This window comes from Triturus cristatus, chromosome 2_1 (genome assembly GCF_964204655.1).
Source record: "Triturus cristatus chromosome 2_1, aTriCri1.1, whole genome shotgun sequence".
Classification (NCBI taxonomy): domain Eukaryota; kingdom Metazoa; phylum Chordata; class Amphibia; order Caudata; family Salamandridae; genus Triturus; species Triturus cristatus.
Window position 1 is genome coordinate 224,428,479 of NC_140581.1, and position 1,153,433 is coordinate 225,581,911.

General features: G+C 45.6%; 2 protein-coding genes across 3 annotated transcripts; one reads left to right on the plus strand and one right to left on the minus strand.

Moving 5' to 3' along the window:
• Nucleotides 1–380,349: 380,349 nt before the first annotated feature.
• Nucleotides 380,350–927,293, minus strand: ATP8B1 (ATPase phospholipid transporting 8B1). 2 transcript variants are annotated; one of them, XM_085630200.1, is made up of 28 exons: nt 926,900–927,293; nt 793,892–794,148; nt 742,516–742,613; nt 724,281–724,394; nt 715,884–715,982; nt 715,697–715,758; nt 711,041–711,113; nt 710,868–710,938; nt 706,785–706,897; nt 700,595–700,753; nt 697,967–698,055; nt 692,226–692,425; nt 670,280–670,488; nt 664,435–664,478; nt 628,243–628,399; nt 627,924–628,112; nt 614,720–614,832; nt 571,626–571,790; nt 565,408–565,519; nt 532,543–532,618; nt 500,685–500,781; nt 482,590–482,878; nt 448,772–448,995; nt 425,251–425,334; nt 419,037–419,282; nt 415,097–415,235; nt 388,562–388,692; nt 380,350–383,444 (listed from the first exon to the last, which is right to left on the minus strand). In XM_085630200.1, the coding sequence occupies exons 2-28, from the start codon at nt 794,118–794,120 to the stop codon at nt 383,211–383,213; spliced, it is 3,816 nt and encodes a 1,271-aa protein (XP_085486326.1). In that variant the 5' UTR covers nt 794,121–794,148; nt 926,900–927,293; the 3' UTR covers nt 380,350–383,210. The 2 variants fall into 2 exon arrangements, with proteins under 2 accessions (XP_085486326.1, XP_085486327.1); XM_085630201.1 differs by having other exon boundaries at nt 927,036–927,172.
• LOC146864002 (uncharacterized) lies at nt 638,305–642,662 on the plus strand. Its single transcript, XM_085640871.1, has 2 exons — nt 638,305–638,422; nt 642,046–642,662. Exons 1-2 carry the CDS (start codon nt 638,305–638,307, stop codon nt 642,660–642,662), a joined length of 735 nt encoding a protein of 244 aa, XP_085496997.1.
• Nucleotides 927,294–1,153,433: the final 226,140 nt, after the last annotated feature.

The window sequence follows — 1,153,433 nt, forward strand, 5'->3', positions numbered from 1 at the left end:
TACAGCAAAAGCATTTTCAGCATCAACATTTTCACAACATTTGAGCACTCTGGCATACAACACTCTTGCCACACCATCGCTCTCCAACACCTGTGCATTCTCACAATCAATATGCTCACAACTGCAATATCTGATGCCTAATACTTTCACAATGCCATTGCTCTTGTACCGACCACTCTCACAACACCTGAACTCTCCTGCACCCACCCTCTCTCTCTCTTGGAAAGAAAGAACTTATTAAGTCTGCCAACTCTGATAGAAAGTACACCTTCAGAAAGAAAAATTAAAACGAGTAGGGTTACAGCCTATAAAATCTAAGTCTGCGCTCAGCAACAGAGCGATGCTTCTGCTATTATCATTCACGGTATGGAGGTAGAATTGTGACAAGTGTACCTGATGTCAGCTGTCAAATTTTGTTTGCAGTGTATATGTTTGCTAATCTTTTCATCTTTAAATTAGTCCAGCTATATGTGAATATTTGCTCAATATACCTATGTTTTATACAAGCCAAAGACTTACAAGCCAATTTTGACTTGTACTTCTCTCTGCTGTTTATTTTAGGATTGGGCCACCTCCTCAAGTGTGGCTATAAAAATTACCTTTTGTCCTGAATTGTGACCTTTTGTCCAGAAATGTTACAGTCACTGTCCAGAATTTGCCTACTTGACAGGTGGTCACCCTAAGCATAAGTAAAATGTGAGCACCACCGCAGCAGACCAATAGATGAATAGGACTGACTAAATAAAATAGTATTTCCAGTATAGTTTTATTGAAAACAAAAAGTGACACTAGGTATGGACTTTCTTTGAATGTAAGCTATTCTTCATCAATTGTGATTTTGTAAGTATGGTTGTGCAGGTTAGTGGGGTGGTGAATGTGTCAATGAGTGGATGGATGAGCAAGTGGATGCATAGATGAGTCAATGGGTAACAAGTATATGGATGGATGAATAATCGTCGGGTGATTTGGTGTCTTGTAAATAAAAGAGCTCTGGAATTCTTTTGGCTCCAAATGTCCACTGTAGGTCTCTGACGTAAGTGTTGGAGACAGGAGTTGAAAGCAAGCTTAGAATGTTGAGTTCTGACTTATATGCAGCAGGATAAAAACGTATAAAATTACTCTCAGTGTGGGGCGTGGTTATTGGCGAGTACCTGGGCTGACAAGATGCTACAACTGGCAACGAGCTAGGGTTTACGAAGCCCATATACTGAACACGCTCTTTCAGAGTTTGCCGTCATCCAGCAAACTGCTCGTGCATGTCACGTGTGCCGCATTGGAAGTACAGAATAGACACTGGCACCAGTGGAGTCTCAGCACACTGATTATAAATTTTAGAAACCCACAGATAGCAAGAGCCATTTTAAATAGAAACAACTGGAGACAGGAGGGGCCTATAGTGGCCTTACCGCTGGGCTACTTCAATCCTATAGGGGGACCGTGCTAAACAAGAAGGTCAAATGGATGGGAGGAGGATAAACTACATCAGCCCAACCAGCCAATTAACCCGGTTCATGACTGGGCTAGGAACCAACATTACAACATACACACAACCAATAGGTTTAGCGTGTTAGATGGTGTAGATTGACTTGAATCTGCAAGTCATAGGCTGGAGGAATTTCCCCACATGGGCAAGTCACTGGTGGAAAATAGTCAGACAAGGGAGGTACAAAATCGGAGTGTGTGCCGAGGAGGGGATAAGACAAGTATCCGAAAGAATGCGGTAAGGACGGGAACAATTGATAGGGAAACTAGGGACCCAATCACTAGCCATGTAGGTGATACAATAAAATAAATCCCACAGTTTCTCGATAAGGTCACTAGTGTGACTAAGTATTTGTCCTCACCCTTACCGGTAGAACCAGCTAACAAGCAAGATTCAGCTAGGTTAAGAATTTTATCATGGAACCTAGCCGGAATAGCCTCCAAGTTAGGGAACCCTGAATGGAGCACTTTTATTGAACAGCATGAGATCTGTATGCTACAAGAAACGTGGGCAAGGGAGCACACATTTAAATCTGGAAATGCATCGTACAGTTTAGATGCAACTTTGGGGGGTAAGGGTAGACCCTCAGGGGGGCTCTGTATTTGGGTGGGCACCCACTTGGGATGCACCGTAAAACAACTGGATACATTATCAAAAGACATCCAAGGTATTCTTCTTAAATTCACCACAAAGCTTACAATTGCCCTAATTAACCCCTTGCGTGCGCATGACGGAACCACGCCGTCATGAGCCACGGGCGGCGTGTGCTCATGACGGCGTGGTTCCGTCATGCTGTGGCCGCTCCGCCCACGCGTCACTGATTCCCCGCCTGTGCGGGCGAAATAACTAGTGGGCGGAGTCGTGACGGAACCACGTCGTCATGAGCACAGCTCGCCCGTGACTCATGACGGCGTGGTTCCGTCACGAGCATGGCGGAGCCGCGCTCACCCCGCACCCCCCCCAGCACCGCGGCAGAATTTGCGCCGCGGCGAAGGGGTTAATGTATACTCGCGGCCTGTAAGTCGCAGCCAAGAGTCTAAAACCCCGGATGAGCTCACGACATTTTTAGCTACCATTCCTGACCACTGCACTGTGATCCTTGGAGGGGACTTCAATTGTCAATACAAGCCTTTAGTTGGCATGAATGAAGATAACCCGTGAAGAGGATCAACACTGGGCCATCCCCGAGACGTCATATGCACAAGTAGGAGTCTGGACTCCGCTGGTCCTACAAATGAACTCTCTCACGCTCAGACACTCAATGAGGGCATGCAATGGAAGATCACAGTCGGATACACCTGGTGGACACACTTATAATCGAATCGGGCACTCCTCTATATATGACTATAACTTGATAGCTACTAAATCCTGGTACAGGGTAGTGGATTTTAAGATTGAACCACACTTTGACAATAATCACAACGCACTAATTTTAGAACTATTAGTGCCATGCTCGGGGAGTACACCCGGTCTGGAAGTACCAACTGATGACAGACTAACACTCACTAGCTGTAGGAGGCGAGTTAGATGGACAGACTTAAGTCAATCACAAGAAAAACTAGCACTCCTATACCAGACTGCTATTCCTATCCTCGAAAACATAATGCAGTCTGTGCAAGAGGATGGCTTAATAATTGATCTCGAGAGGGTTTCCACTACCCACTCTAGTCTGAAATACACTATGGAAGAATTTGCTTTCCCAAACAAAAAATCTAGGGCTAAAAGTAACCCCAAACATCCCTGGTACAGCGGGGAATGTCAAAAATCTAAATCTGCCCTGATTGATGCTATTAAGGCCAAGGATAGGTCCTTGATTAAAACTAGTAGAGCACCCTACCGTAAAACCACAGACGAGGCCAGAAAAGGGTGGGAGAGTGCAAAGTGGGACACCCTGAGAAGTGCTTTAGGTGATCATGACATGAGGACCTTTTGGCTTACAGTTAATACTGGTAGTGCCAATGGGAATTCAGCGGTAGCTCCAAACTTAGGGGCGGATGTGTGGATGGACCACTTTGAGTCCCTCTACTCGAGTGCAGAAACAGAGGTTGGTAGTCGAGATAATGACCACTCCCCCTTACAGGGCAGCACTGCTGTTGGTAATATAATACCTCCTAGGGATAACCAAGACAGTCCAACGATTACCCTTAAAGAGGTAATTGGTGCTTTGAGTAAAATAGCCACAGCTAAAGCCCCTGGGTTAGACAAAATACCTGGGGATCTTTAACGCAGCGAACCTACAATTTGGGCCCCATTCTTTTGGATTCGTTTTAACGCAATATTACAAGGCATGGATATCCCCACAACCTGGGCTGGAGCAGAAATTATCCCTGTCTTAAAAAAAGGCTCTCCACTGCTCCCTTCAAATTATAGGCCAATCAGCCTTATCGATATCAGCTCAAAAAATGTGCGCGAGTGCTGCTTGGTCGCTTACATAGATGGATGGAGGAGCATAATGTCTTGAGCCCGCTACAAGAAGGGTTTAGGGAAAAAATGTCTACTCTGGATCAGATCTTCAGGCTACACTTATTACACTGGAAGAGCATGTGTATCGAGGGTGGCAGCCTCTTTTTAATATTTGTAGACCTGAGATCTGCATTCGACTTGGTTCCAAGAGATAAATTGTGGGGTATTCTTCATAAGCTAGGTGTTCCGATCTACTTGTGCCAAATGTTGAAGCGGTTACATAAGGGAAACTTTGCCTGAATACGGTTCGGTAAATATGGGGAACTCACTACTCCTCTCCCAGTAGCAAAGGGAGTTTGACAGGGATGCGTCCTAGCTCCAACACTTTTCTGTCTTTTTATAAATAGGTTAATTGAATTTTTACACTTAGAGTAAGATTTAGATGCACCCAAACTGGCGACTCGTAAAATTCCGGAAATGACGTTTGCCGATGCCACCTTGCTAATCTCTAAATCCCCCATGGGCATACAGAGGATTTGGACCACCCCAGAACTGGCTAGCTTTAGAGAAGAACTAAAGGAGGTGATCAGTCTACCCGGTTCAGGAAAAATACCATGGTTATCTTACATACGAAACATGCTTGTATCCATGGGAGTGGGTCATATGTGGTCTAGTCGAGAAACAAGTTGCCCTACTCTGTCAAAGAAGATGTTAAAGGATCTCTACTGGGAGCATACATTGAACATGATACAGGGGAGTTGCACAACTGGCAGACTCACTATAGCGTTCCTAGAAATTAAAGACCAGTATAGATTAGAGCCAGCTCTGGATGACATTAAACCGGCAGCGGTTAGGAAGCTATACCTACAATTCAGGCATGGGGTACTCCCCTTGCGTGCCTTAACGTCAAAATGGGCTGGTTCAGAATGCTCGGTCTGCCCAGCATGTAATATTGGAGTTGAAGCCGAACAACACGTATTATTCTCTTGCCCTGGGTACAAGAAAGCTAGAAAACAATGGCTTACACAGATCTGCAGAAATCTGGGAACCAGGCATTGTGTAGAGGCTTACAGGATTTTGAAATACAATGCCAGCCTACATGTAGTTTATTCAGTCGCAGGTTTCTTGTTTTCCATGTGGTGCACACTAAGAGTTTTACTTAAGATGTCCCCCACAACATTATGATCATTAACGGTCTAATTTTAGAGTGCAATAGTTTGCACAACATAAGGATGTGCAGGTTAGCCACACGTTGTTTCTTTGTTGCCCCGCACATGTTAACTCGGCTAGCATGGGTGTAGGCCAATGTTCATAGTTAATGATATATTTTTGCACTTTTGTATTAAATATCCTGATGGTTGCTATTTATTAAATATTATGGCCCTGCCTCAACTCTAGCTGCACATGCACATAGCACTTTAATACAAGTTAAGAGTCTTATGCACTGTATTCATTTTACTTGCGGATAGATCTATAATGAACGTGGTTGACAAAAATTTGTTTTTATCTGTAAATGAATTTACAAAATAGACTGTGATATATGCCAACATTATCGTTTCAAACAGTCTAGCTGCCCCAGGAGATTGATGGACTTTTTTACTAAAGGTAAAGATAAAGAAAGCGACATTGAAAGTCTACGTGTCAGTGGCCAGGAACTGACTGAAGCGGGCGCAAGTTAAAGGTACTGAGCCATTACACAAATTTAAGCCATATGGAGTAAGAACGTTTAAGGTGAATACAACCAGGTTATGAAAGCAGCACATAGTAATATTTCAGCTCAATTCAAATTGAAATTCATGTGGTGCGAAGCAGAGATTAACCAGGTGTTTATGATGAAACATTTAAGCACAAAGCCGACTTGTAGTGTACAAAGATTTATCTACTTACCAAAACCATCAACACATCATCCTGCTACAACCTGCTGCAGTGCAGCCCCAAGATGAGGACTGGGGGTTGTGTCTGACAGCTGCGTGACAACCACCAAAGTTGCCGCATAGAGGCACAGAACAGCTTCTTGGATCACCATCAGGTAAGGAGCATCGATGGAGAGCCAGGGCGAGATCCAAGCTTCAAAAGTTATAAAGGCTGACCACAAAGACAGCAAGTCACAAGTTACTAAAGAAGGACCTACTGTCCATCAATGTATATACAGCTGCTGCATCTTAAAAACATCATCTGCATTTGAAACTGCCAAACAATACAATATTGCCAATAGATGGACTGCATGGATAGAGACTATTGAAGATTTCATAGATGCAATAGATGAAAAATATCATAAAGTATCGGGGAAACATGACTGGTGAAGGAATGAAAGAAGCTATGAAAAAGATACAACAAAAAAGTGAAGTGACATACGATCAAATCAAAGCAGCCTTGAATGTCAAATTTAATTGAGCGCCAAATGTGGATTATGAAAGATACATATTTAGTCAAGAACACCAGAGACCAGGTGCAACTAACAATGAGTTAGTTGAGAGACTGGATGTTCTGGTGAAACACTGTAAATTCAATTAATTTAATGATGAGGAAGCTACTCGCCTCAGATTAATCAATGGATGTCTGCCAGACTCCTTTTGATGAAGAATGCTGAAAGAAACTCAGCTTACAACAAGTCCTCAAGGTTGCCCGCACTGAGGAGCATGCTGATTGTCAATTGACTGGCATGGAGGCCAGAGGCACCCAAGGTGCTTTACTCATGAGCATGAAAAGTAAGCCAAGATACAAGGCTGAGGGACACAATGCAATGTCTCCACAAAAAAAAGAAAACATGTTACCGATGTGGACTGTCATTTCCACACGAGCGTAAATGTCCCACCATTGGACAGATACACATCAGCTGTGGTAAAGCTAACTATTAAGCAATGACTTTCAAGGCGAAGGGAAAAGTGCATGCGCCACAGCGTGAAGACAAAATGGCCGACCAAACGCAACCTCAGCGACGTTTGACGTGCTCCCACAAGGCCAAGCAGGCACACCAGCTGAGGCACATCGACACCAAACGAAGCCGATCGTCATCTAAATCATCGACAAAAAGTTCCTGAGTATCAGTTTCCAGTGAAATTAACAATGACAATTGTGCATTTGTTTATATGTACTTCAAAAAGGCATTCACGTGTGGAAATGGCCGAATGTGAGGAGAATTCCAAAGTGAAGAAATCGACATAAAAAAGCATCACAAACATTCTCCGAAGATTACTCTAAAGATAAACGGGTGTTCGACACCATTCATAATTGATAGTGGTGCGTCGATAAATATCAGGCCTGAGGAGAAGTATCAAGAATTATCTCCGTTACCACAACTTGCAAAGTCAAGGACTAAAGTATTCACATGGGCTGCCTCAACGTTCCTAAAGAATCAAGGTTCCTTTATAGCAACGATTGAACATAAGAAAAATGTGGTACAAGTGCCAATTTATGTACTTCAAGGATCAGCTTCCAGTGCCTGTTTGCGGAGTTTCAACACTGCTGCTGATATGGGACTGATATCAGTGAACTACGATATGAATGCTCATCATGAAATTGTAAGTCAATTTCCTTCATTATTTCATGGTTTGGAAAACGTAAAACAATGAAAGAAAATAAGTTACTTAACTGTAACTTTGGTTCTCCGGTATTGTAAACTTTCATAGGTTCCCATGCTTGTATCATTCCCCGTCGTCGGAATGGGAGTCCCCGGTATACATAAAAATGCAATAGTAAACCATCACTAAAACAGAACTCAGGCCTAGGCCCATTCTTGTTTTGCATCCTATCTACCTCTTTTTGTAAAAGGGACCCAAAATAAAATGAACAACCAATCAGATTGGCCTCACCCCTTGGAACCCTCCTGAGAGAAGCTCAGAACCTCAGATTTTTCGTAGCTGTTGTGTAACCAAACCACTAAATATGTAAGAGGCTGAGCTTTCCCAGGGGAGGTGGGTGGGTCGCATGGGAATCTATGAAAGTTTCCAATACTGGAGAACCAAAGTTACAGGTAAGTAACTTGTTTTCTTACTCCAGTATTGGAACTTTCATAGATTCCCATGCTTGTATCAGAGTAGCTAGCAGTTATCAGCACATTTTTGGAACCATGATCATTAGAAAATGCAGAATAAATCAATATCATCTTCACCATAAAGACATTATCAATAGTCAATAATATATTAAGAACTTTTAATAAAACACCACACATGAGGTTCAAAATGTGCAAGAGCTAATAAACCAGTAACATGGAAGGAGGGATGAAAGGGAGAGCTCACCACTACTGAAATAGGTTCCTCAGGACTGCTTGGCCGACCGCTGCATCCCCCTGCGTCGCCGCATCCAGGCAGTAATGTCTTGTAAATGTATGTGTACTGCTCCAGGTCGCTGCCCGGCAGATCTCTTGGAGAGGAACACCAGCAAAGAGGGCTGTAGAAGAGGAAATCGACCTCGTGGAATGAGCAAGGACTCGACGTTCCAGGGGCTTGCTCGCTGCCTTGTGACAATATTGGATAGTATTAATAATCCATCGTGCGATCCCCTGCATGGATAGCGGATAACCCTTACGAGGGTCACTGAAAGATACAAATAGTTGAGAAGACTTTCTGAAGTCTCTAGTCCTTTGAAGATAGAATTTTAAGCACCTTTGTACATCCAGAGAATGGAGTGCTTTCTCTGCCGGAGTAGCCGGTTGAGGGAAAAAAGTCTTGAGAATTACCGGCTCATTCAAATGAAAGTCTGAAGGAACTTTAGGTATGAATTAAGGGTTAGTCCTTAAAATTAATGTTCCCTTCCCGGATATCCGTAAGTACTATTGGGCCGCTCACCTCTCGGCAATAAATCAGGGGACGTATTGCGACGGGAATGACCCGGGGTACGGGATGGATAGATGGTTGCTCCCGGGGGGAAACTATGAGGTTGCGCTGTACTCCAGGCCGGGCAGACTCCAACTCACGGGGCCGACGAAGCATTCGGTGCAATTATGGCACGCCGCGCACCGGGCGCTGGGCTGGTCTAACACGCTGACCCTGGCCACACCCCTGTGGGCATCGAAGAGATTAGGTAGCCTGCGACACACGAAGGGGTTCCGTAGCTGGGATCTTATTGGGATCTCCCGGGTGGGGGACCTGTGGGGGCCAGAGGGGGTCAGATCCTTTGCCTATCTCCAGGACACCTATGACATGGTGCATACAGAATATTTTAGATACTTACAGGTCCGTCATTCTCTCCAAGCTAATATCCCCCCGGGGACTCGACCCCCGCAGGCCTCCCCGCTTGAGGACAGGTTGCTGGATGGGCACATGCCGGAGCATGCCATATCGCTCACATATAAAAAATTGATCAACAACCCCCTTGATCCTCTCGACTCCCTGAAAGAGAAGTGGGTGGCAGATGGACTTGAGATTGACGACGAGGAGTGGATCACCGCTCTGGCGTCTCCTAGGGAAGTAGCGATATCGGCTAGGCTCCGACTGGTGCAGCTTAAAATATTGCACAGAGTATATGTCTCTTGCACCAGGCTACAGGCGATGGGGAGGGGGGGGGGAGGGATTGTCCCGGCGGGGATGTGGAGAGAGTGGCTCCTTTTTCCATATTTTGTGGGAATGCCCAGGGGTGCAGCGGTACTGGAGGCGAGTGATGTCTTGCATGGGTGAGGTGTGGGAGACTGATCTTCGCACAGAGGCCAAGAGATGTTTGCTTAACATTTGGGAACCCACGGACTTGTCCCGACGGGGGAGACTCTGGGTCACACTTGGGCAAATGGTCGCAAAAAGAAACATAGCCCGTCTGTGGGGGGTATCGACCCTACCGAAACTGGTGGCCTGGCAAAACGATATGGACTGGTGTATGCTGCAGGAGAAGGCGGTATATACGGCGCGAGGGTGCCCCAGAAAGTGGGGGGAGGTGTGGTCGCTCTGGAACGCCTACCGAGGGGACATAGTTGAGCCTCCGCAGGCCCGTCTGTCTGGCCTGGAGACTGCGGACATAACCTAGGCTGCTGTCCGACCTCAAGTATACTAGTCTAGTCTTGCTGCTGTATCTGTAAGTTGCCGGTGCTGTGACACCCAAGATGCTTAGAATGAAAAGACCTGTCTTGTGTGACCTGGTTATGTTATGTTTTTAAAAAAACAAAAGATTCAAAAAAAAAAATAATGTTCCTTTTTTGAACTGGAGAAAAGGTTCCTAAATGGTGAGAGCCTGCAACTCCCCCACACATCTAGCTGAAGTCAAAGCTAGAAGAAGTGCTACCTTCCAGGAGAGGAATTGCAGGTCTGCCTAGTGAATAGGTTCAAAAGGAGGTTTCATAAGCTGGGCGAGAACTAAGTTCAGAAGCCACAGGGGAGGAGGAGGCTTGAGCGGAGGGAAGACTCTGAAAAGTCCTTTAAGAAACTGTTTAATGATCCTTGCTGACCAGAGTGAAGGGCCTGCGGACGTGTGTCTGAAGCAAGAAATCGCTGCCAGGTGAACCTTGATAGAAGAGTGAGCCAGTCCCGCTTTTGCTAATGATAGAATGTATGGAAGAATTTCATGCGGCTCCGAATTAAAGGGATGAAGACCATTGAGCTGGCACCAAATACAGAACTGTTTCCATTTCAATTTGTTAGTCTTATTTGTACTTGGGGCTCTTGCTTGAGATAGTACCTCTCTACATTCCGCTGAGAGATTCAGCCCTCGAAATTCTCCCTGTCAGGAGCCATGCCAAGAGCTGAAGAGACTGAGGATCCGGATGTAAGACTTGGCTCTGGGACATCGTCAGCAGCGAAGGAATCGGCTGCAAAGGAAGAGGAAGTTCCAGTGAGAGAAGGTGAAGCTCTGTGAACCAAAACTGTCTGGGCCACGCTGGAGCTATCAGAATCATCCTGCACGGTTCTGCCTTGAGCTTTCTGAGAATCCTGGGGATTAGAGGAATGGGGGGAAAAGCGTAAACAAATGCGCCTGACCAGGCCATCAAAAGCGCATTTCCCAACGATCCCGGATGGTGAACTCTGCCTGCATAGAACCGGCATTTCTTGTTCTGTGGAGTGGCAAAGAGATCTATTGTCGGCGTGCCCCACCTGTGAAACACTTCCTGTAGAGTAAAGTTGTCCAGTTCCCACTCGTGACTGACAGATTTTAGTCTGCTGAGTTTGTCCGCTGCTTTGTTGAGGACACCTGGAAGATGTTCCGCTCGGAGTGATACCTCCTGTTGAATTGCCCATTCCCAGATTGTTTGGGCTTCTTGCGACAACAGACGAGCTCTGGTGCCTCCCTCCTTGTTTATATAATGCATGGCTGTCGTGTTCTGCGTACGTATAAGCAGATTTATGTGCAGCAGTTGATGCTGAGGCCTCCATCAGCCACTCACGTGAAGGTCTTGTAACACTGCTCCCCAGCCTTTGAGAGAGGCGTCTGTAGTTATAATGAGAGGAGCCGGGGATAGTTTGAAAGAAAGCCCTTGAGAAATGTTTTCCTTGGTCATCCACCAAGATGCGGCGTCTCTCATGGTCTCGGTAACTGAGATCTTGTCGTCGAAGGATCCGTCTACTTGGCGCCACTGCAAATCCAACTCCTCCTGAAGTGGACGCATTCTTAGTCTGCAATGCGGAATCAGGGGTATGCATGAGGAGATGAAGCTCAGCAGGGACTTGTAGAGGCGAACTGAAAGTGACCTTCTTTTTAACAATAGGGAAGCCATTGACATCAGCTTCTGTTGTCTCTCTACAGACGGGAAAGCTTTGTTTACTGAAGTGTCCAGAATGGCCCCTAGAAACCTGGCTGTCCTTGATGGAAGAAGAGAAGACTTCTGCTTGTTAAGCATTAGTCCGAGATTGGCAGACAGACGTAAACACGTTCCGACTGAGTCTTCTGCTGCCTTCTGGGTAGGAGCTTTTATCAACCAGTCGTCCAGGTAAGGGAAGACCTGCAGCTTTTGTCTTCGTAGAAAAGCTGCTACCGGAGCTAACACCTTCGTGAAGATCCGTGGAGCAGAACGCAGACCAAAGGGAAGAACCTTGAATTGAAAATGGCTCTTGGCTACTGTAAAGTGAAGATACTTCCTGTGAGCTGGGTGGATGGGTACATGAAAATAAGCGTCCTCCAAATCCAGAGTGGCCATGAAATCCCCTGGGTTGAGAAGATGAAGGATGTCCTGCAGAGAAACCATCCAAAAAGATTGTTTGATGAGATAGGTGTTGAGCTCCCTCAGATCTAGTATAGGGCGCCACTTTTCTAACGTCTTCCGGATTAGGAAGAACCGGGAGTAAAAACCCCGTCCCCTTTGAGAGATAGGGACCGGTTCTATGGCTCCTTTGACGAGCATTTGAGGAACCTCTAATCGCAACAGACGGAGATGTTTCGATACCACGGCGCGAGGGGCTTTGGATGGTGGTGGATGGACGAACTCCAGGGTATGGAGGCTATTTCCATGCGCGCTTTTCGGGGCTGGGAGTCAAAGGGGTAGGAGTGTCCTGTCACACACGCTCGCTATTGCCGCATGGTTGTATCTTTTTAACCTGTTACGCTGCTCATTTTGCTTTTAATATTCAGCTCCCTTGTGTTTTTAATATTCTGTTCGCATACCCGCACTACAAAATTGGTGACTCACTTGCTGTTTGCACAGTGAATAAACTTCCCGGGGATCTTCCTGGTTCCTCTTTGGTGCCGAGAGGTACCGCCATCTTGGTCAGTCAGCGGTCTGGTTGTCTCGCACCAGAGGCTTTTTTCATGCGAGCTTCTCGGGAGCGCGCCTAAGGCAAGCCCGTCTGCGCCCGTCAGCGCCCCAGAAGCGACCAGGGCCAGATATGCTGCTCGCGAGCCTGCCGGATTGGGTAGGAGGTACTCGGCTGCCTCTCAGTGGGCTCTTGCCCCCACTCATAGTTGTCAGGTGGAACGCTGGGATGTGAGTAAGATCGATAAGCATATCTGCTATGCATGTGGGTTTGTATTGAAGCCAGGTCAGGTCGACATAGATGAGACTGGTATTTCTCGGGAACAACAGTCTTCGGCGGGCCTGATTAGGGCAGCTTCCATTAATGCTCGGTCCCTCAGAAAACACTGTGCAGAAGTGTTTGATCTTCTGGAGGAACGATCTCTTGATTTACTATTCTTAACAGAAACTTGGCTTGACTCCTTTTCCAATCCGATAGTTACTCTAGCCATACCCTCTGGATATAAAATCTCTCGAGAGGACCGGATGGCCGGGCGAGGGGGGGGAGTGGCGGTCATATGTAAAGACAAATGGAAGCTGCACAGGATAGAGGTCTCCCCTTGGAGTAGTTGTGAAGCACTAGATTTTAGTATTCAGATGTCTTCGCACTTCACTCTTGGAGGGTCATTGATTTATAGACCCCCAGGACTGTTTCTCCAAGATTGAGGCGACGCCATTGCCTCCAGGGCGATCAGATTTTCCAACTTTCAGATCCTTGGGGATTTTTTTTTTGTAACATTTTTTTTATTTTTTTTAACTCTTTTTATTGATATTTCCAGAATATACATAACAATCTTTGGCATTGCTTATAGTGAGGATCATTCCATAAATGCATGCAGATTCATTCAACATCTGACACAACATTACATTAATATAAACATTTCCTAGTCCATTCCTCCAAGTCAGTGCCCTATCAAGGACATCGATATTGCCCACCCCTTCCCCAGCCATTCCCTCAATTTCTTTAGTCACTAAGTTCTGAATCTGAGTTTTCCTTAGGGGGTTCGCATATATCCCCTCGGTAACTGTTCCATCTCCCCCATATCTGAGTCCATTTTTTGGGGCATCCTCTATGTACATACACTGCCCTTTCAGCAATCATTGTGGTGTCCATGTCTCTACACCACTGGGGGAGGGTAGGGGCCTGCCGGGATCCCCATCTCTGTGCTATATTTCGCTTTGCCATCATCATGCCTAATGTTACCCATGTTTGCATTGTATGGTTAAGATCTGTGGGTTCCCATATGTTAAGGAGGCATCTCCTTGGCTCTGGGAGAATCGTGATTGTTGTAACCTGAGAGAGTGTACGCATTACCGCCCTCCAGTATTGGACAACTATGGGACACATCCACAGGGTGTGAAAGAGAGTCCCTTCTTCTCCGCACTGTCGAAGACAAAGTGGCGAGTCTGTTCGCTTGAGTTTATATAGGAGAGTTCGGGTATAGTAAGTGCGATGCAGTATTTTCAGTTGTATCAGTTTGAGTTTTGATGGTATCGCTACCTCCCTGGGGGACGAAAGGGCTTCTTGCCATTCTGCTTCGTCGAGGTCTCCTATTTCTGTTTCCCATTTAGATTTAAGGACTGTTAGAGGGTCTGGCTGATTATTTATGATTTTGCGATATGTTTGAGATATGGCTTTTTTGTTGAGGTGGTCTGTGAGAAGTCTATCCTCCAGTGGTGAGGATTCTGCCAGCTGCGTGCCCGGTGCGATCTCTGCCATAAGCGCGTGCCTGATTTGTGTGTAGTGGAATTGTTCGGTATGCGCCAGGTCATAAGCAGTCTGCAACTGGGCAAATGTAAGTACCTCCCCCTTCGGCCAGAGGTCTCCGACTCGCGAGATCCCTATCAGATCCCACTGTCCAAATCCTTAAGTATTACGCAACATACCCAGTCTTTCCCTCCCATCCAAACGTCTGCTGCGCCTCAAATCATATTTGGATAGTGTGTGCCGTCGGGACCGTGAGGTTGTGTCTCTCACTCTTGTTATATGATCCTTGGGGATTTGAATATACATCTGGATTGTATAGATAACAAGGACACACAGGATTTGCTGGATGGGTTGGTGTTTGCAATATCTCAGCCTCCCTACACACCAGGCAGGACATGTTCTTGATCCCATCTGTACTAATTTCCCGATTTTAGAGGTGGAGACCAGTCCGGTGACTTGGTCAGATCACTACATAACATATTTCTCTTGGGAAGTAGCTAGGACTGAGCCTCTGATACCTTCAAGTTATAACTCATCTTTTGGGAAAATTGACCCGGGTGTACTTAGCACAGTGCTCGGAGCCTCTAAGCCAAAATTGGTCGGAGACCTCAATGCTCAGGTGGCAGAGCTCTCTAGCTGGGTCTCGGCGGCAGTGGCAACGGTGGCTCCTCCCCGCTCGAATAGGCTGACTAGAGAATCACCGTCTAAACCTTGGTTTAACGCCTCACTAAAGGGACTAAAACATGATTGTAAGGCCCTGGAACGGGTATGGAGGAGGGGTGGATATTGTTTGGCGGACAAGAGGAAGCTTAGATATAAGCAGAAGGTTTATTATGCTTCGATTAAGCAGGCTAAAGGGCAATTCTACTCAACCCGTATTGAAGCTGCTAACAACAACGATAGGGAAATATATGCGATTGTTCAGAGTTTTATGTCACCCGTGGCCCAAGCCAGTGTAATGCCCTCTTCTCCTTCTTGGTGTGACACTCTGTCTCGAGCCTTTAGGGACAAGATCCTAGGAATCCAAGCAACCTTTATTCCCCGGATTGCCCATGTAGAGGAAGTCATGGTAGGCCCGTCAGAAGGCACTGGACACTTACTGTCTGAATTTAGCCCAGTGGCCCCTCATGAATGTCTTTAAAATCAGGCTCCCCCTCTGATCCATGTCCGGCCAGGACGTTGGCAGCAGTCTCTGAGACTGTTTATAGAGAGGTGACTACTATTATTAATCTTTCCCTGCAGGTAGCGGCTGTTCCTTCGTCTTGGAAGGAAGCTATGATTCGGCCTCTCCTTAAAAAGCAATCGCTAGACCCCCTTTGTCCTGGGAACTATCGGCCTATTTCTCTACTCCCTGCTCTAGCAAAAGTATGTGAAAAGGTTGTAAATAAACAGCTGACCGACTTTGTGGAGAGGGAGTCCATTTTACATCCAGTTCAGTCTGGCTTCTGACTGGACATAGCACTGAAACAGTGCTGGTCGAGGTGGCAAAGGCCATACGGGACTGTTTGGATGCAGGCGGGAGGGCGGCACTTATTTTGCTTGACCTCTGGGCCGCATTTGATACGGTTCCCCTTCCATTGCTTCTGTCTCGTCTGGCCAGGATTGGGATGTCAGGAGCAGTGTGGGAATGGTTTAGTTCCTTTTTGGAAGTTCGGACTGAGCAGATCTGGATGCCACCCTTTTCTTCTTCCCCTCAGGGGGTCTCAACGGGTGTCCCGCAGGGGTCCGCCCTTAGCCCCCTTCTATTTAACATCTATATGACTCCGCTGATTTATTTAGCGGAGGAATTAGGGGCTAGGGTGATGGCGTACGCGGATGACACTCAGTTGCTCTTCACCAGGAAGAAAGGGGGGGGGGCTCTGTATCTCAGGCCCGACATTGCCTGGCTTCAGTCTTTAACTGGATGGCGGATGCACAGCTCAAGTGCAACGAAGGGAAATCAGAGATTCTGCTATTTGGCATGTTTCCTCCGAAATTCCGAGAACAGCTCTGGCCACCTGATTACCCATGTCCGACTTCTTCCGGGAAACCGGCAAAAAACCTTGGGGTCTCGTCTTTCTTTTGAGGTACACATTAAGAAGTTGGTTGGTGGTTGCTTTGGCCAGCTCAAATCTTTTAGAAGCTTCTTTCCTCTTCTGCCAACAGCAGCGAGACAAACAATCACATGTGCATTGATTATGTCCCGGCTGGATTATGCTAATGCCCTCTTTTCTGGCATTCCGGGCTATCTATTGAAGAAATTACAGGTGGTCCAGAATACTGCTGCCAGACTGTTGTCAGGGCTGTCATCCAGGGACAGTGTACAGAACCAGCTTCGTCCATACCACTGGTTGCCAGTAGCCGCCAGAGTGAGATTTAAGTTATTGACTCTGGCCCATCGGGCTCTCCATGGAAGCGGGCCCCTCCTTCTATGCCCCTGGGCGGGCACTGCATTCCGCATCTCTGTATCTTGCTCAAGTTCCACGCTTTAAGCGGCAGAGGATTGGGGGTGGCTCTTTCACAGTGAAGGCAACCACTGCTTGGAACTCTCTTCCGTTGACCATGCGCACCATCCAGGACCCAGTGATTTTTGGAAAAAAACTGAAAACTTATCTTTTTATCTGAAGTCAAATATAGCACCCCATTAGACTCGCGCCGGGATACTCTTGAGTAACTGTGCGCGTAATAAATGTATTTAACTTAACATAACATAACATAACATATGGCCATAAAGAATGATGTTTAATACCCACCAGTCCGATGTTATTTGTTGCCAGTTCTGGAGGAAATGTGAAACTCTGCCTCCCACTGATGACACAGGAGGAGAGGGGGCAGAAGCCAGAGCCAGCAAGCCGCTATTGGCGCTTGGTGTTGTCTCTGCCCTGGTGACCTTGTCGTCCTCTGTTGTTCGACCGAGAGAAAGACGAAGACGATTGGTTCTGCCACTGACTGTAGTTAGGCCTGTAAGACTGCGATTGGGAACCATATGAGGAGTAACGCTGTTGTTGATAACCTCCTCTATATGTTGAGTTACCTCTTCCTCTCTCTCCTCGGAAAGGAAACTTGCGGTACTGCAGAGTCCCCAAGGATTTTGCTGTTTCCATATATTTTTTGATATCTTGAAGCGCATCATCAATATGTTTCCAAACAACGCTTCCCCATCAAAAGCCATATCTAAGATTTTGCTCTGGACTTCTGGGCGGAACCAAGTAGCCCGTAACCAGCCTTGTCGCCGCAGAACTGCTGCCCCAGCTAAGGATCGAAAAGCCGTTGTTGCAATGTCCATAGCACAATCAATGATTTCTGCAGATGTTAATTCTCCCTCCTGAAGAATCCTTTTAGTCTCTTTCTTTGCCTCTTCTGGCAGCTGCTCTAGATAGGGGTAAAGGTCGCACCACATCTGGCGATCATATCGTCCAAGAATAGCCAAAGAATTAGCTGCTCTGACTAGCAGACTGGACATGGACAAAAATCTGTTGCCTACATTATCCAGCCACCTGCCCTCCTTATCTGGAGGAGTGGTAAGAGGAGCCGAAGGATTCCTAGATTTCCTCTGTGCGGCTTGTGAGATTACAGAGTCTGGCTTAGGTTGGCCTGGTCAAACAGGCCGGGCTTCCCTCCGGAGCCTTATATTTTTTCTCCAGACGAGGTAGAACTGGAATCAGTGTGGCTGGATTTTGCATAACTTTTAAGCCTTCCTCCCAAACATGGTCCACAATCGGAATTGACCTGATCGATTTCTTATAAGGTTCTTTAAAGTCATAAAGGAAACAGTCCGATTCTACCTTAACCATGGGTAGTGCACACCTCTTGGTGGCTCTCTCCATTAAATTATGGAAACCCCCTATATCTACAGGGGGGGGAATCAGCAGGTGTCAGAGCAGGGGAAGCTGGATCTGGAATGATATAGTCATCCCACTCTACATCTGGATCCGGAATTGTAACATTCCCTTGGTCGTCGTCAGAGGTGTCATCTTGGGCAGCAGGCACAACCAGTGGCACATCTTGCACCTTCACCAATGGTTGAGGCTGTGGTACTTGCGTGGTCACAGGACGAGCTGGAGGAATAATATTACTCGGACGTCCTACTGATATAGGAGGCTGTGTCGCAAATCTCCTCCTGTAATCCACTAGCATTGCTTGTAAATCCGATAATAAGGAAGAGGGCATTCGAACCATCTCCTGATGATATTCTGGTTGAAATTGAGAAGGAGTACCATACCGCTCATAATTCTCATACTCCCCTTCAGAATCAGTGTCCTGGCATTTAACGTGAAGCTGAGAAGGGCTATTTGCATAGCCAAAGGGTCCTTCCTCCTCGTCCGATTCCACTTCTTCTAGGAGAAGAGCAGGTGGTAACCTCCTTGGTGAGGTCATCTTGAAATTTTTTCCGAAGAAATCTCCGTCGTCGTCGACGTTGTTGGTGTCGCCGCACTCGTCGTTGATATCGTCGTCGACATCCTCGTCGATGTCGTCATCGTCAAAACCATCGTCGACGATACAGATCCCGTCGACACAGAGCCCTGTGCCAGAACAGGCGACGAGGAAACCACCGTCGACGAGCCCGTCGACGGGGTGAGAACGGAAGAAAACCTTTGAGGTTTTTGTCGACGGAATCGTAGACGGCGTCGTTGACGGGAGAGACTTTTTTGAAGACTTCAACTCAGAAGTCAATGAAGATGGCTTTCTGAAGGTTTTTGTAGATGAAGGGGGTGACTTTGGAGGAACAGAACTGGATTTCTTCTGAAGACTCGTTTCTTTTGATAGTCCTTCCCTCTCCTTTACACCTCGGTGAGGAGATTCGACAGGACTAAGCCCCTTAGATCTATCAAAGGTCTTTTTCAGGGATTTACCAGGGCGATTTTCAGAAGGAGAAGGAGAAGTCCTTCCCCTTTTCACAGACCTTCTAGATGAAGTCGCAGAAGATGAATCCTTACTGTCACTGGACACTGTCTCCTTTCTTGATTTCAGTTTCTTCAGCCAGGTCAAAAGACGCCCTTCACGATCACGTAAAGTCTTGGTCGAAAAAGTGCGGAAAATTTTACAGTCTGCAGCCTTGTGGTCCGGGTACAGACAGTAAATACAGTCCTTGTGTTTGTCTTCAATATACAACCTCTTTTTTGCACAGGTAGCACAAGCTCTAAAGAGGGCCTTCTTCTCTTTATCTGACATCCTGAAGAATTTGAAGGAAAAGCTGTTGAAAAAGCTGTAGAACCAAGTTCTAAGAACAAAACTGAGCAGAGCTCACTGGAGACTCCCTAGCACAACGTGCGGTAGAAAAACCTGAGGTTCTGAGCTTCTCTCAGGAGGGTTCCAAGGGGTGAGGCCAATCTGATTGGTTGTTCATTTTTTTTTTGGTCTCTTTTACAAAAAGAGGTAGATAGGATGCAAAACAAGAAAGCGCCTAGGCCTGAATTCTGTTCTAGTGATGGTTTCTATTGCTTTTTAGGTCTTGCCTATGCTGCATAGGAAAAAGACCTTTTTTTGTAATCGGCACAGCTTTGCGGGCAAAAACATGCACGCGTTACATTGCTTTCAATGGCAACGCGTGCACGTTTGGCGATTCCCTTGCGGGAGCGAGCTTTGGCGCCATGTGTTAGCAATTATCGCTCCTGGTGCTGCTCGCTCCCGCAAGGGAAACGCTTTCACTTTTGCCGGCACTTTTTTTTTTTACTTTTAGCGCGAGGCGCGCGCGGTTTCCTTTCATTGTGCATTTGCTTGTTCTGCAAAAATTCACAAGCAGATTTCAGAGTCATATGTGGGAAATGTCTACAATCTCTGTGTTTTTGTGATGATGTAAAATGAATGTAATTAATGTTCTGATCACTAGGCTGGTTTAATCTAGCTATGAAATGCCCCTCTAGACACAAGAGTATCGAGAGTGCAGGTTCTACAGCACTAGTGCAGCCGCCCTTGAATCATCACGGAAATCAGCGGTTCTTAATAACTACACAAAACATTGGTTGAATTGGTGTGTACATCAGGACGTTATGTGAAATCTTGGGCCCTTGTGCTCCTCGAAAGGGATGCACGGTGGGCGTTAGTGCACTCCTGCAGTGGCTGATCCGGTTTTACTCCCTTGCCCCTCCCCCTCCCCTCTGGCTGCAGACGGTCACACCTCACACATTCCACGCAGCAGGGTTTCGGTGATACGAGCTCACTCTGCTCTTTGCTAAACACGATCTCCTCAGGCACTTAGCGAACTATACTGCAGTTCAAATTGAGTAACATTTATTTACATTCCTAGCATAGATTGTCATTTAAGAGGTGCCAACACCGGTTTACACGTTCTCATTAATAACTTACAAATAATTAACGATTAAGTTTTGATTCTCGAGCTCCATCTTAAACAACTTTTATTGTTTGCGTATCCCTTTGCACGTAGAAACAACACTGCACCCTGTAAACTTTCAGTGCCATAAGAGATGCTCCTTAAAGCCTTGATGAATTTCTGTTGAAGTTTGATTAGCTGCAGTGGCACTCAAATTAAACAAGCCTTTTCATTAAAGTGAAAGCGAAGCATCCTGCTGAGGTGCCGTCTCGCGCATGCCACCGTGCCCCCCTAGTGGCGATCCATAATGTTGCCGACTCTCACGATTACAGCTCGCACGCGCTGCTGCACTGAACATGCTGCTGGAAGGATGCCTGGCAACCCGTCATTCACCCACTCTTTCACGGGGAACATTCGCATACGTAAACAAACACATGCCTTCCTTCGCTAGCCACAGTGGGTGTAATTTTATTTTAATTGATGGTATTGACGTACGTTGTACAGGACCCCGGGTTTTCGGTCCCACTATGTGGTAAGCTGCCCCAAGTACCTCTCGCTGCTTTCTATGTTAACCACATTTGATACAACTCAAAACAAATTAGCCCCGTAGGGCTATCTCTACGTGTCTACAGTCGACTTGTGTCACAGAACTGCCAAGTGTAACCGACCTGCTGCTTCGAGTACACCAGCCAGAATTATCTTGGTAAAGGTTAAAATGAAACTGGGAACAATACCTGAAATTAAAGATGGCCTGTCCGAGTAGGGCAGTGGAGGAAAGGTGGGTGAAAAGCTCAAGTGACATAATTGAGCAGTGCCCTCTGACACAAGTTGGCATTGTCCTCTTTAGTGGCACTCATCGACAATGTGCATCGTTCATCCCCCTCCTGCCCCTCGCAACAGAAACCAGAAGTGCGGGCTCTGAAACTGAGCGCAGCGTGCGAGAGCAGCCCTCCTCCAGGCAGGTCAGTCCTTTTCTGCAGACATCCATGCAGTCTCTAGGCATGTGCCCTCTGCTCCCACTCTGCCGCCTTTGCCTGGCAGCCTGGGGGTTCTTTGCGCTCACTGGCTATTGTCTGCAATCCCGGCGCTGCCTTGTGATTTTTCTTGGTTCCTCTGAGATCCGATATCTGTTTACTGCCAAGGCGTGGTTCAGACAGCACCCTCCAGACACACTCGGTGCACACCAGGGGAAATGTCACTGACGTTAAGTATGCGAAAGGATGCGACTTGAGCTTTTACACAGATATATCTCATAGTGTGCCAGCAAGGCAGTGTAATGATGGTGTGTAATGGGCACATTGCCCCTTCCTCACAAAAGTACTGACTGCTTTCCTGCAACATTCAGCGCGCCATGCGCGCTTTCACTTTCCAAGCAGCCCGGTATAATGGCTGTTGTTTCTTTGAAATTAAATAGGTCTGGCATGTACAAGAGTTTGAGCTATTGACATTGTAAATGACAATGCCTTTTATTTATGTGTTAATTATCGAAACAGATAAATAAAAGGCAGTGTAATTTACAATGCCAATAGCTTAAACTCTCGCAAATGCGAGATCTATTACAATGCAAATGCTTGTTTATGTATACCGGGGACTCCCATTCCGACGACGGGGAATGATACAAGCATGGGAATCTATGAAAGTTCCAATACTGGAGTAAGTAAAGCTAAACATATATGAGGATGTTCGTCCTGTTGCTCAAAGACACAGACGAGTTGTGTTTCACCTGCAAGAAGCTATTGAAAAGGAACTTAATTTGTTGCTTAGATATGACATCATAGAACGTTCCACTGGTCTGACACCAAGGGTTTTTCCCATTGTAATAGTGCCTAAAAGAGACAGTGAAGGAGATCTACGCATATGCGTTGACATGCGTCAGGCCAACAAGGAATTGAGCAAGCGAGACGTTCCAGTCCGCACATTGTTGATATGAAAACTCAACTGAATGGTGCGAAGTTCTTCTCTTGACTTAACCTAAATGAAGGATATCACCAATTGGAACTTGAAGAAACATCCAGGCACATTACAACCGTTTCTACGCATATTGGTTTGTTTCGCTATAAGCGACTAAGTTTTGGTATATCCCCTGATGCATTTGACACATCATACAGCCTATAGTAAATGTATTTAACTATAGTGATGAAATATTGGTTTTTGGAGCTACACAGAAAGAGCATGACAAAGCTCTCATGCAAGTATGTTGTCTGCTGAATGAAGCAGGCTGAACTGTAAATGCTGACGAATGTAAATTCCACAAGAAAAGCTTGAAATTCTTTGGCCATGTCTTGTCAGATGGGGGCATGAAACCTGATCCAGCTAAAGTACAAGCATTGTCTGCTGCAAATCCCCCATAAAACGTTTCTAGGTTACGATCATTTTTTGGGAATTACCAGTTACTGTTCTAGATACATAAGAGACTTTGCTACGGTTAGTACACCATTACGAGAACTAACAAAAAAGAATGTCTTCTTGTCATTGGTCACAAGAGTGTGAGAAGTATTGTTGTGGTGTGGCATACCGTGATTTACCCTTGTGGTACTGTTATGGATTTTACTTTTGTGGTGCTAGCGCTGTAAAGAGCGTATATTTTGTTGCGTTTCTTATACCGTTCATGTGAAGCGAGTTATCATATTGACTGTACTGTGCATATACGATGGCATATTATACGCTGCTACTCCTTCATACTGGTGGACCTGAATTTCATCCAGATCATATCAATGAATTTCTAATCCACAACTAACCTTCACAACACCTCATCAAAAGATCATCTCACCTTGTCCAAAGCCTGTGTGGGTTCCAAGAAAACAAGGACTGCCAGCATTTTCTTCTTGTTGGCATTGTCGCCAAGTTTGGCCACCTGCCCTAAATTAAATAAGGGTAGTCTATCCCTCAGGCGCCTAACTATTTCCCATTTAGCTATTCTGGTATAAGATTATCAAGGCAAAATGACACATATTTTGTTAGATTTTTGCATCAATGTTCAGTGATACAATTCACCTGTAAAATAGATATAATTGCCTGTGTTTCTCAGATTGCGGGAACTTATCTACAAAGCAAAGGAGTGCTCAATAAAGGTAAATGCAGCTAGGACAAAGGGGGATTACCAGAAATTGCACATTGATGATCTGTTGCTTGAAAAGTGGGATCTGTAGCTCTTTCCTGACGTACATAAGCAAGGTAGTTCAGGTAGTTTCCCAAACACGGTTTAGATTTCAGATCCTTAACGCATAGCAAGAGAAGACCTGTCTTCTTCCTGTATCATTTTGCACTCAAGCATAAAGAGGTTGCTACTGCAAATGCTACATAACTCGCTAGAGCTCTTGAGCCTGTTTGCCAGTCATAGCGAAAAATGTAACTTTATCTGTTTGATAGGTTATGGGTTAATGATTGTGGTTAAAGGAGCAGTTTCCTTTTTTGGCATGTTTTCCGTGTATTATAACAGTGGAGTTTTGAATCTTGCATTAGTGCAGCGATAAACGACCTTTTATGAGTACCAGAGAGAATTCCATGTATTAGAATTTTAGCCCCCAAAGGTATTCTGTAATCTTGTTTCGGTCTTGTGGACACAGACATGAAGAATGCCAATGCCCTGCCCCTGGTGGGTTCAGCAACCTTAACCACAACAAGTCAGAGAACCCTCCCCCACATAAAACAAGAAAACCCATTGGCATCAGTATGACCACGGAAGCCTTTGCATCTCTCAGCAGCAATCCCAGTTTGGGATCTGCTGGAACAATATAGAGAGGACATGTGGTTCAGTAGAAGTCTTGGGCAGAACTCTCAGGGTGTAACCACGCTGCAGTGGGAATTGCAACCCTTCTTGGAGTACTCCAAGCCCTCAAAATCGGCAGTCATCTTGGGCATGGCATTGCATAAATGCCCCAACTATGGTTGTTGCCTCTGGGCGCATTAAAAATATAAGCCCCTCCAATTTGATTGAAACTTGGACCTTTATTTCAGCTTGGACTTGAAGTCACAAGCAACGATTGTTCCATCATCTGCGGCTCCGAGGCTGGATGTCTACCAGCTCACAGCCTTCACTGCAGCCTATGGGACGAAAACCACAGTAGTTATCACTTGTGATGTGTCTTGCGATTACAGTTTGTATACTTTCACTAATGATACGTTGCTCATCAGTCAACAGATCAGCGATGCAAAACCTACGTATTTCTTGTGCTCTATAACAATGAAAACAGACTAAAATAGAAATGGATAAAAAAAAAAAAAATGCCATCTAGAAAAAGTTGGTCTGATATTTTAATCCTTTTATAATATCACTTACAATATCCCACACTGGGAGATGAAGAATGCCATACAAAGCAGCTAGGCCGTAAAGTCCTGCAGCTAGGGCTATGGTAGTTCTCAAGGTTTCTTTGTCCTCAGCATCCAATTGTGTGACAGCACCTCTAACGTCAATCTGAAAAATTTAAGTATACTTCAATGTTAGAAACATTTCTACCGATTCATCTGCTTTAGTGTTTTTACACAAATTTAGAATCTTTTTTTCAGTTACAAAAAATACATAGAATATCTATGAGACAGTTAATTGTGTGCATTTCTGGGCTCTTAAACTAAAGACTAAAAAATAACTTTTAAAAAAAGGGTTGGTTCATGGTACTTCATATGCTCTTATTCATATAGCTGTACTTTTATCAAAATTCCTTTTAGTAACACTGCTCTTGAATAGATGTTGCAACATTACATTTGAAAAAGCCCCGTGTGCGTGCATGCCCTTTTAAATGCAATTCCAGGCCTTCTATCATGCATCAGTACTGGGTAGTTTCCAATTCCCAGAGTTGGTTGTAGAGTTTTTGAGACCATAGGAAAGAAAAGCCTTTGAACCGCACACACTGTGACATAGCCGGTAGTGGCACCGCAGTAAGTGATACCACAACCATAAGTGCTCTACGACATTGTGGAAAGTTCAATTATATAAGTGATATTTAATGAAGTGTAATTATGTGATTTTTATGGGTGAGACACACACAAGGGCCACAATTGAAACTAATGAGGCCATCTACAACTGGCGGAAGACTGAGTGTGCCCACGTGTATGATATTATCATTGGCAAACATTTAACACATTTAATGATTCCTGGTTTTTGTTTCCACCGCAGCAACTGCGGAACAGAGCAGAGGACGGGAGGACGCTGAGAGGACGCTGTGAACCGGTTACGGCCCTGTTCTCTGCTAACATACCGCCGGTTCTAAGTGTCTCTGCGTTTGTTCGGCGGTGGGGGCTCCCGCAGTATCACAGTGGTGTTGCAGTGATATTACCGGCAACCGGCAGTAGATCCCGGTCAAGTTGGGAGCTGAAACTCGTGGAGCTCGTGGAGCCTTTGCCGCAGTTGCCGACTACCACTGTTCGCCCGCTTGCAGTCTCAAGCCTCAAGTAACCTGGAGAAAGCAGTAAGTGGGCCGCGACAAGCTATTTCTTGCTGACTCCTAGCTAACTCTTAGACCCTGAGGAGTAGCGAGACAACGATTATTTTTGCGGTGGAAGGGGTGTACCCTGTGAGTTACTGCCTCCGCTGCCTCTGTAACTATCCCACGGCTGATGCTACTGTCTTGCCACTCTGTCTTGCCACACTGACTTACACTGCCACCCTGACTCACAGAGCTAACGGCAGAGGAAGGGCACGAGTCAAGAGTGGGCCCGGCATCTTAGGTGGGGCAGGCAGTGAGGCCTTTTGCTGCTTAATTCCTGGGTTCTTCCTGTTGGTTACCTTCTTGCTCGGGTCTGCTGCTGGTTTGCTACGGGACTGCTGACACCAGAATCCTTCGCTCCTTTGCTTCTTGCTCCTTTAGCGCACAGCAACCCATGCAACCACAAGAGCTATAAGTAGGACCAAGGGGGCCAGGCTATTGAAATATTGGGGACACACTTACTCACCTACCGCTGTGAGGAGAACAGCCACCGCTAGTTTGCTCGGCCTTGCCCAGCACCTAGCCACAGGGGGACCACAACTACAACTCCCCAACTCTGCCTCGGATGATACGGCTCGCAACACTCGAACGAGTTGTGTGGCTGGCAGAAACTCCGGACTCCGTCAAGGCAAAAGAGAGGGCTCAATGTGCCGCTGCGTCCTGTGGTGTGCTGAGCTTATGCTTGTTACGTTTGTGAGGAGGCTAGCGGGGGGCTCGAGGTGAGGTGATTGCTGACACGGAGGCTGAGTGGAGAACACTGGGGGCCCGCTGCACGAAAGACAAAAGAGGCGCATTATTTAATTAAGGACTCGAAGTCCCAGGAATTCTTTTTGTTGTACATACTTTCCCCCGGGATAGAGCAACGCCTCCCCTATTGACGCTACTTATTCCACCACTATGCGCGCGGGGGAAGGGCGGGGCCGTCTGTGGTCATCCAAGGCCGGAGAGGCTGGGCTGGGCTATCCTCTTTCGCCTGTGGCTCCAGAACTGTACTACATCTGCCATAGTAAGTACTGTGGGGGATATCACTAATATGTCTGCTCAGGGAACAAGGAGCAATACAATGGCCAGTAGAGGGTTGGTTACTGGCACTTTAGACAATTGTATCATTAGAGCAAACTCAGTGATTGACCAGGGTATTATCCTTATGTCTCAGGACCTAGCAATGGCTAAACGATCTTCCTTGGGCCACCTTGCCAATGCTCGGACGCCTGTGCATGACAATCATACCAATACCACCTGCGTCCCAGCCCTGGTACATGCTCCTCAGGACGATGGCCGCATCTCTCCAACTATAGGCTCCCCAATTCCAGAGGCAACTGTGGCAATTGTGGTACCAGAGGTTTCATCTTTGCATACCTCGCACGTGAATTCACCGGCAAATCCAACGAGGGGGAATCAAAGAGCGGCAAAATGCAAAAGGAAGCAGGTTGCCTCCAAAATGATTTGTCACAGGAAGACCAGAACAGCGAAGGGCCGGCTTGGCAGTGTTACATCCTTAAAACCCAAGGGAGGTCCTACCTTGAACGTCTCGATTGGCTCGGTCACTGACTTATCCCTGTCACCTCCAGCTTCAAAAGGACCCATGACTACGGATCATGTTCAGTGCATGGGGGAGGCTAAGGGGGAGGACGATATCCTCATAGAGAGACTGGGGACTTACTAAATATAGTGCTTGATCCGTTAGTCCAGAGACTAGCTCGCATGGAATCTCAGCGCTCCCAGCTACAACAGGCTATGGCTGGGAATGGGGTAAAAAGAAAGGAAAAAATGCAGTCGGCGGATACAGCTCAAACCAGTTCTGTGTCCATTGGGGTCGCGAGTCTTGCTCATTTTCCTACCGCCGGGCCTCCTATAACAGCTGCAAACATGACAGCTGCGGTTGCAGGAGTTGGTGCTGGAGCAGTGCCGGCAGTCAATTTGAGTACATCCACCTCAGATGCGATAGCACCAGAGGAGGGAGAGTCTCTACCTAATTTTACATCGCAGGTTGCGAAAAGAATTGATTTACCGCCTGAAACCAGTCCGTATGTGGTGGTATTGACAGGTATTCCTGAAATTAGCAACTCAGGTCAGAAATCATTTATGTCCTTAAAAAATAAAGTGACCCAGTGGCTCAATCATAATAGGCCCCTACCGTACAATGTTAAAAGTGAAGTACTGATGATACGTAGGATAGCTTGGGTGGGACGCAGTAGAAAAACTATCCCAGGCGATTGTGTTCTGGTTAATTTTAGGGACCTCTGCACAGTAGAACACATTTGCAATTGGATTGACGACAGTGTAGGCTCAAAGATCAAACCCTATCCCTTGTCCTTCTTTTACCCTTGACCTGTAACGCCAGTTTGCGCATCGGATTGGTCACTGGTGATGCAAAGGCGGGGTCAAAGGGTGAACAGGGGCGGTCACAGAGACCTAATCACCCAAAACTACCCTGTGACCCACAATAGGTTTAGTTCTCTTGAAATGGTGGACTGACTTCATGCAGATAGGGAACTGAGGGTGGGCAATTCCTGGACTATGGACCCTAAAAAGACCACTGAAAGTGTAGAGGAATTTGAGGGTGGTCCACAAAGTGCGTTTCCAATTATCCAGACCTGGGTACCTAAAACAGCAGAGGGGCCTGTGACTCAAGAAAGTGTGGTGCTACAGCACCAAACTCAACCTGATTGTGGGGCACAAAGCGTAGGTGAGACACTAGGAAGTGCTGCAGTAACCAAAGCAGCCACGGCATTGACATCAATTAAAATACTGTCCTGGAACGTGGCGGGTATAACAAACAAGCTACATTGCACAGAGTGGGGTGCCCTGGTAGACCAGATGGATTTATGCTTGTTCCAGGAGACATGGGCCAGGGAGGAACACTCAAGAGTGGGATTCGCCACTTATCATGTACCTGCAAGGTGGGGAGGGAAAGGAAGACCTTCTGGGGGACTGGCCATATGGGTTGCTCTTCACTTGGGTTGCGTGGTGGAAAATATGCCCACTCATTCAGAGGATGTGCAGTGTTTAGTGCTAAAGTGGCCCAATGGGTATGGACTGGCGGTTGTGAATGTTTACTCGCGGCCAGTTCGGTTTGGGCTTGAGTCATCCACAATTGATGATTTATCCCAATTCTTGAGTACATTGCCAGGGGATTCTAGGTTTTTGGTGGCAGGGGATGTGAATTGCCAATATGAGCCTTTATTTGGAAGTAGCGAAGGTGCGTTTATGGGAGAGGACGACTACTGGGCGATCCCCCAATGCCAGTCCCCACGCCCTAAGGTGTGGTCCCCATTGGCTACTCAGATTACCGCCCTTGCACTAAATAATTCCCTTAGGGCTTGTAATGGTCGTTCAGCGTCAGATAGCCCGTCAGTATGCACCTATAACAAGAAGGGGCAAGAGTCCCAAATCGATTACATCATGGTGGAAACCCGGATGTGGTCGATGCTCATTGATTTTAGGGTAGTTGAGAGGGTTGATAGCGACCACAATGCGTTACACCTGGAGTTGGTGAATCCAGGGCAACAAGAAACAGACTCACTTAATGTAGGAGGAGATGGTGAGGGTACTGCTCTGATCTTATCAAGCAACAGGCGTAGGGTAAAGTGGGGGAGAATAGTAGGTTCGGAAGAGAACTTAGCTAAAATCTACAACATAGTTCTATCACGACTCCTGGAGGTCGAAACTCTAATCTCCCAAGATGCTTCCAGCGACTTCAATGGAGAACTTAGTGTAATCCATTCAGAACTGGCCGATAATCTGGCTGAAGTCTTCTACCCTCAGGCACCCATGAGAAGGCCCAGACAACGTGCCTCATCCTGGTATAACTCAGCATGCAGGAGAGCAAAGAGCAATCTTGTTATAACAATCAAGGCAGGGAACAGCAAAATGGCGATTCGAGATCGCAGATTGCAGTACAAGGAGGTTATGGGGCATGCAAGAAAAGAATGGGACATGGAAAGGTGGATGAACCCAAAGTTAGCCCTGGACACAAAAGATGCGCGCAGATTTTGGTCACTTGTTAACCATGGTTCGGGTGACCCAAAATCTGCCATAGAACCGAATATTGCGGCATCAGCATGGGAGGCCCATTTTAAAAGTTTATATGGGGGGAAGCCGCGTTGTGTAGTTTGTTCGACTCACAAGTCCCAGAAGATCAGCAGGAGCCCCTGGAGTTTAACTTGGGGGAGGTGATAAACGCAATAGGCAAACTCTCAGTGGGAAAGGCCCCGGGACTTGATAAATTACCGGGGGATCTTTTTAGACATCAACCTGAAATCTGGGGCCTCTATCTCCTTGTTGTATTTAACGCTATCTCGAGAGGCATGGAAATTCCCAGTACTTGGCTGGGGGCAGAGATAGTCCCGATATTTAAGAAGGGGTCACCTCTGCTCCCAGTCAACTACAGGCCAATCAGCTTAATTGATGCTCAACAAAAAATATTTGCAAGATTGGTCCTGGACCATTTGTTGACGTGGATGGAGGATCACGACGTACTGAGCCCCTTCCAGGCAGGATTCAGAAGGAATACGTCCACTATGGACCAAATTTTCCGACTGATCCTATTGTACTGGAAGACGGTAAAGGTAGAGGGTGGCAGCCTCTACATGGTCTTCGTGGACCTCCGGTCCGCGTTTGACCTAGTTCCTAGGGGGAAACTGTGGGCTGTCCTTCAGAATCTGGGCCTCCTGCATCAGATTTTAGTGCTACTCATGAGATTGCATGAGGGGAACTTCGCCCAGGTTCGTTGTGGCAAGAATGGGACGCTGTCACCAAGGTTCCCCGTTGGCAGGGGGGTGAGGCAGGGTTGTGTCTTAGCACCGACCCTGTTCTGCCTTTATGTCAATAGGGTCATCTCACATCTGGACAGTGTCCCCAATAATGATGCACCAAGGCTGGCTGGTAGGAGGGTGCCGGCGATCATGTTCGCGGACGACACCCTCCTACTCTCCAAATCTCCCATGGGGATCGAGAGGATATTGAATGGCTTTGGGGACTTCTGTCGGAGCAGAGGCCTTGAGATCAACACTGACAAGACAAAATTCATGATCTTTAACCCGCCAGTGTATACCCGCACAAATCCATCACTGGGCAATGTATGTCTGGAAAGGGTTACGACCTTCCAGTACCTGGGTGTTACTATTCATGAAAATTTGTCATTGGGTCCGCAAAAGGCCAAATCCCACATGAGACTATCACAGCTGTCGGGTGCTATCTCAAAGGTTTCCAACTCATCAAGCTTTAGACCAGTGAGTCCTGCCCTGGAGGTCTATAAGACGCAAGCAAGGGCAGCTGCTCTCTATGGGGGTGAGCTTTGGGGTCACTGTGCTGCCCCTGAAATCACTAAAGTTGAGTCTAAATTTGCATGGCGATTACTGTCGCTTCCTCAGAGTACTCCATCAACACCACTGAGGTTAGACCTGGGACTGACGCCTATTGCAAACGAGCTGGCAGTAAAGGCCCTAAGGTTCTGGCACAGACTATGGACCACTCCAGATCTTCTAAACTATAGGGACAAACTTAAACAGATCCTTAGTTTTAATTGTGTAAGCAAAATCCCCTGGCTTGCATTCATTAAGCGTGAACTTCTAAATCTAGGACTACAATCCATGTGGGAAGATCCAGAGAGGGCATGTGGCCGGATATCACAAAAGATGTTTACCAAAATTTTCAAAGGGCATAAGCTGGAATTTTTAATCACGGCCCCTAATGCAGGTTCCCTCACTAACTCTTTTTTAGAATTCAAAAATTCTTATCATTTCGAGGACTTCATGGATGTTGTCTTCCCGATTTTAGCGCGCAAACTTTTTATCCAATGGCGACATGGCACTTTACCCCTCAAGGCCGTCACAAGCAAGTGGACGGCCTCCTCTAATAAGTCTTGCCCGGGCTGCAGCTGTGACTTAGAGGATGAGCTTCATGTTCTCTTCTTTTGCACAGCATATACCAAATCAAGAAAATATTGGTTGTTACCATTGTGCAGAAATCTGGGTTTTAAACATTGTCTGAATGCTTTTAGAATTTTTAAAACCAGTACATCGAGCCCTATTTTTTTTGCACTTTCTTTAAATTTTTGCTAGCTATGTGGTGCAAGCGGCGTAAATTAATTGATATCGATTGCTAGCTTTAATGTTAATGAAATGAGTGTTTGTAACTTAACGTATTTTTAAATATTGTATAGATGAGAGGGTATTCTTGCCTGTACGAAAATATTGCCATGTGTATATAAATGAATTTTAAATGTTACTTACCTTCCCTTTCCCCCTTCTTCCCTTTTGTGTTTTATTCTGTACTCTTTTATGGCCAAATTGGCCAAAATAAAGAATTTTTGATTTGATTTGATTTAATGATTGTGTTCCAAGAATTAACATAAACGAAGCCCTCAAATTTCCCTTACAATACCTAGATAGAAGGGATGTCATGGTCGCAATCTAAAACATAAAAACCACTTAAAGTCCCTAGAAATTTGTTGTTAGGAAAGCACAGCTCTCTCTAATGCAGTACTCGCAGTAGGCAAGAGGTGTTCTTCGATAAAGAGTTGCACACAGTCCTCCTGAACCCTATCATTATTTAATTTTCTTCCCTTATTTCAGGAAATCCATACCGGAATGTAGCACAATGAGAGCCTGATACAGAGTTTGGCGGACATGGTACTCTGCCACAGACATGGCAGAGTATCCTGTCAGCCAAACTGACTTATTTTGAGTTCTCTCTACTGTGATAGGCGGACTCTCATGATTCCATCGACGGTGCCCTCAATGGTTCCTTGGATAAATTCCGTTTCCATCACAAAAAATTATTTTGACACCTATCAACAGATTAAACTATTAGATTTTATTTACACAACAAAATCAGCCTATTCAAACCATGAATGTTACTAGAAATTAAAACATTTACTAGAAGCACCTTTCACAAACCTTGTTAAATGAAAAAATAAGCAAATAAGGGGATAATGCAAGTAGGTAGAATGCAGTTTCCTTAAACTGAAAACTGATCTTGCGCCTTTGAGGAAGCACACACCATCATTATCCTATCATGCCTGTAAACTGCACTTCAGGAGCTCGTTATTAGCTTGTGAAATCTATTGTTTTTAAAATAAAATTAAAAGGGGCCTCCTCTCTTTCCTGGCCTTTCATTGGTTCCTGTACTTGACACTTACTTTTCCTTCATTTCTATTGGATGTAGCATATTTTCCTTCATTCCCTGCTTGTTCCTCATCTGCTTCTCTTATAAGTTTCCCGTAACCGAAATACTGTTAACATCCGCCTTGGTGGAACAATTTTTTCATAAAGTTTTGCCTCTTTCTGCTTTTTCATCTTGAGGCAGATTTATATAGTGCAACTTATCACCCGGAGAGATTAAGTGATTTGCCCAGAATCACAGGATGTTGTGCAGCCAAGACTCAAACTGGCATTCCCAGCTCTCGAGTCAGCAGCTCTGGCCACTGAGCCAATCCTCTCCGCTCCCATGATGCATGTCCTGCAATGTCGTGTTTCTTTTGAAGCAAATTCCTCCAACCCGAGCAGACCCTGGATAACGGCGTGTTTGACAAGACCTCCGACGACGAGGTAGCAGCTCACTTTAACTGCATAGCTCTTAAGCTAGAGGCGCCTGGGGCGCGGTAGGGAGCGGCTTGTGCATTAGCTTGCACAGAGTGACCAGACGTCCTGGACACTTCCTGCGTTTCAGTTTCTGATCCGGCATACCAGAACTTTTTTTTTTCCAATGCTTGGAAGCAGATTCTTTTTCATTTCTCCATGCCCTATATTTTTGATATTTCACAAGAATGGTGCTTGCTTCTATCTATTAAATGGCGAATCTAATAAGCCAAAAGTGAGAACCAAGAGGAAAGTTAAGTTTCAGTCAGGGCTTTAAGTGGGATAAAGAAACTGGGGAGGGTTTCTCAAAGGGGCATGGCCAATGTAATTAAGGGCGTGGCTTAACAACATCCAGTCTAAAAAGCAATGCTTAGCATAAGGTGCCGCCCGACTGATATTTTGCTGTTTCTGCCATTGCATTCAGATATATGATACAACAAGTAACATTACACCTACAACAAGCCAGGACTATGAAAGAACTATAACAAGTCTTTTTGAAGTTACATCAAAGGCAGTGAAGGGGGTGCTGCTGCAGAGTTAAGATTTTTTTTTTTTACCATCCTGAGGGTGAGGGAAAAAATGGAGATCCCGATAGGGACCCGCCTCAGCACCTGCTTTTTAGAACTGCTGGTGCCAGTAACAATAGCGAGTATTTCCCTTCAAAATACTAGTCACGGTCGGTAGGTGTTCCCTGCAGGGGCAGACGACAGACTTCTTTCTGTTTTGTTTCAAAGCTGACTCCAGACATTTATAGACATTTCGCAAAGTTAACATGACATTTCACACAGGCTGAGAAATTAGTTGAAAGGAACAAACACGCTTTCCTTATAAAAATACAGCGCGCTGGTGTTCTTTCACATATCCATTGTGTTTCCTCCGAAGCCGGTGGCTCCTCCATGTGGGCAGAGGAGTGTCACCCCACTGCTCTCACAGTGTGAGAAGCAGAAACATAAAATGGTATTATAAATACCATTTTATGTTTCTGCTTCTCGCACTGCAAAAAAGCAGAAGGGTTTGGTTGGGCATGCAAACTACATGGAGAAAATGGCCTCCCCATAGACGCCTGTGCAATGGGCATCACAGCGCTACCATTGCAGTGTTCTGATTGGCTATGGGGAGGGGAGGGAGGCCGCCTCTTCCTGTGGAGGCGAGGATGCGTGACGACGCGGGACCGGACCGGCCAGCGAAGGTAAGTTACATTTTAAAATGTATTTAAAATTGAACCCCCCTCCCTTCGCGACCCCCTCCCCCCCGCTTCTCCCCCGCGAGTCATGCCGGCCACAACTGTGAAAATGACTTTAATGAAATCTTTATGATTCGCTTTTGAATCTTCCTCAGTGTGTTCGTCTTTGTTTAGGTATGTCAAGCACAGGTCACAGGTCTGAGTCAGTGACATGCAGAAAACATTTGTAATTTTCTGTGCAGCGCCACTGAACAGTTAACATTGGTCAGTGTTAAGTACACAAAGGTGTGATCCCCCAGGCTGAACCAGTTTGCCACAAAATGGGTGCCTGATGTTCTTCTGTTGCTTTTCTCCCTCTTTGTACCGCCCAATTTGCTGTTGAGGCTATTCTCTTCGTGTATCATGGAGTACGAGAGCATAGGCGAAACCTAATGCTTTTTGAATGCTCAAAGTGTAGATGGTGCCAGAATTGGCCTAGGCTCAGGGCCTGAGCAAACGTCATGCCAGTACGCACTGCAGCTAGTTAAGGCAGAAGGTCTTTCCCAAGAAGTGCTGACTTAAGAGGTGCTGAACATGGGGTTTATCCATAGTCCATATCCTTAGCTCCGAGCCTACTTAGCATGGCTCTTCAGGCTGGGGTACTGCATACAGAGTTTGCTTGCCCAAATGCCAACCGAAATACCCAAGGGCCATGCTCTGGACCCAGTGCCCACTGGCACAGCCAGAGCCTAGAGTAAAAAGCAAGCCATGCCTTATTCAAATGTAAACAGATTTAAAGACAGTATTAGGCCACTCAAAACACAGGACAGGGTAATAGACGCAAAGTCCAATATACCATTGATATTGAATCTGAAACTGAAAAACAGAAGAAAATACTCCCTCCTCTGCTGAACTGATCAGAAAATAGCATGGAGACAAACTTGGAAAAGGAACCATAGCCAAACAATTCATCTTCAGACACGTGTCCTTAGAAGAGAAGATGGAATAGAACATCAATGGACAACTCTACACAAAGTAAGCTGGGTGAAATTATAAACATGATTACGGACTTTCTAGCATTCCAGAAAGGTGGCAACAGTCCTACTTTTACTTCTGATGGTAGAAGACGATCATGAACTTCAACCAGACAGGGAAAACCCTAAAGAATAACCTAAACAGGCAAGAGCAAAATAGAGCGAAAGAATTTGTCTTTCTGTGATAACTGCAGTAATAAAGCACATATGGCATGATGCTGCAATAAAGCTGCTAACTGTAACAAGGTTGGTGAGCCTTATTTAAGAATATGCAAATTAGTTCGAAGCTATGGTAAAACAGTACAGAGGTTCAGGCCAAAAGCACCCTGTATCTCATAGTAGTGTGAGATCTATGCATGTATGTTTATGGAATTTCTGTAGCATGAACCTAGCCAAAAGGCTACAGAGCATTGTACATGTTCAAAATCAAACTTAAATTTGGAGAGGTCTGAAAACTGCCCAGAGGAAGTTAGACCCTTAAAACAGCAGCAATCTAGTTAGAATGGCTGAAAGAACTTGGATGTGCCGGTATAGATTGAGGCAGGAGAGAAAACTAGTCTCTTGGATGGCCAAATTCCCCTTAGGATTGACCCATATTGCAGGTAATACTTGAAACATTTACTCTTGCACTTATTGGAACTTATCTCCACTTTATGCTAGAGACTCTCTTTGTGAATATATATTACATTAAGGTGATGATATGCATCGCACAGGAAGTTCCTGGATTGCAGAAAAACCTGTACACCTTAGCACAAATTTGCAGTAATGAAGGAAAGCAACCTCAAAATATTACGTTTTCAAAATTACAGTATCTTTTGAAGACGGAGAAGGAATCTTGTGAATTCTCGGAAGGAATTGTGGGAAGGATTATTTTACAAAGACCACAACTATTGACAATATCACTGAAAATCAAGAAGGAAGAGTTTGTTCCTATACCACAAGAAATGTGGCTTACATTTATTCTCCATTTTAGCTTTTCGTTTTAACTTAGCATCATTTCATAATAGTCAATCAATCAGGGATTTGTAGAGGTGGGCGTGGTCTGACCGCGCGGCACGATGGCCACTTGTTAAGCGTGCTCTGCCGGCCGAGACACAATCCGTTCATAATCCAACCATATGGAGGGTCATTGCTGCTAGGAACGTGCCCCAGTGGCTTGCTTGCGGCGACGCGACCTGAAAAAACCTGCCAGCTCGACCGAGAGTCACCTCAACAACGCTTTGTCGACTGTGCCCATATGCGGCCTGCCTGAGACTGCCGGAGCACTCAGCCAGCGAAGCGGTGGTTGGGAGGTGCAGTAGCCAGCGTGAGCCTTGATGCCTGATGCCCAGTGAACTACCCGGGTGGGGCGCGGACGGCGAAGGCTTCCCCGGTGAGGTGGCGCTGGGCTGCGGGGGTTGCATAATTGAAGGGCCGTTGCAGCTGTACCGAGTGCTCCCTGAGTGTAGGGTGACCAGACGTCCCCGTTTTCCCAGGACGGTCCCCGTTTTTGGGGAAGTGTCCCCGTGTCCCGACACTTTTCTCCAAGTGACTCAAATGTCCCTGTTTTCAAACAGTGTCCCCGTTAAACACAGAAATGTCCCTGTTTTTCATTGTTCCGGTTGAGCATGCGCGCGCATGCTCTCTTTGCACTGTTTACGGCATGTGTCGTCACTGAGGTGAGCGCTGTAGCAAGAAGGGAAATCCTTTGAAGAGATACATTTTACACGCAGCGCCACCTACGTCATCGTGCCAGCCAAAGTTTCTTCTTTGGATAAAACAATATTTCTTCGTCCTGTAGCTTGCATTAATAGCCATACAAACTTTTCAGTAGCCCTTATGCATACCGTGCAAGGATTAATGCATTGCTCATTGCATGTTTTATTCATAACCAATTGATGCATGCTTTGAGTCCTCCATATCAAAGCTATGACTTGACCTTTTGACTGACCTTTCAGATCACAGCAAACTGTTTAGCTGGAAAGGACTTAAAGGAGCAGCGCTGTTAACGAGTTAACGCCTGTGGGAGAGGCGAGCAGCGCTGCTCGAGCTTTTTGCTCAGGTCTTCACACTATTGCACTATGAGATGATACCAATGGCTAGAGTGCACTATACATACCCCAGTAAGGTAACATGACATCTCAGCAGTAACTACGCAAATGTGGGAGGACAGTGTGGTCGACCAACCGTTGCCACCCTTAAGACCCTAAGGCAGTAATACCTGGAGAGAAGTTTGTTTTTGTACATTGGTCCATGGCTGCCATTTGGCAATTTAGCATTCCGCAGTTTACCTCCCATGCTTTTCTGTTATGAGCAACTAAGCAACATTGGTGAGTTGTACTTACCGCGGATTTGTTGTCTGTAATGCTTCACCTCGGTCTGTGGAGGGGGCTGTAATTGTAGTCCTTTTTCTATGTCTATGACAGCTGTCAAACAGTCCTACTTTTATGTCGATGGTTACTGTAAACCATAGTCCTACTTCTATGTCTATGACCTGTCCCCGTTTTTTGTTTTGAGAATCTGGTCACCCTACCTGAGTGTGAGCTAAGGGTCCCTACCGGAGCACCTGCGGCCCAGAGAGGCTGCATCCATGCGGCTGAGGGGGTGCACGCCTCTCCTCTGACACTGCTGGGAGAGGTTGAACTCCAGAGAAGCGGACTGCGATCCTGCAGCGGGTCCGTCCGGCCACCATCTTGAGGTCAGGCGGACCAGGCCTGTGAGCTGAAATGGTACCTTGGCAAGCCAGAGAGACGACAAGCAGCTCCTGAGCGGGGGAGAGAGTGTGGGCCGACATATCTGCAGGTGCCTTGCTGGATCCTGCTAGTAAACAGACGCGGCACCCCAGCTGAGCGCTACAAAGGGAGAGGCCTGCCCAGGCCACCATGGGGTCCCGTGCTGTCCCCCCGGTGGTGCGAAAAATTGCGCTCTTCAAGCGAAGACGCGGTCAGGACTGGGCAACAAAGCTTGGGGACAGGAGCTGTGTGGAATACAAGCCTAGTACACAGAGAAAACTGCTGGGCTGGTGATTTCTCTGAGTGGTACCGGCCCCACCCGCGGCCCTGGGATCCTGTCATTGCCACACACTGGAGTTGATGAAGAGGTTTTCAGGTTTTCGGTGGGGTCGTAAGAGTGTTTGCGAGAGGTGCGTGATATAAGGGAGCTCTCATTGCACCCGCACCACAACCAGTGGCGGCTCTTCGAGGGAGTGCTGCGGGGCAGAGGGCGGGGTGGTCGAGGAGGAGGGGCAGGGGCAGAGTGGGGGGTAGTAAACTCTGGCATACGGCCGAAAGGAGTTAAATAAATAAATAAATAAAACAAATTACATTGCACATGCTGCAACGCCAAATGCGATGCAGCTTGCACAATATAATTTGTTTTATTTCTTTATTTCTTTACTTAACTCCCTTCGGCCGTATGCTGGAGTTTACTACCACCCACACTGCCCCTCCTCCCGCCCCGCAGTAGTCCCCCGAGGAGCCGCCACAGACCGCAACAAGTGCGTCATACCGCCCGCCCACCATGGGGAAACAAGATGCGAAACAACCAAAATTAACGTTCGGAAACAGAAGAGCCACCAGAACGACAGAGCAGGATCCAGAGGGGAGCTCGGAACGTTTGCCCGAATAAAAGTTTGAGAATCGAGGGGAGGACCTACGCACGCTCATGTTGGTGATGCGCTCCAGCCTCCGTACCTTAGACACTAAGCTGGATGTGCTCACGACCCAGTTGGACGCTATTAAAATGCAGGTGGGAGCGCACGAAACGCAGTTAGATGTGCTAGAATATCGCAATTCAGATTTCCATGAGTTTCAGGTTGAAAATAAAGAACAACTCCTACATATGGATAAAGTATTGGGCCTGATCCGAGCCAAGAACGTGAACTTGGAGGCCAGGTCTCGCCAAAACAACCTGAGGATCACGGGCATCCCGGAGACGACGTCGATCTCTAAAATGGAGGTCTACACCTCCAACTTGCTTCATGAACTATTTGATCCACACCTGTCTGCGGTGTTTGCGGTCAAGCGAGCGCACCGCACCTTGGGCTCCAGACCACCAGTGGGTGCCACACCAAGGCCAATCCTGGCCCAGATTTTAAACTATCAAGACCGTGACCTTATCCTGAGACTAGCCAGGGAACATGGGACCATTGTACATCAGGGAAATACCATCTCCTTTTACCCGGATTTTACACCGGCGGTCCAGGCGGCACGCCGGGAGTTCCTGCCTGCAAAACGAATGCTGCTACAAGTCAAGATCCGCTACTCGTTGTTATATCCAGCAAAACTCAAGATGTCTTATGAGGGCACGGCTCAGTTCTTTACGTACGCAAAATCAGCACTAAAATTTGCTAAGCATGTTGGTGGTAAGAAAAAAGCAGCAGCACAGCCCTCGAGCTGAGGAAGCATCCAGTGACAGGCTGAGTGACAATAAGTAGCTTGGGCAGGGTTTATCTAAGTCTACAAATGTGATTATTTCTGTCTAAATTCAGCCAGGAACAGCACTGTCCTTACTGCTGAGGTCAGACATTTAGTGTGTGCAATGGCTGCTGCGAACTGCTGGGGAAATTGTGCACTATGTTATTTCACATGGATTTGACCCTCTGCCTTACTCTTGGCCACCCTGCTATTGGTGGGGGTATATGCCGGTGACACCGCGCCCCCAGGGAGACTTCCCGAATGTTGGTTTGCCCTTATTGGGGTATAACTCATATTTGTAAATGTTGGTGGGGTTTACACAACCTGTTTGGGGGTGGTGGGTGGATGTTAATGTTTTGTTGTTAACCAGCACTATGCTTCACAGACTATATTCCTTCAGTACCCAATACATACAGAGGGTTGGCACTCAGTCACACGCAACATATCTTTGCATTGTATAACCACTGGGGGGGATGGCGCTTATGGGGCACGTGTCATGAAACTTCAGTGGACCAAAAGGACTCTGACATGACGAATTTAAATTTCTAAACTTGGATAATTTGTGGTCTAAATGATTACAGAAAGACACATCTGGTCCACTCCTACCTAGAAAGGCATCACATTGATGTGTGCTTGCTACAAAAGACACACCTGAACACCACACCATCCACTAGGTTGCAGCACAGACGATGCTGACATGTCTACTCATCCACATACTCTAATTACTCCAGCGGGGTGGCGGTGTTGGTGAGGTGGGGATTGGACTGGAAGGAGAGCGAATCACACGTTGACCCAGAGGGCAGGTACATCATATTACTGGAAGCTTAAGGCGGGATCCGGGTGGCTATAGTGGCAGTATACAGGCCAAACGTAGATACCCCAGCTTTCTTCCAGGGTATATGGGCCAGAGAGCGGGCATCAGAGTGCGACACCATCATCTGGGGGGGATTTTAATGTGATACTAGATGATGCATTGGACAGGAAAGGGCGGTCCCAGTCCCTACATCCCTACATAGTGTGAGTGCTGCAGTAAATGCTATAATATCTGATGACAATCTAGGAGGCATATGGCGCCACAATCACCACCTAGTCAGGGAAGGTACATGCATAACAGAATTCCACAAGGCCTGGTCTAGGCTGAATTATTGGTTGGTGTTGAGGATTGTGGCGACATGGAAATGCGCAGTATCTCACCTCCCAAGATACTAAGCCTTAGGCTGCCAGATACCCCCACAATAATGTTCACATGGCAGCATCCCCCTAATGCACTGCTGGATGCGGCTTTTAAGGAGGAGATAAGAGGGGACATAGTTGACTGCTTCTCTCTGAATGCAGGTTCGTTATCAACCCAGGCCTCTCTATGGGAGGCATTTAAGGTGGTAATTAGGAATCAATGAATAGCTCGACAGGCGGGGGTGCTGAAGGCCATAAGGGGCACTCTGGCTTCTCTTGAGAAACAGATTAAGGAGCTCGAAACGCAATTCTCTACCACTGAAGATCACACTCTTGTTGCGCAACTGAAGGAGAATTGTTAGAGTTTGAGGAGGAGGCCCAGCGCGAAGTAAAGTTTCTAGGCAAATACACACAATCCAGGAGGTACGGGGAGGGCGACAGGCCTGGGAGAACCCTAGCAGCAATGCTTCGCACCCCCGCTCCACTGCTTACATTACAGAGGTCAGGGGTGATCATCCACGAGTAATAAGACGCCTGCAAGAAATATTGAACAAGTTTACACAGTTTTATGCCATACTATACAAAACAACCCATGGTTCCAGGCAGGAAAATCTTAAGCAGTTCCTGGACTCTCTGGAGCGGCTTTTGCTGGGACGGGGGCATAAGGAGTACTTGGACGTTCCCTTTGCAGTGGAAGATGTGATCCAGGTGATTAGGAGCCTTCCATCGGACAAGGCTCTGGGGTCCGACGGGTTGACCACGGCTTCCTAAAAAGCATATGCAGAGGTACTGGCCCCACATATCATATCGCTTTACAAGGAGGCCCAGACCACAGGTGTTTTACCACCCTCAAGGCGAGAGGCCATTATAATCACCCCGCTTAAACCAGGGAAACCTGAGGACGAACTTGACTCCTACCGACCATTATCGTTGATAAATGTGGATATTAAAATCCTGGCAAAACTGGTCACCAATCGACTGCAGCCTCTTCTCCCGCTGATTGCTCGCCCAGATCAATCAGGTTTTATCCCCGGGCGTTCTACATCTCACAACCATAGGACCTTTTTTTCTGGTGTACATTATCTTCATCCGGACTCAAAGGCCATTGCGGTGTTCCTGGATGCTACAAAAGCATTTGACACGCTTGAGTGGTCATATCTCTTTGTGGTCCTGGAGAGGATGGGGTTCAGTCCCCTGTTTCTCAGTCTTGTGCGACTGCTCCATACGAGGCCATCTGCAAGGATCAGAGTGAACGGAATGCTGTCGGACCCGTTCACTATTTCACGAGGAACGAGACAGGGATGTCTGTTGTCTCCCTTGCTCTTCGCAGTCGCAATGGAGCCATTGGCGGCTCGAATTAGGAAACACCACACCGCTAGGGGCTAGTGATTTAGCTCGAGGGGCCTTTTAATTTAATTATACGCCGATGATGTCACCTTATATATTTGCGACCCAGAGATGAATATGGCTCCTATCCTTCGTAAACTGATCAAACTTGGTGGTCTATCCGGATTCTCTATAAACTGGATGAAATCCACCATATTCCCCCTGACTGGTGCTACTAGGCCCTTTCCTCTCGACTACCCATTAAAATGGGCCGATGGCCCGGTAAAATATCTTGGGGTTTGGCTCAGCAGAAACTAGCAAGAAATTTGGGACATGAATTACGGGCGTACAGTGTCGTGGTTGGAGGATGAGGTCACAGCATGGGTTGGTCTCCCCCTGTCCCTGGCGGGGAGAATCGCCAGTGCTAAAATGGTGGTACTGTCGAAATTGTTGTATTTATTTGTCAATATCCCGATTCCTCTCACGCAAACCTTTTTAAATTCCATTCAATCCTTATTAATCTCCATGGTCTGGGCGGGTCGACAGGCACAGATATCGTGGGAACTCTTGACCTTACCTTTGTCCCAGGGTGGTATGGGTGCCCCAGACATCCAATTGTACGCTTTCAGTGCACAAGCACACTTCTTACATTTTTGGGCACACACAACCCCTTTTCAGCCGCACACGGCTGCTGAGATGGATGTCGCGGCTCCTGTTCCTCTTCAGATGGCCCAATATCAGACCAGCAAACGTCCCCGTGGAGACATCGATACGGTTGAAACCTTGAGGTGGGCATGGGATAAACTACGTGAAAGGGCGCATCTCAAAATTCTATATGCCCCGTCCATCCCCCTGGCACACATTCCTATGCTACCCACCATGGGGGAGGGCACAAGCAGAGCACTGGAACAGAAGATGTGATTACAAACCTTTGCGGACCTGTACCCAAACCTGTGAAAGAGCGCGCAATATCCTTCTCCGAATTATTTTTCTACCACAAAATTAGGGCCACATGTAGAGCACTATATGACACATTCCCCAACCCTCCTCCCACATTGCTCACCCTCAAGAACGTGCTTTAGACTGACTCACCTCGTAGACTCATCACGAGAATTTATAATCACATGCAAAATTCCGCCCCCTTGTTGACGCCTAGGGCTTTCCAAGGGTGGAATGCTGAACTGCAAACTCCGCTAATGCAGGAACAGTGGGCATTTTGCTGCAATCAACTCACAGCCCTGTACCCCAATTACAAATTACGCTTGATTCATTTTAAATATCTCCACAGATTCTATAGGACCCCTCCACAGCTACACCGTATGGGGATCAAGGCAGACGATAGCTGTTGGAGATGTGGCTTTGTCCAGCTACATTCAATGGGGAGCCAGTGGAGGTCTTAGGTGCTGGGTCATGTGCTTGTGCCGTGGAGTTCCAAGGATGAGTCTGGCTGCGATCTTCTGTATGGTTTGGAGCTTGTGTAGCAGGGTTTTGTTGATTCGGGCGTAGAGGGTGTTGCCGTAGTCCAATCTGCTGTTTATGAGTGCGTGGGTGATGGTCTTTCTGCATTCGGGGGGGATCCACTTGAAAGTCTTCTGGAGGATGCGAAGGGAGTTGAAACAGGTAGAGGCGACGGAGTTGATCTGGCAGGTCAAGGTGAGGGAAGAGTCTAAGATGATGCCAAGGTTCCAGGCGTGGTCCGTCATGGTGGGTTGGTGTCCGAGGGCAGGGGGCCACCAGGTGCTGTCCCACGCAGTGGGGGAAGGTCCGAGGATGAGGAACTCTGTCTTCTCAGAGTTCAGTATTAGGCAGCTGTTGCTCATCCAGGCTGCAACATCTTTCATACCTTCTTGGAAGCTGAGTCTGGTGTCTTCGGGGTTCTTCGTGAGAGAGAGGATGAGCTGGGTGTCGTCAGCGTAGGATACTATGCTGAGCGCATGCTGTCTGACGATGGCGGAGAGGAGGGCCATGTAGATGTTGAAGAGAGTGGGGCTGAGCGAGGATCCTTGGGGTACTCCACACTTGATCTCAGTAGGTTCGAAGAGGAAGGGAGGCAGTCTGAGCCTTTGGGTTCTGCCGGAGAGAAAGGAGCGGATCCAGTTGAAGGCGATTCCCAGTATACCGGCGTTGTGGAGTCTGGCTGCAAGGGTCCGGTGGGAGACGGTGTCGAAGGCTGCGGAGAGGTCTAGTAGGATGAGGGCAGCAGTGTGGCCCTGGTCGAGTAGCATGCGGATGTCATCGGTGGCGGCAAGGTGAGTGATCTCAGTGCTGTGTTTGCTGCGAAATACGGACTGGGAGGGGTCGAGAATGACGTTCTCTTTGATGAAGGTGGACAGTTGGGAGTTGATGAATCTCTCACTGTCTTTGGCGGCGAAAGGAAGGAGAAAGATGGGCCGGTAGTTTTTCAGGTCTGCGGAGGGTTTCATGAGGAGGGGCTTGACCTCTGCCCGCTTCCAGTCGTCAGGGAAGATGCCGGAGTTGAGAGAAGCACTGATGGTCCGGCCTAGTTCGGGGGCTATGGCGGCGGCGGCTCTGTGGTAGATGTGCGGTGGGCAGGGGTCCGTGGGGGCCCCTAAGTGGGTGTTCTTCATGGTCATGGTGGTGTCCTCAGTGGTGGCAGGTTTCCAGTTGGTGATGGTCAGCAGGTTGCCAGTGGTGGGGAGGGGCGCGATGTCCGTAGTCTGTTGGCTGAAGTTGTCGTAGAGGGCCTTGATTTTCCGTTGGAAGTAGGAACTGAGCCTGTTGCAGAGATCCTGAGAAGATGTGATGTCCGTGGCTTTGCTTGGGGGTTTGGTGAACTGCTGAATGAAGTTGAAGGGTTCTTTTGCGTTGTTGTGGATTTTGTTCTTGATAAAGGTCCACTTGGTGGTTCTTATGCGCTGGTGGTAATCGTTATAGTGGTTTGCACATGTTTTCACTAATACAAGAATGTGCCATGCACGCATCTATTCCTGATAGCCATAGTTGGCCGGTAGTTTGCACATTCAGTTCCAGGGTCGCACAATTCAGAACACAATGCATCATTTTATTAGCTGTGCTAGTAGGAGACTACTCCTCTGCTTCAGACACATTACAACTTAGGGGCATATGTATGAAACTCCCGTTTTGCGAATCCCAATTTGCGATATTTAGCGATTAGCAAATTGAGATTCGCAAATCGGGATGTAAAAAATAAATCGCAAATGTTTTGCGATTTCTTAATAATTGCAAAATATTCTCAGAAACCGCATTTGCGATTCCTTAATTGCGAAATTCGCAAATTAAGAAATCGCAAAAACGGGAATCTGCAATACAGGTGCAGTCTGATGACATCACAAACAGGAAGTTGGAGTGATTTCCTGCACCTGCTCACCTGAGCCACACCCAGAGGCTGCTTGGAGAGTGTGAGGAGGCATCCCAGGAGAGAGCAAACAGCAATGGAGTCCAACAAACAACAGGAGGGCAAGGATGCAGAGAAGAGGAAGAGGAAACACAAGTTTTCAGAAAAGGAGCAGGAGGTCCTCATTGAGGAGATGGTGTGCAGCCATGAGCTCCTTTTTAGTAAGAAGGCACTGCGTGTCCCAGAGGCAAAGAAACGCAAAATCTGGCTGGACATCCAAAATAAGGTTAATGCAGTGGGAGTGACCAATCGCACCATCGAAGTATTGCGCAAGCGATGGTATGATATGCGCCAGAGGTCGAAGGAGAGGGTGGCAGCCAGACTAAAGGACGCAAACCAGACTTGGGGAGGACCATCCACAGCAGCACAGCCAACATCCCACGAGGAGCTTGTGGAGTCCACTCTCCTGCCTGAGAGCGTCGGTGGTGTGGCTGACATTGACAGCTCCGACCCTGCATCCAGCAGCCAAGGTAAGATGCATGCAAAATGGCACTGGGGCTTCTGTGTTCTGTGTGGTACACGCCAGCGCTAGCAGCAAACCTCCCACTTCCGATCATCAAACGCCGCAGCAAACCTCCCACTTCCGAGCGTCAACGCCGCAGCACTTCCGGGGATCGCTGAGTACGCCGCACAGACGCCGCTCTCGGTAGAGGCATAGGCAGCCGAGTATCGAGCCACGAAAGGGCAAGCAAACCATCGGAACGACCAACGGACGTACCGAGGACCGCGAGCTATAAACCCGTCAACCAGGAGACGCGAGCCAAGTAACTTTGTTAACTTCGATTGCAATGTGAACAAGCAAAAAAACTTGGCCAGTTAAGGGAGAACAGCGAGCTGCAACTTGAGAAACTTGGGAGTCTTGAGAGGCTCGGAGGAACAAAGGATAAATGCTGCGGTCTATGGAATTTTAATCAGCAGTATAAGGCATTGAGAAGCGGTGGAAGTGGTGGAAGTGGTGGAGGTAGAGCGCGTGCCCACAGACCAGAGGTAAGTGGAAAAGTTAGTACATACCCATATCTTTTAAATAATCTTCAAAAAAATAAAAAAAAATAAAAAAAAAAAGGGAAAAATAAGTTGTGTATATCCAGGAGGAAAGTGCGTAGAAGAAATGGCTCCAGGGAGAGCAAAAACGAGGAGAATCCCAAAAACCCTTAAGAATATAGGAGATAAAAGCCAGGGGAGGGATGATAAATCCGCGTCGCCAAAAGATTTGAACGATACTAATGGTGATATGGTTACACCTTCTGGGAGTAAAAAACCGGCAAAGGAGCTTATTCCCCCCCTAGGCGCAAGTACACAGAAAACATCGTCGACTTTGAAATTGGCAGGTGCAAAAAGTGGGTCGGCAGTATCAAAATCTATTAAGGACTTTATCGGCAAGCACTTTTCGAAGGAGAGATCAGATAAAGATGTGAGCGCGATAGAGACACTATTAACCATGGAGGACGACGCTGTACCAAGCGTGGAGAACCTGAACCAGACTAATTTTAGCATCGCGGAGATCCAGACGGAACCACGTTTGTCTTCCTCACCACAGTTATTCCAGTCGCTACCTACTCGGAACAGAGACTTAGAGGTGGAGGAGGAAGAAAGAACAAAACAGAGTAAATCCTCATGTGATGAAGACCCTGCCCAGAGGATATCAAGTATGATGGGGAGAGTAAGACTGGAATTCTCCAACGATTCCCATGTTGACTTATCAAGTCTCCCCCCCCCCCATAGCCTGGAGGTGACAGGCTCATCCAGTTTATCCATGCTTGAGGTTATGCTGACACTGCAGAAAACCTTACAGGGAATTCTTGAAGTATCAGCTGTAAACAATGAAATTTTAAAAACACAAAGCAACCAGTTTAGGGTCATAATTGGGGAGCTGACACAGATTAAAAACTTAATGCCCTCGCTAGTAAGAGCTGTAGAAACAAAGGAGGAAATAATTGTGGATAAGGGGATGGATGTGGTAGAAGCGAGTGGTCCTAAGGAGACTGAACCATCGGTATATATATCTTGTTGCCCCATGATTATAAAGAGACTTGGGGAAAGGTGGGGTAGAAAACAAAATACCTGGGGGCGAAGAAGGGGAAAAAAGGCCCCACGCAGAAACCCACCTCCAAAGCATCAGGAGAAAGTTAAGGGGGTAAGTTTAGAGCAAAGGCCAAGGAAAAAGGATAAGGTAGTAAGGCAAGGAATAAAAAAGCTAACTTGTGAAGAAACAGGAGCGAGCACCGGTAGACCTGGGGGAAAACTAGGAAAAAGTATGGCAATGAGCCTTAGAGGGCCCTGGCGGAAACACCAAGGTGAGAAGGAGGTCGTAGCTCAAGAAAGGGAGATGGAGTTGCCAGCAGTTGCAGGGCCCAGTAATCCAGCCCCAGTGGTGAGGTGCAGGATTAGAGGTAAAGAAGAAGTAATCTATCAAAGAAGGGAAAAAATATTAGAAGAAAGATCATTAGATTTGCAACGAGTTAGGCCCATAGATACATGGCTATATTTAGAACCAATAGGTTATAGAAAGGGGGGGAAAAGAGCTAAGAAATTAAACCCCCTAAATCGTGCCCAGCTCCTCTCCTCATTTGCAAAATGCCCCAGTTTAAGATACGTAAGCACAGAAGACCTAAAAGAAGTGGGGTTCCTGATGAATACCAAAGGACAAGAAATAACAAAGGTTTTACTCCACTCAGCACTGATAAAAGTAGCGCTGGAAAAGGCAGAAGCCGAGATGAAAAGGGAAGGAATAAGGATTGTAAAAAGAGAGGATGTGCTGAGCGACAAAAAAGAGAAACCTTTCCTTAGGAATCATGCAGGGTTGTGGGAAAGGCAAATAAAAATGATTAGTTCAAGTCGGGACACGAAAGAAGCCCTCGAAATCACTATAACCCCTAAACATTTAGGGTGGGATGAGGTAGACGCCTGGGTAGGAAATGGACTTGGAGAGATTATTTATACGGATGATGAAGAAGAAGTTGGGGATTTGAGCGAAGTTGATTAGGAACGGGGGTCGTTGCACAGCCTAGCCATAATGTCTTGGAATGTTAATGGATATAAAAGAATATGTGAACATGAAAACTTTGAAGATATTCTAAGGAAGACCGATATTGCCTGTTTAAAGGAGACTTGGCTGTGCGACGAAACCCTTGTTATGGAAGGCTTCACATACCATGTAAAGCTGGGAAAAAAGAATAGATTTGGGAGACCATCAGGAGGTCAGATAACATTAGTCTCAACAAGGATAGCGAAAAGTATAGAACCACTTGAACTCAAGTGTAACTGGGCTTTAGGTAGCAGAGTGTTGTTATTGAATAATAATGCAGAGGGGGAAGGTTTATGCATGGTAAATGTGTATATATGTAAAGGCAAAATAAAAGAGTATAAAGCAGACCTGGAAAGATTGAAAAAGGACCTGGAGGTTTTACAAGATACATACCCAAGAGATGTGTTATTGTTATTGGGTGACTTTAACCACAGACTAGACCCCCAAAAAACCGACTCTTGGCAGAGGGAGCTGCTAAGAGTATATAACATAGAGTTTGCTAAGTTCCCTAGGTGTGGTAGCTCAAACCAAGATATGGAGCTCGGTAAATTGCTGGGGGGTATGGGTTTGTTTTGTGTAAATGGAAGAAAGGATCCAGATCGGCCTGCAAAGCGTACTTTTAAAATGGGGCAGCAAAAGTGCCCCATAGATTACGCATTTATTCCGGCATGGAGCTTTCATTTAATTAAACACTTTGAAGTAGGGGGGGCAGATGGTAGTGACCATTACCCACTGATGATAAAACTACAAGTAAACAAGGGCCCGCAGAGGCAAAAAGTGTTACAAGTAGACGTGGAATACCCGAAGCGGCTGACAACTAGGATTAGTGATGACCACATAAGGAAATTGAGTGCACTCCAATTACTAGTGGAAATAGAAAATCAACTAGCAGGAGTGGATTTAACCTGGTATGAGGATATGATAAGGCAACTAGTAGATTGCCTTAGGATTAATATTAAACCGGATAACAATGGGTCTCAAAATAGACCAAAAGCACCCTCAAATAGTAAACCATGGTTTGATGATGACTGCAGAAAAGTAAAAGCCGCTATTAGGCAGAAAGAAAGACGCCTAAGAAAGATTTATAATGATGCTCTATTGCATGAACTAAAGGAATTAAGGACGAAATATAAGGCAACCATTAGAGCAAAAAAAAGATCCTATAAAGATAGATGCTGGATGAATTTATTGGAGGCAATCGAAGATAAAAATATCAAAGGCTTCTGGAAAATGATACAAGAATGTATGGGAAAAGTTGTAGGGACCCTACAGTGTTCGGTTGTGGAAGAGAAGTGGGAAAGTCACCTTGAAGAAATCTATGGTAAATGGCCAAGGAAAGAGGAAATATTATCAAATAATTGGCCAGGGGTCAGGGAAAATGTGAAAGAGAACTTCTCCACCGATCATATGAAGAGTATCATATCAAATTTAAAATTAACACGAGCAGCAGGTCCGGACAATTTACCAGCAGTTGTTATAAAAACGAACTCTGAGTGGTGGGCCGAGTTCTTTTCAAAGATGTTTCTGAAGATATTGATTACAGGAATTTTCCCAGATAGCTGGAAAGGGGCGATAATTAGGCCAATACATAAAAAAGGTGATGTAAAAGATCCCAAAAATTATCGCTTGATAAACCTCCTGGATATAGGCGAAAAAGTATTCTCCAAAGTAATCCTAGGTATGCTAAAGGATTGGGCATATGATAATCAGATAGTACCCCCATAACAGGGAGGATTTAGAGAAGGACATTCGACGGTGGATCACTGTTTTGCTCTCTGGGCCATAGCGCGGAAGTCGATAGAACAGAGGGGTAATTTATTCTGCTGCTTTGTGGACTTCCGCGCGGCTTTTGACCTTGTGGACAGAGAGCAGTTATGGACAACCCTGATAGGATATAAAATAAAGGATGATCTTTTAGCACTGATCCAAGCCCTACACATTGAAAACTGGGCACAGATAATTTTGGATAAGGATGGAGGTCTGTCAGGGAGGATACAAATTGGAAATGGATTGAGGCAGGGGTGTGTACTTGCCCCCCTACTTTTTTCCCTGTTCATAGCAGATCTACCTCAAAAATTAAGAGAGGTTAGAGGGGCTAGCCCGAAACTGGGAGGGAATCATGTACCCTGTTTACTATATGCAGACGACCTGGTGATTATGGACCAGACGGAGATAGGTCTCCAGAGAAAATTAAATAGGTTTAAAGACTACTGTGTGAATAAAAAACTAGTAGTGAATATGGAGAAGACAAAAATGTTATGCTTCGGAAAGAATAAAACAAAGTTTCAATGGAATCTTGGTATAGAACGCCTCGAGAGAGTTACGGAGTATAGATATCTAGGTATATGGTTTACGAGTAATCTAAAATGGAATACTCCTCTGGAAGCGCTAAAAATACGGGCAGCGGCGTCTGTGAAGGGCCTAAAAAGATTTAATAGCGTATATGGGGAGATGTCGGATAGGCCGGTTATAAAGGCCTATATAGCAATGGTTCCGCCACAATTCCTGTACGGGATAGAAGTACTATATTTAAGCGGAAAATCCAGCTGGGATAAAGAAGAGGGAAATATCTTAAAAAGTTTGTTCTCGCTGCCAAAATCATCAATGGTACAAGCAGCAAGGCTTGAGTTGGGAATCACCTCATGGGCCATAACAGCCTGTATGGCACTAATACGCTTCTGGCAGCGCTTAGGGGCAGAGGAGTCTCATAAAGTGTCCCAGTGGTGTAAAGCAGAAATTGCCACGAGTGAGCTGTCCTGGGCAAAAGAGGCAAAATCTGTAATAAAGGAAGCGTATGGAATATTAGGTTTATTGCTGGATCCGCAGTTAGGTCACCCTCGAATAGATAAGAAAGAACTCAGGTCATTGGGTTTTGATACGTCATGTATACATGACCGGGAGTATCTCTCACAAAAAATTTCAGTATCACATATGATTTCGGCTTGGGAAAAGGATAAACATTACCCTTATATAGATAGGTTACCAAGTCACTATTTACGACGAGAGGTGCTAAGAGTGCGAATGGGGATAAACCCCTGTTATATGAATAATAGGGTGAAAAATCTCATGATAGATCTTAGGGGGAAATGCACTTGCACTTTGGGGACCCCCTGTGATATTCTACACATTTTACTGGATTGTATGAAATTTTTAGATTTACGAAAGGAGATTCTACGCACAATATTCATAAAATACAGAATAATGAGTAGGACGCAAGCTGTTGAACTTTTAATGGAAATGAGGAATTTAGACATAGCTTGCGCCATGGGGAAATTTTTGTGTAAGGTCAAAACGATTCTTAAGGGCTTAGAGTAACCTTTGTATGGATACTTAAACGTTGTTATGAGATGGCACAACGAAAAGACATCAGTCCTGCAATTGATCTATCGGAAATACTGGATGTAAAGGTACAAACGCAGGAATCACCTGGTTTTATTAATTTTAGAATATTTTATAGGATATGGATTATTTTAGCTATGATGAATATGTGATATATTTTATATATGTATTTTAATAGATGAAACAGATGTAATGTACACTTTTATGGTTGTAACAAACTAAATAAAGTGAAATTGACTGACTGGCATGCAAAATCAATCTGTACTGATCCCCATCCCATGCACACTTCCCCAAATGCGCTAAATATCCTCACGAAATATCATTCCAGTCCAAGTCTTACAGCACACCCAGCAATGCATCATGGGACTTGTAGTACTATGTCTGACAGTGTGTCCATGAGACAAAGGAAATCTAATGCAACATGTGGGTTGGGGATAAGTGAATGATACAGTGTCAGAGGTTAGCCGATACAAACTGTAGGAACTTTATTGATTGCTAATTGCAGACAAAGACACAAACTCATGTAGTCCCCTTTACATCCACAGCACAATCCAGGGCACGTGAAGACAGTGCAGAGGGAGAGGAGCCTGCACATCCTGAGGACTCCAGTGACGAGACAGAGCTCATACCAATCCAGCGAAGGAAGCGCACACATGTGCCCCCACTGCCTCTATTTGAGGATGAAATGCCGGCCACAGGGGAGGACAGTGACAGGAGAGAGGGGAGTCAGGGTGTGTCACACATGCCCATTCAGGACACACCAAGGCCAAGGATTCCACCACAGGACACACGCAGGTCAAGGCCCAGGAGCAGCACTGCCACTGAAGCGGAAGAAACCGTTTTTTCTGGGCTGGAACACAGGATGCTGCAGGAACAGCGCCTGCAAAGCAAATCACTCAGGTCAATAAATAGGCAGCTATGCTGTATCCACAAAGATCAGAAAAACATGGGGGAGGGCATCATGGCCATGGCAGGTGCCATCCGTGACCTTTGTGACACTCTGAGGCACAACCAAGCCGCCAGTGAGAGGGCTGGCCGACGTGCCAATGCATGCCTTCACACATATACCAAGGCCGTGAACCGCCTCTGCACCACCACCAGCACTCTGACACGTCGAAGCGTCACAATGCAGGAGGAAATGGCGCACTGCTACCAGGACATAGCCAGAGGACTAACACAGGTCACCAGTGCTGTGGAGCTGCTGTAGACGGCCAACGCAGGTGGCAGCGCTCTCATGGCCTCTGGCGAGAGTAAAGAAACCTCCAGTAGGAGCAGCATCACTCCTACATTGCCTGGAGAAAGACGGTGCAGCACCAGACAGGGAGCAGGACCCCGGAACACCATGGAGGGCACTCATCCAAGATGCAAAACACCACCAATGCGTCACCAAAGGAGGTGAACTGTCTGGTGACTATTAATCCTAAAAGGGTGAAGTAAGCCAACTATGCAGATTGCACAGTTACTTGTGCCTTACCTGCACTGTGTGCATAACATGTGCTGGGTACAGATACACGCTTAATGATTGTGAAGTGTGAATAAACACTCCACACATTATCAAGCTTTTTTGTCTCATGTCATCATTGCTCACCTAGAAGTAGTTTTGTGTGATCTCTGTCTGTCTCTGGTGTCCAGCAGCTGCCCCGACTCCTGACGCAGGTCTGGCAGGGGGAGCAGGGCGATCGTCATCTGATGTGTCTGTATCGGTCACATCAATTGTGGTGCCTTTTCCTCATTGCCATGTTATGTAGCATTGCACAGCTTGCTACGATTTTACAGCAGGTCTCAGGGCTGTATTGCAGTGCGCCTCCACTTTTATGCAGGCACCGGAAGCGGCTCTTCAGGATTCCAAATGTACGCTCAATTACGCAGCGTGTAGATCTGTGTGCACTGCATAGGCACTGTCACCTGCAGGGATAGACACAATCGGTAAGTCAATGTCCCCACCCTCCAGTGATGTAGTGGATGTATGGATGTGTGCCATGTATTTACCTAGCAGGTATCCCTCCCCAAACTCTGCAGCACTCAGACATCTGTGTATTCCACTGTCTAAAGATGAAAGAGTCATGTGTACTGCCGGGGTATTTGGGTACAATGTCAGTGATGATATACTTTGCATTGCACACAATCTGTATATTGAGGGAATGGTAGCATTTACGGTTTCTGTAGACATATTCAGTTGCTGATGGGGGTGTGATGGCCACATGGGTCCCATCGATGCAGCCAATGATGTGTGGGAAACGTGCAATTTGGTAGAAGTCCAGTTTTGTTTGCTGTAATGCCTGTTGGGTGTTTGGGAAGTATATGTGATGTGGGAGCCTCTGTAACATTGCATCTAGAAAAGCATGTAAGAAGCGCGAAAGTGCACTCTGTGACACCCCACCAACCTCCGCTATTACCCGTTGAAAACTCCCTGACGCCAGGAGGTGCAGGGAGCAAAGGACCTGCACATGTGTGGGAATTGTTTGTGTCCTGTGTGTAGGGTGTTCCAAGTAGGGTTTCAGCTCCTCAATCAGGTCCATTATGGTCTGTGGGTGCAGCCTGTACTTGTCATAGATGTCCTCTTCAGTGTGCTGGAACAGGGTGATGCGCAGCCTGAATATACGTTCCTGTCTCATTCTCCTCTGTGCAAGAGCCCGAATACGCAGCCTCCTGGCTATCACAAACAGTGCTGCCATTGTGGTTGGTTCTGTTGCATTTTGGGGTGGTTTAAGTACCTAGCAGCAGTTTACCACCTGCATGCAATTGGTGTTAATTGCGATTTCTTAGTTAGCGAATTTTGTACATTCGCAATTAGCGAGGTTTTCATACATTTGTTAGCGATTTCTTAATTTGCGATATCCTTATTGCGAATTTTGCAAATTAAGAATATCGCAATTTAAGTAATCGCTAATTTATTCGCTATTTTTGTGTTTCGCAGCATTAGAAATCGCTAATTTAGCGATTTCTTAATTTTCACTAGGAATGTGTGTCATATGATTCGCAGCCTTTGCGACTAAATTTTGCTTTCATACATATGCCCCTTAGTTCTTCTGCAACTCTGGCACAATGTGAAAGGCTTATCATTTTATTATTTAAACAGCATGCTCAAGCCGGTGAGTTCACTTCCCGCCGGAGTCATCATAAAATACTGATGTGAGCTGTGACTGATATGCAGTTCCACTATCCCCCAACTTTCAATCCGTGAAGTAAGATAGCTGTGCAAGAAGAGTGTACGGGCTTGCACACTCAGGTGGGAGTGCATTTGTTAATGCACTAAGGCCGGCTTCCTGACATACAATATCAAGGTTTGGGGTTTGATCATTCCAATAAGCCTGGCAGAAAGGCACTCTCAACATGCTCTCTTTAGCATAGAAGAACTAGTAATAGAAAGGAGTAAACTTAGTAATATTATGAACAATTAACATGATTGAATTGTTTGTGTATTTAACCATTCTAATACTGCTTATAACAATATGTCTCATAGTTCTATAGTGCCAACTCCGCGCTCCGCTGAGAATGCGACCTGGTCCCTGCTTCTGATCCCAGCCAGGTCGGGTGAGCCTGCCCTGGCCCCGATGGACCCCCTGTCCCCAGCGCCCAGAACCTCGGCTGGCTTGCAGGACGGGGGGCAACCGCACCCCAGGGCCACCCGGACGGAGCTCAAGCCCCGGGCCCGGTCCCAGTCCCAGTCCCAGTTTCCGAGCCCTAGGTCAGGCTGAGGAGAGCCTCCCGGGCCCTGATGGACCCCCGTCCCCAGCGCCCGGACCCTCGGCTGGCTTGTAGGACAGGGGGCTCCAGCACCCAAGGGTCCGCCAGATGGAGCTCAAGCCCAGGACCCGGTCCCAACTTCCGAACCCTAGCCAGGCCGTGGAGAGCCTCCTCGGGCCCCGATGGGACTCCCGGCCCAAGCGCCCTGACCTTCGGCTGGCTTGCAGGACAGGAATTCCCACACCCCGGGGCCCGCCGGACAGAGTTCAAGCCCCAGACCCGGTCCCAGCTTCCGAACCCTAGCCAGACCGGGGTGAGCCTCCCAGGACCCCGATGGGACTCCCGTCCCAAACGCCCTGACCTTCGGCTGGCTTGCAGGACGGGGGCTCCTGCACCCCGGGGCCCGCCGGACAGAGGTCAAACCCTGGGCACAGTTCTAGCATCTGAACTCTAGCCAGGCCAGGGAGAGCGTCCCCGGGCCCCAAAGGACCCCCGGCTCCAGCGCCCGGACCCTCAGCTGGCTTGCAGGATGGGGAGGCTCCCGCACCCGGGAGCCCGCCGACGGAGCTCAAGCCCAGGGCCTGGTCCCAGCTTCCGAACCCTAGCCAGGCCGTGGAGAGCCTCCCCAGGCCCCGAGGAAACCCCCGTCCCAAGCGCCTGGACCCTCGGCTGGCTTGCAGAACGGGGGGCTCCTGAACCCCGGAGCCCGCCAGATGGAGCTCAAGACCCGGGCCCGGTCTCAGCTTCCTAACCTTAGCCAGGCCGGGGAGAGCCTCCTCGGGCCCCGATGGACCCCCGTCCCCAGCGCTCGGACCCTCGGTTGGCTTGCAGGATGGGGGCTTCCACAACCCGGGCCCGCCGGACAGAGCTCAAGCCCCGGGCCTGGTCCCAGCTTCCAAACCCTAGCCAGGCCGGGGAGAGCCTCCCCATGCCCCGATGGGACCCTCCATCCCCAGGGTCCAGACCCTCGGCTGGCCTGCAGGACAGGGGCTCCCGCACCCCTGGACCCGCTGGACGGAGCTCAAGCCCCGGGTCCAGCTTCCGAACACTAGCCAGGCCGGGGATAGGCTCCGCGGTCCCCCCCATCCCCAGCGCCCAGACCCTCGGCTGGCTTGCAGGACGGGGGGCTGCCGCACCTCAGGGCCTGCCGGACGGAGTTTAAGGCCTGGTCCCAGTCCCAGTTTCCAAACCCTAGCCGGGCCAGAGAGAGCGTCCCCGGGCCCCGATGGACCTCCCGTCCCCAGCGCCTGGACCCTCGGCTGGCTTGCAGGATGGGGAGGCTTCCTTACCCAGTACCCCGCTGACAGAGCTCAAGCCCCGGGCCTGGTCCCAGCTTCCGAAGCCTAGCCCGGCCGGGGAGAGTCTCCCCAGGCCCCAAGGAACCCAACCCCCGTCCCCAGCGCCTGGACCCTCAGCTGGCTTGCAGAACGAGGGCTCCTGCACCCCGGAGCCCACCAGATGGAGCTCAAGCCCCGGGCCCGGTCCCAGCTTCCGAACCTTAGCCAGGCCGGGGAGAGCCTCCCCGGCCCCAGAGGAAACCCCCATCCACGGCACCCAGTCCCTCAGCTTGCTTGCAGGACCGGAGGGGGGGGGCTTCCGCACCCCAGGGCCCGCTGGACGGAGCTGAAGCCCTGGGCCTGGTGCCTGCTACCGAACCCAGCCATGCCGGAGAGCGCCTCCCCGGGCCCCGGTGGACCCCCTGGGCAGCACGGGAAGTCCACAAGTCGCTGCCATCCCAGACCGGGCCCAGGCGTTCCCTACTCAGGGCTTCTCCAAGCTCTCCAGGGGCTCCAGCTCTGGGTCAGCCCACCTTTCACGCAGGGCTGGCCGCCTGCTGCTCCTTGCCTCAGAGACATCGGGGAGCTAGGCATTCCTCCCCGCTCTGCAGCCGCCCTGCCCTGGCTACTGACTGTCACCCCCCACACCCAGACCCTTGGGCGGGTGTGCCTTCCACCTTCCTTGAGCCAGAGGGGAAGGAACCAAGGAGGGTTAATCCTAGGCCACGTCCTCTCCCTGCCGGCCTGCCCGAGGACCCATTTTCCTCAACTATTAAGCCCCCACATAGTAGGGGCTTACAGCATTCTAGGGAAGGACAAAAGTTGGGAGTCAGCCCAGGCCGGCCATCTGGTCGCCCAGCTCGCAGGGCCATCTGGTCGCCCGGCCTGCAGGGCCATCTGGTCGCCCGGCCCGCAGGGCCAACTGGTCGCGCAGCCAGGTGACCTGATGGCCCGGGATGACCCAGCGCCCAGACAGCCGGACCCAGTCGCCCTTGCAGTCTGATAACGGCGAGAATGGTCAGGCGCTCCGAGGCCGCTGCTCGGGAGGCTTCTTCCCCAGGGCTGCTCGCCTCCCTGCTCGACTTGTGTGGGGGCAGTGGGAAGGGGGGCAAGGGGGGCCTGGCTGGCCCTGGCCATCTGGTCACCCAGCTGACCCACAAGGGATGGTGGCCCCCTTTCCCTGCACCCCGGTGGGGCAGGGATGGGAGGGGGAGCCCCCGTGCCGGAGGGCATGAGGTGGAGGCAGCCTCCTGCTGGCCTGCACCACACCCTCCTTGTCCCTCCCGCCGTCCCGGCGGCAGAGGGACCCAACCCTGGGTGTGGTGGAGGACAAAAGCTTGGCTCAGTAGATGACTTTCAATAGATCGCAGCGAGGTAGCTGCTCTGCTACTTACGAAACCCTGATCCAGAATCAGGTCGTCTACGAGTGATTTAGCACCGGGTGCCCCACGAACATGCGGTGCGCAAAGGGCGATGGAGATGGCCCCCTTCCGTGCGCGCGGGCAGCCGGTGCGACACCACAGACAGCTACGCGCGGCACGCAAACAGTTTCCCAGGCAGCAGCGTCCAGGACCTGGAGCCACCCGACCCCTTCCACTCAGGTCGGACCACTGAAGGAGTGCGAACTGCCGGGCCGCTCAGCCTTCGCTCTGCTGGGTTTGGGGAAGGGCCTCCGCTAAGCGGCAGGGCCCTCGAGTCGGACGGTCCATGCGGAGTGGAAGCTCTTTGCTTGAAACAACAGCTGAGGCTGGCCAAGCAGTCCATCCCTAAATGGACGGAGCGTGTCCAATCGATCGGATTGCGCGGCACCGGCCGGGGCCTCCTCCAGCAGGCCGCCCTGCGCAGGGAATACCAGATTTGCGTCCCTGCCTGCTCCCGGGGTGAGCAGGCTTGGAAGAAAGGCCCTTCGGGAAGGGCTGGGAGGCAGGCGCAGAACCGGCCCTCTGGGGGCCCCGGCTGGCGGGCACGGGTCCTGCCTTCCTCTGTCTCGGAATCGCCAGACCTCACGGAGGCCTCTCCCTGGCTGGGATCGGGGAGGCAAACAAGCCCTCATCAGGACTTCCAGGGAAGCCCGGCTATCTGTTCGCCCCATTGGAAAACATTGCGCACGACCAGATGGCCGTGGGATAGGTGCGACCAATGGCCGAGGGGAAAGGCGCGACCAGATGGCCAGGCTCAAAGGGCGCCCATCTGGTCGCTCTGTACTGTAACGAAAGGGCGAGCGGGCGCCGGGGTATGGGGGTACAAAGGCCTGGGGCCCCAGCTGGGCCTCAGCCATGGGGCTTCGAGGGGGAGCCGACGGGCCCTCCGAACCAGGGCCCGCGGACACCTTGACAAGCAGGCAAAGTGGGGGAAGTCTGCACGGGACCGCCGGACCCCCGTCCCGGGCCCTTGGCAGAGCGGCAGGCCAGAGGACGGGGCCCTGTGTGGGAGCGCCCGACCCGGGGCCCGGTGGGCCCCTGGACTCCATCGGGGCTCTCGGGCCCAGAGGCGCAGGGGGAGCCTCCCTGGGCCCGCGGGCCTGCAGGACCTCGTCCCGGGCACCCTGTCACACGGCAGGCCCGAGGACGGAGGTCCGGGGTGGGGAGGCGGCCCCATCCAATCAAGGGGAGGCTCCCCAGGCACGACGGAACCCCGTCTCGGACCACGGACAGAGCGGCAGGCCGGGGACGGGCTGGGGGGGCCTCCGGGCTGCCAGCCAAGAGGGGTTCCGGAGTACTCTGTCCCTAGTAATCCAGAGGAAGGGTACCCTCCTTTCTGGTAACCCGTGCGCACCACGAGACTGAGTGGACCCAAGGTGCGGACGCACCCGACCTCCTGGAGCCCTGGCTGGGATCAGGGAGGCAAACAAGCCCACATCGGGACTTCCAGTGCAGCCTGGCCATCTGATCGCCGCATTGGAAAGCATTGCGCGCGATCAGATGGCCGAGGGGAAAGGCGCGGCCAGATGGCCGGGCTCGAAGGACGCTAATCTGCCCGCCCGAGCCTTCGTGGGAGGGCTCCCGCCTGCCCTTTGGAGGGCTTGAGGACTCTGCATCTCGGTGGCTCGGAGACCCCGGCTGGGCCTCAAGCCTGGGGCTGCGGACGGGGGTCCCCGACGGACCTCTGACCCGGGGTGCCCCAGGCACCTTGACAGGCAGGCGAAGCAGGAGGGAGGCTTGCCTGGGCCTGACGGACTCCCGTCCTGGGACCATGGCGGAGTAGGGGGACGGTGCCCGGTCCCCTGGGCCCGGCCAGAGGTCCTGGGCCAGCACACGCAGGGGATGCATCCCCAAGGCCCACGTCCCGGGCGCCCAGACACGCAGCGGGTCTGAGGGCAGAGCCCAGGGTGGGGAGGGCTCCATCCCAGGGCCACCAAGGACCCCTGAAGGAGCTCCTGAACCCAAGCTGAGCAGGGGAACGCCCGACGGGCCCTGGGCCCATGGCAGAGCAGAGGACGGAGCCCAGTGTAGGGAGCGCCCAGCCAGAGCTCTTGGGTCCGAATACTCAAGGGGGACTGCCTGGTCCCGATGGAGCCCGTCCCAGGCACTATTCCACGTGGCGGGTCGAAGGACAGAGCCCCGGATGGCGGGAGGTTTTTGCAAGGCCCTAGCCCTTCTGGTCGCCAGCTGAAAGCCGCCAGTCCGTGAGGGGTTCCGGCGTACCCTGTCCCTAGTAATCCTGAGGAAGCGTACCCCCTTTTCTGGTAACCTGTGCGTACCGAGTGACGGAGGGGACCCAAGGCACGGACACGTCCAACCTCCCGGAGCCCTGGCTGGGATCGGGGAGGCAAACGAACCCTCATCAGGACTTCCGGGGCAGCCCGGCCATCTGGTTGCCTCATTGGAAAGCATTGCGCGCAACCAGATGGCCGAGGGGGAAAAGGCACGACCGATGGCCGGACCCAAAGGACGCTCATTAGCCCTCCCTGCGCCTTAAAGGAAGGGCTCCTTGGAGGGCTCGTAGGCTCTGCTTCCCAGGGGCTCATCAGAGCCATTAGCTGTGTCTCGGGCATGGGGCTGCGATGGGGGCCCCACCGACGGAACTCTGACCTGGGGCCCCTCAGGCACCTTGACACGCAGGCGAAGCCTGCCCTGGCCCGATGGATCCCCGTGGCGGGCACACGGACCCTCGGCCGGCCGCAGGACATGGGCTTCCGCACCCCAGGGCCCGCCGGAGTCCAGGCCCCGGAACCGGTCCCTGCTTCTGTACACAGGCAGGCCGGAGAGGGGGGAGCCTCCTCAGGCACTAGGGACCCCCAGCCTGGGCAGACGGACCCTCGGCAGGCCGCAGGACGGGGGCTCTGGCACCCTAGGCCCTGCCTGAAGCCCAGGCCCCGGTCCCTGCTTCTCAACCAAGCCAGGCCGGAGGGATTTGGGAGCCTCCCTGGGCACGAGGGACCCCCATCCCAGGCAAACGGACCCTCGGCTGGCCGCAGGACGTGGGCTCCTGCACCTTGGGGCCTGCTGGAGCCCTGCTTCTGTGGAGGCGGGTGGCGGAGCAGTGTTCCATAGAGTTTTTTCATAACTTCATGGAACTCCGTGTAGTGGCACTATGCCAGCTCCGCCCAGGGTTAGTTTTGTTTGGGATTAGAGCTTTTCAATAAACATTTGACAATGCCATATTGTTTCTTTTCTTTGTGAATCACCATGGGCATGCAAAAGTAACAAACAAAAGGGTTAGATCTGGTTCCACGAATTCCATGGGAATTTTAGAGTCATGTTTGAGGTTACTAAAAAAACGTATAACAATGTAAGGTTAAGGGTTTAGATGTGGTATTGTGAGCTAGCCAACAAAACCAACATTTACTGATTATATAAGAAGATGTAGTCTCTGTATAATGACATTTTCTTGGTCCAGATGCACAGCCCTACTAGGTTCGTAGGAACCGTACTGTTATATACCATAGAGGTACCCCAATATACGCTCAGGTAATATCCTAACCCTTCACCTATATTCTTCCCTACAACACATCCGTAACGTTTCTTAGTGACTGACCTTTTACCTAGATACGACACTGCACACAGAACGCGGGATTTTCCCTGGTAAAGGCCTCTTACATTATGCATGAGGATTCTTTGAAACTCAATAGGACAACCATCTCCTGTATAATATTTATGTATAAAGTTAATTCCCGACATCATCCTTAGTCCAACAAGTGGCACAGCAAGTTAGAACCCCCGGGGAGACCTTTGGATATATAAACATCACATCTTGCTGAGACAGAGGAGATCAGGATTCCCTTGCCGACACACACTGACGCGAGACACTGAGATTCCTGCATGCAGATACTCCAGCTCGCAGTGGTCTAACATCCCTTGAGGGGTGTCCAACTCGAGACCAAGACAGGGTCCCACAGTCTCTCATTTCAGGTAATGGGGTTGTCTTTATCCTAGAGGGATTCTTGGCTTAACACCTACATACAAGCTAGGTACATCTAGTTAGGGTAGCATCGTAGGAGTACGCATTTTATTGTCATGTATTTTAAATACTTGCCTGTATTCATGGTTATAGCAAAATGGTAGAAATCTACCATCCTTTTACTTTCCTAGTGCTTCTAATCATTTATATCTGTTACTGTCTAATGGTTGTTTCAGCACACCTATTTTATACCAGAATAACGACTGTTCAATAAATGCTTATTGAAAAACCTCCATACCGTTTATTCTGTGTATCACTCTGAGACTAAGTGAGCACGAGTGACTGAGCGAAAAGTAGTACACTGTTTCCACGGTCCTAAGGGATAAGTATTCTCTCCCTGATGAGAGGAGTTTCTAGTGGCACTGTGAGCTAGCTAGTACACTGGCCAACATACCCGGTGGGGGCGTTTAGAATCAGTCTGACACCAGTCCTACAGATTATGTTGTATAAACGCGCAGATCCCATATAGGTTTTATAGGAACTACACAACATGGCGCCCACGTTAGTTGGGTACATATTTAACAGTCAAATCTGAGTAGTTTAGTTGTGCTAATCTCGGAGACCCCTACTCACATTTCCCAGAGACGTCTGGAGTGGAAGGGTACAAAAATCCACCGCAGCTGAGTAGGCAAAATCCTATGTATTGGCTGTGGTTAATCAAGCTTGAAGGACACATTGTTCCTATTTTGTGCATAACACCTTATCTTGGTTCCCTTGGAAAACTCTTCTTACTTAAACAATGACTGAGCAAGCGGATAACGCTGTACATGAGCTAAATCTCTCAGCTGAAGAAGAAGATGCGGATGCAATACAAATGATAGAAAATGTTAGAAATGCCATTACCCTAAAACTAGCTTCATACGGTTTAACAGCTAGGGGTGGGCCAGTAACATTTGTGATTGAGGCACACAAATCATTTAGAACAGAGGTATTCTATTCACGGGTTACATTCCCACAGGCAAATGCACGAACAAAGACATTTCATTACTACACAGAAGATGAAATACCGAACGAATATTGTCCGTAAGCGGACATTGAAGTTCCGCTCACTTACCAGAAGCATTTATACTGGTTTAAAGGTGCCCTACCCCATACAAGAAATAAAGTAAGACTAGGTCCGCTCCGAAGAGACGGAGAAACATGGCCAGTACTAGCGGCCTATACACCACATCCTGACATTGAAACAATGCCAGCAGGAGACTTACTTACACTTCATAAAGAAATAATAAAACTTTACAGAAACATGACACCGTTCATGATGAGGACACTCACAGTTCAGCCAGCAACAGCTACACTAACAGGTCCAACTCAAACATCAACAACTAAAATTACACCACAAACATTCCACGCGGTAATGGGTAAAATGCCCACTAAACGTGAAAAAATTGCATTTTGGGTGGCTCAAAAAATAACACAGCTAGAGGCGGTATTTCCAAACACCAGCCCACATGAAAAACACAGAATGCTAACAATTTGCTTACCCATGGGGATAACACCCCAGATAGAGGATTGTACCTCTTGAGGTACAGTTTTCGCTGCCATATATACCAGGACTCATGGTATCCTGTCATTAGCAGTAATACCAGATGTATTAAGACAAATACATAACGAGTATGGAGCAGAACCTGCTCTGAACTTGGGGATGAAGTTACTAGGTAATTTTGCCCAGGTATCAGCTATAATATTAGCAAATATTAAAGGGGAAGCAGCATCGGTGGCAATATGCCAACGCCTGAGGGAATTCACTCCTCTAAAACAGGAACATGAATTACCTAAAATAACTGAAACTGCTTATGCAGAATTGGGCAGACAGTTTGGGGGCTAGAGCAATAAAACCTCAACTGATGGGTAGTCCCGAAAATGATACCTTTAAGCAAACACCTGCTTCTTGCAAAGAAGAAAAGGGATAATAACAAACAACAAAAGAATAAAGAGAATAGATCTTAATCCAGAAAAAGGTCTCCTCAACAGGAGCCCTCCGAAAGGAGGTATAACCTTAGGAATAGGGACAACATTAGAAAACCTGACAGGTATCAGGACACTGATACACGTTCCTCTTGTTCCTTTCAGGCTTCATCGAAAAACTCGGAGAGGGAAGGACGGTCAGAGCACAGACAAGACAGCGTACAAAGTCCAGAGACACACTTCAGACGACGCTTCCAAAAAAGAAGAAAAGCCTAAAGCTAAACCTCGATTCAAAAAGAAGAAAGTAGCAGGTCTCAAAGTTAGACATGCCCAGAATTCTGAAGACTCAACTACTGAACGGGGAATGGGATCCGACGATGCTATACAGCGCAGCAGTAGTAACAATAGCTCACCAGAACCTGATGGAATTTCTGGTGACAGCGGAGTTGAGTGAACATATCGTGGTGGAAATGCCTGATACTAGGGTAAGTGTCCCACATAGGTTACATGAAATAACACTCCAAATGGAGGGGGACAAGCCCAGAAAAAAAAAGTCTCTTTTAGGAGAACCTGACTTTTGGCTATGACATTCTTTTAGCTGAAAGAGATTGGCCGCCTACTATTGTTATGGATTGCCCAAAGGGAGAAATGGTAATTATGCTGGCTTTTTCTGACATCGTTCCCCAATACTTAAAATACAGATACACGCGGGAGTGGGCGGTGGCCCTTGCTCCTGCACTATATCGCCCACCATGTGATACCATTAAAATCTACTCCAACTCCACAGAGACAGTATCCAATAAAACAGGAAGCGAAAAAACAGGTCAGGGAGACGTTAGATCAACTTGAATACCAGTGTGTGATTGAAACTTGCACCTCTTCAATGAATAATGCTTTGTTTCCCATAATGAAACCTGACACCTCATATCATCTAGTTTTACACTAAAGAAATCTAAACTCATGCACAAAAACTTTTGCAGTACAAAACGCACACAGTTGATGAATAACATTTTGTGGGAAAAATATAAAACAACACTAGATATCTCAAATTGATTCTTCTGCCAAAATATAGCGCCTGAGAGCAGATATTTAACAGCATTCTCAGTGCTGGGGTCCCAGACACAATTTTGTCAACTCCCCCTGGTGTAAAAGAACAGCCCGGGGTTGTTCAGAAACTGGATGAGGAGGCATTGTCCAATGTAGATGATATTTATTTAACGGATGATGACCTAGAGGAACACTTGACCAGGCAGAGCACCATCATTTTGGGATTCGCCTCTGAGGGCTACAAATTCAACTTCAAAAAAATCAAAAATAACCCACCTCAATGTTCTATTTTTGGGAAGTGAGCTTTTCAAGTGAAGAAAAAAGCTTGGCAGCCAACTTTTTAGAAAAATGTACAATCTATATTGGGATTCCTGAATTTTGGTAGAACATACGTTTTGGATTACACAGAAAAGAGTAAAACCTTTCTATGACTAATAAGCCCTGATTTCTCAGTTAGGCATTGTACACAGGAACACACAGATTTCCTTCATTCCCTACAAGCTGACATGATTGCTTCAAAACACTTGCAGATACGAGTAAACGTACACAATCTGGTGATCCGCGTGGTAGAGGGTCAATCAGGGTATACTTGCCTAACCTTCAATGAAGGCGAAACAGTACTCCTACCTTACAAATCACATTTATATACGAACGCTGAGATGCGTTTTGCATCTACAGAAAACAATTCTGACAGCAGTACAAACTGCTGTAGTGAGAGAAAGAGCAGTGGCTCAGGGAAAACGAATAATTGTCATGACTCCAGTACCAGCCTTAGAGGCTGCTACAAAGGCAAGCGTTCCAAATGCTAAAGCCTTACATCCGAGATGGATACAATGGGCTAATTCTCTCACTGCATCAGACGTACAATACAGATACGACCCAAATCTAAACACACAAGTATTTCTGCAATATGAACAAGAATATCCTCTCCCGAAGGAAAAAATGCCACTAGGTCAGTATGAATACATAATTTACACTGATGGATCTGCTCAGCTGGCCAATAGAAGTAAACAACAATACAGCACCGCATGTGTGATTGTAAAAGGTCGTATCCAGGATGGAAAGTTCCATCCAAGCTGTACAAAAACACAGTCTCTGGGAGACTGCACGGCTCAGCTGGCAGAATTAAAAGCTCTATTACTGGCGCTGATAAATACGGATCGAGAATTCCCCACACTAATCATGTGCAATTCTTTTTACTGTGTACAGTCATACAATGAATATCTTCACTACTGGGGTCAGAATGATTTTAAGGACTCAAAAGGTGGCACAATTAAGAACAAAATGCTATGGGAACAGGTAGCTGAGTTGAAAAATGAACTACCAAGAGCTCACGTGATACACATGCTGAGTCATCAATGTGATGGCGTTCTCGTTGAAGGGAATTCATTGGCTGATGAAGCTGCAAAGGGGGCAGTACAAACTGCGTCCGTAGCTGCAATCACTCGTTCAAAATACGAGAATAGACGGACAGGTAATGGTAGCTGTCATTGCTTCCCGCAAAGACAATAAGGCATCGCTGAAAGGTTTTCCACTCAAGTACTCCTACAAGTTAGATGCAAATAACGTTCCATTTGCTCTGATTCCCGGAGTGGGGGATATAGTAATATAATTTTTTGATCGCAGATTAGTCTTAATATTAGCTGCACACGAGGGTTTGGGATCTGCACACGCAGGAGTTAGGGCTACAGTTACTTTACTGAAACAAAGCTATTGGTGGCCAAGGTTAACAAGCAGACCAAAGATTATGTCTTAAAGTGCGACATCTGTCAACAGATAAAAGGCTCCACCAAAACACGTCTAGCGCAGACACCATTGTTAATATCAGACAGACCACTCGCATGTGTATACTTGGACCACTGCGGCCCCTTACAATCTGATGGGGCTTACAAGTACATCATGGTTACAGTGGATTCATGCTCGAGATTCCTATGGGTATGGCCTCAGCGCTCAGCTGACGCTCGAACTGTTATCAAAGATTTGCGAGTCTTTACAGGGACATACGCAGTTGGCATATTACATTCTGACCGTGGCCTCGCGTTTAACTCCAGGGCTTACAAGAAAGCCATGGGAAGTTTGGGTGTTGCACTGTGGTACTCCTCTCCGTACCATCCAGAGGGAAATTCGGTTGTGGAGAGGAAAAAACGGAACTTAAAGCAATCATTAACAGCTAGAGTATTAGGAGAGGGTGGCAGTTGGGTCAATCATTTACATGGGGTACGGCGGGCCTTGTATAACATGCCAAGAAGTTCTCTAGGGAGTGTCACGCCTTATGAGGTCCTATTTGGGACGAAAATGTGGGTATCTGGTCTCGATTGTGAAGGCACAGTGGCGGATGAAAAACCTTTTGACATCAATAAACGTTTGGCTGTTTTACAGGATCTGAATGAATCCACGGCACTACAGAGCAATGTGCAAGTAAAGCGGACCGCCACTGGGGAAGTCAAGTCAGTCACGGCAAGACCTGTCTGGATTCCTAAAGTCGGGGATCTGGTCAGAGAAAAAATAGGGGACAAAAAAGAATTTGGGCCATCGTAGAGAAAGCCTGTACCTGTCCTGGCCGTCGAAGGAACAGGAACTGTACTTCTGCCACCTCTTGCCAGAAAAAAAGAGAAGAGATTCGTCTACATTGATCTGATCAAACCACACTATGTGGCCGATACGGAATAGTAGGCCTAGTTGGCTCCTGAGTAGCCGACGCCCTTCTCACGCTACTATACAGGAAGTTCAGATGGAAAGGCTCATCCCGTTTGAGGAGTCTCCTATATAGAATGATGGACTATGGAACAATGCCATGGAACTTGTTCTTCTTGAAACAGAAATTCAAAATCAAAATGAAAGACAAATTTCAATTCGACCTAACAATGATGTCTACATAAATAAGCGTCAACAAGAGACATCTACAAGTTCAACAAAACCTGCTGAGCAACCTAAATAGATCGAACTGCATCTGGCTATTTCATCGACTTCGATGCCTTTTCCTTGGATCCGAGTGAACCTGAAACAACGGCAGCCCCGATATCTTGTCAACAACAAATCAAAGACTTCTTCATTTTTCTTAAAAAGACTGACCTGGTGTCACCTTGGCTAGAAATTTGGATAAGTACCAGTATGCTTTGCTTTCTTTTCTGCATAGACTTAGTAACTGTTTTCTGCTTGCTTATTAATGTACCTTATCTGCGCCAAAGCTCTGCAGCATCAAAAGTGAACTTGATCCTGAAGCCTCAAGTTTCATCACATCGTGAATAAAGAGACTTGTCATCAGTGAACATTACAGCAGTTCCTATACCTGATGGTACAGTATGGGACAAGGTGGACTATGATATATTTGGTCCGACCAAACTTTTAAAAATACCTCATTAATTTAAAATTTCCTTTAATCATAACATTACCTCCAGTACATTTTCCGATGATTGGGATTTTTGAAACTGAACAATATGTTGTCTGATTTGGAACCATCTGCCGAATTTTCTAGCAATGAAATTTTAGACGACACATCCGATTTTAACACAATGTATTGTTTTCAACATTATGGTCATCATTTTTTATGCAAATCCAGTAAACCTAGGAATATTTTCACTTATCACCAATGGGAACATTGCCCTACACCACCGAAAAATAGTTTGAAAACGTTTGCACAAAGATTTTCATATTTTTCAGGATTTAAAGTTTCAGACCCAACCTCATATTACTATAGGGTTGCACCGACATCCGCACAGAAAAATATGCTGACTAACACCAAACAGATTTACTCTGCTTCCTTCATTACCCAAATGTCTGAACAGGGTTTTGACTTATGGAAAGACACTATGGACTTAAAATCCGTCTGGAGTTTTAAAGACTGGCAAGTCCAGGGAACAGAAGCGCTATTTAGAGCATGCCTCATTCCTCAGCAGATGATATTTCTAAACGATACTGTGCAACAGACTTCCTGTCTTGGAATAGCCAAGAATAAGGATTTGAACACACCTTGGATTCCAATACCATCTCATACCGAGGGTAATTTAACATCACTGATGGTGGTTACATTAGATGACATTTTACAATACAATAGATCAGACCCCAATTGGAAGGGATGGTTGGTTTGGCCCACAGACACAAACAGATGTCAGGAAATATTCAGGGGAGGGGTTTAGTATCCATAGGCCAGACCCACGCTATGTACAAAGAGAACATCCAGGGGTGGTGACATCATACAGTGTTGGGAAGTTGTGCCTCAATTGGCTGAAAACCTCAATGCTACCTCAGGTGAAACAACACTTATCCTTACTTACAGTGTATGTGGACCTACAGGATTTTTTTATTAGGTCCCAGAAAGCCACGTCAAAAATGCTTCTAGTTTGCTCTCTATAATGAAATTTGGAAAATCTACCAACAAGAAGCAGCGGCGAGACTACGAGAAATAGATAGGATAAATTAAGAAAAGGCGTTAGCTGTAGTTGACAATGGCAAGACTACATTAACTTCCAGAATTTATTCACTGGGCAACATTGTATCTTCTGTAATTGATGTACTAGAACAAGATTTGTTCATTCTATAGCACGGGCAGTCACAATTATGTTCTGTTATGTTATTGAGCTGGATGCTGCAATCATTGCATGCAGGTTATGTGCCATGGCGTTTTATCAACAGTACGTCACTGTTTTCTGCATACAATCTAACAGAAAAACAGATTAAAATGGCACAGAGGAGAGCAAAATATACAATGCTGCGTATTGAAAAACTGGACAGATTACCTTTTACTGTGGCAGAATCATCATCCACAGAATGGTTGATCCATGACCATATAACATTACCTGTCACAACTTTCCAGTTTCAGTACTGCCTAGAACAACAACAGGCAGGCAGAAATGAAGAAATGGGTAGGGAATTCATCAAAGAATCTTGGGAATTAGCATACAGATTTCAATGCAGGAGTGGGGATCTGGAAGTGTTTCTTAGCGGTACAAACTGCGAGAACGCTTTAAGTGGATCTCTCATATGCCAAGATATTATGCTGCACGGGGCCTGCAATGGTTCAGTAGCGAACCTATCCTGTCACTTGAGGGGTACCCCAGCAGCCGTGATTACCCTGTTATTCAAGCTACTTTCAAATGGGAGTTACTTGATGCTGAACAATCAAGGTTGCTGCGGGATGCTTCCAGGCATCGCATATCTAGTCACCGTTAGCTCCAGGGTTACTTGCTTTATGCAAATATTGTTTCCACTGACACACACAGTCAGGGAGGCGCCGATATGGCCTTCGTTGAATGTTTCATTTATACGGTTTGATACTCTGAGCAGAATGAAAGCCTTGCTTCTACAGAAAACTGTGCCCTTAACCTCCGCCCGGGACACTTTTGATCTCCAGATCGCAAGGTCCTCGACTGAGATACAGGCACTCATACGTACGAACTGCCCTTTCCATTTCACAGAAATAATAAATCGTATCCTTAACATGTCTGATACAATGGGTATAGTCCACCTATTTAAGAGAATATGTTTGGGGTTGTTAAGCAACTTTCAGACGGTCGTCGGAGTTATACCAAACTTATACACTCCGTATTCGGAACCATTTTTGGAGGACTTCCGCTGATCCTGTTTCTAATAGGTTTCCTGATTGTAATTTTTCTGCTACGCAATGGACGTCCCAGTCACCAAGGAGATGGAAAACGCGCTCCTGGAGCGTAAATACCGTGATCGCATGGTACAACATCTGGGCACACCTCGCCTACGGGAACTAATCACCTCTTGGTTCCTGTCATTTAGACCAGTCTGGATGGACTGCATCCTACCTGTTTTCTGATGCCTGCTCTGCGGAAAACAGTGTGTGTTGGATCTCTGTCTGACAAGTCCATCAGTTGTGCAACCAGACATTGATGTGTTACTGGACCTGAAAACGGCCCATGTTCTGCAGTGTTCCCAGTGTATTCCTATGTTAATGGGGGCATTCTTATAGCCTCCATAGGAAGTATCTGCTCTTGTTGGAATGGATACCGGCTCCTCCACTGACACCCAGGCCTTGGATGGCGCACAGGCTGCCCCAGCATCGGCTGCAGGCAGTACGGAAGATCATCTGTGCTCAATTGATATGATCTGCAAGGTGTTTCAAGGGTCGTCGTCTGCGATGGCAGGCAACAGCGATGTTGCATCTACCAGCCAGGACACATAAACATTTGACTCATCGTGTGCTGGGAAATTATTTTTTTTTTTAAACAAAACTCAAAATTGGAACTCCAAAACAATTGACACTTTTTTATGACCTGTATGGCTTTCCGATGCTTGTAGTTGTTTGAACTATATATACAGACACATTAGAGCTATTGCTTGAGTGACTTTTTTTTTTCTTTTTTATACATTTTAGGAAAAAAAATTGGGAAATTGTTTTTATTAACTTTACTCATAATCTCATGCATTGCATGACAGTATCCATATGGCATGTAATAGAACAACATTTCATCAAACAGTAGCCGGCTATAATAGGCATATGTTGAACTGGTTGTACTTTTACACCCTGCCCAGGTCCACCCCCCCGAAGGCTTGGTATTTCCACCAAGGCCCCCATACCCTCTTCCATTTTTTAGTACAGCCCCTGGACTTGTATATGGTTACCTCCGCTCTCTGACACCAATCTGGGTCGCGCTGCCATTGGTCCCACTGAGGAGGCGCCTGCGCCCCCCAGCTACTGGCTATGTTGCGTTTCGCCACTCCGGCTGCCATTGCTAACCAGATTTTGTTATGTCTAGATCAGTCCGTGGCTCCTTTGATCATAAGCAAGCGCCACTCGGGCTCCACCGGGACCGGTGAACCCACTACTGCTGCCATTGTGTGTGCTACTTTGGTCCAGGCGGGCACTATCTCTGGGCATTCCCAGAGGGTATGGTAGTGTAGTGAAGATCATTATCTACCTATGTACAACGCTAAGTTAGCATAACCGCGTTAAATGTTAGAAAGCCATCTTGCCGCTTTTGCTGCTTTGCACACGACACTGTAGTCACATGTTATTAAATTGAGAAATGCTTACTCGACTTTGCTTCACATGAGAACTGTCTGTTGTTAACATCCTAAACAGTGAGCAGCGACCTTGGTCTATACACAGTGTAACAGAAACAGTCTGGGTCGCTAGACGGTGCATGTTGTTGAGTTCAGGTTGATCGGCCCACTAGTTTAGCCATAACACGCACGCAGCTGCAAATACCTGAAAGTCGAATGCTTTTAATATTGCAGTGTTACATGTTTTCATTACATTCGGAAGAAGAGCGTTCCTAGGAGCAGAGCATAGCTGATCCTGTGATGTGAACTCTCTGAGCTGATCTATACGGTATGGGGTTCCCCATTCAAGCCTAGAGACCTTTTATTAGTCTAATAATACTATTAGTGTGTTAGAGAAAGGAAGGTGGCCTAGAGCCACTGTCATTTTAGTATGATTACTCCTTTCATTTTCTATGGTATTGTAACTATGCTGATGGTTTTGATTTTAATCGTTTGTCTGCTAATGTTAGCCAAACTGCTGCATATTAGGACACAAGGTTTATAAAATAAACTCTTTAAACTTTTCCCGTGTCTCTGTTTATTCTGTTGTGGACTGGTACGAGAATAATTACGAAAAGGTGTTTCTGATTCCCACCATTCCTGAGAAATATACTAAGTCGCTTGTTCTGGGTTGTCTATACATTGGGACCGCCGAGCTAAACCTCCGACAACGAATGGGACACTGATGCTGGCCGGATAGGGGGTTCTGGGTTCTGAGGTGAGTTTTTGGTACACCGCAATTCACTGAGGGCCTGGGTTCCTGCGCATGGTTCTGCGCATAAGCAGAATCCCTGCAACATGGCGCCCAACGTTTGGTCTTTTGATTTGAGACACCTTAATAGTGCTTGTATTAGTCCACAACACCCTCACTCTGGTTTCCGGATAACGGGAGTGACGGTGACCTACCTGTGTTTCGACTAAATAGGTTCTTTCAAGCTTGATCATTAAAAAGGTTATTTAATCTGAACCCTAGTGCTACTGATTTATTGTAGATTTACTGTTAGTGTCCTAATGGCGGTCGATATTCCGGCTCATAGCCGGGCACCCCTGAAACGTCATCTGGCGCAGTATGGGGTGCCAGACGATGGTATGGCTGTGATTTTTGTAGTAAGTGCCGATGCGTTGTTTCTGTTTGAGTTGTTCTACTCTTGGGTTACTTTGCCGGCGGTGAGTGATGACGATGATACGTTCCACACCTATACTGCCACGGCGCTACCAGCCAACTATACGCCATAGAGGACTCAAGAAATTCCTATTTCTGCCTGGCAGCATAACATTTGGTTTAATGGCGCCCTTCCCCGTGCGGTTATACCAGCGAGAATGGGTCCTTTGTTGATTGCAGGGGCCACATGGCCGGTATTAGCCGGATATACGCCTCATCCCCGCTACCTACAGCTGACGGTGGCTGAGTTGCGTGTTCTGCACACTGCCCTTATTACAGTACATAGGGCTTTAGTGCAGTACGTGTCACGCAACGAGCAGGTGGTCGCTACTGCTGTTGCGGGACAACCGACGGACCACCACGCGGTGGTTATTAGTCCTGTTATGGTCAATTCGGTAGTGGGCAAGCGACCCCAAAATAGGGATGATTTCCCTTATTGGCTTGCTGAGAAATTTGATCAAATAGAAGCGGTTTATCCGCGTACATCTCCTGTGGAGAAACACAGGATCCTTACCATCGCTTTGCCTAAAGACTTAGTCCCAGATATGGCAGATTGCGAAAACTGGGGTAAGGTCTTTGCAGCGACATACTCGAAGTGCTTTGGCACTCCGTCTCTGTCGGTACTGCCCTCCGTGATTAAACGTGTTCAAGAGAATCATGGTGCGGAGGCTGCTATTGAATTGGGAATGCGGCTTGTCGGTGTGTTCGATGTGGTTGCTACCATGATCATGAGCAACCTCAAAGGAGATGCTATGCAATTCCAAGTGCTTAATAAATTAGAGACAGAGAACGAAGACGACAAGCCGAGGGAATTCGCGAAAATTATCGCGAACGCCTATAGACAAGTTGGTCGTAGCGCCTTAGGTGTTAAACCAACTGTGAAGAATCCTGATTTGATACAGCAGACGAAGGCAAACTCGTCTGGTAAGGAAGAACGCCCTAATTTTCCAAAACAAAGTTGGAGGGCGAAAAAACAGGAGAAGCAGCAACAGAAACAGTCATGCCTCTCCAGTTCAGTCAAGTAGTGAGCGCACTTATGATCTGCGTGATCGTGCTACTATTAAGTCACCTGATCGGTTTCAGGTTTCTGACCAACGCTCTCCTCGTTCTTCACAGGAAACATCGGCTTCACGGTCCGGTGGCGGAGGCGGTGGCAAAAGTCGGGGTGCACCACAACCACGTGAGCAATCCCGACAGACTGACGGCAAAGGCAAGCAAGAAGACTCTGCACGTCAACGACCCCCGTTTCAGAAGAAGAAAGTTGCTGCACTGACAGCGAGGTATGCCTCAGATGGTACGGACGCAGCTTCAGAACCTGACATGGGCGCTAACGCTGCTAGACAGCGCGGCGGAAGTTACAGCAGTGCGACAAGCACTGCGTCCATATCTGGTGGCGACAGCAACTGATATATTTGTGAATATTGAAACTGCTGACACTCGGGTGTCTCCCCCTGATAGACTGTATAATATAGTCATTCAAATTGAAGGTGACATACAACGTACAATTCAAGGGGTTTTCTGGGATTATCTGACCACTACCTATGATATTCTGTTGGCGGAGGCAGATTGGCCCCGGCTTTCGTTTTAGATGCTCCTAGAGGGGAGGAGGTAATCCTCCCGTCCTTTGCGCACACAGTGCCTAAGGTCCTAGCTAATAAGTATGCCGGGGAATGGGCTCAGGTGCAAGCGCCTGCGTTATATGGAAATCAAGTTGGCTGGGATGAATTGTCCCCCGGCCATGAGATTACGTTGCGGACTACGCCCCAACCTCAACCCCAATACCCCATGCGTCGTGAAGCTAGACCTCACGTCGCGTCGATCCTTGAACAATTGGAATATCAGGGAGTAATCGTAATACCTTGTTTACTGTGACGAAGCCTGATGGGTCGTACCGCCTAGTTTTGGATTACCGGCACCTTAACTCTCATTGCCGGACCTGTGCAGTACAGAACACCCACAGCTCGGCTCTCGTCGATAGTCTCGTGAGAAAAAGGTTTAAAACCACACTTGACATTTCCAATGGCTTTTACAGCCATAACCTGTCCTCTCTTAGTAGTGAGTGGACGGCGTTCACCTCTGGTGGCAAACAAAAACAATTCAAAAGATTACCAATGGGCTATAAGAACAGCCCGGGAGTCTTTGCCGCTCGCGTGGTCTCCCTCTTAGAGGGTATAGACCCAGATGCGTACTCGTACGTAGATGACATTTATCTCACGGATGACGAGTTAGACCCGCATCTTCGACGCGTTGATCGCATTATTGTTTTGTTTGCTGACTTTGGTTACAAATTCAATTTTGCGAAGTTGCACATAGCAGAATTTACAGTGTTGTTCTTGGGGTACGAACTCAACAATGAAGGTCGAGGTTTGGCTCCGCACTTTCTAGAGAAGTGCGCATGCCTCCGTGCTCCTACTTCACTGAAGAAATTTCAATCCCTGCTGGGTTTTCTGAATTTCGGTCGGATTTACATCCCGGATTATGCCCAGCGTATCAAGCCGCTTTACGCCTTGGTACAACCTACTTTTTCCAAATCTTGTTGGCTGCCTGAGCATTCAGCTATATTGCAGTTATTGCAAGCTGATCTTCTTGCTTCTAAGTACTTACTGACACGTGATAACCACACTAACCTGGTCATAAGAATAGTGTCCGGCGCAGTTGGTTTCACATACTTAACGTTCAATGAGGGCGACACCGTCCCCATTGCTTACAAATCTCACTCGTACACTTCAGCTGAACTGCGTTTTTCCGCTGTCGAGAAGGTTCTGACAGCAGTGCAGATGGCGATTCTGAAAGAACGAGCGCTGTCGCAAGGGAAACGCATGTTGCTGGTAACACCCTATCCTGCCCTAGAGGCAGTGACAAAAGCGAGTGTACCAAATTCTAAATCTTTGCATCCAAGGTGGATACAATGGGCCACTTCCTTGACCTCGCCGGACGTCACTTTTATCTTTGACGCGGCACTTCAGACTCAGGAGTTTTTGCAATATGAATTTGTTCATCCGGCTCCTCTGTCCTTGCGCCCGCTCGAAGATTACCATTGTGTCATATACACTGACGGGTCTGCGCAACCCGCAACTGGATCTAAGCATGCCTATTCAGCGGCTTGCGCAATTGTAGTTGGTACTTTCGTAAATGGTGAATTCCAGTCCGATGTCGTGCATACTGTTGATAGTCGTGCTCGAGCGCGCTCGCCAAACCAAATCAGCACCTTCCCTCAAAACTACGTTACCCAGACGCCCCGGGGCGTCATCACGCAAGCCAAGAGATTGTCATCACGCACGCTGCGTCGTCTACAAAGACGCCGTCGCAGCAACATCGCGCGTCGGAAATTCCTTCCCGCCGCGGTGTTCTGGTGTTGCGGTTGCTGAGGAGCCAGTGCAGCAGTCCTTGGTCGTGTTGTCAGAGCGGAGAAAACCTTCGCGCTTCGTCTGGTAGAAGGTCCGGTAAGGGTGCAGTGCACCGAGCCCTACGCAGACCCTCCTGTTCCCTCCAGCCCCTCCCTGTTGGAGAGCCTAGTTACGGCTCATGCGGAGAGAGGGGAAGCGGTCATTTCATTCTGTCCCACGACATCAGTGGTAACTTAGTCACAGACTCCTTGAATATTGAGTGATAATTAGCTCCGGAGGCTTCCGGCACTTCTTAGTTTCACGGAACGATTCCAGAGGCTAACTCCTTATGTTTGACATTGGCTTGTAAGGCAGTATCCTCTTTGGCATCATATCTTGACACAGTATTATTTCTTGAACTATACGTCATAACGTATTGAAAGGCATTATGTTGGTATTCTGATTTATAGCGGATGCTAAGAAACCCCATCGCAAAATACTCTCTGTGGCTACTCATTAATGTTCGTTGTGTTGTGTGTGTGTGCTCTTTGACTCCATCTTTAACAGGGATCCATCATAAGATAGCGGACAACGCGCTCTCCCTGTGAAGCACGGTGGAGCATTGCTTGGGGTAGGTGCGGGGAAAACCTCGAGACTGTGGTGTGACATGTATTGGGGGAGAACCTGTGCCCAATGGTGAAGCTGTGTTATTGTCCTATGATTTCCTTGTTGCTGTGTATCCTCTAATGTAGCCAACCACAGAGAACAGCGGGTATGGTCACCCTGGCAGAATTAAAAGCTCTATTACTCGCGCTGATAAATACGGATCGAGAATTCCCCACACTAATCATGTGCAATTCTTTTTACTGTGTACAGTCATACAATGAATATCTTCACTACTGGGGTCAGAATGGGTTTAAGGACTCAAAAGGTGGCACAATTAAGAACAAAATGCTATGGGAACAGGTAGCTGAGTTGAAAAATGAACTACCAAGAGCTCACGTGATACACATGCTGAGTCATCAATGTGATGGCGTTCTCGTTCCAAGTTTAAATGGCCGCACACTGCTCGTCACACCAGCAAGTTGCCCCAAGGAACTGTGGACGATGTAGTAGCGACGGCGAGTACGCCTATGCTACGAAGTGTATGAATAAGTATGTGTCGCATTAGCCATCCCTGGACACGTGTTTCGAGGTAGTTGCCTCTCGTCAGCAGGGAGCAGGTAAGTGTAGAGGGGTGCCGCGTGGACTGCCAATAATTAAAAACAGGTAAAGTACCTTTCACGGCGCGCAGGTGCTGGTCAAAGACTCGTCAGTCCGCTGGCTCAGGAGAGCCGTAATGTATCAAGTTTAAATGGCCGCACACTGCTCGTCACACCAGCAAGTTGCCCCAAGGAACTGTGGACGATGTAGTAGCGACGGCGAGTACGCCTATGCTACGAAGTGTATGAATAAGTATGTGTCGCATTAGCCACAATTAAGAACAAAATGCTATGCAAACAGGTAGCTGAGTTGAAAAATGAACTACCAAGAGCTCACGTGATACACATGCTGAGTCATCAATGTGATGGCGTTCTCGTTGAAGGGAATTCATTGGCTGATGAAGCTGCAAAGGGGGCAGTACAAACTGCGTCCGTAGCTGCAATCACTCGTTCAAAATACGAGAATAGACGGACAGGTAATGGTAGCTGTCATTGCTTCCCGCAAAGACAATAAGGCATCGCCGAAAGGTTTTCCACTCAAGTACTCCTACAAGTTAGATGCAAATAACGTTCCATTTGCTCTGATTCCCGGAGTGGGGGATATAGTAATATAATATTTTTATCGCAGATTAGTCTTAATATTAGCTGCACACAAGGGTTTGGGATCTGCACACGCAGGAGTTAGGGCTACAGTTTCTTTACTGAAACAAAGCTATTGGTGGCCAGGGTTAACAAGCAGACCAAAGATTATGTCTTAAAGTGCGACATCTGTCAACAGATAAAAGGCTCCACCAAAACACGTCTAGCGCAGACACCATTGTTAATATCAGACAGACCACTCGCATGTGTATACTTGGACCACTGCGGCCCCTTACAATCTGATGGGGCTTACAAGTACATCATGGTTACAGTGGATTCATGCTCGAGATTCCTATGGGTATGGCCTCAGCGCTCAGCTGACGCTCGAACTGTTATCAAAGATTTGCGAGTCTTTACAGGGACATACGCAGTTGGCACATTACATTCTGACCGTGGCCTCGCGTTTAACTCCAGGGCTTACAAGAAAGCCATGGGAAGTTTGGGTGTTACACTGTGGTACTCCTCTCCGTACCATCCCGAGGGAAATTCGGTTGTGGAGAGGAAAAAACGGAACTTAAAGCAATCATTAACAGCTAGAGTATTAGGAGCGGGTGGCAGTTGGGTCAATCATTTACATGGGGTACGGCGGGCCTTGTATCACATGCCAAGAAGTTCTCTAGGGAGTGTCACGCCTTATGAGGTCCTATTTGGGACGAAAATGTGGGTATCTGGCCTCGATTGTGAAGGCACAGTGGCGGATGAAAAACCTTTTGACATCAATAAACTTTTGGCTGTTTTACAGGATCTGAATGAATCCACGGCACTACAGAGCAATGTGCAAGTAAAGCGGACCGCCACTGGGGAAGTCAAGTCAGTTACGGCAAGACCTGTCTGGATTCCTAAAGTCGGGGATCTGGTCAGAGAAAAAATAGGGGACAAAAAATAATTTGGGCCATCGTATAGAAAGTCTGTACCTGTCCTGGCCGTCGAAGGAACAGGAACTGTACTTCTGCCACCTCTTGCCAGACAAAAAGAGAAGAGATTCGTCTACATTGATCTGATCAAACCACACTACGTGGCCGATACGGAATAGTAGGCCTAGTTGGCTCCTGAGTAGCCGACGTCCTTCTCACGCTACTATACAGGAAGTTCAGATGGAAAGGCTCATCCCGTTTGAAGAGTCTACTATATAGAATGATGGACTATGCAACAATGCCATGGAACTTGTTCTTCTTGAAACAGAAATTCAAAATCAAAATGAAAGACAAATTTCAATTCGACCTAACAATGATGTCTACATAAATATGCGTCAACAAGAGACATCTACAAGTTCAACAAAACCTGCTGAGCAACCTAAATAGATCGAACTGCATCTGGCTATTTCATCGACTTCGATGCCTTTTCCTTGGATCCGAGTGAACCTGAAACAACGGCAGCCCCGATATCTTGTCAACAACAAATCAAAGACTTCATCATTTTTCTTAAAAAGACTGACCTGGTGTCACCTTGGCTAGAAATTTGGATAAGTACCAGTATGCTTTGCTTTCTTTTCTGCATAGACTTAGTAACTGTTTTCTGCTTGCTTATTAATGTACCTTATCTGCGCCAAAGCTCTGCAGCATCAAAAGTGAACTTGATCCTGAAGCCTCAAGTTTCATCACATCGTGAATAAAGAGACTTGTCATCAGTGAACATTACAGCAGTTCCTATACTGATGGTACAGTATGGGACAAGGTGGACTATGATATATTTGGTCCGACCAAACTTTTAAAAATACCTCATTAATTTAAAATTTCCTTTAATGATAACATTACCTCCAGTACATTTTCCGATGATTGGGATTTTTGAAACTGAACAATATGTTGTCTGATTTGGAACCATCTGCCGAATTTTCTCGCAATGAAATTTTAGACGACACATCCGATTTTAACACAATGTATTGTATTCAACATTATGGTCATCATTTTTTATGCAAATCCAGTAAACCTAGGAATATTTTCACTTATCACCAATGGGAACATTGCCCTACACCACCGAAAAATAGTTTGAAAACGTTTGCACAAAGATTTTCATATTTTTCAGGATTTAAAGTTTCAGACCCAACCTCATATTACTATAGGGTTGCACCGACATCCGCACAGAAAAATATGCTGACTAACACCAAACAGATTTACTCTGCTTCCTTCATTACCCAACTGTCTGAACAGGGTTTTGACTTATGGAAAGACACTATGGACTTAAAATCCGTCTGGAGTTTTAAAGACTGGCAAGTCCAGGGAACAGAAGCGCTATTTAGAGCATGCCTCATTCCTCAGCAGATGATATTTCTAAACGATACTGTGCAACAGACTTCCTGTCTTGGAATAGCCAAGAATAAGGATTTGAACACACCTTGGATTCCAATACCATCTCATACCGAGGGTAATTTAACATCACTGATGGTGGTTACATTAGATGACATTTTACAATACAATAGATCAGACCCCAATTGGTTTGGCCCACAGACACAAACAGATGTCAGGAAATATTCAGGGGAGGGGTTTAGTATCCATAGGCCAGACCCACGCTATGTACAAAGAGAACATCCAGGGGTGGTGACATCATACAGTGTTGGGACGTTGTGCCTCGATTGGCTAAAAACCTCAATGCTACCACAGGTGAAACAACACTTATCCTTACTTACAGTGTATGTGGACCTACAGGATTTTTTTATTAGGTCCCAGAAAGCCACGTCAAAAATGCTTCTAGTTTGCTCTCTATAATGAAATTTGGAAAATCTACCAACAAGAAGCAGCGGCGAGACTACGAGAAATAGATAGGATAAATTAAGAAAAGGCGTTAGCTGTAGTTGACAATGGCATGACTACATTAACTTCCAGAATTTATTCACTGGGCAACATTGTATCTTCTGCTATTGATGTACTAGAACAAGATTTGTTCATTCTATAGCACGGGCAGTCACAATTATGTTCTGTTATGTTATTGAGCTGGACGCTGCAATCATTGCATGCAGGTTATGTGCCATGGCGTTTTATCAACAGTACGTCACTGTTTTCTGCATACAATCTAACAGAAAAACAGATTAAAATGGCACAGCGGAGAGCAAAATATACAATGCTGCGTATTGAAAAACTGGACAGATTACCTTTTACTGTGGCAGAATCATCATCCACAGAATGGTTGATCCATGACCATATAACAGTACCTGTCACAACTTTCCAGTTTCAGTACTGCCTAGAACAACAACAGGCAGGCAGAAATGAAGAAATGGGTAGGGAATTCATCAAAGAATCTTGGGAGTTAGCATACAGATTTCAATGCAGGAGTGGGGATCTGGAAGTGTTTCTTAGCGGTACAAACTGCGAGAACGCTTTAAGTGGATCTCTCATATGCCAGGATATTATGCTGCACGGGGCCTGCAATGGTTCAGTAGCGAACCTATCCTGTCACTTGAGGGGTACCCCAGCAGCCGTGATTACCCTGTTATTCAAGCTACTTTTAAATGGGAGTTACTTGATGCTGAACAATCAAGGTTGCTGTGGGATGCTTCCAGGCATCGCATATCTAGTCACCGTTAGCTCCAGGGTTACTTGCTTTATGCAAGTATTGTTTCCACTGACACACACAGTCAGGGAGGCGCCGATATGGCCTTCGTTGAATGTTTCATTTATACGGTTTGATACTCTGAGCAGAATGAAAGCCTTGCTTCTACAGAAAACTGTGCCCTTAACCTCCGCCCGGGACACTTTTGATCTCCAGATCGCAAGGTCCTCGACTGAGATACAGGCACTCATACGTACGAACTGCCCTTTCCATTTCACAGAAATAATAAATCGTATCCTTAACATGTCTGATACAACGGGTATAGTCCACCTATTTAAGAGAATATGTTTGGAGTTGTTAAGCAACTTTCAGACGGTCGTCGGAGTTATACCAAACTTTATACACTCCGTATTCTGAACCATTTTTGGAGGACTTCCGCTGATCCTGTTTCTAATAGGTTTCCTGATTGTAATTTTTCTGCTACGCAATGGACGTCCCAGTCACCAAGGAGATGGAAAACGCGCTCCTGGAGCGTAAATACCGTGATCGCATGGTACAACATCTGGGCACACCTCGCCTACGGGAACTAATCACCTCTTGGTTCCTGTCATTTAGACCAGTCTGGATGGACTGCATCCTACCTGTTTTCTGATGCCTGCTCTGCGGAAAACAGTGTGTGTTGGATCTCTGTCTGACAAGTCCATCAGTTGTGCAACCAGACATTGATGTGTTACTGGACCTGAAAACGGCCCATGTTCTGCAGTGTTCCCAGTGTATTCCTATGTTAATGGGGGCATTCTTATAGCCTCCATAGGAAGTATCTGCTCCTGTTGGAATGGATACCGGCTCCTCCACTGACACCCAGGCCTTGGATGGCGCACAGGCTGCCCCAGCATCGGCTGCAGGCAGTACGGAAGATCATCTGTGCTCAATTGATATGATCTGCAAGGTGTTTCAAGGGTCGTCGTCTGCGATGGCAGGCAACAGCGATGTTGCATCTACCAGCCAGGACACATAAACATTTGACTCATCGTGTGCTGGGAAAAATTAGTTTTTTTTAAACAAAACTCAAAATTGGAACTCCAAAACAATTGACACTTTTTTATGACCTGTATGGCTTTCCGATGCTTGTAGTTGTTTGAACTATATATACATATATATACAGACACATTAGAGCTATTGCTTGAGTGACTTTTTTTTTTCCTTTTTATACATTTTAGAAAAAAAAAAATGGGAAATTGTTTTTATTAACTTTGCTCATAATCTCATGCATTGCATGACAGTATCCATATGGCATGTAATAGAACAACAATTCATCAAACAGTAGCCGGCTATAATAGGCATATGTTGAACTGGTTGTACTTATACACCCTGCCCAGGTCCACCCCCCCGAAGGCTTGGTATTTCCACCAAGGCCCCCATACCCTCTTCCATTTTTTAGTACAGCCCCTGGACTTGTATATGGTTTCCTCCGCTCTCTGACACCAATCTAGGTCGCGCTGCCATTGGTCCCACTGAGGGGGCGCCTGCGCCCCCCAGCTACTGGCTATGTTGCGTTTCGCCACTCCGGCTGCCATTGCTAACCAGATTTTGTTATGTCTAGATCAGTCCGTGGCTCCTTTGATCATAAGCAAGCGCCACTCGGGCTCCACCGGGACCGGTGAACCCACTACTGCTGCTATTGTGTGTGCTACTTTGGTCCAGGCGGGCACTATCTCTGGGCATTCCCAGAGGGTATGGTAGTGTAGTGAAGATCGTTATCTACCTATGTACAACGCTAAGTTAGCATAACTGCGTTAAATGTTAGAAAGCCATCTTGCCGCTTTTGCTGCTTTGCACACGACACTGTAGTCACATGTTATTAAATTGAGAAATGCTTACTCGACTTTGCTTCACATGAGAACTGTCTGTTGTTAACATCCTAAACAGTGAGCAGCGACCTTGGTCTATACACAGTGTAACAGAAACAGTCTGGGTCGCTGCATGTTGTTGAGTTCAGGTTGATCGGCCCACTAGTTTAGCCATAACACGCACGCAGCTGCAAATACCTGAAAGTCGAATGCTTTTAATATTGCAGTGTTACATGTTTTCATTACATTCGGAAGAAGAGCGTTCCTAGGAGCAGAGCATAGCTGATCCTGTGATGTGAACTCTCTGAGCTGATCTATACGGTATGGGGTTCCCCATTCAAGCCTAGAGACCTTTTATTAGTCTAATAATACTATTAGTGTGTTAGAGAAAGGAAGGTAGCCTAGAGCCACTGTCATTTTAGTATGATTACTCCTTTCATTTTCTATGGTATTGTAACTATGCTGATAGTTTTGATTTTAATCGTTTGTCTGCTAATGTTAGCCAAACTGCTGCATATTAGGACACAAGGTTTATAAAATAAACTCTTTAAACTTTTCCCGTGTCTCTGTTTATTCTGTTGTGGACTGGTACGAGAATAATTACGAAAAGGTGTTTCTGATTCCCACAATTCCTGAGAAATATACTAAGTCGCTTGTTCTGGGTTGTCTATACATTGGGACCGCCGAGCTATACCTCCGATAACGAATGGGACACTGATGCTGGCCGGATAGGGGGTTCTGGGTTCTGAGGTGAGTTTTTGGTACACCGCAATTCACTGAGGGCCTGGGTTCCTGCGCATGGTTCTGCGCATAAGCAGAATCCCTGCAACATGGCGCCCAACGTTTGATCTTTTGATTTGAGACGCCTTAGTAGTGCTTGTATTAGTCCACAACACCCTCACTCTGGTTTCCGGATAACGGGAGTGACGGTGACCTACCTGTGTTTCGACTAAATAGGTTCTTTCAAGCTTGATCATTAAAAAGGTTATTTAATCTGAACCCTAGTGCTACTGATTTATTGTAGATTTACTGTTAGTGTCCTAATGGCGGTCGATATTCCGGCTCATAGCCGGGCACCCCTGAAACGTCATCTGGCGCAGTATGGGGTGCCAGACGATGGTATGGCTGTGATTTTTGTAGTAAGTGCCGATGCGTTGTTTCCGTTTGAGTTGTTCTACTCTTGGGTTACTTTGCCGGCGGTGAGTGATGACGATGATACGTTCCACACCTATACTGCCACGGCGCTACCAGCCAACTATACGCCATAGAGGACTCAAGAAATTCCTATTTCTGCCTGGCAGCATAACATTTGGTTTAATAGCGCCCTTCCCCGTGCGGTTATACCAGCGAGAATGGGTCCTTTGTCGATTGCAGGGGCCACATGGCCGGTATTAGCCGGATATACGCCTCATCCCCGCTACCTACAGGTGACGGTGGCTGAGTTGCGTGTTCTGCACACTGCCCTTATTACAGTACATAGGGCTTTAGTGCAGTACGTGTCACGCAACGTGCAGGTGGTCGCTACTGCTGTTGCGGGACAACCGACGGACCACCACGCGGTGGTTATTAGTCCTGTTATGGTCAATTCGGTAGTGGGCAAGCGACCCCAAAATAGGGATGATTTCCCTTATTGGCTTGCTGAGAAATTTGATCAAATAGAAGCGGTTTATCCGCGTACATCTCCGGTGGAGAAACACAGGATCCTTACCATCGCTTTGCCTAAAGACTTAGTCCCAGATATGGCAGATTGCGAAAACTGGGGTAAGGTCTTTGCAGCGACATACTCGAAGTGCTTTGGCACTCCGTCTCTGTCGGTACTGCCCTCCGTGATTAAACGTGTTCAAGAGAATCATGGTGCGGAGGCTGCTATTGAATTGGGAATGCGGCTTGTCGGTGTGTTCGATGTGGTTGCTACCATGATCATGAGCAACCTCAAAGGAGATGCTATGCAATTCCAAGTGCTCAATAAATTAGAGACAGAGAACGAAGACGACAAGCCGAGGGAATTCGCGAAAATTATCGCGAACGCCTATAGACAAGTTGGTCGTAGCGCCTTAGGTGTTAAACCAACTGTGAAGAATCCTGATTTGATACAGCAGACGAAGGCAAACTCGTCTGGTAAGGAAGAACGCCCTAATTTTCCAAAACAAAGTTGGAGGGCGAAAAAACAGGAGAAGCAGCAACAGAAACAGTCCTGCCTCTCCAGTTCAGTCAAGTAGTGAGCGCACTTATGATCTGCGTGATCGTGCTACTATTAAGTCACCTGATCGGTTTCAGGTTTCTGACCAACGCTCTCCTTGTTCTTCACAGGAAACATCGGCTTCACGGTCTGGTGGCGGAGGCGGTGTCAAAAGTCGGGGTGCACCACAACCACGTGAGCTATCCCGACATAATGACGGCAAAGGCAAGCAAGAAGACTCTGCACGTCAACGACCCCCGTTTCAGAAGAAGAAAGTTGCTGCACTGACAGCGAGGTATGCCTCAGATGGTACGGACGCAGCTTCAGAACCTGACATGGGCGCTAACGCTGCTAGACAGCGCGGCGGAAGTTACAGCAGTGCGACAAGCACTGCGTCCATATCTGGTGGCGACAGCAACTGATATATTTGTGAATATTGAAACTGCTGACACTCGGGTGTCTCCCCCTGATAGACTGTATAATATAGTCATTCAAATTGAAGGTGACATACAACGTACAATTCAAGGGGTTTTCTGGGATTATCTGACCACTACCAATGATATTCTGTTGGCGGAGGCAGATTGGCCCCGGCTTTCGTTTTAGATGCTCCTAGAGGGGAGGAGGTAATCCTCCCGTCCTTTGCGCACACAGTGCCTAAGGTCCTAGCTAATAAGTATGCCGGGGAATGGGCTCAGGTGCAAGCGCCTGCGTTATATCGAAATCAAGTTGGCTGGGATAAATTGTCCCCCGGCCATGAGATTACGTTGCGGACTACGCCCCAACCTCAACCCCAATACCCCATGCGTCGTGAAGCTAGACCTCACGTCGCGTCGATCCTTGAACAATTGGAATATCAGGGAGTAATCGTAATACCTTGTTTACTGTGACAAAGCCTGACGGGTCGTACCGCCTAGTTTTGGATTACCGGCACCTTAACTCTCATTGCCGGACCTGTGCAGTACAGAACACCCACAGCTCGGCTCTCGTCGATAGTCTCGTGAGAAAAAGGTTTAAAACCACACTTGACATTTCCAATGGCTTTTACAGCCATAACCTGTCCTCTCTTAGTAGTGAGTGGACGGCGTTCACCTCTGGTGGCAAACAAAAACAATTCAAAAGATTACCAATGGGCTATAAGAACAGCCCGGGAGTCTTTGCCGCTCGCGTGGTCTCCCTCTTAGAGGGTATAGACCCAGATTCGTAGTCGTACGTAGATGACATTTATCTCACGGATGACGAGTTAGACCGGCATCTTCGACGCGTTGATCGCATTATTGTTTTGTTTGCTGACTTTGGTTACAAATTCAATTTTGCGAAGTTGCACATAGCAGAATTTACAGTGTTGTTCTTGGGGTACGAACTCAACAATGAAGGTCGAGGTTTGGCTCCGCACTTTCTAGAGAAGTGCGCATGCCTCCGTGCTCCTACTTCACTGAAGAAATTACAATCCCTGCTGGGTTTTCTGAATTTCGGTCGGATTTACATCCCGGATTATGCCCAGCGTATCAAGCCGCTTTACACCTTGGTACAACCTACTTTTTCCAAATCTTGTTGGCTGCCTGAGCATTCAGCTATATTGCAGTTATTGCAAGCTGCTCTTCTTGCTTCTAAGTACTTACTGACACGTGATAACCACACTAACCTGGTCATAAGAATAGTGCCCGGCGCAGTTGGTTTCACATACTTAACGTTCAATGAGGGCGACACCGTCCCCATTGCTTACAAATCTCACTTGTACACTTCAGCTGAACTGCGTTTTTCCGCTGTCGAGAAGGTTCTGACAGCAGTGCAGATGGCGATTCTGAAAGAACGAGCGCTGTCGCAAGGGAAACGCATGTTGGTGGTAACACCCGATCCTGCCCTAGAGGCAGTGACAAAAGCGAGTGTACCGAATTCTAAAGCTTTGCATCCAAGGTGGATACAATGGGCCACTTCCTTGACCTCGCCGGACGTCACTTTTATCTTTGACGCGGCACTTCAGACTCAGGAGTTTTTGCAATATGAATTTGTTCATCCGGCTCCTCTGTCCTTGCGCCCGCTCGAAGATTACCATTGTGTCATATACACTGACGGGTCTGCGCAACCCGCAACTGGATCTAAGCATGCCTATTCAGCGGCTTGCGCAATTGTAGTTGGTACTTTCGTAAATGGTGAATTCCAGTCCGATGTCGTGCATACTGTTGATAGTCGTGCTCGAGCGCGCTCGCCAAACCAAATCAGCACCTTCCCTCAAAACTACGTTACCCAGACGCCCCGGGGCGTCATCACGCAAGCCAAGAGATTGTCATCACGCACGCTGCGTCATCTACAAAGACGCCGTCGCAGCAACATCGCGCGTCGGAAATTCCTTCCCGCCGCGGTGTTCTGGTGTTGCGGTTGCTGAGGAGCTAGTGCAGCTCCGGTGCAGAAGTCCTTGGTCGTGTTGTCAGAGCGGAGAAAACCTTCGCGCTTCGTCTGGTAGAAGGTCCGGTAAGGGTGCAGTGCACCGAGCCCTACGCAGACCCTCCTGTTCCCTCCAGCCCCTCCCTGTTGGAGAGCCTAGTTACGGCTCATGCGGAGAGAGGGGAAGCGGTCATTTCATTCTGTCCCACGACATCAGTGGTAACTTAGTCACAGACTCCTTGAATATTGAGTGATAATTAGCTCCGGAGGCTTCCGGCACTTCTTAGTTTCACGGAACGATTCCAGAGGCTAACTCCTTATGTTTGACATTGGCTTGTAAGGCAGTATCCTCTTTGGCATCATATCTTGACACAGTATTATTTCTTGAACTATACGTCATAACGTATTGAAAGGCATTATGTTGGTATTCTGATTTATAGCGGATGCTAAGAAACCCCATCGCAAAATACTCTCTGTGGCTACTCATTAATGTTCGTTGTGTTGTGTGTGTGTGCTCTTTGACTCCATCTTTAACAGGGATCCATCATAAGATAGCGGACAACGCGCTCTCCCTGTGAAGCACGGTGGAGCATTGCTTGGGGTAGGTGCGGGGAAAACCTCGAGACTGTGGTGTGACATGTATTGGGGGAGAACCTGTGCCCAATGGTGAAGCTGTGTTATTGTCCTATGATTTCCTTGTTGCTGTGTATCCTCTAATGTAGCCAACCACAGAGAACAGCGGGTATGGTCACCCTGGCAGAATTAAAAGCTCTATTACTCGCGCTGATAAATACGGATCGAGAATTCCCCACACTAATCATGTGCAATTCTTTTTACTGTGTACAGTCATACAATGAATATCTTCACTACTGGGGTCAGAATGGGTTTAAGGACTCAAAAGGTTGCACAATTAAGAACAAAATGCTATGGGAACAGGTAGCTGAGTTGAAAAATGAACTACCAAGAGCTCACGTGATACACATGCTGAGTCATCAATGTGATGGCGTTCTCGTTCCAAGTTTAAATGGCCGCACACTGCTCGTCACACCAGCAAGTTGCCCCAAGGAACTGTGGACGATGTAGTAGCGACGGCGAGTACGCCTATGCTACGAAGTGTATGAATAAGTATGTGTCGCATTAGCCATCCCTGGACACGTGTTTCGAGGTAGTTGCCTCTCGTCAGCAGGGAGCAGGTAAGTGTAGAGGGGTGCCGCGTGGACTGCCAATAATTAAAAACAGGTAAAGTACCTTTCACGGCGCGCAGGTGCTGGTCAAAGACTCGTCAGTCCGCTGGCTCAGGAGAGCCGTAATGTATCAAGTTTAAATGGCCGCACACTGCTCGTCACACCAGCAAGTTGCCCCAAGGAACTGTGGACGATGTAGTAGCGACGGCGAGTACACCTATGCTACGAAGTGTATGAATAAGTATGTGTCGCATTAGCCACAATTAAGAACAAAATGCTATGCAAACAGGTAGCTGAGTTGAAAAATGAACTACCAAGAGCTCACGTGATACACATGCTGAGTCATCAATGTGATGGCGTTCTCGTTGAAGGGAATTCATTGGCTGATGAAGCTGCAAAGGGGGCAGTACAAACTGCGTCCGTAGCTGCAATCACTCGTTCAAAATACGAGAATAGACGGACAGGTAATGGTAGCTGTCATTGCTTCCCGCAAAGACAATAAGGCATCGCCGAAAGGTTTTCCACTCAAGTACTCCTACAAGTTAGATGCAAATAACGTTCCATTTGCTCTGATTCCCGGAGTGGGGGATATAGTAATATAATATTTTTATCGCAGATTAGTCTTAATATTAGCTGCACACAAGGGTTTGGGATCTGCACACGCAGGAGTTAGGGCTACAATTTCTTTACTGAAACAAAGCTATTGGTGGCCAGGGTTAACAAGCAGACCAAAGATTATGTCTTAAAGTGCGACATCTGTCAACAGATAAAAGGCTCCACCAAAACACGTCTAGCGCAGACACCATTGTTAATATCAGACAGACCACTCGCATGTGTATACTTGGACCACTGCGGCCCCTTACAATCTGATGGGGCTTACAAGTACATCATGGTTACAGTGGATTCATGCTCGAGATTCCTATGGGTATGGCCTCAGCGCTCAGCTGACGCTCGAACTGTTATCAAAGATTTGCGAGTCTTTACAGGGACATACGCAGTTGGCACATTACATTCTGACCGTGGCCTCGCGTTTAACTCCAGGGCTTACAAGAAAGCCATGGGAAGTTTGGGTGTTACACTGTGGTACTCCTCTCCGTACCATCCCGAGGGAAATTCGGTTGTGGAGAGGAAAAAACGGAACTTAAAGCAATCATTAACAGCTAGAGTATTAGGAGCGGGTGGCAGTTGGGTCAATCATTTACATGGGGTACGGCGGGCCTTGTATCACATGCCAAGAAGTTCTCTAGGGAGTGTCACGCCTTATGAGGTCCTATTTGGGACGAAAATGTGGGTATCTGGCCTCGATTGTGAAGGCACAGTGGCGGATGAAAAACCTTTTGACATCAATAAACTTTTGGCTGTTTTACAGGATCTGAATGAATCCACGGCACTACAGAGCAATGTGCAAGTAAAGCGGACCGCCACTGGGGAAGTCAAGTCAGTTACGGCAAGACCTGTCTGGATTCCTAAAGTCGGGGATCTGGTCAGAGAAAAAATAGGGGACAAAAAATAATTTGGGCCATCGTATAGAAAGTCTGTACCTGTCCTGGCCGTCGAAGGAACAGGAACTGTACTTCTGCCACCTCTTGCCAGACAAAAAGAGAAGAGATTCGTCTACATTGATCTGATCAAACCACACTACGTGGCCGATACGGAATAGTAGGCCTAGTTGGCTCCTGAGTAGCCGACGCCCTTCTCACGCTACTATACAGGAAGTTCAGATGGAAAGGCTCATCCCGTTTGAAGAGTCTCCTATATAGAATGATGGACTATGCAACAATGCCATGGAACTTGTTCTTCTTGAAACAGAAATTCAAAATCAAAATGAAAGACAAATTTCAATTCGACCTAACAATGATGTCTACATAAATATGCGTCAACAAGAGACATCTACAAGTTCAACAAAACCTGCTGAGCAACCTAAATAGATCGAACTGCATCTGGCTATTTCATCGACTTCGATGCCTTTTCCTTGGATCCGAGTGAACCTGAAACAACGGCAGCCCCGATATCTTGTCAACAACAAATCAAAGACTTCATCATTTTTCTTAAAAAGACTGACCTGGTGTCACCTTGGCTAGAAATTTGGATAAGTACCAGTATGCTTTGCTTTCTTTTCTGCATAGACTTAGTAACTGTTTTCTGCTTGCTTATTAATGTACCTTATCTGCGCCAAAGCTCTGCAGCATCAAAAGTGAACTTGATCCTGAATCCTCAAGTTTCATCACATCGTGAATAAAGAGACTTGTCATCAGTGAACATTACAGCAGTTCCTATACTGATGGTACAGTATGGGACAAGGTGGACTATGATATATTTGGTCCGACCAAACTTTTAAAAATACCTCATTAATTTAAAATTTCCTTTAATGATAACATTACCTCCAGTACATTTTCCGATGATTGGGATTTTTGAAACTGAACAATATGTTGTCTGATTTGGAACCATCTGCCGAATTTTCTCGCAATGAAATTTTAGACGACACATCCGATTTTAACACAATGTATTGTATTCAACATTATGGTCATCATTTTTTATGCAAATCCAGTAAACCTAGGAATATTTTCACTTATCACCAATGGGAACATTGCCCTACACCACCGAAAAATAGTTTGAAAACGTTTGCAAAAAGATTTTCATATTTTTCAGGATTTAAAGTTTCAGACCCAACCTCATATTACTATAGGGTTGCACCGACATCCGCACAGAAAAATATGCTGACTAACACCAAACAGATTTACTCTGCTTCCTTCATTACCCAACTGTCTGAACAGGGTTTTGACTTATGGAAAGACACTATGGACTTAAAATCCGTCTGGAGTTTTAAAGACTGGCAAGTCCAGGGAACAGAAGCGCTATTTAGAGCATGCCTCATTCCTCAGCAGATGATATTTCTAAACGATACTGTGCAACAGACTTCCTGTCTTGGAATAGCCAAGAATAAGGATTTGAACACACCTTGGATTCCAATACCATCTCATACCGAGGGTAATTTAACATCACTGATGGTGGTTACATTAGATGACATTTTACAATACAATAGATCAGACCCCAATTGGTTTGGCCCACAGACACAAACAGATGTCAGGAAATATTCAGGGGAGGGGTTTAGTATCCATAGGCCAGACCCACGCTATGTACAAAGAGAACATCCAGGGGTGGTGACATCATACAGTGTTGGGACGTTGTGCCTCGATTGGCTAAAAACCTCAATGCTACCACAGGTGAAACAACACTTATCCTTACTTACAGTGTATGTAGACCTACAGGATTTTTTTATTAGGTCCCAGAAAGCCACGTCAAAAATGCTTCTAGTTTGCTCTCTATAATGAAATTTGGAAAATCTACCAACAAGAAGCAGCGGCGAGACTACGAGAAATAGATAGGATAAATTAAGAAAAGGCGTTAGCTGTAGTTGACAATGGCATGACTACATTAACTTCCAGAATTTATTCACTGGGCAACATTGTATCTTCTGCTATTGATGTACTAGAACAAGATTTGTTCATTCTATAGCACGGGCAGTCACAATTATGTTCTGTTATGTTATTGAGCTGGACGCTGCAATCATTGCATGCAGGTTATGTGCCATGGCGTTTTATCAACAGTACGTCACTGTTTTCTGCATACAATCTAACAGAAAAACAGATTAAAATGGCACAGCGGAGAGCAAAATATACAATGCTGCGTATTGAAAAACTGGACAGATTACCTTTTACTGTGGCAGAATCATCATCCACAGAATGGTTGATCCATGACCATATAACATTACCTGTCACAACTTTCCAGTTTCAGTACTGCCTAGAACAACAACAGGCAGGCAGAAATGAAGAAATGGGTAGGGAATTCATCAAAGAATCTTGGGAGTTAGCATACAGATTTCAATGCAGGAGTGGGGATCTGGAAGTGTTTCTTAGCGGTACAAACTGCGAGAACGCTTTAAGTGGATCTCTCATATGCCAGGATATTATGCTGCACGGGGCCTGCAATGGTTCAGTAGCGAACCTATCCTGTCACTTGAGGGGTACCCCAGCAGCCGTGATTACCCTGTTATTCAAGCTACTTTCAAATGGGAGTTACTTGATGCTGAACAATCAAGGTTGCTGTGGGATGCTTCCAGGCATCGCATATCTAGTCACCGTTAGCTCCAGGGTTACTTGCTTTATGCAAGTATTGTTTCCACTGACACACACAGTCAGGGAGGCGCCGATATGGCCTTCGTTGAATGTTTCATTTATACGGTTTGATACTCTGAGCAGAATGAAAGCCTTGCTTCTACAGAAAACTGTGCCCTTAACCTCCGCCCGGGACACTTTTGATCTCCAGATCGCAAGGTCCTCGACTGAGATACAGGCACTCATACGTACGAACTGCCCTTTCCATTTCACAGAAATAATAAATCGTATCCTTAACATGTCTGATACAACGGGTATAGTCCACCTATTTAAGAGAATATGTTTGGAGTTGTTAAGCAACTTTCAGACGGTCGTCGGAGTTATACCAAACTTTATACACTCCGTATTCTGAACCATTTTTGGAGGACTTCCGCTGATCCTGTTTCTAATAGGTTTCCTGATTGTAATTTTTCTGCTACGCAATGGACGTCCCAGTCACCAAGGAGATGGAAAACGCGCTCCTGGAGCGTAAATACCGTGATCGCATGGTACAACATCTGGGCACACCTCGCCTACGGGAACTAATCACCTCTTGGTTCCTGTCATTTAGACCAGTCTGGATGGACTGCATCCTACCTGTTTTCTGATGCCTGCTCTGCGGAAAACAGTGTGTGTTGGATCTCTGTCTGACAAGTCCATCAGTTGTGCAACCAGACATTGATGTGTTACTGGACCTGAAAACGGCCCATGTTCTGCAGTGTTCCCAGTGTATTCCTATGTTAATGGGGGCATTCTTATAGCCTCCATAGGAAGTATCTGCTCCTGTTGGAATGGATACCGGCTCCTCCACTGACACCCAGGCCTTGGATGGCGCACAGGCTGCCCCAGCATCGGCTGCAGGCAGTACGGAAGATCATCTGTGCTCAATTGATATGATCTGCAAGGTGTTTCAAGGGTCGTCGTCTGCGATGGCAGGCAACAGCGATGTTGCATCTACCAGCCAGGACACATAAACATTTGACTCATCGTGTGCTGGGAAAAATTAGTTTTTTTTAAACAAAACTCAAAATTGGAACTCCAAAACAATTGACACTTTTTTATGACCTGTATGGCTTTCCGATGCTTGTAGTTGTTTGAACTATATATACATATATATACAGACACATTAGAGCTATTGCTTGAGTGACTTTTTTTTTTCCTTTTTATACATTTTAGAAAAAAAAAATTGGGAAATTGTTTTTATTAACTTTGCTCATAATCTCATGCATTGCATGACAGTATCCATATGGCATGTAATAGAACAACAATTCATCAAACAGTAGCCGGCTATAATAGGCATATGTTGAACTGGTTGTACTTATACACCCTGCCCAGGTCCACCCCCCCGAAGGCTTGGTATTTCCACCAAGGCCCCCATACCCTCTTCCATTTTTTAGTACAGCCCCTGGACTTGTATATGGTTTCCTCCGCTCTCTGACACCAATCTAGGTCGCGCTGCCATTGGTCCCACTGAGGGGGCGCCTGCGCCCCCCAGCTACTGGCTATGTTGCGTTTCGCCACTCCGGCTGCCATTGCTAACCAGATTTTGTTATGTCTAGATCAGTCCGTGGCTCCTTTGATCATAAGCAAGCGCCACTCGGGCTCCACCGGGACCGGTGAACCCACTACTGCTGCTATTGTGTGTGCTACTTTGGTCCAGGCGGGCACTATCTCTGGGCATTCCCAGAGGGTATGGTAGTGTAGTGAAGATCGTTATCTACCTATCTACAACGCTAAGTTAGCATAACTGCGTTAAATGTTAGAAAGCCATCTTGCCGCTTTTGCTGCTTTGCACACGACACTGTAGTCACATGTTATTAAATTGAGAAATGCTTACTCGACTTTGCTTCACATGAGAACTGTCTGTTGTTAACATCCTAAACAGTGAGCAGCGACCTTGGTCTATACACAGTGTAACAGAAACAGTCTGGGTCGCTGCATGTTGTTGAGTTCAGGTTGATCGGCCCACTAGTTTAGCCATAACACGCACGCAGCTGCAAATACCTGAAAGTCGAATGCTTTTAATATTGCAGTGTTACATGTTTTCATTACATTCGGAAGAAGAGCGTTCCTAGGAGCAGAGCATAGCTGATCCTGTGATGTGAACTCTCTGAGCTGATCTATACGGTATGGGGTTCCCCATTCAAGCCTAGAGACCTTTTATTAGTCTAATAATACTATTAGTGTGTTAGAGAAAGGAAGGTAGCCTAGAGCCACTGTCATTTTAGTATGATTACTCCTTTCATTTTCTATGGTATTGTAACTATGCTGATAGTTTTGATTTTAATCGTTTGTCTGCTAATGTTAGCCAAACTGCTGCATATTAGGACACAAGGTTTATAAAATAAACTCTTTAAACTTTTCCCGTGTCTCTGTTTATTCTGTTGTGGACTGGTACGAGAATAATTACGAAAAGGTGTTTCTGATTCCCACAATTCCTGAGAAATATACTAAGTCGCTTGTTCTGGGTTGTCTATACATTGGGACCGCCGAGCTATACCTCCGATAACGAATGGGACACTGATGCTGGCCGGATAGGGGGTTCTGGGTTCTGAGGTGAGTTTTTGGTACACCGCAATTCACTGAGGGCCTGGGTTCCTGCGCATGGTTCTGCGCATAAGCAGAATCCCTGCAACATGGCGCCCAACGTTTGATCTTTTGATTTGAGACGCCTTAGTAGTGCTTGTATTAGTCCACAACACCCTCACTCTGGTTTCCGGATAACGGGAGTGACGGTGACCTACCTGTGTTTCGACTAAATAGGTTCTTTCAAGCTTGATCATTAAAAAGGTTATTTAATCTGAACCCTAGTGCTACTGATTTATTGTAGATTTACTGTTAGTGTCCTAATGGCGGTCGATATTCCGGCTCATAGCCGGGCACCCCTGAAACGTCATCTGGCGCAGTATGGGGTGCCAGACGATGGTATGGCTGTGATTTTTGTAGTAAGTGCCGATGCGTTGTTTCCGTTTGAGTTGTTCTACTCTTGGGTTACTTTGCCGGCGGTGAGTGATGACGATGATACGTTCCACACCTATACTGCCACGGCGCTACCAGCCAACTATACGCCATAGAGGACTCAAGAAATTCCTATTTCTGCCTGGCAGCATAACATTTGGTTTAATGGCGCCCTTCCCCGTGCGGTTATACCAGCGAGAATGGGTCCTTTGTCGATTGCAGGGGCCACATGGCCGGTATTAGCCGGATATACGCCTCATCCCCGCTACCTACAGGTGACGGTGGCTGAGTTGCGTGTTCTGCACACTGCCCTTATTACAGTACATAGGGCTTTAGTGCAGTACGTGTCACGCAACGTGCAGGTGGTCGCTACTGCTGTTGCGGGACAACCGACGGACCACCACGCAGTGGTTATTAGTCCTGTTATGGTCAATTCGGTAGTGGGCAAGCGACCCCAAAATAGGGATGATTTCCCTTATTGGCTTGCTGAGAAATTTGATCAAATAGAAGCGGTTTATCCGCGTACATCTCCGGTGGAGAAACACAGGATCCTTACCATCGCTTTGCCTAAAGACTTAGTCCCAGATATGGCAGATTGCGAAAACTGGGGTAAGGTCTTTGCAGCGACATACTCGAAGTGCTTTGGCACTCCGTCTCTGTCGGTACTGCCCTCCGTGATTAAACGTGTTCAAGAGAATCATGGTGCGGAGGCTGCTATTGAATTGGGAATGCGGCTTGTCGGTGTGTTCGATGTGGTTGCTACCATGATCATGAGCAACCTCAAAGGAGATGCTATGCAATTCCAAGTGCTCAATAAATTAGAGACAGAGAACGAAGACGACAAGCCGAGGGAATTCGCGAAAATTATCGCGAACGCCTATAGACAAGTTGGTCGTAGCGCCTTAGGTGTTAAACCAACTGTGAAGAATCCTGATTTGATACAGCAGACGAAGGCAAACTCGTCTGGTAAGGAAGAACGCCCTAATTTTCCAAAACAAAGTTGGAGGGCGAAAAAACAGGAGAAGCAGCAACAGAAACAGTCCTGCCTCTCCAGTTCAGTCAAGTAGTGAGCGCACTTATGATCTGCGTGATCGTGCTACTATTAAGTCACCTGATCGGTTTCAGGTTTCTGACCAACGCTCTCCTTGTTCTTCACAGGAAACATCGGCTTCACGGTCTGGTGGCGGAGGCGGTGTCAAAAGTCGGGGTGCACCACAACCACGTGAGCTATCCCGACATAATGACGGCAAAGGCAAGCAAGAAGACTCTGCACGTCAACGACCCCCGTTTCAGAAGAAGAAAGTTGCTGCACTGACAGCGAGGTATGCCTCAGATGGTACGGACGCAGCTTCAGAACCTGACATGGGCGCTAACGCTGCTAGACAGCGCGGCGGAAGTTACAGCAGTGCGACAAGCACTGCGTCCATATCTGGTGGCGACAGCAACTGATATATTTGTGAATATTGAAACTGCTGACACTCGGGTGTCTCCCCCTGATAGACTGTATAATATAGTCATTCAAATTGAAGGTGACATACAACGTACAATTCAAGGGGTTTTCTGGGATTATCTGACCACTACCAATGATATTCTGTTGGCGGAGGCAGATTGGCCCCGGCTTTCGTTTTAGATGCTCCTAGAGGGGAGGAGGTAATCCTCCCGTCCTTTGCGCACACAGTGCCTAAGGTCCTAGCTAATAAGTATGCCGGGGAATGGGCTCAGGTGCAAGCGCCTGCGTTATATCGAAATCAAGTTGGCTGGGATAAATTGTCCCCCGGCCATGAGATTACGTTGCGGACTACGCCCCAACCTCAACCCCAATACCCCATGCGTCGTGAAGCTAGACCTCACGTTGCGTCGATCCTTGAACAATTGGAATATCAGGGAGTAATCGTAATACCTTGTTTACTGTGACAAAGCCTGACGGGTCGTACCGCCTAGTTTTGGATTACCGGCACCTTAACTCTCATTGCCGGACCTGTGCAGTACAGAACACCCACAGCTCGGCTCTCGTCGATAGTCTCGTGAGAAAAAGGTTTAAAACCACACTTGACATTTCCAATGGCTTTTACAGCCATAACCTGTCCTCTCTTAGTAGTGAGTGGACGGCGTTCACCTCTGGTGGCAAACAAAAACAATTCAAAAGATTACCAATGGGCTATAAGAACAGCCCGGGAGTCTTTGCCGCTCGCGTGGTCTCCCTCTTAGAGGGTATAGACCCAGATTCGTACTCGTACGTAGATGACATTTATCTCACGGATGACGAGTTAGACCCGCATCTTCGACGCGTTGATCGCATTATTGTTTTGTTTGCTGACTTTGGTTACAAATTCAATTTTGCGAAGTTGCACATAGCAGAATTTACAGTGTTGTTCTTGGGGTACGAACTCAACAATGAAGGTCGAGGTTTGGCTCCGCACTTTCTAGAGAAGTGCGCATGCCTTCGTGCTCCTACTTCACTGAAGAAATTACAATCCCTGCTGGGTTTTCTGAATTTCGGTCGGATTTACATCCCGGATTATGCCCAGCGTATCAAGCCGCTTTACACCTTGGTACAACCTACTTTTTCCAAATCTTGTTGGCTGCCTGAGCATTCAGCTATATTGCAGTTATTGCAAGCTGCTCTTCTTGCTTCTAAGTACTTACTGACACGTGATAACCACACTAACCTGGTCATAAGAATAGTGCCCGGCGCAGTTGGTTTCACATACTTAACGTTCAATGAGGGCGACACCGTCCCCATTGCTTACAAATCTCACTTGTACACTTCAGCTGAACTGCGTTTTTCCGCTGTCGAGAAGGTTCTGACAGCAGTGCAGATGGCGATTCTGAAAGAACGAGCGCTGTCGCAAGGGAAACGCATGTTGGTGGTAACACCCGATCCTGCCCTAGAGGCAGTGACAAAAGCGAGTGTACCGAATTCTAAAGCTTTGCATCCAAGGTGGATACAATGGGCCACTTCCTTGACCTCGCCGGACGTCACTTTTATCTTTGACGCGGCACTTCAGACTCAGGAGTTTTTGCAATATGAATTTGTTCATCCGGCTCCTCTGTCCTTGCGCCCGCTCGAAGATTACCATTGTGTCATATACACTGACGGGTCTGCGCAACCCGCAACTGGATCTAAGCATGCCTATTCAGCGGCTTGCGCAATTGTAGTTGGTACTTTCGCAAATGGTGAATTCCAGTCCGATGTCGTGCATACTGTTGATAGTCGTGCTCGAGCGCGCTCGCCAAACCAAATCAGCACCTTCCCTCAAAACTACGTTACCCAGATGCCCCGGGGCGTCATCACGCAAGCCAAGAGATTGTCATCACGCACGCTGCGTCATCTACAAAGACGCCGTCGCAGCAACATCGCGCGTCGGAAATTCCTTCCCGCCGCGGTGTTCTGGTGTTGCGGTTGCTGAGGAGCTAGTGCAGCTCCAGTGCAGAAGTCCTTGGTCGTGTTGTCAGAGCGGAGAAAACCTTCGCGCTTCGTCTGGTAGAAGGTCCGGTAAGGGTGCAGTGCACCGAGCCCTACGCAGACCCTCCTGTTCCCTCCAGCCCCTCCCTGTTGGAGAGCCTAGTTACGGCTCATGCGGAGAGAGGGGAAGCGGTCATTTCATTCTGTCCCACGACATCAGTGGTAACTTAGTCACAGACTCCTTGAATATTGAGTGATAATTAGCTCCGGAGGCTTCCGGCACTTCTTAGTTTCACGGAACGATTCCAGAGGCTAACTCCTTATGTTTGACATTGGCTTGTAAGGCAGTATCCTCTTTGGCATCATATCTTGACACAGTATTATTTCTTGAACTATACGTCATAACGTATTGAAAGGCATTATGTTGGTATTCTGATTTATAGCGGATGCTAAGAAACCCCATCGCAAAATACTCTCTGTGGCTACTCATTAATGTTCGTTGTGTTGTGTGTGTGTGCTCTTTGACTCCATCTTTAACAGGGATCCATCATAAGATAGCGGACAACGCGCTCTCCCTGTGAAGCACGGTGGAGCATTGCTTGGGGTAGGTGCGGGGAAAACCTCGAGACTGTGGTGTGACATGTATTGGGGGAGAACCTGTGCCCAATGGTGAAGCTGTGTTATTGTCCTATGATTTCCTTGTTGCTGTGTATCCTCTAATGTAGCCAACCACAGAGAACAGCGGGTATGGTCACCCTGGCAGAATTAAAAGCTCTATTACTCGCGCTGATAAATACGGATCGAGAATTCCCCACACTAATCATGTGCAATTCTTTTTACTGTGTACAGTCATACAATGAATATCTTCACTACTGGGGTCAGAATGGGTTTAAGGACTCAAAAGGTGGCACAATTAAGAACAAAATGCTATGGGAACAGGTAGCTGAGTTGAAAAATGAACTACCAAGAGCTCACGTGATACACATGCTGAGTCATCAATGTGATGGCGTTCTCGTTCCAAGTTTAAATGGCCGCACACTGCTCGTCACACCAGCAAGTTGCCCCAAGGAACTGTGGACGATGTAGTAGCGACGGCGAGTACGGCTATGCTACAAAGTGTATGAATAAGTATGTGTCGCATTAGCCATCCCTGGACACGTGTTTCGAGGTAGTTGCCTCTCGTCAGCAGGGAGCAGGTAAGTGTAGAGGGGTGCCGCGTGGACTGCCAATAATTAAAAACAGGTAAAGTACCTTTCACGGCGCGCAGGTGCTGGTCAAAGACTCGTCAGTCCGCTGGCTCAGGAGAGCCGTAATGTATCAAGTTTAAATGGCCGCACACTGCTCGTCACACCAGCAAGTTGCCCCAAGGAACTGTGGACGATGTAGTAGCGACGGCGAGTACGCCTATGCTACGAAGTGTATGAATAAGTATGTGTCGCATTAGCCACAATTAAGAACAAAATGCTATGCAAACAGGTAGCTGAGTTGAAAAATGAACTACCAAGAGCTCACGTGATACACATGCTGAGTCATCAATGTGATGGCGTTCTCGTTGAAGGGAATTCATTGGCTGATGAAGCTGCAAAGGGGGCAGTACAAACTGCGTCCGTAGCTGCAATCACTCGTTCAAAATACGAGAATAGACGGACAGGTAATGGTAGCTGTCATTGCTTCCCGCAAAGACAATAAGGCATCGCCGAAAGGTTTTCCACTCAAGTACTCCTACAAGTTAGATGCAAATAACGTTCCATTTGCTCTGATTCCCGGAGTGGGGGATATAGTAATATAATATTTTTATCGCAGATTAGTCTTAATATTAGCTGCACACAAGGGTTTGGGGTCTGCACACGCAGGAGTTAGGGCTACAGTTTCTTTACTGAAACAAAGCTATTGGTGGCCAGGGTTAACAAGCAGACCAAAGATTATGTCTTAAAGTGCGACATCTGTCAACAGATAAAAGGCTCCACCAAAACACGTCTAGCGCAGACACCATTGTTAATATCAGACAGACCACTCGCATGTGTATACTTGGACCACTGCGGCCCCTTACAATCTGATGGGGCTTACAAGTACATCATGGTTACAGTGGATTCATGCTCGAGATTCCTATGGGTATGGCCTCAGCGCTCAGCTGACGCTCGAACTGTTATCAAAGATTTGCGAGTCTTTACAGGGACATACGCAGTTGGCACATTACATTCTGACCGTGGCCTCGCGTTTAACTCCAGGGCTTACAAGAAAGCCATGGGAAGTTTGGGTGTTACACTGTGGTACTCCTCTCCGTACCATCCCGAGGAAAATTCGGTTGTGGAGAGGAAAAAACGGAACTTAAAGCAATCATTAACAGCTAGAGTATTAGGAGCGGGTGGCAGTTGGGTCAATCATTTACATGGGGTACGGCGGGCCTTGTATCACATGCCAAGAAGTTCTCTAGGGAGTGTCACGCCTTATGAGGTCCTATTTGGGACGAAAATGTGGGTATCTGGCCTCGATTGTGAAGGCACAGTGGCGGATGAAAAACCTTTTGACATCAATAAACTTTTGGCTGTTTTACAGGATCTGAATGAATCCACGGCACTACAGAGCAATGTGCAAGTAAAGCGGACCGCCACTGGGGAAGTCAAGTCAGTTACGGCAAGACCTGTCTGGATTCCTAAAGTCGGGGATCTGGTCAGAGAAAAAATAGGGGACAAAAAATAATTTGGGCCATCGTATAGAAAGTCTGTACCTGTCCTGGCCATCGAAGGAACAGGAACTGTACTTCTGCCACCTCTTGCCAGACAAAAAGAGAAGAGATTCGTCTACATTGATCTGATCAAACCACACTACGTGGCCGATACGGAATAGTAGGCCTAGTTGGCTCCTGAGTAGCCGACGCCCTTCTCACGCTACTATACAGGAAGTTCAGATGGAAAGGCTCATCCCGTTTGAAGAGTCTCCTATATAGAATGATGGACTATGCAACAATGCCATGGAACTTGTTCTTCTTGAAACAGAAATTCAAAATCAAAATGAAAGACAAATTTCAATTCGACCTAACAATGATGTCTACATAAATATGCGTCAACAAGAGACATCTACAAGTTCAACAAAACCTGCTGAGCAACCTAAATAGATCGAACTGCATCTGGCTATTTCATCGACTTCGATGCCTTTTCCTTGGATCCGAGTGAACCTGAAACAACGGCAGCCCCGATATCTTGTCAACAACAAATCAAAGACTTCTTCATTTTTCTTAAAAAGACTGACCTGGTGTCACCTTGGCTAGAAATTTGGATAAGTACCAGTATGCTTTGCTTTCTTTTCTGCATAGACTTAGTAACTGTTTTCTGCTTGCTTATTAATGTACCTTATCTGCGCCAAAGCTCTGCAGCATCAAAAGTGAACTTGATCCTGAAGCCTCAAGTTTCATCACATCGTGAATAAAGAGACTTGTCATCAGTGAACATTACAGCAGTTCCTATACTGATGGTACAGTATGGGACAAGGTGGACTATGATATATTTGGTCCGACCAAACTTTTAAAAATACCTCATTAATTTAAAATTTCCTTTAATGATAACATTACCTCCAGTACATTTTCCGATGATTGGGATTTTTGAAACTGAACAATATGTTGTCTGATTTGGAACCATCTGCCGAATTTTCTCGCAATGAAATTTTAGACGACACATCCGATTTTAACACAATGTATTGTATTCAACATTATGGTCATCATTTTTTATGCAAATCCAGTAAACCTAGGAATATTTTCACTTATCACCAATGGGAACATTGCCCTACACCACCGAAAAATAGTTTGAAAACGTTTGCACAAAGATTTTCATATTTTTCAGGATTTAAAGTTTCAGACCCAACCTCATATTACTATAGGGTTGCACCGACATCCGCACAGAAAAATATGCTGACTAACACCAAACAGATTTACTCTGCTTCCTTCATTACCCAACTGTCTGAACAGGGTTTTGACTTATGGAAAGACACTATGGACTTAAAATCCGTCTGGAGTTTTAAAGACTGGCAAGTCCAGGGAACAGAAGCGCTATTTAGAGCATGCCTCATTCCTCAGCAGATGATATTTCTAAACAATACTGTGCAACAGACTTCCTGTCTTGGAATAGCCAAGAATAAGGATTTGAACACACCTTGGATTCCAATACCATCTCATACCGAGGGTAATTTAACATCACTGATGGTGGTTACATTAGATGACATTTTACAATACAATAGATCAGATCCCAATTGGTTTGGCCCACAGACACAAACAGATGTCAGGAAATATTCAGGGGAGGGGTTTAGTATCCATAGGCCAGACCCACGCTATGTACAAAGAGAACATCCAGGGGTGGTGACATCATACAGTGTTGGGACGTTGTGCCTCGATTGGCTAAAAACCTCAATGCTACCACAGGTGAAACAACACTTATCCTTACTTACAGTGTATGTGGACCTACAGGATTTTTTTATTAGGTCCCAGAAAGCCACGTCAAAAATGCTTCTAGTTTGCTCTCTATAATGAAATTTGGAAAATCTACCAACAAGAAGCAGCGGCGAGACTACGAGAAATAGATAGGATAAATTAAGAAAAGGCGTTAGCTGTAGTTGACAATGGCATGACTACATTAACTTCCAGAATTTATTCACTGGGCAACATTGTATCTTCTGCTATTGATGTACTAGAACAAGATTTGTTCATTCTATAGCACGGGCAGTCACAATTATGTTCTGTTATGTTATTGAGCTGGACGCTGCAATCATTGCATGCAGGTTATGTGCCATGGCGTTTTATCAACAGTACGTCACTGTTTTCTGCATACAATCTAACAGAAAAACAGATTAAAATGGCACAGCGGAGAGCAAAATATACAATGCTGCGTATTGAAAAACTGGACAGATTACCTTTTACTGTGGCAGAATCATCATCCACAGAATGGTTGATCCATGACCATATAACATTACCTGTCACAACTTTCCAGTTTCAGTACTGCCTAGAACAACAACAGGCAGGCAGAAATGAAGAAATGGGTAGGGAATTCATCAAAGAATCTTGGGAGTTAGCATACAGATTTCAATGCAGGAGTGGGGATCTGGAAGTGTTTCTTAGCGGTACAAACTGCGAGAACGCTTTAAGTGGATCTCTCATATGCCAGGATATTATGCTGCACGGGGCCTGCAATGGTTCAGTAGCGAACCTATCCTGTCACTTGAGGGGTACCCCAGCAGCCGTGATTACCCTGTTATTCAAGCTACTTTCAAATGGGAGTTACTTGATGCTGAACAATCAAGGTTGCTGTGGGATGCTTCCAGGCATCGCATATCTAGTCACCGTTAGCTCCAGGGTTACTTGCTTTATGCAAGTATTGTTTCCACTGACACACACAGTCAGGGAGGCGCCGATATGGCCTTCGTTGAATGTTTCATTTATACGGTTTGATACTCTGAGCAGAATGAAAGCCTTGCTTCTACAGAAAACTGTGCCCTTAACCTCCGCCCGGGACACTTTTGATCTCCAGATCGCAAGGTCCTCGACTGAGATACAGGCACTCATACGTACGAACTGCCCTTTCCATTTCACAGAAATAATAAATCGTATCCTTAACATGTCTGATACAACGGGTATAGTCCACCTATTTAAGAGAATATGTTTGGAGTTGTTAAGCAACTTTCAGACGGTCGTCGGAGTTATACCAAACTTTATACACTCCGTATTCTGAACCATTTTTGGAGGACTTCCGCTGATCCTGTTTCTAATAGGTTTCCTGATTGTAATTTTTCTGCTACGCAATGGACGTCCCAGTCACCAAGGAGATGGAAAACGCGCTCCTGGAGCGTAAATACCGTGATCGCATGGTACAACATCTGGGCACACCTCGCCTACGGGAACTAATCACCTCTTGGTTCCTGTCATTTAGACCAGTCTGGATGGACTGCATCCTACCTGTTTTCTGATGCCTGCTCTGCGGAAAACAGTGTGTGTTGGATCTCTGTCTGACAAGTCCATCAGTTGTGCAACCAGACATTGATGTGTTACTGGACCTGAAAACGGCCCATGTTCTGCAGTGTTCCCAGTGTATTCCTATGTTAATGGGGGCATTCTTATAGCCTCCATAGGAAGTATCTGCTCCTGTTGGAATGGATACCGGCTCCTCCACTGACACCCAGGCCTTGGATGGCGCACAGGCTGCCCCAGCATCGGCTGCAGGCAGTACGGAAGATCATCTGTGCTCAATTGATATGATCTGCAAGGTGTTTCAAGGGTCGTCGTCTGCGATGGCAGGCAACAGCGATGTTGCATCTACCAGCCAGGACACATAAACATTTGACTCATCGTGTGCTGGGAAAAATTAGTTTTTTTTAAACAAAACTCAAAATTGGAACTCCAAAACAATTGACACTTTTTTATGACCTGTATGGCTTTCCGATGCTTGTAGTTGTTTGAACTATATATACATATATATACAGACACATTAGAGCTATTGCTTGAGTGACTTTTTTTTTTCCTTTTTATACATTTTAGAAAAAAAAAAATGGGAAATTGTTTTTATTAACTTTGCTCATAATCTCATGCATTGCATGACAGTATCCATATGGCATGTAATAGAACAACAATTCATCAAACAGTAGCCGGCTATAATAGGCATATGTTGAACTGGTTGTACTTATACACCCTGCCCAGGTCCACCCCCCCGAAGGCTTGGTATTTCCACCAAGGCCCCCATACCCTCTTCCATTTTTTAGTACAGCCCCTGGACTTGTATATGGTTTCCTCCGCTCTCTGACACCAATCTAGGTCGCGCTGCCATTGGTCCCACTGAGGGGGCGCCTGCGCCCCCCAGCTACTGGCTATGTTGCGTTTCGCCACTCCGGCTGCCATTGCTAACCAGATTTTGTTATGTCTAGATCAGTCCGTGGCTCCTTTAATCATAAGCAAGCGCCACTCGGGCTCCACCGGGACCGGTGAACCCACTACTGCTGCTATTGTGTGTGCTACTTTGGTCCAGGCGGGCACTATCTCTGGGCATTCCCAGAGGGTATGGTAGTGTAGTGAAGATCGTTATCTACCTATGTACAACGCTAAGTTAGCATAACTGCGTTAAATGTTAGAAAGCCATCTTGCCGCTTTTGCTGCTTTGCACACGACACTGTAGTCACATGTTATTAAATTGAGAAATGCTTACTCGACTTTGCTTCACATGAGAACTGTCTGTTGTTAACATCCTAAACAGTGAGCAGCGACCTTGGTCTATACACAGTGTAACAGAAACAGTCTGGGTCGCTGCATGTTGTTGAGTTCAGGTTGATCGGCCCACTAGTTTAGCCATAACACGCACGCAGCTGCAAATACCTGAAAGTCGAATGCTTTTAATATTGCAGTGTTACATGTTTTCATTACATTCGGAAGAAGAGCGTTCCTAGGAGCAGAGCATAGCTGATCCTGTGATGTGAACTCTCTGAGCTGATCTATACGGTATGGGGTTCCCCATTCAAGCCTAGAGACCTTTTATTAGTCTAATAATACTATTAGTGTGTTAGAGAAAGGAAGGTAGCCTAGAGCCACTGTCATTTTAGTATGATTACTCCTTTCATTTTCTATGGTATTGTAACTATGCTGATAGTTTTGATTTTAATCGTTTGTCTGCTAATGTTAGCCAAACTGCTGCATATTAGGACACAAGGTTTATAAAATAAACTCTTTAAACTTTTCCCGTGTCTCTGTTTATTCTGTTGTGGACTGGTACGAGAATAATTACGAAAAGGTGTTTCTGATTCCCACAATTCCTGAGAAATATACTAAGTCGCTTGTTCTGGGTTGTCTATACATTGGGACCGCCGAGCTATACCTCCGATAACGAATGGGACACTGATGCTGGCCGGATAGGGGGTTCTGGGTTCTGAGGTGAGTTTTTGGTACACCGCAATTCACTGAGGGCCTGGGTTCCTGCGCATGGTTCTGCGCATAAGCAGAATCCCTGCAACATGGCGCCCAACGTTTGATCTTTTGATTTGAGACGCCTTAGTAGTGCTTGTATTAGTCCACAACACCCTCACTCTGGTTTCCGGATAACGGGAGTGACGGTGACCTACCTGTGTTTCGACTAAATAGGTTCTTTCAAGCTTGATCATTAAAAAGGTTATTTAATCTGAACCCTAGTGCTACTGATTTATTGTAGATTTACTGTTAGTGTCCTAATGGCGGTCGATATTCCGGCTCATAGCCGGGCACCCCTGAAACGTCATCTGGCGCAGTATGGGGTGCCAGACGATGGTATGGCTGTGATTTTTGTAGTAAGTGCCGATGCGTTGTTTCCGTTTGAGTTGTTCTACTCTTGGGTTACTTTGCCGGCGGTGAGTGATGACGATGATACGTTCCACACCTATACTGCCACGGCGCTACCAGCCAACTATACGCCATAGAGGACTCAAGAAATTCCTATTTCTGCCTGGCAGCATAACATTTGGTTTAATAGCGCCCTTCCCCGTGCGGTTATACCAGCGAGAATGGGTCCTTTGTCGATTGCAGGGGCCACATGGCCGGTATTAGCCGGATATACGCCTCATCCCCGCTACCTACAGGTGACGGTGGCTGAGTTGCGTGTTCTGCACACTGCCCTTATTACAGTACATAGGGCTTTAGTGCAGTACGTGTCACGCAACGTGCAGGTGGTCGCTACTGCTGTTGCGGGACAACCGACGGACCACCACGCGGTGGTTATTAGTCCTGTTATGGTCAATTCGGTAGTGGGCAAGCGACCCCAAAATAGGGATGATTTCCCTTATTGGCTTGCTGAGAAATTTGATCAAATAGAAGCGGTTTATCCGCGTACATCTCCGGTGGAGAAACACAGGATCCTTACCATCGCTTTGCCTAAAGACTTAGTCCCAGATATGGCAGATTGCGAAAACTGGGGTAAGGTCTTTGCAGCGACATACTCGAAGTGCTTTGGCACTCCGTCTCTGTCGGTACTGCCCTCCGTGATTAAACGTGTTCAAGAGAATCATGGTGCGGAGGCTGCTATTGAATTGGGAATGCGGCTTGTCGGTGTGTTCGATGTGGTTGCTACCATGATCATGAGCAACCTCAAAGGAGATGCTATGCAATTCCAAGTGCTCAATAAATTAGAGACAGAGAACGAAGACGACAAGCCGAGGGAATTCGCGAAAATTATCGCGAACGCCTATAGACAAGTTGGTCGTAGCGCCTTAGGTGTTAAACCAACTGTGAAGAATCCTGATTTGATACAGCAGACGAAGGCAAACTCGTCTGGTAAGGAAGAACGCCCTAATTTTCCAAAACAAAGTTGGAGGGCAAAAAAACAGGAGAAGCAGCAACAGAAACAGTCCTGCCTCTCCAGTTCAGTCAAGTAGTGAGCGCACTTATGATCTGCGTGATCGTGCTACTATTAAGTCACCTGATCGGTTTCAGGTTTCTGACCAACGCTCTCCTTGTTCTTCACAGGAAACATCGGCTTCACGGTCTGGTGGCGGAGGCGGTGTCAAAAGTCGGGGTGCACCACAACCACGTGAGCTATCCCGACATAATGACGGCAAAGGCAAGCAAGAAGACTCTGCACGTCAACGACCCCCGTTTCAGAAGAAGAAAGTTGCTGCACTGACAGCGAGGTATGCCTCAGATGGTACGGACGCAGCTTCAGAACCTGACATGGGCGCTAACGCTGCTAGACAGCGCGGCGGAAGTTACAGCAGTGCGACAAGCACTGCGTCCATATCTGGTGGCGACAGCAACTGATATATTTGTGAATATTGAAACTGCTGACACTCGGGTGTCTCCCCCTGATAGACTGTATAATATAGTCATTCAAATTGAAGGTGACATACAACGTACAATTCAAGGGGTTTTCTGGGATTATCTGACCACTACCAATTATATTCTGTTGGCGGAGGCAGATTGGCCCCGGCTTTCGTTTTAGATGCTCCTAGAGGGGAGGAGGTAATCCTCCCGTCCTTTGCGCACACAGTGCCTAAGGTCCTAGCTAATAAGTATGCCGGGGAATGGGCTCAGGTGCAAGCGCCTGCGTTATATCGAAATCAAGTTGGCTGGGATAAATTGTCCCCCGGCCATGAGATTACGTTGCGGACTACGCCCCAACCTCAACCCCAATACCCCATGCGTCGTGAAGCTAGACCTCACGTCGCGTCGATCCTTGAACAATTGGAATATCAGGGAGTAATCGTAATACCTTGTTTACTGTGACAAAGCCTGACGGGTCGTACCGCCTAGTTTTGGATTACCGGCACCTTAACTCTCATTGCCGGACCTGTGCAGTACAGAACACCCACAGCTCGGCTCTCGTCGATAGTCTCGTGAGAAAAAGGTTTAAAACCACACTTGACATTTCCAATGGCTTTTACAGCCATAACCTGTCCTCTCTTAGTAGTGAGTGGACGGCGTTCACCTCTGGTGGCAAACAAAAACAATTCAAAAGATTACCAATGGGCTATAAGAACAGCCCGGGAGTCTTTGCCGCTCGCGTGGTCTCCCTCTTAGAGGGTATAGACCCAGATTCGTAGTCGTACGTAGATGACATTTATCTCACGGATGACGAGTTAGACCGGCATCTTCGACGCGTTGATCGCATTATTGTTTTGTTTGCTGACTTTGGTTACAAATTCAATTTTGCGAAGTTGCACATAGCAGAATTTACAGTGTTGTTCTTGGGGTACGAACTCAACAATGAAGGTCGAGGTTTGGCTCCGCACTTTCTAGAGAAGTGCGCATGCCTCCGTGCTCCTACTTCACTGAAGAAATTACAATCCCTGCTGGGTTTTCTGAATTTCGGTCGGATTTACATCCCGGATTATGCCCAGCGTATCAAGCCGCTTTACACCTTGGTACAACCTACTTTTTCCAAATCTTGTTGGCTGCCTGAGCATTCAGCTATATTGCAGTTATTGCAAGCTGCTCTTCTTGCTTCTAAGTACTTACTGACACGTGATAACCACACTAACCTGGTCATAAGAATAGTGCCCGGCGCAGTTGGTTTCACATACTTAACGTTCAATGAGGGCGACACCGTCCCCATTGCTTACAAATCTCACTTGTACACTTCAGCTGAACTGCGTTTTTCCGCTGTCGAGAAGGTTCTGACAGCAGTGCAGATGGCGATTCTGAAAGAACGAGCGCTGTCGCAAGGGAAACGCATGTTGGTGGTAACACCCGATCCTGCCCTAGAGGCAGTGACAAAAGCGAGTGTACCGAATTCTAAAGCTTTGCATCCAAGGTGGATACAATGGGCCACTTCCTTGACCTCGCCGGACGTCACTTTTATCTTTGACGCGGCACTTCAGACTCAGGAGTTTTTGCAATATGAATTTGTTCATCCGGCTCCTCTGTCCTTGCGCCCGCTCGAAGATTACCATTGTGTCATATACACTGACGGGTCTGCGCAACCCGCAACTGGATCTAAGCATGCCTATTCAGCGGCTTGCGCAATTGTAGTTGGTACTTTCGTAAATGGTGAATTCCAGTCCGATGTCGTGCATACTGTTGATAGTCGTGCTCGAGCGCGCTCGCCAAACCAAATCAGCACCTTCCCTCAAAACTACGTTACCCAGACGCCCCGGGGCGTCATCACGCAAGCCAAGAGATTGTCATCACGCACGCTGCGTCATCTACAAAGACGCCGTCGCAGCAACATCGCGCGTCGGAAATTCCTTCCCGCCGCGGTGTTCTGGTGTTGCGGTTGCTGAGGAGCTAGTGCAGCTCCGGTGCAGAAGTCCTTGGTCGTGTTGTCAGAGCGGAGAAAACCTTCGCGCTTCGTCTGGTAGAAGGTCCGGTAAGGGTGCAGTGCACCGAGCCCTACGCAGACCCTCCTGTTCCCTCCAGCCCCTCCCTGTTGGAGAGCCTAGTTACGGCTCATGCGGAGAGAGGGGAAGCGGTCATTTCATTCTGTCCCACGACATCAGTGGTAACTTAGTCACAGACTCCTTGAATATTGAGTGATAATTAGCTCCGGAGGCTTCCGGCACTTCTTAGTTTCACGGAACGATTCCAGAGGCTAACTCCTTATGTTTGACATTGGCTTGTAAGGCAGTATCCTCTTTGGCATCATATCTTGACACAGTATTATTTCTTGAACTATACGTCATAACGTATTGAAAGGCATTATGTTGGTATTCTGATTTATAGCGGATGCTAAGAAACCCCATCGCAAAATACTCTCTGTGGCTACTCATTAATGTTCGTTGTGTTGTGTGTGTGTGTGCTCTTTGACTCCATCTTTAACAGGGATCCATCATAAGATAGCGGACAACGCGCTCTCCCTGTGAAGCACGGTGGAGCATTGCTTGGGGTAGGTGCGGGGAAAACCTCGAGACTGTGGTGTGACATGTATTGGGGGAGAACCTGTGCCCAATGGTGAAGCTGTGTTATTGTCCTATGATTTCCTTGTTGCTGTGTATCCTCTAATGTAGCCAACCACAGAGAACAGCGGGTATGGTCACCCTGGCAGAATTAAAAGCTCTATTACTCGCGCTGATAAATACGGATCGAGAATTCCCCACACTAATCATGTGCAATTCTTTTTACTGTGTACAGTCATACAATGAATATCTTCACTACTGGGGTCAGAATGGGTTTAAGGACTCAAAAGGTTGCACAATTAAGAACAAAATGCTATGGGAACAGGTAGCTGAGTTGAAAAATGAACTACCAAGAGCTCACGTGATACACATGCTGAGTCATCAATGTGATGGCGTTCTCGTTCCAAGTTTAAATGGCCGCACACTGCTCGTCACACCAGCAAGTTGCCCCAAGGAACTGTGGACGATGTAGTAGCGACGGCGAGTACGCCTATGCTACGAAGTGTATGAATAAGTATGTGTCGCATTAGCCATCCCTGGACACGTGTTTCGAGGTAGTTGCCTCTCGTCAGCAGGGAGCAGGTAAGTGTAGAGGGGTGCCGCGTGGACTGCCAATAATTAAAAACAGGTAAAGTACCTTTCACGGCGCGCAGGTGCTGGTCAAAGACTCGTCAGTCCGCTGGCTCAGGAGAGCCGTAATGTATCAAGTTTAAATGGCCGCACACTGCTCGTCACACCAGCAAGTTGCCCCAAGGAACTGTGGACGATGTAGTAGCGACGGCGAGTACACCTATGCTACGAAGTGTATGAATAAGTATGTGTCGCATTAGCCACAATTAAGAACAAAATGCTATGCAAACAGGTAGCTGAGTTGAAAAATGAACTACCAAGAGCTCACGTGATACACATGCTGAGTCATCAATGTGATGGCGTTCTCGTTGAAGGGAATTCATTGGCTGATGAAGCTGCAAAGGGGGCAGTACAAACTGCGTCCGTAGCTGCAATCACTCGTTCAAAATACGAGAATAGACGGACAGGTAATGGTAGCTGTCATTGCTTCCCGCAAAGACAATAAGGCATCGCCGAAAGGTTTTCCACTCAAGTACTCCTACAAGTTAGATGCAAATAACGTTCCATTTGCTCTGATTCCCGGAGTGGGGGATATAGTAATATAATATTTTTATCGCAGATTAGTCTTAATATTAGCTGCACACAAGGGTTTGGGATCTGCACACGCAGGAGTTAGGGCTACAATTTCTTTACTGAAACAAAGCTATTGGTGGCCAGGGTTAACAAGCAGACCAAAGATTATGTCTTAAAGTGCGACATCTGTCAACAGATAAAAGGCTCCACCAAAACACGTCTAGCGCAGACACCATTGTTAATATCAGACAGACCACTCGCATGTGTATACTTGGACCACTGCGGCCCCTTACAATCTGATATGGCTTACAAGTACATCATGGTTACAGTGGATTCATGCTCGAGATTCCTATGGGTATGGCCTCAGCGCTCAGCTGACGCTCGAACTGTTATCAAAGATTTGCGAGTCTTTACAGGGACATACGCAGTTGGCACATTACATTCTGACCGTGGCCTCGCGTTTAACTCCAGGGCTTACAAGAAAGCCATGGGAAGTTTGGGTGTTACACTGTGGTACTCCTCTCCGTACCATCCCGAGGGAAATTCGGTTGTGGAGAGGAAAAAACGGAACTTAAAGCAATCATTAACAGCTAGAGTATTAGGAGCGGGTGGCAGTTGGGTCAATCATTTACATGGGGTACGGCGGGCCTTGTATCACATGCCAAGAAGTTCTCTAGGGAGTGTCACGCCTTATGAGGTCCTATTTGGGACGAAAATGTGGGTATCTGGCCTCGATTGTGAAGGCACAGTGGCGGATGAAAAACCTTTTGACATCAATAAACTTTTGGCTGTTTTACAGGATCTGAATGAATCCACGGCACTACAGAGCAATGTGCAAGTAAAGCGGACCGCCACTGGGGAAGTCAAGTCAGTTACGGCAAGACCTGTCTGGATTCCTAAAGTCGGGGATCTGGTCAGAGAAAAAATAGGGGACAAAAAATAATTTGGGCCATCGTATAGAAAGTCTGTACCTGTCCTGGCCGTCGAAGGAACAGGAACTGTACTTCTGCCACCTCTTGCCAGACAAAAAGAGAAGAGATTCGTCTACATTGATCTGATCAAACCACACTACGTGGCCGATACGGAATAGTAGGCCTAGTTGGCTCCTGAGTAGCCGACGCCCTTCTCACGCTACTATACAGGAAGTTCAGATGGAAAGGCTCATCCCGTTTGAAGAGTCTCCTATATAGAATGATGGACTATGCAACAATGCCATGGAACTTGTTCTTCTTGAAACAGAAATTCAAAATCAAAATGAAAGACAAATTTCAATTCGACCTAACAATGATGTCTACATAAATATGCGTCAACAAGAGACATCTACAAGTTCAACAAAACCTGCTGAGCAACCTAAATAGATCGAACTGCATCTGGCTATTTCATCGACTTCGATGCCTTTTCCTTGGATCCGAGTGAACCTGAAACAACGGCAGCCCCGATATCTTGTCAACAACAAATCAAAGACTTCATCATTTTTCTTAAAAAGACTGACCTGGTGTCACCTTGGCTAGAAATTTGGATAAGTACCAGTATGCTTTGCTTTCTTTTCTGCATAGACTTAGTAACTGTTTTCTGCTTGCTTATTAATGTACCTTATCTGCGCCAAAGCTCTGCAGCATCAAAAGTGAACTTGATCCTGAAGCCTCAAGTTTCATCACATCGTGAATAAAGAGACTTGTCATCAGTGAACATTACAGCAGTTCCTATACTGATGGTACAGTATGGGACAAGGTGGACTATGATATATTTGGTCCGACCAAACTTTTAAAAATACCTCATTAATTTAAAATTTCCTTTAATGATAACATTACCTCCAGTACATTTTCCGATGATTGGGATTTTTGAAACTGAACAATATGTTGTCTGATTTGGAACCATCTGCCGAATTTTCTCGCAATGAAATTTTAGACGACACATCCGATTTTAACACAATGTATTGTATTCAACATTATGGTCATCATTTTTTATGCAAATCCAGTAAACCTAGGAATATTTTCACTTATCACCAATGGGAACATTGCCCTACACCACCGAAAAATAGTTTGAAAACGTTTGCACAAAGATTTTCATATTTTTCAGGATTTAAAGTTTCAGACCCAACCTCATATTACTATAGGGTTGCACCGACATCCGCACAGAAAAATATGCTGACTAACACCAAACAGATTTACTCTGCTTCCTTCATTACCCAACTGTCTGAACAGGGTTTTGACTTATGGAAAGACACTATGGACTTAAAATCCGTCTGGAGTTTTAAAGACTGGCAAGTCCAGGGAACAGAAGCGCTATTTAGAGCATGCCTCATTCGTCAGCAGATGATATTTCTAAACGATACTGTGCAACAGACTTCCTGTCTTGGAATAGCCAAGAATAAGGATTTGAACACACCTTGGATTCCAATACCATCTCATACCGAGGGTAATTTAACATCACTGATGGTGGTTACATTAGATGACATTTTACAATACAATAGATCAGACCCCAATTGGTTTGGCCCACAGACACAAACAGATGTCAGGAAATATTCAGGGGAGGGGTTTAGTATCCATAGGCCAGACCCACGCTATGTACAAAGAGAACATCCAGGGGTGGTGACATCATACAGTGTTGGGACGTTGTGCCTCGATTGGCTAAAAACCTCAATGCTACCACAGGTGAAACAACACTTATCCTTACTTACAGTGTATGTGGACCTACAGGATTTTTTTATTAGGTCCCAGAAAGCCACGTCAAAAATGCTTCTAGTTTGCTCTCTATAATGAAATTTGGAAAATCTACCAACAAGAAGCAGCGGCGAGACTACGAGAAATAGATAGGATAAATTAAGAAAAGGCGTTAGCTGTAGTTGACAATGGCATGACTACATTAACTTCCAGAATTTATTCACTGGGCAACATTGTATCTTCTGCTATTGATGTACTAGAACAAGATTTGTTCATTCTATAGCACGGGCAGTCACAATTATGTTCTGTTATGTTATTGAGCTGGACGCTGCAATCATTGCATGCAGGTTATGTGCCATGGCGTTTTATCAACAGTACGTCACTGTTTTCTGCATACAATCTAACAGAAAAACAGATTAAAATGGCACAGCGGAGAGCAAAATATACAATGCTGCGTATTGAAAAACTGGACAGATTACCTTTTACTGTGGCAGAATCATCATCCACAGAATGGTTGATCCATGACCATATAACATTACCTGTCACAACTTTCCAGTTTCAGTACTGCCTAGAACAACAACAGGCAGGCAGAAATGAAGAAATGGGTAGGGAATTCATCAAAGAATCTTGGGAGTTAGCATACAGATTTCAATGCAGGAGTGGGGATCTGGAAGTGTTTCTTAGCGGTACAAACTGCGAGAACGCTTTAAGTGGATCTCTCATATGCCAGGATATTATGCTGCACGGGGCCTGCAATGGTTCAGTAGCGAACCTATCCTGTCACTTGAGGGGTACCCCAGCAGCCGTGATTACCCTGTTATTCAAGCTACTTTCAAATGGGAGTTACTTGATGCTGAACAATCAAGGTTGCTGTGGGATGCTTCCAGGCATCGCATATCTAGTCACCGTTAGCTCCAGGGTTACTTGCTTTATGCAAGTATTGTTTCCACTGACACACACAGTCAGGGAGGCGCCGATATGGCCTTCGTTGAATGTTTCATTTATACGGTTTGATACTCTGAGCAGAATGAAAGCCTTGCTTCTACAGAAAACTGTGCCCTTAACCTCCGCCCGGGACACTTTTGATCTCCAGATCGCAAGGTCCTCGACTGAGATACAGGCACTCATACGTACGAACTGCCCTTTCCATTTCACAGAAATAATAAATCGTATCCTTAACATGTCTGATACAACGGGTATAGTCCACCTATTTAAGAGAATATGTTTGGAGTTGTTAAGCAACTTTCAGACGGTCGTCGGAGTTATACCAAACTTTATACACTCCGTATTCTGAACCATTTTTGGAGGACTTCCGCTGATCCTGTTTCTAATAGGTTTCCTGATTGTAATTTTTCTGCTACGCAATGGACGTCCCAGTCACCAAGGAGATGGAAAACGCGCTCCTGGAGCGTAAATACCGTGATCGCATGGTACAACATCTGGGCACACCTCGCCTACGGGAACTAATCACCTCTTGGTTCCTGTCATTTAGACCAGTCTGGATGGACTGCATCCTACCTGTTTTCTGATGCCTGCTCTGCGGAAAACAGTGTGTGTTGGATCTCTGTCTGACAAGTCCATCAGTTGTGCAACCAGACATTGATGTGTTACTGGACCTGAAAACGGCCCATGTTCTGCAGTGTTCCCAGTGTATTCCTATGTTAATGGGGGCATTCTTATAGCCTCCATAGGAAGTATCTGCTCCTGTTGGAATGGATACCGGCTCCTCCACTGACACCCAGGCCTTGGATGGCGCACAGGCTGCCCCAGCATCGGCTGCAGGCAGTACGGAAGATCATCTGTGCTCAATTGATATGATCTGCAAGGTGTTTCAAGGGTCGTCGTCTGCGATGGCAGGCAACAGCGATGTTGCATCTACCAGCCAGGACACATAAACATTTGACTCATCGTGTGCTGGGAAAAATTAGTTTTTTTTAAACAAAACTCAAAATTGGAACTCCAAAACAATTGACACTTTTTTATGACCTGTATGGCTTTCCGATGCTTGTAGTTGTTTGAACTATATATACATATATATACAGACACATTAGAGCTATTGCTTGAGTGACTTTTTTTTTTCCTTTTTATACATTTTAGAAAAAAAAAATGGGAAATTGTTTTTATTAACTTTGCTCATAATCTCATGCATTGCATGACAGTATCCATATGGCATGTAATAGAACAACAATTCATCAAACAGTAGCCGGCTATAATAGGCATATGTTGAACTGGTTGTACTTATACACCCTGCCCAGGTCCACCCCCCCGAAGGCTTGGTATTTCCACCAAGGCCCCCATACCCTCTTCCATTTTTTAGTACAGCCCCTGGACTTGTATATGGTTTCCTTCGCTCTCTGACACCAATCTAGGTCGCGCTGCCATTGGTCCCACTGAGGGGGCGCCTGCGCCCCCCAGCTACTGGCTATGTTGCGTTTCGCCACTCCGGCTGCCATTGCTAACCAGATTTTGTTATGTCTAGATCAGTCCGTGGCTCCTTTGATCATAAGCAAGCGCCACTCGGGCTCCACCGGGACCGGTGAACCCACTACTGCTGCTATTGTGTGTGCTACTTTGGTCCAGGCGGGCACTATCTCTGGGCATTCCCAGAGGGTATGGTAGTGTAGTGAAGATCGTTATCTACCTATGTACAACGCTAAGTTAGCATAACTGCGTTAAATGTTAGAAAGCCATCTTGCCGCTTTTGCTGCTTTGCACACGACACTGTAGTCACATGTTATTAAATTGAGAAATGCTTACTCGACTTTGCTTCACATGAGAACTGTCTGTTGTTAACATCCTAAACAGTGAGCAGCGACCTTGGTCTATACACAGTGTAACAGAAACAGTCTGGGTCGCTGCATGTTGTTGAGTTCAGGTTGATCGGCCCACTAGTTTAGCCATAACACGCACGCAGCTGCAAATACCTGAAAGTCGAATGCTTTTAATATTGCAGTGTTACATGTTTTCATTACATTCGGAAGAAGAGCGTTCCTAGGAGCAGAGCATAGCTGATCCTGTGATGTGAACTCTCTGAGCTGATCTATACGGTATGGGGTTCCCCATTCAAGCCTAGAGACCTTTTATTAGTCTAATAATACTATTAGTGTGTTAGAGAAAGGAAGGTAGCCTAGAGCCACTGTCATTTTAGTATGATTACTCCTTTCATTTTCTATGGTATTGTAACTATGCTGATAGTTTTGATTTTAATCGTTTGTCTGCTAATGTTAGCCAAACTGCTGCATATTAGGACACAAGGTTTATAAAATAAACTCTTTAAACTTTTCCCGTGTCTCTGTTTATTCTGTTGTGGACTGGTACGAGAATAATTACGAAAAGGTGTTTCTGATTCCCACAATTCCTGAGAAATATACTAAGTCGCTTGTTCTGGGTTGTCTATACATTGGGACCGCCGAGCTATACCTCCGATAACGAATGGGACACTGATGCTGGCCGGATAGGGGGTTCTGGGTTCTGAGGTGAGTTTTTGGTACACCGCAATTCACTGAGGGCCTGGGTTCCTGCGCATGGTTCTGCGCATAAGCAGAATCCCTGCAACATGGCGCCCAACGTTTGATCTTTTGATTTGAGACGCCTTAGTAGTGCTTGTATTAGTCCACAACACCCTCACTCTGGTTTCCGGATAACGGGAGTGACGGTGACCTACCTGTGTTTCGACTAAATAGGTTCTTTCAAGCTTGATCATTAAAAAGGTTATTTAATCTGAACCCTAGTGCTACTGATTTATTGTAGATTTACTGTTAGTGTCCTAATGGCGGTCGATATTCCGGCTCATAGCCGGGCACCCCTGAAACGTCATCTGGCGCAGTATGGGGTGCCAGACAATGGTATGGCTGTGATTTTTGTAGTAAGTGCCGATGCGTTGTTTCCGTTTGAGTTGTTCTACTCTTGGGTTACTTTGCCGGCGGTGAGTGATGACGATGATACGTTCCACACCTATACTGCCACGGCGCTACCAGCCAACTATACGCCATAGAGGACTCAAGAAATTCCTATTTCTGCCTGGCAGCATAACATTTGGTTTAATGGCGCCCTTCCCCGTGCGGTTATACCAGCGAGAATGGGTCCTTTGTCGATTGCAGGGGCCACATGGCCGGTATTAGCCGGATATACGCCTCATCCCCGCTACCTACAGGTGACGGTGGCTGAGTTGCGTGTTCTGCACACTGCCCTTATTACAGTACATAGGGCTTTAGTGCAGTACGTGTCACGCAACGTGCAGGTGGTCGCTACTGCTGTTGCGGGACAACCGACGGACCACCACGCGGTGGTTATTAGTCCTGTTATGGTCAATTCGGTAGTGGGCAAGCGACCCCAAAATAGGGATGATTTCCCTTATTGGCTTGCTGAGAAATTTGATCAAATAGAAGCGGTTTATCCGCGTACATCTCCGGTGGAGAAACACAGGATCCTTACCATCGCTTTGCCTAAAGACTTAGTCCCAGATATGGCAGATTGCGAAAACTGGGGTAAGGTCTTTGCAGCGACATACTCGAAGTGCTTTGGCACTCCGTCTCTGTCGGTACTGCCCTCCGTGATTAAACGTGTTCAAGAGAATCATGGTGCGGAGGCTGCTATTGAATTGGGAATGCGGCTTGTCGGTGTGTTCGATGTGGTTGCTACCATGATCATGAGCAACCTCAAAGGAGATGCTATGCAATTCCAAGTGCTCAATAAATTAGAGACAGAGAACGAAGACGACAAGCCGAGGGAATTCGCGAAAATTATCGCGAACGCCTATAGACAAGTTGGTCGTAGCGCCTTAGGTGTTAAACCAACTGTGAAGAATCCTGATTTGATACAGCAGACGAAGGCAAACTCGTCTGGTAAGGAAGAACGCCCTAATTTTCCAAAACAAAGTTGGAGGGCGAAAAAACAGGAGAAGCAGCAACAGAAACAGTCCTGCCTCTCCAGTTCAGTCAAGTAGTGAGCGCACTTATGATCTGCGTGATCGTGCTACTATTAAGTCACCTGATCGGTTTCAGGTTTCTGACCAACGCTCTCCTTATTCTTCACAGGAAACATCGGCTTCACGGTCTGGTGGCGGAGGCGGTGTCAAAAGTCGGGGTGCACCACAACCACGTGAGCTATCCCGACATAATGACGGCAAAGGCAAGCAAGAAGACTCTGCACGTCAACGACCCCCGTTTCAGAAGAAGAAAGTTGCTGCACTGACAGCGAGGTATGCCTCAGATGGTACGGACGCAGCTTCAGAACCTGACATGGGCGCTAACGCTGCTAGACAGCGCGGCGGAAGTTACAGCAGTGCGACAAGCACTGCGTCCATATCTGGTGGCGACAGCAACTGATATATTTGTGAATATTGAAACTGCTGACACTCGGGTGTCTCCCCCTGATAGACTGTATAATATAGTCATTCAAATTGAAGGTGACATACAACGTACAATTCAAGGGGTTTTCTGGGATTATCTGACCACTACCAATGATATTCTGTTGGCGGAGGCAGATTGGCCCCGGCTTTCGTTTTAGATGCTCCTAGAGGGGAGGAGGTAATCCTCCCGTCCTTTGCGCACACAGTGCCTAAGGTCCTAGCTAATAAGTATGCCGGGGAATGGGCTCAGGTGCAAGCGCCTGCGTTATATGGAAATCAAGTTGGCTGGGATAAATTGTCCCCCGGCCATGAGATTACGTTGCGGACAACGCCCCAACCTCAACCCCAATACCCCATGCGTCGTGAAGCTAGACCTCACGTCGCGTCGATCCTTGAACAATTGGAATATCAGGGAGTAATCGTAATACCTTGTTTACTGTGACAAAGCCTGACGGGTCGTACCGCCTAGTTATGGATTACCGGCACCTTAACTCTCATTGCCGGACCTGTGCAGTACAGAACACCCACAGCTCGGCTCTCGTCGATAGTCTCGTGAGAAAAAGGTTTAAAACCACACTTGACATTTCCAATGGCTTTTACAGCCATAACCTGTCCTCTCTTAGTAGTGAGTGGACGGCGTTCACCTCTGGTGGCAAACAAAAACAATTCAAAAGATTACCAATGGGCTATAAGAACAGCCCGGGAGTCTTTGCCGCTCGCGTGGTCTCCCTCTTAGAGGGTATAGACCCAGATTCGTACTCGTACGTAGATGACATTTATCTCACGGATGACGAGTTAGACCGGCATCTTCGACGCGTTGATCGCATTATTGTTTTGTTTGCTGACTTTGGTTACAAATTCAATTTTGCGAAGTTGCACATAGCAGAATTTACAGTGTTGTTCTTGGGGTACGAACTCAACAATGAAGGTCGAGGTTTGGCTCCGCACTTTCTAGAGAAGTGCGCATGCCTCCGTGCTCCTACTTCACTGAAGAAATTACAATCCCTGCTGGGTTTTCTGAATTTCGGTCGGATTTACATCCCGGATTATGCCCAGCGTATCAAGCCGCTTTACACCTTGGTACAACCTACTTTTTCCAAATCTTGTTGGCTGCCTGAGCATTCAGCTATATTGCAGTTATTGCAAGCTGCTCTTCTTGCTTCTAAGTACTTACTGACACGTGATAACCACACTAACCTGGTCATAAGAATAGTGCCCGGCGCAGTTGGTTTCACATACTTAACGTTCAATGAGGGCGACACCGTCCCCATTGCTTACAAATCTCACTTGTACACTTCAGCTGAACTGCGTTTTTCCGCTGTCGAGAAGGTTCTGACAGCAGTGCAGATGGCGATTCTGAAAGAACGAGCGCTGTCGCAAGGGAAACGCATGTTGGTGGTAACACCCGATCCTGCCCTAGAGGCAGTGACAAAAGCGAGTGTACCGAATTCTAAAGCTTTGCATCCAAGGTGGATACAATGGGCCACTTCCTTGACCTCGCCGGACGTCACTTTTATCTTTGACGCGGCACTTCAGACTCAGGAGTTTTTGCAATATGAATTTGTTCATCCGGCTCCTCTGTCCTTGCGCCCGCTCGAAGATTACCATTGTGTCATATACACTGACGGGTCTGCGCAACCCGCAACTGGATCTAAGCATGCCTATTCAGCGGCTTGCGCAATTGTAGTTGGTACTTTCGTAAATGGTAAATTCCAGTCCGATGTCGTGCATACTGTTGATAGTCGTGCTCGAGCGCGCTCGCCAAACCAAATCAGCACCTTCCCTCAAAACTACGTTACCCAGACGCCCCGGGGCGTCATCACGCAAGCCAAGAGATTGTCATCACGCACGCTGCGTCATCTACAAAGACGCCGTCGCAGCAACATCGCGCGTCGGAAATTCCTTCCCGCCGCGGTGTTCTGGTGTTGCGGTTGCTGAGGAGCTAGTGCAGCTCCGGTGCAGAAGTCCTTGGTCGTGTTGTCAGAGCGGAGAAAACCTTCGCGCTTCGTCTGGTAGAAGGTCCGGTAAGGGTGCAGTGCACCGAGCCCTACGCAGACCCTCCTGTTCCCTCCAGCCCCTCCCTGTTGGAGAGCCTAGTTACGGCTCATGCGGAGAGAGGGGAAGCGGTCATTTCATTCTGTCCCACGACATCAGTGGTAACTTAGTCACAGACTCCTTGAATATTGAGTGATAATTAGCTCCGGAGGCTTCCGGCACTTCTTAGTTTCACGGAACGATTCCAGAGGCTAACTCCTTATGTTTGACATTGGCTTGTAAGGCAGTATCCTCTTTGGCATCATATCTTGACACAGTATTATTTCTTGAACTATACGTCATAACGTATTGAAAGGCATTATGTTGGTATTCTGATTTATAGCGGATGCTAAGAAACCCCATCGCAAAATACTCTCTGTGGCTACTCATTAATGTTCGTTGTGTTGTGTGTGTGTGCTCTTTGACTCCATCTTTAACAGGGATCCATCATAAGATAGCGGACAACGCGCTCTCCCTGTGAAGCACGGTGGAGCATTGCTTGGGGTAGGTGCGGGGAAAACCTCGAGACTGTGGTGTGACATGTATTGGGGGAGAACCTGTGCCCAATGGTGAAGCTGTGTTATTGTCCTATGATTTCCTTGTTGCTGTGTATCCTCTAATGTAGCCAACCACAGAGAACAGCGGGTATGGTCACCCTGGCAGAATTAAAAGCTCTATTACTCGCGCTGATAAATACGGATCGAGAATTCCCCACACTAATCATGTGCAATTCTTTTTACTGTGTACAGTCATACAATGAATATCTTCACTACTGGGGTCAGAATGGGTTTAAGGACTCAAAAGGTGGCACAATTAAGAACAAAATGCTATGGGAACAGGTAGCTGAGTTGAAAAATGAACTACCAAGAGCTCACGTGATACACATGCTGAGTCATCAATGTGATGGCGTTCTCGTTCCAAGTTTAAATGGCCGCACACTGCTCGTCACACCAGCAAGTTGCCCCAAGGAACTGTGGACGATGTAGTAGCGACGGCGAGTACGCCTATGCTACGAAGTGTATGAATAAGTATGTGTCGCATTAGCCATCCCTGGACACGTGTTTCGAGGTAGTTGCCTCTCGTCAGCAGGGAGCAGGTAAGTGTAGAGGGGTGCCGCGTGGACTGCCAATAATTAAAAACAGGTAAAGTACCTTTCACGGCGCGCAGGTGCTGGTCAAAGACTCGTCAGTCCGCTGGCTCAGGAGAGCCGTAATGTATCAAGTTTAAATGGCCGCACACTGCTCGTCACACCAGCAAGTTGCCCCAAGGAACTGTGGACGATGTAGTAGCGACGGCGAGTACGCCTATGCTACGAAGTGTATGAATAAGTATGTGTCGCATTAGCCACAATTAAGAACAAAATGCTATGCAAACAGGTAGCTGAGTTGAAAAATGAACTACCAAGAGCTCACGTGATACACATGCTGAGTCATCAATGTGATGGCGTTCTCGTTGAAGGGAATTCATTGGCTGATGAAGCTGCAAAGGGGGCAGTACAAACTGCGTCCGTAGCTGCAATCACTCGTTCAAAATACGAGAATAGACGGACAGGTAATGGTAGCTGTCATTGCTTCCCGCAAAGACAATAAGGCATCGCCGAAAGGTTTTCCACTCAAGTACTCCTACAAGTTAGATGCAAATAACGTTCCATTTGCTCTGATTCCCGGAGTGGGGGATATAGTAATATAATATTTTTATCGCAGATTAGTCTTAATATTAGCTGCACACAAGGGTTTGGGATCTGCACACGCAGGAGTTAGGGCTACAGTTTCTTTACTGAAACAAAGCTATTGGTGGCCAGGGTTAACAAGCAGACCAAAGATTATGTCTTAAAGTGCGACATCTGTCAACAGATAAAAGGCTCCACCAAAACACGTCTAGCGCAGACACCATTGTTAATATCAGACAGACCACTCGCATGTGTATACTTGGACCACTGCGGCCCCTTACAATCTGATGGGGCTTACAAGTACATCATGGTTACAGTGGATTCATGCTCGAGATTCCTATGGGTATGGCCTCAGCGCTCAGCTGACGCTCGAACTGTTATCAAAGATTTGCGAGTCTTTACAGGGACATACGCAGTTGGCACATTACATTCTGACCGTGGCCTCGCGTTTAACTCCAGGGCTTACAAGAAAGCCATGGGAAGTTTGGGTGTTACACTGTGGTACTCCTCTCCGTACCATCCCGAGGGAAATTCGGTTGTGGAGAGGAAAAAACGGAACTTAAAGCAATCATTAACAGCTAGAGTATTAGGAGCGGGTGGCAGTTGGGTCAATCATTTACATGGGGTACGGCGGGCCTTGTATCACATGCCAAGAAGTTCTCTAGGGAGTGTCACGCCTTATGAGGTCCTATTTGGGACGAAAATGTGGGTATCTGGCCTCGATTGTGAAGGCACAGTGGCGGATGAAAAACCTTTTGACATCAATAAACTTTTGGCTGTTTTACAGGATCTGAATGAATCCACGGCACTACAGAGCAATGTGCAAGTAAAGCGGACCGCCACTGGGGAAGTCAAGTCAGTTACGGCAAGACCTGTCTGGATTCCTAAAGTCGGGGATCTGGTCAGAGAAAAAATAGGGGACAAAAAATAATTTGGGCCATCGTATAGAAAGTCTGTACCTGTCCTGGCCGTCGAAGAACCAGGAACTGTACTTCTGCCACCTCTTGCCAGACAAAAAGAGAAGAGATTCGTCTACATTGATCTGATCAAACCACACTACGTGGCCGATACGGAATAGTAGGCCTAGTTGGCTCCTGAGTAGCCGACGCCCTTCTCACGCTACTATACAGGAAGTTCAGATGGAAAGGCTCATCCCGTTTGAAGAGTCTCCTATATAGAATGATGGACTATGCAACAATGCCATGGAACTTGTTCTTCTTGAAACAGAAATTCAAAATCAAAATGAAAGACAAATTTCAATTCGACCTAACAATGATGTCTACATAAATATGCGTCAACAAGAGACATCTACAAGTTCAACAAAACCTGCTGAGCAACCTAAATAGATCGAACTGCATCTGGCTATTTCATCGACTTCGATGCCTTTTCCTTGGATCCGAGTGAACCTGAAACAACGGCAGCCCCGATATCTTGTCAACAACAAATCAAAGACTTCATCATTTTTCTTAAAAAGACTGACCTGGTGTCACCTTGGCTAGAAATTTGGATAAGTACCAGTATGCTTTGCTTTCTTTTCTGCATAGACTTAGTAACTGTTTTCTGCTTGCTTATTAATGTACCTTATCTGCGCCAAAGCTCTGCAGCATCAAAAGTGAACTTGATCCTGAATCCTCAAGTTTCATCACATCGTGAATAAAGAGACTTGTCATCAGTGAACATTACAGCAGTTCCTATACTGATGGTACAGTATGGGACAAGGTGGACTATGATATATTTGGTCCGACCAAACTTTTAAAAATACCTCATTAATTTAAAATTTCCTTTAATGATAACATTACCTCCAGTACATTTTCCGATGATTGGGATTTTTGAAACTGAACAATATGTTGTCTGATTTGGAACCATCTGCCGAATTTTCTCGCAATGAAATTTTAGACGACACATCCGATTTTAACACAATGTATTGTATTCAACATTATGGTCATCATTTTTTATGCAAATCCAGTAAACCTAGGAATATTTTCACTTATCACCAATGGGAACATTGCCCTACACCACCGAAAAATAGTTTGAAAACGTTTGCAAAAAGATTTTCATATTTTTCAGGATTTAAAGTTTCAGACCCAACCTCATATTACTATAGGGTTGCACCGACATCCGCACAGAAAAATATGCTGACTAACACCAAACAGATTTACTCTGCTTCCTTCATTACCCAACTGTCTGAACAGGGTTTTGACTTATGGAAAGACACTATGGACTTAAAATCCGTCTGGAGTTTTAAAGACTGGCAAGTCCAGGGAACAGAAGCGCTATTTAGAGCATGCCTCATTCCTCAGCAGATGATATTTCTAAACGATACTGTGCAACAGACTTCCTGTCTTGGAATAGCCAAGAATAAGGATTTGAACACACCTTGGATTCCAATACCATCTCATACCGAGGGTAATTTAACATCACTGATGGTGGTTACATTAGATGACATTTTACAATACAATAGATCAGACCCCAATTGGTTTGGCCCACAGACACAAACAGATGTCAGGAAATATTCAGGGGAGGGGTTTAGTATCCATAGGCCAGACCCACGCTATGTACAAAGAGAACATCCAGGGGTGGTGACATCATACAGTGTTGGGACGTTGTGCCTCGATTGGCTAAAAACCTCAATGCTACCACAGGTGAAACAACACTTATCCTTACTTACAGTGTATGTAGACCTACAGGATTTTTTTATTAGGTCCCAGAAAGCCACGTCAAAAATGCTTCTAGTTTGCTCTCTATAATGAAATTTGGAAAATCTACCAACAAGAAGCAGCGGCGAGACTACGAGAAATAGATAGGATAAATTAAGAAAAGGCGTTAGCTGTAGTTGACAATGGCATGACTACATTAACTTCCAGAATTTATTCACTGGGCAACATTGTATCTTCTGCTATTGATGTACTAGAACAAGATTTGTTCATTCTATAGCACGGGCAGTCACAATTATGTTCTGTTATGTTATTGAGCTGGACGCTGCAATCATTGCATGCAGGTTATGTGCCATGGCGTTTTATCAACAGTACGTCACTGTTTTCTGCATACAATCTAACAGAAAAACAGATTAAAATGGCACAGCGGAGAGCAAAATATACAATGCTGCGTATTGAAAAACTGGACAGATTACCTTTTACTGTGGTAGAATCATCATCCACAGAATGGTTGATCCATGACCATATAACATTACCTGTCACAACTTTCCAGTTTCAGTACTGCCTAGAACAACAACAGGCAGGCAGAAATGAAGAAATGGGTAGGGAATTCATCAAAGAATCTTGGGAGTTAGCATACAGATTTCAATGCAGGAGTGGGGATCTGGAAGTGTTTCTTAGCGGTACAAACTGCGAGAACGCTTTAAGTGGATCTCTCATATGCCAGGATATTATGCTGCACGGGGCCTGCAATGGTTCAGTAGCGAACCTATCCTGTCACTTGAGGGGTACCCCAGCAGCCGTGATTACCCTGTTATTCAAGCTACTTTCAAATGGGAGTTACTTGATGCTGAACAATCAAGGTTGCTGTGGGATGCTTCCAGGCATCGCATATCTAGTCACCGTTAGCTCCAGGGTTACTTGCTTTATGCAAGTATTGTTTCCACTGACACACACAGTCAGGGAGGCGCCGATATGGCCTTCGTTGAATGTTTCATTTATACGGTTTGATACTCTGAGCAGAATGAAAGCCTTGCTTCTACAGAAAACTGTGCCCTTAACCTCCGCCCGGGACACTTTTGATCTCCAGATCGCAAGGTCCTCGACTGAGATACAGGCACTCATACGTACGAACTGCCCTTTCCATTTCACAGAAATAATAAATCGTATCCTTAACATGTCTGATACAACGGGTATAGTCCACCTATTTAAGAGAATATGTTTGGAGTTGTTAAGCAACTTTCAGACGGTCGTCGGAGTTATACCAAACTTTATACACTCCGTATTCTGAACCATTTTTGGAGGACTTCCGCTGATCCTGTTTCTAATAGGTTTCCTGATTGTAATTTTTCTGCTACGCAATGGACGTCCCAGTCACCAAGGAGATGGAAAACGCGCTCCTGGAGCGTAAATACCGTGATCGCATGGTACAACATCTGGGCACACCTCGCCTACGGGAACTAATCACCTCTTGGTTCCTGTCATTTAGACCAGTCTGGATGGACTGCATCCTACCTGTTTTCTGATGCCTGCTCTGCGGAAAACAGTGTGTGTTGGATCTCTGTCTGACAAGTCCATCAGTTGTGCAACCAGACATTGATGTGTTACTGGACCTGAAAACGGCCCATGTTCTGCAGTGTTCCCAGTGTATTCCTATGTTAATGGGGGCATTCTTATAGCCTCCATAGGAAGTATCTGCTCCTGTTGGAATGGATACCGGCTCCTCCACTGACACCCAGGCCTTGGATGGCGCACAGGCTGCCCCAGCATCGGCTGCAGGCAGTACGGAAGATCATCTGTGCTCAATTGATATGATCTGCAAGGTGTTTCAAGGGTCGTCGTCTGCGATGGCAGGCAACAGCGATGTTGCATCTACCAGCCAGGACACATAAACATTTGACTCATCGTGTGCTGGGAAAAATTAGTTTTTTTTAAACAAAACTCAAAATTGGAACTCCAAAACAATTGACACTTTTTTATGACCTGTATGGCTTTCCGATGCTTGTAGTTGTTTGAACTATATATACATATATATACAGACACATTAGAGCTATTGCTTGAGTGACTTTTTTTTTTCCTTTTTATACATTTTAGAAAAAAAAAATTGGGAAATTGTTTTTATTAACTTTGCTCATAATCTCATGCATTGCATGACAGTATCCATATGGCATGTAATAGAACAACAATTCATCAAACAGTAGCCGGCTATAATAGGCATATGTTGAACTGGTTGTACTTATACACCCTGCCCAGGTCCACCCCCCCGAAGGCTTGGTATTTCCACCAAGGCCCCCATACCCTCTTCCATTTTTTAGTACAGCCCCTGGACTTGTATATGGTTTCCTCCGCTCTCTGACACCAATCTAGGTCGCGCTGCCATTGGTCCCACTGAGGGGGCGCCTGCGCCCCCCAGCTACTGGCTATGTTGCGTTTCGCCACTCCGGCTGCCATTGCTAACCAGATTTTGTTATGTCTAGATCAGTCCGTGGCTCCTTTGATCATAAGCAAGCGCCACTCGGGCTCCACCGGGACCGGTGAACCCACTACTGCTGCTATTGTGTGTGCTACTTTGGTCCAGGCGGGCACTATCTCTGGGCATTCCCAGAGGGTATGGTAGTGTAGTGAAGATCGTTATCTACCTATCTACAACGCTAAGTTAGCATAACTGCGTTAAATGTTAGAAAGCCATCTTGCCGCTTTTGCTGCTTTGCACACGACACTGTAGTCACATGTTATTAAATTGAGAAATGCTTACTCGACTTTGCTTCACATGAGAACTGTCTGTTGTTAACATCCTAAACAGTGAGCAGCGACCTTGGTCTATACACAGTGTAACAGAAACAGTCTGGGTCGCTGCATGTTGTTGAGTTCAGGTTGATCGGCCCACTAGTTTAGCCATAACACGCACGCAGCTGCAAATACCTGAAAGTCGAATGCTTTTAATATTGCAGTGTTACATGTTTTCATTACATTCGGAAGAAGAGCGTTCCTAGGAGCAGAGCATAGCTTATCCTGTGATGTGAACTCTCTGAGCTGATCTATACGGTATGGGGTTCCCCATTCAAGCCTAGAGACCTTTTATTAGTCTAATAATACTATTAGTGTGTTAGAGAAAGGAAGGTAGCCTAGAGCCACTGTCATTTTAGTATGATTACTCCTTTCATTTTCTATGGTATTGTAACTATGCTGATAGTTTTGATTTTAATCGTTTGTCTGCTAATGTTAGCCAAACTGCTGCATATTAGGACACAAGGTTTATAAAATAAACTCTTTAAACTTTTCCCGTGTCTCTGTTTATTCTGTTGTGGACTGGTACGAGAATAATTACGAAAAGGTGTTTCTGATTCCCACAATTCCTGAGAAATATACTAAGTCGCTTGTTCTGGGTTGTCTATACATTGGGACCGCCGAGCTATACCTCCGATAACGAATGGGACACTGATGCTGGCCGGATAGGGGGTTCTGGGTTCTGAGGTGAGTTTTTGGTACACCGCAATTCACTGAGGGCCTGGGTTCCTGCGCATGGTTCTGCGCATAAGCAGAATCCCTGCAACATGGCGCCCAACGTTTGATCTTTTGATTTGAGACGCCTTAGTAGTGCTTGTATTAGTCCACAACACCCTCACTCTGGTTTCCGGATAACGGGAGTGACGGTGACCTACCTGTGTTTCGACTAAATAGGTTCTTTCAAGCTTGATCATTAAAAAGGTTATTTAATCTGAACCCTAGTGCTACTGATTTATTGTAGATTTACTGTTAGTGTCCTAATGGCGGTCGATATTCCGGCTCATAGCCGGGCACCCCTGAAACGTCATCTGGCGCAGTATGGGGTGCCAGACGATGGTATGGCTGTGATTTTTGTAGTAAGTGCCGATGCGTTGTTTCCGTTTGAGTTGTTCTACTCTTGGGTTACTTTGCCGGCGGTGAGTGATGACGATGATACGTTCCACACCTATACTGCCACGGCGCTACCAGCCAACTATACGCCATAGAGGACTCAAGAAATTCCTATTTCTGCCTGGCAGCATAACATTTGGTTTAATGGCGCCCTTCCCCGTGCGGTTATACCAGCGAGAATGGGTCCTTTGTCGATTGCAGGGGCCACATGGCCGGTATTAGCCGGATATACGCCTCATCCCCGCTACCTACAGGTGACGGTGGCTGAGTTGCGTGTTCTGCACACTGCCCTTATTACAGTACATAGGGCTTTAGTGCAGTACGTGTCACGCAACGTGCAGGTGGTCGCTACTGCTGTTGCGGGACAACCGACGGACCACCACGCGGTGGTTATTAGTCCTGTTATGGTCAATTCGGTAGTGGGCAAGCGACCCCAAAATAGGGATGATTTCCCTTATTGGCTTGCTGAGAAATTAGATCAAATAGAAGCGGTTTATCCGCGTACATCTCCGGTGGAGAAACACAGGATCCTTACCATCGCTTTGCCTAAAGACTTAGTCCCAGATATGGCAGATTGCGAAAACTGGGGTAAGGTCTTTGCAGCGACATACTCGAAGTGCTTTGGCACTCCGTCTCTGTCGGTACTGCCCTCCGTGATTAAACGTGTTCAAGAGAATCATGGTGCGGAGGCTGCTATTGAATTGGGAATGCGGCTTGTCGGTGTGTTCGATGTGGTTGCTACCATGATCATGAGCAACCTCAAAGGAGATGCTATGCAATTCCAAGTGCTCAATAAATTAGAGACAGAGAACGAAGACGACAAGCCGAGGGAATTCGCGAAAATTATCGCGAACGCCTATAGACAAGTTGGTCGTAGCGCCTTAGGTGTTAAACCAACTGTGAAGAATCCTGATTTGATACAGCAGACGAAGGCAAACTCGTCTGGTAAGGAAGAACGCCCTAATTTTCCAAAACAAAGTTGGAGGGCGAAAAAACAGGAGAAGCAGCAACAGAAACAGTCCTGCCTCTCCAGTTCAGTCAAGTAGTGAGCGCACTTATGATCTGCGTGATCGTGCTACTATTAAGTCACCTGATCGGTTTCAGGTTTCTGACCAACGCTCTCCTTGTTCTTCACAGGAAACATCGGCTTCACGGTCTGGTGGCGGAGGCGGTGTCAAAAGTCGGGGTGCACCACAACCACGTGAGCTATCCCGACATAATGACGGCAAAGGCAAGCAAGAAGACTCTGCACGTCAACGACCCCCGTTTCAGAAGAAGAAAGTTGCTGCACTGACAGCGAGCTATGCCTCAGATGGTACGGACGCAGCTTCAGAACCTGACATGGGCGCTAACGCTGCTAGACAGCGCGGCGGAAGTTACAGCAGTGCGACAAGCACTGCGTCCATATCTGGTGGCGACAGCAACTGATATATTTGTGAATATTGAAACTGCTGACACTCGGGTGTCTCCCCCTGATAGACTGTATAATATAGTCATTCAAATTGAAGGTGACATACAACGTACAATTCAAGGGGTTTTCTGGGATTATCTGACCACTACCAATGATATTCTGTTGGCGGAGGCAGATTGGCCCCGGCTTTCGTTTTAGATGCTCCTAGAGGGGAGGAGGTAATCCTCCCGTCCTTTGCGCACACAGTGCCTAAGGTCCTAGCTAATAAGTATGCCGGGGAATGGGCTCAGGTGCAAGCGCCTGCGTTATATCGAAATCAAGTTGGCTGGGATAAATTGTCCCCCGGCCATGAGATTACGTTGCGGACTACGCCCCAACCTCAACCCCAATACCCCATGCGTCGTGAAGCTAGACCTCACGTTGCGTCGATCCTTGAACAATTGGAATATCAGGGAGTAATCGTAATACCTTGTTTACTGTGACAAAGCCTGACGGGTCGTACCGCCTAGTTTTGGATTACCGGCACCTTAACTCTCATTGCCGGACCTGTGCAGTACAGAACACCCACAGCTCGGCTCTCGTCGATAGTCTCGTGAGAAAAAGGTTTAAAACCACACTTGACATTTCCAATGGCTTTTACAGCCATAACCTGTCCTCTCTTAGTAGTGAGTGGACGGCGTTCACCTCTGGTGGCAAACAAAAACAATTCAAAAGATTACCAATGGGCTATAAGAACAGCCCGGGAGTCTTTGCCGCTCGCGTGGTCTCCCTCTTAGAGGGTATAGACCCAGATTCGTACTCGTACGTAGATGACATTTATCTCACGGATGACGAGTTAGACCCGCATCTTCGACGCGTTGATCGCATTATTGTTTTGTTTGCTGACTTTGGTTACAAATTCAATTTTGCGAAGTTGCACATAGCAGAATTTACAGTGTTGTTCTTGGGGTACGAACTCAACAATGAAGGTCGAGGTTTGGCTCCGCACTTTCTAGAGAAGTGCGCATGCCTCCGTGCTCCTACTTCACTGAAGAAATTACAATCCCTGCTGGGTTTTCTGAATTTCGGTCGGATTTACATCCCGGATTATGCCCAGCGTATCAAGCCGCTTTACACCTTGGTACAACCTACTTTTTCCAAATCTTGTTGGCTGCCTGAGCATTCAGCTATATTGCAGTTATTGCAAGCTGCTCTTCTTGCTTCTAAGTACTTACTGACACGTGATAACCACACTAACCTGGTCATAAGAATAGTGCCCGGCGCAGTTGGTTTCACATACTTAACGTTCAATGAGGGCGACACCGTCCCCATTGCTTACAAATCTCACTTGTACACTTCAGCTGAACTGCGTTTTTCCGCTGTCGAGAAGGTTCTGACAGCAGTGCAGATGGCGATTCTGAAAGAACGAGCGCTGTCGCAAGGGAAACGCATGTTGGTGGTAACACCCGATCCTGCCCTAGAGGCAGTGACAAAAGCGAGTGTACCGAATTCTAAAGCTTTGCATCCAAGGTGGATACAATGGGCCACTTCCTTGACCTCGCCGGACGTCACTTTTATCTTTGACGCGGCACTTCAGACTCAGGAGTTTTTGCAATATGAATTTGTTCATCCGGCTCCTCTGTCCTTGCGCCCGCTCGAAGATTACCATTGTGTCATATACACTGACGGGTCTGCGCAACCCGCAACTGGATCTAAGCATGCCTATTCAGCGGCTTGCGCAATTGTAGTTGGTACTTTCGCAAATGGTGAATTCCAGTCCGATGTCGTGCATACTGTTGATAGTCGTGCTCGAGCGCGCTCGCCAAACCAAATCAGCACCTTCCCTCAAAACTACGTTACCCAGATGCCCCGGGGCGTCATCACGCAAGCCAAGAGATTGTCATCACGCACGCTGCGTCATCTACAAAGACGCCGTCGCAGCAACATCGCGCGTCGGAAATTCCTTCCCGCCGCGGTGTTCTGGTGTTGCGGTTGCTGAGGAGCTAGTGCAGCTCCGGTGCAGAAGTCCTTGGTCGTGTTGTCAGAGCGGAGAAAACCTTCGCGCTTCGTCTGGTAGAAGGTCCGGTAAGGGTGCAGTGCACCGAGCCCTACGCAGACCCTCCTGTTCCCTCCAGCCCCTCCCTGTTGGAGAGCCTAGTTACGGCTCATGCGGAGAGAGGGGAAGCGGTCATTTCATTCTGTCCCACGACATCAGTGGTAACTTAGTCACAGACTCCTTGAATATTGAGTGATAATTAGCTCCGGAGGCTTCCGGCACTTCTTAGTTTCACGGAACGATTCCAGAGGCTAACTCCTTATGTTTGACATTGGCTTGTAAGGCAGTATCCTCTTTGGCATCATATCTTGACACAGTATTATTTCTTGAACTATACGTCATAACGTATTGAAAGGCATTATGTTGGTATTCTGATTTATAGCGGATGCTAAGAAACCCCATCGCAAAATACTCTCTGTGGCTACTCATTAATGTTCGTTGTGTTGTGTGTGTGTGCTCTTTGACTCCATCTTTAACAGGGATCCATCATAAGATAGCGGACAACGCGCTCTCCCTGTGAAGCACGGTGGAGCATTGCTTGGGGTAGGTGCGGGGAAAACCTCGAGACTGTGGTGTGACATGTATTGGGGGAGAACCTGTGCCCAATGGTGAAGCTGTGTTATTGTCCTATGATTTCCTTGTTGCTGTGTATCCTCTAATGTAGCCAACCACAGAGAACAGCGGATATGGTCACCCTGGCAGAATTAAAAGCTCTATTACTCGCGCTGATAAATACGGATCGAGAATTCCCCACACTAATCATGTGCAATTCTTTTTACTGTGTACAGTCATACAATGAATATCTTCACTACTGGGGTCAGAATGGGTTTAAGGACTCAAAAGGTGGCACAATTAAGAACAAAATGCTATGGGAACAGGTAGCTGAGTTGAAAAATGAACTACCAAGAGCTCACGTGATACACATGCTGAGTCATCAATGTGATGGCGTTCTCGTTCCAAGTTTAAATGGCCGCACACTGCTCGTCACACCAGCAAGTTGCCCCAAGGAACTGTGGACGATGTAGTAGCGACGGCGAGTACGGCTATGCTACAAAGTGTATGAATAAGTATGTGTCGCATTAGCCATCCCTGGACACGTGTTTCGAGGTAGTTGCCTCTCGTCAGCAGGGAGCAGGTAAGTGTAGAGGGGTGCCGCGTGGACTGCCAATAATTAAAAACAGGTAAAGTACCTTTCACGGCGCGCAGGTGCTGGTCAAAGACTCGTCAGTCCGCTGGCTCAGGAGAGCCGTAATGTATCAAGTTTAAATGGCCGCACACTGCTCGTCACACCAGCAAGTTGCCCCAAGGAACTGTGGACGATGTAGTAGCGACGGCGAGTACGCCTATGCTACGAAGTGTATGAATAAGTATGTGTCGCATTAGCCACAATTAAGAACAAAATGCTATGCAAACAGGTAGCTGAGTTGAAAAATGAACTACCAAGAGCTCACGTGATACACATGCTGAGTCATCAATGTGATGGCGTTCTCGTTGAAGGGAATTCATTGGCTGATGAAGCTGCAAAGGGGGCAGTACAAACTGCGTCCGTAGCTGCAATCACTCGTTCAAAATACGAGAATAGACGGACAGGTAATGGTAGCTGTCATTGCTTCCCGCAAAGACAATAAGGCATCGCCGAAAGGTTTTCCACTCAAGTACTCCTACAAGTTAGATGCAAATAACGTTCCATTTGCTCTGATTCCCGGAGTGGGGGATATAGTAATATAATATTTTTATCGCAGATTAGTCTTAATATTAGCTGCACACAAGGGTTTGGGATCTGCACACGCAGGAGTTAGGGCTACAGTTTCTTTACTGAAACAAAGCTATTGGTGGCCAGGGTTAACAAGCAGACCAAAGATTATGTCTTAAAGTGCGACATCTGTCAACAGATAAAAGGCTCCACCAAAACACGTCTAGCGCAGACACCATTGTTAATATCAGACAGACCACTCGCATGTGTATACTTGGACCACTGCGGCCCCTTACAATCTGATGGGGCTTACAAGTACATCATGGTTACAGTGGATTCATGCTCGAGATTCCTATGGGTATGGCCTCAGCGCTCAGCTGACGCTCGAACTGTTATCAAAGATTTGCGAGTCTTTACAGGGACATACGCAGTTGGCACATTACATTCTGACCGTGGCCTCGCGTTTAACTCCAGGGCTTACAAGAAAGCCATGGGAAGTTTGGGTGTTACACTGTGGTACTCCTCTCCGTACCATCCCGAGGAAAATTCGGTTGTGGAGAGGAAAAAACGGAACTTAAAGCAATCATTAACAGCTAGAGTATTAGGAGCGGGTGGCAGTTGGGTCAATCATTTACATGGGGTACGGCGGGCCTTGTATCACATGCCAAGAAGTTCTCTAGGGAGTGTCACGCCTTATGAGGTCCTATTTGGGACGAAAATGTGGGTATCTGGCCTCGATTGTGAAGGCACAGTGGCGGATGAAAAACCTTTTGACATCAATAAACTTTTGGCTGTTTTACAGGATCTGAATGAATCCACGGCACTACAGAGCAATGTGCAAGTAAAGCGGACCGCCACTGGGGAAGTCAAGTCAGTTACGGCAAGACCTGTCTGGATTCCTAAAGTCGGGGATCTGGTCAGAGAAAAAATAGGGGACAAAAAATAATTTGGGCCATCGTATAGAAAGTCTGTACCTGTCCTGGCCATCGAAGGAACAGGAACTGTACTTCTGCCACCTCTTGCCAGACAAAAAGAGAAGAGATTCGTCTACATTGATCTGATCAAACCACACTACGTGGCCGATACGGAATAGTAGGCCTAGTTGGCTCCTGAGTAGCCGACGCCCTTCTCACGCTACTATACAGGAAGTTCAGATGGAAAGGCTCATCCCGTTTGAAGAGTCTCCTATATAGAATGATGGACTATGCAACAATGCCATGGAACTTGTTCTTCTTGAAACAGAAATTCAAAATCAAAATGAAAGACAAATTTCAATTCGACCTAACAATGATGTCTACATAAATATGCGTCAACAAGAGACATCTACAAGTTCAACAAAACCTGCTGAGCAACCTAAATAGATCGAACTGCATCTGGCTATTTCATCGACTTCGATGCCTTTTCCTTGGATCCGAGTGAACCTGAAACAACGGCAGCCCCGATATCTTGTCAACAACAAATCAAAGACTTCTTCATTTTTCTTAAAAAGACTGACCTGGTGTCACCTTGGCTAGAAATTTGGATAAGTACCAGTATGCTTTGCTTTCTTTTCTGCATAGACTTAGTAACTGTTTTCTGCTTGCTTATTAATGTACCTTATCTGCGCCAAAGCTCTGCAGCATCAAAAGTGAACTTGATCCTGAAGCCTCAAGTTTCATCACATCGTGAATAAAGAGACTTGTCATCAGTGAACATTACAGCAGTTCCTATACTGATGGTACAGTATGGGACAAGGTGGACTATGATATATTTGGTCCGACCAAACTTTTAAAAATACCTCATTAATTTAAAATTTCCTTTAATGATAACATTACCTCCAGTACATTTTCCGATGATTGGGATTTTTGAAACTGAACAATATGTTGTCTGATTTGGAACCATCTGCCGAATTTTCTCGCAATGAAATTTTAGACGACACATCCGATTTTAACACAATGTATTGTATTCAACATTATGGTCATCATTTTTTATGCAAATCCAGTAAACCTAGGAATATTTTCACTTATCACCAATGGGAACATTGCCCTACACCACCGAAAAATAGTTTGAAAACGTTTGCACAAAGATTTTCATATTTTTCAGGATTTAAAGTTTCAGACCCAACCTCATATTACTATAGGGTTGCACCGACATCCGCACAGAAAAATATGCTGACTAACACCAAACAGATTTACTCTGCTTCCTTCATTACCCAACTGTCTGAACAGGGTTTTGACTTATGGAAAGACACTATGGACTTAAAATCCGTCTGGAGTTTTAAAGACTGGCAAGTCCAGGGAACAGAAGCGCTATTTAGAGCATGCCTCATTCCTCAGCAGATGATATTTCTAAACAATACTGTGCAACAGACTTCCTGTCTTGGAATAGCCAAGAATAAGGATTTGAACACACCTTGGATTCCAATACCATCTCATACCGAGGGTAATTTAACATCACTGATGGTGGTTACATTAGATGACATTTTACAATACAATAGATCAGACCCCAATTGGTTTGGCCCACAGACACAAACAGATGTCAGGAAATATTCAGGGGAGGGGTTTAGTATCCATAGGCCAGACCCACGCTATGTACAAAGAGAACATCCAGGGGTGGTGACATCATACAGTGTTGGGACGTTGTGCCTCGATTGGCTAAAAACCTCAATGCTACCACAGGTGAAACAACACTTATCCTTACTTACAGTGTATGTTGACCTACAGGATTTTTTTATTAGGTCCCAGAAAGCCACGTCAAAAATGCTTCTAGTTTGCTCTCTATAATGAAATTTGGAAAATCTACCAACAAGAAGCAGCGGCGAGACTACGAGAAATAGATAGGATAAATTAAGAAAAGGCGTTAGCTGTAGTTGACAATGGCATGACTACATTAACTTCCAGAATTTATTCACTGGGCAACATTGTATCTTCTGCTATTGATGTACTAGAACAAGATTTGTTCATTCTATAGCACGGGCAGTCACAATTATGTTCTGTTATGTTATTGAGCTGGACGCTGCAATCATTGCATGCAGGTTATGTGCCATGGCGTTTTATCAACAGTACGTCACTGTTTTCTGCATACAATCTAACAGAAAAACAGATTAAAATGGCACAGCGGAGAGCAAAATATACAATGCTGCGTATTGAAAAACTGGACAGATTACCTTTTACTGTGGCAGAATCATCATCCACAGAATGGTTGATCCATGACCATATAACATTACCTGTCACAACTTTCCAGTTTCAGTACTGCCTAGAACAACAACAGGCAGGCAGAAATGAAGAAATGGGTAGGGAATTCATCAAAGAATCTTGGGAGTTAGCATACAGATTTCAATGCAGGAGTGGGGATCTGGAAGTGTTTCTTAGCGGTACAAACTGCGAGAACGCTTTAAGTGGATCTCTCATATGCCAGGATATTATGCTGCACGGGGCCTGCAATGGTTCAGTAGCGAACCTATCCTGTCACTTGAGGGGTACCCCAGCAGCCGTGATTACCCTGTTATTCAAGCTACTTTCAAATGGGAGTTACTTGATGCTGAACAATCAAGGTTGCTGTGGGATGCTTCCAGGCATCGCATATCTAGTCACCGTTAGCTCCAGGGTTACTTGCTTTATGCAAGTATTGTTTCCACTGACACACACAGTCAGGGAGGCGCCGATATGGCCTTCGTTGAATGTTTCATTTATACGGTTTGATACTCTGAGCAGAATGAAAGCCTTGCTTCTACAGAAAACTGTGCCCTTAACCTCCGCCCGGGACACTTTTGATCTCCAGATCGCAAGGTCCTCGACTGAGATACAGGCACTCATACGTACGAACTGCCCTTTCCATTTCACAGAAATAATAAATCGTATCCTTAACATGTCTGATACAACGGGTATAGTCCACCTATTTAAGAGAATATGTTTGGAGTTGTTAAGCAACTTTCAGACGGTCGTCGGAGTTATACCAAACTTTATACACTCCGTATTCTGAACCATTTTTGGAGGACTTCCGCTGATCCTGTTTCTAATAGGTTTCCTGATTGTAATTTTTCTGCTACGCAATGGACGTCCCAGTCACCAAGGAGATGGAAAACGCGCTCCTGGAGCGTAAATACCGTGATCGCATGGTACAACATCTGGGCACACCTCGCCTACGGGAACTAATCACCTCTTGGTTCCTGTCATTTAGACCAGTCTGGATGGACTGCATCCTACCTGTTTTCTGATGCCTGCTCTGCGGAAAACAGTGTGTGTTGGATCTCTGTCTGACAAGTCCATCAGTTGTGCAACCAGACATTGATGTGTTACTGGACCTGAAAACGGCCCATGTTCTGCAGTGTTCCCAGTGTATTCCTATGTTAATGGGGGCATTCTTATAGCCTCCATAGGAAGTATCTGCTCCTGTTGGAATGGATACCGGCTCCTCCACTGACACCCAGGCCTTGGATGGCGCACAGGCTGCCCCAGCATCGGCTGCAGGCAGTACGGAAGATCATCTGTGCTCAATTGATATGATCTGCAAGGTGTTTCAAGGGTCGTCGTCTGCGATGGCAGGCAACAGCGATGTTGCATCTACCAGCCAGGACACATAAACATTTGACTCATCGTGTGCTGGGAAAAATTAGTTTTTTTTAAACAAAACTCAAAATTGGAACTCCAAAACAATTGACACTTTTTTATGACCTGTATGGCTTTCCGATGCTTGTAGTTGTTTGAACTATATATACATATATATACAGACACATTAGAGCTATTGGTTGAGTGACTTTTTTTTTTCCTTTTTATACATTTTAGAAAAAAAAAATTGGGAAATTGTTTTTATTAACTTTGCTCATAATCTCATGCATTGCATGACAGTATCCATATGGCATGTAATAGAACAACAATTCATCAAACAGTAGCCGGCTATAATAGGCATATGTTGAACTGGCTGTACTTATACACCCTGCCCAGGTCCACCCCCCCGAAGGCTTGGTATTTCCACCAAGGCCCCCATACCCTCTTCCATTTTTTAGTACAGCCCCTGGACTTGTATATGGTTTCCTCCGCTCTCTGACACCAATCTAGGTCGCGCTGCCATTGGTCCCACTGAGGGGGCGCCTGCGCCCCCCAGCTACTGGCTATGTTGCGTTTCGCCACTCCGGCTGCCATTGCTAACCAGATTTTGTTATGTCTAGATCAGTCCGTGGCTCCTTTGATCATAAGCAAGCGCCACTCGGGCTCCACCGGGACCGGTGAACCCACTACTGCTGCTATTGTGTGTGCTACTTTGGTCCAGGCGGGCACTATCTCTGGGCATTCCCAGAGGGTATGGTAGTGTAGTGAAGATCGTTATCTACCTATGTACAACGCTAAGTTAGCATAACTGCGTTAAATGTTAGAAAGCCATCTTGCCGCTTTTGCTGCTTTGCACACGACACTGTAGTCACATGTTATTAAATTGAGAAATGCTTACTCGACTTTGCTTCACATGAGAACTGTCTGTTGTTAACATCCTAAACAGTGAGCAGCGACCTTGGTCTATACACAGTGTAACAGAAACAGTCTGGGTCGCTGCATGTTGTTGAGTTCAGGTTGATCGGCCCACTAGTTTAGCCATAACACGCACGCAGCTGCAAATACCTGAAAGTCGAATGCTTTTAATATTGCAGTGTTACATGTTTTCATTACATTCGGAAGAAGAGCGTTCCTAGGAGCAGAGCATAGCTTATCCTGTGATGTGAACTCTCTGAGCTGATCTATACGGTATGGGGTTCCCCATTCAAGCCTAGAGACCTTTTATTAGTCTAATAATACTATTAGTGTGTTAGAGAAAGGAAGGTAGCCTAGAGCCACTGTCATTTTAGTATGATTACTCCTTTCATTTTCTATGGTATTGTAACTATGCTGATAGTTTTGATTTTAATCGTTTGTCTGCTAATGTTAGCCAAACTGCTGCATATTAGGACACAAGGTTTATAAAATAAACTCTTTAAACTTTTCCCGTGTCTCTGTTTATTCTGTTGTGGACTGGTACGAGAATAATTACGAAAAGGTGTTTCTGATTCCCACAATTCCTGAGAAATATACTAAGTCGCTTGTTCTGGGTTGTCTATACATTGGGACCGCCGAGCTATACCTCCGATAACGAATGGGACACTGATGCTGGCCGGATAGGGGGTTCTGGGTTCTGAGGTGAGTTTTTGGTACACCGCAATTCACTGAGGGCCTGGGTTCCTGCGCATGGTTCTGCGCATAAGCAGAATCCCTGCAACATGGCGCCCAACGTTTGATCTTTTGATTTGAGACGCCTTAGTAGTGCTTGTATTAGTCCACAACACCCTCACTCTGGTTTCCGGATAACGGGAGTGACGGTGACCTACCTGTGTTTCGACTAAATAGGTTCTTTCAAGCTTGATCATTAAAAAGGTTATTTAATCTGAACCCTAGTGCTACTGATTTATTGTAGATTTACTGTTAGTGTCCTAATGGCGGTCGATATTCCGGCTCATAGCCGGGCACCCCTGAAACGTCATCTGGCGCAGTATGGGGTGCCAGACGATGGTATGGCTGTGATTTTTGTAGTAAGTGCCGATGCGTTGTTTCCGTTTGAGTTGTTCTACTCTTGGGTTACTTTGCCGGCGGTGAGTGATGACGATGATACGTTCCACACCTATACTGCCACGGCGCTACCAGCCAACTATACGCCATAGAGGACTCAAGAAATTCCTATTTCTGCCTGGCAGCATAACATTTGGTTTAATGGCGCCCTTCCCCGTGCGGTTATACCAGCGAGAATGGGTCCTTTGTCGATTGCAGGGGCCACATGGCCGGTATTAGCCGGATATACGCCTCATCCCCGCTACCTACAGGTGACGGTGGCTGAGTTGCGTGTTCTGCACACTGCCCTTATTACAGTACATAGGGCTTTAGTGCAGTACGTGTCACGCAACGTGCAGGTGGTCGCTACTGCTGTTGCGGGACAACCGACGGACCACCACGCGGTGGTTATTAGTCCTGTTATGGTCAATTCGGTAGTGGGCAAGCGACCCCAAAATAGGGATGATTTCCCTTATTGGCTTGCTGAGAAATTAGATCAAATAGAAGCGGTTTATCCGCGTACATCTCCGGTGGAGAAACACAGGATCCTTACCATCGCTTTGCCTAAAGACTTAGTCCCAGATATGGCAGATTGCGAAAACTGGGGTAAGGTCTTTGCAGCGACATACTCGAAGTGCTTTGGCACTCCGTCTCTGTCGGTACTGCCCTCCGTGATTAAACGTGTTCAAGAGAATCATGGTGCGGAGGCTGCTATTGAATTGGGAATGCGGCTTGTCGGTGTGTTCGATGTGGTTGCTACCATGATCATGAGCAACCTCAAAGGAGATGCTATGCAATTCCAAGTGCTCAATAAATTAGAGACAGAGAACGAAGACGACAAGCCGAGGGAATTCGCGAAAATTATCGCGAACGCCTATAGACAAGTTGGTCGTAGCGCCTTAGGTGTTAAACCAACTGTGAAGAATCCTGATTTGATACAGCAGACGAAGGCAAACTCGTCTGGTAAGGAAGAACGCCCTAATTTTCCAAAACAAAGTTGGAGGGCGAAAAAACAGGAGAAGCAGCAACAGAAACAGTCCTGCCTCTCCAGTTCAGTCAAGTAGTGAGCGCACTTATGATCTGCGTGATCGTGCTACTATTAAGTCACCTGATCGGTTTCAGGTTTCTGACCAACGCTCTCCTTGTTCTTCACAGGAAACATCGGCTTCACGGTCTGGTGGCGGAGGCGGTGTCAAAAGTCGGGGTGCACCACAACCACGTGAGCTATCCCGACATAATGACGGCAAAGGCAAGCAAGAAGACTCTGCACGTCAACGACCCCCGTTTCAGAAGAAGAAAGTTGCTGCACTGACAGCGAGGTATGCCTCAGATGGTACGGACGCAGCTTCAGAACCTGACATGGGCGCTAACGCTGCTAGACAGCGCGGCGGAAGTTACAGCAGTGCGACAAGCACTGCGTCCATATCTGGTGGCGACAGCAACTGATATATTTGTGAATATTGAAACTGCTGACACTCGGGTGTCTCCCCCTGATAGACTGTATAATATAGTCATTCAAATTGAAGGTGACATACAACGTACAATTCAAGGGGTTTTCTGGGATTATCTGACCACTACCAATGATATTCTGTTGGCGGAGGCAGATTGGCCCCGGCTTTCGTTTTAGATGCTCCTAGAGGGGAGGAGGTAATCCTCCCGTCCTTTGCGCACACAGTGCCTAAGGTCCTAGCTAATAAGTATGCCGGGGAATGGGCTCAGGTGCAAGCGCCTGCGTTATATCGAAATCAAGTTGGCTGGGATAAATTGTCCCCCGGCCATGAGATTACGTTGCGGACTACGCCCCAACCTCAACCCCAATACCCCATGCGTCGTGAAGCTAGACCTCACGTTGCGTCGATCCTTGAACAATTGGAATATCAGGGAGTAATCGTAATACCTTGTTTACTGTGACAAAGCCTGACGGGTCGTACCGCCTAGTTTTGGATTACCGGCACCTTAACTCTCATTGCCGGACCTGTGCAGTACAGAACACCCACAGCTCGGCTCTCGTCGATAGTCTCGTGAGAAAAAGGTTTAAAACCACACTTGACATTTCCAATGGCTTTTACAGCCATAACCTGTCCTCTCTTAGTAGTGAGTGGACGGCGTTCACCTCTGGTGGCAAACAAAAACAATTCAAAAGATTACCAATGGGCTATAAGAACAGCCCGGGAGTCTTTGCCGCTCGCGTGGTCTCCCTCTTAGAGGGTATAGACCCAGATTCGTACTCGTACGTAGATGACATTTATCTCACGGATGACGAGTTAGACCCGCATCTTCGACGCGTTGATCGCATTATTGTTTTGTTTGCTGACTTTGGTTACAAATTCAATTTTGCGAAGTTGCACATAGCAGAATTTACAGTGTTGTTCTTGGGGTACGAACTCAACAATGAAGGTCGAGGTTTGGCTCCGCACTTTCTAGAGAAGTGCGCATGCCTCCGTGCTCCTACTTCACTGAAGAAATTACAATCCCTGCTGGGTTTTCTGAATTTCGGTCGGATTTACATCCCGGATTATGCCCAGCGTATCAAGCCGCTTTACACCTTGGTACAACCTACTTTTTCCAAATCTTGTTGGCTGCCTGAGCATTCAGCTATATTGCAGTTATTGCAAGCTGCTCTTCTTGCTTCTAAGTACTTACTGACACGTGATAACCACACTAACCTGGTCATAAGAATAGTGCCCGGCGCAGTTGGTTTCACATACTTAACGTTCAATGAGGGCGACACCGTCCCCATTGCTTACAAATCTCACTTGTACACTTCAGCTGAACTGCGTTTTTCCGCTGTCGAGAAGGTTCTGACAGCAGTGCAGATGGCGATTCTGAAAGAACGAGCGCTGTCGCAAGGGAAACGCATGTTGGTGGTAACACCCGATCCTGCCCTAGAGGCAGTGACAAAAGCGAGTGTACCGAATTCTAAAGCTTTGCATCCAAGGTGGATACAATGGGCCACTTCCTTGACCTCGCCGGACGTCACTTTTATCTTTGACGCGGCACTTCAGACTCAGGAGTTTTTGCAATATGAATTTGTTCATCCGGCTCCTCTGTCCTTGCGCCCGCTCGAAGATTACCATTGTGTCATATACACTGACGGGTCTGCGCAACCCGCAACTGGATCTAAGCATGCCTATTCAGCGGCTTGCGCAATTGTAGTTGGTACTTTCGCAAATGGTGAATTCCAGTCCGATGTCGTGCATACTGTTGATAGTCGTGCTCGAGCGCGCTCGCCAAACCAAATCAGCACCTTCCCTCAAAACTACGTTACCCAGATGCCCCGGGGCGTCATCACGCAAGCCAAGAGATTGTCATCACGCACGCTGCGTCATCTACAAAGACGCCGTCGCAGCAACATCGCGCGTCGGAAATTCCTTCCCGCCGCGGTGTTCTGGTGTTGCGGTTGCTGAGGAGCTAGTGCAGCTCCGGTGCAGAAGTCCTTGGTCGTGTTGTCAGAGCGGAGAAAACCTTCGCGCTTCGTCTGGTAGAAGGTCCGGTAAGGGTGCAGTGCACCGAGCCCTACGCAGACCCTCCTGTTCCCTCCAGCCCCTCCCTGTTGGAGAGCCTAGTTACGGCTCATGCGGAGAGAGGGGAAGCGGTCATTTCATTCTGTCCCACGACATCAGTGGTAACTTAGTCACAGACTCCTTGAATATTGAGTGATAATTAGCTCCGGAGGCTTCCGGCACTTCTTAGTTTCACGGAACGATTCCAGAGGCTAACTCCTTATGTTTGACATTGGCTTGTAAGGCAGTATCCTCTTTGGCATCATATCTTGACACAGTATTATTTCTTGAACTATACGTCATAACGTATTGAAAGGCATTATGTTGGTATTCTGATTTATAGCGGATGCTAAGAAACCCCATCGCAAAATACTCTCTGTGGCTACTCATTAATGTTCGTTGTGTTGTGTGTGTGTGCTCTTTGACTCCATCTTTAACAGGGATCCATCATAAGATAGCGGACAACGCGCTCTCCCTGTGAAGCACGGTGGAGCATTGCTTGGGGTAGGTGCGGGGAAAACCTCGAGACTGTGGTGTGACATGTATTGGGGGAGAACCTGTGCCCAATGGTGAAGCTGTGTTATTGTCCTATGATTTCCTTGTTGCTGTGTATCCTCTAATGTAGCCAACCACAGAGAACAGCGGATATGGTCACCCTGGCAGAATTAAAAGCTCTATTACTCGCGCTGATAAATACGGATCGAGAATTCCCCACACTAATCATGTGCAATTCTTTTTACTGTGTACAGTCATACAATGAATATCTTCACTACTGGGGTCAGAATGGGTTTAAGGACTCAAAAGGTGGCACAATTAAGAACAAAATGCTATGGGAACAGGTAGCTGAGTTGAAAAATGAACTACCAAGAGCTCACGTGATACACATGCTGAGTCATCAATGTGATGGCGTTCTCGTTCCAAGTTTAAATGGCCGCACACTGCTCGTCACACCAGCAAGTTGCCCCAAGGAACTGTGGACGATGTAGTAGCGACGGCGAGTACGGCTATGCTACAAAGTGTATGAATAAGTATGTGTCGCATTAGCCATCCCTGGACACGTGTTTCGAGGTAGTTGCCTCTCGTCAGCAGGGAGCAGGTAAGTGTAGAGGGGTGCCGCGTGGACTGCCAATAATTAAAAACAGGTAAAGTACCTTTCACGGCGCGCAGGTGCTGGTCAAAGACTCGTCAGTCCGCTGGCTCAGGAGAGCCGTAATGTATCAAGTTTAAATGGCCGCACACTGCTCGTCACACCAGCAAGTTGCCCCAAGGAACTGTGGACGATGTAGTAGCGACGGCGAGTACGCCTATGCTACGAAGTGTATGAATAAGTATGTGTCGCATTAGCCACAATTAAGAACAAAATGCTATGCAAACAGGTAGCTGAGTTGAAAAATGAACTACCAAGAGCTCACGTGATACACATGCTGAGTCATCAATGTGATGGCGTTCTCGTTGAAGGGAATTCATTGGCTGATGAAGCTGCAAAGGGGGCAGTACAAACTGCGTCCGTAGCTGCAATCACTCGTTCAAAATACGAGAATAGACGGACAGGTAATGGTAGCTGTCATTGCTTCCCGCAAAGACAATAAGGCATCGCCGAAAGGTTTTCCACTCAAGTACTCCTACAAGTTAGATGCAAATAACGTTCCATTTGCTCTGATTCCCGGAGTGGGGGATATAGTAATATAATATTTTTATCGCAGATTAGTCTTAATATTAGCTGCACACAAGGGTTTGGGATCTGCACACGCAGGAGTTAGGGCTACAGTTTCTTTACTGAAACAAAGCTATTGGTGGCCAGGGTTAACAAGCAGACCAAAGATTATGTCTTAAAGTGCGACATCTGTCAACAGATAAAAGGCTCCACCAAAACACGTCTAGCGCAGACACCATTGTTAATATCAGACAGACCACTCGCATGTGTATACTTGGACCACTGCGGCCCCTTACAATCTGATGGGGCTTACAAGTACATCATGGTTACAGTGGATTCATGCTCGAGATTCCTATGGGTATGGCCTCAGCGCTCAGCTGACGCTCGAACTGTTATCAAAGATTTGCGAGTCTTTACAGGGACATACGCAGTTGGCACATTACATTCTGACCGTGGCCTCGCGTTTAACTCCAGGGCTTACAAGAAAGCCATGGGAAGTTTGGGTGTTACACTGTGGTACTCCTCTCCGTACCATCCCGAGGAAAATTCGGTTGTGGAGAGGAAAAAACGGAACTTAAAGCAATCATTAACAGCTAGAGTATTAGGAGCGGGTGGCAGTTGGGTCAATCATTTACATGGGGTACGGCGGGCCTTGTATCACATGCCAAGAAGTTCTCTAGGGAGTGTCACGCCTTATGAGGTCCTATTTGGGACGAAAATGTGGGTATCTGGCCTCGATTGTGAAGGCACAGTGGCGGATGAAAAACCTTTTGACATCAATAAACTTTTGGCTGTTTTACAGGATCTGAATGAATCCACGGCACTACAGAGCAATGTGCAAGTAAAGCGGACCGCCACTGGGGAAGTCAAGTCAGTTACGGCAAGACCTGTCTGGATTCCTAAAGTCGGGGATCTGGTCAGAGAAAAAATAGGGGACAAAAAATAATTTGGGCCATCGTATAGAAAGTCTGTACCTGTCCTGGCCATCGAAGGAACAGGAACTGTACTTCTGCCACCTCTTGCCAGACAAAAAGAGAAGAGATTCGTCTACATTGATCTGATCAAACCACACTACGTGGCCGATACGGAATAGTAGGCCTAGTTGGCTCCTGAGTAGCCGACGCCCTTCTCACGCTACTATACAGGAAGTTCAGATGGAAAGGCTCATCCCGTTTGAAGAGTCTCCTATATAGAATGATGGACTATGCAACAATGCCATGGAACTTGTTCTTCTTGAAACAGAAATTCAAAATCAAAATGAAAGACAAATTTCAATTCGACCTAACAATGATGTCTACATAAATATGCGTCAACAAGAGACATCTACAAGTTCAACAAAACCTGCTGAGCAACCTAAATAGATCGAACTGCATCTGGCTATTTCATCGACTTCGATGCCTTTTCCTTGGATCCGAGTGAACCTGAAACAACGGCAGCCCCGATATCTTGTCAACAACAAATCAAAGACTTCTTCATTTTTCTTAAAAAGACTGACCTGGTGTCACCTTGGCTAGAAATTTGGATAAGTACCAGTATGCTTTGCTTTCTTTTCTGCATAGACTTAGTAACTGTTTTCTGCTTGCTTATTAATGTACCTTATCTGCGCCAAAGCTCTGCAGCATCAAAAGTGAACTTGATCCTGAAGCCTCAAGTTTCATCACATCGTGAATAAAGAGACTTGTCATCAGTGAACATTACAGCAGTTCCTATACTGATGGTACAGTATGGGACAAGGTGGACTATGATATATTTGGTCCGACCAAACTTTTAAAAATACCTCATTAATTTAAAATTTCCTTTAATGATAACATTACCTCCAGTACATTTTCCGATGATTGGGATTTTTGAAACTGAACAATATGTTGTCTGATTTGGAACCATCTGCCGAATTTTCTCGCAATGAAATTTTAGACGACACATCCGATTTTAACACAATGTATTGTATTCAACATTATGGTCATCATTTTTTATGCAAATCCAGTAAACCTAGGAATATTTTCACTTATCACCAATGGGAACATTGCCCTACACCACCGAAAAATAGTTTGAAAACGTTTGCACAAAGATTTTCATATTTTTCAGGATTTAAAGTTTCAGACCCAACCTCATATTACTATAGGGTTGCACCGACATCCGCACAGAAAAATATGCTGACTAACACCAAACAGATTTACTCTGCTTCCTTCATTACCCAACTGTCTGAACAGGGTTTTGACTTATGGAAAGACACTATGGACTTAAAATCCGTCTGGAGTTTTAAAGACTGGCAAGTCCAGGGAACAGAAGCGCTATTTAGAGCATGCCTCATTCCTCAGCAGATGATATTTCTAAACAATACTGTGCAACAGACTTCCTGTCTTGGAATAGCCAAGAATAAGGATTTGAACACACCTTGGATTCCAATACCATCTCATACCGAGGGTAATTTAACATCACTGATGGTGGTTACATTAGATGACATTTTACAATACAATAGATCAGACCCCAATTGGTTTGGCCCACAGACACAAACAGATGTCAGGAAATATTCAGGGGAGGGGTTTAGTATCCATAGGCCAGACCCACGCTATGTACAAAGAGAACATCCAGGGGTGGTGACATCATACAGTGTTGGGACGTTGTGCCTCGATTGGCTAAAAACCTCAATGCTACCACAGGTGAAACAACACTTATCCTTACTTACAGTGTATGTTGACCTACAGGATTTTTTTATTAGGTCCCAGAAAGCCACGTCAAAAATGCTTCTAGTTTGCTCTCTATAATGAAATTTGGAAAATCTACCAACAAGAAGCAGCGGCGAGACTACGAGAAATAGATAGGATAAATTAAGAAAAGGCGTTAGCTGTAGTTGACAATGGCATGACTACATTAACTTCCAGAATTTATTCACTGGGCAACATTGTATCTTCTGCTATTGATGTACTAGAACAAGATTTGTTCATTCTATAGCACGGGCAGTCACAATTATGTTCTGTTATGTTATTGAGCTGGACGCTGCAATCATTGCATGCAGGTTATGTGCCATGGCGTTTTATCAACAGTACGTCACTGTTTTCTGCATACAATCTAACAGAAAAACAGATTAAAATGGCACAGCGGAGAGCAAAATATACAATGCTGCGTATTGAAAAACTGGACAGATTACCTTTTACTGTGGCAGAATCATCATCCACAGAATGGTTGATCCATGACCATATAACATTACCTGTCACAACTTTCCAGTTTCAGTACTGCCTAGAACAACAACAGGCAGGCAGAAATGAAGAAATGGGTAGGGAATTCATCAAAGAATCTTGGGAGTTAGCATACAGATTTCAATGCAGGAGTGGGGATCTGGAAGTGTTTCTTAGCGGTACAAACTGCGAGAACGCTTTAAGTGGATCTCTCATATGCCAGGATATTATGCTGCACGGGGCCTGCAATGGTTCAGTAGCGAACCTATCCTGTCACTTGAGGGGTACCCCAGCAGCCGTGATTACCCTGTTATTCAAGCTACTTTCAAATGGGAGTTACTTGATGCTGAACAATCAAGGTTGCTGTGGGATGCTTCCAGGCATCGCATATCTAGTCACCGTTAGCTCCAGGGTTACTTGCTTTATGCAAGTATTGTTTCCACTGACACACACAGTCAGGGAGGCGCCGATATGGCCTTCGTTGAATGTTTCATTTATACGGTTTGATACTCTGAGCAGAATGAAAGCCTTGCTTCTACAGAAAACTGTGCCCTTAACCTCCGCCCGGGACACTTTTGATCTCCAGATCGCAAGGTCCTCGACTGAGATACAGGCACTCATACGTACGAACTGCCCTTTCCATTTCACAGAAATAATAAATCGTATCCTTAACATGTCTGATACAACGGGTATAGTCCACCTATTTAAGAGAATATGTTTGGAGTTGTTAAGCAACTTTCAGACGGTCGTCGGAGTTATACCAAACTTTATACACTCCGTATTCTGAACCATTTTTGGAGGACTTCCGCTGATCCTGTTTCTAATAGGTTTCCTGATTGTAATTTTTCTGCTACGCAATGGACGTCCCAGTCACCAAGGAGATGGAAAACGCGCTCCTGGAGCGTAAATACCGTGATCGCATGGTACAACATCTGGGCACACCTCGCCTACGGGAACTAATCACCTCTTGGTTCCTGTCATTTAGACCAGTCTGGATGGACTGCATCCTACCTGTTTTCTGATGCCTGCTCTGCGGAAAACAGTGTGTGTTGGATCTCTGTCTGACAAGTCCATCAGTTGTGCAACCAGACATTGATGTGTTACTGGACCTAAAAACGGCCCATGTTCTGCAGTGTTCCCAGTGTATTCCTATGTTAATGGGGGCATTCTTATAGCCTCCATAGGAAGTATCTGCTCCTGTTGGAATGGATACCGGCTCCTCCACTGACACCCAGGCCTTGGATGGCGCACAGGCTGCCCCAGCATCGGCTGCAGGCAGTACGGAAGATCATCTGTGCTCAATTGATATGATCTGCAAGGTGTTTCAAGGGTCGTCGTCTGCGATGGCAGGCAACAGCGATGTTGCATCTACCAGCCAGGACACATAAACATTTGACTCATCGTGTGCTGGGAAAAATTAGTTTTTTTTAAACAAAACTCAAAATTGGAACTCCAAAACAATTGACACTTTTTTATGACCTGTATGGCTTTCCGATGCTTGTAGTTGTTTGAACTATATATACATATATATACAGACACATTAGAGCTATTGGTTGAGTGACTTTTTTTTTTCCTTTTTATACATTTTAGAAAAAAAAAATTGGGAAATTGTTTTTATTAACTTTGCTCATAATCTCATGCATTGCATGACAGTATCCATATGGCATGTAATAGAACAACAATTCATCAAACAGTAGCCGGCTATAATAGGCATATGTTGAACTGGCTGTACTTATACACCCTGCCCAGGTCCACCCCCCCGAAGGCTTGGTATTTCCACCAAGGCCCCCATACCCTCTTCCATTTTTTAGTACAGCCCCTGGACTTGTATATGGTTTCCTCCGCTCTCTGACACCAATCTAGGTCGCGCTGCCATTGGTCCCACTGAGGGGGCGCCTGCGCCCCCCAGCTACTGGCTATGTTGCGTTTCGCCACTCCGGCTGCCATTGCTAACCAGATTTTGTTATGTCTAGATCAGTCCGTGGCTCCTTTGATCATAAGCAAGCGCCACTCGGGCTCCACCGGGACCGGTGAACCCACTACTGCTGCTATTGTGTGTGCTACTTTGGTCCAGGCGGGCACTATCTCTGGGCATTCCCAGAGGGTATGGTAGTGTAGTGAAGATCGTTATCTACCTATGTACAACGCTAAGTTAGCATAACTGCGTTAAATGTTAGAAAGCCATCTTGCCGCTTTTGCTGCTTTGCACACGACACTGTAGTCACATGTTATTAAATTGAGAAATGCTTACTCGACTTTGCTTCACATGAGAACTGTCTGTTGTTAACATCCTAAACAGTGAGCAGCGACCTTGGTCTATACACAGTGTAACAGAAACAGTCTGGGTCGCTGCATGTTGTTGAGTTCAGGTTGATCGGCCCACTAGTTTAGCCATAACACGCACGCAGCTGCAAATACCTGAAAGTCGAATGCTTTTAATATTGCAGTGTTACATGTTTTCATTACATTCGGAAGAAGAGCGTTCCTAGGAGCAGAGCATAGCTGATCCTGTGATGTGAACTCTCTGAGCTGATCTATACGGTATGGGGTTCCCCATTCAAGCCTAGAGACCTTTTATTAGTCTAATAATACTATTAGTGTGTTAGAGAAAGGAAGGTAGCCTAGAGCCACTGTCATTTTAGTATGATTACTCCTTTCATTTTCTATGGTATTGTAACTATGCTGATAGTTTTGATTTTAATCGTTTGTCTGCTAATGTTAGCCAAACTGCTGCATATTAGGACACAAGGTTTATAAAATAAACTCTTTAAACTTTTCCCGTGTCTCTGTTTATTCTGTTGTGGACTGGTACGAGAATAATTACGAAAAGGTGTTTCTGATTCCCACAATTCCTGAGAAATATACTAAGTCGCTTGTTCTGGGTTGTCTATACATTGGGACCGCCGAGCTATACCTCCGATAACGAATGGGACACTGATGCTGGCCGGATAGGGGGTTCTGGGTTCTGAGGTGAGTTTTTGGTACACCGCAATTCACTGAGGGCCTGGGTTCCTGCGCATGGTTCTGCGCATAAGCAGAATCCCTGCAACATGGCGCCCAACGTTTGATCTTTTGATTTGAGACGCCTTAGTAGTGCTTGTATTAGTCCACAACACCCTCACTCTGGTTTCCGGATAACGGGAGTGACGGTGACCTACCTGTGTTTCGACTAAATAGGTTCTTTCAAGCTTGATCATTAAAAAGGTTATTTAATCTGAACCCTAGTGCTACTGATTTATTGTAGATTTACTGTTAGTGTCCTAATGGCGGTCGATATTCCGGCTCATAGCCGGGCACCCCTGAAACGTCATCTGGCGCAGTATGGGGTGCCAGACGATGGTATGGCTGTGATTTTTGTAGTAAGTGCCGATGCGTTGTTTCCGTTTGAGTTGTTCTACTCTTGGGTTACTTTGCCGGCGGTGAGTGATGACGATGATACGTTCCACAACTATACTGCCACGGCGCTACCAGCCAACTATACGCCATAGAGGACTCAAGAAATTCCTATTTCTGCCTGGCAGCATAACATTTGGTTTAATGGCGCCCTTCCCCGTGCGGTTATACCAGCGAGAATGGGTCCTTTGTCGATTGCAGGGGCCACATGGCCGGTATTAGCCGGATATACGCCTCATCCCCGCTACCTACAGGTGACGGTGGCTGAGTTGCGTGTTCTGCACACTGCCCTTATTACAGTACATAGGGCTTTAGTGCAGTACGTGTCACGCAACGTGCAGGTGGTCGCTACTGCTGTTGCGGGACAACCGACGGACCACCACGCGGTGGTTATTAGTCCTGTTATGGTCAATTCGGTAGTGGGCAAGCGACCCCAAAATAGGGATGATTTCCCTTATTGGCTTGCTGAGAAATTTGATCAAATAGAAGCGGTTTATCCGCGTACATCTCCGGTGGAGAAACACAGGATCCTTACCATCGCTTTGCCTAAAGACTTAGTCCCAGATATGGCAGATTGCGAAAACTGGGGTAAGGTCTTTGCAGCGACATACTCGAAGTGCTTTGGCACTCCGTCTCTGTCGGTACTGCCCTCCGTGATTAAACGTGTTCAAGAGAATCATGGTGCGGAGGCTGCTATTGAATTGGGAATGCGGCTTGTCGGTGTGTTCGATGTGGTTGCTACCATGATCATGAGCAACCTCAAAGGAGATGCTATGCAATTCCAAGTGCTCAATAAATTAGAGACAGAGAACGAAGACGACAAGCCGAGGGAATTCGCGAAAATTATCGCGAACGCCTATAGACAAGTTGGTCGTAGCGCCTTAGGTGTTAAACCAACTGTGAAGAATCCTGATTTGATACAGCAGACGAAGGCAAACTCGTCTGGTAAGGAAGAACGCCCTAATTTTCCAAAACAAAGTTGGAGGGCGAAAAAACAGGAGAAGCAGCAACAGAAACAGTCCTGCCTCTCCAGTTCAGTCAAGTAGTGAGCGCACTTATGATCTGCGTGATCGTGCTACTATTAAGTCACCTGATCGGTTTCAGGTTTCTGACCAACGCTCTCCTTGTTCTTCACAGGAAACATCGGCTTCACGGTCTGGTGGCGGAGGCGGTGTCAAAAGTCGGGGTGCACCACAACCACGTGAGCTATCCCGACATAATGACGGCAAAGGCAAGCAAGAAGACTCTGCACGTCAACGACCCCCGTTTCAGAAGAAGAAAGTTGCTGCACTGACAGCGAGGTATGCCTCAGATGGTACGGACGCAGCTTCAGAACCTGACATGGGCGCTAACGCTGCTAGACAGCGCGGCGGAAGTTACAGCAGTGCGACAAGCACTGCGTCCATATCTGGTGGCGACAGCAACTGATATATTTGTGAATATTGAAACTGCTGACACTCGGGTGTCTCCCCCTGATAGACTGTATAATATAGTCATTCAAATTGAAGGTGACATACAACGTACAATTCAAGGGGTTTTCTGGGATTATCTGACCACTACCAATGATATTCTGTTGGCGGAGGCAGATTGGCCCCGGCTTTCGTTTTAGATGCTCCTAGAGGGGAGGAGGTAATCCTCCCGTCCTTTGCGCACACAGTGCCTAAGGTCCTAGCTAATAAGTATGCCGGGGAATGGGCTCAGGTGCAAGCGCCTGCGTTATATCGAAATCAAGTTGGCTGGGATAAATTGTCCCCCGGCCATGAGATTACGTTGCGGACTACGCCCCAACCTCAACCCCAATACCCCATGCGTCGTGAAGCTAGACCTCACGTTGCGTCGATCCTTGAACAATTGGAATATCAGGGAGTAATCGTAATACCTTGTTTACTGTGACAAAGCCTGACGGGTCGTACCGCCTAGTTTTGGATTACCGGCACCTTAACTCTCATTGCCGGACCTGTGCAGTACAGAACACCCACAGCTCGGCTCTCGTCGATAGTCTCGTGAGAAAAAGGTTTAAAACCACACTTGACATTTCCAATGGCTTTTACAGCCATAACCTGTCCTCTCTTAGTAGTGAGTGGACGGCGTTCACCTCTGGTGGCAAACAAAAACAATTCAAAAGATTACCAATGGGCTATAAGAACAGCCCGGGAGTCTTTGCCGCTCGCGTGGTCTCCCTCTTAGAGGGTATAGACCCAGATTCGTACTCGTACGTAGATGACATTTATCTCACGGATGACGAGTTAGACCCGCATCTTCGACGCGTTGATCGCATTATTGTTTTGTTTGCTGACTTTGGTTACAAATTCAATTTTGCGAAGTTGCACATAGCAGAATTTACAGTGTTGTTCTTGGGGTACGAACTCAACAATGAAGGTCGAGGTTTGGCTCCGCACTTTCTAGAGAAGTGCGCATGCCTCCGTGCTCCTACTTCACTGAAGAAATTACAATCCCTGCTGGGTTTTCTGAATTTCGGTCGGATTTACATCCCGGATTATGCCCAGCGTATCAAGCCGCTTTACACCTTGGTACAACCTACTTTTTCCAAATCTTGTTGGCTGCCTGAGCATTCAGCTATATTGCAGTTATTGCAAGCTGCTCTTCTTGCTTCTAAGTACTTACTGACACGTGATAACCACACTAACCTGGTCATAAGAATAGTGCCCGGCGCAGTTGGTTTCACATACTTAACGTTCAATGAGGGCGACACCGTCCCCATTGCTTACAAATCTCACTTGTACACTTCAGCTGAACTGCGTTTTTCCGCTGTCGAGAAGGTTCTGACAGCAGTGCAGATGGCGATTCTGAAAGAACGAGCGCTGTCGCAAGGGAAACGCATGTTGGTGGTAACACCCGATCCTGCCCTAGAGGCAGTGACAAAAGCGAGTGTACCGAATTCTAAAGCTTTGCATCCAAGGTGGATACAATGGGCCACTTCCTTGACCTCGCCGGACGTCACTTTTATCTTTGACGCGGCACTTCAGACTCAGGAGTTTTTGCAATATGAATTTGTTCATCCGGCTCCTCTGTCCTTGCGCCCGCTCGAAGATTACCATTGTGTCATATACACTGACGGGTCTGCGCAACCCGCAACTGGATCTAAGCATGCCTATTCAGCGGCTTGCGCAATTGTAGTTGGTACTTTCGCAAATGGTGAATTCCAGTCCGATGTCGTGCATACTGTTGATAGTCGTGCTCGAGCGCGCTCGCCAAACCAAATCAGCACCTTCCCTCAAAACTACGTTACCCAGATGCCCCGGGGCGTCATCACGCAAGCCAAGAGATTGTCATCACGCACGCTGCGTCATCTACAAAGACGCCGTCGCAGCAACATCGCGCGTCGGAAATTCCTTCCCGCCGCGGTGTTCTGGTGTTGCGGTTGCTGAGGAGCTAGTGCAGCTCCGGTGCAGAAGTCCTTGGTCGTGTTGTCAGAGCGGAGAAAACCTTCGCGCTTCGTCTGGTAGAAGGTCCGGTAAGGGTGCAGTGCACCGAGCCCTACGCAGACCCTCCTGTTCCCTCCAGCCCCTCCCTGTTGGAGAGCCTAGTTACGGCTCATGCGGAGAGAGGGGAAGCGGTCATTTCATTCTGTCCCACGACATCAGTGGTAACTTAGTCACAGACTCCTTGAATATTGAGTGATAATTAGCTCCGGAGGCTTCCGGCACTTCTTAGTTTCACGGAACGATTCCAGAGGCTAACTCCTTATGTTTGACATTGGCTTGTAAGGCAGTATCCTCTTTGGCATCATATCTTGACACAGTATTATTTCTTGAACTATACGTCATAACGTATTGAAAGGCATTATGTTGGTATTCTGATTTATAGCGGATGCTAAGAAACCCCATCGCAAAATACTCTCTGTGGCTACTCATTAATGTTCGTTGTGTTGTGTGTGTGTGCTCTTTGACTCCATCTTTAACAGGGATCCATCATAAGATAGCGGACAACGCGCTCTCCCTGTGAAGCACGGTGGAGCATTGCTTGGGGTAGGTGCGGGGAAAACCTCGAGACTGTGGTGTGACATGTATTGGGGGAGAACCTGTGCCCAATGGTGAAGCTGTGTTATTGTCCTATGATTTCCTTGTTGCTGTGTATCCTCTAATGTAGCCAACCACAGAGAACAGCGGGTATGGTCACCCTGGCAGAATTAAAAGCTCTATTACTCGCGCTGATAAATACGGATCGAGAATTCCCCACACTAATCATGTGCAATTCTTTTTACTGTGTACAGTCATACAATGAATATCTTCACTACTGGGGTCAGAATGGGTTTAAGGACTCAAAAGGTGGCACAATTAAGAACAAAATGCTATGGGAACAGGTAGCTGAGTTGAAAAATGAACTACCAAGAGCTCACGTGATACACATGCTGAGTCATCAATGTGATGGCGTTCTCGTTCCAAGTTTAAATGGCCGCACACTGCTCGTCACACCAGCAAGTTGCCCCAAGGAACTGTGGACGATGTAGTAGCGACGGCGAGTACGGCTATGCTACAAAGTGTATGAATAAGTATGTGTCGCATTAGCCATCCCTGGACACGTGTTTCGAGGTAGTTGCCTCTCGTCAGCAGGGAGCAGGTAAGTGTAGAGGGGTGCCGCGTGGACTGCCAATAATTAAAAACAGGTAAAGTACCTTTCACGGCGCGCAGGTGCTGGTCAAAGACTCGTCAGTCCGCTGGCTCAGGAGAGCCGTAATGTATCAAGTTTAAATGGCTGCACACTGCTCGTCACACCAGCAAGTTGCCCCAAGGAACTGTGGACGATGTAGTAGCGACGGCGAGTACGCCTATGCTACGAAGTGTATGAATAAGTATGTGTCGCATTAGCCACAATTAAGAACAAAATGCTATGCAAACAGGTAGCTGAGTTGAAAAATGAACTACCAAGAGCTCACGTGATACACATGCTGAGTCATCAATGTGATGGCGTTCTCGTTGAAGGGAATTCATTGGCTGATGAAGCTGCAAAGGGGGCAGTACAAACTGCGTCCGTAGCTGCAATCACTCGTTCAAAATACGAGAATAGACGGACAGGTAATGGTAGCTGTCATTGCTTCCCGCAAAGACAATAAGGCATCGCCGAAAGGTTTTCCACTCAAGTACTCCTACAAGTTAGATGCAAATAACGTTCCATTTGCTCTGATTCCCGGAGTGGGGGATATAGTAATATAATATTTTTATCGCAGATTAGTCTTAATATTAGCTGCACACAAGGGTTTGGGATCTGCACACGCAGGAGTTAGGGCTACAGTTTCTTTACTGAAACAAAGCTATTGGTGGCCAGGGTTAACAAGCAGACCAAAGATTATGTCTTAAAGTGCGACATCTGTCAACAGATAAAAGGCTCCACCAAAACACGTCTAGCGCAGACACCATTGTTAATATCAGACAGACCACTCGCATGTGTATACTTGGACCACTGCGGCCCCTTACAATCTGATGGGGCTTACAAGTACATCATGGTTACAGTGGATTCATGCTCGAGATTCCTATGGGTATGGCCTCAGCGCTCAGCTGACGCTCGAACTGTTATCAAAGATTTGCGAGTCTTTACAGGGACATACGCAGTTGGCACATTACATTCTGACCGTGGCCTCGCGTTTAACTCCAGGGCTTACAAGAAAGCCATGGGAAGTTTGGGTGTTACACTGTGGTACTCCTCTCCGTACCATCCCGAGGAAAATTCGGTTGTGGAGAGGAAAACACGGAACTTAAAGCAATCATTAACAGCTAGAGTATTAGGAGCGGGTGGCAGTTGGGTCAATCATTTACATGGGGTACGGCGGGCCTTGTATCACATGCCAAGAAGTTCTCTAGGGAGTGTCACGCCTTATGAGGTCCTATTTGGGACGAAAATGTGGGTATCTGGCCTCGATTGTGAAGGCACAGTGGCGGATGAAAAACCTTTTGACATCAATAAACTTTTGGCTGTTTTACAGGATCTGAATGAATCCACGGCACTACAGAGCAATGTGCAAGTAAAGCGGACCGCCACTGGGGAAGTCAAGTCAGTTACGGCAAGACCTGTCTGGATTCCTAAAGTCGGGGATCTGGTCAGAGAAAAAATAGGGGACAAAAAATAATTTGGGCCATCGTATAGAAAGTCTGTACCTGTCCTGGCCATCGAAGGAACAGGAACTGTACTTCTGCCACCTCTTGCCAGACAAAAAGAGAAGAGATTCGTCTACATTGATCTGATCAAACCACACTACGTGGCCGATACGGAATAGTAGGCCTAGTTGGCTCCTGAGTAGCCGACGCCCTTCTCACGCTACTATACAGGAAGTTCAGATGGAAAGGCTCATCCCGTTTGAAGAGTCTCCTATATAGAATGATGGACTATGCAACAATGCCATGGAACTTGTTCTTCTTGAAACAGAAATTCAAAATCAAAATGAAAGACAAATTTCAATTCGACCTAACAATGATGTCTACATAAATATGCGTCAACAAGAGACATCTACAAGTTCAACAAAACCTGCTGAGCAACCTAAATAGATCGAACTGCATCTGGCTATTTCATCGACTTCGATGCCTTTTCCTTGGATCCGAGTGAACCTGAAACAACGGCAGCCCCGATATCTTGTCAACAACAAATCAAAGACTTCTTCATTTTTCTTAAAAAGACTGACCTGGTGTCACCTTGGCTAGAAATTTGGATAAGTACCAGTATGCTTTGCTTTCTTTTCTGCATAGACTTAGTAACTGTTTTCTGCTTGCTTATTAATGTACCTTATCTGCGCCAAAGCTCTGCAGCATCAAAAGTGAACTTGATCCTGAAGCCTCAAGTTTCATCACATCGTGAATAAAGAGACTTGTCATCAGTGAACATTACAGCAGTTCCTATACTGATGGTACAGTATGGGACAAGGTGGACTATGATATATTTGGTCCGACCAAACTTTTAAAAATACCTCATTAATTTAAAATTTCCTTTAATGATAACATTACCTCCAGTACATTTTCCGATGATTGGGATTTTTGAAACTGAACAATATGTTGTCTGATTTGGAACCATCTGCCGAATTTTCTCGCAATGAAATTTTAGACGACACATCCGATTTTAACACAATGTATTGTATTCAACATTATGGTCATCATTTTTTATGCAAATCCAGTAAACCTAGGAATATTTTCACTTATCACCAATGGGAACATTGCCCTACACCACCGAAAAATAGTTTGAAAACGTTTGCACAAAGATTTTCATATTTTTCAGGATTTAAAGTTTCAGACCCAACCTCATATTACTATAGGGTTGCACCGACATCCGCACAGAAAAATATGCTGACTAACACCAAACAGATTTACTCTGCTTCCTTCATTACCCAACTGTCTGAACAGGGTTTTGACTTATGGAAAGACACTATGGACTTAAAATCCGTCTGGAGTTTTAAAGACTGGCAAGTCCAGGGAACAGAAGCGCTATTTAGAGCATGCCTCATTCCTCAGCAGATGATATTTCTAAACAATACTGTGCAACAGACTTCCTGTCTTGGAATAGCCAAGAATAAGGATTTGAACACACCTTGGATTCCAATACCATCTCATACCGAGGGTAATTTAACATCACTGATGGTGGTTACATTAGATGACATTTTACAATACAATAGATCAGACCCCAATTGGTTTGGCCCACAGACACAAACAGATGTCAGGAAATATTCAGGGGAGGGGTTTAGTATCCATAGGCCAGACCCACGCTATGTACAAAGAGAACATCCAGGGGTGGTGACATCATACAGTGTTGGGACGTTGTGCCTCGATTGGCTAAAAACCTCAATGCTACCACAGGTGAAACAACACTTATCCTTACTTACAGTGTATGTGGACCTACAGGATTTTTTTATTAGGTCCCAGAAAGCCACGTCAAAAATGCTTCTAGTTTGCTCTCTATAATGAAATTTGGAAAATCTACCAACAAGAAGCAGCGGCGAGACTACGAGAAATAGATAGGATAAATTAAGAAAAGGCGTTAGCTGTAGTTGACAATGGCATGACTACATTAACTTCCAGAATTTATTCACTGGGCAACATTGTATCTTCTGCTATTGATGTACTAGAACAAGATTTGTTCATTCTATAGCACGGGCAGTCACAATTATGTTCTGTTATGTTATTGAGCTGGACGCTGCAATCATTGCATGCAGGTTATGTGCCATGGCGTTTTATCAACAGTACGTCACTGTTTTCTGCATACAATCTAACAGAAAAACAGATTAAAATGGCACAGCGGAGAGCAAAATATACAATGCTCCGTATTGAAAAACTGGACAGATTACCTTTTACTGTGGCAGAATCATCATCCACAGAATGGTTGATCCATGACCATATAACATTACCTGTCACAACTTTCCAGTTTCAGTACTGCCTAGAACAACAACAGGCAGGCAGAAATGAAGAAATGGGTAGGGAATTCATCAAAGAATCTTGGGAGTTAGCATACAGATTTCAATGCAGGAGTGGGGATCTGGAAGTGTTTCTTAGCGGTACAAACTGCGAGAACGCTTTAAGTGGATCTCTCATATGCCAGGATATTATGCTGCACGGGGCCTGCAATGGTTCAGTAGCGAACCTATCCTGTCACTTGAGGGGTACCCCAGCAGCCGTGATTACCCTGTTATTCAAGCTACTTTCAAATGGGAGTTACTTGATGCTGAACAATCAAGGTTGCTGTGGGATGCTTCCAGGCATCGCATATCTAGTCACCGTTAGCTCCAGGGTTACTTGCTTTATGCAAGTATTGTTTCCACTGACACACACAGTCAGGGAGGCGCCGATATGGCCTTCGTTGAATGTTTCATTTATACGGTTTGATACTCTGAGCAGAATGAAAGCCTTGCTTCTACAGAAAACTGTGCCCTTAACCTCCGCCCGGGACACTTTTGATCTCCAGATCGCAAGGTCCTCGACTGAGATACAGGCACTCATACGTACGAACTGCCCTTTCCATTTCACAGAAATAATAAATCGTATCCTTAACATGTCTGATACAACGGGTATAGTCCACCTATTTAAGAGAATATGTTTGGAGTTGTTAAGCAACTTTCAGACGGTCGTCGGAGTTATACCAAACTTTATACACTCCGTATTCTGAACCATTTTTGGAGGACTTCCGCTGATCCTGTTTCTAATAGGTTTCCTGATTGTAATTTTTCTGCTACGCAATGGACGTCCCAGTCACCAAGGAGATGGAAAACGCGCTCCTGGAGCGTAAATACCGTGATCGCATGGTACAACATCTGGGCACACCTCGCCTACGGGAACTAATCACCTCTTGGTTCCTGTCATTTAGACCAGTCTGGATGGACTGCATCCTACCTGTTTTCTGATGCCTGCTCTGCGGAAAACAGTGTGTGTTGGATCTCTGTCTGACAAGTCCATCAGTTGTGCAACCAGACATTGATGTGTTACTGGACCTGAAAACGGCCCATGTTCTGCAGTGTTCCCAGTGTATTCCTATGTTAATGGGGGCATTCTTATAGCCTCCATAGGAAGTATCTGCTCCTGTTGGAATGGATACCGGCTCCTCCACTGACACCCAGGCCTTGGATGGCGCACAGGCTGCCCCAGCATCGGCTGCAGGCAGTACGGAAGATCATCTGTGCTCAATTGATATGATCTGCAAGGTGTTTCAAGGGTCGTCGTCTGCGATGGCAGGCAACAGCGATGTTGCATCTACCAGCCAGGACACATAAACATTTGACTCATCGTGTGCTGGGAAAAATTAGTTTTTTTTAAACAAAACTCAAAATTGGAACTCCAAAACAATTGACACTTTTTTATGACCTGTATGGCTTTCCGATGCTTGTAGTTGTTTGAACTATATATACATATATATACAGACACATTAGAGCTATTGGTTGAGTGACTTTTTTTTTTCCTTTTTATACATTTTAGAAAAAAAAAATTGGGAAATTGTTTTTATTAACTTTGCTCATAATCTCATGCATTGCATGACAGTATCCATATGGCATGTAATAGAACAACAATTCATCAAACAGTAGCCGGCTATAATAGGCATATGTTGAACTGGCTGTACTTATACACCCTGCCCAGGTCCACCCCCCCGAAGGCTTGGTATTTCCACCAAGGCCCCCATACCCTCTTCCATTTTTTAGTACAGCCCCTGGACTTGTATATGGTTTCCTCCGCTCTCTGACACCAATCTAGGTCGCGCTGCCATTGGTCCCACTGAGGGAGCTACTGGCTATGTTGCGTTTCGCCACTCCGGCTGCCATTGCTAACCAGATTTTGTTATGTCTAGATCAGTCCGTGGCTCCTTTGATCATAAGCAAGCGCCACTCGGGCTCCACCGGGACCGGTGAACCCACTACTGCTGCTATTGTGTGTGCTACTTTGGTCCAGGCGGGCACTATCTCTGGGCATTCCCAGAGGGTATGGTAGTGTAGTGAAGATCGTTATCTACCTATGTACAACGCTAAGTTAGCATAACTGCGTTAAATGTTAGAAAGCCATCTTGCCGCTTTTGCTGCTTTGCACACGACACTGTAGTCACATGTTATTAAATTGAGAAATGCTTACTCGACTTTGCTTCACATGAGAACTGTCTGTTGTTAACATCCTAAACAGTGAGCAGCGACCTTGGTCTATACACAGTGTAACAGAAACAGTCTGGGTCGCTGCATGTTGTTGAGTTCAGGTTGATCGGCCCACTAGTTTAGCCATAACACGCACGCAGCTGCAAATACCTGAAAGTCGAATGCTTTTAATATTGCAGTGTTACATGTTTTCATTACATTCGGAAGAAGAGCGTTCCTAGGAGCAGAGCATAGCTGATCCTGTGATGTGAACTCTCTGAGCTGATCTATACGGTATGGGGTTCCCCATTCAAGCCTAGAGACCTTTTATTAGTCTAATAATACTATTAGTGTGTTAGAGAAAGGAAGGTAGCCTAGAGCCACTGTCATTTTAGTATGATTACTCCTTTCATTTTCTATGGTATTGTAACTATGCTGATAGTTTTGATTTTAATCGTTTGTCTGCTAATGTTAGCCAAACTGCTGCATATTAGGACACAAGGTTTATAAAATAAACTCTTTAAACTTTTCCCGTGTCTCTGTTTATTCTGTTGTGGACTGGTACGAGAATAATTACGAAAAGGTGTTTCTGATTCCCACAATTCCTGAGAAATATACTAAGTCGCTTGTTCTGGGTTGTCTATACATTGGGACCGCCGAGCTATACCTCCGATAACGAATGGGACACTGATGCTGGCCGGATAGGGGGTTCTGGGTTCTGAGGTGAGTTTTTGGTACACCGCAATTCACTGAGGGCCTGGGTTCCTGCGCATGGTTCTGCGCATAAGCAGAATCCCTGCAACATGGCGCCCAACGTTTGATCTTTTGATTTGAGACGCCTTAGTAGTGCTTGTATTAGTCCACAACACCCTCACTCTGGTTTCCGGATAACGGGAGTGACGGTGACCTACCTGTGTTTCGACTAAATAGGTTCTTTCAAGCTTGATCATTAAAAAGGTTATTTAATCTGAACCCTAGTGCTACTGATTTATTGTAGATTTACTGTTAGTGTCCTAATGGCGGTCGATATTCCGGCTCATAGCCGGGCACCCCTGAAACGTCATCTGGCGCAGTATGGGGTGCCAGACGATGGTATGGCTGTGATTTTTGTAGTAAGTGCCGATGCGTTGTTTCCGTTTGAGTTGTTCTACTCTTGGGTTACTTTGCGGGCGGTGAGTGATGACGATGATACGTTCCACACCTATACTGCCACGGCGCTACCAGCCAACTATACGCCATAGAGGACTCAAGAAATTCCTATTTCTGCCTGGCAGCATAACATTTGGTTTAATGGCGCCCTTCCCCGTGCGGTTATACCAGCGAGAATGGGTCCTTTGTCGATTGCAGGGGCCACATGGCCGGTATTAGCCGGATATACGCCTCATCCCCGCTACCTACAGGTGACGGTGGCTGAGTTGCGTGTTCTGCACACTGCCCTTATTACAGTACATAGGGCTTTAGTGCAGTACGTGTCACGCAACGTGCAGGTGGTCGCTACTGCTGTTGCGGGACAACCGACGGACCACCACGCGGTGGTTATTAGTCCTGTTATGGTCAATTCGGTAGTGGGCAAGCGACCCCAAAATAGGGATGATTTCCCTTATTGGCTTGCTGAGAAATTTGATCAAATAGAAGCGGTTTATCCGCGTACATCTCCGGTGGAGAAACACAGGATCCTTACCATCGCTTTGCCTAAAGACTTAGTCCCAGATATGGCAGATTGCGAAAACTGGGGTAAGGTCTTTGCAGCGACATACTCGAAGTGCTTTGGCACTCCGTCTCTGTCGGTACTGCCCTCCGTGATTAAACGTGTTCAAGAGAATCATGGTGCGGAGGCTGCTATTGAATTGGGAATGCGGCTTGTCGGTGTGTTCGATGTGGTTGCTACCATGATCATGAGCAACCTCAAAGGAGATGCTATGCAATTCCAAGTGCTCAATAAATTAGAGACAGAGAACGAAGACGACAAGCCGAGGGAATTCGCGAAAATTATCGCGAACGCCTATAGACAAGTTGGTCGTAGCGCCTTAGGTGTTAAACCAACTGTGAAGAATCCTGATTTGATACAGCAGACGAAGGCAAACTCGTCTGGTAAGGAAGAACGCCCTAATTTTCCAAAACAAAGTTGGAGGGCGAAAAAACAGGAGAAGCAGCAACAGAAACAGTCCTGCCTCTCCAGTTCAGTCAAGTAGTGAGCGCACTTATGATCTGCGTGATCGTGCTACTATTAAGTCACCTGATCGGTTTCAGGTTTCTGACCAACGCTCTCCTTGTTCTTCACAGGAAACATCGGCTTCACGGTCTGGTGGCGGAGGCGGTGTCAAAAGTCGGGGTGCACCACAACCACGTGAGCTATCCCGACATAATGACGGCAAAGGCAAGCAAGAAGACTCTGCACGTCAACGACCCCCGTTTCAGAAGAAGAAAGTTGCTGCACTGACAGCGAGGTATGCCTCAGATGGTACGGACGCAGCTTCAGAACCTGACATGGGCGCTAACGCTGCTAGACAGCGCGGCGGAAGTTACAGCAGTGCGACAAGCACTGCGTCCATATCTGGTGGCGACAGCAACTGATATATTTGTGAATATTGAAACTGCTGACACTCGGGTGTCTCCCCCTGATAGACTGTATAATATAGTCATTCAAATTGAAGGTGACATACAACGTACAATTCAAGGGGTTTTCTGAGATTATCTGACCACTACCAATGATATTCTGTTGGCGGAGGCAGATTGGCCCCGGCTTTCGTTTTAGATGCTCCTAGAGGGGAGGAGGTAATCCTCCCGTCCTTTGCGCACACAGTGCCTAAGGTCCTAGCTAATAAGTATGCCGGGGAATGGGCTCAGGTGCAAGCGCCTGCGTTATATCGAAATCAAGTTGGCTGGGATAAATTGTCCCCCGGCCATGAGATTACGTTGCGGACTACGCCCCAACCTCAACCCCAATACCCCATGCGTCGTGAAGCTAGACCTCACGTCGCGTCGATCCTTGAACAATTGGAATATCAGGGAGTAATCGTAATACCTTGTTTACTGTGACGAAGCCTGACGGGTCGTACCGCCTAGTTTTGGATTACCGGCACCTTAACTCTCATTGCCGGACCTGTGCAGTACAGAACACCCACAGCTCGGCTCTCGTCGATAGTCTCGTGAGAAAAAGGTTTAAAACCACACTTGACATTTCCAATGGCTTTTACAGCCATAACCTGTCCTCTCTTAGTAGTGAGTGGACGGCGTTCACCTCTGGTGGCAAACAAAAACAATTCAAAAGATTACCAATGGGCTATAAGAACAGCCCGGGAGTCTTTGCCGCTCGCGTGGTCTCCCTCTTAGAGGGTATAGACCCAGATTCGTACTCGTACGTAGATGACATTTATCTCACGGATGACGAGTTAGACCCGCATCTTCGACGCGTTGATCGCATTATTGTTTTGTTTGCTGACTTTGGTTACAAATTCAATTTTGCGAAGTTGCACATAGCAGAATTTACAGTGTTGTTCTTGGGGTACGAACTCAACAACGAAGGTCGAGGTTTGGCTCCGCACTTTCTAGAGAAGTGCGCATGCCTCCGTGCTCCTACTTCACTGAAGAAATTACAATCCCTGCTGGGTTTTCTGAATTTCGGTCGGATTTACATCCCGGATTATGCCCAGCGTATCAAGCCGCTTTACACCTTGGTACAACCTACTTTTTCCAAATCTTGTTGGCTGCCTGAGCATTCAGCTATATTGCAGTTATTGCAAGCTGCTCTTCTTGCTTCTAAGTACTTACTGACACGTGATAACCACACTAACCTGGTCATAAGAATAGTGCCCGGCGCAGTTGGTTTCACATACTTAACGTTCAATGAGGGCGACACCGTCCCCATTGCTTACAAATCTCACTTGTACACTTCAGCTGAACTGCGTTTTTCCGCTGTCGAGAAGGTTCTGACAGCAGTGCAGATGGCGATTCTGAAAGAACGAGCGCTGTCGCAAGGGAAACGCATGTTGGTGGTAACACCCGATCCTACCCTAGAGGCAGTGACAAAAGCGAGTGTACCGAATTCTAAAGCTTTGCATCCAAGGTGGATACAATGGGCCACTTCCTTGACCTCGCCGGACGTCACTTTTATCTTTGACGCGGCACTTCAGACTCAGGAGTTTTTGCAATATGAATTCGTTCATCCGGCTCCTCTGTCCTTGCACCCGCTCTAAGATTACCATTGTGTCATATACACTGACGGGTCTGCGCAACCCGCAACTGGATCTAAGCATGCCTATTCAGCGGCTTGCCCAATTGTAGTCGGTACTTTCGTAAATGGTGAATTCCAGTCCGATGTCGTGCATATTGTTGATAGTCGTGCTCGAGCGTGCTCGCCAAACCAAATCAGCACCTTCCCTCAAAACTACGTTACCCAGACGCCCCGGGGCGTCATCACGCAAGCCAAGAGATTGTCATCACGCACGCTGCGTCATCTACAAAGACGCCGTCGCAGCAACATCGCACGTCGGAAATTCCTTCCCGCCGCGGTGTTCTGGTGTTGCGGTTGCTGAGGAGCCAGTGCAGCTCCGGTGCAGAAGTCCTTGGTCGTGTTGTCAGAGCGGAGAAAACCTTCGCGCTTCGTCTTGTAGAAGGTCCGGTAAGAGTGCAGTGCACCGAGCCCTACGCAGACCCTCCTGTTCCCTCCAGCCCCTCCCTGTTGGAGAGCCTAGTTACGGCTCATGCGGAGAAAGGGGAAGCGGTCATTTCATACTGTCCCACGACATCAGTGGTAACTTAGTCACAGACTCCTTGAATATTGAGTGATAATTAGCTCCGGAGGCTTCCGGCACTTCTTAGTTTCACGGAACGATTCCAGAGGCTAACTCCTTATGTTTGACATTGGCTTGTAAGGCAGTATCCTCTTTGGCATCATATCTTGACACAGTATTATTTCTTGAACTATACGTCATAACGTATTGAAAGGCATTATGTTGGGATTCTGATTTATAGCGGATGCTAAGAAACCCCATGGCAAAATACTCTCTGTGGCTACTCATTAATGTTCGTTGTGTTGTGTGTGTGTGCTCTTTGACTCCATCTTTAACAGGGATCCATCATAGGATAGCGGACAACGCGCTCTCCCTGTGAAGCACGGTGGAGCATTGCTTGGGGTAGGTGCGGGGAAAACCTCGAGACTGTGGTGTGACATGTATTGGGGGAGAACCTGTGCACAATGGTGAAGCTGTGTTATTGTCCTATGATTTCCTTGTTGCTGTGTATCCTCTAATGTAGCCAACCACAGAGAACAGCGGGTATGGTCACCCTGGCAGAATTAAAAGCTCTATTACTGGCGCTGATAAATACGGATCGAGAATTCCCCACACTAATCATGTGCAATTCTTTTTACTGTGTACAGTCATACAATGAATATCTTCACTACTGGGGTCAGAATGGGTTTAAGGACTCAAAAGGTGGCACAATTAAGAACATAATGCTATGGGAACAGGTAGCTGAGTTGAAAAATGAACTACCAAGAGCTCACGTGATACACATGCTGAGTCATCAATGTGATGGCGTTCTCGTTGAAGGGAATTCATTGGCTGATGAAGCTGCAAAGGGGGCAGTACAAACTGCGTCCGTAGCTGCAATCACTCGTTCAAAATACGAGAATAGACGGACAGGTAATGGTAGCTGTCATTGCTTCCCGCAAAGACAATAAGGCATCGCCGAAAGGTTTTCCACTCAAGTACTCCTACAAGTTAGATGCAAATAACGTTCCATTTGCTCTGATTCCTGGAGTGGGGGATATAGTAATATAATTTTTTTATCGCAGATTAGTCTTAATATTAGCTGCACACGAGGGTTTGGGATCTACACACGCAGGAGTTAGGGCTACAGTTTCTTTACTGAAACAAAGCTATTGGTGGCCAGGGTTAACAAGCAGACCAAAGATTATGTCTTAAAGTGCGACATCTGTCAACAGATAAAAGGCTCCACCAAAACACGTCTAGCGCAGACACCATTGTTAATATCAGACAGACCACTCGCATGTGTATACTTGGACCACTGCGGCCCCTTACAATCTGATGGGGCTTACAAGTACATCATGGTTACAGTGGATTCATGCTCGAGATTCCTATGGGTATGGCCTCAGCGCTCAGCTGACGCTCGTACTGTTATCAAGGATTTGCGAGTCTTTACAGGGACATACGCAGTTGGCACATTACATTCTGACCGTGGCCTCGCGTTTAACTCCAGGGCTTACAAGAAAGCCATGGGAAGTTTGGGTGTTGCACTGTGGTACTCCTCTCCGTACCATCCCGAGGGAAATTCGGTTGTGGAGAGGAAAAAACGGAACTTAAAGCAATTATTAACAGCTAGAGTATTAGGAGCGGGTGGCAGTTGGGTCAATCATTTACATGGGGTACGGCGGGCCTTGTATAACATGCCAAGAAGTTCTCTAGGGAGTGTCACGCCTTATGAGGTCCTATTTGGGACGAAAATGTGGGTATCTGGTCTCGATTGTGAAGGCACAGTGGCGGATGAAAAACCTTTTGACATCAATAAACGTTTGGCTGTTTTACAGGATCTGAATGAATCCACGGCACTACAGAGCAATGTGCAAGTAAAGCGGACCACCACTGGTGAAGTCAAGTCAGTCACGGCAAGACCTGTCTGGATTCCTAAAGTCGGGGATCTGGTCAGAGAAAAAATAGGGGACAAAAAAGAATTTGGGCCATCGTATAGAAAGCCTGTACCTGTCCTGGCCGTCGAAGGAACAGGAACTGTACTTCTGCCACCTCTTGCCAGAAAAAAAGAGAAGAGATTCGTCTACATTGATCTGATCAAACCACACTATGTGGCCGATACGGAATAGTAGGCCTAGTTGGCTCCTGAGTAGCCGACGCCCTTCTCACGCTACTATACAGGAAGTTCAGATGGAAAGGCTCATCCCGTTTGAAGAGTCTCCTATATAGAATGATGGACTATGCAACAATGCCATGGAACTTGTTCTTCTTGAAACAGAAATTCAAAATCAAAATGAAAGACAGATTTCAATTCGACCTAACAATGATTTCTACATAAATATGCGTCAACAAGAGACATCTACAAGTTCAACAAAACCTGCTGAGCAACCTAAATAGATCGAACTGCATCTGGCTATTTCATCGACTTCGATGCCTTTTCCTTGGATCCGAGTGAACCTGAAACAACGGCAGCCCCGATATCTTGTCAACAACAAATCAAAGACTTCTTCATTTTTCTTAAAAAGACTGACCTGGTGTCACCTTGGCTAGAAATTTGGATAAGTACCAGTATGCTTTGCTTTCTTTTCTGCATAGACTTAGTAACTGTTTTCTGCTTGCTTATTAATGTACCTTATCTGCGCCAAAGCTCTGCAGCATCAAAAGTGAACTTGATCCTGAAGCCTCAAGTTTCATCACATCGTGAATAAAGAGACTTGTCATCAGTGAACATTACAGCAGTTCCTATACCTGATGGTACAGTATGGGACAAGGTGGACTATGATATATTTGGTCCGACCAAACTTTTAAAAATACCTCATTAATTTAAAATTTCCTTTAATCATAACATTACCTCCAGTACATTTTCCGATGATTGGGATTTTTGAAACTGAACAATATGTTGTCTGATTTGGAACCATCTGCCGAATTTTCTAGCAATGAAATTTTAGACGACACATCCGATTTTAACACAATGTATTGTTTTCAACATTATGGTCATCATTTTTTATGCAAATCCAGTAAACCTAGGAATATTTTCACTTATCACCAATGGGAACATTGCCCTACACCACCGAAAAATAGTTTGAAAACGTTTGCACAAAGATTTTCATATTTTTCAGGATTTAAAGTTTCAGACCCAACCTCATATTACTATAGGGTTGCACCGACATCCGCACAGAAAAATATGCTGACTAACACCAAACAGATTTACTCTGCTTCCTTCATTACCCAACTGTCTGAACAGGGTTTTGACTTATGGAAAGACACTATGGACTTAAAATCCGTCTGGAGTTTTAAAGACTGGCAAGTCCAGGGAACAGAAGCGCTATTTAGAGCATGCCTCATTCCTCAGCAGATGATATTTCTAAACGATACTGTGCAACAGACTTCCTGTCTTGGAATAGCCAAGAATAAGGATTTGAACACACCTTGGATTCCAATACCATCTCATACCGAGGGTAATTTAACATCACTGATGGTGGTTACATTAGATGACATTTTACAATACAATAGATCAGACCCCAATTGGAAGGGATGGTTGGTTTGGCCCACAGACACAAACAGATGTCAGGAAATATTCAGGGGAGGGGTTTAGTATCCATAGGCCAGACCCACGCTATGTACAAAGAGAACATCCAGGGGTGGTGACATCATACAGTGTTTGGAAGTTGTGCCTCGATTGGCTAAAAACCTCAATGCTACCACAGGTGAAACAACACTTATCCTTACTTACAGTGTATGTGGACCTACAGGATTTTTTATTAGGTCCCAGAAAGCCACGTCAAAAATGCTTCTAGTTTGCTCTCTATAATGAAATTTGGAAAATCTACCAACAAGAAGCAGCGGCGAGACTACGAGAAATAGACAGGATAAATTAAGAAAAGGCGTTAGCTGTAGTTGACAATGGCATGACTACATTAACTTCCAGAATTTATTCACTGGGCAACATTGTATCTTCTGCTATTGATGTACTAGAACAAGATTTGTTCATTCTATAGCAGTCACAATTATGTTCTGTTATGTTATTGAGCTGGACGCTGCAATCATTGCATGCAGGTTATGTGCCATGGCGTTTTATCAACAGTACGTCACTGTTTTCTGCATACAATCTAACAGAAAAACAGATTAAAATGGCACAGAGGAGAGCAAAATATACAATGCTGCGTATTGAAAAACTGGACAGATTACATTTTACTGTGGCAGAATCATCATCCACAGAATGGTTGATCCATGACCATATAACATTACCTGTCACAACTTTCCAGTTTCAGTACTGCCTAGAACAACAACAGGCAGGCAGAAATGAAGAAATGGGTAGGGAATTCATCAAAGAATCTTGGGAATTAGCATACAGATTTCAATGCAGGAGTGGGGATCTGGAAGTGTTTCTTAGCGGTACAAACTGCGAGAACGCTTTAAGTGGATCTCTCATATGCCAGGATATTATGCTGCACGGGGCCTGCAATGGTTCAGTAGCGAACCTATCCTGTCACTTGAGGGGTACCCCAGCAGCCGTGATTACCCTGTTATTCAAGCTACTTTCAAATGGGAGTTACTTGATGCTAAACAATCAAGGTTGCTGTGGGATGCTTCCAGGCATCGCATATCTAGTCACCGTTAGCTCCAGGGTTACTTGCTTTATGCAAGTATTGTTTCCACTGACACATACAGTCAGGGAGGCGCCGATATGGCCTTCGTTGAATGTTTCATTTATACGGTTTGATTCTCTGAGCAGAATGAAAGCCTTGCTTCTACAGAAAACTGTGCCCTTAACCTCCGCCCGGGACACTTTTGATCTCCAGATCGCAAGGTCCTCGACTGAGATACAGGCACTCATACGTACGAACTGCCCTTTCCATTTCACAGAAATAATAAATCGTATCCTTAACATGTCTGATACAACGGGTATAGTCCACCTATTTAAGAGAATATGTTTGGGGTTGTTAAGCAACTTTCAGACGGTCGTCGGAGTTATACCAAACTTTATACACTCCGTATTCGGAACCATTTTTGGAGGACTTCCGCTGATCCTGTTTCTAATAGGTTTCCTGATTGTAATTTTTCTGCTACGCAATGGACGTCCCAGTCACCAAGGAGATGGAAAACGCGCTCCTGGAGCGTAAATACCGTGATCGCATGGCACAACATCTGGGCACACCTCGCCTACGGGAACTAATCACCTCTTGGTTCCTGTCATTTAGACGAGTCTGGATGGACTGCATCCTACCTGTTTTCTGATGCCTGCTCTGCGGAAAACAGTGTGTGTTGGATCTCTGTCTGACAAGTCCATCTCCTGTCGCCAGATCTCCCGAGGCTTCTCCGGGAGCAACGTTATTTTTACTAAGAACTCTTGACTTTTAACTTGCCGCCTACCTGCACTGCCTCAAAGCGCCTCGGATCCGGCGCCCTGATCCTTCCTGGCTGCCCTCTCTCCTGCATGCGACCAGACCGCCTCCGCTGATCGCCCCCTCCTCGCCTGACTCTCGGAGGGGGACGGGCGGCTCCTCCATCTTGGGCGGGTCTGGCCTCGGCGCTGCAGCTCTTTGGCTCCTCCCCCCCTGGCTGACACTTAAGGCGCACACCTGCCCACACTTCTTGACCTGTCGCCAGATCTCCCGAGGCTTCTCCGGGAGCAACGTTATTTTTACTAAGAACTCTTGACTTTTAACTTGCCGCCTACCTGCACTGCCTCAAAGCGCCTCGGATCCGGCGCCCTGATCCTCCCTGGCTGCCCTCTCTCCTGCACGCGACCAGACCGCCTCCGCTGATCGCCCCTCCTCGCCTGACTCTCAGAGGGGGACGGGCGGCTCCTCCATCTTGGGCGGGTCTGGCCTTGGCGCTGCAGCTCTTTGGCTCCTCCCCCCTGCCACGCCCCTTTGACCCTCCTTCCTCATGTGTCGTCCCCATATAACGGCTCCTGTCTTCTGGCGGCGCAGCGGACGGGCGCAGCGGGCGCGACGGAGGTGCGCCGAAGTTGCGCCTAAGTTAAGCCCGTCTGCGCCCGTCCGCGACGGGCCGGGACCAGGGGCCACACACCCTGCTCCTCACTTGGTCTATTCCTCCGCTCAACTTATAGCACTATCTCCCCCCCTTTTTACCTTACATCATCTACATGATACCAACCTCTTTCAATTCTTCCTTTTGTCCCACTACATTATCTCCGGTTTCTCGTCCCCCCCCTGTTCCCACTGTGGCTTCTGCCTACTTACTTAATACCCGGTCTGCAGTCAAACATCAGACAGCACTCTTTAATCTTTTGACCACTGACTCTCCTGACTTTTTATTTCTGACTGAAACCTGGTACTCTGCCGACTCTCTCCCTGATCTTTTAGCCATCCTCCCCGACACCTACTATGCCCTCCGAGCTGATCGCTCGGATAGTAGGGCCGGTGGAGGGGTAGCGATGATCGTCCGGTCGGCACTTAAATTTCAACTCCTCCCTCACTCCCTCATATCCAACGTGGACTACCTTGTGGCCCGTTCCCTTAATCTCCCCTCTCCTCTTACTGTTGTTCTTGTTTACCGTCCCCCCCAATCGATGCCTTCTTTCGTAGCCTCTATTCAGGATCTTCTAGCCACCTTGGTGGTTAACAACTCCTCCGTTCTATTTCTCGGAGATTTCAACTTCTGGCCAGGAGATCCAAAGGAAGATCTCCCTTCCAAAGACTTTTCTGCCACTCTCCACTGCTTGAATCTCACTTCCTATGTCACAGCCTCTACCCACGTTCAAGGTCATATCCTTGACCAAATCTGGTCTTCTCGCCCCCTTGCCTCACCTCCCTCTATCTCCCCTTGTGTTTGGTCGGATCACCATATTATTTCCTTTTCTATTCACTTGGGTGTGGTTGACAAGTCCTCTCTTCCCAAAAATCTCCTCGCCCGTAACTGGAATCAGACCGACCTTGATTCTCTTTCACTTTCTTTGGTTTCCTCCGCTCCTGATCTTACCAACCTCCCCCTTGAGTCCCAGGCCAACGCCATCAGTACATGGCTTTCCTCTTCGTGCGATCGAGTGGCCCCGCTAAAAAAGATCAAGGCGGTTCGCCCTTACGATGCGCATAAATGGTTTTCTCCAGAGCTTAAAGCTTTAAAACTCGACCTCAGGCGGTCGGAACGTCTCTGGAGACGGCAGTACTCTCCCTCTTTGCGCGCTAAATATAAATCACTCCTCACTGATTACAAACAAGCTATCCTTGTGGCCAAAACCTCCTATTTCACTGAGAGAGTAGCTCTCTCTGCAAACAAATCCCGTGAAATCTTTTCCCTGGTTCACAATCTTGCCACCTCTGATCGTTCTTCCCGCGATTTGGTCCCCTCTCAGTCCCTCCGTTTGTCACTCAATGACTTTTTTATAGACAAGATCGTGAAGATTAAAGCTAACATTCCGACTGTGCCCCAACCTACCCCTATGTGCTTTGTTACTTCCCCGCTTTCTTCCCTCGCCACTTTCCCCCCTATTTCTCTTGATCTATTCTACAACTACCTGCTCAAGGTTAAATCTGGTTCCCCTGCAGACTGTGCCCCGGCGCGCATCCTAAAAACTCTTTTCACTGACTCTCCTGTCCCCCCGCTCACTCTACTTAATTCTTCTTTGGCCTCTGGTTCTGTTCCTTTATCATTTAAATCCGCTGTCGTTCTCCCCATTCTAAAAAAACCCGGTCTGGATCCCTCCCTCCCTGCTCATTTCCGACCCATCTCCCTACTCCCCTATTTAGCTAAGATCCTCGAGACCCATGTCACCTCTTGCCTCTCCTCGTATATCGAGGATAATGGCCTTCTCGCTTCCCATCAGGCGGGCTTTCGCTCAGGTCACTCAACGGAGGCAGTGGTTCTCGCGGTTCTGGATGAACTCAAGGGGAAGGCCGATTCCAACCTCCCCCAAGCCCTGGTCCTTCTCGATCTGTCCGCTGCGTTTGACACGGTTGACCATTCCATTCTTCTCGCCCGTGTCAGCGCAGCGGGCATTCGGGGCGCGGCCTTCTCCTGGCTAGCATCCTTCCTTCGGGATAGGTACCAGGCGGTTCATCTCTCCGGTTTCTCTGCCCCCCCCCCCTGTCCGGTCACCTGTGGTGTTCCCCAGGGTTCTTCTCTTTCCCCCCTTCTCTTTAATCTTTACATCTGTCCCCTTGTCACCTCTCTTCTTGAGCTGGGGGTCTCTGTGTATAACTACGCAGATGACCTCCAGCTCATCTTTGATCTTTCCTCCTCTCCTGACTCTCTTCCTAAGTTCAGTTCCACCTTAATCTTCATTTCCGAGTGGATGAGCGCTAACCATCTTAAGCTCAACCCCGATAAGACGGAACTTGTCCTCACGGGTGGTTCATCTAACCCCTGGTCCCCAGCACACTGGCCCCTTTCTTTTGGTCCCCCTCCTACGCCTTCTTCCTCTGTTCGCACCCTCGGCATCAAAGTTAGTTCTGACTTAACAATGCATAGTCAGATTAGCTCTGTTGTGTCTTCCTGCTTTCTTTCCCTCCGTCTCATCCGGAAAATCTCACGCTTTTTCACCACTGATGCACTCAAAACCATAGTCCTGGCTTTAGTCATCTCTCGCCTCGACTATGGGAATGGCCTGTACGTGGGCATTCCTGCCTACGAGTCCCGACGTCTACAGGCCATTCAAAATCAAGCTGCCCGCCTCATTTTCTCCCTTCCCAAATTCTCTCACATTACTCCTGTTCTTAAATCTCTTCACTGGCTCCCTATCCGTTTCAGATCTCTTTTCAAACTAGCCTGCTTCGCTTTTCGAGCTTACTCCCGCTCTGCCCCTTCCTACATCACCTCCCTTATTTCATCCCACGCCACTAGTCAAACCCTCCGTTCTTCTTCTCTCTCTCTTCTGCACATCCCCCGTTTCTGCAAACACAGAACTGGTGGCACTCGCCTCTCCGTTTTGGCCCCCCAGTTCTGGAACAGCCTTCCACTTCATATTCGCTCCATCCCCATTTACACCCACTTTCGAAAAGCCCTCAAAACTTTTCTTTTCATTCAGGCTTTTTCTTCATAGGTCCCTCGGATCCCTTCTGTGAGCTCTGACCAGGTCCCCAGCGCCAGGAAGCCGCTTGGCCGCAGTGCGCTTTATTAAATATTTTTTCATTCATTTTTCATTCATTCATCAGTTGTGCAACCAGACATTGATGTGTTACTGGACCTGAAAACGGCCCATGTTCTGCAGTGTTCCCATTGTATTCCTATGTTAATGGGGGCATTCGTATAGCCTCCATAGGAAGTATCTGCTCCTGTTGGAATGGATACCGGCTCCTCCACTGACACCCAGGCCTTGGATGGCGCACAGGCTGCCCCAGCATCGGCTGCAGGCAGTACGGAAGATCATCTGTGCTCAATTGATATGATCTGCAAGGTGTTTCAAGGGTCGTCGTCTGCGATGGCAGGCAACAGCGATGTTGCATCTACCAGCCAGGACACATAAACATTTGACTCATCGTGTGCTGGGAAAAATTAGTTTTTTTTAAACAAACCTCAAAATTGGAACTCCAAAACAATTGACACTTTTTTATGACCTGTATGGCTTTCCGATGCTTGTAGTTGTTTGAACTATATATACAGACACATTAGAGCTATTGCTTGAGTGACTTTTTTTTTCCCTTTTTATACATTTTAGAAAAAAAAAATTGGGAAATTGTTTTTATTAACTTTGCTCATAATCTCATGCATTGCATGACAGTATCCATATGGCATGTAATAGAACAACATTTCATCAAACAGTAGCCGGCTATAATAGGCATATGTTGAACTGGTTGTACTTATACACCCTGCCCAGGTCCACCCCCCCGAAGGCTTGGTATTTCCACCAAGGCCCCCATACCCTCTTCCATTTTTTAGTACAGCCCCTGGACTTGTATATGGTTTCCTCCGCTCTCTGACACCAATCTAGGTCGCGCTGCCATTGGTCCCACTGAGGGGGCGCCTGCGCCCCCCAGCTACTGGCTATGTTGCGTTTCGCCACTCCGGCTGCCATTGCTAACCAGATTTTGTTATGTCTAGATCAGTCCGTGGCTCCTTTGATCATAAGCAAGCGCCACTCGGGCTCCACCGGGACCGGTGAACCCACTACTGCTGCCATTGTGTGTGCTACTTTGGTCCAGGCGGGCACTATCTCTGGGCATTCCCAGAGGGTATGGTAGTGTAGTGAAGATCGTTATCTACCTATGTACAACGCTAAGTTAGCATAACCGCGTTAAATGTTAGAAAGCCATCTTGCCGCTTTTGCTGCTTTGCACACGACACTGTAGTCACATGTTATTAAATTGAGAAATGCTTACTCGACTTTGCTTCACATGAGAACTGTCTGTTGTTAACATCCTAAACAGTGAGCAGCGACCTTGGTCTATACACAGTGTAACAGAAACAGTCTGGGTCGCTAGACGGTGCATGTTGTTGAGTTCAGGTTGATCGGCCCACTAGATTAGCCATAACACGCACGCAGCTGCAAATACCTGAAAGTCGAATGCTTTTAATATTGCAGTGTTACATGTTTTCATTACATTCGGAAGAAGAGCGTTCCTAGGAGCAGAGCATAGCTGATCCTGTGATGTGAACTCTCTGAGCTGATCTATACGGTATGGGGTTCCCCATTCAAGCCTAGAGACCTTTTATTAGTCTTATAATACTATTAGTGTGTTAGAAAAAGGAAGGTGGCCTAGAGCCACTGTCATTTTAGTATGATTACTCCTTTCATTTTCTATGGTATTGTAACTATGCTGATGGTTTTGATTTTAATCGTTTGTCTGCTAATGTTAGCCAAACTGCTGCATATTAGGACACGAGGTTTATAAAATAAACTCTTTAAACTTTTCCCGTGTCTCTGTTTATTCTGTTGTGGACTGGTACGAGAATAATTACGAAAAGGTGTTTCTGATTCCCACCATTCCTGAGAAATATACTAAGTCGCTTGTTCTGGGTTGTCTATACATTGGGACCGCCGAGCTAAACCTCCGATAACGAATGGGACACTGATGCTGGCCGGATAGGGGGTTCTGGGTTCTGAGGTGAGTTTTTGGTACACCGCAATTCACTGAGGGCCTGGGTTCCTGCGCATGGTTCTACGCATAAGCAGAATCCCTGCAACATGGCGCCCAACGTTTGGTCTTTTGATTTGAGACGCCTTAGTAGTGCTTGTATTAGTCCACAACACCCTCACTCTGGTTTCCGGATAACGGGAGTGACGGTGACCTACCTGTGTTTCGACTAAATAGGTTCTTTCAAGCTTGATCATTAAAAAGGTTATTTAATCTGAACCCTAGTGCTACTGATTTATTGTAGATTTACTGTTAGTGTCCTAATGGCGGTCGATATTCCGGCTCATAGCCGGGAACCCCTGAAACGTCATCTGGCGCAGTATGGGGTGCCAGACGATGGTATGGCTGTGATTTTTGTAGTAAGTGCCGATGCGTTGTTTCCGTTTGAGTTGTTCTACTCTTGGGTTACTTTGCCGGCGGTGAGTGATGACGATGATACGTTCCACACCTATACTGCCACGGCGCTACCAGCCAACTATACGCCATAGAGGACTCAAGAAATTCCTATTTCTGCCTGGCAGCATAACATTTGGTTTAATGGCGCCCTTCCCCGTGCGGTTATACCAGCGAGAATGGGTCCTTTGTCGATTGCAGGGGCCACATGGCCGGTATTAGCCGGATATACGCCTCATCCCCGCTACCTACAGGTGACGGTGGCTGAGTTGCGTGTTCTGCACACTGCCCTTATTACAGTACATAGGGCTTTAGTGCAGTACGTGTCACGCAACGTGCAGGTGGTCGCTACTGCTGTTGCGGGACAACCGACGGACCACCACGCGGTGGTTATTAGTCCTGTTATGGTCAATTCGGTAGTGGGCAAGCGACCCCAAAATAGGGATGATTTCCCTTATTGGCTTGCTGAGAAATTTGATCAAATCGAAGCGGTTTATCCGCGTACATCTCCTGTGGAGAAACACAGGATCCTTACCATCGCTTTGCCTAAAGACTTAGTCCCAGATATGGCAGATTGCGAAAACTGGGGTAAGGTCTTTGCAGCGACATACTCGAAGTGCTTTGGCACTCCGTCTCTGTCGGTACTGCCCTCCGTGATTAAACGTGTTCAAGAGAATCATGGTGCGGAGGCTGCTATTGAATTGGGAATGCGGCTTGTCGGTGTGTTCGATGTGGTTGCTACCATGATCATGAGCAACCTCAAAGGAGTTGCTATGCAATTCCAAGTGCTTAATAAATTAGAGACAGAGAACGAAGACGACAAGCCGAGGGAATTCGCGAAAATTATCGCGAACGCATATAGACAAGTTGGTCGTAGCGCCTTAGGTGTTAAACCAACTGTGAAGAATCCTGATTTGATACAGCAGACGAAGGCAAACTCGTCTGGTAAGGAAGATCGCCCTAATTTTCCAAAACAAAGTTGGAGGGCGAAAAAACAGGAGAAGCAGCAACAGAAACAGTCCTGCCTCTCCAGTTCAGTCAAGTAGTGAGCGCACTTATGATCTGCGTGATCGTGCTACTATTAAGTCACCTGATCGGTTTCAGGTTTCTGACCAACGCTCTCCTCGTTCTTCACAGGAAACATCGGCTTCACGGTCCGGTGGCGGAGGCGGTGGCAAAAGTCGGGGTGCACCACAACCACGTGAGCAATCCCGACAGACTGACGGCAAAGGCAAGCAAGAAGACTCTGCACGTCAACGACCCCCGTTTCAGAAGAAGAAAGTTGCTGCACTGACAGCAAGGTATGCCTCAGATGGTACGGACGCAGCTTCAGAACCTGACATGGGCGCTAACGCTGCTAGACAGCGCGGCGGAAGTTACAGCAGTGCGACAAGCACTGCGTCCATATCTGGTGGCGACAGCAACTGATATATTTGTGAATATTGAAACTGCTGACACTCGGGTGTCTCCTCCTGATAGACTGTATAATATAGTCATTCAAATTGAAGGTGACATACAACGTACAATTCAAGGGGTTTTCTGGGATTATCTGACCACTACCTATGATATTCTGTTGGCGGAGGCAGATTGGCCCCGGCTTTCGTTTTAGATGCTCCTACAGGGGAGGAGGTAATCCTCCCGTCCTTTGCGCACACAGTGCCTAAGGTCCTAGCTAATAAGTATGCCGGGGAATGGGCTCAGGTGCAAGCACCTGCGTTATATCGAAATCAAGTTGGCTGGGATAAATTGTCCCCCGGCCATGAGATTACGTTGCGGACTACGCCCCAACCTCAACCCCAATACCTCATGCGTCGTGAAGCTAGACCTCACGTCGCGTCGATCCTTGAACAATTGGAATATCAGGGAGTAATCGTAATACCTTGTTTACTGTGACGAAGCCTGACGGGTCGTACCGCCTAGTTTTGGATTACCGGCACCTTAACTCTCATTGCCGGACCTGTGCAGTACAGAACACCCACAGCTCGGCTCTCGTCGATAGTCTCGTGAGAAAAAGGTTTAAAACCACACTTGACATGTCCAATGGCTTTTACAGCCATAACCTGTCCTCTCTTAGTAGTGAGTGGACGGCGTTCACCTCTGGTGGCAAACAAAAACAATTCAAAAGATTATCAATGGGCTATAAGAACAGCCCGGGAGTCTTTGCCGCTCGCGTGGTCTCCCTCTTAGAGGGTATAGACCCAGATGCGTACTCGTACGTAGATGACATTTATCTCACGGATGACGAGTTAGACCCGCATCTTCGACGCGTTGATCGCATTATTGTTTTGTTTGCTGACTTTGGTTACAAATTCAATTTTGCGAAGTTGCACATAGCAGAATTTACAGCGTTGTTCTTGGGGTACGAACTCAACAATGAAGGTCGAGGTTTGGCTCCGCACTTTCTAGAGAAGTGCGCATGCCTCCGTGCTCCTACTTCACTGAAGAAATTACAATCCCTGCTGGGTTTTCTGAATTTCGGTCGGATTTACATCCCGGATTATGCCCAGCGTATCAAGCCGCTTTACGCCTTGGTACAACCTACTTTTTCCAAATCTTGTTGGCTGCCTGAGCATTCAGCTATATTGCAGTTATTGCAAGCTGATCTTCTTGCTTCTAAGTACTTACTGACACGTGATAACCACACTAACCTGGTCATAAGAATAGTGTCCGGCGCAGTTGGTTTCACATACTTAACGTTCAATGAGGGCGACACCGTCCCCATTGCTTACAAATCTCACTTGTACACTTCAGCTGAACTGCGTTTTTCCGCTGTTGAGAAGGTTCTGACAGCAGTGCAGATGGCGATTCTGAAAGAACGAGCGCTGTCGCAAGGGAAACGCATGTTGGTGGTAACACCCTATCCTGCCCTAGAGGCAGTGACAAAAGCGAGTGTACCAAATTCTAAAGCTTTGCATCCAAGGTGGATACAATGGGCCACTTCCTTGACCTCGCCGGACATCACTTTTATCTTTGACGCGGCACTTCAGACTCAGGAGTTTTTGCAATATGAATTCGTTCATCCGGCTCCTCTGTCCTTGCGCCCGCTCGAAGATTACCATTGTGTCATATACACTGACGGGTCTGCGCAACCCGCAACTGGATCTAAGCATGCCTATTCAGCGGCTTGCGCAATTGTAGTTGGTACTTTCGTAAATGGTGAATTCCAGTCCGATGTCGTGCATACTGTTGATAGTCGTGCTCGAGCGCGCTCGCCAAACCAAATCAGCACCTTCCCTCAAAACTACGTTACCCAGACGCCCCGGGGCGTCATCACGCAAGCCAAGAGATTGTCATCACGCACGCTGCGTCATCTACAAAGACGCCGTCGCAGCAACATCACGCGTCGGAAATTCCTTCCCGCCGCGGTGTTCTGGTGTTGCGGTTGCTGAGGAGCCAGTGCAGCTCCGGTGCAGAAGTCCTTGGTCGTGTTGTCAGAGCGGAGAAAACCTTCGCGCTTCGTCTGGTAGAAGGTCCGGTAAGGGTGCAGTGCACCGAGCCCTACGCAGACCCTCCTGTTCCCTCCAGCCCCTCCCTGTTGGAGAGCCTAGTTACGGCTCATGCGGAGAAAGGGGAAGCGGTCATTTCATACTGTCCCACGACATCAGTGGTAACTTAGTCACAGACTCCTTGAATATTGAGTGATAATTAGCTCCGGAGGCTTCCGGCACTTCTTAGTTTCACGGAACGATTCCAGAGGCTAACTCCTTATGTTTGACATTGGCTTGTAAGGCAGTATCCTCTTTGGCATCATATCTTGACACAGTATTATTTCTTGAACTATACGTCATAACGTATTGAAAGGCATTATGTTGGGATTCTGATTTATAGCGGATGCTAAGAAACCCCATGGCAAAATACTCTCTGTGGCTACTCATTAATGTTCGTTGTGTTGTGTGTGTGTGCTCTTTGACTCCATCTTTAACAGGGATCCATCATAAGATAGCGGACAACGCGCTCTCCCTGTGAAGCACGGTGGAGCATTGCTTGGGGTAGGTGCGGGGAAAACCTCGAGACTGTGGTGTGACATGTATTGGGGGAGAACCTGTGCCCAATGGTGAAGCTGTGTTATTGTCCTATGATTTCCTTGTTGCTGTGTATCCTCTAATGTAGCCAACCACAGAGAATAGCGGGTATGGTCACCCTTCGAAGAGTAACGCCATAAAGCTGCATGTTCTTTTATTTTTACAGGCACATAGATATTGTGGTATGGTTATGAAGCATATATCTAGGGAGGTATTACCAAGAAGTTAGGGAAGATAGGTAGGGTATTAATTTGTGTTCTTTGTGTTTTGCAGATCTCCCTCCCTGCTGTCCCCTTCCTTTCCTTCCCTCACTTGATCCTCCTAATGACCTATGCCATTACGGCTATCTAGGCTTGGGTAGATCAAGAGGTGGACCATATAAGCAACAATCCGATCCCGAGGGCTGAACCAACGTGACAGAATTTCCGACCCACGAATTGAGTCCTCCTGGTCGGATTGTGAGGATGGCCATGCTTGATGATGTATTGACAGCTCTTGCTAGTGTTCAGGTAGAACTAACCGCGTCCCGTCAAGAAACCGCAGATCTTAGAGCTAGGGTAGAAAGCATGCAACGTAACCCTTCTAATGTAGGGGGAGCGTCGGCAACGGCAGTTCCCACCAGCGCAGTATTGGTGGAATTGCCTGTATCTGTACCACTAGCCTCACCAGAGAGGTTTCACGGGGAATCCAGCAAGGTCCAGGTGTTTTTAACCCAGGTCCTGCTTCATTTCTCGTGCAAACAAAAGTCCTTTCCTACTAACCAAGCGAGAGTCGCCTTTCTCATTTCATACTTAGCGGGCGATGCCGCGCAGTGGGCGGTACCGTTGGTATCCCGAGACGATCCCCTCTTGTATGATTGGGACGAATTCAAGGCTGAGTTCCTAAAAGTATTCGATAGGAGAACCGAGTCATATGTAGCTGATAAGGAATTATTAGAACTGAGGCAAGGTAATAAGGATTTAATCACATACCTAAATGCCTTTAGGAGGTTAGTAACGGAAACCAAGTGGCCAGAATCTAAACAAGCAGCCCTCTTTCATCAAGGGCTAAGAGAAGACCTTAAGGATATTATAGCACAGATCGACCCACAGCCCGCTACTTGTGAAGATCTGATAAATCTGGTCTTAAGACAAGACCACCGGTTAAGTGAACGCCAAGGCGACCACAGGAGGAAAGAAAGAAGGGTGCCTCAATGGGATTGCCCAAAAACGACGGAAGCTCGAGTGGCGCAAGCCGGAGAACCGATGGACATAGGCTCAATACGAGCAGCTCTCACTCCAGAGGAAAAAGAAGCCAGACGCAAACAAGGGTTGTGCCTTTATTGTGGCAAAAAAGGACATTTTGTAAAAGAATGTCCGGTAAAACCAAAGACCAATCGCTTCAGAAGCAAATCAGCCTTGGCAGTGGGGGATATTGCCCCGGAAAACTAAGGAAACCAAGAATGGAAGAAGGGGCTTCTTGGGGGAATAGTTATATCCCTTCTTTATGCAGTCCTACGACTGTGGAACAAGGACATTTGTTCATTCCTTTGCTATTGTTCATAAAGACAGACTGGGTTAAGGTGACAGCCATGATTGATTCTGGGGCTACGGGGGTCTTTATGGATATCGGAGAAGCCAAGCGCAGAGATATGCCCCTAGTACAAAAAGACAGTCCTGAACATATCTATGCCGTTGATGGGAGGGAACTAATCACAGGACCTGTTGGATACCATACCGAAGACATCCAGGTGCAATATGGTACCTCTCATCGGGAACAATTATCGTTCAACTTGATTCATGCCCCGCAGTATGGCATCATTTTGGGTCTGCCCTGGCTAAGACGCCATAACCCTGCTATCGATTGGGAAGCCCGGACGGTGCTCATGAATTCACCGTATTGCCAAGCATTCTGCCAAAAGAATCTTGAAGGACCCGCTACAGCCTTAGCTTCAGGACTGGCGATTGCCACTGCGGCAGAGAAAAACGTCCAGTTACCCACAGTATATCAAGACTATTGTGAAGTGTTCAATGAGGGTCAGGCGGAAGAACTACCACCACACAGACAATACGACTGTCAAATCGATCTGATTCCAGGAGCGGTAGTGCCCAGCGGGCGTATTTACGCCTTAACCGAGCCAGAGAACAGGCACCTCAGACAATATCTGAACAAATATTTGAACTTAGGCTTCATTCGTCCCTCCAAGTCCCCAGCAGCCTCGCCGCTTTTTTTCATACCCAAGGCCAATGGCGAGCTACGCGCCTGTATAGATTTCAGGGCGCTGAACGCTATCACTGTAAAGAATCGTTACCCCTTGCCTCTCATCCCGGTCTTACTCGAGCAGGTAAAAAAGGCAAGGATATATACCAAGCTCGACCTCAAGGGGGCCTATCATCTCGTAAGGATGAGGGAGGGGGACGAATGGAAAACGGCATTCAAGACACGCTATGGCCTATACGAATACCTGGTCATGACGTTTGGGCTATGCAACGCCCCTGCCGCTTTTCAGTATTTCCTGAACGACGTGTTAAGCGAAATCCTAGACCACTATGTGGTCGTCTATATAGACGACATCCTCATATATTCCGAAAACCCAGAGATTCACATTGAGCACGTAAAAAAGGTACTCCAAATTCTTCGTAACCATCACTTGTACTGTAAATTGACAAAATGCGAATTCCACGAAACCACGGTGGAATTCTTAGGGGTCATGCTCACCCCTCATGGACAAGAGATGGCTGAACGAAAGATTGTAGCGAATAAAGAGTGGCCGACACCATTGAATGTGCGGGATGTACAATGTTTTATAGGATTCGCCAATTTCTACAGGCGCTTCATCCATCAGTTTTCAAACCTCGTGGCACCCATAACCCGATTGTTGAGGAAATCCCAGAAATTTCAGTGGTCGAAGGAAGCGCAAGAAGTCTTTGAAGCCTTGAAAACCGCCTTCAGTACGGCTCCTGTTCTTTCACATCCCGATCCCGAGAAACCCTACATCGTCGAGGCAGACGCATCTGATGTGGCTTTAGGAGCGGTGTTATCACAAAGACATCCCACTACTGGACAACTGCATCCTATAGCTTTTATGTCTAAGAAATTGAATGAGGCAGAGCGGAATTATAACATCTCGGAAAAGGAACTATTGGCCATTAAAGTGGCATTTGTGGAATGGAGACATTTCCTAATGGGGCCAGACATGTGGTGACCGTGTACACAGACCACAGAAATCTACAGTTTATGGCAGCGGCACGTCACCTTACACCGAGACAACTGCGGTGGATGTTGTTCTTTTCAGAATATAACTTTATAATCACTTATAGACCCGGAGTAGAGAATCGCAAAGCCGATGCACTGACTAGACAGTCTTCCTCCTTGGAAGAGAACACACAGGAACAGTCCATCATTCACCCCACGAAAGTTACCCATCCTGGATTCCCCTGGGTGACTAGTTTTCAAAAATGTATAGGTTTGCAAGGTTTCCCTAGGTGCCAGCAGAGCTAGGGTTCAAAATCTACAGCTACGCACTTTGCAAAAAAGGGTCAGTTTTCACTGTGAAAATGTGATGTGTCCACGTTGCATTTTGGGCCGTTTCCGGTCGCGGCCACTAGGCATACCCACAGAAGTGAGATATAATTTTTCGCTGAAGACTTTCGGGAATGCGGGTGGGTGGAATTTTGTGGATCCACACAGATTCCAGAACTTTCCACAACAGAAATGTGAGGAAAATGTGTTTTTTTGGACAAAGTTTGAGGTTTGCAAGGTATTCCGGGTAACAGAACCAGATGAGAGCCAGACAAGTCAAACATCCTAGATTCCCCTGGGTATCTACTTTTCAAAAATGTATAGGTTTGCTAGGTTTCCCTAGGTGCCGGCAGAGCTAGGGTTCAAAATCTACAGCTAGGCACTTTGTAAAAAAAGGGTCAGTTTTCACTGTGAAAATGTGGTATGTCCACGTTGCATTTTGGGCCGTTTACTGACACAGGCACTAGGCCTACCGACATAAGTGAGGTACCATTATCTGGAAGAAAGCTGAAAGCATAAAAAATAGCACAAATAGGCTATCCCAGTAAAATGCCAACACTGTAAAAAGTGTTGGTTTTCTGACAAAGGTCTGTCAGCCCCTGAAAAATGGGAAAATGGTGATTTCAGCCGTACAAACCCTTTGTTGATACCATTTGCAGGGGAAACAAGCATTTGGCATAGCCAATAGGTCTCGCCTTTGGGACCTTATAAGTGTTTAGCCATGCAACAGTTGATGTTGTTGCACCAAGGATATTGTGCTGCATAACTAAATACTTATAAGGTCCCAAAGGCGAGACCTATTGGCTATGCCAATTCTTGTTTCTCATGCACTGTAAATGGGTGGGTTACGATCCCTTTGTGGTTCAAATGGATGGGTCTGGTCCCCCCGTGAGATGGATGATTGGTAGAACCCACCAGTGAACTGAATGAAGAGACTGGTTCTATTCAGGGGTGACACCTCATGTGGTGAAAAGAAGTGTGCTTGCTGCCCCAATGAAAAGTAAAGTGGATAGATTTGAACGTCTTGTGAGGGGAATGTCTCAATATAAGCCAGCTAGGTTTACAACGTATGAGTATTTCCTGACTTGCGATAATGCCCCCTTCTGGGGCAAATGCTTGGCACTGCTCATTTATAAATCTGTGAAGGGAGTTTGTGCCACAGAGATGTGCCCTGCAGGGCCTGAGGCCCCAAGACAGGTTAGGAAAATGGTCAGGTGTCCCGGCCCCTCAGTAAGACATCACTCACACACCTCAACCGACCGTACAGAATTCCAATTATAACGCGCCATCAGTGACACACTGGGGCAGCGGATAGAGTTCTCCCTGCCTTGGCTGCAGCGACTCACCTGCATGGGCTTGTTCTGATGCTGATGGTGAGAATTCGGGTCAATGATGACTTCAATGCCCACACAAGCTTCCTGCAGTGTATTCTCACTTGCTCCTCCATTGTAGTTACAGGGGACGACATCTTGCTAGCGGGTCATGGAGGCGCCAGCAGTCCAGGAGGAAAATACAGGAACAGTTTACAGGCCCATAAGGGAGCCATGGACGAAGGTGAGTCGTGGAGCGCAGACAGGGGCGGGCAAGAAAAAAGCTTGTGTCGCCGCTCAGTGCAGTTGTCTGCGAAGGAGACACCTTTCTGCGCAAGTGCTGTGCAAGGTGTGAACGTTTGTCAAAGAAGCTTTTAGTGAATGGCTACCATCCCGTATATTAATTTGCTGATCCCATCGCGATCTGTTACACGCATCTGGGTGATTTGCCTCATTGTGCACGTGGTTACTGTTTACATCCCGTGAGCGTCCTATGTCCCGCGAGTGGTGTGCGATGTGCGCGCCCTGTAAGGGTGCCCGCGAGTGGTGCACGATCGCTGGAAGGAATGTGTCCATCTGCAAGCCCTAAAGATTAAAAAAACGCCAGGGCTGCGGTGCACAAGGTTAAATAAACAAACTGCTCAATAGGAGTAGTGGGGGAGACAAGGAGGCACTGCAGCTGCCCCCCTGTGCGTGCCGCGGTTTGCTCCCGCAAGCAAAACGCTATGGGAGTGAACATTTGCAAAAAAGGTGGGACCTGCGCCCGCTTTTAGCCATTTGTAGCCTCCAATTTCAAATTGACACAGACAACAACCAACCAAATGCGTGGGAGGAGTCAGACCCACACAGAAAAGTTTCGAGTGAATACAAGAAGCCTCGCAGAGCAGCACGTGTGCGCTGGCTCATGCTCGACCTAAAAACCTACTTGCTCTGATGGGTTTAGGGACTGTAATTGCTCTCCTTTTCACACCGAAGTCTTGTATACCCCGCTTCTTCTTTTCTGTCATTAATAAAACCACAAAGGATACAATATCCTTGCACGAGCGGGTTGCTAACACAGAATTATTTTATATAAATAACACGTTTTTTAATATGAAAACAAACTAGAAAATGCACCTTTAATCAACAGTTTCTGATTCTTTTTTATCCAGTTAGCCAAATGAAATCTATTCTAAAGTACATTTGACTGAAAACACTGCTGCCTTCAACCTCGAACAACTGGAGAACAAAGCAGTGGCTAAACACTGTATACCAGTGAAAAGTTCCCTTGCCCCTTTAAGAATCACTGCACCAGCACACCGTGCCCAGCAGACAGTCTGCCAGCTATCTGTTTTTACAAAGGCCAAGTAGGCACGTCTAACCTTGTCTGGGTAAACGTTCTGTAGATTCAAGGGTTACGTTCACAAGACTGTGCATTGCACGCAACGTCTACTGGGATAAAAACCACGGGGGCTTCTAAAAGCTGGCACCCCACTACATAACTGCCAAGGTTGGCCCCTTCAGTCAGGGTCCGGAAGCCATCCTTTAATTGGTTAATACAATGAGGATGCAGTGGTGTAAACAAAAATAATGCCTCTCCCCCCTTCTTGTGTTGAGGAGCCTGAGTTACAACCCCCTCGGTGCATGTTGACTGGGAGACTGAGCACTATTACATTCACCCATCACCTGAAGGTGTTTCAAAACACCCCTCAAAACAGACTTCTGCTTTTGGCTGGAGACCTACACAGGGAAGCGACCGAAGAGTGGGAGGTCCTACTTGCATCTTAGCAGACTTGCACTACTGTGGGAGGCGGCTCCATATGCTCTTTTGTGTAACTACGCGCTTTGGAGTAGTTGTAAAGCAAGCAACCAACATCACTTTATAAAACTCCTGAATAAATAACCAAATGTGTAGCAGTAGGACAGGCCCACAGTTGCACGGGGTAAGAGGCTCTTTAAGTGAAAGGAGCAGGGAAGATTAATTGACTAATGTCACAAGTCTATTTTTAGTTTCTCTTCCTCTCCCCTTCCAGCCATGTCCAGGCACACTCAAACATGGCAGCCTCGCGCTTTGGAACGATCGTTTTTGGAAGCTAAGATTTTGTTTGCTCATCTCCATGGCAAAGCCTACATTCTCGTCGAAGTCACCTGTGAGGTGCTCGAATGGGCTCGGGCACTTTGCTTCCTAAATGGTTAATCTATATAATCTGTAATTAGAGAAATACACACCTGGCGCAATTGTATAATTTGACACAGAATCTTCTGATTTAGCCTAAATTAATTTAAATCGCAAGTGAGTCAAATGTCAAAGGGTTCCGTGAAGAATAGCGTTCTCTAATAACAAGGTAGCACCTTGATGGTTCTGCCTCAGGCTTGCACATTTTATTCCCATACAACAATGTTATTTAACACTCCCATCATTGTCAAGCTTGCCGCGGGAAAAGCAAATTAACACCCACTGCCTGGCAACATTCATAGAGTAGGCACAGATTGTTTACAGAAAACCAGGCTGCTGGAAACAAATTTTGTAATAGTAGTTTAGGTATTCTCCACCCGTATCAGAACCAGCTTTAAAAGGAACCGGTTGACAAGGAAGGGCGAGGGTGAGGCAGGCAGTGGAAGGGAAATTAAAGAAATATAAACAAGCGCGCGCGGCCACGTTAATTACAAACTGATGGCCCCTGCGCGCCGCTGCTCGCTCCCGCAAGGTGGATGCTGCCACAAGCAGAAGTGCTTGAAAAGTGCAGACCTATTTCTAAAGGTCAACTCCTAGAACAGCGCAAGCACGCTGCGCTAGGCTCGACCTAAAAACAGACGCTTTCATTTTCAGCACTTTTTCCCCATTTTTCCCCAAACAAAATTGCTGTTTTTTTGGCTAATTTCTGGGTCCCCTCCAGAAGAATCCACAAACCCTGGGTTCCTTTAGAATCCCCATGAAGTTAGAAGAAATGGAAGCAAATTTGGTGTGTATACCTTATGTGGTCAAAAAGTTACAGGTCCAAAAGGTGTGGGGTCCATGGAAGAGGTTTCGGGGTGCTTGGGGGGGTGGACGGGGGTACGTGATGTGTAAGTCCTTGGTTTATCATGGGGATTGGGATGGATATCATGCACAGGTATTAGTCACTATGCATTGTAATGATGGCTATATTATATTGATGATTGTGAGCAAAGTTAATAAAAAGATTTATAAAAAAAAAAAAAAAAAGGTACAGGTCAAAAAGTTACAGGGGCCTAAGCGCAAACTACCCCAAAAAAGCTAAAAAAAAAAGGCTTAGCATGGGGGAGGGGGGAGGCCTAGCAGCGAAGGGGTTAGAGCTTTGAAAGAGTACAAAGTCAGACAGCGGATACAGAAACAAAACAAAAACAATTTTAAAAAAATGTGATTTGTCAGTAAAAGCCCTTCAATATGCTCTGCAAAAAACAAGAACAGAGATGGTTGGTGACACCATTGGAGCAGGATCAATGCTGAGTTGCGTATAGTCACTGTAGGAAAGTATGATCTGCTTTCATGGTTACTCCCACTTTTTGCCTGGTGTCAGTGTGTTTTAACTGTAGTCTGCTGGGATCCTGCTGATCAGGACCCCAACAACTGTGCTCTCTCCCCTTAACTTGGCTCTGGTAAGTACTTAATTAAATTCACAATTGGCTACTGGTATATCAGGGGTCTCTCATGGGCTGCAGCAGGTTTTGTACCCCCCCATGGGAGTCCACTTAAACTCTGACTGCAGGCCTGCCATTACAGCCTGTGTGAGATGGTGCTTGCACCCCTCACAACAGATACAAACTTCCTTATATCCGAGGTCACTGCATTAAAACCTAAAAGTCACCCCTATGGTAGGTCCTACAGTCCTGAGGGCAGGGGGCTTGGATTTAAGTGTAAGGGTGTGCTGCATGAGCAGGACACCACAACAAACCCCAGTCTATTCTCCAGACTTTGTAAGTGCGGTCAGCCATTTTAAGGTATATAGTGGACATCAGTCATTACGAGATGTCTAACTATATAATGGCTGCACCGAACCTGGTTAATGTTTGGTCCCAAACATGTTGGAATCATACCCCAATACTGGTTCGGGTGCAGTAAGCATGCATTTATATACTGGGGTACTCTCAGTAACAGCCATTCAGGGTCTGCCAGCAAGCTAGTGCTGCTGCCGACCAAAGACATGGTTCTGTAGTAAGGACTCCCTTAATACGTACATACATTGTTAAGTTAGCATAACCACGTCAGATGTTAGAAAGCCATCTTGCTGTTTTTGCGCACGACACTGCGTTTACATGTTATTGCTTAAACAAACTGCTGACTCGAGCTTTGCCTCACACGAGAGCAATCTGTTGTTACCATCCAGAGCTCTGCGCAGCGACCTTGGTCTGTACATGATGTGACAAACAGTCTGGGTTGTTAGACAATGCATGTTTTCCACTCTAGGTTGATCGACTCACTATTTAGCCATAACACGCAGGCAGCTGCAAAATACCTGAAAGTTGGTGCTTTTAATATTGCAGCCCTTATGTTTAATATTCAGACCGAAGACGAGCCTTCCTGCGAGAAGACTCCTGATGCTCCTGTGATGTGATTTCACTAAGCTGATCTTTGAGGTATGGGGTCCCCTATTCAAGCCTAAGAGACCTTCTATTAGCATAATAATAATATTAGCTTCTTAGTAAAGGGAAGGTGGTAGTATCCACTGTCATTATAACATGATCACCCCTTTTATATTCTATGGTATTGTAACGATGCTGATGGTTTTGATTTTAATCATTTGTCTGCTTGTATTAGCCAAAGTACTGCATCTTAGGACACGTGGTCTATAAAAATAAACTCTTTTTATTTTCACCGTGTCTCTGTTGATTCTTGTTGTGGACTGATGTGAGAATAATATACGAACAGGTATTTCCGAGTAGCTTGTTCTGGGTTGTCTTTTCATTGGGATCGCCGAGCCAAATCTCGGATAACGAATGGGACACTTATGCTAGCCGGATACTGGGTTCTGGGTTCTGAGGTGAGTTTCTGGTACACCACAATTCACTGAGGTCCTGGGGTTCTACGCATAGTTCTGTGTATAAGCAGAATCCCTGCAACATGGCGCACCTAACGTTTGGTCTATGAGTTGAAACGCCTTAGTAGTGCTTATATTAGTCCACAACACCCTCATTCTTGTTTCCGGATAACAAGTCTGACGGATTAAAACCTACCTATTTCTGTTGATATAGGTTTCTTCAAGCTTGATCATTAAAAAGGTTATTGAACCCTTGTGCTACTGAATACTTCAAGTGTAGCTTGTCCTTATGGCGGTAGATATTGCGGCGCATAGCCGTGCAGCTCTGAAACTTCATTTGATGCAGTATGGGGTGCCGGACACTGGTATGACCGTCATCTTTGTGGTAGGAGCCGATGCGGCTCATCCCTATGAGTTGTTCTACTCTTGGGTGACGATTCCGGCGGTGAGTTAGGATGATAATACCTTTCATTCTTACACTGCCGTGCCAGCGAACTATACACCGTATAGGACACAGGAAATACCAATATCTGCTTGGCAGCATCATATTTGGTTTAATGGCGCCCTTCCCCATGTGGTTATACCGCCGAGAATGGGCCCTTTATCAATTGCAGGGGCCACTTGGCCGGTACTAGCCGGATTTACGCCTCATCCCAGTTACCTCACGGTGACGGTGGCTGAGTTGCATGTACTACACACTGCCCTTATTACGGTATATAGGGCGTTAGTGAAGTACGTGTCGCACAATATGCAGGCGGGGGCACCTGCTGTTGCGGGGCAGCCTACTGACCACCACGCGGTGGTCATTAGTCCTGTTATGGTTAATTCTGTTATGGGCAAACGCCCCCAAACTAGGGATGATTTCCCCTTTTGGCTTGCTGAAAAATTTGACCAAATAGAAGCGGTATACCCGAACACATCTCCTGTGGAGAAACACAGGATCCTTACCATTAGTTTGCCTAAAGACTTGGTCCCCAACGTAGATGATTGTGTTAACTGGGGTAAGGTCTTTGCAGCGACGTATGCGCAGTGCTTTGGCACTCCGTCTATGTTGATGCTGCCCTCCGTTATTAAGCGTGTTCAAGAGAACCACGGTGCGGAGTCTGCGATAGAATTGGGGATGCGGCTCCTCGGACAGTTTGACCTGGTGGCTACCATGATAATGGGTAACCTTAAGGGTGATGCTTTGCAGTTCCAGGTTCGTAATGAACTAAAGAAAGTTGCTGATGAGGATAAGCCGCAGGAATTTGCGAAGATAATCTCGTGTGCATACAGAGATTTGGGTCGTAGCTCTTTAGGAGTTAAGCCTGTGATCAAAACTCCCGATATTAAGCAGCAGGGTAAGGCGGAAGCCTCTGGTAAGGATGACCGGCCAAGCTTTCCAAAACAAAATTGGCGGTCTAAACAACAGGGAAAGCAGCAGCAGAAACAGGGCTCTCGGCCTGCCTCTCCAGTTCAGTCAAGTAGTGAACGCACTTATGATCTGCGAGATCGTGCTACTATTAAGTCTCCTGATAGATTTCAGGTTTCTGAACAACGTTCTCCTCGTTCTTCACAGGAAACATCGGCTTCACAGTCCGGTGGCGGAGGCGGTGGCAAAGGTCGGGGTGCTCCACAAACACGTGACCAGCCCCGACAGACTGAGGGTAAAGGCAAGCAGGACGAATTTGCACGACAAAGACCCCAGTTTCAGAAGAAGAAAGTGGCTGCTCTGACGGCGAGGTATGCCTCAGATAGTGCGGACACAGCTTCGGAACCGGACATGGGCGCTGACGCTACTGGAAATTACCATAGTCCGTCAAGCTCTGCGTCCATTTCTGGCGGCGACAGCAACTGATATAATGGTTACTGTTGAAACAGCTGACACCAGAGTGGCTCCCCCTGACAGACTTTATGAAATAGTCTTATTAATTGAGGGTGACATACAACGTACAATAAAAGGGATTTTTTGGGATAATCTGACTACCACCTATGATATCCTCCTAGCGGAGGCAGATTGGCCCCCAGCTTTCATTTTAGAAGCTCCTAAAGGGGAGGAGGTCATCCTCCCGTCCTTTGCGCACACGGTGCCTAAGGACCAGGCTGAAGTGTACGCTGAGGAGTGGGCGCTGGCGCTTGCGCCGGCGGTATATCGTACTCAGGTGGGATGGGACCGGTTGTCCCCCTGCCATGAGATTCCATTGCGGTCTATGCCCCAGCCTCAACCCCAATATCCCATGCGTCGTGAAGCAAGGCCACACGTCGCGGCGATCCTTGAACAATTGGAATATCAGGGTGTTATTGAAACTTGTGTGTCCCCTATGAATAACCCTTTATTCACTGTAACGAAGCCTGACGGCTCGTACCGTTTAATTTTGGATTACCGGCACCTAAATTCCCATTGCCGGACCTGCGCGGTACAAAATACACACAGCTCGGCTCTTGTCGACAGTCTCGTGCGTAAAAGATTTAAGACGACACTTGACATTTCCAATGGCTTTTTTAGCCACAACCTGTCCACACTGAGTAGCCAGTGGACGGCGTTTACTTCGGGCGGCAAACAAAAACAGTTTACGAGATTGGCCATGGGCTACAAAAATAGCCCTGGCGTCTTCTCCGCTCGCGTGGTTTCTCTCTTAGAAAGAATAGACCCCGACGCATACTCCTATGTTGACGATATCTACCTCACGGATGATGAGCTGATGCCACATCTGTCTCGAGTCGACAATATTATAGTGAGTTTTGCTGACTATGGCTACAAATTCAATTTTGCGAAGTCTCACATCGCGGAATATACAGTGTTGTTTTTGGGCTACGAGCTCAACAATTAAGGTAAGGGACTGGCTCCCCACTTTCTGGAGAAGTGCGCATGCTTGCGCGCTCCTACAACGCTGAAAAAATTACAATCTCTCCTGGGCTTTCTGAATTTCGGACGTACGTATATTCCTGATTATGCCCAGCGTATCAAGCCGCTTTATGCCTTGGTACAACCTTCCTTTTCGAAGTCTAGCTGGCAGCTAGAACACTCTGCTATTCTACAGTCTTTACAGGCTGATTTTCTTGCTTCACAATACTTGCTGACGCGTGATAACCGCACTAACCTGGTAATAAGAATAGTACCAGGCGCCGTGGGTTTCACGTATTTAACGTTTAATGAGGGCGATACAGTCCCCATTGCGTATAAATCACACTTGTACACCTCTGCTGAATTACGTTTTTCCACGGTCGAGAAAGTTCTGACTGCTGTTCAGATGGCGATCCTTAAGGAACGCGCACTGTCGCATGGGAAACAGATCCTGGTTGTAACACCGTATCCTGCCCTAGAGGCAGTGACTAAAGCAAGTGTACCAAATTCTAAAGCTTTGCATCCACGGTGGATACAATGGGCCACAACTCTGACGTCGCCAGATGTCACTTATATCTTTGACGCCTCATTACAGACTCAAGAGTACTTGCAGTATGAATTCGTTCATCCGGCTCCACTGTCTTTGCGCCCGCTCGAAGAATACCATTGTGTCATATACACTGACGGCTCGGCGCAGCCCGCGATTGGATCAAAGCACGCTTATTCTGCGGCTTGCGCAATTGTCGTAGGTACATTCGTAAATGGTGAATTCCAATCTGATGCAGTGCATACGCAGTCATTGGGTGATTGTACCGCGCAATTGGCGGAGCTTCGGGCTCTGGTGCTTGCACTGGAGTTTGCTGATCCCCGGGTCACGACTTTAATAGTTAGTGACTCTTTTTATTGTGTCCAGTCCTACAATGACAACTTACACTTCTGGTCTCAGAATGATTATCGAGACACCAAAGGTAGCACAATTAAGCATAAACTGCTTTGGGTTCGAGTGGCAGACTTTAAAGACCGTCTCCCTCTCGTGAATGTTATTCACACTCTTGGTCACCAACGACTTGGTGTCCATGCTGTCGGTAACAGCTTGGCTGACGAGGCAGCAAAAACCGCAGTGGCTACATACTTAGTGGCAGCAGTTACAAGATCCAAAAGTAAGATTGATGATGACATCTTGGCAGCTATTGCTGCTACAGAGAAGGGAAGTGATTACCCGAAGGGTTTTACTTCTCGTTATTTTTATCATTTAAGTCCTGATAACGTCCCGTTAGTGAGGATTAACGACGTTGGTGACAGAATTATTCCCAACGCGGACTGCAGACCAGCACTGATACTAGCAGCACACGAGGGGTTGGCGTCAGCCCACGCCGGCGTGTCCGCTACTATATCTCTGTTACAACAACGTTACTGGTGGTTTGGTTTATATAAACAAGCGCGCGCTTATGTTCTTGATTGTGACATTTGCCAACAGATTAAACCTTCTACTGTTGCGCGCCCGCCACAAACACAGTTGTATATATCTAATAAGCCATTTGGTTGTGTTTATTTAGATCACTGCGGTCCTTTTTCTTCTGATACTGCGTACAAGTATATCTTGGTTGCAGTGGATTCGTGCACACGTTTTCTATGGGTATGGCCACAAAGGAGTGCTGACTCACGGACTGTCATCAGGGATTTGCGTGTCTTTGTGGGAACTTTTGCGTGTGGTACCTTCCATTCTGATCAGGGCCCTGCGTTCGCCTCTAAGGCTTACAAGGAGGCTATGAGAAATTTGGGGGTCCTAGTCAAATTTTCTTCCCCCTACCGACCTGAGGGTAATAGTGTGGTGGAGCGAATGAACCGTGACTTAAAGCAATCATTGACAGCACGTGTTATAGGCACAGGCCGGAACTGGCTAGCCCATTTGTATAACGTCCAACGTGCACTTAATAATCTCCCTAGAAGGTCTCTGGGTGGGCGGACCCATACATGATGCTCTTCGGAATCAGAATGTTTGTTCCAGACCTTGATGGTCTAGACATGGCGGCGTCGACCGCACCCTTTGACGTAGATGATCACTGTGCTGTTTTGCAGACTCTACAAGAGGCCAGAGACACTCTTTCGAAGGAACACTTGCCCTCCACGTCTGAAGCTGAGGTTCAGATTCCGGTAGTCGGCTGGCTACCCCGAGTTGGAGACCTGGTCCGTGAGAAGGTGGAGAACAAGAAGGAGTTCGGCCCCTCTTACCGTGCACCGGTTCCAGTGCTTGGAGTGCAGGGTACAAGGAACAGTCATTTTACCTCCACTTCCTGGTCGAAAAGAAAACAGGTACATCTCTATTGACAATGTCAAACTTCAGCGAGTGGCCGATACTTCTTAGTCTGACTCCAGCAGTTTCATGCCAGACGATTCAAAGAAATTCGATGTTGGTTCCTGCTTCTACCACCTTGTCTGATGTTGCCATCGAGATGCAGTCAGTTACTGATCCCCTGTTAATACCACCGGCTGGTGGTCTGCCCGACGAGACTGAGTATGCTTATCCTACAAATGGTCACTCGCCTGTTTTACAATCTACGGCGCTTGACCAGTCCCGTTTCTCCTTTGACACTAACTCATTGCCCTCCACTCCCCCTTCGAACATTGCTGTTTTTGCTAGTTGGTTTAAAAGACATTTTTTGGTTACCCCTTGGACATACATCTGGCTATTGCTTTTCAGTATTTTTTTGTTTATGTCCATTGGATTTGTAATAGTGTTTTTCCGTCTGGTGGATGGTCACTATCTCAAAGAGAGATCAACGATTAGACTTATCAATGGAACTTTGGCCCCTCACTCCTCGTCCCACATCATGAAAAGGGACCAGACTTTTGTGAATATTACTGCCTGGCCCGTCTTGGATGGAATCGCTTGGGATGCTGTTAAATTCCAAATTCATGGGCCTACAGAGGTCATCAATGTACCTAATGTATTTCGTGTTTCTATGGGTGATGTGGTTAAGCAGAACATACGTTCTGATGATTGGGATGTTCACGCCATTGAAGCACTGTTTTCAGATTTGAAATATTATGCGGCTTTTGATGCTGAAGATTTATATGAAAATGCGGCTAACTATGCGGAACAGTATTGTTTTCAGCATTATGGCAATCACTTCCTGCATAAAGCGAATACGTTTAGAAATTTTGTAAATTTTACCCAATGGGAACACTGTCCCTCCCCCTCTTTTGGCAGTTCACCTACATTAGTTGATAAGTATACTTATTTTACAGATTTTAGTGTTTCCAAACCGGCATCCTTTTATTTTAAAGTTATGCCTGAGTCTGCATCAAAGGTTAGACTGACACACACTAAATTACTTTATTCTAAGTCCTTTATGGATGAGTTGTCAATCAAAGGTTATGATCTATGGAAGGCTACTATTGATCTTAAGTCGGTTTGGGGTTCCAAACCGTGGCAGGTTCAGGGTACTGAAGCTTTACACCGTGCCTGTCTCGTACCAAATCATATGTTGTTTTTAAATTCAACCATCTTCCAAACCACCTGTTTCGGATTGGCTACTTCTAAAAAACTAAATTCACCTTCTGTGCCGGATCTGGGCGCTTACCCCAATTGGGATAACCACACAGATCTGTCCCTTTCTGCTTTGCAGTCATTGGTTTCTAATACATCTTTCAATATTTCGAAATTTAGCAGTGAGGGATGGTTGATTTGGCAAAGCAGTTCTGATACCTGTCAACGTCGTTTTCTAGGGCTGAAACCAGGGTATACTCGGGAACGCGTAGACCCTCAGTTTGAGTCGTCACATACAGTAACTACATACTCTGTAGGGAAATTATGTCAGTCTTGGCTGCGACATTCCACCTTGGCATCTGTCAAAGTTCATTTATCAAAATTACATGACAAAATAGATTTGAATGATTTTGTTAAAGGTCCTGTGGGTGGCAGATCCAAAAGGTGGGCGTATGCTATTTACAACGAAGTATGGAAATTGTCGCACATTGAGGCAGCTTCACGATTGAGAGCTATTGATCAGGCTAATATGGAAAAGGTATTAGCAGTTATTGATAACAGCATTAGCACTCTATCTTCTCGAATTTATACATTAGATAATATTGTTTCTTCAATTGTTGATATTGTACATGATGATGTGTCGGTATTGTATCATGGTCAAAACCAGTTGCGTTCTGTTATGCAGTTTGCATGGACATTACAAACGTTAAAGGCAGGGAAGGTCCCCTGGGACTATCTGAATACAACATCATTATTTCTTCCCTTTAACCTTACTGACAAACAACAGTTCATGTCCATGAAAGATGCTTCATATTCCTTGTTACATATTGAAAAGTTGGAGCCGTTACCTTTCTCTGTGGCGGAATTGGATTCAGCAGTATGGTTATTACATGGGTTGATAACTCTCCCGTTCGCGCTTTTTAAGTTTACATCTTGTATGAAACACTATGCTCTGGGTAGATATGAACAGCTGGGTACCGCTTTCATACATGAGGTTTGGTCCCTCCCTTTTACGTATAGATGTACAAGAGACGGTACTGAGGTTTATCTGAAAGGTGAGGAATGTACGACGACACCTGATCATTCTGTAGTATGTAGGCACATTCAGTTACACGGTGCATGTAATATACACACCCGAATTTGGCCTGCGTCCTCAAAGGTATCCCAGTGCCAGTGATTACACCATCTTTCACGCTGCTTGCAAACGGTAGTTATTTAATTTTAAATAATGAAGCTTGCTGCGGGATGTTAGTGGGAATACCATATATAGTAACTGTATCGCAGAGAGTTGTCTGCTGCAATAATGTTCTGTTTCCTCCCCCGCATGGGCGGCTGGATGTTTCCATCTGGCCTTCGATTCCAACCTTGAAAGCAGAGTTCAACAAGATGAGCAGAATAAGAGCTCTATTGTCCCAAAAGGAGGTGCCATTGACTTCCTCCCGAGAAACATTTGTCCTTCACGTAGCAAATACGCGCACTGAGGTACAGGTGCTTTTAAATACTGACCTCCCCCTGCATTTTGGAGCTTTGATCCAAACAATTTTCAATGCCTCGTCCACAACCGGCCTGGCTCATTTTTTTAAACTTGTGGGCTCAGGCCTCGTGACCTCTTTCCAAACTATTTTTGGTGTGATTCTGGCATTTTTTCATTCTATTTTCTCGAGCGTCTTTGGAGGTGTCCCGTTGATTCTGGCGCTAGTGGCAGGTGTGCTACTTTTACTTTTCATACTACGGAATGGCTGCTCTTTCTGTGCCACACGACAGCCTGTTCCGTCTGCAGCTTCTTCGTGACAGGATGCTTGAATACTATGGCGTCCTGCCATTGGCGACTTTGAGCCTGGCATATGGATTATCCTTCCGGTATTCCTACTTCACCTGCGTGCAACCTGTCTTTCACTGCCTAGATTGTCCCTTTGAATGGCCTCTGGATTTGTGCTTAACCAACACGGTGTCTCCGGACCCGGATTATGATCGACTGATGAGGCCCTTAGTGTCTCACGAGTTCGCCTGTTCTGGTGTTCGGATTATGGCCTGTGGTGCGGCGCATGGAATCCTGGGTAATTGGGACATCGCAAGGGCGGCATATGACTTCTTGGATATGAGTTATTTGGAAGTACACGCTGGTTGCCCTCTGATGGTGCTAGAGGCTCCGCTAATGGAAGAACATGTATGTTCCTTTTCTTTGATTAACTGGATGGCTGAAACCTTCAGTGGCCGTGCCAACGATTTTCTGCTGGAAGCAGTGGCCACGTATGCTGCATATACGTTCATGGATTGAGTGAACTGTCGTCCGCTGTGCTTTTCCTCACGTGTCTTGAACAGTACCTGTGCCTCTGCACTTCTGCCCGGTGAGGCGTTTTTTCATTTTTTTCACCCCCCACTGCACGTTTGAGGTTTTTTGTTTTTTCTTTCCACTTTTGGTTTTTTCATTCACGGACTTTGCCTGACCTGAAACTTGTTTTTTAAATTGAATACGCCTTCTTCTGCTCTGTCGCACTTGAACTCTGCGTTCTCTCTTTTCTTGCATACTAAGTAGTGCTTCGATCAAGGGGGCATGTAGTAAGGACTCCCTTAATACGTACATACATTGTTAAGTTAGCATAACCACGTTAGATGTTAGAAAGCCATCTTGCTGTTTTTGCGCACGACACTGCGTTTACATGTTATTGCTTAAACAAACTGCTGACTCGAGCTTTGCCTCACACGAGAGCAATCTGTTGTTACCATCCAGAGCTCTGCGCAGCGACCTTGGTCTGTACATGATGTGACAAACAGTCTGGGTTGTTAGACAATGCATGTTTTCCACTCTAGGTTGATCGACTCACTATTTAGCCATAACACGCAGGCAGCTGCAAAATACCTGAAAGTTGGTGCTTTTAATATTGCAGCCCTCATGTTTAATATTCAGACCGAAGACGAGCCTTCCTGCGAGAAGACTCCTGATGCTCCTGTGATGTGATTTCACTAAGCTGATCTTTGAGGTATGGGGTCCCCTATTCAAGCCTAAGAGACCTTCTATTAGCATAATAATAATATTACCTTCTTAGTAAAGGGAAGGTGGTAGTATCCACTGTCATTATAACGTGATCACCCCTTTTATATTCTATGGTATTGTAACGATGCTGATGGTTTTGAGTTTAATCATTTGTCTGCTTCTATTAGCCAAAGTATTGCATCTTAGGACACGTGGTCTATAAAAATAAACTCTTTTTATTTTCACTGTGTCTCTGTTGATACTTGTTGTGGACTGATGTGAGAATAATATACGAACAGGTATTTCCGATTCCCACCATTCCTTAGAGTACACTGAGTAGCTTGTTCTGGGTTGTCTTTTCATTGGGATCGCCGAGCCAAATCTCGGATAACGAATGGGACACTTATGCTAGCCGGATACTGGGTTCTGGGTTCTGAGGTGAGTTTCTGGTACACCACAATTCACTGAGGTCCTGGGGTTCTACGCATAGTTCTGTGTATAAGCAGAATCCCTGCAACAGTTCTGCCCTCCTGCTGCTGAGCTGAGCTCAAACAAAGGAAGATAGAACAATAGGTTTCCTGTCACAGTCCTCATATTCATCGTGGAACAAGACTCACCTCTGAAACCAAGACACTCTTCGACCGTCTGGACACTTGGACTTTGACTGGAACCGAGACTGCATCAAGGAAGACTCCTGCTGCGCCTGGTCTCCCTGTTCTTTAAGTCTTCAGCATTGTCTGTGTCTGTGCTTCACCCAGTTTCTCCAAAAGACATGTGGGCATCAAGGACATCTGAAGTAATCTCCCTTGGAGTGAAGGAGTCACTCCCTTGCATCTGCAGGCACCGCAACAATGCTGACCGGTCTGCTGCTCCTGACATCCTGCGGACTTCCTGAGGTCCAGTAACACAGGTGGTGGTTTTGCAGCTCCCAAGAGGCCTGACCTGTCTTCTCTACAATTTTGAGGACAATATCCCTTGTCGGAGCCACTGTGACTGTTGAAATGCAAAAGTTATGCATTCATTTTGCTAGTGTATTGCTCTATGTATAGTTAGCATTCGCAGCACCATTTTCAGTTGAGCCGCCATTTTGAGCCATGATCGAAACTAATTTCTGTCTCACTTGTATGTCTGCCTCAGCGAAAGCAGCTGCTATATTATTTTCTTTCCTTGTATTTCTCCAAGGTTGAGCTTTGCTGTGCTAATGAATAGACTGTTTTTGTCATCGCATACCTTTCTCACTAGGTAGGCCTGCTCCCTTAGAGCGGCAGGGTGCAGGCAGAGTAACCTTGACGCTGAGATAACATGTACCCGGTCCTGGGATTGCAACTTATCCTTCTGTATCTCCATTGTTCACCAGCTACCAACTGGAAATTTCCAGTCGGGACGTGTCTTTAGTGTTTCTGAAAATGTACATTACATGTTACCCTGTTGGTAGAAGTCAGTCCCTCTGCAGCAATCTAAGGAGGCTGGTCAGACTCCACTTGAGTGTACTTTCAATAAATATCTTTGGTTTGTATTCTCTACTGTCTGACCGACTCTTCATTTGTGAGGAAGGCTGAGAGGTGGTCGCAAATGACCCAGTGGCCCTAATCGGTTCACTTCCTTCATTTGGTGCCCAACAGGGACTCCATCAGGGTGACCCATCCTTGCCTGTGGACGGATGAGGAGGTCAGGGCCACGTCCGTTGGACGGGCGGACCAGGGATCGCTGCACGAGTGAGTCTTGTACTCGCAGTTTCCCCGTCTGTCTGACTGGGTGGTGCCTCGTCTAGCGATCATCCAGACTGGGGTCCTGAACGGCGAAACCCTTGGATCTGACCGTTTGGTCCGAAGAGTCAGCAGTGGAGAATAAACTTGCTTGACATGTGTGCACCAAGTGAGTTTGCATTGGTTCTTTGTGGATATGGCACCATTTTGATTTGTGTTTGACGCGGTCTAAGGACCGTCTTTGGACGAGCGCTTGAATTTGTTTGAATTCTTTATGAACATGGTACCACTTTGATTTGTATTTGATGAGGCCTGATGACCAACTTTGGAAAATATATTTGCAAATATCTGCTAGGCATAGTGAACTTGTTTCTTTTGAAAATGCCTTGCTTTATTAAGGTGTTTTATTTGTGCTGTCGTGGTTGTTCTGCTGAAGTTCGATTGGAAGAAAGTCAGCCAGAACCTCCGGGAGGCACTCCAAATGTTGACATGTATGCAAAACATGGCCTTGGCCCTATTATGTTTAGTACGTTATGGCACAAATATACAAGGGACAATGCTGAGTTGCAGTGGCCGTTGACAGGCATTTTTTATGAACAGAAAATTTAATTTCTACAGGAGAAATTGTTTGCGAGAAGGAGTAGGCAGTCGATGTTTGATTCCCTCAGAACATGGCAAAAAGATGCTAAACAGAGACGAATGAAAGCAGAGAAAGAGGCCCGGAAAGGGGGAATGCAGACATTGACTCAGAAAGCTGTAGCACATTATAGAGAGAAAATAGAAAAAGGAATAGAATGTGCTGGTAGGAAGTTTCGATTACAATGTGAAAAGTCTTATGTTGCTCGAGAAGAAAATGACATATTTGTGGAGGAATTGTTAGATACTCGACCACCACCTCTATACGCCCGCAGAAAATATACCCTGCCATGCCATCGCTTCAGTCATCTGTTCCTCCTGTCCCTGTTGTTTCTGCTTCTTCTGCTATTGATAAAGCTGTTTCGGCCACACCCCTTTCTTTGACTTCGCCTTCTGCAGCTACAATGACTGCCAGTCTCCCTGCTACGCCTGTTGTTTCAGCATCTCTCTCGCCAACCCTCACACCTACGAAGCAGCCGGCAGCGACGTTGGTGCTTGTTACTTCTGTTGCTACTCCTCCCCTGTTCCTCCATCCCCCGACAATACGGAGTATAGGAACGCGTGTATGTGTATGTGGACTAGAGGACGGAGACTGGGCGACTGCTAGGGAGCGACTGGGGCAGATATTGATACGTCTGATGTGGGAGATGAAGAGAAATAGATGGTGGCCAATCAGGCAACTCACTGGGCTCGTAACCTCATTTACAGTGTGGAGGATGTGTGGAATGTGATGAAAGATTATGAGCCGTTTGTGCAGCAGCATGCCCTTAAGCCCCTGTCGGCTACTTTGATTGGACTGTGGGAACAGTTTTTCAATGATGTAGCACACCAAATTATTTATGTTAGGGATCATGTATATGATGCTGGTATGGCACCTGGTCAGGTTTTCAGTAATTTTGCGTCGCTGGTCGCTTATCAGAGTAGGCTGCTTGAAAAGAGCCCGAAGACAGTATCCCAGTTCCCGATGAGGGAAGTTTACCCCATATATCACCCAGAACTACCAGAGCTATGGGATCAGCAGAATACTGTTATTAGACAGAGAGTAGAGGCCCGTTTCTAAGGACAGTGGGTCTACACTTCGTGGAATAGGAGTGAGGTTTTTTCCCTTAAGACTCAGTTACCTGACCCTAGGAAAAATCCTACTGCATATTATAAGGAATTGAATGAGGCTGCTTCATCAACAGTGATGACACTTGCGGACGTTGAGATGTTTTTTGGTCTAGTGGTGCCCGTTGATATTTGGAGGCAGGTGCACACACAGGACCACGCTGTGGAATTGAGAGGTACATGGGATCAGATTAAAGCATGGGACCAGGAGAGGAAGCCTGGGGAGAAGCCTAAGGCCGAGATATTAGCTATGCCTGGTCGAACCATTACGTACATGCACTCTCTTATTTCACCGGGAAGGGTAGATTGGGACTAGTTAACGGTATGTCATCAGAAGAAAGATGAGAGTGTGTCTGATTGCTTCACTCGGTTTGAGGGGGTGTTTTGGGATTTTAGTGGACCTGATTTGTCGGTGGCGGGACGTGTCCAATTGTTCGTTAATAGATTTGGTCCGAACCTGCTTCCTGAGATTGCGACTAGGTTACAGGCCCTCGGAGAGCACTTGGACTACCCTCCTCCCCTTCTGTAATATTGAGTATGGGGCAGTATTATGAGCATAGGAGAATGAGGAGAAGAAGAAGGTGGAGAAAAAGCATAAGGAACTGAAGACAAAGGTTTGTTGCAGCAGACTTCTAGGGGGAATGGTAGAGGCCATGGTGGTTCAGACCAGCAGCTTCCGCGTACCAGACGGAATACTACGCCTGTAGGGCCGAATCAGTGTGCGTATTGTGAAGAGGAGGGACATTGGCACAGTGAGTGTCCGGTGTTGTTGCAGAAAGTCGCGGCCCCTAGAGGACGGGGTTCTCGTGGACGGGGTCGTGGAGCTGGTGGACAGGACAGAGCTCAGCATGGCGCAGCCTCAAAGGACCATCCCGACAGTAACTACTTTCATGACAGTAGAGACTGACAGTATTATATGATTATGACATTGACAAGGTGACAGGGATGTCTCATAGCTAGGAGAGCCAGGGACAGATTGAGGGACCAGTTCAGATACCTGTAGATCAGCGCCGTCCTTATGTTACTGCAAATTTACATGGCTCAGCTAAGGAGTTTTGGGTGGATACAGGTGCAATGAATAGCTCTATTTCTCGTCCACTGGTCCCCAAGGCAGCGCTGTCTGGCCATAATAATGTTTCGGTAGGATTTTGTGGTGTACCGGTTGTAAGCCCCATTTCCAAACCTCTTACACTGACTATAGGTCCTTTTACTGTGGATTCGCCATATTTGTTGACATCTAATTGTGGAGAAAATTTGATGGGCTTAGATTTAGTAAAGAAGTTGGATGCTACCATTTATTGTTCCCTGGAAGGTTTTTCCATGACAATGGGCCCGAATGTGGTCAGCAATAAGCAGTGTCTGCCCAAAGATGCGCCCCTCCCTGCTGAATTTAAAGATGTGCCGACCACGTTGTGGGCACAGGTGACACAGAGGTAGGACTCTTACAGATATCCCCAGTTTCTATCAAACTTGAAGACAATGCCATTTTGCCCCGTATTCCTCAGTACTGTAGTGAGAATGTGGGATTCACTGCATACATTGCTAAGTTAGCATAAGTTAGTATATGCTTGGCAGCCATGTTGCCGCTTTTGCACACGTTTCTCCATGATTTTGTTTTCTGGACTCCTCAGCTTGTGCCCGCTCACATGGGAATTGTCTGCCTTTCACGTTTCTTGCTGAACTCTGTGGTCTTCGTCTGCACAGCGTGTTCAAGGTCAAAAATGAATGTGCTCTGTTAATCTACCCTCCTCAGTGCCACACATGTTAGACATAATACAACTACAGCTGTACTACTGAAAATCGAGTGCTTTTAATATGGTTTGGAAGGCATGTTAGACTCTCAAAGAAAACCTTTCCGAGGAGAAGAGCTGTGTTAGTCCGTAGATGTAAATCTTTGCATCTAAACCTGGAGGTATGGGGAACTCCTGACAAAGCCCAGAGGTCATCTATAATTAGTATAAACTAGTTCCTAGCACGGGGAGGGTGGCAAGGCACATTAGGCCTTTTTTCCACTAGCTTTATAAAATGATCTCCTCGTTCATATTTTATGGAATTGTAACAATGCTCTCTATATTGAGTTTATGCATTTTGCTGCTAGTATTGGCTTGTGTACTGCATCATAGAGCACGCTAGTTAAAAAAAACATTTTAAACTATACTGTGTCTCTGATTACTTATGTTGTGGACAAGTATGAGTGAGTTAGCGAAAGAGTGTTCTTGCTTCCGCGATTACTGAGAGAGTCTGAGTTACATGTTCTATGATTTCTAATCATTGGTAGCTTCGCTGTAGTACGGAGAATGAATGATACTCTATTACTAGTCGGATTGGAGTTCCAACACTAAGGTGGGCGGTTGGTACACCACTGTACATCGAGGTCCTGGTTTCTCGCGCGTAGTTCTGTATATTTGCAGAATCCCTGCAACATGGCGCAACTAACGTCTGGTCTGGCTCTTATCTGCGAGACACTTGAGTAGTACTTGTGCTTCTCCACAATACTCTTGCTTCTGTTTCCGGAAACAGATGTGACGGTGTTACCTCCTATATTGATGTTTTTATAGGTTTTTCAAGCTTGATGTTATTAAAAGGTGTTTTCTTTTCGTTGTTACCCTCTATTGCGCTGCCACGCATTAGGTAGTTATACATTATTTTTCTACATGGCTGAAGTAGATATATCGGCGCATCGTCGCGCAGTCCTCCGACGACATTTTACAGCATATGGAGTGCCTGACGCGAGTGTCAATCTTATCTTTGTGGTGGAAGCTGGTCTAATACAACACTATGAAGTGTGTTATTCGTGGGTCACTTTTCTGGCGGTGGATGGAGACGATGATTTCTTCCATACTTACACTCCTCCGGATCTTCCTCTCAATTACTGGCCCTATACAAATTTTGAAGTTCTGCTCACGGCATGGCAACACCATATTTGGTTTAATGGCGCCCTCCCACACCCAGTGACTCCGATCCGTTTAGGCCCTTTATATATCGATAGGGCCACTTGGCAGGTTTTGGCTGGGTACACCTCACACTCACGTTATCTAACAGTTCGAGTGGATGAGCTCCGCGTGATGCACACCTCTTTAGTACAGGTGCATAGAGCTGTTGTTCGTTACGTTATGCGCAATGTCCAGGTGGGACCACCTGGGGTTGCTGCACAACCAGCTGGACCTGGTGGAGTGACGATTAGTCCCGTTATGGTTAATTCGGTAATGGGCAAGCGTCCTCAAAATAAGGATGATTTACCTTATTGGCTTGCTGAAAAATTTGACCAGCTGGAGGCTGTATTTCCTACCACCTCTCCTGTGGAAAAACACAGGATATTGACACTTAGTTTGCAGAAAGACTTAATTTCCGAGTAAACCGATTGTAACAATTGGGGAAAGGTGTTCGTGGCAGTATATGCAAAATGTTTTGGCACTCCCTCAACGACCGTACTCCCCTCCGTGATTAAGCGTCTTCAAGATGAGTACAGCCCAGAAGAGGCTGTGGAATTGGGGATGAGATTGGTTGGGGTGTTCGACGTAGTTGCTGATCTGATCCTTGCTAATGTTAAGGGAAATGCAGTGAACTTTCAAGTAGCTAATGCTTTGGCGCTAGTCCCAGAACCGGACAGGCCGCGCAAACTACCTAAAATTATTGCCCAGGCTTATAAGACCATTGGACGCAATAGTTTGGGTGTTAAGCCTTTTGCTAAAACACCAGCTCAACTGCAAACACAACAAAAGTCTCAGTCTGAGAAAGACGAGCGTCCAACCTTTAATAAAAAGAATTGGAGAGCTAAGGAGCAGGGAAGGCAACAACAGAAACAAGGGTCACGTGCCGCGTCACCGACACCCGACTTTACTGAGCACACTTATGATTTGCGCAACCGCGCAAGAAATAGGTCCCCTGACAGATTTCAGATTCCTGATCAGCGTTCTCCTCGTTCTTCACAGGAAACATTAGGCTCGCAAGCTGGTGGAGGGGAACGCCAGGAGCGCGGCAGAGGTCGAGGTGCCCCACAAGGACGTGAGCAACAGCGTCAGACTGACGGAAAAGGGAAACAAGACGATCTTCCTCATCAGCGCCCACTGTTTCAGAAGAAGAAAGTTACAGCATTAACAGCTAGATATGCCACAGACGGTGAGGACCCGTCTCCAGAATTTCACTTGGGCTGTAACGCTGCTCGACAGCGCAACGGAAGTTACCATAGTGCGGCAGGCACTGCGTCCATTTCTGGAGGCGACAGCAACTGACACTTTCATTACAGTTGAAACAGCTGACACTCGAGTGGCTCCCCCTGATAGACTATATGATATTGTTCTTCTAATTGAGGGTGACATACAGTGTGGGCCCGATTCACAGGTCAAACTTAAGACAAAATCCTAAACTTAGTACCATTTTGGTATTCACAGAATGCATTTACTACTTCTGGTATTCACAGAATAAACTTACTACTTTTGCGATTCACAGAATAAACTTACTACTTTTGCTATTCACAGAATGGATTTACGACTACTAACTTTACGTCCGCACTCGGGCCGGAAATTCCGGCCCGGAGGCGGAGCTTCCGGCCCAGAGGCGGGGCTTCCGGCCCGGAGGCGGGGCTTCCGTCCAGGAGGCGGGGCTTCCGGCCAGTGGCGGAGATTTAGCCATGGGCAAAATCTTCACCTCTGGGCCAGAAGCCCCGCCTCCGGCCCGGAAGCCCCGCCTCTGGGCCGGAAGCTCCGCCTCCGGGCCGGAAGCTCCGCCTCCAGGCCGGAATTTCCGGCCCGAGTGCGGACGTAAAGTTAGTAGTCGTAAATCCATTCTGTGAATAGCAAAAGTAGTAAGTTTATTCTGTGAATCGCAAAAGTAGTAAGTTCATTCTGTGAATACCAGAAGTAGTAAGTGCATTCTGTGAATACCAAAATGGTACTAAGTTTAGGATTTTGTCTTAAGTTTGTTCTGTGAATCGGGCCCTGAGTTATTAAAGGGATTTTTGGGTAAAATCTGACATTTTCCTACAACCAATTGTTGGCAGAGGCAGACTGGCCCCCACCATTTGTTCTTGCTGCTCCTAAAGGGGAGGAAGTGATACTTTCAAGTTTTTCACGTAATATCTCCAAGGCGCATGCAAAGTCTTTTGCAGAAGAGCGGGCTCTGGTGCTTGCACCGGCTCCGCATGGCTAGGTACCGTACGCATGTGGGCTGGGATAAAGACTCACCGCCCCATGAGATACCATTGCGGTCCATGCCTCAGCCACAACTCCAATATCCTCTCCGGTGGGAAGCGAAAGGTCCCATTTCTGAGATTCTGACACAGTTAGAGTAACAAGGAGTGATTGAGACATGTGTGTCACCGATGAAAAACCCTCTTTTTACCGTTACCAAACCCGATGGGTCGTACCGCATAGTTTTGGATTACCGGCATTTGAACTCTCGCTGTCGCACTTTTGCAGTACAGAATACCCATAGTTCTGCTCTTGTAGACAGTCTTGTTCGTAAAAAATATAAAACTACACTTGACATTTCCAATGCCTTTTTTAGTCACAATCTGTCCCCGGCATGCAGTCCAATGGACCGCATTTACTGTCGGTGGTAAACAAAAACAATTTAGGCGTTTAGCTATGGGCTACAAAAACAGCCCTGGCGTTTTCGCCACCCGTGTTGTCTCTTTGCTGGACAGCATAGACCCGGATGCATACTCGTACGTTGATATTTATCTCACTGACAATGAATTATGGTCGCATCTTTGACGAGTCGACCGCATCATTGTTTTGTTTGCGGACTACGGCTACAAATTTAACTTTGCAAAATCACACATTGCGGAGTACACCATGTTGTTTTTGGGCTATGAGCTCAATAATGAAGGTAGAGGATTGGCGCCTCACTTCTTGAAGAAATGCGCACGTTTGCGACCTCCAACGACCCTGAAAAAACTTCAATCATTGCTGGGATTTTTGAACTTCGGAAGTACTTGCATTCCCAAATGTGCCCAGCGTATCAAGCCTCTTTATGCGTTGATACAACCAACTTTTTCAAAAGCCTGCTGACTTCCGGAACATTCAGCTATCCTGCAATCTTTGCAGTCTGATCTTCTTGAATCTAAATAGCCACACAAACCTGGTGATAAGAATTGTCGCAGGCGCAGTGGGTTTCACTTACTTGACGTTTAATGAAGGTGACACAGTACCTATTGCTTACAAATCACATTTATACACTTCTGCCGAGAAGCGATTTTCCAGTGTTGAAAAATTCTTGACAGCTGTGCAGATGGCGATCTTGAAAGAACGCGCACTGGCACAGGGAAACGCATTTTGGTGGTGACATATTACCATGCCCTTCAAGCAGTGACAAAGGCAAGTGTACCAAACTCAAATGCCTTGCATCCACGTTGGATACAGTGGGCTACTTCTTTGACATCTTCAGATGTCACCTTTATCTTTGACTCCTCGCTACAGACACAGGAGTTTTTGCAGTATGAATTTGTTCATCCTCCTCCTCTGTCTATGCATCCACTTGAGGAGTACGATTGTATCATTTACACCGATGGTTCAGCACAACCGGCTACAGTGTCTAAGCATGCGTATTCGGCGGCCTGTGCAATTGTGGCAGGAACCATGGTAAACGGTGAGTTCAAATCCAGTGTTGTGCATACACAGGCATTGGGAGACTGTACCGCCCAATTGGCCGAGTTGCGCGCATTGGTGCTTGCATTAGAGTTTGCGGGTCCTAAAGTGACTACTCTAATTGTAAGTGATTCTTTTTACTGTGTTCAAGCCTTCAATGACAACTTATTCTTTTGGTCTCAGAATGACTATTGTGATTCCAAAGGCAGCACAATTAAGCATAAGATGCTTTGGGTTCGAGTGGCAGATCTTAAACAACGTCTGCCACATGTTATACATACTCTTGGCCATCAACGTGTTGGCGTGCACGCTGTCGGCAATATCTTGGTTGATGAAGCACCCAAGTCTGCAGTAGCCACGTGTTCCGTTGCAGCCGTTACAAGATCCATGACTCAGATTGATAACCACATCTTGGCAGCTATTAATGCTACAGAGAAGGGTGGAAATTACCCTCAAAGGTTCCCACCAAAGTACTCTTATCCTTTAAGTCCTGACGAGTTCCTTATGTGAGAATAAATAACGCTGGTGACAGGTTGATTCCCAACGCGGACCGCAGACTTTCTTTGATAACAGCCACACACGAAGACATGGCTTCGGCACACGATGGGGTGTCTGCGACAGTTTCTATTTTGCAGCAGCGTTTCTGGTGGCGTGGTTTATATAAACAGACCCATAATTATGTGCTTTCTTGAGACATTTGTCAACAGAGTAAACCTTCTACAGTCACATGTCCGCCACTGACACAACTCTGCATTTCCAATAGGCCTTTTGGCTGTGTATATCTTGATCACTGTGGTCCATTTTCTTCAGATACTGCTTATAAGTACATCTTAGTTGCAGTTGATTCGTGCACACGTTTTGTGTGGGTTTGGCCACAACGCAGTGCTGACGCTCGAAATGTCATCCAGGATTTGCGTGTCTTTCTGGGAATTTTTGCATGCGGCACCTTCCATTCTGACTTAGGTCCAGCGTTCGCCTCTAAGGCGTACAAGGATGCAATGAAGTCTTTAGGGTTGCAGGTGAAATGTTTGTCTCCATACAGGCCTGAGGGCAATTCAGTTGTGGAGTGAATGAACCGTGACTTAAAGCAATCCTTGACAGCCCGAGTCTTAGGTACTGGCATAAACTGGCTAGCCCACTTGTATGGCATACAACATGCACTTAATAATCTCCCTAGAAGATCTCTGGGTGGGGGGACCCCATACGAAATGCACTGGCATAAAAATGTTTGTTCCGGACCTTGATGGTATAGACATGGCGGCGGCAGCTGCAACCCCTGACGTAGATAATGTTATGTTACATGAGTTTCTAACGCGCCCAGCTACTCATGAGTATCCCGGCGCGGTGCCTAGCGGGGTAAGGACGGAGAGCTTCAGGAAAATAGGTGTGTTTTCAGTTTCCTCTTGGGTCCTGGATGGTACGCAGGGCAAGAGGAAGGGCATTCCAGGCAACCGCCGCTTTCACTGTAAATGAGCTGCCCCCTATTCTCTGAAACTTGAAACGCCGGACCTGAGCGTAATAAAGGGACGAGGAACACAGAGGGCACGCGGGAACGTAAAACGAGAGACGCGCCTGCATTCTACTGTGTTAAAGGACTTACAAAGGGACCCATGAAAGTCTTGCAAAAGAACATTTACCGTCTGCCACTGATGCTGCACTACATATTCCGGTAGTTGGCTGGCTACCTAAAGTTCTGGTCCGAGAGAAGACGGAGAACAAGAAGGAATTTGGCCCCTCTTATCGTGCACCGGTGCCAGTGCTTGGCGTGAAGGGTACTCGTACAATCATAAACCGCTTCCTGGTTGCAAAGACAACAGATACATCTCCGTGGACAATGTCAAGCTACAACATCTGGCCGATTCTGAATAGTATTACACCTGCTGCATCGCATCAAGCACTTTCAAGGAATCCTGTGATTGGCGCGTCTGGCCGCGCACAACATGACAAAGCCATCGAGATGGACACTTTTACTCAATCCTTGCAAATACCACCTACTTCACCGGGTACAGAGAAAACTGAATATGCTTATCCCACAAGCGAGTCGTTGCCTGGTGTGCAACCAACTACACTTAATCAGTCACGTTTTTCCTTTGACTCGACTTCCATTTCGACATTTGGCCCTACTAAATTCAGTATTTTTTTTTGTCTCCTGGGTTAAACAGACTTATTTGGTCCCTCCTTGGACATATATCTGGTTGGTGCTGATCCTAATTTTTTTTGTTTATGTCCATTGGTTTCATGACAGTACTTTTCTTACTTATTCATGGTCATTACTTGCCAGAACGCTCTGCTGTTCAGTTGGTGACTTGAACTTTGGCTCCGCATTCGTCTTCTCACATCATGAAACAAGACCAGACTTTTGTTAACATCTCTGCCTTTCCAGTGGCTGACCGCATCATCTGGGATGCTGTGGATTACCAGATTCATGGTCCAACAGAGATTATTAATGTTCCAAATGTACTTCGTGTTTCAATGGGTGATGTAGTGAAATAGAACATTCATTCAGATGATTGGGATGTGCAAACTGTGCAATCTTTATTTTCAGATCTGAAGTTTTATGCTGTCTTTGATGCTGAAGATTTGTATTTATATACTGCAAATTATGCCGATTTATATTGTTACGAGCATTTAACACCACCACTTGCATAAAGCTAATACATTTAGAAATGTTTTTAATTGGACACAATGGGACCATTGCCCAACTCCAAAACCCTGTTAAAGAAATTTACATATTTTATGGATTTTGACAGGTCCAACCCGGAGTCCTTTTATTTTAAGTTGAACATTTCATCTACTACAAATGTAATGTCAACCCACACGAAATTATTATATTCCAATGCGTTTATTGATAAATTGTCAGTTGGCGGCTATGAACATTGGAAGGCCACTATTGGTTTAAAATCAGTTTGGGGTTCTAGTTCCTGGCAGGTTCGTGGCACTGACGCTTTACATCGCGCATGCCTCGTCTCAACACAAATTTTATTTTTAAATGATTCTATTTATCAAACTACCTGTTTTGGTTTTTCCACTACAAAACAGATGAATGTCCCTACCGTTCCCAAACTGCCTCTGTATCAGAACTGGAGCATGTATACTAATTATTCCATTGAAGTACTGCAAGCAGTATTTCAGAATATAACGTTTAATGTCATTTGTCGTTGTTATCCAATACCATTGATTTGGCCGACTTTATCAAGGGCCCTGCTGGTCCAAGAACAAAAAGGTTTATTTACCCGACCTATAATGAAATATGGAAACTTTCTCAAATTGAAGCTGCATCATGCTTAAGGGAGATAGATCAGGCGAATCTAGAAAAGGTACTGGCGGTTGTTGACAACAGTATTAACACACTGTCTTCCTGCATTTACACATTAGATAATATTGTTTCAACTGTTGTCGATATTGTACAAGATGATGTATTTGTGTTGTATCATGGTCAGAATCAATTACGTTCAGTAATGCAATTTGCATGGACTTTACAAATAATGAAAATGGGAAAAGTTGCATGGGATTTTTTGAACGCAGCTGCTTTGTTTTTTCCATTTAATTTAACTGACAAACAACAGTTTATGTCCATGAAGGATGCAACCTACACACTTTTATATATCGAAAAGATTGACCCCTTGCCCTTCTCCGTGGCTGAAACTGACTGCTGTCTGGCTAGTCTACGGGGTTATCTCTTTACCGTTTTCTCTATTTAAGTTTAGCTTCTGCATGAAGCATTACCCGATAGGTCGCCATGAACCCCTGGGCAACGCTTTCCTCCATGAAGTGTGGTCCTTGCCTTTTACATTCAGAGGTTTGCGAGATAACAAGGAAGTATACCTTACAGGGGAATCTTGTGACTCTACATTAGGTCGATCCCTTGTTTGCAAAAACATTCAGTTACACGGAGCTTGTAGTGTTACTGCCCCAAATCTTGCATGCGTTTTAAAGAGTATTCCAGTACCGGCTATAACGCCCACTTTCACCCTGCTTTCTAATGGTAGCTATCTTCTTTTGAATTATTAAGAATGTTGCAGTTCGCTTGCTGGCATACCGTACATTGTAACAATTTCACGGCGCGTAGTTTGCTGTAAAAATGTGTTCTTCCCACCCCGGCATGGGAAGTTCGATACCTCAATTTGGCCTTGCATCCCAACTTTGAAAACAGACTTCAATAAGTTGAGCAGAATAAAAGCGCTATTATTCTAGCTGGAGGTCCCGCTCACTTCAGCACGCAAGACATTCGTCCTGCAGATAGCAAGTAAACATTCTGAAATTCAAGCCTTTTTAAATACAAACCTCCCACCACATTTCGGTGAACTAATTCATTGTATCTTCAATGCGTCTGATACACATGGCCTGGTACATTTTTTTAAGGTTGTGGGCTCTGGCCTTGTGACTTCTTTTCAGACTATATTTGGTGTAATACCAGCCTTTATTCATTCTATATTTTCCAGTGTCTTTGGGGGATTACCTCTACTGGTTACCATAGCCGCTGGTGTCCTCCTGTTAATTTGCCTGCCACGCAATGGCTGTGTCGCGATTACACGCTGTGGGAAGGCAGGTCAGGCACACACGCACCATAAATGACTCCCTTGTGTGTATGGCCATCGGTGTGAATGGAACAGGAGCCCACTGCACTACAATTCCCAGAAGGCAGTGGGGTGTAGCAGAGAAAAACGGAACCGCCTCCATATATAAGCACCTCCTCTACAGGAAGAAGGTGCTTGACAATTTGGCCGGTAGTTCTCTGTGAAAGTGGAAGGTGTTCCCCGCTGGAAGATTGTTGAGTATCAGCGTCTTTGAGCCGTTGCGAGTTTCCCGAGGATTTCTGGAACACCGTGAAGCACTCGTGTGCTAATTACAGACTGCCTATTCAGAGCCCGTCTCCTGGCTCGGGAGCTAGCAGGTATCGTGCCTGTGTGCGAGAAGCGCTGGAGCGCTCCCCTCGCTAAAAGTTACTTGTACTATTCTAGTTTTTGTTTTCTTTTGTTTTTTGAACCTTTGATCAGCGTGTCATCCAGGCATTTCCCTGCGGCTTAAGGAACCGCGTTAGGTGCCGGAATTGACTTTGCCGCTGTGACCTAACAGCGACCTTGGCATTTTGGGTTCTGTGTTACACACGCTGTGTGATACGAACAGCGGTGGGGTATTCTCGAAGTCCTGGAATATAAACATTTGCTGTTGATGGGATACCATGAATAACTGGAGTGCGAAGGATCCTGGCTTTTCTGAGTTGGGTCCAAAGAGGTCGAGGTGCATTGAGGATTGTCATGCCCCGATTATTTTAAAGGGAATAGCTGTTGGGCTCCTTGTGAGTGTAAAAACGTATGACATTTTCCTGTTGAATGTGCTCGTGTGTTTAGCTGTGTGGCATTTCTTGCTTCATTCTCTCCTTTTTTTCTCCATGCAGTGCTATGACATAGAAAGAGGTTCTTCTGAAACCTAGACCAGACTTAGGAGGCAAGAATACCCAGCAGTACTCTTTGTTATTTTGTCCCCTTCCCTTTTTCCCGGGGCGCTATTTCCCATAGTTGTGTTTTCTACACTGTGGGGGATTGCGCTCAGGAGAGTAGGGAGGCTCCTCTACACGCCATCGTTCCTGCTGGCTGCTACGAAGAGGTTAGTGGCGTATTTTACCTTCCTTGTGCTACTGACAGCCTTACAGATTGTCAAACCCAAGTTAGACGCCCAGCCCGGACGATGGACCTTAATACGGTGTTGACCTCACTGTTGGACAGCCAATCAGCCCTGCAGCAGGAGGTACAAACCTCTTTTTTGGAGAACCAAACTCTTCGAACAGAGATGGGCGTATTACATAGGGAGGTAGCCGGCCTATCTCGAAAGGGCCAAGGGGCCGGTTCATACATCAGAGACACAATTCCCCCCTCCAGTACGTGCAGTGCACCCTCCCGCCTCAGTCATCACACAGGGGGGTGGGTTGTTTTCAGCCACGTGATTCATAACACCGGAATTCCCTTGGCACCTCCAGAACGTTTCTACGGTGTACTGAAGAAATTTGAAACCTTCCTAAATCAGTGTCGGCTGCACTTGTTATGTAAACCTGCTGTCTTTCAGGACGAAGCGGCTATAACAGCCTTCCTGATGTTATACATGGGAGGAAACGCAGCTAGCTGGACCATACTGCTGATGGAAAGAAACAACCCCGTTTTGCATAGATTACCGGACTTTTGTTTAGAAATGAGGAAATTGTTTGATCGAAAATCGCATATTATACCCCTGGATCGTGAACTACTCACCCTTCGACAAGGGTCTCAGGATTTACTGACTTACATCACCTCATTTAATCATCTTGTTGTAGAAACCGACTGGCCCCAGGAAAAGCGAACAACTCTGTTTTACCAGGGGTTACGAGGTGAACTAAAGGATGTCCTTTCACAGGTGGTGCAGTTACCCCAGACCTGTGAAGAGATGATCGATCTGACAGTACAACTGGACCACCGTCTACAGGAAAGGAGAGGGGACAGAAACAGAGGGGAAACACGTTTTCCATTCTCCAGACCGAAACCCCCTGCAGAAGATCACCCTAAACCCTCAGAAGGGCCCGAACCTATGCAGATAGGGGGTATCCGAGGTCCCCTCACTACAGAAGAGAGAGAAAAGAGACAGAAGATGAAGCTATGCCTGTACTGCGGAAAAGGAGGACACTTCATTCGAGAGTGTCGCGCCCAGGCACAGCTCCCAGAACGAACCACCGTTCCGCGGGTGCAGGCAGCAATGGGGCCTAGAGAAACGCCAGAAAACTGAAGAGCCCGAGTCAGAAGGAGATCTCTGGTTCGGGCGAACGACGTACATCGATCTCGTCTGTAATCACCAATACCCTACAACCAGCCGTGGCACATCTAAATGTTGGTATCTCTCTTTGGGTCACAGGGGATAAGGTCTGGCTAGCTACAAAGAACTTACATCTTAAGGGAGTAGCCAAGCTAAAACCCAAATATGTAGGTCCCTACAGCATTGAGGAAATCATCAACCCTGTAGCCATTAGGTGGTCTTAACCCCGTACATGGCACATCCACCCAGTTTTTCACGTATCCTTACTCCAACCATGTCCGGTTAGCATGAGATTACCTGAACGGCCTCTCCCTGTGGAGGTCGATGGTCAGGACGAGTTCGAAGTACACAAACTCCTGGATTCCCGGCTGGTGAGGGGGCGAGTGCAGTATATGGTGGATTGGAAGGGTTTTAGGATTGAGGATAGAACCTGGGAGCCAGTACAGAATTTCCACTGCCCTAAACTAGTGGAACGCTTCCATGCAGCTAATCCAGGAAAGCCTGGACGACCGCCGAGTCGGCGATCCTTGAGAGGGGGTTCTGTCGCGATTACACGCTGTGGGAAGGCAGGTCAGGCACACACACACCACTTGTGTGTATGGCCATCGGTGTGAATGGAACAGGAGCCCGCTGTACTACAATTCTCAGAAGGCAGTGGGGCGTAGCAGAGAAAAACGGAACCGCCTCCATATATAAGCACCTCCTCTACAGGAAGAAGGTGCTTGACAATTTGGCCGGTAGTTCTCTGTGAAAGCGGAAGGTGTTCCCCGCTGGAAGATTGTTGAGTATCGGCGTCTTTGAGCCGTTGCGGGTTTCCCGAGGATTTCTGGAACACCGTGAAGCACTTGTGTGCTAATTACAGACTGCCTATTCAGAGCCCATCTCCTGGCTCGGGAGCTAGCAGGTATCGTGCCTTTGTGCGAGAAGCGCTGGAGCACTCCCCTCGCTAAACGCTACTTGTACTATTCCAGTTTTTGTTTTCTTTCGTTTTTTGAACCTTTGATCAACGTGTCTTCCAGGCGTTTCCCCGCGGCTTAAGGAACCGCGTTAGGTGCCGGAATTGACTTTGCCGCTGTGACCTAACAGCGACCTTGGCACTTTGGGTTCTGTCTTACATACGCTGTGATAATTCGAACAGCGGTGGGGTATTCTCTAGGTCCTGGAATATACACATTTGCTGTTGATGGGATACCAGGAATAACTGGAGCGTGAAGGAACCTGGCTTTCCTGTGTTGGGTCCAAAGAGGTTGAGGTGCACTGAGGATTGTCATGCCCCGATTATTTTAAAAGGAATAGCTGCTAGGCTCCTTGTGAGTGTAAAAACGCATGACATTATCCTGTTGAATGTGCTTGTGTGTGTTTAGCTGTGGAGCATTTCTCGCTTGATTCTCTCCTTTTTTTCTCCATGCAGTGCTATGACATAGAAGGAGGTTCTTCTGAAACCTAGACCAGACCTAGGAGGCAAGAATACCCAGCAGTACTCTTTGTTATTTTGTCCCCTTCCCTTTTCTCTGGGGCGCTATTTCCCATAGTTGTGTTTTCTATACTGTGGGGAATTGCGCGCAGGAGAGTAGGGAGGCTCCTCTACACGGCATCGTTCCCGCTCGCTGCTACGAAGAGGTTAGTGGCGTATTTTACCTTCCTTGTGCTACTGACAGCCTTACAGGCTGCACCTCTTGTGGTCCTACGCAGCCCAGACCGGTTACAACTGCTCCGTGACCGTATGCTTGAGTGCTATGGCATGTTGCCACTGGCGACACTCAGCGTGGCATATAGACTGTCTTTCCGCTTTGCGTACTACACTTGTGTGCAACCCGTCTTTTCATGCTTGGAATGCTCCTTTGAATGGGCATTGGATCGCTGCCTCTCCAATAGGTCATCTCCCAACCCGGATTACGACCTGCTGATGAGTCCCTTAGTGGCCCATGAGCAAGAATGCACCGGGGTTGGTTTTATGGCATGCGCCGCTGCACTTGGAATGTTAGCACAATGGGATATCTGTGCGGCGCCGCAGGATTTCCTACAACGTAGCTAAATTGAGTATCACGCAAGTTGTCCAACGATGGTGCTAGAGGCACCCACCTATGAAGATCATGAATGCTCGTTCTGCTTGCTAAATTGGATGGTATCTCTTTTTTCTGACAATGATTTCCTATTGGAAGTTGTTGCGGTTTACTGCTCATACACTCTGATGGATTAAAAGGCAGGCTTGACCGATTTTTTTTTAATGATATTTTTTTTTTATGGCGCCTACTTTAATGCCTGACTTTTTTTTCTCCTATGACGCAAAAACTATGGGCCATCGGTGTAAATGATACAATCGTACTCCTCAAGTGGACGCATAGACAGAGGAGGAGGATGAACAAATTCATACTGCAAAAACTCCTGTGTCTGTAGCGAGGAGTCAAAGATAAAGGTGACATCGTGAAATGTCAAAGAAGTAGCCCACTGTATCCAACATGGATGCAAGGCCTTTGAGTTTGGTGCACTTGTCTTTGTCCCTGCTTCAAGGGCAGGGTAAGGTGTCACCACCAAAATGCGATTCCCCTATGCCAGTGTGCGTTCTTTCAAGATCGCCATCTGCAAAACTGTCAAGACTTTTACAACACTGGAAAATCGCCTTCTCTGCAGAAGTGTATAAATGTGATTTGTAAGCAATAGGTACTGTGTCACCTTCATTAAATATCAAGTAAGTGAACCCCACTGCACCTGGGACTATTCTTATCACCAGGTTTGTGTGGTTATCACCTGTTAACAAGCATTTAGATTCAAGAAGATCAAGACTGCAAAGATTGCAGGATAGCTGAATGTTCCAGAAGCCAGCAGGCTTTTGAAAAAGTTGGTTGTATCAATGCATAAAGAGGCTTGATACGCTGGGCACACTTGGGAATGAAAGTACTTCCGAAGTTCAAAAACCCCAGCAATGATTGAAGTTTTTTCAGGGTCGTTGGAGGTCGCAAACGTGCGCATTTCTTCAAGAAGTGAGGCGCCAAGCCTCTACCTTCATTATTGAGCTCATAGCCCAAAAACAACACGGTGTACTCCGCAATGTGTGATTTTGCAAAGGTATATTTGTACCCGGGAGGAAACAATAACACTCAGAGAAGAAATTCAGGTAGTCAATCTCTCCTCCAAACCACTCTCTGAAGATATGATTTCCCTATTGACAAAGGTCTTAATTTCAATCCCCATGAATCAGGGGGCCTTTGCAGATCAAAAATAGATCTATCCAAATTCATTAGGGGACTGAAATTTAAAAAACACTTTTCAGGGATTCCCATTGTAGACAACAGTACTAAGAGTATTTGCAATACCAATCCCTTGAACCTCCAAAGCATCAACGACATCAAGGCCACACACTTACTACTATCGCGTACGGACATGGAGGATCCTCGCCTCAGTTTAGAACATCTTATGCAGGACCTAGACATAGACACTGACTCCACCATCTCTAGTGGCCTAAAAACTAAGTCTAAATGGACACCGACATTACCAGGGGGGAACTTCATAGATATCTTCTACAACTTGGTTTTAGAAGACTTAGACAAATACGAAAACAAAACTCTCACTAACAAACGTAGGTCGAAAGACAACTTGACTAGAAGTGAACGTCTAGCCCTTAAGACACTGAGCACAGATTCATTAGAGAGGCGGATAAAGGGGGAAACGTGATAGTCATGAACAGTACTGACTATCACAACGAGATAATGACGCAACTACAAGACAACACTTGTTACGAACTCCTCAACAATAATCCCACAGGCCCGCCGACTCTTATGATCAATAAAAACCTTTCAGATTGGCACATTCAAGGTCTCATTGATGAAGATGAGGCAATTTACATGAAGGTAGTGAGGCCTACTTTCCCTTGGCTATACACCCTCCCAAAGGTACACAAACAAGCTACTTTTCCACTGGGAAGACCCATTGTGTCTGGCATAGGGGGGCCCACAGAGAGATTAGCACAGTAGGTGGATTTATTTCTTAGCCCAATGGTCAAAAACTTACCTTCCTATATTCAGGACACTAAATACATCTTGATATGATCATGGCCACACTAGATGTGGTATCACTATATACCTCCATTAAACCCAATTTAGGTCTTAAGGCGGTAACACATTTTCTACATAACAGACCATCAACACTCTGGCAGCATACAAGTATGCTCACAGTTATGATGGAAATCATACTCAACAATAACTACTTCATGTACGACAGACAATGGTACAAACAGATCAAGGGCGTAGCCATTGGCTCGTGATTTTCGCCCTCCTTAGCCAACCTTTACATGGGCTCACTTGAATCAGAATGGATATGGGGTAAGAAAGGGGCCCCATGGACAGGCAGTATCATTTACTGGGGACGTTACATTGACGACTGCCTTCTTCTTTGGTCTGGTACGCAAGAAAAACTAGTGGCTTTCTGTGACCATCTTAATTCGAACGACATGGACATGCGTTTGACATGCACCTCCAGTGCATCAAAAGTTACCTTCCTGGACATAGAACTGTATGTAAAAGAAAACACACTACACAGTCGACTCTACCGCAAGGAAACCTCCTGTAACGCCATCCTGCATGCGGAGAGTTCCCATCCCATACATCAAATACAGGCCATTCCCTATGGGGAGTTCACAAGAGAGAGGAGAAACTGCAGTGAAGATACTGAATTTGAGAACTGTCTAACTGACATGAAAAACAGATTTACCAGAAGGGGTTACAAACCACACACCATACAAAAAGCCGCTCTGAGAATTGGGAAAACAAAAAGAGACAAAACCCTTCGTAAGAAAGAAACATCCAAATCACAGACCCAACCAGTCAGGCTCATCACAGACTATAACGAGATAAGCGTGGTGATAAGGAATAGCTTCAACACTGGGACACCTTACGAGCAGACAAAACATTAAGAGAGTTCATTACAACAAGACCTCAGATCACCTTCAGACGTGGTAGAACTCTGAGAAACAGACTCAGTCCCACAGTCCCCCGCACCACCGCAACCTCTTCCTGGCTTACTCCACACATGAAAGGTTTTTTCAAATGTGGCTGCTGTGGAGTCTGCAAATGGGCTCAGAATTGTATAAAAACAAGGGAGGAGCCAAGATGGCGACCGGAGCAGACGCTTGAGCGCCCGGCTCCGCCGGCCCTTGGCCTCGGACTATCATCCTGATTCCTATCCTCGCCGATTTTCGAGGTGCAACGTGCGCGACGACGCGCTGACCGCGCCGCCGCTTTCCCGGAGTCTGAGCCCGCCCGGATGCCGGAGTTCTTGGTGCCTTTGTTCTCCGCGCTGGACCCCTGCTCTAATGTGGCCTTGGCCGGCCCCCTGGAAGCTCCGCAGTCACTGGACCCCCGGCGCAAATCTGAGCCCCGCGGCCCCGATCCCGCCTCACACCACGGATTGTCGCTAGATGAGCCGGGGGAGAGACGCCCGGACACCTCCTTCACCTTTCACCTGACGGGCTGGAGTTATAGGGTAAGCCCCGGTGTGGCGGGTCGCCTGCTTCGCTCTGTGGCCCGCGCTGTGGAAGGCTGCGGACCCCCTTCTTCTATTGCCTAGTCGGCTGCAAAGAGAGTCCGAGGGAGGGGAAGCGACTGTTGGCTTTCACCTGTTGCGGCGCAGACCTGCGTGGAATTGCCTCCTTGTTACGACCCCCCCCCTGGCCACTGTACCGTTCAGCGGTAAAACATGGCGTTGATTGCCTGCTCGCTGCTGGGGGGCGATGCTCCGGTCTCGCCCGCTGCCCGCTTCGCCCTCCCTCTATCAGACTCCAGCTCCACAGTGCCGTCCCGGATTGCTGCCGATGTGGGGGCGCAGCTTCCGCTGACATGCGGCTCCGTTCTGGCTGCCCTGCGGGACCTTCGTCTGCAATTGTGTGTTGGCTTGCAAACGCTGAGTGAGCGGTTCGACTCCATACTGTCGGCTGCGGGTCGTGAGCGCCCCGTTTGTTCTCAACAAGACGTGGGTCTGCCAGTGCTTCTGTCCTCTTGCGGGGACGCAACGACTGTGTATAACCGTGCTACACTGGTGTCTGCATCTGGCTTTCCCGGCACCCAGGATCAATCGATCTCCTGCTCAATTGTGGACACTTTGTTTCCCCGTTCATTGCTGCCTGCTTTGTTGTTGCCTGCCTCACCGCGTCCGCAAGAGTATCCAGCTGAGCGACACCTGATGTCCTCGAGGAACCGTTCACGGTGGCCTACGGCTTCTTTTATGTGGAACTCCTGTACTTTACAGGCCAGGTCTGGATTTTATATGGTGCACAAGGGGACCTCAATAGATGATCGGCGGCCATTTTGTGACTCTACTTCTCCATCTTCTCCCAAGCGGCCATATTGTCTTTGTCTGCACGGGCTGCGGGGCCTTCATGTGGGGGCTAGTCTAATATTACGCCCGCGATCGGGCCAGGGCTAGATTGATTTCTATCACCATGGTGTCACGGATGGGCTGGACTGGGACTGGAACTGTCTACATATGTTGTGCGCACTCGTCGCGATTTGTCTGCCTTCATTTATATGGTTGTCACACGTTATCTTCACACGACCGCCTTCGGGTGTAGTGGGTTCTTAGTGTGTGGAGACGTAGTTGGCCGGTGGTTTCGGGCGCTCCGAGGTTACGTGGGCCCCTCCCCGCTTTCTTCTTTGTTTTCTTATTTTCTTTACTCTATTCCTACTTTCTCTCTTGTCTATATTTCGGGTTCATTGGGCGACAGGCACTATGCCGGGGGGGGGGGCAGGCCGTAGCCTCCGCATTGGTGTAGGGTGGGGGGGTAAATTACCTTTTCTTTTTAGTTCTATGGGCCTCTTTCTTCTATGTCTCTGCGCTATACTTGTTTCCGATTCGGGGTCCGGGTGTGGGGTGGATTGAGTGAGGGCGGCTTTGGAGGGGTGCGTATTTACTCATGTGACTATCCTGTTCTATAACTGCATCGCCTCACTGTCTGAGATTTTCTATGGCCGTTTTAATGATGCTGCTGCTCTCCCGTGTGATGAAGCCATCTTGCGGACTCGAATCTCCTTGGTTCTATCCTCTACTGACTTTTTCCTCGATAAAATTATTTTGAAAACCTTAAAATTAACCTTTACTTCTCCTTCCCCTGGTGTCCAGGATCTCTCCAGTGTATAACTCCTGAATCGTTGCTAATCTTGACCATTGACGCACAGGGGTTGTAATGTGTGTCTCAGTGCTTAACCGTTTTGTGGCCGGCCTGATGGTTGTAGGCCCGTATTTGTCCTTTTCATATGCACAAATAAAGGTTTTTAAAAAAAAAAAATAAAAAAAAAAAAGAATTGTATAAAAACTTTCTCAGGTGCGACGAAACGTAAGTATGACATTAATTGCAATATCAACTGCAACACGAAATATGTAATCTACATTCTTGAATGCACATGCAAGAGACAGTATGTTGGTAGCACCATCACATCCTTGAAGGAACGAATCATGGAACATGTCAGGGCAATGCAACACAGAGATGCTAGATACCCCATGGCCCTGCACTTAGCATCATGCCCGAATCAAGGGACACACAAGAGACTTACATTTTTTGGTATGGATGTCACCCAACCAAGTGTCAGAGGTGGAAATCGCGAACTCAGATTGAGACGTCTGGAGGCAACTTGGATAATGCGTCTGCATACCGTGAGACACGGCCTAAACATTGACCACGAACCACAATACTTCCTAGGAACCTAATACCCTGTCTTTTGAACAGGGTCACTGCCCTCCTGTTTCTTTGCATTCTGACTCCGATCTCTGTCGATTTTTCATGTGATACCTACACACCTTTGACATAGCGCGATCTACAGTGAGATTCTGTACTTAGAACATTTTATCTTTTTGTTTCACATTATTTTATGTATGGTTTCTCTTGATTTAGACTTAGTACGTCGCACCCTAACTGCACTACATGTATTATTTTATGCCCCTGCAAACCAACCGTACATGCTAACCCTTCACATATGGTTTTGACTTCGCTTGGGTTTCTTGCCAACCTCATACCTGTGAAAATGTACCTTTCCACGTCGAAAACATTATACGTGTTTCTGTACATTGTGCAACCTCCTTATACTATTATTATTCTTTACTTCATTCCATCTCCTATCGTCTGCCCCTTTTTCTTTTTCTTTTTCCTTTTGTAGAGCACAATTTCTCTTTTAAACATGATGCCTAATAGAAATGCATCTTTTACATTTCCGGTCACAATGCCTTCTTACTTTCACCCTCACTTCCGTTTAGCCACTTAAATTGTCGAGTTCAGCGTTCTAGTCCTTTTTCCTTGCTTACTATTTAAAACACTTCCTACCATGCCGTCTCCTTCCACTAACCAGAAGACGAGACGGAGCAGTCTCCCATCAGACCGAGAACCACGGTAAGCATTCCTCCCGCACCCTGCGCTCTCAACCCTTTGTTTTTAAACCCTTAGGCAACGGTACTTACTATTGGCTCTTCCAATTTCAGGTCCACCCGTAGGACAGACGTATACATCCTCCTACATTTCACGGAAAACTGAACTTTTGGGGTTAGTGACTGACCTGTCCTCCCCTTATACCTCTCTTGGCATTTCCACGCACCTTTCAGTAATATTGGCCCGTCTCACCGACCGGGTTGGAATTATCACCGGTCCAGCGGTGAGTGTCTCATTCCGTTCTAAATATTAGTACCATAACTTTAACCGGACTTGCCCTTTTCTTTTCGCCGACCCTTTCTCTACAGCAATTACCTTTTCTCCCCAGATTTCACGCACAGCCGTGTTCTCATCCCCAACAGGTAGATTGTTGACTTTACCGCACTCCCCTTTAACTTATAGCGCGCTCCACCGCATGACATTTAGACGATTCTTTAGCATTTTGTCTTTCTTCAGTTACCCTTGTGCGCCTGTACTTACTCTCCTTTTCTTCTAACCTTCATCCTACCGGATCTTTGCTAAAATTCTAATTGTGAATTAAATTTTGCTACCGTTTGTTTTAGATAATCACTTATGCTGCACCCACCAACACAACACTTTCACCACCATCGCCTTGTTATGGTATACAATTTTGATTACGTATTTTTTCGCTTAGATATATAATTATTGCCAATGCATGTATCCTATTTACAGTGACTGGTTTTTTTGACTAAACAATGGTGTTGTTGCGAATTACTTGAACATCTTTATATCCTCTTGTACTAATGCTATTGGATTTAAGAATCCATTGCCAGATCTACTGTTGACAATCATTTAGGCATTCGTGCTGCACCAACCCAGACACCGTTTTCTCAACTGTTGGCAGCCTGCTATATTTGAAATGATTTTGAACACGTTTATGATCGCCTAGATATTTTCACCTTGAAACACGCTCTTGATATTTCTTGTGTGACTGGATTTTGGCGAATAATTATGACTTGTCCTTCTTTAATAATTATGTTAGTCCAAATCACTTGTCACGAGATGCTACTCTAGTGCTTTTTGCAGTTAGTCACTGTGAATACTTTCTGCACTACTCTCTTAAGGTCTCCATTTTAACTGGGTGCTCTTTTCGTCGTCATCACCTTCACTTTCACATTTGTTTTACATTCTGTGTATTATACCCTTTTTCCTTGTGTCCTTCCCAGCCCTGAAGTGTCACGGGATGATTCCCGTATGACGAAACACGTGTCGGCTGTATCTATTAGAGGGAACGTGATATAAACTTCAAATTGAAAGACATTCCTGATGTTGACCATCATATTTTGCACAAACAATAATTCCAAATTATGGTTTTTACACTGAAACTCACACCCTGAAAAAACGTGTGCGCAGGACTTGGTTACAATATTTGTAACCGTAGTCCGCAAACAAAACAATGATGCGGTCGACTCGGCAAAGATGCGACCATAATTTGTCGTCCGTGAGATAAATATCATCAACGTACGAGTATGCATCCGGGTCTATGTTGTCCAGCAAAGAGACAACACGGGTGGCGAACACTCCAGGGCTGTTTTTGTAGCCTATAGCTAGACGCCTAAATTGTTTTTGTTTACCACCGCTGGTAAATGCGGTCCAATGACTGCATGCCAGGAACAGATGTTGACTAAAAAAGCCATTCGAAATGTCAAGTGTAGTTTTATATTTTTTACTAACAAGGCTGTCTACAAGAGCAGAACTATGGGTATTCTGTACCGCAAAAGTGCGACAATGAGAGTTCAAATGCCAGTAATCCAAAACTATGCGGTACGACCCATTGGGTTTGGTAACGGTAAAAAGAGGGTTGTTCATCGGTGACACACGTCTCAATCACTCCTTGATACTGTAACTGTGTCAGAATCTCAGAAACGGGAACTTTCGCTTCCCGCCGGGGGGATATTGAGGTTGTGGCTGAGGCGTAGACCGCAATCGTATCTCATGGGGCAATGAGTCTTTATCCCAGACCACATGCGTATGGTATAGAGCCGGTGCAAGTACCATAGCCCACTCTTCTGCAAAAGACTTTGCATGCTCCTTGGAGACACTGTGAAAAACTTGAAAGTGTCACTTCCTCCCCTTTAGGAGCAGCAAGAACAAATGGTGGGGCCAAGTCTGCCTCTGCCAACAATATGTCGTAGGAAGATGTCAGATTTTCCCCAAAAACCCCTTTTAATAACACGCTGTATGTCACCCTCAATTAGAAGAACAATATCATATAGTCTATCATGGGGAGCCACTCGAGTGTCAGCTGTTTCAACTGTAATGAAAGTGTCAGTTGCTGTCGCCTCCATAAATGGACACAGTGCCTGCCGCACTATGGGAACTTCCGCTGCGCTGTTGAGCAGCATTACTGCCCAAGTTAAATTCTGGAGACGGGTCCTCACCGTCTGTGGCATATCTAGCTGTTAATGTTGCAACTTTCTTCTTCTGAAACTGTGAGTGCGGACGAGGAAAATCGTCTTGTTTCCCTTTTCCGTCAGTCTGATGCTGTTGCTCACGTCCTTGTGGGGCACCTCGACCTCTGCCGCGCTCCTGGCGTTCACCTCTACCGGCTTACGAACCTGATGTTTCCTGTAAAGAACGAGGAGAACGCTGATAAGGAATCTGAAACCTGTCTGGGGACCTAATTCCCGCGCGGTCGCGCAAATCATAAGTGCGCTCAGTAGAGTCGGGTGTCGGTGACGCGGCACGTGACCCCTGTTTCTGTTGTTGCCTTCCCTGCTTCTTAGCTCTCCAATTCTTTTTATTAAAGGTTGGACGCTCGTCTCTCTCAGACTGAGACTTTTGTTGTGTTTGCGGTTGAGACAGTGTTTTAGCAAAAGGCTTAACACCCAAACTATTGTGTCCAATGGTCTTATAAGCCTGGGCAATCATTTTTGGTAATTCGCGCGGTCTGCCCAGTTCTGGGACTAGCACAAAAGCATTAGCTACTTGAAAATTCACTGCATCTCCCTTAACATTAGCAAGGATCAGATCAGCAACTACGTCGAACACCCCGACCAATGTCATCCCCAATTCTGGGCCGTGCTCATCTTGAACGCGCTTAATCACAGAGGGGAGTATGGTTATTGAGGGAGTGCTGAAACATATTGCATATACTGCCGCGAACACCTTTCCACAATTGTTACAATTGGTTAACTCGGGAATTTAGTCTTTCTGCAAACTAATTGTCAATATCCTGTGTTTTTCCTCAGGAGAGGTGTTAGGAAGTACAGCCTCCAGCTGGTCAAATTTTTCAGCAAGCCAATAAGGTAAATCATCCTTATTTTCAGGACGCTTACGCATTACCGAATTAACCATAACGGGACAAATAGTCACTCCGCCAGGTCCAGCTGGTTGTGCAGCAACCCCAGGTGTTCCCACCTGAACGTTGCGCATAACGTAACGGACAACAGCTCTATGCACCCGTACTAAAGAGGCGTGCATCACGCAGAGCTCATCCACTCAAACTGTTGTATAACGTGGGTGTGGGCTGTACCCAGCCAAAACCGTCCCAAGTGGCCCTATCGATAGATAAAGGGCCTAAACGGATTGGAGTCACTGGGTGTGGGAGGGCGCCATTAAACCAAATATGGTGTTGCCATGCCGTGAGCGGAACTTCAAGATTTGTATAGGGCGGATAATTGTGAGGAAAATCTGAAGTAGTGTAAATGTGGAACAAATCATCGTTTCCATCCACCGCCACAAAAGTGACCCACAAATAAAACACTTCATAGTGTTGTGTTGAATCAGCTTCCACCACAAGGATAAGATCAACACTCGCGTCAGGCACTCCATATGCTGTCAAATGTCGTCGGAGTGCTGCGCGACTATGCACCGGTATATCTACTTCAGCCATGTAGAAAAAGAACGTATAACAACCTAATGCGTGGCAGCGCAATAGAGAGTAACTGCGAAAAGAAAACACCTTTTAATAACATCAAGCTTGAAAAACCTATAAAAACATCAATATAGGAGGTAGCGCCATTATATCTGCTTCAGGAAACAGAAGTGAGGGTATTGTGGAGAAGCACAAGTACTACTCAAGCGTCTCGCAGATAAGAGCCAGACCAGACGTTGGTAACCAGGACCTCGATGTACAGTGGTGTACCAACCGCCCACCTTAGTGTCGGAACTCCAATCCGACTAGCAAGAGTGTCTCATTCGTTCTCCGTACTACAGCGAAGCTACCAATGATTAGAAATCCTAGAACATGTAACTCAGACTCTCTCAGTAATCGCGGAAGCAAGAACACTCTTTCGCTAACTCACTCATACTTGTCCACAACATAAGTAATCAGAGACACAGTATAGTTTAAAATTTTTATTTTAACGAACGTGCTCTATAATGCAGTACACAAGCCAAATCTAGCAGCAAAATACATAAACTCAATATAGTGAGCATTGTTACAATTCCCTAAAATATGAACGGGGAGATAATTTTATAAAGCTAGAGGAAAAAAGGCCTAATGTGCCTTGCCACCCTCCCCGTGTTAGGAACTAGTTTATACTAATTATAGATGACCTCTGGGCTTTGTCAGGGGGACCCCATACCTCCAGGTTTAGATGCAAAGATTTACATCTCCGGACTAACACAGCTCTTCTCCTCGGAAAGGTTTTCTTTGAGTGTTTAACATGCCTTCCAAGCCATATTAAAAGCACTAGATTTTCAGTAGTACAGCTGTGGTTGTATTATGTCTAACATGCGTGGTACTGAGCAAGGCAGATTAACAGAGCACATTGTTTTTTTACCTTGAACACGCTGTGCAGACAAAGACCACAGAGTTCAGCAAGAAACGTGAAAGGCAGACAGTTCCCATGTGAGCGGGCACAAGCAGAGGATTCGAGAAAACAAAATCATGTAGAAACATGTGCAAAAGCGGCAACATGGCTGCCAAGCATATACTAATTTATGCTAACTTAGCAATGTATGCAGTGAATCACACATCCTCACTACAGTACAAAATACCACAAGCAGGGGAGCGAGCCTTGTTGCAAATTATACAGGACTTGATTAAGTCAGGGGTTGTAGAGGAGACGACTGCAAATGTGTGTAATAGCCCTATTCTTCCCATTATTAAGAGGGCACCTTATGGCTCCTCTGATAATCATCCTGATGTTTATCATTTTGTGATTGAGTTGCGCGAAATTAATAAAATAGTGGTTCCTCAGTTCCCGGTGGTCCCCAACATTACTGCTCTTCTAACGATGATTCCTTCCTCTGCTAAATACTTTTCTGTCATTGATTTGAAAAATGCATTTTTCAGTATTCCGATCCATCTAGACAGCAGGTACTTGTTCGGTTTTAGACTAGCTCAGGGCTATACTGGGAGCCCTAGTATATACAGTCAAGCCTTAAAAGCCCAATTGGACTCCCTCACGCTTCCCTCAGGTAATGTATTGCTCCAATATGTAGATGACCTTCTCATTGCTCCTGACACTGAAAAGGGTTGCAAAGACAGTAGGGTTAAATTGTTGCTGCATTTGGCACACCACGGACATACAGGGTCCCTTTCCAAATTTCAATATTGTCGACAGGAGGTCACCTGCTTAGGTCACGTACTGTCGAGGGAGGGTAAGAGAATGGCTCCTGAGCGCACCAGTACAATTGTTAAAATGCCTATCCCTTAAACTCAAAAGGATGTGCACGCTTTTATTGGCATTACTTCCTATTGCTGCCACTGGATCCCTAACTATTTGTTACTAACAAAGCCTTTGCTAGCATTAACAACTAAAGATGTGCATGAACCCTTGCCTTGGACGCCTGAATGCCAGCAGTATTTTGAGCAGTTAAAGGTTGTGCTTTGCTCTGCGCCTGTGCTTGGTACGCCAGATTATCCAAAGCCGTTTGTGCTGTACGTACACGAAACAGCTGGTTGTGCGCTCTCTGTTTTAACACAGGCCTTTGGAGGTAAGCAACAGCTGTGTGCTTATTTTTCTGCGCTTCTTGACCCTGTCGCAAGAGCCCTCCAGAGTTGTCTTAAGAGCGGTTGCGGCTCTGGCTGTCTCAATAAGACAATCGGCGGGGCTCGTACTTGATACTGACCTCACAGTCATGGTGCCCCATGCTATGGATTCCCTTTTGAATAAGACCAAGACGCAACACCTTACCAGTGCACGTCTGACCGGTTATGAGCTAACTCTCTTTGCACAGCATGTCACGATCAAAAGATGTGACATGTAAAAAGGACATTTCATGTCCTCCTGAGTTCTGTTTGCTGGTACCTTTATATATTGATTGAACAATCTAAATACAGTCCCGCTTGATTTTATTAGATAATAGTATTGCTTTAGTACACTTGAACACGTATACATGGCCGCCATCGTATATAAATAGTCCATCATCTATGCCTAGTAGGTCAGGACATTACACACTAGAGTAGTCCGTTTTCAATAGTAATTACACATTGCATGAACTCATTGAACCGCGAGCAGCGAGTAGAAATTAGAACAGTCCGTTTTTTACATTTACCAAGCTTCACTGAAACCTTGGCAACCGCGAATAACGTGCAGACATCTGATTCGGTATAAGAACCAATCAGAAGTATGGGTTCTCCAAACACGGAAATGCGGAGGTCTAATAATACGCCCGAACGCTACGAAGGAGACGCCGGTATATGACAGCCTACAGAAAAACTAGTAAGCTGATTTTTCGGCGATTATACGAGCTTGGTATAACATGTTTAGATTACTCCCAGAATTCTAATCGCTGTCACTTCCATTTTAGGACAGCGCAATATGTTGAACGCTTAGTATCGTGAGTAAACCATTTAAGCTCATGGGATTTGGACACAAGTGAACACGCGGATACTCTTGACAAATCCACATATCACCACAATAACGTAACACGCACCATATTACACTATACGTCGACAGAAGCAATATTCACAGGTATACCACAGGGTGATTAACTGTGAAATAGATTGTTTATGAATTTAGATTAAATTTAACAGTGTATATAAATATAATGTGACTATATCATGGCTGCTGATTGATGTATATATAACTGGAATAACAGAATGCATAATATCTCACGAAAAGTATGTGTGCTATGATTTTTTGTAGTGATGCTCCCTGAAGAAGGGCGAATAGCCCGAAATGTATAGGAGCTACAAAGATGTAATGATAAAAATTCAGGAAGCTTCATAAATTAATTGAAATGAAGAGAATTTCAATGAAGTGAGAACGGAAGTAGAAATAAAGAAATACGTGAAAAATCAATTTTCTGTTGTGAAACTTTCTTAAGTCCTGATATCAGGAATACCGGAGTGCCCATGGGGATGCAACCAACTTTGGAAGCACAATTAAGCACGATCAAAAGATGTGCCACTCTGAACCCAGCCACGTTGCTACCTCTCCCTTCTGAAAGTGAGGAAATTGACATACATGATTGTATCTTTCGGACAGAGGAAGAGACGAAAGTACGGGTAGAACTGACTGATGTTCCCTTTTCCGACCCTCAAGGGGAACTATATGTCGATGGCTCTTGTTTTAAGTTACCAGATGGCACTACATCAGCTGCATAAGCAATCACAACACTGTACATGGTAGTTGAGATGTCATGAGTTCCCTATCAGTCGGCTCAAGCTGCAGAGCTTGTTGCCCTTATTCGAGTCTGTGAGTTGAGTGAGGGACTGGTTGTTAATATCTATAATGACAGTCAGTATGCCTTCGGACTCGCTCATAATTTTGGACGGCTCTGAGAGAGCGTTTCTCACTTTCCATGGGATGAAGATCCAGCACGGCCCCCTTATACATAGGCTTTTGTCGGCTTTGAGACTCCCCAAGAGATTAGCAATAGTGAAGTGTAGCGCACACAAGAAAATCACTGATAATGTAGGTAAGGGTGACGCCTTTGCAGACCAGACAGCTAAGGAGACAGCCCGAACAAAGATGAAAAGGATGTTTGTAGCAGGTCCCACTAGGTGGGTGCCCGAGGTCACCATGTTTGAGGATACGCTGGAAAATGTCAAGGAGATTCAAAGTGAGGCAACTATTAAGGAATTAGTGATATGGTAGGAAAGCACAGCACGTTTGGATGAGGATGGGTGTTGGACTGATAAGTCAGGGAAACAGAGATGGATGCTGCCAGATGCATATGTTATTCCTGTAGTCACCACGGCGCACGGACAAGCTCATATTAGTGCTACAGGTATTTGTAAGTTGCTAGACCCTGTGTGGCAAAATTATAACATCCCGAAGACTGCCGCTCATTTGGTTAAATATTGTATGGTGTGTATGATGCACAATCATGGAAAGGGTGCCCCTACGCCACTTGCTAAACTTGTGGACAGCACAAGTCAGGGTGTACCTTACCTATGGTACCAACAGTAGATTAGGGAGAGGCAAAATTGGTGCATTATTTGGACATTGGACAGGATAGATTGAACGTGCTTTCCTGGAGGGGGTACAGTATCCTGGACGACGTGGGATTTCTTCAAGAGCTAGGATCGAACAGCTCCACTGCCGGTGCTCAAAAGCGCCAATGTTGATGAACAATAGGAGTCTGGCAGTGAGGCTCTAACAAACACTGCGAACTCTTGTTTTAGTTCTTGTTTTTTGCTATTAGTCTTATTGCATCCCTTTTTATCTGGTTACACAATGTATCCGTTTGGTCGGCCCATTACTGAGGAAGAACAGCCATTTGCACCTCTGCACCCAGAGCGGGGTTGGTCCCCAAAAATTTAAATTGTTTTTGCATCCATAGTTGCAATTGCATTGATATCCAGCACGCTCTTTGATTGGGACAACACCCGTCCCTCCTGAACACGTTTGTTACTTTGGCCCCTCACAAAGGAGAACATCGAAAAACTCACGCAATGTAGCTTTAAAAATGTTGCATCAGGCCCATGATACTTTCAATGCTATTAATTGCTGGATCTGTGGATTGCTCCTCTCAGTTACACATAAGAGTGATATTTTATTATTGATGCCATTATCCTCTCTTGGAAGTTGCGATGGGTGGTTTGAACTGTTTACTATAGTGCATTATCACTTTTGATTTTCTGCTATAAATATGACATCTGCTGACTCTTGCACTGTGATAGAATATATACGTTTCCATCAAGGGTTTACTCCCATGGGAGTAGGAGAACAAGAGACTCCTGGGGCATCCACAGGTGGGGTGGCTCTCCAACCTTGCGTCTTCCGAAGGATTTCTTCCGGGTACTCTGGGAAGGGTCTTTCTTCTTTAAAACTGCAATTGCGACTTCTCTATTGACTTCTATTGGGCCTGCTGCTGTGTATCCCCTCTGTTTACAGCCTCCATGGGGTTCCACTGTACTTACCTTGGATGGTTCCTTGTTTCCCCAGCTCCTCAGAGTCTTCTGGTCCAAGTCCCGTTCTCTTTTGTAGTTCGCATTCCACTTTCTTAGTATATAGTTTGGTCTCCACATGGAGACAAGAGTATATTTGTGTTTCTTACCTGATTATTGCGAAGTATTCTTGTGTGTATTGTTGATATCTCCAGGTAGGAGGTATACCTATGTGTTAGTATTTGTGTTGCATAATAAATAGACTTATTTTTTATAAAACACTGTGTGGTTCTTTCTCATCTAATCTACACTGTCGATTAAATGTGGTAAAACAAGCGTCTTTACACTCCTTTAAGATAAGCCTGAAGGCTGCTCTCCACAGCTACCACTTTGAGAACTTTCTATGGTTATCAAAGAGGACTAAAATTACCATAAGGGTTGCCTGGATTAGTGCAGGGTGAATCACTCCTTAGATTGTGCACCATGTACTAAGCCAGCCTACTACAGTTTCTCTACTGTGGTGGGACAGATAGGCTAAAAACAACTATATTGTATGCCCACAATAATTACCAGTTATTCGGATTAATTACATCTTTTACACCCACTGCTTTTTTGCTCCACATTTGTTTCGAATAAGCAGTACAGTTTTCTATCCCTTACTATTGGCCAAGCTTTGCGAATGTCTTAACGTCAGGGTTCAAACTTATCAGACATTTCACATTTTTCCATACACTGCTATGTCCAGAGTAATATTTGTCTACCATGGGCCTCAATAGTGAAACTGGAAACCTTTACAGATATCAACTGAAACAGGGCAATAAAGCTCAAATTGCAAAGTAACTTTATACAAACCATTCCAGTGGTATTAGGTTTTCTTAAAACTAGGCTCAATCTACGTTGAGGGTCTTCTAAGAAACGGAACGGCTTTCTGTGTTTGTCTCTATTGGCTGCAAAAAACAAAAAGTAAATAGGGTAATTTTAGTACATAGTACACCCCAAATTTTAAATAGAAACACTAGCTAGTGAGGACCAAAAACATCCAGATGGCTTTTTTAATTTTACCAAGTATGGCTTGTGATTGCTTATTCTGTTAATGCCTGTGATCCTGTCCACCATCTACAATGGTTTATGCCATACATGTAAGACAATTAGTAAACCTATAGCCCATTTGAGCCAAGAATGGGTTCAGAGCTTGAAACAGAAAATAGCCCTCTTGATTATGAAACATAAGGTTATATATGCACATAACATTTCAATATCCCGAAAGATTTTAATTTCACATAAACAGGTTGTACAGAAAAGTTTCACCAATCTAAACATTCAACAAACAACTGGCATCAAGACCAATGCTTACTGAATGCATGTTGCGTCCTGCACTTCTACATAATAGGTGCAATTTGTTTACTTAATAGACCGAGTTCAGATAACCCTATTAGCATGAGTCACTTCAACATTATCGACATTAGGTCTGATAAATGTTATACCCAATTCTATGTCAGGACCGTAGGCGAGGATTATGCCCAAAACGTTCTTCCTTTATTACTTCAGCAGAGTTCGACTAAAAACTATCTTTCCCATAAAAACACAGGGACACAACTACAAGACAAAGGTCAGTCAATCACAACAAAGGTCAGGGACATAAGTTCGGCTACATCTTGATTATCCTCCTTTTTCTTTCCTGCCTCAGTGGAGATAAGTTTATTTCATTTTCGCTCTCATGTGCTGTCATGCTGTAATGTATACGATAACACTTTTATTGTTGCAGATCCCCGCCACGGGAGTGCGTGTCAGCACTCCATTCACGGCTTGTAATTACTTTCTTTTACAGATCCACACGAGTGCGGTGCATAGAGGAGCCCGTCAGAGGGCGTGTGTACTTTAGGAGCGACGCACCTAGGGCCTCAAGTAGGTAAATAAATTTTACCGATTCTTAAATACCGAGCCGTACCGAATCGGTAAATTAGAATCGGCAAGTTATATGTAGGTAAAAATTCGGTAACAGTTACCGATTCGGTAACATTCGGTAATCACGAATCGGAATTCACCGAATCGGTAAATACCGAGGTGGTATTTACCGAATCGGAAAATACCGAGGTGGTATTTACCGAATCGGAAAATACCGAGGATACTACCACCTTCCCTTCACTAAAGCTAAAATTAGTACCATGCCAATAGAAGGTCTCTCAGGCTTGAATAGGGGACCCCATACCTCAAAGATCAGCTTAGTGAAATCACATCACAGGAGCATCAGGAGTCTTCTCGCAGGAAGGCTCGTCTTCGGTCTGAATAATAAACATGATGTCTGTGACATTAAAAGCACCAACTTTCAGGTGTTTGCAGCTGCGCGTGTGTCATGGCTAAATAGTGGGTCGATCAACCTAGAGTGGAAAACATGCATTGCGTAATATTCCAGACTGTTTGTCACACCATGTACAGACCAAGGTCGCTGCGCAGAGCTTGGGATGGGAACAACAGATTGCTCTCGTGTGAAGCAAGTCTCGAGTCAGCAGTTTATTTAAGAAATAACATGTAAACGTAGTGTCGTGTGCAAAGACAAAAAGATGGCTTGCAAACATTTAACGTGGTCATGCTAACTGAACAATGTATGTACGTATTCAGGGAGAACTCACTACACGGCCCCTTGATCGAAGCACCATTTAATAGGCAAGAAAAGAGAGAACGCAGAGTTCAGTTTAGTCAGCGCAGAACAAGGCGTAACCAATGCTGTGCCAAAGTCCGAAACTACATAAAATAGCATCATAGAATTCTATCAAAAAAAGCAAGTATATAAAAAAACTCAAAACGACCATCAGGAAGAGAAAAATATAAATAAAAGAAATAAATGTTGCGCCAGGGTGCTGTCCAGTAGCACAGGCGCAATGGACGACAGTCCAGTTAATCCATGAATGTATAGGCAGCATATGTGGCCACTGCTTCCAACAAAAAATCGTTTGCAGGGCCACTAAAAGTCTCAGCCATCCAATTAAGTAAAGAAAAGGAACATACGTGTTCTCCAACCATCGGAGCCTCTAGCACAATCAGAGGGCAACCGGAATGTTCCTCCAAATAGCTCATAGCCAAGAAGTCGTAGGCAGCAGTTGATATGTCCCAATTACCCAGGATACCATGCGCCGCACCACAGGCCATAATCCGGACACCAGAACAGGCCAACTCGTGAGACACTAAGGGCCTCATCAGTCGATCGAAATCCGGCACCGGAGACACCGTGTTGGTCAGGCACAAATCCAGAGGCCATTCAAAGGGACAATCCAGGCAGTGAAATACAGGTTGCACGCAGGTGAAGTAGGAATACCTGAAGGATAATCCATAAGCCAGGCTCAAAGTCGCCAATGGCAAAGTACCATAAAAGTCAAGCATCCTATCACGAAGAAGATGCAGACGGGACAGGTGCTCGTGTGGCACAGAAGGACCAGCCATTCCGGAGTAGAAAAAGGAAATGCAGCACACCTGCCACTAGCGCCAGAAGCAGCGGGACACCTCCAAAGATGCTCGAGAAAAGTGAATGAAAAAATGCCGGAATCACACCAAAAATAGTTTGGAAAGAGGTCACGAGACCCGAGCCCACAAGTTAAAAAAATGAGCCAGGCCGGTCGTGGCCGAGGCATTGGAAATAGTTTGGATCAAAGAGCCGAAATGTAGGGGGAGGTCAGTATTCAGAAGCGCCTGTACCTCAGTGCGCGTATTAGCAACGTGAAGGACAAATGTTTCACGAGAGGAAGTCAAAGGCACCTCTTTGTGGGACAATAGCGCTCTTCTTCTGCTCAACTTGTTGAACTCTGCTTTCAAGGTTGGAATCGAAGGCCAGATGGAAACATCCAGCCGCCCATGCGGGGGTGGAAAAGAACATTAATGCAGCAGACAACTTTCTGCGAGACAGTTAGGTTTCCCACTAACATCCCGCAGCAAGCTTCATTATTCAAAATTGAATAACTACCGTTTGCAAGCAGCGTGAAAGGAGGTGTAATCACAGGCACTGGGATACCTCGTAGGACGCACGCCAAATTCGGGGCTTGTACATTGCATGCGCCGTGTAATTGAATGTGCCTACATACCAAGGAATGGTCTGGTGTTGTGGTACATTCCTCGCCTGTCAAATAAATAGCATACGCCCACCTTTTGGTTCTGCCACCCACAGGACCCTTAACAAAATCATTCAAATCGGTATGCACATTGATGGAGTGGGTGCACTTCCTGTTCCTGTAGATGTGCTCTGTGTCAGCTGGTGGACAGATTGGGATGTGTGTACCATCAATACAGCCGATGACATGGGGGAACTGTGCCATGTGTTGAAAGTCTGTTTTTGTTTTCTGCAGTGCAGCCTGTGTGTTGGGGAAGCTGATGTAGTGGTGCATTCTCTGCATCATGGCATCCAGGAACTTCCTGAAGACACGTGACAGGCAACTCTGGGATACACCACCCACCGCAGCTATCACCACCTGCTACCTGCCGGATGCCAGCAGATGTAGGCTGCAGAGCACCTGCACATGTGGGGGTATGGCGTGCGCCCTTCTTATTGGCTGGTCCAGGAGTGGGTGCAGGTCCCTGAATTAGTCCATGATGGTTTCGGGGTGTAGCCTGTACCTCTCATGTATCTCTGCATCAGTCAGCTGGAATAGTGTGATGCGCTGTCTGTAGATGCGTTCCTCCCGTCGCCAAACCCTCAGTCCTGCTGGCTGGAGACGTAGGCGCCTTGCAATGACATACATAGCGGCCATGTTGTCCACGCTGTTGCATTTTGGGATTGCTAATATGCACTGTTGATGGTTACCACCTGCTTTCAATCCGTGTTAATTACCAACTCTTATTTACCGATTTTCTTGGATTTCTTAATTACCGAGTGCTCCTACATGTCATTTTGATTTTTACCACTTCATATTTACCACTTCATATTTACCGATTCGTTAAGTATGTATTCGGTAAATCTGATTCGGTATTTTAGAATTCGGTAAATATGATTCAGTATTTACCGCCTCATATTTACCGAAAGGTGGTTTTTGGACTCCTACATCTCACTTGTCTGAATACCGGTCGGTAACGGCATATTTACAGAAAATCGGCCGTTACCGACCGGTATTTGGCTACCTACATGAGGCCCCTAGTCTTGTTGCTTCGCAGGGGTCACGCGCTCTCAGAAGTGAGTGACACTGATGAGTGACCACCCGCGGACCCCTTTGCCAGCTTGGCTGTAACCAGGCTGGAAGCCGTGACACCCCTGCAGGGGTCTGTAATAGGCTTGTGTGAGCCCATTTTTATGAGCGGTGGACGCCGCATTGATCCGGGTCTGTAATTGACAAGGCAAGTGCCTTCTAGCGCATTAGCATGTATTACCGCTTGCGGGGGCTTGGCCCAGCCGGTAGTTCATTATTCTTAGTTTGATATATAAGGAAGTTTCAGCCCCAGGGCGTAGACCCTCCACACAGTGTGCTTGCACATGCGAAAGCTCCTACTAGTGTATCCAGTGCCTTACCTGTAAGCCCCTGAGGCTACCAAAGAGGTCCTGCTCTTTGCACTATCTAGTTTCGCAATACCTCAATACTTGCCCTTGCTGTGCTCCATGCAGGAGTATCAAGAGGAAGAGACTGTCAGTCCTTCCCTTGGAAGATGAATTTTGTGATGCGGTAGATACCTCTATACACCACGAAGTGGCGGCAGACATGGGGCCCTTTCAGAGGCGCTTGATGCAATTGGCACATTACTACGCCAGTCCTTTAGACCGATCCAGGGCACAGTCTAAGTCCTCAGGCATCCTTACTGAACAATCGACTGGGTTACAACCCCGCAAGTGTAAGGGGGACCCTTCTGTGGCTCTCAGCACATTTGACAGACTTAAAAAGGCTTTCCTAGTATGCACTGGACCCCTGACGAGGATGCTGAGGAGACCCTGGAGGCCCCTTTAGAACTGCCTTTCTCCCAGCAGTGCCATTAGCTGAGGATGATGATTCCCACGAGGATTCAAATGATGAGGCCGGTCCTTCTAGACCCTGGTGCCCCTCTCCTGATCCCTCACTAGGGGCCGCCACTCTCACAGAGGACATGTCTGATATGCTTGCCCCCGATGATCTCATTCACCCTCGCTGAGCGGAGTGGTCCCCTTCGTCTAAGGTTGGCACTTACGTAGCAGGGCGCCTCAGGAAGCCCTCAGAGAAGTAAGCACGTGCACAGCTTAAAGCAGAATGTCCGTGCCCCTATCTCGCCAACAAGGTCGCCCTAACACCTGAGGTTGACAGCAAGATGGTCACCTTCCTCCAGAAATATGCTCGGGATCCCAAGAAAAGGATTGATATATCTTGAAAGTCCTATCAGGACAAACTACTGGATATCGCTGGACCCTTAACGAAAATCTTGGAGTTGGTGGAAGAGGCCAAAGCCTCCAGCTTGGCCATCTCTTCAGAATTCCTGTCTGGCTGGGCGCAGTGTGCATCATTATCCTTGGGAATGCTGATTGCTCCTTGTTAATAAAGGTGGACCCTAAGTTGAGTGATTTGGCCACATCGGAGGCAGGAGCAGTGGCGCAGGGCGGACTCTTCGGTGAGCCGTTCATAAAAGAACTAGGCAAATTCGTCACTACGTTTACCTCTCTTGACAAGGTGCAAGCCTTCATTAAAAATATTTGCCACCCTCTAATTTTTGTAAAAATATTTGCCACCCTCTAATTTTTGTGGGGACTGGCCGTGGCAGAGGGGGTTCGGCTGGGCGCTTCACACATAAGGCCCTCCCCGGACGCAAGGCTTCCCGTAAAGAGCAAGACCAGACTCGCTCAGGAAAATTCTTTCCCACCAGAAGGAGTTGCATGGCCCCAACCACAGGGGAGCCTCCAGGGGGCAGTTCCAGTCGCCCCAGTGAGGGAAGTGTTCTTCATTCTCGTAGAATAAGGGTTGGGGTCATTTGGCTCTTTTCTTGCACAACTGGGTGGCCGAACCTCTGATGCCTGGTCCAACCAACCATTCAGGGCTTTCATATAGAGTTTTACTGTTCCCCATGCAGGCATCCTAACCCGTTTTCACAGTCCCAAGCAGACTTGATAGATAAGGAAGTGGCAGACCGACTCCGCAAAGGGGCGGTTTCCCCGACTTTGCTTCACCAGCGGGTCTTCCTTAGCACCCTCTTTCTGGTGGAGGAACGAGATGGGGCCAGAGGCCAGTGATCAACTTCAGAGAATCCAATGGATGGCTGGTGTATCGCCACTGCAAGATTGAGGACATACATCTTTTGCTCGATCTCCTGAGGCCAGACGACTGGATGGTGAGTCTAGACCTGAAGGACGCTTATCTAATGAGCCCAAATTTGTCCCCACACCGCAGATTCCTCTAGTTCAGATGGAAGGAGCAAATTTACAAGTTCAACACTCTTCCGTTCTGTCTCTTCTCGCCCCTTGGTGTTTTACCAAGGTTCTAAAACCGGTTGTAGAGAATCTCAGGGCTCAAGGTTATCGTCTGATTATCTATCTCGACGATCTTCTTCTGATGGACCAGTGTCCGACCACATTTTTGGGCTTTGTGGTTAGTTCAGAAGACAGGGCCCAAAGTCTCCCTTCTCGAAAACTTTCCAAGATTCGACGAGAACTGCGGAAGAATCTGTCCAGGCCGGTAACGTCCTTGCAACAGATTGCAAGGGTGGTAGGCCTCCTATCGTCCTCAATTGATGCAAATTTTCCGGGCCTGTTACAATACAGGGCCCTACAGTGTCTCAAGGCTTTACACCTAAGCAGGGGTCTCCAGTATTCGGAGCAAGTCCCATTGACAGAGGAGGTCATGGACGAAATGAGGTGGTGGCTGGCGCACATGGAGGCATGAAATGGGCGAGCCATTTTCAGTTCGGCCTTAGTCCTGGTCATAGAGTCCGACGCCAGCAAGTCCGGAAGGGGCGCTCGTTGTAGAGACTCGTATGCAGGCGGAAAATGGTCTACTGAGGAGTGCTTGTTACACATAAACTGTCTTAAGCTCATGGCAGGCTCTTTCACAGTCCAGTGTTGGACTAAGGACATAACTTCATGTTGGTTTCTACTCAAGATGGCCAATTTGTCAGCAGTCAGGTGCATCAACCACCTGGGGGGCTCTGAATTGAAACCCCTAGCAGACTTAGCTAAGGAGTTCTGGGCCTTGGGGGTGTGGCCATGCAGGCGTCTAAGATGGCCGCTTGTGCTTGAAGCTCCGTCGGCAGGGTACATCAAAAGCGTTTTTTCACTATGTGGAGCCCCATTTAGTGACACAGAAAACTCACTGATGAACCCGTGAGGGGATGAGGAATCCAGCGACATTTCCCAGGAGCCGCGGCGAAGTGTGATTCCGGAGCTGTCCAGGAGCTGCGTGGGAGGGCGCTGTGACCAGGTGCCTCGGCCTGCAGCCTTGCTGATACTGCCGTAGGGAGCTGCTGAGACCGGGATGTGAGGTGAGCGGGGGGCGACCGGCCGGATCCATGTGTCGGTATCGCTCCCTTTGTAGCTGCCCTCCTGTGCCCCCCCTTGAGGTTTGCCGCATTACGGATTTCGGGTGCTGCGTGTGCAGAGCGCGGCCCGTCCCGGCGTTCACGGCTTTGCTGAGGGGACCGCGTTGGGGACAGGGCCTTCCGGTCCCCGAGCTGCCTGGGGGGTGTGGCGGGCGCGTGGAGCGGCCTGCTTGGTTCCACGCTCGGAGCTGAAGCAGCTGATGGGCCGGCTGAGCGGCGCTTGCTCCCTCCTCCCTCTTCAGGTCCGACAGGCCTGGCATGGCCAGCACACTGATGGAGACGGTATACGAGGCCCCTGGAACACACACAATATTGATGCTGCATTGATGTCTGCATAAACGTGGCTCCACCTTCTGACCAGCTTCCTATGGGCCTGCACGAAGCTCAGAGACTGCACCTCTCATTATCTGCCGGCAGTTCACGCTCCTAGATCTCTCTGCGCTACCAGCTCATCAGGGGCGGTTCATTTTAACATTGTGGCATATCTCCCTCCAGTGTAGCCATATACGTCTGACACTTCCTCACCCCAGAGAGCTCGTGGGGACCGCGGCATCAGTGCAGCTGCTCTGGAGACTACGGGTGGCCCCACGAATCTAATGACCACTGACAGGCCTATTTAAGACTAGCTGGGCGATGGGTTGCTGACTCCACATGTGTCATTATCTGCCTTGCCTAGCACGTGGCCCTGTCTGATTTGTAAGACATACACGTTTCGACAAGAGGGGCCTGACTACTGGCTGATCATGCATTGCTGGCCCAAATTGCCCCCTGCCTGGTGCGGAGCCCACACCATCACTGCTTCTGGGTTGGGCTTGGCGGGCTGATCACAGGGACAGCTGCCTACACGGCCATACACGACTGTCCAGCTTGGGCGAAGCCTTGGGACCACTCCGGGTCCCAGTCCATAAGCTTGCCACGCCGGGCATCGCCTTGGTGGTGCCCCTTCACCACCCGGAGGCATGGGCCGCAAAGATCCTAAGCAGAGGACCTTGGCCTTCGAGAAAATCTCTGACAACGCGACCGACGAACCCGCCGACATGGCGGACGGAGCCCAGGGAACCGCGGGACTTAGAAGACCCTCCGTCTCTAACAGCTGCGATGCTTCAGGAAAGGAGAGCAGGATTCAGGGGCCTAGATGGCAGGTTTGACGCACTGGACAAATGCCTGACAGAAATGGGCTCTAAGGTTCAGGCGCACGACCGTCGGTTAGATGTGGCGCAGGCTTGGATATCAGATGTGGAAGATGGTGCTGCGCAGTCACAGAAAAGACTGGACAGATAAGAACGAATCTTGAAGGAGGTCGCAATCAAGAATGAGGATTTGGAAGCCCGCAGTCGGCGCAACAACGTGCGTATCCTAGGTGTACCAGAAACGGCCACTACTGGGCGTATGGACGTCTTCGTTGAACAATTGCTATCTGATTTGTTCGGCAAAGAGACCTTTACTCAGGGGTTTGTAGTAGAACGTGCCCACAGATCGTTAGGCCCCCGCCCCAACCCGGGAGTTCAACCAAGACCCATCATTGCAAGAATTATGAACTTCAGGGATAGGGACTCTGTCTTGCGTGCCGCCCGTGAGCGTGGCGAAGTACAGTGGTAGGGGTCTAAACTATCTTTCTTTCTGGACTTCACGGTTATGGTCCAGGACGCTCGCCGTAAGTTTCATGGGGTGAAGGCTACTCTAAGGAATCTGGGGCTACGGTACGGAATGCTGTATCCAGCCAGGCTTAAGGTGGACGTGGGAGGCAGATTGCGCATATTTGACACCCCAACTGAAGCGCAGGGGTTCTGCCACAACTATAAGAAAGACAACAATGGGGCAGTGCCGACAGAGCGGGTTACGTCTCCTCCTCGAAGCGGCTCTGAAGCCAGCATGGAGCTCTTCTCTAACACTGGGACTGGATAATCCGACATTGACATATGGGTTTTCTGAGACTGATGCTTTAATTAAGTGGTTTCATATTATTTACTGAGGTTACAATTTGATGGTCCGGCCGACGTGGCGTTGCCACACCTCGTGGTGTATATCTTGTTTTGGATGCTGTCTTTGCAAAAATTACAGTGTTTCTGTGCTGTTTTCACATTTAAATGTTCATTCCACTGGCACCGTCAGATGTTCCAAGGGGCATGGTTTTGCCTCGCTAGGGATAGGGTGAGGCTGGGTGGTGGGTGGGGGGGGGAACTTTTGCAGTATGTTCAATGTTTTCTGGGGATTAGTACACAGGTCTTTGTCACAAGGCTTTTGCTTAGCTTCTTTACACACATGTTTAATATCTTAATCCTATTATGGCACAGTTAGGTAACTGGTCTGGGCCTTCCGGGCTGTCCCTTATGTCATGGAACGTTAGAGGCTTAAACAACACCCGTAAGAGACGCCAGGTGCTCAACTACCTATTGCGACATAACATTGATATAGCCTGCTTACAGGATACACACTTGTCCAAATCAGACGTTTCACCAAGGGCTGCAAGTTGGGGGGCACACAGATATTTTTCTAATTACAGCAGATATGCGAGGGGGGTAGCCATACTTATCCACAAAAGGGTCCCCTTCTCCCCGAGTAGAGTGATAGAAGACAATGAGGGCCGTTTCTTGATTGTTACAGGTACTTTAATGGGTCACTTTGTTGCAGTTGTAGGCATCTATGGTCCTAACGTTGATTCCCCGGAGTTCTTTTACTCATTACAAGTACACTTATTGGCATTAAACCCCTGTCTGATTATTATGGGAGGCGACTTCAATTTGTTATTAGATCTTACAAGGGACAGCACTTCTACCTCGCTGGACACTAAACCCCGCTCTCGCCTTGCATGACAAGGTATCTGTCGGCAATTCTCTTTGGTAGACATAGAGCGTACACACAATTTGGCTTCTACTTCGTATACTCCCTATTCCGGGTATCACAACACCTGGACCGGAATTGATTACTGAATGGTTTCGCCGGGAATCGCTGGCTGGTTCCGGGCACTAGATACACTGCCAGGGACCTTCTCAGATCATTTCCCCATGGTGCTGAGGCTTGCTATCCCTCGCCCTGGGGGATTCGAAAGACATTGGCGATTTCCGAGTAGGGCACTTCAGGACCAGGTGTTTCTTGAGGAGGTGAGGGCAGCCATAGAAGACTATTTTGACATCAACACGGGATCGGTGGATACATGGGCGGTCCTATGGGAGGGTTTTAAAGCATATATTCGGGGGGTTTGTATTGCCAAAAATGCAGGAGTCCTAAAAGACCTGCACAATACCCTAGCCCGCATTGAGAAGACATATCAGCATTAGACGCAGAGATGCTTGAGAACGCCTCCGCGGAAGTGGAAACTCGGCGTTTGGCTCTGTTGGTGGATTTCCGGGATGCTGCGGACAGGGAACTATTATACCTGAGTAAATATCACATGGCTAGGAGGTACGGAGAGGGCGAGCGCCCTGGCAGAATACTGGCACACATACTCCGCCCCCCCTACTGTAGAGCATACATAACTGAAATTAGAAACTCATATGACCAGTCTGTGTATTCTACTCCAGAGATAAGTGACACATTTCTGACCCACTTTAAAACCCTATACACTTCCAGAATAGACGGCGATCTCAGCGCCCGGGAAGATTACTTATCCGAAATTGCGCTAGTTAATCTTGAGAAATATATGCAGGAATTCCTGGCTATACCCATATCCCAAGAAAATGTGGTGGAGGCCATAGATGCGCTCCGAGGTTCCTCTGCTCCGGGCCTCGATGGGTTCACCGCAGATTTTTATAAGGCGCACAAAGACATTCTGGTCCCACGATTGATAGAGGTATATGCAGAAGCGTTGGACAAACACATTTTCTCTCCCACCTTTAGAGAGGCCGTCATTATTCTTCTTCCTAAACCTGGCAAGGACCCTTCTCTGTGCGGCTTGTATAGGCCCCTTTCTTTATTAAACCTGGATTAAAAAATATTAGCTAAGGTGATTGAAATCAGGCTTTCTTTGTTAATGGAGTATATTATTTCCCCTGCGCAGTCCGGGTTCGTTCCCCAGCGATCCACTTCGCTTAATCTGCGGACCCTTTTTGCAGTTATTCATAGGATAGATCCCATGATCCCAGCAGCGGCGGTGTTATTAGATGCCGAAAAGGCCTTTGATTCCCTAGAATGGCCCTTTTTATTTCTGTGATGCGTCACATGGGGATGCCTGTGAGTTTGGTTTCCACTACAGCTCTCTTATACACTAGCCCCACTGCCAGACTGCTCGTTAACGGCACGCTATCCCAACCTTTTCGTTTGACTCGCGGAACAAGGCAGGGATGCCCTTTGTCCCCATTATTGTTTATTCTAGCGATGGACCCCCTAATAAGACATTTCCAGGAACGCCACTTACACCGTGGTCTGCAGTTTAAAACTGGTCCATTGCTGGTATCCCTTTATGCAGACGATACTATTCTATATGTGAGACATCCACAGCTCAATCTTGAGCCAATTATTAGGGAAATCTTGTGGTTTGGTCGGTTTTCGGGACTTGGCATTAATTGGCACAAGTCCATACTCTTCCCGTTGACGAGCAGCACTGTTCCTTGGGACTGTGGGTATCCACTCGAGTGGTGCCATCAAACGGTCAAATATTAAGGCGTCCATATACACATGGACTCATCTACTATAATTAGATTAAATTATGGACGGGCCATTAGCTCCTTGGAGTCACAAGTAGAGAGGTGGCTTCGTCTCCCACTGTCAATGGCGGGTAGGGTCGCAAATATTAAAATGATAGTACTACCAACATTTTTATATCTCTTTAAAAATATTCCCATTCCCCTCACTCAGTTCTTTTTTCTGCAGCTTCGGCAACTCCTTCTTAGATTGGTTTGGGAGGGTAGGCGACCGCGGGTTAACTGGCAGATTTTGACTCTACCGTATGAAAGGGGGGGTTTCGGCGTCCCAGACATGTATTTATATTATTTACCTGCGCAGTGCAGTTATGCTTCCGCTTGGTATCACCCGGATCCCTTTCTTGAGACCGGAGGCAGATTTGGTGCTCCCACAGAGGTTGTCCACAGTACTTCCCAAGGGGTTCCCTAGGGTCCCACTGGATATCCAGACAGTGTCCACCACTAGCTGGGCGTGGGAGAAGCTACAGAGACTGTTAGGGCTGCCTCTAATGTACTCACCGGCGTTACCGCTTCCAAACCCCTCATGGCTACCCATCATGGGAGAAACACTAGTCCAACGCACACTGGCTAGGTTCGATGTCCAAAAGATAGGCAATCTATTTCCGAAAGATCATGTCTTCTCAGTGTCGGAGGATATTCGGTTTCAGAACTGCTCATTCATGGATGCCTTTATACTGAGACATATGCATTCCATACTGCGAGACGCTCTTCCTACATATCCAGTGGCACCAGAACCTGCTGCCCCATTAACGCTGATAATTGAGAGTGAAAAGGGCACTCATTAAATTTTTAAAATGTACAGAGAATGCCTCAGAATTCGTCCAATCGCTGACGTTAAAATTTGCACGGCATGGGAACGTGATCTAGGCCGGCCCATATCGGATGACCAATGGAAACAGTGTTGCATGGTCACAAAGGAAATATCTCTCAACAGCAGACACAAACTCATTCACTTTAAATTCCTTCGTAGAATGTACCACACTCCTGCTTGGTCGCATAAGATAGACCCATCTAGACCACACCATTGTTTGAAATGTTCTGCCCCTCAAGCGGACTTCACCCACTTGACTTGGACTTGTCTAAAACTACACCCGTATTGGGATCAGGTGCATGCCACATTAGGTGACATGATCTCCATGTCGCTGACCCCCACTCCGGAAATCGCATTTTTGGTATATACGACCAAGTTCCCCAAGAAAACTAGGAGGTTTGTGGCACTTGGGTTTCTGCTGGCTAAGCGGGAGATAGCGCTAGTGTGGGGCAAGAAAACAGCACCCACACTGCAGGCCTGGCTACGTAGCCTAGCTTATTGTAATGTAAATTGTGAAGTCTACGCATCACTAATGCCAAGCTCCTCACGCCCCAAAGACATATGGGGCCCTTACAGGCCGTACATCGCTGAGAGAAGCAGGGACACCGATACACGAGCCGAATGCGGCATTGTGCCAGAAGGGGTGGGTTGAGAGGGCATCCTATAGGCACGAAACTCCTGTTATTTAATGTACTCTATACTCACATTTCTACACTACGCTTATCTCATTGGATGCATCTGCCTACGGATTGGGTGACTGCTACTATACACAGAGTTGCTATAGATCACAACATCGCTGACCATACGTAATAGGGACTGGCAGTTTACTAACTTCATCTGCCCTATAGACAGGATTTCCTCTACTGTTGCTAAATATTATGTTATGTATGTCATAGTATATCATTGTTCTGTGATGAAGCGCCTGACAATGTACCGCTCCAATATTGATTCCTTGCTTATTATTTGTTCAAACTGAAAAACTAAAGATTTTTTTTTTTAAAAGGAGTTCTGGGCCTCCTGCCTAGCCAACAACATGTCCGTCACAGTAGAGTATCTTCCAACAAAATAGAGGACTGGTGCTCGAGAGAAAGGTCAGACTCGAGCCTGTGTCAGATGGATCCGAGGGTCTTCCAGGATTTGGAGGAACGTTGGGGTCCGTTCTCTGTGGACCTGTTTGCCTCCAGGTTAAATCACCAGGTGACCAGATATTTCAGTTGGAAGCCGTTAGCAGCAGCAACAGATGCCTTCCTTCAGGACCGGTCAGCGAACATGCGTATGTATTCCCCTCATTTGCGATGATAATGCGCCTCTCGACGCAACTTCGCTGCCAACGGGCATTCATGGTTCCGATCATGCCTTATTGGAGATCTCAAATGTGGTTTCCAGTTCTTCTGGAATTTTTGGGGATTCTTCAATCCTTCTACCCCGTGCTACAGATCTCCTTCGCGATCCTTTGGGCAACTGTCACCCGCTCATTTTGCAACAGAGAATGCCTCTCATGGTGTGGCGGATTACAGAGCATGTTGGTGAGTCCCAGGCCTTTCTTGAGGCTGAAGATCTGTTGGCCACAGCCTGGGCAGGCGGCGCCACGAAGTGATATGAGTCAGCATGTTCCGAATGGGTTTGTTGGTGTCTTCAACGCAGTGAGGATCCCTTGGGGTGTGGCGCTGTCCGGTGATAACATTTCTTGGCCTCTTTGGGATCTCTGGCCTGGCATACCACACAATTAATTTGTACCGCTCAGCTGTCTCAGCGAGACATATTCAAATCCAAAGTGTAAAGTAGGAGAACACCCTTTGGTGGGCAAGCTGATGAGGGGGATCTATCTGGCTCTTCCCCTGGAACCACGCTATTCCAAGTTGTGGGATGTCAATAGAGTAGTCCACCTCTTTAAGTCCTGGCAACGCAAAGAATTCTTATTGCGGAAAGAACTGTCGGCAAAATTGGGTCATGCTGCTCTGTATAATATCTTGTTGCAAGGTCTCTGATGAGAGAGCGCTTGATATTACTGGATGGGTTTACACTCCTGAGGGAGTTACCTTCAACATTTTGTGTCGTACAAAAGCCAACTCAAGAGTGGTATCATACCTGGCTTTTGACAAATCCCCAATTGTACGTGGTTAGATGCTTAAAGGCTTCTGAGAGTATGACGGAGGAGCTCCACCCTCCAGGGGAATGGCAACTGTTAATAGCACTGAAGAAACCTTTCAAAGCAGCCTCTTCTCCCACCATTGCACGATGGATACGTTGGGTCAAGCAGGAAGCAGGCATTGAGGTGTCGCATTTAGGTGCTCACTCCATAAGAGGAGCAATGGCCTCAAAAGCCTTTACTCTAGGGGCACATCTAGAGGATATTCTCAATGCGGCTAATTGGTCTTCAGACTCTATGTTCAAACGGTTTTATTTTAAACTGGTGATGGATATGGCATCTCTGGTGGTTGACAAGCTTTGAACGAGCACAATCCTAGCCTCCGGTCCCGACATAGAATTAAACATTTCCCAGCAATCATAAAGGGAAGTTTCAATTCTATTAAGGACACGGAGGCAAGGATTATTCCCGCACAGATTTCTATAAACTTCCCACCCGTTGGAGTATCTGGTCTTAACTCAGGATATATGGTGTGAGTGGTCATAAGGTCTATGTATGATATGTTAATTGGGAGCATATTTTGATATCTTGATTATATATATATGAACTATTCATATGAACTATACAAATGTAATGGACAACAGGGAGGTGGGGAAGTTTATCATGTTCCAGGTCAGACTATCTTAATACAGACTCATCAAGAAGGTGTAAAAACACAGAATTGTTAAGAATGGTCAGAATGTAATATATATAAACTGTTTGGTCTATAGCAAGCATAATGGAAATATTATATGTCACTGAACATATTATTGAGGGACTAATTGTGTATTATGAAGATGACTCCTGCAATCTACAACAATACCATGCGTGATTATAATGATTTGATTGCATGAATAAAACCAATAAAACTAAGCTTAAAAAGAAACAAATATCCAAATGTAATGTGGAGAATTTATAAGAGGTGCTTTCTCCCCTTTCATACTTAATATACATCAATGACAATTGTTGTTTGTTTCTCCCAGTTCCGAGCTATCAAAAGGAGAGTAAAATTCAATATGGGAGCATCGCTGGTCGCACTCAAGCAAGAGGAGGATAATCAACACACAGTCGATGTTATGTCCATGACCTTTGTTGTGATTGGCTGAACTTTGTCTTTTAGTTCTTTCCCGGTGTTTTATGGGAAAGATAGTTTTAAGTTAAACTCTGCTGAAGTAATAAAGAAAGAAACTTTCGAGCATAATCCTCACCTCTGTGTCCTTAATAGAAATTAAACTTTCCTTTACGATTGCTAGGAAACTTTTCATTACTGTGACCAGGGTGCTGTACATGTGGGAGTGTGATGGAAGTTTGCAAGTCACTGTGCTGGAGTAGCAGCTTCTTGGTAGATATTTTTCAATGTTCACCATGAAACATGACAATATAAACATTGCTGTTGTGAGGGTAGCATGCAGAAATGCTGGATTTTTATCAAGAGTATAGGGTGGGAGTCATGCAGTACAAAAGCATTTGGGGTTGGGGAACAGATAGGTCTTTGAAGAGTTTCTGAAGGTTACCAGATGTAGGGTGGTTCGGTTGTAGGAAAGGAGGAGGAAGGACACGGTAGCAGAGGGGTGAGAGCCAGTATCCCTGAGCAGGACAGTTTTCCTTATGGACTGCCACAACTCTAATGATTGTGTTCCATCTTGGCGGATGGGACATGCTCATAAGATCGCTTTTTGACTAAATAGGCATATTCTTATAGGAGTGTTTTATGTGTAATGCAACGGTATCAGTAATATGATAGGTGTTCTGCATAAAGCCATGTACGATTTAGATGGTGGGTAAGATGTGATTCAAATACCTGCTTTGGGAAAGTCTGCACATTTCCTTTGCTTAGGTTGAATGAGCATCCTTCTTTGTGAGGAAAGGGATCTTGAATTTCATGAAGAAGAGAAAGCTCCATTGAGGGAGAAGCCAGAGTCTCATAAGTTATGTTCATAAAATAAAAGTTTGGCTTTCACATCAAGTATCAAATAATAGGAAAACCTAAGGCCCTGCTTAAAGTTTGGTGGGGAGGGTACTCCGTTCAACAGGTGGCAGATATCAAATCTTGTATATTAAGAGTACCAATGTCTATAACGAACTGGTAATTTGGCAGAAGGGACATCTGCCATGTTTTTGATGGAGTGCAGTGTCCGCCAAACTCTATATATGGCCGAGAGTTACAAAACTGGCCTAGTAATTGCAGAAAAATGAAACCAGGGTCCACAATGATTATACCTTCTTTTTACAAAGAACAGGAAGTAAGCATATAAATTAGCTGTCTTTGAGTATTTCAGTAGGTTACAATGACCAAATATTTCAGGTATCAATCGGAAAGCCTACTCTTGTGTAAATAGGGGTATTAACCTTGTCTGTCTTCCTGCTATGGCACCGGGATAAAATCTAACTTGTTGCTCTTGTAATAAGTTACACAAAAAAGGGGGTGTGCAAGTGCACACCAGTCTTCAAGTTTTCTTTTTCAGCAAAAGTTTTATCCATTTTCATCTTTATGCGTGCAGCCCGGAATCGTGGTCTGCCCTATTACCACATGATTATGAAACATGATCAGAGACTGGGATAGACTCCAGTGCCGGACGCACAGCTCAGCACAAAAATCATGCAGGATTTTTAACACATTTGTCTTCTTTCCAAAATTTTTAGTGTGGAACACTATGAATAACATTTTTTGAAAGAAGACAAATGTGTTAAAAATCCTGCATGATTTTTGCGCTGAGCTGTGTGTCCGGCACTGGAGTCTGTCCCAGTCTCTGCTCTTGTAATAAGGTCTAACTAAAAGATTCTTGGTTTATTTAGCTGCCTGTGATGGAAATACCTCAAGGTTGGTAAACAAAGTCATCAATGTAATTTATTTCTCAAGCCTAGATAATCATTTAATGGTTCACGGTACAGACTGAACGCTCCCTACACTCCACCTTTAAGAAGTGAGCAAGAGAGGCACGCTTCCTGCACTCTGAAGTACCAGAGTAAGCCAATATTTCTCTCACTGAAGCTCCTTAAGTTCACTGAACTGAAAATATTTTAAAGGTGTAAATCCTTTACAAATACACGCGAGGGCATCGTGTGCTACGAATTCCTGGTCACAGCTGGTAGATGTCTCTTGGCCCCTGACCATGAAGGTATACACGATGGGCACATGCAGCAGTGAAAACTGCATTTCCCTCTTACATTATATGTTATGTTAATAACATTTGTAGAGCGCAACGGTTACCCTGGGGTGTCCTGGCGCTATATACTGCCTAGCCGGAAGAGGGAGGAGGTCATTGGTAAATAGCGAGGTCTTCAGACCCTTCCTGAAAAGAAGAAGACTAGAGGCATTTCTCAAGTGGAAAGGCAGATCATTCCAGGCCTTAGATGCACATGCAATAAAGCTCCTGCCACCCCAGCTGGCCTTTTTAACAAAGAGCGTCAGGACCTTTTTCGCTCCAGAGGACCGAAGGGTCCTACTGGGGACGTACCACTTGAGCTTGTCCTTCAAGTGTTGTGGACCTATCCCATTGAGGGCCTTAAAAACTGTGCATAGGGCCTTAAAACATACCCTGCGCTTCACAGGAAGCCAATGTAACCTAGTTAATTCTTTTTTCACCGAGACAAATTTAGGGATGCCAGACAACAACCTAGCAGCCGCGTTTTGAGCCATCTGCAGCCTGTTGACCAGATGTTTACGGGCATTCAAAAGAATGCCATTACAGTAATCCAATCTTGACATGACAAGCACCGTGACCACCGTCCTGAAATTTCCTTCTGAAAGGTAAGGTTTCATTTTCCATAAAATTTGTAACCACAGGAAACAGGCGGATACCACGGTGCTTATATGATCACAGAATGTCAATCTGCAGTCAACAGTTACTCCCAAGTTCTTAGCTTTCGGCAAAGGGGAGGGGCAGTTGCCCAAGTCTGCTGGCCAACAGTCAGGGGTCCAGACATGGGGATTATTTCCAAAGACAATAATCTCGGTTTTGGAGGAATTTAATTTTAAGCAATTTGAGGCCATCCATCCAGCTATCTCTTTCATGCAGTTATGAAAGCGCACTTCCATTTCTTTTTCCTTACCGTCCTTAAATGATAACACTATTTGAGTGTCATTCGCATATGAGGTTAGCTTATAAGGCCTGCCAGCGATATCATATAAATATTGAAAAGGGTGGGGCTCAGTGAGGACCCCTGAGGGACCCCACAAGGAAGGCAGAAGGAGTTAGATTTATGGTTGTCCAGATCGACGGTCTGGAATCTATCGGAGAGAAAGGAATGAAGCAATTTCCAAGCCACACCTTGTACTCCCACCTCCGACAAACGGTCCATCAAAACCATATGGTGGACTGTGTCGAAGGCTGCCGACAGATCCAACAGGATCAATACAGCCTTCCCACCACCGTCCAATGCCTCCCTAACTTCATCTAAGGACTTAATTAGAGCCAATTCAGTGTTATGTTCAGCTCTAAAACCGTATTGTGTTGGATCAAGTATTTGATTAGTTAGAAGATAGGAGCTAAGCTGGATGTTCATAGCCTTATCAATGATTTTCGCGGGCATTGGAAGCCGCGAGATAGGCCTATAACTACTAGGGTCTGTGGGGTCCATAGTGGGCTTTTTCAGTAAGGGAAGAATAGAAGCTATTTTCCATTCCTTAGGAAAATACCCCGAGATGTTATTGCTCAAAGGGTGTAAAGCAGATACTATAACCTCAGGGGCGGTTTTCGCAATCGAGACCGGGCAAGGGTCTGGAGGAGAACCTGGGCTGATGGGAGTTCAAAAGCTTCAGAATTTCTGCGCTTTCTAAGGGGAGAAACTGATCGAAGATAGGCCCAGTATTGAGTCCTAACTGACTCTTACTGTGAAAAGGGGTCCCCATTCCATTCCGACCTGAGGAAAAAGTGGAATAGATGCCCTTCACCTTCTGTTGGAAACAAGTTGCCAGTTTGTTGCACAATTCTGGGCTACTTATAATCTTAGGAGTGTTTGGTACCGCCATATAGATGGAAGGACCCATTTTGGGTTATACAGTCAGTCCTAATAGAAACCCAACCCCCTTTACTTGCCATACAACATGAAACTTAGACATTGGATGCTATGTGTCTAAACTATTAAATAATTCAGCAATGAACAAAAAGCCAAATGTCACGATTATATTGCCAATATAGAAAATGACCAACAAGTACTGAACCCAAGCATAATACACATATATTCAAGAACTTTATTACTTAATTGTTAGCTAATTTCTGCAATAAAGAGACGTATGATAGCAACTTTAATATCTGTCCCACGCTGAGTACAAGCTTTGGTCTGCACATCACAAGAATAAATCACCTACCTACATGCTTTCAGTCCTTGCTATCCCAGAACATACCAAGAATGGTATTTTTTGTATCACTTCTCATGATGAGAGAGATGTCCTTCATTGTAGTGAAATGTGATTGGAACAGTAACATAGGAATTGGCAGCAAGAGTGTGCCCACGTGAAAGGTTTGGTAGTCTAATATACTTATGGTATTTATCTTGAAGGGGTACAGACAGAACTGTATCACTAATAATTAAAACAGCGTCATACATGAATAATGTATTTATGAAATATAGGCACGCTATCATGCATAATAATATGCATCAATAAGTAATGACACAATAAGTAATGACACTGAAGAACATGTTACTTACCTTTGGTAACGCATTATCTGGTAGAGAGTCTATCTAGCTGCAGATTCCTTACTTTTGAATTTCCCAGGCATCAGACTGGATCCGGAAACTTTTGCTGAGCAATACCCTTGCGAGCGACGTCGGGTGGCTCTATTCGGCTCCATGTGACGTCGTCAGCATCGGTAGCATTGGTTATGACATCGCGGTGCCTATGTAGTAGATAGATGTAAGTACTTTTTATTTTTTCCATGCCAGAAGCGCAGAGCCACGAGGTAACTGACATGATCATGTGCAAAACTAGGGCCTTAAAAAGGGGAACAACCTTAGCCCTACAATATCAGTCCGCAAAGTGGGGAAGCATGGGTGGGGCTGTAAGGAATCTGCAGCTAGATAGAGTCTCTACCAGATAATGCGTTACCAAAGGTAAGTAACTTGTTCATCTGATAAAGACTTCGGCAGATTCCTTACCTTTGAATCGGATACCTGAGCCATACCACCCCGGCGGTGGGTTGCGGACTTGCATCCTAGATTAAAAAGCCTTTCAGGACTGAAGGCAGTAATGTTTAGCGAATGTGTGCAAAGATGCCCACGTCGCTGTCTGACAGATGTCATGGATTGGGACACCCCAAGCCAAGGCCATAGTCGCAGCCTTTCCCCTGGTAGAGTGCCCTCCTAATCCCTGAGGGGGCTGCTTCTTTGCCAAGGCATAACAAATCTTGATGCAGAGAACGACCCTGAGAGAGATGGTCCTTTTCTGCACTGCCCTTCCCTTCTTTGCTCCCACGCATCCCACAAAGAGTTGGTCATCCACCCGGAACCCTTCTGTGCGGTCAAGGTAGAACGACAACGCTCGGTGGAGATGCTCCTCTTCCTTAGAGGGATGCGGAGGAGCAAAGAAGGTGGGCAAAGTGATTGACTGATGGGGTCACAACCTTTGGAAAAAAGGATGCCCTGGTGCTAAGCACCACCTTGTCCGGAAAGGACATAAGATAAGGAGTTGAGCTGGATAACGCCTGCAACTCAGTCACCCTTCGTGCAGATGTAATCGCGGCATGACAAAGGGCGTGGGTGGAAACAAATGAGCCAGCTGTTTTAGAAATCTATTTACAATAGGAGACTTGAAGAGAGAAGGCTGGTCGGGCAGCCGCAAAAAAGCAAACAAAGCAGAAAGGTAATCCTTGAGAGTTCCCAAGACAGAGCCCTGATGGGCAAGTGTTAGAATGAATGAAAGGACAGTAGAAAGAGAAGCAGAAAAAGGGTCAATGGACCATTCTGAACAGTATAATACAAATTTCTGACAACGGCAGGCGTATATCGTCTTAGTCGAGGGCCGCCTGAATAATGTTACAGACTTCGGAAGGAAGGTCAAAGGCTATCAACTATCGCCGTTTAACCTCCAGGCATGGGGGCGTAGAGTTGACAGGTTTGGGTAGAGAACCCTCCTCTACTGCTCCGACAGAAGCTGAAGGGGCAGCCTGATTGGAGGATCGACACTCATTCTCAGAAGCTCTGGATACCAGACTCTCCTTGCCAAGTCTGGAGCACTTGAGCCCGGTCGCTCCTTATCTTCTTCAGAACCCTGGGGAGTGGTATGGGCAGAAAGGCATACAACAGGCCCGAGCTCCACTCGCGATGAAAGTCATCGCCGAGCAATAGCTGCCTCGGAAACTCCAGCGCACAGTACCACTGACACTGCGCGTTCTCTTCAGAGGCGAACAAATCTAACCAAGGTTCTCCCCACTGCTGAAAGAGACCTTGTGCCACCTCCGGCTGGAGACGCCACTCGTGAACCGCTAGGCATCGACGGCTGAGTTCGTCCGCCCTGGCGTTCAGAGAACCTGCCAGGAATTGAACCATCAGGGTTATGCCCTGCTGTTCCAGTCATGTCCAGAGACGCAGGGCCCTTCAACAAAGGGTCCAGGACCCCACCCCGCCCTGCTTCTTGCAGTACCACATGGAGGTGGTGTTGCCCGTGAACACCTGCACTAGCTTCCCCTTGACATAGGAAAGAAATGCTTTCAATGCCTACCGAATCGCTCGGAGCTCCAACAAGTTTATGTAGAGCTCCAACTCCGCCACAGACCAGTGTATCCTGATCTCCACCGCTCCCAGGTGGCTGCCCCATACCAGAAGTGACGCATCTGTCACGACTGTGTGAGATCTGGTTGGGGAAGGGAGAGGGGTCTGCCGCTTACCCAATCGCGGTTCGTCAACCATCACTGCATATCTTACCAGTTTCTTCCGAGATCTGAACCATGTTGGTGAGATTTTCCCGATGCCTTGCCCATTGGAACTTCAAGTCCCACAGCAGAGCCCACATACGCCATCTTGCGTGTCTTACCAACAGGATGCAAGAGGCCATGAGGCCAAACAACCTCAAGAGTTAGTCTCACCGAAATCCAGGATAGAGGCTGAAATATCGGAATTATAGCCCAAAAATCCTGGACTCGCGGCTCGGGAGGATAAGCCCGAAACTGCACTGTGTCCAGAACAGCTCCGATGAAAGGGAGCATCTGAGAAGGAGTCAGGTGTGACTTCGGCACGTTTATACAGAACCCCAGCAAATGCAGGAGGTTCGCCATAGTCTGAAGATTGGGAGACGACTGCCTGGGACGAAGTCACCTTCAACAGTAAGTCGTCGAGGTAGGGGAAGACCGACACCCCTAACCTGCACAGATGAGCTGCGACTACTGCCATCACCTTGGTGAACACCAGAGGGGCACTGGTAAGGCCGAAGAGGAGCACGGTAAACTAGTGCTTGCAGCCTACCTTGAACCGCAGGTAACGACTTTGGCCCGGCAGGATGGGCTAACATCCAGTCTTCCTGGTCTAGGGCAGACAAGACCTGAACCAGGGTTAGCATTTAGAATTTCTCCTTTTTGAGAAAGAGATTGATGGTCCGAAGATCTAAAATGGGCCGTAGCCCCCTGTTGTTCTTTGGAATCAGAAAGCAGTGGGAATAACAGCCACTGCCTACTTCTGAAACTGGGACACTTTCTATAGCTTCTTTGGCCTAAAGAGCTGTAGCTTCCTTTTGGAGCAACTTTACATGATCCTCCGTCAGCAGTTCCTGACTTAGCAGAATAGTAGGAAGTAAAGAAAGGAAAGGTAGAGAATAGCCCTCCTGGAACATCTGCGAGACGCACTTGTCCGATGTTATGGATCTCCAGTGGGGAGATGATGACGAATTCTTCCACCAACTGGAGTAGTGTGGTCCCACAGAATCAGCCTATGAGTGCTTGGAGGCTGCAGCTGCTGGGGGGAGTGTGGTAGATGACTTCTGGCCTCCATTCCGAGTTCGGAATGCACTGCGTCCTCGTCCACGCATGGCTTGGACAGTCTGTGCGGGACGGTGGCTGGGGTAGGGCTGATGCGGCTGGAAACCCCTTCAGTTGCCACGAAAGGGGCGAAAGGGAAGACTTGCCACAAGGAGTGGAGGAAAGGCCCAAGGATCTGGCTGTAGCACGAGAGTCCTTGAACCTGACCAGGGCCGAGCCTGCCTTCTCCCCAAAAACGCGGGTTCCATCGAAGGGCATGTCCATCAAATTAGCTTGGTCATCGCCCGAGAAGCTAGTGGTACGAAGTGAGGCGTGGCCTCTCAGGGCCACCGTCGTTGAAATCGATCTGCCCATCGAATCAGTTGTATCTAACCCACACTGTATGGTGAATTTTGCTGCATCCCTCCAGTCTTTAACAGCTTGGGAGAGGACTTGTGGCAGCACTTGCGCAACCATCTCCCAAAGGGAATCGGAGAAAAGGCCCAATAAGCATGTGGAATTCGATGACAACAATGCAAGGCTAGAGGAAGAAAAAATCTTCTTTCTAAATGAAACCAACCTCTTGTATTCCCTGTCCGGAGGGGAATGCACCTTGGGACGTAGAGGCCTGCACCACCAAACTCTCTGGGGTGAGGTGTTGGCTGAGGAACTTTGGGTCACCCGGCGCTAGGTGATGGCGGCGTGCAATTGTCCTATTCACAGGAGCCGCTGTGCTAGGTTTGGACCACGTTCCTAGAAGAACGTCCATAAATGCTTCATTAAAGGGCAAGAGGGGTTCAGAAGTGGAAGCCCCAGGTTGAAGCACCTCAGTCAGGAGATTAGTTCTGACTTGCACTGAGGGCAGAGGACCTCAGCTGCCCTCTTTACCACCATGGCATAGGACGCTCCCTCCTCCGTAGCCACCGTTGGAGGTGAAAGCATGCCAGTATCTGGGGAAGTATCCAGACCACTGGCATCCCAAAGTTCCCCTTACCAGTCCAAATTCTCCTCAGAGACTTCCTGGGTCTCAAGAGGGTCCCCCTCCCCCTCCCATTCCTCTCCTGAGCCTACCACGTCGTAAAAGTGTTCAGGCGACAACATAGAACCTATGAGTTCTGTCGATGACAGAATCAGCGTCGACTGACGCCATTCCGGCTCCATGTCGTCGGGGATGAGGATGCAACTTGCGTCACCGATGGGCATCGGCGACATCGCAGGCACCGACTCCACGTTTGACACCGGAGAAGGCCGCGTTGGCTCGACCGGAGTCAAACCGGATCCGGGATTGGATCCCTATGGCCCCACCGGAGCCGACGGCGTCGAACCCAATGGGGCCCCCACCGACCCCGAAGGCTCTCCAGCAGGTTCATTCCGCTCCGCTCAAATACGCAGCGCATGGCCTCGTAAAATTCTTTTATTTGAGTGGGAGTCGCTCTGGCTCCAGGAAAGGGGGTAGGCGCGAAGTCGACTCTGGCTCTACAGAATCGTGCCTAGAGCGTCGGTGCTCCTTACCTCTCCCGACGACGGACGTCAGTTGAGATGAAGATGAAGTCCACTTGAACATCATCTTTTTCTTATGCCTCTTCCCAGAGTGTCCCGAGGACCTCGAATGGGAGGAAAAGGACTTAGGGCTCCAGGAGCGGTCCGGTGACCTCCTCTTCATCGAACGGGACAGTGACCTCAGAGGAATCTCGCTTGACATTGCTGACTGCTGGGCTGCGGGTAACTTCATCGCTCGCTCAAGGTCTTCGGAGCCATAGCCCGACAGCCCGAACACGACTTCGTATTGCGGTCGCGCTCGAGACACCAAAGACAAACGGAGTGGGGATCGGTAACTGACGTCATGCTGGAACAAGTCCTGCATGGTTTGAAACCTGCCTTCCTCAAACACATCCCTCGCACACAAAGTCAATTTCCAAAACATTGACAAAACTCAAGAAAAACCCTGCCAAAAAGCAGCAGAGGGGTAGCTCTTCCCGGATCAGCGCTCAACTGGCGTGGAAAGAAAAGAACTGACGCCACGCACCTGGGTGGTGCCTATATAGGTTCTGCGATGTCATAACCGACACTACCGATGCCGACGACGTCATGTGAAGCAGAAAGGAGCCAACAGACGTCACACGCAAGGGGTATTGCTCAGCAAAAGTTTCCGGATCCAGCCTGACACCAGGGAAATTCAAAGGTTAGGAGTATGCAGCTAGAAGTCTCTATCAGATCATAATCACGGCAATGCAGCATCTTACAGGACACTGCATGGTTTTACACAGTTCACATGTTAGAAGAAAAGTTATATGTAACAGTTCTGAGGTCATTTAGGCCTCACACATTAAAAATAATGGTGCACATGCAACACAAGTGGAATAATTTACGGCAATATATTGATAAGTAGCAAACACAAAAAATTCAAATAATTACAAGACAATTACAGAGCTCAGGAACAAGTAGAACAAGCATTGGTAATGCAATAGGTCTCTGCTTTTTTTTTTTAAGTTAGAGCTATTGGCATTGTAAATGGCAATGTCTTTTATCTACCAAGGGAGGAGTGAGAGAGCAGCAGGAGCAGACTGCCGAAATGTTCGGTTAGAGGGTGATTGGCCAAAAGTAAATCAAAGAAGCAGAGACTATTTGTAAAATAAATATATCAGTATTAGTTGGGGGTGTATCTATTAATTGTAAAGTGAACTCGAGAGGGCATATTGATAGGATCATGCATGTGCTATTCATAGGCACTATTGCATTGTGTTACACACAGGACCATGTATGCAGGATGAAGGGACTGGTGGAGGTGCCGCCCTAATAAAGGAGGGTATGACACCACTGGCTCTGCAGCACTGTGGCCTGCACTGCCAGGAAGTCCTAGACTACAGTACCCCAGCCCAAAACCACCAACTCCATATGCAGCACCTTCACAGTGATGCTTGTATCCATAAACGTAGGGCAGAGTAGCAGATTGTCTTATTTATGGCTTTTGACAACAAGGCAAACAGACATTCAGGCAAACAGACATTCAGGTAAACACACACAGACATGTGAACAGAAAGAGACAAGCATGTAGATGCATATAAAGACATACACACAAGCCTATAGATACAGACAAAATGCTAAAATAAAACACGACTGGTTCGTGCTGATCACCAGTTAGTCAGATGAGACATCATGCAAACCTTCTTTAAACAGTAATCCCACACCAACATTAAATAACAGCACAACTAGTATTATGGGTGAAAAGGGCAAACAAGCTAAATTACATTTTAATACAGCAGAATACTGCAAACATTTTTATATTAAATTAATCAGTGGTGGGGATTAATAAAACTGCCTGGGTTATATTTTCCTGGAGGTTAGAGCAGCTATGTGGCATTTAATTAAGAAGGATGGTTACACATGACAACCCTGCGTCTGTGCTGGAGGTGTTAATTGGCCCAGGAGAGGCCAATCCTTAATCCGCTGCAGGGCAACGTTCTCCAGAAAACAGGTCTCTCAAAAATATGCCAATTATAGATGCGCACAACTCTTTAATTACAGTGTGTTTGCCCTTTTAAGCTATTGCAAGATACTTTTTGGTAGTGCAAAATACTTTTTTGGTATTGCAAGGTACATTTTGGTGTCGCCTAGTTTAGGGAAAGTCTGGGTCTAGGCTTTGGGACTTGTTTTTTTGTCCTAAACAGCTAACTTTAACCTTGTGGGGTGGAGGATGCAGGAGGTCTCTAACTGATTCCCTCCTCGGAGATACGGACCCCATCTACATGGTCTCCAGCTTGTCACCTATTCTGTGGGGCAAGGACGCCACGATTTATTCCCTCTTTATCTCATGCGCCCTCCTCCGTTTGCCTGTGGTAAATAGTTTTCTACAGAACATGAGCATTTTTTTCTCTTTAGGGTATCATTGAGACAGGGGTGCAAGTGAGAAGAGAAACATTTGTCTAAGGATATTACTACACTCCTTCTGCCAGGCCTCTACACTGACTCGGTTTAAGAGATCACATTGGAATAATCCAGAAGCCCTCTCTCTGCACTCATGTGCCATCAATCCTTCCTATCTTATGCCCATCACACTTCCATCAAAGGGAGCTCCTAAGAGCCATAGCGCATAGAAGGGATGGGGCACTTCTCTCATAAAATAGTGCTTCTGGGATCCATCTCTCATCAGCAGGGATTTATGACGCTGAAGGGGTGCCTCATTCTGGTGAACAAGACTGTACAAAAGCCAGTGACCCCAGCCAGTGCTTTGAACAGGTCCTATCAGGGATGTGGGGTTCCTATAGCCCGACGCCCAGGACATATTGTTTGGGGTCAAGGGCACACGTTTTCATGTGTATTTTGTCCTTGGGACAAGTACGCCCAACCACCTGCAGTACAAACTCTTAGGCTGCCAGTTTGCAGTACCACATTATGGATCAGGGAAGGGCACTGTCTGCAGTTAAGGTAATATTTTTGTCTATATGTTAATGCTGTTCAAACTTGTATGTATGGTTCATTAATTGAAAGACTATTTTAAGGGTTGAAAACCCTTAAAACATGCAAGTTTGTAGGTTTACACAGACTCAAAAGGGCATTCTAACCCTGGAACTATTGCTTACCTCTAACTTAACTAAGCCCCAGTATGTAGATCTGCAGAAACGTGGCAACATAAGGGGATTGCAAGTATTCAAACACTACTATGGTATGAGCCCTGGCATAATCACAGAGGCTATATCAGAGCTCTTATATAATGAGATTGCTGCCATAATTTGTCGCCGGACTGCATGGCACCAAAGCGACAAGTGGATTTTGTTACAGGACAAGTAGATTTATGAAGCAACCTGCCCCATGGACAAGTAGATATTTTATTAAATTCCACACCCCTGACTATCCTGGGCAGTTCCCTTGACAAAAGGGTCCCCATACAGGCTCCTGACAGGACCCTTGTTCATAGCATCCTCCTGGAGCCAGCTGCAAACTGTCGTGGCATTCCTGTCCAAGAACTAGTCTCCCATGGACATTCTGTTCTGATGTCAGAGCCTCATCAAGCCTGTCAGGCTGGTCACGTGGCACAACAACACTGCACTGCTAACTACTCATACACATCCTCACATACTGGGAGAGCTGACCTAAAGTAAACAAACCGGCTGCTGCCAAAATGAAACCTGCTGTACTAACCGACGACAGACTTGCATGTTATGCCACTGGTTTGGACTCTGTCCGCCTACCTTGTCGTTTGACACCCAGTCATGTCATTGCCTTGCCTCCCACAATATCCCCCACTCTGGTCACTGACAGGGCCTTTTGTCCGCGGGATGTTCTGGTTATTGTCAAATCGACGGCGTTCATCAAAGCACAATGGCCACAGCGTTGAGCCTATTAAAACTCAATCTTCAACCCCTTTCGGTCAGACAAAGCGCTAGATGATGCCCCGGGCGTGCGGCCTTTTGAGAGGCCAGACCTTATCTGAAGTATTATTGGAAAATTCCAATCCTGCCCCGCTCATTGGGATAATTACCTGAGGTTCTCGCCAAGAAGATATGGGGGATGGGGCAAGAGATACGCATGCAAGAGAGGGAAACGCAGGCAGCAGAGGGCAGCTATGGGCAAGAATATGGAGATGCGGCTAAGAGAGAGAATGAGTGAAGGAGAAATGAAGAAAGCTGGGAAAGTTGAGTGGGTGAGGGAAAACAGACTTAGGTGAGTGAAGAGACATGGGATAGTAAATCAAAACGTGCCGTGGGATAGTAAATCAAACAAGAGGCACGTGCACGAGCAGCGGGAGGATGCGGCGCTATAGCTGGACCTGAAGAATGTTATGATGGTCAACCAAAAGCATAATTAGGCCAATACCAAAAGCCTCATTAGGCCAATACTCCAGGGGAGGAGGAAGACCACGAGAAGGTGGGACATAGTAGCCAATAACCCACTGAAAAGCAAGCTTTTCTGAGTGACGCTGTCCTTAACCAATCAGCAGTGATGAAAGGAGTCAACCCCACAAAGTACACAAACAGATCATCCTGCAGCGCTGTAGGCGCAACCTAAAAAACAGTGAACCATGACCCTACCTGAACAAGCAAAAACAAAAATTGTATATAAATAAACTGTACCACAACAGAAGGAAAAAAAGGTTGTTTCATTTGCCAGTCAATATAGATAAAAACAAGGAGGCAAGAAAGAATCAACATTGTCATCTACCATAAAATTGTAAATATAGAGGAATATATTCTAAAAAGAGGGAAGAAGAAGAGAAGAAGACTGTAAATCGTGAAGATAAGGACAAAGATGAGAAAGAAATAGGATAGAAAGAGAATAGCAAGAGGATGGTCAGGATGGTATAATGCCACTCTAGACCAGTGGAATAAGAGTAGTGAGACAAATCCACCTTGAAAATGTCAACCAAAAAAAAGTTGATTGTTTGAGATCTTGTTTTTTTTTTTTAAGTCAAATGAGAAGTAGTAGGGGAGAGGCAACTAAAAATTTTAGAAGAGCAACCAGGGTATCACTGAGCCATAATACACATTTCTTTAAACAACAGAGGTTCCAGAAGAAGCGATTCAGCACTTCGGAGAGGTCATTGACATCATGAGCTTTTCAGCTTTTAGTCAGATATTGAGGATTGCTTGTGTGTATAACTTTATGTATGATATAGGCAGCTTTGTAAATACACCACTTTGTAAATAGGAAGTCATCACAGAGTCTGCTAAATGGAAGTAATTTGATTTTGTACACTCACTGAGAGAGAGTCAACACATCAAGAGTTACCTTCAGTGTTGTAAAGTGTGCTTTAAGTACAGTTTAAGAATGAGTTGCCATAGTCACGGCATGAGAACACTCTTCCCAGTAGGTTAACCCAACTACGCATCTTTTGACTATGGATTGGAGGGGTCTGCGGATGCACGGATTCTAAAACAGCAGTATCAATTAATGATTATGTGAATGTATGTGTCCTTGTGGGCATGATCCCCACCCCACATGATAAATTCAGAAAGGGTTTACTGGTTTATGGCGATTGTTACTTTTTCAAGGCAGAAAAGAACAAGTTACTTAACTTCGGTAACGCTTTATCTGGTGGATACAGTATCTGCCTGTGGATTCCTCACCTTGTGAATATCCCCTGCGCCAGCATTCCACGGAACTTTTATTCCCCAGCACTCCACGTCGACGTGGGCGACGTCATAATGCATCGGCTCCGCTCGCGACTCCGTTCGACGTCACCGGAGCCATAAGAGGCCCACGTCGGCGTGATGACGTCAGTTCCACCCATTTTTTCCCCGTGCCTTCGAGGCGAACAGGTGGACTAACGACAGACTCAAGGTATACACAGTATACAATAAACCATAACATACATATATAATATGCAAAGCAAAGGAATGCAAAGAAAAACAAGCATCTCCTACAACTGTACCATACAGCAAAAACACATAACTACAAGACCTTTTTCATGGTACATGAAGGTGGACAACGGGGAGGCGGGTGGGCCAGTGAGGAATCCACAGGCAGATACTGTATCCACCAGAAAAAGCGTTACCGAAGGTAAGTAACTTGTTCTTCTGATGGATACATCTGCCAGTGGATTCCTCACCTTGTGAATAGATTCCCACAGCAGTCCCCACTCCCGGAGGAGGGTGTCCACCTTCCTATACCAGAAAGTCTTGCAAGACAGAGCGCGCGAAGAGGCCCTCCCTCCTCATCTCTGAGTCCAAGCAATAATGCTTTGCGAAGGTATGGAGGGAGGCCCAAGTCGCGGCTTTACAAATATCTGCAACAGGAACACCCCGGGCCAAAGCAGATGTAGATGACTTAGCTCTAGTTGAATGAGCTCTAATGCCCTCAGGAGGGGTCTTACCAGCCAGGGCGTAGCAGATCTTGATAGCCAGTATTATCTATCTCGACAGCGTGTGCTTGTGCACCGCTTTACCCTTCGAACGACCAACGTATCCAATAAAGAGCTGGTCATCAAGGCGAAAATCCTTGGTTCTGTCCAAATAAAAACTCACAGCCCTCTTTGGATCCAGGCGATGGAGTCTTTCCTCCTCTTTGGAAGGATGGGGAGGTGGGTAAAAAACAGGGAGAGTAATGGACTGCCCCAAATGAAACGGAGTGACAACTTTAGGCAGGAAAGCAGCCCTGGTCCTGAGAACCATCCTCAGGACCGTCACTGGTCACGCTTCATAGACGATATTTTCTTCGTCTGGAGCGGTGACCAAGAATCTCTCAATGAGTTCATATCCTGGATCAATCTAGCCGATTCCAACCTTAACTTTACAGCACAAAGCAGCGTTGAAAAACTGGAATTTTTGGATGTCTATGTCAAACATGAGAACAACCAACTTCAAGTATCACTCTTCACCGAACCCACCTCTAGGAATACCCTGCTTCACTTTGAAAGCTTCCATCCCAACAGCCAAAAATCAAGCATACCATTCAGTCAGTTCTTACGATTGCGCAGGAACTGTTCTTCAGTTAGAGATTATCTACTGCACGCAGAGACAATGAAACAAAAATTCCTCTTAAGAGGATACCCTAACAGGCTTGTTAGGGATGCCCTCAAGAGAGCTAGATTTTTCAATCGGGATACTCTGTTTACACCCAAGGAGAAAGAAAACAAGACGGAAAAAATGGTCTGTGTTATTAAACACTCATCCATAAATCATAAAATACGTCAAATCGTCAATTCACAGTGGCACCTTCTAAATCTGGACAATGAGGCAGACAGGATACCCAAACCCGTATTTGCATTCCGAAGGAATAAAAACTTGAAAAATCTATTGATCAGGGCCAAATTTCAAGAACGAAACCCATTGACCCAGAGATCAATTGTTGGCAATATCCCAATTCAGGGACATCATCAATGTGGAGGCTGTCAGGCATGCCCCAATACAATTGTCAATGACACCATTGTAATCAATAATAAAACCATCAATCTTAAAGAAATGACCAACTGCAAAACATCAAACTGTATCTATGTCATCCTATGCCCATGTAATATCCCCTATGTAGGAGAGACTGGCAGAGAATGCAAAATACGCATAGGGGAACACAAATCTAACATCAGGCGGAATAACCTTACAGCGCCATTGGTCAGACATTGGATGGAGTCCAACCACACTGAAAAGGACCTACGTTGGACCATCTTAGAAAAGGTCCGCACCCAAAAGGGCACTGACAGTACCCGGATCCGTAAAAAGCGAGAAGTTTTTTGGATCTACTTCTTGGACTCCAAGACGAGGGGGCTCAATGAGGAATTACCCTGGGAGAATGCTATTATGTAAGCATCAGAATAGAGCAATGCATCCCTCTGAAGAATCGATTTGGATTTTCACCAGGCACTGCTGTGAATCGCTATAATAGCTCCTCCATTGGTCCTATTTTCTGAAGAAACGATTTGGATTTTTACTAGGCACTACTGTGAATCACTATAATAGCTCCTCCATTGGTCCTATTTTCCTTGCCCACTGCCTAGCGTTCTCTGGGCCTCTACGTAACTCCATTAGGGGGCTTTTCACTCTCACTCCGCCATTTGAGCCAACCCCACGGATCCTCCGTTAACGACCGCACCATAGACTATCAGAGATCACTATATCTGACCTGTTTGTCTCACTATCTCAAACAACCATAGCAGCGACTTCAAAACACTCCGCTCCGACAATATTTTTGTGATCCGCAACCACTTTTTAGACATTACCCCATGACGTGACCTTTTGCACAGCCTCGGTCGGTATTTAACCAGCTGCATACAATCAGACCGTTCGTTGCTCGCTTCTCAGAAAGCGGCGGACCAGCGGCGGAGAAGCTTCCACATTTTCCTGCATTCTTGGAGTGAGACGAAGGACTGAAAGAAATAGAAAACTTCTCTCCGGTAAGCGTCTAGAAAATAGGAGGCAAGGCTGAAACCACAGTCTCCTCAATCCCTTAATTAGTTCTGGAGCGTTAACTCAAATTATCTTGTTTCGCTCTTCAGACGCTGTGGCCAGAATCCGTTCCTTTTTCCGCGTCTACCCTGGAGTATTGAGGACACTTGCACGCGAAACCGGAACAGCGAGAAGCCTTTTTCAAACTGAAGTAGGCGATCAATTACATCATTTAGTTTCTAACATATCGTTCGGGGTCATGATTAGAACAGACCTTTTACCAGCCTGTTTGTTTTCTGTTGGTCTTCCAGATTAATTGACCTTTATTCAACGACTCTGAAGCGCGAACAGAGAACACCTACGAACCGCTAATCTCAGGTAGTTTAAGTCATACGGACGTGGCCGTTGTCACATTTAATGAGCAGAATGAACCTAAGAAACTATGTTCTATAACGGTAATGCTAATTTTTCCCGATCTACACTTTTCCTTAGATCCCGCATTCTCTTAAGTGGACTAGTTCCGCTGATTCGCTTTATTTTTGTCCCCTGCTTGAAATGCTGATGTTGTGGCATTAAACTCGAGGAGAGATATATACCTTCATCTTCTCGATTGATCCCTTGGTGAGCATGTTCCTCTATCCTTTCTTTTGCTGTAACCATTAGTACCATGCAGAATGAGTATCCTTATCTTTTGTTATCTTTTGTTACCCTTATGTTTTGTAACCGTCCTCGAAACTCCACAATCTTTGATTATATCTATCTCCCAAACTGGTTCTTGAGATTCACCATTATGGTGAATATTCGTAGGCTATCATTTATTTATTGTTTTTTACCTTAATGCTCTATACTAGATTTTGTGCAACGGTATTTAGTTAAAGTGATACATTTAGAAATCTCTTTTTGGGTGTCAATGTGATAAAACTATCCGGTGGTATGACCCTTTTTTCTTTCTTACTCGTATTTTGTCAATTTTGTTATATATTTTTCCCATCATGTGTGCAACGTCCAGAATTAAATTAAATTAAATCAATGTATCCAATGTTCTACCACTCATGCGTCTAGACCAGTGTACAGTTTAGATGAATTCTGCTATGTGTAACTTTGTGAGAAATCGGTATCATCAAATGTATATATGTAGAATAAGCATTGCTTATGCACTAATTTTTGTTTATCACTTGATAGGTCCCATGGAACTTATATTTGAATAATCTCTCGCCCTGAAGAAGGTGTTTGCCCCGGGGAAAGGGGGTGTTACACCGAAACGCGCGTCGGCGTATTAAACTGGATTGTTCATCACACGGATTTATTAAGACCTTACAATACCACAAGAATACACTTTCTTGTTATTCCATTCTGTTGACCATATCTGGTCATTTTCTATTGTATTTATCTGTGTATGTCTTACACTTCAGAAGACTCGCCTACCACTTTTGGGCTTGTATTTTGTTCATCTTTTAGCTTTTAAGGTTTATGTGTCAACTGTCACTATTGTATGTATGGTTCTTAGTATGAATGAGTATGTGTGAATAATTTTATATCGTAGATTGTCCATGGGTACCAATATATTGTAGGACTAATAGGTCCTTGGTTTTGTTGAAGTGTTGTTGTAAAGTTTAAATTTTGCGTATTCATCAAGTGAGCCTTTTCCAATTAAGTTCAAAATTAAAATATGGATTAATACCCTATTTCAATGTGTTATGTAGTCTCTACACGGTCTAGACAGAGTGGTTTTTTCTGCCTTAAGAAATGACTTAGATGCTTCTACAAAATAACTATAGGTACAGCAGATATTTTTGTACTTACCTGAGAACCATCCTTTCAGCATGTAAGGAAAGAAAAGAAGGTTTGGAACTAAGAGCTTGAAGCTCACTTACCCTCCTTGCCGAGGTTATGGCCACAAGAAAAACCACCTTAAAAGACAACAGCCTCAAAGGACAACTATGTAGAGGCTCAAATGGGGACCCCATTAGTAAGGTTAAAACAAGATTAAGGTCTCACTGAGGCATTACAAAAGGAGTGGGAGGAAACATGTTTGTAAGGCCCTTGATCAACCTCAGAACAACCAGAGATTTAAATAGTGAAGGTTGATCTGGGAGGCACAGAAATGCCGATAAGGCCGAAAGGTAGCCCTTGACCGTGGCCACAGCAAAGCCCTGCTGAGCCAAGGAAAGAGCAAACTGGAGCACATTGGAAAGATGAGCCTTTAAAGGGTCAATGGATCTCTCTCCACACCATTTTACAAATTTTGACCACCTGTAGGAGTAAATGGACTTGGTGGAGTGTCGCCTGGCCGATAAAATAACGTCCACCACATCTGGTGGGAGAGGGAAAGAATTCAGGTTGCCCCGTTCAATCTCCAGGCATGAAGGTGTAAGCTCTGGAGGTGGGGGTGTAGAACCTGCCCCTCCGACTGCGAGAGGAGGTCTGCCCTCAGAGGGAGACGGAGCGGAGGGCACGAGGAGAGGTGGAGAAGATCTGTGTACCACACCCTTCTTGGCCAATCCGGGGCGACCAATATGACTTGGGCCCGGTCTTGGCGAATCTTCCTTAGAACCAGAGGAATCAAGGGTATGGGAGGAAACGCGTAAAGGAGTTGTGAGCCCCAACTCAACTGAAACGCGTCCCCCAACGCCCCCTGCATCGGATACTGGAGACTGCAGAATGACGGGCAGTGCGCGTTCTTGAAAGTGGCAAACAGATCCACCCGAGGAGTTCCCCACGTCCGAAAGACGTGACGAACTACTTCCGGATGGAGCCTCCACTCGTGGTCGGCGGAGAACTGCCGACTGAGACTGTCCGAACGCACGTTCAGCACCCCGGCCAGATAATTCGCCATCAGACAAATCTGATGGTCCTGAGCCCAGGACCATAGACGTAAAGCCTCTCTGCAAAGACAAAGAGACCCCACTCCTCCCTGCTTGTTGACATACCACATCGCGGTCGTGTCGTCTGTCAGGACTTGAATCGACTGACCGCGAAGGGAAGGGAGGAAGGCCTTGAGCGCCAAACGAATCGCCCGCAATTCCAGAAGGTTGATGTGAAGCAACCTTTCCTCTGGAGACGAAAGACCTTTGATCTCCAGGTCCCCCAGATGCGCACCCCACCTTAAAGTGGATGCATCCGTTATCACTGTGGCCACCGATGGAGGTAGATGGAAGGGCTTTCCTTGGGACAGATTGCCCTCCACGCTCCACCAAGACAGATCCGCTGCAGCTTCTCTGGAGATCCTGATCGACTCCCCGAGATCCCCGTTGTGCTGATACCACTGCTTGCGGAGGCACCACTGGAGCTCCTCATGTGCCAGCGTGCGTGGTTGACCAACAGAATGCAGGAAGCGAACAGACCGAGCAGGCGAAGGACCTTCAGAACTGGAACAACCGCTCCATTGTGGAATAAAGGGACCATCTCCTGAATGTCGAGAATCCTTTGAGGTGGAGGGAATGCTCGACACACAGTAGTGTCCAGTACCGCCCCTATGAACAGGTTGCGTTGAGAGGGCACCAGGTGAGATTTGGGCACATTGATCGAAAAACCCAAGTCGAATAACAGCTGAGATGTTACCTGCAGATGACGCTGCACCATCTCTGGGGACTCTGCCTTCAGAAGGCAGTCGTCCAGGTAGGGGAAAACTGGAATCCCCGACCTCCTGAGATGAGCAGCCACCACTGCCATCACCTTCGTGAAGACCCGAGGTGCGGAAGTAAGACCAAACGGGAGGACCACAAACTGGTAGTGTTGCGACCCAACCGTAAAACGGAGATACTTCCTGTGCGACTTCAGGATTGGGACATGAAAGTACGCGTCCTGCAAGTGGAGCGACACCATCCAGTCTCCTTGCTGCAACGCTTGAAGAACCTGTGCAAGGGTCAGCATCTTGAATTTCTCCTGCTTCAGGTAAAAATTCAAGATTCTGAGGTCCAGGATTGGACGCAATCTGCCGTCCTTTTTGGGAATCAGGAAATACCGGGAGTAGCATCCCTGACCCCTTTCCTGCTCTGGAACCACCTCTATTGCACCCTTCTGAAGCAAGGCTAGAACTTCTTTCTGCAGGAGAAGTAGATGGTCTTCCGAGCAATAACCTTGGCAAGGAGGTTAAGGGGGAGGAAACTCCCGAAAGGGAAGGGCGTACCCAGTCTCTACGAGGTTCAAAACCCAAAGGTCTGTTGTAACAGATTTCCAACCCCGTAGAAAGTAGGACACCCGACCCCCCCACAGGTCTTACATGATCCGGGATGGGGGATCTAGGGCTGCTTCCCTGAAGCTTCATTGGGAGCAGAAGAGGAGGAGGAAGAAGAGGGGTTGCACCCAGAACCTCTCCGACCCTTTTGTCTCCCTCTATAGGACTTATAGAGGGGATTCTGCTGCTGTTGTTGCTGCTGCTGTTGGGTCTGCCGGTAAGAGCAAAAAGACGATCTTCCAAAACCCCTAAACTTTCGAAAAGACGAACCCCTAGTTGGGGCTTGCAGTCCCAAGGATTTCGCAGTCAACCTGCTGTCCTTAAATCGCTGCAGGGCAGAGTCTGCCTTTTCCCCAAACAGCTTCTGTCCGTCGAATGGCAGATCAACCAGCGTAGCTTGCACATCAGCTGAGAACCCAGAGGTACGGAGCCAAGCCTGCCTCCTTGCGGCAACAGACGACCCCATGATCCTTGCCACAGAGTTCGCAGTATCCAACCCTGATTGGATAACTTGTCTGGCAGCCGCCTGAGTGTCTGCCACAACCTCCAAAAAGGACGACTTATCCCCCTCAGGCAACTTAGGGGCCAAAGACTTAATGGAGTCCATTAGCGCATGCACATAACGCCCCAACAGGCATGTAGCATTAGTTGATTTTAACGCCATACTTCCAGTGGAAAAGGTCTTCTTGGCTGCCTGATCAACCTTTTTAGATTCCCTGTCAGCCGGAGACTGAGGGAAGGCACCCAAAGCATGCTTGGAACATGAAGCCTGCATAACCAAGCTGTCCGGAGATGGATGAGTTGACAAGAAGTCAGGATCCCCTGGTGCAACCTTGTACCTTCTTGCCACCTGCCTACACACCGCCGGAGATGAAAGGGGTTTCTTCCACACCTCCAAGACCGGCTCCAAGATGGCCTCATTGAAAGGCAACAAAGGCTCTGATGTTGATGATGGAGAATGCAACACTTCTGTAAGCAAGTTGGATTTGTACTCCACAGAAGGCAGCTGCAAATCCAAAAGTTCTGCCGCCTTTTTGATCACTACATGATAGGGAGCCAATTCCTGAGGTGGAGAAGACCTGGCAGATGCATGCTCCCACTCTGGGGTTGTATCCAAACCACTAGCTTCATCAATGCCTTCAAATTCATCTGAGGAAGAGTCAACCTCACCTTCTGATATCTCCTTTCCTCCAAAACCCTCTGGGCCTCCCTCCTCGACCGGATCCGTGGAGCCGGCGTCGACAACGTCGTACGCGGCGTCGGAGGCGCCAAAGGTACCGGAGTCGGCGGCGCCATAGGTGGAGTCGGCGGCGCCGGACGCGGCGCCGATGGAGTCGGCCTCGGCGTCGAGGAAGGCTCCGAAGTCCGCTGGTCCTTCCGAGGTCGAATCGGATCCTCAGATGGCGCCGGAAACTGCCAAGATGGCGCCATCGGCATAAAGGGCATAAAGGGGGCCTGAGCATACTGCTGCGGCACCCCTAGTGTAAATGCCATCGGACCCACGGGACCAGTTGGTGCTCCGGATGGGTAGGCCGCCCTATTAAAAATGCCATACATAGCATTTAAGAAATTGGTAGAATCTGTACCTGGAGCCGGGAACTGAGGAAAAGGAACAGACCCTGTATCCCCTTGTGGAGTCACCGGCGTCGGCTCCGCAGTATCTTCAACCGGAGCCTCAGACTCTTCAGGCACCGGAACAGACTCTTCCTGTTCCTGTTCATGCATGGAAGCATCCGACTCCACTCGAACCGGAGTCGATTCCTTAGACGGATCCGATGACCGCGTCAGGGACTGAGCCGGAGTCTGCTTCTTCGATGTAGAACACCTCGGTGACTTCAAAGGTGAAGGAGAAGGAGACAAGCATTTACTCCGGCGTCGAAGGGGCGAAGCCGACCTCGACCTCGACTTCCTGGACCTCGAGGACCGACGTCGAGAAGAATATTTCCTCTTCTTATGGTGCTTCTTCGACCTCGAAGACTTCGAAGTCGATGACCCCCTCTTCGACTTCTCCTTTTTCCTACCTCTCTTCTCCTCACCGATCCTCTTCATGAAGAGCTTAGTCTTCCTCTCCTTGAGTGCTTTCGGGTTCATGCTTCTACAGCATCCGCACTCCTCCATATCATGTTCCGAAGAGAGGCACCATAAACAGTTCTGGTGTGGATCCGTCATCGACATTAGACCTCCACATTTCCTACAGGGCTTAAATCTCGACTTTCTAGTCGAAGACATACTCGAAATAACAGATTAACACGGCTAAACTACAAAGTTGCCAACGAGCACTGGAAAAAAACCGTTGCGCGTCTAAGGCGCGGAAAAAAGGGAACTGACGTCATCACGCCGACGTGGGCCTCTTATGGCTCTGGTGACGTCGAACGGAGTCGCGAGCGGAGTCGATGCATTATGACGTCGCCCACGTCGACGTGGAGTGCTGGGGAAGAAAAGTTCCGTGGAATGCTGGCGCAGGGGATATTCACAAGGTGAGGAATCCACTGGCAGATGTATCCATCAGAAATGTCAGTAATACATATCTAAGTACCACATAGAAATCGAAATCACATAGAGAACTGCTGATGCATGCTGTAAGGGTGTCTTAAGCATCTTGTTAGGACAGCCGTGTACACTGCAAACTGTGATCCACAGCACACATGGGAACGGTAGCAGTAGTTTACCACACAGGTTTACACTCAGTGTAGGTGGGAGGTTATGTAAAGTAAGACAAAGTGAAGCAAAAACAGAATCTTGCGGACAATTTATCAAGTTGTGGTGAAAAATGATCCTGAGTAGAGGGTTAACCCTTAATATGTAAATACACACTGCAAGGTCTGTCAAACCATGAAGGATAGCCTATGCTATGTTGGAGCCTAGGTAACAAAGAACAAACAAATGTGAAAAAGTTAGATCAACCAGGAGGTGTTGAAAGCCAGAATGGCTCCAAGGACAGTTAAGGGTAATACCATGTACTTTTGTCACGTGTTTTGGTTAAGTCTGTAAAGTCGGTGGTATCTGTAATAAAATTGTATGAGAGAAAGAAAGGTAAACAGAGTCCTGAGTCATTAACAGATAAAAAAAAAACAGTTATGCCATCATATTAAATTATGTATCATGCTTCGTTCAGAAAAACATTGAAGACTCATCTGTTTTGCTAACCGGTTCATGGACACACCGTTTATATGACACAGGGGATTTAGGGTGACATTTATTTTTTATTGGGTGCCCCCCTCCCCCAGCCAACCAGGTTGATGAGTGCCCTGGCCTTCCCCTCCTTGTGGTGTACTGCCCACAGTTTAAATAGAACTCCACATACCTGGAAGGGATCTCATTGCCTAAAGTGCATCCGCCAGTACAGCAGATACACTGAAGCAAGGCTTAATTTAAAAAAAAAAAAATCTGGGGCCCAAAATGCTGCTCAGAAGCCCACATCTGGCGCTACTTTATGTTGGTTTGCCGAATACCAAGGCTGCGTAGTGTTTGTCCACCTTGTGCCTCTTCAACCCACTACCAGACACCACACCCAGCCCCTTTATCTCACTCTTGCAGGTTCCTTCTTTCTCCCTTTGTCAAGTTTTTCTGTCTTTCTCTTTGTTCTTCATTTCGCCAAATGTTTTTTTTTCCATTCTCTTGCTCTGGGTCATGGTCTAATGAAAAAAATAAGAACCATTCCCCATAAATGAGCACCAGTGGGCCCAACCTGCAAACACCGGCTCAAATTAAGCACTGCACTTCAGCCATCCATCGCTACACCACTTCCGAGCTCCTTGCCTTATCAACCTAAAACCGCAACAACAACCGCTGCCTCCCCTCTCTGAGATCCAAAGAAGGACCCTTCTCTGCCACCACTGCCGGTTCACCTGCAACACCGAAGCCCTCACCACATCTACACAGCTGTTCTCCAACCCTCCAGAACAACACCACTACATGCTGCTCAATGCCCGATCCCTCTGCAAGCACACCACGGAAATCTAGGACACCATCATCACCTCCACCCCTGACGTGATGTTCCATCACCGAGACCTGACTCGCACCATCCTCATCCCTCGACATAGTAACTGCAACACTAGGGGCCCGATTCACAGAACAAACTTAAGACAAAATCCTAAACTTAGTACCATTTTGGTATTCACAGAATGCACTTACTACTTCTGGTATTCACAGAATGAACTTACTACTTTTGCGATTCACAGAATAAACGTACTACTTTTGGTATTCACAGAATGGATTTATGACTACTAACTTTACGTCCGCACTCGGGCCGGAAATTCCGGCCCGGAGGCGGGGCTTCCGGGCCGGAGGCGGAGCTTCCGGCCCAGAGGTGGAGATTTTGGCCATGGCTAAATCTCCGCCACTGGCCGGAATCCCCACCTCCGGGCCGGAAGCTCCGCCTCCGGGCCGGAATTTCCGGCCCGAGTGCGGACGTAAAGTTAGTAGTCGTAAATCCATTCTGTGAATACCAAAAGTAGTAAGTTTATTCTGTGAATCGCAAAAGTAGTAAGTTCATTCTGTGAATCGCAAAAGTAGTAAGTTCATTCTGTGAATACCAGAATTAGTAAGTGCATTCTGTGAATACCAAAATGGTACTAAGTTTAGGATTTTGTCTTAAGTTAATTCTGTGAATCGGGCCCCAGGGCCCTAAAAATCATAAAAATTTTACTAGACCTGAAGGTCTAGTAAGTTTAATAATCTACTCGGCCTAGCTGTAATGTACTTGACCTTTGAATTGGTATCAAATTGTGTGATCCTAGGCAAATATTTTGTCTTATGGAGCCGCCTTTTTCGTTATCACATAAGCCAGCACCTTCAATTATGCAAGTTCACTATTTCTGCTGTACAAAAAAACTCTTTTTGTTTACTAGACTTAGGTGTCGATTCTAATGTTGTTCAGAAAGCATTTCTACCAAATCAGTTCCAGAATGCTTCCCGGACGACTCGGATCAGGGGAGTCCAACCGAGCGATTTGGATGTATTTGGATGCTTCCGGAAACGATTTGGCCGGACTCCCATTGACTTCAATGGGAGCCTGTGTTCCGAACAAGAACAAAGGCTCCCACTGAAGAAAGGGGTGGCTGGGGAAATCCTTGCACCCTGTGGCGGGCACCCCATTGTGCCTGCTACACTGTGCATCTTTGGGAAGAGGGGTCCTTGGGGTACCCCAATGGGCCCCATTCGGAAGGCCCCAGGTGAAGGGGAGCCTGCTATGGGCCCCCAAAGACAGATTCCGGCAGCCGATTAGTTCTGGAGAAACCGAATTGGAAAGGCTGTCCGAATCGGTCATTGTACTCGCTCGCTCAGAAACCGAGTCAAGGAGACGTACGAATCTGCTCTGAAAGACACAACTTGTCTGAATGCCTTTCGGAACCGATTCAGAGAGCCCTAACGGTTTTCAGGAATCGGAATCAGTTGTTGGGAAGTGTGTACGATTCGGTCGGAAACAAGGGTTCCAGATCGGATCCGGCAAACCCGAATCTGATTCGGAGCCCTTCCGAACGACATCGGAATCGATCCCTAAATGTTTTTTCCATGTATAACAAGAATCTAGCCCATATATGTGGTACACATGATTCCTGGCTTGATTCTTTGTTCACCAATACAGGACTTGAAAAATACAAAACATTGTACTAGACCTGCAGGTCTAGTGACTTAAATAATCTACTCAACCTAATTATAATGCCATTTTCTTCTTTATCACATATGAGAGCACCTTCAAATACGCAAGTTCAGCGCATTTGCTGTACAGAAAACGCTTTGGTTTGATTTAATAGACTAAACATTAGCTCCATATAGGATGTAAATCTAGCCACATACAAGATACACTTGACTGCAGACTTTCCTCTTAGTTCATTAAATGCATTCTCATCAGGGCTTGGCCAGGAATGTCTCTCACATCATGTTTAATAAATACATAACTAAAGAAAAATAAATGAAGGAAGACAGACTGACTTTTGACAAGATAAAAAGATTTTATGGCATTTTTATTGCTCTTTCACTGAGTAAGCAATGAAGATGCCTTTAAATCTTGTTATCTTGTCACATTTGCTCACATTTGCTCTGCTTTCAGAGACAGAGGTCAAAAGTTAGTTTGTCTTCCCTTAAGTTAGAGGATTTTCAACTTGCCAGAAAGGGCGAGTAGTCCCTAAAAATAGTTTGTCCTGAATAAATCTTACTCGACAATGCGAGTGGATTTTTCGAGCCCTGAACACCCTACGGATACAAGATGATATACAGAGACCGCACTAACACACATGGAGGAGGCATCGCCATCACCCACAAAGAGACCATGCAATGCACCCCAACTGATGACATCTCATCAATCATGGAACATCTCAGCTTCCTCATCCGACTCGATGCAAACACATCCGTCAGAGGAACCCTTGCCTACCAGCCCCTCGACCCCGCCCCGGCTTCTGCAATGTCATCTCCAAGCTAATCCTTCCCCTGGCAATCAACTCCAACCACTACATCTTCCTCGGCGACCTAAACTTCCACCTTGACACCCCAACTCCATCAACCTACTGGAAAGCATAAGCAACATCAGACTCACGCAACTAGTCACCAGCCCCACATACTGCACAGGACACATCCTCAACCCAATCTTCAAAGCCAGCAACACAATCAAATTCACCCACATGACCGAACTCACCTGGACAGACCACAGTATCATCCACTTCACCATCGCAGGCTCACCACGACCCACCCCACCCTTCCACCCCTGCCTGCCGCAGTTGGAACAAAATTAGAGACAATGGATGACCGCCCTTCAACACCCCCAGACCCAACGACACCAGCAACATTGAGCTTGCTGTCAAAAACATCTCCGACTAGATCTCCAACAGCGCTGACACCATCGCCACACATAAAAACAGCCAGCACCAGCAGAACCAGCAAACACGCAAGTTGGTACACCCCCAAACTTCCAAAAGCGAGTGTAAGCAACTGAATCAACACTGGCTATCTAGCAGGAACCCCTCAGACCTTCAAATCTGCCCTCAGAAAATATCACCACAGCCTCAAAGAAGCTAAGAAGGTCGCCCTAACCATCCGCATCGAAGCAAGCGCTAATCACACAAAAGAACTCTTCAGCATCGTCAGAGAATTCTCTTGCCTGTCTGCCACTGAGACCACGATCCTCCCACCCCAAGCCCTCTGCGACTCCCTGGCAGAACACATCCACTACAAGATAGCAGACATGTACCACAACTTCGACCCACCACCAGCCGACCTCGGCCTCCCCCTAACACACCGACAACTCGCACATCCACCTCTCCGGCTGAACACCACTCACCACGCTAATCACCACAGCGATCATGACCTCCATTCACTCTGGAGCACCAACAGCCCCTTGTCGCCATCAAGCCTTCAACCTGGGACTGGAGGAAATCAGCAGCGCACTCACCAACATCCTCAACACATCCATCACCGCTGCCACTTTTCCTTAGGACTGGAAATTTGCAGAGGTTAAATCCCTAAAGAAGAAACACCCCTACCACCCCCCGTAGTCTAGTAGTCAAAATCTTGCATAATATTTTAAGATCTATATTGAGCCTAGTGAGGGGCCTGTAGGCCAAAGGGTCCGCTGGGTCTCCCCCGGGCTTCAACATCAGACACAATATACCCTCACACATAGTCAGTAGGAGAATCCATTTTTCCCTCGCCTCCAGTCATTTCTCAGTCTCCTGGTGCATAACTGCGTGTTCCATATATTCAAGATAGGGGTTCTCTGTTTCACACTTGAGGACCAATATCAAGAGCTTACCTGATTTATCTCCCTCTCTATGCAACACCTGACAGTAGGATTTGTGGCCTGTTTTGTCCAGTGTGTCCCAGAGTGAATGCTGTTCTCTTGCACCGCTAAAGCTATCTCACACACATCTCCTGAGTGCACCTTCTACTTCTGGAGGTCTGCTAACCGGCCTCCTGTGTTTTTAGGTATGTATGAGTCACCTAAGAACCCCACAGACTGTTCCAATGCATTCTCCTCTAACCGCTTCCTTCAGTGCCTCCCATTCTATCGCCCTAGTATTCATAGTTCTCCAGTTCGTAGTTAGGTCATTATCCAGAGCAGTCTGCAAGTCTGTCCTGCAGGTCACATCAGTGAGATCAGAAGGCATAAGCCATGTCCTGAACCCACTCGGCCGCTAACCCGAGACATAGTCAACAATGTCAGGCATGATCTGAGAGGAATCTGACTAAATGTTTCATTGCGGCCAGCGGGAATAATCCAGACCCCCCACCAAGAAACGGTCCAAGCAACTGTATGTGTTGGGGCTGGGAGGTCTCAGCGAGCCACGAGGACCAGTCGGGCCTCGCCAAACATGGGGCCACCTGTTGGACCTGGCCCTTTTGGCAGGTTCACCCCTAAACTTTTTGCATTTATCCTGGCCTTTTTCCCTATGTAGTGTTAGTAGTTTTAGCCCTATAGGCACTTTAGCACTGTGTCCCAGTGTAAAGTGTGTGCGCTGATATAAATAGAGGGGCTGTGACCCCGTGAAGATGCTCTTGTTCTGGACTTGAATCTACCAGGGGCGTGCTGTTGCTGGGGCTCAGGGGAAGGCTTGCCTCCCTGGGCCCTGCCCTGCCCCGCCCCTGGATGCCTGGAGGACTTCTTGGGACCCCCTGCTTTGCTTGAGCCTCTCCAGGACCCTGAAAAGACTTTGGCTGAGTGCTTTGCTGTGTTCCTGCGAGCACCTGGAACTTTCTGCGCACTGGGAGCGCCCTACTTGGATTCCCTTGGGGCGCTGGAGCTTCGCTGCCCCGGGGCCGCACATCGCTGCTGGGGGGAATCCACAGCGTAGGGATTCCACCATTGTGCCTTTAATAGTGGGTGCCCACCCCACATGGCTGCCTATTTTTGTGTTTTCCTAGCGGGAGCCCACCCCACTTTATCTTTATTTTAATTGGCGGGTGTCCACCCCGCAGTGTTGCGCTTTCGCGGGTGCCCACCCCGCTTCCGAGAGAAATCACTGCCGCGGCCCGAGCCGCACATCGAATCACTTCCGGGCCGCTGCCCAGCGTGACCCAGAAGTTATGCAAGGCTGCGACGTCGTGGGCGAGTCTTCCGGGTCGGAAGGGAAGCCCCGCGAGAGAAGAGTCCAGCGCCGGGAGAGAGAGCCCTGCGGTGGTGGTTGCCGGGAAAGAGAAGTCCCGGGTCCCAGGAGGGGGCCTGGGTGAAGTGCGGAGGAGGGCCCTGTTAGCCCCCGGTAAGTGAGGGCTGGGCGGGATCCAGTGCCGGCATCTTCTTCTTGAGCGGCCCCGCCTACCAGAGGGCCTCTCCAACGCTGGGTGCCAGTTCCTCTTGTGGGGCATATTCATTTTGAGCGCCAGGGCGCTCCAACAATGTGCAAAGCTTCTTTAGAAATCCCGTGTGATGCCAGTGAGGGGCTTGGGGCATAGTCATTTCCAGGGCCCAGATGGCCCCAACGCTTGTGGGCATGTTTATTTTTCGAGCCTAGGTGGCTCGGCATCTCAGAGCCAGATGGCTCCACCGAGGGGGCAAGTTCTTTCCCTTTATTGTGGCAGGATTATTTCAGGTGCCAGCGCGCTCCACGAGGGCAGGTTTATTTTCAGAGCCAGATGGCTCCAACGCTCCACAGTATTTGTTTTAGAGCCAGATGGCTCCCCCCCACAAAGCAGATTTGTTTTAGAGCCCAGATGACTCCAACTTGGGGCACAGTTAGTTCCAGGGCCAGTGAGTGCCCCTAACTCATTTGATTATTTACAGCTGCGCAGCAATTAGTGCCAGCTGCAACGTTTAGGCCATTTGTTTCTTTGGGGGCCATGCCTGAGTTAGGAGTGAGATGCACTCCTTTACCCCCGACACTCCCAGCTGCGCAGCACATAGTGCCAGCTGCTACATTTAGGCCTGCGCAAGGTGCACACCCTTGACTTTCGCTGCATTGGCAGCGCGCCCTGACTTTCGGGACACAGGGCATTTGAGCCCCTTCTTTGCGATGGCCAGTTGGCCAGGGGGGCTGTTGGGATTGTTAGATTTATAGGGCGCCAGGCCCTACTGTGATTTTGGGTGCTAGGAAATGTGATTTCTGTAGAATGATTTACGCACCTGTGTTGATGCCTCTAAATGTGTTTTAGGATTATGAGGTTGGTTCGCATATTATGGTTTATGCTAGTGAGAGTTATTCCCTAATGTAGTTATACTTAGGAGGTTAGGGTCCAATGCGTTTAGACTGGTGAGATGATTGCCTCATGTGTTTATGAAGGTGAGGTTGGCGCAGAATGTAATGTGCACCTGGTGTGATGCTGTGCATAATGTAGTTTATGTTACAGGCCGATGCTAAGTACAGTGATTACCAGTAGTCACTGGGGGTGTTCTATGTTTATGATAAATTCTACATTTACTAAGTTCACTTTGTGATGGTACTGATAGTGGTCCAGTGGGCCCTGTCAGGTGTAAATAATCCCTTGTAAATATGACCTAGTGCCAGGTGGCACCATGTATAATATGTGCTTACTATTCTAATGTGTTATGATAATACAAAGGCTAATTTTTTATATATAACCTTGTGTGGAGTTTCTTTTGTGGTGGGCCTGGGATGTTGTTGCTGTGTGTGTGCGCAAATGCTTTACACATTGCCTCCGGGATAAGCCTGACTGCTCGTGCCAAGCTACCAAGGGGGTGAGCAGGGGTTATCTTTGGCGTGTAACTTCCTTGCCCTGACTAGAGTGGTGGTTTCTGCCTGGCTTTGGCGCACGCCTTAGCCAGCCAGAAATCCCATTTCTAACACCACCCAAATGAGGAAGCGCATGCTAGGCACAGGCTCTGGCCCGCTGCCCGCGCGGTCAAACACTCCCCTGCAGCCCACCTCCTCTATCATTGGATGAGTCCCGCTACCACGCAGGAAAGGTGCCTCCATCTCAGCAGTGCCGTATCACAGGGAGAGGGGGGTCCTCCCCGCCCTGCTTGCTACAGCGCTGTCCTAGCTGCGGCTGCCAGAGGCCTCCAGGCCTGCCAAACAGGTTCCCGGGCAAAGTTGCCCAAAGTGCAACTACTGGCACACCAGAACCAGTATCAGGATGCCGAGACCCACCAGGTGTGCTCCCCACAGTGCAATGAGTAAAAGGCTCACCATAAAAGTCAGGTTTCCGCAAGATAATCTGGGGCAGGTCAGGAGCCTCCTAGGAGTTCGTCCTGTCAGCCATCTTGCATGACCATGCCCTGACTGGGGGGACAATTGATATTTTCTATAATGCATTCATCTTCCAGCTTCTGTAGCTCATTCTCCACTTCTATTTTTGAAAAATATTTTTATTAACAGTTTCAATGAATAGCAATGCTGTCATACCATACATGTTCATTGCGGCATATATCACAGTAACAAACCACGACAAAATCATGAAATACAAAAATTGGACCAGCTCCATTTCAGGGTTTTTCTTTTGCACCCTCGTTCCTGTCCACAGTTACATATAGTGTACAAACATCTTCTGTTGACATCTTATCTAGTCAGTGTCATCTGATAAAGAGTCTTTCTGTGGGGGATCGCAAATGTTTCCCCAGTATGAATTCCACTTTCCCCATATGTGTGTCCATTTTTTTGGGCATCTCCTATGCATGAATACTGATTTTTCTGTCACCATTAAGTCGTCCATGTCTCGACACCATCTACCCACCGTGGGAGTCTGTCTGGCACCCCATAATTGTGCTATGTTCCTTTCAGCCAATGTCATACCTAATGCCACCCAAGTTTGAGCTGTGTGATTGAGATCAGAAAGCTCCCAGATGTTGAGTAAACATCTTTTCGGTTCCGGGTCAATCGTTATCCCGTCACCTGAGAAATTGTGTGCATTATTGCCTTCCAGTACATGGTGATCTCTACGCATTGCCAGATTGTATGCCAAAATGTGCCGTGTTCTCCACACTGTCGGAGACAAAGTGGTGTGTCTGTCTTGTGTAATTTGTAAAGTAGTGTTCTAGTATAATACGTGTTGTGTAGAACCTTGAGTTGTATTAGCTTGAATCTGGAGGAGATCGCTACCTCTTTAGGGGATGCCAGTGCTTCCTGCCATTCCGCCTCATCTAGTTCACCTAGTTCTATCTCCCATCTGGTTTTCAGGATTACTGTCAGGTCAGGTTGGTTATTGATTATTTTTTTATAAGTCAATGAGATAGCTCTTTTCGTCATATGATCCGTGAGGAGTCTATCTTCTAAGGGTGACGACTCAGATAGTTGCGTGACATCTGGGATCAGTGTCGTCAGTGCGTGTCTAATCTGCACGTATCTATAGGCCTCCGAGTGTGCCAGGCCATAGGAATGTTGTAGTTGTGGAAATGAGATGACCTCATCTTTTTTCCATAGGTCTCCAATCTTTGAGATGCCTATTAGGTCCCATTGCCTAGAGCCCTTGGTGTTGCGCAGCCTGCCTAATTTTCTCGTGTCCCACAATGGCGTCGCCTGCGTCAGGACTCCCTCCCATCCCAACTCTCTCTGCGTCTTATGCAATATCCTGATTGTGTGCGCCGTCGGTCCCGTTATATTCTTTGCCCTGTTTGTATTGTATAGTTCCTCCATCATACCATCTACACCCAGGAGATGTCTGTCCATTCGGTAAGCCGGTTCCTCCGGCGCGGCATGTAGCCATTGATTCACTACCGCCAATTGGGATGCCCAGTAGTACGTTTTGATAAGGGGGAGCGCTATGCCTCCATCGTACCAGCATCTGACCAGCTTATGCATAGCAAAACGGGTTGCCTTACCATCCCACAATAGTTTATTCACTTCATTGTTTAATGCTATGAAGTATGTCGGTGGGACCGGGAACAGCGTATTTTGTAGGACATAGAGAAATCTAGGGAGCGCCATCATTTTAAAGAGGGCTGCCCTACCTAATAATGTGAGTGGGATGGATCGCCAGTGTAGTACGTCCCGGCGAAAACGCGCCAGAGGTTTCATTAGATTTTCTGCAACAAAGTTTCTTTGTCTTGATACATGATATAAATACCGAGGTATTTAAACCCGTCCTGAGCTATTTATATGTTTCAATTGCGCGGGAGTCGTGGGGTACCCCCTGAGAGTATGATAATATTTGATTTCGTCCAGTTAATAGTGTATCCTGACACTCCCCCAAAGGACACACATATGTCCAGGAGACAGTTAAGGGAGCGAGGCCAGATATAGGAGCACATCATCTGCATAGAGCGAGATGCGGTCCTCCCAGTCTAGTGTCCACTTTAGCCCACAGATCACCGGGTCTTGCCGAATCCATGCCGCCAGTGGTTCCAATACAATTGCAAATAATATCGGCGATAAGGGACATCCTGCCTTGTCCCCTTCCCCAACGGGAAGGTTTCCGAGATGCGCCCATTTGCCACCACCTGTGCCATTGGTTTCGTGTATAATAATTTCACCCAACGTATGAATTTGGGTCCGAAGCCCAGATGATGGAGGACTGCGAACAGAAAGGGCCATTCGACCATGTCCTCTTCGATAGTGGATCTGCGTGCCAGAACGCTGTGGAGCCTCCGCAGATTCAATGCCGTATTGCGGTGTGGCATAAATCCTGACTGGTCCAGGTGGATCACCGTTTCTAAATATGGTTGTAGTCGTGTCGCCAGTGCTTTTGCCAATATGTTAGCTTCCGCATTGATAAGGGAGATAGGCCTGTATGACATGCAGTCGTGTGGAGGTTTACCAGGCTTATGTATAGCCACTATCGTTGCCAGGCATTGATCTCTAGGACGTTCGCCTCTTTCTAAACTGTCTGTGTAGATATTAAGCAGATAGGGTGCAATAATAGTAGTTGTCTGTTTATAAAATTCAACCGGAATTCCGTTGGGTCCCAGGGCTTTACCTGTATGTAGGGCTAGTATTGCCCATGTTAGTTCATCTTGCGTGAGATCCATCTCCAGTGATTGTGCTGCCTCTTGGGTTAGCCGTGGCATTTTAATGTCTTTAAGAAAGGCTACGTTCTCCTCCTCTGTGGTAGTGGTTGTAGGTGTATATATGTGCTCATAATGGGTCGCTAATTTGTCAACTATGGCCTGCGGATCTGATAACATCACCCCTTGTTGTATTTCTAGCTGCCCTGTCCATCTGCTGGCTTTTTCCTTTTTATCCAGCCAGGCTAGTAGCTTTCCTGCCTTATCGCCTTGTTCGTAAATGGTGTGCTGTGTGGCCGTGAGTCTGGACTTTGTCTCCTCCCATACATAAGTTTTATATTCCTGTTGCGCTAACTGAAGCCCGTGGGTGGTATTTTCGTTAATAGTTGAGGTGTGAGCCTCTTCTGCCCTCTCTAACTGGTGTTCTAACGCTTGGATTTGTCGCTGTCGTTGCGCCTTATGATGTGTCACCAGTGAGATAGCTTGGCCGCGTAGGACTGTTTTGTAAGCTTCCCAGAGCATCCTTAATGCCTTCACCGAGTGAGCATTTTCTTCAAAGTACCGCTTCGTAGTTATGATTAATTTTTTCTTACTTTCTTTATTCTTTAAATAGTGTGGGTATATGGGGAAAAGTCTGCATCTACCCGGGACGAAGGAGGCGTATGTAAGCCATACTGGTGAGTGATCTGATATACCTCTAGGAAGGTGTGCTATAAATAATCAATTCTTGACAAACTGTTGTGTGCCCCTGAGGGAAAGGTATATTGGTGCTCTGGGGGTGCCGGAGTCTCAGGGGGTCGGCTATCCATGGGTGCATCGATGACTGCGTTGAAGTCTCCCCCTATAATAAGTTCCCCCTGCGGAAGTGTGAGCAGGAATTTGCCTAGGTCTGGGAGGGTGGAGCGGTGCAAACCAGGTGGGATGTAGACCGATACCAGATTATAGGGTTTCCCCTCCCATTGGCATGCGACTGCAGCAAATCTACCCTGTTCATCTTTCCAAGACCTCATTACCATTAAGGGGCAACGCTTCTGTATTAGGACACCTACTCCTCTAGACCCTGAAGTGAATTTGGAATGCACTGCCATTTTGTATCCCCATCTGTCTAGGGCCTCACAGGTGGAGCCCGTCAGGTGCGATTCTTGTATTAAGGCCACCGCCGGTTCCTTTCTTTTGATACATCATTCTCCACTTCTTTGCAGACGTACTGGGATTCTTTCTTTTATAATAGTGATATAGATAGGGTCAACATGTAGTTTTGTCATTGCCAAAACTGCCCCTTGAATAGTTCTGCATATTCCTCCAAAATGTGATTTACTTTTCATCGGTTCAGGGAAAGTATGAAATTATCAGCCAACTTTTGCCCACTTTACAACAGCTCAGCAGGGTACTTGATTTGATCTCAGGAATGAACATGCAGCCTTTCAGTGGTGCTCAACAAAGACTCCCAAAGACATGTATCTTGTTCAAATGTTCATAAACAATGGCTTGGGCACACAATATGGCTACCCTTGCATCAAATATGGATGGCAATGCTGTCCGGACCCAGTATTGACACTGTGCACTTGGGGTGTGCTTTTCATGATTTTTGCATGTCAGTGGTGTGCACTTTCTTTTCATACGATTCAGGGCTCTGGTTTCTTTTGTTGCTACTTGACTCAGAGCTAACAGGGGAGCATCTATTTTTTGTTGGTTGAGGGACCCGCTGATCTGCTGACACAGGAAACACATATTCCGCTTAGCCTTCTTAAACCGTTTTATCACTTAAGCAGTGTGCCATTGCCCACCAGTACTTACCTTCACCACTAGCCTGTATGTTTCGAGAGGTGCATTAGAAGTAGGGAGGGGAACACAGAACTGTAGCTGCACAACATAGCATAACAAAAAGCGTTAAGAGATCGGCTCTGGTTTTGAAATTTAGCATGGCGACATTCCTTTCATATTATCCCATGTGCCACCAGGAATATTGTGATCAAGCATCCCAAATTTGCCAGGACTGTAGTGATTTTTCACCATCTGTCCTGGCAAATTACACTTAATTTAGCATGTGTTCTTGTTTCCAAAAGGGTGAATGGTACAAAACAGACCAATGGATGAGGAGAGATAGCTGAAACCCTCATATAATGAGTATTTATAAATTCAAAAGTTCTTGGGTAGTGCCAGACCTAAAAATCTGCAGTACTAATTAGTGCCAGATCCTTCAGACATTACTGAGCTAGAACCAGGGTCTGGGACTGCACTAGTGAAATATGCTCCCCAGTGCAGTTGGCTGACAATCAATGTCGTCCACACTTTGTGTGCTTTGCACTGAGCAACCTACAGGCAGAACCGGAGGTCTCTTAGTTTAAGTTCCAGCAGTGCCTAACACACATACCTCATTAAAAGGACCATCAACACTGCTTTTGCTCGACTCTCGTCCTAGCTTTGAGTTAGCTGGAGCATTGCACCTTGATGCCAATGGCATCAGAAAAGAAAGACCCTAAGCTAGCCGCTTCACAGGTGCTTGGGAATTAAATCAGAATGTTGAGGCAGATTTTTGGTTTTCCAAGTGCTCGACGTAAGAGATATACTGTGCTGTAAAAATGCCCGATATATCTGTCTACATGAGTAATTAAACTAATCACTATTTATATAGCACCTACTAATAAGTGTTTATTGCTATCCAAAGAAGCCCTGTTAAGTAATCTTACATAACTAGCAATCGCGTTTTCGCATCTACGACTGCATGAAATCTATTTATGGTTGGATGCACAACCACAGTCTTAAGCTCAATGCTGGAAAAACTGAGGTGATTTTATTTGCCAATAATACCCTCCTCTGGACTGCTCCTTGCTGGCCAGCTGAGATGGGCCCCATTCCTGTTTCCAACAGGAAAGCCAAGAGTTTAGGTATTATGATTGACGATCGCATACTCCTAGGCAATCAAGTGAATGCAATGATCTACTCGTACAATACCCTGAGAATACTTAAAAAAATATTAATCTTCCTTCCCATATCAGTCAAGAAATCAGTCATTTCCAACTTGGTATTGTCAAAGATCGCCTACTGCAATGGCCTCTACATTTGCCTACAAGCTCAACACCTGAACAAATTGCAAGTTCTTCAAAACTCTGCACCCAGACTCCTACTGGATCTGCCTAGGTACCATTCTGTTTCTTCCGCTCTTAATGATCTTTATTGGTTGAGAGTTAAAAACAGAATTAAGTTTAAGGCCCTCTGTCTTACTTATAAAGCCCTCCACGATTCAGGACCTTCTTTTCTGAAGAAGGCCCTATCCTGGTATATTCCAACAAGAAACCTAAGATCTGCAGGCTCCTTCAGAGTAAATCCCATTAGATTTAGAAATTCTAAATGGGGTGGTAGCAGCTTTACGGTTTGAGCAGCCACATCCTGGAATCTCCTTCCACTGAATTTTAGGTCAGATCCTTCCCTGTCCCAGTTTAGAAAACTTTTGAAGACCTGGCTCTTCAATCAGTAGGTCCTTCTTCCGCCCACAGTTGCTTACAGGATCAGCGCCAAGACACCTCCGGGTATACGTTGCGCTTTACAAACAAGCTTAACATAACATAACTAAAGATTGAGAAAAATCAATAGAGGTCCAAAACGTGATACTTGCAGTTTGCATTTAGCTCCTTGACGGTGCGGTAGTGTCATGAGACTATGTGCACTAGGACCCCTGTGGTTCTGGGCAGACTTGATAGAGGAATTACATAACCTGCTGGGGGTGTTAAGGTGTCGTTATTAATGGTTAGGATGCCAATGAGAGTGCAGTGTGTGTTTGTATGCAGTGTTGCCAGATTAGGCTGCTCCTGAACAAATGGGCGATATTTTTCCTATTTGTGCGGGGAAAAAACACCACTGGCGGGTTGTGTAAATTTGGGCAACATTTGCCCTTGTGTGCTCAATAGTTGTAGTATCAGTGGTGCCCGAATATGCTCTGCAATTTCATACGGACTCCTTAGGCTCTGCGCAGACCACGATTTCAAAACGGGACCGTCAATCATTCATATCGCGAACACACTACTTATGACGGCCCTGCTTCATGTTGCTGGCCCGCCCCTAGAGAGAACGGACCAATGATGTTACAAGGGGCAGGCCTGTCATCATAATTACTTTTTTGTTTTGAATCATTGCCTTTTGCTGTGCAGACGTGGAGTGCTGTGGAGCTTGAGAAAGGAGGAGTCAGGAGTGTCAAGGCAGGGGCTGGTCGGCCTACCCTGTAGCCTGCTTCTGTTGCGCGTGAGAATCCCGGGGTGCCCAGCAGATTTATTAAGGTATGATAATATTAGTTATCTTGCCGGAAAGATCTTTTTTTCTTTAGTCAAAAAACATTAAATGTAGTCTGTGGCTATTGTGAAGTGCTTGATCTCATGTCCTGGAAACAGCTTCACACTATGTAAAACTGCCAAGGTAAAATATGGACCACTGACAATATTAGATTAAGATTCTACTGGTTATCTACGCACTAATCTTATCCTCCTAGAGTTACACCAAATTGTAATGGTTTCATGGTGAAAATAGATACCCATCTGGTGGTCCTATTCCTGCTTGATCAAATTGGAGGATCGTGGACACATACTGTATTTCACTGAGCCTGCTGTTTTTTGGTTCATTGTCATATACACAAGTGCAGGATGTAACCTGTACAAAGACCTACTGTTCAATGTAATTGCCTATTATGTTGCACTATCTATAGTAAGGATTTACGCTACATATTAGTTCATTAACAGCATTTTTCATCAGGGCAGGGGCAGGAATGTTTCCTAGTTCATGTCTAAAACGTTCACATTTAATAAACACATCTTGATGCAGTGGTATAAGTTGATGTGCTAAAATAAAATACTTCCACGTGTTAAAAAGACACTTTGTTTTTAATTGTCAAGACACCTTATCTTATTCTAATATGATTTTTGTTTCATGATGTACATTGCAAATATTTTCATGGCTTAGTTCAGGCTAGGCTTGCCCACCTCTATTGTATTGTATGTATATCACTCAATAAGTAACTACTTTTAACTAGCAGAGGCCCGTACGCTCCAGCGGAGGGGCCCCACCCCCCACCAGTGCCGGATTAAACCCTGTGGAGGCCCATAGGTCGTCGAAATTTCAGGACCCTCCTCGCAAATTATCTCCTAATACCCAATGCACAGGATTTGTTTACAAACTGCCAGAAGATGATCTTTTAAGAGACAAACTGGCATGGGAATCTAATGTCTCTGGTCCGGATCTGACCCTCAACTTTTACCAGGAAATAAGAGTGTCTGTCAGGCTGAACAAAAGTCAGCCTGACAGACACTCTTCTTGTTTAGTAGGTCAGGCAGGAGGTGGAAATGCGCTAAATGGGCAGACTACCAGATACCTGAGCTGTGACCTTCTCAGTCTGCTAAAAGTGCGTTGATGCCCCCCCCCCCTCTTGATGAGGGGGAGTATCACCAATTGCCTCAGACCTAGGTGCTTCAGTTTTAAGCCCTGAAGTGCCCAGGGCCCAGTGTCAATCAGTGGCAACTAGTCATAGAGTGGGGTGGAGTCAGCAGTCTCACTGTGACGAGGTTGGGACTGCTGCCTTCCCTCAATGGCTGACCTTGGTAGGTAGCTGTCCCAACCCTCCTGGGACCGCCGAGGCTTGGTACTAATGCCTTCCCTCATTTGCTGACCTAAGGTCGCTAAGTCCCCTAAGGTCAGCCAATGAGGGATGGAAGAAGTCCGAACCATACTGGGACCTCTGAGGCTTCCCTCTCGGGGAGCTGCAGCTAAGGAAAGTTTTATGCGTTTTGTGTGTTTGGCGCATGCATGCATGTATGTGTATTTGTTAGTGTTGTAAATGGCTGTTTGAGCTTGTGTGAATGCATGGGTGTAAGTTAGGTGTATGTGTGCCCCCTACCCTCCTCGCTGGTAAAATTACCGGCCACCACTGTTTTTTTTACACAGATCTTTTTGTTATTTTCAGCTAATATGTCACAATCCTTCTAATATAGCACAGTGAGGTATGACCCGGCATCAAGTAAACTGCATACAAACTGAAAGGCATTACTTTAGAACCTTTTGTTTATCCTCAATCTTTAGTTATTCCAAGGTTGTGTTAAAAAGGGTTATTTTGGATAATAAAGACTTATTAGCACACTCAACAACTGCATAGCTTTTTAATCTTAACTTCGTGTTTCTACACACCAAGGTCTCTTAATATAAAATGCCTACCAGTGTGCATGATATATGACTCAACTACATGTTGTAGCCCTCATTGTGCACATGCAGAGTAGTACTTTAATTTACAATAAGAATTTATATAACCATCGCTCTATGCGCTCTCCTGAGAGGTCAAGGATTGGATGTGCATATAGTCTGAATACATTAATGACCCAGTGGCAGGCACTGTGAGAAAGCTGTACTGTCTTCAGCCTCTGGACTCTCAGCCGAGCCCATGAAAAATGTCTACTCGCAGTCTGAACTCACCCAGACCTGAAGGCGAATCATTTCACAATTTGCAAGTATGTTTTGTGAAAATAAAACTAGAAAAACACATCTGGAAAAATTAAATACTCTTAGGGAACACTGCATGAAGTATAACACGTGAAATGTAAGCATGGACTACTTTGCTGACAAAGATTACCAAAGGGTGTTTACAGTCATTGTTGAAAATGTATAGTTAAGAGCAAGAATAATTAAAGCTTTGGCTGGGTGATAGGTGTAAAGGAGCCTCATGAGATGGCCCAGGCCAATGGTGATATGGGAGTAGGGCAGCGCTAATGATGAAAGGGAATGGAGTGGGATGGAACACAAAGTGATGACAGTATCAGTAGAGTTGAGGGAGTGTGAGTGTTGAGGGTGTCGCCAAAAGTTCTGGGAAAATGGGTCATTTTCCTTTCTGCTCCAACAGCCTTGCGTTCATCTGTACCCCAAACAAACCCATCTGCTGCTTTCCAAGACCAGGAGCTTTCGTCTAGTGGTTGCTGCAACACAATGGAAACAACATTGTCCTCTATACTTTTTAGTACCAGAATAAATGGTCACGGTGAAGAACTTTGGAATGAAGGGCAGGGAATCAGTCATAGTAGGTGACTGTCTCTTTTCTGGCCGCTCACATTTTAACTGGAAAGGTGTGGAACGCTCGCCTCACTGCAGCAACCCTCAGTTTTCACACTGCTGCTTCACATTTACGTACACCTGTTTTGCACGAAAACTGCATTTCAGATTTGTCTGCTGCGATGTTTATTTGTGCTGTTTTCCCATTCTGTCAATGCAAAGGAGTTTTTTGGTTGAATATCTTAAGACAAGTACATTGAATGTAAACTGTGCCTAACAAGTTGTGCTGTAATTACCTTAATACAAAGGGATGTTTCTTAATATGTGGATGATTGTGTGGTGTTAATTCTGCAAAACGTTTTCCTTTTTGGAGCCACATTGCTGAAATAGCATTGATGTTCCTATTCAAAGGAATAAAGTGGTTATAATCTGGTCTTATAGAATTAATTCATGAATGCCAGGTACAGGTTTGGATCTGTGGTGCCAGACTTCAAGACGAAAAGTCAAAGGAAGGACTGGTCTTGAACATCAGTAGTGATTAACACATGTGCCCAGTTAACTCCCTCCCATTGTCTATCCATTGTCTGTATATTGAATAGAATTTAGATTAATCCTTAAAATGCTTTATGAAGACTACTTTTGCAAAGTTTTAGAGTTTCGACTTTGAGCTGACACTGGTCTGCATTGGGCTAAATTTGGGCTTATAGTTGGGTGTCTTTGGGATTGGGACAGGTCTCAAAATATGGCAACACTGATCTTAAGCTGAGGAATAAAGACATCTGTTATAGAGCTCCTCAGCCATCAACAGTCAATCTACAACTGGCAAACTTGGAATACAGTAAATCAGAGATTCTACATAGAATGTACAGTGAGGTTCTACAAAGAACCTGATATGATGTCACACATCTTCCTTCATTACAACAAAATAATTATAATGAAACAGAAGAAAAATAAAAAGAATGTAGTAGAAGTATCAAGGGAAAGAAAAAGAAAACTAAAAGAACAAAAGAGAAAAGAGATGAAATTAAGCTTGTCAGACATAATCTTTCATATACACAGGAAGTCTGGGCACCCTCTGCCTTCTCTCTCTAACGTTGCAAGGCAAACCAGAAGATCTTGTGAGAGAGGGAATAACACCTGTCGATGAGGGATAAGAACCAGTACCACCTCCGAGACTCTCAGCTAAAGAGAAATTTGGATTAACCAATACCACACAGCTCTTATTCCAAATCCTTCCATCTTCAGTCTTAACCGCATTTTTAAAGATTTTCACCACACTCCTAATTTTAGAATACTCGGACCAGGGTTGTCGCCCAACAGGAGTTTTGATCTTCACACGGTCACCCACCCTCCCCGATTGGTTTGAGCACATTTCTTTTCATCAAAATACACTTTTCTATTAAAACTGCTTATCGAGCTCTCTGTCTCTCCAATCACCTGATTATCAACCAAACCTTTGTTTAACCTCATCCACCCTGGACACAGTTTCAAGTTAGATGCCCTACCCTTGAATAACTCAAAAGGGGATCTTCCCATGGTCAAGTGTGGAGACATGCGATAAGCAGTAATCCTGTCTTGAAGAACATCTTTCCAGTTCAAGCCATTGACCCTGGTTAATTGTATGCTCTCTTTGAGAGTCGTATTCACTCTTTCCACAGCTCCGTTGGTTTCTAGGTGGTACACCGCACTTCTCTTATGAATAATGCCACAGACTTTTAAAAAAACACTGAAACTCATTAGAACAAAACTGTGGACCAGTGTCAGAGAGAATACTATTAGCAAAACTTTCTCTCTTAAAAATTTCTTCTAAAAACTTAATGACACATCTCGTTGAAATGTATCTAACAGCACTCACTTCAATTCATCTGGAGTACAGATCCAAAACAACAATCAAATAAGGGTATCACTCACACCATGCAACAGACCAACAATGTCAATAGCAATTTCATCCCAGGGATGTACAGGCAATTTTCTACAGACCATAGGCATTTGCTTGGTTTTCAATACTTTATCACTGGCACAACACTCCACACAATCAGGGACCATCCTCTCGATATCCAAATCCATGCCGGGCCACCAAAATTGCAATCTCAGATACTCCTTAGTCTTCACTATCCCAAGATGACCAGTGTGAGCAAGACTCAAAAGTTTGTTCCGTATACCCAACGGAGGAACAAGTTTAGTGCCCCGAACAAGCACACCATCGACAACAGACAACTCCTCACAAATCAGAGACCACGGCTTATCAAGACGCTTGTTATTCAAAATCATGTCCATAACTTTCTTAATTTCTTGATCATTCTCAATTTCATCTTTCCACTCAGACTCACTAACTGCACCGGAAGTGATTTCACAAACATTAACCACATCATCATCTAAAATCTCTTCATCTGTGCCAAGTTCCTTAACATTAACCAGCCGAGAAAGACAATCAGCAGATTTATTGACAGCACCAGGAATGTAATCAACCTCAAAATCAAATTCCTGAAGAAAAATGACCCACTTCTTAATTCTTGAAGAAATGGAATCAAGACCTTTTTTTTAGAAAACACCTCCCTGAGAGATTAATGATCAGACAACACCTTCACCTTGGTACCCCATATCAAGTTTCTGAACTTTCCTTAATTCCTCCTTAATGGAAACAAACTCTTTCGCACACTCACCACACCATTCAAACACAACACTTTTACCGGTGAGTCTCCTAAGATTTTGAGTCTTGTCAGCATACCCTGGAATGAATTTACTATAAAATTCAACCATACGTAAAAAAGACAACAACTCCTCTTTATTGACTGTCTCACTGATTTTCACAATGGAATCAACTAGTTCCTTCTTAGGAAAGACACCTTGTCCAGAGATACAATGTCCAAGATAGTTCACTTGTTCAACAGCAAACTTACATTTCTCTTTTTTAGAGTCAAACCAGCCTTCCTAAGACGTTCCAAAACCGCACACACTCTAGAGTAATGTGCAGCCTTAGTGCTGCCATAGATCAATAAATCGTCTTGGTACCACCTCACACCTGTAACCCCTTTAAGAATTTTTGACATTTTATGTTGAAAAACCGACGCAGCAGAGACAAGCCCAAATGGCATACTACGAAACTTAGAAGTTCCCATAGGTGTCACAAACGCTGTCAAATCCTGTGAAGGTTCATCCAGCTCCACCTGATGATAAGCTGACACCAGATCAAGGGGAGTGAAATACTTAACGCCTACCAAAGTGCTAACCATCTTGTCAATATTGGGCAAGGGAAATCGGTCCACTATCACCTCCTTGTTAAGCGAGCGTAAATCAATACAGAGGCGTAATTCACCACTAGCCTTCTTGGCCACGACTATGGGAGCCAACCATTCTGTCGCTTCAACAGATTCAATGACTCCCATTTCGACTAACCACTCAATCTCTTTCTGAACACCTGTCTGTTCCTTCAATGGAATTCTTCTTACTTTTGCAACTACCGGGACAACACCTTCTCTCAAAGCACAATGTCGATCCAGCTGTAGTATACAGATTTCCTATTCATTCAGATTTCTCTGGTCAGCAGCACTGAGTTCAGGTAAATGCTCCAGTACTTCCTGTCCTTCTCCCCCAAGGCAATGTAAGAGTAAAGAATGTTTCCGTTCTGCACTTATATTTGTCCCACAGACACTTGCATAATTCACAAATATCTTTTTCCACTTTTGCCATTTTACATTTGGTTCACCTGGACTGGTTAGGAAGAAAGGTGGTTGACTTACATTCTGCATGGTATTACAATATCCCCTTCAGACAAATAAGAGTCTATTTTACCAATAAATATGACTAATAACAACAACCAGTGGCAAATTATAATATGATATCCTGCAGCATAAATAATCAAAAAAGGAGATCAGTTATGTATTTTTCCTTTGAGCAATGACGTGCTATGACCTACTGAGGCAAAGCAAGACTCGTCGAGGCACACAGCGAAGAAAAAAACTTACTATGCATGCGATGTCATTAAGGTGTGCCAATCACGATGAACTAATGCTGACATTCTGTCGCTTCAACAGATTCAATGACTCCCATTTCGACTAACCGCTCAATCTTTTTCTGAACACCTGCCTGTTCATTCAATGGAATTCTTCTTACTTTTGCAACTACCGGGACAGCACCTTCTCTCAATCTAATGTGATGTTTGTACCCCTTGAGATATCCAAGTTTGTCCCCAAACACATCAGCAAATTGTTCGCTAAAGCAGAGAACGACTCATCCACCTCTTGAACCTGGACTAATGGAACTGCATTTGGATTGAGACAAACACCAAGCAAACGTTGATGGGGCCACCCTAAAAGGGCATCCCCACGCTTGGCCACATAAACTTTGCCAGCAGTCATACGTCCACACAATTCAATGGTAGCCAAAAAATATCCTAACATTCTAATGGGAATCCCGCCATAACACAGAGGAGAAACATCGTTTTTAATCAGCTTAACTTTACCACTAAAATACTGTCGAAAAATAACTTCGCTAATCATGGTGAGATGTGAACATGAATCAAACTTTAACTCCAGTTGGACACCCTCAATAGCGACCACATGAGAAGGATGAACAGCTTTCTGTTCATCAACCTGAAAGATAATTTCCTTAACTAGTGGTTGATCTTTGGCTAAAGATTGGTCTCCCTTTCTTACTTTGCTTTTGCAACATCTAGCAAAATGACCCCTCCTATCACAGGTACTGCAAATAACACGTAAAGCTGGGCACAAAGAAGCATTTGCCAGATGTCCTATCCTTCCACATCTAAAACAGGTAGGTTTGTTGTCAAAAGCAGGAACACCACCAGTAGCAGACGAAGATTTGTCTCTATCCTTGGCCACAGGAGTTTTGTTTTGAACCTGATATATCACCTCTTCAACACTCATGCTTGTTGCATTAGATTTACTTTTATCAGAACTCAACTCATCAACACATTTCATCATATGTTCAACCTGTTTGGCAATCGTTAAAACCTCATCTAAAAGAGGCTCATCTTTTAACCACAGTTCTTTTCTAATTTTGTCATGAGCACATTTCAAAACAAATTGATCCCTAATTCTTTCCTCCACAGCACCGCCAAACTTGCAAGAAGAGGAAGGCAAAGACAAACTACTCAACAGATTCATCCTTTTTTTGTTCACGAAGCCCAAAATTATATCTCTCCATTATCGTGCTCAAATGAGGAAGATGATGTCAATCCAGCTGTAGTATACAGATTTCGTATTCATTCAGATTTCTCTGGTCAGCAGCACTGAGCTCAGGTAAATGCTCCAGTACTTCCTGTCCTTCTCCCCCAAGACAATGTAAGAGTAAAGAATGTTTCCATTCTGCACTTAGATTTGTCCCACAGACTCTTGCATTATTCACAAATATCTTTTTCCACTTTTGCCATTTTACATTTGGTTCACCTGGAATGGTCAGGAAGAAAGGTGGTTGACTTACATTCTGCATGGTATTACAATATACCCTTCAGACAAATAAGAGTCTATTTTACCAATAAAAATGATTAATAACAACAACCAGTGGCAAATTATAATATGATATCCTGCAGCATAAATAATTAAAAAAGGAGATCAGTTATGTATTTTTCCTTTGAGCAATGACGTACTGAGGAAAAGCAAGACTCATTGAGGCACACAGCGAAGAATAAAACTTACTATGCAAGCAATGTCATTAAGGTGTGCCAATCACCAATGAACTAATGCTGACACAAAATTTTCCAGTGGGCCAATCACCTTCTTAACACCGAGTTTCCAATAAAGCAAAAATTCACTGATGTGCCAGTTACCGAAAATACTGGCTTGAGGAAATACCTTGCTTAATGTTACTGGTGTGCCAGTCACCAAAGATGCCGGCTTGAAGATACCTTGCCGAGAATACTTCAGCTTGAAGATACTTTGCCGATAATGAAACGGGCAGACCAGGAGAATGCCGCAAGAACCACAGTAGGCAATTAAATGCTTCCCAAAGGCACAAAATGGCCCCGGTGCGTGACGACGCACGTCAAGACACAGTCAAACAGCTCCCCAAAGTCACAAGATGGTGCCTGTACGTAACGACACAGGCGAGTACGTCAAGTTCTCCTCTTCTAGAACGCAGATGCACTCCAGGCCTCAACCAGGCCTTAGGTTTTCAATGCCGGTGGAACGCAAGTGCGTTCCACCACTTGCCCCTCCCTTTAACCTCCTCACCAGAAATTTCGGAGCGAAATCACCAGACCACTGGAGCCGGAATCACGCAACAGCCGCTGGAGAAGTGTCAACACCTTCTCGTCTCAAAAATATTCAGCCGCTGGAGAATGACAAGCACAATGTTTTTCTTGGGGGGGATATGGCATCTACCACTAGATGTTGAGGTGAGACAAGGACCTCCCTCGTCGCCAAATAAATGTGGTGTCTTCGGTAAGAATGAATGATACAGGAACAACGAGGTAGGAGGCAAGTAGGGTTTATTCACCTCAGCCATCAACAGTCAATCTACAACTGGCAAACTTGGAATACAGTAAATCAGAGATTCTACATAGAATGTACAGTGAGGTTCTACAAAGAACCTGATATGATGTCACAGATGCTACAGGAGGTATCAAGCTATATAGATTGAACCTTGTGACCTGAAGGCAAAACAATTATTCCTGCAACAAAAGCAGTAAACCAGTCAGTCATGTGCATAAAATACAAGTCTGTGATCAGCATATTGTTGCTTGTTGTGGTTTGCAGCAAGAAGATTATCCCCCTTATGAGTCCGACCTGTGACTAAATAGCACACAGATCAAGTGCATTAATTATTAGTTATCGTACCGGTTACCCATATTATAACATAAAACTTGCTGGGTACGCAAATATAAATGCATCAGGTGCTTTGACCGCGTAAGATCAGTTTTTTTAATGTAGCGTTCTTATGACCCTGTAAGTAAATGAAAACTATCACGTTTATCCTTGCTAATAATGTCTTAGTGGCAGACTTTAAAAAAAGAATATATATATATATATATATATACACACACACACATACATATATATATTCACTGAAAAAACCATAGGTTTCACACACGTTATAGTTAGGAATTAGCATTTAAAAAACCTTGCAAATTCACTGAAAAAACCATAGGTTTCACACATGTTATAGTTAGCTGGACATTTTACTGATAAAAAACCAATGAAATTCCCCCGTTATAGTTACTGTAGGCAACTATAACTCACGCGACCGCAATCCTCTGCTGATGCTAATACTGTATTTAGACACTTATTTGCCCATGTCTTCTTCCATTAAATTTTAGCTATACATATATTACAAATATTTTTTTTTCATAAAGACACATATGTCATCAGCAGAGGATTACGGTCGCGTGAGTTATAGTTGCCTACAGTAACTATAACGGGGGAATTTCATTGGTTTTTTATCAGTAAAATGTCCAGCTAACTATAACATGTGTGAAACCTATGGTTTTTTCAGTGAATTTGCAAGGTTTTTTAAATGCTAATTCCTAACTATAACGTGTGTGAAACCTATGGTTTTTTCAGTGAATTTGTACGGTTTTTTAAATGCTAAGTTACTTTACGCCATTTGTGGCGTGCGCGCCCACTTAACGCAGTTCGTTCCGTGCGCGCACGGTGCGCTTCGCGCACCGCGTGCCCACGTTACGCTAGATGGGCCATGAACGCACGATGCGCTTCGCGCACCGTGCGCACATGGAGGACATATGATGAGCATCGTTGTGACAGGTAAAATATATGTTTGGTTTAGCTCAAATAAGCCATGCACAAAAGGTACCGTTCGGGCACCTTTTGCACACGGGGTGGGGAGAATGTGGATATTGTTTTTTTTTTTTATTATTTATTACCGTACGCGTACGGTAAGCGTAATCGGCGAAATTTTCGAAAAAATTAAAATTGCCTTTTTTCACTTGGGGGATCGTTGGGGACTCCCTCGACATGGCTAGGTGCTTGGGAGCTGTGTAAACAGCCCCTTTACATGTTTTTGCCCTTTGTTTTTCAACCCCCTGTCAGAGTGCGAGAGAGAAAATGGCGGCCGCCGCTTCCTGGTTTCGACCGATTCGAATGTTTACTAAGATCTAAGGGACAATCAGAATCGCGCTCGCGCACGTCACCGTACGCGTACGGTAAGCGCACCGTAAGCGCACCGTAAGCTGCCACAGATATATATATTGATTTAAAGGCTATTTTCTCAGAATCTACTGAACAGATTTACACCAAACCTACAAAAGGCACTTCCTTGACCTGAGGACTACCTCTCTGCCAAATTTCAAGTAATTCTGTTCAGCCGTTCGGGCTGTAGCTGTGTCTAAAGGTCCTATGGAAAAATGCATGGGAAAAACGCGTTTTGGGACCCCCCTTTTATCTCAGCCCCCGCTTGACGAATCCCCCCGGGACTTTCAGAGTAGGAGCGGAGCGTAGGGCCCCACCTATTTTGAAAAATTCGCGAGGATTCGTCGACCGGCGCCAAAGTTATTCAAAATAGAATGTTGCGGATTTCCTATGGAAACGTGGTCCTAACTATAACTACCTACTGGCGACCGCCAGTAGGTAATATATACACACATATATATATATATACACACACTGTTAAAGTCCACTTCTGAAGACCCAACCTCTCAGCTTCCCCTACCCCCCACAAGCGGTTTCTGCTGCCATGCTTTAACCACCCCCAATGTATAGGATTCAAGAGTGACTTTTTCCAATTTCCAGCACAGGTACTATCAAGGCTTTAACTTGGCCGGCTGCTACTGGTGCTCAGCACCAGCAGTCCTAAATAACAGGTCTTGAGACCGGTCCCTATCGGGCTTTCCATTTTTGCCCTCACACTCAGGGTGAAAAAAAACATATTAACTCTGCAGCTGTACCACCCTTCCTTGCATTGATGTACCTTTAAAGAGACTCATTATAGTTCTTTTACAATCTCATCATTTCAGAACTGAAGCATTTTCAATATTACATACAACAAAGCCATAATTGTTGCTTATTTATCTTATGCAACTAACAACCACTGGCAAAGCCAACAGTCCTGGCTTGTTGCAGTTGTAATGCTACTTGTTGCATTGTTAATCTGGATGCAATGAAAAAAGCAGCAAAATACCAGTAGGGCGGCACATTATGCTGGGCACAGATGTTTAGCTTACCTGTTCTTAAGCCACGCCCTTAATCACATCCACCACGCCCCTCTGAGAGGCCCCCATTCCCCCAGTTTTTTCATCCCACTTAAAGCCCTGGGTACTGTACTACCACGTCCCCTACACAATGCCACAAGCGACCGTCACCACACCACTACGTATATGGAGGTTAGGTAAACGACGTCATCCTGGAAGACGAGGACACGTGGACAAGGGTTTCACTCACAAAGTTCGGTCGTCGGTATGGGCCCGGTGTCTGATGCGCAGCTGATTAAAAGCGTCAGAAACAGAAAGAAGGCACAGGGGCCGGCCTTCGGCTGCCATCCACTGAGCGACATTGTCGTCCTCTTGTCCTCAGCGGTGGTCGTTTCGGGTTGTAGACCTCGGGGGTCACCTACTCCACGCGCACTCGTTTCGGGTTGTAGACCTCGGGGGTCACCTACTCCACGCGCACGCGCCCGTACAGTCGTTGGACGTACGATTAACGGCACAGCGTCCCTCAGCCAAAAGTACGCACCTTGCCGCTCGGCTGAGAGCGTTTAAACTTCAATAATTGTTTGAATTTACATTCGTACCTGTTGGCGCGCGAAACCGAGTGAAGGCTGAGCGGGTTATCGCCGGGGACACTGCAAATCTTGCCAACACCTCTCACCGCCTGCCGTTTCATCTCACTCTGTGGATCAGAAGAAGCGAGCAATGAATCCAGTTTTGATGATCGAGGCGCTGCACACTAGAATTAGTATTTCCATGTAATGATACCTACACAGAAAGAAAGGGTGGGGTGTATTGAAGAGCTGCTGACGCGTCTGACCCAGCCTAGCAGAATCTACCACCCTAGAACCCTCATACAAAGCAGTGTTGGATTGGGATCAAAAACTCTCCCGGGCACTCTAAAAAACAGGCATTGGCATAGCCAATAGGTCTCGCCTTTGGGACCTTATAAGTGTTTAGCCATGCAACAGTTGATGTTGTTGCACAAAGGATATTGTGCTGGATAACTAAACACTTAAAAGGTCACAAAGGCGAGACCTATTGGGTATGACAGTGCTTGTTTATATTTGCGCATTTCCCTATCTATCCATATTCAGTTCAGTTCTAACAATTTATTGTCAGAAGCAAGTCGCTGTTGCAACATGCTTTGGTCTCCGAGTTTTCTTGTAAATCCATATTGCTTCTATTCCTTATGCAATGTGGTGGTTCAGTATATGTGCATACATATTGTGTTAGTGGCATTTGCACAGACGCACACTTTGGCATGAGCCCATTGCACTGGGGGCACTCTGGGCCATTTTTGGCATGCTTCAAATCTTTTGCAGCATGAGGAGACATTTTGAGCGAGAGCTATTTGCTTATTTATATTGATCTCAGCAAGATTATTATTGCCATTTGCTCTTGATTTTGGCATAGTATTCCCGGATGCTTCTCTATCCATACTGGTAATGTCTATGCATTCTCTTGTGTTAAGAGTACTCTAATCCATAGATCGCAAACCCTTACTCTGTGGCAAGGGCGTAAGTGTGCACCTCTGTTTCTTATGTATTTTGGAAGAGCATCTTCTGTTTGAGATTTGTGCACTCCAGAACATACAAATTATATATGAAGAGGTGTCCTCAGTGTCTGCCTAAATCTTGCCAGTGGAGTTCTTCTCTTTGTTGCTTATGATATCTATGTTAATAAGGGACTCTGAACCCCGAGGCCACTTACCTCAGATGCCTGCCAATTAAACCCACATTTAACGAACAAGATCCTTACAATTATTTATATTATGTGTTCTCATACACTGCATATAAAAGCGATACACATTGTCAAAATATTTTCTTAATTTTCTTTGATTGGAAAATTGGAACAGAATTCAATGTAAAAAGTGAATGCAGAACCCACAACTGCATCAAAAAGTTGCCACAGTTATCGTGTATCCATCTAACATGACATTTGGGGTGGACCGGCTCCTTGAGGCCATTGTTCTTCCCATGTCACAGACTATGGTAATTTATGAGTGGTCAAGATAAAAAAGTTTCGCCATGTAACTGGTGCTCATGTAAAGCGCTCCAATACCTTTGGGTCGAGTTCGCACTATATAAATTTGCATACAAAAAAATGGAGTTCGCACTGTTGTTTACTCATGTACAAAATCGCACATGTGCAGTTTTAGTGGCTTATTTAGTGACTCACCCAATTGTGGTAATTGATTCAGCCAGGCCTTGATTGACAGGAAAGAGGTGCTATGTGGAAGAGGCAGAACAGAGGCGCGTGGCTCTCCCCTCAAAGCACCGAAGAGCCTCTGACAACCTATTTGTCTAATACTCCATTTCGGAAAGCCTGGTCTTCCGGGCTGAGAGGGAGGAGGGAGCGGGCAGAAAGGGACGGGGCGGATAATCAAGATCTCTCCGGCGTACTATGAATGTCTATAGAAATGGCATGGAAGTAATTGCTTCTGAAAAGAGCATCAGGAATAGGGCCTGAGTGTTGTTTACTTGTGTACAAAATCGCACATGTGCAGTTTTAGTGGCTTATTTAGTGACTCAGCCAATTGTGGTAATTGGTTCAGCCAGGCCTTGATTGACAGGAAAGAGGCGCTATGTGGAAGAGGCACAACAAAGGCGCGTGGCGTCGAGCTTTGCATGACACTGGCGGCGTAGGTCTCCCCTCAAAGCACCGAAGCGCCTCTGACAACCTATTTGTTTAATACTCCATTTCGGAAAGCCTGGTCTTCCGGGCGGAGAGGGAGGAGGGAGCGGGCCGCAGGGAACGGGGGTGGATAATCAAGATCTCTCCGGCGCACTATGAATGTCTATAGAAATGGCATGGAAGTAATTGCTTCTGAAAAGAGCTTCAGGAATATGGCCCGAGTGATTCCACTTAAACGAATGCTGAGTGGTTACGAAGGTTGCTCTAAAGACACCACATCCTTGTCACTTAAAACAAGCGCGGCCACGCTAATTACAAAGAGATGGCCCCAGCACCGCTGCTCGCTCCCGCAAGGTGGATGCCGCCTCATGCACACGTGTGTGGAAAAGAGCAGACCATTTTCTAAAGGTCATGCCCTAGTGCAGCGCATGCGCGCTGCTCAGGCTCGACCTAAAAAGTGGCTCACATTTGCGGATTACGTCTTTTTTCAAAATGCTGCTTCAGTGTTTTAAGTGTTATAAAAAGAAAGAGTGGGGTTTCTATAAAAGAGGTACGTTTTCTTAACTTCACTAAGATATAAAATGCAAACGCTGCCAGGATTTTGTGCACAGATAACTTCACAATGGTGAAGCACACATGAATATAAGTGAAGCAGCTTCTGCTCAGGCTTCCTGCCCCTGCTCAATATGCATACATTAACGGGCCGGCCCAGCGAGAGACCAGGAATGACCCCTTTGCCCCACTGTTAAAAGGGAGGTAAAAGAGGATCATCTGCCTCAAGTAAGGCAGTTCAGGCTCCGACTGCGCCGGTGATGGCACCTGAACTGCACAGATACCGCCCAAAATGGCCACCAGGCTGCCAAGAAAGCAGCCCACAGCTTCAAGTGTGATACCAGCCCATTGCCCGAACAGAACCCCATTAAATCACAGAATAAGTTTACAGCTATGCAAAGACAATACACTCCATACAGTTAATGTATTTCCCACTCTCCTCTTATTCCTTTTGAAAAAAAAAATATTTTTTATTGTCATCAAAAGAGAAAGCAACGGCGTACATAAATCAATATAAATAACATATACCAACTTAAAATTTAAATTAATCAAAAGAGGGGGAAAAACAAATAAGACAGCCCTTCCATCCAGAAAAGGAAAAGAAAAGCAAGAGCATTTACAAAAAGCAGTCACATACGACCCATACGTATCGAAATATTAATGTTGCATACAGAAATGCACCTCCTTAAATCATTAGTATAATGCCTTCAGAGCCATGGGTTCCCATATTGCCTCTAACTTAACCAAGGAACGGACACACCTAGCTTTAGCCAGAGCAGTTTCCAAACAAAACGTTTCCCTAATGATGGTCCACCACTCGCCAATAGATGGCGGTGTCGGAGAGACCCATACACGAGCAATAGCTAGTCGAGCGGCGACCATCAAAATTGAGAAAAGTCATGCAAATGCTGGTTAATCTCCCTTATAGCCCAACATAATTTTCAGAACTGTTAATGAGGGATCCAATCCTAATTTAAAATGAAGCACCTGGCCTATCTTCTGCCAATAGGCCTTCAATTCTAGGCACTCTATAAACGTGTATTAGGTTAGCAGCATGCATCTCACATTTAGGGCATTTTGTCTTGTCCCCGAAATTATTCCCTTGGGCCCATTCAGCTATCTTTTCAGGCGTATAATACAACATGCAAATCGTGCGAAATTGTTGTAATTGTAAACTAACAGAATAGACTGAATCACCTACGTTTCCTAAGGTCCGTTTAATCACGGCAGGTGTTACACCTGCCCCCAATACTTGGCTTCAACCCGTCGCTAATTTTTCACTTCCGTCCTGCCGAAGATTATACAAATGTTTATACATATCGCCAATTAGAGATTTAGTTTTTTTCCCATACAGGCAGTCCCAGATGTTTGAGTGAGTTATCGCATTCAAAGCCAAGTTTTTTCCCAGGTAATTCCTGATCTGTAAATACTTAAAAAGAAAATGGGCGGGTACTTTATGATAAAGTCGTAGACTTTCAAATGACTTAAGTCCACTCCCATCATACAAATCGTCTAAGCATGTAATTCCATACTTGGATCAGGATTTGCCAGCATGGTCATGGAACACTTCAGGAAACATAGGATTCCCCCATAATGGGAGCTTATCATGAAGTAACGACCCAAATTACTTCAAGCGAGTTAGGTTCAAGACGGTAAGGGACAGTATCTATGTATAGCTGGCCATGTATGCTAGAGGTAAACTATTTTTACTTCACTCTACTCTTATTCCAAGACCAACGATTCTCAACTGGCCTTTCTTTTCAGTTTTTTGGGGCTGAAAATCTACTAATCAATGGGGTTTCGCTGTGGAGGAAATTCACAAGGTGACCCTCCGCGTGCTCATTACCACCATTCCCTATATAGAAGTCGAGTATTAACATTATTTTATTTAATCCTTTTATATTTTATTTAATCCTTTTATTCCGACACAGTCTCAGGTCACACAGATTTTGTTTCGAGTAAGTTTCCTGCCAACCTGGGGTTGTAGTATGGGTTTATTACTTTACATTTAATAAAAAAGACTTGATCTATGAAACTTATAGCATCCCATTGACTTTGGGTTTTCTTTCAGAGCATTTTCAGATCGCCATGACCACACCTCAAGATGCTGCAGTCTCTTTTTAACCCCATTCATGGATGATCACTTTCCTGGTGAATTTAAGATCATGCACCCACACATAACTATGGCCTACTCAATCCTTGAGACCTGACAATTTTTTGTTCACTAAGACATTCCTTGATTCTCTTTTGTGGTTTTGGGGATGTTGAAAATTACAAGGTACTTCTTAAACAGCAGAGTAGAGTGCTTTGTTTTTTTGTCTACTTGAGAAGCACATTCCGAAATGCTCCCAGGGCAGGCTTTGTACATGAGTGCATTCTTATTGGGTGCAATGCTAGTGTTGAGACCTTGTCACTATTTTTCAGTTTTTCCTAACAAACATACTAATGCACATTATGTAAGTCTGATTTCCATGTTATGTCTGACTATGGTTAGTGATTCTCACGTTATAGTTGACCATAGTTAAGGTGTGTTCATGTTAAGTAACACATAATCTATGTGGACCTCAATTAAATAATTAATGTTAACATTGAAACTGTGCTTTTGGCTACTGTGTATCATCTCACCCTTTTCTCTTGTTTCGGGAACCGAGCTTTAAACCGCTGTAGTTTGAATAATGAATGGTTTCAGTTTTAATCTGTATGAGAACTGCTTTTATTGTTAGATTCTCTGTAACTGAATACTTGGTTTCTTCCCTGTGCCTGGGAAGGCCTGACTGCGATGTACCATCCTGTATGAGATATCTTTTGATTGCCATGCAGCTGTAAGACTCCTTTGTGCGATACTTGGGAAAGAGGGAGACAGCACCTTATCAGGAAAATATTGGACCTTGATTGGTCCCTACTTCTTGGGAACTGAAGGATGTGTAACTGTTTGTTGAATCTTATGTTTTAATTATAAATTGCTGGGCTAGGTAGTTGCAGATGCTATTATCCACTCTTTCGAGAGCCAGGTGACCCATTTCTCTCCCTATGCTTACTTTGTCCCGCTCATAGAGGTAAACTCTTGAGCGAATCTATTTCTTCTATGTCTGATAGACCCCATTTGGTTCTGCCTTTTAGACCCATTACTTGCTGACACCTGTTGCTTAACTTCCCCTACTTCATTTTAATCTTTAGCTTAGCATTAGGGAATTTCCCTCCAGGGAAACTGAGTTTTATTTGATATGCATATGACAATCCTATAATAATTTGCCTTTGTATTTGGTATTTTGATTCATGCCTTGGATTATACTGAAAGAATGCCTTTATAAAATGATTACTGATTTATGACTAATTTGATTGAATTAAGCTTGTAAGATTGATAATCTGGTAATAAACCTTCATGGTTTGAAATTCTAGTACTCTACTCGCCGAAAAAGCGCTTCAACACCCCATTAGGGGTAACAAGCACATTATATATATATATGAAAACCTTTGTCCCTCTTCTATCCCTCCACTATCCTTCTCAATCCAAATAACTGATTAATATCCACCACTGAAATTACTTTCATATTTCACTATACTAATTCTCCACTCGCCAAGAAACTGCTTCAACACCCCATTAGGAGAAACAAGCGCTCTATAAATGCAAACCTTTTTTTCCCTCTTCTATCCCTCCGCTATCCTTCTCAATCCAAATTACTGACTAAGATCCACCACTCAAATTACTTTCATATTTCACTATTCTAATTTACCTCTAATCCTTTATGGGTTCCGAGGTAGCGTGCTACTCGCCGAAAAAACGCTTTAACGCTTTAACACCCCATCAGGGGTAACAAGCGCTATATAAATGCAAACCTTTTTCCCTCTTCTATCCCTCCACTATCCTTCTGAATCCAAATAACAGACTAACCTATCTACCACTCAAATTACTTTCATATTTCACTATTCCAACTCAACACTAATCCTTTATGGGTTGCGGAGTAGCGTGCTACTCGCCGAAAAAGCGCTTTGACATGGGTAGTAAGCGCTATATAAATGCAATTACAATACAATACTCTCCGTCATCCTTGTGAGGCAAAATATGCTTCACTGTCATTGATATATTGTTGAACTATTGATGTTAAGCCTCAATTCGAGACAAATGTCCATCCCTTCGATTGCAACTTGTACTTCAATTATCGCTGAAGAATTGCATGGGGCAAACTCCATCCTGCGCTGCTTCAGTAGTAAACTGTTTCTGTATTAGTTTAGTTTCCAGTCTTGCTTGTGTGAAAAATGTAAAAACTGCACTAGTCAACCTTGTGCTGAGCTTCTCATTTACTTCATCAAGAATTCTCATAATTTCTGCCTTTCGTTCGGAAAACTCCCTTTCTGATAACTTTGACTATCACTAACAACTCTGACACTGATGTGTTGTCTGTCAGCAGGCTGTTAAGTTTCTCCAGATATCCACTCCCATTCTACTTGTAAATTTCATCAGGTACCGTGGTGTAGGGTCTCGAGAAGTGAGTACGTCTCTCCTTGTCACCATGAAGACCTAGAGCGTAGCTTTGGCTTGGGAGAGTCAAATCAAAACTGCTTCTACCGACTGACTACTCATTGCATGCACAAGATTAGTTTTCGCATTCAGAGCTAAATTCTTTGCTGTAGCTAAATTCTGTGCAGACCTTGTGTTGTGCTCCAGCACCTTTGGGTGCTTTCTAAGTGTATTTCTGGAGTTCATGGTAGCTGTTCTGCTACAGACTGGAAACACATTTAGCGCTGCTAACCACTTAAGCTCCAATCTCCTCCTAATGTGCGTGTTGTTTTCCACAAATAATTGTAAAGGGGCAGTTAGTACAATGGTGGTTTGTGATGCGGAGGCCCTTTCTCCACTACTATTAGAATTATCTCGGTCTTTCTGGCTCTTAATTTGGATTTTGGCTGAGGGATTGTGCATTAAAAATTGCAGTTACATGATTTAAAACCTTGTGATGCATTGGGATTATGTCAAAAGTATGAGTGCTGTATCGTCTCTTGCTGGTACAAGTACATACCAGCATGTTAAAAGTTTGTTGGCCTGTAGGGAAGGGATTAAATGCCTAAACACTCCTTTGCTTGCCCTGATCCCCTTAGAAGAACAGCTCTCTGGTCTTTTTCTGGTTCTGGCCACACGTAATTGGACCTTGAAAATGAATCAGCTATGATGATTAAAACGTGCGCACCCCGCCCCTATTATCTAGTGAGTTATATTTATATGGACAGTCTGCAAATTGAACAAGTTACTTACCTTTGGTAATGCTCTTTCTGGTGGATACTCTATATAACTGCAGATTCCTCTTGATTCAGCCCGCACCCTTGTATGATAAGCCCCCAAAAAATCAGAGGCCGTAGTGTGCAGATGCCTAAGTTGGTAAGATTTTAGATGGATAAAAGAATATTTTACAGAAAGTGTAACAGTGAGGGTGGTGAGGAATCTAGTGTTAGAGTATCCACCAGAAAGAACATTACTGAAGGTAAGTAACATGTTCTTCTGACATATACTTCTAACCGCAGATTCACCACTTTTAAAATAGATATCAAAAAGGTCTCTGGAAAGGCTTATTCCTGCAGGACTGAATGGGCAAGATGCAGTTCCCGTTGAACCTGGCTGCCAAGGCAGTAGTGCTTAATGAACATGTGAACTGATGCCCACACCGCGGCCAGGACTGGCACTACACATTTCAGCACAGTGGAAGCAGTATTGGACCTGGTGAACCGTGCCCTCAGTCCTTCTGGTCATACAAGTGTACTCCTGTATCACTACTTTATGTACTAAAATGGCTTTGTAAACATGTTTAGTCATAGTGTGTGGCTATAGTCACTCATGTTGAGGACTCGGGGGAGTCTTGCTAAGGCTTTGTGGATGATGATTTGAATGGTTCGGTTCCAGGAATAATTTGAAGATGACGCAGTGAGCACAAGCCCATATATGAGGAAAAGGGTATTATGTTGTAGAAGTTTGAGCAATTGTAGCCAATAATTCAGCCAATGGCTTAGCCAAGGGCTTCCCACGTTGTTGAAGTTTGACTTGGAACTATTGAGCCCCATTAAGGACTGTCAAGACCTTTTTCATTGGGGACGTATATGCTTTTTCTTCTCAGTGGCTTAGTTGGGAAATGACATGTCCCACACATCCTTACTTGGTTGTGTTTTATTTCCATTTGTGAGTTACAATAATGGATGTAACACACACTCATTTTTCATATTTAGTCACTCACATTTTTTCCGTTTGTCACGCTGCTGTTTCACTTGCTGACAAATGTGGAGTGTTATATGCTTGTGATGGGGCACTACTGGCATCAGTAGGTTCATTCGAACATTTATTTGCCTATTTTTAAACGTCCTTGTTCTTGAAGCAGGTCTTCATATTCCTTCTCGAGGTCTTTTAATTCACCCTGGCTTATGCTCCGAGAAAATTAGATGAGCTGGTGTGCTTCAATTCTGTTGTCGCCTAGCAGTGTTCCATCCCTGGCTACTGACTAAACTCTTTCAATGCTTGACCTACCACTCCGAACATTTTTAGATGGGCATGGGTCAATGGTTAATCCATAGGCACATATACATGCATGCGCTTTGGAGAGCACTGGTCAGGTCCCAGTAAGTTTATTCTTGCTCGTGTCTATCTGAACGATCCTGTTTAGACCTTCCATTGACATTGCCCTTGGGGTGGGGACCATTATGACTTTCCTCCATATCGTACCTGGGAGATGATGCAAATAGATTCCACAGTGCTTGCTTCTGAGCTCCTTGAGCACACAGTCTTAAGACTTGAACCTCTCAATGTTTTCTCTTCTCTTTTTTCTTTCACCACACTGGCCTTCACAGATCGATTAGCATGTGCAAAGTAATAACATTCTTTACTACATTTGTATCACTGCTTCCCTATTGTGGGGCACTCAACCATGTGAGATAGGGGCTGCCTCAGTTTCTCCATGGTTTTCACCTTCCATTGGCCTGGGGACTTGGGTCTAAATAAGCCAGTAACTAACTCCATGCACCTCATAAGTGGGGATTCTTCTGTCACTATTATGAATATAGAGTCACACAAATGTTAGACAATGGACTTGGAAAAGTTCTGAGGCCCTACCCAACGCCAGCATGTCCTGTAGCTTTAACTTAGCGTCTCTCAGGAATTGTCTTAAGTGACTGACGTCCGAGTCAGCCGCAGTAAAGTCAGTCAGAGCACAGAGAGTTATGCATGGAAGGCTTCCAGTGATTCCCTTGCCCCCTGACATGATCTCCAGCAAAAACTTTTCAAGTTGTAGTTGTATTGGGGTAGGAATTTATAGTCTACTGTTCTCAAGTCATCATCTCTGATCCCAATGTAGGGAAGATCAGAAATATATTCAATACATCCTCTCACACAAAGAGTGACAGCAGTGATCACTTTGGTTGCCTCACTTCTCAGAGAACTGGCCACTGGCACTCATCTATTCATTTACCAATTACCCATTCTGTAAACTGGCCTTAAAAACACTCATCTATTCTTTAACTGGACCGGACTGTGCATTCTTTCCTGGCCCCTTGAACAGCCTAAAACTGCTACAAAAGCATTTATAATATCTCAGCTTGATGAGGTATTGCCATTCTGTCCAGTGTCCCACACGCCTCACTCATCCGAATGAAGACCATTCTGTAGCCCACCTCATCTCAGACAGAAGAAAAGTTTACCTCATCGCGACAAAAAAAATTACACAGCCTTGTAAATGAGGCCAGAAATAAACTAAACGTTGGCTGCCTCACTTGCTTAGTCCTTCATCTAGTAAATCCAATTACCAATACACATTTTTCTTTCTACGGGAGTGCGAGGCCTTAGGAACAAAAGGTTTTTGCTGCTTGGAAGCCCAAAATATAAAATGCCTCCTGCCTTGTACCTCTACTTCGCCAATGCAGCAACTGTTTTAGCAGTTCATGCCTACTTAATTAGTAACTCAACCGAGACTCATGTCCTTCACCAAAAAGTTACAAAAGTAGTATTTTTCACATCCATCTGAAGTAGTCACTGATAGCATACTCTTATCATATGTCTTCTCCAGTTTTTCTACATTTTCTCTTAGCAATGTTAATTTTTAGATCGAAGACTGCCAGACAGCACAACTGTCTGGTTGCGAAAGACTTGTTGGGGATATGACAATAGCTGACCTGGAAAGCACCTCTGCCTATTTCTTTCTATTGGCTTTTTGTCACACTTATTTTCTTATTTTCTTGCTTTCTATTTGATGGTATTATTTGTTTTAGCCCATCCATCTAGCCTTTTTCCCTCCTGTGGAGCGTAGCCTGTTTACCATCTCTCTCTGACTGGCTACTTCTATCAGTCAACAAGTGTCTGTTTTCTTGGATTTGTTTTTCTTTTTCTAAAAGCACTCCATGACAGTGCACGTTTCCCCCACTCTTAGCGTTTTTGCTCTTTTCCTAGCTCATTTTTATACATTCATTTATTAAGTTCTCAACACATAGAGAACAAACAGTACAAAACCCACAAATAGGTTACATGTAGAACTCGCGAGATCTTGTTACAGAAGCTTAATAAAATCCGGACAATCAAACGTGACCACTGCAGCAGCAGCAAATAACAGTACAACATGTAGACTGCACATACTCTTAGCATTTGCCCACCATACGACCCACCTGCACCCATGTTGGGATATCATACCACATTAGCGTGACGATGCATTAGGGGTCTCGCAAGCAGTGGTGTATCATTTAGGAAACTATGTAATAGAGACCAAATATCTTTATGCCAGTTGCCCATAGCCAACGTTGAGCAATAGCAGTTCAGTTGTTCACTACAATAAATCATGCCCAGTAACTTATTCTTGACCATCAGTGAATGATTCCTGTACCACACAGGCCACCCTTCTCTTGGCGAACAGGAGTGTCACAGATGCGAGGCAATGAATACCCTTGGGGAGGGTGAGCATGTAGCCCAGTAGCGTCAGCAACATAGGCTGTTTTATGGATGCTTTTGAGTTAGTGTATGAAGAATTATTTTAAAGAAAACAGGATGGTGTAGAGGAATTTAATTATATAAACTGAGAGGACATTTACCTAGACATTACTTTGCAAACTTTTTTTTTTTTTTCAAAGCTTTATTCGATTATTAAAAAACAATCATAAAAGCATACATTGTTAAAATACAGAATAAAATACAGAACATGCATCAGATATTACAGTAAACTAAGCAACTTAAATGGCATCAAGTATGTCGGCCAGACAATCTAATGTTTATAGAAAAACTACGGTTAGAACACCAGGCTTTTCCTATGGGAGACAGCTTTTAATATAAAGGTAGCGGTAAAAAAGCAAATGTCCAACATATCAAGACCAAATAACAGTTTCATCGCTTGGGCAGTAGTGAACACAAAGTATTTCTTAAAAACAGGTTTGAGATAGTAAAGACGAAGATGCAGATAAAAAGGGCAAATAAGCATAAAGTGCAATGTGCTTTGCTTGGTTGAGCCGTCACAAGGGCAAGGTGTTGGGCTATAAATTTTCATCTGTGGAAAGGCCACCAGGTTATGGGCAATGCCTAATCTCAACCTAGTGAGAACAAACTGGTGAGATTGTTTGGTAATGGCTTTTAAATACATAGGCAAGCCCGAGACAACCGACATGTTAGAGTGGTAAAAAACATGGGTTGACGAGAGGCTACATTGAACACTACGCAGGTTAGATTTGGTCCCTAGAAAAACGTTTTTAAGCTCCTTTTTAGGTATAGTGATAGCGCTCAGGGGCTCATCAAAAATGTCAAGATTAAAAATTTCACTGTAGGAAGATGAAACATAATTTAACCAGGGGATCTTACGGACATTATCCAACCGAAGACAGTCTAAAATGATTTGCCTGGTAAATCCTGTCTCATCCTTAGCCCAAATTGACCTCCAAGCCATAAGAGGCCTCAATCCCGTTAGATCTGTAAGATAATCAAGGCCCACCTCTCTATGACTTAGTTCAGTAGATGCCGAGGAGGGAAGGCAAAGGAGTCTTTTAAGGAACTGGTTCTCTGTAACTTGTAGGTCCCTGTGTTTACAGTAGCCCCATATACCTGAACCGTATAAGGCAATAGATACACATCTATGCCTATAGATGTTTAACATGTCAGGGATGCGACGACTGCCTAATTTGAATGCAAAGCGGAATACTCTAGAGGAGTTTTTGCCCATCTTGGCATTCACGTTTAAAATCTCAGGTGCCCAAGTTCCTCTATTATTAAAAGTTATGCCAAGATAACAAAATTTGTCCACAACCTCAATTCTATGATTATTAAAATGAAATGGTTTAGAACGTTTCATCCGTTTCCCGCAGGCCATAATGAAGGTCTTAGAGTTATTTATTTTTAGTTTTCTCCCCTTGATAAAATCGTAAAAATAATTCATAAGGTTTTGGAGTCCATTCGGAGTACACGAGAGTAGAACCGTGTCATCTGCATATAGCAGGACCGGGACAGGGTGACCACCAACCTGTGGGGAATCTGCATGTACCCTCTTCAATTCGGACTCCATGGAGTTTATAAAAAGGGAGAAAAGCAACGGGGCCAGCACACAGCCTTGCCTTATGCCTGATTTGACCCTGATTTTCCTGGTACATTCCCCAGCCTGGCCAAAGCGGATCTGGGCTGATAGCTTATTATAAAGTCTGGCCAGGAAATATATTATTGCTGGGGGGGCTCCCATTTCCAATATAGTGGACCATAACAAAGTATGATCCACTAGGTCAAAGGCACTTAAGAGGTCAGCGAAACAGAGAAATAAAGAGCCCTGTTTCGCTTTAGTGTATTTCCCGATGATAAGATCGAGATTAATACACTGCTCTGTTGTCCCAAGACCCTTACGGAAGCCATATTGAGATTCAGCTAGAATTTTATTTTCCTCCGCCCATTCCTCCAGTCGCACCAGTAGGACCCTGCTCATAATCTTGAGTGAGGAATCCAGAAGGGAGATAGGGCGGTAGTTCTTAGCCTCTCCTCTATCTCCCTTATTATAGATCGGTAAAATTATGGATTCACTCCAGGTGGATGGTGTACTATCCCTAACTGATGCGTTGAACACCTGGGTCAGGAGCGGGCTCCAAAGTGCCGGGTTAGATTTATACAGGTCAACCGGGACCCCATCAGGTCCCGGTGCCTTCCCCCCTTTGCTCTGGCTGATGGCCATTTCCACCTCTTGAAGGGTAATACCCAGGGATAGCTTAGGTTCATACAGGGCGGTAGAAAGGCTAGCACAGTCCTCCTTAGCCGAGTCAAAGATTTCTGTAAAATATAATACCCAATTATCTTCGCTAACCTGTGCTGATAATATAGGGAAATCTTCCTTTACAAGAAAAGGGCTATTGACCGTATTCCAAAAGAGCTTACTGTCACGCAATACTGCTGCTTTAGTCAAATCGTCCCAGGCAAGCTCTCTTAGCTCTTGTTTTCTACGTATTAGGTGCTTTTTGTATAACAGCCTGAGGTATATAATGGCCTCCCTGTCTCTAGGTTGTTTAGAGAGTGTCCGCTTAAGTTCTTGAAGGGATTTGGTACACGCATTATCAAACCAACCGGTAGCTGCCTTCTTCGTTAAGCCTTTGGTGATGGTGAGGGATCTTTTTATGATGGTACCCAATTCCACAAAATCAGCTATAATGCACTGGGGGGAAGCCTCTGAGTCCAAACATTTGAGTATCGCTACAGACCCCATTTCTACAATTTTATGTTGCAGCTTCTCGGAATTATCCACACGCCATTTGATACGTATACCATTCTGCCTACAGGGGGTTAAGTCTTCTACTATCATACGCTGGATGTTAGCCGGAAACCCCCAAATAGAAATCAGCATGGTGATGGCATTATGGTCGCTACTTCCAAAATCTACAACAATAGGAGCCATACAAAATGGAACAATATGAACAGAAACTAATAAATGGTCAATAACAGAAGCCAAGTTCCTTCCTACAAAAGTCGGTACAGGGTTACCCTCATGGTCTGCAGCCGGGGAATGCATCAATAGATCCAGTTTAAGCATAAAGGAGTTGAGGGAGTCGCCATATGGTGAGTGTATAAAATGTGCCCGGTTTTCCCCATTATCCCCGTCGTACCCGCAAACTTTGGTGAAAGAGTGGGGGCAAGTACGAATATTAAAATCCCCTCCCCAGATGATATCAAGAGGTTTATGGATGCCTTTGCAGATGTTTCTCACTGCTACATCCAACTCATCCAAAACTGTGGTATTTGTAGCATCAAACAAATTGTTATAGTGGTTAATAAGCAGGGATACATGGCCCCTTTTGTGTTCCATGCTTAAAATTTGCGAGTGAAAACCCACAGTCTGGTGCGATTTCCCCCCTTTAGCCCTGCCCATATTGGACCTTTGTGCCGGGTTGTTAAATGACACAAATCCATCAAGGGTGATATCAGTTGTTACCCAGGTCTCTTGTAAGCATAAGACATCAAACTGGGAAAGAATTTCGCTCCAGCCCAAGGACGACTTTTGCCGGCTCCAGCCAGCAATATTCCAGCTAGCAAATTTGAAGCCGGGGGTACATGGAGCTAGTTCAATAACCTCCGGTACACTAGTAAGTCCCAGTGATGGCCTGATAACAACAGGGGAGACCGTAGATACAAGAAGGTGGGGTGGGGCAAAGGGGTCAACTCCCTGGGATGGTAAATGTGCAGGGGTAGGGGTGAGGGGCATTACGGGGGCTGGATCGATAGATATACTTTTACCCATAACTGCTATTAAACTATTACCAGTAGCAGGGGGGATGCAAAATGGGAAATATAATGTGGATAGTCAGTCTACTCCATCTAAACCATTAAGACAATTAAATCGGTTAAAATCACAGAAGGGAGTCTCCGGAGACAACAGGGCCGGTCTTGCTTTATACCCACGGAATCTACCCCTCCGCTCAACCCTCGTCCAATTATCTCGGCCTTGATCATGGTGCAAGTGGATAGCGGTAAAGAAAAAAGACACTGGCAGCGTTTGGATGGTGGAATCAAAGGATCTATTAAACCCGGCACATATGTGCGAGACTGTTCTGGGGTCTGTAAAGCTCACCATGATACAGTCCCCGATTATAGTCTTTCTAGTTTTACCCAGCCAAGGTACCCTTCTAACCAAGATGATTTCATTATGAAGGTGGGCCGGGAGGGGTCTATTCCAGTTCAGCCATTTAATGACTTTATTTTTGAGAGATTGAAAATTCTCGGCTTCTCCAACTTCTAAGGGAGGAACACCGGCCAGGACTACCATGAAGCGGTTAGCTTCAGGGGGCAGGTCAGGCCTACATGGTCTAGGGACAATCTTATCAGGGGGTGGGGAAGCTATATGGCCATTAATTGTGGCCCCGTTAGTAGTGGTCATAGATTGAACTGGACCTGCAGGTAGCAAAGGGGGAATGTTAGAGTTGCTATTTTGAATCGGGGCTAGATTGCCCGTTGGGGGACGCAAAGGGGGAGCGGCATCATTCACTAAGGAGGGGCCTAGATTACCTAGGTTAGTAAGGGTGATTTGGGGATTGGAAGAGGTATTGGACTTGGGGGATCTAGTAGCTAATATAGCAGCAGAGGTTTTCTCAATGTTGGTAAGACGGAGTTCTATGCGTTCCAATTTAGACTCTAGGGGGAATAAAAGGGATTTGAAGAGGGCTCCCAAAGTTTCTAAAGAGAAGTCCAAACTAGGTATGTGTTGGGAAAGACCTGATGTGGGGTTGGTGGTATCATGTTTGTGTTTGGCTGTTTTAGATTTACCACCAGGTTTCGAGTTATACGGCCTCTTACTTTTAGTTGCGACCCCTTCAATAACTCCATTTAGTATAGTATCACAAGTGACAACGGAGTCTGAGGGAGTGGGCACATTAGTATCAAGGACCATATCAATTTCTGGGAGAATTTCGTTAACCAAAATGTCCAGATCAAGAGACGCCAAGTTGGTCACAGTAGATGTTGAAAAAGGGCCCATCGCAGCATTGTTAGTAGATTCTGTAGGTCGTTCGGGGGTTTTAGCATTAGCCAAAGTACCAAGGGAAGATCTTTTGAAGGCCGATAATTCCTTTGATAAACGCTTCTCAAGAACGTTTATTTCAGTGACAATGAGTGTATTAGCTCTAATCAGAAATTTCTCCATACCTCCAGAAATGGCCGCTCCAGCTAGGGATGACTTGCTCCTGGTTTCACGACAAGACATCTCCCCACGCTAGAGATAGCAAAATGTAGCAGCAGAAGCAAGAGGGGGGGCCCGGACCGGACAAGATCGGTCACGAACGGGCACAATCGGGCCCGCCCTTGGCCCGGGCTTCGCCCGGCGACGCTCCCGCGCAGCGGGATGCTATATCCAATAAGTAGGGAGGATTACGGGCTGTGGGCAGAGCAACAGGGAGAGTGGACCAGGTGATGTCTCTAGGTCAGGCAGGGGCTCCTGGGAGATGGAGTCCCTGCAACGCTCGCAGCCCTGATGCAAGCTTCCTGTGGGAGCCCACGAAACTCGGCTCCTTCTAGCCGTCCAAAGTGCCTCTGCCCCAGATCACGAAGCAGCACCCGCAGAGCGGGTGCTGCGAGGTCGGCAGGAAAGATGCAGAGAAATACAGCCACAGCCTCACAGGACCAAGTCTTCAAGGAAACACCCACGCAGGGAGTGCAGGCAGGCGGTAGAAAACCCCTCAGGTGGGCTGTGGGCGGAGCAACAGGGAGAGCGGACCAGGTGATGTCTCTAGGTCAGGCAGGGGCTCCTGGGAGATGGAGTCCCTGCAACGCTCGCAGCCCTGATGCAAGCTTCCTGTGGGAGCCCACGAAACTCGGCTCCTTCTAGCCGTCCAAAGTGCCTCTGCCCCAGATCACGAAGCAGCACCCGCGGAGCGGGTGCTGCGAGGTCGGCAGGAAAGATGCAGAGAAATACAGCCACAGCCTCACAGGACCAAGTCTTCAAGGAAACACCCACCAACTGGAAACTCATTTTGGTGTATTACCATGTTTGGGTGATGCTCCAGAACAACAGAAAGTGCCTTTCTCTTTCGTCATATAGTGATTTATTAGTGGATCGTTGTGACGGTTGGCCTAGGAAGGTGGGCTCCAGGAGCACATATTAATTTGGTACACTTAATAATACGGTACAATAGCCACAACTGCCATTCCTAAATTAGTTAGTAAAAAACAGTTCTGTCATTTTGTAGGCATGTGCATTCTTCGTGCTCGCGACTACAAAATGATGTAGCCAGCCGGGGAGGCTTTTTTCCCTGTTTATTGGCCATTCTGCACAGCCAATAAGTCCCAAAGAAGAGACCTATTCGTATTGCTAATGCTTGATAATTATCCATACTGTCCAACTCCTTATAGTTTATAACTTAGAGCCTGATTTATATGTTTTTTATGTTGATTTATATGTCAATGGAAAGGGTACTGCGTTGTGGCAGTGGCGGACTTCCCTCCCTCCCGGGTCCACCCGATTTATATGTGGGCAGACCTTAATTTGGCATGCCGGAGACTACTGGATCTCCGCTATGGCCACACTTCTCCAAAGACCTGGAGGAGTAAGGGCCATCGGAGAAATGGCTACATGTCTGTCTGCCTAAATTAGATGTGAGGACATGTAGCCAGGCAGAAAGGGACAGTAAAATGCGCATATGCTCCACCCCCCAACCTTGAAGGTGTCCCCCACAGCGGAAGGAGCATTATTTTGTTTATTTTTTAAAAGAAAATCCTGTTTCAGGGTTTTCTTTTTTAAAATAAAAAAATAAACCTGCTTGGCGTAGGGTTGCTTCATGCTTACCCAACTTCGCACCAAACAGTGATATACGTTGACAGGAACCGCTGTGATGGCAGTTCCTCCCAGTGCTTTTACAAATGACCGCCAGCGAGGCGGTCATTTATAAATCAGGCGGGCAGTCCCTCCGCCTAATTTAGTTTCCCACGGTGAAACGGCGGGCCGTCTGCCTAACTATAAATCAGGCCCTTTTTAATTTTGAATGTTTCTTGTAGTGCAAACGTATTCCTATTGTGTTGTAAGGTACATCAGGGCCCACCCTGAGTCTCCATTTCAGTTTCACATTTTAGCTTGACATATTTTTCTAATGGTGACTTTTTACATGTTTTACACTGACACGATAATGTACTGAGAAGCTATTCTGTATGCAGTTAATTTCTTAATGAGTATTATTATCATGTTGTTCGTGCCCTTTGTACAAGGCTAGGCACATAGAACGCAACGCCCTTGCATTTACGTTGCCCTGTTGGAGACAGTTCTAAGGCTCCAGACAAACCACCACATCAGCTCTGCACCTTTGACACAGTGCAATTGGAACAGTGCTTTTATTATATAAACAGCCTTGCTCACTTTGCCACTGGATTCAAGCAAGCCTGGCTGAAGACGGCTGAAATGCCAGAAACCGGTCCTAGGAAGCTTGTTTCCGGTCCAGGGAAGGCATGGCTTGGCAGTTCGGGCTGGACTGTTCCCATGAGGCACAGGGTCAGACTGATTTGCATATGGCCATGTCTGAACTGGGGTGGCAGAGTGGGCTAAAGAACGGTGATGGATCAAACCCAGATCTGTTGACTGGGTGTGAGTGTTTGATTGGTTCTGATACTCCGTCCATCACCACCCCCTTTTGTACCGCTTTGTTCGCCATAAGTTGGCAGGGTATGCTCAGACGTGAGTCCCTTGCTCACTTTGCCACTGGATTCAAGCAAGCCTGGCTGAAGACGGCTGAAATGCCAGAAACCGGTCCTAGGAAGCTTGTTACCGGTCCAGGGAAGGCATGGCTTGGCAGTTCGGGCTGGACTGTTCCCATGAGGCACAGGGTCAGACTGATTTGCATATGGCCATGTCTGAACTGGGGTGGCAGAGTGGGCTAAAGAACGGTGATGGATCAAACCCAGATCTGTTGACTGGGTGTGAGTGTTTGATTGGTTCTGATACTCCGTCCATCACCACCCCCTTTTGTACCGCTTTGTTCGCCATAAGTTGCCAGGGTATGCTCAGACGTGAGTCCCTTGCTCACTTTGCCACTGGATTCAAGCAAGCCTGGCTGAAGACGGCTGAAATGCCAGAAACCGGTCCTAGGAAGCTTGTTTCCGGTCCAGGGAAGGCATGGCTTGGCAGTTCGGGCTGGACTGTTCCCATGAGGCACAGGGTCAGACTGATTTGCATATGGCCATGTCTGAACTGGGGTGGCAGAGTGGGCTAAAGAACGGTGATGGATCAAACCCAGATCTGTTGACTGGGTGTGAGTGTTTGATTGGTTCTGATACTCCGTCCATCACCACCCCCTTTTGTACCGCTATGTGTTACATTTGGCAGAAGAGCTCTTCTGCTGGGATTCTCCTGGAACACGGGCACTGTGGCTGAGATGCAGCCGTGCTGACTCTAACCCTTATCCTGAAAAGGACGATAGCCTGCTCTACATCAGATCAGCTGCCTGGCACATCATGCCTGGTATGGGGAGTTAGGCTATCCCAATGGATCTGGCAGAGGGTACTCTCACTATGCTCTCAATAGTATAGGTAGTGTTAGGTAGGAGTATAATCACATAGTAATATTATCATGGTTGAACTGTTTATCTTTTTCACCTTCTTGTAATGCTGGTTACAATGCTTTGTTTTATCTGCCTAATAACTGCAGCGTACACTTTCTATACAAGAATACAATTGTTTCAATAAATGTTTGAAAAACCAGATGCGTATCTTTCGTGTGTTTACCTTGGGCATGCAAAAGTAACCACGAAATTGTAAATCTGTTTCCACGATTTCCTTAGGGAATAAAGAGTGGTCGTGTTAGAGATTGCTAATACCGTCTGTTACCTCGGTAAGGTTCGGGGTTCAGATGGGGCACTGAGAGCTAGCTAGGATTTAGACCAACATTTTCTGATATGTTTGAAATGAGTTCCCATATTCTGAAGTTTATGTTGTCCAAATACACAGTCCTATTTAATTTGTAGGAACCGGATAACATGGCACCCAATGTGGTAGCGCCACTGTACAAAAATGTGAAATTAAAATAAATAAATAATTCCATCTCTCATTTTAGCATTGAGCTGCATAGCATCTTATCTTTTCACTTGACTATTTCCAGTTTTTTTCAGCTGCACAAGTTGTAATATATTCATTGACATAGTCATACCTGGGGACCTTTACTGAGCTTCAACCATTCATTCATCTATCCATTCTGTCTTTGAGTTGCAAGGAGCCTAATCCTTCCATGTCACATTTCTTATTCTGCAAGCATGTTTCACATCCATTATACACCACTTTTTCAGGCTTGCATGGGTTCTCATCTGGTAAATTGCCCATTCCTCATATTGCCTTTGTGATGCATGGACCCTCGTCTTTTCATTCATTTCAAATTATCTCATTGAATGGCAAGAACCCTCTGCTCATTCATAAACTTTTAATTCGGTCACTGAGCTGCAGTCATGTATGATTTTATTCCCCTATAAATCCACCCATCCATTAAGTGTTTTCACTAAACTTAGGAAGCACTTGTACAGGTATCCATTATTTTCATTTTCAGTCAGAGCTGCACAAGTCCTGTTGTATTAATTCACCCAGGCTCATTGTTTCACCGGGTGGTACTATTTGTGTAACCATCCCTCAGTTCCTACCTGTGATACAGAGCCACTCAGCTGTCAACTATAATTTTCTCTCCTTGCAAAAGTTCCTTATTCAGATGCAGGTCTACACTTGCAGTCATGCCGCACTGGCATAAGACTGCATAAAGCCTTATCTAATTTGCATTTCTCTTCGTACCATCACGGCTGGATGAGTGATGCAGTGGTTGTATGTGCTCTCCATGCAGATCATCTGACTGCCCAGCAATTCTATTGGCGAATTTGCCAAATTACTGCAAAAGGCTCACAAATGTCATTTTAAGTCAGTAAAAGGCATCTCCAGACATACTGTTTTCAATGAATCCGGAGTAGGCTTCGGGCCTGCCTTCTTCAAACCCCTGACTTGCAATCTTCAGCCATTATCTTGAGCTATTGTCAAGTATATCTTGGCTCAGCCCAGGAGAATATTTTAATCTCACTGTCATATTAGCTATCTGGATCCATTGTTGAGCGTCTACTGGAATGCACGAGGGACTATGTTACATTAGAACATTTAATCACACATCTGTCACATAAAATTCTGAGCTCATCAGGCCGAGCTTGCCTGGCTCAAAGATGGCCGCAAGTTAGACTCTCTGCGATCCGGCCCTATATCCTCCACAATCCTACTCATTACAGTGTAATTCTTACCCCAATGCTTAGGGAGCTGAAGATTAAATAACGTGGAGTCCCCAGTCCCAGCCATGAGCTGCTATAGTTCCTCAGAGCGCTGAAAAAGCAGGAAGACCAGAGCAGGGCCTTCAGGTATCGCGCCTGGCGACATCGCGCAATGACTACACTCCACGCTGTTTCTTGAAGCGTAAAAGGCCATTTTATTAGGACAAGGTTGCAATCATCTAAATTTTATTAACAGTACATCAATGCAAGAAATATACGTTCCCATCCCATACCCACGCATTCTCCATTCTGCCTTCTCAAAACCATCTCACCTGTTTGACTCTTCCCCATTCACTCGATAACCTCCTTCCTTTCCCCATTCTCACCTTCACTTGCCCTCCAAGAATCCTCTGTTGACTTTGCCTTCATTGCTCATTGCCTCCCGCGCCCCGCTATCAGTCACCGTTCTCCCACCCCCTGGGGGGTGGATCCGCCGATATGTGACTCCCCACCCCTCCAAAGTACCGTTAACACCTCTGCTCCGCAACCTGCCCTAAACTGCCACTCTCAGACCCAAAAAACCACCCTTAGCCCGTCGTTGAAAACCTGTAGGGTGGGCGGGTGGTCAAACTTCCTAAACTTCCCGGTGGTGCTCAGGTGTCAGGAAGAGGCCGAAACTTCCTCTCCTGACACCTTATATGCCCTCCCAAACCCACCCCTTCATTTAACTCCTTTAATCCCACCCCCACCTTGTCCTTCCGCTATTGCGCGAATACCCCGGGGGAAGACTGGTCTGCGACCTTCACTTCCCCTGGGGGCCGCATAATGCACAAGGCAGCGGAGCGTGGTCTGCCGGTGCATGGGAGCTAACCGATGGCTGAGAGGAGTCCTGCTGTCTTGTGGGAATCTCCTGCTGCTGGTTGTGAGTATAGTCCCTCGCAACTGGGTCCGGACGGATCGGCGATCTCCGGCCTCCTTGTGGTGCGTCATCACCCAGTCTGGGCCGGCGCGGATGCCCATAAAAAGATTGCTGGCCGAGACTCTGTGTTCCGAGGGCACTGCGGGGAGCTGTTTTTCCGCAGAGCTGCGGCGACTATCCAGGTGAGAGCGGCAGGCATAGTGACGACCCTGGCTGCTGCCCCATCTCTTATCGACATGACCGGGGTTCTAGAGCACACTTCTCCCTCCTGTGGACAGCTGCTTGTGTCTGGTTGTGACTGCTTAAGGGGCAGTTGCGATCCGGGCCCTACTGGTGTGTTTGGGGCATAATTGCGGCCCCGGGTCGCTGAAGGGCCCCCATGCTGTATCCGGTACCCCCTGCAAAGTGAGGGCCTATGGCACTCGCTTTCCCAGCCACAAGGGGAGACGCCTGTAGTTGAATCTGCTGGCTGTGCCTCGTTTCCCCGCACCACCACTGGTGTTATTCCTGGAGCGAGAGGGGACCATTCATAAAGTTTCCACCTCTCTCACCAGAGTAGGATGTCAGATTGTGTCTGATCATAGCAAGGCAAACAGAGGTGGGAGTAGTCCTCTGCTACGGCTGCGCCTGCAAAGTATACAGTATATAAGAAGGCTATAACATGGGGAAAACCGAAAAATCACAATCACGGCTACAGTTAGAACCAAGAAAATCACAAATGCAGAAAGAACAGAAAAGGAAAAAAGACGCCTCAGAATCGGGCTCGGAGGCTAGTGATTCTCCCCTGACTCAGACTTAAAATAAATCTTTGCAGCTATGCAGCACAGTCTGAACAAGATTGATGGGAAAATTGATGCGTTAACTTTCCGGATGGACAGGATGTCTGAAAGGCGAGACAAACATACAGAACGCCTAGATGCTGTAGAAAAAGGTTTTCTGACGGAGAGGGCACCTTAAACGCCACGTACTGTTTGCACTCCGCCATTGACAAACAACTTCGGCTTGTTCAGGCCAGGGCGGAGGACTTGGAGGCCTGCTCGCGACGCAATAATCTTCGCGTGGTGGGTATTGCGAAGTCCATGGACATCCCTAACATGGAGCGTTTTGTGGAACCACTACTCACCACAATGCTGGGAAGAGACTGCTTTTCTGCTATATTCGTGGTGGTGAGGGCACAACGTCTGCTTGCCCCCGGACCAGTACCAGGGGCTTTGCCAAGCCCAATCACAGCAGGGCTTCTTAACTAAAGGGACCTAGACAGTGCTCTCCTCAGAGCAAGAGAATTGCAAGAACTTCTTTATGAGGATATGTCAGTTTCTCTTTTTCTGGACTTTACGCAACAAGTGCAAGACGACTTTTTGCACCAGTCAAGAGGAAGCTCCACAAGCTGCAACTGAACTACAACATGATGTATACTACCAAGTTGCGAGTTAAAGCTAATTGAAAGACGCATATCTTCACGGATCCATCAAAAGTTGTGCTAATTCTTAAACAGAGAGATGCCAGTCGCTCCTGGAGGGGCCCTCAGGCGAACATCGGGGATGAGATTTCACATGGAGAAGAATAAGAGCTCATTGCTTCCTACGTACTACTGGGAACTCTAAGTTACAGAGCTTAATTGAAATGAAGTGGGCTCACTTCCTGGTTTGTAGAATACCACATGAGGTGTGAGAGTAAGCCACTATGCAGTGACTGGGATATCATTTGGTACAATGCCACCTGATTGTTTGTTTTGGCGGGCTAACCCTATGCAGAATGCTATATCGTGAACTGTAAGATTTTGGGTGCTTTACACAAAGCTTCTCTCTTTACATGTCCTTTCCCTCCAACATTATAGGTACCTCACTGTGAATGATATAAGGAAGGTGTTACTCCAAGAGGTATTGTGGGTGAAGACATTTACCAGTCATTTTACAATTCTTATGGCACGAGTGTGCAGAGAATTGAGTTGGGCAACATCTGCCCAGAGTGTGAACCACAACGGAAGTGCCTCATTTGATTTTGTTTTTATTTAGAATATATTTCTCTAAACATGCTGGGGTGTTTCGGACATTGAGGGACCGATCATCCAAGGTAAAGAGGGAAATTTCAGCCCTAGGACAGACCTACCTAAGGACAGGCGATGCAAATATTCTGGGTGATATAAAAGTATCACTTGAAGAATTTCATGACACTGCAGACCGAGAATTGAAACACCTTGGTAAATATGGTACGGCAAGGGTCTACGGTGAGGGGGAACGACCAGGGGCCACGTTAGCTGCATTATGTCCCAAGCGGGAAGTAGACACAATAACGGAAATACATTAAGATGGGCTCCCCTCGCATGTTCACCAAGCTATTGCAGATCGATTCCACAGATATTATTCCCACTTATACACTGCACAATCTCTCCCAAATGGCACCGCTATCCAAGACTACTTGGAACATATCCAAATGATATGGTTGACCAACAGTCACAGAGAATATCTTATGGCCCCACTCACCCCAGGTGAAATCAAAGCAGCACTCAAGGCCATGCGCACTGGAGGGGCCCTGGGAATGGATGGCTGCACAGTCTCTTTCTACAGGGCCTACCAAGACCAACTGGTTCCTCACTGGATGTCACTTTACGAGGACATGGTTCAAACCGGAGAAATTCCCCCCTCCATGAGAGAGGCTTTGATAATTATGCTTCTGAAGCCAGGGAAACCACCCAAGGCCAGCTCCTCTTAACGATTTCTTTCGTTATTGAATGTTGATACCAAGATATTCGCTAAAAGTTTGGTTAATCGTTTAGCCCCATTGGTACCACTTGAGGATTTCCCTGAACAAGCAGGGTTTGTTGCAGGTTGAAATTTGACCTTAAAAATAAGAACTATCTTTGGCACAATTTTAAGACTTGATCCAGAAGTCAGGGTGGCAGCTGAAAAGGCGTTCGACTCCGTGGAGTGTGCATTCATGAGGGGGATGTTGTGCAAAGTTGGAGAGGTATTCCTAACACTAGGTATGACACTGTACACAATACCTACTGCTAGGATACGCCTGGGTAGAACAGTCACAGCTCCTATAGCCTTTTCAAGAGGAACTGGTCAAGGCTGCCCTTTGTCCCCCCCCCCCGCCTATATGCACTGGTAGCCGAGCCCTTGGCCTGCGCCCTCATGGATACAGAGGTTTACGGTTCTCAGGATACCAATTAATAATTCCGATTTACGTTGACGGCACCCTACTATATGTCTGTGATCCAGCGATACACCTTAATCCCATATTATCCGAAGTAGTTTGGGGGACTATCAGATCTTGGAATCAATTGGACTAAATGGTTAGTCTTCCCTCTAACGCACATGATGACCCCAGTTAGAATAGATTATCCTATGCAGTGGACTGCAGAACCTGTTTGCTACCTTGGAATACGAATTCACACCGATCCTACTGTAGTACTTGCAGAGAACTATGGGACAGCCATTTCGAGATTAAAAGGAAGATATTAACAGGTGGATAAGACTACCTCTCTCCTTGATAGGACGTATCTAATTGATGAAGATGGTGGTTCTTCCCAGATTCCTATTCCTATTCCTATTTTTAAATATTCCCATGATACTATCGCAAACTGTGAACACTTTTGACTAAGTTAGCTTGGGCCGCGAAGCCGTATTCACCGGGGGACCTGGGGGATGCCTGATCTTGAGTTGTATGGGTGTCACAGGCCGCACATGTGTATAGCTGGATACATGGACCGCATGACTCGCCGCATATATACATAGAGAGGGACGCAGCAGATCCTTTCACGCTTCCACAGATCCTGCTTATGCCACTGCACTGGTGCACTTGGTTCCCTACGGGCAGGGAGAGGGATGTGCTTTGCACAATGACACTGTTAGGCATACTCAAGTTGGGAGATTTCTTTCAAGATGAGGTAGTACACAAGTGGTAGGATTTAACTAAAGATAACCTGGGGCTCTCACCATTGGACCAGTTCCAGTTTCTTGGGGTTCGGCATGCATGGCATGAATTACTCGGCGATGATGTGCAGGAGCCTGCCGCAATGCCCGTGCTTACACATATTATGCAGATTCCCCAGCGAAGTTAATAACTATACTATATTCCATGGCACAGGAACCTAGGAAAACACAATTTAGTAAAGCCCGGCAGGAATGGCAGAGAAACCTAGACTTGCTTATAGAGGATAAGTGCTTGTCATATTGCTGCAAGCTCACGAAACATATTACTCAACGGCAGACACCACTAAATCCATTTTAAGTTTATCAGCAAGGTTTACTACACTCCCAACAGGCTGTTTCGCTATGGGCTACAAGACACTGCCCGATGCGACCTCTGCACCGAGCAGAATGCTGGGTTCCCTTATGTGGCATGGCAGAGCCCTGACAGTTTGTCGTTCTGGGATAAGATCTTCTCTGTGCTGGGCAAAGTTCTGTGACAGCGCTTGAAGCCGAGTCCACTAGTCGTGCATTTGGGTTATGATAGACTGATGCCAGCTGGAGGAGATTAGTGGCGATGGGCTTGTTGCTCGCTAAGCGCAGGATGGCTGTGCAGTGGGCCTAGGGTCCAATTCCTCTCATCACAGACTGGAATGCGGACATGCTTTATTGTAACACCCAGTCAGATACATACAATGAGCTGCTCCCAACACCAGTGTCATCCCAAAGGCTTTTGGGGTTTATACCAGCAATATCTGATTGGGAAAGTGACAGGAGAACCCTGGCACTTGAATTGGACATTTAATGGTAGACTTTGGCCCTCTAAGCAACCTGCATTCTGCATGACAAGGTCTTCTATCAGTGCCTAATGTAGCGGCCCCTAATGTTACGGCTTGTTTACCTATAATGTGTTTGCCATTAGATTAATACAGACTGCACTGTGTCCAATTCGCATACCATAATTAATATGCAATTAGAAGATGTTGTAACATGTCCAGCCAAGGATGTTGGGATTGCCTCGCCTTGTTTTTGAATGTTTTTGGTATTCATTTATATTTGAACACCCATTGTGGCATTGCATAATATGCCTTGTAAAATGCAATAAACAAATAATAAAAAAATAAAAAAAATATTCTGAGCTCATCTGTGGTAGCTATTAGGGCTAGTTCAGTCACTGCAGGGACATAAGCCTGCATGTGCATCAAAGAGGGCGTTTTGTTTTTAAAACCAATTTTAGCATCTGAGTAACCTGCCCTTCATTTTGGCCATGAAGCCTCTCTTTACTACTAGTATGTAACTGGAGGGTTTGAGTGCATCACCCTTGGCTTCTTTAAAAATGTATTTTATGAGAAAATACGTTTGTTTGGTTGAAGGCCTGTGGTAAATGAGGCATTGGTTACTGTTCATGCTTCTTTTGCATTGTATTCAACTGGTATGATTTTCAAGGACATTATCGGGTGACCCAGTGCCAGCGTGGAATGCAGATTTGTGCTGTTTGATATTAGTTTGTTAAAGGATTGGCCCCATATGTGTAAGAAAGCTTGGTCAGTTTGCAGGTTTTGTTTAGGGTATACATTGGTTTATGGTATCTTAGAGTGTGCAATTGTTCAGTTTTTTCTTGGGAAGTCAGTGGCCAAGACCTCACAGAGTATTTGTAAGAGGCCCACTTCCTCTGAGGAGGTTGGGTTCTTGTATTCTGAAAATCTCCGTTCTAGGGTATGATGCAAAAGAGGGGGGAGGAATGTTTGTTATTTTCTATCATGGTGGCTGGTCTATAGACTTGTAGTTAGTGGTGTTTTGTGTTCAGCTATCTATGTCTAATGTTTTCCTCCTGTGCACACAAGTCTGTTGTTGGATTTGAGGGATGAGAGCTATTTGGTAAACCATTTAACTAACCTGGTATGGAGTGAATGTTGATTTTTTTTCTATGAATAATCGTGTTGAACATTATTGATACCCATTGTTAAAAATGACCATCCTATGTGTGGTATTCCACCAGATGTTCGACCCTAGCACTCTGTACACTTTACACCTGCTAGCCAGTGATAAAGTGTTTGTGCTCCCATGTTACCTCACCTACAAGTCCCTAATATGTTGTACAAAGTGTAGTCAGGGCTTATAAGCTAAATGTCATCAGTGAGCTGCAGCACCCATTGTGCCACCCACCGCAGTGACATAGCAATGCGGACCCCAGTCCTCCCATTGTAGCCTAGCGTGCAGCTTAGAACTGCCAATGGGACCCTTTTGACAGTCCTAAACCTTCCTTTTAAATATTAATAAGCCACCCCTAAGGTAGGACTTAGTGCCCATACGGCAGGGTGCATGGTATTTAAACATAGGACATATAAAAGTTTAATGTTATACATATCTTCACAGTGAAAAAGCCTGAAACCTATTTTCACTGTAGTAAGGCTAGTTGCATCCAAAGGAAAACCCTGGATTACATTATCCACCATATAGTGCTAATTGTGGCTTGGTAACAGCTATGGAAATAAAACAGGGATTCTTTTTCATAGTTAGACAAAATGCAATTTAATTTCAAAGTCAGATTTAATTAAACTACAAGGGAAAGGGTTCTTTAGAAAAAATACCTTTTCCTTGGTTAAAGCCTCTGAGGCCTTTCCTGTAAGTATTCCAGATGTCACCCGACAGCTGATGGCTTCCCAGTAGGGAGATGTGAATTGCTTCAGCGACAGGGTCTTGGTTGTGGGGAGGTGCTGGCTCTCACTTGACAGGATGGCCTGGGGGTTGTACCCAGCACCTAGATTAAGCTTCAAAAGATGCATACCATGACAGGCAGATGTAGTTAACACCTGGGCCTACCCCCTCTATTGTCCTAATCAGGCTGGCTGCTTTCCCATTGGGAGGGGAGAACCAGTCTCTGTACTCAACCCACATTCCATCGCGGTCAGCCTTAACTTTCACCTTAGTACTGGTGAAGTGCAACCAGATGACCATGGTTGGTGCTTAATGCTTTTTGGCACTATTTTTGACTTTAAAATGTAAATAATAATAACTGTTTCTACTGATTGGATTTTTGTAAGTTTGGTGTTGTTCTATTCTTCAGGTTTCTAAATTAGTTTGTGTTTTTTCCTCTGTTGAGTTTTTATTGTAATACTGTTCAGTTGCCATCCAGACTCCAAGTCCTGGAATTACTCCGCTTGTTGATGATGGATTTGCTGTTTCGAGCCATATTATCTGATAACAATGCCTTAGAGTCTGGGTGCCAGCAGAATTGCAAAAAGTTGTTCAAAAAGAGGTGATCTGGGGAAGGGCAGAAAATATAGTAGGAGTCGTCAACTGTATTGGCCCGAGGGGTGCCGACCCTTGACATCTTCCAGGCTGCAATGTAGGCTTCAGTACATACGTTCACAAACTAATACTGCTTTGACAGCAAGGTGCAATGGAAAGGACCTTTTGCCTGCTCCGTTCTGCTCGACTTTTTGGTCTGAGAAGGTATTCTATGTTCAGGCTAGAGCTATCCATTAAAAGAACAATATACTTACCCCAGGTATTGCTCTTCCTTGTGGACAGCCTATTTAACAGCAGATTCCTCACTGCCCTCACACCTATCCATTTTGATTCTGTGAAGTGGGCTATTTTTAACATCTTAAAAGCTTCTCAATTTTGTACTGAGCACACTGTTTCCAACAATTGTTCACTCTTCGCGCCCGAGGGGACAAAGAGGGAAAATACCATAAACTGACATCTATGCAGCTCTGCTGCATCACCTCTAGGGGGTTTAGATCCAACGCAGAGCCGCATTACAACATCTGGTGGTGTGCAGAAGCACTGCAATGAAAAAAATCTCCGGATCCAGTATTGCACCTCAGGAATAGTTTAAGGTGAGGAATCTGTGATTAAAGTGTCCAACAGAAAAGAGTGTTACCAAAGGTAAGTATATTGTTCTTTTGGCCTTTTCTTTCTATGGGAGGTTTGATAAGGTTGGGACAAGACGTGATTCCTTGGCAGGTAGGTTTGCTGGTGTGACTTCATTTGTCATTGTCCTGATGCTTGCCAATGCCTTAACAAGTTTACAAGAAATTGGATTATCGTTTGCGGTGGTGACTACCAACCTCAAGAAATAATCACAACCCTAGTCAGGGTGAACCTCAAAGTCACTAAATAAACCTGAGCTCAACTCCCTCGTAGCTAAGGTACAGAGCAGACATGTTTAACTTAGGGCAATGTGTGAAGTATTTATGCAGTAGCAAAACAATAATTAAGTCAAAGTGCAAAACAATAATTAAGTCAAAGTGCAAAACCATAAAGATCCCAAACTGAATTATAACAAAATGACACTAAAATGACAAAAACCTAATAAGAGGAACCAGAGATATTTATTTGATAGTTAAAAAGAACTAGCATAAAACAAAGCATAAAGCTCTAATGATAGTCAGTGGTTGCAGTAGACCGCTAGTCGGAGGCACCAACCAGGCTCATTCTGGTCAAAGATTTTACCTTTGGACTTAGTCTTTTAAGTTTGAACCAACCACAGGAGTACTCTTCTAAGACTCCCAAGATTTCAGGGGAGACACAAACTCTCAGTGTATCAGGCAACAGCAGGGTCCAGTCCAGGTACAGTTGCCACTGGTCAGCTGGGTACTTCCAGGAAAAGGCCTCTTGCACCTTGCTGTCTCTCTGTAGCTGCACAGGTCAGCCAACGACCCTTGAAGTCCACCACATACTGGGTACAAGAGGGAGCAAGTCCAGTACATCAGGGCTCTTCTCAGGTCACAGACAGCAGGTCCAGTCCTCATCTGATTTTTAGTAGGTCCAGAAATTTTCTGAAGTGTGTGTCTGGAGTTGCCACATTTATGCCTAGCATTAGCTAGTGGGTGGAAATGTTTAATGGGCAGGCCCTAAACTGTAGGGCAAAAGTTCCCGGGGAAACTCTACCTACTTTGGGCACGTTCGAACTGGCAAAACTCTTCAGCAGCACTAAATGTGAGCTATGAGGGCTGGGTGTTTATGGGGGTGGGGGAGTGTACTACGGTAATCTTAGTGTACTCCTACAGCCAAGACTAAATTCCAATTTGAGGCTGGTTCTGTACCCACAATAAACCCAGAGACAGAAGTCTGGTATGACAGAAGCAGTGTGGTTCATCAATCACATAGGGGATCCACAAGAATTGTGTTCTAAATGTTGCATGTGGCTCAGCAGACCTGTCATGAAGGATGTGACACTGAGCGCAAGCAATGCTCACAGCCCCCACCCTATATATTCTGTGGAATTCAGAAGAGAGGAGTCATCTCTGCGAACTCAGGTTTGCTCCTAGGAGGCATTTCACTAATGTTTTCACAGGTATTTAAGGTTGAGCATAGGCTGAGAGCTGGCAAAGGTTTATGCTAATTAGCCTTCTGATAGTTCAGGCAGGGAAAAAGTATCTTTCTAAACGTTATTTTCCCTTTATTTATTTTTTAAAATGACTTCCCCCATTTAATTGGTTTTTAATCATTAATAAAAATATTGTTTTAATTATTTTTATATCTGGTCCCATTCCTGAGAGATGTTATTAGTATTTAATATTGCTTCCCAGTGTTTTTTGTTACCTGCCAGCCTTCCTATAGTGAAAATAGCTTTTGTATGCTAGACAGGGTAAGGAAATGTCCACCTTCAATTTCTGCATGTCCTGCTTTTAAATGCCATGCACCCAGCCTAGGGGCTGATTCCGATCCTGGATAAACCGGGTACGAACCGTCGGACGGAGCGTTTTCTCCATCCGACTCATACCCGGTAGAAATACCATACAAACATGCAAGTACGATTCGTACACAAACATATTTGCGTACGAATCGTAAGAAACACCGACCGAACAAAAAATACCCACAATTCTGATCCGTGACACCACGGACGTGACGTCCGGACGGAGTCAGGCTGTGTTTCACGAACCAGCAAGTACGATTCGTACCGACGTCACTCCACACGGACAATATTTTACGGGAGCCAAAAACTGCCGGGAAATCAGGACGATGCGCACAAGGAGCACCTGTACGCGACGGTCAGCCATGGACCCCAACCTACGTGTCATCCCGGCCCTCATTGCAGTCCACCTGGTGTACAGGAACCGACGCAGACGCCGCAGAAGGTCAGAACAACACCCAGGATCAAAGGGGGGGGGGCAGGAAACATAACCCCCACCCAAGTCCAAAATCAAACATGCCCTGTACATACCTGACCCCCAGGGCCTGGTCACTTCGGGGGTGGGGGTGTCTCCACCAAGGCCTGCGTCCGCCACAACGGAAATCAACACAACAATTGTGGTACGCACTGTACCCACGCTTTAAGGGTATGGGTCGTACCACGCCCACCCCTACGTCACCCCAACAATGGCGGTACAGCCCGTACCCACATCCCAAAGGCATGGGTACGGGCCGTACCGCCATTCTTGGGGTGACGTAGGGGTGGGCGTGGTACGACCCGTACCCACGTCCTAAAGGCATGGGTACGGTGCGTACCCCTACGGCACCCCAACAATGGTGGTACGGCCAGTACCCATGCCCCCAGAGCGTGGGTACGGCCCGACCATGCATACCCCTACATCACCGCCACAATGGTGGTACGGCCCGTACCCACGCCCCCAGAGCCTGGGTACGGCCCCTACCACGCATACCCCTACGTTACCGCCACAATGGTGGTATGGCCGTACCCACGTCTCACAGGCATGGGTACGGCCCATACCACCATTGCAGTGGTGATGTAGGGGTACGCCTGGTACGGGCCGTACCCACGTCCCAAAGGCATGGGTACGGTGCGTACCCCTATGTCACCGCCACAATGGTGGTACGGCCCGTACCCACGCCCCCTGAGCGTGGGTACGGCCAGTACCACGCGTACCCCTACGTCACCCCAACAATGGGGGTACGACCCGTACCCATGCCTCAAGGACGTGGGTACGGCACGTACCAAGCGTACCCCTACATCACCACTGCAATGGTGGTACGGGCCGTACCCAGGCCGTAGCACGTGGGTACGGGTCGTACCACGCCAGTGGACAGACACATAGGGGTGTGTGGGCATCAGCCCCAGCAGTGCCCAGACATATGAGGGGTGGGTGCAGAGTCCTCCCAGCAGTGCCCAGACATAGGAGGGGTGGGTGCAGAGTCCTCCCAGCAGTGCCCAGACATAGGAGGGGTAGGTGCCTATCACTCCCAGCAGTGCCCAGAGATAGGAGGGGTGGGTGCAGAGTCCTCCCAGCAGTGCCCAGACATAGGAGGGGTGAGTGCAGAGTCCTCCCAGCAGTGCCCAGACATAGGAGGGGTGGGTGCCTATCACTCCCAGCAGTGCCCAGACATAGGAGGGGTGGGTGCAGAGTCCTCCCAGCAGTGCCCAGACATAGGAGGGGTGGGTGCAGAGTCCTCCCAGCAGTGCCCAGACATATGAGGGGTGGGTGCAGAGTCCCCCCAGCAGTGCCCAGACATAGGAGGGGTGGGTGCCTATCACTCCCAGCAGTGGCCAGACATAGGAGGGGTGGGTGCAGAGTCCCCCCCAGCAGTGCCCAGACATAGGAGGGGTGGGTGCAGAGTCCACCCAGCAGTGCCCAGACATAGGCGGGGTGGGTGCCTATCACTCCCAGCAGTGCCCAGACACATGAGGGGTGGGTGCCTATCACTCCCAGCAGTGCCCAGAGATAGGAGGGGTGGGTGCAGAGTCCTCCCAGCAGTGCCCAGACACATGAGGGGTGGGTGCCTATCACTCCCAGCAGTGCCCAGAGATAGGAGGGGTGGGTGCAGAGTCCCCCCAGCAGTGTCCAGACACATGAGGGGTGGGTGCCTATCACTCCCAGCAGTGCCCAGAGATAGGAGGGGTGGGTGCAGAGTCCCCCCAGCAGTGCCCAGACACATGAGGGGTGGGTGCCTATCACTCCCAGCAGTGCCCAGACATAGGAGGGGTGGGTGCAGTGTCCTCCCAGCAGTGCCCAGACACATGAGGGGTGGGTGCCTATCACTCCCAGCAGTGCCCAGAGATAGGAGGGGTGGGTGCAGAGTCCCCCCAGCAGTGCCCAGATATAGGAGGGGTGGGTGCAGAGTCCTCCCAGCAGTGCCCAGAAACATGAGGGGTGGGTGCCTATCACTCCCAGCAGTGCCCAGAGATAGGAGGGGTGGGTGCAGAGTCCCCCCAGCAGTGCCCAGACACATGAGGGGTGGGTGCCTATCACTCCCAGCAGTGCCCAGAGATAGGAGGGGTGGGTGCAGAGTCCTCCCAGCAGTGCCCAGACATAGGAGGGGTGGGTGCCTATCACTCCCAGCAGTGCCCAGATATAGGAGTCGTGGGTGCAGAGTCCCCCCAGCAGTGCCCAGACATATGACACATGCATACCCACCCCTGGTGCTGGCAGCACAATACACACAATGAGAGCATGCAACAAGACTGTATACTCATGTGCCACCCTACTAAACTAAGAGACGCAAAGGGAACACACACTGTCACGCACATTCCAGGACTGATAGGAATGTACAGGTGCTGGGGCAGCCAACAAGTTGTTGCCTTCTATGAAAGGAAAAGGGTGGAGTACCCACAGATACAATGCCCACAATTGTCAGTCAGGTGACCAAAGACCCTGTAGAACACGCAACACGTGTGCAAGGCTGGGAGTACACACATGCATAGGGCGTAAAAGGGAACATGTCCACATGAAGTCATGTCAATATACTCGATACACTAGTACAGTGACCACCAAGGATGCCACAAATGATGCAGGTGGAGACATTGCTGAGCAGGCATGGCCAAAGTTGAAGGGATCCGTCACACACCCAGGATATGTAGACACAGCTCAGCACAACAATTGGGAAACAGCCTGCAGGGAAGATGCCAGGGTCCACAGAGGAAGGAACACACCTTGGGACAATATCACCATACAGTAAGAGCACACATGACCAAAGATTATTTGCAGAGCCCTTGTGATGGCACACAGATGCCAGGGTCCACCCCATGAGCAGCACACTACAACATTTCCCAGACACCTAACACATTATCACCACCCCAAATCATGGAGCAGCACCACCAACAGCAAGTCCAGGAAAGCATTAGTGTGCAAAAGAAAAACAAAATGCTTTATTCAGCATTCAAAATAAATTGTGTTAAATGTCCACTATTTACAAGGCCCATGGGCCAGGCCATCAGCAAAGTCCTGGGGGGGTACACATCGGGACGTGTGTCCCCTAGCTTGCCTGCACAGTTCACATGTCCATTTCATCCACAGAAGGGGGGGCATCATGTGGGGGGGAAGGACCAGGCACCGCAGGGACAGGAGGAGCAAGGGTAGGTGTTGTGGGTGCAGGGACGGACGACTCCACCACAGGGGGTGGGGCAGCGCCAAAGGTGGATTCCAGCACAGCGCTACACACTACTGCCAGGCCGCCCAGCGTCTCCCCTGCACCCGAATGAACCACAGGCCCCAAGAAGGGGGGGGGGGCGGGCGGAGGGATGGGTTGCAGCGCTGCCGGGGGAGGGTGTGGACAGGGGGGGGGGGGAAACTCTACTCCCGTGGCCGGGCACTGCCTCCACCGCTTGCGGGGTGGTGCCCCACTGGGGCTGAAGGGACACACTGGGCACCAAGGACTCATTCGGTGACAGTTGGCCAGGAGAGCTAAGGGGAGTGGTTTTGGAGGAAGTGGGTCTTGAGGAATGTGGACTCCCACTCTGGCTGCGTGCCTGCCGTTTGCCCCCAGACCCAGTGGGTGTGCCTACTTCCCCCTGTGTGTGCATGACTGGAGGAGTGCGCTTTGCCTTCCCTGGTGGTGTGCTGCCTGTGTCTGGTGGGGTGCGTGCATGGGGACGTCTGGGTGTGCGTGGGACAGGCATGGGAGTAGGAAGTGTGGATGGTGCAGGGGTAGGGGGGGACGGAGCGCTGCTGGAAATCCACTGCTGCAGTCAGTGAGGAGTCTATGGACTTCAGCAACATCCGTTGATCAGACATCGCTGCTGACATGGCCTCCATGTACGACTGCATCTGTGTCAGCAGTGTAGTGTGGCCATGGAGGACAGTAAGCATCGATGCCTGACCAACCTGCAACTGCCGCAGAATGTCCACAGACTCGGCATTGACGGCAGCAGGGGAGACAGGGGCAGGGGGTGCGGTGCCTGGCACGAAGGAGACCTGTTGGCGCATAGCACTGTGGGAAGGGACCCAAGCAGGTGGGAGGCGGGTGATGGGAATTGAGGGGGCGGCGACAGATGGAGTGCTGCTCTCAGCTCTGGGAGCAGCGTCCGCCCTCTCAGGGAGCTCAGCCTCGGACCCGTCAGCGTCATAGTCGGTGGTGGGACTGGACAGGTCCTCCGCCGCACTCCCCTCCGCCTCTGTGCCACTCGCTGAGCCAGACACGCCAGCACTGGTGGCACCGCTGCTGGATCCCTCCTCAATTTCCGTGCCAGTGTCTCCCTCGGTTTCCCCCGACGATGCTGTGGGCAAGGTGAAGAGACAGGAAATAATCAGACACCTGTATACATATGACACATGATTTAAAACTACATAGGTCACAGTGCATAGCATGAAAAGCAACATGAGTAACATCTACAATACTACGCACGTATGTAGGCCCTGCACCACACAGTTGGTTGACCCACCATGCCACTGAGAAACAATGGAGAGCATGACACAACAGCAAAGAACTTGATATCAAATTAGACTGAGGAGCTAGTCTCTGGGGACAGTCGAGTACAGCATCTGGACCACACACCGTAGCCAAAAAAGGGATGAGCAGGAACCATGTCTTGTAACTTTTGGCACATGCTGCTTAGCAAATACATTTCACCCTGCCCAACATGACTGGGTCACTGCACGTTGAGTGTATGTTCAGACAATCATCGCACACAGGCCAGACCTGGCAAGGACACATACGGTTTGGACATGTAGGCCTGTCCCGCACAAACCCCCCCGCCTGAGAAAATGTGAGTGACAAAGAGGAAGTACTTACACCTCTTACTCAGGGATTACTAAAATGCCCTTTAATAAATCCTGAATGTACACGAACTAACCCTCGTGCGCCTGTCCACACATAAAATTGACAAACAACCATCATCAGATAGTTGTACCAAAACACACTGGCACCGGCCACTGAGTATGCACAAGCCAAATTGGGTCACCCTGTACAGTGGACACATGTAGCACACTTTACGTATATACACATTAGGCCAGGGTACAATGCCACAGAGCACAACCTATGCTGAAGACACAGTGAATGTCCACATTGTTGGATGACACACATGATACCTAGGAAAAGGTACCCCAGGGGACTGTAGTGGCCACACTCCTCCATGGTCCGGGATGGATATGACTGCAACAGAAGCAAACGTCCCTGCACTATGCATATCTCCCACTCATGCACATCATGTCTGAGGCAACAACATTGGTCATGCATGCTGTAAGGCAGTACACTTCTCAGACACACTCCTATGTCGGGACTCAGCATCAGTGCCAACTAACATGGACCCCACATTGACTGAACTGGCCAGGGCACAGGCAAGGTCCCAACACATGTTACACACCACCCCCACACAGGATGCTGCAAGCATTGGGCACTTGGATTAACTGGCAGCCCAGATGACCTTGTGCAAGAGTGACTACACACAGACCAGGGAACACGTGTCAAGGAGGGGAAGGGAGGAAGAACAGCACCGGTTTACTTTGGGGAACAGGATATGTACTGCACATATGAACCCTGGCAGTGTATCCATGCAACTGCGCACTTCCAAAAGCTGGTGACACACAACAAACACACATGTACCTACCCCTTTCCTGCTGCTGCTTCTCCGCTAGGCGCCTATCCAAGTCAGGGAAGACCATCGCCAGCACACGCTTCATCTGGTGGGTCAGGCGCCGGCGCCCACGGTTCTTGTGGCTCTCAGGTGAGTCCCCCAGCAGGACCCGGGTGATCCTCCTGGTCCAGCACCGGATATCCTGCCAGTGTTTCCTCACCTGGGGCAGGCGCAGCCTCCGACTCTCCACCGACCTCACGGCACTGACAGCTTCCCTCCAGATCTCCCCCTTGGCATGGACGCCTACCTGTGGGGATGACAAAGTGAGACAACATCAATACACCTGCTACATGTCACAGAGACACACATTTGAACAATTTGGCTGGTTTGAACAGGGCATAGTATGCAGCAAAATCATTGCACCTTCATCATAGGGACATTATTCTCGGGGGAAGGCCAAAGGCACGACGTGGCATTGAAAGTACACAGGTGGAATGAGGGGTGCAACACAATCACTGATCCCGGCTCACACTGTGCATCACAAGCTACACCACGATTATGTACAGCACCTCAAAGCAGTCACATGCCCCAGGCCACTGGCGCAACCTCAGCAGGGTACACTGACACACACAGGCACAGGACAATCACCTGCCATTGGCAACTGCGGGTACAAACATCACTCTGCACATGTGGCACTAGACCGGGGGGTGTCACAGGTGTGGGGCAGGCTCAGCACGTCAGACACACAGCACTGCTCCCTGCTCACATCAGATGGGTAGGGTATATGCATCCCTCATACATCTGGGGTGCAACACTCCACATAGACACTCACCCACATGACAGGGGACTTACACACACACCAATATCCAGGGGACGAACACATCATTTGGACACTCTCACCACAGGTACACTCAACTCACACACATCTGTGGGTACAGTCACCTGTCACACTGGGGGGACCACAGAATCACATCAGGACTGTAGAAACAACATTCCCAAGAGGATTAGCCAGGCTGAATGTGGCATGCACCATGCAGTGATTGTCACAGTAAGCACCATGCAAGTGAGGGGTGCAGACATGCACTACAGCATGCTCTGCATGGGAGACATGAGGCATTCCCCCCCCCCGGGACCCACTCTGAAGAACATTGCATGTCTGTCACACCTGGACACAATGCCAGTAGTGACAGTCACAAAACAGGGGCACAGTCTGAGCTAATGGAGTCAGCACTCACCTGCTCCCCTGGTCTCCCATACAGGCAAGGGTACTGTGGGAGGATCACGTCCAGCAGGGCCTGGTTCTCCTCCTGGGTGAATGGCTGGGCCCTCTCCACAGACCTGGACATGGTGCCAGAGGAATCACGAGCAGCAGCAGTGGTGTGGAATGAAAGGTTGTGCAGGCAAGTGCTCTCTAATGGGGCCTGGCTGCCTTATATTTGCCTTGCTGGCCTGTTTCATTTACAGGAGTACAGAGTGACTGGTCAATCTCATTTGCATCCTACGTTTCCTCCAATCCCTTTAAACCTACCCCAGTGGGTGCCTTTGCATGTTATAAAAAATGAGCATGATGTCAAGTCAACAACCACTTTGCAACTTTGTATATTGTCTCCAACCGACTTCTGCTGGCCACCTGATGAAAAAATTTGAACTTGAAACTGGGTCTCCGTGACAACCAGCATGCATTTAGGCCCTTATAATTGTCCCTCATGTGTCCCCTATGTAATTTCACTATACACACACAGGTACGGAGCGTTCCACACCCCTAGGGCACCACTACTCCAGTGATACGGTCCGTACAGGCGTCTGTAGGGTCCGTACCACTATGGTTGTGTCGCCGTAGGCGTACGCCATGGTGATACGGTCCGTACACTCGTGTGTAGGGTCCGTACCACTATGGTTGTGTCGCCGTAGGCGTACGCTATGGTGATACGGACCCTGGTTTCCAGGACATGGCGCCTGCTGCTGCAGGCCCTGCAGCAAGGGCACACAGAATTTCTAGATTTGCCCTCACACACACGCCTCTAAGACGCACCCCCCTTCCTCCCTCCACCCATTCATTTTGGTGTAATCTGCTTGTGTGTGACACAGTTGCGGTGGCAAAGGCTGGACCGTCTGCAAATGCTACGTGCACATTGCATGTGCCTCATGTCCTTGCATGTGCCACATCACGCTACACCATGATGTTGAGGCCACCCACCAAGCAATGTCCACCCAATACATCTGTTGCATGCACTCAGGCATGCACTCATCGCCCACACAACACCTTTGCATAATGAGTGTGCAACTCCAACTGCCTACACAGCGCTGGCACGCCTTCCAGGCCCTGTCACACCAACCAGGTCATGTCCCTCCTACTCCCCACCGGCTCTGTACCCCAACATGGCCATGTGAGTGGTACTCCAGGCCTCTGCATGTAGTATGGTGTCATTGTGGGACACATGGCACAGGTATCATGTCTCAGCGTGTCAGTCTACAATGTGTCCAGGATACCCCTCTACACCATGACATGTGCACTGCATCTCATCATCATCTGGTGTCCCATTGACAGGCAGGTGCTCCTCACCCTCCCCAAAGACTCAGTCCTTGCCAGTTCCCATATTGAATAATGCATGGTATCCATTGGCAGATGGCTGCACGTTGGCCACCTGATGCTGGACTTGTACACGACTGAGGTGTTCATCTGCGGATTGTCCCCTTCTAGCTGGGTCAACTGCTTGTGTCCCACCCGCAAGGGCCCTGCACAGGCACACAGTGTCCACGCACATGAGCTGGTGTGCATCATGGAAAGCTTGCTCACATGTGCTATGCTGATCACCAGCATCTGTACCTCAGGCCTCAGAACACTCTGCATTATGCACAAGGTCCACTGTTCGATCCACCTCAAGGCAAGACAGACCATCCCCCAGGTCAACTTCGACATCCATGTCCAATCCTACCCTGCACTCTAGGGAGAAGTACCTTACAACTCCCATGACACTTGTCCACATCCAGGGTGCATCTGCACAGCTCTGCTTCAACATCCGGCAACCCAGCCACATCACCGTCCAACAGGGATAGCGGCAATGGATCACTGTCATCTGCAGGATGACCTTCACAATCCACGTCCACACTCAGGATGCAGCCCACGACCACGCCCCCAACACAACCATGTGGCACTGTCATCCAAGACCCCATTGTGCCATCTCCATGCATCCAACCTTGGCCTGGCCACCATTCTCCACATCCACCCGACTCCTGCTTGCAGGACATAGTTCTCCCACCTGGCTACACATACCTGGGACTCCCACCCCAGGACACTCCACATGATCCCTGACCTCTGCGCATGACTGTTGCTCTTCGAAATAGGTCTGTCCGTACAGTTGGCAGGCACCCCCTCAGCTGGTTGGGACCATCACGGGTGAGTATGGTGCTCCATGTCTGTATAGGATGATACATTGTGACCCATGTGTGTCCTGTGCCAGACTCAGACCCCAGGGTATGCATGGTTGGAGTTACTTCAAAACTCAGGCATGGTCTGACTTGCCAACACACACATGTAATGGAATAATGCTAAATGACGGCATCATCTCGTGATTTGTAAAATTCTTATTGGTGGTGGGGTACGTGTTTGGGGGGATGCAATTAGGTGCAGTACCGGGGGTATAGAATCCAAAGTTCACAGGGGGAGATGGTATCCTTGCCATTGGAAGTCATCAGAGTCCATGCCACAGTCTTTGTCAACATTGGTCAGACAGTGACCAGCAAGTCCATGTGGCAGAGAATGTCATTGGATGAGGTGCTGCTGTTGCGCCAGGGGGCCAGGCCAGGTGACCTGGGAGATGGTGATGGTCCGCTGACTCTCACGGTCTTTTGCGTGGACGACCCACCTTCCTCCGGGGACCCTCAGATGCAGGCCTTGACTATGCTGGGGACGCTCCGTCCGATGAATCCTCCTCCTCCTCCCTCCCTGTGTCTGGTGCTGGTCTACGCCTGGTGGCACAGGGAGGGTTTGCCAGGCTTTGGGCGATCTGACGGAGTGATTGGCTCACGTCCCTGTGCACCGCCAGGAGCTCGGCCAGTCTTGCCTCCATCCGTCCTTGGTGTTGTTGATGACTGGCATGATGCTCGACCTGCAGGTTCTTAACCTCATCGAGGGTCCCCTGCATCTCGGAGAGTCTTGACACGACCTGGTCGATGCCTCTGGTGACACGCCGGTATGTGTCCAGGATGTTGTGGACGTGTGACATAACCGGTTCCTCAGCTGCCTGGTCAGGCTCGCGCCTCCGCCGTCCTCCACTCCCACCACCCCTGCCCACTTGAGCCTGGCCTGCCCTTGTGGGCACGACAGGTCTCCGGGACCCCTGAGGGATGGCATTTGCAGGGTCGCCTGCCTCCTCCTGGGTGCCCGGGGTCCCTCGTCCCTCCTGGTCAGACTGGCTGCGTTGTGTGCGAGCAGGGCTCCTGTGTGTATCCTGGGATGTGGCAGGAATGGGAGTGGTGGTTGGCACAGTTGTACCTGACGCAAGTGCTGCAGGTGCTTGGGCACCAGAGGGGCCAGGTTGGTCGGGGTCATCCACAGTGTGGTGAGAGTCGTTGCTGCCGGTGGGATCATCGTAACGCCGAGCCTGGTCCTGTGTGTCTTCCCCCGCAGTGTTGGGGGGAGATCGACGATGTTGCCCTGTGTGTGAGTGAGAGACAATGTTAATGGTGTTACATGCGTCATCCATGTTTCATACATATTCAAGTTGGCACAGTTGCTCTGGGTAGTTGGATATGTCTAGCATTCCTCTCACAGTGCACTTGTGGATGGGTATGTTGCGGGGGTCAGATTGATATGTACTCCTGGTTATTTGGCCTGTCTAATGAGTGTTGGGATGCTTATTTGGCTATGGATTGGTCTTGTTGTGTCACATATCCATTGTGGGAGTGCCAATTTGCATTGGCTGCCCCGGGGGTGTGTGCTTGTGTAAGGGGGGTGGGTGACCGGGCATTCTGTTGGGTGTGGTGTGATTTGTCATTGGGTCTACCAGGTGATGTGTCTATCCCCTCATGGTGCCTGCTGGCATGACAGGGAATGTGAGTTCCTGTGGTAGGTAGGTGGCATGTGGAGTTTGTGTTTGAGTGTACAGTGGTACAGGTTTGCCTTGTGCTGTCTACAGCAGGGCCAAGTGTCATCTACCTTGTCTGTACTTGGCAAGTCCCTGTGCATTGTGCATGGTGCATGGGTATGTGCCTTGGCCACGGCTGTCAACACTTTTCCTATGTGTGACACACTCTTTGTTGTTGCATCAGTTTTGAACGCAGTGAGCAGTGTAGCAAGCGTGCGTAGCGAGCGCTGCTGAACCGACTTACGTGTTGCACTGTACGCGGCCAAATGTTGCTTTGTCATGTCTATTGGAGAATGCAGGTAGGAAACTTATGCATTTGTGACTGGGTTCTAACAAACACAGTGAGTGGGTATACTGGGTGTGAGGTTAGGTTTGTGCCTGCAGCGAGGATCGACTCGTGCACAGTTTGACACATGGCCCAGTGCTTTCCAAACTAATGGAGGGGTGTTTCACGCACTGCCAGACTTTGTCAACATGCACACAGTCCACCTGCTGATGAGCGGACATGCCCACACCACTCAAGGGTGATTTTGTCTCCCTCTGTCTGTCTCTCTCTCCCTCCCTCTGTCACCCTCCTCCCTCCCTCTGTCTGTCGCCCTCTGTCTCCCTCCCTCTCTCTCCGTCTGTCTGTCACCCTCTGTCGCCCTTCCTCTCTCTCCGTCTCCCTCCCTCTCTCTCCCTCTCCTTCCGGCTGTCTGTCACCCTCTGTCGCCCTCTGTCTCCCTCCCTCTCTCTCCCTCTTCCTCCCTCTGTCTGTCACCCTCTGTCACCCTCCCTCACTCTCCCTCTCTCTGTCTCCCTCTGTCTCCCTCCCTCTCTCTCCCTCCGTCTGTCTGTCTGTCAGCCTCTGTCGCCCTCTGTCGCCCTCCCTCTCTCTCCCACTCCCTCCCTCCCTCTGTCTCCCTCTGTCGCCCTCTGTCTCCCTCCCTCTCTCCCTCTCCCTCTCCCTCCCTCTGTCTGTCGCCCTCTGTCTCCCTCTCTCTCTCCCTCCGTCTGTCTGTCTCCCTCTGTCGCCCTCCCTCTCTCTCCCTCTCCCTCCGTCTGTCTGTCACCCTCTGTCGCCCTCTGTCTCCCTCTCTCTCCCTCCGTCTGTCTGTCACCCTCTGTCGCCCTCTGTCTCCCTCCCTCTCCGTCTGTCTGTCTGTCACCCTCTGTCTCCCTCCCTCTGTCTCCCTCCCTCTCTCTCCCTCTCCCTCCCTCTGTCTGTCGCCCTCTGTCTCCCTTCCTCTCCCTCCCTCTGTCTGTCTCCCTCAGTCGCCCTCCCTCTCTCTCCCTCTCCCTCCCTCTCTCTCCCTCTCCCTCCGTCTGTCTGTCTGTCACCCTCTGTCTCCCTCTCTCTCTCCCTCCGTCTGTCTGTCACCCTCTGTCGCCCTCTGTCTCCCTCCCTCTCTCTCCCTCTCCGTCCGTCTGTCTGTCTGTCACCCTCTGTCTCCCTCCCTCTCTCTCCCTCGGTCTGTCGCCCTCTGTCTCCCTCCCTCTCTCTCCCTCTCCGTCTGTGTGTCACCCTCTGTCTCCCTCCCTCTCTCTCCCTCTCCCTCCCTCCCTCGGTCTGTCTCCCTCTGTATCCCGCCCTCTCTCTCCCTCTCCCTCCCTCTGTCTGTCGCCCTCTGTCGCCCTCTGTTTCCCTCCCTCTCTCTCCCTCTCCCTCTGTCTGTCTGTCACCCTCTGTCGCCCTCAGTTGCCCTCTGTCTCCCTCCCTCTCCCTCCCTCTGTCTGTCTCCCTCTGTCGCCCTCTGTCGCCCTCCCTCTCCCTCCGTCTGTCTGTCACCTCAGCCCAGCTTCCTGGGCACACATACTTTGCAGGTATTTCAAAGGCCATTGGCTTGTTCATGTGGCTTTGTATAGAATCTCCCGGACCCCATTGGGCAGAGTGTCTGAGTCTGCGCGGCAGCGGCGGTGTGTGCTGACACTCTTTCACAGTGTTGCCTCTTCATTAGCTGCTGTTATGTGCGAATTGGGCCTTCATACCCATGTCATCCTGCGACGCGGCCGCCATTTGCAGGCGACACAGTACAGTGTCGGGACACACTGTTTGTATAACTCTGCCCTAGGCCATATGGGCTGCGGGCATTGGTGTCTGCTTCTGAGTTGCACAGTGTGATTTTGGAGGCCCCCCCTCCCTGCATCACAGACATCCTGTCTTGTGTTGGTGTTTTGTGTGGCCTGTGACTTGGCATGGCCTTGCTTGGTGCATGGGGCATGGAGCCGATAGTGGCATGTGCGTGTTTTTGGAATGTGGTTGCGTCCGGTGATGGCTTTGGGGTCGTTGCATGCATTATCGGGAGTTGGGTTGTGAATGCGGTTCCCCCCATGTGGGGTGATTTGTTTGTGTACTCACCAGGCTCGGCGAGTCCTTCTAGTCCGTGTACTCCCACCGGCGGCAGCGTGCGCATCACCTTCTCCTCCCAGGGATGGTAGTGTACCGGTCTGCGGTCCGGCCCACCTCCAGTGATGTTCCCCTGGTTGTGTTAGTCGGTCATTTTGCGGCGGACCGTCCTCCGCAGATCGTACCACCTGGCTTGGCATTCATGCCTGGTCCTTCGGATGGGCGCAACAGCATTCACCCTCTCGATGATCCTCTGCCACATGGCTGATTTTTCTGCTACGCTGGTCTGTCTGACCAATGTTCCAAAGAGCTGTGGCTCGACTCTGATGATTTCGTTGACAAGGATCTCCAGCTCCGCTGTTGTGAACTTTGGATTCCTGTCTGTGGGCATGGTGTGGGGTGTGGGTGTAGATAGTTGTGGGTGTGTGTGTTTGGTTGTGAAGGTGTGTGTGTGAATGTGATGAGGGGGTGTTTGTGAAGGTGGTTGTGTGAAGGTGGTTGTGTGAAGGTGTGCAAGTGTAAGGTGTAGTAAAGGTTCAAGTCTGGTGCTGTGGGTTGTCTGTGGGGTCTGGCAGCAGTGGGTCTGTTGCAAAGGCTCATGGTTTGTGTGTGTGGGCCCTTTTTATTGGTCCATTTGTGGGTGTGGCTGTGTTTGAACTTTGGGTGGGTGTGTTATAAGGGGTGGTTGTGTTTTGGGCCTCTGTTTACCTGTTGCAGGTCAGTGTATTGGGTGTCTTTGGGCTTGTTGGACGTGTTTTGTGGTGTTGTGCGATTCAAATTGACTCTACTTGTGGTGTTTTGCAGTGTCCTGGTTCAGTATGTGTGTTTTTCGCGTCTGTGCGGTGCATACATCGGCCATGTTGTTGTACAGTGCTCACATTTGCTATGGCTTGGTACGACTCGTACATGCGCATGGCTGGGTGAGGGTGCTGGTGTAGGGGCCTCGGGTAGGGTGCGTACAGGCACGGGCAGGGTGTGGGGGCCTGGGGGTACACGCCGTACATACGTGAACCAAGGGTACGACGCGTACATGGGGGGGGCTGGGGGTATGGCGCGTACATACGGGGTGCTGGGGGTATGGTGCGTACCCCCACCTCCGTATGGACGGTGCGTACCCCCAGCCCCCGTATGTAAGCACCGTCCCCCAGCACATACCCCCAGCCCCCCGTATGTACATGCAGTACCTTCAGCCCCTGTATGTACGTGCCGTACCCCCAGCCCCCCCTATGGACGGTGCGTACCCCCACCCCGTAGGTACGGAGCGAACCTCCCCCCGTAGGTACGGAGCGTACCACCACCCCCGTAGGTACACTGTGGACCCCCATACATACGGGGGGTATGCTCCGTACCTACGGGGTGGGGGTACGCTCCGTAACTACGGGGGTGGTGATACGCTCCATACCTAGGGGGCGGGGGGTACGCTCCGTACCCACAGGGTGGGGGTACGACACAGACATGGGGGGGTGCTGGGGTACGGCGCGTACGTGGGGGGGTGTGCTGGGGGGGGCGTTCGGCGCGTATGCGGCACATATTTTGACGTCTCCATAGTTGCTATGGGAGTTCGCACCGTACGGTGTTTTTTACATACGGTTGTGCATTCGGACGGATGGGACGGATCGTACTTGCGCGCTCGGACTTCAGTTTCCCGATTCGTAGGTAAAACTGTCCGGGGACGTGTCGTACACTATTTCCTACCCGAGGACGTGTGGGGGAATTTTCCCAATGCGATTCGTATGGATTTTTTCACATATGAATCATACTTGCCAGTTTGTACGGGACTTGTACGATTCGTACGGTAAAAACACCGGATACGATTCGTACGGGGGAAATTTTTGACGGATCGGAATCGGCCCCTTAGTTGGCTACAAGGCTACATAGCAGTGGCATTTTAACATTTAAAAGGAAGATTTTCACTTGTTTGCAGCCATGATTTCACTCACACTACAGTGGATAGCACAATAGGTGCTGCAGTCCATTCATGACATTCTACTTCCAGGCACTTGGTACATTTCATACCATAAACTAGAAAAATATAGGCAAGTTAAATATCCCAAATAGAAGTATGCCAATTCAACCATATTTAAAAGGGGAGCACAAGCACTTTACTTGTGGTTAGAGAGGAAACGTGCATAGAGTTCTAAAACTACCAAAACAGATAGGGAAAAGCTCTTGGGGGACTTCACTCAAAGAATGGTCATTTTCTACACTGTTAAGGACGAAGGATGTTAAGCTTTAATTCATAGATAGCTTGGTGGTTTGCTATGCCTGGGAGCAATGTGAGCCCATATGTTTGAGTTTGTGTCGTAAATAAAGTTAGCCGGTCTGAAGCTTGTCAATGTGGGATCAGATAGTCAGCTGGCATGATATATTCCTTTTAGAGATGGCTTAGTATTATGTTATGCCGGGATGGGATGCCTGTGTGTGTTCTTTATGCACCCGACATCCACTATCAAGCCGATTTTGTGCAATCTCCTCCTGTGGTAAAATGAATCCATTTCAGGCTTGCTCAGATTGCCTCTGTTGGAAACGGCCCTTTTTGCAGGGTTATCCCCAAACTTTTTGCTTCTTCCTCCTTTATTATTTCTGACCTGTGGTTGTTGGCAATAGGACTCTGAGCACTTTACCACTGCTGATCAGTGCTAAAGTGCATATGCTCTCTGTATAAATTGTTATATTGATTGGTTATCCATGATTGGTATATTTGTTTCACCTGTTAGCCCCTAGTAAAGTGCACTGCGTGTGCCAGGGCTGGTGATTCAAATGCTACTAGTGGGCTGCAGCACTGATTGTGCCACCCACAGGAGTAGCGCTAAAATGATGTCTTAGGCCTGCTTGCAGTGCCTATGTGCAGTCCAGGACTGCCATGTCGACCTGGCCAGTGCACCCACTGACCAGGCCTTATCCTTCCCTTTCTGTACATGTAAGGCATCCCTATGGTGGCCCTAGGTACCCCCCTGGGCTGGGTGCAGTGTATCTGAAAGGTAGGGCATGTACTGAGGTGTGTAACATGCCCTGGTAGTGAATTACAGCCATTTTCGTTTTTCACTGCTGAGAGGCTATCTTGCCCATAGGATAGAATGGGGAAGGCTGTTTACATGCCTGTCTTCCCATAAGGGCAAGATAGAAAATCCAAGTTTGGTATCTCTGTGTTCAGAATTTAATTATACATCTTTTTAGCAAGATGGTTTTTAAATTCACGGTGTGAGAATAGCACTTTTTAGAAAGTAGCTATTCTCCTGTTTAACCTTCCTGTGTGCCTGTGTGCTGGTTGGCTGAAGGGTGTCATGTGATGGGCCAGGTGGCTCCAGGAGCCTGGATGAGTCAGCAGCAGGGTGAATAGGGAGATCTGCTTTAGATGGGTGGGAGGAGTAGTCCCTGGGTTTGAATAGGGCTGTCCCTGCCAAACACAAAGCTGGCTCCACCCCCTGCTGGCCAGGCTGAGGACTCTGCCTCTGCTGGCACAAAGAAGGCTCCACCTCCTGCTGAGCGTCTAACGACCCTGCCCCTCACTCTGAAAGGAACCAGGTGCTCCAGAGCAGAGCACACCCAGGAACCGGTTTGAGCAGGGGAATCCCCCCACTGGAACAAAGAGAGACAAAGACTTGGAGGGGTATAAGAAGAGGACCCCAGACACCTAAAACTTTAGATCACTTTGGAACTAAGAAGAAACCTCTGCCAAGGAGAAAGCTCGAAGAAACTGAAGAGGAGAAGACTGCCTGCTTGCTGTTTTGCTTTGCTGCCAAGGAGAGGGGAAGGACTTTGCTGTGTCCCCTTCTTTTGATTCTGATCTCCAAGGGCCTGAGAAGAGCTGGCTCCCTGTTAAGAAGTCCCAGGAACAAAAGGACTTCCCCACCAGCTCCCCTGGAACTCTGCTGAGAGAGTTCTGACCTGCCTTGGAGTGCTTGCCCAGTCTTGGGGCCTCAGGAGGTCGTTTTGCTGTGTTTGGGAGCTGGGAAGCAGAAGCGTGAACAAGAGTGACTGGTACCCAACGCATCATCCGATTGCGTGTCGCAAGACGAGAGTGCGTGGAAAATTTCATCGCGGCACCATCGCAACACGCAGGGTCTCCGCATCGCCGAGTGCGTCGAGCATCGTCCCGAAGCGTGAAGCTTCCTGCCATTGCGAGGGTTGTCGCAGAACCAGTTTGCGGGCCGCACCACTGCCGGTGCGTGAAAAGTCTCCAATCGCTGCTTGCGTCGACGCAGAGTCCCGTTCCATGGCGCATCGAGAGTTGCGGCGCCGGAAGGCAACGCTGCGCCACGCATCGCACCACATCGAAGAGTGTCGCATCGAACCTGTGCGTGAAGCTTCCCCCTAAGAAACCTACGCAACGAAAGCCAAAGGTATCGCATCCTCCCCCTACAGATCGGAGCCGGCGCATCCACCTCTGCTGCGTGAAGCAGGGCTGCTGCAAAGCCTCCCCAGGATCTCAGGAGCATCGCATCGCCTTTGCCATCTTCCTTGTTATAGCTTTTGGGAACCTTATCGCAACTACAGGTACTGTTGGGCACGAGAGTGTCGCATTTTGTGCATTGAGAGTCGCACTGTGCAGGACACTGATTTTGACATCCTGGAGTACTTTCTGCAAACTCTTGAACTATCTTTAAAGTAACCTTTTGAAGTATATGTTGGTTTGTCTGTAGTATTTGGTCTTGTGAAGTTTTTAGTAAAGATACATTATTTTTCTAAAACTGGTGTGGAGTAAATCTGTGGTGTTTTCACTGTGTTACTGTGAGTGTTGGTACAAATACTTTACACATTGCCTTTGATAGCCTAGACTGCTCAGGCCAAGCTACCTAGAGGGTGAGCAGGGGTTATCTTAACAGTGTATCCCCCTTTCCCTGACTAGAAGCAAGGGTTCCTACTTGGACAGTGGTACCTACCCTGCCAACTAGAGACCCCCAGATCTAACAGCCTCTTTTCCTGGTTACATCAATGCAGCTTCCCAGTCTGTATCCTCAAAATGTTTCTCCCATGAGGACTGGGATGTTGTAAAGTATGCAGGTGTTTTATTGAGTACAGTTTTGTAAATAGCTGAGACTGGCCCTAGTAAGCTAGAAAGAGAAGACTCTATATTCCAGAGTGGTTGCCTCCAGAAGGTTGAGCCAGTTTAACAAGTAGAAAGTCAGTGCATGGCAGACTTACAAGTACCTGAATTCCTCTGAAAAGTCCATGTAATTTACTACTTGGTCTCTCAAATGGAAAATGCCAATGGTGTCCCAGCCTTTCAAGTATTCGAATTTGGTCCACGGAAGAGGTTTCCTTTGTAAATTTTTTGTTCCAGCCTATCAATGTTGTGACCTTTTTCTAGATTTGTATTACCAACCTGATCAGTAGTATAAGATTTAACTCCTTTACCCTATAAATAAATATGGTGTAGGCAAGTGGCGTCTACTCCAACCGTGGCTGCGCCAACTAAGTACACAGAAGGGTCATTTTTCATTTCTTTCTGTTCATTCACGGAGTTTAATATAGCGCGAACTTGATCCGAAGGTATCGGGTATCAGAGCGCTTTACAGGAGCACCAATTGCGTTACATGAGGACACACATTTATTTTTGTTAGGCACAGGCAGATTAAGTGATTTGTCCAGAATCACAGGATGTTCAGCGTCATTGCTGAGACTTAAACCTGGTTCCCCAAATTCGAGGTCCACCGCCCTAGCCGTTAGGCCACCTCCTCTATATATCCAGTCATTCAAGGTCAGAATTTGTTAGGTGTAGTAATACAGCATAACATTTGGGAGTGCAAAGCCTCAGATGTATACTGATCTATAAAGCATGGGCAGAGCTATATTAAGGCACCCACCACGACAGAGCAACATCTTGATTCCTTTTGTTCTCAATAAAAGGCCTCAGGGAGTGCAAAAGGGGCATCTTGTATGGCATATAACAGGTTGGGAAAGGGTATCCTTTTATTAAAAAAAAAAAGCCACTTGGCCCATCAATGGTCTCAGTAGTTTATGTAATTGTTTCATGCCGACTTGGAAATTCACCAACATCAGCTAATGATTATCGTTGGGTTGAAGAATGCTTTGTATTTTCTAAATCTACATACCTTAAGCAGTTTACTGTTGTAGTTAAAAGGCAATCAACTTGCCCCATTAAACCCAGTAACTCAATTTACCCCTAAAACTCTGGCACAAGCTGTCTGAGGGGGGAGGGGCGCAACGGGTATGTAGTCTGCATAGAGTGAGATCCTTCTAGTCCAGGATAAGAACGAGCCCTCTGATTTGGCTTCTGATCTGAGCCAGCAGACCAGGGGCTCTCGGTCTAGTATGAACAGAGTGGAGAAAATGGGTAGCTCTGCCTCAGTGCCACTCCCCAGTAAAACATTTTGGACAATTCCACGTCCACCCCCACTGAAGTGGTAGCCTTGTGTACAGTAGCCCTGTCCAAGCTCATATCTTGCTTGAAATGTAAACCTTTCCAGGACTAGGGTCTGGTATTGTCAGCTATTAGAATCAAATGCCTTTTTTGGCATCAAGAGATAGGATCTCAGTACCTCTAGATTTTTCTTTCCGCTTATATGACTGCTGTAGATTCATTCTGGTAAACCTTTGAAACATAATGTCTGACTGGTTTAGGTGGATCAGTGTTCGCATCATTTTTACCACTCGATTTGCCAGTTGTTTTGCTGGTACTTTTACCTTTAACTTAAAGATTGACTTCCGCTGGTACGAAGAGCAGTCTGTTTTTGATTTCCATTTCTTGTGAATTGCTTCGATTGAATTTGTCAGACGCTCTCCGGGGGGGGGAGAGAGGGTACGAGGACTACTGGGCTCAGCCATAGGGCCTAGGGATGTTTGCCTCTGATGTCTCAGGGTCTATCCTACTATAGTTCTGCGAACGGGGTCAAATACAACCAATTCAGGGGTAGCGATTGTGAGCAGTCACGTCCTCTAGGAGGTGGTGTGGGAGTGTCCAATCTCAGAAATCAAGAATTACACAGCAGCACAATACCAGATTGTCCAGCCCCGTGCTTTACCTTAAAGTACTTTAATGCGCACTCAAAATTTAATACTCCACAAAACAGGGTTCAGGTACATTTACTACACTAATGCTTGGGCTACTGAGCCTTGGCTCAGGATCAAGGCTTCCCACTTCTCGGTTCTCCCCATTACCCCTTTTTAAATTCATAGTCCTCAGTTACTTTAAAGCATCCCCCTTTTTATGTAGATTCACCACATTGTAGTCTGTACAGCTGGTGGGAACCAACAGCATGCCATCGCTCCCTCTTCCAGGAGAAAACATGCAGACTGAAGTACAACGCTCGATCTCAGAGGCAACACCAGACAGCAACAGAGACCACGGTCTGATGCAAGGAGGATCCGGCTGCAGACGCACGCCTCCCACTGGAGATAGACTGGTTTCTAGTTCTTCGGGTGAGAATCAGCAATGGAGGTCCCAGCGACACCAGGACAGCCACAGAGGAGTTGTCAGTCACACAGGACGGCTCCTGATTTAAGTGACAGTCCTCTTGGGGTGCAGTCTTTTGTGATTTGGTTACAGCACAATCCACCTCATGCACAGCTTGTCATTACAGCAGCACGTCTGCCTCAGGCACAGCTCTTAGGTTGTGGCTCCCACCTGGAACCACCAGCTTCTCATGCCATGCAGATCACTCAAACGTCTTCTCTGGCAGACATACACACAACTGTAGGTCACCCTGCTTTGGCAATCTCTGGACAGTCAAAAATCCTGCAAGGGTTAAGGCTCTTTCCCCATCTCAGCAGGCAGGTTAGCTTTTAGGCACCTGGGGTCAGGAGAACTTCTTATTCGAACAAGGCAAGGCTTCAGGTGTCCCTCACCTCTGGGAAGCTGGCTGTCAAGCATACTCCCGATCTGATTGCACAAAAGTCCTCTGAGTACTTCCTTGATCAAAGAACCTGAAACTGGAACAATAGATTGTTCAGTGTGTGTCCCTTTTATACAGTCAAACCAGTCAAGCGATTTACTATTGTACGTTCAGAACCAGTTTATAGGTAGGTTATTCCAGGCACAGCCTTAGTATAGGCTGATGCTGCTCACAGCAAGGTAGTCTCCAGACTGTAGCACACACGGCAGAGGCACAAGGGGGTGTGAGCTTTTGCACCTGGCTATCAACAACCACACTGAGCAGTGATTAGGGAAGAGAAAAGGTTGGCCTCCCTTAATTGGGTCCCTTTAACCTTAACAGTAGACTGGAGTCCAACCCGTTACTAAACGGTGGTACTACAAGAAGACTAATCAGCAGCCCCTCTTAGCAAAAGGCCTAAATGAATTTCTACAGTAACTTGGTCTCCTTTGTCCACATGTGTGTGTGTAGGTCTCCAGACACAAGCTTCAGGAATGTCAGTGATATACTTCCACTGTCTGGGAAAACAACCTCACCTTCATTTTGTGCACAGGAGCATGTCAGGAGCTTCAAAAATGGAACTGACAGGACGCCATCACTCTGGCTCACTTACACACATAATGTATGTGCCAGAGAGGTCACAATCACGCATAACACAGATTTGGGATGTTAGTGCCAGGATCAGGATTGGCACATAGAAGTTGAAATTTACTCAAGTGAGCCAACCAGCCTTCACTCCAGTGACCGATACAAAAGTCTGATCACACTATGGATGCACAAAACAGGGCACAGTTCTACATTCTAAACCCTTAACAAGTACAGCAATCTGCTGTCAGTAAACAAGGGTACACTTAGTGGCCATTTCAGGTCACAGAAGAAGTTTAGGACCTCACTTGCGTGAAGGAACAGGCCTAGGACTCCGCATATACACTAGACGAATTTGAGAGTAGGCCCTAAAATACAATTTAAAAAAAGGATACCAGATACTTGCAGTCAGACACTCCGGACAGGAAACCACAACTGTATTCCATACAGAAAACATTCTCATCCCAACAGCATTTTCTCGCTGCCTCCTGAACATGTCAAGCAGGTAGGAACATATATGAGAAGCCAGGTCTTTAAATAGTTTACATTAAGGTCGTTACAGCCCATGATGGTGTCAATCACTTCTTCTATGGTCATGTCACTATAAAGGACAGCATCTGCAATAACTCTCAGGAGTAAATTAGTCAGGAAGGTACAAGTTTCAGAGCCCGCCACAAGCCTCTCTAGCAAGGCCTCTCCTATTTCTCTGTCCCAACTTTTTTGCCAACCTATCGCTCCAAACCCATTTACTAAGAAAAGCCTGTAGGTGGCCCACTTTACAACCCACTAATTTCATGTGTGCTTATGTACCTGGTCCTTGCTCACCTGTCCGCCTCATTGAGGTATTCTGCACAGAATAATGTCAATTTCCATATCTATGTCACAAGGTGAATTTGTTTATTTACCTTTCCATCTCTAGCACCATCTCCTCGATGGACAGTATCTTCTCAATTCTAGTCTGTTTGTTGTAATGAACCTTGGTCTCAGCCCTTCCTCTAATTACCACTCTATGCTTCCTAAATTGGTAAAGCCAACAGAATCAATGCCAGGCTGTCGATAACGAAAGTAGCGATGTCTTCCATGATAGCAACTACAATTTCACTGTACCAAGTTCTCTTACATCAAGGCGCGAGGTAGCACCACGTTTTTTCTGTTTGCCACTAGTAATCACGAGAAATGAGTAGTTAGATATTCCTCTTTCCATGTACTCGATTTCACTTGCCTGAAGGGGAAAAAAAAACTGTCAATTATTTTGAAAAGACTTGTGTGCTTTCGTAAAATGGGGATATTGGTGATCAGTGTTATTTTTCAGCCTTCAGACCTCTGACAGTCTCAAGGCCGGTCTGTGTAGGGCAAACTGAGGCAGTGAACATGGATCTACCATGCCCACTGCCCTTACGTCATTAAAGTATTCTCCTGTAATGTGTATGGACAGTGGTACCTTTAGTAGTAATGGTCTTACCCGGTCCAGTGTGGCTGTCTGTAGTCATGGTGGCTTGCTCTACACCAGGTCCCGTGAACACCCCCTGACATGCATTTGGGTCTAGGCAGGTATGTTTTACTATAAAGGAAGGAATGTATGATTCTAAAGGTAGGAGACCTTTTGGCTAATATGTGAATCAATAGGGCATCCAAAGTATGCCAGAGAGATGATTTTACGCCTCCAACAAAATATGCATTTAGAATCCAATAAATAACTCGTGTAAGAGAACCAAATCGGGGTTTTGTGGTTTGAGGTCTGGGCACAAGCCTTCTTTTCATCTGGTCTCCAAGACCATTGATATTCCAAATCATTACCCTTAAGTGTCCACCTACATCTAGCACTTCCTCACCCGCAACATTCCGTAGGTTTTATTGTGATCAAATGCCCACCGCCCCTAATGCATCCTGATATCAGTTTGGCCTGGAGTGATTTGCTTTCAGATTATTACCCTTCAGTTTGAAACACCCCTGAAATCCCAGTCAAACTTTTCCGTACTGCAGATTTTCAACCAGCCACCACTAGATGTAAGTCGACAACTTAATGCAACTTTGTAGGGAAGCTGTCACCCACGAAACACAGTAATGTGTGATATAGGCAATGTGTGTCAGTATTACTCATCCCTGTTGGTAATGGCCCTTTCTGCAGGGTCACTCCCAAACATTTTGCCTTCCTCCTCCCCTTTTTTCTGAATTCAGTTTTGTTGGCCTTAGGACTCTGGACAGTTTACCACTGCTGACCAGTGATCGAGTGCATGTGCTCTCTGCTTAAAATATGGTAATATTGGCTTTCCACAATTGGCACGCTTAATCTACTTATTTCTCTAGTAAGGTGCATTACATGCACCCTGGTACTAGTGGGATTTTATTCACGTGTGGCTTAGGAATGTAGTACTAAAAGCAGTATATATTAGTGCGAATAGAAAATGTAACCAAGTCATTTATGAAGTCTAATGAAATGTTTAGTCGAAAATGTATGCTAGATGATGCATAACGAATAACTGCATGTATAATGTGATGTATTAGGATTTAAACGTGCACCATATTAAAGTTTGCACGTGTAGATTTGCTTATTCATGTATGCAATTTAATGAATATCAATGCTTATAGTATAATTCTAGAAATGTGTGTTTAAATTGTGTAACGGCCTGATCGCATACACGTTTAAGAGAAAGGCCTATTTATTTCTTATGTTAGCTGAATATTGTAGGCCGAAAATTGTTTCCCTCGAAAAGGCTCTGAGGGTTTGTGAGACTCAGCAGATCTCAGAGAAGTGGAAAATTTCTCGTTCCCATGTTTCTGTTGCAGGTGCGAGGACACCTAGCTTGTTAGGGAGACTAACCCTTTGTTTTAGGAGTTTGGATGGTAGGAGCGGCCAACATGGCAGTATACTGGAATGCAGGGATGATACTTTCAGCGGAGAAGGTGCCTGGGATCCAAGGTCAAGCTAACTGTCTTTGCATGAAGTACAAGTTTCGGTGGAAAAGAACCGGAGGAAGACCTGGCTGAAGAGGTGTGACGAAGGGCGTGTTCTATGATTTTGGGATTTTGAATTAGGGACCGTGCCCCAGGGGTTGAGCAGTTGAGGATTAGATGGGAAGTTAGAAGGAGCATCTTGGAACGAGCTCTGTACTGAGCAAAGTGAGTGCACCTCTAAGGAGGTCTTCCCTGCTGACACCTTTTTCTACTCTTTTGCCTGAGGAAAATGCTACGTAGGGATGTCACCTTAGAAATAGAGTAGGGATAGACTAATCGATTTTTCTTTTAGGTGTATGACTTATATAGAGATTGGAGCAGTTATTGGTTGCCTAATGCTTCTAGAGTTGACTATTCTGAGTCGGATGAGACTCCTGTGTAGGATAGGTTTTGTACTAGAGCCCCTTTATTTTCTTAACCTCGTGATGAGATGTTTGTATGTGCAATTTTTTTTGGCTTTGTAATAAATCCATAAAATTTGAGTTTCGGAGTCAGTGGTCCTTTAGAGTTCAATTTCGATTCGTTTGGTTATGTGCTAAAGTTGGATTTCCTCCTCTTTACACTATTTAGCAGCTAGAAAGATTCTGGCGACCTGAGAGGATTCTTGGTGATGGTAAGACAGATAAGAATCCGGCTTTATCAGTTGGTAGCAGAGTAGGATGGTTATCTCTGATAGTAAGGGGAAATCTAGATTAAGATAGGAGATTACAGAGGCCCATAGAATTTGAGCGATGGTGACCTATTGGATTGTAAGTGGCAGACGACTGCAGCTGATGGAAACCGACAGAGTAGCGGTGCGGCGAAAGCAGCAGTTCATGGTAGAGAGTATGAACAGGGCGATGTGTTTCGTAGATTGCGGTGTTGATTTGATTATGTGATGTCCTGCGGAGTTGGAATGAGAGTTGAGTGATTGTGAGATCAGGCAGTGAGTGCGTGCAGCCCGGGGATTCTAAGGCTCAACGAGTAGCCTGAGAAGTTGTGGTGTAGAAGACACCCAAGGTAGAATTGTTGACCATTGAGAGGGGAGTCGTGAGATGTCATCGATTGCCCAGACCGAGATAGGGGGAGCGAATGTGTGAGTGCGTGAGGAACCAACGCTGGTCGTGGGTTGCTGTATGTGAAACATCGAGCGTTTGAAACCTATCAGTTGAGGCGATTGTCTGGTCGTTTCGTAGGCAGACAGTTGCCAGATTTGAGGTCAACTATTTCGAGAGTCTGTCAAAGACAGTCAGAGAGGTGATTGTCCGGTCATCTCGTGGACAGATAATTACTTCAGAGTGTGACTGGGACAAATACAAGAGTGAAAAGTGAATTGTGAAGGAGGGGAACTGCTGCGAGCGGAGGAAGTGTGACGTCAGAAGGTGCAGCGCTGCGATAGGTCAGTTGGTGCCAGTCGCGCTGGTATTGGTGGATTGACATCAGGAAGTGAACGAAAATATTGTGCGTGAACAAAAATTAGTTTATCATGCAATGTTTTAAAGTTTTACGAGAATTGTGTAGAGGTCACAGACATGTGGTTACTCAGGGAGGAGATGCCCCTCCCGAGGAAACCCGTGCACATTATATGGCAAAGTATGTGGGATTGCAGACTATAATTTGGCTTGAAAATTGGCATAATATAACTGGAGGAGAGGAAGAGATGACTTTCCCCCGCTATGGTACTTTCAGGTTGGATGTGTTGTATCAGTTGACATCTGTGATGTCCTCTTTACGACCTCTGGCTAGACCGACACAGTTTGAGGCACTACACGTATGGATCAGAGCAGCGTATGACAGGAAAAGAGACAGAAGTTAAGAAAGAGTGAAGAAGTCAATCAGGGCATTCCAAGATGCGAGGTGGTATGCACTAGAGAAAAGGTGGAGAGTGGAAACAATTGAGGGGGATAGATTGTACCCGCAACTAGAAAAAAATGAAGGTCAAAGGCAAAGAGTGTAGAAGAGGATGATAGTGATACGGATGACAGCTTGGTAGAGAGGTTGCTGTCAGAAAGACCGCTTTCGTTTAATCCGGATTCTTACAAAGGAAAGTCGACCCCAGCAGAAGGGACGAGCGGACTGCAAACTCAGTCAAATGTGAAAATAGTAGGGAAAATTTCGACAGGAACCGAGGACATGAAAATCCAGTCTTTAGCAAGTACAGACACAGCAAGAGGTGTGAGGTTACCGGATGCTTTAACAGTACCGGTTATGATCGGACCCATAGTATCGGTCTATGACCCAGATCAAGAGAAAATTGGCAGTCTAGTACTGCAGGAGAAAGAATCACTACCGAAGGAATTGGCACAGTGAGCGAAATGGAACAGGTTCTGAGACCTATAGAATGGAGCACACAATTGCCAGCCACCGCAGACTCCTCTAGAGGACAGGTGGATACGAGACTGGTGAAACCAAAGTCTTTGGCAGAGTCAAGATCAGATCTGAGAATGAGGGTACCACCTACGAGGAGGTAGAATGGTAGAATAACAGGGAATGGTGAACCAGAAGAGTCAGGGAATCGACCTATTTCTAGGACCATGACAGAAGAGAGTAGGTCTAGAGATCAGAGCTGCGAGAGTGATGAACGCAATGGAACAGCTTGTCGGGAGACATTGAGAAGTGCAGTGAGGACAAGAATGTTAGATATAGTAAGACTGAAAGCAGAAGTTGATGAAATAATTAATGGAAATTTGCCTCTGGACAGGATAGAAATTTATGAACAAGATGAGTTGCTTTTTTAGCAAAGGATGTGACCCGTAAGGCAAGGGCTGCACATGAGAAACTGACAAAATTGGCCAAGAAATATGAGGTAGATCTGTCTAAAACGAAGTCTCTGCAAGGGAGCCATAGGTTGCAGTATAGTGATCAAGAACTGGAAGAAAAGAGGGTCATAGGACTGAGGACATACATCAGAGATTTGATTGTAGGGATGCGCGCATGGATCATGCTTGACAAATGGGAGGAAAGGTGGTCTAAGAAGAAGAGTTCTAAAAGGACTGTAGGAGAGACGCCACCTCCAGGTGGAGGGATGCTAGGTGTAGAGAATTACCCTTTATGAGAGGTACACAATGGAGGGTATGTGCCTTGGAGTAGGGGTGATCTGGCTGCATTTATGAATGATTTTCCTCGGCGGAGGGAAAAGCCTGTAGAATGGTACAAGCAGGTTGACCGCTTTGTCAAAATCTCGAAAGTATTGTGGATTGATTTGAACACATTGTTTGACATCGTAGTTCCAGGGAATTTGTGGTCTGCATGCAAGGTTGCTGTTGAATGGCTGACTTCGGAGCCAGAAAGGGATCCTGTCACGAACGGTCCGTCACCCACAGTTATGAAAAAGTTTGAGCAAGTGATGACATGGTTAAAATGAAGATCTCGCCTCAGGATATTGATTGGGTCAAGATAGACTGGACTGTTCAAGAACCAAAAGAGACGGTGCATGAGTATTACGAACGCCTTTTGCAAGCCTTCAAACAATCCAGTGGGTTAGACACCTTAGATTCTAAGGACATAGGACAGTTTGTCTCAAAGTTTGTTTTGGGGGTGAGGCCAGAGGTTAGCCTCATGATACAGCAACATCTGATTTGTTGGCAGAACAAACCGGTGGATGAAATCTTGCGGTATGCCAGATACTGCAGTGATGAGATAGATTAGAAACACAGGAAGTTGAAAGATAAGCTGATGCTTCTCCACATGCAAATGGCTCAAGTTCAGCCTAGTGGAGGGACGTTAGGAAGGAGACAGGGAAATAACCAAGGAGGAAATCAGAACTTGCAAGGTCAGGGAAGGGTAAAGTCTGTTGATCCCAGGACAGGAATGTATGCGGCGACATTGAAGAAGACCACTGTGTGTCATCTTTGTCACCAGATTGGACATTGGAAATGCGAGTGTCCCTTGAACCCAGCTAATCAGGTGCGGCAGGAGGTACAGATAGTTCAGGCACCTTTACCTGAAGCGGTCACTACGTTGCCAAGGTCGATGAAAGGGAGGACGTTCAATACACAGGTACAAGTTCCTCAGCCACCGAGGGTTCAGCAGGGAATTGGGACTTACCAACAGATGCCTCTGTTTGAAGGGTACAATGAGTACAGCCCAGACCCTTTGTCATGACGGTGCCTGAGGAGGGAGGAAGATTGCACACTTGGAGCAGTCTTATAGGTAGACCAGAGGGGACAGTTTGTGGAAGCAGATGTTGATGGTCACCCTACCACCTTTTTGGTTGACACTGGTGCTACCTGTTCTACTGTAAGATCAGCAGTAGTTCCTAACCTACCCCTCTCGGGACAAACTATCCAAGTTGTTGGAGTTGCGAATAGGAAAAAACCTGGCCCTTTGACAGAACCGATTCCTGTGAGAATAGGAACTTTCCGAGACCGACATCAGTTTGTGGTGTGTGACTCGAGTCCAGTTTGCCTGTCAGGAAGAGATCTACTGTGCAAGTTAAATTGCACCATCTATTGAACACCTAAGGGAGTTGAAGTACAGATGAACGATGACGATGCGACCTTTAAGGATGCTAATCAGCATTTATGTATAGAAATGTACCCAGCGCTGACAGAGGAAGAGCTTCCACTTGATCTGAAAGATTCTGTGTCACACAAAGTGTGGGACTTTACCGGAGAGGAGATTGGGTTGATCAAAGGTGTAAAAGCAGTGAAGATCCAGGTCAAACAGAATGTAGAATTCCCTAGGACGCTTCAGTACAATTTGTCACCTGAGACTATTGCAGGGATCAAACCTGTAATCAAGTCTATGGTCAAGCAGGGAATTCTGAAGGAGATCATGGGTAGCCCATGTACTTCACCTACCATGGGACTACAGAAGCCGAGCGTGAAGTTCAGAATCGTTCAAGACCTGCAAAAGGTCAACACGATAGTTGTTCCATGTTGACCAGTGGTACCGAATCCTTCTGTGATTCCGTTTGATTCCATGTGAAGCAGAGTGGTTTACAGTGATTGTTTTATGTCAAGCATTCTTCGATACCGCTCCATGAGGAAAGCCAATTTCTTTTTGCTTTCCGGCTGGAAGATCGTATGTTAACATGGTGTTGTATCCCTCAAGGGTATACAGAGAGTCGAATGATCTTTAATCAGATCTTGAAGAAGAATCTTGAGTCTTGTGTTGCCGCAGAACTCCGTTCTCGTGCAATACATTGACGACTTGCTTATTGCCTCAAATGGAAGACGCTTGCAGGATCGATACCATTGCTCTACTGAATCATTTGGCAGAGAATGGACACAAAGTGTCTCCAAATAAATTGCAGTACTGTTTGAGTGAAGTACAGTATTTGGGTCATAGAATTGAGCAGGGCAAGAGAAATGTGTCACCAGATCGAATTGAGGCAATAATGAACATGCCTGTGCCTACCACTCAGCGGGAGGTCAGAATGTTCTTGGTGATGGTTGGCTAATGTAGTCAATGGATTCCCAACTTCTCTTTCGAGGCGAAGCCTTTACAGCGGCTGACGCACAAGGATGTGAGTGATCCGGTACCATGGGACAACGACTGTTTAATGTCGTTCTTAAAGCCGAGGGAGGCAATGTGTCGTGCCCTGGCTTTGGGAATGCCTGATTACAAGGCTTTCTCGTTGTTCTGTTGAGAGAGAAGGTTGCGCATTGTCAGTTTTGACTCAGAGTCATGGAGGTGTCTGTAGACCATTTGCCTATTTTTCAGCTACTTTAGATCCAGTAGCTTCTGCGTTGCCCGGATGTCTCAAATCCGTTGCTGCAACAGGTGTCAGCATTGAAAGAAGTGAGAGTATTGTGATTGGTTACACATTGACGGTCTATGTACCGCACTCTTGAGCTGTTAATGACGAGGGCCAAAACCCAACACCCAACGAACAACAGATTGACGCGCTATGAGCAAGTCATACTTGCCGCAGAGAATGAGATTCTAAAAAGGTGTTCTGTTTTGAATCCTGCGACATTGATGCCTATCCCAAATGTAGATGATGAAGATTGTGAGGATCATGATTTTCTCAATGTGACTGAACTGTGCACCAAACCGAGACCAGACAGTCTCGATGTACCACTTCCTGACCCGGATAAAATTTTCATTGTGTATGGTTCATGCTTAAGAGACTGTGTTGGTCGACTAAGAGTAGCGTTTGCTGTATGTACCATCACAGGAGTCGTTGAAGCTGCTTGTCTAGAGGGAGTACACTCCACACAGGTAGCTGAAATTATTGCTTTGTCCGTGTAGATTGGTATCCGAATCTGATAAGCAGCCAAACAGGCACGAGTCAATCAGTATGGGTTTGGTGCGTTTCATGACTTCGGACAGTTATGGTCACAGAGGAGATTCATGACATCATCAGGTTCGTCCATCAGGAATGGGGAATATGTGAGATAGTTGTTAGAGGCATTACAGTGTCCCAAGGAAATTGCTGTTGTCAAATGTTCAGCTCATGGGAGGGGGGACTGTTTTTGTCTCTTTGGGTAATAACTATGCGGATGAAGTTGCCCACTTCTGTGCAGAACAAGGATGTATATTTACAGTAGGTTATACTGGAGAGAGCCAAGAAAGAACCGAGCTCAGCATGATGTTTGCCATGGCAAACACTTGGGAAGAACTAAAACGATTGCATGATGGAGTTACGGAGCAGGAACGAGATGGCTGGATAAGGTCAGGATGTGAGAAAGGAGATGTGGATTTTTGGGTTTCAAGTGATGGTCGAGCTGTGTTACCAGAAAACTTATTGAGCACAATGGCAATACTGATACATGGTGCAGTACATCTTGGCAGGGATGCAATGTTGCGAGTGTTTAGACAGACATGGTAAAAGAAGAGGTGTGGCCCGTGAGTCGGAGGCGACTAAACCTGAGATTGGCACCTGAGAGAGACCTTGTCCCAGTTTCTGAAACATCTGAATCACAACGGAGTGACTGAGAACAAGCTCAAGGAGGCCTGAGAAGGTCCAGGAGAGCAAGAGCGCAGTGTCAGAGATACGCCACACCGGAGTGGACGTACGTTGTGACTGATGCCAGGAGTGGTGACTTTGGGGAGGTTGAGGTTCGTGACTGCGGTCAGCAAGATCCCAAATGTGAAAATCGATGTGGGATTGGTGGTCCCAGGACTTGAAATCGAAGGCGAACTGACTAACTGTTCCGAATCCCCCACTTCTGAGTAAAGTCCTTGAACTGATATTGCAAAGATTGACCTTTTCAACGTTTGGGTTTGAGGCACCAACCCATGAAGTGATAATTCTTTGTCTTGAACTTTTGAAACATGTTTTAGAGATTCTGGGAGCTGATCTTATTTTGGACTAAAAGTGAACTTGCTGTAAATAGAAGTCTATAAAGAAGATAACCTAGGCCCGAGTGGAAGAAGAATACATTGTGACTTTCCGCAGAAAAGGCGAAAGAGGGCTCAGGAAGTCTTTTTGTGGACTGTAAATAAGGAACTGAAATTGCAGAGGGGATTTCCAGCTTCTCAGAGTATTTTTCGAACTGGTTAGCAAGCGACGTTTGGAGGAGAAAAGAGACTCTTAAGTGGTTGCTGCTGAAACAAAGAACTTTTATAAGATCATGGATGCTGCAGATACCCATTATAGATCCAAATTAGTAGTAGGTACACTTGTAGGTGGAGTGATAGTTTCTATAATCATAGTAGTTGTGGTTTTGTATATTGTCCCACATGAGCAGGCAGCGGAGGTACAGGGAACACCTACACATACCACTCCTAGGCAAAAGGAGGTCACCATAGGAGCTGAAAGAGCTTTACTAATCTAAGAAAGTCATAGATTTCACATTGATTTGTCTAAAGGTGATTTTTAGCTCAATGCATATGCAAGGCTGCTATATGAGTATGTGGATTCGATGAATGCGAAGGACTGCTGTGTGTGTATGCAGTTACCAGCTTCAGTGGATGAGGGTATTAGATATCACCATCTTCCACTGACGTATGGGATTTCACGTAGTCTGTTGCTTAGTATATTTTATGAAAGAGGTCAGTTTGAGTATTTCTTTTCCAATTACAATGCAGTGCTTCCTGAAGTTCCAGCTTACAAACATTTGAATAAAAATGATTATTATAAGTCAGAAGATAGGCTTAGGAAGTATTTCATACAGTCTTTGGAGCTAGATACAGCATATGCTCACCGACATAACTTGACCTGTTCATTGTCAGATGTAGAGAAGAAGTTCGTAGATCAGGTAGAAGATAGATAGATATAGAAAACTAACACAGACACAGGAGACAGTTCAGTAGATTGGTCCGAAGAGGAAAGATCGCACAGAGCTAGACGGAGTTATAGTCCTATAGCATTGGACAAGGAGCAGAGGGTAAAGCTGTGTATGAGACGTTATCAGACCTATTATGAAAATGTCCCGGTGGGACAGAGTACATGTGATCATATTTTCACGATGCTAAGAACTTTTTGCAAGGCTCTGTACAAGTGATTCCAACTGTTTATTATGTGTGTGGAAATAATGCCTATGTCAGGTTACCTGCAAATTGGTATGGTACGTGCTACTTGGGGATTATTTTCCCGAAGATTTACCATGCCGAAGATTTGGAGCTTTCAGAAGAAGGACAGCATTCGAGAGTGAAAAGCCGAGCTTAGTGCAGGAGGGGTGATTGGAGATGTTTTTGGCACAATAATACCAAGTTTGGGAGTGGTTTTGAACGATGTGAAAAACAGACGATTGGCTACTGTGGTTGATGAGTTGTCGAGGAATACAGCGAAGTCCCTGCTACTTGTGGATGGAGCGATGCCGATAAGGACAATGGTTTTGCAGAACCGCCTTGCTTTAGACGTTTTATTGGCAAAAGAGGGCGGAGTCTGTAAATTACTGAAAGTCCAGGAATGTTGCACGTATATTCTAGTAACCAGCAAGGATCTGGAGAAATATATAAGTAACATTACTACGATCCATCATGAGATAGAGGATTTGACCGAAGAGGGTGTTTGGGAAAAGGTTGGTAAAGGATTTAGCCAGGTGGGAAGTTGTTTTGCCAATCTGGGGAAAGGGTTCCTTGGCTTTGTATTGAGACCTCATCATCGTTGTGGTTTATGTGGTTTGCTTGTGGGGGTTTGTCAGAGCCTATAAGTGGTATAAAGGAAACAGAGTTGCGAGAGCTCTTAGAGCTCTTAGAGCTAATGAAAAGCGAATGGCCAGACTGCAGGACAGTCAATATCAGAATCTTAGGAATATTGAGAGACTCCGACGGGGGAGAATGGCAACAAGTTTCGTTTGGGTCGGTTCTTTCTCCAAGGGAATTGTGAAATGGTGTGATGAAAGTAGTCAAAGGGGGGGGGAACTGATAGAGTGCCATGTTATTCTGAATTTGTAGTGGTGAATTATAGTCACTGGTAGTCCGCACCCATATATTTAGTGGGATTTTATTAACATGGGGCTTAGGAATGTAGTACTAAAAGCAGCATATATTAGTGCACATAGAAAATGTAACCAAGTCATTTATGAAGTCTAGAAATGTTTAGTCGAAAGTGTATGCTAGATGATGCATAACGAATTAGTTCACGTATATTGTGATGTATTAGGATTTAAACATGCACCATATTAAAGTCTGCACGTGTAGATTTGCTTATTCATGTATGCAATTTAATGAATATCAGTGGTTATAGTATGATTCTAGAAATGTGTGTTTAAATTGATGAACGGCCTGATCGCATACACGTTTAAGAGAAAGGTCTATTTATTTCTTATGTTACCTGAATATTGTAGGCCGAAAATTGTTTCCCTTGAAAAAGCTCCAAAGGTTTGTGAGACTCAGCAGATCTCAGAGAAGTGGAAAGTTTCTCGTTCCCATGTTTCTGTTGCAGGTGCAAGGACACCTAGCTTATTAGGAAGACTAACCCTTTGTTTTAGGAGTTAGGATGGTAGGAGAAGCCAACACGGGAGTATACTGGAATGCAGGGATGATACTTTCAGCGGAGAAGGTGCCTGGAACCCAAGGTCAAGCTAACCGTCTTTGGATAAAGTTCAAGTTTCGGTGGAAAAGTACAAGAGGAAGACCAGGCTGGAGAGGTGTGACGAAGGGCGTGTTCTAGGATTTTGGGATTTTGCCCCGGGGGTTGAGCAGTTGAAGATTAGATGGGAAGTTAGAAGGAGCATCTTAGAACAAGCTCTGTACTGAGCAAAGTAAGTGTACCTCTAAGGAGGTCTTCACTCCAGACACCTTTTTCTATTCTCTTGGCTGGGGAAAATTCTAAGTTGGGACGTCACCTTAGAAAGAGTAGGGATAGACTAATCGATTTTTCTTTTAGGTGAATGATCGCTAATATAGAGATTGGAGCAGTTATTGGTTGCCTAATGCTTCTGGAGCAGACTATTCTTATTCTGAGTCGGATGAGACTCCTGCGTAGGATATTCTTTGTACTAGTGCCCATTTATTTTCTTAACCTCGTGATGAGGTGCTTGTATGTGCAATTATTTTTGGCTTTGTAATAAATCCCTTGCATTTTAGTTTGAGTCAGTGGTCCTTTAGAGTTCAATTTCGATTTGTTTGATTATGTGCTAAAGTTGGATTTCCTCCCCTTTACATTATTTAGCAGATAGAAAGATCCTGGCGACCCGAGAGGATTCTTGGTGATGGTAAGACAGATAAGAAACCGGCTTTATCAGTGGTCAGCCTGAACTGTTGGTTTTGACCCAGTCTAGGGCGACCAAACAACCCCTGTGGACCCTTTATACTTTTAAGCACTACATTTCAGTTTCTTCTTTATTAAATCATAACTTCAGTTCTACTTATTGAATTTGCCATTTTGGTCTAACTTTGTTAATTAAATTAAGCTCTATTTGTCTAACCAGGTGTGGTATCTTTTTGTGTGGTATTGTCACTGTTTGAAGTGTTGCACAAATACTTTACACATTGCCTCTTAAGTTCAGCCTGACTGTTCAGTGCCAAGCTACCAGAGGATGAGCATAGGTTAATTTAGGTTGTGTATCTGACTTACCCTTACTAGGATTGCTTGGAAAGGGTGCATACCTCAGCTAACCAGAAACCCAATTTCTAACCATCCCTATGCACTGTGATGTTTTTAGGACTCACCCTGTAATATTTTGGAATGGGGTAATAACAGACAATGCATTACTCTCAATCTCTTTTCAGGAAGTGATAAAACTGTGTGTTGGTCACATCTGAATGAAAACGAGGAACTGATCGCCAACAAGATCAAAGAAGTTTATTTTTCGGCATTGAGCTGTAATTAGATTCACATGGCATTTAAGTCCTGTGTGCTGCTAAATTGTCCTAGTAGGCATTTGCCTTAGTTAGTTGGCTTGCTGGGGAACCTCATTTGTCAGTCTGGATGGATGGATGGATGGATGGATGGATGGATGGATGGATGGATGGATGGATATGCCTCACCTAAGAATACATTAAATCAGATGCTAGTAAAGAGAAGGAAGATTAACACACAAGGCAAATTCTAAGAGCATCTTGAGTTACAATGTTTATTATCAAATGTTAGCAGAACACGCAAGGTTAATGAAAGTAAAAAACATACGTATATTCTTATTGAACTGCCTCTGCAGCTGAGGGTGCTACTTATTTACATCGTTTGTCATATTTATTGTCCTGTAGTGTGTTTTTGAATTTGTTTTATCACCAGAACACCAGCAAACTGTTTTATTCCGATTATGAATCACCTTTACAGAAAGCACCCATCATTACGTCTTCAAACATGTACATATGGATGACTAAACCTATCTCTCGAATCTCAAAAGCATATAGAAAGGTGAGAAAAAGAATACCGGATGAAGTATTTCCAACCTTATTTTCAACCTAACACGACTAACACAAGTGCAAGAAGCTCTCATGGAAAATGTAACCATGCTGGAAGATTTTTATAGATGAACTTAACTAAAGAATAAAGAAGGAGAGGGAAGGTGCAAAAGAAGTGATGAAGTGCAAGTCAGGGAAAGCAAAGGTTGAAAAGGCAGAAATACGTCGAAGGTTAAACTTCGGATTTGGCAAAGAGGAAAAGTGTCATTCGCAAAGAGAAGGGTACAAGAATGCAGAAAGGGTGGGTCGGAGAGATGGTGGCCAGATTTATTTGGTGAGGGATCCAGCACTGATGGGGCAGATAGCTGGTATAAGAGGAACATATTACCTTTGTAGTAAATCTTCATAGTTTCGGTTACCATGTCACTCAGTGCCAAGTGGCCATGTGGCTTCAGCCCTTCCAACAATATACCATGCATACGAGTTGAGTTGAGGGAACGCTACTTATTTAAGATAGCAGGCGTAGCTTTGAACTGGTGCTGGGAGATATATTTGGTGCTTTAATACTTTGTTGGAGTAGCCGTGAACAATGAGAAGATGAGAAAAAAAAATTTGTTGCCTAGGCTTGCTACTAACAGAGTAGGGGCACCAACAGCCATTAACAAAGAATTAGTTGGTGAGAGAGGCATGATCATGCAAAATCACCTTGTATTAGACATGCTACTAACACAAGAAGGCAGAGTTTGTTGCATGCTTCCTTCACCACAATGCTGTGAATGTATACCTAAAGTGAATAACCAGGTGAACAGTTTGTGATTAACATAACTAATATCACTCCTGAAGTCTAAGAGTTAGAGGAGACTACTACATGGGAAGGAATAGCTTTTCTGGCCACTTCAATTGGTAGAGGATTTGTAAAGGTGGATGAGCAGTTTGGAAATGTAGGCGAAGGAGTCCACAAGCCAATCCTAACCCCGGTAATAATATCAATTGGTGTATTGAGTGGTCTTGTCATTAAAGGTTTTGGATATATTTCATCAAGGGGTGGGACAATTTGTGAGAAAAAGAAGCTGTCAGCAAGGAATTGAAGAATAAGAAAAACAGCAACATCAAACTGGAGGAAAGCCAAAGTCAAGTTTATACTGAAATGAGGGAAATAGGAGAATGTAGATGCAAAAATCCAAAGCAGTCTACTTCTGTTTTGTGAAACCGGTTTAAAAGGGCACGGTGTGAGGAGTCTAGTGAATCAGACGGGAGTCCTATAGTTACGCCGCTGTACACTCCTTCAGTTTCACCTCGAATACGGTGTCGGCAGGCAACTCAATAGGTTTGTAGATGCCACCACAGAGCCTCAGCAATTGCAATGTATTTTACCCATGACCAAAGAACTATTGCAGATTTTTAGAGGGCTGCAGGCAGGCACCTTCCTGCGGTACATCCAGCATCTTGCCTTTTCAGGCCATGTTCCTCAGCTAGTTAAGAAGTAGCACGGCTTGGGGACCAATGATGGTGAATACGCAGTAGCCGCGTTGACTCACAGAGCAGGGTTACAGATCATCAGTGCAGGTGAGGAGCAGCCCAATATAAAGATGAGCATTCCTCAGTGGACTCACTTGTTCGTCGAGCCTCTGAAGGAAAAGGCAGGGCTAATTAGACAAAGGTGTGAACAATAGGACAGCATGGGTTTTCAAAGCTGTGCATGGGGTTTTGACCCCAACACAGACAAAGACAAGGGGAGAGAGAGGGGTCTTATGGGAAGTAATAGGGATTGCTGTTATGTACAGCACAACACATTTACACGTATGCACCTTACTAGAAAGAGATCGGTAAATGTAAGATGAAAAACAAAAATTTAGACGAACATATGTAGTGAGGCAAAACAAAAACGGAGATACTTAAATCTGATGATCAAAAAGCCTACATACACGGAAATTAAACAAACACGTGCATACCCAAACACACCAATACGAATTCAGTCAGTATATTGTCACATCACTTAGACGTTGATTCGGTGTCCCTTTCTAAGGCACCCAAGTATTTGGATTCTTTCTGCACAACGGTCTCCTCATTGATGTCACTGCTGATATAGATACCACATTAATTATCCTAAGGGTAATAACATATTAAACAACAAGAGTTTAAATAGAAATGTTTTATTAATTTGTAAAGCTGACTCAAGAGCAGGTTCAGAAAAATACTGAACTCTGGAGGTTGCAGAAATTCAACCATAATATAATAGGGCAGTGCTGCCACCTTGTGTCGGTGTCAGCATATGGCAACGTTAATTTTATTATTACAAAATACATTTTACAATTTTGCATGTTAAGATTAACCAGCAGTTATCAAAAATAGCTCAACAGGTGGATCTTTCTGTGGTTGTGTTTAGCTAAAATCTAATAATATTGCCATGGAGTGGACATCCCTGGTGTAAATTCCAGTTACTGTTACTGCTTGAGCCAACTTCCAAACTTCTTTTTATCGACACTGGATTTATATTTATCCAGGGGAAATAAATAAGGGGAATGTTTCTGGTTTGATATTGACCGAATCATTTGAACACCACTAGACACCTACAAGTAATTACGATATGTAACTGGAATCCATTATAATTGCCTCTATGCAAATTAACCATATGTGCAAACCCGTATGCTAGCAACTGGACCCATTGGGAAGGATTGGTAATTGGTGACCTGGAGTTTCCCTCGGAAGTACTCTAGCATCAGCAGCCGCTGCTTCCGGTAAGGCAGTGGGCCATTATCTCACTATTTTTACTCAAAAACGCCTGCACAGAGCAGAGCAAACAGCTGCGCTTGTTGTAGTTTAAAGCTTTTAAAATCACAGATGGATCTGGTCGATGTACAGATACCACGGTAATCCTAATCACACAGTATCATCTTGTCGGATTATCCACAATTTTAATGTACTCAATAACTATGCAGTTTTCTTCAAAATAGATATTCGAAAAATAAATCATAACTGTGTAGCGTGAATTTAAGGGTAAACATGTTACAGCTCGATAGGTAAGCTAGGTGTCAGTTCGAGAAAATCATACATTTTAAACTATTAAAGAACATCTTTCAGTGATACACAGTGTTTTACCAAAGTATTAATTACATTTAGTAAGTAGTATTAACTATTTTATCCCCAAGGAAAAAATCACTATGAATCTATTCCCAAGTCTGTATGTGCATCCAACCTCTCATGTCTCAGGTCATTAACATTTGGAATACAATCTAGGGATCACTCTGCACTTGTTCCCATTTAATGTTGTAATTGAATTTATCACTTTTAGCAATGGAAAGTGCCCTGCACGGAATGTTGGTTTAAGGGCATCCAGTGCACCCGCTGTAGAGAAACCGCCAGTCCTTGGTTCGATGACAACAACCAAACACAAATGAACATGTTACCAACTCATTCCAATAAGGTGCTTTTGCCGCTTTAAATAAAACTATACCTAGGCACGTGCATTTTAGTAGCCAAGGACAACTAACAATTCCACAGTCAAAATGTGGACTTTTTACCCCCTTAGACAAACCTAGTTTTAAAGCATCCCTGGACTTAGTGGCACGGTGGAAAAGGAAGGAAAGGTGCAGAGATTGCATTGGTAAATGTCCTGATTTCAAGCCATCTGAAGCCCATCTTTCTCTGCAAGCTGAAGAAATTATATCCCCCACATACTGTAGACTAGACATGCTCTAGCTAGCAAAAGAGGTCATTTGTTGGCTGCTAAAAAGATCGATTTTCCGTTGTATTCTGTTTGCATAGGTTTCCATTTTAGCCTGTGAGTAGCTGGAGAAGAGAGCAAACAATCAAAAGAAACGTACCTTAAACTCTGAGTTGTAGGGAACAATTTTGTTCACCAGAGTGTGAAAGGAATTTTGATCCGTTTTCCAGGCCCAACATCAACACATGTTGGCACAATAAAACAATTAAATAAGAATACGCTACTTAAAAAGAAAGGTAAAACGTATTCATTCTGATATACTACATCATTTCACATGTACATATTCACTGGACATTTTCCAGGGTTGCTTTAAAGTGTCACCAAGTAATATGCAATCTCAATTTTACACGAGTACATTTAGTTGTGAGGACTCCTGTAGCGCATGTAAATACTCCATAGTAGACCTACAGTAACACATGGAGACCTATCACCACTAACGATTATTACCCTTGCAATCAGCCCTTCTGTAACATACAACTATCTTGCATGCATGTTTGAAGCTTATAATCAAGCAGAACTGCTTTTACTCTAGAAAATGGTTTGGTGCCCTATGCAATTGGAATTAAATACAGCCTCCGTGCTGACGAAGGGTTTCTTTACAAGACGAGAAAAGGAGAAACTAATAAACTACAATTTAAAAGGAATCTATAGAATTCAAGGTAATACGGAAGTGGTACAAAGCCATTTAGACCATTGTGTTGCCATGGAAGACCCAAAAAGGTACAGAAACATACTTGTATGAAAATATTCATCTGCTATAAATATGTGATCATGAAAAACACCGAAGGTTTTTAAACAAATTTAAATAGAGTGCTGGGGTGCACAAAGGTGGTTGATAAATACAGAAACCAGAATCTCTTCCATTGCAATATTTACTTGGACTGCGTGGTTTAAACGTTATTTGATTATGGTGTCCTAGACTCAAAGATTGGTATTCCCTTTGTCCCCATTATACCACTTAACTTTTTCTTTTAGTTTGATAAAAGTTATTACCACCAAGATTAACTGCCACAAATACCAGAAAACTTCCAGTACAATTAAACTTTACCTCAAACCTATAAACATTAAAACCCCCATTCTTGGCATATTTATTGTTCCATAGTGTCCACCAAGTGATCTTGTTAGAAGAGTTGTGATGCCTTCAAAACTTCATCAACATTATTATTTTTCATTAAAAATCCTGAGAAAAAATCTTCTCCATAAAAAATATTTACATCTTTGCTTGTACAATCCGAACAATAAAAATAACGTGGGATGGAAGCTGTTGAATCAAATCAACTTGTGCTCTTAGAAGACTGCATTATTTCTGCAGCGCTCGGGCCCAAAACTGCATCCAACGTGGCTCGTTTCTTGGGGATGCTGCGTCCTGAAGCAATGAGATCGCCATATCCACGTTGATGCGAAAAAGCGTACGCAGAGCGTCGCGCTGCGTTCCCCCTCCGCAAAACGGTTTCCTTCGGTTTCCACTCAACTTCTTCAGGCTTATATTTCTTACGGGCCCTTTGAATCTAAAAACAATTACATAAGTCAGTAAGCACTAAATACTTTAATACATACCATAAAATCTAAATCTGATACCAAGTATTAATCGGATTTCGTATATCTACACAAAATTCTACTACTGTATTGCCTAATATATTATTGAAATAGCCTAGCTGGACACAGCAGTAAAGGTTTACACCCAAAATACCAAATAACACTTTTCCTCTTCTTTTTTAGCAAGTTTAGAATCCAGCAAGAAAGGTAAATACTACGAGTGCCTCAGAAAATGATCTGTTCCCTGATGGTGGGCCAGTTTTCCAAGGAGTCAGTAACTCAGCGGAAACAGTGTCATGAAATGGCCAGGAAACTGGGATAATGCGCCATTTGTGCAACTCGTCGTAAGGAAAGCAGTCTCCCAAGCGAAGGCAGGGTGCAGTGACCTATGCAGCCTGGGGGGTGGTGATGGCCATTAAGAAACAAAGTGTTAGGAGGCCCTGCAAGTACTTTGGCCATAAAAATAAAGTTATAATTAGGCCCCAAGTGAGGAAAAGCATATTGGGCAACCCACAAAAAAGTAATAACTTGTCTTGAGATCTTCCCCTCATTTTACACACTGTGGAACACACTGGTAGCTGTTCACCCAGGAGAGACTGCAAGAGATTCTGCAACACAATCTTTCATGGAGCAATGCGCCTTGGACCAGGCCGGGTAGCGAGTGATACTCTTCGGTCTTGGGCAGGAACCGTGCAGGTTTGCAAGCAATGGCCCACACCGGGGGACTTATCCGTTTCCTAATGTTTTAGAGCAGATCCCACCTCATAAAGCATTCTACTTCCGTCTCCTAGGGTGCCATCAACAGCAGGCTAAAACAACTGCACCACAGGGTTGACTAACTATTTTAGCACAGCGGCTACTTAGTTTGTGGTTTGTTCTATTTTGCTAAGGATTCTTAGGAAATCAACTTGATGCACTCTTGTAGATCCAAAGTGGCAGCTCCAAACCATGGCCTCTTGTGCCAACTTCATATAGCAGACGGTTTCTAGGGGGCTATAACCCAGAGGCAGCTAGAACTCGCTGCATGCCCAACAACCGGCTGTGGATTTGGTCTGTTTGGGTTTTCCCAGAATCAGTTTGGACAACAGGTCTTGCACTCATCCACAGATAGCCTGTGGTAGACGCGCGGGGTACGCCATGCGCCATTACCATACATCATTACAAAAATAAACATGATTCTTGGTAGACTTTGAAGAAGAAAAGTCACTTATGCAGTCTGAGGGGAGGCGGGTGCTGAGTAACCCTAGTAAGTAAAGGGTTCCTTGATCACAGGAGACTGGAAGGGGCTCACGGCCAGCTGATCTGCTCATCTGTTCCATGTCCTTTGCTTCAGGGACACCGGTGAAAACATTAGCCATGGATGGCCTGGGAGTGCGGCGGGGTTGTGGGGGTAAGACGAGGCAGAAAACAGTATTCTAGAAATTACAGAACATCGCATAAGCAAGAAAAGGGTTATCCTGCTGGACTCGGCATTGCTGGGAAAAATGAAGCCACCTCCAAGTAGATCCGAGAGGGTAACGAATAGGCTGATTTAACTGGACACGGCCAGGCATGAAAGAATCCGAGCCCCAAAAGAGAAAACGCACATAAGGGAAGCATGATGTAGGATGGATACCACTCAGCCGTAGTCTCTGAAAGCGGGAAGGAGGTGGAAAGGACGGCGGAACGGATGCCCATCACACGGCTACACTGACACTGAAATGAACACAATTTAAAATCGCATGCAGTGCATCTCTTCTAATCCTTATGGATTTGTTTAAGGATATATGGCCCCTCTCACTCATAGGTGACAGACGCAGACAAATGTGGGCTCAAATGACATGGCAGACTGGAATAAACGGCTCAGATATAGTAAAGGATAGAGCTCATACCTACTCCACCACGCCGGCTGATCGCGGGAGCAGGACGGATATTAGGATCCATCTCTATCTACAAAATCTATTTTACTCCATTTTCAAAAAAGATACTTAATGTCCTCCACGGCTCAGTTTCTTCTTTGATCTTTATTATTAAACATTTAAAAATTGGAGTCTACTATTCCTGCAGCCCTACATAATCTATGGTACATTATGTTTACATTGTTAACGCTGTGTAGAGATTGCCAAGTAACAACTATTGATCCTCCCTGGCTCTAATCACAGTATTCTTAACACAGACTTGTTTATACTGTTAATTTACTCTAGGTACCCTGACTGCAACTGTATTTTCTTGTAATAAGGTCTTCCTGTTGCTTAGTTTGTGCCGGCAGGTTTTTTGTAGAGTGCTGCGAGGCCATGAAAACCTGTAGTGCACTCTATAAAATGGGAAATAAATACATCAGTTCTACTTATTGCAATCAGAGTGTAGATCGAGTGAGTCTTTCCTTACATTATCTCTGGATGAAAGCAACTCAAGAGAGATGTGCCCAACAATGACTCCACTTACACATTTAGTGTAGTCCAGGCATGCCCTTCCCTCACTGTTAAGTTATTTTGATGCGTTACCATAGGTAGACCATATACTGATCCCTGTGTAGAAACATAAAAATACACCAAGACGCAATAACCAGAATTCCCAGAGGAACATAGACCTATCACACAAACCAAAGCCTGTGGTGTAACGGAAAATGATGACACCCCCCCCCCCCCCCCCGAGTCTCAAAGATGTGCATGGACCATGGACTGAAGAGGGCCACCTTGAAGGGTTGGTGGGCCCCCTTGCCCCACAGGAGCTTCAGAGGCCCGTGTTACACCACTGCAAACAACCTAATGCATCAATCTAGGGAAGCAGAGTTGGCTGCTATTTAGCGCTTAAAGAGCCTATTTAGGTACATAACACAAGACTTCCTTAATATTGTATATTGTGCTATTTCTCTAAGAAATAGAGAATAGGCTGCCTTAGAGAAAGTGGATCATAGTTGATAAGTGACCCTAAGCTCTCGAACGTGCTGGATGAATCCCTGAGCAGCACCGCACCTGCCTGCAGCTGTTCATCATTAGGATTCATGTAGGAATCCAACCTTTTCTGGGTAACCCCATGGATTATTCATCTTTTGTTCAACCATATATGTTTGCTGGCTTTAGTGCATTTTAACCACTACTAACCAGTAGTAAAGTGCCCGTGCCCCCACTTTTAAATATGGTTGAATTGGCATATTTAACTTACCTAGAAGTCCCTAGTATATGGTACAAGGTGTTTCCAGAACCTGTATGTACTCTGAAGGACTGCAGCACCTATTGTGCCATCCACTACAGTGGCAGTGCAAACATAGCCTGAGGTATATCAATGTGGCCTGAATGCAGCAGTGTAAAAACTGCAATTCAGACTGTCAAAAAAAAAAAACTGTAGGTGTGAAAACAACAAAAAAAGTAGGTGTGAAATGCTTCTCAAAAGCAAACAATAAGTGGACCTGTTTAGGCAGAGATTACTTCTCTATACCCCACAGAACATGCCAGGGAAGGAATCTGTAGGTGGTGAAAAATCCTGCTCAACAATTCTGCAGGGTTCACATTCAACTCTAAGGGCACCATTGAAAGAGGAAGAGTACAGGATGTTACAACCATTCTGGTGGATCCAGTGTCTTGTTTCTGAAGGGATCTGCTTTTGCCCTACCAGAGTTCTGTCTCTAGGGTTATAGTGGGTACAGAGGATGCCTAAAACTTTCTTAGATGTAGGAGGACCCTAGGATTTCTATAGCACACTCCCAACACACCGCAGACCTCAGAGCCCATGATTAGTGCGGCTGAAAATTTTCACCACCTTGAAAATGCCCAAAGTGGGTGGGGTTAGCCTGGGAACTTTTACCCGATTGGTTAGGGCATGGCCAGGAATAGTCCCTACCCACTAGCTCCCTCTTCAGAACAGTCTGGGACCGGAGGGGAGCCCTGAAGCACTGGACCTGCTCCATCTTGTACCCATGACAAAGAAGCGATTTCCAATGATCATAAGGCTGACCACCTGTTCCAGCTACAGGGACACAGCATGCAACAAGAGGCCTTTTCCTGGCAGTACCCAGCTGACCAGTGGCAACTGGTCCTGGACTGGACCCTGCTGTTGGCCTCTGCCTGACACCTTGCAAGTCTCTAAGTGCCTCCACACAGGTCCTGTGGGGCTTTAGAAGTATTCTCCTGTGGTGGATTGGGGCTTAAAAGACTAACCCATAAGGTAAAATCTTTGACCAGGACACACAGTGGTCAGCCTCAAATAGCGCCTAGGTCCCAGTCTACAGTAACTACCCTTGGCACTTAGTGTGGCACTTAGTGCTTTTTTGTTGCTAATGTCCCCCACTTTAAACATTCATAACTTCAGTTCCCCTGGTTTGCCAGTTTGCTGCCACTGTGTTTATTAAATATTATCCTATTTTTCGAATTTGTGTTGGGATTTATTTTTGTTGGTTTGTATTTTGACTTTATAACTGTTTTGCCACTGCATAATTCCTTTACACATTGCACTACCTTAAACCTGTCCGCTCTGAGCCATAGTTACAAGGGGGCTGAGCTCAGTTTAATTTAGCGGCTCTAAGGAGTCACCCTGAGAATGGTTGTGATTGTTTCCAGAGGTGGTAGTCACGCAGCCCGAATAATCATCCGATTTCTTAAAGCTAGGTTTCCCGTGTTTTAGAGCATTACAGTGTTAATATCGTTTATGGCTTTATAATTCCCTTTCCTCAAACTCCCTACTCTCTCACGCCCCTGGTCTACTAGCGGTTTGGTTTGCATTTAAGTTGCTTTGCACAGTGTCACTGTATTTTGTATTGCTTTAGTTTTCCCTGCTCCTCTTCCAATCACTCATCTCCCTGCTTGTAATTTACTTTGAATTTTGAGTTCCTATTTATACGCTCTCTGTATCATCTGTCCACAGAGCCTGTCACCTGCTATCATGCTTATCTAAAGGGCTCCCTCCTCAGTTACCTATTCGCCATTAAATTTCTTTGAGACTGTCACAGTTATAACTGATAGAAAACTGTGCTATGCTTAAACCATACTAACCAGATGCTTTTCTCAGTCTAGCAATTAGATGGCAGGATGATGCATAACATGTCATTCAATTGTAGGGTCTTAATGCAAAATGCATATCTTGCGGAAAGCAGAAAGTTTGTGTTTCAACTTACTTTGTCCCCTTCAGAAGGCCAGATTGTCTTTATCAGGAAGCGCCCTGCCACAACTGGAAACAGACAAACTGCTACTGTAATTATAATGGTCAGCCAAAGATATGGCTGCCGTAGCGCATTTGGAGCTGCTCCTGAGGGAATAAATGAAAGAGAAACAGAACATTTAAGGAAAAACTCTGGTTTCGTTTTTCGATGGTAAGGAGAAAAAATACTGCTAAAAACCTCAAGTGGAATTTGATTGCACGTTGCAACTCACCCCTTTTCAGCTTTTAAAATTTTGAATATATTTACAATCAGAAGTACATTGTAATATTTTGACATGCAGAAAAAAGATCTAGCCATTCCACCAGCAACAGCGAAAACTAACAAGCTTGGCAACAGCTTTTAAATATGAAGTGAAATGTATAAAGAAACAGCGATAAACTATTGTAGAATGAAATTAAAAAATATGAATTCAGATTCCTATACTCATACACAATCATATATTTATATTAGAAGGTGCACACCCTCTTTGATGAGGGACCTTTCCCATACTGCTGAGCTTCAAACTATACATTTTTGGTAGAATGCAGGTTCTGACTGCACAGAGATCCAAAATTGGTTATGGACCCTATTTCTATAGAACAAAATTAGCAAGATAAAATATAGTAAGAGCAATATTAACATATCCATAGTGTTAAAAAAGAAAACTAGGTGTGTGTGCACCTCCTAGGTTGTGGACAAGAAGATTTGATGAATTCAGATGATTGCATAGCATCCCCAGGGCCGAAATTGTCCTGAGAGGGGGAGCCCGCGCCCTCCTCTCCTATTAAAACTGGCCCAGGGGATGGGGGCTACACAGCCCTCCTCCCGTAAAAAACTAAAAGCATGCAGGACAGGCAACTCACCAGAGTCCCTGCCCCTTTCGACACTACTCTGCAAACGCGTGATGAAGTCCCTTGGATGCCAGGAAACCCCTTCTGTTACCTCCAGTAAGTCCCAGATAGCGGGATTGCTGAGATGGCTTTGGAAGCCCTGCCCCCTTTCTCTTACACTCTTCAAATGCAGCTCCTGGTGCACTACTGGTTGGGGAATGAATTCCACTTTACTCCTGAGGGTGTCAGGACTAAAGTGGACTTCTTCCTCCAACCAGTAGTGCACAAGGAGATGTGTTTGCAGAGTGGTGGAAAAAGGGTGTGTGACCTCTGACAACCTCTTAGCAATCCAGCTGTGTGGGACTTACTGGAGGTAACATGGAGTCGTTGACCCCCCAAGGACCCTCAGGAGTAAAGTACACTTCATCCCTCAACCAGTAGTGCACGAGTATGTGCATTTTCAGAGTGGTGGAGAAAGGGGGCATGGCCTTTGAAGACCTCTCAGCAATCGGCAGTGTGTGGAATTTACCGAAGGTTAATAGGAGTTGTTGGCCCTGCCTTGGACCAATAACTTTTCTTTAAAAGAAGGGGGGCCTTGTCCCCACTCCAGGCCATATATATGCCCCTGGGGACCGTCACTCCCTAGGGCTGACTAAGTCCTGTGGTGCCCACCCCCAGGAAATAACTGTTTGCTTTGACTACAGCTCCCGCCAAGTCAGAGCAAACACAAACTCTGCTCCCAGCAAGCGTGAGCTGTCAAACTCCTCCTGCTTGCTGGGAGAGGAGTTTTCCACTATTTCCCTGCCCGATGTCTTGCGGGCAAGGAAACAGACGAAAGGATTGCTCCCACACAGAGGGAGCTGCATGTTTAGCTGCTCCCAGTGTGTGGGAGCAGATCCGGCTTCCGCTGGAGAAGGGGAGTCAGCAGGGACGGAGGTCATTCAGACTCTCCCGCAGTCCCAAACGGTGCAGACTTGGTCCACTCTCTGGGCTCCAGGGCACCCAGCATAAAAAGGCCTGGCCGTGGGGGATGGGATTGCCAGGGTCGAAATAGGCTTGGGGGGGGCCGTTTGGCCCCCTCCCGGTATTCCTTAGTACGATAAAAAGTCTTCACGCCTTTTTCCACGTTGTTGGATAGTCTAGCAAAAGGCCCGCGCGAGATACAAAATAGATTTTGGTGACACTTTATTGATGCAGAGTAATACGAGGACATCTTCACCAAACAACAAAGCACTTACTTAATTTAGTCAAGAGGAAGTGCCCCTGTTTGGTGGAGATTGACCTCTTTATATACTAGTCATCTCCTCAGGGCGAGGATTCACGTTATAACAGATTTGTGGAGGAAGACGCGCAAGGAACAATCATATTGTCGAAATAACATGCTGACAAGGTCACTGGAAACATTACTCCATGTGCTCTTAACGCAGCTGTAGTGCAGAATATGCATGAGACATTTATCCAAAAAGGAAGCACTTACTAATTAATCAGATGAAAGTATTCCAGTTAGGTAGATGTTTTCTGCAAAGCTGGAGACTCATGTGGGAAGAAATGAGGTTCCAGTCTGGCCCAGGTGTGCAGGTCACAGAAATTAAACCTCAGCTGGAAGCACTTACAAATATCAGTGATCTAATAGGCGCAACCTGATCTGTAGTGACTGACGAGTGGTTTCTTTCTGGTCTCCTGACTGCTAAGTCCATGGTTCTCCCTTTTAAATACCCTAAGTATGCAAATGCCCAAAATCCATAGCACCACTCACACAATCACTCACAGACACACTGGCACTAACACACCCACCCACAGTCCCATACCACCACTCACAAACCCAGTCACAGACCCACACAGGCACCTACCTGCACACCCACTCAGACTCCAAGAACCACTCACAGACCTACTCAGCCCCACTCAGACCCAGTGCCACTCACAGGCCCAGTGCCAGTCACAGACCCATACCGCCACTCACAGACCCATACCGCCACTCACAGACCCATACCGCCACTCACACACCCATACCGCCACTCACACACCCATACCGCCACTCACACACCCATACCGCCACTCACACACCCATACCGCCACTCACACACCCATACCGCCACTCACACACCCATACCGCCACTCACACACCCATACCGCCACTCACACACCCATACCGCCACTCACACACCCATACCGCCACTCACACACCCATACCGCCACTCACACACCCATACCGCCACTCACACACCCATACCGCCACTCACACACCCATACCGCCACTCACACACCCACTCTCAAAGTTAACAGGTGCAGCTAGGAAAGAAAATGTAAAAAGTTTCAGAAATTCACTAAAAAAAACCAAAAGGTTACAGGGATGTTATAGTTCGGCTGAGATTTCACTTGTACAAAACCATAGAAAGTCAGCAGTTCTATTTACCTGAGCGAACTACAACTTACGCCCCTGCAATGCACTGCTTATGACCTCACATATTACATCACTCATGACATCTCTGAAGACATCTCAAATGATGTCACTCATGACATCCACAGAACCACTCACCCCCATTCACAGCCCCCTAGAAAGTCTCCTACACCCACTCACACAACTCATACGCTTTCACAGACCTAATTAAAGCACTCACAAACCTACTCACTAATCCATAGAGCCACTCACACAACCCTTAACACATGCATGCAGCCATTCAAACACCCCCTCACTTACTCAAATACACTAATACACTTACTTACTCACCCAGTCACTAACACGAGCACACTCACCCATACAGCCACTCACACTTACTCATACACCTAATCACACTCGCTCAGTCACCCATATAACACTTATGCACCCACACACTCGCCAATACAGCCACTTGCACACCCCATCACATACCTTTACAGTCTCTAACATATCTACTCACTCACCCATAACACCACTAACATCCACACACTCACCCATACACCACTGACATCCACTCCCTCACCTACACACACGGTCACTCACTTATCCATACAGCCTCCCACATATCAATACATCCACCCACTCGCCCATATAACCACTCACACCCCCATAGAGCCACTCAGACAGCTGCTCACACATGGATACACCCAGTCACTGACATAATGTGTTACAAACAATATCATTCATTATTAGTACACAAGGTTTACTAAATTAACATTTGTAGTATATTACTATACATGTTTAACACTCAGAAACCTTGAGAAAATACTCACAATCACTGGATGATGTCACTGACCATGTGATGAGCGATTTAATAGGTGCTGTCATAAGCAGTGCAATGCGGGGGAGTAAGTTATAGTTAGCTCAAGTAAATAGAACTGCTACATTTCTATGGTTTTGTACGAGTGAAATTTGAGCATAACTTTACCTATAACCCCCTTTAATTATTTTGTTAAAATATCATAGAAAATGGTCATTTAAAAAAGATATACACTTACCTGCACTTGGTGAAGGATGCGTGGTAAAGGTTAAAACCTATACTATGTACTTACCTGCATGATAAAGGCTGAGTAGTAAATGCTGTTCCAGAAGAGTACAGGTGTAGAGGTGTGATGCTAAAGAGTGATCAGGAGTGTAGGATTGAGTAGTGGTCAGTTGAAGAGACAATATGGTAGTGTATGGCATGAATGGGGGAAGAGGGAATGTCAGTGACAGGGGGCTGATGAGTGATTGCCCCAAAAGGAGGATCAGGTGTGGAAGGTAAGGCATGCCAAGGGTAAGAATGATAATTATTTGTGAGGTAGTTTAACCACACGAGTCCCTCTTTGGGACTACTAGGACATGGTGAGTTCCCTGATTCTTGTTAAACTTTTGTTCGTTTTTCTGTTTTATCCCCACCCTGCATGTGTGGATTGTTCAAATTACATTTAATGATTAAGGAAGAAAATTATTTGTGCTGGGGACTCTCTGCAAGACCTGTAAAAGCATGTGCTTGACTGCTCACTAAACATCTCTTCATGCTTTCAGAGGCTGGTATCTACAAATGAGGAACACAACCAGTGGGAAGTTGAGCACATTTGCACTTACATGGCACAGTTCACAATCCGTCCAAGTCTTGTGGAGTCTTTTCCCTCATGTATCGCCAATGAAAACTGGAACATGCTCCAGCTATGATGTTGAGGCTGTGCTTGTTTCCACTCTTCATGCTGTCCTTAATGGCACAGATCAATAATGCTGTGGGTCACTTGAACTAGAAACATTTAATTCTGAATCCGTAGAGGTGTGCCGCGGCATGGGTACACACCTTTACCCTACTCTATCTTTAGCAGCTGGCCACTGAGGGTTTGTCGTGCATCCTTGGTGCCACAGCGAAAAATAGAAAACCTCTAACAAAGGGCACTACCTCGAATTCTATTCCCCTTTGTGGTTGTTAGATTTGTCCAGCTACTGGTCTCTTTATGGTCACAATGACGTGACATTACAGTAATGAAACAAGACTGTGCATTGCAAACAACCAAGTGCGAAGATTCCCACCTAGCTCAAGTGACTCATATGGAACACTTGAGCAGGATAGACCCAGTTAAAGTGAACATCCTCCAAGTGTCAAAGACTTGAAGCCAGAATAGCACCCCCTTTTAATAATTAATGGACAGGTATAGCTGAGCTGCTGAAAAGTGTGGCCTGTTCCACTAAGGAAACAAGCGGTGATTGCTTTCGCAAGGTTAAAGAAACTATAAATAATTTCATAATGAAGGGATGCAGAGTCGTGCATAAATAGTAATTATATGCTGCATAATGCTAAATCTATTCTAAAGATAAATTATGGACAATGAGTTCCAGTACATTTTAAAAGCTAGGGTTGTGTAGCATTACCTGCCTATCCCTTTTTTAGGTCGAGCCTAAGGGCAGTGCACATGCTCTGCGGGGCATGCTGTATTGGGGTATGCACTGGAAGCCCCTCCCACTCTCCGCCCATATTGGTCATTGGCTTGCATCATTGTCATTCGTAAATGCTGGCTTCGGATTCCTATGTAGGCTTGTTAGTCCCCCTTGGTACCACCTTGTCTGCATTTGTTACCTCCCATAAAAACTGGACCTTTTACTTGGCTTTTTACATGGTCTGCATTATAAGTAGGTGAGCACTATTTTGTTTATTCACTAATGGGGACAATGGTGGCTGCTTTGTTTTGTATCTGCTGTGCGCCCACATAGTACAATGGCAGCCGCTTTTCATATACAGCGCTATGCCGCTCTAACTTTAAAAGTGGCTGACCCATACCACCACAATGGCTACGTTCCTTAACTTTTATATATAAAAAAAAAGTGCATGCTGAGCGCTGCGCCCGCTTTAAGGACAACACACTTTTTAGGTCTCGCCTAGTGTTGCAGCGCGCATGCGTTGCTCGCTCTGCGAGGCTTCTTGTAATCGGGATTTTTTGGAAGTTAAGTTTAAGCCCCGCCCATCATTCTGATTGGGTTGCGTCAGCGTTTATGCTAAACGCTGGCTTCCCATTGAAAAGGAGGCTTTTTGGTTACCGCCCTGTCTCCTTGTCGAACGGCTCATCCGGACTCGATCGTGTACTGGCGGCGTTACACGGTGTCCTTTATAACTCCGTACGCACTATGTTTCTCCGTCCCTCGCTGCTCAATTACTTGCTTCATGGCTGTGGTACTCTGGGGGCTGGGCTGCCGCGCACCCCTTCTCCCCCACCAGGGACCCAGCCGCAGGGGGCTTTTATCTGCAAACCCTCATGCTAGCGGGGAGGTGAGAACGCATGGTGTGTGCTGTCCCCTGAAACGAATTACTCCTTCGGACCACAAACTGAGGTACACTAGAGAAAATCTATATACTGTTTTGCAAACAAAAGCATAAGGGGTATTTAATAGGGCAGGTGACCTTTCCGTGCACCGGAAGTTCCCTGTATAATTGAGTAGGTGAGCTGGAATGATATCGCTTTAACAGATTACATTATTGAATCCAAAACAGAGAGAATCTCCTTCCTGTAAGAAAGTGGCTCTGAATATACGGTTTCCTAAATAGGTACAGTGTGCACAGAGTTCACAGTCGCGAGAGGTTTGGCAGAGGCTAAAGTTAGATATAACCTTACTCTCTAAAGTGGTAGCTTGGTCGAGCAGTAAGGCAGTATCAGAGGACAGTGTAAAGCATTTGCTGTACACACTCAGTCTGCAAATGGTCTCACACACTCAAGAACTGAACTCTAGGCCAATGGTTTGTATATAAAAATATATGGTTGTTTTACTTTAGAACCAACAATAGGTATCAAAATATACTTTCTCAGAATGAGATGCATTAGTTAAATACTTTCAATAGGCAATTGACTTTTGAATGCAATAGATACAGTTGTTGCTCAGGGTTGGATCCTGGATTCAACCCTGGTGCATTTACTGTAAACAGTTGAAAGAAATCGTTTTTGTTACACAGACGATGCTTAAGGAATATTTGTAAGTTTGAAAAATAGACACTTAGAAGAATTTCTGGCAAAAACCAGGCAATGTTATCCTATGGAGGAAAATCAAGTTCTAGGTATGTACGATTAGAATTACTTTTCAGGGTCAGTGCTGGGCACCAAGATCCAGCACTGGGATCTCTCCTGATAGCAGGTGAGTAATTTCGCTTTCATTAATCGGCTAATTTTTAGTGAATATTTTAAAGTTTCAAAACTCGACACTTAGAAGAATTTCCAAGGGAAACCAGTCAATGTTACCCTATGGAAGAAAAGTGAGTTATCGGCTTTTGGGTAAGTACTCGACTGGCAGAGTTAAGGTTCTGGGCACAGACTCCGGGGTCTCCCAGGGTCAGGTAGGTACAGTTGTTACACCCTGAGCGGCACAGGGGCAGCCGGGTGCAGAGAGAGTTAGGCCCAATGTTATCCTATGACGGGCAGGGGAACTTTGATTGGTGGCTGCTGGCAAGCAGGCCACGCGGCTGTGGGAGCTGGGCTCCTGGTCACTTACTCAGGGCAAGTGGGGAAGTAGATTAGGATATATATTGAACTCCCAGGGGCATTCGGCCGGCTGGGTGCAGGGTGCTTTTGAGCCGTCGGGTGCTCAATGGATTTCAATGGAGAAGCTCAGTGACGAACAAAGGCTGCAAGCTCGGGGACGAAGATTCTTCAGGTGTGACAACCACTTCGAGAGGTAAGTTGGGAAGCTGTAGGTTAGGTAGGCACCCAGGAGCTGGGTACAGGGGGCCGCATGGCGCCGGGGTGTCTTTTCGCATCGGGAAATCTTACCCTCAGCTGGTCGCGGTTGGAGGGGTCCCTGGCTCTGAGACTGCAGGCGTAGTCAGGAGCGTCGAGGTGGGTCCTTGGGTGCTGGATTTGGGGTCACAGTCGCCGGGGGGGGGGGGATGTCCTCGTGGTCTTGGTCCACTTCGGCACAGGCCAGGCTTGGCGGGTGCAGAGTGTGCAGGAGTCGCGGTTCCTGGTTGGCACCAGGGGCTTGTTACTTGCTTTGAGCAGAACCACTGCTCGTGGGAGTCCCAGTCTTTAAGAGTCACAAGGCAGTCAGGTCCTCCGGGGTTTTTGAGGTTGCTGACCACTGGAGACGCCTGGATTTAGGAGGAGCAGGTTCGAGGGTCGACAGGCCTGTAGGGATGGGGCCAAATCAGTTGGCGTCTTCCTCTTGTTAGCAGCTGCACGGCAGGTCTTCTGGTTTCTTGATCTTCTTGCTTGTTTCGGAATCGGGATCTGAGGAAGGAAGGTTCAGGGTGCCCCTAAATACTAAATCTAGGGGAGCTACAGGTAGGTAAAGGGCAGGGACCAATGGGTCCCTTCCCTGGGATGGGTACACCCCCTATCCTGCTACTCTCCTGTGGGAGGGGGCAGTAGCCTAGTCCTGATAGGGCAGGGCTCCCCATCTTCAAGATGGCGAGAGCCCGGAGATGTGCTTCACCTCGCCTTCCCCACCTGAGGGCTGGGGTTGGCAGAGGCTGGCACACCCCCTTCCCTCCCTTGGGGTTTCCCACCAGTCATTAGTGGCATCAGCGTGGGTTTAATGTGCTGAGAAGTTTGATACCAAACTTCTCAGTCTTCAGTGTAGCCATCATGGTGCAGTGGAGTTCGTGTTGACGACTTCCCAGCACCATATACTCTTAATGGCAGCACTGCACTTAGTGCCCAGGAATGGACCTCGGTACTGTAGTGGGGAACAGGGCTCATGCGCCTTTACCCACACCCCTGGCATAGTGCACCCAGCTAGAGGGGCGACTGGGGTATGCCAGGGCAGTGTGTGTTGTGGGCATGGCACACATGGATGTGTGCCATGACGACTGTTTTGTTCTGCACCAAGACACTCAGCCTGCAAAGGCAGTGTGTGTGCGCCAGGGTACAGGGCCTCCAAGGGCGGCACAATAAGTGCTGCAGCCCTTAGGGGCCTTCTCTGGTCAGAGTGCCCTGGGTACCTATGGTACCATTTACCAGGGACTGACCTGTGGCCAGAGATGCCAGTTGGGTTTAGGCTGTCATGAAGTTTTAGGGAAGGAACACAGGCCCTGAGCACCTGATTGGCAGGAGCCCAGGGCACACTCAAAGTACATCAGCAATTCAGAAAAAAGTGGGGGCATACCATGCAAGAAAGATGGCACTATCTCACACAACCCCTCCCCCTCCCCCAACAAAAGGTGATGAGACTAACCTTGCCCTATAGAGTCTTCATTTGTCTAAGTGGAAGAACCTTGAATGTCCATCTGCATTGGTATGGGCAGTCCCTGGTCGGTGTTCCAGTTTAAAAAGTGTATTCCCTGTAGGGAGATGGACCACCTTAGTAGTTTTGGATTTTCCCCTTTCATTTGCATTAGCCACCTGAGAAGTCTGTGGTCAGTTTGAACCAGGAAGTGAGTACCAAACAGGTAAGGCCTCAACTTCTTCAGGGACCAAACCACAGCAAAGGCCTCCACCAACAAGAACACCACAGTGCCCTGCCCTATCTGGCATTTGGATGCCTTGATCGTGAGGCCTGCCCTTTGCAGAGCCACTAGAGCCTTCAAGGTGGATCAGGTGATCCTGCCAGGTGGAGCTAAAGACAGCAATATCATCAAGATAAGCTGCACTAAAGAACTCCAACCCAGCCAGGACTTGGTTCACCAACCTCTGGAAGGTGGCAGGGTCATTCTTTAGTCCAAAAGGCATCACAGTGAATTGCTAATGCTCATCGGGTGTGGAGAATGCGGTTTTCTCTTTTGCTCCTGGGGCCATTCCAATCTGCCAGTACCCTACAGTTAAGTCAAAGGTACTGAGAAATTTGGCTGCTCCCAATTTGTCTATCAATTCATCTGCTTTTGGAATAGGGTGCGCATCTGTCTTGGTGACAGTTGAGCCCTCTATAGTCCACACAAAACTTAATTTCTCTCTTTCCACCCTGTGGATGAGGTTTGGGGACCAGAACCACTGGGCTAGCCCAGGGGCTCTCAGAGGGTTCCATAACCCCTAACTCCAGCATCTAGCTGACTTCAGCTTTGATGCTTTCCTTGACTTGGTCTGACTGACGATAGATCTTGTTCTTGACAGGTGCACTGTCACCAGTGTCCACATCATGGGTACACCAGTTTGTCAGACCAGGGGTCAGGGAAAAGAGGCTAGCATACTGCTGCAAGACTTGCTTGCAGTCAGCCTGCTGTTGGGCAGAGAGGGTGTCTGAAAAAACAACTCCATCTACTGACCCATCTTTTGGGCTCTAGGAGAGGAGATCAGGGAGAGGTTCACTCTCTGCTTCCTGTTCCTCATCAGTCACCATCAGCATGGTGATGTCAGCCCTGTCATTGTAGAGCTTAAGGCGGTTCACATGGATAACCCTTTTGGGTGTCCTGCTAGTGCCCAAGTCAACTAAATAAGTGACCTCACTTTTTTTTCTAGGATAGGGTAAGGGTCACTCCGTCTATCTTGGAGTGCCCTTGGAGCCACTGGCTCCAAAACCCACACCTGTTGCCCAGGTTGAATTTCAACCAGTGCAGCTTTTTAGTCCTACCAGTGCTTCTGAAGCTCCTGGCTGGCCTCAAGATTCTTGGATGCCTTTTCCATGTACTCCGCCATTCTGGACCTTAGGTCAAGCACGTAGTCCACTATGTCTTGTTTGGGTTCTTCGAAAGGCCTCTCCCTGCCCTCCTTTACAAGACAAAGTGGTACCCTCACAGGATGACCAAACAGAAGTTCAAAGGGCGAGAAACCTACTCCCTTCTGTGGCACCTCTCTGTAATTGAAAAGCAGGCATGGCAACAGGACATCCCATCTACTCTTGAGTTTTTCAGGGAGTCCCATGATCAGGCCTTTGAATGTCTTGTTAAATCGCTCAACAAGGCCATTGGTTTGTGGATGGTAGGGTGTAGTAAACTCCACACTCCTTCCACATGTTTCAGGTAAGCAGACATGAAGTTGGAACCTCTGTCTGAAACCACCTCCTTAGGAAACCCTACCCTGGTGAAGACATCCAGGAGGGCCTTGGCTACTGCAGGAGCTCTAGTAGTCCTAAGTGGAATTGCTTCAGGGTACCTAGTAGCATGATCCACTGCTACTAGAATGAATTTGTTCCCTGAGGCTGTGGGAGGTTCAAGTGGACCCACAATGTCCACACCTACCCTTTCAAAGAGCACCCCACCTCTGGCAGTGGTATCAGGGGGGCCTTTGGGGGGCCACCTGTCTTGCCACTGGCTTGACAGTTAACACAGGAGCTGACAAACTCCATCACCTTTTGGTGCATCTGGGGCCAGTAAAAGTGACTAACTAGCCTTTCCCAAGCTTTGGTTTGCCGCAGATGTCCAGCTAGGGGGATGTCATGAGCCAAAGTTAGGGGGAACTCCCTGTACTTCTGTGGCACTACCACCCTCCTGGTGGTTCCAGGAGTGGGGTCTCTTGCCTCAGCAGTAATCCCTCTTCCCAAAAAGCTCTGAGGGTACCACTGACATCTCCCTTTGCTTCTGAAACAGCTTGCTGCCTCAGAGTGGGATAGTCTTGCCGACCCTGGCACAGCTCTTCCCTAGTGAGTCCCCCTGGGCCGAAGAGTTCAACCTGGTAAGGGTCAAGCTCCATGGGCTTAGTTCCCTCTGGGGTGTCCAAGTCCTCTCCCTGTGGAGAGGGGTCCCGAGTGGTTTGCTGTACAGAAGCTGGTCCCCCAGTCTTCTTACCTTTTCTCTTGGTTGGTTGGGTCATACTTTCAGGCTCCAAACCTACTTTTTCACCCTTCCTCTTGCTCTGTGCTCTGGTTTGCGCACACACCAATTCAGGGATACCCAGCATGGCTCTTTAGCTCAACCTCAGCCCAGGCTGAGGTTTCCAGGTCATTTCCTAGCAGACATGCAGCTGGTAACTTTTGAGAGACCACTACCTGTTTCAGGCCAGTAACCCCCCCCCCCCACCCCCCCACCCCCAGCCTAATGTCACCATAGCCATTGGATGATTAGTGGCAACACTGTCGGCATTGGTGACTGGGTAGGTTTTCCCAATCAAGTATTGCTCATTGGAAACCAGTGTGTCTCATCATAGTGACACTGGCACCTGTATCCCTCAGAGCTTCTATCCTAGTCCCATTAACCCAGGGGTATTACAAATACTTCTTAAGTTGGGTGGCCACACAGCTACAGTGGCAAACTCAACTTCCCCTTCTGAAACTATAACTGCTTCAGTGTGCATCCTGATTTGCACTGGGCACACTGTTGATCTCATCTGTAGGCTTGCCTCCCCAGGTGTTACTGTACTGGGTGCCTTAGGGGCTTTGTTGTGGGGGCAAGATTTATCTACAGTTAAGTGTCCCAACTTCTTACAGTTGTTACACCAGGCCTTTGAGGGATCATAGTTCTTCCCCCTATAAGGTTGAGGCACATAGGGAGTAGTTTGGGACCCACCCCCCTGAACAGGTTTTTGGAGCCCTTTGGAAGACTCAGACTTTATCTTGGGAATTCTCACCACCTTTCCCCTCGGGAGGTTTTGTAATCACCTTCTTCTGGTCACCCCAGTGGCTGTCCTGGTCACCCTAGTCTTGACCCAGTGGTCTGCCTTCTTTTCCAATTATTGGGGAGAAATTAGACCTAGGTCTACCAAATGCTGATGCAACGTTTCATTTGTGCAATTACTTAGTATATGTTCCTTCATAAACAAATTGTAAAGTCCAGTAAAATCATGCACACTATGTCCAGCTAACCAACCATCCAGTGTCTTTACTGAGTAGTCTACGAAGTCAATCCAGGACTGGGTCTGGGTTTTGTGAGCCCCCCCCCCCCCCAAAATCCCTCAGTCTTCTTCATGAGGTCATGGGACCCTGCATCTGACCCAGAGAGGGTCAGAAGCCTGTCTCTGCAGTTACCAGAGAACAGTTCCCACAGGAGTGCCCCCCAGAGAGGTTTCTTTACTCTTCTCATTTCACAAGCCCTCTCAAAGGCGGTGAACCATTTGGTGATGTCATCACCTTCCTCAAATTTAGGGACAATCCCTTTGGGATTTTAGGATCAGAAGTTTCCTCCCTATCCTTAGTTTTAGTATTTCTGCCACCATTGATGGGTGCTAACCCCATCTCCTTTCTTTATTTCTCTAGAGCCAGGAGTCTGGACTCTAGATCCAAACGTTTGGCCAGCTTTGCTAGAAAGCAGTCCTCTTCACTGGGGGGTGGGGGGGGCTCCCTGGTACCTGGTCCACCTATGTGGTCTCTAGAGGTTGATTCTTGGAGTCAAGGGTATGGTAGCCCTTTCCTCCCTAGGGATTACTGGAGGGGGGTCATTATCCTCCTCATCCTCCTCCCTGTCCTCATCTGACTGGTTGTCACCATGTTCAGATGGGTGGTCCTTGGCAGGCCAGGAGCTCCTGGAGCCCTTGTTTGGTTGGATGCAGGCCCATTGGTAAATTTTTAAGTTTGCATAGGGACCTCAACTCCTTGAAAAACAAGTGTAAGTAAGGTGTGAGGTTGAGCTCCTCCACCAGGTCCTTCATGGTATTATCTTCACTAATAGCTGGGTTTCTTTGAGACATTCTAACCTGACAGTTCTAACCCTCTACCCTTGACTACAGTGACTAATTTCTCTAAAATTCTAAGGGGACTTAAGCAAGGCCCTGACAAGACTTAGTACCAATCATAATTCTAAAGGCAATTTTAAGAGTTCTGTCGTGTGATCAGATGGTAACCAAGTAGTCCAACAAATGCAAGTTTGTATCCCACCACTGATCCACCAATGTAAGAAAGTGGCTCTGTATATACTGTTCCCCAAATAGGTACAGTGTGCACAGAGTCCATAGTCCCCAGAGGATTGGCAGAGGCTAAAGTTAGATATAACCTAACTCTCTAAAGTGGTAGCTTGGTCGAGCAGTAAGGCAGTATCAGAGGACAGTGTAAAGCATTTGTTGTACACACTCAGTCAGTATAGAGGAACGTGGTCCCAGTAAAAATTACATCAATCAAAGCACTGTAATTAGAGAATAACAGATGAATCAAAAAAGAATTTGAAAAATGTTCAAGTGTTGTTTAATCACACTGAACATCTGTTGCATAGGTTTGAAAACACAAATGTACAAAGGACATTAAAAGCAATCATTGGTGTGCCCAATTCGGTGACTAAGGGGAGGGGCAGTGAATTGAGTGAGGTTGTGAGGTAAGTGAAAGATATTAGTAACAATTATCACAATCAAATTGTTGGGCATATTACTCCATGCCACACATTTTAAACATAGTCCACATCACAATGTATTACAATGAAACAAGTAGTAGCCATGTAAAACAGAAGTCATAGTACAGCCTGCGCTGTTGGCGTTACTGGCATCGGTGGTATGTCGATGTTTCGACCCCTGAAATTGCGTAGGTGTTTGTCAGAACCTTTCTGGTGGGGTCTTCCTCAGGACAAAAGTGTGAGTGGGAAGGACGGACACAGTGTCTGAATTTGTATGGAAAGTGTTCAAAGGCGCAAAATGTCGTCTATGACGGTGGGGCAGGAGGCATCCAGGAAGTTGGTAGGAGAGAGTGAAAAGACACTTAGTCAGAGGGATGAAATTCCCATTACTCGTATTGGTCAGCAGTCCAAATCCTGCTAGAGGAAAGTTTCCTTCCTACTTCCTGGATGGGTACTTTATGCTGTATACAGCTCACACCCATCCTCGCGTTTAAAGCACTCGTGGCTGTGACTTTGCTCAAAGTTTACAGAGATCTCTTGGGACAAAGGCCTCTGCAGCGGTGCCGGAGGCAGCTGCCCTTTCACCACATTAAACTCAATTTATGAAGAGGATTTTATTGAATTTGATAATAGTTGTAAATATATACTGGCAATATGAGAAGTGGTTAATTTTCACTACTGATGAGATGGTGAGTTAGTGTGCCAGCTGCAAAGCCACGTGTGACGTGGTTCAAGGGGGTACCATAGCATTTTATTTTGTGGTCGTTGATTAGATATCGTTAAGTTATTGCTGCGCTGGCGTTTAAGCGCTACACAAACATTAACTCCCATTAGCTATGTGCCACTTCTAAATAGGCGCATGTGCCCAGTGGGCCTGGGTAGAGCGAGGCCTTCTCGCTCCTTCTATCACCCCTGGCACACCTCTTTACAGTGCGTGACATCACTAGCAGGCATCTGAGCCTACGTTGGCATCACACCCGACGTGCCGTATGCTTTAGCCTGAATGGGCATCCTAAGTTGTGCTGGTGGTATAAAATCAAAGGACACACACTGTCTGCTTTATATTAAGTAGCTTCTGGCAGCTCTATCAGCAGCTAATCTTTTAAAATGGCAGAGGGGCGTGCCCCTAGAACAAACCGCTTTTGCAATGCAATAGGTCTTGCATTTTCGCGAGTCAACTGCTTGCATGCTCATGACGAGCCCAGCTCATCATGAGGCACAGTGGAGCTGTGCTCATGATGAGCTGGGCTCGTCATACCGGTCGCGCCATTCCCACGTGCAATTGAATCCCCGCCTGTGCAGGAGAATCAATCAGTGGGCGGAGTCGTGACGAGCCCAGCTCATCATGAGCACAGCTCCACTGTGCCTCATAACGAGCTGGGTAAATGACAATGTGTTTAAAACCAAAACATAATTAAAAGGCATTGTCATTTACCATGCCAATAGCTCAAACTACGCAACCTGTTGCATTGCAAATGCTTGTTTTACTTTAGCGGTGGGTGCGGCGCCCGATTCACAGACACTGCGCTCTATAATGCAATAGGTATTATTTTTTCCAAAGTTTTACCTATTGGTATTGTATATTTACAATGCCAATAGCTCAAAATTGCATTGTAAATGCTTGTTCTTGTGTGTGTCTACTGTATTTATACTGCTCAGGAGAAAAATGGCAATATTTGTGTACATTTCTGTGCAATTTATGTTAAGCATATAAAAAGGTACACTTTCCCATATAAAAAAATATATCTAGATCAAGAAGGATAAGTTACTTCCTAGTTCTCTTCCAGGGGTATCCTCACCAAAGTCATAAGCACTGAATATTCCCGCCCATGTACGGGGACCCCGGAAATAATAAAGTTATATATGAAAAACACATATATACAGCTCTGTATATGTATAAACATATATTATTTTTTCCCAAGCCAAGGCAGCCCCCATAATAGGCTAGACAATGTAGATATAAATATCCAATAAAACGACATAGGTATAATAATACACCTAAATTTTTTCTTTTTTTAATGAGGTACAAACTCATGAGAAAGAAAAGGAAAAAACACTGTGTCCCACACAGATCCACAAAACATTGTTAGCCTGCAGGCTGCATTGCAATACAATACCATAGAGACTGAAAAGCCTTGTACAGGTAAAAACTGGCACCGTGCCTTTAAGGTAGCCCTGACTCCAATATCCCATCATGCCTCAGGGGTGACAGTTGGGTCAGTTGTTCTTTGCGGGACCCGTAGTCCTAAACACAAAGATATACTTCTTCCATATTTAATAATACAGTTCTTCTCATTTGCCTGGGGAGGCGGGAGGGTTGCTTATGACTTTGATGAGGATACCCTTGGAAGAGAACTAGGATTACAGGTAAGTAACTTATCCTTCTCTTCCAGGGGATCCTCATCAATAGTCATAAGCACTGAATAGAATAGCAAGCCCACCTTCCACCGCAGGCAAATGAGAACTGCACTATACATTGAAGATAACAACCGAAATAATCAGTTGTTGAACAGATTCCTCAAGGAGGCTTGCCCTACTCGAGTGTCTGCTCTGGTGTCCAAGTCCAGACAATAATGTCTCGTGAATGTATGGACAGATCTCCAAGTAGCTGCTTTACAGATCTCGGAGAGTGGGACATTGAGAAACGCAGCAGTAACCGCTTTCCCTCTTGTGGAATGTGCCTTAGGTAGAGGCCACAACGGTTTCTGAGCTAGTTGGTAAGCCAATTTAATGCTTGACACAATCCATCTGGCAATAGAACGTTTAGATGCTGCAAAACCTGTACGGACAGCACCATAGTTTACAAACAATTGGTCAGACTTTCTGACAGCCTTAGTTCTATCTAGGTAGAATTTGAGAACGCGCTTAATATCCAAAGAATGCAACGCCCTCTCAGCTGGCGTGGAAGGGTTGGGAAAAAGTTGGTAGTGAGATACTTATTTACATGAGTCGGACACCACCTTAGGTAAAAAAGAAGGACGAGTCCTCATCACCACCCTATTAAGGTGAAAAACCGTGTAGGGTTCTTTTGAGCAGAGGGCCTGTATTTCACTCACCCTACGTGCTAAGGTGATAGCTACCAAGAAGGCTGCTTTGCACGCAAGGTGCTGTAAAGTAGCCTTATGTATGGGTTCGAAAGGTGGACTCATAAGCTTTGAAAGAACCAGGTTCAGCTCCCAAGGAGGCGAGGGAGGCCTTGCTGGGGGGTTAACTTTTTTGAGTCCCTGCAAAAAATCTTTTACCACTTGAATTTTAAAGAATGAATGCTGGGATGGAGAGCGCCTATAGGCCGTAATGGCCGCCAGGTGCACTTTGATGGAGGAGAATTTCAATCCCACCCTGGCTAAGTGAAGTAGATACGGTAATATCACTTCCTCATGACATTTTGTAGGGTTATATTGATTTTGAATACACCATACATAAAATCTCTTCCACTTACAGGAATAGGAGTGTCTTGTAGAAGGCCGCCCAGCTTCCTTCAATATGGTCATACATTCCTGGTGAAGGTTTAAATGGCCATACTGGAGGACTTCAGGAGCCATGCTGTTCAGCTCAGTGAGGGAAGGTTGGGATGGTAAATCCTCCCCTGCATCTTGGTTAGCAAGTCCGGCCTGCACGGCAGACGCTTGTGCGGGCGGATCGATAGGTGAAGGAGATCTGGGTACCACCACTGCCTCGGCCAGTCCGGTGCTATTAGGATCATCTTGGTGGCAGAGTGTTGCAGCTTGGTCACCACTTTCGGGATTAGCATAAGAGGAGGAACGGCGTACACAAATGTCATTGACCAGTCGATCAAAAGGGCATTCCCCAGAGACCCTGGTCGATAGTATCTTGAGGCGAAGCCTCTGCATTTTGTGTTGCTTTCCTCCGCGAAGAGGTCTATTTGCGGACGGCCACACTCCTCAAAAATGTCCTCTAGCACCTCGTTGTTGAGGACCCAGTCCTCTGGATCTTGAAAGTGCCGACTGAGTGAGTCCGCTTGAACGTTGAGCTCGCCTGGCAGGTGCACCACCGTTCTGGAAATGTTCCTTGCCAGGATCCAGTGCCACAGGGATTGAGCCTCCAGCAAGAGTGTCCTGGAACGAGTACCTCCTTGCTTGTTCAGGTAGTACATCGTGGTGGTGTCCGTTTGTACTAAAATGGAACTCGTTCTGATTGAGGGCAGGAACGCCTTCAGGGCGAGATGTACTGCCCTGAGCTCTAGCATGTTGATGTGATATAGCTGCTCGCTCCTGGACCAAAACCCCTGAGTTTGTAGAGACCCCAGATGCGCGCCCCAACCTTGTAGTGATGCGTCTGATCAATGTTTGCGATGGAGGTTCCTGATGGAAAGGAATTCCCACCTGTAGATTGATCGGCTTCAACCACCACTTGATTGACTGTCTGGCCGTTGTCGAAAGACACACTTTGTCCTCCCACAGAGAAGTCTTTTGGTCCCATTTGTCCTCTAGATCCTGTTGGAGAGGACGCATCCGCAACCTGGTGTTGGGCACTAGGAATATGCAAGATGCCATGGCCCCTAGCAGGGATGATATCTGTCGCGCTGTAGACAGCCTGTTGGTCATAACATGCCTGCCTTTTTGAGCGAGGGATAAATGTCTCTCCTCCGAAGGAAACACTTTTCCTAGTTCGGAATCTACAATTGCTCCCAGGTAGTGTATCCTTTGCGTTGGTGTGAAGGTGGATTTCTTGTGATTCACCCGGAGCCCCAATCGGTGACACAGATTCAGGCAGCGTGTCAGCTGTGAACTTACAGTCTGAGGCGATGGAACTTTTAGTAACCAGTCGTCTAGATAGGGATAGACGAAGACTCCTGTGCGCCTCAGGGCAGCAGCTACCACCGCCATGCACTTTGTGAACACTCGAGGTGCTGATTTCCGGCCAAATGGTAGAACCTTGAACTGGTAGTGGGAGGTTCCTACCACGAATCTTAGGAAATTTCCGATGACGCTGGCAGATGGGTATATGAAAATACGAGCCTTGCAGGTCCAGCGAGCACATCCAATCGCCTCGACGGAGATGTGGATATATTTGGTGAAGTGCAAGCATGCGAAACTTCTCCCTTTTGATATGTTTGTTGAGTGTTCGTAAATCCAAGATGGGTCTGAACTCTGTTTTCGTACTTCTTTTCTGAATTAGAAAATATCTGGAGTAGACTCCTCTCCCTCTCTGCGCTCTCGGAACCCTTTTTATGGCCGATTTGAGTAGAAGGGTTGCCACCTCTTCTCTTAGCATCTTGAGCTGATGAGACGAATGTACTGGGTGGATAGATGGAGGAGGTCTCCGGAAACGAAGAGAGTATCCATGTCGCAGTATAGTTAGAGCCCACTTGTGTCTGGTGATGTTTTGCCACTCTGGAAGATGTCGCGAAATACTTCCTCCCACCGGAGCGGTGGACGGTATTGGAGGAAGCGAGTGCTCATGGTTTGCCTTGAGCCTGGTTTCCGCTGTTGGACTGGCGGTTGTTTCCTCGTCCTCTAGTTGATCTGCGGGACTGGAATTGCTGATTTTTCTGCCCTTGCTGGTCTTGGTTCTTCTGCCAGTGAGGGGTTTGAACCCTCTGCTGGAAGGTACGTCTGTCAGTTCCCCTACAACGACGGAACTCCTTCCTTTTCTCTAGCCCCACGGCTTTCATGGTCTCGAGTTCTGACTTCATACGAGCCATCTCGTCATCCGTATGTGAACCAAAAAGCGAACTCCCAGAAAAAGGCAGATTGATAATTCTGGCTTCCGCCTCAGGTTTAAGAGACGTTAATCTTAGCCAAAAAGATCTTCTGGCTGAAATACCATGGGCATTGGAGTGAGCTGCCAGCGTTGCTCCATCTGCTGCCGCACTGATTAGAGACCAGACTGCCCTCCTGTAAGATCTCCTCAAAATCCTTCCTATCCTCCTGAGGAAGTTTCTCTATGAAACTTTGAAGAGAATCCCAAAGTGATCTGTCGTAGCGCCCCAAGAGCGCTGAGGCACTGGCAACTTTCAAACTGGAGGCAGCCGATCCGCATACTCTTCTTCCCCAAGAGTCTTGCGTCTTGCTTTCCTTGTCCAGCGGCACTGTGGATGACAAAGCCACTGAGTGGGTTTTCCTGGCGGCCGCATTGATCAGAGTCAGGTGGAGGGTCCGCCTTGAGAAACAGAGGATCCTCCGGAGCGGGACGATATTTCTTAAGTACTCGCGCCGGAGCGGACTTGATGGTAGCCGGCGTGAGGAAGACGTCCATCACTGGTTTAAGCAACCCAGGGACCAGAGGCAACAGTGGACGAGAGGTCGTTCTTTCATGAAGGGTCTCAAAGATGACTGAGGAAGTGGTCTCTTGGACAGGCATTGGAATGTTCAACTTTGCCGCTCCCCTACACAAAAAATCTTGAAAAGTGCTGATGTCATCCACTGGAGAAACTCGAGATGGAGGCGTATCTGAAAGTGTGGGGGAGTAATCTCTCTTGGAAGAACGACTTGAAGAAGAGGATGTAGGAGACCTACGCCGTCTTCTCTCAGATCGCACCGACTCTTCTGCGAGAGGAGGACCTCGATCTTCTCCTGGGCGAACGTGAGCACCGTTCATGCTCTCTTTCCCGAGAGTGGGAACTAGCTGGTCTCCTAGGCTGGGTAAGATTCCTCAATCTGGTTAAGGAAATGCTTACTGCATGCGCCATGGAAGGCATACGTGGTGGTATGGACTGAGGCAGCACTCTGGTGGGGCTTTGTCCCGGAGGATGATCCTCTTCCTGCCTTAGTGGTGTCGGTGACGCTCTCAATTGAGGACTTGTTGGACCAGGATGCTCTACTGGTGAAATAGGAGCTGGAGATGAATTTATCACTTCTGGTGATCTGGATCTTGAAGGAGGAGATCCTGATCCTGCTGAGGCTGATGGTGAAATAGGCGGAGAGCCAGAGGCTGAATCATGCTCAGATGCCACATCCGGTGTATATTTCACTCTATGCGGAGACTTGAGTCTCGACGCTGACCTGGACTTCGATTGAAGTTTCGACTTTTCCCGATACCCCACAGCGGAGGACTGTCTCGACGGTGATAGGCCTATCGCCGGAGATCTGGACTTCGACGCCGAGTGGATAACCGGCGATGAGGCATGCCTCGACGTCGAGAGCCTTGTCGTCGGAGGGCTTATCCTGGACGGAGGCCTAGATCCCGACGGGGAACTTCGCCTAGACGTCTGTATCTTCGCCGACGTCATGGACACCTTTAACGACGGAGGCGCCTGCCTCGACGTCGATCCCGACAGAGGAGTCCGCCTCGACGTCGATTCATGCCCCGACGACTATCTTAGTCTCGACGTCGGCAATGTCTTAGACGACGATCGCCTGTCTCTCGACGGCGATTCAAGTCTCGACGTCGATGATCGCCCGTGTTCTTTTGACGACGATCTTCGCCTCGACGTCGCTGTAGATTTCGACGTCGACCTTCTGCACCTTTCCTTAGACGTCGACTTTCGTCTAGATGTTGACTTGGACGTCGAACGAGGTTTCCCCTACGACGCCGAACGAAGTTTCCTCGACGGCAAAGTTTGACGACGAACGAATGCGCTTCGCCGCCGGATCTTGCATCGACGTTGACTTTCTCTTGGAAGCGTGAGTCTCCCTGGCCTCCTCACCTCTCAACGACGATCCCGCCACTGGAGTCTTTGACGCCGAACCAGACGCCGATGGAGAACACACAGGGATCAACTGCTTCGACTTAGACCGCATTTCAGAAAGGCCATAAAGCCTAATCCTCTCCCTTTCTTTCAAAGTCCTCTTTGAAAGGTCCTTACAATGTCGACAGGAAGCAGGAGAGTGTGTGTCCGGTAGACAGATGATACACACATCATGAGTATCCGAAGAAGCCTTCTTTTTGCCACAGGATGGACAGGGCATGAACAAGGAAGGCATTTTCTGACAGAAAAAAGTTTTGAAATCTGTCAGAAAAATCAGGAAAATGCTTCACAAACAGGAGATAATTAAGCAAAAAATTCACTAGAAAACTAGCAATTCTTGATTAGAAAGTCAAAAATGAAGAGAGCTGAATTCCAGGGTCCTGACAGAAGGAGCCGGAAAGAACAACTGGCCCAACTGTCACCACTGAGGCATGACGGGATATTGTAGTCAGGGCTGCCTTGAAGGCACGGTGCCAGTTTTTACCTGTACAAGGCTTTTCAGTCTCTATGGTATTTTATTGCAATGCAGCCTGCAGGTTAACAATGTTTTGTGGATATGTGTTGGACACAGTGTTTTTCCTTTTCTTTCTCATGAGTTTGTACCTCATTAAAAAAAGATTTAGGTGTATTATTATACGTGTGTCGTTTTATTGGATATTTATATCTACATTGTCTAGCCTATTATGGGGGCTGCATTGGCTTGGGAAAAAATAATATATGATTATACATATACAGAGCTGTATATATATATGTGTTTTTCATATACAATTTTATTATTTCCGGGGTCCCCGCACATGGGCGGGAATATTCAGTGCTTATGACTTTGATGAGGATCCCCTGGAAGAGAACCTATCCACATTTTAAAATGCATTCAGTGAGGCAAGACAGTGATCTGGGAAAACATGCTTTCCAAATGTACGCACTCCCATTACACCACACCTGAAAGAGCTACACTAACTCCAAATTCACAAACTAGCACAATTCAAATTCATCACTCTTACTTCCATGACACAACCTAACACTAGTCTAGCATACCTCAAAATTTGCATCTACTTTCATATACCTATCAGACACCCCCGGTTGTCCAGACTCCTACTTGCACAAATCCCATGCATACGGAAAACCAGGTCTGGTGGTAGAGTCTTCTCCTATATTGCTCCAAAAGCATGAAACGACCTGCCTCAACACATACGAGCTTCCACCTCACTTTTTGAATTCCGCAAGAACCTGAAGACCTGACTTTTCAAGTAGTCACACTAGGCTCTCGGTGTGCCTAGGCTCACCACCTGCTCAGCGCCAGACTGAGAAATTGGGTTGTTAGTTAACTGGGGTGTGAGCTCTGGTCATGCAACAGCCACAATCCCGACAGGGTGAACCATAAAAAGTCACTAAATTAGCCTTTGCTTAACCCTGGATAGCTTGTCACAAAAAGCAGTCAGGCTTAACTTGGAGGCAATGTATAAAGTATTTATGCAGCACTCAAACAGCAATAAAGTAAAAAAACAAGAACAATTTCACACCAATTAAAACAAGCATTGGCATAGCCAATAGGTCTCGCCTTTGGGACCTTATGAGTGGTTAGTCATGCAGTACATTATCCTGGGTGCTGTCCCGCCATGGATTGAAGCATTATCAGGCTTATCTGCACCACTTTTGCATCCTGTGCAATAGCTCATTGGATGCCATGGAAAAGAAAATAGCGACAGATTTTTAGATGGGAGGTCTACCTAAAACAAATAGACTCACTTCTTGTTTCAGCAGAAGGATACATTTGCGTTACACAAGGACAAATTCATTTTTGATAGCCACGGAGAGATTAAGTGCTTTGCCCATAATCATAGGATGTTGAGGCGACACTAACTCGAACCTGGTTCCCCGGCACCAAAGCCGGCAGCTGTCTGTTAGGCCACATTCTCTGCCACAGAGTGTAAAAAGGTTTGAAGGGAAAACTGTACCATACTATTCAGAAGCAAAGTTGGCATTAGATTTGTATGCCGGGCAAGAATCTGTATTTATAAACTAATGCCAAGAAGAGATTGTGAGAGGAGTAGAATGAGCAACAACGTCAGGAGGTCTAACAGTCATTCGAATTCGGGTAAAATATTATTTTAAGTTGTTTTGCTAAGTGCTGCGTCAAACAGACTGGCACGCATAGTTTTGCACCCTTCAATCTGCAGTCATTCTCTCGCTGCGATGGCATCACGGAAAAAACGGCCGGGTCACAGAGCGGCAAGGAGGATATCAAGAAAGAAAGCATTAGCATCACAGGACCACAATTAACAATTAAACTGCTTGGTGTTATAACAGCATGGACCATGGACCATGCAAACAGCTCCCTCCCATACCCTTTAATTTGTATTCTGAACAGGAGGCCAGCTAACTATGCTTAAAGTCACTCTGGTAGTCTGGGGTCTTGGGTTCAGGGGAAGGTTCAGGGCTTGAACAGCAGGTATGACCTCTGAGGGTTCAAGGCATGCTCCAGGCAGAACATCCGTTCTTCCAAGGGCATCAAAGCAGTGATATGGAGTACACAGCAGGCCAACGCAGCAGGCAGTCTCTTCTGAGAGTTCATGCACAGAAAGTGAACTGAAGAGTAGATCTGAGGGCCCTATTTTTTTTATAACTGGTGCATTTTTTATAGTTGGGAGTGCTTGGAATTCTCCGACTCCCCTGCTCTGGCTCCAAGTTGGCTGCAGAGACAGTGTGGAGGTGACAAGCCCATTATGTGAAGGCAGGGCACAGCAAATGCAGCTACAAGTGGGGCTGTGCCCAGCTCTGTGCTCCCCATTCTGCCTGCAGATGGCTCATTCAAGCTCAACTCATAAAAGTGGCATTTTCAAAATTGGAATTTAAATTCAGACTTTATTACAGAGGATTTTTAATTAAAATTTCATCGATACCAAACATGAAATGCTGATTTGTTACCAATCAACAGTCAGCACGGACAGGTAGCCCTCACAGTAGTGAAACCAGGATGTGTAAAAGTTAAAATTATATGTCCAGTCTTTTTAGTACAATGCACCCTGCTCTATGGGCTACCTTAGGTGTGACATACACTCAATAAAAGGGGAGTTTAAGGCTTGGCAAGGGGTTAATATTGCAGAGTCGAATTGGCAGTTTAAAACTGCTTTCAAGCTGCAATGGCAGGCATGAGACAGGTTTTAAGGGGCTACTCAAGTGGGTGACACAATATGTGCTGAAGGCCCACTAGTAGCATTTAATTTGCAGGCCCTGTATATATTGGATACCACTCTACAAGGGACTTGTAAGTAAATTAAACATGCCAATCAAGTGTAAACCAATTTAACCATGTTAAAGGAAGTGATTACAAACACTTTAGCACTGCTTAGCAGTGGTAAAGTGCAAAGTCCTGTCCTAAGGCCAACAAGAAGTAATTTCAGTAGTAAACTGGAGGGAAACTGACAAAAAAAAAAGTTTGCGGGGGTGAGATCTTCCTAGGGCAGACAGGTCTAACAGCCAGGATACCCTCACAAGTGATCGTGCACCCTACAAATTTGCTTTTTTAACAATATTTTTGTTCATTCAAGATTTTAATTTTGAGATTGCAGATACAGTAATTTGTGCATTTTTCTGCATTTTAAAAGGTAATAGAATTACTATCAATTGTTTATTTTCCTATTCCTCGTGTTATTTGCCAGGGTGGGTCCAGTTCTGACAACATATCACACCACATAAGGGGGCAGGGGTAAAATAGGATTTGCATGAAACTGATGTCTTTTTAACACTGTGGGCCTAGTACTGCTAGTAATATTTCCAAGTGTGATTTATGCCCAGAATTACAGGATGTTCATGATGTGTTATTTAATATGTGTGTGTTGAATACAATCTTTATTTACATTCACCTCAGGTGAAGTCTCTTTTGTGACGCTCAGTGTATTTATTGTATGAAAATGCTGTGCCAGTGCTTTATACATTGCCTCTCTGATAATCCTGACAGCTCAGTGCCAAGCTACCTAAGGGTGCGCACAGGTTATACAGTGAGTGTAATCACCTAACCCTGACAGCAGTGGTAGGTTTTGCCTGGCTTTGGCACTGCCACAGCCAAACAGAAGTTGCCAGTTCCAACAGTAGGCCATGAGAAGAGTAAATCCTTTCTCATGAAGACAAGATTGTTTTTGTGACGTACATCAACTAGGATTATTCCTAAAAGTCCTGTGTGATTTCCATATTACTAAAAAATTCTAATTTCTTTTGTCCTTTTTGGTTAACAATTCATCTGATTCTCAACAATTTAGAAGGTACACCAGTTTTTAACCGAAGCATAGAAATCAATATTGACAACCCTGGACTCCAAATGTTCTGATCTCTGAACCAGCAATGGATATCTTTTCCAACAAGATGTCAAGAGATGCACCACAAATTTGGGAGCAACACACAAGGGATTAACTAAATTTCGGAAAGACATTTAAATCTTCTATTTAAGTTTCTAAAGTGTAATCATATAGGTTCTTGCATCACATATACGCACCTGTGAAAATAAACATGGATGGGAAGAGAACATGTATTCCTGCACTGTGAAGGTCAAACATAATGCCAAAGTAAATGGCAATGCTTCCAAACACAGAGAACGCATTTACGAATGTCCAGTATGATGTATCCAAGCCAATCTGTTGATAAAGGAATATGATGGTAAGAAGAAAGTTAGCCATTTAATATCTTTATGAGTATATCTGAATTCAAATCATCTTAAAGTAAAATCAATAAAATCACAAACCTAAAACTCTAGAAATTGAAACGTTTTGGGGTAGTGAATCTTTCAGCTGTGGTTCCCACATTACTGATCCCATTGCACATTCAGTCAGAGGAGCTCACAAACCAGTTACACGATATAGCAGTGGTTCTTGCACCCCCTGGCAATTATTTGTGAGTCTTAAACATAAGAACATTTTCAAAAGTGCAGTGTGTAGCTGACCAAGCATATCAGCAGTAGACTATTCACCCAAATTCATACTGGATGTCAACAGGAAAGGGAATTAAGTGAAGTTTGTCAAATTTCAAAATTTGAGTTGCATCACTTATGTGTTGGAGGTCTAACTTGAACATTAGTTTAACATTTTTGAGTGATATGGTGCACAGTGAATCATGGGCACTCAACATTTGAGATACGGTCTTAACAAAAACCTAAAATACAAAATCTAGAAATATTTAAAAGCCACTAACAATCCTTTGATGGTTGATACCAGACAACAGTCTTCACTGAAAAGGTGTCCCTGTGCATTACACAGTACGGAAAATATCTCTTATTTCATGGATCAGTTTTTAGGCTAGACTACCTGCTGGTGCCCGCGGTAATGACACAGACTATCTGAAGTCCATATATTGCCCAGAGGGCTTTCCGACCATTCCCATTAAGCTCCATGTGGGTTCGGACTGTCTACCTTTTCAATGGCACATCTCGTCCTGGCATCTTCGAAACTCGGCATATAGGGCGCTTCTGTACAGATCATTACAGAATATTTCTCCCTTAATACAGATGTGACATCCCATAAAATGATATTATGGGAGGCCATTCAACCAACACTCCAGGGGGGGAGGGGGGGCAATATCAGATTTTGCGTGGGAGAACGTAGGCGTTGAATCCTCACGTTGACGAACACGAGGCACAAATGCATACATTTGAAGAATGTGGCAGTGAGGGGGGGAGGGTGAGGTAGCACAGTGGCAACTAGGTCTGATCCAAAAGCAATATCACCAACTGCTACTAAACAATGCTAAACAAGCATGGCAGACTTCACAGAGCAACGTATATCAATGGGGGGACAAATTAAGCAAGATGTTGCATCGTCTTTGCAAGGCTGCGTATGTGGCCATCCCCCGGTACCAGTGATACAGAATGTGCGGGGGGTGGGGAGGGTTCGGCTGATGTTGGGCCCCTTACTTCAGGGAGTTGTACGCCCAATGAGATGGGGTAGAAATAGAACATAATCGATTTCATTCAGGCTCTGCCACCCAAATCTCTACCTGATGCTCCCAGTGCACAGCTGGATGAGTTTATCACTGAGGGGGAATTAATCTGTGGCTCTGGTGAAGCCAATGACTTCCCGGGTGACGAGATGAGTCACGGCTAACACCAGATAGGTGACATGATCTTAAGCCAGGCCGCCTGCCAGACGTACACTCAACCTACAGCCAGAATTCTCTTCGGACTATTGAAGTAAAACCTTTAGCTAAGACTTTGGCCATTAGGCTAATAAAACATATGCCTGACCTGGTCCACTCTGATCAGGCCGGTTTTGTGCCCGACTGGGCTACACGTCACAATATCAGATGCATCCACAAAGCTCTGGCCTTGGTGGATGTATTAGGGTGGCCAGTGGCGATACTTCTCGCCAACATAGACAAAGCTTTTGACTCAGTTAGCAGGAGCTACCTCTTTGAGCTACTTTAACGCATCAATTTAGGACAGAGGTTACTGACATATGTCTGGCTATTATATATTGACCTCACCGCTTCAGTCCAGATGGCAGGCGTGGTCACCGCTGACACTGTCCTGGTTAGGTAGACTGGCCATTTTCAAAATCGTATCCTTGCCTCGTATAGTATACGAACTTTAGAACTACCCCTACGCTATCCCGCCATCGTGATTACGACAGGTCAATGCAGTTCCGAGTCAATTCTTTGAGCATCACATGCAGCTCTCCAGACTGGTTTTCAGTCCTCATACTGTGGGGGCATTGCGGCTGCTGATGTTCAATCCGACCATGCGGCTTCTCATCTACAGATTGATTGGTGGTAAGGATCTAGTCTATGCCACAGTGTCATGGTCGATTACTTTGTGCTTGCCTTTATATACTGTGGTAGGTACATGACATCACCCCCCAGTTATGGAGAGATCACCATATGGAGACGATCCCTGCGTAGGATGGAACGGTGGGGGAGACTTATGAAAGAGACACCGTTATGGCAGGGCATTTACCTCCATCAGGTGTCTCAGTTGAGGGGGGGGTTTAAATAAACGGGACACCATCTGCATTTCCATGCTAGGCGATATCATGCAATGCACAGTGTTTAAATCGTTTCAGGAAATGCAAACCGAATACCAGCTGCACCGTATCCAGTTTTATAAATACTTACAGCCGTGGCATGCCATTGCCCCTTACCTGCAAGACCTCCAGGACTTCCCAGGGTTTAGCCAGTTAGAGGGCAATTATTATGGGGGATATCTCGATAACCACAAGATTAGTAAGATTTATCAATCCCTGGTTACAATAGCTTGAATACACTGCCAGCCCTTAGGGCGGCATGGGGAGAGAACATTGAAAATATAGATAAGCCTGACTGGCTCCATCTGTTCCAGTTGAAATACCTACACAGAGTTTATCATACTAGGAGCAGTCTGTGGCATACAGGACTTATTGGTTCCCCCCGTCTGTCTTCGTTGTGAGATAGAGGAGGGTACCTTCCTTCATATGGTTTGGAGCTGTGCGACATTGTAACGCTTCTGGCGAGAGGTGATGTCCTCTCATGGGGAGGTTCTTGCATGGGATATTCCACTTGACCCTAAATTAATTGTACTGCATAGCACAGAAAGTATAGGGGGAAACCGCTACAAAAGACACCGGTTATTTTTACGGACATACACTGGCAAAGAGATCACTAAGCTGTGGAAAGTGATCACACTACCATCAGTGGGGGCATAGAAGAGAGGGATTTACCACTGTATGGGCTGGTAAGTGGAAATGTTCCAGGCTAGGGGTTGCCCACAAAAACCTAGGAAACTATGGCTACGTTGGGTGGATTAGTGGTATAGTATCCACCCCTGTTCACATTATGCACTCTCAACTAGATGCCGAAATAAGATCATTTGGTTATGTATCACATGATGCTGAGATGGGGAATGGCGTTACATCCGCTATGGGGTATTTGATTGGCAGGAGGGTTGGGTAGAAAATGTGCAGGTTCATGTGTTCTAACTGTTCACAGGATTTTCAAAAATGTTTTGTATAAGTGGGCCAAATTTGGCGCGGAATTGAGGCAAAAACCCAATAAAATATGTTATGAAAAAAAACTGCATTTTTAGTTAAGGCACTATGCTAATAGATGCAAACTATTAACAGCGGCTTGATGGAATATAACATAATCAGAGTTTTTGCCCAAGGTACTCAAAGCATTGCCATTTCTATCTCACATGCACATAATCTAGTGGAGAGTGGTTTAACACACCTTTTCTGAGATACACATAAAATTTCATAAACGTGGTCTCAGATCTATATGGTCCTTAGGTTAAGTATGCAAACTTTGGAAGTGCAGGGTGTACTTTGTGCCCTTGCACATGACCTGCAAAAGGTACTGGAGTGAACCCACTAATTGTATAAAAACAAACATATGCATCAACCCTCATTTTATTATTCAATACAGTTGAACACTAGTTTTGCAAATAACAGGTGTTCAATAATACCAATACTTGCCTGTAGATTGACAATGATAATAAGAGCAGTGGCTGTTGTAACGGCAAATGACTGGTAATCGGAGGGTGCCTCGCCATCCTGTCCCATGGTTTGCAGGAATGCCCCGTATGGTATGAAGAAGATTATCAGTGAAGAGACAATCCCATGGAACAGACTTACGAAGAATTTTTTGTAGTTAAACAGCAGATCTTTTTGTCCAGGGATGTAAAGCCGCGGGAAGAGAAGGCTTAGTTTGTCACTCACATCCTTGGAGAAAAATAATAATTTCAATTAAAGGCCTGCATGCAATAGAAGATTTGTACAGCACACAATATAACTAATTTTGGTATCGGGCTCTGGACTAAGATGTCACAATTATTTGTAACATTCTATAATTCCAAGGCATCAATGGATATTTAGGGAACCTTAAGGTATGAGAAGCATTATAAAAAAGATGGACAGAGCAAAATCAAATTATCATTAACTTAATGACAGGATTCAAAATTAAGCTCCAATATGAATACAACAAATATAAAACAATGCAACTGTTGTATTTATAGAATGCATATTCACATCCAAGGAGTTTGTGAAACTTGTGTGTATATGTAGCTCTCTGAATACATTTATCATTCGTAATCTGTGAATCAGACCAACTAAACGTATGTGCTACTGCTTCTGGAGATGTGTGTCTGGTCTCACACTAATTATGTCAGCATTATCTTTGTGTATGTGAGATTAGGTTAATCTGCGCCAGAGTGTTTAAAAAAATAAATCACCTTTGCAAGTGATAGGCCTATCCCTATGATGTTCCTCAAATTCCAAGTTACTTACCTTCAGTAATGTTCGTTCTGGTGGATAATCAATGTGACCACAGACCCCTTAACTTTAAAATATCCCCAGGTGTCAGATTGAATCTGGAAGTTTTTTCAGTATTGCTCCTGTGCACTACTAGGCTGTATCGTGATATTCCTCATCGACTACGCTTCACCCCAGAAGTGACGACTGAAGCCACATTCCCAGCATGCTGAGGTCAGTTATTTTTCTGGACATCTTCCATACCCTTGGACACGGAGCCCAAAACCAATCATTAGTGCCAGTGCGCAGTACTCCATTTTGGTACCTTTTGTGATGGAGGTGTTGTTCCACAGAATAGGAAGGTGGGAGGGTCTTGAGGAATCTGTGGTTCAATAGAGTATCCACCAGAAGGAGTGTTACAGAAGGTAAGTAGCTTGATATGGATACTTCTACCACAGACGCCTCACCTATAAAATAGATACCAAAGCAGTACCTCCCCAAATGGCGTGTCTGTAGAATGAAAGACCAAAAAGTCCTGCAGGACCAAAGGGCTAATATGTCCTTTGTGAATGTGTCTTAGTGCAGAGGACTATTCTTCTGGACAAAGTATTTTTCTTCATTGCCTTGCATTTCTTTGTCCTAGAAAACCCGACAAAGAGCTGATTGGCCACCCAATGGTCTCTGGTACGATCAGTGTGAAAACGGAGTGCTCTTTCGGTGTCCAACAATGGAATCTCTCCTTCTCTTTCAAGGGGTGAAATGGGGCAAAGAAAGTCAGACGAGTGATGGATTGTTCAATCTAAAAGGTAGACACAACAATAAGGAAAAGTGCTACTGTAGTCCTGAACATCAGTTAGTCCAGAAATAAGGTAATGTAGGATGGCCGGACTGATTCAGGGTTTGAATCTCAGATGCAAAGAGCGGAGGTGATTGCGATCTTCAGTGTCAGGAGATGCATGGAACGGCTGTGCTATGGCTAAATAGGAGTACACAAAGATAGTAGGGTTTGAGGGAATTGTGAACTAAAACTAACAGTTGGTCCAGCAAATGTGAAAAGGCAGAAAGGGCTGAAAGGGCTGACAAAAAGCCTCCAACAGTGCCCACTGCAAGTCCTTGCTGCACCAAAGATAGAACAAACAGTAACACTTGACAGTTTAGCTTGTAACAGGTACAAACCACAAACTTGACCAAGTATCCAGTGTAAACCAGTTTTGTAGAATGCGTAGCCACCACAACGACCTCAACTACTGTGGTAAGAAGAGCAAATGCAGTCAATGATCACTGCACAGAGGCAGAGATTGTGAGTCCTCATGATGCACCTTGCCCTGCTGCTGCAATAGATGATCCTCCCAAAGAGAAAGCTTGAGCTAAGGCCAAATGCTCAAACCCACAAGTTCCAAGTACTACACTCTCCTGGCATAGGCCGGAGCCACAAGTATAGCGTGGGCCCAATCATTCTTGATCTTCTTCAGAACTTGAGGTAGCGGTGGGAAGGGATATAGGAGCCCCGTGCTCTACTCTAGGCAGAATGCATCTCTGACTTTTTTTTTTATAACACTCCCAACGTGAGAAAGTGTTTTCCCCAGTGGCGAAGCGATCGACCCAGGGCTCTCCCTACTGTTAGAAGACAGCCTACACCACTTCCAGGTGTCGATACTATTCGTGATCTGCATAGACGTCACCAGCTAAGTTTGTCTGCACTGATTGTAGGAAGCGGACTCTTAATATAATAGACCAAAAAGAGGTACACTGTGCAATGAGTCAAGGCCAACCCCAAAGGAATTAAAGTGGTACAAATGACAATACAAATGCTCTTGTGTGTTAGTGTACGTGAGCAGTTAAGCATATCAGAGGGTGGTGCTAAGCATTTATTGTACACACAAATAACATACTTTTATATTAATTTAGATACCGGGATCATCAGAATCAGGCAAGTACTTTTAGAGTTATGAATTGTAACAGTTTTTAAAAATGGACAGTGCAATTTTTTAAGTGGTAATGTTATCCTATGCAGGAAAGTAATATACACTGCTTGCAGTTTCTTCACAGCGACTTACATGACCAATCTCCTGGTTTTAAGGTAAGTATGGGGCAAAGTCCAAGGAAGCACCAACAGGTCACCTCGGGCGGCACTGGGGCAGCCATGTGCAGAGGTGCTTTTCAGCATCGGGTAACCCAATGTTAGACCGAATCAATAGGTCACCTTGGGAGGCTCTGGGGTGTCCAAATGCAGAGGTGTGTTAAGGTGTTGGGTGTCCCATTCAATTGAATGAGAAACAGTCCTGTTGCAAAGAGGCTACAAGCTAGGACTGGGAGACCAGTCAGTCTGAACCTACAAGGGGGCCCATCTCTTTCACACAATGTGCGCTAGCGAGAACAAATGGAAGCACTGCAAACTACAAATGCTCCACGCTGATCTTGAGTCATTGGTAACATCTCTAGGCCTGCAAGACTGGGATATGGAAATAGGCACACTGCAGGTACAACACCACACTCAAGTCTCCTGGATCCAGGGCAGACATAACTTAGGCCAGCAAGAGCATCTATAATTTGTCCTTCCACAGAATGGAATCGTGGGGTCAAAGATCTAATTTAGTCGAGAAAGGCATCCGCCCTTTTTGGCACTGAAAAGTAGCACTCATTTACGATCTCCAAGGCCAGGACCCTCTCTATGGCTCCTTTATCCAAAAGAGGCTGATCTTCCTGATGCAAAATGGGCAATTGGTCCCCGAAAAGCTGCTGTGATGTAGGTATAATGGGGCGGGCAGAAAAGAATGGAAGGGTGAAGCCCTGTTGGTCTATCTGCAGGACCAACCTGTCCGATATTATGGCTCGTCACTGGTGGAGAAAAGGAGTGATCCTGCCTCTAACATGATGGTCATGTACAGCCAAGGACAAACTAATGTAACTTTGAGGCTGCTGCCAAAAGGACTGGGACCAGGATGTTCATTGCCCATGTAGGTCAGTATGCGGTCTGCCACCCAACTCCGAAAGGACTGGGATGTCTTGTTGTGGTGGTGGTCCCAGATGTTTATTCTAGACAAAACCCCTAGCGATGCCTCAAAAGGAGCTAAATTGCTGAGGATTAGGCCTTGCGGGTGTGGAAGGACTGGGGGAACATGCAGTAGCTTTACTCTCTGTGAGGCACTCCAGGGTGGAATCTGCTTTCTTGCCAAAGAGGCGAGACCTGTCAAAAGACACATCAATGAGTGATGCCTGAACGTCACCCAAGATGCCCACTGATCTCTTCCCTGCATGGCACCAGAGCACCAGGCTATTGCGGACTGCTCTACCCAAGCAGTCTGTCATGTCCAGGGCTGACCAGATGACGAACTTGGCAATACCCTAGCCATTTTAAATGGCCTGTGCCAAATTGGACCTAAAATTACTCCAGAACTGGTGGTAGAATCTTAGCCACTGAATTCCATAATAAATGGGAACACCTCCCCAGCAAACAACTCAAGCTGACTGACCTGAGAACGAGGCTAGCAGATAAAACATACATTTCCCAAATGGTTTACTCCTGCTAGCGGATACCTGTACTATCAGGCTGTCAGAAGTAGTGCACTGCGTTAGAAGGCAAGGTCACACTTTTGTAAGTGTGCTAAAATTTTCACAGATGACCAAGAATAGGAGGAGAGTGTTGGGAGTCTTTCGGTTTCTTGGTCTGTGCGTGTGAGAGTGAGCGTGTGAGAGTGAGCGTGAGCGAGTGAGAGTGAGCGCGTGAGCGTGAGAGAGTGAGCGCGTGAGAGTGAGCGCGTGAGAGTGAGCGCGTGAGAGTGAGCGCGTGAGAGTGAGCGCGTGAGAGTGAGCGCGTGAGAGTGAGCGCGTGAGAGTGAGCGCGTGAGAGTGAGCGCGTGAGAGTGAGCGCGTGAGAGTGAGCGCGTGAGAGTGAGCGCGTGAGAGTGAGCGCGTGAGAGTGAGCGCGTGAGAGTGAGCGCGCGAGTGAGCGAGTGAGCGCGCGAGTGAGCGCGCGAGTGAGCGAGTGAGCGCGCGAGTGAGCGAGTGAGCGAGTGAGCGAGTGAGCGCGTGAGCGAGCGCGTGAGCGAGCGCGTGAGCGAGTGAGCGCGTGAGCGCGTGAGCGCGTGAGCGCGTGAGCGCGTGAGCGCGTGAGCGCGAGCGCGTGAGTATGTAGGAGAGAGCTGATGAGGTCAGATTCCATCAATGAAGTCCTTTCTGGGTCCAGTTAATCTGTAGATCAGGTTAAAGTGGGTGCCTAAGAAGATGAGTGTGAGGACTCTAATAAGTAAAGTGCTGCTAGGTCTCACAGGGTGAAGGGCAGTGAGGCCATGTGGATGATAAGAGTCCTGTTACAGTTTTACCTATGCAATCTTCAAATTGAATATACTACAATGAGGGAATACCAAGGTCTAAAATGTGCAGTAGGAGGGCGACTGTGGGCTGGTTTGAGAGTGGGTGACTAATAAGTGAGGTATGGATTCTGGCCCTACAGGAAATGCACTGTCTATTTCTCCCCTTAGCTCAAGAAGACCAGACAATAGACTGCCCTGACAGCAACCAAGTATCTGTTGAGCAACTTAAACATAGTAAACTAAAGCCTGGGGTACTGTCCATAATCATCCGGAGGAAATATGGCCAATTAACTGTCAGTAATAAAACCAAGCTCTTCACTGATGGCTTAATCATTAGCAGAATACACGACAGAGTAAAATGAGACATTAAGAGAGGAGTACAGATGGGCATGGAAGAGAACCATTGAAGATAACAGCAGTTAAAGAGAAGATAAGTGGCAAACAAGGTCATAATAAGATTCAAAGAAGTAGTCATTCAGCTGAAAAAACTGAGGTGACATAAAATTAGTAAAGAAAAAGAAATGTGGAAATGGAGTCAACTGAAACATTTGAAACTAAGGGAATGACCGCTGAAGTGTAGAACATGACAGCAATACCATTTTAACTTAGGAAGACTAATAACATTTATAATAGTGGAGAGGTAACACCAGATGTAGGTGAGGTATGCCTGAAGGATAGGAGATGTTCAGGAAAGCAATAGGGAAAGAGCGACCGGGTTGTAGATCAGAACACCACACTAAATAGCAGGAAACCACCACAGCAAGCAGAGAAAGATTACTTTAATTTGGGTTGATTAACCCCACCAAACAGAAACGAAAATTATGAGTGAACACAAAGCTGGGAGAATATCTTGCTAAGAACTTGGGAAAATTGACCTCCTGTAGAAACAAAAGATGGAATTAAATCCTTATAGCTTAACTAGATAGTTCTCATATATACAATAATGATTGGGTGGGCTGAAGAGTTTAGTAGTTCCCCAATAAGACTAATGATAAATTTACATCTGCATCTAAGGAAACAAATAATGTATTATATTGAAGCTTAACAGTCATGATGGGGATTTACATTTAAACGTAGTTGCACAGTAGACAGCAGAAAATACAAAAACTCAAATTCATGTCACGTACCTGATCAAGCAAGCCAACAAGAAGAACTGGAAGACTAGAATACAAAACGTTGTATAGTGCGATGAACCAATCCTCATACACGGGCTGGGAAAAACATTTAGATTTGAAGTGAAAAGCTTTTACAAAATACGAATTTTAAAGTATTCATTATCAAATGTGCTTTCAAAACAAGTCCTATTTCTTGACAAGTGTTCACAACACCTATATCCAAAGAAACAGGAGTTACTATAATTCAGCATGCTCTTGCATGAACCTGGTGGCATATTCTGCACGATGACCACCTCCAGACAAAAAGGTAATTCATATCTCTTGGCATTCAAAATAGTCAGTACCTATAGAGGCGAACTTCATGTCTAAATCCAAATCTTTGTCTTAAAAGTACTAACAGCCAAGTTTTAATATATACCACTAATTTGGTTTCTGTCTGACCTCTCTACCTCTCCTCGAATAAAAGCAAAATGTACTGCATACACACTGGAAAGCAATTTGTATTTTTTTTTTTTAAATATATCATAATAGGTTTAATGTAAATTGGATAAAAATTTGTTGCGACTCAGATTGTGTGGAAACGTGCAGAGTGTGTAGTAAAATCATTGAATTAATTGAAAATACAGGCATTTATTGGGTATTTATCTCCTGCCTAGGCTAACCTCTCATGCTTTCCTCACACCCGGTCAGATCTGTTATTGCTGCTCTCTATATTGTGTTAATTAGTTGTGGTAGGAAAGTGGCTCTTTTTGTCATGGTCACCCCCACTTTTTGCCACCAATGTAGGAAGGTGGCTTTCAATATAGTGTACCAAAACGACAACCCTTATTAGTGTACAGAGGCTTCATTTTACAATCCCAAAGTGCTCTGTGTAGTAATGTGGTCAAGCAGCTTTAGGGTTCTCAGAGGAGTGTGTTGAGAACTCAAAGAAGTTGTTCAAGAACAATTTAGAAAAAGAACAGATGTTTTAATTAATTTAGACACCAAGATCTTCGGAATCAGGTAAGTGCTTCGAGTTCGTGACTTTGTGGAAAACAGTAGCATACAGAGCTGTCAGAATTGAGACATGAGCCTCGAACGCGGTAATGTGGTCCTATTGGAGAAACACACTGCAAAGGTATACTTTCAAGCAGCTATTATGGTTGATATCCTGGACTTAGGGTATTTAGGGACCAAGGTCCACAAAACCACCAGCAGTCAGATGGTACCTGCCCTGGTGTTTCCAGGTGCAGAAGTATTGGTCGCGGTGGTAGCCTTGAATGCTACAAGGAAAGTAAATGGAGAAACATGCAACAAGAAAAGATCTGCAAGTGGACACATGGGGACAAACCCGTCTGAACTCAAAGGGGGATCGGCTTTCAAGGGTCACTGGGGTGAGGGGACACCATCACCCGGCTCAGACTCGGGCTATGAAGCAGTTCTGGTGCAGATGTATTTTGTCCAGCGGGTCGGTTGCGTTTGAGACTCTTACATCGAACTGGAAGTAAACTTCTAGGTCGAACAGGGAAACAATTTACGGAGTAAACCCGTTAACCCAGGTGAGACCAGGTAAAGTTTGTACCATACAACAATGTCTCAGCTGAAAATCTACCCAGCATAGAACCATGGCGCTTTTGTGGTCAATTAAATTACTCCGAACTCTACATACCAATATTGTATACACCCATCTTGTATTTTAGACCACATTGTAATTTGTCTTACTTCCTTTGCCGTTCCCGCTGTTATTTTTCACCCCTGTGCCACTGCGCCGCTCACTATCACTAGCACGCCCAGTGCTCACTTGTGTATTATGGTCACTGTATATTCAATTGTACTGTGGTGCTGTTATAACTACTTACAAATAATAACTCCTCCACCTTGTCCTTTCCGGTGTGGTCTCCCTTCCCTTATTTTCCCTGCCCTATGTGATTGATTGCACTAGCCACTGCAGGAGCATCTATGGTTTTAAGAGATATTGCCTCAGGGTACCTAGCGGCATGGTCCACTACCGCCAAGATAAACCTATTCCATGATGCAGTAGATGGGTCCAGGGGACCAACAATGTCCATCCTCACCCTTCCAAATTGAATCCCAACCATGGGGAGTGGTATTTGGGGAGCCTGTGTCTTGCCACTGGCCTGACAGGCGAGACAAGAACTGCAAAGCTCCTTTACCATTTCAGACCTATACCTTTTCAGACATATGGGACCAGTACAATTTGTTCCATGTCTTTGTCTGTCCCAAATGTCCTGTCAAGGGGATACCATGACCCAAGGTCAGGATGAACTCTGTACTTCTGGGGCACCACCAACCTCCTGGTGTCCCCCTCCCTGAGGTCAATGGCCCAAGTATAAAGCATTCCATCTTCCCAGAAGATTCTGTGAAACCCACTTTCATCCCCTCCTCTTGCTTAAAGGCAATCCTCCTCAAGCTCTCAAGGGTGGGACAGTCTCTCTGTCCCTTACTAAACTCCTCTCTGGAGGGGCCACCTGCTCCTGTCAGTGTTGTCAAATCTGACAGCTCTGGTAGGGATGGAGTCCCTCACTCAGAGGCCCGATTCTCCCTATCAGGGTTAGATTCCTCCTGCACCTCTGGAATTCACTGGGCTTGCTCACCAAGCCCCGTACCCTTGTTCTTGGATGCCTTGACCCCTTGTTCCAGGGTCAAAGTGTCCAGCTTTCCCTTCTGGATAGTCTGTGGCCTAGTCACAGCACATCCCCACTCAGGGAGTGCCAATATTTTCATATGGAGACTTCTCTCCACCTCTGACTACTCAGATACTTTGACATTATTGTCCAGTAAGCACTGGATTGGGAGGACAGGTTACACAGCTACCTTCATAAAGCATGTCACACACCTCCGCATTCAAAATCCACCAAAGCCATAGGGCGGAGTTTGATAGTGATGTCTGTATAGGTCACCTGGTGAAACACACCAGGTAGCAACCTCTCTTGAGGCACTAGCTTGTCCAGGACCATAGTTACACTAGTCCCTGTGTTTCTAATAGGTATGGCAGCAGGGGTTGCAATATTCATCCCACCCAGGGACATTAAGGTTGCTTCCACCTCCTGCCTACCCCTCTCTGGGGCACCAGTCTCAACCCCCACACTTACACTCGCAATCCCTGGGGATGGCCCCTTAATGGGGGGCTTCTTGGTGTAGACAGCATCACTTTTTGTGACCGGGCTGGTTACAGTCCACGCATTTACCCACCTTTGAGGGATCAAATAACCTACCATTCTTTGCCTGATACTGGCGCAACTTATCTTCAGCGGAATGAGTCAAAAATGTGTTTTTGAAGAACATATTATAACTCGATGTGCTGAAGAGAAGTTACACAAGTATCTAGTGGACTCAAAGCTGTCTACTCCTAGAGACCTAGTCAAGGCAGCCGATGAGTGGGTGAGAACCCGGGGATCCACCCAGCACCAGCGGGTGACCAGAAGAAAGGAGGACAGGTTCCTCTCCAGGGGAAAGCCCAGAGAAAAGAAGGTCAAAAGCGGTAGGAGTCCTCCAGAGACTCACAAAAACCTGGACATGGGGGGGCAGGGGGAGGAGGAAAGCCATCCCAAATTCAAAGGGTATCAGGCAAAGAATGTGTGTCAACTTTGTTATCAACAATCCCGCCTTCCAGTGTCTTCACTGAGAGGTACACAAAGCCTACCCAAGATTTTGCACTCACTTTCTGGGTGTCTATCTCTTGACCAAGCATGCCGTCATCTGCTGGTATGATTCTGCATACTTTTCTCTCAGGATCAGGAGCCTACTGGAATCAACATCCCACAGGAGTTCACCCCAATACTAAGAGTGGACCCTACTCATCCTTAGGGCCCTCACAAAGGCTACTAGCCATGTCATACCCCTCTGTGCACTTGGGTACTATACCCTTGGGAAGTTTGGGGTCAAATCCACCACCCCTGGACATCTCAAACTTGATCATTTCCACTGCCACCATTTCTTTTTACCGCCTCCTTTTCTCCCACTTCTTCTCAGCTAATTCCAGGTTCCTCCGCCACAAAGCTATCAAATCTAGTTGTGCCTCAAACTGTCTCTCTGCAAGGGACAGTGGTGGACTTTGAACAATTTTGAAAAAAATCAAAACAATGGGTTAAAAACAGTTTCGTCCAATTTCCAAAAATCAAACTCAAAGGTTTTGTTCCAAGATAATTTAGAGGATTTTTTAAATCTCAATTCTTTACTGAAAGGTGTATTTTTTTCCCTTTTTTTTTTTTTACACAAGTCCTCATCCACACCTCGGAACACCAAAATGATGGAAAGTGGATTATTAGTAGTGGTAAATATATATCTACTACTGGTAAAAAGGCCACTCATACAATATAGGGCTCAGAATAGGTCTAACAAAATTATTCCCATGCTGGTAGCTTGGCTGCGTGCAGGAAGGCTTAACTATAGAGACAGGTATGTGTAAAGCATATAAAACACTAATTCTGTAAATAATTAAGACAACACAATAAAATCGAACACCAATTTATAAAAATAGGAAATAGTTTTATCTTTACGATGACACTAAAACAAAATGCATCCAATGTAGGGAGCCGGAGAAATAAATGTTTAAAAAGATTTAGCACTATATAGCTCATAGAAACCAATAGCGCCTACTGGGACATCTGGTTGCGCTACACTGGGTCAAAGTTTCAGGCTGACCCCGAAGCCGAGCCCTGCACAGCTTTCCCTCAGGGCAGGTCGCCATCAAAGTTTTTACCTTCTGACTTAGAAACGTTTCTGGAGCTTTTCTCCCCGGGATCCCTCTAACCTCTAAGCAAGTCCTGATTCGTTGAGGGTTCACCAGCTTGCCTTGCAACGAGCTCCCAGTCAAACATATGGAAGTCAGACATCCGGAGCTTTCCAGTGGGATGAATCAGAGATCCTGGCCGGCTCGTAGTTGAAGGTGGGCAGCTTGACACTCTCAGTTGGTCCCGGCCACCTTTTCTAAGTTTGGACTTAGAAATGTTTATGCAGCTTTCTTCCAGGATCCCTCTATGCTCTTCACCAGGGCGGATTCGGTGAGGGTTCACCAGCCTGTGTTTCGACCAGCTCCCTGTCAGACTCTGGAAGTCAGATCTTCTGAGCTTTTCAGCGGGACGAACCTGGAGGACAGGCCGGCTCGCGGTTGAAGATCGCAGGCTTGGCTGGCCAGGATGATCTGTCTACTTATGGAGCTTTTTTTCAAAGTTGTTCCAAACTTCTGGAACTTATCCTGAAATTCCTTTGAGGGTCCAAAAGTGTTCAAAATGTACTCGGTGGGCCTGGAAGCTCGAAGATGGTCCTTGAAAGTTTGGGACTTCAATTCCCACAATCCACTTGGACAAAACCCTTAAAAATTCACTGGAGTCAGTCCAGGCAAGAGATTCTAGGGGGTGATGGTCCAGATGAGCTCTGTTGACCTGTAGCTTGCAGTGAGTCCATTCTTTAGTCCTTTTGAAGCAGGTTTGATCCACAGGGCTGAAGTTCCAGATTGTAGGGCCTGGTTGGTGCAAATCAAAATTTTAGCACAGACCCTTCTGTGGTTTCAAGCAGAAGATCCAAGAGGCACTGTCCATCTCAGATACTTATTCAGAGTTCTCTGGGATCACACAGGGGTCACATAGGAGGGCACCCTGGTCCAATGAGGTCCGAGACGTTTTAAGGCAGGGGAGGGTATCACAGAGATTACTTGCAGTAATATTAGTGAGCTGCTGCTGTGTTACAATATTGAAAACACACCAACATCCCTGAATATTATATGTAAACATATTTATAAATTGAATGTGTGCCTTTGTGCTCAGTTATCTGACCAAAGAGGGCATGAAAGAGCTGAAATTGGATCATAAATTCAAAATTGTTCCAAACAGGGGCCCCTTAAATAAGTTTAGCCCAGGGCCCCCAAAATCCTTAAGATGTCACTGAGGTGCACGGCAACACCGAGCATGATCATTTCCTCCAAAGTGCGGCACAATGGTCTCCCAGAGAGCACTATTTCTCTAAAATTCAATACGGCTGAAGTCTCAGCAGCGCGGCAAGGCAAGAGCAGGCTAAACCAGCCTCCAGGACAGGATGGCTCAACTCCCCCCTAGCATCTGCACATTCCTCCCTTTAGCCTGCCATCTGCCTGGGTTCAGAGGGTAGGGGACTAAATGAAACTGGGCTCTTCTGCCTATCCCCTCCTTTTGAAGATCATGGTCTACAACCCCTTCCCATTGCTCTGGCATTTTTATGCAGCAGAACCTTCTCCTCCCAGAATGGCTCTTCATCCCAGGACCCACTTACAACTTCAAAGCAGCCTGGCTAATCCACTTAATTGACTGACAAGTCGGAGCAGAGCACTGGAAGGCTGAATTTTGGCTTACAGACAGGAAAGTCTTATAACTTTTTGTATGTACTTTTTGTATGTACATTCTAGGATAAATTCAACAATAGCATATTGTTGGATATTGAAATGCCATTCTACGGAGACCTTGAATGCCATTTGATGCATTTCCTGGCAGGAGTTATTCATTAATAACTTCTTGCCATGTAAACCTAAGAGGCTAGGGATCTGCAATGGGGAAAATGCACTGGGCAATTTTCCCCAACACAAGGGCTCATAAAACATCTTTTGTTAGAACCCTGCCTATTTCTACAGGACTCCCCTCTCCTGGAACACTCGAAGGGTTCTGAATACGTAAAAATATTGCAGATCACTCCACAGTGCTCCTAGAACAAAAGTCAATTTTGGGAAGCACTTTACTACAATGTGGGAAGTAAGGAAAATTCTACTTACCCTGTATGCATTTTGTTTGGCATATAGAGCTTTAGAGTCATATGCTGTGCATAGATCGCCATCTAGTGTTGTGTTTGCACTTGCACTCAAAGAAGTCTTTCCAGTCACGAGGTAGGCGACTCCTTTCGGTGATAAGGCGCATGGGCATCGACTCCATTGTTAGATTGTTTTCCCGCAGAGGGTGATAATGGAGTTAGTAAGAGTAGTAAAAGGAGATGTCCATGAATGCATGTATTTAAGTAAGATGTAAATGCAACAGGTATAGGTATCCCGGGAGGCGGGTGGGCGCATATGACTACACCTCTATATGGCAAGAACAGATGCATACTGGGTAAGTAGCATTTTCCGTTCGAAGCATACGAGCTGTAGATCAAATGCTGTGCAGAGCAGCTATCTCCCAAAGCAGTGGCTAACCTGTAGCTGTTTTTATATAAAGTTGTCCTCTGGGAAGAATTAGATATCCCTACCTCAGTTCACATTTATAATCCACATAACATTCACTCAGGTCCACTCTGATGGGCCACTCACACTCTTGAGTCTGTTGCGTATTGGCACAAAAACCTGTACTACGTGGATTGATGGCTGAAGTTTATTTAAAATATATTTAATCAAAAAACGATTGTATAAAAAACATTTTGATCAAGAAGATCACAAAGCATTTGCATTACATTCAATATTTAAAACCAGTTCATCATAAAAAAACAAACCGGACTAAGGTGGTCTAACTCGGTTTTGGTTGTGGCAACTGATGACAAATGTTATTGTCTGTTTAAAAAAAAAAAAACTTGTGTAATGATTTTGGCATTTTTATGAGGAACTGGTTTTAAATATTGAATGTAATGCAAATGCTTTATTGTGATCTTCTAAGAGTGCCATAAAAGCCCCCAGTTTGCGTGTAGAGTGTGTTCCAGGGGGAACTGAATGTTCGTTTTGCTTTTGCATAGCATATTGAATGCACTAGACTATCCACCTTGCGATACCTCATTTTGATATGGGATTCACTTTATCTGGTGGAGCAAAAGGAACAAAAAGTTGGTTTGTCTTAGGGAAAGGTTTTGTCCTTTCTATGTAATACAGTAATGCTCTCTTCACATCTAAAGTGTGTAGGGCACGTTCTGCCACAGAATCTGGTTGAGGGAAAAAGACCGGTAACTCAACAGATTGATATGAAAGGTAGAAATGACTAAGGAATTTAGGATTGGTCCAAAGAATTACTTTATTTTGGTGCATTTGTAAAAAGGGTTTTTCTATAGTTAGTGCCTGAAGCTCACCGACTCTCCTCAGTGATGTACTAGCTATTAGGAAAGCTACTTTCCACTTGAGAAATTGCAGTTCACATCTGGGCAGTGGTTCAAAGGGTGGCCCCATTAGCCTGGTGAGAACAATGTTGAGATTCCACACTGGAGCAGGTGGATGTCTTGGGGGAATGACTCTTGAGACCCCCATAAAAGCTTTGATGACAGGCTCTCTAAATAGATAGATGTCTATTCTGGAGGTATGCAGCTATCACAGCCATATGTAAGCATATGGATGTGCACGCTAAATTGGAACGCTGTAGATGTAACAAATAATGTTTTGAACAGACGCATCAAGTGGGTTGATGTGGTTGTTAGTACAGTATATTACAAACCGCTTCCACTTTGCTGCATAGCAGACTTTTGAGGTAGGACGTCTAGGCTCTGAGAATATTCATGCAGTCTGGCGGTAGATTAAGGTAGCCAAGCTCTAGGACTTCAGGTGCCAGATTGCCAGGTTGAGTTGACTGGGGTCTGGAAGTCTGATGTCTCCATGGCTCTGTGTGAGGAGATTGGGTGTAAGTCGTAGTTTTTAGTGAGGAACTACTGACAGTTCCAACAAGGTTGTGAACCAGGGTTGACGTGCCCACGTGAGAGCAACTAGGATTAGTGTCAGGGATGCTTGTTTGAGTTTCCGAACCACAAATGGAATGAGTGGGAGAGGCGGAAAAGCATAAGCAAATATCCCTGACCAATTCATCCATGGTGCATTGTCTTTGGACAGTGGGTATGGATACCAGGACGCGAAGTATGGACATTTTGCGTTTAGGTGTGTGGCGAACAGATCTATGTCTGGGAAGCCCCACATTTGAAAGAATGGGAGGAGAACTTGAGGGTGTAGTTCCTATTCGTGGATTTGTTGTATCTGACGACTGAGCAGATCTGCCATCCAATTGTCTACTCCTGGAAGGTGTTCCGCTAGGAGATGCATTTTGTGATGTATGGCCCCTGTTTTGTACGTAATACATCGCTGTCATGTTGTCTGTATGAATCTAGACAGTCTTGCATACTAGATGAACTTGAAACACTTTCATTGTCAGAAAAATTGCTAGCAGCTCTAGATGATTTATATGAAGTGGTTTCTGCTGCAAGCTGCACATGCCCTGAATTGTGTGGGTTTGGAGTTGTGCTCCCCAACCTGTCAGTGATGCGTCTGCTGTTAGTACTATCTGTGGAAACAGGTCGCTGAAGGGCCGTCCTTTTAAAAGGTTTTGTGTGTTCCACCACTGCAGAAAGCGATCGGTGCAGCCGTCTACCAACACTAGATCTGATCACAGACCCTGAGCCTGGTTCCACTGACGTGCAAAGGATTCCTGTAGGGGACGCATTGGAAGTCTTGCGTAAGGGACTATTAGAATGCAAGACGCCATCATTCCAAGTAACTGCATGAACACATGAGCTGGTAAAGAGTGTTGAAGCTGAAACTGGGACAGCAGGACTTTTATATTCTGAACCCTGGCCGGAGTTGGTAATGCTAGAGCTTTTTGTGTGTCTATAGTAGCTCCTAGATCTGTTTGAGTGTTGGACAGTTGGAGAAGGGATTTGGACAGATTTACTGTGAATCCAAGCTTGTGGAGCAATTGCAAAGTTTTGTGTGTGGGGCGTAGACAGCTGTAGTGCGAGCTGGCCTTTATGAGCCAGCAGTCTAAGTATGGGAAGATGTGAACATGTCTTCGTAGATTGGCTGCGACCACTGCTAAGCACCCTGGATGCAGTTCTTACTCCGAATGGGAGAACCTTGAATTGATAATGCAGGCCTGCTACCACGAACCTGAGGTATTTGCAGTGTGCAGAATGTATTGTGATATGAAAGTAAGAGTCCTTTAAATCCAGAATGGAGAGAAAGTTGCCTTGCTGAAGGTGCGGAAGCACTTGTTGGAGTGTTACCCTATGAAAGTGGTCCGACTGAACGTACAGATTGAATTCTCTGAGGTCTAACATAGGCCTGAGAGAGCAGTCCTTTATGGGAATTACAAAGTAGAGGGAGTACACACCTGCACCTTGATATTGTAAAGGGACTGGTTCTCTTGCACCTTTCTGTAACAAGGAGAGAACCTCTTGCTTTAGTAGGGTAAGATGTTCTTGTGACATGAGGTGTGACCTTGGAAGAATGTTTGGTGGAGTGTTTGTAAGCTCCAGGCAGTAACCAGATTGAATAATTTGTAGAACCCATTTGTCTGATGTAAACGTATTCCAAATGGATAGAAACTGGGAAAGACTTCCCCTGACAGGAGTGGAATGATCAGGGATTTGGAAAGTTAGTCACTGTTTGATGTTTGCATGGGAAGTGTGTGTTGAATTACCTCTGCCACTTCCATTTCCATTGTTTCCTCTATATCCACCTCTAAAGTAACCTCTTGAAGAGGGTGACTGATTGTTGCCTTTGTAAGAGGAGGAGGGATTTTCTGTAGCTATATTTTTGGAGCCATCCCTGTAAAATGAGCGACAAAAGGATCCTCTGTTGGAAGGAGATTGTAAGGCCCCCATGGCCTTTGCAACCTCAGTATGCTTTAATTTTTTCCAGAGGTGTATCAACAGCTGGACCAAAGAGGTGTTCTTTGTCAAATGGTTGGTTAAGAATAGAGGCTTGCACCTCGGGCTTAAACCCTGAAATTCTTAAACAAGCATGCCTTTGAAGCAGTACGCTAGTATTTACTGCCCAGGCTGCTGCATCTAGTGCACATCGGATAGAGGTATTAGTTATTAGTTTAGCCTCTTGAATAAGGTCACTAGATCTAGACTTCTGCTCATCAGGAAGAAATTACATGAGCTTCTTGAGCTCATCATAATGAGCTGTGTCATATTTTGCTAATAGTGCTTGAGGATTGGCAATACACCAGTGATTAGCTGCTTGTGACGCTACCCTTTTGCCCGAATATATATATATATATATATATATATATATATATATATATATATATATATATATATATATATATATATGGTCAGTAGGCGCAGATTTGTACTTTTTCTCTACCCTGGGAGTGATGATTCTTGCTCTTACAGGGACTTTAAAGACGTCCTCAGCATGTTTCAGCATACCATATAGCATTGGTAATGTTGGAGTAGCCCTTCGAGATTAACTTATGGTTCCAAACAAAACATCTTCCTCTAAAACCTCTTTATGTAGCTCTACCCATGATACTGTGCAGCTCTGTTAAGGAGCTCAATATATCCAATATTATCATCTGCAGAAGAAGGTCTGGATGGATATAAGTCAGGGTCATTACCTGTTTGAGGGTCAGTGTCTTAATGATCCCATGGGTCAGTATCCTGTGGGGGATCCCCATCCCCTGTATCGTGTGGATCAGGTGATGGTGGGGGTGAATGTGTGGGTGTGCTGAGCAAATTTGGATCAATGGGTGAAGACGGTGGAATATAAGGTGGAGAAGGGTTAGTACCCCCATTTTTCCTTTGAAGAGGAATGTGGTTATGTTCTTGTAAGCCCATTTTCCTTTTCTCAGGAAGTTTGGCAAGAATATGTCCAGTTTGTGGATTAATCACAATTTACTTTTGTTTTGGATCCGAAGGATCTTTTGTTGAACTGCTTTCTTTAAATGCCTGTTTTGGCGTAGAAAGTTTCAGCTCCAAACTTTTCAGCTCGGAAGATTTAACCTTAGTTAACGCTGGCACTAACACCAGAGCGTGTTTCGATTTAGACGTTGAAGGTTTTGGGTCGGCACCGGAGTGGGGACAAGTAGACCCCGAGCCTAAAGACTGTTTGTGTCTCGGTGCAGAGCACGAAGGCGGGGCGCTCGAAACTGTCTCGGTGCCGACCTTGGCCCGAAGGCAGAGGAGGAACCGGAGCCTTTTTATGGAGGAGATGGTAGGGGAAGGAAGTCTCTGCACTCATGATCCGTTGACCAGGTGTGAGGTCTTCGGCATCGAAGTCGGCTTCAGACACTGAGATGTGCCCTCCCTCGCATTCGGCTTCCTGCACGTGGGATTCTTCATGTTCGGAGTCGTCCCCGATGACACCCAGAGCGGAGCCACTTTGTTGGTGCATTTTGTGACGTCCAGCCAGACTGTCACAGAGCGTCTTCTTTGATCGAAACGACCGACACGCATCGCAGTCTTTCTCGTTGTGTTCCGGAGATAGGCAAAAGGTTGCACACTTCGTGCAAGTCGGTGCGCGGAAACTTAGCGCGACACCCAGGACAGAACTTGAATGGATTCCGTTCCATCGACTGCTATCGACACCGGCGCAGGTAGGCGCAATCGATAAATACTGTCGAGGGTAGTGGATTGCACGAAGGGGGTCCGAAGAATGGTGCCGAACCGGAGCTCAACAATTCACACCAGAACCAGATGGCGGAAAAAAAAAGAAAAAAAAATCAATCTAACAATGGAGTCGATGCCCATGCGTACTATCACCGAAAGGAGGAGTCACCTACCTCGTGACTAGAAAGACTTCTTTGAAGAAAAACAAAGTGCAAACACCCGGACCCAACACTAGATGGTGATCTATGCACAGCATATGATCTACAGCTCATATGCCTCTAACAATGTGCAATTTCACCAAATCCAAGGTATAAAATCTATTTGGTTCCTCCTTATAAGTACCTGACATTCCCCTCCCCCCCTCCACCCCCTCCCACCACTGGAGCCTGGGGGTACCTAATATGCCAATATATTGTAGTTTATTGTTATGTTCCCAAAACACCAAAGTCAAGTTTGGGCACAATTTACATGTTAAAAGCGGTCCTGCAACACAGGGCTGCTTTTAAAGTGCCCTCATACCTTAGCAGTGTGCACACATGCAAGTACAGAAAGAGCAGCTGGCCTCTAAACTGCCATGCCCCATTATATACTAGGGAGGTAAAAGTAGTTTTGATCCCCCTGCCCTATTATGTACTAGGGCCTTATAGGGGAGGTCATGCCAATCATGAGTTCCCTAACCTATAGTGTACCCTAGTGTATGCATGCGTTTTCACTGTATTCTAATTCTGTTTTTTTTTTTGATAAACAAGTTTTTATTGTTTTAAACGGTACAACAACAGAAACAGTCTGGTATTCCGAAGCATTACCACACAGCAATACATTAGGAAGCACCCCCCGGTCCCCCCCCGCCCCCAGAAGCCCCCCCCCCCACCCCCCGAACCACCCTACTAAAGTATGTTGCCTAGCCATTTCCCCCAAACTTTCCGGTATTTCTTGGGGCATCCTCGTGCCCGATAGAGAGTCCGCTCCTGCGCCGCGCACCAGTCCACCCCAGCTCCCCACTTAGCCACACTCGGCGGCAACGGCTGCTTCCATGCCGCTGCAATGTCGCGCTTGGCCACCATCAAGGCCGTCATGAGAAACAGCTGTTCTGAACGTGTGCCATCTAAGCCATCTGTGATGCCCAGCAGCGAGTGTCGGGGGTCATGTGGCACCTCCCACCCCAGGACCTCCGTAAGCTCGGTTTCAATGCCTCTCCAGAACCCCTCCAGGGCCGGGCAGGACCACACCATGTGCAGGAAGTCCGCCGGCTCGGAACCACAGCGGGGGCAGGCCGCGTCCCCAGAGAGGCCCGCACGGTGAAGGCGAGCCGGTGTGAGGTATGCCGCATGGAGATAGTAAATTTGGATGAGTCGTAGCTTAGCGGAGGCCGTCACCAAGCGGGGGGCCATAAGGGCGTCCCGCCAGTCGGCCTCATCCAGGGGACCCACCCACCCCTCCCAGCGCTCCTTAAGACCCGCAAGGGATGTAGGGGTGCAATTGACGAGGGAACGGTAAATCCTGGAAATGCCCCCCCTCCCCAGGTTGCCCAGCAGGACCTGAGCCTCCGGGGGGCTGTGGTCTGGCAGCCGGATGTCCAGTGGGGTGTAGGTGCGTATGGCGTGGCGCAGCTGGAGGTATCTATAAAATTGAGAGGAGTGAAGGGAAAAACGCGCCTGCAGCTCTGAAAAGGAACACATCCGCCCTCCCCGCCAGATGTCCCCCAGTTGGGAAATGCCGATGAGGTCCCATGATTTGAAGCCTTCCAGCTTCGTGACCTCCCGCAACCACGCCCCGTGCCACAAGGGGGTGACCCGGGTCAACCGTCCCGTCCATCGGGTGAGGCGGAGCGCTGCGCGCCAGGACAGGAATACAGCCTTGGTGATGTCCGGGCAAGAAGCAGAGATGGGGGCGCCGTACAGGCGATCTTGGATGGCGGCGAAGCCCAAGCCGTTAAGTTCCACCCTGTAGGCCGGGTCGGACCAACCCCCTCCAAACCAGTCGTGAATGACCAGGAGGCGGGTGGCCATGTAGTAGAGGTAAAGATCAGACATGCCCAGGCCCCCGTCAAAGGTGGGTATGCGGCACGTCGACAGAGCCAGCCGCCGCCTCCCCTCGCCCCAGAGAAATCTCGTCGCCATCCCGTCTAATTCGCGGAACCACGGTCGCGGAAAGGAGAGGGGGGCGTTTTGCAATACGTACAGAAACCGGGGAAGGATCATCATTTTGTAGAGGGCGATCCTCCCTAGCAGGTTAAGGGGCAGCTGTTGCCATCGCGCCAGGTCGACCTTGGCTCTCTTGACCAGGGGGGCGACATTGAGCGCCCAGCTCAGCTCCGGGAGGAGGGAGACCCAGATGCCCAGGTACTGAAATGATAGGCGGCGCAGAGGGATGGTCTCCTGCCAGTCAAAGCATTCCCTGGAGGGGTGCAACGGAACCAGGATCGACTTCCGTGGGTTGAGGGAGAGACCCGATGCCCGGCCGAAATGGCTCAGAATGGATAGTGCGCGCGGTCCGGAGCGCGCTGGGTCCCCAAGGTACAGTAGGACATCATCCGCATAGAGGGCAATTTTGTCGGGTTCCAAGCCAGGCCAATCCCACTCCCGAAGGAGGGGGTCAGATCTAATCAGGGCGGCCAAAGGTTCCATCGCCAGAGCGAAGAGAAGGGGCGACAGTGGGCAACCCTGCCTCGTCCCCCGGCCGATCCGAAAAGGCCGTGACAACGCACCATTAACCAATACTCTGGCACGGGGACGGGCATAGAGGACCCGCACCATCCCCACGAACCGAGGGCCAAAGCCCATGCGGGACAGGACGTCGAAGAGGTAGGCCCACCCCACCGAATCGAAAGCCTTTTCGAAGTCGACGAGGAGTAAAGCGAGGTACGGGGTCAGACGATGGCGGTGAGCCAAGGCCACGTGGAGACGGCGCAGACAGTGGCGCATACCCCGAGCGGGCATGAAGCCACATTGGTCTGGGTGGACCAAGGTAGACAACAGGGGCCTAAGCCGCTGGGCCAAGACCGCCGCATAGAGCTTCACATCGGTGTTGATGAGCGAAATTGGGCGGTATGCAGCTCTATCGGTGGATGGCGGCGTGGATTTGGGCAAAACCACAATCGTGGCCAGGTCAGACTCCGGGGGGAAGGAACCCCTCTCCAGCGCCTCCGCATAGTGAGCTCTCAGCCGCGGGACCAGGGTGTCCCTATAGGCCGCAAAGAATTCTTGAGGAAAGCCGTCCGGGCCCGGTGTCTTCCCCGCTGACATACGCCCGATTGCCTCCCCGATTTCTTCGACGGAGATGGGGACCTCCAGGCTCTCCATTTCGTCCGGCCGAAGCCGGGCCAGGCAGGCGGTCCCGGGCGCGAGCAGAGCGTCCAGAGAAAGGTCCGGCGCACGCGCTCGGTAGAGCTGAGAATAGAACTGGGCGAATGCCGTTGCCATCGCCACGGAGGAAGACTGGAGCACCCCCGATGAGTCGGTGATCGCCGGAATGATGCGCGACGCCCTGGGGTAAGTGGCCAGGCGGTGCAACAGTGCGCCGTTCTTGTCCCCCCAGCCATACACCCTCGCTACCGAGGACTGCCAAAGAAGCTTGGCCGCCTCGAGGGACCGCTGACAAATCTCCTGACGAAGGAGCCGCAACTGACGGTCCACTGCCGGGTCGTCGTGCTCGGAGAGCGACTGTTCCAGCCGCAGCGCCCGGGCTTCGCAAGCAGTGAGGTGCCGCAGCTGTGTCTGGCGATGCCGCACCACATGTGCCTTGGCCGCCCCCCTGATGGTTGCCTTGCAAGCCTCCCAGAGGGTGCCCGCCGACGAAACGGAGCCCTCATTGGCACCGTAGTAATGAGTAAGCTCAGTGCCAACCGCCTCGCGCAATGTCTTGTCCTGGAGGAACCAGGCGCTGAACCTCCACACCGGCCGAGCCGCGTGGGGCGGGGGGCCCAGACCCAGGAGGACTGGTGAGTGATCTGAAATGCCCCTGGGGAGGATGCGGGCATCCTGGACGCTTCCGCACTCGGTGGGAGGGACAAAAATCATGTCAATACGGGCGTGAGAGTGGTGAGCGGCTGAAGTGTGGATGTATTGACGATCGTGAGGATGCCAGAGCCTCCAGGCGTCGCAGAGGCCCTGGGCCTCCGCCCATTCCGCCAGTTGTCTCACCCGCGCGGCGCGGGAGTCCGAAATCTGTCCCGACGAATCCAGCTGTGGGGCCAGGACCGCGTTAAAGTCGCCCCCAAGGACGGTAGCGCCCACGGGGAGAGAGTCCAGCAACGAGGCAGCGTGGGATAAGGCCTGCGACAATCCCGAGGAGGGCACATAGAGCGAAAGGAAGCTGACCGGGCGACCCTCCATTGTACCACAAATAGCAATCCCGATTCCCTGGGGCGCACGGGCCACCCTCTGAAGGACGAAGGGGAAGGAACGACGCAGCAGGACCGCCACCCCGCAGGAACCGCGGGAAAACCCCGAGTGCCACACCCGGTCGTACCCGTAACGCGCCAAGAAAGGGCATTTTTCCCCAAGGAGATGGGTCTCCTGAAGGAGGAGGACGTCGGCCCCAACGCGCTGAGCATACTTAAGGACCGCCGTGCGCTTAAGCCTATCCAGCAGGCCGTTCACATTCCAGGACAGGATACGCAGCTGCGCCCTGGGGGCTACGTCAACCATAGATACAACGGGCGCACTGGGACGCCGCAGGGTCGGAGCCACCCCAGGGGAGCCAGGAGGACATCATGCCGCAGCGGCGCGCAGGGGCCAGGACCCATGGGGAAAGCAGGGGACAGGCAATGGGGGGCCAGGGGTGCCAGGCCAGGAGCGGGTGACAGCGGACCGTGTGTGTGAGTCAGCACTGAGCGCAGCAATGACGCCTGCGGGAGGAAGCCAAGGGGCCCCAAGACGGGAGCGGGCAGCAGCTGGCAGTGTGTGTGAGCAAGCGCGGAGCCCTGCAGTAACGTTCGCGGGAAGCAGCAATGTGGCGCACCCAGGAAAAACCAGACACAAACGAAGAGGACCACCCTCCCTAGGAGGAACATCCAACAAAACATCCAACAAAACCCACCCCCCAACCCCCAACCCCCCACCCTACACTTCGAGAACTGAAGCATCTGTCGCCCTAACTCCAACAACTATTACAAAAGCCCCAAGCGAAACGCTCGGGTGTCAAGAGCGTGGTGGACCCCTCCAGAAGTACGGATGCAAGAGTTCCGGCCTAAACTACCACCCATGAGCGGAGATCCGCTGAGTCCAGGACCGTGATGGAGGCCTCAGCCGCGGGGCCAGGCCGCCAGAGCTGCTGCCAAGACAGAAGACCACCCAGAGTCAAATGGTCGGGCTGCGGGAGAGATCAGAAAGGTCCACAGGCGCGATGAGGGGGGTCAGGGACGGGTCCGGCGGGCGCGGTGACCGGCTCCGGAGGCCCCCGGCTGCCCGAGAGGATGTCCCGGATGAGGCCGACGAGTCCCTTGGCCTCCTGCCCGACACGCTCGTGGAGCGAGGTCCAGCTGCCAACCCCCCCCCCGGGGCCGCCGGGACTGTGTGCGTCTCCTGCGGCGCGGGCGAGGAGGTCTGGTTGTGTCCAGGTCCGAAGGCCTCCGAGCCGGGGACGCCCGCCCAGATTGGCGCAGGGGTCGCTCCTCAGTGAGCCAAGTCCAGGCCGCCCGGGGAGTGTCGAAAAACAGGGTCTTATCCTGAAAAACCACGCGGAGGCGGGCCGGGAATTGAAGTTGGTATCGAAGACCCAAGGAGCGCATCTTATGTTTCATCTCCAGGTATGAGCGGCGTTGTTCCTGAACCTCCCGGGTGTAGTCGGGGAAAACCATGATGGTGTGGTTATTGAAGGACAGGGGAGACTGCGCTCGCGCCTCCTTCAGAATAGCGTCTCTGTCTCTGAAGTTGAGGATCCGCAGGATGAAGGGGCGCGGTGGGGCCCCCACCGGGGGTTTGGCAGCCAACGACCGGTGCGCTCTTTCCACCACAAACCAGGTGGACAGGCTGGCCGCCGGCATCCAGGATTTAAACCCCTTCTCTAGAAAGTCGTCGGTGCGGCCAGATTCGACCCCCTCCGGAAAGCCCACCAAGCGGAGGTTGTTGCGGCGGGCCCGGTTTTCGGCATCCTCTGCCCGCCGGTGCAGTTCCTTGGAATGGGTCGTGAGCTCCCGGACCTGATCTTGGAGCTGCCGGATGTCGTCCTCTGCGGTCGAAATGCGGGACTCTGTCTCGGTGATGCGGGCCGTGGCGTTGCGGAGATCTTGTCGAAGGAGCGCCACGTCCACCTTCACCTCCCCGACCATCCCCTCCAAGGACGTGCGGGAGGCGGTGATGGCCTGCAGAATGGCGGCAAGGTCCGTGCTGGGAGTCGGTGCCGCCTCCCCCCCAACACCAGGGGGGTCGGAGGTCGTGAAGCGATCAATCTTGGTCTGGTGGGGCGCAGCCGCCGACTTAGCACCCCTCTCCTTGCCCATGACCGCCCTCGGGGCACGTGCGCCGGTGCCCAGGCGCTGTGTAGCTCGCCGTCCCAGTGTCCCAACAGCCAGCTGGTGCGGATTCGAGGGGCGGGAGCGGTGCCCTCCTCCCGCTGCGACGGGCCAAGAGACCACCGGTGGTGCCGCAGCCCCGCGTAAAGGTGACCCAGCGTGGTTTAGTCCCACCGGTATCTCAGGCACCGGGCCCGTGTCCAATTAAGCCCCCACAGCGGCGCTCCCCGCCGCGGTCTGCAACCGAGCCCCCCCCCCTAGGAGGGGGGAGGAAATATGGATCCCTTCTCTGCCCGGGCGGCGACGGGGAAGGGGAGCACACGGACCCTCGTGTGGTGATGAGCCCCCGCCGCCCACCGCCGCCAGTACCTGTTGTGGGTGCTACACGTTGTCCGCATCAGTTCTCGGCCACCACAGGGAAGGAATCCAAGCCCGGCCCCACGGGGCCGCTCAGTCAGGTGCGTGCCTCCCTCCTCGGATTGGCGTGGTCTCGGGGCCTCAGGAGTCCCGCGGGCACAGCATGCAGCCGCCAAGAGCCGTCCCAAACCTCCGTCAGGGCTCACCCACTCAATAAGCACCGGAGCTGCGGCCCCGGAATCCTCCTCCGTTCTCCCCGCCAAAGTGGGAGTGCGACCTCTCTCTCTCGCGGCCACGCTGTCCGGTATGACAGCCGAGTCCGCCGCAGCGCCGCCGGGAGGGCCTCCGGCCGCGGTTCAGAGCCAGGCCGCCGAGGCTGCACCTTCACAGGGCCAGTCCCACCATCAAGGACCACAGGGCACCAGGCGGCGAGGGAGAAAGCTCGTCGGGCCAGCCGCCACCTCTCCGCCGAATACGCAGTCAGGGCGAGCCCCTCACCGCAGCAGTACGCTCAGGAGCACCCAGCGCCGCAAAGGTCCGCCATTTTGCGAGCGAGCAATCCGCTCTTCAGGCACCGGAACTGCAGCCCCGGAGTCCTTCGCTAATCTCCCTGCCAGAGTCGGAGCGCGGCCTCTTACTCGCCCCCGCGCCGCCCGATATGGCAGCCGATGCCGCCACAGCGCAGCCGGGAGGGCCTCCAGCCGCAAGCCAGAGCCGGGCCGCCGAGGCTCCTCCCCCGCAGGTCCGTCCCCGCCAGCAGCGACCAAGGAACACCAGGCGGCGGTGGAAAGGGTCCGTCGGGCCGGCAGCCGCTGCACCACAGGACACGCGGTCAGGGTGCACCCCCCACCACAGCAGCACTATCGGATCCAGGGAGGGCACCTCAGGGGCATCCAGTGCCACAGTCACCGCAGGGGCGCCGCCATTTTGCGAGCGAGGCGCGATGCCCCGAACGTCGGCAGCGGGACGGCTCAGCAAAGTCTCGGGAGTCCCAGGGATGCAGGCAGGGCTGGTCTGTAGCGTGCACAGCAAACTACACCGCTGGATGGCTCGGTTCAGGTACGGATATCGGGCGGATGGCGGAGGGGTCCCGGAGCACTCTTAAAGTGCGTCCACCATCTTGGCTTAGCAAGCCACGCCCTCCTCTAATTCTGTTTTAATCATAGCACTGGCCCTGGTTAGGCAAAGTCCATGGACAGTCAGTCAATTACCACCAGAAAGCAAAAAATGGGGATGCGCACGGTACAAGGAAGGCTTTGCAACAGCTCCCTACACCTGGAACACTATTCCCTCTGACATTAGATTAGCCAATTAAGAGGGATTTAGAAACCTCTTAAAAACCTGGCTGTTGAGACAAGCTTATGGCTAAGTCGGCTGCTAGTTGCTGCTTGCACTACCTTAGCGCCAAGAGACGTTATGGTGTATGTGCGTTCTATAAGCTTAACATAATGTAAGATAGATACAAACCAGGACAACACAGCCACTCTCGACGATGGGCTCCTTTTAGCAGATGTCCCTAGTCGGTAGGTCAGTCTTGGAAGTGTTGGTGTATGGGCTGGACACGAAGCAAGACTTGGTTGCTGTAAGTTCCCAGTAAATGAATCTGATTTCTGAGTGTCAGGAGGCGACCATCTCCATGTCGACCTAAAAAGTGAAAGCCTCCAATGCAAGTAACCCGCCGGACAAAACATCTCTGCACCAGAGTCCCACAGCCAGAGTCCGACACAACTGACCAAGTGTCCTTTGTTTTCTGCCAGACTTGTCCAAAGTCCCCACTTGCAGCACTTAACTTGTTACAGGTTGTTCCATTGGCTTCGCGGGTAGCGCTCGAGGCTACCACCACAACCAGCACCTCTGCACCTGGACTGACCAGGGCAGGTAAAACCAGACTGCTGGCGGATTGGAGGTCCTTGGTCCCTAAGTACCTTAAGTCCAGGAGACCAACCCTAACAACTGTTTCCAAGTGTACATATGTTTCTCCCATAGGTTAACATTACTGTGTTTAAGGCTCATGCCTCAAACCTGACCGCTCTTTATTTTACTGTTGTCTGCAAAATCACTAACTCTAAAAGTACTTACCTTATCCTGAAGATCTTGGGGTCAAATTTAATATATAAATCTGTATTATTTTTCTGAATTGGTCTCAAATTTCTTCTTTGAGTGTGTCTCATTTTTTGATTCTGTGCGTACAAGTGCTCAACACTCCCCTCTGATAAACAGTTCGACCACACTACTATAAAGAGACCACTTTGGAATTGTTAAACCAAGGCCCTGTAAACAAATAAGGGACTTTCTGCACAGTGTACCTCGTTCTGGTACACTATATAGAAAGCCAGCTTCCTACAGTTGAGTTGCTTTTTCTGTTTTATGCAAGAGGGTTTGAAACAGAGGTTCCACATAGAAATTCATTCATTCCATTTTGTGTGTTTCGGATCATATACTACAGGAATGCATCTATTGGCCCAAGGGTTCCCATTCTTCCTTGCACTACTCTAGACTTTGTGAATTGCCTTCCTTTTCTGAGATTCTTTCATCACTGTTTCTACAAATGTGCCTCCACCGTCAAAGCTGAAATTCTGGTTCCCAAAAACGGATTGTATTATTGTGTACCAGTATATGGTTAAGACTCCATCCTGAAATTTCAGAAAACACCTCTGTCAACCCCATAGTACAAAACAGTTCATCAGACCATTCATATTATTTTCAGATGCTTCCCCACTTAAGGGTTCTTTTTAAGCCTAATGGGTCTGCAAATGTAATGACTATATAGCGAAGGAAAAACAAAGCTAAACAAGGAGTCGAACAAATGCTGCATTACTATAATGTACAAACTACCAGCTTCTTTCCATGAATACAATTACTTTTAAACACTCACCTCACATAAATTTACCGACCACAGACCTACTATCAGAAGTTTACTCTTCCCCTTTTAACTAAAAGTTTGTATATTCAGCCCATATCTTGTTAGGGCAAGAGGTGATTGGCACCTATTCGCAGTGTACTTCTTCCAAGTGTTACAACAAGTAATATCCATATGTTAAGAGGAGGAGCAGTGCAATATTAGTGACTCCATGGGGTTCCACAGAAGCCATATGGGTAAGAACTGCTAATCTACCCATTAAGGTATGAAGGCCGTTATGAATTACTTTGATCATCTGGTGTGCCGGGCTTTAAGAACTAGGCGATCTCCTCTTCCCAGGTGGATGGTGGGAGCAAGCCCTTACTTGCTGTAGTTCTTACATAGTTCCCTTATGTGGTAGGAGTAGAGCAGAAAAAAACTTCGAGCTCTGCCTTTTTCACCGGATAAAGGTTCATTGAAACACTGCCCAAAATCAGTATCAATAAACGCAAGTGAAACACCCTGTCCAGGCATAGTGCAACTCACTAAGCATTGTGCAAGCTGCCAAGAGACAAAACCGCTCTGTTAAAGTTTTATTAGTATCAATATTATAAATGAGCATGCCACCATTTTGTTTCTTCAAATGCCGGGAACAGCATTCATGATTTTTTCTGGAAGACTTCTACTCTACACCATACTGCCTACTGGCAGCCTTACAATTCATTCATTTAATTTCTCGGCTATAAACTATCTAAAGAAAACATCAAGCCTTTTCATGATTTGACCCAGAATATACCTGGTGCCTGAATTTCTATGAATCTCATCTAATTTAGAGGTCTTTTTGACTTTCAACCTAGAAGGTGAGCAATTTAGTGAGGAACATGGAAGCATAAATATGGCAAGCAGTAGTCTTTAATTCAATTTGAAACTGTCGCTTATGATCAGGGTTTCGCAGCTGGGTTGTAGTAATGGCAAGTAGATATTTTTGGAATCTATACACAATTCTATGGATAAAGTATTAAAAACATACAATACGGCTTGCAATTTTTTGGGACTCTTCCTCAGCCACATCATTTTAGCTACATTAATCAAAAATTAATAAATACTAATTAAATATTTGGAACAAAAATTAAAGAGTAAACTTGGAAGGTTGTATTTCAAAAAGGCATTATTTAAAATGCAAGTAGTGCTTATTATTTTCTAATTGTTTACAAATTAATATAGTGTTTAAAGAATGTACACATCTAATTGTCAAAACACATCTGCCCAGTTCCATATTTTAGGATATTCTTTAATGTTGGCCTACAGTATTAAGAGTTTGATAAAATCAAACCTCAGTGATTAAGTGAACTCAATATTTACTTACACATAAAAGCTAGATGGAACAAACAAGTGCATTTCACTGCTAACAATGAGAATGGTGACTGTTGTATCTTACATATAGATCTATTTAAATTGCAGAAGGCACCTGGTTAGTAGAAAGCTACTCAAGGTCTTACTCTAAAAATATCTTTTTTATACAAGTCCCCATTTTGAATTATGTACTCCAATAGATGAATACATGAAAACTTGAAATGCGTGCACTAGTTCAAATGTAATTACACATTGCAAGCTGTAAAAGAGCTTACCTGGGCAGAAAATCCATTGAAGAATGAGTACCAAAAATGAACTAAGGTGAATGCAAAGTTTTTATAGAAGAAATATCGCAAGAACTTGCACATCCTTATGTATGACCACCTTCCATGAACAAGAATCAACCGTTGTAAGAATCGGAACTGTGCAAAGGAGTAGTCACTGGACATCACTGCCTGCATTCCTTCCTGACCACTTATGCCAACTCCAATATGAGCAGCTGAAAAGTAATAATGATGTTCAACATATTTTGGTTAAAGTATTTACTCTACAAAAGCTAAAAATGACAACTTTGTTACATAAAAAAACATAATAAATTACCCAGCGCATGCTTGTCTCGAAGGTATTTCTCCAATATAAACCACACACATTCTAGGTAAGGATCCCTTTTCTTTGTTAGTGACATGTTTTACATCAGGGTTGTATAAAGTAGATATTGATCCATGACAGGCTTTCAGTATAATTTTGAAAATTGTAGACCAGTCAAATTTATATTGAATGTAATTAGATTTATCGTAAGTGGGATTTATGAAAATCTGACCTGGATTTTGCCAATCTTAAACTATGCTGGAAATCAATTTTTGTTTATCTTCAAGAAGAATCGTTTTTCACCCAAATCTACAGGTCTGAAATGGATATGGCAGGCTTGTCACTGCTTCTATCTAACATTTGGTTTCATGACCACATAGTGCTATACATAGTCTTATATTTGCATACATATCTATTAGAGCATTCAGTAAGCTCAGAGATAGTCCAACGTGCCTCGCTGAGTATCACATTTCAGACCATCTTTTTATGCTCCAAATGAAAGGCTGTCTTTTGAATAATGGGATGAATAGATGCTACCTAACTTAATTACAAGGACTGCATAATTGTACATCTTACTACCATGAAATGTCAACATTTTCTATCCACGCTAGGATCACAGATTTGCTAATCAATCAAAAGAGACATTCATGATGGTCAGAAAGGTGTAATTCCTGTCTTTGGCAGTGGATCATCTTGTTATCTGCGGATTTCTGTGTTGTGAATTATCAGATAATGAACAGAAAAAAGCAATAATCTAATATAAGTTCATGTAGGGAACAATTATCAGACATTTTCCACTTCCTGGGCCATGAACCTTGACAAAGTTCCCAACAGTGTTATTAGTAGAACAGAATCAGGGCCACATCCTTTAATGGGCTATCAATCCAAGTAACTTCATGGTTACAACTCTGGACATAGAAATATTGGTCTCTGTTCATCAGAGAGGACAGCAGGCATTACTTCATTATTACAACTGCAGAGGTTGAACTCTGAAATATACAGAATTGTTTGGAAAATAAACCTGCTCCAGTCACTCTCATTCTCTTGATCACCGATGTTCGGTATGCCTTTCTCAAGCGTCAATGACTTTAAGCTTGTCTAGATGCTCTAAGTAAATATGTTATTAAAGGCACAAGACACCAAAGTCCTTAGTGGGAGCGTCTTCTCTGAAATGAATAAAGTGTAGATACAGCACACTGAACAGAACTATCTTAGCGGAGAACCATAAACTACTATTTTCTCTGACATGCATTACAGGAAAGGTGGTCCAGACAAAACAAACTTCTTAAAATTAACAACATTGAGAAAAAAGAGCATGCTATGCCACTACCACAACTCATTTGTTGAGACTATGTACTATGAACCTGAAGTGTATCTAGCAGTCTATGATAACCAACAGTAAGGCACTTTAGAAAACACAGCATAGACCTCATATGCCCAGGAAAATCAAAATGTGCCTGTGGTTTCATCTGCTACATCGCAATACATGTTTCCCCTTACATCCCCAGATAAACTGGTACAGGTATTTGGGATTTCCTGTAAAAAGGTGAAACTCAGAACCACAAGACCGGTTCATACATTAGCATTTTCTGACCTTGCTGATTGTTTTCAGGTGACTCACAATGTTATCCAACATAAAGCACCCGTTGTGAAACAGAAGAGAAGATGGCAACATTTCTGACCCTTAGATCCAACCAATAACACCCCATATTAAGCTGGTTTATTGTTTTGAAATATATTGACAGCACAATCAATCAATCATAGCATTTGTAAAGCACGCTAGATACCCGTGAGGGTCTCAAGGCGCTGGGGGTGGGGGGGGGAGCTGCTACTGTTCGAAGAGCCAGGTCTTGATAAGTCTTCTGAAGGTCAGAAGGTCTTCGGTCTGCCGTAGGCAGATGGGGAGGGTGTTCCATGTCTTGGCGGCGAGGTGGGAGAATGATCTGCTGCCAGCGGTCACTCTTCAGATGCGGGGTCGGTGGCGAGGGTGCGGTCTGTGGAGCGGAGCTGGCGGGTGGGGGTGTAGAGGCTGAGTCGGCTGTTGAGGTACGTTGGTCCAGTGTTGTGGAGTGCCTTGTGTGCGTGGGTGAGGAGTTTGAAGGTTATCCTCTTGTTGACAGGGAGCCAGTGCAGGTCTCTCAGGTGGGGTGTGATGTGGCTGCGGCGAGGGATGTCGAGGATCAGGCGTGCGGAGGCGTTCTGGATGCATTGAAGCCATTTCAGGAGTTTGGCCGGTGCTCCTACGTAGAGTGCGTTTCCGTAGTCCAGTCTACTGCGGACGAGGGCCTGGGTGACTGTCCTTGTTTCAGTGGGGATCCACTTGAAGATCCTGCGAAGCATGCAGAAGGTGTTGAAGCAGGAGGAGACTGTATTGACCCGCTTCGTCATGGAGAGGGTAGAGTCGAGGATGACCCCTAGGTTGCGTGCGTGGTCGGTGGGTGTTCCTAGTGCAGTCAGCCACCAGGAGACATCCCAGGACGAGGGGTGGATCCGAGGATGAGGACCTCAGTCTTGTCAGAGTTCATCTTCAGTCGGCTGTTCCTCATCCAGTCGGCGATGGCCTTCATTCCTTCGTGGAGGTTGGTTTTGGCGGTGTGGGGGTCCTTGGTGAGGGAGAGGATCAGCTAGGTGTCGTCGGCGTAGGAGATGATGTTGAGGTCGTACCGTCGTGCGCGAGCGGTGCCATGTAGACGTTTAACAACGTTGGGCTGAGGGATGAGCCTTGGGCTATGCCGCAGATGATCATGGTGGCTTCGGCGTGGAAGGGGGGGGGGGGGGGAGAAGAGGGGAGGCTGACGCTCTGTTTTCTGCCGGAGAGAAAGGAGGAGGTCCGATCCAAGGCCTTCTCTTGGATTCCGGCGTCAGCGAGGCGTGTTCATAGTGTGTGGTGGCAGACAGTGTCGAAGGCGGCTGACAGGTCCAGGAGGATGAGGGCCGCGGTTTCTCCGTTGTCTAGCAGGGTCCTGATGTCATCAGTGGCAGCGATGAGGGCAGTTTCGGTGCTGTGGTTGCTGCAGAACCCGGACTGGGACGGGTACAGGAAGCTGGTCAGTGGTTTGTTGATGGCCTTTTCGATGATCTTCACTGGGAACGGGAGCAGGGAAGGCGTTGATCTCTGCGTGCTTCCAGCTTTCCGGGAAGGTCGCTGTCTCGAAGGAGATGTTGATGGTTTTCCGGAGATGGGGTGCGATGGTGCTGCTGGCTTTGTTGAAGATGTGGTGTGGGTAGGGGTCTTCCAGGGATCCGGAGTGGACGGTGTTCATGATCTTGCTGGTGTCATCGTGGTTGGTCCAGGTGAGCAGGCGGTTGGTACGGATAGTGGTCGTGGGAGCGGGGGTCTCAGTGGTTGCCGGGGTGGTGACAGCGTTGAAGCTGTTGTGGATGTCTGAGATCTTGCAATGGAAGAAGGTGGCCAGTGAGTCGCACAGGCCTTGTGAAGGTGGGATGTCGTTGGTGTTGGAGCTGGGGTTGGAGAGTTCCTTCACGATGCTGAAGAGCTCTTTGCTGTTGTGTCCGTTGTTGTCTAGGCGGTCTTTGAAGGAGGTCCTTTTGGCGGATCTGATGAGGAGGTGGTGTCTGTGGGTGGCGTTCTTGTGGGCTGTGTAGCTTTCTGGTGTTCGTTCATGGATCCAGTTTTTTTCGAGTTTTCGGCAGGTTCGCACGGAGGCCTTCGGTGAACCAGCTGGCTTTCTTGCTGGTGTGGGTGTTGGAGGGCTTCTTGAGCGGTGCGAGGGTGTTGGCGCAAAGAGCATAAGATTAAAAGAAGTCATCTTATTTATTAGAAACAATAATTCTCCTTGACAATAAGACAAAATATGAAACTAGTGTTTGAGAACAACTGAAACAGTAAGTAATGCCTCCTATAGTGCACAGAGCGTAAAATACAAAATATTTAATCTATTGACCTCAATATTTATCTTTTTTTTTTTTTAAAGGTGCAAGAGGTTGATGATTTGAAACTTATGACTCCAACTTTATTTTTAATAGATAAACCCTACATTTTCCAGATTCCTTCAACACCCTTTACCTAATTTATTGTTAACTAAAAGTGAGTGCTGAAATTCTATTTTCTTACTCTTAGTACGGTCTACATTATATACTTTTAAATGACTCCTGTTGGATCAGAATAAGAAATGCCATTTTGCAATTTATTTTCTGCATTATAGCGGTTTTAGCACTCGCAAGCAAAAAGAAAGCCAAACAACTCCATATTTGTTGTTTTTTAGGTCGAAGCCTATCAAGCAGTGCAGCTGTCCGGTTGCAAAGACATTTTAGTTACATACTACAAGCTATACTAGGAACACATTCCACCCATTGTTCACCATTAGCTTTGTGGTTTGTAACATACATTTGCTGGCTTTATTTGTTTTAGGCTGCCCAGCATGTCTTTGTCCCTTCCGTGGAGATTGGCATGTTTATCACCTCTTTTACTGTCTGCAAACTTTTATTTTTCATGAGGCATTTCATGGAGGAAGTTTCCTGTGTCCTATCTTTCTGCTTGAGTTAATCTACTTGTCTTTGCCACTAATCTTACATGCCTGTGAGGAACAATGTTGTGTTGCACCCAAAAAAGGGGGGGGGGGGAGGTAAGAGGACATACCGGATTCATCCTCCCGAACAAGTATTTCATTTAAAGAAAGAAACTCAGCAATGTCACTAGAAACATCTCTACTGAAGCAAAACAAGTTTTTTTTTATAAAACCCTCACCCACCAGGGTTACCCCTTGGTAGCATGCTACATCATCGGGCTGGGCTGTTCCCATGAGGCACAGGGTCAGACTGATTTGCATATGGCCATGTCTGAACTGGGGTGGCAGAGTGGGCTAAAGAATGGTGATGGATTAAACCCAGATCAGTTGACTGGGGGCGAGTGCTTGCAATGTTCAACACTCCGTCCATCATTTCCTTTGGTTTTTAGTTTGTACAGACTGACATGGGAGAAAATTAAAATGATGAGGTTAATGTAATGCATATAAACAAAGTAAACTTTTCAGTTACATTTTCTCCAATTTCAAAGTGTCATATTTACACATAGCAGGCACGTTGCACTCAGTGGTTATTAGACCCCCCACCATATTTATAACTGAAAAATACAGCCATTCTTTAAATTGGGAATAATTCAAAGTGCAGAAGAATGTTGCATCAAGTGGAGAAATATGTTCCTTATAAGGAACATTTCTGGAGAACATTTTTCTGCGCTTTTCAATTCATCCCATTAAAAAAAAAATATATATATGTGCATGTTTGTGTTGTACATGTAACAGTGCCACATATGGTTAAAGGGTCTCCGGGTTGAAGGGTAGGGATCACCCATACACATATATCCCAACACACCTGTTCTTAGATACCCCCCAGACCATGCACTCACTGCCCCGCATGGCAGCCCCATCATAGGAGTCACAGTATTTTGTTCAAACCACAGTATCAATCTCCATGGACATTAGGTTTAAAGTCATTAAAGCTGGGTGAGGGAATGTCTGCTAACAATGGTTTTCAGTAGCTCATGACAAATTTTAACTGATCAGAAGGAGCTCTCATTACAGAAAAGGTAGGAGACCCCTGCTCTACATGCTCTAAGATTTTCCGCTGGATCCCCATGACCACTGGGAAAACCATCACCCAAGCCCTCGACTCCAGTCAACTTGACTACAGAAACGTACTCTATGCTGGAACCATCAAACAGCTCCTCAAATGTCTCCAGACCATACAGAACACCACAGCCAGACTCATCCTCAACCTCCCCAAATGGACCAGCACAACTCCCCACCTTCAAATCCTCCACTGGCTCCCCGTCCAGAAGAGATGCCATTTCAAGCTGATGACTCATGCCTACAAAGCCCTCCACAACGTCGGATCCACCTACATCAACCACCACCTGGCGCTCCACTTTCCCACCTGGAACCTTCTCTCCGCCTCCCTCGACCTTGCACACATCCCTCCACCGGAGCCACAGTGGAGGTTGTTCCTTCTCCTACCTCGCCACCAAGTCCTGGAACAACCTCCACCTGCGAACCTCCTGGTTGCTCACCACTTCAGGAAGGGGCTCAAGTCCTGGCTCTTTGACCAAGGCCGCAGAGCCTCAGCACTGGGATGCCCCCAGGGGTGATAAGCCACTAAATACAAATACTGTATGATTGATTGAGCTTTTTCATCTCCAGTATGTTGACTGAGACCTTCTTCGGGCCTATGGATCCATAGACTTACACAGCCCCCATCGTAGTCCTAGCCATGATATTTTGACGCAATAAAAGATTGCCAATTTGAAGATAAAATCTTCACTATGAAAAAAGTCCCATCTTGAATCCAGCCAAGAGTGAGTCAAATTTATGGTATTCCCGCGGGGGCGTGGCCAACTGCCGAGAGAAATGGCTGCACAATAGCTTTGCTCCATCGCACCACTCCCTAAATATCCTGAAAATATACATTTGCCCAGAGTCGAAACAATGAAGAGGGGAGCGCCCCTGAGGCGCGCCCTGCCGCTGTACGGATGGCTGCCTCGATCTGCTGCGCTCCGGTGGAGAAAACTGGCTGTACCTGGGCGGCTGCGGCGGAGGACGCGAGGCGTGCGGTCTGGGCCTCCAGCCGCACTCTGAAATCGACACCGCGGCTGCGGTGCATATCCTAGGCCCGCCTCCTGGTCGAGGGAGCCGCGCTGACTTGGCTTCCGGCCGCAATTCCTCCGGTGAGTTTTCTGCCCCTCGCGCCCCCCCCCCCTGGTCTGGATAGAGTCCTGTGGGCTTGCGGCGGCCCGCTTGGGCACCCGTGGCAGCGACTAAGGGCCCAGACTTCCAGGGTCCAGCAAGGAGGGCCACGCATAGCAGCAACTGTCTTCACCCCACCGGCTTGACCCTCTCCCCATTCCCCCCCTTCGCATTCAACATTTAGCAGGCCGCCTGCCCTGAAGGCGCTCAACGGTTAATCAACAGCGATTTAGGGGACTGTCTCTGGGCCACTACGGGGGAAGAGGCATGCAGAGAGGGTTCACTCGCTAACAGTTGCTGAGAGTGCGAGTGCCGGGAGCACTACAACACTTACCTTTACTAAATTGCCCTCGTGAGGGGGGTACACCGGACAGACATTGAACTCCTTGTTTTCCTTGGCAGAGGGAGCGCTGTCTACATGGGCGACAGACATCACTGATTACCTGCTGGAGGGAGGAGCTGAATTCTCCATCCTAGTTGCACTGAGCAGTAACTTCCTACCCTGCAAGGGCCTGCTGGAGGGTGATTATTTGAGTGGCCAGCAAAGGCAGCAGTACTGCATCAGCACCCCCTCATTTTTTCGTTGTGCGCCTCCTCGTGTAGTGTTTAACTCATGGGTCTGGGCCCAACTGGCGAAACCAGACAAGCCGGAGAGGGCCTTGTCCCTCTTGCAGGCGGCAGCGAGTAGCTGAGACTGCCTGGTCCCTTATCCTGCACATCCCACACACAGACTAACATTGCGAGCGGCCGCAGAGGTGGAGGCGCGCTCAAAGCAAAGCTGGAAAAGTAGGCAATGCAGAAAGCCCAGGACGAGATGCAATCTAACTCCAAACCTAGGGGGGAGCCACCAGACCCCCACGCTGCAAGACATAACAGTGGTGCGCACCTCTCTGGAAGGACGCATTGATACGGTCGCTTCAAAGGTCTGTCTGATCAGAGCAGACATGCGGAAAATGGCCAAGCGCATCACCGAGGTTGAAGTCACGACCAAAGACCTAATGACAGATACAGACCTCCTCAAGCACCAAGTAACTGAACTCCGAACCAATCAAGATGTGCTCGAATGACAACACAACAACTCTGAAGGTCGAATGCGACGCAACAACGTTCACATATTAGATGTGCTGGAAAAGGCCGAGGGGCAAGCGGCGGACTGGTTAGTTGAAGACCTGATATTGCAACATCTCCAGTCAAAGTGGCTGTCCAAGCACTTTTCCATTGAAAGGGTGCACCGGGTGCCAGGTGGACGGCCCAAGTCTGGCGCGCCCCCCAGGACTCTCCTGGCAAGGGTGTTCAACTTCCGTGACAGAGCAGGGGCGCCATACTCCAAGCAGCCAGAGCTGCCCTACTGATTGCCATAGACAATAGCAAAATCACTTTCATTCCAGATTTCACGCTACGAGTGCAGAAACAATGTCGTAGTTTCCTGGAAGTGAAGGGAGCACTGCGGGATCAAGAAATTAAATATGCCATGCTTTCTTCTGGCAAAGCTGCGAGTGGAATCTGAGGGGAAAGTGTGTTTTTTTTCTACTAGGCCTGAAGATGCATGGGACTGGTTTGACAGCTGGCGCACGGTCAGCAAATGGAACCTTAAACCACACTGACACAATGGTAATTTGGACAAGTCGAGCCGCCAGCATGGGTCCCCGCCTAGCGGCAAATCCATGATGAAGGGTTCAGGGGACTAGAGACTAGCTGATTGAAAGTCTGCGACAGAGGCTTCCAGACAGCATGGTCTTTGTGTAACTTGGTATTGCTGTTTGCAATTTAATGACCGTGCTCGCTTCCTGCTGAGGGGTATCGTCACTCTCGTACTATCTGTAATCTGTTATGCCTTAATCCAAAGATTGTTGGGCTAACAATGGGGTAAATGTGCCAACATGAATCGATGCCCCAGGGAGTGGGGTTGGATCACGTTACTTATTCTTTAAAGGCTGGGCGATAGGCACGCTGCAAGTTTGGGGTGGCGGGAGGTTCAGTGCTCGTCATGCAGAGAGGCAGGGTGGGGGAGGGTGGAAGGTGTGTTGGGGGATTTGTTCCATACATTTTTGTTGTTTTATTGTGAGGGCAGTGATGCAAGATACATTACGCAATCCGGCACAGTTAGGGCTCACTGATTCGGCATATCGAAATTTGTCACACACACTCAAAGGAGGATGGCGCCCCCATTTATTTCTGTTTACCATGTCAGATCATAGCATGAACAGAACGCTCCGCATCATTACTTGGAACGTTAATGGATTGGGAGAAACTCAAGCGTGGGGTACCTCAAGACAGGCCCGGACATTGCTCTCCTTCAAGAGACACACCTCATTGGTAACACCTGCAAAGCACTAGACCGCTGGGGCCATAGGTTAGTGGCACACGCAGGATTTACAACTGGCTCTATAGGGACCGGTATTCTTATTGGTAAACAATGCCCATTCATAATACAGAATACTTGGATTGATGACCAGGGTAGGTATACAGCAATAGCGGGGACTTGGGAGGGGAAACCCCTTCACATACTCTCCATCTTTATTTCTCCAATTCTGAAGACAAAAATGTTATCTGACCTGGGTAAACTCCTGCTGGATCTTCTGGTTGGTATCCTGGTGATGGGTGGAGACTTTAACCTTGCAGTGGATGGTCAGGTTGACCGACATCCCCCCTGATACGGCCCACCCGACACCTCCCCCTGCTGGACTTCGTCCTGGCATTTGGCCTAGTGGATCTCTGGTGCCACTTTAACACCCTGAAGCAGACTTACTTTTCACTCCGGGGCCCATAGTAGTCAGTCCAGAATTGATCATTTGTTCACACATGCTGATCTCTCCTACTTTACTGCCGCTAAGTCCCTGGCGTGTGGTATTTCATATCACTCCGCTGTTCTTATTCAACTGACTTTACCTCAGGACCACCGTCGCCTCAACCTCTCCATAAACCCCTGGAGCCTGAATATCCCACAGGTCAGATGTGACCTGCTCAAGGGAGTGACTCATTACTTTGCTGAGAATGCACATTAAGTTCAATCTCACTGCATGCTATGGGGGCCTTCGGACGGTAATCAAGGGTCAGGCTCTTTCACTGATGGTGGGACACAAGAAGGAACGGTTGGCTAGATTAGACATCCTGGAGCAGGAGATTAGGGAGTTAGAAGATGAAGTGGCAACCAGTGACGAACTGCTTGGTCACACCTTAAGTGCCAAACGCCGAGACTATTGTCAGTTAGCGATGGAGACTGCCAAGGCGAAGCACAAAGACTTCATGGAATTTATGAGTTGGGTGACGCCACGGGTAAAATGCTTGCCTGGTTGGAGAGGCGGGAGACCGCTCAGAGATGGGTGCCCCTTATTGAGACGGACACAGGTGAACAGGTTACGGATCCACACCACATTGATGAGGCCTTCGCCTCCCACTTTGCCTCCATATATTCCTCCGCCACTCATACCACTTTACAAGACTCCAGAGATCTCTTGGCCACTAGGACAGTGACTCTTTGGAGGGTGACCTTACGGAAGACAAACTAGCGACTGCCATTAGCGGTATTAAGTCGGGCAAAGCCATGGGCCCCAATGGGCTCCCGATAGAATTGTTGAAGCTAGTGGCCTCCAAGATAACGCCTGCTCTCGGGGCTATGTACTTGGAGTGTTACCAGACAGGGTCGCTGCCCCAAGATTTGATGCTGGCCTCAATTGCAGTTATACATAAGCCAGGCAAACCAGTGTCGAGATGTGAAGCTGATCGCCCCATCTCGTTGACCGTTGAAGTTAAAATCCAAGGTATTGGCTAATCGTCTACTTCCAGTTATATGCAAGCTTCTGCAGCCCGTTCAGTCGGGCCTTATACCTGGCCACAACACGGCCTTTAACCTCCAGAGACTCCACGGGATGATGGGGAGAACCCACACCATTCTAGAGGACGCTGCATTGCTGTCACTGGACGCTAAAATGGTGTTTGACACCATTGAGTGGCCCTATGTATTTGCATTTGTCGAGCGTCTGGGGTTCGGCCCTCACTTTATACAATGGGTTAAATTATTATACCCGGTCCCACAGCCCAGGTGGTAGTTAATCAACACTTCCCGATGCTTTCAACTAGAGAGAGGTGGACTAGGCAGGGCTGCCCCCTGTCACCCCTCATATTTGCTCTGCTGCTGGAACCACTGGCGACCTGGATCAGGGGGGACCCTATGATCAGGGGGACAAAAGTGGACAGACCAGCACAAGGACAGAATCTCCCTATATGCGGACGATGTCCTGCTATACGTAGTAGCACCTTCATCCTTGATCCACAGGATCCTGCCCATTTTTGCAATCTTTAGTGCCCATTCGGGATATACTATAAATTGGACGAAGTCGGTTTTATTTATGCTGCAGGGCCCTGTACCACAGATGCCCAAAGACACCACTATAACAGTCGCTGTTACTGAGGGCTTCAGATATCTCTCCATTTACATTCCGCCACAACCCGCACTCTATGATGTCAATCTCAAACTCCCATTGACCAGGCTTCGGAAAGATGTACTTTACTGGCAGACGCTGCCCCTCACTTTACTCGGAAGAGCGGCGTTGTTCAAAATGCTGGCACTTCCTCGGTTTCTATATGTATTACAGAACACCCTGCGAACACCCTGCATAGGGTTCCAGATGCTTATTTTACCAGTGTGGAGAGCTAGGTTTGAACTCTCCTATGGGACGGGAAAAGCTCGCGCATCGCGACACAAACTGACCAGAGGGTGGTACGACGGGATTGCGTTGCCTGACCTGAAACAGTACTACTGGGCTTCCCAGCTCGCAGTGATTAATCAATGGTCCTTCGCTCCACCGTCTGAGCCGGTGTATCACACGGATAGATGGGTAATGGCTATGGGAGGGTACCAGCGCGCATTCTATTCCAGTCCTAAACGACAGCACCTCACCGGCCCCACGGCACACAAGGTGGCGCTTTGGCACTCTGCAACAAAGAAACTAGGGTGGCACAAGAAATTAACATTGCTCACTTCCCTATAGGAACCCGAGCAACTCATTCGCATCTCTCCAAAAAGAATATCAGTTGGCGGAGTCAGAGACATTCCATTACCTCCAAATCTGACATGCACTTACCACTGTCGTTGCCGGCGATGGGGCTTTACCAGAGGCCTCCCCGCTGGAAGATAGACCTCCTAACACGTAAGGCCATTTCACTTACCTTCCATAAATTAATAACCAATAAACCTGACCCATTGATACGTCTCCGACAACTGTGGGAAACAGACCTGGGATATCTAGATGACGACTGGCAGGAAGCCCTCTCCTCCCCAGGGAAGTCTCCATCCCAATGCGACTACGTCTCATTCAACTTAAAATATTACACAGAACTTATCCATCAGCACACATACTGGTTAAGATGGGTTATCAGCCAGATCCTGGGTGCCTTGGAGGGTGTACAGCTGAGGGTACCTTTTTCCACACAGTGTGGGAGTGTCCACTACTCCAGCCTTATTGGGTGATGTAGGACTTGGCCTTTTGGGCTAAAGTTCCCTAAACTTTTTGCTTTTCCCCTAGACTGTTTTCCTGACAGAGTTGCCAATTTAGATGCTTTGGTTACTGTGCCACTGCTGATCAGTGTCAAGGTACACAGGGTTCCCTGTGTAAAGCGCAATGGTAATTGGTTGGCCATGATTAGAATGTTGCCTTACTAGTAAAGTCCCTAGTAATGTGCACTGTGTGTGCCAGGGCTAGTAATGCAAGGGTGCACAGAGAAGGGAACTCAGGCCTGCAGTGTAGGGCCTGTGCACAGTTTGCTAAGTTAGCATGTGTCCTGACAAGTGCAACCACTTGTCAGGCTTTACTTTACCTTTTGCATACACCGAGGGCACCCCTGTGGTAGGTCCTAGGTAACCCCTGGGCAGGGTGCAGCGCAAGTAAAACGCAGGACATATACTGAGGTGTGTGTTATGTCCCGACAGTGAAAAACACTCCATTTTGTTTTTCACTGGTGAAAGGCCATTCTGCGCATAGGACAGAATGGGGGAGGCTGGGTTTTGTGTTTGTTAGCCTAGTTTCCCATCAGATTAAAATGGGGAGGTGAAGCTTGGTATGTATGAACTTGCAGTGCCATAACACATATTTCTATGAAAGTGGTTTTGTCACTGTGTTTAGAAACCACTCTTTTAGAAGTGGCTGAGTTTTGTGCTTTAGGCATTTCTGTGTGTCTCTTCTGTAGGTGGATTGACTTTCTGGATCTAATAGGGGAGGGGTGAGATGGCACCAGGCTGACCTGCATCTGGAGAGGAGGCGTAGGAGAAACCCCGGAAGGTGAAGAGGCCTTGGTTGCAGCTATAAAATTATTGACCCATCTCCAGCTGAGTGATTAAGGATCCAGACCCCCAGTATCAAAGGGAGAAATGTGACACTGTGAGGGAGACACCGAGAGCTGATTTAGGCAGGGGTCAGTGACCCCTGAGCACAACGAACTTTAAAGACATTTAGGGGTATAATTATGAGAGCTGAGGCCCCTGAACGTTGGAATAGAAATATAGAAATGGATTGAGACTGAAAACGCTTGGACCCATTTCGTGGTCAGAACCTCTGCTAAGGAAGGAACTGAAGAGACTGCTGGTAAGGACCAACTCATGCTTCGTGATCAGGGGCTGGTCTGCAGTTTGCTGTTTTAACCAAGGAAGAGGCTGTTGGGACTGTGCTTTGTGCGCCTGGGTTCCCCTGCTTGAAGACTGTGCTTAGTGCTGTGTCTTGTAACCCCAAGGGCCCGAGGTAAGCTGGCTCCGTGTTTGGAAACACAGGAACATAAAAGTTTCCGGAGACTTTTCAACCGACGCGGTGAGCGTGTGTGGTGGCAGCTTGAGACCCTCAGAAGGTGTGCCCTGTGATCTTGGACACACGAAGGAAAAGCGAGACTCGGACGCGCTGGGTGCGTGTCATGGTGCACACGAGACGTTAGTGAAGAGCGCCTGGTCAATGTGTGCATCAAATGTGAAGTGAATCTCGGAAGCGCAGGGTGTGTATCGTGGTGCACCGCAGGAGTTGGTGAAGAGTGCCTGGTCCGCGTGTGCATCGGAGGGTGCGTGTCATGGTGCAACGCAGGTGTTGGTCAAGAGTGCCTGGTTGGCGTGTGCATTCAAAGTGGAGTGAGTGTCGGACACGCAGGGTGCGTGTCGGGGTGCACAGGAGGCGTTGGTGAGGAGCGCCTGGTCATTGAGTGCACCGGAGGAGAAGTGAGGCTCGGACATGGCGAGCGTGTCGAGGTGCTTTATTGTTCTTTGGTGGGAAACACTGCTGATCATAATCTTTAAAGATCAGTTGCAGTGTCACTAACATCATGAGTACTGAGACGAAGAAACTTACTAACTCAGTAAGTGAAGCGCTGTTTGTATACACACATAATGTGCAATTTATCAACCAAGCCAATTAAAAGGAAAGCAAAGTCATATGTTCTGAATATTGGGAACATGTTCAGAATGACAATTAAGTTTGGTTATGTGGAAACTTTATTAAAATTATGGTGACTGGGGGGGGCGTGGTCTCGCCGCGGACGATGTGAGTCGCGCATCGACGAGGCTCCGGGCCGCCGCCGATGAAAACAGCCTTTACAGCGGGACAGCGGCTGTGGGGACGATCTGGCTGGGGGGGACCGGCTGGTCGCTGTGTTCGGGCAGCTACCTGGCGACTTGGGGGTCCCTGGCTCGAGCAGAGGCGAGACGACGCGGCATTTGAGACGAGGCATCGGCGGGAGAGAGCGCGACCGCCAACTTGGGTGCCCTGACTCGCCGCGCTGCGGTGTGCATGCGCCTGGCTGCCCCGGGAAAAGAGACGCCGGAGAGCAACACAGACGGGTGGCGGAGAGGCGACGGCACCGAGGCGGGTCAGCCCCTTAAAACACGCGGGCTCGACAGCGGGAGAGACCGGGCTTGTGGGGGGCAACGGCCGCGGCCGCCATCTTGTGGTCCGCGTCTGGCCCTGGCCCGTGGACCCGGCTGCACGACTGGTGGTGCCGCAGCGGAGGTGGGCCACGCTGAGACATTGGACTTGGGGCGGATCGCTGAGACTGGTCTGGGAGCACCCGGCGATACACACTGCGCCTCGTTGCCCACGTGGAACTGCGGTGGTGTGGCGGCGCTGCTTGCCCTGCTGCCGGTGCCCTGTGTGCCCGGGGACCCTGGTTTGGACCTGTCGGGCCCGGGCCGGTGTACTGTGCCGCTGGCTGGCGAGGAGACTGTGCTTGGGGGCGCCAGCTGATCGCGGAGTGCGGCCGAGGAGAGCCTCCGGGAAGCCACGTGTGATGTAGCGGACGACCACTGCAGCGCCCAGATCTGGTAGGCCGGGACCTCCCGGAAGAGCTGTGAGACTGGTGGGGCCTGAAGGAGACGGCGAACGGCACGACTGACGCGGGGAGTGTGGGACGGCCCGGTGGAGAGGACCGTCCACGGTGGCGCTGGGGGCTACGAGAAGCCGGCTGTCCCCTTGAGAGACAGAGTGGGGGAGGCTTGACCCACGCGGTGGCTGGAAGAGTGAGGCCATTGAGAAAGCGACACACTTGGGGCGCGCCTGGCCCCAGCGAACTGTTGCCTGTGGCCCCCTGCTTGCATCCCCAGACCAGGAGGGGGTGGACTGGTGCTGGGTGGAGTGAGGCCCGCTCCCACGCCTTGACTCAGGAGCTTGCTAGTGGCCCACATTGCGTGACGACCATCCCCCCGGCTGCGGGTCGCCTCTGGAAAGGCTGGCCACCATCTTGAGGGCTGGGAGTACCCTGCGGAGTGGACGGCGCTGTGAGAGACCCCCGGCGAGCGCCGGCGGATGTAGAGAAGGGCCCCCCGAGGCTGGCTGGTGGTGACTCTTGGGGCCTGGATTGGCGTGGGGCCCGGCCCGGAGGATCCCTGTGGGTGCCCATAGCTGCGGAGAGTGGGCCTGCCCCTCCATACCATACTGCGGCCCTCACCTGTAGAGACTGTTGAGGGTTCTGGGCCCCAGGGCGCATTCGCGCGAGCCCTTGGAGAGCCGGGGGAAGCACCGAACGACGACGTTGCCCGCTGCGGAGAGTGTTCTTCGGGGGGTATCTGCGGCCTCCCTGAATCCCGACGGGGCCGGATCTGTCCGGGGGCCGTCTTGAGGTGCGGGGGGCTTCCCAGCTGGGCCTGAGGCCGGTGGTGACTGCGTGGCCCTTGGGGTGCTGAGTGCGACCTATTGTGGCCGCCTAGTGGTGCGCCTGCCCTCCGGGGGGCCAGATTCCACGCGGAGGGAGCGGCCCAGCATTGTCCCTGACATGACCCGCACGAAAGCAGCGAAGGGGCCCCCGGCAGACTCTAAGGACACCTCAGTAATGGACCTGTGGGGCAAGTCTGGCACCATGCCGTCGGGAGCGGGCACGTCCGCTGAGCCAGTCACCCAGTCCTTCATGGCGCTGTTTATGCAGGAGCTCAAGGCGGAGATTGGGTCGCTTCGTACTGAGGTGCAGGCCTGCGTTAAAGACCTTCGGAAGGATGTGGGGGAACTGGGCGACAGAGTGGATGACATGGAGAAGACCCTGGATGCTCGCACAGAGGATCAGGAACGCCTGTGGCAGCGGTTGGCGACCCTAGAGGAACAACACGTCGAGCTCCAGATCAAACAGGAGGACTTGGAAAATAGGGGGCGCCGGAACAACATCCGCATTAGGGGTGTCCCATCTGGGGCGGAGGGCACAGACATCATGACATTTGTGGCGGAGTTGCTCCACGACATCCGCGGAGACGACGATGCCTCGCCGCCGGCGCTGGACCGAGCGCACAGGGTCTCGGGTCCGGCGGGGCAGCCTGGACTTCTGCCGGACATCCTGACGCGGGTCCACTTCTTTGTTGAGAAGGAGGCGATTCTCAAAGCTGCCAGACATAAGCCCACGATTCACTACAAAGGCATGTCCATTCAGCTGTTTCAGGACCTAGCTCCTACGACTCTCAGGCGCCGCAGGGACTTCAGGCCCATCACGGACAAGTTGAGGGAGCTTAATATTCGCTACCAATGGGGACACCCCTTCGCCATCATGTTCCAACGGGACTCCAAGCGCCGGGTGTTGCGCTCCTATCGGGAGGCAGCCCAACTGCTCCAAATTCCGGACTCTCCGCCAGCTAGCCCCATGAGGCGACCGGTTGTCCACAGATCTCCGCTGAAGCCACAGTGGTCCACCGTGCGACGATCTCGACGCCCTTCTTCGCCGGAGGGCAGCAGGGCGTCCCGGGACAAGCAGGATATTATCCAGCACATCAAGTCCCTGGAGGGGGGCCCGTCGCTGTCAAGTTCACAAGCATCTCCCCTCAAGTGAAGCCCCATAGGGAGACCGCCCCAAGTTGGAACCGGTCTCTGGTATTGAGCGGACCTCCTGCCGGTTCAGACTTTAACCCACCAGGACGAACCTGATTGCCTGCACCTGGCGACGTGGCTGGCTGCGAGCTTGTGCCTGTTGCGGGATCTTCCTCTTTCCTGAGGAGGCGGCGGCCCGGAGTGGGCCTAACTGACTTGATTTCCCGATCTGGCGATGACAAACCCCCACACCTATCCATGGGAGAGTGACATCTCCGGGGCAGCTTGTGCCGTAGTGCCTGGCTACCCCCTGGACTGGAATAGGACATGTTGGCCATGTTGGCCGCTTTTGTGTTTTTATGGTTTGTTCTGTTTCCTTTGGCCCTCTCCCTCCCCCTGCCCTCCCTTCCTCTGGGTGCCCCTTAGACGGGGGGGGGCCAGGCTAGCGCCTGGTTGATAGGAGACCGTACTGCTTCCCTTATGGCTTTGGAGCTATAATGTCGGACCCTTGCTGGAAAATTCTCTCCCTTAATGTAAAGGGGCTTAACTCACCCAACAAGCGCCGCCAAATATGGCGGTATCTACTGCTCCAGAAACCTGACATAATTCTTCTCCAGGAGACCCACCTCCTTCGGGCAGATGTCGCCCGCATGGCTCACCCCCGCTTTCCTAGGCAGTACTGGGCCTCGGCCACCACCAAGACGGCGGGGGTGGCTATCCTCTGCAGGGCAGGGATTTCCCCGGGCGCTGCCAAAGTGGTTAGGGATGGCGAAGGCCGTTTCTTGCAGGTTGAGATCAGGAGGGGCCATCGTGCGCTTACCCTATGCAATTTCTATGCTCCTAATCAGGGGCAAGATGCCTTTCTGCGCAGGCTGATTAGGGAACACCTTGAGCCGGTGAACACAGATCTTGTAGTTGGTGGTGATTTCAACCTGGTGTGGGATGCGGAGCTCGATCGCTGTGGAGGGGCCTTTCACGGGGTGGGGGCCATGTCTGCGGCGGTCAAGGACGCCCTTGGGGCCTTAACTCTGGTAGATGTCTGGCGATACCTCTCGCCGGGTCGGCGCGATTACACGTACTATTCGCATGCACATCGCTCCTATTCTCGTATAGACATGTTACTGGTCTCACACGCCCTGTTAGGGGATGTGGCGGCGCATTCTACCATATCCATATCTGATCATGCCCACGTGGAACTGTGTCTACGCGAACACCGCAAGGGTCCTCCACGCTCCTTTAGGTGGCGTTTTCCTGATCACGTCCTCCGGGACCTGGTGGACAAGGGCGCGAGAGGCGCTGCTCTATGAGACCAAGCTTACGCGGGAGGTCCAGACGCTGGAAAAAATGGACCAGGAACGGCCGCTGGCGGCACATAAGACGCCTGGCGATCCTCCGCAGCCAACTCAGGGCGCATCGGACAAACAAGGCGGAGGGGGCCCTGTTGTCGCTTAAGCAGCGATACTATGCCGGGGGAGACAAGGTGGGCAAGGTCTTGGCGCGCCGCTTGCGTACACGAACAGCGAAGGCCCATGTGGCGAAGCTACGGAGGGCGGACGGGTCGTGGGCTGTCACAGAAGTGGACAAGTTGCAGGAGTTTCAGGACTTCTACGCGACCTTGTATACCGCCGACTCACCGGGGGCGGATTTGATCTCGTCTACCATGGGTGCCTGTGTTTGGGATCCATTGAGTGCGAGTCAGTCAGAGCTTCTGGAGGCTCCCATCACCTCGGCGGAAATGGCTGGCGCTTTGGGTGATCTTCCGTTGGGAAAGGCACCGGGCCCGGATGGACTGCCGGTGGCCTTCTATCGCGCCTTTTGGCCGCAGCTACAGCCGTATCTTCTCCGGCTCTTCAACTCATTTGATGAGCGGGAGGGGCCCTCAATGGACATGGCAATGGCCGAAATAGCCCTTATACCAAAACCCGGGAAGGACCACACCCTTTGCTCCTCCTATCGGCCCATTGCCATGCTCAATACGGATCTTAAACTGTATACTAAACTTCTGGCCAAGAGGATTAGCGCTCACATGCCCAACCTCATTGAACCGGACCAGGTGGGGTTTATTCAACACCGGCAAGGGGCTGACAATGTGCGTCGAGTGGCGCACATAGTGGGGAAGGCTAAGCATTGGGGGATACCTGCCTGCTTACTCTCGCTTGACGCCGAAAAAGCGTTCGACCGTGTGGACTGGTCGTTCCTGCGGGCGGTCCTGCAGAAGGTGGGCCGGGGCCCGAGGATGGTGGCGCGCATCATGGCCCCCTATATCTCGCCGGTGGCTCGAGTGCGCGTGAATGGCCAGCTCACGCAGGCCTTCCCAATTTGCAGGGGCACTCGGCAGGGCTGCCCCCCTGTCGCCCCTGCTGTTTGCGCTGACCGTGGAACCTCTTGCAATCATGGTGCGACGGGCCCCCGTCATCCGGGGTATATCGCTATGAGGGGTGGAACATAAGATTGCTCTATTCGCAGATGACCTTCTCCTCACTCTGTCTGACCCGTCGCGTTCACTGCCAGCACTGCATCGGCTACTCCAGGACTTTGAGCGCTCCTCCGGGCTTAAAATCAACCATACGAAATCTTGGGCCCTCAATATCTCGATCCCGGCAGAGGAGCTTCCTTCGCTCCAAGCGACTGTCCCGTATCAATGGGCAGCTGAATCCGTGCGCTATCTGGGCCTCAATTTGACCCCAGATTTGGCCACTTGGACGCAGGCTAATTGGCAGGAATATAAGCTCTCGGTCCTGCAGGACCTGCGCGGGTGGAAGGCCCTACCGCTTTCCTGGCTCGGGCGCCTTAATACGATAAAGATGTCGATTCTGCCAAAGATTCTCTACCTCTTCCAAACGCTGCCAACACCGATTCCGGAACATCAGATACAGGGACTGCAACGCGAGTTGGTGGCCTTTGTCTGGGGCGGGAAGAAGCCGCGCCTCTCCAATAAGCTCTTGATGCTTCCCCGCGATAGGGGTGGCCTTGCCTGCCCGAACCTCCTCGAGTATTACTGGGCGTCACATCTCCGATATGTCCTGGAATGGGGGGCATGGGAGAGCGAAAAGGTGTGGTTCCACATGGACCGGGCCGTCACTTGCCGTCCATTGTGGGATCATGCCTGGCTCCCCCGGGAGGCGCGTCATCGTAGCGCTTATATGGCCGTACCCACTAAGACGGTCCTGGAGATCTGGGATAGGGTGTCGGTTCGCCGGGGGCTTACCACCTTCCCGTCCCCCCACACCCCGATTGCGCGGAACCCGCAGTTCCCCCCGGCGTGTCGTCCGCCCTACTTTGCGAATTGGACGGAAACTGGCTGTCGAACAATTGGGAACCTCTTCGCGGGAGGGGGTCTAAAATCCTTTGCCCAATGCCAGCTGGAATTTGGGCTGCAGGACAGCGACAAGTTCCAGTATATCCAGCTTCGGCACTGGATCCAGGGCTTCTCCTTGACTCAGGCAGCCACGCGACCCTTCACCCCGTTCGAACAGCTCTCTCGTACATTTGGGGCGTATAAGGGACTGATCTCCCGCATCTATGGGGGTGCTACAGCGGTCGCAGCGTTCGGACCCCCACCCCTACCAACTGCATTGGCAGACTGTTCCCGGCTCAAGTGTTACTCCCTCTCAATGGGCCAGGCTCTGGAGAGACATCCCAAAAATTTTACGCAGCATTCCCCAGCAGGAGTCGGCCTACAAGGGGATGACTCAATGGTACTACACCCCTGCCCGGCTTCAGAAAATGTTCCCCACGACATCCCCCTGTGTAGGCGCTGCACGCAGGCACTGGGTGACTTTATCCATATTTGGTGGACATGCCCCCTCCTGGCTATCTTTTGGAAGGAAGTCTTAAGCCATATCAAACGGGTTCTGGGCTACCCCCTACCTGCGGACCCGTTAGTGGTGGTCCTGGGCCTCAGACCAGCGAACACACGAGCCATGACGGGTCGTGATCGGAGCCTGAGCCTTCACATGTTAAGTGCTGCCAAACATACGGTGGCCCTCTATTGGAAGAAGGCAGAGACGCCCTCCATAAACGTATGGTTCACTCGCCTGTGGCATGTGGTGGCGATGGAGCTGCTCACGGCACGTCTTCAGTTCCGCGACACTCACTTCGAGAAACTCTGGAGGCCTTTGGTGGACCACCTGGGGCGCCTGGAGCATGCTAGATTGCAACCACCACGTCTTCGAGCCCTACGGCTCTTCAACGACGCGCTATGTCCTGCGGACCTGGGGGGTTTCTGGGGGTCGCTGCCTGATAGGTGATTTGGGATGACCCCTGCCACCCCCCGAGTGGGGGGGGGAGACCCCTGCCTTTGAACTACTAGGCCCTCCCAGCCTCCATGGGCTGCGGATGGCTGTGATGGCACTCCTGCCCCCCCGTCGACTCCCCTCGCCCTACCCCCGTCCCTCTCTTCCCGTTCCCTTTCCCATCCTCATCCTCCTTTTTCTTTCCCTTTTCTCTTTACGTTCTTTAATCCCCCCTTTTTTTTTCTATATCATTATTGATATTATTTGTTCAATTGGTCTCCATTTTAGGGACTGTTCTGAAGCGTTCACACGCGGCAATATAGAGGTATGGCTGGGGCGCCTGGCTGCGCGTTCTTCCTTTGCCATGCTCGGCCTAGCGAGGATGGAGTCAGCTTTTACTTTAAGATGTCCTTGCTGGGTGATTGGGGAGGCATGAGAGCGGGGTGGGGTATCTCTAGCACGTGGGGCCTGCACGGGGCGCGACTGGAGCCTCCCCATCTGCCATTGCTTCCTGACGCACCGGCAAGTGCTAATGCTTGTCCTTCTGCGGTAACTATAGAAGTAGACATGGAACTCTGCCGGGGAGAGATTGCATGTACCTCTGCACTTGGGATATGGCATGCTCCTCTGATGTCCTGGGCTCTCGCCCTATGGTGTCTATGTTCGATGGCTGCCGGCCTATATGGTTGTAGGCAATACAGCTGTGTACTACGCCAAGTGCGACCCTTCTAAAATTTAATAAAAAGTTGTTTGTAAAAAAAAAAAAGTATGGTGACTGACTATCGGTTAATTAGCAGATTTCAGAAAAATCCATTTCTATGATGGAATTCCTGTTTACACAGTCATGTGTTGGCCCAGAGGCAGTAGACTTTATCAAGTTTATTGTAAAAGAAAACGTCACACATGAAATGCATGAAACCACTGTTCAGAAAGGCAGCTGCTGTTAGTGTTTCATTACTGAGCCCCATGGAATATTATCGTAAAGTCCTGTGTGGTGTGTAGATAAACGATAAATCCTCTGCTGCTCCTTTTCGAAAAGTACATGTTGTGCACTTGGGCTTAACTTTGGTTGCTCAATAATGGTCCAGCTAAGATCGTTTGGGGTATGGCTGGATTGTAAAAAAATGATCAGTAAGTTTAGTGGTATTTTTGCGGCACCTGATGTGACTACGGTGCTCGCATATTCGTTGTTTAATCTTGCGTGATGTCATGCCCACATACCTGAGCCCGCAAGGGCAAGTAATCGGGTATACCAAATTGGTGGAATTGCAGTTAGTGTGGGCTCTTTGTGACCATTGTTTCCCAGGTTCCAGTGTTAGAAATTTTGTGGCGACAGTCAAATGGCATACACTGCAGACAGCACAAGGGAAACGTCCTGTAACTGGGGGGAGGCCCCAGGCATTCAGAACCGTCTGATTCTCATCCCTCTCAGAACTCTTTGGGCGCGTGTGTACTAGGGAATGCTTAATACTCCTGGCGCGTTTATAAGAGAAGAGGTTTCTCCCATGATTGTTACTCTCCAGTATTCTCCAGTTTTTTCTGATCTGTCTACTTACAGCATTGGAAGCTACGTTGTACGTAGTTAGGCATGCGAGTGGTATATTCTCTGTGTTGTTTTGGGGAATATCTTCCAAAAGGACTTCTCTGTGCAGGTTTCTAGCCCTTTTGCAGCTCCTCTTGAGTATTCTATCCGGATAGCCGTGTTTCTGCAGTTTATTAGTCAGGTCCCGTGACTGTGACCTAAAATCAGTCAGTTCACTGCAGTTGCGCCTGAGCCGTAGATCTTGACCGAAGGGGAGATTCTCCCGCATAGGACAAGGATGAAAGGTGGAAAGGTGCAGCAGTTTTTGGCTGTTGGTTTTTTGTCTGCAAATGATTACCAACTTTCTTGATGACAACATCGAGGAAGACCATCTCGTCCTTATTGTAAGAATAGGTAAACCTCAGGTTAGGATCACACGTATTGATTCACGTAAAGAAATCCAAAAGAGTATTCTCGGTGCCTTGCCAGATAATGAGAACGTCATCTATGTACCTTTGCCAAAAGGTGACATAGGACGCATAAGGATTCCGTGCCGAAAGGATGTGCTTGCACTCGAAATCGTACACAAAGTCGGGCAACACTCGGGGCAAAAGTACTGCCCATTGAAGTGCCAATCGACTGCAGGTAGAGTTCTCTCTTGTATTCAAAAAAATTCTTAAGTGCAAGGGTGGCGCAAGCAACCACAAATTCCTTAGGTGTGACCAAGTCCCATGGTGCTGTCTCCAGTGTTTCCTCAATGACCCCGATCGTGTCATCCTGCGGTATACAGGTGTAGAGGCTCTTTGTCCAGTGAGACCAAGAATGAGGATTCATTGGGAATTTCGATTTCCTGTAATAAGGAAAGTAGACTCTTGGTATCCTTGATGCAAGTACTGGTAGCCGGGATCAGGGTTGTAAGAAAGAAAAAAAAATCAGAGTAGCGTCACAGCGGTTCAAGCAAAGGGTGGATGCCCGACCCAATAGGTCAACCTGGAGGAGGCATTCTATGCTTATGCGTCTTCGGCAATGTATAGAAGTAGGGTATAATACCCTTGGTGGTAGTTAGAAAATCAGCCTCATGCTTCATTATATGACCATTTGTTTCGGCATCAGACACTAGTTCCAGTATGTTAGTTTGGAGTTGGGGCAAAGGATCAGTTGTAAGGAGGGTGTAATTGACCTGGTCATTCAGGAGGCGTCTACATTCCATGTCATAAGCCCCTGCATCTTGAATAACAATCCCACCACCCTTGTCAGCGGCTTTTAGAACAAGGATAGTGTTGGACTGCAGGGACTGGAGTGCTTGGAATTCACTCGCCTTCATATTCTTGAAGACTGCTGTCTCCTCGAAGGTCACGACATCATTAAAGACAGCCTGTTCGAAGGCTGTGATCTCCGGTGGCACATTGTGAGGTGGAGGAGTAAAGGTACATATTTTGTTGGAATTGGAGGTGAGGCATAAAGGCGGGGTTCCAACCCATCATTTGCTGGAAATGTGGTGGTTGAAAAGGGTTTTGATAGTTGCCTCCCCTAATCTGTGGGAAGGGTTGCCATGGTTGTTGGTATTGCTGTCTTCTGTTCCTACCTCTCCCTCGCTGTCTCGATTTGTAACTGTCCCCACTAGACCCACTCGTGGTGGAACTATCATCATTAGAACCATCTGTACTGTAATCGTTCACACCCTTGCACAAAAAATTCTGCTCCGCTGTAATTCAGGGGTCGAAGCACACCAGGGTGGCATTCAGTCTCCCTGGTGGGAACCTGATGAAGCATGTCACCAACTAGTTTGGCGAGTGAGGGTTCTTTTAAAAGAAGAGGTTTTTCCTTCTACTGTCTTATTCCAGAGTACCTCTTTTCTCCGGAATTTCTCTGTCACTCTTTTGTTGGTTTTTAGCATTGGGAAAGTTCTACACGGAAGGCCCAGTTTGCGGAGGGGAGTGGGGTCGCACCCCCTGGTAATGTGGAGCATTGCCTGGTCGGGGTAGGGGCTCGGAGGGACACTGTCTCGGCCTCTCAGTCATTCCGACAACGTGAGCCTTTGCTTCGGCTCAGAGTGGGGCCTGTACTGACCAAAGGAGTGGCGATACTGGGGCACGAGTGAGAAGCGGTGCTGTATGTCATCGTTGATCCGTGTGGGGGGGCAACTGTTATCAAAGAGACTGACTTTCGTAATACACATTGCCAAATATTGCTGCTAACGAACTGCCGAACTGTCTTATGACGCCTGACATTATTTCTGCATAACGAAGAACACGATTGTAGCGCTACGCATTGCATTATTGCTTCATTGCAAAGTACGTGATTGGGGTGTGACGCATTGCATTATATCTTCATTGCGCAGTACATGATTGTAGCGGTACGCATTGAATTATTTCTCCCCTTGCCATGTACCGGAGTGTATCGCTACGCATGGTATTATTTCTCCTTTGCCCAGCACAGGAGTGTATTGTTAAGCAGCGCACTATTGTTTGTTTATAGCAACATGTGTGATTCTAGCTTTACGACCAGCATAGCTTTGTGAAAGCGTTGGTTGGGATTTGAACCTACCAACTAGCTGGAATGAATATTACCCTTTATTATATGTTGGCTTTTGTATCGTGTGGTCCGATCGTAAATCTTTTTATATAAAGTGTATACTCGTTTTATCAAACTCGTGTGGAGTCCATTTGTGGTGTCATCAGTGGGTTGCTGTGGGCGTGGTTGCACATACTGTACACTCGTGCCTTGGAGATAGGCCTGGCTGCTCGTGCCAAGCTACTAAGGGGGTGAGCAGGGCTATCTCAAACGGTGTCCTTACGGCCTAACATTTAGTTGGGAGTCCCGGGTCGCGCACTGGGTGACAGTGGGGCGTGACTGGGACTCCGGCTTCCAACAGGTGAAAATGGTCTCTACACTGGCAAGGGTCAGTGGGAAAGCCATCGACCACTTGACTAAAACAGAACACACATGGGCATTCTAGGGTTTGTCCTTGCTAAGAGGAATATAGCTCCGGGGTGGGGAATCGGGGATTTGCCTAGGTTTTAAAAATGGGCTGCCGACATGGATAAATGATTGCAGAAGATGTATTTACACAGAGGTTGTCCTGCGAAGTGGGCCCACAAATGGGTGAAATGGAATACATCACGAGGTGAACTATGTGCATCTCCCTCAGTTGAACGGAGGACATGTGACTTGGACATTGATCTTCCTACTATATAAAGTTGTTTTGAATCACAATTCGAGATGTGTGTATGCTTAGGTGCCTTTGTCATTGTACAATATTGCTATGTGATTTTGTGGCCCGCCACTGTACCATCACTATTGCTTGATAAAGAGAATTCCCCCCAAAATTGTTATGGTATTCCCATTTTCAAGTTTATCTTCATTTTTTCCATTGAATTCTCTGAGGAAGAGGGGGAAGCCAATACATGTAGCGAAGCAATTGTAGAGGAGCAAAGTTTACCCCTTCATTTGTGTTGCGAAACCTGAGAAGGAGAGGGTCTGGATTCCTTATTTAACTATTTAACCCATTAATTACATTATACAACAAAAGAGTTCCTGAATAGAGTTTTCACCTTACCAGCATCATTCGCATTGAAGGGATTCTGATTATATCTTTTTTTAGAAAGGGGAACAAGAAAGATGAAACGCTACTGAATTGGAAAAAGGGCTTAATGACCTTTGCCCTTTTCCTGGGTTTGATAATGGATTGAAACCTGAAGGACTGTCTTTAACAGGACTTCGAATTTCCAGAAAATAAAGGAATTCAGGAGATTGACTACATTCTGCAACATTGATAAAATACCCCTTTAAACGTTTTTAAATAAAATTAATTATTTTTACTAATGATGAAGCACTGAGCCCTTTTGGGGGGTGAAAATAATCTGTAGGGACAGAACATCGTTACCTATATTTTGTTAGACTACCAAGTCAAGTCAAAATTCTTTATTCGACATGCAAAAGCATTATCATAAAAGTACAATAAAAACACATTATCACATCATAAAATGAAATAAAAGTTTAAAAAAGGGATAGTGGACATATCAAGTTCAGTTAATGAGCATAAAAACAATATGTTCTTTTATGGATGCATAGAAGCCCTGGTCATTAAGATCTTTAAGTAAAGTGAAAACACTGCAATAGCTAGAGGGCTGTCTAATGCTTTCATTTTAAGATAGGCTGCCCTGCAGGAACGGAGTCCCCAGGATTTGAGCAGCGGTTTCAGATAAACAACCCTTGACAGTTGGTCAAATTTACAAAAAAGGATGCAGTGGATGTTGGACTGAGATGACAGGCCATCACATGGGCATTTCTCCAAATTTCTCGACCAACAGTTCTGATTAGGGAATGTCAACAGTCTGAAGAAAGTATAAGTGCGGAAACGGGTCACGAGCATACGGGAAAATGGAGAAGGGATTACAGAAAGATAATGTTGCATCCCTTCAATAGTAGTGCAGAATTGATGTTCCTGTACAGTATACTTGGTATTTTCAATGATCCAGCGTCGATTTGCCAGGTGGCTGATGGCCAAGCGTTTTAGGGTCACTCTAGGGATGTTATTTAAGGTGGCTGGATCGGTGAAAAATTCTGGATGTCCCATGTCGTGTAGCATATTTCTGACATAGTTCAGCCATTTGAATCGAGCCGCGTTGCTCAGGCTGAGACAGTCCGTAATAATTTCCCTGTTGAAGTGTGTTTCAGGAGTAGTCCACACTTTATGCCATAATATAACGGGTGCAGATTTTATCATGTCCATAATATATGTAAAACCAAGTTCTTTATGCATAACAAAAACAGAAGTGCCGGGTGGTGTTGCCAAAAGGTATCGTAGGAAACTGTTCTCAGAGCGTTGTATGGGGTCTGCCTGATCTATACCCCAAATCCCAGATCCATATATGCCTGTAGAAACGCACTTGGCACGGTAGATCTGTGATAAGGGGATGATCGGCCGCCCCCCTAGTTTTTTCGAGAAATTAATAAGTGCCCCTATAGCTTTAGAAAAGGCAGCTCCTCTAGCTTGGGCGGCAGCCCGCCAGGAGCCCTTCTTCTCGAAGGTGATACCTAAATAGGGAAACCTATCAACACTTTCGAGCTTGCTTCCATTAATAAAAATGGAGCATTTTCTTTTCCCTATTCCCAAGCCACAAGACATGGTAAAAGTCTTTGATGCATTAATTTTTAAACCTCGGTGTGACATGAATTCTGTAAAATCATTTACTGCACTTTGGAGGCCCATGCGGGTCTGTGACATAATTGCAGCGTCGTCCGCATAAAGTAATATGGGTATGGGTTTCCCATTTATAGTGGGGTAATCGTGGTAGTTTCTATTAAGATACTGGCCTACTGAGTTTATATAGAGAGTGAACAGTAAGGGAGCTAAAATACAGCCCTGCCTTACGCCTCTTGATGTAAAACCTGTCCGAGCACTCTCCTTGTCTGCCATATCTAACACGAGCTGATGCACCCCTATACAGCTCTTTAATAAAGGCGAGAATGGGGAGCTCGATACCAATCTCGACCAGGGATTCCCAAAGCAGCTCATGGTTGACGCAGTCAAATGCGGAACTGAGGTCCACAAAGGTTACGAAAAGGTTCCCCTTTCTTGCCCGAGTATATTTTGCAATAATAAGGGTCAAATTCAGACCTTGCTCAATAGTACCTCGGCCCGGTCTAAAACCATATTGTAAATTTGAAATAATGTCTTGTTCACCCAACCAGTCATGCATCCGGTTTAAAATACGCCCTGCGACTTTCATAAGAGAGTCGAGCAAAGAAATAGGGCGGTAGTTAGAGGGATTGTTCCTATCACCCTTTTTAAAAATCGGGACAACGACCGCTTCGGGCCATGTGTCTATAAAACCTGTTTTATTCAGGGAATTTAGGACGTTTGTTAACAGGGGGGCCCATAAGTCCAGCTGTGCTTTAAAAACATCAATCAGCCTTCCCAGAGGGGCTTTCTGTCAGTGCCATAAGCACCTCAGTACAGTCAAAAGTAAGGTCTAAGGGAAAGAGAGAGGGAGCGTTCAGCTCTTTATCTTGGTTATGATGGAGATCCAGACAGGCTGTAGGGAGTATATGGTCACTTATATCGTATAGTGTGCCAAAATGGTCAACCCAGATATCAGCGGGTATAGCCATCTCAAGTTTAGCATCCCGAATACCCTTCAGAAAAGGTGCATTAACAGCTTTCCAGAAGGCGGTGTTATCCCTATTGTTGGCGGCTTCCTGTAATGCTTGCCATGCCTCTGTTTTTAACTGTTTGGTTCTTGCCGCCCGTGCTGCACGGTATTTTTGTCTGGCATCCCTAATTTCCGGCAGGTTATGGGGTTTATTTTGCAGGCTTATTTTTAGATGTTTCAGGGCCTTGGTACATGATCTGTCAAACCAGCCTATACTGCTCTGTGGAAATTTCTTAGGTACTCTAGAGAGTAAATTCTTAATCTCCGTTGATATAATGGAGAAGGCATTTCTGATTGCCTGTGGGCTTTCTGAGGTGGACAGACATATCTGGATATGCTCATGTGTATTATTAATCAGAGAGTTAAGGAACACTGGGGGGACCACTTTGTCCCATTTAAGGTAAAGTCCCATCGTACAACCCAAAGTGATGGGCGGGGTATAGGACGGGTTTACCCTAAATCATCTTTTGATGTAATAACTGTTCTAATGGATGCCGTTAATGGGTAGTGGTCACTGATGGCACAGTCCAGAGTCTCCCAGTTGGTAATAAGCTCTGAGTACCTTGAGGATATCAAGATATAGTCGATTATGGAGTGGCAACCTCTCCCATTATAAGTTGGTTTAAAGTCTTTCGGAGGGCTACATAATTCATTCGCATATGACACATTAAAATGCGATATTAATCCATTCAGAAGATCGCCTAATGTCGAATGCAAAAAATGAGAAGTGGTGTCGCTTCTGATAGATTCTAGACCACAGGTGCCACCCATACTCAATGGACACAGGGGGCAGTTGAAGTCCCCTGCCCATATAAGCAACATATCTGTTTGAAGATGGGACTCAACTTTAATTAAGTCTGCCTTTAAGCCGTTAAGAACCATGTCGAAACGGAGACTAGGTATGTTATTGTAAAAGTTGACCAAGGTAATGTTATTAAAACGATTACCTTTTAAAGAGATGATCTGGTAATTTTCAGTCCCAAAAAAATTAGTAGAGGATATACCTGATTCTACAGATATGTAAGTCACTAATCCGCCTCGATTCCTACCACACGGGCTCAACAGCGCTGGAGTGTGTAAGGTCTTATATCCTAAAAGATGGAGTTCATCAATGGACCATGTTTCCTGTAAACAAATGATACTAAAAGTGGAGACAGTTTGGATCCATGAAGGGTTCGACAATTTATCGAAAAGACCTGCCACATTCCATGACAAGAGCCTTACGGCCATAGATTTATTGTTAATGTCGGTATTACTACTCGTGGCACCGTTGAAATGCTCGGGAGTGTCATTTAGCTGGCAGGGAGCAGATAGATCTAATGGACATACCGTAGCATCAGACTGAATTTGATTCAGTGATATATTTAAGCCATCACGTGAGGGACTATACTCAGAGTTTAAGATATAGGCATTGGTGGATGTTGCTATATTAGTTTCAAGGTTGCCTGGGCTCATGGTGTTGATCTTGGGGTGGAAACGATCTACCTCTAAAGAGGGTTGAAAAGCACTTTGGATGTCATTTTTACTCGGCTCATTATTCAGCTGAGAAAGTCAATCTAGGTCGTCCACGCTCGAGAGGATGGCAAATCTATTTGAGGTGGGGAGAGATGAGTAAAAAGGTTGGGCGTTGGGTCTGGATAAGATGTGTGAATTTGGGGGATTTAACAGAAGAGAACGTGGGTAGAAATAACTTAGGGCATGTGTCGAAATGCCTGGGCCACTGGTAGCAGTATACCAATCGGCTATGTGGCGCAAAACCCTGCGGTCTCTAAAGTTTATAATAATTACATCTCCCTTGATATCCTTTGGCCTAGAACCAACCCATTCCAACCTTCTTACATGTAATATTTCCTCATTGATGTCATTGGGGAGAGTCCTGTTTTTAGTGAGCCAGTGTACAACCTTATTTTTAAGTTCCTGATAGGTCTCTTGTTTGTCCCTAGCAAGTACCGGAACACCGGCAAGAATCATCACATATGGAGCTGCTTCTGGCGGCAGGTCAATGTGGTCGGTCATTCGCTCCGGGCCTAGCGAAAATGGCTGAATTGGCATAGCCATTATTAAGATCTATCGGGTTATGCTTTAGGATGGCTGTGGGTAACTTGCTAACTAGGGCACTGTTTTCCTGTATAGGCTTTGCTAAAGGTAAAATTGCTGTTCTAGGTGGTGATGTGACCTGGGTTAATTTTTGATCTGAGAAGGTATGGCCAGCGTTTGATGAATCAATGGGATTATTTGGGAGACTATAGTTAGAATCCCTGATGGATGTGGTAAGCAAACTGACAGTTGTTTCCAGGGATGTTAGCTGGACAGTAAGATTTTTCATTCTTTCCACTAAAGGGGAGAGTAAAGATTTCACCAAATGCTCAATATCTAATAACAATTTAGGGGGATAAGGTGGATTTGTCTGAATATCATCCTGCATAGATTCTGCAGGTGTTGTGGTCTGGACAACTGCAAGGGTTGATTTAGGAAGAGGAACATTGATATTTTTCTTACGTTTGGTGATTTTAGTACTCGTGGGTTTGTTCCTAGAGGGATTTTTCTTTACTTTCTTGAGGGTTTTAATGGGAATCAATTCCGATATTGAATTATCAGTGGAATAAGAGATATCAGAAGTATACCCGTTGTTATTGTTTGGCACGGTTGATGGATCCGTGGCGGCAGGGGTCTGGGAGATAAGATTCAGATCAGATACACAGGGCTCGGCAGGGTTAGAGATAGAGGTGGTAGGAGGTGAAAGTACGTCCACAATATGTCCTAACGATGAGCGTTTATGAAACAAAGGCTCTAAGGACAGACGCCGTTCAGCGATAGCTATCTCGTGCTCCAAGACGGTAGCAGCCCTGGTAATGAAGTGGTCTAAGGTCCCCCTGACAGATCCTCCCACCGCGGATTTCCTGCCTTTACTTGCACGGGTAGTCATGATATTTCTGTATATGTACAATGGAAAACAAAGACAGCGTACTGTGGAATAATAAAATTTAGATGGCCTGGAGGCAAGGGCAGTACTCAGCAAACGGGGCCGCAGCCAACCATAGAACGTGATCAAACAGAAGTAGCAAGGAATAAATAAACAGTAATAATTACAATTCCCGTGTGAGCCCGTATAAACGGGGTGAAATAACGATGTCAGTTGCAATATCTCAAATCAGATATCTCACAAGCAAAGTCCTGATGAATAGTAGGATGGAGGCGTGGCTGCTGTCACGCAAACATATGTCAACTACAGTACATATCTGATGACAAGAAACAGTACCTCAAGAACCGGTGGCAGGAGATATAGCCCTGCTCTGCTTCTTCCTGCCTCCGAGGGCCCGCCCTTTGCCCGGTCTTAGCCCGGCGCCCGCCCGCGTCCCGCGACGCGGAGGAAGCACCGGTCTCTTATGCGCCTCCGGGCACGTAGGTGTCGTGGACAGCCGCCAGGGCACCTGGGAGGTGTAGTTTGCACCGCTTCCGGCCGCGGAATGAAATAGCGACAGCGGCGAGCCTGTACCCGGCGTGGAGCACCGACCGAACCCACAGCAAAGGAAAAAGGACAGCGACAGCAGTCCCGTCCTGAAGGCAAGTCGCTCTGGCAGGTTTCACGCTTTCCCCCTGATGCTTCCTTGTTAATGTTAGTTCCCAGCCTTTGGTCTTTATTCGAGCCTGCATATACATTTGACTTTAGATTTCATGATTAACTTGGGGTCAACTAGATTTGTTTCTTCAAAGTCAATGGCATGTTCACACATCAAATAAAAGAGAAAAATATACTCAAGGCCATTGTTTGCAAGACTCTTATTTGGTGAGCATACAGGAGTAGGGGTGCAATAAACGAAATTTCCAAATGCCCCAATGAGGAAAACCTCTCAATTGCCACACAATCTAGAAAAAGAAGGTAGAAAAAGTCTGCAAGACTGAAACAAAGAAAATTTCTCATTTAACAGAATGTTCAAAACATGGACGTCTGACTACAAACCTATAAATCATTTTCTTTTCTCTCTTTTTTTCTTTCACTGATCACCCCAATTTTTTATAACAGATAAGTCATTATTTTCAATTAAATCCGGAAAAGGCAATATTCTTACCCTTGACTGCTTATATTATGTTATTTTTCTCACTGACTTAGCTTCTTAAACAGTTTTAATTAATTTTAGTTTTGCTTTTCTTATGCAGCTTTAATATTTTACATAAATATAGTGCGACTACTGTCACTTTATGTATTATATTGCTGCATCTGTACTGCTCATGTCCTTACACATAGCAATTGCACCGAGGTATGCTTTACTCTCAGGTCTAGCTGCCAACAATAAACAAAGGTTTTTCACGCTGGACTAGATTGGAGAACCACAGTCAGGGCTGCTTTCTCAGGGGGAAAAAACACTTTTACTATTGAGTAGCGGCGAAGTAGTATGTGTTTCAAATAGAACTATGCTGCTTCTCCTGTAAGAATACAGTAAACGTTTTTTCAAATAAAATTTTAAAAAAAATTTGTGCGGTTTCGAAAATAGCATATCAAACCTGTAGAGCATGAACAATGGATCAACAATGTTTAGGTGAATAAATACACGTCATGGTAATTCTACAGCTTTCCTTTGAAACATTCACATATCAGCGATGAATTATATGAAGTTTATCAGAAAAAGATACTTACTTTTTATCATGTTAACATCATTTGCACCATCGCCAATAGCCAGCGTTATTGCCTTCTTGTACTTTTTAACCAACTCAACAACCATTGCCTTCTGCTTTGGAGTTACTCGACAGCAGATAACTGCCTTGCACTCACAAGCCAAATCTACAAAGCTTTTTTGCCGCAGTTCTTTTATTGCATCAGCTCTCATTTTGTCAACTAGTTCTTTTTGCTTTTCTTCTTGAGTTTTTGGAAATTTTAATCTCAATCGTTTCTTTTTTCTCTTTTTCTTTTCCAGAAGAATTTCATTCTGTGACATAAAACGTTGATATATATTTAGTGTGCAATGACATTAACAACTTTACAGGTACATTTAACTATGTACTATGCAACAACATTAAAAAAAAAAAATATATGAACTATAAAAGACTACTAAATGTTCTGTATACTGTGGAGCTTAAAATATGTGTATCACTTATATGTAACCTAAATCATACGTACCACAGGATAACCAGGGCGGTACAATGAGAAGGTATTACACATATACTGCATCCTATACAATTTAGCAAACAGCATCACAACATACTAGCTGGAAATTTGGTGACTGCTTGAGTGGGGGTGAAATCCTACTCAAGCAGTAATTACAATTTCTGTTAGGGTGAAGTCACAAACAAACCCTAAATTTACCTGTGAGTAACCCTCTGGTAGCTTTGCACAAGCAGTCAGGTTTAACTTACAGGCACGTATTTATGCAGCCCTTAACACAGTGATAAAGTGAAAACGAAACAAATAAAATCCCACACCAATTTAGAAAACTAGACTAAAATTAATATTTTGAGAATAAATTGACCAAAATTCAACGATTCGAACCAGAGATATGTAAACTTAAAGATGCAAGTCAAAATAGTACCTAGAAGCACAAAGCGCACCATAAGGGTAAAAAAAATCACAAGTTCAGGCCGACCATAATGGGGCATATGCCAGATACAGGGACCAATCTAGACTCGCTGAATAAAGTACCTTAAATCCTGGTTTGCGGAGCATTGCGTGATCCCATGTTGGGGATGTGTTGTCCAGTGGCAGGTCCAAGGAGCTGTGATGCGTAGTCGAGGATGTCGTCGATAAGGGATTTTCAGTGCCAAGTTCTGCGTCAAACAAATGTTACGCACCAGTGGTTGAAAAGAAGCTGTAGGGCTGCGATGCGTAGTCTTGCGTCATCATTGAGGATGCTGTCGATGAGGGGCCTGCGATGTGAAGGGCTGAGTCCAGGATGCATCATGCAGCACCAGTTCCAAGGAACCATCCTGCTGGGATGCAAGGTCCTGCATTGTGGATGCATTGTGCTGCGGCGGTTCCGAAGCGGCTGCAAAGAGATGCGTCACGCTGCTTCAGTTCTGCTCACAGGACCACAGCTGGGCTGGCAGAGCACCTTCAATCCCATTTCCAAGGGTCCAGGACTGGGGTGGCAAACCCAAGGGGGGCTAGGGGGTAGAACGCACAGCAAGTAGAGGCCAGGCGCTGGGTTTAAGATGGTTAGAGCCTTTTCTATCCCTGATCAGCCAACAATCCCTTGGAGTCACTTTGGTGGTACTTTGATGAAGATGCAGGCCCATTGCTTTCCCTCAGGCAACAGAGTAGCAGTTCTCCTTGCAGAGTAGCACAGCAGTCCTTTCAAGTCTTCCACAGATCCTGAGGCGTACTGAAGAGTTGGGTCTGAGGGTCAGTTATGTATACCTGGAGCCCACTCTAAAGTAGGAGAAGATGCTGGAGATTTTCATCCCCAGAGTGGTTTGGAATTTCCTGCCTTTCTTGTCTGGGGTCACAAAGGAATAGAGTCAAAATTCTTTGCAAGTGTGCTGGGCATAGCCTTTGTAAAGTGCAAGTGTGGTAAGTGACAGCTCCTTCCACTCATCATGTCAGAGGTGGCCCATCCAACCAGCTACTATTCCCTTTGTCTCGCTGTCTGAGAGCAATACACAAATACCAACTGTCAGTTATACCTAATCATATGACCCAGGTTACAGGCCCCGAGTCGTTGGGACAAGAAAATGCCAACTTAATAAAAAGGCTGTAGGAGAGTGGCATCGACTGCAAAGTTGCCCCCAACTTTATGCTGATGTTTTGACTGTTTTCTGACTCTAGCCAGGCTGTGGCCCTGCTATCCAGGACCCCAGCCTATCTGCTTCCTCTCTAAACCGATGCGAGTACCCTAGGTACATACCAATTGGATACTGAGGACACCCTATGAGGCCCTTGTAGATGGTACCCTAGGTACCCAGGGCATGGGTCCCTCAGCGGACTACCAGGGGCTGAAGCACTTATTGTGCCACCTCTGGGACAGCCATACAAACTGACACCACCAGACCACTACTGTAGTCTGGGTAAGGTGGTGCTTGCACCCCTTGCAGGGATATAGGTATCCTGTATCCCACTTAATTACAACACATTTATCCACATAGGTCACCCCTAAGGCAGGCCTTGCTAATCCTACAAGGCCGGGTGCTGAGATATGTGTGAGGAGGAACCCCTACCTGAGTAGGGCCCCTCTGCAACTTTCGTTAAAACTATTGTGAGGTTGTTTGTAGTGCAGCCAAACCATATACTCTTAACCGCATTATAAGTAATTGTGATAGCGTGATAACTTGAGAGTGGCTGCACAGAACCATGTCATGTTTGGTGTCAAAGATCGTGGAATCATACCCCCAATCCAGCCATGGGAGTGAGGGCATGATTCCCCCCTGCTAGAGGGGTGATATGGTAAAAGCGGCAGATTTTAGACACCAATTTAAAAGAGCACATGTAGTACAAAATGGATGCTACCCGCCACCCACACGACTCTGGCTGCCTGTTGCTGGGCAGAACTCCAGCCACGGCAGCTGGACAAGAGGGATCTGGTTGCAGGGAGGTGTCCCCACCTCCCCAGACAGACTATGTGGATTGGAACTGGGTGGGTGCACCATAGGATGTCTTTCAGACATGCACGTAGGCTTCTCCAGTGCCTACTTCTGCATACACCGCCTCGAACCGGTTCAGGGGCATCCTGTCCCCTGCCCAGGCAGGAAAACACACAAAGGGGAGAGGGTGTAGCCACCCTTTCCCGCCGGAACACTCATTGGTGGGCTCTGATTCAGACACTCCCATAATCTCTGGATAAAGGTGGGTGCAGGGTCCCCAGAGCCTCAGATTAATCTTGGACTTCACAGACTTGAAACTTCGACGAGCTGCCGCACATCTGAATGAAGAAATCTACCTTGGGGTAAAGGAGTTACCCCCCTGCTTGGCAGGCACCTGAAACACTGCAAGTGACCGGTTGGAACTCCGCTGCTCCTACGGACATCGAAGACTTCTGCCTACCCTGAGGTGGGTTCCCAAGCATCCCAGAGGCCAGTGAGTGTGCACAGCGAGGCTGAGCACCGTGGACCCCGTGGGTGCCGAGATACTCAATATCCCAGGACACCGGCCACCTCTTGCACAGCACACAAACCCGATGAGTGGGGAAGTTGTGTTTTGGCCCATCATTGAGCCAACCTCTCAGCATCACCTGTGCCAAAGATAGACGCCCTAGCCCGCTCCGGCAACCTGTGGGTGCATCTTTACGCACTCCAAATTGCTGCCTCCCGCGGTCCCTTGTCTCGACTGGTGGGCCATGGCGGAGGTCAATCTTCACTTTAAAGAGTTCCCCTGCTCCAGGCCTGCTCTACAGTCTCCTCACTGGAGACCTCGCTCAGACCTGGTGGGTCTGCACCAGTAGCCGTTTCTTGATTCTTGCGTGGGTTGCGGTTGCCAAGGCTTAGTGGATCCAATCCGGACACTAACACCGCAGCGACCCTCATCCTTTGTGGGACAGTCGCCCTCCAGAAGCTGGCCTTCCTGGACACCTCCTGGACCCCGTGGCTGTTGATCCAAGCTACTCGTCTTCAACCTGGAAGCACCTGACATTGAAGGGCTCTTTCTCCTGAGCTCCCTGAACACTGGCTAGTGACCCAGACTCTGCTTTCAGGTCCTTTCCTTCAAGATCTACATCTTCAATCTGCACGACATCGACAACGCTTCTTGCCAGCAGCAGTTCTTCACGTTTTTCCATTGAAAACGAGATCGCGACCCGACACCGAAAACTACCTATGCACCCGGCTTCCCTGGGGCAGGTAACAGTGGTACCTCGGTACTATCGTGGGTGTGGGCCCTCCAAGAGCTTAATTTTAAACTCCTGAACTTGAACTCCTGCTAGAAGTGTCTAGATTCTTGCACTTTCCAACCGCGACATTTCCCATAGGGTTTAACAGTGATCCCGACTGTAATTTCACCACTGCACACGCCTCCCGTGGGTCCCCTTCCTCACTACCTTGGGTGGTTTCGTAAGGGGCCAGCGACCCTAAGTGCCCTAGGCACTGTCTGCAGAATTGTCTTGGTTCTTTTACCACTTTAATATGGTTTGGTCCCCCCCCCCCGGGGCCCTATGATTCCAGTGCTATTTATTGTAACTATTAATGCTTTATTGAATTGTATCTTTACCTCCAGCCTCATAAAGAGACTAGTGGGATTTGTTCTTAGAATAAATACATATATTTTAATATATACCTGTGTGGACTACTCTCATTTGGTCATTCAAGAGGTTATCCATGGTAAAACAATGAGCTTAACACTCCTTCAAGACTTAGCCTGAAGGCTGCTCTCCACAGCTACCACTAGGATAGCTTTCTTTAAAGGTGGTCTTTTAACCTATCACCTGAAGAGTCGAATTGGACTGGTGCAAGCTGTCCCCTATAACTAGTGGACAGCATATGCCAGGCCAACTTCTCACAAAGGCATTTTTAGAAATGGGATTTAAAATCCAACTTTACCATTAAAGAAGGCTTCAAATTACATGTGTTTAGGGCGTGGCTTGGATAGCATTCAGGGCGGTGGTCTGATGAGCTCTGTCCCATCAAGCCCAAAATCCGCCTTTAACCCCCATCGGGCAGACCACAGACCAGCAGATCCAGCAGACACCCCTGACCCACGAATTGGTGCTAGGGAGGCAGTGCACAGAGCCACAGCACCTCCCGGCCCGAACTCGTGGGCCAGCAGTTTGGACGGCGGGCCTACATTACCTCGCGGCTGCCCAATGGGCGCAAGCCCATCGGGACCTGGCCTGAGCGGAGGCTGAGCACTGGGCTGCACAGCCGGGTCTCCTGTGATGAGGCCGCGAGTGGAGCAGTGGTGCGGAGCATGCACAACCTGGAATGGCGTCGTCCGGGCGCTGCGGGCTGTCATAAATGGAGCTGGGCCAAGCAGCAGCCAACGAAAGCTGCGTGATCGTCGGCAGATCCTGCCTTACCTCACTGGCCCCAGCCCTCCACCCACTGGAGCCCAAGGTGGAGGGCCAATCTCCCCTAATCGGGCATTGGCTTGGCCATGGTGGGGAGGGCTCGCGGTGCCAGGGCCTGCCCCCTCTGTATCTGTAGGGACGCTTGCAGACGGATTTTAGCCTGGGAGTGAAGCGGACACGCCACCCTTAACCTCCCATGGCCCACTTTGCCTACATCTTTGGACCACAGACCCCTACCCTCGAGTCCCCGAGTGGGGCCCATTGCCTCCTTGTTGTGTTGACCCGACTGCAGTGAGGTAGGCCCGCAGTGCGGCGCTAATTTCTACAACTTTTGGGTGCACTGTTGAACCCTGCTCCTCCTGAGGTACGGGAGGAGCCCGGGGGCTGAATCCCGGCCTGGGCTTTGGCGGCAGAGACACTTGGAACCTTGCTGGGCAGGGGGATATCTGAGGACCCTAGGCCCGTCTGTCTCCCGAACGCATAACAGAGCGACTGGCAGCACCGGAGTCTACATTTACAGGAGGGCATGTGGGTGGGCTCTGTGAGCTGGGGATCCAGCAAGTGAGGCCCCAGTAGGAGACCTGCTCTGCGGTCCGTCCCTGGGTTGCAGAGGCGATCGGGCTAGGCCCGGTGCAGCTTGCGGCCTGGGATGGGCTGGTTCCGTGAGGCCCGGCCCGTAGTAGCTTGCCCAGACATACTCCTCACGTTTACCGGAGCGGTGACTGGACCCGTCGGGGGACCTGCTCGTGGTGCGCGCAGGGAATGGCAACACCTAGCCCCCTTCTAATCATCATGATAAATGATAAGCCCCCAGCCCCAAAACAAAGCAGAGCACCTTAGATGAATTTATCACCACCCCTGGCGGTGCAGTCAGTGCTGAGAGCGGGGGCCCCATTCTGGACAATGCAGACCTGCTAGCCGATATCACCCAGGCCCGTGATACACTGGATGCAAAGATCAGTGCGGTGGGCTCAGAAGTATAATTTTTAGGACAAGACCTCAGGAAAGCCGTTGACAGAATAACTGAAGCGGAGACCATGGTATTGGATGTGGAAGATACCGTTGCAACTCTACAACAAAAGGTCAACAAACTTAGTGATGGCGCAAGAACTGGCTTCCGGGACACCATCCTTGAGTTCCCCAGGGGGTCTAAAGAAACTAGTCTATAACTCTCACACCATCACGCTTTTCCCAAACTATACTAGACTGGTCCTGCAGGAACGCCAGTCCTTTATCGCAACCAAGCGCGAGCTCCAAGTGCTTAACATCCAGTAAATGTTACTATACCCGACCCACATGCTAGTCATTTAGAAGTCCTAATCGCTGTTCTTTGATACTCCTGAGGTGATTTTTGCTTGGACAGACAAGGCTGGTCATCTCAAGCAACACGCTCAACCTCCCTGGGAATCCAACTCCTCACAAGGCAACCAACGAACGCGTCCGAAAAAGTTCACCTCCAAGAAATGACAGATCATGATCCAATTGGCCATCTCAGGCACAAGGTGAGGAGTCCTGACCACTGGGAAAACCTGGTTGACACCCCGCTATGTTTTACAGATACTGACATTCACTCGTTCAGAGTATATGGTCCGCCCATGGATCACCACCAGGCTTGGAGACTAGGATTAACACCTCCACCACACCCTTAATCATTGATGAGGACATTGGGAAGTTGGGGAACCATTGACGCAAACTAAACCGGGTCCACGTTTGGGGCCCCGGGAGTCTTACTGCTGCGACAGATACTTCAGGTTTGAGGAAGTATTGGGGTAGGGGGCAAAGATAACAGGTTCTCTTATACAAATGTTTGCACAGTTCAGGCACAGGTATACATATAGTCGTTCCTCCACATTAGCCTCGCTTCTGGCATTCCCCCTGACACAGATGGCTGCGCACGCCACTAACACTCCTATGGTTGGACTTAACATCCTGACTTGGAATGTCCGTGGGGTCCTGGATAAAATCAAAGGGGGTGCTATCTTGAGACTGGCCAAACGTCTTGAAGTAGATGTTCTACTTCTACAGAAAACACATATGAGGAGCAATAAAGATCCATGCCTTGCCAGTTACGGCTACGATCAGGTATATCACTCTGGTTTTGTCCGTGGAACAGCCAATCTTATACACCGTACGGTTCCCTACAGGGTGTCCAAAACATGGTCCGATTCCGGTGGGCGCTACACTATTGTAACTGGTACATTATACGGGAAAACACTGACGCTGGGCAGCTTCTATGACCCACCCCCTCCGGGACAAGCTTTTGTGGACATGGTTACGCGCCTTTATGGGGGGGAACACCCGGGAGGCATATCTGTGATGGGGGGGGGGGGGGCGACTGGGACGATACTATGGTGCCTATTGACTGGTGGCGGGAGACAGGCCCAGGTCCTCAAACTGGAGATTCCAAACTACATCATATGGTCAGACACATGGCGAGTGTATCACCCTACAGACTTAGGCCTCACGATCGCCTTTCCAGATCAGACTACCTGTTTCTCCCTCTGATATATATTCAGAGGGCATCATCCATCTCTAGCCTGCCTCGTGGTCTCTCAGATCATTCCCCTGTCACTTTAAAGCTACGTATAGATCCCCACAAACCCCCCCCCCCCTTCAGATGGCGCATGTCACCCTGGCACATGCGCGACCCAACATATCAAACCACTATCTGGCAGGAAATTACAAAATATTTAGAATCAAATGTCACATCAGCCCCCACACGCACCACTCTGTGGAAAGCCCTCACGCCCACAATTTAAGGGATTGATATTAGTTATGGCACAGGGGAAAAGCATCGCAACCTCACACAGACAGACTGAGAGAATCGCCAGCGTGACCTGGAGACCAAGGTAAGGGAGTGCAGGGACCCCGAAGCCAAACGCTACCTTCTTCTCGCCCAACTGCATCAGTTGCTGACTGATGAAGGCCACAACATCTGGTTGGCGTCCCAATCCAGAATTCATCAATGGGGGACAAATTGAGCAAGATGCTTCACCGCCTCTGTCAGTGGCATGGTCACCTACACCAGTGATTTCAAAAAAAGGGGGAAGAAGAGGTTAAAGGTCAGGTTCACCCTCCACTGGTATATCTCGAAACAAAAAAACTTGAACACGTCAAGTAAAAAGAACCTGACCAGGGTAAAGAAGGTGGTGTCAGAAACCAAACTTGATCCTGAGGAACACCAAATGAAAAGAAAGGAAGAAATTATCTCTTTCTTGAGTCCCCTCACTCACCAGGGTTTCCCCACGGTGACATGCTTCATCATAGGGATCCTCCCAGTCCTCTACGGAATGAGGCGTGCTACAACTTGCGAGATTACGTAGGAGCACTGAAAAAATAGGGTATGTGTAGTGCAAGTGAAGGAAGTGGTGGAGTGGGATGATTTAAAATGATCAGCTAATGGGCCAAAAATAAACTTTGATGCTCTAAGCTGTAAAATTAAAACGGGGTGATATGCTAGAGAACCTCACTATAATTGAAAGGTGTGCCTAGCATATGATCTGGTCAACTAGTTTCGAGCTTCCCCAGCTCTTCATCAGGACTGCACTGGGACCAGCCCAGTGCCGAGAAACAAGTGTGATGCCGCAACTATAAGGCATGCGTTATGGGATACATACGTAATGTACGTCCGCAATTCATCTGTAGGATATAAAACAAAAGTTAACGGGAAAGATATCTCATCGTAAGTACTATTGTCAATATTAATTGTGAGCACTCTACACCCAAGTGTTCGCGCACTCTTTTCTGATGTGCCTCTGTGTGGTTAAAAAATGAAGAGAAATGTAATTATTCACTCCATGCCGGCGTTGTGCTAAAATCAGTGAATAAAAATTATTAACATGTCCAACATAACATATACACAAACATACACTTAACAAAGAAAAAGGACATTACATACTTAGTAAATAGCAACAATGTGCTTCATGGTCAACGGAGGGGGTGCGACGATCTCGTACAACTAGGAAAAGAAACGTAAATGAGATCGTGAGGACAATGGCGTACTCCGTAGTGAAGGTTCGCCCTACGGGGAGGAAGAACGAGAGAAAATGATCTCCTCGTAGTGTGTGGCTATAGGGATCCTATCGTTTAGGAAGCACTTACTTGTACGTCGAAAGCCACACTCGTTACTACCTATTGGGAACCAAACCTCACGGACCGCATTCTGGCGTGTCCACGAAGCGGGGCTGGTTATCAATGTTAGGAATGGGTAGAAAGTGAGAAAGGGCTTCCGGTGCCGGTCCTTGATTCGAGCCGCCATGTTCGATTGGGATAAAAAGATAACCCAAGGTAAAAAAATGAATTAAATTAACCCCTTGAGTGCCCATGACGAGATGGTCTCGTCATGGGCCGCGGTTGCGCTGTGCCCATGACGAGACTATCTCGTCATGAGCCCCGCCCGCTAATGAAACGCCCGGCACAGGGCATGGAAAGGGCGGGGCACTCAAGGGGTTAAATGCAAGGAATACAGGTGCAGACTAGCGCGGTCTGAAAAATATTAAGCGCTACGTAGCCACGAGACTAGCCCAGAAACAAGAGTTATTGTAGGGGCGGGCCTTTTTAACTTTCAGTGAGAAGGAAGTTATATTTACAAAAACTAAACCGACCAGCCATCTTGGATTGGGATAAAAAAATAAAAAGATAACCCAAGTAACCTGAAATTAAATTAAATTGATTATAAGGAAAACAGGGACAGACTAGCGCGGTCTGAAAAATATTATATTAAGCGCTATGTAACCACGAAACTAGCCCAAAAACAGGAATTATTATGGGGGCGGGCATTTTTATTTACTCTCAGAGAGAAGGAAATTGTATTTACAAAAACTTTATTGACCAGACAGACTATTACGCATCGCTGACCTAATGGGGAGATACTCCAGAGGTGGTCTTGGTCGTAAAAGGGATGCAAAGGATGTGGAACGAAAATGGATGTCTATTTCTGCAGAATATCATGTGTACAATGGGTGGCTGCGTGAAGTATATCAGCCAAACTTCAAAGATGGAAATAGAGGGGTGTTCATGAGAAATGGCTCCATGGTATATCATCATTGAGACCTTTATTGTCTGAACGTAGTTTAAAAACCCAACGTTGTTCTTTTTCATGCAGTTGTCTTTCCATGTTTGGGTTGCTGTCCACATGCTCCAAAATGACCCAGTTGAAATCATTTGGTGTATGTAGTTTTTCCAGAAAATGAGTGGTCATTTTGGTGTTGTCGTGTTTACACCTAAAGTTACTACGATGTTCAATCATTCTGGTGTTTACCTTCCTTGTGGTCATCCCCACATAATGAAGGTTACAAATGCAGGTGATCAGGTAAACCACCCCAGTTGTATTGCAGTTCGTGAAGGATCGAAGTTTCCATATCATTCCATTATTGCAGGTAATCGTTTTGGTCACCTTGGTGAGGTGGCATACACTGCAATTACCACATGGGAAATGTCCCTCAGGTAGGGGATGGAGCAACCATTGGGGACTTATGGTTTTTGTCGAGATGGGACGTGTGTGAACCAGATAGTCCCTCAAATTTTTAGCTTTACGATGGCTAAACATGGGTTTCTGTAGGCCCAAGCCTCCACTGTTTAGGATGCGCCAGTGTTTTTTGACTATTTTGCGGACCATGTTAGATGCAATGTTATACGTGGTAATACAGATTTGTCTTTGCGGTTCATTTTGTACTGCCACAGGTTTATCTTCCAGGAGAGCCTCCCTGTTATTGTTTAAAGCTTTTTTACTGGCTCTGGACACAAGTTGCTGTGGGTATTGACGCCGTATCAGTTTCTGTGACAGGTCCTTTGCTTGGATGTTATAGTCTTGTCTTGTGGTACAGTTCCGTCTAAGGCGCAAAAATTGGCCAAACGGAAGGTTGTCTTTCAGGCTGCGGGGATGGAAACTATCATATACCAGTAAGCAATTCCTTGCTGTAGGTTTGAAATGTGTGGTCTTGATGAGATGTCCATGATGTGCTGAAATGTTGAGGTCTAAAAAGACCATACTGGATCTGCTCATCGTGAAAGTGAATTTCAAGAAAGGGTCTTGTTGGTTGAGCCAGACGAGGAAAGTTTCAGCTTCATGTTCATTCCCTTCCCAGATCAACAACACATCGTCTATGTACCGTTTTATATGTCTGATGTGTGGGTTGTGATGGTGGAGAATGTTCTGTTTCTCCAAATGATGTACGTATAACCCTGCTATACTAGGCACAAATGTGCTTCCCATGCTGGTACCGTGGGTTTGTTTGTACAGGGAATCGTTAAACTGAAAAAAGTTTTCAGTCAAAGCTAGACGACAACACTCCAGGACCACATGTCTGGGTGTATGGTAACCCCAATTATTTTGAAAAAGTACCTCCTCCAGGATATCTAAGGTATCTTTGTGTGGGAGACTAGTATAAAGGCTCTCTACATCTAAACTAATCAAAATGCTGGTTTCAGGATTGAATTCAAGGTCCTGGATAAGACAAAGGACGGCTTTAGTGTCTTGTAGGTAGGTTTCGGTAGCCTGGACCAGAGGTCTTAAGAAGGCATCCGCAAATTTGGATAAGGGTTCCAAAATAGAGCCGATTCCCGATACTATGGGTCTCCCAGGGGGTTTATCCATTGATTTATGTATTTTTGGAATCGTATAAAAATAGGGTATTATGGGTCCTTTGTTTTCTAGGAAATCTGCTTCTTTTTTGCTGATCCAGTTATTAGTCAAAGATTCCTCCACTAGGCTCACGATCTCTATTCGTAGGCGTTCAGTAGGATTCAGCTGTATTGCTAGGTAGTTCCGTTCATCACCCAGCAGGCGTAGGCATTCTTGCTGGTAATCAGTTGTATTTTGTAAAACGATAGCTCCACCTTTGTCGGCTGGCTTTATAGTGAGATCCTTGTTGTTTGATAGTTGGTGAATAGCTTCTAATTCGACCTTGCTGGTATTGTGGAAAACTTTAATAGTTCTGGGGTCTATTTCAGTGACCTCTTTCATAACTGCTTTCTCAAAAGCTAGTAGCTCAATCGGGAGGTTATGTGGTGGAGGGGTAAAGTTAGATTTCTTATGCAGACCCGTGTCGGTAGAAATGTTAACGCTGGGCTCTTTGTCTTTGAAGATTTCCAGTTTAATCTTTCGAATAAACTCTTTCAATTCGCAAATTAGCTTGAATTTATCCAATGATGCTGTGGGGACAAAGCCCAATCCCTTTTCCAAAACAATTTTTGTATGGGTGTGATGGTTACTCTAGATAGGTTGACTACTAAGCTTGGTTGTAACTCGTTGAGGGCATGTTCGGTGGTCCCATACTCCATGTATGGCTCCTCGTTGTCTCTAGTGGTTGGGCCCATTGTACTTGTTGGTTTTGTCTGGTTTTTCCTCTTGGTGGAGTCTTTCCTTTTCCTAAAAAAGACTGATTTGGTCCCTGATTCTGTGGGCCATCCCAATAGGGGTATGGTTGAGGTGGGAAAGGTTGGTGAAAAGGGGGTGGTCCATAGAAAAACTGTGGAGGTGGCGCGTATGGTGGCATGTTTTGGTAAGGAGACCAGCCGAATCTTGGGCCGCCTCTACCTCTCTGACGCCCCCCTCTGGATCGTCTATTTCTATTGGTTGAGTTATAATTCCTACCAGAGTCTGAGAAATCAGAACCGGTATCCGAGTCCTCACTGTCCGTATTGTAACCTGGATTACGATTCGTGGGAACGTAGTCATCTCTCGTGTATGGATACACTTTTTCCAGAGAGAAATTTTGCTGGTCTTTGCGTAATTTTACGTATTTCGTGTCTTTTAGACTTATTTCAAACTTGGTCATGGTCTTATTAAGTTCTTCAAGTCTCTTCTTCAATTCAGCGGTACTTTGATATGTTTTAAGGCGTATTTCCAGATCATGAATGTTGATTTTCATTTCTTCAGAGAGGCGTGCTGCAGTTTTTATGATTAACACCAGCCAATCCCTGGTGCAATGCCATGAAATAAGCGACCAATCCTTTTTGAAGAGTTTGTCATTTTGAAAAATGAAGGGTTCATTTTTGACAATGAGGCCACGTGGGGCTATGTTAGCTCTTACGTATTCCGTCATCATGATCCCATGTATCAAGGTTTTTATTTGTTCGCGTTTTAGTTCTGTCAGCTCATCCCAACATTGGCTGGCTTCGTTGGAGTCCCTGGTACTGGTCCCAGCCAGGGGAAGCATGGATGCTATGATCCGGTCTACCTCATCTTGTGAGTAAGGCCTGTTACTTCGGTCATTGTGATGTTTTACAGGGGATGTTGAATGTGTAAAGAAAAAGTCACAGTGGTTTATAAAGGAAGGGACAGGGTTTCCCACAGCTGCACGCTGTAAATTATGATTTCAAAAAAAGGGGGAAGAAGAGGTTAAAGGTCAGGTTCACCCTCCACTGGTATATCTCGAAACAAAAAAACTTGAACACGTCAAGTAAAAAGAACCTGACCAGGGTAAAGAAGGTGGTGTCGGAAACCAAACTTGATCCTGAGGAACACCAAATGAAAAGAAAGGAAGAAATTATCTCTTTCTTGAGTCCCCTCACTCACCAGGGTTTCCCCACGGTGACATGCTTCATCATAGGGGTCCTCCCAGTCCTCTACGGACTGAGGCATGCTACAACTTGCGAGATTACGTAGGAGCACTGAAAAAATAGGGTATGTGTAGTGCAAGTGAAGGAAGTGGTGGAGTGGGTTGATTTAAAATGATCAGCTAATGGGCCAAAAATAAACTTTATTGATGCTCTAAGCTGAAAAATTAAAACGGGGTTATATGCTAGAGAACCTCACTATAATGGAAAGGTGTGCCTAGCATATGATCTGGTCAACTAGTTTCGAGCTTCCCCAGCTCTTCATCAGGACTGCACTGGGACCAGCCCAGTGCCGAGAAACTTGCCACTCCTAGTTAGCCTAAATAAGGTGCAATAAGTGTGATGCCGCAACTATAAGGCATGCGTTATGGGATACATACGTAATGTACGTCCGCAATTCATCTGTAGGATATAAAACAAAAGTTAACGGGAAAGATATCTCATCGTAAGTACTATTGTCAATATTAATTGTGAGCACTCTACACCCAAGTGTTCGCGCACTCTTTTCTGATGTGCCTCTGTGTGGTTAAAAAATGAAGAGAAATGTAATTATTCACTCCATGCCGGCGTTGTGCTAAAATCAGTGAATAAAAATTATTAACATGTCCAACATAACATATACACAAACATACACTTAACAAAGAAAAAGGACATTACATACTTAGTAAATAGCAACAATGTGCTTCATGGTCAACGGAGGGGGTGCGACGATCTCGTACAACTAGGAAAAACACCAGTGCACGTGCTGTAGAACACGGAGGGTAACCTGTGTTCTACCCCCGTCCCTATACGCTAAAAAGGAGTGCATCTCAACAGAACAAATAGGAGAATTATTAAGGGATATTCCACCCAAAGCCCTACCAGACCATATCCGAGACCAGCTAGATGCACCAATTAAATAGAAGAGCTCGGTACAACCCTATCGGGCGGGCGTCCAGGCTGCGCACAGGGTCACAATGGGTTCCATAGTGAATTCCTACGATCTCATATGTCCCTCCTATGCACACATCTCTTAAATGTACTCCATGAAGCCCTGGAACAGAGGATTCTCCCCTGGATTGGAGTCATGCAGAAATTTTGGTGCCATTGCGAAGACCCCAGAGCTTGGACGCCCAGCAGCCCTGTTGGCCAATATCGACAAAGCGTTCGATTCCCAGAGTTGGGACTATCTCTTCCAGCACCTCTGAGCTTAATTTCGGAGAGCGCTTCAACTCATATACACAACTTCCATATACCAATCTCACAACCTCCGTCCAAGTGGCGGGCATACGATTGGGGCACTCAATTCGCCAGGGAACAAGGCAGGACTGTCCACTTTCCCCGCTGTTATTTGCCTCGGCCATAGAACCCCTGGCAACATGGGGAGGCAAGATCCCCCTGGAGCGGTGATTCAACTGGTCAATTGAGGCATCAGACATAATTGCACTCTACGCAGATGATGTGCTGTTTTTCCTTACAGATCCGGGATTCTCAGGCCCAAGAATCCTAAAACTACTCTGCGTGTTCTGGGAAACATCGGGTCTGGGCACGAATCAACCGAAGTCAGTGTTGTTCCCAGTCTGCAGAGACCAGGGGAGTAGAACATGGGCAGCTCAATTATCCCATGACACAGAGGGTTTCCAATAACTTGGCATATTGTTCAACCAAGTCCGCGAATATCCTGGCCTCACAATATCCATCCATTGCTCTCCCATATCCGAGACAAAACAAAGGGCTGGTCTTCCTTACATCTATCCTTGTATGGGTGGTCCACTGGGCGACATAATGCAGGGAACAGTCCTGAAGACCTTCCTATAGCCACAAACGTGGAGAGGTGTGGTTCAGCGGCCAGGGCAGCTGACTTCGGAGCACAGGTGTCACGGTTCGATCCACGGCTCCGGATCAGCTCAGCACCATGTGACTCAGGGTAATAGCTCACCTAATTTCCACGACGGCCCCCAGCGCCTTGAGACCCGTAAGGGTTAGTAGTTTGTGCTTTACAAATACAGGATTTTATTTTACAAACGGAGTATCCCCTCCACCGCAACCAATTCTACAGATATTTACAGCTTAGGCATGCGTTGACCCCAGTGATCCGTCCTCTGGAGGGGTTGCCGGAATTCCACTCATTGGCAGGGTGACTGCTGATGTAGGATCCGGCGGCACACAAAATCCGGCAAGTCTATCAAACCCTAGTCACACACAATCATACAACATTAAACAACGCATATGGTGTGGGAGGCAGATATCCCGGACATCACAGATGACAAATGGACGGAGGCTATAGCAAGTTCCCGGGGTAGAGCTATTGCGACACGATACTGTTTGATTCAACTGAAATATGTGCATAGAACTTATAATACACGATCCTGTCTCTGGTGCATGGGAGTTATACAGTCCCCTATATCTCTGAATCGGCGACGAGGAAGAGACCTTCTTTCACATGGTATAGGGCTGCAGGGCTCTTCGGCCATTTTGGCGAAAGGTTTTCGCTTGCCTAGAGAGGGTCTTATCTTGGCATCTCACCCATGAGCTCAAGTTATTTTTACTACAGAGTACAGAAGGGATCGGTGGGAACCACTACAAGCAGAACAGCTACTAGCGATAGTGCAAGGATATAAGAGTAATTTGATAGAAAGTTAGATACAACTGATCAAGGCAGATGCAAAACTAGAATTACACGGTCCTCATTGAGAAAAAAAAATAGTCTAGTCTCATCAGCATAAACTAAATAAACAAGCCAAAAACAGTCTAGTTTTGTCAGTTTTTTTCTTAGTCACAATTTGTAGCAAAGATGTTTTAAGGAAACTTGGTTACAAATGTGGATTGCATGTGCCTTAATACTGCAATGTGCTACTAGAACACTGTCCAGGACATAATGACTCACTAACAGCCTATAAGCATTTTGGTATTCCACAGCCGTTTAATTGACAATGTTAATGTAATAATTATTTGACAATGCACAGTCCTTTTAGGGAGAAGGCCACTACTGTGTATATATGTTGGGACAAGTGATAGATATATATATATATATATATATATTTTGAGCTGCAACCATATACAGTCTCTAAACTTCAGTAAACATGATCATATTACTGAAGCTCGGTTTAGTGAGGCGCACACCGTTAGTTTTCCAGTTGCTTGATACTTCTGACATTCACGACAAAAGGTGTTCATAGCTGCCCAGAAAGGGTTTCAGCATTATCTTTGTGGAAGAGATGGCTGCGTACCAGTAACAGAACATCTGCCCAAAATGCAGATGTCCCTACATGCACTGATCTTCCCCCACCGCATTAAATGAGGGTGGGCAGTGTTTCCTAAGGTGGAGCCAACGGTTTCACTATTGGGAATACTGTATATGCAGACGAGACATCGATGGAAATGCCAGTCAGGGACATTAAGGCCATTATCCCCGAATTTAAGGAGACCCCCACCAGCACCATTTCCATTCATGTTACTTCAATTTAGGACAGGCGTGGAAACAATGGCTGTCCCAGTCACTCTTCAAATGTTTCATATGCACAGGAACAAAACTCACAGCATTTGATTTCTTTTTAAGGACCCCCACTTTGTAAATTACATGAATGACAACAAGCCTACCATGAAAGCATGACATAGTGGACTTGCTGACAGTCAATTTTACTCCTGAAGCGGGTATGCCTATGAACTGTGATCCGCTCTAGCTGCTGACTGTATGGCAGATGTCCTGCCTCCAACACAATAGGGGTTTGACAGCTGGGCTGTCAAACCTAAAATAAGACCCTATATTTCACAACTTTGTGAATTTGTGGGGTGCGCTACTCATCGTAATTTGTTTATTTCCAAATCGGTCAATGTAGTCTAGCCAATCCCATCCACTCTTCAGCAATGACTATTAGGCAGAAAGATCAAGTATCAATAAGAAATAATTGTGCTTCATAATTTTAACAAATTTACAAATACATTTAATGAAAATCAAATTTACCTTCATAACAATCACAATAGTCCTAAATAAAATTGAAAAGGTTTAGCTATGCACCCTTGCAGATGTTTGGATGAATAATATTTAACACTATAATTTCATATTTGATACAACTAATTTTTTTAAGATTTTGATATAACAATTCGAACAAAAGCTACATAAAGTTCACTGTTTAGCATCAACATTGTTACCCACAAACAGGTATTCATCACAGGAACCTATGACCAAGAACAAATTGCAAAAGGAGATACAGCATTCAATGCGACTGTACTGTAAGGTCTTATCCAGTAAATGCAGAGCTTTACGTACCAACCAAGAACCGGTGATGATAAGAGCACGTTTGTTCTCTGCCTGATCCCCTTCATTTTGATATTGCTGGTTCCCCATTCTTTTCTGAAGCAGAGCACTAAAAACAAAACAGTCCAAAGAGTTATATTAGTCATTGGTGTTAATCGTAAATCTATTAACTTTGCATCACATGCAACTGTGGGAACAGTAACAATGTACCATGGAGCTGTTCAGAAATCCTCTAAACAGTGTCATTCTCTACCAATACCCCTTGGGATTTCATTTTGCAATTCACACTTCAAGATTTACAGACCATTTTGAGGTATTCCTATATATTTTCCATGATTCTGTTCCCAAAGGACAGCTGTCTAAATGAGACCAAAAATGCATACCAAAAAGTGTCTTATCACCAAATACAGTTCAACCTCTAAATTAACATATTAAAACATGCAGTTTATTCATTTTACTAACACATTCCTCGGGTAGCTTTTCTAGAGCGGGAACCTTACATTGAATGTCATTGTTTGTACTAAAAATGGCACTTTATGCTGATCATTTCCACTATGTTCCAAATGCAGGTTGATACCTCTACTCTATCTCAACCATAACTCTCCTGGTTCAGCTTGCTTTCACAACGATGAATGGATGTCGTGCATGTTGTGACATGCATGCAACTGCACTTTACTTAAATATAGGAGGCCACTTGCATTTCTATTGTCTGTTAACCTACAGACATGCCCCTTTGCCATCCAGAACTGAGAGATTGAGGTTTTGGAGACGCTCTGGCATAGATACTCATTAGTAGAGCTTGTCACCTGTTCTTTGAATAACAAAATACAGATTCTTGCTTCAATACTCGCTTACAATATTTACATTTTAGAAATAATACTTTCAGCAGGATGGAAACTAGGTGGGCCATAGCGAACAAAATATCATCTATGCAGAAGGAAACAGACAAGTAATGCTATGGTTTCTACAGATTCTTCTAGACCTACTGAGGCCAAAATGTGACACCATTCACAAGAGGATACAATAAGCCTTAAGGAAAACACCAGTGATAATGTTAAGCAAAAGAGCATAAACCACACATTATAATACAACCTGTGTCACTTGGTGTGAAACAATTATAGAGGCTATTTGTTTCCAGATATTTTTACATGAAAAATGAATTTGCAGACTATCAACTTCTATGCAACTGTCTCACTATATAAACAAGCATTTACAATGCAATAGGTCTCGCAATGACATGGTTTTGAGCTATTGACATTGAAAATGTTATTGCTTTTTTTCCCTTCGTGAAGTAATGGCGTTGTAAATGACAATGACCCCCGCACACAGACATACATAGAAACCGCACTACAAACGGGCACACATGCATGCACACGCTGAGAAACACACCCTGTGAGACAGACACTAATACATAGAGGCACACGGGTGTACCGAAGCACGCGATCACACACGCAGCAACACTGACGCTTAGGGTCTGGCAGACTAGCCTACACACCAGACACTGTCACACTGAGTAGAGGCGCACACAAACGCTGAGAGGGATGTTTTAATTATCAAGCTCAAGGTGCTCACTGTAAAAGTCAAGTGGTGTGGAAGACTGACTTGACATTATAAAGTTGAAACGGAGGAGTTACACACGTCTGCAACATATGCTCAGCCTCCTGAGCTAATTTTGTGTCAAGAACACATACTGGAGACCTTGACCCGATGCACTTCCATTGTGAGCCTGGGGATGCTGATGGTAAGTGCTGCACTTTCCAACATCATCCTCAGGCCCGGGGTGAGTGTTGGTAATGATATATAGACTCACCATCTGGAAAGGCCGTAAGTGCCTGGGGGAGGTCGTGTAAATCTCAGAGTTCTTCCAGTATTTCTCATTTTTCCATTTATTTTTCCTTCCTCTCCTCTATTCCGATTTCTCTCCAGCTCTAGTGCCTTTCTTTTTTGCACTCCCTTTCTTTCTGCTTTTTTACCTTCGTTTTTTTTCCCGTTTTCATTCTTTTTCTAATTGTTTTCAGCCTTATCTTCTTTCCATGTCTTCGTTTCTCCTACGTTATTCTTTCGGTCTTGTTTTCTTGTTGTATTCACTTACCGTACATTCCTCGTTCTTTCTCCACTACTCTCCTTTCCTCAATGTTTCTCCTTCTTTGTTTTTCATATTTTCTTTTTTGTTCTACTCTCTTATCCCATTTCTTGTTTGCCGTTTACTCAATTTTCCTCCTTTTCGCATTTGCTTTTTCTTGCACTAAAACCCTTGAAGCACCTAAATGCAGGTGTACCTTCTATTGCTGAAACAAATTTAGAAATGTACTACTTAAAGCTTCATATTGTTTAGAAAAAGCAAAATAATGGTTTATCACAAATGTAAATGCTTACAAAATAAATAGTAAACCTGGAGTCATATCTGTAATAAATCAGCAAAAGTGACTGCTACGTAACACTCCACTCCCGATATCTCTGCCTGGCAAGGAACTTCTCTAGACACAACAGGGCTGCGGGGCTCGTGAGAGAATTCAGAGTTTCCTCTCTCTCCGTGCAACGAACCCCAGAGCCTCACATTATGCATGGCTGCAGTCCTAAACAATACCAAACATGGCCAGTTCTGCACCCGTTGCCTCCCCTTCACCAACCCACTGGCACCCAATCTCCTTGGCAGCGATAAAGCGGTGGGGCTGCCAGCAGAAATGCCTGCTGTGGAGTAGGTTGTGTGGGGACAGCCTCTCTGCACCTTACCCCACAGCAAACCAGACTTCCTTCGGGCACAAACAAGCACCTGCCAAACGATTCCGTTCTACAGGGAAGCAAAGCAAGGGGTTTAGCGAAGAGGCAGGGGAGGGGGGAATAGAAGGAAATTAGGATTGGGCGGACTGACAAATGGGAGGAGGAAGCGCGCGAGGTAGGGAGAGCTAGGAATGGTAGCTCCGAGAAATGGGGCTGTGGGAGGGGAGGAATAGAGGAAAAGGGGAAGGGGAAGGCGGGACAGGGCGTGGGTGGGATAAAGGCAAGAATGGTGAACGTGAGAGGCAGTGCCTCTCTTCCCATTCCTAACTCCCATTCCTTCGCCACTATTTCTCGGCATGAGTCTTCGTGCCCCTTTATCGCACTTTCCAGCCGTTTCCCACCCCCTTCTGTCTGTTCCCTTCCTCCTCCCACCATCATTCAGCGCCCCTCCCTAGCCCTGATGCGGTTTCCACTTTTGCTTGTGATTCCGTTGTTTACTGAGCATGGCTCGGGTGACTTAGAAGCGCGGCCGAACAGAGAGGCCCCGCAGCCCCACTCACACCCGAGGGCTGCAGTGCATGGGAAATCAATATTTTTGTTTTGCATCTTTTATATGGCGCGAACTCGATCCGAAGGTATTGGAGCGCTGTACATGAGCACCGGATTTACATTACATATTCAGGCAGGGGGAGATTAAGTGATTTGCCCAGAATCACAGGATGTGGACGCGACCCCGAGGCTCGAACCCTGGTTTCCAGCACCAAGTCGGCAGTCTACACATACAGAGCGGGGCTGAGATGTTCATGGATGAAATGCATACGTGGCAACATTTTAGAGCAGGCAAGTGAGGGGGAAATTCTAACAAGCGCTCCCATGACGTTTTCGTTTTGCTTTTTCTGCTGTCCCACTTGGACGGCCTCGCCTGCTAAAAGGTTTCTTATAAGAAACCTTTCATGACAAAAGGAAGGCAGACGAGCCCGTCCAAATGGGACGGCTCAGAAAGCCGAGCAAATACGTCACCAACAGCTCTTTTCCAATGGCTGGCCACCATTTAGCATAAACGGTGACGCCAGCCAATGGAAAAGAGGGGCGGGGCTTAACGCCCTTTACTAAAAAATCCCCATATCATTAAATCTCGCCAGCGAGACTGCGAATGCGCGCAGCCTAAGCTATCGAGACCTAAAAAAATCAATGCAGTATAGGATTCACCATACTGTACACATGGCATGTTCTAATACTGGATCTCATTTTATACTAAAATCACTTATTTGCAACAACAATATGTAGATTATATTATGGATGCTAACAATTTAAATTAGTGACAATTATTAACTACAATATTTATCACAAGCGAATACTGACTGAGAAATAAAGCAAGGTTTTTGTAGTTACAATGTTGCAAACAAGATTGAAGCAAATTGAAAATGTTCAAAAAAGTTTGTACATCAGTACTTTTTCTTAAAACTTGATTTTATTCAGCTATCGCACAGCATAAAATACCACAGTATGGCATGTATAGTAATAGCACAAAAATGAGGACCATTTAACTCAATAAAGCCAACTTTTTGTTAAACATTCTTTTTATTAAAACAACTGCTTAGTACACCATTGCAATAATACAGTGACAGAATGCCATCTGGCAATAGTGAGCAGGTAAGAGTCATACAGAACTTACAGTATCTTATCGCTGCAGCACTGATTTCCTATCCCTTTCTATTCCAGCACCTATCCGGTCCTCCATAATTAATTCCTATATTTCTCCCATGGGTTCCAAATCTTCTTCCATTTTTTGGGGCACCCTCTACTCTGATAAACCACGTTCTCCTACTGCTGGCACCAACCTAGGTCATGCTCCCTAATCTTTGGGGGAGTGGCAATCTCTCACTTCCTCACAATGTTCCCCTTTGCCACCCCTGAGGCCAGCATGAGCCAAGTTGTAATGTGCCTGGGCCAGTTTACTTCCAGTCACTTCCAGTAGGTGCCACCATACTTCCACCAAAACCTGAAGCCCCACTACATTGGCCATGACCGGGTCACCCCAGTCCAGTCAGTAGTGTTGAAATTTGGGGCAGGCCCAGATAGTATGAAAAAAGGAGCCCACGTACCAACAACGCCTAGCGCATTGGTCAGAGTCACATCAACCCAATCTGTGTTGGAGTGTCATGGGGGCATATGACCGGTGTATGATCCAGAGTTGGTTCAACCTAAACCATGCTTGTATAGCAATCTCCCTGGGGCTCTGGCGGCCTCCCTCCAGTCCTCATCCTCCAGAAGCCTCACGTCCGTCTTCCATGCCTCCCTCAAGAGAGACAGCCTTATCCACTATCGGATCGAGTAATAAACTGTCCTGCAGTGGGGAGTATTCGGGTAGCACTTCCCCCCTCCGGTATGTAATATCTCAAGGCATGCCTTATCTGCAGGTAGCGGACTCGCGCCTTATCAGTCAGCTGATATTCTGTTTGTAGATCCTTGAAATTGATAATGGCCCCATTTCGCCAAATATCTCCAAGGTGATCTATTCCAATGAGGCTCCACCTACCAAAGCCCTGGAGGTGTCCCACCTCGCTCAATAGGTCGTATTCCCAGAGCACGGTTTGTTGGTCAATTTGGCCTCCCACCCCAGTAGTTTTGTGGCTGCTTGCCAGGCCTGTACCACCATCTGCATGTGTGTTGGGAGAGATTTCTTGCAGCTCCTGCGATATAGTGCGGCCGGGTAGTCACCATTTCCAATAGCATTGCGGTCTATCAGATATGCTTGTTCAGTGTGTGATGTTAAAACCCAGTCATTTATAGTAATGAGCTGCCATATAGTGACTTCTGATGTCAGGAATCACCAGTCCACCTTCACAGACCTCTCGATGAAATGTATGCAACGCTATGCACGGATTACCTCCCTCCCACAACATGCTGCAAAGCTCTCCCTCAATCGCCCAAAAAACGCATTCAGGACCGGATATGGAGTATTTTGTAGCACATACAACAGGCTAGGGAGAGCCATCATCTTCAATAGGACCGCCCGACCCATTCAAAAGAATGGATGCCATCGCCAATAGGCCACATCCTCCCGCAATCTCACCAGTTGTGGTTGCAGATTCAAGGCCATGAAATCCTCCTCAGACTTGGTGACCCAAATACCCAAATATTTGAATTCCTCTTAGTGTACCAGTGCCGCACAAACAGACTTGAGAGGTGGGATCAAGCCGGCCAAAGGAAACACCAGAGACTTGTCCCAATTTATCTGGTAGCCTGAAAAACTGCCAAAAAGTTAAAATAAATTAATGAGTCTGTGAAACATCTGGTGGGGCTTGTGAGCATAGAGCAGAACATCAGCGTACAGAGAGATACGCTCCTCCCAGCTGCCCCAACATCAATACCATGGACTAGAGAGTCCCTACGCAGAATACAGCTAACATTATGCCATAACATACACAAAAGTGTAACAATACAGTAGGCCTCTGGCAGTCTTGGGGAACTCCAACCACATGCAATACAATTACAGCTGGCAGAGCGAAGGAGCATAATCTTGAGAGAACACGGTGCTGCGACAGGATAAGCAAACAATGTTCAATTTTAATGAATAAACGCTCAAAACAATAATATAACAACTAACAGTAGTGGCAGCAGCGGACCAGTGAGGGTTCGTCCTCCTAGGGCAGTGGTACGGAAAAGGAAGGGAGGGCAGGTTCGGGGTCCAAGGTGGTCTCGACATAAGCAGAAGCATAAGCCTCAAAGGGGGTCCCCTGGGAAAAAGGGAACCAGAGGGTGAAGGAGATTCAGAGCCCAATCCGCCGAAAATAGCTTCACACCACAGAGACACAGCGGCTGCAGCAGTTGCAGAGATAAACCCATTCTCAAACAGACTGCACCTATGGGCATACAATTATACTCACTCACTCCCCCCACCCTCCCTTATCCATGCCCTGAAGACGTCCAAACATGAATCAGTTGATTTATGTTAAATTATCATACAATTGTACTATATAGGACATTTCGTACCAGACATCACAAGAATGATTAAAATTGTTTGCCTTTGAAAAAATACATAATTATTAAAAATATATTGAGGTATGTTATAATAGAGTACAGCCCATGAGTTGAGAAATAGGGATTTGTGACAGAAGGATTTAATGTGGGCTGTCTGATTCAGATCACTGGATTCTTGGGGGGGGGGGGGGGGGAGGGCTCATAACAAATGCTTCTCTATTTGCTCAATCAACTACAATAAAGATTTGACGATTTTAGGCCCTTCTGGATAATTGAGCCAAGATACTCTGCATAACAAAAGAAACACATTCTCCTATTGTAGGTAGCATGATAAAACAGCCTGCAAAATACAGTCATGTAAAAACAGATTCAGAAACAGCCAACATAAATCATGACCTTAGATGAATATCTCCCTACTAAATGTCTGCCCTGCACCTAATCTCACTATCAAGCACTTGCAAAAAAACAAAACCAACCAAGAATGGAGTTAAAATTCTAAACTAACCATGTCCTAACATATGTAAGATTCAGGTTTGTTTAAACTTGGTTAGAAAATTGAGGCGTCACATATTTAGAGAGATATTTATGCAAGGTTAAGTTCAAGCTCTTAGGAGTCTATATTTTTGAAGCCTCAGTGCTGCATAGGATGGCTAGGTTTGATTTCTTAGAATGCTTTTGTTCCTTAAAAGGCATTTATTGATACTGAATGCACATGTGAGAGTTGGACTGCTGATAGGCATTTAACGTTTTTTCTCATCTTATTACTGAATTTAGATTTATCATCATTTGAATTTAGATTATTATAATCTTCAAATATGAATGGTGGAATGACAAATTTAGTTACAGGGAGTCGGAATAAGTAGCCATGTTCTAACCATGTTCAATGGATGAAATCCAGAACCAAAGGGGATGATGGATGGAGTGTTGAACATGGCAAGCACTCACCCCAGTCAACTGATCTGGGTTTAATCCATCATCATTCTTTAGCTCACTCCACCACCCCTGTTCAGACATGGCCATATGCAAATCAGTCTGACCCTGTGCCTCATGGGAACAGTCCAGCCCAAACTGCCAAGCAATGTCTTCCCTGGACCGGAAACAAGCATCCTGAGACCGGTTTCTGGCTAAACAGCCGTCATCAGCCAGGCTAGCTTGAATCCAGTGGCAAAGTGAGCAAGTGTTTTTGCATTTGTCACCCCGAGTGGGACGGGTATGCTCAGACGAGAGTCCCGTGCTCTCCATGCCACTGGAATCAAGGTATCCTGGCTGAAGAGGGGTGAAACCCCTAAACCGGGCCTAGGAGGCTTGTTTACAGTCCAGGGAGGACCTGGCTTGGCAGTTCGGGCTGGACTGTTCCCATGAAACACAGGGTCAAGACTGATTTGCATATGGCTGGGCTCAAACTGGAACGGCATGGTGAGCAAACAAACTATGGATTTAGGCCCAGATCTCTGAACTGGGGTGAATGTATGACATTGTTCTGCATTCTGTCCATCAACTGTTTTTGCAATGTATGCAATCCAGTTCATCCACTAGTGAGAAAGATAAGGTCCCATCCGATGGCAGGGTATGTGAGGAAAAGGAGGACAAATGGGATAGCGGAAAAAAAGCAGCAGCAATTAGTAAATCCGGACTGCTAACAACAGTATTTCTGGCTGCCTTAATTGAAAGACTTGGGATGCTACACCAACCTATAGTTGCTTTGGAGTGTGAAAAAATCCTTTGATCAAGTGGAATGACTGTATTTAGGAGAAGGGACACCAATTCATACAATGGATCCAAGCTCTCTAATCAGTACCCCGGGCTACTATTACAATCAACTAACATTTCTCAGGCCCATTTGAAATCCCTTGGGGCACCCGATAAGGATGCTCTATTTCTACAATATTCTATGCTCAATATAGTGAGGCATTTTTGATGTCACTTCCAAGCTCGCTCTCATCTGCCCTGCTCTCAGAGCAACTTAAAGTTCTTAGCTATGGGGACGGTGTGCTGGTTACAACTACTGATCCTACCCAAGCTAGCTCAGCTACATATGCTAGCTCGTGCATTTGGCTCCCAAGCGGGAAAATAAGCAGATTCTACGGAAATGTTTTCAAAGTTCAAGTCGTATAATAACTCAAATATTTGCAACACTTAAAGAAGCCACATGACTTCTCAAAAAATGGGATCACCTCTTTCCAATGTTGATTGGAAGGATTAATCAAGAGGACCTTCCTACTGTAGATGCTTCATATCTTCCAAGCTCTCCCGATGTATGTTTGCCAGACTTTCTTTAAAAGAGTTGACACGGTCATTACATTTTTTATTTGGTCTCACTAGGCAGCTTGTGGTGCTCTTTGCTTTTTAGGTCTGGCTTGACAGCAAAATTGTTGCCAGTCCTCATGTGAGGAGTAGAAAAAGAGCTTCCAGAAGTACTACTGAAAAAAAGTCTTGGCTCCATCCAGATGTTGATTGTCCTGTGTACATCATTTGATTAGGAAGAACTAGTGTGTCTCTTAAAGAGTGATTGTATTTTGATCCGATTGGCTGGAGAACGGTTCCTCACAACTAATAGGTCTATCGCATTCCAAAGCAATGGTGTGGTGGTGTTCAAGTGGGGAACTCTTCATCATGTTGCAATAGTAGTGGCTGCACTCATGTTTATTTTCCCTAACTGGATGAAGCACTGCAAAGAGTCTGTGCAAGCATTTTAAAGGAGTCACCGGTCAGCTCCTCACATGGACAGTTAGAAAATTCCAGCACTGCTAAACAGCTGACAGCCAATCGCATGGCTGGAAATATTCTGCGAGTCACTAGGTCGAGGGAGACACTTGTGAGTAAAGTGAAACAGGATTGACACATTCACAGAAACACAGCCAATCAGAGTACGAATCACACAAGTGCTGTAGAGCCACATATGCTTCTGGTGGTTCTCGAGGTGTCTGATGCGCTGCAGCACTCATAACAGACTTGACGTCCCACCAGCAATGGCTCTTGCAGGTGTCACCTTCAGACTACTTCTTACTGACTACTGCCTGTGAGTGCTGGGCAAATGGAATGCCAGTGCTGGACAAGGGGTGCACGAGTGATGGACGTAAAGGGATGCGGGTGATGGACGTAAAGGGATGCGGGTGAGGTGTTTGCGGAGTGAAAAGTGTTGGTGCAGGGTGAGGTGTGCAAGTGCTAAATGAGTGCAGGTTGGGAGGTGTGCATGTGGTAGATGTGGGGGATGAGAGATTTGTGAGTCAATGGAGAACAGTAGAGGAAGAGCAGTATTAATGCAGGTAGAGCAGGGAGTACAGAGTGTGCCTGCGCAAGGAGTGCAGAGTGCACAAGAGCAGAGTGTGTGAGTGCGCAAGGACAGCAGTGTGCTCAAACCGGGAGAGCAGATTGTGCTCTGCATAGGCAGAGCAGTAAGTGCACACACAGAGAGATCAGTGTGTGTCCTCGAGCAGTATGTATTTGTGCAGGGAGAACAGTGTGAGACTGCAGATTGAGAAGTGTGCGAGTGGTTGATAAGTGCAGGGTGAGCAGCAGGAGAGCACCACGTGAGAAGTGTGAGTGGCAAGCGCATGGTGAAAAATGCAAACTGTAGGTCAGCAGTAGGTGAGCACAGGGTGCAAAGCGTGAATGTGCAGAATGAAGAGTTTGTGAGCATGAGTGTGTAGTGTGTGTAGTGCCTGAGTGAAGTGCAGGATGAGCAGGTTATGAATGGTGTCGGGGGGTCCAGGGTGGGTAGTGTGAGTGATGTGTGAATGCGGTCTGTTAGATGACAGGTGCCCGAGGATTGGGTGAGCAGTGTAAGTGGAGGGTTAGCAGAAGGAGTGCCAGGAGAGCAGAAGGAGTTCAGGGAAAGTAGTATGTGTGTGCCAGAATGAATGCAGACTGAGCAGTGGGTAAGAGGTAAATCAGTGCAGGGTGAGCAGTGTATGAGTCCAGGGTGAGCAGTGTACGAGTCCATTTCCATTTATTAGTCTTTATTATCGATGTATTACATCATAAAAGACAGTTACAATACATAAAAGAGTACATAGAGAGAAAAAGAAACACAAACAGAATACATAATATTTCAGTAACCTAATACCTCTTATTTCTGATAAACCAAACCCATGCCAAAAATTTAGCAACAGCAATAGCAACATATTCACTAGGCTCAAATCGCAATATTTCAAGTGCTTCTGACCCTTGTCTTGTTCCCAGAGTACGACATAATGGTTTGAGCCATTTAGCTCGAGGTGCAGCATAGGCGGGACATACGAAAAAGATATGACCAACAGAATCTGTGCAGTCAATACACCTTTTACAGGAGTCACAGGAAACACCCTTCCATTTTTTGGTAAAAGAGTTGGTCGAAAGGGTGCCTACCCTAAATTGGTGGTAGAGTTTCCTGTCACAAGGTCTGGTGATGGTATCCCAGTAAGCTTCAAGGAGAGGGATTCTTTTTTGGACTAGGAACCTTCCTGTCAAAGACTCTGCAGAGGCTGAATTTAAATGTTTTTGCTGCACCATTAACCAATAAAGGCCCTTAAAATCTTTCTTGGAGGGAAAAGGGTTATTGGCTGGGTCGGTCCATAGATTACCCAACCCCATAGAATCCAGGAGTTGTTTGGTCTGTCTGAACCAGGGGATGTTACCAGCCCCCAGGATGGATCGCACATCAAGAAAGGCCTTGGCATAGAGGTCCAACTCGGGGACTGTCCATAGTCGCCTCCAAAAAGCCAATGGCTTGAACCTAGCAATGTCATCAAACGAGTGACAGCCAAGGTCCAACAGGAGCGGTTTAACAGGGGTAGAGCAAGGAAGGCCCGTGAGCATTCTGAGAAATTTATATTGTGCCTTAACCAGAGGAGAAAGATCAGCGTAACCCCAAAGTTCAGCGCCATAAAGGATCGCCGAATTGATCCTAACATTAAAAATTTTGATGGGGGGGCCTATCGTTCTCGACTGTGATTGCTTGTGTTCTTTGACTAGGCAACCAGAGAGCTGAGCAAATTTTAGAGATAAAACATCAATTTGCGGCCTCCAATCCAACTTGTTTTCAAAAACTACCCCTAGATAGGTCATGACATTAGTTCGTTCAAGCTGGACTTTGTCCATGGAAACGTGACCCTTCACACCTCTCCCATTGTTAAAAACCATATATTTGGTTTTGGACACATTGACAGACAAGTCAAAATCAGAGCAAAAATTCGTGAAAACATTCAGAGCCACCTGTAGTCCAGACAGGGTCTGGGAAAGGAGTAGGGTGTCATCGGCGAACATAAGGAGTGGAATTTTGGTGCCACCCAGCGTTGGGGCGTCCGTCGAAGTGTTGGAGTAATACTGGACAACTCTGTTAATAAACAGTAAAAACAGAGTGGGAGCAAGGACGCACCCCTGCCTGACACCCCTATTGACCCTAAATCGATCTGTAACCTGGCCCTGTTTCCCCCAGCGAACTTGTGCAAAGTTATTATCATGGAGCCTAATGATGATATTCAAAAGATCGGCTGGGAACCCTAACTCAGCCAATACACTCCAAAGTTTCGTCCTATTGACCAAGTCAAATGCTGACCGAAGGTCTACAAAAGCAGCATATAAGGTACCGCCACACAGATAGACCGTTTTCCAGACAATCAATTGAAATTTGAAAGCCTGGTCGATGGTACTAGTACACGGTCTGAAACCGGCTTGCAGGGGAGAGATGACATCCTCCTGCTCAATCCAGGCCTGGATTCGTGCCAGAATCATTCTAGCGATAATTTTCTGGACAGAGTCAATAAGACTAATTGGGCGGTAGTTCCCCGGGCAAGAGCGGTCACCTTTTTTGAAAATAGGGAGAATCTCGCCCCCCCCCCATGAATCTGGAATGTCGGCCCCTCTGGCTACGGCGTTGGCAAAATGTGCGATGTAAGGCACCCAATTCCCAGGGTCAGATTTAAAGAGATCCGTGGGAACACAGTCCATACCCGGCGCCTTACCACTTGGAACCTTACTTAAAGCCTTTTCAACCTCAACACAGTCAAAAATTAAGGTCGGGGAGAGGGACAGGTCCCTGATTATTGCTGGGGCAGGCCCCTCAACCTGTGAAGAATCCGAAAACTGGGATTCAAAATGTGACACCCAGGCATCCGGGGGAACGTGGTTGGTAGGGACCTGGCTATTCTGCGAATTGCCCCACTTAACAATGTGCCAGAACAGGGTTAGGTTCCGGTGTTTGCTGGCAGCCAGAAGGTCGTTCCAGTGATCGTTGTCCCACTCTTGTTTGGCCTTGGCTTTAGCCTTGTTATAAATTTTTCTAGCCAATCTGATATTGTCTGGATCTTTGTTAGCAATAGCGAGTTTTAAATTACTAAATGATTCTCGGCAAGCTTTATTGTACCAAGTAGATGGTTTTAAAATAACAGATTTCTTAGCCTTACAAGGTTTTGAAAAAAGAGATTTAAGGCCAGAGAAAAGATGGTCATGTACGCGTGTAGCATTGTCAACAACGTCCTCAGTGCTCTGAAGAGACTGTAAATCAACCAGAGCACAGGATACCTTGGAGCTGATCTCGGATAATAATGCAACATCCATTGCAACCTTGTCCCAGCGTACACGCCGTTGGTCATTGGTTAAAACGGCTTCCGCAGTCACTGTTTCAGAGGGTTTGATTCTATGTGCTAGACAGAGTGAGAGACTTAAGACCAGCGGGTTATGGTCACTCGGGGCGGTCGAATACCGCCATATCACATAATGTGGACCAGAACTCCACTTAAACAAGGGCATAATCAATTCTGCTGTTTCAACGTCGGCCATCTGAAAAAGTCATCTTTCCACCCTTATCAGAGGCGGTCCGCCCATTGGCGGCCCTGAAACCCCGCTCCATACATAATCCCATCCACTGAGTGGCAGACTCTGTCCACCTCTTGATAGGAGGGAGATCGAGAGGGGGGATATTTAGGATCGCGTCCACCTCCCAAGTTAGTGAGTCAGAAGTAAAGAGCAGGGGTTCAAAACAGCAATTTAAGTCGCCCACAATGTAAACATTAGTGTGTATATTAATAGTGTCCAGAAACCCATCTAATTGTATAAAGGTATTAGTACCACGTCCACCAGGGAGGCCTCTATTGTAGACATTTATAATTAAGACTTCAGGTTCATTGCGGTGTTGCAAAGAAATAATCAATAGATCTGGGCTATCGATGGCCAATTCCTTGAGGGAATACCCAAGGGATTGCTTAACCCATATACAGAGCCCGCCGGACGGACGGCCCCTGATACCACGGGTAGCCCCCTTGGAAAAATTTACATACCCGGAGAAATAGATCGGGTCCACAGCCCAGGTTTCCTGGAATACCAGGATATCATGGGTGTTTACCCAACCTGACCAATCTTCCGAGGTAACCCTACTGCTGAGGCCCGCAACATTCCACGAGACCAGGGTCAAGGGGAGAGAACTAGAAGGCATGACACACGGTGCAGCAGGGGCGGGGCCCGTAGCAGCTGGATTAGTTGCAATGTTAATGGGGCCCTTAGTCTCGCTTTCGGGTGGGCGAGGATCAATGAGGGTGGGGGGTGGGCTAAATGTTAAAAAAAACAGGGTACTAGTAGACATGGTGTCCAAACCAACTTGTGCCCCCCGTAGACCACCTCTCCCTGTTTGCTCCGTGTTATCTGGACCAAGACAGGCCTCCCGCAAATTACTCGAATTTACCATGTTTGGTGACTGTCAGTCAACCCCATCTAGAGAATTCAAGGGGGCAAAAAAGTTTGACAATGGGAGATAGAAATCCGACCTTGTCTGTCGGTGGGAATTCCTATTAACCCATTCCCAGGCAGTGGGCAAATCACGTGTTGATGCAAGGGGATTGTGAGGATAGAAGTAAGACAAATCCACTGTGGATATGCCAGTCGCTCTCGAGTTATTAGGAAAAGAGCGAATATGCCTCACCACCCTAGGGTCACGAAAATTTATAATCACACAATCACCCTCCACTTGTTTGGCTCTATTGCCCAACCAACGTACCCTACGTACAGTCAATATTTCAGCCCGTAGTCCAGCAGGTAAAGGCCTATTATTATTTAACCAGTGTGTGACTTTGTTCTTCAGCTCACTATGACACTCGGGCTTTGCCTGTGGGAGCCGAGGAACACCGGCCATTATAATTGTATAGGGTTGGGACTCGGGCGGAAGGTTGATACAAGGGAGATTTTGGAGGGAATCAACATCCTCTAGGTTGGGCTTACTGATAGAGATATTGTTTGTAATGGTGGCAGTGTTGATATTACGATCTGATTCTATCGGAACATTGATGTTGACATGAAGGCGGGGTGCTTCCACGGCCTGTTCGGTAGGAGCAGGGATATTGGGTAATGCTCCATCCAAAAGTGCGTTAGCAGTGGAAGCAAGCCTAGTTTTGTCAACTATATCTAAGTTAGAAGAAGTTGTGGGACCAATAGAAGACACTGCAATCTTTTCCATCAGAGACATGTTGGCAAACACCATACCCTCTATCTTCTCAAGCGAAGTGGCGAGTCGAGTGACTCGCTCTAATAGAGGAAGGAGTAGTGATTTAAATAACTTCTCTACTGGCTTCAGAAAATCAGTGGTAGTGGAGTCTGCGTTGGGTTGGAGGGTGGAAGGGTGCGGGGACCTCAAACTACCGGTTACCAAATGGGGGCTATCAAACATAGTAGAATTGGAAGCGTCACAAGTATTTGCAGATTTATGTGAGATGGACACTTTAGAGGTTTTAGCACGTTTCCCCTTGGGAGGGGCTCCCGAGCATTTCCTTTTACTCGGGATACGCCTAGGCTTGAGGGCCTGGGTCGATGCTACAGTAGATAGCTGGTCAAGGGTAGACTGTGGGATGCTGGTGCTAGCAATAGTTGGTTCACCACTGGACTCGGGAGTACTAATTATCTCATGCAGGTCAACCAGCGGGCAATGAACAGATGTGTCCGGCGGTGCATTAGGGGTATTACCTGACATGCTGGGGAGAGGTTGGGGCTGGCGGTTGTCGGGCGAGACAGCTGTCATAATGTTGCCAAGGGATGATCTTTTGGCAGACAGTTCAAGGGACAATCTTTTTTCCGTTAATAAAATCTCATGTTCGAGAACACGAGCAGCTCTAGTAATAACATTATCAAGGGTCCCTGTTACTTGACCCCCTAGGCTACCCCGGGCCACCTTCCTACCGGACCTTAAAGAGGTCATGATTTAGGAAGAGAGCAAACAAACAATGAGGGGGGGTAACCGGGGAGAATAACAGATACACCTCTGAAGATTAAAAATAAAATTGACTAAATATGACCAAATCACACTAAAATATAGGAGGTCTAGATATAGGCAACAAATACTGAATAAGGAAGTTCACCAGTCAGCAGTGACACGTGTACTCACAATAACAGCAAAGTTTGTAACACGTTACGGGCGACCCTTTTTCAGAGAGGTGGCCCGCCCCGACCACAACCGACCACGAACGGCCACAAACGGCCCGCTCTTTGCCCGGTCTTCGCCCCGGTCGTCGGCCCGCGCGCGTCCCGCTGGCGCGTTACAAAGTTGTGATGTTATTGGCGAGGGCCGTTAACCAGGAGGCGGTACCGGGAAGAGCAACCAGGTGAGGCTGATGTGATTGGCGCTGGGCCCCTTGGTCCTCGCAGTCCCAGAGCAGATCAAGGCAGCAGCCTTCCCCCGTAGTTCAGCTTAGCGTCCGTGGAGGTCTGTTAACTCCGAGGCACACAGCAAGAATGGGGGCTCGACCAGGCTTTTATGCTGATAGAACCAGCGAGCGGCTCCCGCGAAGCGGGGGCCGCGAGGCGTTGTTTGGTGCAGGGAGGCGGCTCCGGGAAGAGCAACCAGGTGAGGCTGATGTGATTGGCGCTGGGCCCCTTGGTCCTCGCAGTCCCAGAGCAGATCAAGGCAGCAGCCTTCCCCCGTAGTTCAGCTTAGCGTCCGTGGAGGTCTGTTAACTCCGAGGCACACAGCAAGAATGGGGGCTCGACCAGGCTTTTATGCTGATAGAACCAGCGAGCGGCTCCCGCGAAGCGGGGGCCGCGAGGCGTTGTTTGGTGCAGGGAGGCGGCTCCGGGAAGAGCAACCAGGTGAGGCTGATGTGATTGGCGCTGGGCCCCTTGGTCCTCGCAGTCCCAGAGCAGATCAAGGCAGCAGCCTTCCCCCGTAGTTCAGCTTAGCGTCCGTGGAGGTCTGTTAACTCCGAGGCACACAGCAAGAATGGGGGCTCGACCAGGCTTTTATGCTGATAGAACCAGCGAGCGGCTCCCGCGAAGCGGGGGCCGCGAGGCGTTGTTTGGTGCAGGGAGGCGGCTCCGGGAAGAGCAACCAGGTGAGGCTGATGTGATTGGCGCTGGGCCCCTTGGTCCTCGCAGTCCCAGAGCAGATCAAGGCAGCAGCCTTCCCCCGTAGTTCAGCTTAGCGTCCGTGGAGGTCTGTTAACTCCGAGGCACACAGCAAGAATGGGGGCTCGACCAGGCTTTTATGCTGATAGAACCAGCGAGCGGCTCCCGCGAAGCGGGGGCCGCGAGGCGTTGTTTGGTGCAGGGAGGCGGCTCCGGGAAGAGCAACCAGGTGAGGCTGATGTGATTGGCGCTGGGCCCCTTGGTCCTCGCAGTCCCAGAGCAGATCAAGGCAGCAGCCATCCCCCGTAGTTCAGCTTAGCGTCCGTGGAGGTCTGTTAACTCCGAGGCACACAGCAAGAATGGGGGCTCGACCAGGCTTTTATGCTGATAGAACCAGCGAGCGGCTCCCGCGAAGCGGGGGCCGCGAGGCGTTGTTTGGTGCAGGGAGGCGGCTCCGGGAAGAGCAACCAGGTGAGGCTGATGTGATTGGCGCTGGGCCCCTTGGTCCTCGCAGTCCCAGAGCAGATCAAGGCAGCAGCCTTCCCCCGTAGTTCAGCTTAGCGTCCGTGGAGGTCTGTTAACTCCGAGGCACACAGCAAGAATGGGGGCTCGACCAGGCTTTTATGCTGATAGAACCAGCGAGCGGCTCCCGCGAAGCGGGGGCCGCGAGGCGTTGTTTGGTGCAGGGAGGCGGCTCCGGGAAGAGCAACCAGGTGAGGCTGATGTGATTGGCGCTGGGCCCCTTGGTCCTCGCAGTCCCAGAGCAGATCAAGGCAGCAGCCTTCCCCCGTAGTTCAGCTTAGCGTCCGTGGAGGTCTGTTAACTCCGAGGCACACAGCAAGAATGGGGGCTCGACCAGGCTTTTATGCTGATAGAACCAGCGAGCGGCTCCCGCGAAGCGGGGGCCGCGAGGCGTTGTTTGGTGCAGGGAGGCGGCTCCGGGAAGAGCAACCAGGTGAGGCTGATGTGATTGGCGCTGGGCCCCTTGGTCCTCGCAGTCCCAGAGCAGATCAAGGCAGCAGCCTTCCCCCGTAGTTCAGCTTAGCGTCCGTGGAGGTCTGTTCACTCCGAGGCACACAGCAAGAATGGGGGCTCGACCAGGCTTTTATGCTGATAGAACCAGCGAGCGGCTCCCGCGAAGCGGGGGCCGCGAGGCGTTGTTTGGTGCAGGGAGGCGGCTCCGGGAAGAGCAACCAGGTGAGGCTGATGTGATTGGCGCTGGGCCCCTTGGTCCTCGCAGTCCCAGAGCAGATCAAGGCAGCAGCCTTCCCCCGTAGTTCAGCTTAGCGTCCGTGGAGGTCTGTTAACTCCGAGGCACACAGCAAGAATGGGGGCTCGACCAGGCTTTTATGCTGATAGAACCAGCGAGCGGCTCCCGCGAAGCGGGGGCCGCGAGGCGTTGTTTGGTGCAGGGAGGCGGCTCCGGGAAGAGCAACCAGGTGAGGCTGATGTGATTGGCGCTGGGCCCCTTGGTCCTCGCAGTCCCAGAGCAGATCAAGGCAGCAGCCTTCCCCCGTAGTTCAGCTTAGCGTCCGTGGAGGTCTGTTCACTCCGAGGCACAGGATGGACAGTCTGTGCACAGAGAGAGATGTGTGAGCATTGTGATGGTGCAGGGGAGTACTCTCTGTGCAGGATGAAAGGGGTACAAGTACGGTGGGTGAGCAGGGTGTGAGTGTGCAGGGACAAGCGATATGTGGGAAGAGAATGAGCTGTGCGTGGGTGGACTGAGCAGTGTGTGCTGAGTGAGCGGTGTGTAAGTGGTGTCTGAGACCAGGGGGAGCGATGTTGGTGATGGGCGAGTACACACATTGAGGCATGCATGAGTGTGCAGGGTGAGCGGCGTACGAGTAGAGAGTGGGCTGTGTGTCTGCGTAGAATGAGCATCGCAGGGTGAGCAGTGCCTGAGTGTGCAGGGTAAACAGTGCATTAGAGTGCAGGTTGTAATTGAAGTGCAGAGTGAGCTTTGCCTACAGGGTGAGCGTTGCATCCAGAATAAGCTCTGTGGGTGCAGAAAGAACAGTGTGTGTGCAGGCAGGCATAGTAGTATGAGTGCAGGGAAAGCATTGCGTTTGCAGGGACAGTAGTGTGAGTGCAAGGGAGAACAGGGTGACTACGGGATAGAGAGGAGTACAGGGTAAGCAGTTTGTGAATGGGACAGTGCAAGGGGAGTAGGACGACAGTGCAAGGGGAGCAGTAATAGTATAGTATGAAAGTGGAGGGCGAGTAGTACGAGTGTGTAGGGGGAATTGGTATGTGATCAGTCTGAGTGCCGCCTGAGCAGTGTGTGGGTGCAAGGTGAGTGGTATGTGAGTAGAGGGTGAATGTAATGTGAGAGGCGAGTGGATGTGCAGAGCAAGGATGAGTAGCGTGTGTTAGCAGTATGTGCAGGGTTAGCTTAGTGACACTGCTGTTTTAGTGGCGTATGAGTGCATGGAAAGAGCAGTGTATTATTACAGATTGAGCGGTGGATGAATGCATGGTACAGGGGTGTGTGTGTGTTTGAGACTGACTATGGGTAAAGTGTAGGGTAAACAGTATGAGTGCAGGATGCACAGTTCATAGGTGCTGTTTAAGAGGAGTGTGAGTGCTGAGTTAGAGGGGTGCCTGCATGACTTTAGGATGAAAGATGTGCCCATGTTAATGCAGCATGCTTTTGAGTGCGCAGGGTGCAGCAAATTAAAGCTAGACCAATTGGCTGTACCAATGCATGTTACAAACGCAACAAGTTAACTTCCTGGCACATTAAGGGTCCTCCCTGTTATCACGATTAAATAATTCAATTGAGCCTACAGTCCCACATTTATTGATGCTTATTTCAGTTCTTTTCAGTCTCTTTCTACTTTTCTTAGGAAGCTGGCTGTTTATCTTTATCAATAGTCTGGTATACCTTGTAAAGAGTTCAGGGGATCCCTTATAAGTGGAAGGGGCTTGCTCTAGCAATCCCAAGGTGCTCCGTTAGGGGTAGTGTGATCAAGCAGCCTTAGGCTTAACCAAGAGGAGTGCAAACCATTTGCAAATACACACTATGATCAATAAATGACACGCATGTCTCAAGAAGAAGATACACACCAATTATATAAATAGTAAGTATCTTTATACTTCTGAGCTCTGCTATGTTATCTTATGAAAGGAAAAACAAGTTCAGCAAACAGGTATAGTACAGCAACTTACAAGACCAAGTGGCTGGTAAAGTCCAAGGCAGTACCAGCAGGACACCACAAGCAGCATGAGGGCGGGCGAGTGAGGGTGCAAAACAGCGTTGGGAGCCCACTAGGTGTCCATGGAGATCAGTCACTGATAAAAGAGGCTGCAGGCTCTGGCTGGAAGGCCAGTCGGGGTGAACCAATTGGGGGTGGGGGGGGGGGGGGGGGTTTCAAGACTTGCGGTGCACAGGGACAAAGGGACACCTGTGGTCCTCTTCTCCATGGCCAGGGGCAACGGATGCAGAGGTGTCTTTAACAGTCCGGTTTTCTTACCAGGACTAGTCGAGGGAGCATGTGTGCAAAAGGTGCAGGTGACGTCGGGGAGTCCATGAGGGGTGAAACCACGACGGACTCGAGCTCTGGAGGGATAGGGGAAATTGTTGGCACCGGTGGTCCACTTCAACTCAGGCCAGAGGCTACGGGTGCAGTGGTTGCTACAGGTGTCAGGTTTTGGCAGTTCGAGGCCTCAGAGTCTTTTCTTTTGAAGCTTCTACAGGGTGCAGGGAACAGTTCTGCTGTTCTTCGGGAGGTCTTGGTCTTTATCAAAGGCAGGCAGTCTTCCCAGGTTTTGGAGGCACACAGCTGCAGGAGGAGTCATCTTTGGCGCTGGTTCGGCAGAGAACAGCAGCAGGGCTGGGGCCAAGTCAGGTGCGCTCTTCAGTCTTCTGCTTATGCGGCTCTTCATGTCCTCCTTTGTAGGTCATCAAGACCTGCTTCTCTGGTACCAGGGGAACACTAAATACTGAATTTAGGGGTGTTAAGGGCGTGTAGGGTAGTAGCTAATGGGCTACTGACCCTTGGGGTCACTACAGCCCCTATATGACCACATCCTGTGGGAAGTGGGCATAACCATGTCCCAGAATTCCTAGGTATGCCATCACAAAGACTGCTACTTCTGAAAAGTTGTGTCCACCTCACAGTTGCCCACCGTAGGAGGGTACTAGCCTGGAGGTGGCCTATCTGACTAGCTAATTTTCCTGCCTGTCCAGGTGCTAAGGGGGTCCTGAACAAAGTGAGGCAGCTTCCACTCCTGTGAGGGGAGCCAGATTTGCATTCCAAAGGCAGCAGCTCTTTGAAGCTTGCCAGCCCAAGGAGGCTAATCAGTAGGTCATCCTGTGGGAGAGGATGTAACACTGGAGAGCAAAGCGCTCTCACCCAAGGAGGTCAGGACGGCATCTCGGGTGGCAAGCTGGCAGAAAAAAGTCAGCATGGACACCAGAGGCTAAGTTTTCAGGGGCACCTCTACGTTGCCCTCTGGGAGCATGTATTGGTAAATACAACAATGACATCAGTGTGGGTTTACCTAAACGGGATGTTTGATACCAAGCATCCTTATTTTCAGTGAAGCCCACAAGTAGCTGGGGAACTAATTTTCACATTGTCCGGCACGTCTTAAGATGGCATCACCGGTCACTTGTACTGGCAGTAATAGGACTGGCCAGCACAGGGGCATATCTGCTCAGGCAGGTAGGCCCTCACATATATTTAGCACCCTGCCTTAGGGCTGTTAGGCCTGCTGTAGGAGTGACATACAAATATTACATGCAGTGGCAGGGGACATGGCACATAGGGATGTGTGACATGTGTTTTCGCTTTGTCTCCACCAAGACACGCAGCCTGCAATGGCAGTCTAGCATGTGATTGGTGAGGGGTCCCATAGGGGCCCTCTTTAGTACCTCAGGACCAAGGTACCTGTTATATTCTGCTAATATGCTTATGGAACATGGAGTGCATGACATCATGGAATGTGGTCATGCATTCCAGGTGAAGGAGAGCAGTTGGCGAGTTGGACTTGTTGGTGGTTGCATACAAATAACATTTGGGATAAAGACTTAAAGATAGCGTCTTTTTATCACTGGCGACGAGCAGCTTGATTGGGGATAAGCACACGCAACCATCAACTCCCCTGCGAACCCATCCTTCATTGAAAAACCGATCGTGGAGTTTTGGACTGACGAGTTTTGTTATCGTCTTGGATTGGGAGAGTTTTTGGGAGGCGACTCTGCAAAGTCTATCTCTACGGATGAGGCGGAACTTTGAACTTATGTACTTTGTCATCTTTTGGCAACTTACTCGGATTTTGGAAACCTCGACGGTTGTGGTCTCGAGCGCTGACAGTCACGCGACTAACGCTTCTTCGGATCCCACCGCGCACTGCCAGAGTGTTCTTCCTTCTTTCTCCCTCACGCTACACTGACGCTTGTAAACACGTCAGGTCACGTAGCGTGCAACGTGGCAGCCATCTTGCTTAAGTTTGAAGCATTATTCTACGCGTTACCGATTGAAAGTGAGACGCGATTGAATACTTAATCCTGAATTATTAGTCATACTATCTGCAAACGAATTGTAATACCAAACGGTGAGGAATCTTTAAATTGTTTTTACCTGCACAGACTTAACTTTCACAAATTATGGCCACATCTACTAGCATGTCCCAACCTCCAGCATCTCTTTCTGAGAAGGGAGAACCAATTCTCCCTTGGAAGAGATGGAGAAATTGGTTTGACTCATACATAATAGCCATTGGTGGCGAAAAATTTTCAGCCTTCAGGAAACAAGGTATTTTATTACATAATTTGGGTGTAGAAGGCAGAAACACTTATGACAGCATGGATCTTATACCAGTAGGCAATGGTGATGGTGAGCCTGCGGCCGTATATGAAATGTCTATGACCATGTTGGAACGTTATTTTGGTCCCAGAATTAACGTTGTTCTAGAACGACACAGGTTTTTCACAAGAGTACAAGGTCTTACGGAGCGTGTTGGGACTTATGTTGCTGCTCTTAAGACCTTGGCACGTACCTGTGAGTTTGGAGAGCTCTCAGATTCCCTTGTGAGGTATCAGCTCATAAGGTGTACAAACAGTTCAAGGGTGCAAGAAAAACTCTTGTCCAAAAATCTCATTTTATCTGAAGCAATTGCCATTGTGGAGGGGGTAGAAAACACTTCCTCTTGGGTTAGGAAATAAGGAAAAATCGTGAGAACGGCAATCAGACTCCCAGTGAAGATGTTAAGAAAAGTCAAGATGGTGTGCGAACATTATCCGAGGGTGATTTCAGTGAGGAATCTTCTGATAGTGTTGCTAAAATATCAGTGAATGCCAAGAATAAGAATGCATCCAAGAACCCTCAACCTCCATCTGGGAGAGATGTTTCACTATCAATTGAACGTGATGGCCGCCAGCGACGGCCATCTGGCCGTGATAAAAGTGGTGACTATCAAAGGATGCGATGCTATAGATGTGGCAGTTTCTCTCATTCCTCAAGTTTTCCCAACTGATATGCCAGGGAATGTGTACGCAACAACCGTGGGATCAAAGGGCATTATGCTCGTGTTTGCAAGTCGTCTAAGAAAAAGAATGCAAATGAGGATGTATCTGACACAGTTCGCACTGTGGTTGTATCCAGTATATTCGAGGTGGACGGCATGATTGATTCTGAAAAGATTAGTATGCTTTTTTGTAACATCGGTGTGAATGGTAATGAATATAAAGTCATGGCGGATTCAGGATCCCCATTCACCCTGATTGGTAACAAGATTTGGGATGAAGTTGTAGGACTGGAGAATGTGGCGCTTTTACCTCCTGACATTGCTCCCTTAAGTTATGGTGGATCGCTTCTTGATATCCTGGGGTATGTGGTGGTGAAGATTGTGTTTAAGGGAAGAGAGACGACCGGAAAAGTATATGTGGCTGTGAGGGGGGGGATAATTTTCTTGGTTGGAGGCATCAACATGATTTAGGAATAATCCTGAATCCTGGTGCCAAGAATCCTCGTGAACAAGTTATGTTGTTGGATGAGTTGAAAGGAAGGAATAATTCTCACTCCGTGTCGATTGATGCTGTCAGTGACATGAATGTCTATTTCAAAGATTTTCCCGGAGGTATTTTCTGATGCTCTTGGTTGTCTTAAGGGTTTTGAAGACCGAATTATTCTTAAGAATTCAGCTAAGCCTTGCGTACACAAGGTGCGAAGACTGTCGAATTTGACGATTGAACCGTTGAAGCTTGAGCTTGAGAGATTGTCGAATTTAGGTGTGATTGAGGAGATTGAGGCCTCAGAATGGTTGGCTCCGGTGGTTCTGGCACCCAAGTATGGTGGTGCGGCTGTGAGAATGTGTGTGGACTTGCACAGATTGAATGAATGCATCTGGGTGGATCGACAGCCCCTCCCAAACATCTGAGTCCATCAGCTTGCTAAAGGGAGCCAAGATCTTCAGCGTATTGGACTTATCTTCGGCTTACCATCAGATCACTCTTCAGAAGGATTCCAGGCACTCAACATCATTCGTTACTCCTTTGGGAGCGTATCGTTTTCTGAGGGTGCCCTTTGGTTTAGCCTCAGCGGCAGCCTGTTTTCAAAGAGAGATGAAGATGGTTCTTGGGGGTATATCGAACGTTATGTTTTTTCAGGACGACATCCTTGTGTATGGAAATGATGAGTACGAACATGAAGATGTGTATTAAGCAAATTGAGAGAGAGTGGACTCACTGTTAAGAGAGAAAAATGTCGAATTGGTCTAGAATCTGTTACCTATCTTGGTCACGTAATTTCTGGAGATGGTATACAACCAAAACTAGAACTTGCGGAGAGTATTGTCAAGGCTCCTGCACCTAAAGACAAAGAGCAAGTCAGGTCATTCTTCGGTATGGCTGAGCTCTACTCTAAGTTTGTCAAAAGTTTTGCAAGTGTTGTCGAGCCTATTAGGGTTTTGCTTAAAAAAGGGGCGCGGTTGGACCTCCTGCAGCCTTCGACACGGTATGCCACCATACCCTGATACGTCGCCTCAGCAACGCCGGCATCAGAGGCAAGGCCCTGGAATGGATCATCTCCTTCCTCTCCGGAAGAACCCAGAGAGTCCGCCTCCCCCCTTCAGATCCACAGCCACAGAGATCATCTGCGGCGTCCCCCAAGGACCCTCCCTCAGCCCCACCCTCTTCAACATCTACATGACCCCCTTGGCGAAAATCGCACGAAAACACGGACTCGACCTCATATCCTACGCCGACGACACCCAGCTCATCTTATCCCTCACCAACAACCCCACCTCAGCTAGAACCAGACAACACGAAGGCATGAAGGAAGTAGCGAACTGGATGACAGACAGCCGGCTTAAACTGAACACAGAGAAGACGGAGGTCCTCATACTCGGCCGCACACCCTCCGCCTGGGACGACTCCTAGTGGCCTCCCGCCCTGGGCAGCACTCCCCAACCCACCGACCACGCACGCAACCTCGGCTTCATCCTGGACTCATCCCTCTCCATGACCAGACAGGTCAACTCGGTGACCTCGGCATGCTTCAACACCCTCCGCATGCTCCGCAAGATCTTCCGCTGGATCCCCACCGACACCAGGAAGACCGTCACCCACGCCCTCGTCACCAGTCGCTTGGACTATGGGAACACTCTGTACGCCGGCATCACCATCAAGCAGCAGAGGAAACTGCAACGAATCCAGAACGCTGCCGCACGACTCATCCTGAACATACCCCGCCACCACCACATCTCCGGACACCTGAAGAAACTTCACTGGCTCCCAGTCAACAAGAGGATCACCTTCAGACTCCTCACCCACGCACACAAAGCCCTGCACAATCTCGGACCAAAACTCATCAACCACCGCGTCTCCTTCTACACTCCTCCGCGCACCCTACGCTCGACCGGACAAGCCCTGGCAGCCGTACCCCGCATCCGCAAAGCCACCGCCGGAGGAAGATCTTTCTCTTTTCTGGCAGCGAAGACCTGGAACTCCCTTCCCAGCCACCTTCGCGCCATACAGGACCACCTCTCCTTCAGAAGGCAGCTCAAGACCTGGCCCTACGAGCACTGATCCCCCCACCCCCCCCAGCGCCTTGAGACCCTTACGGGTGAGTAGCGCGCTTTATAAATGTAACTGATTGATTGATGGTTCTCCTGGTCACCTGAATGTGAGGCAGCCTTTAATTTGATAAAAGTAGAAATAGGGAAAATGCCAACTTTGGGCCACTTTGATTCAAAATTAAAGACCATCCTAACAACTGATGCCAGTCTCAGAGGACTGGGAGCTGTCCTTTCTCAGGTTGTGAACGGGGAGGAGAGAGTTGTGGCCTTCGCCTCACAAGCTCTTCGAGAAGCAGAGGTCAACTATTCCTGTATTGAGAGGGAAGCGTTGAGTGTGTTTTGGGCAATACGTCATTTTAAGTTTTATCTTTGGGAGATTCCATTCGTTGTGAAGTCAGACCACCACCCCCTTGTTCAAATCTTTTCTTGTCATCACAGTGATCACATAACTCCTAGACTTAAGAGGTGGAGTGAGAGCCTGCAAGAGTTCAATTTTCTTGTGCAGTATATTCTAGGTAAAAACAAACCTGCAGACTGTCTGTCACTCCTGCCAATTGAGGCAAAACAGATGCGTGACGAAGTAGAGTGTGTGTGTTGGGTGATGGAGCCCTCTTTATCAAGAGAAGAATGGTTGTCGAGTGTGAACAACGATAGTGATTTTATCCCTCAAGGCGATTATTTCTAAGGGTTGGCCAGATTACAAGGATCTTGATTGTGATCTGGAACCTTTTTGGACCGTGATGAATGATCTCACTTTTGCCAAGGGAATCTTATGAGAGGTGACAGGATGGTCCCCCGTAGTGAGTTGAGAGAAAGGGTGGTCAATTTACCTCATGAGGGGCATTTGGGAAGAAATCTCACCAAAGCACGTATCAGGGAAAAATATTGGTGGCCAGGTATGGATCGGATGGTGGAGTCTGTTAGAGACTGTCATTTGTGTGGCATCGATGAGTCCCGCACTACCAGTCATTATCCCCACTCACCTGTGGAGGTTCCGGATGCTGTTTGGACTAAACTTGGTTTGGACATAGTTGGTCCTTTTGAGCTAATGCCTTCATGAGAAGTTTGTGGTGCTTCTGGTTGATTACACCTCTAAGTGGGTGGTTTCGAAATGTATGGGTGTTGTCAATTTCAGGTACGTGATTGAATTCTTAAAAGATGCGTTTGTTTCCGAAGGTATTCCCAAATATTTAGTCATGGACAATGGAGTACAATTTACCTCTCATGAGATGGATGCTTTTCTTAAGGATCTTGGGATTATTCACCAGAAGACGGCTTTGTATTCTCCACAAGCCAATGGTCTCACACAGAGAATGAACAGAGTTGTGAAGAGCTGTGCTCAACGAGCGTTAGACTCGAGTTTCCTTCAGTAGTGTGTTAAGGGAAACTTGGTGGGCACATCGTACTGTTCCTAATGCTATTTTGCAAAAATCTCCTTTTGAGGCTTTGAGAGGGAGGGTGGCAAATTCTAAGCTCAACCCAGTTTGGCTTCCTGTGGGTAGTAGTGGTATTGTGACTGATGAAGTAAAAAGGAAAATGAAGCTTGCTGAATACCAGCAAAAGTATAAACAGCAGTATGTTGTCAGGATGGCAGAGTGAGAAAGTGGAATTTGGGTAACCGTGTGTTGGTGAAGAGAGGTGGGCATGGTTACAAAGGTTCCTCTAATTTCTGTGGTCCTTTTATCATCACTGCAATTAAGAAGAATGTTGTGAGCTTGGACAATGGTTGTACTTGGAATATGTCCAGACTGGTGAAGTTCTCAGAGTCATGTTACAACCCAGTTGTCACTCGGGATTCTGTTCCTGAGAGCAAGAACATGAGCACTGGACATTTGACCAGACATAAACGTATGCCAGAAAAGCTCAAGGATTTTGTATTGAAGACATTTTTCTTTATTATCTTAAATTTTGACATCTTTTGTTTTTTTAACTCTTATGTTCAAGGTTGAGTTAACAATTTAATGTTCCTTGTTTTGTTATTTCACTTTGTAAGGGGGATGTGTTATATTCTGCTAATATGCTTATGGAACATGGAGTGCATGACATCATGGAATGTGGTCATGCATTCTAGGTGAAGGAGAGCAGTTGGCAAGTTGGACTGGTTGGTTGTTGCATACAAATAAATCTTTGGATAAAGACTTAAAGATAGCATCTTTTTATCAGTACCATTTACTAGGGATTTACAGAGGGTGCTAAAGGTTTTCCCAATTGTGGGAACAATTGTACTGTTGTAGGAAAGAGCTCCGGCACTGGGGACCTGGTTGGAAGGAACCCAGTGCATTTTGAGCCAAACTTGCATCATTTACCTGGCAAAAAGCAGAGGTGACCATGACAAAAAGGGGCACTTTCCTACATTAACTCTACTAATCTTTTTCAACATCCCAAACATATTAAGTTTAAGGTTAAAACAGATTTCTGTTGTAGTGCCATAAGGTTACTGAACTACTTTTTTTATGTTACAGTCTAGAATAATTATTTACTTTCAGATCGGTTTAAAACATTTAGACATTCCATATGGTATAAATATAACCTTCAGTTTCACCATCATTTGAATCCTTGAATCATTTATAGTAGCATCTGAAGAATTCAGGATTCATCAACAGGAAAAAAAAATTCAAGTTGTACCTTTCATGTTGGTAAGGTGGGGCGGAGCTCATATATTCTCTCTCAAAGTATCTCTATTACTCATGCAAAACCCTCCCAAATTGTTCAAATTATATTCAATTCATTGGAGTCGCAAAGTTTACATTGGTCTAGAAAGTGGCCAGACTGGCTATGCTGCGAGATCAGCCAAGACTTATCTGTAGAGTCTTTGCTCAGGACACATAGCATTTCAATCATGTCTAAGCGCAAAGCATGTCGGTATTGGTTATGAATCTATTTGATTTAACAACTGATAGAGGGCCTGATTTAGATCTTGGCAGAGGGGATTCTCCGTCACAATGGTGACGGATATTCTGTCCGCCGAAACAAATCCCATAGGATATAATGGGATTTATATTTTGGCAGACGGGATATCAGTCACCGTTGTAACAGAGTAACCAGTCTGCAAAAATCTAAATCAGGTCCAAAATATCTAAAATGGTGTGTTATTGCTGGTTATACTGGCACATTTCCCAGTTCATTATTTGAAGAGAATATGAAATATGTTTGCACAGTATGCCATCTTGAAAACCTACTGTAATATTTTTTACTCGAGGATCTACTATTGTAGGTTTTCATACAGAAGAGAATACCACTCTAATTAGGACCGCACAGGCATCGTAAGGACGAATTTATAGAGGACATACGGGAGTTCTTTTCTACACATGTGATTGAATAGACTTTGTTGTGGCAATTGATGTATCACTGTTACCACTGAACTGCAAGTATAGAACAATTATTGCCTGAGAAAGTGATATGGGTCCAGGAGATTGTCCACCTGTGTGCCCGGATAAAGGATCCCCTTTTAACATGTTCTTTAACTAATAAAAAAAGTTTTTTTTAAAACCAACAATTTTATATACTTGGCGGCCCTTGTCTCCGTTTGCAGATTGTGCACCAATTGTGAGATGTATTCATCAGATGTAAATAAAAGGGCAGAAGAATGATGGGTACAGTGAAATTGCACTGGTTATCTAAATACTGTAAGCTATGACAGGTTCTGCATTTGAATCCATGTATCAGACTCTTTCCACTGCTGCTAAATTAAAGTAAAAAAAATAAATAAATAAGCAAGTTTGAACTTGAGAACTTTAAGGGGCAAAACTATTTATTATATATTTAGGCAATGCCGAGATTTTATCAGTCTACATTTTGGAATCTATTTGGATAAGATGTTTTGCTAGACTATGTTTTCATGTGGAATAGCAGTTATGGGTCATTTACCAAGGCAACATTACCTTTATCTGTTAAATCCTTCAGTCTACTCCCAACTGCTGCTTCAGCACCGCACAGGGAGATTTCTTAGACCAGTGTTCTAGTCTAAATAATCTCACTCCATCATCTGTGCAGTGGCCCAAGTGGCCTTTAAGCACACTCCTGTTTCGTGGCACAGTTTTGCTTCCCATCCCCTAGGCACCGTCCCTAACTTAACCATCTTCAGTAGCATCTTTGTGCTGCAACAGATTGATAGTATGCCCCAGATACCAAGCACACCAACATACTTCACCTTTAGGGCACGCTCACGGTGAGAATGCAGGTGAGACTATTTTGCAACTGGTTTGCATTGCATTGTCTTTCCCAGTATTGGGCATAGTAATAACCACTCACTGTAGCTCTGGTAGCATGTGCACCCTTTATTGGGCACACTCACCCGACAAGTAAATACTTAGGATATTGATACGAAAACAAAATACACTGGTAGTGCCAAGTTTATCCTCAGTACTTTTAGTGGCAGCTCCTCTGCTTAGGCGGAGGAGCGTCACCCCACTGTTTTGCAGCAGTGAAAGAAAGGAAAAATAAAATCATAATAACTTGATATTTTATTTGTTCATGCTGTGGCAGCATGGAGGTGGGTTGGGGATGCTCTTCTCTCAGAGCAGGGGAGGTGTGGTGTGACACTGAAGCGTGCATGACGCTTTGGCTGGACATCTAGAGACGGCCAAACATTCATGGCAGACTTAGCATGTTCTTCACCCAGGCTGCATTACAGCCTGGGTGGAGATCGTGCCAGGCCCCCAATCACCGGCTGAGCGCCAAAAAAACGACACTCAGACCAATCACAACGCAGCATCGCGATTAGCTCAGGGGAGCCTTGCTGCTTCCTGTTTGGCCAGCGCGGAGGAGAGACAACATGGGCGAGAGTGCCAAGGAGATAAGTCTTTCTTGTTTACAACCCCTTACCCACTCACCCACTTCCCCGACACCCTATAGACCCTTGCCGGCCGCCACTGAATACTCTACTTCAAAACAAATTAAGTTACCTAATCATCTATGGTTTTGTAACTCACAGAATTGACTTAAATGTCAGGACCACCAGAAGGGCCAAATCATACGCTACACAGACGTGAAGAAATGTCCAAGATAAAATGCCAGAGCCAACTGCATTTTTTTTTAAATGCATCATCTTGTTACACTTACAATATGCATATTTCCATATCCTGTAGGATTTAGAAGAGCAACAGGACAGCAGCCACAACGAAATCTGGATAAGTGGATAGTAAAAAATAACTATGCAGATTAAACAATTGGATGCTAGAAGATCTTCCATAAGCTTTGTGCATCATGGTACCCCATTCACACCAATGTTCACCATAATATATAGGGTTTTCACTGGGTGATCATGTGAAACCATTGCACCAAGTAAGTCCACAGCTCTAGGATAGTTTACGCCCTACCGTCAACTCTGAGGTTAAAAACCTCAGATCATGGATTATTAATGCTCCTTTTCAGTGTCTAATAGGTCAGACAATCCCAACATTTAAGGCAACATAATGTTAGTGCCCTAGTAATCAAGTTGAGTTTGTTGCCAGGAGTGCTATTTTGGTTACAAAGTTAATAAAAGTTAGTTCATGTGCATGGATCTGCCAATACCTAGAATAGAATGTTTTCTAATACAGCATTAGAGGCACTCATAATAAACCACTTTGACACGGTGAAGCTCTGGCACAAGGGCCTGATCAAACAGCAGAATAATCTGTATATGAGGACTACTGTAATCTTCCACGAAAAAGTGAGAACAATTTTAAATGCAAAAATGGAACACAAAAAGGCACATGAATCCTGCTACTGGATAAATACAAGACCGCATTTCACCAAATCACTAAGCAGTATCGATGATCCTCGTCAACATGTACAATTATTATAATAGGGGATGCAGACTAAAGAATTTTGAGAGGTACTCTCTTTGTCTACTTACTTAATATCCTCTCCATAGCAGATAGTCATGTCATCGTTTAGAAGCTCACAGGAATAGCCAATGTTTTCTGCCGTTTCTGTAACAAAAGAAAATAGTAAATATTCGCTAGAATTTAAACATGTGTTACGCAACACGTTAGCCTCCTCCCCTGTGCCCATTTGAAACCGCTTTAATGCTCACTTTAACCCACTATCAAACAAAAAGGGAACTTGTAATATATCAGTATAATCAAAAGGAATGTTACTCCATTTTAATTTAATCAGTCACGGAGGGTTAACAAATTGGCACATACTTCAACTGACTATTTCAGTGTATTCGTCACACACCACAAATGTATTGCAAGTCAAAAACTTGAATTAAAAAAAAAAAAAAATTAAATTCAAGGAACTTAAACACTTTATTAGACAATCCCATTTTATTTGTTCACAAGCCATTGAACTAACCCTATAAACAAACGTGAATGCATCAGGGCACTAAGGTACTAGCTGGAACATAAATATCCTCACAGTCTTGCCTGCTATCCCATATATTGTATTACTTTTACATTTCCTAATTAATCTAGTACAATTAAGTGCCCCTTACAGCATTTCAGGACTCTGACAATTCATGAGGCTCCATCTGGACAATCTATTTTTCAAATTCACTCATGGTTGGAGTGAGCTGCCCACAATTTGATTCTTTATTACAAATCAAAAAATATAACAAATGATACACAGACAAACTTAAGACTTCTTAACCATTACACGATGAGTTCTAAAAGAAAAGAGTATTCAAAATTTCATCCAGTTTTAAAAACAAATAAATGAGAGAAAGGACAAAAGTTACACCCACACCTGTTTCGCAGCAAAGTAATTAATTTGCTTCATTTGGGATTGGCATCTCTTAAAATTGTATAATTCCATTTGTAAAGGAAAATGAGTCCGTCAACAAATATCCAAAGAAATAATCAAGGAGAGAGAAACAGTGGAGAAAGGAAAGCATGGAAAAAGGATTAAAAACAAGCAAACACGTTTGATAGCGATACCTTAAACACCAAATGTATTAACCCCTTAAATGCAGAGGTTTTTCCATCTTCAGTGCCGAGCCCTTACATACATTTGGGGTAGTGCAGGATTACACCTTCATAACTTTTTATCCACATAAGGGATCAATATCAAAAGTACGTTCTCTTTTTCCAACATCCTGAGATTCTCGAAGTACCCATGTTCAGGAATTCCCTTGGAGGGCACCGGGAAATTAAATTGCCTACATTCTTGTTTTTGGGGGGAAAAGTGCTGTACAAGAAAGAATATTTTTCGCCTCCAAAAATGGCATGAACTAAAGGTTTCAGTTTTCAGAAACAAGTTGAACTGTGTTTAAAAAAAAAAAAAAAAAAAAATACCACAGGTTTTTTTTTTTTCAAAGAGGTAGTCCATTTTAAGTCTATGCAATACAGCGCAAGCGCCCATCTTCTACCATTGGTAAACTGCAGCGTTGCTCTCTTTTTTTTATGCCATTTGTAATCATATGTAGCGTAATGTCCTATACTTTTCGTTTGGACCTTCTATAGCACATTGACCAAGTACATATCGTCTTACACTGCTCCTGGTTTGGAGAGCTAGTTTTTTCTTTATTCTTAAGCACTCCAGAGGAGTACTTGTGTTTTCAGGCCGTCTCCGTTGTACACATACCACTAAAATGTACGCACATGCACAAAAACAAATGCATTTTGTTATAGTAATATTAATAAATGCAATGCCGATGCACACCATAAAATGCATGCATAACAATGTCGAGATCAGTAAAACCAATGTCAATGTATGCCATAATCAATGCACTCATAATGTCAATATCAGTAAAGACAATATCGATGGATTGCTAGGACAACTGTACGCACAATACTGAGGATGTTGGCAAAAAAGGATATCAATGACCGCCATGTTAATAGTACACATTTTAAGGAACTCGTATCATTGCTGTCGAATTTATCCAGGATGACCCCCCCCCCCTCCCAATCAACCCAGAGTCAGAGATTATTATCTGTCATGAAGGGAACCAGAGCAAGCTTCCGGCAGTTCTCTGGTATTTGGGCTTAGAGTGCATAGTGATCATAAATTGGTCGAGAAACCCAAATTACTAAAGAGAATACAAATTTCCCCCGAAGGTACAGCACCATTATGTGCCGAGAGAGATATGCACATGTAGAGGTATGCTTGGCCATACAGTCAGAAATGAAGCAGAAGGCACTGAATAGCACATTAACCAATCCAACATTCTTTTTAAAAAGAAATACCCTACCACAAGGGAGATCATTTGAACAGATATGACCCTAAAAGCAGAGAAAGGTCCCCTCTATTTGCACCACACAAACAAGGGCCACAGAGTCTGGAAAGCGACAACATAAATGGAGTGAAGACTGTACAGAATACTGCCCAAACTTTGCCTAGACAGTCAAAAACACTCTTCAGCTAACTAAATTTGGCATTGTAAAATGCACGTAGCATTTGGTTTGTCCTGTCTATGGTGGAACTCCAGCAGCCATTATTTTGCTAACCACCTCATCCTACAGTTAAGTAATCATAAACTTTGCAACAAGTTATGGACAGCATTTCATCTTGAAATATTTCTGAAGCTGCAATTAAATTAATTAATTGAAAAAGCCACAATAAACATTTGAGGAAAGCACAATCCCTATCAATGCAACTGAAATTTGAAATAATTTGAAGAACGGTACAAAGCGCTAAAAGTTTGAATTTACAAAGGGTGACCCCAATTCTGGCTTTATACTCAAAACAGTGTTTTTTCAAGCAAAAATAGGCCATCAGGCAACAAGACCTCCATTGCTCAATGTATGTATGCACACTTCCCACCAAACAGACAGTGTTCAGGTGATGGTACTATACCAAAGCTCACTGGTGATAAACCTTAAAAGCAACCTAACTTTTCATATAAGTACAGTCTAGAAAGAAAACAAGCAAAAGAATGGGTCAGCTAATGAGAGCCTGCTTTCAGATAACACTAGACCACGGTCAATCAACAGAACTGACATACCCTCAGTCACACCAGGCAAACCTGTTAATAGGTGGTCAGTATCATTCCAGGGAGCTCACAGATCAAATGCCACCAACATAAAAAAAATGTGTTATAGTGCTCATACAACTAACAAACAGGTGAATCACAGTGCTCAATAGTATTTATTTATTTATGCGATTTTTAAAGCGCTGCAGTTACCCATAGGTGTCTCGGCGCTGAGAGCTATATCTGATACCAGTAAAGTAAATCTCTGAGGCAGTTTTAGAGTGATTTATGAATAATCATGTCGTTGAGAAAACAGCCATGTCTTTAGCTGCTTTCTAAAGATGATCAGCGTTGGACTGGATTTTATATTAAAAGGAAGGGAGTTCCATAGTTTTGCAGCTGTGATGGTAAAACATCTGTCTCCCCAGTTAACTTTCCTTGTTCTGGGTATATGAAGCAGATGAGCAGTATTGGAACGAAGCGTTCTGGAGGTTGATAAAGGCTTAAGTGAACTCCTAAGAAATTTAGGTCCCATATTATTTATTGCCTTGTAGACAATACAAAGGGCCTTGAATTTCGTGCGACTTATGACCGGAAGCCAATGCAGTTGTACCAAATGTCTAGAGACAGAGCTAAATTTTGGAATGCCCAATAAAACTCTAGCTGAGGCATTTTGTATCATTTGAAGTTTGGAGATGACCTTTTTTTGTGCATTGAGGAAGAGGGCATTGCAGTAGTCAGTGCGTGAAAACACCAGTGTTGAAATTAGTGTTTTTCCTGTAGTTGTAGGAAGATATGGGAGAAGTTTCTTTATTTTCCTTAAGATGTTGAATGATGATGATACTACAGCGTTCACATGATGATGGAAAAGAAGTTTATCATCAAATATTACTCCCAGGTTTCTGACTTTACTGACTGGTTGAGGTGGAGTCCCCATTTCCTCCGGCCACCATAAGGGAGACCACAGAGGCTGAATCTTACCAAAGAGCATGACTTCCGTCTTTGATGAGTTAAGTTTTAGACAGTTGGAAGCCATCCAACTGCTGATGGCCCTCATGCCATCTTTGAAGTTTGCTGCTATCTTGGGGCCGTTTTTATGTATGGATAGTACCAACTGGGTATCGTCGGCATATGTTGTTAGGTTGATGTTATAAGCTTTTATTACCCTCGCTAAGTCCGAAACATAGATATTGAAAAGGGTCGGACTTAGCGAGGAACCCTGTGGAACTCCACAAGGATGGCTGAAAGTAGGAGAAGTGAATGTACCTAACTTAACTGCCTGCTTGCGGTCAGCCAGGAAAGATGTAATAAGATCTCTGGCTTTGTGTTTAATACCGATGGCCTCGACACGGCCGATCAAAGTAGAGTGATCGACTGTGTCGAAAGCCGCCGATAGGTCCAGCAAAATCAAGACAGCCTGTCCTCCGTTATCCATCGTGGTTCTTATTTCATCTGCAGCCTTAATCAAGGCAGTTTCTGTTCCATGACCTTGTCGGAAACCGAACTGAGTGTCGTCTAAAAGGTCGTTGCTTTGAATGTAATCAGACAGTTGTTTGTTCATGACAGATTCGAAGATTTTAGCTGGGAACGGCAAAGATGCGATAGGACGGTAGCTGGAGGGTAGTAAAGGATCAAGCGATGGTTTTTTAAGAAGTGGTTTAATTATAGTGTTTTTCCAGATAGTTGGATATGAACATGTTGAGAACATGATGTTACAGATGTATGTCAGTGGTAAAGTAATAATGTCTGGAATAGTGTTGAGTATAGAGGGGGGACAGGGGTCCGATGGGGAACCAGATTTAATTGACAGAATTAGTTTATGGATGTATTGTGAATGTATCTTAGTGAATTCCGTTAGGGCTGTTGAATTCAAGTTTGTTTGTGTGTTAAATGATTCAGTGATGTTGGAATTTGGGGTGAAATCCTTAAATATAGATGTGACCTTTTTAGAGAAGAAGTCAGCCAATGTGTTGCAGAGAGTTTGAGATGTTTCGGTGGGTGGATTGGATGGTTCAGCAAGATGGTTTACTACTTCGAACAATTTCTTCATGCTGCATTTAGCCTGGTCTATTTGGGTGGTATAGTAGATATTTTTTTCTGTAGCTATTCTCTGCTTATAAATATGAAGTGCAGCTTTATATGTTATTTTATCTGATGAGTTGTAATGTTTGCGCCAATGGCGCTCTAGGTTACGACAGTGTTGTCGTTGTAGTCTAAGTTGTTCAGTAAACCAAGGGTCCGAGGGGGTCTTCCTGTTGTGTTTGGATGTTCTGGATGGAGCTAATGTAGAAAATGCCCCTTCCAGAATAGAAGTATATCTGGTGGCTGCAATATTTGGATCAGTTTCGGTGTCTATACCCATGAAGGCATCAGTAAGAATCTGTGCAAGCTGAGTATGATCTAGATTTTTCCAGTCTCTGGTGGTTTGATAGGAGTTCTGAGATGTACTTTTAAAAGCTGTTGTTTTAATTTTAATATCGAATAGAATGGCGGAGTGATCAGACCATGTTAGAGGTAGTATTTTATTCATGGTGATGTGTGGATTATTGGTAAAAATACCATCAAGCGTATGTCCTGCCTTGTGTGTTGGAACCGTTATCAGTTGTTCAAGTTCCACAGAAAGAAGGTCATTGATGAGCTGGTCAGTGTCTTTATCAGTCAGGGATTCGAGATGGAAATTAAAGTCACCCAATACGGTGAAGTATTTGTGTTCTACAGCTAACTCACTCAATTGATGGAGTTGTGAAAGAAATGTCGTACGAGAGCCTGGGGGTCGGTACAGAAGGGTACCTGTGAATGTTTGATTGGTGGTAAGCATCACAGTAAAGGCAAGTGCCTCACAGCTCGTATGTTTTAAATCAATAGCTTTAACGCGGAGGCTGTTGCGATAGATTATTGCAATCCCTCCACCTTTATGCGCTGAGATGCGGTCCTGCCTATGGACACAGTAATCTTCTGGCATGGCAGCTTTAAAATCTGGTCCTGATGAATCGTCTCCCCAAGTTTCAGTAAGAAACAGGAGGTCGATAGCATAGGTGTTAAGCAGCTCTAATATGTCAATTTTATGGCATGGAAGCGAGCGAACATTTACAAGTGCCGCTTGTATTAGTTTGAGGTGTCGGTATTTTCGGGTTGTTTTTTTTTGCAGGGAGTACAAAGAAACAGCCCTCCGATAGGTTCAGCAAATAGACATACCGGGGGATCATGCGCCTTGCATAGGGTGTTGTTTAAGTTAATGAGGTCATTTGCTGTATAGACTAACCTTGAAGACTCCAAAGGTGCAGGGGGGGTGGCCCTGGGCTCGGTCAAGGCTCGGACGGGCGCAGACGGGCTTGGCTTTGGCGCGGCTTCGGCGCGCGCCCGGCGCGCCCGCTGCGCCAGCCCGCTGCGCCGTCTGGCCATGACACACATTATATAGAATGAGGAGGGCGGGAGTCCGGCGCGACTAGAGCACTGACCCCGCTACTCCCAAGATGGCGCCCACCGCCGCCAGACGCCTGAACAGATCGTCAAAATCGGTGGTAGGAAATGAATGAAGCGTGTGAAGGGTGTTAGAGTTCCTGATTTACATTCCCCAAATTATTCTGATGTTAAAAGCTCCCAAAGTACAATTTATCAATCGGTCTACAAAATCTTCCTACAGGGATAAAAAATGCTTCTAAAATAGTGCAGTCGGAATTTAAGTTCACAGGTAACAAACGATAAGCTCGCAGCCCCAGTAGCAGTCACCGGGGAGAGCTTCTAAGGCAATGCGGCCACCGGGAAGCCTTGCTTAAGTATTCTGGGAGGGCGGGAGTCCGGCGCGACTAGAGCGCTGACCCCGCTACTCCCAAGATGGCGCCCACCGCCGCCAGACGCCTGAACAGATCGTCAAAATCGGTGGTAGGAAATGAATGAAGCGTGTGAAGGGTGTTAGAGTTCCTGATTTACATTCCCCAAATTATTCTGATGTTAAAAGCCCCCAAAGTACAATTTATCAATCGGTCTACAAAATCTTCCTACAGGGATAAAAAATGCTTCTAAAATAGTGCAATCGGAATTTAAGTTCACAGGTAAACGATAAGCTCGCAGCCCCAGTAGCAGTCACCGGGGAGAGTGATACACTACTGGAAAATACACAAACAGGCAACCATGTTGTACAAGATCGAACAAGCCAATTAGGTGCCAAGAACAGTTTTCTCTGCTATACCTATCCACCCCAGCAGATGGGAAGGCCAAACACACTAGTTGATTAGTAGTAAACCTCTATACGGAGCCAATATAATTAACAGACACCAACGTTCAATGAGAGAATATGGGGGTTCTAAGGCCGCTTCCATCAATGATGTCCTGCCATCACTGTCAGATTGTAACCCACATAAGAAAGACACCAAGATAGTGAGAAGCCAGGTTAAGGGCAAGGGACAGTGCACTAAGGATTTCTAAGTCTTGAACTCCCAGTCTTGAACCCCTATTTTTCTGAAGTATCCAGAATAAGAATGGCCTGATGAAGCCAGACACTAAAAATTAATCTGCTCCTGTAGTCCACGCATTTACAAAAATTGCAAGGTCGCCACTTCGGCCCACATGAACATTCAACCCCTGATCAACAACTTACAAAATTTAAATTCACAAGCGCAGCCTTGAGTAAATTTGCTTGTCAAAAACTAAGCCACTATTAAAAAGTTGCTCCCACCAAATTGCGCAATCAAGAAAACAAAAATTCCGGCAAAGGAACCACAATAAAGGTTCACTGTGCCACAGTAATACATTGCATACCACTGTCTTGTAATGCATTGTTAATCCTACAACAGTGATCTGCCATATCTCCTTTAGGATGAAATTCCTAGGCTCACACTAGATTCACAAATCCAGTCTAAAACCTAACCATAAAGACCCAAGAAGCTCTGTGCCTCAAACAATAAATGAAAGATTCCAAGCACATACCCAACCACAATTTAGATCTAGCATTCAAACACAAGATGGAAGTAATGACCCTAGCAGTGCAACCAAGTTCTGATCTACCAATAAGCTCATCAGCATCCATCTAGCAAATGTGAAACGCTGTTGGGGGGCCTCAAGCTCGATAGTTCCCTTTCCATTCAGACACAGAGAAAGCAACATCTACCATATGTTAAATTCAGTCTTAGTGAAAGCACAAGAGAAAAAAAAAACCTACAGAACCTACTGGAATTGGTTTGCATCAGCACAAATAAGCTCGCCAGCATTATCCCCTCTAAAAAAAAAAAACACTTAATCTGGGAGAAAAGCTACTATGAAATGGTTCCAATTCAAGCTTGTAAACCTGGCGCACCAGAAAAAAAACTGTTGAATGAGGACAGTCAAGACTTGCAGAACAAAGAAGGTTTATTGCAGAGCACTACTTTGCTAACTGTATAAATATAAAAAAAGATCCAATCAATGTGAAGTGTCAAATATTTTTGTGAACTCATCACGAACCCTGGTAAATTCCACTTGCCGACGTTTACAAACGTAAAAACAAATATATAGTTCCAAGAGGCCATACTGGACGACTATGAGTAATCCAGTTAATCTGTCTACACCCACACTTTCAACAGCCATTGTTATCTACCTCAACCAGATAAGGTGGTATATTTAGATAAACAGGTAAAAACATTACTTCCCATTTCCGCACCAAATGTTAAATATGTCCTTACACAGTTTCTGCCACTGATCTCATTGTACTTGTGAACTCCTTGCCAAGGCCATTGCCCTCGCCTCACCAAACCCAATGAAGCATGCAATTATGACTAATGAGCCACTCAGATTGAAGAAACACTCAGGTGACCACAAGACTGCTAGCCAACTAAAAGTCTATGTCAGACCTTTTACATCCATGAAAAGTCCTAGAAAATGGCTAGATTGGAGAGCAACCAGACAACATTTTTAAACAATGCTATTGTGGGCTCAGATTAAAGTTTGTTGCACTGACTAGAAGAGGAGCTAAATATCCTTTCAATTCATGGGCTTAGGGAACAGACGTGGCTTAAATAAAATGCTGTATGAAGCGGTTAGGCTTCTGCTGATTTGGTGGAGGTAAGATGTATGGCATAAAACTCTGGCATCTATTTTTTGAGTTGGAAAATGCAATTATTAGAAGAACTGTGAGGCACAAGAAAAATAGAGAAAAGTATCCCCCACTATCTGCTAGAGAGTTGTAGTTGTGAAAAACATTTATACCCCAATACAGAATTTTGTATAGTCTGGCACATCTCTAAAGGGTTTCAGTAATAGTACAAGCAGGTGCAGGGGGGAGGTCATGGGAGTGAGAGCAGACAAACCTTGAATGTATAAATTATGAGCATAGTTTCTACAGAAGTATCACTTTCTCAAGAAACCTCATCTCGGGTGCTAGGGTAGCTTCATGTCTCGAACTGCAGATGGGAATTTACGGTTAACAACTTTAAAAAGAATAAGAAAACACAGCCCTCACAAGCTACACCAATCGAGAAATATACAGGATAAACTGAGTTTTCTATTGTTTTTAGACTGCAACAGTTATCCCAGAGGGTATCCCAACTTGAAGTATGAAAACTGCTAGGGGTGTACTACATTGGTTATATACGCTGAACAGGAACTTTATTACATTTCTGAAAGCCAAGTAATTTTGTGATGTTCCAAAACAAATGGGCAGAGGGGTCCGCTGTTTCGCAATAACCACAAACATTTGAGTCATCCATCCTAGATTGTCTAAATTGTGGGACCTTGGATGAAGCAGTAGCCACTGATCAAAGAGATCTGTTTTGGACATTAAGAGTAACCTTTCCTTCAATAAATATAAGCCTCAAACAAGAACACTAAAGAAAATGGAAAAATCAGAGGCTCTTGAAGGTACACTGCTTATTGACAGGTAGCTATTGATAGTCAAAACTAGAGACACGTCTAACCACGGCAGGATTGTGGCCTTAAAGACTACCTTCAGATACAGTAATGGGAGGAGGCCAGATTTACTTTAATAGCTTTAAACTGGAAAAGTATGAAGAGGTAATCTTGTTAAATGGGGTATTGAAGAGAGGAAATTCTGAACGATTACATCCAGATTCTTTTTTGGCAGGAAAGGTACACAGGGTTCCTAAATGTTAAGGTCACCAACCACAGGACTAGTCGATCTTTGTAACTCCAAAAATAAGTATTTTTGTCTGATCAACATTGAACTTGAGTGCATTTGTATCATTTAAAGAGACTATTTCTGCAAAACAAGTTTTACATTTTGATTCTATGTACCCTGAAAAGTCAACTAACTGGATAAACTGTGTCAGCTGCATAGGTCACAAGTATAAATCCAAAGGTCTAATTAGGGGGGTGAAACAGGTAACATATGTGCTAAACAATGTGAGATTTAGAGACTATTCTCAAGGTTCCCTTTGACTCACTGATTTAAAATCAGACACAAAGGATGACATTTTGATGCTTGACTTCTGTCCTTGATGTATGACTGGATCCAGTCTAAAGCTGCTCCACGAAAAGTGCATTCATAGTCTGATGCTTCAAATGATGAAAGGTGATTGAAGGCATCACAGAGGTCCAAAAATAAGGGCTGCTCTGCTGCATGTGTGTGTGTGAAGCATTCAGTGACTATCATCCACAGTGGATATGATTGCGGTTTCCACATTATGCACTAATTGAAAACCAGATTGTGCTGCGTCCCAGGCTGCTGCCAGATATATGATGTTAAGACTCTAAATCGCCTGCCACTCCTCAATTATATGGATATTTGCATGGCACAATAAGCTTAACAGACCGAAAGGGGGAGGATGCAATTTACTTTTCGTATACGATTGGGTGGTACTTGTTACACATTGACATGACATGCAAGGGTTTTGAATTGGCAGCCAGTATAGCACTTCTCCATCTGAGGACAGGGCACAGCAGGCTGGTAAGGAGGCAACAGTATTTTCGCATAACCGTATTCTGGTATTCAGGGATGCCTGTAAAAAGATATTGATCTGGTTGATGCCTTTGGGGCTATATAAAAGATGCATAGAAAATAACTACAGGGAGCAATGACAAACTACTAAATGTATTTGTTAAAATGAAGACAAAGTGCAGGTAAGCATGGAACTCTTCTTTATTAGTCTTCTCACCACCACAGCTGGAGTGCGCTGTGGAATGTTGCCACACAGAGGACAGGACCGTACTAACTGGGACAGGGAGGGGAGGGGGGTCCGGAATGTACCATGAAGAGGAGATTACAACACACCTCCTTGCATAGGGAGAAAGGAAAGACGAGAAAGATGGGAAAGGTGGAGGAGAGAGGGACAGTACAAGGGCGGGGAGAGAACCTGAAAGTACAGAGATGTTCATACATTTTCACTTTACACTATAATCCTTGACCCACACAGGAGCAGACTTGGTTCTCAAGGATCTCCTGGGTATGGGCAAAACTGATACTCTGCCCGGGTGAGAGCTGAGGTCAGCGTCACCCCCTTGATTGTGGTGAATGATTCTGTCCAGGCTCCAGGTTTGTCCATTTTCCAGTTGGACCACATTTTTCCCTACTTTGGATATTCTGTATGGCTCCGAGAACCTAGACGCTTCTCTTCTGCGTGGTTTGGGCAGGTCCACACGGACCCATTCTCCTTCTTTGAACAAATTGGATTTGAAGTGCTTGGTATGGTCATATCTGTCTTTGTATTTGGTTTGGTGTTCGTTCAACCTTCTTGAGATTTCGCTGCGGTTGACCACGCATGTGTCGTTTCTTTTTAACCCTGGAGGAGACAGTCTTGTTTTAGGGACCCTCCCTTTGAGAGAGGTGAAAGGGGAAATCCCTGTTACGCTATTGGGAGTGGAGCGATAAGCCCAAATAGTCTCCATTAAAGCAGAGTTGGCCGATGTCCCCATAACTTCTGCTCTCTGAATGCATTCTTTGACCATACGGTTGATCCGCTCTACAAGCCCATTTGCACGGTGACAATACAATGCTGTCTTGTGATGGTTGATGCCCCTGTATGCCAGAAACTCATGTTTTAGGAAGTGAATTGCACCCCATTGTCAGTGACCAAAGTGTCTGGTATACCCTCATCATAAAAAACTCCTTCCAAGAATTGTGTGAGTACTTTAGTGCCAATCTGATGTACACATTTATACACCACCCAACCAGTGTGGTAGTCCACCAATACCAAAATGAAACGTTCATTTAAACTTTTCATGTTCAGAGGACCAATTATGTCAAGGGCCAATTTGGTCCACGGCATGTCTGGAACCTCCACTGGTGACAGTGGTGGTTTGCAAGTTTGATGAATCTTATCACTGCAGCTACAATCTAAACAGTTCTTCACAACATTCTCAGTCATTGCATCCATGCCTGGCCACCAGTAGTCCAAGCAAATTTTGTTCTTGGTGAGGCTACGCCCCAAATGACCCTCGTGAGCCAGTTCTACAATTCTCTCTCTTAGATTCTCAGGAGGAAACACCTTCTCCCCACGGCAAACAATACCTTCTTGAATATTCAACTCTAGCCTTATGTCCCAGTACTTACATAGGTTTGCCGGAACAACACTTTTAGTAACAGGCCAACCATTTCTGATGAACTCTTTGATTGACCCCATTTCAGTATCATCTTGCACAGCACTGTCCCATTCTTCCTTGTTCAAACATCGAAGCTGGAGTATGACATCACAATCACAATGTTTTGGGAACCTGGCACATACTTAACACTGAAATTGTACCCTTTAAGCCCCAGGATCCATCTGGCTATTCTGGGGGTGGTGCTATTTGACCCTTTTATAGTAAAACGCAAACATTAGAGGTTTGTGGTCAGTCTTTACCGTAAATGGAATACCCCACAGGAAAAACCGAAAATGTCTGATTGCCCAATAGCAAGCAAGTGCCTCTCTTTCCACTACGGAGTAGTTACATTCTGCGCCCTTAAGGGCACGGGAGGCAAACGCGACGATCTGTTCTTTACCGTCATCAACTTTGGTGAGGCTGGCTCCTAGGCCTTTGTTACAGGCATCAGTGCAAAGAATAGTGGGTTTCGTGGGGTCGAATCTTCCCAGGGATGGGGCAGAAATGATGCATCTTTTTATAGTCTCAAAGGCATTGTGACAGTCGTCAGACCATACAAAGGGAGTTCTGGATTTGAGGAAACCCCGCAGGGGTTCAACTATGGAAGCATAATTTCTCACAAATTTGGTGTAGAATTGGGACAGACCCAAAAATGACTTGAGCTCTTGAACACAGGTGGCGGCAGCTGTGTCGCGAATGGCCTCTACCAGGTCTATTTTGGGTCGGATACCCTCCTCAGAAATGGTGTGCCCAAGGTATTCAACGGATCCCACTCCAATGCGACATTTGTCCTTTTTGAGAGTGAGGTCCGCTTTTCCCAAATTGGATAGCACCATTGTGAGAGTAGAATTATGTTCCTCCTGGTCATTCCCATATATGAGTATATCATCCTGAAAACAGAGGGTTCTGGGAAGGTCTTTAAGGACGTGCTGCATTATCCTCTGGAAGGCAGCAGCCACAGAGGCCAACCCAAATGGCATGAGTAGGAATTGGAATGCTCCCAGGGGAGTAACAAAAGAGGTTAAGTGACGTGAGTTTGGGTGCAGCTCTACCTGGTGGTAGGCAGAGAACAAATCCAAGACACTGAAACAACTGGCACCTTTGATGAGGGTGAGAACCTCGTGTATATGGGGCAGGGGGTGCCTATCCACCCAGATGTTCTCATTGAGGTCCCTAAGGTCCACACACAACCTGATATCTTTACTAGCAGCTTTGATGGTAAGAACAATGGGGAGCAACCACTGAGCATTCAATGGGTTCAATAACCCCTAAAGACAATAATCTGTCGAGTTCAGTGCGAAGGGGGGGCTTGCATCATGTGGGAAATGGGTCTGACTTTGTGTGCTACCGGCTTGGCATTAGATTTTAACTTTATGGAATGTTGGTAATCCTTAAGTAAACCCAAATCGTCAGAAAAAACTTTGGGGAATTCGTTGCATACTTCCATCCCCCCAGCTGAAGGATCCACCAATAAAACCTGATCAGGACTGTTAGGATCAAGTTTGATGCCCAGTTCCCTCTGGTGTTTCCACCCTAACAAGTTAGATCTTTTCTGGGTGACGTAAATCTTGCCTACTGTGTTCCTGCCCTTAAACCCAATTACCATGGTGGTCATGTCCAACAAGGGTATGGGATCCCCATTATAACCACCTGGTTGAATGTCAGGGGGCTGTACAGTTTCTTGCCAAGAGGGAAAAAGTTGGGAGAATATTTTAGCATCAACAAGGGTGTAAGGGGAACATGAGTCAGCAAAGACAGTAACGGGTTTATTGTCTAGTGTGATGTCACAAGACGGAAATTTGGGAGAATCGTTTGTATCTTTCAGTTGGAAAATTAACAGACTCAGTAGACTATTCTGGTTCAATAGACAACACAGATTTGGAGCGCTGATCATTACAAACCCTGGACAAATGTCCCCTTTTCCCACATTTGTGGCAGATGACAGAGCGGGTTTGGCATATAGGGTTGTTTGCAAGGTGGCTTGGACTCCCACACCTATAATACTTGAGTTTGGTACTGGTCCCTAATTAGGGACTCTTGAAGAGACTCAAATTCACATGTGTTTGCTAGGCCCTTTAATGCAGCAATAAATGGTTCAACTTTTTCACTTTTACCTTGTGTCCTTGAAAAGAACTTTTGCCTCTCTAACACCACATTTAATTTCTTGCTGAAGTTTTTCTAATTTATTAACAGCCACCAAGTACACATTTTCATCCTCATCACTATCGCTTGCTCCATCTGCATTGATTGAAATATCATCATAAACTTTACGACCCTCTATGCCTAAGTTGTGCAGTAGAGTGTGTAGTTCACGTAAATGAGAACATTTCTCCCCACCGATAGCAATTAGGTAAGACTCTAGTAATCCAAACCATTGCTTCCACGGCAGTACAGGGTCACCCCCCTCGTTAAGGAAAGGTGGGGGTTGCGACATGTTGGCAGCTGCCATGCTAGCTACCGGGGACAAAAATCTTTAGGGTACAGTAGTATGGTATTCAGCATACAGGGAAGTGTAACAGGTCTAGAGTATTTGACACTTTGAATTAGTGCAAGACTGTATACAGTAAAAACCAATTTACATGACAAACCCAACCAGCACATGAACACACTGTGCACACTGCAAATGTGGATAACCAGAGCATTGAAGTCAGAGAAATTGTGAAGAGCTGAGCCTGTCAGCGTGAAGAGACAGGAAGGAACTACGGTAAAATTAACTGTGCCCCTCAGTGTGACATTACAAATGTAAGGCTGTGCCCGTCAGCGTGAACAGACAGGCAGGACTGTAGGGCCATCAGCTGTGCCTATCAGCGAGATAACACAGATGGAAGGAATTATTGGGACTCCCTTAGAGTGAAAAACACCAAAAGCTGTGCTCATCAGCGTGAGGCGAGGAGCCTGAAGCGGGTTGAAGCAAACATAGGAGGCTAAATAGATTTGAATTTAAAAAAGGGAATTGGCAAGCTGTGCCTGTCAGCGTCAACAAGGTGAGCAGTGGCGGCTCCTCCATAGGGGCGTTTGGGCGTCGCCCCACTGCTTTCTCGCAGTGTGAGAAGCAGAAACATAAAATGGTAAAAACTACCATTTTATGCTTCTGCTTCTCGAACTGCGAGAAAGCAGAAGTGCCTGGTTGGGGGTTGGGAGAGTGCAGAGTGGGCGGTCCTGCTCGAGGACAGGGGGGTGGGGGGGGGGGGGGGGGGAGTGGCTTACCTACTGTTGTGGGTACTGACTGTTTGGTCGGCGTTGTGATTGGCGGAGGGGAGGGAGGGAGGGAGGCTGCCTTTTCCCAGATCACGAGGAGAGCTGCAGGACGGCAGGAGTCGGACCTATCTAGAAGCGGAGTAAGTTATTTGATATTTTTATTTCATTAAACCCTGTCCGCCTCCCCCGGGACAATCCCCATTTCCACCCCACCCGCCCGTAATGCCGGCCACGATTGAGCACACCACAATCTGGCCTCAAGAGGTAGGTAAGCAGAACAGCCTGAGGAGCCTTTAGACACACAGTGCTCACGGGGGCCGCAAATCAGTAATCACAGATTTTAGGGGGGGCTATCCACTCATTCCAGTCAGGCCCGAGACATGAGGCAAAGCAGGCAAAACTACTCCCAGCATGGCGGGCCCACTCAGGAGCCGTGGCCAGTCGGTCACTTCAATGGCAGGAGGCCCACCCGGTCAAACAATCCGCCCGTAGTGTACAGGACCGAAAGAGGGACGTAGGCCCGAAGGACCCCCGCTCTCTCGGTGTCTCCAGACCTTCAATGAGGCAGGGGGTGTCTGTGGGGGCTTCACAAGCAGGCCGGGCTTGTACTAAAACAACATGTGTCACAGGAGAGAGTCTAGCAGAATGGCGGGTCCTCGTTACCTCTAGATCTTCCTTTGATGTAAGTTCCTTCCAGACATCTGTACCGCTCAGTTCCAGGCCTCCTTAAATATTTGGCCAATTTAAAGTGCCGATTCTGGGACGGTGAAGCGCCCTCGGAGTCTGAATAGCCTGGTCTGTGTCGAGGACTGTGGCTAGAGTAAAAGTGATGTTCTGCCACTGTCAGTGTTCGAGTAAAAATTGTTTCATAGGGCCCACGTGATTGCCACAGCTAAGTTCCGCGGTCTCTATTACATCAAGATCGGATGTATAGTACAGTGGTTGCTGCCTAGCCATTGCCAGAGTTATTCAGGGATGTTCAAAGGTGAAGGAAAGTGCACTATGTCTTGTCATATTTTTTTGCCTTTGCGGTTTGGTCTTTAACTTTGTATATTAACATTTCATACGCGGCCATTGTATGCATATCAGAAAGCAATGTGCGGTAGGGGGGTGGCATGTAAGCTTTCTAGTGGTGTAGTATTTCTACTTTCGCCTCCGTCAAAGCCGAGGACAACCAGCCATAACTCTTTACATTTGTCTGAAGAGAAAGCCTGCAGTACACTTTATACAGCCATGCCCTTTAGCTGCGTGAAATAAATTAATATAGCTTTGATGAGAAACTTGTACTAGCAAAATATTCTAGCCTGCAGTCTTATAAAACGGTTTCTTAACAAAAATAATCACCGGCACAAAATCTTTTTTCTATAAAGTGAAGTGAAATATGAAGATAAGAGTATTTTGTTTTGTTCCCCCCGTCTGCGATGTTGGGATGTACTTTTTGAAATAACCCCCTTATGTATCATTCGCAGTACAAACATCTTCTGTTTGTGTAAACCACTTAATGCTCTGTTCGTGTTGTTAAATTGTGCCTTCGTTTGACTGTTCCAAAATTAATCTTTTATCAGTCATATCCAGTGACCAGAGTTCCCAGCAGGCAGAGAGTTGGAAATTATATTTCCTTGCAGGCTAACCTCTCGCCCGAACTTTGTGTGATATCAGATCCAAATGTAAATTCATCATACATAACAAACCCTTCGACAAATCTATTCCATATGTTCAGCGACAGGAACAGCCCTCCATGTATCAAGAAATAGCGCCGTGTGTGCCTAGACACCGAATGAGGGAGAGGATAGGAAACGTGTTTGCGTGTATATCTGCCTTGCAAAGGACTGGAAATTGCCCTACTTTGTATGAAAAATAACTCTGTGTGTGCCAAAAGATAGCCTGTCTGTAATTCGGAATAGTTGTGTGTAGAAAATGGGGGGTGACTTTGAAGCCCTGCTGCCATGGTGGAGTGCGTTGTTGGTTTGGGCAGCCTTTGAGGCCCTGCCTGCCGGCGCACACGGATAGGATATTAAAAGATAAAGCATGCAAACCTCTCATTGTGTATTTTAAACTATAAAAAGTACGGAGAATTCTCAGTACGTTTCATAGTTTAAAAAACTGTTGCATGCTTCACCATCTTTAGCGTTTAATATCCTATCAGTCTGCGCTGGCAGGCAGGGCCTCAAAGGCTGAGAATGCCAGGCACAGGAAACACAATTCGTGCACCTGCAGAATTCTAAAATTGTCTGTTACTTTAATGCATAATTGTATTAGGCTAACAACTTCAAGTCTGCACTTATGTTTTTGAGCTTAGCAGATATGCACATTATGTATTGCAACGCCACACTGGATTATGTATGCAGTATGTATGTCTTCCAGGTTCCATCCATTAAGTTACCTTAAGCAACTCCATGTGCCAATCTCAAGACTGAGACTGACGTTTGCTCTCTAGACGCGCTTGCAGTGTGAGCCTGTTTTCCGAGTGCCAGCACCAAAGAATTTTAGAGGACGCCATGAGGGGAACGGCTTGGACGAGGGAGCAGGGCTAAATCAGCCTAAAATGTTACCGGCACCGCCGTGAGGGGAACGGCCAGCGCTGCGGGACTACATCCCCCAGAAGTCTCTGTGCCAGGCGCTCGCCGTTGCTGTCATCAGGCAGCGCCTGGCCCCTACTTCAGTGCCGCTGGTGCCCCGCAGCGCGGGACGCGCGCGGGCAGCGCCCGGGCGAAGCCTGGGCCATGGGCGGGCCCGTCCTTGCCAGGAAGAGGCAGCGCAGGGCCCCCCCCTAACATCGCTGGCCCGGGGGCATCTGGCTGTGAAACAACTACTGGCTCCCCGCATCGACATTTATTATGGGGAAAAAGACTTCAGCAGCATCCAGAAGACCGGGTAAGCCCAAACAACATGCAGCACCACCTACTACCCCATTGCCAAGCCTAACGGCCATAGATAAAATGTTGCAAAAAACAATAGGGGTCGTTGCCACGGCTATTCAGAACACTGAAAGACGCCTCTCGCTCCCACCAAGTTTGCCCCTATTTATGCACCATGATAACTCCTTTGAAAAATCCCTCGATTCTTTACTTGCTACATCCTATGCGGGGCTTCCGGGCACAGACACCAAAGAGAACCACACAAATGGAAATATAGCATCCTATGGCCACCTGCCCACGGACACTAGGCTATCGTCAACTCCCACTATGTTAGAGCCAAGCTCAAACAGGGACTTGGATTTTCTGCCATCACCAGCAGACAATTTGATTCACACAGAAGGGATTGACTTATGTCACGACTCTGATGCTTTGGACTCAGGTGGGGATAAAAGCACTAGCGGATTAATGCAAACAAGGGGCCAGAAAGCAAAGAGGCAAAAAGCTAAGAGCAAACGGAAAAATATTGAGCCTGTGCAAAACAAACAGAAGGGTGGGAATAGCCAACCACGGAGGTCTGTTGCCCCCGTAGTACTAGATAAGGCTAAGGGGGACGGCCTACCTAGCAGGATGGATTCCTCTATTATAGAAATTAACACAGTGTCAGGGGCTCAGGGATTTTGGGGGAGACTGGAGACACTGATATCTACTCTGTTGGGTCCTTTGAATTTACATGTATCAAATATAGAAAAGAGGATGAGAGTATTGACTGATCGGAACCTGACATCGCTAGTGCCCTTCCCCCCAACTTCACCATCTTAAGGAGGGATAGAACTGGAGGCAGAGGTGGTGGGGTGGCCTTAGTTGTTGACAAGTCCCTTGTCTGCACCTCTTATCCTGTAGATAATATCGCTGGTTGTGAAGCTCTGGGCTTTATTCTCCAGCTGTCGGCTTCACATACCTGCACAGGAATTTTGATCTATAGACCTCCAGGGCCTTTAGGCTCGTTTTTCGAGGATTTACAGGTGGCACTGTCAGTACCCTGTGTGCGCTCGGCACACTGTGTACTGCTGGGCGACTTAAATCTGCACATGGGGAGGAGGAGCCAAGATGGCGGACGGACAGGACGTCTGAGCTCCCGGCTCCGCAGCCCGTCTGCTGTTTATATGACATCCTGATCTTTAATCCTGCCTACGGTGCGAGCAAATGTAACCACGAATGCGCTGATACTTTCCGCATTCCTCCGATGTCCCCGCCGGCTTTTTTGGTCGAGGATTCATAGAGTTTGCCGACTTCGGACCTTGCCCACGCACCCTGGCCCGACCACCGTCACCGGACACCGCTTATCACGTACGGTGAGACGACCTGGGGCTGGACCGGCGCCTGGGGAAATGTGACCGGATGTGGAGTGGGCGGCTTGGCGGAGCCTTCTTCGCGACGGAGAGAATTCCTGTATGATTGGGCCCGGGCTGGCGAACCTTCCTTTGTCCTGCTACCAGCGGTCAGAGCGGTATCCGTTTTAGAGCGCCCACCACCCGCATTGCAATACAGCCGAGGGCTCTCCCATCGAGTGAGCCCCGTATAGCAGCAGTAACTTTTCTTGCCTTAACTACTATTCCTCCGCCCTATGGAGTCGCCCTCACCCCTCCGCTGTGGGCTAACTGCCAAAATGGTGGCGGTGCCGGTCTACCTCGCCGGAAAGACGGAAGCCTCCATACCCCTGACGCAAGCTTCCCTGCCTACTGTCGAGCTGGAGGGTGTCCTGGTGGCGCCTTTACATACTGCCGACATGCGGAAGCGAGGAGCAGACCTGACCTATGGTGATATCCTTCTAGCCCTGGAAGACTTGAGGGCGACATGGTGCCAACACACTCGAGAACTGGAGCGGAAGATCGATGCTGCTATGCCATCCAGGGAACTACTGCGGTTGTCTGACCCCCCAATGCCTCTCATTCCCTTCGAGGTGGAAACAATGTGGCGACAGGGGGATACTGTGGAACGTCCTCTCCCTGGCTACAGTTTCGAGTGTTCTTTTAATGACAAAGTTGCAGATACAAAGCTCCCTTCCACTTTACAAGCTGAGACTCTGCCTCTGCAAGTGTTGCCACGGCTTCCTCAACATCGCCGGAGTGTGTGCCGTTCTGTGGGGAAAACTGTGTTGGTTACTATCGCTGTGGTGATGGTTTATGATTGGGAACTCTCGCTTCCTCTCCCCCTGCGTCTTCTAAGCCGGGAGCGGCCATCTTGCTCCTTTGTTCTGCCTGAGGTACACTCCCAGCGGTGGCCATGCTTGGTGGGGTCTCCGCGTTCTGGCCAGGGTTGATGTTGTCTCCCTTGATGATCCTGCCTGACCGCCTGGCATGACCCGGACTAGACTATTTGTCCATGTATTTGCTGTGCCGCATGTGTGTAATTTGCTATTGTTGATTGCGGGGGTGGATCTGTGGGGCCACTTAGGATCGGGCCAGGGCTGGGCGATTCCCTTTAGTTTGCTGTACGTATTGGCGGGCGGGTACTAGGACGGGACTGCTAATTATCTGATTTATTTGCACATTTGGAATGGAGTCTCCCCACCTGCTGCTTTGCTTGCTACATTAAGTTGTGCTGATGATATTCAGGGTGGGGGATGCTTATGGGGCTGTGGTGACCGGGAGTATGTAAAATTTCCTCCTCCTGCCTTCTCTGGGAGTCGGAGACTGGGATGTTCTTTCCCACTCTCCGGACTCTCTTCCTACTTGGGGTTCATTTGGGGCGACAGGCATGCCTATTGGGGGGGGGGTGGGCCGTGGCCTTCCGCTGGTATGCAGGGTGGGGGGATGGGATGTGTTCCATGTCTTTTCTTTGTCTCTATGGCCCTCTTTCTCTTTCTTTCGCTCTTCTTCTTCGGTTTTCTTTTCTTTTATGTTTCTTTGTTTCTTCGGGGTCGGGGTTCAGTGTTAGTTGGGAGTTTATTGTGTTCTATCATTCTGTGGTATAGTGTTTGCTCTTAGTTCCCGGATGGTGGCTACCTGTTTCCTTGCAAATGCTTTCCTATATAACGCCTCCTTCTGGGAGCTCCGTGAATGGTTATGTCTCTCCTGGTCAATGTTAGCTTCGACTCCTCTCGTAGTTCACTACATTGTACTCGACAAAATCATAAAATTAAACCTTTTCTTATCCTGACATTATTGTTCTATGTTCTACAATGTCATAGCGGCCGGCCCCGAGGGGTTGTAGGCAGACGCTGTGTATTGTGCATTTACCGAAATAAAGGTTTTAAAAAAAAAAACAAAAAAAAAAAATCTGCACATGGACTCGACAACTGACGCCGATGCATCTAAATTACGGGACATTACCGAGATGCTCGGACTGACCTCTTTCATCGATAGTCCAACGCACGTGAAAGGGCATACGTTGGATTTAATCTTTTCCACTGTGCCAATTAAGGTGTCCTCCCCTTTGCCGGTTCTATGGTCCGACCATTATTTAATTAATTTCGTGTTGTTAGCTGAGCACCAGACGAGTCAAAGAGCTCATAAGGACGGGTCTCGTCAAGCTAGAGCCTTTCACCTGGTGTCAGCTGATATGCTCGCTGACGCACTCCATGCACATCCTTGCATTACGACTGGGAACTTAGAAGTCGACCTGCCGCTAGTCCAGGACTGGCTTCGGACAAGATTCGAGGAGCTTGCCCCTCGGAAACCGGTCAGGACAGCCCCCTGCCAGGATTCCGCTCCTTGGTTCACCGCTACTCTGCGAAAAGCGCGCCAGGACTGCAAAAGATCTGAAAGGCTCTGGCGGCGCAGATATGCGCCTGAGGAGAAACTGAAGGACAGGGGTGCGATAAAATCCTATCACAGACAGATTGCTGAAGCTAAAAAGATCTACTTCGAGCATAGAATAGACCAGGCTGATAACACGAGCCGGGAACTATTCCGAATTGTGAAGGAATTCGTAGAGCCGGTGGCGGCCGTTAGGGTTCACTCCCATACTGAGGAGTGGATCAAGCAGCTTGCTGACTTCTTTGTGGACAAGATCCGTAGGATTCAGGACTCTTTCGATCGGGTGGGGTCCCTGGAAGTGGCTGCAGCTGTGGAAAGTGATCTGAAGGTCCTTCCATCCGCTGCAGCCGAGCTGGCACCCACTCTTTCGACGTTCCCCCCGCTATCCTGCGAGTCCTCTCTGGAGCTGCTTTCCCGGTTGAAATCTGGATCCCCCTTGGATGCGTGTCCGGCTAAATGCCTGAGCTCGGTGGCACCAGCTATTAACAACTTGCTGAACCCCTTGCTCAACATGTCTCTGAGTTCTGGAGTGGTCCCTAAAGAATGGAAGCATGCTCTTATTCTCCCGCTCATTAAGAAACCTCTGCTCGACCCTTTACAGTGGGCCAACTATAGACCAATCTCCCTCCTCCCTGCTCTGGCGAAGGTGGCGGAGAAACATGTTCAGCATACTCTTACCACCTTTATAGAGAATAACAAACTGCTGCATGACTCCCAATCTGGTTTCCGTGCCAATTACAGTACGGAGACAGCTCTTGTGGAGGTGACCGACGCCATCAGGGAAACGCTTGATCTTGGGGGAAAGGCTATGTTGGTCTTGCTGGACCTGTCGGCGGCATTCGACACCGTCCCACACGCCGGCCTCCTCCTAAGACTCAGGGAGGTAGGTCTGCGGGGGACGGTGTTGGACTGGTTTCAATCCTTCTTAACCGACCGTCGGCAGGTGATCTGGGCTCCTCCGTTCTCCGCGGAAATGCCTTCGCTAGAGGTGGGGGTGCCTCAAGGATCCATCCTGAGCCCCACCATATTTAACATTTATGTGGCCCCTTTGGCGAAGGTCGCTGAGGCATTTGGAGCCCGGGTCATCTCATACGCTGATGACACCCAGCTCCTGTTTACCTGCAGGAAGGGAGAGGTTTTTAATGGCGACAGAATTAGAGACTGCCTGAGTGATGTTTTTGCATGGTTTCAGCACCAGAACCTGAAATGTAACTCGGATAAGTCCGAGTTGCTCTTTTTTGGCTGCGCTGAGGACCCTGGCTGGAAATCGTGGTGGCCTTCCGACATGTTCCCCCCTGAGAAACCATCTGCCCAAGTAAAAAATCTGGGTGTGGTATTTGACGACAGTCTTTCTTTTCGTCCCCACATCACGGGCCTGGCGGGGAAATGTTTCGGTATCTTGAAGATGGTGAGGAAATTTCTCCCACTGCTTTCCCTTCAATATCGCAAGAACATCGTGCAAGCACTTGTGGGCTCGCGTTTAGACTACGCTAACGCACTTTTCTCTGGTCTGCCTAAATATCTGGTATCCAGATTGCAAGTTGTCCAAAACTCGGCGGCCAGAGCCATTTTTGGCCTTCCACGGAGAGCCAGTGCCTCTCTACTGCGCGGTAGGCTGCATTGGCTGTCTATCCCTAGCAGAATTAGTTTCAAGGTCCTCACGTTGGCGTTTAAAGCCCTCCACTGCATTGGCCCAGCTTACCTCAGGAAGCGGATTGCTCTCTACGTTCCCCGGAGGAGTTTGAGATCTGCTGACCTGGCTAAAGTGGAGGTACCAGTGATCAAACGCGTGCGGATGGGAGGCCGGTCTTTCCAGTTTATGGCGGCCAGTTTGTGGAATGAGCTCCCTCTGTCACTCCGCAAGGCTAACAATCTTCTGGCCTTTAGAAAGGAGCTCAAGACGCTCCTCTTCTCCGCCTAACCAGTGGGCCTACAGTGTTTCTGCCGCTGGGTTTTTCTTGGTTGTGTTCAGGACTCTCTGCCAAAGCGCCGGGACACCCGTTCTGGGTAGCCGTGCGCTCAAGAAATATAGTTCTAACATGTATCTAAACTAAGTTCAGGGCGCCATCAAGAAATTTTGCCCTCTTTAGGGGCAACTACCGTCACTGATGATGCCCAAACAAATCAGCCCAAAATGTTTAATAAAACTATCAATAGCGTCCCCTTGTTGCCCCCAATACCAAGCACAAGTAAAAGCCTACCACCTGTGGAGCATCGTGCCAAACGGGCACCCAAACCAACATCCCCCAAGGTTGCCACCCCCATAGAGACGGCTCAAACTGTCTCTAAAAGTAATACGGCATATTTTGGACAAACCAATACTGATGTCCGACTTGACTCATCCCCTCCCTTACCTAAGCCGGACCAGTCTATATTAACCATTGCTAAGCAAATTCCGGCCCGTATCAGCCTACCCCCAGAGTGCGGACCCTACGTCCTGGTCTTAGCTAATGTTCCCAAGCTAAGGAAAGATCAAGAGGAAAATTTTGTTAACCTAAAAAATAGAACTCTCCATTGGCTATCCAGACATTGTCAATTTCCGATGGATGGCGCTGGACAGATTATTCATACCCAAAGAGTGGGGTGGGTGGGTGGGCCCCTTAAGGAAAAAGTTCGAAGGGGACTGCATAATTATAAACTTTAAGTCCCCTCTATGGGCTCAATGCACGCTAGCAAAAGCTCCACAGCCCTCCTATTGGGAATATAACACCACCCTTCTCCCTCTTGGGTATTATTATAGGCACTTAATAGATCCTAATCCTAGTCTTGGGACTCATTTCTTGGGACATCGCCAGGACATTAACACTGATTTTAGAATTAACAATCGACGTTACCACCAGGACCAACATCCTGACACTAGAAATGGCCTCTCATTGGGTAATGTGACTGCACTACCTGCACACCAAATGTCACATCCCCCTTTCTTAGTCGTACCCCAGCACATCCCCAGGGAGAGGCCCTATGCAGTGACCAATCAAAATCTTTACCCAGATGAGCATGAGAGGAGGTACCTGTATAATGTTCCAACATATAATCGATTCGAACATGCCTTTTCAAACTTAGAGGAACTGGACTGACTGGGGGATAGTGTTAGGAATATTGAACGTGTAGAGGCAGCCGATGTAACTGAGGAACTTTTAGATCACACAGAAATTATCATACTTCAACCCATGGCCGCACAGCTTGCCACGGTTGAATCCCCAGTTGCATGTGAGGACGTAACAACAACTCTGCAAATTAACCCCAGGCAGATTACCAGGGATAAGCACTTAAGTAGCCCAAGTGGCTGTGATTTGTCAATCCTTAGCTGGAACGTTGCAGGTATAGAATCAAGATTGTCTGACCCCCAATGGGTCCAGCTATTGGATGGCAAAGACATCATCATGTTCCAAGAGACCTGGGCCGTAGGGAACGTGCACCTAGAGGGTTATCATTGTTTTAGTGTGTTTGCCTCCAAGCCTGCCTTTGGTCGTGCAATGGGAGGACTTTTTATTGGGATCCGGATATTGGCGGGTGGTACTTTTAAGGATTTATCATTCGGGAACCCAAACATTCAGGTTCTTGAATACAAGCGAAAGACCAAGATTTATTTAATTAACTTTTATAATAATGATTTTAATTCGATACCAAATCGGAACTATATAGCACTTTCTAATTTATTGGTACTCCTTGAAATGAACATGAATATAGGTCTAGATGAGAAGTCAGGGATTCTTATCGGGGGTGATTTTAATGCGAAAATTCCAGGAAAGCATCGATTAGAGGACAAAAGCTATCCAGATTCAGCAGTCCGTAGAGGTACTGAGCTTGTTAAGATATTAAATGAACACATCCTTAGTAATGTAATGGAAGCAAGCCAATCTCCAAGGATGATCTGTGCCCCCACGCATAGAGGGAGAGATTCATCTTCGACGATTGATTTTATTTTCACATCCCCCTACCTAATAGATCGTGTCACAGACTCAAATGTGGTAGAGACATGATATGGAGACCATAACCCCCTTACAGTCACTTTGTATTTGGGCCCTAGCCCAGTATATGCCAAATTTAATGGTGCAAGAGATATTATCAATGCACACTAACCCCAGGTTCGCAGGGGAAGGGAACTAGAGGCTTGTTAGGGTAATAGGAGACGGCCTGCCTCCAACACAACTTAGTACACACAAAAGGGGCCGCTCCTATTAGAATGACCCGGAGATAACTGAGTAGTGTTAAGTGAGTGTGGACATCTCACTAAAAGTTACGGACTGGCCTCACACACCACCTGGTGTCATGCTTCATCATCGGCCAGTCCTCGCCCTCTAAAAACTTGGTTTGATAGAGGGCGGGCATGCACCTGACGACAGGGATGCACTTCTAACTAAGTGGGGCCCAAAGTGAATAAGTGAGATTAAAAGCCATTATAGTAACCTCATTCTCTATTTAATGATTTAGGAGACTATATGGTTTATAAAAACAAATGTGCGGCGCAATTGGGAAAAATTATTATCCCCTCGCCGTATAATCATTGGTCTGGAAATGGGTCGACATGTTTCTGCCTAACGTCAACAGAGGTACTCGGCATTCGTCAGGACCTTAGTTTTATACCAAGAAACGGGCTCCACTCTTACCAAAATTATGGTTAAATGGAATCAGCTGTGGAGGGACCGTGGTCACTCTCTGCTGTATATAAATGGGTCAGAAAAGTATACTGTCACCAGGGAGGAGTGCAGTATACAGTAGGTGATCCTGTGGAGAACGCACCTTGATGAAAGTTTGACTACAGGGGTTCTCCTTTACTCCCCCTCCCATGGAGTATATGGAGTTTAGGCTGTAGGGTACTTTTCTGACCCATTTATATACAGCAGAGAGTGACCACGGTCCCTCCACAGCTGATTCCATTTAACCATAATTTTGGTAAGAGTGGAGCCCGTTTCTTGGTATAAAACTAAGGTCCTGACGAATGCCGAGTACCTCTGTTGACGTTAGGCAGAAACATGTCGACCCATTTCCAGACCAATGATTATACGGCGAGGGGATAATAATTTTTCCCAATTGCGCCGCACATTTGTTTTTATAAACCATATAGTCTCCTAAATCATTAAATAGAGAATGAGGTTACTATAATGGCTTTTAATCTCACTTATTCACTTTGGGCCCCACTTAGTTAGAAGTGCATCCCTGTCGTCAGGTGCATGCCCGCCCTCTATCAAACCAAGTTTTTAGAGGGCGAGGACTGGCCGATGATGAAGCATGACACCAGGTGGTGTGTGAGGCCAGTCCGTAACTTTTAGTGAGATGTCCACACTCACTTAACACTACTCAGTTATCTCCGGGTCATTCTAATAGGAGCGGCCCCTTTTGTGTGTACTAAGCAAGAGATATTATGCCATCAGGTGATGGTCTCCGTCTAAAATGGAGGGGAATTGATTGCGAAGCCCTACTTGATCGTGTAAAAAATGATCACCCAGTATTAATAAATTCTTGTTTATCACCCGACGGGGATTGCCACAGAGTAGTTACCGATTTTGGTAAACTATGCGTGGCAATCAAAAATTATTTGTCAGTCCCATTACCCACAAAGGCGAAAGACCCAAGATGGTTCGACTCTGCCTGTTCTATGGCAAACAGGGAACTACGCAGAGTATTAACCACTAAGCCAAGGAATACAGCGGAGGTACAAACAGCTAGGAAATTTTATAAACAAAAAATAGCTGAAAGAAAGGCGGCACTTTTGATGGAACAGTGGGAGTCCCTGGTCGTTAGCGCCAATCTAAAGGGCAGTGGGCCATTTTGGTCCGCAGTCAGGAAAATGCGCGACATGGGTAAACATTTATCCCCAATTGGCCGCAATATAACCAGCAGCACTTGGGAAGCCCACTTTTCCAATATATATGCTGCTCCCTTTGAGGAAATAATTACCCCAGATCTGGGACAGCTGCGAGACCTGCGGATTGATCTTTCTGAGGTGGTGACAGCCATCAGAGAGCGCCTTGGCAACAAGGCCCCTGGACCAGACGGTCTTCCCATAGATATCAAAGTATAGTTCAGATCTATGGGCACCAATTTTACACAATGTTTTTAACAGTTTGTCAAGAGTGCCCATCCCTAAGACGTGGTCTTTTAGCATCATAGTCCCAATTTATAAAAAGGGCGATAGGTCAGATCCAGCTAACTACCGCCCAATCTCGCTTTTGGACAACACTTTAAAAATACTCGGGCGAGTTATTTACAACAGGGTGGTAGAGTGGGCGGAAGATTCTGACCTACTGGATCCATGTCAGATGGGATTCAGGAGTGGGGTGGGCACGGTCGAGCAATGTTTGAATTTAAAATTAATAATTGATAAGTATACCGTTGCTCGATCGTCCGCTATATATCTCGCTTTTATGGATCTTTCATCTGCGTTTGATCTGGTAAACAGATCAAAACTGTGGTCCATGCTTCTCAATTATGGACTGGACGAGCCTCTAGTGCACTTCCTGGCGTATCTCCATACTGACCTCAGGGCGCAAGTCAGGATTGGGTTGGGAGGTGAAGTTTCCGGAGCTATAAAAATTGTCAGGGGGGTTAGACAGGGGTGCGTTTTAGCACCCCTGTTGTTTATTATTTACATTAATGGCATAGCAAAGGTTTTAAAACAAGTAACTAGAGATGTCCCAATTGTCCAGGGGCATCCCTTGCCAGTTTTACTATACGCAGATGATGCGGTCCTTATGGGCCGCACCCCTAACGCCCTCCGTTTGCTTGTGGAAAATTTTGTACATCATATGGAGGGCCTAGACCTGCGTGTGAATTTAAAAAAATCTTTTGTTATGTCATGCGGAACTGGTAAACGGAAACTTAATACCATCCATATCGGGTCTGATAAACTAGATTCTGTAAATTCTTTTATATATCTTGGGGTGGCTTTCGCTGCGAACAACTCATGGAGTGGGCATTTCGCCCACGCCACGAGTAAGTTCTCGAAGGCCATCAACTCAATATTGAGTCTCCCACGCCCTAAAAAATTAGGTGCAACCAGTGCTATTTTAAAATTTTTTAGATTGCAGTGTATTCCTGTTGCCACTTACGGGGCTGAAGTTTGGGCCCCTGCTAAAAACCCCGGTATCCAACGAGAAGAGACACGTTTCTGTAGGAAAGTATTGGGTGCCCCAATTTCGTCCTCTGAATTTATCTGTCACAAAGAGCTAAACCTCCCTTACATCTGTGATTTTATTAGAAGCAGACCAGCCTTATTCTGGTTGAGAATCTGGAGGAACAACGCAGCCTCCTTAACACAAGATATAATTAAAGATTGCCTTAAATGTGATCACGGTCTTTCAATCCCATGGCTTGCTGGAGTTTTAAAATTACTAAGTGCCGTGAACAAAGGAGATCTCTTCTCAGATCCCTCCAGAATCGGATGTCAAGATAAGGTAGAGGTTAAACAAGCACTATATGCACTCTTTGAAACAGAAAGGATGGAAAGGGAAATATCCAAATCCACCGTTGTTAGATACATGGAGAATGACCTGCCCAGGCAACCCCACCCACTTTATCTTATTCTTCCTATGTCCAGCTGGGAGAGGTCTCTGTTATTTCGATTAAGGGCAGGCTCCATAAAATTTTTGTTGGGTTTCCCCTTGGGTTATAATCACCCCACAGAATGTAACCCATGCCCCTGTGATGGTACCAGCAAACAGAATGATCTGCATTTTTTATTTTTCTGCAAATTTTATTTAAAATACATTAACTGGTTTTTAACACCTTATTTTAGAAAACAAAGACCCCTCTCCCTGGAGGAGTCCCGTTTGATGTTACTCTCCCTGGATACAGAGGAACTGACCTTTCGTACTAGTACCTTTTTAAGACTAATAACTCGTGTACGTAATATGATGGAAAACCCCTGAAAGATTGCGGTTTTAGTTCCCTTTTTAATTTTTAAAGTTATTGTTTTTTGTATATTGTAATAATGAATTGTTTTTATGTCTGTACTTTTATGAATTCAAGTAATTCGAATAAAGGTCTTTTGATTGATTGAAACAGAAGTGTCTTTTCCACCATTAAGCTCCCACATTATGCATCATTCACAATCTGGTTTACCTCTTCATAGTTGCATCTGTATTCATTTGGGTGAAATACTGTTTTCAATGTGGCAAACCAATACTGAAGTATTCAATTATTTTAGCTACAAAGGTAAAATAAAAAACACATTGATTTCACTAGACTCCCCCTTTTGCACTTGACCCACCCTTCTGTCTGATCCCCAGTTCTAGACAAATCACATCAGCGCACACTGCCCATTCAGCATGGCAGCTTGACTCCAATATGTGTGTTGCACCCAAGCACAGCGAGGACTGACTGTCTCCAGCGCAATGACGCATGCCTAAACTCCCAGGCACAAAGTAAGTAAACATGTCTGGGTTGTGACTGGATCACTTCTCTCACCCCAGTGTAATTTACAACTTCGTTTTTGAAGTCATCTCACACAGGTATTGGATTGGATTTTTCCAATGTACAGTATACAGGCTCTACAGTCACGTTGAAATGCAGCTTGTTTGCGATTATATTTACAACATGACATGATTACAAACCGCTACATCAAAGACCAGAATATTCCAAAGCAAAGCATACATCTACACTGAAAAATGTAAAATAATTTGCGAGTTCTCGTCCAGGAAACGTCCTGATGCCCAAAACAAATTCATATATTTGTCTGTCTTGATTGTATGAATGGGGCGTGTGTGTCTGTATGTGTGCGACTATGCACTCTCAAGAACCACATAATTCAGCATGGATAGGCTTTAGCATCATATGGAAAAGAAAAAGGAGGGAAAATGTCTAATATCTACCGCTGGAGTTATTTTCGTCACACAGATCGCACAGGAAACTACAGAGGCAGAACGCACACATGCTAATTCATCTCAAGATATTGCATAAATGTGATCAAGGTACGAAAAGTGGTATTCATTTTTTTTAACGTAGAGGGCCTTCACTCTCAAAATGTAGTTTTCCAAATCAGTTATTCATAAAAATGCTATGTTTGGAGCCCCCTCTTTTTCAACAATTTGCAGTAAATATGGGGTGTAAAAACCACCATTTGAATAAAAAAAATTCAAAACTTTTCTTGCACCCGCACCCTCTTTTTGCAGTTCGGGCTCGCTCGCTTATTACATTAGGGTACAACATTTTTTGCCTCACCACTTTCAAAACCCACCAGCCACCACTGAAAGTGAGTAAAGCTGGCAGGCTGGGTTTACATGCATTGAAGGAAACTCTGCAGGAAGACTCATAAGGAGTGCTTATAGCACCGTGGAAAGCTGTGCCTGTCAGTGTTAATGAAGGATGGCAGGCAGGCAGGAAAGTAAACAGCTTCTTCTTTAAGATCAATTTCCCAACCGAATGTCTCCCAAAGAAAGGTATTCTCGTAGTGTTGTGTTCTAAAGATCCATGTGCAAGACTTCACTGAAGACGGACGGTGCTAACACTTTCCATGCTATAAAATTGCACAAATAGCTCGGCACAACTGAAAATCAGTATAAACTAAAGTGGCAGCTGAACTAAGTAAAGCGGAGAGGAGTTTCAAACACCACTCTCTCGGGTCTAGTATAACTGGAAGGCAACAAAGAACCAGCAATGTAACACTGCCACCTAGTGGAGAGAGAGCATGAGCGCGCCAAAATTCTCCTCAGCTGACGAGCTAGTCAGCTGTGCCGGTAATCAGCTAAGTGAATGAGTCAGAGCCTCCAAATCAAGCTCTAGCATTCGTCACAAGCCCATCAAAACGAAACAGGAACAGCATAAAGATGTATAATTTTGTTGCAAGCACTACCACAATGTAAATCTCCGGTGTGTGCTGACAGCAGAATTTTAGTCACACACGCTATGAATCACAGTCATACACGAAAGAAACCCAAATTCAAGGTCAATAATCCGCTCAGCCGGCAGATAATTAGTCAGACGCCTCACGCTTGTGAGTAATTAATCAATGCTCCCCTGGAGCTGGCGCTGCCTCGACAAATGTCAAAGAACTCACAGCCACCTCACGCTTGTGAGTAATTAATCAATGCTCCCCCGGAGCTGGCGCTGCCGCTGCCTCGACAAATGTCAAAGAACTCACAGCCACGGCCAACAATACCTTCTAGAGGATCCTTCCACAAGGCAGATGCAGGATGTCCTCACAAGCACACAAGGCACAGCAAAGCTGGATGAAGAGGCGAGGCTGGAGAAACCGGTTGTAGAAGTGCTGGGGAATACTCACTTGTATATGGTAGGGACTGAACAGCTGACCTGGAGTAAGCGTTGGGGGTGGTGGTGAACTATCCCACCCGGTGAATCGTCGCCAGTGTTAAAATGAAGACAAAGTGCAGGTAAGCATGGAACTCTTCTTTATTAGTCTTCTCACCACCACAGTTTCCAGTCAGCTGGAGTGTGCTGTGGAATGTTGGCACACAGAGGACAGGACCGTACCAACTGGGACAGGGATGGGAGGGGGGGGGTTCGGAATGTACCATGAAGAGGAGATTACAACAGTATTGTACAGCCCCAAAGTGGGAACTTTAGACCTTACAGTATATTTTGTTTACCTTTTTTGTCACCAGTAAGCACCCAAATCTTAATGTCCGCTTCTGCCAGTTTTGAAATTGTATGTGGAACTCCATCTTGCAGTTTGTCTTCTATAGCTGTAGCACCAATGAGCTGAAAGATATTTAAAACACAAATATTGTGATTAATGTTTTTAATACAGTATTAAGTCCTTAAAGCAGCATTCTGAGGCAACGGCAATAGTGGCAGTGTGTCAGGTTCTATATTTTCAGTTAACTGGAAAGGCAAATATCACCAAGAAAGAAGGTCTGTTTGGGAAAGAAATCACTAAAAGTTCATATGATGCATTTGAGGTAGTTCTCAGTTATTTGAAGCCATGGCTTCCGCATATATTTGACAGCGTAAGTTGGCGCCAGACTCCCTGGTCTAAAATTTGATAAAATGTCAACACATAGTCTGCCTAATGTCATACTAGAGCCCATCTGCCAACTTGCTTAATTCTTCCCACGGCTTACCAGTTACAGTTCAAAAGCGTAATCCAGCTGCTGCAGTTTTAGGAAAAATGAGGAAGTAGAACTAGGGCATCCTCCATCAGGGAGGTTGAACTGGAGCCACTTGGTAATAAATGGAAGATTACAGCACCAATGATATTTCATATTACAAGGGAGAAGCACTAAATGGTTGTTTTTGCTCTCAATGAATCCTCAAAATGACAAGCCACGTATCCTGGATCCTTTGCTTGATATAATTACTTCTTAAAGACATTACAGTTTGACAAAGAGAAAGTCATCCAAACACAAGGCATGCAATCCCAGGACAGTGTGACGGGCTTTGAGTAGGATTACAAAAGAACCACAGACAAACATTCACATAGTAGTCTTCTTTAAATGAGGCAGAGCGTGACCTATGATTTAAAAACATCCTTGGCTTATCATACAGTCTAACAAAAACACTACCAAGCAAACAAATACCTAAATTTTGAGATCTACTTCACCCCTTTAGCCAATACCCTACTTTTCTGGCTCTAAAGTCCATGCCCCATGCTGATCAGAACTTATCTGCCTCTACTACTTATCTCCACATCTCATATGTATGCATTGTACCATGTGGATAATTTTCATCAGATACATTTGTTTCCTCAATAGAACAGGCCCATCCTATCTTGCCATAAAAGGTAGAGGAACTTGAAAACTGCTTTATGTTTCCATCATCCAATTATGTTCTTTGGGCTCAAATCAAATGGTCCCCTGTTCACTTCCTTCCACCACTTGTTTTTCTGCTCTCCTCTGCACCAATCACTGAACCACTTAAGCATCATAACACTTCAATCCACCCGGCCCAGTTAGCACCATTACATGATCTTCTTATAAACAAATGACCGGCCAAACTAGCCGTTGACTTTTCCTGCCCAACTCTTGCAGTTTTAAAAGCAACTGTGATCATCTCATTCTTCTCCATGACCAACGTATTTCAAGCTTCTACGCCCAGCTGTTTTTATATGTTGTTTCTGCCTCCACACCAACTACTTAAACCGAGTAACCACACATTCAAATGTGAAGCTTCTTCGCAACTATCTTCTCAATGTAATGATGCAACTATGCCAAAGTGAACACTCCTATTCTCTCCTTCTTTCACACCCCATATACAAATAAAATATTTCATACTACAGTTTGCTTACCAATTGTCAAAGGACTGCAGAAGTTTCATTCTACATTTATCTCTTATACACAGCCACTAAAAGCAAAGACTTCCAAGCATATCCTCTCCCATCCGTCTCACACACTGGTTTCCTAACACCTCGGTGCTCCTAGATCCAGTAAAAACATTTTGTACCCATCAACATTCAGTCTAACTGGATAGAGTGGATTCAAAGCTTCCTAGTTAGAAAAACATTCTCAATATTGGTCATGAAAGAGCGTAAACAATCCTATGAAATGTAGCATCACTAATGGCATATCTGCCTGGAGCTTCAGAAATGAAACTGCATTTAAAAAGAGACACGCAGTCATTTGGTGCGGCAAACTTAAAACACAAGGGTTTGATATTCATAGGCTTTAGTCCAACGCTTTCCACTTAGCAACCTATGTAAAACAGTTCACAATTAATTCATAGCTGGATTTTAATATGGCTAGTTTACACTTTGTTCTCACTATAGAATGCGATTTTAATTTGTAAAAATGTTAAATGTGTGCATGAGTAGACTATAACTTGCATTAGCATTAACACGATATTTTAAAATGTAGAAACACAGAAACAGCTCATGATTTAGCTCTTGCTCAGAAAGCGAGATAAACAAAGGAATTTCTCTCTCGTGCAAAAGATGAATGCTTGGCATAATTTACAGCATGTAACCTCGCAGCCTTATCTATTTAGTTGCTGAAATTGTTGAAACAAAGCCTCATTTTATTCTTTGGTTTAGAGAGAATAGAAAAACACACGTGTTTTAAAAGTGCATTACCATGTTATGTTTAATATTTCTTGCTTAATAAGGTATTTTGCAGCTAATGTTATTTGTTTATGTTAAAATAAAATATTTCTTTAAAGGAAGGATAGGAGATGAAGTTATATTAAATAAAATGCAGCATCCTTTAGTAACTTATTTTTTTAAAGACAAAAGACATGAGAGGCCCTGTCTAGAAACCCCCTTCTCCTGGAACCCTATGGTCACAGATTTACAGTCCTGCTGGTCATGTTGTAAGTAGCTGTCTTTGACTTTGTACTCAGGTGTCACCCTCACAGTCCAACCTTTTGGGCTGAAGCTGTGCCAAGTGATATAGATCCTCTTTCTCTTTACCCCCACTTGGACTCCTCAAACACTATGTTAGCCATGTTGAGGATTACCAACAAGTCCTCAACTGGTGCACATCTGTCTCATGATGTAGGTGTTGGTTTAGTATATGGTGCACACTTATTTAACTGAAACACCCTGCACTAATCCAGGCAAACGTTATGGTAATTTTAGTGGTCTTAGACAACCATCGAAAGCTCTCCAAGTGGTAGCTGTGGAGAGCACCTGTCAAGCTTAATCCAGAAGGATTGTATAGCAGCTTGTTCTACCAGTACTAATGATATAGTGTAGGCTAGGTGAAAAAAGAACCACACTGAGTAGTTCTAAAAATATGTATTTATTATAAACACTCACTAACACATTGCAATATCTCCTCCCCAGAGATATAATCACAATACTGCAGTAATAGAACACAAATAGCACAAATACACAGTGGTCGCCAGGGGGAGACCAAACCATATACTAAAAGTGGAATGCGAATCATGATGTAAGTCGAGACTGGACCCAGAAGACGTAGAAGAGCCGGGGACCCAAGTTAAGTACATATGAACCCCATGGAGGCCTTGTGCAGAGTGGAAACACGACTGCGTGCTCAATACATGTCAGTGGAGAAGTCACGGTTGCAGTTTTCAAGAAGGACCATTCCCAGAGGACCCTGAAGAAACCCCGTGGAAGATGGAAGGTTGGAGAGTAACCCCACCCGTGGATACCCCAGGAACCAGGATACCAACACCAGGGAACTCGGGTGCATAGGTGCGAAGTGACGCTGAAAACTGCCGTAGACCACAATGGAGGACTTCAGCAAAGATACTGCCGGCGAAGACTGTGAAAGAGTCCGGTGGAATCCAAGGGTGGATTCAAATAGATATGTAACTGCAAGCAGAGGGGACAGAGTCTATGCCACTCAGGAGTGACCAGCAGGCCCGGAAGACAAATGCCCACCAATGTCGGAAGATGCAGGAAACTGGAGGGTGGCCTTGGTGCGGCAGCTGTGCTGACCAAGCGACACTGTGGAAGACCAGGAGCTGTTCACAAGCTATCCCACATTGGATGTCAAGAGCTAGGGGGTCTGTGTCCAGCAGGAGTACCAACTTGGAAGCGGCAACAAATGTGGCAAATGAAAAAGGTGCAATGTCGGGACCAGCAAGGTCCAAGGGACTTGCCACAAGCAGGTAAGTCAGAGTAGGCCCTGAGCAAACAGGGGAGCCCACTGGAGCCAAAGAAGAGCTCAACAGGACCCACAGGCCGGAGGCACAGAAGTCGAAAGAGGACCTAAAGCAACTCAACAATGATGCAGGTCCACAGTGCGGAGGATGAGGTGAGGACGAAGATCTTGGTAGCAAGAGATGCTGGAGGCTGGAGCTTCTTGGAGCCCAAAGATCTCTGCAGAGCAGCGTCAACAAGCCTTGGCAACTCGACATGGTGTGCAGGGGTACTGTTCCAGCGGTTCAGACGAGGGATACTGGCTTCAAACTTGCGCAGGCCTCGAGGGAGTTGAAGAACTGCCAGCTGTGTTGCTGAACCTTTCAGAGTCCGTGGGAGCTCAGGAACAACAGACCAGTCAGCTTTGTTGTGGTGCCTGCCGATGCAGGGGTGTGGCTCCTTCACTCCAAGGGAGATTCCATTGGGTGTCTTGGATGCCCACCGGCCTGCAGTAGATAGCAGAAGACTGGCAGTACAATGAGACCAGGAGCTGCAGGAGTCTTTCAGATGTATAAAACTTAGAAACATGGCTAGGTTAATATTGCGCAAAACCAATGATTCCCAGAGGAGGGACCGGACAGTGGGGAGGATACTCCCATGTCCTTTGTCCAGTTTTGCTCCAGAGCAGGAGCCAATGGCTTGCTGAACTAGTTTCAACTGGAGTATGCAAGGAGGGCACCAAATCTGCCCATCAAAGCAGTCTATTGGCACTGGCAAGTGCAGCCACCCTGGCCCAACACACTAAGTCCTGTCTGGGAGGTGGTCACAACTCCCTGTGACAGGAAACATTGTACTACCTTCCCCTGTTTGAGCTTGGCTTAGTAGCAAGAGGGCAGAATTGTGTCTCTGGTCGGCAGCAGCCATAGCTTGCTATCCGGGTCTGGAAGACAAGTACAGGGAGCACAGAGGACTTTTGAAATCTGGGGTATGATTCCAACATGTTTGATACCAAACATGCCAGGGTTTGCTACAGCCAGTTTAGAGTTAGCCATCGCGTAAGATGCATGCCCACCCTATGTATCGTAATGGCTAATGCACTTACAACGCCTGGAGAATGGACTACAAGAATTGTAGGGGTGTCCTGCTCATGCCAGGGCACCCTCATACTCCTAACCAAGCACTCTACCTTCAGGATTGAAAGACCTGCCTTAGTGGTTACTTAAATGTTTTAAGTGTAGTGACCTCAGATATAAGAAAATGTATACCCGTCGTAAGTGGTGCAGACACCAGCTTACACAGGCTGAAATGGCATGGCTGTAATCACGAGTGGTTTCCCATGGGTGGCATAATACATGCTTCAGCCCATGGGGGACCCCTGGGGTGACTATGCCCTGGGTACCTTACTACCATATAACCGGGACTTAAAAAGGTACACCAGTAGCCAATCTGGGGAGTACCTAAGTACTCACCATGGTCCAATTTAGGGAGGAAACGCAAAGACTTGGGTCCTGATTAGCAAACTAGCCAGAAAAACAATGACACCAGCAAAAAGTGGGAGTAACCATGAAAAGCAGATCCTACTTTCATACTCATGAACCATCCAGTACTTGCAAATAACTACATTGCGAGTAATCTAGTCTCTTCCTGGAGGAGTGTATGGGAAATCTAATGATGCCTGGGAAAATTAGACACTTTCTGTAGTTGCAGCCAGTTTCTTGAAAAGTTCTAAAACATTTAGTTACTAAATTAACTATCATTTCTACTGTAGCCCTGGGAGGTACTCAAAGAAATCATGACATCTCCCCGCCACCCCTGATCCTGTACATTAAGGAAGAATATTTGCTCCTTTTCGTAACACATGTTTAGGTTTGGTTGTCCGTTTCAGATCTCGGTGCACCAGCACCATCCACTGTGTAGACCTACATGCCTAAATTTAAGAATATTTTCAAAAAAGTATGAATAGAGATAGTGCGGATTACTACAAGGGCTAATTTGTGATATTTGAGGAAAAAGTAGAACAAAAGCACGTGCCCTGAGCCACCACTGGTCCTTTAACATACAGGATAAGTTATTCTCTAACCAGGCACACAGCAGTACCCCAACTGTTGGGTTCTCTCAGCATAGGTATCAGGTTTACATAAAAAAGATCTAATTTGCAAACACTAACAGATAAAAGTGCACCAAGACTGCAAAGCAACCATTTGAATAAACATTCAATTTCGCAAACTTAAGACCACAACTCTCAATATTCAATTGTGTAACATGGATAAACTGTTCTATAGCTTACACTTTGCACAGTACTGGAACATATGAATGGAAATGACTTACAATGAGATCCTTTTCAATTTCTTCATACACGAGATCCAGAGCATGATCGCGGTTTACGGATACCACTGACGCTGCCTGATACTTCACATTCCATTTATCAAACGCCTCCTGGCTGATATCTTTGTAGCAAAGGCATAACGTACGTAATGTGTCACTTGCAAAACCCTAAAAGCCAATAAAATTCAGTCATGCTTAAGAATGAATGGATTCTTAAAATTGGTATTCATCATGCATAAATAATAATAAAACATTTCACCAGGTGAACACTGTAAAATAAGGAATATGCTACTTACCAGTATGCATCTGTTCTAGGCATGTAGAGCTGCAGATCTACACACTATGCATAGATCGCCATCTGGTGTTGGGCCCGGATGTTTGCACTGTTTTTGTCCTGGAAAGTCTTTGGAAATCACGAGATAGGTGACTCCTCCGTTGGATCATAGAGCGCATGGGCATCGGCTCCATCCTCAGATTGTGTTTCGCCAGCAGGGAAATGGAGCTTTGCAAGAAACAGGAAAGATGCCCATGTATGCTGTATCTAAATAAGATAATACTGGAACAGATAAAGGTAGCCGGGAAGGCGGGTGGGCATGTGTAGATCTGCAACTCTACATGCCATGAACAGATGCATACTGGTAAGTAGCATATACCGTTCGAGGCGTATGAGCTGCAGATTACACACTATGCATAGATTGTATAGCAGTATCCCCTCCTAGCGGCGACTACCAGCATCTGTTGCAGTAGTTTGAAATAGTGTTTTGAGTACAGCCTGGCCCACACTAGCTTGTGGTTTAGTTTGCACATCCACACAATAGTGTTTTGTGAATGTGTGCGGTGTAGACCATGTAGCTGCTCTGCAGATATCTAAGGGAATGTTCCCTAAAAATACCATTGAAGCCCCAATCTTTCGTGTAGAGTGGGCTTTAGGAGGAAAAGATAATGTAAGTTTTGCTTTGTGGTAGCAAATTTGTATGCATTTGACAACCCACCTAGCTATCCCAGATTTTGATATGGGGTTGCCCTTGTGTGGTGGTGAGAAAGACATGAAAAGTTGTTTGGTCTTACAAAAGGGTTGTGTTCTCTCGATGTAGTAGAGCAATGCTCTTTTGACATCTAAGGTATGAAGAGCTCTTTCTGCGACTGTTTGTGGCTGAGAGAAAAATACGGGCAGTTCCACAGATTGAGGTGGAAGGGAGAAATGACTTTAGGGAGGAATTTAGGATTAGTTCGGAGAACAACCTTATGATGATGCATCTGCAGAAAGGGTTCCTGATTGATTAGTGCTCGTTGTTCGCTAACTTCATAAAGAAGTAATGGCTACTAGGAAAGCAACTTTCCATGTTAAGAATTGTAGCTCACATTTCTGTAGCGGTTCAAATGGATAACCCATTAGTCTTGTGAGAACGATGTTTAAATTCCACACAGGTGAAGGTGGTATTCGGGGTGGAATTAATCTTTTGAGGCCCTCCATAAAGGCTTTTATGGCAGGTACTCTGAAAAGTGATAGATGTTGTCTATTTTGTAGATATGCTGCTATGGCAGCAAGATGCCGTCTAATTGACGTGTAAGCTAAGTTGCATCTTTGGAGGTGTAGTATATAGCCGATGATGTGTTGGATAGACACATCTAGGGGATAGGTGTTATGACAATATATCACAAAATGCTTCCACTTGGCTGCATAGCATGCTCTAGTGGTAGGCGGTCTAGCTTCTTTAATGACGTTCATACAGTCAGGGGGAAGGTTAAGGTAACCGAATTCTAGGACCTCAGGAGCCAGATCGCAAGGTTGAGCTGAGTTTGGTCTGGGTGTCTGATCTCTTCAAGGTTCTGGGTTAAGAGGCGTGGAGAGAGGTGTAACTTCTGGTGCGGAAGTACGGAGAGTTCCAGCAATGTGGTGTACCACGGTTGTCTGGCCCGAATTGGAGCAATTAGGATGAGAGTCAAGGAATGTTGCTGTAGTTTGCGCATCACTAGTGGAATGAGTGGGAGAGGCGGAAAAGGGTACTCAAATCTGCCTGACCAGTTCATCCATATCGCATTGACTTTGGACAATGGGTGTGGATATCTGGCGGCGAAGGATGGGCATTTGGCGTTTGTGGGTGGCGAAGAGGTCTATCTGTGGTTGCCCCCACATTTGAAAAAACGGTTGAAGAACTTGTGGATTAAGTTCCCACTCATTGATCTGTTGTGTTTGATGACTCAACAGATGGGCTATGGTGTTTTGGACTCCTGGGACATGTTGGGCTAGGAGAAAAATGTTCTGAGGTATAGCCCACCTCCATATGTTCTGTGCTAGCTGAGAGAGCTGCAGAGAGTGTGTCCCGCCTTGTTTTTGTATGTAGTACATGGCTGTCATGTTGTCTGTGTGGACTAAGACAGTCTTGCCTGATATTTGTTGTTGAAATGCTTTTAAGGCTAAGAATATGGCTAGTAACTCCAGGTGGTTGATGTGGAGTAACTTTTGTTGAGGTGTCCACCTGCCCTGCATGGTGTGATGTAGTAGGTGAGCTCCCCAGCCGGAGAGCGATGCGTCCGTTGTCATAACTATGAGGAACTGGCTCTAGGAACGGTTGTCCTCTGGAAAGGTTCTTGGAGTTCCACCACTGCAGAGAGCGATGAGTACGACCGTCGACCAACACCAGATCGGTTAGCTGACCGTGAGCCTGGTTCCATTGGCATGCTGAGCACTCTTGGAGAGGACGCATCTGGAGTCTTGCATGTGGCACTATGAATATGCAAGAGGCCATCATCCCTATGAGTTGCATGAACACTCGAGCTGGAAGAGTGTTGCGGTTGGAATTTGGTGAGGAGAGCCTGTCTGCTTGCTATCCTGGCGGACTGGGGTAGGCTAACGCTTGTGAGGTGTCTATTGTGGCACCGAAGTATTGTGTGTGGAATGGTTGCAGATGGGACTTGGTGTGGTTATGAACCCCACGTCGTGGAGTAATTGGATAGTTGCGTGAGTGTGTTGTACACACTGGCTGCATGAGCTGGCTTTTATGAACCAGTCATCCAGATATGGGTAGACATGAATGTGCTGTCTTCTTAGGTGTGCTGCGACCACTGCTAGGCACTTGGTAAACACTTGTGGTGCTGTTGTGACTCCAAATGGGAGTACTTTGAATTGATAGTGCTGACCGTCCACTACGAATCTGAGATACTTTGTGTGAGCGGCGTGAATGGGAATGTGGAAATAGGCGTCCTTGAAGTCTAGGGTAGCAAGGAAGTCGCCCTGTGAAAGCAGAGGAAGGACGTGTTGGAGTGTGACCATGTGGAAATGGTCTGAGTGTATGTATATGTTTAGGGGTCTGAGGTCTAGAATAGGCCTTAGAGAGCAGTCCTTCTTTGGTATGAGAAAATACAGGGAGTAAACTCCCTTGTTTTGTTGGTGCAGGTTGAACTGGTTCTATTGCACTTTTTTGTAGGAGGGAGATTACCTCCTGCTTTAGCAGTAACAAATGTTCTTGTGACATTGGACGCTGTTTGGGTGGCATGTTTGGGGGGGTAGATGTTAGTTCGAGGCAGTATCCTGATTGAATTATCTGTTGCACCCACCAGTCTGAGGTGATGTTGGTCCAGACAGGAAGGAATTGTAGGAGTCTTCCCCCGACTGGAGTGGAATGGTCTGGGGGAAGTGGAGGAAAGTCACTGGGTGGGGGTGGAGACAGAGTTGTTGATCTTGCTCTGCCCCTGTAACCACCTCTTTGGTAACCTCTAGCAAAGGTGGATTGGGTGGGAGCCTTGTAAGAAGTGGAGGGGCTATCCGAGGAGTAGTCACTGGGGGTGCTCCTGACAGATGAGCGACAAAAAGAACGTCTGGGAGCTTGCGACTGCAAGGCTCCCATAGATTTAGCTGTGTCGGTATCCTTCTTTTTCTTTTTTTCAAGGGATACGTCAACATTAGGGCCAAATAGGTGTTGCTCATCAAATGGTTGATTGAGAATGGAACTCTAGACTTCCGGTTTGAAACCTGAAATGCGTAGCCAGGCATGCCTACGCAGAAGGACACTGGTGTTTATTGCCCTAGAGGCGGTATCTGCTACATCCAAGGCACAACAGATGGAGGTGTTAATAATGGTTTTACCTTCTTGTACGAGTTCATTGGCCCTATTCTTGTACCTGTCTGGGAGGTGCTGCATTATGGACTCAAGCTCATCATAATGTGCCTGGTCATACCTAGGTAACAGCGCTTGAGTATTAGCAATGCGCCACATGTTTGCTGCCTGTGACGCTGTTCGTTTGCCGGAGGCTTCCAGGAGTTTAGACTATCTGGTGGTTGTGCGTTACCTGATTGGGAATGGCTCTTTTTCTCGCATTAGAGACTACAAGGGAGTCTAGTGGTGCGGGGCCTTTAATGTAGGCTGGATCAGTAGGGGCGGCCTTATACATTCTCGATTCTAGGGTTGATGACTCTAGCCCTGACCGGGTCTTTAAAGACCTCTGGTGCATGCTTAATGACCCCCTTAAGCATGGGTAAAATTGAGGTGGACTTTTGTGTGGTGTCAAAAGTGTCCATGAGGAAATCTTCCTCCACGGGGTCTGTGTGCAGGTCAACCCCGTGGTACTGGGCAGCTCTGTGGAGGAGCTGGTTAAAGCCGATAATGTCCTCTGGAGGGAAGGCCTGGAGGGATAGATGTCCTCTTGGGGGATGTAAGGGACGTCTGGGATACTATAATCATCCCAGGGGTCTGGGGAGCCAGTAGGAGTAGGGTCCCATAGTGGTTGATCGGCCGCATCTCCCCTGCATCATCTGAGGTGTTATCATAATCTACTGGAGTAGGGGATGGTGTAGGAGAGCGGTGTGGTGGGGAGGAGGAGGAGGAGGAGGAGGAGGAAGAGGAGAAGGGATCCTTAATGGAGAGGTAGCAAAGTCTCTCTTTTTAGGTGGTGGAGCCGGTGCAGGCGTATCTAGTGGTCGCTTCTTGAAGCTAAGCATTAAGTGACCAGTCTTAGGATCCTTTACAACAGTTTTTTGGGTAGGATCTGGGCGAAATAGTTCTTCTGTGGAAGGCATATCCTTTGGTGCCGATGGTGTTGGTACCGTAGGCTTTTTTGGAGCAGACCCGGTAGCGGTTCTGGGTTTGGAACCGTGCAGTATTGCAGTGTCTTTAGGCGATGGAACCGGTTTTCTCGGTTCCGAGGTCTTTTTCGGCTTCGAAGCATGGGAGTCTGGGCCCTTTGGTGGCAGTTTTTGGGTCGGCTCCGAGTGTGTTGTCGGTGTCAAGGAGCCGGTGCCAGTCTTCGACGCCGAGTGCTTGGATGTCGAAGCAGCGGTCGGCGTGGATGAGGAAGAGGACAACTTCTTTGGTGCCTGTGGATGTTTTTCGGCACCGAGGGTAGGTTGACTCAAGCCCGAGTCACCTGAAGGCTTAGTAGGCTTCTTTACAGGGCCCGGAGGCGGGGCATGGGAAGCAGTCTCTCAGTGTGCACCTGGGCCCGAAGGTGAAGGTGTGACTGAAGCCTTTTTAGATGGTGTCAAGGGGAGGTTGGGGTCGGGAGCAACGTCTGTACTCACGACCCTCTGTGCTGGAGTGATGTCCTCGACGTCAGAGTCATCGGCTTCGGAGGCGCTGACGAGGCCTTCTTCAACCCGCCCCTGCTCTGGCACAGATGCCCTCTTGGAAGCTGTCGTCTGGGATCGAAGATGACGAGCGAGCCATGGTTCTTCTAGCTCATTGGTCCCGAATCGTCTTCTTGGAGCGGAAGGAGGCGCAAGCTGGACAGTCTCTGGCCTCCTGCTCCGGTGAGAGGCAGAGGTTGCACACCTCATGCAGGTCGGTGTGGGGAAACTTCGACCCACATCAAGCACACTTTTTGAATGGCGTCCTTTCCATGAGCCAGAAGCTAAGGCCCAGGTAGGCCCGAAGGCCTTAGTCGACAACCGGAATCGAAGACTTCGAAGTTGCTGAGAGTCGCGTGGATTGTGAAAACACGATTGAGACAATACCGTCGAAAAGGGCAGGATTGCACCTCGAAAGAGAAAACTGGTAACGGTTCTGAATTGGAGCGCGAGAAACACATCCGAGACCGATGGCGGGAAAAAACTGAGGATGGAGCCGATGCCCATGCGCACTATGATCCAAAGGAGGAGTCACCTATCTCGTGACTTCCAAAGACTTTCCAGGACAAAAACAAGTGCAAACATCTGTGCCCAACACCAGTTGGCGATCTATGCATAGTGTGTAATCTGCAGCTAATGCCTCGAACATATTAGTTCTGTAATACTTAACATTGTTTACCGAAACAATACATTCCATCACAAAGCATAAAGGTGCAATAGATAATGAAAAACGGGTAACATAATTGGTGCTAAGGGAAGGATATATTTTATTGTACCATGCATGGTGCTTTCTGATCTTGCTGAAAAAAATATTACGGTCTGTCATAAAAAAGCACCAAAGTAATTCACATAGAACATTTTGAAGTCTTTATGAGGAAACTAGAGCATCAGTTTTTGTGATTAATTTGATTTCTAAAAAGTCTGGACACTAGATATTAAAGAGTGCTGCATATGCCTGTACCGTGTCATTGGAACTTACTTTTGGCTTCTACGTAGGTTGTTTCATTTAGAATCCCTGGTAAATATTGGTTTACATTTTGGACTCTTGGTACACTTTTTAGGGCATGCTTGATAGTGCAGCTGTCTGCAAAATATACTATTATTAATGCTTTAAAATATAGCGTGGGCTTTGGATCAGAGGAGTATACCCCTTCTCTGCCTCCATGGAGGACTGTTTTACATCTACAAAGTACACTGAATCATCACACTCACTTCTTTACATCATAGATCAACTGTATACAGAAAACAATGTTTTTTTGTGGGTATTTGCCTCAGTCTTTTTTAATATTCGTTTTGTTTTTGCAGAACTAAAAATTCAACTCAGACCTATTTGCCAGTGCTTGTTCATGTGATAACAGGCAAAGTGGTGAGTGGGTTACAGGAATTGTCACCGGAGTGCAAGCATTCTTTGTACCCAAATAGGTTTCTAAATGTAACTGTAATTGGTAACCAGCTTCTAGCATTGTTGCTGCCATTTTATGCATCTGGTGTAGAGGAGAGACTTCACAGGTTAGATCCTAAGAGGACACTCTGTAACGACATGTCCAAGGTACACAAGTACAGAAATGACACATTTGCTTGTTATTTGTGAATGGTTTTGCAAAGGCATAGCAGTTAACAAGAAAACGATATCTCAGTGGATTGTCAGTTGTGTTAATGAATGGTGTTAGAAAGCCATTAAGACTTCCCCAGAAGGGAAGAAGACTCCAAAAGCTTTCATAAAGGCGGAGTCTTTTTAAAAGAGAGTTGTAAAGTGGTACGTGTCTTCTCCGCATAAATATCTGGATCCTGAAACTAGAGTAGAGGCTTGTTTGTGAGTTCGATATTTTTGTATTTACCTTACTCTTGCCTAGGCTTTGCTGAAAGATCTTTAAAAGATTAGTGTGCAAATGAAATGCTATGCATCAGAAGCAAATATTGGGTAGCTTTCAGAGCACTAGTTGTGCTAATAATCTCTTTACTCTGCAGAGTTCTTCTATGGCTGATCATATTTGAAACTGTGGGATAAGAGTAGATCTATGTCATAATGGTTGTGTTGTGTGAAGCTGCAGAGGTTTTCCTGTGAAAGTCTCTTGAACTTTTCAAATAAAGTATTTGCAAAAAATTGTTCATGGGTACATTTTGCAGACGTAGGAATCCAACTCCGTGAAACTCATTTTTTTCAGAGAACTCTGGTGTGGTTTTTTTTTTATATTAATTTCCGTCTGCAGACAAAACTTTTTACCACTTCACAAAATGTCTAGCAGAGCACGTTATTAAAACGTTGCAGACAAAATTATAGTTTTTGCTGTTGTCTTCTCCTGCTGTCCTGGATAGTTAAAAAATGGATGCCATCAGCCAGTGTCACAAAAGTATTAATTCTATCTCATGCCCCTCTAAACCTGAGCACAGCGGGCCAATCTTCAAATGTCACTACTTATTGGAGAAAGATTCTCCTTTCACAATGCTCAAGGATGCCAATAACATGCATTCCGCTTATCGCGCCCCAACCCACAACAGATTTTGTAAATGGTGAAGATAACAAATGCCTTTAGCACTTTCCTTTTCCTTTTTTTAAATTATGTTGTCAAGAAAATAGCAAAATCACCTTCCTTTTAAAAATAAGATCAATAAACCATGAGGTATTCAAAATATACACGTAACCTAGTGTTGCTGTCCTGCTATTGTTCTCCTACATTCTTATGCACAAACTACAAGAGCCTGTTGAGTTCCAGGGTCATCTGGCCACTCAATATCAGGAGCCCATTCAACGCATGAGATAGAGTCCACACTGGCTGGTGTCTAGCTTGATCTCATTAGCCATGCTGTTACCGAAAGCACCATAGGATGCTGTGGACCATAACCTGCTGCCCTGGCTGGAATGAGCAGCTCTTCCAAGAGCAGGTGCATGCAAAAGAATACTTTTCAGTGACTGTGGTGTGTTCCGAAACACCCACAGAAAATCCTATAAGAAGGAGCAGAGATATTTTTGATAATGTTACGAAATCCCTCAGCAGGTGTGCAACTCTAGACCCGTACTAAGTTGTCATCGGTCTTCATTTCTTATTCGATAAACTTTCTAACACCTAATATAAAGGCTATCATGATGGATCCCATTACAGCTCACCCTCACATCTGGTTTATAAACCCTCAATTATTCTCAAGCATGAAAAAGGCCACTCGACAACATCAGGCACAGACAATGGGAATATTTTTGTGGCGTGAATAGGGATACGTAAATCTTTTTAATGCAACATTTGATGCTTTATAGATCTACTTATGTACACTTTTGGTTATCAGTTCTAAATGAGGGCTTCATTTACTGTTTTGTTTTATAAATATTAATAAACAAATGAAAAAAGTAGAACACATCCCTGGCCAATGTTCTTTCTCTTAAGCATAAAACATTTGGTCAAGCCACAGGACTTTAGTTTCCCCAAGTTTAGCTCCAACAGTTTTTATTGTCAAATTGGGGAGACTGGGTCTTTAAAATTTGAGGACTAGGAAAGTTTGATTCTCTTATTGCTTCTTAAGGATGTAGTGGTAAGAACCTTCCACAGTAGACTTTTGGGCCAGCACAAAACCAGGCCACATGCTTATAAAAATCGGAAACACTGGTTACTGGCTATTATTGGGAGCAAAAACCACCTACATCTTCAGCAGTATACAGAGCCGGGACTTCACACACTGTTAGTAGAATAACTCAGTAAAACGTGAGCAAGACCATGCATAAAGATCACATGAGAAAAGTACCTGCTCCATTGCACCACCGCTCTGATTGTTCGAGAAATCTACACAGACAAGTTTGTGTTTTGTCTTCTGACCCAACTTTATTTTTGCTGCATCTTATGCACTTAAGTGTTTTATGTAGACATTACTTTGCTGTAGATATTACATACTTTAAACATTTCAATTCCTCACGTTGAATTAGATTCATTGCATTGTGTCTGGTTACTTTCATATTGGTCAACATTATCATCAAATGCAACAGCATTAAATAATACAGTATTAAAGCTATCAACAAAAACTCATGTCAGAAACCTTGTTATTGTTGCCACATGTTGCATTTGCGTCCATGGAAATGGTGATTTGAGCTGGCTCATCTTTAGAAGGGCATTTTATGAGTTGGCTGTTCTAGCGTTTAATGTCAATGTTTTCTATAGCAATCTATGCATACAGTATACAAATATGTCCACTATGTATAGGTCATTGGGTCTAAACATGCTTAATGCGAAGTATGCTGACAAGTTTGTGTTTTATCGGGTAAGATTCAGGTGTCTGAACAGCTGTTGGCAGCTCAGATAAAGGATTAATGCTCATCTGTTTCAATATTCTCATATATTAGATGACCATATCTAGGTTGCAGAACACCTATACAGAAAGGGTTGAAGTCCGTAATGGACAACTAAAATGACCTTGTGCAGTGCCACTTTATATCATCAGTGTATTGTGCAATGCTTAATAGACTGACCTATACACACAAAGGAACAGATCAGAACTGTCATTGCAACCAATACCAGTGCTTGTTTTGTGTGCATGCATAGTAAGGGGTGTGTTGTTCACCCTCAGTTCAATGCCTATTTAATACTACATTAAACATTAAACATTAGCATTCATAAAGTGCTGAAAACATGAATGGTTTATTGATGTATAAACAAAAAGTCATCCAGCTCAAGCGATACAGAATATCAAATAAATGTATGGCCCTTGCTTAAAAATTCCCAAACTGTGACAACTACAACAATGACTGGAACTAATAATATAGAAAACAACCCTTCTGTTTATTTCAAATAGTGTATTTCTAATATTTGTATGGTACACGTCAAGTTTGGAACATGGGTGCCCTCTTTACGGCGCATCGCTTGTCACTGAGTGGAGTTAAAATGTTCTGTGCATATTAAATTTGGTTGTGTTCGCTATGTTATGAATGAAACATACTGGATAATGGCTGTTAGTTAGAATAGACTGATATATTGTTTAATAACAGCCGTGCCCAATTTGTGTACGTGATGGGCACTTGCACAAATTTTTGGGGACCTGGACTTCATTTACATCGCCAGACTGAGACAGAAAAAAGACAAAGGCAGAGAAGGAATGAGGAATTCAGAAAGATTGTCCCAAAATACTCGGAAGGAGGTGATGATATAACCAAATGGTTTACAGGCTTTGAGAGGGCTTGTCAACTGAGGGAAAACAGCAACAAGTACTGCAGTTCTCTGCTCTGGGAGCTGTTTTCAGGGAAGTGTAGGGATAGGCTCCTGACACTTAAGTGAAGCACATGGTGGGTCTTATGACCTCATGAAGTATACCCTGTTTGAGGGCTCTGGACTCATCACTGATGACTACAGGAACAGGGAGACTTGAAAACCCCAGAGTCAGGCCAGGGTAGATTTTGTATACTTCTCAGTAAAAACACTAGGTGGTTGGTTAAAAGGTAACAATGTTCATGACTAAGATGGGCTTAACAATTTATTGTTGAAAGAGCATTAGTTGAGTAATTGCTATCAAGAGAAAATCCGTCCGTACCTGGTAGACCTAGGTCCAATTTCGCCCCAAGAGTTGAGGAAAAAGTCAGATCACTGGGTCAAAATAAGGGTGGTAAAAACCTACCACTGGTGATGGTGACCAAAAGAAAGAGGCCAAAAAGATGGTGATCAAGCAAAAGATAAAACCAAAATCTTCTAAAGCCCCCCTAAAACCTGTTCAGGAGGGTGGGCCCAGAAACTCTACACAGTCTAAGGGTGGGAACCAGGGATCCTAAAAAGGCTTTGTGTCATGATTGTAGAGCTCTTGGACATCCAACTGGAGACCCTAGTATACTCCTGCAACAAATGCATTAGTGTTTCTCCAGATGGGATCTCAGGTGAGCTCTGACTATGCCGTAGAGCTCACTAAGGCAATTCTAGTCTCAGAAGGTGGGGTGGATGTAGCTGCCCTGGCTGTATGACTCAGTAATCTGGAAAGATACAGACAACAGTCACAAATAAATGGGATGAGGGTGGAGGCACGGAGAGATACTGGGGCCAGTGTCACCATGGTGGATGAACCACTAGAGTACTCAGAACAATACTTGACTGGTGAGACTTGTACAGTCCTCAATGCTGATAATCAGGCTGATGTACATTGCATGGCATCCTTAGAATGGGGAGGCGTTACTGACCATAAGGGAGTGGTGGTATCTTCTGCAATTCCTGTACAGTGTCTACGAAGCAAAGAACTGGCGTCCTCAGCATGGGCTGAAGTCTAAAGAAAAACCCATGCAGCAATGCTGGGCATAACTGAATGGGTGTGTGTGAAAAGCAGGGCATAGTGTAGAGCCCAGAGTGAACAAAAAGAATTGGCGACTGGGATAATGGCCCAACCTTCCAAGAGAAAGGGCAAGAAGACTAGGAAACAAGCTTCTAAACAGACACCAGATCAGGTCCCCTCTCCTCAGGGGGAAGAGCTGTCAGCCCCAGAGGTAACTGACCCCAGGAGCTTGGGACTTACACTGCAGAGCTCTGGGCCCAGGGGGACCCTCTAGGTGAGATCTGTGCCAGGGGCAGAGGACCCGAGACAAGAAAGCCTGAGACAGCAAGCTGCTGATCAGGAAAAGGGAGATATCAGTGGCTCCCATATGACGTACTGGGAGGAGGAACTCCTTTACACCGAGTCTAGAGACCCCACACCTGGTGCCACTGGGAGAGTGGTAGTGCCTCAGCTGTTTAGAGTTTCTCCTCACATTGGCCCATGACATCCCCCTAGCTGGGCATCTTGGCTAGACTAAAACTTAAAGTTGGAGAACCACTTCTACTGGCCAGGTATGTCCCAGAAGGTGAAGGAGTTTTGTAACTCCTGTGCCACCAGTCAAGCCAGTGACAGGTGGCCACCCAAAGGCCCCCTTAATTCCACTTCCAGTGGTTGGGGTTAACTTCAAAAGGGTAGGGACTGATATTGTTCATCCCCTTGACCCTCAAACAGCCTCAGGAAACAGACTTATACGTGTAGTAGTGGATCATGCTATCAGGTATCCTGAAGCAATTCCCCTAAGGAGTACTACTGCTCCTGCAGTAGCTAGGGCGCTCATTGGTATTTTTACCAGCGTGGGTTTTCTATAGGAGGTGGTGGGAGACAGAGGTAGAAACTTGCTACTGGTTACCTAAAACACATGTGGGCTGAACGTGGAGTGATTTACAAGTTCACTAACCCATGTCACGCCCAAACAAGGGCCTTGTTGAGAGATTACAAGATTACAAGACCATGAAAGGTATGATTAGTGGACTACCTGAAAAACACAAGATGGCATGGCTTACTGCCATGCCTGCCTTAGGGAAGAGCCACAGAAGGGATTACGGGTTTCCCCTTTTGAACTTCAGTTTGGTCATCCTGTAAGGGGACCATTGTGTTTTGCAAAGGAAGGATGAAAGAGGCCTCTCAAAGAGCCTAAACAGGACATTGTGGACTATGTGCTTGGCCTTTGTTCCAGAATGGCGGAGTACATGGAAAAAGCAAATAAAAACCTTGCAGTCAGACAAAAAATCCAGAGGCTTTGGTATGACCAAAACGCTGCCATGGTGGCATTTCAACCAGGGCAGAAGGTGTGGGTTTTGGAGCCTGTGGCTCCGATTGCTCTCCAGGACAATTGGGGTGGACCCTACCCTATCCTAGAAAGAAAAGGGGAGGTCACCTATCTGGTGAACCTTGGCAGTTGCAGGAATCCCAAGAGGGTCATCCGTGTTAGCCACCATAAACCCTATCATGAAAGGGCTGAAGTGACCATGCAGATTGTCACAGAAGAGGATCAGGAAGCAGAGAGTGAAGCTCTCCCTGACCTCTTCTCAATCACCCCTAAAAATGGGTAAGTGGAAGGCGTGGTCTTGTCATGGCACCCTCACTGAACAACAGCAGACTGATTGAAGGTTTTTCACAATCACAAGACATGGAACCGAAGGGCAGAGTTGAGAAGCATTGGCGATTGCCAGCTGAGAACTGGCCAAGAACAGCAAGAAGACCGGGGCCGGCGCACTCAGTGCAGCAATGGTCGGGGGAGCTCAGCTGACCTACATCTGCCCAGCATCGGGTGAGCCTTGGATCAGGAACCTGCCGGCTCCAATGACCCTGACGGATCTGGTGGGGCGTGCCTGGCCCGGTCCTGAACGCTGCTGTTCTTGCCGTTCTCCCTGTTCCTCCAACAGTCCCACCTTCCCAGACAGGACTGAGGCGAGTGGCGTGAGCGTGGCAGCCATAGTGAGCCGCAGCAGAGAGAGGGCCCCGAGGAGTCCACAGAAGCAGACAGCTAGGTCTGGTTGCGGCTTGTGAAGGTGCAGTGAGCCCCACTCAGCCACGCCATTGCAGTGCCTTTTGCGCTTATTGGTTTCTCCCTGGCGAAGCAAGAGAACGGCCAAGGAGTCGAGCTGAGGAGTGGGGACCATGGAGCAAAGCCAGGCAGTTTGGTATGAACAGGGGAGGCATCCTCACCTCCTCCCAGCATACAGTGTGACTGAAGAAGCCCAGTCCAATGGGTATGCAGCAGTCTCCGCTGCCTCAGCCCATCCCTGGAGTGCTTCCTCAGCTGCCGCGGCTGCTCCGGTCCAGCCTGCACATCAAGCACGAACAGCAAGACCAAGGCAGGGAAGCCAGAGCCTGGTGGCAGTAGTAGCTACCGTCAACAGATATCGGATTCAGTTTCTCCTGCGGAAACTGCCCAGCTAGGCTGGGTGCAGTTTGCGGGCGTTCCGGTGAGCTTCTGCTAGGCCACCCAAGCCAAACTCCATACCCCCAGTGCAGAACCAAAAAGCAGGAGGAGCAAGTTGGAGCCAGAAGCAGCAGGAGCAGCTGCATTGCAACTAGTGATAACAGGCAGTAGGAGATCCCACTCATCCTCTGGACCCAGAGGTGAGGTGTCCCCACACAAAAAGGGGGAGAGAGGCCATCAAAGGGCCACCATAGCATCTTGCATAAGAAACAAAATAAATTTAGCAGCAGTGCGGTCAGTATTTAGGAACAGCATGGAGCCAGAAGCTAGATGCACAATTGTTCACTCCTGCCACAGAGAAATTTTGGGCGGCCAGAGGTGATTACAAGCAAGAAAATATTCCTCACCTCACCTGCCCCTCAATAGACAAGGCGTTCTCTGCGGCAGCACTAGGTCCCAATAGACCTGGGAGCTTAACAGCAAAGCACCGCACGGAAGCAGTATCCAATGGTGCAAAAGTGGTGTATTAGTGGCAAGCAGACAAAGAAGACGAGAGAAACGAATCTGTCATAACCCCCAAAAGATCACGCAGCATTTAAATTGGAACCAAAAGTGGCAAAGAAGGATGGAGACAGGTGAATAAAGAATTTGAGTTACCTAGCAGAGGAGTATTGCCAAAGCACTCTTCATTTCAGAGAAGAACAGATCAATGTGAATAAAGCCTGGAAGGAGGCGGCCCTAAGGAAATACGCAGAACAGAAGCCGTGGAAGAGTCCTAAAATACAACTGTACCATGAACTAGTCCTAAAAAAAAAGAACCTAAAAAACACACATAGCAAACTGAAATGAAATCAAACCAACCATAAATATATAGGGAAAAAGTCCTGGCCTAAGGAAACCTTGAAGGATGAACCAGAGAAAGGAAAAACAGAGGGGTGCCGGGTGAGGGGAAAAAGAAAAACAGATCAAGGCAAGATTCCTAAAAGCAGGACTCCCTATTGGACTCAGTTGTATGTTTCAGTGATGCAAATGAGAAGAAATCACCCCCTCAAACATGAAAAAAGCGAGGATGATCGAAATAATAAGGAAAAGGGGTAGAAGATAACACATTTCAATGACAAAAGGACTGGTTAAATCACTAAAACAAGCTTCATCAATAAGTCTCCCACTAGATCTAGAAATGACAATCCAAGGAGGTGAGAAAGTGCACTCTTTCTGCATGGTTGCCCCCACTTTTTGCTGCTTACTTGCTGATGTGCTTTGACTGAGTGTGCCCTGGGCTCCTGCTAATCAGGTACCCAGGGCCTATGTTCTTTCCCTAAAACTGCATTGAAGCCTAAACCAAATTGGCATCTCTGGCCACAGGTCAGCCCCTGGTAAGTGGTACCACAGGTATCCAAGGCACTGTGACCAGAGAAGGCCTCTAAGGGCTGCAGCACTTATTGTGCCACCCTTAAAGGTCCTGTACCATTACACTCACACACTGCCTTTGCAGGCTGCATATTTTGGTGCAGAACAAAGTGAAGAGTCGACATAGCACACATCTGTGTGCCATGCCTACAACCCACTGCCCTGGCATAGGTCAGTCACCCCTCTAGCTGGGTGCACTATACCAGTGGTGAGCGTACAGGTGCATGAGCCCTGTACCCCTACAGTGTCTAAATTCATTCTCAGACATTGTAAGTGCAGTGCTGCCATTAAGAGTATATGGTGCTGGGAGTTTGTCATTACGAACTCCACAGCACCATAATGGCTACACTGAAAACTGAGAAGTTTGGTATCAAACTTCTCAGCACATTAAACCCACACTGATGCCAGTGTGGGATTTAATGGAAAATGCACTGAGAGGGCATCTTAGAGATGCTCCCTGAAAACTAACCTACCACTAGTGTCCAGGCTGCATGGCTGATTTCAGCTGCCACCACCAGTCATGTTTCTGGAGCCCAGGGTCGAGAGCCTGCAGCTCTCTGGGGCCTGAAACAATACACATCCTGGGACGAGATGCCAAGCCTCCTCCCCCAGGATGTGCAGGGTTCACGAAGGGGAAGCTTCAAAGGCTTGCTGCCTTTGAGCTTCCCCAGGCCACTTCCTGCTTTCAGCAACTGGTCCCCACTGGTTCCGACCCCCAGTTTAAGCGGGAGAACCGGCGAGGAAGAGAGGTGTGCCCACCTCTGCCAACTCCACCCCTCAGGTGGGGGAGGCAAGGTTAAGCACAACTCTCAGTCCTGCCATCTTGCAGACAGGCTCATTCCCCCCCCCTCCCACTGGAGGGCTGCATAGTAGGAAGTGTACCCACCCCAGGGAAGGGACCCATTGGTCCCTACATTTTTCTTACCTTGAACACCCCTAAATCTAGTATTTAGGGGCACCCCTGAACCTTGCTTCCCCAGACAAGAAGAAACTACAAGAAGGAGGACTGAACAGCCATGCTCAAACTAACAAGAGGAAGACGCCCGCTGACTTGGCCCCAGCTCTACTGGCCTGTCCCCCACCCCCCCCCTCGAACCTGCTCTTGTGAAATCCTGCTGTGTCCTTCAGCCAGCATCCTCGAAAACCACGGAGGACCTGCCTGCCTTCAACCACAAAGACTTTGTCGCCAGTGAACACTGGATTTGTTAATCTGCAACCTCTGGCCCCAGCCGGAAACCGCACCACTCTGCCCACTCGAGCTCTGGCCATGGATGGTGGGTGCAAACACTAAGAGGAGGTCCCCCTGGCAATCTTGACCCATGATTTGGCAACCCCTGACCTGCCTCAAGCCTCCAGCCGACGTCTGCAGCCAAAATCCAGAAGGTCCCCCCAACCGTGACCAGGAGCTGGTAAGAAGATCCGACCCCAAAAAGCATCCCTGCACCCGACACCCCACAGCCTTGGGTGGCTAAACCGATGCTGCTTAACCAACCCCTAACTTCCCAACTTAACTCTCGAAGTGGTGGTCGCACCCAGAAGACCTTCGTCCCCAAGCCTGAAGCTCCTTTGCAAACCGGAGGTTCCTCGTTGCAAACAGGGTGCCCAACGTCTAAACAGCACCCTGCACCCGGCCGCCCTAGTGCCGCTGAGGGTGCCACTATGTTTCCCCATTTGCCCTGAGCTTAAGTCCAGGAGCTTTGCTCCCACAACCCAGTGGCCTGCTAGTCAGCAGTCACCAACCCGAGGCCCCCTATCCCTCATTGGATAACATTGGGCCTCAGCACTCTGCACCCGGCCACCCTAGTGCCGCTGAGGGTGTAACTAGAGTGCATCCTTGACCCTGGGAGACCCCCGAGTCTATCCCCAGAACCTCAACTCCCACTACCGAATATTAACCCTAGGCGGAGTTTGCAGAGTTGCGGTACGTGAAACTCCGCGAAGTGGAAAAACACTCCGCCACGCTACACGGAGCTCCACAAGCGGCAGAGTGCGATAGAAAAATGCAATTCATTGTGATTTTCTTTCTGCTGCTCAAGTAGATTTTTACTCGAGCGGCTGTTTTCTGAATGCGAACTGACAGTTTCTCAACACGAGCATAAGCGGCCACTCGCAATGAGAAACCTGACCCCCCACGTTGAGAAATCTCACCGGGAGGTTTATTTTCCACGCTCACCAAATTGATGTTGACGATCGCAAACGAGGAAAAATCTCGCCGGGAGGTGGATTTTCCTCGCTCACCAACTTGACATTGACGAACATGAGCGAGGTTTGTGAAAACTCTGCAAACTCCGCAAGCGGAGTGTATGTCACCACCCAGGCTTACTGAATACTTACCTCAAAACCGATAATACTGTTTTCCTCCATAGGATAACACTGACTGTTTTTCTGGGAAAAGGTTCTAAGTGTGGAGTTTGAAAACATACAAAAATTCTTTAAAATTGTACTGTTTAACAACGATTTTACCTACCTGTTTACAGGAAATGTCCCAGAGTAGTATCCAGGTATACTACTCTGTGTAAGAAAAGTAATCTTACCTGTAATATTACTGAAAATTCCATTCAAAGTATATGTACTGTATTCTGAAAAGAATTGCATTACCAGTAACACTACTGTAATCACATCAAAGTACATTTACAATTGCAATCCAAACTGTGTTACAATCTGTATATTTACTGCAAAGTACTTATCGCTTACCCGTGTCAGGTTGGCTTGGTTCTAGGAAATAAAATAACTAAAAGAATATTTTTATACAAAAACAATTGGTCCGAAGTTCAGTCTTCGAGTGTGTGAATTCATTTGCTGAGCATTTACAAAAAATGCTTAACACTGCTCTCTGAAACTGCCTTACTGCTCAACCACACTACAACAAATAGAGAGTGAGGTGCTATCTAACTTTACCTCTGCCTACCTTTGGGGATCCACCAGACTCTGTGCACATTGTACCTCAATTACGTATAGTATTTACAGAGCCAGCTTCCTACAAAGGAGACTTCATAACAATTGCGCAATCAGATCTGGAAACAGATGGTAAAGCACCAGCAGAAAGTGACTGCGCTACCGGGATGAGCAGTCGAGGTCAAGAAGATTCAGAATATGACCTAATTTTGCAAAGTCCAGTAATACCTAAACCACTAACACAAGCAGAGGTTTATAACTCAAGTCCAAGAGATTCAAATCCAAAACTATCAACAAAATCAAGGATGCAGAAGAGCGAGTTCCATCTAGCACATGGGGGGGGGGGGGGGAGGGAGGGGGGAGGGGGAGGGGGGGGGGTACTCCTAGCCACATTGGAATACATTTCGACAGAAATCTCCCATCAAGCAGACAAACATGACCTCCAGGTGGACCTTTTAAACATCATGGCAACCTAAATAGTGGCTACTGACAAGAAGCTACAGGCACTAAATGTTGGGATTATGAGAGCTCACAAGTATAAGTATACACAGCAAGTCAACTACAAGTGCACAATGGCAGGTGACAACACGCAAATTTTATCATCAATCCTTTCGGATATACTGATGGAAGTAAGATCACAATCAGTAAGACCACTCATAAGGCAAAGAGTCCAAGAATATGAGGGAAAAGAGTCAATAAATACAAATGATATATTAGAATTGCCCAAAAAAAAAAAAAAACATCAAGGGCAACTTCATCAATCAAACCCCCTCTCTGGAAAATAATCAAGCAATAAGAGCAAAAGTCAGTACTCCTAGTAGGCAAGTCAATTCCAATACAAGAATAAAAAAAGAAATGTGAAGCTAAAACAGTCATAGCAGAAGCGGAACTGGTGGTCTCAAAAAAGGCAAAAAATTGAGGTCAAGAAAAGCGCATAATAAAGGGAAAATAACAACGAACGGCAATTATTTTCCCAACACAAGAACACAACAGCATCAGAACCTAAAGCTCAACAGGCAGAAACATCCGCTATTAAATTCAATGAAAAAAATCATAACAGGCCCAAGCTCCATACTGAAAACGAAAGACCAACAGATCTTCAGTCTTGACCGGCATCCGTCAAATCACCACCTTCTTTCTTCCCCCCCCCCCCCTTTCTCCACGAGACCTGTCCTGAAATACGGACCGCCCCCTTGCCCCCCAGTTTGAGAGAGTACCTGGGGTCTTTCAGTAAGAGTCGCTGCCGCCGTAAGGCCAGGAGTGAGGAATTGGCCCGGGTGTGGAGCGGGTGAGCAGCGCGTCTGGTGGCCTGAGGAGACCCATCTCCAGGAAGTGCGAGAGGGGAAGGCGGTGAGGCCGAGGTCCTCATCACGTGTGAGGGGCCTAGCGCCGCCCCGTAGCTGCCGGAAGCTGAGGCCGCGCCCCCGTTAGACGCACTGATCTTGGCGTCGTGGGAGCGCCTCCTGGCAGTAGCTAAGAAGAGAGGCTGTCGCTTGTAAGGGGTGAGAGCTACGTCGTGTTCTCTTGTGGGAGGAGGCTGGAGGGTGTGCACAGGCCCCCAGCCCCCCCTCCTTGTTGAGTAGGGATTCCTTCTGCGTAATCCGCCTGCAAGCTTCGTTCCACAGAGTGAGGGGACCGCGCCTCCCAACAGCGGAGGAGCATCCACGAGGAGGACCTCAAGAGTGACAGTAAGCGGGGCCCTTGCCAAGGGGAAGCCAGGGGCCCATAGTAAATATAAGCATCTCGTCCCAGTCAAGTTGAGGAGAGGGGATAACGGGGCGAGCCTTGCCAGCGAGGAAGTCAAGGGAGACTGCCATTTGGGGATAGTTTAGCTTAATACTGGGGGATCCTAGAACCTGCCTGTCTGGAACAAAGTGGGCTGCTAGCAGTTTAGTGAGCCCAGCTGACAGGGGAGCCTCATTTGGACCGGCTGGGACAATATGAATTGCCAGTGTCCTTCAGGGCGCAAATCGTGAGGAGGTTGACAATCCCTCCAGAGCCCAAGCGCCGGGGTGGGGTAGGGTCTATAGATCTGCTGAGCTAAAAAGCCCCCAAGGGACAGTTATCCTGAAATGTAATGATATGGTTTATCGTGAGACATGATGAAATATGTTATCCTGAAATGTAATGATATGGTTTATCGTGAGACATGATGAAATATGTTATCCTGAAATGTAATGATATGGTTTATCGTGAGACATGATGAAATATGTTATCCTGAAATGTAATGACATGGTTTATCGTGAGATATGATGAAATATGTTATCCTGAGATGCAATGACATGGTTTACCGTGAAACATGATGGAATGTGTTATCCTGAAAAGTAATGACATGGTCTTTCTTGAAATGTGAGGAAATGTTTCATTCTAAAAGTTTAAATTAAGAGTCCAAGTTCGCAAAGGAAAGATAAAGACCTGGTAAAACTTAAACTTGTCTGGTGTAGTATTCTTTTTGAGTGGTGCTGCGCTGGATTGAAGCTAGGTAGGATGCAAGTATGAGAGGCCAAGTAGAGATGTGAGCCTGTTGGCCGTGAGCCAAGCTACCCCTAGGACATAGGTCCAACAAGTTGGTGCTCAGCGGTGGGATCACTTATTCAGTGCTTGCATCCGCTTAGTGGCAGTTTTGCGCGCATCACCACCTACACTGGATTGTTTTGACTGGAGTTTTCTCCAGATTGTTTTCTAATTGGAGGATTTTTTTTGAAATTGTCCTGTGTATATTCCCTTCTTGAGTAAAGTTCCTGTGTTGGGGTCCCATCTGGTAGGATGGAATTCGAATTGGGTAGGCTGGAGGAGTATACAGTGGCCCAATTGAAGGAGTTCTGCCAGGAACGGGGGGTATTCTTTAAGCAGGGGGAGAAGAAGACAGAGCTCCAGGCAAGCTTAAGAGCCTGGGTTATGGCCCACCCTAGCGGGAAACGGGAAGAAGAACCAGAACTAGATCTCCTAGAAGAACCGGAAGTCCTTCTACCCCCTGGGAGCGGTAATATGGACGTTGGGTCCAGGGCCCCATCAAGGGTGGGAAGTAGCGCCTCAGGGGGAAGCCTGTCCTCTGCTGACCTAGTTGATCGGAGGGAAGAGAGACAGCTTAGAATGGATCTGGCCCGGTTGGAAAAGGAGAGGGAGGAGAGGAGGTTCCTCCACGAGCTTCACTTAAAAGAGTTAGAGCTCAAAGTCCTTCAACTTGGAACCCCCAGCAGTCCTAATGGTGTCAGCATACCGAGAGAAGTCTCGAGAGAGTCCAGGCCCTACCTGCCCAAAGACGTGGTTGCTAGCTATGGCATAGGGGATGATATTGTGAAATGGCTGGCTGCCTATGAGGTTTCTCTAAGAGCCCATGGGGTCCCTGAAGCCCAGTGGGGGGGTGGCCTGTATAGGTATATGCCTCCGGTGGGGAGGGATGCCTTGTTAGCGCTAGAACAGCCAGACCAGACCAGGTACCCCGTCATGAAGGTAGCCCTAGTAAGGAAATTCGGACTGACCCCTGAAAAATTCAGGCAGAGGTTCCGGGGTAGTCAGAAGTTGTCCACTCAGAATTGGGTGGACTTCTTGGACTATGCCCGGAAAGCCTTAGAGGGCTGGGTGCAAGGTAGTGAAGTCAAGGACTATGAGGGACTGTACAATTTAATCTTAAAGGAGCATCTCCTCGAGAAAAGTTTTCCAGAGCTGCGTCAGCACCTAGTAGACAGCAAGCTCACTAATCCCAGGAAGCTTGCAGAGGAGGCGGATATCTGGGCGAGTACCCGGGTATCCTCAAAAGGGACTGGAGGGAATTTCCAAGGGGCTGGACAGGGCGCCCCCCAGAAGAAAGGGGGGGGGGAAGACAAAAAGAGGGAGTTCTCTAAAGGCCCCCAAAAGAGTTCACCAGGGAAGGGAGTAGGATTCCCTCCTAAGGTTGTTCCCCACAAACCCCCTTATCCTGACCGTGGTCAGCAGCCTAGGGTTGTCCGATGTTACGAGTGTGGTGAGGTTGGCCACTATAAGGGGGATGCCAAGTGTCCCAAGAGACCACACCCTCCCATTGGAGGAAAGACCCCTGGGGTGGCGAGTGTAGTGCTCGGGGAGGAGTTGCCCCTAGATAAGGGAGGTGAGTGGGCAGGGCTAACCTTAGTGTCCTTAGGGGATTGTGAGATGGTTCCTAAGACCCAGATGCCCTCGAATACTACTAAGTACAGGCAATGGGTCACCATCAATGCCCAGAGGGTGGAGGCTCTGAGGGACACAGGAGCCAGCATGACTATGGTAAGGAGTCAGCTGGTGTCCCCAGAGCAGGTGGTCCCCAATGTAGTCCACCCGGTTGTGATGGCTGACAACCGAGAGGGTCACTATCCGGTGGCCCAGGTTCCCTTTGAGTGGGGAGGGGTTGCGGGTCCTCTACGAGTTGCGATCAGCCCTGCCATGCCGGTCGATTGCCTGTTGGGAAATGACCTTGAATACTCGGCGTGGAAGGAGGTTGAGTTCAGGGCCCACATGGAAATGTTGGGGACCCCTGAGTGGACGTGTGCCCACACTCGGTCCGTGACCACCCGAAGAGGGGATTCACAGAGGTTGGAGCCTGGGACAAAGGCCCAACCAGCTGCCGGAAAGGGTAGACGGGGACGGGGAAAGCCTGCCCTGGCATCTGACCCTCCAAAGGTGGATGGGGCAACTAAGGTGGTCCCGGAGTCTACGGAGGGGGATGTAACGTCCCTGGAGGGCTTGCCTACCCCTGCAGACTGGCAGGTGGAGGGAGGACCTACTAGGGAAGAGTTTTGTCGGGCCCAGAGGGAGTGCCCTACCCTTGAGGGTTTATGGCGGCAGGCCGAAGCCCAGGCAGCGGGTAACGATTCGGGGAACTTCCACATATACTGGGAAGATGGACTCCTGTATAGTGAACCCAAGGCTCCGGTGCATGGTTCATCCCGGGCCTTGGTAGTTCCCCAGCGTTACCGAGCCTTCCTATTAGGACTGGCTCACGAAATACCCTTGGCAGGACACTTGGGACAAGACAAGACCTTTGCTCGACTTGTCCCTCATTTTTACTGGCCTCAGATGAGGATTACGTCTGATACTTTTTGTAGGACGTGTGTAACCTGCCAAGCTAGTGGGAAGACAGGGGTGAAGCTGAAAGCTCCCCTGGAACCACTGCCTGTCGTTGGTACCCCCTTTGAAAGGGTGGGCATCGACATTGTCGGGCCATTGGATCCACCAACATCGGCCGGTCACAGGTTTATCCTGGTCCTGGTGGATCATGCCACACGGTACCCAGAGGCTATCCCTCTGAGGACCATTACTGCACCTGCGGTGGCACGGGCCCTTATGGGAATTTTTACCCGGATGGGATTCCCCAAAGAAGTGGTGTCGGACAGAGGTACCAACTTCATGTCGGCATACATGCGGGCTATGTGGAAAGAGTGTGGAGTTACCTACCGGTTCTCCACTCCTTATCACCCCCAGACTAATGGTCTGGTGGAAAGGTTTAACAAAACCTTGAAGGGCATGATCCGGAGTCTGCCCGAGAGCCTGCGGAGGAGATGGGACATCCTCCTACCTTGTTTGCTGTTTTCGTACAGGGAGGTACCACAGAAGGGAGTGGGCTTCAGCCCCTTCGAATTGTTGTACGGGCACCCTGTGCGTGGACCCCTCAGCCTGGTGAAGGAAGGATGGGAAAAGTCTCCCAGAAAACTTCCCACGGATGTGGTGAGCTACATGCTGGCCTTTCGTAGCCAAATGGCTAGGTTGTGGAAGCAAGCTTCTGAAAACCTAGAAGCCAGCCAAACGGTCATGAAGGAATGGTATGACCGAAACGCTCACCCGGTGGAGCTGGAGCCTGGCCAGAAGGTGTGGGTGATGGAACCTGGAGAGCTTAGTGCCCTCCAGGATCGCTGGTCAGGTCCCTTTGAGGTGGTTGAGAAAAAGGGCAAGGTTACCTACGTGGTAGATCTTAAGACCCCCAGGCAGCCCCATCGGGTGCTCCATGTCAACCGCCTCAAGCCTCACCAAGAGAGACCCGAGGTCACGTTAATGATGGTGACTGATGGGTCAGAGGAAGAGGACAGTGAACCTCTTCCCGATCTGTTTGCGTCCCGAGAGAAGGATGGATCGGTGGAGGGAGTGATCCTTTCACCGTCACTAACTCCTGAACAACGGAAGGACTGTCGCCAGGTACTGGAGCAGTTTGCTTCCTTGTTCTCCCTTATCCCGGGAAGGACTCATCTGTGTACCCATGATGTGGACACAGGGGACAGCCCACCTGTGAAGTCCAAGTCCTACCGACTGTCGGATAAGGTGAAGGCTAGCATCCATGAGGAAGTTACCAAGATGCTAGAGCTAGGAGTAATTGAGCCTTCAGGAAGTCCTTGGTCCAGTCCGGTGGTACTGGTACCCAAAGCTGCCCCACCGGGCACTACCCGGGGACTGAATTCAGTGACGAAGACAGATGCTCATCCTATCCCAAGAGCGGATGAGCTCATTGACCGGTTGGGAGCTGCTCAATATCTCAGTACCTTTGACCTCACATCTGGGTACTGGCAGATTTCCCTGACGGATGGAGCCAAGGAAAGGTCAGCCTTCTCCACACCCAAGGGTCACTACCAGTTCTGTGTGATGCCCTTCGGGCTCAAGAACGCCCCTGCTACGTTCCAGCGATTGGTGAACCAGGTCCTCTCTGGAATGGAAGCCTTTTCAGTTGCGTACCTGGATGACATCGCTGTCTTCAGCCGCAGCTGGGAGGACCATCTGAGTCACCTTCAGGCCGTTCTTCAGGCTTTGCAGCAGGCAGGTCTGACGATCAAGGCCAGTAAGTGCCAGATCGGGCAGGGGTCGGTAGTGTACCTCGGTCACTTGGTGGGTCGGGGCAAGGTGCAACCCCTCCAGGCCAAGATCGAAACCATCATGGCCTGGGAACCCCCCAAGACACAGACAGAGGTTCGGGCCTTCTTGGGCCTCACTGGTTACTACCGACGCTTTGTCAAGGGATACGGAACCATTGTGGCCCCCTTGACTGAGCTCACTTCCAAAAAGCACCCTCGACGGGTGATCTGGACCGAGGGATGTCAACAAGCTTTTGACACCTTGAAAAAGGCCATGTGTGCGGCACCTGTTCTCAGGGCCCCTGACTTCGCTAAGGAGTTCATCGTCCAGACAGATGCGTCGGAGCACGGTATTGGGGCAGTGCTGTCGCAACTCAATGATGAGGGTCTAGACCAACCGGTGGTTTTCCTATCTAGGAGACTACTCCCCCGGGAACAGAGGTGGAGTGCAATTGAGAGGGAAGCTTTTGCGGTGGTGTGGGCTCTGAAGAAGCTGCGGCCATACTTGTTTGGCTCGCACTTCCTGGTTCAGACCGACCACCGGCCCCTCAGGTGGCTGATGCAAATGAGGGGCGAAAATCCCAAGCTGTTGAGGTGGTCCATTTCCCTACAGGGGATGGACTTTAGGGTGGAACATCGCCCAGGAGTGGACCACGCCAATGCTGACGGTCTCTCCAGGTATTTCCGCCTTAGTGAAGAGGACTCCCAAGGGGTTGGGTAGCTCTCCCCACTTTCAGCTGGGGGGGACGCGTGTTAGACCTGTCAGCCCTTTGGCGGTTCCCTCCTCATCTTATTATTTTTGTCCCTTTCCCCCTTCTCATATTTTCTGTCTACCTAACTTTTTAGGTGCGAATGTAGAGGTTCTGGGCGCTTTTCTCTCACTACCTGAGGGAAAGGCGCAAGGTGCTCCTCTGAGGAAAACTAGGGAAGGGAGGTGAGATTCTAAAATGGTGGCACCAACTGTCACCTCAGCACCTGGACCATGACTGCCATGGGGGTTTCCGGAACTTTCTGGGCCCTTCTGGCAGGTCAGGCCCAAGGTGATAAATAGAGGTGACAGGTGGGCGGCCATTTTAGAAGAGAGCTGAGTGGCCGGTTAGCCAGGAGTAAGGCACCTGAGTGGGGAGGTGGCTGCACTGGGTAGGGATTGACAGGTCTCAGGGTCTGCACAGTTCTCCCCGCCAGTGACATCACCCCCAACCTCTTGACCAGTCCCTGTGGCCGCCAGTGACTTTGGGGCACGCGTTCCAGGGAGGCCCTGGGGAGAGTGAACCCCTGACCTCTTGATTCACAGAGAGGACCATTGCTGTAGGCTTACAGCCCTGCTATTGTCCGGAATTCCTGGGTTGGCCTGGAGGTAGCCACTCACTTCGACAAGCGAGAGGAGGTGGATGGGCTTGAGTCCCGAGAACTTAGCTGTCCTCCGCCCCCGTTCCTGTGAGGGGACCGGCATCCGTCAAATCACCACCTTCTTTCTTCCCCCCCCCCCCCTTTCTCCACGAGACCTGTCCTGAAATACGGACCGCCCCCTTGCCCCCCAGTTTGAGAGAGTACCTGGGGTCTTTCAGTAAGAGTCGCTGCCGCCGTAAGGCCAGGAGTGAGGAATTGGCCCGGGTGTGGAGCGGGTGAGCAGCGCGTCTGGTGGCCTGAGGAGACCCATCTCCAGGAAGTGCGAGAGGGGAAGGCGGTGAGGCCGAGGTCCTCATCACGTGTGAGGGGCCTAGCGCCGCCCCGTAGCTGCCGGACGGAAGCTGAGGCCGCGCCCCCGTTAGACGCACTGATCTTGGCGTCGTGGGAGCGCCTCCTGGCAGTAGCTAAGAAGAGAGGCTGTCGCTTGTAAGGGGTGAGAGCTACGTCGTGTTCTCTTGTGGGAGGAGGCTGGAGGGTGTGCACAGGCCCCCAGCCCCCCCTCCTTGTTGAGTAGGGATTCCTTCTGGGTAATCCGCCTGCAAGCTTCGTTCCACAGAGTGAGGGGACCGCGCCTCCCAACAGCGGAGGAGCATCCACGAGGAGGACCTCAAGAGTGACAGTAAGCGGGGCCCTTGCCAAGGGGAAGCCAGGGGCCCATAGTAAATATAAGCATCTCGTCCCAGTCAAGTTGAGGAGAGGGGATAACGGGGCGAGCCTTGCCAGCGAGGAAGTCAAGGGAGACTGCCATTTGGGGATAGTTTAGCTTAATACTGGGGGATCCTAGAACCTGCCTGTCTGGAACAAAGTGGGCTGCTAGCAGTTTAGTGAGCCCAGCTGACAGGGGAGCCTCATTTGGACCGGCTGGGACAATATGAATTGCCAGTGTCCTTCAGGGCGCAAATCGTGAGGAGGTTGACAATCCCTCCAGAGCCCAAGCGCCGGGGTGGGGTAGGGTCTATAGATCTGCTGAGCTAAAAAGCCCCCAAGGGACAGTTATCCTGAAATGTAATGATATGGTTTATCGTGAGACATGATGAAATATGTTATCCTGAAATGTAATGATATGGTTTATCGTGAGACATGATGAAATATGTTATCCTGAAATGTAATGATATGGTTTATCGTGAGACATGATGAAATATGTTATCCTGAAATGTAATGACATGGTTTATCGTGAGATATGATGAAATATGTTATCCTGAGATGCAATGACATGGTTTACCGTGAAACATGATGGAATGTGTTATCCTGAAAAGTAATGACATGGTCTTTCTTGAAATGTGAGGAAATGTTTCATTCTAAAAGTTTAAATTAAGAGTCCAAGTTCGCAAAGGAAAGATAAAGACCTGGTAAAACTTAAACTTGTCTGGTGTAGTATTCTTTTTGAGTGGTGCTGCGCTGGATTGAAGCTAGGTAGGATGCAAGTATGAGAGGCCAAGTAGAGATGTGAGCCTGTTGGCCGTGAGCCAAGCTACCCCTAGGACATAGGTCCAACACCCACTCTTTAACGAGCCAGAGAGAGCACACAAAGGGAAGCCATTCAAATAAACTTTTGTTAATCCCAAACTATACTTCGAAAGGGCCCTTTGATATTTTAAACAGAGGCACAATCATAAGACTGATCAAGGAAATAAGGGATATTGCCTACATTAAATCCTCCGACTTATCGGTCGAATTTAAACCTCATCCATTCATGAGCCACAGAGAGGCAACAGTAACCAAGTTACAAAAGATCGATTCCCCATGCTATCCAGGACCTCTGTTTCCATTATAAGAAAGAGGAGGGGGATCAGTCCTAAGGGGTGCTATTGGCGCTGGAATCAATCAAAAAACCTTAGAAAATAGTAAATTTCTCAAGTAAGGGCCCCCACAGCTGGAACTCAGGAATATAATAAGTGCAACCTGGTAAAAAAAAATCAAGAAGAAACATGGCCTTCCAAATATCAACTCAAAACTCAGTCCTGACAGTATGTGTAATAGATCAGAAGAGAATTTAGCAAATCTATATATGCACTAGGAAGACCCACAGGCTAGAAAATCTGCTGCAAAAAAAAAAAAAAAAAAAAAAAACGAGGTCATAGCATTCTTCCAGAATCTAATACTATTGGGATGCAGGAAACATTACCATAGCTACGAATGAATCGGCTCTCAGTTGTGTCTTCCTTTCGTTTTCCTCCCTCACAGTTTTGAACTTTTGAATGTTCTAAAATCCAAGAGTCTCTTTGGAGAGTAGACTTAATTCCTCCCGGTAATTTTAATGTCAAATGCTTGACAAGGTGTTGGAAATACACAAAATTCAATTTTCCCTTTGGCCTTGAATGCCAGGTTGTTAACATCGCGTCCAGTCCATTTTTTAATGAAATGGAATTATGGTTGTAGATTTGAAAAAGAACCATTACAAGATGACGCTTACTCCCACGAAGTCATGTGATGTGATCACAAGCGTGGTCACGTTGTGATGCAATTCCGGGACGCGCTATAGAAGTAGAGCATGCCAGTAGAGGAGAGACACTGGGACGAGGCAAAGCTGTATACACGCGAAGACGCGGTAAGTGTATGCATGCAATTTGGGTGGGCGGTGAGAGAGCCTGGAGGTCTGACCCCGTAAGGGATGAGAGCTGGACGAGTGGTCTTCTATATTTAAAGAGTAGTGAGGGAGTTTAGTGTCCCTACTCCGCATGCACGCAAAAGTAGATGTTCATTCTCATCTATTTAAAGTAAGCGACCAGTGCCAAACCGCTAACGTGTACAACAACATCGAGGGGGTTAGGACTCAAGATGGATGTATATCCTTACACAATCTCTCGCACAAATTTAGACCCTTGCCATCAGTGGGACTCGAGTGCCAGTGCTTGAATCAAGGTGTGTTTGTATCACCATGAAACGAGAACAGTAACACACAGATTTGCATGTAATCACATGTAGACGGATAGCAACGGTCGCTGTCGTAGGGGACTTAAGATTGAAGGACACCCCCTAAATGGTGGGAAGCCGGTATTAACTCTGATGGCTACCACTTGGTAAATATATTACGACCCTTGCGTTATATATATTACCTCTGACAATTTGTCAGTAGACGCTATGAAGGATGTCCTGACTGGTTGGTGCTTTTAATTTGCTCTCTGTTCTTTATCAGTCACCTGTGGCTTAAATTGGAAGTCCAGTGAGGTGACGTCTGGCCCGAGCCCTGATAAAATTGCCGCAACGGAAGATTGGCAATGAAACATGTTGGCCTATCTCAAAGTGGTCTGAAACATGAAGTTTGTTTTTTAATCTTGAGTAGGCTCACAGCATTGAATAAAAATAGGATCATGTGAGTCATAATTCAATTTAAGTTTGGAGAAACGTGGTTATTCTTTCTCATACTATGGGGTCTAATTTGACACAGGCACGCTTCTGTGATTATTCTTTTTCATTTAGTCTTCACCTCTTATTCTTTACATTGGACACAGTTTCTTTTTTTTCCACAGGTAAGAAAGTTACCGATGATGAGAAACTTGGGCAAACTGGTGAGTACCTACCAGCAGCACCCTTGGTGATGCTTACGTGAGGTACTTTCTCACGTCACACATTTTTTGTAAACACCTTTTTAAGTGGAGGTACACAATCGGGATGGACTGGTAAACGCACTTTTGAAAGGTTTTGTTTGGGACATTAAGGACTGGATACGACTGGCAATTGATTAAAGCCAGCAGTTGGGCGGAGAGATCAGTATCCTGCCCCCAGTTTTTGAATAAGGTTTAATATGCCCTAAACAGTCAAGTCTATTCAGTAGATTGTTGCTTTTGAGTGGAGGGCGACCTGACTGCAATATTCCCTCTTTTGCTCCTTATAGTGGATGATGCAGGAAACATGGAGCCTAACTTCACATCACAGTTATAATAGATTATCACGAAACAGCAATAAAATCATCAAAATTCAATCACCCTAAAGGGGGCCGGTCTACATTTTTTTAAAATAAATTCAACTGGTCAACAGAAAAGTTCGAAACGGGTTTAAAATGGGTCCTCGTAACTAGGTTGGAAAAATCAGAAGACCAGCATAGTACGGACGATAATTATTTTCATAAGTGTCTACATTCACCCTAGAAAAGAGACAAGAGGACCAGATGAAATCCCTGTATGAAATAATAAAAACAATGCAGAGTCAATACTATCAGGTGCAGTTTATCATCCCAGGAGACTTCAATACAAAACTGTGCAAAAATCTGAAGAAATCCCAGCAAAGTGGGAACAGATTCAGAAGTCAGCTGGAAAAACTAGGGATAAGGCATCTGAACGGGAATACAAAGAGGATTCACCAGCATCAATTACTTTTTAAAGCGGAAATAAGAGCTCAGCAATTGATCATACCCTAATAGGTGAACATGCAATACTATAGACTTGTACATTTCAAATACCAGGCACAGAGAGCGATCACCTTCCCCGAATAATTTGAATAGCGTACAGGTTTGATTTGATACCGCCATCCAAGAAACTACAGCCGCCTTGCACACAATATAAAACATCTGAAATGGCGGGGCACTGGGATAGAAAAGGTGATGGCAAGGTCAACCTTCGCGTTGGTACCAAAGAAGTAATAATAAATGAATCAGGAACACTAATCCACTCAACCAGAAGACTGAGTGACAAAATGCTTGGGAAACCCTAAATACCATCTTACTGGAAGAATTCCCTGTTAAAAATCGGCAATTTAAGCACAACTTGTGAAGGAAATAGAATGGTAATCATCCTTGGTACAGTATTGAATTATGCAAGCAAAAACGTCAAGTATTGCGAGAAATGAGAACAATTGCAAACCTGTCAAAACAAGGACGAAGATCAGACACATTAAGAAGACAAAAACCAAGAACTCAATACAAGAAAAATTGTTGCAAATCAAAAATAAGTCATCACGTCGTCATCTGGAACAAGCTTTTGTTGGCAAATAAACAACCAAATAGCAAAAAAATCTGGCAGCTGATAAATGAACTGACTCTTGGGAAGACCAGACATCAAAACGCAGGGATCAACGCAGCCACGTGGGAAGCACATGTCTGAGAAACGTACACAGAACCAGCGCCCAAAGAAAAAACAGATAATCCAGACGAAGTAATCGAAAGGAGGGCAGGCTCCCTTCTAGTAAATTTGACACTCCATGCGGACCATGAAGAGAACAATATGCACATCACCCATTCCAACAACATCTTTGAGGCAACTGACAAATCAACTAACAAAAATGATAAAGAAATTAAAATCAGAAGGCGCAGGAGGACCGAATGGAATCCCAAATACTCTCTTCAAGGGAGAAGCAACATATTGGGCCCATTATCTTGCACCACTCTTCAATGAGCGGTTCCGTACAAATAGAATCCCAGAGTCCTGGAAGGGCAACACTTTTCAAACTATCTTTAGAAGTGGTAATCCATTATTGCCAACAAATTACAGACTCGTAGCATTAACAGACGTAGAGGCCAAGCTCTACACAGTCTGTCTACTTGAGTATCTTAATAAATGGCCAGAAGTCAACAAACTCATCCCTCAGATCCAAAGAGTGTTTAGGGCCAGGGAGGGCACGCTAACTAATCTTACTGCACTAACACTCAGCAGAAAATGCCAAAAATAAGAACACGCAGATTTTTGCCTGTTTCATGGACCTCAGGTCTGCCTTTGACTGAGTGCCCAGAAGACTCTTATGGGAAAAAAGTCCAAATGGGGCATTCCATGTAACTTTTTGAATGCAATCAAAGAACTATACACAGGAACACGGGCTCAGGTAAAAATTGGGGATGGCAGCCTACCAACAACAAAAATTCACATAAGTCACGGCTTAAAACAGGTGTGTGCTAGCCTCAAGTCTTTTCTACTTCTATCTAGCCACCTTGAAGACGCACTCAGGATAGTAAATAGTCACCCACCAACGTTGGCCAAAGAGGAAATTGGATTCCTTCAGTATGCCGATGACATTGTACTACAAAGCCAAACTTCAAAAGATTACAACGCAGTAGGAGTGCTGTAGAAATATACATGGATAAACAAGGGCTAAAACTAAATCTTAAGAAGACAAAAACTGTTTGGTTGGTGGATTCTAAATATAAAACATTCTTGGTAATTGGAAGTTAATAAAGTCGAGCTTGCAGACACAGAATACCTTGGATTTAAAGTTGAGCATAAATTGAGTTATAAACGGCCGCTAGCAGCAATGTCGGCCAAAGCGCAATTGCTCATATACGGTTTTAAATTACTAAACAAATAAAATAAAAAAAGCTGCCCGTTATATGGCCATCTGCTTTCTGTTATGCGCGCCTAGTTAATGCCAACGGTGACCGATGGAAATGAAACAATGAGGGTCATGAAGTATCAACCTTAAATAAACGCCAAACAAATGTTTACAAATCTGTTTTTCACATCCCAAAATCAGCCTCTCCGGCACAAATTCAGCTATGGCCTGACCAACCAAACATTTCAGAGCAAAGGCGCATTCATCAAACTATGTGGGAGTCTACGCACATCCGAAAGTGTTTGTCGATAATCTGTGCTGGAAAGAAATTGAGGAACAAAAACAGATCATAAAAGGTTCCTGGGGTTACTTTCTAAATCCGGCTATTGAGGAACTTTGCGCGCAATACATTTGGAAAACCAGCATTGGGAAGGTGGCATTTAATGAAGCAATTCAGTTAACTATCAAATAACTGTTTTATACTATAGATGTGAAGAAACTATTGCAAAGACATCACACCTGGACAGTGATCAATTCATATATTAACTTGAAGCCTCAAGAATACTCATCAGCTCACTTTTAAAAGGCCATAAAACATCAGTTTATGCAATTTTGCTTCGACTTGTGGGAAACGCAGGCTCTTATCCCTAACTGGAAAGACCAGTTTCAAAACAAAAATTGTTGATTGTGTAAATATAAACAAGAATTTTTAACACATTCTTGGCTTATGCCCAAAGTTCATGATAGAAAGGAAAAAAGTACTGAAAGAAATATTCATTAAAATGAACATTTGAACCTGTATAGAAGCGGTAACCACCTGGTTAGGCGGTTCTTCAATCCCCCTAGTCTGCAGGGGGTAACATTTTTTTTTTTTTTTTTTTTGAAAATTTTATTGAACAATAAATCAATTACAAGCATGGGCCTACAACCACCGGGGCCGGCCGCTAGATTCAGAAAGGCTCATACAGTACTTAAGGCAGTAGTCGACTCCCGGGGCCCAGTCCCGTACACGGCTCCGGATAGTCCTAGGGAAGCAGGATACATAGGTTTAACATAAATAACAAATAAAAAACAAAAGGCGAGGCATAAGGACAAAAAATTGTGGGTCAGGCTACCTCCGGGGGACTCTACTTCAGACCTGCAAATAGCTATCAGGAGGAAGGAGTACTGATAGGTCGGGGGGGGGGGGTCACGGGAGAGGAACGTCTATAGTCGGTTATTCCAAAAGTCGCAAGGAACCATCAAGGGTCAGGGGGACAAAGCAATATCGGTGTCCACTAGGGGGGGAGTACAGATACCTCCACGATACGCGTTCCATTGCCCCCAGATTCTACCCCATGCCCCCGGTTTACCACGAGTCACATACACAGTCTTCTCCCTGAACATGCACCAGTCCATGTTCTCCTTCCATACGGACACGGTGGGAGGCCGCTGGGAACCCCATAGCTGCGCTATATCTCTCTTGGCAATCATGTTCCCCAGGGCCGCCCACCGAGTCTGAGCCGCGTTATAATCATTGGGCTCCCACACATTCAGGACACAGCGACGCACCTCTGGCAACAGCGCAACCCCGGTGACTTGTCCCATGACCTCATGAACCCGGCGCCAGTATTCAGCCACCTCGCGGCACTCCCAAAGGATATGGAGAAAGGTGGCACTGAGCCCACATCCCCGCTTACAGAGCCCGTCTTCAGAAAATCCCATCGAGACCAAACGGGGACCCGTCACATACACCCGGTGGAGAATCTTAAGCTGGACCAGGCGGAGACGGGCTGGAATGGCCACTTCCTTGGGGGACGACAGTGCGGACTGCCAGTCCTCGTCGTCCAGCTCCACCCCATCCCCCGTCCACGCCTCCCGGAGGCGCACCAAGAGGTCAGCCCGATTATTGATAAGTTTTTTATAAATTAAAGAGATAGTACTGTCGGGGACATGACCATCAAGTATGCGGTCCTCGAGGGGCGAAGAAGCCGGGATCTTGGTCCCCTCCCCAAAAACCGAGAGCAGGGCATGCCGAACCTGGGCGTAGCGAAAGAACTCTCTTTCCGTAAGTTCGTATTCGCTCTGGAGCGCCGCGAATGTTTTAACCGCACCCTTTATCCATAAGTCTCCCACTCTACTAATACCAATCGTGTCCCAACGTTCAAACCCCTTCGTTGTCCAGAGGCTTCCCAGTCGGTCGGAGGCAAACAGGGGAGTAGCACATGTTAATCGCTCACTCCAGCCCATGGCTGCATTGGCCGCCCTCCAGATCCGTACCGCAATCTTAGTAGGGCCCGTAAGGGTCCGTCCAGCCGAGCTGGAGTAAAGTGCCCTGTTATAATTTCCGCCGGGAAGCAGGAATTTATCCATCTCATACGCCGGATTCAAGCCAGGCGCATACGTGGCATGGTTAATGGCCGATAGCTGTGAGGCCCAATAATACCTGCGAATGTCGGGAAGCGCGATGCCCCCGTCATACCAGGGGAGAGTAAGTTTTGCCAGAGCGATACGAGCCCGTCCGTCCCACACCAGTCTCCTCTGCAGGCTCTCCACCTCCCGAAAGTAGGACACAGGAATGACATCGAAGGAGTTCTGAAGTGCATAGAGGAATCTGGGAAGGGACATCATTTTAAACAGCGCTGCCCGACCCAGCGGGGACAAGGGCAGCTTACACCACCGAGCCGTGTCCTCCCTCAAACGCCGAAGTGGAAGCAGGAGATTCTGCTCATAGCGAGCCACCGGGTCCATCGAGACGTATATTCCCAGGTATTTAAAGCCGGACAGAGATAATTGGATCGGAAGCCGAGGCGGCAAGAGAGGAGGGTCGCCGGAGATAGGATAGACACAGGATTTAGACCAGTTGATCGTTAGACCCGAATTTCTCCCAAAGGAAGTCAGAACATCGAAGAGAACATTAAGCGAATGCCGCGGCGAGGTGAGATACAGGAGAATATCGTCTGCATACAACGAGACCCGATCCTCGAAGCCCGGGGCCCACCGAATCCCTCTGAGCGAGGGCTCCCAGCGGAGCCAAGCAGCGAGCGGCTCCAAGGCAAGAGCAAAGAGCAGAGGGGACAACGGGCACCCCTGCCTCGTACCCCTACCGAGAGCGAAGGGCCGAGAGACCCGACCATTAACCACCACCTGAGCCATGGGTCCCGTGTAAAGAAGCTTCACCCAGCCAAGAAATCCTTCCCCAAAGCCGAATTTGGTCAAAACAGCCCAGAGGAATGGCCACTCGATGGTATCAAAGGCCATCGTGGCGTCTAAAGAAACCAGCACGGCCGGTTCGGAGAGGTACGCCGCCCTGGCGAGGGCGCCGTGAAGACGCCGCAAGTTAAGAGCGGTGTTACGGTGAGGGATGAAGCCGCATTGATCAGGATGAATCAGATCGCAGATAACGCTCAACAAACGATTGGCAAGGACTTTGGCCAGGATTTTAGGCTCTGCGTTTAGCAGTGAAATAGGCCTATAGGAGGCACAGCGGTCTCGTGGCTTACCGTCCTTGGGGATCACGACTATCGTAGCCAGACGCTGGTCGTCAGGAAGGGAGCCTGCCTCAAGGGATTCCTGAAACATACGACGGAGGAAGGGAGCGAGTTTATCCGGGCGCAACTTATATAGTTCAATAGGCAGACCGTTGGGACCCATCGCCTTGCCCGAACGAAGGGACCGAATCGCAGATGCAATTTCATCTACAGACAAGGGGGCGTCCAGCTGCTCACGGTCTTCGACGGACAGGCAGGGCAAAGCAATATCCCTCAGCAGAAGGCAAGAGTCTTCCTCGTCCCTATCAGTCACCGGGGAGTACACGGCCCGGAGGTGGTCCGCAAAACATTCCACAATCTCGCCAGGCTCAGTCAGACACACTCCATCCGAGACACGCAGCTCCGGGACCACACGATTCACTCTCTCCTTCTTATCCAGCCACGCAATCAACTTTCCCGCCTTGTCCCCGGCATCATACAATCGACCCTGCTGCTCCCTATACATCGTTTTGGCAGCGTCAGTGACAAGAGACCTGTATTCAAACTGTTTCAGGCTGAGGGCATGGAGCCCGTCCGGAGTGACACCCGTCTCCAAGGCCGACTCCAGCCCCGAGATGTCAGTCTCCAGCTTCACCACTGCCTCACTCTTATGCTTCTTAGCCACCACTATCTGGGAGAGGGCGTGTCCGCGGATTACGGTTTTAAAGGCTTCCCACAGGGACCTTGCGGACGACACCGACCCCTCGTTTTCAAGGAAGGATTGGTCCATAGCCTTAACCAGACTGTCGCGAGTCGTAGGGTCTCGCAGGTACCACTGGTTGATGGGAGCGATCCGCCCTGCAGACCGCGACTCGGTGTCAAAGAGCAACCACAGCGGGGAATGATCGGAGATACCCCGCGCCAGGTGCCTAATCTCTCGTATCCGACCAGTCTGTGCCGCGGGCATAAGGAAATAGTCTAACCTAGAAAGACTCCCATGCGCCCCGGAATGAAAGGTGTACTGACATTGGTTCGGATGCATTAATCTCCAACTATCTACCAGACCGAAGGTCTCCAGCAGTCCACCAAGCCATGCCTGGGCAGCGGGGAGGGCCCTGGGTGGGTGACGATCCAGGTCACCCGAAACCACCGAATTAAAGTCCCCGCCCATAAGCAAAAGACTATCCGGAAGTTCAAGCAGCATTCGACCCAAGTCCGCAAAGGTGGAGTTCTGGAGGCCCGGGGGGACGTAAACTGAGACCAAGGAAAGGGGCTGCCCCTCCCACCTTCCAGTCAGACACACATAGCGCCCTCTGTCATCCGAGATTACCCTAGTGATATCCAACGGAAGTGAGGATCGCAGGAGAATGCCCACCCCCCTGGAACCAGTTGTGAAACCAGAATGGGCCACGAGGCGGTATCCCCCCCTGTTCATTGCATGACAAACATTACCAACCAGATGCGTCTCCTGGATAAACACCACATCAGGAGTCAGACGGCGCAAATACTGCAGTACTACACCCCGTTTGATACGGTCCCCCAACCCATTGACGTTCCATGACATCAGCCTCAACCCGTCCCCCCCCATCCCCTCCGATAGATCAAAGGCCCCCCATTCAGTAGCACAGTTCCCGAATCTGGACAAAAATCAGTACCTCGCCCTGCAAACGAAAAAAACACAGCAAAACAACCCCTCCCTCCCCCCAACCCCCCCCCAAATCCAACTCCCCCCACCCTGCACCCCTGCGGGCCAGAAAACCCCCCCAACTTGCAGTGTGCCTGTCGCCCTCCTAACCCCATTCTACGAAAAGACCCCGGAGGAGGAAAGGGACCCGTCCCCGCCCGCCCCCCACACAGGTCCTAGCGAGACAAAATGAACAAAAGAAGTAAAACCCAGCTGAACAGTGCAAAATGGCAGATTCAAGGACCAAAAGTCACTCCAAAGGGGACCCGTCACCTTCGGCGCCTGCAGAGGGCCCGAGACGGCCACCTCTGTCCGGCAGCGAGTCCAGCCAGTCACTCACGGCCACAGGAGAGTCAAAAAAGGCAGTCCGATCCTCATGTTCCACTCGGAGTTTTGCAGGGTAGAGCATAGAGTACTTTAGGCCCAGTTCACGGAGACGACGCTTCACCCCCTGGAATCCCATCCGCTGTTTCTGGACAAGTTGGGTAAAGTCCGGATAAAAGTTAATGGATGAGTTCTCATGACGAACCGGGCCGTGGACCCGTGAGGCCTGCAGAATCGCATCTCGGTCTCTATAGTGGAACAGTTTGGCCACGATAGGCCTCGGGGGGGCCCCCGGCCGCGGCCGACCGCCCGGAACTCGATGGGCCCGCTCCACGGCAAAGAACTTGCTTAGGCCTGCAGGGGCCAACTGTTGGAGGATGAGTTCCTCGACCAGGAGGTCAACCGGGCGGTCGTCAGAGGACTCCGGTACGCCTATGACACGGATGTTGTTGCGTCGGGCCCGTCCCTCGAAGTCCTCCAGCCGCCGAGCCATCTGGTCGTTGACCGCCTTAATGTCACCCAGCGCGGCCTGCAGGTCCGACACATCCGCACCAAGGGTGGAGGTCCGCACATCGAGAGCCTGAACCCTCTCGTTAGTTTTGGAGAGGTCTGCCCGAATTAAGGTGACATCGATTGCCACCGTGTCGATTTTACGGGCCAGGGCCTCGTATTGCGTGGCGATGGTTTCCCTGATGCCATCAATGGCGCCCATGATGTCCTGCAGGGAAAGCTCCGGAGAGACGGTCGTGCCACCGCCGGCGGCATCCGGGGGGGGGGCCGGTCGCTCCAGGGGACCCTCTGCCCTGAGTGTAGCGGTCCATGTTGTTGGCCTGGACCGGTCCCCCGCGGAGGGAGGCCTTAGTCTTACGCCCCTCGGGGCCCCCCTTGCCCCCCATGTGGTCACGGATAACGAAGGGGACCGCCGATCAAGAGTCGTAGGGGCACCGGCACCGCAGACCAGCGCCTCACCAGGGACCACAAGATAGCGGTGCGGGGGGACCCAAGGCGATGGGCACACCAGTGGCAGGTGGAGACAAGGCCTCGTGCAGAGGCCAAGGAAACACCCCGCCACTACAAGCGCCCTCGCAGGCCAGCCCCCTGAAGTCCGAAAGTGAAACCGAAAGTGGTAGGGCGGCCACTGGCACCGTACTGCAGCCGCTGTTGTTCAATTACGACACGGCTCCACGGTTCCCCTTCGCCCCGGGCACCTCCGTCGGGTGGGTCCCAAAAGTTCGAACAACGACAACTCAGGATTCCCAGGTCCGATTCGAGTTCTGAAAAGAGATACGTGCTCAGCCGGTCTTCATCTACCAGATTCCATAAACCACATCAGGATATTCTCAGGATAAATTCCGAGGAGCAGCAAGGGTCCGGGGAGCCCTGTGCTCACGCGACCATCTTGGATGCGCGCTAGGCTCCTCCTCGGGGGTAACATTTTTAAAACTGAATCTAAAAGAAATAGGACAAATGAAGGATTAATAGAACATGGGATCCTTATGGAGAACATCTCTCTCGAACCCTAAACAGACCATTTGCACTTCAGAAGAGATCAACAAATTAAAATAATGTACAGCACAAGTGACCAGGAAAGCAGTTTTAGGCCATGTGCTGGACACTGGTGAAGACTAGTTTCCCAGCTACATGATGGCTTCACTGAAAAGAGGGATGTTTGGTATCAAACATATTGTATTTGCAAACCCACACTGATGCCAGTGTTGGATTTACCAATACATACATAGATGGCACTTTAGAAGTGCCACTAAATCACTATGAGTACTCCCACGATGGACCAGTCAGCAATGAAGACTCTGCTGCTAACTAAGATGATGGTATGCCCTATTTGAAGTAAATAACACCACCTAGGTGTGGGGAAGGAAGCAAGTCCTTTTGCTATTATATTCCCTCACACACCCTAGTGGTGCCATGCTTCATCATCGGGACACCCCGACGCCTAAAGGTCAGGGTGGGCTCGACCAATATTTCAGGGAGCATTTAATGAGATGACTTTTGGCCAGGGGGTTTAAAGATTAAAAATCGGCGTCAAACCCCAGTTTCCCTTTATTCTTGGGTTTGGCACTGATTTTAAAAGATAGAAAAGAGGGTTTCTAGGGATATTATGGTCCTAGGACCCTATTGCCAACATGTTTCTGTCCCTAATGCCCCATAAAGGGTGCACGGACATTCGTCAGGGCTTGTGCCCCCTGTAAGATAGAGAAAAAGGGGGGAGAAGTTCCTGCAGTAAGGGCAGATAGCTGCTCCTTATTAAAATGGGTCGTTCCGTAAATGAATTCACTCCATCCCAATTTAGGAGAGGATAAACATCTTGTGGGACCGCTACATGTGGGGTAGCCCTGTAGTCACACTGCCACCAAGGGTCCTGCCCCTTGTAGACACCTATTTGGTACTGGCTCCCACAGCTTGGAATCAAACATATTGTATTTGCAAACCCACACTGATGCCAGTGTTGGATTTACCAATACATACATAGATGGCACTTTAGAAGTGCCCCCTGTAAACCTACCAGTCTCTGGTGTGCTTGCTAACTGGTTTCTGTCAGCCTGATGGGTCTAGGAACTCAATAATTCTTATATGCACTCTGCCACTCATCTTCATACTAGTGCATCCATTCATCCATTTACTGACTCATTCTTGCATTCACCCTCTGACACAATTTCCGTAAAACACACAACGTTAACATCATGTGCAAGATAAAATACAAGTAGAACAAGCAGTGGCATAGCCAATAGGTCTTGCTTTTGGGACCGTATAAGCTGTTGCATTGCTAAACATTGATGTTGTTGCAATAAGGATATTGTGCTGCATAACTAAATACTTATAAGGTCCCCAAAGCGAGACCTATTGGCTATGCCAATGCTTGTTTTTATTGCTATGATTCACATAACCACATATCGCGACAACAGTTACTTTGTGACAAAGGTGCATGAACATAGATCAGAAATTGTCTGTGTTAAAACCAAGTAGTGTAATGATAATCAAAGGTTATTAGTCACAGTACCTGAAAAATAAACCTAGATGTCTTTAACCCCTCCCCTGCTCATGACGGAACCACTCCGTCATGAGCCACGGTCACCACAGACAGAAACCAGTTGTGCATATAAGAATTATTGAGTTCCTAGACCCATCAATGACTTCAAAAGGCACTTTCAATCATAAGCCAGGCCTACTGTCATTGTCCATGCTTGTTCTTCCCTTTTGCAATAATTTTGTGCCGTCATTATGTTGTGCTTAAGACTACTGTCTTAATGTGCCATTTGTAAGTGCTGGCCATGGAACCGGTACAACGATTTTTGGATTCTTAGGAAAAATTATGTTTTGCCATGTTCGTGCTCCTTTTTCCGAATTGAGCAAGCTCAATGGGGTTAGCGGTCTACTTTTAAAATCAGTGTGTAATATGTAGTCCCATAGTCTAATCCATCAGAGGTTTATTATAGGAACCTTTAATTCAGAAAGTAACTTTTTTCAGAGACCAATGACAATTCAATATGTGGTGCACGCCGCACCAAACGGTTAATGTTACTTGCAATTAAACTAAAGGTTTCTCTTAATGCCACAGAACAGTATTTACCCATTAAACTCAGTTTGAAGCTTTAAACCAAATGAGGTTTCCAAAATGTTTTTACAAATGCAGTAGATTACAAAAAATAGGTTACTCTGCGTTTACACAGCTAAGTAGCACCGTTGTTTATGCCTCACACACTGCGGGTGGTGATGAATGGGCACGGAACATCCAAAGGACACAGTCTGGTTCTGTGCTGGACATCATGGCTGTGCTGGTAAAGCCATTGCTGGTGAGGGTAGCCTGGTTGCGTAAAGTAGTATCTGCCTGTATCTCTTCTATAGGACACACAAGTGTTATTTCGAGGGACACAACCATTTAAGCTTGGATGGGACCAATAATTAAGCAAGGACACGAGAAGGTGAAATTAGGAGAGAAGAGTGAAGAGCCTAAGTATCTTATTTTTGATTTGTAGGGTGCCAGATTGCTGTGAAGCGTGAGTGCACTTAAAAATTAACATTAAGGCTCCCAATTCAGCTCCAACCCCAAAAGTGAGCAACCTGAAGGGTAAGTATGAGTTTATGGTGCTGGTAGGTTAGGTCATTAGACGAATGCCTTCTAAGGATGTCTCCTGTTGGCTTTGAAGGTAGCAGTGCTGCTGTCACACTGCCATGGCATATGGATATCTACACACATCCCATTTCTACAATCTGAGGGTGCTTGTGACTGATTTGCCGGATATAAAAGCACAAGCATCGCGGCACCGGCGCTTTACTTTGAACATTACAAGTAAAGCGCAGGTGCCGCGATTATAGTAAAAGTAAAGAAATAGATGTTTTTTTCTATTACTTTTGCTATAATCGCGGCACCGGCGCTTTACTTTGAACATTAAAAGTAAAGCGCGGGTGCCACGATTATAGTAAAAGTAAAGAAATAGATTTTTTTTCTATTTCTTTACTTTTGCGAAAGTGAAAGTGATGGCGATCGCGAGGGTGAAAGACAGTGGACGGCCAGCCAGCCAGTAGCACTTTGAAAACTCACCTTCTAAATGTCTTGCAGAGCAGCGCATGCGCGCTGACTCAGCAAGACCCAAAAAACGACTGCAAACTCTACACATCAAATAATACTTCATAACAAACGTAAAATGTCCCCTTAAATGTGGAATGTCATTACATGTAAACATATTTCTAAAAGAAAACTTACATCTAGTGCTACTTGCGTCTCTTCTTTCAAGGGATTATTAGGACTCAGCCTCTCATAAATGACAGTATCTGCACCTTTGCAGTACAGTCTTTTGTTGCCTTCAGGTTCAGTTACTAATAAAAAATAATTAAAAAAACAGTTTAGATGTAATAGCAATTCCAACTTTATCAATGTTCAAAAGCTGCTTTGCTTCACAGAATCCATCATGTTCATTACACAGAGAAAAGGTCCAGTGACCAATGACTTCTACTAAAACATTAAGCAACATAACTCTAGTTCCTTACAACTATTGTTCATAAACAAGGTGTAACAACTCAACCAATTCCCCCTGGATTGTGCTAACTACTGCTACTTGGCATTACTTAAGAGACTACTCAAAAGATTAAGTAATTCAGAATGCCACAGCTCATACAATCTTTAAATGTCCTCTCAAAGAACACATCATCCTAGTTCTCGTTCAACCTCACCTGCTGCATGTGAAAAAAAGAATCTGTTCCATGTTCTTAATCATTCTACACAAGATCCTACAAGGTCAGGTGCCTCCATTCCCAATAATTTTATTTTTATCTCAAATTCCATACCAACATTATAAGGCATCATATACAATGCTACTAATAAGCATAACAATCTTGAGGGAGGTAAGGAACATTCACAGCAATTTATCAGTTGTGCGCTGCATGGAGAAACCATAAGGATTACAATGAGGAGCAAGCAAGTGTGGTATTACAGTCTGTGTGACAGTAATACAACCAGGAAGCAGACCAGCATCCTACTCACAAGGTGTTCAGGACCCTCCATCGCCACTGACCGATTCAAGCATGCTCTGCGTCAAAGTCCATTGATTGCTGCAGGAGGTAAGTTCTAAAGGGCTGCCATATGTCCATGGCCTTGAGGAGGAGGGATAGCATTTCAATTCAAGTTGCTCATTGCAAAATGTCCGTAAGACATTGCTTGAATTTAAGGGCTTGTCCCCTACCCCATTTTCACGACACCAGTTGTTTGGTTGCTTTTTTCCAGTCCAGGGAGGACCTGGCCCGGCAATTCGTGATGGACTGTTCCCATTGGGCACAGGGTCAATAATTATTTGCATATGGCTGGGTTCAAACTGGAATGGGATTGGGAGCAAAAAACAATGGATTTAGGCCAAGATCTCTGTATTGGGGTGAATGTATGACATTGTTCTTCATTCTGTATATCAATTGTTCTTTGTGCATTAAAATTCAAAAGCTCTACATGTCCACTTAAGAGTCAATATATTGTTAGACCAACTGAGCACATCGAAAGCCATGGTGCTCACAGAGCAAAAAAATAAAACAAAGCTATGTTTTGCATTCCAATTTGGCCTGTTTTGGGGGAAAAAGGCCAAATTGTTACCATCACACAGCCAAATGTTTGTGTGTCCTGTGTGGGAGATGCAACATCACTTTTGCTTGCATTTGCAGACTATGGTTCCTGTAACACCTCTTGTATCAGGTCAATGGAGCAAAGGTGATTTTCTTCAGGTCCCACAGCAGCCGCTGCGGAAACTCGATACCTGTGAGCCTATTCTAGAGCCGTTGTCCGTTACGACAGCAACTGAAGCATCCCGTGGATCACGTGGAGGCTATAAGAATGCAATCATCAACATGGGTATATGCCGAGGACACTGATACACGTGGACCTTTATGGGGTCCAGTAGTAAGTCTATGTCCGGTGGTGCAACCGATGGGAGGATCAGACATATGTCCAACATGCATTTGTATTGCAGAATACACAGCGGAACACATGCAAGATGCAGTCAACCCAGACTGGTCTAAATGATAGGAACCAATACCCGCTTAGCTCCCGAAGTGGAGGTGTGCCTAGATAGAGAATGATGCGCTCACGACAATGTCGCACCAGCAGTGCTTTTCCATCTTGCGAACTGGGCCGTCTATTGCGTAGCAGGAAAATTAAAACCGGGATGCCCACTACAAGTAGTAGGACCAACAGAAGCCCTCCAAAAACGCTTCCCAATACAGAGTGTATGAATGCTGGAATAATTCAGAATAATTCAGAACCTATACTTTTAAATAGGTGCACGATCCCTCTCGTATTCGACATGTTAACGATACGATGAACCATTTTCTCGAAATGGAGGGGGGGGGGGGGGGGGAAGTTCGTTCGGACTAGTGCCTGTATCTCAGATGAAGACCTAGCAACCTGGAGATCAAAAGTCTCTCGGACTGAGGTTAAGGCCACATCCTTCTGCAAAAGCATGGCTTTCAGTCTTCTTCGAGAACCAAACCGTATAAAGGAAACATTCAATGAAGGCCGTAGGGTTGCCTCCCCAACTGTGTGGGTCGGTGGAAACAATACTTGCATACAAGTAACCCTGAAACTTACTGTGACTAGATAGGCGATGCCTGGTATCGTCCCACAACAGCCTTGATCGTTCAGCATCAAATAGCTACCATTCAAGAGCAACTCGAAGACCGGGTAAATCATGGCAGCTGGGGAACCCTTCAAGTGACATGACAAGTAGGCAACCGAAGCATTACAGGCTCCGTGAAGCAAAATGTATTTGCTAACTAGAGACCCACTCAAAGTACTTTCACAGTTTGAACCGCTAAGAAATAATTCAGTGTCCCCATTCCTACATCGCAATCTGTGCAGTAATCCCCAGTACTTATGTATGTATCCTTCTCCCAGCACTTCATACCTGCCTACCTGGTGATACTGGAGACAGTATTGAAATTGGAAAGTCGTGACTTGCAGTGTAATGTAGCCATGGATTAACCATTGTGTGGAAGGTGACTCCGCCATGGTGAAAGGTAATTGGTCCAATTTTTCAATGTGCAACATGCTATATTTTGCATCTCTTCGTGCCATTACCATCTGTCATTCCATTAGATTGCATACAGAGATCAGAGTCGTACTGTTGATGTAACGCCAGGGCACGTGGCTAGAATGCAATGATCATAGCATCCATCTTGATAATAGAATGGACCGCAATTACTATTGCCCATGTTGGAGAATAGGCAAATCCTGTTCCATTAGATCTACTTCAAAAGACACAATGTTGCCCAGTGAAATACATTCTAGATGATAGTGTGGTCATGCCATTGTCAACCACTGCCAAAGACTTTTGTAGGTTATCCCTATCAATCTCAGTCTCAGTTGAGAGATTTTCCATAGCTCGTTAGCAAAAGCATACAAGAAGCACTTGCACCGTGGCTTCTGGGGACCCAACAAAAGATCCCTAAGATCCATGTCATCCGAGAAGGGATAAGTGTTGTTTCACTGGGGGCATAACTTCCCAACACTAAGATGTCCCCACCCCAGAGTGTTGCGATTGTACATAGTGTCGTTCAGACCTATGGATATGAAACCTGTTAGAAATGGGATTTCTGGTTGGCTGAGGCTTGCTCCAAAGCCAGGCAGAAACCACCACTCTAGTCAGGGTAAGGGGGTAAACCCTGTAGATAACCCCTGCTCACCCCCTTGGTAGCTTGGCATGAGCAGACAGGCTTATCCCCAAGGTAATGTGTAAAGTATTTGCACCAACACCCACAATAACACACTGAAACACCACAAATGGACACTACACAAGTAATCACAAAAATAAAGTTATCTTTATATATATAAACTTAGGTAGATCAAAAACGATATGACACCAACACACACCATTAAACTTTGTTCTACAACAAAAAGATTCCCTTGTAGTATTCTTTGTAATCCTTGTGTAAGCAGTCCAATTTATCAATGTTCACCTTTCTAGAAAGAGTACTTGTCAGAGTAGAGGCACTTGTAAATTCAGTATGGCGGTGACTCGGAGAGCGCGAGCAGGTGCTAGTTACCACAAGGATAGAAACTTATCGGTTGTCCCCACCGTAGCGCGGGACGTGCTTACTCTAGAGATTACCTTGTACGGAGAGATGCGGCCGGCAACAACGCGTTAGTGCACACTGCTCCCCCAGTGCCGGTTTTGGTCCAAGAGCGGGGCCGGTTACTTTTTGGTATGCGGAGCAGAGGAGGCCTTCAATTAGTCTTTATTCCGGGCGGCGCGGCTTCACTTCGGGAAAGCGCCCCCGGCTTCAGATGCAACGTGGCGTGCCCACCCAATGGCAGCGTGGCTCCGGACGAGCCCCTCAGTTGCTAGGCGGCCGGCCGGGGCCGACGGAGTCACAGTACGCTCTTTGCTTCAGGCGATGCGGGTTTGCCCAATCCCGGCGCGGCTCCGACCGAGCCCTTCAGTCGCTAGGCAACCCGCGGCGCTGGGGCCAATCCCGGCGTGGCTTGCGGTGACTTAGGCAGGCACAGCACTCTCAATGAAGCATCCGGGCCGGCGACCGCGATTCCTTCGGGGCACAGCACTTCCAATGAAGCCCCCAGGCCGTCGGCTGCGATTTCTTCGGGGCACAGCACTTCCAATGAAGCCCCCGGGCTGGCAGCGGTGACATCTACGTACAGGCAGCAATTTAGGGCAAAGCAGACGCCCCGCAGACCCTCAGCTGCGTGCTAGTCTACAAAGCACGCTAAGTCACGATCGTGGGTGTAGCGTAGTTCCTATATCCCCGATAGGCTCTGCGCATTGGAATAGCATACACTATAGAGTTGACATAGGACTAAGGTCAGTATGTCTCTATCGAGTATATTAAACTTAATTACTTGTGTGTGCTAGCTAACTCGGAGGTCACTAGAAACTTCTCGAATATACAAAAAGGGATTAGTCTGACAACCGCATAAACATGACAACTATGTTTCCTTTTAGAATCGGAACAGTCTCGGAATCGTGGAAACAATAGATAACAGTTTCACTCAGTCAATCGTGCATGCTTCGTTTCTACAGAGTTGCACAGAAATAGAGAGACGGGCGTTTCAATAAAAGGGTTTGTTGAACAGTCTTATTTCTCATGCAAGAGATATGAATAGCTATAATAGTAAGAGACTGCGAAGTACAATATGTATGAGGTTAGCAGTAAGATAAAATAATACTGCAATAGCATGGTTTGTAGCTATGACATATATTAATGAAAATACATACATAAATAACATAAGTTAAAATGTGATACTCATCTGATGCATCTAAATTGTTCTACCCACAGTGTACCTAACATAAGTGCAGTACGAGGTTTGAAGTAGGTGCCATTTCTTCAGTGTAGCTAGCTATATTTTAGTTTAGCCAAGAGTTGCCAAAAGTTTCTCCAAGTTCTAATCAGCTCCATACCTTAGAATGGGAGAAGTTGGAATCTCTTTTCTGGACTCGATAGGCTAACCCCCGCAAGGGAAGTCAGAGAGCACTGGAGCTGGATTCTCTGCGAGGAGGATGGCAGCGTCAGGTCAGTGCATCAGGCTGGAGCTCCATCTCCTTCCGAACTTGCCGTGGCGAACTGCGTAGTCTGGGTTGGATCGAATCCTCCGGGAACCGCAATTTGCCAGGGCAAGTGCTGGTATATTTATACCTTGAAGGTGTCTAGGAATGCCAGTATTGACGTAAAAGTCAGGCAGAGGAACGTCATGAATGAACCCCTAAGGAATAGATGTTCATGCATATTTAATGAGTTCTTAGAGAAATCAATATTCAAGCTGAGGGAAATTCCTAAAGGCTTAAGGGTCTGGTTTTCCAAGAATTCATTGTGACGTGGATGGACGGATGTAGGTGGCCATGCTTATATTTGGTTTGTATGGACAGTGTCTAAATAAGGGCCGGATCTCTATGTCCAAATAAGGGCAATGTGAATTGTACCTATACAAGGGCATAAATCGGGAAACCTATATACGGTATCTAAATCTGCACACAACATGGGCAGATCACGCTCCAGGCAACGCAGTCCTCACGACAGGCCCCCAGCTGTGTGCCGATGAGCACACCGAGTCTGAAGCACACTGGCAGCTTCATGAAAGTGCAGGCTCAGGAGGCCACAGTCAGAGTGCAGAGACACGCACTCCGATGTTGATAAAAATGGTTTCTTCTGATAAACTTTTGTGTTCCTGAGTTTTAACAGGAGGCCAGCTCTCTTCTGGCCCTTGGAGACTCTCAGGACACGGCACACAGCAAAGTCCTTGGTTTTCAAGCAGGGGTGGTACACAGCACAGTCCCTTCTCCTCACCCTTAGTAGATTCAACAAACTGCAGGTCAGCCCCAGAACACACAGCAAGGGCAGTCTTCCTTTCCAGTCTCTTCAGTTGATCTCTTTGGGCAGAGGTTCCTCTTGATTGTAGAAGTCTAATTTTACTGGGGTTTCAGTTCTTACTTTTATCCCCCAAAAGTCTTTGCTCTTACATGTGTGAGGGGTCCAGGATACAGTCCAAACCAGTTCTAGGTGCCGTATTTCACTATCAGGACATGTTACCCACACTGGTACATGTCCTACCTTTCACATACACTGCACCCTACCATAGGGGTGTCTAATGTGTAAAAAAAGGGAAGGTTCAGGCCTGGCAAGTGTGCACACTGGCCAGGACAACATGGCAGTTCACAGACTGCGCACAGGCACTGCGGTGGCAGGCCCGAGACACCATTTTAGGGCTACTCAAGAGGGTGGCACAATCAGTGCTGCAGGCCCAATAGTAGCATTTGAATTACCTGCCCTGGCACACTCAGTGCACTTTACTAGGGACCTATTGGTATAACAAATATGCCAATCATGGATAACCAATCACAATAACAATTTACAGGGAGAGAATATGCACTTCAGCACTGATAAGCAGTGGTAAAGTGCCCAGAGTCCTATAGCCAACAACCACAGGTCAGGAAAAATAAAAGGGGAAAAAAGAAAAAAAGTTTTGGGATAACCCTGCAAAAAGGGCCATTTCCAACAAAACCTTTCACTGGTACCCCTGAATCTTGACACCTATTTGTGTCGATAGGCCAAACCAACCATCCCTTCCAATTGGGGTCTGATGAATTTTAAGAACCATTTTGTACTATGGTAACTAATGTATTCTCACTTTGTAGTGTATGGTTTTGCCAACCCTAAAAGTGAGGGATCTGAGGAGTTCTTGTTCTTGGCTAGCCCAAGACAGGAAGTCTGTTACACTGTGTTGTTCAGGAAAATCATCTGATGTGGTATGAGGCATGCTTTGGCCTCAGTTCCCTGAACTTGCCAATCTTTAGTCCCCCAGACAAATTGTGTCTATAGTGTCCCTCCAAAAGTCGAAGCCCTATAACACAGTCGGGATATAAAGGAAGCAGAGTAGATCAGCTTAGTATTAGTAGGCATATTTTCTTTGCAGAGGTAGGTGCAAGATTATAGTAATGAGAAGTCAGGTCTGAAGTGTTAGACCCAGAAAAATAAGCAAACTTCTGCGCAAATGTTGTTGAACCACTTTTCAGCGGTGTTGGGCAATGTTCCCATTGATAGTAAGTGAAAACATTACGTAGAATACTTGCTTTGTGCGAAAAATGGTGTCCATAGTGTTGGTAGCAAAACATGGTGTCAAAACTATATGTATCATCATACAAATCATTTGAAAATGCAGCAGATTGTTCTAAATTAGATAGCATAGTATGCACAGTTTCAATGTCCCAATCATCAGAGAGAGTACTAGAGGTGATATCACTAGGACACTTTAAATAAATGTGGCATTCTTAAAAGTTCAGTAGGACCATATACATCATAGGAGAACTACTACTGTAATGTTCACTAAGGACAGGTCCCTCTGTTCATCTGTTCAAGGTGTGACGATGTATGCAGTTTTAGGACCAAGTTCACATGTTGTACTGCAGAGCGTTCTGGGAGGTAATGTCCATTAAGGAGCAAGAAGAAGACAGTCACTATACCGATCCAAAGGAGTAGGAACAGTAGACCAATTGCAACCCAGAGCTGTAGCTAGGGAAAAAAAAAACTGTCTTTTTGAGCCAAAGGTAGAAATCAAAAATTCTTTTTTTATGGAAAAAGGCGGTGGCGGTAACTCGGGTTCACTTGGCTACAATAAGAAATTGTCAAAATCGATGAAGTAGCCAGACGCAGTTCTATCTAGCTTTGGTAGCTCAGCAGGTTTTGTGAAACTGTTAGATGCCTCTGTTTGAGACATTCACATAGACGTCGGTGTTAGGCCAAATTGAGATGTGGGTTTCATTTATAGTTTAATGCTGTTCAATTGCAACAAGTACATGTTGAATTCCATGGTTTGTAACTCCTTTACTTCGTGGAGTAGAATCTTCAAACGTTATTACTCTTTCCATTTGAACTTCCTGTATGGTAGTGAGATGAAATCTGTTGCTACCCAAGAACCCACTTGGCCTACTATTGAGTATCGGCCACATAATGTGGTTTGATCAGCTCAATTGAGACAAATCTCTTGTCTTTGCAGCCGGCAAGAGGTGAAAGAAGTACTGTTCTTGTTCCTTCGACAGCCAGGTCAGGTACAGGCACCTTGTAAGATGGCCCAAAGTCTTTTTTGTCCACTATCTTTTCTCTGACCAGGTTCCCAATCATCAGGACCCAGGTAGGACTTGCCAGAACAGCTTTCACTTCCCCGTGGTGGTGGGTCTCACTTGGATGTTGCTTTGTAATGCTCGGAATCCATCTAGTTCCCGTAAAACAGCATGAATCCACTGCCACCAAGATGTACTTGTAGGCCCAATCTGAATGTAGGGGGCCGGAGTGGTCCAAAAAGATACATGCAAGAGAGCTGATATCAGTAGTGGTGGACGTGCTACGGTGGAACTTTTCATCTGCTGACAAATGTCGCACTTGAGGACATAACCCTTGGTCTGTTTAGTGAGACCTGGCCACCAATAACGCTGCTTTAGTAGTGAAACAGTTGCAGTGATACCTGCATGTGCAGGCCCTTAATACTAATCTGCAAAGCATGTTTGGTATTGCTCTATCCCCCACTCCTGGAATTTAGGCATACGGAATGCTTTGCGCATCTTACTTGTAGGAGTACTTGAGTGGAAAACCTTTTGGCAAGGCTGAGCTGTTGCATGTACCATTGATGGTTATCGTCTGTCTATCCTCCTACTAGAACGAGTGACAGGAGCAGTTCACACTGTCACCTTGGCAGCTTCATCAGCCAATGAATTCCCTTCAACTTGCACGCCAACAAGCTGATGACTCAATGTGTGAATTACATGCACCCGTGGCAAGCATTGTTTCAGCTCTGCCACCTGTTCCCAAAGCAACTTCTGCTTTATTGTACAACCGCTGAAATCTCTAAACCCATTATTACCTCAATAGTGAAGATATTCATTGGATGACTGGACACAATAAAAATGAATCGCACACAAGGAGTGTGGGGAATTCCAGATCCGTATTTCTTAGTGCCACTATCTGGGCTTTCAGTTCTTCCAGCTGTATTGTGCAATCTGTGTATTACTAGGATGGAACTTGCCGTACCGCATACGTCCCTTCACAATCACACATGCTGTGCAGTACTACTGTTTACTTCCTACGGCAGGCCGGGCAGATCAGTCAGTTTAAATGATATAATCATACTGATCTAGAGGCATTATTTCATTTGAGAGAGGATATTGTTCGCACTGCAGGAATGCTTGTGTTTTTAATATAGAATCACATTTGTAGTCTACATCTGTTGCAGTGAGTATTAGCCCATTGTATCCATCACGGATGCAGTGCTTTCGCGTTTGGAACGATTGCTTTGGTAACAGCCTCTTAGGTTGGTACTAGAGTCACGACAATTGTGTATTTCCCCTGTTAGTGCTCCTTCTCTCACTACAGCAGTGTACTGCTGCCAGTTCCGTTGATGCAAAACGCATTTCAGTGTTAGTGTACAAATGTGATTTGTAAGCAATGGGTACCATTTCGCCTTCATTGAAGGTGAGATAAATGTACCCTGATTGACCCACGACTACACGGATCACCAAATGAGTGGTAATCACGTGTGTGTGTGTGTGTGTAAGTGTTTGGAAGCTATCATGTTAGCTTGTACAAATCAGAGAATTTGTGTGTTCCAGAGTCCAATGTTGGACTGAAATCAGGTCGGATTAGTCTTTGGAGGTTAGAGCAGCGCACATTGTTCTGAAAAACTAGCTGTCAGGCCTTTCCCTTCACTTGATAGCTCATATTTCAAAAATAAGACATTGAGGTGTGCAATTTTTTATTTTTTTAAAGGGACATTTGTAGCTCACATTGGCGAACCCTAGAATTATGTTGTTCAGCCTGTTCAAGTGTTCCAATAACTCATAGTCTGCCAGATAAATATCCTCAAGGACAATGCCTCATCATCACAATTTTGAAGTACCTCTGTTACTCTTGCTGAGAGCAATCCGAGGCCATTTTTATACCCTTGGGGCAGTCTTCAGAACTGGCATTTAGAGCCGAGGGCATAGAATGCTGTCAAATATCTGCTTTCAGGTGCTATAATTTGGCAGAAAAATCCATTTAAGATATCTAGAGTTGTTTTGTATTTTTTTTTGCACAATGTTATTCATTAATGTGGCACTGTGTGCATTTTGTACAGCAAATGTTCGTGTGCATGTGTTCAAATGCCTGTAGTCTAGATGGTACGAATTGTCATGTTTCATTATGGGAAACAAATGATTATTCATGGAAGAGGTGCAGTTTCAATCACACCTTGTTATTCAAGTTGATCTAAGATCTCTCTGACTAGTTTCTTTGCATCATGTTTTACTGGGCACTGCCTCTGTGGAGTAGGAGTAGAATTTAAAGGTAAGGTGACTCAGCATCCCACCCTACATGATTGCTGTAAAGTGCGGGAGCTAGCACTAATGCCCACTCCTGCGAGTATCAATGTTTTAGGGACTCTGGAACGAGGTCAGAGAAAGCCGGTAAAATTACATCTTCCACCTTCGGGCACTCCATAATGGAATCAGGCTGCAAATCTTTTTCAGCCAAAAGGATATCATATCCATATGTCAGGTTCTCCCAAAATAGACCTTTCACTTTCCTGGGTATGTCCCCCTCCATTTGGAGCGTAATTTTGTGTAAACAATGTGGGACACTTACACTTTATCAGGTGACTCCACCGTGATATGGTCATTCAACGCTGCTGTCAACAGAAATTCCATCAGGGTCTGGTGAGCTATTGGTACTTCTGCTGCACTGTCTAGCATCGTAAAGAGCCCATTCTGTAGTAGAGTCCTCAGTAGCATAGGCATTTCTTATTTTAAGGCCAACTACCTTCTTTTTAAATTGAGGTTTAATTTTGGCTTTATCTTGTTTGATAATGTAGTCTGAAGAGCGATGTGTATCTTTTGGCTTGTCTCACTCTTCTGATCTGTGTTCTGACCGTCCTTCCCTCTTGGAGTGTTTTGATGAACCCTGAAAGGAACATGTATCAGTATCCTGATACCGGTCAGGTGTTTTAGTATAATCACGGTTCCTAAGATTGTATTTTATCTCCGAGGGCTCATGTTGAGGAGACCAACCCCATGATCATGACGGATTCTGCTTATTATTTTTTGTTTGTAATTCCATTTCTTTGTAGAAGAATCAGGTGCTTGGTTTGAGTTATCCTTTTCAGGTTTGCTCGTTATTTTTGGTTTCCCAGGTCTAGTTTCCAGGATATCTCTACCTAGCGAAGCATAGGATTCTTCGATAATCTTACGTGGTTCTTGCTCCTGTTGGGCAGGAGTAACTTTACTCAGGCGTTGGCATATAGCCACTGCTGCAGACTCCCCTTTTATGTTACCTAACAAAATTGTTGATACCTGGGCAAAATTGCCAATCAGTTTCATCCCCAAGTCAAGGGCAGGTTCTGCCCCATACTCATTCTGTATTTGTTTCAGTACTTCTGGTATGATTGCTATTGAGTGACGTACCATGACTTCTAGTATAAACGGCATTGAAAACTGTACCCAAAGTGGTACAATCCTCTATTAAGGGAGCTAACCTCATTGGCAAGCAAATTGTTGGCATTGTGTTTTTCCTACGACCCCATATGGGGAAATACTACTTCAACCTGTGCTATCCAGAACAGCATTTGCTCACGTTTAGTGGGCATTCTTCACATAATCGCGTTCAGCGTTTGTGGATTGTTATTGGTCATACTCATTTGAGGTTGACCACCTTGAGTAATCCTCACAGGTTGAATTCTAAGTGTTCGCACTACAAATTGTGTAAGGTTTCTGTATAGTTTTACTACTTCTCTGTAAAGTGTACATAATTCTGCTGCTTGCAATGTATCAGTCTCTTGATGTGATGTGTAAGCAGCTAGGACCAGCCAGGTCGCTCCTTCTCTGCAGAGTGGACCGAGTCTCACATTTTCTGTGGTGTGGGGGAGGGTGCCATTAAACCAATTAATGTGTTCTTGGTAGATGAACGGGGACTTCTACTTCCACGTATGGAAAGTATTCTTCAGATTTCTCAACTTCAATGCAAGTGTGAAAGAGCACATTTAAGCTCATCTTCCCCTGCATTCACAGGAAAATGAGATAAGGTTTTGCACAATGTGGAGAACTATAATCCTTCAAGCTTGAACAAACCTACAGCCAATAAATAGGATATACCTACTCAGCTGAGACGGATTTTCCTTCCCACTCTAGATGTCTCTGGTTAAATAGGAGTAGTGGTCTCTTAGAAAGCATGACTGAACTACTGAGATTTGTCTCAAATAAGAACCAAACCAGCGTTGGCTGCGCCATGTCGTGTAGTTCCTAAAAATACACAGGATCTGTGCGTTTATGTAACAAACAAAGGGACTGGTGTCTAGACTGATTCCGGACACCCCAAAAGAATATAGACCTCACAAACTCACAAGAAGAATCCAATATTCCTAATTCAGCTAGAAAATTATGAATATTTGAATGAAAACTATACACTGGGTTAACGGAAATGAAGGTACAAGACAAATTGTCTCATTACCAGTTACCTATTCCCTCTGGGCCCTAAAGAAAACTAAATCAACTACAATTTTCAGATACATTTCCTCTTGTTAAGAATAAGTATATCTCTTCTTTCTTATGTGCGAGCATTAAGTTAACTATAGCTAGAAAGACGAGCAAATGCTGATGTGGTTCTAATCAAGTTAAAATTGTATGCAAGTATACAGGATATGTTTCCTATTAAATACATGCTGGTGGAAGGGGACAAATTCACATTTATCATCAGATCGAAAGAATGATTTGGCACAATGAGTCCAGGGTATATAGCTGTGAATTAAAATATTAAGTGGGTGTGGCAAGTTAATGGAAGCGGTCTATTGTCACTGATACATATACGAAATCCTAATGAAAAAATAATCTGCCCTGTTTATCTTTCTAGAGCATGCTCCTATTACTTTTGCAGTTATTTGGACAGTGATAAAATAAACTTACCAATGACAGACATGCGTTTTCTATCACTGTTGAAGTCTAAAAGAGCATGAAGAGTATATTTTCTTTCTGTTCCCATCTCACTTATTGTGATCGTATCCTGGGTTCGGGAGAGTAAGGCAAACCCAAAGTTTCTAGCAGCCGTTACCAATGCCCCTTCATCAGGAGAGGCAGCTTGATAGGTTAGGTCTCCTATTTTAAATTTGAAAAAAGAAAACAAGAACACTGCTTATGGACAAGAGCACTTGAAAAAAGTTATCTTTACCAAAACTTTCTTAGATGCCTTGTTTTGGACCTTTATATGTAGCCCAAAAATACTTACCATCAGCGCGTTCCACCATTACAGTGTGACAAAGTGCGAGCAGTTTAAAAAACATATGAACAGAGGGGTCGTTTCCAGACTTGAGTTGTTCAATTAGGTAATGATCAGTAAATGTAAGATTACCATCTGCATACATGTTCCAGCTAAAATCAACCTGCTGAAATACAAAAAAGCCAAATAAATAGGATTTTCAGTTACCAGAAACATAATGCACTGAATAATAAAATAATTAAATTAAACTATAAATATACACAGACATTGCAATACAACTAAGATAGGAGAAAAAATATTTTTAAGTAGCACAAGCCCTTTTCAAATGCTCCGGTACATACTAATTCTCCATGCTTCCTCATAATGCTTTAATCAACTGAAAGATTACTGTTTGCAAGGACGCAGTTTGTTCCATGTTAGCACTATATCAAGTTTCTGTTCATGGCCAGAATTAAATACTATATCCAAACAGCAGATCGCTCACCCTGCAACAAATCATACCTTGGTCATGAGGAAAAGAAAGCCACTTAAAGCTTTTTCCCCACTCCTAAATGTCTTTTCAATGGCTGGACCACTCAATTTCCACAGTTGCCATTTGAGAGTGGGTCGTTGAATTGATCTACCTTGTCAGCATTTTCCCTTTACTGTATAGCTCATGGAGATCGGTGAAGGTTCTTGAACATTATATAATCAAGATAGCGACTGGAGGGAGAGTCCTTGTGTTAGCAGTTTCAATGGGTTAGTGTCCTTTAGTACTATTCATAGACCTTATAGTAAATCATGCATCTGCATCCTCAATCTAGTCTTTCTTTGGATATAAAGGTCCAGTCCTTAAAGTGCTGCTGGACTGCAGTAGTTGCAGAGGTCAGGACTAGCTATCTAACAAGGACTTGGACTAAGGGGGAGTTTACTGGAAGTTTAACGACAGGAAGTTTTTCAACTGGGACTTTCCTACCAAGATACCAGCCATTCCATGAATTAATATGGCGCGGATCCCAAGGGGTAACTAGGAGCTGCAATTTCCAAGTGGAGTGGTTGTCTCATTCCCCTCTTATGTTTTAGTGTTTTCGCTGGCTACCCTGAACAGGGTCCTAAACAATAAACCTGTTGGTGGATTGAAGTGCAGCTGAGAGGTGCCTTTACTGCTATTCAGACATCTACTGCTACGGCGGGTGACTGGAACCTTCTTGGTGTGAAGTAAGTGGTGAAAGACCCCTTCTCAGAGATCACCACTTCAGTGTTTCTGATCCTCATTGATGATGCCAGCCACCCCTCCTACAGCCTCTACCCTCAATTTAGGTCCAAGCCATCACCAGCATTCTGTTCACAACCCAGTCACCTCCCACAGCCAGATATATGCAACACCTTACCAATATTTTTATTTAGCATCAAATATTCTGTTTTTTCATTAATTTATAATAAAATCTTATACTCCGAGTATTCCAAATCCTGCCATTAGCCCTAATCGGTGTTAAATATTTTACATTACTATTCTTGGTGCCACTCAAAAGTTAACAAATAAAAAGAACTATGTTTTATAAATAATATTCACTTAAAATAAAATAATGGACTCCAAACCTAATACCCACTGATTTTACTTATGTGAGTTAAAGTAATTCAAATAAACATTTAGTTAGAAGACCTTTAGCCCAATGGCAATTGTATAACAATTCATGTTTAATATTAAACTGAATTAAAAGTAATTACATTAATGGCAATTACTTTAACTTCATTTAAAAAAAAAAAAAAAACCAACAACAAAAAATCGTATTATTGATCGTTATTCCTAACCCATACTATAATCCTTCAAACTGTATGTACTCTTTTTGTAATTTAACTGTATATTTTTTAATATGGTGTCCTTACCATAATCCTAAACCCAACCAATGGTCCTTAACAGTGAATATTTTATTACTTTTTTTAATGAGCTGGTGATGCCCAACGTAACAACATTAGCAGCAATGCTGATATAGGGCCAATCACAATAAGTTACGTATCTGAAGAGGATACGTTGAAGAGACAATAGCTAGGGGTGGGCGGCAAATTTGTTACTCGGCGCTCTGCTTGGAGAGTGGAGTTCTGCAAAAAACTACGACTCCACCGCGTGGCGGAGTTTATAGGCTCCAGCAGAGCGTCATAAGCAGACGAGCCTTTACCAAGTAATTAACTCCTTACAATGCGTGCACTATTTAGAAAATCCTGCAGATCGGAATACATATTAGCGACTAAGCAGCGTCCGCTCTCCAAGCAGGCCAGAGGTGCAATAATTGGCCGGAATAAAAATGAACAAGAGCTAGTTCTGAACTCGGGTGGCGAAGTGAGCTAAGGAACGATGATGAATTCAACCCAGATCTGTGACTGGGAGTGAGTGTCTGAAAAGTTGAAGCGCTCCATCCATCATCTCCTAGTGTTAGCTTTGTTTGCCCCAAGTTGGCAGGGTATGCCCAGACGTCGGTCCCTTGCTAACTTTACCACTGGATTCAAGCTACCCTGGTTGATGAGGGGTGCTACCCCAAAACCGGTAGCAGGATGCTTGTTTCAGTACAGGGAAGACCTGGCTTGGCAGTTCAGGCTGGACTGTTCCCATGAGGAACAGGATCAAGACTGATTTGTATATGGTTGGGTATGAAATGGGATGGCGAAGTGAGCTAAAGAACGATGATGGATTCAACCCAGATCTGTGACTGGGGGCAAGTGTCTGAAAAGTTTCAGCACTCCATCCCTCATCTCCTTGTGTTTGCCAAGACGGGATTTAGCCAGGAAGATGCGAACACAGGATGACGGGCTGTTTGCATGAATCTAGGAAGAGTTCAAGTACTTTGAAGCCATAGCCTGGGAGCCCCGAGTGAAGTTCACACTCACTTTGCAATTAAAGAGTACGAGAGGAAAAAATGTCAGGAAGGGCAGATGGCATTACATTTTTTAAAACCAATTAAATGCTTGAATCCTCATTTAAAACAATATATATATTTTATTTGTTTTTCCATCTTTAACAACTGCTTTGGCACAACATACATTAGTATGAAGTAGCATCATTATTGTTACATCATACGTTTTTTAGTAATTACAGTGTCACAGTTACTTATACCGGAGATGTTAGTGAGCAGTGGCACCCAGGAGCTTAACATGATGTAAATCGCCATAACTGTTTAAGGATGTATGAGAACTCACTGGACTACCATTGCTTTGTTATTGCGTGATGAGTAACATGTAGTAACTAGTAGTGCTTAAGTGACAATGATTGAGTAGCACAGCTGACAACTTTGGAAAGGGAACACAAACCTAGGAGCTGAGATGGATAATCCCATCCACCCTCCTGTGTGGGCCTCGCCTATTCTATCCACACCTGCTGCCCTGACATGTGGCTCTTTGCAAGAGCTTGCGCTGAAGTGTGGCTGTGTATTACATGGTCTTAGGCTAAGTGCCTTGGGTTAGTGTGGAAGTGCAGCTCATGTGGGCGACGTCATACTGCCAAATTGGTCGCTTGCGAGGACGGGTCTAGTGCGCATATACCCTGATGCAGCGCGGTCAGGATTGCGCCCCAGTTTGCAGAGATAGGAACTTTTCTTAGGACCATAGTTTATTTGCGTCGATTTGCTATGGTTTCCGCTCTAGCCCATGCGAGCGCAGAGTGCCTCCACGCTTGATTGCGTGGGGGGTCAGGTGCCTTCAATCTTTTGGTGATTAATCGCTTGTCTACCACTGTGCCCAAGTGTAGAAACCTAGAGGTTATCTTGGTGCTACGGGTTCTGTGAAATTTGTGTAACAGGTATGTCGGCCAGTCTAAGGGTACATTGCATCCAGTACAGGTATGGAGTGTATCGCTACTTCCCTCCAGTATGCGGTGAGGCTGGTGCAGCTCCAGAACATATGTTTGAGGTCGGCATCAAGCGTGGCACACCTGGGGCAGGGAGAGTCGGTGCAGTTAAAATATCTTGAATTTGGCAGGCATAAAATACGCTCTCTAGAGTGATACAATATAGTATTTCCCTGAATCTCATGTTTCTGGGGATGTTCAATGGACTGGCCAGCACCTGCGTCCATTCTAAATCCGAGAGTTGGTGGCCCAGATCGTGCTCCCACTTGTGCCGGAGGTGGTCTAGGCTGATCGCTGTATGTTGCCTGAATGAGAGGTGTTTGCCCTGTCCCATGACATGTATATATTGCATGGTGAGGTGTTTGTGGCTCAGTAGTGAGATCTCCCCATTCCACTGTGAGTGCAGTCAATAGTGAGTGGTGCAGAAGGAATTAACCTGGGGGAGCCCCTCATCTTCTATCATTGTCGCGTAGGGAACGAGTGATCCGTCGCGATATAGGTCTTCAAGGGACTGTATGCCTGCCACGTGCCAGTTCGGTAACTCGGTGGCTGTAAGTGCAGATTGACCTCTAGGGGTACCTTCTAAAGTGAGTGCGGGGGTGTAGGGTGTTGTGTTGGGTTATGTAGAGGCTCCTGCTGTAGCATCTGTATGCCACGTTGAGCATCAGGGGTTCGGGGGGGTTTGCTTTTGCGCCGGGATGGAAGAGCCTGAGAAGCTGGGGTAGTGTGCATGGTGGGTGCCCGGTTGCCATGTCGTCTCGTTGTCGGTCTGCCATCCATCTGGCTATCCATTGCAGTTGGGCTGCCAGGTAGTAGTGTTCGAAGCAGGGGGGTCGCAAAGCCTCCCTGGTTTGTGGGCAAATATAGTTTCTTCACTGCCACTCTATGCCGGCCGGCAATCCATATAAAGTCCCTGGCCATCTTAACCAGAGTGGCAAAGAAGGGGGGAGGCACGTTAATGGGCAGGTTAGCAAAGTAGGTAACGAAATGTGACCATGCTCCACTGCACCCTTCCCCCGTTAGTCCCGGATCCCCTCTCCGAAGGAATATAGTTTAGATTTGTCACTGTTTACCTTCAGCCCTGATATGGCCGCAAAGTCCCAAAGGATCTGGGCCAGTTGTCTAGGCACGCCATTGATGTCCCTCAGGTAGACTAGGCGATCGTCTGCGTACAATGACACCTTGTGCGTGACTTCGCCTAGAGGGATACCAACGTTTAATTGCGTCCTTATCGGTTCCGCAAGAGGCTCTATCACCAAAGCAAAGATATGGGGAAACAGTGGGCATCCCTGCCGTGTCCCTCTCTGCACTGGGACTGTACCAGATACGTATGGCCCCATTTCTAGATCGAGCATTCGAGACCTATTGTAATTTCTCTTGTGGCTTAAAACCATCCCCCTGCTCTTGATTTGTTTGTTTCAGTGCCCTTTAAAAATCCTTGCTTGCTAGTGGCCAGTCCAGCCTCTTTGTCCCTCCTTTTCTCTTCTGTTCCTCCCACGCAGAAGCTACTAAGTACTGGCTCACTACGCAGTAGTTCTTCATTTCTTCTCTGGGGACTAGTTTTTTTCTTGGTTTCCCGCTCTGTTACTGTTTGCCTGTGTTCAGCTTTAGTGGCATAGCTGTTTAGCTTTAACTCTAGAATTAACCCACCCTCTTAATGGTACAGTTGGGCCAGTGCTGCCTCCCAAGCAGTGCCTCCTGCACTATTGGTTGTATTTAACCTTTTTTGCGTTTTTCCATGTCGATCGGCAGTTGGGCTTTTGTTTGGTAGGATATGACTTTATTTTCGGCTTCTTTTTACAGGTGGTGGGTTTGTTTCGTTTCCCTTAACTTTCGTGCGTCAGTGTTCTTTACGGACTACTCATTGGCTGGTGTCATTCGTGTGTCAGTGTTCTTTACGGACTGCTCATTGGCTGGTGCGCCCGTTTTCTTGCACGGTGTTTGCTGGTGCTCGCCTCCAGTAGTTATTTGAAACACCGGCATTTATGACAGTTATGACAGTTCTCCATGGTGGCGCTGCCTGCCCAGTTATTAACAAGATAAATCGGTAGAGTGTATAACAATTCAACATAATTTTGAAATAATAAAGTCAGCAAGCCCATCCCATTATTAACCCCTATGTTTACCTGAAACAGTCCAGAATTCGCCTCTTGTGTGAATGGGATGTCAGCAAGTAGAGCAGACACTGGGGTTCAGGCAGCGCGACCTGGGCACGGGCGGTACCGACCACGGCGGCTTCCGCAAAATTACCTTGGCCCTGCCCCTTATTTATTTTTTACAAATAAAGCACTGATAGGCACTTCGTCCTACTCTGCACTACTCTCGTAGTGTGCACATCTATAGCATTCCTGTCCATTATGCACTGTGTGCTTGTCCCATTATACACGGCTGTCCTGTGGTCACAGGTGGCAGAATCTGTCCTGTCCCGTATGCACTATCTTCTTGGTACCCCTCCGTGCACTACACCTTGCATGCACAGTTGTGTTCCTGCCCTCTGTGCACTGCATGCACAGCCCTGTTCCTGGGCTTCTGGGAACTGCTGTCCTAGGTGGTGTGTGTGTGTGGGGGGGGGGGGGGGGGGGTGACAGTCGTGTTGCTGCCCCTCCGTGCACAGCTTCCTGCATGCATAGTTGTGTTTCTGCCGTCCTAGGTGGTGTGTGTGTGGGGGTGACACTGGTCTGCATGCACAGTTGTGTCCCTGCGCCTCCGTGCTCTTGCCCTTGGGGTAGGAGAGGGGGCAGTGTGAACAGTCCGCCCCCACAGGCTTGAAGCGTTGAACTCCTGCACTGCCAGTCAGTGCTGCCCTGAGGGCTGTGCTAACGTCTTAATACTATGGATGCCTCGTTGCACAGTTGCCTGGTGGATAACATGTTCTCCACGGTTAAAAGGTTGAGCTTGGTGAACTTGTTTTGATTTTAAAATTTTCATTGTGCGGGGGTAATAAACCACGAGTTCTGGATCTGGGCATTTCCAACACCATCTGTGAGTGGCGAGCGGGCTCTGGGTCATCACCCGACAATGCGTACCACGTAAACTCTCATCCATGTGATACAGAGATCAGCCTAAGCCAAGGCTTTAAGTGGGCCGGGTCTCACCGGTGCTGAGCACCGGCAGTTTTTTAAAGGGGGCCTCGAAACGGGTCTCTATCTGGCTCTGTTTTGTGCCCCACACAGGCGGTCCGGTTTTATTTCCTGACTGCAGTGACAGCAGGTCACATTGATGTGCGTGTGCTCACACTGCTCACTTTTCACTTGTGGAGCAGTTACGGCATGACGTCATGCCAGGTGAGCGTTGTAGGGGGGGGAAGGGAAATCCTTAAAAGAGTCATTTTCTCTCTGGATTTCCCTTCTCTTCTTGAAACTCAGGAGCGGCAACTTGTCCTGGTGTCACCGGGGCTTTAAGTGGAATCTTTTTCAATATTCTATACATGCCATAGTTGCTGCTTATTTATCGTACACAACGAACAACCATCGTCCTGACTTGTTGTAGGTATGATATTACTTGTTTGCAAAGACAAACAGCAAAATACGAGTCGGGCGGCACTCTATGCTAAGCACAGATTGTTAAATTAACTGTTTTTAAGCCACGCCCTTAATTACATTAGTCACGCGCCTTTTTTCCATTCCACTTAAAGCCCTGAGCCGAGTCATCTCGGGCATCAATCCTTCCGAGGTCAGTAAATTAAGCGCCGCTACATTGAGTGCCATTAGCACCTTTGAATTACACGAATGGAAAGAGTGTAAGCGCTATGTAAATTACACTTGTTCGGATGGTGTAAGCCCCACGGAAAATGACTGGGAGAGGGCTCTTGTTAAAGTATCCAAGTAACAGTAGGTGTAGCGCCACATGACATCCGTCTGCCGTTTCTAAGTGCTGTATAAGAGGCGTTAGTACTAGCGAGTGTAATGGTTCTTCATTGAAGTAAGTTGTCTCATGAGTTATAAAGTTGTTCCTCTCAGATATATTGACCACAAGTTCGATCCCCGCTAGGGCAGTCTCATTATTTCATCCTTCTGTGGTGAATTAATTAGGCGCTATTGAGATTGGGTACTTTACGGCCTGCTATTTAAAAGGTTCATAAAAGTCAAAATCTGATCCGCGCAAAGGATTCTTCAGAAAAAAGTTTAGGGTGTCTAAAACTCACAGCATCCGTCGCGATGGGCCTAGGTATCCAGCATCCAAACTTGAGTGCCAGACCACGGTGCTTGTGTGGGTCGCAACAGTCGACCAAAGGATATAGAACAATACAGCATTAAGGTAGTCAAACAGTCAAGAAAAAGTAAATACCAATCCAGCATTCAGGTAATGGCGTCAGTGACACATTATAGACTGCATGAGTCATCCTTGCACTGGGTCTGGACCTTTCTGTGCGCGCCCCTTGTGCCCGGGGAAGTAAGAGTTTATCCTCGAGCGTGAAATTATGCGGCTGCTCATACAGCCACTTAAGTGAACAAGGCCACACAGCTCCTTAGTATGAAACCATCAGCAATGTTCAAAACTACTCTGTTTGGTGGGAAAAGCCACGGCTCATGCGCCCTGCTCCCAGCCTTTTATTGCAGTTTTTATATAGTGCAAACGAAACCCGAAGGTATTGGAGAGCATTGCACGAGCATCAGTTACATTACACAAGGACATATTTCTTTTTGGTAGGCACAGGGAGATGAAGTGATTTGGCCAGAATGCCGGGCCCCGGGGGAAGCAGAGTCGCAGACTAGTCTTCCCCCGGGGTCATTCGCGCAGGGGAGGACCAGGTAGGGTCAAGGGGTGGAGTTAGGGGGTGGGTATAAGAGCGCAGGGGAGGAGGGCGACTTCCTCTTCCTGCGCTCGGCACCATCGGGAGGGTTTAGCGAAGGAGGGGTAGAGTGCTGGGACGTAGTGTAGGGCTAGGGCCTGGTCCGGGGATCGTCGTGTCCGGAGGTTGAGAGTGGCGTCGGGCGGTGCGGACGGGAATTACGGAGCGAGCGGCACACGGAGGAAGCGGCGGGATGGAGATCGCTGAGGAGGTGAGGCGGGCTTTGCTGGTCTTGGGGCGTGCCGGGCGGGAGGATCTCCTCCGGCCCGGTGTGCTAGGGGAAGCGTGGGTGGGCTTTGAGCGGGCCCCGCGGGCGGCGGGGGTGGCGGCGGCGGTAATGGCATGTCAGGAGGAGCCGCTGCCGCCGCCACCACAGTCTGTCAGGTCTGCGCGGGAGGGGGCGGGGCACTCTGCGCTCGGGGAAGGCGCGCGGAGGCCGGCGTAGGAGCCTGCCTCCGCGTTTGAATTTCCACCCGCTGGAATTTCATGCCCTCGGGGCTGAAGGGGGCGTGTCTGCTGCTCCGGCCGCGGAGGAGCGGCTCTCAGGGGAATTTTTGGAAGTCGGTCAGGCTGGTGTGGTGGAAGGGGCGGCGGCCATGGGGGCTATGGGACCCGGGGATGCTCTGCTGGTTGCTGGGGAGGGCGGGGAGGCGGTGGCGGTTTTGGGAGGGGGAGGTTTGGTGGCTCCCGGGGGCGTAGAGTGCGCGGTGGTTGGCACGGGGGGGCAGGGGGGGTGGCGGATGATGGGCCTCTTGATCTATCTCGGGGGTCTAGGGCCTCTACCCCCTTTTTGGCAGGGACTGGCGAGGGGGGGTTGTCTCGGGACCGTCCGGAGGTGTTTTGACGCGGGTGGTGCCCACACAGTCTGGTTTTGGGCCGCCTGGAGGGGGGTTTCAGGGCTCCCGCCCCCCCCCCCCGCCGCTCCCGGGTTGGAGCGCTGGGACGTGGGAGGACAGACTCCAGGAGCAGCGTATTTTGGCGCAAGTGGCTGCAGCGAGGCGGGCGGCCCAGAGCGTGGGGAGGGTGGGGGCGGTGTGGGAAGTGGAAGTCGAGGGGCCCCCCGTCACCCACGTCCGAGGAGGAGAGGTGGGTGGAGCAAGAGGAGTTGCTGAGAGCGGAGAGGGTGAGGTCGCGGGTGGGGGTGGGGGGGGGAGTGTCAGGGGGCCGCGGGGGCAGGCAGGGACGGCCGGGACGGCTTTGAGGCCCGATGGTGCCGGGGCCCACTCAGGTTCGAGCGGCCTGAGGGGTAGGGGGGGATCCAAGCCGGCGGCTGTCGGCAGAGTCCGGGGGAGTACGGCGGGGTGCAAGATGACCCCATGTCGCCGTCACGAAGCAGTAGGGCGGTCCGCAGCGGTCATCCCTCCGGCGCGGGAGCGGGCTACGGAGGCGGGGGTGACAGGGTCACGGGTGTCTGGCACTGTGAGTGGCAAGGGTGTGAAGAGAGCGGTGAGAGGTGTTGTGGATGCCGGAATGTGTGGAGGCAGAGGTGGAGTTGGATTATGGTGAGGAGAGTGAGGAGCTTGAGGACGGGGAGGTGAGGGATGACTGTGACCTGACGGGCGCGGGCAAGGACAACAGAGGTTGGTGGGTTACAGGTGCCCCAGAGAACGGCGGACAAAGACAGCAGTGACACGACGGGCGGCCCCTTCCGGAGGACGGCCCAGCGAGCGACATCCGACATTGGCAGGTGAGCAGGCTTGGTGGTCTGTGTGGGATGGTGGCCCAAAAGGTGGGAGGAAGAAGGCTTGTAGGTCGATTGGGGTGGGAGAGGGTTCAGTGAGGGAAGTTGGGGAGGCTCCGAAGGGCGGGCTCGCGAAAAGGGACAAAATCGGTCGAGGGCAAGGCGGTGACTTCAGCGGGGGTGCAGACGGAGAAGGATGACGGGCCTGGGGACAAGGGGGACAAGTCAGGGGTTAAGCTCCCGAAAAAGCTGCCCTACATGGGTTTGGCTATGCCCTTGTGGTCGCATCTGTCCGAGAAGATTAGGGGTAAGATCTGGAAACACGAATACGTGGACGTGTTTAAATTTTTGCATAGGGAGGTGCAGACCAAGGAGGGCTCAAAGGAGGAGGAGTGGGAGCTGACTAGGCGGCCAAGGGTACCCGTGACCATGGAGAATTTGGACCTCGGCATTCCTTATTTATGCAAGTATATATTGCGAGAAACATCCCGACAGGGCGATCGCATTATGGAAGTATATGGACATAATTAGGAAGGCTCAAATGGAGTTTGGGGGTTTCGCCTGGCTGAGTTATGATGAGGAGTTCAGGGCGCGGGTTAGCGCGAACCCCGAGAAGCATTGGGGTGAGGTGGACCAGGAATTATGGATGCAATGGATGACGTCAACGCATTCCTCAGCATCGACGCACACGGCTAGTGGTTTGCCAGTAACGTACCGGTCTTTTCAGTCGCGTCCCGCTCACGGGGGGGCGGGAGGGAACGCAACAAGTACAGGGGGCGCAGGACAGGCCAGCAAGCCCGGCACTTACAATACTGGGGCCTGTTGGAGCTACAATCGGGGATATTGTTCCAGGTATCCGTGCAAGTTCAAGCACGAGTGTTCTAAGTGCGGGGGGAAGCACCCCCTTACGCAATGTTTTACGCTCACCACTCCTTCTGAACAATGGAGGAATTCCAAGGGTAGGGGACAAGCTGGACAGAAGGGCTCCTACACCGGTTAGGGTGGAGGCGATGGCCCCGTGGCTCTCCCTTTACCCGGATAGGGAGGCCGCCTTGAAGATTCAGTGGGGCTTTACGGAAGGTTTTCGGGTCGGTTATCAAGGTCCCAGATCACGGAGATGGGCCGACAATCTCAGATCAGCGAAGGAATTGCCGGGGGTGGTGGCGGCCAAACTCTTGAAGGAAGTGGAGGAAGGGAGGATTGCGGGCCCCTTTTATGCCTGGCCGATGGAGGATTTGATTATTTCTCCATTGGGGGTGGTGCCGAAAAAGGAGGAGGGTGAGTCGCATGATTCATCACCTTTCGTGGCCAGAGGGACAGTCTGTGAAAAATTTCATCGTGGAGGAGGATGCACGGGTGCTTTATGCGTTGGTGGATGATGCGATCCGCCTTGTGCGGGTGTGTGGGCCGGGGGCGGAATTGGCGAAATGTCATGTGAAGTCGGCGTTTCGCCTGCTGCCTATACACCCTGCGGATTTTGCGCTCCTCGGAATGCAGTTCGGGGGGGCCATCTTCGTGGACAAAGTCCTGCCCATGGGGTGTGCGATTTCATGCGCATTGTTCGAAATGTTTAGCACTTTCCTGCAGTGGGCATTCACGCAGCTGAGTGGGCATCGGGATGTCACGCACTATCTGGACGATTTCCTGTTCCTCGGGAGGGCGTGTTCGGGGGACTGTGGCAGGGCTCCGACGGGTTTCCAGGAGTTGGCGAGGCAATTTGGGGTCCCTTTGGCACATGAAAAGACGAGTGGGCCGTGTTGCGTGTTGACATTCTTGGGCATTGAGCTGGATTCCATTCAGTGGACAGCGAGGCTCCCGGCCGCAAAGGTGGGGGAAATTCAGGAGTGTCTCCAATGGGCGATTGGTGAGAAGAGGATCGCATTGAGGGCGGTGCAGCGGCTGTTAGGGTTCTTGAACTTTGCGTGCAGGGTGGTCAGGGCGGGACGGACGTTCTGCAGGCGGCTCGGCATGGCCATGTCGGGGGCAGTGCTGCCGCACCACAGGGTCAGGATCTCCATGGGAGTGAGGGCGGATCTGCGGACATGGCTGTTGTTCTTGATGGATTTCAATGGGGTGTCTTTGGACTTTGCGGAGGAAAGAACGGTTTGGCAAATCCAAATTTACTCTGATGCGGCTGGGGCGGCTGGTTTTGGCATTTTCTGGGATGGGAGGTGGTGCGCAGAGACCTGGCCGGATCACTGGATGAAGCAGGGGAGGAGCAGTGCGTTTTTGGAATTCTTTCCTTTGTTGGTGGCTCTTGAAGTGTGGGGTCCAGAGTTTCAGAACAGGGCGGTGTTGTTCCATGTGGACAACATGACGGTGGTCGAGTTGGTCAACCGACAGAGGGCAAGGGATCTGAGGGTGTTGCGTTTGTTGAGAAGTTTCATGCTGAAGTGTTTGCGTCTGAATGTGATTTTTCTAGCCAAGCATGTTCCGGGGGCGAATAATGGCATTGCGGATGCTTTGTCTCGTTCGCAGTGGCAGCGATTCCGGCGATTGGCACCTGGAGCGGATATGTGCAAGACGGGGCTGCCGGATGGCATTTGGACCCTGGGGGAGTGAGGGTGGTAGGCCTAGTGGAGAATTCTGTTGCTGCTACCACCAGGCGGACCTACAGACTGGCGTGGGTGGAGTTTGGAGCTTTTATGGGCTGGAGCAGGGATTCTGCCTCTGGGGAACAGGCGACAGTGGAGCGAGGAGTGTTACAGTTTGTACTGCACTGCATGGACAAGGGGTTGTCGGCTGCAACCATTTCAGGGAAGTTGGCAGGAGTGTCATTTTATTGTTGTTTGTTTTTTGGTTTTGACCCTACAAAGAGTGTAATTGTGAGTAGGGTGCTACGGGGTTGGAGAAGGGAGAGAGCGGGGGGGACTGTTCCGAGGGAGGCCATAACGTTTGAGGTGTTGGTCCGGTTGGTTGCGGCGTTACCGCTCTGTTATGAGGAGTTTGAGGTTCGGATCTTTCGCTTGTGTATGATTTGGATGTTTTTTGGGGCGTTTCGGGTGTCGGAATTGTTGGGCACGTGTGCGGGGGAGAGGCAGAGGTATGAGATCAGATTGGATGCAGGGCGACTGGGCATTTGGCTGGGGCGGTCCAAGACAGATCAGTTGGGACGGGGCAAGAGGGTGTGGTTGAATGAGAATGGAGGTGGGAGTGTATGCCCGGTGGCTGAATGGAGGTCATTTGTACTGGCTACACAGGTAGGGGAAGGGGAGATTTTCTGTCGCAGGTCAGGGGCACGGGTGACGGCGGGGCAGTTGTTGGCAGTGCTGCGCATGGCGTTGGTGCGTTTGGGTTTGGAGCCGGCGGGGTTTGGAACTCACTCGTTTCGGATTGGGGCGGTGACGGCGGCGGCCCGGCTGGGGTGGTCTTGGGATAGGATTCGGCAGATTGGGAGATGGAGGTCGCGGTGCTGTGAGCGGTATGTGAGGAAGTGATGGGGCTGGTTGCGGAGAGATGGAGACTGTGGGGGATGGGGGTGGCTTCTTTTCTGTGTGTATCTAACATCTGTTTCTCCCTTAGGTTGCGTGGGAGGACCTGGGGCCAAGACGGTCACATGGATTGTGGGGCATTCCTTTGTGCACTGGGCATCGAAATATGCGGAGCAACTGGTGTACGGCCGTAACCTGGGACTCAAAGGACAACATCACGAGGTGCACTGGTGGGGCAAAGGGGGAATGCGATGGGGGGCACTACTGCCCTGGCTCGCGAAGATGGCCCCACAGAAGGGTTGCCCGGATCTGTTGATCATCCATTTGGGGGAGAATGATTTGGTTCGGCTGTCGGGTTTGGCGCTCTTACAGCTGATGCAAAGAGACTTGGAGGTACTGAAGCACAGGCTGGCAGTGACTTGCATTGCCTGGACTGAATTTGTTCCGAGGAGAATCTGGAGAGGCGCTGTTAAGCATGGGGCAATTGAAAAGGCGAGACGGAAACTTAACAGGGCAATGCGCGTTTTTTGTGGGGAACAAGACATTAAGGTGATCAGTCACCCGGGACTGCGACTGGAGGAACCTCTACTTTTTAGGGATGACGGGGTGCATCTTTCCAGAATGGGGAACGCGTACTACATGATGGAAATGAGAGATGTGGTCAGCAAGCTCTGGAATGAGGCAATCTGGTGTCGCAGGGATGTGTGAGCGGGGGGGAGGTGTCTGCGTGGTCCCGGCCTAGGGGGTGGGGCAGGTATCCGCCCTAAAGGGGGCTACCTGGTTGGCGGTACTTTGGAGGGGTGGGGGGGGGGGGGAGGGAGTCATTAGCGGGCACACCCATCCCTCAGGGGGGGGGGGGGGGGGGGGGGGGGGGAGTGTGAACGAGGTGGGGGAAATGGAGGCATGAGTGAAATGGCCGATGAGAGCGGGGAGGATGCAAGGAGGTTTGTGGAATGGTGAGGAACGGAAGGGGCATGGAGTGGTGTAAAAGGGAAGTGTGGAGTGGGTGAAAGGAGTGAAGGATTATAGAGTGTTACGGGGAAGTTGTTATTCAGGGAATGTTTGGTTATTGTTTATTGTTGTGCAGCCTGGTCCTAATAAATGGCCTTTTACGCTTAAGACACGGTGTGGTCCGTTTATTGCGCGATGCCGGGCCCCGGGGGAAGCAGAGTCGCAGACTAGTCTTCCCCCGGGGTCATTCGCGCAGGGGAGGACCAGGTAGGGTTAAGGGGTGGAGTTAGGGGGTGGGTATAAGAGCGCAGGGGAGGAGGGCGACTTCCTCCTCCTGCGCTCGGCACCATCGGGAGGGTTTTGCGAAGGCCACCCACCCACCCTGCAGTTGGGTTGGGGTTTAGGGTTGGCTAAAGCGTGCCAGGTTAGGACAGGCTGCGAGGGCTGGCGGTACTTTGGAGGGGTGGGGGGGGTAAAGGAGTCATTAGCGGGCACACCCATCCCTCGGGGGAGGGGTGGGGGGGGGGAAGAGTGAATGAGGTGGGGGTAATGGAGGCATGAGTGAAATGGCCGATGAGAGCAGGGAGGATGCAAGGAGGTTTGTGGAATGGTGAGGAACGGAAGGGGCATGGAGTGGTGTAAAAGGGGAGTGTAGAGTGGGTGAAAGGAGTGAAGGATTATAGAGTGTTGTGGGGAAGTTGTTATTCAGGGAATGTTTGGTTATTGTTTATTGTTGTGCAGCCTGGTCCGAATAAATGGCCTTTTACGCTTAAGACACGGTATGGTCTGTTTATTGCGCGATCACAGGACGTTGAGCCGATGCCGAGACTGAAACTTGTTCCCCAGCTCCAAAGTCGGCAGCTCGGGCTGTTAAACCACATCCTCTCCCAGCCTACCCATGAACACATCCATCAGATGGTTAGCAGCGCCCAGGTGGCATCCTGCCGCACCCGGTAATAGACTTCCCAAAATACAGTGCAAGAAAGAGTACTGGCTGACACGTCCGTCCCACGTCATCCTAATGGAACCGGACACGGAAATTGGAAAGCTCGTGTCTCCATTATGAATTAGACTTCAGTGCGAACAAGAGGCTAATCCTCCAGGCCCCTCTCCCCCGGGGATATGGTTGGTCGGGTTTTAACCAATTAGGATGCTAACTAATTTCCTTTGCTGCAGCGGGAAAGCAGCCAGAGCGCGCGGCAGACTGGGATAGGTTGTTGAGGGGGCTTCCTCTATAGTACAGCCTCACGTGAAGAATATCTCTAACTTGTGTCAGTGCGCCTATCAGAGCACTGGGGAGGGCCGGCTGGAGAACTAAACAAGTCCCCTGCAAAAGCATCCATCCTCTTTTCTTCTCTTCCTTCCCGCCACCCCCCCTCTTATCACTTCCTCTACTATCTCCCCCTCCCTTCCTTTCTCTCGCTTGAAGCCTGCCTGGGGCTGCAGCAATCAACCTTAGAGAGCTGGGGGAATTGACAGAGGCACCAGAAGTGCCCTTGGTTTTCAAACCCAGCCCCACAGGGCTCTCGTGCACCGGGAAATGCCCGATGGATGAAAAGGAATAACTGGCCGTGCTCACTGGGCTTAGCCATGGATTACAACAATTTGGGCCATTTCTCCTGAACTAGATTTCCTGAAGTAGAATCAATGTATTCTGAAATGAAAGATCCGGAGACAGTAACTGCAGTGCTGAGAAAATCATGCATGTAGCGGAAGTGACATGCTACCCTCTAAGACTCTCCCATGACATTTTTAATTTGAGCCTGGGCAGCGCATGCGCTGCGAGGCATGCTGTATTCAAGTATGAACTTGTAGCTCTGCCCCCTCTCCTCCCATATTTTTTATTGCCTTGTGTCATTGTCCTTTGTAAATGCTGGCTTCTTATTCATTATTTGGCTTGTTAGTCCCTCCTTAGTCCCACCTTGTGCTCATTTGTAACCTCCCATGTGGACTGGCCCTTTTACTTCTGTTACAAGATTTGTTTTATTTCGTCTGCAAGCACTATTTTCCTTAATGAGTTTCTCCTACTGCAGGCAACACATGCTTTCCTGCAACATTCAGGGCACCATGCACGCTTCTACTTTCCAAGCAGCCCGGGAGAATAGCGGCCGCTTCTTTGAAGTGAAATAGGTCTTGCATTTACAAGAGTTTGAGCTATTGGCATTGTAAATGACAATGCATTTTATTCATGTGTTAATTATCAAACCAGATAAATGAAAGGCATTGTCATTTACAATGCCAATAGCTTAAACTTTTGCAAATGCGAGACCTATTGCACTGCAAATGCTTGTTACTCTTACGACCGGTTCTGTGTAGAGTAGGCAGGTCAGTTTTAGGAAAGTGGGGCCTAGCTTATATTTTGAGAGTTGTGAACATACTTTCGCACTCCAGGGAGTCGAAGGCCCTCTCGAGATAGAGTATTAGGCAGCCCGCCCTTGGCCATGCGTGTGTGGAATAGGCTGCAACCCGGAAGAAGCGGAACAAGTTGAGTGAGGTGCTACAGGATGGTACAAAACCGTTTTGATCTGCATGGACCAACGTAGGGACCACCTGCGCATGTCTGTCTGAGAGAACTTTCGCTAATATCTTGTAGTCTGTGTTGAGTAGGGGCGAGAGGTCTGTAGGAGCTCATGACCGCGGGGTCCCTGTCATGCTTGAGTAGGGACACAAGGTGTGCCTCAGGGAGGGAGGGAGGGAGTTGCCTCGCCTCTGCGGTGGCTTCATAGAAGGCCTGTAACCTTTGTGTTAGACACCTGGTACGCCTTTTAGTACTCCACCGGAAGCCCGTCGCGCCCTGGGGTCTTTCTTATGGCCAGGGACAATATTGTCTCCTTGATGATCTCTAGTGAGATCGGTTCGTTCAGTATCTCACTATGTGTCGGCGTCGTCTCAGGTAGCTGTATACGGTATAGAAAAGTTGTGAGGCATTGCACATCACATTGGCCTTGGAATTTCTACAGCCTGGTGTAATGCAGTGTCATAGCTGCATGGATGTTGTGTTGGGTGTACAATAAGTGTCTTGTATCTGTGTGCAGTGTGCTTATCTGTTTGCGGGCGTGATCCTGTCAAATTAGCCAGACCAGCAGTCGGCCTGCTCGATCAGCGGTGGCGTGAGTACAGGCCGTGTGAGCAGTGTAGTTGTGACAGCGTAGGCACTATCAGTTCAGCGTGTTCTGTGCGCAGTATATCTAGGCGATGTGCACTTTTTCCCATGCCCTCCCCTCTGTTTCGTGTTGCAGGAGCTGCGTTTCTATTTTGCTAAGGGAAGCGGACAACTGTCTGTGTATGTTCCAGGTGGCTTCCAAGCAGTGTTCCCTCGTTGCTACCTTAAATGCCTCCCATTCCACTAATGTGTCACCTACTGTGCCTTCGTAGATCTCTAAATATTCGAGGATCGCCTTTTACTAGAGTTGAGCGGAACGCCGGGTCTTCCAGCGCTGCGGTTTGGAGTTGCCATGCGAGGGCTGGCGTGTGCTCGGTCTCCTAAGCGAGTTTCAGCATTTGGGGGTGATGATCGGAGCGTGTCCGGCCAAAGTATTCGGTTTGTCGAACTAGGGGGAGTAGAGCTGGGGAGCCCACTATTCAGTCCAAGCACACGTGAAGTCCATGTATCGCAGAGTAGTACGAGTAGACCCGTGTGTCGGGGGTGAGGGTGCGCCATATGTCTAGCAGTGCCCAATGAGCGAGCCAGTCCGTGAAGGCTCGCGCATCGGACACCACTGTGGTCTCAGAGGCGGAAACGACCTGTCCAAGTCCACGTTGAGCACTGAATTAAGGTCCCCTACAAGGAGCCATGGAGTTCAATTCCATTTAGCTATTACTCCGGTTAGACTATTAAAAAAAAAAAGGGTTGATTTACATTGGGGGTGTAGACCTGAGCGCCCTGGGTAACGACGGCGCTGTGTCCGCCTGCCAAGCATCGGCTATTACTTATGAATGCTCCCCTGAAGGACGGCGGGGGTGTCCGGTAGGCCTGCGCCCACACTGGGGCATCCGCTGGTGGTGATGAAGCGCTCGGCCTGCCCGGCCCTCCCCGACAGAGGAGCCCACGAGCATGCTCAGTACCCTGTCGGTGAGCAGGGCCACGACGACGTGGTAGAAGTGCTGACCCTGGGATCCCTTCATGCCACGGCTCGTGGGGGATGGCCCGGAAGCCCTGGGTGCGCCCGGGATCATTGTGAACTATTGTTGTTGAACTGCTGTGACTGAGTGGCCGTGAGGGCTCCCCCCGGGCCCCGCTGATCGCCCGCAGGTGGATGTGACTGCTGGTAGGCCCCTGGGGCTGCTGAAGGAGTCCGAGACGAGCCATTTGTCGAGTGGCGACTGACATCGGTGGAGGCTGCCGTGGAGGCCCCGGAACCAGTGAGTAGACGCCCACTATGAAGACTTGGCTGACCCGAGTATTTATGCAGTGCCGCAGCGGGGGGTACCGCGTAGAGACGGCGCCAGCGGCGGCAGGCCCCGAACCAGCGGCTCTCATCGCGCCACATATCGGTGGCGGGCTGGCGGGCTGACGGCCCGTTATCGGGGACTGATAGCAGTGGAGGCTGTAGGTGGGAGGCGCCGGGAGCCCAGCCTGCGGGAGAACAGTGTCGGTGAGGCCACAGTGAGGCCCCCTGAGACCGGTACGACTTTTGGGGCCTGGATAGCCTAACATTCTGCTGTATGGCTCATTCCTTACCTCTCCCTAATACCAGCACACTGAATCTACGTGCTGGCCTGTCTGCCGGGGGGGGGGGGGGGGGGGAACTGGTGCCTGGTCCGGGGACGGCTGTGGAGGTGCGCTTTGGGGCCTGGTGCATTGCTCTTCCCTCTGCCAACTGCGGGGCATAGCTCCTGGGACGGGAAGCCTCGTGACTATGCCCGGACATTCCAGTTCGTTGCCTCCTTCCGCCTGGGCGACGAAATGGGCAGGGTCAGGGCCAGGGCGCCTGTGCGACCGTCTAGTGTGGGCACTGTGTCACATCCCCCGAGCAGCGCCGACGACCGCCCGGACCGATCATCAAGTGGGGGGGGGGTCGCCTGCTGCACCCCCGGATAAACTAGATATGATCCTCAAAGATATCAGGGACACTCGGTCGGCGCAGGAAGGCCAACTAGGAGCGATCTCTGTCGACCTAAATCTCCTGAAAGATGACCATTGGTAGCTAGCGGACAAGGTGCGGCACACGAACCAGACGTTAGAACCCTTGGTATCACAGGTGGCGACTCACACCGAACAGATTACCCTCATGCGCCAGCAGATCGATGCATTACAGGCACGGGCTGACGATGCGGAAGGGCGCGCGCGCCGCAACAATCTCTGGATAGTGGGATACCCGGAGGGCGTGGAGGGCCCGAACCCCACGACTCATATTGAAAACTGGCTGAGAACGGTGGTGGCCCCTTCAGGCCTCTCCCCCCGCTTTACTGTTGAGGGCGCATCGGGTCCCGCGAGGCGGCCCCCGCCGGGTGCCAACCCCCGCCCTATACTAGCACGTATGCTCAATTATAGGGATCGCGACCACCTACTACAAGCTGCCAGAGTCAGTGGTCCACTAGGTGTAGACAACGCCACCATCCTCATCTTCCCGGACTACACACAGGCAGTCCAGCGGAAGCGCTTCTCCTTCATGGAGGTGAAGGCGCGGGTCCGAGCTGCGGGCCTCCCCTTTGCGCTGCTTTTCCCGGCCAAATTGAAAGTGGTCCATCAGCAGAGGTCTATCTTTTTTGACACACCGGATAGTGCATGGGATTGGCTGGACAGAAATTTCCCGGAGGTTCTCCCGGCTAGAAGGCTGGATTCTGCGGTGCCGCGATCACAGACTCCCCCGAAGGCGGAAAAAGACTATGCTAATGCAGAGTACGTCCTCCAGCGTCCCGCCACCGCAGCAAATCTGGGAGGGCCAACGCGAGGCACTGTGCTCGGCCTCCTTTCGCTCTGCCCGGCCCCCGATCAGCACAAGCCCATCCTTAGGAAACTCCATGGACTCAGACACGGATGGAAGCGTGGCGCTATTTCCTTCGGACTCCACTCACCTAAGCAAAGACCCTCTAGGGAGCCTCCCGGGCTGATATTCTGGCCTCTTCTCCAGATGGCGGGGCTGGTTCTCCGGGGGTGCGCTTGGGAGTGAACACCCCCTCACTAGTTATCGATGACATCTCCTATGCAGTTCGCCCACCTCAGTGGGCCATTGGACCATATTGTGTAATTCGGTCAAGCGTGGGTCGTTCCCCGGTCTGCCCTGTCTGGGGCGCTTCCACGATTTTCACACACTACTGACTACTCAGTTTGGCACTAACCTATTCCCCCACTAGGCGATAGCACTGGTTTAGGCTCTGTAGTTATGTTTTGTTGGCAGTTTGGTCGGACGCGATTGGAGCGTTGGACCCAGTATTGGGCAACAAGGTTTTTGTTTATAAGTTTGCCACATGGTCTGGGGGGCGGGGAAGGGGGGTGAGGGTGGGACGGGGGGGGGGGGTGAGGGGCTGGAGGGGGGTTGTCTCCTGCCATGATGACAGTCCAAGGTCATATGTCTGTATATCCTTGAATGTGAGGGGCATGGGCTCCATTCAGAAACGCCACAGAGTAGTAGCCCAGTTGCACCGCCCGCCGCAAGGCTCAAATAGTATATTTTCAAGAAACTCACCTGATACATACCGAATCCCTGAAATTGCAAAAACGCTGGAGGGGTCAATTCTATGCCACTTCATACTCTGCCTTTTCTAGAGGGGCTGCAATATGGCTCCGCGCAGGAGTTAGAAAGCCAGGTTGACGATCAGGGTAGGTATGTGTTGTTGCGGGGTCTATTGGATGGCTCGCCTGTAGTGTTGGGCTCTTTGTACGCCCCTAATGTGGATCATGTACAATTCCTTTCCCGGGTTTCGTGGCCTTATCTGACTGGGGTGATTGTCCATGGTTGCTTGGTGGAGATTTGAATGCTGTCTTTGATGTTGAACTGGATCGATCCCACCCTCCCTTGGCTGGTACTGCTGCGCGGACCCGAGCTGCGGCCTTGGGTCAGTGGGCGCAGGGCTGGAATCTACTAGATCTTTGGAGGTCACAACACCAGGCGGATAGGGAATACTCCTTTTATTCTTACCCTCATCAATTGCACACACGCCTGGACTACTTCTTGGGCTCGCCGACATTGTCCTCTGCGGTTTCCCATTGCACCTACCTGGGCAAAACCCTATCTGATCACAACCCTATCGAATAATGCCTTGAATGGGGCCGGTCCCCAGCGCCGATACCGACTTGGAGGATGCAGGCCCTTCAGTTAGAGGACCAGGTTTTCCAGGACATCATACAAAAGGCGATCAATACACACTTTACTGTCAACGAAGGCACCGCCTCGACACGTTCCATAGAATGGGAAACCTTTAAGGTGTCCATACGGGGGGGTTTCCCTGAGCTCCTTAGTAGGGGCCCGTAGGGAAGTAATCCGGGACCTGACGGAGCTGGAGGCTGCGCTCCAGGAACAGGAAGTAGAGGCCCAACGGGATGAACAGGCCGAGGAATCCTTGCAGGCGGCCAGAGTAAAGTATGCGGAGACTCTAGAGCGTCTTCGCTTATTAGATTATAGGGCGTACACTCAGCGCACGCATTCAGAGGCTGACAGGGCGGGCCCATTGCTGGCACATCTAATTGCCCCCCCAACTTTCCCGACTCCCATCCTGATCATTAACACCGTGCAACACGGACAAGTTCAGTCCCAATTGGGGATAAACTTGGCGTTTCGGACTCATTACGAGACACTCTATGAGGCGCATCCGACGCCAGGCGCAAATGCTGTGACTGAGTTTCTGACGCAGGCAAACTTACCAGTGCTCTCTGCAGCAGAGATCCATGACTTAAAAGCACCGATTACTTCGGCCGAGATCAGAGTAGCGATAAAGTCCTTAGCCTGTGGGAAGACCCCTGGTTGACGGGTTGCCCATCGAATTTTACTCCACATTCTCTTCTCTACTGATCCCTAAACTACTCCAACTCTATATGACATCCCTCGATGAGGGAAGGCTGCCCCCTACCACTCGGGAGGCAATAGTCACCTTCCTCCTAAAGCCAGATAAGGATCCCTTAGATATGACATCCTATAGGCCCCTATCGCTCCTTAATACCGAATATAAAATTCTTAGTAAACTCTTAGCTAACCGCCTCCTCCCACTCCTCTCGCTGTTGATTCATTCAGACCAATGTGGCTTTGTCCCACGGCGGAGCACATCGCTGAATCTTCGGCGCTTCCACGCCATCTTGCATGCCTCAGGGCCCCGTCCGGTGGGAGCAGGGTGTCTATCCTTGGACATATCGCAGGCCTTCGATACACTAAGTTGGTCTTATATGCTGGAAGTGTTGGGAAAAATGGGCGTGCCCCCAGAACTATGCGCCTGGATCCAGCCGCTCTACACCGCCCCCACGGCCAGGGCGAAGACAGGCTCGATTATCTCCTCAGCTTACCCTATCTTTCGGGGTACACGCCAGGGCTGTCCATTATCGCCTATATTGTTTGTTCTGGCGCTTGAACCGTTAGCCCAGACCCTTCGGCGGGCCATGATCCCCCATGGCATTCCAATGGAAGGGGTCCTGCATTCGGTCTCGCTTTACGCAGACGATATGCTGTTGTACTTTTGGGATCTCCAGGCTGACATGGGGGAGGTGGCGGATCTTTTTCTTCACTTCGGGGAGATCTCCGGATTGCACCTTAATGCTTCTAAGTCCGTAGCCTATTCCTTTAGTGGCGCGCTCGTGGCTCCGGAGCTCCTCTTTGGACCCTTGACCTTCAGGGTAGCGCCAGTCACCTTTAGATACTTGGGGATTAATATCTTTCGTTCCGTGCCGGATGTCATTGCAGGCAATCTGGCGCGCACAATCTCTTCCATACGTTCCCAAATTACATTTTGGAACACTTTGCCTCTTACCATAGCGGGGCGGGTAACGATATCCAAGATGGTGATGCTGCCTCGCCTGCTTTATCACTTCGTTAACATCCCAGTGGTATACCCCGCATGGATCTTTCGAGAGTTGGATGCACTGCTGATCTCGTTGATCTGGGGTTCGGGGAGACATAGGGTGGCGTTAGCTAAGCTGCGGCTCCAGAGTGACGCTGGTGCGATGGGCGCACCAGACTTTAGGGCGTACTGTATTGCGGGCCAGCTGCAGTGGCTGGCCTACTGGCTGGCCGGGAAAAACCTGTTTGAAATCGGCTATACCCAGACAACTGCCACGTGGTGCCCTGAAATTGTTGTTGTGCCCTGGCGCCCCTAGGCCATTGGACCCCCCGGCCCTGCTGAAGATAGCGCTCCATTACTGGACAAGGGCATGCAAGTATGCTAAAATCCAACATCCATATTCTTCCAACATGCCGCTGTGTGGCCTCCCAACAAGGCAGGGAATCCTGAGTGCCGGACAAATACAGCCTTGGTCACAACAAGGGGTGGAAACAATAGGCACCTTTTTTCAAGAAGGTAACCTGATGCCCCACGGAGACTTTGTGAGGGTCAACGGGGTGCCTGACACCCAGTTTCTGCTCCATGCGGCAATCTCCCGATATATCCAGACACAGTGGCAGGCGACACCTGTAGAACCTCCAACATTCCACCTTCTGCGCTCTCTTCATATAATGGGCCATGGACGTTTTCTGGTTTGCTGGAAACCACACCCCAAGCATGTGGTAGGGGTAAGTAGGAGGTCCCCCTCCCCCCGGGGTATGCTTTACGGCCTTCAGACCAAAATTTCTTTAGTTTTCTGTGGCATATTTGGGTACGGAGGGTGGGATTGGGAGTTGTGGGACTGTTGAGCGGGCACCGCTTCCCTTGTGTACAGTATCTTGCAGGAGGGGGAATGTAACACATAATGTATTTGGCTGATGACCTTCCTAGCCGTCTTGTGTCGTTTTTGGAATGTATTGATAACTATGCTACATTCTGTACAGATTGCAAAAGATACCAGAGTTGTTTTCTTTGCCTCACATGCAATTAACACAATGACTGCAGGTTGTACTGCAATGCTCCTCCTCATGTAAAATCTCAAAGTTTGTTTAAAAAAAAAAAAAAACACCGCGAGCTACATACCAGAACCATGCCACTGTAGCTGAATAGACATGGCTCATTTTCTACACTTGGACTTTGTGTGACACTTGAATTTTTCACAATCTGCATGAGTTCAGTGATGTAACATTGATGGCAGCACTACCACTGTGTTTAAGCACAAGCAAGGCCATGGATGCCTTTTTCTGCATCAGCTGGAGTGTTTTGTCCATGTGGAAAAATTGACCTACATACTACCAACCTTTTTCCTTTAGGCTCAAAATATATTTGCGCACTAAGCACTAAAAGTAGACTTATGTGATTAATAAGTTGAAAACTGGGAATAAGATCGAAAAGGTCTTCCACTACCAGACTTTTAGGATTGCAGAAACTATGTCACTCACTTTTTTTTTTTAAAACACCAGAAATGCATATAGCTCACTGTAGAAAGTGTTTGCACTTCATTTGTACCTGTCAAGACTAATTTTCCATATTTTTTATTTATATTACTCTTTCCCCTTATGAAGGAAAAAGAACAAACATGCCATTATTTTGTTTAACTTGCTTTTATTTTATCAACTGTATTACGTTTGTGTCCAAATCTGTAAACATATGGCACAAAACAGGGCTATCGCACTGACCAAAACAAAACATGTTTATTGTTATTTCAACAGTCCAGAAGGAAGGGAGAGGAAGGAAAGCAGAAGGATAAGAGGGGGAGACAGAGGGGGAGCAGGAAAGAAAGAAATGGAAAGAGGCGTTGCAGGTGAGAAAAGGGAAGAGAAAAATAGACAGAAAGATGGATGAGAGATGAGGAGCGTGGTGAATATGTGACTGGAAGTGAGAGATTGAGTACGACAAGCCGGGGGAGATGAGAGAAGAAGGGGTAGTTGTAAATAGAAGGGGGCAGGCAGGAAAGAGGTGAGAAGAACGGGAGGGTAATACAAGGAAGAGGTAAGGGGTGTAAATGGAAGAGGGAAGAGAGATAAAAAGGAGAAGCGAGACCTGGGGAGAAGGGATGAAAAAAGGGGGGGATTAGAGGAAGGACTACCTAGAAGGGAGTGAAAAGAGAAAAGGTGGAAAATATGAAAGAATAACCCTTTTAGGGTGAAACGGTGTTGTTCTCAGCCATTCTGGATGCGGGTCCAAGTGGGAGGGTATTTATATTTTCTGGCTACTCCCTTGCTGAAAGAATAATGAAGAGTGACAAGACAACAGCAGTAGGTGAGCTTTAGAGAATGGAAAGAGAGCCGAGGAGGCAGACAATGGTAGGAGGGCGGAGAGAATGCCACAGGAAACACAGGAGAGATGGGGGATTTAAATAAGAATGAAGGTGAGAAAATGATGGCGACATGTTTTGGAGGGGGCAACGCAGGGTATATGGCTCACTACAAAGCAGTTAAAACAGATTGCATCAGCTTACGTGGGGCAGAGGGCTGCATGCGATTTCAGTACAATGCAGTGCATAGTCTATAGTGTGCACTGTTAGGGTGTGAATCCTGCTTGGAGCACACACCAAGGTGGAAGAATTTGCTGCTACCCTCCGTGACACTCACTGCATACATAGATCGGACCCTCAGCAACAGGAACTCTGCGGTGATGGTACCAAGTTCCAACCCGAGACAAAAACAGCAACAAAAAAACCACTTTGCTAGCAGCCATGGAGTAATATTTCCTTCTGCAACAGCTCCCCCTGCTGGCTATGCATGGCAGTTTTTAGGTCTCGGCTGCGAAGGCTGCGCTTGCGCAGTCTAGCTCCGAGATTTAATGACTTGGAGAAGAGGGGCTTGAACCCGCCTCTCTTCTCCCCTGTTCTCCATTGGCTGGCCTCTTGAGTGCTGGCCAGCCATTGGAGAAGAGGTCAGTCATTCCGATTAGGCCCCGTCCTTTTCGGATCGGGGGGCGTGTTTTTTGCAAGAAGTCCCAAGGAGGAGATTACAGCAAAACACGCCCCCGAATCCGAAAACGACGCTGCCTTTCTCCGAGGCATTTCTGTTTTGCCTCGGAGAAAGGCTGTGGTGTTCCTGGCCCTCACCTCGCCCGCTTCCAACCCCTCGTTCGCTTCCGCACTTCCTCCGGGTCTCTGCGCCTTCGCCAGGACCTCACTCGCCCTTGCCACCCCGTCTCTGGCCTGAAGTGCCCTGCGGCCTCGGCCAAAGCAAGGAAACTTACTGCTGTGGATTGCCCTGCTTCGAGCTTCCTCAGGCTGCCTGCGCACAACGTTAAGGAGTTAGACAGGTGGTGGTAATTGGAAGCATTTTTTATAGTCCTCCTATTTTTCGGATATCCTGTTCATCGCTTAGGCTGTGGATAATTGACCCCGAGCAGAAGAATAGCATTGCCTTAAAAAAGGCGTGTGTGCAGATATGAAAGAAGGCCAGCTGTGGCTGGTTTAGGCCAATTGTTACTATTATCAGGCCTAGTTGGCTTGATGTGGAAAATGCTACAATTTTTTTAATATCATTTTGTGTGAGGGCGCATGTGGCCGTGAATACTGTTGTTAGGGCTCCAAGGCATAGACAGATTGACAGTGCGGTTTTGCTTTGTTCAATTATAGGGTGAAATCGGATTAGTAGAAAAATACCGGCTACTACTATGGTGCTCGAGTGCAGCAGGGCAGAAACTGGGGTAGGGCCCTCTTGTGGCGGCCCCTACACTCCCACCTCTCTACTCCTCCCCCCCCACCCCCTTTACTTCCTCATCTCCGTCCCCAGGGACCGGGCGCGCAACACCAATTGGACTCAAAGGGCTTCATCATCCCCCCCCCACCCCCCCACCCCACCCCCCTCGTGTGTGGCAGCCCGGGATGAGACAGCTTCCCAGTGCCCACACAGCCGCACCCGAGCACTTAACATGCAAATGGTCTTTCAAAGACCTGTGAATGAGGCCTCGCTGGTGTTTCACCCCTTCTAAGAGCCCCTGCAGCTCCACTCTGCCTATTGCTTAAAGATTCAGCCCAGCCCCCCCCCCCCCCCGCGAAACAAGCATTTACAATGCAACGGTCTCGGCATTGTTAAAGTTAGAGCTATTGGCATTGCACATGGCAATGCCGTTTCTTTAAATGTTTTAAAAACAAAAACAAACAAAAATAATGTCATGAGCAATGCCAATAGCTCTAACTTTACCAATGCCGAGACCATTGCATTGTAAATGCTCGTTTATAAAGGATCCCGGCACAGTTTGGGAGTGCAGAATTAAGCAGAGTTTTTCAGTCACTCCGTGGAATTCCGCAGAGTGAAACTCCACAAGCTTCTTAGCAGCAGTGGGACATTTCTGGCTCAGATTCCCAGGATCCTAATCCTCTTCTGTGAGGTTCTAGTTAGGTTCTTAGGTCCCCCCACTCCACTGCAGCTCCATCATTTAAGGTGCCGAGGAAGATTTGGCAAACTGCTTTAATAGATTTAGAAAAGTGCCCCTTTTTGTCATGGTCACCCCCACTTTGACACTGGTTCTGATGATTTTTGACTGATGTGTACTGGAATCCTGCTAACCAGGCCCCACTGGCAGTGCTCCTTCCCTAAAACAAGGTAAAATGGTCTAATTGTCACACAACTGGCACACACTAACACCTGTGTAATCCCTAGTAAGTGGTACCCTTGTAGCTATGGCATGGATACTAAAGAGGGTCCCTAAGGGCTGCAGCATGTATTATGCCACCGTAAGAGACCTCCATACAAATTGCATACAGCCTGCCACTGCAGACTGTGTCATGGTGCAAACCATGATTGAAAGCACGACATGGCACACTCACTTGGAGCATGCAAAAGTCATTGCATGGGAAATGCAAGTTATCCCTACAGCAGGTCTTTTAGCCTTAAGGCAGGGTGCATTATATTACGGACAAGGACACAACTGCATGAGCACCCTTGTTCCAGAAACCCTCAAGAACCGAACCACCCCCCCCCCCCCCACCCCCCCTTTGGGTTCCAACTGACCTGTCCCCAAGTCCCCACTTGCATAATTGTTCTGCTTACAGGTCTCTCCACAGACTTCAGAGGTAGTGTTTGAGGCTATCCTTGCGACCAGCACCTCTGCACCTGGATACACCAGGGCAGGCAACCCAAAACTACTGGTGGTTCTCAGGACCTTGGCCCCTACTTAACGTGGGTCCAGAAGAAATACCCTACAAGTTGTTTGAAAGTGACCCTTTTGCAGTGAATGTTTCTCCCATAGGATAACATTATCCTGCGAGTGCGAGGCTCATGCCTCAAACCGGACAGCTGTATTTTGTAAATGCTTTAAAATCTCTAACTCGAAAAACACTTACCTAATCTTGTAGATCTTGGTGTCTAAATTAATATACACAAATATATGTTATTTTTTTTAATTGGTGTTGGATTTCCTTATTGAGTGTGTGTTTTATGTATGGACTGTGTGCAACAAATGCCAAACACTACCCTCTGATAAGCCTAAGGCTGCTCGACACACTACCACAAATAGAGCACTGTGGGATTGTTAAAGCAAGCCCCTACATACTAATAAGGGATACCTGGACTCCCTATGCAGTACACTTCATTGTAGTACACTATGTAGAGAGCCAACTTCCTTCAATAGGAGGCTACGCAATGATTGCACTTATATATAGGGGACGCTCAAGGGCTCACTTGGCCGTTCAGTCCTTTGTTTTTGCTAATTTCTTATCTGGTTTTACATGGGTCCAATGTTGTGATGAACACAGGTAGGAGTTGCCCAGATGGACCTCGGGTCTCAAACAGCACTCGTACTACTAAGACTATAATGTGTGCTTTTTTGCTGAAATGCAATAAAATGAAAGCATTAAACCTATAATAAAACAAACACTTTGCAGTAGAAACTAGAAGAGGCAAAATGTACTCTCCCAAAGTAACTAGCAAACATTTATTTTTGTTTAAAAGCAGAGAAAAACTAGGCCTAGTGGCAGCACCTGTAGTCCTCCACTGATAACATTTTAAGGTCAACATATTGAGAAATATAGAGAGGCAAGGGCCAGCAAGCAGATTTAACATTGCTTTTGTTGTTGCAGAGCAAGGTCCTAAGGAAGGAACATGTTGCGTACCCGAAACTATAGTTTTGTCTTTCCATTGGAAAAATGGTTAACAGGGACACAGTACTGTACAATAAAAGTTGCATCAAAGGCCAGGGAAAAAGTGGTTGGGTAAAGCATCAGAAACCCAATTTCCTACAGTAACAAGGTCTGGAAAGCTCTCTGCGGTGGTCTCCTCCCCCCTCCCCCCCCCCCCCTTTGTGTGTTTAACAGGTGACACGGAGTTTATTTTTGTTGATTTTGACATTACTCGATCCAGAACTCTTGATGCCATTGATTGGCACAACTTCAAGTCCCCTGTAAGTCACCAAGGCCATGCAAACAGCCACTGCAGACAGCATGCCTTGGTGCAGACAAACAAACAAACAAACAAACAAACAAACAAAACAAAAATCGACATGTCAAAGCAGCACTGCCTAAGATATAGGTACGTTAACCCTCTAGCAGGCCTTACAAGCCCCTAGGCAGGGTGAACTATATCTCGGGTGTGGGCATATCTGCATGAGCAGATATACCCCTACAATATTTAAATCTATTCTGGATATTGTATGTGCCAGGGAAGCTGTAGAGAGTACATGGGCTGGAAACCTGACAACATGAGTTCCCCAGCACCATGATGGCTTCAATGAAACCAGGAGTTTTTGATAACGAACCACTCTCCTTAATAAACCTACACTTATTAAAACCTGTACTCAATGCCCACCTAAGAGCTAAGAGGTGCCCTCTAAAAACCTACCAATGCTGGAGTGGTCTCTGACTGGCTTTAGGGCAACTGCCACCACCAGACATGTTTCTGGACCCCTGGGTCAAGAGTCCCTGCTCTGTGAGGCCAGAGTAAAAGCCCACCCTGGGCAGGTGTCACCCCTCCCCCCACAGGATGAGCACAGTGCTCATGAGGGAAGCTTCAAAGGCCTTGCCACCTTTGTGATGTGACCCCAGTCTCTGCTACTAGCAGCCGAGGAAAGCCCCTGGTTCAAATCCCTACTTTTGGCGGGCGAACCGGCAGGAAACCTTAGGGAGAAGAGCAGGTGTCCCTCCTCACCCCCTTTGCCAACTCCACCCCTCAGGTGCTGGAGGCTAAGTGAATCACATTTTTCAGTGCCCACCATCTTGAAGATAGTGGGACTTAACCAATCAGGGCTGGGGCTACACCCCCTGTCCCACAGGAGGGTTGCATAATAGGGGGTGTAGACACCCCCAGGTAACGAACCCATAGGTGTGGTGCAGTAGCTACAGCGGCTAATTCCAGAACACTGAGATCACGGTTCGATCCCCGGTGTTAGCTCAGCATCATGTGACTCTGGGCAATCGCTCACTTAATCTCCCAGACACCCCCCCCCAGCGCCTGGATACCCTTATGGGTGATACGTTTGGGCTTCACAAATGTGAAAATTATTATTGGTCCCTACCTGACACTCCCCTGTAACACCACCAAATGTAGTATTTAGGTGGCACCCCAGACCCTAAAATCAGATTCCTGACGACCTAAGAAGAGTCGGACACTACGTCACACCAGCAGAGAAGACTGCAGACATCAACTGCTGTAGCAGCCTATCTGCAGTCCCCAACGATCCTACACAAACAGACGACTCGTCTTGCAGCCCAGCGACCTCCAGAGCCTTGGGAGGACTGCCTGACTTCGACAAAGATCAAGATCTCTGGAGGACAGCGGACCTGTCCAGAAGAAACCAACCTCAAAGAACAAAGACCTCTGCCACCCGACGCCCTGGGTCCGAGTTGCCCACCGGTACTGTTAAGGTTCCCTGCGCTTCTGAGTAAGTCGACCGTGGGCTGACCCCGGCCGGACTCCACCTCGCGCCAGCACACAAAACCCCTGGGTCTAAGGGAGTGCACCCAAAAGTGTTCCTACGACTGCTAGGATATCTACTTATGAGGGCAGCTTTGGGTTTTCTGTGTCCGGTATCATGGCCTGAGCCTGCAGCCCATTTGAAAAACTGATCTTCCTCATTGACTTTCATTGGGCATCAGACGCTGTGTAGACTCTCTGCACCCAGCCGCCCCTGTGCCGCTGAGGGTGTAGGACTGGTGCTGACTTGTGGTCCCCCTGTGCTTACCCTAACCTCTTGAGACTGGGATACCAAACGGCTTTACTTGACTTTAAGTAGCATCTCTTCGATTCACCTTTGTGTCCTTTGGCTAACATTGGCACCAGATCCTGAGTTTGAATCCTGCACCCAGCTGCCCCTGTGATGCTGGAGGTGCAGATTTGCTACTTACTTGAACCTTGTCTGGTGCAGATTCTTCATCCTGAAAATCAAGACTAAGTTCTAAACGTACCTGCAATACCGCATTCTCGTTTTCCTCGCATAGGTTAACATTGCTGAACTAAAGATTGCAGTGTCCACATTTTAAAGTGAAAAATATTTCTTATGGAAAAAGTACAAACCCTTTTACATATTTATTGGTCTTAAAATAAATCTTGAAAGAAGCCTATTTTTATAAAAGCGGTGTAAATCTCCTTTTTGAGTCGTGTCTCAATCACTGTGTGCATAGCAAATGTCTTACACTCCTCTGTGGTAGACCGAAGACTGCTCAACTACACTATCACAAATAGAGCACTTTTGGTTTACATTGAGCCCAGTACACTTCTGAGGGAATCTCTGTACTCTTTGCATGATATAACCACTTAGTCGTATATTATACAAAGAGACAGATTCCTACAAATACTAGCGAATCGAATAATGCACAGCATATTAATCTATAAAAGATTCACTCTGAAATTGAAGTACATTTGATGGTACAGAAAAGATAAACAATTTTAGACCACCTCTTCACACCCAGGTGACCAGATAAATTAAAAAGCAAGGCACCGCCATGCATTGTTACAAAGTCAGTGGAGAAGTTTGGTAGCAGAAGACATAAAATTAAACTTCATCCTAAGCATGAACAGAAACTAGGACAGAGCTCCAGCGGCAAATGTTTTTCATTATATTTTAGCTGTATTTGTAATTCAAATGCTCTCTCAATGATTACATTTATTAAAAACTAATGACTAAACTGACCAGATTTTAATAGAAAATGGCAATTACTCTATAAAACGGCTTCTAACCGAAATTCTGAAACTCTCCACTGTTTACTACCACATATATGCTGATGATACCCAACTATACCTAAAAGTATAAATCACCAGATGATATCCACTCACTCAACACAACTCTGAAAACCACAACTGGCTGACCAGAAACCACCTCAAACTTAATGCGCTCAAAACCGAATTCCTCCATATTACCCCTCCACCACAAGGTTATGTTGACATTGAAGACTGGATGAAACACTTAACTGCCCTCAACGGCAAACCACACATCATAGATTCCGCAAGATCCCAGGGAGTAACAATTGACAAAAATCTAAACATGCAGGAACATATCAGTACAGCCATCAGAGGAGCAAACTTTCATATGAACATTATTTGAAAACTAAAACCCTTCCTCCCCGCCGACGACCTCAAATCAGCAGTGCAAGTTATTGCGATACCCAGAATAGATTATGGGAATACAACCTTATGTGGTCTCCCAAGATCCAGACTGGCTCCACTACGAGCCTCTCTCAACGCGGACGCAAGAGTCCTCACCAGCTCCAAAAACACAACCACATCACCACTGATCTAAAGGCACTGAACTGGCTTCCTTATGAGGAAAGAACTCAGCTTAAAATTGCCTGCATGACACACTTCAACACTCCAAGGTATCTAGCCGATAAACTGGAACTATCAGGTGGTGGCAGAACATCAAGCAGCACCAGGCTACTCAAAACCGCAAACATTTCAGAAAAAGAAAACATACAACCGTACTTTCTCAGGAAGAGCACTTCGAATCTGGAATGCCTTGCCCCAGGAAATCAGAATGAACCCTGCAAGCATCCCCTTCAAAAAAGAAGTCAAACTGCTGCTAATTAACAAATCTCTACCTGACCTCAATACTTGACTTAGTTCACCAAACAGAACTTACTGCGGATGTAATTACCAACGGCTAACACACTCTTTAGTACCCCCAGAACCACTACTAATGTTTGACATCATTTATGCCTTCCTTACTATCTACTCTTATTTTTTGTACCTAGTGTATTAAGCTATCTATTTGATGTAGCATTTGTAAAGCGCTCGGATACCCTTTCAGGGTCTAGTTCGCGCTATATAAAACTTCAAAAAAGAGAGGAAAAAAAAAAGATGAGCATCCCAATAAATTAGCAAGGAAGGCACTCCAGCTGACACCAGAGGTCCGTGCATGCCGAGAGTTCACCACGCAGGGGTCTGGTATCCGTGAGGGTTTTCCAGTTCGTGACCAAGATGGGGTCCTTCACTGTCCCACCAGGTAATGGGGTTGGATCGTCCCATGGGGGTAATTCTTGGCTCTACACCTACACACACATTGGGTACATTCAGAGTAAAGTTTGCATTGTAGTAGTAGTTTTGATTACTGCCTTGTTTTATATGCCAGCAAAAGACACAATTGATGGACGGAATGCAGAACAAATCAAAACATTCACCCCCAGTCAAGAGATCTGGGTTAAATCCATCACTCTTTTGCTCACCATGCCACCCCAGTTTAGACCTGGCCATATGCAAATCAGTCTTGACCCTGTGCCTCATGGGAACAGTCCAACCCGAACTGCCAAGCCAGGTCCCCTCTGGACTGGAAACAAGCATCCTAGGACCGGTTTCAGGGTTTCGCCCCTCTTCAGCCAGGATAGCTTGATTCAAATGGCACAGTGAGCCCAGGACCCACGTCTGGGCATACCTGGCGCACTTAGGGCAAGAAAGCAAAAGACAATTGATGGACGGAATGCAGAACAAATCAAAACATTCACCCCCAGTCAAGAGATCTGGGTTAAATCCATCATTCTTTTGCTAACCATGCCACCCCAGTTTAGACCTGGCCATATGCAAATCAGTCTTGACCCTGTGCCTCATGGGAACAGTCCAGCCCGAACTGCCAAAAAAATGATGGATTTATGCCCAGATCTCTCTACTGGGGTGAATGTATGACATTGTTCTGCATTCTGTCCATCAACTGTTTTTGCATTTGTCACCCCGAGTGGGAAGGATATACTCAGACGTGAGTCCCGTGCTCTCCATGCCACTGGAATCAAGCTATCCTGGCTGAAGAGGGGTGAAACCCCGAATCCGGTCCTAGGATGCTTGGTTCCAGTCCAGGGAGGATCTGGCTTGGCAGTTCGGGATTGACTGTTCCCATGAGGCACAGGGTCAAGACTGATTTGCATATGGCTGGGTTCAAACTGGAATAGCATGGTCAGCAAAAAAACGATGGATTTAGGCCCAGACCTCTGTACTGGGATGAATGTATGACATTGTTCTGCATTCTGTCCATCAACTGTTTTTGCATTTGTTTTATATGCCAGCATATGTACATTGTTTTAGCACCATGGTAGAACTATATCTATTATTCACACGTTTGGTGCTTGTAATCACTTTTATCTTCTGTCTATTAATCATTGCAGCACATGTAATAATTTATACATCAATAACTGTTCAATAAATATATTGAAAACGTCCCACTGTGTATTCTCTGTATACTTCTGAGAATAAGCAAGCGCGAGTGACTTAGCAAAAGGTTCTGTACTGTTTCCACGATCCCTGGGGTGTCAGGGTTATCATGTTCGGTGTTTGCCAGAAACCGTTCCCTCGTTGGTAGGTTAGGGGGGCTTATGGTGGCACTGAGAGCTAGCTGGTCTATAGGCCAACACATCCTACTGGGTGTTCAGAATCAATCTTGGCACCAAGCCCCTAGTTTGTTGTTCAAACAAAGCACAGATCCTACGGATTAGTAGGAACTACACGACACAGGGAGGACCTGGTCTGGCCGTTTTGGCTGGACTATTCCAATGATGAACAGGATCATGACTGATTTGCATAAGGCTGGGTCCTAACTGGGGTGGCATAGTGAGCAAAAGAATGATGGATTAAAACCAGATCTGTGACTGGGGGTGAGTTGTTGAAAGGTTTCAGCACTCCGTCCATCATCTTGTTGTGTTTACTAAGATTTCTTATTTATCAACTTTCAATCCCTACATGTCCAGTACAGCAAGAAGTGGTTCACTCAATATTTTTTACAGGACAATCTGTTATATTGTCAAACACTATTGTCACCTCTTACTCATGTAACAACAAAAAAACCTTAACGTATGAGAAGGCACAAACCGCCTAGCTGGCTGCAACACAGATATTTTTGTTTTCCATTACACATTTCTCAGGAACTTCGAAGTGTTAGTTCCTCCACTTGACTGCCTCAAGATTTCTATACCAGAATATTAAAATATGGTCTAAAGGAGGTTATGTTAATGGTCATGCTACTGTTGGAAGCTGTTAGGAGTCTAAACGTAATTCTAACATGTTGATTATTATGAGCTAATGGACAATAAAAGCTGCATCTTGTTCTGGAAGACATCTATGGTCATGCATGGCTATTTGCCTGTTTATTAACAATATATTAGAATTCAAAACTGCAAACATAGCCTACTTACCCCACTTTTTCCGGTTGCATGTCCTGAAAAATCCCTCTGTGTTCCTAAAGGTAAAATCATAAAATAAACAATTTATCCCCTGTTGATCGAGATATATGAAGTTCAATATGTGTCTAGAAGTATTTAATCTAGTTAATAACTTAGACCAAATGTGTACAATACACACCAATATATAGAATCCTAATAAACTACATAACAATTTAAATTTGAAAAAGTAAGAGTTGATTAATTATGAAAATAAATGGAATGAAAATACTGCCTACCTTTTAATAAACAATCACTGCAAGCTCAATTTACTCAAAATTGTGGCTAAGCAACCTAAAAGCAAAAGTTGAGTTTATTTCTATTAAAATTTGAGAAAGTTATTTGGATCTCTGGCACAACTTTCCTTTGGTTCATATCCATTTTGTTACAGCCACGAGTGGAATGTCGAAGGTGAAGTACAAATTTGACTCTCAGAAATGGAAGTATCAAAAGACATGAGAAGTACAGAGGACACCTTGCCAATATTACAAGTGTTTTTTGCTTGTTCTCTTCGGTATCGGTAGCTAAGACACCATGCCTCTCAAATATGTTCTAGCTGCCATAGACTACATCTTTTTGTAGCTTGTCTACTAAAGCCTGGTTGTGATTATTTCAAGCACTCATTTAAACTTGGCTGAGTGGCTATGGGCTTCTTTGGGCTCTGCATTCAATTCTAAATGTTGGCTCTTTAGTCAGTCAGTCCACCGATTCCAGTTTTTGGGTCTTTTGAACTTTTTAAAACCTGACCTTGGGACTTGGTTATTGTTTAAGCACCATTTTTTGAATTGTGTTTCTCTGTTGGGCCCCCCTTTTCTATTCCTTTAGCCTTTTTTAACGCCTAACTTTTGTGCTAGGGTATAACATACCATAATGCTTTAACTACAAATCTCTATTCTTTGCAGACTTTAAAAAAAATTATTTTCAAACTTTTCTCAAGACAAATGATATTAGATGATGCACTAGAGAAAATGAGCTGGCTTTGTGTCAGCCCCTCGTTCATTAGAAGATAGCTTGTCTATCCCAGTTCACTACTCTTTATTCAATGTGTTTCCTTCCTATCCTTGTGTGTCATCTTTCCTTTGTGTATGTATTTCATATCTTGAAATCATCCATGTTTTTATTATATGCACTCTTTATAGGACTTTCTGATTTTACAGACTAAACATTCATATATTGGATTTTTGCAAACGGTCGGCACTCTTTGGTAATATTGGTATGCTTGGATGAATGGTGTATGATTTATAATCGGTTTGTCCAAATACATACAAAGGGAATTGTTGTTTTTGATTATTTGCCAACCCAAAGATGGCCATTTCTGAAAAGTTCCACCCATATCTGGCTAGGCCATCTAATGGACGGTACTAGCCTGGGGGTGGGCATGCCTACCCGACTAGCTAGTAGCTAATTTTCCCACATGTCCGAGTGCCAAAGGGCTATGGACAATTGGGGGGGGGTGTCAGCCTCCTCTCCTCTGCCAGATTCGCATTTCTAAGGCAGAACCTACCACCCCCTTCAGGGGTGGGTGGTTACACTCGCTGTATAGCCTGCGCTCGCCCTTGGGTAGCTTGGCACTAAGCCGTCAGGCTTATAACAGAGGCAATGTGTAAAGCATTCACAATAAATATACCGAGATGTATCTAAATGATTTTTGTATTCAACACAATAATCAACACAATATGAACATCATGTACTTCTGGGCATACATTACACTTGGAAAAATTACTAGCATTACTAGACCCAACTGTGATTGAATGACATAAGCAGAATGCACACTTAGTAAAGATCCTACTCTACCCCCCCCCCCTCCCCCAGCACCCTTATGCGGTGCAACACGTTGTCAAACCTAGGCCTACCATGGCAATTCTCTAATTCAATACCCTGAACTGGATGCTTGGCAGTTAGGGCTGGACTGTTACCATGAGGAACAGGGTCATGACTGATTTGCATATGCCTGGGTCCAAACTGGGGTGGCGTGGTGAGCAAAAGAACAATGGATTACAACCAGATCCTTCTGAACGGGGGTGTACATTTGCATTGTTCGGCATTCCGTCCATCAATTGTTACTTTTCCACTTTCTAAAAGTGGCATTTCTAAGCTAATAATGACAAAATTACCTTTACCACAGGAGAGGGGTTGTCATTGAGAATTCAAAGATAGGAAACATTATGAGGCCGCTCCACTGCAATCCACGACTGCAGCCTGAAGTAATTTCCACCATTCTCCCATGTTCAGCTATGGGAAGAGCAAACCGTATGAGTAATGAAAATATATATGGGTATTCTTCACTACCTGGGCAGGGTACACACTTGTACCTGCCCTGCCTTTCACCTACCACTTGCATCACCCTCAGAACTTACCTTAGGGGTGATCTAGTGGTCGTTAAAGGTCCCCTCAGGACTGGCTAGTGATTTAGCAAGCCAGCCTGAGCATAAGTGCTATTGCGCACACCCAGGCTTGCAAAGCAGGCTGGACACGTGCTTTAAAACACCATAGGTTCAAGTGTGTCTACACCGGCCTGCAATGACAAGCTGAGCACACGGTTAAAAACCACCATGGGTGTAAGCGCGCACACTGGTCTGCAATGGCAGGCTGGTGACATGTTTTACATCCAGTTAAGTACCACTTCCTAACATGGGTAGAAAGGGTGTGCACACTTTTACACTGCAATTACAGTGGGAAAGTGCCCAGAACCCCAAGGCCACTACAAGAGAACCAGCAAAACCCAGGAGGGGTCCCTATGGGAAGAGCTGAACCTCATAGGTAGGGAAAACCCACTTGGGGGTTCTTCACTACCTGGGCAGAGAACATGCATGTGCACCTACCCAGCCGATTCATGCCCAAGGACTTACCCTGGTGGAAGTGAAAGGCCGGTTCTAGGTTGAGTGAGAAAGGCCAACCTAAGCATGAAACATGTTTGTCAAGTTACTCTGGTGGGTGGCACAATCAGTGCTGCGTCCCACTACTAGCCAGTGCACTACCTACCCTGGGTATGTGGTGTACGTTTTTACAGGGCACTCACAGATGCAACACCTCAAACAATCAAGTAAGCACCCCTTCTTCGCATGTGTAGGAAGGGCACGCACACTTCCCCAGTGCAGTACAGTGGTAAAGTGTCCAGAGTCCTAAGGCCCTGAAAAAGAGTCAACAAAACCAGGAGGACTAAAAACCAAAACGTTTTAGGGAAATACCGCAAGAAAGGCCATGTCCAACACTTGCCGACATAGGAGTGGGTGGGGAAGTAAACATCCTTTACTGAGCAAGCTTTGTTCCGGACCTCCAGAGAACAAAAGGCTCTCACCCTAGGAGGGCAGAAACCGGTCTCGGGTGGCAGGCTGGCAGAAACTAGTCAGCTAATAGACCAGAGCCCGATAGATTTTCATGGGGCACCTTTAAGGTGCCTTCTGGGTGCATATATCAATAAATCCATCACTGGAATTGGTGTGTGTTTATGAACACGAGATGTTTGATACCATACATCCCTATCTTCAGTGGAGTCGTCATGTAGCTGGGGGATCTCGTTTTTACCAGTGTCCAATACATGTACTAAAATGGCTTCCCTGTTCCCTTACACTGACAGTGATGGAATTGACCAGCACAGGGGCATATCTGACCATGCAGGTATGCTCTCACGTGTAATATCAGGCACCCTGCATTAGGGCTTTAAGGCCTGCTGTAGGGGTGACTTACAAATATTACATGCAGTGTTAGGGGACATGGCACACAGGAGTATGTACCATGTCGTATTTTCGCTTTTGTCTGCACCAAAACATGCAGCCTGCAGTGGCAGTCGTGCATGTGTTTGGTGAGGGGTCCTTTTGGTGGCACAATTCATGCGTAGCCCTTGAGGACCCTCTTTAGTACCTCAGCCCAAAGTACCAGGGGTACCACTTACTAGGGATTTACAGAGGGTGCTAAAGGTATTGCCTATCGAGGAAACAATTGTACAGTTTGGGGAAAGAGATTTGGAACTGGGGACCTAGTCAGCAGGAACCCAGTGTACTTACATATAAAAAAAAATCACATCACCTACCAGGCAAAAAGTGAAGCTGAACATGTAAAAAAAAAAAAAAAAGGAGGGCCCTTTCCTACACGTGGGCATTAGATTAACCTTAGGGAAAGTGGCGAAATGAAGTGGGACCACAAGAACAGCAACAGAGTTCACAAGCCATTAATTTTCCATCGCGGTAGCTTTAAATTCTTGGTTTGTTTAAACAAAATACCTAAGCAGGCTATATTAATGTGTTAGATTTCAAAAGATAGAGTCTTTGCTGTTAGACAGGAAAGGTGGATTTCTGCCTTACAATCCATGCACACTCCTATATTCAGGTAATCTGGGTGGAGCTGTAAAACAAACCCTTGACAATTTTAGATTGGAAGATAAAGCTGCAACCAATGTTGGAACTACAGGGCACCTGGGTGGAGCCACATGTGAGTAGGCACACAATTGCCATTAAAGACCACGGAAAGGAATATATCCATGCTCTTGGTGGATCACAACCGTTAAATGAAATCACAGGGGCTAGAAGGACTTCGATTAAGAGAAAATCATTTATAAAATTAGAGAATGACCAAGCAAATGTGCAAAAATCTCTATCACAAAATGTAACAATGATTTGAGTTGCCCTTTTACGCCTCTACCCAACAATAATGCACACACAGGCAGAATCAACTTTGTTAAGAGACACACTTGGGGGGGGGGGGAGCTGCAGTTCAGCTCTCCTGTGTCCCCGCTGGAACTCCAACCATTTCCGAGTGCTCATGACATATTTCTTGCTTAATTTCATATTACTACTATATGTTCTGAAGTACGTGTCCAAAGAATTAATGTAAAATTTCATTTAGTTAGAATTTTAGGGATTTATACCTGATCATTTCCACAAAATGTCATCATTATCTAATGATATGGATCCAATTTCTGTCAAATATTAACCTTAGCATGACCTTTGATCTTAATTTGTATACCCAAATAGCTCCGTTCCAAGCCTAGTATATTCTAGTTTCTCGATTTTGTTACCACTGGACCGGAATCGTTACCCCAATCCTTTTTGTCAATGTGCTTGCACTATGAAATGCAATATAAACAAAGCTCTCCATATATCTTACTTGGATTGTCCACCTGGAGAAAAGCCTGCAACTCTGATGCATAGAATCTCAAGCCTTAAGTCGAGCACAGTGCTGACACACTTTAGACATGTTTGCCCCACTTTTTAGTGTCAAATTCAAGTGCTAGAGGATTTGCTCTTAAAGGATGGGACTGCGCCTTGTTATACGCAGTCTGGTTTGGGTGTCAGAGATCAGGCATCTGCAAAGTAGAAAAGTAATACAACATATGCCATTGTAAAAGATTAAGCCAACCTACTTTCTTTAAGATGATGCCTAAACTAAAATGATCTTCATCTTCTATCATGACAAAAATATTGCTTTATCATAGATTGTCATAATATTGCCTTCAGCTAGGCTCGTGGTAAATCCTACTGACTTTCTTGTATAGCAGAGCAGACATTTTTGGTAGCCGACCTGCCTACGACTTGAAATGGGGGAAATACCAACATGGCTGCTTTTTCTAGACTGAAGAACATGTTGCACATTTTCTACCATTATTCCTTTTAAAACTCAGTTGAAAGCATTTAGAAGTTTAATAACTGCTACTTTTTAAAAATAATATTGACAAGTTTGTGCCAGACTACCTTCTCAGGCATAAAAATAAATACACAAAAAAAATGAAAAATTAATGATTGAAATTGGCACTGCTGGTTAAATGTAACCAATGCTTACAAAAATTGGCACTGTCGATTAAATCGAACCAATGCTTACAACTTACCATATGTCTCTCCATTAATCGAGCATTTTTTGAACTGCATGATGTTTTGTGTGAGTGTTCCTGTTTTATCTGAGAAGATATACTCTATCTGTCCGAGCTGTTCATTCAAAGTTGTGGTTCGGGCTTTTGCTGGTGTATCTTTCGGAGTATAGTACATTTGTAGGTCCCAGTTTATAAAATAACTTTGACCCAAACGAATCACTTCAACGCTGGAAAAGAAAAACATGAGTAGGTTGTTAGGAATGGTCTTTAATTACAAGTTCGTTTTGATACAGGCCATGTAGTAAAGTAGTCGGTCATGGCTATCCTGCATGGTTTATCCATGAGTTTAAAATTACTTTTTCTTACCCCTGCTGTGCAGTAATAGAAAAGTGTTCGCTACATACCACCTTAGTGTTGAGGCATATATAGGCAAATTCACATGCTGTGCACATCTTGCGCTGTAAAGGTAAGGCAGAAACATTAAACTGGTTGTCTTTCATAGTTTCATTGTGGACATCACCAACGAAGGTCCATGCAAGAAGGTCCTTCTGTGACTAAAACACCTGCATTGCAGAGTGCTCTGTAATGCCTCGCACACTGGTGACATCTTTCAGATGTTCTACTCCACCCACGTTAAATTTAGTCACAGTACAATAAAGAAGAATTTTAGAAGCTAAAAAAAAAAAAAAAAAATCAAAAAAAAAAATTCTAAGTTAAAACTGGGTTCTCGAATGACCAGTGCAGGCTACTTAGAGAATTAGTATACATTATAATTTTAGGGATTTGTTTTCAGAATGGGGGAGGGCTGGAGAATAAAGTCCTCTTGCCCTAGCTACCATCAGATTGAGTGGAAATCTCCAGGTTTGTAATCAGTGTCACAGGATTCCAGTTACATCAACCTTTTAAAATCTCATCTTCTGAATAAATGTTTATTTACTGCATTGATGAAGATGGTTTCGGATGGGAGTGCTATATCTTATGGAAGGATCTCGCAGCTTTTTGGAGCAACAGGAATTGTGAATTCTGTGCTGGTATTGTACAAATCCGATCAGCGGTCCAACCAAGACACAGATATGAGCAAAGTCAAAAAGTAAAAGTAAGGACATTCTGATGCTTTAAATGTATACGCCTACAGGAGTAAAGTTCCTGCATAGCACCTCGGAACATGTGGAAAATTGAACAAAACGTGCTCCTCTTTAGAATTTAAGAATGTTTCGAGAGAAGTGTTAAAATCTTAATACCGGACTCATTAATTGGGCATTCCCAACCTCGACAGCTTTTTAAAGCAAATGGGAGTCAGACACTGTCAGAAATAAACGCTCACCTATAACTATCTCAGACCCTTGAAGATTAGGCTACTGCAGCATTTTGAGAAAGAAGAAGCGCTGAAACGAGGGAAACGATAAATATTTATCTTTCCCTGGATCAATTATTTAACACCTATTTATTAAATGAATGAGGTGTTTTGTAGACCTCTGGATTGTCGCTGGGCACATGGATATTGGGTTCATTATGGCACGCCAGTCAGTTTTGCCGCAGTGAAGACAGTATAGTAAGAACAGTGCAAAAGATCTTCATACATAGTTTAGGTGTAGTTCTGGGAGTGTTTGCAGGCATTAGAAATGGAGCTGGACAAAACAGCTACAAATTACCTTTGGAAGGAGAATAATGTCTCCAGAGACCTCTTGCAGGTTGTTCACTGGTACTTATGGCTCAAGCAGATGGTGATCTCGTTTCATACTCCCAGATTGCCATCTAAAGAGTTATGTAGAATGGTGTCATCCATGCAGATTTGAATTTGCAGCTGCTGTTGTGCAACTACCTTCACCAGCACCCAATACAAAAGAAAGCCCCTTTTGCAAAGCCATAAGTGCTGCGGTTTAGCATTCAGGTACTGATTTTGGGCTTATGTTCTTCATTAAAGAGAAATGATCAGCACACCCTTGGGGCTGCTTCCGTGACTCGCTATTTTTCGCTAAGCTATTGACATGATTTCATGGACTCCGGTGGCTTATGCCATTTATAGGTATAAAAGGATTATAATGTCTGTTTGTAGGAAGCTGTTTTTTTATATATATATATATCAAAACGAGACATAACGTAAAGAGTACAGGAGTTCTCTTTTAAGTGGAATGGGGCTTGCCCTAGCAATCCCATGGTGCTCTTCTAGGAGGTAGTGTGTTCGTGCAGCCTTAGACTCATCATAGAGGAGTGCAAGACATCTGCAAATCCACAAAATAGTCAATAATGTGACAGGACTCAATAAGGAGATCCACACCAATTTATAACAAGCATTTGCAATGCAATAGGTCTCGCATTAAGGCGAGTTTAAGCTATTGGCATTGTAAATGACAATGTCTATTTTGGGTTTTTGAAACAAATAAAAGGCATTGTCATTTACAATGCCAATAGCTTAAACTTGCGTAAAGTCAAGACCTATTGCATTGTAAATGGTTAAGTTTAAAACTGAGCGCAGCGCCTCTTCAAGGACACTGCGCTCGGTTTCTTTTTTTTTTGTACTTTAACACTGAGCATGGTGTCCCTGAAGCGGGCACCACGCTCACTATGAAAGTTGGAAGAAAAAAAAAAAACATTTAAACAGAGTGTGGTATCTCAGAAGTGGACGCCGCACTCAGGATACAAATACAAAAAAAATAGCATCCACCACTGCCCCCATAAGTGCCCATAAACAAAATAATGCTGACTCCCTACATAAAGCCGATCATGTAACATGCCAAGTAAAAGGTTGTCGTTATCGGCGGTAACAAATGGCGACAAGGCAGTAACAAGGCGGGACTAACAAGCCTCATAATGAATCAGAAGTCAGCATTTACCAAGGACAATGACACCAGCCAATTAAAAATATGGGAGGAGAATGGGCGAGGCTTCCAAAGCAACCTCAACTACAGCATGCCTCGCAAAGTGAGCAGCTTCTGCGCACTGCTACTAGGCTCGACCTAAAAATAACCAGTATATTTATTTATATTTAGGCACCAAAAGCAATTTGTTCAGGTAAATACATTTTTCAATAGAAATACCTTGAGTAGAAAACGTAAACAGTGCAATTCTTGGAAGCTGCAATGTTATCCTACGGGAGGAAAAGTCAATGCAGCAATCAGGTACAGTACAGCGACCTACGGGACCAATCTCAGGAGTTAAGGTGAGTGGTGAACAAGGTCTAAGACAGCACCTGCAGAAAACCACCAGTGGCAGTAGGGTGGCCAGGTGGAGAGTTGCAAAACAGCGTTGAGTCCTCTTCTGCACAGCCCAGTGGCGATGGGTGCCGAGGTGTTCTTAGGTATCCATTTTTTTCTTACCGGAGCAGTCGCAGAAAAGGAGGCCTGTGTTCAGAGGCTGCAGGCAACATCGAGGAGTCCACGAGTGGTGACACCATACTGGACTCTGTCTCTGGAGGACTGGGGGACCACACTGAGGCCCCGGCCCACTTCAACTCGGGCTTGGAGCGACAGGTGCAGTGGTGGCTTTAGGTGTGTGTTTATGCGGCCCCAAAGTCCTCTTAGGATTCTTTGGATGCCTGCGGGATGAAGGGAAGTAGGTCCGATACTTCTCAGGAGGTCTTGGCACCTGGGTGAAGGGGTGACAGGTCTCCCGGGCTTTGGGACTCAGCAGCTGCAGGACAAGTCATCATTTAGTGCAGTTGTCAAAGTCAGCAGGCAGGCTGACAGGGTTGGTGCCAATATAGTTGCTGGGTCCTCTGTACTTGCAGTTGCAAATCTTCATGTCCTGCTTCTTTCAGGGTGGCAGGATCTGATTCTCTGGCACCAGGGACTCCACTAAATATTGAAGTTAGGGGAATTAGGGGCATGTAGAGTTGTAGCCAATGGGATACCTACCCCGGTGGTCACTACACCCCCTATATAAGAATTGATAAGGGTGCCAGCACAAAAATGGCCACTTCTGAAAGTTGTATCCACATCTGGTTAGGCCATTTTGGGGTTGTACTAGCCTGGGGGTGGGCACGCCTACCTGACTAGCTTATTTTACCACCTGTCCAGGTGCCAAAGGGCTCTGGACAAAGGCGGTTGGCTTCCTCTCCTGAGGGGGGAGCTAGATTTGCATTTCAAATGCGGCAACTTCTTTGAAGCTTGCCAACCTAGGAAGGGTAATCAGCAGGCCATCCGGTGAGAGAAGAGTGTGACCACCTCTACTCGGACAGGCTTTGCTCCCGAGCTCCTGTGAGCAAAAGGCTCTAACCCTAAGAAGTCAAAAACTTGCCTTGTGTGGCAGGCTGGCAGAAACTAGTTATTCAACACACCAGAGGCAGGTAAGTTTTCAGGAGACACCTCTAAGGAGCCCTCTGCATGCAGGTATTAATAAATCCATCACTGGAATCAGTGTGGGTTTATTAAGATGAGATGCTAGAAACCTGAAAGCACTATTTTGAATAACTTGATTTGGTTGCTTTTTTCTATTATGTTTATTATCAGCAGAGGAATATGGTTGTACATCTATTTGACTTGATTGAATTTCATGCGAATGTCATTGTATATAAACTTGATTAAAGTGGAAATAAGCAGATTGAACTTGTTTGACTAACAATACTTTGGTTGTGCATCCTGGGGCTTAAGGAGCCTGACGAGGCTTGAGCAGGTTTTCATTATTTCACGCGAACGGATGGAGCGCATTCCAGGGTGGCGTACCCTACATGCTTGACTGTGAGCAGCAACAGTAAAATTGAAGACTGGAGTGCATTCTATGAACGTTTTTCATGGCATCACATTTTCCGTCCACAGTTTAGTTTGCACCCACAGTTAAATTCCAGAGTAATTGCATTGTTCAATTATTGGGGAAAAAAATCCACCAGTAGCACACTTTCAGTCAGACCTGATATATTGTGAATATTGATAGTTGCATGTTGACAGAGCATGGTTTTTAACATTGCGTATATTTAGAAGGCCAGCATAGGATGAATTTCGCATGTCACTTGTTTATAATTTTTCATTTGCAGGAAATGTTTATTTCTTATTTTTGGTTTTTGAAAGAATTTTAAAGAGATTTTTGTGTTCATATCTAGCACGGATGGAGTCAGCACAGTATTATGTTTTTTCGGTGTTCCCGGTCACAAGTTTGCATGCGTCACCAGGTTTAAATTTAGCACATTTGTTTCATTTGACCGCATTTAATTTTAGCACTTATCTGGGACTGGAAAGTCGTGGGGAGTTTCTTTAGTGCAGGAATTTTATAGTTTATACGTTGGCACATTTATGTTCACTCATGTAACATGTTTAATTGAGACACTAGGTGTGGTTGCATGCACAAGCATTTTATGTATATTTATTGCATGTGTTTGGCTGTAAGTTTTTGGGACAGAGTACGTTTGTTTTCCAATTGGTAGAAACTTGCAATCACCATTTTGAATAACTTGGTTTGTTCACTTTTTTATTACGTTTATTATAAACACAGGAATATGGTTGTACATCTATTTGGTGTCTTGATTGAATGTCATTCAAATTACATGATAAAATATCATGTTTATTTTAAAGTTGGTGACTTGATATTTACGGGAATTTTTTTTATAACATTCTTTTTATTTTATTCATTACATTAATGCATGTTACATTATCACACCCAGGTCATTTTATCATACACAGGTTTTATACTCGGAGGATCTCATTATGCTTTTCCCCACTTATCATAGTTCCAGATTATTTGATTGTGTGTCATTCAGTTACTCATCCTTCGGGCAACAGGCTCTTCTCAATTTTGCAGTTGAGTATATTCCCCTCAGTTACGGTCCTCTATGTTGGACCCACAATCCACATATGGGATGTTCTTTAATCATAATTACCGCTGAGGCATGGCAGTCTTGCCTGAAATGCACTGAGTCTACATTGCCCATACTGCACTATGAAGAACAGTGAACTCATGCGTGTTTTGGAGGAAAGCCTGATCGGCACCTGTTGAAACGGTTAACTATTTGAATAAAGACATGGGTAAATTTGAATTACTGATGGACTAAACCGGATTAAAATGGAAATAAGCAGTTTGAACTCGTTTGACTGACAATTCTTTGGTGTGCATCCTAGTGCTTCAGGATCCTGACGAGGCTTGAGCATGCTTTCACACTGGGATGTGGGTCATGCCATGTTTTCACTTTGGTCTGCACCAAAACACGCAGCCTGCGATGGCAGTCCTGCAAGGGTTTGAAGAGGAACCCCTTATGGTGGCACCATTCGTGCTGCAACCCTTCGGGGGGGGGGGGCCCTCTTTAGTACCTCAGGCCGTGGGTACCATTTACTAGGGACTTAGAGGGTGCTAAAGATATTGCCAATTGGGGGAAATATTTGTACAGTTTTGAGAAATATCTGGCACTGGTGACCTGGACAGCAGGAACCTATTGCACTTCCAGTCGAAATCACATTGAATAACAGGCAAAAAGTGAATATGAGGAAACGGCGCAGCGAGAAGTGAAACACAGAGGGCGTCACTGGGTGGCTCGCAGATATGGGGAAGGGGAAAGACCAGGTAAGGCATTGGCGGCGCCGACTAGACACACCTGTTTTGTCTGGCATATCTTGGAAATACAGGTACCAGGGGAGCCACCGGCACGGGACTCAATGGATATCTTAGGCACATTTTGTAATCATTATACGAAGCTGTACACCTCGCAGAGACAGGGGCCACTTGAGCTCGACGATTTGCTGGGGGACGTAGCACTGGGGTGGCTTAGTGATGCGCAACGGGAGTTTCTATGCCTCCCGTTCGAATTGGATGAAATACGGGAAGCAATAATGCAGCTAAAAAATGGTATAGCGCCGGGATCGGATGGACTCCCCGCAGAATTCTACAAAAGTTACATAGATATCATGGCACCAGTGCTCAAGGAGGTATACGAAGAGTCATTGGAGGTGGGAGTGTTGCCTCCTTCGATGAGGGAGGCTATGGTCACCTCTCTGTTGAAACCGGGGAAGCCCCCGGAATCATGCGATTCGTATAGGCCATTGTCGCTGATGAATTGTGATACTAAGATCTTGGCTAAGGTGCTGGCAAATCGGGTGTCCCTCCTTATGGATAAACTGATACTCCCAGATCAGTCCGGGTTTGTGCCGGGTAGAGCGACATCTCATAATCTACGAACTCTGTTCTCACTAATTCAGACAGTGTCGCCGGAGTTCCCATTGGCCGCGGTGTTCCTGGATGCCACCAAGGCTTTCGACTCGGTGGAATGGGACTATTTATTTGAGGTTCTGTGGAGGATGGGTTTCCCACGTTTATATTTGTCGTGGATACAGTTATTGTATCACCGACCTTCGGCTAAGGTCTTGATTAATGGGTATACATCTCAGCAACTCTTAATAACTAGGGGGACACGGCAGGGATGCCCGCTGTCCCCGCTGTTTGCCATCGCGGTGGAGCCCCTGGCCTCCAGGTTGCGACAAGTCCATCGGGATAAGGCATTCAGGTGCTGCCTCAGACAGTTATTGATATCGCTGTATGCGGATGATATTATGCTTTATGTTAGAGACCCCCAGGACAACATAAACCCATTATTACGGGAATTCATATGATTTGGTCGGCTATCTGGAATAGGCATTAATTGGGGAAAATCCCAGGTATTTCCACTTACGGATGCAGTTACCCCTTTTCCGCTGAAGTGGTGCAGTGACGAGCTAAGGTACTTGGGGGTGCAGGTAACTCGGGAGAGGGAGGAGACTATACGGGCGAATTACGGTACTGCCATGGAGCGCTTAAGTATAAGTGTGACGCGTTGGATCTCCCTGCCCCTTTCAATGGCGAGACTGGCATCTATCATTAAAATGATAGTACTACCACAATTTCTTTACCTATTTCTCAATATACCATACTACCCTGGGAAACATTTCTTTCATCAATTACGCTCTGAACTCATTAGGTTACTCTGGGGCGGTAGGCAGCCGCGATTGCGCTGGGCACTACTGACTAGGCCATATGACCAAGGAGGGCTTGACATACCTGACTTTGCGGTGTATTTTCTGAGTGCCCAGGCGCAATATGCATATTATTGGATCTACCCCCCCCCCCCCCCGGTATATGCCACAAGTGGCAATGGAGGACTGGCTCGCGGAACCGATACCGCTCAGCGGGCTAATACATTGCTCGTCTCGTACGCTGGACCACTTCATGAAGGGAATGCAGTACACACCACTGGATGCGTTTCTGTACGTGCGTCTACGACAAGGAATGAGGTCGCTCCTCCCTGATTTTCTGCGGGAACCGGAATGTTTGGGTCCTCTACATCAGATCTTGGGGTCCAAAGATGGGAAGCATTTGGTATCTAACCTATATCATGCGATACATGAGCATGGAGGACAAATTGTTGGCTCTGCAGCATTGGGGGGGGGGGGGTGGGGGGGGGGTGGGGGGGGGGGGGGGGGGGAGTACATGGGGCAGGATATTACGGAAGAACAATGGCGCTGCTGCTATCTACAAACAGCGCAGATCTCGGCCAGCTGTCGGCTACGAGTATTACATTATAAATATCTACATAGACTATACTATACACTAGCGAAAAAGCTCAGGTTTCGGCTAGCAGATAATGACCGATGTGAAAGATGCAACCAACCGGGGGCGGGATTTATACACTTGGCCTGGGAATGCAAGAAGATACAGGAATATTGGGAGCAGGTGTTCACGGCCCTAGAGAAGATGGTGGACATTACGGAAGAACAATGGCGCTGCTGCTATCTACAAACAGCGCAGATCTCGGCCAGCTGTCGGCTACGAGTATTACATTATAAATATCTACATAGACTATACTATACACTAGCGAAAAAGCTCAGGTTTCGGCTAGCAGATAATGACCGATGTGAAAGATGCAACCAACCGGGGGCGGGATTTATACACTTGGCCTGGGAATGCAAGAAGATACAGGAATATTGGGAGCAGGTGTTCACGGCCCTAGAGAAGATGGTGGACATTAGTGTGGGTAGAGATCCGCTCATTGCATTACTAGGATACACACAACAGATACCTGCCAAATGTAGGAAATTCATAGCACTGTCCCTCTTGTTGGCTAAACGAAGGGTGGCATGTAGGTGGGGGAAGGGGCCGAGCACCAAAATTCAAGGATTGGCTTGCAGATCTGATGTACTGTCAGGAACTAAGCACCACATATGCTGAACTTTTACCTCCTGCCTCTAAGCCCAAAGATATCTGGGGGCCATTACAGGACTATCTTCTAGCCCAGGATGCAGCGGACTCATCTGCCCCTGAATAGCACTATACTCGAATGTTATGGACAACACTCTTACTATATGACATATTGGCCTGCCGAATATGGAAGATTTAGATTTAGCATGCTGATACTACTGCGACCCCTTCACATGGGGATCTTGGTTTATCTGGATATGTACATTGCTATTGTATACAGATGCAGAGGTGGAATATATATGGATAGTATAACTTGCACTGACTGAATTACCATTGCCTTGTTATAACATGTTTGCCTAAAACGCCATAAATAAAGTTTTTAAAAAATAAAATATAATAACAGGCAAAAAGTGGGGGCGACCGTGTCAAAAAGGGGCACCTTCCTAAAGTGTAGAATTGTGCAATAGGGGCAAGTCCCTGTGATATCCACTAAGGTAGCTTTGGTTCCAGCGCACAGGCAACCCGATTGCTAGTCAGTCAGGAAGTTCATATTCACAATGTAATCTGGGAGTGGGAGGTTAGAGATCACACAATAGTTTGCCAGGTCCTTGGGATCAACTATAGATGTTTTCAGATTTGTGACTGAGTTGGGATATTTTGGGGCATATAAAATTACCTGTTGAAGCTGTCTTCCATGCAATGCTGATTGGGCGTGGCCAAGCAATATGGCCGGCAACACGAAGTAACCGGTGGCTCCTATCCAAAAAGGTATTCTAAAGTACCCTGAGCGCAGTTGGCTTGTGAGGGAGCTACTAGAGTGCTCCGAGGATTAAGTAGGCGCTCTCGTCACCCAGAAAACCGCTGACCCAAGCGACTGCTACACAGTCCTGGTCCAAATGCCCAGGCCCTCCTTTCCTAACCTAGAAACATGGTGGCACCACACGGCCTGGTCCGTAGAGGCCTGCCTCGGGAATGGCACTTCCCACCCATGTGGGGACCTGAATGGATGAGATGGCCAATGGAATGAGTGATCCTCTGCCGTTCCCCCTTGAGGCTCTAGTTTTGCTGTGCAGTGTGGCGATCTTGAGACTCCAATTGGAGGGTGGCGTGTGAGCAGTCTGGGCATGCTGCACATTTCTTGACGCTGCAAATCTGACAAGCTTGGATTGTGCTCCTTGGCCTGCTTCTCGGCTTCACCTCAAACTCAGGATCTGGGGTTGATTGCTACTGTTGGGTGGTGGCTGTGCCAGGCCAGAGGGACAGCTGTGGGGAATTGAGAAACCTGGGCCTGTTGGGGCTGACTTGTAGCCTGGGCTGCACCCCTCGTGCATTAACTTGGCCCTCCCCCTTAATTGTGCCCTGGGGCTCCTCCTTGGGAGCTTCTGTGCATCCAGCATCTACTGCACCTCTATTGGACTGGATCCTTCTGGACTTGGAGTCTTATGTTGCCCTGTATTGGACCATTAACCGGAGGGTAATTGGACTTTGCTGCTCTCGACACCACTCATTAAGATCTCGCTGTTCTGCTAGTAAGATTAAGGAACCTCTTTGTGTTAGGACCTAACTGGTTGAGCAGACCACCATAATACCATCTTCATCATAAGGGACAAAGCTCTCACAGTAACCCAGCAAACTAAAATTAACCAGTAATATTCGACGCGTGCTGGCACAGCAATATGCCCACATGGCGTTGTCTATCACAATGTCCAGATCCCTCTGCCAGGCCAGTCTGGCTTTGGTGTACTGCTGAACCCTCTGGGACATTGCTATGTTATATAATTTGGAAATTAATTTACGGGGAGATTTAGTTTTGATGACATATGATAATTTAACAACCTCAGGGGGTTCGACCATGTCGTCCCCTAGATGTTGCCGCAATGCCCCACTCACCCTGTGGAACTGAAAACGCTGTAGCAAAGTGGGAGCTTCCGCCGTGACCGCAACTTCATCCCATGTTTTAGCAACACCGTCTGCAAACAGTTCCCCTACCCTGTGGATGCCCAGCGCTCGGAGGGCTCGTACCACCCCCTTATCTCTGCAGGGGGGACATCCAAACCACCCAGTCTAAGGGCATCTCCGGAGAGTATAATATGGCCCCCGCCGTTTGCTGCAATATGTTATTCCATGCATGCCTAGTTGAATTTAAGGAGTCCAAAAACCCAGTTCGACTGGCTCAAAGATGACTGCCGGGAGTGGGAGAGGATCGGCAAACAATCTCTCTAGCTTGAGATATGGAACTGATTCCGCACCATGAATCCAGCTATGCGCTTGTGCTCCCTGCGCCACCCAATAATACAACTCCAAATCAGGCGTGCCCAGGCCGCCCATGCCAGCCGCACTAGGGATTTATTAAGCCTGGCAAAATTAGGCGCGCAGCAACACTATAGGGACATTAGTAAACAGGAATAGAAATCTAGGTAGCACTACCATCTTCATAATGGATATCCTACCGACCAGTGTTAGAGGAAGCCCAATCCAAGTTTCTACATCATCCTCTAGTTTGTCAACCGCCCTCCCATAATTCTCTCCAAGAACCATTTCAGAGTCCATATGTAACCTTATCCCAAGGTATCCGACAGAATCATCTGACCACTGCAGCGGGTATTCCATCTCAAATGGGGTAGTGGACTGGGTGAGCGGAAAGGCAATGGACTTCGACCAACTGACCTTCAAACCAGAAAGAGCCCCAAAGCGTACCACCTCTGGCAACACCGGAGACAGATTTTTTTCAGGGTCTCTGACGTAGAGCAGGGTGTCATCTGCGTACGTGGAGACCACTATCTTGAAGGTAGGAAAACTCACTCCCCTAAGGCTATGGTATTCCCGGAGTGCACACGCTAAGGGCTCAGCAATCAAGGCATATACTATTGGTGATAAAGGGCAGCCCTGACGTGTTCCCCTGGATATAGGGATAGCGTCTGTGACCAAGTCCCCCCCAGCCGTATCCGCGCAGTAGGCGCATTGTATAGCACCCCAAACATCTGCAAAAAGACCGGACCCAGTCCCATTCTAGTCAAAACCTGTCGCATAAAAGGCCATTCCACTGAGTCAAACGCCTTCTCCATGTCTAAGAAGACAGCAAGCACCTTAGAAACCCGCCAAACATGTTGCATGGTGCCAAATACCGTACGCAAATTATAAGTGAGGTTTCTACCGGGTACAAACCCTGCCTGCTCCGGAGCGACTAGCTCCGGGGTTAGCAGGGCCAGGCACGTGGCCAAGACTTTAGCAAACAACTTAGTGTCCATGTTTAGCAAGGAGAGCGGACGGTAAGAGCTACACTCCTCTGGGGGCTTACCGGGTTTGGGGATAGCCACCAGAATAGCCTCACGCATGTCCTCAAACAACTCCGATATATGTGGGAGCAAGAGATCTATGAAGGTTTTGTAAAGTCACTGTAAGGCCATCCGCACCTGGGGCACTATTCGCCTTCCTTCCGGCTAGTGCCTCCAAGGTCTCGTTCTTTTCTATGGGGAGAGCCAGGAATTCCCTATGCGGATTAGCCAGGAAGGGTAACTTAATGTGCTCCAAATAATTCAGAATTTCCCCATCTATGTCGTTCTGGCGTGAAGCGTACAGGGTCGAATAATACAATTTGAAGCAGTTAGCAATGTCTGGCTCCTCCGTGAGCAGCTCCCCCCCTTCCGATCTGACCTTGGTTATGGAGGTCTTTTTCCGCCTAGCCGTAAGAATATTTGCTAGTACTGATACAGGCTGTCGCACTCTCCATACACTCGTGCTGTGGCATATTTCCCCAAATGTTGCACTTCGCTGTCCGCTGCCTCATGATATTCTTCTAACAACTTCTTCAGCACTTCTGTAGTTCCCTCTTCTATCCCTGACTGCTGTCTGGCCTCCAAATCCCCCAATTTGCGCTCCAGATTTGACAATCTGTTGGATATCTCGAAGCACCCCAGAGTGCTTGGTTATGGCCACCCCTCTAATATACACCTTAAACGTTTCCCAAACCATTTGGAAATGGTCTACTGAACCAATATTGGTGGCAAAAAACATCTCTATCGCATCCGCCATCTCCTCTTTAAAGAGGGGATCCAGTAGAGAGTATGGGGGAAACCACCATGTGAATAGAGGTATGGACTTCTTAGGAGTGGACAAGACTAGTAGTATAGGAGAATGATCCGACAGGGTACGCGGCTGGACCTGACACGAACGAACCTGGGACATGAGTGACGTTGAAACGAGCCAGTAATCGATACGTGTGTAGGTTATGGTAAGCGGAGTAGTGCGTAAAACCACCCTCCGTAGGGTTGAGTGTTCTCCACACATCCGTAAGTGCCATAATGATCATTGCCCTATCTAATGTTTTAACCGCCGCCGCCTGCCTTCTGATCAGACCCCCTGATCTGTCTAGGCTCGGGTTCCTAACCATATTGAAATCACCTCCCCAGAGGATTTGAGGCATCCCGCTTTCTCTCACTATGTTGGCTAGCGGGTTGAAAAACTCCAGGCAGTCATAGTTGGGGCCGTATACATTTACCAATAGTGAGTCTAGACCCCTGCCCTGACAGCGCGAGATCACAAACCTACCGCCATCAGCCGACAACAATTGCAGCTTATAGTCTGACCTGGGGTTAGCCCAAGTCATTACCCCCCTAGCATGTGTTGTGAAGCCAGCCGCGTTAATATTCCCCACCAAACCCCTAGATCGCATCATGGGGCTCTGGATCGGGAGATGAGTCTCATGTAGGAAGCAATGTCAGTGTTGTGCCGAGTGAGATAGTTCAATACTTTACGTAGTTTTCGGTGATCATTAAGGACTCCAATGTTCCAAGTCACCGCTCTTAGGGAGTCCACCGGTTTCTGGGAAGTGGCTTCGCTAGTCATTACCATCCTGTCTGTTGACTGGTGTACTGTAAGATATATGACAATTTTTCCGACCTGACTAACCTCTGAATAAAGAACTGCGATCCACCCCTTCCCCCGCCGCCCCCCAGCCATGGCTGACCACCCACAACTCAGCCGCGCTGCATCCCGTATAGGGACTTCCCACACCTCCCTCTACCCACCCCCAACAAATTAAAAGGTGGTGGTTTACACTCGCGGGCGGAGGTCGCTCCGTACTTTGTACATAGTCTCGACCTCCGAGCGCAGAATTCAAGTCTAGTCCCCACCGCTAAACCATAATAGAATACTACGCTTATCAGTCTATGACCCGCATCACAGTGTCGTGTACCCTCTGAAATTGCACGCATTGCTGATGAAGTCTTGTGACCTCCACTAAAGCCGAAACCAATCTTTCTGCTATCATTTAACCGCTTCCCTCAGGCCTTCTAACTGGAAATCTGCATAGCAATATATCAGTGATTGTCTGCTTCAGAACAGCATAATATACCATACCTTCGTCCAATCCCCCATCCCCCCCATCTCCCCCTACTCCCCCTGCCCCCAGACTCAGTCTTGTTCCTCCAGCGATCCCCCAGTGGCCTCTTCCCGTAACGGTCTCTCCGGACTCCGCTTCTGCTCTTTGTTCCAGTCTCTTAGCGCCTTCTGCAGAGCCTTCGGTTCTATGAAGATGTGGGACCTCCCCTGCCTGTTCACCCGCAGCTTGGCCGGATACAGCATCACGTAGTCCAAACCAAACTCCCGCAACTGCTTCTTTAGTGGGATAAATTGCCGACGGGCTTCCTGCACTCGGGCAGTGAACTCCGGATAGAGTGAAATGTTCGACCCTTCATAAGGCAGTGTCTGTTTGTCCCTGGCCGAGCATAGGGCCGCATCCCTGTCCCGGTAGTTCAACAGTTTTGCTATAATTGGACGCGGTGGGGCACCCGGCGGGGGCCCAAGGATCTGTGCACTCTCTCCACCACAAACCTATTTGAGAACACCTCCACGCCAAGCAGTTCTACCAGCAGTTTTTCCACAAAGCGTTCCATGTTCCCAGTTTGCTTGTCTCCGGCAGGCCCGTGATCCTTAAGTTGCAGCGTCGTGAACGGGCCTCAAGGTACTCCGTCATATCCTGCAGCACCTGCATGATCCTTCCAAGCTTTTTATGATCCGTATCCAGCGTAGTCTGCGCTTCCTCGACTTCTGAAAGTCGTCGCTCGGACATGTCCAGTCTCAGCATGCTTGTCAAGCCGTTGCCCCATCCTATATGAAAGGGCATCAATCTTTGTGCCCAGGGAGGTAATGCCACTCTGCAATCCTTTCTCCATTGATAGCAACAGACACCGGATATCTTGTCCGTCTTCCATCGGGGGAGTTGGTCTATTTGCTTCCCCCAAATCAGGGTCTTGGGTTTTAGAGCGCTTCTGCTCGAATTCCAGTTTCGACTGGGTCCTGTCCGACTTGCCCATCGTATCTACTACTGCAGCTTGCCGATACACACAGCGGCGCCAACTACCCCCTCAGGAGCTAGATGATACTGGTTTACAGGAAGACTCCTCACAGGTAGCAAACTTCCGAGACTGCTGGTCCCAAGCCGCTGCGGGATATATGATTGCAGCGCTGCAGAATGATCCCGTTGAAAGGTGCTCCACCTGTTAGTGCCCGCCTCTCTTCCAGACCCCGCACCGCCTCAACCCAAGCACAGGCAGGGTCTGATACTCCACCCGTGTTTGCGCGGCTAGACAAGTAAAGTTGTACCACATGGAGCCCCTTGCCGCACTGGACTCCCCGCTCACCACTCAGCTGGGGTCCGGAGCAGGTACACCGCCGCAGTCAGGCATGTCTCGGTGATAATCCAGTTTTGACATGCGTCCCCACCGTGCCTCTACTTCAGTCCAGCTCAGCTCAGCCCTCCACGCCACATCCCAGAAGGATTGTCATATTCGAGCAAGCACCTATACTTCTCCTGTATAGGACCTCTGTCAGCGTTATTCTTGTGTGGAGCGGCTTTCCACAGAGACTGCAGCCTCACCTCTTTCTCAATGCCCGGTGTAGAGCGGTGCACAAAGCCCAATCGCGAGTGCACCAGCCAGTCGCTGCAGTCAGAGCCCTCTCTCTGAACTGTGTCTTTGTGTCCCGGACTCTGCAGCTGAAGTGCAGGGATGTCCCAGAGTGTCTGCTACGATATCCCTTTCGGCGTCACACTTTCAGCATATACAGCAAACCGGCCAGGATTGCCAAGCTCCTGCACATTTATGCTCCACCCCGACCCCACATCACTGTTGGCACCTGCATCCACGGTGCAACGTATAAAATTGCCGCGCCTGCCGTGGGGAAACACGTGGTGGCTGACTGTGGTGTCCCTCCCGACAACAGGCAAAATGGCGGCTCCCTCTGGTTGCTAAGCCGAGCCCCGGCCTGCAGAGCGCTGTCGGGACGTCGTGGCTCCTCTGGTCCGCCTGTCGTGCTCCTCCACTGAGCCAGTTATGTACTTCAGCGCTCTTCTGCGCTGAACTCTGCTCCGGCCGCCACACGAACGCCGGGCAGGTGAAGAGGGGTCAAGAGGGCAGGCGAGCTCTACGGGCCAGCCGGGGATTCAAATGTATATGCCCACGCACCCTTGAGGGCAGACTCCCCCCACCACTGCCCGTCCGCAGCAGTGCCTCACCAGCTGCTAACGTCGTTCTCACCGATCTGCTCCGGGCCTCTATAGCAGGAAGGACCGTCCCATCCGTGTCTGCTGTGCCGTACGCATTGCGACGTCGCTCCGCCCTGATCTTTACTGTTTCATGGGGATCAGAGGCCTCGCGTTTCGCGGCCATCCGCCACTGGTTTCTCGGCCCAAAAGCTTCCCCAAGGTCTGGATTTTCGATCCCGGGTTGCCAACTAGTTCCGATGCTCGGGTCACCGCCACCTGTCAAAGTTCAAGCGGTGTGAGGCAGGATTTCTGCAGGATAGTTCTGTGCTCTGGAGCCAGAGGCTCAAGCAACCATCTTGCCGCGAACCAAACTCCACGCCCCAAGGTCATTGACCAAAGATAATTGCGAAAAACTGCTACACAGGGATCCAACAATGCTGGAGCTATTGATAATAGGGGAGGACATATCAGCCGACTGTAAAATGTACTTACCTAATACGTCAGACTAGAAAGATCTGGGAAATGGTAGGCAAAAGAATCCTGAAAAGACTGCCGTTGGTAAGGGAACTGGATATATGGTCCTTACAACCTTTCCAATGCGGATATGCTATACACTGGGAGACTTAAATCCGGATGAGATCTTCATTTCTTCCCATGAAAAGTTCGAGGTCCATCTGGATCAACTCTTGCAGTATGCCAGGAGGGCCAGGGAGATCTTGAGTGACTTTCTTAAACCTGCATCTTAAAGGAAATCCTGTAGATGGACTAAGATAGCCATGTGATACCTTTGGGACAAAGGCCTTAAGGATGGTAGGGCCAAGCCATCACCAAAGAGCAGGCAGATATGAGAGATCAACTTTCATGAACATATTCCTGACAGGGAGGAAGAGGAGTCTTGCTTTCTGGTAAGTGGGATCTCATGGAACTCTAGATTCAAACTAATACACTTTAACTTCTTACACCACACAAATCTGACACCAGTAAAATTGAGAAAGATTTATTACTTGGAATTTGACCCAAGTGTGGGGTTGGGTAGTCTTCGTTTCTGCATCTCACATGGATGTGTGATAAAGTGTCACATTTCTGGGAGTGAGTGATCATGAGGCTGAAGGGACCTTCAGTTGGAAGTCTCTTCCAAACAAAGTTATTAGGGGCTGTACCAAACCTGAAGAAAAGGCAAAATGCAGTACAGGTATTGCATTACTGATTTTGGTATCGGCAAAACAGCAAATAGCCATGGGCTGGCTCTGTACTTGTGGTCCATCTGTAAACATATGGTTCAGGGATATCTAGGAGTGCGCTTTATTCGAGAAGCCAAATATCAGAGCATCTAAAAGAGATAAGAAAGTAGCTGATGATCTGGCAACATGGGCACAGACACAATGCAGGAGCTTGTAGATGTGCAACGATCCGGCACATTGAATCCCCCTAAACATCAGAGTTGGAAGAGGAGACAAAGTAGGACAATAGCCTGGGTCTCTGACACACTCAATTTCACCCCTGCCCCTCAGGGAAACTTTAACAGCTACTGCATGTGGAGAGGCTGGAGGGAATATATTGAATGTGTATAACTGGAATGACCCGGTGACTTTTGGATTGGAGGCATGGGAGTTTGTGGTGCTTTTGTAATTTTCTTTACTTTTTTCCATATTAAAACAAATAACATTATTGAAAAAGCAATGCTGAAAGGTTAGGCGACATGATGAGGATATAGTCTTTATGGTGGATGCTGCTAATGGTTTGCTCGGGTAGGCACTTGTCAGATTAACCTGTCTGTGGAGAGAAGAACAAAATCATGAAACTAGTAGTTGCCTCTGAATGGCCGAGAAAGGCTGTCCATGGCTTAGATTCTCTGTAAATCTGAGGAGTTTTAACCTAAACATGGTCTTTGATAGTTCCTCACTCTTAAACAATACAAGGATGCTCCGATTGTTTAGTGGTGACCTTGTGATTTTGTCAAACAGTCAGATAGGCTGGTAATATCTGTTTCTAGGTAACAAGATTTATTATGTGGTGAAGCACATGGACGGTTGGAGAAACAACACACACATTACTGGAATATTTGCCTTTGAGGTGGAGCAATACGCATTGTAGGTCAAAGGAATTTTGCATGGATGAATGTATGGTTACTTTAATTAAGGAAAGTACAGAAGTAGTAGAACATTTGGAGGGGAAAAATAAGGCAATGTATTTTAGCATGTTGCAGAAGTAGAAAAGCTGGTGAGATTGGGCTGGAAGAAGAAAGGTGGGTTCAAAACTTTGTGCATTTGTCCATTAAAGTGTCAAAGAAATCATCAGCAAGAGAATCAAGATATTGCTATACGGAGAGAGTTGTACCACCTGAAAAGGTAAGTAAACCATTACACAGCTGGCAAATGAGGCCATCTGGGCCAGACACTCATAAAAGAAAAAGAGAAAAATTGGTGTTAGAGGATGAACGAGGGATAGACTATGATGTTTCTCAGCAGGTGGAGTGTTGTCCTGATTTTAAAAATATAACACTGAAAATAGACAGAAAACTGTATGTGGACACATGGTTAAAAGAAGATCCAGAGGAAGCAGGAATTAAAGCAAATATGAATTGTTTGTGGGATGAGAAAAGGTTTGCATATGAAATACAAGCTCCCTTAAGAAGATATAGAGTGAAACTGTACAATCCGCAGTTGGGACTACTCAACATGCTAATAGGCAGAAAAAAAGCATCATAAAAATGGGTCCCATGATAAATGTAATGTGAGGAGGGCAGTTTAAGAGAAGGTGTGGTACACTGTATCATCAGAAGATATAGGACTAAGCTCATTCCAGGGTGGCTGGCAAACGGCAGGTAGAAAGCTGGTGGAAGAAAAAAACAAGCATTTGCAATGCAATCGGTCTCCTCTTTGGGACCTTGTAATTGTTTAGTATTCCTTTCATTAGAAGGGCACTGGCTCCAAGGAACAACAGGTACTGTAGAATAGTCTGTTTCGTTTCCTTGTGTCCACTAGGCAGTTAAGTAACTATGTGAAAACTAAGCAAACTTACTACTTACAGAATGTATTCACAGGACATTAGGCTAAACTGGGCATACATACCGTGCCATAATTGTGCTAGACAGTGCTGATCGTGCCAACAAATACGTCTGATGATGCCAAAGACGTATTGCCATTTAAATGAATCACAATCTGGATGAGAAGGAAGTCTGGGAGCTACAATATAGCAAAGTATGAAGCATTCCCTTTTTGTGAAATACCAAGTGTTATGGGCCAAATGTGCTGTGCAAAACAAGGCCATGAAACAAGTCCCAAGGCCTTTAGAAAGAAGACTGTCAGGTTAGTGCAAATGAGTATTGCAAACACTCTGCTGCATCACCCTCCTAGCCACTGCCAGCTTCTACTGAATGTGTAGGTGGGCATCTGCGCCGAAAGAAGCTCGACCTACAGTTGTTAAGCTAGCAAAAAACGGCAGCTTAAACAGGAGGCTTCTATGCAAGGGAATGAGTAAACAAACAATATTTTGTATCTCATTGGCAAAAAAAAAAAAAAATCTGCTAGATTGCTTGGCCGTTCGAGCGAAACCACAATTATCTAAATTCAAAAGACGAACACTCAGCAGTGACACTAAATGCGCTTTTATCTTTTAATTTAGACGTTAGTAAACTGTTATTGAATTGAAATGGTCTATGTGCAGTTTGCGCAGAGGGAAAAGGCAGCTTACCAGCCTAAAAGCACGAGGGGGACTTTCGTCCTGAATGTTCCCTGCCGTCCATTAGCCTCATTATTTCCCATCCAGACTTCCTATTTGATATTCACAAAGCCACGTAGATGCGCAGATTGGGAGGTAATTGCTGCAGCTCCCTGACGGCACGAGAGGGCAGGCAATAAACCCGGTGTTTAAACATGCAGTGATCACCAGGCAACAGTAAACAGGCATTTTAATGGCTAACTGATTTTGGTGGTGCACCTGGGGTACCAGTCTGGACACGATGTAAACAATATGATAACTTGGTGATTGAGGTGCAAAGATTTTGGGGGGGAAATCTAGAGCATAGAGCGGGTTAAGAAACTCAACAATTTAGCACAGTTTGGTTGACATCCTAAAGGAAAGATGTCAAAGGTCTGTATTTTATAAGCAGTCGGTAAGTAAGGTTCCGCATGCAGTACGCTACAAACCAAAACAACGCGCCTTTGTTTTTTTCAAAGCTACGGTGCCATATTCTACCATGTAGGCACGAGAAGCCTGAATTCCAGTCTTCGTACTTCCTTTTCGGGGCCCGCCTACAACCAGGCACGGGCGCCTGACTTCCAGGTCGCAGGGTAGGCTCCCGCCTTTAACTTAGCACAACTGCAGGGTGGGCTCCCACCTCAAGGAACACAGAATGCGGGGTGGGCTCCTGCTTAACCACAATGCGGGGTGGGCTCCCGCTCACAGAGTGGCGTGCTTGCGACTACGCACTAGTTTAAAACACGCATTTGCTATGCAATACAACTCGCATTTACGCGAGACGTATTGCATTACAAATGGAGTGCGGGCCTTTCAGAAGGCACGAACGGTAGTGGAGAAGGTGATTGGGGGGGCGAGAAGTGACAAACTGCAGGAGGGGGTGGGGGGGACACAGGGCATAAAATAGTGTTTGAGTAAAGGAGCCAATAGCCAGGGAAGGATACAAATGTGAAGATGGCCATCAGGAGGAGGGACTAAGAAGCCTAAAACCAATCAGAAGGCAGCATTTACGATGTAAGCCAATTAAAAAGATGGGCGGAGAGTGGGTGGAGTTTCCAGAAAGCTTCCATGCTATAGTATATACTGCATGTCTCAACGAGACAGCACAAGAGCTGCCTAGGCGAGACCTAAAAAGGGATAAGAAAGAATAAAGAAAAAGGGCACAGAGAAAGAGAGCATAAGGTTATGTGACTTAGTGAAAATTAGATTTGAAAGAAAATGTGTTGGCCTTTCCAAGTTCTCTAAAACAGGTTAGAGGGCTGCATATGATTGAGTGATCGGCAGCATTTCAACAGGAGGAAGGTAACATCATATTGGAGAGGAGTGTAATCGGACAAAGAGGTGAGAGTAGACAATATGTCAAGAAATGGTGGAATCTGTTGGAGGTAAAGGGAATGAAGTGGGAGAGGGAAAGTCTAGCAAGTGCTTGGGATGCAGGAGTAAGCAAGGAAGTTGTACAGGAGTGTTAATCTCAATACCAGGACGTTAACAGTAGCAATTAGCCTGGAGGAGTATGGTTTGTCATAGTAGTATTTTATTTTTCGGTACCTCTTTGTATAAATACTCTCAGAAGGGGGGGGGGGGGGGGGGGGCTTGTTTTTTGCATTTTGTCATGATTTATTTCATATATTTTTTCCCAGGGTGCCAAAATTAATTTTATTTGAATGGTACAAGCTGATCAATTGAACTTACCTCACATAAAGGGAAATGGGAACCATGGTGTTCAATACAATAATGTAGCCCCAAAATGCAAGGAATCCACGGTAAGATGAAGTATATGTCGTCTTTCCATCATAAAGGTACCATGACAGAGTATAGTTGCCAATCTGAGCTTCCCAGAATGAATTTCCAATTGCAAGACCAGCAGAAGCAAGGATCAGGAGTATAAAAATCTGGAAGGAAAAAACAGTAACAATTGTTAAGCAAGTCAGCATGAGAAATGAGAAATCTAGTAGTTGATGTTTTGAAATTAACAAAAAGCTAATATCACATTTTAAAACTCAATTAAATAAGTGATCAACTGGAGAACCGTAAAGATTAACTGGAGAACCATTATGATCTGATTGGCAGAGGCAGCCTCTATGTTGTCTGTTGATTTAAAATCCGCTTTCGACCTGATCCCAAGATCCAAACTCTGGAGTGTCTTAGTTGCCCTAGGTATGCCTTGATATCTTATTTCTTCTAATCCACCTCCATAAAGATAACTATGCACGAATACGATGGGGAGGGGAACAGGCTCAGCTTACAGAAAGGGTACCAGTTTCTAAAGGTGTTTGCCAAGGCTGTGTCTTGGCACCCACCCTGTTTTCATTGTATATTAACAACATTGTATCCTTTTTGTCCCTTTTGTTTGCCGACGACACCTTGTTGATATCCAAGGCTCCCTCAGGCCTCCAGAAACCTTTGCTCTACTTTAATGAGTTTTGTGAGGGCCGGGGCTTGGAAATCAACACTTCTAAAACCAAGGTGCTGTCTTTTAATCAGCATAGATCTTTTGAGGGCAAATTGACCTTGGGAGGTGTTCCTTTAGAGAAGGTAGAATCTTTTGTATACCTGGGGGGTCACATTTGCAGAGGGCATGTCCTAGCATCTTCATATTGTTAAGACAGCCATGAAGCTTAAGCAGATCTCAGGAGTAATACTTGAGGATCTCCCGACATTAAATACTAAACCCATTTCTCCTGTGCTAAAGATCTATGAGGCCAAAGGTTTGGGGTCAGCCCTGTATGGGGCTGAACTATGGGGACTTTTCAAAATAAGACGATATTGCAAGAACTGAGAAACAATTCCTGAGGAATCCTGTATCTCTCTCAGCCTGCATCCCATTATATCCTCCGTTTAGTGACTTGGGTACCGTCAAGGTTTTGGATAAAATACGTTTGCGGCCTGTACTGTTTTGGAGACATGTGTGGACTACCACCGAACTTGTCCACTACACGGACACCCTGCTGGATGTTCTGAAGGCCGACTATTTTAACAAAATCCCTAGGCTCAAAATTATGAAGATAACACTATTTTTTAGGGCTCCACGACTTGTGGGATCACCCGGACATCTGTTTTTACTTCAAAAGCTGCAATGAAAAAGATATATTGGTCATTTGTGATGGCTGAGGATTAGCAGAAGGCTGCAACCATCAAGCAATCTAGCGATTTTATGGATTTAAAGCCCATCCACAGGTTAGAGTTATTTTGGGACATAGTGCCTGTACCACTGCATGGGAAGCTTTACTTACAGTTTTGCATAGGCACCCTACTGCTTAGAGTGTTTACAGCAGGATGGACTGGCAAAAGAGGTACCTCTTGACCAATTTGCGATCACCCAAGCAAAAGTGTGTGTTTTTTTGCATGTCCAGCCTATCTCGCTCTCCTCTGTATACCTGGCTTGTATCCATCTGTAGACTAATAGGTGTACAGAATTATCAGGAAGCCCTGCACATCTTTAGATCAGACTCTCGCCCTGTAATGGCCATTTCTGTTGCAAAATGTTTGGGTGTTATGTGGGTGATTCGTGGTAAAGCCCTTCGACACCTTTCAACTTGACATGCACCATTTGTGGGCATCTCCTTTTTTGCTTGGTTTATCTGATAATCATTTATGAATTTTACTTTTATGAACAGATTTTATCAGCGGATTCATTTTTTATATGATTATTTTTGCAATGGTTTTTAATTATGCTGTACATTGTATCTATTGTATATGGCGTGTGCTTTTATGGCCCTGGTGGCCAAAATAAATAATTTGAATTGAAATGAATTAAAAAAGTGACCTATGTTTAATTGTAACTTTTGTCATATGATATTGCATATGCCTCAACCCACCTATCCCTGTATTGCTCTGCCCGATTGTGGTCAAGTAATCTTTCAGCCCAGCAGCAACTTTTAGAAGTTAGTTTTAGTAACATTTTGTAATAATTTTGTTGTGCTTTAGGTACATGCTATGCATTAGTACTGATGCCACCCATAAGTGGATGGACATAATGGGAATTAGATCCTTGATTTTCCATCCTGTTATGTTGAATTGGTTTGTACGGTTATTGAAAATGATTCCATGACTGTTTCATTGTTAATTGAGATCTGTGTATTATGAAACTATATGTGCTATTCATTAATAAAAAGTGTACACAGAAAAAAAAAAAAAAACACAAATGGGGCAAGCTGTTACTTTTAGGATAATGTTCAAATCCATACTCTGTTTTATCTGAGCACTAAAGAGTACTATAAGAGGACTATATGCAAAGCTGCATAATTCTTTGCCTCGGGTCACAGAGTTATATATAACCATAAATTGTTAGGTTATCCCGATATCGAAGATCCTGCACTGACTGCTTCTTGGGTGTAGAGTGAAAGTGGGCTCTACAAAGGCTAAAGAAATTATACAAAGAAGGGCTGTGGTAAAATATATGGAACAATGGGTACTTCACCAGTTCAGGAAAACCACTAGTTTCAAACTCATACAAAGCCACAATGTTCTTCATAGTGTTCACCTAAAGGAAAACTGACATTTCACATAAAAACACGACCTTACACATGTAAAAGCAACATTTCATCCTTCCAACTTTTACGCAACAATGTAGTACCGAACTTTATGTGTATTTTAGTGAACTATCAAAAGTACCTTCTTTAATCAAGATACAATTGCATGGAAAAGCAAGTTCTAAAAAGGCCGCTGAGGGGTCAGCTAGGCTGGCTGCCAAACTATTCTCATGGCAATAGGTGTAATTATGCCATGTTGATGCTTTTGCTTGCCCTAAATCACAGGTGTGGCAGAAGGCAGTGGCGACTGGTGTGACATGTCTATAATATGAATGTGTGATTGGCAATACATTGAAGCAATGGTCCTTGTCCTACTCCATCAACCTCACTATGCCTACTGTAAACCTCCTGGACAATAAGCATTGCTCAATGCTCAATTTTGGGCTGTTAATCACTCTGTCCAAAACTCCCCTTGGTAGGATTAGCTACATCCTTGACTTTTCATATCACACTTATGCAATTATAATACAGATTTCTGTACTTTCCCATTTTTCGTACGCCATTTGCGTGCAAATGTCCCAGATTGTCTCACAATTATCCATCAGACACAGGATAGTTTGAAGCTTTGCCATGATAAACATATCTTTAACAGAGATATTTTACCGTCCTGCTTCCTCCTTTCCTCCCTTAGTATGCTTCCTATTCACACACTAACAACCTGTGTAAAGAGTCCAAGATCACTTAAATTCAATGGGACAAGGGTCACCAAAAGGATAAGGTGTTTGCACTCTTATATCTGCCCAAGTATATGCAGATGTGAAAGGACTTCTGGGGGGAATCAGTGGACTCTGTGCACAGTATAACCACCTAGTGGCATACCATATACAGAGCTAGCTTTCTACAAGCTTATAGTCCTGTGCAGCGTTCCACAAAACGGGGTTCTGTATAGGGTAAATATGATCTCTTATGTAAACACATCTTTTCTACCCCACTGTGGATAAAAACAATTCCCTATGGAGAAAACTGCTTCCACTACACCCCCAGCAAATATTTAGGTGATCCTTTCTCACCCTGGAAGGGATTTACGTCAGCCCTTGAAGACCCGGTAGAAAGGGGATTGAGTGTAATTTATGAAAGCCCCGAAACCTACCTTATGGTGGGCATTCCCAAATGTCAAAACATAACCGTGCTTTGCTTTGGAATGCCTTAAAACACCACTTTTCCCCTGTCTGAACCAGTCCAGTGGGATTTAAGAGTGGTGGAGAACTTTGCACTCTTGGGGTAGATGTAGGCATTTGTAAATGGAGTTAACCCTGCCATCATGAACCCTTATGTGAATTCCTTGCTGGCGTAAAACAGGTAGATTTTGCCATAAACCCACATTATGGAATACACCTTATTAATATGATCTAAAATATACATTATGTACATATCTACATATTGTCTTCAGAATAGCTTGATTACGTTTTTGTTTCCTTTAAATAGGTGTACGATAGTAATTAGAATTAATATACAAGCGCCTTTCATACATTTCCTGCTTAGCCTAGACTATCTAAAAGCTCTTCAGCCCGGGGCAATATAATTTCAACCCCTTGGCTGTTCAGTGCTATTTGTAATTCATTCCAGCAAGACACCCCTTGTTGGAATTTTCTCTTGGGTCCCAGGGCAGACAGGGGCAACATGGCTCAGATTGAGACAAACCAAGCTTTGTATCTATAGTGTTCTAGATCTTACCGTTACTGCTGCACCCAAACCTGAGCAGCATATAGAACCCATTAGACCTTGACCCTCAGGATAATGAAGTCCAGCAGCCCAAATCTTACTCGTGGAGGATGTTGTGGGTTAGCGAGTCGGAACTCAACAAACCAACAATTACAAGGTAATAATTCAGTGTCCAGCAGTACTTAGTGTTTGAAAAAAGTACTTTACTCTAAACTTTACATGGTACATAATATGTCAAAAGGTAAAACAATTATAGGAAACATTCAACATCTAATGAGGGCACAATCTTGAAAGCTTCCTAAGGGAAGGGGGACAGCCTCATCAAAGTGCTGCATGTGCAAACCACCCGAACAGTCTATATGATTCTTTTTGGAGGGGGAAAGTCAGAGAACCAACACTGGCGATTATGCCCTCCACCTAAAAATGGGCTTTGCTCCCCTTTTCACTGTTCTTGGTATGTACAGTGCTTTGCTGTCGGTTTGATCATTCAGAACACAGACATTGCCTGTATTCTTTGATCGCTTTTAGGGTGATGCCCAATTTATTTATTTGTGGGAGGGGGGTGCGCGACTCCCCTCCCCGAGCTTATCCAATCCCCAGGGCCCAATTTAAATATTTAAATATTATGGGGGGGCGAGGCCCGCCGCCCGACCCGTATTTAGCTCGGAGGCTGTGACTTTTAAAAAAGGGAGGGGGTCCCTCAATAATAATATTACAGCCATTTGTAAAGCGTGAACAAATACCTCCAATAGAGGTGTCCGGGCGCTATAGCAACAGGTGGCACACGAGAGTCGCACAACGACAAAGGATTACAGGTCATTAATCTAGATTAAAAAGCCATGTTTTTGCAGCTTTTCTGAATTGTGTTTCAAAGGCAATCAGGCGCAGGGCATTTGGCAGGGAATTCCATAACATGGACGTACCAAGCACGAAGGATCTGCCGCCCATCCGAGCTCTCTTAACTCGTGGGGTACTTAAAACAGAAACAAATGCATATCAAGTGAATGGGGTCATAAAGAATGCCTGTTGGATTTTTTAGGGGATGAAATATGTTAAGTATTTTCAGCTCCCAGTTTTAGACATTTTCGTAGTTTAATGTCAGCACAGACCCAAAACACAAAATAAAGTATAGACCATATAAAATATCTCCTGCTAAAGCGAGGTTTCAAAGTAAAGTTAGCATGCAGACTCATCTGTCGCTAAAGTAACACGTGGATTTGTTGAGTGGACTGTATTTACCATATACACCATGTAATTCATCAGATAGTCAATTTTGGTCCGTTTCATCCTAGTTTTGCCACTGTTTCTCATGATTTTCGTGTCAGCGCCTAAAAAATAAAATATAATTACAATTGCTCTAAATATCAAGAAAGTAGAAACAAAGGCAGTCCGCTTTTCGGTTCTCTCGAATAAACAATTGATGAAAACATCCCAAGGAGCCTAGCAATGTGACATAAAACAGTGCCTTTAGCAATTAAGTAAAACTGTGTAAAGTATGCTACAAACCTATTCCTCTCAGGGAGCATGCACTCATATTGCTCACCTACTTTTTTGTAGGATTTCCGCCAGATGATACAGAGAAGGTTTTGGACTTGAATGCACCCACCACATGTGGAGGATTGGAGCTGACTTTGCATTTTGATGCACAGTAATTTTTATATACAAAGGAGAGTACAGAAATGGCTCTTTGATCCATTTTTTGTCACTGGGTCAATATATGCCCATCTCATGTGGATACTCAAAGATGCCATTTCAAGACGTGCAGATTGCACCAAGTAATCTGCAGGAAGGTTGTGCGATCTGCTTAGGAGGGTGCCGCGTCAAGGTACTGATCGCTGGGCAGATCTAGTACATCATTCCTTTAGAAACAGTCTACAACAGATGTACCACAAAAGTGTGTGATGCATATTGAGGAAAACGCAGATCTTAGGTCTCAAATTCTGGACTGGGTGTCAGGAAACTGGGACTAGATGAATGACATGACACTGCAGCTGTATGACTTCTCAGTACCTATTAGAGGGCCGAAACACTGTGTATAATGGACAAAACAAAAAAACACGATCTGCAACTACCCCACCAATGTAACTTCATGAGCTTTTCTCCTCAGCACCTCCCATGCCACTCCTAATAGGCTGTTCAGCTATGCTTCCACTTTGAATAAAGATAAACAACTCAAGAACGTAGGGAAAAAATTGACTACTTTCACATGCTTTTGTACTCATCCTTTGTTGACAGAAAAGGACATCATAGTGTGTTACTGGCCAGACCGGACGACTGGCACATCTTTAGGGTGCGTCACCAACTCCATTTCATAGCAGGATCACAAGTAGCTGATAAAAGACTACTGAATGCACTCATGAAGAGGTACGGAGTTAGAATCCCTTAACAATTTTCAATCCCACTGCCATCTGCCCACAGTAGAAGATGGCAGCACCATTGCGAACCAGATTGTGTATTTCCCCTGAGAGTAAAGGTACATGTGGGTAGCACATGAATTAACTGGCAGATACTATAGGAAGATACAAGGAAAGCAATGGCTGTACTCTACGGTACAAGAACAGCAGTAGGAAGTTACTTATGTAGTCGGGTTACTTATGGAAGAGCTTGCGGTAGGATGCATGCCAGTCAATAGGCAGTTTCTGCAAGAATCCCACTGGGTAAAATAATTTAGCTACCTCTCCATGTCCATCAAGGGGGCCTGCAAGTAAGTTATTTTCTGCATCACAGGATTGAGTTTAGCTCCCAATATGGTCATCTCTGAAAGTGAAGTACGAAAACTGGAAACTGTGGGAACCAGATTGATTGTTGATCGCTATAATGGAAACCAAGAAAAGAGGAGGGTAGCGTTTCTCTTGTTCCAGATCCATTTGCTGAGACACCTCCAAGACATGTAATGGTAAAGGGTTGCAAAATAAATGAGAATATAGTAAAGTAGAAAAGGAATTGTTGAAGCTGATCAAAGTCAGGTACTCTGCAACATGAACCCAAAGACAAATGGCTATAAAAAGGCTATAAGAACATTGAAAGTGAAAATCAAACCACCATCCAGGGACTTTAAACAGTGGAGGAAGAGGGAATAAACATCTTCTTGCCTGCAACAGCTCCCTAGTGCATTCTGATAGATGCAGTCCTCAACACTGTTTATATTCACAATAAATCAAGTGTTTGCCTCATATTGTTGGAACAGGAAGTGTGTGAAATCCATGCACATGTGTTTCATGCTAATTGGCACTCATTAGCAATAAGCAATCCTGTGGTTTTGGAGTTCTTGGCAAACCACTTGTACTATATCCGGTTCAACCACAATTTAGAATGGTTATTGGTCTTGTGCATGCTGTGATTAAGGCAAAAGACAGATCACTTTAGCACGATAGGTCTGAGGAGAAATAAACTTTCCAATTATTACAGGAAGTAGAGCACAATGCTGCAAGTAAATAAATACCTCCAGGAATATAAAGAGAACATTGCACATGCATGTTCTGGGCATTTTTCCCCACTCATAAAAATGGAGATCCGAGAAAGGCAATAGAAAAAATAGAGGCAAGCACGATAGATGACCGATATCATCTGGCTGAGATGTTGGTGGCTCTAGTTGACAGAAAATAGGTGTTGTGTTTCAGCACACGTTGTTAATTGCATACTGCATTCCTATTTATTTAGGAAAAAATGAGAAAATGTCACAACTTATACAAGGGGAATGTCAAACAAAAGTTAACTATCCATCCATATTTAAATGTTTAAAATTAAATGCAGTGTACAACCCAATATCATATTTCTCGTTTATAATGAAAAACAGGGGTACAGTAAAGGCAGAAATAAATCAATTCTAACCGTAACAAATTAAATGCAACTTGGCAATGCCCATACCTGCAAAGAGGACAAGCCCGTGACAGACCTCTGTGTTCCTGATCATGCAGCCACGCAGTAATATTTTATCTGCATCCAAGCCATAGCTCCTGTTCTTCCAGATTAAAGTGCCAATAAACCGGTCTAGTCGATTATTGGGCTCTTCACACTCAACCACCCCTAATGCAAAACAAAAGTAATATATTTCATGTTATCAAATATTATAGTTAAAATTCTAGTAATACCTTTTTAAATGCTTAATTATAATTAGGGATTACAAAATTAAAATTATGAAGTGTCTAATTTATAACAAAATAGAGAAAAGAAACATTCCCTTCCATAGTGTAAAAACTACATGCAACATAGTTTATTTACCGGTACCCACGTAACACTGTTGGGTAAATAAGACACTGGTTTCTTCAACAGGAAAGCAGATAACCATGCATAAAGAACCAATGTCGATCAGACTTGTGCACTAAATATTGACCAACCACCCCTTCCCAACAGCTAGCATAGTAAGTACCTAAAAAACTCCATGTACCAGTGTGGTGCTGTTGAAACAGTACTAGACCAAGCAAAAGTACAATTTTAAGTTTTTTAATAGAAGAAAAACTGAAATCGCAGATATGTTGGACTACTGCATTACCCCATGTGTATGTATGTGCGTTTAAAATACTGCATACATGCAAGGTGCCCATTTATTAGCAGTATCAGTATTTCCCCATACTGGGTGCATGAGTATATGAATATTTAAGTTTGACAACTAAAATTTAAGAATAAAGAGCTTAAGTTTTTTATTTAAATTTAAAATAAGTGAACTACAAAGTAGAATTAGAACTTGTTTTAAATATTGCTCGATACTGAAGTGCAGTAAATATAAGATGTTACTATTACCAAATTTAAGGGTCTGCATTTATTCACTTCAGGAAGATGGAATGGTAAGTTCGCCCTGGTGACCAGAAGGTCACACAAAGTATCAGCAAAGAGAGTTCAATTCACTGAACCACCTTGGCAGCAAAGTGGTGCACACAAACTATGCAACTAACTGCCCTCGTCACACGTTAAATCACAGAAAAGCACAGGAGACCAAATGTTGAGCCATGTAAGGACCATAGGTTTAGCAGATATGCCGTTTTCTCCATCATTCTTTAGAATTTATGAATACTGAAGGAATTTATGAAGTCCAGTAGCCATAGTTAGTTTTGTAATGTTTAGACTGTTGCAATCCATAAACCCTGCTTTAGCATGAATAAGTTTCATGCAGTGGTTTTAGTGTCTTTCGGAAGCCCACACAAAATGAGCCTCTACCGATAAGGGCCCTTTTTGGTGCTGGATTCTATTGTTCTGGACTTTCCTTATTATTAGGGACTAGTAAGTCAATGACTTGAAACAAGTGATTGTGACGGTAACTGTCCAGGTCATCCATGTCAGCATTTTTTCTAGATGTGATCTAGTTTGCTCTAAAGGCTACCAAACTCTTCCTCTGTTAGATAGAAGATGGATATTTGGATGTTATTGTTTTCCTGACAGCAATTTCCATAACCTGGTTGAAAATATAGCATTAACATCTCCTTAGTCTTTCTGTACTACAGTAATGCAGAAGCAATACAATAACTTAGCATGGTTTATTTTTCTTACTCAATGTCAGGAACTCGAGATTTTCTATTTTGAGACTAACGCTGCAATAAACCTACTTTTGGGCAAAATAAAGAAAAGAACAATTGGGTAATGGGAGACCATAACTTGCTATAAACAAATTCAGAGATTAAAAATAATGGAACCAAATATCTATTTAATAAGGTAAGAATAACTCTTGGAAACAACTCAAATACAACATGAATCATTATTCAATGTTTAACTCCTTTTTATGGTCTTGCTTGACAGCATAGCTGTCACCAGACAATATGTGAACATCACTAGAGAGAGAATTTGGCTCATCTCACATGTTGGGATCCCAGTGTACATGTTTTCATTGGGCAGACGTTGTGTACTTCCAAGAAAAAGTGCTTGCCCTTCACTGGAGCGGTGATCATTTTATTTAGCCAGCTGACTTGAACTTTCAGGGGCACACACGACATTGTAATGTTGTAAAGGTGTCTCCGATAACTAGATAATGTAATAAGTTTGATCTTCTCTAGAAGCAGCACAGATAAGAGAGCAGTCATTACCCTAGATGGATTTTCAGGCCTAACTAAACAGTGCAACCATCACCTAACTCTAATTTACACCAATAGTGTTCTAGAGTTCTTTGCCTCCTGTTAGAAATGGGGTTTCTGTTTGGCTAGGATATGCACCTAAGCCATGCAAAACCCACCACTCAATCAGGGCAAAGGAGTTACACACCGAAGTTAACCCCTGCTCACCCCCTTGGTAGCTTGGCAGAGCAGTCAGGCTTATCCCAGAGGCAATGTGTAAAGTGTTTGCGCAACACACAGCAGTGACACTAGGAACATCACAAAAGAAACTACACACAAGGTTATTTAAAAATATCCTTTGTATTACCCAAAAAAAACACATTAGAACACAATCACGTTCACTAAGCACTGGTCATGGCTTCACAGGGATTACATAAATCGGGCCACTATCAAACATTACAGATAGGATCACCAGTAACTACTGGCAGGATTGCACTCAACGTAAAACACTATGCATAAACCACATCTGCAGTGCACTATAGTAAATACTATTAAGTTGCACACATTATGGAGATATCCTTACTGACATTGTACCTACCACTATCACATCACTGTATCCATGGTGCAAACGCAGGTAATATAACAACATTCCACATTAGGGCATAGACTGCAAGATAAGGCCCATGAATCATCACTGCCAACCATCATACGCAATCCAGAGTCTGTAGGCAGTATCCGGCTATGGAACTGGCTATTTCCACACAGGACATACCACTACATACATTTATAGTTCAGGGTATGAAATGACCCATAGCACCACCTCAGCACATAAGAACCATGCAGTAGTCAATCAGAAGGGACCTTCCTGGTTATGTAGGTATTCCCCGTATATGGCGCACTTGCGCTGCTCCTTCCGGTGTGGGCGGCGATTGGCACTCGCTGCAGGAAATGCGGCGATCCGCTTGCCCCCTCTCCCCCGGCACTAGGATTTCAATTCCACCTCTAAATGAAGTGAGGGTGTAGCAGGTCTGGGCCAGCCGTACAAAGCACGTTGAGGGCAGAAACCTGCCCCCGACCACATGGAGCACAATGCGGCCTGGTCGGCAACCCAACAATCACAGCACAGCAGGGGAATCTCAGCACTCACTTCTCACCCTGCGTCCCCCCACCCGTCTTGGGCCGATGAGCACTCCGAAGGGGAGATGTCCCCAACAGAAGCACATGCACTGCACAGGGCGCACAAGCTCCAGGAAGACTCCTCTGTCTTGAAGCACTGCCTCCGACTGTGGCGTCTTGAATCAGCCTTTACTCCTGGTGCGAGGAGTGAGGACAGCCCACCGTTCAGGATCCCGCAGTTCTGGAGGGCGAGGCGTGCTGGTCTCCAAGGCACATGGGAGAATCCCAGAGCAGATGCCAAACTGTGCCCTGGTTGGGGGGGGGGTGGGGGGGTGGAACTACTGAGTGCACGTTGGGATGGAAGCACTCCAGTAAGTCCCTGCGGGGATCCCAGTGGCACTGTAGAGTAAACACTCCACAAAATGAGAGAGGATGACCGGGCTGGCTTCTACAGCCTGGGGAAATCAATCGGCGTCGCAGCGTGACCACGTGAAGCCGATACGGCAGGGCAAGACGCAACCCCCTCTTTTAGCTCTGGGTCTAAGAGAAGGAAGGGAGCAGCAATCCATACGCTCTCCTGCCAGAGATCCAGTTATAGCACTCCACACGTGCTTGTTGGCCTCGCAGTGAAGGGAGATACAGCGCTCACACAGCATTCTAGTTTATCAAAACAAGGGGCATAACAGCACACCTGACAGAGCACTGGGGGGGCACACCAGCAAGGTCCAGGTTGGCAGGCCAGCACAAGGGTCCTCAGGGCAGAGCTGTAGTCCTTTCAGACTAAAAGGCAGCAGGTCAGCACCTCAGAGGGGCAAAGACCCCAGGTGCTTCCCCCTGGTAATCCAGCAGCTCTCCAGTAGTATACAGAGCCAGCAGCATCTGGCTATAAATCCCACGCAGTGTCTTCTCAACAATCATGGGGTCACAGCCCCTGTACTTATAGTGCAATGTCTTTGATCTGGGGGGCACTTTAAACACTGATGAAGTGCACAACACCCCCATTCATATTTTCAGGCCAGGCCCTAGACACACCACAGGAGGGTGGAGCCAGCAATGTAGAAGACAGGCACAGCCCTATTCAGGTGCAACTCAAAGCACCACTCCAAATGGTGACCAGGCCTATATAGGTGCAAGGGGCAACTCCTTCCGCTACTCTAAATTCAGCCAAGGTCTATTCAGCCTAACACTGAGTCACCCAGGCAGGACAGGACACACCTCAACCCCCCACCCCAGGGACTAGCTGGAGTGAATGCACAGCCCCTCTCCCCTGTCAGTCAGAACCAGATGGTCAATGCACATCCAGGCACACACAAAGACACCTAGCACACAGAAATGCCCACTTCTAAAAGTGGCATTTCTAAAATAGTAATAATAAATCTGCTTTCACCAATTAACAGGATTTATCTCTACTATTCCAAACATACCAAACATGGTCACGCTACCCCTCATGTCAGGAATTGCCACTGAAGTACATATCAGAGAGTTCCCAATGCAAACCTATGAGAGGGCAGCCTCACAGCAGTGAGAAACCAGATAGGCTGTTGGTCACTACCAGGACATGCCACACATCTAAGGCACATGTCCTACCTTTTACCTACACTAATCCCTGCCCATAGAGCTAGCTAGGGCCTACCATAGTGGTGACTGATGTGTATTAAAAGGGGAGTTGCAGAAACGGAAAGCCCTTTATATGCCACGTCGGGCGGCAATATACTGAGCGCGCAGGCTCTGCAGTGGCAGAGGCCTGAGACATGTCTGAAAGGCTACTTAAGTGGTTGGCACAAGCAGCGCTGCAAGCCCACCATACCACATATTAAAATCACAGAGTGTTGCACTGATAAAAATAATACGTTTTAGGCATATATTAAATGTATCAGCATCAAAACATAACCAAACATGAATTCATCTTCATCATAAACCCATGGTCAACAGCCTAGACAATCTGCTCACACAGTCACTCCTGCATGTATGATCAGTCACCTAAACTCCAGCGAGTGCTTACTCTTATTTTTTCTGCAAGGTCTCCCTCAACCTCACTGGTTGGGCTTCATCTCTTCTAGGTCCAATAACAAACAGTCCTAAAACAGGGACATCTATATACATTCTTGTCCTCCAGGCACTTACTGTTGGGTCTGTTGGTGCGGCTGGAATATGTGCCCCTGTTCACCAAGGCTCCCACTCGCACAGTTAGAAAGCACCAATTCCTTGGGAACGTCAACACTTGGACAACAACTGTTGGATACAGTGGGAAATACCCCAGTTGAGCCACACCAGCATGCCATTAGTCCCCAAATTGCTCTCCCCTCATACACTTGCTTCCTCCTTTTTACTGCATGGCACCCACAAATATAGACCTGCAGGCACTGCCTGCCACAGCGGATCACTACATGGACTTCTAATGCAGGCACCTCAATGACCACCAGTTTCATAGCTTTTAGGGGGGGGGATAAGGGGGGGGGGGGTCTTGTAATTCTAAACCAAGCCGAAATTTTGGAAACGTTTCAGGGTGGGGAAAGCCTATGGAAAAGACAGGCACAGAAAATCTTGAATGTTCAGTATGAACTTTGATGCTCATTCTAGCCGGAAAAAGGGTATTTTCATTCAAGTAATTATGACTCCACACCGTGCAGCTGTGGTAAGCGCCTATGAGCGGAACACCAGTTCTAAGTACAGAAGAATGAAATGAATGAACAACAATTTAGGAAAAGAAATAATTGTCAGTTTTATTTCCACAGAGACCCTTAGGTTCTTCAGTCCGTTCAGTTAGCTTACCTGTCATTCAACCATGCTTAGGAGTTTGCGAATTTGGATTCAGTGGACCAAGATCTCGCTAGATTTATAAAAAATGGGCTACTGTTAATTCATTAATATACTAAAATCCTTAATCACATTGCCATCGCCACTTGTAAAGCATACAGTCTCATCACACAAAAGATAATAATGTTTATGTTCGCACAAACCATCAAAATCGGCCAAGTTCTTTTCTTCTTTAATGGATCCACCGGCATCTCCTTCTTCCTTGAGCAACCTATCCGTCACTTCTAAAGACATTTTGAATTTCAAATTTGTTTCCCTACAAAAATAGATTACAAAAAACAATTAGTGCCAGTGGGCGGTAAAGTGAAAAAGAAAGACTTAATTGAATGGGAGAGGAAAGGCATTTATGATGGCTAAAAATAGCAAGAAACTTCTATGAGTAGGCGTAATGTACAAGCATGTTACCATAACTTTAATCCACAAGGAACTCAATATTTTGGGAATAAAGGATTAGGACAAAATAAAAGGTATCAGTTTTGTTCAATGCGAAATGAATGAGTCACCTAACAAAATGTTTTACAGAAAAATGTATCACTATTCATGAAAAGAGGTTGCACACAAGTGAAGGGAGCTGAACACAGGCCATCGGTGCATAAGAATAGAAAGAGATAAAGCATTTGTATGAACTAAACTCAGCCCACTAATATGCTCATCAAGTGTTTGCAAATTTCAATTAATACAATAATATTTATGTATCCCTTTGCCATCACAGATTCCCTTTTGATGCAATTCTTATAGTTAGGAAAGACTAAATGAACAGGAAAATGTCCAGCAATAGCGGGACACTTCATTGCACCTATTACTGTGTGTATTCCATGTAACTAAAATCATCCATTTCCAAGCTGAATGTTTTTTCTGCCAGTCTGAAAAACTGAAAAGTATTTACCTATTTCTTTCTGTGAAACCCTATTGGGAAAATTACAGGACTACCCTACCTCCATCCAGCAATGCTGTGCCCTGAACCTCCATCAATTTAAACGTGGATATTAATTCAACCAGTCTAGAGATGTCACTCTTGCAGTTGAGTTTACCAACTCTGACGAAAACCAAACAGTTGCTGGTAAACTTGAGAGGGTGAAAGCACCAGGATGCACAATCCTCTTTGAATACACTCTATTGTCTGGGAAGGGGGAATCTGCCATGAAGAGGGCAAAAACCCTCAGCGACTGAGCCATCCTTCCCTCAAAGAATGTTTTGCATTGTTTGGTGGAATCCACCTTCCCATCTTGGCTTGTGACCATGGTGCCAGTATCTACTCCTGGGTCTGGTAATACAATCTTTAAGCCGGTAGATCATGCCTCCATCCCTAGGTGCTTTGCTGTCAATTACATGACTTGCATCTGTTTTTTCGTGGAAGAATTGGGAGTGATGCCACTCACATCGCTAAGTAGTCACTCAAACACATTCCACTTGGACAAAATATAATAGGCTATTTACTACTTGCTCACCAATGGCCGCGTTCACTCCCATTTGGAGCAAGCGAGAACGGATGGGGAAGACTACTTAAATAAAAGAGTTAAGCAGGCAAGGTAGAATACTTTCATGGCTCCCAGTTCCAGCTCTCTTCACCCTTACTGAGTTGCCGCAGGTAGGCGTGCAGGCAGAATTAGGCTACAAGGTTCACCTACACCATATACTAGTGGGTTCCCAAATCGTGATCTTTTATTCATAATTTTATTGTATGTGTAGAATTCAAGTAAGTTTCCCTTTTAAGAAAAAGCACTGCTAGACAATGATGAATGGACCAGGGTTTTTCACTTCGCTGAGCTCCAGATTTCTGCCCTCACTCCACCTCGCCGAGTAGGCCTTTGGAATGCTCGCCTTCACTATCCTATTGGACTAATGCTAAAGGAGTGTACTTGGGTTCAATAGTAAGGTAGAATCAAAGGACGTCAGCGGTAAAAGGCTTGACTTATCAGAATTTGAGCCCAATCACTCCGGACCGCCATGGGACTCCTGAAAATGTTCCAGCACATTTTGGTCTTCTGGCCCAAAGGACACTCCTGGTTGCATGTGTTAACGTTTCCAAAGGCTGCGCTTTTCTATTATAAAAATGTCCTCATTAATTAAGGCAGTGTTGCGAGACAAATATTAGTTACAGGGCAACCTAGATATCCTAGATTTGAAATCAACAAGCAGTAACTCACCCATGACATATAATAAATGTTAATGTTCATACAGGAGCATCTGGAAAACTATTTTTAAACGATGCAAAAACAACACAAAATGATTTTCAGTGCAATGCTCCTACAAAGATCACATGCAGGTAGGCTGAGGGGTTTGTAAAGGTTAGTTTACTGCTAAAGGCTAAGAAATCCAAAGCAGACTTCTGGGTCAGTGAGAATACTGTAATTTTGAAGAAAATAAAGGATTCATTTTACCCTACAATAAAACCGCTTTTCACACAAAATAAATATACATTTGTATTCTGGAAGCTGAAAAGCCCTTCATTTGAGTTTCGCTGAATGGGGTTGACATAATTGGTATCTATAAAGTTATTCACACTTCTATTTGTCAAAAGGAACAGATATACATCCAGGCAGAAGGGAAAAATATGTGGTGTCTTTTACATGTGCCTTATCCTTCGTGATTCGTCAAGTCACTTATTAGGTTATCCAAGATGTTACCTTATTTTTCATGTTCCTTATCCTTCGTGGTTGTCATTCACAATGTTTCTTCATACATTAGTGGTTACATTACTTTACGTTGCATTTACTTACGGTGCCTTTCTTCAGGGCATATGTTGTGTATGTAATTGAGTTGTAATAGTTTATGTTTGTTAATTTTGGTATCTTATCTACATATTCTGGTTGTCACTTTGTATTTCATCTTACATGGTACCTGTACGTTGATTTTACATTGTAACACTTTACTATTTTACTAGTCTGTTTTCCTTACACATCTTATTCATTTGAGAGTGGGTTTTTTGTCTTTTACTTGCTCCGTTTGTTTCTTTTGCTGTTTCTTCTTGCCATCTTCATTCTGGTATGGCCAACTAGTATGTTGGGTGGTGATTTGGAGCATCATTCCTTTTGTTATGTGTGTTTCATTTCTATTCCTACGGTGGTGTTGTCCTTCCGTATTTGTCAGTTTTTTTTAGATTGTTGACATTTCCTACTTTTCCTCTTCTTTTGCGCTTCCTATTCATGTTTTTTGTCGTTCTATTAAAGGGGGAAGATGGGTGTGTGTTATTTGGATTATTCCTGTTATTCCTTGCCGAGGTTTGCATTCCTTTTTGCTTCCTTATTTTAGTGTTATCTTCTCATCGTTAGTCTGTTTATTAATTCCATTGTTTTAGGGCAGAATCCTCTATCATAATAATTGCAATATGTTCTCTTTCAGTTACTTTCCTTTATTGACAGACTGTTTGCTTCTTCCTTTTGATGTCGCTATTATGCTTATCTTTGCATTTGCATTTTTGGTGTTTTATTAAAGGGGGGAGAATTGTGGTGTCTGCTTCCAGCTTGCTGCTCAGCCAGTGTATGGTGTAGAATGTTAGCATGAGTGTATGATGTCAGAGTGTTGTGTGCGTGCATGAATGTCAGTTGAGAGTAGGGCTGAGCAGCAAGCAGGCTGCTCCTGTTGGGGTTCGTTTATTGTACCTTACTTCATTTATTACCTAATAAACTACATGAACATACCATCCTGAATACGGACCATTCTTCCATTACGACAAAATATTAAACAAATTCTTGTAAATACAATAAGCTTAGTGTAGCAAAACTGTATTGCGGAGGGAAACTGCTCGGCCCTCACTAATGAAAAAACATGGCTAAAAGCAAAACTATTTTTTGGATCTCAAAAAGCAAACATTGCACTGTAATCTCTCTCACTACTTTTTCTGCGAGTGTACTTCATGCGAAAGGGTGGAATGCAGTCACTCATAGTGAAGTCAGGCAAAGGCAGAAATGGGCCAGGTGATGTACTGGGCAGAAGAAAAATGTGAATGACAACACAGGACCAATAGATGAAGACTGCTGGCTGAAAGTCCCTATAAGTATATTATTAGTATGATACATAGTTCTAGTAAAATAAAAAGGTAAAAGTAAGCGGTTATATGGCTCAGACTGTTTACGTAGGTCAGATACGAAATCCACTCATACACTTTGTCGAGTAAGGCACAACACAGCTAAATGCTCCCGCTCTCCTCCAACCCCCTCAAACAAAAACATAAAAAAATAATAGCAGCAAAGATATATTTTGTGAACATTTTGTTTCACACTTACCCATCCAGAGCTGCCGTTTCTACATAACAGAGGCTGTTCGGGTCTGAGCTGGTTAGCAAGAGAATGTCAGCCTATCCATGAAAAATAGATCAAGTAATACATCATGATTTTTTGAAAATTGAAAATCTCAAATCCCAAACCCTCAAACCCCAAGCAACAAATAATTTACTTACAGGTACAGAGTCATTTTTCTTCAGGCGAATTATTTCTCCCACTTTTATATGCTTCCATTTGGTTTTTTTAAATCTGAAATTCAGTAACTACAATTAGTACAGGCATTTTATGACACTTCATATACTACAAGAACCTCCACAGTTGTAATACCTGCTCCCTTTTAGAAGTAAGTATAATCAAGTTAGTGAAAGTAAACACTCAGCTTTTTAGAACTCCAAACACCAGAAGTTAGAAAATTTCTAAAAGTTTCTAAAATGGGGCACACTGGACACAGAGAGCAATGGGATAACTGAATGGGATAAAACTGCCAGTTCATTAAAAATGTTGCTTTGTTTCACCAATGTTGTTAAGGCAGTGTACAGATGTCACCTGCCATGTTTAATTTGACAGCTAAGTGTAGGCAATAAAGGACAATTCTGGACCCAACCAATAGATGGCAGAATAATGCACAGAATGCAAATTCAGAAACGATCCATGCAAAGCCCTATTTACACGACTTCACCATCTTTAACGAGTCTAAATGCCCATCAATAAGTAATATTACAACATAGATAGATATATATATATATATATATCTATCTCTTTGGCTTTACAGTGGAGTATTGCTTTCTCACCTCATTCTACTGGCTAATTAATGTACATATACAGTTTCTAGGCAGTGCTTCCATTAGATTGAATGGGGCACAATGTTGAACCTAAAAGGAAAATCACAATGCCCGTTGCCACATTCAATTCTTTATCTTCTATATATATTCTATAGACAATACAGTCTTTTAGCTACATTTTACAAAGCGTAAGCCAACAGTGTACTCTTTAATGTGGTAAACAATATTTGAGTATGCAAATAATGCGCACATTTGTGGATGCCTGTGTTTACATGGTTTGGTACATTAAAGCCAGACTATTTTGCTTCACCAATGCTTGTTTTCAGCTGCATATTATTTGGAGGTACTTTCCACCATGTTGCGCCAATCCATATATGCTTATATAGTATACAACCAGTACATATGAAAAACACCAAAAATCGCATGCATTCAAGATTATTATACAACAGTTTTAAGAAAAAAAGGATTTTAAAAACAAATAAAACGTGACCATTTTGAACGTCAACCTATCTTGTAATTTATACTATGCCTCAGCATACCCTATATTTACAAATGCACGGATTCCATTGAAGAAATATCTTATTCTCTTCATATGAATCATAATAGCATGTAATTAGTCAATTGTAAGCCATAAGATATACAAAGTCATTGTAAGGGAAGATAATTATTGGCGCTAAATGTTTGCTCTGTCTGCCTTGGTGCATTTTCTGTTACATTAAACAGAGCTAAAGGACCATCAGTTCAAAAAACTTCCTGTCCTCCTCGATAGGTTACTCCTAATTTAGCTATTCTGCTGCTGTCGGTTGCATGCAGATGAAGCAGATAAACTGCTAAATCCCTTAGCTGACACATAAAACCGATATTGACCCCTTTGAGGGAAAAATTGCAAACGTGTACAACTTGTGCTCATTATACATTGGAGAATCCGGAGAAATAGATCATAAAAAGGCTTAGTTACTGCATCATAAAAGCATGCAGAAGAGAAGTAGACTAGACGAAAATGCTCTTTTGAATAACATAGGTTCATGTTTTACTAAATTACACTGGTGTATTCTTTAACGTGGAATAGAAAAGTGAATGTGAATACTCACGTGTTATAGAGGTTCCATTAACCATTCTTCTTTAAATGATTTATGTGAAGAATTAACTAAACTAAACGTAATATAGATAACACTAAATGTTTGAATAGTTTTTTCAACTCTATCTTTGCTCATGTTTAAATCTGCACTAACAGAGAAAAAGAGAAATGGTGCCAAGTGTATAGTCATTCAAACTGCTCTGAAACTTAGAGAATGATCTTCATACATGTACTAATGAGAACAACTAGAAAATACTAATATTCTATATTTTGAACTTAGTTTATACTTTGTTACTTTGAAAATGTAGTAGTGTGTCATAGTTACACGTATTCATTTAAATGAAACTTAAATGCTTTAGAAGTACCATAAGTTGAAGAAAAGGATACTGTTTTAGAAACTCTAGGATGCAATTTGTATTTCCATTAATTTATATCTTGTATTTCATGAACTAAAATTTGATATAGGCCTGCATGGTCTTTTCTTGATTCTTTTCTCACAGAAAGGCTTCAGAACTAGCAATGTGAGAAGAAACTAGGTTTCCTAAAAAGAGTTACCATGTGCATACTAGGACTATTTTCTACTTTGGGAACATCTACCATGAGAAATGGGTCTTCTTTATGCTGCATGACAATCACCCTATACGAACTGTTCAATGGACCGAGTGGTCTGACCAGATGAGGTGACCCAGGAGGGGGTCACCCTGGAACTTGAAAAACATGGAGGGAGAGAGGGAAAGACAGAGAGAGTGTGAGTGTGTCATGGTCGTCACTTTCTTCATCTTGTTCTTTGTGAACTGAAAGACAGCTTTCGCTTTCCTTGAGCTGACACATAAGCGGTGTGCGCTATTCCCGTCCTCCTATCTCTCATTGGAAAAGAACAAATGAACTGATATGATTCACACTGTTTCTTGAACTTACTTCTATAGCGTTGGTAATTAATGGGCCACAAGAGATAATTCAACCACCTTTCTAAATTTAAATGCCCGACATTGATTTATTGACTATTCTAAAATCTGCTGATAAAATCTTATCTTAACTAAATCCTGTTGGTCTTTCCATGACTTGTCTCCAATAATTGATTCTGCATTACAATGTAGTATTAATGAGGGATGGGAATTCTAACAGATCTCTTGTCAACAGATTTTAATGTTACTATTTTGCATAGTTCTAACAGAATTATTGGTTTGCATGATTCTAGTGGACTGGATTTCTTCAGGAGATTTGGTCCAACTATAATAATCCTGTATTTGTACAGCATCATTTTGAAAGTTATACATATGAATCTAATTACAAGTTTATAGGCCAGTTATCCAATTCCTGGCCCTCATTGGATAACTGGATTGGATCCCCTATATCCGAACCCTCTTGGCACAATTTAAGATTGATTGGAGGACCCAGTAAATTAATCGGAGTTGTAAAGAGATAAAGTGAGACAAAGTAAATAGGCCCAGTGGTGCTACAGCAGCGCACAACCACAGCCCTAAAGCTCCAACACTAGAGCTCCCACTTCATAACAGTTCAGCTCAAGCCCTTCAGCAGTGCAGCTCCATATTACAACAGGTCCAGCCCCCCAACACTACTGCATCAGCTCCACAACACTACAGCGGCAATAATACTAAAGCTCTAGAACCAACACTACAGCCACACACTGCAAGACAACTGCTCCAGCACTACAATTCAAACACTCCAGCTCCTCCTCCACAAAAGCTCCCGCTCAGCAACACTATAGCTTCTACTTCAAAACAGAACAGCTTCACAACAGTACAACTCCACAACACTACATATCCTGCTCATCCAACATCCTAAACTACAACTCTACATCTGGCCCTTCAGCTCTAGTAGCAACACAAAAGCTGTAACACTAGAGCTCCAGCTCTTCAAAGGTCAGAGCCCCAAAACTATAATTCTACATTTCAGACAATACAACTGTACCACTCCAACGGTACATCTTAAATGCTAAATCTCAACAGATGTAATGAAACAGCACTATAACTTGATATATACAACATTACAGCAACAATACAGACCAACACTATGGTGTTACAGCACCAACACCAGAACACAGGCTATAACCATGTGCATCCTAAACCCCAGAGCCGTAAAACTCCACAGCATTCAGTGGTTTTCCAAAACACATGTATACCACTATTAAAAGACAGAGGAAGAAGCATTTATCAATACTGGTTAAAACTGGGATTAGAGAACAAAATTGGTATTTTTTGCAGGTGTTGGGGTCATGTCATGTTATATGACTTTATAGAGCACAATGGTTATCCAAAGTTGTCCTGGCGCTAGCTAAACAACAACTGGCAAAAAGAGGACTAAGACAATGCTGGTCCTATCTGTTAAACAGCCAGGTTTGCAAATCCTTCCTGAAAGTAATCAGGTTGGTGGAGGAAAGGATGTGAAAGGGGATCTGATTCCAGGTGTTGGTTGTGCAGGTAATGAAGCTTTGGCCAGCCCATTTGGGAACCACCAGGGTCTTGGCTTCCAGAGAACGAAGTGTTCTATTGGGAATATACCATTTAAATCTCTGCCTGAGATGAAGTGGGCCAGTATCATGAGCCAATGGAGCTTTCTGATTTCAGTTTCTACCAACTTAAATTTAGATATGCCTCACAGAAGTCTGGTTGCAGCATTTTGTAACAATTGCAGTGCTTTAAGGTGTTGCTGCTGCATATTGAGATATTCAATATAGTCAGAAAGAACGACAACACATTGGTGGAAATCAGTAAATACCCAGTCTTCACCCTATCACGTAGGTTGTATCCTCAAACAGGATGTAATCATGCTATAAACTCAAGTAGTTGATTCATTTCTAAAATGTGTTTCTGATTTAGAAATCCGCTACATGGCACGCAGTTCTAGTGTTCCCAAAATACATGTCTGGAAAATATGCACGGACATATGTTCAGGTCCGTATGGTCACCAATGATTCATAACAGTGGTGAAACCTGCAAAAAGGCTTATACCTTCCATCTGCAATAACTTCACACGACCGGTTGTTGATTTCATTATCCATTCGATGACGGGCCTAAAAGTGCATTATACAAAAAAAAAAAAAGATTTCTGTAATGTGAATATTAAAAAATGCAGTATTTCAGAACATAACTTTTTATGCACAAAAGAGTTTGTAAAAATTGACAAAAAACTTCTTACAATGTCGTCGACAAGATCTTTGATTGCAGTTATCGAAAGCACCAGCAACAAAGGTATCAAGGTTGTGGACCAGGACACAGATGAGATTTCCGGAATAGCCTAAAAGATTTAATTAAAAAAAAAAAAAAAAAGTTTATTGAACAGAGTTTGAACACTCATTAACACCACAGGTACACAGGGTGGGAACATTTGAATCAGCCAACACACTACACCTGCTTAAGGTAACATGAGATCGATAAATGTAGTTAGTTTGCCCACATAGGAACTAGTGTGTTCAAGGACTGTACGCTGGGAACAGGTTTAAAGGCTGTCACAGTACACGATTCACTTTACTGAGTAATAGTTACCCAAGGCAATTCCTGGGCACAGGGTGTGCCAGTCATGATCCACACTTACTCATGCCCAGCATAACTGACACTGTAAAGGCACTTGAGTACGGGAAAGACATGGAACAGAGAACAAAGCAAGGATGGCACTGGTAATGATGAAGGTAAGAAACTGCATGCAGTTTGGGGTGAAGCTATTATGGGGGAGGATTGCATGCATAAAAGTGCCAAAAATTGTGGACTCTTATAAGGCCCTGTAGGACTTCTGTATGCTCTGCTCAGTAAGTCCACCAATGCAAACATTGCCTTCACTTTTCCCATCCTCCCCAGACTCTGGCCCATACAGCACTACATTGCAGTCAAGATAGCTCTGCGAGTTAAACGCTTCTCAGTGACATCTATTGTGATGTGCTTTCCTAGCAAGGCTAAGTCAGAATTCTAGCCTTCCAAGGTCACAATTAATTGCAGAAAGAGGCAGTTTGTTTACATCTCTAAGAAAAAGCACATGTTTGATATGAAGTGCTAATATTGATCATACGCACAACTTAGTGGCGGCTCTCTTGACCATGCTGATAATGGTTAATATGGAAAAAGTCAATGCTAATATGAAAAATTTTACATTTATGCATGAGAACAAAAGTGCATATTAATTAACAAATTTGCCCTTTGTGAATGCCACATCAACCCTGATTGACAAATACGTAGTCAGGCAGGCTGTGAGACCTAGGCCCAAGGTCACTGATTGATGGGTCACAGGTGGGGTGGCAAGTAGCCAGCAGATAAACGCACAAACAGGAAACCCTAGATCAATCCCACAGATAGGCGCAGCGACAATAAATTGGTCCAGGGCAACTGGACCTAATAAAGCTCAAATGGCTGGAGGGGTATGCATGCTCGTATAAAATCAGATGCCATATGAATTAGGAACATATAGTCAATCAGGACACGCAGTGATCACGTGCTCCCCATGCCGTACATCTGGAAATATTACCCACTGGCCACATTGTGACCACGTAAGTTTGTGGCCCACCAGTACTTTCCATTAGACAATTTATGACTCCAACGGCAACAACTTACATTCCTTGCCATACATGACCTCCGGAAATACGTTACTGTTCACGATGATCTGTATAAAGAGACGCTGCAACCTATGGCGGCTGGCAGGAAACAGGAGTGGTAAGGCCGGGGGGGTGGGGTGGGGGGGGTGGGGACGCATTTAAAATGAAAAAAAAAAAAAACTTTTGCTAGCCGCCGTCTCTCCTCTGCTCCAGTCCCTCCAGACGCTGACGCTTCGGAGAAGCCAGGAAGCACACAGGGTTCCTCCCCCAAGTCAATCCCAACGATGCAATGCAGCGTTGTGATTGGTCTGAGCGCCATAATTCGGTGTTCAGACGAGGAATGGGAGTCTGGGCATATTCCTCACCAGGCTGTGTAATGCAGCCTGGTGGGGAACATGCAAAGTGCGCATAACTGTTTGGCTGGCCCGAGAGGGGCAACCAACAGTCATGAGCACTTAGGGAGTGCAAACCACTCCTCTTCGTGTGACGCTAGCCCCGCCCTAACTTAGCCCCATAGTGAATAATAAAATGCAGGAAATAGGGATATTGGGTGGGGAGGGGGCAAACCCTACTCAAGCAGCAACTGCAGTCCATGTCAGGGTGCGGCACCAACAAACCCCAAATTAACCTATGCTCAGTGCTCTGGTAGCTTGGCACTGATCAGTCAGGGTTAATGTAGAGGCAATGTGTAAAATATTTATGCAGTAGTTCAAACAGTAATAAAGTAAAAGCTCAATACAAGAAAAATCACACACCAATTTTGAAACCGAGTACATTTTAATAAATAAATCGAAACCAACACGACAAAAATCAAATCAGAATTGGAGATATGAAAGTTTAAAGATTTCAGTGAAAACAGCACCAAAAGCACAACTTTGAAAATCTGGTCGTGCCAGACCAGAACAAAGTTACCAAATCAGGCTGACTACAATGGAGCACAGCCAGGCTACAGGGACCTAGCGAGGCCAGTTGAACAAGAGTACCTTAAATCCTGGTTGCGGAGTATTTGTGAGGTCCCGCATCACGGATGATTTGCTAATCGGTGCTGTGGAGCTGAAAGGCTGTGATGTGAAGTCCTGCATTGTCGTCGAAGATGCCGTCTATGGGGACTTGCAATGCGAAGTCCGGTGTACAGAAAGTCGCGCAGCCGGGGCAATGCGCCAGTTCGGAGGTTGCAATGCAAGAACCTGCATCAACGTCGAGGCTGCCGTTGACCAGAGATTTACAATGCGAGGACCAGCATAGAGAAGGCATCATGAAGCGGTGGTTCCAATGCGGGATCAAAGGTCAATGTGGAGTCATTGCGCTGGGAAAACTGGTGCAGCAGAGGCAATGTTTTGGTTCTGCTTGGGGTTGCGCTGCGTAGCAGAGGAGATAGGTTGGTTGTGCTAGATCCACAGATGAACCTTCAGGCCCACTTCCAAGGTTTCAGGACTGGGGTGGCACTACATGGAAGGGTAGAACTCAGATGGCAGGTCCAGATACTGGGTTCAAGATGGATGAGCCTTCTGTCCCTGAGGCTCTAGTCAGGAAGCCAGCCAACTAGCACTTGGAGTCACTCTAGGATCCTAGGTTCAACAGATACAAGTCAATTCTTTCTCACCTAAGCAGAGGTCAGCAGGTCATCACAGAAGGGCATCAGTCCTTCAGGGCAGCTGTTCGGTAGAGTGGCCATTCGTTCAGCAGCACAGCAGTCCTTAATCCTGGCAGTGTCTTCCGCAGGTCCAGAAATGTACTGAAGAGTTAGTTTGAGGACCCATATTTATATTCGGGTCTTCCTTTGAAGTGGGAGAAGCTTTTAGAGGGTTCCCTTTGAAGTGCACAGGTTTTCCACCTTCCCTGCCCTTGCTAAAGACTAACTACAGTGAGCATGCAGCCCTTTGTGTGGAGGCAGGACAGTTTACTCAAACATAAGTTGGGTTGGGCCCAGCTCTGCCCTCCTATCATGCCAGTGATGGCCCATCCAGGTACCCCTATGCTTTCTATTGTGTTAAGCTGTCTAAGAGAAATATACAAAGCCTAACTGTCCACTGTAACCAGCCATGTGAACCAGAGGCAAACTGTAGACACTAGATGGCTAAGGCAGGAAAATGCAAACTTTCTAAAAGTAGCATTTTCAAAACTGTAATTTAAAACCGGGCTTTACTGCAAGAGGAGTATTCATTACAATTCCAAATGCACCCACCATGGACCTGTTTCTATTTGGACATTACAGCCTATTAAATGTAATAAGGTAACTCCAATTTTATTCTATGGGAGAGGTAGTACATGTAAAACTGTTTAAATACACTGCATCCTGCCCTCTGGGCTGTCTAGGGCCTATTTTAGGGGTGACTTGTGTGTATTAAAAAAAGGAAGGTTTGGGCCTGGCAAGAGGTTTATTTTGCCAGGTGGAAATGGCAGTTTAAAACTGCATTCCTAGACTGCAGTGGCAGACCCGATACCGGTTTAAATGGGCACCTAAGTGGGTGGAACTATTAGTGCTCAAGGCCCACTAGTATCATTTATTTTACAGGCCTTGGTTACAGGTAGTGTCACTTTACTAGGGACTTACAAGTGAACATGCCAATTGGGCATAGGCCAATTTTACCATGTTTGGAGGAGAGAGCACAAGCCCTGTAGCACTGGCGAGCAGTTAAGTGCGCAGCGTCCTAAAGCCAGCAAAACCAGGTGAGCAAAACAGGAGGGTGTAAGAAAGTGCCCTTTTTTTGCATGGTTGCCCCCACATTTTGCTAAACTGCTGATATACTTTGACATGGGTTCCTGCCAAACAGGTACCCAGAGCCTATGTTTTTTCCCTAAACCGCACTGAAACCAAAACCCAATTGGCACTCTTTGGCCACGTCAGTCCCTTGTAAATTGTACCACAGATACCAAGGGCACTGTGGCCAGGGAATGCCTCTCAGGGCTGAGGAACTTATTGTGCCAACCTTAGAGGCCCTGTACCTTTACACACAGCCATTGCAGGCTGCGTGTTTTGGTGCAGAACAAAAAGAAGAGTCGACATGGCAGACATCCCTGTGTGCCATGCCTACAACCCACTGCCCTGGCATTCAGCCACCCCGCTAGCTGGGTGTACTACACCAGTGGTGAGGGTACAGGTGCATGAGCCCTGTACCCCAACAATATCTAAGCCAATTCTTAGACATTGTAAGTGCAGTAATGCCATTAAGAGTATATGGTGTTGGGAGTTTGTCATTACGAACTCCACAGCACCATAATGGCTTTACTAAAAACGGGAAAGTTTGGTATCAAACTTCTCAGCACATTAAATCCACACTGATGCCAGTGTGGGATATAATGAAAAATGCACACAAGAGGGCATCTTAAAGATGCCCTCTGAAAAACGACCTAACACTAGTGTCCAAGCTGAGAAGCTGCCACCACCAGACATGTTTCTGGATCCCTGGGTCGAGAGCCTGCTGCTCTTGGGGGTCTGAAACAATGCACATACTGGAATGAGGTGCCAGGATGGGCAGGCTCCACAAAGGGGAAGCTTCAAAGGCTTGCCGCCTTTGCGAGCGACAGCGACCGGAGCTGGTAAGAAAACCTGAGGCCTGCACCAGACGTCCCACAGCCTTGGGCGGCCCAATCGACAGTGTCCCAGCATCCCAACTTACCTCTCCAACCGGTGGTCACTTCCAGAACATCTTCGTCCCCAAGCCTGCATTCTTTGTTGCAACTGGGGGCACCCGACGCCAAAACAGCACACTGCACCCAACCGCCACTGCACCACTGTGGGTGTACTCTGGGTGCTGATTAGATCCCCTTTGCTCGATATCTAACACCAGGAGCTTTGCTCCCACAACCCTGTTGCCTGCTCATGAGCAGCCACCAACCGGAGGCCGCCTAGCCCCCCATTGGATAACACTGGGCCTCAGCTCTCTGCACCCGGCCGCCCTAGTGCCGCTGAGGGTGTTTCAAGAGTGCTTCCTTGACCCTGGGGGAACCCTGGTTCTGTCCCCAGAATACCAACTCCCACAAACTTCTACTTACCTGTAAACCGATAACTCAATTTCCTTCCCTAGGATTGCATTGTCTGCTTTTCTTGAAAATTGTTGTGTGTGGAGTTGGTTTTGTATGAGAACTTGGAAAACTGCAAATAACTAAAAACTGCTTTATTTACCATTTCTCTAGGAAATGTCCCAGTGTGATATCTAGGCACATCACACAGAGTAGAAAAAGTAATCCATATAGTAATCTGTAAAGTAATGAAAGTTAATCTAACAGTAATTTCCACTGTATTGAAAAGATTTACAAACCTGTAACAAAGACATTTTTATTCAGCTTGCTTGTATTGTTCAACCTGCCTTGAAAAGTACCCTTTACACTTACCTGTTCCAGGCTTGCTTGGCTCTAGAAAATAAATACAACTAAATATTTTTATACCAACCAAATTGGTCTGAGTTCAGTCTTTTAGTGTATGACATCATTTGCTGATTGAGTGTGTACAACAAATGCTTGACACTACCCTCTGATAAAGCCTTACTGCTCGCCCACACTACCACAAATAGAGAGTAAGGTGATATCTACTTTTATCTCTGCCTACCTTTGGGGTTCCACTGGATGCTGTGCACACTATTTTGGTATAGTATAGTATAGCCAGCTTCCTACAGAGGGTTAAAGGCAAAACGTTAGGGGGGAACCACGCCAATGATGCCAGGTCTAACACCTAATGTTTAAATATTAGTTACACCATCATATGTTTTTATTCAAAGTTCATCTCAAAATGGGTTGAAATCAACGGAATAATTGGATTCTCTGTTCAATAAGTCTTCAGTCGTATCTTGGAGAATGAAACCAAACAGCCATTTTTTGAACAGTAGTTTTCTTAGTGTTAGCAAAGATGTGCCAATAGGAGGCTCCATCTCATTCCAAAACAGGCATTTGAAACAATAACTAAGGGTTTCTTGGAGCTCTTCAGCTGATATTTCTATAAGACTAAGATTAATTCGGCAAATCATGCTCGATCGAGGTGTGGAAGCACTATAGCTACCAAAGCTCAGATGCTTCTCAACGATTTGAAGCACCTTTCAGGTACAAAGGGTTCACAACTCAAATAGTGAAGCATAAAAAATTATCCTTTAGTCTTCAGTCGGGAGGCAGCAGGTTGTCTCTTTTTTTCTCTGGCAGAGACAATTGCCAAGTAGAAAGGCTCTTCAGCTGGGAAGAGGTCTTGCTTACCCCTAGGAATGCTTCAGCAAGGTTCCCACAGTTTTTCATATAGGATAATCTGTAGCCCTTATCTGTGCGATGTAGGATAAGAATGTAACCGGATTGAACCAGTCGTCAAAATTCAAAACAAAAAACGAATCTCAAAATGATCAGCCACCGCCCTAATGCGAGTTAGGGTCCCTAATTCTTGATATGAAAACAGTCAAGTGCATAGTCTTCTGAGAGAACATACTGCTATTTTCTTTTGTTGCATCAGAAATATCGTCAATTGACAATAGTGCGCCATTGGGGAGTCGGGCTGGTTGCCAGAATCAGTCTGTGATGGAGATCGCCTTAGCAACAAAGATTGCTTCTATTCTACCTCCTGGAACTCGCACAGACCCTTCCGCAGTACAACAGCTGACTCTTGTTGCAGGTTCTAAAAATCAGGAAATCTATAATCCGAGGTCTCCCTGATAATTTAATCACACAAATCACGTCTTATGCTAGACGAAACCGCTTGCGCTTTAAACAACTGAAGCCTTGTTTTTGATGTTTCCTTCTGTAATGCTGCAACTAGATTTATGCACAGCATACACAATTCATCATCTACCTTAACGACCAAGCATAAAAGACAACCGCCAACCCAAACAAAAGTTTGCTTGGGGTCCCGTCAATGATCTCATGGAACTTTCTTAATCAGAAAAAAATCTAAATCAACATTTCAGTGATAAGCAATGACAAAGGCTGATGGCAGAAGTGCATTTGGCCATGGACACTGTTCCTCTGCCTGCAGATTAAGTGAGGCCTCTTGGGATTATCCTAGACAAGCACTGCCTCACAGTGCAGGAATATGCGGTCTCATCTGTCTACTTCCGCACTTTAAAGCTCCTAGGAAAAATCCTTCCATTCTCCCCACAAGAACTCCACGCTAAAGTAGCATCAAAGTTGACCACTGTAATATCCACTCAGATTACATGAAGTTAAATTCAACTGCTTGTCGTTATGACTGGCTGCCAATCAGGCAGATAAATTTAGGGCGTTCTGCTTTATGCCCGATGGTATGCTATGTAAAGGAGAAATACAGTTTCCGCAAACATTTTAGTCCCTACATCTCACATAAGAGCCAAGGCTTTACTTCCTTGCTCTTACTCTGGTTCTATTGCCATAGGTGTTGCCAGCTAGGAAGTCTGTCTCCTCATCTGCTTAACCCTCCACTGGAATAACCTTCTGTTATACCTTAAAACGATTCAATTCCACCTCACCTTTACAAAAACTCTTAAAATGCATTTATTCTATTACAGATTTATAGCCTTTTAAAAATGTTATCACCGAGTCATGATCAGAGTTTTAATTTTCTATCTGATCTCAGTGTTCTTTAGCGTCAAGATACCGTTCGTGATTCAAGATCTCTTTAGAACAATAAATCAAATCAAGATGATCATTAGAATTTCCAACTTAAAAAAAAATGTTTTAGTTCTCATAACACTAAATATTATGAGGTGTTTTTATTGGTTAATGGCTTTTAATAACAAGTACCATTACGCTTACGTGTACTTATCTGCACAAGATGAAAAAACAGAACAATGGTTCATTGCACACCTCTCACAAGAATAGTGTTTCACAGGGAACTCAGAGCTAACAGATGCATCTCTGACTAGCAGCACATGCTGCACACCAGCGATATCCATTCTGAGGGGTTGGGCATACTTGCATAATAATATTTCCAGACACCACAGTCTCTTGTAAAAAGTACTCTATACGTTAACATTAAATTACTCGAGGCAATTTTGTCTCCTGGGAAGATAGTTTCTCAAATCAAAGCAATTACCTGCTGTGTTTCTGCATCAACATCTTACCTGAAGAATAAGCAGGGCAAGGAAGTAAGCATTGGCTGCTCTCTTAAACTGCTCGAATAAATTCATGGGTAAGAAGGTGATTGGGTTGTATTTGGAAGTCTTAATTGCATTTCCCTATTGAAAAAGAAAATAACATAAGTGAGTATTTCCAGATTATAACATTTCAGTCAACTTTAGTCGAACATATTCGGAAATATCACTCAACTACATTAACAACCAGTATGTTACCCCAATTCTACTTTGACACATTCAATGCACAGGTTAGTTACCATTAATTCTCTTGCTCTTCCTGTGCCTCACAGTACAGTTAAGAACTGTGATAAGTACTAATTCTTTGATCATCTTTCTGGTAATCTTCATAATTCCTAGCCCTACTCCTTCTCTTATCTGACCCATTTTATTGCTGCAAGGACACTGATGGGGGAAGACGAAAGAAGTATTATTTAATTATAAATGGTAAATGTTTTCTAAGAATACCCTGTATTTGAGGATCTAATTTAGTGCCGATGACCTGCAGTCTCCAACGTCTAAAAGAGAATCTCAGAGAAGATAACGAAAGCAGAGGCTCAGCATTGATGGCAATGCAGTACTCTTCTTAGGAACACGTGTGCATTGCTCCACAGGACCAAGTTTAATCACATATTGCACACTATGAATGGAAATTCCAAATTGTGCAAGTTTAGTACAAGATAAGCTCAGGTGAGTGCTGCATTAAGAGTGCAGGAGCTCAAAATCATGTATAGCAGTTTCTCTCAAACGAAGGGGAGTGGTTGAGGTTTGTATTGCAGAAGTCAAACCTGAATTCCATTAGTATTGAGCAACATAAGAAGTAAAATAAAGAGTATTTAGGGGATAGGCATTCAGTATAAAAACAGGATAAGTTATTGATTATACATAATTGTTATATTACTTGAGAGCATTTTATTGAGTTTGATTCCCAAATATGTAAATGCCGAAACTCCAACTGAAATTTAGGACTGCAATACAGAAGAAATATTACAGTTTTTCAGATCTTTGCAAAAAGAGAAAAATAGTCGCTCAAAATAAAACAAAATTTGCAACTTCGCATTCAAATACAAATAAAGGTCAGTAATGTAACTTGGAGCAATACGGTTCAATCACATTAATGAGGGCAAGGAGATAAAGTGTGTGGTTAGGTGCACACAAAGCACATTTTGGGTTGAATGAACAGTAAACGTTTTGGCTTTAGTGCCTGTGGTTCAGAGATTGACATATTGGAATAGGTCCCCCAACAACTAATACAAATGTTGGAAAAAACCCTTAAAAAAAAAGAGCAATTGGTGCTCTCTCCCTCTCCTCTATACATCTGATAGAGCGTTGCTGATGCGAAAATTGTAGGGGTGCACCATATTCATTGTTAGTCAGCACCCGCATATAACTCAGCATGCTATTCAAGTATAATGGAAATGTATTCATTAAAATAGACAAGTAGAAATGTAAGCAGGCCTCGAGAGAAGGAAAAGGCCACCAGTTATACTGAAACGTATTGGTATATGTAATGCTTCGTATAATAATGTCATGTATTCAGAGACATTAAGTCATGTTAGTGGAACGCAGAAGATAGTTCTCTTATCATATAATCTTATAATAATTAGAATTGGTAATTGTAGTGTGTTTAGTTTGAGGCCTAACCATATATGTAAAGTGAAGGCCTTCGTTTATTTTAGCCATGTTTTATTAGGACGACAGGATTTTAGCAAAGCTTAAATTGCAGAGTTGTGAAACCTCATGATGTTAGGGTTTTTTTCTGTCTAGCATTTGGCTGCAGGTACAAGGCCATGTAGCTCGTTAGTTAGAATGAGTCTTTGTTAAAATGGAATGGAGACAGAAGGAGTAGACATGAAAGGAGTGGATTGGAATGTAAAGTTGCAACTCCTGGTACAGAAAAGGCCTGGGACCCAAGGTCGAATTCGTGGAAAGGAAGATGAAAGGATGCCTGGAGGGGTGTGCTGAAGGGCGTGTACAGCTTTTGGGGTTTTGTATTAGGGACAGAGCCCCGTGGGTTGGACAGACGAGATTTAGGAGAGGTACTGAAAGGAGCATCATAGATCGAGCTCTCATATGGTGAAGACTTCTTAGGAAGTTTCACTGCTGACACCTTTTATGCGATCCTCACCTGGAAAGGGAATGTCGAGTAGGGATGTCCCCTTAGAATAGAGTAGGGACAGTAATGATTTGATTCATGAATTTTAACTTTGATATCACAATTGCTATAGGGTACTTGATGCTTTTGGAAGCTGTAATCCTGTTTATCTTTAGTCGTATGCGGATACTTCATAGACTGGCGTTTGTATTAGTCCCCATTTATCTTTTGTGCCTTGTATTGAGGTGCCTATATATTCAGATGTTTTTGCTGATAATAAAAGGTCAACCTCCGAGATCATGAGTCTTCTTTTCTGAGATGTCAAATTGCGGTAAATACGATCTGATAATTGTGTTTCTTCCCCCTATGCTATTAGACCAGTAAAAAGATCCTGGCGACCTGAGTGGGTTTTTGTAGGTAATTAGATGAGAACAAGAACCGGCGTTCCCAGTTGGTAGCAAACGAGGATGGTTTCTTTCTGATAGCGAGGGAAGATTGAGATTAGGATAAGTGATCCTTGAGGCCCATCAATGATAAGTAGGGTTGAATCATCGGAGGGCGAACTGCAGACGACCTGGCGGACGGACATAGATGGCGAGTAGCAGTGCGGCAGCAAGCAGAAGCTCGAAGAGCGAGTATGAACAAGATACAATGTTGTAGATTGCGGTGTTGTGTTATGTGAGATGTTTTGCGGAGTTAGTGTGAATGTTGTGGGATTGTGAGATCAGGCTGTGAGCGCGCGCAGCCCGGGAAAGTCTTAGGCGATGAGAAGACTAAGCGAGAGGGTGTAGACGACACCCCTGGTAGATTTTGTTGACCATTGATCGTGAGGTACCATCGATCACCTGGACCGAGATAGGGGAAGTGAATGTATGAGTGTGTGACAACCTGACGCTGGTCGTGGGTTGTTGTATGTGGAATTGAGTATTTGTAACCTATCAGAGGCGATCTGTCTGCCCGGCAGGGACAGACAGTAACCAACCGAGGTCGACAATTTCGAGAGACTGTGGACGGACAGTCAGAGGAGTAACTTGTTTGGGATCAAACGGTTATTTCAGCGTGTGAATGGGACGAATGCAAGGGTGAAACGAGCGGTGTGCAGGAGGGGAACTGCTGCGAGTGGAGGTTATGTGACGTCAGAAGGTGTCGCGCTGCGATAGGCTGGTTGGTGTAGTTCGCGCTGCCATTGGCAGACAGATACCAGGAAGTAAACAGAGATCGTGTGCGTTTAGTATTTGGTCATGATGAAATGTTTTAAAGTTTTTCGAGAATTGTGTCGAGGGGATGAACATGTGGTCACTCGAGAGGGTGCGGAGGCCCCTCCGGAGGACACGCCAGCACACTACATGGCAAGAAATGTAGGGTTGCATACCATAGTTTGGCTTGAGAATTGGCATAAAATGACTCAAGGAGAAGGAGAGTTAGCGTTTCCACGGTATGGTTCATTCAGATTAGCAGCTGAAGACTGTGATGGCAGCTTTACGACCTATGCCGAGGCCCACACAGTTTGAAGCACTACATGCGTGGATTAGAGCAGCGCATGATAAGGAGAGAGGCAGAAATCAGGAAAGGGTGAAAAGGTCAGTTCAGGCGTTCCAAGATGCTAGATGGGATGCAGCGGAGAAAAGATGGAGAATGCAAGCAATAGAGGGACATAAATTCGTATTAGAGACGACAGGAAAATCAAAGGAAAAGACAGTAGACGGGGAGGAAGACAGTGACACGGATGATAGCCTGGTAGAAAGGTTGTAATCCGAGAGACAACCTCCGTACAATCCGGATGCCTCAGAAGGCAATGAGACAAAGGAAGAAGAGAGTAGGGGAGCACTACCTTGATCAGAAGTAAGAGTAGAAGGAAAGATTTCTATGGGGACCGAGAATATCAGGTATAAGTCTGTGGGGAACTCGGAGGTGGAGAGAGGGGTGAGGTTACCAGATGCGCTGAAAATACCAGTTATCATCGGACCTATTGAGTCGATGTATGAGCTTGAGCCAGAAACGGCAGGGAGTTTAGAACAATCAGAGAGCAGGACGAGAAATGGGGTAGAGGAAAATGGATTGGTGAGGAGAATGGAGCGGATTCCGAAGCCTATAGAATTGAGTACGCAGATGCCAGCTACAGCTGACTCCTCTGGAGGACAGGGAGAATCGAGACCTACTAGACTAAGATCTTTAGTGGAGTCAAGATCAGATTTGAGAATGTGGACACCACCGGTGAGAACACAGAGTCAAGGTGTTTTAGACGCGGAGAGGGATCGAGGGACGATTGTAAATCGCTCTGTTCCCATGGGCAGATCAGGAGAGGGTAGGCCACAAGAAAGAGAATGTGAGTACAGACTGCCGAGAAGTGCTGAGGGGAGCTTTGAGAGGGAAAATGTTGGATGTCGTAAGGCTAAAGGCAGAAATGGATGTGATAATAGGTGGAAATCTACCCCTGGAAAGAATACTAACTTACGAACAAGATGAGTTACTATTTTTAGCGAAAGATGTGACTCGTAAAGCACGCACAGCTCATGAGAAATTGTCAGAGTTGGCAAAAAGATATGGGGTGGATTTGTCGAAAACTAAAGCGTTGCAAGATGATCACGGCTACAGTATAGTGATCAGGAATTGGAAGACAAGAGACTCATGGGACTGCGAACCCATGTCAAGGATTTGATATTAGCAATGCGGGCATGGATCATGCTCGATAAGTGGGAAGAAAGATGGTCCAAGAAGAAAAGTTCTAGAGGAGTAGTGGGAGAGGCGCCACCTCCGGGGGGAGGAACGACGGCAATAGGGAGTTTCCCTTTAAGGGAGGTACAGAATGGAGGATACGTACATGTACCCTGGAGTAGAGGGGCCTTCACAAATGATTTTCCCCGGCTAAGGGAAAAGCCTGTGGAGTGGTACAAGCAAGTTGATCGCTTTGTCAAAATCTCGAAGGTACTGTGGATTGATTTGAATACTTTGTTTGACATTGTGATCCCGGGGGATCTGTGGTCGGCATGTAAGGTTGCGATTGAATGGCCAGCCTCAGAGCCCGACAGGGATTTGATTACACATGGCCCGTCGCCAATAGTGATGAAAAAGTTCGAGCAGGTAATCACTTGGTTGAAATCGAAGGTCTCACCTCAAGATACTGATTGGGTGAAGATAGATAGGACTGTACAAGAGCCTAAGGAGACAGTGCATGAATTTTACGAGAGGCTTTTGCAGGCTTTTAAACAGTACAATGGTTTGGAGGCCTTGGATACCAAAGATATGGGACAGTTTGTGTCCAAGTTTGTGTTGGGATTGAGGCCAGAGGTTAGTCTAATGATACAGCAACATTTGATTTGTTGGCAGAATAAGCCTGTGGATGAGATTCTCCGATAGACTCAATCTTATCACTGCAATATCTAGTATAAGCACAAGAAATTGAAAGACAATCTGCTATTAGTACAGATGCAGACCGCAGTTCAGGGACAGTCCACTGGAGGAACGTTGGGAAGGAGGCAGGGAAATTATCAAGGAGGAGGACAGAATGCTCAAGGACAGGTGAGGCCGAGAGGAGTAGATCCTAAGACCGGAATAGATGTGGCAGTGTTGAAAAAGACCACAGCGTGTCACCTTTGCCACCAGATTGGACACTGGAGACGCGAGTGTCCTTTTAATCCATTAAATCAAATACAGCAGGAAGAACAGGTGACCCATGTTCCAGTGGCAGACGCACTCCCTGTAGTGACGCAACCTAGAATGACAAAAGGGGGGACGAATGTTCCGCAGGTACAGGTTCCCTGACCGCCTAGAATACAGAATATGCAGCAGGGAGCTCGGACATACGTACAGATGCCCCTATTCAAAGTGAATGGGGAAGATGATTCCGATCCAGCAACGAGATCTTGCTGGGGAGGAGACGATGATTGTGCGCTTAGAGCGGTCCTAGAAGTAGATAAGAAGGGACCCTTTGTAGAAGCAGAGATCGATTGCCACCCTACGACCTTTTTGGTTGATACGGGGGCTACAAGATCGACTAAGATCTGCAGTGATCCCGTATCTACCCCTTTCTGGCCAGACAATCCAAGTTGTTGGGGTAGCGAATAAGCAATTGACTAGCCCACTGACGGAACCAATACAGATTAGGATCGGGAACTTCAGTGACAGACACCAGTTCGTGGTGTGCGATTCTAGTCCAGTCTGTTTGTTAGGAAGAGATCTATTGTGTAAGCTTAATTGTACCATCTATTGCACCCCGAATGGAGTGGAAGTCCAGACAAGAGACGATGATGCGACCTTTAAGGTTGCGAACCAGCGTTGGTGCGTGGAAATGTATCCTGCACTCACAGTGGAGGAACTCCCTTTAGACTTGAGGGAGTCTGTGTCAGTTGATGTATGGGATCTTAGTGGGGAAGAGATCGGACTAGTTAAAGGTGTAGATCCAGTGAAAATAAGAGTCAAAACGAATGTAGAATACCCAAGAACTCCCCAGTATAAATTGTCACAGGAAACTATTGAGGGGATCAGACCCGTAATTGAGTCCATGCTTAGGCAAGGGATTTTGAGAGAAATCAGGGGTAGTCCGTGTAACTCGCCCATAATGGGATTGCAGAAACCGAGCGGGAAATTCAGGATTGTGCAAGATTTGCGAAGAATTAATGAGATTGTAATCCCGTGTTGTCCCGTGGTACCGAATCCATCCGTGATCCTGTTCCAAATCCCATGTGATGCGGAATGGTTCACCGTGATTGACCTGTGTCAAGCCTTTTTCTCGATTCCTCTGCATGAGGAGAGCCAATTTCTTTTTGCGTTTAGGCTGGAAAATCGTGTGTTAGCATGGGGTCGTATCCCACAGGGGTACACTGAGAGCCCGTCTATTTTCAATCAGATTTTGAAAAAGAACCTTGAAGGTCTGATGCTTCCCCAAGAGTCTGTTCTCGTCCAGTACATTGATGATTTGCTAGTGGCGTCAAAAACTGAGGACGCCTGCCGGATTGATACAGTAGCACTGTTGAATTTCCTAGGAGAGAACGGGCATAAGGTGTCTCCCAATAAATTGGAGTACTGTCTGAGTGAAGTACAGTATTTGGGTCATCGGATTGAGAAAGGCAAAAGAAAGATATCTCCAGATCGCATAGATGTGATTTTGAGAATGCCCGTCCCTACGACTCAGAGGGCAGTTCGAATGTTCTTGGGAATGGTTGGCTACTGTCGCCAATGGATCCCGAACTTCTCCTTTGAAGCGAAGCCCTTACAGCGGCTGACGCGCAAGGATGTGAGTGATCCGGTACCATGGGATGAAGACTGTTTAAGGTCCTTTCTGAAACTAAGAGAAGCCTTGTGCTGTGCGCCAGCGTTGGGAATGCCGGATTACAAGACGGCATTCGCATTGTTTTGCTGTGAGAAAGAAGGTTGCGCATTGGCAGTGTTAACTCAGGTTCATGGGAATGTCCGTAGACCAGTTGCCTATTTTTCGGCTACATTTGATCCAGTAGCCTCCGCGTTGCCCGGATGTCTCAGATCCGTTGCTGCAACAGGTGTCAGTATCGAGAGATGTGAGAGCATTGTACAGACCCCCCAGGATATAGCGGCATGGATTAGCAAATTTAGCGGCACAAATATGGAAATTTAGCGGCACAAATATGGAAATTTAGCGGCATTTTTGCGGCACTTTATTTTACTCATAATCATTCATTTTCAGCCTGAAATCAATGGAAGCTGTTTAGCAGAGTATTCCACTTTGAAATAGGCATGTTTAAAGTGTCTGCAGCTCTACGGAAGCACAGCTCCAGTCCTAACCTTGTGGGAGTGTGCTGTATTTCTCCCTGGGATGTTCTAGTGCCCATGTATGCACCCCTGTCGGGCATCGCTGCCTACGGATCCGAGAGGCAGGACACCTCTTCCTCAGGCACCCTCTTTTGCCAATTTTGGGTGCCACTGATGCCCGCAACATTGGTAGCAACATAATATTTTTTTTTTTTATTTGCTGCAAAGATATTGGTAATAGATGACAAATGTGACAGTAAATCCCTTCTAGGTTACTCAATTGGTTACATAGAGGTTGCATTTTAAAATATCTTACAGGGTTAAGATACCTGTTGGAGAGACCATTGTGTGCCCTGCAATTTTGAGGGGATTTTAATAGAGGTAAGGTAACTTTTGCTCCCAGCTGAATGTTGAAATAAGAAAACCCTCCTACTGCCTGCACGTTGCTGCACCCAGCCGAATACAAACAGCTTGCAGGCGCTGCTGTATTATCAGACAACAGGACAAATTCAGCATTTTTCTCAGGGAAATTAGCTGCCGGAAGTGAGATCAGGTGGGTTTCCCCTACTTTTCAGCACTGGTTGCCCTCTCCAAAGAAATTGATAGTTCATGTTGCCTGATAATAGTAGTTTTCTTGTTGGTTACGTTGAACAGTGCATTCTGCACAGACAGGAAACCTTTCGTCATGCAGCAACAAGGTTCAATGGCCACCGCCCGTCTTCCCTTTCCTTGGAATTTTGTGAGCATGAGTATTTACACCCTGGTGCTTGCAAAGGCCTATCCAATAAGGCACACGTACTACATCGCAGACAGCTGTACTGTCAACAGACCTAAAATAATTCTGTTATTTCCATTTCAATCGTTGACTCATTCCTTCTCGCTCTTCGTTTTCTTGCTGTTCTGTTATTTTTCTCAATCCTTGTCGCTCCTCTTCCTTGACTCTGTTTTCATTGCCCCTTCCCTTTCTCTTCTCTTTATTTCCTACCTCCCCTTTCTCTTTTCTCGTTTTCAGTTTTGTTCTTGCTTCCATCACTTCTCATCCCTGTAATTCCCACTCCAGTGCTTCTTATCATTCTCTTTCAAATGCTCTTTCCTCCTTACTTGCTCTGTTCTCTTCTTCGTTGTTTTTTCTCTCTTTTTCACTCCAATTTTCTGCCTCGGGTCTTTTCAGTGCACGTCTCTTCCTTTCATGCCTTTCCCTCCTACTTTCAGTTTGTCCTTCCTGCCTCTCTGACGCATTCACTTCCTGCACTTCTCCTTTGTCTTCCCATCTCTTCTATCTTTGTCTCTGGTTTATATTCCATTTCCCCACTTCTCCTTCTCTTTGCCCCCCTCCCCCACTTCAGCTCTCAAGCTCTCACCACCCCCCTCTATTTCATTCTCCTCGCATCTCTGTTCTCCTGTCCCACCGCTCTCTACATCTTGTACTCTCTCCCTTCTTCTCCCATCTCTTCCGCTCCTCTTTTCCCCATCTCAACCTCGTTCTGCCCCCTTCAAGGCCTCTCCCTTTCCTCCCCTCTTTAGCCTCCTTTCGCACACCTAATTTTTCCATCCGAGCTCTCTTTTGCCATCTCTATCTTCCTTCCCACCCTCTTCAACTCACACCTTCCATTTCTTTCCAACCTTCCCCTTTCTAGCTCCTTAACTCTAACTTCACATCTCACACTTCTCTCCCCTTCTTGTCTCTTCACCTTTCCCCCTCCTCCAATCTCTCTTCCCTTCACCGCTGTCACATCAGCCCCCCTCCCCCCACACCTCCTTCGCCTGCTCCCCCCACAGGATGCACAGGCTGTCCGAAATCCTTTACCGGCATCTACCAGAGATTCACCATGTGTGGGAGGGGGCGAAATTGAGACACAGAGAGCCCTGTCATGCCCTGGGAACATAATGCAATTACACATTTTAAAAGGGGAGGCATATTATGCAACGTGTATTCGCACCTTCCAGGGTCAAAAAGCATTTGGGGCTCAAAGTCCCTCCCACCCCCCCTTCCCCCACCATCGTGTGTGCAGCCCGGGCCAAGACAGCTTCCCCAGCAAACACACAGACAGTTTTAGAGCTGCTGTAGGCAAGTGTCTGTATTATTGCAGCCGCACCCGAGTGCTTCACAGGTCTTTAAAAGACCATTTAAATGTTAACAAAGCCTTGTTGTTTTTCACCCCTTCTTAGAGCCCCTGCATATCCACTCTGCCAATCGATGGAAGATTTAGCCCCCCATAAATATTTATACATACTAAAGAATGAAAGGAAATGTCTGAAGCTCAGCAATGATTCACTAACAACATCTTGCAGAAAGCGTCCGCTGTGATTGACAGCCACATGAGTAAACAAACACAAGCTCTGCCACTTTTGCAAAGATTGTTCTGCACACCTGAGGCATTACATCTTGTCGAAGGTGGACTGCCGCCACTGACTGGATATTACAGTGCCACAGAGCGCGCTTTTTCCACACCTACTTAGTCAAGGTATGCAAAAAATTTAAGACAAATTATGTGGCATAATCCAGCACATTCTGTGACAGTATTATTTCACAACATTTTAACCCTAATTAGTTCTGTCAGGGCAAACGTTTCACCACATTTCCGAAATTTCGCGGGCAGTTTTGTAAAAATCGCGGCATTTTTACAAAACTGCCGATTTCGCGATTTTTTTGCAAATCGCAAAATCCTGGAGGGTCTGATTGTAATGGGTCATCCACTTACTGTGCATGTGCCACATTCTGTTGAACTGTTGATGACCAGGACTAAGACACAACACCTCATGAATAATAGATTGATACGTTAAGAACAAGTCATCTTAGCTGCTGAGAATGTAACGTTGAAGAGGTGTTCTGTTTTAAATCCTGCCACATTGTTGCCAATCCCGAATATAGATGATGAAGATTGTGAGGATCATGACTGCCTCGATGTGACTGAATTGTGCACCAAACCCAGACCAGATATTGTGGATGAACCGCTTTCTGAGCCAGATGAAATATTCTTTGTGGACGGTTCATGTTTAAGAGACAATACGGGTCAGTTGAGAGCAGCCTTTGCTGTTTGTACCATCACCGGAGTGGTCGAAGCCGCTTGTCTAGAGGGAGTATACTCCGCACAGGTGGCTGAGCTAATTGCTTTGACTCGTGCCTGTGTGGCCGCTAACCAGATCCGTATAACGATTTATACGGACAGCCAGTACGGGTTTGGTGTCGTTCACGACTTCGGACAGTTATGGTTCCAGAGGGGGTTCATGACATCATCTGGGTCACCCATTAGGAATGGAGAATACGTGAGACAACTGTTGGAGGCGTTGCAAGGCCCAGATGAAATTGCAGTAGTGAAGTGTTCTGCTCATACGAAAGGAAATGATTTTGTATCTCTTGGAAATAATTATGCTGACTAAGTGGCCCGATTTTGTGCAGAACAGGGGTGCGATTTTACAGAACGACACATAAGGGGAAGTGAAGAAACAACTGATCCCAGTGTGATGTTGGCGATGGCCGATACATGGGAGGAGTTAAAACAGTTGCAAGACGAGGTGTCTGACGAGGAACGGGATAGTTGGGTGCGAGCTGGATGTGAGAAGGGAGATGTGGATGTCTGGGTTTCGAGTGATGGAAGAGCAGTGTTACCGGAATGTCTGTTGAATCCAATGGCACGATTAATACATGGTGCTGTGCATCTTGGCAGGGATGCGATGGTGCGAGTGTTTCGTCAGACATGGTACAATACGAAGTTTCGGGCAGCAGCCGAAGCAGTATGTCAGAGATGTGTCACCTGTCAACAAATGAATGTAGGGAAAAGGACAGCAGTGACAATGAGTCACATAGGGAGGTCGGGTAGCCCTTTCAACAGGATGCAGTTAGATTTCATTGAGATGCCAAGGTGTAATGGGTTGAGATACATATTAGTTGTAGTGTGTGTCTTTTCCAGATGGGTGGAGGCTTACCCGACACGCAGGTGTGATACTCTAACTGTAGCTAAGTTACTGTTGAGGGAGCTCATCCCGAGGTTCGGGTTCCCGACCTCTTTGGAATCGGACAGAGGAACACATTTCCACAGTGAACTGATGAAGTTGCTTTGTGCTGCCCTGAATTTAGACCAAAGGTTACATTGTAGTTATCGACCAGAGGCTTCTGGGATAGTAGAACAAGTTAATGGGACATTGAAGGCCAGAATGGCAAAGGTGTGCTCCTCAACTCCCCTGAAGTGGCCAGATGCCTTACCTCTGGTTCTTAGGAGTCTCCGAAGTGTGCCAGATAGGAGAACTGGATTGTCGCCCCATGAGATATTGATAGGGAGAGCGATGCGTGTGCCAGCAATACCAGCCTCTGCATTGATAAATATCACTGATGATGTAATTCTCGACTACTGTAAAGGCCTGGCTGATGTAGTTCATTCTGTGTCCCAGCAGGTGCAGGCGGTAGCTGTTCCAGCCGCAAGTGATCTGTGCCACGACCTGTGCCCAGGGGATTGGGTGTTAGTACGGAAGCACGTGAGGAAGAGTTGCTTGGACGTATGCTGGAGAGGCCCTTAACAGATTATTCTGGTTACAAATACTGCAGTGAAGTGTGGGGGACTACCGAACTGGGTGCATGCCTCCCATACCCGTAGAGTTCCAGCACCCTTGGAAGATACAGCCCCGCTCGTGAACGAAAACCCAGCTGAGGTGGCGGGGCCACCTGAGAGGGCAAGTCAAGCTGTAAGGGTGGCTGACACAGCTGGTTGTGCACTGGAAAAAGCTGTAAGCGAGGGAGAGAGAAACTCCGAATCAGAACCAGAAGCTGAAGAAGGTGCCTTCGGCGGAGTGGAGCCAAATACTCCCGGAGAAGAAGGTAGTGCACAGGGTATCGAAAGGGAGAGCAGGGGTGTCTCAGAAGCAGAAAGAGTTTGGACCATGAGTCCGAGACGGGTAAATTCGAGAGGAACATCGAGAAGAGATCTTGCCCCAGTATCGGAGGTGACTGAGTCGGAACAGAGTGAGGAAGATCAAGATCCGGAAGCTCCGAGAAGGTCGAGGAGAGCCAGAGTGCCGTGTCACAGGTACGCTTCACCTGAGTGGACGTACGTAGCAACGAATGCTAGGACCAATGAGTACGGGGAGGCTGAGGTCGATTACTCTTGTCAGCGGTCCACCGACTGAGGGCGGAAGTATTGCTGAAGATCCCAGGATTAGAGATCGACGGAGTACTGACTCTCCATATTCCAGATCCGCCACTCCTGAGTAACATTCGTGGTCTGATTTTGGATACATTGGCTTTCCCGAACTTTGCAGTTGTACCTTCTCCTCAAGAACTGAAAACTCTCAAACTTGAAATTTTGCAAGGAGTCCTGGAGCTGTTGGGACCTGCAGTTATTTTGGATTAGAGATGAACTTTGTCGAGAAGGAGCAAAAACAAGGGAGCCTTTGCTGATCCGAAAGAAAGTAGAGAACTGAACATTAGAAAAGAAAATTAGCTATAGGGGATAATTGTTGCATTGATACACAAGCCTGAATGAGGAAGAGACTCTCGCCCATTGTTATCGAACTGGATGAGCGTGGGGGGAAAAATGGCAGAGCCTAGAAATACACACCGCAGGGCGAAGAAAGTGATAGGTACACTTTTAGGAGTAGTCATAGCCGTTATTTTTGCAGTAGTCATAACTTCGTATGCAGTGGCCCACAGGGAAGAGGGGGAAGATGCTGGGAACAACTGCACCTGTCACTCCCAGTACCCAGAAGGATATTTCAGGAGATAAAAGGGCTAAGATGCTAGAAGAGAGTCGTAGGTTACACATGGATTTGTCGAAAGGTGATTTCAAGCTCAATGCATATGCGAAATTGTTGTACGAGTACGTTGATGCGATGGATGCGAAGGATTGCTATGTATGCATGCAGTTGCCTGCTTCTGTAGATGAGGGTATTAGATACCATCACCTTCCATTGACTTATGGGATTTCTTGCAGTCTATTGCTTAGTCTGTTTTACGAAAGGAAACAGTTTGAGTACTATTTCTCCAATTATGACACAGTACTTCCTGACGTACCAGCGTTTAAGCATTTGAATAAGTATGATTATTATAAGTCACATGAAAGACTTCAGAATTATTTCATAATGACTCAAAGTTTGGATACTGCGTATGCTCATAGAAATAATTTGACATGTTCAGTGTCAGACACCGAAAAGAAATTTATTGGCCAAGTTGAAGACAGATATAGAAAATTAACCCAAGATAAGGATGGGGAAAAGAAGTCAACCGATTGGACAGAGGAAGAGAAGCTACATAAGTCAAGGGGAAGTTATGGACCCATAGCTTTAGATCAAGTCCAGAGAGGAAATCTGTGTGTTGCTCGTCCTCAGTCGGACAAGGACAAAATCTGGGTTGGACACAGTACATGTGCCCATACCTTTACTATGGAAGATTCAGCTAAGAACTTCTTGCAGGGTCAGATACAAGTTATCGCGACAGTGTATTATGTGTGTGGAAGGAATGCATACGTAAGGTTGCCTGAGCAGTGGTACGGGACTTGTTATTTGGCTGTTATTTTCCCGAAGATATATCATGCCGAGGATTTGACTCTGCTAGAGACAGGACAACACTCTAGAGTACGGAGAGATGCAAGTGCAGGAGCTGTGATTGGTGATATCTTTGGGGCAATCACACCGGTTTGGGTGTGATTTTGAATGATGTGAAGATACGAAAATTAGCAACTGTGGTTGATGAGTTGTCAATGAATACAGCAAAGTCATTGTTGTTGGTGGATGGAGAGATGTTATCGATCAGGACAATGGTTTTACAAAATCGTCTTGCATTAGACGTGTTATTAGCAAAAGAAGGCGGAGTCTGTAAATTGTTGAAGGTTCAAGAATGTTGCACGTATATTCCAGACAACAGCAAGGAGCTGAGGAAATATATAGTCAACATTACCACACTTCATGAAGAAGCTGCAGTATTGGCAGAAGAGAATGTGTGGGAAAAGATTGGGAAAGGATTTGGACATGTGGGAAGTTGGTTTGCAGATTTCGGAAAGGGAATTCTTGGATATGTGCTGAAACCAATCTTGATTGTGGTGGTTTGTGTGATCTGTTTGTGGGAACTTGTGAGAGCGTACAAGTGGTACCGAGGAAACAGAGCTGAGAGGATTCTCAGGGGATATGAAAGACGAATGGCGCATATGCAAGATAGTCAGTATCAGGACCTAAAAAGAATGGAGGGTTTCCGACAAAGTGGGTTGGTTACCACCTCTGTATGAAGGGATTGTGTGATGACAAGTTGTCATCAAAGGGGGGAACTGATAGAGCGTTGCTGATGCGAAAATTGTAGGGGTGCACCATATTCATTGTTAGTCAGCACCCGCATATAACTCAGCATGCTATTCAAGTATAATGGAAATGTATTCATTAAAATAGACAAGTAGAAATGTAAGCAGGCCTCGAGAGAAGGAAAAGGCCACCAGTTATACTGAAACGTATTGGTATATGTAATGCTTAGTATAATAATGTCATGTATTCAAAGACATTAAGTCATGTTAGTGGAACGCAGAAGATAGTTCTCTTAAGAATGAGACGAATAATTAGAATTGGTAATTGTAGTGTGTTTAGTTTGAGGCATAACCATATATGTAAAGTGAAGGCCTTCGTTTATTTTAGCCATGTTTTATTAGGACGACAGGATTTTAGCAAAGCTTAAATTGCAGAGAGTTGTGAAACCTCATGATGTTAGGGGTTTTTTCAGTCTAGCATTTGGCTGCAGGTACAAGGCCATGTAGCTCGTTAGTTAGAATGAGTCTTTGTTCAAATGAAATGGAGACAGAAGGAGTAGACATGAAGGGAGTGGATTGGAATGTAAAGTTGCAACTCCTGGTACAGAAAAGGCCTGGGACCAAAGGTCGAATTCGTGGAAAGGAAGATGAAAGGATGCAAATGGAAATCTACTGAAGGAAGAGGCTGCCTGGAGGGGTGTGCTGAAGGGCGTGTACAGCTTTTGGGGTTTTGTATTAGGGACAGAGCCCCATGGGTTGGACAGACGAGACTTAGGAGAGGGACTGAAAGGAGCATCATAGATCGAGCTCTCATATGGTGAAGACTTCTTAGGAAGTTTCACTGCTGACACCTTTTATGCGATCCTCACCTGGAAAGGGAATGTTGAGTAGAGATGTCCCCTTAGAATAGAGTAGGGACAGTAATGATTTGATTCATGAATTTTAACTTTGATATCACAATTGCTATAGGGTACTTGATGCTTTTGGAAGCTGTAATCCTGTTTATCTTTAGTCGTATGCGGATACTTCATAGACTGGCGTTTGTATTAGTCCCCATTTATCTTTTGTGCCTTGTATTGAGGTGCCTATATATTCAGATGTTTTTGCTGATAATAAAAGGTCAACCTCCGAGATCATGAGTCTTCTTTTCTGAGATGTCAAATTGCGGTAAATACGATCTGATAATTGTGTTTCTTCCCCCTATGCTATTAGACAAGTAAAAAGATCCTGGCGACCGGAGTGGGTTCTTGTAGGTAATTAGATGAGAACAAGAACCGGCGTTCCCACATCCACAAACAGCTCTATTTTCTAGTACAAGAAGGACATGGGGAAAGGATTGATAACATTCTCAAGAGTATGTGGAACTCAGTCTGCTGTCAAGAATAGGTTATTCTGAAGCTTAAAGGGCAAGCTGTGACACTCAGGACATCATGGCAACAGTATTCTGGCACAGGAGAAACAAAGCATGCATCATCGCCCTCCTTATCACTTTAATATTAAATATAGGTTGAAACACTGACATTTACTGGCGTAGTTTACCAATTGCGGGATAGTCCTAAAGGTTACACAACCAGAAAAGAGATGCAAGGAATGTGCTCTTACATAATTTTCTCTAAAGTTTTTTTTTTTTTTAAGGATTCTTCGTTCGCGTTAATAAAAACTAGAATTTACTTAATTTGTTAAAGACCTTAAAACCTAATAATTAGATATGGACATAGAAAGCCATTAGTGGTCTTTTTAATAGTCTGGCACTTCCAACAACCCTACAAGTGTGGGTACGGGATGATGTGGAGGATTGTGCCTTTGATTTTTTCTGCCAGCATGATAGCTGTTTGAAAAAGCTGTGGTTTGGCCTCATATTTGCTTAGCATTTCAGGACATGATTTAGTGCATCTAGGAAAGTCTTCCTCTTGTGATGCATTAGGCAGTCATTCACTGTGTTGCAGGTACTGCCAATTCAACGGTGGGAGTAGACCAGTTTGATCAGAGATAGAATTGCATACAATGGCGACACAAAGACCATAATTGTGCCATAAGTATGCAGAACCAGAATATGGAAGCTGTGCACACTTCAGGCCATACATTTCCCTAGAAATCTCAGTAAAATTCAGCTAGCCTTTCTTCTAAATGTGAGGCTCTTTGGCTGCAAGTGTATGCCCCCCACAGTGAGGATCTCTAGAAGAGACTGCCTTCATAAATCTCCTGTGGCACAAGAACCTTCTGTGTCCTGTGATCCAAGGTAGAGAATCTCCGATTCAAATTACAGAGGATCTTGGTGCCCTCGGCGGCAGCATTATATCTAGTAGTATCTGTGTGGCTGTTGCATGCTGTTACGCATCAGGAATTTACATTTTTCAGCGTTAACAAATTAACCCGGTTGCTTTCAATGCACTCTCGCTTTATGTGCACATCCGTAAGGAAGAGCTCGTTTTACTCAATCTTAATAATTTAATAGACTTGTTTGAGATTACGCACGACTCTTATCTAGGTCAGAGGCTCCTACTTGCTCATCTTCACTCACCTACTACTCAACGTCTGTCATTAAGATACTGGATTCATCCAAGGAATAAGTACAGACTGAATTTTATGAACTTCTCTGGTGGAACTCCAGATCTTCTTTAGCGCAATTATTACTCAATAGGTAGGACTCCCTTGATACATATTCTAATTATTTAAATGATATCATTATTGGTCACACATTTAAATGTTGAATGATAATTTATAGAGGTCAACCGTTACCCATATAAGGGTGTTCCACCATTAAATTGCAACACCAGTAAGAGACAACACTAAGTCAATTTTGGACGAGATGGGTATGTAGATTTTTCCTGAAATCTAGATGGGAAATTCTTTGTCGATTATTTGCAGGCAATTGATTATATGGCTTGGCAGAGAGGTGGATAAATGAACGTCCTCCAAACGTTTGCTAGCAGAAAAGAGCAACGCTAGAGCACAGGGTGCGAGGATGGTGAATCACTGCTGAATGTGCCGGCTTCCAGAATCATTTAATGTCAGAGTTATTGGCTTTGAATAGACGCAACATTTTAACAGTGAACCACTGTAAGTTATGCAGATAAAGTAAAATAGACAATAGACCATCCAAACATGCATTAATTGAGAAACAGGGGTTGTGGTCAAAAACAGGTATGACACATGGTTTTAATACAAAGAAAGAACTTAATCTTACTGAATATTTGCTCCTCTTTAGGCACAAAAACGTTTTTTTCTGAAACTCTGGTAGATTGTAGAAGTAGGGGTCATTTGCACGAACTTGCCAAGAGCAATCTGGAAATGCAAGAAAACACAATTTTAAACTATGCATGTATATTGAGGACACATGTACAATGCTTGTTGCGGCGCACACTCCGTGGGGGAGGGCAACCATATTCTGCTGGTTTAAAAGACAATAATGCAAAACACTTTATAGGCCATAATTAAAAAGTAAAACCCAGCTATGGTTACCATCTATATTTCATATTTGTGTGCCAGTGTAGTTGCATATTTCACAAACAATTAACAGGCAGATGTACCCCAGAAAATTGGAACAGCTTGTTATTTCTTCAGCATTTCCAACTTTGACCGCTCCTGAGCTATAGGAAGGGGGAACATTACTTATTTTCACTGAGCCCAGGATGTTGTAGGACTTGCAATTACTTAATATAAGTGCACCCACAACATGAAACACCCAAAAGTACTCCCATATTAACCTAGGATATGGGTTTGCTTTAACACTTAGCGAATACAGGGGAACCAATGCCACTTAAGAATCCATGCACCAATATATTAAGGCGGTAACTCTGTCCCCTTAGTCGGTGGAGAAAATTGATACAGTCCTTCATCTCTGAGGGAATGACCACTAGAAAAGTAGTCATTGTTATTTATTTAATAGAAGAGGATTACTAAGCCAGGAATGGGCCCAATACCTATTTCTGAAGGATCTCACACACACTCCTGCTCACTTTTGACATCCTGCACTCACCAACTACTGAAAGAATTAATGCTTGGCTTCAGAGAGGCTTGAAACAGAAACAAGCCAACTGAGAAGGAGAAAAACACCAGATCATAAACTGCTACCAGGAAAGATGAACACAGGCACCATACACAGCCGTGTAGCCAGGACTGTACATGTTTGAGGAGGGGGAAGTGGGATAATTACAACTTTCAACACAGGGATATACACAAAATATTGACAAGCAGCTATCATAGAGTTGCCACAGCAAACAAGCTGCACCCCAAACAGATGTTGCTTTTTCCTTTAGTCGCTTACGTCATGTTAATTTTGGACAGACTTACCATCTTGCATCAGAATATAATAGCAACACAAACAACTGCAACATGACTTACGCCCCACCATATGTGCCAAACCACTATACGAAAGGAGACAAATGCTGACCACTCGCACAAATCGGGCTACCTTTTACCTTCATTCACTGTATTCATTCAAGAAGCAGGCAGGGTCATCTCAAACTTCCACACACATCAGTCACAGCAGTAGCACGTGTGTGACTGACCAATCATTACATAACAGAGGGAGAACCATTGGTCCCTCCCATGTAGTCAAGTTAGCCGCCTGACCTGGTAAACAACCAGAATTTCAAGATGCAATTACCAAATCCGCACAGTAAATGGCTTAAATAACTGAACTAAACACAGTTCAAGATCCAGCACGTTAAAGCAGTTTTTTTAAATTCCGGTTTGTCACTAGCCAAGAACAAAGGTGTACTATGATCTTGAACAATTAAAACAATGTATGCCTTTAGCTGGCCTTTTTATGAGTTAATATGTTTACCTACAAATCAGAAATTAAAAAATATCACAGGACCACTTAAAAGACCCAACATTGCTATTCTTTGACCCCAGGGTAGGTCGCTCCCCTGCCCTCGCGGCGCCACCAGATCCTCTGTGCCTGCCTTCTGCTCTGTTGTTGTGCCGACTGTCCCCCAGAGTGCCTGCCTTTTTCCCCTGTGTATGATCGCGTCCCCTTTTGCTTTTTTGTATCCCAGAGTGCCTGCTTTCCCCGTGTGATCGCGCTCCCCTTGCCTTCTGTATCCCTGAGTGCCTGCTTTCCCCGTTGTGATCGCGCTCCCCTTGCTTTTTGTATCCCTGAGTGCCTGCTGCCCCTCGTGCCCCCGCCGTCCCCCTCCGTCCTTCCGCCGCTTTTTGTCGTTTTTTTCTCTCGCTTTTCCGGCTTTTGTACCCCTTCTAGGTACTTTTCCGCTTTTTCGGGCCTCCTCGCCTCCCCGAGGCCCTTCGCCGCTTTTCCCGCTCTTTTTCCCCCCTACCCGCCCTCCTCCCGCCTCCCAGCTGTCCCCGCCTCCCTGGCTACCCCTTATATGGCGGCCGCTGCGAGGCCGCGCAGCGGACGCGCGCAGCGGGCGCGCCGCTGGCGCACCGAAGGCGCGCCTAAGGCAAGCCCGTCTGCGCCCAGCACCCGAACCTCTGGCCCCCGCGCCCCCCGCCTGACCTACGACTCCGCCTTCCTCGCCAACCTCAACCCCAGCCGCACGCCGGGCTGCTACTGCGCCACCCCGAAACATACCCACGGACCCTTCACCTGCAGCAACTGCCGCTTCACCTGCCTCCGAACCCACTCCGCTCCGCTCCCGCCAAGAACTACTCCCCCGGAAACAACCTCCACTGCATCCTGGTCAACACCCGATCCATCCACAGGCACGCCATCGAACTGTGGAACCTCATCAACTCTACGAACCCGGACATCGCCTTCCTCACCAAGACCTGGATGAACCCCTCCTCGGCACCCGACATCGCCATAGCCATCCCCGACGGCTACAAAATCATCCGGAAAGACCGCACCAACCGCATCGGGGGAGGCATCGCCATCGCACACAAAAACTCCATCCGCATCTCGACCGACACCGACAACTCACTCACCTCCACTTCATGATCCACAGCGACCCCAAAACCACCCTCAGAGGCACCCTCATGTACAGACCACCAGGACCTCGCACCAAGTTCAGCGAAGACATCGCAGACTTCGTCAACCCTCACGCACTCATCCACCGACTACATCCTCCTAGGAGACCTCAACTTTCACCTGGAGAACCTCACCGACAACAACACCGCCTTACTGGACAACCTCGCCAACCTGGGACTGAATCAGCTAGTCAACACTCCCACCCACGACGCCGGACACACGCTCGACCCCATCTTCTCCTCCAGCAAACACATCACCTTCAGCCACACCACCGAACTCACCTGGTCGGACCACAGCTGCGTCCACTTCATCTTCAAGAAGAACACCGTGCCCCACCACACCCAGCAACCACCAAGAAGACACTGGAATCGTATCACCACGGAACAGCTCGCATCAAGCCTCTCCCAGAACCAACCCACCAGCACCACCGACCCCAACGTAGCCGCCAACAACCTCACAAACTGGATCTCCGACTGCGCCAACCTCCTGGCCCCCCTGAAGACTCAAGCCAGCACCAACAACCACAAGAAAAACTCCTGGTTCACCCCCGACCTCAAGAACTCCAAGAAAGAATGCCGCGCCCGCGAGAAGACGTGGCGCCTTAACCAGACCGAAGAGAACATGTCAGCTCTCAAGGACGCCACCCGCCAACACCACCAACACCTCCGCGCCGCACGAAAAACAGCCTACCGGAACAGACTTGACAACAACGCCCACAACAGCAAGGAACTATTTGGCATCGTCAAAGAGCTCTCCAACCCGGAATAAGAAAACAACTCCATCCCTCTCTCACAGGACCTCTGCGACTCCCTCGCAACCTTCTTCCACCACAAGATCACCGACATATACAACAGCTTCCCGACCACCGACACGAGCCCCCCTCCGGAACCCGCCACCGACACCACCACCATCATCCTCACCTGGAACCCTACCACCACGGAGACCACCCGCATAATGAACTCGATCGACTCCGGATCCCCATTGGACCCCTGCCCGCTCCACATCTACAACAAGGCCGACGACATCATCGCACCGCACCTCCGAGACGTCATCAACGCCTCCCTCACCGCCGCCACCTTCCCTGAGAGCTGGAAAAACGCAGAGCTCAACGCCCTCTTAAAGAAACCTACAGCAGACCCCACCGAACTCAAAAACTTACAGCCCATCTCTCTCCTGCCGTTCCCCGCCAAAGTGATTGAGAAAATAGTCAACGCTCAACTCACCAACGCCCTGGAAACCAACGACTCCCTCGACCCCACACAGTTCGGTTTCAGGGCCAACCACAGCACCGAAACCGCCCTGATCGCAGCAACGGACGACATCAGAGCCCTGACCGACAAGGGAGAGACCGTGGCCCTCATACTCCTGGACCTCTCTGCAGCCTTCGACACGGTCTGCCACCGCACCCTGATACGCCACCTCAGCAACGCCGGCATCAGAAGCAAGGCCCTGGAATGGATCGTCTCCTTCCTCTCCGGAAGGACTCAGAGAGTCCGCCTTCCCCCCTTCAGATCCACAGCGATAATCTGCGGCGTACCTCAAGGATCCTCCCTCAGCCCCACTCTCTTCAACGTCTACATGACCCCCCTGGCGAACATCGCACGCAAACACGGACTCGACCTTATATCATACGCCGACGACACCCAGCTCATCTTATCCCTCACTAACAACCCCACATCAGCTAGGACCAGACTACATGAAGGAATGAAGGAAGTGGCGAACTGGATGACAGACAGCCGTCTGAAACTGAACACAGACAAAACGGAGGTCCTCATCCTCGGCCCCACTCCCACCGCATGGGATGACTCCTGGTGGCCCCCGCCCTAGGCAGCACTCCCCAACCCACCGACCACGCGCGCAACCTCGGCTTCATCCTGGACTCTTCCCTCACCATGACCAGACAGGTGAACTCGGTGACCTCGGCATGTTTCAACACCCTCTGCATGCTCCGCAAGATCTTCCGCTGGATCCCCACCGACACCAGGAAGACCGTCACCCACGCCCTCGTCACCAGCCGCTTGGACTACGGGAACACCCTGTACGCCGGCATCACCACCAAGCTGCAGAGGAAACTCCAACGGATCCAGAACGCTGCCGCAAGACTCATCCTGGACATCCCTCGCCACCGCCACATCTCCGGACACCTGAAAAAACTCCATTGGCTACCCGTCAACAAGCGGATCACCTTCCGACTACTCGCCCACGCACACAAAGCCCTTCACAACCTCGGACCCAAACTCATCAACAACCGCGTCTCCTTCTACACTTCCCCGCGCACTCTGCGCTCCACCGGACAGGCCCTGGCAGCCGTACCCCGCATCCGCAAAGCCACCGCCGGAGGAAGATCCTTCTCTTTTCTAGCAGCGAAGACCTGGAACTCTCTGCCCAGCCACCTTCATGCCATACCTGACCACCTCTCCTTCAGAAGGCAGCTCAAGACCTGGCTCTTCGAGCACTGACCCCCCCCCCCCTCCCAGCGCCTTGAGACCCTTGATGGGTGAGTAGCGCGCTTTATAAATGCGATTGATTGATTGATTCAGAAAGGCTCAGACACGCATATGACCTTTACATGCTATATTGTTTTTGTAAATACGTTTTTTTATCATCACCTTGCACTAAAATGCAGGCGCTACCACAGCCATTGCAGGAAAACATTTTAAAATCTTAGCGATACAAAATTAAGTTAGGCATTTGATATATCATCACCTTGCACTAAAATGCAGGCGCTACCACAGCCATTGCAGGAAAACATTTTAAAATCTTAGCTATACAAAATTAAGTTAGGCATTTGATATAAAGAGTATAAATAGAATGCAAAAGTGCCTAAAGACAATTTCTTTTTGAGTTTTTAGCTGACTGCATGGATTTGATCGCCACATCTTAAGTTAAAATATTTAAAGGATAATGTGTCAAAGGTAAATAGACATGCAACTTTGATGGATTATAGTTAGTGTAATGGCCTTTGGGCAGTCGAACTGAATTACCTACTTTCTTCCAATACCTTTATGCTGGAAGGTGACAGCAACTCGGAGGAGGTCCCTTATAATAATTGTGGTCTGGACCCTCAAGCGCCTGGTGTAATTGATTTACTCTTGACTTAGGGTCTGTTTATTTTGGCACACGCTTGGTTCCTTTAATCAGAGACTTTTGGGTACTTCTAATTAATTAAGTCCTTGTTGTAGGGACCTTGGGCGTTTGTGTTGAAGATTGGTTCTTCTTTCAGGACGGATTCTTGTCCTAATAAATAGGTGTATTTATCCTTCATTCTTTGCACCGGGGATGTTTTATTGGAGGTAGTGATTACATGGTTTTGTTTTGGTATTCCTTATTCGGACCACATTTTTCAATCGTCTTTTGAACTAACTTATAGGTTGGTGATGGTCCGGATATGCATGATACCCAAGTGATTTGTCTTGTGTCAGGCTCAATGTAATGGTTTATATTGTGAAATCTGGCACCCCCTTAAATCCCATTGTTTTGAATTCTAGATTGAGTCTGATGGTTGCTTACAATGTTTTTGTCCTGGCGATTACCTAATAAGGTCAAAACGCCGCCGACGCCTTCCTTTGGTGAAATTAGGAGGAAGCATACATTGTGTCTTGTTCAGTCATTAGACAAGCCTTTTTGTGTTATTCTCCCCTCTGCCATGGTCTTGCTGTTTACAATGCATTTTGCATTATTTTATGATGTATGTTCTGTGCAACATTGTGAGCACCAGTTGAATGTTTGCATATTGGGTTTATCTTTTTGGAATATTTTTCGATTATAAATGCTTTTTTATATAATTATTGTGGGAACCTGATTTCATTGGGTTTAATTTTCTTTTAATTTATTGTTATATGTATGTGTTGTGCTCTGAGAATTGTGTTTAAAAAATAAAAATCCCTTAACAACTGTTGCTATAATATAGTTTGTCACAAAGTTCTGGGGAGTAGGGTTACCCCGGTTTGTTGTACTCATCCTCTCAAGTACCAACATCTCAAAGCGCCATCTAAGATTTTAACAATGGGTTCCGCATTCCACCACCAAATCTCGAACAGCATTGCCTTTCACTTTAGCACACACAGAATCCTAAAATTAGAAGATGCCGTTCCTCGTAATACTTAATGTACATCAGCTCGCCACTTTGGAATGCCTACAGCTTTTTTGCCATCATACATCAATTTCATCCACCCAGGTCTCATTCATGACCTACTTCTATGGAGCTAAAATTCTTCTCACACACGCTGAACTGCAAACACCATTTTACCACGCTACAGTTTAAAAGGTGTTTAAATCATAACCACATCTTTTGTGGTGTGAGAAGACTACAATAAGGTCATTACTGTATCCTTCAGTAACACTGCACTCACTCAAAGGGCTATATTTATTGACTCGTATGCATCTTTTCGTAAGCAGTTTTAGCACTTGGACCACAAAACCACTTAATTGTACGCTACACATTTGTATCCATCCCAAACCTCCAAATGTCTGCTAGCAATTTCCTCTTCATCTATAGATGACCCTTATGAACAGTCTCTATGGCTTTCCTCTTCAATGTTTAAGTTGGCCTAAGCAGGTCTTCCCTCTTAAGAACATCATATACTACTGATTATTAGTCTGCTATCGTCCGGAAAGCCTTCTTTCCACTTGGCCAACTCGGTCGACACACTACTGCTTCCATAACGAACTTGGCTTATCTCCTTCGACAATCTCCACCCACTCCTATGGCTGGTTGTCATTCTTGATAAGCATTCTGCACACACACACACTTCACCACCCTCCGAAGGATTATATTCAATCTTAAGATTTAACTCAAGTAGCAACACAGTAGCAAACATTTAAGTCTGGCAGTCAGATCTTTCCTAGATCTTTTTCCTACTTAGGAAACCACCTAATAGATAGTACTTCTCCCCCAGAACGGTTTTGCCTTCTCAGCCTTCCCACCCACAAAAAAACCTTGAATTTGTCAATGTTCCACAAACGCCAACATTGGGCAGTTAACAGAGTATCTGCTCTCAGCTGATCATGCCATTCTCTTTGCATCATGAAGATGCAATACGTCCCTCAAACTACAAAAGCTGAACTCCTATTTGAGATATACTTGCATGAGTGCTGCATTACTCCCAATCTTTGCAACATATGGTTGAAGGCAGGTACATCTGCATTTTCAACCTTTATGTAGTCAAACTATGACAATCTTCGGACCCAAAATCCTCTGCATTCTTACAGAACCACCAACAAAATTTTATTTTCTATGTGAAAGTGGGTAAACATTTGGCATGAAATTGGCATCAGCCAAGAAATTAGACTAGTAGCTCTTCCTCTTTTAGAAACAGGGCCTTTGCAAAGCTCTACAGCTACCAAGATTAGACTCAAATACTCCCGTTTACATATTCAAAACAAAACACATCCCTGCTAAAAGTAACAGGTTTCTCTAAAATTCTCAACATAATTTCCACACTCTTGTAATGTCCTTCTCCCACATTGCCAAAAACCAAAATACCATTTTAGAATGCTACTACTTCTTGTGTACTTGAGCGGATACAAAAATCAGCTGCTAAAATGCAGCCATTATAGATACTAAGCCAAATGACATCCAACAAACTTGAAAACTCAACGTCAGGTGAATAAAACCATATGATGGTGAGTTTGTCGATCCAAATTCATCCGATGTTAGGCTGCTCTCTAATCCAGTTTGAAGTTAAAAAAACACCACAACACTTGGCTTTGTTAAAAGCCTTGATCAAATATGTGCCCCTCGGAAAAGGAAGATTTTCTTCCAACACAGTTTAATTCAGACTGCGCCAACCAAAGGACAAACTCATGTCAGTCTTTTCTTAGTCCAGCCATTTAGCAACCCAAACATGCTTGATGATTCTTTATAAACCTACCTTCTCTTACAAGACACTTTATCAATATAAGCTTGACCAGTGTTACTCTCGTTTTCCCCCTTACTGTCTACATCAGGGGTTCTCCAGCCTTTTCTGTAATGAGAGCTCCTTCTGATCAGTGAAAATCGTTGTGAGCTACTGAAGGCCATGTAACTCGTGCATGGTTACTAGACGCTCCCTCACCCAGCTTCAATGACTTTACACCTAATGTCCATGGAGCCTGATGTTAGGTTTGAACAAAATGCTGTGACTAGAGGTACTATGATAGGGCTGCCTATCACACGTCAGTGAGTGCATGGTCTGTGAGGATGTATTAATGTGTGTGAATAAATGGGATATATGTGCATGGGTGACAGAGACAGCGTTGTATGTACTTTAACCATATGTGGCACAATTGCATGTACAACACAAACCTACAACCATTTTTAATTTTTAAACAGGAGGAAAAAAAAAGTGTCGAAAAATGTTTCCAGAAATGTTCCCAATAAGGAACATCTTTCCACTTGATGGAATATTTTTCTGCACTTTCAATTTCTCCCATTTATAAAAAAAAAAAACCTGGCTGTATTTTTCAGTTATAAATATGGCAGTGTATCTACCAGCCACTGGGAACAAGATGCCTGCTGTGTGTAAATGAGACCCTTTGAAATTGGAGAAAACTTGACTGAACAGTTAACTTAATGTATATATGCACTTCATTAAACTTATTTTATTCCTAGGATATTGTTGTTGGTTTTCTATGTGGCAAAGGCACTGATTCAGGCCAAAATTATGACAACTACCTTGAACCTTCCCAACTATATTGACTTTATGTACCACCCATTAAGCTATAACTGTAAATGGATAATTTATGTACGACATTATGTTTAGGAAAATGTAATTATTCTGCAAGCTCATTGTAGGAGGTCAAAGATGTGATTTTAATCCTCGTTTCAATGAGTATTAAAGTGTACAATTCTATGCTCCTCTGGTCGCACCGATTCAGAGTATAGTTGTATTTTTTAAATGACTCAGCAAATACTGAGATATGATCATAAGAAATATTAATTCCCATACAGATAGAAATTAGTCTTCTGCTGTTCAGAGTTAGAAAATGGGTTTTACAGGCAATTGCAGAATTATTAGCAGCTTCCTTTTTAAGCAGGGTAGCCAGCTCTGAGCAGACAAGTATGCAAAGCACTATTGATAGCTTGAGTGAAGGTTTTCTTACTGTGCAGGGAACCCTGGAATAAAAGGATGACCAGGTTCACAGAATATCCAGGCTGTAAAGTTAACAGCCATCATATAGTGCCCATTCAAACCCGAGATATACAGTTGTAACTGAGAAAGAAGAGGAAAGAGGCGGTATTATTTCTAATCTTTAACTTCTCAATGTATGCTTTGACATGGAATTGACTTTGAAAGAAGAAACCTTGTGATGGCGCCCTTTCAGAAAGCACACAGCACGTTTATTCAAGGTTCTTAATGGAATCAAAAGAAAAGCACTATTTAACATAGAGATGAGTGAGCACTACCAAAGTTAATGTTCCCAAAAGAACAGACTGTGGCTAAAATGACTGTCATAACACACGTTGACAGCACAAGGGCTAAAAGTTACATTTCCATACCTTACAATTTTACGGAATTAATGCAAAGCACACTAGACGGAGACAGAGCTTAAGAAAGCGTTGTTGGTTCTTTCTAAGCAGCCTTCACAAACCAGGGCAAAGCCATTTACACTAGAACAACAACATTTTATTAGGATATTGTGCGTACAACAGAGGATTTGCACCAGGATTTCATTACAAGACCGGACGCTACATTATGCAATAACTTTGATTGCCGCTTAAGAGATGCAGCCCTTTAAAGTGTAACAATTACATCATAATAAAAAACATTCTACACAGCACAACAAACTGCCATGGCAACCGATAAACTTCCTCTTTTATTCGCTGCTCATGGACAGTTAAGTATAACTTCTTCCTATCTCCCATATCTTTTTTGATTCAAATGTCTGTTTTATTCTTACATTCTTGGACAACAATCTTTTCAAACTAAATTGATAAGGTAAGTAACCTTATTTCTCTTTCAGGCAAGTTTTTACTCCTTTTATGCACCCTTCCAATTTATGGTCTGCTTTCTTTCCTTCATTGTTAATATTCAAACAACCATTAATTTATTATCGGAAGATATAAACGCGCTCTATTTTGAGCGTGCCTACCTCCGCTTTCACAAACAAGCATGAGATTAATTTAATTTACTTGTAATGCATCCGCTTCTATTTCGCGGACTGAATGTATTATCGGAAGGTAAACGCACTCTGCTTTGAGCACGCCTACCTCTGCTTCAGGTTATTTCAAACTAGATAAGGGAAAAGGTTTTATTTACTTTTGTACGAGGTCTCCCAGCGTTTGCACCGTAGCGCGTCCGATGATGCCTCCGTGCCTTTCCCCCGTAGTGCGTATAAATTAAATGCGCGATGTACGTCCGCCTTCACAAATGTGATCCGCTCACAAAAATGATCGGACATAGCTTTTAGATGCCTATTGTTTGGGACCCACAATTACAACCAAAATTTCATGTTTTAGGCTGAAAGAGAGGCTCTTTTCTGCTTGCGTTGTGTGTTTCCATGCCAACGCACAGCGCAGAGTGAACGAACAGAGCTTTCCTTCTTCTACTCAGCGTAAATCAAATTTGAATATCCTTTTCTTCAAATAAGTCATAATTTTAACGAGAATAACGCGGTGAAAGTGACTATTCTAAGGTTGTTAAGAATTTATAACACCTTTATAGGAAAATGTAAACCTACTGTTATTGATTAATATATTTCTACTTAACTCAAACAAATATAAAAAAAATAAATAAAAAAATAAATAAAAAATAAAAAATGTCCGAGAATAACATCGAAGGTGTTAATAACACACCCATCACAGAGAACTCTCTAATGAGTCTCTTTGAATAATAATTAAAATCCTCCTTAAAGGAGGCAGTTGAAGCTGCTTTAAGTAAGAGAAAAAGGGACATCCCTGAAGAGGATACACTTTCTTTGAGTGAGGAGGACCCCCTCCCTATAAAAGACGTTAAGGTCTTAAAGAAGACAAAACATCTTGAGACTCAAGATAATCTTTGCGTTTCAAGTGAACAAGTCCTAATTATTGGTAGCCCACGCGCTACACATTAACAAGGTGTCTCGAGCGGCACAAGAAGAATGAGCTACCTTCATGGCGCAAGAGGTTCAGGTGTCCTTCACGGCACAAGAGATGTCATCACCTATGATGACGATGATTATTTGTCCCCCATTGAGGACACTGATGAGGCTGACAAATATGTTTTTGATCCTTGAGAAAAAACTGGATGACCTACTCGATGAGGATTTAAATCATCCCACCACCTCAGGATCCATTAAGGATCCAACAGGGGTGGAAATGTTTAATCCCTCAAAAATTACTCATCCTAGAGGTTCTGACTGGTGGCCCCTTGACCACGTAGCCAAATTTATTACGTTTTGGATAAGAAAACCACTTGAGGGACTCGCGTAACCTGAGGTCGGAATGCCCTGGACCCTTGCTAGACAACAAGGCAGGCATGACCCCTAATTTAGACCCTGAACTATTGACCTTCCTTTTCAAAACCGGAAGAGACCCTCGTAAGGGACTTGAATGCTGCCTTAAACAGTGTCAAGATAAATTGCTGGACACGTTAGGCCCTCTTGCCAGAATCATGGACCTCATAGAAGAGTCCTCTATGAACCGTACTCCAGTTGACACCGAACTCTTAAGAGGTTGGAGTCAACGTGCCCTTAGCCTCGTCGGTAACGCAAATGCTAGTCTTACGTCCGAAAGAAGAAGAGGCATTCTGATGCGAATGAACCCAAAATTGGGCGATTTAGCTAATAAAGACATTGAGGAAGACCCCAATGGCCTCCTCTTTGGGGAGTCATTTATCAAGATTCTTGGCAAATATGTGTCCACCTTCTCTGCATTCAATAAAGCCCAAAGTAATATGGGACGTGTGTTTGGGGGAAGATTTTTTGGAAGGGCTGACAAGGGAGGACCGTCTGTCAGCCGTGGATACAACAGGTCCTATTTCTATCAACAAATCCAACGTGGCTACGGAAGATACTTCCGAGGGAACAACTCCTTCCCTCAGAGAGGTCGCAACTACCATTCGAGGAGGTGGAAACAACTGTGGAAAATTACAAGGACAAGGTAATCAAGGTAACAAATCTTCCTTTTGGTTCTTTCCTCCCAAAAGGTAGGGGGAAGACTTTCTATTTTCAGCCAAAATTGGTTATCAATTACAAACGACCCATGGGTACTAGAAACTGTAAAAGGATTCGAATTAGACGCTACTATTCCTTACCAGACCTCAACGCCCAGGGAACTTATTTTAGACCAGGATCAAACAGCTCTAGTCGACGAAGAGGTTCGTCAAATGTTTAACAAAGGGGCAATTTTCAGTATCTCAAACACTGGCCCCGGTTTTGTGAGCACAATATTCCTTGTGAAGAAAAAAGACAAAGGTTGGCATCCTGTAATAAATCTAAAACTCCTGAACTCCTTTCTCGTGTACAGACACTTCAAGATGGAAGGTATCCACCTTCTAAGAGACATCCTTCAAGAGAAAGATTGGCTCATAAAACTAGATATCAAAGACGCATACTTTACAGTCCCCATGGAAATGGATTCTCAGAAATACCTAAGATTTGTATGGAAGGGAGTGACCTTCGGTCTCTCCTCGGCACCTTGGTGTTTCACCAAGATCCTGAGACCGGTTGTGGCATCCTTAAGGAGAAGAGTCCGTTTGATTATTTACCTGGACGATATCTTATTGATGTCTCAGAGCCAGGAAGAATTACTAATCCACATGAAATGGACTGTGGATCTTTTAGAGAGTTGAGGATTTATCATCAATGTAGAAAAATCTGTCATGACTCCTGTGGGATTCTGGATGTCACAGCGATGTCTTGCATGTGTCATCTGGTATCTTTAGCTAGATATCATGATGTAGGAATGTTCTAGTGGTTGCCTAGGTTAAGGAATGTATTGGTTTGAAGGTGGCTCTGGGACCAGGGCGGTTGGTAAGTAAACTGTTGGCTGAGGAGTTGGCTGTAGGATTGGATGGGTCCTGTTATTTGGAATAAACCTGCACTTATCCTAAGGATCTCCAGTGTCTATGCGTCTTATTCCATTCCAAGGAGGTTCTTACATTGGCGTAGTCGGCAGCTGGACCAAGGAAGGACCCAACATCTGCAACGCTCTGTTTTTTTCATTCAAAGGAAAAAAAAAAGGTACTCTGTTAGGTTATTATGGGGCTGGGAGCATTCGCCGTGTAGGTCTTACTGTGGGTTACGTATTCGTCACGGGCTCGCCCCTCTATATTTTAAAATAACTTAACATTTTGAAAAAACGAAAACATTTGAGCAGCAATCTTTGAACTGTTTGCAGCGCAATCTATCTTATAAAGATCTGGGGATGGAGCTGCAAAGTTCGTGGTGCCTTTGGTGATATTTTAAATATTGTGGAGGAGTCTGTGATTGTAGAAATGAACTTCACGTTATGATCTCCGTCTTCAACGCTCGGTGTGGGCATTCAAATGAGGTTCTCTGTCTTTAAGAAGCAGGGTTGGGAGCTTTCGCCGTGAAGGTCTAAATGTGGGCTAAGTAGTTGTCACGGGCTCGCCCTTACTTGAATTGTTTTAAAAAAAAAAAAAAAAAATTGGGGGGAAAAAAAGAGAATTACATTTTACACAAGAGCTCTTGAACTGCTTATGCCGGCGCTATTTACCTTAAAGACCTGGTCTTGGGCTGCGTGGTGCCTGTGGTGAAGTTTCAAGCAGTGGTGAAGCCTACGATGTTAGTTACGGGCTTCACATCGTAAAAACTGCCTTCGGAGGAGTTCTTCACTCGGCAATCGTCCATGGATAATAATGACGTAGTCGAATCCTGCAAGGGGATTCGGTGAACCACCAGCGTCAGTACATTGGGAGCGGCGTAAATATCTGTGTGTGGCTCGTTAGGAGCAGTTTCGTCACACTGATATTAGGAGGAGGAACAATGGTGTTTATTTTATAAAGAGTGTTCTGCAGAAGTTCCGAAGTGAGTGAGTTGTGGAACTTTAATGTTAAGGTCAGCGGAAAGATTATTTCAGTGCTGTATGTTCACTTTCATGTATCGGCTTGTAGTCGGTATGAGCTTACATCGTTTTTTTTTATTTTTATTTCAGTTTGTGAACTAGGCATCTATCTGGGAAAGCCCAAGGTAGTATTCTTGTTTGGTTAATGAAATTCATTTTCGCAGAAGTTGGTATGGTAAAAATAGAATAGTGCAACGTTCACTTATGTGATACTGCCATCTACCGTTCGTTTGCAGTATTTATTTCATCATTTGTTTAAAAGACTGACTATTTGCACAAGAACATTTTGTCATTTATTATGTGCTTAATCTTGTTGTAAGAGTGGGAGGTACAGTAATTTATGTATTCTGTGTTAGGTACTGTTTGTAGATAGTTTCAGTTAAAGAGATAGTAGCCATGCAGAACGTGACTGCTCCTCCCTTCTTTTTGTCAGAGCCTGGTGAACCCACTATCAGGTGGAAGAAGTGGAAGGGAGTATTCGAGCAATATGCTAAAGTCTGTGGTAATAATCTTGGTGCGGAGAGAAAGACTGCTCTTCTCCTACACTGCCTTGGTTCGGAAGGGCAAGATGTTTTTGATCATCTAGCCGATCTCTCGGCTGTTGAAAGCAGGGGGTTAAATGAATTTGAAGTGTGTATAAAAAAATTAGATAATCATTACCTCCCAAAAGTTAGCACTATATGAGAACGTTATCAGTTTACTAAGAGGCTACAAAATGAAGGGGAATCTGTAGAGGTATATGTTACTCAACTAAGGAAGCTTGCTTCTTCCTGTAGGTTTGAACAGCTCTTGGAGGAGCGGATAAGGGATCAGTTTATGTTGGGATGCAGCTTAGAGAAAGTTCGTGATGAACTCTGGTTAAGAGATGAACCCTCTTTAGATGAGGTATTGCAAGTTGCGAAAAGGATTGAACATTCCTTGAAGTGTGTAGACACCTTAAAAAATGAGGGAAAAGTCTCTGTTCAAGTTGTAAAAGAAAGCAATGGTTCTAAAGATGCTGATGGTGCTAAGAGTAAAACGAGACCATTTGTTCCTAAATGTTTTAGGTGTGATAAACTTGGTCATTATGCAAATGATAAAAAATGTCCGGCGCTGAAGGCGACCTGTTCAAAGTGTAAGCGCAAGGGTCATCTTGCGGTGGGGTGTAAAACTAAGAATTCTACCAGCAGTGTCAGAACTGTTGAGACTGGGGTTCAGGAGGAAGACTTTGTATGTGGGCAAATCGTGGTGCAAATTCAAGCTGATGTACAAGAAAATAACTCTGGAGAGCATAGATCTTCTCCTTTGGATATAATTTTAGTTGCGGGTGAAAGGACAAAAGTCTTGTTTGATTCTGGGGCAAAAATTACCATTGTCTCAAAAGCATTTTATCAAGAGAAACTTGCTGGGAAGGTAAAGTTATTTAAACCGGATATACGCCCTTTGGCTTATGGGGGAGAACCCATACCACTGTGTGGATATTTTGTAGGTTTGATTGAATATGGTGGTAGATATCTATCAGGGAAGGTGTAGGTCTCCATGAAGGGTGACAGTATCATCAGCTGGTTCCATCAAGCTGATTTAGGGGTTATGTTGGATCCAAGTAGTTCCACTCCTATCATTCTCAAACAGAACGTTCAAGCTGTTAAACTAAATTCTGAAGGGGGTGTTCTGGGTGACATTAAAAATACATTTTACAAAGTGTTCAGAGAAGGTTTAGGTTGTCTAAAAGATTTTAAATTGAGCATACCCCTACGTCCCAACTCTCAACCTTCAACTTGTAAGGTTAGGGGTGTCCCTTTAGCGGTGAGGGATGAAATGAAGAAGGAATTGGAAAAACTGAAAGATGGGGGTATAATTGAAGAAGTCTCTAGTACAGAGTGGCTTGCTCCGGTTGTCGCTGCATGCAAGGCCAATGGGTCTCTTCGTTTATGTGTGGATTTAAGACAACTAAATAAATGTGTGATTGTTGATAAGTATCCGCTGCCTAATATTTCAGAATTACTCACGTTGATAGGGGGTGCTAAGGTTTTTAGTACTATTGACTTGGCATCTGCATATCACCATCTTGAGTTGGATATGTCCTCCAGGGATCTGACTTCATTTATCACACCTTTCAGTACTTTCAGATTTGTTAGAATGCCTTTTGGCTTAGTATCAGCGGCATCGGTATTTCAGCGGGCTATGGAACGAGTACTTGAAGGGTGTGATGGGGTTTGTGTATATCAGGACGACATTTTGGTATTTGCGAAGGATCATAAGGAGCATAGGAAGGTACTTTTTGAGGTATTGAATAGACTGGAGAATGCCAACTTAACTATAAAACTAGAGAAATGTCATTTTGAAACCTCGTCCATTCATTATTTAGGGCACACAATTTCTGGTGCGGGTATCTCTCCAAAGCCGGAATTGGTTGATACAATTTCACGCATGCCGCCTCCTGCTTCAAGAGAAGAATTGATGAAGTTTTTTGGTATGGCGGAATACTACAATAAGTTTGTAGAGGGCTTTGCAGAACATTGCTCGAGCATGCGAGCACTCTTGAAGAGAGGGGTAGAATTTGAATGGTCTCGGGAGTGTGATGAGGAATTTGTTGGGATAAAGAGAAGACACTGTAATGCACCTAATCTAAAAGGTTTTTGTTCATCAAGAACATCTGTGGTAACTACTGATGCTAGTATGAAAGGGTTGGGTGCAGTGTTACAGCAGGAGGGTGAGAATGGTTTGGAAACTGTTACTTTTATTTCAAGAGGCCTTAAGGATATGGAATCGCGTTATTCTGTAATTGAGCGTGAAGCTCTTGCAGTTTTTTGGGCTGTCAGGAAATTGAAGAAGTTTTTATGGGGTACTAAGTTTATTGTTAAATCAGATCACAAGCCGCTATGTGAGATTTTTGAGAAGAAGGGAATTGACCAAGTTTCTGGGAGGATCAGCAAGTGGGTCATAGCTCTTGAGGAGTACGATTTTCAGGTTAAGTACATTCCGGGTATTGAGAACACGGTGGCAGATGCTCTTTCTAGGTTGGTAGTTGGTTGTGATGAAGAGGAAGATACTGATGATTGGGCTGAGGGAGATTCGCATGTGTGTTTGGTCAATACTGGCATTATTGATGAGGCACAATGGCGGGAGAAAATAACTCAGGATCCTGTTTTATCTGAAGTTATGAGTTTGATTCAGAGAGGGTGGTGTAAAAAAAAAAAATGGGTCGGTTGAAGCTATGAAATTTTGGGGAGTGAAGGATGAATTAGGTGTGTCTAATGGTATTTTGTTGCGGGGGACACGGTTGGTACCTCCATTAGTGTTAAGGAAAATGTTGATTGATATGGCACAGGAGTTGCACTCTGGCATGTCTAGGACAAAGGAGCGACTTCGCTCTTCTTATTAGTGGCCTGGTATGGACTTACACATTGAGAGAATTGTTAGAGATTGTTCTGCGTCTGCCACATGTGAAAAATCAAAAGTGGTTAGAGTTCAGCCCATGGTTATAAGGGAGCTTCCAAGTGGTCCGTGGAAGGAGGTGGCTCTAGATATTGTGGGTCCCATCCATTTCAATGGTCAACAGAATTATATTTTGGTGTTATTGGACTTATTCTCAAGGTGGCCGGAAATACAGTTCACTTCCGGCATAGAAACGGTTCATGTGATTAGTTTTCTTGAAAATCTCATGGGTAGAGAGGGATTCCCGGAGTCTATTCTTATGGATAATGGAGTGCAATTGGTCTCTAAAGAAATGGAGAAGTTTCTGAAGGATAAAGGCATTACACACAAGAAATGTTCATTATACTATCCAGAAACCAATGGGATGGTGGAGAGGTTCAATAGGGTGATTAAGGAGACGATCTCTTTAGCAAAAAACTCTGGAAAAAACTGGAAGGAACAAGTTTTAAAAAAAATTGAGGACTATAGAATGACCCTACACAGTTCAACGGGTCTGTCTCCTTTTGTTCTTTTTAAGGGAAGAGCTCCTTGCACTCAGGTTGAACCTTCTTGGGTTCGACGGTTGGGTGACTCAGTGTGTGGTTCTTCGATTGTAAAGAACAATGGAGAGTGGAGGAAAAGAGAGGAGAGCAAGTGTCGTTACAGAAAGGAAAACTATCATGTGAGAAAATCTACTAAGCATACGAAAGTCAAGGTTGGGGAGGAGGTTGTTATAAGGCTTCCAGGTTCAAAAGTAAAATTCTCTAAACCTTTGCATGTTGTTAAAGTGTTCAATAATGCTGTTAGAACAAATGATCATAAAATGTGGAACTTAGGAAGAATCTTTGTGTGTTCAGGTTTGAATGTGAATTCAGAGAATACTTTGATAAATGATACTGGCTTGTCTGAGTTTTCACGCAAATCATCTAGGGTTCAAAGGAAACCAGAATACTTAAAAGACTTTGTTGCTTAATGTGTTGGGATTTTAGGTGGAAAATGTGTTTGTAACTGTTTTGTTTTCATTTTTTTTGTTTTATCGGAGGGAGGTGTGTGGGATTCTGGATGTCACAGCGATGTCTTGCATGTGTCATCTGGTATCTCTAGCTAGATATTATGATGTAGGAATGTTCTAGTGGTTGCCTAGGTTAAGGAATGTATTGGTTTGAAGGTGGCTCTGGGACCAGGGCGGTTGGTAAGAAAACTGTTGGCTGAGGAGATTGCTGTAGGATTGGATGGGTCCTGTTATTTGGAATAAACCTGCACTTATCCTAAGGATCTCCAGTGTCTAAGCGTCTTATTCCATTCCAAGGAGGTTCTTACAACTCCTTCACAAAATCTGGAATTTTTAGGCTTTCAAGTGAATACATCCTCAGCCCTCTTGCAACTTCCTTTAAAAATATCAAAAATAAAGAAAGAAGTCTTATGTTTTATCAAAAGATTTAGTGAGTTTTAGAGAACTAGCGAGAGTAGTAGGTCTTTTATCCTCATCCATTCAAGCGATTTCTCCAGGACCGCTTCACTACAGAGCCCTACAGAGATTAATATCCACGGGTCTCAAGAAAGCTCTTTGGTATTCAGACCACATTCCCCGTCCCCGGAGGCTCGAACCGACCTCCTTTGGTGGCGGAACAACCTAGACAGTTGGAATGGGAAAGCTATTTTCGGAAATACGCCGGATCACATTTTGGAATCAGACGCGAGCAATTTAGGCTGGGGTGCCAGATTAGGAACGTTGGAAACAGGTGGGAAATGTTCACAAGAAATCAGTTTACATATAAATTGTTTAGAGATGATGGCGAGCTTGAACGCCCTTATGAGTTTCAAATCTATTCTGGAAAACAGTGTAGTGTTGATCAAACTGGACAATTTTACAGCAGTTTCTTACATCAACCGTTTGGGGGGGGGGGGGGGAGCAAGATCTAGGATTCTGGCAAATCTAGCAAAGAAGATTTGGTACTTTTGCTGGAGTCAAAAAATTATACTGAGAGCAGAATTAATTCCGGGCCATCTAAACACAAGGGCGGATTGGAATTCAAGATTCCTGAGAGACTCAAGCGATTGGAAACTGAATCCTCTAGTTTTCCAGAGAATTCAAGATTTTTGGGGCCCATTCGAAATAGACCTATTTGCCAGCAGACTGACCTCCCAGATAGATCGATTTTTCAGTTGGAGACAAGACCCCTTAGTATTAGCGGTGGACGCACTTCTCCAACCTTGGAACACTCTCAATTGTTATGCCTTGCCCCCTTTTGCTCTAATCCAGAGAACTCTTCTGAAAGTTCGCTCGGAGCGCTGCCGCATTGTTCTAATCACTTCTTTTTGGAATTCGCAAATTTGGTTCCCAGGTGTGATGGAATTGGCGATGGAAGTTCCACGTCTTATTCCGGGGACTTTATATCTACTTCTGGGTCTAGAAGGAGAAATACATCCTCTTCTTTTAGAAGGGAACATGAACCTTCTTGCCTGGAAGATTTAAGGGGTTCTTCGAGATACTCAGGCCTTTCAGGAGAGGCTAAAAGCCTTTTGGATGAGTCATGGGCTCCGGGAACAAGGAGAAGATACACCAGTGCTTGAAAAAGATGGTGTAGTTGGTGCATGGAACAGGATATGGCTCCCGTGGAAGCACCTGTAGTTGAAGTAGCAAACTTCTTAGCGGATCTTTTTAATTTGGGACTCTGCTATAGAACTGTGAATTGCTATAGATCTGCAATTTCTGCAGGACATTACTTGTTAAACGACTTCTCTATTGGTACCAACCCCTTCATTCGCAGAGTAATGAATGGTATTAAAATTAAACGTCCCCCTAAACCCAAATATGATTCTTTATGGAACGTAAACCTTGTTTTCGATCTTTTTTCATCTTGGCCAGACAATTCCTTCCTTACAAGGAAACAACTATCCATTAAACTAGCTACTTTACTTTGCCTTATATCTTTTAGAAGAGTATCCGATGTTAAGGCTCTAGAAATATGTAATAGATTTTACTCCCCAGATGGAGTATTATTTGAAATATGGAAAAGGACCAAGACCATGTCTGAGAACATTTTCTACCCTTTTTTTCCAGACTCTCCCAAATTATGTGTAGTCAGTTGCATGAAGATTTATTAACAAAAAATGAGTACTTTTAGACCTTACAATGAAAAACAATTACTAATTTCTTATGTTAAACCCTTCAAGGCTGCTACTTATTGCTAGATGGGTAAGAACAGTGATGTTTGAAGCAGGAATAGATTTGTCAAAGTTCGGCGCACACTCCTCGCGTGGCGCTATGGCAAGTAAGGTATTTTGGGGTGGAGGATACTTTTCTGATATTCTGAAAGCAGCAGATTGGTCTAACGCCTCAACTTTTGTTAAATTTTATCTTAAACCTGTAGAACATGTAAGCAATGTTGCATTGAAAAGCTTTGAACTTGCATAACGTAGCCTCCGGTCTTGTAATGAAATGACGATTCTCCAATTATACAGAGAGAATCTTGATTTCATTAAAGACAACAGAAGCGGACATTATCCCTCCCACCACTCCCAGGTGGATGTTTTATTAAAGTACGTGCTTATGATGATTGTTTACTTACTCGTGGTTTTAATGTACTTTACATTTAACTTATCTTTCTCGGATCGATATTACCTTTTTACTCTTTTTTTCAGATTCTGCTTCTTTATGACCTTTCAATATCGTGGAAGAAGTTGAAGCTACAATTACTTTTTCATCGCAGCTCTAAGAGGGAGTTTATCGGTTGCCATGGCAATTTGTTTTGCTGTGTAGAATGTTTATTATGATGTAATTGTTACACTTTAAAGGGCTGCATCTCTTGAGCGGCAATAAAAGTTATTGCATAATGTCAGCATCCGTTGTCTTTAATGAAATCAAGATTCTCTCTGTATGATAAAATGAAGAATCGTCATTTCCTGTGATAAGCAAACCTTCAACTGGTCTAACCCAAGTCAAAAAGGTGGTGAAGCGCAAAAAGAAACCTGAAACAAGTTATTATGAAGTGTGTGAAGCTTTCGGTCTAGTAATCAGTAAATTAAGAGGTTTACAAAGCCTTGGTATTGGCTTATGCGGATCTACATTTATCATATTCTCCAATTTGATGAAGTCAACATAGGCAGTTATTTCTATGGTCGCTCTATTTTGGAACATTTCAAAATGATGGATCAACAGCTTTAGCGGACTACCGTTTTTCACTTGCCAAAACTATTTTTGTTACTTCTGTCAAACAGATCCTGACATTACTTCATCCATAAAGAACTGTGAATAGAAACCCTAAAATTGAATGCTCACACTTCATGCATCCTCCGTCTGTATATTACTATATTATGGCTACCCGTCAAAGTATTCTTCCAACTGCTTTACTGCATTCTTCCATTAATCCAGATTTTCACTACATGACTAACATGGCAGTATATGGTGTCATCCCACTCATAGGTAATAAAACAGTAAAGTTTACTTCCCGGTGTCTATATCGTGACCTACCAGTTGCTATTCTGTAACCACTCATCTGCAACCACACCATCCATCGCACAGTAGGTTTCCAGCAATGTTTGGGGGTGGGAGGCTTACACTCTGGATGTCATCTATGTGATACATTTAAATGACCAAACATTCAATCACAGTTTTCTTTTCTTCCCTGTAAATCCTCCCCACTCTTTCCACCACCTCTTACTTTCCCTCACTCTTTGCTGTGCCCATGAGGCTCCATGTCGAATCTGAAATGGCCCTGCTTCTTTCACCTTACTACCAGGCTTGCTTGGCCTTCTTTTTCACTTAACCTTTCTATTGGAAAGCTGGAGGATTAGACATTGTCCACAAAAACTCTCAACCTACCAAATCCATATATGAGGATTCTGCTCCAGAACGTACATCTCTACCCACGCAACACTAACTTCAACCTTTATATCTTCATTGTGTCTTGTCTGCAGACAATCTCACATACAATTCAAGATTTACTTAACTATTCGCACCTTGCTTGACATTTTCTCCCAAGATCACATTAAAAGCTCCCAATCTCAGAAGCTACCTACCCATCAAAGGATCGCTAGAAGACAACTGTAAAATTCCAAAATCCCATACACTCTACCCCCATAGTAATTTGCTCACAAAGATATTTGCACCTCCTTCACATAAGCAGGACAGATAGAAACATACCTTCAGACAAAATCCATAGAACAAACCAATCAATTCAACAGCTTCTCCGATCTAATCGCCCACAACAAGGTTTCTCTCTTTCTTAAGTGTAATAATTTAATAATGACATTGGCTAAGGGAAGCAGCCCATAATTAAGAGTATCACTTATTTGGTAAAAAGACACTCTAGAATACAACCCCACAAGTCTGACACTCTAGTCCATCTACAGTTTGGGTTTATTTAAGAACACAAACGAAAATCACAGCATATATAATATTCCTCTGGAAAAGGTTAGCAAGACAAGGAGGGTGGGAAGATGCGTTTGCAATGCAATAGGTCTAGCATTTATGAGAGTTTGAGCTATTGGCATTGTAAATGACGATGCCTTTATGTGTTTTTAAAACCGATAAATAAAAGGCATTGTCATTTACAATGCCAATAGCTTAAACTCTCGCAAATGCGGGACCTATTACATTGCAAATGCGTGCTATAAAAATGTAAAAGGCACATTAGGGAGAAAGAGTGTCGTAGGCAGGACAAAGCTATTTGAGAAAATAGTGCTTGGAGGCTGTAATTGAAGCCTACCGAGCAACAACACACACAGAGTTTTGCCACGGGAGGTTACAAAATGAGACAAGGTGGTACTAAAGAGGGACCAATGAACAGCCACAGTTTTCAGTGTACAATGACAAGCCAATGAAATATGTGGGCAGAGAGTGGGTGGAGCTTCAAGTCCCTACTTCAGGACAACATGCCTCACAGAGCAGCTCATGCGCTGCCCAGACTCGACCTAAAAATGGGAAAATTGAACTAGAGGGTATGTGGCCCTTTTGCCACGCACACCACATGGCTGATCATTTCACTTCCTGCATTGCAATGAGGGATTCCACACCATGGTAGTCAGTGAAAAGAACAGTCCAGTTGCCGGACATCTCTAAATAAAAGGAAAAAAAATATGGATGCAGGGGATAATCCTCATAAAAGATAAATAGCAACAGGGAGATGGGATACAGCAACAGAAGAAAATACAAAATACACTTCCATGTTGCGGCTCGCCCCCTATAGCTAAAACCAAGCCACTCATCTTTTCGTTTTCCAAAAACAGGACTCGAGAAGAGCAACATTTGTTTTAAAGAGTGGTGACAAAGGTGAGAGAGTGCAAGCATGAAAGTGTGCAGCAGACAATCCACCACAAGCCAGACAATGGCACAGGTCAGGTCTTGGTGAATGACCCACAGCTTCAGCTTGCTCGATCTCGGAGTATCCCAGGAAGTTAACAATCCTATTGGTCTGTATCCAGTTTAGATGCACTCTCCTCATTAATTTGAAAAGGGCAGGCCTTACATCGAATGAGGACAATTGCAAGAATTAGCATATTAAGCTTGCTACTTCTTCACTTAAATGTAAAAAACATAAATTATATATATATATATATATATATATATATTCATAGTCCACTATGAAACTACTATAAAGCATGTGCAAACAGTAATAAACGCAAACTGCTTTTATACATAAGAAATATGCGTCAAATACATTAATATGTCAAATATATTAAATGCAATGGAGGTTAAAAAAGCTGAAAATGTTAGCTTTATCAGACAAGATTTTAGTCCTATCCAGATGGGAAATAGGCCTCATTGCATATCTAACTTAATTTGCCTTTTTTTCGTCACCACACTCATCCTTACAAGCTTCCACAAAACTAAGTTGCCCAAAGTCATAAACAACCTTCAAACATCATGCAATAATTCCCTTTTCACTCAAGTCTCCATGCTTACTTTGACAATTAGCAGAACCAAATGGTTATTAATGTTTAAGGCAGCAGCATTCCATACAAGTAGTTTGAAACACTATGGCTCACTAGAGGCTACAATAATAGTGCCTCCAAAATGGGTGGTGGTGGGTAAGGAAGATGCTTTACAGGAAAGTCTATACAACGTCTTTACCTCAGAGGCAGCTGATCAGTCCAGAATAATCAGTTCCACAGTAGAAAATAAATCACACTCTCAAAGTACTGTCCTTATCACCTATAACAGTGGGAAAGCCAAGGACTTGTATTTTCACCACCCTGACAAACTCCAACATGTCTCCTAAGTAGGTCACCATCATATCATGGCGACCCTCCTCTGCCCTTATGTGAGTTTCTTCAGCCAACAGAGGTTTACATCCCCCAACGGTCATACTCTCCACTAATCGCACTTACCCTACCAAAGTTACCTCCTCCACCTTGTATAATTTTTTAATGATGCTATTAGAGAGCTATCATCATCTCCCTATTTATGCAGATCAATGCAGGCAAACCTTGTTACCAAAAGCATCTTGAACAGCTCACTTGACTGTGTGGGGCAGACAAAAATCCTTGTTTCGAGTATCTTGGCTGTCTGAGAGATACCTTTGCAGTTGTTTCAAACCATAGCAACACTGTCTTACTGCAACCAGGTCCTCAAGGGACCAGATGGAAATGCTGTGCTGCTATGGGAGACCTGGCAAGTCCACTATCTTAAGTTGAGTATCAGAAAGCATCTCTGCTACCCACAGAGCAGACTGCTGCCTGACTGGACATGTAAGATTCCTTCAATATACCACTCTCACTGACAAAACAAGAGCATCTCCTCCAAGCAATGTCTGCCATCATGTACTTGCGTCCAAACCCGTTGAGGGTTCCTTCAGGCTACTGGTCTGCTATCACGCTGTTAACTTGATGGTACCTGCCACAGTCACTACTCGTGTTATATCCTGTGGGCTAGTCCTGTCATGTATGCCCCCTTTTTACATACATTGTCCCATCCATACCACAATAACTGTTTTGAATGGTGACCTGTTAGTTTGCTCTGTCTCTTCGTGACCAGGCTCTTAGTATTTTATCATAACCTCTGTACCTGAAGTATATACGCAGGTACTCTGGCACTGCATAATTATGTATAAGGGTCAGCACTTTTTTTCATCCTTGACCAACATGCACGCTGTGCATGATCGCATTGTTTTGAAAAACATTTAGGATTGTTTTCAAAACATTCAATCTCTACCATCAGGTGTGGGGGTTGGAGCTTCCCTAGGGGATTCTTGGCTACATACATATATGCACATATACATGCTACATATACATATCTAGGCTAGGTACATTTAGACAAATAGCATAGGGCACGCATTATAGGAGTATGCAAGTGATACTGTCTTATCTGAACTGTATGTGTTCATCTTCTTAGCACTATGGTAGAAATGTATCTGCTGTTTACCATATTGGTCATTGCGATTTCTTTCGTAAGCTTCTGTCATATGTTTCACACAAGACTGACGCTGGAGCAATAAATACTTATTGAAAATGTCCAAATCGCCATCCTGTGTATTTCCGGAGAATAAGTAAGCACTGAGCGAAAAGTACTGTACTGTTTTCCACGATCCCTGAGGAATCTGGGTTGTCGTGTTCAGTGGTTGCCAGAAACTACCTACACCACTGCAAGATACAGGGGGTGGTAGTGGCACAGTAGAGCTAGCTGGTCTAATGGTGGACGTATCCTGTGGGGGTGTCCAGAGTCTGTTTGGACACCAAGCCCTCAGTGTAGGTCATCCAAAATGCTCAGGACCTGGGGACTCCTAGGAACTACACGAAATGGCGCTGCCAACGTTGGTTTGGTTCTTATATTAAAAACACACAAGATGATGGACGAAATGTCGCACAATAGCAAAACATTCACCCCTAGTCACAGATCTGGATTTAATTCATCGTTATTTTGCACACCACGCCACCCCAGTTCAGACATGGCCATATGCAAATCAGTCTTGACTCTGTACCTCATCGGAAAAGTCATGAGGCACATGGCATATGGCCATGTCTGAACTGGGGTGGCGTGGTGAGCAAAATAACGATGGATTAAACCCAGATCTGTGACTGGGGGTGAATGTTTTGCCAAAGTGCAACATTCCGTCCATCATCTTGTGTGTTTTGGTTCTTATATCAACAGTTAAAATAGGAGTAGTTCAGTTGTGCTTTTTCAGAAAGCCCTACTCACACTTTTCAGAGACGTCTGAAGTTGGAAGGGAGATCCGCCTCAGTTGTGCAGATATACCCTGTGTATTGGCTGAAGGTTTAAACAAGCTTGTAAGGATAACTTTTTTCCACATTGTGTAAAACCCTATTTCCTAAAACTTTTCTTCTTCTCCTTTTAAGAATGCCTGACCATGCGAGTGGTGGTTCGGGGGCAGACACATTTGCAAACGCTCAACATTACAGAAAAATACAGAAATGCAGTAACTATAAAATTGTTAGAACACGGCGTAACCGCAGCGGGTGACTGTTACACCTTCATGACTGAGGCACACAAGGTGGTCGGATCAGAGGTATTCTATTCTTGGGTTCAGTTTCCACCCCCAGACTAAATTGTTTCACACATACATTGTAGTTGAACCATCAGAAGAATACATTCCATATGAAAACACTGAAGTCCTGTTAACTTACCAGCAACACAGAACCTGGTTTAAAGGCACTCTCCCACACACATCTTTTGTGAGACTCTGTCCACTTAGCACAGAATGAGCGACCAGGCTGGTCTTAGTGACATGCACTCCACATCCTGAGATAGACAAACAACCAGTAGATGAAGTCTGTACACTATACAAAGACATAGTCCTGCTATACATACTCATTGTTCAGTTTGTCATGCAAACTTTAACAGTCCAACCTGTGAGAAATACTCCAGTCGGTCCACATAAGACCACACCTAAAATTAGCCCACAGACATCAAAATCAGAAATGGGGGAAATCCTTTCAAATGGGAGCAAATTCCGTTCTGGATAGCACAAAAAATTATGCAGATGGAAGCAGTATTTCCTCATATGGGTCAGCAGGAAAAACAGAATGCATACCATTTGCTTGCCAATGGAGATGGTTCCCTTGATTGAGGATTGTACCACATGGGGAACAACAATCTTGCTGCCGTCTACATCAGAATACATGGTACCCCTTCCATAGCAGTCATTCCAGAGCTATTGAAGCATACAGAATGAGTACGGGGCAGGACCTGCCCTGGACTTGGGGATGAAACTGATGGGTAATTTTGCCCAAGTCTCTGCAATCATGCTGTGCCACATAAAAGGGGAGGCAGCAGCAGTGGCCATACACTACCGCCTAAGGGAAGTAGCTCCTATAAATAAGGAGCAAGAGTTACCAAAAATTACTGAAGAAACCTGTGCCGCATTAGGTAGATATTGTTTGGGAGCCAAAACTGGGAAACCTCAAATGGCAGGTAATCATGATAAGGAGAACTCAAAACAAGCACCCTCTTCTTCTAAAAAGAAATGGGATAACAAGCAATCTAAAAATAATTTAAAGACTCCACGATCGAGGGGTGGGTCTCCCCAACGGGAATCCTCTGAAAAGAGGTAAAACTTTAGGAATCCTGATAATATTAGGAAACCTGACAGGTATCAGGACACTGATAAGCGTTCCTTTCAGGGATCATCAAAAAACTCAGAGGGGGACGGGCGATCTGAACAAAAATCAGAATATCAGCCAAAAGAGAAAAGGGAAACCCATCGCAATTCAGATTATATTATCAAGCAGGAAGAACAACCTAAAGCAAAGACTTAATTCAAAAAGAAGAAAGTAGCTGGCTTGAAAATTAGACATGCCCAGGTTACTGAGGACTCAGCTTCTGAACAGGGAATGGGCTCGGACTAGGATAGAAAATGCAGCAGAAGTAACAATAGCTCGCCAGAACTTGAAGGATTTTCTGGTGACAGCAGTATTGAATGAACATATCACAGTAGAAACACCACATACAAGACAGGGTCCCACATCGAAGATACCAAATTACACTCCAAATAGAGGGTGACATCCCAAGAAAAGTTAAAGGTCTCTTTTGGGAGAACTTAAAAATTGGATATGACATCCTGTTAGCAGAAATTGCTTGACAGACAATTTGTGATGGATTTCCCGAAAGGGGAAAGCATCATTTTGCCTGTTCTCATTCCAGAATCTTTAAAGCATTATTATGCACAGGAGTGGGCACTAGCGCTAATTCTGGCATTATACCTCAACCATGTAGGGTGGGACGTGAAGTCTACTCACCACGAAATCCCATTAAAACCTACTCCAAATCCACAGAGACAGTACCCTATCAAAAACGATGCAGAAAGACAGGTCAAAGCAATTTTAGACCAACTTGAATACGAAGGTGTGATTGAGACTTGCACCTCCCCAATGAACAATCCTTTGTTTCCCGTAATGAAACCTGACAATTTATATGGTCTAGTTTTGGATTACCGACATTCAAACACATGCATGCAAACATTTGCAGTTCAAAATGCACATTGTGCCCCATTAATGATTAACATTGTTTGGAAGAAATACAAAACCACATTAGATATCTCAAATGGTTTCTTCTGCCAAAGTATAGAAAGCAGATATTTGACAGCATTTTCTGCCCTTGGCACTCAGCGTCAATTCTGTCATTTGCCCCAAGGGCATAAGAACAGCCCGGGACTATTCTCAGCAAGAGTGTTCGTTATTACAAACATGCTGCGAGGAGGCAGTGTCCTATATAGAGGACATCTATCTGACGGACGATGAGTTACTTGAACACTTGTGCAGGGTGAATATAATTGTGGGGTTCGTCAACTTGGGTTACAAATTTGATTTAAAAAAAATCAAAAATAGCCCATCTCAATGTCCTATATTTGGGATATGAGCTATCAAGAGAAGGCAAGAGCCTGGCAGCAATCTTTTTAGATAAGTGGCCACTGCTTCAGCCTCTGAAGACTCTGAAGGGTTTGCAATCCATTTTAGGATTTCTAAATTTTGGCAGAACCAACATTCTGGATTACGCAGAAAGAGTAAAACCTTTCTACAACTTAATCAGACCTAATTTCACAGCACATCAGTGAGCACAGGAACATACAGATATTCTCTGTTCCGTTCAGGCCGACATGATCGCATCAAGACATTTACACACACATGTGAATTCTACCAGCTTGGTGATCCGGGTGGTCCCAGGTTTATCAGGATATACATACATCACTATGAATGAAGGTGAGAGTCCCAATTGCATACAAATCACATTTATACACAAATGGTGAAATGCCATTTGCGGCCACAGAAAAAATACTGAGGCACAGGGTCAAGACTGATTTGCATATGGCTGGGTTCAAACTGGAACGGCATTGTGAGCAAAAAAACAATGGATTTAGAGATCTCTGTACTGGGTTGAATGTATGACATTGTTCTGCATTCTGTCCATCACTGTTTTTGCACAGAAAAAAATACTGACAGCGGTACAGGTGATGTAGTGAGAGAAAGAGCACTAGCACGGGGAAACGCATAATCGTTGAAACACCGGTTGCAACTTTAGAAGCGGTTACCAAAGCGAGCATTCCAAATGCATAAGAGCTGCATCCACAATGGATACAATGGGCTAATTCTCACTGCAACATACGTAGATTACAAATATGATCCTACAAAACACAAGCATTCCTGCAGTACGAACAAGAATACCCTCTCCTGAATGAAATATTGCCTCTAGATGAATATGAGTACATCATTTATACTCCCATTGGAACTAAACAGCAGTATGTCGCAGCATATGCTATAGTGCAGGGACGTATGAAGGACAGTAAGTTCCATCTCAGCAATACAACTAAACAAGCTCTAGGAGATTGCACAGCGCAGCTCGCAGATCTGACAGCTCTACAAAATATGGATCAGGAATTCCCCACACTGATAGTGTGCGATACGTTCTACTGTGTGCAGTATTATAATGAATATCGTCATTACTGGGGCCAGAATGGCAAAGCTGAAAGAATGCCTGACACAGGCTCAAGTTATTCACACCTTGAGTCATCAGCGTGTTGGCGTACACAAAGGGAATTCACTGGCTGATGAAGCCGCCAAGGTGACAGTGCAAACTGCTGCTATCACTTGTTCTAGCACGAGGATAGACTGAGATAAACTGATAGCTTTCAACTCCTTAAAAAAATGGCTCTGCCATGCCAAAAGGCTTTCCATTGAAGTACTCCTATAAATTAGATGCGCAAAACACACTGTATGCTCAAATTCCAGGAGTGGGAGATAGAGTTATACCAAACATGGATCGCAGATTAGGTTTAATTCTAGCTACACAGGAGGGTCTGGGCTCAGCACACGCAGGAGTTACTGCAACAATTTCATTGTTGAAGCGCGTAACTGGTGGCCAGGTGTGTCTAAACAAAACAAGGGTTATGTGCTAAAGTGCAACATCTGTCAGCAGATGAAAGGTTCCACCATCACAAGGCCACTGCAAACACCACCACTCATTTCAGTCAGATGTCTTGCATGCGTCTCATTTGGACAACTGCAGCCCCCTAAATTTGGATGGGGCCTACAAGTAAATCTTGGTGGCAGTAGATTCCTATGGGTTTGGCCTCGGCGTTCAGCTGACACCCGAACTGTTATAAAATATTTGTGAGTCTTCATCAGGACATACGCAATCGGCACATTACACTCAGACCGCGGCTTAGAGTTTAGCTCACGGGCTTACAAGGAAGCCATGGGAAGTATGGCCGTGGCCTTGCGGTACTCCTCCCCTGACCATCCAGAAGGCAATTCGGTGGTGGAGAGGAAAAACCGAGACCTAAAGCAATCCTTAACAAGGGTATTAGGTGCGGGCAGCAGTTGGGTCAATCACCTCTATAGGGTCCAGAGGGCACTTAACATGCCAAGAAAATCTTGGGTGGCTGTACCACCTATGAGATCCTGTTTGGGAAAAGAATGTGGGTACCGGACATTGATTGCGCCAGCACAGTGGCGGATGCAAAATCATTTAAATTGAATGATAGTTTGCCTGTTTTACAGGAACTCAATGAATTACGGCATTGCAAAGGAACATCAGAGCAAGACTCGCCGCCACTGGGGAAGTGAAACCGGTCCAGCAAGACCTGCCTGGGTCACCAAGATTGGGGACCTGGTCAGAGAAAAGATTGTGGACAAGAAGGAATTTGGGACATCTTAAGGAGCACCTGTACCTATCCTGACAGTCGGAGGAACAAGAGCAGTACTTCTGCCTTTGCCAGCAAAAAAGAAATAGGATTGTCTCAATTGATCTGATCAAACCACACTATGTGGCCGGTTCTCAACAGTAGCCACAGATTGCCTCTTGCTACTATACAGGAAGTTCAGATGGAAAGACTATTAACGTTTCTAAGACTCCCCTCCCCTGCGCAAAGAGCAGGAGTATCAAAAAACCTAGTGCAAATAACACCAGTTGAAATTGAACAAAATCCAAACACAAATGAAATGCAAATTGCAATTCGGCATAACAATGACGTTTACATCAACTTGCCTCCACAAGAGACTCTCGCCAGTTCCGCGAACGGTGCGGAGCTACCAAAGATGGAGCAAACTGCATCTGGCTACTTCATTAACTACGATGACTTTTCTTCAGATCCAAGTGAATCTGAGCAAAAGCCACCCATTTCCAAAAAAGAGAAATTTCAACAATTCTATCTCTGGCTGAACAAGACTTCCATTGTGTCCCCTGGGTTGCATCTTTGGTTTGCATTAAGGATCCTGTTTCTGTTAATTTGGATTGCTATAGTTACTGTCTTTTCCCTACTACTGGATGGACATTATCTCCCACACCGCTCTGTAGTACGATCTGTGAACTTGGTCCTGAAACCCTGTATGTCATCACACCGTGAATAGACAGACCTGTCCTTAGTGAATATTACAGCAGATCCAGTACCCGATATAGTTTGGGATAGGGTTTCATATGATGTATTTGGTCCTACTGAACATTTGAAAATACCACATGCATTTAAAATTGTATTGAATGATTTCATTACCCCGAGTACACTCTCTGATGATTGGGATATTGAAACTGTCAATACCATGCTTTCAGATTTAGAATAATATGCTGCATTTTCTTTCAGGGAATTGTATGAAGATGCATCTGATTTTGACACCATGTATTGTTACCAGCATTATGGTCATCACTCTTTGCACAAAGTAAGCATTCCACACACTATTAACACTTACCATCAATGAGAACATTGCTCAACACCAACTAAAGGTAGTTCTGCCACATTCACACAGAAATGTACATACTTTTCAATACATCAGACCCAGCGTCATACTACTATAAGCTTGCGCAGACAAATGCAATTGCAAAGGAAAACTGATATATTCAGCACCTTTTATCTCCCAATTGTCTATACGGGGATTCGACTATTGGAGGGACACAATATCCATCTGGGGGACAAAAGAATGGCAGGTTCAGGGAATTGAGGCTTTATTTAGAGCTTGCCTCATATCATTACAGATAATCCTCCTGAACAGAATAGTGCAACAGACTACCTGCTATGGGTTTGCAAAAGTAAAATACCTGAACACACCATGCATCCCCTCGCCCACACCTATTGAAGGTATATCGAATGATACACTGATAAGTGAGGAGGTACTAGGTACAATGATAAAAAATGGTGCATATAATTCATCAGCTCCCAATTGGAAATGATGGTTGGTTTGGCCTATAGACACAAATAGATGTCAATCAAGATTCCAGGGTACCACCAGAGGGTTTAGTATCCATAGGCCTAACCCAAGCTATGTACACACAGACGACCCAGGGGTAGTGACTTCTTATAGTATTGGGAAGTTATGTCTAGAGTGGCTAAAGACCTCAACGCTATTACAGGTGAAATAACACTTGTCCCTTCTGTCTGAGAACATGGATCTTAGGGATATCTAACTAGGTCCCAAGAAACCGCGTAAAAATGTTTCTTATATGCCATGTAGAGTGAACTGTGGAAAGTCTCCCAACAGGAAGCTGCTGAGAGATTGCATGAGATTGGTAGAATTAACCTACAAAAGGCTTCAGCTGTGTTCGACAATTGAATGACCACACTTTCTTCATGCATTTATTCACTGAACATTGTGACCTCAGCAATTGACATAATGGAACAAGATTCGTCTGTTCTACAACATGGGCATCTCAATTGAGCTCCATTATGCTTTTAAGCTGGACGCTACAATCATTGCGTTCTAGCCACGTGCCACAGTGGTACATTAACAGCACAAATCTCCACTTATAATTGGGTCAACAAACAAATGACCAAGGCTCGCAGAGATGCAAAGTACACCATGCTGCTCAATGAAAAATCAGAGAAGTCACCTTTTACTTTAGCAGTGTCACCGTCTACGGAATGGTTAATTCATGGATATATCACGTTGCCAATCAAGCCATTCCAGTTCCAATACTGCCTTAGGCACCACCAGGTAAAGCAGGTATGAAGCATTAGGAGGAGGGTACATACAGGAAATCTGGGAGTTGCCGTAAACTATAGGTGGAGAAATAAGGACACTGAAGTTTTCTTAAGCGGTACAGACTGTGAGAAGACTTTAAGTGGGCCTTTAGTGTGCAAGGAGGTCTCGCTTTACAGAGCATGTAATGCTTTAATAGCAAACGTATCTTTCTACTTTAAAGGCTCCCCAGCTGCCGCGATTCATCCGGTTATCGAGTTACTGCTGAATGAACAAAGCTGTTGCTGGATGGCGCAAGCCATCGCGTATCTAGTCACAGTAAACTCCAGGGTTGTTTGTTGTAAGCAGGTATTGTTTCCCCCAGGTCGCACAGTTAGAGAGGCATCATTGTGGCCTTCGTTGAAGGTTTCCAGAAAAAGGTTTGATTCTCTGAGCAGACTGAAAGCCATGCTGTTTCAACAAAATGTTGCCTTATCTTCAGCCCGAGAGACTTTTGATCTCCAGGTTGCAAGGTCTTCGGCAGAGATACAGGCCCTGGTCCTTATGAACGTCCCACTCATTTCCAAGAAATGGTTAATCGTATCTTTAACATGTCTGACACGAGTGGGATCGTGCACCAATTTAAGCACATTGGATCAGGTCAGTTAACCAACTTTCAGGCCATCTACAGCGTAATTCCAGGTTTCATACACTCTGGACTTGGAAGCGTTTTTGGAGGGCTTCCTCTGGTCTTGCTATCAATGGCGGGCATCCAGATTTTAATCCTATTGCTTTGCAATGGACATCTCAAGACATGGAGTGAACAGTGCTGGAACGACGTTGTTGTAAGCGTATGGTGTTCTACCTGGGTAATCCTCGGAATTGAGAGATGAGTGAGCATTGAATCCTGTCTTTTAGACCGGCCTGACTAGACTGTGTCCTGCCTGTGTTCTGCTGCCTCTTCTGTGGATTTGGATGCATGTTGAACCTGTGTCCGACACTTCCATTGGTTGCGCCGCCGGACAGAGCAGTGCTACTGAAGCCCTTGCAGGCCCACGTGTTCAGTTGTCCACAGCGTATTCCCATGTTGATGGCGGCATTTTTAGAGCCTCCAAGGAATGCTTCCGCTCCTGTTGGAAGGGAAATCGGCTCAGTTCCAGAGGTACAGGCATCGGTTCCAGGAGTTCAGGCATCCAATTCTTCCCCGGTGGCTTCTGTGGCAACCAGAGATGACCATCTTTGCTCACTGAACATTGTGCAATGTTCAGCTATATTGAGTCTTCAGCACGAGATTCATTAACAATCAAGTCTTCCCTGTGCTGGGAACAATTCGGACATTTTTTTAAACATTTACCAAGTTAAAGGTTGAAACTGACTTTGTTTTATTTTTCTCCTTCTTTGCTCTAAATGAGCATAATTTCTTTCAACGTGCTCAGTGTGATAATAACCGCATATACAAGTTTAGAGGACCTTTTGAACTCATTTAGGAAATAGGGCTTTTTCTTAAATGGACATTAACAGGCTTTTAGCATTTTACTTATAAATGATTTTTATGCCTTTTAATGCCTTAGCTTCATTATTATCTAGCTGACCCTGTTGGCCTTTTGATGAGGAGTGGGTGTCATGTCTTTTGGGCTAGTCCAATCATGTATGCCCGCTTTTAACATACATTGTCCCATCCACAGGACAACAACGGTTTCGAATGGTGACCTATTACCTACGAGTTTGCTCTGTCACTTTGTGAACAGGCCCTTAGTATTTTATCATAATCCGTGTACCTGATGTACATAAACTTGTCCTCAGGCCCTGCATAATTATTCTCTATAAAAAGGTCACCACTTTACATCCTTGGCCAAGAGGCCCGCTTCCATGCTGACACCGGGTCCTGCATGCTGAATCTTCAATACCCAGCGGTTTGACATCCCTTGAGGGGTGTCATCCTTGGAGCAGAGACGGGGTCCTTCATTCTCTACCATCAGGTTGGGGGGGGGGGTGGAGCTTTCCTAGGGGATTCATGGCTGCATACATATATGCTCATATACATTCTATACCTACATATCTAGGCTAGGTACACTTAGGCAAATAACGTAGGGCACGTATTATAAGTGTTCATCTTGTTAGCACTATGGTAGAAATGTATCTACTGTTTACCATATTGGTACTTGCTATTTCTTTCATATGGTTCTGACTCCTGATTATTGCAACACGTTTTACACAAGACTGACGTTGGACCAATAAATACTTATTGAAAATGTCCTAACTGCCATCCTGTGTATTTTCTGAGAATAAGTAAGCACGAGTGACTGAGCGAAAAGTACTGTACTGTTTTACATGATCCCCATGGAATCGGGGTGGTCATGTTCATGGTTGTCAGAAACTACCTACACCACTGTAAGGTACAGGTGGGAGGAAATGGCACTGAAGAGCTGGCTGGGCGAACGGCTGACGTATCCTGTGGGGGTGTTCGTAGTCTGCATCGACACCAAGCCATCAGTTTAGGTCATTCAAAACGTGCAGATCCTGGGGGCTCCTAGGAACTACACGACACTAGCAGAGAGTGAAGTGGCATCACATCAGTCCTGCGACCCCCGCCCATCTCCAGATGACTTCTACAGCTTTTTAAAAGTTTGCTCCTCAATAGGATCATCAGCTTGGTAGTTGGGTTTGGGAGGAGGAGGCTAAGTCAGGTCTGCTCTCTATCTCTATTGGTATTTCTCTCTGTGAGCCAAGAATGAAAACCAAACCATTGACCTTTGATGTAAATGGAAGAAAGATACCGGTTGGATGGCGGAGTTTCAAACTGTGAAACCAGATAATCGGGAATCAATACTGGCTGTCCAAATAGTGTGATTCTAGGCAAATATTTAATTTTACAGCACCTCCTTTTTCTTTATTATCATACATAAGCACACTTTTAAATACTTGAGTTCCCGAGAGGAGGCGGGGGGAGGCAGAGTACTGACATCAGCAGACAGCAGACTCACAGCCTTTAAAATCTATGCCTCGCACAGCGGACGCGCGATAGCAGAACGCATTTGCAATAGCTGCTTGCATTTTTAAAACTGTTGGCTGAATATATTTTAAATAATTTTACATTTCCCTTACCTGCTCTTTTTTTGCCACTTGCTTCCCGGTCCACCACGGGTTTGCCCGCTTGTTGTGGAGGGAGCAGCGGTCTTCCGATTTCCGAGAGGAGGCAGGGGGAGGCAGAGTACCGACATCAGCAGACAGCTGACTCGTAGGCTTTAAAATCTATGCCTCGCCAGTCTGCGCCCGACCGGGGCCAGGGGCCACAATCCCTGCCCCTTTCTCTAAAGAAATAAGGAAATATTCCCCTAATTTTTTATATGGATTACGAAGGAGATCGAAAGCGGATTGCATCTCCTTCAAACCTGGCAGTCCCCTCATACCATGCCCTTGCTGTAGATTTACCTGCACTTCTCTACATAAAAGGCCACAGTCGCCTAATACTGCTATCAAGCTGAACTCTACCAAACAACCACTAGGTGGGTGAAAAGCTATTGAAGCTCACTCTAAAGAGTTTACATTTTTTTATCTAAATTGTAAATCCCTCACTAAGCATAAGGAGGATATTTTTGATCTTTTACATAACTCACAACCAGACGTAGTTTTCCTTATGGAAACTTGGTTACACGAAAGCTCCGGGCCTGACATTGCAGCGGCCCTACCTCCTACTTACACAATTGTTAGGAAAGATCGAGAAGATAAAATCGGGGGTGGTATTGCAATAATTTTCAAAAAAGATTACTTGTGTAAATGGGCGTCACTACCCTGTGAAGGTTGTGAAGCGGGTTTTTTTAGGCTTCTCCTTACACCTCAGTTCACGCTTACAGGCTTCATGCTGTACCACCCCCCTGGACCAACGGGGTTGTGTGCGGCAAGTTTTCCAGACATCATTGCTCCTTTTTTGCTTAATGCAGCCAACTTTACCATCGTGGGTGATCTTTATATTCACTTCAACGATCCTATATGCAAGATTGGCTCTATCTTGATTGCCGATCTAGAAGCTATGAACACGTTACTCTGTAATTCGGATCCCACCCACAGGGCGGGCCACCTGCTGGACCCCATCTTTTCAAACTTACCAAATATCTTATGCCAAACTGCTCTTCCCTTACTTTGGTCTGACAATTTTTTGGTAGGTTTTAAGGTGGTGATCGACCTACGGCCAAATAATTCTTTCATCTCCTTACCCAAAGTTAAGAGCAGAAATTGGAAGAATTTGTATATTGACTCTCTAAATCAACATCTTGCGAGTAATATCCTGGATATCCTCTCCATTAAGATTTTGGATGCAGATGCCATCTACACTTGGATTATGGCATCTGAATACCTGCCTCCCTACATCCCTTAAGAAATTAAATAACCATTGTCCTCCTGCCCCATGGTTCACTGAAAAATTAAAAACTGAAAAAACAAAATGCAAGACCTTGGAAAGATGCTGGAGGAAGGACTATGCTTTAGAATCCAAGCATAGCTATAAACTTGCTAAGAGAACACAATTCCCTATGCAAAGTAGCTTGTGCTGAATACGTGAACAAGACTATTGTATCAGCACATAATAGTGCTAAAGAGCTGTTTAAATTAGTTGGGGAGCTCTCGGGAGCAACCTGTCAACCGACGGCCCCCGGTGCTTGATCAAGCACACTGTGAAGTCGGGGCTAAGTTTTTTTTTTTTTTAAATCGAGAAAGTAGAGAAGATCTAAATAGAATTCGAGACGGTAACTATTAATGCTGAACAGCAAATAAAGAACTTATCCCTCACTCTAGGCTGTAGCAAGCCAGTCGGGCCCCCCGATTCTGTGTTTACTCACAAAGTAGCAAACTGGCAACCATTAGACTATTTGTCTTTTACTGGTATTTTAAATCGCCTTAAATCGGGCTCACCCAACGACCCACTCCCAGTCCATATTCTCCAAAAATTAAAATCCACCTCAGTGGATATCATTATGGAGCTACTCAAAGCTTCATTGAGGGAAGCTATCTTACCAGCAGAGTGGAAACACACAATAGTTCTCTCCCTTCTGAAGAAACCAAACGATGACCAGGCCGAACCTTCAAACTTCCGCCCGATTTCCCTACTCCCTGTTTTCTCAAAGATCTTGGAAAAACACGTGAATCAACTGCTCACGCAGTTTCTGGGATCTAAAAACATCCTGCATGTGTCCCAATCAGGCTTCAGAGCTGGGTACTCCACAGACACTACACTCTTGGGAGTCACAGAAACATTAGGTCAGATAAAGGGGAAACGGTGGTACTCATTCTATTAGACCTGAGTGACGCCTTTGACACGGTGTCTCATCTAACCCTTTTAAAGGCACTCCAGTCCCTAGGGATTGTTGGCTCAGCCCTAGATTGGATTAAAAGCTTCCTCACCGGAAGGACTTTTCAAGTTTTCTCCCCATCGGCTAGCTCTAAGACCTATGCATCTCCGTATGGAGTACCACAGGGCTCGATCCTCAGCCCTATGTAATTCAATCTCTGTCAGCCCTTTAGCCACCACTGCAGAAGAAGCTGGGATGTCTATCTTCTCTTGTGCTGATGACACCCAGCTTTTTTCTTTATCTTCTAATGAAACCTCCACAGTTTCATCCCTACAGGTAGGGCTGCATAAAATAGCCAGTTGAATGCACACTAACTGGCTCAAGTTCAATGGTGGAAAGACGGAGGTCTTGATCATGGGGGAAAGATAAAGATCTCTGGGGCTCTCACCATTGGCCACCAGAAATGGGTGAAATTCCCCAACCGGTGCAAACTGCACGCAATCTGGGCATAGTGATTGATGATCAGCTGTCCATGAGACAGCAAGTAGCTAAGACCGCATCTATTTGCTTTACCAATCTTAAACGGCTCCATAAGATACTTTGGATGTTGCCTGGGTCCACTCAAAGAACTGTGATCCAAGCCTTAATTATGTTGAGGCTGGACTATGGCAACATCCTAGATTTAGGAGCCAATAGGGAGGTAGTACGCAAATTGCAAGTGGTCCAGAACTCTGCGGCTAGGTTACTCTGTCATGTATCCAAAACATCCTCCATCACAGGTACTCTCCATGACCTCCACTGGCTCAGGATTGAGAACCGGACCAAATTTAAGGCCTTATGCTATATGCACAAGTTTAAACTTTGTCCTCTGGCGCCGGGAAACCTCCGGGTAGCTGTGCAATTATTATTATTAATAATAGCTATAGACGCACCTTTTACATCTGATTAAATAGACTAATGTTACTCCAGCTGTAATACGGATCTAGGCCATGTTTAGGGTTTACATGACTACTGACATGCCTCCTAGTTCACTAATAGCATTGTTGTTGGGGTGGCTAGCCATGAATGTTTCGAAAAGCCATCCCTTTTAATAGATGCCTGTCTATGCCGTCTTATAATCTGATGTACTATGGTTAAATGATTCTACATATTAATGAAATAAAATCTCTTCAAAATTAAAAAAAGTGCATCATATTTTACATTAGGTTTGCTGCACGATATACATGCCAAAAATGTTCATGGTTCAGCTTGTGCACAGACTCTTAAAGCCAAGCCTGACTTTTGGCTCGACTCTTGCTCCATTAATTTGCCTGCACGCCCTCCATTTGCGACTCAGGCTTAGTAATGGGGCCATCTGTCACTTGATAAAATGATTTATAAAAGGCGAGGACTAGAAACATGAAACCCTGCCCACAAGCAAGGGCTTCATGTTTCTAGTCCTTACCTTTGCAGTAGAGCCGAGGAAGAGTGTGTGCAGTGAAAACAAATTTAAAATAGGTGATCACCCCCTTTCCCACCAAATCTCACCAAGCTGCTCCCCTGGTCAAACTGACTAAAGTCCTCCTATAAATAACCTATACTAAATAGGAACAACCTCAATTAATTATCAATTGGAAAACTCAATCCTAAGTTAACTCGTTGTAAGATATGCCTTCTGTCAATCAGTATTCATTGAAGGAAACACCATTTCTGCCACAGCAGTGGAAAAGAATCTGCATTAATTGCAACAAACCACAATTTATTCAAATGGAGTTTCATATGTTTGTCACGAGACATCTCCTCTGCCTTTGGTACCATCCATTACCTCCTTGTTAGTCTTCCTCGCCACATGACTAACAAAGCTTCAGCTCCACACCAGAACCCTCCAAAGCAAAAAAGTCAGCCTCCCATGCCTCCCATCCCTTCCCAATATGGCTGAACCATTACACCCATGACCTCTGTAAGTGTCGGGCCGGCCCAACCCATCAGCCTGAAACTACCAAGCCAGGGAGGGAGGGAGGGATCGGAACTCATGTGGCAAGGAAGGCTATACTCGGAGTAATGAAGATTACCGGTAAGTAATCGGAGAATTACCTCCTCGTTAGTCTTCCTCGCCATATGACTAACAAAGTGAGCATATACCAAAGCCAAGCGGCTTCATGGAAACTCACAAGAAACCAACGGCCCAGAAGGGAAACCCACGAGAGAGGGCAAACCCAACAGATCAAACGAGTGGAAAAAAAAACCACCCAAGAGAGACAACCACGAGCCGGAAGAACCAGCCCGGGACAGAAAAACACCGGAAGGGCCGAAAACCCCGGATCCCCCCCAGACAAGAAGTGCCGCCAGAAAATCTGCCCAACCAAAGGCCGAAGGAGGACAGAGAAGGCACGGAACCAGACTGCAGGAAACCAAAAGCTACAGAAAACAGGCACCAAACAGAAAGCAGCAAGCCAGTCCAACACACCAAGACTGCCCAACGGACAGCCAAAAAGCGAGAGGGGGGCAAAAGCCCAGACAAACACCGCAACACCGCACGGTGAACCACCGACCACGAGAGAGTCGAAACCACCACAGGAATGGGGCAGCGGAACCAGACCCAACCCAACAGACCGTCAGGAGCCGCAAGAACGGATAGGGGTGCAAAAGGAACTCAGCACACCAACCGAACGACGAAGGGCACCACAACCCCACCTGCAAGGTGGCACACGAAACCCAGTCGCACAAAGGACCCCTCCGAAGGTGCGCAACACCAAGGAGAGAACCCAGGCAAGCACAAGGCAAAACAGACTCAGGAAGGAGCCGGAAATGACACCGAAGAAACCAGGTCACCAAGAGAACCCAACCGGTCAACAGCGAAAAGCGGAAAACCAATAAGACCACTCACGGAGCCCGAAGAGCAGAAAAGACCAGGCCCAAGGCCGAGCCACCAGAAAGGAAGCGAAGGAGCAGTGGCCCCCCATGTAGAAGAAAGCACCGAAAGCCCGGCAGGAAAGGGACACAGCACGAAGGCGCGAGACCACCCTGCACTGGGACCAAGCAAACCGTCCCAGGAACGGTCACAAAAACCGACAGGGGCGCACAGGGAGGAGAAAAGCCACAGGCAGAAACACACCAAAGGTGAGACAGAAGAGCAGGGCGAAAACGAGCCCGAGCCAAGTCAACACACCCAGGGAGCCCCCAAGCCAGTAGACCCCAGGATCAAAGAAGGACACAAAATCAACACCGGAAGCGTAAGGCCCCACCCCGCCCGGGAGAGGAGAACTGGGAAACCCAGCACCCCCGGACAAAAACATAACATGCGAATACGTAGAACGCACGTCCACCTCTGACTGGGGCAACATGGTGCAGAATAACAGAAGGTAGAAAGCGACCCAACCCAGTGGCACCCATACCAACGACCTCAGCTGAATGAAAAGCAGAGCGGACCCGCCGGGAACCGAACCTGTGACCCGGAGGCCGAACACAGGCCCCATGTAGCGGATGCATGAGTCCACCGAGCCCAAAAGCCCTGCAGGAACAAAAAGCAGAAGGCCGGGGCAGGACACAAAACCCGTGCCAACCGAGGCAGAACACAGACCAAAGAGCAACAGCTTCCAAGTCCATCAACCACAGCAGGAGAAGCACCCAGGCCCAGCTCAACAACCGAGACAGAAAAGAATGAAGCACTCATGGGGGTAAGGCCAAAGGCCCAGCAACCCCCGGAGACCTAGGTAGGAGAAAAACCGCCCAGAGATAGCACCAAGTGAAAGTGCAAGACCAGGGATTGAACACCTAATCTTCAGAGTAAGTGTCGTAGACCTCAACCAGTAGGCCAGAGTGACTCTTCCCGTAGGGCCGGTGCAAAAACCCAGAACAACCAAGGAACGGGCAACAGAAGTCAGACGGGAAACCCGCCAATAGGCGAACCGACCTACCTAGTATAGACCGGGAAAACAAGCACGCCCCACAGGGCGGCAAAGAGCCTCCGACACCCGGGACGGTGAAATTGAATGGAGGCCCCCTTCCCCCCATCCAGGAACCAACCAGGCCATACCTCGCGGAACTTTCAGAGAATGGACAAGAGCAGGTGCTCTAAGGGGGGGGGCCTAGCCATAGGGCCAGAACAGAAAGACCACTGGCCAACCCGGAGTCAGAGCGGAAGGGACACCCAAGGGAACCGGCGAAACCCCCACCAAGGCAAACCGCCCCAAACTGAACAGTCGGGGGCCAAACGTAACCAGTTGAAGGGGGACCGGCATCAGGAGGAACGCAACCCAAAACCAGAACACCAGAAAACAGGGGGGTGGGGACACCAAAGCCCCACATAAAACTGGAACCGGATGAACAGGACCCGCAGGAACAAGACCAACGAGACCGCCAAAAGCGACCCCGCAAGAACAGGCCAAAACTCACACCCCAACAGAGGCGTGTGCCGACCCCCAGTCCCGACCAAGCAGGTACCCCCTCCAAAGGGAGTAGAACAACCAAAGAGCCACGGCACCACAGATAGGAGCAGAGGAGCCCACTGGCCGAAAACCGGAGCGGCCCGGCAGGAGGTCGGACCCCAGAAACCGCGACAGAGGCCACCCAGGAAGGGAGGAGAGGCAACAGAGGGCCCAACCCCCAGGAAGCGAGGATAAGCATTGTCAGGAAGGGGGCACAAGAGTCGCCTGCCGAGCCAGGGAGCACAGTACACCCCCGGAGAACATACCACCAGGGAACGATCAGACCAGAACCAGCACAACCAAGGAGCGCAGGCTGGAACAGGACAGAAGGACCGCCTGCCAAAACCCCGGAAGGGAAGGAGAAACATGGGATGAATACAGCAAACCAAACTAAGCCGCAGGGCAGCGAAACACCGCTAAACGCCAGAAAAAACACCCGGACAAGACCCCATAGGGCCAAGGGGCAAAAGAAGAGACTAGAATAAGTAACAGCAAGTGACACAGCACCACCAGAAGCGCGGAGCACTATATCAAGCCCACAGCAACAGGTATCCCCAGGCGGCCACCCATCCAGGGACTAACCAGGCCCGTACATGTCGAACATCCGAGAACAGGCGCATTCAGGGCAGGATGGCCGTAGGCCCAGGAAGGTCCCCAAACAGCGATACGCTGAGCACACCAGAGGGAACGGACAAGTGTAACAGTAAAGCGTGAACACCCCGAACAGGGACACCCGGCACTGAACGACAGACTGATACAGAGACCCAACGGAACGGCACTCAATGTAACGACCTCAGGAGGAAAAAGGCAGAGAGGCCCAGCCGGGATCGCACTGGAGAGCAAGAGGGTTAAGCCAGGCCCCTGCAGCAGATGCACTATACCACAGAGCCGGCAGATGTGCCAAGAAGCAGGGTAGACCCAGAACCACAAGAGAACCCAAGAGTAGAGTGCACCTCCAGAAGGAGAAAAAATCCCCAGCAACAACTACGAATGCCGTGAGGCAAGCACAAACCCAGCCCAGTAAAGCGGTGCCAATCTACACATGAAACAACACACACTAAGAATACGTCGTTCCCGCCATAGCGTCCAGGGACATAAAGACCCCAAAAACAACGATGAAAAATATTTCCCAACCTTACTGAAGGAAATACCATTGCTTACACATTAGGCTGAGCAAACAGTGACATGGAAAGAGCAAGGTTTGAACACCTAATCATCAGAGTAAGAGTCTAAGACCTCAACCAGTAGGCCAGAGTGACTCTTGTATCCCAGCACAGTTACAGGACAGTAACATATCCTGCACCGACAGTCAGGTACCAAAATAGGACAAACATTAAATAGGTCCTTTCGAGAACAGAGCCACTGACGTGTAGAAGACATACAGAGGACTGTAATTACCCCGTCTGTTGTCACACCGGGACACCGAAATGCATAATATTACTGAAGGAAATCAAAAACAAGGGACAAATAGGACCAGCTCTGTTCCACCGCCGGGTGGAAACCGGGAAAACAGCCGAGAATGCAGAAGCCGGAAGCAAAAACGCGGAGCCCAGCGGAAACCAGGTTAGTCATGTGGCGAGGAAGACTATACTCGGAGTAATGAAGATTACCGGTAAGTAATCGGAGCATCATGCTGCACTACTGGAGACTGGAAAACCTAGGAGTATGGGGTATTGTCCTTTAGTGGATTGTCTCTTCCTCTCTACGAAACTTATCATATCACTTTCCCTTTTCTCCCAATTATCTTTCCCCTCCGAACCAGAGTCCCAAAGGCTCCGCCTGCACGCCACCTCACCTCTTCTACTCAAGCGCACTAATGATCTGCAGATCACGCCAGTACCTGGAAATCCACCATTTCTCAATTCCCGCAACACAGGACATTGCCTTTGAAAGGCTAACTAACTACTTCAAGCTAAGCATGTATAAAACTGAGCTAACAGTTTGTGGAAACTGAGCCAATGACAACCTGTACCCAACATGGCCTAAAGAGCGTGGGCCACCTACAAAGTAATGGATCCTGGGGCGATTATGAACTCTAATCTCTGCGTTGTTGCTCATGTTAATGAAGTAACCCAAGGACCTTTTTTCTACAAATGGGATACCTTCATCTAATTATACCTGACCTAGGTTTCTTTAAAAGTGTACGTCCTATAATTAACCCATTACTCTTTAGTCTAATCTAGTCTAAATATAGGAGGCCATCTGATTAACAAACTACCCAGAAAATGTAGTTCTTTAGGGTACTCTTTACTTGTACCTGGAGACAACCAGCCATCAGCTCGAACACCACAAGGCTTTTAAAACAGAGTAAGAACTTTTAGAGGAATATTTACATGTGGGACATCAACAGGTTTGAGTACTCATCTAATTGCTCCTACTGCATTAGTGTTTTATAGTGGAAAGATGTGTCTTGGTATTATTCTAACAAAAAATGCCTGAAGTATCAACTACTTCAAACAAGAATTGAACAGTCGGGGCTTAGAGATTCAGACTAAAACGGACTTTCATTAAGGCCTCAAAGATGGGTCATATCAAAGAAATATCATCCACGCCTGCTCTTGCCTAGCCTATATGTTAAAGAGCACAGCCCTAAGTGGCGTCACCAGGGGCACAGAAGAGACAGAACCTATTGTCAGTAAAATCTTTGTAGATGGGTGGGTAAACCTGCAATCCAAGAACTGCAGAAACGAGGTTAAAACTCTGGGATCATAGGTGTTTTGCAAACGCCTACACAGTGCTATATGATACATGGAGGCCTGCAATATATTTTTAAACTGTGTATTTTCTTATAATACTTGTGAAGCTACAGTCCCTGTATAGAAGCCGGTCCCTCTTACCTAGAGACTTGAAACATTCATCAAAACATGAGTGACGATAGCTGTTTTTTACACACTATTCCATTCACCTTTCTGCAACCTCTGTAAAACAATGTTATGTACTGTTTGAAAATGAACTAAAACTTTCAGTAAAAAAGGGTTATAAAAAAAATGAGGTCTCCAATTTCGTGTTGCAGTAGAGTTGCGATGTCTCTAATCATCTGTAATAATGGCTGCTCTATTTTAATAAGATATTATACAAGTGATTCCATAATGCCTGCTGACAGAGCGAGCAGCAATGTGAAAGGCAGGTAATACAGCTATAGCTTGAATAACAAAAGAAGTGGCTTTTCCTTCTTATTTTTTGTTATAAAATGAACAATGATCTGCAGAAAGGAGATATGTATGGGAAGTTTGTTGTTTCATATTCCATAGGTATCATAGGAAACATAGAAGCTCTCCGGATGTTTGTTCACCTTCCAAGCTATAGAATGGATTAATCGGACCTATAATAAATGAATTCTAATATTTTTGCAACAAATTACTGTTTTTTGGGGTGTTAAATTTCGCACTACAGATTTCACTTTTATTCTTTCCTACCTGCAACCATACTTTCATTTTCACGTGAAAGAGTTGGAGACCAAGAATTCAAGTGGTTTGTTTGAGGAGTGAAGGTGTGACCATGTATTATGAGAAATAAAATACCCTCTGACTTAAAAGGTTATAGCTTGTCACCTTAGAGTTCCATGGCCTTATAAGGCCAAGGAACTCCGAGGTGACTAGCTATATCCTTGCCTTCAGCCTCATTACTTTATATGATTATAGAACTCTCCTGTGGCTTGCAATATCCTTATAATGTACAGCAGGTCATACTTTATCCCACATATCTTGCAGTTGGTACGTCACAAGTAACCAGTAATAATAAAATTACAAAGTAACTCTACTGTAATAAGTTAGTACACTTTAGGTCGAACGTCAAAACCTGGCACCAGAGCCAGCAGACAACGTGAATAGACAACAGAGCAGAATTACAATTGTAAAAAGAACTTCTGAACTTTTTCCACTATAAATAAACAGTCCTTTGTAGTAATGAGACCTTTATAGCAATGTGCTCATTTATTGCACGGCTACAGTTCATTAATCGATTTATCAGCATGTTACAACACGTGCTAAATTACAGCAGCTTTTAGGTCTTTTAGATCTTTAATTAAAAGTTTGATTTCAAGCTTACGGTCATCACGTTTAGGCAGCGGCATTTTTTTGTCTTCATTTTGTGGCAAAAAAAATAAAAATCTCACATATGTGCACCTATACACTTTAGCCGTTATGTGCACATATGTCACCTGCACTCACTAAGCCAAATATTACCATTGTATATGTACGGCCTCATTCTCAAGTGTGTACTTGTACGTCATAATCTCACCTGTGTTCACCTAGCCTCATCTCACCTGGGTGTGCCTAGATCTCTTACTTGTAACTACTGGTGTCATCTGCATCCATATAACATTACTCAAGTGTCTGCACATAGAATTCCCTGACCCAAAACATGTCCAGCCTTAAACGGTGTATCCTGATGGCTCTGATGTGTGTGAACCTAGCCTTTCTAACCGGTTTGCACAGAGCCACACCCAAGCAACTCACCTAAATTGGACATACTGGTTTTGTTTGAGTCACCTACCCCCTCTCACATAGACCTCGTCTATCCTGTGGGCACTTCACCCCACTTGACTGTATATAACTCCTGCTAACCTATAAGCGCCAATGACTCGAAGGTCCATGTGCACTATGCCTCCATTACCAATGTGCACCTACTTTTTATGTGGAGCTAACCCCATCTCACCCCCTTTCATCTGTTAATAAAAAGCCTCCTATAACCTATGTACTTGGATTCCTCTCTCGTGTGTACTAATGGCTCGTGCACTCTTATGCCCAGCCCCTTACCTGTTGTCTGTAGACTCTTTGTACCTTAACTATGCTACTCTAGATAAATACAAAAAAAGTGGTTTCATTTTGCGCATGCGTAAATTATCAGCATAGTTTACACAGGAGCAAAATGCATGGTGTGCACAGGATCTTGTCCCACAAAAAAATTGTAATCATAGGGTGTGACATGGATGAGATTAGTGTAGAATCTTACGCATTTCTGATTTATAGAGAAATGCACTGGGATGTGCACCTGATGAAACTCTAGTTCCCCTGTGGCAGTTCTGATCCAGTTTCAGCATGGGAACAAGCACACAGCGCAGAGCATTCCCACCCTCAGCTTCGAGGGCGAAATGTAACTAAGCATTGACAAGAGCTGGCCCTTTGCAACTGGTAACTGTCAATTCCCCGCCTATGGGTAAAATGGTTCTATGGGTGAAAGGGTTCTATGGGTGAAAGGGTTCTATGGGTGAAAGGGTTCTATGGGTGAAAGGGTTCTATGGGTGAAAGGGTTCTATGGGTGAAAGGGTTCTATGGGTGAAAGGGTTCTATGGGTGAAAGGGTTCTATGGGTAGAAGGGCTCGAGTATCAGCATGGTCCATCGCCATCACATTGTGGCTCCTTTCTATTAATACATTGAAGGGCTGTCAAACTAGGTTGTGATTTTAACATCCAGACAGCAGCACTAATAAATCCAGAACTGTTGCATCTCACAGTGCTGTAACATGCATCTAATTTGACCTAAATATGTGAATATCTCATGTGAAGAACCAGAAAACCGAACCAGAAAACCGCACAAATATACGTGCAGTTCCTTGAAAACCCGAAGCTGTGGGAGTTAGAACTATGGAGTCGTCCTTTGGAGCTGGAAGCGCACAAGTCCTGCGTTTAGCTCAGCATTCTGTGACTAGTTGCTAATCTTCCCCCATTTTAAATGCAGAGGTATGAAAGTAAAACACAACACCAGGACTGGGTGAATTACTCCTGCAAGTCATGGGACAACTGGAGAGCTTTGCAGCTCATTCACATTTTGCTTTACTTCCAATCAAGTGCTGGCAGTCTGAACAGTGCACTTACGGCAAGACGCATCACCTTCCCCCACCCTGCCCGGCCCCTTAAACCGGCACATAGAAACGTATTTACTTCAATTGCTTAATAGAATTGCTCCATAAGTTCTCATTTTGACGCTCCACCCAAATCCCGATAATCAGTCTCTCACAGATATCTAAACAACAACAACAATCTAAATAGCTTTTCAGCACTTAAGGAAACGTCACTTAAAAAATGACTAAGTTAAGGTGCACTAATGTATTTGCTTCCAGACTTGTGGCAGCAGTAGTCTCTCTGATTCGGTTATTAACTAGTAAACAAATTAATTTAAATCGTCTCAAAGCAAACGTGCAAGTACACTCTGCTCCTTTTTGGGGTTCATTCTCGGACTTCCATAAACAACGATGCCCACGATGTCGGTCAGCGCATGGACAAAACGCCATACTTCTAGAATACTACCGCACCACTGCTGAAAGAACGGAGCAGCAGGCCCGACCTCTGCTCACCTTCATCTATCAGTTAGATTTCTGCTGCCTCGCTGATTAAATTGCAGTAGGTGTTGCCGAGTGTTAACAGTGAGGCCAACTAACTCGAAAATGAAACCACAAACTTCATTCAACTTTCAAAACCGAGCTGTACTATCTTAATATTTAATATTTAGTAAGAAGTGATGCAACCTCATGGGGCATTGAAACCAACACCAGGGGACTCCAGTCAACCATGGATTTGCTTCAAAAAGGGGAACGCAAGCAACAAGCCGGGGGGGGACGCAAGCAACAAGCCGGGGGGGGGGGGGGGACGCAAGCAACAAGCCGGGGGTGGGGGGGGGGGACGCAAGCAACAAGCCGGGGGGGGGGACGCAAGCAACAAGCCGGGGGGGGGACGCAAGCAACAAGCCGGGGGGGGGACGCAAGAAACAAGCCGGGGGGGGGGGGACGCAAGAAACAAGCCGGGGGGGGGGGACGCATGAAACAAGCCGGGGGGGGGGGACGCAAGAAACAAGCCGGGGGGGACGCAAGAAACAAGCCGGGGGGGGGACGCATGAAACAAGCCGGGGGGGGGGGACGCATGAAACAAGCCGGGGGGGGGGACGCATGAAACAAGCCGGGGGGGGGACGCATGAAACAAGACGGGGGGGACGCAAGAAACAAGCCGGGGGGGGGGACGCAAGAAACAAGCCGGGGGGGGGGGGGGAACGCAAGAAACAAGCCAGGGAGACGCATGAAACAAGCCAGGGGTCACAGCTGCCACCCCTAAATGACATCAATGCCCCTGAGGCTATTTGTGGAGGAGTCAAACCATAGCTGCTCATACTGTAGTAATAACCCTGTTCCAATTGGAGATAAGTAACGTCTTTCACACACACAATTTACAACACATGCCTTCCCTGGCACTCCGCATTCAAGAATAGATGGGTCCTTCACATACCTCTAGTCAGAGTCTTCTGGCGCTCTTCGGTCTTCGTGTTGGCCTCATTCTGTCCAGGCTCAGCAGACTCCGGTCTGTCCAACTCATCCTCCGTTTCATCATCACTATATGGCATCACCTCATCGTTGGGCTCTTGGGATTCCTCATCAAATGTTGCATCGAAGTCCCGGTCCATATTTGAATCCCTGAAATCCGGGTCCATTTTTGGATCGCTGAAGTCCCGGTCCATATCTGATGGGCTTCGGGTTGGTGAAGACCTTTCAAATGTAACAAAAAGAACCAGTTAGCTCTGCGAATCATACTAACTACTGTTTGAGGATATATTTTGGGCTGAACATAGTGCAAAAATGCATCACGTTAAATATTTACAGACTCAATATTGGCATCTATAGATTTTACAGTTTATTGAGCAATACGCAGGTAAAGCCAAAAAACACTTTAAATACTATTATAATAAGTTAAGCAAACATATTTAAAATATACATAGACATTCTATTTAAAGCAGGATGTGGTTGCAATAAGCTTGCAGCTAAATTGTCAAACGTAAATCGATAACGAAAAACCTCCATGATGCAGAACATGTACTCTACGCTTAATCAAATATTTTCTTTTTTATTATCTCTTTACATAAGTCAGCAATAATGTATGCAAGAAGAAAGAAACCTGTGATACTCTAGATAACATCACAACACAGGACAACATGGTGAGAGGCCATTTTAAGAATGTATAAGGCAGTAAGTTTTACTTAATGCACACTACAAAACCTATGGCTGTTTGTCTTGACCGCAATTAAAAACGTGCTGGCATCAATATGTCTAAAATTACAGAAAAGAAACAGGATGACTTTTTTCAAAGTCCTAGCTACAGAAAAAGAATGGTTCAAATATGGAGAAAAAAATATCTCTATTGCAATGAGAATTTGGTGAGGATACCTTTCATGCTTCGTAGGTCTGATTGGATCACATGGATATTGAAACTAATGGGATGGGGCAGCACTGCACTAAGATGACAACCCTGCCCAAACCGTCCACAGTGCCATTTGTGTTACAGTCTCCGTACACTTCTATCACCAAAGAAGCTCATCACATCTTTTAAAATACCAAAAAGGTGAACGTGTGAAGCATCCACACTTTGATAAAGAAGCCCTGCTCTGCACAGGGTCATGTCCCTTGTTGGGACAATTCACATTAGGTGAGTATTTGTTCTCCTCAAGTAAAAAACACAGGATGTAGGTCTGTTCATGTACCACTCATGAGATGATCTACATTTGCACCTTACTCTGTAAGGGCTTTGTGAGGGATTAACTAAGAACGCTCCAAGACCCCTCCACTATCTGTAATGGTTCCCAAAGGGGGGACTTGCCGCATCTAAAGGCAGCTGAAGCTCAAATGGTGTGCCTGTGACTCTCTATGGCAGGCCTTTGCCCACCTCATTTCTCCATCTGTACCTGGAGGAAGTAGATTGCATCCTTGGTGAGAGCCCACTACCTCGTACGCCATGGACCTGGGTGAGGGGGTATGTGTCATCGCATGATCGCAGCTCTCAAGGGCTGCGACCTCCAACACAACTCAGATCTATCTAACCCTCCCTTCCCGCCCCCCTAAGCAATGAACTCAGACTTTGATGGGGAATGCCATGGAGGTTCTCTCCACCGTTTGATGTGCACTCAGGATATGGACATGGTGTCTACCTGCAGATGACACTAAAAACAGACTATAGCATGGTCATTTTGCTTGCCCAATCTGCCTGACTTGTTAGAAAGAGAAGGACTATACAACTATTTCCATCCTTTCTCGGTGACTAGCAGGAAGGTCATTCTATATTCATTAACTGCCATTCAATTTTCCCAGCTCCTTTTCTAATTCGATAATCGAAGATTTTTTTATGGTTCAGTTTTTGTTCTTTCTTTACAGATAGTATACGCATTTGACTAAAAAGAGTCTGCAAACTTTACACTAATTAAATTAACTCTTAGGCTAATTGGAACAGTTAATATGTTACCACACCGAAGAAGTCTCTGGCAGAGATCCCCAATGTGATAATGTGCAGGAGTATCTATCTGAGATTCTTCCAGCAATATAGGACTCTGCTTTACGGTCCACAAGATCACACTCTATTGCAAGTACCGAAAAAACAGAACACACACAGGCAGTACCCGGTCCCCTTTTTGCCAACCTTTTTTTTAAACAATTTATTCGACAAAACAGACATTTCTCAAATAATTTGATCAAGATACAAAGATCACAAACCTCACTACAAATTCTACCACTGTTAACCAATAACGTAACCTCTTAAGGTCGTGCTCCTATCACATAATGCATCACGGTGTTACAATTGTAGTCTACACACCTCTCACCTCAAAGTATACATTTTCAGAATTTGCCATTACATATTCTCCATTCCAGATATACATTTTCAAAATGTGCTACTGCCTATTCTCTATTAAATTACTTTTATGTACATTCCTCTCCAGATACATCCACTGTGTCAGGATCTTCAAGACATTCGAATAAATTACCCCATGCTTCAGCCCAGTTAATTGATACCCTTCCTTTCCTTACTTCTCTTTGTAACACAGCGCTCTCATAGCCTACCTACCAAATCAACTTCTTCCATTTTTCAACCCTGGGGATCATACTAGCTTTCCCATGAATAGCAATCCCGCGTTATGCAAGCACCATGGCAAAGTCAATAAATCCTGTAATATTTTTGTACTTGGCAGATCTAAGAAATCCATCTTTGCACCGCAATACGTCCTGCAGCCGATAGCGGCAGGGTCTTCAGAACTCTACACATGAGCTGAGACTTCTAATGGCCACACCAATGTTACCCTCCAATAGGTCAGAGGTTTACGTTACAATCTTACCCCAAGATATTTTAGGCATGTTCCCTCCCATGTAAGCCCCATAGATCCTCATCTTTTAGTAATGGAAACGGGTGAGATTTACTCCAAATAAAGCATAGACCAGATGCTTGCCCAAAATGTTTAAACAGGTTTAACACGTGACAAATCTACATTTGCATCTTTAGGAAACAACAACAGATCCTCTGCATAGAGAGCTGAGTAATGCACAATGCCCTGTCCCTTGCAAACCCCATCAGCTCTTGTGCTTCAAGCAAGTGGTTCAACTGCAATAGCAAATAATGAGGCGAGGGGGCAGCCTTGCCGCGCTCCTCCTCCCACCACACATTTTTCTGAAAAATATGTAACAGTCTGGACTCTGGTATGAAGGATTGAATACGGGAGTTTAGTCCATTGGACAAAGCCCAGCTCAATCCCCATTTTATTTAGCACCTCAAAGAAAATGCCAGCAAAGAGTATTGTGGGCTTATTCTATGTCTATTGCCACTTTGTCGTTCCCTTCAATTTTGACTTCCATAATCGCCAGGACCTTCCTGATACTGTGTGCTGTATTTCCCATGGGATGAACCGATTGATCTGTGTGTATTAACTTGGGCATTAATGGTAGCAGGCTTGTTGACAGGATCCTACTAAGGATTTTGTAATCTAAATTAATCTTAGACAAGGGTGCTATGCCTGTATATCCTCAGGAGGCCTTCCTGGTTTTAAACAGCGGATTACCAATGCCTCCACTGTTGTGGAGGTCAAACATCCCACCTCTCGGGCTGCAGAGTAGAAGGTAAGTAATATCGGTGCCAACTTCTCAGCATAAACTGCACAAACTTCTACTGGACGTCCATCCGTCCTAGGAACCTTCCTTCTAGCCATATGTTTTATAGAGGCGTGCACTTTCTGAATGGTAATATCTCCACCTAGTCCTCTCATTTCATCACAGGAGACACTCCGAAATACAGTATGCAACACTAGAGGGGTGCACATAACACTTTACAATAGTCCCTAAATCTACTATTGACACCCTCATGTGTATAGATGATTTTGCCATCCTCTGAGTCCACCTCAAGGATTTGAAAGCTTCTATTTCGGAGATTAGTAAATCCCCCACTGTTTGTTATACAATGCCTCTGAATGACAGCTTTGAACACATCAAAGGAGATGTTGTCGAAGTCTCATTATCTAGGAAGTAGTTCTGCACAATTTCTCCGATAGTGTGGAAAAATGCAAAACACTCCAAGGTCTCCATCCACAAACGCCAATCTGGTATCGGGGGCCACTATCGATTCCACCCAAACGATAGCAGAACTGGATTAGGATCTGAGACCATCCTGCATAAGTACTCAACATTTCGTACCTCACTATGCACAACCAGGGGGCACACACACATGTATCCAGATGCACATGTAGATCATGCATCCCTAAGTATTGTGAGAAATCCCCAGAGTCCGGATGTGAACATCTCCATGAGTCCCAACCTTTTAATTGCCTAGCAAGTCGATAGACCAAAGAATCTATCAGGGGTGGGTGCGATCTATCACAATCCAGATCGTCAATACAATTAAAGCCACCTCCTACAAGTATTTTTTTGTAAACTCTAACTTTACCTCGCTTCCTACGTCTACCTCCTGTATGGGCAATTAGGGGATGCTTCACTATCTGATCAATAAACAAGGCAATCAGGCGTAGAGGGTCATCTATGAGGAGACTACAACAGTCCAGGAAGCCCCAATGTCTCAAAGATGTGGCTGTCAAAAATACTGGAAGGCAAATTTTAAACCATTTTTTAAGCCCATGTATTTGAAACATTGTGGTTTCTCAGACTATTGTATGTACATGGATAGCCCTCTATGTTCGGATTGCCATGTTTGTTTACATGGTGGGAAACAGAATGGTGATTTGAGGTTCGCATGATAAACACTCCTTAGTTATGTAGCATAGTTATGTACTGATCTTAAGGACATTCCATTAAATTGTGCCAATAGAGGCAATTTGACTGATGTATGAACAATGAACAAGCTTCTTGGACAACATGTTTAGACTAAAAACCCAGAGGAAGCTTGTGCTGTATGAGCTAAATATTTTAAGAATAAAGGCAATTTTTTTTATTGCAAACCTTTCTCAAGACGTCTGAAGCTTGAATTCTGGACTAAGTGGATTAATTATGGGACTATCTTCGTCTTGTTTCAGTATTTGGGTTATTGGACAGCTGACCCAGAAAGGTGGGCAGCTTGCTAGTTGGACATGGGGAAATTATTGGATAGTGTTGTTGAGTTGTCACAAGTGTGTTTATAAGGTATATACCTGGAATGAAGCGATCAGAGAAACTGTTCTCACTTCACTCTTGGGAATTTTTTATACTTGATCCCTCAGTACCACCATGACCGGAAAAGCAAACCATCATAAATCTCAGCAGCTCTTAAAGCAAATCCCCACTCTTAAAATATTTCACACTTCTTACATTTCAGCAGTTGCCACTAAACTATACAACACACGTTGCTGGAAGACTTCCGAGACCCTCAAAGCAGTAGGACTTTTTCCCCCCTAAAAGCAATCAGATAATGGACTATATTACGGACCAACACCATCACAATCTTGCTTGAGACCTTTACAGATTCTCTAAGGGCCTCTAAGTCACAAATTCCCCATAGATGGGAACTAGCCCGTGTACCTTCTGCTTCCATCTAAGCAGAAGAAAATATATATATAGAAATTCAAAAACCTCGATCCAAGTTTACGATAATGTACAGAAATTAGAAGACCATTTTGTTTCTCTTCTACACACATGGCATTCAAGAACCTTCCACATACCTCAGTCTTAATATAGACACTAATTCACTCACAAACCCCTACCATTGTATGTAGGGCAGCCCAACCTTTCCTCCCTACTTCAAGCAAAGCAACTTCAAAACTACTCATGGGCCATCATAAAAGCAAGAACATGGTCTCAGCAGCCGTAAACCCAGAACGTAGGCTTTCACAACTGCTCTTGTTCCTCTATTGCATCGAATATAGCACAGGCCATCAGAGACCAAATTCCTTTCAACCCCTTCTCAGGCACCCTTTCCCTCTTCATCCACCACAGGTATTATAAATCCCTACAAGCCTTCCCCCGATAAGCTGGTCAGCTTAACAAACTGAACTCACTGGTCTACTAACGGACTTGATTATACATGCTCAAGGATCATTCCAAATCCCTTCTGCTCCTATCTTGTCCTAATACCGAATTATTATTCCAAAACACAGGAGCCTCGGAAAATAAGACTCCTTTTCAGGACCCATGCCCCACCTTATATACATACAACTACTGTATGTTTTAATTAATCTCAATACTTAGTGCAGCATGCCTCTAAAAGGGACGCACTGCCAGCTAATGCGAAATCTCTGCCAGAAGATTTTAACCTCACTTGGATTGCCCCTGCCTCAACTGAAAACTTTCACATCCAGTCTCCTTCATCTAGCACTCACTAGGCTGAACCACAAGTCTGAATCTCATATTAACAGAGGCACGTGCAAACAAAAATGCACCATACTTATGAATAAAATATAGTCTCTACTACAGGAATAAAATGGAAGCAGCAACTAGTACACTGCAAGGAGTCTTGAAAATCCTTATAGTAGGGTAAAGTAAGTTAGTTCAGATCCCTCCTGAAAAGAGCCGCAATGTAAACAATATCTGATTAAAATGGAGACTGAACCAATACAAATGAGATGAAACAAGGCAATCCATTTGAAATGGTTTCTTGCACATCTGTAAATCAGCTTCTAGTCATTAACTAAGGATTGCGAAAAATCACTAACAGACTTAGACATACAATTTTTAACAGAAGCTAGGCTTCAGGACGCAGTAGACCTATTCATCAAGAAGGGCTACTCAATCATTAGACAAGATCAGAGAGGAAACTAGTGAGTAAGTGACAACTAATTTGGGAAACTCAATCATATGCAAGATCCTGAAGGTTCACTAATCCCAATCATCCTTTTCCTCTTTGCAGAAATAACAATAACTAGCCCTCTTCTCCCAACCAAGTCTTGCTAAGGGGCTTTGATAAACACTGGGGATACCACAATGTTATCCGTGTTTCTGAAGTGGCAGAATCGCAGACAGATACAAACGTACTCAATCCACCTAATCATAAAAAGGTATCCGTTTTGGATCTAATAATGCAATGAAAGGGCTACTCAAGTATGAGATGCCAATCCCAAACGACTGGTTGGATCACTACTGCCTGCCCTTCTATCTTCTTCAATATTGGTGAGAAGCACTCATTTCAAGAAGTATTAGGAAGGAGTATGAGATTCTAAGAACATAAGTCTAGAAACCCGGTCTAAAGCCTCCTTGGCTCTCCAAAACATCCTAACCAAGCAGGAGGTTCACCAATCTCACTAACCTACGCAATAGCACTGATTATGGATGAGCAAGACCCAAGGTAACGAAAAGGGAAGACATCTAAAATGTTTGTTATTCGTGCTCTAAACAAAGGAGTAAGAGAAAGCTCTTTGAATAATTAACACACCAGAGTCGTTCTGTAGCACAGTCGCGAATCTGGACAAGCTTTATAATGAGGCGACAATACAAAAAGTCCCTGAGACCAAATTAACTTTAGCTGAAATGCAATTAACAGAGCTAAAAACGGTCCATAAAAGTTCAATATTGTCAAATAGGGAACTAATCCTCTTTCTATTACTGAGGCTAATTTGAAAGCCAACAAAAATTGAAAAAACTCCCTAAATAAAAAAAAATAATTATATATATATATATATATATATATATATATATATATATATTCAATCGTTAATTGTTTTCACAGTATCTCTTTACTTATCCCTCCTCTGATTACTGCTGACATAGACATATGAATTTGATATTGCAACAGTTGGAATTTGTCTTTAGATGACTCTAGGTTGGTAACGTTATGAATTCTTGACAACTAATTAACTTTGTCTACTGACACACATACTTTATGAGAAAATTCCTTTCAGAAAATCATTAGTGTTTGGTAAAAAATTATGATGACTCACTATGTGAACATTTAATCGTTAGCAGGACTTCATTATTTACAATTGCCTAAATCTAATTGACTCCCTCACAGTCTAAAGGTACTTTACCGCGATTGTGATTTATCTCCAATTCAAAATTATTTCATATCAATTGCAATAATCCTTAAAAATTATCTAAATTATCAGCAATTACCATGGAGGATGAATGATTGTGGTTCTCTTTGATCTAAAATTTTCATTTACCTTGAAATAACATACCTTGATCGACGATGTAATTCACGAACAGTATGTTTTCACTTTCTACTATTTTTTGTAAATGTTTTCTTTAAAAGACACTCTGGACATTAGGACTCTATGGTCCAGTTGAAGGCTGAGTGCCGAAACGCGTCGACCGTCCTTTTGTGCGTGTTCCTGATGTTTATTTGCTGAATAAACACTAATTAAGTGTTCTCTGTGGTGCCGTGCTTTCCTTTGTTGCGACGAACCCCAGGATTGAGGGAGAAGCGAGAGAGAAGTATATATATATATATATATATATATATATATATATATATATATATATATATATATATATATATATATATATATATATATATATATATTTTGCTCAAAGATAAAGTACACGGCACACCTCTTGATGATTTAAAGTTGTTTATTCAGTTCGTGACTGTCTCCTACGCGTTTCGAACCGTAGTTCCTGATCACGGTAGAGTGTTTATATATATATATATATATATATATATATATATATATATATATATATATATATATATATATATATATATATATATATATATATATATATATATATATAATCTACTGGCGGTCGCCAGTAGATAGTTAGGACCGTGTTTCCATAGGAAACCCGCAACATTCTATTTGGAATAACTTTGGCGCCGATTGACGAATCCTCGCAAAATTTTCAAAATAGGTGGGGCGCTCCGCTCCTTCCCTGAAAGTCTTGGGGGGGATTCGTCAAGCGGGGGCTGAGAAAAAGGGGGGGGGGTCCCAAAACACGTTTTCCCCATGCAGAGAGGTAGCCCTCAGGTCAGGGATGTGCCTTTTGAAGGTCTCGTGTAAATCTGTTCAGTATTTCCTGAGAAAATAGCATTTAAATCAATATATACATCTGTAGGCGCGCTCCGAGCGCGTACCGTAAGCTTACCGTACGCGCACGCCGCCGTGCGCGAGCGCGATTCTGATTGGTTAGATCTTAGTAAACATTCGAATCGGTCGAAACCAGGAAGTGTCGGCCGCCATTTTGTCTCTCGCAGTCTGAGGGGGTGAAAAACAAAGGTGGAGAACGTGCAAAGGGGGCAGGGCGGACAGTTCCTGACCCCCTAGCCTTTGTCAGGGGGTCTCAGAAGGACCCCCAAGGGCAAAAATTTTAATTTTTTTTTCGAAAAATAGCCGAATGCGCGCACGGCAAAAAAAAAAAAAAAAATACATAACTTAGCATTTAAAAAAACCGTACAAATTCACTGAAAAAACCATAGGTTTCACACATGTTATAGTTAGGACATTTCACTCGTGAAAAACCAACGAAATTCCCCCGTTATAGTTAGTGCAGGCAACTATAACTATCACATATTACATCACTGATGACATGTGTTTCTGAAAAAAATTTTTTTGTAATATATGTATAGCTAAAAATTAATGGAAGAAGACATGGGTAAATAGGTGTCTAAATACAGTGATGTAATATCTGACGTCATCAGCAGAGGATTGCGGTCGCGTGAGTTATAGTTGCCTGCACTAACTATAACGGGGGAATTTCATTGGTTTTCATGAGTGAAATGTCCTACTAACTATAACGTGTGAAACATATGGTTTTTTAAGTGAATATATATATATATATATATATATATATATATATATATATATATATATATATATATATATATATATATATATATATATATATATATATATATATATATATATGATCTGCAACAAGAGTCTGGTGATTGTATATCATCATTCAGCCAAGAAACAATGCGACGGGATGTTGGGGCTTTAACAACATTCAAACCCAAATCAACATTTTGCCCCATCATGATCAAGGACAATATCGACCTATTCCATGATAAGGTCACACAGGAACTGAAATGTCTGTATAAAAAGCAGGGGTCCATCAAAAAGAAGTACACTTCACAAGACAACCAATACCATTGTCTAATAAAAAAACTTAAGGGCAACAAGGACATAATCATCCGACAATCAGACAAGGGTGGTAACATCGTTCTTTGGCCACGCAGTATGTACATGGCAGAGGCACTTAACCAACTTAACGTAACTGATTGTTACAGAAGGAGTGATATGATCACGGTCAAAGCCTTTTGGAAAGTATTCTATTCAAATCTACTGGCATGGAAAAGCAAGGGACTACCAACATTGGATGAATTCCGGTTTCTTAAAAATGACAACCCTGTCATGCCAGTCTTGTACTTTATACCAAAGGTTCACAAAAACGCCCTTATACCACCCGGGAGGCCAATCATATCAGCCCGCAATAGTATCTTAGAAAATGCAAGTAAATATGTGGATTTTTTTCTACAAGATTTTATGAGACAGTTACCCTCATTTATCTTAGATACGGGTGATCTCCTGTGCAAGTTGGAGGATGTTGTATGGCATGATGATTATCTGCTCATCTCTTTGGATGTCTCTTCGCTATATACTAGCATCAACCATAGAGACGGACTTAAAGCTGTTTCACTGAACACAACAAAATGCTGATGTCAATTATTTCTATGTGCCTAGAAAACAACTACTTTTTATTTCAAAAAATTGTCTACCAGCAGATTAAAGGCGTTGCGATGGGGGCCTGTTTCACCCCGAGCTATGCTTGTTTGCATATGGGACTTTGGGAGGAGCGGGTCCTCATGGCATCGTTTCAAGAGGTTGTTCGCAACCACATAATCCGTTGGTACAGGTACATTGACCATCTCTTGATCATTTGGAAGGGCCCGGAGATTGGGGCTCTCCAATTTATTGAGGACATCAACAGCAATGATTTGAATCTTGAATTTTCAGGTCAAATAAGTTGCAATAGTATTTGTTTCCTTGATGTTGAGCTATTTGTCCTTGATAACCACCTACACTCTAGACTCCATAGGAAAATGACTGCTGGAAACTCCCTTCTACATGCAACTAGTCATCACCCTGCACACCTGATTCACAGTATCCCCTTTGGGGAGATGCTGCGCATCAGAAGAATATGTACCACTGATTTGGATTGTTTCAAGGCACAATCAGAATGCCGAGAACGGTTCTTGAATCGGGGATATACCACGAAAATGATAGATACAGCTATATCTAAAGCCAATAATCAGGGCAGGACTAAGGCACTAACCAAAAACCCATCCAGGGATCAGATTATTGACCCTAATACCTCAGAATCTCCTAGATTAATTCTGACATATAGTCAACAACAGCATACTATAAGAAGAATTGTAACTAGAAATTGGGCGTTGGTCAAAAGTGAGCCAATTTTGGGGGACACCTTGTGTTGATCACCCAATTTGACCTTTAGAAAGGCACGCTCTATGAGGGACCAATTGGTCAGTAGCAGCCCTGAATTGGTAGACAACACATCGTGGTTATCCACTAGTAAAGGTTTCATTAAGTGTGCTAGTTGCAAGGCATGTAAACACGGGATTAACAAAACTGAGTACACCACACCATGGAGTGACAGGATGACTAGAATTGATAAAAAACTCACTTGCAAAACAGAATTTGTTATTTATGTACTGGAATGCCCATGTGGCTTACGCTACGTGGGCAGTACAAAACTGCAAGCACATAAAAGAATTCTGCAGCATATTCGAGCCATCAACCATGGTGACTCTAGTTATCCAGTAGCACGTCATTTTGATGAAACACATTCTAGGAGATCTAGTGAACTCAAATATTTTTTGATTGACTCAGTCCCTCCTTTAAGGAGAGGTGGTAATCGTGACTCTTTGTTAAGAAAACTTGAAACACGATACATAATCCAATTAGACAGTAAGATTCCAAATGGATTGAATTTTAGTGAGGATTTTTTTACTCACCTATGATATACTGATTTTATTAACATTCAATCCTGCTGTCTATTGACCACTGAATCACTAGCGCTCCCTCTTTTCTCTGTTCCTTTTAACCTATGATAATTTAAGATTTTCTTTTTCTTTACACATACAATTTTATGATTCACGTTATTTATAGCACAATTTTGCACTTTTAGGTTACCCTACACCATTTAAAGATGACACCAGGTAGATTCTAGTTTTAATGTGCTACTAGTGTTTCGCTATGTGCAATTATCCATTATGGAAACCAATAATACAACAATGTAGCTTGTCTTCAATCATGTGTCAATAAGGTTATATATAGATGGTTTCTTTAAAACCACTACTATATGTATTAGGATTTTTTTATATAAAAAAAATAGGAGTGTTTATTTAAACCCTGTTTTTTAATCCTGTCTTTTAACCATATATGAATTTTTTATGAATATATTTATATATTTATTTATTTATTTAGATCTCATTTGACCATGTATTGCGTTTGGTATTCAGACCATAACACTTGCACTTTTTTGCACTTAGCAGTATTTTGCACATGTAGTACAATGTTTATACTACAAAAAAACGGTATTTTCAAAAATAACAAACTTGTATTTATACAGTTATTAAGGGAATCACGATGCATCAGTCAAAGATGTTTTCTATGTCTATTACTATGACGCGGCAGAATACGCCGTCCCTTTTAGTGTATTGTCTCTTTAAAAGGTGTAATGACAATCATGTGGTGTATCATGTGATCAAGGCTCTTGTGGAGCTGAAACGCGTAATGGCGGTGGTGCTGGGCACGAAATAAATCTTCATTCACAGAATTTGGGTTCGCCTCGTCTTTCCAGTATACGGATTGTGGGCGAGTTGTGGTGATATATATATATATATATATATATATATATATCCCCATATCGAAAATGCCTGTAAGGTTCGACCGGATCCAAATCCACTCCAGTTACGAAAAAAACCTCAGTACTGCGGCTCCAGTATAAACTGTTAATTTCCACCACACCAACGTCCCAATGCGTTTCGGAGCCTTCCGCTACTTGATCACGAGTTTTGTATATATATTGTGGTGCTGTGGGTGGCGAGCTACATGGTCAAACTCACAGTGGGCTTATATATAGCCCTATGGGACGCTGTCAGCTTCCTAAGAAGACCTGGTGGAAGGTGCAGGCGGGTCACTGCACAGTTAAACCTAGTGCTTTGCCCATAATATAACCGAACAGCTGTATTTACCACTATCCTCAGATTCCTTGTCACAGATTGATTTAAAAAGACGAAAAAAAGGTCAATAGTTTTATAGAGCTATTGAATGCATGTGGTTACTGAACAAAATAGCCAGATTTGTATGAATTAACAGGCAGCCCGTGCCTACGAAACACTAGTAACCTTGCCTTAAAGTAAAAATGCATATTCATACATGATATATAATTGAGATGTTGAAAACAGTAAATAAGGTTTGAAGAATCGAGAAACCATACATTTTGAAATGTTTGCTCTTAAACCCCTTGGGCCATGCAGTAATCCTGAATTAATAGGAGGGAGCAGCGACTACCGCCCGCTTCTCTACTACAGGATGCTGATTGAGAGACCGTGGAAAGGAGTAGATTAGGTCTCTTTACTGTACTCTGCAAGGACTCATTAAAGCCTACAACCACACTGCTCCCTGAAAGCCAGGTAGTAATCAGCATTGCTAATTTAAATAATCTAATCAGCGCTTGGCACCTGTGTAACCTGGCAATTCACTGGCACACAAAAGAAATGAAGACAAGGAACACGCTCACAAAGCAACTTTTGTGCAACGAGCCAAGATTAAAACGCTTAGGCACCACTGAACACAAACAAAAGAGTATTTCAATGCGTGGTGACCACAGAAAATTAAAACGGACCTTGTAAATGTGTTTCCATCCAAGGAGTTAAACCGAATGTCCTCTCCTTGTTTTATAGTAAGGTGAAAGCACACATACTACAGGAGCAAGTGTGTTTAGGGTCACTGAATCTTTGGGTATTTCAGCAATAAGTCAACCTACAGATCACCAAACTAACTTTTACAAAAAACTGTATAATACAACCATGTTCACTGAGGTGCTGGAACAATTTCCAGAGTGGTACATCACGGAGGTCACAGGGACTGTGCAAAACCCAAGCCTCCACAAGAAGTGTAGCAAATGAGCCACGCCCATTCAGGAGGGGCGCGGCAATGGCGTGTGTGGCATGCAGCTGGGGGTGCATTTTGGAGCATACAGACTGCAGATTTTCGAATGAAATGGCGACAAAATTTGCACCGACATGCAGTTTTACTGAAAACCACAGCGCACAAACGATACCATGTGAAAATCGGCTTTCAACGAATACTTCTCGGTTACACATCAGCAAGTAAAGTGTCTTGAAATGTTGTGAACCTATTAAAATCTTTGTTTTCATTGCACTCCAGAATTACAAAACAATGCGTTTCATTTTTGCATTTCTAACTGCTGATAAAATTTGAAATATGTGTGCAGTTAATTAACCGTTTTTTAAAATGTGGTTGTGTTAGGAAAACACTGACATCCTACAACCTTTCCTTTCACACTTCCTGTACCCCAACAAGATTATCAGATATCTCATCTTACAAAACTCTCTAGCTTCACAGTTCGAGAAAGAAACGTAAACTCCAATCTGTTTTCATGATAAAAGAATAAGCAGCAATCATTCACCTTCTGAACTCCAGTATTCTTAATTTGGGGGGGGTGCTACAGCACCCCTGCGTCCAGCGCACATGCGTGTTCGATAATATAGAGTACTCATCAACACCAATAAGTAAACAACGTGCCAAACCTTAAAAGGTGCATATCAGAAAGAATGCGGTGTAGCGTGCTCTTGCTATAAATAAGTACATGGATGTTGTCACTTGGAGGCGAGTGCGTGCTGAGTATACTGCTCAATCTTAGGTGGCACCGCTTTGCAAGACCTATGGAGGTGGGTTAAGCCGATAATGTATCCTATGCCAACGGATGGTATGGAATGGACTGCATGGGTGGTTTCAGGCTGCCAACGTGCCCGACGAGAGCATGCAACCTAGCTGGTGGCTAGAATGTTCTAGTGTGAATGAGAAAGTGGAGAAAAATGTGTTAGAGCGTTCAGTGAATAGAGACAGGTGCCCACTACCATGCCGTGTTCAGATGGATAAAGCCCAAACTGTGTAGGGCCCATGAGTTCTTCCCAGAAGGGGATGCCAAGAGCATCAAGTTGATTCAATGGAAGGCTACCTTGGTTCCATGCACAGTATCCCTGAAGATACGATGACCTTTGTGTATGGCTTCTGAGAGCTTATAGGGACAGGCAACGAACCGTAACTGTACAAGACATGTTTGTTATGTGCCCGGGTTAGGCACATGTAGCGAAGCGGCTCATTTCTTACATTGTCCCGTTTTTCACAATAACATTTCTGCTGTGACCTTTTGCACATATTAGCGCGAATGACAATGTTGGATTCGATTTTCTGAAACTACTTCTGTTTACATATCTGACTTCGCAAAACATTATCAAAATGCCTAGAACAAGGCCTTTACGCACAAATGCACAAATGTTGTTCTATCTTCATCCAGAGGGCAGCAGGGCTATCTATATATCCATAACATTGCTAATTTTTACATACATCACAAGGATGCTTTTTCACTGATAGCCTTTGGCTCTGGCTTCTGACAGCACTGAAGGATGGGCAGAAAGCAGCGAATGAACTCGACATGAAGGTCACCAATATGGCTCAAAATACATTTTTGTTTGTATCTTATTTTTTTTAGTTTTGGTATAGCGTGTTGCACTGCATGACGCTTTTCAATATATGGGTTCCCATTACTGCACCACATAGCTCATCCATCATTTTATGAGTAAATACATTCTCTTTATTTGATTTTTGGGCCAACTAAATGACTCACATGATTTGTGACTCTCCTCTGAAGACCCTAAAAGTATCAAATATTAAATAACATGATTTGCCAAGACTACAGGATGGCAGCTTCACAGTACTGCAGTCTCCAGTCAGGATAGATCATGCCTATAGTAAGGGCTGCCTGGAGCAGGGGTTATCACATTAGTAAACTAGCAGGTGCTAGTAATAGTTGGTAAGTAAAGCTGGGTAAGGTCAGCAGAGCCGGCTAAGGTCAGCAGAGCCGGCTAAGGTCAGTCAAAAGACATTTTTGGCTCAGAGTCAGGGACATGGGATCAATGACTTGCATAACAACATCCCTTCTCCTCAGCTTCTGTTTCACCAGCTCCTTCAGGAATTAGAAGCTTCATGTAGCACTGCCGATTTGTCTTTAAGGAAGGGGCATGCCTGATATTTAACAAGATTTAAATGGAAAAACAACTCAAATGCTAAATCCAACAGTAAGTTGTTTTTTGATAAAGAAGTTTTCTGGTGAAGAAAAGTCCTGGTTTGCTACATAGAGGACATTCACGAACAAATAGTATCTTTACAGTAAGAATGGTCTTCAGCTGTGAATAACGAAACTAATCATGGAGCATTACTCTCATCTTAAATATGTGATCTGGGGTGTTTAGCCAATTCTGTGGTGCACAAGTGAAATCTGAAAAAGCCAAGTGTAACATTTTTACCACTAGTTGTGTAGACTGATCAAAAACACAATCCACGAATGTGGACTCTTGTGTGGTACTTTCACAATTCCTCAGGTGTAATTTTGACCCGCGGGGAAGGGTTTGGTGGCAAGTTGGTAACTGGCAGGGTTGAAAGGGAGGACTTTGGTAACCCAGGCCTGGTTTTCTGGTGCATCCCTGGTCTCCTACAGCCACGGCCCACTACCATGATTTTAAATAGGGATAAACAAACCCTTTTACAAAACATGGGAACGAAGACCGCATAGGTAAGGACTCTTAACAATAAAGAATGTTGTGATAAGATGAATAGGGATAAAGAGTATGGATCCCAGAGGAAACATCTACCATTAAAGTAACACCGAACTGAGATCTTTGCGCCATGACAGCTCATATGGCAACAAGGAGTTAGTTTCTGATGGGTGCAGTGGGAAACCTGTTCAGTGGTCAACAGTTGAAACTCAGACTGCATCGAAGTGAATGAAAGCTTGAAAAAATGAAGTACTCAAATGATTCATCATTTGGTGCGGCATCCAGATTCAGACTAGGGACATTACACCGTTGGGGAATATGAACTCCTAATAAACTGCATGAATTTTAAAGGTTTGTCTACTAATTAAGTATGCAGTCACTGAATGTAGATTCCTGTTTGATGAATAATGGTTGGTGTGGGTGGGTCCTTTTGGCAGATTATTTGGGTCATTGCCTCCAACAGACTTTGTGGACATAACAGACAACCTGAACTTCTCCCTGAGTCCACAGGGAGCCAGTGGACATTTTCAGTGCTCATTTACTAGGGTGATAGTTGCAGAGATTAAGGAACAATGTGTCTGCCTGGTTAAGTAGCCCTTATAACTGACAACCAATTGCTTTGTGAGACCCTCTGAGATGGACATTGAAGTAATCGAGGTCTTCCATAATCAGAGTTTTTAGAAGCTCCCTTAGAGGTCAGTTTATTGTAACTTAATATAAACTTTGACAACAATGGTGTACTGAGAGCTCAGAGTCAAAGATAATCCGCAGACTACTTTAAGTGATACAGATGTAGGTTTTCCAAGACCTATGAGATTAATTAATTGCAGTGGAACTGAGCTCTGCCACAGCCATTATCATAAACTCTGTTTTAGCTCCATTTATGCAGAGAAAACTAGTCTTCATCCAGTAAAACACATGGTTCAGGTTTCAGCTAACTTTGTCCTAACCCCCGTGACTGCTTCTCCAACCAGAAATTAATTTGGGCAGATATTTTGAAGTTCACTTGATATGGTAGAAGTACCTCATTGAGGGGGCCTTTGTTGATTTGGGGGAAGAGGCAAGACAGCGATAACCCAAGGGAACACATCATGACACTGGTAATGAGGACACATAGACTCAACCTATCCAAATTTGTTTTGTCTATTGGCGGGTAAATGATTTATTTAGGAGTTTTATATAGCGCTAGCCAGACCCGATGGTATCAGAGTGCTTTACAACATAAGTAATGGTGAAATCAGTCAAAGAAAAACATTATACATATTGAATCATGGCGAATTAAAAGTCTGAGAATATAGTATCACATTATTGGCATTAAAACGGATTATATAGGAGTCGTATACAAATTGGTTTGTGCGAGGACCTTTTTCGGGAGGGAAGGCCCATGTACCGTTCGGGTGGTGGGTGAGGTAGAAGTCTTAATGGTCAGGTGGCTGAGTGCTGCAGCGTGCAGGAGTTTGCGAGTAAAGACTGGACCCATGCCAGACTCAGACCAGACACTACCACCCAGTTATCCAGCTTCTTCAGAAGAATTCTATGGTCTGCCATAATGTAAGGGCAGAATGGTCAAGGAGTATTAAAACTATTTTCTTATCCAAAGGTTGATGGAGTTGATTTAGTCAAGCTACGGTCACTTACTCAAGTGCCTGCATCACACTGGTAATGGAGTGTATGGCTTACAAAAAGTCTATTTCTATATTTACACGGACATACAGTTCATCACAGTCCTAATGACTTGACTATCATGCATTCAGGGGAAACGGCCTTAACAACGCGGTCTGAGCCACGCGTGCAGGGCGCGGTATAGATGTTGAGATGTGGGGGCGCAGGAAGAGTAAGGATTGGGAGAGGACGCTTTCTGGTAAGTGAGGCTAGGGCCAGGTTGGGGGTGGGGTGGAGGGTGGGTTTTAAAGGTGGGGTAGTTTTTAGGGCTCAGGGTGGGTAGTTTTTAGGGCTGGGGGGAGGGTAGCCTTAGGGCTCGGGGAGGGTGTCAGGTAGTTTTTAGGGCTCAGGGGAATGGGGTGTGCTTCACCACACATATGCCTTTAGCAGTCATGCCTTTACCCCAAATTGCCTGGTAAAGGAATGCGTTGTTCAGATGCATTCGTTGTTCAGGCAATGTTGTAGTGATATGCGTGGCTTGGCCATGTGTGCCTCTGTCATACAACCTGCATTCAGTGTTTGTTGAGGCTTTCACTGGCCCAGTGTCGCATTGCGACAAAAAAGAATGGTTGGCAAATGACCCACTCCAAAAAGAATTTAAAAACTCCTCATCTACCCATCAGGGCACAAATTACAGTACACACCCAGTAAGACTTGACACAGATTTCTGCCCATTTCAGACAAAAACCATTATCACGGCTTCAAAGTTCCAAGTGGTTAAACTATGAAGCAATGCAAACAGCTACAACCCTGTCTAATAAATGAACAGTCTGTTCGAGACCTGCTTTCAACCTGCCGGTTGTACAAGACGAACCAGACATTGTCTCAACAGGAAGGTAACTGGATATTCATGTTTACATCACTTACCTTGCACAACAAAGACATACATGAGGTCATGAGATCGGGTGCCCCATCTGCTCCGAGAAACTACAGGTCTTAGTTTCAGAAACATTTCTATCTTGGTCTTATTTTTTCAAATTACTTTCTTGTTTAATTTAGCTCGTATTCCTAGAGAGGACCTTCACAAACGTATACGGATATAAAATGACATAGGAAGTAAAGTATTTGCATGCAGACCTTTGAGCCATCTTGGCCGATGCTCTGTGCCCTGGCCCCAGTAAGCCTGGGATCTGGGTGCCCAATGGAGTGCCATCATTTTACTCCTGCCTCGTGAGCTGTTCTGGACAGAGTGCACTCTGCGGGTACCACCTCCTATAGTAGCGGATGCAAGTTAACTCCTCATTGGACTAGGGCGAGACTGCCAGGTGGGGCAGTGGAGGTCCTAAAGAGGACCACAGGTATTTTCACCTTGACTTCTGGGAGGGCACTCTACTGATCGGTTCTCTGTAAAATATGTCCAGTTCCTGAAACCCCGAGTGACGCAAAGTCTACTAGGATTCAACATATCGCTCAGCCCGATATGGGAGATTACCAGTCACCACCTAGGAAAATTAGACACACTGGCGTGTACATACACCGTGGGTCCACGATCACCCAACAGTATGCCACAGGCTTGTGTACACTTTAATCAATGCCCAGTGCAATATCCACTTAGATGGCTCCCTTCAACCAGACCACAGCATACTTCTACCACAATACAACAAAGAACCAGTGTGGCATGTAAGCCCCAATGGCACAAACACTACAACTGGGATTAGTAAGTACAATGGACTTACAATATAGCACAACCTTCCCTTACACAACAATGATCACCATTTATAGGCCATAGTTCTCGGATTTGTGGCTTCAGCCCCATCATATACCCAAAAGACAAAACATACCAAGCAGACTGTCAAACAAAGCAAACCATAGGAAAAGAGAAGCTAGCCCTTAACATCTGCTTGCTGACGCACTGCCAGCATGAAGCATGCCTAGACGTCAAGTTGTGGGAACTGTAGTGGATAAAGCCAAAATACTCGAGAAGCCCACTGGTTATTTATAGTCACAGACGCTTCCTTCTGCAAAGTAGAAAGTGCCAGGCAACTCCACCGTGCGTGTAGAAGGTGAACTTTATCCAGCGGTCTTGCCAGTAAGGGTCGCCAAACTCATTCTTTGCAGTTGGTTTTGGGTTAAATGCCAGTTAATATCTGTTAGACCCAGGATCCCTGGTTGGCGGAGGTAGGTACCTTAGGCCAAGTAGGGACCCTCGTTCCAACATCAGGGAAAGGAAGGTCACCTTCTTAGATAGCCCCGCTCACCCCTCGGTAGCTTGGCATGAGCAGCCAGGCTTATCTTCAAGGCAAATGTGTAAAGTGTTCGCAACCCCACTCACAATACTCCAATGATGACACCACAAATAGACTCCACACAAGATTTATAAAACGAGATTAAACTTTATGTAACAAGATATACGATAAGACCTTGTAAATTCTGGCGATGTCAATGAGCACTTCTAAACATTCTCTTGTACTCCTAATATCATGTCATACAGTTCGTAATGCTAGAATCAGGCACTTTAACAATGTAAAAATACTGTAATGCGGAACGTAGTAATCAGACACTCTGCAATGAAAAGAATGCAATGCGTAACACAACAATCAGGCACTATCAAGATAAAATGCAATGCGTAATACAACCACCAGATATGTCGTTCTTCAAAAATAAGGCAATGCGTATACACTAATCAGGTAATTCGTTATGCAGGAATAATCAGGTAGTTTGTTATGCAGAAACAAGGCAATGCGTCATACAACAATCAGATAGTTCATTATTGTTAGAACTGGGGGTCTCTAGTTGGCAATGGTATGCACCTTTGACCAAATAGAGACCCTTGCTTCTAGTCAGGGAAAGGGGATTACACTCCTGGATAACCCCTGCTCACCCTCATGGTAGTTTGGCATAGTCTTAAGCATTTGTGAACAAATACAGTAACCCAGTGAAAACACTACAAATGGACACCACACAGGTTGTATAAAAATAAGTATTCTTTATATAGACTTAACACAAGACCACAAATGACAAAAAGATGCGTCGGTTCCGTGCTTCGGGGGAGGCGATGCATCGCTTCTCAATGCTTGTGCAGAGTAGGGGATGCGTCTTGTTCCTTACCGGAGGAGAGGTGATGCGTTGATTCTCTTACTGCGTTCCGGTTACGATGCGTCAATATGGCGCCTTGCTGCGACAATCCAGTGTGATGTGATAAGATGGCACCCTTGATGCGAGGAGACGCCGTGAAGACTATGCGTGCAAGCCCGGTGGGCGTGCGGCAAACTCTGGAGCCGCAACAGGCCCTGCAACACACTTCTCCGGTGATGCCACCACGAGGATCGCCGTTGTGACATGCTTCTCCGGTGATGCATCTGTAAACAGCTGCGCTGAAGGCACGCTTCTCTGGTGATGCGGCAGCAACCTCTGCGTCGGTGATACCGCTTCTCCGGCGATGCAATGGCAACAGCTGCGACACGCTTCTTCACGTTGAGTCGCGCTCCCAGCGACATGCAGGCTTCTGTAGGCAGAACTCCCAGCACGGAAATGCAGAGGGGAGCTGGTGGTGAAATCTTTTGTCCCCGAGACTTCAGCAAGAGGCAAGCACAAGTTCAAGCCCTTGGAGAAATACTCTGCAAGGTGAAAGTTCTTTAAAAGTTCCTTCTCCTTTCCTTGGCAATGAATACACCACTGCAGGCCAACCCAGCAAACAGCACACTGGTAGAGGGGCAGTCCAAACTCCTGCAGCTTCCTTGGTTCTTCTCCTTGGCAAAGGTTTGTCTCTTTGTTCCAGAAGTGATCTAAAGTCCTGGGGTCTGGGCCCCAATATTTATACTGCAAAATCCTTAGTCCTCTGAAGGCAGAGGGCCCTGTACCTAGTTCAAACCAGTTCTGGGTGCATTCTGCCAGTGTACACCTTCTTCCTTTGTCAGTGTGGGCCAGGGTCCTCAGACACACCACAGGAGGTGGAGCCAGCATTGTGGAAGGCAGGCACAGCCCTATTCAAGCCCAAGTGCTACTCCTCCCACCAATCTACATGCAGATAGGTCTATTCAGCCCTGTGCTGATTCACCGTGTCTCCTGGAGTCTCCCCAGCCCCTGTCACTCACAAACCAGACACAATACACAAGCTAGCAGAGGCAGGCTGGATGGTTAGGTAAGAAAATACCTACTTTCTAAAAGTGGTATTTTCAAACATAGAATGTTAAAACCAACTTCACTAAAAGATGTCTTTTATCATTCTGAGTTCAGGCATACTAAATTCGTTTTTCTACCATGTTCCCTGGGTCAGTTAGGATTATAAGATATTATAATCAAAATGCCCATTCTGCCTATGACCCTCATATTCTCTTGGTGAATGTCTGTTTGAGCTACCTCGGGACCCATTGGGCCACATTAAATGATTTTATGATTGATTTGTATCCGTCATTTAGTGGAATTGTGTTTGGACTGAATTACATATTTTTTTTGTGTGGGGCCTTGAACTTTGTTCTGATGAACAGATATATACACTGATGTGTTTTGATTGTATGTTGAATATTTATACATGTATCTATTAGATAAAACATTTTTTTACAAATTGAAATGAATTGAATTAAAAAATAAAACACAAATAAAAAGATATATACTTTTATATCTATGTCCTTTGTTGGGTGTTTGATGTATCTTTATCTGTCCATTTCATTCCAGTTCTGTTTTTCAATAGGTACCTATTTACTAGGACCCAACATATATCTTTTGAACCGGTTCTGGTTCTCTTTTTGAGTTGATCATTCTGCCTTTGGGGACAGGTAGCCTTGCAATAGTAAAAAACGAAAATGGCTGTAATTCACTATCAGGACATGCCACACACATCAGGGCATATTCTACCTTTTACATACAATGCACCCTGCCCTTGGACCCACCTTAGGGTTGTCTGATATGTAGAAAAGGGAAGGTTTAGGGACTGGTAAATGGGTGCACTTACCAAGTCGACATGGCTGTATTAGACTGCATACAGGCTCTGCAATGGCAGGCCTGAGAGACACTTTACAAGATGCTTCTGTGGGTGGCACAATCAGTGCTGCAGGTTCACCAGCGGTACAAAAGGGGGTGGTGATGGACGGAGCATCAGAACCAATCAAACACTCACACCCAGTCAACAGATCTGGGTTTGATCCATCACCGTTCTTTAGCCCACTCTGCCACCCCAGTTCAGACATTGCCATATGCAAATCAGTTTGACCCCTGTGCCTCATGGGAACAGTCCAGCCCGAACTGCCAAGCCATGCCTTCCCTGGACCGGAAACAACCTTCCTAGGACCGGTTTCTGGCATTTCAACAGTAAGAACGGTGATGGATCAAACCCAGATCTGTTGACTTGGTGTGAGTGTTTGATTGGTTCTGATGCTCCGTCCATCACCACCCCCTTTTGTACTGCTTTGTTCGCCATAAGTTGGCAGGGTATGCTCAGACGTGAGTCCCTTGCTCACTTTGCCACTGGATTCAAGTAAGCCTGGCTGAAGATGGCTGAAATGCCAGAAACCGGTCCTAGGAAGCTTGTTTCCGGTCCAGGGAAGGCATGGCTTGGCAGTTCGGGCTGGACTGTTCCCATGAGGCACAGGGTCAGACTGATTTGCATATGGCCATGTCTGAACTGGGGTGGCAGAGTGGGCTAAAGAACGGTGATGGATCAAACCCAGATCTGTTGACTGGGTGTGAGTGTTTGATTGGTTCTGATGCTCCGTCCATCACCACCCCCTTTTGTACCGCAGGTCCACCAGCAGCATTTGAGTTACAGGCCCTGGGCACACGTGGTGCACTAGACTAAGGTCATACAAGTAATTCAAATAAGCCAATCATGGAGTCACTAATCAATACATCAATCTAACATAGGGAGCACTTGCACTATGGGACTGAATAGCCGTGGCACAGTGCCCAAAGCATCTAACCAGCAAAAACATCAAAAACAGAGGAGGCAATCAGTGATAAATGGAAGAGACTCACGCCGATGGTACCGGGTCTAACAGTTATGCAGATAAAAATGCCATGCGTCATACACCAAGCAGGTAGTTTGTTAAGCAGGAATAATGCAAAGCGTAATACGACAGTCAGGTACTCCATTCTGCAGAAATGGAATACTACGTAGTACACTCCGGCCCCGATCACAGTGCCTTAGGCTGTCTCTCCACCTCTCCTCCTGACTTGCAGTCAGCCTTTCACAGTTGCCCCAAACACCGTACGATGTAATCCCAAAGTGCAGCTTCGCACTCCGGACCCTGTACCTCCACTCCCTTGGCAATACGGGCCGCGACACGATCCGAAGCAGAGGCTCGCGCTGCCAACACGAGAGAGAGGCCAAGAGCTTCTTCCTCGGAGCCCGTGCCCCGCCCCAGGAGTCGACATACGTTACCTGGGGGGCATGAACTCACTCTCCTCTCTTCATCCAGCGGCTGGGCTTCCAATGCAGCTTTGTGAAATGGCAACGGCCGCTCTGGCCGGCAACTCTGCTCCTCTGGGACTGCCAGTCCGGGCCGCTTGAGTTATGAAGATCTTAGGCTGCCACAAAGCACATGCACACAGCATCGCTGAGTCTTCCTTCACTCCGGGTGCACGATCACAGGGCACTCCACACACAGGTTTCAGGCTGCACGTAGATCACGCGCACAGCATTGCTGAGACTCACTTTTATCTGGTGCACACAATAAGGCAACTCCTCACGAAGGTCTCCCGATGCACAACGCACCCGCACACAGCGGCGATGAGACGCACTTGGATTCCGGTGCACACGATCACTGGACAATCCTCACAAAGGGGTTCAGGCTGCACAAAGCACACGCACACCGCGTCGCTTAACCTTGCTTGGACTCCAGGCGCCCCAGATCACAGGCCAATCCTCATAAAGGTCTCAGGCTGCACAAAGCACACGCACACAGCGTCACTGAGACTCACTTGGACTCCAGGCGCCTACGATCACAGGGCAGTTCTTACGAGGGTCTCAGGCTGCAACAAGCATGCACACACATTGCCGCTGAGACTCTCCTGGAAATTTTTGTGTTCCTGTGTTTCTGAACAGGGAGCCAGCTCACCTCAGGCCCTTGGTGATAAGTTACTTCAGGACACAGCACACAACAAAGTCATTCAAGCAGGGGGACACATCACACAGCAAAGTCCCTTTAACCTTGCCTTGGTTGAAACAGCAAACTGCAGACCAGCCCCAGATCACACAGCAAGGGTCAGTCCTATCCCTTCAGTGGTTTCTTCCTTGCCAAAGGTCCTCTTGACCACGAAGTAGCTCCAGTCTTGTTCACACTTGATCAAGCCATTCTCCAAAGTTCAGGGGCTTCAGCTCTCATAGTTATACCCCTCAATGGCTTTGAAGTTTTTATGTTTCAGGGGGCACTGACCCCTGTTCAAACCAGTTCTGGGTGCCTCCCTGCCAGTGACACCTTTCTTAATTTGATTAGTGGGGGTCTGGATTCTCAATCACTCGGCAAGAGATGAGCCAATTGTTTTATAGCAGCAACCCAGGCCTCTTCACCTCTAGGGCTTCTCCTCCCCCTACACTCCAGATGCAGGTCAGCCTGTTGCGGTCTCACCTCCTCCCCTGGGTTAAGACTTTCCCTAGATCCTATCGCTTTCAAATCCATACAATCAATCCACAGCCAGGCAGAGACACACAGAAATGTCAGAGCACAAAAACTCAGCCACTTCTAAAAGAGTGGCTTCTGAACACTCAATGCAAAAGCCACCTACATAAAAAGATGTGTTATTACTCGGAGTTCAGGCATACTAAACTTCACCTTTCCATCTCAATCCTTTGGGAAGATAGGCTGGAAAACATATTAAACAGCCTTCCCATTCTGTCCTATGGGCAAGATGGCCTTTCAACAGTGAAAAACGAAAATGGAAATTATTTCACTGTCGGGACATGACACACACCTTAGTACATGTCCTACTTTTCACATGTACTGCACCCTGTCCAGGGGGTACCCTATACCTACCACAGGGGTGTCTGATGTGCATAGAAAGGGAAGGGAAGGGTAAGGTCTGGCAAGTAAATGCACTTGACAGAACAAGGCAGTTTAACAAACTGCACGCAGGCCCAGCAATGGCAGGCCCGAGTTCCCTTTTTAAGGCTACTTGTGTGGGTGGCAAAAATAGTGCTGCAGGCCCACTAGTAGCATTTGCATTACCAGCCCTAGGCACACTAGTAAGGCAAACATACCAATCATGGACAACCAATTACCATTACTCTATACAGGGAACACTTACACTTGGACACTGATCAGCAGTGGCAAAGTGTCCAAAGCATCTAGGTTAGCAACACCATGTCAGAAAAAAGGTCGGGGGGGGGGGGGGGGGGAAGGCAAAAAGTGTAGGGACTTTAGATATTGTAGGAATTTGCCCTTTTTGGCTAAACGGAGAACAGCTTTCTTAAAAGTCGTTCAGCCCTTCCAAAGGTTTCCCATTGCTAAAAACATGTAGTTAGGGCCACTGGAATTATGCAATTGTGCAGCCGCCGGGTTTTGCCTATAATTATTTGTTTGCCACACAATCCATCATCTGCTGTATAATCTGAAGATTTTAACAAAACACTATTTGTTTCTAGTTTAAACGTTCCAAAAGTTACTAAAAAATGCAGCAGTGTGTGTTGCTGCGCAGTGGAAGGCCATTTTGCAAAGGTTCATTGATCACCTTCCTGCTGCTTACTGCTATATTTGGGTGCTGAACTGGTACTAATGCGATGCAACCAATGCCCAGGCTGTAGTGCCAAGTGTATAAATGACAAAATAAAGCAATACTAGGACATTGTTCCACATTACGCTGCATAATTTACAGTTTACCACAAAATTTACTCAACCCTGCCACATAATTTAGGCCTCCCTGCCGCATATTTACAGTGGCCTAGAGTATAGTGTTTGCTATCTTCTCCTCACATTTCTTCATATAAACCCACTGTTATGAGTGAGGGCCTTCTGTTGATGTATGAGTGGGTGTTAGTTGTATGCTGGTCTAAGTAGCCATGTTTTTAATCTGGTGCCACCCAGCCTCTTCTTGAAATTGGGAACAGATATGAACTTCATGTGAGCAGAGCTTAGTGAGCGCTTAGTGGCGTACTTCTGGATTCGGGAGGTGATGAAGGTGGGGCTTTTGTTGTCATGTAAATGATGCAGCCGAATTTGAAGGTTGTTCTTTATTCTACTGGTGCCAGTGATGGTTTTTCATCAAGGAGGTGATGTGGCATCGTTTAGGTTGTTTATAAATTAATCTTGCTCCCTGATTCCAGACAATTTGAAACCTTTTGTTGGGGCATTTGGGCAGGCCAACATATAGGGAGTTGGCATAATCTATCTTAGAAAGGACGAGGGCAATGACAGCTTGGACAAGGACCTCAGAAGTGAGGAATTTAGCAATGTTCTTGATTTTTCGGAGCATTAGGAAAGGTGAAGAGATCACTGAACCAATTTGTGACTTCCTGGATAGTTCGGAGTCGATGATCACCCAGAGACTTTTTACTGTCGGTCAATCAATCTATACTTTATTCGACTCGAAAAGAGCCATAAAAGTTTGCTCAAATACAAAAAACAAATAGACAAACATTAAAATGCAGAACTATAGAAATGCCTAGTATTTTCTACAAATTTTAAAAACAGTAAAAAGATAGTTTAAAACACCATATATGATCTCTCTAGTTCCTAGGGAGACTTGTTACTGCTTTTTTAGGGTTAGAGGGAGCTCCCAACTCGGGTGGGTAGAATGATTATGTCCAATATTCAAGCTTAATTTTGGTGGTAATAACTTCTGTTATTTATACGTCTAATTTCAAGTGGTTGATGTTCATCCAATCGCAGGGGGCAGGATCTAATATGAAGAGTAATTGCATGTCACCTGCGTAGTTGTACATTGTACAGTTCATTTTGAGCATGTGAACTAGGAGGCGAATGTATATGTTGAAGAGATGGGGGGGGGGGGAGGCAGAGAAGACCCCTGTTCTAGATGGACTTGGGATGAGGTAAACAGAGTCAGGTGAACGGACTGGGAGCAGTCTCTTAAGGAGGAGGTGATCCAATCGAGCACTGTGCCCCTCAGCCCAGTGGCATCGGCATGGTCCGCCAAGAGGTTATGGTACACCATGTCGTCGAAAGCCGCCGACAGAGCTAGGTGCACGAGTACCTGCGTGTAGCCGTTGTCCTCTTCCGCTCGCATGTCATCCATCACAGAGGATGACGCCTTCAGTGGAAAGGGCTGGATGGAAGCTGGTCTGACATGGGTCCAGGTAGTCGAAATCCTCTATGAAGGTGCAGAGGTTATGTGCCACATGCACTTCTACTACTTTTGCTAGATAAGGTAATAGGGTTATTTGGCAGTCATATTTTGTAGGTTAGGAGGATCTTCACCTCGTTTTCTGAAGGGGTACCACTATCGCTACCTTGAAGGCGCTTGGTACTTTTCCAGAATTAAGGGACTGGTTTAGAAGGGGCGGTACTGGGTCCAGGATGATGGAGAGAACCGCTTTTAAGATTTTTGGGGCAAGGGTCATTTGGAGAACCCGAATTTTACTTTCATCAGTTGGTCCTTAATGCAATCCTTACTGATTTCCGGGTATGAAGCGGACCGGTTCAGGTCATCTGGGTTGTTCCTGTTTGAGAGGGAACTAGTGGGGATGCTCACTTTAATAGTCTTGATTAAATAGGTATTGAGTGCATCGCAAAGAGTCCGAGATGAGGTGATGGGTAATGCGACTATCAGGGTTGGAGAGTTCTGAATTATTCAGAATATCACCTTTGATTTGTTTGTGGACAAGAGGATTTTATGTACAAAGAATGCGGATTTGGCTTGCTGAATGTGCAATTTATATTGTTTGAAGAGTTTTAAGTAGTGTATCTTAACTTCTGTGGCGCAGTTCTTCTGCCATTTACGTTTGTGGTGACGTAATTCTACTTTTGCAAGTTTTAGTTCGTCTGTAAACCATCTGGAGGCTCCATGGCAGCTAGTCTGTTTTATGTTGCGCAGGGGTGTGTGGGTGTCTCTGGCTTTTGTGAACCAGTCGGATATCGATTTCCGTGCTGGTCGATGTCGTTGTGTAGGTCAGGTCAAATTGATGCCAGGGAGTTGCAAAAGGAATTAATGTCAACTCGTGACCAGCCCCTGGAGAGAAGTCCAGAATGAGGTGGAGGTTTTTGGGGAGACGGTCCTGTAACTGAAAATGTAATTAGATGGTCTGACCAAGCACATGGGGACAGTGTGAAGTTGGACAGTGATTAGTGCATGAACCAGACTTGGTCTCCTTAGGGGTTTCATTTTTTAATAGTAAATGGCAAAAAAAAAAACACAGAGAATAGGTATTTTTTTATCTTGACACCCATTGTGTAGAGAAAACTGTATTTTATTACGAGAGCCATTCACACTCAGCGTTTAGAAAGCCTGTTAAGATATGGCTCTTTAAATACTAATTTCACTTATAATGCAGCGGTGTTCTACTCCAAAGCTAGAAAAGGACTGAAGCCAATATAAATACAATCACATATTCAGATCTTAAAAGACAGGTTCAATAAATCTGAATATTGTTTAGCAGTTTATTCCTCAGCGTGCTCAACTACATGTCCGATTGATTCCCAGTCCAGCACCAGTCCCTTCCAAAAACATTTCTACCCCAATGATGCTCCACGCCTTAGTCAACATACTTGCTAAAGGTGCGGGGACTTTACATCTGCAGCAATGTCACTTTCTTTGTATCCATATGATTGAGTGCAGGTTACAGCTATACCATGTTTGTGCCCACAACTGAATAAAGTGAGCATTAAATGGGTGATTTCATCACTTTGGTTATCTATGTTCATATTGGAATTGCATAAAACAATCTTCAGTTTTAATGACAATTAAAATCCTTTAGGTTTCCCGGGAACTAAAAATCAAGCAGTGCCTATGTCTTACTTGGATTTCGCTGAGTAAACAAAATTATTTGTTACTTCCAATAAAGAAACCATAGAATATTTTATAGTTTTATCATTTTCCCAAAAGGAATAACCATCTGGGGTTTTAACTCCTACAATTTAGATTAGCACTGTGCTTTTCAACGATCCTACGAAACAATCAAATTCAGGAAAGCCATCTATGCTGCCACAAAAACGGATGTATAGGACAATATTTCAAATGTATGATCCTCTTAAAATCGGTGTTTAAGAGACCCTGTTAAGAGGATTTTACGCTTTGTAACCAATCAATCAATCACTCAGCAAATATGCCTGGGTGGTAAACTTCGCTCCGTTCGCGGAGTTTTCTGCACTCAGCGAGCTCGCGGAGTGAAGAAAACTCCGCTTTGCGATGTGCAGCTGAGTTTTTTTCCCCCCCGCTAACGATCGCGATCCGCAAGTTTGCGAGCACGAGCTGCCGCTCAGGTAGAATTTCTACCCAAGTGGCAGGAATACCAGCACAAACTGCAGTTCGCACTGCACTCTGCTACTCGTGGAACTTCGCAGAGTTTTTTTGTAACTTTGCGGAGTTCCGCGTAGCAAAACTCTGCGAACTACACCCAGGCCCGCTCAGAAGTTTACCGCAGCACTGTGACCTCTAAGGCCATTTGGGTGCTGGGGGTGCAGTGTCTCCTTCGAAAAGTCAGGTCTTGAGTCGCTTTCTGAGGTCCACCAGGGACGTTGCTGTTTGGAGGTGGAGAGGCATGTTGTTCCAGATCTTGGCTGCACTGTAGGAAAAGGAGCGCACCTCTCTGCAATGAATGCAGGGGTTATGTTGAGGGCAAGGGAGGAAGAGCGCAGGTGTCTTGCGGGGAGGTGGAAGTATAGTTGATGGTTGGTGTAGATGGTCCTTGGTTATGTGGAGCTTTGAATGCGAACATGAGGATCTTGAACTGGCCCCTCTTCTGGATCTGTAGCCAATGGAGGATTCTGAGGTGAGAAGTGATGCTGGTCTGTTTGGGGAGGTTCAGCAAGAGTCTGGCTGTGGTGTTCTGTATTGTTTGGAGTCTTGATGAGCTGGGTGGAAATTCCGGTGTAGGGAGCATTGCCATAGCCAAGGTGGCTGCTGTCGAGCGTGTGCATGACAGTCTTTCGGTTGTTGGTTAGGATCCATCTGAAGATTCAGCAGATGTGAAGGATGTGAAAGCAGGAGGCAGTAACTGAGTTGACTTGTTGTTTCATGGTCAGGTGAATGTTGAGCATGATGCAGAAGATTATGCGTGGTCTGTCAGAGGGGGTGTTCGTCGGAGTTCTGCTAGGCACCAACTGTAGTCCCATGCAGAAGCGTTCTTCCTGTATCAGAACTTCTGTTTGGTCAGAGTTTAGTTTGAGGCAGCTGTCTCTAATCCATTTTGCTACGTAGGTCATGGTGTAGCAGAATTTGGTTTGTGTTGGGCGAATACTCAGGGAGGGAGAGGATCAGTTGAGTGTCATCGGCATAGGAAATTATGTTGAGTCCGTAGGATCTGACTGTCTGCGATGGGGTTCATGTAGCTGTTGAACAGGGTGGGGCTAAGGGATGGCCCTTGGGGTACGCTGAATGTGATGTCCTTGGGTGCAGAGGTGAAGGGAGGCAGGTGGATGCTCTTTGTGCGTCCTGAGACTAAAGAGGCAATATACTGGAGGGAGTTTTTCTGAATGCCAATGTTGTGGGCGCCCTGGAGTGGATAGATGACATGATGGCTGAGGTGGTCCGAGTGTTGATCAGGTGGTTATTGTGCGGCTGGTGTTTTCTGGTTAGGAGAGGTTGTCAAGGGTGAGAGTTGGGGTTGGGAGTCGAAGTTGTAGATGGTGGCAATCTTACTGTGGAAGTAGTCCGAGAGGGTGTCGCAGATTTTTAGGGAGGGGTGGATGGTGGTCTCACTGGCTGTCGGGTTGGAGAATACCTTGGCAATTTAAGAGTTCTTCCATGTGGTTGGCTGCGGTGTTGATGCAGGTGGTGATTGCTGCTCTCTTGGTTACCTTGCTGTGGTTGTTGCCAAGGGCGGCTTTTAACGCGTCTGTCAGAGGAGTCCTTGGTCAAGAGCAGGACTTAAAGTTGGCAGCTGTAGTGTTTGGTAGTTCTGACTTTTGGAGTGCACCATCTGGCTTGCTTGGAGGTGGTGTTGGTTTTAGCAGGTTTCAGTGGGGCAACTGTTGGCGCATTCAGTGATCCAGGCGGTGAAGTTCTAGACAGCCTGGTCAAGGTCGCCCATGGGCTTAGGTAGTGAGGTGCAGAGGGCCTGTGACCATTGGGTCTTGGTTACCTTGCCCCAGCTACGGTGGGTGGGGCTGTGGTGCTTGGGGATGGTTTGCTGGGCGAAGGAAATGGTAAAGTGGACCATGTCATGATCGGTCCAGGTGAGTTCTGTGATGTGGGCAAATCCGATTCTGTCACTGGAGGTGAAGATGGCATCAAGTGTATGTCCGGCTTTGGATCGTGTGTTAAAAGGGAAGGATGATTTAGAACAGGTTCCATTTAACAGCATAAGTATAAATTATGCAGTTAATCTGAGTCAAGCTATAGCTACATTTGGGTAGAAGGCGTAACTGGGGCCCTTTATCATATTTCCATTCACACTCCTCGGGCAATTTTTCATATGAGAGACCATTTTAAGTTACAGCTGAGCAAGTATTTCCAAAGATGAGGCTCCTTGTTGTCGCCAACTGCTTTCTATTCATTCATTGGTCGAGCACTGTCACTAGGTAACTTTTGCACACAGCGGGGTGACTCACCTACCCTGTGTAGACCATCACTAGTGTACTGCTGACAGACAACCATGTGGACTACTTTTTGGTAGAGACATTACTTTTGACACTTCTGCAAACTGTGCAGTGCTTTTTTACACATGTGCAACTTCACTGTGATTTAATCCCCTCGCGCTGGCTTTTTAGGTTGAGCCTGGGCAGCGCATGTGCTGCTCTGCAAGGCATGCTGTATTCTAGTATGAAATTGAAGCTCCGACCACTCTCCATCCATATTTTTCATTGGCTTGTCTCATTGTCCTTTGTAAATGCTGGCTTCTGATTCATTAATTGGCTTGTTATTCCCTCCTTAGTACCGCATTGTCATCATCTGTAACCTCCCATGAGGACTGGCCCTTTTACTTCGGTTGTTACACGGTTGGTATAATTAGTCTGTAAGCCTATTTTCTTTAATGAGTTTCTCCTACTGCAAGCACAACATGCTTTCCTGCAACATTCAGTGCGCTATGCACGCTTTCACTTTCCAAACAATGGCGGCTGCTTCTTTGAAAAACATTAGGTCTTGCATTTACAAGTGTTTGAGCTATTGGCATTGTAAATGAAAATACCTTATATTTATGTATTAATTATCAAAACAGATAAATAAAAAGCATTGTCATTTACAACTCCAATAGCTTAAACTCTCGCAAATGTGAGACCTAATGCATTGCAAATGCTTGTTGTGAACTGCTCACTTTAGGACATTTACTTATGCAATGAACACCGGGCAGATCCGAAGAACTGGAAACACTAGTTTAATTTATGTTGCCTTCAGTAATGTAAACACAACTGTAATGAATTTGCCGTTTAAGTGTTTTTAGTGTAATTGTTTTAATTAAGTACACACTTTAGTGATACATTTGAGAAAGTCAGTTTCTGCTAAACCAACAAAGGTGCTTCTTTAATGCTTGATCAATGGCATAGACACCCTGCTCAGGATGGAAGAGTTGATGATCATCAGGTAAGCGGAAGAACCAGAATGCGGGGATCAGACTGGACTTACAAGCAATACAAGTGCAAAGAATTTACACTTACTATCAAGTAAGGTACAAACAAGCTGAAATTAGTTTGCAATGTGCAAATGTGGTCGGCGAGACAGGCTAAAATGGCTGGCCTGCAGCCATCCGATTACATTAAGAAGAACCATATACCTTGCCGATTTTTTTTCCACCTTTTGACTCTTGCGCCTTTCTCTTGACTCATCATGGAACCGTTTCTCATTTTTTTCCCTTTTTAGTGTCCATTTTACTTCAGTGGGTATTCTCCTTGCTTTTGCTTGTTCTGTTTCTGTAAGCAGATCTCCCCAAAGCAACTCTGGTTCAACTATTTTACACAGGTACGGATCATTTTGAATATTGGTGCCGCTTATGGCTATGAAACAGGGTGCCGTTACAATACTTCAATTAAATGGTTCTCTTTTTATTCTACCAATTAGTTTTGCTTTTTGTATTAACTATGCACTAGTTAAATCTGTTTCGAATGGTCTAACAGAATTGCACTTTTTCTAATCCTGAATCTTTTTGTAAATTAGGCACATGTATAGATTTATATATTATAGGCTATTGCAAGGGTAAACAAAGCTTCAAAACAAACCCAAAAGAGAGCGAGCAAGCACCTGAAAAAGAAACACAGCGGGAGTAGTCAGTCGATGAAAACATTACAGCCTGCAATTCCATTCACAAACCATCTTTGTTAATAATTCAAGTTGCTAACTAAGCTACAGTACCTCTTCTGAATTATTCATGAAAGCTGGACTAGGAAGAATTTAACACATTACTACACAGTGCTAATGAAACATTCACACGATTATTGAGTGAGATACGTTGAATATCTTCCTGCGCGTCTATCACCAAGCGGATCTCTCTAAAGCCATGTCCAACACAAATCGGGAACATTAGCTTTAGCGCAGAACTGGACTTCCATTCGTTGTTTTTCCAGCACTTCAACGAACATATTGAAAATCCACAGGGTAAATCACCAATGCATTACTTGGCTATAGCTTTTTGTCCAAGTCGCTTGGTCGATCATCACAATAATATAATATATATATATATATATATATATATATATATATATATACATACATACACACACACACATATATATACATATATACACACACATATATATATATACACATATATACACACACATATATACATATATACACACACACACACACACGTTCACTATAAAACATTTTTAAAGTAACGTTATAGTTAGGAGAACAAGTCAGTGACATTAACGTGTTGAACTAAAAAAAACGCATACATTCATCAGTTGAAGCTAGTAGTGCCAATTATAACTTGCGCCCTGCCATGCACTGCTTATTACTTCACATATTACATCACTCATGACATGTTCGATGACATCATTTATGACTTCACTAATGACATCTCAAATAAGGTCATTGGTGACATCACGGATGACATCTAATGAGGGAGCTTGTTTTATAGTTTACATAGTTGTGGGTAACTGCCATATTACTTTCCACCTTATTTGGTACAGCCTATGTCCAGCTGATGGGTGCATGTGTTTACAAAACGTATGTGCTTCAAATGCATCATAGGTGTGTAGAGGAATTGAACACATTATAAATCTCCGAATTGAAGACTGTGTACAGATGACAGTTGACTTGTGACCAGCAAGTTCCACATAAGTTCTTTGGTTCTGCAGAAAACATTTCTAACATGGTAAAGCAGCCATGAGATATTAGACAGAATTGTCTCAGTGTAACAATTACAACATAACATAAAAGACTGTATACACAAGGTACTAACCTATGTACGTGTGCTCTTTGGCTTCAGCAGATGGGCTGTTTGTAAAATTGTTACTACAGTATGAAGGCTGTAAATTGTAGGATCTTTAGCACCTTCAGACTTTTGTTTTTTTAAGCTGATAGTGTCATTTTATGATGTGTTACACAGAGTGTACACTATTTTTTGTAGATAGATTTTTAATACTCTTTGGTGTATTTTGTTGTGTGTGGTGTGGAGTTACCCGCAAGGCCCGTCTTGCAGCCCGACCCAGTTTTTAGGTCTCGCGAGCCAAAGGCTCGAAGAGACATTTTATATGGGGGCTTCTCAAAGTGCTGCCGTGGCCTAAAGCTACAGTGCACGTGAACGTGTACACGCGCAGCGCCATGTGTCTTTCCTCCGTAGCGATCGTAATCGCGATCACTTTCACGGGCTCCTCTGTTGCTGGCATTCCCCCCTCCCTTCTCGCCCAGCCCTTCTTGTTCTTCGTGCCTCTACTCTCTCTGCCCCCTTCTCTATCTCTCTTTGTTCTCTCGTCCTCCCGTCTCTCCACCCGCCAATCCGCCTTCTTTCCTGAACTGTGGCGTTTGTCTGAGACGCACCCTCCCTCTCTCAGACCCTGTCTTGTTTAGGAAGACATTGAACAGTAAAATAGCAATGCACGAAAAGAAGACTGGCTGCATTTCTCGTATCTGTCTCAACATATTTTGGAACTATTTCTAGAAATGCACTCTACACTTGCGGTGATTAACTCTGTTCCTGCCACTGCCTAGCCTGGAAAGGCTCTCTTCTGAGGCCTGCTTAGATCGTGCAGCGGCTGCACAGACTGCAGTTCTTCTGAAACACAATGCAGGTAGTGTTGCAGTGGTGTATTGTCCCCCAAAATATAGGCCTACTGCACTGTTTATAGCGGCCATGGATCCATCAGCCAGCTTTCGTTTTTATTCAGTTAGCCCTTTGCATTCTGGGACCTGTAGTCACGCATTTACTAATTAATACTCGATACTAGCTAAAAGTGCCAAGCACGACGCAGGGCTCATTGACGGCTAAAATTAGGTTTTCAATAAAGTGGAACAATCCAACCCCTTACAAGCCCTGGGGTCTCTCACAAAGAAAAGCCGATGACCACGGGCTAAATTGCTTCATCCTTATTGGCGCTGCTGCTCAAATCAATGGCATCCATTTAAGAAGTTCTGAAGGATGAAACACGAGTGGCCCCAACTCGAGTTCGCATTAGGGCCCACATGCTACACGCAAACAGCCGCCGGCCGGTTGTACAGAGGTCAGCTGCAAGAGCTATTCTCGCTTTTCTTTTTAAGCAGGGCTTAATTTGAGTCGGTGGTTTCCGGTGCTCAGCACCAGCACTTAACCATCTACACTGTGCTTTTCCGGAGCACCACTTGCAGACACATTCATTTATGGCAGGCACCTGAATTTGAAGTGATTTGCCCAGAATCACAGGATGTTGAACGGACGCAGAGGCTCAAACTTGGGGGCATATTAACAAGCCAGGCGATAAAATTATCGCCGCTTTAGCGGCAGAAAACTGCCGCTAAAGCGGCGATAATAGGCTTGATAATATGCTCTATGGAATTCTAATTGAAGCCCATGTTAGATGTCATTCACATTTAACATAGGCTTCAATTGGAATTCCATAGAGCATATTATCAAGCCCATTATCGCCGTTTTAGCGGCAGTTTTCTGCCGCTAAAGCGGCGATCATTTTATCGCCTGGCTTGTTAATATGCTCCTTAGTTTCTCCGTTCCGAAGTCGGCAACTCTCGCATTTATTATTGAGCAGTGGGAGGAGACGCGGGAGAAGCTGCGAGGCGGGAATAGCTCACTTGTTCATTACTAAACGCTTCCAGGCACTACTCCAGACGGGGCGCGGTCGGCAGACTTCCTGACCTTTGAGACGGCCTCTGCTGTGGGCTTGGCACGGACTGACGCAATGCCAGCAAGGCAAATAATGCAGAGCGCACTCGGGGCACTGCCAGACCAGTGGGCAGCAGCAGGGACCCCGGGCACAGAGCAGCAAATAGAACTTGTTTTCACCATGCGGTGTAACCCTCGAGTGCCCGCGAGCTGCTCTGATGGATGCTTTTGTGACCAAACTTAGTGCAAAGATCTCGAGTTGTAATACTGGCTTAGCTGTCCCGCAGCCCCACGTCATGCCCGACTCCTTTCATCAGCCATGCCTTATTAGTCAACGGGATGTTGCATTCTGGGGCTGGTAGTTTCCCATTTAACATTGTATGAATCGGTCCAGTATATCAGTACACAAATGTTGCCTAAAGAGCCATGACTGGGCTGGGCTGGTCTGGCCAAGGGGCCACTTGGGATTATGTACCAGGCCAGGTGTGAATACCTCGTCCAGTACGACCTTTCCATTCCGACACATATGGTACCAGGAAAAACTACAAGTACCAGAATGCAAGAAATGTAGCCATTTACATACACGTGGATGGGTTAAAGTAATGTGTCTGCTCAGCAACTCTGATTAAACTGACTCTTACAGTTCTACAACAGGTGCACTAGCCAACCGAGCTTTCTTTAAAAGGCAGATGTGCGCGAGACGCTGTTAATGAATCCCCGTTATGTAACTTTAGTGTGTATTTTAAAACTAATCCATGTGCAATTACATGTATATAGATATACACATACACACTATATTGATTCACATAAAAAAGAAAGGTTAAAGTGATGTCATAATTAGATGTCAAAATAAAACTAACATTTAAAAACAAAAAACACTGAAATTCAGCAGTTATAGTTCACTGAGCTAACCAAAACTTGCAGCCCTGCCATGCATTGCTTATTACCTCACATTACATCAATCATTTCGTGTTAAATGACATCTTTGATGGCATCTCCGATGACTTCTCTTATAACCTCTTAGTCATATACAGCATATAGTTACTGTGTGAACATGGGTGGGCGCGTAGCATGGAAATATAGCAAATCATGGAGACCAGTGTGGTTGCACGTGGTGAAAGTTACATCACAGAAGTGTGGGATGCAAGTATCACTCCTTGTAATACATAAGGAGAGTGCACCTAATGTAGTTGCAGCGGTATAATTGTAAGCAGGGTTTGGCTGAATGCCAAAGCCAGTTCCCAAATGTGTGTGAGAAAGGCCAGAGTTTATGCGGACATTCGATGATCCCCCAGTGGAAGTATGGAAATGGGGCCCCTTTAAATAGTTTTCACAAAGTGCGATAGACAAATTATGTAGTGAGGGCGTTCTTATGGGAAGGGAAGAGGTGTGGCGCTGCGGCCAGGACGACTGACTCCGGAATCTGGGGATCACGGTTCGATCCCCGGCGGCAGATTAGCCCAGCACCATGTGACTCTGGGCAATAGCTTGCTTCATCTTCCCGACGGCCCCCAGCGCCTAGAAACCCTTACGGGTGATTGTTCACGCTTTACAAATGTGGATTATTATGGTGTGGATGTTCAACTTCAGAACTTTGCTGAAGATTTTGTCAATTTGAAGATTGCAGATGACCACCAAGCAACTGGCCATTCTAGCTCCTTGAGACCCTCACAGGTGATTTGTTGCACTTTATAAATCTTTAATTGAGTGAAAAAAAGTAGAACGTGTTGGTGTCCCACTTCGAGTTGGTGTATCTCATTGAACGTTGCTACAAACTTTTGCAAAGGTTGGAAAAAAAGCACATTTGTGCAGACCTAAAAAAAAACACCAAAATCCCAGCTGTAATAAAGATTGCCAACATTGAGGCGATCTACAAACGCGTTGTGACACTGTTTAAAGGTTTCTCACGTTGGCACCAACACCGCAGGCCTGCAGACAGTAATACCAATGTGCACTCATAACATTATAGTAGGAAAAATAAATATCTACATTCCTCAGCAGACAGAAACACGTTTAAAAGCCCAAAGAGAAATTATATTAAAATCAGTATTTGGGTGATCTCCATTGAGGATGACGTATCTGATGATGTCAATGACAAGGGTGCGTGGGCCGACGATTGTGGATAACTCCAGCAAACAAAGACAAGCATTTGCAATGCAATTGGTCTCGCATTTGCAAAAGTTTAAGCTATTGGCATTGTTCATGACAATGCCTATTTTATAAAACAAACACATAAATAAATGCCATTATCATTTACAATGCCAATAGCTAGTGATGCATTATTATTAGCAATGCCAACTGCTCACACTTTTATAATGCGAGACCTATTGCATTGCAAATGCTTGTTAACTCTGTGTGCAGCGGGTCCTGGCCACTGGGCTTGGCCTGCTGCCAGGCCCAGTGTCCAAACCCCCAGCAGGCTGCCAACCACGCACAGCCTTCGGCATACACAGCATAGGGTTGGCCTTCGGGCCCCTGTGGCAAAACATTTATTAAGGGAAGGGGCATGCAGTCCCCCTCACCAACCCTTCATTCGCTCTGGAGATCCCACCCAAGGGCCAGTTCCCCAAAAAAACGGGGATGGATAAGAGGGCCAGTTGGCATCCCCCCACAAGCCTTAAAAGGCCCCAGGGGCCCTATCCCCAGGGCTCATCCATTATTTTATTCATTTTAAAAGGGGAGAAAGGCCACACCCTGAGCTTTATTTGGCCCGGGGAAATCCATCCCCAGGGGAGACCATTATGTAATAGGGGGAGAGGGCATGTGGTCCGCTCTCCTGAGTTTTATAAGACCCCAGGGACCTCATGCCCACAGGGTGCGTTTATTTTGAAGGGGAGGTGGGCCATATGGCTCCCCCTCCCCGAAGCTCATTAGGCCCTGGGGACCCCATCCACCAGGGCCATTTTAATTTGAAAGGGGAGTAGGACCACGCACCACCCTTCCTCCCCGAATATTTTTTGGCACCAGGGACCTAATCCCCCCCCCGGCCCAGTTATAGGTGGGCACCCACAAACATGCTGCAGGTTGGAGCCCCAGTGGCCCCAGCTGGCTCCCCTCATGGTATGGCAGCTGGCATTTCTCCCTCTCCTGGAGAGGGCAACTCTGAGAGATGGGGCCCCTGGGGCTGAATATGGCTCCGGGAGGAGGGCCAAGAGCCCCCAATATTTATTAAATTCGGCCCTGGGGGAATGGGGTTCCCGGGGCTGAAAACTGCTCAGGGGGAGGGTTGGGCACCCCCTCCCCTTAAGCAATGCGCCCTGGGCCTCCATTTTAGCTTTTTTTCCCGATCCTGCGCGTTAGTTCATGTTAGTTGATGCTCTAATAAGGTCATGTATAAGTTAGCATTCGCTAAGTCATTTGCTTTTCGGGCTCCACTTTGTGTGGAGTTCGGAACTAATCCTTATTTGTTCCGAGAAAATCATTTCTTTAATGAAGAACTGCTTGTGCTAGCACATAGTTTTCCTTCGATAAGGCACCTCTCCCACTTGTCTGACAGATTGTAGCACAGGCTGGACGGCCATGAGAGCGTCCTGAACTATGTAAGATATGAGAATAAGCAGCCTTTTTTTTGTCCGGCCAGATCTGTATGGAAAATTCCACTGTGGAGGTGTTCTTAGCTAACCATGCATGCATATAATGTATCTTTATGCTTGCAGTTATTCAGTTTCCTCTGTAGCACTCTCTCGAGACTGGGCAGACGGAGCCCCACTCGGAGAGACAGTGGAGAATATACACCAAAAATTATTATATTCTCTCAGACTCTTCATTGGTATGGAAGGCTGAGAGGTGGTCTGAGGGGACCCATATGGCCCTAGGTGGGTCACTTCCTTCATGCGAGACTATGCAAAAACCTTCCATTTTGTTTTTATTTGGCCCGGTGGGGGGTGGAAGAAGATCCATCTGTGTCTCCCCATGGGGCTTCTGGGCCCAGAGCATCCCTACCATGCTCCCTTATCTTTTTGTCTAAACTTCAGGACAAGTTCTGAGTCCTCCCCAGTCCTGTAAGGGCTGCCTGAAAATATTTTCCTCCTGTTGCTGGCAGACAATCAAAGCGCTCACTTCCGCATGAGCGAGATTGGCCAAGGGAAACAAAAAAGCTACATAGGCCAATTAGGAGTCTTCAAAGGGCCCAGGGACCCCATCCTTCAGGCCGATAAACTTTTTCAAAGGGCAGGGCCCCACTGACTGAGCTTTTAATGGCCCTGGTGACCCCATCTCCTGGGACTGGCTCACTTACGATGTCCCAGGTAGCACAACCTTGAGAGACAGTAGTTTCCCTGCCCGCAACAGGCGTGGGCAGTGGAACATTTGTTTTCTCCCATCAGGCAGAAGCACTTTTAAACCTACTGCCACTGGTCTGACATGAGACCAACGTAGAACAAATTCCACCAGCCTTTGGAGGTTAAATATGTTGGGTGTTTCAACCATCCCCAAATGTATTGGCCTGCATATCACCATTTTTCAGTCCATTCAGCTTTCAGGGTAATGCTGAAAAGTGGTTTTCGGTTATAAACATGGCCTTGAAGGTCTCGGGATATGACGCACTGTTGGCTAAAATCCCAGGACTGGCTGAGATTGTCACATGATACTAAGCCACTTACCAGCTATCTGCCTCACACTACCAAGGCCCACTAACTAGATAGAGAAAGAATGATTAGCAAAATAAAATACAATCACAAAAAAGAAAAATCATGTTATTGGCAACTAATGTCAATAAAATATTATACAAGTAACCACAGTTGGATTTAATTATACAGAAATGACGAGCTCACGTACTTTATTTCCAGGTTCGTACGATTTCTTAACACAGAAAAAACTTGAACACAGAACTAGATCAACGATGACTGTTTCATGAAAGGGCCCTGGTCATGCAGAAATTCAAAGGGACACCATCACTGGTAAAATAACATTCTACCTGAAAATGTGATATGTAATAACTGCAATTTCTTATTAAAGTGTTCCAAAGTATAACAAAATTCCCCCCAAATATTGGCGCGTACATCTAAGCAGCTTATAAATTCAAAAGTTTAAAAATGCATCCAAGCAAAAATTATTTAAATGTTATTTAAAACAGTGTTTACTAGTGCTTATTTTCTCATAATTGATTTAGGAATTTTGCTAACCTTTACTGTAAGGCTGGTCAGGGTATGAGGCGCAATAAAGAATTTTTAAAAATGCATTAGTTCTTATTATTCATTATTTTGTAGACTGCTTTGTTGAAATACAAGAGGCAGCGGCAGTCCTTAGCTGATGGAGGATTATTAATATACTTGGTTCTTTGTGAGTCTATAGTTCGAGAGAAAAAGGTTGTTCCAACATAGTTTAAAGACCACTTCTTTAAAGGATGCTTACCCCATTTATTTTTACTTAATGGATCTAAGACTGTACATTTGCTCAGCTGGTTTGTGTTCTTAATTACTGTTTACACTTCTGGAGAGCGTATGGTAATTGACATAAAAACGAAGCTCCCCCATTGCTGAAATGTGGGGCCTTTGGGATAGTAAGCTGATCTGTAAGAACATGGCGTGTGAGGATTTCATGCATTACTTTGTCCAGGCAGCAAGATTAGAAATATTAGCCTAGTCCAACAATAATTGCTGCTGAGTGGAGATCACAATCCAGATCAAAGTCCCACTCGCGTGTTGAAGATAAGTAATCGAAGGACACCCTGTTACATTTCTATAGTAATCCCGCACAGTATCTATGACTGAGGGAAGCCTTCTAATGCAATAGAAATGTTAAGGAAAGACCAGAGGCTCATATTATGCTTCACTAAACTTGCTTTATATTTTAAATAGCAGAAGTCTAGAAACGCACGAAAAAATATATATATATATATATATATATATATATTTCCCTAAGGCTTAGCGACATCAAATGAATTGTCGAACAGTAGTACATTAGTTAAGCAGTTTGAGACAAAGGACCTCTACAGTGTGACTGCAAACAGCCATCTTTTCTTTCTGCTCACACTCAGGAAAAGTATTTGTTTCTTTATTGCATTATATTGTTAGTTATATATTTAGAGTGTATGGCCTTTTTAGGCCTCGGCTCTAGGCAGTGCATGCACTGTCTCAAATGACATGCTGTATATACTTTGTGGGCTTCAGACCGCCCATAAGCTTCCCAGTTGCTGGCTCCATGGTCACTCTTGTAATCTTCCCCATCCCCCCCACCCCATTTGTCCATGGGATGCATGCCTCTTCCAAGAGCATGGACCAATTACCACTATCCATTCACTCCTCCCATTTAATTACAATTTTAGGAACTTAATTTTTCTTTAAGACCCCACCTCAGGAGCAGTCTTGTTTTCACTCGCTCTGAGCACCGCGCCGTTTCTATAAACAGGCCTGTAAATCATGTTCTTATATCATTTCTTCTCCAGTCTCCCAATCACCCTCCTCCCGCTGTTGCTTTCTCCGAACTGCATCCCAGTGTCTGCTTGCTCTGTGCTTCACAGACTGTCAAGAAATTGCTCTGCCCCACTCCGCATTTATTCCGTATCCTGTCCCCCAATCACCCTTCTCCTGATGTTGCTTGCTCCCTCCATTGCACCTGTGGCGACTGCCCTGTACTTCTCAGACTGTGATTGAACAAGCCTGTAAATCATGTTCTTATCTCGTTTTTAAAGCCACAGCATGCTTTTCAAGGACCAGGAGAGCATGTGTGGATAGAGCAGAAAAGCCTGCAATCCCCTCCATGGTCTCCTTTGCCTTGCAAGGCCACTTGACCACTAGTTTCAGCTGCCCTTCACTCATTCATTCATTCTCACCACCCTCCCCACCCATGAGGTAGTTACAAAAAACAGGAACATGTAATAAAGGGCTCACTGGTTACTAACAGGCTGTGGGAAGGGCTTGTTTCAATCCACTGGACAGTCATTGTAAAGCGCCACATGCCACCAACTGCACTCCTAGGCGCTAGAGTGCATTTGTATATTAAGTGTTTTGTGGTTTAGAATACAGTGCACAGTACATCAGCAAAACCCTTCAATGGCCTCCATAGCCATGCAAGGTCACGTGGCTGCTTAGTTTCAGCTGCCCTTCACTCACTCATTCTCAGCACCCTACCCACCCAGAGATAGTTACAAAAAAACACGAATACGTCATATCGGGCGTGCTGGTTACTAATAAAACAGGCTGCGGGAAGGGCTTGTTTCAGTTCACTGGATGGTCACTGTAAAGCAAAGCGCCACATGCCACCAACTGCACTACCAGGCACTGGAGTACATCTGTATAGTAAGCGTTTTGTGGTTTAGAATACAGTGCACATCACAAAAGCAAGCACATGGTTTGTTATGATGCAGATTTACAGGTTAGAAGCAGAGTATTAGTAAAAGGCTTATTGCATGATAACAAAAAAAAGTTATTTTCAACAGACAGCCCCCTGCCTTTCATAAGTAGGTTTGGTAAATGTTGATGCCAGCACCCAAGTAAATTCACATTTACTCAGATTTTGAAATTGCAATCTACCAGGGGCATCAAAGAGGTACTTTGCACATGCATAGTCTGAGCCCCTGCGAACCATACCAGTGGTAAAAAAATAACACCTTACTATTACATAACACTAAGGCAGCCATAGCAAAGTACTGAAAGAATTTGTTACTGTAACACAAAACAGGATACATTTTATCAACCGCAAAATGTCCAAAGACCAAGTTAGCCCTGCCAGGATCCAGTCATGTGACCCATTGATAACAGTACAGAGGCCTAATGAAAGACGGCTTCCCACTTTCTTGCACTGGCCTTGACGTTTTAAGTGGTCATTGTAAATCCAATTCACTCACTGGAAGGGAGGTATGGTCAGACTATACTATGTTTATGTCAAAACAGATCGACACAACAGTGACCCACAAAACACAATGTAGTAGAAAGAGGGAAAAGACTTAATAAAGGATTTCTGAATTCGAATCTACGCATTTAATGACCTCTGCATTTTGAGGATCGTTGACCAGGATACTTCTAGCCAGTCGGATAACTCAGTGGGTTGAGTGCCTGCAGCAGGCATGTGTAAAATGCAAGTCACAAGGATGAACTGCACTAAGGCAGACGGTACCTTCTGTTCTTGCGCACTGGTCAGGTGGATCCTAAAACCCTTGGCTGAAAACAAAAATATTTTTCGGTCTCTAAAGGCACTCATTGCCATAGTAGAACCGGTCACTGCACTGCTCCCTGTGCAAGAAGACATCACATAAAGTGGGATTAGCCAACGGCTGAAGTGGGCGGACCCACGTCTCCATGCTAAAGTGGGTGAAATTGAAATGTGAACACGCCAATCAATGAAGAGGGCTGGCTCAAAGTCCCTATAAGTAATGATACCATATTTAATTCTAGTGAAAAGTCTTGAACACTTTCCAGGGCTAAGTATGCAATGGTGAAGCCATAGGTTTTCTTACAATAAATAAAAGTAGAAAGAGCTGCGAAACCGCTATATTATATAGAAATCTAGTAAATGGAGGGTAAAGTGTTCATCGAGGTTTTCTACTTCAAGGGTTCAAAACAAATCTGAGGATTATTAAAGAAAATGTAAACGCAGTCACTCGGGACGGTCTTTGTGTGCATTTCACAGCCCTGGTACCGAAGGACCTGCTCGGTCCTAGCTCCTGCCAGACATTTAAACCCTGCCACGCCGTGATCTGAATTAATGAGACGCGATGCTCCCCCACCTCCTCCCCCGCTGCCGCTGATCCCTGCCAAAAAGTCAAATTGAATATTACCCTTCATTAAAGATGTATAATCAGATCGCCTGGCCGTGGCAGAAAAGCACTGGTGGGGGCCGCCAAGCAAGCAAGCTGGCTACTACTGCAGAACGAAGAGACCTCGCGGAGGAACACATGCATGGTTTCAATATATCAAAAAAACACATTTGCAGTATGGCAGATGAATACATTTAAGAGGAAGCAAAGAGCTCCATGCACAAGCGGGGGGGGGGGGGGGGGGGAGGGGGGGGAGGGGGTTGTGGCTACGAGCAACGCTCAGGAACATACTGTGGTCGAAACAACACTATTTAAGAAACTTCAAACACGGAAATATAAGAATGCATACAAAAAGAGACAGCAAGTGGCATCAACAACTAATTTTGTAATGTCCGAGACCAATATCCATTAAAGTCAACAGTTTTGCAAGTATTAATATGCTGCACGGAGGTGATGTGGGGTCACCAGGATTCCTTTGAGCTTAATGATATGTTAACCGGTAACCTGCATAACCATAGCTTACGTGCTTTACACCGGATTTATTCAGCATTTTGCTATGTTATTGTGAATTTTAGAATTAGTAAACGGAATCACCTTATTTGATTAGCGCGTGCACATTTTAGCATGGTCACGAGTAGGACGAGCTCCCAGACTCCATTTGAAATAATGTTATTTTTCTGCTTGCTGTGCTGAACATTTTATTCTCTTTTTGGCACAAGACACACTGTTTTCATTCAGAAATATTTTTTGTTAGTTTACATGTTAAAGGTTGTACAGTAGCAAATTAGTTTGGCCGAGGATTCCCTGCAGCACACGCAGGACAGGTGGAGAGAAGGTGAAAACTCCTTTGTGCGCTATCCTGAAGGCCATGATGATCTAAGAAGTTGGCATTGCATTATTTTTGAGAAGCTCGACCCGGAGTAGAGCAAGATCACCGGCTTTGGATCGGTTCTTGTTTGGTGAGAACTTGTGCAATTTATCAGTTAATGAAATTTCACAATTTCAGTTGCGTGAATCTTGTAAGTTGGTTAGATTTCTGGTCCCCGCCCACCTTTGCAGGCAGCCGCTCTCTCCTCCTCCTCCTGAGACCACAATGATCCTTATTTTCTTGCTCACACAGCTACTCTCAAGACCAACTTCATTCCTTCTCATTCTAATTGGACCTTCGTTTGGTTCTTTTTTAAGCTAAATTTGTTGGCATCTGCCGCTTTTGAAATTCCCAGATTTGCCCCCAATCTTAGCTCAGCATTAGGGCGTTTAATTATGGGAACAAGGCTTTACTTAATTTCCATATTTTGCTCTTAACGCAATATTTGCATCTACTAAATTGAATTACTTGAATCATAATGTATGCTGTATTCAGGTGAAGTTTAGATGCATGTCTAATTGATTTGACTAAAGACTAAATTGTTAATGTTTTGCAAATCCACTCCTCTCGGCTGTAACTGAGGCAAAATCTGCTTTACTGTCATTTATATAATGTTGAATTTATGATTTCTGCCTCACTTAGAGATAAAGGTCCTTCTGAGCGGACACCGAGTCATCTTGAGTTTGCACCCAAATGTACAAATTGCAAATACCATCCTTAGCTATACTGCTATCTAGGTGGAGCAGAACATGTCTGACTTGACATCACCATTATGTATGCGGTAACTGGATGTGGTGAGGGCGGATCCTGAGATAAAGGAACCGCCTATCAACGTGGGGACACTGGAGAAGGTGAGAGGACAGCATGACTGCGTATGATAAGCCATCATTCGGCCATCATGTCTTCATGTTGCTGTGCGCAAGGAATCATTACACCTTCCCGTGACAATGAGCCCAGTGTCTGCTCTGGTGCCATGCTAGAGATCGGGTTCTCTGGATGAAGGTAGGCTGAAGTGCTTGGTTGTAGTCTTCAGCTGCTGCAGGAAGCAGAAGAAAGAGCTCTGGTAAGGCACAGCGAAAGCAGTCATTTTAGGATTGCAGAAGGATGGGGAAAGAATTTAGCAAACCATGGCATTGGAGATAATGTGTGGCTGGTAAGAAAAGAGAGCACAAGAAGTCAAGAGATTTAGAGCGGCAACCGGCCGGGCAACAGGGGGCAAAAACCAGGTAGATAGGGGGAATATATATATATATATATATATATATATATATACACATGTCTCTCGAGCCTTGCAGCGGGGTGGAGGCGGTCCCATCGCAGGGTATGCACAGGTGTAAACGGTGTGCTTCTCAAGGTTCTCATGACCAGTACAGTTTGTGGTAGCACACCAAGATGATGATTAAGGTCATCCTGGGCCTCATTTACACAGCCCGGTAGGAGCATTTCAGCTGGGGGGGAGCCAGGCCCAGTTAGAGGCACGCCGGGGAGGGGAAATGCAGAGCTCCCTATGGTGCCCATGACCTAGGCGGTGCGTGGCATCTCCCGCATGAAATGTTAGGCACCACAGTACAGACAGTGCGCCCTGCATTGAATCAGGCAGATTCTCCATGCAGGTATGCCTAGGGGGCTCCCCTGAGGGAGCCGAGCTGGCGGAATTCCAGGCAGGGAAAAGGGTTGCAGGGCAAGTGCTGGAGGGCAGCCTTGCTCATTGTCACAGTACGCTTAGTCATGGACATTCCTATGCGCCTTCCATTTGGCTCGCACAGGGACTGTTCAAAAAACGTTATTCCACCCCAACCCTCCCCCTCTTGCCAGAATAGCCTTAGTAGGCAGGCGGGCGGGGAGTAGTCAACTAGCAAGTGGGCTGCTGTCCCATAGATTGGCACGCTGGTGTTCCGACACACTCGGCGCTAGTAGGACGGCAGCCAGGTGAGATCAGCAAATAGATGGTGCTTTGTGAGCCTGGGTGCCGGCTGCGCCCCCGCCCAGACTGGGCTCGGGGCTGAGGCAACTGAAGCAGTGGAACTTTCCCTCATAGGGGTGATTAGTTCTCGACACAACTTCCCAGGCCTAACGGGTCTTTTGTTTCATCAGACTATCTGACCCAGGATAGCGTCAAGGGCTTGGGAGATAGATGGGGCCACCCATCACCAGCAGGGATAGTTCTCTTTCATCTGGATTGCAGGAAGCTCCAGACAGGAGAGGTGGCAGGTAAGACCATAGCTGCTTTGGTGGGGGGGGGGGGGGCTCTGGCGGCGACAGTGGCCACCTCCAGAGCTGTGGCGGAGTTACAGGGCGATCTGGAAGCAGGCCGGTACCAAGAGTACTTCTGTGTGGCACCATAGGGGGTGCCATAGCCAAATCCGATGAGCCTCATGGGAGGGTCCCGGAAGCCGTGTCGGCGCCCAGCTAGTCCTTCGGGCGGTTGTGGGTCTGAACAACCGGGGGTTTGCTATGCTACGCTCCGCCCCGGGAAGGGGCGTGAGTAGAAGTTACCAACGGTCATGTGATCCTGGAAGAAAATCTCTTGTACGGCAGCACAGGCGGGGTTCGCCCCAGTGCTGCCCGGCTCATCAGGCAGCCCAGTTGGTTGCCTGCCCTTGGATCGCCCGTAAGATAACCCACCTATTACATAACGGTGTATGTAATAAACCTGCAGCAAATTTTACCCAACCTAACAGTCTGTGTGTGTGTTATTTGGGATTGTATTCTGGGGGAGGGGGGTCCGAGGGGTGCCAATGGCGATACTATGCTCTGGTGCCATGCTAGAGATCGGGTTCTCTGGATGAAGGTAGGCTGAAGTGCTTGGTTGTAGTCTTCAGCTGCTGCAGGAAGCAGAAGAAAGAGCTCTGGTAAGGCACAGCGAAAGCAGTCATCGTTAGGATTGCAGAAGGATGGGGAAAGAATTTAGCAAACAATGGCTAATGTGTGGCTGGTAAGAAAAGAGAGCACAAGTAGTCAAGAGATTTAGGAATTAGGAATAGAAAAACAGAAAAGTTATATTTAACAGAAGTATGGATACTCAGAATCGGTGAGAGAGAGGCAATCAATCAAGAAAGCCAGGGAGACCTGTGAGGCAGTCTAGCAATCTGCATGAGTGTTCTCCACTAGATCTGTGCGAGGTGGGAGGATTTCCACTCTTCCTCGGCAAGAGCAGAGGGGCACATGCCCCACCCGCCTCATGCCAGCTCTGCTTTGATCGCTCCTGAGCTCTGGAATACTGACCCTTCCACCTTTCTCTCTGCGTCCACTCAATCCCAAACTTTTCTTTTGCTCATGAAACACTGTATTCATTTTGCAACTTTCTACAGCTTTCTGGCAAAAGCTCTACGCACGGTCCATTCGATGCAATGAAGGTAAAAGCAGCTCTGCGCCTACAGGTGAACTCGCACTGCAGCTCTGTGCCTACAGGTGAACTCGCACTGCAGCTCTGAATACAAAAGGAGACACGGATACACTGAACACTTCATAGCATTTCCTAGCACAAAAATGCTGCTAGCGATAAACATCTGGGGCAGAAAAAGTGCCACCCACCTGAAACAAGCGCTCCATAAAAACCAACATGTCCTGGCATGGTCTGCGTGCCTAGGATTGCAAACCCGCAATTGAAAGGTTGGGCAAGGACTGCTCCCTTGGATGAAAGGATGGGCAGCTTATTTACACTACCTTCAGAGTGTAAACTAGATGAACAACCCCATCTCTCCCCTGACAGACGCGAGAAAGGATAGGTTTTTAGGTCTCGCCTGACCCAGCGCATGCGCTGGTCTGGCGAGACTTATTGAGAGGGCTCCAAAAAGTGCTACCAGGCCAGCCTAGGGCTACAGTGCATGTGCGCGCGCGCCACTTTTACCGCGATTACTTTCACTTTTACCACGATTACTTTCACTTTTACCGCGATTACTTTCACTTTAGCAACCGCACGGCCGCTTTGATGTTTGATCGCGATCACTTTCACTTTTGATCGCCATCACTTTCACTTTTGCGGCCGCACGGCCGCTTGGCATAGCCAATAGGTCTCGCTTTTGGGACCTTATAAGTGTTTAGTTATGCAACTGTTGCATGGCTAAACACTTATAAGGTCCCAAAGGCGAGACTTATTGGCTATGCCAATGCTTGTTAATCCATTGTGCTCGAGTCCCCCTTTGCTCGCTGAATTCACGCTCCCCCAGACCAAATACTCAAAGTGCATTTAAAGCTATGGGGGCCCTGATTTCATAAATATCTTTCTTGTGCATTTTGTAAAGTTTCAGAATAGTTATACATCGTACAATGGACCGATGATGAGCATCTTTTGACACATTCATGCACAACTATGGCTGCACTGTGTGCATTTAACATGCCAGAGTCTAGTTAATGCAACGTGCGCAGGATGAAGTGTGCACGCAAATGACGAGGGGAGGCCTCGGCCCGCACCGCCATTTCCCCAGTCAGAACCCAGACGTTTCCTCGACGTTGCATTTTCTGCTGTCGGGTCCAGGGCTGACGTTTCACAATCACCTGGAGCACATGTTGGAATTAGCATTATTGCAAAATGTTGCATTTACTAAACACAGTAAAAGGACGACCAGAAAGTGGTGGCATAGTGACACAGGCAATCGGCCCTCCTTACTTTGTGTATGGCAAAGGCAGTGCATGGTGCGATGTGACCCACAGGTTTTAAGTACTCTTTACTGGGGTCTCCATCTCTGGCCCCAATGACTGCCAATTGTAGATACTTTTATCTTTTGTATGTGGTGGCTGCGATCACTCAACTGGCTTTACGTCACTGGAGAGGTTAACCAACTCTGGATCCAATCCTGTTGACCTGAAGCCTTTTAGGCTTTGAATTAAACCAGTGTGCTGAACTTCAACACTGAAGGCAGGGGCAACAACAGCCACACAGGGGGGCGAGAGGCACCAGAACCGGTGGGAATAAGGGAGAAGACAAAGGCACGGGGACAAATTGGTCTGGGAGAAGAATGATCGATAATAGAGTCGAACAGGAGCTGGGTGGAGAGTGGGAAATGCAGGTATTGTGGCAGGGCGCAGATAGCACACTCACACTGCAGAGGGGTGATGGGCTATAGGCCCCAGTAGCGCACTGGCACCGGTCCAGTCAGAGAACAGTGTGAGAGGGCGGGCAGGCGTTCGTGAATAGATCATCACCCCAACCATCCCCCTTGGCTAATCTTACCTCCATCCACTGCTACAGTTTTAAAGTCCTCATCACCATATCCCCTACAATGCAGTGGCGAACTCTGGCACCCTCACACCGTATACCACCACCCATATCTTAAAGAGAACCACAAAACTACCTACTATATGGTCACCAAATACTAGACACATCAAACAATGCACACAAGTATATACACAATAGTCTGCAACTAGATCCTACATCACCTTCACAATATACACCACATTTACCTACACCACCTGCATCTTTTCAGGGAAGATTGCTTAGCAGCAGCGTACGCAGGCATCAGCACTATTGTACACTATCTTTTAAATCAAATATACGTCACCTTTAACAACCTTCATTGCCATCAATACTTATGCACCAGACCCTATAGCGCAACTTCACTTTATCCAACTAAAACACTGACTAAACCGCCTACTTCCTACAACTTTACACTATTCTGTAAAAACGGAACTGCCTAACTCCAGAAGATACTATGAGATTTTAATTTTCCCTCCGTGTAACTGTACTTACTGCAATCGATTTCTGCTTATACTGCCAGAAATTGAGTTATTTTGAGAAGGGGGTGCCCTACCAATTCAAAAAACCCATTCTGATTAGGTCAAAACAGTTCTGCTAAAATCTCTGCTCAACCCCTCATAGTTATGGTACAAGCAGCAGGTAATCTCCAGAGAAGTGTGTGCCAAGTCCAAGCAGAACCAACAATTTCAAAGTAAAGAACACAACACAATAAAATTCCCAAACCAATTTAGAACAGAGGAAATTCAAAGGGCACAAATACACCAAGATCATCAAAATTGGTTGAGAACTGGAGATATGGATTTTTAAGGTTTTAAGGCAAAACGCTCCTAGAATAAGTCAAGCACTAACGAACAGTAACAGTTCAAAGTGGACTAGGACCTAGGAGCAATTTAAAGCTGACTGCAATACAGCAGAGGTCAGATACCAAGCCATGCAGGCTGTCCTGGTCAAAGTTTTTACCTTCAGACTTGGTCTCCAACTACTGGGAAACCTCCTTCCAGTCACTCCAGTAGCACCTTAATCTTCTGGGCAGGCTGCTGGGCAAGAGGTCCCATTCTAGACATGTCTCATGCAGGGTGTAGTCCTCTTTAGTTGGCTGGGCCCTCCAGGAAGAGTCTTATTTATTGTGCCACTGAAGCAGCTAAACAGGAGGCCAACAGCTAGACCCTTGAAGAGAAGTTCCAATCTTGTGGTGGCGGCAAGATTCAGGGGTCCTTAAGTTCTTGTGAGTCGTCTTCTTCCAGAAGAAGACAGGAGTCAAAAGTCAGGATTCTTCTTCCAGCAGGGCTGCCTTCTTCAGATGGAATCTTCCGAAGTCGAGGATGCTCTGAGGAACTAGTGCTGAAGATGCCAGATTTATTCTGTGAACTATCCACTGACTAGAGAAATTCTATTCCTCAAACCTAACAATATTCTTGCAGTCCCCTTAGCCTCCCTTTGCAGCACTTCATTGCCTTACTGTACAATTTCACACAAGCCAGTTTCAAGATTGCGGAACCTAGCTGCCTTAAGGTAGGCCTGTCTTCAGCTTCTTGGGAACTCCCCCACCTGACGAACAAAACTGTGATCCTTTTTATGATTTACCAGATGCACAACACACAGTTCCTTAAATTGAACTCGGCAGTTTATGGGTAACCAGTGGAGGGATTTAAGTGCTGACCAAGCGGACTGTCTTTGGGGTGCCTAGCAGGATTGGGGCAGCTGCATTCTGAATAATTTGAACTTTTTTTAGGACCGACATTGGGCTGCCCAAGTACAGTGAATTCCCATAATCCAAGCATCAGAGAATCAGTCCATGGATCACAGTCTTCCGTACTTCTATCAGGAGCAACTTCAGGGCCTTCAAGGATCTTAAAAGGCCAAAGCAATTTCTGGCCACCTTTTTTGCTTGGGATGCCATGGTAAGACGCATGCCCAAAGTAATCTCTATGCTCTTTATTTCCATTTTAGGGGATGGACGTTCTAATGAGGGAGGCCAGCTGATTTGATCCCAAAGTGTTGGATTATTGCCAACCACCAAAATCTCTTTTCGCCCCACTTAGTTTTAGGCAGCTTGATGCCCTCCATTTGGACACCTTTTCTAGGTAACGGTTAGTCCTGAGGAGGTAGAACCTAGATCGGGAGACGGTGAAACAACCATCTCGTTATCTTCAGCATAAGACACCATCTTAAAACTGGAAGAACCAAGGATAGCCGATAGGGGCTGGAAGTACATTTTAAAAAGTGTGGCGCTGAGGGAGGAACCCTTCGGAACCCCACATCTCAACTGATTCTTGGTGGAAAAGAATGGTCCATACTGACAAAAAAGCTTCGCTTGTCTAGAAATGAGGCAAGCCCCTTTACAACATTCATGATGATGGCTGTCTTCCAATGAATGAAGTAGGATTGGGCAGGAAACCATCTCAAATGCTGTACTTGGGTCCGAGAGTATCCGTGTCACTGAACCTCCCTGATCCAGGACAATTTTACTATCTTCTGTGTGCTTTAGAAGAGCTGTTTTGGTACTGCATCCCATGAAGAATCCGGTTTGCATGGAATGGAGAAGTTCTTGACTTCGAAATATTCTTCTAGATGCTCATTAATGAACAATTCCAGAATGTTGCTGACTCCAGGGAGTAGCATTATAGGGCCAAGGTGGATTTCTTGAGTAGGAGGCGAATGACGGCATGTTTCCATTCCTCCCGGACTACACAGTTGTCCAAGTACTGATTATATAAGTCTGTCAACACTGAGTGCATGACATTGCCTCCTTTCAATAGAATGCCTATTGGAGCAAGATCGAGTAGCAAACCTACTATGACTGATTTTGCCATAGCCATAACTTCCTCTTTCACCAATAGAGGGAATGTGGATACTTCCATTCCAATGTTACCTCTCGAGGGCCTTCCATCTGTATCATCAATCTGGCGTGCCAAGACCAATAGAGTATCATAGATGTTATTCAAATTAACAAAAAAACTTTGTAGATCTGTTTACTGGTTTGGTCATACTGGACTCTCCACATTCGTTTGTGTTTTTTACAGTCTTTCCCGCACACAGACTGGGACCCGTCTAAGAGGGTCCGGGGGGTGAATCAAAGAATCCTTCCTTTGTATCTCCAAGTCAAAAGAGATGGTGTTAAAGATGTCCTCTGTTCTGTCGGCTGTTCACGTCTACTACAGGAGAAAGAATCCCTGCTAAGAAGTAACCAGTTAACACCCACTACCATTTCCTGGGCTCTGAGGCAAAACTTTATGGAATCTTGCACTCTATATCCAGCTTCCTCCTGTTGCCCTACATTCCTCAGTCTGTGTTGGAAAAGCACAGGTTTTCTCCTTTTCATCTCCATTCTCTTCTGTCCTAATGAGTTTTCATTGTTCCCAACCTCCCATAAGTATTTAATCACAATACATCTTTCCAATAAAATATTTTATAGACGGATTGTGAACTGTGGCTGACAGATGTGGCCATGTTGTTACAAAGAGGCAGGGGACTAAAATGGAGACATACAATATATAAATTATTTGATACGTCAAAATCATGTTAATTAAACTAAAGGCTGCTGACACGACTTCAAGTAACAAATCGTCAAATGTATCCAGGATAGCCATCGCAGAAAATGACTGGGAATCCCGGGAAAAAAGAAGGTTGGGGGGAGTGCGGAAGAAGATAAATGTGGAAGTGTGGATGCACTAGAGTCACACTGTCAGTTTAGAAAAAACGAACACAGACAACCCTTTTGTCTGACTGCCTTTGGGTGATGATGACGGCCAGTTGGGAAAAGACAGCCATGCTGGCAGGTGATTAAAAATGAAGAAGCAGAATGCAGTAATGGAGCCAGTGGTAATCCTCTCACATCCAGGTTTATTCCTATGGAAACCCACACAACAATACACAATTAAGAAAATGTTCTGAGCGGTGTTATTGGTAATCCAAAGCATATATCAGTGTTTCTCGCCGTTTGAATCGAATAAGTAAGCGGCTTGTCACAGCAGGAATATATAGGATAATAACGGCTGCTGCCATCCCCCCACCTCAGATCAACACAATACATGGTGTGCCGGGTATGATTGGTCGCAATAGTACGAAGAATTACTATTTACCTGGCTAACAGTGAGATATAGGTTGACATAAGAAGAATAAAGTAAATAGCCAAGTGGACTCACCCAGGGCAGCAGCATTCAGGGGCATCTTACCTTGCAAGCAACTGATTGATCATAGAATCAAAACCATGACAGGTGTATATGATATGTTATTTAGGTTTTTAAAGTGCACTTTTAACCAAGGGTGTCCTGACGCTGAGCACTGTAACTGGTATCCCTCTGCCCCTGAGCATAAACTGAGAACAACCAAGTTTTCAGCCCTTTCCTAAAAGAAAGGAGATCCGTGGAATCCTAAGATGCATTGGAAGGTTGTTCCAGGCATTGGTGGCACCTAGGATAACTCCTACCACCCCAATTAGCCTTCTTTGCTCTTGGAAAAATCACTCGCTGAAATTTGTAAGCGAAAAAATATGCACGCAGGAAATGTATTACTTGTAAATTCTTCTGTCAAAAAGAGCAATCCCTTTGGGCTCATTTTGGAAACAAAGGAACCGATCGGTTGGTAAATGGCAGAGAGGAGCCCGCAAGGAGACTTAGTCCCGAAGCCGGTTGCCCTGGAAATTTTAATACAGGAAGTGACAGGTGTAACTACTTATCAAGCCCAGAGGCAATAGGACTTATTTTTGTCTATGGGCCATAGCTCCTTTGAGTTTAATCAAAAATGGACGAACCCAATGGTGTTGGTACGATCACTGGCAAGCAGTGCTTGGGAACCCACTAGGTGAGTAAAAGGCCCCTCACACACCAACCTGGTTGGTGTCATGCTTCATCATAGGGGCCCCAACCGGGTGGCCGAGCGCCTCCCGGTTGTGCTGCAACGCCTAACTACAGCGGAGCTGGTGTGGTGTGATAATGTGATGTGGTGAAAAATTAAAAATACCTCTGAGAATCCTTGCCGAGGGGAGTTTATTCGTGGCGGCTCAGGATATATTAAAATTAAGAATTATGTGAAGCAACTATGAAAAGGATTCAATTTCTAATAGTTGGCTATGTGGTTGGTCTACATGTTTCAGCCCACCTCAGGATGTGCGGGGCTTTCTTCAGGACCAGGAAGTGCATTGAGTGGCAAAATAGGGCCACGTGAATAGTGAAAAATAAAAAGGGTAATTTACCTACACACTCTCTAAGGTGTGTGGAAGCGCTAGAAATTGAATCCTTTTCATAGTTGCTTCACATAATTCTTAATTTTAATATATCCTGAGCTGCCACGAATAAACTCCCCTCGGCAAGGATTCTCAGAGGTATTTTTAATTTTTCACCACATCACATTATCACACCACACCAGCTCCGCTGTAGTCAGGCGTTGCAGCACAACCGGGAGGCGCTCGGCCACCCGGTTGGGGCCCCTATGATGAAGCATGACACCAACCAGGTTGGTGTGTGAGGGGCCTTTTACTCACCTAGTGGGTTCCCAAGCACTGCTTGCCAGTGATCGTACCAACACCATTGGGTTCGTCCATTTTTGATTAAACTCATATATATTACAGGGGATATGGACGCACCCTTGCTTCCCTAGCTCTCATTGTTCTCTTCATTTATTCGCAGCGCACAGCTGCGAGAGCCTCCTCTACTGACGACGCTCGCTTTCTCCCCCCCCCCCCCTTTTTTTCCACTATGGCTGAAAACCCAGGCTTAGGGTTCACGTTGGACGACGTCAACAGTATACTTGACAATCCCCCCCTACTGGCAGATTTCAATCTGGCATCATCCATTGCCCAAACAGCAGATTGGGAAAATCTCAACGAGAAAAAACGCAACAGAATACGCACTATACTCCACGGAGTCATTCTGACCGAATACCTACGGAACAACACCGCACCTAGGGGCCTAATTGTCACCAATGCCCCACGAATCTTCCTTGAAGATCCCACCTTTCGGAAAGATTGGGCCCAAATAGCATGGAGATGTACCCGTGACTGGATGATACTCATCATCCAAACGTCTCTCTGATGCCTTTCTCATCGAAATTCAAGCTACAGAAACCCATTTCAAAGCTACACTTTCCTCATTTAAGAAAAAATTGGACGAAACAAACAAAGAAATCAACGAATACAAAGAAGGCCTTACACAAAGTAAGATCAACAAATTCCAGAAGGACCTCAAAAGGTTCTCTTACGCCAAGACTTACCCCTACGCCGAAGCTGATTACCAACCACCTCACCGTGCAGACACAACAGGCACTTCATCAGATGATGATTCATCCGCGCGTAGTGGTTCTAGCAACAACAGCTACCGTAGACGCCAGCAAGGTAGAAACGGACAACCTGGATGGCAACCACCCTGGCCCCACGGCCCCCAGGGACCCAACATGGCTTATCCACCTATGTACCAACCTGTACACCCCCAGTTCGGATACGGTTGGAATCCGCCTTTTGGACCCCCACCGCCATACCTGAACCAAAATCATCCACAGGCTTTTTTAGGAAGAGGCCAACGAGGACGCAGAAGGAGACGCAGAGGGAACACAGTACACTGGCAAGACAACCCGCAGCAGGGTGCCCAGACAAGGAGCCAAACCAGAGAGGAGCCAAACCAGAGACCAACAACCAGGCCCGAGCACGCGCTGAGTCTTGTCACTAACCTCTCCAACCATGCTCTTACATCTACAGAAGTAGCCATCCTAGAAAAAGGCCTCGGTTTTGCTCCTACAACCAAATTGGACAAATTTAAATTACATTGTGAACTGGCGGAATTCTTCCGCAAAATCAAACTCAAGGCCTTTTTTGAAAACGCCCCACCACTACTGATCTGGAAGACCAGGGGGACACCACCCTCAGAGTCAAATCCACATTCATGCCTCCACCTTGCTCCATACCACCTGAGATCTTGGTATATGAACAGACAGTGTACAAAGAAATAGAAGCTCTTAAAGAACCCCACACGTTCCAAAACACCAGCAAAACAGAACGCATGGCCCTTATGTCTCTGAAAAACAACTCAGATATTGTCATCAAACCGGCAAATAAAGGGGGTGGCACGGTCGTACTCAACAAGGATGACTACCATCAAGAATGTGAGCGCCTACTAAATGACACCAAGAATTACGAGTTACTCACACACGACCCTACACCCACCTTGAAAATCCGCATAAAAACCATAGTGGACGATGCGGAACACTCTGGTCAAATATCAAAGAATGAGGCTAAATTCCTCACTACTACACAAGGCAAAATTCCATATTTCTACACAGTCCCAAAAATCCATAAAAACAAAACCCCCCCCCTCCTGGACGTCCCATCGTTTCAGGCATCGGATCCCTACTAGAACCTCTATCACGATTCTGTGACCATTTCCTGCAACCACTGGTCCAATCCACCAGTACGTACCTTAAAGATACTAAGGACCTTCTAGGACTGCTAGCAGACATGAATTACGACCCTAACACCTCCTTTCTCGTGTCACTCGACGTGGAAAGCTTGTACACAAAAGTCTCCCCCAAGATGACACATTGAGAGTACTAGAAGAGGCTCTAAAAGACTCCAATTGGCAACACAGAACCCCACCCTCCTTTGTACTGAAATGCGCCACCTTAGCGCTCAAAGAGAATTACTTTGAGTACCAGGGTAAGCTCTACTTACAGAAGTACGGCACATCTATGGGGAGCGTTTTCGCCCCCAGCATAGCAGGCTTGTATGTATTCCATTTCGAGACGAAACACCTTCTCAATAACAGCACACCACGCATTCCCCAAATCAAGTTCTATAGGCGATATATTGACGATATCCTCCTGATTTGGGAGGGATCACAAGAATCCCTGGCCTCTTTCTGCGAATGGATCAACACGTGTGACCCTAATCTGAAATTCACACACAACGCAGACAGGCATAAGACTACCTTTCTTGATTTGGATATACAAGCAGCCTCGGGAGGCCTTATTAGCAAGACGCACTTTAAACCAACAGCCCGCAATTCCCTACTGCACTTCACCAGTTTCCATCCCCGAGTTCTCCGTGAAAATCTCCCATATGGTCAATTCCTCCGCCTCCGTAGGAATTGCAGTTACATCAAAGATTACAAGACACAGGCCACTGATCTCTGCGAGAAACTGCACCAACGAGGCTACCCACATAAAATAACCAAGGCAGCCAACAAAAGGGCCAGGAATCAAAATCGTGATGGCCTTTTGGACAACTACATCAAGGAACCCACCATTCCACCACTGACATGCGTCACTACCTACAAAACAGTGACGCACAAAGTTGCCCAAATTATCAAAAGAAATTGGAAAATACTCAACACGGGCAAACTCAACTGGGACCCTCCACTCCTATCTAACAAAAGAGCCCGCACCATTAAAGACACAGTTGTATCCACGAGACCGCTACTCCTTCCCAGGCCCACGACTACGGTCCTCAACGCCTGGGGTCTTCCTAACATCAAAGGACAATTCCCCTGCGGCAACTGCAGCGTCTGCCATATCACAGAAACGACCAAAAGCCTGCACCTCGAACCAGGCAAAACATGGGAACTTCGCAAACACACGAATTGCAACACTGAGAATGTGGTGTACCGAATAACGTGCCCATGCAATCTAGTCTATATTGGCATGACCACCCGGAAGGTGAAAACCAGGATTTGCGAACATCGCAGCACTATACGCTGCAAGAAAAACATCACCAAAATGACGAATCATTTCTTGGAGAAAGGCCACACCACCGACGACATGAGATGGGTCGTCCTGGAAGCCCTGGATAACAACCTACCCAACATTCAGAGCCGCCTTTTTGAACAGGAGCAAAGATGGATTTATCGCCTTTCTAGCCACGTAACTGGGCTGGACGATAATATCCCCTGGAATAGCCTGAGGAGACCCTAACCTTGTGCCTGCAATCTCTGGCATGTCCATTGGCATTCACAGCATGAGAATTCCCGTCTAACATCACCCATATCCCCACATTATCCAGCATGGCTCTTTCACCCTAAGGCATAACAGCCACTGCCCAAATACGAGCCTGATGTTAAACTCCCTCGTCTCAGTATCTTTATTAGCCCCGCTAACACTCCGTTTCCTGTTGCGAGTTCACACTCTCGGTTCTCTGCACATGCGCGCCTGAGCAGTGTTTGGACGCATACGCGCCCCCAGCACTCCAATCCCGCAATCACAGGCAATCAGCATTCCGTTCTGACACATGCGCAGACTGCTCTGCCCCTCCCGCGATCACCGGACTGTCAGCACGTACGCAATGGCCCCAGTCCCCTTATATTCCCCAATAATCTTAGACTCCACACCATCCAGGAGCCGGGAGACCACAGTAGGTGCCTAGCGGGTGCTGCTCTCTGACCAAGTAAGGTGACGCGCGCAGTCTATTGCTGGCATTACCGGGCTATTTACTGCCATTACTGCCTATTCCTGACTTTGTTTCGTTCCTTCGCAGAATCTGTGTTACGAGGAGCGCACTCCTCCCCTTCCTGATCAGCGATCAATATTCAGCCATAGTGTAATATTTTTGTTTTTTCTTTAATTTCCATTTGTAGCGCGCCACCAAAGGGTAATCGCCCCACTACTGTACCTTGTACCCTACACGTAGCCTGGTACACTCACAGCCTATTTGACATGCAAATCGCACCATCGCTGCGATTTAGCCCGACTACTCCAGCCAGTGGCTACACGGTATCACCGTTTTTAGTTGCCTGCTACACCATTCAGGCACCCCACGAGGACAGTCCACACGCTCCCTGCTGGCCTCACTGATACCTCACTGAAGGCGTATTCCGCCCGCCTAATCACTTGACATCGTGAAGCACCAGCCAATAGCCGTGTGTTGCCACTTGTACGACCATTTGCCAACACTGATCCTTTCACAGTCAGTAAAAGATTGCATTTTATATTTGTTGCGAATCCTAGCACCATTTGCTATCTGTGTATTGTGTTTTCTTTCCCACAGGTCTTTTTTCGCTGCGGTGTCTGCCAATGAGCTGATAACGCTTCCACACACCTTAGAGAGTGTGTAGGTAAATTACCCTTTTTATTTTTCACTATTCACGTGGCCCTATTTTGCCACTCACTGCACTTCCTGGTCCTGAAGAAAGCCCCGCACATCCTGAGGTGGGCTGAAACATGTAGACCAACCACATAGCCAACTATTAGAAATTGAATCCTTTTCATAGTTGCTTCACAGAATTCTTAATTTTAATATATCCTGAGCCGCCACGAATAAACTCCCCTCGGCAAGGATTCTCAGAGTTATTTTTAATTTTTCACCACATCACATTATCACACCACACCAGCTCCGCTGTAGTCAGGCGTTGCAGCACAACCGGGAGGCGCTCGGCCACCCGGTTGTGGCCCCTATGATGAAGCATGACACCAACCAGGTTGGTGTGTGAGGGGCCTTTTACTCACCTAGTGGGTTCCCAAGCACTGCTTGCCAGTGATCGTACCAACACCATTGGGTTCGTCCATTTTTGATTAAACTCATATATATTACAGGGGATACGGACGCACCCTTGCTTCCCTAGCTCTCTCATTGTTCTCTTCATCCATAGCTCCTTTGGCCAAAACAACACGGAGCGAGGACTAAGTGATCTCAGTGAGACTGCGATACTTGAATCACCTGGTCTAATACAAGAAGTGGAAGAAGTAATCTAGGGTGACGTTTTACGCCCCTATTGCCATCATGATAACTGTGGCCATACCGAAAAGAAAGTGCCATTGGGGATGAGGAATACCCCCCAACTGTATATTGTCCTTCTGATAAATGTGTTGGGAGACATTGAATTACATGTTTAAGCCTGAAGGTGGTGGTGAATCTTACTATACCACCGAAACGCGTCGCTTTGGTTAAGAGAAATACCCAACTAACATCTGGTTTGAATAGAGGGGAAAAAAAGGAGGAATATTATTAAGCATTATTCCAGTGTCGCCAAGAACATCCTTTTCTGAACTTGGAGTGCTTATTTAATGTATTTGGCTGTTGATCCCCTTTGAAAAAGACTTTTTCACATCCTCCCATGTATTTGTGTATGATATTTTTTTAACATATATATATATATATATATATATATATATACATATATACACACCCATACATATCTATCTATCTATCTATCTATCTATCTAATCTACTGGCGACCGCCAGTAGATAGTTATATTTAGGACCGTGTTTCCATAGGAAATCTCAAAAATCTATTTTGAATAACTTTGGCGCCGGTTGACGAATCCTCGCGAAATTTTCAAAACTAATGGGGCGCTCCGTTCAGCTCCTACCCTGAAAGTCTCTGGGTGATTCGTCAAGCGGGGACAGAGAAAAAAGGGGGGCCCCAAAACGCGTTTTCCCCGTGCATTTTTCCATAGGACCTTTAGTCGCAGCTACAGCCCGAACGGCTGAACAGAATTACTTGAAATTTGGTAGAGAGGTAGCCATAAGGTCAAGGAAGTGCCTTTTGCAGGTCTGGTTTAAATCTGTTTAGTATTTCCTGAGAAAATAGCATTTAAAAGCATATATATATCTATACGCGCGCAGGGTGCGCGCACCGTCCGCGCACCGTGCGAGCACCCTAACATGCGCGAGCGTAATTCTGAATGGTGGTTACATGTTCGTCAACGTTCGAATCGGTTGAAATCAGGAAGTGTCGGCGCCATTTTGTTTGTTTTCAGTGCGAGAGTGAAAAAGGAAGGTGGCGAACGTGAAAAGGGGGCAGGGTAGAGAGTTCCTTACCCCCTAGCCTTGGTCAGGGGGTCCCTGAAGGACCCCGAAGGCAAAAAATTTTTAAATCGCGGGGGTGCGCGCACCCTGAAAAACTCCCCCCAATTTAAAAAAAAAAAAAAAAAAAAAAAAAAAAAAATCGCGGCTTATTGTAAAATAAATATATTAAAAAAAAAATACATAAATAAATTAGCATTTAAAAAACCTTGCAAATTCACTGAAAAAAACCATAGGTTTCACACACGTTATAGTTAGGAATTAGCATTTAAAAAACCTTGCAAATTCACTTAAAAAACCATAGGTTTCACACATGTTATAGTTACGTGGATATTTCACTCATAAAAAACCAATGAAATTCCCCCGTTATAGTTAGTTCAGATAACTATAACACTCCTAGGTAAGAAACCTAAGTTGTCAAAAACATCACGTGAGCGAGCTACAAGCAAATGAAGTTAGATATTTTTTCCACAGCATGGATTCTCGGGTCGAGTGCCCCCCAAAGCCTGATTTATCTGCGCAAAATCCCACTGAAATATAGGACTAGGGAGCAGTGTTCCACCTCTAAGTTTCCCTATGACCTGTAATGTTAATTTCCAATTTGCAAAAACTATTTTCTATTTCCTCCGCCCGTTTATTTTCCAATAGTAAAGAGATGATCATGCCCTCCAGGAAATTCAAAAGCATGGTTGCAGACTATTGCAATCCACAGAAAGCTCAGAAGTTAGCAAATTGGCCAAAAGCCACCGACCAACAGACTTCCTTTACACAACGCACACAAGCAAGATTTTACCCCATCATAACATTCTCAACACACACACTGCATAATAAGTATGCCACACAACCTTACTTGACGAGCTCTATAAAAAGAAATACAAACATTGAAAAAAACCAATTCTTTCAGACTAGGAGCACTACATCCATGTATAGTCATGGTTCTAGGAAAGCATTGAACATTCAAGGAGCTAAACTAAAAACAAGATTTGTTTGCTTTAACAGTAATCCTTCGTGGAAAAACAGGGAGGGGACCGTAAAGCACACACTGCAGCACAAACCACAAAGCAACTGCATGAATACATGTTCTCACCAATTCAACCAGGCATACCAATATTATAAACCACTTTGAAACTTACCTAGGTTGTTCAGCAGGAAGATACAACAGTTCAGTTCACACAATGTAGGTAGGCAGAGTAGCATCGCCTTTGCTCTTGATGCTCCATAATAATAGCTTTTATGAACATCTACAGACCCGATACAGCAGTTTTAACACCAAATACAATCATTTGGTGGGCATTAGTTCCAGTACATATGGCATGTCGACATGACGGCTGACCCTCCTCATGTTATCAGACAGGACAGCCCTACCAAAACTATGCATTCAGTCAATTCTATAAAGAAATATATTATTCTCTAGTTGTTTGGTAAATGGCACAGTGGTGTCTGTTCACCTACTTTTCGGAGCCACTTAAGTTTGATAAGGTGTCTTGGTCAACCACCACTAGGAGTGATCATGCACTAGGTAGAGACAAAGAAGAAAAAAGCAGACGGCAGCAAAGTGATGGATGAAGTTGCAGTCCCTGCAACACATCATGAAAGGGACCCACATCTCAGCATACTTAAAACAGCAACAAAAAGGGGGCGGAAGGTCAACGAAGGCACTTATGTCATTGAGACTCTTGAGAAGTCCCTCAACTGTCACAAAGTTAGTCGTTCATTTGAGAAATGGCAAGCAGCTGGACCTTGGTGTATGGACTGTGCTCCGGGAGTAAAGCAACAGATATCCTACCAGTCGGTTCACCAGGCTTTGATCTTAACATGCAACCATGCTCATGAAATGATCCTTAAGAATTTGAGTCATACAACAGTCACCACAAGCAAATATTGCATGACGGGTGATGCTGGACTAGAAAGTGGATGTGTTGTTCTGCAACTAGTATGTCGCCAGGGAATTATCAGCAGCAGAACTCTCTGTAGTCTACAGCACATCAAAAGCTGGGGGTTATAGTTTTTGCGCCAACTGATTCCCTAAGATAGTAGAGTGCATAGAAGTCGTTACTACAAGTGGAGTTATAATGTGGGCCATGGCAGAGGCAATTACTTTGGAGTAGTGTGCAAGCCCACCTGATGCATTGGAAAGGTTCTAGCATCTGTGTACCTATAGTAGCAATCCTGAATTTCCTTGAGAATGAGATGCATCATCGGGGGAGGGTAGTAGCAGCGGGGGGAGAAAGAGAAACAGAACAAATGACTTTACAAGATGCTGCACAGTGGTGGCAGTTTCCGAAAGGTTCACTGTGACTGGTTTGCTAGTCTCTATAACACCAGATATCAATCCTTGTACCGGTTTCACTGGCTTGTTATGTTATCTGTTAAGTTATCTGAATTTATGTAGCGCGCAGCTGCCTCAGCAAAGAGGCGTCCCGGCGATGCCAGCATCAGAAGAACGGCACTATGAACCAGAGCAGGAAGGCAAAAGGAACAGGTAAAAGGATGAACAAGCATTTACAATGCAATGGTCTCGGCATTGTTAAAGTTAGAGCTATTGGCATTGCTCCGGACATTGTTTTTGTTTTTAAAACATTTAAAGAAACTGCATTGTTATTTACAATGTCAATAGCTTAATCACTCTCAAATGCGAGACATATTGCATTAGCACCCACACACAGAGCCACATACAGTTTGCGATGTTGTAATGGGAAGGCACACGTTCTTTGGTGTCTGCACTACTATATGGTGAGAGACAACTCATAGCTGCCACTCACAGCTGGCAGCCAGGGCGCTAAGTGGTCAACCAGTATCCTACACCGGGTGGCATCCCTGTGCTCCATTCACCGGTGCATGGTGCACCCATTACCCCCAGACCATGTGGTCGCCCTGCGCCTTGGGAGTCCCCAACACCCTTCCCCCAGTGCATGGTCCCTCATTACTAACACACCTCCCTGCCCCTTGGGTGTCCCTCACCAGGCCCTGGGACCTCTAGTCTCTTGGGTGTCCACCACACCCCCAGTGTATGGTCCACTCATCACCCCAGACCCTGTGGCCTACCTGCCCCCTGGGTGTACTCCACCAGACCCTGTGACCTCCAGGCCTCCTGGGTATCCACCACACCCTCAGTGCATGGTTCTTCCATCACCCCAGACCCCTCCCTGCCCCTTGGGTGTGAACCAGACTCCCAGTGCATGGTCCACCCACCACCCCGGACCCTGTGCCCTCCCTGCCCCTTGGGGCAGGGAGGGCACAGGGTCCCCATTCCCCAGTGCAGGGTCCACTCATCACCCTCAGACCTCCCTGCCCCACGGGTGTCCACCACACCCTCAGTGCATGGTTCTTCCATCACCCCAAACCCTGTGGCCTCCCTGCCCCTTGAATGTCCCCCACCAGACCCGGTTACTTTCCTACCCATTGGGAGTCCCCATAACCCCAGTGCATGGCCCACTCATCACCCTCAGACCTCCCTGCCCCACGGGTGTCCGGTGCACCCCTCGCCCTACCCCGGCCCCTCTCACCTGGCCCAGCTGCAGCAGGTGGATGATGCTCTGCAAGATCCAGCCGCAGAGGCGGCAGCAGCTGGCGCCGGCCGAGCCCTGAGGCACCGCCGAGATGGTAGCGGGCTGGGCGCTGTCCTTGGTGCCGCCCTCCTTCAGGCTGGGGCCCCGCACGGCGGCGCTGGCCGGGCCCGGCCTCGAGTGGTCGTAGACGAACCACCTGATGCTGAGCATCTGCTACACCAGGGAGGGCAGCAGCACGAAGAGCGGCGTGAGCCCGAACCACCAGCGGTGCCCCCGCAGCAGGTAGTGCGCCGCCAGCCACAGGTCCGAGGCCCCGTCCGAGAAGAAGACCAGCAGCGCCAGCAGCACCCACAGGCAGTCCCGCAGCCGGTACTCCCGCGGGACCCGGGCCCCCACCGCCCCCGCCGAGCCACCGCTGCCGTCCGACTTAGCGGCCATGATGGAGAGAAGAAGGGGAGAGACTTCTGGAGGGGCCGGGAGAGGTGGGGGGATGGAGAGCAGGGGAGGAGACAGGATGGGAGGAAACAGGAAGACAGGAGCGGCAAGGGGCAGGCCGGGGAGGGGGGGAAGAGATGAGAGGTGGGAGGGGACACATCGCAGTAAACACAAATGAATTGGGGGAAAATGTAATGCCGCTGGCTTACGCTTCTGCTCAGGCACAAATCAGCTCTGCTCCGCAGAAAGCATAATCTTTAAAAAGGCCAATAGCGGGTGAGGAGCGGGCGTGGGGATGCACGGAGACAGAAGGTTTTCAGCGCACTGGCGCTTTTAGACGTGCCTACGGCTTCTTGCCGGATGGAACATTAGGCCCAAATGCCTTTGATCAGCCATCATTATTCAAGACGCATGACCCATTCACGCGCGGCCGCCAGGGCCAAAACTTATTTTCTGCGTCGCTTTTCATTGCAACAGAGTCCCCTAAATTAATGTGCTCGCTCTACCAAAGCGGTTGGCGAGGGCGACAAATAGCATTTCCTTCCTGTCGACGCCGATTAGAGCCCACACTTCGGTTGTCTCGCGGTTAAGATTGACGACCTGTGAGAAGCCGCGGGAGAGCAGGGGAGTGTCGCGAAGTCTGGAGTGATGGTACGGTCCATGCTGCCTGACCCCTTTGAAAGGTCATGCTGCGTCCTACCCTGTGTCACAAATGGCAAGAAACAAGTACACCACTGCCTTTCTCCGAGGTGAAGCAGAAATGCCTCGGAGAAAGGCAGCGGCATTTTCGAATTCAGGGGCGTGTTTTCAGATTCGGGGGCGTGTTTTTCTTTTTCTCTCCTCTTGCCATTGGCTGGAGGAGAGAAAAACACGCCCAGCGAAAAGTATCGAAAAAAACGCCCCCGAATCCGAAAAGGACGGGGTCTGTTTTGCGAGACAAACCTCTTCTCCAATGGCTGGCCAGCATTTAAGAGGCCAGCCAATGGAGAAGAGGAGAGAAGAGGGGCGGGTTCAAGCCCCTCTTCATCAAGTCATTAGATCTCGCGAGCGAGACTGCGCAAGCGCAGCCTTCGCTAGCCGAGACCTAAAAATGACTAGGCAGAGGGAAAGAAAAGTTTTAATAGCTTTCCTAAAGTCCAACAAACGTTCCATCCTGCGGATCTGGAGAGGCAGAGAATTCCATAACTGGGCTGCCAAGCAGCGAAAGGAACGACCCACGGCCCGAAGGCGCTTCACACGGGGAACTCTAACCAGATGCTGCCCCGATGAGCGCAGCTGGCGAGTAGGAACATACGGGGCAAGCAAGTTAGTTAACAGGCTTGAAAGATGCACCCTAGAAAAAAGAAGCCTAGACATTTTTTGTCAGAGTGGTGACCTCCATCAAAAGTGAATCTCTAGGAGACACAAGGATGTTACTGGCACTTGAGCCAGTGAAGTCAATCATTTTCAAAGTCCGTCATGCTGGCATGTTCGTGAGGTTGAACTGCTAGTGCGGAATGATAAATGGTGATCTAGGATCGACCACTATGTTAAGTTTTTGCTGGAGAGAGGCGCATTAGAAATGCGAACACAACGATTAATTGGCTGCAGTACTCAATACTGAAATCTTTTCCTCTTGGGAGACTTCACCATGAGCCAGGAGAGATTAAAATCTAAATCTGGCATCCAAAGTATTTACATTGTCTGTGCAGTTTGTGATATATTGTCATTTCTCTTTGAGAGCAAGACTGGTGTGGGCTTCTTGCTCTGATTGCCAATATGAAGATCTCGCGGATATGGAGAATGCATTGGGGGCAGTTGGTCTCTTCTCTGTTTTCATCCTTAGAAGATCTCCATAGCTGACAAGACGCAGATACTAAGGGGATTTTATCTGGGAGGATAAGCGGACATATAAGGTTATTTTGGGGGAAATTATGGTGCAATTCAAGTTGGTTTGGAGAACAAGGACATGCCTTTGAGGGGGATACAGGGACCAATTAATGGGGTGGTACACTAGAGGATTTCAAAATTCAAGCCATGGAATGTGGTTGAGAGGCTGCCTTGCTTTTTCACTATCCAGTAATTGGCTTAAAAACTCTTATAGTTGATCACCCAAGAAGGTACAATATCCCTTATTCATGCCAAGAACGGCAATTCATAAGAAATATTTATAGGTGTGCGGGTGTAGGTGACAATTTGATTGATTAGTATAAGAATATGCTCATTAAAAATAAAACTGATAATTACAGCGCCACTTTTATCTTTACGAGAACAGTTCACTTGAATAAGCGGCTGAACTCAAAGACACCTTTGGACTAACAACCCTTTACATCCGGTCTCCTGTTGCAGCAATTTGAGAAAGGCCCATTTACTGTGCTGTTTAACAGATCCATTTGCAGCCGACAGAGTAAATAAGGTTCCATGTCCCAAACAAAGGCATGGCTTCACCACAAGCCAGTTAAATATGGGCAGAGGAGGAAACCGAGACCTCAGCCAGGGTGAGCCTCTCCACATAGTTCAGTGTAAAAGAAGAACTGGACTGGTAGCTTTTGCCTCTCATCTGCTCTCGCTAGTTTTAGATCAACCTAATCAACATGAAAACACACTGCGACTAAATCTAGTACGTTCCAGCTCTCGAAGCACCGCAGGGTGGAAAAGGTCTGCACAACTGAGCAATGACCAATCATTGTAATAGCTCATTGTACAGCTATACAGCGATTGTCCATTTCTGCTGTTGCTGGGGCTAAGCTAATCGGCCTGCCTGTCTGTCTCTTCCCTCCTCTTGGCGAGTGGAGTGAAAGGAAACCTCTGCTGTTGTTGTGGCCAGGGGAGGAACAGACTGGAGTCATAGTAGTCACTTGTGATGAAAATTCCGACCCAGACCAGAAGAGTTAAGGAGTGGACAACACGACGAGTTGACACCCAAGTTGACTAACTACAGCCAGCCACACTTCTGAAAAAAAGTAGATGGCAACAAAGGAAATGCACCGTAGTCAAAACCAGATCCCCTTTAGGTATATTTCATACAACAGAGCCAAACCACTCTTCACATCCAAACTATCACCAGAACATAACACCATCAAAGGCCAAATATATGCACAATATAAAAATATATTTTTAAAAAAATCTTCAATTATTCATAAGCAAAAGATTATACATCATTAAAAAAAGATAAACATACACAAAATTCTATCTACACAATTGATCATAGGGAGGATTTGCTAGAAAAGATGCTTTCTAATCATCAAAAAGCACATACACTAGTTAAAGATCATTTTGAAACAGACAGTTTTATACATTTGAAATTAACAGTTTCACAAATGTTACCACAATCTACAGTGTGCCTTTTTATAATGTGCGTCGACACGTTTCGGTTTATGCCCGTGTTCAAAAAACCACCTTCTTCAGGACAAGATATATTCACTCCCACATTAATTTATGAATCCGTCACAGTTTCAGGATACACGTCTAATTTCCACTGCAGTACATACTACTTGCAGGCCCAAGTGCAAGGATTATAAAATCTCTCCATGGGGCATCCCCTTCGGATATAGGAGTCAATCTTTTTTTTTTTTTTTACAAAGGAAATGCAGACAGGGTCACAGCAGTTAAAGTTAGTGGGAAGAGGGGGGCAGTGGAGAAGCGGGATTCAGATTCAGCCAGAAACTACAGTGAGGTTGGGTTCGCTAAGGTTAATATCAACAACCATGACAATCCCCTAACCATAACAAACCCAAACTCACCTCTCCTCGACAGGAAAATTGTGATTTACGAAGATTAACACGCATTCTCTCCAAGGAACTCTAATCTACTAGGAACGGGGCCTTAGCATTTGCTCTGCGAAGTGTGCTGACTAGATCATCGGTCATGCTTAGCTTGGCGTAGAGTGCCCCAACAAACATGATTTAGTATGGCACTTTGGGGCCAAAGCAAGCATGCAGCATCTTTTAGGCAAGGTTTGTACTCTAGTCTCAGTCTTGCCCTCCTCCTGTGCAAATCCCTATGAACTGTCTAGGTCACACTAATTTACAAGACTTTCGTTATTCTCCTGTGTGGGGTCAACATGGGGTGGAAACAACGAGCGGGAGCACACTGGGAATGAAGTTGGTTGGCAGAAGCAATACGGGGGCGGGGCTGGGAGCATCCTCAGGGTACGGGTGCTGGTAGGAAGCAAAATGCTGGATATGGGTGCGTTTAAGTTCAGAAGTTATGAATCACACAGTGCATCCCAGTGAAACAATAACATTATAGGGCTATCTATGTTGTGAACATTTACTGTTGTGGAGGCTGCGACTCAGATGTTCTGTGTAGACTTGTTATCTTTGAAGTGAAGGATTGTGTGAAAAATATGTAAAGCGCTATAATACCTTCGGGTCTAGGTAGCGCTATATAAACTCTAAAATAAATACATACATGAATCCCGAGGCTGTTTGTGCTGGGACTGCCCACATTGTGTAGGGATTTCAGAATAACTTAAACACCACTAAGCTGTCTCAGCCTCGCTGAATAGGCATCAAACCTTGGAGCTGCAATCCTGTGAACGTGGACTGATGCTGTCGTTTGGGCCACTCCGCTTCATACAGTACCTTTCCGCACCCCGCAAATGTATGTGATGATGAAAGTTTGATGCATGTGGGATGCAGTCTTCCCCCTCACTCCCGGTCTCTGCAGTCACTCCCAATGGAGCTTTGTCCTAGTAAATTAGCGTTTTCTTCAATGGATTACTGTGTTTTTGCAAATTTAACTCATTGCAAATGTTATTAAAATAAACGGAGTGGCTTTTCCTAGGGTTGTGTAGTGTGTGGTGGCCTTTTCTCACACAGCCTCAGGCAAAGCCAAAGCCTTTGTGCATCCATTGTGCAGCCGGGTGGACAGCGGTATCGATATTTTTACGCAATATTCAGGTTAAAACAATCATCACAATGCAGCCGAGAGCTAGAGCTGTTCTCACTCTTTTGAAGTGTGACGATGGCGTTGTGGTTCGCTGTTTTACGAACGAAAAACGCATAACTTACCTTAAAAACATCAGTTTAAGGGACAGAATTTCGTAAGCCTAATGTCTCTTGTAATGGAGTATTAATTCTAGATATTCACCTGAAAGATTAATGAAAAGAAAGGATAAATTTAATTGCTGGGCTAGTGCAGAGGAAAGTGGAACAGGAGAAGTGGAGTGTTACTTTATAGTTTACAGGCCCCCTGACTGATGTGCCCTGGCCTCACCCCTGTATGATGCCTTTATTTATGGCCTGACAAATGGCTTCCATTGCAACCCAAATGGCTTGAATTTGGAGTAATAAACACGCTGGTTTTTGAAAGCCGCCGCTTCCACACGCAGCAACATAATTCAAGCCATTGATGTATCGGGACATAAACAGCTGCATCCGTTCTTTCCATGCAATCATTTCAATGCCGGCCCAGTGCACCTGGGACTCACTTGTCACGATGGCTGCATGTCGCAACTGTGCAGTGAGTTGGTCAGGCTACAAACCCTGCCCTCAGGAGCGTGCAGAACCCCTTCCACCGATTTCTGCTCTTCGCATATTTTCCAGGCTCTGTGTCACGAAAACAAAATATAAACTTTCTAACCCCACATGGCTGACCGGGCCCCTGTTCTTTTTACAGACTTTGGATACAATACTGACCAAATACTACCGGCTCTTACGAGATCTGATGAGTTTATGGATCGTCCAGGCCTGGCCCGGAGTGACATCTGTTCTTAAATAATCGCTTAATCCTAATTAGAGTACAGCCAGGCAGGAAATCACCCTGTCCTCCTTTCCAGTTCCGAGGCCCCATTCCCAGAGGGCAGGTATCTAACAGATGGGGCATGTCCTGGTGACTGACACATTCGCATGTGGCCTTCCATAGTTTCATTGACCCACAAGCCGCCCACACCCGCAGCTCCATCGGCAGCTGTGACTTAAGTAAACTGACAATGCATGTCAGTCAGCATGAGGCCGGACCGCCCACCCCTTCAGAGTCTGATGGAGGTGGGCGGTCCAGCCTCATGCTGACTGACATGACTTGTTAGGCCATGGGGTGGCGCGGAGAGTACAGCAGGCAGCAGCACAAGTGCACATGCTGGGTTTAGGTCCGAGAATGTTTCCGACCACCCTAGTCATGCGCACAAGTGTTGAGTCTGGCTGGCAGCTGCGCATTAGGAGAGTAACCCTCGGTCTCCTATTGGGCAGGCTGGCGGCGAGTATCCCTGCTAAGCCAATCCTGGCACTCCTGGAGCAGTGTCAGTATTGGCTGAGAGGGTTTGCAACTGCAGTGACGCAGCTGTTCCTGTAGAAGAAGAGGTAATGTTGAAGGCACCAACGCAGGACCCCGGCCCAGGAGCAGTCGGAGGCGGACCCGGTCAGGTAAATTTCCTTTCTTTATTTTAATCTCCCCCGGCCCCCACGCCAGTGCTGCGATGCTTGCCTTTTGTACAGCACATGTCATGGATTTCCGTTCGCGTGGCACTTTTGGCACTGTGAGGGGAATTCTGCATGCGCGCACTTTCCCTTCAGAGTTTTCCACAGCACCTATATACTGCTGCGTGTTTCACTGTTCCCTTCCATACTTAGATGGGAAGAGACTGGCTCACGCACTGCAACAGGGAGGCTGGCGCCCGTCCAGAGGTGGCTCGGCCCCATGCCAAGACAGCGGCAGACTCCGAGAGCTTTTACAAAGCCAAGTGAGGGCCAAGCGCAAGGCCCCCACCCCCGTGCATATAGCTAGCGCGAGCTGCGCCTGCCTGCTGCACTGTTAAGAAGTGGCCCTGCTGCACTATTCAGTAATGCCCTCGAGGCTTTCTTCGGGCTGGGGCAGGGAACAGTGTGGCCAGATTCACAAGGAAGCACTGACTTCCATACAGGATAGAGAGATCCTGCTTGCGCAGTGGGACAGTAAACCGTGAAATACTCAGCAGGACAGAGGATTACTGGCTCGCGCACTGGGACAGGGAGGTACTGACAACTGTGCCGGCAACTCTTCCCTTGCTGCCACCCTTGCCGCGTAGTCCTGTGCATATGGATGTCAGCGTACATCTTCGGGGGGTGGGGGTCAGGAGTGGGTTGAGGGCAGGTTTGGGGGTTGAGGCTGGTTTTGTAGGGCTTAGGATTGAGTATTCGGTAGGGTTCCCCGAGTCAAGAGCTCAGGGCCAATTTGAGGTTGGTGCATATTGGAGTTGGCAAGGTTTGAGTGTGGTTTGGTTCGAATTTGGCCAGATTTGGCTGAATTTTGGGTGTTTTTGAAGGTTGGCGGGTGGGGGATGTTTGTGTGAAAAGTCTACCCCTTCCAGTGGATTGGTTGGGTTCTGGCTTGGTGAGATTGCTGGGAATCGGTGGAACTAGTGTTCCAGGAAGTTTGAAGATGATCGAAGCCGTGGAAGTGCTAAAAACAGCATTTTTTGTGAAGGCCCGGGTTGCAATGTTATCCAATGGGCCCGGTTTGTGGAGAAGTGGTTTTTATGGGGTTCAAGTTGCTGGGAGGGAAAATGGGTTCTGTGAGTGATATGTAGGGATGTTTGCTGCGTGTGTTGTGATTTTTGGAGGAATGGATTGATGGGAAGGGTGTTTTTAAGCAATGTCGAAAATGGAAAAACGCTGCCACAGGGACACATGTTAGTCACCAATTTTGCATATTTTTGGGGTGCGATTGGAAGGTGTTCCAGGTGGATTTGCTTAGTTGGGATCAGAGTTGGCAACCTCTAGTTTTGATTGCAAGTGGTCTGGAAAAAATCCATCGAGGGGAAGTGGATGTTTTGTGCCTAGTTGGAGTGCATTTGGACGCGATTTTAGGCCTTTTGGAGGTCGCGGTAATGCATGTTTTTGGGACGCTAATTTGAGAGAGGCCACTAAAGAGAACACTGCAGTACACTGCACCAACACTGCAATGGAGCACACAGCAGCAGTGGTAAGCGAATACATTTGTACAGCATTCCGTAAGCGCCAGTGTCCAAGTAAATTCATCACCCTGTCAATCATGGTATTGTACATGTTAGCTTGTGGCTCTATCCAGTATGATTAAGAATAGTTGTGCTACTGCGGTACCAGTAAATGGTTGTTCATTTTAGTTCCATATTCCCAGAGTATTCTTAACTCCCACAACTCGAAACAGTAGTATTGACTGAGTTGTTCTTCACACCTTCTGGTTTGCTTGAAAATGCACCATTTGCCCACTTTTTAATAACAAATTCTCGGGGGGGGAACCCCCCGAACCGCCCTTAAGTGGTTCAGGTGCGCTCGCTACGCTCACTGACAGCAGTGAAGTACGACAATTGTTTTACCCCTCACCACTTCCAAATGTCACCAGCCGCCACTGGCTTTTAATGTTTTCTCTTTGCTGTCTCACTGTGTCCAGTCTGGCAAATCACAATAGCTTGCATTTCCTCAGTACATTTAATTTCTAAAAAGGTATATCGCTAAATAAAGAAATCTGTGGGGTGCTTATCATTGTTGTGTCGAAGTCTTATGGTTATACTGGATAGGCAGCTACCTATGTTTTCATCATATGAAATCTCTTTATTGATGTCATAGCTACACTTTCACAATTGCTTTATTAACCTTCTTGCTTTCTCAAATTTGCTTGGAAATGCACCATTTGCCCACTCTTTTTTTCAAAATTTGCTTTGGGTAGAACCCCCCTGAACCCCCTTATTCCAGTCAGGCTTGATCGCCACAGTTCATTCATGACCCAACGTTTACACCCTACTACTTTCAAATGTCACCAACCACCACTGAACAGAACCACACTAAAATAGCTAAAGCCACTCAGCGTCCAACAGGATAAGAAGGCTTGAACAAGTATTAACAAAGCAGATTCTTTTTGAGCTTTGATCTAGGTTTATTTTTCTGTTGCAACAATATTTTTGTAGCATTCAATGTTTAACTAGCCTGTTCTCATGATTATAGAAATGAAAAGTTAAGGCTATCTTGAAATGGTAAGGGTATCTTGACGGATCTTTAATGGACTACTGCATAGTAATAATAATATAAGACAGGGTGGCTAGCACCTATCCATGACTGCTGCCGTGTAGCTGAATAATCTAGTTTGTTGGTCCTACATTCTGCCCATTGCCTGCAGTCAGGCCTCATCGCTTGCCCCTGGCCATTAAACAAACTCCAGAAGACTAGGGATGCACTGTGGACTTAACAGTGGCATGAACAAATCATCGACCGCAGGTGACGTGATTTGGCCACAATGGCGACAGCTGCACAGAGTCAACTCTTGTCTGACTAATGTAGCTGCCAGGGCAGCTTGGAGGTGAGGGGCCCTCAATGAATCCAGGGATGCGCCAGGACCAGAGGGAGGGGTGCTGACCTGGAGGGTTCCCTTCAGACTTGAAGACTGTGTGGAGCCCGGGCGGACTGGGCCCAAGATGGCGGCAGCAATGTGGGTACTGTGGGGGCCCAGCCAGTAAACATTATGGTAATAGGGGTCCCAACGCACAATAAGCCCTACACCAAAGACACATGTGGGTCACTCACCCCTCTAGAACAACCGGAGCTGCACATCTGAACACCATGCACAAGGCCATAATACCAGATTGGTCAACTTCTGCCTCCATAGACCCGGACCATCCAATCCCTTGCCTAAGAACAGATACATGGTCTGGATGTTGTGGGGTTACTTCTGATACTCTAAGCAATGGACAACATAATTCTGGTGCTACTACCAGCATTAGGGATTCACTGGCATTAAACCAGTGATCAATCCCCCTTTCGGCACATTGACTGCCTCCACAAGGTACGTTCAGAACATTGTAATTCTCGGTTATGTTCCTACTATGATGGGAAAAACGGATACCAGGCAGGGGAAGCTCATTTTTAACCCCCAAAAAATTAGCAGTACACAATAATGCCCAAACTCCCTACCAAATACGCAGGCTGCTGGTGAAGCTAACAGACTGCAAGACAGACATAAAAGCGATAATCCTTGACATACGATCCAGTCTAAAAGTAAACACCAAAACTGATCATCTAAATGCGTTGATGGATAATATGAAAGATCGGCTGAACAAACCTAGTAAACGCCTAGACAAAGATGAGGGCCGAGTCTCTGGTGTAGAAAATGCTTCTCCTGACACAAAAACTCTGAAAATTATGAATCAAGAGCAGCACAGACTCTCAGCGAAAAATGAAGATTTATAAGTGCGGTCACACAAATTATAGGTCTGCCGGAGTCTATAAACAAGGAGGAAACCAGAGACCTCACATTTACAATGCTCGAATTAACAAATTACATTTCCCTATCATAATCCACCACTAATCCATTGGGTTTGGGAGTAACGTGCCGATCACCGAAAAGCACTTCAATGCCTTGGGTAGTAAGTGCTATACAAATACAATTACAATGTATTGAATCACTTCTAGGTAAGCCGTTCGGTTGACCTAGCTTTTCAGACTCACTTTAGTTGAGCGGGCGCACAGATCGCTCTGTCCTAGACAACCTCTAGGTGCACCCCCAGGCCCATCATCTCCAGACTAATAAATTACAGAGATCGGGATATTGTCCTGAAGTTAGTGAGAGAAAGGGGAAACCTTCGACACCAGGGTGATAAACTCTCATTCTGCCACAACTTTCTGTGCAGGAGACAAGGAGACCTTTTGGTGAAGCTGAAACTCCTAAGAGCCCAGAATGTAAAATACTCCATGTTGTATCTTGCTTGACTGACAGTTCAACCCAATGACTGCTTGCAGGTTTCTGGGAACCCAGAGGAAGCCCTGAAGTTCACCAAGATCATCATCAGATCTCAGGGAGAAGAACAACCATGTACTGGATCCTACATGAATTCAACCATGCAACCAATCCTCATTCTTCTCACAGCTGAAAGAATACTATGACTGCTGCAGCTGAAACACAGACTGAGCACCGGCCTACGTTGGGGCAAGTTCTGCCTGCCAAGGTTTGTCTTCATATCAGGAGTAAGCCACTATTGGTGTGCATGGATGTCAGGGACACACAGTGGTCTCGTAGGGGGTTGTAATACACAAATCTAAGAGTAAAAATGCTCTGGTAGAATGTACGCATGGATGTTTAGAGATGGCTATAATAGTTGGGCTATGGGCATGGTCAGTGATGGTCCCTGGGGATAAATGCTTTAAAATGTTTCTGGGTACACAGTTTAGGGTTAAATGGGGATATGTAACAAAGTTGGGTAGATCAGTGTGAGGGAGGTGGATTTGGGTTTTACTTGGAATGCATTTATGATTATTGCTCAAAGTACAGGGACAGGTATATATCTGTGTTTATTTGAAAGGGCAACAATGGCACAACACCTGAACATGAAGGCCCTTTCCTTTGCATAGCGAAAGGAGAACTATAAAAGCAGTGACTTGGAACACATAGGGGCTAGGTAACCATAAAAAAACAGAGGCAGATACTGGCTTACATGGAGAGGCATGGTGTCTAGATTGTCATGCTTCACGAGACGCATCTAGGTCCTGGGGCGGTTAGCTCCTTTGCAGACACCTAGCATCAGTCTGCCACTTTGCCTCCTATAGCACATATGCCAGAGGAGTAGATGTGCACCTAAAAACCCTACATGTACACAGACACACAGGGCAGATTTGTTATGATTATGGGGTGATCCATGATTCCCCGGTTTAAATGTATATGCCCCCAATAAGAGTTCCCCTGAGTTCTTTGAAGCACTCCTAGCAACATGCAGAAAACGCAGCCATTAACATACTATGGGGTGGGGATTTTAACCAGATTTTCCAACCCAACCTGGACAGCAATAACCCCAAAAGGGCAAACCATCCATAGGCATCACATTTGGAGAACCGAATTCTCGAAATGGTTTGTTTGATGTTTGGGGTTCAAATATAGGAGTGGACAGGGCTTACTCTTTAGTCATCTGTCAACAACACGCACTCCTGCGTTGATTTCTGGCTGACCTCCTCCGAAACATTGCTGTGGGCAACTGACCTCTCCCTGCTTTGTACCCGCCCAGATCATTTTGTAGTGCTCCTGCAGCTGGAGGCTCCGGACATACCTTTGCCCTGTAGAACATGGCACGTCTCTGGAAATGCATTCCACAACAATGCTTACCGTTGACAAATCGGGAAGCTATTGATATTTTTCTTTCTTTTTTTGTTTTTTACACTAGGGGTTAGTAGATAGCACCGCCACAATTTGGGCGACATTCAAGGTCTACATTTTAGGCTTCACCGTCAGCAAGCAAGTTGGGGTGCTCCAATGAATTTACTCACAAACTCAATTGAAGAGCAACCCTTGGAACTTGAACAAAAACATGTGAAACAGACTCTAGTGTGCTAGCAGAACCTGACAACTCTCCATACATACAGAGACTTGGCCAAGCACAAATACTTGCATATGGGATGGGATTCCTGGCGTGTAGCTATGGGGAATGGGAGCACCCCAATAGGACCCACTCTTGACTAATAAAGAAGGCACGTCTGAGTAATCTGATACATACCAATAAAAGGTCAAACTGCAAAGTTATAGGGGTAAGAGAGGATATTTTAAAAGACATTCATGAAGTATTATGAGCAGCTATATCACAGGCTTTATCCCAGATCAGGCTATCTGTAATAACTTCACAAAATTGTTTGTTCTCATACGTCAGCTACAACCTGAAGTCGACTCTTTTGTGGTTTTTCTGGATCCTGAGAAAGCTTTTGACTCCCTGGAATGGTCGTACTTATTTGCAATGCTCCGCAGACTAGTTGCAAGTACAAACATCTCAGTTGCTGTACATGGTTCCCACAGCATGGGTGTACATCAGTGACTACATTTCCCAGGCCTGCACGATATATTGAGGCATGAGGCAGGGCTTCCTGCAGTTGCTCTTCTCTCTAGCCATGGAGCACTTGGCAACCTGACTAAAAGAGTGCCACAGCCACAGGGATTATCACTCTCCCATTCCAGCATATACTATTATTGCTTTACGCAGATGACAGGTTGTATGTCAGATGCCCGGCTATGAAGCTGGTCCCCATGGTTGAGGACATTGTGATGTATGGGGAAATTTGTGGGGAATGGATTAACTGGAGAAAATCAGCTTCCCTTAATGAAAGCCGCACAAAGGGTTGTATGTTAGAACTGCACAGGCATTTACCATGCCTGCTTAACAACACGGTCCAAACCACAAATGCGTCTTTACATCACATTCCTTTACCACACAAGTCGTTACAATGGCTTGCCTTGGGAAAAGTGCCGGATTTTGGAATAGTATAATTTACTTCTCCAACCCCAGTCTGCAGGACAGTAGGGAAAGTGTTGGACTCAATGTCCAACATCAGTCCATCAACGCTTTCCTTAAGGCAAGTCGTTGTAACGATGTGTGTTGGAGGAATGTATTGGAAAGATGTATTTGTGGACCGGCTAACGAAGACGACAACTTGACTATCCATTAAGTTGGTGTGAGAACTTGGTCAAATATTTGGAAATTATGATAAATCGAGATAACCATGTCCTGTCATGGACAAATTGCCGGGTCAAATAGATCGATGGACGCTCCCCCTTTCCACGACAGGTCAAGTGGCCAAAAGCTGATACTCCCTTGGTTCCTATACCAGTGCAACAACATCCCCATCCCCCTAGGTAAAAAAAAAAAATCCTTCAAATTGCAAAATATACTTACCAGATTGGTGTGGGACAGCAAGAATCCTAGACAGAAATTGGAGATTTTCATCTTTCAGGTATGACCAACAGAGTAGAGAGTCCCATACTTCTATCCATGGAGACGGATCATGTAAAGACAGCAGTTTGCATACCAACGTTGAGCTCCAACAAAGCATGCCCCTCAGTATATCCAGAATTTCCTATGTTCTCATTTGTCCATTTGGACCATGGCTTGTTCTTCTGATGGGCCTATATGGTCTGCAATTGGGGCCCATTGAAAACCCTGATCTCTCGTCCACCCCCATGCTTGAGAGGGGGCTCCAGATAAGGTTGGAGAAGGCTTGCTTTCTCAAACTGGTCTAACTATACATTGATCAGAAATTTCTCACCCTCAAACAATACAGGGAGGTCAGAGAACTTAGCTCCACCAATTTGATTACAGACCCGGAAAAGCAGCAAAATCTTGCATTCTCGGACGAACCCCCAGAATTCTCACCACTGGCACAAATGATTGAATTCCCGGTTAAAAACTGCACAACAATTTGGAGTTGGCAAATCATTCAATTATTGCCAAATGGGAAGTAGATCTGGGGGAACAAATACCACTAGACCGATGAAAGCACTGCAGTGTGAAGATCATGCTGAACTTGATCAGCTATAAAACTAAATGCATTAACTTTACATTTACTGTTCTACCAGTTTTCTGCATAGAATTGACTCCACCAAATCTTTGTGATGTGCATGCTGTGATCTTGAGCTGGCTGTGTTCTTTATCTTGAATGGGAGTGCCCGGTGATAAGATACTGGTCAGAAGTGGCACACACTACGGAGGAAATGGCTGGAATTACAGTACTGTTCCCCTCTGGACAATGCTCCTAGATTATACCAAACAAATTCTAGAGCTGGTCAGGAGACTTGTGGCCATACTGAATTTACTGGCAAAGTCAAGACTCACGAGGACATCCTAAAACAATGCAGAGAATTCATACTATGATGGACCTGAACAAAAACCCTATATGCCCCACTGCAAGGACTGATAACTCTCTGGCAAATAAGGAGTTGAGAGGTTGCCGACACAAAAGAAAGGCCAAACACATTTAGGAGCCTGGCCGGTACCCTTGGACAGTGCCAGGAACTGATTGGCGAGTATTACATATTGAAAGGACACTTTTCTATATGGGGGCGATAAAAACAATACATGCTGAACCACCCAAACATACAGGGCTCCAACGTTAAACCAAGAGAATATTGGACACATCTAGAGATAACTTCTAACACAAGACATGGAGATGTTCAATACAGAGCAAATGTGGGAAAACATTAAACAATCAATTAAAGAAGCCACAGATAGACATTATGCCGCATACTAACGTCTGACTGAAATCTACAACCTTGATGTTTCTGGACCACATATTCCCCCATAAGACAGACCCCCCTCCCCCCCCCCCACCAACCACACAGGATTCCCTGAGGACGGGTCATGCTCGAGGTCCGCCTCCTCTATCGCTTAGGAGACGCTAATCCCTATCCACGCATTCAAGTCACCTGAATAGGTCCTAGGATTGCTTCTCATGACCAATGTATTACTTGGTTACACTCCCTATCCCGCAGCACTGCATCGCACCCTCCGGCTAGACACGAATTTCAGGCAATTGTTTACAGGCACCATATCTATAAATTCCTGATGATCCTAGATCTCTCTGTAAAGGATCGAAATGTCATCAACAAGTGGTCAACCTTATACACAGTGATTTGTTTGTTATATTATGTATAAAGGTGACCCCTCTTTTTAGGTCTCGCCTGGCATAGGCTGCGCGCATGCGCAGTCTCGCTGGCGAGATTTAATGAGATGTGGTATTTTCTGTAAGGGGCATTAAACACCGCCCCTCTTTTCCATTGGCTGGCGTCACCGTTTATGCTAAACGGTGGCCAGCCATTGGAAAAGAGCTCCTTGTGACGTTGTTGCTCGGCTTTCTGAGCCATCCCATTTGGACGGCCTCGCCTGCTTTGCGTTGGTCGCAAAAGGTTTCTTATCTTTATGGGGCCAAACACATGGCCCCATAAAGATGATAAACCTTTTTGCAGGCGAGAAAGCCGAGCAAATACGTCATGGCAAAGCGTTTGTTGCATTGTGCTTTCGCTTTCACTTAAAGTGAAAGCACGATGCAAACATAAACAGCGCTATGGCGAGCGCTGTTTTTTTTCGCCTCTCGCTGTATTTCTTCTTGATTGGTCTGGCTTTTTCTACCCTCACTCTTTCCTTTTCACTTTTATTATTTCTCCCAGTTTTATTTTCCCGGTAAGCTAATTGTCATTTTTGACAGCGTTACTTTTCCCGTTCTCTTTATTTCTTCGCCGTGGTTATCCCACAGTCTCCCTTATTGCATTAGTTTCTTTGTGCCTCTCAGTTGCTTTTTCCCCGATACTCCTTCAGTTGCTCTATGCAGTGGTACCTCCTATTGTTGACTGCTCTGCTGTCCTTTAATATTGACCTGGCTACTCCCCTTCGAGTTTGTACTAACTAGTTCTATCGCTTGGTTTGCTGCATATAATTTTAAAGACACATTGGCGTTTGTACAGCTCTGTATGCCTATGAGTATTATGGATTAACAAATTGCACACAGATTATTCTGCAGATTGACACTAATATCGTCCTCTCACCCTTTATACAACCCCGTCCTTCAACCAGGCAATCCCTGCGCCCCTAACTCCCTTGCACCTATGGAATTCAGTTTATTCCTAATCCCACCCTCTGGCTCACTTTATATTATTCAGTAAACACCAGATTTTAACAATTATTCCTGACTCGGCTCATATCACACTATATACAAATGAGTTATTCTCTGCATACAATTTGAGCCTCAGCTCATAAGAATGTGTCTGATTGTTAATGGACTTTCACTTGGCTAATTTTTAAGAATATAATTAGCCATTCTCAGCACGAAATTGGAGTTCAAACTTCAAAAATTATTTTTTCCATAGTAAATATTTAATGAGTTTTTCTAATACTCAATTGCCTAGGTATATGTATGTAGAATAATAATAGGTTGTTATATATCATGATGATTAATTGTGTACATCAAGTGGCTATTCTATAATGTACGATGAGCCTATGATCAGATTATAAAATAACTTAGTTGAAGGTAAAAAATGATAACAGTGGTGGCAAGTTGGGTAGATACCCAGGAGTCACAGGGAGTGAAGTCCCACATAAACATTAACACGCATTTGCAATGCAATAGGTCCCGCATGTTCGCGAGTTTGAGCTATTGCGATTGCAAATGACAGTGCCTTTTATTTTGTTTTCAAAACATAAATAAAAGGCATTGTAATTTGCAATGTCAATAGCTCAAACTCGCATAAATGCGAGACCTATGGCATTGCAAATGCTTGTTTTACAAATGCTGTTTGTTTTATTAGGATTACTCGATACAGACAACTACATGCTGCCTGAGCCTTTTCTGTTTTCCCTTGTTATGCGAGTTCATGGATACAGGCTTGTCTCCCATTGTAATCAATTTACATGTTGGGTTGATTTAATTTATTTGCATACTAAATTACCCTCATCCGGCTGGATAACGTTTAAATATAGTACCGATGGGGGCTATATTGATTTCTTCTTCACTCTTTTCTTACTCAGGGACCACTGTCTCTTAAAATAAAAACAATTAGACAAACAGCACACTACAAACATTCTAGTGGGTCTATGCCAGCATCTCAGGAATAAGAGACCCCCCCCCCCAATTTAGATTCACAGCTCTAGCTTTCGTGCTGGCCAATAGCCTTCTGGAACACAAAATATTCTTCTAGTATTTACGCATGGCAATGAAATGGGCAGCATGCGCGGGTGCACTCTTGCAGTTTGAGCCAAAGAGAGGGATAGAAAACCTGAGTTTGCACAGACGTCGAGCGATGAAACAGACAAAGAAACCGAGCAGTAGAAGGAGCATGAAAGCTAAACCTTGCCCCATGAGAAAGTAAGTGGGAACAACTAATGTGAGATCACAATACAAGAGGGGCAATGGGACTGCCTTCCGGCTAATAGAGACTCGCTAATGCCAAACTCAGAGACTAGTCGAGTTGAATACTAAGTGATGTTAATAATAAGCACAATGATATGCAAGTCTAAAAAGTAGAATTGTGTTCTCAAATGTAAATGTTGATTAAATTTGAAACTGATGGAAACAAGAGGATGTAAAGAAGTTAAATACAAGGCAGATGCATCATCGAAATACTAGTAAAAAACTTTGCTTAATAAAAAAAAAAAAAAAGCATACATTCATGATATTACAAATATGCACAATTACACAGCCTACCAGAGAAGGCCTAACAAATACTCTCATAGTGCAAATCGTCAACCCCCAAGATTTTTTAAAGAGGCAACAGCAGCTCCTTTGCCTATTATAGTAATCTATTTTTTTTATTTTGGTTTTTACAATTTTCACTCCCGATTTATTGCATGAAAGAGTACAACATTTCTCCGTAGGACTTCTGGTATAGAGCTCGAGCTCCAATCAGGCATATACACTTTATCACTGACTTGTCACCAGAAAAAAAAAAAAAAAAAAAAAGACTACTGGATTGATATCAGGCACGGTCATAAAATTACAAAAATATATAAAATTACAGTTGGTAAAACATGCTACAAACCCTATAAAAAGAATGTAACCAGTGTTATCACTGGGCAAATCTTCAAATTTTGTAACCAACAACAACATTCTTATCTACTATGGTAATCTAAGCTTTGCATGCAACAAACTATTCGGTCTACGGCCTTGAAAGATAATCTACCTATAAAGACCTATCAGCTCTAACAAATGCTTCTCACAATAAACTGGTCTGGATTACTAACTACTGAATTATACATCAGATTTCCCACAAGGTAACCCTCAGGCAAACAATAAGAATTATAAATACACACAAAATTACATTTGACAATACAATATTCAATTCCTCTTAAAAGAGTACACAAGGATGATCAAAGTTCAAATCTCTTACCAGGAGGGTATGTTAGAATAGGAAACCAACACCAAAACTGCTCCCACTCAGGCATTCTCTATTCTGCATAAGCTTTCCAACAAGACACTTATTGGTACACAGTCCTAAAATTACAAATATGTACCACCTGACAGCTAGCAAACCTATATACAAATTTAGTTTATAAAGCGCCTGAATTACCCTCCTATCCCCCCTCCAGGGGGTTTTCCGCGCTAGTGAACTGCTTATGTTGGCCAGAGAAGAGGAACAGATCAAAACAGTGCAGTCTTAAGGAGCCTATAGAACTTCAGGTGATCGGAGCACTCAAGCAGATGGATGGGTAGTGGATTCCAATAGGTAGGGGATATATGGAAGAAGGCTTTCCCACCCAGCCAAGATTATTTAGAGCGTGGAACCACGAGTAGAGATTTGGTCCCTGAGCGTAGTGCCCAGTGTGGCTGGTATTTTGTAACTTTTTTCTGCCAGATAACTGAGCTCTTTGCCGTTTAGCGATTTGTGTACAAGGATTCTCAAAGTGGAAATCTTCTCCTCGAGGCTCCGTCACCAAACGGTTCACGCAGTATGGCAATCTGGGAGGTAACCTCTATAAAAATACCAGTGTACCGATTTCAATACAGTGTAAAGGCAATCCACCTATAAAGACCTATTGGCTTTAACACATGCTTTTCACAATACATAAGTTAGGCCTACTGCCTTTGGCATATCTTTTTATAATAAACAGATTAGTCCTGTTGATCAATGATTTGTAATCAGAACAGAGTTAGACTTGCTATGTAGGCCATAGTTTTTGCCACAGGGCAAAAAGCACAAAACAAGCACTTTTTTCATTAAACCGAGAATTGTAGCAAAGTGTTCCACTGTACCAGAATATTTTTTAATCACTATGTACCCATTGTACTTTAACTTGGAAAAGTCTTCTTTTCGACAATATTCTACTCACTTACACAATCTATTGTCAAACGTGCCATCAACCTTACTAGCCATTGTGCAGGATAGCGTGGTAAACTGAATTCACAGAGGAATTAAATAAAGCAGTAGCCAAGGCATTTAACAAGAAGATGAGACCGATAGGCATATCCTAGGAATGAAAGCTGAAGCACCACTATATTATGTGGTTCAAAGTGGAAGGTGCATGGTGTGAGCAAGGCAGTAACACTACCAAAACGCGTTATAACAGTGCCAACAGCAAAATAAAAAGTGTGATTGTTTTACTAACCCGCGGTATCCGTGTCACAACTGGAAATTGAAGTGATAGATAGATATATATATATATATCTATCTATATATACATACATACATACACACACACACACATATACATATACACACACGTATAGACGGATGCATCATACATACCCATACACACACAAATACTGCTAAACTCGACTAGGCAAGTCTTGATTATCCTCTAGTTCTCATTTTTCAATAGACAAAACTTCAAAGCAATGCCTCTGAAATAAGGCGACGTTTCACAGAAAACGGTCAATGCTTTTTTTAACCTGATAGTTAGTGAAGGATCCATGCACATGCAAAAACTGAGGAGGAAAAAGACGAAATGCCAACAGAGTAACATTGGTCGCATGTGCAAGTTAAGCAGTTATATTTTGATGAATGGCAATAAATATATATATATATTTTTTTATTTGTAAGTCTAGAAAAAAAAGCATTAGTGACTGACACTAATTGCAGGCTAATATGGCACATTTCCCAGACTGGAAGACCGTAAAAATAAACAAAGCCCTCAGGTGTACCTCTATTCCATTTTCTCTCTAAACATTGTATACACAATATGTGTATTCTGTCTGTTTGTGTGGCGGTTATACTTTTTACTATACAAACTGTAACAATACCATATGTGCCTAAAGCAAGAAAGAAGGCTTTTACAACTTTTTTTAATTTTTCTGCCATATTCGTACATACCCACCAATTCAGGAGAACGTTACAGAAGTAAAAGCAGCATCGGCATGTCATTAACGAAAACAATGTGAGGTGACCCATGCTTTTACCCTTCAGCAAAACACTCCACTCAGTGTTGTTAACCATCTCCATTCGTTATTTGATCGTTTAGACTGAATGTGATAGTGAGGTAGGAAGCTTACCTCAACAAAAGTTCCACAGTTTTTTATCCTGTAGAATGTGAATGGGGCTTTTATTTTCACATCCAGTCACTCATGATTTTGATCCAACTGTTCCAAATTACCTTATCTGAGTTTTGTAAGTCTCCTGAAAGGTTAGGGCTGTTGGCAAGCCTGCGATATTGAATCTCTTCTTGGCACAGAATGCTATGCAACAGCTTGTATGCGGACAGATTCAAGTTCAACTAAAAGAAGCAGAAAAGCTACTTGAAAAAAACCTCAACTTCGGGTGGCGGCAGTTAAGAAAATCGCTTCTTTAAACGTTACACTTCAAAAACCACTAAATAAAATTAATAGGTTAATTATGACCTAGGCAAGTCAAGTACCACTTAAAAAAAAGGCATATGGGAAAAGCCGCCCGACCACAAAATAAAATAATATTTTTAAACTTGTGTTTCTCAGGGTTTTTATTTCCCACTCCCATCAGAAAATATATGAAACCGTTATTACTAGAAACAAACTTTGTAAAAACTTTAGAATAGTGGGTGCTCAAACACAAGATCTTTTCAGTAACTGGCTGGTGCTCACATACTCAGGATTTATTTAAAGAGAAGACTGGGAAGAGCATGGGTTTAAATTGCTTCGTGAGCCAGGAGGGGGAGAATTGGAGTCTTACAAACACCTGATATCCTACATCAAAGAAAATAAATATTTTGATCAAGGAGCCTCTCTCACATTTGACTTCCTACCACATTTCCGCAAGAATGGCTGTAGTAGCTAGATCAGTAATCAACATACAGGGAGTCATCAAAAAATGTATTAGTACACAAATCTACAAGGGTCGCTCCTACAAGCAGATGGGCATTTTTAGGTCTTAACACTAGCTCATAGGTCCATCTCTGCTAATGTCAAGTTTATCCCTGTGTATATTAAAGACAGGCTCAAATTACACACCACTAATGGGGCTCTGTGGTAAAACCGGTACCATTCTGGATGACTACTATATCCGACGAGGAGGTCCTGAGTGCTAGTAGGTTTTGGTAGGGCTCGGCAACAGAACTGGTCGGTTAGCATGCACTGGATGGAGGAGCTATAAGTGGGCTGGATACACAAAGAAACAGTGTCCTGAGTACGCAGTAGAGTCCAGCTATAAAACATGGCTTGGAAGCATGGAGCACAGAGTCCACTCATGAATGTCTAGGTGCTGGATGGCAACACTAGATGTCTTTCCTGCAAAGCAAGCAGGTTATTGACACTTGCTGCAGATGCCTCAGAGGTGCGACTCTGAGAAACGCATAGGAATAATTTCCAAAGAAAGTCAGCCTTTGGTTTAATTTTCACAATTGATATTAATGTACCAGGTGAAAACAAACTAACAGACCAGTCTCTTCCTGGTGGCGGATGGGTGGGGGTGATGAACCGGTTTAGCAGAACCTTCTGGCTACCTGGTTGCATAAGTAATAGATGTCTAAAATACATTATTCATCCATATATGTTGCATACTGATAGAGTTTTTTTAGAGTTCTTGGCTTTTAGGATTAGAACAGCACCATACAAGGCACTCACAGAGCTCTACCTTAATGACCTTAATCTAAATTAAGTTTTCATTTTCTAAGAACAGGGCCTCCAATCCAAAGGAAACTCTCTGGCACTTACTGGAGAGTTTGAGTACACTATTACAAATACGGTCACCAATATTAAGCCGCAACAGGGCAAATTACGGGGAAGGAGATGTTCTGCAACATTGAAATGGACGGCAGAGAAAAGTGCTCGGAGTGGGGTGAGAGCACATAGATAGAGTCATACTTCTGTAACACCATGACTCCCTAGTAGAGCCACAATGCTTCAGGCAATGGGAATATTGTTAGAGACAGCTGAAGAGAACTGCTAAATGATAAAAACATCACATACCTAGCTAGGAGCACACTGAATGGTTTAGATTTACTCTTAGCATACACAACAGATGGGTTTGACTTTTATTTTTGGGTCAATCTACAAGACAGAAACTGATCAAGTAATTTTAAAAGCATAACTATGTATTGATTTGTGTTCCTTGGCTAAAAGTATAAGTTTCATATAATGTGCTTCACTGCTGAGACCAGTGTATTAGGCAGCAGGCCAGTTGACGGTGTCAACATATTCAACATGCAGTGGTCTGGTCTCCTTTGCATCTTCCGCTTCATTCTGTGGATGCAACCGACCTCAAGGTTCCAGGGCCAATGCTTGAATAGACGATGCAGGTCAGGCCTATGCTTGCAGGCTGGGAAAAGTAGCCATAATTGGAGAACAGATAAAAAGGTCTACAAATATCAGAATTCAAATAATAAAAAGTCAACTGGATAAGCTACTCAAAAGCTTCGACCTGGGAAATTTGAGAGCTTTAGATTCTCTAAAGATATGTTATGCCCTAGGCTGACTGAGCTCAAGTACCCTAAGATTCTGAGTCGGTCTAGTACTTGTTGGTCATTATTGTGATGGCAAATGTAGGATTTATATGCACTTATGAATATTTAATTACCTTTTAGCTTTCAGAATCCCATATGTTGTAAAGGACACATTTTAATGCCTATCATTTTCATATCTTCCTAGAACCTAAAATGAACCCAATAAAGACATGCCGGTTTAATTGTGACGCAGCCAGACTCGAAACGAGTGACCGCCCTGCAGAGGACAGCCTGTCCGGTCACACATGCGTCTTACATGACCTTAGAGGACTGGGGTTCGGAGCAAGGAATCTAGGACTTTCCCACCAATCGAAAGTGAAATACTGAATACTTCCCATATGTAAAAATGTAATTCTTCCAATACCTTGCCCAGGTTATATGAAGACCAGCTCAGCAATACATGGGCTATGCAATCCAGCTCAACCTTACAATGGTTGTGCTTTTGAATTAAGTTCAATTTATGATGCAGACTATGTAAACTCTAGTCCGTCCAATCAACAGCCAAAGATTGACAACAAGTGTTGTAACAGATGCCACTCAACTGTTCCCTTTAGTTCTGTTGAACAAGCCTACATGATGTACCTAAAAAAAAAAAAAAAAAAAAAAAAAAATGTCTGTTGTCTAGGCCGCTTGTGGGCTCTCAAAAATCAGCCAAATGGTAGGTGGGGAGAACAAATGCGCGGGGCATTTACTAATTTCAAATTCCTCGTTCCAAACTGGGGAGTACTTCTCAAACGTATTACAGGTTGGAACTACTGTCACCCGAAAATAACTCTTTCCTGATAAAGGAAGTTTAAGACCTAGATGACGCTCTATAAGGAGAGTTCACAATCAAGAGATCCCACTCCTTTCACAAACAACAGAGGCACCTGCAAGACTGTCAGGCAGCCTCTGCCAGAAGGCAGCAATTCTGGCCATGGAAACCACATAAATCTAGGAAATTGTGTCAGTTATCTTAAGGCAAATGTCATTTTTTAAAGCTTTGTGGTTTACCTTTTTAAAAATTGAGCGCCCTGTGTGTAAATACATATTATTTATTCAGTAATGCACACATTAATTTACATTTCATGTTGATTCTTTCTAACAGCAGAGGGTCTTCCTTTACTTTCTACCTGAGTTTTTACATTTATGAACTGGACAATTTGCTCTCTCTATGCTCCTAAATACATCATTCTACCATATCTCAAGCAGTCTCTAGTCTGTTAAATAATTCTTCTACAGAATTCTAAAATAAACATTTTTGTTTACCATGCAAGCTGACTTCTGCCAGCTAATCATTAGCATGTATGCTTTTTAAGAGAAACCGATTTATTCATTTACACAGGCCAGTCTTTCTTAGCTTGCCCTGAACAACTGTGAAGGCTTGTACAAGTTTCTTTTAACCCACATTCAATTTCCAGTAGAGTTCCTAAGGAATCAATCCTGGATTTAATTCAGTTTAATTTATACAGGAAGCCACTAAGACATAATTCTGGTGAAGTAATCCATCATATTGCTGACAGCAAAAAAAAAACTCTACCCACTTGCTGAAATCAACATCCTAAAAAAATTGCATCTTGAATGAATGAGGATTTCTAGAGCGCACAGCTACCTCAGCGGAAGTGTCCCAGGGCTAGCGGAGTGCTCACGTGTGGGTCGTATAGGCAAATTATCACTGCCTGATATTTAAGGCTCTCCGGCATTCTGTTTCTGATTCAAGCAGACACAGATGGAGTTCCATAGTTTAGAAGACTGCACCGCGAAAGATTTGCCGCCCAGTAGCGCTTTGCGGTATCGTGGGACTTTCAGGAGTCACCGATTGTTGGATCTCAAGGCTCGTTTATGGTGGTACCGCTGCAGCCTTTTTTGGAGGTACCTGGGTCCCAGGCTTCCAGAGGTCCTAAATGCATGGATCAGTGACTTAAATTCTACCCTCCTGATTATAGGGAGTAAATGAAGTTGCTTCAAGTGTGGAGAGATGTGGCGATGCAAAGGAACCCGCCTGATTAGCCTTGCTGCAGCATTTTGGATCATTTGTAGCCTGTACAGTAGGCATGCAGGTAGCCCCAAGTATAGGCCGTTTGCTTAGTACAAGTGAGACGTGACCAGCACATGGACCACTGTCTTCCCATGTTCCTCCAGCAGAAAGTGTAAGAATTTCCTTATTGCCCTCATCTTCCAGAAACAAGGGGACAAGATATGTCATATCTGGGTGGAGGAGGAAAGCTCATTGTCCAGCCCGATTCTCAGATTCCTGGCTGACTGAGGAGGTGGGTTCAGTTCAGACGGTCACCACAGAAGGGGTGGAGGAGGGGATGCTTGGCTAAAATACAGGACCTCCGTTTTCTCTGCATTTAATTTCAGGCAGTTCTTATGCATCCATACCAAGATGTCTTTTAGGCATCTCGGTATGGGCAAATATCTGGTGGAAGCAAGAACCTGAGAAGGAGAAACATTTTCAGGCTCAAATTAAAGAAGTTCAGAACACAGCTGGCTGCTAGCCAATTCTTCACCAAAGTTGCGCCTTCACTTTTGACAAGAAACCTTCCGACATCAACCTAAAACCCATCTGTTTGACTATCTGGACCTGTAACTACTGTAGGAATCCGGCTCTGTATATGGTATACTACCAAGTAGCTATACTGTGCACAAAGTCCAGAGATTCCCACAGACGTGTACAGGGCTCAATGTGAACCAAAACTGCTCTATTAGTGGTAGTGTGGGCAAGCAGCCTTAGGCCTAACACAGGAGTGTAAAACATTTATTGTGCACACAATGACCAATAACTGACAGCCGACTCAAAAAGGAGATCCGTACCAATTTTATAAAAATAAGCTTTGTTTGAGTTTTATTTTAAGACTTAAATCTTCGCAAAAAGGTAAGTAAGGAAAATTACTTTAGTCTTTCACAAGTCAACACTTTCAAACAGTTTCATGTTAACCTATGGAGGAAAACAACAATGCCGTTTCACGGGTAAGTACCCAACTTACAGTTCCAGTCTTCAGAGTTTAAGGTCAGTAGAGGGCACGGTTCAGGTAAGTACAAAGTCTGCGCCACCAGCGGCACTGGGGGGCCAGGTGCATAGGTCAAATTTGGAAATAGGCCCAATGCGTCTGAATGGAGAATGGGAGTGCTTGAAGCAACGCGGCTTGCAGGTAAGTAAATAGGTTGCAGGGGCCAAGCGTTGGGGGTTAGAGCAAGTACGGGGGGGGGGGGTCACAAGGCAGCACCAAACATATGCCAGAAACCGGTCCTAGGAAGCTTGATTCTGGTCCAGGGAAGACATGGCTTGGCAGTTCGGGCTGGACTGTTCCCATGAGGCACAGGGTCAGACTGATTTGCATATGGCCATGTCTGAACTGGGGTGGCAGAGTGGGCTAAAGAACAGTGATGGATTAAACCCAGATCAGTTGACTGGGGGTGAGTGCTTGCAATGTTCAACACTCCGTCCATCATTTCCTTTGGTTTTGCTTAGCACCAAACATACACCACCAGCAGCACAGGGGCAGCCGGGTGCAGGTTGCAAATACAGCATTGGGCGCCCAATGTTTTTCAATGGAGAAACTGTTGGACAAACAGGTCGCAGGTACCGAATGGGGGGCTGCATGAAGGAAACCAGCAACAACAGAGGTAAGGTGAGGTGTTGAGGGTTGTATGGACACTGTCAGTCGAGCTCCCCAAGGTTCAGGGGATTTAGGTGCAGTGGTGTTCTTTGATGTCAGGTTCTTCTTGCTGGTTGTTAGAGCCTTGGGATTCACACTGTAGGCATTGTTGTGGAGTCCAGGAGGGGGGTCAGCCAACGCTGGACTTGGACTCAGTAACGGTGGGGAACCTTTTCGGATTCGATGGGCCACCTGGACATAGATATAAGGTGGTACTTCATGCACATCAGAGTGTAAAAACAAGATTTGAAAGTTCCTTTAAAGGTTTGTTAGGGTGATGCGTGCAGATAGGGTAACGCTCACTGATCTGCGAGCGTGAATTGAAGTATGCAAGATAAGCACCGCCAATGGGATGGCGTCCCCTAAGTGCACAGCCTAATGTCCAGTTGGTGGACTACTCCAAATTGAATCAAAGGTGCATAACCGTGGGTGGCGCTTATCTTGCATAACACCAGGACATAGGCCAGAAGCATTGGGTTCAGAGTGGGCAGTCCACCCAGGGTTTGTGGAGGCCTATCACTGCTGAACAGGCGTAGCTTCTTCACATGATTTTCAAGGGCTGTAGACAGGGCTGTAGGGTTGAGGCCAAGTCAATAGGTGTTTCCAGTCATCTTCTGCACAGCGTCTTTGTCCTTTTTCTTTTTAAGTTGGCAGAAATCGTTTCAGGGTCTGAGCGAGCCTCCTAAATATTAATTTTAGGGGCGTTTTAAGGGAGTAACAGGTAGGGCTAATGTGCACCATTCTTGGGGTGTCTACACCCTCAATGATGCCAGCCTCATGTGGGAGGAGGCATAGTCCTAGCCCTGATTGGAGGAGTCTTCCATCTTCAATATAGCAGGGACTGAAAGATGTGCTTTACCTCACCTCCTACACCTTAGGGGTGGAGTTGGCAGAGGTGGGCACACCTTTTATTCTTTCTAGCTTTTCCCACCAGTTTTCCCACCCAAAGTGGGGATTTAAATCAGGGGCTACCACCTGCAGCTTACAGCAGAGGCTGGGGGGTTGAGGGGTGGGGTGTAACATTACAAAGGCAGCAGGCCCTTGAAGCTTGCCTCTCGAGCACTGTGCCCATTCTCTGGGAGGTGGGTGGGGGGGAGGGGGGGGGGGGAGGGGTTAGTGTGACACCTCTCCCAGGATGTGCTTGGTTTCTAGTCCCAAAGAGCAGAGGCTCGCCACCCAGGGGTCCAGAAACATATATGGTCGTGGCTGGCTGCCTAAAGCCAGTCAGACACCACACTTGGGTTGGAAGGTTTTCAGGGGGAACCTCTAAGGTACCCTCCAAGAACATGGTTTAACAAATCCAACACTGGCACCAGTGTGGGTTTATTAAGAGGAGTTGTATGGTACCAAACACTCCTGTGTTCAGGGAAGCCATCATGGTGCTGGGTAACTCGAGTTGTAGAGTTTACAGCCCATGTATTGTCCAAGGCTGCCCTGGCATTTACAATATTTAAGAATAGACAAATACTGTAGGGAAAATCTGCTCATGCAGACATGCCCACACCTGGGGAATAGCGCACCCTGCCTTAGAGCTGTGAAGGCCTGCTAGAGGAGAGACTTACTTCTACCTCAGGTAGTGTGGCAGCGTGCCATGTCGACTTTGTATGTTCTGTCTGCACGGTCTAGGTGAGAGGTGTCTAGGGGACCCTCTTCAGTCCCAATACCCTAGGTAACCAGGCACCATTTAGTAGGGAATAGCGGGGGGAGGAGGGGGAGAGAAAGAGCGCTGAAGGGCCCATTGTGGAACACTTTGTGGGAAAGAACACGGGTGCTGGGGACCCGATTAGCAGGGACCCAGCACACTTTCAGTCGAAATTGCACCAGACACCAGCTAAAAAGTGGGGGTGGGGGTACTGCAACAGAATTTTCTCACAACTACTATCCTTCATTTTCTTCCTCTGCATTCCACCTTACTCCTGCCCCTTCACTACTCTTTCTTCTTGCCTCAAAATTAATTATAAGGTACTATCCTGCACTTCTCTTCATGGCCGGCCCTAATCCAGACTCTACTTTTCTTCTTTTCCCTTTTTATCTTCATTTCAGTGCTCCCTTCGTTTTTCTGCTCGTCCCTCGTCGGTTTCACTTTTTACCTCCCCCAAAGTAGTGTCCAAAATACCTTTCTCCTGCTTTGCTCACACAACATGCTTTCAAAACTTGCTCCGCAGCCTCTCCCGCCCCACCCAAATCAGTCTCCCCGCTTACCCATCCTTTCAACACCTCACTGCCTTTCTTGCTCATTCTTTTTCAGGTTTTTGTATGGCGTCACCGGAAGCTAATTAGCATACCATTGTTCTTGGTTTTCAGCGCTTTCGCTTCCGTGTTCTCAGTAAGAAAATTGTCGATCTCCATTGTTGTTTAACTGTAAAGTGCACTCATGCCTAGCTGGCAAGAGTTATACAATACAAAAACGCAATAAAAAAAAAAAAAAAAAGTTATACTAGTCTCCTTAAGCCCGGTTTACTTTCTGCATTTTTCACAATATGCCCTTGGCGGCGCATAAAGAAGCTGGAGTCGTTAACAGCTTGAGGTGGTAAGGTAGTTAAGTAATGCTGTCCGTAGTCAAGTAATGCTGTCGAGGGCTCAGTGTTTGCGAAATCACTTCTGCTACTTTGGCATTTTAGTGAATAAACATCCATGGCAGGCGGGAAGCAGGGTTGCGCAACTGTGGGATTTTCTGCTTAATTATGGATTTATCACACCTGCTGTATATTAAACTACTTCCTGCATAATTTGTAGACTTCAATAAAAAAAATGTTTCCATCTCAAATTATCCTAAATTACGAAAGAAATGGAGTGGCAGTTACTTTGCCAAAGTAAGTAAACTGGTCAACTTTTAGTTGTTGGTTGTTGTATTCAGGTGTTTAGATGATACTCAAGCAGTGAAATTTATGTACTGACAGTTTTACTGTCCATACCTGCCGAACGTGGGCAGTGGCATCTCTAGAATTGAATTTTAGGGGTGGGCGTCGCACATCAGAGGGCCACTAACAAAATTTATTTTTCTACATACATGTGCTTAAAGTAAAAATGTGTAATATTATATATATATATATATATATATATATATATATATATATATATATATATATATATTCACTGAAAAAACCATAGGTTTCACACATGTTATAGTTAGCAGGACATTTCACTCGTGAAAAACCAATGAAATTCCCCCGTTATAGTTAGTGCAGGCAACTATAACTCACGCGACCGCAATCCTCTGCTGATGACGTCAGATATTACATCACTGTATTTAGACACTTATTTACCCATGTCTTCTTCCATTAATTTTTAGCTATACATATATTACAAATATTTTTTTTTCAGAAAAACACGTCATCAGTGATGTAATATCTGACGTCATCAGCAGAGGATTGCGGTCGTGTGAGTTATAGTTGCCTGCACTAACTATAACGGGGGAATTTCATTGGTTTTTCACGAGTGAAATGTCCTGCTAACTATAACATGTGTGAAACCTATGGTTTTTTCAGTGAATTTGCAAGGTTTTTTAAATACTAATTCCTAACTATAACGTGTGTGAAACCTATGGTTTTTTTCAGTGAATTTCAAAGGTTTTTTTTTTTTGAGATGTTTGGTAAAAAATATCCAACCTATGTAAAAAATAATATATGTACTATATCCTGCATTATGGAATGGTTAATTTTTTAAAAATTAATGTTTACATACAGTTGTACATCACAGTTATCTTCTACAACCCTTGAAACTTGTATTTTTTTTTTAATGGATTTCTTGCCGTGCGCGTACGGTAAGCTGACGCTGCGCGCTCCGTACGTCATAAGTACGGTGCGCTTACGTGATACGTACGTGACGTACGCGTACACGCATGCGCGTTGCGGGGAACCAACGTCGCGGTTACGCGGGTGCGTGTAATGCGCAAGTGCGTCCTACGTACACGCTCCGTAAGCGCATATTTACGTCACGTTTACGCATGCGTACTTGTTTACGAGCGCGTACCGTAAGCTTACGGAGCGCGCACGGTAGGTCATGTGTTCCACAAAGAACACTTTTCATTGGTTGAAACTTTCAGTTCCAGAAACTTCCCACACCACACCCATTCCCCTCATTACTGCTTGAGATCCCCTAGGAGAAGGAGCTGGAATTGACATTGAGATACAATGGCAGAGCAGCAGTCCTCTCCTGAGAGTGAGCCTAGCAGCACCATCATCAGACAGAGAAGGGGGAAACAAAAGGATTCTTTTGTGTGGGAGTATTTTACTTTGACAGAGGGGCAGAAAAAGGTCAATGCTCCATTGGTCACTTGCAGACTTTGTGAGCGTGTTTTATCTAGAGGAGATCCAAGGAAGAAGTATTCCTTTGGAAATCACTCTATGATGAGACACCTTAGGGATAAACATCCCAGGACCTTTGCTCGACATACTGAAGAAAACTCTTCAGTAAGTCACCGGAGCCCAACCTCAGAAGCTCAGCCGAGTACATCGGCAGCTCAGCTGAGCCCTTCCTCTGAGGTGGGAGCATCACCTTCTTCAGCTCCTCTGGACATTAACCCTCGATTTCAGAGGGTTTCAATGAGGTGTACAATGTGTTGTGGTCTTATTGTTTTTGGGGAGACCAGTGTTTCCCTTATTAACAATAAGATAGACCAGCACGTTTGTAGACGTTCATAATATTCCCATTCTTTTCCTCTATCCCTGTATTAACACAACAGCTCTTTTAAGAGCCAACCTTACCTCACAATTTTTTTTTTTTGTTTTTTTTTTAAGCTTTCCTTTTTGAAAAAATTTTGCCGTGCGCGTACGGTACACGTAGTCGCGGAATCGTTACGCGAAGTTCGCGGAATTTTTCCATTTACGCCGTGCGCGTACGCTACACGAATTCCGCGATTTTTCGAAAAAAAAAATTACAATTCAATTTTGCCCTTGGGGGTCCTTCTGGGACCCCCTGACAAAGGCTAGGGGGTCAGGAACTGTCCACCCTGCCCCCTTTTCACGTTCTCCAATTTTGTTTTTCACCCCCTCAGACTGCGAGAGACAAAATGGCTGCCGACACTTCCTGGTTTCGACCGATTCGAATGTTTACTAAGATCTAACAACCAATCAGAATCGCGCTCGTGCACGGCGGCGTGCGCGTACGGTAAGCTTACGGTACGCGCTCGGAGCGCGCCTATAGATATATATATTGATTTAAATGCTATTTTCTCAGGAAATACTGAACAGATTTACACGAGACCTTCAAAAGGCACATCCCTGACCTGAGGGCTACCTCTCTGCCAAATTTCAAGTAATTCTGTTCAGCCGTTCGGGCTGTAGCTCGGACTAAAGGTCCTATGGAAAAATGCATGGGGAAAACGCGTTTTGGGACCCTCCCTTTTTCTCAGCCCCCGCTTGACGAATCCCCCCCCGAGACTTTCAGGGAAGGAGCGGAGTGGAGCGCCCCACCTATTTTGAGAATTTCGCGAGGCTTCGTCAATCGGCGCCAAAGTTATCCCAAATAGAATGTTGCGGATTTCCTATGGAAACACGGTCCTAACTATAACTATCTACTGGCGACCGCCAGTAGATTATATATTCACTTAAAAAACCATAGGTTTCACACAGGTTATAGTTAGGTGGATATTTCACTCGTAAAAAACCAATGAAATTCCCCTGTTATAGTTAGTTCAGATAACTATAACTCGCGCGCCCGCAATCCTGCTCATGACGTCACATATTACATCACTCATGACATGGTCAGTGGCATCACTCATGACATCACTGATGACATCATCCTTGTGATAGAGTTGCGGTCGCGCGAGTTATAGTTATCTGAACTAACTATAACGGGGGAATTTCATTGGTTTTTTATGAGTGAAATATCCACCTAACTATAACATGTGTGAAACCTATGTTTTTTTCAGTGAATTTGTACGTTTTTTTAAATGCTAAGTCATGTTTGTATTATTTATGTTACAATAAACTACGTATTAAAAATGGGTTTTTTTAATGGTTTTTCACCGTGCGCGCACCCCGCGATTTTTTTAAAGAAAAAAATTACATGTTTTTTTCTGCCTTCGGGGTCCTTCAGGGACCCCCTGACAAAGGCTAGGGGGTCAGGAACTCTCTACCCTGCCCCCTTTTCACGTTCGCCACCTTCCTTTTTCACTCTCGCACTGAAAACAAACAAAATGGCAGTCGACACTTCCTGATTTCGACCGATTCGAACGTTGACTGACATGTAACCACCAATCAGAATTACGCTCGCGCACGTTAGGGTGCGCGCAAGGTGCGCGGCTATAGATACTTATGTGCTTTAACTGCAATTTTCTCAGGAACTACTGAACAGATTGACTCCATATATGCAAAAGGCACATCCCTGACCTGAGGACTACCTCTCTGCCAAATTTCAAGTAATTCTGTTCAGCCGTTCGGGCTGTACCTTCGACTAAAGGTCCTATGGGAAAATGCATGGGGAAAACGTGTTTTGGGACCCCCCTTTTTTCTCAGCCCCCGCTTGACGAATCACCCCGAGACTTTCAGGGTAGGAGCTGAGCGGAGCGCCCCATTAGTTTTGAAAATTTTGCCAAGATTCATCAACCGGCGCCAAAGTTATTCAAAATAGAATTTTGAGATTTCCAATGGAAACACGGTCCTAACTGTAACTATCTACTGGCGACCGCCAGTAGATTATGATATATATATACATACACATACACACACACACATGTTCTGTGTATCCTCCTGGCTCATTAAGCAGCTGTGACGGTAGGGTACAAGGGGGGGCCAGGGTAGTACATAGCTGAGGCATCTGGTTCGCCTCTAAAGAAGTCAAATGAACTTTGGAATGGCATTCTCGTCATCTTTAACAGAACTCTTACATATTTCATGCAAATCAAATGGGGTGGAAATTCCTTGCGTCATGAAAAAAAATGTTTTGGTTCCCAATTCAAACAAATGTATCTTATGCCAAAGACCCTGTTGTATGAGAGGCATTCATTAAAGAGCATTCTGAAAACAGATAAATCTCAAACATTTTACTTATTTAAGTCTGATGTTTTGAACGCATGCCAAACTACCCGACGACTACCCCAGGAAGACTAAATTCCTCCAGTTTGTCAATAACGACAAACATTCTTTGATTTAGTCATGGTTGTGAATGGGCTTCACCTGCCATGCAACAGAACAGGGCAAATCCCTCAAATTCGCACTTCGCTCAATCCTTTCCCTCAATTAAACACATTGCCTAGAAGACCAAAACAGCCTGATTGAAACTAACTCTCCTGAAAACAGTGAACCCTTTTCTCCCAGGACAAGACTCCAGAATGTCGGTTCAGGCCCTAGTCCTCTCTCAACTAGATGGTACAAACTCTCTGCCCAACGGCATACCAGAGAACACCCTTGCTCCCCTAATAGGCATTCTTCCAGCAGCAATATGAGTTATCAAGGGGACGCAGAAATCCGAGATCACCATTGTGCTATATGATCTATGTCTGCCCCATGCAACCCCAACAATCTTCAAGATCATCTACAACACTTGCAAGGTCCTCTAGACAAAGAACCCTGTGAACCAAGCTAACAAACTAACAATATCTGGAGATCAGCATCAGACAATGAGCTCGGACATTGCCAGAAGGGGAAAACCAGTATTTTTAGTATATGCCCACAGGATCTGGAACTGCATCTCCACCAACATGAACCCTGAAGAAACTGAAAACCCACCTGTTCAAGAAACCCTACATTAGATAGGCTGATTTATCACCCCATCCAGTAGCTTTACCTTATCCCTCCGTAACCCTATATATTCCCATGGGGGCTTGATCCATGTACTGCACTCGATTGCTAACCAGCTAGACTCACGCTTTAGAAACACCAAAATATAAATATTTTTGAACCTTACAGTAGATCTAATTAAGACATTAACTACAAGTAATCTTCAATACTCTTATGCAGGTATACTTGGGGAAAGAGCGACATCAAAAAGGTCAAAGCAAAAACAGAGTGCAACCTTCTTGTAACACTATACTACCCTAGGAGCTATTGGGAACAATGTTAATAAAATACTGTACTAGTTGAGATTCTGTGGAAGATAAAATTATTTTTTGTTCATCAATACCATTTTCAATAGGATCTGGTGAAAGTATACACTTCTTTTTCTTAATAAACCTTTTGAATTGTGCATGCTGTCTGGTATCTTTTTTGTATTAATAATTGTAGCATTGGTGAGAATGTAGCCACAGAACAGGTCACATAATTTTCGTATTTGCGCTCCATAAATTAGTCAGCCATGCTACATAGTTTGATCCTCTACTGCCACTACCTGTGATTGAGGGTGGGCGAGAAGGTACCTGGACCTGGCATATTGTTGAGAATGGTTCTTGCTGTGCAACTGTTTTTAAAATTTGTCGTTTGTTTAAACCTGCCTCACTTGGTTTTTAAACACTTACCTAGCGATCACCTACACTTGCACACTCGCACCAGGTCGGCGTCTTCCCCGGTCCACCACGGATTGTTCCGGTTGAGTGGAGGAAGGCTGACGCAGACCAGAAGTGCTTCAATCGGCACAGGGACTGTTAGCAGTCTAGCTGCTAAACCAGCAGCATAAAACCCCATGCCCGCCTTGGCGCGCAGCGGACACGCGCAAGCTCGTCTGCGCCTGTCCACGCCAGACCAGGCCCAGAACCCCTGCCCCTACTCCTTCAGCCCCCCTCCGATACTCTAGGGAAAAGTTATTCCATATAATGACAGCCCCAAAGCCATCACACTCCCACTCCATCTCCATCGACAAATTGCAAGACAAGTGCACCCACTGCCCATCGAACTTCCACCAAGGGTAACCCACCACTCGGCAGTGAATCCGTTCAACATGGCTCTGCTGAACTGCAGATCCCTGCCAAAACACACCTCGGAAATCTCCATACTCTTACAAGACTCAGAACTAGATGTTCGGTTTCTCACGGAAACCTGGCTATCTCAAATCTCAGACCCCTACATTGTTCAGGCTCTCCCTCCTGGCTACTTGATTCAGCGCCTAGATAGAACAAGCAGCAAGGGCGGCGGGATAGCAAATCATTTACAAAGATCACCTAATCTGCAACATCCTGGATAGCCCCCTCCTAGACTGTGAAAACGCTCACTTCTCCATTGAATTCCCCCCCTCACTTACTTTTGTTGGCATCCTCCTATACCGCCCCCCCAGGAGCACAGGGACAATTCTGCAGTTTGTTACTGGAAACTGTCCTTTCCCTAGCCAGTGTTTCACCTAATTTCAACCTTCTTGGAGACTTAAATTTCCATTTTGATAACTCGCTAGACATAGTGGCGGACGATCTAGTACATGACCTTGCAGCCTACCAGCTACACCTAAAGATCCATCAAGCCACACACACGAAAAGGTCATCTCCTTGACCCAATTTTTTCCAACATAACAGAATTAGAAGGGAGGGAACCCATCCCCGTCCCCTGGTCAAACCATTTTTTAGTTCCGTTCTTCTGGCACCCACTCACTACGGCCCCACACATGCCAGCATCACGCATCCAAGCCCGCCATTGGCCCAAACTGATCGTAGAGGACTAGACTTGTGTACTAGAATCAACCGAACCCACCTATGACCCCGAACCCTCAGTAGCAGACAAAGTTTTCCTCACGGATCGAGAACGCGCTGGATATAGTACTACCAATAAAAAACATTAAAAAAAGAGCAGACCAAATAAATCCCCCTGGTTCACCCCGGAACTTCGCAAACTAAAACAATGCAAAAAATTAGAAAGAGCATGGAGGAAAGACTTTGCTAGTGAGAAAAAAAAAATCTGAATATAGGTCATCCATTGTATCCTACAAAGTGGCACTAAAAACAACCCAGGCTGCCTACTATGAGGAAAAAAATCTTATCTTCCTCCAACTCCTCCAGAGAAACCTTTCGCATTGTAAAAAAAAGTTCCCGACCCACCCCCAGCCCCATACCCATCTGGCCATCGATGCGATGTATTAGCAGGTTTTTTCTCCACTAAAATTCAAAACATCCTCAAACACCTCCCACTCAATAACAATGAACACCACCTCGAGCCCCACACATCAGAACCTCAGGATAATGTCCATCGCCTAGAATCATTTGATCCACACAGAGTAACTTCTCCCCCCTATCCTAGATTCGACCAAGAGCAGTTCCCTGCTCGACCCTGCCCCGTTTAACATCCTGAAGTCCGCAACAGCCACCATTATTTCCCCTTCACCAAATTAATCAATGCCTCTTTAACACTGGGCATAGTTCCCCAGGACTAGAAAAAGGCCATGGTAAAGGCTCTACTAAAAAAAAACCCACCTAGATCCCACAGAAATGGGCAACTACCGCCCCATCTCCCTACTCCCTGGAATTAGTAAGGTCGCAGAGAAATATGTCAATCGACAACTCTCAGCGCACCTGGAGTCTTTTGGACTGCTCCACTCCTCTCAGACTGGCTTCCGTCCTGGCCAGGGCATGGAGACTGCACTGATAGCGGTGGTGGAGGAGGCCAGAAAGATTCTTGATTCCGGAGGATCTTCAGCCATTATCCTCTTGGACCTAAGCGCAGCATTTGACACAGTGAACCACTGCACTCTGGTACACCGTCTCAAAAAAGTGGGAGTGACAGGCATGGCCTTATCCTGGCTGAAGGTCCCAGCCAGTGCCGCTCCAATGCGGGGTTCCCCAGGGCTCGTCATTGAGCCCTACACTTTTTAATGTGTACATGTCTCCATTGGCAGAGATAGTAGCCCCTTTCGGAATTAAACTAGCTACTTAAGCAGATGACACCCAACTAATTGTGACACTGAACCAGGTGGAACAGTCCTCGGTGGACCTGTGCCCCTGCCTCAAAGAAGTCGCTAGCTGGATGAGCTCATCACACCTCAAACTCAACGACGGAAAAAAATGGAGCTCATGTTGTTGGGCAACCAAGCAACTTTCAACCCCAACAATCTGTGGCCAACCTGCATGGTGCCCGCTCCTATGCCAAAAAAAAGAAATAAAAAGCTTGGGCATCTGGCTCGACCACGATCTCACTTTCAGAACCCAAGCTAGGAAAACCGCCGCTGCCTTCTATGGTCTGCTCCGAACCACACGAAAAATATTGGCTCTCCTACCCTGCCACTCAAGAAACCTCCTGATTCAGGTGCTTATCCTTTCCAGACTGGACTATGGCAATGCCCTCTATTTGGGTGCCCCCAAATCAGTCATTGCTAAGCTACAAGTGGTCCAAAATTCGGCAGCAAGACTCCTCACGGACACAAAAAAACGGTGCTCCGCCAAGCCTGCCCTAAGATCACTCATTGGCTTCAGATACAGGAGAGAATACATTTTAAAGCCCTTTGCATCACGCATAAAAACCTTCAGGGCAAGGGTCCTCCTATCATTAAGAATCTGCTCAAACCATACAAAGCCACCAGAAATCTCCGCTCAGATGATCTCTACCTGGCCGACACCCAAGAATTAAGAAGGCTCGGACAGGTGGCCGCCTCTTCTCCTATAACGCCTCTAAGCTCTGGAATTCCCTTCCTCTATCCGCAAGGAAACCAACCTCCTGATATTCCGCAAACACCTGAAGACATGGCTATTGCTGTAATCCAATCTGCCCTCTAGCCACCGTCCGCAGCGCTGGGATGCTTCCGAGTAGCCATGCACTATACAAAAACATTTCTCATTTCATGTCAGCAGATGTGCAAGTAGGATTTCCTTGCACGTTTGTGCAGAGCAGAGGTCTGCCATTAGATCAGATGGTGCTGATCAGATTGGGTTGGCTGCTTGCTCCAGAGAGGGTATTCATATTTTTTTGGTTTCATAATAGTGTCACAGAAGTTGTCGGATGTTGGTGCACTCTGGGTTGTGGGCATTTGGAATGATCTGTACATCCATGGATAAGAATTTTGCTTTGGTTCTGTACAGAGTTATGGAGCATTTTCCTTTCTATATTGATTATCTTGATACTGTTATTTCATTGGGTGCATATTTTGTCAATATTAGTCTTGAGCTGGTCTCCCTTTTCATTGATCCGTGGACTCAAATGAAAAAGAGGGGCTTGAAACTTGTAACTTACATTTCATTGTGGAGGAAAGGAACGTAGAGCAATTAGCCTTTGCAGCATTTTAATTATTAAAGTTAGAAATAATAAAATACACTTTATAAACATTAAAGGTTCGCATTCTGTCTCCACCAGAATGGCAAAGACCAGTTTTTACGTCAATACGTGACTTTAGTGGTAGCACATGGAAAACTTAAAATTAAGCCAGAGTTTTTTCTGCCTAGATCTCGGTTTGTTGTTTTCAGTCAAAAACAAAAACCCTAATCCATACTTAACCCCTTCGCTGCGGCGGGAATTCCGCCGCAGTGCTGGGAGGGTGCGGGGGGGCAGCGTGGTGGCGCTGTGCTCATGACGGAGCCACTCCGTCATGAGCCACGGTTGAGCTGTGCTCATGACGGAGCGGTTCCGTCATGACTCCGCCCAGTTGCGTTGTCCCCCCGCACAGGCGGGGACACAGCGCCGCGTGGGCGGAGCGGCCGCCAACGGTCGTGGCATGACAGAACCGCTCCGTCATGAGCACACGGCAACCGTGGCTCATGACGGAGCGGTTCCGTCATGAGCGGGGAAGGCGTTAAGTGGCTGCAACGAGTTAGATGCAACACAAAAATATGATGGACGGAATGTTGAACATGGTCAAACATTCACCCCCAATCACAGATATGGATTGAATGCATCGTTATTTTGCTCACCACGCCATTCCAGTTTGGACCCAGCCATATGCAAATCAGCCTTGACCCTGTTCCCCCATGGGAACAGTCCAGCCTGAACTGCCAGGCCAGGTCCCCCCTTGCCCAGAAAACAAGCATCCTGAGACATAATGAGTGAAACCCAAATCCCAGTATACTTGAGCAGTCCCAAGTTCCGACAGACAAAACGTACTAACAAATGTCGCATGCTATGTTCAGTTAAAAAAAAAAAAAAAATACAATGAGATATAAATAAAACTGTGTGAACAAACAATTAAAGTTAGCATGGCCAAAGACCACCTGATCGATTTACCACATAACCCCACACGTCACAACTTATTATGTTACAAAACCAAATATCAGCAGATGCTTAAGATAATCAACCAAGCAACATCACTAAAGTTGGCACAAGCAAAGGCTCCAGTCTTGACATCTGCCACTTAAACTCGTACCTACAGCTCACGTTGTACATTACAAAAAAGAAACATTAGTAAACGTTTGCGTACACACAGCAACAATGTACTTGATAATTTCTTGAACCTGTAACACACAGAGCCTACAAAGTATCAGCAACAGCTCTTTCACCAAAGAAATACAATTTAACAGCGTTCACAAAAGTTGGAGGAAAAACAAAAGCCCCATTCACACTCCACATGAACCAAAAACAAAAATCGACACCCAAAATTGAAACAAACTCCAATAAGAGGTTTGTAAGCAAAATAAATGAAAATGGAGAATAGTTACTTCACATATACAGTCACATTACACACTGCAATGTCAATAAAAACACATGGATGGGATTCCACTTTTAAAATGACAAAACATTTAACACTACCACCAAAGGAGGATAGTGTCTTAACCCAACGCCTCACCCCGCCCCCAGGTGGGGGGTGGGGGGGAGGGGTTGTATGGTCTTCCCTTCATAGTGAAAAGGCAAGGTTATAAGTTATTAAAAACCTGAGGTGAATGAGGACATATATATTTTTTTAAAACATTTAACACTACCATGCAACTAGGCCATTTGTTTAGTAGTGTGTAAAGGCCTGGACAGGACACTAAATAGGACAATCAACAAAATCAAATATATTAATTTGTAGCATGACTATTCTGTTTGTGCTTTAGTCGGGGATCGTTAATGCAGCTTTAAAACCCATTTAAATGTTTTCTATTTTTGTTGTTTTAAGTATGTGTAGATAAAGGTTAAAAACACTAACTTTAGATGATTTTGATTATTTTTGTACCAGCCGGGAAATTAAAATACCAGTGTGCCAGCAGAAAATTGGCCAGGAGGCAACCCTACCCACAAAACTGAAAGTATAATCAAATACAGGCTATAAGAAGAGTATATTGTAACACCTCAGAACCATAACAAACCCATGAATTGTGACCTCAATGCGAAGAGGCTTTACGGCGTACCATTATATGCTGGAACAAAAAAAGCCATATTTGAAATCATATCACCCTTACAAAGGATAGCCCTCAAACTCTTACGCACTCACCAACATGTCGACTCAGTCTCTTTCCATCTCATTTTCACCTTTGACATAGGACTTCCAGATGGTTAAGTTACCTTCAGTTGTGAACTTCACTTTTTTTTAGGTTTGATGTTGCACCCACTTTGGAGTACTAACTGACACTCAACAAGCTTAACATCCAACAAAATTATGTTTTTTAGGAAACATATAGATGTATTTTTGTAATGTTATTTAGTGCCATAGAAAGTGTGTGGAATGCCTGACTCGCAAGTCACTGGTATTCAAGATTACCTGCTAAGGATTTTTTAAATCCCTTTGTCTTATACCTTTGGTTAACCAAATATAATACAGACACAGATTTAATATGTGCTGAAAGATGTGGAATTGATCAACATTGTTTAAGGATGTCTAACATTAAGTGCGTTTTAATCTCCAATAATCACAAAAAAGCTAAATAGCTCAATACGAACCACATTAAATGTGCATTTAAATTGACAAAAAGAACGTACATTTTTATGTGATATAATAACGAATACATGTTCTGTAAAACATTGAACAGTACATGCACAAAAAAACTGTGCAAAAGAAAAAACAAGCACTGGCAAAACCAATATGTCTGCATTTAAAGTGCCAACGCATGAATCAATTGTACATCAACACACATGAGTAGGAAAAAGAAGGGGCAGACAGAGCTATAATTGTAAAGTGGTCTCTCCTGTAGTTCATTGCTAGCATTGGAGGGGGTAGGCTAAACCAATACGTGACTGACAGTTTCAAATCAAGGGCTGAAAGAGGTGGATCTGAAAAGTCAATGGTTGAAAGTTGAGGACTCAAAACACACTGTGCATATTGTTAGCAATAGGTCTTTTTGACAGCTGCTCTGTCAAAACCCATATGAAAATGGGGGGGGGGGGAACCCCAACTATAATAAACACCAGGTTACTATTCAAACATGTTACATTTAGACACAATAAATATTCATCAACAACTAAGTTAATGACTAAAATGCCACCACAAGCAGAATTCATCATCACATAATCCATGGTTGTACAGCGACATCTGTAAAGCCACATTCATAATTAAGCCTCCCCGTTTTCCGTTTTTACTGATCTTGACAGATAAATACAGACAGGAAGCATTCATTTTCGGGTCTGTATTTATTTTTTGAATGTGTATAAAACGGAAATTGGGTTGCTTTTTGAGTAATTCTAAATACTGTTTGCCATGACTGCCAGGCCAATAGATGTGTGGATTGATAGATAAGGGGGTTAAAAAAGAAAGGAATTTTTGTACAGAAGCTTTAACAGTAGTTCATATGCACAAGGTTGATACTGAAATGTTCATATAAGTTCACTGATTTATCTTCTGCGGGTGTTCACAGCACTGAAACCTGGCAGACATTCAAGCACGAGTGCATATTTATCGTTTAAATAAATGTGGAAATAATTTCAGCTTAATTTCTCCTCAAGCCCCAAAATAACTATGGATAAATACAGACGGAAGGGCGAAAAAATTAATACCATAAAACCAGGAGCCCTATTGATAATGCAATACATGATTCACAGACTGAATAAATAACCAAAGCATCTGAAAAAAAAAGTGTATCCTTCATAAACAAATAAAAACCAGTAAATGTCATCACCAAGAACAACACACATTACATTTGTCTAATTGACGAGCTCCCCCATTCTATTCTAACAATCATGAGCTACCATCGCTCACATCGTTATTGGGCCTAAGATGTTTTATGAAAGCTCTCCCTCCATCCGTTGATGTGCCTGCAAAATTGGTAAACAAACTGCATAAGATGCAGGACCATGCTGTGCACGCCATCATAGCTATATTCAAATGTAATCAGGCAACACAACCCTGCCTTCTTTACGACGAGTATTCATTGAGAAAAAAGATCCTGATTCAGAGCGGTCTTCCTGAATGAATTCCCTGTAAGAAACTTGTGCCACTGGACAACGTACACTGGCCAAAGAGTTGAGCTCTCCTGGTGCTATTGTGGTTGCTTGAGAATATGTCCCTTGCTGGAGGTTACGCGCAGAAGCTTTGGAATGAGTTAAGAAAGTGCAACAGCCCTGAGCAGTTAAAAAAAACATACCTAAAAGGGCTTTGCGTGTATAACTTGGGTTTGAAGTAATACAAGCACATAGTTCCCTTCTGGTTTTACAGCTTCATAAAATGTTATGATTAATGGCTGATTAAGTACACATCTAAAAGATTCTAACACATAGCCATGCACGGAAACTATCCAATAAACACTAAACAGTCCACAATATCAAACAGAGGAAATTAAAAGCCACACTTAATTTGGTAATATTTGCATTAGTAACAGCTTAACTGAGAGGCAATGTGGAAATAATTTGTGGAGCACTTCAAACAGTAATACAGTGAAAACCCACCACAAAAGGATCCTACACATTAATTACAAAAATAGAATGATTTTTATAAAATAAAACCAGACCAAAATGACAAATATCCAAATCAGTAGAACCAAAGTTATCCAAAGTGTAAAGATTTTAGTGAAAACAGTGAAAAAAAGAGAAAAAAAAGCACCAACTGTGGATATCTGGTTGCGCTGGACCGTGACAAAGTCACAGGTTCAGCCCGACCACGATGGATTACACGGACCCAGTTAGGCCGCTTAACAAGAGTACCTTAAATCCTAGTTTGAGAAGCGTTGCAGGGGTCCCGGTCATAGATGTGTTGTGTAACTGAAGTGATCTGTCAGTAGCAAGATGCGGCCAGGCTGCAGTGCGAGGACCAGCATCACCATTGCAGATCCTGTTGATGAGGGCTTGCAAGACGAAGTCCAGAGGCAAGGAAGTGCCATGCAGTTGGAGCGATGTGTCTGTTCTGAGGAGCTGCGATGTGGAGTCGTCGAGGCTGCTGTTGACACGGAATGGGAGAGCCTGCCCACAAAGAGCGATGAATCTGTTCTGCTCAGGGTTGCACAGGAGAGGCATCGGATCCGCTGGATCCACAGAGAGCCTGGCAAAAAAAACTTAAGCCCACTTCCAGGGGGCCAGGACAGGAGTGGCAACACTTGGCTGAGTAGACTCACAGATGGTAGAGTCCAGGTGCTGTGGTCAAGGTTGTTGGAGCCTTCTGTCCCAGAGGTGCAAGTCAGTAGACCAGCCAGAGTCAATCTGGGGGTACTGGGTTAAACAGATGCAGGTCCAATCCTTCTCACCCAGGCAAGAAGGCAGCAGGTCAGCACAGTAGGGCAGCAGTCCATCGGAGCAACAGTCCAGCAGATTAGAAGTCCTTTCAGCAGGACAGCTGTCCTTCCTGGAAGAGTAACCACAGCAGGTCCAGAAGTGTACTGAAGAATCGGTGTCTGGGGTCCAATATTTATAACTGGTGCCCTCACTCTGGAAAGTGGGAGAAGTTTCTAGAGATTTTCCCTTGAAGTCCCCAGGCATCCAGCTTTCCCTGGCCTGCCTACAGACTAACTACAGAGGATATGCAGTCTTTGTGTGGAGTCAGGACACAGCCCATTCAAGTGTATGCAGGGCTGTGCCTGATCCACCCTCCCATCCTGCCAGTGATGGCCCATCCAGTTACACCCAAGCTCTTTATAGTGTGTGGCTGTCCAAGAGAATACACAAAGCCCAACTGTCAGCTACACCTAGTCATGTGACTTAGAAGCAATCTACAGGCACTTTATAACTAAGGCTGGAAATTTACAACCTTCTAAAAAGTGCCATTGTGAAATATATCAATTTAACACCAGACTTTACCATAAAGGAGGATTTTTCAATACAATTCCAAAGATGACAAACATGAAATGGTTACCTGCTCCTAGTTGGAAATTATCGCTTATTAGATGTTATGTGGTAACTCCAATGTTAGCCTATGGGAGATGTAGATATTGCAGCCGTGAAAAATTAATTTTAAGACTTTTTCACTACAAGGACATGTAAAGCTGAAAAGTACATGTCCTACCTTTTTTTTGTTTTTTTAAATACACTGCACCCTGCTCTCTGGGCTGTCCAAGGCATACCCTAGGGGCAACTTGTATGCATTAAAAAGGAAGCCTTTATCTCGCCAGGTCAAAATTGCAGTCAAAACTGCAAACACAAACTACAGTGGCAGGCCCGAGACAGTTTTGCAAAGCTACTTAAGTGGATGGCACAAGTGCTGCAAGTCCACTAGTAGCATTTAATTTACAGGCCCTGGGTACATGTAGTACCACTATATTAGGTACTTATAAGTAAATTAAATATGCCAATTGGGTGAAAGCCAATTCTACCATGTTTAACACTGGTTAGCAGTGGTAAAGTGCACAGAGTCCTGAGGCCAACAAAAACTAATTTCAGCAACAAAAAAAAAAAAAAAAGGAGAGAAACAGGTAAATGTTTTGGGGGCGGGGTAGAAGACCACCCAAAGACTGAACAGTGTCATAGCTAGACCGTTGGCCATCCGTGTGGAGGTCTGTGCATTTGCTGCCCCGTGGCAGCTGCAGATAAGGGGGGGGGAGGGGTGCCCCCAAAACTCATGCCACCCCGTCCCCACCGCCCTTGCTATGCCGCGGAGGGATCCAACAATACAAACTCAGCAAAGGGCAATGGCACACTTTACAGGAGGACCAGATTACAAATGGCCATATTATTTTGTGATTATTTTTAAGGAAGCCTGGGAGATTAAGTGATTTGTCCAGAATCACAGGACATCGAGCCAACACCAGGACTCGAAACAGGCTCCCCAGTTCCAAAATCAGCAGCTCTGGCCAATGGCCCACATCTTTTTCCTCAATATTTATTTCCTTGTGTAATTTGAGTAAAGTCTTTACTTTTTTATTAAAAACCAAAAGATTACAATGTTACAGAGGCATAGAATGGCCTGTCAGAGAACATGCCATTAAGTGACAAAAGGCACAAAGGAGTGTCACAATAAATTGTGATATGCATCCCATCCAGGTAGATAAGCATAGCACAGTCAACGTAAATGCGGAGCAATGAACACATACAGCAGTTCTGCATATGTGTGTCACCTCTACTTAGCAACTACAGTCTGAACTAGGCCAGGCTAATGCCTAGCATCCAGGACAAGAGAAAAGGCAAAATGTTTGGAGGTAACCCTGCAGAAAGAGCCATGTTCAACAAGTGACAACACATGCATGGCTCAGAATTGTTCCACTTTACAACACTTCCCTGTCAACAACTGTTGCAAAAACTACTGAAGTCCCTGTGTGGATAAATATGTAAAAACAGGCAGTGGCATTGCCATTAGGTATTGACTTTGGGACCGTATAAGTGTTTACCCATGCAGCACATTATCCCCCACTAGTATGCCCACACACTCGCAACATCTTTGCATAATTGTACAAGTTTTATTCTTTTTTTTAAATTGATATGAGAGGAGAAATATTAAACTGTTTAACTTTTGCCTAGTGTTAGTTGGCATTCTTGGTTTACTTCTCACCTTTGCAACCCTAGTTTACACATAAGTAATAGTTGATGAAGGGCTTTATTACTGCATTTGGAAACAAAAATTGAGTTTAGCTTGACTGGTATATTTGAAAAAGGCCTGGAGCATGGAGTCAATGTTACGAATTTAAAATGATGAGGGGGAGGAGCCTAGCGCTTGACCAAGATGGCCGCGTGAGCTTAGAGCTCCCGAGACCCTCGCGCCCTCCGTCGACTATCCTGGCTCAAATCCTGATCGTATGCATGGCACCGTGTAGCTGAGTTGTCAGGGAGGCGATTGATGCTACCCGCGGTCAGATCGCCCATCGGGAACCGGACTTACGACTGGCGAAAGATTGCGGCCTAACTCCCGGAGATGCCAGGGGCTAGAGTTGGCAGGATGCCCGACTCCTAGTTGATCAACAACGGCCTGGTGCGGTGTGAACTGTCGGACGGAGGCCCTCGCTCTTTCACTTTCGATTTCGTTCCCTTTGTCTGCCCGGACACTGTAGAGCTCTGGGTGGCTTTATAACCCCAAGGACGCTCGGCGGGCTACTCTGGCAGCACAAGGCGGACCTGCTCACTCCTTATTCCTCTCTCTGAGAGGGAGCGGTCTTCACTGCATTGGACTGCCAGGAGTCCATTATGTCGGGCAAGGCAGAAGGGGATCGGCTGAAGACTAAGTCCACCAGGCGGGGAACGTACTCCCAAGTCAACAGTATGGACCGCTACGCCCTCCTGAAAACATCGCCGAGTGGACCGAGCCAGGCGCCGGATGCCCAGAAGGAGGACTCGCCTGGGACACCGGAGCTATCCCTGCAGGATGTCATGGGCGCGCTTGATGGGATGCAGACCTCGATGGGGAGGCAATTCGAGGCCCTGGCGCATAAGGTGGATGCCATCCTGGTGGATGTCAATTTGATCCGCTCGGACCTGGGCAAGACAAACGAACGCGTCAAGAACCTGGACCACAAGACCACGGGCCTCACTGATGATGTCGCGGATTTGCAGAACGAGGTCCGGAAGCTGAGGGCCGAGAGTGACCTCGCCGCCCGTCGGCTGGAGGACTTCGAGAGCCGGTCCAGGCGCAACAACGTGCGCGTCATCGGGGTCCCGGAGTCCTCGGATGAGGCTTCGACGGACCTGCTTGTGGAAGATTTGGTCCTCAACCATCTGAAGCCTAAGGGCCTTGGAAAGTTTTTTGCGGTGGAAAGGGCCCATAGGGTGCCAGGCGGGCGGCCCAAGGCGGGTGCCCCGCCGCGGCCGATTGTCGCCCGGCTCTTTCATTTTCGAGATCGGGACGCTATCCTGCAAGCTTAGAGGGTGACGGGCCCAGTCCCCTTCCAGAATGCGTCGGTGAATTTTTATCCGGACTTCACCCAGCAGGTGCAGAGACAGAGACAGAGCTTCCTGGGGGTGAAGCGGAGACTTCGGGAACTGGACCTGAAGTATGCCATGCTTTTCCCCGCCAGACTACGGGTGGTGCATGAAGACCGGACATTCTTTTTTGACTCTCCTGTTATGGCCGACGAATGGCTGGACGCTTTGCCCCGGCGACGGACCGGGGACGACACAGCCGAGCATGGAGACAGTGGCCGGGATGGACAGGGCTGATATCTCAAAGCCGGCCTGACTTGATTTAATCATACTTGAAGATTTGAACAGAGTGCAGTAACTGTGGAGGGTTGCGGGAGGACGAGGGGTGCTCTTTTCCTCCCTTAGGGTACTTTTTGTAGATTTTTGTTTTTGTAGGGCGACAGGCACACTGCAAGTTGGGGGGGCTTTTCAAGCTGCAGCAGGGGTGCAGGGTGGGGGGAGTTTTGGGGATTTTGAGTTTGTTGTTGGGGGGTTTATTTCTGCAAGGCATGATGATTATCCTCAGGGCTGTTCCATGGTGGCGCCTCGGGTGTGGGGTGGGCCTCTTTCCGTTTGAGGATGGGGGGTAGAGGCTTAAGTGTTATAAGCTGGAATGTTAATGGTTTGGGGGATCGCATCAAGAGGGGGATTGTTTTGCAATTTTTGAAACGCTCAATGCCAGACGTTGTCCTGCTGCAGGAGACGCATCTCATAGGCAATACGTGCTATGCCCTGAATAGGAAGGGGTATAAATTCATTGCACACTCGGGATTCTCTTCTGGATCCAGGGGTGTGGGCATCCTCGTTAGAGCATCGTTGCCATTTGAGGTGGACTCCACCATTGTTGACGATAGGGGGAGGTTTGTGGCGGGGCGGTGGGAAGGAAGGACTTTGGTTTTGGTTTCGGTTTATGTCCCGCCGGCCCTGCAGGCCTCCACATTTGCTGAACTGGGCAGGGCTTTGCTGACTCTCCCGGGGGGGAATGCTGGTAGTGGGAGGGGATTTCAACGCTGTGGGTTCCGGACTGTTGGATAGATACACGCCCAGGGACACAGGGGGGGCTCAGAAATGGCTTCCAGACTTCCTGGATACGTTTGGTCTGATCGACTGCTGGAGACTCCGGCACCCCACACAGAGTCAATACACGTTTCACTCCGGGGCGCATGGTAGCCTCTCCAGGATTGACTACCTGCTCACTCTGGCAGCACATGCCTCGTTGATATCCGAGGCGAGGCACATGGCACGCGGTATCTCTGATCACTCGCCAGTGTGGATCCGGCTGGATCTAGGTCGGGAGGGAGGAGGGAGGGTGGCCCCCATCAACCCATGGTATTTCCGAGACCCCAAGATGCGCAGCGCCCTGGTAAAGAAGGTAGATAATTACTTTAAGGACAATCTGGGAACCGTGGACTCGGCGGTGTCGCTGTGGGAAGCTTTTAAGACTGTGCTTCGGGGGGAAGCCCTCTCCCTGGTGGTGGCTGCCAAGAATCGGAGGGATGGCGAGGTGCGGCAAGTGGAGGAGGAGATTGCGGCCCTTGAAGGGGATATGGAGGAGGAGGTTACAGAGTCCTCATTGCATGAGCTTTGCCTGAAGCAGGCGGAGTATAGGGACCTGGTGACGAACGCTGCTAAGACCCTCAGCAGGGAACAACAGGGCCGCCTGTATGATGTTGGGGATAAGGCAGGGAAACTCCTGGCATGGTTGGACAGGAAAGAACGGGTCAATAGAGTGGTGCCAGAGTGGATTGGAGAGGGGGGAGAGGCGATTGTGGAACCTGAGGGGATTGTGAAGTGTTTCGCGGAGTATTTTCATAGGGTTTATTCCTCTGTGTCGGACAGGCCGCCCGAGGACTCGTCTGATCTCCTTCGTGATATCGAGTTGCCCTGCCTCTCTGACATAGATAGGGACGATTTGGATGGTGACATCACGGTTGACGAGGTGGCGGGGGCGATTCGCGCGTTGAACTCGGGTAAGGCCTCTGGACCGAACGGACTGCCGATCGACCTGTACAAACTGTTCCCGGATAGGGTCGCCCCTCACCTGCGCGCCATGTTTTTGGAGGCGCGGGGGGATGGGATCCTTCCGTTGGACCAGCGGCTGGCGTCGATTGTGGTCATACATAAAGAGGGTAAACCCCGTGATAGATGCACCTCCTATCGGCCCATTTCCCTCCTCAACGCTGAGCCGAAAATTCTGGCCAAACTCCTGGCTACCCGTTTGATTAGGGTACTTGGCGATTTGGTCCACCCGGATCAATCTGGCTTTATCCCGCACCGAAACACAGCATTGAACCTTAGGCGTCTTCATGGCGTCATCGCCAGGGCGGGCACGTTGCGTGAACCGGCTGTTGTGGCATCTCTTGATGCCACGATGGCCTTTGACACGGTGGAGTGGGCATATTTATGGGCCGTGCTGGCCAAGTTTGGTTTCGGTCGCGGTTTTGTGAGTTGGGTTCGGTTGCTGTACGAGGGGCCACTAGCGAATGTTGTGGTGAATGGTCGGGCATCTATTCCGTTTCAGCTTGGTAGGGGTACTCGGCAGGGCTGCCCCCTGTCGCCTCTGTTGTTCGCCCTCGCCCTTGAACCGTTGGCTGCGTGGATACGTTGGCACCCGGATATACGGGGCCTACGGTGGTCGCCTGATCACGAGGACCGTATTTCGCTTTATGCCGATGATTTCCTACTGTATCTTGCCTCACCTAAGAAGTCACTTATAGTGGTCTGTGATGTACTCGCATCGTTCGGTAGGAACTCGGGACTTGTGATTAATTGGGGCAAATCGTACTTGTACGTCCTTAGTGGCGAAGTCCCACCGATCCCTAGGACATGTTCGATACAGGTTGCCCAGAAGGGTTTTGTGTATTTGGGGATTTTTATATCCATGGATCCTGCTGTGCGCTATGAGAGGAATCTGCTCCCCCCCTTGGCACGCTTGAGGCGAGATGTGGAAGGTTGGCGGAGGCTGCCGCTCTCCCTTGTTGGGCGTGCGGCCCTGTTCAAAATGATGTCTCTTCCCCGCTTCCTCTACGCCCTCCAGAACACCTTGGACTGGGTACCGGCCACATACTTTCGGGAGGTCGAAGGCCTCCAAAGGACGTTGCTATGGGATGGGCGGCCGCGAATAGCTATTTCAAAGTTGACGCTCCCATGGTACGATGGGGGCATTGCGCACCCAGACATCCGACGGTACTATTGGGCCACGCAGCTGAGCGCGATCAACCATGGGTTTTATGGCCCTGCCCTCAGCCCTGGGTATGCCATGGATAGGTGGCTGCTGCGCGGCGGCAACTACTACAGGGCGTTGTATTCGCGGTCCTTAGACTCGTCCCTCACGGGGCCCACAGGTGTGGCGGTGCGCGTATGGAAGATGGCGACTGACTCGTTGGGTTGGAAGGATAGGCTAACCCTCGCTACCCCATTGTTTGAATCGGAAAGATTGGGAAAACTCTGGCACACGAAGGGCTTTGATAAGTGGGATCTGATAGGTATATCCAAGGTGGGAGATGTGCTGCATAAGGGGAGGGTGAAGTCCTTCGAGGAGTTGCAGACTGAGTTTGAGCTAGGGCCCTCAGAGTATTTCAGGTATATCCAGCTGCGTCACGCCCTCCGATCAGTCCTCGTGGAGGGTGAGAAGGTGCCAGAGTCCTCTCCCCTTGAGGACCGAGTCCTTGATGGTCATATGCCCGAGAGCACGATCTCGCTCATATATAAGAAGCTGATAAACGTCCGGGCAGACTTGCTATTGGGGCTGAGAGAACAGTGGACCAGGGATGGCCTTGAGTTGGATAATGAGGACTGGCAGTCAGCGGTTTCTTCGCCTAAGGAGGTTGCGATCCCGTCGCGTCTGAGGCTGGTGCAGCTTAAAATACTGCACCGGGTGTATGTGACGGGGCCAAGGCTGGTCCGCATGGGATTCTCGGAGGACGGCCTGTGCAGAAGGGGATGTGGGATGGTGGGTACTTTCCTGCACATCATTTGGGAATGTGGTGTCATTGTGGAGTTCTGGAGGAGAGTCCATGCAGTTATGGGGGAGGTTACGGGCATTGTGGTGCAGCCAGAGGCGCGGTGCTGCCTCCTGAACGTCTGGGGGCCCACTGACCTCGAGGAGGCGCAGACCCAATGGGTGACTCTGGGTAACATGGTAGCTAAAAGGGATATCGCGCGACTATGGGGCTCCTCAGGACCCCCTACACTGACCGCGTGGCAGGAGAACATGGATTGGAGCATGTTTAGGGAGAAGACGGTCTACTGCTCTAGAGGTCGCCCCCGGAAGTGGCATGCCATCTGGGGGCGGTGGAACCAATACAGGGGGGGGAATATGTCATGCCCCGGACCTGGAACCTCCCGAGGAACAGCTTTCCCCCTGACCTCCTTTCCAGCACAGTTTGGTTTTAGTAACTGTTCTGGGCCTCTGCTGTTCCCCTTCTTCCTCCGTACACAGTCTTGTACTTATTAGACGAGTGGGGTCCGGCCTCCCCTGGGGGCCTCCGCCATGGGCTTTCAATGTCCTTGCCTTGCTGGGGTTTGTTGTTAGTTTTTTCTGTGTTTACTTAAAATTGGACCTTTGCATTACTCTTTGAACTGCATTGGGGACACATCACTGTATCTAACTTGCAATGCTGCCGAACCTCCGGGCTGTCGGCTGAATAGCTGTGTCCTGAATTTTGAAATAAAGGTTTTCAAAAAAAAAAAAAAAAAAAAAAAATAAGGAGGTGGTGTCAAATCTTATATAAGTGAAAGACAGTTGCAGTTAAGGGTGTTTCTTCCTTTTTTTTTTAATGATTTATAAGGCGCATCAATATCCGGAGGCGTCTTAGCGCTAAACGGAACTGTAGGGAGCAAACGAGGGCAAAGTATGAGTGATCATGGATTAAATAACCAGGTTTTAAGATTTCTCCTGAAAATCATGAGTGAGGGTGCCATTGTCAGAGTTAGTGGTAAACAATTCCACTGATGGCCTGTGAGCCTAAAAATGCTTCTAGCTCCCCCCCCCACCCAGTAGCACACTTGAAGGGGTGACTTTTAATAGATTGGCTCAGCCAGAGCATAAAGTTCTGCACAGAATTTTTAGTAAAGAAAGAAAGATGGGACTTTTCCATAGAGGACTTTATAGGCTAAACAAAGGGCCTTGAAGGTGATCCGATACCAAACAGGAAGCCAATGAAGTTGTCTAATAGAGACCCTGGCTGATTGATGTTTAGGAATTCCCAGAAGAAAACGAGCTGCGGCATTCTGGATAGTCAGCAATTGTTTAAGTGGGCCCTTTGAAAGGCTAATAAAAAGGCTGTTGCAGTAGTCCAATTGTGACAGAACTAGGGCGATTGCCACCCCTTTCAGTAGGTCAGCCGGAGTAAATTTTGCAATTTTCTTTAACATTCTTCTTTTTTTTGTCTTAGATACGGTGATTTGAGCTTTATATTTTAGTTCACTGTCAAGGATACTGCCTTAATTTTTTTACTTTGGGCATTGGCTTGGGAGGTATACCCAGGTCCGATGGCCACCAGAGAGAAGCCCAAATGGCTGGATTGCTCCCGAATTGGATGTGTTCTGTTTTAGAAGAATTAAGCCTTAGACAGTGGTTGGCCATCCAATTGCTCACTGCCTTCATGCACTTATTAACCGTGGCATTAGCAGCACTTAGATCATAGTGTCACTGGCTCATGATGTGAGTGTCATCTGCATAAGATGCCGATGACAACCCAAAAGATTTAATCAGAGCCACAAGTGAGGTGACAAGGATTTAATATGGTCGGGGACAGGGTCGATCCCTGAGAAACCCCACACGGGAGACAAAAAGAACCTCTAACAAAGTCGCCAAGGGATACCACATGTTACCATCCTGAGAGGAATGATTTAAGCAGAGCCAATGCCAGGTCTCTTATCCCCAATTCCCTCATATGGTCAATTAGTAGTTCATGGTTGACCGTATCGAAGCCTGCAGAGATCCAACAGAATCAAAACTGCATTGCCTCCGCAGTCGAGAGATGAACAAATTTCCTCTGTGGCTGCAAGCAGTGCAGATTCAGTTTTATGATTTGCCCTGTAGCCAAACTGCGATTTGTCCAAGAGATGGTGGTCCTTCAAAAAGGAGGAAAGTTGATGGTTCATGACTTTTTCAACTACTTTCACCGGAAAAGGGAGTATAGTAATAGTTCGATAGTTGTTGGGATCAAAAGGATTGAGCGGAGGTATTTTTTTTTTTTTTTTTTTTTTTAAAGGGGAAGTACTGATGCTCCTTTCCAGGTAATAGGAAAAACACCAGTATCAAACCTAGAAGAGAAGATGTTAAAAGGTCTTGTGCAATGACATCAGGAGCCATATGAATAATCTGGGGGGCGGAGGGGGGGGGGGGGGGTCACAGGTGATACACCCCTCACCTGTGAAATGAGTTAAAACATCTGTGATTCTGAAGGGGTGTTGAAGTGCTTGATGCAAATTAGATTGGGACTAGAATGGGGTACTCCCATCGAACGGTTATGGTTCGTAAAATCCTTCAAAATATTGAGCACATTATCCTGGAACGTGCTAGCTAAAGAATTGCAAAAACCTTGATTGAGATATGCCGTGTCTGTTCGTCTAATAGTGGGCAGTTGTTTCATGGTCTGAAACAAAGTTTCTCCTAGCAAGTTCTGCCAATCACCCCTAATTAACTTAGACAATCTTTTTAGAAAGCTGGCACCAGACAAATAGTCAAACTGAGGATGAAAGGGTTCTTGACAGTCTTCTCCAGCTGTTCATTATCCTAGTTTCAGAGTAGAGGAGGTTATATCGGGTGGTTTCTGTCAATATAAGTTAATTGACGGGTCCAGACCCAACTCTTAGGCTTCTAACAAATTATTGACGGCAGACAACCCAAGCCCAAAGAGGTTGGCAAACTCGGCATATATTAGCATGGTGTCATCCTGCTTATCATTCGACTTTCTGGCAGAACCATAGACCTCTGTCACAAACAGGGGCAAACCTCTCCTCAGGGAACTTTCCAGCATCACAGTGGCACTCTCAAAGTCAGCCTATATGCTGCAGCACATTTGAAAATAGACCCGATGAAGTTTGACCGTACCACCAAACATTAAAAGAACTACATTGAAGAAAGGTGGACTGTTATTAGGCAAATGCATTGTGTAAGGCTATTAGCGAGACACCACAATACGAGTAGCTAAGTCATCACCATACTAGAAACAAATATATATCAAAAAGGAAACAGAAAGCTGGATTTCTCCATTAATGAATGGAACCACATCTCAATGCTCTTAATCGGCTTGCAACCTAAAGGGACTGAAGACCAGGCTCTCCAGAAACTCCTACCTTCCTACTCCTACATACCCAGCAAAAAAGGGCTGTCTCATTATAAACTAGGAATAGCTGAATTGATGACTTCATGTTTATCTCCTGCGGTCCGACTCCACTAACACCATTACACACCAACCATAGCCATGACACTTCTACTATGGTTCCTGTGTTGGCAAGATACAGATTGGCAATTAGGGTATCACCATCAGAGAGATAGAAAGCACAGACAAAATCAGGAAGTGACAGGAATAAGAACTATGGACTTCTAGTCTCAAACTTGAGAAGATGATTTCCGCACTGAAGCTTTCCTACCAACACTAGCTGTTCATTCAGCCCTCTCCCACCCATTGAAAGCAATATATAATAACAATTATTTCCAACAAGGCTAGAAACAAAGCACATTACTTACTGCCATCTCCAAACTCCCACCTAACCTCTCACCTTACACCTCTGTATTGGCGTGAGACAAAGGGTGAAAGAAATAGAAGCACTAACTTGTTCACCAAGGAGATGGAAAAGAGACTAATTGCAGGATACAATTAAAGGTGTGCTAAAGGCATTGAATACTGCAGAAACTCATGATAGTTTTCGGATGGAGGGTAGAGGAGTCTATCTTAGATCAATGGGGACAGACAATGCGGAGGGCAAAGTATTGTCCGGTAAGTCTGATATAACGTGAGAGAGCCTTATATTTATTTATTTATGTTACTTATTAAGCGCTAACAATCATCCCGAGGGATATCACGGCGCTGCGATTGCTACAGTAAGGATGCAGTGGGAAAAGTGGGTATATTTAGTCATAGTCAGGGAAAAGGAAGGTTTTTAGTTGTTTCCTGAATGCCAGGTGATCCTCTATAAGTCGAAGGGCCACGGGAAGTTCATTCCACTTCCTTGCGGCAACGCAGGAAAAGGCTCGTTCACCCATTCTGGCTTTCTTTACCCGGGGTATGCTGGCCAGCGCCGCGGTTTGTGAACGGAGGGATCTAGTGGGAATGTAGAACCGGATCCTGTTTCTAAGGATAAGGGGGCCTGTCTCGTGAAGTGCTCTATGAGTGATGCACAACATTTTAAAAGTTGCTCTTTGCTTCATCGGAAGCCAGTGTAGATCTCGCAGACAGTTTGTGGCCGAGTCAAATTTCCTTTTCATGCAGATAGCCTTGGCTGCTGCGTTCTGAAGTATTTGTAGCTTGGTGAAAAGGTACTCCGCCATGCCAACGAACAGAGAGTTTCCATAGTCCAGCCTGCTCATCAAGAGAGACTGAATTAGGATCCTTCTGCATTCTAATGGAATCCAAGGAAAGACTCTTTTGAGCATCTTCAGAATCGCAAAGCCTTTGCCGCATATAGCGGCTACATGAGCTTTCATGGAAAGGGATGTGTCGATCGTAATCCCAAGGTTCCTTGCTGTTAATGTAGGGGCGGGGGGGATGCCCAGTGCTTCAGGCCACCAGGTGTCATTCCACAGTTGCGTGTGGCCTCCAAACAGCAATATCTCTGATTTGTCTGCATTCAGCTTGAGGTAGTGCTTATGCATCCATTCAGCCAAATCAGAGAGACAGCTCATCAGTCTGTCCTTGGAATTGGTCTTCTCATCCAGGACTACCGTAAGTTGGGTGTCATCCGCATAGGAGCAGATTTCAACACCCCATTTTCTGCCAATTCCGGCCAAGGAAGATACGAAAACATTAAACAGAGTAGGGCTTAGCGAGGCCCCCTGCGGGACCCCATATTTGATGGTCCGGGGTGGGGGATGAGAACTTGCCCAAATGCACCGATTGGGATGTTTCCAATAGGAAGGACCGCAGCCATCCCAATGCTCTGTCCCTAATGCCTCTGGTGGCAAGTGTCTCCAGGAGCAAATTGTGTGGGACGGTATCGAATGCCGCCGAGAGGTCCAACAGGATTAGGGCAACTGTTTTCCCCTGGTCCACAAGCATTCTGATGTTGTCAAGCACGGCCAGGAGAGTTGTTTCCGTACTATTGTTAGCCCTAAAACCTGTTTGCGTGCTGTCTAGTAAATTATTAGTCTCGAGAAAACTGACCAGTTTTCTATTGACCAGTTTCTCCAGGACTTTCGACAAGTAGGGAAGCTGGGAGATAGGTCTATAATTGGCCGGATTGTTAATATCTAGGCCTGCTTTTTTTAAAAGGGGGGTGACTATGGCATTCTTCCAACTGCATGGAAATTCTGCTACTTCTAGCGAGTGATTCAGCACTTGAGTTACTGCAGGGCAAATGAAGGGAATAATTTGTCGGAAAATATGATGGGGGCAAGGGTCCAAGGGAGAGCCAGATGTAATTTCTAGCATTGTTTTGGCCACTTCCTCTTCGGAAAATGGACCAAAGCTAGTGCAAAGGACTTGGGAAGTGTGTGGCTCATGATCTATAAAGGGTCCCGCCTCAGAATTAGGGAAGGAAGAATAGATCTTGTCTATCTTTTCACAAAAGAAGTTGCTCATTTTGTCGCAACTAATTTGTGAAGGAATCAAATCAGATGATAGACTAGACGGGCTACATAGCTCCTTGACTATTTTAAAGAGCTCTTTGGAGGAGTCTTTGTTCTCTAGGATCCTATGGGAGAAGTAGTCCTTTTTTGCCTTCCTGATGGCTGTGGTATAGTGCGACAGTGCTTTTTTATACATTGACCTATTCTCTTGGGATTTTGTTAGCCTCCATTTATGCTCAAGCTTGGTGCATTTCCTTTTAAGTATCTTTAATTCCTGGCCGTACCATTTTTCTGACTTAGTACGGCTGGGTTTAGGATTCCGACGCTGTCGAGAGCAATGCTCAAGAGCCATTGCGATGTGGTCCTGCAATCTATCCGTTGCTTCGTCAACACTTATTTCCCCTATAGAGTGATGTACAAAGTGTTCCATAAAGGTTTCGGCCTTGAAGTTAGCATAACTTCTTTTGGAAGTTGCTGTTTGATAGGAGGGCTTAGTGTTTTTGGCTGATAGTTTTATATCGAATTCGACCAAAGAATGATCTGTCCAAAGCAATGGTTTTATCCCTGAGATGGAGATAGGGTTAATATTGGAAAAAATCAGGTCGAGAATGTGTCCGGCCTGATGAGTTGGCTGGTCAATTCTCTGAAATAACTGCAATATCTCCATGTTTTCCATTAGTTGTTTAGTCAGAGGATTGTTGCTATCATCGTAGTGGATATTGAAATCCCCTACGAGTAGTATGTTTTTATTCTGGAGACAGATTGGCATAACTTGAGCCAAGAGATGAGTATTAAAATCAGAAGTACAGCCCGGGGGATTATAAATGACAGCTCCCCTGAGTAGGATGGTGGTGTTGGAGGATACGGAAAATGCCATAACCTCGTGGGTACTAACCTGAGTAATTGCTTCTTGTTTGCAGAAAAATGTATCTTTAAACAGCACTGCAACCCCTCCTCCCCTCTTTTTCTTCCTATTCAAATTAAGAATTTTATAATTCTCCGGAAGGGCCATGGCAATATCCGGAGTGTTGTGGTCGTCTAGCCAGGTCTCCGTGATGAAGGCGAGGTCTGGTTGGTCATTTTCTAAAATGTCCCATACTTCCGTTGCATGTTTGGGGAGGGACCTAACGTTGAGATAGATGCATTTTAGAGTTATTTCTGCGGCGCCTGGATTGAAGGGGCCGTGCCCGGGGTTTCTCAACCAGTGACAGTTCCCACAGCTAACTGGTCCCCTGGAGCGTGAGGGATCCAGTTTAGCACACAATACTTGTGTGTGAGAGTCCGCAGTGTTCAGGTTTCTTAACTCATTCCCTGAATAGGAGATAAAGCATTTGCTCAATGGCCGTAGAAGGCCGGGAAGAGGGACAGGGATTATGGCCCCGGGTCCCGGCCTGTCGCGGACAGGCGCAGACGGGCTTGCCTTATGCGCGCCTTCGGCGCGCTGACGGCGCGCCCGCTGCGCCCGTCCGCTGCGCTTCCGGTGTGGTGGCTCCATTTTGTAATGACGAGGGGCGGGAGGGTGGGAGGGGCTGAACACTCGCCTGCTCGCCCTGCTCCAGCCCTCACCCAAGATGGCGTAGATCCCGGCAGCACTTGCTCGGCTGCGACGGGGCTGATCCGAGGCACATCAAGCAGTGAGTACAATGTTATTTGGGCACTACAATTCTACACTTAAAATAAATTAAAAACGGCGACCTCTAGATCGTTCTGTTATTTGCGCCGGCAGCAGATCAGCAGCAAATATAATACAGTGCAATATAGTAGTTAGAACAGGTGTTTAAGAAAGCGCTGGCGAAACGTGCAAATTAATTAGATTAAAAAGTCCCGGCTTTCCGCCTCAGGACACTTAACCCACACTCAACGCCCAGTAGACATAAATGATCCAGCAAGAGGTCTGTTAGAGTGACCCAGCCATAGCAAGACAAAACAAGCGGTGGTAGGAGAAAAACAAGCCCATAGAGTGACCCCGCTCCCACCTCCAATAAGTGTGCCTGCAGAAACGGAGGCAGCAACGGAGAGGGACATGCTGAACAGCCCCTGAACTGCGCTCTATGTATGGTCCTGAATTTCCCTGCTTCTATTAATAAAGACCTCAGTGAGGTTGGTGCATGTGTTTTTTTAAACCCAAAAAATATAACTGAGCAGTTAGTGCTCTGAGCCATAGAAGGCAAGTGCATGGGATCTCAGAGAGCTCTGAAGATAAACACCGATCTGAACAAGCCCTGGCTCTACCCTACCCCTCCTCCAATTAACGGCCTGCCAAGCACGAGGGAGGATACAAAGACAACAAGATAAACGAACATAGCCTCTCAAAAAAAAGATTGCATGAGTAAAGTACAAATATCACATAAGCGCATTGTAGTAGTAAATAAAATAACTCCAATCCAATAATAAGCTGAGGCAAACAAAACAAAAAAGTGCAAACAAAGTAGCATAAATAACAAAAAGAGTAAGACCACATGTAACAGAGGCAGTCTCCATGGGAGGTTCCAAAACTCCAAAAGGAGGGACTAATTAAGCAATTTACCAAGCAAAAGCAGGCATTTTCTAAGGGCACCAACAGGAACCAATCAAAAAGATGGGAGGTGCTTGAAACCCACATTGTAATACAGCATGTTTATTAGAGACAGTGCATGCATTACCTGGGCGAGACCTAAAAAACAAGTGGCCGTCCACCTCTCATTAATTCAGGGGACCGACATTCCCTGCTGATGTCCAAACCTTGAGACCAGGAAATCTCACAAAAGACGGTCCCAGCTCTTAGTTATGCCTAGCGCCCTACCACAGTGCATCTTCGAGCATTCGATATCAGGCCTGTGATCTCCAAACAGTTGTGGCTTTTTAATCTCAGTCTACTTTGCATGTGGGTGCTTGCAGCCTAGCATTTACAACGGTAGCAGTAAACGTTCTGGTGCCTGTGGGATCATGTTCACAATAATACTTGTACATATGCTGTTGCTTGCAGTGTTGCATTTAGAAAGGGAGATTTACAGATTCTGGTACTTGTTGACTAGAATTTACAACTGCAGCAGTACATGTAACCTAGCATTTAGAATGGGGTACATAAATGCACAACACCCAGAGCTCTAGCACCCAGAGCTCTAGGTGATGTCAGCTAAAAAGATAATAGGGTAACAAATCTCACTTCACGTAAGAGTTCTGCACTAGTTATACAAAGCTTTCAATTTATGTTTTTTCTAATCACAGATTGCAAGAAACAAAAAATATTAGCCTCTGACCATAACATATCCTTAACCCGTTGCATGCTCATGATGAGTTCAGCTCATCATGACTCACAGTGGAGCTGAGCTCGTCATAACGGCCGCGGCCCGCCCAAGCGCGATTAATTCTCCGCCTGTGCGGGAGACTTAATCAGTGGGAGGGGTTTTGACGAGCTCAGCTCGTCATGAGCACAGCTCCACTGTGAGTCATGGTGAGCTGAGCTCGACATGAGCACAGCGCCGCCGCCCCCCCCCCCCCCCCGGAATTACCTTCGCAGGCAAGGGGTTAAAAATAACGCGTCGGCCTTTATACCCATATTCAGGTTTCGCATTTTCAAGCTCCCAAATGCCAACCTCAGGCCTAAATGCCATGAATGGTTGAAACGTCTCACATCAGAAACAGAACCTTTCAGAACCCCCAAGAAACCACTCAAAACTCTAGTTTGTCCCTAAAAACAGCAAGTATTTGATGATGAACAAACACATGAATGGACATCTTCCGAGCTCTTCAAAATGCGAGACAGACATTTAGTAAAGAACAACCATGCTTTGGAGGACAATGAGATTTGAATGTTTCGATAGCAAGGGGCACTTAAAACACACATTCATAGTAGAAGTACCTGCTGACAGAAATGACCTTATTGCGAGCAAGAGCCATGATGGGAGCTTGATTAATATGTTTCAATAGCACTGGACATTTATCGATAGCCATGATGTGCGCATGGCGAGACATTATTTCAGATGGTGGATAGCAATTGACATTTATCAAGCAACAGTCCGAGTTGAGCCATCGAGAGCACAGGTCAGGTTCCTAGCAGTACTGGACATTAATGAGCAGCCATGAGTGGAGGGATCTCGAGATTTTAGGTCGGATTCAGGACATCACTAGACATGTAGCTACAGCAGCTATGACGTGAGATGTATGAGAGCTTCTCCAGAATCCCCTGGATTTTTTTTTTTTTTTTTTTTTTTTTTTTTTTAAGAGTTTTATATAGCACGAACTAGACCTGAAGATAACCGGTATCAGAGTGCTTTACATAGCACCAGTTTCATCACACACGGATTCATTCATTTTTGTTAGGCACGGGGAGCTTAAGTGATTTGCCTGGAATCACAGGATGCTGAGCGTCGTTGCTGAGACTCAAACCCGGTTCCCCAGCTTCGACAACTGCTCTAGCCGTAAGGCTACATCCTCTCCCCAATATTTACAGGCATACAGCAAAGAGCCAAAGGTATGGGGCACCCAGAGAGTTACTTGAGAGACTGTTGACTTATTCTAATGCTGATATGATAATTGTTTTAACATACCACTAATCTTGTTAGATGTTCTCAAAGTCAATTAATGCGGACAAACTGAGCCCTGGTTATATAGTTTGCTGAAGTAGCTTAAGGATCAGCTTTGAAATATGCACTTGATGAATTCTAGGTAACCGGGCTTGTTCTTTGTAATTACTTTAGAAAAGTATTGTCCTAATGATTCTAAGTAACTCCCAAATGCCTATTTATTTTATCAGACAAACCGATGATTCATGAGAGGTGCTACAACGCCCTTTGGGCCTTGCTGGCACCAATATAAAAAATATTTTTCACAAAAAAAACCCCACACACAATATCAGTTGATTCTCTGTTATTGATAATCGCCATTTAACTAAAAAAAAAACCATATGGAATAAAGTACTCCATGCAGTACATTATGTGGATATAGAAAGTCACCAAGGAGTTTCATGACCATTTAGAGTAAAGAGGATGAAGGCTGAGTTCTTTTATAGGGTTATGCAACTCCAAGGTGACTTGCAATGTCCTTATGTTTAGCAGGGGGTAATGTATTCCTTATAATACGTCGTCCCACCAACACCTTTCCAACACACCTCTTAAATCCTTGGTGAGTAGCCCCTTTAAATGAAAGAGAACATGTTGGCAAACATGAAGAATGAAAATAGAATCTCTAGGGCACGGAGGCGTTTTAAGTCATGGGCAAAGTGAGCCCTGGCCCTGGGCCCCAGCCTTTTAGGGGGCCTCTGATACAGCCAGCTCTGTTCTGCAGACTCTTGCCCTGATAACCTTCAATAATTCTTAAACAGGCCTTTCTCCTTTAATTTATTGTTTAATGTGGGTAATGTGTGAGAATCTATTAGTGACATTTTTTAGAAAAATGTGTGTGTTTCATGCAACAGCCATACAAGTTTTTTTTTTTTTACATCAAAACAGGACCTCACATATGAGAAATGGGAGGGTGTCACAGAGATTATTTTCTGTAACATTAGTGAGCTGCTGCTGTGTTACAATATTGAATTCCCTGAATATTGAATGTAAACATTTAGAATTTAGATAAGTGTGTGTGCACTGAAAGTGACCTGGCCAGAGGGCATGAAAGAGATGAAACTGGATCATAAATTCAAAGCTGTTCCTTATTTCCCCCCCCCCCCAAATACGTTTGGCCCAGGGCTCCCCAAATCCATAAAATGTCCCTGCTAGTGCAAAACTAACACTAAAACAAAACTGGGATAGATCTGTTGAAAAACAACATTAGAATCAGTACAAGTCAGTTAGTAAAAAAGCACAGTGACCCAGAATGTGTAGAACCATGCAGAAAGATGCCAACAAAAATAAGCAGGTTGCCCTTTTCGCTCGTCATGGTACAGCTACAAAACAAAGCACATGTAAGAAGCGCCTCGTTTCATTTGTGTTCTTTAAACAACTTCTTTAATTATCCTGCCTGACATGAAGACCTGGCTTCCCCCTGGGGTACTGGCTCTGGCAGCAGGCATTGTGATGTCAAAACTCAAATGTAATAAGTTATTACAGTTGAGTTCTCAAGTAATTTCTTTATAGTAGGCTACTGGGTGTGTCCCATGCCGCCTATTTAGAAACTGTTTTTTCAGGTTATACAGGGATTGCAGAATCCCATATGTTATAGCAAGGATAGGAGACTTTTTTTTGCTTGTGTACCATGTCTCTGAGCTTGCTCTTGTTATCGATGGACATTTAGCAAACAGAAACCATGGTTCGGGGCACCGTGAGAACTCGGTTAGCAGGTCCGTCATGACAATGGACATTTAGCAAAGAAGAGCCATGGCACTGGGCACCATGGGGGGTCCGGTAGCTGTGCCAGCGAACAGTGGGCATTTAACAAACAAAAGTGGGGATAACGTAAGAGCTTGGGTAGCTGCAACAGTTTACACCACACGTTGCTAGTGCCAGCGCTGCCAATAACAGCACTTACACAACTACTAACCATCACACTGCTACAAGCCTGAGAAGTAAGACTGTTCAAGGCCCCCCAAGCTTTAAAAATGGTTTGGGTGGCCGGTAGTAGTTGTTCTAAACATGTATTGAATTATTAAATAACTATTTTCCTGCTCATCTTTAAATAAGCAGCTGTTTCAAGTGCCGGCAATAAATTGCAGGTGCCGAGCACCGGCTCAAAATAAGCATTGGGGTTACGTCACGTGTCCCCAACATCAATGGACATTCATAGTAGAAAGACCATGATACACAGCAGCCTTGAGCTCTAGTATCTCGTTTCTGATACAAATGGACAATTGTCAAACAGCAGCCAGGGTACAGGGCACTTCAAGAGCTCGGGCAGCCGTGCGGGAGAACAAGGGGCATTTACCAGCCGTGAGATATGATGTCCTGAGAACCCGGGTCCCTGTTCACAATGGGCATTTAGCAAACAAACATCGAGATATATGGCACCAGCAGAACTCGGGTGGCATGTTCTTGTCAATAGCAGCCATTTAATAATTAATAGTCACAGTATAAGACAACACTGTAGTGAAAACAGGGTCAAATGAACTTTGGTGGGTGAACGCCGACGGATATGGGTGGACATGAAGCCATCTACCATCCAACAGCAAATGTGACTCAAAGCAACAAAAAAGCGGCACAGCAAAAAATAGGTATACCAAACGAACATTAAAAACAGAAAGATTAGGTTTAGCAAAAAAGCCGTTCCTTTGTTTACAATTTTATTTTCTTAAAAGCATTTCGAAGTAGTAAAGAAATATTAAGAATTGAGTGGCGAAAGGCTCTGGGGGGAAAAAAAGGTTAGGAGGGGCTTTGTGTTAGGTAGTAGAAAGGGGCTGCTAACACAGCAATTACAATCATACAGACTGAAATGGGGAAATGGTGGGGAAGGGGGAAATGGTGGGGGAGGAGGGACAGGTACAGCGGTCAACTAGCAAAGGGTCGTTAGGTAGACGGGATGAAAGCCCCCGTAACCCAGGTGCGGCGGCTGCCCACTGCCGGGCGAGGAGACCGCCCCGGAAGAGAGCTCCGTGGGAAGCCGAGCAGGTGATGGCCCCTTACCTCTCAGGCGGACGATGGGGGGCTTACCTGCTGCCCCCCTCCAACTCCCTCTCCCGCGGTCGGCGCCTCTACCTGCCGAAAGTTATTTTCATCCCCCAAACAGTCCAAGGCGGACACAAAAGCTCCGGGAACACACCTGCCCACTTCACTCCATGCCGCGTGAATGGTTCCTCCCCTCGGCAGCCGTGTCTCTCCCTCGCCCAACTAGTTAAGCAACTTTCGGCTGCTCCCTCCCTGGTGCGCTCACCTCACTCCCGGAACACGGGGGAGGGCCAAAGAAGAAAGACCACAGATCTACCTGAGCCCCACCGGGCAAAGAACCAGGCCAGGTCATGTGACCCTCACACGGCCAGAGGGCGAGGTCAGCGTGGGGGATTCCCTACCCCCAGCCCTCCAGCTGACACACCCACCTCCCCTTACATCCCGGCGACTGGATTTGAATAGCTCAGGTTACCCTATTAGCCAGGCGCACGCAGAGGAAACAAACACGTCCCTAAAAACACCAGCACGAGTACAAAACACACATTGAAGTACAAGAAGAGGGTGCAGGCGTCTCCTTCAATTTCAGGATCTTTTGTGCTAATGATGTACTGCAGAGTTTACGTCCCAGTATCGGGTCCAGGTAGCTTTAAAGAGCAGGCCTGAGGCTGGGGGCGGGGGGGCTGAAAGAACCGTGCTGTAGTCATTACACATTCAAAGCACAACAACACGGGTCCACAAAACATTGAAGCACTTTAGCAGTGTTTTATTTATTTATACCTGAAAGTGTCAGAGCGCTTTATAATAGAACCAGTTGCATTAAATATAAGTGAAGTGCCCAAAACATTTCTTGAAAGTCCTCTACTGGCTTAACCAAATGCAGCCGGATTCCTAATAGTAAGGCTGCCTACTATTAGTAAGGATTCTACCCCATGCTTTCTCTTCCATCACCCTACTCCTGCTCTTTATTCTGCTGGCTCCTTTTCCCGCAATGGCTACTTTCCAGCCATACATTCCCCTTTGTCACTGGTTTCTTGTCTTTCTCTTCCATATTCTTTTCCCCGTTTCTACCCTTCTCTTGTTATGGGTCAAAGTCTGATTTTTTTCTTTTTTTAAAACACTTTTTATTGGCATTTATAAAAACAGTACATACAATAGCCTGGGTCAAAGTCTGATGAGAAAAATTAAGGACCAGTCCACAAAATGTACCCAACACCTGCACAAATTAAGCACTCCCTCGAAAGAGAACATGATGACGCAATTGCAATGTGTGTGTTTATTTTTAGGTCTCCCCTGCAAACCGCTTAAAGTTGCCTGCAATCGAAGTCCTATAGTGGACAATGCCAATACTTACCGTTGCTGACTGCTTGTTGATCTTCTTGTCATACTCATTTACTTGCTTCTTATTGGATGACTGTCTTTCCTCTCCTTGTTGTGTCCGTCCCCGCAGCATAGCTTCTTTGTATCCTTCCACAACTCTAATCAGGGGATTTTGTTTTTCTTTAAGCACACTGCTATGATTCAAGGATACACTTCATTGTCAGGTCAGGTCAAGTGGAATGTATTTCTCCAACAACGAGCAAGTCCTCTCCTCAGCTCTTCTTCTTCCAACTGTTCACCCTCCTAGAATCCCCACGTCCAGGATTCCCTTGACGACATATACAGTGTTCCTTGGAGAAAAATGTAGGCCACAACACATCTCCCCCTCCCAGAACATACCAAATGCCAAAAGAACAACAAAATTTTTAAGAAAAAGAAACCCAAAAGGAAAAAACAACATATTGTATATGTACAGGCAACACAATAAAACGTGGTAAGTAACCAATACACAAATCACAAGTTATGGCAAAATTATCAGTTCTGTTGCCACCCATACATATGTTGTAACACCCTTAAAAGTTGTGCAGAGACGAAAAAGGGAGGAATAAGTGAATCCTACCACAACGTATGATCCTTCAAATAGATTGGGCTCTTCCTGATACGTGTGCCTACAACATTCTTCCCAACCGAGAGCGGCGGCGAGTTTGCAACCCAACCAAAGTCACCTGGCATGCGCACAACACTTACAGAGTCATCCAGCAACTCAGAGGCACACCTTTGTCTCTGTTGAAAACCCTTGACCAAACGTGACATACTCCATGTTTCACCATTTCCAGTACAGCTACATTCCTCTTGTCATCAATCACTTGGAAAAGTCCCATGAACCTGGATTCACGTTTAGAGACCCACTCCGGCTGTTTCACAAACACCATCTCGCCCACACACTGACACTAGTTTATTTTAGCAACCCCATGTTTAGTGTCATAATGTTCTTTATATTTCCTGTTACAAATGGGGGTATCTAGTTGGCAGAGGTTGGTACCTTTGGCCAAATAGGGACCCTTGCTTCTAGTCAGGGTTAAGGGGGAAACACACTGTAAATAACCCCTGCTCACCCCCTTGGTAGCTTGGCACAAGCAGACAGGCTTATCCCCAAGGCAATGAGTAAAGTATTTGCACCAACACCCACAGTAACACAGTGAAACACCACAAATGGACGCCACACAGGTATTTATAAAAAATAGAATTCTTTATATAAATTTAGGCAAGACCAAACAGGTAAAAAAATGCACATACACTCTTAATGCTCTTCTTTGAAATCTCTTTGATATGGTTCTTAGTAAAAGTTCGCATTAGCAATAAATGCGGTAGTCTGTACTGTGCGTGAAAGCATAATCAATTATCCCCCTCAGTACTCTTGAGCTCGTAAATGCCGTCTCTAACGTGAAGTTGCAGGGTTTAAGCAATGCCACCCTAAGCCGGCCCCGGTATCACACTCTAATCACTGTGCGAGTGCGAGTCAGCTGACACAGCTCTTAAGCAAGCAAGACACGGCCGCCTGCAGCGCTCCCACCAACAACAGTCTCGGGCACCGTCTCCAGTCACTAATCGGAGTTGTTACCTGTGGTCACGATGTGGATGTGTAGTCCGCGCCGGTGGCTTCGCAGGGCAGTTCCCTGCTTGCTGATGCTTCACGGACTCGAGCGCAGCTCGGCTTTTGACGCCGGATGTCCCGCTGGCCGACTCGCAGGGAAGTTCTCTCCTCGCTGCCACTTCACAGGCTCGAGCGCAGCTCTGCTCTAGACGCTGAACTTGGGGGAGACCCAGTTGCTAGGTGATGCCTCGCAGCCGGGGTTTACAGCACGCTCTCTCCTCTTCCTCCTCGTACCGGGCTGGCGGCGGTGATTTCGGTCACTTTGAAGGTCTCAGGCAGTGCGCTGACATGCACTCTCGGGCACAGAGACTATCCGCAAGACCAGTCACGCTTGTAGCAAGGCAGACCTCATGATGGGCGTCAGCTGTGTGCCGACCAGCACACCGAGTTAGCAAAACACGGGCAGATGATGCAGAGGTCACAAGGCCACAATCTATGTGTGGAGATACCCACACAGCAGCTTGGAAGGGTATTACCTGGAAACTTTTATAACCCTGAGTTTCCACAACAGGAGGTCAGCTCTTCTCAGGCCCTTGGAGACGTTTTCACTTCAGAGGTACAAAGCACACAGCACAGTTCCTCTTCAAGCAGGGGGACACAGCACACATCAGAAAAAGTCCCTTAGTCCTCTCCTTAGCAGAAACAGCAAACTGAGGGTCAACCCCAGACAGCAAGGGCAGCACTTCTCCTCAGTCTTCTTCAGTTGCTCTCTTTAGCAGGGATTCCTTCTTGATCACAAAGTTTCCTAGTCTAAAGTTCAGGGGTTTCAGCTCCGATATTAATACCCCAAAAGTCTTTGTTCTTCATGTGTGAAGGGTCCTGGACCCGGTCCAAACCAGTTCTGGGTACACTCTGCCAGTGCACATCTTTTTCCTTTGTGAGTGTGGGCCAGGGCCATCAGATACACCGCAGGGGGGGGAGCCAGCATTGTGGAAGGCAGGCACAGCCCTATTCAGGCCCAGGTGCTACTCCTCCCACCACTCCAAATGCAGATAGGTCTATTCAGCCTAGTGCTGAGTCACCCAGCCTCCTGGAGCGACCCCAGCCCCTGTCACTCACAAACCAGACAGTCAATTCACAAACAGGCAGAGGCACACAGAAAGGTTGAACAATAAAATAGACACTTTCTAAAAGTGCTATTTCCAAACACTGAATTTAAAAACCATCCTCCCTAAAACATGTGTTATCAAATTCTGAGTTCAGGGATACCAGATTCCAAATTTCTATCTTGCTTCTATGGGAAGATATGCAAGAAAACATGTTACACAGCTGTCACGAGTCCGATGACGAACTGCGGACTTTTTTGCCCTTTGACACCGTCAAAACACTCACAAACGTCATCTCGCCCTCTGTACAGGCAGGGCTGGAGCCCTTTAAGAAAATCCCTCAAGAGGAATCCCCGGGGGCGTGGCCCATGACGTCGCCGGAAGTCGGCTTATCAGAGGAGCAGGCGGATGACACAAGAAGGCCGGACTTCTTGCCAAGGACAGAAGCTGTATTCCCCGGAGGAGGTGAGTTTGTGGCGTGGACGGTGGAAGTGAGCAGAAGTGGGATACCCCCCCGGGATGAGCAGAGCGGCCGCAGGGAAGACGCCAAGTCGAGAGGAGCTGCTGCCGACGAAGACATCAAGCCGGGAGGCCAACCGGATCCCGTCTCGCCCAACCACCCTCCAGGAGGGGGGTGGCTTGCCAAGGTATGGGCGAAAGTCCAGGAGTTCACGGGACACGGGAGGGGGAAGGGCGTTGTTTAGAGGGAGGTCACGTCGGGGTCCACTTGATGCTAGGTTAGAGGTGACCTATTCCCTCACTCCTCTTCCCTTGCTATAGGAAATACGCACTACCCAAACACTGACTCCGGTATTGTTTTCCTTTCCTTTTCACACACCGGCAATACCAACTCCTGGAAAGGGGATAGACGCGGAACTAAACCCCAAGTCCAGGAGAAGCCGTGGTGAAGACGGGACCATCCAAACCGGGTAGCCTGTCCTGTGATCAAACAGACGTTTGCCTTTTCTTTTGTTTCTCACAAATAAATATCCGGAAACACAACCATTTCTCCTGTAATTCCTTTTTGGCTACCTTTGGCCTGGTAACGATCCCCAGTTGCGACAACAGCATTCCCCATTCTGTCTTATGGGGCAAGATAGCCTTTCAATAGTGAAAAACGAAATTGACAGTATTTCACTATCAGGAAATGTTACCCACACTAGTACATGTCCTACCTTTCACATACACTGCACCCTGCCCAAGGGGGTACCTTGGGCCTACCATAGGGGTGTCCTATGGAAAAGGGAAGGGTCAGGCCTGGCAAGTGTGGACACTGGCCAGGCCAACATGGCAGTTAACAAACTGCACACAGGCACTGCGGTGGCAGGCCTGAGACACCATCTTAGGGCTACTCCTGTGGGTGGCACAAACAGTGCTGCAGGCCCACTCGTACAATTTGAATCACCAGCCCGGCACATTCAGTGCACTTTACTAGGGACCTACTGATGAAACAAATATGCCAATCATGGATAACCAATCACAATTACAATTTAGCCAGGGAGCACTTGCACTTTGGCACTGATCAGCAGTGGCAAAGTGCCCAAAGCATCGAAACCAGCAAAAACGAAATCTAGCACAGTGTAAAAAATACAGGAGGTAGATGCAAAAAGTCAGGGGAAACCACGCCAAGGGTGCCAGGTCTAACATTTCCTTTAACAGTTAGCCACCTTCCTTGGGTCATAAACTGTAAGATCCTTATAACACATTGTTGGACCTGTAATTGGTGGGTGGTCTTCCCCCAAACCTTTTGCTTGCTTATCTCCTCTTCTTGCTGAATCGTTTTGTTGGCCTGACGACTCTGAGCACTTTACCACTGCTGACCAGTGCTAAACTGCACATGCTTCTTCCCTAACCCAAATTGGCATATTTAGTTTACTTGTAAGTCCCTTGTAAAGTGGTATACGATATACACAGGGCCTGTAACCTAAATGCCACTAATGGACCTGCAGCATTGATTGTTCCACCCGCACAAGTAGCCTTTCAAACCTGTCTCAGGCCTGCATTGCAGGGCCTGTGTCTGCAGTTTACTGCCACTTCGACTTGGCATTTAAAACTACTTCACAAGCCTTAAACTCCTCTTTTATTACACATAAGACACCCCTAACATAGGCCCAGGTAGCCCACAGGACAGGGTGCTATGCAAGTAAAAGGTAGGATATGTACTTTTAAGTTTTGCTTTTCCTGGTAGTGACAAACCTCCAAATTCGTTTTTCACTACTGTGAGGCCTACTCCTCTCATAGGCTATAATTGGGAATTCCTTAATACACTTTTAAGCTGTAATTCCCAATTAGACAGGAGTAGCTGCATCATCTTTTATTTCTTGGGAATGGTAATGGTAAATCCTTTGTACTCGTAAAGTTAGATTTATACATTACTATCTTAGAAGTGGCACTTTTAGAAAGTAGACATTTCTCTACTTTTACTGCCAAGCGTGTCTGCAGTCTGTCTCCAATACACGTCTGGGGTGGGTGACAGCTACACTTTATGCATTCCCTCTAGACAGCCACAAACACAGGATGTTTAGGTGTGTCTGCATACTCATCTGTATTTTGATGGCTCTTGCTGAGCAGGAAGGGGAGGGGGAGCTGACACATACACCTGAATAGGCAGTGTCCTGATTATCCCCTACTAATAATCTAAAAGCAGGGTTGGGAAGAAAGGACCTATGTGCACTTGAAGTCAACCCCCAATTCAAAGGTACATTTGGGTATAAGTACTGGGTCTCTGACCCCACCAAATCAGACATTTCTGGACCTAAAACTGCACTCTGTCAGAAGAACTGCTGTGCTGAATCAAGGACTGGCACTCTGCTAGACTTCTGACCTGGAAGACATGCTTTTCTCTTGTGCTGCCCTGCTGCCTTCTGACTCTGCTGACAAGAAGGACTCTGCCTTGCACTGAAATAATCTCCAAGGGCATGTTGGCTTGTTTCCTGTTGCTTGAGACTTAGGGATATCAAAGTCTCTACCCCTGCTCCTGTGCCTGATCTACCGTAAGTGGGCCCAGATACTTGCATCATAAAAATCGACGCATCTCCAGTCTGTATGTAGCAGAACTGGCGCATCAAACCGGTTGCGGGAGTAGAATCGGCCATCGCTCTCAGGACCAACACATTGCCTTGAGAGTCATGACCACTGTTCCCAATAAAGCGCGCGCTCGGGCGCACGCGGACTTCTCTACCCCTGAGCGCGCAGTGCCATCTGTGGCGCACGCACAGAGGGCACAACCCACGAGATTATTCGCGCCGCCGCTTTTAAAAGGCGCGCGGCGCGTAAAACGGGCATTTCCAGATTGCGGAGGCCGGTGGCGAAAGGAGAGGAGGTAAGTGTTTTGATATGGCCACGTGCGTGTGCTTTTTGTATTGCCCTGAAGCGCACGCACTGCTTGCTTGCTGTATTGTTCTTTTAGTAAAGCGAGGCTGCGGGGAAGATTGTGTGCTTTTATTTAATTATTCATGTTAATTGCAGCCCCTTCACGAGCTGCGATTAACATGAATACTTAAATAAAAGCACACAATCTCCCCCGCAGCCTCGTATTACTAACAAAGCAATACAGCAAGTTAAAAAACATGGCGTGTGTTTTTTAGGCTAATCTGCCTTGTTTGCAGACTTGCTGTATTGGTTTGATAGTAACGCAAGGCAGCGGGACAGATTGAGTGCTTTTGTTTAAGTATCCATGTTAATCGCCGCTCGTGAAGGGGCTGCAATTAACATGGATACTTAAATAAAAGCACACAATCTCCCCCTAAGCCTCGCTTTACTACCAAAACAATACAGCAAGTCTGCAAACAGGCCCCAGTCATTCTATGGGATGTGTTTGTGGCTATGTTTCCAGGCCTCAGTCTTTGTGACCACAACATAGGTACATCGCCTGATCTTACTCAAGCATAAGCATGGACATTCCATATATAAATATGGGACATAACGGTGCCTGGCCATAACATTCTACACATATATCAAGGTGAGAAGGTGAGCTAGTAGGCAGTCTCTCCTCTGAGGTCCAGGTGACATGTCCTGTATCGTACTACTATAACCAGCTACCACCAATCATTAGTAGTACAATGGTCTGAAGACAGGACGGTAGTCACTCGCATTAAAAGGAGTAGGGCTTTGGGTATTACCCAAAATCCCAACAGTGTCTAGCACTTTGTTATTGAGTAACATGCAGTAATCACATAAAGCACTGGTCAAGAGGTTTGTGACTGGTCCCCTGCACCAGGATACATATTGTGTCTGCCAGAACAATAAAATGAGGGGATGGGTATCAGCAAGAACACTGTCTCTACAGACATTCAATGCTATACATAGATATTTAGTTATGCACTAATAGGTTTCCTGTAGTGTTTTTCATCCTCAATTTTGGGCCTTCAGTTGGCTATTTAAAGTCTAAATTCTCAGGTGTCCCATGGCAGACAGCAGTGCTTAGGTTGCAAAATCACCAGATTGAAAGGCCATTACTTTTGCAGATTGCATGATTTATTAAGGCCAACAGCAATCTGTGTGGTATCATGCAAGTGTTATTACAAGCATTGATGAGGCTTGAACTGAAGTTCAAGAGTACTATATGGTTCAGGTCCAGATTTTCCCTTGGTGCTGGTGTATCATGAGCTGAGCTGTACCCCTTCAAAATCAAGGCAGGGAGTTGTGGATTTTGACATAATCCAATTGTCCTTCTGCCATGATTTGAAGATGTAATTGCCAGTTAGGGAATCAAGCAAACTATCTCTTGCAAAATCTGGTAGCCCAACTGTACATCCTGGCATTGTTCAAGTATTATTCAGATGCCTTAAACTCTCACAGCATCCATCAAAATGCACTATTCTTTCCTTCAATATCCTAATTTCCCAGTAATTTTATTGATATCATTCCAACTTAATTGAATATGTTCTCCATTATCTGGATTTTAAACAGCCTATGAGGTCCCACCTGGAGAGGGTTTCCTCATTCAGATTTCACTCACACTTTGACTGTAACTCTCTTGATAGAGTTCGAGGCAGTGTCTGGTTTGGGGCAAAACTAAACATATTCCTTCCTCTTTGAGGCCTAGTGAGTGGCAGAGAGGGCGCTGGAGTCGGTGCAGAGTTTGCCGTATGAAGGAAGTACCTACACAAATCTGCCCTGGGACCACTTATTCTAAATGTATTTTCAATTCATACACTCTTCTTTGTCTGTGCTACAAGAAGCTTTGATGGTAGAATTGTCAAACTGGTGCATTTGAGCAGGGCTCCATGTTTCTAAACCTGAAGTGTACTTGTCATGGCATGTTTATCCAATGTGCAAACCGGCCTTAAGACCCTGAACGTGGCGCTGTATGTGTGAAAATGCACCATCTTTTCACTTTTTTAAGTAAATGTTTGGAGTGAAATTTGACGCTGCACAAGCGCGCGGTCTGGTTCCTGGCGCATATAGCCATGGTAAAAAGAACCATTGATGGACAGAATGCAGAACAATGTCATACATTCACCCCAGTACAGAGATCTGGGCCTAAATCCATCGATTTTTTGCTCACCATGCCATTCCAGTTTGGACCCAGCCATATGCAAATCAGTCTTGACCCTGTGCCCAATGGGAACAGTCCAGCCCGAACTGCCAGGCCAGGTCCTCCGTGGACTGGAAACAAGCATCCTAGGACCGGTTTCGGGGTTTCACCCCTCTTCAGCCAGGATAGCTTGATTCCAGTGGCATGGAGAGCACGGGACTCACGTCTGACCATACCCGTCCCACTCAGGGTGATCAATGGAAAAAGAACTATTGATGGACAGAATGCAGAACAATGTCATACATTCACCCCAGTACAGAAATCTGGGCCTAAATCCATCGTTTGTTTGATCACCATGCCATTGCAGTTTGGACCCAGCCATATGCAAATCAGTCTTGACCCTGTGCCCAATGGGAGCAGTCCAGCCGGAACTGCCAGGCCAGGTCCTCCCTGGACTGGAAACAAGCATCCTAGGACCGGTTTTGGGGTTTCACCCCTCTCCAGCCAGGATAGCTTGATTCCAGTGGCATGGAGAGCACGGGACTCACGTCTGAGCATACCTGTCCCACTCGGGGTGATCAATGCAAAAAGAACTATTGATGGACAGAATGCAGAACAATGTCATACATTCACCCCAGTACAGAGATCTGGGCCTAAATCCATCGTTTTTCTGCTCACTATGCCATTCCAGTTTGGACCCAGCCATGCAAATCAATCTTGACCCTGTGCCCAATGGTAACATTCCAGCCCGAACTGACAGACAGTAGGCTTTTTTGGGAAGTGGTAAACCGTCCCTTATTCTCTAGTGATGGCAAGGAAAATATGGTGATGCAGATAACGGGTGAGATACGAGAAGCCCACTTTGGGAATATTTTTAATCCTAAATCAGTATCCCTTTTAGGCTTGCAGGATAATACAAAGGATGTGGACTTCCCGCTTACAGCTTCCTCGCTTAGCTCGTCGCTTACTCTTCGGGAAGTTGAAGATGCCCTGAGGAAAGGCGTACCACTAAAAGCCCCTGGCCCTGATGCGGTGCCGTTGGATCTTTTCAAACATAATACTGTTGTATGGGCCCCTTTGTTATTGAACGTATTCAAAGCAGCTATTATCGGTCGCATTCCCCTATCCTGGAAGGAGGCAGTGGTGGTGCCTATTTTCAAAAAGGGTGACAAGTGCGACCCACGATGCTATCGCCCAATATCATTAATTGATGCATCATGCAAACTATTGGGAAGGATAACTTTGGCCGGATTGGAGACGTGGGCAGACTCCGTGGGCCTAATTGTGAACTCTCAATATGGGTTCAGGAGAGGAAAGGGAACAACCGAACAGTGTCTAAATCTGGCACTAATTATGGGTAAGTACATGAAGGCCAGGGGTTTTTCTATTCACCTGGCCTTCATGGATTTATCCAGTGCCTTTGACACTGTTTGTAGGAATAAACTATGGGGGATGATGGAGGACATGGGTTTTGAAGAACCTTTGGTTACCCTGCTCCGCAGACTACATGCGGCTACAACTGTGACAATAAGATTCGGGCCACGGGGGGAAAAACAAAATCTATCCCCTCAACTGAGGGTGTACGACAAGGTTGTATATTAGCGCCTTTTCTGTTTTTAGTCTATACTAATGGCCTGGAAAAGTTCTTGTTGGAACATTGTTCGGATTTCCTGAAGGTGAACGGCAAGAAGATACCTATGTTATCTTATGCCAATGATACGGTATTAAAGACCCTTACAGCGGATAGTATGCAGACCTGTCTGGAAGCATTTAATAACTTTATGCTGGACCTGGACCTAAAGGTAAACTTATCAAAATCTTTTGCAATGGTCTGTGGCCCTAAAGGGACAAAAACCCGTAAGTTCATGGTAACTAATTTTACCATTGACAAAGTTGATAATTTCAATTACGTGGGAAATGTATTTAACAACAGACTGAGCTGGGCCCCTTTGATGAAGGCGCGTGTACAATGTACCAATAGATCTATAGAGGGTTTATTTCGTTTTTGTAGTAAATTGGGACAAAAATCAGTCCCACATTTAAAAACCTTGTATAGAGCAAAATGCCTATCTGTGGCCACCTACGGGGCAGGGGTCTGGGGGATAGAAAGCCCAGCCATGATCCAGGTCATGGAAAATAAAATTTTAAAGCGTTTATTGTCAATTCCATCAGGTTCATCTAACAGTTTTTGCCACACTGAGATGGGAATGGAATATGTGACTGACATCATCCGTGTTTCCCCTTTATTATTATGGGGTAAAATATGGTTATCGGAAGACCTTCAGCTCTCCAAAGATATCCTGCAGGACTGCAAAAACCTTGAACATGCAATGCAGATCCTATGGCTTTCATACGTTAGTAATACTTTGCATAGAGGTTTGGGTCACTTTTAAGATAACCCCGAAAAAATGAAGGGCGACATAAAAACTCTGATTAAAACAAGTTATCGTAAAAGTTTAAGTATGTTACACTCAGACCAGCCAACAAATTGTTTGGGTAAATTGCAGCATCAATTTTATTTAACATTTACTACTTATGTGCAATGGCGCTTTTACCTGACAAGGTTTAGATTAAAGACTCTTCATTTTCTTCTTGCCTTTCCAAAACAAGGGGGTTGGTGTGAGAGGCTGCCCCCTTGTTTTTGCGATAACAAAACTAGTCAAAGTACTATTCACGTTGTCCTTTTTTGTTCTCTTTATAAGGAACCAAGAATTAGGTTTATTAAGCCTATTCTCAAAGGGCGACAACCATGTAATTATAAAGAGGGTTATGACTATTTGTTATCGCTATCATCTTCTGGAATATGTTGTGCCATGTTAAGTTTTATACGACTATCACTCCAGATTAGGAAACGGTATTGTTAGTTTGGTTAAAGACCTTCTTGCTGCCAGTGCAATAAGCACAAAAAAATTAATGTCATATGTTGGTCCAACTGGTTATATAGTATGCTAATAATCTCTGTTATAGGGCGACTAATATGCTTTCGCATTGTAGGTTTCCATTCTTCCTGATAAATGATATGTTAAACTTGTATAAACTTTGTTTTAGTAACAATATGTTTTTAAATTAAGGTCTGTATACTTTTATGATTCTATTTTTTTTAATCGAATAAAGTTTATGAATCGAATCGACAGGCCAGGTCCTCCCTGGACTGGAAACAAGCATCCTAGGACCGGTTTCGGGGTTTCACCCCTCTTCAGCCAGGATAGCTTGATTCCAGTGGCATGGAGAGCACGGGACTCACGTCTGAGCATACCCGTCCCACTTGGGGTGATCAATGCAAAAAGAACTATTGATGGACAGAATGCAGAACAATGTTATACATTCACCGCAGTACAGAGATCTGGGCCTAAATCCATTGTTTTTTTGCTCACCATGCCATTCCAGTTTGGACCCAGCCATATGCAAATCAGTCTTGACCCTGTGCCCAATGGGTACAGTTCAGCCCAAACTGCATATAGCCATGGTTGCAGCGCACAGAGACCCTCCACTGCCACACACAGAGGAAAGAAATTTGAGGGAACATTGGTCACGACATGTCGGAACCGCGCTTCACCACTGCAGAAGTGTTGAGATATCAAAGGATCCTTCCATGGAACTGATGCATTCAACCCCTGCCGGATAGGCATCGATGCATTGCTCGGCTGCCCCCCACAGCTTGCTGTTGCAGTGGCGGCTGGTGACATTTGAAAGTGGTGATGCGTAAACGTTGAGCATGAATTTTATATAACAAGCGATATGAACAAGTTCTATGGACAAACCTGGGGTCCAGAGGGAGTCCCTCTCCTGAGAAAGAAATGAAAAAAAGATTGGCAAATGGTGCATTTTAAAGCAAATGACTGTAGCGATAAAGCAAGGCTTATTAAGCAGTGGGAACATATAGTCTTGAAACATTAAACACATAAAAATCTGCCCCATATCTTCTTGCATTAATTTGTTCAACAATTACTGTAATGTGTAAATTGTTCTGCATGACAACTTTAGGCCTTTAAAAAAATGTATGCTTGCCCAGTGTCTTGCATTTGGAAAAATATGCTCTAACCAGACTTCGAAAAGCACCCACATATGCTAGCTGTAACCAGACATATAGAAATATTTGCAGACAGGTCTTTAATTGAGATTAAAAAAGTGGGTGCTCTCTATAAAGGAACATGCCAAATACATTTCCATAATTCCCATAGTGTGCCATCAGACCGGTATTTTGGTTTCTCTCTGAGATGACATTTTATCCAGATAAATGGCACAGCAACTGATATACACCTAAAGCCTGTCAATGTGATTGACTTTGTCACTGGGAGTTAGCTGTTTAAGATAAACGAGTAACAACAATGATTTCTTAAAAATAATTAACATAGGAAACGTTTACATTTTGAAATTGTGAGTCTGTGAATTAAATAGCATTGAGGACTGTGAAAGTAGTTTTGGCCTTCAATTATGTGTGCTTTATGTTAGAGATGTATCCTCTTTTTCTCTGCATATCTTGTCAATCTGCACATCTTCAACCCCCTCTCTTTCCTCTTCAGCATCCTCTTTTCACTCTTCCCCAAATTACTTTCCTCGCATCTTTGTCACTTCACCGCTCCCAACGTGCACTGCACTCCCTCAAATTTAAGCACTTTAATTGCTCTTACTTTTGCCTTGCAAATATTTTGACATCAGTTTACCTCTTTCACACACATATCCACAGAATTTCAGTTGCAAGTGGAATACACAAACATTGTTCTGTGTGCTCTTCAGAGAGGTTAACCCACTGACATTCACTTTGTTTGGCTTTAGCCTTAGTGCCTAAGCGCTCAATCAAAGCTCCTCATAAACACCTGCCATGGCTCAAGCTTCAAAGTATGCACAGAAAAAAATTATAAAATAGCTAACTCGTGGGGAGTGCAAGATGAAGTAAAGCATGTAAAATAAGAGAGGAACTAAATCGCTGAAATGCAGATGTTTTTAACATCCATTGTTTGCAAGTCAATCCATGTTTTTTACCATCAGTGTTAACTTAGGGGCATGTGCACAGGGCCAGTTTTAATGCCATACATCAGAGAACTGGCCAGTGAAAGCACATTACACAGTAAGCACATATCTCTCGCTTTGGGCCGGACTCCGATATTTAGATCCCTTTCTCAAGGGAACAAGAGCGAACCCTGCTCCTTATTTGGATCCATTTCACAAGGGAGCAAATGCCGCAGTTCCACTTCAAAAGGACCGAGCAATGTGCAGCAAGGGCCTGGGTGTCACAGTGGGGGAGGTTAGAGTGATGAGGGGTCTTGGCACGATATACAGAACACAGCATTAGCTTGCAAACACTTACCATTACCGAGAACAAGGCACCGGATCAGAAGTGCTTGCATCCACTCTCACGTATGACGAAAGGGTGGGATCTACGTCTTTGAATGACTGACATCTGAAATCACGTAGGGATGAAGTCTCCTACGCCTAAAGCCGTGACGCTTATTGCATCACTGGCCTACAGTGTGCATACAATCAGAGACCTCAATGGCAATGAAGGGCTTTAAAACTGAAAGCCCTGCGTCGTGTGTCAAGTCAAGAAAGTTGATTTACTGCCTGTCTTCTGTCTCCTGCTTCACAGCGAGGCGGGGCAGGCAGCCTGAAGCAAACAACCCAGACTTAAATACATCAGTTTATTTAGAGATACAATCATATCTCTAAATAAATTGATCTGTTTTATATTTTTTTATGTAAATGTGTAGAAACTTTCAGAGGGGCGCAGCCCCACAGTCCTATTGAAGAAACCGCCCCTGCACTACTGCGACCAGGATAAGGTACTTTGTTCACTGGGTTCTGCATGGATCCTGTAGTTGGCCTGTGCTCTCTCGCGATCGGCTTGAACTATTGACTTTGCTCTGATCCAGTTCGACCAGATAACCCCCATAGGTGCTCATTGCTTCTAAGCGCTAGAACTCTTTTTAATCTTTAAAAAATCATAAATTGACTTCTATCCACTGGATATTTGTCATTTGGGCTTGATTTATTTATAAGATTATAGCCTATTTTTCTAAACCTGTGTGGAGTCTTTTTATAATGTTTTCATTGTGTTACTGTGTGAGTGTGTGTGTTGTACAAATACTTTACAAATTGCCTCTTTAGATAAGCTTGTTAGATTGATTGCTATGTACCAAGCTACCAGAGGGTGAGCACAGATTATCTTTTACTGTATATATAGCTTACCCTAACTAGAGTGGTGGCCCCTACCTGGACAAGGTGTATACCTCTGCCAACTAGAGACCCCGTTTCTAACACACCCCAACCACAATTGATTTAGCTTAGACCCCGCTATTTGACCTTTTAAACAGTGTGATGGAGACAACTTGGTAATCGGGTTAGGAGTGGTGTGATGAGCCCAGAACTTCTCTCTCATAACCCTGCTAAGAGAACTCCTCCTTTCCACAGCTATTTCTATTTGGGCACACACCATCTTCTTAATCAGTCCATTCGTCTGTGGTGAATATAATGCATTGTGATGATGTTCAATGGATAACTCTGCCAGAAAACTTTTAATGTCTTCTGACACAAATTGGACCCCTTTGTAATTTACAATGGTCGTAGGGACTCCTTCACAAGCAAACACATCTCTTAGAAATTCCAGCACACTTCCTGTGGTTCCCAAATTAACACAACATGCAAACACATATTTGGACATGTAATCCACTATTACAGGAACAAACTTTTCACCCGGAGACAGCAAATTAAAAGGCCCCACTATATCCAAACCTAACTTGCACCAAGGCTCCTCAGGTACTTCAACAGGGGACAAATGGGCAGTTCTTACACATTTTGGGCCTCATGTAGGAAGCCCAATACCGGTCGGTAACGGCCGATTTTCGGTAAATATACCGTTACCGACCGGTATTTGGGCTTTTGAGATGTAGGGGGCTCATTTCATGAATCGGTATTTACCGAATCTGTAAAATTACCGATTCGGTAAAATTACCGAATCGGTAATTTTACTGAATCGGTAAATACCGAATCATGAAATGAGATGTAGGGGGAGTGTGTCGTGGGTGTGGGGATTTGTTATTTACCACCAACTAAAGGTTGGTGGTAAATGACGAATAGGTGAAAAAAAGCATTTGTGTGCACGTTTAAGTGTGCAATGTGGCAGACATACATGCCCTCAGGGCATGTATGTGTGCCACATGTGCACACATGCAGGAATCAGGGGTGCAACAGGGTGTCAATGTGACACCCTGCCACCCTTGACTGTGCTCCCCCATTACCGAATCGGTATTTACCGATTCGGTAATGAGGCATACCTTCCCATTGATTCCTCAATGGGAAGGTATGCCTCATTACCGAATCGGTAAATACCGATTCGGTAGTTACCGAATTTTTCCGATTCGGTAATATTTACCGACTTTTTACCTACATTGCATTTACCACTTCATAAATACCGAATCGGTATGATTCGGTATTTATGAAGTGGTAAATGTAATTTACCTACATGAGGCCCTTAGTCTTGTCATTATTGGCCCAAAGAAAAGAATCACTAACAACCATTTCAACTTGCTTGTCCAAAACTGGGCACCAGTAGTTTTCCCTCACCCTAGACTTGGTGAGATTTCTACCTAGATGCCCCACATGCCAAATTCATAATCTTGTCATGCAATCCCTATGACGGAATCAAGCAGTCCCCACTGAATAATTTACCATGGTTAACATGCAACTCCTCTTCCACACTCCAAAATGACATCACCTCATTTAAAATCACAGTACACTCAAGCCACCCCAACATCACAAATTCCATCACCTTAGTCTGATCTCCATCCTACACACATTCACTTTTCCATTTGTCTTTATTCAAAGCTGACTCCCTAATCCACAAAACGGGGGAAACATCTCCTGATGACTCCAAATTATCAAAACACAATCTGGAGAGACACTCAGCTGTTGCATTACGAAGACCAGGACGATATTTAACTTTGAAATTAAATTCCAGTCACACTTTCCACCCACCTTTTAATATGTAGAGTAGACCTTTCAAACCCCTTACTGGGGAACACTTGAATCAAATATTTGTGATCTGTTATTAAGTTAAAGGGTAGACCCCACGGGAAGAACTTAAAATGGCACATAGTCCACATGCATGCCAGAGCTCGCCTCTCAATAACCAAATACTCCTCCTCTGCTCCAATGAGGGAACGTGAAGAGAATGCTGTTACTCTCTGTTCCCCATTCACAATTTGCACCAGGACAGCTCCCAGACCCTTAAGATTAGCATCTGTTGTAAAGATTGTCTTTTTGGTGATACCAAAATGTCCCAAGCTAAGCCTTTTCCAATATATTCCTTGACTTTAGCAAATGCTTCCTCACACTCCTTTGACCTCTCAAATTTGATACCCTTTTTCAAAAATAGTCTCAAAGGCGTCAAACACTAAAAAAAAACATGCATACTTTTTGAATAGTATTCAGCCAATCGGAGGAATAACAGAACACCATCCTTGTCCACAGGAGCCAGAGCCTTTACTATGGATTCCATCAGATCAACCTTGGGTTGTATACCCTCTCGAAAATTTGTGTGACCCAGGTATGATACAATGCCAACTCTGAACTTGCACTTCTCCCTCTTGCTTTTCAATCTTTCACAAAACATGTCTCATGGTGACATCGTGAGTTTCTTCATCCTTGCCATAAACTAACATTTCGTCCTGGAAGAACGATACATTCCTAAAGCCTTCTAGTAGGCCATATGTTAACCTTTGAAAGCATGCAGCTGCCAAGGCCAATCCAAAAGGCATTCTTTTGAATCTATACCCTCTTAGCGGTATATCAAAGGACATAAGATGCCACAAACCCTCATACAACACTACCTGTTGATACGCTGCAGAAAGATCAATGACACATTAAAAACGAGTACCCCTCAACACTGATAATGTTTCTGCTATATTCGGGAGTGGTTGCCGATCCACCCAAATACATTGGTTCAAACCTCTGAGATCCACGCACATCCTCATCTTCGTTCTTGGGTACGAATACCACCGGAGCCTACCATTCTGATGTTTCGATTTCCTCAATCACATCCAATCTCACCAGTCTGTCCAGTCCTTCCTTCAAGGGTCCCATCATTAGACTTTATGTACCACTGGTTTCACATTCTGTTTCAATTTAATTTTGTGTTTGAACCCTTCCAACATCCCTAGGTCATCCTTGAACACCTCTGAAACTCATTCATCATATCATCTTCATCACTAAGATTGGCTATTAACATAACTTCATTCTTGCATTGGGATTGAGTATAATACCCAAATTCCTTTGGTGACGCCAACCCAACAAGTCATTGCTACGTCTTGCTACATACACTTTGTAAATAGTTTCTCAGTCTTTGAAATTGGTCCTCATCACTGTGTAACTAACAAGATCAGTTTTCATGCCCCATTAACCACCCGGGTTGCTATCTGGAGTGTGTATTTGAATGCTTTACTTGTCAAAAATGTTTTCTCAGTTCTTGTCCCCAATTAGAGTAAAGGGAGATCCAGAGTCTTTTTTTAAATGTGCTATTGCTAAAAGGAAATCAATGTTATTTTAGCTTTGAGCATTTTAGCCCTACATGGTAATTTTGCAGTTTTTCACCTTGGGTTAGGACTTTTAGGTAGACTTTTTTTTAACCAATTTAATTAGTTTTCAGCTCAGTAAATGTGTTACAGGACAATATCAATCAGGAAGCAGTTACATGCAATATATAGTTTGATTTTAGCATTGTTTGGTCAGGAGCCTTCGGTTCATTATTAAGCAACAGTAATAAAAACAAAGTAACATAATATACAGTCGTATCACAACTGGGGGTGTATTCATATTACATCCCTATGAAATAGTAATCAGTTACATTTGTTTAAGAAGTGCTTTCTCATTACCACTCTACATTGAAAAGAAGCACAACAAGTGGTTAGGTCCCTCCTTCCCATCTCCCAGCAGTATGAATCTCCCACGTGTTTCCTTAGGGGAGAAGGTCACTCACTTTTAGGTGGAATTGATGAATTTGTAGGACTTTTATTTTAGTTCCTCTTTGTTTTGTAATGCAAGTGTTAAATATTAATTTTGTGTAATTGCATTGCCTGTCTCCCGAGAGATGAGTTTGAGGTCCACTAATTGTCTTGAACTAGCCCTGAGTTGCCAGATGTATGACATTTTATATAAACTTACTCTTCAATATGCCTATGTTATTTTATATATTTGTTGTTTTTTATTAATTCTTGTCTTTCGGTGCACACTGTAGAATTGAATGTTTGGAGCACTGTTGTGATATTTGTTGTGCTGTGCTTCATGGTTACTCTTTTAGCTGAAACAAAGGTTTTGATGATGATGAAACTTATACTGTCTAACCAACAAGATCGATTTCCATGCCTCAATAAACACCCGGATTGATATCTGGAGCATGTTATTGTATGCTCTCCTTGCCAAAAATGTTTTCCCAATTCTTGCCCCAAATAGTGTATAAGGAGATCCAGAGTCCGCCAAAACCATGACCCCTTTGTCTCCCCTAATGCTTCACATTCAAGCATTCTAACACGGCCTCCCTCCACTACTCCATCCAGTTGATTCACCTGGGGTAACTCTGAATGACATACACAGTGAATGGCTTGTTGATTCACTTCAGGTTTGTCAAATACGTTACGCACTTTAGTGTTTTTACACATACTTGCCAGATGACACTTGTTCCCACAGTTTCTGCAAGTCAAATTCTTATCAAAACAAACAGGGTTGTTGAGAGACTGTGCTGGTTACCACATAAGTAACACTTTATCTTGATGTCTTTAATTACACTCCTACCTGTCATACTATTGCCACTGCTCAGTTTATGAACATTCACATTGGCCTCTCCATTTACATCTGTATTGATGTTAAGGTTGAACACTCTTTCAATTGTACCAGATGGTTTCTCTCACTACTCCTTGACCCACCCCAATGTATGTTCCATTCCTTCAACTAGATCAATTGCTTCCTTTAAATTTGTATTTTTTGCCAGTAATTTCTCCTGCAACCTAGGGTCGTTCGTGCAACACACTAACTGGTCCCTTATTAGGGAATCATTATGAGCCTCAAAATCACACATACGTGTAAGGCTCTTAAGTGATGCTATATAATTCCCTACTTTCTTATCCCTGCATTGAGTTCTGGTGAAAAACATGTGCCTTTCCTTTACTACATTGATCCTTGGCCCAAAATGTCTCTCTTAAAATTGTCATGGACATTTCAAAAATATCCCTCCATTCACATTTGCCATTACCAATATTTAGCTTATCTAAGCTCTCGCAGATGTTGCGACCTATGATGCCCAAATGGTAAAAGCAAACTTCTTGTTTCCTTGCAGGAGAAAACTTTTCACCGCTAATCTAGTTTCTTCCATTTTTTCCATGGCAAGACAGGGTCTCCAACTTCCAAGTGCAATTGTGGGGGTGGAGCCATACTTACAGCTGCCATGATTCTATTGGAAGCGCAACTGTGACTTATAGAAAAAATAACAAAAACAACCAACCACTAAAATAAATTAAAATAATAATTTAAAATAACATGGTAAAATAACAACACACCAGCATGACAGCAGCATCATGATTGGTCTACCCGCGGCTATCTGACCTGTTCATTTACTATGTCTCAGTAAAGGTTTTAAAAAAAAAATTAAAAAAATTATCTAGCATCATGATTGGTCACGCTCAGACAGTGCCTGGGAGCCTTGGGACTGTTCTCCACTCCGCTGTGCAACACAGCCAGGTGGAGAAACGCTAAGTGCGCATGACTGTTTGGCCGGCCCATGACGGGCAACCAAACTTTCATGCGCACTTATGGTGCACCAACCACTCCTCCTCTCTGTGACCCCAGCCCCTACCTAGCCCCTCATCACCCGTACTAAAAAGAAAATGATAATAACGTTGTGTGATTATCATTTTATTTTTTCCTTTGTCCACTGTCCTGAGAGCAGTGAGGCGACGCTTCTCCGCCTTAGCGCAGGTGCCGCAGCTGATGTTCGCTCTTGCTTTGAGTCAGTGGCCAAACACAGGCCCATACCATGCGTGGGGCCCCCAAGCACCAGGGGGCTCCCTCAGCACATTACTCTGGCTGGCTAGCTCATGATTGAGTCCAGAGGGGGCCCCTCCACGGGCCTTGCAGGGGGACCCTCAAGTTTCATTATTCCAGTGCTTTGAGTGCAGAGAGCATGGCCTTTAGCTTAGTGTGTATGGAAAGGAGCAGACGGGAGTAGATAATGGTGACAAGGTACCAGATGTTTTTATATTTGGGAGAGAAAGTGGGAGAAAGGGTTTTGCTGTAATTGGTGGGGAAGGGCAGCCACACCTAAGTTTTACTTAATATATGGGGGCTTGGAGGACATTGTGATGGGTGCTGGGAGGAAGTGACAGGATGCAAAAAAAACAAAATATATGAGCCTAAGAGAGGAGAGTGGTGGATGAAGATGGCAGGATGCAAAAAAAAACAAAATATATGAGCCTAAGAGAGGAGAGTGGTGGATGAAGATGGCAGGGCACCAGGTATATTATTAATGTATCGGATGAGAAGGGCCTAAAGAAAGTTAGCGAGAATACAAAAAACCATGCTAAGTATTGCTGCCCCATATTTCATGTCCGCCTGTATAGTTGATTTTTAGGTCGAACCTGGGCAGCGCATGTGCTGCGAGCCATGCTGTACTGGAGTATAGAGTAGCCGCCCCACCCACTCTCCACCTATATTTGTCATTGGCTTGTGTCATTGTCCTTCGTAAATGCAGGCTTCTGATTCATTAATAGGCGTGTTAGTCCCTCCTTAGTTCTGGTTGTCTTCATTCATAACCTCCCATGAGGACTGCCCCTTTTACTTCGGTGGTTACACAGTGAGTCTTTTTTAACCTGCAAGCACTATTTTCTTAAATGGTTTCTCCTACTGCAGGCACGACATGCTTTCCTGCAACATTCAGCGCGCCATGCGCGCTTTCACATTCTAGGCAGCACGGGACAATGGCGGTTGCTTCTTTGAATAGGTCTCGCATTTACAAGAGTTTCAGCTATTGGCATTGTACATGACAATGCGTTTTATTTATGTGTTAATTATCAAAACATACAAATAAAAGGCATTGTCATTTACAATGCCAATGCGAGACCTATTGCATTGCAAATGCTTGTTGAAATTAGCTTACAGGTGTTAGTAATAGGGTACACATGCAACATAATATCTAAGCATCAATAATGTTGAGTGTTCCACATCGAGGTTCCAGGTGACAGCATAGGTTATGCTAGGTATTTATCTAAAATTCTATGTACTATAGGTCATTGATGTTGTGATTATACTGTCAAAAAGCTGGTTCAGAACCATGATGTCAACTCAACAAAATACCAGTGGCAGCTGATGGAATATTACACGCTAGCTTACACCCTCCAACAACTCTTCCGTCAATAACGTCACATGATCTTGACACCAAGTATCACAAATCACAATCCAAGGTTTACATTGGGAATGTCAATATTTCTAGTATAATGTGTGCAAGTTAAGACTAAACGCCAATGTCCTCATTATGAATGGCCCGGTTCTTTGGTCGATATTAAATGGACCCAACAATAACTCCATCTGGTTAGAGTTTATCAGGTCCAATAAATAACCCCCCAATTAGAAGTTTCTCACCAAAAATGGAAATAACATGCACCCGCCAAAATAATCATGACCCAATAATTATCAATATAAAAATAAGGTGAACCCAATATTGTCAGGAATCAGGGTCCAAACCGCCTACCCAGCGCTTAGACACTACAAATCCCATCAGCCCCGGGGACCGGAAGTGGGCGCCTATTTAACGGCGTCAAGCCCGGCCGGAGACGTGCGTTATTCAGGAATCAAGGGATGTTCAGAGAACGCAGCGGTAGAGGTACGCTGTGTGGGAACTGTGGAGAGGGACTTCGGAAGAAGAGCCAGAGAAGGACCAGAGGTGAGCGAATTCCCTGATGTGCTCGGCGGAGCCAGATACTTTACCAGGCATAGAGGAGCAGCGCCTTGCTCCCGTTACTCCCCGCTCGCTTCTGTAGTGTATTGCTCGGAAGAGCACGAAGGTCAGCGCTGCTCCGAAGAGCTTCGCTACCACTCGGCACCCGCACCGGTGCCGCTTCCTAGTTCCACGGCTCGGATGAGCATACCGACCATAGTGCAAACGATCCCAGTACCCTGAGGAGCCGATGCTCCCATAAGGCACCAGATAGGTGTCGCTTCTAAGGATTCAGTGCTCGGCTGAGCACAAGAACATACGGTGTGGTTACACCTAACTGTCAAGACATTGGGGCAGCTAGTAGATGTTATCCCGACACGGCGTAATACTCATGGTTGGGAGCCAAGGGTACCCCCTCCTAAAACAAACCTTTTGGGCCAGGACCCTTAGCGTGTTGATCCTCACGCGTGTGAAGGAGCACTACTACGTTGGAGGCCACAGGCGGTGGTGTGTTCACCGTGGAAGCTGTCCTATGTGGTCTTACAGACAATTGAGGAAATGGTAGTACGGATTGGAGCCAGAGTCCGAGGAAAGACTGTAGTTCCTGTGGTCTGAAAATTGTTGTGACCTAACTAGAGGCTTATTACGCTGGAAACACAGGGAGTGCCTGTGTACTTTGTTTCTTACGTTTATTGTTCTGAGAGAGGAATCTCAGAGATTGTTGGGAAAGAATCCATGAGACTCAATGGTAATAACTTGTGTTAGTGAGACCTACATGAGAGTAGATTGTACATGGTGAACTGTGTGTGAATGTTCTTCTTTTGTCTTTCAGGTTCTTGTTCCAGCAGCCCCTTCCCCTTTACCCTTTCCCTCGCCTGATCACCTGTGGGCTCCGTAACCTTTGGTTGGAGTCCGGGGAGATCAGGAGGTGGACCTGCATTACGTCGCCCGACTCCTGGGGAGCTCTGTGACCCTTACAAATATACCCTTGGAGGCTTGGGCAAATCAAATAGTCTTAGGTGAAGGATGCCTACAAGGGATTTTATTTCAAAAGAATTAATAATTAGTTCTTTTGAAAATATTTTATGATTGAGTCTATTTAGATCATACACCCAGTTGTCATCTGACAACAACAATTAATGGACATAAAAGGCACAGAAACATGGGAATGTCTTTTGATACAAATACAAAGTTGTTTATATAAATGAATCAAATTAAACAGGGGAATACAAATGAACAATCAATTTAGCAATAAATCATGAGAGAGGCACAAACAAAATTATTCCTAGAATTCATGAAGTTGACATCTATTCCGATTGTATCAAAAGTGACATATCTCCTAATGGGAATAATAATCACTTGTCTGCAATAATTGTGTCGGAATTAGATGACTGAGTCGACGTTTCGGTCTTTAAAAGGCGTCAGTCCATCAGACCATCTTCAGGACAATAGATATTGCAAATAAGGAAGGACCCCTATACAAATATAATACAATAAGTCACAGAGATGTAGACATCATTGCATTGCAAACTTATAATACCACAATATAAGATACCCGTGTAGAACCCAAAAGACTCAGTGATAATACTTAAGTGGCAACCCAATTGTACCCGCATTTTATGCTTTATTAAAGTTTGTACACTTTAATGGTGAAAACGATAGCATACTATATGTCTATCACCACCCTGAATTACAAAGATGTTATTCAATAGACCAATTGTGCTTACTTTTTGTATTCAAGCTCAACACGATTACTTCTAATCGTGGAGCGCAGAGGGGAAGCAGATGGGCGAGAGAGCAACAGGAGAGAGGGGTGGAGAAGTGCATGGGCAAAAGAGAAAGCAACCTGGGTGGAAGAAAAGCTCATGAGGGAGACATCTGAAAAACACTTGCACACCCACTGCGTGCTTAAACAAAAGGAAAATAGCAGTTCCCTAAAAGCGAGCAGAGGAAGCGCAGATGCATGCCAGTCAAAGAGATGGTAAAGAGGCTATGCTCCATGGAAGAGACAAACATAAGATGGACAAGCTGAAACAAAGAAAGCCATCCCATAGAAAGCAAGCAAATAAGCGTGACAGTAAAGCCGGCCATCAGTAAGTAATGGGTGGGCTGAAAGACCCTGTCTTTTCTTGTTAAACCAACAGTATGTGCTTTGCAGTCAGACATCTTCCACTGTTTGTTAGAGTCGACCTAAAAAGGCCCCCTTAAAGACCCATCATAACTATTGATTATTTGCACTACTTGATGCTGAAGCCAAATATTACGCAAACATCTTAGTGCATGAACTAGAAACTTGGGTTGCCCATCAAAATCTTTTGTCATTCTTCGAAATAGGACTCCACCAATGGTACCTCAGACAAAATTCTAGCACTTTCTTTGGTCATCCACAAATATGTTAATGTTAGAGAGCTAGTGCATACTTGCTTCATCAATTTCACAACCACGCAAAATGGAGCTGATAAGAACTTATTGCAGAACAAATGGAGTAGGTGGGGAATACCCAGTGCTTAGTTTGAGCAGGTGTTTTCCGGTGCTTGGCACCCTCACTTAATTGTCAACACTGGTGCTTGTGACAGTTTGCCACAAGGTGGCACCATCTAGCTACTTGCAGATGACCACAACAGTTAATTATTAATTCAGTATACACTAAAAATAACTATTACCTGCAGCCCAAGCCATCCTTATGGCTTTAGGGGGCCTGGAATAATCTGAATTGTCACACTTGTAAGAGAGTAATGGTTAGGAGTTCTGTTGTTACTATCATTGGTAGAATGGAAAGGGAAATGTATGGTGCAAGCTGCAGTGGTCTCCTGACGAGAGTCCTGACACAAACACTATTTATTTATTTATTTATTTATATGGAGCAGTTAATACCCTGGGGCGTCTAGGCACTTGTCAACCAACATCAGGCCATCACTGAAATTAATTTAAAGGCTAGAGCTTGAAATTCAGAAATGAAGCAGTAAATAACCAGGTCTTCAGGCCCTTCCTAAAGGACAACAAGTTCGACGAGTTTTTAAGTTTGTAAGGCAGACGATTCCAAAGTCTGGTTGTGATGTTTTGGAAGCTTTCACCGACCTAGCTTGATAAACGAGGTTTGGGAACCCCCACTAACATGTGTGAGGAAGATCTCAAATTTCTGGTCGGGGTATACCAGCGGAAATGGTCAATCAGGTAAGCTGGTCCCTGATTATGCAGTGCCTTAAAGGCGACGCAGAGGGCCTTAAAATTAATATGCTTTTCCACTGGAAGCCAATGTAGAGCTTTGAGGGCCATCTTGGCCGAGGAATATTTTGGGATACCAAAGAGCAAACGGGCGGCAGATTCTGTAAAACCTGCGATTTCACAAGAAGTGCTTTATTTATACTGATCAGAAGGCCGTTACAGTAGTCAAGCCTTGACAAGACTAATGCAGAAACCACCGTTTTCTAAAGGTCTGGCGGTATGTATGGAAAAATCTTCCTCAGAATCTTCAATGTATAGAAGGTGGATGAAGTGATCGCTTTCACATGATGGGAGAAGGACAGGCTGGTGTAAAAAATGACTCCCAGATTCTTTGCCTTAGTGGCAGGGGTAGGGAAGGGGCCCAGCTCCGAGGGCCACCAATCCGAGGACCAAATGGAAGGCTCTCTGCAAAAAAGGAGAACCTCGGTCAACTTCACCGAGTCATCTTAAGGCAGTTCTCTGACATCTGACACTGCCTGTACTTCACCTTTACTCATCACGCATTCTTTAGCATTGATGTGCCCTCCTGAGCTTTCACTGGAGTCCTTGGTTGGACACACATGCTGCATTCCTCTGATGCCCATGCCTAAACCATCTGCACCCACAAGCACCAATGGTGATCCTTATGGATTCTATGTCTTATTCTCTATGCTTCATTTATTATAATCTAGACCCTTGATCCAGTGTTGAATTATATTAATGACCTTGTGAAATGGCAGGCAAGTTTTCGCTGCTTTAGCTCTCAAACGTAAATTCCCAATTCATTAGGTCAAATGCCTTCGTAGCACCCAGTGGAACTGCTATCATAGATATTTTCAGTATTAACATATTCCAGCAAATCAATCAAAACGTCAGTGTCTGGGAGGTGAGTACTTATCCTATAAAAAGCCCAATGTGGTTATCACTGCAATGTTCTCAATCACAAGGTAGAGGGGTTTTATAAGGATCTTGGATACTATCTCCCTCACTATATCAATTGCACAACTGATATCCAACAACCCAAACAAGTGATCCAAATGTTGGGAAATTGGTACCCGTATAACAGAAATGCTCTAATTTTCATTGAAGACCCTCACCACTCTGTTAGTGGCATGCTTCATCATCTGGTCTCATTGTGGTCCCTATAAACAAGGATGGGCTTAACCATGTCACATGGAGCTCTTTGGATATTCTCCTAGTGTGGTTATAGTGATAAAAATGCCTAAGGGGCACCCTGGTTTCCCCTTATTTTGGGTGTCCTTGGTATAGTTTAAGAGGAATGCATATGGATGTTCACTGGTAATATTGTCCCTACATCCCTATACATGTTGACTTGTTTCAGCCAGTTCCCAGGACACTATGGTTCCAAGGCTTTCCTTAGGAGTAATGTTGCACCACCTGCTCTATATCCAGTCCTTGTACAACCAGTTTGGTAGTTTTTGTGTAGCACATGTAAGAACTTAGGAGTGTTCTATTACAATAACCTGAATTTTGGAAATCAGGTCAACACGGTGGTCACATCTTCCTTTCACACCTTGAGAATGATCAAAAAGATACTTCCTTTTCTTCCACCATATGCTAAAAAACCCATTATCACAAAATTGTCAAAACTTGACTATCAGTATCTGAATAAACTACAGATTTTACAAAATATGGCAGCCAGGTTACTACTTGGCATGCCTAAGTTCAATTCGTTCTCCCAGGCAATACATAGGCTACACTGGCTGCCAGTCAGGAATCTCATTCAATTTATGGCTCTATGTTTAGCCTATAAGGCATTACATGACAAACGCCGTGAGTTTATGAGGCAGGCATTTGTTTGGTACGAACCCACCAGGAATCTCAAGTCCTCTGGGCCATAAAAAAACAGTGGTCCACAGATTTAAGAAGATGCGCTAGGGGAAGGAAGCTTTACTATGGGCCCAGCCAAGAGCTGGAATCTTCTTCCACCGTACATTAGAGCCTTACTTTGTCTGCTCTCCTTTAAAGGAGTTTAAAACATGTCTTTTTAATAATGAAAGGTCGTTTCTTGGTTGTGTTCAAGCAAAGCTAGCGCTATGACACCCCTGGATATACAAGCGCTTTAGCATTCAATATAACTCGTACAAAACGCAGTACTGCAAACTAGAGGTAAACAAGATGCATAGTATTTTTTTTTTTAAATGTCATTCTTTCACCTTAGTTGTTATTTTATCACACTTTATAGGAAACAATTGGTGATGCCCCTATAGTCACACGTTGAGCCGAATGGATGGTTAGGAAAGCAGATAGGGGTTTGAGGAGTGAATGGAGTTAAGAGAAACGGTCTGCTGATATGCATTCTATATAGAATATACCTGGTTACTTCAGCTCCATTACCTGCTTCCTCAAGGGTGCCAAGTTGAGGATTATCCTTAGGTTACCCATCGTTGTTCCTGGCTGGGGTCACAACATGGGTGTGTGCTGCAGTATTTAAAGAAGTTTGAGGCTTGGAAGGTTCTGAATACATGATTCTTTGGGAGCATGCATGGCATGTGACTTTTGTGTCATGTGACATGTATGAGTATGCGGGGCTAAGCCTCAGGGGGGGTGGTTGGAGTGTTACACCCCCTAATGAATGTATTCTCTGGCAAATAGTTGGGTACAGGGTGCTTTCAGTCGGGTAATGTGAGGTGTTTGTCAGATTTCACCAGGTTTGTTTGCATACACACAGACAAAAACAAACACACACTCTCCCTTCCTCTGTTTTGAACATCTTAAAAAATGTTTGTAAGTTTACAAAATACTGTGTTTTCCCACATTTAGTTGTCATACAAATCTGCTTTCCTCTCCCCTTCTACTGCCCCTGAAGCCCCTCTCACGCACCCTGCCCTCGTATAATGGATTTTAACCTTACATGTCAGCGTGATTGTCGGAAAGTCTGAAGCTCATCCCCCCCAATCGTACTGACCAAGCTACACCCTGTATGCCAAGGGAATGCTGTGAAGGGTAGTCCAATATGTGTTAGCCAACACTGCGTTGGTCATTTCCAGAGGTGTACCAAATATTAATTTCCTTTGGGAGTTTATGCCCATCTGCATATACCTGGTTACACAGAATCCAAACTAACATGAGGAGCCAAGCTCAGAATGTATGCCTAGTTGGCAGCACCCGTTGTTTCTGACGTGCGAATCATGTGACACATGCTTATCTGGCATTGCTGGTGTTAAGAAACATAGTCCAAAAGATACATTGATTAATGTCAGCAATGGGCAGGGGGAAGTTTCACAAGGTCTCGTTATGGAAAGTTTTTTTGGTAATAACTGTCCTGCATCGATCTTTGGTGACGTATTATCCTAACTAAATGTAAGAATAAGTAAAATTATGACATTTCAGTTGCATCCATCCAAGGTGATATCAAGATTAATCATTAGACATGAAATTTGAGAAAAAATGGAAAATGTCAGCTTATCCATGATTGGAGCTCAACTTCTTTATAATGTATTGCGAAAAAAGGCATATTGCTCGCAATGCCCCTCTCTTAGGCATGAGGTCTGACATTGACTCACTCCCATGTAATAATAATAATACAAAGTAATAATAAACAAGTTTTGTTAAGCGCACAGCTACCCCCAACGGGGTGTCCCGGCGCTGAAGCAGACAGGGGCAAGACAAGAGTGGCTGTGACGCCACCTAGGGGACATGTGCTGCCGGTGCAACCACAGGAGAAGAAGAATCACTTGTGCCCCAATGAGGCACAGCAGCAAGAGATTGGTAAACCCCCGCAGGAAGCCCCAAGTAGAGGAAAGTTTCCTCAGCCAAAAGAGCTGACAAGAATACAGTCTTGCCAAGAGACTGCAAGGCCCTGATGGTTATCAATGTGGGGGGAGAGAAACCTGCAGTGGTTCTGCCCCAGTTAGCAGGTAGAGACAGTGCACCACTGATGAATGTGCTGCCCCAGCACTGAGAAAGAGTGCCAAAAAGCTCAAAGCTGCCCCAGTCAAATCAAGCATGAAATAGCCAAGAGCAGCAAAGCCTAAGAAGGCAGAAAGCCCCACATGAAGCACGAGGCGTTTGGGCACAGAGCGTGCAATCCCCAGTGACCATCTGATGCCACTGCAAGTAAGAAGGCTGCTGCGCATGTCCCCGTGTGAACACACACCACACCAATCTAGAAGATGGGCAAGGCAAGCGTTAGCCTATGGCGTCCATGAAGAAGAACCAAGAGCGTGAAGTCCGTGGTGTGTAGAAGGCCGCACTAGCGAACCTGACAGCACGGGCATGCTCCCAGGAGAGAGAGACCTCTCCACAGAGTGGAAGCAATGCTGAACAGGAAGAGGCTGAGTCCACAATTGGCCCAGCATTAAGCACGTCACATGAAGTGACCAACCCTACTAAGCATGCCTGAACGGACGCAGGAGCAAGCACCACAATGGGGCAGGCTTGAGGTGCAAGCACTACGCCCTTGAACAAAGAAAATGGAAGAAGGTGACCCCCCATCCAGGTAGTGGAGAACCGAGAAAATCCCTGAGGAGGGAATGAGGCCTGCGAGAGGTCCACAAGGAGGAAATGTATGTCATATCATCAAGACAGACCTGCGACAGATCCGCAGCACAGAAATCCATGATGTCCATGTGGCGTGAACATGAGACATGTGGCAGGATGCCACATCAGAGTAAGAAACAAGCGTGGCACAATCCTACAGGGTGAACAACCACCACAGGTGCACAAGAGACAAGGAAGAAGAACAAGGAGTCGTACCACTACAAGACAAGGGTGCACCCGCAGACACAATACAGCCACCAAGGTGGAGCGATATCCCTGGATACAGCCCAATTGGAGAACCACATGTAAGCTGCCAGCAAGCGCAACGTGTGTCTCTCCCCCTACACTTCCCAAAGCGACCGTCAGTTCCAGGGAGTCAGCAGTTTGAGTCAGAGTGCATCCCCGCTCATGACCACAGATGCCACGGGAGAAGAATGGCACCACCACTGATAGAAGGCCATGAAGTCCCTTCAGTCCTCCTGACTCCAAGATATCGCCATCTGTAACCCAAGTATAAGAAGGCAACCGTCATCATTACCCAAGTACATCACCAGAAGCCTTCTGTGTGCACCCATGGACCTGAAGCCTGCCAGAGGTAGCATACTCAACCACTGAACCATTCACCCTTGGGGTTGCACAAGGTGAGCCAGGGCCCTGTTGGGAGTTCTGCAGTAACCATTTGGCGTGGCCTATGAGAGGTCCTGCACAGCCCACACTGTCACATGGCGATCTAGGGGAAAGAGCCTCAAGGGAAGTCTGGTGAGAGGGGACTCCCAAAAAGAGAGCTGCGTCTGCATCAGTTGCCCGACAGGCACCGGGAAGCATGGAGGTCGCAGGAGGAGACTGGTCATCCAAAGACTGTCTGATGATGGCATGTGAACCTGAGTCCTGATGCCACCCTTTGCAGCTGCAAGAGTGACTTGGTTGTGATCCTGTTGGCAGTTCCTCAGCTCAGCCTTTAAAAGTCTTCACAGCCCACGTAGTCCTGTGACTGCACAGAAGAAAGGGTCTCAAGGAGACTCTTGTGAGAGGGGAGTCCTGGCACAAGAGGGAAGTCTGAAGCTGTTCCACCAGCGGACACTTGTAGACATCATCGCCTTCAAGGAAGACCAACATTTCATCAACATCGTCCTCAGTCTTTACAATTAGCAGTCCATTGGAGTCAGAGGGCCTTCAAGTACATCTCCAAAGTAGACTCCACCACCGCTCCTGATGCACCCCTATTGAACTGTGTAAATAGTCTCCATCACCGTGAGACCAGGCCGGTCCGAACTACATCTCTGAGGGGGACTAAAACCTCATGGCCAGGCGGTCCAGAGGTCCTGCACTGCCCAGCAGATGATCTGAAGAGAATCAATGGTGCTGTGTTCTTTTTGTTTGTTTTTCCTCATCGGTTCAACTTTTGTTTGTTTCTTTTCCAATAAAGTTGGGGAGGAATGTAGTGTCCTGCAGGACACGTTCTAGTGCTCAAGAGTGTGATGTATTCCACTGTACACCCACCCAGCACAGGCGTCAATGGTCAGGTGACCCTGATAATAAAAGAGGTCGGGCCCACGTGCCCTGCGCCAGTTACCTGTACAATAACCACTGTGCCGGTTTGCCTTATTCATCAGCATGTGGACCTAGCGCCCACAACTCTACGCCCTCCTCCCCCTGAACACGAGAGGCATGGCGGATTCCGTCATTGGGTTTAATTTTCCTTTCTGCCCGGGGGCGTGGCCTGGGGTTTGCTGAGACCCCCATAGCTGGATAAATGGGTCGCACATGGTGAGCCTCAGCCCTACTTCAGCCCCATTATATTGTGCAATGCACAGGTGACGTGCAGCTGGAAGGGAGGAGGTTCCTGAGGTACATGGTTGTCCAGGTGAATCTCTCAGTGCACCTCAGAGGCCACCAGTGCTTCTCTCTTTCCTACCCTTCTTACCACAAGCACTTGAGGTAAAAGTGTGATCCATTGAACGGTGACCAAATCATACGCTGAATTGCATGAGACAATAATACTGTCAAAGAGACCCCAACCATTCGGACTTCTTTTTCAGAGCTTACAGAATCCCTTTGTGTTTTGGGAAGAAATTTCTGAAATAACTGTATTGCGCTCTAACACTGGGATCTCTGTTGGACCACTCTTTTATTGTGGTGTGTGACCTTGTTAGGGGGCCATGCAGAAGGTGGGCGCACCTGTAACGGGGATGGCCGAGCAAGGTTTCGGTGTGGTTTGTGACAGTGTGCCCCCCCAACTCTGCTCCTGAACCTTTCTGTCTGCCTTCTGGGCATTAGTAGTGGGCCCAATGATGCCATAATCAGAGAGGAACCTGGATCCCGACTGCTCATGCTCCTCCTGCATTAGGTCACTGTGAGTGTCAGGTGGGTCAGTTGTGGGGCCCTGTACTGCACCAGCAGGGTTACTGTGTTCCGGTCCACTCTTAGCATTATGGCCAAGGACAAGGCTCCACCTGGCGCAAAACAAAGCACTCTTGGCAAGTACATCCAAACTGGGGGGGGCTCTCTTCACTCACTGGGGAAAGCAGAATCGACGATCCAATTCCTGACAATGCTGCCCTCCTGGTGCCCATCATGCAGTCGCAAGACATGCTCGATGCCAAAATTGGTGCAGTGGGAAATGATGTTTCTTTGCCTCACCAAGATTTATGAAAAGTCGTTGAGCTAGGGTACCTGAGGTGGAAGAGACAATTAATTATTTGCAACAGCCAGTGACCAAACTTACCGCAGTGACGACAGAACTGGCAGCAAGAGTAGAGGAAATGGATGGCAGGGCTTGCCGCAATAACTTACGATTTGTTGGCTTCCTTGACGGGTGTAAGGGTCCCTTGATGGAGCGTTTCCTAGATAAATGGATTTGTACATTGATGCCATCAGAGGCCCTTTCCTCTTGCTTTGTGGTCAAGCGGGCCCATAGGGCTTTGGTGCGGCTCCCTTCTCCCAGGGACTTGGCCTAGACCTGTTATTGCAAAGTTCTTTAATTATATGGACAGGGATGGTATCCTCAAACATGCCCGGCTCCAGGGCAAAATCATGTATCAATATCAAACTATTATGATCTTCCCAGATTACACTAGGATAGTGCATCAGCAATGGCAGGAATTTCTGACAGCTAAACAATGTCTTTGGGACCTCAATATTCAGTACATCCTCTTTTATCCAGCAAAACTAAAAGTTATGTATCAGACGTTTTTCTTCGAAGCACCTGAAGAAGTTTTTCAATGGACTGACAAGAGGATTCATGTGAAGCCACACACTGCCCTGCATATGGACTCTGATTCATCCCAAGGGGACAGGCATAGCCAGCTTTCGAAGACCCCTGTGAAGTGCTACAATAGGTCTCTTTCCTTGTGGAGGAATCCGCAGTAGGTAGATGCAACTCTGGCTGCTGATGGCAAATATCCAAATCGACCACAGTACCTCCTAGGTGACATTGGTGGGGACTCTTGCTCCGTTTTGTGCTTCCTAAGAACTTCGATGTGATCCATATTGCTTGCAACTGTTAAACATTGTGAGAGGTTATTTGAGTTCCCTGCTTGTTTATCCAAGTTGGGTATAGTGAACCATTGGGACAGGCCTGGCGGAGCTCCCTTGTCGGGATTACCGTCGGTCTGCCTCATGACTTATTCTTCCTGTTCTCGAAATATGGGGGGGGGGGGGTTGGAGGTTTGTTTATATTGTTATTGTTAGTATTTTTGTTTCTGTTTACTTTTGCATGCCTGCCACATGCCTGTCCCCCCACATACATCACCTGTCGCTACTACAGCCCTATTGCATGCGTAACTTACCATTGGACGGTCCCATAGACCAACTGCGGGTAGTGTCATGGAATGCAAAGGGCCTACTTGACAAGGTAAAAAGAGGGGTGGTTCTAAAACATGCTAGGAGGGTGGGGACTCATGTTCTACTCCTCCAATAGAACCACCTCCTCAGTAATAGGGTCCCACTCCTGGCTCGCATTGGTGACATTCATGTCTGTCACTCTGGGTTGAAAAAGGGATCCAGGAGCACATGTGTTCTGATCAAAAATACTGTCCTGTTCCAGCATACTAATAAATGGGTGGACCGACTAGGTCGATACATTGACGTAATAGGAACATTATTTGTGGAATATCTAACATTTCTTTGTGTTTATGCCCCACACCCCCTTGGCCAATCTTTTGTAGACCTGATAACAGTATTGTGGGGGGAGCTCCGTGGGGATTCATGGTGTTGAGTGGTGATTGAAATGATGTTGTGAGCCCTTCTGTGCATCTGGCGCATTGGTATGGAGTGCGCTCAGAGTCTGGGACAACAGATCTATATTCTTTTATATCTGCATTGGGTCTGACTGATGTGTAGAGGGCACACCATGCATCTGTGGGAGGCTATTCATTCTTCTCTGCCACTCATGGCTCCTTTTCCCGCCTTGACTATTTTTTCATTCTGCTGTCCTACTTGCACAGAGTCTCTGACATTATTGTCCTGGCTAGGGGGCTTTCCGATCATTTCCCAGTCGCCATGCAGCTCAGTGTGGGCCGGCAGCGCTCAGTCTTCCGCTGGTGTAGAGGTGGACCTCAGCAAGGCCTACCAGTGCTAGGGGTTCACCCTTCTCTGCACAAAAGTCCTCAGACCAGTAAATAGAAGTTGGCACAGAAACTGAAATAGTAAAAAGATATTTTATTAACCTCATGAGGTGGAACTACATTCACACAACACCCTTCGTAGTGTATGAAGTAGCATAAGGAGTAGAAGAACCATGGGTCTTTTATACCCACACAGGAGCTCAAAAGAAGGCGGTACAAGCACATATAGGAGAGTTACATACATAAATGGTCATGCAAAGAATGCACCGTCAACAGTAAAGGAGGAGCCAGAAGTTGCTGACTTTGGTAAAAACAACCTGACAGTTACAGACTAGAGCAGGTGCATGGGCAGCTACAGACTCTTCTGCACATGTGCAGAGTAGCAGAGGCTAAGTATAGCCAGTTCTTTGAGCAAAGCACAAGGGCAAGCAACAGTAAAGAAGGAAAAAGCACATGGTTGACAAAATGGCTGCCGGAAACAAGATGGCTTCATCTAAATGCTAACAGCAATCTCTGCCAAATTTCCACAGATGACCCTTTTAGCGTTAGCTGAAGACATCTATAATCTAGAAGAGTTTAGGTATACATCATGTATGTCGATTCTCATCATTTCATCAATCTCTATCTAGTACACGCTGGTCATTCATTTGCCTAACATCATGTCTGGTAGGTGTACAAGCAGTGATACAGATGGAGCAAAGCATTGGACCACATTGTATACATAGGCAGCATGTCACTAGAATTGCAAGTAATATGCACAGCACTGTTAATAGTTTCCAGCCCCAGGTAGAGACCAATGTCCAAAACCAACTGGCCAAAGTCCATGTGCCAGTATCAGGGTGAATCTCAGCAGCTATTCTGTGTAGCTTGGATATTGCATCAAAAACTGAAGGGGCATGATCTGGAATGTACACGCAACAACTACTTCCTATGATGCGACATGCACCACCTCGATCAGCCAGAACCACGTCCAGGACCATACGGTTTTGGAGCACCACAATCCTCGCAATCTGCAGTTCCTCTGTGAAGTTTCCAAGTGCCATAGCTGTCTGGTTGGTCACAGCTTCCACGACACAAGTTAATCATCTGATTTTCTTCCTGTTCAAGGCAGCACCAACAAAAAAGAACAGCCCCAAATTAAAGTCAACATATTGCTGCAGTGCGGTGTCAGTCTGATCTACCTCATCATTACTTATTGTTCTTTTGTATCTGTTCTTAGAAATGTCATTAAGCAGTCGATAGTCCTTGTGATATGATGCAGGTGCCAGAAACACAGGAGGTAGCAAAAAGGATACGTAACAGACTCCAGACCATCCAATAGGTAGATGGTAGTATCCCTTGTTTCCGCAAATAAAGTATGTATTATGTGAAGACGAAAACTGCTGTTATTGGTACCATCAATAGTCAAAACCTGAGTACATTCGCTTCTTCCCACTGGAATTTTCCCCACACTACTCACACATAAATCTGCTCGGGCTCTAGTGACAGCTATAACAAATGGTCTATTACCCTTAGCAGTTCGAGTATTTGGGTAAACATAATGTGCAGAAGCATTTCCTTGTCGGTACTCCTCCATCTCCCATTTAGTCCCTTTAGCTTGCGGATCACCTTCTTCATCAGGATAACATGCTTTATTAAGGTAGTAGTTTAATCTCCCTACACTCATATCAGTAATATTAGCCACTTGAGAAGCTAATAGAAGTGCAAACCAGGCTTGACAAGAGCCATTGTGGGAAAAGGGAAGAGGAATGAAAGGTGTTCCTCCCTTTTTCTGATGAGCTGGCATCATTCCACACACCCAACAGTCAGTAAGGTTCGTAGCATTGTGCGTGTGGTGCAACATCTGAATGAACGTGTTGTTCAGATAAGACTGTCTATGTTTTTGCTCATGATAAGGGAGAGGAAAATAGTGGTGTTCAATGGGTGCTGGAGTAGTGACAATCAGTATTTGTCGAGCAGGAGCCACTTCCCCTACAACCCAAGTTATCACTGCCATAGGAATCATAGTGACCGTGAACCCAACAACACACATAATCCTCTTGTCACAAATCCTCGCAGAAGTTGATGCTTTCTCCATAGGCACATTCATCTTGTTGTTGAAGTAACAACCCCGTTGGAGCTCTAAAGTCCTGGGCAGCCGTTGGTTTCTTCTCTGAGTTTGAGACGGGTGTCACTAATAGATCCCCCTCCCCCCCCTTTGCAGCTCAGTTTTTCACTAACCCAGGACGGTTGCTCAACCAGTCTCTTTCAGTAATGCAGTTTCTATCCGGGGTCGTGGCTGATATCGAGATGCACCAGGGATCGTGTGGTCCGGGAAGACTTCCTCAGATTCCTCAGGTGATATGGCTTGGCCTCTCTCTGTGTCCAGGATGTCTCGATGGTCGGCAAGTGCAGCAGGTTCCACCAAGGCAGATGGCACCTTTTTGCAGTGCATGGAGTGCACCCAGTTCTTCCGATTGGTCACTCGGACTGCAGTTCTCGTAGCAAGGAGGACTTGCTCCGGGCCACGCCACCTAGGCTCCAAGCTGCTCCATCTCTGGAAGACCTTGACCATCACATGATCACCGGGCCGCAGCTCGTGGCCTTGACCCTTCGACCTGTCAGGAAGAGCTTCTCGAACCTGTTGATGAATAGAAAGCAGACTATCAGTCAACTGCGTTAGATAATCGTTCATCATAACACAAGGTACATCATATATGGGGCGTGGCTTAGGAATCCCCCAAATATTCATAGGCCTACCGAATACCACCTCATATGGTGTAAGGCCAGATCGTGTATGCGGTACTGATCTAATGGACAGTATCGCCAAGGGTAGTGCATCAGGCCACTTCAGAGATGTGGAAGCCTGGATGTTAGCTAGTTTAAGCTTAAGAGTAGCATTATATTGTTCCACTAGTCCTGCTGATTGTGGGTGGAAGGCAGCATGAAACTTCTGCTTAATCCCCAATCCTTTCAAGACATACTCAACAACTTGCCCAATAAAATGGGGTCCGTTATCACTCCACAAAAGTTTGCAAACACCAAATCTAGGGAAGAATTCCTTTAGAAGCACCTTCGCTGTAGTAAGAGCTGTATTATCTTTTGTAGGGTATGCTTCAATCCACTTACTAAAAGCACATACCACTACTAGAACACACTTTAAATTATTACAGCGTTCAAGCTGGATGTAATCCATCTGCAAAACCTCAAATGGCACAGTTGGTGTAGCAAACCCTCCTGTTGAAGTTTGTGTCCCTTTTCCAGGATTGTACTGGAGACAAATCAAGCAGGACTGCACTATATTTTTAGCTGTGCCAGCAATTTCTGGATGATCCCAAACTTGCGTAAGCAACTTCGTTATTGAGGATGCTCCAACATGTGCTGGCACATGTGCCATATGAATCATAGGATGTAAATAGGCTGTGGGCAGTCTCCATTTAGTCATGTCTTTATTTCTCCAACAGCCCAGATCATCCAATGTTCCCTCCTTAGACCATTGCTCAAGTTCTTCTGTAGAGGCAGATCGCTGCATATCAAGCACTTCCTGCCTGGTATCATGCCAACGTTCAGCCTGTAACTTCACTACGTACACTGATGTAGCATTGCAGTTTCGCGGGCTGTGTGGTCTGCAAAGGCATTACCTTGCCCTATTTTATCTGTTACTTTCTTATGTGCATTACACTTAACAATCGCAATCTTCTTCGGATATGTCAAGGCAGTCAGGAGATTATGCACTAATTCTCCATGCACTATTTGCGTTCCATGTGATGTAAGGAAGCCTCTTTCCTTCCAGAGTAGCCCAAAGTCATGAGCCACTCCAAAAGCATAGCGGCTATCTGTATAAATATTAACAGACAAATCAGTACTAAGTTCACACGCTCTTGTTAGTGCTATCAGCTCAGCTGCCTGGGCTGACTCCTGTAGAATACGAGCTGTCTCAACTACTGTGTGAAGCATTGTAATTGCATATGCAGCTGAGGACGTACCATCTGGTAATCGTAAACAGGACCCATCAACCCATAATTCTCCATCAACCTTTGAAAGGGGCGTGTCTTGTAGGTCAACACGACCCTTTGTCTGTTCTTCAGTAAGGAATATACAATCATGAAACTCTTGTGCTTGGAATTGAGTAGCCAGATATAGAAACAGAGTAGCCGGGTTAAGGGTTGAACATCTTTTCAGAGTGATATGAGGGGCCAAAAGTGTCAGTTCATATACTGTCAAACGAGCACTGGTTAAATGCTGTGTTTTAGTTTGGTTCAAAAGGGCATCAACTGCATGGGGTACTAGCACAAGCAATCTATGTGACAGGACTATCCCTTCACTCTGACGTATGGACACAGTTGCCATTGCAACAGAGTGAAAACACCCAGGCAATGCATGAGCGACTGGATCAAGAACAGCTGAAACATATATGCACAAGGACACTGCTCATCACCATGTATCTGTACTAGAACTGAGAGTGCACAACCGTCCCTCTCGTGTACATAGAGTGTAAAAGCCTTAGTGTAGTCTGTAATACTGGTGCAGAACATAAAGCTTGACGCAACTGCTGAAATGCATTCTGACATTCAGTAGTCCATGGGAGGGGCATTGGAGTGTCTTTAGTCAAGAGGGCCAACAAAGGTTTTACAATGTGTGAAAAGCCCAAATTCCATTGTCTACAAAATGAAGTAAGACCAATAAATGCACGAACATCTTTCTGGGTACGAGGCACAGGCGTGTCTAAAATAACTTGAATGCGGTCTGGTGTGAGTGCACGTCCCTCCTTAGACAGGAGGTGACCTAAATAGGTAACCTGCTGTCTACATATTGCAATTTCTTTCGAGAAACCTTGTGATGGTGTGATGCAAGAAATGAAAGCAAACAGTGTTCCTTCTTCACACTGTTCAGAGGTATCAGCTGCCAACAAGATATCATCGACATATTGTATGAGAGCCACTCCTGTTGGTACAGGGAAAGAATCAAGCTGTCGTTTTAAAGCTTGGCTGTAAATACTAGGACTCTCTGTATACCCCTGGGGAGCTCTACAGAATCTGAAGGATCAATTATTCAAAGTGAAACCGAACAAATATCGGCTATCAGGATGAATAGGAATCGAGAAGATAGCATTCTTCAGATCAATCACAGAAAATGTAGTTGCAGTTGGAGGAACCATGGTAAGGAGTGTCGTGATGTCAGAGACTACCGGGTATTGGGGCACTACAATCTTATTAACCTCTCGCAAATCAATGATAAACCTGTAAATTTTAGTATCAATATCTTTCTTCAAAATGGGAAGGATAGGACTATTGAAAATATTGCAAGGGACTTCTTCCACAACTCCTACTGCAATCAGGCCTTGAACAATACGTATTAATGCTTCTTCGCCTTCTCGAGAAATTTTGTATTGAGGCAGTCGAGGCAATGAAGCACCTTCCCTCACTTAAATATGGACTGGTTGGATAACCATTTGTCCCACATCGGTATCTGATGTCGCCCACAAAGTACTAGAGAGTGATGCCAAGGCAAGATCTTCTCTAATGAGATAGGACTTCTCAACCATGGGATAGTTATCATTCAAAATAACACGCACGCCTTCTGGGGAACAACGTATCATAGCCCGGAAATGCTTGAGCATATCAAGACCCACAATATTGTCCGGCGTGTTAGGGGAAAGCAAAAATGGACATGGAGCAGAAAATTTATCAACATGAAATGCAAGTGGTTGTGAGAGTGGACTAAGGGAAGGAGTCCCATCGAAACCTATCGATGTGATTGTTAAGCCAGACAGGGGAGCCCTTGGAACCAATTGTTTAGACAGAGCGCTACGAGTAGCTCCTGTGTCAACCAAAAACCGATCAGTGGAACCTAAAACGTATGCAGTAACATAAGGACCCTCCTGATCTACTGGGACTTCAACTGATTCCTTACCCCATCCTAGGCATTCCTATGCATAAGCAGAATCTTTCAAATCAGCAGTCGGATAAGCAGACATTTGATATTGATTAAGCCTATCAAAAGTATTAGAAGAATTCTGAGTATGCTCAACAGCTTCAAACCTAGTGCGACTATCCATACCTCCCCTATATCCTGAATTCCCTAGACGACCTCTCATTTGTCCTCGACCACGCTGATACTGCTGAGTACGCAATTGTGGACAGTCAGCAACCCAATGTCCAATCTCCTTACAAAAAGCACACTGATCAGAAGACAAAGTAACTCGGGGAAAAGAGGGTGCGCCAGGGCGGTACATCGCACGTCCGCCTCTACCACCACCTCTATAGGATGGACCATAAACCTGAGCTAACATAACCTTCGTTTTAAAATCTTTAGTCTTTTTATCCACGTTGCCCTTAGCTTCCAATTCCTGACGTTCATAATACTGAGCCATAGTCAAAAGAGAGACTGGAGAAGACGTAGTCCATGAACTCTCGCTGGCCTTTAGGCGACTAGCTATTCCTGGCAGCATGTACGCGACAAATTTATCGACAAGCAGATGCCTGCCCGCGTCATCTGTCAATGACTGGCCACTAAAGTCGTGGAATGTCTAATCAAAATGTGTAAAGAAGTCAGAGACTGATTCATCTGAGTTTTGTTTACAGGATGCTAAAATAGTCTAATCTATCTTTTTAGGAGGAATGAGAGTTTTCAATTTAACAATTATAGCTCTTGGAAGGTCTGAAATCAGTTGTTGCGGTTTCTGTGCTGGTTCCCGTTCACTATCTGTCCTCTCTAATTCCGTCCAAACATCTCCAAAAGCTGCCTGATCATCTACTTTACGTATAGATCTCCACATATCAGGGGGTAGGATAAGCCCAAAAAACATATCAATATCAGGCAAAGTCATAATACAAGAACCAATAGCTCCTTCAACTTCTTCGTAAAAAGCCACCGGATTTTTCCGCGGGTCTGGCAAAGCAGTCTTAAGAGCCATAACATCTGCTCTACTCCAAGGAGTATAGACCCAATTATGAATGAAATATCCCTTCGCATCATCTGAAGTTTTATCGTCATCCTTTCCCGTACCCTTAGGAGGGACATACAAAGGCGCAGCTTCACGCATTGGTTTCCCATGAACTACAATAGCCATATCTGTCCCTGGGTTGCCATCCTGCGGCATGGAGGGCTGATTTGTTTGTTCAGCTGCAGCGGCTGCCTTTTTCTCCTCCCGCAAACGGAATGCCTCAGCTCGTAGTTTAACCAAGCGTCTAATTAAGTCTGCCACCTGAGAAGGGAGAAAAAGACCGTCACGCAATTATTTACAATCGTTTGCTATATCAACAGGCTCTAACTCGGTGGAATGCTTTCTAAACTGTGCAATCACTTCTGTGGTAAATGTTTCTACAAAATATAACTGTTCCCTATCCTGCCATTGTTGTACATCAGCTACAAGATCTGAAGCAGAAATGTCATCACGAGCTGCTTTGCGAGCAGCTGATCTAAGAGCGGCTGCACGATCAGCCGGTAGAATTGAGCGAGTCTGACGCTGAGCATCGGATCCTAACTGATCCTGATCTGTAGGAGAAATATCATCATCAGAATCAATAGTGGGGGCAGAGGGAAAAGTGTATGGAGGCGGGGAGCGATCTAACAAAATGGAATCGTCCTGTGGTTCATTAAGTAGAGGGTAAAGGGGGTGCCGGACAGGGTATTGGCCATTTACCTGTAAACGACGCTCCCTATCCTCTCTCTCTTTTATCTCCTTCATTTCTTTATTTTTCAGTTCCAGCGCTTTTGCATGGATATTTTTGTGTTGTTCTTTTTCTACCAAAGCTTGCTCTCTTCTCACACGTTCACGCGCTTCTTTCTCCCACATTCATACACAATCAAACATATCCTGTCTACTTTTACGTTTAAACATACATTGCTCCACATACTGAATCTTTTTAAGATCAAATGACCCATTTATAGGCCATCGCAACTCAGGATCCTTACTATTTATTCCATAACGTGCTGTACCTTATAGAAGAAATACAATTTTTAATATACATATCCCTATTTGGTATCCCCTCTGGGGGAGCCGGCTGATTCCGTTCAAGATCCATATTGGTACCTCCAAGAAAGCAACACATTCTACGAAGTGTGCTTGAAACAGGCATGTCAAGAATATTGTAGTATATACAATATTATACGCAAAGTAGCACTTAACTCAAAGTGTGCTGTTCAAGTTTTCAAAATGTTCTCATTACCTGCCTATATAAATTGCATTGTATATATATCCAAACAAGTCAAGTTTTTGGACAAATACTAACAAACAAATGTCGACGACCTTACCAAGCACAAACCATCAGCTCCCAACTGCCAAGTTCTGAATCGACCAAATGGTCTCTGCACAGCGAACACCAGAAGGAATCTCAGACGAGGACCGGCACCGCCTGGAGGGTCAATATCAGGAGAAGTGGAAGAAGCGCCGCGGCTGCGAAGACACGGGTCTCCTCACACAGTGATCACCCGTAGCGAGATTCCAATCCTCCGTCAAGACCGCTCCTATGGATATCCGAGTCACCGATGAGCCCCACGTTGCGCACCAATTTGTAGAGGTGGACCTCAGCAAGGCTTACCAGTGCTAGGGGTTCGCCCTTCTCTGCACAAAAGTCCTCAGACCAGAAAATAGAAGTTGGCACAGAAGCTGAAATAGTAAAAAGATATTTTATTAACCTCATGAGGTGGAACTACATTCACACAACATCCTTCGTAGTGTATGAAGTAGCACAAGGAGTAGAAGAACCATGGGTCTTTTATACCCACACAGGAGCTCAAAAGAAGGCGGTACAAGCACATATAGGAGAGTTACAAACATAAATGGTCATGCAAAGAATGCACAGTCAACAGTAAAGGAGGAGCCAGCAGTTGCTGACTTTGGTAAAAACAACCTGACAGTTACAGACTAGAGAAGGTGCATGGGCAGCTACAGACTCTTCTGCACATGTGCAGAGTAGCAGAGTCTAAGTATAGCCAGACTGGGTGTGAGTGTTTGATTGGTTCTGATGCTCCGTCCATCACCACCCCCTTTTGTACTGCTTTGTTCGCCATAAGTTGGCAGGGTATGCTCAGACGTTGAGTCCCTTGCTCACTTTGCCACTGGATTCAGGCAAGCCTGGCTGAAGACGGCTGAAATGCCAGAAACCGGTCCTAGGAAGCTTGTTTCCGGTCCAGCGAAGGCATGGATTGGCAGTTCGGGCTGGACTATTCCCATCAGGCACAGGGTCAGACTGATTTGCATATGGCCATGTCTGAACTGGGGTGGCAGAGTGGGCTAAAGAACGGTGATGGATCAAACCCAAATCTCTTGACTGGGTGTGAGTGTTTGATTGGTTCTGATGCTCCGTCCATCACCACCCCCTTTTGTACTGCTTTGTTCACCATAAGTTGGCAGGGTATGCTCAGACGTTGAGTCCCTTGCTCACTTTGCCACTGGATTCAGGCAAGCCTGGCTGAAGACGGCTGAAATGCCAGAAACCGGTCCTTGGAAGCTTGTTTCCGGTCCAGGGAAGGCATGGCTTGGCAGTTCGGGCTGGACTTCCCATGAGGCACAGGGTCAGACTGATTTGCATATGGCCATGTCTGAACTGGGGTGGCAGAGTGGGCTAAAGAACGGTGATGGATCAAACCCAGATCTCTTGACTGTGTGTGAGTGTTTGATTGGTTCTGATGCTCCGTCCATCACCACCCCCTTTTGTACTGCTTTGTTCGCCATAAGTTGGCAGGGTATGCTCAGACATTGAGTCCCTTGCTCACTTTGCCACTGGATTCAGGCAAGCCTGGCTGAAGACGGCTGAAATGCCAGAAACCGGTCCTAGGAAGCTTGTTTCCGGTCCAGGGAAGGCATGGCTTGGCAGTTCGGGCTGGACTGTTCCCATGAGGCACAGGGTCAGACTGATTTGCATATGGCCATGTCTGAACTGGGGTGGCAGAGTGGGCTAAAGAACGGTGATGGATCAAACCCAGATCTCTTGACTGGGTGTGAGTGTTTGATTGGTTCTGATGCTCCGTCCATCACCACCCCCTTTTGTACTGCTTTGTTCGCCATAAGTTGGCAGGGTATGCCCAGACGTTGAGTCCCTTGCTCACTTTGCCACTGGATTCAGGCAAGCCTGGCTGAAGACGGCTGAAATGCCAGAAACCGGTCCTAGGAAGCTTGTTTCCGGTCCAGGGAAGGCATGGCTTGGCAGTTCGGGCTGGACTGTTCCCATGAGGCACAGGCTCAGACTGATTTGCATATGGCCATGTCTGAACTGGGGTGGCAGAGTGGGCTAAAGAATGGTGATGGATCAAACCCAGATCTCTTGACTGGGTGTGAGTGTTTGATTGGTTCTGATGCTCCGTCCATCACCACCCCCTTTTGTACTGCTTTGTTCGCCATAAGTTGGCAGGGTATGCCCAGACATTGAGTCCCTTGCTCACTTTGCCACTGGATTCAGGCAAGCCTGGCTGAGGACGGCTGAAATGACAGAAACCGGTCCTAGGAAGCTTGTTTCCGGTCCAGGGAAGGCATGGCTTGGCAGTTCGGGCTGGACTGTTCCCATGAGGCACAGGCTCAGACTGATTTGCATATGGCCATGTCTGAACTGGGGTGGCAGAGTGGGCTAAAGAATGGTGATGGATCAAACCCAGATCTCTTGACTGGGTGTGAGTGTTTGATTGGTTCTGATACTCCGTCCATCACCACCCCCTTTTGTACTGCTTTGTTCGCCATAAGTTGGCAGGGTATGCTCAGACGTTGAGTCCCTTGCTCACTTTGCCACTGGATTCACGCAAGCCTGGCTGAAGACGGCTGAAATGCCAGAAACCGGTCCTAGGAAACATGTTTCCGGTCCAGGGAAGGCATGGCTTGGCAGTTCGGGCTGGACTGTTCCCATGAGGCACAGGGTCAGACTGATTTGCATATGGCCATGTCTGAACTGGGGTGGCAGAGTGGGCTAAAGAACGGTGATGGATCAAACCCAGATCTCTTGACTGTGTGTGAGTGTTTGATTGGTTCTGATGCTCCGTCCATCACCACCCCCTTTTGTACCGCTTTGTTCGCCTTAAGTTGGCAGGGTATGCTCAGACATTGAGTCCCTTGCTCACTTTGCCACTGGATTCAGGCAAGCCTGGCTGAAGACGGCTGAAATGCCAGAAACCGGTCCTAGGAAGCTTGTTTCCGGTCCAGGGAAGGCATGGCTTGGCAGTTCGGGCTGGACTGTTCCCATGAGGCACAGGGTCAGACTGATTTGCATATGGCCATGTCTGAACTGGGGTGGCAGAGTGGGCTAAAGAACGGTGATGGATCAAACCCAGATCTCTTGACTGGGTGTGAGTGTTTGATTGGTTCTGATGCTCCGTCCATCACCACCCCCTTTTGTACTGCTTTGTTCGCCATAAGTTGGCAGGGTATGCCCAGACGTTGAGTCCCTTGCTCACTTTGCCACTGGATTCAGGCAAGCCTGGCTGAAGACGGCTGAAATGCCAGAAACCGGTCCTAGGAAGCTTGTTTCCGGTCCAGGGAAGGCATGGCTTGGCAGTTCGGGCTGGACTGTTCCCATGAGGCACAGGCTCAGACTGATTTGCATATGGCCATGTCTGAACTGGGGTGGCAGAGTGGGCTAAAGAATGGTGATGGATCAAACCCAGATCTCTTGACTGGGTGTGAGTGTTTGATTGGTTCTGATGCTCCGTCCATCACCACCCCCTTTTGTACTGCTTTGTTCGCCATAAGTTGGCAGGGTATGCCCAGACATTGAGTCCCTTGCTCACTTTGCCACTGGATTCAGGCAAGCCTGGCTGAGGACGGCTGAAATGACAGAAACCGGTCCTAGGAAGCTTGTTTCCGGTCCAGGGAAGGCATGGCTTGGCAGTTCGGGCTGGACTGTTCCCATGAGGCACAGGCTCAGACTGATTTGCATATGGCCATGTCTGAACTGGGGTGGCAGAGTGGGCTAAAGAATGGTGATGGATCAAACCCAGATCTCTTGACTGGGTGTGAGTGTTTGATTGGTTCTGATACTCCGTCCATCACCACCCCCTTTTGTACTGCTTTGTTCGCCATAAGTTGGCAGGGTATGCTCAGACGTTGAGTCCCTTGCTCACTTTGCCACTGGATTCACGCAAGCCTGGCTGAAGACGGCTGAAATGCCAGAAACCGGTCCTAGGAAACTTGTTTCCGGTCCAGGGAAGGCATGGCTTGGCAGTTCGGGCTGGACTGTTCCCATGAGGCACAGGGTCAGACTGATTTGCATATGGCCATGTCTGAACTGGGGTGGCAGAGTGGGCTAAAGAACGGTGATGGATCAAACCCAGATCTCTTGACTGGGTGTGAGTGTTTGATTGGTTCTGATGCTCTGTCCATCACCACCCCGTTTTGTACTGCTTTGTTCGCCATAAGTTGGCAGGGTATGCTCAGACGTTGAGTCCCTTGCTCACTTTGCCACTGGATTCAGGCAAGCCTGGCTGAAGACGGCTGAAATGCCAGAAACCGGTCCTAGGAAGCTTGTTTCCGGTCCAGGGAAGGCATGGCTTGGCAGTTCGGGCTGGACTGTTCCCATGAGGCACAGGGTCAGACTGATTTGCATATGGCCATGTCTGAACTGGGGTGGCAGAGTGGGCTAAAGAACGGTGATGGATCAAACCCAGATCTCTTGACTGAGTGTGAGTGTTTGATTCGTTCTGATGCTCCGTCCATCACCACCCCCTTTTGTACTGCTTTGTTCGCCATAAGTTGGCAGGGTATGCTCAGACGTTGAGTCCCTTGCTCACTTTGCCACTGGATTCAGGCAAACCTGGCTGAAGACGGCTGAAATGCCAGAAACCGGTCCTAGGAAGCTTGTTTCCGGTCCAGGGAAGGCATGGCTTGGCAGTTCGGGCTGGACTGTTCCCATGAGGCACAGGGTCAGACTGATTTGCATATGGCCATGTCTGAACTGGGGTGGCAGAGTGGGCTAAAGAACGGTGATGGATCAAACCCAGATCTCTTGACTGGGTGTGAGTGTTTGATTGGTTCTGATGCTCCGTCCATCACCACCCCCTTTTGTACTGCTTTGAGCAAAGCACAAGGGCAAGCAACAGTGAAGAAGGAAAAAGCACATGGTTGACGAAATGGCTGCCGGAAACAAGATGGTTTCAGCTAGTGCTAACAGCGATCTCTGCCAAATTTCCACACTGGCACCTCTCACCCTGGCATTTAAAAAATCCACAATATATCATTTGCACAAACAGCATTCTATCAAGGAATATTGTACACATAACATTGACTCAGTAACATCCCCTTGCAATGCTGTGGGGGGCTCTTAAACCCATGCTGCAAGTGGCAGACATTAGCTATTGAAAAGGGTAGCGGCAGCGTAGGGCACATGACCTTGTGGATCTTGAAACCCCTTGTATTCCCTTCAGCAAATGTTTTCATTTTACATACTTTGGGGGTATCGCAGTGGCGGATGTTGAGTCGTGTTATCATGGGTTCGCAAGTTAAAGTAAGCTCGGCAGACTATAACAAACTATAACAAGTGAATTTCAGTATTTTTTAAACATTCGTATTTATCTCATTTTCAACACCTAACTATAACGTCACTTTAACCTTTGTTTCTTTCAATACATTTCTCTGTGTGTGATCAAGGCTCCACGGAGCCGAAACGTTATGGCCGTCGCTCTGGGCAATAAATGAAACTTGCACTACCTCCAGGCTCGTGTACTTACTTCTTTGGCAGTTGAAGGACCTTCAAGGCTGGTGGAAGTAGTTTCTGGATATATATATATATATATATATATATATATATATATATATATATATATATATATATATATATCTAGTCACTGAAAAAACCATAGGTTTCAGACACGTTATAGTTATAGTCATAGATTGTACATGTGACAATCTGATACACCTCATCACACACTAGTATAACCTTTGATCACTCACTCTAAAATACAGAGTAGTATTTTTGAAACCATTGACACACCAATACCAGTTTCTACATACCCACTCACTGATTCAAAAGTCTACACACACAACTACTGACCTTGAAAATACCTTCCTAAAACCAACTACCACTGTGCTCCCCACTAAACGTGAACTTAAAAAAGCACTCTATATGTCATTTGACGCTGAAAGGGTAGCAAGGGAGTCTTTGAAACCTAGTGTCCGTGGATACCTAGTCCGTAATCTCACAATTTATCCGACACCCAGTTATTTAACCCTCCCGTTGAGCCATTGGGAGCGTGGCCTTATATTTCGCCTTAGGGCAGGCACTATTAAATATGCACTTAGTTTTCCTTTATGGAATTTTAACGACCAATGTGTTGAGCCATGCCCTTGTGACTCTCAGAGTAGGCAAACAATTTTACATTTCTTATTTTTTTGTAAATTTTACATGAAGTACATTAAATGGTTTTTATCTCCGTAGTTTAAAAAACTAAAACCTCAGCCTGGAACTTGCATTTTCAATGATTTTGTCCCTGAATGACGATGAACTTGTTTTTCGCGTGAGCTCTTTTCTAAAAACTGTGGTTCGTGCCCGGTCAACAATGTCCTAAAGTAATATGGTTTACTCCTCATGTGCAAAACAGCATTTTTATTGTTTAATTGTATGATTTTATAAATGTTTTGGTTTTTTCCTGTACTTTTATGGATTGTAATGATCCGAATAAAGTTTTCATTGATTGATTGATTGAACTACTGACTCACCCATAGAATCAATCATACATGCTGTCACTGATCAATAGAACACTATCAAATGCACTCATACACCAATATCAACATTGACACTCCAGCACTCATCCTAGTCAGTTATGCAGTCATCCTACTCACTCATGTAAACAATCAATCACACTTACATTTACTCACCTACCACACTTATACAAACACAAACTCATTTATTCATACAGATAGTAACTCATACTTAGTGTTTTATAAAATCACTAGTACAAGTATACACTCATCCATACAGTCACTCACACAATCACTGACTCTTACATATATTTATTTATATACAACTGTCACATACATCGCCTTTTATTTTTCTACTCTGTTGGAGATGTACCACTGAAAGATATATTCGCTCATCCACACACCCATAAACACACTCACTCACCCAAAAAACTGTTTCCACATGCACTCTTAAATTCATGCACCAAGTCAATCAACCACTCACACATCTTTGCACAGTCACACACCCCCACCCAACCACACACACATTCAGTCTCCCATACAAAATACTCAGCCAACTAATCAATAACTAATATAGACACTCATGTAACTAGTGACCAATTGATGCAGCAGGTTACACAACAACAGACAGAGTGATACAGACATTCACACAGTTTAGTCACTAACCCATGTATTTAGTGAGACACTTTTAATTACTCACTTGAACATTCAATCACACAGCTACTAAATCCTCCATCCAGACACTTATATATCCACTCATTCTTCAATGCAGATTGCTATATATATAATACATATTTAAATATCAAACAAAACAACATTCACTGGATGATGTCATCAATGATGTCATCAGTGATGTCATCAGTGATATCACTGACCATGTCCTGAAAGATGTAATATGTGACATCATCAGCAGTGCATTGCAGGTGCGCGAGTTATAGTTAGCAGAACTAATTATAACAGAGGAATTTCTATGGTTTTGTACCAGTGAAATGTCCAGCTAACTATAACACCCCTGAAACCTATGGTTTTTTCAGTGAACTTTTAAGGTTTTTTAAATGCTAATTTCTAACTATAACGTGTCTGAAACCTATGGTTTTTTCTGTGAATTTCAAAGGTTTTTTAAATGCTAATTTTTAATTTTAAAAGTAGTTATACTTATGTTTTTTGTACACAATTTGAAGATTTTTTGAAAACTGTTAATTTGTTAATATATTATTTATTAAACAATATTATATACTTTTCTGAAATTTGTTTAAAATTATTTTTACATTTTAATATATTTATATTATTTTCTTTTAAAAAAAAAAGAAATTTTGGAGTCGCGCACCCTAAGCGCACCTAACGCGATGGGTGCGCGTATTACAGCCACCATTTTGGAAAAGTTGTGAAGGATCCGCGTATGCTGTGCGACAGGTGCGTATTTTCCAGTTACGTGATATACGTATAATATTACGTGTTGTGCGCGATAGGTATGCGACTGATGCGCGGCTCCTGCTCCCGCTAATTCGCGACACATGCGCATTACGGTACGCGGCGCTTGCGCGGTGGCGGGCCCCGCGTAACGTCATATGTGGTGCGCATTGCGTGCGCGACTCCCGCGAAATTTTTTATGTTCTAAAATTATATATATTCACTGAAAAAACCATGGGTTTCACACACGTTATAGTTAGGAATTAGCATTTAAAAAACCTTAGAAATTCACTGAAAAAACCATAGGTTTCACACACGTTATAGTTAGGAATTAGCATTTAAAAAACCTTAGAAATTCAGTGAAAAAACCATAGGTTTCACACATGTTATAGTTAGCTGGACATTTTACTCGTAAAAAACCAATGAAATTGCCCCGTTATAGTTAGTTCAGCTAACTATAACTCACGCGCCCGCAATGCACTGCTGATGACGTCACATATTACATCACTCATGACATGGTCAGTGACATCACTCATGACATCACTGATGACATCTCAAATGACATCACTGATGACCTCACTGATGACATCATCCAGTGAATGTGTGTTTTTCTGAAAATTAAATATGTTTTATATATGTATATCTCAAGGTCGATGGAAGAATAAATGGGTATATAAGTGTCTAAATGGATGATTTGTTTTTAAAAAATTGATTGTGTAACTGACTGATTAAGTGTATCTCTCACTTTGTGTATAAGTGGCTGCATGGGTTGGTGAGTAGCTACATGGGTGTCTATATAGGTTAGTAGTTGTTTTTTTGAGTATCAGTCTGAGTGTCTGTATGGTTCGGTGGGGGGTATTACGTAGTGCATAGGTGCATGAATGAGTGACTCACTGTTTGTATGTGTTGAAGATAGCATGTGTGCAGGACTGTATGGGTGGATGAGTGTGTGTATGGGTGTGTTAGTGAGTGAATGACTGTCCCAATAGTGTCTTCAGGAGTAACTACATATGTTTTAAACTAGTATATGTGACTATTGGTGTATATATGTGAGTATATGTGAGAGGGAGAGATTGAAAGAGTTCCTGTATGAATAAGTATGTGTTTCTATAAGTGATTGTTTAAAAGACTAAGTATGTGTAAGTTTCCGTAGAAGTAAGTGTGGTGGTGTGTGTATAACTGTATATGCAGGTGAATGTATGTTTGATTCTTTATTAGCATGAGTGACTATGTGTGTGAGTAACTCTATGGATGAGTGGCATTATGTAACAGGATGTATAGGTGTATGAGTACATATGATGAGTGAGTACATGTATGAGTGACTGTATAGGACTGTTGGTGAATGAGTGGATGTGTATGTGGATCTTAGAATTACTGAAGAGGTTGTTGTAACTGGTATTGGTATGTCCATTGTTTTGAAAATTTTAGTCTCTATTTTTGAATGTGTGTATCAAAGCTTATATTAAGGTGAGAGGAGGTCTGCCACTCTATCACAAGGATGATGTCATCAGTGATGTCATCAGTGATGTCATTTGAGATGTCATCAGTGATGTCATGAGTGATGTCACTGACCATGTCATGAGTGATGTAATATGTGACGTCATCAGCAGTGCATTGCGGGCGCGTGAGTTATAGTTAGCTGAACTAACTATAACGGGGCAATTTCATTGTTTTTTTACGAGTAAAATGTCCAGCTAACTATAACATGTGTGAAACCTATGGTTTTTTCACTGAATTTCTAAGGTTTTTTAAATGCTAATTCCTAACTATAACGTGTGTGAAACCTATGGTTTTTTCAGTGAATTTCTAAGGTTTTTTAAATGCTAATTCCTAACTATAACGTGTGTGAAACCCATGGTTTTTTCAGTGAATTTGCAAGGTTTTTTAAATGCTAATTCCTAACTATAACGTGTGTGTAACCCATGGTTTTTTCAGTGAATTTGCAAGGTTTTTTAAATGCTAATTTTTTTTTTTATTCTTCATTTTTTTCAAACATATTTTTAATTTAATTTTCTTTCATTTTATAAAGACTATGCTTAAATTTTTAAAATCCTTAAATATTTTTTTTTAATATATTTTTTAAAATAAACATGTCAAATTTATTACCAGATTTTTTTTTTTTTTTTTTTTTTTTATAGTACGCGTACCGTAAGCTCACGGTAAGCGTACGGTTTACGCAACGTCCGTAATCTATCTACGCTGCTTGCGTATAGTTACGCACTTTGCGTAGCCGCGCGTACTGCGCGTGGGACGCGTGCGCGCTTACGCCACACGCGCACGTTACGCGGAAGTGCCGGGGAGTGACTGTTATGCGCATGCGCGCAAGCGCGTGTCTTTTTTACGCGCACGCGTACTTTTTGCCGTAAGCGTACCGTAAGCGTACCGTAAGCGTACGGTAGGTCATGTGATCTTGAAACACAACTTTTGATTGGTTGAAACTACTTTCAGTTCTAGAACTCTCCTACACCACACCCATTCCCCTCATTTCTGCTTGTGATCCCTTGGGAGAAGGAGCTGGTTTGTCTTTGGGATACGATGGCAGAACAGCAGAGCTCTTCTGAGAGTGAGGCTAGCACCAGCAGCACTGTCTTGAGGCAGAGATCGAGGAAACAAAAGCCTTCTTATGTTTGGGATTATTTTACTTTTCCAGAAGGCCAGCAAAAGGTGAATGCACCCTTAGTTACTTGCAAGCTGTGTAAGCGTGTACTTTCTAGAGGTAATCCTAACAGGAAGTATTCCTTTGGGAATCACACCATGAAGAGACACCTCCAGGATGTACACAGAAGGACACATGGTCATCTTTTTGGAGGTAACTCTTCAGAAAGACGAGCCAGTACATCCACAGCAGCTCAGCCTGGACCATCATCTGCAGGGCTGACTCCTTCTTCTGCAGGTCAGGTGAGCCCTTCATCTGTGGGGGGAGAATCTCCTTTTGCTGGCCCTCTGGAAATGAACCTTCGATTTCGGAAGGTTGATATTCATTGCACATTTTGTAAAGGTCTAATTTGTCATAGGGAGACCAGTGTTTCCCTAGTGAACAACAAAATAGATCAGCACATTTGTAGCTTTGAATGATTTTCCCATGCTTCCTTTCCTCTGTCCCTGCATGAACACAACGGTTCTTTTAAGAGCCAACCTTATCTTTCATCTTTTTTTTACATATGTTTTTTAAAACCTTTTTTTTTTTTTTTTTACCGTACGCGTACGGTGCGCGTACCTTTTTTTTATTTTTTAAAAAAAACACTAAAAATCAATTATCACATTACAAGGTCCTTGAGAGACTACAATTATTATTATTGACTTACCATACTCACTCAAAAAAATATTTATTCATTTGTTTTTTTAAAAAATAGTTTTAAAAATGGTTGTAGTTTTCGAAAATTTTCTATATCGATCTGAAAAAAAAGAAAAAAGTATTAATATTTTTTTAACAATTTATAATACAGTATACATATTTACATTTTTTTCAAAAAAATATTTTTGCCTTATTTTTGCTGTTTTCAGAATATATTGCATTTCACTATAAATTGTGAAAGCAATTGCATTCATCATTTTACAGCGGGCAAAAAAAAATAACAATCTCAAAGATTGTATTAAAAAAGCCCAGAATCTCTTCTCACTTAAACTTATCATTACAGAAATGCATATTATTCTAAAAAAATATCATCTAAAAACAATACTTATTTCTTTAAAATACCGTCTGATATGTTTGTTTCAGAAGTATAATCACAATATTATATCTCAAATAACTCCAAAATACATCTGATTTCATTTCCTTTAGGCCAAATAGTATTTTTTTTTTTTTTTTGGAATAAATTTCCAAGGGAAATCCATTAAAATTCTAAAGTTTAATCTGTCCAGATCTCACCGATTCTCTGTAACATTTTGGTTCACGAAAATTTTTTGAATAATTTATTTAGTCCACAATAGAATTGCTTACTTTTCCACATGGCCAAATAGTAATTTTTTAAATCATTTTTGAAAAAATTTCCAATGGCAGTCCAATAGCATTCCAAAATTTAAAATGTGCAGAAGTTACCGATTATCTATAAATTATTGGTTTTTCAAAATTGCATTAAAAATTAAAAAAGTCCACATTACAATTGGTTATCTTTCCTTTAGGCCAAATGATAATTTTAAAAATATTTTTTCTACAAAATTGCAATGGTAATCCAGTAAAATGGTAAAATTATTTTGTCCAGATCTTGCCAAGTCTCTCTAAAATTTAGGTTTCAGGAAGATTAGATAGGAATTTGCTAAATCAAAAGGCAAACGTTGTTTGAAAATCAATTGGGAATCATTACACAGTGTCCAGCCTTTTTCACATTTTAGATAAACTGTGTAATGTCCAGAAGTAACAGTAGGTCCATCATGGAAAATTATTGCAACAGTTACAAAAGTTTTTCCTGAAATTGATAATTGCTGTCCTGTAAACTTCTTTATTAAAGTATCCAATTTTGAACCATCAGCTCTACATCGTTGCATCATTAAAATTACATACTGTCCGTATTCCCTTAAAATTAATGTTGAAAACATGTCAGAATTACACTCACCACATTTCATGCTATGATTAGCATCTTTAACTAATTTTGCAAAAGTGACTGTTTTACTCTCTGGCAATGTCAAATAAATAAACCTTTCATTATCAACAATAGAGCCACATATATTATAACAATTATCACAACTATGTTCCCATTTATAAGAGAGACCAAAAAAAATGTCAATGGGAACTCCTTCTTCTTCCACTACCTGAAGAAAATACATCAAAAATTCGTGTGCATCTTGCTGTTCATTTTGAGAAAACTGTGTTCGTCCTGAACATACATCTAAAAGTTTTCTAATATCAGTAGCACTTTCTATTTGAGTTTTATCTTTACTCAGCTTTTGAAAAAGGAGACTCAGCTCTGAACAGAATCTTTTTCCCTGATTTACTATTATCTGCTCTTGCAAACTTTCCAGATAAAATGCAACATTCAGCACTACATTAGCGTAGCAGTTGACACCAGAGCTATTTTCAAAATGACATCCTACAACCTGTTCTTCATTGTCCTTTTTCTTTTTGCTTGCAATTACATCACTCCTCTTTTTTTTCCTCTTCTCTATATCTTCATTACAGATATTCTCATTTCTCCTTTTACGAGAAACTACACGTTTCTCCAACACAGGATACTGACCTAAATGAGGAGCATAGCTTCTTCTTAATCTATTATACTCCTTTACACAGTTTGTATCAGCACTAACTTTTGAGTCATCAAAGTCTATCATGAATAAACCTGATAATGTTTTGACTCGTGACAAAGCTACATATGCCATACCTTCTTTGAACACAGTTGAACCAATGTTCACAAATGCACAATCTACAGTCAATCCTTGAGACTTGTGGATAGTTACAGCATATGCTAGAGAAAACGGAAACTGCTTCCTACGTACATATAAGTCTTTCACAAGCATAAAACGAACTGTACAACGACAAATATCTTTAACTTCATCTATCTGATCAAATTTTATCTGTAAACATTCAATTCCTTCTTTTTTCTGATAATTAATAAAACCCACAACTCTTCCCATCGCTCCATTCACTAAGCCTTTCTCAACATCCAAATTTCTCCTTAAAAATACTCTACAGTTCATGCAAACATATAGATTTTTTTCTAATCCTGCTGTTTTGGAGATGTTCTTCTCTAGTGAGTCCAATTTATTTTTCAGTTTGCCTGTTACTGTGACAGTAATTCTTCCATCCTCAATTTTGTCCACTGCTTCCAATTTCCTGATCTCTTCCTTTTCCAATTTCAAAAGCTCCTCATTAAATATTGAGCATTCACGTAGAGTTGGCATTAAGCAGATGACACTTTTGTTTTCTGCAATATTCTTGTATATTTTCTCTGCAACTATTTCTTCCTTTGGAAATAAATTATGTAGCAGCCGACTCTGTAATGCTTTTTTCCCAACTTCTGTGAGTAGTCCAATTCTGATATCTTTCAGAATACTTCCATATTCTTCATCGTTTGCTTGCCTCATATTAGTTGTAAGTTCCTTGTACTCAAAGAAGGACCAAATATTTGTATTTCCAATGCTTCCCAATGACTTCTTCGTGTCTTCATGTGTCACAGTATTAAACACTGGTTGTCCTTTAACTGGAGTAAGTTGCAAAAGATCCCCAAAAACTATGACGTGTTTTCCACCAAATAACACGTCATAGTCTGTCTTCAAAATTTGCTGCATTCTTAAATGCACAAAGGCAAGCATTAAGTTTGATACCATGCTCACCTCATCAATAATGAGAACTTGCATCTTCTTCAATACTCTTGAAACTTCCAAGGATGCTTCTCCAGTTAGCTTGTTGAATTGTATTTTGTTCTCATGCTCCACTGGTAACATTAGCAAACGATGTAAGGTGATTCCTTTTATGTTATATGCTGCTAACCCAGTTGGAGCAGTAACCACACAAGACAAAGTAGAATCCGTTTTTTGCTTTAGGTAGCTTCTGATGACTTTAATTAGGAAACTTTTTCCAGTGCCAGCTTGTCCGCTTACATACATCCTGATTGGATGAAATGATGTGCATGAGCACTCTTTTTTTATATGTAGAAATCCGTGATCAATTTTGTTTTTGATCTCTTCATAAATGTGTTGCTGCTCTTGATTCAGTTGTCTTTCCAAATTTTGTAAGTCTATAAATTCTTCTTGAGCTTGATTCATAGCCGTTTCCACTTCATTCATGGCCATTGATGCTTCATTTTCAACGATTGGTTGTCCTAGGGGATCTTGACTGTATGTTCCTGAACTTTGGCTGTCCTGAGAACTGTCTCTAGCTATTTCTGCTGCAATTGTAGTTTCCTGTTTCTTCATTTAACATTTGCAGATAAGTTGAGAATGTACTGCATTGTATGCTGTCTTTGCAAGCATTAAAAGAATCTTCATAGCTCTGGAATTCTCCCAGTAGTTCATCCTCTGTACGCCATGGTTTAAACAACTGTAAAAGAGCCAAGTAGTAAAATTCTTTCTTGTCGGTTGTGTCGCAACTCAGCTTCCGGTGATTTATCAAACTTCCTTTGGTTTGCTTCACCAAACATCCTTCTTCACCAACAACTTTATATTTTCCACTGTTGATGTCTTCTGCAGCTTTCCGTGAATAAATGTAGTTCTGCAGCACTTCATAGAGACACATGTTCTCCAGATGATGACTTCTCTTGGGATAATATGTGTCCAACATGTTTGTTTTCAATATATCTGTACTTTCTGGGTCATTCTCGGCCAAATATTCAATTTCTCCAACAGATTTCAGTACCCGATTTCTCATTGCTGCAAGGCCTAAACTTGCCCAAATTATTCTTCTTGACTTCGAGTAGAGACTTGCAGAAGATAACCTATCTGAACATTCGTAGGATCCAATTTCTCGATGCGATAACATCTTCAAACTGAAACTGTACAGCTTCTTACTGACAGTCTTCTCGTGAGAAATCTCTTCCCACATTTCCTTCAATTCTGTTTTTTCTGATTTCGTAATGTAAGACGTTACATATCGTGCAACAGCAATGGAATTGTCAGCTACATACTGTATATCCATGTTAGCGTTCCACATGGATAAAATGACTGGGTTGTAGTCATTTATATTTTTTGATTCTTCTTTTCTTTTAAGGTTGTAGGTATTCTTAGGTGATTTTCTTGTGATAGTATGTCTCACAGCTGACATAAAACTGTTGACTCTTCCATTTGAAAGAACAGGTCTAGGAAATCCAAATCGACATTTAGTGTAGTATTTTTCTTTGCTCTTGTATTTCCGTCGACAGTATTTTCCACACCGATGACTTTGGAAACGTAGAACTTGCTCCTTTAACTTGTTCTCTTCTTTGCTTTTTGGTATACCACATGTTGCATATTCTTCAATGTAAGATAACACTGCTTCATCAGTATCTGTTCCAAACTTTGGGGCATCCTTGATCCACAGCAGCATATGAATATGAGGAGCACCTCTTGCCTGGTACTCTTTTCTCCAAAAGAAATCCACTACTTCTCCAAGGGGTGGATTTTTTTTATTGCAGATGAAGGACATCATAGCCTCAAATCTATGATTGAAATATCTGCAAACATTAACCGGATCCAATGAGCACAGTTCTCCTGCTGTCTTGTATTCGATGTTTTTAATGTTTGAATTGGCCTCTCGTAGAAAATCCAGTAAATCATCCCAAGCGTACTCGGCACAGCTTAGGGTAAGGAACCATGTTGGTGTTCCTAAATTGCGTAACATGCATTTTAGTTCACCATGGCGTCGGTACCAATATTCATTTGTCCCACGCTGACAAGCCATCAGATTGATCAGTTGTGTTTCCAAATGATCATCTCGGTGCTGCACTTTCTCCATAAAATCCTTAGCAGACACATTTTGTAAATGTACTCCACTTTTTAAAATGTGATTTACTGCATAAGACAGTGCAGACAAGTCGCTTTCAAATAAAAGATGGAACAAATAAGGAATACTTTGTCAAAATCTGGGATCTTCAGCATATAGTCTTGTAGTCCGATACTCTGAAGCTGGAATCTGTTCTGGACGTTCATCGTATCGTCCTCCTTTTCCTTTAGGAAACAGCTGGGGAAAACATCGAGCTTCCAAGCTCTCCTCCCATACACTCACGGGATTTCCTTTTGCTTTCTTCATCTGAAAGAGATCAATATTGTCTCCCATAACTTCTTTCGAATGGAGAGGATGTATGCTAAAATGTTCATAAATTTCTTCTTCCTTTGACTTGTCCACTTTTTCAATTTGTCCAGTTGGTGTTTCTGTGTGTTCTTGAAAATCTTCTTCTTCTTCTTCTATATAAATTGATTCATACCATTTGTTATTTTTTTTCAAATACAAATTTGCTCTTTGTACTTTCCGCACATCTACCAGCTCCTGCCAAATCTTCTTATTCTTTGTAGGTACACCATTAACCAGAATAATTAATGGTTCAGTTTCCAAAGTATCCGCATCAATAGTTTCCATATTTTTTTTCAAATCCAAGGGCAAATACACCACTCTACCTTTTAAACCTCTCAGTAAATCTGAAGGAGGTAATTTACCAGTTTTGGGCTCCATACGTACTATGGTCTGGAACGGATGAACACATTGAATGAGTATAGACTCATATGTATTTAATTCAGAAAGTTCAGCAGGAATAGCATCCAATTCTAAATTATTATGTACAGCTCTGGTCGGCATTCTATTTTCCTCTAACTTGTTGTAACAGTATTTACAAATACGCTGATCTTCACCCAATTCAAAACAATTTTCAAGAAATATATATGTGGCAAAATCCATCCACTTATAATTATCTTCATTTTCACTCTTTCTGTAGAGATCAACATTCCTAGTTTGTTTTCTATAATGAGTTCTGCGGCAACAAATACAAGTAACATTTGGTCTTTCATTAGAGACTATTGCAAATTTTGTTATGTGATCATTAAATGTGTTACTTACAGAGGGTTCTACATTCTCTTCCACTTCTGCCTCATTTACTGTGTCCTTCTCTGCACTGTTTTGTTCAGGACCAAAGTAACAAAACTGAATTTCATCAACAACCTTCTCTACATCTGATACCGTTCCTCGGAACAGAGCCCTATTCAATTCATTTAACTTTATTGCTGGACTTTTGGCAAAATACAACCGTCTCACAAACTTTCTCATTTCAGTATGATGAACAGCCAGCATCCTAAAATGATGGAAAACACTATTGCACACTTTTCTAGATAGACAAGCAAGAGAATGACCCTGCAAACCAGTATTCTCTCTCACTCTGCATGGATCCAGACTTTGAAGCACCTTAATCTTTTGTTTTACACTTTTTTTACTATATTCTCTTAGAAACTCTCGAAATCTGTCAATAGATTCCTGACGCACAGTGCAAATACTACTACAATTCCAAGTGTACACTGGGGCTTTAGGACGTCTCCCCATTGCCTCATCTGCCATCACTTGTACCTCATCTCTTGGAACCATTATCTCCTTCTCCATTATGCAACCATTTTTTACTTCGTATGAACGACCTCTGGTGTCAACTGCATGCAGCAAACTATTACTTTGAAAATAGCTCTCTTCATTAAAAAAAGGTTCACTACTTGAACTATGCATCCACTTTCCTAAAAACACTTTACAAAAGTTTGTTCTGTTCACTACTCTTTTGCTTTTGCTTTGTGATTTCAGTACATTAACCATTTTATCTAATGTACGCATCCTATTCAAAATTAATATGAATAGTTTCCTTTTTAATTCTAATGCTTTTGCTGCAATGGCTTCAATTTCTTTTTTTCTCTTGTAATATTTTGCCTTTTGCTTATATTTCTTTACATCCTTTATCAAATTGGACATAACTCTTCTCTGAAACATTTTTCTACGTATCTCTTTAAACGCTGTTTTTCTGTTTATGTTAAACTTTTCAATTGCAGAAGGTATATTTGCATTAACTAAATTCTCAATTTTTTGCTGTTCTCTATGTTTTGTTACATTTTTCCGAGGACAGACATTTTGTACATTTTTCTTTGTTTTGAATATTTTGTTAAGAAATTGTTTTTTCTGCTTACCAGAAGATTTTTTCTTTTTCCCAACATGAGCATCTTCTACTAACTTTGGTCCTCCAGTTGTCTTCAAATATAGTTTTTTTTTTAGCGTTTTTTGAGCTCGAGATTTTGTAGGCATCTTAAATTTTGTTCACTGTTCTTCAGCAATACCTGAAAAAAACTAAAAAAAAAATCCTTTATTGTATTTAAATATATTACTACATTTGTTTTCACAATAGTCATAAAACAAAATTTCTTTGCCAATTTGAATGCACACAAACTGCTCTTTTTTTTGGGCAAGTGAAAATCTCTTTTACAAACTGTCACATTATGAAACCACTTTTCAGATTTTTTAAAAAGCCCATGTCCACAGTGCTACACTCCAGCAAGGGCAACCAGCCTTAGTGAAGCTCAATGTATTTGCATTACAGACTGAAACCTGAAAACCCCACTCGCTTGTAAATACTTTGCATGACTATACACGGCAAGCACATGGGTGTGTGCTAAGACTCTGCTTCTTCCCCCAAAAATTCGCTCCCCCTTTCCATCTAATGCAACTGTGAAATCACCAGAGCAAGACGCAATAAATCTCTGCCTATAATTCCTCTATGCACACAGAGTCATGTTTTCACATTAGTCCCAAAACGAAATTTCTTTGCCATTTTGAAAGCACACTTACTGCTCTTTTTTTTTCGGGCCGAGTGAAAATCACTTTTACAGACTGACACATTATGAAACCACTATTTTTGATTTATTTAATTGCACGTGTACAAACTGTTTTTTTTTCAGACCACCACCATGTGCATTCTCTGTGACTGCCTACACTCCACCAAGGGCAACCAGCCTTAGTGATGCTGAATGTATTTGCATTACAGACTTAAACCTGAAAACCCCACTGGCTTCTAAATACTGTGCATGACTATACATGGCAAGCACATGGGTGTGTGCTAAGCCTCTGCTTCTTCCCCAAAAAATTCGCTCCCCCTTTCCATCTAATGCAACTGTGAAATCACCAGAGCAAGACGCAATAAATCTCTGCCTATAATTCCTCTATGCACACAGAGTCATGTTTTCACATTAGTCCTAAAACGAAATTTCTTTGCCAATTTGAAAGCACACTTACTGCTCTTTTTTTTTAGGGCCAAGTGAAAATCTCTTTTTACAATTTGAAATCACTTTTACAGACTGACACATTATGAAACCACTATTTTTGATTTATTTAATTGCACGTGTCCAAGCTGTTTTTTTTTCAGACCAACACCATGTGTATTCTCTGTGTCTGCCTACACTCCAGCAAGGGCAACCAGTCTTAGTGATGCTGAATGTATTTGCATTACAGACTTAAACCTGAAAACCCCACTGGCTTCTAAATACTGTGCATGACTATACATGGCAAGCACATGGGTGTGTGCCAAGCCTCTGCTTCTTCCCCCAAAAATTCGCTCCCCCTTTCCATCTAATGCAACTGTGAAATCACCAGAGCAAGACGCAATAAATCTCTGCCTATAATTCCTCTATGCACACAGAGTCATGTTTTCACATTAGTCCCAAAACGAAATTTCTTTGCCATTTTGAAAGCACACTTACTGCTCTGTTTTTTTTCGGGCCGAGTGAAAATCACTTTTACAGACTGACACATTATGAAACCTTTTTTAAAAATTTATTTAATTGCACATGTCCAAGCTGTTTTTTTTTCAGACCACCACCATGTGTATTCTCTGTGTCTGCCTACACTCCAGCAAGGGCAACCAGCCTTAGTGATGCTGAATGTATTTGCATTACAGACTTAAACCTGAAAACCCCACTGGCTTCTAAATACTGTGCATGACTATACACGGCAAGCACATGGGTGTGTGCTAAGCCTCTGCTTCTTCCCCCAAAAATTCGCTCCCCCTTTCCATCTAATGCAACTGTGAAATCACCAGAGCAAGACGCAATAAATCTCTGCCTATAATTCCTCTATGCACACAGAGTCATGTTTTCACATTAGTCCTAAAACGAAATTTCTTTGCCAATTTGAAAGCACACTTACTGCTCTTTTTTTTTCGGGCCAAGTGAAAATCTCTTTTTACAATTTGAAATCACTTTTACAGACTGACACATTATGAAACCACTTTTTTTTCTTTTATGTAAATGCACATGTCCAAGCTGTTTTTTCAGACCACCACCATGTGCATTCTCTGTGACTGCCTACACTCCACCAAGGGCAACCAGCCTTAGTGATGCTGAATGTATTTGCATTACAGACTTAAACCTGAAAACCCCACTGGCTTCTAAATACTGTGCATGACTATACACGGCAAGCACATGGGTGTGTGCTAAGCCTCTGCTTCTTCCCCCAAAAATTCGCTCCCCCTTTCCATCTAATGCAACTGTGAAATCACCAGAGCAAGACGCAATAAATCTCTGCCTATAATTCCTCTATGCACACAGAGTCATGTTTTCACATTAGTCCTAAAACGAAATTTCTTTGCCAATTTGAAAGCACACTTACTGCTCTTTTTTTTTAGGGCCAAGTGAAAATCTCTTTTTACAATTTGAAATCACTTTTACAGACTGACACATTATGAAACCACTATTTTTGATTTATTTAATTGCACGTGTACAAACTGTTTTTTTTTCAGACCACCACCATGTGCATTCTCTGTGACTGCCTACACTCCACCAAGGGCAACCAGCCTTAGTGATGCTGAATGTATTTGCATTACAGACTTAAACCTGAAAACCCCACTGGCTTCTAAATACTGTGCATGACTATACATGGCAAGCACATGGGTATGTGCTAAGCCTCTGCTTCTTCCCCCAAAAATTCGCTCCCCCTTTCCATCTAATGCAACTGTGAAATCACCAGAGCAAGACGCAATAAATCTCTGCCTATAATTCCTCTATGCACACAGAGTCATGTTTTCACATTAGTCCTAAAACGAAATTTCTTTGCCAATTTGAAAGCACACTTACTGCTCTTTTTTTTTAGGGCCAAGTGAAAATCTCTTTTTACAATTTGAAATCACTTTTACAGACTGACACATTATGAAACCACTATTTTTGATTTATTTAATTGCACGTGTACAAACTGTTTTTTTTTCAGACCACCACCATGTGCATTCTCTGTGACTGCCTACACTCCACCAAGGGCAACCAGCCTTAGTGATGCTGAATGTATTTGCATTACAGACTTAAACCTGAAAACCCCAGTGGCTTCTAAATACTGTGCATGACTATACATGGCAAGCACATGGGTGTGTGCTAAGCCTCTGCTTCTTCCCCAAAAAATTCGCTCCCCCTTTCCATCTAATGCAACTGTGAAATCACCAGAGCAAGACGCAATAAATCTCTGCCTATAATTCCTCTATGCACACAGAGTCATGTTTTCACATTAGTCCCAAAACGAAATTTCTTTGCCAATTTGAAAGCACACTTACTGCTCTTTTTTTTTAGGGCCAAGTGAAAATCTCTTTTTACAATTTGAAATCACTTTTACAGACTGACACATTATGAAACCACTATTTTTGATTTATTTAATTGCACGTGTCCAAGCTGTTTTTTTTTCAGACCAACACCATGTGTATTCTCTGTGTCTGCCTACACTCCAGCAAGGGCAACCAGCCTTAGTGATGCTGAATGTATTTGCATTACAGACTTAAACCTGAAAACCCCAGTGGCTTCTAAATACTGTGCATGACTATACATGGCAAGCACATGGGTGTGTGCTAAGCCTCTGCTTCTTCCCCAAAAAATTTGCTCCCCCTTTCCATCTAATGCAACTGTGAAATCACCAGAGCAAGACGCAATAAATCTCTGCCTATAATTCTTCTATGCACACAGAGTCATGTTTTCACATTAGTCCCAAAACGAAATTTCTTTGCCAATTTGAAAGCACACTTACTGCTCTTTTTTTTTCGGGCCAAGTGAAAATCTCTTTTTACAATTTGAAATCACTTTTACAGACTGACACATTATGAAACCACTATTTTTGATTTATTTAATTGCACGTGTCCAAGCTGTTTTTTTTTCAGACCACCACCATGTGCATTCTCTGTGACTGCCTACACTCCACCAAGGGCAACCAGCCTTAGTGATGCTGAATGTATTTGCATTACAGACTTAAACCTGAAAACCCCACTGGCTTCTAAATACTGTGCATGACTATACATGGCAAGCACATGGGTGTGTGCTAAGCCTCTGCTTCTTCCCCAAAAAATTCGCTCCCCCTTTCCATCTAATGCAACTGTGAAATCACCAGAGCAAGACGCAATAAATCTCTGCCTATAATTCTTCTATGCACACAGAGTCATGTTTTCACATTAGTCCCAAAACGAAATTTCTTTGCCAATTTGAAAGCACACTTACTGCTCTTTTTTTTTTCGGGGCAAGTGTAAATCACTTTTACACACTGTCACATTATGAAACCACCATGTGTAACTACAACAAAAACAATTCCCATTTCTATTATTCATTTCTTAAGTTACCACATACATCCCCTCTCAAACTCTAAACTCACCTTTAAAATTAGTTAGTTGTGAAAGAAATGTGACACTCAAACAGCAGATTATCAGAGCCAGGATCTCTGTTGTGTTCACCTCTCTCCTCTCAGCAGAACCAGATAATGGCAAACTTTCCCTCTATTTTTCCACACATATACATGTAAGTTTCAAATCTCAGTGCTTCCCCCTTTTTTTCAAATGTAATCACACATTTCTATTGGTTGAAAACCAACCCTTTTCCAAAAGTACCCTGCCCCCAACTTGACTTCTGCCTAGTACCCTTCCCCCAACTTGACTTCTGCCTGCTACCATAGCAACAGCTCATGGAACACTGCTGTGTGCAGTTAGGTCAGAAGTTCGACACACAATGTTTCAATTCCACAGAGCAAGAGTGCTTGACTTTTCAAACCTTACAGCAAATCCATAGTACTGTTCTTTGGTTACACATTTTTTTGTACCAATACAAAACATGCTTCTATTAATTTTCACATACAGCCTAGTTTTTATTCTAGAATGGTATGAAACAGCCAATCAGTTCTTTTTGTTTTAAAAAAATATGTATGCCTCCATTTCCAAACTGTCTTTCTTTTCATATTGCCATTCTACTGAAAGACACCTCCTGAGTGCATCCAGTTCTCCTTTGAAGATGTTCACAGTGTGGATTGTAGGGCACAGCTATGTCTTCTGGAGTGAAAAGTTTGCAGAGAAAACAGATATGGTGAGAGACCTTGCTTTGCCAAATGTAGACATTAAATGGATTGGTCAGAGAGGGTTAAAGTGGCACCAATTGATGCCATTGGTGAAATCCTTCATTCAAATCCAACACCCTGACCTCATAATAGTGCACTGTGGTGGCAATGACCTAGGCACTTTGACTGGGGTAGGTCTGGAAATGCTTATGAAGGACACCTTTGCACAACTGTTTACACTTTTCCCTAAAACTGCCTTTGTGTTTTCCAACATATGCCAAAGGCAAAAATGGAACTGGTCCAATCATTTCTGTCCACAGATTGACAAAGCAAGAAAGCACGTCAACAAATCTGTTTCTGCTTTCCTCCGTGACTATGGTATGGGTGCCATTTACCACAACAACTTGCGTTATGACATGCAAGACATTTATAGAGGAGATGGTGTGCACTTCAATGATGAAGGGAACAGAGTCTTCCTCTTGAACCTTAGACTCTGCATCGGTACTTACTTGTAGGTACCACTAAAAAAATGACTTCATAAACACAACAGCTCTTTTTAGAGCTCCCTAATTTCTAAACTCTTAAATCTGCTTTTCATTTATCTATTTTTATTTTTCTACCGTACGCTTACCGTAAGCTTACCGTACGCGTACCCCGTGATTTTTTTTAAAATCAATAAATGTTTTTTTTGTACTTTTCTGTCCTTCTTTGACCCCCTTACAAATGTTAGGGGGTCTGTAACTCTCCTCATTGCCCCCTTTCCTTGTTTTCACTCTTTTTTTTCAGAGTGAAATACACAAAATGGCGGCCGCCGCTTCCTGGTTTCGGCCGATTCGAATGTTTACTAAGATCTAACAGCCAATCAGAATCGCGCTCGCGCACGCCGCCGTACGCTTACCGTAAGCGTACGGTAAGCGTACCGTAAGCGGGCTCAGATATATATATTGATTTAAAGGCTATTTTCTCAGAATCTACTGAACAGATTCACACCAAACCTACAAAAGGCACTTCCTTGACCTAGGGACTACCTCTCTGCCAAATTTTGAGTAATTCTGTTCAGCCGTTCGGGCTGTAGCTCGTTCTAAAGGTCCTATGGAAAAATGCATGGGAAAAACGCGTTTTGGGACCCCCCTTTTATCTCAGCCCCCGCTTGACGGATCCCCCCGAGACTTTCAGGGTAGGAGCGGAGCGTAGCGCCCCACCTATTTTGAGAAATTCGCGAGGATTCGTCGACCGGCGCCAAAGTTATTCAAAATAGAATGTTGAGGTTTTCCTATGGAAACGTGGTCCTAACTGTAACTACCTACTGGCGACCGCCAGTAGGTAATGTGTCTGTAATATACATATTAGGGCTAGAGATTATCTAAGGTATTCATAAAAATTATATATTTCTATTTGTATTAAAGTTATATTACTTTTAAACATATTTTCACGAAGTCGCGTCAGGTGCGTGCTTCATAAGCGCTGGGTGCACGGATCCCATGTGACCTGAAAAAAAAAGATTTGATTGGTTCATAACATTTCCCATTGTAACTATTGAAGGACCCCAACCATTTCAATCATTCTTCTTTGAGCATCTTTGGAGAGTCATCTCTGTGCATTGAAGAACCCTAATTTCAACTTTTTTTGTTTGGGTGTTTAAAAAAAAAAAAAAGAACATGGCTTCAGGACAGCAGCAAGAGGAAGAGGAACATTCTTCTGAAGAAGAATTTTTGCCAGAAGCTCCACGTCCTCAAAGGCCAGAGTCGGTGGTATGGAAATTCTTCAGTTTTCCAGAAAGGCAGAAGAAAGTAAATGCCACTAAGGTCACCTGCCGGATTTGTCAGCGAGTCTTATCTAGAAGTAGTGCTGAAAAGAAATATTCTTGTGGTACTGCTTCCATGTATGAACACCTAAAGACCATACATCCAGTAAATCTGGCTCGGGAGGAGTGTAGAAGAGCAAAAAGGAAACCTCCACCTGCAGTACCTAGTACTTCTGGAGCATCAACAGCTGCATCACCACTCGACATACACCCTGAATTTGCTTTTCTTAAACAGCACTGCGTGAAGTGCAACAAACTTATTTTTTTTGGGGAGCAGTCTGAAGCAGTGTGTGCTGCGCAACGGAACCATCGTTGCTAGTTTTTTGTTTGCTTTGTTTTTTGGGAATGCCACATAATTCCTGAAGTATCCTGTTTTTTTTTCTTTTTTGAAAAAACACCAAACAAATGACAAAATTGTTCAGAAAAATACAAAAAAATTATTGAAGAAAAAAAAAAGTTCTTTTCAGAACTAACTTCTCTGGTTAAAAAAATAACTATATTTGTATGATATTGTGTGAAAGTTTGATTGAATGTATGTGTAGAGCATAATTGACTGAAAGAATGTATTAGTGGTGTATGGTGAATGTATAAGTGCAGAACTATAAGGAAGTGCTGCAGCGTGACAGTGTAAGCTCTTTACCTGCACTGTGATGTGGTACTTCCGAAGCACAGGGATGCGTCATATGTACATAAATATGTTGCAACTCTATGCTTCCCTCTGCACTGCTGCACAAACTGCAGACATACAGCGACACAAGCATCCTTGCACCATGGTGCAAGCATGTCTGTGTCGTGGGTAGCTTGTTTTTGTGCAGGAATGGACACCTTCCTTCACAAAAACAATCAGTAAAGGCATTTTCCTCTTTCAATGTATGCTGTGCAATGTAGCATACATTGAAAGAGAAAAAATGAGGAGAAATGAAAACAATTCTCCTTGTTGTGCCTTGCTACACCAACTGGAGGATGGGGCAGCATTCACACACATCTCCAGATTTATGATTTATGATAAATCTGGAGATGTGTCTTGTTCTATGAGTGTTGCGTCGGAACATCCACAGCAACACTTATGAAATGCCCTTTCAATGCAAAGTGCAGTGTATGAAGGGGTCATATTTAGAAGGGGAAGAAAAGCTACGCAGGGTGCCTTTTGCTCTCCTTGTAAATATGAAGGAGTGTCTGGCGCCATCAGTCTGTTACAAAAAGTGACATATTGTTGGTACAGGGTGCTTCTAAATCTGCGTCATAAGTGCTTAGGTATTGGCAGACTCATAGAATAAGAACATATTGCTGGTTGGTTGATTGAGGAATTGCATGAGAGTGACAAGAGGTAAGCACAGAGATATTTCTCCAAAGATGTTCCAACAACAATGATTGAAATGGTTGCGCTCCTTCAATAGGTACAATGGGAAATGTTATGAACCAATCAAATCTTTTTTTTCCAGGTCACATGGGATCCTATGACAGAGGGATTCCAACACTACATAGGTATTAACTGGGTATTTTGAAGAGTGTATTAATACCTTGTAGCTTGTTGAAAGTCTGCATGCATAGTATATAAAGAAATTCACTTGTACTAAGGTTAATGGCTAGGCCAAACCTTAAGTATATAAGAAATAACTAGAATAAGTTCAGTACTGAAAAGAGAGTGCAAGATACATTTCTAAATGGTTAGGTTTTGGCAAAGTGATAGGATACATATATAGTGCTGAATGAGTAAATGGACAAGTGCTTAGGACAGACAGAAGGTTTACTAGACTGCTTAGTTACTAACTGAGTATTTAAATGAGTGTATCAATTCTATGTAAGTGATTAGAAGTCTGTATACATACTGCACAGAATATTGTAGCTGTACTAGTTTTTTTGTTTAAGGCATTGTTTTGTTGTTTTGATACTTGACTAGTTAATAAAATAATTTCACTGTTCAAAGAGAATACATGCCTCCAGTAAGCACAACTGTGCTACGTTGCAGAGAGGTGGACTAGGCCGTGCCCCTTTTGAAATCTCTCTGCAACACAGCTCTGTGGAGCTTACTGGTCATACCTAGTGGGCTAGTTGGACTCTAGGGACCCTCAGGATTCAAGGTAACTTAATCTCCTAACACAAAAAAAGGTTATAGGGCGTGTTTACACAGTTGTGAAGGAGGGGATGGGGCCTGATGTGACTCACAGTGTGATTCTAGACAAGCAAGACTATTCCCTGGACTTCAGCAGAAGAGACTCACTAGTCTGGAAGGGGTTAGGTGATCGCATACATTCTACACATTTGACTACAGCACTCCTTCTGTGAATGCCTGAATCATTCTGCAAATGCATAAGCAGTGACTGGGTTCTAATACTACTAATAGTTGACATCAGGATAGGTTTTTAAGCAGTTATGTGTCAGCAAAGAGATTAAGTAACCACATGCTTCGGTCACAATGGATGCACAAGTGGACACAGTCTCACAGTGTGATTCTAGACAAGCAAGACTATTCCCTGGACTTTAGCAGAAGAGACTTAGTAGTCTGGAAGGGGTTAGTTGACCGCATACAATCTTCACATTTCACTACTTAACTGCTTGTCTGAATGCCTGAATCATTCTGCAAATGCATAAGCAGTGACTGGGTTGTAATACTACTAATAGTTGACAACAGGATAGGTTTTTAAGCATTTATGTGTCAGCAAAGAGATTAAGTAACCACATGCTTCTGTCACAATGGATGCACAAGAGGACACAGACTCACAGTGTGATTCTAGACAAACAAGACTATTCCCTGGACTTTAGCAGAAGAAACTCACTAGTCTGGAAGGGGTTAAGTGTCGGCATACATTCTACACATTTGACTACAGCACTCCTTCTGTGAATGCCTGAATCATTTTGCAAATGCATAAGCAGTGACTGGGTTCTAATACTACTAATAGTTGACAACAGGATAGGTTTTTAAGCAGTTAACCACATGCTTCTCTCACAATGGATGCACAAGTGGACACAGACTCACAGTTTGATTCTAGACAAGCAAGACTATTCCCTGGACTTTAGCAGCAGAGACTCAGTAGTCTGATTAAAAACAAAGCCACCACATACAACACCTCACAAATTAATAACACCTTTCAAATTGATTTGTAGATTATGAAGTATCTGAATCACACACCAGATTTTCTTATGCACACAATGTCTGTAGTGTACTGCTCCTAGCAAAACCAAAAAATGGCAAACTTTCCCTCTCATTCTGCACACATAAACATGTAAATATCAAATCACATTGCTTCCCACATTAATTCATAAGCTAACACACATTTCTATTGGTTACACATTTCAACCCTTTCCAATTGACATAACTTTCAACCCTACCCCCATTCTGCTTAATGCATGTTACCATAGTAACAGTTCATGGAACACTCAACTGAACAGACAGGTCACAAGTTCAGCACACAATGTTGCAAATTCAAACAGCAAGTGTGCTTGATTTTTCAAAATATCAGCTTATCTTATCTAATGTACCTTTCAAAAACGTTTTACTAACCAATAAGAAACATGCTTTTAAAACCAGAAACATGCGCCCTATTTTTTCAGTGTATAATGTTCTCAAACAGCCAATCATTTCTCTTCTTTTTTAAAAACTGCATCTTGTCCACCATTTGAGAAAGATCTTATTATACAAGCTGCCTACTTCACATACAGACATCTTCTGAGTGCATCCAGACTTCCCTTCAAGATGCTTAGAGTGTGGATTGTGGGACACAGCTATATTTTCTAGTCCAAAAGGTATGCTGAAAACAGAGGTATTGTCAAAGACCTAGGTTTGCCAAATGTAGACAATAAATGGATTGGACAGAGAGGATAAAAGTGGCACCAATTAATGCCATTGGTTACATCCTTTTTACATCTCCAACACCCTGACCTCATAATTGTGCACTGCGGTGGCAATGACCTAGGCACATTGACTGGGGTAGGTCTGGAAATGTTAATGAAGGACACCTTTGCAGAATTGATGTTACTTTTCCCCCAAACTGCCTTTGTCTATTCTAACATATGCCAAAGACAGAAATGGAACTGGTCCAATCATTTTTGTCCACAGATTGAGAAAGCTAGGAAACATGTCAATAAAGCTGTTTCAGCTTATTTCAGATGGGGTCCATTTACAACAACAATCTGCATTTTAATATGGATGGCATCTATAGGAGAGATGGTGTACATTTCACAAAAGAGGGTAACAGAGTCTTTCTCAACAACTTTAGACGCTGCATAGGTACTTAATTGTAGGTACCAAAATCTCACAATAAACACAAGGGCTCTTTTTAGAGCCACCCAAGATCCAAACATATAACATAGATTTGTATTAAAAAAAATAAAACATTTTCTGCTATGAGTCGCGCAGCCAGCGCGTTTTGGAGTCGCACACCCAGCGCGTTCACACCAGGGGGCTGCGCTGAGCACCGCGCTGGAGTCGCGACTCCAAATTTTTCCTTAAAAAATAAATTGCCTCCTACCGCTATTTCTATTCTCCCCGGGGACCCCATCACCCCGGGGCTTATACACTATGATGGGGACCTTGGGGGAGCCCCAAAGCCCCCACGGTCCCGCCGGCTCCCATGTCCTTCGGGAGCCGGCATTGCTTTTCCACATGGGGAGCTGCTGACATGCAGCTCCCCGTGTGGAAAAGCAATTCAGCTTTGGTATTTGGAAGCGAGAGCAGGTTTCCTGCTCTCTCTTCCAAATATCAAAGCAGAGTTTGCTATGGCGGCTCCCACCCTCCCGTAGCCAAGAGCAGTGTCCCGGGGGTAGACACCCCGGGACACTGCAGGAGCCGGTCCTGGGGGGTGGTGGTCCCTAGGGCCATCGAGGGCTCCAGGAGGGGAGCCGCGCGGCCCCCCTCCCAACAATTACAAAGCCCCGGAGGGTGGCGGTCCCCAGGTCAGCCCCCCCCCCCCCACACTTTTTGCTTTTCTGCCCCCGGGACCTGGCCCACCTGGAGGCTTTATTTAAACGAAGCGCGGGAGTCCGCGATTCGTTTTTTACATTTTCGCGTGTGTATCCTCGAACCCTGCGCGCATCACGGCGTTTAAAAAATTATAAAATCTGTTTTTAGCCCTGGAAAGCACGGGGTCAGGGTGTTTCAACACTGCCCCCTCTTCTTGTTTTCCGCCTTCATTTTACTTCCATCTTGTGCCTCGCTTCTACCGAGGCACAAGATGGCTGCCAACAGTTCCTGGTTTAGAGTGTTCACAACCAATTAGAATGCAGCTCGTGATCGGCAGGGTGCGCGGATCCTAATCTACACGGTGCGCGGATCCTAATCTGCAGTGTACGCAGATCCTCCCCGGCCATAGATTTCAAAACTTTTTTGATTTTGATTTTCTCAGCAACTACCAATTTACACCATTTAACAAAAAGGGATCTTTCTGAACCAAAGGCTACCTTTTTGTCAAATTTGATTTAATTCCGTTCAGCAGTTCGGGCTGTAGCCGTGTCTAAAGTGTCCTATGGAAAATTGCATGGGGAAAACTCGTTTTGGGACACCCTTGTTTCTTGGCCCCCGCTTGCCACATCACCCCGAAACTTTCAAGATAGGAGCGGACCGGAGCGCCCCACGAGTTTTGAAAATTTCGCGAAGATTCGTCGACCGCCGCCAAAGTTATTGGGAATAGAATGTTGAGAATTTCCTATGGAAAATAGGTCCTAAATACAACTACCTACTGGCGACCGCCATTAGGTAATATATATATATATATATATATGTGTGTGTGTATATATAAATGTGAGTGTGTATGTATATATGTGTATATATATGTGTGTGTATATATATGTGTGTGTGTGTGTGTATTACATACTGGCGGTCGCCAGTCGGTAGTTATAGTTAGGACCTAGTTTCTAAAAGGAAATCCGCAACATTCTATTCCCAATAAGTCTGGCGCCGGTTGACGAATCTTCGCAAAATTTGCCAAACTTTTGGCCAGCTCCGGTCCGCTCCTATCCTGAAAGTTTCGTGGTGATTCGTCAAGCGGGGGCTGAGAAAAAAGGGGGGTCAAAAAACGCTTTTTCCCCATGCAATTTCCCATAGGACCTGTTGACGCAGCTACAGCCCAAACTGCTGAACGGAATTACACCACATTTGGCAGAAAGGTAGACCTTGGTTCAGAGTCGTGCCTTTTGCTTAAATGGTGTAAATCCGTTCGGTAGTTCCTGAGAAAATCAAAAGTAAAATCGCATGTATATCTGGGCGGAGCCTAACCACACATCTCATCGTGAGATCTGATTGCCTGTCAGCACTTCATCCAAGAAATGTTGGCAGCCATCTTGGGACCAATATACATGATAGCACCTCATTAAAACGCATTGCAGTTGATAGAAGGTTTTAAGACCTAAGTCACATTATAAATCATTTGTTGATGGTACCATACTCATTTTAGGAATTGTGGTATGTTCTAAGGTGATTTTAACATGTGAAAAAGCCTTCTGCTGGGATATCATGAATCATGTTTGAGAGAAAACTATTTTCACATGCTTTTCCCACAGAGGTTTGGAAGGTGATCTATAAGCTAAACTGGGAGCATATTTTCTGTAAATTCACATTATCTTTCTTAGTCATGTGAGAATGAAGTCTGACATTCTCAGTAAAACATGTACATCCAACAAGGGCAGAGACTGTCAGTTGATTCCTTTGTGTTCTACTGCAGCTTCCCAGAGTGTTCCAAAGAACAACTAGAGCGCTAACACTCCTACTCATGATAAACGTATGGCACACCTGAAGCCATCTTGATTGGAATAAAGTGGTAACTCTTAAAACATTTAATTTAAAAAGGAACAAAATGAGGGGGTTCATTTTGCCATAGAATGTATGATTAGTGCTGCAGAAAGAAAAAATAGGGCACATTTTGAGAGACTTCTCAAATCCTCTTCTATTTCACTAAAGAATTCTGACATGCAGACTGAAACATACACTTTCAATACCAGCAGCAGACTTCCCTGGTGAGCAGTAGCTTTACTACAGTGATCTAATGAGCAACTAGAGTGCTAACATTCTGAATTTATGGCAAATGTGTGACACATCTGAATGCTTTCTTCATTGAATCAAAGTAAAACACTGACAGTATGCCTACTGAGGAGACTGTAGTAAATGAGGAAATTAGGAAACTTCATAACAAGTCTCCCAAGATGGCCACCAGAGACAAAAGAACCCAAATGTAGCACAAATATCACCTAGATGTAGCCCAAGTATAGCCCAATGACAGAAATCCCAGAGTGTTTTAAAGAACAACTAGAGTGCTAACAGTCTTACTTATGACAGAAGTATGGCACACCTGAAGCCATATTGATTGGAATAAAGTGGTAACACTTAAAACATTTAATTTGCAAAGGAACAAAATGCGGGGGTTCATTTTGCCATAGAAATTATGATTAGTGCTGCAGAAAGAAAAATTAGGGCACATATTGACTTCTCAAATCCTCTTCTATTTCATTAAAAAGTTCTGACATGCAGACTGAAACATGCACTTTGAATACCAGCAGCAGACTTCCCTGGGGAGCAGTAGCTTTACTACAGTGATCTAATGAGGAACTAGAGTGCTACCATTCGGGATTTATGGCAAATGTGTCACATCTGAATGCCTTCTTGATGGAACCAAAGTAAACAAGCATTGAAAATTCAATAGGTCTCGCCCTCGTTTAAGTTAAAGCAATTCTGTTTGTAATTAGGTGGCTTTTTAGCTTTGCTTTTATTAGTGTTTTTCAAAATTTCATGTACATAACATGCATATATGTATATGTATGCATGAATTTATATTTGTATTTATATAGATATGCAGATTATATATATGTTTACATATGTATATATATATACACATACATATATATAAATGCATATGCATATATGTGCATATGTGTGCGTGTAGAGAGAGGTAGAGAGAGGTAGAGAGGTAGAGGTGTAGAGGTAGAGACGTAGAGGTAGAGAGGTAGAGGTAGAGAGGTAGAGAGTAGTAGAGAGAGAGGTAGAGAAAGGTAGAGAGGTAGAGAGTAGAGGATGAGTAATAGAGAGTAGAGAGTAGAGAGAGAGTAGTAGAGAGTAGTAGAGAGTAGCAGAGAGTGAGTAGGAGAGAGTAGTAGAGTGAGTAGAAGAGAGTGAGTAGTAGATAGTAGAGAGTGAGAAGTAGAGAGTAGTAAAGAGTGAGTAGTAGAGTGAGTAGTAGAGAGTAGTAGAGAGTGAGTAGTAGAGAGTAGTAGAGAGTGAGTATTAGAGAGTGAGTAGTAGAGAGTAGTAGAGAGTGAGTAGTGGAGACTGAGTAGCAGAGAGAGAGAGTAGTAGAGAATGAGTAGTAGAGTGAGTAGTAGAGAGTAGTAGAGAGAGAGTAGTAGAGAGTGAGTAGTAGAGAGTAGTAGAGAGTGAGTAGTAGAGAGTAGTAGAGAGTAGTAGAGAGAGAGTAGTAGAGAGTGAGTAGTAGAGAGTGAGTAGTAGAGAGTAGTAGAGAGTGAGTAGTAGAGAGAGAGTAGTAGAGAGTGAGTAGTAGAGAGTAGTAGAGAGTGAGTAGTAGAGAGTAGTACAGTGAGTAGTAGAGAGTGATTAGTAGAGAGTAGTGGAGTAATAGAGAGTGAGTAGTAGAGAGTAGTAGAGAGTGAGTAGTAGAGTGAGTAGTAGGGAGTAGTAGAGAGTGAGTAGTAGAGTGAGTAGTAGAGTGAGTAGTAGAGAGCAAGTAGTAGAGAGTGTGTAGTAGAGAGAGAGTAGTAGAGAGTGAGTAGTAGAGAGTGAGCAGTAGAGAGAGTAGTAGAGAGTAGTAGAGTAGTAGAGAGTGAGTAGTAGAGAGTGAGTTGTAGAGAGTGAGTAGCAGAGAGTGTAGTAGAGAGTAGTAGAGTAGTAGAGAGTGAGTAGTAGAGTGAGTAGTAGAGAGTAGTAGAGAGCGAGTAGTAGAGAGTGAGTAGTGGAGAGTGAGTAGTAGAGTAGTAGAGAGTAAGTAGTAGAGAGTGAGTAATAGAGAGAGTAGTAGAGAGAGTAGCAGAGAGTGAGTAGGAGAGAGTTGTAGAGTGAGTAGAAGAGAGTGAGTAGTAGAGAGTAGTAGAGAGTGAGAAGTAGAGAGTAGTAAAGAGTGAGTAGTAGATTGAGTAGTAGAGAGTGAGTAGTAGAGAGTAGTAGAGAGTGAGTAGTAGAGAGTGAGTAGTAGAGAGTAGTAGAGAGTGAGTAGTGGAGACTGAGTAGCAGAGAGAGAGTAGTAGAGAATGAGTAGTAGAGTGAGTAGTAGAGAGTAGTAGAGAGAGAGTAGTAGAGAGTAGTAGAGAGTAGTAGAGAGAGAGTAGTAGAGAGTGAGTAGTAGAGAGTGAGTAGTAGAGAGTAGTAGAGAGTGAGTAGTAGAGAGTGAGTAGTAGAGAGTGAGTAGTAGAGAGTGAGTAGTAGAGAGTGAGTAGTAGAGAGTAGTACAGTGAGTAGTAGAGAGTGATTAGTAGAGAGTAGTGGAGTAGTAGAGAGTGAGTAGTAGAGAGTAATAGAGAGTGAGTAGTAGAGTGAGTAGTAGGGAGTAGTAGAGAGTGAGTAGTAGAGTGAGTAGTAGAGTGAGTAGTAGAGAGCAAGTAGTAGAGAGTGTGTAGTAGAGAGAGAGTAGTAGAGAGTGAGTAGTAGAGAGTGAGCAGTAGAGAGAGTAGTAGAGAGTAGTAGAGTAGTAGAGAGTGAGTAGTAGAGTGTGAGTAGTAGAGAGTGAGTAGCAGAGAGTGTAGTAGAGAGTAGTAGAGTAGTAGAGAGTGAGTAGTAGAGTGAGTAGTAGAGAATAGTAGAGAGCGAGTAGTAGAGAGTGAGTAGTGGAGAGTGAGTAGTAGAGTAGTAGAGAGTGAGTAGTAGAGAGTGAGTAATAGAGAGAGAGTAGTAGAGAGTGAGTAGTAGAGAGTGAGCAGTAGAGAGAGTAGTAGAGAGTAGTAGAGTAGTAGAGAGTGAGTAGTAGAGTGTGAGTAGTAGAGAGTGAGTAGCAGAGAGTGTAGTAGAGAGTAGTAGAGTAGTAGAGAGTGAGTAGTAGAGTGAGTAGTAGAGAGTAGTAGAGAGCGAGTAGTAGAGAGTGAGTAGTGGAGAGTGAGTAGTAGAGTAGTAGTAGAGTGAGTAGTAGAGAGTGAGTAGTAGAGAGAGAGTAGTAGAGAGTAGTAGAGAGTGAGTAGTAGAGTAGTAGAGAGTAGTAGAGAGTAGTAGAGTGAGTAGTAGAGAGTAGTAGAGAGTGAGTAGTAGAAAGAGTAGTAGAGAGTGAGTAGTTGAGAGTGAGTAGTAGAGAGTGAGTAGTAGAGAGTAGTAGAGTGAGTAGTAGAGTGAGTAGTAGAGAGGGAGTAGTAGAGAGAGAGTAGTAGAGAGTAGTAGAGAGGGAGTAGTAGAGTGAGTAGTAGAGAGTAGTAGAGAGTGAGTAGTAGAGTAGTAGAGAGTGAGTGGTAGAGAGTAGTAGAGAGCAGTAGAGTGAGTAGTAGATAGTAGAGAGTGAGTAGTAGAGAGTGAGTAGTAGAGAGTAGTAGTATAGAGTAGTAGAGAGTAGTAGAGAGAGAGTAGTAGATAGTGAGTAGTAGAAAGTAGTAGCGAGTGAGTAGTAGAGAGTGAGTAGTTTAATTTAAAAGGAACACAATGGAGAGGTTCATTTTGCCATAGAAATTATGATTAGTGCGGAAAAAAGAAAATTAGGGCACATTTTGAGTGACTTCTCAAATCCTCTTCTATTTCATTAAAAAACTCTGACATGCAGACTGAAACATGCACTTTCAATACCAGCAGCAGACTTCCCTGGTGAGCAGTAGCTTTACTACAGTGATCTAATAAGCAACTAGAGTGCTAACATTCCAAATTTATGGCAAATGTGTGACACATCTGAATGCCTTCTTGATGGAATGAAAGTAAAAAACATGAAAGTATTTCCTACTGAGGAGACTGTTGTAAATGACGAAATTAGGAAACTTCAAAACAAATAAGTCTCCCAAGATTGCCACCAGAGACAAAAGAGCCCAAATGTAGCACAAATATTACCGAGATGTAGCCCAATTATAGCCCAATGACAGAATGTCCCAGAGTGTTTTAAAGAACAACTAGAGCGCTAACAGTCTTACTTATAACAAAAGTATGGCACACCTGATGCCATCTTGATTGGAATAAAGTGGTAACACTTAAAACATTTAATTTGCAAAGGAACAAAATGAGGGGGTTCATTTTGCCATAGAAATTATGATTAGTGCTGCAGAAAGAAAGATTAGGGCACATTTTGACTTCTCAAATCCTCTTCCATTTCATAAAAAAATTCTGACATGCAGACTGAAACATGCACTTTGAATACCAGCAGCAGACTTTCCTGGTGAGCAGTAGCTTTACTACAGTGATCTAATGAGCAACTAGAGTGCTACCATTCAGAATTTATGGAAAATGTGTGACACATCTGAAAGCCTTCTTGATGGAATCAAAGTAAACAAGCATTGAAAATGCAATAGGTCTCGCCCTTGTTTAAGTTAAAGCAATTCTGTTTGTAATTAGGTGGCTTTTTAGCTTTGCTTGCATTAGAGTTTTTCAAACTTTCATGTACATACCATGCATATGTATGCATATATGTATATGTATATGTTTGCATGCATTTATATTTATATAGATATGCAGATTATATTTATATGTTTATATATGTATACATATGATTATCCAATGTGACCCATTTACTTAGCGCGCTCTCCAGCTGGTGCTCTACGTAGGGGTCGGATCCAGACCCAATTTAATGAGCAAAGCAAGGAATGTGACACTCTGGAACTCGTTTTCAGCATAAGTTTTATTCCTCTCGCACCCTCCACAAACCAACGCGTTTCAGCCCTTGGCTTTTTTCACGGTTAGTGAGTCCTTTGTCTCTTTCACCCATTTATACCCACTATTGCCATGATGATGCATTGTGGGATTCGTAGTCTTATAATCAACAATTTATCAAAATTAAACCATAATCAATCAAGTTTCCTTGAAAAAGTTATGTTAGGCTTTGGATTACATAGTCCTGCTAATATTATAGATTTTAACAAATTTGGACCTTGTATTGCAGGTTTGAAAATTTGAGTGTTAAATTTGTATTGTACATAGAATAAAATTCCAATTTGTAATAATTTTACATTTTTGAGTAAATTCGGTATAGTACCGGTTTTGAGACCACTTGTATTACGTGATAACTTAGTTCTTATATGTTGTTCACCAGTTGGCTTTTCAGTTCAAGACAACATTGGAAGCATCTATTCTAATCCTAGAGATGTACAAAGAGTTCCTCATCATTGTTAATGCCTCTCGGGGCTATATACACATACATCTATATAAATGCATATGCATATATATATGCATATATATGTGCATATGTGTGCATGTACAGAGAGGTAGAGAGGTAGAGGTGTATAGGTAGAGGTGTAGAGGTAGAGAGGTAGAGGTAGAGAGGTAGAGAGTAGTAGAGAGAGAGGTAGAGAGGTAGAGAGTAGAGAGCAAGTAATAGAGAGTAGAGAGTGAGTAGTAGAGAGTAGTAGAGAGTAGTAGAGAAAGTATCAGATAGTGAGTAGTAGAGAGTAGTAGAGTGAGTAGTAGAGAGTGAGTAGTAGAGAGTGAGTATTAGAGAGTGAGTAGTAGAGAGTAGTAGAGAGTGAGTAGTAGAGTGAGCAGTAGAGAGTAGTAGAGAGTAGTAGAGTGTGAGTAGTAGAGAGTAGTAGAGAGTGAGTAGTAGAGAGTGAGTAGTAGAGAGTGAGTAGTAGAGAGTAGTAGAGAGAGAGTAGTAGAGAGTGAGTAGTAGAGAGTGAGTAGTAGAGAGTAGTAGAGAGACTAGTAGAGAGTGAGTAGTAGAGAGTAGTAGAGAGTGAGTAGTAGAGAGTGAGTAGTAGAGAGAGAGTAGTAGAGAGTAGTAGAGTAGTAGAGAGTGAGTAGTAGAGAGTGAGTAGTAGAGAGTAGTGGAGTAGTAGAGAGTGAGTAGTAGAGAGTAGTAGAGAGTGAGTAGTAGAGTGAGTACTAGAGAGTAGTAGAGAGCGAGTAGCAGAGAGCAAGTAGTAGAGAGTGTGTAGTAGAGAGTGAGTAGTAGAGAGTGAGTAGTAGAGAGTAGTAGAGAGAGTAGTAGAGAGTGAGAAGTAGAGAGAGTAGTAGAGTACTAGAGAGTGAGTAGTAGAGTGAGTAGTAGAGAGTGAGTAGTAGAGAGTAGTAGAGTGAGTAGTAGAGAGTGAGTAGTAGAAAGAGAGTAGTAGAGAGTGAGTAGTAGAGTAGTAGAGAGTGAGTGGTAGAGAGTAGGAGAGAGTAGTAGAGTGAGTAGTAGAGAATAGTAGAGTGTGAATAGTAGAGCGAGTAGTAGAGAGCAGTAGAGTAGTAGAGAGTGAGTAGTAGAGAGTGAGTAGCAAAGAGAGTAGTAGAGAGTAGTAGAGAGTGAGTAGTAGAGAGTGAGTAGTAGAGAGAAGTAGAGAGCGAGTAGTAGAGAGTGAGTAGTAGAGAGTGAATAGTAGAGAGTGAGTAGTAGAGAGAGAGTAGTAGAGAGTGAGTATTAGAGAGTAGTAGAGTGAGTAGTAGAGAGTGAGTAGTAGAGAGTAGTAGAGAGAGAGTAGTAGAGAGTGAGTAGTAGAGAGAGAGAGTAGTAGAGTAGTAGAGAGTGAGTGGTAGAGAGTGAGCAGTATAGAGTGAGTAGTAGAGAGTAGTAGAGTGAGTAGTAGAGAGTGAGTAGTAGAGAGAGAGTAGTAGAGAGTGAGTAGTAGAGTAGTAGAGAGTGAGTGGTAGAGAGTAGGAGAGAGTAGTAGAGTGAGTAGTAGAGAATAGTAGAGAGTGAATAGTAGAGCGAGTAGTAGAGAGCAGTAGAGTAGTAGAGAGTGAATAGTAGAGAGTGAGTAGCAGAGAGAGTAGTAGAGAGTAGTAGAGAGTGAGTAGTAGAGAGTGAGTAGTAGAGAGTGAGTAGTAGAGAGTAGTAGAGAGCGAGTAGTAGAGAGTGAGTGGTGGAGAGTGAGTAGTAGAGAGCGAGTAGTAGAGAGTGAGTAGTAGAGAGTGAATAGTAGAGAGTGAGTAGTAGAGAGTGAGTAGTAGAGAGTAGTAGAGTGAGTAGTAGAGAGTGAGTAGTAGAGAGAGAGTAGTAGAGTAGTAGAGAGTGAGTGCTAGAGAGCAGCAGAGAGTAGTAGAGTGAGTAGTAGAGAGTGAATAGTAGAGAGTAGTAGTAGAGAGTAGTAGAGAGAGAGAGAGTAGTAGAGAGTGTAGTAGAGAGTGAGTAGCAGAGAGTAGTAGCGAGTGAGTAGTAGAGAGTAGTAGAGAGTGAGTAGTAGAGTAGTAGAGAGTGAGTGGTAGAGAGTAGTAGAAAGTAGTAGAGTGAGTAGTAGAGAGTGAGTAGTAGAGTGAATAGTAGAGAGTAGTAGAGAGTGAGTAGTAGAGAGTGAGTAGTAGAGAGTAGTAGCGAGTGAGTAGTAGAGAGTGAGTAGTAGAGTAGTAGAGAGTGAGTAGTTGAGAGTGAGTAGTAGAGAGTGAGTAGTAGAGAGTAGTAGAGAGTGAGTAGTAGAGAGTAGAGAGTGAGTAGTAGAGAGAGAGTAGTAGAGAGTATTAGAGGGTCAGTAGTAGAGTAGTAGAGAGTAGTCAGTCAGTGTCAGTCAGTGTCAGTCAGTCAGTGTCAGTCAGTCAGTGTCAGTCAGTCAGTCAGTGTCAGTCAATCAGTGTCAGTCAGTGTCAGTCAATCAGTGTCAGTCAGTCAGTGTCAATCAATCAGTGTCAGTCAGTGTCAATCAGTGTCAGTCAGTGTCAGTCAGTCAGTCAGTCAGTGTCAGTCAGTCAGTGTCAGTCAATCAGTGTCAGTGTCAGTCAATCTGTGTCAGTCAGTGTCAATCAGTCAGTGTTAGTCAGTCAGTGTCAGTCAGTCAGTGTCAGCTAGAGCAGCACTGCTGACCTGGTTCTCTGGCTCTAAAGCAGCTCTGCTGACCTGGTTTTCTCTCTCTAAAGCAGCTCTGCTGACCTGGTTTCTCTGGCTCTACAGCAGGTCTGCTGACCTGGTTCTCTGGCTCTAGAGCAGCTCTGCTGACCTGGTTCTCTGGCTCTAAAGCAGCTCCGCTGACCCAGTTCTATGGCTCTGAAGCAGTTCTGCTGACATGGTTCTCTGGCTCTAGAGCAGCTCTGCTGACCTGGTTCTCTCCCTCTAAAGCAGCTCTACTGACCTGGTTTCTCTGGCTCTGCAGCAGCTCTGCAGACCTGGTTCTCTGGCTCTAGAGCAGCTCTGTTGACCTGGTTCTTAGGCTCTAGAGCAGCTCAACTGACCTGGTTCTCTGGCTCTAAAGCAGTTCTGCTGATTTGGTTCTCTGGCTCTAGAGTAGCTCTGCTGACCTGGTTCTCTGGCTCTAAAGCAGCTCTGCTGACCTGGTTCTCTCTCTCTAAAGCAGCTCTGCTGACCTGGTTTCTCTGGCTCTACAGCAGGTCTGCTGACCTGGTTCTCTGGCTCTAGAGCAGCTCTGCTGACCTGGTTCTCTGGCTCTAAAGCAGCTCCGCTGACCCAGTTCTATGGCTCTGAAGCAGTTCTGCTGACATGGTTCTCTGGCTCTAGAGCAGCTCTTCTGACCTGGTTCTCTCCCTCTAAAGCAGCTCTACTGACCTGGTTTCTCTGGCTCTGCAGCAGCTCTGCAGACCTGGCTCTCTGGCTCTAGAGCAGCTCTGTTGACCTGGTTCTTAGGCTCTAGAGCAGCTCAACTGACCTGGTTCTCTGGCTCTAAAGCAGTTCTGCTGATTTGGTTCTCTGGCTCTAGAGTAGCTCTGCTGACCTGGTTCTCTGGCTCTAAAGCAGATCTGCTAACCTGGTTCTCTGGCTCTAAAGCAGCTCTGCTGGCCTGGTTCTCTGGCTCTAAAGCAGCTCTGCTGACCTGGTTCTCTCCCTCTAAAGCAGCTCTGCTGACCTGGTTTCTCTGGCTCTACAGCAGCTCTGCTGACCTGGTTCTCTGGCTCTAGAGCAGCTCTGCTGACCTAGTTCTTAGGCTCTAGAGCAGCTCTGCTGACCTGGTTCTCTGGCTCTAAAACAGCTCCGCTGACCCAGTTCTATGGCTCTGAAGCAGTTCTGATGACATGGTTCTCTGGCTCTAGAGCAGCTCTGCTGACCTGGTTCTCTCCCTCTAAAGCAGCTCTACTGACCTGGTTTCTTTGGCTCTGCAGCAGCTCGGCAGACCTGGTTCTCTGGCTCTAGAGCAGCTCTGTTGACCTGGTTCTTAGGCTCTAGAGCAGCTCTACTGACCTGGTTCTCTGGCTCTAAAGCAGCTCTGCTGACCTGGTTCTATGGCTCTAAAGCAGCTCTGCTGATTTGGTTCTCTGGCTCTAGAGTAGCTCTGCTGACCTGGTTCTCTGGCTCTAAAGCAGCTCTGCTAACCTGGTTCTCTGGCTCTAAAGCAGCTCTGCTGGCCTGGTTCTCTGGCTCTAAAGCAGCTCTGCTGACCTGGTTCTCTCCCTCTAAAGCAGCTCTGCTAACCTGGTTCTTAGGCTCTAGAGCAGCTCTGCTGACCTGGTTCTCTGGCTCTACAGCAGCTCTGCTGACCTGGTTTTCTGCCCTCACGATGCACACACCCGACTTCGCGAAAATATATTTAAAAATAATATAAGTTTATTATAAGTACAAATATGTTATTTTGATGAATATCTTACATAATCTCTTGCCTTAATATGTATATTAAAGACACATACATATCATTTTGGAACATACATTTTTTTTGCGGGAGTCGGGCACCCAGTGCGCCCCAGCACGTATATGAGGTCACACGGTACACGCAACTGCGCAAACATCTCGTACCGTAATGCGCATGTGTCGCAAATGCGCGGGAGCAGGAGTCGCAGACTGGTCTCATTCCAATCGTGCATATCACGTGATATTAAATGTATATGATGTAACTGAAAAACACGCAGCCGTCGCACACCATACGCGGATCCTTCATGACTTTTCTAAAATGGTGGCTAGAATGCGCGCACCCACCGTGATGTGTACACTTTGAGTGCGCGACTCCGAAAATAATATAAATATATTAAAATATATAATGTTATTTAATGAATAAAATATTTATAAATAGTTAAAAAAAATGTAGAAAATCTGTACAAAAAAATAGATATAACTACTATCACACTTAAAAGTTAGCATTTAAGAAACCTTTGAAATTCACTGAAAAAAAACATAGGTTTCAGAGATGTTATAGTTAGAAATTAGCATTTAAAAAACCTTAGACATTCACAGAAAAAACCATAGGTTTCAGGGGTGTTATAGTTAGCTGCCCATTTCACTCGTACAAAACCATAGAAATTCCTCCGTTATAGTTAGTTCTGCTAACTATAACTCACGCGCCCCCAATGCACTGCTGATGATGTCACATATTGCATCATTGATGACATGGTCAGTGACATCACTGATGACATCACTGATGACATCTCAAATGACATCACTGATGACATCATCCACTTGACAATCTGATACACCTCATCATACACTAGCATAACCTTTCATCACTCACTGTAAAATACAGAGTACCATTTTTAAAAACATTGACACACCAATACCAGTTACTACATACCCACTCACTGATTCCTAAGTCTACACACACAACTACCCATTCAACAACAGAATCATCTATACATGCAGTCATTAATTAATAGAACACTATCAAATGCACTTATACACATATATAGACATTGACACATCAGCCGTCATCTTAGTCGGTTATGCAGTCATCCTATTCTCTCATGAAAAAAATGTATCGCACTTAAATTTACTCACTTACACAATTATCCAACAACACCTCATTTATTCAAACACATAGTAACTCATCGTTAATATGTTAAAAAAGCACCATTACAATTATACACTCATTCATATAGTTACTCTCACAATCACTGACTCTTACACATACTTATTTATATACACCAACTCTCACATACAATGCCTTTTATTTTTTTACTTTGTTGAAGATGTACAACTAAAACATATATTCGCTCACCAACACACAAATAAATACACTCAGTCACCCAAACAACTGTTTCCACATGCACTCTTAAACCCATACACCTAGTCAATCAACCATTCACACATCTATGCATAGAGTTACACACACCCCATCCAACCACACACAAACTCAGTGTCCCATACAAATACTCACCCAACTAATCAATAACTAATATACACACTCATGTAGTTAGTGACCAACTGATGCAGCATGTTATGCAACAACAGAGACAGTGCTGCACACATTCACATAGTTTAGTTACTAATCCATGTATTAAGTGAGACACTTTTAATTACTCACTTAAAAAGACAGTCAGACAGCTACTAAATCCTCCATCCAGAAAGTTATATATCCACTCAATCTTCAATACAGATTGGTATATATATAATACATATTTAAATTTCAAACTAAACCACATTCAGTGGATGATGTCATCAGTGATGTCATTTGAGATGTCATCAGTGATGTCATCAATGATGTCACTGACCATGTCATGAATGATGCAATATGTGACATCATCAGCAGTGCATTGCGGGCGCGTGAGTTATAGATAGCAGAACTAACTATAACGGAGGAATTTCTATGGTATTGTATGAGTGAAATGGGCAGCTAACTATAACACCCCTGAAACCTATGGTTTTTTCTGTGAATTTCTAAGGTTTTTTAAATGCTAATTCCTAACTATAACGTGCCTAAAACCTATGTTTTTTCAGTGAATATATATAGATATAGTCACTGAAAAAAAAAAGGTTACAGGGACGTTATAGTAAGGCTGATATTTCACTTGTACAAAACCCGAGAAATTCAGCACTTCCCAGGAAGGTGCGCGCGTGCGCACCCGTGCACCTCTTTCAGCCCGAGTGCGCAGTGTCCTATGTGAAGCGCATACACAGCAGATCGCCTGAGAGAGCGGTCGCGCCGCCGGGAGTGGACGGTAAGTTTCCTTTTAATGGCAGCCTGGGCACGCATTCGGCAACAAGAAGCTCCTGGACTTGCTGTATTTGTTTTCTTAATGGAGCACGGCTGGGGGCTGATTGTGGGCCATTGTTGGAAAATATTCCTGTTAATTGCAGCCCATGACAGAGCTGCGATTAACAGGAATACTTTCACAAAGGCCCACAACTACTTTCACAAAGGCCCACAAACAGCCCGCAGCCACACTCTATTAAGAAATGAAATGCAGCATGTGTGTTATACACGTGGTGCTTTTGAACTTGATGGAGCGCGGCTGCGGGCTGTTTGTGGGCCTTTGTTAAAGTATTCCTGTTAATCGCAGCACTGTCATGCGCTGCAATTAACAGAAATATTTTCGCAAAGGCCCACAATCAGCCCCAGGCCGTGCTCCATTAACAAAAAAACATGCATCAAGTTCAAAAGCACAACGTGTAAAACACACATCGTGCTTTTGGACTTGCTGCATTTCTTTTAGGTATACATAGCTGCCAAGGTTTCAGATTGCTATGTGTGACATTTTCATAATTTTAGTATTGTTATGAGTGACATTTCAATGACTATGAGGGACACTTTCTCGCGAGCAAAAATCAAGCAATGAAGATGAGGAAAACACACAAATATGAGAAATTACACAAATTTGAACAACGGAGGTTTGTAGATTTACGTGTGCAGTATGTTAAAGCGGGGGTTTGCTGGGTCTCACGGTACAGTTTGTTTAGAGGGGGTTTGCTGGATGGACTATGCAGTGTGCTAAAGCCTAGTTTGCTGGATCAGCAGCCGGTCAGGCAGGATCTGCTGGGTTTAACTGTGCAGTGTGCTAGAATTGGGTTGGCAGATTTTCGTGTGCAGTGTGTTAGAACAAACCTTCTGACTGGACTGTGCTGTTTTAGATCTGATTTTGCAGGCGCCCCTCGATATATGGAAGTATTGCCTGTCACCTCCTCACCCCCTCTTGCCCATTTCCTTCGAGATACACAGCAGCTGGAAGGCCAGCGCTAGGAGCTATGCTGCATCAACATTCCTGGGAGGCTGCATCTCTTTATAGCCAAGAAGGAGGGCAGAATGCAGAAAGAAGAAGCATTGGTTGGTTGTGGCTAGATTGAGCCCGAGAATCACAATGCATCTTTTTTCTTTCATTTGAGGCGGCTGTAAGTTAATTAAAGGTAGTTATAATATAGTTCTATCTGCAGAGAGCTAGAGAAAAATCTAAAGGTAGCTGGGACTGATGACTCCTCAAACTGAGCTTGGTCCGGTCACCGCAGAGCAGAGGCACAGGCGGCGATGCGAGCAGTGGTGGCTTAAAAACTACTGAACTTACAAACATAACTTCCACCCGCTCGCGCCGCCCACTTCATGAATTACATTCTGTCTTTGGCGGCAAATGTACCCTGTGTTGCAGTCAGTGAGAGCACATCTCAGCCCAGCCTGGCCGTAGCGACCAGAACCACCTCCTAACAGATGAGATGTATTTCAAACAAACAAACACCGCTGGAGAAGAGCAAGCAGGGCAGTTTCTCTGCACAGTGTAGTGCAGTCTTTCACACATTGGTCTGTCGCAGCAGCGCATGGTCTGTGCTTTGCTCAATGAACCCTAATAGCGAAGCTCCCTTCCATTTGTCAGCAACTTCATGAGGCGCTATAAATGTGTGACTTCGCATTTTGGTGCGGTGATGCGCACCACCAAATTAAAATGCGTTACTCTCACACCTGATGCGTGGCACTTGGTACTTAGCCCTACATCAGAGATCCACAAGGCCCATATTCTTTGTAGCTCCTTAAAACCCCCAGAACAAGAGACATCTTAATTTGGCTCATTCATATCTTTTGGTTCTGGGGGTACAAGTTATGGTTTTAAAATCGTTTAAATTAGAAAATGATACATGAAACTGTTTTGTCCTGGCTATCAGGAAGCATCTTTGATGTACAAAACAGAAAATGTCTTGATGTTTTATAGATAATCGAATGTTCTTTAGTGTTAGTGTCCCTTGAATCACCACACTGGTGGTATTTGGTGCGTGGAATCACCATGCTGGTAATGGTTTGCACATATGCTCACACAGGTTATGTTTGCACATGGGGGTTTCCCCAGTGCTTTGTTGAGCCTTGGATCATCTTAATGATTTTTTTTAATACATGAGATCATTACAGTCCAAAAATTTTTTTGCCCAGCACTATTGTGATACTTTCTGCAAATGATTTGCATTTTCTGCCTGGCATTATCATAGGTGGCAGTATTCTGAACATGGGCAAATCATAATGCTCATATGTAGTGCTTGAAATTTTTGCGATGGTGATATTTTGCATCTAGGATTATTCCAGCATGCTATCAACCCAGTTGTGATGTTTTGTGTCAAGGAATATTGTATTAGGAAGGTTGTGTGCAATTGGTAATCCCAGTAGTAACATGTAGCCACCATCCCCCGCATCCGAAGAACAACCATCGGCGGCAGATCATTCTCCCACCTTGCCGCCAAGAACTGGAACACCCTCCCCATCCAACTGCGACAGACTCAGGATCTACTGGCCTTCAGGAGACTTCTCAAGACCTGGCTATTCGAGCAATAGCAGCAACAACAACCCCCCCTCTCCCCCAGCGCCTTGAGACCCTCGCGGATATGTAGTGCGCTTTATAAATATATTGATTGATTGATTGATTGATTGATAGTATATGTGGCTGTTTATTTTTGATGTGTATGTCAGATCTTCCTGTGGTGGTGGTTTGTACCTGGGAGCATTACATTGTTGAAGTTTTGTGCATATGCGGGTTGTCATTGTGCTGATATTGTGTCTTGGAACATTACATTGAAGATATGTTTGCTCTTGATTTTTTGTGCCCGAGATCGCCACAAAAATGGTACCTTGTGCCTGATGTAACCACCCATGTGATGTATGCCTGGGGGCTCTCGCATAGTTATGGTGAATATTTTGAGCCTTGCCACAACAGTTCCCTGACCTTAAACTGAAGAATAAGCCTACCCCAGAGCTGAACCAAATCTGAACCTTAACTCTAACCTTCACTTAAACCAAACACTGCCCCTTAACTAATGCACACCTAACAATATCCCTTACGCTAACGTTCAGTCTGGTACTTACTACTTTCAGTGTTGAAACATTCTCAGAAATGGTAATCTCAGTCCGGATAGAATCATCTATATAATTAATGGTACATCAATGTAATAGATTCTGAGAAGTCACCCGTATCATTTAAAAAGGAAGTCAAAGTGCTACTAATGAACAAGTTTTTGCTTTAAGGCTCATGTACTTTAGTAGCCTACCATATTAGCCCACATTTGCTATACCAATGTAAAGTATTGGACTTCTATGATCAAATCTATATTTTGTGCATGGCTTGGTCCCTATGGTGGCATCTTGCCTCATTTTGGGACCCACCACATCCTGTTTCGCTATTGATTTTGTTGTTGGTTTGCGATTTCTTCCTTCCTTACCCCTTACCACTTTTAAAGCGCTCTGATACCCTCTTGGGTCATGTTAACGCTATATAAAACTTTATGAATAAAAAAATGCCCTATCGAAAACAAAGTAGGTAAAGTGAGGATGCCAAAAATTATTCATGGAGAGGCGCTCACCAAGAGCAAGGCCACTGGTACGTAGCGCCAAGACCATTGCCATGTAGCACTAGAATAACTGAAATACCAGCCACAGGTGGAACAGCTTGAAAGCACATGGGTTTCTGTGTCTGATCCAGGTGAAGTGACCTCTTATCTTTCATAATGATGCTTGTATTAAGAAAAGATTTATGAAACTGATGTAGCTGGACCACCAAGAAAAGTTAATTCTGTGCTCAAACAATCATAAAGCACGTTTTTGTAATAGCCCGGCGAGCATGTGCTTTAGAGTCTGCAAGGTCACACCAGTTTAATACAAAGAGTGCTGCCATTAATCTCAGGGGTAGTAGGTTAAGCAGTCGTTTTAGGGCACCTCTGACTGATAACGTGTAGAGATATCACATGCATAGCTGCCAAGTGACCCGATCTAACACCATCATTTATTCCTAGCTTTTGAGCCGCCTGTGCATTGGATTCTGGGACTTTGAGTCCCTTACTGGGAGACGAGAAACTGAATGTCCCAGAATAAAGATTGCTGCTAGATATGAAGAACAGATTTTCTGTCAGGTGGGGATGACTAATAACGATTCCCAAAGGTAGAAGTACAGAAACTTGCACTGCAAACATTGAAGTTCATTAAAAGGAAAACGTAATTATTTGTTAACTGCTGTTCAGTAAGGATGTGCCCCGGGGGCACGTCGACTGCAAAATGTGACAAGACACAGTGATCATGCACCATGGAGCATTGACATCAACAGCCCCCCAGTGCTTCCTCGGATAAGTTCAAAGCGGAATAAAAGCAAGCGCACAGCTGTTGCTTTATCAGCGGTAACCTCTCTTGAAGTTCTAGCTTAGTGTGGGAGCCCGAGGACGCCAACAACACAGAGGCCAGAGTCAGACTGGCAGCATTATGAGTGCAGCGATTTCCGGCTCCTCAGCTGCTCCCAGCCTCGCTCACGGCCCGCAGTCGCCATTTCAGATCCTGACTCCATCCCTTCTTCTCCTCCTCACCCCAGCTCCCCTGCTCTCCTCAAAGGCCTAGGTGGTGTGTAGTGCACGCGCTCGGGGTAGGAAAGAAACCGAAGGTGGTTCACGTTGACTTCGTGCCACCATGAACCTACCCAATCCTGGAGCTGATCTCAGCATGAGAGAAGCCCCAGGATTGGATTGAGCAGGCTACCCTAGCGCTCCTTTGAGCCTAGGTCCCTATGCCCGCAATACTGTTAACACCAGCTGTGCGTTGAGAAGTGCGCATGTCTAGCTGGCCGTCGCAAGATGGCCGGACAATCTGACATGCACACTGGTCAGCCAGCTTAAAAAATCACCCGATCCTGCTGCTGCCATCAGTCCTGCCCCACCCTGAAACTTCAACACTCGCCACTAGAACAGCGCTCACGTGCCTGACTGCCTATGATAATTATAAAGTAGCATCAATGGTATGGTCTAAAGGTTGGGGGAGAGTCGTCACAGGCGGGGCCACACTCTTCCACCCTTTAAAAGGAACTTGGGGGTCATAGTAGATACAGTGCCCTGGGGGCTCAACTGGCGCATGTGCCCATTTTCTTCACACAGCGCCTTATCATTTTAGGCCAAGCGCCTGTTTGTTTTTAGGTCGAGCCTGGGCAGTGCATGTGCTGCTGTGCGAGGCATGCTGTATTGAGGTATGACATGGAAGCTCTGCCCATTTCCCGCCCATCTTTTCAATTGGCTCCTGTAACTGTCCTTTCGAAATCATTGCTTTTAATTCGTGAATAGGCTTAGTAGTCCCTCCTTGTCTGCATTTGTATCCTCCCATAACGACTGGACTTTTTACTTGTGTTACACGGTCTGCTTTATCTAGTGGGTGAGCTCTGTTTTCTTTAATGATGTTCCCTATTCCACCCACGATGTCGCAGCATGCCCCCACCTTTAATATCACGTAATTTACTCATGTATTTTTTCATTTCCAGTGCAGTCCGTTTTAACTATAGCGGACGCGTTTACTTATTTAATTTACGGCACAGTCCGCTTTCACTTTAGCAGCTGCGCTTATTTATTTATTTAATTTACAACGCGGGCCGCTTTCACTTTAGCAGGCATGCTTATTTATTTATTTAATTCACAGCGTAACCACTTAGGCATTTTCACTTTAATGTTGGTCGCGCCCCTTTCTTTAGATGCTACACCCACACACGCGGTCTGGTTCCTGGCGCACAGAGCCTTGGCTGCAGCACACAAAGACCTTACAGTGCCGCACACAGAGGAAATAAATTAGAGGGAACATTGCTTATAGTTAGCTGAGCTAACTATAACTCACGCCCCCACAATGCACTGCTTATGACCTCACATATAACGTCACTCACAATATGGTCAATGATGGCATCTCAAATGACTTCACTGATGACATCATCCGATGACTGTGAGTGTTTTTAAAATGTTTATGAGTGTTAAATATATATACCAAGGTGTATTGATGAATCAATGGGTGTATGAGTGCCTGTATCGATGATTCAGTAGATGTGTGACTGACTGTATAAGTGAGTGATTAGGTGTCTCAGTGAATGTTTGTAGGTGACAACCTAGTCACTCACCTATACATTCACTAAGACACCTAATGGCTCACATATACAATCAGTCACACACCCCACTGAATCGTCCTTACAGGCACTAATTCACCCACTGATTCATTAATACACCTTGGTATATATTTTTAACACTCATAAAGCTTTTCAAAACAATCACAGTCACTAGATAATGTCATCAGTGATGTCATTTGAGATGTCACTTAAGATGTCATGAGTGATGCCACTGACCATGTCATGAGTGATGTAATATATGAGGTCATAAACAGTGCATTGCGGGGCGTGAGTTATAGTTAGTTGAGTTAACTATATTGGCTGAATTTCATTGGTTTTGCACAAGTGAAACGTGAGTCTAACTATAACGTCTCTGTAACCTTTGTTTTTTTCAGTGAATTTCTAAGGTTTTTTTATTTATACTTCCTAACTTTAACATCCCTGTAACCTTTGTTTTTTTCAGTGAATTTCAAAGGTTTTATGAAATACTAATTCCTAACTATAATGTCCCTGTAACCTTTGTTTTTTTCAGTGATTTCTGAAGGTATTTTTAATTTTATTTCCTAACTGTAACCTGTAAACTTTGAGGGTGAGTGTGTAAGTCGCTGTGAATGTTGGTGACAGGGTGTGTGAGTGGCTGTATGGGTCTGTGAGTGAGTGTGTAATGTCTGGGTAATTACATAAGTGCATGAGTAGTGCCTGGGTGATTGTATGATTGCATAAGTAGTGCCTGTGTGATTCTATGAGTGCAATTGCCAAGGACACACTGCTAATACCGGATGTTTTTGACAAAGTGTAAAATACATATATAGACATATTTCTCATAAAGATTTAGTGTAACTGTTTAGTCAGATACTAATTTAACTTTCCCTTTTTATTCCTTTGTCTAAATAACTACATCAAAAATGCATTTTTTTCCTTTTTTCACAGCAACACTGGAGGTCGCAATGACATCAGTAGACACGAGTAAAACAGATATATAGACATATTTTACATAACGTTTGCGTCTACCTGTTTAGTAACATATTGATTGAACTTTATTTTAACAACAGATTTGTAAAAAAACAACAGTATCAAAATATAACTTTCAACATCTGAACTCACGAATAGAACATAACTACCAAACACCCATCAAACTACCCATTGTTACCCAAACTCCTGGGGAATCAAAAACTGCTGCAAAACTAGTGCAATGCACAATCTGCGACAAGACTCTAGAGCAGAGGTCTTCAAACTTTTGTAGGTTGAGCCCCCCCCCCCAGTTGAATTTTTTTAGATGTTGGGCCCCCCCACCACCTGACAGAAATTTCTGGAATCTGGTACACCACATAATCGACTGCCACGCGCATATCACAGGCCATATCCGGCAAATAATGTTCAACACAATAAGAGTGTTTAGTAAACTGCAGGTATGTGAATAGGTGTGGAGGAATGACAAAGGCTTATTACAGAGCTCAAAACACAATTTTCCAAGATAAAATGTGCGCAAATTTTTACTAGGATGCTTTGCTTTACACAGGACATAGATTAATAACACCACCAACATAAATGTGACGGGTGTGCCGGTTTTTATCCACATAGACTGTCAATCTCTGGATGGATTTTTGCTACTGCCATCCACAGGTTGTGCTCCATATCCAGTCTTGAACGGTACTTAGTCTTTAATTCCGCAAGTGCTGAGAACCCAATCTCACATAAATAGGACGAGTTGAAAGGGAAGAGAGTTTTGATAGCAGTTTCTCTCAAAGCTGAATACTCTGCAGACATTTTCAGCCAAAACAGTGACTGTAGGGGAGAGCGTGTAATCAGATTTTTTGAGCACTCCCTAGCTCAGAGTTGGTACACGAGAAACAATTCTTCTCTAGAAACCATTAACAAATGTTTTAGACAGCATTATAATGGGATAATTGCCCACCAACCAGTTATAGATCTGAAGAGAAAGGTGAAAGTCCACAGAGAGGGTGCTGAAAGAACACCTAATTGAGAATTCCTTAGTGTTACGATAAGTTGCTTACCTGAAGCAGTGGGGGTTTAGGACACGTCGGGCTTATGTTTGAAAAAAAATAGAACTGATAATAAATTAATGATGTTGCCTATTTTCCTTCAGAGCAATATCGTCTGACAGACTTTGTGGTGGCAGGGACATGTTAAGGCGTTTGGGTGCCCTGGGCCAGTACTATTTTGGGGTCTCCTGTTCAGAACAGCTTTGAGATTAAATGATTCACTTTCAGCTCTGCCATACCCTCTTTATCCAGGCTACTAACGGTGCACAGGCGCTATGGTCGAAATTCTAAAAGTGTTTACCTCTAATATTCAGAGATAGTGATGTGTGTTTTCACTGTTGTAACAAAGCAGCAGCCCAGTAATTTTACAACAAATAATATCTGGGATATCCTCCAATTTCTCATATGTGAGGACTTGTTTTGATCTAAAATAAACTTTTTTATGGTTGTTGCATGAAACAAAAACATTTCTCTGCAAATAGTAATAGACTCTCTCACATCAATCACATTAAAAAGAAATGAAACAAAACAGTATTTACAAGAATCTGTTTAGGAATTATTCCAGGCCATCAGGGCAAAAACAGAGCTGCCTCTATCAAGGAACCCCCTGAAAGGCTGGATTGCAGTGCATGTAAATTTATCCTTTTGTAATTTAGGATGAAAACCTTGATGGGGCGCGACATGCCTATACTTGTGTACAGGGGCGCAACTAGACCCGAACTTCGGTGGGGGGGGGGGCTAACACTCCCATCCAGGGTTGGCCCTAGCACTGGTCGCACACAGTGCAACGGTCTGTTTTGGCGCTCCCTCCCTCATTTCCTCCTTCTCAATGAATTCTCTCACTACCGCTCACCAACAATGCACCCCATCTCGCAATAGCACCTTTCTGGCAAACATTTAATTATTTTATAGCGCTACTCATAGTTTACCCACACTCAGTTCTTTGATCTGGATGGTACACGTTCTTTGTAGCAGGTACATTAAACCTCTGCACTGTGTGGGTGGCAGGAGTACCCATGTGAGTGCAGGGTGAGCCATGCAACAGTGTGAGAGTAGGTAAGAGGAGCGAGTGCAGGGTGAGTGAGGTGACCATATGAATTTGGGTGTGGATGTAAGTGCAGAGTGGGACAAATGAATGTATGGTTAGTGATGGTCTTATTTGAGTGAGTTTGCACATTGAGCAGTAAGGGGGACATGTGAGTGAAGTGTTGCATGAGTGCAGGGTGAGTAGTGTGCTTGTGTGACTGCAGGGTGAGGCGCAGGGTGAACAGCAAAAGTGCATTGTGAGTGCAGATTGATTACTGATTTCAGGGTGAGGAGTGATCAGTGTGAGTGCATTGTGATTAGCGTGAGTGTATTGTGATCGCTGTGAGTGCAGGGTGAGCATGAAAGTGAAGGGCGAGAATGAGGACTGAGTTGTCTGAATGCATGGTGCATTCCCAGACACTTGAAGTAACTCAGCAGGTTATTGATGGCAGCGTAGGGTTTCAGATATGTTGAACTATTGCTATTATGGCATTACCAGGGATCAGGATGGAGGAAATAAATGTGCTGATCTTGCAACAAACTTTCAGTTTTATGATTAGGGCTGCCAGCTCATTAATTTGATGTCCCATGCAGTACAAAAAATAAACAGTCACCTAAAGCAGTATTGTCAGCACCTGTCTGTGCATACTTTGAACAGCAAATATAAATAGTAGCACATTTAATTGTGTTCTATAGCTGCCTGAATTGTCCAGGACTGATAATAAAATGGAACATAGACAGAAAAGTCACATTTCAAATGTATATATACTTATTTATTTATGAGCATATTTAGTGTCAAGACCAGCAATTTGCAGGCTGTTTAAATAACACATGGCTGACTGGCATTTTCTTTTGGTAACTTGAAGCCCTGTGGGCGTTGTGGTGCCTGCCTGCGTAAATGTAAAAGAAACTTTGGGGCAGAGTTACAATAACTGACTCATCCCTGCAAATCAGCAGGGATGCGCCAGTTATTGTGCGTCACGGCTCCGGCACCATGGATGCGCTGCATTTACAATGCGGCGCACCATGGGGCAAAAAACGGACAGATGAGTTACTCATCTGTTCCGTAAAGGCAGCGCATTGCTGGAGTTGCGTCTCAAGCACGACGCAGCTCCAGCAAGGCTCTGGGGTGCCCTATCTTCACAATGCTGCGTCAATCCTTATGCCTCCTTCAAGCAGGCGCAGGGTTTTGACGCAGCATGGGCTCAAATGTGACTGAGTGAAATCTTGTAGATTTCACTCAGCTACTCTTAAGAGGCGTTCCTGCGACGGAACCCCCCCCCTGCACAGGAACGCCTACTTCTGGTGCAGGGCTTTACAACGTGACGCATCTCCCAGATGCATCACGTTGTAAATACCCCGCAGCATGGAGCTGATTTTGCGCTGCCGCTGCGTCATAAAAGTGACGCAACGGCGGCATAAAAGAGGCGCAAGGGGCTTGTAAATCTGCCCCTTTGTCCCCTTTCTGCTAGGAGCTAACCCTCCCAGGACGGGGTTAAACTTGTAGAGCTGAAATGCTTTAGCTGTAGTGGGCGGCAGGATGTCTCCTCTCCTAAAACTGAAAGAAGGGAACAGACATTCAGCTGCAGTGGGAGGCAAGAAGTCTCCTCTGATATGAAATTGAAGCAAAGGATTTGCTTTCGGTTTTAGCAGAGGAGACACTGCCTCCCACTGCAGCCCAAGTATTTCAGCTCTACTAATTAACCCCCTCCTGGGAAGGTTAACTGTTAGCTCTTTACAGGACAAAGGCGCAAGTTGTGCCTCATCTAGTTCCCCTCCCTCCCCCCTCCAACCCTCTGTTACCGGAACTCGCCAATAAAGAATTCCCATTTGAAATGGGTGAAGACTTGCCAGGCCTCCGGACAGTAAAGGTCCAACAAAGGTAAATTCTTAGCTGGAGTGCGCGCCCCCCCTGAGATGGTGTTGCCCCCCCCTGGGGGGGCGCGCCCCACAGATTGAAGAACTCTGCTCTAGAGGGACAAACAACAAATATTCATGTGGGACGACGTCCATGTTATATCATCTTAAAACCTATCATAGAAAACATCTCCAATTGGCGATCTAGCAGAGGGAAGCTGGAGGACCCTACATCAGTGCAAGCAGCAACAATTTCAGGCCAGAATGTCCTTTCAGAGGTGCAGATTACTACAACAGATATAGCTCTAGAGTTTTCAAGAATGGGCACATATTGCATGGACTGTAGTGTTGTATAAGTGCTGGTGAGCAGTGTGTCACAGCTATTCGCAATGCTGCAAAAAATCACATACATGCTAATTTTTTCCCCTTTTATATTTTTTGCACATTTTTCAAATTCCTCCTGTCCCAGTTGCCATTTTTGATACCATAAAAAAGAACAATTTTGTAAAACATATCTTTACAAAACCACAAAACTAAATTTAAAAAACAAAACAGAAAATCAAATCACCGGGAAATAAAGGAATATCATTGGATAATACACTTTTCAACTAAAAGAACTCACCCATTTATCTATCTTAAACATTCCTTAAGAGGAGTTCATAGTGAGAAGATTTGCACAATGCACAATATGTAACAAGACATTGTCAAAGGGTACAAATAAAAAATATTCTTGTGGGACTATGTCCATGCTTTACCATCTAAAAACGTACTGCAGCAATAGTGTAAAAGCAGCAAGAAGGCAACGCAAGGTTAAAGGGCCTTCAACTTCAATAGCAGCTGCTACAACACCGGGGCAAAAAGCCCCTTCAGAGGTTGAATCTTGACTTTAAGATTTGGCTCCACAGTTTTCCCAGATGGCATCATGCTGCACGGATTGTGGAATTGTAGTGAGTGCTGGAGAGCAGTCCATAACAGCCTAAATGTTGATTTATTTTTATTTTTGGCCCTTCATAGTTTTTCTACATTAGCAGGCCTTTTATTATCTTCCAAAATGGGCACCTAATATCTATGTGTTTTTCATTTATTATCTTCTAATTTATTGTAACACTACTTACATATAACTTGCCGTATGGACAAATCAAAGTGTTCCTCTACAAATAAATACACAGGTAACTATTGCCAGTTATCATTATTTGTTTTTCATTTTTTAAATACAAGTCAAGAGTCTGGGTTTGAATCTTCTAGTGAGTGCGTCAACAGCATATACAAACATACTCTAGTTTTTGAGACCACACTGTGGTACATTTTGTAATCTTTTTTTCAAAACTACCAACTGTAATATCTGTGTCCTGTTCTGCAACTCCTCCTCTTAACAACTAATCATTTTCCCTAGAATTCTGCACAGGACAAAAGAAACGAAACTGCACACCATCACAAACCTTTTCTACATCTGCCACAGTACCATGCAAATGTGCTCTATTAATTTCTCCTAAACATAAAGCAGGTGTTTTTACATAGTACAGCCTCCTAACTAAAGTTCGCATTGTTGAGTGGTGTACAGCTAGCATCCTGAAATGATGAAAGGTGCTTTGGAATACTTTGTTTGATACATTTTGTTTGATTTCTATTCTTGCAAGGATCTAATGCTTGTGTTTTAAACTTCGCCTTGGAAAGATATATGGAAAATTCCATAATATATTAATGGATTGCTGTCAAATACTACAAACACTACTACAATTCCATTTCTATACAGGTGCCTGACTCTGCCTTCCTTGTACCTGTTCTCCAATAACTTGTTCTACATTTGTAGGTACCATCACCTCTTTCGCTATAGGAGTGCCATTCTTTATTTCACAACATCGTCCTCTGTAATCAGTAGCATGAACTAATCTTTTATCCTGGAGATAGCTTTCTCATTAAAGAAAGACTCTGTAATAGAAGAATGTATGCATTCTCCACTTAAAACGGTACAATGTTTACTTCTATTCACTAATCTTTTTTTCTGGTCTTGTCTCCTCATGCACAACACCATTTTGTTAAGAGTCTTCATTCAATTTATAATCAAAATAAAAAGCTTCACTTTCAAAGCAAAGGCCTTATCAACTACTCTCTTAACTCGTTCTTTCTGTTTCAATGCATGTCTCCTTCTGCTATACTTCTTCATGTTTCTCAGTAGATTTATAACTACTCTCCTACTAAACATCCTGGCTCTGATTTCCTTAAAATGCTTCTGTCTCCAGGTTAAGGTGTGTCTATCTTTGTTACATTCTTTACTGTTCTTGTTACATAGATTTTGCCCATTGTTAATCTTTCTCATAGTTTGAATTTTATTTTCATTATTTAATAATCTTTGGAAATGGCCACATATATAAGAAATGACTTTGTCCTCTTACCAGTAGTTCTTTTTTTATTTACCACATTTTCTTCATTTTGCCCCTTTTGAGTCTCAGTTCTGCATAGATATTGTAGTTGCTTCTGTTCCTTTTTCCTCCAAGCTTTTGTAGGCATTCTGTCTGTAATTTTGCCGATATTGTTCTGTAAAAAAAAAAAACAATATTTGGATTTTTTTCTAGCCAATGTATCATCTACTTTACTACTGGCGTACACATAATACATTTTTTTTTTTTAATAATCAATAAGGGGGGAAACAGAAGCTGTGATCCATTCGGCTTCCAATGGTTAGTACAAAAATCAGCGAGAGGGGAGAATGGACCACTTGTCCTGTATAACCAGGGTCTTTGTTCGTGTGGGAACCGTCATAAAAACCCCTCATATATGTACACAGGCAATTGCCGGTATATCTTGGTTCTCCGCCTAGGTGTACTGTTACAGCATCATCATTGGGTCTTTTCCTTTGTGAATATGCTGACCTCCACCGGGAGGAACACCAACTGGTTTGTCAGTAGTGGCCAGAAATGAAAAAGGGGGGGGGCGTGCTCATGCTCTAGTCAAGTGAGTTAAAATTCCCTACATCACTTTTGTCACACGTATTTAGTGGAAAAGATGTGATGTGGGAAACTAACAACGGTATTTGTGAGTGTATAGATCCAGTTACTAATCTATCGCACTGCTATTGGTCAACATGTTTCAGCCTCGTGGATGCTCTAGAAGCTTTCGTCAGGACCGTGGTGTGTTCTTAAGAGCGCATTATGGCTCCTAATAGTGAGGTGTACTCACCACCCTTGTAGTGTTAGGTCAGATCTGTGGTATCTGTACCTAAAAGGAAAAAGAATAGTAAAGTGCAATAGCATCTTCATTTGTTACATCATAATTCAATATTGCTTAAAATGAGTAGGAAATGCTGAAACAGTGGTGTAAAAAACAGTTCAAAAAACTCCATACTCGAGTTGAGGTCGGGTTGTGTATCGCTAGCGCAAGAGGTGAATACATTAAAACTGGGCTTGTTCAAGTGAGGATAGCGGATGTGCCAAGGGAGGGTCTCACAGAGGAATAGGTGCGCTCACTGCAGCGGTTATAAACGTTTTGTAAACGTGTGGTGTCTTAGTTTAGGCCTGGATTGTATGTGCCCTGGCGCTTATTTAACTACTTTTCATCATGGGTTAATCGTGGTTAAAATGGGAAAAGATCGATTGTAAGTGAATAAAGTAGTGCAGCGCCCGTGAAAGTTATAATGACGGCATTGAGGAAATATGAATTTTTATGATCAATTGTGTCCCCTATCTAGACCCCAACGGCTCCATGTACATGCTACAAGTACATGTATGTTCCCTCCACTTCAAGCTATGAAGACGCAAATACAATTGTGTCCAACGTTAATATGTCCTCTTTCAGATCTGCCATGAATGGGTCAGATATTCCGTTCCTAAGTATGCCTTGCCACCGTCTTTATATGGTATACTTTTCACGTTTTCCAGCTCTGGCAAGGTAGGCCCTGAATTCTGCCATCGAGCTTTTCCTGCTTCTGCCTCTGAATGCTCCAGCCTGGACCTGCATCTGTATCCATGAACTTTGTCTTACTTTCTGCGCGGCTAACGGTGCCTAGCCCGGCCTGTTGCCTGCCAAAACTGTATTCAGCCTTCAAGTTATCTGCTCCGCTCCTCGAGAAATGCATTCCTGTCTAGTAGCTTAGGTAAACATCCCTCCAGCTGCAGAGCAAAGGGCCCGGCCTTACTGTCTCCGTGCAAGTAATTCATGACTTTCGTTACCATGGTAGGCCCATGCCCCCTCGCATCTCATGTAGACACTTAGACGCTTGTACACGCACTAGCAGTCAGTATAGAATAGGCTTTGTCCGAAAGACCTTTCCTTCCAGATAATATAGTTCCTTAAATACAAGATATTAGATACGATTTGGGATTAGGTTGTCCTGACATCCCAGACTTCTGTCTCCTCATGTAGGGCTAAATGTCAAGTTCCCTTCACCCTCTAGTTGCACGTCAATCACACGTCATGCGGCTGCGCGCGCATCTCTGCCATGTATTTCTGCTGACTTTGCAGGATTCTTTTATGGATCCACCCACTTGTGTCATCATCATAATGACGTTTCTAGTATACGCCTTTATGCACGCCTATTGTAACGCCTTTTTTATTACATATGTGTATTCTTATCTTTCCTATCAGCTGTTACGCCTCCTGCATCTGTCTTTACTGTAATGCATTTAATATAAATATGACAACCTGTCAATAATGTATTGCGGATCCCTTCCTGAACCTTCGTGGTGACGGAACTCGATTGCCTGGTTCGAACCATCATTCCTTTGTAAGGAATAAATTCCCTTTTATAACCTCAAATACCACGGATTCTGCCTCTTATTTTTACGGAGTTATTCTTATTGAATTTTACCGCATAAATTAAGTCTAGGTAATTTAAATTTACCACATAATTGGCGCCCGAACAGGGACACCTCTCACACCCCACGCGCCGGAGGTGCGTTGCAGACCCGGTCTCCTGCCACAGCCGGACGGACAATTACGCGCACCCGCAGGATTTCCTGTATCTCCCTCAGGCCAACGGGGGCGACTGAGGCTGCGATCAACACCCAGACGAGGCGGTGAGGAGTGCGGAGAATCCCGACCAGAGCCTAGCTGAGAGAGCAAGATCCGAGGTATATAGAGGCCCACCAGATTCCGAAGTTCCGAAGTATCTAAGTCACGAGTCGAGTCCAGTCCAGTTTGGTCTAGTCCAGTCCAGACTTCCGAGGCCTTCCGTTCCGTGCTTCCCGGTGAGTACCGTTGCTGGGGACGCATCTAGACGTGCACATTAGTTTGTGCCGGTCAAGACGGGTTTGGGTACACAGACCTGGTCTGCACTGTTTTAGCAGTGTATCTGTACTGTTTAGCAGTACATACAGTATATTTAGTATTATGCAGTTAACTAGTTTTATTCTAATTATTATTGTTCGTTTCTAAAAAGTTTGTGATATGTTTTAAATGTCGTGGTATGAGTGATTGTTCGATCTGGGAGACCAAAAGATTGATTGGACCGTATTAGAAAACGAAGAAAATGCCCGAACTGCAGGCGTAGGGCTTGGGGACAAAACTAAAGCATTGCCAGGATTATTAGTACAAGTATTGCCACGTTTATTAACTACGAAAAAGGAAGACTGGGGAGCAATCTCAGCTTGTAAACAGAAACCCGATGAAGACACTAGTGATTTTTATTCCCGATTTGAAAAATGTTTTGGTATTAATAGCGGCCTGAAAGCAAGTAGCGAGTCATATCCACATCTTTTTGTAACAAAACTAGTCGAGAATTCCCTGCCACAGGTTAAAAACAGAGTATTGAAAGTTGAGAGCACTTGGCAAGCTAACACTCCTTCACAGATGTTACAAATGTTACAGTATCACCAGAATAGAATTAGAGAGGAACAAGAACACGAACAAAGACGTATGAAAGACACGAAAATGAAAATGCTCGTCGCTCAGTCAGTTCCAGCTGACGGTCATAAAAAGGGTGCGACACAGTCCAGTAATTCAGCGGTTCCCGTTAAAGGGACATGCAACTATTGTAAACAGCCAGGTCATTATATAAACGACTGTGCAGTTCTGAAACATAATATCTCTACGGGTAAAACCAAGGAGAGACCACGTCCGCCTAGACAGGATCAGATCCAACAACAAGCACCTCAACATGTACAGCCTATGCCGGTTCCACAACAGACCGTAGTGGTACCACAGCCACAGCCTATTGCCGCAACACAAAACACGACACAACAGATGTACCAGTATGCACAAAATGACTATCCAGATTATCAGCGCTACACATGAAATAGCCTAGAGAGGGAAGTTGGCTTACCCCTTATTGAGGTTCCTGTAGATCAAGAGCGTCCTTATGTACAGAGTCAAGTATTAGGGAAAGACAGAAAGTTTCTACTTGATACAGGGGCAAGCAGAACAACTATAAGTCACGACGAAGTCCCAGGGGCACCCCTCTCAGGCTCACAAAATATTTCCCTTGGTTTCTCAGGAAAGCCTACTATTAACGAAGTATCGCAACCGCTTGCATTTACAGTTGGTCCATTGACACGGACTACAGATCTATTGCTTACAAAATCATGCCCAGAAAACTTGTTAGGTATAAAAACATTGAAAGCTCTAGGAGCTATAATATGTTGTTCTCCGGACGGAGTACGACTATTTTTGCGTGACTTTAAAGGTCACTACGTGTCAAGAGACATGGATCACCGGTTACAGAATCTACCTGCACATTTATGGGCAAAAGGCCCCACCGATGTAGGTTGTATGCACATTACACCATATCGAGTCACACTCAAAGCAGGAGTGGTATTACCACGAATGCGACAATACAAGTTACCTCCAGATGCTGTAGTGGCTTTACTGCAAATCATTGACGAGCTCATTGCACAAGGAGTGGTTGTAGAAACCGACTCCAATGTATGTAATTCTCCGATCATTCCGATTCTTAAACGAACTGATCCAAAAGCACCCCCAGTATATCGATTAGTTATTGATCTGCGCGAATTGAATAAATGCATTGTACCACAATATCCCATGGTCCCAGATATCTGTTCATTACTGACAGCTATTGATTCAGAAGCAACGTTCTTTACTGTAATTGACCTCAAGAACGCCTTCTTTAGCGTCCCAATCGATCCGGAAAGCCAATATTTGTTCGGATTTAGTTTAAATGGACGAAGCTTTAAATTCGCACGCGCACCTCAAGGATTTACAGAAAGTCCTAGCATCTACAGCCAAGCACTGAAAAGACAACTTGACAGTATCCACATGCCAGTTAACACTGCACTGCTTCAGTATGTCGATGATCTGCTGATCACCGCCCGAAGCGAACCCGAATGTGAAAAAGCATCACTGACGGTTTTACATTTTCTGTCCGACAAGGGGCACAAGGTGTCCCCTTCGAAGCTGCAATTCTGTGCCCAGCAAGTTGTGTACCTAGGGCACTTGCTGTCCAAGGGGGGGAGACAGCTCACACCTGACCGCATCCAGTTAATAGTAAACATGCCACCACCCAAGACACAAAAGGAGGTACGGGCCTTCATAGGCCTCACTTCGTACTGTAGGCAGTGGATTCCCCAATATGCATTTCTAGCAAAACCACTCATTCAGTTGACAACCCAGGAGGCAGCGACATCGACTGTCCTCCCTTGGACTTCAGAACATACACAAGCTTTTGAAGACTTAAAGAAAGCTTTATGACAAGCACCTGTTTTAGCGACACCATGTTACAGTAAGCCTTTTACACTCTTTGTTACAGAACGTGAAGGTACTGCTTTGTCAGTACTCACTCAGGAACAAGCAGGATCACACAAGCCATGTGCTTACTTTTCTAGCACATTAGATCCCGTAGCTCAGGCTCTTCCTGCGTGCCTGAAATCAGTCGCAGCGACAGCTCTAGCGATCAGACAAAGCGATTCCATAGTATTAGGACATCAATTGACAGTACAAGTACCACATGCAGTAGAGGTTCTCTTGAACCGGACACAAACACAACACTTGACTATAGCACGACTGACAGGTTACGAACTAACATTGTTTCAGCCACACATAGAAATCAGACGTTGTAGTACATTAAATCCTGCCACACTTTTGCCATTAAGTGGAACAGACCCACTGGCACATGATTGCATCGAAGTCATTACTATTACGACGAAACCCAGACAAGACTTGACAGATGTCCCATTACCAGACCCAGACCTGACACTTTATGTGGATGGTTCATGTATGAGAACAAGTACAGGAGAGTTAGTGGCCGCTTATGCAGTCACGACAGACACTGAAGTCATTGAAACAAATTGTATTGACACATTATCAGCTCAAGCAGCAGAGCTTATTGCTCTGACACAAGCCTGTATTCAAGCCAAGAAGAGAAAAGTTAACATATACACAGATTCACGTTATGCTTTCGGAGTCGTACACGACTTCGGAGTCCTTTGGCGAGAGAGAGGTTATTTGACTTCTCACGGTGCCAACATTCAACACGGTCCCCTCATTCAAGCTCTGTTAGATGCAATACATCTACCTACTTCAATATCTATCATGAAATGCAAAGCCCATACAAAAGTCACCGATATTATTTCCCAGGGTAACGACCTAGCAGACCAAACAGCTAAGCAAACAGCACAGAATAGGACTCATGCAACTGACTTGACAAAGACAATAGTTCCGACGCCGACACACTGCATGACAGTTAGGGATCCCGCCCTTGATGTAATTGACATACAGACACATGCTACACCAGAGGAAATAAAGAAATGGACTGAATTAGGAGGGATCCAAACAGATCAGGGATGGATGACGAAGGGAAAATCTATATGGTTTCTCCCCGACTCAATGGTTCAAGTTATCATTAACACCATACATAGTCCAGCACATCTAGGAGAAAAAGCTATGTTAGACAGTATTCAACACATTTGGTTCAACAAACACCTACGAGCTGCAGCCAAACAGAAAGTCCGAACTTGTATGATTTGTTGTCAGTTCAATCCAGGTAAAGGCGTACCTGTAGAGCAGGGTGGATTTCAACCTCCCGATCATCCTTTTGAAGTCCTCCAGATGGATTATATCCAGATGGAACGATGTCGAGGATTCAAATATGTCCTCGTAGTTGTATGCGCTCATTCCCGTTGGACAGAGGCATATCCCGTCTCAGATTACACTGCCCCAACTACTGGCAAACAATTAGTTCGTGAATTCTTCCCACGGTATGGTTTGCCCCGTATCGTGTACTCAGATAATGGCCAGCCGTTCTCAGCCGAGCTAATGAAACACATTTCACTCTTGTTAGGCTATCAATGGAAATTCCACTGTGTCCGACATCCCGAGGCAGCAGGTCTCGTGGAACGTCATAATCAGACACTGAAAATACGACTTTCTAAAGTCTGTAGAGAGAAAGGCGTCGACTGGATAATAGCCTTGCCAGTTGCACTCTTTTACATGAGAATGGTAGCACATTCTCGCACAGGGCTATCCCCGTACGAGGTGGTCTTCGGTAGACCGCCAAATATGTGGGGGACGCCTATACCTCGTAAAATCACTGATGTTGATTGTAATATGCTGACAGATTACCTTGCTTCCTTGATGTCTGCACTACAATCTTGCCGTTCACAGGTAGCCGCAGCCTTTCCCGACAACACCGAGGTGAAGCCCCATGAAGTGGTTCCTGGAGATCTGGTCTTCATAAGAAACTTCGACAGGAGGAGCCCGTTGGAGCCTCGCTGGCAAACGCCAAAACTGGTACTTCTAACAACGAGGACAGCAGTGAAGGTCGAGGGTCGCAAGGGTTGGTTACACTCGAGCCATATCAAGAAATTTCATGGACTACCATCTGATTTGAACTCTCAGCCCTGCCCCCTTCCACAGACTGATTCAAAACTCCCCCTGGTTGAAAAGACCGAATCTCAAAACTATAAACTGAAACTAAGGTCTAGTAAGTCAGACAATTCGATTGTTTAAGTCCTCTCCAAGGTGAATCGGTTGAATAAGTCTCTGACATGTATCCTCTAGACCGAATTAGAGAGAGAAATAGACAGAAACAGCTCAAGAAACATGCATACTGTAAATCACTTCATAGTCACTGTATAGTGACATTGTTGATTATGTTTTTCCTAAGTCTTTTTATTATTGCTGCAAGTATTCTGTTACACATGTACTATCCTATTTTCAAGCGTGCTCATTCTGCTTACAATGTTACTGCCGAACATTCTTTTAGTGAACTACCTCCACATGAGTTGTACTATAGATTTGCGCTGCGCAACAACACATTCATTAGTATGTTACACCATTTCCATCAGACCAGCAATGTTACAAATTGTTGGATATGTGGCCGACTCCCTCCCTATCAGAAATACAAAGGAGTTCTGCCTCTCTTTCCGTACCCGTTTACACACAATGGTTCCTGTGGAGCATGGTTTAGTTTGATTAACTCTTTAGATTCAAACACTGTAGTTTACCAGAGCAACTGGGTATGGGGAAACCTGAATTTAGTTTTGCTTAAAGCCTGTTATCCTAACAAGGAGGGACTTCCCAAAAGAACAGGAACTGACCTAGAAAATGAAGTATATGGATTAGGTAATTTTACACTTAACCTCATGATTCTGAATGTTGAATCTGAAGCTGCACTAGTCTTGCCTGCTATGTCAGTATTACCAGTCAAAGGTGAATTCTGTGTAAGAAAGAATGGTTCAGTACACCTGGGTCATAGTAAATGTACTAGTGTGACCGAATTCAGTGATAAAGGCAAGTCTACATTTAGAGCTTCCCGTCATTCCTACTTCATATGTGGTCATACCGCATATATACGCCTACCTCTAGATTGGGATGGTACCTGTTACATTGCATTCCTTCTGCCACCTGTTTTCCTAGCCCCTCCTGATTATCATAGAAATACCAATCTAGTACACCATAGACCCCAGAGAGATATCCCGATTGTTGACTACACTGAAACAGCATGGGAACAATATACAGACTTCAATAAAGGTCTCTTTCCTTACATAGGTGTGGTCTCAAATAGTAAACTGATACGTAGATTAACCAGAACCCTTGAAGCAGTAGTGAATGAAACTACTTCCGCCCTAGGCAACTTAACAGAGGAGCAGTCTGCGATGCGGATTGTTGTTCTCCAAAATCGTCTTGTCCTTGACGTCATCCTAGCCGATAGGGGCGGAGCTTGTAGGGTCATCGGATCAAGTTGCTGTGTTTTCATCCCAGAAAACGCGCCATCCGTATATAAAGCCATAACTCGTCTTCACAAGATTGCAAACCAGATACATCAGAATCCAGGCACCTGGACATGGTCCGGTTGGTTCTGGAGTGTGTTGTCAGCCTGGGGATGGAAAGTCCTATCCTTCCTAGGTATTGGCCTTCTCATAGTATTCAGTTGTTGCCTGTGTCTACAATGTGGACCAGCGATTTGCGGCCTGTGTGCCACATCGTGTATTCCACGTTCAAGTTTTCATTCAAAATCACGGAAGAAGAAAGAAGAGCAAATGATGTTACATGAACAGATTGATGGATTCCTGAAGATCGATATTTCATGAAGGGTCCGTAGGGGACAAGGAGGGAATGAGGAAATATGAATTTTTATGATCAATTGTGTCCCCTATCTAGACCCCAACGGCTCTATGTACATGCTACAAGTACATGTATGTTCCCTCCACTTCAAGCTATGAAGACGCAAATACAATTGTGTCCAACGTTAATATGTCCTCTTTCAGATCTGCCATGAATGGGTCAGATATTCCGTTCCTAAGTATGCCTTGCCACCGTCTTTATATGGTATTTTTTTCACGTTTTCCAGCTCTGGCAAGGTAGGCCCTGAATTCTGCCATCGAGCTTTTCCTGCTTCTGCCTCTGAATGCTCCAGCCTGGACCTGCATCTGTATCCATGAACTTTGTCTTACTTCCTGCGCGGCTAACGGTGCCTAGCCCGGCCTGTTGCCTGCCAAAACTGTATTCAGCCTTCAAGTTATCTGCTCCGCTCCTCGAGAAATGCATTCCTGTCTAGTAGCTTAGGTAAACATCCCTCCAGCTGCAGAGCAAAGGGCCCGGCCTTACTGTCTCCGTGCAAGTAATTCATGACTTTCGTTACCATGGTAGGCCCATGCCCCCTCGCATCTCATGTAGACACTTAGACGCTTGTACACGCACTAGCAGTCAGTATAGAATAGGCTTTGTCCGAAAGACCTTTCCTTCCAGATAATATAGTTCCTTAAATACAAGATATTAGATACGATTTGGGATTAGGTTGTCCTGACATCCCAGACTTCTGTCTCCTCATGTAGGGCTAAATGTCAAGTTCCCTTCACCCTCTAGTTGCACGTCAATCACACGTCATGCGGCTGCGCGCGCATCTCTGCCATGTATTTCTGCTGACTTTGCAGGATTCTTTTATGGATCCACCCACTTGTGTCATCATCATAATGACGTTTCTAGTATACGCCTTTATGCACGCCTATTGTAACGCCTTTTTTATTACATATGTGTATTCTTATCTTTCCTATCAGCTGTTACGCCTCCTGCATCTGTCTTTACTGTAATGCATTTAATATAAATATGACAACCTGTCAATAATGTATTGCAGATCCCTTCCTGAACCTTCGTGGTGACGGAACTCGATTGCCTGGTTCGAACCATCATTCCTTTGTAAGGAATAAATTCCCTTTTATAACCTCAAATACCACGGATTCTGCCTCTTATTTTTACTGAGTTATTCTTATTGAATTTTACCGCATAAATTAAGTCTAGGTAATTTAAATTTACCACAGCATGCCCATAAATCTTTTAAATATTCTTGTTACCTTGTTTTATTATTGTGCCGTGCCTCCTCGGGGATACCGGAGAGCTAAGGGAATCCCGATTCTGTTGAAATAAGAAAGGGTTAGTCACATCTTACTTCCAGAGTGTCCCGTGCCGGCAAAGTCTCCTCGTGGTCGCTTACCGGTTTCAACAAGACCCTTGCTTGTACTGGCTCTGTGTGCGGTGCCACGGGTGACGCGGGCCCGTCTAGAGCTCTTATTTACCTACCGTGATAGGAGAAATAGTAGAAGGACTCTTCATAGTGTGGTTGGTTGGCACGAGTGGTTGGCATTCTTGGTTGGTGGGATAGTAGAAAGACTATTTTAGGGAATCTCCACTTGTTGTTAAATTAAAATCCCGTAATTGGTGTTGTTGATGAAAGGGAAATTTTCTAAGGTAAGAGTGGAAATTAACCCTATGTGGTGGAAGACTATTATTGGCACTGTGATCGATAAAGTGCTCCAGGTCATACATCATTCATAAATACATTCTTCTTTTGGGTCATGGTTCAAGTCTCATTTGTCGTGGTTCATTCTGTAATATTATTCAGTTGGCTGGCACGAGTGGTTGGCATTCACGGTTGGTGCAATAGTAGAAAGACTAATATAGGGAATCTCCGCTTGTTGTTGAATTTAATTCCCGTAACTGATGTTAATGATGAAGGGAAATTGCCTAAGGGAATAATGGATATTAGCCCTATGTGGTGGGGGACTATGATTGGCCATGTGATCGATAAAGTGCTCCAGATCATACACGATTCATAAGTAAATTCTTCTTCTGGGTCATGGTTCAAGTCTCATTTGTCATGGTTCATTCTGTATTATTATTCAGTTGGGACAGATGTTAGTGTCCCTGTATTAGTGACTCGTGTTCCTCGGAGTGGATGACTGTTTTTTAGACAGGGTTCGGTGTATTTATGCCAATGTATGCCACAGGATATTATCATTTAATCACTCTATATCTGTTTTAAGATGATGGATCCAACATTGTTCCTTTTCAAAAAGGATTCGTTCCGCATTGCTGGTTTTCATCTGTAGTGTCTCCAGAATTACCCAGTTTAGATCTTCAGTGTTGCGATTGTTTTCTATGTAATGTTTGCTCATTATGGTAGTAGCTCTCTTGCAGGTCACGTTGCTCCTGTGTTCAACTATGCGTTGCTTGATTTTGCGGCATGTCATCCCTATGTATTTCAGTTCACAGGGACACACGATCATGTAAACCACGTGTGTCGTGTTGCAATTAGTGTGATGGCGTAATGTCCAGGTCAAGTTAGGTAAGAGTTGTAAGGTCTTAGGTTCCATACTGCCGTTATAGTTTCCCTTTTCATGATGGATTCCGGTCTTGTGTGTACCAGGAAGTCCTTGATGTTTCGCGTCCTTTTGTATGCGAATTGAGGTTTTGGCCATTTGACGGTATTTGATGTGAGGATCCTCCAGTTTCTGTTGATGATTTTCTTCACAGTGTATGTTGATGTACTGTACGTTGTGACACAGGTCAGTAAATCCTCAGGTGCTTCCCGCAGAGTTGTCTCCAGCAAACTTTCTCGAGGCTGGTTCCGGGCCCTTTTCTGGCACTTTTTTATTGTTTTGATTGGGTAGTCTCTTTTTGCAAGCTTGTGCTCCAATTCTTTCGCTAGTATTTTGTAATCCTCCAGTTTGCTGCAGTTTCGTTTCAGACGTAAAAATTGACTGTAAGGTAGGTTATCCCTCAATGGGTAAGGGTGAAAGCTGTTGTAGGAAAGTATGCTGTTTTTCGCTGTAGGTTTGTAGAATATTTTTGTTTGGAGGGTGCCACTCTCCGTGTAGATTGTGACATCCAGAAAGTCTAGTTGTTTCTTGTCTGATGAGCATGTGAATCGCAGACATTCATCTCTCGTGTTTATCCATTTCAGGAACTCGTGTAATGCTTCCTGCGCGTCTTCCCAGATCGTGATGACGTCGTCTATGTGGCGACGCCAAGATTTCATTCGTATTAGGAAGGGGTTGTTTTGGTTCTGTTTGTTTTGGTGTTCAAAACAGCTTACTTATTGCCCGGTCACACTCGGTGCAAATGTGCTGCCCATCGAAGTGCCATGGCAATGTTCAAACCATATTCAAAAGAGTTCTCAGTGAGAGCTATCCTGCAACACTCTAGGACGAGTGTGGCTGGGCTGTACGTAAGGAGTTTCGAACAACAACACATACAGAACCAAAACAACCCCTTCCTAACACGAATTACATTTTGGCATCGCTACATAGACGACATCATTATGATCTGGGAAGACACTCAGGAAGCATTACAGGAGTTTCTGCAATGGATAAACACGAGAGATGAATGTCTGAGATTCACATGCTCATCAGACAAGAAACAACTAGACTTTCTGGATGTCACAATCTGCACGGAGAGTGGCACCCTCCAAACAAAAACATTATACAAACCTACAGCGAAAAACAGCATACTTTCCTACAACAGCTTTCACCATCATCCATTGAGGATAACCTGCCTTACAGTCAATTTTTACGTCTGAAATGAAACTGCAGCAAACTGGAGGATTACAAAATACAAGCAAAAGAATTGGAGCACAAGCTTGCAAAAAGAGACTACCCAATCAAAAGAATAAAAAAAGTGCAAGAAAAGGGCCCGGAACCAGCCTAGAGAAAGTTTGCTGGAGACAACTCCGCGGGAAGCACCTGAGGATTTACTGACCTGTGTCACAACGTACAGTACATCAACAAACACTGGGAAGAAAATCATCAACATAAAGTGGAAGATCCTCACATCAAATACCCTGAAATGGCCATAACCTTGATTCACGAACAAAAGGACGCGAAACATCAAGCACTTCCTGGTACACACAAGACCGGAACCCATCATGAAAAGGAAAACTATAACGGCAGCATGGGAACATAAGCCCTGTTGTAGGACACTATCCCTGTGGCTCCTGCTCCGTCTGCAAACTGACCAAGATCTTTTCCCAATTGGAAACTACACTTATAATGTAATAAGAGAATCCCAATGTTAACCTACGGTAGAGATATGATGTGTAGTAGTGAAAAACGAAAAGCTCATTTAAGAGTGTTTCACTACCACAACATATAAAACTTAAAAGTACATGTCCGACTTTTTAAACAGACTGTCCAGGGCCTACCTTAGGGGTGACTTATATGTATTAAAAAGGAAGGTCTGGGCCTGGCAAGAGGGTTAACTTGCCAGGTCGACATGGCAGTTTAATTGCACACACAGTCTCTGGAGTGGCAGGCCTGAGACATGTTTAAGGGGCTACTTAAGTGGATGGCAAAATCAGTGCTGCAGGCCCACTAGTCAAATGTAATCTACAGGTCCTGGACACATGTATTGCACTTTATTGTGAACGTATAAGTAAATTTAATATGCCAATTGTGGATAAGCCAATGTGTCCATGTTTTAGCACTGGTCAGCCGTGGTAAAGTGCCCACAGTCCCATAGCCAGCAAAAATGAATTCAGCAAAACAGATCAGAGGGCAAAAAGTCAAGGGAAACCACGCCAAGGATGCCAGGTCTAACAGGGTGTGAAGTTTGTATTAATTCCAAAACAGACACCATAAATTGTACTGCCTACACATTTAGCTCCTTTGGAAATGGTGGCTATGGATTTCGTAGTAAATCAATATGATACTATATGGATAGTGGTAGATGCTTTTATAACAAGCATTTGCAATGCAATAGGTCTCGCATTTACGCGAGTTTGAGCTATTGACATTGCAAATGGCAATGACTTTTATTCTTGTTTTCGTTTTTGAAACATAAATAAAAGTCATTGTCATTTGCAATGTCAATAGCTCAAACTCGCATAAATGCGAGACCTATTGCAGTGCGAATGCTAACGGCTGCCCTGCAGTTCCCCCGGGGCACAAGCAGGCATCCACTTCTGTGAGGACAGCTGATCTCAGCAAAAAGACAGAAGTGGATGCCTGCTTGTGCCCCGGGGGTACTGACATAAAAAAAAAAAACACGCAAAGTGGCACAGTCCCAGGGACACGCGCATGCTGTTTGCAATGGACAAATGGCGAGAGCAGCCATCTTTGTCCATTGCAGATGCGTGCATGAGAGCCCTCGCGGAATTGATTACAAAAGGTGCTCTCCTAGCTAGGGTAGCGCATGCGCTGCTTTCGCCAGGCGAGACCTAAAAATGGCACCTTCCCATGTTAAGAAATTATAGTGGCTCCAAAACTCTCTTTATTATTCATGCTGCATATCGTCAAATTTACTACAAATTATTGGTAATAATTTTGTCACAATTTGGAGGTGAAGGTCTATCTTTTTACGAGCTACCATGCACATTTAGATGGGCAGATGGATAGGATGAATCAGACAACAGAACAATAGCTTTGGTGTTATATATCCTCTACAGAAGCCCCACATTGAGTCGACATTTTATTGCCAGATGAGTTTGCTCAGGTGAGTTTGCTTATAATAATACATCATGCAGATCTTTGGGATTTTTCCATTTTGGGCAGTTTATGGAATGCCATGAGCAGGTATCTATGGTCTTGATGATGCCTTATTATTGTCTGCTCCCACAAACAGCCTGCTGTTTTTACCTTGCCGCTCTGGGTCCAGGTTTAGGCATGACTAGTACTCAGGCAATAAAAAGCCCAAGAGGGAAAAAACTGCACAAGCAGGAAAAAAATCCCTGGGTGCAGGCAAGTCAAAAGCAAACAGTGCAGAATATACTTCTAAATTTCAGAAAAATAGCAGCTTAAACTAGAACAGAGCTAGCAACACACGACAATGTTATGACGCGCTGATCTAAGTTTTGGCAGCCATTTATATATAGATATCACAAAATGCCCCAGAAGTACTTCAGCCATAATGGATTGGTGATAGTGAACTTGAAAAGTTAGTTCTCCCAAAAGAAAATCCTAGCCTGGATTGCTTAGTTTAAAACAAAGATATTGGAAGCTTGCAGCCTCAGAGAAATGCTAAACAATGAGACACCTAACCCGATCAAGCCCCACCTACTCTAGCATGATCCAGAGCTTCACGGACTGCCAAGCACCACAAATTACTTGATCACGACAAAAAAGAGAATGTGGCTGGGACCAAAATACCATAAAGGGGCAAAACACTTTACCCACCCTTAGACGGACCTAGTTTTACATGAAAATGACTATGAAAAGCTCTCACTCAACATTCTAGGAGCAGAAGGTGGATATCCTTCCCAATTCGCCAAATAATGAAGTTTATTTCTACACATTCTAAAATCACAAATTACCTTAACTACATATTTCTCATGCCAGTGTCATATAATACTCCTAAGAGGGGCAAACTCTGTATGTAAATGAGCCCGGGCTTTAACAGAGAGGCATGAAAAGATGGATGAACTCATCCAGAAGGTGGTCATTTCAAATGAACAATGACTGGGCCAAAGAGACAAATAATTTTTAAAGGTTCAAATTATCATGTAGATAAACTTAGAATTCTAGTAGGAGATTAAATTAGGATAGCCAAATCCTATCTCTGACTTTAGCTGTTGTGTTTGGTCATCTGAACATGTTTGCCCGTCTGACTGGCTTCTCTTGATTCTTTTTTATATTTTCTGAAGGAACATTATGTATTTTCTTTAGTTGTTTTGCTGCATCTTGTCCATGATTAAGAGAGTCTAATTTTACAACTATTAGAATGCTTCTAAGATTCTAAAATGGGTAATTCCAGTTGGGGAATGCTGAACAATATTATAGGCAAATTGCACACAGGGCAAAAAGGTCATCCATTTAGAATATGTTGCATTCACAAAACAGCATTTTATTCATTCCTTTGGCTTTACCATTGGTTTTTGGGTGAAATCTGAAAGAAAGGACTCTATAGATGCCCAATGATTTACAAAGACAAGTCCAGATTTTGCAAACAAACTGAACAACTCTGTCAGAGATTATTTTCTCGGGTAAACCATGAAATTTGACAAAATCTGAAAAAAATGAAGCTGGCTGTTCAGCAGTTTAAACTTTACTCATAGAAGAAAAGTGTTCTATCTTTGTGAAGTAATCTACTGTTACCATGCTACAGTTGAGTGGGAATTTCCAGTGCTTTGCTGAGATTCAGTCTTTTGCTTGAGCACACATTTTGCATGACCTAACATAGCTCTTGACATCTTTTCTTAATGATTTTCTTAGTTTGTGTTTTTACCTCTTCCAACAAGGTGTTAATCAGGTTAGTCATACAAGTTATTTCTTGAACTGGAGAATACGATCCCTAGGAGACGATCCTTCTATATCTGGGAACATCCGGAACAAACTGTTGGCAACTTTATTTTGTGTGCCCTGAATGTAGGTGATTATGGAGTCATACTGCCGGAAATGTATGCCCATTCGGCTTATCAACTGTTTTAATGCTCTGCTTGCTGTAAAATGCAGAGATTACAACATGCAGTTCTTACTGTTACTGGATAGATCACACTAAGACAAACTTGTCTCCATTACTTGATATCCAACTTAATTGCCAAAAGTTATTTTTCCAAGACTGAGTAATTTGTCTCGAAAGGACTTAGTTTTCCAGAACAGGAGGCTATACAGTATTTTTCGCGGTTGCTATGTTTTTGAAGAAAAACCACCCATATTGCTCTGTTAGATGCACCCTTTTCAATTAGGATTGCTCTTGTTGGATAGTGAAGTATACGATCTGAAAATACTGAATACATGAATTTTTGAAAGATTTAAGGCATGAACCTGATATTCATGATGGCCGAAAGGATTTTTAAGGCTGTTTTCCATTCACCCCCTTCCCTGATTCTAAATACATGGTACACCCCTCATAGGTCAAGTTTAGTAAACATCCTTGCTTCTCTGGCGGCATCAAATATATCAGAAATCAGTGTAAGAGAATCTCTATCATAATGGTGACTTAATTGTACCTTGATAGTCCATACAGGGTTTCTATTCCGAGAAAGCTGTCTTGGAATCAAAGAAAAATGAAACTCTAACAGGAGATTTAGGAGGCATAATCACAGCATTTTGAAGACTGGTGTCCAAATATTCTTGAAGGGCTCTTCTTTCCCTTGATAAAAAGGAATGGATTCACTCAATGGTAAAATAGGTTTGGTTTTGAGATAAATACTACAATTGAATGTTCTGTGCAGAACCAAGATGGTAAATTCACGGTCTTAAAAAATCTCTTGGAAATCTGCATGGGCAGCAGGAATGGAATTTACAAGAGTTATAACTAATTCAGATGACAATAGAGCAGAGTTTTCCAATTGCTGGACTTTGGGTGAGTGTCATTGGTCTCAACAATTGAGAACTGTTGAATATTTCTCTAAAGAACTCTTTTATTAGGGGCACTTCTTCTCTTTTCACTCATCCTCTCCCAGAGTCAGCTATCAATCTAAAGGGTTATTGAAATTAACTCTAGAAGTCAGGAGAGCCTCAGTACTTGCACCAATTCATTCTTCAATTCAGCTTTTAACCTTTCTAAAAATGGCGAAATAGGTAGAGCGTATCTAATCAGTCTCACAGGCCAGAGCCTACACCCTATTAAATCGGCTGAGCCTCGTTCAATTTCCAAAAGCTCATCTTGGACTCTATACTTTTGATTTTGTTGATCAAACGTGGCTTAAAAGACTGTAAGAAAGGCTGGATAGTTATTAATTAAGAGAATTTCTTCGGTCACTAAATGTCTAGAAAAAAACAAATTATTATCATGAAGCAAATGGGTTCCCCAGGATTTTTCACTTTTGCCTACACAGTTTTTGGATTTTTACTGTGAGAGAGTCTCCCAACCTGAGTCTCACACAGGGTAAATTCGTGATAAATGGACTGTGTTAACCACCAGTATCCTTCTATTAAGATAAGTCAGCTGCTGTGCAGCTAGGGTACAGTGTGCACACATTTGTGTGCATTTGCGTGGTCTGCATGTGTGAAACTACCATTTTGCACAGCCTGTTATCTGCGCAGAGGTAGCCTGTCACAAAAGGGACTTTTCAGGGATTAGTGCTGGCCTTGGGTAGGTCTTATAATGTCCGTGGACATTCATAGTGTTGGTCTGTAGTATTTGCTAATGCTCTGTGGTACTTATACTGTGTACATAGCTGTACAGGGCCAAGTTAATTACTCTGTTCCACAGCAAAGGGATCAAAGGCCACCCCACATAATAGAGAAATTAACAATGCTTCACTTAGTTCCTGGGAAAGGAAGGTGTGTGGAGAAAATCTGCATTTGATAATTAGCTTGTCACACTGCACCTGGACTGGGTCAGCGAGGCTCACTGGAACAAAGAAGGAGGGCCTGTCAAAGCACAACACAGGCACGTACCTTTGTAAGACCCACGACATGGCTCCGCATAGATAAGAACCCACTTCCTGTACCCTAACCTTTCTTACTTGTGAAAGGATGTACAGCAAGCTGAGATGATTAGGACCAGGGAAGAGGGTCTTGCTTCTTTGACTGGAGCTGCGCAACCTTGGGGGCAGCTGTTGACCGTGACCACAAGAGGCAACTTGTGCAATTATGTCATTGAGATTTCCAGACTTCCCTAACTAGGCACCTTTCAATTGGTAGGGTGAGATCAATACCTATGATACAGCTTGGGTGTGTATAGGCTCCTTCCTGGCCACTATTGTCTTTTCTCCCTAGTGAAACCTTGAGGCAGGGTAGCGTTTCCTAACGTGTCTTATTTCGAAGAGCAATGGATAACATCTGCAACATATACACAATAACTCATTAAGACCATATACATAACACATTTTTCAATTGCTTATCATAAGTCTGGCAATCTTATTTTCCTTTTTAAATCCGTGGTAGTTGTCAATGTTGGAGATCTCTTTTCTTCACTGTGTTCCTTCACGCTGGTTAAAACCTTCAGGGTGATTTTAGTACCGACAGGTATTTATATTACTGTTCACTGATGCAGTCTTTAACATGAGGCACTTGGGAACATTATTATCTTTAGTTCCATTATGCACATGCAATTAAAACTTAAGTGCCTTGAGTGTTTTGTTCTCTTAAATTGTATTATTTCTGTTTCCTTTTCAGATTCCGGATTCCTGATGTCGAAGATTCAAGGAGACGAAATTCGGAGGCTAAAATGATGACCTTCTGAGACCCAGGTAAGCAAGGTCCTCTGGATGCTCAGATTGCAAGGCAAAGTGTGGCGCTGGTTTTAGGGGTCGTTTAAAAGCTACCACGCCCAAGATGGCCGCTGAGATTTGCCAAGATCTCGAGGGCATCTGAAATCTTGCAAGAGTTTAGCAAATTATAAGCTGATCGTGCTGAGGCGCATGTGAGCAGCTCTTGATACCAAATACCAGCAACTGAAATAAATTCAAAGTAAATACAATAGACAAGTACAGTACTTGGTGGTGTTCACAAGGCTACATAGTACTTGATGTTGGAACGTGGTCGAGGGTTGAGATATTACACTAACACAGAGGAACTACAAAGACTTGGGCTGAGATTTTGCTCTAGAATGCTCTAACAATGGCGACATAGGGAGCTGTGAATGAGGCAGGGAGACCACCATGACCGGGCCAGACCTCTAGCCAACAAAGGGGGTTGAGTGGTGCCTTTGAGGTTTTGGTGGGAAGAGAAATGTGTCATCGAAGGGCAGAGCTGAGGCTCTTAGGGGAGCTCTTTCCACAGACAACTTGAAGTAGCCATCTTAGTTTGTCTGGGAATGCTGTGCAAGAGGGCTGGTGCTGGGTTGCAGCGATGGGGTGCCTGGCTTCCAGAACTTTCCATTCCTGCTTTAGAAGGAAGGAGTGAACGCGACAGAACCCAGACCTTTCTACGGAGGTCTCATTTCCAATGACCATCACTGATCTGGAATATTGTACCTTACGAGTATAATACTGCACATGGGGATATTATTAGAAGATATTTGTATTCCCTGATGAAGCCCTTGTTGAAGGGGGAGCGTGTAGCCTTATGGCTAGAGCAGTCGACTTCGATGCTAGGGAACTGGGTTCTAGCCTCGGTAGGGCCTCTCAACATTCTGGGATTCGGGGCAAATCACTTAATCTCCCCGTGCCTAACAAAAAAAAAAGAATGTGTCCATCTGTAACGAAACTGGTGCTCACGCAAAGCGCTTTGATACCTGATATCTTTGAGTCAAGTTAGCGCTATATAAAACTCTATATAAGCTGGGCTGGATGTTCGATGTGTGAAGCATAAGGTGTTTTGAAAACTCACCTCTACGTCTAGTTGTGTGTTCATGAACTAAATGAAAGAATCTCTGTACCCATCTGGATGGATTTTAAAATGATTACATTCTCTTTCTGTCCTTAATATGGATACTATTCCAATGCCCCAGTGATTATTTGGAGAGCGCTCCCTATTCTGCTCTTATTATATATTGTGAGGTCTGTGAGTGGTAGGGCCTTTTTCTGAGGTGTACCTCTACATAATAAAATCAGAACACTAGCACTTGTGTGATCACAAACAGCCTACTACTGCTCTGTTTGATTTGTGTCTTTCCACCCCCACTTAAAAGCCTTTGCGCAAAGTAGAGACAGTTGAGCAGATCCTGGGAGTGATGACAGAAAGAATGCCAAGCTCAAATGTGGTGCCCTGCAAAGATGTCTGAAAGACATGAATTCCGGCTGACCCCGACGACTAGGATGGATCTTTCGCAGAGCCAGTGGCGCTAGCTCTCTTATGCTCCTTGAGGAACAGTTGCAGGAATGGAGTGGACCTGTTGGGGGACCTTGCATTTTTCACCTAAGGATTCTGTGCACTGGTCCTAGACTCTGCTGACTCAACATTACCGTGCTAAAAGCCAGGAGGCTCTGGGGCTGGGGCAGTATGGCAGGGAGGGTGTTTTGCTGGCTGGTGGTGGAGGGGCTGTGCAAGATGCCTTCACCAGCAAGAGAAGAGCACCAGGGGGACAAGTCTGGTGCAGAGACCAGAAAATGTAGACAAACGTCTAGCCTTTGGAGGGCAAGAGGCCTGAAAAGAATGCTCCTGGTGGCTAGTGCTGGCCACCAGTATCAAAACAAGCTTACATTTCTCCAATTTGACCCATCAGGACCTGAGAAGTCTGGTCCCTGTAGCATGAAGCAAGAAGAAAATTGAGTGCATGGCACTTCACAGCGATTTTCAACATTTCCTCCGGGAAGGGCCAAGCCCCCAGGGGTCACCACTATTCACATTTGTACTTTTAAATTTGGAGGGGTCCTGCATGAGGCCCTGTAAGACATTGGTTATTAGTTGCAAAGCATGTGAGTCCTGCACAAGTAATACGTCCTCTGTTGTCTTTTTACTGGGAACCAAGTACCCCATTGTAGCACTTGACACTCTCAGGGTAGTGAAGCAGAGCAGTCCAAGGCCTACTCAGGGCAGTAGTGTGAACTAGTAATCCCAATTCACTGGCACAGAACAACACTCAATAAACTATTATACAGTAAGTGATTCTTATTTAAAAAAGAAGTACTTTTATTACACACTCTTCTCAGGGTCCTAAACCCTGTAAACACCATACACCTCACTTATCCCCAATGTAACATCATACTGTAAGGGAGAATCATTATTTCTAAGGCAGGCCTACGGGCTTTGTCAAGGTGTTACCACATTAGTGAAACAGCCACATGCTATGTTTCAATATTCCACCACCATTAAAACCTGCTGGGGAGGCTGCTGCAACTCCTGCAGCCCCCCACAATGAAGTTGAGAGCACTCCTTCAATTTTTTCACCAAAGCTTCAGAGTGGGACCAGATTATAGACTCTGAAGTTACTTCACTTCCAGGATCACCTTTTCCCACTGGATTCCTCCACATTAATTCTTAGTTTTGTTTTCTAGAGTGCAGAATCCCTGAGTATGGCAAGGGTGGACTGTATCCAACAGGGCTGCCTGGCTTTATCTGGTTAAGTCATTTGCAGGGTCTTTTATCGCCAAAAGCTCAGAGCTCACGCTGTCTTCATTGGGACTTTGTCACATTTGGGGTGCTTGAAATCCTCCATTGGGACATGGATGAAAGCTGTAGCCATTCAGGGCTCCATAAGGCTGGATACCTGGAGTCTTTTGTTTCACAGCTGAGCAGACACATTCTTCCTCTTCTATTCTTGTGGATGTCCATTTGTGTTTTTGTAGTCTCTGAACTAGAAGTCTTTACTTTAATAGTCACTGGCTAGTAATTGGCGATGGAACTTAATCCTATGCTAATAAGTTCCCACACTTCATCTTATCCCTCTTTGGCATGTTCTATTTAACTGCAAACCAATTCCAGAATTCACTATTCAATACTAGGTCATCACCACCTGTTACACTCCCTGAGCCCTATGAGTCCCAACTTCCTCAACATTACTTCATCTTTGCCACCCACATAGAGACAAGAACCTTACATCGCACCTTAAAAGTGACCTCTGAATGTACACTCAGGTGTGCACAGAGATATCACTTGCAGTCTTATTAACTCCAAACCAAGACATACTAATGCTTCTATCCAGGCCTTTCAGAGTACCTATTGGGCAAAGCTAGACGAGCACAATCTGCACCAGCCCATCTTTCCTCTCCATCAGAAAAGTTATAAAGGTTTTATTCCAGCCGATTATATATCTCATTTTAAGTGATCCACACTCAGTGATCCTTAACCATCTTTATATGACGGCAACAATGTTCCAATGAGGTTTCAGCATAAATATAATTCCCAATTGAGAGGTACCCGTTAGTTACACCAAGCAACACATTTTAAGGGGCTGATTACGATGCGGCCCGAGAAGGCTCCGACTATCGGTCGGAGCCTTCAGGGCCGCATCGTAATCGGCCAGAGGTTTACTTTCCGATCGCCTAATTATGATCTAGGCGCTCGGAAAGTACCCCAACCATTCATTACGGCTGGCTTCCGAAGGGCTCCAGGAGCCTGCCGGCCAGTCACAAACCGCCCAGTAATCTCAAGGTTGGACCTTACCACCCTTGAGATTATGATGCATGGTTTCCAGCATGCTTTCCATGCCAGCCTCTCCAACATGGAACCCATGTCGAAAAGTGTGTTGGGGGCCCGCAGCAGGGCCCCCTTGTGTATGCGACCTCCGGTTGGAGGCCAAGGGCGCACCTATGGTGCCCTCCTGTTGATCCCTGCACTTAGTGGCAGGCACCTTGACAGCCTGCCACGGGGTGAAGGGATGAACAACACCTCCCATTTCTCAATGAGAGCTCGTGTTACATCCGGTTTACGGGAGTAACACGAGCTACCATTGTGAAATGGCAGTATGCGACTGAACAGTGTTCGGTCGCACTGTAATAAGGCAGTCGGGACCGCCGGCCAGAGGTCGGTTGGCCCCAGGACCGAGAAGTGGCAGTCCCCCCGACATCATAATGAGGCCCTTAATGTGAACAATGGACTGATTATGGCATGTAAATATGTGATCTTCAATATAATGCTTCGTAGAATCATTCAACACAAAATCAAGTACTGGGCAAAAAAGGTGCATTGAAAACTAGAAAAGGAGAAAAGAGCAGAAAATACAATACAACTGGCGCGAGGACTGAGTGTAAACTATAAAACGAGATAGAAAATCCATGCCAAAGTCACAGAACAAGACAAAGAAGAGGAAAACAAGAGTAAAATTAACATAATATAAATAAAAATAAATCACCAGTAAGCCACATGGGAAAAAGAAAATGCAGGTAAAAAGGAGCCAGCCTGTAAAACATTGATAGTTGAGGAGGAAATAGACTCGAATAAAAAGCAAGAAAACTTCAGGCAACTGAATAAAATAGAGATATCACAGTATGCAAATGTACCTACTGTAGAGATTTGGGTCTAAGCAGTAGGTCACCTCTTCCAATCCCAGACATCAAGGAGTAATCTGCATTACCCCATGAACTGGGGACAAGTTGATGAACACATCTTTTTCAGAATGTGTATTCTTGAGGTAAGTGGCTCTGATCCCAGTGAGAAAGATCAGTGGACAAATGCACCCACTGCAGAGTTGACTCTTAGAACACACCAGGCCGCAACCTGTCCATTTCCTTTGAGAACTTCGTAGCAATGTAAGAATTATTGCCCTCAGCTCCGGGTGTAAACCGGGTTTACGAGGCCCCAGAATGCCAGCATTCCAATCCTTCTGATGGGCTGATCTTATCAGCATTCTATTCGCAATGTTTACATGTGGTTTGATCTTTAAGTCCCTTTACCTTTTGTAGTAAAGTAATGAGTTCACCCCACCCTTTAGACTCGGGATTTTGACACCTGAGCTCACTTTACTGAGAGCAGATGTTATTTTTTGCCATTAAACTGAAATATTTACTATGGGCGTCCTGTATTTCCACTTACCTCAACCGTAAAAAACATGAAGCAAACACTGTAGGTACTTTCAGTGGCTTAGGCCATGAAATAGAAGCTTAAACAAACAGCCACAACAATGTCAGCAATCTCTCCTTGCTGCACACTATTGTACAGTAGACAATGCGTGCAAGGCGAAATGCCTTTTGTGCATAATTAAACCTGTAGACCACATAGATAAAGGCTAGACTGTGTAATCCTATAATTAACGTTGTTTCACTGCGCAGCCTCTTTTTTCTATCCCAAACTGAACAAAACATGTTGCTGCTGTGTGCCATAAAGACGCTTGCTTACACCATTATGGTACAGAAGTAGGTATCTAGTAAGTGCACTAGGTATCTAGTAAGTGCACTCAACAGTGGTGATACATAGCTTGGTATACTTTGATTATCTGCATATAAGGTTTATACCCTGGCATTTTTCCGTGTGCATTTAACAAAAGGTATTTGGGGTTCAAGTTGTGTCTATAAAGAGATTTGACTCCATGTCTAAGGTATTTGCAACATGCAATCTGTGAGGCAGTATATAATGATTTTCTTCTTGAGAATGTCATACTACTATAGTAACAAACATAAATTTGACCTTGGCACTGTAGTAATAAATGTGTAATTGTGAGTTTATTAGTACAGTTTCTCTAAATAACATGTGTGATATATATATATATATATATATTCACTGAAAAAACCATAGGTTTCAGGGGTGTTATAGTTAGCTGGACTTTTCACTTGTACAAAACCATTGAAATTCCCCCGTTATAGTTAGTTCAGCTAACTATAACTCGCGCGCCCGCAATGCACTGCTGATGACGTCACATATTACATCACTCATGACATGGTCAGTGACATCACTCATGACATCACTGATGACATCTCAAATGACATCACTGATGACATCACTGATGACATCATCCAGTGAATGTGTGTTATTCTGAAAATTAAATATGTTTTATATATGTATATCTCAAGGTCGATGGAAGAATAAATGGGTATATAAGTGTCTAAATGGATGATTTGTTTTTGAAAAATTGATTGTGTAACTGACTGATTAAGTGTATCATAGTGAATACATGGCTTAGTGAGTAATGTTTAAATATGTAAATATCTGTATCAGTCTCTCACTTTGTGTATAAGTGGCTGCATGGGTTGGTGAGTAGCTACATGGGTGTCTATATAGGTTATTAGTTGGTTTTTTGAGTATCAGTCTGAGTGTCTGCATGGTTCGGTGGGGGTATTACGTAGTGCATAGGTGCATGAATGAGTGACTCACTGTTTGTATGTGTTGAACACAGTATGTGTGCAGGACTGTATGGGTGTATGAGTGTGTGTATGGGTGTGTTAGTGAGTGAATGACTATCTCAATAGTGTCTTTATGAGTAACTACATATGTTTTAAACTAGTATATGTGACTATTGGTGTATATATGTGAGTATATGTGAGAGTGAGAGATTGAAAGAGTTCCTGTATGAATAAGTATGTGTTTCTATAAGTGATTTTTTAAAAGACTAAGTATGTGTAAGTTTCCGTAGAAGTAAGTGTGGTGGTGTGTGTATAACTGTATATGCAAGTAAATGTATGTTTGATTCTTTATTAGCATGAGTGACTATGTGTGTGAGTAACTCTATGGATGAGTGGCATTGTGTAACAGGATGTTTAGGTGTATGAGTACCTATGATGAGTGAGTACATGTATGAGTGACTGTATTGGACTGTTGGTGAATGAGTGGATGTGTATGTGGATCTTAGAATTACTGAAGAGGTTGTTGTAACTGGTATTGGTATGTCCATTGTTTTGAAAATTTTAGTCTATTTTTGAGTGTGTGTTTCAAAGGTTATATTAGGGTGAGAGGAGGTCTGCCACTCTATCACAAGGATGATGTCATCAGTGATGTCATCAGTGATGTCATTTGAGATGTCATCAGTGATGTCATGAGTGATGTCACTGACCATGTCATGAGTGATGTAATATGTGACGTCATCAGCAGTGCATTGCGGGCGCGCGAGTTATAGTTAGCTGAACTAACTATAACGGGGGAATTTCAATGGTTTTGTACAAGTGAAAAGTCCAGCTAACTATAACACCCCTGAAACCTATGGTTTTTTCAGTGAATTTCTGAGGTTTTTTAAATGCTAATTCCTAACTATAACTTGCCTGAAACCTATGGTTTTTTCTGTTAATTTCAAAGGTTTTTTAAATGCTAATTTCTAACTATGCCTACAGAGATAGGACATGTGAAGAAAGAAGAAAAAATGCACAGAAAGAAACAAAAGAAGTGCAGAAAGAAGCAACAGAAGTCCTCAAATACGAAGATATGTGCAGGAAGAAGGATAACGTGCAGAAAGAACAAAAAGAAGAGCAGAAAGAAGCCTTGTTGCAAAATCATCCTGTACCCTCAACTTTTTCAGACGGATACTGGTGGTAACTGAGTCTGACTAACCAGTCCTAGAGCCAGTGCTATGTTAAAAGACACTTAGAATACAGTGAAAACACCTACATACACTAGGGAACATTATGCGTTGGGGTCCCCCTGTGATTAGCCTTACCTCCTCTATAAGCCCCTAGTATATAATAGGGCATGGGGATTAAAACTACCTCTTAAAACAGGCCACAGGGCGTTTTTGCACACGTTAACTCAGGCCCCGTCCCCTCCTTTCACCATTGTGTAAACACGCCCTGTGTCCGTTTTTAGTTGGGAGATTAAGTTCATTTGAGTCCTGAGGGTCCCTAGGGTCCAACTAGCCCACTAGGTACCTCCAGTAAGTGCCACAGAGCTGCGTTGCAGAGAGGTGTAAAAAGTGGCACGGCCTGGACCACCTCTCTGCAATGCAGCTCAGTGGCGCTTACTGGAAGCACTTGGTGGGCTAGTTAGCCCCCAGGGGCCCTCAGTATTGAAGGGAAATTATATCCCCAATTTAAAACGTGCCATGGTGCGTGTTTGCACACGTCACCTCAGGCCCCGTCCCCTCCCTTCACCACTGTGTAAACGCGCCCTGTGGCTGTTCTAAGTTGAGAGATTAAGTCCCCTTGAATCCTAAGGGTCCCTAGGGTCACACTAGACCACTAGGTACCTCCAGTAAGCGCCACAGAGCTGCATTGCAGAGAGGTGTAAAAAGGGGCTTGGCCTCAGAACACCTGTCTGCAGCGCAGCTCCCTGGCGCATACTGGAGATGCCTGTTGGGGGCGCGTTTGCAGAGTGCTGCATGGAGGGGGCATGGCCTCCGGCACGATGCCAGTCTTTTATTTATTTTATTTTTTTAAGAAGGGGGGCTGTGTGGTTCCCCTTCTTATTCTAATTTATTGACCCTGATGACCCCATCCCCCAGGGCCTGTCTCCCTATTATATTTTTTTGACCCCAATCCCCAGGGCCGGCCACTGTTTTTTATTATTTTTAAAAAATATATATTTATAGACACACCTAGGACATGCTGGACAAACCGTACGTACCTATCACCATGACGATTTGCGTGATATTCATTAAAAGGCGACTATGCATGCAATTAATCCACGTGGAATGTATTTACACCACTAGTGAAGCTCTGACATGTCTGATGCTCTACCGTGCCTAATCCCGGTAGACACCCTTGTCGTTTATTTATACAAACATGGGTAGCTATTGACGGGCACATTTAATACACATGCACACCAAGCCATTCAAAGGGGATTCGACAAAAATTCGACAAAAACTATGCAAGAAACCCCCCTCACAGTTAATAAAACACACATCCACTGCCGGATGTGTAATACTTTTTATTTTACTCTCTGGAAAGGGGACGAACATCACTTGCGAGTCACAGCGCGCTCCTGACAGAGCCCAATGCTGTGTTACACCCACCATTGCCTGCCGAGTGCTACACACCTCTGTATTGTATTCCACTAGCTAGTGCATATGCTATGACACTCTCTAGCCCATGTGCACTGTAACACCACCCCGTGAAAATGTCATGCCACACTTGTCTTCGCACGGGTTATATTGCCCCATCTAACGTGCCTTCCTCGATGCCTATGTTATAACGCACAGTGCTATGCCATACAAATAACAATTTGGGATCCATATCTTTGTCACAGTGCATATGCAACGTTACACTCCCCAGCACATATTTTATATTACAACTTTAGAGACTAGTTAGGTTACACAACACTGCCCTGTGCATATTACACTCCAAGGCGCATATCGCATAGCACGCGCTAGTGCCTGTGCTATCTCGCGCTCTCCAATGAATCTGTCATTGCGCACAATGTATTGCATATTATATTTCACGCCTGGTTCATCTTATATCACACTTTTTGGTGCATAGTTTATACCATACACTATATCTAGTTTTCATTTTCAATCGTGCTCTCAGGACTATGTTCTATATAACACTGTGTTCACCTACCCTTTTCACGGGCATTACATTTTGCGATAGGGGGTGGAGGGTCAGGGGGTGTTTTTGCCAAGTGAGCCCGGAGTCACAGTCACTAACGTCTTCTTCTTCCTGAATAAAAGTGAGATTATGCTGCATACTTGTTCATATTTTAAGTAGTTTGCACAGACAAAATGTTTTAAAAACAATAAAGTTTCTAATACCCACCTTCTCTGAACAGTTAGCTTGCTGCCCCATCCCCCTCCTCCCTATCCTCTGTTGTGTGAATCCATGGACTAGCCTCCTCCCTCCTGCCATGCATGGTCTGATGTGCTGCCACTGCCCTCAATTTAGTATGATGTACCAGTCCACTCCTCCTGCCCTCCATTGCCCAATTCTATGCCCCATCATTGACCTCCTGCTTAAACTCTGTGCTTAGCTTGCTGCCCCTATTCTCCTTCCCCCTGCCCTCCGATGTCTTTGTGCATGCCCCTGCTCCATCCTTTTTGCCCACCATGTCCCATGGACCTGCCACTCCTATCTACTCTGAGTGTTCTGTTGAGCTGCCACTCCCCTCCCACCTGCCTAGCATTGTCAGATGACTGTAACCTGTCCCTGCCACCTCCACCCTGCCTGTTCACATGCCATGCCTCTATCCTCTTCCTCCTGTCCTACATGGTCCATTGTACTGCCACACCCTTCTGCCCTCCCTGGTCTGTTGTGCTGCAACTGCTCCTCCTGCCTGCCCCGTGTGGTCTGTTGTGAGGCCCCTTCCCCTGAACTTTCTTGTCTGTGCACAGGTCCTGACCCTCCCTTCTATCCTCCATCGTCCTTTGTGCATGCCCCTGCACCCTCCTTCTTGCCCATCATAGCCATTGTGCTGCCACTAACCCTCCCACTTGCCATGCATGGTCTTCTGTGCTGCCATGGCCCCTCCCACCTTCCCTGTGTGGTCAGTTAGCTGCCCCTGACCCCCTCCCACCTTCCCTCCATGGTCTGTGTGTATGCCATCACAGTCTCACTGTTGCTCTTCATGTTGTGTCTTGCTTCTAGTGCCCATCCTGCCTGACCTCCATGGCCATCTTGCTGCTCCTGCCCTGCCCCCTTGCCCCCAGCCCTCTGTTTACATGTGCAGACCCCTACTCCCTCCCTCCTGGCTTGTCTGTTCCATTGTAATGCCCCTGATCCGTCCCTCCTGCCCTTTATGGTCTGTTATGCTGCAGCCTTCTCTCCTGTCTGTCCATTATGGTCAGCTAGCTACCATTGCCTCTTGCCCCTCTGTTCTCTGTTGTCCATGTGCATGGTCCTGTCCCCTCCCTCTTGCTTTCTATGGATTGTTGTGCTGCACTCCCGTCCTGCATGCCCTGTGTGGTGTATTGTGCTGCTGCAAACCCTGATGCCTGCCCTGCAGGGTCAGTTTGGTGCACCTCTCCATGTCTCTCCTGTCCTCTGTTATCCAAGTCCATGTCCCTATCCCATTTCCTTCCATGATCCAATGTACCATACTTGCGAACATTTTGAACTTGGTAAGAGGGAGATTTTGAAAAAAAACTGGGGTATTGATTTTCCCCTTTGAGTTACATTGAAAAAGAGGATATTGTAGACAGGAGACAGATCAAATAAAGCCTATTTGAGCTTAAAAACATTGGACGTTTCCTGGCTGAATCGGGTCTGTTGGCATGTATGGTTGTACTACCATTGCCTCTTCCTTCTGCCCACAATGGTCTATTACATTGCCACAGCCTAGAAGGAGGGTAGATTTTGTATCACAGGGGGCCCCTGGCCCGTTCTGTCCACACCTGAAGTATGAGACCCTTGTCCTTGCCCTGCCAGCCGCATTTGTAGGCCGTATTAAATTGACCAGCGGGTCCTGTGTTGCTATATAATTATCCTGAGACATCCTTACCACTCAGCCAGCATAAAACCCCTGTGTAGGCCCTTCTGTTCAATATGTAGGCCTCTTTGTTAAATTGACCATAGCTCTGCAATTTTAGTGTATAGCAGTCTGAAGGCAGGTCTGCGAGGCCTTCTGCTCCAAACTAGTAGCCCCCACCCTACCCGAGTGCTCCGTGCTCGGTATCAAAGTTCAACATCCCCCTGAAGCTGTCGACATACAGTAGGCTGCATCCTGGACTGGTACTTGCTTCCTGGGCAGGTTTCCCGCTTTTAAGGAAGTGGCAACCGCAGAGCGTCAAGTTAGGAGAACTGAGGAGATTTTATACATGAATATATTGAATTCCTGTACAATACCCATTATTTTCTGCTTGCTCTATGGAACTTACGATAAGCGATTGGCCTGAGAGACTGACCTTTTCACCCAGTCCATTGTCAGCATTAAGTGGGTAAATGACGAAATGTCTGGTAAAATCTGCAGACGAAGCTTTTGGGTACCATACGTAGGTAGATGTAGCGTGCAAAGGAGCCCACAAAATGATATAAAAAGGGAGCACCCACAGATATCGACGGACAACCTCGCCGTCTGTATGTAGGTTAACAGGCTGTGCAGGTTTTCCCCAAGAACTGGGAGCTCTTGTCTTCCTTTGCTTAAAATGTCTTGCTCTGCTTTGCTTGAAGTATCTTATTCTATTTTACCTATATGAAATGTCATGTTATGTTTAACCATTGTTCTCTTTACTTTTGGATTTAAAAGATGTTGTATTGTAATTGCAGGAATGCTTGCTCTAAGAGTAAATGTGAGTGTCCCTAGGTAACATTTTCCTTGGTGTAACTTGTTTCTCATGATGCATTTATAGATGTGTTTTCTCTCTCTCTCTGTCAGTCCATTAATTGAGATACAGAGAATATCATGACAGCTGTATGATTATCTGGATTCTGTATTTTGTACTTTATGTCTCTATTCTGCGGTTTCTTTGAAGTTGCATCTTCTCATTAAACTGCCATTGTATTCTGCCTCCAATTCCATGTCTCATATGTCTGTTTTCTTCATTTTTGGAGCAAGCGTTCCTAGGCACCCCGGCTCAAATTAAGGTGCCCCTTTTGTCCCTGACTCACTCTCCTGCTCAGTTCTGTGGTGGCTCCCGGGGCTCTGGGGACCACCCCTAGCTTCCTTGACCCGTAATAGATCTTCCCTCCAACAGCCTCTCTTGCAAGTCCTGTATTGTTGGTTTGTTGCCCCTGCCCCCCTTTCCACTGCCCTCCATAGTCTGTTGTGCTTCCACGGCCCTTCCTGCCTGCTCAGTGTGGTTAAATTGTTGCCTTTGCACCCTCCTACCTGCCTTCAATTTTCAGAGTCCGTGCCCCTGGCCTCTGCCTCTCAACAGTATCCTAATGAACAACTAGATTGCTAACATTCTATATTTATTACAAAAGTGTGGAACGCCTGACATCATCTTGATGTAATCAAAACTGTAATACCTAGAGCATTCCTTTAGAAATTACATATATGAGAGGGTCTTATTGGCATCAAAATTATGGTTAGTGCTCTAAAAGACTAAAATAAGGACATATTTTCTGAGTTTTCAAATAGCGACAAAGCACTTTTAAATTATTTGTTATCTTTATGTTTTTTTATCTAGTTGACAACTTGATTAAATGTTGCACTTAGGGGAGAGGATGTGGTGTTACTTCCAGAACTGCAGACTTTGCAACTGGGGAACCAGGTTGAAGTTTCTGCTTCAGCTCGACATTCTGTGATTCTGGTCAAATCACTTAGTCTCCCCATGTCTACAACCAAAATGAATTTGTTCTTGTGTGATGTAACCAATGCTCATGTAAAGCACTCCAATACCTGACAAGTCTGCACTATATAACACTGCAAAAACACAAAATAATAAGTGTTTTGCACACTTCTGTCATTGGGCTATATTTGGGCTATATCTGGGTGATTTTGGGCTACATTTGGGCTCTTTTGTCTCCGGTGGCCATCTTGGGAGATTTATTTGTTATGAAGTTTCCTAATTTCCTCATGTACTGCAGTCTCCTCAGTCGGAAATGCTTTCAGTTTTTTACTTTGATTCCATCATGAAGGTATTCAGATATGTCACACATTTGCCATGAATTCTGAATGTTAGCACTCTAGTTGCTCATTAGATCACTGTAGTAAAACTACTGTTCACCATGGAAGTCTGCTCCTGGTATTAAAAGTGCATGTTTCAGTCTGCATGTCAGAATTTTTTAATGAAATAGAAGAGGATTTGAGAAGTCACTCAAAATGTGCCCTCATTTTCTTTCTTCAGCATTAATCATAATTTCTATGGCAAAATGAACCCCCTCATTGTGTTCCTTTTTAAATTAAATGTTTTAAGTGGTACCAGTTTATTCCAATCAAGATGGCTTCAGGTGTGCCATACTTTTGTCATAATGAAGACAGTAAGTGCTCTAGTTGTTTTTAAGAACATTCTTGGACATTCTGTCATTGGGCTATACTTGGGCTACATCTGGGTGATATTTGGGCTACATTTGGGCTCTTTTGTCTCTGGTGGCCATCTTGGGAGACTTATTTGTTATGAAGTTTCCTAATTTCCTCATTTACTGCAGTCTCCTCAGTAGGAAATACTTTCAGTTTTTTACTTTGATTCCATCAAGAAGGCATTCAAATGTGTCACACATTTGCCATAAAATCAGAATGTTAGCACTCTTTTTGCTCATTAGATCACTGTAGTAAAGCTACTGCTCACCAGGGAAAACTGCTGCTGGTATTGAAAGTGCATGTTTCAGTCTGCATGCCAGGATTTGAGAAGTCACTCAAAATGTGCCCTAATTTTTCTTTCTGCAGCACTAATCATACTTTTTATGGAAAAATGAACCCCCTCATTTTGTTCCTTTTTAAATTAAATGTTTTAAGAGTTACCACTTTAATCCAAGCAAGATGGCTTCAGGTGTGCCATACATTTATCATAAGTAGGACGGTTAGCGCTCTAGTAGTTCTTTGGAACACTCTGGAAAGCTGCAGTAGAACACAAAGGAATCAACTGACAGTCTCTGCCCTTGTTGGATGTACATGTTTTACTGAGAATGTCAGACTTCATTCTCACATGACTGAGAAAGATAATGTGAATTTACAGAAAATAAGCTCTCAGTTTAGCTTATAGATCACCTTCCAAACCTCTGTGGTAAAAGCATGAGAAAATATTTTTCTCTCAATCATGATATCCCAGCAGAAGGCTTTTTCACATGGTGAAATCACCTTAGAACATACCACAATTCCTAAAATGAGTATGGTACCATCAACAAATGATTTATAATGTAACTAATGTCTTAAAATCTTCTATTAACTGCAATGCTTTTTAATGAGGTGCTATCATGTATATTGGTCCCAAGATGGCTGCCAACACTTCTTGGATGAAGTGCTGACAGCCAATCAGATCTCAGGATGAGATGTGTGGTTAGGCTCCGCCCACATATATATATTGATTTAAATGCTATTTTCTCAGGAACTACTGAACAGATTTACACCAGACTTACAAAAGGCACTTCCTTGACCTGAGGACTACCTCTCTGCCAAATTTCAAGTAACTCTGTTCAGCCGTTCGGGCTGTAGCTGTGTCTAAAGGTCCTATGGAAAAATGCATGGGAAAAATGCGTTTTGGGACCCCCCTTTTTTCTCAGCCCCCGCTTGACGAATCCCCCCGAGACTTTCAGGGTAGGAGCGGAGCGTAGCGCCCCACCTATTTTGAAAATTTCGCGAGGATTCATCGACCGGCGCCAAAGTTATTCCAAATAGAATGTTGCGGATTTCCTATGGAAACAGGGTCCTAACTATAACTATCTACTGGCGACCGCCAGTAGATAATATATATATACATATATATATATATATATATATATATATATATATATGATACATGAATAGGGCATTTCTCCCCAAGCCCATTATGGGGCCTGGGGACCCCTTCCCTTGGGAACAATTTCTTAAAAAATGGGAGGGAGACCACACAACCCACTCCCTGAGCCTGAGGACTCCACGGGGACCCCATACCCCAGGGCCGAAATCTATAAAAAGGGTGAGGGCCACACCCTTTTTGTTTGCTCCCGTCTGGCGGGAACCTTTTTAAATCTCACGCCAAACAGGAGCACACAAACAAGTCTGCTCCCACCCTACGGGAGATTTAAACATGCTCCCACCGGCTGGGACCAGACTTCTGTTCTGTTTTTCTGCCCGCACCCCTGACTACTGAACGGAAATACACCAAATGACAAAACACATTCTTTCTTGACCAGGAGCTAGCTTTCTGCCAAATTTGATGTAATTCCGTCCAGCAGTTCGGGCTGTAGTCGAGTTCAAAATCCCTTGGGGAATTAACATGGGAAACACGCTTTTTTTTGATCCACCCCTTTTACTCGGCCCCCGCTTGACGGATCACCCTGAAACTTTTCCATGCACAATAAGACCCAGCAGCACACTTTGCTGGTAAAAGTTTGTTAAGATTCGTCAATGGGCGCAAAAGATATAGGCAAGTCAAAAAACACCTTTCCTATGGGGCTATGGAAACTAGGTACTACCTATAACTACCTACTGGTGACCGCCAGTAGGTAGGATAGTAGGATATATATATATATATATTATCTACTGGCGGTCGCCAGTAGATAGTTATAGTTAGGACCCTGTTTCCATAGGAAATCCGCAACATTCTATTTGGAATAACTTTGGCGCCGGTCGATGAATCCTCGCGAAATTTTCAAAATAGGTGGGGCGCTACGCTCCGCTCCTACCCTGAAAGTCTCGGGGGGATTCGTCAAGCGGGGGCTGAGAAAAAAGGGGGGTCCCAAAACGCATTTTTCCCATGCATTTTTCCATAGGACCTTTAGACACAGCTACAGCCCGAACGGCTGAACAGAGTTACTTGAAATTTGGCAGAGAGGTAGTCCTCAGGTCAAGGAAGTGCCTTTTGTAGGTCTGGTGTAAATCTGTTCAGTAGTTCCTGAGAAAATAGCATTTAAATCAATATATATATGTGGGCGGAGCCTAACCACACATCTCATCCTGAGATCTGATTGGCTGTCAGCACTTCATCCAAGAAGTGTTGGCAGCCATCTTGGGACCAATATACATGATAGCACCTCATTAAAAAGCATTGCAGTTAATAGAAGATTTTAAGACATTAGTTACATTATAAATCATTTGTTGATGGTACCATACTCATTTTAGGAATTGTGGTATGTTCTAAGGTGATTTCACCATGTGAAAAAGCCTTCTGCTGGGATATCATGATTGAGAGAAAAATATTTTCTCATGCTTTTACCACAGAGGTTTGGAAGGTGATCTATAAGCTAAACTGAGAGCTTATTTTCTGTAAATTCACATTATCTTTCTCAGTCATGTGAGAATGAAGTCTGACATTCTCAGTAAAACATGTACATCCAACAAGGGCAGAGACTGTCAGTTGATTCCTTTGTGTTCTACTGCAGCTTTCCAGAGTGTTCCAAAGAACTACTAGAGCGCTAACCGTCCTACTTATGATAAATGTATGGCACACCTGAAGCCATCTTGCTTGGATTAAAGTGGTAACTCTTAAAACATTTAATTTAAAAAGGAACAAAATGAGGGGGTTCATTTTTCCATAAAAAGTATGATTAGTGCTGCAGAAAGAAAAATTAGGGCACATTTTGAGTGACTTCTCAAATCCTGGCATGCAGACTGAAACATGCACTTTCAATACCAGCAGCAGTTTTCCCTGGTGAGCAGTAGCTTTACTACAGTGATCTAATGAGCAAAAAGAGTGCTAACATTCTGATTTTATGGCAAATGTGTGACACATTTGAATGCCTTCTTGATGGAATCAAAGTAAAAAACTGAAAGTATTTCCTACTGAGGAGACTGCAGTAAATGAGGAAATTAGGAAACTTCATAACAAATAAGTCTCCCAAGATGGCCACCAGAGACAAAAGAGCCCAAATGTAGCCCAAATATCACCCAGATGTAGCCCAAGTATAGCCCAATGACAGAATGTCCAAGAATGTTCTTAAAAACAACTAGAGCACTTACTGTCTTCATTATGACAAAAGTATGGCACACCTGAAGCCATCTTGATTGGAATAAACTGGTACCACTTAAAACATTTAATTTAAAAAGGAACACAATGAGGGGGTTCATTTTGCCATAGAAATTATGATTAATGCTGAAGAAAGAAAATGAGGGCACATTTTGAGTGACTTCTCAAATCCTCTTCTATTTCATTAAAAAATTCTGACATGCAGACTGAAACATGCACTTTTAATACCAGGAGCAGACTTCCATGGTGAACAGTAGTTTTACTACAGTGATCTAATGAGCAACTAGAGTGCTAACATTCAGAATTCATGGCAAATGTGTGACATATCTGAATACCTTCATGATGGAATCAAAGTAAAAAACTGAAAGCATTTCCGACTGAGGAGACTGCAGTACATGAGGAAATTAGGAAACTTCATAACAAATAAATCTCCCAAGATGGCCACCGGAGACAAAAGAGCCCAAATGTAGCCCAAAATCACCCAGATATAGCCCAAATATAGCCCAATGACAGAAGTGTGCAAAACACTTATTATTTTGTGTTTTTGCAGTGTTATATAGTGCAGACTTGTCAGGTATTGGAGTGCTTTACATGAGCATTGGTTACATCACACAAGAACAAATTCATTTTGGTTGTAGACATGGGGAGACTAAGTGATTTGACCAGAATCACAGAATGTCGAGCTGAAGCAGAAACTTCAACCTGGTTCCCCAGTTGCAAAGTCTGCAGTTCTGGAAGTAACACCACATCCTCTCCCCTAAGTGCAACATTTAATCAAGTTGTCAACTAGATAAAAAAACATAAAGATAACAAATAATTTAAAAGTGCTTTGTCGCTATTTGAAAACTCAGAAAATATGTCCTTATTTTAGTCTTTTAGAGCACTAACCATAATTTTGATGCCAATAAGACCCTCTCATATATGTAATTTCTAAAGGAATGCTCTAGGTATTACAGTTTTGATTACATCAAGATGATGTCAGGCGTTCCACACTTTTGTAATAAATATAGAATGTTAGCAATCTAGTTGTTCATTAGGATACTGTTGAGAGGCAGAGGCCAGGGGCACGGACTCTGAAAATTGAAGGCAGGTAGGAGGGTGCAAAGGCAACAATTTAACCACACTGAGCAGGCAGGAAGGGCCGTGGAAGCACAACAGACTATGGAGGGCAGTGGAAAGGGGGGCAGGGGCAACAAACCAACAATACAGGACTTGCAAGAGAGGCTGTTGGAGGGAAGATCTATTACGGGTCAAGGAAGCTAGGGGTGGTCCCCAGAGCCCCGGGAGCCACCACAGAACTGAGCAGGAGAGTGAGTCAGGGACAAAAGGGGCACCTTAATTTGAGCCGGGGTGCCTAGGAACGCTTGCTCCAAAAATGAAGAAAACAGACATATGAGACATGGAATTGGAGGCAGAATACAATGGCAGTTTAATGAGAAGATGCAACTTCAAAGAAACCGCAGAATAGAGACATAAAGTACAAAATACAGAATCCAGATAATCATACAGCTGTCATGATATTCTCTGTATCTCAATTAATGGACTGACAGAGAGAGAGAGAAAACACATCTATAAATGCATCATGAGAAACAAGTTACACCAAGGAAAATGTTACCTAGGGACACTCACATTTACTCTTAGAGCAAGCATTCCTGCAATTACAATACAACATCTTTTAAATCCAAAAGTAAAGAGAACAATGGTTAAACATAACATGACATTTCATATAGGTAAAATAGAATAAGATACTTCAAGCAAAGCAGAGCAAGACATTTTAAGCAAAGGAAGACAAGAGCTCCCAGTTCTTGGGGAAAACCTGCACAGCCTGTTAACCTACATACAGACGGCGAGGTTGTCCGTCGATATCTGTGGGTGCTCCCTTTTTATATCATTTTGTGGGCTCCTTTGCACGCTACATCTACCTACGTATGGTACCCAAAAGCTTCGTCTGCAGATTTTACCAGACATTTCGTCATTTACCCACTTAATGCTGACAATGGACTGGGTGAAAAGGTCAGTCTCTCAGGCCAATCGCTTATCGTAAGTTCCATAGAGCAAGCAGAAAATAATGGGTATTGTACAGGAATTCAATATATTCATGTATAAAATCTCCTCAGTTCTCCTAACTTGACGCTCTGCGGTTGCCACTTCCTTAAAAGCGGGAAACCTGCCCAGGAAGCAAGTACCAGTCCAGGATGCAGCCTACTGTATGTCGACAGCTTCAGGGGGATGTTGAACTTTGATACCGAGCACGGAGCACTCGGGTAGGGTGGGGGCTACTAGTTTGGAGCAGAAGGCCTCGCAGACCTGCCTTCAGACTGCTATACACTAAAATTGCAGAGCTATGGTCAATTTAACAAAGAGGCCTACATATTGAACAGAAGGGCCTACACAGGGGTTTTATGCTGGCTGAGTGGTAAGGATGTCTCAGGATAATTATATAGCAACACAGGACCCGCTGGTCAATTTAATACGGCCTACAAATGCGGCTGGCAGGGCAAGGACAAGGGTCTCATACTTCAGGTGTGGACAGAACGGGCCAGGGGCCCCCTGTGATACAAAATCTACCCTCCTTCTAGGCTGTGGCAATGTAATAGACCATTGTGGGCAGAAGGAAGAGGCAATGGTAGTACAACCATACATGCCAACAGACCCGATTCAGCCAGGAAACGTCCAATGTTTTTAAGCTCAAATAGGCTTTATTTGATCTGTCTCCTGTCTACAATATCCTCTTTTTCAATGTAACTCAAAGGGGAAAATCAATACCCCAGTTTTTTTTCAAAATCTCCCTCTTACCAAGTTCAAAATGTTCGCAAGTATGGTACATTGGATCATGGAAGGAAATGGGATAGGGACATGGACTTGGATAACAGAGGACAGGAGAGACATGGAGAGGTGCACCAAACTGACCCTGCAGGGCAGGCATCAGGGTTTGCAGCAGCACAATACACCACACAGGGCATGCAGGACGGGAGTGCAGCACAACAATCCATAGAAAGCAAGAGGGAGGGGACAGGACCATGCACATGGACAACAGAGAACAGAGGGGCAAGAGGCAATGGTAGCTAGCTGACCATAATGGACAGACAGGAGAGAAGGCTGCAGCATAACAGACCATAAAGGGCAGGAGGGACGGATCAGGGGCATTACAATGGAACAGACAAGCCAGGAGGGAGGGAGTAGGGGTCTGCACATGTAAACAGAGGGCTGGGGGCAAGGGGGCAGGGCAGGAGCAGCAAGATGGCCATGGAGGTCAGGCAGGATGGGCACTAGAAGCAAGACACAACATGAAGAGCAACAGTGAGACTGTGATGGCATACACACAGACCATGGAGGGAAGGTGGGAGGGGGTCAGGGGCAGCTAACTGACCACACAGGGAAGGTGGGAGGGGCCATGGCAGCACAGAAGACCATGCATGGCAAGTGGGAGGGTTAGTGGCAGCACAATGGCTATGATGGGCAAGAAGGAGGGTGCAGGGGCATGCACAAAGGACGATGGAGGATAGAAGGGAGGGTCAGGACCTGTGCACAGACAAGAAAGTTCAGGGGAAGGGGCCTCACAACAGACCACACGGGGCAGGCAGGAGGAGCAGTTGCAGCACAACAGACCAGGGAGGGCAGAAGGGTGTGGCAGTACAATGGACCATGTAGGACAGGAGGAAGAGGATAGAGGCATGGCATGTGAACAGGCAGGGTGGAGGTGGCAGGGACAGGTTACAGTCATCTGACAATGCTAGGCAGGTGGGAGGGGAGTGGCAGCTCAACAGAACACTCAGAGTAGATAGGAGTGGCAGGTCCATGGGACATGGTGGGCAAAAAGGATGGAGCAGGGGCATGCACAAAGACATCGGAGGGCAGGGGGAAGGAGAATAGGGGCAGCAAGCTAAGCACAGAGTTTAAGCAGGAGGTCAATGATGGGGCATAGAATTGGGCAATGGAGGGCAGGAGGAGTGGACTGGTACATCATACTAAATTGAGGGCAGTGGCAGCACATCAGACCATGCATGGCAGGAGGGAGGAGGCTAGTCCATGGATTCACACAACAGAGGATAGGGAGGAGGGGGATGGGGCAGCAAGCTAACTGTTCAGAGAAGGTGGGTATTAGAAACTTTATTGTTTTTAAAACATTTTGTCTGTGCAAACTACTTAAAATATGAACAAGTATGCAGCATAATCTCACTTTTATTCAGGAAGAAGAAGACGTTAGTGACTGTGACTCCGGGCTCACTTGGCAAAAACACCCCCTGACCCTCCACCCCCTATCGCAAAATGTAATGCCCGTGAAAAGGGTAGGTGAACACAGTGTTATATAGAACATAGTCCTGAGAGCACGATTGAAAATGAAAACTAGATATAGTGTATGGTATAAACTATGCACCAAAAAGTGTGATATAAGATGAACCAGGCGTGAAATATAATATGCAATACATTGTGCGCAATGACAGATTCATTGGAGAGCGCGAGATAGCACAGGCACTAGCGCGTGCTATGCGATATGCGCCTTGGAGTGTAATATGCACAGGGCAGTGTTGTGTAACCTAACTAGTCTCTAAAGTTGTAATATAAAATATGTGCTGGGGAGTGTAACGTTGCATATGCACTGTGACAAAGATATGGATCCCAAATTGTTATTTGTATGGCATAGCACTGTGCGTTATAACATAGGCATCGAGGAAGGCACGTTAGATGGGGCAATATAACCCGTGCGAAGACAAGTGTGGCATGACATTTTCACGGGGTGGTGTTACAGTGCACATGGGCTAGAGAGTGTCATAGCATATGCACTAGCTAGTGGAATACAATACAGAGGTGTGTGGCACTCGGCAGGCAATGGTGGGTGTAACACAGCATTGGGCTCTGTCAGGAGCGCGCTGTGACTCGCAAGTGATGTTCGTCCCCTTTCCAGAGAGTAAAATAAAAAGTATTACACCTCCGGCAGTGGATGTGTGTTTTATTAACTGTGAGGGGGGTTTCTTGCATAGTTTTGGTCGAATTTTTGTCGAATCCCCTTTGAATGGCTTGGTGTGCATGTGTATTAAATGTGCCCGTCAATAGCTACCCATGTTTGTATAAATAAACGACAAGGGTGTCTACCGGGATTAGGCACGGTAGAGCATCAGACATGTCAGAGCTTCACTAGTGGTGTAAATACATTCCACGTGGATTAATTGCATGCATAGTCGCCTTTTAATGAATATCACGCAAATCGTCATGGTGATAGGTACGTACGGTTTGTCCAGCATGTCCTAGGTGTGTCTATAAATATATATTTTTTAAAAATAATAAAAAACAGTGGCCGGCCCTGGGGATTGGGGTCAAAAAAATATAATAGGGAGACAGGCCCTGGGGGATGGGGTCATCAGGGTCAATAAATTAGAATAAGAAGGGGAACCACACAGCCCCCCTTCTTAAAAAAATAAAATAAATAAAAGACTGGCATCGTGCCGGAGGCCATGCCCCCTCCATGCAGCACTCTGCAAACGCGCCCCCAACAGGCATCTCCAGTATGCGCCAGGGAGCTGCGCTGCAGACAGGTGTTCTGAGGCCAAGCCCCTTTTTACACCTCTCTGCAATGCAGCTCTGTGGCGCTTACTGGAGGTACCTAGTGGTCTAGTGTGACCCTAGGGACCCTTAGGATTCAAGGGGACTTAATCTCTCAACTTAGAACAGCCACAGGGCGCGTTTACACAGTGGTGAAGGGAGGGGACGGGGCCTGAGGTGACGTGTGCAAACACGCACCATGGCACGTTTTAAATTGGGGATATAATTTCCCTTCAATACTGAGGGCCCCTGGGGGCTAACTAGCCCACCAAGTGCTTCCAGTAAGCGCCACTGAGCTGCATTGCAGAGAGGTGGTCCAGGCCGTGCCACTTTTTACACCTCTCTGCAACGCAGCTCTGTGGCACTTACTGGAGGTACCTAGTGGGCTAGTTGGACCCTAGGGACCCTCAGGACTCAAATGAACTTAATCTCCCAACTAAAAACGGACACAGGGCGTGTTTACACAATGGTGAAAGGAGGGGACGGGGCCTGAGTTAACGTGTGCAAAAACGCCCTGTGGCCTGTTTTAAGAGGTAGTTTTAATCCCCATGCCCTATTATATACTAGGGGCTTATAGAGGAGGTAAGGCTAATCACAGGGGGACCCCAACGCATAATGTTCCCTAGTGTATGTAGGTGTTTTCACTGTATTCTAAGTGTCTTTTAACATAGCACTGGCTCTAGGACTGGTTAGTCAGACTCAGTTACCACCAGTATCCGTCTGAAAAAGTTGAGGGTACAGGATGATTTTGCAACAAGGCTTCTTTCTGCTCTTCTTTTTGTTCTTTCTGCACGTTATCCTTCTTCCTGCACATATCTTCGTATTTGAGGACTTCTGTTGCTTCTTTCTGCACTTCTTTTGTTTCTTTCTGTGCATTTTTTCTTCTTTCTTCACATGTCCTATCTCTGTAGGCATAGTTAGAAATTAGCATTTAAAAAACCTTTGAAATTAACAGAAAAAACCATAGGTTTCAGGCACGTTATAGTTAGGAATTAGCATTTAAAAAACCTCAGAAATTCACTGAAAAAACCATAGGTTTCAGGGGTGTTATAGTTAGCTGGACTTTTCACTTGTACAAAACCATTGAAATTCCCCCGTTATAGTTAGTTCAGCTAACTATAACTCGCGCGCCCGCAATGCACTGCTGATGACGTCACATATTACATCACTCATGACATGGTCAGTGACATCACTCATGACATCACTGATGACATCTCAAATGACATCACTGATGACATCACTGATGACATCATCCTTGTGATAGAGTGGCAGACCTCCTCTCACCCTAATATAACCTTTGAAACACACACTCAAAAATAGACTAAAATTTTCAAAACAATGGACATACCAATACCAGTTACAACAACCTCTTCAGTAATTCTAAGATCCACATACACATCCACTCATTCACCAACAGTCCAATACAGTCACTCATACATGTACTCACTCATCATAGGTACTCATACACCTAAACATCCTGTTACACAATGCCACTCATCCATAGAGTTACTCACACACATAGTCACTCATGCTAATAAAGAATCAAACATACATTTACTTGCATATACAGTTATACACACACCACCACACTTACTTCTACGGAAACTTACACATACTTAGTCTTTTAAAAAATCACTTATAGAAACACATACTTATTCATACAGGAACTCTTTCAATCTCTCACTCTCACATATACTCACATATATACACCAATAGTCACATATACTAGTTTAAAACATATGTAGTTACTCATAAAGACACTATTGAGATAGTCATTCACTCACTAACACACCCATACACACACTCATCCACCCATACAGTCCTGCACACATACTGTGTTCAACACATACAAACAGTGAGTCACTCATTCATGCACCTATGCACTACGTAATACCCCCACCGAACCATGCAGACACTCAGACTGATACTCAAAAAACCAACTAATAACCTATATAGACACCCATGTAGCTACTCACCAACCCATGCAGCCACTTATACACAAAGTGAGAGACTGATACAGATATTTACATATTTAAACATTACTCACTAAGCCATGTATTCACTATGATACACTTAATCAGTCAGTTACACAATCAATTTTTCAAAAACAAATCATCCATTTAGACACTTATATACCCATTTATTCTTCCATCGACCTTGAGATATACATATATAAAACATATTTAATTTTCAGAATAACACACATTCACTGGATGATGTCATCAGTGATGTCATCAGTGATGTCATTTGAGATGTCATCAGTGATGTCATGAGTGATGTCACTGACCATGTCATGAGTGATGTAATATGTGACGTCATCAGCAGTGCATTGCGGGCGCGCGAGTTATAGTTAGCTGAACTAACTATAACGGGGGAATTTCAATGGTTTTGTACAAGTGAAAAGTCCAGCTAACTATAACACCCCTGAAACCTATGGTTTTTTCAGTGAATATATTTATATATATATATATATATATATATATATATATATATATATATATATATATATATATATATATATATATATATATATAAAAGTTCCCACAATACAGGTTTCTTTCATGCAGTGCATCTAGGGTGGCGCAGCACCGGAAACTTATGAAGACAGCCCAAGCTAGTAGCCCGAGCCGGCCTACATCCCGCGCGATCCTTTTTGCACCATTGGCTTCACCTAAATAGGTTAGGTGCGCGAGTGGATCAGGCTCCTCCGTTACTGTGCACCAAAAGTTCCCACGTTACTGGAGCCAAAGATCCTGCAGAGCGGCCTCACAAAGAATGGGCACGGGGCAGCCCATCAATACATCACTGTAGCACAAAGTAGTGAGGCCCATTGCTGCAAATGCCGTTTATTTCTCAGGTTCAGCAGCGCCTTGTTACATCTTCTATCCCATCCTCCATTTTTTTTCGCACTCCCGCAGGAGGCCCGCAGGATTGTGAAAAAATTGCCCTTTTTTCTTTTTTTTGCCTCCAGTTCCCCCCTCCACAGGGCCTAATATGGCAGGGTATCCCTATCCTGCCCCCTTATAGTATTTTTTAAAAATACATTTCAGGGCAGGGGAATAAGTCCGCAAGTCCTGTTATGACTGCCAGCAACAATTTTCCCATGTTGATGGCAGCCAATCAGAGAACTCACTGCCGCGTGAGTCTGACTTCCGCAGGAGTGAATTGACCCAAGAAAAAAAAGATGCCTGGGCCAATCAGAACCCTCCATTTTTTAAAATTGGGTTCGAGGGACTCTTACAAGAATCCCTCAAACCTACAGTCCAGATATCCAAATATTTTGAAACATTAAGATCTAAAAAACTACTAAACAGATTTACACCAAATAACAAAAAACGCAATCTGCGAACCAAAATCGAGCTTCCTACCAAATTTGGTTTAATGCCATTAAGCACTTTTTGCGGTAGCACTGCCTAAAAAGCCTATGGAACATGCATGGATTTTGCATTTTGGGATCCCGTTTTTTTCTCTGCCCCTGCTTTTTCTTTTTTTTTGTTTTATAAAGCGCAAACTTGACCCGAAGGTATCAGAGTGCATTACATGAGCACCAGTTGCGATACAGATGGACACATTCATTTTTTTCTGTTGAGCACGATGAGATTAAGTGATTTGTTCAGAATCACAGGATGTTGAGCATCCCTGCCGAGACTTGAACCCGGTTTCCCAGCTTCAAGGTCGACTGCTCTAGCCATTAGGCCACATCCTCTCCCCTTGACCGATCACCCCAACACTTTCCATGTGCAAACTGAGCAACAAAGAGCACTTGTCTGGAAAGTTCCATGAAGATTTGTCAAACGGTGCCAGAGTTATAAGCAAACCAAAAAAGGCATTTCCTAATTCACGAGTTATAGTCAGGGCTGGACTGGCCGTAGCGGGCACCGGGCATTTCCCCGGTGGGCCGCCAGGGTGGGGGTCTATTTTGTGCCCACGGAGGGGCCGTTTTTGTTATAGGGGACCACCAATATCGGCCCCCTGTAACAAAATCAGCCAAAACCGGCCCTACAAACAGCTCGTTGCACCCCCTCCGCCCTCCGCACGGGGGCTGGCAGGGCAGTCCGGCCCTGGTTATAGTTAACTGAAGTAACTAGAACTCGTACCACCACCATACACAGTGATGTCATCAATGATGTAATTTCAGATTTCATGAGTGATGTTATCAAAGATCTCATTGAACTCGTCTGAGTGATGTATTATATGTGGTCATAAGCCATGCACGATGACGGAGTTGAGTTATAGCCGCTTCAGTTAACTATAACTGGAGAATTTCAGTGGTTCTTCACGTCACTTTAACCTTTGTTTTTTTCCAGTGAATTGCTGCATTTTTTCACATTAAATAACAATATAATGGATATAATTTTAAATAAGGCAGACCTACCGACTTTGTCAAAGCTTCAGAACACTACAATATAAAAGGCTGGCCTTTTTTCTTTAGCAAGGAGTCACCACATTAATTTATCAATAACCACATTATAAAGTCATCCTTTTAAAAAACACATATGGCAATGCACAATGATAATTGTTACAAAAATATATAAAATGAAGGATTTTTATTCCAAACTAATATGTGTTTGAGATTTTGTTTAACACTCTTCAGACCACAAAAGGCAACCATAGAACCAACCACAAAAGGTTCCCACATGCCAGCTTGGAGTACTGTAAAAATATTGGTAAACCCTCCTGGGTGCATGCATTCTCTGACCCAGGAAATTAATGCTTTTTAAAAGTTTCCAGAGGGACTACTGATCTCCTTGCTGCCCAAACATCACTTTTCTAAGTTGATGGTTTTGATGGTGGTGCCCTGCCCTGCCACAACTATAAACGTATAAAAATGTAACCCATGCCGGGCATTATGGGATTGCTCATAAGAGGGAGCAGTAAATACATATGTGCACCCTTGCCACTTCAATAGCGAATCATTTATTTTTTACTTGGGTTGCCAGAACAAACCCAGGGCACTGCAGAACATATACTAATATACTTAAAATAAGGATGCCCGGGGTGTGGCTAACTTTCTAACAGTTAAGTCAATGTTGAATGTGGTAGGAAAAAAAATATGCACTTCACCTAAACAATGACCATACGTGTATTCATTTGTGGCTTGTGCTAACCCCCCGCTTTAGCATCTACAGAGGGGTGAGGTTCCTTGATGGGCCTCTTCTGTCTGCAACTCGGCAGAGAAAGGCTCATAATAACTGTGAAAGGTTGGGTGAGTGTGTGAGTGGAAGGATGTATATAAGAATGGATGTGTGAATGGATGAGTGAAAGGGTGAGTGGATAGATGTATGATGGATAGATGGCTGGATAAGAAAGGATGAATGAATGGATAAGTGAGTGAAAAGATGATGATAGATGAGTGAAAGGATGGATAGCTGGGTGAAAGGGTGGATTAATGAGTGAAAGGATGGATGAATGAAAGGATGGCTTGATGAGTGAGTGAAAAGAAGAATGTAAGGAAAGATGAGTGAAAGAATGAACGTATGCGTCAAAGCGAGGGTGGCTCAATGGTTGGATAGATGGGTGGATGGATGGCTGAGTGAAAAAATGGATGGCTGGGTGACAGGATGGATGAACGACTGAAAAGGAGGCTAGATGGAGTGAAAGGGTGGATGGATGGGTGAGTTAAAGGATGGATAGATGAGGGAAAAAGGGATGAGGGATTAATGGATGGGGTGATGGATAGGCTTGGAGATGGATCGATAGGTTTGGATCTGGATGAGCATATGGAGGGACAAAATGGTGAAGGATTGAAATATGGATGGAAGAATGAATGGATGACAGATTGTAAATGTGAAATGGTGGAATTAGCAGGTGGATGGAAGGATGGAAGGATGAATGGATAGACGCATGGATGGAACAGATATGAGAGCTCTTCTGGCGAGGGTTGCAATGACTTATTTTGCTTCCTGTTGTGATATGAGCGTTGGTTCAAAGTGGGAGGTATTTCATTTTTATGGCTACTTGCTTGCTCAAAAAGTAAATGATATTCTTTCAAATGTATACAATGCTACTCTGTATCTATAAAAACAAGCATTTGCAATGCAATAGGTCTCGCATTACTAAAGGTTTGACTATTGGCGTTGCTAATAATAATGTAACACCAATAGCTCAAACATTTAGTAATGTGAGACATATTGCATTGCAAATACTTTTTTTCTCTCACAGTTTTATATAGCGTGAACTTGACCCAAAGGTATAAGAAAGAGCGCACTACAGAGCGAGCCGGCAGTAAAACGACAGGCACCAGTTAAACCTGAAAAAATGTAAAACAACCTCCTTTTTAAAAATATTTAAATAAAAGCCAGCAAACGGAGGAAGGGACCAATGGATGAAAGGGTGGACGAGTGAAGACTAGGAGAGAGAGGAGCAATAGAGAGTGGGCACAGGAGTAACCGAGGAGATGGTCATTTTAATAAAATAAAAAGAAGTATATAGTAGTAGTTTAGTTTAATAGTTTAAAAAGTAGAACCTCCGGTAGCCAAGCAAAGATAAATTCCACACTGAAAAAACAGAAGCACGCACACATTCTCTAATATTATACTCAGGTAAAGAATTACAAAAATGAGTTCATGTGCTCCCACGTGCTCCTCCTCTAAGCAGACCATTACCAACTTGGAATGCTTCATGGCGCTCTCTGGTCGGTAGGAGAGGATGAACAGAGAATTCAGAACAGATAGGTTGTGATTAAAATCTGATTGAGACTCATAGTGCGTACCATCTGAGAGGCGCTTTAAGAAGCACACGTGTCCTTTTGAAATGTATTGTTTTTGGGGAACCGGAACAAGCTTTGGTTGGGAGAGGACCAGGGGCAATTTATGTCAAGATTTCAGCCACTGCATTCGCCGGATTAAACCAGAAAATGTTTTCCTACAGTACTTTACACACTTTTCTGTCGTCTCTAAGCACAGGAAATAACCGGTGTTACCATAAGCCAAATTAACGGGACCAATACATGATGGTAGTCACAACGATCACTGAGGAATGAATGGGAATAGAGAACCAGACATGGTCACAGGACGTTGATCTTGCACTAAGACGGCAAATGTGTTTATACATTGAAAGAAGAATAAAAGTCACCCATAGACCTAACATATACCCCTCACTAATTGCCAAGTCGCCAATAATAAATGTTGTATGGGACAAAGGCTGGGTAGCCTACCCCCATCATCCATTGTTGCAACAATAGCTGCAACGCTCGAGAATGCCTGGTGCTTAATGACTGCAGTTGCTCCGGTTCAAACTTTCAATTAGAGCAGCGTGTTTTTTTTTTATGAAGCATCACCACGTTTTCCTGCCTTTCTGCACGCATTGCTCCTCCATATACTGCCTATAGATGAAATTAAGGCATGAACACAATCTAGGGCTGGCTGTGCATGCAGAAAACACATTATCATCTGCCCAGGGAATAATTGCCTGGCGCTGCATACAGATACCCAGTACTCGCGCATGCAATGAGATATGCTGTGCAGAAGCAGGCAGCAAGCATTGCTGTGCCACACGTAGGCTTTCCAGAAGCAACGGCGCCGGTCTAGCTGGCTGCACACACACCGTTCACATGACTACTGGGGAGGCGGGCGCTACCACTGTATGCAGCGCAGGGCAGGCCGTTCTGTCTCGTGCCATTTCACTCTGCACACAGAAGTGGATGCTTGAATTAAGTAACAGTCACATCGCGGCTAATCACGGGTGCATGCCAGGGAGCGGCGAGTGTTGGCGTTGTAATGCCCAACGCTCCATGGCTCTCTTATGGGCAGATGAGCTGGTCCAGAAATACCCCTTCCCAAGCGGGACTAAGATGGCCCTATGAATCCGTGCTGCGTAGTGCTGTCTAAATGCGATGCTTCGGCCGCCATTTCACTCTACACTGCGAAGCTCAGCAGGCATAACAATTGCACCTGAGCAGTAACAAAACAGTGAAAGTAAAAGGAAATTAAACAAACACTGTTGTTCAATTCAATATGGAATCACAACCGGGTGCCATCCCAAAACCAGGGAAATTGTGTGGCGGCCGCTGCGGCAATTGTGAAACTGAAAGCACGCATGGCTCGCTAAAAATGACAAACCAGCAACAGAGGAGACCGCGAAAGTGAAAGTGATCGTGATAACGATCGCTACGGAGGAAAGACACATGGCGCTGCGCGCGTGCACGTTCATGTGCACTGTAGCTTTAGGCCACGGCAGCACTTTGAAAAGCCCAGATATAAAATGTCTCTTCGAGCCCTTGGCTCGCGAGACCTAAAAAGGAGCTAGATGTCTACCACCACGAAATTAAGAGGGCCCAAGCTAATTTCTTTGCCAGCGAAATAGCGATGGCTAGCAATAAACCTATGGAGATTTTCAAGATAGTTGAGAAGTTCTCTGATCCTAGCACCTCATCACAGCCCCTGGAGGCCTCCCTTAAACTATGCACGCAACTCACACATTTTTTTGACAACAAGATCAAAGGAATTGAGTCCTTAAATGTCTCAGGTTCCGGTAATATCTTGGATGCTAAGTGACCGGAGAACCAGCTATTGATAGACGCTACTACCACACAATCTTACTACTTGACTGAATTTGCCTCTCTGGAAGACTCTGCTAAAGCTCTAAAATCCTGACAATCTGGTTCTCCAGATGATCCTTGATCTCCTCATATCCTGGCGGCCAATCATATGGCTATCAATCCTACTCTTAACTCCCTCTTAAGCAACTCCCTACTTCAATCCACTGTGCCCAGCTCCTGGAAAAAAGCAAAGCTTATTCCGCTCTTGAAAAATCCTACTGATGACAAGTCCATCCTGGCCGACTACAGGCCAATTTCATTATTGCCAACCTTCTCTAAAATTCTGATTAATGCCCAACTGACTAAGTATTTAGACTTTATTCAGCTGCTGCATCCATCTCGGTCAGGCTTCCTCCCTGGACACAGTACAGATGCAACTCTAGTTAAAGTATCTGACACCATAATGTGAGCAGGGGAAGCAGAAGACACTCCTGCTTCTGGATCTATCGGCATTGTTCGATACAGTTTCCCACCCTATTCTCCTTCAACGATTGAGTAACATTGTGATATGTGGGGCCACCTTGGCATGCTTTCGGTCTTTTCTATCTGTCAGAACTCACTCAGTTTGGAAGCCACCTTTTGCAACTGTCCCTAAACCTTTAAGATATGGCGTTCCTCAGGGCTCTTCCCTGAGCCCAATGCTATTTAATGGGTACATGTCTTCTTTTGCAGTTTTGGTGGAATTGTTTCGGATACAGGCATTGTCCTATGCTGACGAAACGCAAATCCTCCTTACATGGGACAGTAACACTTTCAGCGTTCAGGAAATATTCGTAGCGTGCCTGTTACCGGTATTTCAGTGAATGGGCTTGTGCAATCATCAATGCAAACACCAGCCAAATCGAAGTATTACATTTCAGCACCCTGCTACATTTTGGGATGGTGAGTTCTGGCTCGTTCTGGTCCTTCTCTCCTCATCCCAGTCACAGTCGTATGCAACCTGGGGGTAAAGTTCGACAATAAGCAATCCTTCAGTTCCCAGGTGGACAGTGTGGTAAGAGCATGCTTTGGCCTTCTAAGATCCTTAAAAAAGCTTTTATTCTTTGCTGCCTTCACACTGCCCGAAAACAGTTGTTCACATGCTTATAACGCATGTCTGGACTATGCTAAGGTATAGAAAAAACACAGGTGTGTAACCCATAAACCAAACGGAGATCTGGGTAAGTACAGTATAAATACAACAATATCTCAGCCGGATTTATTGAGACTGTTTAAATTTGTATGTCCAAGACATTACGATTAACGAACACAAGAAAAGAGGCTTCAAATTATTCAATCAATGCGCTCACCCTGCCTCAATGTACCCATGCCCACCTATGATGTATCTGATGTATCTGATCTCTACCCTTATGTTTAGCGCCCCAGTATACGCGGTGTACGTTTAGATAAGGATTGCATGACAATGCGTTACCATATGATAATTTACACTCTATTCTTTTGCAATTATCAAAGATCCTTAAATATGGTATATGTACCTGGTTATTTGTCAGTTTATAACCATGTATTGTTCTCATGTCTAAAACCTTGGACCATTCTGTGTCGAGTGGTTCCGAACCTATGAATTCATCGTACTCTGTTTTTAAATTGCCCCGACACTGATTTATTGTGTTTTGAACCCGGCCTCAGTCCCCAACTTCCTTCGTAACTCTTCAATTTCTTTTCCATCGCACACGGACCCCATTCCTGGCGTCCTTAGTTACGCCCCGCCCTCTGCCTCGGGGACCCAATCAGCGCCCTCCGGGACATTTACCGTAGTGCATGCGTTTCCTCTTTAGAGACAGTTACACCGCTTTGATTCAGGGCACTGACCGTGGACTGCACACGACTGTGGTATCCTCGCGCTCCTCGAATTTTGGATAAATTCCAGTCTCTGATTCTTTGACCATGGAAACAGGTAAGCTCTTTTTGCTTAAAACCTACGTTTCCCTACTAAATCCTTCACAAAGAAGGGGTTTTTAATCACCTGTCTCACGACTTCCTGCCCTCTCTATTAGGTATCATCCTGAACCTTACCATATCGATCAGGGTGGTATCCCTGCAACTGTCCTTACCTTCCCTCGTTTCCCATCTCTTACCGGTGAGTTTTCCACCTGCTCCAGTTCTGGTTTTCTTCCCCGGAGTCTCCCGCCTTGCCTCCCCATTTTTGTGGTTGACTACCTCCTTGTCCACAACAGTAAACCTACCACCCTCCGTTCCTTTTTTCTTCCCCCCCCCACCCTCACAACCCCCTTCCCACCCCCCCGTTTTACCCTTCCCTCGTTTCCCCACAGTGATATTCGCCCTGTTTTCCCTTTAGATATCTGCTGGCTCATTTATCCCTGACGCCCAGCGGTCGTTCTTCACGTCTCATTTCTTCCGCCTCTGCGCCAGTGATTAATTCAACGCGCATCAGGTAGGCAAATGCTAGTCCTCCTTCCCTTTTCCTTCCCTGAATGCACTTACACTCTTCCCCGCTCTCAGCCGCTCTGATACTTGCTTTTATTCACACAGCACTCCTCGAATAGGCCACCCAGGCCCTGAGGATGATCCTAATTGAATAGGATCGAAACGCCGTCGACCCCTGGCCACCAGCTCAAACGCCTTAGGCGCACCCTGACTTTTGGTTCCTTAACACAATGAAAATGACCAATTGTATATCTGAATTAATCTATGTGTGAACCTTTTTAATCGTGTATATATATTGTATGTTCTCTTGCGCCGTATGCTGTGGTGTTTTCTCACGTTGTCACTTGCGCCGTCACTTCCTTGTCACGAGCACTTTGTACACTTTTCTTTAGGGTTGCCTTGGTATTTTTACCCAACAGTGCTGTAACAACTGTTTTGTGTATCTTCTGATCTTCTTAAAAATATATGACGCCTACGGGCGCATTGATTGAATAATTTGATGCCTCTTTTCTTGTGTTCGTTAATCGTAATGTCTTGGACATACAAATTTAAACAGTCTCAATAAATCCGGCTGAGATATTGTTGTATTTATACTGGACTATGCTAATGCACTGTTCTGGGGCCTCTCAGCTTACCAACTTAAGAGACTCCAGTTGGTGCAAAATGCTGCAGCCCGACTTCTCTATAATCTTAGGAAATATAATCACATGTATCTGCATCTTAAGGATTTGCATTGGCTGCCAATCTGCGAAAGAGTTTATTTCAAGGGGCTTATGATGGCTTATAGAGCTTTTTCATAAGTCGGTCCCCGCTATTTGGCCACCAGACTGATACACTACCTCTCAGCGAGATCTCTGTATTCTTCAGATGCCTTGTTGGCTATTGTGCCAAAAACCAAGAGGAAGAAATGGGGCAGCTCTTCTTTCTCGGCCCTTGCCACGTCTAGCTGGAATGCTCTTCTCCTCCATCTGTGATTACTTCCCTTCCATCAGTGATTACTGGACCTTGTAGTGTCTTGATAGTTAGCAATGAAAGAACATTTTGGCTCCTGATGGACTCCGTAGAACTGTGACGTAAGTGTTAAGCAGAATGCAATGAAGGCTGGTTTAGAATGATGAGTTCTCAGTTACACACAGAAGAATAAAGACGTGAAATACTAAGCTCTGTGTGTGGTGTAGTCATTGGTGGGTAACCAGGCTAGTGAGGATGCTGCAACTGGTGAGGAGATATGAAATGAGTAACCCAAAGATAGACAGTGCTATCCCAGAAAGATTGCCATGGTCCAAGCAAATCGCTCATGCATGCCGCTTGTGTCCTCGTCGAAGTACAAGTGGCGTAAAAGAACAACTCCAGCCGCTGTGAAGCAGTTAAAGCTAATGAAAGATTTGTGAAGAATATACACATCTTTGACCAAGAAGCTGCTGGTCAGGCCATACATGAAGGTACCTTGCTGCCACAGATGATAAAGTTATACGTTAAGCAGAGTGTTAACGCTGAAGGCGGATACAACCAGGTTTTCAAAGAGCAGCCATTGATAATTGAAAATTTCTAAATAACGCTGTGAACAGAAGCGCTGCAAAGCGGAGATCAACCAGATGTCAGAATTGCAAATTTATGTTTAAAAAAGGATTGACTTGCCAAACTCATTAAAGAGAGTCATTGTACCACTGCACTCGGTGAAGTGACTAGCCACCAAAACTGCTGAGTAGGGCTCAGAACAACTTCACAGGTCTTCGAAGTACAAAGAGCAGAGAGCGACTTTTGAAATAGTGAAATGTTTCAGATGGCAACAAAGTAAGAAACTACACTTCCAGTCAACATCAAAGATCACCCCCAGACCAGCACATCGCTAGGCCTCGTGCATGATTTACACAAACAAGTCTGCATCGATCATCATGCAGTGGCAAAAAGAGTGTTACTTTCAGCCTCATTAGGTTTCCACACTGATCTACAACTTCCAGAAAGCACCACCACCTTTCGATACAGCCAAAAACACAAAATATTTGCAATATATGGTCTACTTGGATAGAGACATTTGATGATTTCATTGATGCACTTGAAGAGACTGATAACAAAAAGATTATCAAGTATCTCAAAACTCTTTGCTGGTGTAAAAAGTCATAAATAAAATGCTGCAAACTGATGATGAAGTCACATACCATCAGAATAAAGAAGCTTTCAATCTCAAGTTTAATCCAATGCCAAATGTTGATTACTAAAGATACATTTTCAGCCAAGAGCACCAGAAAGTTGGTGAAACCGTTGATGAAATTGTGGAGACTGAACACACTCATAAAACACTAAATTCAATACATTTAATGATGAAGAAGCTATGGGGGATATTCTCAAGAACGTGTGATAACCATTGCAAAATTAGCTTAATGCAACTCTTCACATCGCGGTCTATTGTGGGAAAATAACTCAGTTTTAACGTGGTATTCAGAAGCCGGCGGCACCATGCGATAGTCCCACGATAACATATCAAATGATCTCGCTAAAATCAATGCGACGCCGCAAAAATGCGTAACACCAACGTGAAAATAGTAGCAGTGACGCCAATCGCGATACAAAAAACTGCGAAAAACAGCCACAGTCCTCCAAATCCCATGCTTCATGTGGGAAAATGCACTATAAAAGCAGAACGAGAAAAACACACCAAAAACAAGATAAACTGCGGAGCAACCTGGATGCACCCGGACCGAGTGCCCAGGTCAACGCGAACCCCACATGCCCCACAGACCACAAGCAAGGAACCTCAGGCTCGAGGAAGGCCAAGTAGAATAGGAAGAGGAAAACGGGGTACAGTCCACATGACAACCGGATAGCCGTCAGGGAGGTGACAGAACACTAACGGCAACTGTCCGTCACCTCCGCCGTGTCATTGGCAACACAGACGGAAAAATGGCATCCCATCGTGAATGCAGTCGGAGTGTCGAGGATGCCAAGATGCGCAGGTATGATGTGAAAAGCCAAACCAAGCTGAAACACGATACCAACCGGAAGGCAGCTACGGCGAATGGAGGTGGGAGTCCTGCGCCACAGGAGGAGCTGGAGCAAATGGCGGCCAAACTCATCAGTGTGGAGACGGTGCAAGGAGTCGGGAGTCCGGACATATCTCGACATGACCTGACACAGCATCAACAGGGTGAGTAACGAACAGGGACTGGTGGGACAGGGGGACGGGCACAATGGCACACATGCACAACGATGTGTAGCACACTGCACACCCACAATGACCCTGGGTCATGTCCCTGATCCCTGTGGAACACTGAAGCACACATACAAACAACAACTAGGCCCCCGTCCACCATGTGCCCAAAGGAGTCCCCCCCACAAATCACCAATTCCATAACACACACATGCACCCGTGCGAAACACAGCAAAGATGCGTATTTGTGAGCCACACCGACAATGCAAGTGACACTACATGACGAGCAGCATGGCTGGAGAGCAAACAGCATGACATTGAGCAAGCCATGACACTGAGGTGGCTGAGTGTGGACCACATCCGGAAAGGAGCAGGTCACATCCACGTGCACCTACAACCCATGTCGTCGAAAACACATATGCAGACAAACAATTCCCAAGAGTGCAAAAACCGTCCAAGAGCACAAATGACCCAAGTCGCCAACATCACAGCACCTTAAAAACACAAAAGTCAAAGGCACACCGCTTCCAAGGGATAAGGGGCAGCAAAATCACAGCTGCAGGGGTCGACTCTCCCACAATGCAGCACACACACATAGCAATAACAGCACATCCACATGGACGACAATGTGGTACACAGGGCAACACTTACACTGCAGAACAGAGGACACAACTGGGTCTGCTTGTGCGTAGAAAAGGGCCAATGACATCTTACATAGCAGGAAACTGTGAGATGAAAATGTACGTATACAACCTCACCTACGTCATGTAGTCCAAATGTCCACTGTCCCGCATCAAATTGTCCGTTCCTTCCAAATAGCCACAATATACATTGCCATGCAGTCTGTATGTAAACTTGAACAATGCGTCAAAATACATGCCAACACAATGTCAACAAGCGTCTTCCCTTCACATTGAAGAGGGACAAATAACACTTCCTGCAGAGCAGCCAAGACAACACTACAGTGATGCTCAAGAGGACCTCCACACTTCCGCCACCGATGCCCTACAACTGTACATGGACATCTTAGGCAATCGACCTCCAGGAGCAGGGCAGCCCAGCTTCATCGAGGATACCCCAGCCCCTGCACAGACCACACAGCTGGACGCACCCACCACCACAACTGGCTCCTAGAAGCCACCGAAACACACATCGCATTCCAAGGCCAGGTGTCAGACTGCCAGAAGGGGGTGGCCGAACAGGTGCGGGTGGGGTTCTACCCCATGGAAGACAGGCTAGATCTCATATACGTGGGTGTCTAAGTCCAGGGACCACCTACACTCCCCAACAGAGACACACACTGTGACAGAGACACATGCCTTTGTACATTTTCCAGCACTGAACCACACCCAGAGCCACGGGATAATCATCCACACCCCCACGCTGGACTGGCATACACCGGCCTAGTTCACTCCTCTCACGTATTTAGTGGGGGACGACAAAGCCACATGTGCAAGGTCTCACCCGCTGCCTGCGGTGACATGGCTGTGTCCGTTGTACACGGCACAATGTTATGTTGTAGGGCCCGGACCCTAATGCATACATCATGACCACACGGACACACTCAAATAGTTAATTGAACTGGGTACGGGTACGTGCGCCCGACACCTTTTATTGCCAGGTTTACATATACAGTGACGCCTGTGCTGGATGTGTGTGGTGTGAGTGTAAGCCAGCCCTCATGGAGTTGTTGGTGCTGGCAACAACTTGAACAGTGATCACAATTAAAGTGGAAATAGAAAACACCAGCATAGCAAGAACAACTGTGAAGAATCATGGTGGTATCCGGAGTAAGTACAGTGTTCACCCAATATGCAACCTCAATGGTCCATGAGGTGTGGTGCACTGAGTCAGTGGCACCTGAAGAGCTGAGCAGGGTATCAAGCTGATGATGGCACCCACGACAGGTGTGAGCAACTCTGATAGACTGGCAGTAAGACACCTCCGGCTCTGGCACCTGTTGTTTGGACATGGTCCTGGCAGTGGTGGCATGTGCATCCTGCGGTGATGCGACATCCGGGCAGGTCAGGACTCGATTTAATGTGTGAGCCCAGGTGGACCGCAGTTGAGGCCGGAGGCAGTGGACAGCACAGGGCCACAGACACATGGGCTTGATGTGCCCCAAGCCATCAACAAAGAAGCCATCCAATATTCATTTAAAAAGGGTCCATGACTTGAGCTGCACAGAGTTTGTAGCCCCGGATGCACTGCGGCCAGCACAGGCACAGCGCCACGGGTCCTCGTCGATGTCCAAGGTGACTGTGGCGGAGGTTTGCGGGGGACAGTGGAAGGTGTCCTCCAGGGCATGATGCAGAGGGCAGAAGCTTGTTGGAAGTGGAAAATGGAGGAGTGGAATGCTACAGCCTTGTTTTTGCCACAAAGACAGTATCACCAACATGATGATGAAGACAAACCCCAGTCCATAGACTCAGTCGCCACCAAAGTTCAACCAGAAGGTTTCCATGGATGTGGAGGAACAGACTTAGTGGCACCGGAGCTGAAAGGGGATGCAGTCTGCAATGAGGCCAGTAAAATCAGATAAAGTGTGCCATAAATAAATCAAGACTGAGTTCCCAATGTGTGACCTACTCGACCGCAGTGTAGGCCCGAGGCAGCGGTCAGCAGGGGCACACAGCCATGTGTTGTTGGCTCACGATGCACAGAGTTAGTGACACCAGAGCAGTTGTTGGCAGTGTTCGATCACCCCTGTGCCGAGGATCCTTTTTTCCTCCGGACTGCACCACATCTTCCTCTTACTCCTCTCCTTGCGTACAATGATATGAACTCTGCCATACACAGATCAAGACTCAGTTCCAACTGTGTGACCTACTTGACCGCTGTGTAGGCCAGAGGCAGAGGTCAGCGCGGGCCAACCACTGTTCGGCAAGCTCCTCCTGGAACTCTGACACACGACGTTGAAATGGCATTTGGGGATGACTTAGGGTTGACGGAGGTAGAAACGACAGAGCTGAGCGGGTGTTTAGCCAGCGACGATGCCGTGTCCTGCCTGGTATGGACTGGATTGGATTGGTGTGAGGCCTGCTGGACCGCACTGTAGTCTGAAGGCGTGGTCATCAAGGGCCCACAGACATGTGTGGTTGGGATACCATGCACAGACTTGGTGTCACCACATCGAATGGAGTATAGTGACATAAAATCACCCATGAAGTGTGTACTCTGCCATCGCATAATCAAGACTCAGTTCAAAATGTGTGACCTACTTGACCGTAGTGTAGGCTGGAGGCAGCGGTAGAGTACGTCATCGAGAAAGGAGTAAAGCGGGCCTGTGTTGTGGAGGCCGTGATGGTCTGAGGAGGCTGCCAAGGTTGCGGCCCTCGGGCTTGGAACTAGCGCTGGCACGTGGTAGGCCCTCTTTGACACACACCGGTGTCGGCAGGTGAACAGTGAGGCCTGGCTGCGCAGGGGCGGGCATGGCGGGTTCGGGGACCAGCGGCCCGGGGTGCAGCAGGTGCACAGGATCACAGGCCACACCACTCATGGCACCTCATGGTGGGGTGGGGTGGGGGGTTCTGCCCTGGCAGACACATTGGGCATTCCGGAAGAGAACTGCGTACAGAGCTACATGCTTCTTATTAACACCCCTATGCGTGTCTGGCGTACCCCAGGCCAGCCCTCTCAGCACACGCTTACAGGGGGGAACGTCACAAGCTACATTTCCGCGATCTTCCCTACTGGCTGGGGTGACATGGTTGCGTCCACTGTCCACTACACCCCAAACACAAGCAGTGCATGTAGACATGGATATGTCTGTGGTCTGCATACTGCAGTCTGTCCAGCACATCTCCGCCACACTTGGCATTGTGTACATTCTCATTCATGGGTCACTTGCCTCCTTTGCACGTGCCTGGTTCCCACCTCTTCACACATTCCGCTATTGTGGGGCTGAGGAGCCATGCCGTTGATGGCTCATGTACATGGCTAACCAAGGTTAACACAGTAAGTTGTGCTGTCGTGTCTGGTGGGTGAGAATGTTGTTTTGCATGTTGTATGTGATTTTGCGAGGTGTGCATTGCCAGAGTTGTGATTTGCTTGATTGTGTAGTTGAGGTGTGTGCTGTGTTTATTTGGTACTTGCCAATGAGCAGTGCATTCCCATAGGTGCCATCCTGGAAGAGCTGGGTGATGTTGGACTGTCGGAAGATGAGGGAATAATGCACACTGCCTGGGTAGTTGGATACGACATTGGTGAAGGCTCACCAGTGGTCCACTATTGCCTGTACATTGATTGTATGCGTGTGCTTTCTGTTGCGGTAATTGTGTGTAGTGTCAGCAGGGGGCACAAGCAGAACATGCGTGCAGTCGATTGCCCACAACACGTGCGGGAATCCAGCTATGGCGTATGGTCCATGCTTGGTCTCCAGCTGTTCTTGCGCTTTGTGGGGGACGTATAGGTACTGGGGTACCAAGCTGATGATGGCATCCAGGGCAGGTGTGAGGAACTTGGATGTGGCTGGCTGTGGGACTCCTCTGACTCTGGCAGATGTTGGTTGGGAGGTACCAGAGGCCAACAGGTGCAGCACAACCAGCAGCTTTGTTGGTTGTCCGCTGTGTTGGTACCGTCAACCTGTGGGCAATGGTGGTCCGGATGAGGAGGATGGTTGTCCTTTTGAGCCTGTAGTGGGCATTGACATTATCTGGTGTTGGGTCTGTGATGCTGGTGCATTTCCAGTAGGTCCGCCGTCTTTGTCTGTGCTGCCTCTGTGGTGGTCCGGGGGGGGTAGGGGTCCGGGGGTGTGGCAGACCTAGGGGTGGTGGCGGTGGGTGTTGTTGCACTATTGGGGCTCCGGGATGCATGATCAGTGGCACCATGGCATCTGTTGTTCTTCGTGTGTGGCTCTGGGCTGGGCTGGGCTGGGCTCCCTTTGATGGTGCAGGTTGTCGTCCGACTTTACACCAGGTCAGAGCAGGTGTTAATTTACTGCTGCTAACACGCCTTATTGCCTGTTTTGGGATCTTATCGCCAATGTGGCTGGTCGTTTAGAATGTTGAGGTGTGGTGTTGTCGCGGCTTTTTACTCGGGAACGCCTAGTCTGCATCTCATTAGCGATAGTTGCCGGGGTCATCTGTGGTGATGTATTTTGCGGCTGCTATTGCAAGTAAACTGGTGGTATCGGCTGTTTACACCAGTTTGTGAATGGGGCGATCAATTTATCATGACTTTGGCTGCGCTAAAGTGCCGATAACTTGGAAATAGATCCTTGAGAATATGCCCCTAAGCGTTTTAGAGTTATTGATCGGTGCTGGTCAGATTCATTCAGACGACGAATACTGAGAGAAACTCTTAGTCTGGAGCGAGTAATAATGGCTGCCAGAGCTGAAGAATATGCTGATAAACAAGCTGCTAACATGAATTCTGGAAGTGCCCAGAATGAATCAGTCATGAGTGTGAAAGGTAAGCCAAAGCAAAGTTGTTTTAGATGTGGATTTTCGTTTCCACACAAAGGTAAATGTCCCCACATTGGACAGATATGTAAATGCTGTGTGAAGGAGAACTATTTTGTGACACTTTTCAAAGCGAAGGAAAAAGTAAGTGCAAAACGGCATTAAGACAAAATGGCTGCCAGAACATTCCAGAAGCAATGTTCGGCACACACCCACACACCCACATGGCCAAGTGGCGACATCAGTTAAGACAAATCGACACTGAATGAAGTTGATCGCCATCTAAATAATCGGCAAACAGTTCTTCTGTATCAGTATCAAGTGAAAGGGAAGAAATTGGTTGTTCAATGTCGATGTTTACCTCAGAAAAGTGTGCGCATGTTGGACTGGCCGCATGTGAAGAACAATGTCGGTCAAAGAAAAATTGATGCGCCAAAGCACCAAAATCATTCAAACGTTGTCCGAAGATTACACTGAAAGTAAATGGTTGTATGATACCTTCATTATCGACAGTGGTGCTTCAATAAACATTATGCCTGAGGAGATGTATAATGAACTTTGTAGATACGATGAAGTACAAGAAAACGAAGGTTTAAGCACCCATCCATGTGCTTCAAAGTACAGTGTCAAGTGCCTATCTGCTCAGTCTCAGCACAGCTGCTAATATGGGACTGATTTCTGTAAACTACAACATAAATGCTCACCATGAAATAGTAACATTCACAAGAAGCTGTTGAAAAAAACCTTGAATGGTTATTTAAGCATGATATCATTTAGCGTTCTACTGGTCCAATGACATGAGTTTTTCCCATAGTGGTAGGGCCCAAAAAGGACAGTGAAGTAGCTGTATGCCTATGCGTTGACATGTATCAGGCAAACAAGGCAATTGAACGAAAACGACATGCAGTTCTAAACATTGCTGACATAATAACGCATTTAAATGGAGCAAAGGTCTTGTCTCGGCCTGATTTGAATAAAGGTTATCATCAGTTGAAACTAAAAGAAAATTGCAGGTACTTAACAACCTTTTCTACACATATGAGTCTGTTTCACTACAAAAGACTAGGTTTTGGTCTGTCTTTGGCTGTAGAACTCTTTCAAGACGTCATTCGATGTGTCATACAGCCTGTCGTGATTTTGTTCAATTATAGTGATGACATATTGGTTTTTGGAGCTAGACAAAAAGAGCTCGATAAAGCTCTCACCCAAGTATGTTGTTTGCTTGCTGATGCAGGTTTGAATTTGAATGCAGGCAAGTTTTAGTTCCATAAGACAAAGCAAAAATTATTTGGAGATATCTTTTCTGATGGGGGTATGACACCCGACCCTGCTAAAGGACAAGCGCTGTCCAATGCTGACCCCCACAAGATGTTTCTATGATGCGTTCATTTCTTTGCATGGCCAGTTACTGTTCCAGATATATGCAAGACTTTGCCACTGTAACTGCTCCATTGAGAGACTTGACAAAAATGAATGTTTCATTTTATTGGTCACATAAATGTGAGAAACGTTTTAAGAAAATCAAACACGATTGTTGAGAATGCTACTGAAGTGGCATACTTCAATCTGAAGCTTCATACAGAGGTTGTTATTGACGCTAGCCCATTCGGGTTAGCCGCTATTCATGTACAGCACACCCCAACACCCAAATGCTCATAGGCATATTGTGACATATGCAATTAGGAGATTGTCCCAAACAGATTGTGCTTATTCAGAACCTGAAAAAGAAAATGTAGCTGTTGTATGGGCTTGTGAACATTTCTATGTGTTCCTGCACGGAATGCCTTCTATGCTGGTAACTGATCATCAAGCTTTACTGACTATATGTGGCAATCTAAAGGCCAAGATGCCTCCTCTCATTGAACGATGGGTACTATGATTTCAAGAGTACAATTATACCATTGTGCATCATCCAGGGAAGGATTAGAACCTTGCTGACTACTTTTCCAGAGTGCCTATACAAGGTCATGGTACTCCATCCAAGATGACTTGAAACCTATGTCAATTTCATTGTAAAATCAAACACACAGCTGCCATTTCATTAGCCCCAATTTTCACTGCCACGAGCCATGATAGTGACATACTAAAGTTGAAAGATCTAATTAGACATCAGTCATGGAGCCAACACACTCGACCTCTCACCAGTGATGAGGAGATGCAGTGTCTTGCAAGTTAGCAATGACGGAGCCCTTTTGGCTACTGGTGGACTCAGTAGAGCTGTGACGTAACTGTTAGAGGGGAATGCAAAGAAGTCTGGTTTAGAATGTTAAGTTCCAAATTACATGCAGAGGAAGAAAGATGTGTAATACCAAGCTCTGTGTGTGGGGTAGTCATTGGAGGGTACCCAGGCTGGGGATGACTCTACAGGCCTTACAGCTGGGACACTCCTTTGAGTAGCCGTGCACTCTACAAAAAACAAAAATAAATAAAATACATTATGTACTTACGCTATTTGAATGGTATTTCTGTCAGTGTACTGATAAACTAACCTATAATACAAAATGTCTTTCAACAACATTCTCAGTTCCTAGAAATTATACATACCTAGACATAAGCATATTTGTAAAATATTGTGGCTACGGGAAACATTATAGGTAATGTATCTTTATTAGGTTTTTATTTTTGTCTTACTCTCCCTAGTGGTCACCTCCCATTCCAAAAAGATCATCTGTTTGGCAGTAGTGGGTCTTCAAATGCTGCAATGTCTACTCCCTCTTCTCCTTGGCAAAACCATGGAGTCTGGAGGTGGCCTACTATGACTTAGATAGGGAGCTGAATGCCATAGAGCAGCGACAAGGTGCTACGTGTATTGACCTCTAAAACTTTGCATATTGTTTTTAACCTTCTTGACAGTTTGCAAGTAGGGATATTATCTCATAAATCTTAGGCCCGTATTTATGGGCTGGTGTAGAATTATGCCAAATGTTACTCCTACCCAATTTGTCAAACATATCCACATTATTACAAGTGCATGGATTTAATTCACTAGCAACAATATTGATGCAATAGCTGACACATTTATGAGGAAGTTAAAAATCCAACTAATTATAATTCAGGACATTCAAGTTTATAAAATGTTGCCAACAGAAGCATATAAATTATATATTGACTTTTGCCAAGATGTTGGGCCTGATTTTTTTTAGTTTTGCAGACAGGTTACTCTGTCACAACAAGACTGATATTACATCCACTTTATTAAAAGTGCATTAAAATACAATGCACTTGTACTGAGGTAAATGGGATATCCTTCACATTCTAATAGAGTAACCATCTGCAAACCTCAAGATCAGATAAGGGCATAAAGTAGGCCCTATGTTCCTGCTTGACAGCTATCCCTTGTCAAATGTGATAGAAGTCCCATCCACCATATAACATGTCAATTTACAAATAAGGCACTCAGAATTACAATACGCCAGACAGGATATATGCAGCATTTGTGACACAGTAATGGGTGCTTCAAAATATAAATGTAGTACAGTTACAATATTGTAGTTGTAACGTTGCTGATGTCATACGTGGAACAGATGGATTATGCCAGCTAAAATAACTCTAACCTGGACTTACATCAAGTGATTCCTGATACTCGCAGTCCTGTGACTCACAGAAAAATTGACCAGCTGTTCATATGTATTTTAACTATAGTGTTTAGGAAGATTTCTGATTAACTGTATAATATGTCACATGGATAATTGTCCTTGGCTATCTGGGAACAGGCCAAATGTCTGAAAAAACTCCTGTTTAAATGTGCCCTATGCCTTTGCCATTGCAAAAAATATTTTTTATTTCTGAAAATCTCTATATATAATCAATGAAATTTGACCATGGCCTATGACTATACACCATGTGCACAAATGTGGTCTCCACACAATGTAAAAGAACCAAAATAACTATTTTCCCAGAGTTCCATTTTAACAGATAGGAGCCTCCTTGAAAAAATTCAAGGAGACCTTCAGCTTTTTAAAGAGTTAGTAAGTCATTTAAAAGTTGCAAGGTGTTGGCCAAAAAGTATGGGCCACATATAGTTTGTTGGGAGGGTTACCCCATCACAAATCCTGTACAACGTATTACAATTGTGAGATAATATAATCCACTTATAATCAGGCAGATAGAATATCCTTGACTTTTTTTTAAGAAGAAACTGTTATTTCGAAGTTACAATCAGGCCCTTTATAATGTCCTTTTTTGTGGGCTGTATTGTGAATAGTATGGCAAAAGGTAGTATGTTTGGACCTCTTTGACTTGTGTAAGTTTTGAAGTTGACCTCTGTATTCTGTAACTGATGTGTGCATATATGTACTTTCAGCATATTCTGGAGCTACTGGGAAGATGTTGGCCAGACTTCGGGGAAGGAACACAAGAGTAACTAGGAGTCGGAAGACAGAGCCATCGACCCTGAGGGACCCAGTAGCACTGAGGGTTATGAGGCAGGCCAGGAGGCCAAATCATCATCGTACTCTGAAGCCTCCTACTAAAGAGAGCCACTCGTGATGGCAAAAAAAAACATCTTAGGATGTTCCAACTGTTCCTGTGTCTGCCACCACCACTACTACTACCAGCGCCCTCACTCCTGTCCTCCTGGAAAAAAGCCAACACTCAGGATGGAAACCGGCGAGGGTCTGCTTTGCCCCAGGCACCTCTTCCCCTACTCCCATCCAGTCAGCACTGTTCTTAGAGGAAGCCCTGTAAGTGTAAAGAGCATCTATGTAGGGCAGACAGCACTGTTGCATGATGTCCAGGATGTCAATCAGCAACTGACACACATCATCAACATCTTGGATGGCATGCGCTCAGCCATTTCTGCCTTACAGTGCAGTTTGCTATCTCCTTGTGATTTCTCTGACACCAGTGCTTCCAGTACACCTGTCCCTATTCCTTCTTTTGCCCCCAACCCCTTCTGATACTATTACCCACTACTGATACCCATTTCACCAACTGCCACAATTCCAATACCTTAACTCATCCCACAACCCACCCCATCTTCTCCTTCTGAAAGCATCCCTCTTTCTTCCTCGACCATTCCAACTTCCCCAACCACACCCAAAACCCATAAAACTTCCCATACCCCCAAACACTCAAATAACCCCAAGCATTCCTACCCTAAACCTCACCAATCCCCCAAACCTCACCATTCCCATCACACTCACTCCCCAGAACCACCTGGCCTCGTCCCACCTGCAAAAATTAAAAGAAAAAACACTCCATCCCAAAAAGTAGATGTCCAGAAAGACATCAGCTCCGGGAAGATGGAGAGTCGTCTGAGGAGGAGATATCTACATGTTGGGATGGCAAAAGTTTGCCTGGATGAAGTTTGGTGCTTCTTGTAGCGTAGTTCATGGTGCAGTCGCAAACTTCCATTTTACAATGGGAGCTTGTGCAGCGGGCTGAAACCGTCCGCAGCACAAGCTCCCATTGAAAAATTGAAGTTTTTAAACATCCCTGTTCCTGTGTGGCAAGCACCTCACGATGCCTCCCACACGATGCAGGTATGTTAAGGGTGGCACCATAGGTGTCCCTCAGAGCCAAATGTGGAGGGCCAGGGAGGAAGGGGGCCCTGCCAGGGGCTCTAAAATTCAGTTTCTGACAGCCCATCCATGTCGGAAAGGTTGGAAACCAACATCATAATCCCGACGGCGGAAACGCCATCCTTGAGGGATTATGAGGGTTTTCCAACTGGCTGTCGGATTCCCCGTCTGGTTTAAACTCTGACCACCATCATCATAATACGGCGGTCAGACTTTAAACCTATATGTTGGTCAGAAAGCCTCCGAAAAGCGGTTGGAGGAATTCCGACCAACATCGTAATCAGGCAAATTGTGTTTTAAAATGCTCAAAAAGGTTACCATATGTGATAACATATTCCAATAGAAAGTGGTGGTGTTGTTGTTGTGAGGTCTTAGTGTTGGTGACATTCAGAATACCAGTGTGACTGACTACATTAAAAAGCGATATTTTTTTTAATAAATATAGGAATAGGCACAAATACTGTGGTTTGCCTACAGTCCATTCCATAGATTATGTATACGTACACCTAGGTTAGGCCTTTGAGTGTAATGTTTGGAATTTGAGTATGTGTCCAACCCTTGATACCCTGTGGCTGATTTGTATACATAACGTATCAGGTGACCAGGTAGTGGAAAACAATACTAATCGGTATGATTGTGGAATGTGTGTTAAGTGTGGTGGAGGTTACACTTGGAACAGGCTTGTGTTTTATGATAAACACTTCAAATAAGAAATAGTATTGGCATTTATTTTTTTAAATAAAAGTTTAGTTATAGAGTAAATTGTACGTCAATGTGAACATGTACATTTGTAAAAAAAAATTAAATGTGCATTCACAAACTGACATGAGTTGTGGGATGTAGTAACATTGTTTTATGTGAGTCATTTGCATGGATGTATAGTGTGAGACATGTCGCCAGACAGGGAGACCGCCTAACTTGCAGTCTGAAATTTTTAGAGTTCTTAAAGTTATATTTACTTGTATTGTTACCTACGATTGTGCATTTAAAATTTTTTAAAAAAAAGTTTTACTTACCTTCTATGTTGTAGGGGGTTGTGTTATTGATCATCCAGTACTGTAACATAAAGGTGCGGCCTTGGAGCAACGTAGAAATGTTACTTGGGTCAGGTTTGTCATTGTTGTGGGCAGGGTTTGTCTATTCATGCTCCTTTTCCTCCAATACAGGTGTGGAGGATAAACTGCCATGTTCCTATTGATGAAACATACTCTAAACATGGTGGATGGAGTATTGGCTTTCTGTCACTCCATCCATCATTTTTGGAGTATAACTCCATCGATGGAGTAAGACAAATGCAGCAGACTAGGCAGATGGTTGACAAACCTATTGAGGAAAAGTAGGTCGCACACCGCTCGTCACACCAGCAAGTTGCCCCAAAGAACTGTGAGAAATGTAGTGGCGACGGCGGGTACGCCTATGCCACAAAATGTAAATAGAACAGTATGTGTATGCGTTAGCCATCCCTGGACACGTGTTTCGAGGTAGTTGCCTCTCGTCAGCAGGGAGCAGGTCAATGTAAAGGGGTGCCGCGTGGACTGCCAAATGTAATTAAAAGCAGGTCAAGTACCTCTCCTGGCGCGCAGGTGCAGACTCAAGGCTCGTCAGCCCGTTAGCTTAAGGAAGCCGTTTAAATTGTGGAAAAGTAGGTCGCACACCGCTCGTCACACAAGCAAGTTGCCCCAAAGAACTGTGAGAAATGTAGTGGCGACGGCGGGTACGCCTATGCCACAAAATGTAAATAGAACAGTATGTGTATGCGTTAGCCATCCCTGGACACGTGTTTCGAGGTAGTTGCCTCTCGTCAGCAGGGAGCAGGTCAATGTAAAGGGGTGCCGCGTGGACTGCCAAATGTAATTAAAAGCAGGTCAAGTACCTCTCCTGTCGCGCAGGTGCAGACTCAAGGCTCGTCAGCCCGTTAGCTTAAGGAAGCCGTTTAAATTGAGGAAAAGTAGGTCGCACACCGCTCGTCACACCAGCAAGTTGCCCCAAAGAACTGTGAGAAATGTAGTGGCGACGGCGGGTACGCCTATGCCACAAAATGTAAATAGAACAGTATGTGTATGCGTTAGCCATCCCTGGACACGTGTTTCGAGGTAGTTGCCTCTCGTCAGCAGGGAGCAGGTCAATGTAAAGGGGTGCCGCGTGGACTGCCAAATGTAATTAAAAGCAGGTCAAGTACCTCTCCTGGCGCGCAGGTGCAGACTCAAGGCTCGTCAGCCCGTTAGCTTAAGGAAGCCGTTTAAATTGAGGAAAAGTAGGTCGCACACCGCTCGTCACACCAGCAAGTTGCCCCAAAGAACTGTGAGAAATGTAGTGGCGACGGCGGGTACGCCTATGCCACAAAATGTAAATAGAACAGTATGTGTATGCGTTAGCCATCCCTGGACACGTGTTTCGAGGTAGTTGCCTCTCGTCAGCAGGGAGCAGGTCAATGTAAAGGGGTGCCGCGTGGACTGCCAAATGTAATTAAAAGCAGGTCAAGTACCTCTCCTGGCGCGCAGGTGCAGACTCAAGGCTCGTCAGCCCGTTAGCTTAAGGAAGCCGTTTAAATTGAGGAAAAGTAGGTCGCACACCGCTCGTCACACCAGCAAGTTGCCCCAAAGAACTGTGAGAAATGTAGTGGCGACGGCGGGTACGCCTATGCCACAAAATGTAAATAGAACAGTATGTGTATGCGTTAGCCATCCCTGGACACGTGTTTCGAGGTAGTTGCCTCTCGTCAGCAGGGAGCAGGTCAATGTAAAGGGGTGCCGCGTGGACTGCCAAATGTAATTAAAAGCAGGTCAAGTACCTCTCCTGGCGCGCAGGTGCAGACTCAAGGCTCGTCAGCCCGTTAGCTTAAGGAAGCCGTTTAAATTGAGGAAAAGTAGGTCGCACACCGCTCGTCACACCAGCAAGTTGCCCCAAAGAACTGTGAGAAATGTAGTGGCGACGGCGGGTACGCCTATGCCACAAAATGTAAATAGAACAGTATGTGTATGCGTTAGCCATCCCTGGACACGTGTTTCGAGGTAGTTGCCTCTCGTCAGCAGGGAGCAGGTCAATGTAAAGGGGTGCCGCGTGGACTGCCAAATGTAATTAAAAGCAGGTCAAGTACCTCTCCTGGCGCGCAGGTGCAGACTCAAGGTTCGTCAGCCCGTTAGCTTAAGGAAGCCGTTTAAATTGAGGAAAAGTAGGTCGCACACCGCTCGTCACACCAGCAAGTTGCCCCAAAGAACTGTGAGAAATGTAGTGGCGACGGCGGGTACGCCTATGCCACAAAATGTAAATAGAACAGTATGTGTATGCGTTAGCCATCCCTGGACACGTGTTTCGAGGTAGTTGCCTCTCGTCAGCAGGGAGCAGGTCAATGTAAAGGGGTGCCGCGTGGACTGCCAAATGTAATTAAAAGCAGGTCAAGTACCTCTCCTGGCGCGCAGGTGCAGACTCAAGGCTCGTCAGCCCGTTAGCTTAAGGAAGCCGTTTAAATTGAGGAAAAGTAGGTCGCACACCGCTCGTCACACCAGCAAGTTGCCCCAAAGAACTGTGAGAAATGTAGTGGCGACGGCGGGTACGCCTATGCCACAAAATGTAAATAGAACAGTATGTGTATGCGTTAGCCATCCCTGGACACGTGTTTCGAGGTAGTTGCCTCTCGTCAGCAGGGAGCAGGTCAATGTAAAGGGGTGCCGCGTGGACTGCCAAATGTAATTAAAAGCAGGTCAAGTACCTCTCCTGGCGCGCAGGTGCAGACTCAAGGCTCGTCAGCCCCTTAGCTTAAGGAAGCCGTTTAAATTGAGGAAAAGTAGGTTGCACACCGCTCGTCACACCAGCAAGTTGCCCCAAAGAACTGTGAGAAATGTAGTGGCGACGGCGGGTACGCCTATGCCACAAAATGTAAATAGAACAGTATGTGTATGCGTTAGCCATCCCTGGACACGTGTTTCGAGCTAGTTGCCTCTCGTCAGCAGGGAGCAGGTCAATGTAAAGGGGTGCCGCGTGGACTGCCAAATGTAATTAAAAGCAGGTCAAGTACCTCTCCTGGCGCGCAGGTGCAGACTCAAGGCTCGTCAGCCCGTTAGCTTAAGGAAGCCGTTTAAATTAAGGAAAAGTAGGTCGCACACCGCTCGTCACACCAGCAAGTTGCCCCAAAGAACTGTGAGAAATGTAGTGGCGACGGCGGGTACGCCTATGCCACAAAATGTAAATAGAACAGTATGTGTATGCGTTAGCCATCCCTGGACACGTGTTTCGAGGTAGTTGCCTCTCGTCAGCAGGGAGCAGGTCAATGTAAAGGGGTGCCGCGTGGACTGCCAAATGTAATTAAAAGCAGGTCAAGTACCTCTCCTGGCGCGCAGGTGCAGACTCAAGGCTCGTCAGCCCGTTAGCTTAAGGAAGCCGTTTAAATTGAGGAAAAGTAGGTCGCACACCGCTCGTCACACCAGCAAGTTGCCCCAAAGAACTGTGAGAAATGTAGTGGCGACGGCGGGTACGCCTATGCCACAAAATGTAAATAGAACAGTATGTGTATGCGTTAGCCATCCCTGGACACGTGATTCGAGGTAGTTGCCTCTCGTCAGCAGGGAGCAGGTCAATGTAAAGGGGTGCCGCGTGGACTGCCAAATGTAATTAAAAGCAGGTCAAGTACCTCTCCTGGCGCGCAGGTGCAGACTCAAGGCTCGTCAGCCCGTTAGCTTAAGGAAGCCGTTTAAATTGAGGAAAAGTAGGTCGCACACCGCTCGTCACACCAGCAAGTTGCCCCAAAGAACTGTGAGAAATGTAGTGGCGACGGCGGGTACGCCTATGCCACAAAATGTAAATAGAACAGTATGTGTATGCGTTAGCCATCCCTGGACACGTGTTTCGAGGTAGTTGCCTCTCGTCAGCAGGGAGCAGGTCAATGTAAAGGGGTGCCGCGTGGACTGCCAAATGTAATTAAAAGCAGGTCAAGTACCTCTCCTGGCGCGCAGGTGCAGACTCAAGGCTCGTCAGCCCGTTAGCTTAAGGAAGCCGTTTAAATTGAGGAAAAGTAGGTCGCACACCGCTCGTCACACCAGCAAGTTGCCCCAAAGAACTGTGAGAAATGTAGTGGCGACGGCGGGTACGCCTATGCCACAAAATGTAAATAGAACAGTATGTGTATGCGTTAGCCATCCCTGGACACGTGTTTCGAGGTAGTTGCCTCTCGTCAGCAGGGAGCAGGTCAATGTAAAGGGGTGCCGCGTGGACTGCCAAATGTAATTAAAATCAGGTCAAGTACCTCTCCTGGCGCGCAGGTGCAGACTCAAGGCTCGTCAGCCCGTTAGCTTAAGGAAGCCGTTTAAATTGAGGAAAAGTAGGTCGCACACCGCTCGTCACACCAGCAAGTTGCCCCAAAGAACTGTGAGAAATGTAGTGGCGACGGCGGGTACGCCTATGCCACAAAATGTAAATAGAACAGTATGTGTATGCGTTAGCCATCCCTGGACACGTGTTTCGAGGTAGTTGCCTCTCGTCAGCAGGGAGCAGGTCAATGTAAAGGGGTGCCGCGTGGACTGCCAAATGTAATTAAAAGCAGGTCAAGTACCTCTCCTGGCGCGCAGGTGCAGACTCAAGGCTTATCAGCCCGTTAGCTTAAGGAAGCCGTTTAAATTGAGGAAAAGTAGGTCGCACACCGCTCGTCACACCAGCAAGTTGCCCCAAAGAACTGTGAGAAATGTAGTGGCGACGGCGGGTACGCCTATGCCACAAAATGTAAATAGAACAGTATGTGTATGCGTTAGCCATCCCTGGACACGTGTTTCGAGGTAGTTGCCTCTCGTCAGCAGGGAGCAGGTCAATGTAAAGGGGTGCCGCGTGGACTGCCAAATGTAATTAAAAGCAGGTCAAGTACCTCTCCTGGCGCGCAGGTGCAGACTCAAGGCTCGTCAGCCCGTTAGCTTAAGGAAGCCGTTTAAATTGAGGAAAAGTAGGTTGCACACCGCTCGTCACACCAGCAAGTTGCCCCAAAGAACTGTGAGAAATGTAGTGGCGACGGCGGGTACGCCTATGCCACAAAATGTAAATAGAACAGTATGTGTATGCGTTAGCCATCCCCGGACACGTGTTTCGAGGTAGTTGCCTCTCGTCAGCAGGGAGCAGGTCAATGTAAAGGGGTGCCGCGTGGACTGCCAAATGTAATTAAAAGCAGGTCAAGTACCTCTCCTGGCGCGCAGGTGCAGACTCAAGGCTCGTCAGCCCGTTAGCTTAAGGAAGCCGTTTAAATTGAGGAAAAGTAGGTCGCACACCGCTCGTCACACCAGCAAGTTGCCCCAAAGAACTGTGAGAAATGTAGTGGCGACGGCGGGTACGCCTATGCCACAAAATGTAAATAGAACAGTATGTGTATGCGTTAGCCATCCCTGGACACGTGTTTCGAGGTAGTTGCCTCTCGTCAGCAGGGAGCAGGTCAATGTAAAGGGGTGCCGCGTGGACTGCCAAATGTAATTAAAAGCAGGTCAAGTACCTCTCCTGGCGCGCAGGTGCAGACTCAAGGCTCGTCAGCCCGTTAGCTTAAGGAAGCCGTTTAAATTGAGGAAAAGTAGGTCGCACACCGCTCGTCGGTCAATCCACCATAGTCTAAACCATACGGATGTATGGACGGACCTCCATGGCGGTGGGCAGATAAACAGACTTTTTTGACGGACCGTATGCATCTGCTAAACTTTTAATCGAATATACGGTGTTACATCGCAGTGTTTACTCTGCGATACCTTTACAACGCAGGCATTGCAACGCAAGTCGTTACAACGACCTGCGCTGGAGGGCGCTGGACTAGGGAATAGTACGATTTACTATTCCAATTCCAGTCTACGTACAGTAGGGAAGGTGTTGGAATAGTAAATCATACTTTTCCTTAGGTTAGAGCCCCATCCAGTGCAAGTCATTGTAATGACTTGCGTTGTAATACCCTTGTTGTAAAGGTATTGCGGTGTAAACACTGCAATGTAAATGATGTTTGCCCTCTAAATCATGCCTTGAGTCATGATTCTGGCTTTAATATGGAAAACCACCAAAATTCACCAATTACAATTTCCAAACAACACATCACACACCATGATTTGTGCTGCTCACCATACATGTGTGCATTGGAAATCTTAACCTGTGAATTTCAATGCTTTTACATGCTAGAACGATAATTCAGTGTGTTTTTTTTCAATGAATTTCATTGCTGTTTTATTTTATCAGGGGCGGCTCCTCCGCTGTGGTGGAGGAGCATCTCCCCACTGCTGAAACGCAGCAGGAAGAAGAAAAATAAAATGACAATAAAACTATTTTATTGTCATTTTATTTTTTACTTCTAATCCGCAAGTCTAAGGTCAGCAGCATGGGGGAGTGGTGGTATACACTGAAAGTGTGCATGTCGGTTTTGCCGGCCATCCACGGCCGCATGCGCATTGGATATATCCAGGCTGTTCCCTTGGATATCCCCTGTGCTCAGGGCACAGGCTTCCACTCCCTGCAGGGGCTCGAGACCGGCCCGCTCCGCCCAATCCCAGAACTGCTCTCATGCTGGGAATAATAGCATGAGCGCAGCATTGGGATTGCGTGGGGAGTCTGGGAGCCTGTGCTCCTGAGTATTAGAGTACCGGGAGCAGAAGATCAGCGCGCCCGCGCAATAGGTAGGTTTATTTTTTTTATCATTTTATTCTCCGCGCTTCCCCCCCAGGTCGGATTGGCTGCAGCTGCTTCTGTATTTTCGACTTCTTTTCCAACCTACCAAAGGCCATGCACAACAAAAGCCGAACCAACACGTGCACAGCCAACACCCCCTGCACATGTACAACAGGAATTTTCCGATGGGAGCTAAAATGGGAAAGCACTTCTTTTTTCACCCCTCTAACTTTTTGACCCCTGCACGGTTCTGCATGAAAATCAGCTTGCTGAAGTTAGCTGACGAACCTGGTAATTTGTCAAATTATGTGCAAATCCATCCATGGGATCAATAGTTATAGGCAAACAGATTATGTCTTTTCAATGGAAAGTTCAATTGAACCATACCTTTACAGTGGCACCCGCCACTGTCTAATATATATATATAGAGAAAGCGAGAGAGAATACATATGCAGATGCGCAAAGTGTAATACCCTATTTGCTACCATTGTTGAGTGAGTGTGGGAAGAGGCCATGATACAAGAGAGGTGAATCCTCAAGTGGGACATTATGCCACTGCCACTTCTCTTCTATGAAGAGCCTTTTCAGTGATAGTGTGGGCAGGCGTAAAGTCAAGGAATTCTGCAAGGGAGATGCCGCTATTTCCTCTGTGTTTTGTGTAATTTTTCCCTCAAGGATGGCACTCTGCTTGTCAAGTAGTGTTGGATAGTCCCTAATTGACATTTCTGTGTGTATGCTTACTTGCAGCATAGTTTCAAATTGAGTTTTGATCTATTATTCCTACTTTTTCCTAATTATTTTCTTATGGGATGCCTAATTTTCATGCTTCGCAGATATGACCCATTCTCCCACCCATATCTGGAAACCCTCTTTAAATTAGGGAAAGGTTACTACTTTAGCCCATTCTTAAAGGGGCTCCCAGGAATCTTTTTTTACTCCATTTGCAGAACCCTGTCAACTTTCACAACACAGGACACCACCTATTACACCATACTGAGTGCACAACCTTCTATTAGTTCCTCTATCCTGAGACAGAAGTTTCCAATGTGCTGCATTTAAATCGAGTTCTTTATCACTGGGTTGGACTCTTTTCCTCTTTATCTAAGTGTATTCCCCAGTTTTAGGTGACATATTTTACTCACATTCCTTTCTTACACTGCTACGCCCTCTGGCACTAGTTCAACTCTCAACTTGTATCTCATATGTGCTGTTTGGGCCTCCTAGTAGTTTCTCTCCTATTTCTTCCTTGATCTTGCATTTGCTAGTTCTCTTAGTAGTGTCTAAAGGCGTTGTTTCTGTTTTTTGTCCCACAGAAGTGACTCCAGTATTTTGTATATTTCTTCTAACCACTTGTTGGTACCATTGTTAACTTTGGACCTGCTGTACAAAGCAATTTTACGGTCACAAAGGTGAAATTTGAGCAATTGAGACCACAAAATGGCTTTTTCAAATGTACAAAGCCAAAATTGCGATTCAGTAACACATTACAGAATAGTGATTTGGGTTTCAAGTAAAATCTAGAACCAGTATTTGGATGGGGCGTTTAAAAGGTGAGCCCTTCCAAATACTGGTTCCTTAACTTATATGTTAATGTTTTGCGAATAAAAGCTGGTATAAAAACATTATTAATTCACCACTAAATCCAAATTGGTTGGAAACATTCACAAACAGGAAGTGGTCCCCGAGAGCCCAGTTTCCCACTCTGAATGTTGACAAAAAAATTTTTTAGGAGCAAGTAGTGGTCCCTTGCTCCTAAAAAATGCATGTAAATGAATCATTTTCTTTTTTAAATGCATCCCATTTTTCTTATAGGAAAACAGAGTGCATTAAAAAAACATGACCTTTATTTAAAAGCAATCACAAAAATGGCGGTCTGCTGACCCCAGCAGATCATCATGGCTGTGACTCTACCCACTCAGTGGGTCTCAATGTGTGACTTAGCTCTTGCATATTAATGAGATAGGTCGAGTTGCAGCCCACTACGAATCAGTATTTTGTGAACCAAAGTATTAAAGTATGGGTGAGTTCACAAAAAAACACTGTATTCGGTAGAAATCGTTGCACAAATTGTACTCTCCTGCCAAATCCATTTTGGTAGATTTCGAATTACAAATCGCAAACTGCAAATCGTTATTTGAGCAATTTACAATTTCTTATTAGGAATCTTTGTACATCAGGCCCCTAGTTCTGTAGGATGAAGAAGAATTTAAGATAGCAGATCAGTTAAACATGTATTGTCGTGATGTTAACTGAAGAAATTACGTGAACTTGGGTGGAGCTAGGCAAGGCAAGATACTGGATTAACTCAGGGCTGTGCCAAACAAATGATTACGCAAGGAGATTCAATGTCTGAATCATAGGTTTTCTAAGTTGGCAAAAGACATAAATCACCAAATTAGTTTTTCTCATGTTTTCATTTCCTTAGATTGGTTGTCTGCCATGTATTAGTAGATAGGATAAGGTTAGCTAGCAGAAAATATTAGGAAGGAAATGTTGGGTCCTTATGCAGGATATTGCATCAGTCCAAAATTGTAGGTTCCAGATTTTGATGGTTAGGGTTGTGGCAAGCTGTCAACTGTTTGGATGTAGCCTAATACAATTCTTTCACATACTGCAATTTCTTGACTGAATCGTGTCTGTTCACAATGAATAGTTCCTTCCTCAATAAAACTGCTTTAATTTTTCTGATGACCAGAGCAGCAATTTAAGAGGCGCAACCACCTTTCCTCCCTTAGGTAGCTCACAGCCTAATCCCAAACAAGGGGCTGTATTGTCGACCCCTTCATTAATCCAGACAAAACAAAGTTTGTGCTTGACGATTATTGTTGCCTCCCATCTGATGAATCCTGAGATGATAGGAAAGCTCCCTCTAGGACACCAGAGGAAACAGCACAACTACCACGGTCCTCTTCCAATAGCCTAAATCTATACACGTGTGAGCAGCCACAATGTAGCCTGTAGGAGCACATTTTGCAAATTTATATACTTACATTAACTGAATAGCTTACTCTGCAGGCTACTGGACATTCTACTTTGAGATATACATCAGAAATCTTTCCACTGGCTACCGGTTAAACACATAATATCCCATCACCTTCAAACACATCTGAGGACAGGCTGGAGTGGGCATATTTTACAAGATTAAGTTGAGGTTGCTGAAAAGTGTGGATTGTCCTACTGATTGCGGATAGATGAGCAGCACTCAAGCTCCTGGGTGACCCAATATGCCCCAGCAATGAGAAATTGGGACATTTATAAGACAGCAGTCAGTAGTGGCTAACAAACAATCTCAGAAAAGAACTCAGAAGCCAGAACCACTGATGGAGTAGTTGTACTTAAATATTAAGCAGACATGAAGATAAAGAGGATACATGTAGCACTTTGAGGGTATACCTTCTTTTAACCCCTGACTTTCTACAACTCTAGAAAGATTACATCAAACTACCCAGTACATTCAACACCCATACCATAATTCTAATCTTGGACAGCAAGAGAGGGTGGGGAAAGGTGTGATGGCTGAGTGACTGAGCAACATCAGCATTACAGCTTCACCATTATTTCAAAAAATCATGACAAAGGCTTGGATGTCCAAAATCTTGGATCATATGAGGCTTAAGAAAAAACAACAATTGCTTTGTGAATGCCATCTCTGAGATCTTTGATAGGGATAAAGTATTAGAAATAGAGCAGACATTCTTGAAATCAGAATGATTCAGATACCACTCCTTTAAGAACCTTTAGTCATGCAAGCTATTTTTCAGAAATCATGAATTTAACCAATACAGATTGTTACAATAGCTGTGATGATAGGATGTTCCCCAGATTGTCACTAATAAAACTAGAGGGTCTGAGATGAGAAATATTAGCAGGGGCTGAAGCTGAAATGGTGCCAGATAAGAAGTTTACATTCGGGCACATGCTGGGAAAAGCTTTAAAAACAGGGATGAGAGTTATTATCGTCTATTCATTGTAACATGCAAGAATATTTTCATGGAACTTCCCCAGAGCCCTTTCTTCTTCCCAAACAAAGTAATAAACATTGACGGGCATGGCTAAATCTTTCAGACAAGTTTGTCTCAAGGATTAGGCCATGCATGTGTAAGTGTACATGGCTGGTACAGTGAAAATGCGAGTGACTCATTAAATCAGTTATTAGTCCTTTGAACCGGCCAAAAAGCACAATAAAATCAATGGATTGAGTCTCAAAACTTTGCCCCTTGCTTAATTATTGAATATTGTTTTTGCATATATATCAATCTAGGCAAGCTGAAATAAAGCTAAGGGTCTAAGACACAAGTCTAATTTGTTGTGGTTTGCCAATACTAATTGTAATAAACTTTGTCACATATACCCTTTCCCCACACAAATGCCTACCACTTAGTACCAACACCAGGCAGTGTGGTTGTCCGTGAAAAACAGAACTATGCTAAAACATGGAACTCAAGCCGTCAAAGATATCCACAGCAGTATTTGGACTTACTACATGCAAAATGTCTCCAGGCATAAACCACCCTGGTCCCTTAGATCATGACAATGCATGCAGATTTATCCACTACGTTGCATAGGAAAAGATTAAAGGGGTGCCAAAAGTACTAATATCATGAATAACTGAAAAGCATTTGGTAAATAGAATAGGCCCTTATGGAAAGGGTTCTAGTGGCTCTGCCTCCAGAAAAATGAAGACTTCAGCTGTAGTTTAAAAAAAAGATTGCTTTATTTAACAGCAATAACAAACCTGTTGGTCGGCTAACCCCTGCAGGCCGCAATGTCTGTGATAGTAGACAATAATAGGGGGTCACAATTTGTGCTCTAACACGTTAATATTTATGAGGTAGTTTGAATTACAACCCACTATGATTCTGTATGTTGTAAACCAACCTAATAATACATAATAAAAATGCTTTCAGTAAATGTCAGCGCTCAAATTTCAACCCCTTTTACATAATGCATAATTTTCACATGAGGCCCCCTGTTTTGAGGTATTTCCAGTGTGCAGTACCTTCTATTCTTGAAACCTGCACGTTTTGGCTTTTAGTAAGCCCTCTGCCCCAATAAGATTTGCCAGGATTTAACTGGTGAAAGCATTGAAGTGTAGACAGTTGGGCTGTGATTTTCAGTATTCTGATCCACAAGATCAAAATTAAATCCCCACAAATAAGACGAAACATAACGTCCAAAAAACGAAAGTGTATCAGATGGTTATTTACACGTGGAACTATACCCCAGCCATTCTATGCTTTTTTATCCAAGTGTATCCATAGAGTGCAAGAGACAATGTCACAAGAAGGAGCGTTTAATGCATATTTTGTAGCTTTGGCATACGGTGGCTGTTAGACATGTTACCCTTAGAGTGGTCTTCCCCCAAACGTTTTTCCTGCTTAACTCCTCTTTTTGCTGTATCTTTTGTTGGCCTTAGAACTCTGAGCACTTTACCATAGCTAACCAGTACTCAAGTGCATGCACTTCTCCTATCCACATGGTGAAATTGGTGTATACACAATTGGCAGGTTTAGTTTACTTATAAGTCCCTTGTAAAGTGTTATACCATATACCCAGGTCCTGTAACCTAAATGCTACTGGTGGGCTTGCAACACTGATTGTTCCACTCACACAAGTTGCCTTTCAAACCTGTCTCAGACCTGCCATTGCAGGGCCTGTGTGTGACACTTTGACTTGGCATTTAAAACTCCTTTCCAAGCCTTACACTCCCCTTTTATTACACGACGTCCTTAAAGTAGACCCTAGGTAGCCCTCAGGGCAAAGTGATGTTTAAGTAAAAGGCAGGACATGGACAATTAAGTTGTGCATGTTCTGGTAGTGACAACCAGCCACATTTGTTTTTCACAAGAAGGCCTGTGAGGGCTGCTCCTCTCATAGGCTAGCATTGGTAATTCCTTAATACGCTTTTAAGCTGTAATTCCTGATTATAAAGGAGCTGCAGCATCATGTTTCATATCTTTGAAATGGTAGTGATAAATCGTCTTTACTGATAAAGTTGGATTTAACATTGCTATATTAGAAATACATTTTTTAGAACATGCACATTTCTCTGCTCTTACAGCTCTGTGTGCCTTGCAGTCTGTCTCCAATACACTTCTGGGTGGTTGACAGCTACACTTTGTTAATTCCCTCTGGACGACACAAACACAGGAAGGGTAGATGTAACAGAGAAATCATCTGCATTCTGATAGCTCTTCCTGGGCTGGAAGAGAGAGGAGAAGTTGACACTTACACCTGAATAGGCAGTGTCCTTTTTCCACACAAAGAGCTAATTACACCCTAATGATAGTCTGGAGCCAGAGCTGGGAAGAAAGGACCTGTGTGCTCTTCAAAGACCCTTCTTTGAAGTCACCCCACTTCAAAGGCACAACTGGGTATAAGTATTGGGCCTCTGACCTGAACAAGACAGTACACCACTGGACCTGTGAAGAACTCTGCCAGGTTTAAAGACTGCTGTGCTACAAGGATTGCCACTCTGCATGACTGCTGCTGAGGAGTAGGACTGGACCCATCTAACCTGAACCCAAAGCGACTCCAAGGGCTTTCTGGCTTGCCCCCTGTTCTGAAGTCTCAGGGCCATCAAAGACTTCCTTCAACCGTGCAAGAAGCACCTGGAGCCTGCCATCTGTGAGTTCTGCCTTGCCAAGTAGTGACAATCCAGTCCTAGGCCCTTGAAAAGTGATTTCTGCTGTCCAGAACCATCAAAATCAACACAGTGACGACTTTGCGCCGATCGGAACCGACGCATTGACCTAGGGTGCCGAGGCAGGAGCTGATCAATGACAGTGCTTTGAGGCACTGTGCGGCTCGACGATGATGGAAAGCATGGCTTGGCGACAACGCAGTGCCTGCATTACAAATGGGTTCGTCAACAAAGCCTTCATCGCCTGCACGGATTGGAACATACGCATCAAGTCTGCGACATCGAAACTTGCGTTTAAGAATAACGAGAGAGACCCCTTTAACCAACCAGGGGAGTAGGATACTACTTTAGCCCCTTCGCTGCGGCGCGAATTCCGCCGCAGCGCTGGGGGGGTTTGGGGGGTTTGCGGCGCTGCTATGCTCATGACGGAACCTGTAACGCCCTGAACGTCTCAGGATCGTTTAACAGACACGACAATGAGGACGCAACCACTAGTGAAGGGTTAGTTGTTTTAATGAAGGCAAATATAATACAAAGAATAAACAAAAGTTATAGTCACTGGAATCCTCCAGGCTAAGTACGTTACCAGCCCACAGCACGGATGGTCCTAACCGTCCTCTGCATATACGCCGGTCCCGGCGTATGCCAACAGAGGGCAGAAATGAAATGGCCGACAATGCCAATCGGTAGGCTGTAAGGGGCACGAAGAGTGTTGGGGAGAATCGAGGAGTCAGGGAAACACCCAGCCGGGGTCTCTACCTGAAGGGAGCAGCCGCTCAACCTCTTCCTCAGACTGCACCGGGACGCGGAGTCACCTCCTGGTGATGCGTCACCGATACCCCAATCACAAGCAAGAAGACTGAACCGAGAGCAGCCGCTCGATCGATCCTGTGGACTTCCGAGTCTGTAACGCGGCAAACACCTCCTGGTGTGCGTTACAGCTGGCAGTCCCTGTGTCTCTGGTCGGGCTGGGAGTTACGACTCCAACCAGCAAAAGCGCCACTGCGCTTGGACTCAGCCGAGTCAAAAAGCGAAGCTCAATGGTTGACCGGTAGAGCTTCCGGGTCCTTCACAGGTGACGATGGGGCAAGACACGGCCCAGGGAGTAACGACTCGACCTACCTCCGTTCTTGCCTTACTGGAGCACCACTCCGGAACACTGCTCTTCACGAAGCAGGTACGTCGGTGTGAACACAATATCCGACAGCGTTGTACCTCCCGGTTCCTCCCTTTATAGGGCGTGTTTTCCTTGAGTTATGTAACAGCTCTCCTGTTTACATAAGGGCGTGTTTCCTTGAGTTATGTAACAGCTCTCCTGTTTACATAAGGGCGTGTTTCCCTTGAGTTATGTAACAGCTCTCCTGTTTACATAAGGGCGTGTTTTCCTTGAGTTATGTAACAGCTCTCCTGTTTACATAACCTCTCAACCGCTAAGCATCCTGGGAGATGTAGTCCGTTTTCGCTGGTTACCGTTTTCCTCCCCTCGTATGACAGGAATTCTTGACAGTACATCCTCCCTCTCAGCGGCTCCCCACGGGTCCAGCGCTGGCAGGAAAACGCCGATGGAACAAGGAGACCAAGCGCGGAGCATGAACCCCTTCAGCCGGTTCCCATGAATGCTCCTCCGGGCCATAGCCTTTCCACGCAACCAGGTACCACAGCTTCCCCCTGCGCCATTTGGACGCCCGTATGCCCGACACTTCATACTCCACCTCCGACTCCACGCATACCGGCCGAGGTGTCCCAGACGGCTTGGAGGGTGCTGGTTTGAGCAATGATACATGAAAGACAGGGTGTATCCGCAATGACTGGGGCAAGCACACCTTCACGTTCACGGGACCCATACACTTGGTAATTCGATAGGGGCCCATGTACTTGGGATGGAACACACTGTTCTTTCGAAACCTCATGTTTCTTGTGGATATCCAGACGTAGTCTCCAGTGCGGTACAGTGGCCCGGGCCTTCTCTTCCTATCTGCTGCAGCCTTGTATCTTCTCTTGGCCTCTATTAGGACAGCCCTTGAGCGCATCAATGTGTCTTTTATGTGTGCCACCCTGTCCGCTGTGGCGGGAATCCTGTCCTCTCTGAACGGATGTAGAAATGGCAAGAACCTGGGATGTTGGCCGTAGTTGCTATAGAACGGAGATGACTGTGTGGAGCTGTGAGTGGCGTTGTTATAGGCTATCTCTGCAACCCATAGCAAGTCGACCCATTCTTCCCTGCCCTGGTCCACAAAACATCGCAGATACTGTTTGAGCGTTTGGTTCAGGCGCTCAGTTTGCCCGTCCGTTTGAGGGTGGTAGCTGGTGGACAGGGCGGTCTTAACATGCAGCGCAGTGCACCAAGTCTTCCAGAATTGCGCAGTAAACTGCGACCCCCTGTCCGACACGATCACCCCAGGTAATCCATGCAGTCGTACCACATTCTTTAGGAGTAGTGACGCCAATTCCCCGGCCGTAGGGACTCTCTTGCAGGGGATGAAGTGCCCCATTTTCGTCAAGTAATCCACCACCACCAGTATTGCCGTCATCCCCTGGTCTACCGGTAGGCCCACCACGAAGTCCAGTGATATGCTATCCCATGGTCTATCCGGGGTCGGAAGCGGATGCAAGAGCCCTTGGGTTCGGCCATGGTCGGCCTTCATGGTAGCACACGTAGGACACTCCTGTCCCCACCTCCTGACATCCACTCTCATGGTTGGCCACCAGAAATGCCGTCCCATGCTAGCCACCGTTTTTTCAAAGCCCAAATGACCTGCGCATGGAGAGTCATGGCACCAGATGAATGCTTGTTTCCTTAGCCTAGGCGTGGGTATCAATAGGCACCTGCCCTTCAGGGGTATCCCGTCCTTCAGCTGCCATTCTCTGTGACTGAGGAGCCACCTCCACCATGCGAATGACCTGATCCCTCTCTTTATTCCCCTCAGGAAAGTATCCGGTTGGATAACCCCCAATACCATCCTCGGGGAAATGATGGAACGCTCGGTCGCAGGCAATGGTTCCTTAACTGCAGATTGACGGGACAGGGCGTCCGCCTTTCGGTTTTCCGTCCCCGGCCGATATGTGATGCGGAAGTTGAACCCCGCAAAGAAGATCATCCACCGCAGCTGCCTGGGAGAAAGGTGTCTAGTGGCCGTCATGAACTGTAGGTTCCGATGGTCCGTGTACACCGATACCACATGTCTTGCCCCCATCAACCAATGCCTCCATTCGGTGAAGGCGTCCTTGATTGCGAGAAGCTCCTTCTCCGCAATATGGTAGTTGCGTTCGGCGTCGTTGAGTTTGCGGGACATGTACGCAACGGGATGAAGCACCCCTGTGTCGTGGTTGCGTTGGGACAATATAGCCCCCAGCGCCACATCCGACGCGTCCGCTTCCACCACGTAGGGGAGATCCGGATCGGGGTGAGCCAACACCGGCGCCTTACCAAAGGCGCTTTTCAGGGCCTCAAAGGCTTTGTTCGCTTCAGGGGACCAGACAAACTCCTTGGACTTCCTCAGTAGCTGTGTGATTGGGGCCACCACTCCTGAAAATCCATCTATGAACCGCCTGTAAAAGTTGGCGAAGCCAATGAAGCTTTGGACATCCTTCACGCTTTGGGGCACCGGCCATTCTTTCACCGCCTTGATCTTTCGTTCTGCCATCTCCTGTCCCTCTGGACTCAGCATCACTCCGAGGAATTCCACGGATGTGACGTGGAAGTCACACTTGCTGAGTTTACAAAACAGCATGTTTTCCCTCAGCTTTTGGAGCACAGCTTTGACGTGGTGTACGTGCTCCTCCACACTGGACGAATAGATGAGGATGTCGTCGATATATACGACCACGTAGATATCCAACTCCTCTCTGAATACCTCATTCAAAAAGTACTGAAAGGCTGCCGGGGCGTTGCACAGACCGAACGGCATGACGAGGTACTCAAAAAGGCCGAACCTGGTCTTAAAGGCGGTCTTCCACTCGTCTCCATCCCTCATGCGCACCAGATGGTATGCCCCTTTCAAATCCAACTTGGTGTAGATACGAGCTTTCTTGACCTGTTCCAGAAGTACACTGATGAGAGGCAAGGGGTACCGATTTTTTATGGTTATCGCATTCAATGCCCTAAAGTCCACACAGGCTCTCAGCTCCCCATTAGCCTTCGGGATGAAGAAGAGTGGCGAGGCGGCCGGAGACTTGGACGGGCGGATGAATCCTAGCTTGAGGAGTTTATCCAGGTACCCCCGGAGATGCACGTTTTCAGGCTCCGTCAGGGCATACAGCCTGCCGCTGGGAACGCTGGCCCCTGGCACCAGGTCGATCTGGCAGTCAAACTGTCTATGTGGTGGTAGCACTTCCGCCTTCACCTCATCAAATACATCCTCAAAACTGTGATAAGCCTGGGGGAGAGCCACATCTTTTTCTGCCGCTGTAGCCACCGTCTGACTCCCGCTCTCATCTGCGTCAAGGGATTCCGTTCTTATTCCACAATGCAGGATGCAATACGGTGACGTCATTTCGATGCGATGTGTTGGCCAATCCACAAAGGGGTTGTGTTTCTGTAGCCACGGCAATCCCAATATGACGCCATATTGGGGCGCTCGGATGATGTTAAAATCGATTTGTTCCAAATGGTTCCACCCATATCTCATCGGAAGGACCCCCGTGTGCTGCCCGATGGGCCCCGTCACCAATCGCCTTCCGTCTACAGCATAGACGTCTTCGGGTACAGCTTTGGGAAGAAGCACTAGCCCTAGCCTGCATGCCTCGTTGTGGTCCATAAACATGCCAGTGGCTCCTGAATCCACCATGGCCACAACGGGTATCCACTGGTCATGCACTCCCACGTGCACCGTGATAAACAGGTGTCGTTGTCCCTTAGTGACCGAGTTGGAAAGTGAAGGGATGGATGCCCCTTCTCTGGTCTTGGAGTCCTCTAGTTTTCCGCCGGTATGTCCACCACGGCTGTTACCGACCGGTTGACAGTTAGTGTTATTAAGGTCGGATATTTTGTAACGCCCTGAACGTCTCAGGATCGTTTAACAGACACGACAATGAGGACGCAACCACTAGTGAAGGGTTAGTTGTTTTAATGAAGGCAAATATAATACAAAGAATAAACAAAAGTTATAGTCACTGGAATCCTCCAGGCTAAGTACGTTACCAGCCCACAGCACGGATGGTCCTAACCGTCCTCTGCATATACGCCGGTCCCGGCGTATGCCAACAGAGGGCAGAAATGAAATGGCCGACAATGCCAATCGGTAGGCTGTGAGGGGCACGAAGAGTGTTGGGGAGAATCGAGGAGTCAGGGAAACACCCAGCCGGGGTCTCTACCTGAAGGGAGCAGCCGCTCAACCTCTTCCTCAGACTGCACCGGGACGCGGAGTCACCTCCTGGTGATGCGTCACCGATACCCCAATCACAAGCAAGAAGACTGAACCGAGAGCAGCCGCTCGATCGATCCTGTGGACTTCCGAGTCTGTAACGCGGCAAACACCTCCTGGTGTGCGTTACAGCTGGCAGTCCCTGTGTCTCTGGTCGGGCTGGGAGTTACGACTCCAACCAGCAAAAGCGCCACTGCGCTTGGACTCAGCCGAGTCAAAAAGCGAAGCTCAATGGTTGACCGGTAGAGCTTCCGGGTCCTTCACAGGTGACGATGGGGCAAGACACGGCCCAGGGAGTAACGACTCGACCTACCTCCGTTCTTGCCTTACTGGAGCACCACTCCGGAACACTGCTCTTCACGAAGCAGGTACGTCGGTGTGAACACAATATCCGACAGCGTTGTACCTCCCGGTTTCTCCCTTTATAGGGCGTGTTTTCCTTGAGTTATGTAACAGCTCTCCTGTTTACATAAGGGCGTGTTTCCTTGAGTTATGTAACAGCTCTCCTGTTTACATAAGGGCGTGTTTCCCTTGAGTTATGTAACAGCTCTCCTGTTTACATAAGGGCGTGTTTTCCTTGAGTTATGTAACAGCTCTCCTGTTTACATAAGGGCGTGTTTCCCTTGAGTTATGTAACAGCTCTCCTGTTTACATAAGGGCGTGTTTTCCTTGAGTTATGTAACAGCTCTCCTGTTTACATAACCTCTCAACCGCTAAGCATCCTGGGAGATGTAGTCCGTTTTCGCTGGTTACCGTTTTCCTCCCCTCGTATGACAGGAATTCTTGACAGAACCATGCCGTCATGGGTCACGGGCGAGCTGTGCTCATGACGGCGTGGTTCCGTCATGACTCCACCCACTGCGCTAATCGCCCGCACAGGCGGGGAATTAGCGCCGCGTGGGAGGAGCGGCCGCCAACGGCCGCAGCATGAGGGAACCACTCCGTCATGAGCACACGGCGCCCGTGGCTCATGACGGAGTGGTTCCGTCATGAGCGGGGAACAGGTTAGGGTAGAGAGAACGTTTTCCCTTGTGGACAGATTATGCCAATAAACAGTAAAACAGACAAAATTGGATTAAATTTAAATTTGTCAACACATAACCTCGTACAATATTAGCCCATACATTGAGTCTTTCCTAATATTAAGTATCACCAAACAGTATGTGAAATGTTATATACTTTTATTTAAATATACAGTAATGTATATGCAATTAAAAGATTTCTAGACATAAAATTCATGACCACTTTTCATCCTGTCCTAAAAACATGTATTCTACCAATATGTAGAAACAGAACCCAAAGTTGCCCTATACAATAAAACAAGCAACAGTATACCTAAAATTCTTATACTGAAGGAGGACAAGCTTTTGTCCAAACACTAAGTATAGCATAAACAATACACACAGAGAGACATGAAACAGACAGTACAATTTGTCATTCAATAAGTAAGAGGGGCATTTCAAAGTGCTCCCAAAAGTGGATTGCATGGCGAGCACGCGCACAATCACGTGCATCGTGCCGCTATGCAATCCGTTTGGGGAAGCGCTTCAGCCCACTGGCGCCCTCGGCCTCATACTTCAAAGGGTCCGCTCCCCCGCCTGGAATGCGCTCCCCCGCCAAGTGCGCGCGCCACGCTCCGCCGCGTCTCGCGTTACAAATTTGCTTTCACTTTCGCGCGGCGGGCGCTCGCTCGCGTCCGGAGCACTTTAGAAGCCGGGCTTGTCTTGTTTTCTTCATAATACGCATTTGTTCTCTACCTGGCTCCCCTCCTTTTCCTAGGCCTCTGTCTCTCTTACGACCCCATTCCCTTTCGCTTATGTCTGTATTTACTGCTCTCTCTCTCTTCGCTTATGTCTGTATTTACTGCTCTCTCTCTCGTCGCTTATGTCTGAATTTACTGCTCTTTGGCTCTCCCGCTCTCCCCATTCTATCCTGCTCTCTCTCACGAGCCTTCCATCATTTCCTATCTCTAACCTGTGGTCCCCGTCTACCTCGCGCCATCTCCCCTCTTTGTGCCCGCTCCCTTTCTCGCGTCGCCACCTCTTCCATCATTGTACCTCGCTGTCCCTGTCTAACCTGCAGTCCCCATCTACCTCGCGCCCTCTCCCCTCTTTGTGCCCGCTCCGTCGCCACCTGTCCATCATTGTACCTCGCTGTCCCTGTCTTTCTCGCGCCCCCTCTTCTTTCCTCCCGGTGTCTGACATTTGAGGGTCGCTAATGAGAGCCTCTGCAGTCCGGCTCTCACTGATCCCTCGGAGGCTGCCGGGGGTATGGGATCCTTTCCCTGCAAATAATTAATTTAGCTACGTGTTGCGTAAGAGCCTAAAAGGCTTTCTGCTGCTACCGTGCTGCTCGGTGGCCATTAATATTATATCATGGCCGGTGCTGTTGCTGTAGTGCAGTTTCATTAAAAGTGTGATCTGTAGCTTTAAACATGCAGCTTTCCATGCAGACTTATGCCAAGTAATTCTTGGTCTGCAAACTCGTAATTGCGTACAGAGATTCCCGTCGGTACCGGAAATTCAAAACGCCTGGAACGGCTGCATATAGTTCCTCAATACTTTGTCCATTTCTACTAGTTGTGTTTCATCAGCTTTTAAGAGTAGCGTTCGGGCCACTCCTTCCCCCCACTCTTATCTAGTCTCCTTCTAGGCCACTTTTTCCATTTTGCTTGGCCATTTGATCCTCGTCTTTTGGCTGCCTCTTTCTCTTCTTAATAATTATACTATAATATAATACTTGGATTTGTATAGCACCGCTAATAACCCGTTAGGGTCTGTAGGCGCTGTCCGTATGGCAGGGGGAAGTGATTTGCCCAGAATCACAGGATGTTGAGCACACGACGAGACTTAAACCTGGATCTCTCAGCGCCCAAGTCGGCTGCACTGGCCGTTAAGCCACACCCTACCCCTTCTTAACGTAGCATTTGGACCACTTCTTTGTCATTGACTTGAGTCTGGAACACGTCCAGGGCCGGACTGGTAATTTAAAACAGCCCTGTCAAAAAGTATAAACTTAGACCCCATGTGCACCAAGTGAGTAACCCCCAACACATTGCTCAGTAGGATTTTATGTAGGATAATTTTGGAAAAGTGAAACCAAAAGGTGCATGTTAACTGCTCAATTTTTCAATTATATTTGCCACTTTTACTGACTGCTCCGAAAGGGATTCAAATAAAGATTCCAGTACATTAGTGTTTACCACAGTACCGCGAAGCGCTATTTCTACACAGCTTCTAATCATGCATGCCATGTGCCTGGTGAGAAAAAGGACCTATTTGTTGGTACAGTTATGAGAGGTTTTCTTTTAATGCTTCCATTCAAAAGTCTTTGAAGCTCATCTAACAAGCATTGAAAATGCAACAGGTCTCGCATTTACGCGAGGAAGCTATTGGCATTGTAAATGACAATGCCTTTTATTTTATGTTTTAAAAACCCAAACATAAATAAAAGGCATTGTCATTTACAATGCCAATAGCTCAAACTCCCGTAAATGCGAGACCTATTGCATTGCAAATGCTTGTTTTACCTTGTGTTCAGTCTTTTTATTTTACCAATGAAGCATTATTTTAGCTGTAGAACTGATTAACCCATTGTTGTTGTATGTTAATAATACACCTATTTGATAACAACATATTGAGAAAGCTCTGTCTATAAGCAAGATCAACTACTGCAAAAAACTTGATCACAGCTAGATTGCCATCACGGTGAAAGAGATGCTGAGCAGCGTTTATGCTATGAAGACTGCTCGGATCACCACAACAATTAGCAGAGATGGCTGGTCACGTTTCTACAGTTAAGGTCTACTGGGTGCTCGGGAACACAATTGATGTCTCTAGCAGTAAGTTCCTATCTTTTTATTCATCACATCCCCAATAGCTTATTGGCTTCTACACAATATTCCCATCAGTCGATGCCTGGAATCGATTTCTGCAGCATTTCTGTTGCCCTTGCAACACATGTGATCCCGCTTGACTTCCCCCTTTCATTACAGCAAGGTCCAGATGTTTACTCTGTGCTCCAGATCAGCAGCCAGCATTAATCAGCCACAGACTTCAATGGCCTTACAAGGTACATTGGTCAATCAGATCTTCAGGTCATTGCTTCCCTTGCACTCCAGTGCACACAACCTTACAACTGTCGTGGTATGCTACTTCTGTCTTTTGGTCTGGGTGATCCTCAAGTTTAAGGTGTGCCTTTTTCTCTGAAGATAATCACCCAATGAGTTCTTCATTGCCAGAATGGCCTGCGGCACCAGAGCCACCGTCTTACACCAGGGACCATGTGCATCAGCCAGACAGGGTCCTTCAATCACATCTCCTTGAATCACATTGGCGACTTTAGAGTCTGATCATATTTTAGATTCTCTGTTGCGTGTGGGGCTTCAGAACACATTTGCATTCCATTTTTATGCACCATACTTTGTAAGGATTTTAGGGCCATATGTATCAATTTTAGGTTTTGCGATTCTAAAATAGCAAATTTTTGAGAATCGCTATTTGAGAATCGTAAAATGCTATCAGGCACATGCATCAAAGCTATTTGCGATCGTAAACGGCGCGAATCGCAAAAATCGCCCGTTTGCGATCGCAAAAATAGCTTTTGCGATGCATGAAACAACTTGCCACTCGCAATTTAAGAAATCGCAAATTATTGTGATTTCTTAAATAGCGATTGCATTTAAGGAATCCCTAATTGAGATTCCTTAAATGCAATGCATTCCAGTTTCCAAAATAGCGATTTCGCTATTAGCGTGAGCAAATTACCATGAGGCTGGACCTCATGGTAATTTGCGAAAACTGAGAAAAATGCACTTATTTGCATTTTAATAAGTTTCATGTTGCCCACACACATGCCCTTAGAGCATGTGTGTATGCAACATTTGTGCAGAGTGAACATACATGGGTGCAATAGGGTGTCATTTTGACACCCTTGCACCATCGAAATTGCGGGAGCAATTTGCGAGTACCTACTGGTACTCGCAAATTGCTCCCGCAATCTCCAATTCATTCCTATGGGCCTGGAGGCCCATAGGAATGAATGGGAAGACATTCCTTAATTGCGACTCGCAATTTGCGAGTCGCAATTAAGGAATTTGTGGGAATCGCTATTTCTTTAGCGATTCCTACATGCATAGGGTTTTGCTATTCCTTAATTGCGATTCCTTAATAATCGCTATTAAGGAATCGCAAAACCCTATGATGATGCATGTGCCTGTATGTATGTAGGATTTGCAATAAGTTTTGCGAATCCTACATATTCCTTAATTGCGAATCGCAAATTGCGATTCGCAATTAAGGAATACCTCCCCATTCATTCCTCTGGGCCTAGAGACCCATAGGAATGAATAGGAATACATTCTCAATTTGCGATTCCCAATTAGAGAATCGCAAATTGAGAATGCAATTTCAAGTGTGCCAGGGTGTCAAAAGGACACCCTGTTGCACCCCTGAAATGTGCATGGTTGCACATGTGGCACACATACATGCCCTAAGGGCATGTGTGTGCGCCACATGGCACTTTTTTTTAAAGAAATTGCAAATTACCACTAACCTGTAGTTGGTGGTAATTTGCGATTCCTTCTGCCATATTCGCACAACTTGGGTGCTTCATACATTGCATTTAAGGAATCACAATTTGCGATTTCTTAAATGCATTAGCAAATTCCTTAATTTGCGAGACAGTTGTGCTTTCATACATAGCACTAGGCCAAATTGCGATCGCAAATGCTGAAATTCTGCGAATTTCAGCATTTGCGATCGCAAATCGCCTTGATACATTTGCCCTTAGTTTCACAGTATGCTTACAGAGCCACTTCCTTGCATCAGGATGGCTGGCACCTCAACTGTTACTGCTGAGATCTTATTTAAAATTACAATTTCTGAAGCTAATCATTTAATGCTATAATTGCTGCTAAAATCGCACTAATAACCAGTAAATGGAACAATAATGAGTTTTTTGTATAAAGGAAATTGTGTAATTCACTATGTAGTATTCAGAGGCTGGAAAAAAGAACGAACTGCACTGTCTTTATAAGAGAATAAAATATTTGAAAGAATTGTAGACCTCTAAAGGATATGTTAATTAATAGAGAGAGGAAAGGCAAACAAGTAAGCAACCATAAATTGTCATTTGTACATCTTTACAGGTGCTAAAAACATGTGGGCTTTTAAACATGTGAGCATGCTCCTTGTATCATTGCCCTATTTGACAGCATATCATTTTATCGGCATTGGATAGATATAATCTATAGTAATATTTAATTATATGTGTAGCTTGTTTGTATTTTAGTTCTCATAAGGCTCCTCATATGACTCCTGTAATTTCTCCACTCTCTGCTCTTTTCTCAAATTCATGCAAATTTCTAGTCAGTAACTTAATTTGAGCAAAATATTAGAATAATACACGGACTGTTGTGGGCAGATTAGGTGTGTACAGTTCTTGTCTGTGATTAGTGGGGATCATATTATTTTTTGTATGCATAGAAACAGAATAAATATTTTGAAACTACAAATAAAGGGTGGTTCCAGTAGTCGTGTGTTTTTGGCAGCTGCATAGCAGGCAAGGCAGAGTACACTTCATCAGTCTTTCATCTGCAGCACTCATAAGAGCCTATTAGATCCAACTGATCTGAATCTTGTCTCCCCGTGATGTTCCTTGCAACATTTACTTGAAGTTTCAGGTCCTACTTGGCTGAGACTTTGCATAAGGCGTGCATTTGTAAGGGCGGCAGACGGCAAGCCTATAATCCCGTAATAGCCACACTCCAGAACTGGCACCATTAGACTTCAGTTTCATCGAATGCTTGGGGAGTTTGAATAAGGGGCAGGTCAAGAGAATCAGCTTCATCATCATTATTATCAAGTAATTTATTTTCGATCACAAAGATCTTGTAAAGTGCGAAGTGCTATAACAATAAAATACGCGATTAAAAATAGCATACAAAATACAATATTCAACAATGATTAAGAAAATCCAAAATACAATATACAGCATGGATTAAAAACAATACAAAGTTAAAAATCGATAAAATAGCCCCGGTTTTGTCAAACAGAAGTCCTGCAGTTATGTAATACATTTGGAACGTTTGATCCATAATGCATGCCAGAATCTGGCCAAACCAAATACCACCACCCTACGAGTATCAGTGGCTAATATTCTCATAGCCTCCAAGTAGTGCCCCTGTCCTAGCAGTCTACATACCGGCACAACCCACCTAGCCCTCAGGTTTTTGTAGTCAGGGCAGAAGAATAGCAGGTGAGCTATTGGCTTTGGGGGGACATTACATGCCGGATACTGATGATCATCTACACCACTTACTGTAAAAGAATATGTGATGTTACAATGCGATGATTTAGATCGCGGTACGTTACATCGCAGTTATTACAACGCAAGTCGTTACGACTTGCGCTGGAGGGCGCTGGACTTAGGAATAGTATGATTTACTATTCCAACACCAGCCTATGTAACAGTAGGGAAGGTGTTGGAATAGTAAATCATACTATTCCTTAGTGTATAGTGCAATTCTCTGCAAGTCGTTGTTACGACTTACGTTGTAATGACCGTGATGTAAATGTATCCCGGTGTAACGACCACATTGTAAAAGTCGTTCGCCATTGCAAAATAGTTTAGTTGGCAAAGTTTTAAAGCGGTATTGGATAAATAATTTCCGTGCCTGTGGTGGTACAATTTCATCAATGGTTTCTTCATACAAAGGGGCCATTTTAAAATTAGTAAATTCTTGGGTCAAAGTACCCACTCTTTTGGCTGCCTCCTTCTCCATAATAGCATCCCAGTACATCTTTTTAACCCCATATTTGAGGATATGGCCACGTTTTTCTGGGGCTTTCTAGTATTCCTATATCCCAAGTCTCTTCATTAAATTCTTCAGGCAGCTAAACCATGGGATTGTATAAACCTAGGCTCGCTTTCGGAGATAAATTGTCTCTACTCTATATGGTATGAGCTCATTTACCGACCACAGGCGGTGCCAAAACATTAGCTGTTTGTAGCCCATCTTATTCCGTAAAGTTTTTTAGCCCAGGTCTAAAAACATAGGCACCGGAGGGGTACTAATGGGGAGGTTTAGCATAGATTGAATAAACCTATTTTCTTCTGTGGTGAGGGATTTTATATTTCCAATAACCCACAATTCAGCCCCATAAAGGGTTCCCCCAGTATCTTGGAGTTATAACTCTCAAGGGCTGGGGCTAGTTTCCTAGACACTGTGTCTTTTATGTATCTTACCTAGGTGTGCGGTTTGTTAGATTTGAGATGCTTGAACTTTTTCAGTTTGTGATGCCCAACTTAAGTTTGAGGTTAGATGAATACCCAAGTAATCAAATGCAAAAACTTGCTCAAGGGGGCATTCTCTTACATACATTTGCCTTTTGGATGTCTTGGAGATCCCCTTCGAAAATATCATATATTTAGTTTTTGTCTCATTTAATGCCAACCCATTCTCCTTACAAAATGTGATACAATTATTCAGTATTTGTTGCAAGCCAAGGGGGGATTTTGAAATTGAAAGGGTGATGTCCGCAAAGAGTAGGACTGGAATTCTTTGCTCCCCCACCTTTGTAGCGTCTCATCCATCCATGTTCAAATAACCAATCACACCATTAACAAAGAGAGAGAATAGTGTGGGCGCTAAAATGCATCCTTGTCTCACTCCACAGTTGACAGAGAATTGCTCAATGAGCTGGTTGTTATCCCCCCACCTAGCTTGTGCAGTGTTAGAGGAGTGCAGCCAGATTAACATTTCTAATATACCAGGTGGCAGCCCCATTTCGGCCAATTTTGCACGTGGGACCCAATCAAATGCAGTACTTAGGTCCACAAAGGCAACATACATTTTGCCACCTCTAACACTAACATCCCTCCAGTAGATACATAAAAACCTAAAGACCTGATCTAACGTACAAAGTTTTGTACGAAAGCCTGCTTGAAAATCGCTCAAGATGTGGGGCTCTGAGATCCAGTCCTGGACTCGTCGCAACACCAGCTTTCAGAAGATTTTCTGTAGTGAGTCGATTAGGCTTATAGGCCTAAAGCTGGCCGGGTTAGCTCTATTGCCCTTCGTAAAAATTGGGATAATCTCCGCTATATTCCATGAAGGAGGAATATCCAGACCTGCCGTAATGGCATTTGTAATTATATTGATATAGGGAACCCATACAGTTAAGTCCTCTTTATACAAATCATTTGGAATACGATCAGGTCCTGGGGCTCTGGCTGCAGTACTAGAGCGGATTGCCACCCGAGTTTCTTCCATAGAAAAAAACAGGGCCTTCGCAACTTCATCCTCACAGCCACCTTCTGGACAGAGCCTCCCAAAAGGGGTGACCCAATCCTCAGGCTGGACTGTAAACTCCAATTTCTGTTCCCTACCATTTAACCAATAAGCCGCTTGTTTCCAAAATGATTTAGAATCCTTGGCCAGAGATGCCTTTTAGAGAGTAGACCAGACTGAGTCTTCCCAACTCTTCCTAGCCGACTCTAAAGCTTTCTTATAGCTACTTCTGCATTTCACTAGGTCTGAGTGGACATAAGAATTTGCTGACCGTACAAGGTCAGCCTTGGCTTTCCTGCAGTCCTGGGTGTACCATACTGCCTGGGTCTGCCTGCACTCCTGTTTCAGCTCCCTACACAATTTGGACAATAGATCCCTGATTTCGTTAAAGTTGTTTCATGACTGATAGGAGACATCCTAATCAACCTGTCATTGGGATAGTTGGAAAGTTATTCCATATTCTGGCGTACTATGTATTTAACTTGTTCAAGAGCTTCGGGATGAGTCTCCACCAGTTCCATCTAATAGATCTTATATTGTTCGTAATAGAGAGTACTCCCACATCATTCTTGTCCCAGCTACCTGTTTCATTAGGGTTATTACCAGGATTCATTAAGGACAGGGTCAGGGCATTATGATCATTATCTAAGCGAATGACAACTACCATGTCATGGACTAAGGGTAGCAGTGCCGGATTTCCCTAAGCCAATAGATGACCGTGTTTTTAAGGGATTTGTGGTCTTCGTAACCACCTTTTTGCAATCTGGGGACTTCAGTTAAGTATATTCTATAGTTGTTGTCCTACTGGGATCCCATATAAATTCTGTTCACTATTTTACCCTCTCTTACTGTCCCCCCAGGACCAAGCATACCAGGTCGACCTTCTGGAGGTATGGAGGTGTTCTTTGGAACCACCCTACCCCCCATGCCCTGTAGAATGCATGGGGCGGCCATCGTCCTATTTAAATGCCCATTACTAGCCAACCATTCCTCTCAAGGTTGCAATAATTTGGGATAGGTCTGGGCCGGGGGTCATAATGGGTCAGATTTGGTCCGGGAGTGGTAGGCCTCTCTCTTTCCGCCTGGGTCTAAAAGGGATTGGTTCTTATAGAGGCTGAGTGGGGGACCAATATCAGCTTCCCTAATATTTTGGTTATCAATCTTACCCCTCCTTGCTAAGGTTTTGACCTCCTTCCTTAGGACTGCTACGTCTTCTCGCAAAGATTCAATGGTGGTTAATAGAGCCTGCAGCAGGCCAACCAACTCAGTGTTTTCACTACCTTGATCAACCACCCCGCCCACCACTTCACTGGTAGCCTTTTCCGTAAGGGCCTCGAATCTATTGTGGCACTTTAATTGGGATACATATGCCTCCTCAATGGTATCCTGAGTATCACCAGATTGTGTCAATATATTTGGATTAGCAGTAGGATTGGGCGAACAGCTTCTGATCTTCTTACACTTATTGGGTATTTTAAACATTAAAGGGATTTGTAAATTCAGATTTTTAGCTAAGGGGGTCGCAGATCGGAGATCCTGTACTGGTCTAGAATTGTGGTCAGTACCGGGAGGGTTTTCCAATTGGGCAGGGGGCAAGAGGAAGTCTGGGCTGACTATCTTGTGGCATTCAGATAGGAGGGTCTCTATCCTATCTATTGCCTCGTAGCAGATTTCACCAGTGCCCCTCTTTTTCGAACGGGTGCACCCTTGGCTTTGTCTTGGCCTTTCCTTTTTCCCATAACTATAGACGCCCTTGGAGGAGAAACAGATTGAACAAAGACTGCTCAAATGTTCCCACACTACTCAGTTGTCAACAGTAGATCTCGATAATCTCCCAGAATGGTTGAGCCCCCCCCCCAATTTCCTTAGAGTTCCACCAAATATGATTATTATGATTTAGTCCAACCAGTCCAAGAGAACAAAATAAGCATGGAGATAAAATCAGTACTTACATGGGATTCACGTACTCCACAGTGAGTCCACCGTATTACAACAGTACCTTTAGCTCGAGGCGTTCTCTGGAAATGCAAACAGACTATAGGACAATCCACCGTGGCCACTTACGGCAAGACCAAGAATTGTGGCCCTGCCCTGCCTCCTCCTGGCTCTTACGGACGCAGACGGGCCTGCCTTTGGCTCTGGCTTTTCAGGGCACAGCCTGGGCATGCCTGCATGCATCCCGCGCAGCGGGAGGCCCATGGATGTTAAAATCACCTCCAGGAGCTAACAAGCAGCATCGGTGGCGGCATGCCGGCCGCGTTGGATTCTGGGGATTGTGGTCTCCCCTAATGGCCTCTGGTGCAAGACAAACGGGCTCCTGTGCTGCGGGAGGCCCGTAGATATTAAAAGCGCCTCCAGGCGCGAACAAGCAGCATCGGTGGTGGCATGCAGGCCGTGTTGGATTCTGGGGATTGTGGTCTCCCTAATGGCCTCCGGTGCAAGACAAACTGACTCCCGCGCTGCGGGAGGCCTGTGGATGTTAAAAGCGCCTCCAGGCATGAACAAGCAGCGTCAGTGGCGGCACACCGGCCGTGTTGGATTCTGGAGATTGTGGTCTCCCCTAATGGCCTCCGGTGCAAGACAAATGGGCTCAAGGTCAAGAGAATCATTTAGCCTTCAACATCTGCCAATCTCTGGATGACAGCAATTCCTCAGCTTCTGTTCTTATGCCTGATCCTACACAGGAAACAGGGAGACTAAAACAGCAATTGTAGGGGCATATTATCAAGGCCAGGCGATAATTATCGCTCAGTGCTCTTAGCGTGAGGATAATTATCGCTGTCTAAATTTTATCGCAGAGATAGTGTGCTATCAGCAACGCTTATCTCCAAAGCGATACAATTCAGAGCGCAAGCTGCCAACTGTGCGATTATCACTGGAAATACAGCGATAATCGCACAGGGTTTGGCGATAGCTTGCTAATAGGGCATGGCATACTTAGCCATGATATCCACCTTCCATAGGATATCATGGCTAAGTCAGTTTCAAAGCAGGCGTAAGGAAAGTAGCGATAACAGAGGTTATCACTACTTTTCTTGCCGCTATGCTTCTTAGCGTGAGGCTTGCTAATAGGAGAAATGTCGCTTAGCGACATTTCTCCTGTTATTCTGGGGAGGAACGCCCACTTTGCATCTGATTAGAGATGCAAAGCTGGGCGTTAAGGGAAAGGGCAAAGAAGCATGGATTCACGCGTCAGAGTGTCCTTGCTAATAGGGCGTTAAAATTATTGCCGCTTTCGTTCGAAAACGGACGCTAAAGCGGAGATAATTTTAACTCCGGGCCTATCTGATATGCCACGAAGTGTGTATAGAAGGACAGAACTACTAGTTAACATTTGGTTAATTCTAAACCTAGTTTTGTGTTGCTTTTGATCTATCACTACTGCATTAGGCAGGTCATTAAGCCATACACTGCAAGAGCCATGCACACATTGTTACATGTTAGTGGAGGTGTTACAGGAGAATGAAAAGACATGTGGCCTATTTCACACAAAAAAGGAAAAAAAGTCAGCAATGTACTACTGCAGAAGTGTTTCTAGAATTGAGGACATCTTAGAATACGCCAGTCCTTATTTCCCAGAACATGTAGAATTTCCAGTAATTGATTCTATGAAACCCAGGGAGCGGGTGCTAGCTCCCATCACCAACACCCCCTAAGGCACCATGGTAATCCCCAGAATGACCTTTTGTGAGGTGTGATGTATTTGCCAATAAAGGAGGGTGCAGTTCTAGTGGGGATTCAGTTCTCTTTGTGTGGGGATCTTTGTACACCCCAGAGAAAGCAATCCAAGGATTACCATGATGTCTTGGGACACATATGACCATGGACTTGGAGACATCCTGAGATTGCCTCTGCACCGCTGTGCATACACAGCAATGCTGACAGGAATCCCAGGGGTCTCTGCCAGTAGCTGCTACCACCCATCAGCCATACAGGACATGGATATGGATAGTATTCATCATGAAGAAATGGTTAATGTGTGCTTTCTCCTCAGTGGTGCTGGTGAGTGTATATGATACAAGATCCAATCAGTGTCTTTATAGTCTTGATTGGCACCTGTGCCTTTGGGGGGGTTCCTTTTTGCTCAATAAAAGACATCATACTGTTACGGCCTAGAATAATGCATCCATGAAATTGAGTTTTTGTGGTTTCCAGTATTTTCCCCTGTCAACATAGCTGCGTATGTTTGCCTTTTAAATGTTATTTCTGGATGCATCTTTTTAAAGTGCTATGAAATACCATGAGCTATGAGCAAGTGAAACTTTTCAGTGGTATTTTCAGCTTCCAGACAGCTCCGGCTGCAATATGTAATAGGGCTTTCAAAGTTGCACACAGTAATACTTGTAATTAGGTGAAGTGGTATTTCCACATGAAAGCATATGGTAATTCTGCTCTACACAACTTCTAAACAGGGTCAGAGTCTGCCTCTGTGTCTCAGATTCCTCACGTTGCATATTCTTATGCCACAATCTCCTCTTGTTGCATGTGCACGTGTTGTATTTTAAAATAATGTATTCCTTTTTCAATGCATGTTATATGAATTTCATTGCAAGCCATATCCATTTTAGGACATGTTATATAAATGTCAACATTTCACATTCATTTCAAAGCATGTCAACATAATTTCAATGTAAGGCATATTCCTTGGATGACGTTAATTTCAACATGTGCCTTATTTATTTAACTGCATGCCACATTTATGTCATGGGGTTTCATATTATTTTCAACAAATGTCATATTCATTTTAATGCACATCTTATTCATTTTGACACGGACAATGTTCATTTCAGCAAGTGCCATATTCATTTGAACATGTGCCATTTTTATTTCAGTTCGTTATATTCATTTTGACATTTAGCAAATGTATTTCATAATTGTGACGTATTTATTTTAACCCCTCTCCTATCAATTTCATTATATATTATATTCCCTTCAAGATGTGTTGTTTTCATTTTAATGCATACCATATTCATGTCAACAGTGGTTATATTCATTTCGGTGTAAGTCATACTCATTTTAAGGCATGTCAGATTATTTTTAGAAGCGGGTGCATTATTTTCAAAGCATCACATGCCATTTTCATTTCACTGCGTATCATATTCAAATCAGCATGGACCATGTTTATTGTAATGCACGTCATATTCCTTTGAATGGGTTATATTCATTTCAAAACATATCATAAGCATTTTAGATTTACTTCAACAGCAGTCATACTCAGTGCATGTATTATTCTTTTAAGCATAGATCGTATTAATTTTTAGCAACTATCTTATTTATTTTGAAGTTTTTAATATAACTGCAATTTATCTTTTGTTCATTTCAACACTTGCCATATTATTTTCACGGTGTGTCATTTTCTTTTCCACACATTCCATATTTATTTCAATGCAGATCTCATTCATTTTAGCATAGGTCACAATTATTTTAACACTTCTCATTCTTATTTCAGTGGATCTCACATGCATTAAAGCATACGTGCTACTGGCTTCAAAGTAGTTTATGTTCATTTCACCCTGTCTCATGATGTGTCATTAATTTTACTTATGTGTCATATTCAATTGAATATGGGCTTTATCAATTTCAAGACTAGTTATATTCATTATAAAGGAGTAATATCCATTTTAAAGTGTGTCATATCCTTTTCAACATGTAAAATATTAATTTTAAAATACAATGTATTTAGTTTAACACGAATCATATTTGTTTAATTGAAGGATATTTTCATTTCAGCACACCATATTAATTTAAACATGTGTCATATTCCTCCTAAGATGTCAATCACTTCAGTGAATGTTCTATTCTTTTTAATGCATTTCATATTCATTTCAGAGCTTGCTATAGTCTTCTCATTGATGGCCATATTCATTTCAGTATGGTTGACATATATTTTAGTAAATACTGTATTACGTTTAGTATATGTGGTTTTCATATCTTTCACTAATTAATGTATTCATCTTGCTCTGCATCCTGATCTGCATCGTATTTATTTTGAGACACTTTACATTAATTCTGATATGTGTTATATTCATTTTTTGTATATCGTATGCATTTGAGGAGGTGTTTTATTTGAAAGCTGTGATTTTGACATCAACACCTTCCCATATATCACTGCCTTAGTGATTGCACCAAAAGGAGTTAAATGTGCATTCGATATTGCCTATGAACAGCATTTTAATTATGGGTCATATGTTCAAACTATATAGTTTGAATATATTTGGTACTGAGAATAGAAAAAACAAGATTTATTAATAGGTTAATAGGTTATAGAAAAGTTAATTATAGTGTACCAGATTTAATTCATTTTAGCGAGTGATTGAGGGCTTGAGAATTGTGAATTAGCTAAAAAATACAGTATGAAATGTAATGACTTTTTGAGTTGTATGAATTGTGTGTGGGTGAACTGTGGGGAAGTGACAGGACCATTTATAGCGCACACTGGGGATCAGCAGCTTCTTCACAAATGGTAATGATGGGGTCTGTATGGGTCAGTGGTTGAATCTCTGGTTGCTGTCTACTGGTTTCAGTGGACTTAGAGAACAACCTCTCTCTTACTACCTGTAGATCTAACTTTTGGTCTGGATTGCCCTATGATTCTCTTGTGGGTAAAATCTTACCCTCGTGTTGGTTCTCTGTGTGTTCCTTCCTCTGTTCCAGGCTCTGGGTCTGTCTCAGCTCTGGTCTTGGCCTCTGCCTCTGTTCGACATCCATGTCCTGTCCCTTAAAGAATCTGATGCACCATGTGTATCCTGAAACCTTGGGCCTTGATTGTAGGGGCACTCGTTAGTACTGGTGGTGGGTCTATCTGTGTCACTTTCTGAACCACTACCCAGGGACGAGTCTGAGAAGGTGGCAAACCTTCTCAGTCCTTGTCTACCTCTATTAGTGTAGTAACCCTAATTATCCTGCTGGTAATACTCCTCCGATAAATAGGGATAAGTCACTTTCTTGTCATATGCTCTGATCTCTTTTGCTAGTTTGTCAAGTTTCTTATTTAGAGTGGTTGTAATATATTCCACAATAGTTTTTTCTGCACGTTCCAAGGCTTTTTTATCGTTATTGAGGGCCCTGTCCCTAAGAATCTCCTTTTTTAAGTCTGCTATCTCCTTTGTAAGCTTTTTAACAAATTCAAGAGCAGTCTCAACCCCTAGCACCATCCAATGCCTAGAGCTGTTGTTTGCCACAAAGCTGAAACCTTCACAAAATTTAGGATTGTCTATAAAATGTGCTTGTTCGTTTTTGACCAGAAGTCCCTGGCGGATGATGTTGGACTGTAGATATTTTGTCAAGAGATGTCCGTGAAGGCGGGAACGTATTAACTTTTTTCTAGTCTTTCTAATTTAGATATTTTTTCGTTTAAGGTAAAGTCTAGAGGTGCTAAGCCTGCCCCATGAAAATGAAAGTCTTGAATCAGTTTGTTGATATACACTTCACTATATGAAAGTGTTTCCATTTCTGACATATTTTAAAGGGATAAGTTCAATAAATGATAGAAGAAACCCTTGCAGGTAAACACCTGCACTAGTACACCATCAAGATAAGGGGGTAAACCCTTTGTCCCACAGAACCTTGGTATTGGTATTGGTAATACAATCTGCAATGAGTTCTGTTGGGTGAAGCAAATGTTTAGTAAACAAAATTCAAAAATAATATATTTAGCAATGTCTTTTGTATGACAATTAATGTCAAAATGGTGTCTGATAGGTGCTTTAGACACCAAATGAAAAGTCAAAGCACACCGTAAATACAGATTCAGTTATTCATGTAAGATAGTTAGGTTCATAATTTAGTATATGGCTGTCACATATACAAATTAAAAAACAAACATTATAAATAGTGTGACTTTAGTGAGCCAAGTGACATGAGGTGCATAGGAGCTACAGATAGATATGCCAGACATACAAGTTAGAACCATGTATACAGAATATGAATCAATGTGAATCTATCCTTCTACAATTCTATCTCATGTTCTATCAACACCCTTAAGTTTTCCTTCCTATTAGTATGAGGTTGAGGAGACTAAGGACATGAACTGATCAAGAAGCGTCGATGTTTCGATCCAGGGGTTTTCGCAATTCAATAAGTGTCACAGCGGGTCTTCCTCAGGACTGATAAGCAAAGTGTGGACAGCCTAGATAAATAAAATAAGATCATCCGGAGTGAGTGAGGTGTGTTATGTCTGAATATTGTATACAGTTTAGACAATTAGGTCAATATAAATGATCGAGGTATTAATGGTGGACTCAACAAATATAAATAAGGCCAAACTTCCCACAGGGTAAGTTCTGGCTACATTAAGGGGAGAACACTATTTATGCTGTTTGTTTTTTAATTTGTATATGTGGCAGCCATATACTAATTAAATGATTATAAATATCTTACATGAATAACTGAATCTGTGTTTACGGAGTGTTTTGACTTTTCATTTGGTGTCTAAACCACTTATCAGACGTCATTTAAATACTGGTGCAGGGATCCCATTTAGCCCAGGTGCTCCATCAGTCCTCATTTTGTGAATGATCTCTATAACTTCGCTGACATTTGTTGGTGTGCCTAGGGGCGTGGTGTCACCTACTTCCGGGCGACTCAGTACAGTGTCCCATTGTCCAGTGGGTCTGCCAAATATAGATGTTTGTCGTAACTTCTCCAGTCACGTTCGGCTACCCCATTCTCCTTAGTCGCTCCTCGGTTGCCGAGCTGGTTAATGTGCCAGGGAAAACACTTTGAGCCATTCCTTTTTGATGTGCTCCCTTTTGATCTCCCATACTTTCTTTTTGTAAACTGACCTCAGGGCTGTGACAGAGCTGCAATTGATTAATATTTTGCCTCTTTTCTTGGCTTCCAGGGCCCTAAGGAGAGCGTGTTTGCAATTGGTTGAGTTAGGACGACGGGGAGCACCTGATGTTGTTACGGGTTTGTTGGTCAAGACAAAATGAATAGCTCAACCATTTTGTTGAAACAACTTACATATGCATACATTTACAAAAGAACAACTATGTGGCGTACTCCTACAATGCGAAACCCTAACCTACGTGTCTAGGATGCAGATGTATATTTTGCCAAGAAGCCCTCTCCTGGATGATCTAACCCTGATGGTAAGAGAGTAAGACCCCGTCTTGGTCATGCACTGTACACCTGTCGTGGAGATGTCGGTCAGCTGCTAGGCGAAAGGTTTGGCATGCAGTGACCCCGCAAAGTAACAGAAGTGTCTCCACTGATTATGTCAGAAAACAAAACGTTATATAGAAAATGGTATCCTTGCCTCAGGCCAAGATTGTGATCGGCCTGCCATTGTATGCGTTTCACAGATAGCTGCGTTGCCACATGGACGTCATAACAAACACATTTGTGTCACGCAAGTGAGGGCCATGTCCCTTATGTCAAGGCTGTGTGATAGTTTGCTCACAAAGTGTTCTGTGTCAGCAAGGCCACTGTTTCCAAGAAACTAGTCCAAGATTCACGAACGCAAATGTGTGCTAAAGGTTGATGTGGCAGAGAGAAGGTAACTTTTGGAAAGGACCGTCTGCATCTAAAAATGGCACTAATTCCATCAGGGCTGAACTCAGGCACATGACAGTTGGTGGCGGTGCACCATTCACCACAGGGGTATCCCATCAAAGTGGGGGAGGGAGCTATTTGAAAATCGAGGTCTTGAGGCTGCTCCTGAATTCGGCGAGGGTGGAGGAGGTTGGAAGGTTAATGGGAAAGTCATTCCAAGCACTGGCAGTGAGGTAGGGGAAGGCACGTCCTCCGGCTCAAGTATAATTGATTCGGGGGATGGTGGCGAGGGCCAGGGAGGTAGACCGCAGGTTTCTGGTGGGTTGGTGGAAGGCCAGGTGGTTGCTCAGGTATTTGGGTCCCGTGTTGTGGAGGGCTTTTAGGCGTGCATGAGCAGTTTGAAGTGGCATCTCTTCTTGATGGCAAGTCAGTGCAGGTTGTGGAGAATGGGGGGTGATGTGGGCTCGCCTTGGCAGTTCGAGGATGATTCTTACCGCTGCATTCTGGATGGTTTGGAGGTGCTTGAGGAGGAGGTTGTTGGTTCCGGCATTTAGGGCGTTCCCTTAGTCAGGTCGACTACTGATGAGGGCTTATGTGAACGTTTTCCTCGTGTCTGTTGGCATCCATCTGAAGATCTTGCGGAGCATTCTGAGTGTGATCAAGCAAAAGGTGGCAACCAAGGTGACCTGTTGTCTCATGGAGAGTTCTCTGTCGAGGATGATGCTGAGGTTGCGGGTGTGAGTGGGTGCTAGTCCGAGGTCCACCTGTAGTTGTCCCGCAGCAAGAGGGTCTTCCAAAGAAGAGAACTTTGGTATGGTCGGTGTTGAGTTTGAGGCAGTTGCTTCTCATCCAGTTGGCTCTAATGGTATCTGTGTCTTTGGTGAGGGAGAGTATGAGCTGGGTGTCATCGGCGTACGAGATGATGTTAAGATCGTAGCTGCGAATTATGGGTGCTAGTGGCGTCATGTAGATGTTGAACAGTGTGGGGCAGAGAGAGGAGCCCTGGGAAACGCCACATATGATGCTTTTGGGTCGGAGCTGTATGGTGGGAGGCGGACTCTCTGGGTGCGGCCAGTTGGAAAAGAGTATAGTAGCTTGAGGGCATTGCCACTGATGTGGTGAAGTCTTTCGATGAGGAGGTGGTGGGAGACTGTGCCGAAGACCGCTGACAGGTTGATGTGGATCAGGGCTGCTTATTTACTGTGGTCAATGATGGTCCCATGTCAGCCGTGGCAGCTATAAGGGTGGGTTCTGTGCTGTGGTTGGAGCGGAATACAGATTGGGAGCGGTCGAGAAGGTGGTTGGATTCCAAGTAGTCTGGGAGGTGGCAGTTTACGGCTTTCCCAGCACGTTGGTTGGGAAGGGGAGGATGATCGTAATGCCACTGCCATGTTTGCTGGTGTGGGCACAGTGTATTATCTTGTAGCTGTTGGGAGTGGCAGTGGCTATGTTGGGTTTGAGGAGTGGTTGAGCCGCATTTTGATGACGAAGGCCACGTTGGAGGAAAGGGTGAGGATGGCATCCTAAATTTCCGTGCTGTGTTTGTGCATTGATCAGGATGCAGTTCCGGGTTGTTTGTGGTCCTCTGAGTGGAAGTGGCGGGGGATTCTTTCCAGGTTGTGTTACATGAGAAGCGACAGTGGTGGCAGGTGAAGGGTCCTTTGGTTGATCGCAGGCAGGAAGCGAAGAAGCTGCTGCTTCGGGGTCCAGGAGCTCCTTAGTGGCGTAACAGCGGGTGGCGGGAGATAGAGGGGTTCTGTCGCTGGGCGCGTTCCAGGCAGCAATGGACCTGTACCAGAGGTGGGAGAGGCTAGCAGGGAGACAGGACGTGGGAGGATCGGGAAGCGGCAGGAAAAATGGCAGGAGAAACCCCAAGTGCGCTGAACAGAGTAGTGGATACAGTAAACCAAACCCAAATAAATTAAATCCTTCCCCAAGTGTGACGAACCAAATTGGAGTAGAATAATATAAAATGATGGGCTAAAACAGGAGGTTCAGCAAAGGGACATCAGCTTCAGCAGTCACCTGGGGCCGAACCAATGTCCTTGAAGCTGGGGACGAGGTACTGAGGACAAAAGGCTGGGGGGCCGCAGTGGCAGGAGAGCAGCGCACAGGACACGGAGGCCTGAGGCTGCTCACTGGGGCCATGTAGCAGTCTGCATTTGTAGTCCTGGGAGGTGGGAGAGGCTAGCAGGGAAGTGGAGTGGAGGGAACAGGAAACATGGGAAAAATGGATGGAGAATCCCTAAGTGCACTGAACAGAATACCGGTAACAGTAAACCCAAACCAAATAAATTCAATCCTTCCTGTGCTGAACCGAATTGGAGTGGAAATGAATAAAATAATGGGCTAAAATAGGAGGTGCAGCTAGTGGATGTCAGCGGTCCCCTTGGATTTGAACTGACGTCCTTGAAGCTGGGACAAGGTGCCGAATCCAGAAGGTTGGGCAGCAGGAGTAGCAGGATAGCAGGGCACAGGACTAGGAGGTCTGAAGCTGTTCACCGAGGCCGTACAACAACCTTCATTTGAAGTCCTGGGAGGGGCTTGCAGGGATGCAGGAGGGTGGGAAATGGCAGTAAAAATGACAGGAGAAACCTCAAGTGCACTGAACAGAATAGCAATAACAGTAAACCCAACCCAAATTAATTAAATCCTTCCCAAAATGGGCTAAAATAGAAGGTGACATTAGCGGCAGCAGTCACCTGGGACCAAATCAACCTCCTTGATGCTGGGGATGAGTTGCTGATTCTACAAGGCTGAGCGGTAGGAGTGGCAGGAGCGTGACACATAGGACCAGGAGGTCCTGGAGGACATTTCCACCAAAAAAAGAAGCACTTGCTTCTCATAGTCTAGATGGAAGTATCCTTGTTAGGTGGAGAGTCCCCTCTTTGTAGTCTTGTTGTCTTCACTATAGGAGAATTCATATTATCACAGATCTCTGAATGAAGATGCATGAGAAACAGTCACATTGCTGAAATGTGCACAAGGTAGCTGGAGACACTATTTATCGTGGTCCATTACACAGCTGTAGTGTGGAATACAGTCTAGACATTTACCAAACAAAGTAGCACGTACTGATTAACTAGTAGAAAATACTCCAGTTGTGTAGATATTTTGTGCAACGCTGTGGACATTTGTTGGATAAAGGGGCAGGTGAGGTTCCGTTCTGGTGCAGTCACTCACGCAGCTACTGATACACCCATTCACACACCCATTCTGCCACTCTCACATCCACTCACAGACCCAAACAGTCACTCAGACACTCACTCACCGACCCATTCAGCTATTCACACACCTACAAAACAACTCACACACCCACTCACCGACCTGTACAGCCACTCACACACCCGCTCACCAACCTATACAGCCACTCACAAAACCCCCTCAAAGGTTGCAGTATACAGTTAGGAAAGAAAACACCTTCGAAATTCCGTAAAAAATCCAAAGGTTACAGGTTTCTTTATAGCTAGGAAATAAAACAAATTTAAAGTCAAAATTCAGTAAAAAAAAGTGAAAGGTTACAGGGACGTTTTAGTTAGGAAATATAATTTTTTTTAAACCTTAGAAATTGACTGGAAAAAACAAAGGTTAAAGGGATGTTATAGTTAGGCTCAGATTTAATTTGTACAAAGCCAGTAAAATTCAGCAGTTATAGTTACCTGAGCTAACGAGCCCCTGCAATGCACTGCTTATGACCTCACATATTACATCCCTCATGACAGGGTCAGTGACATCACTGATGACATCTCAAATGACATCACTGATGATGTCACTGATGTCATCATCTACAGAACCACTCATACATCCACTCACAATCCTACACACCCTCTCACACACCCACTCATTCACACACAGAACCACTCACATACCCCTTTACAGACCCATTCAACCACCCACACAACCACTCACTCGACTATAGAGCCACTCACACACCCACACACTCACCTAAAAAGGTGCTCACACAGCCACTCACTCACCCATACAGCAACTCACACAACCACTCACCAATGCAGCCATTCTCAAAGACAGTCACTCACTCATACAGCCACATACACAGCCACACACTCACCCATAAAGCTACTCAGACACCCACTCACTCACCCATACAGCCACTCACACAGCCACTCACTCATCCATACAGCCACTCACACACCCACTCACTCACCAATCAGTCACGCACACACCCAGTCATAGACATACAGCCACTAAGACACTGAGTCACTCACCCATTCAGCTACTCACTCTCCTACTCATTCAACCATACAGCCACTAACACAAACACTCACTCACCCATACAGATACTCACCCCCCCCACTCACTTAGTCATTCAGATTTGTAATACATGTATTCACTTACCTATACAGTCACTGACACAAGTGTACACTCACCTATACAGCCACTTTCACACTCACTCACCCATACAGCCACTGACACCCCCACTCACTCATCCATACAGAGTCTCACATGGACTCTCACTCACCCATACAGCCTCTTAGACACCCAGTTATTCACCCATACAATCACTCACACAGGCTCACACTCACCAATACAGTAACTCACACACCCACTTATTCACCCATAGAGCCACTCACACATCCAATCACACCTCCAAATAGTCTCTCAGACACCCACTCACATACAGATACACATATTCACACATATAATATATGTTAGAAATAGTATCACTCTTTAGTACTACACAAAGTATACTAATTTAACTTTTGTGGTTCCTTGGTATATGTGTTTAACACTCATAAACTTTTACAGAATACTCACAATCACTAGATAATGTCATCAGTGACATCATTTGAGATGACATCAGTGATGTCACTGACCATATCATGAGTGATGTGATATGTCTGGTCATAAGCAGTGCATTGCAGAGGCATAAGTTATAGTTAGCTCAGCTTATAACTGCTGAATTTCACTGGCTTTGTACGAGTGAAATCTGAGCCTAACTATAACGCCCCGGTAACCTTTGTTCTTTTCTCTGTGAATATATATATATATATATATATTTCTCCAAGCGTTTCTTTGTCAAAGACATAAAACGTGGCGCACACACTTCGATGATTTTTTCAATTTTCTTTATTCCGCTCCAAGGGCAGACAAACGTGTTTCGGCCATGCTGGCCTTCGTCAATGTCAATGCATACAAAGTTTGCATCGGATAAATAGTCATTGTTTAACCCACGTCATCTTAGACTGCAATAGAAAGAGGACAATAACATTTAGAAAGACTTTTTCACAGCCGATCTAAGAGGTTGCCATTTTGAGCTAGTCAGGAAGTGCTATGTAATCCTATAGCTGAATTCCCCCAAGTGCACATACATAAATAACACACATATTGCTTTCAATTTTTTGGCACGATTATTCATGAATTCATTGGAATAACCTCTCATCCCAATTTGCGCCCCGAATAGGCTTTTAAACATATATGCGTAATTATAATTGCAGTAAATAATTCATTAATGTTTTTTATGACTGTTCTTTAGGCAACTCTATTGGCCCTCCTTCATGATGTTACACCTAATTGGTTTAAAACATGTTGCAATTAATCTATGAAATTTAGCCCTGAATGGGCATACATTATTACCGTCTCATTATTTCTTTCAGTCATTCTATGGGTTAAATCTGATAGCAATTAAAAACAATCAATTCTTTACAAAATATAAACTTTCTAGGAGGGAAAAGCCTTCATCAAAATATGTTTAAACTGTGTTTAAATAAATGATCTTTTTCAAAGCAGTATTGACCTTAATTCATTTGAAAAACTCCGTTTTTTCCCCCATAGCACATGCAATTCTGATCCTTTTCTTATAGTGATTTCATTATTTCTCTCTCATCTTTTACCATAGATTTTTTCAGTTTCATACTCTTATACCTTCCGTATCCTCATTTTTCCTTTTTCTGAGATGTTATTCTATTTACGTATGTTTACAGTTATTTCTAACAATTTTTCATTTACTGATTTATTCATGTTTTAGCCAACATGTATCCACAATTCTTCCTCACAGTTTAAACCATTCGGTGCCAGGGTACGCAGCTCTATGATGTACTTTGATTCTAACTGTCTAAGAGTTCTTATCCTGTCACCACCTCTTCTAAGAGGTGGGACTCGATCTAGGCAGAAGAATTTTAAAAGATTGCTGTTGCTTTTATGTTTTTCGGCAAAGTGTCTGGCCACAGGGTAGTTATTGTCAATTTTAGTTATCGCACGCATGTGCTCCAAAATTCTCTTCTTCGTTTGGTGTATTGTGCTCCCCACATATCGTAGGTTGCACGGACACACTAAACAATAGACTGTGAAGTCTGAGTTGCAGTTCAATAGTTTATTAATGTTTCTTGGCCGCTCATTACCGGGAGTCAAGTAGTTTTTTGTGACCACGCTGTTCTTACATGCCTTACATTTTAGGCAGGGATAGTAGCCTTTGATGTTGTGATGGCATGTATCTTTTTTAGAAAAATAACTGTGTACTAACATATCCTTTAACGAAACATTTTTCCTATATGTTATGCTAGGTTGTTTTGGAACTTTTTTACCAATGGTTATATCTGCCTGAAGCATTCCCCAATGTTTCTTAAGGATCTTACGGATTTCACCAGAGTCTGAGGAAAAGGTTAGAATAAGTCTAATGGTGCCATCATCTTTTACTTTTGAGGGCTTACTTAGTAAATCTTCTCTCTTTCGTGTTTCTGCCCTATCTGTTGCTGCCTTTAGAATGTTATTCGGGTACCCTCTCTGCTTGAACCGGTCCACCGCTTCTCCAGTGGCTTTTTTGTAATTTTCTTTTGTAGTATTGTTCCTTTTCAGACGAAGACATTCCCCATACGGTATGCTGTTCACCAGACAGCGTGGATGCTGGCTGGTGAAATGCAGAGTTGCATTTCCTGCAGTCGGCTTGCGGAATAGTCTCGTCTTCAGGGTGTCATTCTCTGCATATACTAAAAGGTCTAGGTATGGTACTTCCCTTTCACTAATGGTTCCTGTGAAGTGGAGGTTAATGTCATTGCTGTTCAAGCTTTCAAGGTATTCCTCTAATTCCTGTCTATTACCTGACCATGTGAAAAATATGTCGTCGATGAAGCGGGTCCAGACTCCTATCTTCTGTGCCCACGCCTCATTGATCCCTGCCCAGGCCACGTGCTTCTCCCACCAGCCCACGAAGAGATTCGCGTAGCTGGGGGCGAAGCACGTGCCCATCGCAGTACCTTGTTTCTGAATATACAGTTGTTCACCGAAGGTGAAGATGTTATTATTCAGACAAAATGACAGAAATTGTAGGATCATTTCACTGTGCTCTGTGTATTTCAGTGATCTCGTTTTTAGAAAGGATTTTATGGCCATTTCTCCCTGACCATGGTGGATACTTGTATATAAGCTGGTAATGTCTAAGGTGACAAGAAGAAAAGAGCTATCCCAAGTTATGTTGTCAATTATCCTGATGAAATCTGTGCTGTCCTTTATATAAGATGCCAGGTCAAATACAAATGGGCATAGCACATTGTTCACCAGGATTGAGGTATTCTCCAAAAGGCTCCCCATGGAGGAAACTATTGGTCTCCCTGGTGGTCTTTTGTTATCTTTGTGGAGCTTTGGAATGTGATAAAATGTAGGGGTAACAGGATGTTCTGTTTTGATGAATTCATATTCATCTAAACCTAAGATCCCCTTGTCTTTCCAAAAATCAATCATGCCATAAAATTCTAAAATACTTTGATTATAGGCTTTAGTTGTAATTTTTTCATAGCATACATGATCGTTTAATTGTCTCAATGCCTCTCGTTCATATGATATACTGTCCTGGATGACAATGTTCCCGCCTTTATCGGACGGTTTTATCACAATCGTCAGATCTTCCTGTAAGGCTTTTATTGCTTGACGTTGCTCCAATGAGATGTTTTGATTCCTTTTGTTTGTTCCTTTAGGGTTAGTTCTTAACTTGTCCAGATCTTTAATTACCAGTTCATGGAAGCTATCGATCATATCATACGCTGTTCTCGGTATGAATCTAGATTTCTTTTTTAAATTGGTGACCATTCCTGTTTGTGTTATTTCATTCTGCTCCAGAAATTCTGTGTCGCTAAGTGGTTGTGTTAGTTCATTTTCATCTCCCTCGATTTCTTCTCGAAGGCTTTGAAGCGCTCTTAAAGCTGGTAATTCATTTCCAGTTAGCAGGTCAGTCGGGTCAGGTGTCTGGCCTGGATCTCTCACAGACTTCGGGATTTTTCCATGGAACATTTTATTCAATTTCAATTTTCTGATGAAAAGGTAGAGATCAATCCGCGTTTGGACATAGTCCCATTGATTTGTTGGGCAAAATGATAGATCTTTTCGTAGTACTTGTTCTTCTGCTTTTGTTAATTTTCTTTTTGATAGGTTCACTACTGTCAGGTCTTCAATTTTTATTTTTTGTTGTTCATTCCCCTTCTGCTCCTGGTTATTCTCGGAGTTTGTTGTGCATTTGCCTTTTTTCCCCCTTCTTGTTTTCCTTTTTCTCCATCTGGGGGTCTTGTTCTCTGTGGGAGTTGGCGCCACGATTGTTGGATGATTTCGTACTCCTTTGGAAAATTTACTCTTGCTCCTGTGCTCTCAATCACCTCCACTTGTTCCAATTGGTCCGGGTCCACCTCTGATTCTGACGTATCTCTTGCTGCTTCGACATTGCTTTTCTTTGCCTCTTGTAATGATTTTCTTGGCATGTCAAACTTTTTAGCAAACGTCAGGACTCTACCGGATTCGTAGTCATGTGTTGATCACGGGCGAATTTTTCATGTTTTCGCTTCCTTATTATTTCCTCATATTTAAGTAGGCGTTGTTTCATTTGTTGCCTCAAATTTTCAGCTGTCTCTGTTGCCGAGTCTTTTGCAATTAGTTCTTCGAGTCCCTTTATTTCCTCCAATAGTTTGACTCTGTCGCTGATTGCATACTTTATTAGGATCTCTACCATCCCCTTTGCTGATCGTGTGGTATGATCTGACCACTCTAGTAATAAATTCGGATCCGGGTTTTCATAGGATGGCACTGTATAGATTCTTAGCCCTCGGGGGATCCGATCAACCTCGAGGTAGCGTGTTAGAGATGCTGATTCCCACCATTTACGCACTTCTTTTTCGTACGTTTTTTCAAGTTTTTGAAATAGCCCTTTCAATGAATTCGGCGGTATACTGCTTTCCTGTTTGTTTTTATATCTGGTGCCTTCATTGGCTTTTACTGTAAAGACCGAGGCAGCCGCCTCTAGTCTTTCCTCCTCGCTAAACATTGTTGCGGTTGCCTTGGATATACTCGCGGTTAAATTCAAAATCCGTATTGCGTTCTTCCACAAGCAATACGTATAAAGCTCTGAGTTGTTACCAGAGTTCAAAGTATAAACATCCAGCCAGTGAATTCACGAGCGTATCTTAGAATGGCATATTTGACTTACCCGAACTGGTTTCTCGATAGGCTTGCGCGTCCTCCGACTCGGTCGCCTCCGATATTGTCCAGTCCTGGTTTTTCGTTCGCCTGATACAATCTCTGCTTCCCACTTTCGTCGGTCAGCTTGCTTCGATTCACTGGCGGTGCCGGCGTTTTGCAAATAGAGATTCTTCCAAGGTAACACCAATACCACGCCGCACTGCTTACTGGATGGGTGCTGCCACCGACGTAGGTGTACCGTCGATAAATTTCTCCAAGCGTTTCTTTGTCAAAGACATAAAACGTGGCGCACACACTTCGATGATTTTTTCAATTTTCTTTATTCCGCTCCAAGGGCAGACAAACGCGTTTCGGCCATGCTGGCCTTCGTCAATGTCAATGCATACAAAGTTTGCATCGGATAAATAGTCATTGTTTAACCCACGTCATCTTAGACTGCAATAGAAAGAGGACAATAACATTTAGAAAGACTTTTTCACAGCCGATCTAAGAGGTTGCCATTTTGAGCTAGTCAGGAAGTGCTATGTAATCATTTATACAGTTTAAACATATTTTGATGAAGGCTTTTCCCTCCTAGAAAGTTTATATTTTGTAAAGAATTGATTGTTTTTAATTGCTATCAGATTTAACCCATAGAATGACTGAAAGAAATAATGAGACGGTAATAATGTATGCCCATTCAGGGCTAAATTTCATAGATTAATTGCAACATGTTTTAAACCAATTAGGTGTAACATCATGAAGGAGGGCCAATAGAGTTGCCTAAAGAACAGTCATAAAAAACATTAATGAATTATTTACTGCAATTATAATTACGCATATATGTTTAAAAGCCTATTCGGGGCGCAAATTGGGATGAGAGGTTATTCCAATGAATTCATGAATAATCGTGCCAAAAAATTGAAAGCAATATGTGTGTTATTTATGTATGTGCACTTGGGGGAATTCAGCTATAGGATTACATAGCACTTCCTGACTAGCTCAAAATGGCAACCTCTTAGATCGGCTGTGAAAAAGTCTTTCTAAATGTTATTGTCCTCTTTCTATTGCAGTCTAAGATGACGTGGGTTAAACAATGACTATTTATCCGATGCAAACTTTGTATGCATTGACATTGACGAAGGCCAGCATGGCCGAAACGCGTTTGTCTGCCCTTGGAGCGGAATAAAGAAAATTGAAAAAATCATCGAAGTGTGTGCGCCACGTTTTATGTCTTTGACAAAGAAACGCTTGGAGAAATTTATCGACGGTACACCTACGTCGGTGGCAGCACCCATCCAGTAAGCAGTGCGGCGTGGTATTGGTGTTACCTTGGAAGAATATATATATATATATATATATATATATATATATATATATATATATATATATATATATATATATATATATTATCTACTGGCGGTCGCCAGTAGATAGTTATAGTTAGGATCGTGTTTACATCGGAAATCTCAAAATTCTATTTTGAATAACTTTGGCGCCGGTTGACGAATCCTCGCAAAATTTTCAAAACAAATGGGGCGCTCCGCTCAGCTCCTACCCTCAGCTCCTACCCTGAAAGTCTCGAGGTGATTCGTCAAGCGGGGGCCATGCATTTTTCCATAGGACATTTAATCGAAGGTACAGCCCGAACGGCTGAACAGAATTACTTGAAATTTGGCAGAGAGGTAGTCCTCAGGTCAGGGAAGTGCCTTTTGCAGGTCTGGTGTCAATCTGTTCAGTATTTCCTGAGAAAATAGCATTTAAAAGCATATAAATATCTATACGCGCGCACCGTGCGCGCACGGTTTCCGTGCGCGAGCGAAATTCTGATTGGTTGTTAGATGTCGGTAAACATTCGAATCGGTCGAAATCAGGAAGTGTCGGCCGCCATTTTGTCTCTTGCACTGAAAAGGAAAGGGGGGAAAAAGGTGGAAAACATGAAAAGGGGGCAGGGAAGAGAGTTCCTGACCCCCTAGCCTTTGTCAGGGGGTCACAGAAGGACCCCCAAGGGGAAAAAAAACTTTTTTTTTGTGAAAAAAATCGCGCGGTGCGCGCACGGTGCGGGCAGCGCACCGTGCGCCCAACGGGCGCGCATGGGGGCGAAGCGCACCGTGCGCGCACGGTGCGCGCACGGTGAAAAACCTTGAAAAAAAAGAACATTTATATATACATAACTTAGCATTTAAAAAAACGTACAAATTCACTTAAAAAACCATAGGTTTCACACACGTTATAGTTAGGAATTAGCATTTAAAAAACCTTGCAAATTCACTTAAAAAACCATAGGTTTCACACATGTTATAGTTAGGTGGATATTTCACTTGTAAAAAAACAATGAAATTCCCCCGTTATAGTTAGTTCAGATAACTATAACTCGCGCGACCGCCACTCTATCACAAGGATGATGTCATCAGTGATGTCATGAGTGATGCCACTGACCATGTCATGAGTGATGTAATATGTGACGTCATGAGCAGTGGATTGCGGGCGCGCGAGTTATAGTTATCTGAACTAACTATAACGGGGGGAATTTCATTGTTTTTTTACGAGTGAAATATCCACCTAACTATAACCTGTGTGAAACCAATGGTTTTTTAAGTGAATATATATATATAACCTCACAGACTCCATGACCAGAGCGAAGCATCTTTCCTGCCCGCTCAGTCAAATCCCCGATATGGGAGTTTGTCCCAGGGGCTGCTGGGACCAGTAAGAGGCCAGCAGGAGCGAAGCGACGTGGGAGGTGGCAGGCAGAATTCGGTAAAATGTTTTATTTATTATTTTTAACATGTTCCCCACACATGCTCTTCCCGCGCTCCCTTTGCCCGCCCCACCACCCTTTGTTAATGGCGGTCTACACTGCATGTGACTGCATTCAAAGGTCAGGAAAAGCGCAGCGTTAAGTGAACAAGGTCACATCTGTGACCGAAACGCGTATTGGCAGATGAGCAAAAAATGAAATAAACTTACAATTGGAGATCATTGGTTGTCTTCGCCTGGTCCCTTGGGGGATGTCAGGAGTAAAATGGGAGGCAATAAGATATATATATCCTTTTATATATATATCTTGTTGCCTAGCGAATCCTTGGAATGCTCAGAAGCCTCAACTTGTTGGATTGCAGCGATCTGCACTGATAGACAAGGATTATTGAATTTAATGCGGCTGGCAATGGACAGCCAATGTAGACTGCGTAAGGAAGCTGACTCAGATGAGCAAGCCGGGATCTTCAAAATTAGACGCGCTGGCGCATTTTGAATGATATGCAGATGCTGCCTCAAGTAGGACTATAAACCCAGGTAAAAGCTATTTGCGTAGTCTAGCTTAGAAACAATCAAATCACGAATGATGGTGTTACAGTTATCCTCACTAATTGGGTGGAGAATCTTCCTGAGCAATTCAATAATTAGTGAAAAACTGGCAATAATGTACCGAAGGGGCAGGTCACTCAGAGATGCTTTGGTACAGAGTGATGTGAAAACTAGGAACACAGATTTGAACTTTGATCTTAAAGGATTTTACATATGTGGCAAATGCAAAGCTTGCATGCATTCTAAAAAAAGTGAAATCCTTTGAAGTCCCTTATTCCAATAAATCCAGGAAAATATCTGAATTAATTCAGTACTAATTTTGTCATTTATGCGTTTTACTGTCCATTTTGCCAGAGGTGCGTAGGGAGTAATTTTAATTGCATTTTTAAAGCTCTTCTTACCCCTGATGAGGCATAAAATCACTTTTTCAGCAAAAAGCACACTACTCCTGAACCCAAAAAGAATTAGTGGTAAATTAGTATAGTGAAATATGAAATTAATTTGAGCGGTGGACATGTTAGTCTGTTATTTGGATTGAAAAGGAAAGTGGAGGGATAGAAGAGGGAAGGGTGTGCATTTATATAGCGCATCCTACCCCTGATGAGGTGTTGAAGCGCTTATCGGCGAGTAGCACGCTACTCCGGAACCTAAAACGAATTAGTGGTGAAAATATTTGGTAAAATATTAAACTAATTAGAGCGGCGGACATGTTAGTCTGTCATATGGATTGAAAAGGATAGTGGCGGGATAGAAGAGGGAAGGGTTTGCATTTATATAGTGCTTGCTACCCCTGATGAAGTGTTGAATTTTTTTTGGTGGGTAGCACACTACCCCAGGACCCAAACAGGATTTGTGGGGGATTAGCCTAGGGAAATATGAAATTAATTTGAGCAGTGGACGTCTGTTATATGGATTGAAAAGGAATAGTGGAGGGATAGAAGAGGGAAGGATCTAGACAGTTTTTTTTTCTTTTTTGGCGTTCATAGCAGCAGGAGTGGGTTTTGGATGAATAAAAGGGAGGTGGAGGGGGAAGGGTTTAGAAAGGCTTGTTTGGGAGATCTGAATAGTAAAAGAGGTATGAGATGATGCAAGGAGGGGTAGTGGAGGGAAGAGTCTAGAAAGGGTTATTTTGGGGATCATAGTAGTGATATGGGGTCTGGGATGAGTGAGAGAGTGGAGGAAGAGGACATATTGAGAGAGGCATAGGGTGAAAAATATGGTAGTGCGTTGGAAAGAGTAGTAGGATAAGGTTTGAGATGTCAGAGAGTGAGGTAGAGGATATATTGAGAGAGGTATAAGGTGAAAAATGGTAGTGCACTGGAGAGAGTGGTAGAATGAGGTTTGAGATGAGTCAGAGAAGTACTACTCATCCTCTACAGAAGAGAGTGTTAGAACTTATGAGGGCAATTGAGAACCATGACTATAACTACCCTGTTGCCAGACATTTTGAACAATTTCATTTAGTGACCAAATGCTCCAAAAATGTTATGGTACTGAGCAAATAATAAATGACCGCCCGGGGCTGTGTCAGGGTTCTTAAACTGAGAAGGAGAGAACCCTGTATGTTTATTGATCTAAATACTAAAACCACTTTTGTTTTGAATTCTGACGAAGAATTGTCAGTCCCTCTAGGTTGACTCATGTAGAGTTTACTGCTGTGCATAAGACAATGTTGGAATTAGGTATTTACTTTGAATGTGTACCATGTATTTTGTACAGTGTAGTGATTCGAATGGATGTCCTCTCAGTCAATGAGTATAGAACGTCTTAATAAGCTATTTTCTTTCTTTTATAGCAGGACATTGTTTTCACTAGGAGATTTTAATGTATTTTATTTGTATTTCTTTCTTATACATAGGAGATGAAGGAACTCTTTAAGATCTGACGTGGGTTGAGACAGGTGGTCCTCGACTGGGTTCCCTACCCTACTCTTCCAGTATCACAGAGGACATGTATTGTTGAAACTTTAATTGCTTTCAGTTCTTAATGCAATGTTACTGTGACAATGTATGCCAGCTATGCCAACTTGGGCTTAATATTATAGCTCTTGACTGGATAACCTTCTGCATGCACTGAGCGTTTGCTTTATTTTTCATTAAGAAATATATGAGACTTTTGGTATAGGTCATAAAGGGAGTGTATTGATAGCTGCACTTTTTTGAGTTGCATTTAGAAGTTGGCGTACATTGGATTGCTATATTAGTCTCAGGGGTGTAATATTCACTTGATTTTATCCATATGATGGCATGCAGTGTGACTTACTGTTGAGATATGCCATGAAATAAAATGTTATTACTATGTGACTTACTTCATTTAGCATATCAGATTTTGTATAACAATTAACCTTGCTGGTCTAATTCAAATAATGTTTATGTACTTTGCAACCAGTCCAACATGGCACTGCAGTTCGTTTCAACTGAGGTGCTTCTTTGATTTTGTTCGAATTCTCAAATGAACATTTAAAGGGTGTTTTGCACTGTGGCTAGTGAGAGTGATGAAGTCTGTGAAACCGAATTGTGTCGCTGTGCAGGGAAAATTTCAACAATCAAATTAAATGAAACTCTCCCTCCTGAGTGCCTGTTATTGTACATCAGGCACAGTGTGTTTCGTTATTTATTCGAGGGCCGGGTCCACACCTGGTTAAACGCGACACGCCTGCTGTGGAAGAAAGCTGTAGCAGACTTGCGAGTATTTTTTTATTCAAAAGCATTCCATACCCACTCTTCTCAGTTACTGGGAACAATGAGGAAATGAGCAAGTGAAGATTTACGTATCGAGTGGTTGGTGCTGTTACATATCATGCTGAAAGACCTGGTATAAGAGGAGGAGAGCAGCAAATGTGCTAAATGGGCCAAAACGAGCTGAAGGACTTGTAGATCTGGCCCGCCTGGTTTTCCCATGGCAAGTCTCAAACGCGGCTGATTTCGTTTGTATCTATACTATTGCTTATTTTTGACAGCCACAATCTGCGACTCACTGCAATACAAATTTGATGGGTAGGGGGTGTAGCAGGTTAGCTGTCCTGCTTTTGCAGGGCCACCCCGATGTACACGCACCACATCCTCGGGCCAAGCGTGGCCTGAGGCTTTAAATAAAGGGGAGTGGACCACTCGTGGTCTTACGCCCAAGCAACACTGATGTGTCGGTGTCAGTCATTGAGGGCAGTGGGGCCTGCAGAATAGGCCTTTGTGCAAGCACGTGAGGTAAAAGGTGGGCCCATCACGCTAGAGATGAGGGTGGGATGTGCCCCCACACACCCCGAAGCGAAGGAGCGAGAAATTACAACTGCCGGGATCAGCAGCTGCCACTGAGAGCCATACCCTGCATTCCTGCAGACCCCACCCAGTGCATCTGAGGATTCGCCAGCGACACTTGTCACCAACATGGACGCAAAGGCGCTACCTCTAACTGCCAGTGCATATGCCGCAAAACCCAGGCCAGGCCGCTGGCGTAGAGGAGAGACGGCCAGCTTCCCTAGAGGACACACGGGTGAGGCGCTGCCCACTACCAGCAAAGGCCGCAGTACGTAGCGGCTCAAGCCGAGAGCTCGTCTGTCGCGTTGCAACATGTGCTCCTCAGCCCAGATCACGGACACGAAGGCCGGCCCAATATCCATTACCGGGGCCCTAATCACATCAATAAACAAGCGGGAAGCTAACCACCAAGCATTTGCACAAGCAAAGGGAGACAATAGAAAAAGAAATGAGAGCGAAAAAAACGTACCATAACACAAGAAGTCGAAGCAAATGATAGTGGCCCAAAACCAACTCGCTATGCGCCACTCCCCAAGGGAAAGCCAGAACGGCAGATGAAGCAAACGCAGTTCGACCACCAAGGTAAGCTGCTACACTGCACGCACTTAGAGGAGTACCACCGTACTTCAGCGAGCTTGCAGATCCCACGACTACATCACCCCGGTGGAAGGCGTGGATAGGGCGACTTGATCCCTATTTAATCGCTACACAAGAAAACAGTGGTGCTATTAAACGATCCCTACTCCTCCACTATGCTGGGGAGGAAGTTTCCGAATTATTTGAACATTTACCTGGCACGTGTCCAGCCACAGACCATGACGCAGCAGGAACAGTGCTTAATGCTCATTTTGACCCACAATTAAACCCAGACTTTGAAAGATTTAAATTGCGCCAAGCTCGTCAGTGGGAAGGAGAGTCCATCAACACATTCTATGTGAGTTTGCGTGAGCTAGCGAGTGCCTGTACAGCGGATTATCAACTAAAATAAATTTGAGCTCAACTAATCCAAGGCTGTCACACAAGACACTACGCAGTTTGATCTTGAGACAACCTAACATTAGCTTCGACGATATCTTAATCCTTGCGAGATTGCACAATTTGTCTGCCGCCCATGCCAACTAGATGGATCTGCATATCACCAAATGCCCGTGAAGGCCCCACCCATTAAAATCGAACAAGCTGATGCCATCCGGACAAAAGGCCAACGGACACAGATTTCCACCTGCGAGGCCAAGGTGTGGCTACTGAAGCCGAGAAGAATACCATGTCAGCGAGTGCCCAGCCCAAGGCCGTATATGCTCTCACTGTGGTATCACCAACTACTTCACACCAGTCTACCGATGGAAGCTTAAGAACAAGAACTCCAAGGAAAGTAAGCCACCAATGAAAGCAGTTCGTCAATTGTCCATAACGAACCTAACACACCAGGATGAGGCGAAGCCTTCATCGAGGCAGAGCCACCATCTTGAAGACTCCTCTCCTGAAGAAGAGGAGGAGGAGACATTCCTCATCTCATTCACAAGGGAACTAAGGCTCAAACGGAGGCCACAACCCACATGTTTCGTCTGTATTGCTGGGTCTGAGTTAAAAGCCATCATCGACACAGGAGCATCAGTTAATGTGATTGGAGTCCAACAATACAACCGCCTTCGACCAAAACCCCAGCTAGTCCCATCAAACACCAAGATCTTTGCATACGCAAGCCAGTCACCCTTACCCCTCTGCGGGTGGATGTCTGTACCAGTGCAGTCTAATGACCAAGAGATTATGGCAATGTTCTACATCATCGACAAGGAGGCAAACACACTGTTCGGCAGCCACACTACAGAGGATCTTGGCCTGGTGTAGTTCGCTAAAAGTGTGAGGTCACACCAAGTTGATGACCTGCTGGATCAATTTCCCCAGCTGTTCAGGAAGCTAGGGTGCCTCAAGTACTCACTAGTGAAATGGCACATCAACCCAACAGTTGCGCCAGTAGCACTGCGGCACCGCTGTATCCCGTTCCCCCTCCAACCGCTAGTAGAGCGATAGCCCAAGAAGCTCGAGGAGCAAGGAATGATAGAAAAGTTGTTTGGGCTGACACCCTGCTTCTCCCCAATGGTAACTGCAGAAAAGCCAAAGCAGCCAGGAAAGATATATGCCTGTGTATCGACATGCAACTCCTGAACTGTGCCTCAAGCAGGAGAGCCACATAACACCTACCATTGAAGACATCATAGCCGACGTCAGTGGGTCTTGGTGGTTCTGGAAGTTGCACTTCAACGCCAGCTACCACTGGCTGATACAAGCTTAGGAAACCAGGTACATTTCCAAGTTCAGCACGCATATGCGACTGCCCAGTACAAGCGCCTGAACTTTCGCATATCATCTGTCGCCAAAGTACTCCAGAATGCGATATGTGAAACCTTATCCGAGCTACCAGGCATCCTGAATGTCAGTGATGACATTCTCATCTACTCCATCACCGCACATTACAGGCATCTTCGGGCCACCCTGAAATGCCTATGGGAGCATTGGGTCACTCTGCACAAGGAAAAGTGCCTATTCTTCGAGTCGACTATTGAGTTCTTCGGATACATATTCAATCAAGATGGAATACAAGTCGATCCCCGAAAATCACAGGCAATCAAGCAAGCATTAGCACCGGCCACCTTGTCAGAGGTACGGAGCTTCCTATGGATGGCCACATACTAAGAGAGGTTTATTCCTGATCTCACCACCATTGCAGAAGCTTTAAGAGCCCTCACCAAGGGGATCTGGGGCTGTAAGGAAGACCAAAGCTGCATTCCTCGACAACACTCTGGTTTATTTCGATCCGGACAAGTGCACCAAACTTCTGGTAGACACTAGTCCTGTAGTGTTGGGAGCCATACTCGCTCAGGAGCAAGTACCGGGTCTCTGGGCAGTGTTGGCATTTGCCAGTAAAGCGCTGACACCAACTGAAGAGGGCTATGCCCTAATCGAGCGGGAAGCCCTGGGGATCAAGTGGGCATGCAGACAATTTTTACCTATGCTCAAGGGGCCAACCATTCAAAGTTATCACGGACCACCAGCCTCTTGTCCTGCTGTTCCGGGTTTCAGCTGCAGAAAGTCATCTGCAATTGCCCCGCATGCCAGCTGACAAGCGCACCAGAGAAACTAGCACTGATCATTGCTGAAGAATCGTGTAGGACACTGTGGTGAAAATTGAGCCTGGATTTTGGGATCTTTCCTGATGGGAGGGTCACCCTGATGGACACTTACTAGAAATATCCTGTTCCGGAGGTGGTTGATTCAATGGCGTTCACTCACGTGGCTCCCATCCTGGAAAAAGTGTTTGCCATCTTCGGC

Coding starts and splice junctions, on each gene's coding strand:
- LOC146864002 (XM_085640871.1), top strand. CDS start 638,305: ATGCCGGAATGTGTGGAGGCAGAGGTGGAGTTGGATTATGGTGAGGAG. Junction 638,423..642,045: donor CGCGGGCAAGGACAACAGAG/GTTGGTGGGTTA, acceptor TTTCTCCCTTAG/GTTGCGTGGGAGGACCTGGG.
- ATP8B1 (XM_085630200.1), bottom strand. CDS start 794,120: ATGGACCGGGACTTCAGCGATCCAAAAATGGACCCGGATTTCAGGGAT. Junction 724,395..742,515: donor TAAAGAGGAGCAAATATTCA/GTAAGATTAAGT, acceptor CTTTTTCAATAG/GGAAATGCAATTAAGACTTC. Junction 670,489..692,225: donor CCCATTTCCCTTTATGTGAG/GTAAGTTCAATT, acceptor TTTCTTTTCCAG/CGTTGAAGTGATTCGTTTGG.